Source organism: Bos indicus, chromosome 19 (assembly GCF_029378745.1).
Source record: "Bos indicus isolate NIAB-ARS_2022 breed Sahiwal x Tharparkar chromosome 19, NIAB-ARS_B.indTharparkar_mat_pri_1.0, whole genome shotgun sequence".
Classification (NCBI taxonomy): Eukaryota; Metazoa; Chordata; class Mammalia; order Artiodactyla; family Bovidae; genus Bos; species Bos indicus.
In genome coordinates, this window is record NC_091778.1 from 47,441,274 (window position 1) to 48,451,878 (window position 1,010,605).

The following is a 1,010,605-nucleotide window of genomic DNA, read 5'->3' on the forward strand; positions in this document are numbered from 1 at the left end:
TCGTGTCCGACTCTTTGCAACTCCATGGATGGCAGCATGCCAGGTTACCCTGTCCTTCACCATCTCCCAGAATGTGCTCAAATTCATGTCCATTGAGTCAGTGATGCTGCCCCCACCTTGTAAAGATTACGGATACCTCTGACATTGCAGTTGTCTTTTACTTTGGTCTCCTAGGTAACCATGACTTTTATTCTCTCTCACATCTGGCTCTAGGTTAACTCTCTAGATGAACTATAAGCTGACTAACCTGATTACCCTAATTATCAATTCACCAAAATATTTTAAAAATGAAATATAATTGACTTATACCATTTAGATTAGTAATAATATATTATAAACATATTCACTTTATAAAATTGATGAATTATTAAAACATACTAACTTTATAAAGATATGTGCTATAATTTTCTTTCTCTCCACACACATAAGCATTTTTTTTCAGAACTGTTCCAGAACAAATTGCAGATATAATGTCCCTTTACACCTAAATACTTGTTTTTTCTATAAAAAAGCCTATTCTCTTCTATCATAGAAAAGTTATTTTTACCAAAACCAAGAAATTAATACTGACAGCGTTTTTAATCCATTGACCTTATTCAAATTTTGCCATTGTCTCACCAATGTGCTTTACAGGAAAATAATATTGAAAAAAAAAAAAAGGCAAAAACAAAAAAACCTTCTGGACCAGGATCCAATCCAGCATCACACATTGCCTTTCCTTATCAATTTAGTCTCCATTAATCTAGAAGAATTCTTTAGTCTGTCTTTATTTTTCATAACCTTGACACTTTTGAAGATTACATGTTATTACTATGCACAATGTCCCTTAGAATGAGTTTGTCTGGTATTTCCTTATAATTGCATTCAGGTAATGCATTTTTGGCAGGAATGTCATATCCAGAAATGATGCTGTCAGGAAGCACATCGTTTCTACACGTCCCATCACTGATTTTTTTTTTTTTTTTGGCCACACTGTGTAGCTTGAGGAATCTTAGTTTCCCCACCAAGAATTGAACCTACTTCCACTGCAGTAAAAGTACATGGTCTTAACCACAGAACTGCCAGGGAAGTCCAACTGATTCTAATTTTGATCACATGGTTAAGGTGACATCTGCCAAGATTCTCCACTCTAAAGTTGTTAATTGTGAGGGAAAAGTATTATGTCTAGTGGGAAGGGACTTTGAGACTATGCATATAGCCTGTTTCTCATCAAACTTCTGCCTGTTAGTTTTAGCATTCATTTATCATTCTGGCCCCAAACAATTACTACTGTGGTGGTTACCAAGTAGTGATATGTATTGTAATGTTTCTTCATTTTTGTTTGTAAATTCATCTATATTTTTGTGTCTAATTCTAGTTTATACCACTTCATTGTTTGAATTATATCATCATTTATTTATAATTTTATTGGTGATAAGACATTTGGGATGTTTATCAGTCAGTCAGTTCAGTAGCTCAGTCGTGTCTGACTCTTTGTGACTCCATGAACCACAGCACACCAGGCCTCCCTGTTCATCACCAACTCCCGGAGTTCACTCAAACTCACGTCCATTGAGCCAGTGATGCCATCCAACCATCTCATCCTCTGTCATCCCCTTCTCCTCCTGCCTTCAATCTTTCCCAGCATCAGGGTCTTTTCCAATGAGTTAGCTCTTCGCATCAGGTGGCCAAAGTATTGGAGTTTCAGCTTCAATATCAGTCCTTCCAATGAATATTCAGGACTGATTTCCTTTAGGTTGGATCTCCTTGCAGTCCAAGGGACTCTCAAGAGTCTTCTCCAACATTACAGTTCAAAAGCATCAATTCTTTGGCGCTCAGCTTTCTTTATAGTCCAACTCTCACATCCATACATGACTACTGGGAAAACTATAGCCTTGATGAGACCGACCTTTGTTGGCAAAGTAACGTCTCTGCTTTTTAACATGCTGTCTAGGTTGGTCATAACTTTCCTTCCAAGGAGTAGGCATCTTTTAATTTCATGGCTTCAGTCACCATCTGCAGTGACTTTGGAGTCCCCAAAAATAAAGTCTGACACTGTTTCTACTGTTTCTCCATCTATTTGCCATGAAGTGATGGGACTGGATGTCATGATCTTAGTTTTCTGAATGTTGAGCTTTAAGCCAACTTTTTCACTCTCATCTTTCACTTTCATCAAGAGGCTCTTTAGTAGTTCTTCACTTTCTACCATAAGGGTGCTGTCATCTGCATGTCTCAGGTTATTGATATTTCTCCCGGGAATCTTGATTCCAGCTTGTGCTTCTTCCAGTTCAGGATTTCTCATGATGTATTTTGCATAGAAGTTAAATAAGCATGGTGACAATATATAGCCTTGACATAATTTTTTTCCTATTTGGAACCAGTCTGTTGTTCCATGTCCAATTCAAACTGTTGCTTCCTGACCTGCACACAGATTTCTCAAGAGGCAGGTCAGGTGGTTTGGTATTCTCATCTCTTTCAGAATTTTTGACAATTTATTGTGATCCACACAGTCAAAGGTTTTGGCATAGTCAATAAAGCAGAAATAGATGTCTTGCTGGAACTCTCTTGCTTTTTCCATGATCCAGTGGATGTTGGCAATTTGATCTCTGGTTCCTCTGCCTTTTCTAAATCTAGCTTGAACAACTGGAAGTTCATGGTTCATGTATTGTTGAAGCCTGGCTTAGAGAACTTTGAGCACTGCTTTACTACTGTGTGAGATAAGTGCAATTGTGTGGTAGTTTGAGCAGTCTTTGGCATTGCCTTTCTTTGGGATTGGAATGAAAACTGACCTTTTCCCATCCTGTGGCCACTGCTGAGTTTTCCAAATTTGCTGCCATATTGAGTGCAGCACTTTCACAGCATCATCTTTCAGGATTTGAAATAGCTCAACTGGAATTCCATCACCTCCACTAGCTTTGTCTGTAGTGATGCTTTCTAAGGCCCACTTGACTTTGCATTCCAGGATGTCTGGGCTCTAGGTGAGTGATCACACCATCGTGATGTTTGTACTTTTAGGTAATTTAGAGAATCTATAATGGGTCTTCCCTGGTACTCCAGTGGTTAAGAATCTGCCTGCCACAACTGGAGAAAGCCCGTGCATAGCAACAAAGACCCAGTGCATTCAAAAATAAATGTTTAAAATCTGTAATTTACATTTTGTACATAGATCCTGGTACATATAAGAACACACCTGCCTAGGGCTGTACTGTCAAATATTGTAGCCACTAGCCACATGTAACTGCTGAGTATTTCAAGTGTGGTTGGTCCAAATTGCATTGTGCCATAAGTGCATTGTGCCATACATACCACATTTTAAAGACTTAACATGAAAATAAGTAAAATATTTCATTCATGTTTATGCTGATTATATGTTCATATGATATTTTGGATTTTGTGGTTAAACAAAGCATACAAAATCCCCTTACAAGGATGAAAAAGACTTGCTCATCCAAGAACACGCCCCCTTTCTGGGCAAGTATGCATCCAATGCCGACAGTCCAACATGAGGGTGTGAAGTCCTGTCTTCACGCCCCAACTCAGGACCACTATAAAGGTCTACCCAATACAATGCTTATAAATACTTTTAATGTTTATTTCTTACCCTAAATGTGAACTTGTTTTGAGTTTTTCCTCTTCATTTTGTCAAATTGTAAACATGTTCTTTAAAAAATGTCATTAGCATAATTATCTAAAACTTGTTTCTGAATATATGTATTTTAATATTTATTTTTTAAAAATTATGAAACTGTGATAGCACGCTTACAGGAGACTTGGAAAAAAAGAACAAAGTTACACATAGTTACACTATATATTACAATTATTTTTTAAGTAGATGAAATAAGAATTATAGCTGGAGTTTCAATATCAAACTCAAAAATTAATAGAATGAATAGAAAGAAAAGTAAAAGGATATAGCAGACCTGAGCAGCACTATGAACCAATTCCATGTACTTAAGATTTATCAATTTTCACACAACAGCAGGATACAAATTCTACTCAAGTTCCCATAGACTATACACCAGGATGTTTTTTAATACATTTTTAAGAAAAGTTTCTAGAAGGTGCAAGATATGTTTTTTTTTACCTGGAAATTGAGTAAACAAGGTGTTTGTGCTCTTAAGAAAGCCTATGGAATTATTCACAGGATCTATGCTGATTATGCTAACTCCAGAGCTCCTCTAGTTAATGTTTTGGTACAAATGCTAGATCTCCAGAGAGGTTTCCAGCAATGACCAGATTGTTAGGTGGCCCCAAACTTCTCATGCAGATTGGAGGAAGAAAATTTCATTAGCAAGAGGCCATAGACATATCGGTGAGGAATCTGCAGAGGCTGAGATAGAGATGGATTGTGTCTTCAGATAAGATTATGTGTCCCTGGGCTTCCCTGGTTGCTCAGTGGTGAAGAATTCGTCTGCTAATGCAGGAGACACAGGTTCAATCCCTAATCCAGGAAGATCCCACACGCTGCCAAAAATTTAACTCAGATGACCATTGGATCTACTACTGCAGGCAGGAATCCCTTAGAAGAAATGGAGTAGCCATCATGGTCAACAAGAGTCCAAAATGCATTACTTGGATGCAATCTCAAAAATGACAGAATGATCTCTGTTCGTTTCCAAGGCAAACCATTCAATATCACAGTAATCCAAGTCTATGCCCCAACCAGTAATGCTGAAGAAGTTGAAGCTGAACAGTTCTATGAAGACCTACAAGACCTTTTAGAACTGACACCCAAAAAAGACGTCCTTTTCATTATAGGGGGCTGGAATGCAAAGTAAGAAGTCAAGAAACACCTGGACTAACAGGCAAATTTGGCCTTGGAATACAGAATGAAGGAGGGCAAAGGCTAATAGAGTTTTGCCAAGAGAACGCACTGGTCATAGCAAACACCCTCTTCCAACAACACAAGAGAAGACTCTACACATGGACATCACCAGATGGTCAACACGGAAATCAGACTGATTATACTCTTTGCAGCCAAAGATGGAGAAGCTCTATACAGTCAGCAAAAACAAGACTGGGAGCTGACTGTGGCTCAGATCATGAACTCCTTATTGCCAAATTCAGACTTAAATTGAAGAAAGTAGGGAAAGCCACTAGACCATTCAGGTATGACCTAAATCAAATCCCTTATGATCATACAGTGGAAGAGAGAAATAGATTTAAGGGCCTAGATCTGATAGAGTGCCTGATGAACTATGGACTGAGGTTCATGACATTGTACAGGAGACAGGGATCAAGACCATCCCCACGGAAAAGAAATGCAAAAAAGCAAAATGGCTGTCTGGGGAGGCCTTACAAGTAGCTGTGAAAAGAAGTGAAAAGCAAAGGAGAAAAGGAAAGATATAAGCATCTGAATGCAGAGTTCCAAAGAATAGCAAGAATAGATAAGAAAGCCTTCTTCAGAGACCAATGCAAAGAAACAGAGGAAAACAACAGAATGGAAAACAACAGACTAGAGATCTCTTCAAGAAAATTAGAGATACCAAGGGAACATTTCATGCAAAGATGGGCTCGATAAAGGATAGAAATGGTATGGACCTAACAAAAGCAGAAGATATTAAGAAGAGGTGGCAAGAATACACAGAACTGTACAAAAAAGATCTTCACGACCAAGATAATCATGATAGTGTGATTACTCATCTAGAGCCAGACATCTTGGAATGTGAAGTCAAGTGGGCCTTAGAAAGCATCACTACAGACAAAGCTAGTGGAGGTGATGGAATTCCAGTTGAGCTATTTCAAATCCTGAAAGATGATGCTGTGAAAGTGCTGCACTCAACATGGCAGCAAATTTGGAAAACTCAGCAGTGGCCACAGGACGGGAAAAGATCAGTTTTCATTCCAACCCCAAAGAAAGGCAATGCCAAAGACTGCTCAAACTAACTACCGCACAATTGCACTCTTCTCACATGCTAGTAATGCTCAAAATTCTCCAAGCCAGGCTTCAGCATTACGTGAACCATGAACTTCCAGTTGTTCAAGCTAGATTTAGAAAAGGCAGAGGAAACAGAGATCAAATTGCCAACATCTGCTGGATCATGGAAAAAGCGAGAGTTCCAGAAAAACATCTATTTCTGCTTTATTGACTATGCCAAAGCCTGTGACTGTGTGGATCACAATAAACTGTGGAAAATTCTGAAAGAGATGGGAATACCAGACCTCCTGACCTCCCTCTTGAGAAATCTGTATGTAGGTCAGGAAGCAACAGTTAGAACTGGACATGGAACAACAGACTGGTTCCAAATAGGAAAAGGAGCATGTCAAGGCTGTATATTGTCACCCTGCTTATTTAACTTATATGCAGAGTACATCATGAAAAATGCTGGGCTGGAAGAACCACAAGCTAGAATCAAGATTGCAGGGAGAAATATCAATAACCTCAGATATGCAGATGACACCACCCTTATGGTAGAAAGTGAAGAGGAACTAAAGGGACTCTTGATGAAAGTGAAAGAGGAGAGTTAAAATGTTGGCTTCAAGCTCAACATTCAGAAAAGATCATGGCACTGAAACCATAATCACAGTATTATGACCTCTAGGTTTATCATAACTCTTCTTCCAAGGATTGTCTCCATGGTTTTATACAAATTGAAATTGTTATTATAGTGGTTACCAGGTGGCACTGGTGGTAAAGAACCCACCTGCCAGTGCAGGAGACATGACATAGTTTTGATCCCCAGGCCAGGAAGATCCCCTGGAGGAGGGCACAGCAACTCACTCCAGTATTCTTGCCTGAAGAATCCCATGGACAGAGGAGCCTGGCGGGCTACAGTCCATAGGGTTGCAAAGAGTTGGATACAACTGAAGTGACTTAGCACCCCACCCACCACCCTCTTGCTCTACAATCATAGGCTTATGGTGATAGCAGGATCCGTACAGGAAATCTTTCTCTTCTTATAGGTAATTTGAAGTTACAGTATTTTCTTAATAATGAAGGCATGAACCCTGTATAGTTTTGTTTTACTTGATCTTATGGTTATTTTGGGAGATGGACAGATTTGTCATCAGGTAAGTATCATTGTTTTCCAGCCCTAGAAGTCTCAATATACTTTTCTTATCAGACATACATTTTAGCACCCAATCACAATTAAATTGATCAGAAAAAAAGGTTTTAATTGTTCAGGGTCACACAGCAACTAAGGGGCAAAGTCTACACTTCCTAGACATCAGCTCAGTGCTTTTGAAAAATACATGATTAGAAACCTTAACTCTGTATACAAGACAGCAATAGAGACACTGATGTATAGAACAGTCTTTTGGACTCTGTGGGAGAGGGAGAGGGTGGGATGATTTGGGAGAATGGCATTGAAATATGTATAATATCATATATGAAACGAGTCGCCAGTCCAGGTTCGATGCACGATACTGGATGCTTTACTGGATGCTTGGGGCTGGTGCACTGGGACGACCCAGAGGGATGGTATGGGGAGGGAGGAGGGAGGAGTGTTCAGGATGGGGAACACAGGTATACCTGTGGCTGATTCATTTTGATATATGGCAAAACCAATACAATATTGTAAAGTTAAATAAAATTAAAAAAAAAAAAGAAACCTTAAATCTACTTCATTGTTTTTCTTTCCTCCATTACTTACTCATTTTTTATTCTAATTCCAGTGAAGCATTACGCGTTTGGATTTTCTTCTCAAATACAGCTTTTAGCACTAAACTGAACATTCCATCTTCAGGGTGTTAAATAAAAAGAATGCTATGTTAGGGGAAATTGGTAATTAAAAAAAGTAAGAATGGAAAGAAAATCGAGGATTTGAAATTTTCTACTTTAAAGAAACTTCTAGTTACTCAAGAAAGGGATAGAGCTTTCAGTTTCAGTGTGAGAAGTACAGAGACAAAGGGTTAAACATTTAACAGATTTTAATCTATAGTTAGTAATAAAGTTACCTCTGTAAAACCAGAACTTCTATGATACCAATTTCAAAATGCTAGGGAGGACACTTGACAGTTAACATTAGACATGATCTCAAACTGCCAGAGAAGTCCAAAACTAAATGTTTATTAGATACACTAATGCCAAGTGTCCAGGTCTGCCATTTAATTGCTCAAGAGTCTTTTTCTCTTGTAAAATCGAGTAGCACTTACCATATAGGGTTGAGGACTGAAAATACTGTACCCAAGGCAAGTAACACAGGACACATGACAAGAACTCACTAAACACAGATGTTTAGCAAAGTCTGCATTTCTGAACCTTCACAAAATCATTAATTACAGGCTAAAAAAAACAAAGAATACTTCCTACTTAGATTTCTAGTTATCCCTGTCCTACTGACAGCAAATGGCCAGTCCTAGGAAGGTTATGGTCTGAGTCATCCCCTAATCTGCCCAGCACACCTCACTTTGTCTTTTTCCCTATCGCTACCCTTTCTTCAAGTCTGAGCAAAACCCTTTAGTCTTCTACAAGATATCAAGCTAGAGTAAAACTTGCTCTCTATATTCTACTTCTTTCAGATCTTGATATTTAAAATGGATTCTAATTAGAAAAGAGCTTTGTGTCCCTTTTAAAGGAATTTCGGAAATCACATGATTGAAAAATAAGCAGTTGACTTGCAAAGTGGCAGCTGCTGGCAAGGGGCTTTTGTAGTGTGGGAAAAATACATTCTAAAGTTACCAATTTTTGTCACAATATTTATTTTGAAACTCCAAATAATACTAAAAAAGGGGTGTGAATTTTAAAATAAATATATATATTAGATGAGAGTGTAAGTAAAAAAATAGAGAAGCATTGCCCTAGACTTCTGTGGAACATAATACTAATCTTTCACTATTTCGCTGTGCCTCACTATCAAAATACAGATGGCACAGCTCTGATATAGCTTTAATGACTTGATTATGAATTGCTTTCAAAAGTAATTTATTTGGATTTTCCATATCCTTTAATGAATTGCAAATATATTAACAGAAAAGACTTTCCCCCCCAAGACTGTACAATTTCTGAAATAAGTCAGGAAAAGCAAAAAAGAAGACACAAAATTACATTGTTTCAATGCATATATAACACACACATCACACCCACACTTGCATTTTCCCAGGTTTTCACAAAGAAAACAGGTCACCATATTTCTCTTGAAGACCCATACTATACTCTGGCTAAACAGAGACTTGCAAACTTTTTTCTTCAAAAAGAGCATTTTTAATAGACTAAATACTGGTTATCACTGAGTTTTTGTTTAAGGTACAACAGCAGCATGGTTCAAATATTACTTGCAGTTCTTGGAAAAAAAATAAAATTTTTAAAGTAATGAAATACAGAAAAAGTAGGACCACCTTTCATTATTTTGAGTACCATTGTTCTCTTGAAAAAATATTTCCAACCTTCTAAAATCCCAGAGTTAAGAACCATTTCCAAGGGGGAAAAATATCCAATGCTACAACATAACTTCTGAACAAGAGTGTGTGTGTGTGTATACACACGTGTGAAAGGCTTAAAGAGAAAAAATGATGTTGAAGTACTTAGTATTTCTGATTTCCTTCAAAATACTTCTGAAATTTGAAGCAATCATTTTGCTTGATTAAAATGCGTATCTTCTTCTGGTTATTTGATCCCCATACTATGCAAAAAAGAAAGAAGAGAAAGCCAGAAACAGTAAATAGGTAGGAAATGCTTCCAACAGCTAAATGACTTTGAAAGTAGAGGTGTGAGGAAAATGCAGTCAGATCAATCTGGGCTGATTATCGATCAACCAACCATAGCCATGCTGTGCCTTCCACAACTATCCTTTTATTCTTGGTCTCAAAATTAATACCAGAAAGACTTACTTCTGGCACAGGACATAAATTCCTACTACAAAACATAACTAATTATACATCAGCAAATTGTTTTCTGAGCATAGCTTTCTCCAAGCTTTGTAACAAAGAGCTCAGATCAAAGCTTTCTATGAAAACTCTATATTTGATACTGTTATACAGCTGGCTTATGATTTGCCAATTAAAAAAAATAAAAGAATATAAAATTAAATATTACAGAACTAACGGATAATAAAATGGAATATTTGTTAGAATTCAAGTGCTAGCCTTGGGGAATCTTTAATGATATTCATTTACTCCCAATCTTTCCTTTTCTTATAAATTATTTTTTTAGGCAGCACATAAACAGATTTAGGTAGGAAATTTTGCTAAATACCTCTCTGGCACCCCAATACCCAACCTAACACTCTGACTTGAATTAGTTTATAATGCAATTTAATCCATATTCAAATAAGCAGATTAACAGTAAATGACAGAAAATTACTGAGACTACGGGCTAAAATTTTTTCACATCTTCTGTAATCCACCTTATTTTCACAGCTTGACTAACAAAATACATGTAACCAGTAGATAAGTTTGTCCTTCATCAAATAATCCACAACAATAACTGTAGGCCTGTCATTTGTAAGAAACTATAAATTTGTTATATTCTGACATTGGCACTTAATAAAATGTTAACTAAAGTTTCTCTAAAAATTTCAAACATTACAATAAAGGAGATACACAATTTAAAACTTTAAATCGGTTACTGTGAAATTCCAATAATTCCCATTTTATTATGCATAATTAGATCTTTAAAATTGTGGTCATTCCCCAAAGACATCAATCTATATTACGATAAACTCAAGAGAGAACTCGTCTCCTTCATAAGAGTGGGTGGTTTTTTGTTTTTATTTTTGCAGCTAAACATTTCTAATATTCTAAACCCAATCACTCTCAGTACATGTTTTGGTAACTCACACTACTGGAAATAATCTGAAGCAGAGAGCAGAAAAGAATGGAAATGACCTCACCAAAGGTAACCACACTTTCTTGCACCTTGCTTAAACACTTAAAGAAAGTCAAAGGGATACTGTCTTGAACAAATATAAACTCAAGGTTATGGTAGGATTCTGATTGTATTAAGGCTTTCACTATCATGATCTCTTAAAGTCTTTCCATTTAGTGTTCTCATTTTGATTCTTCTGGTGAACTTAAATGGTTATTAAGAGCCTTGTTTTGGCTTTTCAGTGGGCAACCCCTCTATCATCTCTGAATGTTAGAGGTGATCCCACAGAGCTCAAAGAGAAGAGGAAAAATGTTAAGGACCAATTTTAAAGTTTGTAATACCAAGATAACGATGATCAACACTTTGAGGCAAGATGAATAAATTAAAATTCTTGGTTGGACATTAAAGTATTCTTACCAAGAATAAGTGTACACTGTTATGGAGGGATATTGATTCCTACATATGAGTCCCTATATGCTCATTACATTTGTTATGGGAGACACTGAAGTTTAAGGTAATTTACATTCCTTGGCAATCAGGTTACTCTGTTATAGGCAATGTCTTTTATTGTTCCATCTGGCACTTGCTAACACCATTCTTGAAGAACCTAGAAATGAAGGTCAGTCACTTTGTTTATCAGGAACAGAACCAAGTAAAAACAAATTTTTGGAAAAACGACCAAGAGATTCTGGTTCATCACTATTTTCCATATCTAATGGTTCCTTCAGGATAAAACATAACTCTTCCTTCCATGATAGCTTTCCAACAAAGGGAGATTAAAGAAAAAAAAAAAGAAAGAAAAAGAAAGTTTCCCACCCTATCCCCTCTGAACTGTCATTCATACTGGTGAAAGAGCCAGTCTTCTTAGCAGCTAAATATTGCACTGCCTTTCATTCTGTGTACAGTCAGGGTCCAGTGAAAGTGGCACACTCAGGATATAAGTGATGGATGATGACAATGCTGGCTCAAGAGTGAAGACTCAGTATATGGAAGGACAAGAAACATGTCAGCATGAGTCACACATCCAGTTGCAAAGGTCTGATTTCCAGAAGTTAAAATTCATCACTTTCAGCTGCATGAAGTTGTGTGTCATCAGCATCCGTCATGCTGCTCTCCTGGGATTCATCTGTTCCCACTTCAAAAATAAAAAAGGTCTACAGTAAGGTATCTGAAAAGTATTTTTTTTTAGTTCATGAAAATAAGTAAAGAAAACTATTATATTCAGAGAGCTAAGACCTTAAACAAAAGCCCTTAAAAATCCTGATATCCTTCAATAAAATGCAATTCAAGTTCCTTATTTTACAGCATGTCTAAGATTATTTTATTGCATTTAACCATTAAGAGTTTTAACTACTAAAACTGTCTCTCTCTAATGAATTCTTATTCCCTAACCTAAGAATTGGGCTTCCCAGGTGGTGCTAGTGGTAAAGAGCCAGCCTGGGAGACTTAAGAGATGTGGCTTTGGTCTCTGAGTCAGGAAGATCCCCTGGAGGAGGGCACGGCAATCCACTCCAGTATTCTTACCTGGAGGATCCCACGGACAGGGGAGCCTGGTGGGCTACAGTCCATAGTGTCGCAAAGAGTTGGACACGACTGAAGCAATTTAGCACACACTCAACCTAAGAATTAGAACTATTCTCTAAGACATTAAAAAAGACTAACATTCCACCCAACTGTTGACTTCACTTTGGGGATAGTCCCTATTAGTTCACAAAAATATAAAATATATTTCTGGAACAAAGGCATCTTAGTTTATCTTATCAGAGGTCTCTCAATTTATATTTATCTGCCTTTTAATTAACTGATGTATAGCTGACTTACAATATTATGTTAGTTTCAGATGTACAATATTTAGATTTTAGATATGTGAGAGTTACACAGAATTTGAACAGCCACTACTACAGATCTGTCAATACTTTAAAATGTTCACAAATTTATTATTCATTCACTTAGCACTTCCAATGTTTTCAACATAGTCACACCTATCATCTTTTCTCCCCCTACCACATTCCTAGGAAGCAGGTAAGCCAGGCATTAGTTACATAGGTTGAAGCTCAGGTAAAAATTAGCAATGGATTTGTGAAAATCACACAGCAAACTAGATCCAGAACTGAAACTAGTTACCTGGCTCCATATGCACACTGTTGTTTTATTACCCTGTTCAATTTCCCTAAAATTTCATTTGGTGTAAAAAATCTATTGTTTAGAAATAAAATTCTTATGCAAAAGGCAGCTTTCTGAATATTCAAAAAATTTTCCACTTTATTCTGTGCCATAAAGAAGTATCTGTTTCCTCTGATACGGTGTTTCACTAGCTTTCTGGTTTGAATAATCACATATAGACCTAAGTCACATGGATGATACTCACTGATCTGTTCTTCTTGGGTTATTGGCTCCTCATCATCTGGAAGGTAGCGTTTATCAATTGCCTCTTTAATCTGGTTATTGGCTCCTTTAGGATCTAAATCCATAGCCCAAGAGAAATTCATCAGGGCGAGGTGCGTTTGACCTAACTTCTTGTAAACCTAAAAATAAACAGCAGCACTACATTTTTCATTAAGTTGTAAGCTTCATCTATAAAATCCTAAACATTTTAAATTTAAATTGGGTTCCTGATTGGTATGTTGTAAGTTCATTCTGAAGAACAGGACATTTTCATCCTATAGAAGAATTCATACCAACTTTTGAGTTCCTTTTAATATATTCAGGTATTATTTTCAGAATCCCTTGCCTGTATCTCTCAGGTAGTGAGCTTCCAACACATCTCACTCTGTTTGGAACAATGACAGTGGACTATAAATTGTTTAATTAGTACTCATTTACACTGATTTTAAATGGAGTTATAGCAACTGTCCCCTGATGGCTCAGTGGTAAAGAATCCACCTGCAATGTAGAAGTCACAGGAGACATGGGTTCGATCCCTGGGTCGAGAAGATTCCCCTGGAGGAGGAAATGGCAACCCACTCCAGTACTCTTGTCTGAAAAATCCCATGGACAGAGAAGCCTGGCTAGCTACAGTCCAAAGGTCACAAAGAGTCAGACACAACTGAGCGTGTGGTAACCATACATACAAAGCAACTCTCACCAGTGTCCACCATCCTCACTTACTTTAACCAATTGGCTTCTGGGGACCCAGTGTGTAAAGTCCTGACTAGTCCTGCCTCAGAAATTCTGCAAGCCATTTTTTTGAACTAAGACAACACCGTGGTATTATTTTTCTTCTTTTGGGAGATGTTTGTGTATTTTATTGATAACTGGAAGTTAACGGTTTTCCTTGAGGTAGTCTCAGTCATGAACTCATTATCAGTCACTGGGCTGCAAGTGCTGATATACTTCCAAAACTACAGAAAGATTACAGGGTGTGTGCTCTTGCTTCTTCATTAGGATATCTATCACCTTCTTAAATGTTAATAAAAACTAAATCCATGATTTATTTCCAGAGTATATAGTTCAGAGATCTAGCTGAATTTGCTCAATAGATGGTGCACAATACAACATATTTATTTTTCAAAAGTTAGTATCTGTTATGATAGAGTTTAGAACCAGGGCCCCAATCTTTACCTTTCCTATTAAGAAGTAAACGAGGGATTCTTTGGGAACAATTTGTTTCAATTCTTCAAGTTCTTGTAAAGCAGACTGAAAAAAGCAAAGAAAAATACAATAGCAAAATTTTTACAGTTTTGACTAAGCAAGTGATTTTATTTAATTTCTCAAATCTTAACTAAAGCTTATTAGATCTTAATCAAAGTACTACCTTGCTTCAATAATCCCTGTGAAAATGCAAGAAAAATACTATTACAACAAGAACTAAGAAATGTCAGGAATTCACTCAAATTCACTGAAAACATACACAATTCTTTGTGAAATATGGAGGTGATAACCCTAGCTTTTGTCACAATTTTATTTAAAACAGCTAAATTCAATCACATTGTGTATAAAGATGTTTTAAAAACTAAGTTGCAGAACACTTCTGAAGTTCTGTTAATACACCTTCTCCCTGACACAAGCACTAGCTTTGAATACCAACCTGCCATTTTAACTAATAATGAAGAACCTAGAATTGAGTTAATGATTATCTAGTAATCTCTGACTACTGCTAAGTTTGTCTAGTAATCTTCTGACTACTGCTGAGTTAAGTTTGTCTAGTAATCTTCTGACTACTGCTAAGTTTGTCCAGTAATCTTCTGACTACTGCTAAAGGGGTTCAGGAGATTGAGAAGACAGATAGGAAAATTGTATGTTTATTTAAAAGAAAGATCTGATGATTCAAAATAAAAAACAGCTCCCCAAATGAGAAATTGTCAATTTTTCACCTAGTAAACAGATAAAAATTAAAAGTTTGATATTACATAAAGTTACCATGAGGGAGGAAAGACAGGTATTCTCATCACTGAGGGCAGAACTGCAAATTGATGCAAACTCTGTGTGAGGACAACTTAACATTATCTATTAAGTTAAAAACTACATGTAAACACCGATTCGCAATCCATTTGTTAGGAATTTGGCCTAGTTATGTCAACTAACATAATATTTTTCTAATCAGAACAATAAAAAGTCAGTGAGAAGAATGACATTGCTTAAAGTTTTTGCAAATCTCTGGTTAAGAGAAGATAGCTTTTGCATTTAATCTGTTATGATGTTACGTCAAGTAGCTTTTAGAACACCCCACTGTACACTGGTGACAAAATGAAAGTGAAAAAGGCAAATAACATCTAAATATTATTATGAAAATAGTTCTCACCTGTGGACTTTCTGGAAAGATTTTTGGTAACTCCCCAGAAGTGCCCAGACTACACTTTAGAATCACTGCTTTGAATGTATTTTAATCAAGATGTTGTACCCCAAACATCTATACTGCTACACCACAACAGTTTAGAACTAATATATTTTCTATGAAAGCATCACTACGAACAAACCTAGTGGAGGTGATAGAATTCCAGTTGAGCTATTCCAAATCCTGAAAGATGATGCTGTGAAAGTGCTGCACTCAATATGCCGGCAAATTTGGAAAACTCAGCAGTGGCCACAGGACTGGAAAAGGTCAGTTTTCATTCCAACCCCAAAGAAAGGCAATGCCAAAGAATGCTCAAACTACTGCACAATTGCACTCATCTCACACGCTAGTAAAGTAATGCTCAAAATTCTCCAAGCCAGGCTTCAGCAATATGTGAACTGTGAACATCCTGATGTTCAAGCTGGTTTTAGAAAAGGAAGAAGAACCAGAGATCAAATTGCCAACATCTGCTGGATCATGGAAAAAGCGAGAGTTCCAGAAAAACATCTATTTCTGCTTTATTGACTATGCCAAAGCCTTTGACTGTGTGGATCACAATAAACTGTGGAAAATTCTGAAAGAGATGGGAATACCAGACCACCTGATCTGCCTCTTGAGAAATCTGTATGCAGGTCAGGAAGCAACAGTTAGAACTGGACATGCAACAACAGACTGGATCCAAATAGGAAAAGGAGTATGTCAAGGCTGTATATTGTCACCCTGTTTATTTAACTTCTATGCAGAGTACATCATGAGAAACGCTGGACTGGAAGAAACACAAGCTGGAATCAAGATTGCCGGGAGAAATACCAATAACCTCAGATATGCAGATGACACCACCCTTATGGCAGAAAGTGAAGAGGAACTCAAAAGCCTCTTGATGAAAGTGAAAGTGGAGAGTGAAAAAGTTGGCTTAAAGCTCAACATTCAGAAAACGAAGATCATGACATCCAGTCCCATCACTTCATGGGAATTAGATGGGGAAACAGTGGAAACAGTGTCAGACTTTATTTTTCTGGGCTCCCAAATCACTACAGATGGTGACTGCAGCCATGAAATTAAAAGACGCTTACTCCTTGGAAGGAAAGTTATGACCTAGATAGCATATTCAAAAGCAGAGACATTATTTGCCAACAAAGGTTCGTCTAGTCAAGGCTATGGTTTTTCCTGTGGCCATGTATGGATGTTGAGAGTTGGACTGTGAAGAAGGCTGAGCGCCGAAGAATTGATGCTTTTGAACTGTGGTGTTGGAGAAGACTCTTGAGAGTCCCTTGGACTGCAAGGAGATCCAACCAGTCCATTCTGAAGGAGATCAGCCCTGGGATTTCTTTGGAAGGAATGATGCTAAAGCTGAAACTCCAGTACTCTGGCCACCTCATGTGAAGAGTTGACTCATTGGAAAAGACTCTGATGCTGGGAGGGATTGGGGGCAAGAGGAGAAGGGGACGACAGAGGTTGAGATGGCTGGATGGCATCACTAACTCGATGGACGTTGAGTCTCAGTGAACTCCGGGAGTTGGTGATGGACAGGGAGGCCTGGCGTGCTGTGATTCATGGGGTCACAGAGTCGGACACAACTGAGCGACTGATCTGATCTGATCTGATCTGATGACTGTAGGTTACAATTGTTATCAAAATTTCATGCATTTATGCTGTACCCCCCTCCCCCCACATAATCTACTTGGAAACTCTGAGAAACAGTTTCTAACACAGACACAGTATAGTATCCAACATAGCAGAAGAGCTCTCTTTTTTGCCCTAGAAGACTTAAACAACTATATACCAATAACTGTACATTAGACAGGGTTGTGTCTAGTAATGATTTTTGCCACAAAGAGATTGACGTGGCCCTCTAACAGTTTTGATTTTCATTTCGGAGGCAGGACATTGCAGAAGCAGTCAGTAACTTTTCTTATGCCCCCTTTCTAACCTACACCTAATCATGCATCAAAGTAAACCTGATAATCTGGCTGAGCCCCAAGCTGGTACTCAAAAATGATTATACCCATTCTGGCCTGGACAATGGGTCAGATTAGAACATGGGTTTCTTGAAGCAAGTATAGGCTTGATTTACATGGCATTCCTCTTAGATGAGATTGCTTATGCCTTTAAGATTAATAAATAAAATCCTTCAACTGAAGAACCTGACCATATATCAGATTAAATAAAAACTTTAAAAATTTTTGTACAATGAAGCCAAGACAGGAAAACAAATGCTGAATTATAATTATAGTAAGCTTCAAAGAGCGAGTTAAAAATTGTTAAATGTTTATTAGATTTAAAGGACGTTGTAAAAGGCAGAACAGTAAGATTAGACATCCACTTCTTCATAAAGAAAATCAGAGCAAGACTCCATGGGGTCACAAAGAGTTGGACATGATTGAGTGACTAACTCTCCCTCTAAGGGAGTACTAGATGGTAAGCTATTCAAAGGCAGAAAATATGGTTGCTTCATTTGCCACTATATTCCTAGTGTCTGACATATATTAATAATAGGCATTCAAATAAATACTTATTGAATAATGCACATATATTCATTTATTCTGTTCATATATTTTGGTCCTAATACAATGGTTTAGGTTTTACATTTAAGGTAACTGCCTTTCCCTATAGGAAATCTTTTTAAAGGATAAACTTTTATTCCTAAATATATACACACCCATCCTTCTTGTATTTCATGAAGAAATATAGGCAAAAAAGAAATAGCTTTTAAAAATGGGGAAATAAACTATTTAAGACAAAAATTCAAGTATAAATAACTTTTAGTTTATTTAAAAAGTGGCAAAACTTAAATAGTACTATGTTGAGGACTGTTAAGATACACGCACGCACACACACACACACACACACACACATATATATATATATATCTTACCTTATATTTTTCATTTGCAAATAAAACTGAGGCTCTGTGAAATTTGCATAGAGGGTTCTTAGGATCAATAACAATGGCTTTGTTTAGGGTATCCAAAGCCTTCTCAGATTTTTTCAGTGCATGCTGAACCTACAAGAAATAAAGATTCTATTAATGTTTCCTTTTGATATTTATGAGGAAAGGTAAAAACCAAATAGTGTGACTCAAAAACAACACAGCTCCCAATTCACCATTACTCTCCATAATGATAATCAGATTCTATCTTTAGAGTAGATATTTGGTTACCTTTAAGCCTAAAAGACAAGAAAAACCTTAGTCTTTCTTCACAAGAAAATCTGTGCTATTTTGTTAGATAATACATTTTAACAGACTTATTATGGTCCTCTAAATATTAGACTTCTCAGAATTTTTCAAGAACCCCTAGGAGCTCTGGCTCTGAAACTTACCAACTTTGTTTTACTCAGAACAATTACACTTTTACCTATTTTAGGAATTTGTTTTAAAAATAATTCTTCTGCTTTACATATCTGAAAACCATTGATCTGTAATTCTAGGTAGTAAGTAATTTATTTCAAATAACTTAAAAAAAAAAAACAAAAACAAAAGCAAACCCAATCAAGTCTCATTATTTATTCATGTGTACTCATATTGCTATGTTCATTCTTAGATAAATTATATATTAAAAATAAATTTGAACAGGCTCAGAGACATAGAAAAAAACCTGACGGTTACAAAAGGGGAAAGGGGGTTGAAGGAGGGATAAATTAGGAATTTAGGATTAACAGACACAGATGACTATATACAAAATACATGAACAACAAGGACCTACTATATAGCACAAGGAACTATATTCAATATCTCATAATAACCTATAATGGGAAAGAAATCTGAAAATGAATATATATGTATATATAACTGAATCACCTTGCTGAAACTCAACACTGTAAATCAACTATACTGAAAAAAAAAAAAAAAACAAAACAGGGAGACTATAGCCGAGAAGTAATCTTTCCAGGTCTTAGAACCCACAGATTACACAATGCTGGACTATGGCCTTTAAGAAAGCCTGCTTTAAAAATGTTCAACTTCACTAAAAGGTAGCAAGAGATACTCAAGTTTGGTTTAAGTAAAGTGACAGAAAAAAAATCTTTGATGTATTTTCCCTATATTTTTGTACCGTATCTAACTGTAAAAGTTACCATGTCAATTCTTAAGAAAATCATTATAAAGAGCTAGAATTCTGCCCCCAAAATGAATAGTGAAATTCCAAACTCATATAATTTTTCTTATACTGTATGTTTGTTCCCACAAAGGTCAAACTTGCAAAGAGAAAGAAAAGAGGGAGGGAAAGTGGGAGAGGGAAGAATGGTGAAAGGACAAGAACAAGAACTTAAAAAAAATGTTCCAAGCTTTCAGAGAAATTAGTAAATGAGATTTTAAAAAATAAACATACTCGTTCTCTTATCCTATCAAAGTACAACTTATTATCACATACAGTAAGAAAAATATAAACATAAAATTGACCATTCTCACCACTTTATAAGAATTTTAATTAGTTCTGACATATCTATACCACTCAGAGGCTAAAATACAAGGAATCATTTGCCTTAAATTATTAGTTACTTAATTTAGGAGCTAAATATTAACATGGAAAACTGCTTTCAAAAATATCAAGTATCTCATATTAGTGTTATAATAACCCTATGAGGTAGGCAAGATGGCATTATTTGTCATTCACAAAATAGAAGCTCAGAGAAATTAAGTAACTTGCCCAAGGAATGAGGGTACTCCATGATTTCTCTTTATGCCAAGCAAAAAGGCGGTATTTTTGGCTGTAAAAGAATCCAGGATATTGTTTCAAGAATAACAATAACAAAAACCCCTAATTTTCATTACAGCAATTAAGCCAATAACAAACACTCCAAAAGGGATCAACCGAACAATACTTAGAAAGCTACTTACTACTCCAATGTGGCAAAGCAAAACTGAACTTTGAGGGTTGATGTCAAGTGCTTTCTGGAAATGCATTTCTGCAAGGCTGAATTTTTCTTGCTTGTAATAAATCATTCCTAAACCATACCTGAGAGTTTAAAATAAAATACAATTTTAAGGATGTGAAATGCTAATTTAGTTTAGCTAATAAAAGGATATGTATGGAATGTGGCATTTTAATAAACCAGTAGAAAAATACTGATGGTCTTAGGGTAGGCAAAATCTAACATGATAAAAAACTGCCCAAGTGTTTTAGACAAGTCATTTTTATAAGTAAAAACAATCCAGTCAATCAAACAATCAATCAAATAAAACTATAACAACTAGAAAAAAAGAAACCACATCCTTAGACCTACCACTACAATATAGATTTAATAGCTAATTTTTACTGAGCGATTATCATGTGTCTGCTGATAATTTTATTAAATTCTTTGATTTACCTTATTTAATCCTAGATGGAACCAAGGAGATAGGTATTGCTATCAATCACATTTTAAAATAAAACCAGTCCATTCTAAAGGAGATCAGTCCTGGGTGTTCAAGGACTGATGCTAAAGCTGAAACTCTAATACTTTGGCCATCTCATGCAAAGAGTTGACTCACTGGAAAAGACTCTGATGCTGGGAGGGATTGGGGGCAAGAGGAGAAGGGGACGACAGAGGATGAGATGGCTGGATGGCATCACCTACTCGATGGACATGAGTTTGAGTAAACTCTGGGAGTTGGTGATGGACAGGGAGGCCTGGTGTGCTGCAATTCATGGGGTTGCAGAGTCGGACACGACTGAGCGACTGAACTGAACTGAACTGAAGGGTGGGTAAAGAATCAGCCTGCAATACAAGAGCTCCAAGAAACCTAGGGTTGGTCCCTGGGTTGGGAAGATCCCTTGGAGGAGGAAATGGCAATTCACTCCTGTATTTTTGTCTGGAAAACTCATGGACAGAGGAGCTTGGTGGGCTACATACAGTCCACAGGGTAGTGAAAAGTCAGACATGACTCAGTGACTAAACACACACACAAGTATTCTATTCAGATCCTCCCTCGATGATTCTAGACCCTAAATTCCTAATAATGTTACTCCCATATTATTTGTCCAAATACATATATATTTTATACTATGATTACAGTATGCATAGTTAATGGTCTGCTTACCCTCTCCCCACTCACTGTATGAAAAATATGCTCCTATAGCTTTCAAAACTTATAGACTTCAAAATTATAATTTTTAAAGGCTTCACATAGATATCAAAATTACACATTTTAAAGACTATGCAACAGTGTATCAAGATGATATACAGGAATGTTCCCTGAATTTTCAAAACATCAAATACATTGTGACGGATTTACATTAAGGATCCCTCTTGGTGAAACTAGGTAATAATGAAGGGGAATAATCAACAAATGATTATTATAATTATGTTAGAGATCAAGAAAAGGTATGAAAAGTTCTGTGCTAATAATAGTGAAAATGGAGATAACTAAAGAAAGACTACTCACCTTGGAGTTGGAAAAATAAATTTGCTTAGTTTAGTTAAATACTTAGTTACCTGAATAACTCAATATTGAAAGTCTTCCCAGTAAAAGCTTGCTAGTCTGAATATACCTCCTTTTCTCTAAATGCAACAATTATTTTTATAACAATTTTGATACAGTAAATTTTGTTAAGAATGCAACTACTGAAATATGGCAGAACAGATAACTACACATTTAAGAAACAACTCAAGTCCTATTAAGAACTGAGCTCTGAAAATATCACAGAGAATTTTATGTGAATGTTGGCAAGCCTGACTGTTTAACTGGTCAACAGAAGCTAGTACTCATCAGGCCATCTTTCAGGCAATGTAACTACTTAGAAATGAGATAAAATTCATTAAAAAACACATATACAAATCAAAAAATATATTTCAGTAATCTAGTGCTTCAGATTTAGAAACTGCTATGATTAACCCAATCATTAATAGATTAACCTTCCTATTCATCTACTTACGCACAAGTATAAAAAAGTAAAACAGATATTACTTAAACTGGACCATTCTTGATAAACTTAATAAACCAGAACTAATACTTAATAAATCTGCCAAAGAGCAACAACTATGGATAGTTTTCTATATTTATTTTCTATTATCCAAAAGGTAGCAGAAATTACCTATTGGATAATAGAAGAATTATACTGTTATTATAATTATGATAGAGAACCATTCTCTATTTTCATCACCATTTTGATTTAACAATCAAAGTAACAATACCAGATATTAATACTTGCAAAAGTTTAGTAGGAGAAAAAGTAGAAAGTGTTCAATATAAGCATCTGGAATTCTATTGGCATTAGTTAGGAGTTTGTTAAAGGTATAAATTTCACATAAAAAACCACTTAGGTTAGAAGCTACCAACCAGTATGTACCATTCTTCAAATTTATGACAACAAAGAAATAATCTCACAAGAAAAATTACTGGGTACCAGCCCCATTAATAAGACACTGTCTTTGCACTTTGTTAGCACTTACCATGCATTATAATGTCTAGGATTGACTCTGATAGCATTTCGAAAACAAGCTAATGCTTTGTCTAATTCTTCAGTTAACACAAACTCGTGCCCTAATAGAGTATAGGCATAAGCATAATTTGGATCAACCTGGATAGCTCTCTGGAAGAATTTAATTGCAATATCATGTTCCCGCTGCAAACTGAAACAGTTCCCTGCAGCACACCAGGCCTTAAAAAAAAAAAAAAGGAAACAAAAACCAAATGCATAATTAAAATTCTGATTTATTTTTTTCTAACAAAAGCAATCTATGACTAAAATCAAGACTCAGATCTTACGTAGAACAGAAAGACAACAACTGAAGAGCTTTAATAGATATAGTCAATGCTCATTATTCAAGGATTCCATATTTGCAAATCTGTCTATTTTCTAAAATTAACTTGTAAAACCAAAATCAATACTTGCAGTGCTTTAGTGATCATTGGTGGACCCACGTGTGATATGTGTGTGTATATTTCTCCTAGGAGTAATGGCTCAGTATTTGTCAATTTAGCGTTCATGGAAACTATAGACCTAACTACCAGGAATAATGAGAACTGACTCTTAAATTCTAAGTTTAAATGTGTTACAAAGGGACCACTAAATATTCTTGGGATGCAAGGAAATAAAACCCTTATAGGACTGAAACATGTAAATAACCTGCCTATGCCTTAAAATGACAGTTAAAATTATTATTTTAATTTAAAATGAGCACTTTAAAATCTCTATTTCTGTTTAATGAACTCTACTCTTGGTGACAACAGCAAGTATAACCAAATCTTGATTAATCCTGAATGAAATATCTGCTTTAAGATTTTTCTATTTATGAATCTGTACCATATATTCTAGGATTTCTCCTTCTCTTGGCCTATAGAGAAAAATGCAAAAATAAGCATGGATGAAACTAAATTAATGATTTGGGTCATTCCCATTTGGTAAAGACAATCAAAAAACAGTTGCAGGGAATTCCCTGGTGATCCAGTGGTTAGGACTCCTCACTGTTACTACTGAGGGCCTGGGTTCAATCCCTGGTTGGGGAACTAAAATCCCACATGCCACGCCGATGCAGCAAAAAAAAAAAAAAGAAAAGAAAAACAAACATGAACGAAGTGCTTCAGTTAATTTACCTCTGGTGAATTTTTATCCATATCTGTTAAGTCTTTTGAAAGAACTGAAAGAGCAACATCCTTTTGAAGATGCCAAAGTGTTGTAGAGTAGATCTCCATGCCTTCGACTCTGTAATTCTCAATTCTCCTAACCTCTGAGAATATTCTTTCAGCCTGAAATACAAAAATTAGTAAGAGGAAAACAAGTTGATACAATTTACATATATACTGGGAGAGTGCTGGGCACTACTCTCATAGGACCTAAATGCGGCCTTGCTTTACACGTGAATTTTATGTGAATTAGCACCAACACACGGCCAAACTGAGTAACCTTCTATGGTAGGTCAAATATTGATGCAATCATATTTATACTTAACCCAGTTTTTATACACAAGTCATGGTAGGAACATAAATTCTGGGGAAAAAAAAAATTGTTTCCACCAAAAAGAAAGAAGAAAGATCCAGACAAATTTAAAAAGAAGTCAATTATTTTATTCTCAAAAAACATTATTCCAAGTTTTTATAGCAGCTTTATAGAATAACTCTCTGGAAAGGTGAGAGACGAGTGACCTCTGCAATAGAAAATCTATTTCTGTACATTTACAAAATGTATACGTACAAAAGGTTAAGTTGAACACTTTAGGGGAAAAATAGGCTTGGGTGGCTGTCAACCCTATGGCATACTGAGCACTGAATATTTCCATCAGTGTCGTACTTGCTAGGGACCACAGTCCCTGCCTAATATAAATTCCTTTTTCTTCTGCAGCACTCTCTTGACTTTAGGGTCCCTTCTCAGCTACCATGTCAAAGTTTTTTCCTTGCCACACTCACAGCTTCCAGAACTGTGCTTCTCTCCCCTGAAGTTTGACACTTTGGGCTATATGAAACCAGTTAGCTCCCCAGTTTATCAATTCGTTAAAAATTCTGAAAGTCAAACTTAGTTTAGAATAAGGAATATCAGGTCTATTTTTAATGAAATGAAGATGACAAGATAAGGAAATAGCATTCATACAACTAGAAAAATAGGAATGCTTAGATATGGCCATAAGAATAGGAATTCTTATGATATGGCCATACATCATCCAGAATTAGCTTAAATTTGTGACTCCCCTGAAAATCCTTAAAAGTTATACAGATAAGTTTTTCATTTTTTCAAACACACACTGGTTACAAGAAAATAGACCTAACAACCTGTCAAGTACAGGTTTTAGTAACCTGGTTTAAAATTTTTCAGAATCTATTGTTTCCTCTGAAAAATGATTATGCCACAGACAGAAAGGAAAATTGGAACAAAACAAAAAACTAAGTTGAAACAAAGATTTCCTTTAAATATCTGGGTCTATATCTGCTCTATGATTAGGGGTAACAAAAAAATTCATGTTAAGAACCCATGAAACAAGTAATTTTGAAAAGGCTTGCCAAACCCCACTTCTACCTACGTACCAATTAAAAAAATCACAATCCAGCAATGAAAAAGGCTGTCTACAACTCTTTTTTCTTTATTACTCAAAATTACAAGAATAGGTATCTTCTGGATTTATTCACCACCTGGAAGAATACTACACCCCTAGAGCTCTGCAAGGCTCCTTAAAGGAGCAATAATAATCTTCTTTCTCTGAGCATGTTTTTTAAAAAAATAGCACCATACTTCACTGTTCCCCAGTCTCCTTACCATGCTTCACTTTTCCTTCACATGACTTATTGCTATATGTCCTTATACATTTATTGGCTTACAATTTTTCTTACTAGAAAGGAGGCTTCCCAGGTTGCACTAGTGGTAAAGAACCTGCTTGCCAATGCAGCAGATTTAAGAGACATGGGTTCAATCCCTGGATCAGAAAGATCCCCTAGAGGAGGGCACAGCAACCTACTCCAGTATTCTTGTCTGGAGAATTCCATGGACAGAGGAGCCTGGCAGGCTACAGTCCATAGGGTTGCAAAGAGTCAGACACAATTGAAGCAACTTAGCACATGCACACTTGCTAGAAAGTAAACTCTATGAAGGCAAGCAATTATCTGTCTAGCTATATTACAGTATAGAAGAGAGTCTGGGATATAACATGCACTCAAATACATGCTGAATGTAAAAAGGGCAAACAAGTGATCTTATTATCAACTTTAAATAATTTCTATTATGTTTCTTAAAGCTTTAAAGGTTTTTCTTTTTTTTTTCATTGAGATTACTTAGTATTGTTTCTTTATTACAATAAATTCTTTACTTGTGTTATCTCATTTAGTCCTTCTAACACCCCTCTGAGGTCTATGGTATATTATTCCCATTAACAGATGAGGCAACTGAGACTCACAGAAGTTAGGTAACTTACCCACTATCACTGAGTTAGTAAAGGGTTAGCTGAGGTTAGAATACAGAAGTCTGACACCAGGGTTGACTTCATTACTCAATACTACCAACAATCTTATGAAAAGATGTTACATTCACCAGCAATCTGGGAATTATAAATGAAACAGAAAACTATGCCCTCCACTTTCCATCTATGTGGTAGATACCAATTTTAGAATGGTCAATATAAATGACATTATCAAGTGTTCAGTTCAGTCGCTCAGTCATGTCTGACTCTATCTGACCCCATGGACTGCAGCACGTCAGGCTTCTCTATCCCTCACCTACTCCTAGAACTTGCTCAAACCCACGTCCATCGAGTCAGTGATGCCATCTAACCATCTCATCCTCTGTAGTCCCCTTCTCCTGCTGCCTTCAATCTTTCCCAGCATCAGGGTCTTTTCAAATGAGTCAGTTCTTCACAACAGATGGCTAAAGTATTGGAGCTTCAGCTTCAGCATCAGTCCTTCCAGTCAATATTCAGTGTTGATTTCATTTAGGATTGACTGGTTGGATCTCCTTGCAGTCCAAGGGACTCTCAAGAGTCTTCTCCAACACCACAGTTCAAAAGCATCAATATTTTGGTGCTCAGCTTTCTTTACAGTCCAACTCTCACATCCATACATGACCACTGGAAAAACCGTAGCTTTGACTAGAAGGATCTTTGTTGGTAAAGTAATGTCTGCTTTTAAACATGCTGTCTAGCTTTGTCATAACTTTCCTTCCAAGGAGTAAGTGTCTTTTAATTTCATGTCTGCACTCACCATCTGCAGTGATTTTGGAGCCCAAGAAAATAAAGTCTGAAACTGTTTTCATTGTTTCCCCATCTATTTGCCATGAAGTGATGGGACCAAATGCCATGTTTGAATGTTGAGTTGTTTTTTTTTTTTTTTTTTTTTTTTTGAGCATTTTCTTTTTTTTTTAACATTTTTTTTAAATTTTAAAACTTTACATAATTGTATTAGTTTTGCCAAATATCAAAATGAATCCGCCACAGGTATACATGTGTTCCCCATCCTGAACCCTCCTCCCTCCTCCCTCCCCATACCATCCCTCTGGGTCTTCCCAGTGCACTAGCCCCAAGCATCCAGTATCTTGCATCATAAAGGTTTTTCTAATTTAAGTTTAGAGGTGGGGGAGGAAGTGCTTTGAAAGTAGAACTGGGGAATAAATTAGAATTTTCTTTGGCTTTAGGTTAATCATCCTCTCCTTTCCTGATTTAAACAGATAAGCAACAAATATGATTAAAATTAAAATGATAAAATCTTACAATAAGAACATTATATCCTCAATTACTTACAACTTTCTTCATTGTATTAAGTTTATAAAACATACTAAGTACCAAAAATTCATCCCAGTAAGCTCTCTATATAGTAGAAAGAATTTTGATTATAAAGGTCTACTACTACTACTACTACTAAGTCGCTTAGTTGTGTCCGACTCTTCGTGACCCCATGGACTGCAGCCTACCAGGCTCCTCCGTCCATGGGATTTTCCAGGCAAGAGTACTGGAGTGGGTTGCCATTGCCTTCTCCATTATAAATGTCTATTACATGGTAAATACATATTTTCAGATCCAAGTAAGTAGAGTACAAATGTTCCACGTAAGAATTACTTCGGTTCTCTACAAATCTATCTCAAGTAATCCCAAAGAATTCAAATTACCCTTAACATGAGAAAGAAGTGAACTGATAAGTTATTAATATTGACAAAATAAAGACATTACATAATAAATATTGACCCTTTAGATCTAGCCTTCTCAAACATAATTTTAATTAAATTTAAATTATCTCTAGAAAGGCATATGTAACTTTTTAAACACTTACTTGCATGTACTCTGAAAGTTCGAAATAGGCCCTTCCAATTTGGCACAGCACCCAACCAGTATTGTAGTGGTGAGAAGGTAGGTGGCTCAAGATATTAATAGCTTCTTTGCAGTTGTATGAACACAAAGCTAAATAACCTTTTCCCATTTCACGAAGAAGGCTCATCAAACCTTCTGGGAGAAAATAATGTAGTAAACAAAGGAAAAAAAAAAACACAATAAAGCTGCCTGGTTTTCTAGGAAGGCTAATTAAAAAATATTTCATTAAACTTTCCAACACTGGGCTTCCCTGGTGGCCCAGTGGAAAAGAATCTGCCTGCCAATGCAGGAGACACAGGTTCAATAAATATCTGGTCCAGGAAGATCCCACATGCCGCAGAGCGACTAAGCCCGTGCACCACAACTATTGAACCAGAGCTCTGGAGCCTGGGAGCTGCAACAAATGAGCCCACGTGCCGCAACTACTGAAGCCCATAGACCTAAAGCCTGTGCTCCATAACAAGAAATGCCACTGCACTGAGATGAGAAGCCCACGCACCACAGCTAGAGAGTAGCCCCTGAGAAAAAGCCCACAGCAGCAATGAAGACCCAGCACAGCCAGAACCAAAAATGAATAAATAATAAAATGAATAAAAAAGAAAAAGAAAAAAAAAAAAGCCAACATCTACCCAGAAAAAAATGTTTATTTAATGAACATAAATAAACTTACTTAAAACCAGTGAATAAAATAAAATATAAAGAAGATTTTAAGCTTTTAAAACAGACCTGCTGCTGCTTTCTGTAGATTAAATGCCTGGATCTGAGGTGTAATTGTAGAGATTTTTCCTTCTGAAATGATTGAAGAATCTAATTTTGTGATTTCCAGGCTATCATTTATGTTAGGTTGAGTTATTCCTCCTTTATTAGTTTTACTTTTTGTTTTTCTGTTTGGGATTTTAGGTGGAAACTTCATTTTTAATTTTTTGCTATTCTCCTGTAACAAGAAGGAAAATTCCATACTTGTTATACTCATGTATTTTAAACATCTATCTAACCCTTTTTTTTAAGTATTAGATATAAATAAACATATGGTTTTGACTGATCTATATTTTTCTCAGAAAAAATTTTATAAAAACAAAGTCTTCAAAGTTACTTAATTTGAAATGCAACAATTCTGAAAATAAATCATATTGACTAGTATTTAAGGTACATTAGCTTTAAGCATTTCTCTTTATTCAAAGTATATCACTTTCATTTATTAATTAAAAATAAGAAAGTAAGGAGATACAACAACTACCTAATTGTCTCAGAGCACTGAAATCTGTAAGGTATAAAACTGCTGATCTATATGTCACAATTAAAGACTGTCCATAATATTTGTCAATGGATGAAGAAAATTTACCAAAGGTATACAACTTTCCAGCTGTCCAAAGAAATGTGCAAAGAAAACAAAAAATTTTCATTCACTCTTCCCACAATCTTTCCCAATGGAAACATGTGATATAACCACAGTATACCATCAAATCCAGGAAACTGGAATTGCTGCAATACTAGCAATTAAAACTATAGATCTTACTTGGATTTCATCAGTTTTTACATGGACCTTTTAAAAAATTTTGGTTCTGTGAAACTGTGTTACATGTATGGATTTAATCAACTACCACAATAAAGATTCAGGACTATTCTACCACTACAAAAAGAAATTCCTTTGTGCTATGCTATAAAAGACATATCTTCCCCTCAGTCCTAACTCCTAGTAACTATTGATCTCCTCTCCATCTCTGTAATTTTGTAATTTTAACATTAAAAAAATTTTAAATAGTCTCCTAATGTATTCATTAGAGACTGAGTCATCAATGAACAGAAGTTTCAGAGGAGGAAGTATTAAATAAATGTGATATACAGAAATTTTTAAATTACCTTGGTTGTAGAGCTGTCACTAGTAAAAAGTCGAGAACTTCTTCGAGGCAGTGCATTTGGGGGAGATGTGATAGTGGGGCTCAATACCTGAGGTGTGGTACTAAAAAAGTTTTAAAAGTAGATATTTAAAAAACCTGTTTATGACCATTAACTATTATTTCAAGTTTATTAAAAATATGCATTCGACATGTTTGTATTCTAAAATTGATGAGATCAATCCTTTCCTCACCCTCCTATGAAAACTCATTTAAAGAACTATTCTTGTTACCATAAAATGATATAAATTAAAGCACAGACTTCACTCTATTTAAATTGCTCATTCAAACATAAAACAATCCACATAAAAGTTCTGGGTCAATAAATAGTAAACATCTATAAACCAATTATCTTTAGTCCTTATTTGGAACTATAGCAAGTGAAGGAAAAAGAAAGCTAGACATAGTCTAAATGTGGGATATTTGCTAAATAAATATTACTCGAACAATTGATACCTGAGAAGTTATTACCCTGTAAGTTCGAACAGCCACATCAAGGGATTATTCTGTAGAATGAGAGAGGGGGACATGGACAGTAAAAGTATTTGAAGAAATAATGGCCAAAAATTAGCTAAATTTGATGAAAACTATCAATTAACAGATCCAAGGAGCTCAATGAATTTGAAGCCGAAGAAAGGAGAAAACACACTAGAGCATAATCAAATGGATTAATATCAGTGATAAAGAAAAAATCTTGAGTCAGAGAAAAGAGACAGATTACATACACAGAAACAAAAATAAGGATGGCAAGAGGTTTCTTATCAGAAACAATGCAAACAAGGAGACAGTAGAGCAATGTAAAGAAAAAAACCTGTTAATTAGAATTCCATACCATGAAAATATCAATCAAAAATAAAAACAAAGGTGAAATTAAAACTTTCTTTTGAACATACAAAGGCTGAAAAAATTCATTACCAACAGACCTAGACTACAGGAAATGTTAATCACTCTGTAGAAGTAAAATATATGACAACAGCATAGAGACTGAGAAGACGAGTATAAAAATATACATTACAAGGTTTATCCTCTAAGTGACATGGTACAGTATTACCTGAATGTAGACTTTGATAAGTTAAAATATGTGATATAAACCCTAAAACAACCTCTAAAATGACAGGATAAAGAGTAATTGTTAATAAGGCAATGCTATGCTAGTGGAGGTGATGGAATTCCAGTGGAGCTCTTTCAAATCCTGAAAGATGATGCTGTGAAAGTGCTGCACTCAATACGCCAGCAAATTTGGAAAACTCAGCAGTGGCCACAGGACTGGAAAAGGTCAGTTTTCATTCCAACCCCAAAGAAAGGCAATGCCAAAGAATGCTCAAACTACTGCACAATTGCACTCATCTCACACGCTAGTAAAGTAATGCTCAAAATTCTCCAAGCCAGGCTTCAGCAATATGTGAACCGTGAACTTCCTGATGTTCAAGCTGGTTTTAGAAAAGGCAGAGGAACCAGAGATCAAATTGCCAACATCTGCTGGATCATGGAAAAAGCAAGAGAGTTCCAGAAAAACATCTATTTCTGCTTTATTGACTATGCCAAAGCCTTTGACTGTGTGGATCACAATAAACTGTGGAAAATTCTGAAAGAGATGGGAATACCTGAACACCTGATCTGCCTCTTGAGAAATCTGTATGCAGGTCAGGAAGCAACAGTTAGAACTGGACACGCAACAACAGACTGGATCCAAATAGGAAAAGGAGTACGTCAAGGCTGTATATTGTTACCCTGTTTATTTAACTTCTATGCAGAGTACATCATGAGAAACGCTGGACTGGAAGAAACACAAGCTGGAATCAAGATTGCCGGGAGAAATACCAATAACCTCAGATATGCAGATGACACCACCCTTATGGTAGAAAGTGAAGAGGAACTCAAAAGCCTCTTGATGAAAGTGAAAGTGGAGAGTGAAAAAGTTGGCTTAAAGCTCAACATTCAGAAAACGAAGATCATGACATCCAGTCCCACCACTTCATGGGAAATAGATGGGGAAACAGTGGAAACAGTGTCAGACTTTATTTTTCTGGGCTCCAAAATCACTACAGATGGTGACTGCAGCCATGAAATTAAAAGACGCTTACTTCTTGGAAGGAAAAGTTATGACCAACCTAGATAGCATATTCAAAAGCAGAGACACTACTTGCCAACAAAGGTTCGTCTAGTCAAGGCTATGGTTTTTCCTGTGGTCATGTATGGATGTGAGAGTTGGACTGTGAAGAAGGCTGAGCGCCGAAGAATTGATGCTTTTGAACTGTGGTGTTGGAGAAGACTCCTGAGAGTCCCTTGGACTGCAAGGAGATCCAACCAGTCCATTCTGAAGGAGATCAGCCCTGGGATTTCTTTGGAAGGAATGATGCTAAAGCTGAAACTCCAGTACTTTGGCCACCTCATTTGAAGAGTTGACTCATTGGAAAAGACTCTGATGCTGGGAGGGACTGGGGGCAAGAGGAGAAGGGGACGACAGAGGTTGAGATGGCTGGATGGCATCACTGACTCAATGGACGTGAGTTTGAGTGAACTCCGGGAGTTGGTGATGGACAGGGAGGCCTGGCATGCTGCAATTCATGGGGTGGCGAAGAGTCGGACACGACTGAGCGACTGATCTGATCTGATCTGATGGGTTGAATTGTGTCTCCCAAAGGGATATGATGAAGTCCTAACCTCCAGTACTGTTAATCTGAACTTTTTGGGAAATATGGTCTTTGTGGATGTCATTAACTTAAGATGAGGTCATCACGGTGGGCGCTAATTCAATATGACAGATGTCCTAATAAGAAAAAGGAAATTTGAATACAGAGGCACACAGGGAAGATGGCTATGTGGAGACAGGGAAATACTGAGTTGCCTACCACAAAATAAGGAATGCCTGGGGTAACCAGAAGCTGGAAGAGATAAGGATCCTCCCCTAGTGACGGCCCTAGCAATACCCTGGTTTCAGATAGAACTGTGAGTGAATAAATTTCTGTTGTTTTAAGCCACCCAGCTTGTGGTACTTTGCTAGGGCTGCTGTTGGAAACTAAAACAGGCAATAAAGAAGGTACAGTGGTACACATCAACTATACATCAACTAAGAAAAGAAGATAAAAAGGAATTAGTAATACAAAGAAGGCAAAATTAATGTAATTCATGTGTATTACAGTTAGTACATTTGTTTAAATGAAATGCATAATTCAGTAAATTATGTTTATATATTCTTGAAGATTAACATATATTTGGCCTATTAATGTGCTCTGCAGGAGGCTCAGGCTCCTTCTTATCACTGAGCCCTAGGCAATCATTGCCACCTACCCGAGAGCTGGCATTCATAATGAGACTTACCAGCCAGGCATTTTAGAAATACTGAGGCCTTTTATATAGTCAAGGTATATGCACATGTGTACCTATTTTAAGACTTATGGTACATGTTCACTATTTTAGGAGGTAAAGTTGTAGCTTTCTCTTAATATATTAGCTATAATTTATTTTTGAGGCCTTGAATAGGAAAAGAAATCCTATTTAACACCATTTCTGTGTGGAAATGGATTCATCATTTGAAGATTTATCGGCAGAGTCATACTATGAGCTACTTATAGAAATGCATAATAGGGGAAGGGGAAAATAATCTATCTGTACTTGATCACTGGAGAAGGTTACATAAAAAAAAGGAAAATTATTTTGGAGGAGTGCTAAGAATATCTAGTTTAAACAAACTCACGAGGCAATTAGAATAAAAAGGTATTTTAGCTAACTCTTGTCTTGATTTGCATTGTAATACTCAAAAATTAAATTTCCTTTTTCAGTAAGTTGGAAATTACAAATTTAACATATTCAAAATTTACATAGTCATTCTAGAATTCTTGGAACAGTCAAAACAACCTGCCTAAACCGAAGAACTGTTTCACAACAAGAAAAGCTAAACAATATCAAATAATGAGACTAAATAAATACCTTGTTTGTGGGCCAGAACTTTGTGTCTGTGCAACAAGAATTGGAGTTACCTCTCGACTGTTTCCACTCTGTGAGAAGACAGACTTTGTTCCAGTTTGGCCGATTCTGGCAACAGACTGTAAAACACAAAAAGTCTAAAGTTTGTGAATTATAAATTGCATTGTGAGTGGTAAAAGACATCATGATGTACCCATCTACATTTCCCCAATACAAGATTTCATATTATATATTGTCTGTCATCTGAAAACACAAACTATTAATGTCATTACTGATGTCATTTTAGGTTAATTAATTATTGATATATTAGAATGAACATCATCCTATTTCCTCATATTAAGCTCAATATTTTTACCCTTTTACTATCTTTTTATCTTTCGACTTTAGTTATCAAGGAAACGTTTAAGATTCCTAGAAGCCATTTATTATGTAATTTTCCCAGTTGGGGCTAAGTGCTAAAAAATTTTAAGACAGCTACTATTCTCAAAAGTTATGATCTAATTTAGTATACATAAAAAATAATACAGTAAGATTTTATATCCCTTCTTTGGCACTTAATAAAGACAGTCTTAGAGTAATTCAGATTAGTAGATTAAAAAAAAAAATCACTGGGTTATTTTCCAAATTCTAAGAATACTGCATGGAATTAGTATTTCTTTTTGATGTGTTCAATCTTCTGGACTGTGCTTGCCCCTTCTCTCTTCTCTAATTTATCACCTTATTTCTATTTATTTTCATCACTTAACTTTTTTATAAAGTGATCTCTGTGTCAGTGGATATTGAAAAAAAAATTTTACTACCAAATAAATTTCTCCAAAAATTAGTTACTGTGATAGTCACTGTATATAATTCTGAAATTGCACATTATAAATAATCACTAATAATTACATTCTCACCATATATGAAAGCCTTATTTTGGCCTTCTCAACATTTAACATCATGCCCACCTGCCTCGTCCTTCTGAAACTTTGTGTAATTTCTAAAATATTTAGTATAGTATCTTGATTATTTGTTCTACCACTTCATTTTCTGGCCCCTCTTTCTTCCAATGTTTTAAATTAAGTTCCTTAGCACCTCTCTCTTTCTCTAGGAGAGCATGGTCATTTTAACCCTTTAATAATTGTATCTATCACTTGGTCATATTCTTTCCTCTATAACTATCCACTGAATATTTTCACCTATTTTCTGGCCCTTCCTTATTTGACAAAGAACTATCTGCTGAACTCACTACTTGGTTGATATTTTTAGTTGATACTGCAGGCAGATCTGGAAATATAGCTTTTCCAGAAATGTCTTGTAATAGAGTAAAAGAACAGAGGCAGAAGAGGCTTAGACTGGGCAATGAAATCATATATGTGTTCACTACCTAACTTGTCCTTAATTACTCTGACTCATGGTTTTGGCCTACTTCCCCTGGCATGCTAACCACTGTCCTATTATACCTTCTTATAACTGTAATAAACTAATTTCCACATACATGTCACTCTCATAATAATACAACAGCAGGTAGTTGCCAACTTAAAAAAAATCCAGTTTAAAACACAATCTCTGTATTAAATACTTTTAGTCCACGTTTACCACTCTTGGAGTTCCTATTATCACTCATTAAGAAGCTATCATGTAAAAAACTTTGCTAAAGTTCAGGAGTAAAAGAGTTAAAACAAAACAAGAAGAAACATGTTTCTCTGAGGGTAAAAGGGTTATCTCAGTCATTCACATACCAGTATGACTCATTTAGCTTTCATTTCTTAAATATCCATTATGCACAGCAACAGGCATTTGCATATATAACCTAATTTAATTCTCACATAAGATACCCTGCACCACAGATATATTTTAAATAAACCTCATTTTGGCCTCTACTGCCACAGACAGTAAAAGAACATTATAAAGAGTCACAGTTGCAATGCAGTCTTATTGCAGTATTTACTATACAGATACTATGAAATATTTTTCATTTTACTACACTTTAACTCCACACCTGAGATCCACCATAAAAATTTTATTATCATAAAGAGCTAGCTTTATGTGAGTCATCTTTTTTCATGTTAATATTAGTACAACTAAAAAACAAATATACTGATGGGGACAAGCAGAAACCATGGCAGGTATAATTTCCTTTATTTACATTCAAAGTGGTCATCTTAATTTTGTTTTTTAAAAAAAGGAACTTAAAAGTAAAAATCTGAATATGCTTAATTAGCTATATGCTGAAATAAACTACACTCGTGAGTTACAAACTTACGTGGTCAAAAGAGCAACCAGCTTTGTGTTTCCTACTATAACCAGGAGGCTACGATAATGATGACCGTCTTCCACATTTAGATAACTTCTCTAAGGCAACAGTAATTCACTGTATTTTACACGGAAAATACCTTTTTTGAAGGGGCTCCGGTGGGTGGCACGTCAATTACAGAAGATGTATTAGTGTAGTTTTGTAAATAGGATCCATCTCCAGGACTTGGGGTTTCTAATGGCAAAATCCCAAAACTGAGAAGAGGTTGAAATCAAGGTGTCAAAAAGTCATCAAGGCATATATAAAGCAGCAGTATACTTAAATTAGAAGGTCTAAAAGGAAGAGAATGGCAAATCAGTCTTGGGGGCATTGAGGATCTAAGGGGCAGATTAAAAATAAGCTGTGAATATAGACTATTCCACCCACCAAAACTAAAATTACAAAAAAAAAAAATCAAATAAGGAACTAAACTGAGCAGTAACTACAGATCTCAGGAGATTTATTAGAAATAAAGAAGAGTAGCTGGTAAAAGCTAAGATCCAAATGATCAAATTAGTTCAAATTCTTGGAATTTATGTGATTTAGACACTATTAGAGAAAATATCCTTAGAGACTAATGAACGCATCTGTGGAATCAATGAGTTTTGTAATCTCATGGTCATACTATTTAAGTAATTTCCTGGCCCTGGGACCCAATTCACAGTCTGTCCTAGCATATAATTTTTTATTTTGATTCTTTTAGAAATGCATCCTCTGGCCTGGGTTCCTGTATTTATACATATATATATATATTTCTAAAAAATTTCACAGAACACTTCATATATTGATAGGTGTCAATCCTTTTCCATTTTGGAATATAGCACTTTAACCATTTATTACTGATTATAAACATCCCAACATTTTAAAAAGGTTCACTGCTATTCACTGACGCATAGTCATAAACAGAGTATCTTTTAATGCATACAACAGCTGAATAAGGAATGCTTAAGTTTAAAAATTTTCTCCAACACTTAATACGAAATTCTTATCACAGATACTGTATTTCTATTACTTCATTTTCTGAAAATGGAATAGACTCATTATTGACTTATTAAATATCTCTATTTCCATAATGATTTAGAAGTTGCTGTTCATATTAACTTATATTACTAATATAGGAATTACTCTAAGATCATTTAATATTAAGCACATTTTAAAGTATCTTTTATTTGTCTTACCTTGGGGTTAATGGGCTAAGAGCAGCTGGTCCTCCTAATAAACTTCGACCAGTTTTTGGTTTATTTTGAACCTGTTTAGATAATATGGAAGTTCCTGTTCCAAGAGGGACAGTATCTGGTGAAATTACAGCCGAATCAATATAAGACACCGAAGAATCTGTATTCAACGAGTACTTTGAATTGGAAGATTCTAAATTCAGTCTGTTTAATTCCTGAAACAGAAAATTTCTACCATGTCATTTACAATACATTATTTAGCTCAGATCACTATTTTTCATTTTCACAATATTTTTAACACTAGTGTATAATACACTTACAATTGTGTCCTGGGGTGTTTCTGTAAGAACTGTCTCAGGCTGTCTGTGAGATAAACTATGATTAGATACTAGTGTTGTGCAAGAGTTGGGCAGACAGCTGCTAAAGTTCTGTAAAGACGTTAATTTAAATGTTTGGTCAGGATCTGGCTTTTCACCTGTGAAGGGGGAAAAAAAAAGTTTGCTTCTGAGGAAATGAAGGTTAAATTAAAAAAAAAAAAAAAAGCATAAGCCAGCAAAAATAAAGCCTTATCCAGAGTTTTAAAGTTCTATCTATTTCAGTGAATCAGATTTACTCCCAAAAGCTCATCCATCAGTGTACTGTAAAAGTGTACATCAAAGATAAAGCTGTACATTTAGGAAATAAGTTAAACCACAATGAAACTGACTTTAAATATAATAAATCACAAGAAAGTACAGATTTCTGTGTTTTAAAGCAGAAAGCAACTAGACCTCATTTTGCTCAAGGTAAGGAATGAGGGTGGAGAGGTGAAACCTTCTAAAAATCAAAATAAAATTTTAAGCACTTAAATGTATATCGACACAACATTTTAAAATGATCCTTCATGCCTCCTAGAGCATATATACTATGACAACTCCCCACCACATATTATCCATGTCTCTGGGTATTTTACTTATTTCTTTTCTTATCCAGAATGCTATTTTGGCTAACTTTATACTCACAACACAATTCATTCCTTGAGGACACAAGAAAGGCCATGTTATTCCTGAAACATGATTCTACCTTACTTCTTGTTCTCAAGTTTAAAAGCCTTTAGCTTTGAAAAATATTTGTCTTGTGGATATATAATTTGTATCATTTTCCAAAAATTAAGCAGGGGGAAAAAAAGGGAAGAAGAAATGGGAGAACCCTCCCCTAACCACCTCTACAAACTTACCTATTTCACATAATGATTCAAAGGGGGACCAGAGGAAAGGATTTAAACTAAGGCTCTTTTGGTAACATTCTGATCCTTTGGCAAGCCGATCTGTCTTGCTGTAAAGACAAACAAATAGATTAGACAAGCTATAAAACCTAAAACATCTATTACAAAGAAAATTTGTTACAGAAAATTAGGTAAATCTTATGTAAGTTCTGTGCATTCTCTTCTAAATTCTTCCTTAAATGATCAATTTCTCTTTCTTACTATCCTCCAATCTCTATTATTTAGGGTATTTCAAGTCAAAAGTCAGGTGAAAGCAAATAGAACATGAAGTGAAAGGCATGTTAACAAAACAAACAAACACTCATTGCTTTCTTAGATACTATAATTGCTTTTCATTTCCTTTTGGACATTACAGTTAATGAGGCGATATGGAGAAGGCGATGGCACCCCACTCCAGTACTCTTGCCTGGAAAATCCCATGGATGGAGGAGCCTGGTGGGCTGCAGTCCATGGGGTCGAGAAGAGTCGGACACGACTGAGCGACTTCCCTTTCACTTTCCACTTTCATGAATTGGAAAAGGAAATGGCAACCTACTCCAGTGTTCTTGCCTGGAGAATCCCAGGGATGGCGGAGCCTGGTGGGCTGCCGTCTATGGGGTAGCACAGAGTCGGACACGACTGAAGCGACTTAGCAGCAACAGCAGCATGGGAAACACGCAAATATTTGTCTTATTCTTGATTTTAAATATAAATCCCAGTGGTAATTTTGAAAGTGACTTAAATGCTTTAAATATAGCATATTTAAATGAGAAGATATTTTAACAAAGTAAAGGTGGCAGCTCTAACAAAAAGGAAAATTCATGTTTCTAAATTGTGTGTATAAAGGCTTACATTCAAAACATGGACAACATTCTTAGGACCCTATATACTTGAAACAATCTGGAAATTATTAGAACAGCATTGTGGCCTCCCTAGCTTTTAAATGGGAGAGAAGACAAGATTGAGGGTTAGTAAGACTTGTAGAGCTTTCAGGTTAAAAAATACTACTGACCTGGTTTAAGACTGAAATTCTTCATTATCTAAAGGAAAAAAATTAAGATACAGCAACTTTCCCAAAACCCCGAGGTTTTATAAAGGACCAGATGGCATTGAACTAAACAACCCTCAAATGAAACTATCAGTTAAAACACATAATCTGTTTATGTGCTGTCAGTATATATCAAAGAAACGAAAAAAAGATCCCCTTGGGGAACTATATATTAATGTGCCTTACTTTCAAATTTTGCGAGTGAGTAGAAACTAGAATAAATGATGTAATAAAGACAAGAAAGTACCACTAGTTGAAGCTTATTTAGCTTCCCAGATTTGTCTAATCTGACCCAATGAACACATGGACACAGAAAGAAACAGGGGAAGGAGACAAACTTTCAGAAAATGTAAGTTTTATCAAAGTCTGTATCTAAGGATTGCTTAGATGACATTTCTTAAAGGGAAAATAACTGTAACAAGAATGATATATTCATTTACCATGTATAGCAGGGTAACTTAAAAACAGGAAACAAAGGTATGAGTATTTTTGGAAAGTAAAAATTAGGAGTGGAAAGCGGACAATGAATGCTTGGGAACTTTTAATATAAGGCCAGGAAAAGAAAAATACAGTGAAAACTCAATGTTTGAAGATTATACCAAAACTAACTTATGTTATACAGCCCCTCACCATGTCTATAACTAAGTATGGTTTGTCTATTTATTTATCTTTCATGTGCTCTCTTACCATTGATTATAAGCTTTCTGAGAATAGCAAACTAGATTTCTCATGATCTGATTAATAGACCATAAAATAAATGTAGAACAAAATGTCTACCAAGAAGAGATTAGATACACACACACACATACAGATAGATACTGGTATGTATAAATAATATAAAAGTTAATTGGGATAACTCAACACCAGAAAAATAAACAACCCAATCAAAAAGTGGGGAAAAGACCTAAACAGACATTTCTTCAAAGAAGACATACAGATGGCTAACAAACACATGAAAGATGCTCAACATCGCTCATTATTAGAGAAATGCAAGTCAAAACTACAATGAGATATCACCTCACACTGGTCAGAAAGGAGGCCATCATCAAAAAGTCTACAAACAATAAATGCTGGAGAGGGTGTGGAGAAAAAGGGATCGCTCTTGCACTGTTGGTGGGAATGTAAATTGATACATTAAATATTTAAATTACATTCAATGTAAATTGATACAGCCACTATGGAAGATGGTATGGAGATTCCTTAAAAAACTAGGAATAAAACCACCATGAAGTGAAGTGAAGTGAAGTTGCTCAGTTGTGTCTGACTCTTTGTGACCCTATGGACTGTAGCCTACCAGGCTCCTCGGTCCATGGAATTTTCCAGGCAAGAGTACTGGAGTGGGTTGCCATTTCCTTCTCCAAAACCACCATATGACCCAGCAATCCCACTCCTAGGCATATACCCTGAGAAAACCAAAACTGAAAAAGACACTTTTATCCTATTGTTCACTGCAGCACTATTTACAATAGTTAGAACATGGAGGCAACCTAGATGTCCATCGACAGATAAATGGATAAAGAAGTTGTGGTGTACATACACACAATGGAATATTACTCAGCCATAAAAAGGAACACTCTTGAGTCAATTCTCATGAGGTGGATGAACCTAAAGCCTATTATACAAGAGTAAATAAGTCAGAAAGATAAATATCATATACTAATGCATATATACAGAATCTATAAAAATGGTACTGAAGAGTTTATTTGCAGGGCAGCAATGGAGAAAAAGACACAGAGAACAGACTTACGGATATGGGGAGAGGGGAGGAGCAGGTGAGATGTATGGAGAGACTAACATGGAAACGCACATTACCATATGTAAAATAGACAGCCAACGGGAATTTGCTGTATGGCTCAGGAAACTCAAACAGGGGCTCTGTATCAAGCTAGAGGGATGGGATGGGGAGGGAGATTCAAAAGAGAGGGGATATATGTATACCTATGGCTAATTCATGTTGAGGTTTGACAGAAAACAAGAAAATTCTGTGAAGCAATTATCCTTCAATTAAAAAAAAATTGGGGAAGGAGCCAGATGTGGAGTTATAATAGTCACATCTGGGAGACAGACCTATAATTACTCAATAGAGAGACAAAAGGAGGGAAAGATTTAATAAAATTAAGCTGCCTGGAGTGTCCCAATTTTAGGTCAATTTTTTTAAAAACTAAAACTCAGAAAGGAGTTTTCCAAAGGATTTGGGTTGAAAATAGCTATTTAAATGGTACTGGAAGAAACAGGTTAATCTAAGAACTAGACTCAGAATCAGTCATGCCTTAAAGATGCAAGTCTCATGTGTTACTGTAGACAAAAAGACCAATGAAATGTCTATATCAAAGTACTGGAGATAAAAGATAACAAGCTGTAGCTTCAAAACTATAACAAGGAGGTTTCTAAATTACTGAGTGCAACTTTGGTCACAACAGGAATATGATGGTTGAAATGAAAAGCCAGTTTTTGGAGCAGGGTTGTGCCCTATTGGATACCTGACCTTTTAATCTTTATGATAAATAAAAATAATTATTTCTCTGAAAAAGAGGAAAAACCTTCCTTCATGGTTAGGACCTGATACAAACGTACCTTCAAAAACTTTTAAACAAATGATCTTGTTTTAAAATAACTAGTAAAAACACCAATACAGTATACTAACGCATATATATGGAATTTAGAAAGATGGTAACGACAACCCTGTATGCGAGACAGCAAAAGAGACACAGATGTATAGAACAGTCTTTTGGACTCTGTGGGAGAGGGAGGGGGGGATGATTTGGGAGAATGGCATTGAAACATGTATAATAACATATAAGAAATGAATCGCCAGTCCAGGTTCGATGCAGAATACAGGAAGCTTGGGGCTGGTGCACTGAGATGACCCAGAGGGATGGTATGGGGAGGGAGGTGGGAGAGGGGTTCAGGATTGGCAACACGTGTACACCCGTGGCGGATTCATGCTGATGTATGGCAAAACCAAATCAATATTGTAAAGTAAAAAAAAAAGAAAACTAAAAAAATAAAAATAAAATAACTAGTAATATATACAGCATTTCTGTGATTTAATACCTTCTCTTTATTAACTTTATTTTGATATAATTTTAGACTCACATAGAAGTTGAAAAAATAGTACAGAATTCCCTACACCCAGCTTCCCTTAATAACAGCTTTCAACATAACCATAGTACAATGATCAAATCTGGGAAATTGACAGTAGGATAACACAGTAAGGGCTTCCCTGGTAGCTCAGCTGGCACAGAATCCATCTGCAATGCAGGAGACTCCAGTCCAATTCCTGGGGTCGGGAAGATCCCCTGGAAAAGGGATAGGCAAACCACTCCATATCATGCCTGTAGAATCCCCATGGACAGAGGAGCCTGGCTGGCTGCAGTCCATAGGGTGGCAAAGAGTCGGATAAGACTGAGTGACTAAGCACAATAATACGGTAAACTAAACCACAGATTTAATTTGGATTTCAGCAGTTTTTGCGTGCACTTATTTGTTTGTGTATAGTTTTTATGAAGTTTTATCACATGTATATATTTGGGTAAGTACCACTACAATCAGGATATAGAACTGTTCCAAAGTCCCAAACAAACTCCTTTAGCTACCTCTCTACAGCCCCAGTACTCTTGCCCCAACTCTCATGTCTGAGAACCACTGATCTGTCTCTATCACTGTAACTGTGTCATAACAATAATGTTCTATTAATGCTATCACAGAATATGTAAATTTTTGAAATTGGCTTTTTTTCACTTGCCATAATGCTCTTGAAATCCACCCAAAGTATCATGTTTATCAGTAGTTTGTTCCTCTTTATCGCTGAGTAGTAATTCATTATAGTACTAGAAACAATTTTCTGATAATTTCAATCATTCTTACTTACCAATATACATGTCCCAACAATGAAAGAGTAAAGCAAGCTGAATCACCAAACTCAGTAACAATATCATCATGGCTTTTCTGCTTATTAAACACTCCACCAGATAAGATCTGTTCCCCTTCTGCAAGCCTTTAAAACACACATTCACAGATTTTTTAAAAAGTCAATATAAAAAGCACAGTGTGTTAAGACATTCTTCATTACCAATGTACCTCTTACTATGTAGATAAAGTAAAAAGTTCATGGTACCTTTAGAATAGCAATAAACATGTATTAAGAATCATTTGGGAGATTGGGAATTTACCATCTTAAAATTTCAGTCTTACCCTTTAAAAACAGAAATAGTTACCTTTAGTCTGTATGTACAAATCTAGTCTGAGCAACATACACATTACTCACATCAAAAGAAATGGAAGACTGTTACGCTGGGGGAAAAATATGAACAGCGCTTCATTAACAGATTTGGTGGTTCTTCTTAGTTCTATTATTCCTTGAAGTAGGGAAACAGTGGGATTTTTTAAAAACTATAAATATTTATAAATGGGATAAGAAAGTCTAAGGTAAGAACTGTCTTAAGAAACTGGCAAATTAAATAAATATATTTTAAAGAATTCAACATTAGAATCTTTGGAGTAGAAGTAATTCAATAGCAAATGTCTCAGAAATTTTATATATATATATTTTAGCTGTAATTTAAAAGTTTTCAATTAGACACTGGACAAATAAATACTTATCAGACTATGGAGACTTTATGGGGTTTATTTATATCCTTTCAATGTATACCTATCAAGTAAATGGGGTTTATTTGAATCCTGTGACTGTATACCTATAAACTAAATATACAGGCTTTACAGTTATCTGTTTAATCACTTTTACCACTATTCCATTTATCACAGCACAGAAAAAAGTCTGACAGAACATAACTACCTAAATCTCTAGCTGCCTCCAGATTCAGAATATGGACAGCTGACTTGGTTGAGCTGTCATATACCAAAGAAGTGTTCTCCTAAATCTGTCCCCTTGTTTAAAAGGAGTAATGGTTGCCCAAAAGAATGATTTTGAAGGGCAAATAACTAATTATACAACGGTCTAGACACAAGGCAGCATTAATCTCAGGTGAACTGGGAAGTTAGGTTTTCAGGCTTATTACAATCATTTTACAAAATCATAGGAATTAGTTACAACTTAGGTTTCTCCCGATTTAAATTCTATTTATACCATACCAATAAAATCTCTCCATAACAAAATACTAGGCAGCAGCATTTCAAAAGTTACTGTAATAGACAAAACTCTACTACCAAGAGGGGAGAAAGGGAGTCAGAGTCTAATCCATCAAAAGAATTTTATCCAGAATTCTACAGTTAAGTAGAACAAAATTAGGTAGAAAAGATTTAGAAACTTACTTGCTGAGATCAACACAACATTTTGCAAGCAGGTATTTACATTGTGGTGTAGTACAACTGTGTCCTTTCAAAAGTCTATATGCTTTATATGCTTTTCCTGAGCGGTAATAACAGGTTGCCAGTAAAAACAAGGCTTCTTCTGAGTGTACTAAGAACAAACATGAAAAAAAAAGGGCTGTTATTCAGTACGTTGAATGGTAATTATTGTTTATCTAGCGATACGTAAACAAGTTTAGCAATAACGAAAAAAATTAGGCATGTTATTCAATACAAAAAACAATTTATTGATTCAAATTTCAATTAAGGAGAAATACTTTCCTGATACAAAAGTTAGTTCCCCAAGTCCTGACTACCTTCTTTCCGGAAGAAAAAAAGGAAATAATACAATGAAGACAACTGTAGTATTCTCTGTAAATCCCTTAAGAAGACCAAACACAGGCATACAACTGCCCTTAAACAGACTATCAGAAAAGCATCATTTTTATGTAGTATTTTTCTGAGAGATCCTTTGAGAGGACAGAAGTCAAATTTCATGAGAGGGGAACTCAGCATTATAAACCTAATTATCAATCTGAAAATTTCTACATTAAACAAAGACCAAACTGGAAAACAAACAAAACTCACTTATTTCTAATACCAAATACATAGTAGATTATATTCAAGATAATTTAAGATAAAGGAAAAAAAATTCTAAATTGTGAATACCCACACTATATAAACATTGAATTGACTGACTTGACACTTGTCCAGTAACAATAATTAAACTGCTCTTTAATGGCAAGAGCTGAATTATTTATCAACCTCTTTCCTTTTAACATTAGGAAATGCCTGGTTAATGAAATGTAGCATTCTTCTCCTTTATTTACTCTCTCCCAAACTGACCATCACCCCTCTTCTATCCTCACAACCTCCCAACCAATTCAGATGAGAGTCTTTTTTTTTTTTTTTCCCTTTTTGGCCACTATGCACAACACGTGGGATCTTAGTTCCCCTACCAGGATCAAACCCTCGCCAACTGTAGTAGAAGCACAGAGTCTTAACCACCAGGGAAGTCCCCAGATGAGAGTCTATAGAGGTAAGGATAGAAAGAGGGAAACTCTTAAGTTCTGTACTTCTAAAAATGGGTTATGTAATAATATCAGGAGACTAAGGAATCATTTAAGCCTGTGATTCCCCAAGTGTGGCCCCCTATACCAGGATCAACATGGAGCTTGTGAGAAATGAAGTTCTCGGGCCCCATCTCAGCTCAGACCCACTAAAATCAGTAATTCTGGGAGTAGGGACCAGCAATCTGTGTGGTAATAGACCCTTCAAGTGATTCTGATGCATGCTAAACTTGGCGAATCACTAAATTTAAAGTACAGATAAACTTGTCACATCTTTCTGAAAAGCTAACTCAAAGATGTGGGATAAAAAAGTAGCTTGAAATTTTCCTTTTATAAAGGTTATTTTTTTTTCTTTCCTGTTGTTGTATGCCATATATGCACAAGCAAAAACCAACAGAACTCTACTTCTCTGGTCCATCTTATGATTTTTCACAAAACCCTAGTATAAAAAACAATGTACAATAAGATGTCATGCAGTAAATGCTAAGAATTTTAGTGTACAGGTGTTAATAGGATCTACAGTGGTATCATTCAGAAGTAAAAAAATGAATGGGGACCTCTATTGCAATGGGAACAAACTGTTAATTTCATTGAACTACAAGTGCTAATTCACATAAGTTAGAAAGTGTGATTTCTTCTAGATTTTGCAAGGGCCTGATTTCTTGTCATCTAATAAATTAAGCATTTAAAAACTAATTATTATACCAAAAAACAATGGCTCTCCAAAGCTAGTTCAACTTTGAGCCATGAAAGTGCTTCATCAAATGTTTGTTTTCAAACACTGAGTGTATCTAGGTTAATTTTTCACTGTGGTAAAATTCCGTAATAACATAAAGATACCAAATATTGTGTGTATGATTTTAGTGTCATAGTGCTATTACTTTTTTGAAGTATGATGACTTAACAACTATGTTTAAGTGAGATTATAGATTAGAGGTTTAATCAAACCTTAAGCTTAATGAAACTATAAGATAGTGAAGTAAATTGAGAACTGGAAGGATCGTGAAGTACATGGACTGAAAGGGGTGGGTTTTTGAAGCTTCCCAGAAATAAACTGACAGTCCAAACATAGCTAGTGAACCAGCAGTGAGTGGCTATAATAAATCTAAAAAGGAAAGAGTATTGACGAATAGATTTTATCTGGAACAGTAACTTCAAATGACTGACAGTGGCTGCCTCAAGTGCAAAACTCAGAAAAACTAAGGCTGATCATGGCTTTGCTAGTATAAGTGTGCAGAGAACAAAATAACAGGATCTGGAAATAGCTATAAATGTCTGCATGACATTTATTTGCCATCTTTTATTAAGAGCCTTAATCAAAATATATGATTGGGAATTATATGGTCCATAATACACAGTCGATCCTCTGGAGCTGAGCTCTCCATCTGCAGTTGGTTGCATCTCCAGATGCAGAACCCACGGTTGGCCCTGAGATGACTGTATTCTATAATCAGGAATAAAGTAAACACTGATTCCACAAAGTCACTCTTAATACTGATAAATCAATCATGTATGAGTTAAATCAAGGCACATCCATATGACTAAACACAGTTGTCCAAAAAAAACCCTTAATTTTTTCAGAATGCATTGTTAGGTGAAAAAGATGAGTTACAGAACAATACTGAAACTCCTCTTCTTACAAACAGGTTGGGCTTCAAATATAGGGTAGGTCATTTAATATAAGCTCAAAATAATTAAGAGGAGCTTAAGCTTGCATCCTTCAGACACACTGCCATCAAATGGGAAGATGAATTAGCTTCTCAGTGCTTTTAAACCAGGTAGACACCTCTTCTTCATGTTGATTTATATGTAGCCTTTTACAAAATGGACCAGTGGTGGTAAGACTTAAATGTTTGTTGAGGTGAGTGCTCTTTATCTAGCCTTGATAAACTCTAAATACCACAGAGAACTCCTTAGAAGTTAGAGTACTGTGCTTGCTGTCCTGTCACAAACACTTAAGTTTTAAGTATTCAAAGAGTGTAACACCTATGGAATCATTTATGATTTGTGATACACATTTCATCTTGAGTATCTTTCAAGTTCTCACATTACCTACAGACAGTACAGCACATGGATTAGAATAATGATACTAGAGCCAAACTGCTTTAGTTTGGATTTCCATACTATCACTTATTAGCTATGTGACTCAGGGCAAGTTAACTTCTCCCATCCTCAGTTTTTTCATCTGTAAAATAAGGACACAGTGATACCTACCTCTAAGTACTTAGTGCTGTTAGAATTAAATGAGTTAATATGTAAGAACTTTGGATAGTGCCTGATATATAGTAAGAGTTGTATGTGCTATTATTAAATTATTATTATTGACCTTCTAAATTTACAATACCTGACTAGTCATCTGATATTTACATGGGGTATACATACGTAATGTTCAGCCACAAACTCAAGTGATTCTATCTTACCACTTTTTTGCTGACTGATTTCAAATGCCTGGGTGCTATACTTTACATATGATGCAAGATTCATTCTACCCTTTTCAGAGTCATTTCTGTTGTTGAACACTTCATCTATATATACAACTTCAGTATTTTAATACTATTCTGAATTTTTATTTTCCTCATGTGTGTTCACACCCTAAATTTCAGTACTAACTGGTTTTATACTTATAGATAATGGGGGTTAATATTTTTAAATACTTTGAAAACATGATTGTTGTAAATACACCACAGGTAAGAAGGCTGGTGGAAATTTTAAAAGGAAATGGCAATACATAAGGAGAAAGCAGATGGCCAGATCATATAGGACTATGCAAACTGTGTAAAGATTTAGGGATAAATTTTTATAGCTATTATACATCTCTAAAGGATTTTACAAGGTAAAGAGAATGGGGTTGATTTGGGAGAGGGGAAATCAAAGCAGCAGGAAAGACTAAACACAGGAAAATTAATAAGAAGGCTTTTTTACTGAGACACAGTGGTGTTTTAGAATAGGGTGGGAACATTATGAATCCAGTTTTGCATGAATTGAGTTTGATATATGTGATAATTATGTGAAACATCTGATTGATGCAATGAAATAGCTGAGCCTTGGATTTAAAAAGATCATTGGGAAGACCAGAGTCTTAGTTCACTAACACATAATGAAAATGAAAACTATAATGATTTTAAAAAACAGCATTAGGAGTTCCCTGGTGCCTAGTGGTTAGGATTCTGGGCTTTCAATCCCCGAATGTGGTCTAGGGTTCAATCCCTGGTTACGGAACTGAGATCCTGCAAGTGGCGTGGCATGGCCAATAAATAAATAAAAATAAAAGAATATTTTTTTAAAATAGCATCATCTTTTTCATCAGTAATAATTTAACTATGACAGTAAAAGAATAGGCCAATGGGCCAGATATCCTTTTTGTCCCCCCATATGACAAAGTGACTTGAATTTCTAGCGACAAGATATATTTATAAAATTTTCCACTAGTAATGGCCTAAAAATGATACAATATGCCATATTTTTAGTAGTATTTGGACAACTTCCTTCAATGATTACCTTAACATAACTAGAAATAATTTTTTTTAATGTTGCCATTTGCAGTCACATATTTCTGTGAATTTGGGCTCTCACTATAATGGCTAAGACAGAGAAGAGAATCAGATGCTGAATCTTTTACTCTGATTAAGCTCTCTTCAGCTAAGCCAAATTTACAGAAAGCGCTGTACTCAATGCAATTTCTACACCTGGCCCATTAATCATTAAGACAGGTAAAACCTGGTGAACAATGGTCTTAGTTTCTTCATTTCTAAAATGGTAATAGCAATGTCTATTTTATGGAGCTGTTGAAGACTAAATAAAGAATAAGTATTAAGTACTCAGAGTACCTAGTACACAGTAAGAAATCCATAAATACTAGAAGGTACTGTGATTATTATTGAGCTGGAATAGTATCTGCTCCCATTGCACTTCCACTGCACTTCAAAGAAATACAGTCAAGAGTAGTTAGGTTTCATATTGAGAGAAACTAACAATGAGCAACTTTCCAAGAGTTAAGCACTTTATTAGAAACAGATAGAAAGTGGATTAAACAGTTTTATGTGGATTAATCTGGAATCCTGCCTCAACTCTATGGGAAAATCCGATCATCTAAATTTGAAACCACTAATTTGCAAACTTTTGGAAACTAACTAGAAACTGCTTAATGTTAACAAACTAAAAAAGAAAAAGTATAAGTCAGGAAAACATGAGGGCTGCTTAGGTATCACTGAAAATATATGTAAGTAGATTGTCCACAATAAACCTTGCTTTTATTTGCAGAGTTGGGCAATCTGTCATATCACCTTCTTTGTAAGGCTCTCACTTTTCTTAATCTTTTCATTTGGACCTAAGACTTCTGCTCCATAGACCTTCCCAACTTTCCTCAAGAATGCCTCTCCTTCCCGAGGACCTGACAGCTCTCTCAAAGGGATGCTAGTCCCTCCGGCCCCAGGGCCAGCGTGGCTTCCTCCTTGCTTCTCCCAGCTGTTTATTTCCAAGTAGCATCCTTTGCTCTTTTGTGAAATTCCTTGCTGGTGAGATGCATATCTTCCCCTTTTAACTCTTGGTTACTAAATTCAAGACATTCTGCTTCATTAATAAAAGAATTCTGCACCTCATTCATAGTCTTCCTCTCCTATGTTATTTCCATACATCTACCAATTCAACTTCATCTGGATTTCCAGTACCTCTCCTAAATCCTCTTATTTATCAATCCCTGAGTTAACTTTCCTCTGTAGTTTACATTTCCTGGTCCACATCTTGTCTATATTCTTTAATGTTCTTATCCCTTGTCCTTTTTTGACACATGTCTGCTGCTGCTAAGCTGCTAAGTCACTTCAGTTGTGTCCGACTCTGTGTGACCCCATAGACGGCAGCCCACCAGGCTCCCCTGTCCCTGGGATTCTCCAGGCAAGAACACTGGAGTGGGTTGCCATTTCCTTCTCCAATGCATGAAAGTGAAAAGTGAAAGTGAAGTCGCTCAGTCATGTCCGACCCTCAGCGACCCCATGGACTGCAGCCTTCCAGACTCCTCCGTCCATGGGATTTTCAAGGCAAGAGTACTGGAGTGGGGTGCCATTGCCTTCTCCATTGACACATGTCTAGCAAACCCCTAATATCTACCTTCTATGCCTGCAGTTCAGTTACGAAGCACTTTTTTAGAGTAAAATCATATAACTGAGCAGAAAGGTTCCATTACTAGTTCCTGCAGACACACAAAAATAAAACTTACCTACAATCATAAAAAAACTTTTGGTAAGTAATCCAATGGGAGGTTATTCAATAAGTGGGAAAATTGATTTAAACACTGGAGTAAGAAGGCAGCACTGTTTCTAGATAAGACAGTTATAGTATAGTAAGATAATAATACTTCCTAAATTAACTCATAGACTTATATGGTTTCAGGAGAGCACTGACCAAAATATTTGTGAAATTTCAAAACATTAATGAAATACACACATAAAATGAAAGAATTAAAAAAAGGGTATTCCTACCAAAGAATGAAACGGGGGAAAAAATGATGGAGACAGGCCTTATTAGATGTTAAAAGACAATATAATAAAGTGTTAATAATAAAATAGTATGATATTGAGTTAAAAATAGAAAATCAACTGATGAAAGAGAGGAGAGGTTCTGGGAACAGAGTAGAATGTTTAAAAAAAAATTTAACACAAAACCACATAAAATACCACATGGGAGGGAAAAAAGCATTTAATAAATAACACTGACTAAATTAAGTAATAACACTATGATACATTTTTAAAAACTTTTTAAATTACCAAGAACTATATATTTCTTGAGTTATAGAAAAATGACAATTCTTCCAGCTACTGGAGCAACAGGAGAAAGTTTAAATGATAAAGCTACTAAATAAAATTTAAAAGATTAGATTATAAAAATCAACAGAATTAAGATTAAAAAGCAAACAATCTGGGGCAAATATGCAATAAACAAAGATAGAGTTCACAGAAACAGGAATAATTGTAAAACTAACACTTGAGAAAATACCCAGCATCCTTCAGAATTATAAAAAGGAAGACAAAATACTTCACAATTTTCTAGTAAGCAAAAACACATTATAACACTAAGTCTGATACTGATAGGGCCATGACGGAAGTCTTATACTATTGGTGACACAGTGATTATCACAAGTCTCTCTGCTGGGTTATCAACCAGGCAAAAGTAATTTGACGTAGAACTGCTCACGCATTTTGACTTGTATAGGGCTTTCCTTCTGCCTCAGTGGGTAAAGAATCCACTTGCCAATGCAGGAGACATGGGTTCGATCCCTGGGTCAGGAATATCCCCTGGAGAAGGAAATGGTAACCCACTCCAGTATTCTTGCCTGGAAATCCCATGGACAGAGGAGCCCGACAGGCTATACAGTCTATGGAGTCGCAAAAAGAGTCGGAGACAACTTAGCGACTAAATGACAACCACCACCTACTTTGACTTGTAAATTCTATCCTAGAGTACATAACACAAGGAAAATGACAAAGCTGTACATAATTATCTTAGCATTTTTGCTAATGTGCTAAGTCACTTCAGTCGTGCCTGACTCTTTGAGACCCATGGACTGTAGCCTGCCAGGCTCCACTGTTCATGGGATTCTTCAGGCAAGAGTACTGGAGTGGGCTGCCGTTTCTTCCTCCAGGGGATCTTCCTGACCCAGGGATCAGATCCACATCTCTTATGTCTCCTGCGTAGGCATGGAGGTTCTTTACTACTAGTACCACCTGGGAAGCATCTTATGAAGATTATAATAATCAGTGACACACAAAAAACCCCACTAATACCAGCTGATGTTGAATTTATTACAGTGCCAGAAGGCCATGCCAAGTGCTTTAAATATATTATTTCATTTTTCAATTCCAAGAGACAATAATTACCTTTATTTTACAGATGAGAAATCTGAAATACTCAAACGTTAAATAGCTTGCCCAAGGTATACTACAGAATGTTTAAGGGTTAGGGTTTGTACTAAGGCTGAAGGCTTAAAATCCATGCTCTAAACCACAGAATATAGACTCTAAAAAAAAAAGAAAAAAATACCTAAAGACTGGAACATGATTAAGTAAACCATAGGGCAAAATCCAAAGCAAGTCTACATAGTTACTAAAAGTAGCATATAAAAAGCTACACAGATACTGGGAAAAAATTTTTATGAACTAGTGTCAATCATAAAGATAAAACAAGAGTAGGCTGGTGCACTGGGACGGCCCAGAGGGATGGTATGGGGAGGGAGGAGGGAGGAGGGTTTCGGATGGGGAACACATGTATACCTGTGGCGGATTCATTTTGATATTTGGCAAAACTAATACAATTATGTAAAGTTTAAAAATAAAATAAAATTGGGGAAAAAAAATAAATAAAATACACCAACTTTAGCAAAAATCTAATTTAAAAAAAAAAAAAAAACAAGAGTAATACCCATGGGACTTTCCTGGTGGTCCAGTGGTTAAAACTCTGTGCTTTCAATGCAGGGGGCACGGTTCCATCCCTGGTTGGGGAACTAAGATCCCACATGCCTTGAGGCAGAGCCGAAAAAAAAAAAAAGTGATACCCAGAATCTTGTTACAGTCCTAAGAAGTGACGAAATTCCATGTATTTTATTCTTTTATGGTTCTTGGAAAGGAAGAGATTACAAACCTTCTGCATACAGTCGCTCTGCTAGGAAAACTGCATCTCTGTAAGCATAGTGGTTTAGTGCTTGCCATATAGCAGCCTGTAAATAGAGGGAAAAAAAAACATAAATATACAGTTTCACAGTAACTCTTAGCACAGAGCCTTGCATGTAATACTCAAATCAACACATCTAATTTAAGTAATAAAACTCAATATCCACAGTGTAAACTCCGTAACCTATTAGATGAGGCTCTTCACAGTATGGCTCCTAACATTTGAATTTACTCACTTAATTCTCCATGAACTTTTAGACCTCTGTGTCTTTGTATTTCCTTTTCCTTCCTTGAGGAGCGTGGGCTCCTTCATCTACCTACTCTTATAAATTGTACATCCTTGTGGACCCAGCTTTAATAATATCAACTTCATAAAGCTTTCTAAACTGGAGGCCTCTGTGTGCAGGCTAAGTTGCTTCAGTCATGTCTCACTGTGCAACTCTATGGACCATAGCTTGCCAGGCTCCTCTGTCCATGAGATTCTTCAGGAAAGAATACTCCTGGAGTGCCATGCCTTCCTCCAGAAGATCTTCCGGATCCAGGGATTGAACCCGCACCCCTTACATCTTCTTCATTGGCAGGCAGATTCTTTACCACTGGTGCCATCTTGGAAGCTCATACAAGGTCATATATGTTGGCTAAGTATATATGAAATAACTATTGCACTGGTAATTCAATTTAGGTTCATCATGGATTTAAAAGATTTTAAATCTTTTAGTTTGGTTAGTGAATTTAACCATCATTTACAGAACTGTACTTTGGCTACCTCATGCGAAGAGTTGACTCATTGGAAAAGACCCTGCTGCTGGGAGGGATTGGGGCAGGAGGAGAAGGGGACGACAGAGGATGAGATGGCTGGATGGCATCACTGATTCGATGGACGTGAGTCTGAGTGAGCTCCGGGGGTTCGTGATGGACAGGGAGGCCTGGTGTGCTGCGATTCATGGGGTCGCAAAGAGTCTGACACGACTGAGCGACTGAACTGAACTGAACTGTACCTAAAGAAAAGTACCTAGGGTCTTATCCCCCTTTTTTCTAGTCCCAGTCTGTAACTGAATCTTTTCTCTAAACTTGTAGTTCCCTAAGTGGTCTTCCTGCCTGTAGGCTGTAATGTAATCCATCCTATCCCAGAAATCCTGAGTTTGGACAGGAGCTCAAATTCATGTTCCATGACTTACTAGTTCTGTGTCTTGGGCAGGTAACAATGTTTCTTAAGTCTTAGTTTCTTCATTTAAAACATAAAGACTCCAATAAAGTACACACTGGTTCCTTGCATATACCTAATAACTAGTCAATAAATTTCAGATGCTGCCATCATCATTTTCATGTCTTCATCCCTGATCAAAACTTCCTAATGATTCCTCCTGGATGGTCCCACAAAGTTTACACAATAAACAGCTACAGAATAAAGTACAAACTCCTTAGTAAACCATTCAAATTCCTTTGGGCCTTCATTATCCCTTTTCAGCTGTTGCTCATCTCTCACCAAAGCTGCCTATGGTCTAGAACCAGAAAAGGCCTGCATCAGTGCCTAAACATCAGCTGTACTTTCACATTTCAAAGTACTGTTTGGGCTGTCCTTTAACTTCTACCTCGTGAAATATGTCTTCTTCAAAATTCAGCTTACATGGTATCTTCCTTTCACTGATCTATCCCATGCAATATTAATGACTCCATCCTATGAGGTCCCAGAAAATTCTGTCTCTACTTCAAAAAAATATATCAAGCTGTTTATTAGATTTAGTCATATATATTGTTTGATAAACTAGGCTGCAACTTCTGTGGGTAAAAGTCAGATTCTCTTTTTCTCTATAATTCCCTGGTTATCCTACTTAAGTGGTTATTTCCCTAATTATCCTAGATAATTGTCTTTAAACATAGTGAATGCTCAATAAATGCTTGTTGAATAAGTGTTTTAAAACTCTGAATCTAATTTCCACTTACTGACCTACAAACTTTTAGTAACCCAATATGGAGGTAAAATATAAAATATTCCTACTATAATTAAATTTACTAACATGATTAAATCATTGTTGGCAATATAAAATAATACAAAGTAACATCTAGTGGTTTCTTCCTTGATACAGGTAAGTAAAACGTTATAAAGGAATCAAGAATCTGGTAAGCAGATACAGGTCAGTCCAACTTAGCAGTTAGAATACATCAGATTTGGGGGTAATAATATTTTAGTGGTGTGACCTATAAATACCTGAAAGATAACCAGATTTTTCCGGTTAATAGTAGCCTAGATCACGTTATATGTAGAGTACATCATGAGAAACGCTGGGCTGGATGAAGCACAAGCTGGAATCAAGATTGCCAGGAGAAATATCAATAACTTCAGATATGCAGATGACACCATCCTTATGGCAGAAAGCAAAGAACTAAAGAGCCTCTTGATGAAAGTCAAAGAGGAGAGTGAAAAAGTTGGCTTAAAACTCAACATTCAAAAAACTAAGATCATGGCATCTGGTCCCATCACTTCATGGCAAATAGATGGGGAAACAATGGAAACAGTGACAGACTTTATTTTGGGGGGCTCCAAAATCACTGCAGATGGTGACTGCAGCCATGAAATTAAAAGATGCTTGCTCTTTGGAAGAAAAGTTATGACCAACCTAGAGAGTATACTAAAAAGCAGCGACATTACTTTGCCAACAAAGGTCCATCTAGTCAAAGCTATGGTTTTTCAAGCTGAGCGCCGAAGAATTGGTGCCTTTGAACTGTGGTGTTGGAGAAGACTCTTGAGAGTCCTTTGGACTGCAAGGAGATCCAACCAGTCCATCCTAAAGGAAATCAGTCCTGAATATTCATTAAGAGGACTAATGCTGAAGCTGAAACTCCAACACTTTGGCCACCTGATGCGAAGAACTGACTCATTTGAAAAGACCCTGAAGCTGGGAAAGATTGAAGGCAGGAGGAGAAGGGGAAGACAGAGGATGAGATGGTTGGATGGCATCACCGACTCAATGGACATGAGTTTGAACAAACTCCAGGAGTTGGTGATAGACAGGGAGGCCTGGTGTGCTGCAGTAGATGGGGTCTCAAAGAGTCCGATGCGACTGAACTGAGATCGTGTTTCCATACTACTTAGATCGTTTTCCTTATCTTATTCAATATGCCTACCACTTTTTGAAACAAAGTATTCATCCATTTGGTAAACATTTATTGATCATTTACCTTGCTATATGATCCTGATTGCAGTAAAAAATTAATATTTAACCAATTTGAGAAAATCAACTTCTTTGGGTGGGCTGCACAAAGCCTTAACATTTTGAATTTTTTTCAGGTCTCTACTGACAATGAGAAATTATGAATAAGTCAGGTATTATTCTATAGGCAAGTATCTGGTCACTATCATCATGCTTTTTTTTTATCAAACAGTTGGGTAGCTGAGCCTTAGAACAAAAATATGTGGCATTAGCAAGGAGTGAACATAATAAGAATAGGTTTTAAACGTACTACAGAATCACTGCTATCTAATTTACTTTTCCTCTATACTACAACACACCAAAGGTAGTTAAAAGGTATTCAAAAAACAACAGTTAAAAACATATTTAAATTTAATTTGACTCAATTATTTATTGAATGCTTAATATGATCCCCACACCTCAATCTAAGGCAGATAAAAAAAGATTCCTCTGACATTAATCTAGACGACTAAGTCAATTCTCTGAGCTTTAGCTTTAATCGCCTGTAAAATAAGGATAAAAACACTTACCTCTGAGATAAGCTTAGCACAATGCCTGGTTAAATTCTAAACCCCCTAAAGAACTAATCTGGCCTTTTGGTGTTTTACCAGACCACAGATGACCTAGGGTTCTGGAACTATGCCTATAGGTATCTTTCAAATATACTCATTTAAATTAGGAAACTGTAATAATAGTGAAAGGAAGAAACTCAATAAACATTTACTTTTAAAGTCAGACCACTTTTTCCCTGTGGAAAAAGTGTCTTTAACAGTGTCTTATTTAGCCCCTCTGAATTCTTTTCTACCCTATGATTCATTTTCTCTTCCTATGAGTTTTTCACAAGTCAGATCTGATCTTTACTTAAAATCCTTCAGTGGCTTCTGACTGTCCTTGGCAATAAAAGGCAAGCCACAGAACTGGCAGTGTGCTACAGTCTGTACCTACCTCTTCGTTCATCTTGTATCATGTTTTCTCATGCTGTCCCTGTTAGCACGATGACCTTCTTTCAGCTCCTCAAATCTGCCACGTTATCCTTCTGCCACAGGTCCTTTATACACAGTCCATTTTGCCTGGCATACTCCCTCCTTTCCTTCAATCTATGCTAATTCTAGTCATCCTTTGGACTTCCTTCTTTTCCAGGGAAGGTTTTTTATAGGATACCCAGATGAGCTTAGGCATTCTTATACACTCTGATAACACCAAGTACCTTTCCTTTGCAGTATTTCTCACTGTTGTGATTTTACACATATTTAAGAGATTATATGAGTAACATCTTCCTCACTATAATATAAACTCTAGAAAGGTAGGGACTACATCTGGTTTTGCTCACTGGATACTCCCAAAAGTATATACTTTTTAAGTAGGTGCTTAACTAATGTACAATGAATGAATAAACAAACGATCTTTGACTTTTTGCTGTCCTCCCATTGCTAGCATTTTACACGTTAGTCTTAAATTTCTCTATATTATTATACATCCAATAGTTAAGGATCTCTGGAAATCTTGAAACAAACTCTGTGGTACATAGAACTCTGTTTCTAACACAAATAATTGCCACCTAAGTACTCCTTTATAAAATATGGGGATTTCCTAAGAACCCACTGAAAGAACACCGAGAGTAGAAAGAACAGATCCACAATTTGATGTTGGAGACCTGTGTTCAAACTTGTATTCCAGGACTTCAGCAGTGAGACTTTGGGGAATTATTTAACTTTTCTCAGCCTCAATTTTCTCATCTGAAAAGTGGAACTCTATTTTTGGACTTGTGTAGATTAAATGAAATGATATGGTGCTTCTAGTATATTGACTGGCACACATTACGTACCTAAAAACCTTTTCCTTTTCCAGCTCTTAAGATTAACAAATTCTACAGGTATAATTGATAGTTTGTATTATATAATGCCTCCCATATATGCCACAATTGTTGATTTTGTAACACACAATTCACAAAAGACCCAATGATTGATTCACCAGCTCTGTCATCGTCATTGCTACTGCTTACCAGGAAAATCTGGCACGTAAATACTATGGCCAAAAAGCCCTAGAATTTTTGAGTTTCTTTCTTTTCAAAAGTAAAGAAGTAGAAGTATCATATTTAAGAGTACTATCCATTTCTGATTTAAAATCAAGTTTTGCTCAGAATAAAATCATTCCTTTATCACCAATTCTTAAGGGGGTCAGAAAGTGATCATGAAGGCAGCCAGTAAAAACTCGCACACATCCTGGAAGTGAAACTTGACACATATAGCTCCCATTACACTCTGCTCAAGCATGTGAGTGACAGTATGTATCTTCTGGGGGAATGGAGTGGGGAATGAACTATTCTCTAAAGCATGACAAATTGGTAGCTGATGACAGGCAGGGCTAAGATTAGCGACTATCCGCTGGGCCCCGCCCCCTGCCCCCATTCATCCCTTCCCTTGCTCAACTGCTGGTGTAAACCTGCCCCTAAAAGAATAACACTCAGTGCATCACTTCAGGTGTTCTACAAATTAAAGCCAGATGGAAGAAATGCTGCTAAAGGTTATGAAGCCAAACTGAGCACCATCACTGAGCCCCCAAATAAGGTTAAAAGAGAAATTTTGCTGATTAAACTAACGAGTCAGTTCTAGGCCACACTGACTTTTAAAGATAATTAAATCAACACCACAGAAATTAAATGGCAAAGTTCCTTCTCCTTGTTGCTCTTCTTAAATATGAAATATTATTTTAAATATAAACAAACCTCTGTAAATTGTACAACTAACTCAGACTTAAATATGACCACCTAGATTGTGTCATTCTTGTTTTTTTTCAAAAAAGAAAATAGGTGTCTTCTTTTAGACCATTAAAAAAAAATGGACAACATAAGAAGGTATGAAGAAAAAAAATCACTTTGGAATTTTCCTACTATACATTAGAGTGTAATTTCTTGAACGCTAATTTACTTCAGGTCTACATCAATAGTTCTCAGTTATTTTGTCCCACAAAGGACATGTAGTAATGTCTAGGGGGCATTTTGTTTGTCACAAATGGAGTGGGCATATAGCAGGTAGACGGCAAGGACACTACAAAACACAGGACAATATCCCCACAACAAAAAATTAGCTTGCTGAAAACATCAATAGTGCCAAGACTGATAAACCCTGATGTCCACTACTGTGTAACTTACTAGCCTGTATTCTCCCTAAGTCTTGCCTTGTGCCACCTTCCCAATAGCACCAGATTAATTTTTTCCCAAGCAGTGCTTTCATTATAATTTTTCTATTCAAAAACTTATAATGGCTATTTTACCAACAAATTAAATCTAAACTCCTCAGCCTGGATGTTAAGTCCCCTTGTAACCTGATTCTACCTGACTAGCAAAACCTTATCTTTTCTGTTCTCAATTCCCATTCTAGACAAGGCTATAATTTTTATTGTTTTCTTGTTCCTGAGCACCATTTTCAACTTTGGGCTTTTGCTCATGCCATTCTGTGCCAAGCATATTCTCCTCTACCAACTCAAACCCTTTTGACTTTCTAAAGCTCTAAGTTCTACTCCTTCCAGAAACCTTTTCCATTTTTCCAGTCCACAAGGATCTCTCTTTACTGAATTTACTATTATCTGTGCAAACATGTACATACTGACTTGTATCAGTTCCTCCCGTTAAGCATATTTATCTTCCCAAAAAGACTGGACCCCTCAAAAGATGAGAAGTTATATATCTACTTTTCTACTGGTTGGTTTCACAAGTATCTTAATGGTCCTCCTTCAAATTTGTTTTCCCTGCAAAGAATTCTCCATTTATTAAACATTACCCCCAAAATGAAACCTAGGCAGCTGTCCTTCATTCCCTCACAAATGATCAATTTCCATGACGCATTGATTCTACCTCCAAATATCTCTTGAACTCATCTACCTCTTTCCTATTCCACTGCTACCACTTTAGTATAGGTTACCAATCCCAAAGAAAGGATATGCCAAAGAATGTTCAAACTACCGCACAATTGCACTCATCTCACACGCTAGTAAAGTAATGCTCAAAATTCTCCAAGCCAGGCTTCAGCAATACGTGAACCGTGAACTTCCTGATGTTCAAGCTGGTTTTGAAAAAGGCAGAGGAACCAGAGATCAAATTGCCAACATCTGCTGGGTCATCGAAAAAGCAAGAGAGTTCCAGAAAAACATCTATTTCTGCTTTACTGACTATGCCAAAGCCTTTGACTGTGTGGATCACAATAAACTGTGGAAAATTCTGAAAGAGATGGGAATACCAGACCACCTGACCTGCCTCTTGAAAAACCTGTATGTAGGTCAGGAAGCAACAGTTAGAACTGGACATGGAACAACAGACTGGTTCCAAATAGGAAAAGGAGTACATCAAAGCTGTATATTGTCACCCTGCTTATTTAACTTATATGCAGAGTATATCATGAGAAACTCTGGGCTGGAGGAAGCACAAGCTGGAATCAAGATTGACGGGAGAAATATCAATAACCTCAGATACGCAGATGACACTATCCTTATGGCAGAAAGTGAAGAGGAACTCAAGAGCCTCTTGATGAAACTGAAAGAGGAGAGTGAAAAAGTTGGCGTAAAGCTCAACATTCAGAAAGCTAAGATCATGGCATCTGGTCCCATCACCTCATGGCAAATAGATGGGGCAAGAGTGGAAAGAGTGACTGACTTTATTTTTATGGGCTCCAAAATCACTGCAGATGGTGATTGCAGCCATGAAATTAAAAGACGCTTACTCCTTAGAAGGAAAGTTATGACCAACCTAGACAGCACATTAAAAAGCAGAGACATTACTTTGCCAACAAAGGTCCGTCTAGTCAAGGCTATGGTTTTTCCTGTGGTCATGTATGGATGTGAGAGTTGGACTATAAAGAAAGCAGAGAGCCGAAGAATTGATGCTTTTGAACTGTGGTGTTGGAGAAGACTCTTGAGAGTCCCTTGGGCTGTAAGGAGATCCAACCAGTCCATCCTAAAGGAGATCAGCCCTGGGTTTTCATTGGAGGGTCTGATGTTGAAGCTGAAACTCCAATACTTTGGCCACCTGATGCGAACAGCTGACTCATTTGAAAAGACCCTGATGCTGGGAAAGATTGAGGGCAGAAGGGGACGACAGAAGATGAGATGGTTGGATGGCATCACCTACTCAGTGGACATGAGTTTGGGTAGTCTCTGGGAGTTGGTGATGGACAGGGAGGCCTGGTGTGCTGCAGTTCATGGGGTCGCAAAGAGTTGGACACGACTGAGCAACTGAACTGCACCGTCATCTTAAGACTGTATTTATTCTTGCCTTCTTCTTCCCTGATCTTTCACATACAGTAGCCAGAGATCTTAACATCTATATCAGAGTATGTCAACCTCCAGCTGAAAATTCATCAGTGATTCCCCATTACACTTAGAATGAAAAATGAACTCCTTACAATGGCCTTACATTACTATGCTACTCCAGCCACAATGGCCTTTCGGGTCTTCCAATGCCAAGTTGTACTATGTCTCAGGGACTTTGCACATACTGTTTTCTCTGCTTGTCATTCTTTTCAAATTGTTTTTGTCTCAAACTTTGAACTCAGCTACAATGTTATTTGCTCAAAAGGAACTTTCCTAACATCCTTTTTAGAGAAGGTTTTAGAATGTCTTTTATCTGTGCTTGACACATAGCAGGTGCATAACATTCTTTCCAATTTGATTATTTCATTGAGGCTGCTTCTGAACTTTGATGGTCCAACTGCAAACCTGACTGAAGTCAGGACCCTCTTATTAGGTCTCTCTCCTAACACCCTACTTGGCGTACCATTCTTATCACAATTTATAATTATTAATTTGTGATTATCTGTCTCATGCTTTCTCTCTATATAAACACAAAGGCTGTATCAGGGCACGAGTCCATAAAGGAATTATCACCTATCTGTAATGATTTCCTTCTCTATCTCCCCACTCCAAAGCACATCCTCTCAGTTCAGGTACTATGTAGCACTGTCTTCAAAGTACTGTTTTGTACCTAAATATGAGAATCTGTTTTCTAAAAGAAAATTTCATAAACAAATGTATTTCAGCTAACCTGAATACATTTTTGAATGAAGACCAAATAGTCAAATGGTATTGATTTATCAATTTAGCTATATATATATGTGTGTGTGTATATATATACACACATTTTTACAATCATAAAATATATTTAGGAATTTCTTTTTTTCTACTCTATTGAATAGAACAATTTATTAAAAAGCCTTTTTTTGGGAGAGTGGTAATCATCTAACACAATTTTCCTGAATAACCATCTTCAATTCTAAGTTATTTGAAAATGGTACACTTTGAATCTGTGTTAGATGCTGTCCCTGTACTTCTTATCCCAAGCCAAAAGTATTCCTTCACTATCTGTTGCTGCTGCTGCTAAGTCGCTTCAGTCATGTCCAACTCTGTGCAACCCCATAGACAGCAGCCCACCAGGCTCCACCATCCCTGGGATTCTCCAGGCAAGAACACTGGAGTGGGCTACCATTTCCTTCTCCAACGCATGAAAGTGAAAAGTGAAAGTGAAGTCACTCAGTCGTTCCGACTCTTCGAAACCCCATGGACCACAGTCTTCTAGGCTTCTCTGTCTATGGGATTTCCAGGTAAGAGTACTGGAGTGAGTTGCCACTGCCTTCTCCACCTTCACTATCTAATGAGCTCTAAAACAATATTATGTGTAAAAGCAACCAGTTACTATACTGCTTATTAAGATGATTTTTCCAAGGCTTTTTTTTTTTTTCTACAACTTCATTCAACACTTCCGTGATGTCTTACCCCCCAGGAATAATTGATAAATCTATATAAAATTGATTTTTTGAAAAATCAATTTCATCAGGTGGATTTTATACACATCCAAATTAGCACTGATTCAAGTCACTTAGGCTAGCAATTATTCCTTCCCAAATAGTTATTTTAAAAATTAAATAAATGACAGAATTTCTGCCTCATAATAGGAGAGATTTTTGAAGACTCAAAGTAATACTTTTTTATAAGAGATAATTTTGAGGAAGTGCTTATATTTAGGCTTACATGGTATATCAAACTGGGTATCCCATGTTTAAGCTTTAAAAAAAGAAAAAGCAAAAATCAGTTGCTCATCGTTTCTCTCAACTTTTTTCTATGCCTAATAACAATGGCACCCCACTCCAGTACTCTTGCCTGGAAAATCCCATGGACGGAAGAGCCTGGTGAGCTGCAGTCCATGGGGTCGTGAAGAGTCGGACACGACTGAGCGACTTCACTTTCACTTTTCACTTTCATGCATTGGAGAAGGAAATGGCACCCCACTCCAGTGTTCTTGCCTGGAGAATCCCAGGGGTGGGGGAGCCTGGTGGGCTGCCGTTTATGGGGTCGCACAGAGTCGGAAACGACTGAAGCGACTTAGCAGCAGCAGCAGCAATAATACTTCAAACCCTGAGACAACCCTCAAAAGGACACACCTTTCCACCTTACTCTCATTCCTTTAAAAATACAAGCAATCACTTATTATAGTTTAAAAAGCCAACGTTGCTTGTTCTCCTACTGCTCTAGATCCCTTCTTGAATGGTTTCTTATACTAAAAATTACAACCAAAATTCTCACCTAATTATATCCTAAAACTTGTTACCACTGTCAGTGGGTTGTGTGTGGGGAGTAGACAAATTTGACTCTTGAGCCTTAAAAATATCTAAATGCATTACTGCTAAGAGTACTTTAATGAAAAACAGAAAACTTGATGTTTATCACACAAGGAATATCTTTATCAAGGAATTGGCTACATATTTCTCTCCATGCTTTTATGCAAATTAGGTGGCCCTGGTGATAAAGAAGCCGCCTGTCAGGAGGGTAAGGCAGGAGATGTAAGAGACACAGGGTTGATCCCTGGGTGAGGAAGATCCCCTGGAGGAGGGCATGGCAACCCACTCCAGTATTCTTGCCTGGAGAATCCCATGGACAGAGGAGCCTGGCAGGCTACAGTCTACAGGGTCGCAGAGTCAGACATGACTGAAGTGACTTGGCACATATGCATAGGCTATCCATAAAACTAGTTTATCATCTTAGAAGCCATATCTATAAGGCAAATGTATCATTAATTGTTAAGACAAAATAACAAAAACATGAAACAGAAATTAAACAATTGAGTAATCTGCTTATCCATTTTAGAAGGTATAGATAGCAACTTCTAATTTCACCTTAGGTCTCAAAAAAAAAAAACCCAAAAAACATTAAAAAGGGACTCTTTACTAGCAAATTTGGATGGAAAGAAACAGCTTTGAAAGCACCAGTATAATGTACAAACAGAACTGTTTGTACAATTCTGTACAGAAGACAGAATCCCACACTAAATTAAAAAATTAATAGCTGCTATATGTAAACAGCTAGAGAAAGAGCCAACTAGGAGAAATTGGTATTTCATCCTGTGATGGAAAAAACTGAAGAAATATGGAAGGAGTGATGTATTAAAATATTTTACTATTTGATATCACGGGTCTTTAAGAGCAACAGGAAGCAATTTCTAAAATCGGTTTGCTTTCAAAATAAAGTGCATGACTCAATGACATCAGTTGATAGAGGTCAACTCTTCTAATCAAGTCAAAGATCATAGGACAGGGTAAAAAGTCTCCCAGACCTGGTCCCTCACCAGGGGACAAAAGATTTAGTTTCTTCAGATGGCAGGAGGGGGAAATGACTTGGCACCGCATCACACCCTGAAAATCCAATAGGGTTTCTTACATGCCAACAGAGCACTGTGCGTCAAAGCAAACCTTGGTGTAGTATGGATGGAAAAACCATGATATGTCTTTCATTTCCTGAACGCCTTATAAACATGCACAGTAAAGCACTCATGATACCCATCACAGGTCATGGAAAAAAACCAATTTGCTGTTTCCACCCCCTCCCCTTGTATAGGTGCTTCGCCTCTGCACTGGGCCTCGGGGTTCTCTTCGCAGATCATTGTCCGGAGGGAAACTGAGTGAGCGAGGAAAAGCAACGTGGGCTAGACAGTTTGTCACCAAAACAGAAATCAGTATTAAAAACCCCGATCCTACCCTCCCTCCACTTTCTCCTAGAAAACAAAAACAAAACCAACACTCGCCCCGCAAACTTGCTCCACCATTATGAAGATCATACAGGCGCTGATCAAACGTGCGTCCCAACCATCCTTGGGCAAGAGAGCACCTGGGGCGAGTTTTCGGCCCCTCATCGCTCACCCCGGCCCGGGCCCAGCCCCTGGGCTGACAGGAGGGGCTCGCCCGACATTGGCCCGGAGGGAAAAGGAGGGATTATCGCCGAACTCCGCTCACACCCGGGGAAGAAGTAACGTAGGGCCAGAGGGAACGCGGCTGAGGCTGCGGGCAAGGCCTCGGAACTGACGAGAAGACAGGCAGGAGCCGGCGTGAGGTGAGGCGGGAGAAGCAGCCGGGCCTAGGCCGCAGCAGGCCGCGAAGTGGCCATACGCCGCTTCCCGACCGAGGCTGCGAGCCAAGCCTCAGGGAAGAGGGTTACCATTACCTGGACGGGTTCCTGCAGCACCGTCATCCTGGAGGTTCAGGCCCACTTTCTGCAGTGCCTCAGGCCCCCCCCGTAGCGACTCCGGCCCGGCCAGCCCCGGCTCATTTAAACTCACCAGCGACCGTTACCGGGGGATGGGGGAGGCCGAGCGAGAGCCGAGTACCTCCGAGCGGGACACGGAAAAGCCCGAAGTGGAGAGACGCGCGCGGGAGCCAGACGGAAAGGCCCGAAGGAGACCGGAAATACCCGAGGTGAATCGGCGGAGGAGAACACCGTTGCCGGAAGTTGTCGAGGAGTACCGGAGACGACCGAGCGTGATCCAAAGCGTATGTTCCTCTTCTCGGTCACGCCTTCACTCACGCACGCCACGCCCCGTCGGCTCTTGGGCAGGGGCACGCCCAATCGGTAACCAATAGGCTGGGCGTGGCGTGCGGGAGTCCGCCGGCAGCGTTACGTGGCCGGGCTTCAATCTTGGTTTGCGGTTCAAGCTTGCTGGATTAATTGGTGCGCGGTGGATTAAGCAGAGGGTTAAACTCTAGAGTTTGGGGCTGATTTTAATTAATCAAGAGGTAATCTGTCTGTTAAATTTAGGTCGTTTATCCATTCCTGAACTCTTAATCATGCCTCAAAGGGAAATAGGAAATTGGAAAGACTGCCACTATTTAAAGATTCAATTTGACCCCTGTCTTCAGATTACGGTCTGTTTAACGGAAAAGTTATGTAACAAAGAAGGAAAGTTATAACCAACCTAGATAGCATATTGAAAAGCAGAGACATTACTTTGCCAACAAAGGTCCATCTAGTCAAGGCTATGGTTTTTCCTGTGGTCATGTATGGATGTGAGAGTTGGACTGTGAAGAGAGCTGAGCGCCGAAGAATTGATGCTTTTGAACTGTGGTGTTGGAGAAGACTCTTGAGAGTCCCTTGGACTGCAAGGAGATCCAACCAGTCCATTCTGAAGGAGATCAGCCTTGGGATTTCTTTGGAAGGAATGATGCTAAAGCTGAAACTCCAGTACTTTGGCCACCTCATGCGAAGAGTTGACTCATTGGAAAAGACTCTGATGCAGGGAGGGATTGGGGGCAGGAGGAGAAGGGGACGCCAGAAGATGAAATGGCTGGATGGCACCACTGACTCGATGGACGTGAGTCTGAGTGAACTCCGGGAGTTGGTGATGGACAGGGAGGCCTGGCTGCTGTGATTCATGGGGTCGCAAAGAGTCGGACACGACTGAGCGACTGAACTGAACCGAATGTAACAAAGAATGTTATATTATGTGGTGCCCATTATAAGTGATGTAAAAATCCAGAAGAGAGGAAAGGGAAATTAATTAGCATTAAGATGAGAAAGTCTCTCAGAGAGAGACCTTATTTTGGGGGGCTCCAAAATCACTGCAGATGGTGATTGCAGTCATGAAATTAAAAGATGCTTGCTCCTTGGAAGCACCGCTATGACCAACCTAGATAGCGTATTGAAAAGCAGAGACATTACTTTGCCAACAAAGGTCCATCTTGTCAAAGCTATGGTTTTTCCAGTGGTCATGTATGGATGTGAGAGTTGGACCACAAAGAGAGTTGAGCCTGGAAGAATTGATGCTTTTGAACAGTGCTGTTGGAGAAGACTAATGAGAGTCCCTTGGACTACAAGGAGATCTAACCAGTCCATCCTTAAGGAAATCAGTCCTGAATATTCATTGGAAGGACTGATGCTAAAGCTGAAACTCCAATACTTTGGCCACCTGATTTGAAGAACTGGCTCATTTGAAAAGACCCTGGTGCTGGAAAAGATTGAAGGCAGGAGGAGAAGGCTATGACATAGGATGAGATGGCTGGATGGCATCACCGACTCAATGGGCACGAGTTTGAGCAAGCTCCAGGAATTGAGGAACAGGGAAGCCTGGCGTGCTGCAGTCCATGGGGTCACAAAGAGTTGAACACAACTGAGGGACTGAACTGAAGATGAGAAAAGTTTTAGATGTAAGCCAGATTTTGAAGGATAGGTAGAATTAGAAGAAAAGAAAGGAGAAAGTGAAAGGGAGCAGAATGAGATCAATCTGGTAAGAGATGCGACATTAACTGCTGCTGCTAAGTCGCTTCAGTTGTGTACGAGTCTGTGCGACACAGACTCTGCTGTCCCTGGGATTCTCCAGGCAAGAACACTGGAGTGGGTTGCCATTTCCTTCTCCAATGCATGAAAGTGAAAAGTCAAAGTGAAGTGATTATTTAGGTCGCCAGATCATGGAAAATCTCAGAAACAGGGCAGAAATGTTTACTCTTGATAGGAGAGGCATTGTGACGTATTGGGAAATCGGGAGGTTGGATTTCAATTTTATCTCTGGCACTATTAGCTTTAGGTCCTTAGGAAAGTCACAACCTCACTGAACTTGTATTTCTTTAGTATAAAAACAACCATAAGAGGACGAAATGCATTAATGTATGTGACTGTCTAACACACATAGTGAGTGAGTGAGTGAAGTCGCTCAGTCGTATCCAACTCTTTGCAACCCCATGGACTGTAGCCTACCAGGCTCCTCTGTCCATGGGATTTTCCAAGCAAGAGTACTGGAGTGGGTTGCCATTTCCTTCTCCAACACACGTAGGAGGCTCTCAAATTTACTTCCTATTACCTCTCCCCCTAAAGTGTGTGAACAGGGAACTATTAAAATTTTAGTTTTTGGTAGATGAGAAAAACAGTCTTTGCAGTATTTTTAAAATTGAAGTATAGTTGATTTACAATATTGTGTTATTTTCAGGTGTATAGCGAAGGGATTCAGAAATGTATTTTTTCAGATTATTTTTGCACTGTAGGTTATGCAAGATACTTTTTATAGTTCCCTGTGCTGTATGGTAAATCCTAGTTGCTTATCTATGTCATGTATGGTAGTTTGTATCTATTAACCTCATGTTCTTAGTTTACCTTTCTTTCCCTCCCTTTTCCCTTCCCTATCCATAAGGTTGAAGAAAACACTTTTTGAAGGTTGACTTCCTCATCAGGGCATTTCTAGGCTAGATGTGGGACTTCAATTTTAAAAGTATTGCAAAGACTGTTTTTCTCAATAGTATATTCCATTTGTGTGGATATTTCTCTTTCTGGTTCTAACATTTTATGTAGATGAAATCAGTTTAGAATGGGTCACTCCCTTCCTTTGGGTGTTGCTGTGAGGGGGGTGGGGCGTGGGTGTTTTTTTTGTTGACAGAGCTATAGCCTTTACTGGCGGCCATCTCTAGTCACTGCTTGTGTGCTTGTAGCCCCAGAAAGGGTAAGGTGATCTTATGCTGCCCTGTGCCTTGTTCTGTTAGCAGTGTTGGGCTGGGTGAATTAGGGTGGGAATAGTGTCCAGTATGGAGAAGACAATGGCACCCCACTCCAGTACTCTTGCCTAGAAAATCCCATGAACGGAGGAACCTGGTAGGCTGCAGTCCATGGGGTCGTGAAGAGTCGGACACGACTGAGCGACTTCACTTTCACTTTTCACTTTCATGCATTGGAGAAGGAAATGGCAACCCACTCCAGTGTTCTTGCCTGGAGAATCCCAGGGACGGGGGAGCCAGGTGGGTTGCCGTCTCTGGGGTCGCACAGAGTCGGACACGACTGAAGCGACTTAGCAGCAGCAGCGGCAGTGTCCAGTATGGTAGTCACTAGCTAAAGTTTAGTTAAAATCAAGTAAAATTTAAAATGAAGCTCTTCAGATGCCCTAGCCCCATTCCAGGGACTCAGTAGAGACATGTAGCTAGTGATTCCCATACTGGATAGCACAGGTACAGATTATTACCATCATTCGCTTGATTAGGACTGTAAGATCCAGGATGGCTTCACTCACATGTTTGGGGCCTTGGTGCTGGTTGTTGGCTGAGCGCCTTATTTCTCTTCCACATGACTTCACATCAGTCAGTCGTCTGACCCTAACTTCTTGACTTGGCACCTGGCAACCAAGAAGGCAAAAACAGAAGCTGTGAGGCCCCTTAAGGCCCAGCTCTGTAAGTCAAGCTCCATCACTTCTAGTTGGTCAAATGAAGACAGGCCGACTGGATTCAACTGGAGGAGAAATAAGAGTCCACCTGTAGATGGGAAGAGTGGCAAAGTGACACTGCAAAGGGCGTGTGCCGTGGGAAGGACTGATCATCTTTGAAAACATGCTACCAGGTTTGAGATGCCAGATGAGAGAATCTGGTAGGGGAATGGAAAGAAAGTGTATGTGTGTGTGTGTGTGTGGGAATTACTCCTAAAATGTGACACAATATTACTCTTAAAATGTGCTGCTTTAACTGACTGCAGCACTCCAGATTTATTCCAGTGAATTCAGAATACAATAGAACTCATGCTTTTATTATCTGGATGACTTCTATTAAAGTGGGCTAAAGTTTTATTTACATGACTCTGATCCTGCTAAGCTTTTGGTCATTTTACACACACACACAGCACTTTTTCACACAACAGGCTTCCAAGTCATGTACCTGAGCATTTGATTCTTGTAAATTTCAGTGTAGAAACTTACAACACAGGATATATAAAGCTGATTTTTGTGTGTATGAAAATGTGTGTCTAGACTCAGCATTTAGAGATTCTGTGATGTTTGTCACTCTGGCTCATAAGCTTAGAATTTGCCTAAAGTCCCACCTCGCCCCCCCAAACCCTTTTTTTCTTTTTTCTGAACAAGAGCATCTCTTTTCTGACCGTTGGTCATGGGCTAACACATCTGTTGTGGTTTTGTGCTCATTCACAGCAAGACCACATTGTTTGAAGTTGTGCTTCAATGGACTCTTTTAGAGCATTTTTACTTCCTTTTCTGTTCCTGATTGACCTACTTAAACTCACCATCCAGCAACTACTTGGACATCGTGCCATCACCCTGATCCACATGTATTTAGCTGACGAGTGGACTTAGAGTACAGTAAGCATTATTCCAAACATGATAATTTTTCCTTTTTCTTAGCCTGCCCCTTGTTCTGTTTCATGTACAATCGAATTCGAGATCAGGGTTTAGGGAACTATTCAAGAGGCTAGACATGGTACCATAGCCAAGGTACAGGCCCAATGAGATAACCCAAAGAAAGCTCAGTCTTCTCAGTTCCTTGAGTCCTCCTTATCTGTACCCTTCTTTTGTCCCTGCTGCACACTGCCTCTTATCCTCTTTGTATTACCTACTGTGAGGCTCTGCCCCTCTCCCCCAACCCCGCGTACCTTTGCTCCCCCTTGTCATCAAATCAACCCCTTGAGACTTCTCTGGTAGTCCAGGGGCTCAGACTCCGAGCTCCCAGTGCAGGGGCCCTGGCTCAATCCCTGAGCAGGGTGTTAGACCCCACATGCTGCAGCTAAGACTCAGGACGACCAAATAAATACATGATGAAAAAATATTTTTTTTAAAAAACAATACATACCATGTTGCTGCTGCTAAGTCACTTCAGTCGTGTCCGACTCTGTGCGACCCCATAGATGGCAGCCCACCAGGCTCCCCCATCCCTGGGATTCTCCAGGCAAGAACACTGGAGTGGGTTGCCATTAGTATTGCATTAAAAAACATCATTCCTTTACTTTGGCATCTCTGATCACACAGTTTCCTGGTTTTCTTTCTACTGCTCTGTTTCTTATCAGTTTCCTTTACAGAACTTCTAATATCAGAATGCTTCACGGGTTCAGTTCTAGGCCTTCTCACTCTATATGTTCTTCCAAGGTGAACTTACTCTCATGGTTTCAGTTTTTTTTTTTTTTAATTGAAAATTGTTCCATAGGCTGTATCTCCAGCCAGGCTCTTCTTAGAACTCCAGGCCTAAATGCCTAGCTGTCAGCTGGATATCTCTGGGTGTCTCACAGGTACTTTGTTCAGAATGGAACTCCTCACTCTTCTATTTGAATTATTATCTGTCCCAGTTTCTCCATTGCCCAAACCTGAAACCACTCTTTTTCTTTAATAACCCTAATGTCTGGTCTCAAAGCCCTACTGACTTTACCTCCTAAATTTACCTTCATGTCTCTTCTGCCTCAAGTCTCACCTACCTCCAAAAACAAGTGTAATCATGTCAGGACTCTCCTCCTTAAGCCTCTCCACTGTTGACCTAAAACAAATAGACTGCCAGTTATTGCTTCAGCGTAAAAATGGGTTTATTTGGGACAGTGAAGAAGCGCAGGGTCTGCAACCATGGTAAGCCACATGCAAGTCACCAGCAAAAAAATGGAGAAAGAGAACTCTTTCATGGCAGGGAAAAGGAAGTTGGGAGGGCTATAATAAATAAAAAGTCTACGATTCTTCCTTGGCTGAGTTGTGTCAGTCTCTCATTGACTGAGCTCTTGCCAGGAAAGAAGAGGAAGTCTTTCTTCTTCCTATTGGACTCTCTTATTGTCTGGGGGTGTGAGAGCTCCCTCTTCTGGTCTCCCAACTCTACTTTAATTGACGTTTCTGTTGATTAACTTTTTTTTTTTTAAACATTTATTTGTCTGTACCGGGTCTTCGTTGAGGCACATGGGGTCTTTGATTTTTGTTGGGGCATGGGGGATCTTTAGTTGAGGCATGTGAACTCTCTTTTTTTTTCTTTTTATTTATTTTTAATTGAAGGATAATTACAATATTGTGTTGGTTTCTGCCATACATCAACATGGATCAGCCGTAGGTATACATATGTTCCCTCTCTCATGAGCTTCCCTCCCACCTCCCACCCCATCCCACACCTCTAGGTTGTCACAGAGCCCTGGTGTGAGTTCTCGAAGTCATACAGCAAGTTCCTACTGATTGTCTGTTTTACATATGTTAGTATATGTTTCCAGAGGCATGTGAACTCTTAGCTGCAGTGTGTAGGATCTAGTTCCATGACCAGGGGATCGAACCTGCATCCCTAGCATTGGGAGCAAGAAGTCTTAGCCACTGGAACACCAGGGAAGTCCCCTGATTAACTTTTTACATGCCCCAATTCAGGATTTCTCATTGTTCTCAGGATATAGTCCAAAACCTTTAACTAGTCTTAACAGGGCTATGCAAGGTCTAGTCTCTGCTTCCTTATTCAGCCTTACCTCACTTGTTTCCCTCTTATACTATATATTCCAGTGAAGGAGATCAGAAAATGCCACTTTGGCATGAAGATTATTCTGAACTGAAAGCAAGGCAACAAATATAGATATTTTTGCCCACCCACCCCCATCTGCCTAAAAGCAGACATAAATTCTCCTTTGTGAAGGTGTTTCCTCTCCCCTCTCCTGTAAAAGAAAGAGGAAAGCAACCATTATCACTGGAAACAGAGCTGGCACTGAGTTGGTTCTGCACCAAAAAACCTTACTAAAATAACCTTTATCTTCCATTAGTTTCCCCATATATTACCTTTCCATAATATACCACCCCTAGAAGCCCAAATACTATTTCTTTGTCTTGTTACTTCTCCACAAATGTGGAGAATCATCTATGCTAAGATGATAGGTAAGGCCCAGGTTCTAACTTTAAGTTATTTTTCACTGAATTCTCCTGTGTGTATGCACATTGCGTGTGTAAATAAAATCTTGTTTTTAAAATTCTGGTAATCTGTCTTTTGTTGGTTTAATTTGCAGGGCCCCAGAGACTGAACTTATGAGGATAGAGGGAAAAGTCCCTGCCCTACCCCCCCCACCCCCACCAACCATACTAGCTACATGGAACTTCTTAACCCACTTTCTTGTCCCAGAAACATTGTATATATTGCTATCCCTGTCCAGATACTCTAGTTCAACTCTTCGCTTGGCTATCTCTACCCATCCTCCAAATTTCACTTCTTTGGTTTTTTTCTGACCTATTGGAATACAGGGATAGTTTGGCTATCCCTGCTTTTCCTTCAGTGCTAACGTACTTGTCATTACTCCTATCACCCTTTACTGTGATAACTTGTTTAATTGTCCTCTTCCTATCTAACCCATAAGCTTCGTGAGGAAAGAAGCCCTGTTTGCCTATTCCAGGATGTATTCTCCACACTTAGTATAGTATCAGGTACTGGCAAACCTTAGAGACATTGTGAGTTCTAATCCAGACCATCAAATAAAGCAAATATCAAAGCAAGTCACATGAATTTTTAGGGCTCCCAGTATATATAATGGAGAAGGCAATGGCACCCCACTCCAGTACTCTTGCCTGGAAAATCCCATGGACGGAGGAGCCTGGTAGGCTGCAGTCCATGGGGTCACTAAGAGTTGGGCACAACTGAGTGACTTCACTTTCACTTTTCACTTTCATGCATTGGAGAAGGAAATGGCAACCCACTCCAGTGATTTTGCCTAGAGAATCCCAAGGACAGCAGAGACTGGTGAGCTGCCATCTATGGGGTCACGCAGAGTCGGACACAACTGAAGCGACTTAGCAGCAGCAGCAGCAGTACATATAAAAGTTATAGTATACTATAGACTATTAAATCTGCAATAGTATTATGTTTAAAAATGTACATACCTTAGTTTAAAAATACTTCAGCAAGTAATAGTAGCAACAGCAAAGATCACGGCTCACAGATCACCATGTCTGTGTGTACTAAGTTGCTTCAGTCGTGTCCGACTCTTTGCAACCCTATGGACTGTAGCCCGCCAGGCTCCTCTGTCCATGGAATTCTCCAGGCAAGAATACTGGAGTGTGTTGCCATGCCTTCCTCCAGAGGATCTTCCCAACCCAGGGATTGAACCCACATCTCTCACATTGGCAGGGAGATTCTTTACCACTGGTGCCACCTGGAAGCCCCCAGATAGATCACCATAACAAGTATATTAATAATGAAAAATTTGAACTATTGTGAGAGTTACCAAAAATGTGGCATAAAATGAATAAATGCTGTTGGAAAAATGGTGCCAATAGATTTTCTTGATGCAGGATTGCCATGAACTTTCAATTAGTAGAAAACACAATATCTGTGAAGTGTAACAAAGCAAAGTGTAATAAAATGAGGTATGTCTGTGTTGTTGTTGTTGCTGTTGCTGTTTAGTCTCTTAGTCATGTCCAACTCTTTTTTGACCCCATGGACTGGAGCTTGCCAGTGTCCTCTGTCCATAGGGGCATTCTTTCCAGGCAAGAATGCTGGAGTGGGTTGCCATTTCCTACTCCAAGGTATCTTCCCAACTCAAGGATTGAATACGAATCTTATGCATTGGCAGGCGGATTCCTTACCACTGAGTCACCAGGGAAGCCCAGTATGCCTGCAGAAGATGGGTATCCATTTTTTTATTTGTTTAGTGAATAAGTAGAATAAACTCATTCTGTTCATATTATTAATTTTTGTTTATTGATTGGTGTTATGTATGGAATATTTGTGTTTCCCCCACTCCCAATTCATATGTTGAAGCCCTAACCCCTGGTGTGGCTGTGTTTGCAGAGGAGACATCTAAGGTTAATGAGTTCATAAAAGTGGGGCCCTGATCCAATAGGATTAGCATCCTAATCCTTTTTAAGAAGAGACATCTGAGAGCTCACTCTCTCTCTCTACCATTCTCCCCTGTGTATGTTCATGCACCATGGAAAGGTCTTATGAGGACATAGAAGGCAGCCATCTACGAAGTTAGGAAAAGAGCTCTTACCAGAAACCAGATTTGCTAGCACTTTAATATATATATAGATATGTATATCTATATATATATTTGGCTGCATTTGAGGCTCAGTTTTGGCATGCAGGATCTTCATTGCATCACATGTGATCTTCCGTTGCAGTACACAGACTGTCTAGCTCTGGTACAGGCTGTGGAGCATGTGAGCTCAGTAATTTCCTAGGCTTTAGTTGCTCTGGTAGCTCAGATGGTAAAGCGTCTGCCTGCAATGCAGACCTGGGTTTGATCCCCGGGTCAGGAAGATCCCCTGGAGAAGGCAATGGCAATCCACTCCAGTACTCTTGCCTGGAAAATTCCATGGATGGAGGAGCCTGGTAGGCTATAGTCCATGGGATCGCAAAGAGTCGGACACGACTGAGCGACTTCACTTTCTTTCTTTCTATAGTTCCTTTTGGAGAAGGAAATGGCAACCCACTCCAGTGTTCTTGCCTGAAGAATCCCATGGACAGAGGGGCCTGGTGAGCTACAGTCTATGGGGTTGCAAAGAGTCAGACATGACTAAGCAACTAACACACACACACGGAATGACTAATTGTTTCAAGATCGAGAAAGGAGTACGTCAGGGCTGTCTGCTGTCACCCTGTTTGTTTAACTTACACACTGAGCACATGAAAAATGCTGGGCTGGGTGAGTTACAAGCTGGAATCAAGATAGGCAGGAGAAATAATGTCAGATATGCAGATGATACCACTCTAATGGCAGAAAGCGAAGAAACAAAGAGAAACTAAAGAACCTCTTGATGAGGATGGAGGAGAACAGTGAAAGAGCCAGCTTAAGACTAAATATGAAAAAACTAAGATCATGGCAGGCAGCCCCATTACTGCATGGCAAATGGAAGGGGGAGAGATGGAAGTAGTGACAGATTTTCTCTTCTTGGGCTCCAAAATCACTGTGGATGGTGACTGCAGCCATGAAATCAAAAGATGATTGCTTCTTGACAAGAGAGCGATGATAAACCTAGACTGTGCGTTGAAAAGCAGAGACATTACTTTGCTGACAAAAGTTCATATAGTCAAGGCTCTGGTCTTCCCAGTGGTCAAGTACAGTTGTGAGAGCTGGACTATAAAGAAGGCAGAATGCCGAAGAATTGATGCCTTCAAACTGTGGTGCTAGAGAAGACTCCTGAAAGTCCCTTGGACAGCAAGGAGGTCAAACCAGTCAATCTTAAGGGAGATCAACCCTGAATATTCACTGGAAGGACTGATGCTGAAGCTGACGCTCCAGTATTTTGGTCATCTGATGCGAATACACGACTCATTGAAAAGTCCCAGATGCTGGGAAAGATCAAGAGCAGAAGGATAAGAGGGTGTCAGAGGATGAGATGGCTGGACGGCATCACCCATGCAATGAACATGAACTTAGGCAAACTCAGGGAGATGGTGAGAGACAGGGAGGCCTGGCGTGCTGCAGTCCATGGGGTTGCAAAGAGTCAGACATGACTGGGAGACCGAACAATGACAATAAGTTCCATGAAGGCAGGGACTTTGGCTTCTCATGATACTCCCATCACCTAGCAAAGTGCCCTGTACAAATATGAACAGATTTTAAAATATTATACATCTATAAACATTTTTTTATATCTGATAATTAAATGGCTTGACCACTTAATTTATCTCTTACTGGTCATAATTTGATGCTTTCTTTTTTTTTTTTTGGCTCCACCAAGCGGCACGTGGGATCTTTAGTTCCCCGACCAGTGATTGCACCCCCTGCAGGGGAAGCATAGATTCTTAACCACTGACCCTCCAGGGAAGTCCCGTGATGCTTTAAAAAAAATTTTTTTTTAATGTGGACCATTTTCAAGTCTTTACTAAGTTTTTTTACAATATTGCTTCTCTGCTTTTTAAGTTTTTTGGGGTGCTGAGGCATGTGGGATCTGAGCTCCCTGACTAGGGACTGAACACGCACCCGCTGAGTTGGAAGGCGAAGTCTTAACCACTGAATAGTCAAGGAAGACCCCCTTGATGCTTTTTTGACTCCCCCACTCTGGACATTGGGCTTCCCTGGTGGCTCAGACAGTAAAGAATCCACCTGCAATGCAGGAGACTGGGGTTCGATGCCTGGGTCGGGAAGATCCCCTAGAGAAGAGAATGGCTACCCACTCCAGAATTCTTGCCTGGAGAATTCCATGGACCGAGAAGCCTGGAAGACTACATCCATGGGGTTGCAAAGAGTTGCACACAACTCAGCAACTAACACTTTCCCTTCTCTGGATATACAGGGCCTTGTCCCTCTATATGCTGGCCTTGTCCACATGTTCTTGAGGTATTCAAAGTCAAGGCAGTGTCTGAAGTGTTGAGATTCATCAGGATATGCGTCTTGGTTGAGGTAAGCTCTGCAAACTCAAAGGGAAAGCGATAAATGGCAGGCAAATTAACTTGTCTGGAGTGAGGGCTATGTAAGCTTGGTTGAAATGGCGATGTTGGGGACAGTTGATAAGCTCTAGGTTCCAGGCTGATGACTTTAGACTGATAAAATAGACCAAGAGAGCTGCCAGGGGTGACAGAGCTGGGGAATGACCTCATGAAAATGGAATCAGAGAAAGATTATGTTAACAGCTGAGGATTATGTGAATTGGAGAAGAGAGTAGGGGCTGGGGATGCAGCAAAGAGGCTCCTAGGGAGTGTAGGCAACTTCAGTTTCTATTATGGTAGGATCCTAGGTGGTTGATGGAAATGGAAATGGTTCTGAGTTACTCATTTATAGTGAGAAATATTCTTATCTAATTCCTTCTCCTTAGGGCATTAAGAGTCTAACCAGAAGGCAGCTTGATGAGTAAAGACTTTGAACCAAAAGAATGAATTGGATGATCTTACTGGCTATTATCTCCTTTTCCTCAGAAGGGGCATATGTGTCTGACTACTAGGTGGTGCGGTGGTGAAGAATCCGCCTGCCAATGCAGGAGACACAAGCGATGCGGTTCGATCCCTTGGTTGGGAAGATCCCCTGAAGTATGAGATGGCAACCCACTCCAGTATTCATGCCTGAAGAATTTAATGGACAGAGAAGCTTGGTGTGCTACAGTCCATGGGGTCTCAAAGAGTCAGATATGACTGGGCACATGTGCTAGACAAAAATTACCTGTATCATTTGGAGAGGACACCAACCAAATAATAGATTCTTTGTTTCTCCCTTTTCTAAGTTCTAGGAAGGCTTTCATTTTTCTCTAAATAAATTGCACAGCAATGGTTTAAACACAGACTTGATTGATTCCAGTCTTGAGTATACACCATAGTTGTCTTAAGTAGACGTTATTATTGTTTATCTGTTTCTGTGTCACAAATATGTGATTTGGGAGATGGGTGATTAGCTAGGTTTAAAACATACTGAGTTTGAAGTGCCTCTGGTGAGAAATGTCCAAAGGTCAATTGAAAATGTGAAGCTTGAACAATTTAGGAAGGAAACTGGGACTTGAGATATTTTTCAGGTAGGATTCTAAGTGGTTTCTTTTGGGGGGTTATGTTACACCTTATGAAACTTAGTGAGGCTATTTATCATTATATTAAAACTGTATTGATTTATACATCTATATCCTCTATATCAAAAGAAAAGGGGGGGGCTGGTGGCAGAGGATAAGATGGTTAGATAAGCATCACTGACTCAATGACATGAATTTGAGCAAACTCCAGGAGACAATGTAGGACAGGGGAGCTTGGCATGCTGCAGTCCATGAGGTTGCAAAGATTTGGACACGACTTAGCAACTGAGTAACAACAGACAGTAAGCTCCCTGGGGCCAGGGATGGCCTCTTACTCATCTTAGTCAAAGTACCTGTCTACTGTGGGTGCTCATTAAGTGTTGAATGAGTAAATAAGAGTAGTCTGGATAAAGGAGATGAAGGAAAAGAGGTTCAGTGACAACTTCAGTGTTGTAAGTACAGCTGAGATGGCCTCGAGGTATCTAAGACCACACAGATCTAGCCACAGACCAGTGGTCGATGAAGCTAGGGAGGAAGTCAGAATTCAAGAAGTAAAAGAAGAAACTGGTGTTGGTGTAAAGGGAAACTGAGAAAAGAGAATCATCTTTAGCACTGAAAGCACATGCTGAGAATAAGTGCCTGCTAGGAGTCTGAGTCGCTTCTTCCTTACTTAGAGCCATCCATACTCTGGGTGCCAGGCCAGCTCTTCCGCTGATGCCTTCTTGCTTCCATGCTCCCCAGAGTGGGGGCCGCAGGCCTCCCCTAAAGGGAATCCCTATCAGCAATTTCAGCTCCTACCGTTGCTACAGAGTAGTGTCCTAGCTTCTTGTCCCACGTCTGCCATGACTTACAGTGTGACCTTGGGCAAGTCATCCCCTTTCCTCTGGACCTCTAAAGTCCCTTGCAGCTGTCAGGATGTCTGGGAGAACACAGTTCGGATGACTGGTGAGAATTCCAACTTGCCCTTTGCTGCGTTTCTTCTATAAGTCGCCTTGCCAAACACCAGCTGTCCTGGACACTGCTTTTGGTCCTTGGGCTGACTCTCACCCACCTGTTTCTGGGCCCCTCCCGGCGGCCTTCTCCCGCAGTGCAGTTCACAGATGCGCCACTAGGCGGCACTGCTTTGACCTGCACAGAAATTAGCTTCAACCATTGAGGCCGACTATTGAGTAGTGAGGTCAAGCATATGTAGCATTTTCCATCTGACCTAGAATAGCCGAGGAAATGAAGTTTGAGAAAACGATTTAAGTGCTCTGAGAGCCGGTGCTACCGTACTCCTTGAAATTTTGATTTTAGGCTCCTTTCTACTTGTTTTCTGCTTTTACCTCAGGTGGTCTGGGCCTTAAGAGTCGCTGAGACTTCAGGTGACTCATTGCTTTTTTTCTCTTTCCTTGGTGGCAAGGAATCTATACAGAGGACAGGGTTAATCACTCTTCTTGACTTATAGCCTTCTTTCATCAAGGGTTCATATAAGGCCTCTTTGTTTAATCGATTATTTATTCCCTCTTATCTCATTACCCCTTCCATCTAAACTACACTCAGCATTACAGTGTTAGGCAAACATCAGATATTTTTAATGTGTGTTTCTTTTATGTGTGTTCTTGAATAATAGGTAATGCTTCTAGTATTTTAAACTCTTTTATGTATTTTATTCCACCCACTGTACCCAAAATTGTATCTCAAGATGTAGTCAATATAAAAATTACTAATGAGATATATTACATTCTTTTTTGTCTTCAAAATCCACTGTGTTTTACAGTGTACCTCAATTTGGATGCTAAATTTTCATCAGAAATACTTGAACTGTTTTTAGACCATAAAATTCACAGTTGAAAAGTAGATTCATGTACATGAGTTGTTCCAAGCATGCTTTAACATTTTCCAGTAACTGAATCAAATACCAAAAAAAAATCACTTTCTTTTAATATCTGCATCCAAATTGACAAAATTGCTTCATTTTAGAATTGATTTAACTTTGAAGCAAAAGCATGTATCACTTTCAAAACTATGTCCAAGATAAGTACATTTACCAACTCTCCTGTCAATCAGTATTATTCACATGAAATTCAAAGAGATACTGCATAAATTGAAAAGCAACTCTGAAAGTGAAAAAGTAAAATGAAAGTGAAGTTGCTCAGTTGTGTCCAACCCTTTGCAACCCTGTGGACTGTAGCCCACCAAGTTCCTCCATCCATGGGATTCTCCAGGCAAGAATACTGGAGTGGGTTGCCATTTCCTTCTCCAGGGGATCTTCCCGACCCAGGGAACAAACCTGGGTCTCCTGCATTGCAGGCAGATGCTTTACCCTCTGAGTCACCAGGGAAGCCCAAGATATGTCCAAGATAAGTAAATTTACCAATTTTCCTGTCAATCAGTATTATTTACATGAAATTCAAAGAGATATTGCATAAATTGAAAAGCAACTCTAAGATGTATTAATATCAACATTTAAACTTTCTTGTTGTTTTTGCAGCCAATTTACATAATACTATTGATTACAATGAAAATTTCCCACCTATTTATGTTATAAAACTTTTCACTAATTTGCACCATGAGAAATTTCAATTTTAGCATAAATTCTCATCTCTGTCTAGTTAATTTGCAAATAAGCATTTTCTTTCTTTGAAACTTCACTTTAGCTCCTTCATAACCAATATGATATCAGTAAGATTGTATGCACATTTTTTTCCAATTTTAATTATTTTCTCTACTTCTTTTTTCTTATTGGAGTATAATTGCTTTACAATGTTGTGTTAGTTTTTGCTGTTCAACAGAGTGAATCAGATATATGTATACACATATCCACCTCCTCTTGAGCCTCGTTCCCATCCCAACCCACCCTACCCCATCCCAACCATCGGGACCATCACAGAGCACTGAGCTGAGCTCCCTGTGCTACAAAGAAACTTCCCACTAGCTATCTATTTTACACATGGTAGTGCATATATATATATGCATGCATATATTTTTTAATTTATAGAAGTGTTATCATGGCTTATATCTCACTCAGTTTCTCACTTATCACTATGTTTCTTTCGTGTGTGCATCTAATCCTTTGCTTCTAACTGCTACACACTCTTTCATGGTGCCTGTGCCTCTTACCCAGGGATTCCCAGTGACGGAGACCCACATTGCTTCCAAGTCCTGCCACCACAAATCACGGTAAGGTGAATATCCTGTTCATGTCCGTTATGAGCTTATGTGAGGTTTTTTTCGGATGTATACTTAGCTTGATTGCTCTTCTAACCACGAAGCACTACTGCTTCTATCCCTCATATTTCTTAGCTTTTCCGTTTCTTTGCCTTTCTTTTCTTCTTCTGGGATATATTCTCTTTCAGTTCCCTAATACATTTCCCAGCTGTGTCCGTTCTGCTAATTTTCAGGTCTACTGTGTGCTCAATTTTAGTTATTCATTTTTTATGCCTAACATTGCTTATTTTATTAAAGTTGTTTTCCTTATTTCAACTATTATACTTTTCTATATGTGATATTTCTATTTGATTCTTCTTTATGTTTTTTCATTCTGGTGTCATATTGGTAATATTTGCCTTTATCTGTTTTGAAAGTGAAAGTGTTAGTCGATCAGTCACGTGCAATTCTTTGCAACCCCATGGACTGTAGCCCGCCAGGCTCCTCTGACCACAGAACTCTCCAGGCAACACTGGAGAGGGAAATCATTCCCCTCTCCAGGGGATCTTCCTGAACGAGGGATAGAACCTGAGTCTCCTGCATCGCAGGCAGATCCTTTACTGTTTGAACCACCTTTAACATGTTTATTAACCTACTTTTAAAATCTTGTTCTGTCCTGGTCATCTTTCTACTTAAAGGACAATCTGTCATCAAGTGGGTTGTATCTATCTGAATTAGTTGTTCTCTTCACCTGTCTTGTTATTTTGCCCGTGGGTACATAGGTTGCTCTGTTCAACAATGTGTACCAGTGCCATTTAGCTCAGGGGGTGAGGGTCAGGGGTGGGTGAGTCCTAGGACTGAGAACCCCAGGCATCAAAACTCCCAAGTCAGCCAGACCCAACCCCACAAAATAACTCCTCATGGCAGACATCACCCTTTGCCCTCCACCTCCCACGGGAGAAGCAACCTTAGGGGGAAGTGCTTCTTAGATTGCGATTCATTTGCTTGGAGAGTTGAGGGGATGCAGAGAGGAAACAATTGTCCAAAGTTCAGTTCCCCCTCCTGTTTTTTATTGGCTCCTCATAAGCACAGTGCATCTTCAATGCCCCAATGGTACCCTTACCAGCACCGGGATCAGTATTTTTTGTTTGTTTGTTTTACAGAATTTTGTTGGGGAATCATTGACATACAAGAATAGGCACATACATTAATTTGTACAGTTTGATAACTTTTGATATTTGTGTACACTCCCTAAGCTAACGGCCAAATCAAAATAGTGCATTTATCTATCCATCCACTCTGAAAGTTTCCCACAAAGTGATAGGTAGAAGGATAGATTTTAATGCTCCAGGGCACAAAAAGTTCATTGATAACTTTTTTATTTTTAAATATATTGCTTTTGAAGTATTTGATACTTAGAATATATGTAATGTTTATGTAAGTTATGAAGCATAAAACCAGTAACCATGAACCCATCTCCCACTTTAAGAATTATAACATAAAATAGCATTGATTTTAAAAAATGTTTTTATTGTAGTAAAAGTCACATAATATAAAACATATTATTTAAAAAAAAATTTATTGGTCTTAGTTGGGGCTCTCGGGCATCTCTCTGGTTGCGATGCGAGGGCTCTGGAGCATGTGGGTTCCCTAGTTGTCCAAATGCAGATAGAATCTTAATTTCTGGACCAGGGATTGAACCCATGTCCCCTGCATTGGAAGGTGGGTTCTTAACCACTAGACCACCAGAGAAGTCCTGAAAACACTATTTTAACCGTATTTAACATATAGTTCAGTGGCACTCACATTGTTGTGTGAACCAGCAGTTTGAATCCTGAAAGTGATGTCGCATCACTGTCCCAAGAAATTGCAGAGAAGAGTGATGAAAACCTCAGACACACTCTTTTTCTTTCTCTCATTCCACAGCCCTGCCTGGCTGCCTCCTGCCATAAACCAAAGCCACCGCTCACTCGCACCAGTTCAGAGTGGGGTCTCCCTCACCCAAGGAGTATCTCACAATTTTCTTCATTTCTTGGTATTTTCTGTTTATAATTCTTCCACAGTTGACCTTGGTGGGGTGCACCAGTCATACTGGTTCAATCAAGTTTAAGGATTTTGAGCACTTGCTCTGAGCTAGGCACTGCTCTAAGCATTATCACCTGTATTAACTCATTTAATCCTCACAGTCACAGGTTATATTAGCAGCCCCATTTTATGGATGGGAAAACTGAAATATAAAGAAGTTAACTAAGGGGACTTCCCTGGTGGTCCAGTGGCTAAGACTCCGCGCTCCCAATACAGGGGCTTGGGCTTGATCCCTGGTCAGGGGACTAGATCCCACACGCACAACTAAGAGTTCTCATGCCACAGCTAAAGATCCTGCATGTTGCAACTTAAAAAAAATCCCACAGGCTTCAAGAAAGATAGAAGGTCCTATGTGTCGCAACTAACATCTGATACAGCCAAATAAATAAGTTAACTAGTTTGCTGCTGCTGCTAAGTCGCTTTAGTTGAGTCCGACTCTGTGCGACCCCACAGACGGCAGCCCACCAGGCTCCCCCGTCCCTGGGATTCTCCAGGCAAGAACACTGGAGTGGGTTGCCATTTCCTTCTCCAATGCATGAAAGTGAAAAGTGAAAGGGAAGTCGCTTAGTCGTGTCGGACTCTTAGCGACCCCATGGACTTCAGCCTACCGGGCTCCTCCATCCATGGGATTTTCCAGGCAAGAGTACTGGAGTGGGGTGCCATTGCCTTCTCTGAACTAGTTGTCTAATTGGCAAATTAGTCAGGACTCTGACCCAGGACTCTAACTCCTGACTGGGTCCTTGCGGCAGAGCCTGGCTTGTCCAATGCCCTCTATGGGGACAGATAAAAGCAGTGTTGGCCAGGGATTGCCCCATGATGTCCAGCTGATGAGACACTGGCCAGAAGAGAGGAGGGGCTGGTGACAAGAACAAGGCATTAACAGCCAGGCCTGTTGTCAGCAGCGTTTGATCCCAGGCAGGAGGCTCTAACTGATCTCTCTCAGGGCAGGACACAGACGCTGGTGGTCAGAGGCAAAGGGAGGAGGATGTGTGAGCGGGTGTCAGCCCAGCCCAGTCGGTCCCGGTGGTCTCCGTCCTGCCCTGTGCATTTGTCCAGATTCGACATGTGGTGTAAGCTGATTGGTGTGAACTGTTCTGCGTTTTCCATCTCCTCCTTCTGGTGGCAGCATGTGAGTGGCTGGACCCACTCTGGCTGGGGACCATGCGATGACTCCCCGGAGGCTGTAGTCAGGCTGCCGGTTCTTGCTACCTCTTCTTTCCTTTGCTTTGATTGGTCAACACATATTGAAGGATAAAACCCCGCCATAGGCCCCCTGAAGGGTACTCTCAGGAGTGTGTGTGCTCTCAATGGTGTCTTACTCTTTGGAATCCCATGGACTATAGCCTGCCAGGCTGTTCTGTCCATGGGGTTCTCCAGGCAAGAATACTGGAGTGGGTTGCTATACCTTCCTCTAGGGGATCTTCCCAACCCAGGGATCTAACCCACATCTTCTCCATTTCCTGGAAGGTGGATTCTTTAAGCCTTAAGGTACTCTATGTGGATGAAATTGGAAGCAAATGTCAGTGACTGTGAGGCAGAATGAGGACCATAAGAAAGTGGAACCTCTGATCCAGTTCCTGGGGTCTCATGAACTGTGGGCATCACTGAGTTTGAGTAATAACCAGGCTAGTGTCGGGTATCTTGACTCCTGATGTGTGTTTCTTCCTGGGAAACCATAGCTCTGGTCACTTCTGAAGTGCTAGCCACTTTGTTTTTAGCTGGGGTTGCTTAAAGAGAGTCAGAAATTGATTTGAGGAGCATCTCCTTCCCCACTGGGGTTTCAGGCAGGCAGGTTCCTCATCTGAATGTCGCTCACAGGCAGGCTGCCTAGCCCCAGGGAGCTGCTACATGCTTTCTGAGCCACAAATATTTTACTCCGTGGGTACCCAACGGCTGCCCTTCCCCTCTCCCGTTCCCTTCCACCTCCTTCTCGTTCCTAAACCCACACCTTACAATCTCGTTAGCCACTGCCACCTTAGTCATCCCTCCCTCCTGTGGGCCCCTCTCCTGGCTGTCTTTTTGGGAAACCTGAGATACCAGAGCCCACCCCTAGCTTCCTCGGCCTCAGAAAGCAAAGTGAAATTGACAACTCTTGTTTCCGCTGTGCCAGAGATGGTTTGTGGTGCCTAACTATTATTTCATACAAATCTCACAACAGCTTGAGAAGAAAATGTTTACTGTTGAGGATCCTGAGGGTGCTGGGCCCAAGATTTAGAAATGGCAAAATCAGGATTCAGACCTGTGCTTGTCTGCCTCCAAAGCCCACGCCTTTTCTGTGTTTCCAGATCCCCCAGCCCGATTCAGCGTTCTCAGCTTTCTAACCTCAGAGCTCTGTTCCCAAGCAGGTTGGACACTTTGTTTTGCCTTAGAATTGAAAGCAATTAAAAAAAATTTTTTTAAGAATAAATAAAAGAGGAGAAAGAAGAAAAAGAAAGGAAAAGACAGCCTTCCAGCTGCCTGTCTTTAGGCGATCATACTTCTTCCCAGAATGATTAGAATAACTTGTTCTTCTATTCAACTGGTTATTTTTAAACTTTTAAACCATTGAACTATATCCTAGGAAATGACTGTGGGGCCTCCAGCATATAAACACACAGGAGTCATACTGATTGAAGTGGCAGGGGTATGTCCCTTACAGCCGGAAGCAAGTTAAGGAAGCCTTACATATCTGTTGACCACTGAAAGCTCCTGATTATCTCTCATTTTAGAGATAAGGAAGCTGGGGCCCAGACGGGGAAGTGGCTGGCAGTTAGGACTAGTAACTTCCGGCTCTTGTAGCTTCTGGCCTGCAGCTTTCTTTCTTTCTAATAATTTTTATGTATGTATCTGTTTTTGGTTGTACTGGGTCTTTGCTGCTGTGCAGGCTTTCTCTAGTTGCGACAAGCGGGGTGTACTCTTTGTTGTGGTGAGCTGGTTTCTCACTGCGGTGGCTTCTCTTGCTGTGGAGCATGGGCTCTAGAGCTCGGGGACTTCATGGCTCCCGGGCTCTAGAGCACAGGCTCAGTAGTTGTGGCTGTGTTGCTCCAGGGCATTTGGGGTCCTCTCGGACCAGGGGTCGAACCTATTCTCCTGAATTGGCAGGCAGACTCCCGTCCTCCACTGCGCCATCAGGGAAGTCCCTGGCCTGCCGCTTTCTACAGTGTGGCTCTCTCTGCACCTCGTCCAGGAAGGGAATGTGAGTAGGGTCAGAGAGAGACGGAGAGTCTGGGCTTCCTCCTCCCTCCTTCCTCATCACCAACAACCTGAGCTCCCAACACCCTTGGAGGAGGTAGTCAGGGAGAGGACAGCTGGGGAGTACTAAAGGGTGCCAGCAGGTGACAAGGAGTCAGAAGGAAGATAGAAGGCAGAAGCGGTGGGGGGAGGAGAAAAGAGCCAAGGAGCTGCCATGCCAGCCCAGGACAGGACTGGCCTAGGGTTTGGGCCCTGGTCTTGCTCTAGGATCCCTTGGATGAGTCCTGGTCCCCTTTCCTGCCTCAGTATCTCTTTTTTTTTTTTTTTTTTTTTAATATGTACTTATCTATTTGGCTGTGTGGGGTCTCAGTGTGGCACAGGGCCTCTCTAGTTGGGGCATCAGGCTCAGTAGTTGTGGCACGGGCTTAGTTGCTTCACAGCACATAGGATCTTAGTTCCCAAGCAGGGATAGAGCCCACATGCCCTGCATTGCAAGGCAGATTCTTATCCACTGGACCACCAGGGAAGTCCCCTGCCTGTTTTCATTGGCGGCTTCTCTGCTTACCGAGGGAGGGAGCACGTACAGTGTACAAGAGGGGCAGGTAGTGTAGGAGCACCACTAGACACAGGAAGCTGGGAACGGCTGAAGGTCTCATGGTAGCTCTGACGTTTCCTGGGCCTCAGGTTCCTCGTCAAACCAGGAGGGATGAGACAATCTCTAAGGGCCCTTTAGACTCTGATGATGTGGGACCTGGAGCCTATGCTGAGGGAACCCAGAGAACGGGCAGATGTGGACTCTGGAGGACCAGGTGTTAGGTGCTCTAGAAGTCTTGTTTTATAGGAAAGGAAACCAGACCTAGAAAGGCTCTGACTCTTCTGCTTCTCTCAGCTTTACTTCTCTTCATCCTCTGAGCTATAGAGCTGTGCAATTCTGTGCAGTGGATAAGCTTTTTTATCATTGTTTTTCTGAGCTTTTTTTTTTTTTTAATAAAAACAGTACATGCTTGTAAAAATTTCCATGAATACAGGAAGTGAAAAAACTAAAAAACTGAAAATTGCTGTCATCCTCCTGCCCTTACCCTTCAAGTCCCCAGGGGTGTCTCCTGTTGACAGTTTGGTGTGTATTCTTCCTGACCTTTCTGATGAGCCACACACATACGTGTCCCCCACTCTATGGGGTTATAGTATCAATTATTCAAGCACAAGTCTTCCCACGTGGCACAGTGGTAAAGAATCAGCCTGCCAATTCAGGAGACTCTGGTTTAATCCCAGGATCAGGAAGATCCCCTGGAGTAGGAAATGGCAACTCACTCCAATATTCTTGCCTGGGAAATTCCATGGACAGAGGAGCCTGGTAGGCTACAGTCTGGGTTGCAAAGAGTTGGACACAGCTGAGCATTCATGCACTGCATTCAAGCATAAACTTTAGAATCAAATACACCTTTGTCCTAATCCTAGTTTATAGCTTATTAGCTGAATGGCCTTGCTATTTGACTAGTTTTAGTCTCATTCTCCTCATGTACAAAATGGGAGTAATAATAATATCTACCTTATAGGATTGTAGTGAAGATTTAAGGAAATTTTGTATGAATGACAGTTAACTACAAGTGCCTGATACCTAGTAAGCACTACGCACGCACGCACACACACACACACACACACACACACACACACCCCCAGGGGGCACAGAGTGAGTTACAGGTATAGTAAAAATGAGACTCAAGTTTTCTGACCTCTAGTCTCATTGACTTTCAGCCGAACTGTCTGCTTCTCACTCTGGCCCTGCTGGGCACAATTTACATGCTCCATTTTTGTTGAATGAATGAAGCTGTAGGGGGTGAACCCAGGAATCTGAGGTCTGCGGGAGTTCCTGGGGAGCCAGCTCTGAGAGATGGAGGGTTTTACCCTGTGGATTGGGAGGGTGTGAGACAGTGCCGGTTGGCTGGACCAGCTGCTGCTCTGGTGCTGCAGGCAGGAGTTTAAACTCAGGGCAGAGCCGAGGCCCCAGAGTGGCTCTCGGCTTAAAGGATCTTGGCTTAAAAGGAATGTGCAGTGGGCTGCCTCTGCTCAGGAGGGGCTAAAAAAAGCCTGGCCCTCCCCTGGGCTTTGTGTGAGGGTTATCAGCTGCTCAAGTCAGCTCATCTCTCTGGCTGGACTCTGGCATTTTTGAGAGGCTCTGTTTCCCTGGCCCCTCTGGGTGTCCACCAATTGACAGGAAGGGGTCAGCCTTCCTGTCTCCGAGGTGGAGGCCGTGGGGAGTGTGAAGTGTGGGGGGAAGGGCCGGGGGAGGGGGCTGGTAGCCCCAAACCTGGTGACAATACACAGTTGTCAGCTGTACCCTGCTGGTGTTTCTTCCTTTTATAGTCAGCAGCAGTTGCTCTTGCTCTCACCCAGCCCCTCTCTGGGGGCTCCTGCCCAGGATAAAAGGGGCAGGAGGCGGCCCAGGCTCCCATCTCATCTCCCTGGCGCTCCACATCTCCTGATTCCTTCCTAGGTCCCACCTCCTCGGAAGAGCCCAACAGGACAACATGCCTCCCAAGAAGCCTGAGCCTAAGAAGGAGGTGGCCAAGCCAGCCACAGCCCCGGCCGCATCTCCTGCCCCACCTCCTGAGCCCCTCAAGGAACCTGCCTTTGACCCCAAGAGTGTAAAGGTGAGTGAGCCTCAGCCACTGGGATGGGGGTGGGGGTGACATTCAGGGTTCTCTTGGCCCTGGAGCTCAGAGATCTGCTTCATGGAGGCTGGACTGGGGTGAGGGCTGAGGTGTCTGCGCCCACGATCATAGTCCCAGGGGTGATGGACAACGTGCTGGGGAGCGCTCTTTTGGTTGGTAGGCTGTTCTTTTTCCTCAAGAACAGCTTTCTGCCCTGACTGAGGAAGCCCTGCTCTGTTATCCCACATTTGCTCGGTAAAGTCGGAAATGGCAGGGAGGCACAACCAACCAACCACCCAAACTATTTTTCAGGCACCACAGTGAAGAAAAAAGACTGTGTGATATCTTTAAGCGAAAAGACGCAGAACAATCACTTCCGGTTTATTGCAGAGTAGGTGATGTCAATAGCGAGGGAGCATGATTTCTGTGTGCTGGGGACTGGGAAAGGTTTCACTTGCAAAGACCCTTGCAGTGGATGGGTGGTGGGGGCAAGGAGACCCTAGGTAAGGTGAGAAGAGCCAGCTTGCCTCTCCTTTTCCCTACCCAGGTGGACCCCTCCTGCCTGTGGGTTCTAGAATCATTCAGCGTTTCTCTTCCTCCTTCACTTGGAGCCTTCACTTCACAAGAGGTGTTGAGAGTTTTGGAGGTTGCATCGCTTGACAGGCCGTGGCCCAGTGGTCAGGAGGCTGGGGTGTTCAACCCTCAGCCCGTCTGTAGTCTCTTTTCTTCCTCATCTGTGCCCTTACCCTGGGCTCCTGCGTGGAGTATGCAGTGGTCCGACCCATCCCAGTCTGAGACCCTCTGTCTCAGCAGGTGTGGGGGCTGGGCCAGGCTTCCTCGGCTGCCCCAGCCCTGTTCCCTCTCTGCCCCGCCCTGCTCCCCTCACACTGGAAGGCTCCTCTCCTTGGAGCTGGTATAGACCCTGCCTGCTGATTCAGTCATTTTAGGCCTCTCAGCTATCTGGCCCAGCTGCTTAAGGAATGGAACTGGGAAGGGATGAGCCAAGGAAGGAGGGGCTCAGAGCCCCCTGGAGACTCAAGCAGTTTAAAGCATCAGCGCCAGAATGTAAGAGGTCAAGTGGCTACTGGTATGAAAAGCTATTAATAACTGGTTGGGAATGGTGGGCCCTTGGGGATCTCAGCCTCAGGGCAGAGCTGGGGGGTTGGTGAGTTATCAGATCAAAATTACAGCTCAGGGCCTGGTTCTATGACAAAGAGGCCAGGAAACTAGCCTCCAGAACTCTAACTGGATGACACTTGTTGGCTCTCCCAGCGTTCTTCCGAGTGTCCACAGCCCTGGGGGACCTGCCACCGTGCCCAGAACCATAGGGTTAACCTATGGTCATTCCAGTAAGGGAGGAGTTAAGCAGACCTGGCTTGGCCAAGAGATGGAGGCAGTTTCCCCACCACTGGGCTTGGTTATGGGACACTCTGGGGAAACTGAGGCAAAGGAAAAGACCTTGAAAGTGCCCGAAGCTTTTCTAGGTCATACACCACTCCCTCTGTGAGCAGAGCCTAGCAAGAAAAGCTGACTATCTCCCCTTTTAGGAAACCTGTATTTCTGATTAGTTCTGATAACGTACTGTTCCTGTGGGTCAACCTAGTCTGGACAAGAGCTGCCTGCTGGTATCAGTGGAGTGCCTTCTCTTTGGCCTATCACTTCCCCTCTAGCACCCACCTTTCCCAATTTCTTGCCTCTGGTTGCAATTGTCTTCTCCATGTCTGGGTCTTCCAGTTCTAGGAGTTGTTGAAATTGCTTTAAAGTGGAAAAAAAATTAGGTATCTTTCACGAGGGTCATTTCCCCTCTTATACTTACCCAGTTCCTTTGCTTAGAAGGTTCTTTGCTCAAAGACAGAGCAAAAGTATAAATGAAATAAACCAGACGAAGACAAATACTTCGTGGTAGAACATGCCTGTGGAATTTAAATAAAAATAAAAAGTCAAACTGTAGAAACAGAGAGTAGAAAAGTTGTTGCCAGGGGCCGGTCTGAGGATCTAATGTAAAACATGGTGACTACGATCAGTAATACTGTATTGTATAATTGAAATTTGCTAACAGAGTAGAGGGCTTCCCAGGTAGCACTAGTGGTAAAGAACCTACCTGCCAACGCGGGGGACATGAGAGACACTGGTTTGATCCCTGGGTCGGGAAGATCCCCTGGAGAAGGGAAAGGCAATCCACTCCAGTGTTCTTGCCTGGAAAATCTCATAGACAGAGGAGTCTGGCGGGCTACAGTTCATGGGGTCACAAAGAGTCAGACGTGACTGAAGTGACTTAGCACAGCACAACAGAGTAGAACCTAAGTGTTCTCACAAAAATAAAATAGAAAATAAATAAATAAGGTGACACATTATCAGTTAACACATGGGAGGAATTCTTTCACAATGTATACATATATTAAATCATCACAGTGTACACTTTCAATATCTTACAATTTTGTCAATTATACCTCAATAAAGTAGAAAAAATTTTAAAAAAAGATAAAGCAAAGGTAAACTTAAGTCCAATGTGTGTGGTTATGACTATATATTCTGATGTTATGTTTTTATATTAATATTTCTTACACGTTTACTCCTGGGACTTAAAGCATTGCAAAGTAAGGCAAGTGGCACCGTTCCTCAGAGGGTTCATTCAAGGCATCCTTTGCCCCATTTGGGGGGTTTCTTTAGCTTTCTGGCCACTGTCACCTACACCTCTGGCAAAGTCCGTCCTGGGCATGGCCAGTTGCTTTCCCCACACAGTGTAACCTTTTTCCTGCTCTCCTAGCTCATTCTGGCCACCTTCAGGGGTTCTCATTAGTGACGTCAGCTTTGGATGGGCACAGAGCAGCAGAACCAGAACTAGGAAGAAGAAGAAGATGCTCCAGGATTGGTCTCCACCACCAGTGGAGGGCGGATTTGAGGGGGTGGTGGTGGATAAAGACCATGAAGTAACACACGAGATGCTAAATTAAAATGATGACTCATGCTTGTTCATTGTCATTCATCTTCAGAGCTTTCCACCTTCTGCTTTTATACTCAGATTTGAATTGAGGGGAAGAAAATCCAAAATTTACTCCTTGCAACAAATAGTTTTTGAGTACCTACTCTGTGTCAGGTTTTTTCTTTCCAATTCCCTGCCCGGTGGGGACCCGGCTTTTAAGGAGCCATGGTACACGTAAAGGCATGACTGGAAAACAGGAAGCATCCTGGGCTCGCTCACACTAGGCTTCCCTGCAGGGTGCCTGGGAGGGATGTGTGCTGAAGGAGGGGCTGGAGTGGAAGGGGGTGAGGGAAGGCTTCTTGAAGGAGGTAGATTGAAAGTCAGTGTCAAGTAGAAAGGGGAGAAACCATTTACAGTGGCTAGGATGGAATTTACATTTGATCCAAAGGAATTATAATAAGGAGTTGTGTGGGCTCCAGAGTTATTCAGAGCACTTCTCTTTCCCTCTCACTTGGAGCCATCACTTCATAAGTGGTGTTGAGAGAGCTTTGGAGGCTGCAGTATTTGATAGGCTGTCAGTTGTGGCTTGGTCATCAGGAGGCCAGTGTCTGACTGTCAGCCCATAATCTCCTTCCCTCCTCATCTGGGTCTACGGCAGGTGACCCAGCATCCCCGGAAGCTGTTTCTGCTTCTCACTGGAAGCCGTTAGCAGTCCCAGCCCTCATTCCTCTGTGTTTCTCTCCACAGATAGACTTCACTGCTGACCAGATCGAAGGTGAGTACTAATAACTCCAACACCCCCTCCACACCCTCTCTGTTGTGACTCCTGGGGAAGGGGTTGTCATGATCACCATAATAGTAATCATCAGTGTCACTGTCATCACCATCATCGCTATTGTCACCATCACCACCACCACCATCATCATCACCATCATTTCATCACCATCATCACTATTGTCACCATCACCACCATCACCATCACCACCACCACCATCATCACCACTAGCATCACCATCATCACCACCACCAACATCATCACCACTAGCATCACCATCATCACCACCATCACCACCATCACCATCACCACCACCACCATCATCATCACCATCATTTCATCACCATCATCACTATCGTCACCATCACCACCATCACCATCACCAGCACCACCATCATCATCACCACTAGCATCACCATCATCACCACCATCACCATCACCATCATTTCATCACCATCATCACTATCGTCACCATCACCACCATCACCATCACCACCACCACCATCATCACCACTAGCATCACCATCATCACCACCACCAACATCATCACCACTAGCATCACCATCATCACCACCATCACCACCATCACCATCATTTCATCACCATCATCACTACCATCACCATCACCACCATCACCATCACCACCACCACCATCATCACCACTAGCATCACCATCATCACCACCACCACCATCACCATCATTTCATCACCATCATCACTATCGTCACCATCACCACCATCACCATCACCACCACCACCATCATCACCACTAGCATCACCATCATCACCACCACCACCAACATCATCACCACTAGCATCACCATCATCACCACCACCACCAACATCATCACCACTAGCATCACCATCATCACTACCATCACCACCATCACCATCATTTCATCACCATCATCACTATCGTCACCATTACCACCATCACCATCACCACCACCACCATCATCACCACTAGCATCACCATCATCACCACCACCACCATCACCATCATTTCATCACCATCATCACTATCGTCACCATCACCACCATCACCATCACCACCACCACCAACATCATCACCACTAGCATCACCATCATCACCACCACCACCAACATCATCACCACTAGCATCACCATCATCACTACCATCACCACCATCACCATCATTTCATCACTATCATCACTATCGTCACCATTACCACCATCACCATCACCACCACCACCATCATCACCACTAGCATCACCATCATCACCACCACCACCATCATCATCACCACCACCATCACCATCATCACCACCATCACCATCACCATCATTTCATCACCATCATCAGTGCAAACCTGTATTTGAGTCAGGGTACACAAAGGCATGACGGGAAACAGTTATGCAAAATAGCAAGTATAGGGAATTCCCTGGTGGCCTCATGGTTAGGATTCTGGGCTTTCACTGTCAGGGTTCAATCCCTTGTCAGGGAACCGAGATTCCCAGTGCGGCCGAAAAAACAATCCAAAAACCAAACAAAAACGCCACCACAAACAAACAAACAAAAACAAAACAGCACGTATGGGTTTACTCTTTTTTGACTGTTCTTACTTAAGCACTTTACATGCGTTAATTTATTTAATTCTTACCACAACCCTATGAGGTAGGGACTATCACCACCCCACTTTACAGGTGATAAAACCGAGGCATAAAGAGGTTGGGTGGTCTGCTCAGTCTCACACAGATAGTTGTTGGTAGAGCGAGGATTCCAACTAAGGCAATCTGATTCCAGACTTGAGTTCTGAACAGCTCTGCCAGACAGCCTGGAACATAACAGATGCATAGCAAAAAAAGTTTTTTTTTCTTTTCTCTACACTAAAATCCAAGATATTTAAAAGCCATCATTTCTGTTCCTGTTATTGAAAAGCCCTCCTTAGGCTACCAGCTCTCTCCCTCTGCATCATGAAGTCTGCCAAGACGCTCAACCCCCTAATGGTGGCAGGCCCAGCGGTGTCTTGGGGGGACCCTAGTCCACCTGTGGTCTCCATCAACTCTTCTCTATCTTTGATGAAGACAATTTGTTTTCTCAATGTTATATAAATATTATTAAGTGTAGCTTCTAGGCAAGTCCCTCAGCCCTTCTTTTGTAGGATTCTGGTGTTTTGAGAACGAAATGTTTCATCATGTGATGTCTACTTTAGAGCCTCACCCTCACTGCAATTTATCCCTCTGTTTCCCCCATCAAATCACTCTTGGACAGAAAATCATATGAACTGGAAGGGACCTTGATTTTAAGCACTGGCTATGTTTGAAAAATTAAACTAACACAAGCACATGATAAAAATTAGTATACTACTTAAAAATAAGTAATGAAAATAAAAATATTTTCCCCTTGCTTTCCTTTCATGCTGATCTGCTCTCCCCAAAACAATCATTGTTAACAGGTCTATGTATCCCTTGATAAAAATATATCATGTTATACCAGTACATATGTAAGTATGTGTAAAGTTTACACAGATTGAGTCCTAGGGTACATACTCTCCTGCATCTTTCATTTAATATGCATTTGGGTTCAACAATATATAACACAGTATATATTATTTAATAATCTATTTAAATGTTTTTTTATATTTAACACAAAACAGTTCTACCTCATTCTTTTAAAACATTGTATAGATTCTCACATGTTGATACACTTTTTAATCCAATTAGTTCATATTGCTAGACCTTCAGATTATCCCCAGCTGGGGGAAAAATCATTATGCTTTCCCCAGGAGACTTTCCTAGCAATGAGTCAAAGTATATGTGCATTTTATTTTTTTTATTCTTAAAAATTAATTAATTAGGCTGCCTTGGGTCTCTGGGGCACACATAGTCTTCACCATGTGATGCAGGAGCTTATGTGACAGCTCACAGACTCTCTAGCTGTGGAGAGTCGCTTAGCTGCTCCTTGGCATATGGGATCTTGGGGCTTCCCAGATGGCGCTAGTGGTAAAGAACTCGCCTGCCAACTCGAGAGACATAAGCGACGCTGGTTGGATCCCTGGGTCGGGAAGATTCCCCCGGAGAAGGAAATGGCAACTCACTCCAGTATTCTTGCCTGGAGAATCCTGTGGACAGGGAAGCCTGGTGGGCTACAGTTCACAGGGTCGCAGAGTCGGACACGACTGAGTGACTAAGCACACACATATGGGATCTTAGTTTCCTGACAGGGATGGAACCGGCGTCCTGCATTGCAAGGCAGATTCTTAACCACTGGACCACCAGGGAGGTGTCAAGTCTATGTGCATTTAAAATTGTAATAGTTATTGTCAAGTTTCCCCTCCCAAAAAGCCAGTTACTCACAAAAGGGGCGTGATGATGGCAGATGCATTTTGAATCTAGTGAACTAAATTTGACTCCATTTTTGTATTAGTCTGTTGACAATCACTTTCTGTCAATAGTCTGGAGTGCTGTGAAATTCTTAAAATTAATTTTAATGCATTTTAGTTACATATTATGGACTTCCCAGGTGGCTCAGTGGTAAAGAATCTGCTTGCCAATGTAGGAGACACGGGTTCGATCCCTGGGTCAGGAAGATCCCCTGGAAATGGAAATGGCATCTCACTCCAGTATTCTTGCCCGGGAAATCCCATGAACAGAGGAGTCTGGCAGGCTACAGTCCATGGGGTTGCAAAAGAGTCAGAAATGACTTCGCGACTAAAGAGTAACAGCAAGCTAAATTTATACTCATTGTAAATACAAACACAGTGATATGCAGGAAGACTAGAAAATCAGTGATAAACATTTTTCATTTCCCAAGTGAGAATCCTGGTCAAAGCCAACTGGGACAGCTAGCTGCCTTTTTTCTCCGTGAAGATTTTCAGGGCTGGGGCTTAGCTGATTCCAGGCTTTCGTCCCTCTGACTTCAAAGGCATTGTTCCTTAGGTTGGATTAGAATTGTTTCTGTTTTGATCTTGCTCCCATCTCTTCCTTTGCTCCTTGGTCAAGCTGAAGATGATTTTCTTCTGTTTTGCTGGAAGAAGCTGAAGATGATTTTCTTCTGTTTTGCTGGAAGAACACTATTTGGAACCAGGAGACTTGGCTATTAGCCCTAAATCTGCCACTGGTGACCCTGAGACTTAGGGCAAGTCACTTCTTTAAACCTGAATTTTCTCTTCTGCAAAGTGAAGGTATTCGATTCTCTTCAATTCAGAAATTCTGTGATTCTTTTGAGCGTTCTCTAGATAACCTCCATCTATTTGAGATAGTCATCAAATCCTTTCTTAGCTTTGTAATCTCCGGGTGATATAACCCCAAATTCTTTTATGTTTTTTTTTTTTTTTTCTCATAGGAGCTAGTTTCTAACTCCTGACTTCCTTCTCTGGTCCCTCTCCAGATTTCCATATCCCTTTGGAAAGGTATCAGCATTGCTCATTGCTCTAGCAGGCAGCTCGCTACTATAGAACTTTGAGAAAAAGTTTCTTCAGAGACCATGAATGTCATCTCTCATATACGTTGAGATCACTGGGCTAGTTTTCCCCCTAGTTGCCATCCTAGACTTCAGTGTCGGGTTTTTATGTGTGCGCCAGCCTTCCCAGCAGGCAGGAACATTCACTGGGACAACAGGCCACTTCCTCCTCCTCTCTCCTCACTTGTTTTCCCTAATAGTTGGCTGGAAGTCACATCTGCAGTGGCCTATAAATGAGGATAGTAATATCTATAGTATAAAGTTTTTGTAAATATAGATGGGGTAATTCATGCAAAGTTATCAACTCAGAGGCTGGCCCATGACAAGTGCTCAAACCATAGGTCATCATTCTTATTCTTGTTCAATCTTCCTGTTAAACATCATTCTTTTATGTGGAGACTGCATCTTTAAGTTTGCCCTCGCTCTTCTGAATGAGTTAGGAGATCCAAAAGCCTGAGTGCAGATTCAACTACTGTATTTATCGGACAATGAATTTGTGCCAGAAGCCATGCTAATAGCTTTACATGTTAAGAATTTAATTCTTCTAACAAAGCTGTGAGGTCGGTGCTCTTCCTTTTGACAGAGGAGGAAACCAAGGTTCAGTGAGGTTATGTGGCTTGGCTAAGATCACAAAGTTAAGTGTTAAAATTGGGATTAAAGTCAGTGAGAGATTACTAACAACAGTATTGTTGGGGAAATGACAGAGTTAAGATTTTTTTACATGCGCTATTGTATTTTATTTGAATGTAATTTAAGGATCCTATGAGGTAGGTGCCATTTATAAAAGAAGAGGTTTATAGAGGTTAAATATTTACTTGCCCGAGGTCACATAGCTAGTAAGCAATGGAAATGGAATTTGAGCTCAATTATTTAGTAATTTGAAAGACATGCGGTTTTATCTCTTTGCAATTCATACAAAGCCTAATAAAGAGCTGCAGGTAAACATCTTGGGGAACCTGTTTTGATCTGTGGAATGATTTGTAAATAATCCATATGCGGCCTCTAAGGAAGTAAGTGTTTCTAAAGTACTTAGAGAGGATTAAAAGCAGCTTTTCTCCTAAGTAGTTCACACATTCTTCTCAGGTTTATATTGTTAATCCACTTTGTAAACCGCTTCTTCATGGGTAGCACAAGGGTACTTCAATGCCATACCCAGTCCAAATTGTCCCCGGTAATGAGCTGGTTGAACCCAAATTGATGAGGAATGAGGTTGTTTGCAAAGGGCCCAGGAGTGCCTTCATTCAGCCTGGTGCCCTGGACTCCTGTACTGGTATCTTCTGGGAGTCTGGCTTCAGAACTAGAAATATAATAATAACCACTTGCCTGCTTCCCTGGTGGCACTGGTGGTAAAGAATCCATCTGCCAATGCAGGAGATGCAAGAGACGTGGGTTGGATCCCTGGATTGGGAAGATCCCCCAGAGAAGGGCATGGCAACCCACTCCAGTATTCTTGACTGGGAAATCCCATAGACAGAGGAGACTGTCCATGGGGTTGCAAAGAATTGAATGTGATTGACCCCACATGCACGTGTGCACACATACACACACACACAGTTAGCTAAGTCACTTACCACGTGCTAGACACCATGCTTGGGGGGCTTTGTCATCCCCCCCGCAACCCCAACAGGTGCACACTGTCATTCCACCTTAGAGCTGAGAGACAGAGGGCCCACGGAAGTTGGGAGTTTGCCTGAGGCCACCTGTGGGTCAGTGGCAGAGCTGGGGTGGGTTGACTATCCAACCTTGCCACCTTGTCTGGCCTGAGAGCTCCCTTTCAGCCTGGGACAGGCATTACTGTTATTGGCTGACTTCTGAACGGGTCTTATCCCTTTGCAAAGTGGCTCCACACACTGCTCCCTCCTTTGGCACTCAACTGGGAGGGTCAGGTGAGGACTGACTCTTGGTGTGTTTGCTTAAGGAAACTGAGACCCAGCCCAGCTTATTCCACATTGGTTGGCAGAGCCAGGAGGGGAATCCAGGAGTCCTGACTCCTGATCCAGTGCTCTTTTTACTTCCCTGCTTTTTTTTCACTGTCAGGCACTTCACCTGCAGAGGGAAAGATGAGTGGATGGGAAGGGTAGAGGAGGGGAGACGTCAAATGATGTGACAAGTGGTTCCTGGAAGAGATCCCAGGCCCAGTGCTGGAACAGGTCATGGGGGCTCCAGGACAGTGCTTTAGTTGTCAAAGATGGGGTGGGCATGGGTTCCAGGGAGGGGCTGGCGTGCTGGCTGTAGAGAAATATTTTATCAACTCCATTGACCTGCTCTTCAACAAGGGTAGAAGCTGATCAGCCCCTAGTCACTGCCTTCGCTTGGCCCCAGGGGGCTGCAGTCAGTCTTTTCTCTGCAGAGTTCAAAGAGGCCTTTTCGTTGTTTGACCGGACACCGACGGGAGAGCTGAAGATCGCCTATGGGCAGTGTGGGGACGTGCTGCGAGCCCTGGGCCAGAACCCCACCAATGCCGAGGTGCTGCGTGTCCTGGGCAAGCCCAAGCCGGAAGGTCAGCCTCCCCTCTCCACCCCTGGGGCTCTCTCCCTTCAAGACCAACATGCTCTCCTCAGGTTACCTGCCTCCCATTGCTAGAATGACCCGGAAACATCTGGCCCTTGGTCAGTCCTCAAAAGAGTGTGACCTGGGCTTGTTCTCATGTTCTCTGTGAGAGTGGGAGCTCCTGGGGAGCAGGCGTGACTTTCTACTGCTTCAGGGCACCTGGGACATGAGGCAGGGGGGCTAGGAGGGAAATTGGGAACTGACCACCGCCCCCGCCTCCACCAGAAATTGTGGGTGAGGTGTTACAGCACTGAGATGTCCCGTGACCACCATGAGTTGTATCACAGATAATGTGTTTCTGATAATACAGCACTGAGATTGCAAATTATTCATTTAATATAAATTAGAGCAGACTCCGGCTCAGCTCTATAATGATGCCTGTTTCACTGGTTTGCATTAGATAGGTTTTAGTGAATGAGGGTTTAGAAAGTGGTACAAGGGGTCCCATTTGTGAATGTCATCTGTCACTGTGGCAGTCAGGCTAACAGCTGCCCTAACACATGAGTCCTTCTGAGGGGCCAGGGCTGGGCAGACCTGGGCAGGAGCCCTTAGCCAGGGTGGATCGTTTCTAGAGATTTCCTGGGCCCTATATTGGGGCCTTCCTGCCCTCTTCCTTGGTTCTGGGTCCTTCCCTTCCTACTCTTGCTGTGGAAGAAAAGGTGAAGGATGTGGGTCAGAAAGGACCAGAGGACCAGGAGCCTGCCTGTGTCAGCAGAGCTTCTCAGAGGGCAAAAGATATTTGGGTCTTTCCATTGTGGGAGGTTTCTGGGTTATAAAAGAAAGCAATGTCAGCCTTGGGATACTTAAAAATGGTTTTACCTCTATGAAAGTATTGTTTTTTTTTTAACTTTGGTAAATATTCAAGAGTTTTTATTCCAGGTTTCTCATCTTTTTCCTATTGTTCAGTAGGAATTCTTTAAATAATTATTGCAATCTGTAGTTTAATAACAGAAATTGTCTTTTGCCAATTTCTTTTTGCAGTTTATAGCTTGTCAAAAACACAAAAGTAAATTAAAACTTTTAACACAGCACAATGTGGGAGACAGGTGCTAGTCATTATTGATTCAGACTTGCTCCAGGCGGTGGGGACTAGTGAGGGGACCCAAATTTGGAGTTGTGCAAAGTTTCCTTTTTGCGGTCTTCTCAGTTTACCCTTGAGACTGGGAGTATCCGAAGTCTAAGTGGTGAATGTGAGAATGTGAGAACTTGGGGCTGCTCACCTCCCTGCCCCACTGGCCGCCTGGAATTCAGAGGTCAGGGTGGAGTCACAGGTCCCGGGTCCTTTCACTGAGAAGAGTGCCCAGAGCCAGCTCTTGCCGGGCTCCTGGGGCTTTGTGCCCTCCAGGATTCCTGACTGGGGGCCCCACCCAGAAGTGACGGCAGCCGAGCTCTGGGCTAGCCTGGCAGAGCCGGCCGGATGAGACCCCTCCCGAGCCTCTGGTCCCCTCAAGCTCACGTCGAATTCCTTTCCTTCCCGGTCCCTGCCGGAAGAGATGAATTCCAAGATGCTGGACTTTGAGACCTTCCTGCCCATCCTGCAGCACATCTCCCGAAACAAGGAGCAGGGCACCTATGAGGACTTCGTGGAGGGGCTGCGTGTATTTGACAAGGAGAGCAATGGCACGGTCATGGGCGCTGAGCTTCGCCACGTCCTTGCCACCCTGGGTACGTATGCCCGCCAGGCAGGGGCAGAGCCCAAGGGAGAGGAACAGAAGAAGCATGGTGTATGTTGGGGTGACGTGGGGCTCCCTGCATCCTGAGTCTCATGTTCTGGTCCAAGCCCGTCTCCCTGGGTTCTGTAGGTACCATCGTCCCCAACTGGGTTTGCTCAGCAGGGTTGGAAGGAGAGGAGAGCAGGCTGGCAGAGCAGGGTGAGGCCTGAAAGGTGGGACCCAGGGCCCCTGTCCTTTTCTTTGCCTCTGTCGCTAGGGCCTTGGTCTGCTCACCCACTGGTGGCTGTAGGCAAAGGGAGAGACCTTGGGGGCTAGGAAGGGTCTTAAGACCTTGACTCCACCTTTCAGAGCCTTGGGGGTGGTTTGGTTTGACCACTTCCTTGATCCAGGAAGTCCTGGGCCATCAGACTCAAGGGGGTGTTTGGGTTTGGCCGGTCCTCCTTTGCCCATCTGTCATTAAGTGCCCACTGTCTCCCACCCCAGGGGAGAAGATGAGTGAGGCTGAAGTGGAGCAGCTGTTAGCAGGTCAGGAGGATGCCAATGGCTGCATCAATTACGAAGGTACCAGCTCATTTCGCACTTCCTCGGGCAGCCAGGGATGGGGTGGGGTGGGTACAGTTCCGGCCAGGAGAGGCTGCAGGACAGAACAGATGCAGGAGTGGAGGATATGTGTGCCCCACGGTCTTTGGTGAGCTCCCAGTGGATATTGCTCTTTTCCCTCCTGGGAGTGAACATCACTGCATAATGGAAGGAGCGTGGATTTTGGAGATAGCTCTGTGATATACCAGCTGGGTGATCTTAAGCAAGTTGCTTACCTCCTCTTAACATTGGTTTTCTCATCTGAGCAACGGGGTGATGCTGGCCCCTTTTCCAGGGTTGCAGGGATTGGCAGAGATAATGTAGCTCATTTCATCCATGTCTGGTATCAGCACAGAGAGGGCACACAGAGCAGCGGTTAGTTCCCTTCCTTTCTTCCACCTTCTCCCCATCAACCCCAAACAGGAAACGGAATCATAGTCTGAAGAAAGGGTGGTGGGAAGGTTTGCGGTCCGGTGGTATAAAGCAGGGAGGAGGGGTTTAAGGGGCCGAGAGGGGCCATGTGATGTGGCTGTTTTCCGTCTTCTTTCCCAGCCTTTGTCAAGCACATCATGTCTGGGTGAAGCAGACCCCTCCAGGGTGAGTGCAGCCCACCCCCACTGGGGGGTGCCCAGAGCCACACCACATGCCCTAGAGCCCTTCTCTTCCGGCTTCACCCCCTCGAGGACACTTCAGGAGACAGAGAGCAGTCCGGCCCCACCCACCGCCCCTGCATTCTTAGTGCTCCCGTCACCTCCCCTTCATCCCTTCCTGCCCTGCCCCTGCCCTCCTTGGTCTTTGCACCCAATCTTGACCCACCAGTCACATCCTCCTGCCTCTTCCGGGGTCTCTCAAGGCCAGATGAATCGCTCAGGTGGGGCTTCCTCTGTGGGCTTCTGGCTGTGAGGAGCCAGGTTGCAGGTGGAAGAGAATGTCCTGGGCCTAGGGCCTTGACCCTGATCCTCTTCACCCCCTTCCCTGAGCCCCTACGGCCTTGGTGCCGGCTGGTGGAGGTGGGGTCATCATCAGGAGCTGGGGTGTGGAGGGGGAAGTAGAACCCTTTCCGTCTCACGCTCTCTTTCAGGTGCCTGGCCCGGGGCCTTAGCCCAGGTGAGTTACCAAGAGGCCCAGAGTGACTGAGCTGGAGCTGGAGTCCTGGACTTTCCACTGCATGGCAGCCCTGGGGACTTCAAGGGCCCACAGTCCTCCCCATAAATAAACAGCTTCAGCAAGGCTGGGCTGAGGTCCCAACCAGCCTCTGAGTTGTTTTTTAAAGCCAATTAATTTGTTGAGTTGGGTTTTTGTGAGTGTGTGTGTGATAATGTCACCTGAGGCCTCATGCATATTCCTCAGGAGAATGAGCAATATCTGGGAGCTGGGGGACATGGGCCGGGGCCCAGGGAGCTAGAAACAGGAGGGTCACACCGTGAGCAGAGAGTTTTGGAAGGGTCTTCAGTCTGAGGACCTGTTATCAGGAGGAGCTTCATTTCCTTCCAAGGCTCATTCTCTACCTTAGGTCTGTCCGGGTGACAAGCAGAAAGAGGGCCACTAGGAGCCCTGGGGATACCAAGGGATCCTCAAATGGTCCTTGCTTCCTCCTCTTCTTTTAAAAATATTGTGGTAAAATGCGCATAAAATAACGGGACTTCTCTAGTGGCTCAGATGGTAAAGAATCTGCCTGCAATAGAGGAGACCCGGATTCAATCCCTGGGTTGGGAAGATCCCCTGGAGAAGGAAATGGCAACCCACTCCAGTATTCTTGCAGCACATAATATACAATTTTCCATCTTAACAGTTTTTAAGTGTTCAGTTCCGCAATGTTAAGTGTGTTCACATTGGTGTGTAGCAAGTCTCCAGAACTTTTTCATCTTATAAAACTGAAACTCTATATCCATTAAACAATAAATCCCCATCTCCCCCTCTCTCCAATCCCTGGCGACCACCATTCTACTTCCTGGATCTATGAATTTGACTACTCTAGACAGCTCATATGAGTGGAGTCATAGTGTATTTGTCTTTTTGTGACTGGTTTATTTCACTTCACGTAATGTCTTCAAGGTCCATTTGTGTTGTAGTGTGAGAATTCCCTTCTTTTTTAAGGAGGAATAGTGTTCCATTGTATGTGTGCAGGTACCACATTTTGTTTATGGTTCTTGTAACTTTTGATCACGCCACATGGCATATGGGATCCTGGTTCCCTGACTAGGGATCTAACTTGCACCTGTCCCCTGCATTGGAAACTCAGAGTCTTAATCATTGGGCCACCAGGGAAGTCCCAGTCCTTGTATCTTCATATGGGCCTCTTAGGTGTCTCTTCCCCTGAGAGCAAGGCCCCTGATGCCTGATTCAGCCCTGCTTGTTCTGGGCATCTCACTGACTCCCTGGCCACATCCAGGACTCCATACAGGACTCTGCATCAGGGAGAGCATCAAGGCTTCAGAGGAAGCACAGACCTCAGGCTGGGCAGGCAGGGGTGTGGCGGGAGGCAGCTGGGAAAAGGAGAGACAAGAAACCAGAGATTGAGAAGGGGACAGACCAGGTCATGAAATGAGAGACACACATATGAGCAGAACCCCCTGGATGGGGGTCCCCACATCCCTGAGAGCCCCCAAGGTGGATTAGACCCTCCTCCTCTCACAGCCTTTCTGCTGCCCTCTCACGGCATCCAGATGCAGAACTTTGTGAAACACCCTTTATAAGTCCAGCCAAGGCTGAGAGTCCATGAGCCCAAAAGGGAAGTTGTCACGGGAAGCTGAGAACCATGAGCCCAAACTCAGCCTCCTCAGAATTTAAAGTCTGGTTGGGAAGATGAGACCAAGGCCCATGTGTATCTTTTCTTCTGTGAGGAAGGGGCTCCAGTGATGGGAGAGACCTGTTGAATCATAAAACTTGAGATCTTTATGTAGTTGTGATAGGGGTCATTGACTCCAGCGGTTTTCAAACGTGGTTGTAGCTCCATAGCCTTTTAAAAAATTGTTTATTTATTTACTTGGCTGTGCTGGGTCGTAGTTGTGGCTATTACCATTCATGGGCTCTTAGCTGAGGCATATAGGATCTAGTTCTCAGACCAGGGATTGAACCCAGGCCCCTTACATTGGGAGCAGAGTCTTAAACCACTGAACCAGCAGGGAAGTCTTGGCTCCATAGCCTTTTACTCAAACTAAATTCTGTGCAGAAGCCAATGCATGAACCGAATGGAGCAGAGATTCTCCAGCTGAGGAGTGAGGGATGGATGCCTGTGTCTTGAGTCTCTACCTGGGCTCCTTAGGGCACAACCAGAAGACCACTGACTGAGTCAGACCTGCTAATTGTAAAAGTAAGGCAATGGCTCCTTAGGAGAGACTTGACTCACCCAAGGTCACAGCTAATGACCCATGAACCCAGGTCCCCAGAATCCCCAATTTTCCCATTTTTCGACACACATCAATTGGCCTTTGAAATTTTTTTCAAGTTAGGCTCTTGGGAGCTTCTCTCTTGTATTATCCCTACCATTCTGCTTGATCGTTTTGGGCCTTACTTATTTCTCCTTTTAATTTTTATTTATTTTATTGCCGGATAATCTCAGATTCCCAATCAGGGATTGAACCCGGGCCATGGCAGTGAAAGCCTGGAATCCTAGCCACTAGGCCACCAGGGAACACCCCATTATTTCTCCTTTTTAATTAATTAATTAATTAAGATTTTTATGTGGATCATTTTTAAAATCTTTATTGAATTTGTTACAATACTGCTTCTGTTTTATGTTTTGGCTTTTTGGCCATGAGACATGTGGGATTTTAGCTCTCCAACCAGGGATCAAACCCACATGCCCTACATTAGAAGATGAAGTCTTAACCACTGGACTGCCAGGGAAGTCCCTATTTCTCCTTTTTAAGAGTCACTCTCCCCGACTTGAAATGCCAGCATTCCTCCTCAGTGTTGGGGCCTTGTCGGGTTTTCCTCACTCCCTTTTCCTTTCTTCCCTGCCACCTTCCCTCCCTCCCTTTCTTTCTCCATGAAGTATTTATTGTCTGCTGTAAACATTTAGGAGGAATTGGGGCCAAGCTCCCAATGATTAAAAACTGAAAGTGTTTTCCCCTCCAAAGTCAATTACCGTGCAGTTAAGCAAGGACGTAAGCATCCAGGGACTAACCACAGAATGACCACCACACAGAACAACACCAGCAGGACAACTTCTGCCATGTCACACACACTGTGATTTCCAAGGGCCCTGCACCAAGAGGAAGCGACATGTGACTGGGATGATCTTTCTTAATGGGCTTTAAGTGAGACCTTAGTGGAAAAGATGACACAAGGCTGGTACTCAGGTTCAGGGAGGAAGAGGGCAGGAAAGGGGGTCACAGACTTATCTGACAGACACTTACCGAGTGCCGGCTGTGTGTATGGCACTGGCTTGGGCCTTGAGGATACACTTAACTGGGCAGACACAGAGCTCCTGCCCTCATGGAGCTTACAATCCAGTGGGAAGACAGACATTAAATGGTTGTGATCATGTGACAGATAACAGCCAACACTTATTGAATGCAATATCAGTTATGATTATCTTTGGCTGTGGGTTACGGAGACTAAAAGACAGTGGCTTAAAAGACACAAAAAGTACATTTTCCCCTCCCACTGAAGGGTTGGTTGTCCAGCCGTTCTGCACAAAGTCCTTGGACCCAGACTCCTTTTATCTTGTGACATTGCACTGTGATCTCTACTCACAGTCCTGATGGCTGTTCTGGATCAGCCACCTCGGCTCCTGAGGGATTAGTTCTGGAAGCATTTCCTACTTGGTGAACCTCCTCAGGAACTGGTATGGCTCACTGGGCTCCTTATGGTATTCAGCTTACTCATTTGAAGACACAAGAACCCTTGTGCTCCTAGTCATCTTTTCCCTGCCCTAGCCTCCTCCTCAGCTTTTTTGGTGGCTCAGATGGTAAAGGATCCACCTGCAATGCAGGAGACCCAGGTTCAATCCCTGGATTGGGAAGATCCTTGGTGAAAGGAATGGCGATCCACTCCAGTATTCTTGCCTGGAGAATCTCGTGGGAGAGCCTAGCAGGCTGTAGTCCATGGGTTCGCATGACTAAGCACACACACACAGCTTCCTCCTGGCCAGCCCATCAATAAGGCTCAACACTCATCCCATCTGGGAAGACATATGGGTAAAACTGACCCATCTGCAAGATTTTCTTTGAATGGACTGACTTCCAATACTTCAAACCGGGACTCAGACCATGTCTTGGTCTGCTTGGGTTGCTAGGACAAAACACTACAGACTGAGTGGCTTCAATAACAGACATTGATTTCTCACGGATTTGGAGACTTGGAGTCTGAGATCAAAGTGCAAGCATGATTGCGTTCTGGTAAGGCCTCTTTCTGGCTTCCAGGTGGCTAATTTCCTGCTGAATCCTAACGGAGAGAAAAAAGGGGAGAGGGAAAGAGAGCAAGCAAGCAAGAGAGAGTCAGCTGCTGCTGCTGCTAAGACGGCAGCCCACCAGGCTCCCCCATCCCTGGGATTCTCCAGGCAAGAACACTGGAGTGGGCTGCCATTTCCTTCTCCAGTGCATGAAAGTGAAAAGTGAAAGTGAATTTGCTCAGTCGTGTCCGACTCCTAGCAACCCCATGGACTGCAACCCACCAGGCTCCTCCGTCCATGGGATTTTCCAGGCAAGAGTATTGGAGTGGGGTGCCATTGCCTTCTCCCAGAGAGAGTCAGAGAGACAAACTAATCCCCTTATGAGGGCTCCACTCTCATGACTTCACCAAAACATAATTGCCAAAGGTTTTTACCTCCAAGTACCATCACACTGGAGACTAGGGGCTTTACCATATGAATTTTGGGGACACAATTCAGTCCCACTGCAGACCATGTAACTTACAGGAACAGGACTGCGCCCCCTGTGGTTCCTTCTCTCACCCTGCAGGCTGGCTGACCGTGGACTTGAGAAGGGGGCACCGCAGGAGGGTGAATAAGGGTGGGCGGAGGAAGGAAGGGGTGTCCCAGCTCTTGGGTGGATTGAAGGAAGGCTCCAGCCTGGAGCTAGACGTGGCACCATCCTGACAGGGCGATGGCAAGTGATGGACATGGGAAAATAGCTTTTGTGGAGCACGGAGGATGACTGAATGTACCCATAGGCTGGGCATCGTGCCTCCCAGAGACTGGTACAGGAAACACGGCCCCCAGTGCCACTACCTTCCCACCCTAAACCCTGCAGACAGATGCTGAGGAGAAAGTTTTATGCTTCAGGTCAGAGAGGTTGGGGAGTTTCCTTTAAAGTTCCCATTGCCGGAGGGAACGAGCCAAGGCAAGAGTAGGGAGGAGACTTAATGCTCTTTTCACTCAGCTGCTTTTCTCTGCAGCGTTTATTAATAGAAAAGTGCAATAAGGTATTTGGCTGGTGGCGCAATACCTACATCACATCACTAGATGGCACAATTGCAGCAGCCATGCTTCCAAAGAACGCCCCAAAGTGAGAATTACAGGAAAACTGATTCCCACCCTGGGCTGGAAGGAACCCTCAGAAATCACTTAGTCCATCTCTATGTTTTAAGAAAAATGGAGGTTTTATTCATTTTCAAAGACTCACAACTATTAGTGAGCTTCCTTCAGGAACCCCTCAAAGGTTTTGCAGCAGAGAGGGGGCAGAGAGAGGACTCTGTTTTGGACACGTGGAAACCTGGCATCTAGACCAGTTTGGCTCCTAAAACACACACACACTCAGCTTCTGATCCACAGGTTGCAAAATAAGGAAGTCAGTTAGATCATCTTTAATGTCCTTTCCAGCTCTCTGATTCAGGTCATTTGGAATGCACCCAACTACTTGCTATACTCAACTCAGAATGATCTCTGTTCATTTCTAAGACAAACCATTCAATATCACGGTAATCCAAGTCTATGCCCTGACCAGTAATGCTGAAGAAGCTGAAGTTGAACAGTTCTATGAAGACCTACAAGACTTTCTAGAACTAACATCCCCAAAAGATGTCATTTTCATTATAGGGGACTGGAATGCAAAAGTAGGAAGTCAAGAAACACCTGGAGTAACAGGCAAATTTGGCCTTGGAGTACAAAATGAAGCAGGGCAAAGGCTAATAGAGTTCTGCCAAGAGAATGCACTAGTCATAGCAAACACCCTTTTCCAACAACACAAGAGAAGACTCTACACATGGAAATCACCAGATGGTCGACACCAAAATCAGATTGATTATATTCTTCGCAGCCAAAGATGGAGAAGCTCTATACAGTCAGCAAAAACAAGACCAGGAGCTGACTGTGGCTCAGATCATGAACTCCTTATTGCCAAATTCAGGGTGAAATTGAAGAAAGTGGAGAAAACCACTAGACCATTCAGGTATGACCTAAATCAAATCCCTTATGACTATACAGTGGAAGAGAGAAATAGATTTAAGGGACTAGATCTGACAGACAGAGTGCCTGATGAACTATGGACAGAGGTTCGTGACATTGTACAGGAGATGGGAATCAAGACCATCCCCAAGAAAAAGAAATGCAAAAAAGCAAAATGGCTGTCTGAGGAGGCCTTACAAATAGCTGTGAAGAGAAGGGAAGCGAAAAGCAAATGAGAAAAGGAAAGATATACCCATTTGAATGCAGAGTTCCAAAGAATAGCAAGGAAAGATAAGAAAGCCTTCCTCAGTGATCAATGCAAAGAGATAGAGGAAAACAACAGAATGGGAAAGACTAGAGATCTCTTCAAGATAATTAGAGATACCAAGGGAACACTTCATGCAAAGATGTGCTCAATAAAGGACAGAAATGGGAGGGACCTAACAGAAGCAGAAGATATTAAGAAGAGGTGGCAAGAATACACAGAACTGTACAAAAAAGAACTTCACGACCCAGATAATCACAATGGTGTGATCATTCACCTCGAGCCAGACATCCTGGAATGTGAAGTCAAGTGGGCCTTAGGAAGCATCACTACGAACAAAGCTACTGGAGGTGATGGAATTCCAGTTAAGCTATTCCAAATCCTGGAAGATGATGCTGTGAAAGTGCTGCACTCAATATGCCAGCAAATTTGGAAAACTCAGCAGTGGCCACAGGACTGGGAAAGGTCAGTTTTCATTCCAATCCCAAAGAAAGGCAATGCCAAAGAATGCTCAAACTACGGCACAATTGCACTCTTCTCACACACTAGTAAAGTAATGCTCAAAATTCTCCAAGCCGGGCTTCAGCAGTATGTGAACCATGAACTTCCAGATGTTCAAGCTGATTTTAGAAAAGGCAGAGGAACCAGAGATCAAATTGCCAACATCCGCTGGATCATGGAAAAAGCAAGAGAGTTCCAGAAAAACATCTATTTCTGCTTTATTGACTATGCCAAAGCCTTTGACTGCGTGGATCACAATAAACTGTGGAAAATTCTGAAAGAGATGGGAATACCAGACCACCTGACCTGCCTCTTGAGAAACCTGTATGCAGGTCAGGAAGCAACAGTTAGAACTGGACATGGAACAACAGACTGGTTCCAAATAGGAAAAGGAGTACGTCAAGGCTGTATATTGTCACCCTGCTTATTTAACTTATATGCAGAGTACATCATGAAAAACTCTGGGCTGGAAGAAGCACAGGCTGGAATCAAGATTCCAGCGAGAAATATCAATAACCTCAGATATGCAGATGACACTACCCTTATGGCAGAGAGTGAAGAAGAACTAAAGAGCCTCTTTTTTTTCTTTCTAGTAATAAAATATATTTATTAAGATATAATTAGAAGCTAATAAGCTCAGAAGTATAGTTTGCATGAAAACACATCTTCTATAGGCAGGGTTTATTACCTCCTCACTGGCTAAAAACATGAAGTTTTAATTTTCATGGACTTTTTTCTTCCCCTTTTAGATTTCTGAGACATTAAAAAGAATTTACAGAAAGGTACAGAAGTTTCTCTTCAGATGTTTGATGAAAAACAAGAAAAATAGCACATTTAGTGTTAGTGACAGAGAGCAAGTCTGGAGCACCTACAGTTGAAAAGCAGAATACATTTTTGCTCCCACTTAACACAGTTATGTTAGAACATAGGCACAGGAGGATTTTTCCAGATTAAATATCTAAAGCCAATTGTTTGTTCTGTAACTTTTGTTTAAATGACACTCGTGAAGTTTTTACTTACTAAAGTCCAATAGGTAACCAAAGCCAAGTGAAACTATGTACCACCAACTACTTCAGAACTGTAGAACTTCAATGCCCTCCCCTATCCCCCCACCCCACAAAAATTAAAAGAAAACAAAGAAAATATTTCCCAATACCCCACAGAGGCTGCTTATTCCTGGCAAGACACGCAAATCATATTCACTAAAAAAAAAAAGACCCCTGCAAACTTCAAGGCATTTTATCCAGCATTCTCGCAGGGTTCAAAGTATAACCAAAAGATCAAGGGAGGAGTGGGGGAAAATGTTGAATCATTCTGGGTTCCCCGTGATTAGTGTATCACTTTAGTCACAGAACAAGATACAGAGATCTTTTAAAGTGGATTTGCCTTTCCAGTGGGTCATTGGTTGCCCAAGGTGATGACAGCAGGAACTTTAGAACCACGCTTGTTAATAAGTCCATATTCATTAATCACTTGCATTCACACTTAAAAACTAAAAACAAAATAAAACAAATCTATTCAGTACCGGAGATTAAATAACCATGTATAGTCTCTTGAAATAAATTTGTTTCCTTAAGAAGTCTAATTACTTTCAGTTGCCTTTTTAAAAATAACTATATATATAATGTATATATATATATATATATTTGTATATATTATCCTGTGATTCTACTTATGGTTCCTCTGCTGCGTTGAAGATCTAGGAGCATAAAAGCCTTGTGTCCCCCATGAACGGTGGCTCTAATGCTGCAGAAAGGTTACAAATAGGCAGTCTGGTCCTTCATTGATCTGGACTACCCATGGCTTCATTGTAAGTGATTATCCTTTTGGGATCTTGCTTCTGCAAATTCCAAACAGATTCCATTTCTTTAGTGTGATATACAATAGCAGCCCTCAGGTCAAAAGAACCCCAGCTATCATTCCTTTCTAGGCCTCTCTGGTATCTCTGTTCTTTGGCGGAGCCTAACAAAGTGTTCGTAGGAGACGCCAGAGGATTTTGATTTTCTGTCTCATAGTCCTTTGAGAGAAACACTAAAGCACCTTGACTACTGGTGTCTGCTTTTTGCAGGTCACCTATATGACTGGGTTCCAAGGATAAGGCTCCACTCTCATTAGTAGTCCCAGATTTTAGAATGCTACCCAGAACTTGAGGACTAGTCCGTTTTTCCAGCTCATATGCCTTGGGAACACAGGATGCTCAGTTCCTGAGGGGATTATTTCAGCACCCTGTGAAACCAAAGTGGCAGGATATTCCCCTTGAAATATCACCTCCATCACTTTATAATCTGATGACTTCCCAGTAACAGTTTCGGGGCCAGCACTGGGTTCATTGATAAATGATAAACCCCACTGATTCTGGAAGATATCCCCCAGGTTTTGCTGATCTGTCTGAGAGGGTAGATCCACTTGAGCTGTGCTCAACAGCACAGTTTGCATATTTGAAGTGTAGATAAAAAGGCTGGACTTAATTTGTTCAACAGCTGCTGAAGTCAGACTCATGTCTTGGAGAACTGAATCAGTCCCAGAAGAGATGGGTGTTAGAGTATTAGCAGCAGTAGTTAGCAGTGGCTGACCCCCTGGAGAATACACACTTGCATCAGTCCCTGCTAAAACTGGCCCATTAGAAAAGTTGGCCGAAGTAACAGATTTCAGCGCTGACATAAGGACCTGGGATAATCGACTTGAAGCTTGGGTCTGAGTTTCCCCAGTAGATGATGAGGAAGATGAAGATGAAGATGGTGACACAGAAGAGTTCTGTACAGTTTTGTTGAGGTTTTCCTTAACTTTGCTTGCATAACTTATTTTAGGAACGATTTTAGCACTGCTATTGTCCACTGGAAAAACTGGGGGTGGCTTAAACAGGGTCCACGAGTCCTCTTTGGAGGCAACAGCAGAAGTATGCTTTCCTTTGGGCCGATCATCAAACTTTTTGCTGCTCACACCAGGCTTAATATCAGAGCTTTTCCGCAGCATATCACCCACAGCAGGTTTTCCTCGACTTGTTCCTCCAGGCCCAGTTTCCTACTTCCAAATAGGCTTTGAACCATCTACTCGATTTCCCTTTTGATCACTGTAGTCAGGCTTGAAAGTTTCAAGTCCCTGTTTTAAGGTTGGGACATTGGTCTCTTGTTGCATTATTTTGTCCTGCACTAAATTAAGGTTTTCACAACCCTTGGCGCTATTGCGCCTAGCTTTCCTTTTTTTAGGAGTGGTATATCCGCTCTCAGATCTACTACCATCATTATCTGCTCCTTTGCCCATATAACCATTAGTAATATAGCCAGAATTATTTGTTAGAACACCATTTGGAATTGCTACAGTATCAGTCTTGTCTATAGATTGGTTCTCTCCAGATTTATTTTCATAAGACTTCCCATTCTTTTTGTCCATACTGTTTTTCTGAATAAAATTCCTGGTTTTAATTCCTGCTTTCCCAAAGGTGCTGGACTTTACAGTCTGCTTCAGATTAGTGTCTACAACGTGTTGGTTGCCATTGAGGACCCTGGAAATAGGGTTGGTAGCTTCCTCAGAACCCAGGCTCTTTAAAGACATTTCTCTTTCTCCAGCATTACCATTTAGTTCACCGTAGCCTCTTTTCTTCTTCGGCGTTTCCTGGTGCTGCTGGAGGGCGTGTTTCTGCTCATGTTTCAGCAGCTTTGGCTGGGCCTTGGGGCTGCCCTCGGCTCCATGCTGCCGGTATTGGTGAGGCTGCTGTTGATGGTGGTGGTGATGGTGGTTGTGGCTGTGGTTGTAGAAATAATAATGGTGATGGTGGTGCGGCTGCTGCTGCTGCTGGGGGTGATGGTGCGGATGGTGGTGGCTGTGATGGTGCTGAGACTGTGGCTGGCCGGGCTTCTCCTCCATTGAAAGCGGCTGGGACTCTCTGGCTGAGGCTGCAGGCTGCTGCACCGTCAGGATCTGAGCCTAAAGAGCCTCTTGATGAAAGTGAAAGAGAAGAGTGAAAAAGTTGGCTTGAAGCTCAACATTCAGAAAACTAAGATCATGGCATCCGGTCCCATCACTTCATGGCAAATAAATGGGGAAACAGTGAAAACAGTGGCTGACTATATTTTTCTGGGGTCCAAAATCACTGCAGATGGTGATTGCAGCCATGAAATTAAAAGATGCTTACTCCTTGGAAGGAAAGTTATGACCAACCTAGACAGCATATTAAAAAGCAGAGACATTACTTTGTCAACAAAGGTCCGTCTAGTCAAGGCTATGGTTTTTCCAGTGGTCATGTATGGATATGAGAGTTGGACTATAAAGAAAGCAGAGAGCCGAAGAATTGATGCCTTTGAACTGTGGTGTTGGAGAAGACTCTTGAGAGTCCCCTGGACTACAAGGAGATCCAACCAGTCCACCCTAAAGGAAATCAGTCCTGGGTGTTCATTGGTAGCACTAATTTTGAAGCTGAAAGTCCAATACTTTGGCCACCAGATGCGAAGAGCTGACTCATTTGAAAAGACCCTGATGCTGGGAAAGATTGAAAGCAGGAGGAGAAGGGGACGACAGAGGATGAGATGGTTGGATGGCATCACCAACACAATGGACACGGGTTTGGGTGGACTCTGGGAGTTGGTGATGGACAGGGAGGCCTGGCGTTCTGCGGTTCATGGGGTCAGAAAGAGTCGGACATGACTGAGTGACTGAACTGAACTGAGTCTGACTCTAGATCAACTCTAGTCTTGTTTTATTTTCACCGTCACTGTGTATATGTGTTTAGGACCTGAAGTGGCAGAAAGCATTCATTCAAAGTAACTGCAGAGTCCACAGCTGCAGGTGCTTTGGAAGTCAGCTCCCAAACGGTGGTTCCAAAAGCAAAGTCACTCATAGTCTTTCACTTCACGAGTTTATACCCCACTGAAGTAAGAATGATCTACAGGTGAACAGTTATAAGACAAAAGAGAAGAAAGGACAGCAGGCAGTGTGTATCTAAGGACCCAGGGAGGGTATGGTATCATAGCACTTGGGTCTCAGGGAATGGCCAGGGAGGGCGTCATGGAGGAGGTGTGGCAAGCTTGGATGGGATATAAATAGAGAAGGGCCTGGAGAGTGCGATTCCTGACAGGATGCCTTCTTTTTTTGCCAGCTATAATCACGCGCATGTGTGCTCAGTCACTCAGTTGTGTCAACTCTTTGCTACCCTATGGACTGTAGCCCACCAGGCTCCTCTGTCCATGGGATTCTCCAGGCAAGAATACTGGAGTGGGTTGCCATGCTCTCCTCCAGGGGATCTTCCCAACCCAGGGATCAAACCTGAGTCTTGCGTCTCCTGCATTGGCAGGCGGATTCTTTACCATGGTACCACCTGGGAATACCACAGTCTCTGCCTTTTAGGATTTGCATAAAAAGAAATAAAGAAGGATAAAGGAAGGGTGAGAAAAATAACTGGAGAATGGGGTAAGAGGCAGGGAGAAGGAAGAAAGGCTGAGAAAGGGGGGAAGGGTGAGCAGGGATCACACTGGCATGAGGTGCAGCTGTTCAGAGATGGAGAAGCAAAGTGAAAAAAATCTAAAACTAAGCTGGGAAGGTACTCATTCTTTTCTCCCCTGACCTTTTAGAGTTACAGAAGCATAAGTTTTCAGGGTTAGAAGAGATCTCTAATCCAAACCCTTCCATAAAAGCCCTGTAAAAGTCATCCAGTGTTCACTTGGGTATCTACTATGATGGGAGACTTGCTACCACCCACGATAGCCCACTCCGTTTGGGAAAAACTCTAATTCATATTCTTCTTAGTAGGAATCTGACATTTACATCCCTGAAATTTCCATCCACTGGTCCTGGATTTGTCTTCCAAAGTGACCTAGAAAAGACCTAGAACCATTCCCCGTGATAGAAGTTGGCATTTCCTCTTTCTCAGCTCGGCATCTCCCCGCTGGTGCTTGTTCCACACTGAGATTCTCAAATCTGTTTCATGTGGCCAGTTGCTGTCTAATGTGTTCTATTCTGGGGTTCAGTTCCCTCTTAGCAGTGCAGTTTGCCCCTTCAGAGCTGGAAATTAATCTTCTTGACAGAAAAGATGAAACTGAGGTCAAACAGAGGTTGGTGAACTCTGCTGACGTCACTCATGTAGCCCCGAGGACTGTGACCTTTCTGTAGTTCTTGCTCAGAGCTTTAGTGTAGCAGGTTTTTGTTAATTTTGACATTACAAAGATTTCAGGGACTTCCCTGATGACCCAAGTGGTAAAGAATCCACCTGGCAATGCAGGAGACACGGGTTCAATCCCTGGTATGGGAAAATCGCACATGCCGCAGAGCAACTATGACGCTGGGCCACAGCTACGGAGCCAGGGCTCTAGAGCCTGGGAGCCACAACTCCTGAAGTCTGTGTGCCCTAGAGCCCGTGTTCCACGACAAGAGAAGCCACCGCAGCGAGAAACTCGCGCACTGCAACTAGAGAGTATTCCCTGCTCGGCGCAACTGGAGAAAAACACTGGCAGGAACAAAGACCCAGCAGAGCCAGAGGAAGAGAATTCAGTTCACTCGGGACTTACGGCTTCTTGGCCTTGTGGCCGCAGCCCCCTGTGACAACTTTATGTTCATAATAAGCCCTCGGCTGCCCCTCCTTCCATCTATTCTGGACAAGAACCCTGGAGAATTCTCTTTCCTCAGCTCCACCAGTCTCTTCAGAGCCCCTTTCCCACCTGTTTCCTTACTGCGTTGTTCATAGTTCTCCTTTGAAGACAGTCCATTCCTCTGGTGATAGGAACAGAGATTCTGTTTTTTAAGCTGTTAATGTGACATATTTTTTCATCTTAATGACATTTATTATTTTCTAATTTTACAAGCAATACATGTTCATTTCAGACAACTAGAAATACGTAAAAAGAATAAAGTGAAAAATAACCATCACCCATAATCTCCAACCCTCAGAGAAACCACCATTAGTATTTTGATGTGTTTATTTCCAGTCTCTCTTTCTCTCTCTCTCTCTCTCTCTATATATATATATATATACACAGATATAGATATAGATAGATAGATATAGATATATATGTGTGTGTGTGTGTATCCAGTGTCTGTCTATCTATCATCGAGATATAATTGACTTACAACACTGTGTTAAGGAAAAGAGATTCTTTATCGTAAAAGACACTTGTGAGCACATTTACACTCTCTTTCCGAGAACTTATACTTTTCATCACATTTCCAAAAAGGTCAGAGACCCAAAAAAGGCTAGGAACTGCCATTTGGGAGCCTTTGTGGGATTCGGTTTATCTTTCCTCTGAATGTTTTGATATTGCATCTGCTTTGGGCAGCCTTCTTCCAGGCTACCACAAGCTCTAAAATAGCACATCTCTTTCTCTCAGGACCTGCTTCACTTCCTCCTCTCCCTCAGCGGTTCCTTGGGTCACACTTGGGTTTAGAGAGACAGTTCCACCTTTTACTTTTACTTCCTCTGTGGCCCCACTTTTTGCTGAGTTAGCATTCCTACTACACCTCTCTGAGTCTTGCTCCAGACCCTGCTGAGCCCCGGTGAGTGTCCACCACTTCCCATCCTCCCCTCCACCCCCCAGCTGGTGCCTCGGGTTCACAGGCTTATTGCGTCCCCATGGTCCCTTCGGTTCCAGTCTCCTTGATCAGGCTCTGATGGCCTCTGCTGGACTTTCTCCCTGTGTTGTGAATCTTCTTGACAGTCAACACTCACGTACCTGCTCTCCTAGCGGTTTTATTTTCCCTAGAACAGAGTCCATTATTGAATGGAGATGATTCCCATCTCACAAATCTATGGTCCCACCCAAGACAGTGTGTGCACTTCCTAAAAGTCTTCACCATTTTACATTTACATAAGTCTCATACGATGTTAGCTATTAGGTGCTGATGTGTCATTTCATAACAAAGGGCCGTGGTCGGTGTAAGGACAGGCTGAGGAGGGCGTCCTGAGTGTCTCAGTTTGTCTTTGTGCAGGGCGAGGTTTGGGCCTGGGCATTTGAGGACTTGAAACAGTGCATCTGGCCGTGCTGGTCTCAGGGATCCCTCCGTTCCCAGCCCTTGGGCTTCAAAGGAAATTTTAAAAATGATCATGATATCCCTACCCTTTCTCCCATTCCATCCCACCCACACTTCAGCTCTCATTGCAGCCCTTCCGTGCCCTACATGTTGAGGAGCAGCCAGAGGTTAAAGATCCAGCCTTTAAAAGCTTGGTTACCAGCTGGAATGTGGAGAGTGTTCTTGTGCCGTTAGTTTCATAATTATTTATTTAATGCACTTTATTACTGGAACTGCAAGTTTTTGTTTTTAGAATTTAGTTTTTGTGATATTTTGCCAGTGTCTAGATTCTGATAACGGCAGCTAGAGTTTTGCCAGGCCTCTGAGGTTTAGAAAATTGAACAGGACCTGGTCGTTGCACTCAGAGCTGGTAGGTAAGTTAAGATGTAGTTTTGTGCCTGTGCTCAGTCTCGTCTGACTCTCTGAGGCCCTATGGACTGGAACCTGCTAGTCTCCTCTGTCCATGGGGTTTTCCAGACAAGAATACTGGAGTGTGTAGCGAAGACATATATGGTGCACAAACAGAAAAATATCAAGTGGAAGGCAAAGGCTGTAAGATAGATACTAACCAAGACGTGGGGGGATTTTAAAGGGAAAAACAGCATTATTTCCAGTTAGGACATCAGAGAAGGCTCTTTGGAGGAGGAGAGGCTGGCACAGAAACTGAAGAGGATGCAGGCGACTTGAATGCGAGCCCTTAGAAGAGAGCCGTGGTTAAGAGTGTAGTCTCAGGGTCAGGATGGGTCTACACGCATGAACTGTGTGACCCTGGGCAAGGTTTTCAACCTCTCCAAGCCTCAGTTTACTAGTTTATAAAATGGGGATAACAGTAGTACTGACCTCATTTGGTTATTACAAGGATCCAGTGAGTTGATCAATATAAAGCAGTTAAAACTGCATTTGTGTATGTATAACGGATTCAATTGGCTGTACACCTGAAACTAACACAGCATTGTAAATCAACTATATTCCAATAAATTAAAAAGGAAAAATCTAAAAAACCCACCCCAAACAAAACAGCATTTGTAACCTAGTAAGAACGCAGTTATTAACTCTATAGGCAGAGGGGTATTCTAGGCAGCACATACAGTTCTAGCCAAAGAAGGAAAATGAAAGAACCCTTATTCTTTTGGGAAATCCCCAAATAACAGAAACACCTGCGAAACAAGAGGGAGAGAAACAGCACTCATCAAAATTGTGGTAAAGAACCTGCCTAAGAGGTGTCTTCTGCATTGACAGATGGGTTCTTTACCACGACGCCACCTGGGAAGGCCATAATTAAGGTGGACGTGTTACTAAATTTATTTATTTTTTTGGGAATTTGGACTTGTTAGGAGTAGTCTTGTGTGATAATCACTCTCATATTTTTTATTTGCTTTTGTTTTACAGCTTGATAAATACAATTACAAAATTGCTACAGATGAACAGGGGAGAGACTTAGCGTCACCAGTCCATGTAGCTAATTTCACGTGCCTTTGGCAATTTACCGTGTGCTTCTCCTCCATCTTCTGCCATGCTGCAGTTAGTTTTTGAGTGTCTCTGAGAGTCTTCCCTGGTGGCTCAGAGGTTAAAGCGTCTGCCTGCAAGGTGGGAGACCCGGGTTCAATCCCTGGTTCAGGAAGATCCCCTGGAGAAGGAAATGGCAACCCACTCCAGTATTCTTGTCTGGAGAATCCCTCGGACGGAGGAGCCTGGTAGGTTATAGTCCACGGGGTTGCAAAGAGTCAGACACGACTGAGCGACTTCACTCACTATTCACTAAGAGTTCTGTCTTCCAGCCTCAAAGGACACTAACGGTCACCTGCCTCAGTGTCCCAAATATCCATTATTATTTATTTTTTGGCCTTACCCCATAGCACACGGAATCTTAGCTCCCCAAACAAGGATTGAACCTGTGTCTCCTGCATTGGAAGCACAGAGTCTTAACCACTGGACTGCCAGGGAAGTCCCTCGGGGAAGTATTTCGTACAGTGCCTGGCAAATAATAAGCCCTTGATAATTGTTACCTTTGAAGTTGTCATCACTCTGTCATCTTACCTTAATGGATTGCTCGGTAGAGTTCTGAGGCAGTAGGAAATAAAGGTTCATTTTGTGACCTAGGCAAGAAGAAAGCTCTAGAAAACTAGGATGCTCCCAGTCTGAAGGTACTACTTCAAAATCCTTAGAGTACTTAGGGGATGGCTAGAGGGTAGGGTTTCCAAGGAAGAATCAAAGACACAGGGTCAGGAAGACAGATGAGTGGTGGTTGCAAGTAACTATCCACAGATGGGGAACATAGCCCTCAGGGTAATCATGGGTGACTGAGCTCCAGAAGGGAGGAGAAGAGAGCGAGAGAGGAGAGGGAAGGAGGAGGGGGAACCTGGGAGGGCAAGGTGCTCTCCTGCCAGGGGTCCTGGTTGGAGTGCTGTAGGTATGGGCTTTCCCCTTCCACTCCTTCCTCAGACCTTGGGGCTCCCAGGTCCTTACTGAGGGCCTTATTGGGTTGGAAGCAGCCAGAACCTTGGGGAAGTGAGGCACATTGCTGATCATACACCCAGCTCACAGTCACCCCTCTCTGTGTCATCCTTTCAGGGAAAAGCTGAATCCCAGGGGCTCTCTGTTTGGCTCAGAACTTGGTCTAACGCCCAGGTTTTTCCGGTGTAGTTGTCATATCTCAGGAGTCAGGCGGACATGGCTGGTAACTTCTTGTAATAGTTAAGACAGGAAGTGGTCAGGACCTGGAAATAGAGCAGGGCTAGGGAGTGGGAGGGTAAGGAAAAGGCTTTTTCTGGAGAAAATGTTCTGTGTGCTTTCTTGGGCAGGGAGCACAGAATTCCCAGTCTTGGCCTGGGCTGCAGGGACCCTCGGGGAAACTTCTTTATGGACCTCCCGATTTAATTTCTTCCTTTATTCCAATATGAATTTCTCGCATGAACATAGCAAGGCCCACTTGAAACATTAGAGGGTATCGGGCAACCTATAGCCCCACTTAGAGTTAGGGAGACAGTGGGGTGTAGAGTCAGAGGGACCTGCTTTTTCAGTCCCTGCTTTGTCACTTACTACCTAGGCACACTTTTTAAAAAAATAATAATTAACTAGGCTTTACTGGGTCTTAGTTGTGGTATGTGGGATCTAGTTACCTGACCAGGGATTGAACCCAGGACCCCTGCATTGGGGGTGCAGAGTCTTAGCCACTGGACCACCAGGGAAGGCCCCCTAGGCGCTTTTCAGCTAACTATCCCATTTCTCTGAGCCTCTGTTTTTTCACTTGTAAGATCAGGATTCCCATGCCTATTTTGTGCTGATTAAATAAAGTATGAAAAAATTCTTAGCATAGTATTTTGCATATAAAAATTACAAAATAAATGGGAGCTAATATAATAATAATAATAATAATAATAATAATAATAATTGTTCTATCACCCTACTTGACCTCAGTTTCTACTTCTGTAAAATAAGTTATTATGAGGATTAAGGGAGATGATCAATATTTATAGAGAAAGTGGTGTATAAAAAGAAAGATATTTATTTATTTATCAAAGACGTGCTCTCAAATTCTAGTTCTTTTCCTTGGAGGAAAATCATACTTGGGAGAAAGGGCCTGGGTCAGCAGCTTATGACAGTGAGGGGATATGGGGGTGGTGGGGAGAGGCCATTCTCTGGCTGGAGAAGACCTGGGGAGATAACACTCCCTGTTGGGAAGAACTGGGTTGAGGGATTGGGGAGTGGATTCAGGCAGATTTTGGGGGACCCAGTGACTGGGCCCTGTTTCTTGGAGTGATGGTAAGGACCTGTGGATACTGTTGACATTGGGCCTTTCTGAGTCCTCAGTTGCCCAGAAGAAGGCCTCCCAGCCTCAAGGACTAGGGCTAGACTCTAGGGTTCCCCTATCCCAAAGTGATAGTTCTTAACACATGGGTCACAGACCATTGTGAACTCCGGGAGTTGGTGATGGACAGGGAGGCCTGGCGTGCTGCGATTCATGGGGTCACAAAGAGTCGGACATGACTGAGCGACTGAACGGAACTGAACTGAACTGAAGGACTATTTCTGTAGAATACACAAACTTTTGGCTATCAGAGGGGGTTCACAGATCTTTTGAAACTCATCCAAGGACTTGTGGTGAAGAAACAATGTCCCTGGCTTCAGAATAGCCTTGATGCTTTGGGTGTTGGCAAGAAGAGTGGTCCATGAACTTGGGAAAATCTGAGGCTTGTCCCAGCAACACTGATTATGCTAAAGATCTTCCAGGAATAGGGACAGGGACCTGACCCAGGAGCTACATCAGGGGATGGTCAGTTTGACCAGCAAGGACCCTCCCCATAGCCTGTAACATCCCTCTACCTCAAGTAATCAGCTCACCTCAACTAGAGCCCAGGAGGCTAGTGACAAGCAGCAACAATGAAGCAGTGGGTATCTTGACTTGCAGAGACAATTTGGGGAATTCAGCATAGATGAATTGATCCTAAGGGGAAGAAATAGCTCACATTTGTTGAGGATGAGATGGCTAGGTAGCATCACCGACTCAATGCATAGGAACTTGAGCAAACTCTGGGTTAGGACTTGGCACTTTGACTGCAGTGGCCTGGGTTCAATCTCTTGCTGGGGAACTAAGATCCCACAAGCCACATGGCATGGCTGGAAAAAAAAGTCTGGAGCCCAGATGCAAGTTTGGATTCACTGAAGCAGGGCCCCAGGGAGGGTGACTGAGAATAGAAAGATACCTGAACAGGAATTTGGGACCAGAAGTCAAGCAGCGGCTCTGTTACTGGAATGAGGCATCACCCTGGCTTGGGGGTTGGATGGAGTAAGTATCTGGATTGGTCTGAGACGGGGTGTGAGCAGTCATATGATGCCTTCTTGCTCACAGAGCTTGAACCCAGGCTTGGCCAGGTGGTACTTTGTGTGATGAGTTGAGATAGAAAGTCCTTGGGCTCTTACTTGTTCTTTTCAGCAGAGAAAGGTCTGGCTTATGTGAGAATGCAAGCCAAGACAGAACTTGACTGTCTTAGGCCCAATGGGGCTCAAGCTTTGGGAGGGCAGGGCAGTGCTCTTCACTGCAGCATCCTCAGTATGCTGACACACAGCAGGTGCCTAATACATGCTTGTGAATGAATGTGAAATGCCAAGGCTGAGCTCATCCCTTAACAACTTTAATAAAAATCTAGGGGTATTTTCTCATACAGCTCCCTAGAGCCCAGAAATTCCAAGTTCTACCATCTTTAAGTCAGTATGGACTCTGAAAACTCATTTCCTTTAAGCCAAAGGAACCGCTCTGTCATCCCTCTCTCTCAATGGACAGAAGAGCCTCTGCCAAATGTGTAGGAGGAGAATATTGTGAACCAATACACTTACTGCACATTCAAGACTCCCTAAGTACAGAAACAAATTTAAAAAAATTATGTATTTATTTGACTGCTGTGGGATCTTTGTTGCAGCATGCAAACCCTTAGTTGTGGCATGCGGGATCTAGTTCCCTGACCAGGGATCGAACCCAGGGCCACGGCTTTGGGAGCACGGAGTCTTAGCCACTGGACCACCAGGGAAGTCCTCAGAGGAATGAATTTGCATTGAATAGACCTACAATATCTCAGCAAATAATAACAACAATAAGAACATACTTTTCTGTGTTTTTCAGATTCTATAGGCTTTCATAGCCCTGATTTCTAGAACCTCATTAACATGTGTGGGTGTTGGGAGTGGGGGTGCGGAAAAGGGCTGGGAACAGTTATTTTTTACAGATAAGAAAAATGAGTATAGGGAATTCCCTGGTGGTCCAGTGGTTAGGACTCAGTGCTTCTTGGGCTTTGGTCCATGTGGGCGTGGGTTTGATCCCTCATCAGGGAACTCAGATCCCGCAAGCTGAGAAGGAAGGCCAAAAAAAGAAAAAAGAAAGAAAAATGAGTATAGAGAGGATTTGGACTGTTTTTAGATCACTTAATCGGTAAGAAGTGGGGCAAAAATGTGAACCCAGGGACCTTCTGACTCGAAGTACAAAGGGGAAATAAACATGACCTCGAGGAAAGAGATTCAGGAAATGGCCACAGAAGTGTTTCCTCCAACTTACAGTGGTGACAATGAGCAACTGGATGGAGTGGGGCTTCCCAAGGGGGCTGACTATTGACACGAGCACAGGGAAAGGGTCCCTATCTTGGTGTCAGCCTGGCCAAGGTCAATCAGGGAACCAGATAACGTGACTCCTGCATCTTAAATGGATCTTGGGGAAGATCTACGTGCCATGCATTGGATATCCCTCCATGGTCCGATCCATTGTGGAATATGGCACTTGGGAAAATCACGAATAGACACTCAGATCCCCCAACATCACTGCTTGATTAACAATTTTTTAACATTAACCATCAAGGGCTGCTAAGAAGGTAAAAAGTAGGAAGAAATTATTTTATTTATTGAGGGTCTACTGAGTAATATAAAGATAAAAAGCTACTGTCCCTGTGCTCAAGGATCTCACTGTCTACCAGAGAGAGGTGATGATGGGAGAGGCAGAGATGGAAAATAATCACGGAACTTCTGCTCCTGACTATGACAAAGTGACTGGTATGGAACTCACTCTCCCACAATAAACAAGAATATATTCAGGCACAATATTTGAGAAACTGCTTTAGACATGGACTATGGCTAGCAGAATTATAATCCTTGTGGGAAGGGAAACACATGAGGTGGGAGTTCTACATTTGCCGAGCTTTTTGGCCTGGGGGAGCTTTCTGGAATGCAGTGGGAGAAGGTGGAGCCTAATAAGGGCATGCTGGTCTCACTGAGGTGAAAAAGCATAGATTAGAGTTCAGGGCCTCTGAGAAAGCTGTAATTTATGAAACGGCTTTTAGAGAGGGGGAAGCTGAACAGAGGGGTGCCCCCAGAAGTCCGCATGGGTGATCTCTATGGTCTTTGGACAAAGGCCGAGCTGTGCAAGCACACAGTGAGACTCTATAAGGCTTAGCGGAGAGCAGCAGAGAGCTGAAGAGAACACTAGAGGTGGCACATGGCTTAGAGACGGAGTTTTAGCCCAGTCAGAAGGAAAAGGTCTCACTAAACAACTTGGTGATACAGCTTAGATGATACAGAATGTCCACACCTTAGGAGTAAGGACCACGTTCTACAGACACATACACACAAACACGCTCTCTAAGATTAAGGATAGAATTTGAAATGACCAGCTCTCCCTGAAAAAGAATAAAACCATTCTGTCAAGATAACCTGCCAATAATTTGTCTAATAGAACTAAACTCAGTTCTCCTCGAGGGAAGACAACATAAACTCTGAAATGAATAAGTCACAATGTTCATATATAATCTAATATTACTATACATGTGAATAAGCAGGAACTTGGGACCCACCATTTTTTTAAAAGCAATAAAGGTATACAGTTCCTGAGATGAGCTAGAATTAGCAGACTGGAATTTTAGAATACTGGTTATAATCATGTTTAAGGACATAAAGGAAAATATAGACATAATTATTGAAGATATGGGGAATCTCTGCAGAGAAAGTGAAACTGTGAAAGAGAAGCATGGGAAAATTCTAGAACTTAAAACATAATGGGCTTAACAGCATAATAGAGACTGGAAAAGAAAGAGTTGGGAAACTTAAACAGAGATTACTATTTAATCAAAAAGCAAACAACTAAGTGGTTTAAAAAACCTGGAGTCTCAGTGACCTGTAGGATAGTTTATTTTAGATGATATCTAAAATATGTGTGGGCTTCTCTGGTGGCTCAGAGGTAAAGAATCTGCCTGCGATGCAGGAGGTGCAAGTTTGATCTCTGGGTCAGGATGATACCCTGGGGAAGGAAATGGCGACCCACTCCAGTCTTCTTGCCTGGGAAATCTCATGGACAGAGGAACCTGGCGGGTTACAGTCCATAGGGTTGCGAAAGAGTCGGACTCGACTTAGTACGAAAACAACAAGAAAACGTATAATTGGAGTTTCAGAAGGTAAGGAGAGAGAATGGGCAGAAAAAATATTGGAAGACGTAATTGCTAAGGAGTTCCTATATTTGGTGAAAAATAAACCACTTACAATGTCTTCCCTGGTGGCTTAGACAGTAAAGCATCTGCCTGCAATGTGGGAGACCTGGGTTCGATCCCTGGGTCAGGAAGATCCCCTGGAGAAGGAAATGGCAACCCACCCCAGTACTCTTGCCTGGAAAATCCCATGGACAGAGGAGCCTGATAGGCTACAGTCCATGGGGCCACAAAGAGTCAGACACAGCTGAATGATATCTCTTTCTTTCTCTTTCTACATAAGGAGAAGAGGGTGGCAGAGGATGAGATGGTTGGATAGCATCACCAATTCAATGGACGTGAACTTGGGCAAATTCTGGGAGAGAGTGAGGGACAGGGAAGCCTGGTGTGCTGCAGCCCATGGGGTCATGAAGAGTCAGATATAACTTAGTGACTGAATGTAACAGCAACAAAAACCATTCAGGAGTCCACCAATCTCAAGTTGGTGAAGAAGAAAAGCACCTATTCATCTTATAATCAAACTGCTAAAAAAACTGATAAAAGAGTTAACTTAAAAGCAGCTAGAAACAAATCTGAGACAATCTGGGCAACAAAATAAGTTATGATAGTTTTGTGTTATAATTCATAGAATAAAATAAATACCCACAAATTCACACTGAATTTTAAAAATGAGAGAGAAGAGAACACGTCTTCCTTACTGTGGAATACTAGTTAACAGCTATAGAAGGAAAAATGGAAATAAAAAAATCACTATTAACCAATATCACACTAACTAATTAATTGCAATCAAGAACTATTGATGGATGCTGAAATTAGTGGGTGAAAGTAGGAAGAGAAACAGGATATTTGCATAAAATTGAAGTATCTTCCCAGAAAATATTGATTACTTACAAAGAGCAAAATCGTTATTCTATAGTGAAGAAACCTGGCAGACATCACCTTCACCATGTGATCAAAGTTAACATCGTAAGCAATAAGATTCATTGTTATGTCAAACACAACTTAATGACTGAACACCTGCCTCCCCCACACACATGCCTACACACACACCGCCTGGTATAAGGTAATGACAAAGCACACACTTTTTGTGATATTCTTGCTTAGAAGCTTCAATACACTCATGAGAAAACACCAGACAAACCCAGAGTGAGGGCTGTCCTACACCATGTAGGACTTCTACATGTTGGGCATGTAGAAGTCATGCCCAACTCCTCGTGACCCTGTGGACTGTAGCTCACCAGGCTCCTCTGTCCAAGCGATGCTCCAGGCAAGAATACTACACCATAACTGGCCTAATAATTGACACAAAACTGTCAAGGTGATGAAAGAAAAGAAAGACTGAGAAAAGGTCATAGATTGAAGGACACTAAGGAAACATGGTAACAATACAATATGGGATCCTGGATTGGATCTTAGAAAAAGGACATTAGTGGAATATTGGCAAAATTCAAATATTGTGTCTAGATTAGTTAATAGTATCATACTGAGCTTCCTGTACAGTTCTTCTGTGTATTCTTGCCACCTCTTCTTAATATCTTCTGCTTCTGTTAGGTCCATACCATTTCTGTCCTATATTGAGCCCATCTTTGCATGAAATGTTCCCTTGGTATCTCTAATTTTCTTGAAGAGATCTCTAGTCTTTCTCATTCTGTTGTTTTCCTCTATTTGCATTGATCGCTGAGGAAGGCTTTTTTCTCTATTCTTGCTATTCTTTGGAACTCTGCATTCAGATGCTTATATCTTTATTTTTCTCCTTTGCTTTTCGCTTCTCTTCTTTTCACAGCTATTTGTAAGGCCTCCTCAGACAGCCATTTTGCTTTTTTGCATTTCTTTTCCATGGGGACGGTCTTGATCCCTGTCTCCTGTACAATGTCACAAACCTCCATCCAAGGTTCATCAGGTACTCTGTCTATCAGATCTAGGCCCTTAAATCTACTTCTCACTTCCACTGTATAATCATAAGGGATTTGATTTAGGTCATACCTGAATGGTCTAGTGGTTTTCCCCACTTTCTTCAATTTAAGTCTGAATTTGGCAATAAGGAGTTCATGTATGGATGTGGGAGTTGGACTGTGAAGAAAGCTGAGCGCCGAAGAATTGATGCTTTTGAACTGTTGTGTTAGAGGAGATTCTTGAGAGTCCCTTGGACTGCAAAGAGATCCAACTAGTCCATCCTAAAGGAGATTGGTCCTGGGTGTTCATTGGAAGGACTGATGCTAAAGCTGAAACTCCAATACTTTGGCCACCTCATGTGAAGAGTTGACTCATTGGAAAAGACCCTGATGCTGAGAGGGATTGGGGGCAGGAGGAGAAGGGGACTACAGAGGATGAGATGGCTGGATGGCATCACCGACTCGATGGCCATGAGTTTGAGTGAACTCTGGGAGATGGTGATGGACAGGGATGCCTGGCGTGCTGTGATTCATGGGGTCGCAAAGAGTCTGACACGACTGAGGGACTGAACTGAACTGAACTGAGTTTCCTGTGTTCAATAATTATAATATGGTAATACAAAATGCTGATAGTAGGAGAAACTGAGTGAAGAATAAAAGGGAACTGAATATTTTGAAACTCTTCTGTAAATGTAAATGATTAAAAAAAAAAACAAAAACCCAGAGGGAAAAGACAAGGAAACAAGAATATAAATGATGGGAATTCCTTGGTAGTCTAGTGGTTAAGACTACGTGCTTTCACTGATGAGGGCCCTGGTTGGGGAACTAAAGCAGAAATAGATGTTTTTCTGGAACTCTCTTGCTTTTTCCATGATCCAGCGGATGTTGGCAATTTGATCTCTGGTTCCTCTGCCTTTTCTAAAACCAGCTTGAACATCAGGAAGTTCAGGGTTCACATATTGCTGAAGCCTGGCTTGGAGAATTTTGAGCATTACTTTACGAGCGTGTGAGATGAGTGCAATTGTGCGGTAGTTTGAGCATTCTTTGGCATTGCCTTTCTTTGGGATTGGAATGAAAACTGACCTTTCCCATCCCTTAGCCACTGCTGAGTTTTCCAAATTTGCTGGCATATTGAGTGCAGCACTTTCACAGCATCATCTTTCAGGATTTGGAATAGCTCAACTGGAATTCCATCACCTCCACTAGCTTTGTTCATAGTGATGCTTTCTAAGGTCCACTTGACTTCACATTCCAGGATGTCTGGCTCTAGGTCAGTGATCACACCATCATGATTATTTGGGTTGTGAAGATCTTTTTTGTACAGTTCTTCTGTGTATTCTTGCCATCTCTTCTTAATATCTTCTGCTTTTGTTAGGTCCATACCATTTCTGTCCTTTATCAAGCCCATCTTTGTATGAAATGTTCCTTTGGTATCTCTGATTTTCTTGAAGAGATCTCTAGTCTTTCCCATTCTGTTGTTTTCCTCTATTTCTTTGTATTGATCGCTGAAGAAGGCTTTCTTATCTCTTCTTGCTATTCTTTGGAACTCTGCATTCAGATGTTTGTATCTTTCCTTTTCTCCTTTGCTTTTCACTTCTCTTCTTTTCACAGCTATTTGTAAGGCCTCCCCAGACAGCCATTTTGCTTTTCTGCATTTCTTTTCCATGGGGGGATGGTCTTGATCCCTGTCTCCTGTACAATGTCACAAACCTCCGTCCATAGTTCATCAGGCACTCTATCTATCAGATCTAGGCCCTTAAATCTACTTCTCACTTCCACTGTATAATCATAAGGGATTTGATTTAGGTCATACCTGAATGGTCTAGTGGTTTTCCCTACTTTCTTCAATTTAAGTCTGAATTTGGCAATAAGAAGTTCATGGTCTGAGCCATAGTCAGCTCCTGGTCTTGTTTTGGCTGACTGTATAGAGCTTCTCCATCTTTGGCTGCAAAGAATATAATCAATCTGATTTAGGTGTTGACCATCTGGTGATGTCCATGTATAGAGTCTTCTCTTGTGTTGTTGGAAGAGGGTGTTTGTTATGACCAGTGCATTTTCTTGGCAAAACTCTATTAGTCTTTGCCCTGCTTCATTCCATATTCCAAGGCCAAATTTGCCTGTTAGTCCAGGTGTTTCTTGACTTCCTACTTTTGCATTCCAGTCGCCTATAATGAAAAGGACATCTTTTTTGGGTGTTAGTTCTAAAAGGTCTTGTAGGTCTTCATAGAACCGTTCAACTTCAGCTTCTTCAGCGTTACTGATTGGGGCATAGACTTGGATTACTGTGATATTGAATGGTTTGCCTTGGAAATGAACAGAGATCATTCTGTCGTTTTTGAGATTGCATCCAAGTACTGCATTTTGGACTCTTTTGTTCTTTGACTGTGTGGATCACAATAAACTGTGGAAAACTATGAAAGAGATGGGAATACCAGACCACCTGATCTGCCTCTTGAGAAATTTGTATGCTGGTCAGGAAGCAACAGTTAGAACTGGACATGGAACAATAGACTGGTTCCAAATAGGAAAAGGAGTACGTCAAGGCTGTATATTGTCACCCTGCTTATTTAACTTATATGCAGAGTACATCATGAGAAACACCAGACTGGAAGAAACACAAGCTGGAATCAAGATTGCCGGGAGAAATATCAATAACCTCAGATATGCAGATGACACCACCCTTATGGCAGAAAGTGAAGAGGAACTCAAAAGCCTCTTGATGAAAGTGAAAGAGGAGAGTGAAAAAGTTGGCTTAAAGCTCAACATTCAGAAAACGAAGATCATGGCATCCGGTCCCATCACTTCATGGGAAATAGATGGGGAAACAGTGGAAACAGTGTCAGACTTTATTTTTCTGGGCTCCAAAATCACTGCAGATGGTGACTGCAGCCATGAAATTAAAAGACTGATTTGCCTAAGAGCTGTAGCACGGTTTGTCCAAGACCCGAGAGCTGTGACACACTGAGGGCTTTAATGTTCGTTGCTCCAAATCTTTGTTGTGACAAGACAAAGAACCGAAGAACATACACTCGCGTGACATCTATGCTGCCGTGACTCGGATTTAACCTGGCTGAAACAACCTCTGCATGGAAGAGGCCAAGCACAGCAGGAGCCCACCTGAGAGAAGCTCCCGCGCTAGAAGCGGAAGGCGAAGAAACCCAGTGCATGGGAAGGCCCATCGTGCTGGAAACCGGGACAGCGATAAACGAACTCAGCAGAAAGCTCACACAGCCCAGTCTCAGATTCCTGAAGACCTCTGGTTAAGGTAAGAGGTCCTCGCTCCTAAACCGTGCTACAGCTCTTAGGCAAATCAGTGTTACAGCTCTATTTTATTTAGAAGATAGAAGATAGCAGGAGAATGAGAGAGAGAGAGAGAGAGAGAGAGAAAAGAGCGCATGCACGTGGGAGAGAGAGTCCGTGAGAAAGCGCTTTGGCTCATCCTTTTATATGTTTTTTTCCTCCACCTGGGCCTGCCCTATGCAAATTGGGCTTAGCCAGGAGTGCTGTTTGTTCTGTTTGTTCTGCCTGAAGTCTTCACTCTGGTCCTCGGACTTTCCTTGTCTTTTAGCCACCGCCATTTTGGACTCCTTTTCCCTATTCTACCTACCTAACAGTTTATACATGAGAATGAAGCAAATAAGTAAACATCTAGGCGGAGATGAAACCTGTGTGATCTGGATTTTGATCCAGGGCAATGGCAACACTGTTAAAGTGGCTTCTGACCTAGAGGCCTTCCAGCATTTAGGAAAAGTGTATGGAGCTCAGGTCAGGAAGCCCAGCGACCCTTTGTGGGTGGCTCCTCCCCTGCCCCCTTGCAAATTACTAATGACACTTCTACTGATGTGTGCTCTTCTTTTTCCTAGTGTTTGAGAGGTCTGAGGAGGAAATGCCTATCTCTGCTGAGGGTGGGGCAGAAGGAAGTGGGGAATCAGACATGGTTATATGGAAGAGGTGACATCTGAGCCATTCTGTAAGATAAGTGGAATTTTCCAGGTGGAAAAAGGAAGTAAGATCAGTCAGACAGAAAGGCGAGGAGTGTTTGGGAACGTTACATATCTTTTTGAGCTAGGATTGGAGGTGAGGCTGGAGACCTGAGGCAGGGTGTTTCCAGGTATCTTGTAGTCTCAGGAGAGGGCTTAGGGAAGCCCAAGGACAGCCTGGAAGGCTTTGGAGGAGCCCAACAGCTGGAGAGACTCCAAATCCTGCCTGATGCCTCGGGGCTTTTTCTTTTCTTTTCTTTTCTTCGTTTTTAAAAATTTTGGGGCTGCTCTGGGTCACAGCTCTTTGTTGCTGAGTATGGCTATCATAGTATGGGCTATCCCAAGTTGCAGTTTTTTCAAGAGGGGGCTACTCTCTAGTTGCATTGTGTGGGCTTCTCATTGAGGTGGCTTCTCCTGTTGCAGAACCAACGCTCTAGGGCTCCAGGGCTCAGTCATTGCCGGGTACTGGCTTAGCTGCATGTGGGAACTTGGTTCCTGGACCAGAGAACCAGAGAACGAACCCAGGTCCCTTGCAATGGCAAGTGAAAGTGAAAGTCACTCAGTCGTGTCTGACACTCATTCGTGTCCATGAAATGGGGACTATACAGTCCATGGAATTCTCCAGGCAAGAATACTGGAGTGGGTAGCGTTTCCCTTCTCCAGGGGATCTTCCCAACCCAGGGTTTGAACTCAGGTCTCCCACTTTGCAGGCAGATTCTATATTAGTTGAACCACCAGGGAAGCCCCTGCATTGGCAAGCGGATTCCTAACCACTGGACCACCAGAGAAGTTCTCAGGCCTTGTTTTTAATTATCCTTAGAGCTTCCTATTGAGGCAGCCTGCACCAGCCCCTATCTGTGGTGGCCTCCTGCTCACAGTCCTAGCATTGTCCCCTTTGAGCTTCCTGAAGTTTCTAGTTTGTGGAGGACCCAGAGACCCATAAGTAGGAATCCAGGGAGGCAGGAGGCCTTTGAAGAGAATAAGATAAAGCTCCAAAGCCTGTGAGTTTGAGTGCAGTGCAGACTGTCTTGAAATGTTTATCAGATACTGTGCTTACTCCGTGGAAGCACCTATTTGCAGAGAAAGGTCTTTTATGGGCATTAAGTGCTTACACAAGCTTCAGATGCGGTCTTGTCTTCAAGAGGTTTACTGTTTACTGGAAAACCAAACTAACCCAAGATAAATATTAGTGAATAATAAAGGACTAAACCGGTGCCTGGCACAGAGTAGGTGTTCAGCAGGTTTGTCAATTAAATGAATGAACGTATCAATGACCAAAGGTCAAGGTACAGAGGGCAGGTACCCGAGGAACTCTAGAGAAAGAAAAGCCGTTTGGGTGTCTCCGAAGAGAGAGACCACAGGCTCCTGGCTTTTCTAAGCATACCAAGTGCCCGATGCGGACCGTGGGGCCAGGATGTCTCTGGAGGATGCGCCCTCGACCTCCCTGGGGTCCCAATCTTGCCTTGCGTACCCGCAAGGCGATCCTCGCGTGCTGAGCCGCAGCGGCAGAGAGGAGCGGCGGTTTCCCACTTCCCGCCCTGCGGTGGAGGGTCCGCAGAAAGGCCGGAGGGGAGGGAGCGCCAGTTCACGGCCCGCCCCGTTGCGTCCCACCCACCGCGTCCCCTCCCCTCCGGCCCCGGGAAAAGCGGCCGCGGGCGCCGCCGCTCGCTGTGGGGTGGGAGGACGCTGCTGAGACAGAGCGCGGCGGCGGGCAGACGAGATGCGAGCGCGGCGGCTCTGGGCAGCGGTGCTGGTGGTGGGGGCGCTGGCGGGCGTCGGCGTCGGAGGTGAGTGGGGCTCCCGCGCGGTGGGGACCCAGGTCTCGGGTGAGCCGCGCCGCGCGTCCTGCCGCGGCCGAGTGTACAGAGCAGACGTTGAGCGGGGAAGTCGGTCGGGTGGGTCCTGCGCCCCTGCGCTCAGAGTGCGCGGGGCCAGGCTGGAGCCGTCGGAGCTGGGAGCTGGGGACCTTCCGGGCTCCACTGCGGCCAGGGCGAGCCACTACCTAGGGGCTTGTCCACCGGGACACCCAACTAACTCTTAAGCCGAGTTAGGCGGCTGTCCCGGGCGATCTCCACGTGAGCGGCGCGGTGGGCGCATCTCTGAGCCCGGAGTTCAGTCCCGGCTGCGCGCCTCGCAGGTGGTCCCGGCCGTGCGAAGGCAGAGTGGCTTCCGGAGCCCGGGCGAGCTTCCCGGTGCTGTTCCCCTGCGTTTGCAGAGGGATGCGGTTGTCCCTTCTCAAACGAGAGCGTGTGCGCGCAGACTTACCGGTTACTCGTCATTTCTCTTTCTCTTTGTGTACACTTTATCCCAAGTTTTTGTGTATTTAGTTTTTACTTGGAGGCTCCCCGCGGGAGCGATTAGGAGGAGGACGAGAGCTCTACCTCCTACAGTGTCCTAGGGTGGGGGCAGTAGCCTCCGCTTCCGGGACAAACCCAGCATCCGAACACTCTCCACTGTGGGCCAACAGCCTCGCCAGGGGTCCCCGGAGCTGGCTTGGCTCCCTGGCTTTGTCTCTTTTGCTGCCGCACACGCACTATCAGCTGCCAGGGCAGTTGGCATTCGACCTCATTGGTGCTGGGAGGGGCACAGCCCAGGTTGCTGCCCGTGGTCTTTCTGGTACCCGGGTGACCCTCCCAGGGAGAACTCTGTCTCTTGGTCCACTGCGGCGTTTCTCTGCAGAGGACGCACAAGTGTGCATATACCTACTTTTAGTGCAAAGAGTAGTACCTCCCAGCCGTAGGGTTACCAGCTAATTTTTCAGCAGAAACTCTGCAGACCAGAAGGAAGTGGCACAATATGTTTCAAGTGATGAAAGGGGAAAATCTGCAAACAAGAATATTCTACCAGCAAGGCTGTCATTCAGATTCAATGGAAAATCAAAAGCTTTACAGACAAGCAAAAGCTAAAAGAATTCAGTACTACCAAGCCAGCTTTGGGCTTCTCTGATAGCTCAGTTGGTAAAGAATCCATCTGCAATGCAGGAGACCCTGGTTCGATTCCTGGGTCAGGAATGGACAGGCTACCCACTCCCAATTTTCTTGGGCTTCCCTTGTGGCTCAGCTGGTAAAGAATCTGCCTGCAATGTGGGAGACCTGGTTTCCATCCCTGGGTTGGGAAGGTCCCCTGGAGAAGGGAGAGGCTACCCACTCCAGTATTCTGGCCTGGAGAATTCCATGGACTGTATAGTCCATGAGGTCGCAAAGAATCGGACAGGACTGAGTGACTTTCAATTTCACATTTTCATGGTAAGACAATTTAGATCCTACAGAAGGTTAAGATTTATTGCTAAATGCGTCAGGAAATACTGGATGACTTCCTTTAAGACTCCTGTATGTATAACAGATTGTCCAGGATAGGGCAACAGTATCTTAAAAAAAACAACACTTTATTGAGGTAGGATCCACATTTTAAAAGCTGTATATATTTAATGTATATGACTTGAATTTTGAGATAAGTATAGACTCATGAGATCATCACCACAATTTATGATCCACAACTTGATGAAGGAGTTACAGATAATACATAGGGGTCTGTTTAAGTTATTGCTGCAGAAGCTTCCCATGTAGTAGATGCTCAAACAAGTCAACTGATATCTTTAGCCTGCAGTGAGTGGCCCGATGACTATGGCCCAGAATTATGAATCTCCAGCATTCCACCCTGGGAGAGGTTAGAGCCTTGGTTCAGATGCTGTCTGAATGGAGACGTCTGGAGGCAACTCGGCGTTCTCCTGCAGCAATGCCTGCTTCCGTGAACTTAAAACATTTTTTACCTTCTTTTCACGTCTACAGTTTTCTGAATTTCTGAATGATTTCTGAATCTAATCATTATGTATTTTTACAGTTTCAGAAGTAAGATAATATGAGATAGAGTCTAGCATGGTGCTTGGCTCAGCTGGTGAAGATGAAGAGTGCATTTGTTATTTTGCTGTCTCTCTCTCCACCCCTCGCTTTTAGTATACTTTTTGTTGATCTGGTTTACACAGTTGTAATGATCTGTATAGGATTCTACTGCGCTGACATACCTAAGTTTACATTAATTATTCTCTTGGGGATCTGTTCACAGGTTCATAACTGATTGGAGTGATTCCAGAGTGGTGATGGGCTATGCTGAGCTAGCTAACCCCAGAGAACCATTGAGAGGCAGGGTAGAGTCATATTTAAGAGTATGGGCTCGGGACTTCCCTGGTGGTCCAGTGGCTGACTTTGGGTTCCCATTGCAAGGGGCACAGGTTTGATCCCTGGTTGGGGAACTAGATCCCACATGCTGCAGTTAAGAATTCACTTGCCGCCACTAAAGATCCTGCATGCCTCAAGTAAGACCCAGTGCAGCCAAATAAATAAATTAAATTTTCGGTTATATTTCACACCCTCCTTACTCGAGTGTTTATGACTGGGTTGCAGGGATCATCAGATCCCTGGGAGGCAGATACAGGATGAAAGTAGGAGAGCTCTGTTGGAATACAGTGTCGAAGGGACACAGACTAGATGGGGATGTCACAGAAAGGCTGTCCCAGGGTGGGAGAGTCTGGTAAGGGGAGAAGAGACGTGGTTTGGTGGTAGATTTGAGTTTTGAAATTCATGTGCAAAGATGATCTTTTTAACTTCACTCAAGAAATATTGGGTTTTGTGGCTTCCCCAAATATGGGCCTTTATTCTAACCTAAGACCTACTGAATAACAGGTTTGTTTTCTAATTTGATTAGCTCTGAGCTGAGGTGCTGATTTCTCCTCCTGAATTTATAATCTAAAACTCTCCAGCTGAAAGGAACTCTCAGAGCCTGGAGAGACATAGTAGGGAGATTTTTGGCTGGGGAAAGGGACAGCTGTGGTTTGAATGTGTGCGTGCTAAGTCACTTCAGTCATGTCTGACTCTTTGCAACTCTATGGACTGTAGCCCGTCAGGCTCCTCTGGTCTGTGGAATTCTCCAGGTAAGAATACTGGAGTGGGTTGCCTTGCCCTCCCCCAGGGGATCTTCTTGACCCATGGATCAAACCTGCATCTCTTGAGCCTCCTACATTGGCAGGTGAGTTCTTTACCATTAGTACCACTTGGGGGGTCCAGCTATGGTTTAAAGCCAATCAAATGTGGGTTTAATTCTTTTTTTTTTTTTTTAACATTTTATTTGTATTGGCGTATGAGGCCTGGCGTGCTGCGATTCATGGGGTCGAAAAGAGTCGGACACGACTGAGCGAATGATCTGATCTGATAGCTGCTTAACAATGTTGTGATAGTTTCAAATGGACAGCAAAGGGACTCAAATGTATACATGTATCCATTCTCCCCCAAACTCCCCTCTCATCCAGGCTGCCACTAGATGTGGGTGTAGTTCTTAATTTTTCCTCATTATCTGTTTTACCTTGGACAAGTGACTTAATCTCTTACGTCCTCTGTTTCCTCCTCTATAGAGTGGAGGAATTAGTACTTCTACAATTGTACCGATTAAATGAAATAAAGGCACAAAATAAGTTTTCAATAAATGTTAACCACTCCTGTCATTATTTTTCTTGTCCATGGTAACTACAGTGTTTTGGAGGTTAGACTGTTAGTGCTTCATCCATGCATACAATTCAAGTTCCTAGAATGAGACCCACGCTTCTGTGATAGGGGTGTGCATAAGTGCTAAGTCACTTTGATCGTGTCCGACTCTTTGTGACCCTATGGACTATAGGCTGCCAAGCTCCTCTGTCCATGGAATTCTCCAGGCAAGAATACTGAAATGCATTGCTATGCCCTCCTCCAGGGACTCTTCCTTATTTCAACCCATTCTGCATTGGTATATCTCAGCTGCTCTGACCCAGCAAGAGCTCACAGAAGAGCCCAAGGGGGAGTGAGGGGTCTCACCCCATACATTTGCTTTATCCACAAGAAAACTTTAAGTCCTGTCCCTGGGAAAAGAGGAAAGTAAAATACATTCACAGGATTTGAGAAGAAGGATCCGCCTACTTTGTTCAGTCCTCTATGTGCAGTGGTACATAGGTACAAAATACGTACCTATGGAAAGGCATCTTGAGATGTGCCTCACCTTAAGATATCCAATATTTGAATATCTGCATTCATTCATAGACGATCCTCAAATACTCCCTCTGGGCATTCTGGAGGATATTAGAATACAGTCGAGACCATGAGTTCTTTGGGCACTTGGACCCCAACACTCTTGTGCCATTTAGACCTCTCCTCTGAAGGTCCTGGAAACTCAGGGGATCATCTGTGAAGTGTCTGCCTTTGTCCTTGTCTTCTGGGGGAATATGCATGGGAGGGCAACTTTCTCCTTTCCACCTTGTGAAATTGGTGGAAATCTCACAGTTTGTGAAATTGTGAAACTCACTCCAAAATTGTGAGTGTGAGTGGCAGAGGTCTCCTGGGGACAGCATAAATGAGACAAGGAGGCAGGGGGAGGAGGGGGAGTTAGGATATGACTCTGGACTTTCCTAGTAGAAATTCCTCCTCTGCAACTCCCCACCCAGCTCAAGATCTCTGGTTATCATTCCCTCCCAGACCCAAGACTCCTTCTGTCCTTTTTGGCAGGAATAGCCAGAAAGCATGCCTGCAGGAACCACAACTCATGAATCAGCAGACAGACAATTAACTGAGGGAATGACTGAGCAGCTTCGGGGATCGACCGCTTAGTTTGACCCATCCCCCTCTGCTGCCCACAGAGCTGGCCTGCTGCTTCACTCCTGACCCCTGGCCCTTTCTGAGTGGAGTGGTTATCGTGGCTGATGAAGCTCAGGTCACGAGTGGAAAAGCAAGTGGAAGCAGAGGAATGAAGCTGCCTGTCCTTCTTGGGAGTGAACTGCTGGTGTTTTTCAAATGGGAGACTCTGCAGCAAAGAATTGATAAAATCTGCCTTTCTCTCCATGCACAGTATCACCAGGAACACTTTTTTTTTTTTTTTAAGTTTATTGAAGTATAATTTATGTACAGTGAAGTGCGTTCTTTGTAGGTGTTCAGTTCTGTGCGTTTTGACAAACACACAGTCAAGTGGGCTTTCCGAGCGGCTCAGTGGTAAAGAACCTGTCTGTCAATGCCGGAGACTCAGGAGACCCTGGTTCGATCCCTGGGTCCAGAAGATCCCCTGAAGTAGGAAATGGCAACCCATTCCAGTATTCTTGGCTGGGAAGTCCCAGGGCAGAGGAGCCTGGCAGGTTACACTGCACGTGTTGCAAAGAGTCTGACACGACTGAGTGACTGGTGAGCGCACCAGAGTGGTAGGGGAGTGTGGTGTCTCCTTCTAGGACTCCTACAGGTTGAGAACAGACCACACTCTCCCCTAGGAGTTTCCTGAGGACTGTGGGAATGGGCTGGACCGAGTTCTTCTGGAGTTTCCCTTGAGCTTTGGGATTCCAAGAGGTTACCAGGTTTTGACACTGAAGGTGCTCATTTGTATAGAGCCTGGCATGCTCTGGAGAACCTACATTTAAATGAATGCAAATCTAGAGACTGAGGCAGAACAGAGGATATGTAAAAATAGCTTTATATATATGTGTATATATATATATATATATATATATATATATAGTTTTTTTTTTTTTTTTTAGCTTATAAAAGTAATTCAACTTTTTGTGGGGGGAAAAAAAAAAGTCAGTGGAATTCCCTGTCCATCCAGTGGTTAGGACTCAGGGCTTTCATGGCGGTGGTCCAGGTTTAATCCCTTGTCAGAGAACTAAGATCCTGCAAACCTCGCTCCATGACCAAAAAATAAATTACAAAAAAGTCAAGCAGTGCAAATATAGAATAATGTAAAAAGTACAAGTGCCTTGTAGTCTTGTCCTTAAAGATAACCACTTAAAAATTTTTTTTGAATTATAGTTTTTTATTTTTTAAATTATGAAATTATGATAACATATTTACAGGAGACTTGGAAAATAGAACAACGTTACATATAGTTCCACTGTATATTGCACTTATTTTTTAAGTAGATAAATTAAGATTTTTAGTTGGAGTTTCATATCAAACTCTCAAAAATTAATAGAATGAATAAACAGAAGTAGACCTGAAAAGCACTATGAAGCAATTCAACATAATTAAGATTTCTACAGACAGAAAAAAACAAAATTCTGTAAAGCAATTATCCTTCAATTAAAAAATAAATAAATTTTAAAAATTAAAAAAAAGATTTATAAAATTTTCACACAACAGTGGGGTACAAATTCTAGTCAAGTTCCCATAGACCAGAAACCAGGAGACACTGAAACATATCCAGAGACATAAGATCAGGTACAAACATTTCAGTATTGAAATCATGCAGAGTCTGTTCTTTTATTATTGTGGAATTATGTTAGAGATCAATATCGAGATATTTGAAGATAGCCAACATATTTTCAAGTGCAGTGTGACATTTACCAAGAGAGATCCTTGACTTAGCTATTGAAAGCTTCAATAAAGTTAGAAGACTAAAGAGACACAGAGGGTGATTGCAGAGAAGAAAGCATTTAAATGAGAAATTAATATCAAAGATACTTTAAAAATCCCATGTATTTGGAAATTAAATGTCCACTTTTAAATGATGGGTGTAAGATAACCACTGTTGGCAGTTACTCCAGAATTCTTTCCTATGTATATGGAAATTTTATTTCCATAAATAAATTTTTAAGGAAATATTTTCCCATGTATATTTCCACTGTATATAATTATTTATCTTTATTGTTGTTTCTCAAGCAGAATCATTCACAGTTGCATCATTGTCACTTAATAATATACCATGGGCATCTTTTTATATCAGTTTATGGCTTTCTATTACTGTTTATTCCAAGAGCTGTCAGTCTAGCCCAAAGGCATATTATTATATGGATATATCTGAATTTTCTTAACCAAGTCCCTGTTGGTAGTCATTGGGATCACCCCCAATTATCTTTTACTACAGATAAAGCTGCAGGGGACATCCTTGTTCATTATTATGCACCTTTGTTCAAATGTCTCTAAGGCTGAATTTCTTAAACTAAAATTCCTGAGTCAAAGGACACGAATATTTTAAATTCAAATTTTTATAGCTTTTCCAAATTGTCCTCGAAATGGTGGGACCGATTTGCCTTCCTACCAAGACAGGCTGGCAGCAAGGGCTGGTGCCACCAGATATAGCAGATATGACCACAAGATATGAGCTGGAGGAAGGAAAGTAATGAAACTGAACAGTCAAATGCCAAGTGAAGTGAAGTGAATGTCATTCAGTCGTGTCCGACTCTTTGTGTCCCCATGGACTATACAGTTCATGGAATTTTCCAGGCTAGAATACTGGAGTGGGTAGCCTTTCCCTTCTCCGGGGATCTTCCCGACCCAGGGATCGAACCCACATCTCCTGCATTGCAGGCAGATTCTTTACCAGCTGAGCCACCAGAGAAGCTAAGGAGGTCACCAAAAGGGCACTGCTTGGCTGGGCCTCAAACAGAGCTTGGTACAGGCTTGCCTCTTTTCTATATTGAGTGAGTCAGATAGGAGGTGGGTCTTGTGCTGATAAAATTTTCCAGAACTTGAAATGCAGCATTTGAATGAAATGTTAGTTAGTTAGGACATTAGGAAGAAATAGACATGTGTATAAAATTAGAGGGATCTTGGGCCCTGGGATGCTAGGCTTCCTAGAGGATTAGCCTACTGATATTTTCTGCCTGGAAGATATACGTTCAGGGCTGGCTGCACTGTGAAAATCACTAATTTAGTCCTGTTTGTTTTATGGAGAAGCAGAAAGGGAGGTCCTGAGAGGCAAAGTGACTTGCTCAAGATCATACAGCTAGCTTTGTGGCATTGGAGGAGTCTAGCCCTGAGGGCTCCTGTCTCCCGGCCAGTGATTCTTCACTGTATCCTGTAGAGACCAAGGGCCCTCTCTCATCTGCCCCTGAGGTGGGTGGGGAATGTGTGGGGATGGGCATTCCTAGTGCAGGAAGTGATTGGCATGAAGGTAAGGAGGAAGGAAACCAACATTTACTGAGGAGCCACTAATTTTTTTTTTCTATTTTTAAAATTGGAGTATAATTGCTTTACATTGTTGAGTTAGTTTCTGCTATATGACAAAGTGAATCAGCTATATGTATACATATATTCCTTTCCTCTTGAGCCTCCCTCCCAACCCATCCCGTCCCTTTAGGTCATCACAGAGTGCTGAGCTGAGCTCCTTGTGCCATACAGTGGCTTCCCACTGGCTATCCAATTTACACATGGTAGTGTGGGTCGGGGAGATCCCCTGGAGATGGAAATGCCAACCCGCTCAAGTACTCTTGCCTGGAGAATCCCATGTACAGAGGAGCCTGGTGGGCTACAGTCCATGGGATTGCAAAAGAGCTGGACACGACTTAACAACTGAACAACAACAGCTAAGTGTGTATATATCAATGCTACTCTCAATTCATCCTCCCGCTTCCCTGCTGTGTCCACAAGTCTTTTCTCTATGTCTGTGCCTGAGCATCCACTATTGATGGTTCATGTTATCTCATTGAATTGTAACAACTCTGTGGGGGGAAAGGAAGCAGTTGTTGAGGGTCACAGTGCTTGGCTGATGTGGTTGGGTTAGACCTGTTAAACACAAGGGAGCAATGATAAGTTCTTGAACAGGAATGTGACAGAGACTCAGAGTCACAGGACCTGAGAGCACCAGAGAGATGAGGGGATGTGCTTGAGGTCACACAGCCGGTGGAGTGGTTAAAGGTCTCCTGCCTGCTGTCTGCATGCTTCTCTCACCACATCCACTGTTACACAATAATAACCTTCATTATTTTTGAAACTGGGGTTTAGTTGCTTTACAATGTTGTGTTTCTGCTGTACAGCAAAGTGAATCAGCTATACATATACATGTATCTTCTCTTTGTCCCCCCCACACACACAATGTTCATTGTTTTCTCCTCCTGCCCTCAGGGTGTTAGTGTTCCAGGGGTCAGGTGTTAATTTTGGATGGCAATTACATGGAAGACAGGACTCTGTCCTTTTTATGCGGTGTTCAGCGCATGGCTACCTAATTACACCAGTTGGAGATGATAAGCAGACATGATCTGGCTTCACTTATAAGGACGGGGACTACTGGCTGAAAAAGGGTCAGTGAAGGGCATGGCCAGTGGTCAACACGTTTGAACTTTGTCCAAAGGGATCCACTTGCTCATGGCAAAATCTTTCCTGTTTTTGGGTCTTGCCCCTCATACCACTGGATCAGCAAATCCTCAGAGTACATCTAGGGTCTAACCACACCATGAACACCACTACCATCCAAATCCAATCCCCTGACCTCTAATGCCTGGATTACTATTTTAAAATTTTATTTATTTATTTAATTTTGGTTGTGCTGGGCCTTTGCTGCTGCAAGCAGGCTTTCTCTAGTTGCAGCCCGCGGGGGCTACTCTTTGTCGAGATGCATGGCCTTCTCACGGTGGTGGCTTCTCTTGTAGCGGAGCAGAGGCTCATGGCACATGGGCTCAGTAGTTGTGGCAGTGGGCTTAGTCGTCCTGGGGTACGTGGGGTCTTCCTGCATCAGGGATTGAACCTGTGTCCCCAGCATTGGCAGGTGGGTTCTTAACCACTGGAGCACGAGGTAAGTCCTGATGCCTGAATTATTGTCATGCTTCCTAACTGGTCTCTTTCTGGTCTTGCTCCCCTACTGTCTCCCCTCTTTTCAGTGGCCAGGATGATCTTTTCCTGCTCATCTCGGCTCACAGTCCGCCAGCGGCTTCCCACCACATGGAGGATGATGGCCACACTCCGTAGCGTGGCTACGGCTTCCCAGTATTATGGTTCCTGACTGCATTTCCAGGCACCTCTCCACCTAGCTCCTCTTCCCTGTCTCTCCCTACTGTTTCTTAAAGAGGCTGAGGTCCATCTAGCTGTTGCAGGTTTTTTCTGGAGTACTTGTCCTCTAGATCTTCCTATGATTCACTCCTTAGTGATTTTGAAATATCACTCAGAGAGGCCTTTCTTGACTTTTGAAAAAGAATTATTTATCTATTTAGCTGCATCAGGTCTGAGTTGCAGCACTCAGAATCCTCGTTGCATCATGCGGGACTTTTCCTTGTAGTGCTCTGGCTTAGTTTGTCCTGTAGCATGTAGGATCTTAGTTTCCAGATCAAGGATTGAACCTGAGTCTCCCGCATCGCCAGGTGGATTCTTAACCACTGGACCATCAGGGAAGTCCCTTGACCACTTGACATCCTCCCCTCACTGATGCTTTATCCTGCTCTATTTTCTTTTTTAAGAATAAATTTATGTACTTTCAATCGAAGGATAATTGCTTTACAATATTGTGTCTGCCTTTGCCACACATCATCATGAGTCAGCCCTAGTCTATTTTCTTAATGCATTTGAGTACTTTTCGCTTGTGTGTGTTTTGGTTTTCTGTTGAGCGTGTTTGATTTTCTAAGCTCCACGAGAGTAGGGCGGTTGTTTAGTTCATCAGCGTGTCTCCAGCTTAGCAGAGTGCTGGACACAGGTACTCAATGAGTTTTTGTCAGGTAAATGAGTGGGTGAATAAATGGCAACGTCATTGATACATCTTAGTAGAAAAGTATATAAGTCAAGTGACCACTTTTCTGTTATCCATAGGTGGATTAACCATTGCAAAATGTTCAGTCTAGGCTGGCTTTTCTCAATCATGCAAAGTATTTCAGGTCAGTGTTCCTCAAAATCATGTCATATATGCTACAGAAATGCAAACCTATTTTACGTTAGCTTCTTAGGGCTGCTGTAACTGGGTGACTTAAAACAACAGAAGTTTATTCTCTAGAGGCTAGAAATCCGAAATCAGGGTGTCAACAGGGCCATGCTCCCTCTGAGACACTGGGATGGACTCTTTCCTGGTATCTTCCTAGCTTTTGGTTGTAGCTGGCAATGCTTGGTGTTCCTTGTCTTCCAGCTATATCACTCCAACCTCTGCCTCTGTCTTCACAGGGTGGTATTCTCTCTATGTTTTCACCTGATGTTTTCTTATTATAAGGACATCAGTCATATTGGATTAGTGTCCACCTTCATGAGCTCATTTTGATTACATATGCAAAGATCCTATTTCTAAATAAGGTCATAGGCATAGGTCCTGGGAATTAGGACTTCAATATGTCTTTTGTGAGGATGCAATTCAACCTATAACACATTTTAATATTGGTTAAGGCAAATTGTACACAAATATCTTCAGATGTTAAGTACCATATTTAATTGTCTCTGATACACTTTAAAAAAAAAAAATGGGAAAATCTCTGAAATCAGGATGCTTTCTGTATGGTTGGGCTTCCCAAGTGGCTCAGTGGTAAAGAATCTGTCTGCCAGTGCAGGAGATGCTGGTTTGATGCCTGGGTCAGAAAGATCCCCTAGAGTAGGAAATGGCAACCCACTCTAGTACTCTTGCCTGGGAAATCCCAAGGACAAAGAAGCCTGGTGGGCTACAGTCCATGGGATAGCAAAGAGTTGGACTTGACCAATCCACTAAGCATGCACACACGCACCTGTATGGCAATCTGGACTCCCTACTGCTTTGGGTGATGCTTACTGGAGCTTTCTGTTCAGAGCACTGTGTTACCTTGAACTCTACCTTCCTGTCTTCTTCCCCTTCCTTGGCTCACTGAGCTGCTGTTACATGTAACAAAAGAACCAAAATAAAGTAAACTTTCTTAACAACGTGCTCCAGAGAAACAACTTGTTGCATGCACTGTGCAGTTAGGATATGTTTTGTTCTTGCATGACTCACTCAGCCAGGTGACTGCAATGGAAGGTCAGGCACCTCCTGAGTCACCCAGTGTCCCCGTGAACCTGTTTAGGAAATCACCAATCAAAGGTCACTGGCAGGGCCGGAACGCTTCCCTGGCAGACAGTAGGAGAGACATCTGTAGTGTTAGCAGTGTGGATCATCCTTTCTTCCCACTGAACACCCCTCCCTTTGAGCCCTCTCAGAGGGCTCACGAGGGTGGCCTGTTCCTGAATGCTGACATCCTGTCTCATTGGACAACATATCCCTGAAATAGCTCTCATTGACGCATTAATAACTTCCACTGGTTCCAACTCCCTTCCTTGTTCCTCTTTTTTTCCCTCTATTTTTCCCACTCTTTGTCTCTCTTCTGGTTCTGTGAATTGATCTGATGTGTCAAACCACAGCCTTCTACTTCTACTTTCCAGGCAACATTCTTGGCTAATCTCATCTATCTTTTCTAATTGGCGTTCTTTTCTTGACCATCCCTTCTAGACTGGATTTTTGATCACCTGCCTTCTACTGCTTGGGACTCAGGATAAAAACATCAACAACAAAAACAATAGCGTCAGATAGATAACCAACGAGAACCTGCTGCATAGCACAGGGAACTCTGCTCAGTGTTATGTGGCAGCCTGGATGGGAGGAGAGTTTGGGGGAGAATGGATACATGCATATGTAGGACGGAATTCCTTTGCTATCCACCTGAAACTACCACAACATTATTAATCAGCTATACACCAACACAAAATAAACAAAGAAATGGCAACCATAGCAGCAACAGCCTCTATAGGGTGCTTCTGTTTTTGCCAGCTGCTGTGCTCAGAGTGTGACAGGGGTTGTTTCACTTATAACTACCCTGGGAGGAATGGGACCAACCTGACCTTGTTGCCTTGCTCTAGCTAAGCTGTCTGAAGAAATGGGTGGTGGGAGTTGTTAATTCGTTTCAGGGACAAAGTTCTAATGAAGGTCCCTCATTCTTCAGCAAGGGCTGAACCTGGCCCTCTGAGACTGAGTAAGAAAAGAGGCCTTATGAATGACTGGAAACAGGCCTAAACTCCTTCCACATGTTTGCAGGGGAGGGGTGGCCTCAAAGCAGCAGCTCACTGAATCAGCACAGTCAGGCGCAGGACTTCTGATGAGTCAGTTGCTTTCAGCCACTGCGTTCCAGGGAACCTGCCCTTGGTGGCAGGTCTTGGTGGGGGGCATTCTGGGGAGAAGGGGGAATCATTGCTCTCATGAAATCAACCTGTGATTCATTACACAGAGGATGGGTAAGGGGAACTGGGTAACCATGACTCCCCAGACATAACTTCCTAAGGAACTACCCCTGGCAGCTCATCTCATTCTCTGGGGTCAGGGACCGCCCGTTCACTGGGAGGGGCCTGCTGTTGTTTATTTCACATCTGGTAAGGCGTTCTTTTGTGGCAACAAGTCAAGGATTCATGGGAAATGCTAATTTGGGAATGAATGGAGGGCTAAATGGATAGACCGGGAAAAGTTTTCAAAAAATAATTTGACGGCATGCACAACTCCCTTGGTTGGTCCTCTTCTCTCTTCTATCTTGTCCCTCATTTCCCTACTGGAAATCCGTGGTGCTTATGTCCAGAATTACTCCCCTGGATGCTGGTTCTCATGAAAACTTCAAAAAGGGATGCCTAAAATAATGCAGGCTATGTTTTTCTCAGAACTCTTCCAATAAGGCAGTAAGGAGTTCACATCTGGCTGAGAAGAGAGCTAAGAGAAGGCCAGGCAGCCTTGGCAGGGAGAGGTCTCCTGGATGCATTGTGGGTTCTGAACACTCTGTCATTCTGACTCTGGCAGCTCTGGGAAGACTGGCTGCTTTTCTCCCATTAGAGGCAGTACATGGCTGAAGGCTGTCCCAACTCAGAGATGGCCTTGATGCCTTAGGGCCAGACCTGGAACTACTGCTGTAATTTCCACCTTGCAGCCTTTGTATCACACACTTAGGCTGTAGTCAGTCAGAGGCTGGAGTCATAGAGGTTACTCATGAGCTTACAGTGGCATGTGACTTGCAGAATTTTCGAGTTGAGAAAGGCCTTTGAAGTTAGACAGACCCAGGGCTCTGAGGAAACGTGGGGCTTCCAGGAGGCGCTTCAAAGATTCCACATATAATCTAGTGTTTTTCAGAGAACAATGAAAATTTCAATTGTCCAAGGCACTGTATCAACGCATTTGTGTGTTTTGTATCAGAATTCTAGGCATAATTTGGAGAAATGAGCTCAGTTGCTTAAAAAACAAAACAAAACTGACCTAGTCCAGTACTTGGCAATTTGCTCTGTTTGTATGTGTGTGCGCTCAGTCATGTCCGACTCTTTGTGACCCCATGGACTGTAGCCCGCCAGGCTCTGTCCACGTGATTCTCCAAGCAAGGATACTGGAGTGGGTTGCCATTTCCTACTCCACGAGATCTACCTGACCCAGGGATGAAACCCACTTTTCCTGCGTCTCCTGCATTGGCAGGTGGATTCTTTTACCAGTGAGACACCTACGAAGCCCCATTAAATGACTCATCCAAGACTATATTATTAGTGGGTGACTCAGAACCACAATGTACTGATTGTATGTGTACTGCTTCTGTTAGGTCACTCTGTCCCGAGCTGGATACTGTTGCAGTGTAATTTTTAGAGTTAAAAGTATGATTCGAGTGCAACTATAAAATGAAGTGAAAGTGAAAGCTGCTCAGTTGTATCTGATTCTTTGTGACCCCATGGACTGTAGCCCACCAGGTTGCTCTCTCCATGGAATTCTCCAAACAAGAATACCGGAGTGGGTTACCCCTTCTCCAGGGGATCTTCCTGACCAGGGATAGAATCCAGGTCTCCCACATTGCAGGCAGGTTTTTTTACTATCTGAGCCACCAGGGAAGTCCAATAAAATGAACACCTGTCAAAGATTTCATTCAACTTAATGAGAGAACCAGTAAGATGTTGACTAGTTTAAAAGAGAATTCAAGAAAGGGAGTTACAGTCAGTCAGTCAATGGAATGCTGAAATCAGTTGCCCAATAGATTCAAGATTGGTTAATGTTCAACAAAGCAATAAACCTTAACCTCTGGTGGTTATCTTTGCTACTAGACAGAAGTCATTTGCATTGCTGTTGGATAAGAATCATATACATCATTCTCTTCAAGAATTATATCCATTGTTGTTTATTTTCTACAGGCCAACCTCTACTCTTATAGGACTATAAGATATCCTAATCAATAGAGGTCAAACAAAGATACACACCCCTGAAATTATATAACCCCTTAGCATGGTGAGGCTACTGGTCAACCCCTTGCATTACCTTGAAAAGTCACCCAGTACTCCCTTTGCCTAGTTCCACATTTTGGATAATTTCTTTTAACAATATCGTGTGTATGTGTGTACGTGTATACGTGCACATTTTCTGTCCCCCCTGCCCCCCAGATGTTGAAAGGGAGTTCAGTCATAGTATTATAAAGTGACCTGAGATACCCAGCTCTGTAAGAAGTTCAAGGGACACTGGGGAAACATCCCAATGATGAGGATAATTTCCCCTCAAATATATTTGCTGGTCTTACCAACTAAGGACAAGGGACCAATTCAGAAAATTGGATAAAGAAATTGTCAGGATAATTGAGTCATATCAGGAAGGGGTCTGGGCTTCCCAGATGGCGCTAGTGGTAAAGAACCCACTTGCCAATGCAGGAGACATAAGAGATTTGGGTTTGATCCCTGGGTCAGGAATCAGGAGGGCATGGCAACCCACTCCAGTATTCTTGCCTGGAGAATCCCATGGACATAGGAGCCTGGAGGGCTACAGTCCATGGGGTCACACAGAGTCAGACATGACTGAAGCGATTTAGCACGCATGCACAGGAAGGAAGTCTCCCTCATTCTATTCTTTGCACAATTGTTCCTTGGGATCTGCAGGGGATTTATTCCAGGCTCCCTTGACCACCAAAATCTGAGGATGCTTAAATCCCTTATAAAAATAGTTTAGTGTTGACGTATAACACACATACTCTTGTATTCTATAAATCATCCTACGTTCCTTACAATGTGAATGCTATGTAAATAATTGTAAATCCAATGTAGATAAATAGTTGCTGCCACATGGCAAATTCAAGTTTTGCTTGTTGGCACTTTCTGGAATTTTTTTTTTCTGTATATATTTTGACGCTTGGTTGTTTAAATCTGCGGATGTGGAACCCATGGATGTGGGGGCTTGACTGTACTGGAAAAGGCCTTCCTGGGAGCCCTGGAGGAAGAGAAGGTTTACCTGACTGAGGCCAGGAAGGCTAAGCTGTGGGGAACACGGAGGATGGTGAATGTCTGTGGTTTACTTCCTGGCTGGACTTCTTATGGAATGCTTTTCATCCCTCTGGTTGTCTCTGTTCCTCCCTCAACTTTTTCTGCAGCCTTTGACAGTTTGAAGACTGTTCACAGTCTTCAATTGAACTGAGGTAATTTGAAACCAGTTCTCAGAATTCTGATATAATCAGACTTGAGGGGTCTTTACCCTTCCATGTTATTGGAATTCAGTAGCGATTTATTGCAGAGAAGGCAATGGCACCCCACTCCAGTACTCTTGCCTGGAAAATCCCATGGATGGAGAAGCCTGGTGAGCTGCAGTCCATGGGGTCGCTGAGAGTCAGACATGACTGAGCGACTTCACTTTCACTTTTCACTTTCATGCATTGGAGAAGGAAATGGCAACCCACTCCAGTATTCTTGCCTGGAGAATCCCAGGGCCGGGGGAGCCTGGTGGGCTGCCGTCTCTGGGGTCGCACAGAGTTGGACATGACTGAAGCGACTTAGTTGCAGTAGCAGCAGCGGCAGCAATTTATTGAGCATCTACGGCTTTCTAGACACTGCAAGTGTAGTGACAAAAAGTCAAGGTCTCTATGATTAAAATCAGAGATTTCTTCAAAAAAGGAATGTTAGGTTCTCTTCTGGTGTTCCAGAAAGTTTCGACCCATCTCTTCTACTTTCTATGTCAATAGTCCTGAGCAAGGAGATTTAACCTTAACAGTGTCATTTTGAATGACATTTTTTAGTGTACCCAATGCTTCTCCTTTACTTCAGTGAATTCCTTGTGCAAATCCTGTGAGATAGATATTAGCAGCGTTGTGGAGGTTCACCAGGTTGACTGAGGTCATGACATGTCTAGTTAGCAAAGCATTCAGAATTCAAATACAGGCTTTCTAATTCCAAAATTCCGTGTTCTTCCAGCTTATATCAGTCAACTTTTTCTAGTATTTCTTTAGTTCTCCCTAAAGCATTCTATGCTTGCATCCCAAGATATATGTATTGGGAAGCTTGAGAAGATTTCAGAAGATTTGCTTTCCCCTCATGGTCCAGTTGGACACTGCCATGGCTGTCACCCCCTACCCCCATATTTAGGCTGTGTGTTAATATTAGTTCATCCAGGCTCTGAATTCCCTGTGTAGTGGCTATGAATAAATCATTAAAGTAATTACCATGGCTCTGGACCTCAGATTTTTATTTGTACAATGTAGGTGTTAAATCAGTTGTTAAAGCCTTTATTAAATCTAATTTTGTGTGTGTGTTTTAATATTTATTTATTTGGCTGCATCCAGTCTTAACTGTGGCACCATGAGATCTTTCGTTGTGGTGTGCTGACTTCCCTCTAGTTGCGGTATGCAGGCTCTAGAGGGCTTGGGCTCAGTACTTGTGGTGTGTGGGCTTAGTTGCCCTGTGGCATATGAGATCTTAGTTCCCTTACCAGGGATCAAACCCATTACCCTCTGCACTGAAAGGCAGATTCTTAACCACTGAACCACCAGGGAAGTCCCAATGAAAGCCTTTCCATCAGTTATGATCTGACACTTGCTCTATCACTTGCCATCACTGTAGCCTCATCAGTTAAGAGCAGTGATGAGTTTCTTTTGACTTTCCTCATTCTCCTTCTTTTTCCCCAAACTATGTTGGGTAAGTGTCTATGGGCTGGTGAAGGTGTATTTGTGTGCATCTGAGAGCTGTAAACTTGGGCATTTGGGAAAGGTGGGCAAGGCTAAGGCAGGCCAGTTACTGTGTCAAGCGAAATTGGATGCTAAAACCTCTGTCTTTCTGTTGCAGGGCCCAACATCTGTGCCACACGAGGTGTGAGCTCCTGCCAGCAATGTCTGGCTGTGAGTCCCACATGTGCCTGGTGCTCAGATGAGGTAAGGAGCAGATATCTGACTTTATTTCTTTCTCAGACTTAGCTGCCTTTGTGTAGAAACAGACCCTTGGGGCTATCTCCTCCTTCCTAAGTATAAGAGCCCTTGTCCCTTCTGAGCAACACTAGGGAGAAGCCTTCCCATGGATGGATGTTGAAGGGAGCTGTCATGCGCTATCGCTGGGAATGCCGTTCAGAGTGTCTTGCATGGCCCTGGCCTTAGGCAAGTAGGCTGGACCTCTTGGCCTCCCCTGTGGCCGTTTTACCACTTTGCTTGTTTTTGTTGGGGTGTAACACCCCTGGGAGGCTGGGCCTCAGGTCACAAAAAGGGAGGCACAAGGGGGTTATAGGTACAGAGTGGATGCTGGCTTATGAACATTCCAGAATTTTTAAAAGGCAAATGACAGACGGATCTTGCGCTTGCATGTGGGGTTGTTTAGTCAGGGCCTTTTCTCTCCCTTTCTTGTCTGACAATTGGGCCCCGTGGCTTTACTGTCTCCTCTCTCTTTCTCTCCTTCCTTCCTTCTCTTGGGAAGGTGTTCATGAGGGAAGGAGCTGAGCCAATTTGGTGAGGCCGGGAGGGTGACAGGAAAGGGTTAGCTGTGTCTAGGCAGTGGATTTGTTGTGTCTGGGGCCCTGGGGAATGAGTGTGTCTGAGGGGATGGCTGTGTTTGTGGCTAGGATGGGAATTTGGAGTTGGCAAGGCTGGGCGTGTGTGTGGCTGGAGAGGGTCCAGTGATTACAGAGTGTGAGGCTGAGTCATGGGCCTCGTCCCCGGCAGGTGGTTACCTGAACTCCTGGCCTGGGTGGGTGTCAGCCGCCTGAGGTGCCCTCTGTCAGGACAGCCTGTCCCCGCACTCTGTGGCTCTGTGAAGTGCTCTGAACCGAGCCCTGGTTCTCTTTGTCTGGCTCCTCTCCCCCATCTGCTGAGTTTCCTAAAAAGGCAACCTCCCTGGCAGGCTGGTGAGGGGAGGGGGAGCGGGAGCTGCGAGGCCGTGTTTATCAACGAGAGGGAGGCCGGGATGGCCGAGGCCAGCCCAACGCAATGCCTTGGCCTCTGTGCAGTTCAGCACGAGAACGGCTTCCAGAGGCAGCTGCCCAACATCTGGGCCACACTGACTTCATTTAGCAAATGAAACGTTCCCTGAGGCCAGGAGTTGGGGGTGGGACGTTGAGTGAGTCCTTCCCCTCCACCCCCGAGGGTTCTCCACCCCTCTGGGCTGAACTGGCTCCTCAAGTGTGATGTGGCCTCTCCCTTCTCATTTGCCATATCCTCCTTCCCTTGATCATCATCATATTATTAAGCTTCTTTTACAAGGAAATTGGAATTATGCGGCTAAGTCCTCGAAGAAGGGAGAGCCGGATGGGAAGGGTGCTGAATTGGAGGGTGTTTAGCTGGCTGGAGCAGAAGGGTAGTCAGGGGAGAAGCCCTAGGATCCTCAAAGGATGCTCCTCCCTCTGCCTTCCCCCCTTTGCAACCCAAAGCAAGACAAAAGGGAGAAACTGTGGTTCAGAGGAATCTGGGGGAAAAGAAAACCATTCTTGGAATGTCTGTCACCTCTCTTGATTGGCATAGGGACAAACCAGGTAATAGATACGGTGAGCTCCCACGAGACAAAGCCCTTAGGTTATGTGACCAGATTTTAGAGAAAAATGTAGAATATTTAATGATGGCCATGGTGAATTTTGTCCAATCTGAGGTGGGAGGAGGAAAGAAAGAGGGGAAGAAAGGTAGAGGATAGGATCAAAGCTTAATGCAAAGCCTAGGGATGGGGGTGTGGAATTAAAGAGAAGAGGTGTGTGTGTGTGTGAGTGCATGCGTGCCCAGTCATGTCTGATTCTTTGTGATCCTATGGACTGTAGCCTGCCAGGCTTCTCTGTCCATGGGATTTTCCAGGCAAGGATACTGGAGTGGGTTGCCATTTCTTATTCCAGGTGATCTTCCCGACCCAGGGATCGAACCTGTGTCTCTTGTGTCTCCTGCATTGGCAGGTGGATTCTTTTCCACTGTTCCTCTTGGGGTGTATTTCTGGGACCAAAGAAATCTGATGAGAGGAGGTAGATGGTCCAAAAAGATATTTTCTGGGAGGATGGAATTTAAACAGGAAAGCGTTTGTTTGTTTGTTTTGAGTGACAAAGTCAGATTTATTGCTCCGGATTGAATCAATGGAGACAGGGCCTAGGGAGTGGAAGGCGGAGACAGGAAGTTGGTGAAGCACCCTTTTGTCCTTCATCAGCATCCTGGGAAAGCTGGGGGTGGGGTGTGGTGTGGAGGCCAAGGGCTTAGTGAATGACTACAACTATCTCTCGAGGAGGGAGGCAGGGAGGCGGGATAGCAGAGGAGGCCAGCATGGGGCAACGTTTGTCAACCAGGGAGAATGGAATCCCGGCCTGTAACTTGAACATGACTGCCATCTTTATTTTTTTCCCTGAGGGCTTCCCCTGCACTGACCAAGTGTAACTGCTGAAAGTGTCTTGGCTGTTGATTTTAAAAACCAAAATGAACCATCTGGGCCATTTTGCCTGTGATTTGTTGAATAATCGACCCTGGAAAACCTTCGGCTTCTGCTTCTCCTACCTTGGCTGTTACAGGCAGGGTTGGCAGTGCCTGCAAAAACAACTGGTTGGGCTGAGCTTTCCCTGGTCCTGCCGGACAGCAGCTCTGGGTGTGGATAGCAAGAACTTGGCTGGGTCTTAGGAAAACATAGCCAACGTGGATGAGTGCAGACTTTTCGGTCCATCTGCATAGGGTGTGTTCTTGGGGGGGCTGGATGCTGATATGGGTCGGGGTGGTGTGCTGTCTCTGGACTGTGAATCTAGCAGAGAAGTTGGCCTCACACTGAGATTCAGCTTGTGGTCTTGGCCTCGGTGGCATCACGTAGGGAATTAGAACCTTCCAAACTTGCCTGCTGGTAAGAATCACCTTGGGTGCTTGTTAAATATAAGGATGTCCAGGGTGGACCCTGAACCTGTTGCATTAGAATGGGTTGTTATTGAATATCAATAACAATAAACTAAAATGCTTTCCTTTTCCGCTCCTTCTTTCTGTTCTCTCCACAGCTCTCTCTGTATGTTCAATTTCTTGTCCTCATCAGATGTCAATCAAGAGAACAATTCATTATTGTTAGTTATTGTTAATTTATTTGGAGGCATTTGTTAGCTCTCTCAGAGAAGGCAATGGCACCCCACTCCAGTACTCTTGCCTGGAAAATCTCATGGACGGAGGAGCCTGGTAGGCTGCAGTCCATGAGGTTGCTAAGAGTTGGACACGACTGAGCGACTTCACTTTGACTTTTCACTTTCATGGATTGGAGAAGGAAATGGCAACCCACTCAGTATTCTTGCCTGGAGAATCCCAGGGACGGGGGAGCCTGGTGGGCTGCCGTCTATGGGGCTGCACAGAGTCGGAGATGACTGAAGCGACTTAGCAGCAGCAGCAGCAGTTAGCTCTCTGGGAGAGGGGAAAGTCACATGATATATTGTTCCTTGCCCTCCAAGAAAAAAGTATGCAGTAATAGTAGTAGTGGGGATTTTCCCGGTGGTCTAGTGGCTAAGATAACACGCTCCCAATGCAGGGGGCCGGGGTTTGATCCTTGGTCAGGAAACTAGATCCCACATGCTGCAACTGTAGATCTCACATGACGCAAAGAAGTTTGGAGATCCCATTTGCTGCAACTCTGACCCCACACAGCCAAATCAATAAATATTAAAAAAAAATAGTGGTTAAAATGGCAACAGTAGAAAAGAGTTACCTATTTGAATTTATTGTTTCTGTGTGTTAGTTGTACCCAACTCTGTGGACTGATGCTGAAGCTGAAGCTCCAACATTTTGGCCACCTGATGGGAAGAACTGATTTATTGGAAAAGACCCTGATGCTGGGAAAAATTGAAGTCAGGGAGAGAAGGGGACAACAGAGGATGACATGGTTGGATGGTATCACCGACTCGATGGACATGAGTTTGAGCAAGCTCCAGGAGTTGGTGATGGACAGGGAAGCCAGATGTGCTGCAGTCCATGGGGTCACAAAGAATCGGACATGACTGAGTGACTGAACTGAACTGAACTGTGCAAACCTATGGACTGTAGCCTGCTAGGCTCTTCAGTCCAAGGGATTCTCCAGGCAAGAATACTGAAGTTGGTTGCCGTGCCCTCCTCTAGGGGATCTTCCTGACCCATGGATTGAACCCGAGTCTCTTCCATCTCCTGCATTGGCAGGCCGGTTCTTTACCACTAGCACCACCTGGAAAGCCCTTGTTTATATCCGATCAAAAGGACTTGAGTGTATAGTACTTACATTGAGATTTTTACATCTTGAAAGTGTTTCCTGTTCACAGTTTTATTTTATCCCCTGACCAGCCCTGTGAAATAAGTAGAATAATGACAGCTATTCGCACTGTGCTTCCCCAGTTTCTAAAATGGGATTAATGGAGAATGGGACTAACAGCATGTGTCATTCTCCCAGGAGAGGGTGGGAATTCAGCTCATACAGAACGTGGGCTGGAGCCTCCCACCTCTGTGCTCCAACCCTTTCCCTGGGTCTGGGTTATTTTTGCCCTTTTTGTGTAACATCTGGTTTCACTAGGCACTGGAACTTGACCACTTCTCTCCGCCTCCTTCCAGCTTTCTCTCTGAGTCACCTGCACACATTCCTTCTACCTGCTCAGCCTGGGTTTTTAGGACAGGGAATGGAGCCCAATTGTGTTGAGGTCACTGCCTTGGTATGCTTCTGGGACAGCAAGCTCTCAGGGAGAGGGTGGCCAAGGAGCAGCCCTGTTAGGTTCCTGACCTCTGCTGTCAGCGACCACGGAGGGAGGGGAGGAGACAGTTTTTGTTTCTTAGTGTTTAGATTTCTAAGGAAATTCATAACAAACCAAAAGCACTGTCAGCAAGGCTTAGTACTTCAAACTTTCCTCTACTAAACACTGCCTTGTTAGAAAATGGGGGTCAGGAAAGCCCCTCCAAAACATTCTCTCCCTTTACCATGCAGCTTGAAGATACCCGACAGCCTTGCTCTTCTCGTCGTTTCCTGGGCTCTCCCTTCCCCCTCTCTCTTTCAGCATCTGTCTTACTCCTGGAAAGGATCAGCAACAGGGCATCTTGGTCCATCCAGTCATTGCCTTTTTTGGAAGGTTTTCTGCCTGGGGCTTTGTGGGCAGCTGGAATCAGAGGTACAGTAGGGAGTTTTGTGAGCAAGAAAGAGACTGCTTCCTGAGAGAGAAGGGTTGGGAGAGACAGGCAGGAGCAGGAAGAATTAGAACACAAAAACGCTAAATGCTCATGAGTTCTCCTCTCTGCCCTTCTGTCCCCGGCTGAGCTAGGGGAGTAGGGCAGGACTTTCATCTCTCTGAGACTTGGAGGAGCTGTGATGTCCTGTTAGGATCTTAACCAGGAAGGTTAAGTCTCGTGTGCTGTTTCCCATTGCTGATGCCGTTTCTCTTACCTGTGAAACTGAGTAAGAAGGAAGCTCTTTCTGTGTTTTGCCTGGGCTAGGTTGGTGCATGTGCCCTTTGTCTTAGTCTGTTCAGGCTGCTGTAACAAAAATGCCATAGCCACAGTGGCTTAACAATGAACATTTATTTCTGACTATTTTGGAGGCTAGAAAGTCTAAGATTGAGGTATCAGCAAATTCAGCATCTCCTCACTATGTCCTCAAATGGCAAAAGGGGACAGGGAACTCTTTTTTTTTTTCCTTCAATTTTTGGCCTTACCTCTCAGCATGTGAGATCTTAGTTTCCTGAACAGGGATCAAACCTGCATCCCCCTGCTTTGGAAGGTGGAGTCTTAACCACTGGACTGCCTGGGAAGTCCTCCAGGGAGCACTCTGGGGCCTCTTTTATAAGGGCACAATACCTTTCATGAGGGCTCGCCCTCATGATCTATCATCTCCTAAGCCCCCACCTCCTAATACCATCATGTTGGTGGTAAGGGTTTAGTGTATGAATTCTGGGGGGATGCAGAAATTCAGTCTATAGGACTGTTGGTGTTGTTCATGGTCCCATCCATGCGGGGAAGCCCTTCTGCCTATTAGAGGAAGGCTGGGCAGGAGAGTTCAGTTCAGTTCAGTTGCTCAGTCATGTCTGACTCTTTGTGACCCCATGAACTGCAGCACACCAGGCCTCCCTGTCCATCACCAACTCCCAGAATTTACCCAAACTCATGTCCATTGAGTTGATGATGCGATCCGACCATCTCATCCTCTGTCGTCCCCTTCTCCTCCTGCCCCCAATCCCTCCCAGCATCAGGGTCTTTTCAAATGAGTCAGCTCTCCGCATCAGGTGGCCAAAGTCTTGGAGTTTCAGCTTCAACATCAGTCCTTCCAATGAATACCCAGGACTGATCTCCTTTAGGATGGACTGGTTGGATCTCCTTGCAGTCCAAGGGACTATCAAGAGTCTTCTCCAACATCACAGTTCAGAAGCATCAATTCTTCAGCGCTCAGCTTTCTTTATAGTCCAATTCTCACATCCATACATGACTACTGGAAAAACCAAAGCCTTGACTAAATGGACCTTTGTGGACAAAGTAATGTCTCTGTTTTTTAATATGTTGTCTAGGTTGGTCATAACTTTCCTTCCAAGGAGTAAGCATCTTTTAATCTCATGGCTACAGTCACCATCTGCAGTGATTTTGGAGCCCCCCCAAAATAAAGTCAGCCACTGTTTCCACTGTTTCCCCATCTATTTGCCATGAAGTGATGGGACCAGATGCCATGATCTTAGTTTTCTGAATGTTGAGCTTTAAGCCAACTTTTATACTCTCCTCTTTCACTTTCATCAAGAGGCATTTTAATTCTTCTTCACTTTCTGCCATAAGGGTGGTGTCATCTGCATATTTGAGGTTATTGATATTTCTCCCTGAAATCTTGATTCCAGCTTGTACTTCCTCTAGCCCAGCATTTCTCATGATGTACTCTGCATATAAGTTAGATAAGCGGGGCGACAATATACAGCCTTGACGTACTCCTTTTCCTATTTGGAACCAGTCTGTTGTTCCATGTCCAGTTCTGACTGTTGCTTCCTGACCTGCATATAGGTTTCTCAAGAGGCAGATCAGGTGGTCTGGTATTCCCATCTCTTTCAGAATTTTCCAGTTTGCTGTGATCCACGCAGTCAAAGGCTTTGGCATAGTCAGTAAAGCAGAAATAGATGTTTTTCTGAAACTCTCTTGCTTTTTTGATGATCCAGTGGATGTTGGCAATTTGATCTCTGGTTCCTCTGCCTTTTCTAAAACCAGCTTGAACATCTGGAAGTTCAAGGTTCACGTGTTACTGAAGCCTGGCTTGGAGAATTTTGAGCATTACTTTACTATCATGTGAGATGAGTGCAATTGTGCAGTAGTTGGAACATTCTTTGGCATTGCCTTTCTTTGGGATTGGAATGAAAACTGACCTTTTCCTGTCCCTTGGACACTGCTGAGTTTTCCAAATTTGCTGGCATATTGAGTGCAGCACTTTCACAGCATCATCTTTCAAGATTTGAAATAGCTCCACTGGAATTCCATCACCTCCACTAGCTTTGTTTGTAGTGATGCTTCCTAAGGCCCACTTGACTTCACATTCCAGGATGTCTGGCTCTAGGTGAGTGATCACACCATCGTGAATATCTGTGTTGTGAAGATCTTTTTTGTACAGTTCTTCTGTGTATTCTTGCCACCTCTTCTTAATATCTTCTGCTTCTGTTAGGTCCCTACCATTTCTGCCCTTTATTGAGCTCATGTTTGCATGAAATGTTCCCTTGGTATCTCTAATTATCTGGAAGAGATCTCTAGTCTTTCCCATTCTATTGTTTTCCTCTATTTCTTTGCATTGATCGCTGCGGAAGGCTTTCTTACCTCTCCTTGCTATTCTTTGGAACTCTGCATTCAAATGGGTATATCTTTCCTTTTCTCCTTTGCTTTTCACTTCTCTTCTTTTCACAGCTATTTGTAAGGCCTCCTCAGGCAGGAGAGGGGGAAGGACTTCAAGCATCAGGAGAGGTTTTAGGCTACAGATTCAGGATTTTCTGAATATGGATGGCTCCTTGTGGTTCAGTCTCTCTCCTGGAAACATGGCTTCCAGTCCCCTGAAGGGCCGGGAAGACAGGATATTACCTATCCATCCCACACCTCCCGTATCCCCATCTAGCATTCTGTTCCCTAATCGCAGCATTCTCAAGTGTGGCTCTTCCCAGGACACTCTCTTCCACAGTCCTGATTCTCTGCCTTGATTCCCACTCTGCATGGGATGTAATACAACTTACCATTTTATCAGGTTAATCACACTCAGGCCATCTAATCAGCATCTCACCTCTGCCCCTTCTGAGCTCTGCAACTCTGGGAAAATTACCTGTTTTCTCCAAACCTTTGATTTCTTACTTGTTAAGATTGGGTTCCTCAGTTGTGAAACCTCCAAGCCTCAGGTTTGTAATTTGTAAAAAAGCAATAGTCCCAGCATTTAGAACTGTAATCAGAAGGACTGCAATATTCCACGTTCAGCGCTTCTTCCAGTGCCTGACACGCAGTGTGTGTGTGTGTGCTAGTCATTTAATCATGTCCGACTCTTTGCAACCCCATGGACTGTAGCCTGGCTGTCCATGGGATTCTCCAGGCAAGAATCCTGGAGTGGGTTGCCATTTCCTTCTCCAGGGGATCTTCCTGTCCCAGGGATTGAACCCAGGTCTCCCGCATTGCTGGCAGATTCTTTACTGTCTGTGCCACTAGGAAAGTTACAGGTCAAAGAGTTTGTGTTGTGTGGTTGTCACTTTCAAATGCACAGTGAAGACCGTTGAAAAGCAAGGCCACTGTTTCTTCTGCAGAGACCACGGTCTGGCTCAGAGGACGTCTCTCCACTCATGAGTGTGCACCCAGCCCCGGACAGCCTTGGGACAAGGGCCTCAGCCCTAGAGGTGGAGGCTGAGGGTGAGCTTGGTGGTGTCTTGGTTCCGTGTGAAAGAAATCAGGTTTCACTCATTTTAAGAGGTTAATGACATGCAGTATGTACTCCGTAAATGTTAACACGAGTTGTTCTGGAATGTCGGTAGGGTTATTCAGCTGCCTTCTGAAAGTGGCTGTGAGACGGGGTGGCTGGGGGTGTGGGGGATTGTTGGACTGAAGGCCTAGATGTTGTGAAATAGGTCTCAGGAGAGGTCTTCTAGCTTTCCAGGCAGTCCCCCCACAAGGCTGGCAAGAAGCCCTCGTGGGCTTGTGTCCACACAGTGCTGGCTAGGTTTGCTGAATGTCAGAGGAGGAAGAGACTGAAAGCATCATGTCATCTAAGCCCTCTGACAAGGGTGAATGGGAGAGGAAACTGAGGCTCAGTGGAGTGAAATGACTTATCTGAGGTCACATGGCTGGTTAGTGGCAGACCTAGGATCAAACCCATTTACTGATTTCTAGTGTCTGTTCTGACACAGCGTGTCCCCCTGTTCAGTGCTTGGGTGGAAACATACACAAAAGCTCCAGAGGGTGGTGGGGCACATTCCAGGGTGTTTGGAAGGGTGCTCAGCCTGCCCTTTGGCCAGCATGAGGGAGGAAGCTGAAAGTGATAGAACAGGCTCTGGTTAGTGGCCTGACATCATGGGATTTTCCCAAGCTTGTGAAGTGTGCTGCTGCTGCTGCTAAGTCGCTTCAGTCGTGTCCGACTCTGTGCGACCCCATAGACGGCAGCCCAGCAGGCTCCCCTGTCCCTGGGATTCTCCAGGCAAGAACACTGGGATGGGTCGCCACTCCCTTCTCCAATGCATGAAAGTGAAAAGTGAAAGTGAAGTCGCTCAGTTGTGTCCGACTCGTCGAGACCCCATGGACTGCGGCCTACCAGGCTTTTCCGTCCATGGGATTTTCCAGGCAAGAGTACTGGAGTGGGGTGCCATTGCCTTCTCCCTTGTGAAGTTTATTCATAGTTAACTTATCCAGGAACTGTTTATAGAACGTCTTACAATAATAGCTAACACTTATCACGCAGTTACCCTATGGCAGGCGCCGTACCCTGTGTTTTACAGGTACTGCCTTATATTGTCCTGTAGAACACCCTTGTGAATACGACGAAGCAAGGCCTGGAGAGTTTAGGTTACTTGCCCTGGTAACTAGCTAGTAAGAGGCAATGCTGAGCTGTGGTCTCAGCCCATCTGTGCTCTTAGCTCCTACCCTCTGTTCTCTCCCTGTATCCTCCCCTATCACCTGGGTGGCCAGCCTCAGATTGGATGCTGGAAATAGAGGGGGAAGGAGATACACATAATCCCTGCTCTCGTGGGTCTCACACCCCAGCAGTGTCTTAACACAGCGGCTTCCAAACTGTTTGGACCCTGACTCACAGGAAGTACATCGTCTTCCTTCCTTTCTTTTTTATTGGAGTATAATTGCTTTACAATGTTGTGCTAGTTTTTGCTGCACAACGAAGTGAATCAGTTATATATATATACATATATCCCTTCTCTCTTGGCCTACCCTCCCACCCACCCCTCACTGCAGAGTGCTGAGTTGAGCTTCCTGTGCTTTATGGGTTCCTACTAGCTATCTGTTTTACACATGGTAGTGTATATGTCAATCCTACTCTCCCAATTTGTCCCACCCTCTGCTCCCCCAACTGTGTCAGCGTGTCTGTTCTCTATGTTTGCATCTCTATTCCTGCCCTGGAAATTGGTTCATCTGGACCATCTTTCTAGATTCTACATATATGCATTGATATATGATATTTGTTTTTCTCTTACTTCACTCTGTGTGACAGGCTCTAGGTCCATCCATATCCCTACAAATGACCCAATTTTGTTTCTTTTTATGTCTGAGTAATATTCCACAGTATATGTATACCATATTTATTATACAATTTATACCCCACTTCCCAATATATAAACCTTTCACAAAATATTTACTTTTGCTACTTATATACTTTGATACTTTCTATTCTGTTATGTTGTTATTTAGTTGCTGAGTTGTTTCTGACTCTTTTGGGACACAGTGGACTGTAGCCCACCAGGCTCCTCTATCCATGGGATTCCCCAGCAAGAATGCTGGAGTGGGTCACTGTTTCATTCTCCAGGGGATCTTCCTGACCCAGTGATCAAACTCCTGTATTGCAGGCAGATTCTTTACCACTGAGCCACCTGGGAAGCCATTCTATTATGTTGTATTTTACTTAATTAATGGGTGGTTGAAACCTACTATGTTGATTTTTCCAACCCACAGGTAGGTTACATTTTACAGTTTGAAAAACTGCCCAGTAGGCATCTTATTGTACTGCCCGTCTTCTTATCTGCCAATCCAAGAACAGACACTCACCTAACCTTTCTGATGCCTCAATTTCCCCATTCTGTACAACAGGCCTAGGTACTGTCTTAGGAAGGACCACACACGTTCATTGATGTTGGTTTAGCTCCAAAGTGCTGGGTAAGCTCTAGGCGGTCGGGAGGCGGCAGAGGCTGCAGGAAGCAGACAGCCACCATTGGTCTGATCACTGACCTTCCCCTGGGCCTCTGTCTTACAGGCGCTGCCTCCAGGCTCGCCCCGCTGTAACCTGAAGGAGAACCTGCTGAAGGATAACTGCCACCCGGAGTCCATCGAGTTCCCTATCAGCGAGGCCAGAATCCTGGAGGCCAGGCCCCTCAGTGACAAGGGCACTGGAGACAGCTCCCAGATTACCCAAGTCAGTCCCCAGAGGATTGCCCTCCGCCTACGGCCAGGTAGGGAGCCTGTGGACGTGGCTCATGAGGAAATTGTGGTGGGAAGAGAAGGATGTCAGGGGAGGTGTGAGCAGGAGAATGGAAGAAAATGGAAGGCTTGGGGACCTGGAGTCCGAAGACTGGAGTTTGAATCTTGACTCTTCCATAGATTAGCTATTTGACCTTGGGAAAGTTAGTTAACCCTGCTAACATTGTGATGTTTAGTTGCTAGGTTGTGTCCCACTCTTTGTGACCCCACGTAGCCCACCAGGCTCCTGTGTCCATGGGATTTTCCAGGCAAGAGTACTGGAGTGGATTGCCATAAAAATGCCTGTTTCTTGTTTTCCTCAATGTCTGTTTTATCCAGTACATAGCTTTCTCTTGGGGCTCAAATGATATATAAGATGAGGAAGCAGTTTATAAGCCCCCTTTCCATGTGAGATTGAGGCAAGGCCATGGATAGGGGCAGAGAAAATAGGGGCAGGAGACCTTCAGAGGGGTAAGGATTAGGCTAAGAGACAGGCTTTTCGAAGCACTGATATTGACTTTCCAATTAAACCAAGAATTTAAGAAAGAGCGTTTCATGTGCAAGGCATGTGTTGGGTACTGTGCGATTCAGAGAAGAGTGGAACACAGTTCCTCCCTTTACAGAGTCTGGAGTGTAGTAACTGCCAACACTTCTGTGATCCTGGGTGGTATACCCTTGGCACCCAGGGATTAGACAGATGGGGATTTAGAGACAGTGAAGACTTTTAGGATGGAAAAGAAGAGGTTAAAAATAGGAGAGTTAAAAGATTGAAAGAGTAATAGGAGCGCAAGGGGAGAGGAAGAGGAACCAGGGCTTTCAAGTTTGGTTTGCTCAAGAAGTTACTTCAGGGAATTCCCTGGTGGTCCAGTGGTTAGGACTTGTTACTTCTATTGTGGTGGCCTGGGTTTAGTCCCTGGTCAGGGAACTAAGATCCCATAAGCCACATGGCACAGCAAAAAAAAAAAAAAAAAAATTGCTTCATCCTAAATATGTCCAAAGGCTTCCCTGATAGCTCAGCTAGTAAGGAATCCACCTGCAATGCAGGAGACTCCGGTTCCATTCCTGGGTCAGGAAGATCAGGAGAAGGGATAGGCTACCCACTCCAGTATTCATGGGCTTCCCTGGTGGCTTAGATGGTAAAGAATCTGCCTGTGGGAGACCTGGGTTTGATTTCTGGGTTGGGAAGATCCCCTGGAGGAGGACACGGCAACCCACTCCAGTATTCTTGCCTGGAGAATCCCATGGGCAGAGGATCCTGGCAGGCTACAGTCCACGGGGTGGCAAAGAGTCGGACACCACTGAGTGGCTAAGCACAGCACAGCCCAGAAAATATGTCCAAATCTGCTTAAGTCTTAGAGGAAGAAGAGGAGAAGACTTAATGTCCTTCTGCCTTACAGATGATTCGAAGATTTTCTCCGTCCAAGTTCGGCAGGTGGAAGATTACCCTGTGGACATCTACTACTTAATGGACTTGTCTTACTCCATGAAGGATGACCTGCGGAACATCCAGAACCTGGGTACCAAGCTGGCCTCCCAGATGCGTAAGCTCACCAGTAACCTGCGGATTGGCTTCGGGGCCTTTGTGGACAAGCCCGTGTCACCATACATGTATATTTCTCCACCAGAGGCTATCAGAAACCCTTGCTATGAGTAAGTCTCTCCTGTAGAAGCCAGGATAACACCTCTTCCCATTGCCCCAGATATGCCCAAGTCCTGCTTCTTATTTCTACCTCCAGGTTGGCTTTGTTGGCTGCCTTCTGGCCAAATTGTTTCTCCTCTTTACCAAGGTCTCCCTGTCTGGCAAGCGGGCCAACCCACTTACTGTGTTAATAGATAATAATAAACCAAAATTGTTAATAATAAACAAAGCTATTTGGAGACCTAGAAAGGAAATTCATTAGCTTCCTGGTCTAGGTCACAAATAAATAGTAGACCAGAGAGAATAAAAGAGAAATGAGACCAAATGGAGAGAGAGAACTTTATGGATAAGTAAATAGAGGAATTATGATTTCAGAATGATCGATTCCATTGTTATTGTCCTTATCTAGAAGATGGGCCCTACAGAGTTCAAATGCAAGGAATTGAGTCCTAGAGGAATATAAAAGAGTGGAAGTGATATTTATTGAACCATCTAGCATAGATAGATGTGTCCCTACTTTGAGACTTTGGCTTACAACTAAATGGTTTATTTATTTAATTGGTGGTGAGACTATGCAAGTTCATGGACTATAATTTAAAATAATGGTTATCAAGTCTGTCAGGGTACAGCTTTACTTTTTAGATTTGAGAGTTATGTGGGTTGTAAGTTTACCCAGTAAGGATCCCAGGGAAAAAAAAAACAACTGTGTCCTGTTTGACACAGATCTATCAATTTATTGATAGCTCAGAGACATAAAGTTATTGATAAACTTTTGCTTATTGTTATGTTAATGTTACTTTAGAGAAGTGTTGAGTATAAGATGTTAGCAATAGCAACCAAAGCCTCACTCTGATCTGAGAACCTTCCCCATGTTAACTCACTTAAACCTTACAAGTAAAAGATGCTTGCTCCTTGGAAGAAAAGCTATGACAAACCTAGACAGTGTATAAAAAAGCAGAGACATTACTTTGCCATCAAAGGTCCGTATAGTCAAAAAAATCTGTATAATCAAAGCTATGATTTTCCAGTACTCATGTATGGATGTGAGAGTTGGTCCATAAAGAAGGCTGAGTGCTTAAGAATTGATGCTTTCAAACTGTGGTGTTGGAGAAGACTTTTGAGTCCTTTGGACTGCAAGGAGATCAAACCTGTCAATCCTAAAGAAATCAGTCCTGAATATTCATTGGAAGGACTGATGCTGAAGCTCCAATACTTTGGTACCTGATGCGAAGAGCTGACTCATTGGAAAAGACCATGATGCTGGGAAAGATTGAAGGCAGGAGAAGGGGACAGCAGGGGATTTGATGGTTGGATGGCATCACTGACTCAATGGGTATGAGTTTGAGCAAGCTCTGGGAGTTGGTGGTAGACAGGGAAGCCTGGTGTGCTGCAGTCCATGGGGTTGCAAAGAGCTGGACACAACTGAGCAACTGAACAACAAGGCTTCACAACAACTCTTACTAGCTCTCATGTCCCCATTTTTTTTTATAGGTTAGGTATAGAGAAGCTTGCCTAGGGTTCCATGACTAGTAAGTCAAGGAACTGGGATTTGAATCAAGACAGTCTGGTTCCACAGTTCACTCTCTTATCCTTTGAGCTAGCTGGAGGTTAATTCAATGTGATACCTAGGTAATTTGAAGGGTTTAGTGTCTAAACTCTCTGGATAATTCTAGCTTCATAGAACTGGACTGGATATACCACTTTCCACATCTCTCTCCCTCTTTTCCCTCCAACTCCCCAGGCAGTCTTTTCTTCACCCCTATCCCTGGCTACACCACATGGCATGTGGGATCCCTTAGTTCCCTGACCAGGGATCGAACCTGCATTCCCTGTATTGGAAGCACTGGACTGCCAGGGAAGTCTCCCTCTCTGCAATCTTTTCTGTCAGATGTATGTTTAAATCATCTCCTTCCCTCCCTAGTATGAAGGCTACCTGTTTGCCCATGTTTGGCTACAAACATGTGCTGACACTAACTGACCAGGTGACCCGCTTCAATGAGGAGGTGAAGAAGCAGAGTGTGTCACGGAACCGAGATGCCCCAGAGGGTGGTTTTGATGCCATCATGCAGGCTACCGTCTGTGATGTGAGTTTGGAGGGTGTGGAGTGCCAGGTGTGGTTGATACAGATCAAAATGGGGAGGAAGTAGTTCAACGGTGGGGATTTCTGGGTGAAATACAAGATAGGAACTAAGCAGAGCTTTGTACAGTATGACAACATGTTGCTGCTGATAAACAACCTCCGCTTGTATTTGCTCCCTGGCCAGAGCTGATATTTTTCTTACGGGACCCAGATGCTTACTGGGGAGAGCATCTCCTCACCTTCTCTGGAAGTATATCCAAGTCCAGGCTGGGTTTACTTAACCTCAGCAAAGTGGGCAGATGTTCAGGCAAGATTTCTTCTAGCCCAGCCCAGCTCTGCAGATGCAGGTGGGTTTCTGGATGGGCCATGTGATTCTCATTGAAGAAGTTCTATTTGGAGATGAAGTAGGTGTCTTTCAGCTGCTTAAACTAGTGAGCTCTGAGACTGTTTTTCTAAGAGAACAGAAACTGCTGAGTTGGAAAGCTCCAGCTTGTATTCCGAGGACTGGGACTGAGGCCATCCTCCAGCCCACGTCTAGCCCTTCAGATTGGGAACTCCTTGGGTCTTTGTTTTGTACCAGTGACGTAGCTAAAGTTGCTGTCGTTCACCTTTTTTTTTTTTTTTAAACAGGAGAAGATTGGCTGGAGGAATGATGCCTCCCACTTGCTGGTGTTTACCACTGATGCCAAGACCCATATAGCGCTGGATGGAAGGCTGGCAGGCATCGTCCAGCCCAATGATGGGCAGTGTCATGTGGGCAGTGACAACCATTATTCTGCCTCCACCACCATGGTGAGATTCTTTTTTCCACTTATGGTTCCTATTCACTATGGCCAGGACTGCCCTAACTCAGGCAGAGTCTTTGTGTGAATATGAAAATGACAGGCCTTCCTCTGGGCAGGATACAGGGCTCTTTGCAGCCTGTCTTCATCCAGGGTACAACCCGCACAACCATTAGAGATGGTCCTGGCTGGGGTCAGTGTTACTGCTCCCCTCACTGCCTCCAGCACCAGCTGCAGCATCATGGCATCCAGAATGCCCCAGAGGACTCTTACATGTTCAGCTGGAAAGCAGGGCCATCCTGTCATTGTGTACAAATTAGCCCCTTCTTGGACCATCATGCTCTCTGTGGTTATTGGAAGAAGACAGAGGAAGAAGAGACCAAGACTGGCCAACCATGGCGAGCTGGTCCTGTGAGGAAAGGATAAAGGGCTCAGAGTCATTTAGCTGGAATACAAGGGCTAAAGGATAGTTTAGCTGATACATGAGAAGACTTTTTAAAGTTAAAAACTAAAAAAATTGTATTATTATTTTTTAATATGGAAAACCCTTAAGGATATTTTCTTTATTTATTTGGCTGCATTGGGTCTTAGTTGCAGCACTTAGATCTTCGATTTTCATTGCGGCATATGAACTCTTAGTTGCAGCATGTGGGATCTTAGTTCCCTGAGCGGGGATTGAACTCGGGGCCCCTACATGGAGAGCCTGGAGTCTTAGCCACTGAACCACCAGGGAAGTCCCCAAAAGACTTTTTTTTTTAATTATTTTTTTTTTGAGGTAACGTTGGTTTATAACATTGTATGTTTCACGGTGTACATCAGTATCTTTCTACTGCATACACTACACCATGCTCACCACCCCAAATTTAGTTTCCATCTGTCACCATACAATTGATCCTCTACGCATTTCATCCTCCTCCACCCCTTCCCCTCTGGTAACCACTACTCTGTATGAAGAGACTTCTTAGAAGTTGTTTTCTATGTTCACAGAAGGTAAAACAAAGGAAAGGAGTTTACATGGAAACAGGAGAAATTGCAGTAAACCATAAAGGAAATGTACAGACCTGCAGAATACTGATACTCTGAGTATATAGGGGGAGATGTGAACTCTTCATTTCTTAAAGACAACATAGCAACTACTCCATCTAGGTGGCTTAAATGTACACCTGTGTGAAGGCAGGAACCTGAGTTTCACAATCTCATGAGCTCCCTGAAAGGTCTAGGATTCCAGAGATATGTTGTCTGCACTGCCTTTTTGGCTTGAGATTTTGGTATCAGCCATATGCAGCTTGAGCACTACCAAGCAAGGGGTGAGTCTATAATAACTGACACCTAGTCTATGCAGGGCCTTGGGGTTTCCCCAGTGTCTCAGCAGTAAAGAACCCACCTGCAATGCAGGAGACGCAGGAGACGTGGGTTCGATCCCTGGATTGGGAAGATCCCTTGGAGGAGAGTATGGCAACCCACTCCAGTATTCTTGCCTGGAGAATTCCATGGATGGAGGAGCCTGGTGGGCTACAGTCCATGGGGTAGCAAAGAATTAGACACAAGTGAAGCGACTGAACACATACACACTAAGCATGCCCTTACTGGGGTTGGAGAATGTTAACATGACTATATAATGTCCTGCTCTTAAAGAGTTTTTGGTTTAGTCAAGAAGATATGGTACCAATAACAGAAGGTGCATGATTAATGCTAACTAGGTGAAACACTTGATAAAGACTTTAGGTATTCAAAAGAAGAAAGCTCATCGTGAATTGGGGTGGTCAAGGAAGGCCTCCTGGAAAAGGTGAGACCTGAGCTGGATCCTAAGGAAGGAGGATTAACAAAAAGAAGTCCACTTCAGGTGGGAGAAAGACAGGGTTCCAGATCAGTGGTGAGTGAAAGGGGAAGAGAGGCTACATGATGACTGGAAAGGAAGGTTGAGATCACATGGCAGAGTACTGTGAGCACCAAGCCAAGGCATTTGTTAGGAGCCACAAAATAGGAGTAAGCTTCAAAATGACGAGGCCTGGCAGTACCTGGTCCAGGAAGCTGCTCCTTGGTGTGGATGCTTCAAATCTGAGTAGGAAGAGAGAGGTGTTTAGTTTTGATACTACAAGCCTGTATCTCTTCATCTATCCCGAGTTCACGCCTGAGTTTGTGTTTGCTTCTTATTGTCATGGGGTGAAAAAGTTAAAGCCCCATCACTGTCTGGGCCATGGCCAAAATCAACCAAGTCCTAAGGTTTAGAATCCAGGGATGTATGTGAACAGATTCTTACTTCTTAACTAATCTCCACATTGTCCCTTTTTACAGGATTATCCTTCCTTGGGGCTGATGACTGAGAAGCTATCCCAGAAAAACATCAATTTGATCTTTGCAGTGACTGAAAGTGTAGTCAGTCTCTACCAGGTGACCATTCCTTCGGGGCTTCCTGGAGTGGGAGTGGGGTCTGTGATGGGTGGACCTATCTCAGGGAACCAACCCAGACTACCTTTGGCCATGGTCCCCAATCAGCAAAGACCTGGGAGCCAATGATTACTTTTGGTGAACCTCTCTCCTCCAACCTTGAACCTAGCACGATGGGTGTATTGACGTTTGCAGTGGTGGAGGGGAGTAATTTAGTGGGAAGAGGGGTGTGAGAGGTTCTCTGTAATTTTTCTCAGGGCTGAAAAACTGCTAGATATATTCCTGGCAGTGATAAGTAAAATATCCCATCCCTCCCTCAATTTTCATTTCAAGACCCTCCATCTATTTGGGGAGGGCTTTTGGAGACCACCATCTTTATCAGTCATCCGTAGACATCTTTGTCTTCTTTTCTAGAACTATAGTGAGCTCATCCCAGGGACCACAGTGGGGGTTCTGTCTACTGATTCCAGCAATGTTCTCCAGCTCATTGTGGATGCTTATGGGGTAAGCGCCTTACACTGGGAATGGACCTGCTAAGCGTCCACTGCACTTGGCGTTACCCAGGAGGCCTCAGATTTGGGAGTCCTGGCAGCTAGTCCACTATGCAGCCTTGACTGCCTTCTTATTCTTCCAGAGGCTAGGTGATAGGCAGCACTGGGAGGAACGCAGCCTTCTGCAACAGAAATGGCTCAGGAGGGGATGGAGGGAGCCATAGGAACAACAGGGGAACTGCTTAGAGAAGGTGAAATGGAAAGAGACAATGGGGATGATGTTAAGGAGCAGGACCCTGAAACTGGGAGTGGGTACAGACTGAGGGAGAGCTGGGCTCCAACAACAGAGGGAAGAGGGAGCTGAATTATGGTGAATGTGAGGCTGATGAAAAATTAGGTAGAAAGTGGTACTACCCAAGGCGACCAGTATCAGCACTCCTTTCTTGCAAGTCTGTGAGGTCTGTAGGAGGGCACAGCTGGTTTAGGTTTTACCCAGACTCACCTAGACACAAGTGGAGAAAGAGCGAGAGCAGGTCTTGGGCTGGAAGGTTAGTAGGATACAGGCTCCTAGGGATGCTGTGGCAGCTGGCAGGCGGACCTCAGCATTTAGTGGGACAGGTGAGTCCAGGACCACCTGGTGGTTTTTGCTTGGGATGTAATTGGCCCCTACTTGTGTCCTCTCAGCCCGTTTTCTTGCCTTCTTTTGCCCTTTCTTGCTCAGAAAATCCGCTCCAAAGTAGAGCTGGAAGTGCGTGACCTCCCCGAAGAGCTGTCCTTATCCTTCAACGCCACATGTCTCAACAACGAAGTCATCCCAGGCCTGAAGTCTTGCGTTGGACTCAAGATTGGAGACACGGTGAGGTGGGCTGGACAGGGGCTGATGCTGCAGCTCTCACCTTGGCCTGTGCTCCGGAACCTCTGTGGGCACCCACCCCTTCCTTCCCTGTACTTTCTTCCTGAACGTCCTTACAAGTCAGATGGAACGGAGCTGCCAGCCTTTGCCTCCGAGACTTCTGTTACCTAAACTTTCTCCGTTAAGTAACTTCCCCATCAGGATTTTTTTAAAACTTGCATTTAGGTGACTGTTTATGCACAGCCGATTGCAGATAATATTTCTTGCCTTCAGCCCCTTACCGGTCTCCATCCTCCTCTAAAGTAATGACTTTCTTTGCTTCACAACGTAACTGGAAATGTCATCTGTAAATATTTATTGAGCCCTGACTTCGTGCCAGGCATTGTCCTAGCTGCTGAAGATTTGGCAGCAAACAGAACAGGTGAAAATACCCAGCATGGAATTTCAGAATGCAAACGTTCATTCTGCCTCCTTAGTTCCTCTGTGGCTTTCCTTCCCTAGTTGTTCTCCTCGGCTTCTGCCTTGGGGGAGAGGGATGGTGAAAGGGGTGGGAAGAAAAGGGGCTTATCTATAGTTATGTCATCCATGTCTGTATCATTTAATGTCTATACCCATCCCTCTTTCTGTCTATACTCTAGGCACGGGTGCACACACCCTAGTAAGAAACGTTGGCCTGAAACATGTTTGATTGCACAAGTGATGAAATGTCATATGGAAATTGAACAGGGACCTCCCTGGTGGTCTAGTGGTTATCACTCTGTGCTTCCTCTGCAGGGCTCACGGTTTCGATCCCTGGTTGGGGAATTAAGATCTTGCATGCTGCAAGGCGGGCCCAAAATAAATAAATAAATAAAAATAAACTATAAAGAAATTGAACAGTAGGCCTTGAGCCTGCGGTTGTCGCTACGTGACACTGTATGGGTTAGAGTTACCGTTGTTGTTGTTTAGTCGCTGTCATGTCTGATTCTTTTGTGACCCCGTTGACTGACTGTAGCCCCGCCAGACTCCTCTGTCCATGGGATTTCCCAGGCAAGAATACTGAAGTGGGTTGTCATTTCCTTCTCCAGGGGATCTTCTCCACCCAGGGACTGAACCCGTGTCTCTTGCATCTTCTATATTGGCAGGCAGATTCTTTACCACTGAGCCACCTGGGAAGCCCCAGGGTTACCATACAATGCCACAAAATAGTGCTTTGTGTACCTTGATATTATGTAATCAGCTAGCTTAGTTGGCCAAGGCAGAGTGTTTATAAGATCATAGGTTCTGCTCTGCTTGAACTGGTTTATTTATTTTTTTAAAAAAAGCTATCTCATGATTATAAGCCATGTCTACACCCAGCCAGCAGGTCACAATGCACAACTGTCCCCAGGCTCTTGCTTTGGCTTTGCAGACCCTGGTAGCGGCAAAGCTGAGGAACTTTGGCTTGCGGGGAACAGGACACCCAGTTTGAGCATTCCTGGGCAGGGCAGGGAACAGCTTCTTTCCCTCCAGGGCTGGAGTGTCAACAGGGTCCCCTGTGTCTGAACACGATCTTACTTTCCATCCAGGTGAGCTTCAGCATTGAGGCCAAAGTGCGTGGCTGTCCCCAGAAGAAGGAGAAGTCCTTCACCATCAAGCCTGTGGGCTTCAAAGACAGCCTCACCGTGCAGGTCACTTTCGACTGTGACTGTGCCTGCCAGGCCGAGGCTGAGCCTTTTAGCCACCGCTGCAACAATGGCAATGGGACCTTTGAGTGTGGGGTGTGCCGCTGTGGGCCCGGCTGGCTGGGGTCCCAGTGCGAGTGCTCGGAAGAGGACTACCGCCCCTCGCAGCAGGACGAGTGCAGCCCCCGGGAGGGCCAGCCCATCTGTAGCCAGCGGGGCGAGTGTCTCTGTGGCCAGTGCGTCTGCCACAGCAGTGACTTTGGCAAGATCACGGGCAAGTACTGTGAGTGTGATGACTTCTCCTGTGTCCGCTACAAGGGGGAGATGTGCTCAGGTGAGTGAAATTGCACATGCCTTCCATCCTGGTACCCACACACACTCACGCATCTGCAGCCTCTGGAAATGGATGCAGGCTAGGGCTTGAGGTGGGCACAGGGTGGCTCAGGGGCAGAGGGAGCCGATGGTGTTCCACTCCAAGGGCAGAAAACAGAAGCGAGGTTCTTTTTAATTCCCCTCAGCTCCCTCTGTCCTTTCTCGAGGGACACAAGGAAGGAAATAAGTGTCTGCTTTCAGGGGGCTTCTCTCTTAAAAGAGGGTGGGAAGGAGTGGGGAAAATTGAAAGTGAAGATAGTTTTTTTCTTTTCTCTCATTTGCCCTTCAGCTCACATTTTAAGTCACTGGTTTCCAATCTTTTTGAGGATATGAATCAACCCCTTTTTTAAATTAAAGTTTTTTTTTTTTTTTTTTGCCACACCATGAGGTATCTTAGTTTAGTTCTTCGACTAGGGGTCGCAACTTGACCCCCTCCCCACATTGGAAGAGTGGAGTCTTAACCACTGGACCACCAGGGAAGTCCTCCAACCCTTTTTTTACTTAAAAAAAAAAAAAAAACACTGACTAATACTAATTAAAATTTTAGTATACATAGGTTTGGAAACTACACAATGTCAGAATATGTAGTGAAGTTAGTAATGATTATTTTACATGAATTTATATTTTCATCACACAACATGTGGAAAACAAGTAGTGTCTTTGCAAGATATTGGAGCACATTTAATGAGCCAGTACACTTAGGAGAGTGACTGAAAAATAGTAAGCTCTTATTAAGTGTTGGTACTATTTTATTATCACTGTTGGTATATTATTACTTTTTGTACTCTTCATCTCTACAGTCCAAAATGGTGGCTATTTAAATTTAAATGAATCAAGTTTAATTAACGCTTAGGTACAAAGTTTAAATCAAATTAAATAAAAAAAATTAGTTTCTGTGTTCCTTAGGTGCCTGTGGCTAGTCGCCCCCATATTGCACAGCACAGATGTTTTTTGGGGGTGCTGCCACAGACAGTCCCAGACTGCAGGCTGGGGATTATGAGTTTGAATCCTCCTACCTGCAGGATACTGAGTTGTTGTCTACCTCATTACAAAATTCAGTAAAATCTTGAGGCCCATGATAATCTCAAGCTGGTTTCTCCTTACCCCAAAGCCCACTCCTGGGGTACTTCCCCAGCTAGAAGTCCAACTAAGTTAACCTAATCCTTATCTCCAGACACACTGACAACACTCCCAGAGGCAGTTAGGCAGTCTGAGTTGTTCCTGAGCACTAGGGATACATTTTTGCTGGGCTGTAGTCACTGTGGCTTAATCCCCATTGTGAGAGATAGACTGAAGATATCTGCAGTTTGGTTGGGACCAGTTTGCAGTTGTATTGTGTGGCCAATCGAACAGAGATTATCATTGGCTTCTGGGGTGATCAAACCTATGACCCAAATTGGCTTCACTTGCCCTGGGGTTCTAACCAGCAGAGCTAATCTACCCAGGTGTTCACTTTAACATTGGCCTTTAGGAAAGCTTGATGAGAAAGGTAAACGTGTGTCATTCTAAAGCATACCCAAGTAATATAAAAATGGCCTCTATCTATTACCTATAACATTGTTTACTCAAGTCAACAAAATTTGAGAGACTGGAGAAAAATGATATCAGAGAAAGGGAATACTGTTCCTAGAATGTTAAAATCTTCAATTTGCGGTAATATTTTATAGCATTTGAGACTGATCAAATTAAATATCTTCTTATAACAAAAAATTGATATGAGAGAGATTAGGGGAAAGAGAGATCAGATATGCACAGACACACAGACACACCCAGCAATTTGAATTCAGGAGTGAGGCAGGAGTTTCGGTTCCTTCTCACATCCGGGATCTAATGCCTGATGATCTGAGGTGGAGCTGATGGGTTAATAATAGAAATAAAGGGCAGAATAAATGGAATGCTCTTGAATCATCCCCAAACCATCCCCCCCCAACCCCAGTCCATGGAAAAATTGTCTTCTGTGAAACACATCCCTGGTGCCAAAACAGTTGGGGACTGTTGCCTTCTAATATTTAATAGTATTTATGTCGTATTCAGGGCTTCCCTGGTGGCTCAGACAGTAAAGAATCCACCTGCAAGGCGGGAGACCTGGGTTCAGTCCCTGGGTTGGGAAGATCCCCTGGAGGAGGGCATGGCAACCCACTCCAGTATTCTTGCCTGGAGAATCCCATGGACAGAGGAGCCTGGTGGGCTACAGTCCACCGGGTTGCAAAGAGTTGGACACTACTGAGCGACTAAGCACACACACGTCATATTCAAGGCACCAAAGGGAATGGTTAAGTTTGACGTGCGAGACACATGAGGAGAAGGTTGGGACTGAGGGAAAAAAAGTTCCCCCCAGGAGAGGCTTACACATAGACCACGACGGCACCAGGGTAGGAGGAAGGCCTGCTGCTACTCTATGGGCTGATTGTTCCTGGTCTGATGTGGGGCATGTGGGAGGGATCCCAGCCAGAGTGTGTTTCCTTTGGCTGACCGCCCCACTGAAGCCGCAGAACAAAGGCCCCGGGTCAGCAGCCCTTATTCCTGCCTCCCAGCCGCGCAGGAACAGCTCGTCCCCATTGAGCTCCAGCCCCTCACACGAGGGAAGCCCAGGCAGCCGCTGCAGCTCTGAGGCCTCCCTCTCCCTTCCTGCCACCGTGTTGGGTGTCCGCCGACCTCAGGTCTGGACCCTCTGGTGCCGTTATCACATTCTCCAGGGACATATGCTCGCTGAACACCTGCTCTATGCCAGGCCCTCGGTCCATATGGGTACAAAGGGGTCATGTGTGGTTCCTGACCTGGCGGGGCTTATAGCCCAGCTCATCCTTGTCCCTCCCTGCCTAGAGCTGCTGGCCTGGTCTGTTCTTCGCTCAAGCAGGGGCTCGGGAGCGCAATGACTTGCCCATGGTCCCAGCCCCTGGCTGTCCCTGTCCCCTCCTCCCCACTGGAGGCATGGTCTTTGTGGTTGCATGGTATCAGCACCCCTCAAATGTCAGGGCGTGCATCCTTGTCCTCAAGGGATTCTTCCCTTGTCACATCAAGGTTTTTTTTCAGAAACTTTCCTCAAGCAGAATACATTATTGATATATAATCCTAAAGAATGTAGAGGGAAAAAAAGTTTGTCCTTTCCTCCTCCTCGAGAATTCCAGATCCCTGTCTCCTTGGGGACCCCCGGACTTCTTATCAACCTGCCTAGGAATTGACCCTCTCACATGAATGCTGATCAGGCGCCCATGTGAGCCAGGTTCTGTGCTGTGTGCCATAGTGTTGTGGGATAGAGAGGCAAGAATAAGGGACTTCCTTGGTGGTTCAGTTGTTAAGATTCCAAACTCCCAATGCAGGGCGGCCCGGGTTCGATCCCTGGTCAGGGAACTAGATCTCGCATGCCGCAACTAAGAGTCTTCATGCCGCAGCTATGACCTGGCACAGCCAAATAAAGAAAAAGAGAGAGAGAAGCATGAATAAGACAGTTTTGTCATAAACTTACCCAAGGAGAATTCACAGCACAAGGCAGAACCTGCCAGATCCCAGAAGTGAAGCGTCCTCAGTGAGTGTTATAGAGACTCACTGAGTGTTAGAGAGACTCACTGTGGACGGGGGAGGCCCGGGGGCTTCATGGAGGAGGTGGGAAGTCAGAGAAAGGGCTGGCCCATAGAGGAGGGCAGCGGAGTGATGTGTCAGCCCAGAAGGTCAAAGTGTATGGGGGAGTGGCTGCCTGACCTCTGACCTGAGACCCCTGCTTCTCCCTTTCCTTCCCCTCCCCCACACCTCCCGGGCCACCTTCTTCTCTCCCTCCCTCCTCTTTCTCACGTTTTTTCTTCGTTTCCCACCCTCCTCCCCTGACTTTCCTGTGAACCCCTTTTGCTGGAGGGACGCCAGTCCTGTGACATTACCGCACTTTGGTTTCCTTTTAAAGCTTGACCCTGCCGGGGCCTTGGAGCCAGCCTGCTGGCGCTGGCCTGCCACTATCCACTTCCAGCCTCACTCCCCGGCTGGCCTGCGGACCGTCTTCTCAAAGATCACTTTGTTTAGCCTCACAAAGGAAACACTATGAGACAAGGGTTTCTGAGGAGACTGAGGCCTCTGAGTGCTGCCAGGCCTCTGTGGGGTCCGCTTTTCCTTATCCAGGAGGCACGGTCAAAAGCTGGGTGTAGTGGACACTGTGGGGGTCCCACTCTGCTGGCTGGCCCACCCATCCCCCTGCCGCTGGTAGGGCTGCTGGGAATACCTCACAATTGTGCCTTCTCTGGAGAATTATTTTCAGCTGACAAGAGCTGGATGGCCCTCAGACCTTGGCTAATGACTGGTGGACAAGGGGTTACACAGGCCAGTCCCTTTGCCTCAAGGTTGCTGTGGTGCCGGTCATGCCCATCAGCCTGCTGTGGGATCAAGCTGAGGGGAGTTGTCAGGCTGAGACCCCATTCCTGCCAGCTCTGTTTTGATGTGGACCATTTTTAAAGTCTTTATTGACTTTGTTACAATATTGCTTTTTGGCTTTTTGGCCAGGAGCATGTGGGATCTTAGCTGCCCAAACAGGGATTGAACCCGCTCTCCTGCTTTGGAAGGCGATATCTTAACCACTGGACCGCCAGGGAAGTCCGCCTGTGAGCATTTGACTCCTGCCCTGTCCTGGCTTCTCTCCTTCCCTTCTGCGTCCCCAAGAAGTCGCTGGCACAAGAATTCTCACCACAAGTCATGCTTATAGGGAACCCAACCTCAAAATGCAGTCTGTCTTCTTTCTTCATCCTTCTACCAGCCCAGTATTTCTACTCTCTAGATCAGGGGTCCCTGATCTTCGGGATATAAGGCCTGATGATCTCAGGTGAAGCAGATGTAATAATATTAGAAATAAAGTGCAGAATAAATGTACCAGGCTTGGATCATCACGAAACCATCCTTCTACCCCAGCCTGTGGAAAAATTGTCTTCCACGAAAACATGATGTCTTCTACTTTTGACCATGGTGCCAAAAAGACTGGGGCCAGCTACTCTAGATGTATTAGGTTGGCTGAAAGTTCATTTGGGTTTTTACCATAAGATGATATGGAAAAACCCCAACGAGCTGTTTGGCCAACCCAATATTTGGCAGCTGGGGTAATTGAGGTTATGTTTCATGTCCTTCTTGGGAAACAGACACACACAGTGAAGGTGTGTCTGAGCCTTGAATGCCAGTGTGGTTCCTAGAGGATTATTGCTGGTATCGCTCATCCTTTAGTGGGTGATACCAGCCAGAGGGACCTATAGTGGCCAAGAGATATTAATCAGACCCACTGGGTCACTGGGTAGCAGGGGCTGTGCCAGCTCATTGCTATTTGAGCCTGGCTGTGTACCATCCTCTCCTCCACCATCTTGGGGCCCGTCTGCTCACACAATGGCTTGGTTTTCAGATCAATTCATGTTACTTCCCCTTTGCTCCCTGCCTTTCCTCTGATTAACAATCAGATTTTTATTATTCATCCACTTCTTCCTGATTCAGAGTCCTGGAGAATGAGTCACCTTTCTGAAGGATTTAGGAGCCAAGTTTTAAAGCCTTGGTAAATGAATATTAGGGGAATATAGTGTTGAGAGTTAATGCCTACATTTAAGCAGTCTAACCCCTACCCTCACCTCATCTCTGTCTCCTGTTCCTATACTCAGGTAGGGAAGCAAATAAGTCTTTCCTAATAAGGCTGGTGGCTCTTTGCAAACTATGATAATACAACGAAGGGCTTGTGTTGGTGAAGGTTTATGTGTATTTTCTAGGAATTTAACTAGAGGAGGTAAGATCTATGATAGTAGAGATCTTGCCTGTCTTTTTCACCGTTGAGTCCCCAGTGCTCAAGATGTGGTATGAGCTCAGTAAATATTTGTTGAATGAATAGATAAATAAGAAATTGCATTAGTTGTACACCTACCGTGTATCAGATTTTATACTAATCACTATTGATGGAAAAATGAATGTAATATGTGCTCCCCATCAGGGAGCTCACAATCCAGAAAGAAACAGATAAGCAAGCAAATGGGTTGAACATCAGGGTTGAAATAAAGGTATCTATAAGTACTGGGAGAGTACATGGGCTGACAGTTGATTTGGCTTGGAGAGGTCAGAAAAAAGTTACAGAGGGGAAGGAACATTTGAGTTGGGCTTTAAAGGATGAGTAGGAGTTTGGTAGTGGTCTCCGGATGAAAGGGCATCTAAGCAGAGGGAACAGCAGGCAGAGAAGCGTGAGGCTATGAGAACAGTGTAGAAGATGGTGAATGGCTCAGTGTGGAGGCAAGAGTGTGGTGATGTGAAGAGGGTGATGAAGGGTAAAGCCCCGAATACCGTCCTGGAGTGGGGGCCTCACTGACTGGTCTACCCCTTGGGCTGTGTGTTTTCAGGCCATGGCCAGTGCAGCTGTGGGGACTGCCTGTGTGACTCCGACTGGACCGGCTACTACTGCAACTGTACCACACGCACGGACACCTGCATGTCCAGCAACGGCTTGCTGTGCAGCGGACGGGGCAAGTGTGAGTGCGGCAGCTGTGTCTGCATCCAGCCGGGCTCCTATGGGGACACCTGTGAGAAGTGTCCCACCTGCCCTGACGCCTGCACCTTTAAGAAGTGAGTGGGCAGAGACGTGAGCTGGAGAGAGTTGGGTGTCTGGGATGGGGGAGAGGGTCCCCCACACTGAGCAGGTTCTGTCTCTTACTCACCAGAGCTTTAGAGAGAGAGGAGTCTGTTCCAGCAAAGGACCAGCTTTCATCTTTCTATTGCAAACTTGAGGGAAAGCTGGAGATAGAGCCGGGGTGAAGGGGACAGAGTGGTACCAGCTGGACTGCAGTTGGAGAAACCTCTTTTAGGCGGGATCCTGAATCCCTGAGTCGGGAGGAAGGCTAAACCAGATAACTCCTGGGGAATGTTCCAGTGCTGAGGTTCTGATTTTGTGAAGGATGTGGGGCTGGAATTATGAAGGCTACTGTGTGAAACAGGAGACATTCACCACTACAAACATCATTCATCTGGGGGCAGAGGAAGCCCCATCAACCCAAGTCCATGGCCCCACTGTTTCTCTTACTACTTTAGCCTGGCTAGACTCATGGGTGTGCAACCCGCACATTTGTACAGCACCCTGTGCTTAGAAGGGCCTCACATTTTGTTTAATGCTCTGCTACCACTGTTTTGAAATTCTTCCTAATTTAAAGAAAAGTTATTTATTTATTTGTGGCCGCACTGTGTCTTCGTTGCTGCGCAAGGGCTTTCTCTACTTGTGGTGAGCAGGGGCTACTCCTTAGTTGCGGCATGTGGGCTTTTCATTGCCGCGTCTTCTCTTGTTGCAGAGCTCAGGCTCTAGGGTGCACGGGCTTCAGCAGTTGCAGCAGGCGGGCTCAGAAGTTGTGGCGCAAGGACTTAGCTGCCTTGTGTTATGTGGGATCTTCCTGGACCGAGGATCGAGCCTGTGTCCCCTGCATTGTCAGCAGACTCCCAACCACTGGACCACCAGGGAAGCCCCCTACTAATTTTTGAATAAGGAACTGACATTTTTGTTTTGCACCAGGCCCCCAAATTATGAGACTGGTTCTGACTTTAGGGCCCTCAGAAGTGGCATAGGGTTTGCCCTCCTGTCACAGGAGGCACATAAAGAAGTTTAATAAAGTTCCTGGAGGCCTCTGCCTACCTAGCCTTACCTATCAGTTAGGAGGGCAGTCCCACCCCTGAACTCCAGATGTGACTTTCTGGGTCCCCCAGGGTTGTCTTAACAAATCTTTTTATTTCTGTGTCTGTTTTCTGGGGGTGGGGCAGCTTTCTGGGCGTATGGCAGCAGAGCCAGACTGTAGCACACTTAGGGTTCTTCCTTCCCTGCCTTCACCCCTGTGTCCCCTCTCTTTTAGGGAGTGTGTGGAATGTAAGAAGTTTAACCGGGGAGCCCTCAACGAGGAAAATACCTGCAACCGTTATTGTCGTGATGAGATTGAGCCTGTGAAGGAACTTAGTAAGTTCAGCAAGCCATAGAGTTATGCACACCCATGTTCTGGGTTTTTCCAGTTTAACCCATAGAAACTATCCAACTCTCATCTGTAAAATGGAAGAGTAATTCCTACCTCAAAGGTATACTGTGCAGGCCTGATGCACAGTAGGTCCTTCCTAAAAGCTAGCTTCCCTGAGAGTCTTTCTGCATGTCTGCTAATGTGTTCAGCAGTCCCCTCCCCTTTTACTTCCTAGAGCCCATGGGCTCAGCAAAATCCTGCAAAGAACTTTTAAAATATGTGAAAATCTGGCAACCCTAGCTTTACTACCCCAAGGAAAGAAAGATGATGTATCCCATTTTACAGGTGAAGAAACTGAGGCACAGAGTGAAGAAGTAGTTGCCCATGATAATCTTAGTTTAGTAGGCCAGTCAGCATTTACTAAGGGGTTTCCAGGTGGCTCAGTGGTGAAGAATCTGCCTGCCAATGCAGAAGATGAAAGAGACATGGATTCGAGTCCTGGGTTGGGAAGATCCTCTGGAATAAAGAGGAAATGGCAACTCACTCCAGGATTCTTGCCTGGAAAATTCCATGGACAGAGGAGTCTGGTGGGCTTCAGTCCATGGGGCTACAAACAGTGGGACACGACTAAACGACTGAACAGACAAGTTTACCTCAATGTTAAGCAAGGTCCAGCATACAGGTCTGCAGATACAGAGGGAAACCTTCACCTTTATGGATTTGGAGCCAAAATTATTAGCCTGAAGCCCTTTTGGCTCTTGGGAGCCCTTCCTGGCATAAGACAGAAACACAGTGAGGAACAGACTTGCCTGCAGTTATTCTGGTTTCTGCTTCATCTTGATTTAAAAGGAGTTGCTCTTTGCTGCTGTTGCATATCTGATGTAGTTATCGAGGTCAGTTAGACATTGGGTGATGCTGAGAGATAGCGATCTCACACGAAGGAAGGAAACACATGTTCAGTGGGAGCCACAGGAAGACACAGCTAGCCAGCCAGCTTCAGGGTGGGGGTGCTTTGGGAAAGAGTCAGATCTCTAGATCCTTTGGCTAATGTCTGAAGTGGGTCTGGAGTAATAGTGATTTGGGAATTGAATTTGAAGAGGCAGTTTTTCCTCTGGAGGAGACCAGGCTTGCTATGATTAGCTTAGATGGAAGAGGCTGCTGATAGGAGAGATTTTTATCTAGACTAGATGAGTATCACAAGTTAGTCGATAAATACTCCCATCCTCCACCATGATAATCATAAAAATAAATGCTTTTTTGTATGGAATTGTATAACTTATACAAATGACAAAAGTATCTTTTTGTGCACGTTATCTTATTCTTCTCCCAATAACCTAATAAAGTAGAACGTAGTACTATTGTTAACTTCATTTTTGAGGATAAGAAAATTGAATCTCAAGAAAGTTCTCACTTTCACAAAGCAAGTTGGTGGTGAGTTAAGGTTGGAACTAAATCCTGAAATCCTTACTCTTTGCATTGTCCTGTAATACCACTGGTTTACTGAAGGCTCTGTAGGATGTGCTCTGAGACTCATGTCCTAGTCCTGCTCCATCACTTATTTGCTGTGTGACCTTGGTACACTCGCTTCATCTCATCATGTGTCAGATTTATCCATCTGCTAAAGCTGGTGGAGGGCATAGCGAAGCTGGTGGAGGGCATAGCGCAGTTGGTGGAGGGTAACCCATAATATCACAGTCAGAATAACAGGTTTTAGAATTGGAAGGGATGAAGCCAACAAGACATGATGAGAGTCAGAGAAAGAGAGATGGCTCTGGGGAGGAGCACCAGATAGAAAGCAGAAATAGAAGAAATCCACTCTAGTACTCTTGCCTGGAAAATCCCATGGACGGTGGAGCCTGGTAGGCTGCAGTCCATGGGGTCGCTAAGAGTCGGACACAACTGAGAGACTTCTCTTTCACTTTTCACTTTCACGCATTGGAGAAGGAAATGGCAACCCACTCCAGTGTTCTTGCCTGGAGAATCCCAGGGATGGCGGAGCCTGGTGGGCTGCCGTCTATGGGGTCGTACAGAGTTGGACACGACTGAAGTGACTTAGCAGCAGCAGCAGCAGCAAGGATTGAGTAAACAAACTACTGGGAATCATTGAGCAAACAGAAAGGAAAGAGAGGAAAGGGAACACCACTGTGTGTTAGGTGGTTTATGCGGTTTGATTCTCAACCATCCTTGTGAGTGAAGGTATCTTTTCTGCTATAGAAGAAGAAAGAGATTTGATGCAGTCAGGTAACTTAACCAAGATCACACAGCTGGGAGGTGATAGAGCCAGGCTTTGAATCAGACTGTAATACTGTGATGTCATATTCCTTCTAGAGGAAGGAATAAGAACCAAAAAGTACTTTGTGAGGGACAAAGTACTAATACAGCAGTGAGAGTCATCTAGAAGCAATTGCCAGGCACGACAGCCATCTCTGAGCATATTGCCTAATGTCAGACATAGGGTTTCCTGTCACATGCTTTCCCAGAAGTCTCAAGACTGGATTTGGGGGTGGCTCCATCTTTCAGGAATTGACCTATTTTTCATTCTCCCATCTTTCCTCCTCTCCCAGAGGACACTGGCAAGGATGCTGTGAATTGTACCTACAAGAATGAGGATGACTGTGTTGTCAGATTCCAGTACTACGAAGACTCCAGTGGAAAGTCCATTTTGTATGTGGTGGAAGAGCCAGGTGAGTGAACCCCGAGGGTCCCGACCCTTCACCAAGGGAGAGTGATACCAATATTAGACAGTTAGTTCCATCCATCACTCCTCTTAAAAAGAACATCCAGGTGAAACCTGATCTTACAAGGGATAGATCAGGGCTTGTCACCTGAGTGTGGGGTATATAAATAAAGACATTAGCAAGAAAATGACCTGCTAATTGAGGAGACAGAAGAATAAGAAGGTGGGTAAGGAGAGGAAGAGGGTAGGTGTGGAGCTCATCAAGGAACAGATGATAGCCTGGTGTTTTTTGAGGTGACGTTGTAAGGAAGAAGTAAGGAATTTAAATTCTAGCACTTTTCAGCACAGGGCATCTGCTCTACTAAGAGTTAAATGGTTGCCAGGAACAACCTGCTTGCTGCTTCAGAGGAAGGCCTGAGGTTTGAGGTCTTCACCTTACCAGCTTTGCCATGTGATGTGGTGAAGGATTTGAGGCTGCCTCCAACACTGAAAAGTTAATGCTTGCTCTCCGGACCCTCTAGAGGCAGGAGGGCCCATTGTATCATACACACACCCACCATAGGTTTGTCACCATCCAGCGCAATAGATTTGCTTGTTTCCCCATATTTTCTATATCTCCTTTCTTTCCCTTAAACAATAGATGAAGGTACGAATCATTAGACTTTTTTTTTTTTTCCCACCACACCACTCAGCATGTGTGATCTTAATTCCCTGACCAGGGATCGAACTTGCACCCCCTGCATTGGAAGGTGGAGTCTTAACCACTGGACTGTGAAGTCCCAATCATTAGACAGTATTTTTGAGTATTTATTATACATCAGGCATGGGCTAGGTGCTGGGGATGTAATAGTAAATAAAGCAGGTGTGGTATTCACAGGCCATGGATAAGAGAGGCATGTAAAACAGTCATGACACTGCAGGGGATAAGGGCTATGGTATGGTGGGCATGGGGGATGGGAGGGGTGGGCCAGAACTTTCTGGAATGAAGGAACAATCTCTGAAGGCAGAGGCTAAATCAGTTGGTCACTTGACATTCTTTACAGCTGTAGGAGTTTCTTCAAATCATTCTTTAGACCAGGGGCCAGTGAACTGTTTCTATAAAGGGCCAGATGTTAAATATTTTAGGGTTTGTGAACCAGATGGTCTCTGCGGTGACTACTCAACTCTGACACAGCAGCAAGAAGGCAGCCGTAGACTGTATGCAAATGAAGGCATCTGAGTGTGTTGACCAAAACAGGTGGCCAGCCGCATTTGGCTCACTGGGCTGTTTGCTGGTCCCTGCTTGAGGGCAGTGGTTCTTGAACTTTTGTATGTTCCCTTGTTAAAAAATCCAGAGTTCTGAACCCTGTCTTACTTCTACAAGCCAATGCCTCTCTGCTCCTTGTTAGTGCTCCTGGTAATTGCAATATATTCCCCGATGTTTTAGACATACCACTTCCCAGATGAGCCATTTCAGACCTCCAGCATCCATTATGATGATTAGATTTGGTACACATCTTTGATTTTCTGAGCAGTTGTGCTTCCCCACCACCCCCGCTTTTTTTAAAGTTTTTTTTTGGTGTGGACCATTTTGAAAGTCTTGATTGAATTTGCTACAATATTACTTCTGTTTTATGTTTTGTTTTTTTAGCTACAAGGCATGTGGGATCTTGGCTCCCCGACCAGGCATCGAACTTGTACCCCCCTGCATTGGGTCTCTGTGCTTCCTTTAGACCAGCTAAGTTGTTATATTGCTTCTTTAGGGAATTCCCTGGTGGTCCAGTGGTTAAAACTCTGTGCTTCCACTTCCAGGGGCCCAGGTTCGGTCCCTGGTTGGGAAATTAAGATCCCACAAACCTCAAAGAAAAAAATTGCTTCTTTAATCTCCTATCTTCTTCAGGTGACTATGAACACAGGAATTATGTCTGTCTTATCTATTGTTATAATATCTCTATACCTGGCTCAGTTATTTACAGAGAAGATACTTCATACGCAGTTTTTGAATGAATGCATAGGATGGATTATGCCCAGGAGACAGGCAGACTCAAATACATCTTAATATCTGTTGGGAGAATTTTGGCTGCTTAAAGACAGGAGCGGTTGAAAGTGGGAAAAGGGCTGCATCTATGTCACTGGGGGTGCTGTCCTCCCCATGGGTAGAGGAGAGCATGGGGTCCCCATTTGTGATATTGTTTATCAGTCTCTCCAGGGCTCTCATCCTTTTTAAGGGAGAAGACAAAGGGTATCACCTTAGTTTTATTTTGTGACTCAAGGGAACACTGATATGGGGAAGTGGAGAGGAAAGAATCTGGGTATGTACTGGGTTGGCCAAAAAATTCATTCAGGATTTCCCATAGGATGGTATGGAAAAATCCAAATGAACTTTTTGGCCAACCCACTACCTCTGGGGAAGCAGACATAGGTTAGTTTCAGCATGTCTTTCTCGTACTTTCTCATCCACCTGTGTTAACAGGTTAAATGGATTTTTCCACACCCACCCTATCTGTACTTGTGTCCCTTCTCATCTCAAAAATGTAGTGTGCTCTTGCTTTGGGGTTTAACATTACCTCATCTCTTTGTTTGGAGAAGGCAATGGCACCCCACTCCAGTACTCTTGCCTGGAAAATCCCATGGATGGAGGAGCCTGGTAGGCTGCAGTCCATGGGGTCTCGAAGAGTCAGACACGACTGAGCGACTTCACTTTTACTTTTCACTTTTATGCATTGGAGAAGGAAATGGCAACCCACTCCAGTGTTCTTGCCTGGAGAATCCCAGGGACAGGGGAGCCTGGTGGGCTGCCGTCTATGGGGTTGCAGAGAGTCGGACACGACTGAAGCGACTTAGCAGCAGCAGCAGCATCTCTTTGTTATAACAATCTGGCTGGTGCTCCTCCTGTAGCACTCACAAAAATCATTTGACCTGGTATTCTGAGACTGAAAACTATTGCCTGGAGTCCTGGGAAACAAAGATGATGATAACTGGGATGGTGACACATTACTGGTTAACAGAGTGGAGGGTAACTTTTTAGGCTTACTGCCAGTATAGCCCTTCTTTCACATTCAGAGACAGGTCTCGAGACCTACATTTCTTAGCTTGTTGCCTTGAATTTCAAGTTCTGCCTCTCCTCTAACCCTGGGCTCCAATCATTTTCAGGGGCTCTGGTTTTGAGTAAGAGGTAGCATCTGGGGCCTGCAGTCTAGGAGGAGATTATTCTCATTTGCTTCCCTAACTCTTGCCCTTGCAGATGTTCTCTTTGAAGGGCTGAGCCACTACGGGGCCCTGAAGAGGGAACCACTAAAGAGTTGACATTAGCCAAGTGGTCAGGGAATGATCTCCTTTGAGCTGGGCCCTCATTGCTTCCAGATAGGGTTGTCTGATAAAATATAGTATGTCTGCCACTGGACATTTAGGTTGTTCCCATGTCCTGTCTATTGAAAATAGTGCTTCAGTGAGCACTGGGGGACATGTGTCCATTTGAATTACAGTTTTCTCAGGGAGAAGATATGGTACATATGTACAATGGAATATTACTCAGCCACAGAAAGGAATGAAATTGGGTCATTTGTAGGGATATGGATGGACCTAGAGTCTGTCATATAGAGTGAAGAAAGTCAGAAAGAGAAAAACAAATATTGTATATGAACACATGTATGTAGAATCTAGAAAAGTGGTCCAGATGAACCTATTTCCAGGACAGGAATAGAGACTCAGAGACTGGACATGTGGACATGAGGGGGAAGGGGAGGGTGAGACGAATTGGGAGACTAGGATTGACATATTAATATATACATGACTAGGCGTAAAATGGATAGCTAGTAGGAAGCTGCTGCGTAGCACAGGGAGCTCAGCTTGGTGCTCTGAGATGACCTGAGGGTTGAGATGTGGGTTGTGTGGAAGGGAGAGCCAAGAGGGAGGGGATATATGTATACATATAGTTGATTTCACTTTGTTGTACAGCAGAAACTAACACAACTTTGTAATTATACTTCAATAAAAAAGTACAATATGTCCTATGCAAGATGTGGTACATACTTAAAAAGTTATTTTTTATCGGAAATTCTAATTTAACTGGACTTCCTGTACTTTTGTCAATTCTGCTAACCCTCCCCAGTCGTCCCTGACTTTAGGTCATCATCCATCATGGGTCATCATCACTGTGGCTGGGGAGGCACTTCAGAGACCACCTGGTCTTGTATCTATTTCCAGGAAACCTGCCGTCCACCCCTTTTAGGACAGATAGTTAACAGGTTTAATTTTTCCCCTGAAGATCTGGCTTTCTACCTGTCCTGACCATACTGACATGTAAAGTTGAAGCGATTCCACTTTGAGGTTTGAGGGTCAGCCCTACCTCAGTCTTCCAGAGAATTCATAACTGCTTTTCCCAGAAGAACTGGGACCCTTCATCCCTGGGAACTCAGACATTGGGATCTCATAGCCTCTTTCCAGACATTCCTTTAATTATAGACAGGTTGTAATTTGGTGGGATAGGAAATAGCCAGCTTGGGTTGTGGTGGTGGTTGTTTTTGGGTCATGTGTGGTGAGCATAGTGTGTATGTTTAGAGAAGAAGGTGGGAGACAGTGTGGAAAGTAGGTGTGACATCTCTTTAGACCCATCAATACTCAGATATGCAAACACCTAATTATATAACACCCGAGAAGTTACTGGAGTGAGGTCACTCATCAGACGTCTGTGGTTTATGGGAACGGAGCTGTTCAGAGCATACTCAACTTGGCCCTCAGAGGGCTGATGTCGCACCTCTGATTATGTTGGTTGTTGACTGGGGTTGAACAGGAAGTTGGTTCTCAACAGGGTGAGGATTTTAGATGACTAAATATTTTGGGAAGAAACCCAAAATATTGTCTTGGTTGGCAGACCTCCTAGTTTCAAAGTATGTTAAAAAGGTCATCAGGTTCCCAGCCCACAGGGGTTGTAATATCTGAACTAGGGTAACTAACTCAGATACCCAGCTCAAACTCAAGGAGGAGCTGGGTAAATAAATTAGGGAAAACAGCCTCGGATAACAGGGATACCAGTAATAACAGTAGCTGATATTTATTGAGCTCTGACTTTGTGCTAGGCACTGTTCTGAGTTCCTTAAATATATTTAATTATTCCTTTTTTAAGATTAAACAAATTTTTGTTTTATGTATTTTGGCTACACTGGACGGGTCTTCACTGCTGTGCACGGGCTTTCTCCAGCTGCGGCGAGTGGGGGCTGCTCTCCAGTTGCAGTGTTTGGGCTTCTCACTGTGGTGGCTTCTTGCTGAGCACAGGCTCTGGGCGTGCAGGCCCAGTAGTTGTGGTGCGTGCACTTTTTAGTTGCCCACGCGTGTGGAATCTTCTTGGACTTGGGATCAAACTCGTGTTGCCTGCATTGGCAAGTGTATTCTTATCCACTGTACCACCAGAAAAGTCCTTAATTATTCCTTAACTATTACTCATAATACATTTTTGAAATCAGGGCTATTACTGTTAGAGATGGAGAAATGGAAAACAGCCAGCCAGAAAGGTGAAATCATTTATCAAAGGTCACATAGCCAGGATTTACTCCCAGGCAGTCTGGCTCCAGAGTCCACAGGGGCACAGACTCAGTGACAAGTCACACTTCGCCTCTGTTTAGTGCAGAAAAGAAAGAGTGGTGAGGAGTCTGGCAAGCTAAAAAAAGTGTGTTCTGACTGAAAGGGGCAGCTATTCCTCAGCCCTAGCTGTTTGAAACCCTATAAAAGACTAAGTTCAGTGTTTCTGGATCTTTTGACGTTTTTTTTTTTCCTGAAGAGAAGAATCATCTGAAATTTTAGGGGGAGAGTCTCCTGGATTAATGTTGCCAGCAATATCAAACGTTTTCTTTATTTGGCTGCGCCAGGTCTTCACTGCAACCTGTGGGATCTTTAGTTGTGGCTTGCGAACTCCTAGTTGCAGCATATGGGATCTAGTTCCCTGGTTGGGAATCGACCCTGGGCTTCAGCATTGGGAGCCTGGAGCCTTAACCACCACTGAACCACCAGGAAACTCCCCAAATCAAATTTTTAATGAACATTTGTGTGAACTCTCACCAAGTAGGCTAGACTCTGCTTGTGAATGACCAGCTAATGAACTTTGATTTAAACCACTCAGGACAGATGATTGCTGCTCTAAGGATTTTAACCCCCTCCTTTTAAAAATTAATAGGCTTATTTTGTAAGTTCTGTTTCCTTTGGAGAATGCTCCAGTACTATATTCTTTTGTTGAGAAGATCTTATTTGTAACCAATTCAAATGATTCCTGCTCCATTCCCAACCACCCTGCTCTGTGCTCTCTCCTGATAGAGTGTCCCAAGGGCCCTGACATCCTGGTGGTCTTGCTATCCGTGATGGGGGCCATTCTGCTCATCGGCCTTGCGACTCTGCTCATCTGGAAGCTCCTCATCACCATCCATGACCGGAAGGAGTTTGCTAAATTTGAAGAAGAGAGAGCCAGAGCCAAATGGGACACTGTAAGAGGCCGGGCTGGGCATTTTCTTAAGTTGTTGGTTCAAGAGTCTGAAGTGGAAGTAGTAGATGCTTATTTAGGGAAGGCCAGGTTCAGCCGGCATCATAGTTTCCCAATTAGCCTTTTTCTGGAAGTTGGGAGATGGACTAACTCTCCTATTGTCATTATGCTCCCTGGAAACCATCTGATTCTTTCTCTATGACATCAGTGAGTACCAGCTGAGCACAGATAGGGCTCAGCTCTGCCCTGGAAGCAGGGAAAAGAAAACTTACTCTTGGAGTAAGATAAGACAGACTTGAGAACCCTACATTGAGGACATATAGGAGTCCACTATATACTGATGAAGTCAAAAGCATTAAACATAAACAGAAACAAATGATAACAACCAACATTTGCTGAAGATTTACCATGTACCAGGAACTGTCCTAAATGCTTTTTGTGTGTTATTTCCTTCCTGTAACAGCCCTATGTGATAGATAACATTATTATTCCCATTTTATAGATAAAGAAACTGAATACAGAGAAATTTAGCAGCTTCCTTGATTATGGGAGGGAACTAGGTTATGATAGAAATTACTTTTTGTATCAGCCTCTTAAAAGAATGCTCCCTGCAGTTTACCCTGATTGAATTTAACCAAACAAGCTTTTAATTGAGAAATTTCTATATACTTAAGCTTACTCTCCTTTGGCTCATGGTCCACATTTTAACTTTTTCCTGGATTTCCAAGTGAATGACTTCACTGAATATCCGAGGTTAGATTGAAAGTTTGTTCCCATCTGATGGTGACCTCAGGCCTTTGAACTCAAGGATTCCAAGAAGTTGAGATGTTTCTGTTCAGACAGTGTAGAAATCCTGACTCTCTGAGGCACATGAGAATGTGTTGTGTTTCTTGAGGCTACCTACCACTAAGGACTATCAGACCTAGTGGGATTTGTCGCTTTTAGAAAATAGTTTGGGAAACCTAGTGAGGGTCTCTTTCCTGATAATGTGACAGTTTGTGGGCAAGGCTTTAGGGATAAGATGAGAACAGATTAAGAATCATTTGAGCAAAAGTGGTCCTCTGTATTCTGACCATCACCTGCTACACCTATTTCTCTGCCTGCGCCCCCTATCACAGTAACAACAAAGAAAAAAAGGCAGGCAAAAGGGAGAAAGAGAGTTCAGAAGAGGAGGAGGAAACAGATATTGGCTAAAAGCTAATCTTGAAGGGTTTTGGGATCCCCAAGAGTGATGGGCTGAATTAACCCCTCAGGAATGGTGGAAGGATGGCATGCCATTTTCTCTCTCCTCTTATTTCCTACCCATTCCCTCTGTAAGAGCAAATGTATGAGTATTACAAGCATCACACTGTTCATCGATAGTATGTCAGAGAAGAGTGTTGTGGGTAAACTTCTCAGATAACAAGTAAACCCCCAGGATAGGCAAGAATTGAGGAATCTGCTGTAAGACACTTTTCTGTTCTCTCTGCAGGCCAACAACCCACTGTATAAAGAGGCTACATCCACCTTCACCAACATCACCTACAGGGGCACTTAACGAGCAGTCATCCCAGGATCGCTCTCGGACTGTCCCAGGATTGTGGACGTCTCTGCTCTTATGTTTACAGGGGGCAATACCTGTGGGGCGGGATTGAGGGCTTGGAGTGGGGTGGGTTGGAAGATTGTGGGTCTGTGTGTGTGTGTGATACGTGTGGGGGAGTGTATAATTTAAAACCTGTGTCCCAGATGAGCGAAGCTCCTCAGTCTTTGTCCTCAGAAGGCCTCCTTCCTTCAGGGAGTTTTCCTGCTTAACCTGAGGGTGACCTACATCGCTGAGCAGGTGTTCTTTATTACCTCAGTGGGAAGCCAACTTTCCTTCTCAGGACAGTCTCTTGAAGAGGAGGGCAGGGCCGAGGACTCTCGTTCCAGAGACAGGGACCTTGGTTTACCCTGTATTTCTGGTTCTCAGGCCTGACTCTGAGCAGCTCTGGTGGGAGCTGCTGGGTCTTGAGGCCTTGTTGTGTCACTCGAGCCTCCGTCTCCTGTCCCTTCCCTCAGGCTGAGGGAGACGTTAGGGGAAAGCTGGACCATCAGGCCTGCCTGTCTTTGCTGTCACCTCAACCCAGCAGAGTTCTCTACTAAGGGAAGTCCTTGCTGTCTAGTCTTTGATCTATTGGGAGAAAGGCTGGTGGTGGGGGGCAGGGACATGCATAACCTGGGGTTAAAGTGCCCGGGCTCCCCCATTCATGATCATAACCCTTCTGATTTGCCTTATTGGCAGCTCTACCCTAGAGGTTCCTTTAGAAGTTGTGTGTCACCCTTAGCCAGCATCACTTCTTTGGCTCCCATCCCATCTTTTCACTGCTTATAGACATTTGCTATGTACTAGGAGGGGCTTCCCAGGTGGCCCAGTGGGTAAGGGATCCACCTGCAATGCAGGAGATGCAGAAGGCATGGGTTCAATCCCTGGGTCAGGAAGATCCCTTGGAGGTGGGTATGGCAATCCACTCCAGGATTCTTGCCTGAAGAATCCCATGGACAGAGAAGTCTGGCATCCTACAGTTCATGGGGTCATGGAGTCAGACACAACTGAAGTGACCAAGCATGTACGCTCGCACACATACTGGGAATTTCCCTCATGACCAAAGGCTTTTCCTTCCAGGGAGAGTGCTATGGTTAGAGTCAGAGGTCTGGCCCCACCCTTCAGGCCTTCTGTCCCATGTTCAAGGCACCTCCACACACCCAATTTTGTGCTTCTGTGTGCTATACCCACCCATGGGGCTGACTGCATGTATCTACCTCTTGGGTGTCTTGTGAAGGAATCATTCCCATGGGACTGAGTCTGCTGGGCACACGTGCCAGGGTGGAAGGATGGGCCAGGTGTATCGGCACATGTGCGCCATCCTCCTCTGGGCTGGGCAACCTCATTTGAACTCAGTCTTTAATTTGAGAGGCCACAAGTGGAGTTTTGTTTTTCTCATCGAGACACCTGAAATCAGGACGAGGCTTGCTGAATCTAAAGGAGCAAAAATATAAACACACTTGCATTATATTTGTAATTTTATTTGATGATGAGGAAGAAAATGATGAAAAGCCATATCGACTTGAGCTGGGTGCAGACACTCCCACTTGGCATCATTCATAAGAAGTCGCTACCCCGTTGCTGGGTCTGAAAGGGCTCTCTCATTCTGGGAGCCTGCAGGGTTAGACACATGGATATGCTGGACCTCTCCCAAGGAGGAGGAGGAAAATGGGCTGTGCTTTTTTTTTTCCCCTAGCAAAAGAAGTTGGAGAAGGCAATGGCACCCCACTCCAGTACTTTTGCCTGGAAAATCCCAAGGATGGAGGAGCCTGGTAGGCTGCAGTCCATGGGGTCGCTAAGAGTTGGACACGACTGAGTGACTTCACTTTCACTTTTCACTTTCACGCATTGGAGAAGGAAATGGCAACCCACTCCAGTGTGCTTGCCTTAAGAATCCCAGGTACGGGGGAGCCTGGTGGGCTGCTGTCTATGGGGTCGCACAGAGTCGGACACAACTGAAGTGACTTAGCAGCAGCAGCAGCAAAAGCAGTTGCTCCATCAGTGTTTACATTTGTTCCACATTAACCACCACCACCATTCCCTGAGAAAAAGGGAAGGGCCTATAAAAACAGGGGTCTGATGATCAGAAAATCTAGGTCCTGACCTCAGTGTTGCAGCTAAGGAGCTTTAACCTTAATTAAGGCAAGTCTTCTCCCTGGGGCTCAGTTTTCTAGTTTGAAAAATGATGGATTTGGCCTAGCCAATCTAGGAGGTCTCTGTCAGTATCCACATTCCATAATGCTGGGACTTACTGTGGCATCAAATAGGCAGTCAAGATTCTGTGGGATGTTGATACTGTTTGTTTTTTCATTTGGGAGATCTGGCTCTGGCAAGAGCAGGTGGCATCCCATATCACCTTTCTCAACGAAAAAAGCCTTATTCTACCTTCTCTGAGAACACCCTTTTCCAACTTTTGTTAGCAGTTACATCTCCTGATACAGCACTTAAAACTCCACTTAGTTATTATTTCTTTTTTCACTTTGCACATGGTTTAATCCATGTATTGGGGAAGAGGAATCCATAAGAAACTAGCTGAAATGTGTGTTCTGTATCCATTCCTAAGAATGGGGCAGATATCTGAGCCCCGTGTCACTCATGGATTACTCCTTCCCGTAGGAAATGGTAATGTTGTAGAGGGATAAATGGGAAGAGACGATTATAAATCCAGGAAGTTTAGAATCTAATTCTAACTGTTGGCTCCTGAGAAATGACTCCATTGACGTGGCAGTCATTTTCTTTAAATAAGATGGTTTATATGAAGAAACGGTACCAAAGGAGGAGAAAACTGTATTCTAAGGAGGAAAAAATTAGTAGGAATCTTTCTGAGCTTCTGGAATAAGGCTTACAGGCTTTGAAGATCAGTACATTTGTATGTGGGGAGAAACCATAGCTGTTTTCATGAGCTAGCAAATAGCAGTCAGTTTTGACGTCAGGGGGAAATAGGGTGACACAGAATCGGACACGACTGAAGCGACTTAGCAGCAAGAGCAGCAGGGTGAACCCCTAAATAGTATTTTAGTATCAGAAAACACAGCCCAAAGAAGTTATTTGTTCTGAGCTCTTTTGGAGATATTTTACGTTCAATCTCAGGGTCTGTGGACAAAAATGGGAAACTTTGAACATTGCTGACAAGTTGTCACCTAAGGAGTCAAGTTCTTTACCTCTCAGATATTCCTAGACCATCCATGATTTCAAGATATTTCTCTTTGTTAAGTATTCCTGGTTGACCTAAATGCCTTCCTGACTTTCTAACCACCTCCTCTGTCTGAATTGTGCAACAGTGAATTAAATGTGCTTTCCAAAAAGAATTGGCCTAAGGCTCCTCAGCGCTTCCTGTGCTGTTATTTCTGTTTCCTTTGGGTGAATAAAGTGACATTGCCTCACAAATGATTATTTTAGAGCAAACATGTTTCCAAATGTAACAGAATGACGATGACTCCAGGAACTGAAGTTAGTTTCCGAATCTAGAGCTTTTGTTTAGATGTGAATCACATTTTCAAAATGAGTAGGTTTTTACTGGTCTAAGAGAGTTTTTTGGTTTTGGGGTTTTTTTGGGGGGATTTTTTTTTTTTAATTGGGGATTTCTTAGAACCTTGTATAACTTCAACAGAAGGGACTGTCAATTTAGGTTTTGTTTGCTGGAGGCATAAATTAGTAAAGTAAAGGCTTAATGGCAAATTATTTACAGGACCATGTAAATGCCCAGCTTTAAGACAATGGATCTCAAAGTGTCAGCCCTAGGACCAGAAGAGGTAATCCCTGTGGTGATTCTGTTGCATGGTCAAGTTTGAGAACTACTGTTTTAAGGAATCACATACTTAGGCCTTTTCTGGCTTAGAAAGAAATTTACAATAAGTCAGCTCTGCTGCTAAAAGATTAAGAACATACCTTGGCTGATAGATTAAGAAAACCAAGTATGTACTCACAGAAAACGAAAGTCTACTTTCAGTCCATTTTCCAAGTTAAATAGTCACAGGCTTGTTCACTCACAGCCACAAATTCCCATGAAAAACTAAAAGAAGTAATAGATCAGAATCTCAGAGGGAAAAACAGCTAACAGAATACTTGGCAGGCATCAAAGAAAACCTTTCGTGTACCAAGCTGAAACAAGAAGATACTCTTACATATACCTATGGCTGATCATGTTGATGTATGGCAGAAACACACACAGTATTGTAAAGTAATTATCCCTCAATTAAAAATAAGTAAATTTAAAAATAGAATACTCTTACAGCATTTGTTTATAGGTGACAGGATCAAAATCTTAAATATTAATATTATCATACTCTAGGATGTCAGAATAAGACTTTAGAACTTGTAACTTTATTTTTCGCTATTTAAAATTTACTGAGCACTGAGAGTGTGGCATTGAAATACTTTACAGAACACTTATAATCCTTGCCTTTGAGTTTTACATTCCTTACTTGAAAAAAAAAGCACAATGCAGTACATGACATCATTAAAAGATTATGTGAACTCAGACTGAGTCCTTTTATGGTGAAATTTTGTAAGATTCACTGTGTTTTATTTATGTCATGCTAACTGATGACTAAGTATCTGGGTGAAAATGGAGGACTTGATGTGAAAATGAACTGGGTAGCAATATGTCAAATCATATCTATAAGCCTTGACCTCTGTAGCCTGAATTATTTGATAATAGCCATCTAATGACCACTGGGACCAATCACAAGCAGATTGTCTTGGAATTACAATACCCTCATTTTTCACAATGATGTAAGGAAACAATAATATATGTTTGCAGTAAGCCATTTAATACTTGAAACTAATTTCTCTTTGGTTTTGTAATGTATATCTGGATATATGTTTCCCTAATTTGTTTTAGTTTGACTAATGCGCACAAGGAGGCAGTTTTAAATGTTTTCATTGGGGTTGACCATATTGTTAAATAAAATTTTAAAAATCCACTACTGTGGGTATCCAAGAATGGATTGTATGTGAAAGGAAAATTATAGATCAGGAACATGATGGTGTTCCTTGCAGTTCCTAATGTCATAGTGATGTCTCCAGCCTCTTACATAGAGAAAATATTTTTTGTTAGCTCTATATTTTCTGACAATACATTAAGGAATGAAGAATATAAATATTGGGTTGACCAATATGTTCATTCAGCTTTTTCCATAACATCTTATGGAAAAGTCCAAACAAAATTTTTAGCCAACCCAATGTCTAGAGAGCAACATTTAGGAGATTTAAGAGCCCTTAGGCAAAACCACCATTGTAAATTATTCTCTAGGAGTATCCCTGAAAAGAACTTTGAAAGGAAAAAGTTTTACAATTCACTGTGTTTTACCCAATATATCAGTTGGATTTTCTTGTGACTCACTCCATTGGCATGATTCTTTAGAGAGGTCAGAGTGATGCCTGTATAAAAATCATTTGTTGGCTGATGGAAATACTTTGTTAAGTAATAGGAAAAATGTTGACGGATATATGCTAGACTTTACTTTTCCTGACCCTTGTAATCATCCATTGTGACAGAGATTGCTACTTGTGCCCGTTATCTGTTATCACCATTCTCACATTGTATTAGGATTCTTAATTTTTAGTCAGGCACATGGTTGCTCACAAAAAATACAGCTGGGTGTGCAATGGTCATCTCTTTGGCAGTGAGATGTTAATGAAGGGGGTACACACAACTTTCAGCAAGTGCTGTTTAAGGGAGGGAGCGTGCCTTTCTTCTCTTCCTTCTTCCTGCAGGCTGATACGTACAGATGATAGCAAGACTCTAACCAGACATCATGGATCAAGATGTGACCTAGGGATTATATTAGTTATCTGTTGTTGCATAACAAATGACCACACGATTTTAGCAGTGTAAAACAACAAACATTACGTTAAAGTTCTGTGTTCAGGAATTTAAGAATGGCTTAGCTGGGTGGTTCTTGCTCAGAGTCTCTCTTGAGGTTGTAGTCAAGCTGTTGGCCAGAGCTACAGTCAACTGAAGACTCAAAGGGGCTGCAGGATCCATTTCCAAGATGGCTTATTCACATGGCTGTTGGCAGGAGGCATCGGTTCCATACTGGCTATTAACAATAGGACATTTCCATAGGACTGCTTGAGGGTTCACAAGACATGCCATCTGGCTTCTTCCCAAGTGAGTAATCCAAGAGAAAGCATGGAGAAAGCTGCAGTGTCTTTTATTACCCTCTCTTTGTAAATGTCACATAATCACTTCTGCCGTACTCTTCATTATAAATAGCTTACTAAATCTAGCCCACGTTCAAGTGGAGGGAAGTAGATGCCACTTCTTTATTTACTTATTTGGCTGCATTGGGTCTTAGTTGCAGTATGTGGCATCCTTGCTGTGTGATGTGGGATCTTCTGTTGTACGTGAACTCCAGGTGGTGCTGGTGGTAAAGAACCTGCCCGATAGTGCTGGAGACATCCCTGGGTTGGGAAGGCTTGATCCCTGGGTTGGGAAGATCCCTGGAAGAGGGCATGGCAGCCCACTGCAGTATTCTTGCCTGGAGAATCCCCATGGACAGAGGAGCCTGGTGGGCTACAGTCCATAGGGTCACAAAGAGTCAGACATGACTGAAGCGACTTAGCACATGCAACTCTGTAGTTGCAGGGGCAAGCTTAGTTGCTTTGTGGCATGTGAATTTAGCTTCCCGAAGTCCCTAGATGCCACTTCTTGAACAGAAGAGTACTGTGGTAGACAAAACCATTGCCTATGACCACTCCCACCCCCCCAGCCAAAAATATCCTTATCTTAATCTCCAGAACCAGTGAATATGCTACTTTTCATGTGATAAATTTTTAAGGTTCTGGCAGGTGGGTGCAGAGACCTACTTGTCTTGTATGTAAGTTCCCTTGCTTATTAAACTTTCCATCTACCAAGGTGGAATGGTCTGCCTCTTTCTTTGGTCTCTCCCTACTCTTCATGTAAGACAGCTGGTTTCAGATTTCACCTGGGACACCCTCAAGGTTGCAAACTAACAAGCATCAGTTCAAGTCCAGAGTCTTAGCCTTTAAATACCTCTAGGGGCAGATAGGCTTCTTGGGTGAATTCCTTATATACTTGAGTACAATACTTCTCAGTCTGAAGTCCTGTGAACTAAACAAAAAAGCTATATGCTTCCTTCATACAACAACCAATGTAAAATGGTGGGACAGGTGGGATAACTGCTACAGTCACTCCTGTTCCAACAGGCAGAAAAGAGGAGATGCACAGATGTTCATAGCAATTCTGAAATTCATTCAGGTACAGGTCTGCAGACCCACCTTCAAGGCCTCAGAACAATTCTCCATGGCTCGATGTTTTACCCTCTAGGCTGTCAGTTGTTATTGTTCAGTTGCTCAGTCATGTCCGACTCTCTGCAACCCCATGAACTGCAGCTCACAGGCTTCCCTGTCCTTCACTATCTCCTGGCATTTGCTCAAACTCATGTTCATTGAGTCGATGGTACCATCCAACCATCTCATCCTCTGTTTCCCCCTTCTCCTTCTGCCCTCAATCTTTCCCAGCATCATGGTCTTTTTCAATGAGTTGACTCCTTGAATCAGGTGGTCAAAGCACTGGAGCTTTAGTTTCAGCATCAGCCCTTCCAATGAATATTCAGGGTTGATTTCCTTTTGGATTAACTGGTTTGATCTCCTTGCTGTCCAAGGGACTCTCAAGAATCTTCTCCAGCACCATAGTTCAAAAGCATCGATTCTTGGGTACTCAGCCTTCTTTATGGTGCAACTCTCACATCCATACATTACTGGAAAAACCATAGCTTTGACTATATATATGAACCTTTGTCAGCAAAGTAATCTCTGCTTTTTAATATGCTGTCTAGGTTGGTCATAGCTTTTCTTCCAAGGAGCAAGTGTCTTTTAATTTTTGGCTGCAGTCACCATCCACAGTGATTTTTGTCTTGCTTAGTCAACTATTATTCAGGGATTTTCTGTTACTGGCAAAGGAATCTAATCCTAATATATACTTGGTGCTATTTGAAGTCTATGAAACTGACTAATACAGTATCTAACTAGCTCATCAATAGATTCAATGCTAAAAAACCTACAAGTGTTCAAGATTTTTAAAATAGTCACAGTCTGTGGATCAGCATACAGATTGAAGCCATTGCAATTCTTACAAATTAGAAATTGAATCTTTATGAATAAGTGGAAAATGGGATGAGTCATTAACACAGATGACTGTAAACAATGTGGGTGGTGGGGAAGTAGGGAATGCAGAGTTTACAAAAATAAAAAAACATGGTCTCAGCACTCAGATTACATAGAGACTATTTAGAGAGATAAACTGTATATACTTTAAAAGTACTAAAGAATAATATTCCATTGTATGTGTATATATATATATATCACATCATTATCCATTCCTCTGCTGATGGACATTTAGGTTGCTTCCATGTCCTGGCTATTGTAACTAGTGCTACAATGGACACTGGGGTGCATGCGTCTTTTGAAATTATAGTGTTCTCTGGGTGTATGCCCAAGAGTGGGACTGCTGGGACATATGGCAGTTTGAACCATAAAATGGAACAAAATTATGCCATTTGCAGAGATGTGGATGGACCTAGCGATTGTCAGAGCAAAGTAAGTCAGAAAAACAAATACATATTAATGCATACATGTGGAAATGAGAAAAATGGTACAGATGAACCTATCTACAAGGCAGAAATAGAGACACAGACGCAGAGGAAAAAAACATATGGACACCAAGGGGGAAAAGGGAGGGTGGGACGAATTGGGAGGTTGGAATTGACATATATACACCACTATTTATAAAACAGATAACCAATGAGAAGATACTGTACAGCACAGGCAACTCTACTCAATGCTCTTGTGGTGACCTAAATGGGACGAAAATCCAAAAAAGTGGGGATACATGTATAGGTACTGTTGACTCATTTTGTTGTACAGCAGACAATAACACAACACTGTAAAGAAACTATAGTCCAGTAAATTTTTTTTTTTAAAAAGTACTAAAGAACGCCTATAGAGCAGAGTTTAAGACATAAATGAGCGTAGCAGTATCACTGAAGGAATTAATTATGGTAACATACTGACTACTACATACATTTTTGAATTATCATGATCCTGGGAAAACTGAGGCTTAGACAGCATGGGTAATTTGCCCCACTGCATACAGTAAATAAGTAAGACTTGAATTTGGACAGATCTGTCTCTAAAGCCCATGATGTTCACCACATGTAAGTAATGGAAAGCTCAGGTTGGATCAATGTGAACAATTTTACCTACATGCTTGTAAAGAAAGATACTTTAAATCGTGGGGTTTTTTGGTTTTTAAAAACACTCTTTGCTTGAAGGCATTTACAACTAGAGTTTAACAAAACTTAAAAATGATTAATTTCATCCAATTGGATTTACACAACGTTTTAGGGACTACCTGAGGAAAGCCAGCAACAGAGGACTAACGCTGCTTGCGTCAATTCTTTCACCAATTATCATCTGCAGCCTGCATAAAAAGTTGATTTTCGTAGAAAAACAAAGTATCTCTTCCAAAAGCAGGGTTAGTCCTTTGAAGGGCAGGCTGGAACAAACTTCAGGAAGGTTGTGGGACAATGGCTTCGAGCCACTGTCCACTAATAAGTAGTAGAAGCAAAGTTGGATGGAACATTTTAGCAGAAAGGGAGGGCCGGAGGTATTCAAAGGATGGATAGAAGATAACATTGAAATGGGACCAGATGGGGTGGGACAGCATACCAGAAAATGAACGGAACTGCCAGAAGAACAGAGAGCGTGCAGGATGGAGGGAGAAATCCAGGCTCTTGGTGTGCAGAGATGAGCCCCGCCACTCTTGTCCAGGCCGCCGAGCTCTGTCCGGGTGAGGTCACAGGCCCTTATGAAGGTCACAGGCCCTTGTGAGGTGGGGCAGACGGGTGTGGCCGTAGCGCTGTCCTGTCCGCGCTAAGGCGGCGGCGATCAGCCGCTCCCTGGAGCCCCGGAGCCCCTGAGCCCCTGCAAAGTGGCGGCGGCAGTGGCAGCCAAGGTAGCCTGGGTCCCGCGATTGCTCAGCGCAGGTGGCTCAGTGGGCGGAGCATCGAGCGCTGTCAGGTGACCCAGGGGCGGGGCCTCGCTGCAAGGGGCCTCGGGAAGGGAGGCGGAGCTAGAGCGTCGTGCTGAGCGAGGGCTGCGGGGTGGAGGGGTCTGTGTGCGGATGGGCAGACAGCTGAGGGAACGGGGGACAGATTGGGGAGTCATAGGGGGTGATGGTGGGACCTTCAGGTGACAGAGGTGGGGAGAGGAGACCTGCTGAGGCGATGGGAAGGAAGGGCCTCTGAGGCTGAGGGAGAGAAGAGTATCACGTGGTGTGAGGGACAAAGTAGAACAGTTCCAGAGTTGGGCGAAAGTTCCAGAAAGGGCAGTGAGGGACGAGCCGGACAGTCAAGGTGCAGAGTGAGAGATGACTGGGCCGGAGCCGGCGGCCCCTCAGCAATGGTGGTGGTTCTGGAAGGGTGGCAGTCACTGTGGTGGGGGACTTTAATGCTTCTTCTCAGACGGTTCGGCCTCCGTTGGAGCACTTGTTTCCATCTTGCGGGATGATTTTCTTGTCTACTCATTTGCTTACTTTATCCCTGCTGCTAAGTTGCTTCAGTCGTGTCCGACTCTGTGCGATCCCATAGACGGCAGCCTAGAGAAGTAAACTAGAGCAGGGCCTGTTAGAATCCTCTCTAGCGCTTGGTTCTGCATGGAGTGGATTTTCACTTAATGTTTGTTATAAACAAAGGCAGATAGTGGGGGAGGTGTTGATACAAGTTTCATGTTAGTAGCAGTAGATGCAGTGACGTGGTTGTAAGATTGTAGTTAATGGATGTGTGCCGTCAACAAAACGGAAAGAGTGAGCAAGTGAGTGAGGCGTCTCGTGAGGGGCGGTGTGAAAGGAAAGAGTGGAAGGTACTATGTGAGGGGTTGACACCCTTAGAAGCAGCCAGTTACTCTGTGAAGATGGTGATAATTCACCAAGGGAGAAGGTGCAACGGTGGAAGCCCAATGTCAACCTAAAGGCATGAAACAAAATTAAGCCTTGTTTGGACTTTCGGAGTCAGAATCTCTTTGTTTTCTGCCTCAGCTCTGCTTCTTGGTTTACTGAGAAGCAATGGAATTTTGTAAAACTATCCTGGACTTCGGTTTCCCGGGTGGCTCAGTGGCAAAGAACCTGCCTGGCGATGCAAGAAATGCGGATTTGATATCTGGGTGGGCAAGAGCCCCTGGCTCACAAATGAGTTGGACACCACGTAGTGGCTAAATAATAACACAATATTCATGAACTTGCGAGTCAGAGATCTGAAGTTTGCTAGTATGTATTTTCTTCTGTACTTTCTGTGGGCAAATCAATCTCTCTCTGTGTTAGTTTCATCATGTGTAATGAATAATTAAGGGGTTAGACTGGAAAGGTTTGTTCATTCTAGCAGTGTTATGGATTCTGTGATTTCATGTAACATTACCTGCCCCCAAGCCCTTAATCATATGTGTTCTCCCCCCAAATTCCATTAAAATATTTATTTAATTGACAATATTTTACAGAAATAAGAGCAGTTTTATTTTAATACAGATAGGTATATTTATCTATTCATATATTTATATTTCTCTTTTTACAAAATTGAAGCATATCAAATTGTTTTCCCTAAAACTGTAGTGCAAAAAGGAATACTAGGAAAGAAATAAATACTGAAATACGTTCATCATTAAGTTATAACCAAGGGCCTTCTGAGTCTCAGCAAGGTATATGATTTGGAGAAAGAACATGCAATTTGGAGCCAGGAGACCTGGCCTGCACTGTTTACTTGCTTTGTGTCATCGGCATATTTCTCAATAACTCTGAATCTCAGTTCTCCACCTTGAAAACAGGAATGATATTAATTAGTGTTTTGATTTTCTTAGGATGCATACCCAGCAGTGGAATTGCTGGATTGTGTTATATTTTTATGTGGGGAACTTCATATTGTTTTCCATAGTGGCTGTACCAATTTACAATCCCAGGAACAGTGTACTTGGGTACCCTTTTCTCCACATGCTCGCCAACATTTGTTATTTGTAAACTTTGATGATAGTCATTCTGACAGGTATGAGGTGTCTGGGCTATACTCACTTCTTCCACTCTCCTAAATGACTGTTTTATAATAATGCCACGCCACTCTCTGCAAACCTCCAGCTCACCGTCTCATCTTCATTCTCTGTTGATTACCTTGCTTCCTGTTTCACTAAGAAGACCAAAACAATCAGATGATTTCCACAAGCTCCCATTACCAGATCTACTCACCTATTCTACATGCAATTATGCTCAATTACTCTAAGTTGTCTTGTATTGTTATGAATAGTTCTTAGCTAAGGCCAAATCCTCCCTTATGTCCTAAATCCTGTTTCTTTTCTTCTACTTGAGAATATTGTTCCAGTAATTCCCCCCTCCTATATGATCAGTTTTTGCTTCTCTGCTAGGTTAGTTCCATCAGCATATGGACATACCTTTGTTTTTCCCCATCTTAAAAGCTCATAGCTGTGCTTACCCCTCAGTTGCTACCTCATTTCTCTTTCCCTTTATAGAATAACTCCTAGAGTTTTCTCTTGTTTCTGTCCCCCATTCTCTCTTCAACTCACTCCAAGGGTATTATTTCCTTATCATAACACCCAGATGGCTTTTCTTAGGGTAGTTGGTGTCCTCTATGTTACAGGACCTAGTGAATCATTCAGTACTCATCTTACTTGACTTAGTGGCAACATTTGTCACAGCTGATTACTCATTCTTCTTTTGGACTACTTTTTTTTCACTTGGCTTTCAGGAACCCAAGACCCACTGGATTTTCTTGTAGAATCCAGAGTGATCCTTTCAGAAAGGACTTTAGGTCATGTTATTTCTCTGGTCAAAATTCTCCTATGGCTTCCTATCTTCTCAGAGTACAGGCCAAAGTTCCTTCTATAATCCAGGAGCCCTTCATGATCTGCCTCCCTTCCTTCACCACTCTGATCCCCTCTCTCCCCCCTTTCTTTCCCCTTTGCAGTATTTCAGCCTCATGGGTCTTCCTACCATTTCAGAACATTCAAACTCCTTCTGGCTTTGGAGCCTTTGTACTTCCTTTTTTCTCTGACTGAAATGCACTTCCCTAAGTTATGCATTGGCTCCCCACTTTAACTCCTTCAGGTGTGTACTCTTTAAGTCTCCTGCTCAGTAAGGTCTTCCTTGGCTATCACATCTGCTCTTGGCATCTCTTCCCCAAAACCGCATTTAATATTCCTCTCACTGTTTTGCATTTTCCCCCTTAGTACTTGTCACAGATATTATGCTATATATTTTATTGTTTCTGTCCCTGGTTAGAATGTAAGCTCCGTGAGGGCAGTTTTTGTTTTTCTGTTTTGTTCACTGCTGTATCCCCAGAGCCTGGAAGAAAGCCGTGCACATAGAAAGTGTGCAGTGTATGTGTGCTGAATTTATGGACGGAGGGATGGAATGGATTGGAGAAAAGGGATACAACTTTTTAAATTTTTCTTGGTTTGCCCTTGCAAGTTCACATATCTGTCATAAGATTCAAAGAGTTGAGAAACAATTGTGTTGTCACAGTTATGGGGAAGAGACTTCCTGTGCTAACTTTTCTCTTAGCTTGGAGAGAGTTATGTGGTATCCAGTTTATACAGCAGATTGAGACCTGCTAACGTTTTGATAATGTGATCAATATGAAACAGTTCTTCCTTTCAAAGTTTATTTGTCATGCTTACTCTGCTTAATTAAGTACTTTGATGACCTAAGAGTTCTTGGTATGTAAGCTCAGAAGGGACTGAATTCCTTCCTTGCTCCCTCTCTCCCTTCCTACCTCCCTCCTTCTCTCCCTCCGTTCTTTCACTCTTTCTTTCCTCCTTCCTCCCCTCCCTCTCTTCTTCTCTGCTTCTCTCCTTCCCTCCCTTCTTTCCTACCACCCTTTTTTCTTTCCTTCTTTTGCAATGCCTTTATAGCACTGTTCTTGGTTCTGTGAGAAATAATTCAAAGAATGATGAGATACCAGCCCATTCCTTAGAAATTTAGACTTTAATTGGTGTAAGAGTAATACATATGATAATTAAATAAAAATACAAGGCAAATGATTAATGCAACTTGAATAATGAAGACAATAAGAATACTGAAGACAGTAAGTGCTATGCTAAGAAGTTTAAAGGTGAAGATTGAACTGGTTAGAGAAGTTTTAGAAGAGGTTACGTAGAGTGGTTTGCTGGGGAGACCTATAAAACCTCTAATGTCTTCTGAGATGCATATCTTTAATGTGATTTCATTTTATTTTTAACACGTTTTGAACTCCAGGAATTTTGGACATACCACATTCAATAGTAATTATAATTACATATTATAGAAATATTTTAAAATACTGTCTGCTGCTGCTGCTAAGTCACTTCAGTCGTGTCCGACTCTGTGCGACCCCATAGATGGCAACCCACTAGGCTCCTCTGTCCCTGGGATTCTTCAGGCAAGAACACTGGAGTGGGTTGCCATTTCCTTCTCCAACGCGTGAAAGTGAAAAGTAAAAGGGAAGTCACTCAGTCATGCCTGACCCTCAGCAACCCTGTGGACTGCAGCCTACCAGGCTCCTCTGTCCATGGGATTTTCTAGGCAAGAGTACTGGAGTGGGTTGCCATTGCCTTCTCCGAAAATACTGTCTAATACTGAATATTAATACTTCAGTTAAACTTTACAATATGAAAAAGACACTAATAATTGCAACTAACAATGTAATGTATCTAGCAATGTAATAAACCATGACTCAGATATGAGTATTGGGTTGGTGGCTCAGACAGTATAGAACCTGCCTGCAATGCAAGAGACCTGGGCTCGAACCCTGGGTCGGGAAGATCCCCTGGATAAGCGAATGGCTACCCACTCAAGTATTCTTGTCCGCAGAATTCCATGGACAGAGGAGCCTGGCGGGTTACAGTTCATGGGGTCACAAAGAGTCGGGCATGACTGAGCTACTAACACACTTGGATCAGATATGATTAAAATATATTGTGAAAAATTTGGGAAATTTCTAAAGTTGGTTATCACATTTACATAGTGTGGAACTGGATAAAACATTTTTTGTTTGCAATAGTATTGTTTTGAGAGTCAGTGTTGTGTGATGCTGAAGACCTCAGGCTGTTAGGCTGTCTGAATTCAAAATCTGATACTACTATTTGTTGGCTGTGGAATCTTGGACAATTTGATCTAAGTTTTTATTTTCCTCATCTGTAAGATAGAGATAATGGTAATTCTTTGAAAGGTAATCGTGAGGAATAAGTGAAATAATGCAGGTTGAAGTGTTTATCATAATGTTTAATAGACAGTAAATATTAAATAATGTTAGCAATTACTACCTATGTTAATTCTACTTAACTGGGTTTATTTGAATAAATAAATATTATTGAACTTTCTGCTTTTCATGCCATTCAAATTTGGATTTCTCTACTTGATGAAAGTGAAAGAGGAGACTGAAAAATTTGGCTTAAAGCTCAACATTCAGAAAATTAAGATCATGGAATCTGGTCCCATCACTTAATGGGAAATAGATGGGGAAACAGTGGAAACAGTGTCAGACTTTATTTTGGGGGCTCCAAAATCACTGTAGATGGTGATTGCAGCCATGAAATTAAAAGACACTTACTCCTTGGAAGAAAAGTCATGCCCAACCTAGATAGCATATTCAAAAGCAGAGACATTACTGTCAACAAAGGTCCGTCTAGTCAAGGCTATGGTTTTTCCTGTGGTCATGTATGGATGTGAGAGTTGGACTGTGAAGACAGCTGAGCGCCGAAGAATTGATGCTTTTGAACTGTGGTGTTGGAGAAGACTCTTGAGAGTCCCTTGGACTGCAAGGAGATCCAACCAGTCCATTCTAAAGGAGATCAGTCCTGGGTGTTCATTGGAAGGACTGATGCTAAAGCTGAAACTCCAATACTTTGGCCACCTGATGCGAAGAGTTGACTCATTAGAAAAGACCCTGAGGCTGGGAGGGATGGAGGGCAGGAGGAGAATGGGACGACAGAGGATGAGATGGCTGGATGGCATCACCGACTCGATGGACATGAGTTTGAGTGAACTCTGGGAGTTGGTGATGGACAGGGAGGCCTGGCGTGCTGCAGTTCATGGGGTCGCAAAGAGTCGGACACGACTGAGTGACTGAACTGAACTGAGCTCCTCCTTATACCACAAAGTTAAGGAATTGGATGATCTCCTGTGATTTATGATATATTAACTGCTTTTTCTAGCTTTTGTATATGTATCTGAGTTAGGAAATGTCTATTAGGTTTTGTGCTATAAGTGAGTATTACATTGGAATAATAGCTTCAGGTAGTTTAATTACTTACATCTCCTAAACAAGGATATGATTTTTTATTTTTCTTTTTTTGGCAGGAAATCATTTGGCAGGAATTCATACTTGTTCATCAAGTTCTTTGAATCTTCAAGGGCAGAATTTACCTCTAAACAGAAAGATGGAAACTAAAGGTCATTTATTTTGCCAGGTATTTTCCAAAACGGTTTGTAAAGATTCCTTCCTTTTCTTCCTTAAAAATTTGTTTAAATTACTTCGCATCTATAATCAGTAAGCAGATTCATAGCAACATAGTCATATGATCTTGCTTAAAAACTGAGGTGACTTTTGAACTGTTTTAGTGGAAATATATTGAACTCTCATCGCAGCAACCCATGTAGTATCAAGAGATCTGAAATGTATGATAAAACTAATTTGGTGGGGGGGAAGGGACAGACACAATTTTTCTGGAGACCAAAGGATTTAAACCTATGTGAGAGATTGTAAACAATGTAATTAATAACATGGCAGTCTAACCAAAAGCTAAAAGATAATTTAAAACATGGGGCTTTGCTGGTGGCTCAGTGGTAAAGAATCTGCCTGCCAAAGCAGGAGATGCAGATTTGACCCCCCAGTGGGGGAGATCCCCTGGAGCAGGAAATTGCAACCCACTCCAGTATTCCTGCCTGGAAGATTCCACAGACAGAGGAGCCTGGTGGGCTACAGTCCACGGAGTCGCAAAAGAGTGAAATGTGACTTAGGCACTAAACAGCAACAACAATTTAAAAGATACCAAGTGTCTCTAGTCTTCTTATCTGTGATTCAGGGGATATTCTAATCTATTGGCCAGTATCATGTCAATAAAAAACCAAATCTGGACTTATTATTGAGAGACTTTGTTCAAAGGGATTATTATAAGGGAGGAAAGAGACTACGAAATAGAAGGAGGGGGGACTAACTGAAATAGGGACCACAAGATCTGCAAGCATCCCACGGACTAGGCAAATTTTCCTTTTTAAGTTTTATTTTATTATTTAAAAATTTTATTGTGTATTGGAGTATAGTTGATTGATGTTCTATTAGTTTCAGGTGTACAACAAAGTGATTAAAAGAATGTTCTTTTATTGAGAGTGTGAACAAGGCTAGGTGCTAGAGGTAAAGAATCCACCTGCCAATGCAGGAGAATCAGGTTTGATCCCCCGTTTGGGAAGGGGATCCCTGGAGAAGGAAATTGCAGCCTTCTCCAGTATTCTTGCCTGGAAAATTACATGGACAGAGGAGCCTGGCAGGCTACAGTCCATGGAGTCACAAACAGTTTGACACTACTGAGTGAGCACAAAGAAGGCTAGGAAGAATTGGTTATGGGGAAATGGGATGATAGAGTAGCATGATCAGATAAAGAGATCAGAGAAAGAGGCCAGCCTGTTCTCTAGAGGGGCTGCCTGCTCACTGGCTCAGGGTGGTGGTGGTGGTGTTCATTCTCTCAGTTGTATCCAACTCTTTGCAACCCCATGGACTGCAGCATGCCAGGCTTCCCTGTCCTTCACCATCTCCCAGAGTTTGTTCAGACTCATGTCCATTGAGTCGGTGATGCCATCCAACCATCTCATCCTCCGTCGAGATGCTTCAGGGTGAGGGTAGGCCAAAATTCAGGGGCTTGGAGGAAGGAGAGAAGCTTAACCAAACCTTGCTTAGTAAGTGTTTTGTCCTGATAAATTTTTGGGGATAAGACAGTTCAGCTAATCATTTATGAGGCAAAGAAAGGAAAATTTGAAGATGTTTGGCCTTGTCATAGGTAAATGAGGGGTAAATGAGGGGTATGTGGTAAGTCTTATCTAAATCATTTGAGGAAGGGTGGTTCTTTGCAGCCAGCTCTTATCCAGAACACAAAGGAGTGAGGGAATTCTTTTAAACTTCACTGTTTCTTCAGAAGCACAAGGCTCAGGTGAAATTTAACATTGTCAATTGAGAGTCTTAATCTTTTAAATTTATTGTCTTAGTGCATGTACCTATACAGTAATCCAAAATATAATTTCAGAACTTCTTGCTAATTACTGAAGGGTGGATATGTCTAGACTTTCAGGCTCAGATGGTAAAGAATCTGCCTGTAATGTGGGAGACATTACATTCAATCTTTGAGTAGGGAAGATCCCCTGGAGAAGGAAATGGCAACCCACTCCAGTATTCTTGCCTGGAGAATTCCATGGACAGAGGAGCCTGGTGGGCTACAGGACACTCCGTGTGGTTGAAAAGAGTCAGACACAACTGAGCAACTAACATTTCACTTTGGCTAATTACTGAGACATGTAATATATACATTGTTGATGGTTCCCTTATAAACTGATTTTGAAGATAAATTTTTAAATATTAAAAATTAACAATATCAAAATATCATACCAGTTTATTTCTTTAAGCTATATAGTTTGTATTTTACAAGTGGTTCACCTTTAACAGTAAAGTTTTAGAGATTCTTTTCTTCCTCTGTTAAAGTTTCTACTCACTATCTCTTTCTGTTCATCTGAACTTTGATAACAGATTTTTGTTCCCCTCCATCTTAAAATTTTTTTTAAATTAATTTCTGGCTATGCTGGGTCTTCATTGCTGCATGAGGGCTTCCCCTAGCTGTGGCGAGCAGGGGCTACTCTCCAGTTGTGGTGTGCAGGTTTCTCGTTACGGTGCTTCTGTTGTGGAGCATGCGCTCTAGGCGCTCAGGCTCAGTGGTTGTAGCACATGGGCTCTAGAGTGTGGAGGCTTCAGTAGTTGTGGCACACAGGTTTAGTTGCCCTGTGGCATATGGTATCTTCCCAGACCAGGGATTGAAACCATGTCCCCTATACAGGCAGGCAGAATCCATATCCCCACACTGAACTACCAGGGAAGTGCTAGAATTGATTCTTGGTGTTGTACATTCTATGGGATTGGACAAATGTGTGATGACATGTAGCCACTATTAAAATGTTATATAGGATATTAGTAGTTTCACTGCCTTAAAATCCTCTGTGCTTTGCCTATTTATCTCTTCTCCCCCAACCTACTCCCGCTAGCAACCACTGATCTTTTCATTGTCCCCAAAGTTTTGCCTTTTCCAGAATGTCATATAGTTGGAATCATACAGTATGTAGCTTTTACAGATTGGCTGCTTTCACTTAGAAGTATACATTTAAGATTCCGCCATGTCTTTTCATGGCTTGCTAGCTCATTTCTTTTTAGCACTGAATAGTATTCCATGATCTGAATGTACCACAGTTTATCTATCCTTTGATGTACTGAAGAACATTTTAGTTCCTTTTACAAGTTTTGGCCATTATGCACAAAGCTATAAATGTCTATGTTCAGGTTTTTGTGTGGATATACGTTTTCAACTCCTCAGGGTAAATATGGAAAAGTACAATTGCTGAATTCTATGGTAAGAGTATGTTTAGTTTTGTAAGACACTGTCAAATTGTCTTTCAAAATAGCTGTGCCATTTTACATTCCCACCAGCAATGAATGGGAGTTCCTCTTGCTTCACATTCTTGTCATCACTTGGTATTGTCTATGTTTTTGATTTTGGCCATTCTAATAGGTGTGCAGTGGTATCTTGATGTTTCAATTTGTGATTCCCTAATGACATGATGTTGAACATCTTTTCATTTGCTTGTTTGCCATCTGTATATCTTCTTTGGTGAGGTGTCTGTTAAGATCTTTTGCCTATTTTTTAATTGAGTTGTTCTTTTTGTTGTTGAGCTTTTAGAGTTCTTTGTATAGTTTTCAATATACAAAATAAACATATTTTGAATACAGTCCCTTATCAGATATGTCTTTTGCAAATATTTTCTCCCAGCCTATGGCTTGTCCTTTCATCCTCTTGACAGTGTCTTTTGCAAAGCAGAAGTTTTAATTAATGAAGTTAAGTTTAATGGTGCCATAAGAACTAGATTCAGTGATTGTTAGATATATTCATGAATGCTGCACATTTGTAGCTGCATACTGCACTAAGGAAAGTTGGAGTCATTTAGAATATATACCTAATCCAAATTAATGCATTAAGTAACTCTTTTCAACAAAATTCTTTTTGGTAGCACCATTTTGGAGAGAGTATTGATCTAGAGTGAATGATTTGACTCAGAATGTCATATTTAATTTATGTATGCAAAGAGAACATGGCTGACAGTGGCTTTTGATTGCTCTCCAGGGGGAAGAAAATACTGATTCATCAGATGATGACTGTAATTCTGTTGCAGCTGACTTACTATCAAGAGATATTGACAGCAAAAAGTACATCAAGTTTTCTAAAACAACAGAGAAGAGAATTTCACCTGAAATTAGGGGTTTGAGCCCAGAACACACAAAAAAGTAAGTTGAACTGTGAACTTACTTAATTGAATTATACTTTTGCCAGTTTAAGAGAACCAAAAATGTAACTCATGTGTTCTCGTAATGTACTAAGTATAGAGGATCATGCATATTGCTGACCATTTTTTTAGGAGCATGGTTTTAATTCCTAATTAACTTCTCATATTTTTCTCACTTCTCTCACAGCCATGTGGAGGCCTATAAGCTATCATAGTTTTCCAGTAATGAGACCATTATCCATATATCTGTTTTTTTTTTTTTTTACAAAATTGTAATTTATTTAAATATATGGTGTGGTGATTTAATGTATGTATACATTGTGAAATGACTACCCCCATTGAATTAGTTAACACATTCATCACCTCACATATTTACATCATCATCATCATAATTATTATTTTGGTGAGAACAGAAGTTCTGATCTCAGCAAATTTTAGTTACACAGTACAGGATTACTAACTAGTCACCTTGTGACTTTTTAAAAAAAATAATGTATAAGTGACATAGCATTTGTCTTTCTGTTTGACTTATTTCACTTTGCATAATGCCATCAAGGTCCATCCATGTAATTTCCTTCTTTCTCATGGATAAATGGTATTCCATTGTTTATATTTACCACATCTTCTTTATTTGGAGAAGGAAATGGCAATCCACTCCAGTACTCTTGCCTGGAGAATTTCAAGGACAGAGGAGCCTGGAGGGCTACAGTCCATGGGATCTCAAAGAGTCGTACATGACTGTGCACTAACTTTCACTTTCACTTTTCTTTAACTATTAATCTGTTGACAGACACTTATATAATTTTCATATCTTAGCTATTGTGGATAATACTGCAGTGAACATGGGAATGCATATATCTCTTTGAGATCTTGTTTTCATTTCTTTTGGATATATACCCAGAAATAGAATTGTTAGATCATTTTGTAGTTCTGTGTTTAATTTTTTAAAAATTTTATTTATTATTTATTTCTGTCTGTACTGGATCTTTGTTGGTGCATGGGCTTTTCTCTAGTTGCAGTGTGTGGGTTTCTATTTAGAATGGCTTTTCTTGTTGTGGAACATGCATTCTAGAGTATGTAGGCTTCAGTAGTTGCAGCACGTGGGCTCAGTGGTTGTGGTTCCCTGGCTCTAGAGCACAGGCTTAATAGTTGTGGCACACGAACTTAATTGCTCTGTGGCATGTGGGATCTTCCTGACCCAGGAATCAAACCCCTGTCTCAATCATTGGTAGGCAGATTCTTTACTGCTGAGCCACCAGGGAAGCTCTGTGTTTAAATTTTTTTAAGGAACCTCTCCTTATTGTTTTCTATAGTGACTGTACCAACTAATATTCCCACCAACAGTGTACAAGGTTCTCATTTATCCACATCCTTGCCAACTCTAGTTATCTCCTGTAATGACCATTCTAACAGGTATGAGGTGATACCTCACAGTGATTTTGATGTTAATGTCCCTGATGATGAGTGATGTTGAGCACCTTTTCATGTATTTGTTGGTCATAGGTATGTCTTCTTTGGAGAAATATCTATTCACGTCTTTGCCCATTTTTAATTGGGTCATTTCTTCATTTGCTTTTGGGTTATATGAGTTGCTTATGTATTTTGAACATTAACTCATCAGATATATGGTTTGCAAATATTTTCTCTCATTCCCTAGGTTACCTTTTCATTTTGCTAATATTTTCCTTTGCTGAGGAGAAACTTTTTAGTTTGATATAGTCCCACTTGTTTATTTTGCTTCTGTTGCTTTTGTTTTTGGTATCAATTAAAAAATCATTGCTAAGACTGATGTCAAAGACATTTGTTTTCTTCTAGGAGTTACACAGTTTCTTTACCAAGATTGTTTTAGCTTTTTGAAGTCTTCTGTAGTTCCATACAGATTTTAGGATTGTTTTATTTCTGTGAAAAGTGGCATTGGAATTTGGATGAGAATTGCTTCGAATTCATAGTTCACTTTAGATAGTAATGACATTTTAACAATACTAGGCAACCCACTCCAGTACTCTTGCCTGGAAAATCCCATGGACGGAGGAGCCTGATAGGCTGCAGTCCATGGGGTCACTAAGAATTGGACACGACTGAGCGACTTCACTTTCACTTTTCACTCTCATGCATTGGAGAAGGAAATGGCAACCCACTCCAGTGTTCTTGCCTGGAGAATCCCAGGGACAACAGAGCCTGGTGGGCTGCCGTCCGTGGGGTCTCACAGAGTCGGGCACGACTGAAGTGACTTAGCAGCAGCAGCAGTACTTCCAAACCATGAACACAGAATATCTTGCTATTATTTGTAATCTTCTTCAATGTCTTTCATCAGTGTTTATAGTTTTCAGTGTACAGATCTTTCACCTCCTTGGTTAAATTTATTCCTAAATGTTTTATTCCTTTTGATTATGTAAATAGGGTTGTTTTCTCAATTTCTCTTTCTGATACTTCATTGTTAGTGGATAGAAGTGCAATTGATTTCCTATATTAATTTTATATTTTACAACTTTTTGAATTTGTGTGTTGCTTATAGAAGTTTTATTTTTGGTGGAGTCTAAGGTTTTTCTGTGTATAAAATCATGCTGTCTGAAAACACAATTTAACTTCCTTTTCTGATTTGAATATCTTTATTTTTCTTGCCTAATTCCTCTGGCTAGGACTTCCAGTTAAATAAAAGTGGTGAGACAGGGCACCCTTGTCTTGTTTCTGATCTTAGAGCAAAAGCTTTCAACTTTTCACTTGCAATATCACAGTGTGATGTTAGCTCTGGGCTTGTCATATATGGCTTGATTATGTTGAGGTACATTCCTTCTAAACCTATTTTGTTGAAGTTTTTATCATAAATGAATATTGAGTTTTGTCAAATTTCTGGATTGAGATGATCATGTAATTATTATCCTTCATTTTATTAATGTGATTGTGTTAGGAAAAGCCTAAGTTCTTCTGTTTATCTCTTTTACTTTCAGGCTACCACACTTCTGACACCAGATGTGTGGATTTTCCCCCACACCAAGAAATTCTGTGATACCAGCTGGGTATCCTACATTTTAACTCAATTCTGATGCTATCTACCTGTAGATAGTGCCAGATCCCACAGGTTAAGGGTTCAGAGCCATGAGACTGCCCCACCCCCATTTCATCTTATAGTCTGAAGTGGTAGGTCCTCAGGTTACTTCTGTCTGACTTGGCTATAAATCAGAGGTCCCTATGACCCCTCTTCAGGTTTGATTAATTTCTAGAACAGCTCAGAAAGCTCAGGGAAACACTTAACTTCCATTTACCAGTTTATTAAAAAAATGTAATAGAAGATACAGATGAATAGCCAGATAAAGAGATACATTGGGAGAGGTCTGGGAGGGTCTCAGATGAAGGAGCTCTGTCCTCATGGAGTTGGAGTGTATCGTCTTCCCAGTATGTGGATATGTTCAAGAACCTATAAAGCTCTCCAGAGAGGGTAGAGGACTGTAAATGGAGTTAATAATTGATCATGCCTACATAGGGGGAGGCCTCTAAAAAACTCCCAATAGTATGGAGTTCAGAGATCTTTCAGGTTGATGAACACATCCACATACCAGGAAGGGTAATGCACCCTAACTCCATGGGAACTTAATTTCCTGCACCTATGATCCTTCATGACCTTATCTTATATATCTCTTCATCTGGCTATTCATCTGTATCATTGTTCATGTCCTTTAATAAACTGGTAAGCATACGTAACTCTTCTGAGTTCTTGAGTTCCTCAAGCAAAATAATGAAACCTAAGGAATGGCTTGTGAGAACCTCTGATTTATAGCCAGTTGGTCAGAAGCACAGATGAAAAACGGGCCTGCAGTTGATATCTGAGGTAGGGTGGGGCAGTCTTGTGGAACTGAGCCCTTACCCTGTGGAATTTGAAAGTATTTCCAGGTACTTAGTGTCAGGATTGAGTTAACTTATAGGACACTATCTGGTGTCACAGAGAATTGCTTGGTGGGGGCAAACCCCACACACATTTGGGGTCAGATGTGAGTGTAATGGTAGTGTGAGAATAAAGGAGAAACAGAAGATTGATTTTTCCCTACATAGTTATGTATCACATTTATTGATTTTCCTATCTTGAACCATCCTTGTGTCCTGGGAATAAATCCCATTGATCATGGTGTCTCATCTTTTTAATGTACAGTTGAATGTGGTTTACAGATACTTTGTTGAGAGTTTTTGCATCTGTGTTCATTAGGAATATTAGCCTGATATTCTTTTCTTGTAGTGTCCTTGTCTGGCTTTGATATTGGTAATGCATGCTCCATTGCTTCAGTTGTGTCCTACTCTTTGCGACCCTATGAACTGTAGCCTGACAGGCTCCTCTGTCCATGGGATTTTCCAAGAAAGAATACTGGAGTGGGTTGTCATGCCTTTCTCCAGGGAATCTTCCCTGACTTAGGGATCGAAGCCATGTCTCCAGCTTCTCCTGCATTGCGGACGGATTCTTTACTGCTGAGCCACTGGGGAAGCCCATTGGTAATGCTGTCTTCATAATATGAGTTTGAAAGTATTCCCTCCTCTTCAGTTTTTGGAAAGAGTTTGAGAAGAATTGGCATTAATTCTTTAAATCTTTAGTAGAATGCACGAGGAATGCTAACTGATTCTGGACTTTGTTGAAACGTTTTTGATTACTGATTTAATATCTTTACTAATAATTGGTCTGTTCAGATTTTGTACTTTTTCATAATTCAATCTTAGTAGGCTGTATTATTTTAGGAATTTATCTATTTCTTCTAGATTATCTAATTTATTGATATATAATTGTTCATAGTAGTTTCTTATGATCTTTACTATTTCTCTGTTATCAGTAGTAATACCTCCTTTTTAATTTATTTCACTTATTTGAGTTTATCTCTCAGCACCCCCAACCCCATTTTGTTTTTTATGTCACAGTTTACATCTTTTTATATTATATATCTATGAGCAAATTGTTGTGGTTATAGTTATTATTAATACTTTTGTCTTTTAACATTTATATTAAAATTGTATGTGATTTACCTCCACCATTACAATAGAGGTACACCATTATACACTGCGGATTTCCCACGTGGCTCAGTGGTAAAGAATCCACTTGCCAGTGTAGGAGATGCAGGAGACCTGGGTTCAGTCCCTGGGTTGGGAAGATTCCCTGGAGGAGGAAATGGCAACCCACCCCAGTATTCTTGCCTGGAGCATCCCATGGACAGAAAAGTCTGGTGGTCTACAGTCCATAGGGTTGCAAAGGGTCAGACGTGAATGAGTGACTGAAAGAAGTCAGAAAGTGAAGTCACTCAGTCGAGTCCAACTCTTTGTGACCCCATGGACTGTAGCCCACCAGGCTCCTCCACCCATGGGATTTTCCAGGCAAGAGTATTGGAGTGGGTTGCCATTTCCTCTCCAGGGGATCTTCCCGACCCAGGGATCGAACCCAGGTCTCCTGCACTGTAGGCAGACACATTACCGTGTGAGCCACCAGGGAAGATGAGTGACTGAGTATATTACAATATTAGAGTATTCTGAATTTGACTATATATATATATATATTTACCTTTACCAGTAAAATTTATGTTTTCATATGTTTTCATGGTACTAATTAGCATACTTTCTTATTAGCTTGCAGAACTCCCTTCAACATTTCTTATAAGGTCAGTCTAGTGGTGATGAACTCCTTCAGCTTCTGTTTGCCTATAAAATTCCTTATTTCTCCTTCAGTTCCGAATACAGGTTTATGGGGTAGAGTATTCTTGTTTTTTTTTTTTTTTTTTTCTTTCAGCACTTTGAATATATCATCTCTCTCCCTCCTGGCCTGCAAGATTCTTGCTGACAAATTTGCTGATAATTACGTGGGAGTTCCCACTATTCCACTGAGTTAGAGGAAAAAGATGAGACAGTCATTTCTAGGGCACCACAATAAGGGGCTTCCCAGGTGCTGCTAGTGGTACAGAATCTACCTGCCAATACAGGAGACCTAAGAGATGCGGGTTCAATCTCTGGGTTAGGATGGTCCCGTGGAGGAGGGCATGGCAACCCACTCCAGTATTTTTGCCTGGAGAATCCCATGGACAGAAAAGCCTGGTGGGTTACAGTCCATAGGGTCGCAAAGCGTCAGATGTGACTGAGGCAATCTAGCATGCGTGCGCAACACACCGCAATAAAGCTTGTTACCTAGGAAGAAATGGAACATAGTAGGAGTGTTTCTTTCCTTTCTTTCATTAGTATTGTTTAAAATGGTTAATACCTGGGGAGACACAATGCACCTAAGGAATGCAATATGAAACATGTTTTTAGTTATTTGTTATTTATATCAAATCATTCCTAGTCCCTAAAATATTTGAGTTATCTTGTAATTAAAAGAACATAGTTATACTTTAAAAATGATAAAACATAAAAAGTGATGTAATGAGGTAGAAGTCATAATTATTCTAGAAATATGAAAATCAGTTTCAGTAAGGATATATGGAAGGGGACAGGGGATATAAAGCAGCAGTATGCTGTAGGTTGTGATTAATTCATGTGTCATGAAATCAATTTAAGAGGTAGCTACTAGTAGTTTTCTAAAAAGAAATTAGAACAGAATCGAAGACATAGTGCTTTTCATATAATAAGCATAAATATTCTTTTGTGAAATTGTTTCATTTCTCTCTCTCTTTGTATATAGGTGCTATGCTAAGTCACTTCAGTCGTGTCCGACTCTGTGCGACCCCATAGACAGCAGCCCACCAGACTCCCCCGTCCCGGGGATTCTCCAGGCAAGAACACTGGAGTGGGTTGCCATTTCCTTCTCCAATGCATGAAAGTGAAAAGTGAAAGTGAAGTCTCTCAGTCGTGTCCAACTCTTAGTGACCCCATGGACTGCAGCCTACCAGGCTCCTCTGTCCATGGAATTTTCCAAGCAAGAGTACTGGAGTGGGGTGCCATTGCCTTCTCCGTTGTATATGGGTGTTACATCTCAATAGAAAATGTATTTTATACTCTGGGATGTAGTAAAAGTAAAGTCATTGCCTTGTGAGGGGAGGACTGTTGAGGGGACTGACCACAGGGCATCTTCAGTGGGGATAAGAGCAAGGTAATAGGGCTCTCAGGGTACAAGTTTAGGGATTGGATTTAAAGGGGTATAATGTCAAAAGACGGCTTCCCTGGTGGTTCAGATGGTAAAGCGTCTGTCTGCATTGCTGGAGACCGGGATTCGATCCCTGGGTCGGGAAGATCCCCTGGAGAAGGGGATGTCAAAAGGGGGCTTCCCGCCTGGTGCAGTGTAAAGAATCTGCCTGCCAATGCAGGAGATTCAGGAGACATCAGTTTGATCCCTGGGTCTGGAAGATCCTTTGGAGGAGGAAATGGCAACCCACTGAAGTATTCTTGCCTGGAAAATTGCTTGGACAGAGGAGCCTGATGGGCTGTAGTCCATGGGGTCACAAAGAGTCGGACACAATTGGGCAACTGAGCTTGCTCTCAACGTCAAAAGATCAAGGTACCTACTAAGAAAGGGGAGTAGGCTGCATGATAAAAATTTCCCTTATTTCACAGTTTTGCTTAGTGCTAAGTTTATCTAAAGATGTTGTAGACTCAATCCAGTCATTTTTCTATGCATCACCTAAGCAGCCCTTGCATAGCAGATTACTCTAAAAAGAAGGAATCATTTCTGCTAAAGAGTTTTTAGTTTTACATACAAGGAAGAATAAGGTGTTACTTCTAAAGTACTAGATTACAGCTCAGTTGGTATGAGTTCTGGATAGAAACAAACCAATGAGGTAATGCCATAGTGATTCTCAATTTATTCTCTGTGTTAGAATCTAGTATCTTTTAATAAAAAACCTAGTATCTTTAAAAAATTCCAAATATCAGCTCAGTCTCCAAAATAATTAAATCACAATTTTGGGGGATTGGACGCAGGCATCAGAATTTTTTGAAGCTCTCAAGTGATTCCATTGTGCAGACAAGTTTGGGATCTAGTTTATCTCAGAATCATTCTTAGTCTACAAGATCCCAGAGCACAAAATAATTTTAGGATTGTCTTTGAAATGTAGATCTTCTTTGCATTACTTAAAGCAAAGTATGAAATTTCCAAAAGCTCTTCTTTTTCAAATTCATTTCAGGGTTATTTTATTGATCTCTCTATTATATAGTTTATGGAGTATATGTTTGTGTTACAAAAGTTCTTGACAGTTCAATAAGAAGAGGAGGGAAAGAGGCATAAACAGAGAAAACCAAGAAATAAGAAAGCAGAGTAATTGCTAAAAAGTAGTTCAGAATCTAGCTTGGACTTTAAAGTACCATTTCTTATTGAAAGGAACCGTTTCTTTGAAGAAATGTGTGATAGCAGGTCTGGGAAGGGAAGTGTACAGATGAGCTTGCAGCATCTTGTCTTCCAGAAATGAGGAAACCAGCAAAGACTGCTAGCAGAGATGGATCAAGAGCCCACTTGAAAAGGCTCTCACCCCTTCCCAACCCACATCAGAAAATTAAAGCATCAATAAGGATAAAATTGCAGGGAATTAAAGTGAATTTAATATATTTAAATTAGTGTGTTCACAGTGATATAAAAATCATTTTGTCATTGTTGAAGGTTCAGTTCAGTTCAGTTCAGTCATTCAGTTGTGTCCGACTCTTTGCGACCCCAGGGACTGCACCATGCCAGGCCTCCCTGTCCATCACCAACTCCCGGAGTTTACCCAAACTCATGTCCATTGAGTCAGTGATGCTGTCCAACCATCTCATCCACTGTTGTCCCCTTCTCCTCCCGCCTTCAGTCTTTCCCAGCATCAGGGTCTTTTCAAATGAGTCAGTTTTTCTCATCAGGTGGCCAAGGTATTGGAGTTTCATCTTCAGCATCAGTCCTTCCAGTGAACACTCAGGACTGATCTTGTTTAGGTTGGATCTCCTTGTAGTCTAAGGGACTCTCAAGAGTCTTCTCCAACACCATAGTTCAAAAGCATCAGTTCTTCGGCCCTCGGCTTTCTTTATAGTTCAACTCTCACATCCATACATGACTACTGGAAAAACTATAGCCTTAACTAGACGGACCTTTGTTGACAAAGTAATGTCTCTGGTTTTTAATGTTGAAGGTTACAGGTGAGCAAAGTCACTGTTATGGAAAGTGATAAATAAGGGAAAAGCAATGAATGATCTTGCCTTTCTGAACTGTACTAAAGGGTAAGCAAATAGTACGTGAGAGAAAGTTTGTGTTTATGGAAATATTTTAGCTAATGAGTGAAGAAGGAATGATATTAGATTTAGAATGTAACCATTTGCAGTCCCTGATGATTTACTGCAGGTAGTTATTAGTAAGTAGCTGCTAATATCACAAATAGAGAGTCACTTGGACATTATATGCTTCCTGGTGGGAAAATACCATCACCTATATATATAACCCCTTCCAACTACCCTCTAAAAAAGTAGAATGTTAATCACATCAGGTCTTTAAACTCCTACAATCTTGGCAATAAAATCAGCAAAATCTAGACTATGAAAAATCTATAAGGCAACTGGCAATAATGATGATAATGATAATAAAAGATATGGGGGAAGAACCAATAGGTGGAAAAAGATCTAAAAGACAAGTAAGCCAACTGTAATGTGGGGACCTTATTGAATCCCAATGTAAAGTGTTAAAATTTTTTGACACTTATGAGAAAATTGAAAATTTGAATATAGGTTCAGGTGTATTTGATGATATTAAGACATTATTGGGGATTTTTGGTTTCATAACTGTGTTTTAAATATGTTTTTAAAAGAAAAAACACCTGGAAGAAATGCATATAAAAATCCTATGGATGAAACAATATGATACTGGAATTTGTTTTAAAGTAATAAGAATTGAGAGCAGGGATAAGACTATAGATGAAATAAGATTGTTCATTATTGAAGCTGGGTGATGGGTCATTACTGAAACCTGGGGAGATCATCACATTATTCTGTCTGTGTCCATAAATAAATGACAAAAGAAGAAGAATCAAGAAAAAAATCAATTCAGGAATTACTCCAATTTTCTGTGCAATTTAGGTATGAAACATCAATATTCCTACTCGGAGAAGAAAAATCGTCTAATTTTTCAGGAGAAAAAAAAGGCAGGAGGAAGAAGAGTTTACAAGTACAATTGCATACTAAAAGAACTGAGGTAAATAAAGATTTGCAAATATTTTTGCTTTGCTTTCAAGTATTTTGTTTAGCCCTCAAATATTCCATTACATTTTAGTCCAAGTATTGAAATGTCATAATCTTAAATATTTCTTCTTCTTCCAACTCCTTTACCCTATTCCTCCTGCACCTTCCCCTCTTTCTTCTCTTCCTCCCTTAAAAATATCAATAGAACATGAAGCCTTTTGAGAGGAATATTAATTTTTCCCCTTCTTTATCCATCAGACCAGTATTTTTAATTATTATGCTCGCTGTTAACATTTCTGCTGTTGTAGCAATGACTCTGGCATTCCTTGGCATTTGGCAGCATAAATTCAATCTTGGCCTTCATGTTGCTCTTCATATGGCCTTCTCCCCTGTGTCTATAGTTCAAACTTTTCTCTTATAAGTACATCATTGTATATTTCATCTTGAGGTCTTTAACTTGAGATTACACTGTAAGACGATTTCTGCAGATAAGGTCACATTCACATTTTCCAGGGATTAGGATATAGACATCTCTTGGTGGGGTTATGTGACTTACTGCATTCACTGTATGATATATTTAAGGATATATTACTTTGTTTCGATATTTGTTTGCTTCCTGAGGCTGAGAAAATTTGGAAAACTCAGCAGTGGCCACAGGAATTTGGTGATGGAGAGGGAGGCCTGGCATGCTGTGGTCCATGGGGTCTCGAAGAGTCGGACACGACTGAGCGACTGAACTGAATGAACTGAGGATGAGAATATATGTCTTCAACTCTGGAAAATTTGAATCCATTATCTTTAGACTATTTTTCCCCCTCCAATCTCCTTATTTTGTTCTTCTGTATCTTCTATTAGATATATGTTAGACCTTATCATTTTGTTTTTTGTGTTTTTTAACATTGCTTCATATTTTTGATCTTTTTCTATTTTGTTCTGAGTAATTTCTCCCATCTACTTTGTTTACTTTTCTTTATAATCTGCAATTTAACCTATCTATTGAAATTTTGATGTCTATACATTTTACTTTTTGAAGTTTTATTTAGTTCTTAAAATTTGCCTTATATTATTTGCTTATGTCCCATAATTATTTCAGGATTGATATTTGGTAAACCTGGATATGAGGTAATTGGGGGATTGAAATCTTCTGTTTGTTGTTTTCTTTGATTCTCACTCATTAACTCATATTCCTGTCAGTCTTGTATGATTTGAGAGTCTTCTCTGGATCCTGCATGGTCTTTAAAAGTCAGTGCTCTAGTGAATTCCTTGGAGGTCCAGTGGTTAGTAATTGGGCTTACACTGCAGTAGGCCTGAGATTCCAATCCTAATTGGGGAACTAAGATCCTGTAACCTGACCAACGCAGCCAAAAAAAAAAAAAAGTCAAGGCTCTAGGTTCCTTCCATAGAGCCATGTGAAATTGAAGACACCTAGAATTCAGTTCTTATTTTCTAAAGTGACATTTTTCTATCTACCTAAGCTGTTTACCATTTTTGAACTAGTTTATACATGCAGTGTTATTTTTATCAATGTTTATGGTAGTTTTCTTAACCATAAGAATAATTTAAAGCAAACTTACCTGTATTATTTAAATAACTGTGTTGATTCTTCACATTACTTTACTTATGTAGTCAAAACTTGTATATGTAGCCTAGAGATTGATAGTCTTGTCTTCACTATACCATAGATTTGCCATCTTTTGTAAAATAGATTACTATAAATTGACACAGTATTAATTATGAGATGATGTTGCATACTTAAGAAAAATGTGGCTTTGCCAAAGAATATAATGTATTTTATTAATTAAATAGTTTATTTAAATAGTTTATTTAAAATTTTAGATTTTAAGGTTAAATAGTTTATTTAAATAGTTTATTTAAAATTTCAGATTTTAAGATTAAATAGTTTATTTAAAATTTTAGTATTATAAGCTGTAATTTAATTACAAGAGGTAATTTTATATTAGAAGTATAGTTAAGTGAGGAGCCTAGGTATGATTAATTATCTTTTAAGGGGTTTATTGTTCAAGAATGCCAGTTTACCAATGTGATCTGAGACACAGATATTCTTGCATTTGGCTCTAGGTTGCTCCTTTGTCTGTGAAGGAGAAGATGACTAGAAAAGAAAGCTCTTTATGCAAGTTGCCAAGTCAGTGCAGCATTCACAAGACTTTGTCACCTCTTGATAGATCTTCCTCAGTTATTCGGTATTTAAATCATTGTATTCTTTTTAAATGTTGGATTCAGATTTGGGATTTTTCTACAACATTCATTTCTCCCTTCTACAGAAAGTATGCCAAATAGTTTGTGCTAACCAAGACTGCTCTTAGGAAGGATGGTGTGGCACTAAGAGCCCTGCATGTGGAATTGAAAGACTTAGAGTTGAGTCCTGATCAACTTCACATGCTGGTTTAAACTCTTATAGAATTCACTTTGTATTTCTGGGCCTCAGTTTCCACATCTGTGTAAGAATCTTGTACTAGATAGACTCTTAACATTTTTTACAACACCAACATCCTGTGATTTCCATGTTATGGAATCAGATGAATCATCTTTTTAAGATGTTTTTATCAACAGGTTATGGGATCTGAGATTCTTTGACTGTTTAAAGATATTCTTATATATTTTATAATGTTGTTGTTGTTAAATCATGTCTGACTCTTTTGTGGCCCCATGGACTGTAGCCCACCAATCTCCTCTGTCCTTGGAATTTCCTAGGGAAGAATACTGGATTGGTTTGCCATTTCCTTCTCCAGGAGATCTTCCCCACCCAGGGATTGAATTTGCATTTCCTGTGTCACCTGCATTACAGGCAGATTCTTTACCTGCTGAGCCACCCGGGAAATCTTATAATAACTTTCTATAAATTTTGCTGTAAGTTGAATTCAGTTCAGTTCAGTCGCTCAGTCGTGTCCGACTCTTTGCAACCCCATGAATCGCAGCAGGCCAGGCCTCCCTGTCCATCACTAACTCCCGGAGATCACTCAGACTCACATCCATCAAGTCAGTGATGCCATCCAGCCATCTCATCCTCTGTCGTCCCCTTCTCCTCCTGCCCCCAATCCCTCCCAGCATCAGAGTCTTTTCCAATGAGTCAGCTCTTCACATGAGGTGGCCAAAGTACTGGAGTTTGGGAATAGGAGAAAGTGGACCACAGCCAAGAGATACTATATATTGACTAGGGTAAATCTGCTCCATAGAGATATACCTGAAAGAAATAAGTGAGAATTCTAGGGTGAAGAATATGTAATAACTGATAATCTCTTGGACAGTTTTTAAAGAAAGGTTTCTATGGAGTGTAAGAGACTGGAGAATTTCAGGCTAAATTTTAATGGCAAAATATTACATATCGCAAAGTGACATAAATGTTTTGTGGGGTTTTTGTTTTATTGCTTTCTGATATGGCTGTTTCTTTGACAGGAAAGATGAAAAACCTTCTAACCTTTACCAGACACTATATGATGAAGTACCTGAAGGATGCTTTTACTCAGAAGAATTAAGTGGTAATAATAGGTTTCAGAATTTTTTGAATAAATTTCCTGATTATATGTCCTGTGTTCTCAAAGAGACAATCTAAGTTTTTTCTTTCCAATTTTGATGGCTTTCTAAAGGGATGGGTTTTTTTTTTTTTTTTTTTTCCTTTCAGTATTTTGAGTATATCATCACATTCTCTCCTGGCCTGAAAAGTTTCTGTTGAAAAATTTGCCAATGGCCTTATGGGATTCTCTTGTCTCTTTTCTCTCCTTGCTTTCAAAGTTCTTTCTTTGTTCTTGACTTTTGACAATTTAATTATAAAATGTCTTTGTGTAACCTTATTTGGGTTCAAACTTTTTTGGGATCCTTTAGGCCTCTTGGATTTGATGTCCATTTATCTTCCTAAGTTTGGGATGTTTTCAGCTATTGTTGTTTTAAATATATTTTCTGTTTCTTTCTTTTTGTCTTCTCTTCCTGGAATTCCTGTAATGCAGATATTGTTTCTTCTGATTGTGTCCTATAAGTCCTATAGTATCTCTTTGCTCTTTTTTCCTTTTTTTGCCTGGGTAATTTTAAATGTTCTTTCTTTTAGATTCTTTCTTCTATGTGGTTCAGTTTGTTTTTAAAGCTATTTAATTTTCCCATTCATTTGGCTGTATTTTTCAGTTCTAGGATTTCTTTTTCTTTTCTTTTTTTTTTTTTTTTTTAATATTTTCTGTTTCTTTGTTGAGCTTCTTGTTTTTTGGCTGACACTTAATAGATTTCCATTTCTTTAGGACCAGTTATTGAAACTTTATTAGTTTTCTTTGGTAGTGTCACATTTATGTAATTTTTCATTATCTTTGATTCCTTATGTGGCATCTACATTTGAGTAAGTGACCTCCTTTTCCAGATATTACTGGTTTGCTTTAGCAGAGACAGTTTTTCACCAGTCAGCTTAGTTTCTGTTTCTGGATGTGTTAACTGGCAATGTCCTTGGGAAGGTGGGTCTTGCTATCAGAGTCTATTTTGGGGCTAGGCCACTGCTCATGTTCTAAGATTGGGGAGGGGATGCACTGGTTGAGAACAGCTGGCTAGAACTTCTGGTTCGTCCCCTAAATGAAGCTATAGGAAAGGTTCTGTGTTGCCTGGGTTCTCTGGTCATTCAGGACTGGGTACTATACTCAGTAGTAGGCAGGGCTATGAATTAACTTCTGAGTTTTGCAGGGCAGTAGAACTAGTCCTAAAGGAATGCACTGCTTATTGTTTGGAAATCCGAATCAGGCTATACTCAGTACTATACTATACTCAGTAGTAGGTACTATACTATACTATACTCAGTAGTAGGCAGGGCTATGAATTAACTTCTGAGTTTTGCAGGGCAATAGAACTGGTCCTAAAGGAATGCACTGCTTATTGTTTGGAAATCCGAATCAGGCTAGACAGCACTGAGTTTCCTAGTTAGATGCCCCAGTTTTGCTCCGTAGACAGGGAAAACCCTGGGCTGGGCTATCTGTTCAACTGTTACTGTAAAGAGGGCTATAGGATGGGTTATACAGCTCCCTGTGTGCTCTGGTTAAGTCCCCTGGTTAGGCAGGTTAAAGGCTGTGTTCAGCAGTGTGTTGTGACTATGAATTAGGTTCCTTGCTGAGCAAGGTACCATACAGACCCTAAGACGTGCAAGGTTTGTTTGGGTATCAAGTTGGGCAGATATATGCACCAAGTTCCCTGGTCTACTGATCTACCATCCTGTCTGCAGACAGGTAGGGCCAGCAGTGGGGTTCTCCACTCAAGTGCCATTGTAATTGGAGTTGCAAAATGGTGTATACAGATTCTCAGGAGTTATGGTTAGGTTTCTTGGTCAAATTGGACTGGAGGCTTTATTCAGTTTTCGATGGGGCTATAAATTATTTTCCTCCCTGGTTGGGACTGAAGGATAGGTCCCCAGGGCTGGCAAAGCTCTTCGTTTGGGAATCAAATCAGATCTCTGCACCAAACTCCCTGGACAGACAAGGCCACCATCTTGGCTTTGCAGATGCAGAGTTGCTGGTTGGGTTTTCTGATCAAATGCCAATGTAATAGAGACTTCAGGGTGGGCTACTGAGATTCCCAGGAGCTCTGTTTAGGATTCTTAGTTAATAGGATTGGAGTTTATATTCAATAGAACAGGCTCCAAGGCTGATAAGACTCTTGTTTGGGGAGTTAATCAGGTAGATCTGTGTACCCTGGCCAGATGCAGTTGCTGGCTTGTTTCTGCAAGCAGACAGACCCACTAGCCAGGCTATCTGCTCAAGTACTGCTGGACCAAGTCATTTCCCAGGTGTTCAGGCCAGGCTTCCTGGTCAGGCGGGGCCAGAAGCTCCATTCAGCAGTGCAGTGGGCTGTGAATTACTTCCTCTATCTGGGTAAGCAGGAGAACCAGCTCCAAGGCTGGAAAGGCTTTTTGTTTGTGGTCTTGACTCAAGCAGACCTGTGCCCCAAGTTCCCTGGCTAAAGTAGGGCACTGACTTTTTCTGTGGATGATCAGTTCTGCTTGCTGGACTCTCCATTCGAGGATTGCTGGGTTGCATAGCTTCCTGGGTGTTTTGGCCAGGCTTTCTGGTCAGGCAGAACCAAGAGCTACAACTTAGCATTGAATGGAGATGTGAATTAGCTCCCTTGTCTAGATGGAGTATTAGAACTGACCCCAAGTAGCTTTCCATGTATTCTGGTCAGTCTTTCTTGAGAGGCAAGGCCACCTATCTTTAATGTCTTTAAAGACATCTTTGGTGTCCAAGTGGTTGATTAATGTAATACTAATACAATACTTTTTAAACTAATTATTTTACTTCAATTTCTCTCACCAGCCCTGATGTCCACAATTTGATCTTTGTTATAATGTTGAAACCTCAGACTTTAATGTCTTGTTCTCTGTTCACAGTCTCTTATACTTGCAGTTGTTTTTATTTTACAATTTTATTTCATAGACTACCTCATTTGGTGCCCCTGTGAATATATGATTTCCAACCTGAGCTGCCTTTAGCACCAGTTGGTATTCCCTTTTGTTTTGATCAGATCCCTCTCCTGTTTCTTCCTGTACTTATTTCACATCTTCATTGCTCTCTTCAAATCCTATCACCTAGTCTTTCAATTCTTAAGAGATGACATTGCTTTTTCATAGAGAGTTAATAAAGACTGTTTGGCAGAATCTTCCTGAACTCCTTGACTATAAACGAAATCCATAGCCTTCTGTATTGTCTCATTGAGAAAGAGTCGCTTTCACAAGACCAATCCTTTCACTTCTCTTTTTTTCAATTTTATTTTCTTCTGCTTCCTTAGAGATGATGTTCTGTCAGCTTTATACTCTTTCAGAGAAGCTTATTGAAAGAGCTGTTTTCATTAATTACTGTTTACTTCCTGTTATTGTTCAGTCACCCAGTTGTGTCTGACTCTTTGCAACCCCGTGGACTGTAGCACGCCAGGCCTCCCTGTCCTTCACCATCTCCCGAAGTTTGCCCAAGTTCATGTCCATGGCATTGGTTATTACTTCATCCAGGCTGAAGTAATGGAACTGGATGCCATAATGTTAGTTTTTTTAATATTTAGTTTTAAACCAACTCTTTCTCTCTCCTCCTTCACCCTCATCAAGAGGCTCTTTAGTTCCTCTTCATTTTCTGCCATTGAGTGGTATTGTCTGCATATCTGAAGTTGTTGATGTTTCTCCTGCCTATCTTGATTCCAGCTTGTAACTCATCCAGCCCGGCATTTCTCATGATGTACTTAGTGAAAGTGAAGTCGCTCAGTCGTGTCCAACTCTTAGTGACCCCATGGACTATAGCCCACCAGGCCCTCCGTCCATGAGATTTTCCAGGCAAGAGTACTGGAGTGGGTGCCATTGCCTTCTCTGTTAACAGTGGCTAGGCATATTATATTTACTTGGAGCTGGTATACTTGGTGGCAGCCTTAGTCCCCTCTGACATGGCGTGCTTGGCCAGCTCCCCAGGTACCATCAAGCGCACGGCGGTCTGGATCTCCCTGGATGTGATAGTCGAGTGCTTGTTGTAATGCACCAGGCACGATGCCTTGCCAGCGATGTGCTCGAAAATGTCGTTGACGAAGGAGTTCATGATGCCCATGGCCTTGGACGAGGTGCCGGTGTCCAGATGGACTTGCTTCAGCACCTTGTACACGTACACGGAGTAGCTCTCCTTGCGGCTGCGCTTGTGCTTCTTGCCGTCCTTCTTTGGGCCTTGGTCACAGCTTTTTTAGAGCCCTTTTTAGGGTCAGGAGCAGACTTAGCCAGGTCAGGCATGTCTATAATGACAACACCCAACAACACAGAAAGATCTTGAAATGCCTATGATGTACTTAGCTTATAGTTAAATAAACAGCAGACAGCCCTGTCATAGTCCTTTCTCAGTTTGGAACCAGTTTGTTGTTCCATGTCCATTTCTGACTGTTGCTTCTTGACCTGCATACAGATTTCTCAGGAGACAGATAAGATCGTCTGGTATTCCCATCTCTTTAAGAGCTTTCCGCAGTTTGTTATGATCCACATAATCAAAGGCTTTAGCACCGTCAGTGACCAGAGGTAGATATTTTTCTGAAATTCCCTTGCTTTCTATATGATGCAGCGAATGTTGGCAATTTGCTGTCTGGTTCCTCTGCCTTTTCTAAACTCAGCTTGGACATCTGAAAGTTCTTGGTTCACGTAATGCTGAAGCCTAGCATGCAAGATTTTAAGCATGACGTTACTAACCCAGGAGATGAGTGCAAATGTCCAAAGGTTTGAACATTCTTTAGTACTGCTTTAGTATTTACTTTCTGCTCCTGCTGCTGCTAAGTTGCTTCAGTCGTGTCTGACTCTGTGCGACCCCATAGATGGCAGCCCACCAGGCTCTGCCGTCCCCGGGATTCTCCAAGCGAGAACACTGGAGTGGGTTGCCGTTTCCTTCTCCAATGCGTGAAAGTGAAAAGTGAAAGTGAAGTCTCTCAGTCGTGTCCAACTCTTAGTGACCCCATGGACTGCAGCCTACCAGGCTCCTCCGCCCATGGGATTTTCTAGGCAAGAGTACTGGAGTGGGTTGCCATTACTTCACTGAAACCACCTCTAATACTTTAGTATTTCCACCTCTAATACTTCAGTGAAACTTCTATTAGTAAAGTCATTAGTGTCTTTTTAAAAGTCTTTTTCTGGTATTTATCACTGTTATCTGTTGCCTCTTTTTCTGAAAACAAGGTGAATTCAACCCAATTTAGTTCAGTAGACATTTTTTGAGAATCTGTTCTGAAGTAGATTCTGGGACTTGAATGAAAAATCTTGCCCTCTATTAGCTGACTGTTTAACTGAAGGATACTGACATGCAAGTAGTCAGAATAGCAAGAGCTTTGACTGATACACACACAAGTTATAAGGCAGCAGAGAAAGGTTTAACATGCCCAGGAAAAGTTGTGGAAGCCTTTGCTTATGTGAGCCTTGCATGAGTTTTCTGGTAGTTTCTGAGAATTCTTTAGAAACTCATAGGTTTAGAGGTCACTGGCTCCAGACATACCTAATTAAGTAACAAGACTGATGTTAAAGCAAAGAGTTGAAACACAAAGATTTGCTCCTCTGTTTTCTTTAGTGACTGTCCCCCACCTGCCCCTCAGCCCCGACCCCGAAGAGGATGGGGAGAATAAATGATTATTCCCTTGAATTAATTAACTGTTTTGTTATGTGTATTCAGCACTTCAGAAAGCCTGTAAAATTTTTAGTAAAATTCGAGGTGGTAAGATTTATGTGAATGATCTGCCAATGATCCATCGCGTCTTGAAGATCTCTATAAGTGACACAGAAATGCGAAAGGCACTGAAGACTATTGATATTGATGGTAAGTTTTTATGTTTTCATTATTAGTTTAGGGGTGTACAGTCATGGACATAAGTTATATGTTGTTTTTGGTTCAGTCACTCAGTCATGTCCAACTCTTTGCAACCCCATGGACTGCAGCACACCAGGCTTCCCTGTCTTTCACCATATCCCCAAGTTTGCTCAAACATGTCCATTGAGTCAGTGGTGCCATCCAACCATCTTGTCCTCTGTCATCCCCTTCTCCTTCTGCCTTCAATCTTTCCCAACCTTAGGGTCTTTTCTAATGAGCCAGCTCTTCGTATCAGGTGGCCAAAGTATTGGAGCTTCAGCATCAGTCCTTCAAGGAATATTCATGACTGATTTCCTTTAGGATTGACTGGTTTGATCTCTTTGTAGTCCAAGGGACTCTCAAGAGTCTTCTCCAGCACTGCAATTCAAAGGCATAAATTCTTCAGCATTCAGCCTTCTTCTCACCTCTTACATCCATGCATGACTATTGGAAAAACCATAGCTTTGACTATATGGGCCTTTGTCAGCAACGTAATGTCTCTGCTTTTTAATACACTGTCTAGGTTTGCCATGGTCAGATTAATTACAAATGATAGAAAAGCTAAACTTTAAAATGTTATAGAAAACATCTGTGCACATTTACAATAATGATATTAAAAAATTGGGCCTCAGATACACATGACTGGATTGATTGATTGCTAGGTTGGGTTATGACATGCTGTCGTCAACATTTGATCTTTTTAGACTTTTAATTTTTGCTAATTGCCTTAGTATGAAATGGCATGGGATAGGGAAAGTTTCTTAAGGCAAAAAATGTTTGAGATTAATATATTTGATATATTTAATTATATTAAAATTTGTTGCCTGGGTTGGGAAGATCCCCTGGAGTAGGGCATGGCAACTCACTCCAATATTCTTGCTTGGAGAATCCCATGGACAGAGGAGCCTGGTAGGCCACAGTCCATTGGATTGCAAAGAGTTGGATATGACTGAAGCAACTTAGCATGCATATTTAAAAAGATACCTGAAAGTGAAAAGACAGGTTACAAACTTGGGGATATTTGCAATTCACACAATTGACAAATGATTAGTTTACAAAATGTGTAAAGAATTCATACAAATTGATAACAAATAATGAAATAGAAAAGAGGGCAAAACACATGGACAAGTATTTCACATAAAATATAACACATATACTCAATAATTATATATGAATAGGTTCAACATCACTCTTGTTTAAGGACATAAAAATAAAACCCTAATAAATTACACTTTAAGTAGCTAGAGAAATTGGATATGACTGGACTATTGAACAACAACAGAAACCTAGAAAAAAATATATTTTTGCACTTAATATTTGATACTTGAATCAAAGAAGTAGATAATAGAGAAGGCATTACATTTACAAACCATTCAAAGCTTGTTATTAAGGGAGCCACGGGTCATAATAGCCATCATCAAAAAGTGCATAAACAATAAATGCTGGATAAGATGTGGAAAAATGGAACCCTCCTACACCATTGATGGGAATGTAAATTGGTATAACCACTGTGGAGAACAGTATGGAGGTTCCTTAAAAACTAAAGATAGAACTACCACATGACTGCTCTTGTGTATAGACTGTGGTATTCTAATGTCAGTTAATTCTAGTTACATTTTTAGTTTGTATTTTTATCTTATATGCTTAGTGAATCTGCTGATAAATTTGCTCATGGAGTTTTTTTCTTTCTTTTTCTGAATCATTTCTTATAGTTAATGGAATGCTGGATTTTTCAGATTTCCTTAAGGCTGTGAATGATGTCTGTTACTTGGTCTCTCAGGATCCAGGTAAAAGTATTTTCTTCAGAATTATAGAAGAAAATTATTTTTGATAGTAACTGATTTTAGGGTGGGGTGGTTATATGAATTTATGTTTTTTCAGAATTTCTTAACTCCTTTTTGCCCTAGTAGTCCAGGTTGAGAAAAATTAGGCATGGGCTATTCTATAAAAGGCACTAAAAAACCTGGGTCTCTGCCATGGTATCCTAATTTTCTGTCCCCAGTCTCCACTTTTTCCTGTACACAACTACGAGACCAATTTTCTTAAAACACAGTTTTTGTCATGTCATTATCTCAAAAATTTAGCTGCTCTTCTTAGGCCAAACTCTTATGCTTCTGGTCCTCACTTCTTCATAATTTTGCTTGCTGCTCTTCCTTTCTCCATAAATTTTTCCCAGACAAGAACCCCATGCTCCAGTTCAGTTCAGTCACTTAGTCGTGTCCGACTCTTTGTGACCCCGTGGACTTCAGGCTTCCCTGTCCATCACCAACTCCCGGGGCTTACTCAAACTCATGTCCATGGAGTCGGTGATGCCATCCCACAGTCTCATCCTCTGTCGTCCCCTTCTCCTCCTGCCTTCAATGTTTCCCAGCATCAGGGTCTTTTCTTATGAACCAGCTCTTCACATCAGGTGGCCAAAGTATTGGAATTTCAGCTTTAGCATCAGTTCTTCCAATGAATATTCATGGCTGATTTCCTTTAGGATGGACTGGTACGATCTCCTTGCAGTCCAAGGGACTCTCAAGAGTCTTCTCCAACACCACAGTTCAAAAGCATCAATTCTTCTGTGCTCAGCTTTCTTTATAGTCCAACTCTCACATCCATACATGACTATTGGAAAAACCATAACTTTGACTAGACGGACCTTTGTTGGCAAAGTAATGTCTCTGCTTTTGAATATGCTATCTAGGTTGGTCATAGCTTTTCTTCCAAGGAGCAAGCATCTTTTAATTTCATGGCTGTAGTCACCATCTTCAGTGATTCTGGAGCTCAAGAAAATAGTCTGTCACTGTTTCCATTGTTTCCCCATCTATATGCCATGAGTTGATGGGACCAGATGCCATGATCTTAGTTTTCTGAATGTTGAGCTTTAAGCCAACTTTTTCACTCTCCTTTTTCACTTTCATCAAGAGGCTCTTTAGTTCTTCTTTGCTTTCTGCCATAAGGGTGGTGTCATCTGCATATCTGACGTTATTGATATTTCCTGGCAATCTTGATTCCAGCTTGTGCTTCATCCAGCCTTGTATTTCTCATGAGTGTGTACTCTGCATATAAGTTAAATAAGCAGGGTGACAATATACAGCCTTGACATACTCCTTTCCTGATTTAGAACCAGGCTGTTGTTCCATGTCCAGTTCTAACTGTTGCTTCTTGACCTGCATACAGATTCTCAGGAGGCAGGTCAGGTGGTCTGGTATTCCAGTCTCTTTTCAGAATCTTCCACAGTTTATTGTGATCCCCACAGTCAAAGGCTTTGGCATAGTCAATGAAGCAGAAGTAGATGTTTTTCTGCAATTCTCTTGCTTTTTTGATGATCCAACAGATGTTGGCAATTTGATCTCTGGTTCCTCTGCCTTTTCTAAATCCAGCTTGAACATCTGGAAGTTCATGGTTCACATACTGTTGAAGCCTGGCTTGGAGGATTTTGAGCATTACTTTACTAGCATGTGAGATGAGTGCAATTGTGTGATAGTTTGAACATTTGACATTACCTTTCTTTGGGATTGGAATGAAAACTGACCTTTTCTAGTCCTGTGGCCACTGCTGAGTTTTCCAAATGTGCTGACATATTGTGTGCAACACTTTAACAGTATCATCTTTTAGGATTTGAAATAGCTTAGCTTAGCTGGAATTTCATCATCTCCACTAGCTTTGTTCATAGTGATGCTTCCTAAGGCCCACTTGACTTCACATTCCAGGATGTCTGGCTCTAGGTGAGTGATCACACCATCATGATTATCTGGGTCGTGAAGATCTTTTTTGTACAGTTCTTCTGTGCATTCTTGCCACCTCTTCTTAATATCTTCTGTTTCTGTTAGGTCAATACCATTTCTGTCCTTTATTGAGCCCATCTTTGCATGAAATGTTCCCTTGGTATCTCTAATGTTCTTGAAGAGATCTCTAGTCTTTCCCATTCTGTTGTTTTCCTCTGTTTCTTTGCATTGATCACTGTGGAAGGCTTTTTATCTCTCCTCGCTATTCTTTGGAACTCTGCATTCAAATGGGTATATCTTTCCTTTTCTCCTTTGCCTTTAGCTTCTATTCTTTTCTCAGTTATTTGTAAGGCCTCCTCAGACAACCATTTGCCTTTTTCCCCCAGGCTCCAGTTAATCATAAATCTCCATACCTGCCAATTGCATTCTTACTTCATGCCTTAGTTCATTTTTTTCCCCTTCTGTTGAAGACTCATATCTGTTTTCTTGTCTACCCTTGACAGTTCTTTTCCCATTGCCTGGAATCTGCATGAATTTCTACCTCAAATTTTCAGATACTGAATTGTCTCCTAATAGCTTTTAGCTTGCACTGCATATAAATTGTAAAGAAAATAGTTGAAAGGACTATTCATGTTAATGATAGAAATAGTGCTTCCAAAGGCCTGCAATCTCTAGTGTTCATGATCTAATTTTAGCAGTCCTTTTGTTTTTCCCTTAGGCAAGATCAAGTTTCTGTGCTTATAGAAGATTACATATATTGGGATTATATATATTTATTGTCAGCCAAACTGTATTCTCTTAGAATCAAGGATAAATGAATGTGATGGTCAATATTCCCGAGTAAGCAAACAAGAGACAAGAAAAACTCTTCAAAGTTTACTGATTCATTAATGTAATAAATGTTATTAAATGCCTACCATATGAAGCCGTGATTAATATAGACATGGTGCTTGGTTTGCTTTTTCTTTTTTAATTCCTTACTTCCTACTTGGCATTTTGATTAACTCCTGTGGCGATTGGGATTCTCCTTTGTCTCCTTGGTTTTTGCCTTACAGGTAACTTTTCCTGACCATAGATTTATATGTTTGTTTGGACTTCTAGGTACTGCCTACTTGCTGTACCGTAGCAAAGAATAGCTTACTTGCTCTCTTACATTCCTTGGTTTTCAATTCCTGGTTTCCTATTTTGACCTTATTTCTGTTTATTGCCACATGTTCTGAGACTAATCAGGAAGTCCCAGGCTTCTTTTTTTCCTTTTAAATCAACATACATAATTCTTGAATGTTATTTTTATAAAATATCCAAGAAATATTTAAGTGTATAAAGATGTGAAAGACACTCTTTAATTCCTCCTATAATTTAATGTTGACCTTAGAATCCATTTTGTATTCAATTATGAATATATATATGTGTGTTTTGTAAGATGAGATAAGTTACCAATTTTTAGGCAGAGGGTTGATTGAACCCAGGTCTCCCACATTACAGGTGGATTCTTTACCAGTTGAGCCACAGTGGAAGCCCTTTGATCTCACAGAAGCTGGTAAAAAGACGAAGCATACATTTACGAATCGAGACCCTCTAAAAAAGGGAAAAATAGAAATAATCTACTTTAAGAGAAAACAGTCATGCTATATACATTGTTTTCTAGTATGATTTTTAAAAAATAAGTAATATATCTTGAAAAGTTTTCCATGTCAGTAGATACAGGTCAGCCTTTTATTTTTTTTAATTAAAACTTAAAAAATTTTTTTATTTATTTTAGCCTTTCATTTTCAAATAGCTACATGGTATCTGAAAATGTAGATATACTGTAATTTAACCCTATAATGTTGAATATTTAATTGGTTTTAATTACCTTACTATTGTAAACAATTCCACAATGATTGTAACTTTTCTTATATTTTTATATTATATATTTATTTGATATTATATTTACATATACATGTGTGCATGTGTCTTTATCATACCTTTATAAGGAAAAATGAGTTATAAATTATTAGGTAGAGGAGAGCCAGTGTGTACATTGGGACATGCCTTCAATACCTAGCCAGATAGTTTCTCAACTCTGCCTTAGCCTTCACTTCCTTCCTGTGTATCTCCTCAAGATAAGCCAGTAGTAAGAGTTTGTTGTTGTTCAGTTGCTCAGTCATTTCTGACTCTTTGCTATTCCATGGACTATATAGCACACCAGGCTTCCCTGTCCTTCACTATCTCCCAGAGTTTGCTCAAACTCATGTTCATTGAGTCAATGTTGCCATTCAACCATCTCATCCTCTGTCATCCCCTTCTCCTCCTGCCCTCAGTCTTTCCCAGTGTTAGAGTCTTTTCCAGTAGGTCAGCTCTTTGCATCAGATGGCCAAAGTACTGGAGCTTCAGCTTCAACATCAGTCCTTCCAGTGAACATGCTAAGTGCTAAGTCACTTCAGTCATGTCTGACTCTTTGTGACCCCATGGACTGTAGCCCACCAGGCGCCTCTGTCCATGGGATTCTCCAGGCAAGAACACTGGAGTGGGTTGCCATGCCCTTCTCCACTTCCAGTGAATATTAAGGATTTATTTCCCTTAGGATTGACTGGTTTGATCTAGCTGCTCAAGGGACTTTCAAGAGCCTTTTTCAGCACCAGAGTTCAAAAGCATCAATTCTTCAGTGCTCAGCCTTCTTTCTGGTCCAACTCTCACATCCATGCATGACTACTAGAAAAACCATAGCTTTAACTAGGTAGACCTTTGTTGGCAAAGTGATGTCTCTGCTTTTTAATATTATGTCTAGGTTTGTCATAGCTTTTCTTCCAAGGAACAAGAGTCTTTTAATTTCATGGCTGCAGTCACTATCTGCAGTGATTTTGGAGCCCAAGAAAATAAAGTCTGTCACTGTTTCCATTGTTTCCCCATCTATTTCCCATGAAATGATGGGACTGGATGCCATGATCTTCATTTTTTGAATGCTGAGTTTTAAGTCAGCTTTTTCACTCTCCTCTTACACCTTCATCAAGAGGCTCTTTAGTTCCTCTTCAGTTCTACTGTTAAGGTGGTATCATCTGCATATCTGAGGCTATTGATATTTCTCCTGGCAATGTTGATTCCAGCTTGTGCTTCATCCAGCCCAGCATTTTGCATGATTTACTCTGCATATAAGTTAAGTAAGCAAGGTGATAATATACAGCCTTGATGTACTCCTTTCCCAATTTTGAACCAGTCTGTTTTTCCATGTCTAGTTTGAACTATTGCTTCATGACCTGCATACATTTTTCTCAGGAGAGTTTAGGATGTTCTCAAGTCTTTCCTGAGTATCTGTACAGCCCGACCCTTGTGTGTAGCCATCTAGATTTCTAGAATTATGTTGGAGATTTTCAAAGCCACCTATGGAAATATCATTTCCCAGATTTTCCTCATAAGTTTGTTTGTTAGCCTATTGTTTGCTCCGTTTCCATTACTACTGGCAGTTGTGATGGTAAACAGTTATCTCTGTTTTTGGTGAATTCTCCCAGGGAAAAATCTGTTTGCACTGGGAAATCTTTGAGTCAGTTTATATAAGAACAGATTTGAAAGTAGGGTCTTCCAGAGAACCGCCAGACAGGTCTAATAATAGCAGTTCTTAGGGAATGGCACTTTGAAGAAGTTCCAACCTCTTTTTTCTCCACTGGATTTTTGGTTGCTGGTTTTCATTGCAGTTTTCAACTCTTGGTTTTCAAGGCTCCTGGTAGCCCCTGGGAAGGGAAGGTGGGAATACAGCAAGTTAAAATGCCACAAAGCTCAGTGTTCTTAAGGAGAGTCAGACATTTTTTTTGAAAAAACATTCCCTGGGTTGTTGTAAGCCTTTGGTTGATTTCCAGAGGGTTGAAAAAGTTGACTTTGACATTTTTGCCAGTGTTCTCGCTGTTTTATAGCATAGAGGATTCTCAGAGGTCCTTCCTGTGCTATTTTTTTTTTTATTGAAGGATAATTACTTTACAGAATTTTTTTGTTTTCTGTCAAACCTCAACATGAATCAGCCATAGGTATACATATATCCCCACCCTTTTGAAACTTCCTCCTATCTCCCTCCCCATCCCACCCCTCTAGGTTGATACAGAGCCCCTGTTTGAGTTTCCTGAGCCATACAGCAAATTCCTGTTGGCTATCTATTTTACATATGCTAATATAAGTTTCCATGTTACTCTTTCCATACATTTCACCCTCTCCTCCCCTCTCCCCATGTCCATAAGTCTATTCTCTATTTCTGTTTCTCCATTGTTGCCCTGTAAATAAATTCTTCAGTACCATTTTCCTAGATTCCGTATATATACATTAGAATATGGTATTTATCTTTCTCTTTCTGACTCACTTCGCCCTGTATAATAGGTTCTAGATTCATCCACCTCATTAGAACGGACTCAAATGCATTCCTTTTTATGGCTGAGTAATATTTCATTGTGTATATGTATCCCAACTTTTTTATCCATTTCATCTGTCAGTGGATATCTAGGTTGCTTCCATGTTCTAGCTATTGTAAATAGTGCTGCAATGAACAATGGGATACATGTGTCTTTCAGTTTTGGTTTCCTCAGAGTATATGACTAGGAGTGGGATTTCTGGGTCGTATGGTGGTTTTATTCCTAGTTTTTTAAGGAATCTCCATACTGTCTTCCATAGTGGCTGTATCGATTTACATTCCCACCAACAGTGCAAGAGTGATCCCTTTTCTCCACACCCTCTTCAACATTTATTGTTTGTAGACTTTTTGATGAGGGCCATTTTGACCTGTGTGAGGTGATATCTCATCGTAGTTTTGATTTGCATTTCTCTAATAATGAACAATGTTGAGCATCTTTTTATGTGTTTGTTAGCCATCTGTATGTCTTCTTTGGAGAAATGTCCATTTAGGTCTTTTCTCCACTTTTTGATTGGGTTGTTTGTTTTTCTGGTATTGAATTGTATGAGCTGCTTATATATTTTGGAAATTAATCCTTTGTCAGTTGTTTCATTTGCTATTATTTTCTTCCATTCTGAGGGTTGTGTTTTCACCTTGCTTATAGTTTCCTTTGCTGTGCAAATGCTTTTAAGTTTAATCAGGTCCTGCTTGTTTACTTTTGCTTTTATTTCCATTACTCTAGGAGGTGGGTCATAGAGGATCTTGCTTTGACTTATGTCATCAAGTGTTCTGCCTTTGTTTTCCTCTAAGAGCTTTATAGTTTCTGGTCTTCCATTTAGGTATTTAATCCATTTTGAATTTATCTTTATGTTTGGTGTTAGGAAGTGTTTTAATTTCATTCTTTTACATGTAATCTGTCCAGTTTTTCCAGCACCATTTATTGAAGAAGCTATCTTTGCCCCATTGTATATTCTTGCCTCCTTTGTCAAAAATAAGGTACCCATAGGTGCATGGGTTTATATCTGGACTTTCTATGTTGTTCCATTGGTCTATATTTCTGTTTTTGTGCCAGTACCATACTGTCTTGATGACTGTAGCTTTGTAGCATAATCTGAAGTCAGGAAGGTTGATCCCTCCAGCTCCATTCTTCTTTCTCAAGACTGCTTTGGCTATTTGGGGTCTTTTGTGTCTCCATATGAATTGTCAAATTTTTTGTTCTAGTTTTATGAAAAATGCCATTGGTAATTTGATAGGGATTGCATTAAATCTGTAGATTGGGTTTGGTGTATAGTCATTTTTACAATATTGACTCTTCCTACCCAGGAACATGGAATATCTCTCCATCTGTTTATGTCATCTTTGATTTCTTTCATTAGTGTCTTACAATTTTCTGTGTGCAGTTCTTTTGTCTCCTTAGGTAGGTTTATTCTTAGATATTAATTCTTTTTGTTGCAATGGTGAAGAGGATTGATTCCTTAATTTCTCTTTCTGGTTTTTCATTGTTAGTATATAGAAATGCCAGTGATTTCTGTGTATTGATTTTATATCCTGCAACTTTGCTAAATTCGCTGATTAGCTCTAGTAATTTTCCGATATGATCTTTAGGGTTTTCTGTGTACAGTATCATGTTATCTGCAAACAGTGAGAGCTTTACTTTTTCTTTTCCAGTCTGGATTCCTTTTATTTCTTTTTCTTCTCTGATTGCTGTAGCTAGGAATTCCAGAACTATGTTGAATAATAGTGGCAGAAGTGGACGCCCCTGTCTTGTTCCTGATCTTAGGGGGAATGCTTTCAGTTTTTCACCATTGAGAATAATGTTTGCTGTAGGCTTATCATATATGGCCTTTACTATGTTGAGGTTGGTTCCTTCCATGCCCATTTTATGAAAAGTTTTAATCATAAATAGGTGCTGAATTTTGTCAAAGGCTTTTTCTGCATCTGTTGAGATTATCATACATAGTTTTTACCTTTCAATTTGTTAATATGGTGTGTCACATAGATTGATTTGCATATATTGAAGAATCTTTGCATCCCTGGAATAAACCCAACTTGATCATGGTGTATGAGTTTTCTGATGTGTTACTGAATTCTGTTTGCTAGAATTTTGTTGAGGATTTTTGCATCTATGTTCATCAGTGTTATTGGCCTGTAGTTTTCTTTTTGTGTGTTGTCTTTGTCTGGTTTTGGTATCAGGGTGATGGTAACCTCGTAGAATGAGTTTGGAAGTGTTCCTTCCTCTGCAATTTTTTGAAAGAATTTTAGAAGGATAGGCATTAGCTCTTCTCCAAATGTTTGAAAGAATTCTTCTGTGAAGCCATTTGGTCCTGGGCTTTTGTGTTTTGGGAGATTTTTGATCCCAGCTTCAATTTCAGTGCTTGTAATTGGGTTGTTCATAATTTCTATTTCTTCCTGGTTCAGTCTTGGAAGATTGAACTTTTCTAAGAACCTGTCCATTTTTTCTAGGTTATCTATTTTATTGCCATATGGTTGTTCATAATAGTCTCTTATAATCCTTTGTTTTCTGCATTGTCTGTTGTAACTTCTCCTTTTTCATTTCTAATTTTGTTGATTTGATTCTTATTTCTTTCTTGATGAGTCTGACTAAAGGTTTGTCAATTTTGTTTATCTTCTCGAAGAACCAGCTTTTAGTTTTATTAATCTGTACTATTGTTTCTTTCATTTCTTTTTCATTTATTTCTGCTTGGATCTTTATGATTTCTTTTCTTCTACTAATTATGTTTTTTTTGTTGTTGTTGTTCTTCTTTTTCCAGTTGTTTTAGGTGTAAAGTTAGGTTGTCTATTTGATGTTTTTCTTGTTTCTTGAAGTAGGATTGTGTTGCTATAAACTTCCCTCTTAGAACTGCGTTTGCTGCATCCCATAGGTTTTGAATTGTGTTTTCATTGTCATTTGTTTCTAGAAAATTTTTGATTTCCCTTTTGATTTCTTCAGTAAACTGTTTGTTATTTAGAAACGTGTTGTTTAATCTCCATGTGTTTGTGTTTCTTACACTTTTTTTTTCTTGTAATTAATATCCAGTCTCATAGCATTGTGGTCAGAGAAGATGCTTGATACAATTTCAATTTTCTTAAATTTACTGAGGTTTGATTTGTGACCCAAGATGTGGTCTATCCTAGAGAATGTTCCATGTGCTCTTGAGAAGAAAGTGTATTCTTCTGCATTTGGATGGAATGTCTTGAAGATGTCAATGAGATCCATCTCATCTAATGTATCATTTAAGACTTGTGTTTCCTTACTAATTTTCTGTTTTGATGATCTGTCCATTGGTGTGAGTGGGGTGTTTAAGTCTCCTACTATTATTGTGTTTCTGTCAGTTTCTCCTTTTATGTCTGTTAGTGTTTGTCTTATGTATTGAGGTGCCTCTATGTTAGGTGCATAGATATTTTCAATTGTTATGTCTTCCTCCTGGATTGATCCCTTGATCATTATGTAGTGTCCTTCCTTATCTCTTGTAATCTTCTTTATTTTAAGGTGTATTTTTTTCTGATTTGAGGATTGCTACTCCAGCTTTCTTTTGCTTCTCATTTGCAGGGAATATATTTTTCCGTCCTCTTACTTTCAGTCTATATGTGTCTTTAGGTCTGAAGTGGGTTTCTTGTAGACAGCATGGATATTGGTCTTGTTTTCGTATACATTCAGCCAGTCTGTGTCTTTTGGTTGGAGCATTTAATCCATTTACATTTAAAGTAATTATTGATATATATGTTCCTATTGCCATTTTCTTAATTGTTTGGAGTTGATTTTATAGATCTTTTCTTTTCCCCTGTTGTATTTCTTGACTATATAAGTCCCTTTAACATTTGTTGTAAAGCCAGTTTGGTGGTACTGAATTCTCTTAACTTTTGCTTGTCTCAAAAGCTTTTTATTTCTCCATTAATTTTGAATGAGATTCTTGCTGGGTACAGTAATCTTGATTGTAGATTTTTCCCTTTTAGTACTTTAATATATCCTGCCATTCCCTTCTGGCCTGCAGAGTTTCTGCTGAAAGATCAGCTGTTAAGTGTATGGGGTTTCCCTTTTATGTTACTTGTTGCTACTCCCTTGCTGCTTTTAATATTCTTTCTTTGTGTTTATTTTTTGTTAGTTTGATTAGTATGTGTCTTGGTGTGTTTTTCCTTGGGTTTATTCTGTATGGGACTCTTTGTGCCTCTTGGACTTCATTGACTATTTTCTTTTCCACGTTGGGGAAGTTTTCAACTGTAATCTCATCAAAAATTTTCTCATACCTTTTTTTTTTCTCTTCTTCTTCTGGGACCCCTATAATTTGTATGTTGGTGCATTTGATATGGTCCCAGAAGTCTCTGAGACTGTCCTTGGCTCTTTTCATTCTTTTTACTTTATTCTGTTCTTCAGAAGTTATTTCCACCATTTCATCTTCCAGCTCACTGATTCATTTTGCTTCAAATATTCTGCTATTGATTCCTTCCAGAGTATTTTTAATTTCAGTAATTGTGTTGTTTGTCTCTATATGTTTATTGTTTAATTCTAGATCTTTGTTAATTGATTCTTGCAATTTCTTCATTTTGTTTTCAAGGTTTTTGAACATCTTTACTATCATTATTCTGAATTCTTTTTCAGGTAGTGTGCCTATTTCCTCCTCATTTATTTGGACTTCAGTGCTTCTAGTTTGTTCTTTTATTTGTGCCATATTTCTCTGCCTTTTCATTATTATTATTATTATTTTAGGTTATTGTGTTTGAGGTCTCCTTTCCCAGGCTTCAAGGGAAGTTGAATTTTTTCCTTGAAGAAGGCTGAATTCTTCCTTTTGGTTTCTGCACTCCTAAGACTGGTCCTATGGTTTCTTTCTTTCTTTTTTTTTTTTTTTTGGTCCTATGGTTTCTGTGAGCTTCTATAGGGTGAGATTTGTGCTGAGTTTTTGTTTGTTTGTTTGTTTTTCCTCTAATGGGCAAGGCTAAGTAAGGTGGTAATCCTGTCTGCTGATGATTGGGTTTGTATTTTTGTTTTGTTTGTTGTTTAGATGAGGCCTCCTGCACAGGGTGCTACTGGTGGTTGGGTGATGCCAGGTCTTGTATTCCAGTGGTTTCCTTTGTGTGAGTTCTCACTATTTGATACTCCCTAGGGTTAGTTCTCAGGTAGTCTAGGTCTTGGAGTCAGTACTCTTACTCCAAAGGCCCAGGGCTTGATCTGTGGTCAGGAATGAAGATTCCACAAATGCATGAGGTGAGATTAAAGCAAATATCCAAAAACAAGAAACCAAAGATGAACCCCAGACAAATATCAGTTACAAAATCAGGCAAATAATAACTAAAATAATGGAATATACACATATACATATACACCCATGAGCAAAGTGAAAACAGTCCAACAAAAATAAAGTACAGTAGACTGATCTGGTGAACAAAGGAAATAAAAAATTATATTTACCAGTTAAGAACAAAACTAAAGTACAAATTGGAAAACAAAACTAAAACAAGGTGCCAAGTGGAGAATAAAGCAATGAAAACAAAATGAACAAATATATTGGGAGAAAAGGAAAGAAAGAAAAGAAAGAAATAATAGATATACAAAGTTAAATAGAGGTAGATGAAGAAGATTTACACACATTAAAGATTAACTGCAAGGGGAAAAAACAATAGGGAAGGCAAACAAAGGAGTAAATGTAGAAAAATATAATAGGTTTTTTAAAAATTAAAAATATAAAAAAGAAAAAAAAAAAACAGAAGAAAAGAGGAAAACTCCACAGAACTGCAAAAGCCCAATGTAGAAGCAGAAGTTTATAACAACAATAGAATGTATGACTGAATATACACATATACATATACACCCATAAGCAAAATCAAAACAGTCCAACAAAAATAAAGTACAATAGATTGACCTGGCAAACAAAGGAAAACAAAAATTATGTCTACCAGAACAAAACTAATTAAAGCACAAACTGGAAAACAAAACTAAAGCAAGGTGCCAATTAGGGAATAAAGCAATGAAAATAAAACTAACAAATATGTTGAGAGGGAAGGAGAGAAAGAAAAGAAAGAAAGAAAGAATAGATATGCAAAGTTAAATAGAGGTAGATGAAGAAGATATATATACGTTAAAGGGTAACTGCAAAGGGATAAAACAGTAGGAAAAGCAAACAAAGGAATATATGTAGAAAAAATAAAAATAGGTTTAAAAAATTAAAAATAAAGAGAAAACAAAAAAAAAAAAAAAAGGAGGAAAACTCCACAGAACTGCAAAAGCCCAATGTAGAGGCAGAGGTTTATGACAACAATAGAAAATGAGACAGAGAAAAAAAAGCTCAAAAGCTTAATTGGATTTCTTAGTGCCAATAAAACCAATAACTACAACAGAGGAAGGAAAAAAGGAAAAAAAAAAAAAAAAAAACCACAACAAAATCCGCAAGTATCTACAGAAAAAGTAAAAAAAAATAAGAATAATAAATGTTTTTCTTGAGCCACTGCTGTCAAGAGTCCTTTCCCTGGCTGGGAATCACAGTCTACCTTACCTCCCTAGGATGCCCTCCAACACTACTGATCTCTGGACCAGCAGTGGGGGCCCCTCAGATTCTAATCTGGTCCTACTCCTGTGTGTTCTTGCCTCCAGTGTCCACAGCTATCAGAACCAGTGCATTTTTTTTTAATGGGAGCTCTCAGTGGCCTTTTATATATTCCATTGACACAGAGTCTGCTTAGTTGATCTTGTAGATTTAATCTGCAGCTTGTACAGATGGTGGGAAAGTTTGGGGTCTTATTCCTTAGCCACACTGCCTCTGGGTTTCAATTGTGGTTTTATTTCCACCTCTACATGTGGGTCATCCACTGGGGTTTAGCTCCTGAGGCTACCCTGGAGGGCTTGGGTTTTCCCCTGTGAGGGCCAGGTGTGGAAGTGGTGTAACTGCTTGGGTCACAGGAATTCTGGCAGCACTAGGTACTCAGGGGGGTTGGTGGCTAGGGCAGCAGGAAATATAGTGCTCTAGAAGGGTATGGCAACCAGTATTGGCCAAGATGCTGCAGTATTCTTGCCTGGAGAACCCCCTCTCTGATAGAGAAGGCTGGCAGGCCACAGTCTACAGGGTCGCAAAGAGTCAGACATGACCAAAGCGACCCTGTGTGCATAGATGCAAGACTTTTTTTTTGCCCATGGTAGCTCTGCCCCAGTGAGACTTGAGTGTGAAGGTGGCGCAGCTGCTTGGCTTGTGGGGACCCTGGCAGCACCAAGTGTGCAGGGACACAGACTGCCTCTGCCACAGGAGTTACGGCCCTATCAGAGTCTTTTTTTTTCCAAAGCCTCTTGTAGCTGGCAATCAGAAGGCCTTTTTGGCTAGTCTTTCTCTGTAGCTACCCCCATTCAGACACTTAGAGGGCTCCTTTGCCTGGAGTCCTTCTCTGTTGTTTGGCGTGTCAGGCAAATAGAGGGGTACCCCTGGCTTGGGTCCTACTCTGTAGATAGGTGTGTCAGGCACTTAAAGGGGCACCCTGGGTGGGGTCCTACTCTGTAGTTCAGTGCTTTAGGCATTTGATGGGCCAGCCTCTCTGTTGTTCAGGGGCCAATGCTGGCCTGTGTGGGGAGAGAGGCTATGGTGATGGCTCCACCCACTACACGTGATTCAGGTGTATTGTGTTGCTTCCATGGTTGCCTCGCTTTCCTTCACTGGCATTTCCCACCACCATCTCCCTCGTATCCCCTCAATCTATCTCTCAGAAGTCAATAGCAGCCCTCGCCCTGGGATTGCTCCACAATCCCTAAACTCCAGCTCCCAGCTGCTGCGCCTTCCAGGAGACCAGCGTTCCTGCCTGGGGTGTGTATGGCTGTGGCAAGGACCATCTGATTCTCATTCTGTTTAGGCTGTCACTGATCAGCTGTTTCACTCTCAGCCTTAAACGTTTCTTCTCTGACTCAGACGGTTGCCCCACTGTAGGGATCAGACCCCTGCTTCAGTTCACCGACCTGCTGAAGGGCAGGTCCAGTCCTGCTAACACTCCTGTTTTTCCCCCTAGATCCTTCATCCTATCGAGTTTTGCATGGTTCTATATATTCTTTTCCACTGGTCAAGTACTCCTGTCGGTTCTCAGCTGGAGTTCTGCATGCACTTCTATGTCTGAAGGTGTATTCCTGATGTATCCTTGGAGAGAGGTGTACTCCACGGTCCACCTACTCCTCTGCCATCTAGTTCTCTTTCCTCTGCTGTTTTTGCTCACTTGACTAATAACTACTTGTTGAATGAATAGTGTCAGTTCTTCCTCTTCTACTGTGCTTATCTAAAGACTTGTAGATCATTATGTTTACTATATGCTGAATTCCAGGGAAATCTAGTCTGACTACAAAATGGTTTGCCCTCTGGAATTATTTGAATTGTGTTTCCTTATCAAGGTAAATTAAGGGATATAGTGGTCTAAGTTACACTTAAATATGTTAAATGTAGCATTTGGATACAGATAACTGTTTAGGATCAATGCAAGGAAATAGAGGAAAACAACAGAATGGGAAAGACTAGAGATCTCTTCAAGAAAATTAGAGATACCAAGGGAACATTTCATGCAATATGGGCTTGATAAAGGACAGAAATGGTAGGGACCTAACAGAAGCAGAAGATATTAAGAAGAGGTGGCAAGAATACACAGAAGAACTGTACAAAAAAGATCTTCACAACCCAGATAATCATGATGGTGTGATCACTCACCTCGAGCCAGACATCCTGGAATGTGAGGTCAAGTGGGCCTTGGGAAGCATCACTACGAACAAAGCTAGAGGAGGTGATGGAATTCCAGTTGAGCTATTTCAAATCCTGGAAGATGATGCTGTGAAAGTGCTTCACTCAATATGCCAGCAAATTTGGAAAACTCAGCAATGGCCACAGGACTGGAAAAGGTCAGTTTTCATTCCAATCCCAAAGAAAGGCAATGCCAAAGAATGCTCAAACTGCCACACAATTGCACTCATCTCACACGCTAGTAAAGTAATGCTCAAAGTTCTCCAAGCCAGGCTTCAGCAATACATGAACCATGAACTTCCAGATGTTCAAGCTGGTTTTAGAAAAGGCAGAGGAACCAGAGGTCAAATCGCCAATATCTGCTGGATCATGGAAAAAGCAAGAGAGTTCCAGAAAACCATCTATTTCTGCTTTATTGACTATGCCAAAGCCTTTGACTGTGTGGATCACAATGAACTGGAAGATTCTGAAAAGAGATGGGAATACTAGACCACCTCACCTGCCTCTTGAGATACCTGTATGCAGGTCAGGAAGCAACAATTAGAACTGGACATGGAACAACAGACTGGTTCCAAATAGGAAAAGGAGTACGTCAAGGCTGTATATTGTTACCCTGCTTATTTAACTTATATGCAGAGTACATCATGAGAAATGCTGGACTGGAAGAAGCACAAGCTGGAATCAAGATTGCCGGGAGAAATATCAATAACGTCAGATATGCAGATGACACCACCCTTATGGCAGAAAGTGAAGAGGAACTAAAAAGCCTCTTGCTGAAAGAGGAGAGTGAAAAAGTTGGCTTAAAGCTCAACATTCAGAAAACTAAGATCATGGCATCTGGTCCCATCACTTCGTGGGAAATAGATGGGGAAACAATGGAAACAGTGTCAGACTTTATTTTTTGGGGCTCCAAAATCACTACAGATAGTGATTGCACTATGAAATTAAAAGACGCTTACTCCTTGGAAAGAAAGTTATGACCAACCTAGATAGCATATTGCAAAGCAGGGACATTCCTTTGCCAACAAAGGTCTGTCTAGTCAAGGCTATGGTTTTTCCAGTAGTCATGTATGGGTGTGAGAGTTGGACTGTGAAGAAAGCTGAGTGCTGAAGAATTGATGCTTTTGAACTGTGGTGTTGGAGAAGACTCTTGAGAGTCCCTTGGACTGCAAGGAGATCCAACTAGTCCATCCTAAAGGAGATCAGTCCTGGGTGTTCATTGGAAGGACTGATGCTGAAGCTGAAACTCCAATACTTTGGCCACCTCATGCGAAGAGTTGACTCATTGGAAAAGACCCTGATGCTAGGAGAGATTGGGGACAGGAGGAGAAGGGGATGACAGACGATGAGATGGCTGGATCGCATCACCGACTCGATGCACGTGAGTTTGAGTGAACTCCGGGAGTTGGTGATGGACAGGGAGGCCTGGCGTGCTGTGATTCATGGGATTGCAAAGAGTTGGACACGACTGAGCGACTGAACTGAACTTAACTGTTTAGGTTTTAAGGAAGCCTTCTTTTGGGGCGAAATTCTCTTCATTATTATGTTTACTTTCTTTTAACCATGTTCTTCCCAGTTCACTTTTGATATCAAGGACAGTTAAGAGATTTCTATGGATAAATAGACATTTTAATGGTGGTTAAACCATTGTCAAATTCTGTGTAGTATATAAAAAATCTGAAGAAAAATTCTGTATTTACACCATTCTTATCTCTTTTACAATATCTTTCCTAAATTACACTTTAAAGTAATTAATAACTGCCCCCAGTTTTGGATCAAGGTGTTTTGCTATTGTAGATTATACCACTGGTAAGAAATTGTTATAGCTAAAAGTTTTAACTAAGAGGTGCGTATAATATGATGATTAAGAGCAAACATTTTGGATTAGAATTCTGGCTTTTCCATATACTTAAAGTACAATCAAAAGGGACTTTCTGAGCTTTAGTTTCCTTATCTGTAATGTAGGGATAATGAAAAATTTTATTTTATAGGCTGATTGTGATAATGGAATTATATAGCCCATAATTTTCAGCACAGTTCCTGGCACATAGACAGCATTCAATAAAAACCAGTTATTATTGATAATATTATTTTAGCAGTATAATAGTATAATAGCAAACATTACATTTTAGGCTAAGAATATGGCTAGAATTGGGCAAATGCGTACTTGCAGGTAAATTTTTAGAAATCCTTAAATTTATTTTTCCCAGATCAAATCTGCTCTTCTAGGGAAAGATGTTGATTGTCATTGTACAGTAATTTCTTTGTTTATTGTACTTTTGCAGCATTTCAGAATGCCTTGAAGATTTTTCACAGGATAAAAGGTGGTCGAGTTCCAGTTTCTGAAGTGGATAAAGTGTTGGATAGCATGGATATCTTGGTAGTCCCTGAAACTTTGCAGGAAGTGATAAAATATGCTGATATCAACAGTGAGTTATTTGAATTGATGTATACGTATTTCTTTCTTGGCTACCAATTTTTCTGATTCATCCTTTACTTCTCCTTTTCCTACTTGATTCTTGCCCTTTGCCATGACACTGCTTACTGGTGTCTATGATAAAAGGTAGTCTAGAAAAATTAAGTGAGAAATTTCTAATTGTTGTATTTTGGTATGTTTGGCAAAAATATAAGAGAAAAATGGAATTTTTTTCTTTTCAATGTTATCTCTCTTTTTCAATAGTCATTTCTTGTCTTTGTGGAGAGGTAGTTTCTGTGGTATCAAGAGCATTGACTCCACAAGTTAGGAGAGCTAAATTTCTTAAATTTCCAACTTTGTTTTGTAGCTTTGATTACAAAATCTTCCTGTGCTGTACAATTACATTCTCTTTAAACACGATCTTTAGCATATATTTTATATTAGGTGTTTACATGTGACCAAGAGATGTCCTATAATAATGGATTGATTAGTAATTGATTAATTGATTTATCCATTCATTTAATGAGTCAGATAGTCATTTAATATCTACTGTGCCTGAAACTGGTAGGTGATAGATACACAGATGAATAAAACATATTTATTGTTCTGAAGGAGCTCACATTCTGATGTAGAAAAGGCAAATAAACTGAAAATTATGATAATATATGTAGCAAATACTATTATAGAGTGTATATGTGCATATTGGAAGCACTAGAGAAAGATTATTAGAGGAGGTGATGTCTGAGCTAAATGTTGAAGGATTTGTAGGAGTTAGTTGCAGATGGTGGTAGAGGGTGAAACTTTTTAGACTGAGGGAGCAGTTTGTGTAAATGTGGCAGGAAAATAATCAGACATGGCACCCTTTCTGGTGGGATTCTAATGGATTTTGTCGTTTGGTAGTGGTGGCTTTATAGTGGGCCTTTAGTTGGTGAAGTGTAGTCTGGAGGTAGAAGCAGGCTGCATGCAGTTTCAGTAGGTAGTCGTTTATGGTGGGCTCTTGGGTAGTAGACACGAGTGGAGAGTTATATGTATTGGAACGTGAAGATGTATATAAATAGGAATTTTAAAGACTAATCTCAACTTGTATTATTAAATAGCCTTCAGGGCATGCTTTAACCAGGAGCAACAGAAATCATATATGAAACGACTGCAGTGCCTTGCTTTTTGGCTTATGGAATTCTAGTTTGGGCTTCTAGATCACCCTCTTTATTTGGAACCATGGATTAGACAAATAATACTACTTTCATAGGATTATTGTAGGATATAGATATAAAAATTTATCACTGTTTGGCACCTAGAACAGGCTCAAGAAATGTGAAGCAGAAACCTAAGAATCATCCTTGACAGCTATGTTCTCTGTGTTTTCCTGGTGAAACTATTACGAAGCACTATTATTTTAAAATCCTACATATCTCTTAAATCTTTCTGTTTTCCAGCATTACTACATTTTTCCTTAGGACAATTGGAAGTCTACCCATATTCTAACAAGTTACCCATATCTGGGCTTCCCTGATAGCTCAGTTGGTAAAGAAGCTGCCTGCAATGCAGGAGACCCTGGTTCAATTCCTGGGTCTAGAAGATCCCCTGGAGAAGGGACAGGCTACCCACTCCAGTATTCTTGGCCTTCCCTTGTGGCTCAGCTGGTAAAGAATCTGCCTGCAACGTGAGAGACCTGGGAGACCTTGATCCCTGGGTTTGGATGCTCTCCTGGAGAAGGGAAAGGCTACCTACTCCAGTATTCTGGCCTGGAGAATTCCATGGAGTCACAAAGAGTTGGACATGACTGAGCGACTTTCACTTTTCACTTTCACCCATATCTAGTCTTAATCTCCCTTTACACTGTAGCCAGAAAGATCTTTTCAAAAGAAACATCTGTTTATGTTACCTTCTTTGTATAAAATCTAATAATACCTCTTTAATGTACAAGACTTTGCAAAGCCTGGCCTTTACCTGGATCTTAGCTTTATCTCAGACCACATTCTCCCTTACTGTCTGTGCCTTTTTAGAGTTTCAACCTTATACTGCTCTCCTCCTGCCACAGCCATTACACATATTCTGTTCTTTTCCTGGAATATTCCTCTCCTCCTAGTTATTCCTGCTTATATGTGAAAAGTGAAAGTGAAAGTCGCTCAGTCATGTCTGACTCTTTGTGACCCCATGGACTATACAGTCCATGAAATTCTCCAGCCCAGAATACTGGAGTGGGTAGCCTTTCCCTTCTCCAGGGAATCAACCCAATCCAGGGATTGAACCCAGGTCTCCCGCACTGCAGGCAGATTCTTTACCAGCTGAGCCACAAGGGAAGGCCAAGAATACTGGTATTGGGTAACCTATCCCTTCTCCAGCGGATCTTCCCGACCCAGGAATCAAACTGTGGTCTCCTGCATTGCAGGCAGATTCTTTACCAACTGAGCTATCAAGGAATTATTTATTTATTTTTTAAAAATTTTATTTATTTTTAATTGAAGGATAATTGCTTTATAATATTGTGTTGGTTCCTGCCATACATCAACATGAATCAGCCATAAGTGTACATATGTCTACTCCCTGTGAACATCCCTCCCACCTCCCACCCCACCCCACCTCTCTAGGTTGTCACAGAGCACAGGTTTGAGCTCCCTGAGTCATACAGCAAATTCCCACTGGCTGTCTGTTTTACATATGGTAATGTTTCCATGCTACTCTGTCCATTTGTCCCACCCTTTCTTTCACCCCACGTCCACAAGTCTGTTCTCTGTGTCTGCATCTCCACCGCTACCCTGCGTATACGTTCATCAGTACCATCTTTCTAGATTCCATTTATGTGTGTTAGTATATGATATTTGTTTTTCTCTTTCTGACTTACTTCATTTTATATAATGGGCTCTAGATTTGTCCATGTCATGTGAGCCAACACAAGTACATTCCTTTTAATAGCTGAGTAATATTCCATTGTGTGTATGTACCACAACTTCTTTATCCGTTCATCTGTCGATGGATATCTAGGTTGTTTCCATGTTTTAGCTACTATTGTAAATGATGCTGCAATGAACATTGGGGTACATATATCTTTTTAAATTACGGTTTCCTCAGGGTCCTTCTTAATACTTTAAATCTAAACTACACTCTGTTTTTTAGAGATGTTTCCCTGACCTCTCTGAGTAGGTCATATTCTCATATTGTAGACTTTCACAGGATTGATCTCAGTTGCAATTTATATTTTAAACTGTTTGATTAAGGTTTGTGTATTAATTAAGACTAGTTAAGCACCAGGAGAGCAGATATCGTGTCTACTTTTGCTCAATATTGTATCCTCAGTATGTAACACAGTGAATATGGCAGATATTAACTGCTGAAACAGTGTTGAAAGAATTAATAATTCTCACTCCATATTCCATCTCCCCCAGTCAGGAAGAACAAGATTTCTTCATTTTGTCATACTAATGAAGTCTTATGTTTCAGTGTATACTGAATTACTAATTCATAATTCCAGATATTGTTCAAAGCCCATAATAGCTGGTCCTTTGTTCCTATTTGCACATATTTATGTGGTGGTGTAATTTTAGAATAGGATAGCAGCTGTATTGTGTTCAAAAGGAAATACAGTATCTAAACTAAGGAATTCTTTGTATTACAGGTAATCAAATGGTGGATATTGGGGATATCATATTTACTTTGGATGAACTACAGCAAGAGTATGAGAATATTTGTAAGTGATCTCTTGTTGCTATAGAAAGTTTTGTTTATAAATTATCTTTAAGTACTAATTTATAGATTTTATTATATGAGTTTTGAAAGACTTCTTTAAACTCTTTACTCTCTTAAATCAGGGAGATAAAAATTTAATATCAGTCAGTTCAGTTTAGTTCAGTCACTCAGTTGTGTCTGACTCTTTGTGACCCCATGAATCGCAGCACGCCAGGCCTCCCTGTCCATCACCAACTCCCGGAATTCACTCAGACTCATGTCCATTGAGTCAGCGATGCCATCCAGCCATCTCATCCTCTGTCGTCCCCTTCTCCTCCTGCCCCCAATCCCTCCCAGCATCAGAGTCTTTTCCGATGAGTCAACTCTTTGCACGAGGTGGCCAAAGTACTGGAGTTTCAGCTTCAGCATCATTCCTTCCAAAGAAATCCCAGGGCTGATCTCCTTCAGAATGGGCTGGTTGGATCTCCTTGCAGTCCAAGGGACTCTCAAGAGTCTTCTCCAACACCACAGTTCAAAAGCATCAATTCTTCCACGCTCAGCCTTCTTCACAGTCCAACTCTCACATCCATACATGACTACTGGAAAAACCATAGCCTTGACTAGACGGACGTTTGTTGGCAAAGTAATGTCTCTGCTTTTCAATATGCTATCTAGGTTGGTCATAACTTTCCTTCCAAAGAGTAAGCATCTTTTAATTTCATGGCTGCAGTCACCATCTGCATACCCTGAATATACCTAATAATCAATATTATAATTATATTCCCTGATGGCTCAGATGATAAAGAATCTGCTTACAAGGCAGGAGACCCAGAGTCAATACCTGGGTCAGGAAGATCCCCTGGAGAAGAAATTGGCTACCCATTCTATTCTTGCTTGAAGAATTCCGTGGACACACTACTGTGTGACTTAACATTTTCACATAATTATATAATATTGCAATCTCATAATTTTTCTGTTTTTATCTTTTGTAACATAGTCAACTTTAAAACAAAGTTCAGTTCAGTTCAGTCACTCAGTCGTGTCCAACTCTTTGCGACCCCATGAATCACAGCACGCCAGGCCTCCCTGTCCATCACCGACTCCCAGAGTTCACTCAGACTCACGTCCATTGAGTCAGTGATGCCATCCAGCCATCTCATCTTCTGTCGTCCCCTTCTCCTCCTGCCCCCAATCCCTCCCAGCATCAGAGTCTTTTCCAATGAGTCAACTCTTTGCACAAGGTGGCCAAAGTATTGGAGTTTCAGCTTCAGCATCAGTCCTTCCAATGAACACCCAGGACTGATCTCCTTTAGGATGGACTGGTTGGATCTCCTTGCAGTCCAAGGGACTCTCAAGTCTTCTCCAATACCACAGTTCAAAAGCATCAATTCTTCCGTGCTCAGCCTTCTTCACAGTCCAACTCTCACATCCATACATGACCACAGGAAAAACCATAGCTTTGACTAGACAGACCTTGTTGGCAAAGTAATGTCTCTGCTTTTGAATATGCTATCTAGGTTGGTCATAACTTTTCTTCCAAGGAGTAAGCGTCTTTTAATTTCAAGGCTGCAGTCAAAGTAGTAATACTAAAAAAAAGGGAATATTTAATTTGCAATTTGTGGTCATTCTGACATCCTGACATTGACTGTTTAAAAAACCATAGTATGTTTTTCTCTATCACTCATTGTTTAGTTTTTCTTCATTAAGTGCATTGTTTTTGATGTTTTCCTGTTCAGTTCAGTTCAGTCACTCGCTCGTGTCCGACTCTTTGCTACCCCATGAACCGCAGTACGGCAGGCCTCCCTGTCCATCACCAACTCCTGGAGTCTACCCAAACCCATGTCCATTGTGTTGGTGATGCCATCCAACCATCTCATCCTCTGTCGTCCCCTTCTCCTCCTGCCCTCAATCTTTCCCAGCATTAGGATCTTTTCAGATGAGTCAGCTCTCCACAGCAGGTGGCCAAAGTCTTGGAGTTTCAGCTTCAACATCAGTCCCTCCAATGAACACCCAGGACTGATCTCTTAGGATGGACTGGTTGGATCTCCTTGCAGTCCAAGGGACTCTCAAGAGTCTTCTCCAACGCCACAGTTCAAAAGCGTCAAATACATTATTATTCTTTACTCTTTGTCTCATTTGTCCAAATGTCATTTGATCAAGATTATCTATGTACATAATTTTAAGGATTATATAGCTCTATAAAGCTTGCTAGAAAAAAAAAGCAGCCTCTTGCCTAATCCTCCTCTCAGCTTCTCCAGAGGCAAAAATTTCAAATGTTTTAGCTGATTACTTGATATTTATCTTCATGACTGAAAATAGCATGTTTATATTGCTACTTGTTAATTTATAAAATTTTAGGTAGACAAAGTAAACTTCCTACTATTGATGCTGAAAGCTTGGCTTCTCTGCACCCATGCTGGATTGAATCTCAGAAACAGAGTATTGAGTGAAGCAGAAAAGAAAGCTTTATTGATTTGTCAGGCAAAAGGGGAACACAGTGGACTCCTGTCCTGAAAAACTATGTGTCCCAACCCAGGGGAGTTTGGTCAGGGCTTTTATAATAATGGTCCAGGAGTAGGGTCTCTGACAAAATTAGGGTGTGTATAGATGCTTTCAAATTGTGGTGCTGGAGAAGACTCTTGAGAGTCCCTTGGACAGCAAGGAGATCAAACCAGTCAATCCTAAAAGAAATCAGTCCTGAATATTCATTGGACGGACTGATGGTGAAGCTGAAGTTCTAGTACTTTGGCCACCTGATGCAAAGAGCCGACTCATTTGGAAACACCCTGATGCTGGCAAAGATTGAGGGCAGGAGGAGAGGGGGATGACAGAGGATGAGATGGTTGGATGGCATCACTGACTCAATGGACATGAGTTTGAGCAAACTCTCAAACTCTCTAAGTCCAGGGAGGCCTGGACTTAGCGACTGAGCAACAAACACCAGCGGGGCTTGCACTCCAGTAACCTTGTCTCAGGTGGTTGGTCTCCTATCTTGATTAGTTTCTATGATCCCTTTAGTCTTGCCTCTGATAGTTACTTGGCTGCTTCTCCCTTGATTGTTGTTGTTCAGTCGCTCAGTCATGTCCAACTCTTTGCAACCCCATGAACTGCAGCATACCAGGCTTCCATGTCCTTCACCATCTCCCAGAGTTTGCTCAGACTCATGTCCATCAAGTCCATGATGCCATCCAACAATCTCATCCTCTGTTGTCCCCTTCTCCTCCTGCCTTCAATCTTTCCCAGCATCAGGGTCTTTTCCAATGAGTCAGTGCTTTTGCATCAGGTGACCAAGTACTGGAGCTTCAGCTTCAGCATCAGTTCTTCCAATGAATATTCAAGGTTGATTTTCTTTAGGATTGACTGGTTGGATCTCCTTGCTGTCCAAGAGACTCTCAAGAGTCTTTTCCAGCATCACAGTTTGAAGGCATCAATTCTTTGGCACTTAGCCTTTTTTATCCCTGGCTCTCACATCTGTACATGATTACTGGAAAAACCATAGCTTAGACTATACAGACCTTTGTCAGCAAAGTAATGTCTCTGCTTTTTAATACACTGTCTAGGTTTCAGGGTAGGTCATGGAGGCTGGAATTTTGCCTGTGAGAAACCGGGGACACAAGGACTTCCATGCCTGGGGGGCCCACAGAGCCTCATTTGGTTTTACTGTTGAAAATAAGAATTTAGTTCTGTTTCATTTTCCCTGTCTGCACCACATCCACCTACTCTTCCTGAACCTATTAAGAAGAGATGGGAAGAATACACAGAAGAACTCTGCGAAAAAGATCTTCATAACCCAGATAACCACGAATGGGCAATTATTCATCTAGATCCAGACAGCCTGGAGTGCAAAGTCAAGTGGGCCTTAGGAAGCATCACTATGAACAAAGCTAGTGGAGGTGATGGCATTCCAGTTGAGCTGAGCTATTTCAAATCCTAATAGATGATGCTGTTAAAGTGCTGCATTCAATATGTCAGCACATTTGGAAAACTCAGCAGTGGCCACAGGGCTGGAAAAGATCAGTTTTCATTCCAATCCCAAAGAAAGGCAATGCCAAAGAATGTTCTAACTACCTCACAATTGCACTCATCTCACACACTAGCAAAGTAATGCTGAAAATTCTCCAAGGAAGGCTTTAATAGTATGTGAACTGAGAACTTCCAGATGTTCAAGCTGGATTTAGAAAAGGCAGAAGAACAAGAGATCAAATTGCCAACATCTGTTGGGTCATAGAAAAAGCAAGAGAATTCCAGAAAAAAACATCTACTTCTGCTTCATTGACTACTCTAAAGTCTTTGACTGTGTGGACCACAACAAATTGTGGAAAATTCTTAAAGAGACGGGATTACCAGACCATCTTACCTGCCTCCTGAGAAATCTGTATACAGGTAAAGAAGCAACAGTTAAAACTGGACACGGAACAATAGATTGGTTCCAAATTGGGAAAGGAGTGTGTCAAGGCTGTATATTGTCACCCTGCTTATTTAACTTATATGCAGAATATATCATGCAAAGTGCTGGGTTGGATGAACCACAATCTGGAATCAGGACTGCTGGGAGAAATATCAGTAACCTCAGATGTGCAGATGACACCAGGGTTATGGCAGAAAGTGAAGAGGAACTAAACAGCCTCTTGATGAAAGTGAAAGATGACACTGAAAAATTGACTTAAAACTCAACATTCAAAAAATGAAGATCATGGCATTTTGTCCCACCACTTCATGGCAAATAAATGGGGAAACAGTGACAGACTTTATTTTCTTGGGCTCCAAAATCACTGTAGATGGTGACTGCAGCCATGAAATTAAAAGATGCTTGTTCCTTGGAAGAAAAGCTATGACCAACCTGCTGCTGCTGCTAAGTCGCTTCAGTCGTGTCCGACTCTGTGCGACCCCATAGACGGCAGCCCACCAGGCTCCCCCATCCCTGGGATTCTCCAAGCAAGAACACTGGAGTGGGTTGCCATTTCCTTCTCCAATGCAGGAAAGTGAAAAGTAGAAGTGAAGTCGCTCTGTCGTATCTGACTCTTCGCTACCCAATGGACTGCAGCCTACCAGGCTCCTCCATCCATGGGAATTTCCAGGCAAGAGTACTGGAGTGGGGTGCCATTGCCTTCTCCAATGACCAACCTAGACAGCATATTAAAAAGCAGAGACATTACTTTGCTGACAATGGTCCATCTAGTTAAAGCTATGGTTTTTCCAGTAGTCATGTATGTATGTGAGAGTTGGACCATGAAGAAAGCTGAGCGCCAAAGAATTGATGCTTTTGAACTGTGGTGTTGGAGAAGACTCTTGAGAGTCCCTTGGACTGCAAGGAGATCCAACCAGTCCATCCTAAAGGAAATCAGTCCTGAATATTCATTGGAAGAACTGATGCTGAAACTGAAGCTCCAGTACTTGATCACCTGATGCAAAGAACTGACTCATTGGAAAAGACCCTGATGCTGGGAAAAATTGAAGGTGGGAGGGGAAGGGGAAAACAGAGGATGAGATTGTTGGATGGCATCACAGACTTGATGGTCATGAGTCTGAGCAAGCTCCAGGAGTTGGTGATAGACAGGGAAGCCTGGCATGCTTCAGTCCATGGGATTGCAAAGAGTCGGACAAGACTGAGTGACTGAACTGAACTGAAAGTTTTATGTGTAGTTACATTCCTAAATCTTTCTTCATTAACATTCTGGAAGAAGAATTTTCACTTCTTTCCCTGTATCAGATTCTGTACTCATGTTTGATTGGCAGTTTAAGTATAGAATTCTAGGTTGGAAATACATTTCCTTAGAATTTTTCTGTTTTCCAGTTTTCAGTGTTGCTGTCAAATCCACAATTCTTTTGATTCCTGACTTTTTGTATGTAACTGATTTTTTTCTTTGAAATTTTATAGAATAATTTCTTTACCTTTAGTGTTCTGAAATTTCATGATTATGTGCCTTGAAATGGATTGTTTTGGCAACAATTGTGTTGGGTACAGTATAATGTGATTCTGAGAAATTTAAGCAATTTGTTGATGATTTCCTTTCCTCTCTGAATCATTTATTACTCGGATACTTGACATCCTGGATGGATTCTCCTCTTTTTTTTTTTCTTTTTAAAAAAAACCTTTTTCTCTGTCATTTTTTGGTGAGATGTACTTAACTTTATCTTCCAACGCATGTGTTTAGGCTTTCATTTGTACTTTCAAGATTTCCAAGAATTTTTTTTCCCTTCTGAAAGTATGTTCTTTTAACATCTTCTTGTTACATGGATATTCCTATTGTTCCATGAACATAATATCTTCTGTTGTGCTAAGGATGATGTTTAAAATTTTTTCTTTTTCATTCATAGTGTTTTCTCCAAGTTATTTTTCTCTTATTTGGCCTTCATTTTAGAGGCATTCTCCAAATGTCTGGTGATCTTTGGTTGTCTGCTTATGATTGAGAATAATGAACTCAAAAGCTGTTTGGAAACTCTGAGACTGGGAGTGGAACTAGTTGACCATGGACTGAACACTCTAGAGTAGTGGTTCTTAACCAGAAGTGATTTTGGTTATCACTCTCCCACAGGAACATTTGGCAACATGTGGAGATGCTTTTTGGTCATTAAAACATGTATTACTGGCATTAAGTGATTAGAGGCCAAGGATGCTTTTGTTGACTTTTAAAAAAAAAAGCACAACCTAAAAGTTGAGAATTGTGTTTTCTTTGGGGCATTAATGAGGACTTAAGCCTGGGATACAGCCTTTCAGAAAGCTCTGAGGGACTATTCCAAAGACATAAGGGAGGAGCCAGGATATACAGGAGTTTTTGCAAAACTCCTAAAGAATTCATGTAATCAAATATCAAAACATTACTGCTCATTAAAGAAAATCCAGACATCTAAAGTTAATGAGTCTATTGCTTTTCTATGTATGGGAAGATGCAAGAGTCTGGGCTTAATGAAATTATTCCTTTGACATGCACTTTAACTATGTAGAGCCAATATTCTGTTTTTCTCCATCCTGAACCCACTCAGATGCACCATGGGGGTGGCTGCAGTGGCTGATGGCTTGATGGCCTCAACATCTTTTGTTTACTGATATGGTGGGTGATATTCTTTGTGTGCACTTTTACTCTTTTTTTTTTGGCTGTGTGGCATGTGGGATCCTAGTTCCCTGATCAGCAATTGAACCCATGCTCTCTGCTTTGGAAGTTCAGAGTCTTCCAAAGTCTTCAAAGTCCACTGGACCTTCAGGGAAGTCCCTACACACACTTCTAGATATCCCCTTCTCCTCCTCTTAATAAGGAATTGAAGTGAAGTGAAGTTGCTCAGTCGTGTCCGACTCTTTGCAACCCCATCAACTGTAGCCTACCAGGCTTCTCTGTCCATGGGATTTCCCAGGCAAAAGTGAGGAATCGTGTGTCCCCAAATGCCAATACTGCTAAGGTCAGGGCATCATGCCATAGGCAATCTGGCTGGAATTTTGCCTCGAAGATCCTTGATATCACCATCTTGAGGGTGTTTTTCCTTTCAAGATGGTCAGTGTTTTCAGAGAATCAGCTTCTAGTTTCCTTCTTGGAGGCTGTAAGTTATCTTGCCAGAGTTTCAGGTGTTTAATGAGACAAAAGAACTGGAATTCTTTTTATTCAGTGGTAATTGTCATGTAACCCTCCCTTTTCATTATCCAGATAATACCCTTACTCTCTTCTATGTTTTGTATTCCCTGACCCAGAGACCTTGTGTTTAACCCTCTCTGGTGAATTGTTAGTCTTCTGCTGGAAGGGGAGATCAGTACATGGCCATGAGAAGATATATGGGTGTGTGAAGGTTATCTAGGTATCTGATTACTGCTTAAACAGACTTTTAAACAATCCTTTATTTTCAGTTTTACTCTTTCCTTCACTTTCAGAAGTAACTAGATGCCACTAATTTAGGAGGTTTTGTGTTATGAATTGGGTTGTTGGCTTTTTCCTTCTGGTTTAGAATTCAGCCTTTTCCCATCTACTAAATTCATGCAGTTGTTTCTTTTCCTGTTCTTCTTCTTATGGATTTATGATATTTTAAGAATAATTTTAATGGAATTTTTGAAAGCTGTTCAATTTGCCATCATTACCTGAAAGTTTCAAAGTTTATTTTGAATTCTAATTTTGTCTCTGGTTTTACATATATTTTTCTTTTCCTGCATAGATATTACTGATAATCACATACCCACTCCCATGCATGATTCTCATCATTTATAATTTTTTCTGAATCTTTGCTGATTTTCTATAGGTTCTACTACTGTGAAAGGAGAATAGTGTTGAAATATATAATTGTGGATTTGTCTGTTTCTCCTTTCATTTTTGTTGGGCTTTGATTCATGCATCTTGAAGCTCTGTTAGTTTCATTCACATTTAGGATAGTTGTATCTTCTTGGCAAACTGGCTCTTTTATCATTATGTAATGTGTATGCAATCAATGGTAATTTTCTTTGCTCTGCAATTTACTTTTTCAAATATTAATAAAACTACTTCAGCTTTCTTTTAATTAGTGTTTACATGTATAGATTTTCTATCCTTTTCTTTTTACCTTCTTATATCATCATATCTGGGCTTCCCAGGTGGTTCAGTGGTAAAGAATCCACCTACCAAGCAGGAGATGTGAGTTCGATCCTTGGATCGGGAACATCCCCTGGAGAAAAAAATGGCAACCCACTCCAATATCTTTGCTGGAAATCCCATGGACAGAGGAGCCTGGCAGTCTTTAGTCCATGGGGTTGCAAAAGAGTCAGACATGACTTAGTGACTAGCAACAACAACTGTCCTCATATTTCAGGTATTTTGTAAACCACGTAGGGTTGGGTGAACGTGAATGTGAAAGTTGCTCAGTCGTGTCCGACTCTTTGCAACCCCATGGACTATACAATCCATGGAATTCTCCAGGCCAGAATACTGGAGTGGGTAGTCTTTCACTTCTCCAGGGAATCTTCCCAACCCAGGGATCGAACCTAGGTCTCCCGCATTGCAAGCGGATTCTTTACCATCTGAGCCACAAGGGATTTCAAGAATATTGGAATGGGTAGCCTATCCCTTCTCCGGCAGATCTTCCTGATGCAGGAATTGAGCTGGGGTCTTCTGCATTGTAGGTGGATTCTTTACCAACTGAGCTATCAGAGAAACCCCGTAGAATTGGGTGATGCTTTTATATTCATTCTTTTAATTCCTGTTTTTTAATTGGAGTGTCTAGGGCATTTTTGGAGAAGGCAATGGCACCCTACTCCAGTACTCTTGCCTGGAGAATCCCAGGGATGAGGGAGCTTGGTGGGCTGCCGTCTATGCGGTCGCACAGAGTCGGACACGACTGAAGTGACTTAGCAGTAGCAGGTCATTTTTACTTAATGTGATTAATTATATCAGATATAGGTAACCATGTTATTTCTTTTCTATTTTTTCCTCTCTTTTCCAACCTTTTCTACCTTCTTTTTTGGAAGTTTTTAAAAAATTCTTTAAAAAAATTTACCTATATATTTTTTTACCATATGTCTGCATTTTTCAGTAATTATTCTAAGGATTATAACATACATATTTAACCTTCAATTTAGTCAGTCAGTTCAGTCCCTCAGTCATGTCCAACTCTTTGCAACCCCATGGACTGCAGCACGCCAGGCTTCCCTGTCCACCAACTCCTGGAGCTTACTCAAACTCATGTCCATCGAGTCGGTGATGCCATCCAACCATCTCATCCTCTGTTGTCCCCTTCTCCTCCTGCCTTCAATCTTTCCCAGCATTAGGCTCTTTTCCAGTGAGTCAGTTCTTTGCATCAGGTGGCCAAATTATTGGAGTTTCAGCTTTAGCATCATTCTTTCCAATGAATATTCAGGACTGATTTCCTTTAGGATTGACTAGTTGGATCTCCTTACAGTCCAAGGGACCCTCAAGAGTCTTCTCCAACACCACAGTTCAAAAGCATCAATTCTTCTGTGCTCAGCTTTCTTTATAGTCCAACTCTCACATCCATACTTAACTACTGGGAAAACCATAGCTTTGACTAGATGGACCTTTGTTGGCAAAGTAATGTCTCTGCTTTTTAACTTGCTAAGTTGGTCATTGCTTTTCTTCCAAGAAACAAGCGTCTTTTAATTTCATGGCTGCAATCATCAGCTGCAGTGATTTTGGAGCCCAAGAAAATAAAGTCTGTCACTGTTTCCATTATTTCCCCATCTATTTGCCATGAAGTGATGGGACTGGATGCCATGATCTTAGTTTTCTGAATGTTGAGTTTTAAGCCAACTTTTTCACTTTCCTCTTTCACTTTCATCAAGAGGCTCTTTAGTTCTTTGCTTTCTGCCATAAGGGTGGTGTCTGTGCATATCTGAGATTATTGATATTTCTCCCGGCAGTCCTGATTCCAGCTTGTGCTTCATCCAGCCTGGCATTTCACATGATGTACTCTGCATATAAGTTAAATAAGCAGGGTATCTTTATTTAACCTTAAAGTATATGGAAATAAATATTTTACCACTTTCAAGTAAAATATAGAAATTTTACCAATGTGTAGGTCTTTTTACCTTCTGATTTTATGTTCTGATTTTCTTATGTATTACAACTACATTCTTGGAAAGCATACCAGATAATATAATGTTTCACTTTCAATGATTAAACATATTTTAAACTACCAAGAGGAGAGGAATAGTCATATTTAACCAAATTTTTGCCATTATATATTTTTCTTCTTTCATATTGACTGCTTACATGTCTTTTGAATATCATGCTTTTAATAATTTCAAAGGATTAAGCTTCTGTATGAAAAACTTCTTTTAATCATTTTTTTAAAAGAGCAGATCTACTAAAAATGAATTAGCTTTATTTTTCTTCATCTGAGAATATCTTTATTTTCTCTACTTTCTGAAGGATATTTTTATTGGATATAGGATTCTGAGTTGACAGTTATTTTCTTTTAACATTTTAAAATGTTCTTTTTACTTTTGACTTCCACAGTTTCTGAAAAGAAACCTGATGTTATCCAAATAATAAAGTACACTGTTTTTCTCTGACTGCTTTCAAGATACTTTCTTTTTTCTTTAGTTTTTAGCCATTTGATTATGATGCTTTGGGAGTGTGTTTTTTTGAGTTTATCCTTTTGGGGTTCACTGAACTTCTTGGATCTATTTTGCCAAACTTGCAATCTTCTGTCATTGTAACTTCAAATATTTGTTCTGCACCACATTTTCTCCCCTGCCTTCTTGAGACTGCAAAGACACAAATGTTAGCCCTCTTTGATGTTGTCACACAGAGCCTTGACACTTTGTTAATCTTGTTTTCATTCTTATTTACCTCTACTGTTTAAATTGAATAATTTCAACTAATGTGCCTTCAGTTTCATAAACTATCCCTCTGACATCTCCATTATGTTGTTGAACCTATCTGATTAATTTTTTTTACTTTAATTATTATATTTTTAAATTTTAAATTTCCAAATTTGGTTCTTCTTTATATCTTTTGTTTTCTGAGACTTTCTATCTTTCTGAGTGTTGGTTTTTTTTCACTGTAATTTGGAGCATTTTTTGAATAGATCCTTAGAAGTTTATTTATTTATTTGGCTGTGTTGGGTCTTAGTTGCAGCATGCAGGAGCTTCATTGCATCATGCAGGATCTTTCATTGTGGTGCATGGGCTCTCTAATTATGATGCTTAGGCTCAGTAGTTGTGGTACCTGGGCTTAGTTGCTCTGGTGTATGTGGGATCTTAGTTCTCAGGGATTGAACCTGTGTCCCCTGAATTGCAAGGCAGATTCTTAACCCCTGGACCACCTGGGAGCTCCTTGCTTGAAAGTTTTTATAAGGCAATTTCAATGTTTTTTTCAACTTGGTCTTGACATCAGTTGCTTGTCTTTTCCCATGCAAACTGAGATTTTCTTTGTTCTTCACATGTGAAGTGGTTTTGAATTATATCTTGGACATTTTGAAGATTAAGTTGTGAGACTGTGGGTCTAAAATTCTTTGAAAATTCTATGGAAAATGTTGAAATCTAGTTTTGGCAGGAATTTGACTCAATTTGGTTTAGGCCACAAATTTCAATTAATTTTCTGTGTTTTTCAGTTTCAATATCAGTTTGTTTTTCATAGCCTTTGCAGTGCTATTCAAATCTGTGTGTCATCCAGAGCCAAAGTGGAACTTGGGTAGTGGTCTATCCTGAAGTTTAGTTCTCAGAGTCATGGTGTATTGTTTAGGGCCAAATTCATGCATGTGCAGATCAGGGGTGAGTGCAAGAGTTTATAAGCAGCTTTATGAGATCATTTTCCTGAGATACTCCCTCTCCACAATCTATTTAGTACTTTTTAATCTCTGAGAGCTCTCATTTTTGTTTCTCTAGCTGAAAACAGTGATTTACTTAACAACACTCTGCTACACAGTTCTATATCAATGTTCATGTCTAAGGCCAAGTGGCCAAAGGACACAGAGAGAATAAAAGCAACTTGCTAATATATTCCTCTACTTTTTTGAATATATAAAATATGCTAATAATTACTGTGTTAATGTATTTGTATGATAGTTTTATGAGCTCTTCCATTTCTGAACCAGTTTCTATCAATTGATTTTTCTGCTCATTGTGGCTTATATTTTCCTATTATTTTGGATGCCTAGTAGTTTTTGATGGGATACGATACATTGTGAAGTTTATGTTATTTGCTGACTTTTGTAGCATTCCTTTAAATAGTGTTGGATTTTGTCCTGATGCAGTTGAGTTACTTGGAATCAGTTAGGTCCTTTGGAAGCTTGTTTTCTAAAGTTTTTTAAGGGTGATCTCAGAGCAGCTTTTAATGCTAATTTAGCTCCACTACTAAGGTAGCATTCTTCAGATGATTCTACTAGATGTCCCATATATTATAAGATCTTTCTGCTTTGGTTGGTGAGATCATAAATTATTCTTAGGAATTGTTCTACCTATAATTTTATGGTAATTCTTTCCTTGTTATTAGGTCATGCTCTCTCATGTATGTACAGATCAGTACTCAGCCAAAGTGTCAAGCAGACCCCTTCACTGATCTCCAGAGCTCAGCAGTTCTGTTTTCTCTTTGCTCTCATATTCTAGCCTCTTTGGCCTTCCTAATCTCTTCTCTCTACTCATTCAGACCAGTGGGCTCTATTTAGGTTTTACTTTCCTGTGCTGTGGAAACTGTCCAGACAGTAAGCTAGTGCAGTGGTAGGGCTCAGCTCATTTGTTACCCTTCTTTAAAGGATTACTGTCCTATGCTACCTCTTGTCTGATGTCTGAAAATTGTTCTTTTTCACATATCTTGTCCAGTTTTTCAGTTGCTTAAAGTTGGAGGGTAAAGTTAGTTCCTATTATGATGTCTTGGCCAATAGCAGAAATGTCAAAGATTTTGTTTTTTTACCCTATTCCTTTTTGAGAGGTAGCACTTAGAGGTCAATGTCTTTATCTTCAAGGATTTCTAGACTTTTTATACATAAAACTAATAAAATGTTATATGTCAATTACCAAAAAAAAAAAAAAATAATAATAATAATAAAATAATTTTAAGTTTCTAAATTTTTAAAGGAGAAGACAATGGCACTCCACTCCAGTACTGTTGCCTGGGAAATCCCATGGATGGAGGAGCCTGGTAGGCTACAGTTCATGGGATCGCTAAGAGTCGGACACGACTGAGTGACTTCACTTTTACTTTTCACTTAAAATCCAAACACTTTCCTTCAGTTGTTCATTGTAATACACCCTAAGCTAAGAAACTTTTTTTTTTCCTCTAAATGAAATGTCTTCATAATCAATATTGTATTGCTACTCTATTAGAAGTCTCTTGTTTTCTTTGGTTTTATAGGAACTTGATGCTCTCATGGAATTATTTTGAGGGTCAAGTGTTATAACATTTGATATATTTTTAAATGTGTTATTCAAATGCAAGGTACTATTCTGAGCCATGGGATGGATTTTGTAAATGAAGCCCCAACTTGGATATTAATATTTTTATAAAAACTTTATTTTATGTATGAAGTTACTAACCTCCTGCAAATGCTGCAAATTTTTAAGAGGGTTATTATTTTACTGTCTTACTTTAGGAGAGTATCATTTTATTTATAAAGTGTTCTAACTTTTTAAATATTTAAAAATTTCCCTTTACAACTTCTTCATATTTCTGCACCCTCGTAACTAAGGGATTTGTATCTGTATTGGTTTATTAGTCTATTATCTTTCTGAATTGGGAAAGAGTAAGGAATGAGAACCATGTACTTCAGTAGGCTTTTGCTTTAGATTCAGTGTTGCTATGAATAGTGTTGGATGGAAGTATTTAACTATATTAAACCAGTAGATTATATTTAACCTAGTCAATAGTTAACCTTTTGGTCATCAGCTGTATTAGTTATTAACTTCATCTGATGTATTTGAGCAAATGATAATGTCTTGAAAAGTTTTCATGAGGACGTAAGTATTGTTTTTAAAAGGCTTTACAAATTGTACAGGTAAATGAATTAATGGATGTTTCTTTTGCTTAGCAATTATGGAAGGAACAGCCTTGGATGAAGCTACTTCAAGAAAGTTATCAAATGTGTCAGGATGCTATCCACAATATAGGAAGAAAAGCATTTTATCTTCTGGACTGTCTGAATCATCATTATTCCAAAAGTCAAATACAAAGAGCCTCCAAAATCATAAAATTATGAGTGAGAATGATGACTATGAATTTAAAAGACCAAAAAATATTTTGCAAATAAGAAAATTCCAGGATGAGATTGATAGCAGTGATATAGAATTCCAGGAACCATATTCAAAGGATGGCATGAACTTTAAGAAAAGTTCAGAGAAAGTTGAAATTCATGACTCAAAGTCTAAACCACAAGACTTGAAGCATGTTTCAGGCCTCAAAAAGTCCCTGGATAAAAGTGATATTTTTAGTATCCCAAAACTTCAGAAGCCAGCTGTGAGAAGGAGCTCTAGTCTTCTAAAACAAGTTTCATCTAAGGAAAAAACTGCAATTAATGCTCTGGGTCAGTATCATATATGTAAGACAACATCTGGGCCCTTTAGTTATTATAGATATGAGCTGAAGTAAGCAATTATTAGATAGTTGTAGGCATTTCAATTGTCAATACTCTGGATAACCATCACTTTTGGAATTCAGGCCAGGGATACAATACTGTGGTTTTGATAGCAGTTCCTTTCCAGATGCTCCCTTTTTAAGGGGAGCATGAGTTTGAGTGAACTCCGGGAGTTGGTGATGGACAGGGAGGCCTGGCGTGCTGCAATTCATGGGGTCGCAAAGAGTCGTACACAACTGAGCGACTGAACTGAACTGAACTGAACTTGGGCTGAGAAGTTTATTCAGTGATTAATTGGAATCACTCAAGTTCAGAGGATGAGATGGTTGGATGGCATCACTGACTCAATGGACATGAGTTTGAGTAAATTCCAGGAGATGGTGAAGGATAGGGAAGCCTGGTGTGCTGCAGTCTGTGGGGTTGCAGAGAGCCAGACATGGCTTAGCAACTGAACAAGTTCCCGAGAAAGTAGAGGGCCTATTTTCCTTTGGAAATGCTTTTTTTTTGGTCATTTATTTAACCAATTATATATGAAGTCTATGTGAAATTTTTGCTCAGAGTTCCATAATTTAAATTTACGATATCCATAGTACTTCAGGTATTCTTTTTTTTTTTTTCTTAATTTTAATTGGAAGGTAATTACAATATTGTGATTTTTTTTGCCATACATTCACATGAATCAGCCATGGGTGTACAGTGTGTTCCCATCCTGAATCCCCCTCCCACCTCCCTCCCCATCCCATCCCTCAGGGTCATCCCAGTGCACTAGCCCTGAGCACCCTGTCTCATGAATCGAACCTGGACTGGAGATCTATTTCACACATGATAATATACATGTTTCAATGCTATTCTCTCAAATCATCCCACCCTCGCCTTCTCCCAGAGTCCAAAAGTCTGTTCTTTACATCTGTGTCTCTTTTGCTGTCTTGCATATATGGTCATCATTACCATCTTTCTAAATTCCATATATATGCGTTAATGTACTGTATTGGTGTTTTTCTTTCTGACTTACTTCACTCTGTATAATAGGCTCCAGTTTCATCCACCTCATTAGAAGTGATTCAAATGCATTCTTTTTAATAGCTGAGTAATATTCCATTGTGTATATGTACCACAACTTTCTTATCCATTTGTCTGCTGATGGGCATCAATTTGCTTCCATGTCCTGGCTATTGTAAACAGTGCTGTGATGAACATTGGGGTATACGTGTCTCTTTCAGTTCTGGTTTCCTCCGTGTGTATGCCCAGCAGTGGGATTGCTGGGTTGTATGGCAGTTCTATTTCCAGATTTTTAAGGAATCTCCACACTGTTCAGGTATTATTTCTTATGGATGTGGGAATATCAAGAGAAAATAATTAATAGTATACATCTCAGATCCCTAAGGCTTTATGATATTCCTCAAAGATGAGCAGTGACTTCCCAGCCAGAGTATGTTTTTCTCTTATGTACTACTTATATCATGGAAGTATTGTGTATGTGCATGCATGCTTAGTCACTTCAGTCATGTCCAACTCTTTGCAACACTATGGACCATAACCCACCAGGCTTCTCTGTCCATGGGCTTCTCCAAGGAAGAATGCTGGAGTGGGTTGCCATGTCCTTCTCCAGGGACATATTGTGTAAGGAACCCACTTAAACACTCCTTTCTGTAGACCTCAGCTGGAGTTAATTTATATTTGTTTTATTTCAAGAAATTTACCAGCCTTTAAAAATTATATTTAGTACTGACTGTAGTTGTTAAGATGAATGCTTTGTGAATCATTAGTGATTCTTATTCCCTGGTGGCTCAGATGTTAACAAATCTGCCTGCAGTGCAGGAGACCTGGGTTCAATCCCTGGGTCAAAAAGACCCCCTGGAGAAGGGAATGGCAACCCACTCCAGTATTCTTGCTTGGAGAATCCATGGACAGAGGAGTCTGGTGGGCTACCATCCACAGGGTCGCAAAGAGTTGAACACGATGGAGCGACTAACACACACACATGCATGCTTCTAATAACTCAGTTGAAAAAGGAGTGTTATCTATTAAGGAGGCATAAAGATGTTTATTCTGATTCCTTTACTGATGCACTGCTTTTATGCCATGCCTTATTTCTGTCTCTGAGTTTTCTTGTATTTCATTAAGAATTAAAGCCCTGATTAAGGGAATAATGGAGTAGCAGGCATTTAGCCAGTGGGTAGAACAGGATTGTGGTCGAAAGTGGTTATCTACCTTGCTGGTATCACTAAAATCAAATGATTTCACCTACCACTGTCATACTTAGCATTCTGTATTTGGAAAAGGATAAAATAGTTTATCTCATACAACTTCTCCAAATAAACTGATGATGATTGAGCATCTGTGAAATGTGACTGCCACTTGATTTACATTTAAAAAACATTTAACATTTTTCATTATTAAATAATTTTAAATTCATAAGAATTACACAGAAATGAAAACATTTCTACATACTCTTCATCTAACGTTCTGACCTATTAATATCTTATATAACCACAGTATAACAAAAAACTGGAAAATTAACACTGATACAACAATATTTACTAATATAGGACCTTATTAAAAATTTGACTGTTTTTCTATGAATGTCCTGTTTCTGATCCAGAATCTCATTCAGGACCACATGTTACACTTAGTTGTCATGTGTCCTAGTCTCCTTCAATCTGGGATGGTATTTCAATATTTCATGACCTTGATACTTTGGAAGAGCATTGACTAGTTGTTTTGTGTAGTGTCCCTCATTTTGGGTTTTCTTGTATTTCTTCATGAATAAATTCAGGGTATACATTTTTGCCAGGATACAACAGAGGTGATATTTTTCCCATTTCAGTACATTATATTAGGAAGCTCATTACGGTCATGTGTGTCTGCTAGAATTTTATAATTTTGAAGGTCGTGAACTGAAAAATGGTAGGTAAAGTGATAGGATGGGAGAGAACTCCCAATTTTGTCTGAAATCTTGAAATTTAAACATGACACATTGATGTTTTGATCTCTTGGACTCCTTCATTATATTTTAATCAGAAACAAGCTGCAGGGAATTCCTCGGCAGTCCAGTGGTTGGGACTCTGTGCTTTCACAGCTAAATGTCTGGGTTCAGTCCCTGTTTGGGGAATTAAGATCTACAAGCTGTGTGATATGGCCCCCCACCAAACAAAGAATCAAACCTCATTGGCTGGGCCACTGGAACAGATTGATCCTCCAAACAAATAGTTTATAAATGTTCATAGAATTTCAAGACAGTTTTGTGTTTGAGCTGTAAGAGAAACATTAGGTATAATGTAAGATACAACATAAATATGAAGAGTTTTAAGGTGGTATTAAGTAAAACTTGATTTCTGATTATAAGAAAAAGACTTTAGCTGCCAATTATTGCTAAGACACATAAATTATGTTGCTGAATAGTCTTCCACATTTTGTATATTTAGGAAATGTCTGTGAAACTATCAAAAAACTCCAAGAAAATTACATAGATGCAGAAGAACTTCAGTCCATTTTGCCTTCAATAGGAATTACTTTATCAGATAAAGAATTCAAGAAGATTGTGACCGAAACTGCTAGAAATGGTGAGAGACTGATAATATCAAACTTTTTGAAAAAAAATTAGATAGTTTTACATGATATTATTAAATGTTGGAGTAAGATCTCTCAACTGGGAATGGAATGGGTCATTCTAAAGAAGATTCAGAAAGAACAAACAAAAATTGGAAGTAGTTATATATAAAATAGGTAACTAATAAGGACCAACTGTATAGCACAGAGAACTTCACTCAGTACTCTGTAATGACCTATATGGGAAAATAATCTAAAAAAAGTGGATATATGTATTACTAATTCACCTTGCTGTAGAGCAAAAACTATTAATAACACAAGGTTGTAAATCAACTATACACCAGTATATACATATATTTTAAAATTGAGAGTAGTAAAAAATGATTTCTGGGAAATTTGATGTAATAGATTGATTTGGAGGGTCTAGGTAGGTCTTTTGTATTTCAGAATTCTTTCTGTAAGGTTCTTCATCACTTGTCCTAGCTGTGTCTTCTAGTGTGGGACAGATCCTGGGGAAAGCTTATCTAGTTATAGAAGAGAGGTTCAAGTAGCAAGACTGCGATACCCCAAAGGTTCAAAAATCTCTCAGTAAATAGCCTAGGGAGTCCAAGGAGAAATAATTGGAGATTCTAAAATGTAGAGGGAGTACTGTAGCTAGGAATTTAGGGCTAGTGATACTTAATCAAGGCAAGCAGTTATTAAATAGCATCTAGGAATAAAATAGCATATCTCACTCACCAGCCTAAGTTTAGGGCAGAGTTTGAGTTTCTAAGAAAGGTTTTTGTGTTAGAGAAGTTGCTTTATCATTAAGTAAGAATTTTCCACAGCAAAAGTTCAGTTGAAAAGAGGGCATAGGCAACATTTTGCGAAAAGACTGACAGAAATAACATTAGAAGTGAATTATTAGACCCTGAGCAAAACTGTTAGGTAAGGCAAATAAGAAAGAAGGTTTGATTTTTAAAAAAAAATCTAAGGAGTAGAGATCAGAGTAAATGGTTACCAGGGGTAAGTGTTGGGGGTGGAACAAAATGGGTAAAAGGGATCAATTGTATGATAACAGATGGAAACTACATTTTTGGTAGTGAGCACACTGTAGCGTATATTGAGGTAGAAATATACATGTAATGCTGTAGATGAATATTACCTTAATACAAAATAAATTTTAAAAAATCTAAAGGGTAGAAGCCACTAAATTTTTTCAGCCTGTTTTCTGATTATCAGGATTAGTATGAACACTGTGAAAGGTTTGTACCTAAAATAGGTGTTGTTTGGACTAGCTGGATACTGGGGGTAGGGATTGGGGATATGTGGGTCTGTTAGGGCTGGTTAGCATTGTCATGGTATCAGTGGACAGCATATTGGTTGACTGGGTTTTCATAATTATGTGAAATAGACTCATTAGCTTTCTCATGGTCCATCTCTTTGGGCACCTTTCCTTTTTCCTGTATCTATCAAGAACTGAGTACCTAACCCTGTCCTTTGCACTTTATAATAAACATTGAAAAAGCAGGGACTGTGTCTTACTTACTTTGGTGTCCTTGGTGCCTAGCATAGTTCTTGGCACTAATATACTCTCAGTGATTGTTGAAATGAAATGAACAGACCTAATTTAGAAAGACTCATCTAGGGAGACAGGCTATGTAGAAGAAATAAGCTGATGATTAAGTGAAGGTAAGTATTTTTTTTCATAGTTGTATTAAAATGTGAATTTGCCTTTTACACAAAAGTATGGCAACCCACTCCAGTGTTCTCGCCTGGAGAATCCTAGGGACGGGGGAGCCTGGTGGGCTGCTGTCTATGGGGTCGCACAGAGTTGGACACAACTGAAGTGACTTAGCAGCAGCAGCAGCAGCATAATAGAATGTATCGTCTCAACTTTTTATTTTACAGAAAACGGAATGGTGAAATTAGATGACTTTGTGAGTGCTGTCTCTAAAGAGCAAAATCTTCCTGAATATGATGGTAGGTAGGAAGTTTATTTTAAAGTCATTTGAGGAAAGAGCAGTTAGGTTGAGGAGAATTAGGTTCAATGAACTGAATTTGCTTTTTTATGTACTAATAATTACAAAACCTTTAACAAGCCATTGGCAGTTTTTTAAAAACTTTACGTATCATGGTACTAAGAATTAACTTGCTTACTTCACAGAATTGTTATGTGGATTTTATGAACTGGAGAGTGCTATACCCATGTACAGTAATGATAATGATAATGAGGAGGTCAAATAGGTAATTAGCTCCATTATTAGCTATTGATGAATGATTTACTTTTTTAAGGAGGAACTTGTTTGAATCAAATACTTTGGTTTATCTTTGTTTTAGAACATTAAAAAAGAAACAGTTCTATTGAGGTAAAATTTACATACATAGAATCTCCCATGCACTGATTTACAAATTTATAGTCACACCACAATCTAGTTTTTTATTATTTGCAATATTTTAATGTTTTATATAAATAATTAATTTTTTTCTGTGAGATTAAAAAGCAATGAAAGTTATGAAGGCATGCTGTTTTATTTCCTTCTGTTTATTCATATGCTTAAAAAGAAGTTAACTTTCTGTCTCTCCTTAAAGACTTCTCAGATAAGAAAAAATTAATCCAAAGGAAGAAACTTCCTTTTATACCTAGATGAAGAATCTCATGTTAAAAGCTATATTATCATTTGTCATTTCTGGTTAATATAAGTGCTTAAATCTCTGGATTCCTTCAAGATGCTAGTAGTAAATCGGTTTCTTGAATGCTTCACCATGCAATCATTCATTCACAAATTCAATCATTCTTTCATTGCTATTTTGTGAAGTAGTGTCTGTCTTGGTCATAGCTGACTCTTTGCTCTGGGTCTTTGTTGTGGTGCACAGGCTTTTTTTAGTTGTGACGAGTGGGCTTTTGTTGTGGCGCATAGGCTTTTTCTAGTTGCAGTGCACGTGGGTTTAGTTGCTCCACAGCATATGGGATCTTAGTTCCCTGACCAGGGATTGAACCTGTATCTCCTGCACTGGAAGGCAGATTCTTAGCCACTGGACCACCAGGCAAGTCTCACCATCTTACCAATTTTTAAATGTACATTTCAGTAATTTTAGTTTTAAGTGCATTCACATTGTTGTGCAACCAATCTCCAGAGCTTTTTATCTTACAAAATTGAAACTCTTATCAGTTCAGTTCAGTTCAGTTGCTGAGTCCTGTCCGACTCTTTGCAACCCCATGGACTGCAGCATGCCAGGCTTCCCTGTCCATCACTGTCTCCTGGCATTTGCCTCCCTGTCCATCACCAATTCCCAGAGTTTACTCACTCATGTCCATCGAGTCAGTGATGTCATCCAACCATCTCATCCTCTGTTGTCCCCTTCTCCTCCTGCCTTCAATCTTTCCCAACATCAGGGTCTTTTCAAATCAATCAGTTCTTTGCATCAGGTGGCAAAGTGTATTGGAGTTTCAGCTTCAGCATCAGTCCTTCCAATGAATATTCAGAACTGATTTCCTTTAGGATGGACTGGTTGGATCTCCTTGCAGTCCAAGGGACTCTCAAGAGTCTTCTCCAGCACCACAGTTCAAAAGCATCAATTCTTTGGTGCTCAGCTTTCTTTATAGTCCAACTCTTACATCCATACATGACTACTGGAAAAACCAGAGCTTTTACCAGATGGACCTTTGTTGGCAAAGTAATGTCTCTGCTTTTTAATACATTGTCTAGGTTGGTCATAACTTTTCTTCCAAGAATCAAGTGTCTTTTAATTTCATGGCTGCAGTCACCATCTGCAGTGATTTTGGAGCCCCGCCACCCAAATAAAGTCTGTCACTGTTTCCATTGTTTCTCCATCTATTTGCCATGAAGTGATGGGACCAGATGCCATGATCTTAGTTTTCTGAATGTTGAGTTTTAAGCCAACTTTTTCACTCTCCTCTTTCACTTTCATCAAGAGGCTCTTTAGTTCTTCTTCACTTTCTGCCGTAAGGGTGGTAACATCTGCACATCTGGGGTTATTGATATTTCTCCCAGCAATCTTGATTCCAGCTTGTGCTTAATCTGTATACCAGTTATATCTATATACCGATACCAGTTAAATAAAAATTACCCATCCTTGACCCTCCATCTCTGGAAATCATCATTCTACAATACTTTCTGTTTTTGTGAATTTGTTCACTTGAGATACCCTAGTAGAATCATACAGCATTTGTCTTTCTGTGACTGGCTTATTTTGTTTGTCATAATGCCCTCAAGATCTGTGTTGTAGCATGTATCAGAATTTCCTTCCTTTTTCATGTTGAATAATATTCCCCTGTGGACCTAACAGAAGCAGAAGATTTTTTTTTTAATTTTATTTTATTTTTAAACTTTATAATATTGTATTAGTTTTGCCAAATATCGAAATGAATCCACCACAGGTATACCTGTGTTCCTCATCCTGAACCCTCCTCCCTCCTCCCTCCCCACACCCTCCTTCTGGGTCATCCCAGTGCACCAGCCCCAAGCATTCAGTATCGTGCATCGAACCTGGACTGGCGACTAGTCTCATACATGATATTATACATGTTTCAATGCCATTCTCCCAAATCTCCCCACCCTCTCCCTCCCCCACAGAGTCCGTAAGACTGATCTATATATCAGTGTCTCTTTTGCTATCTCGTACACAGGGTTATTGTTACCATCTTTCTAAATTCCATATATATGCGTTAGTATACTGTATTGGTGTTTTTCTTTCTGGCTTACTTCACTCTGTATAATAGGCTCCAGTTTCATCCACCTCATTAGAAGTGATTCAAATGTATTCTTTTTAATGGCTGAGTAATACTCCATTGTGTATATGTACCATAGCTTTCTTATCCATTCATCTGCTGATGGGCATCTAGGTTGCTTCCATGTCCTGGCTATTATAAACAGTGCTGCGATGAACATTGGGGTACACGTGTCTCTTTCCCTTCTGGTTTCCTCAGTGTGTATGCCCAGCAGTGGGATTGCTGGATCATAAGGCAGTTCTATTTCCAGTTTTTTAAGGAATCTCCACACTGTTCTCCATAGTGGCTGTACTAGTTTGCATTCCCACCAACAGTGTAAGAGGGTTCCCTTTTCTCCACACCCTCTCCAGCATATATTGCTTGTAGACTTTTGGATTGCAGCCATTCTGACTGGCGTGAAATGGTACCTCATAGTGGTTTTGATTTGCATTTCTCTGATAATGAGTGATATTGAGCATCTTTTCATGTGTTTGTTAGCCATCTGTATGTCTTCTTGGGAGAAATGTCTATTTAGTTCTTTGGCCCATTTTTTGATTGGGTCATTTATTTTTCTGGAGTTGAGCTGTAAGAGTTGCTTGTATATTTTTGAGATTAGTTGTTTGTCAGTTGCTTCATTTGCTATTATTTTCTCCCATTCTGAAGGCTGTCTTTTCACCTTGCTAATAGTTTCCTTTGTTGTGCAGAAGCTTTTAAGTTTAATTAGGTCCCATTTGTTTATTTTTGCTTTTATTTCCAATATTCTGGGAGGTGGGTCATAGAGGATCCTGCTGTGATGTATGTCGGAGAGTGTTTTGCCTATGTTCTCCTCTAGGAGTTTTATAGTTTCTGATCTTACGTTGAGATGTTTAATCCATTTTGAGTTTATTTTTGTGTATGGTGTTAGAAAGTGTTCTAGTTTCATTCTTTTACAAGTGGTTGACCAGTTTTCCCAGCACCACTTGTTAAAGAGATTGTCTTTTCTCCATTGTATATTCTTGCCTCCTTTGTCAAAGAAAAGGTGTCCATATGTGCGTGGATTTATCTCTGGGCTTTCTATTTTGTTCCATTGATCAATATTTCTGTCTTTGTGCCAGTACCATACTGTCTTGATAACTGTGGCTTTGTAATAGAGCCTGAAGTCAGGTAGGTTGATTCCTCCAGTTCCATTCTTCTTTCTCAAGATAGCTTTGGCTATTCAAGGTTTTTGTATTTCCATACAAATTGTGACAGAAGCAGAAGATATTAAGAAGAGATGGCAAGAATACACAGAAGAACTGTACAAAAAAGATCTTCACAACCCAGATAATCATGATGGTGTGATCACTGACCTAGAGCCAGACATCCTGGAATGTGAAGTCAAGTGGGCCTTAGAAAGCATCACTACGAACAAAGCTAGTGGAGGTCATGGAATTCCAGTTGAGCTATTCCAAATCCTGGAAGATGATGCTGTGAAAGTGCTGCACTCAACATGCCAGCAAATTTGGAAAACTCAGCAGTGGCCACAGAACCGGAAAAGGTCAGTTTTCATTCCAATCCCAAAGAAAGGCAATGCCAAAGAATGCTCCAACTACCGCACAATTGCACTCATCTCACACGCTACTAAAGTAATGCTCAAAATTCTCCAAGCCAGGCTTCAGCAGTACGTGAACGGTGAACTTCCTGATGTTCAAGCTGGTTTTAGAAAAGGCAGAGGAACCAGAGATCAAATTGCCAACATCTGCTGGATCATAGAAAAAGCAAGAGAGTTCCAGGAAAACATCTATTTCTGCTTTATTGACTATGTCAAAGCCTTTGACTGTGTGGATCACAATAAACTGTGGAAAATTCTGAAAGAGATGGGAATACCAGACCACGTGATCTGCCTGTTGAGAAATGTGTATGCAGGTCAGGAAGCAACAGTTAGAACTGGACATGGAACAACAGACTGGTTCCAAATAGGAAAAGGAGTACGTCAAGGCTGTATATTGTCACCCTGTTTATTTAACTTATATGCAGAGTATATCATGAGAAACGCTGGACTGGAAGAAACACAAGCTGGAATCAAGATTGCCGGGAGAAATATCAATAACCTCAGATATGCAGATGACACCACCCTTATGGCAGAAAGTGAAGAGGAACTCAAAAGCCTCTTGATGAAAGTGAAAGAGGAGAGTGAAAAAGTTGGCTTAAAGCTCAACATTCAGAAAATGAAGATCATGGCATCCGGTCCCATCACTTTATGGGAAATAGATGGGGAAACAGTGGAAACAGTGTCAGACTTTATTTTTCTGGGCTCCAAAATCACTACAGATGGTGACTGCAGCCATGAAATTAAAATACGCTTACTCCTTGGAAGGAAAGTTATGACCAACCTAGATAGCATATTCAAAAGCAGAGACATTACTTTGCCAACAAAGGTTCGTCTCGTCAAGGCTATGGTTTTTCCAGTGGTCATGTATGGATGTGAGAGTTGGACTGTGAAGAAGGCTGTGTGCCGAAGAATTGATGCTTTTGAACTGTGGTGTTGGAGAAGACTCTTGAAAGTCCCTTGGACTGCAAGGAGATCCAACCAGTCCATTCTAAAGGAGATCAGCCCTGGGATTTCTTTGGAAAGAATGATGCTAAAGCTGAAACTCCAGTACTTTGGCCACCTCATGCGAAGAGTTGACTCACTGGAAAAGACTCTGATGCTGGGAGGGATTGGGGGCAGGAGGAGAAGGGGACGACAGAGGATGAGATGGCCGGATGGCATCACTGACTCGATGGACGTGAGTCTCAGTGAACTCTGGGAGTAGGTGAGGGACAGGGAGGCCTGGTGTGCTGCGGTTCATGGGGTCGCAAAGAGTCGGACACGACTGAGCGACTGATCTGATTTGATCTGATACACCACATTTTGCTTATTCATTTGTCAGTGCACACATGTGTTTCTTCCACCACTTGGCTGTTGTGAATAGTACTACTATACAGATGGGCATGCAGATATCTCTTTAGGCTGCTACTTTGATTATTTTAGCTATATATCCAGAAGTAGACACAATCCAGTTTGTAACATTTCTATCAGTCCTGAAAATTCTCTCATGCCCATTTTAATTCATCTTCACCCAATCCCTAGACAACCACTAATTTGCTTTCAGGCTTTATGATTGGGCCTTTTTTTTTTTGACAGTTAATACAAATTAAATCATACAACATGTCTTTCATACTTGGCTTCCTTCATTTTGCATAATGTTTTTAAGGTTAATTCATGTTGCAGTAAGTATCAATAGTTCATTCCTTTTTATGGACAAATTCATATTACAGTTTATAGATATACTCTGTTTTGTTGATGGGTGGCAAGTTCATAGACATTTGACTTTTTCAATTTGTGACTTTTATCAGTAGTAATGAAATTAATATTTGCATACATGTCTTTCTATGGACATACGCTTTTATTTCTCATGGATAAATCCCTAGGAGAAAGATTGTTAGTCTGTATAGTAAATTTATGTTTAGGTTTTTAACAAATTGCCAAACTGTTTTCCAAAGTAGCTATAACATTTTCTTTCTCAACAGCAATGTATAAAGATTCTAGTTTCTTCACACCTTTGTAAACGCTTGGTTTTTTAAAATTTTAACTGTTATAATAAGTGTCTAGTGATATCTTATTTTGCTTTTAATTTTCATTTCCCTAATGGCTAATAATGTTGAGTATTTTTGTATATGTTTGCTAGCCATTCAGGTGTCTTTGGTGAAATATATATTCAAATATTTTGCCCATTTTTAGAATTCCATTTTGATTTATCTATATTATTTTAGAATGTATCTCTTTTTGGTGGTTGCTTCAGGTATTTTATATATATATATATATATATATATATATATATATATAACTTATCACAGTCTACTGCTGTCATTATTTTACCAGTTCAAATGAAGTATAGAAATATTGTCTATCCTTATGTCCCTTTATCCTCCCATATGTATGATATAATTGTCTTAAATATATCCTTTACATATATTTAAAAGCATATTGGACAGTTTTATAATTTTTGCCTCAACCATCAAATGTGATTTAAAAATTAAGAGAAGGAAAGCCTACTATATTTACCCATATTTTGGCTTACCACTTTTTATTTTTCCTTCCTGATACTCCAAAGTTCTTTGTTTTATCCTTTTCTTTCTGTTTAAACATCTTCCATTTAACCATTCATTGGTTTACTGTCAATAGATTCTCTTCATTTTCTTTCATCTGAGAACATCTTGATTTTCCTTTCATTCCTGAAGGATATTTTTTTTTCTAAGTATGAATTTGGGGTTGAAAGTTCTTTTCTTTCAGCACTTGAAAAATATGGTGCCACTTTTTTCTGGTGTCCATGGTTTCTGAGGGAAATCTTCATCAGTTTTTTCTCCCCCCTATAGGTAAGGTGTCATTTTTCTTTAACTACTTTAAAAATTTTTTCTCTGTGTTTAATTATGATGTGTCTTGACATGGATTTCTTTGGCTTTATCCTGTTTGAGTTTCACTTATTTTCTTGGATCTGTAGGTTCATATCTGTTGCTAAAAATTTGGAAATTGTTTAGCCGTTATTTCTTTGAGTACCTTTTTAGCCACGCTGTCTCTCTTTTCTTCTGAGACTCTGATTTTACAATGTTAGATCATTTTTTTATACAGCTACAGGTCCCTGAGACTCTCTTCTTTTTTATTTCAACCTATTTTCTTTGTGTTGTTCATTGAGTGATTTTTCTGTCTTTCAGTTCATTGATTCTTTCTTCTCTTTTCTCCAAATATTTCATACTGTGATTTTATAACTTATTAATATTCATATTATTAAAGATTCTGAAAATACTTTTCTTTTTTTTCTTTGTGAGTTATTTCTTTACACTCGTTTTAAAAGTGTCTATGAGAAACATTTGAAGATGAAATACTTTTTATAATTATTTGTGTTATACAAGGTGATTAGACATATTTGGATTATGCAGAAATATAAAGAAAAATATAAACAAAACCATAATCTAATTATCCAAAGAAAGTACAATTTACAAAAATTATAAAATTTTTTATTATCATCCTATACTAGTCATGATTAAACCAGGTTTAGTCATAATTAAACTACTTATGATTAAACTTAGTCGTGATTAGACCTCTTAAGAGAAATATTGCCTCTTTCACAGCCCCTGCCAAGGAGACATGTTTAACTTGTTATGTTTATTTTTTGTCTTCTCACCACACTTCAAAGCTAATTGGATCATATTTGACCTACTTTCAGTTGTTCAGTCACTCAGTCATGTCTGACTCTTTGCGAAACCATGGACTGCAGCACTCCAGCATGCTAGGGTTCCCTGTCCTTCACTAATCTCCCAGAGTTTGCTCAAACTCATGTCCATAAATTGATGATGCCATCCAACCATCTCATGCCTGTCACTCCCTTTTCCTCCTGCCTTCAACTTTCCCAGCATCAGTGTCTTTTCCAGTAAGTCCGCTCTTTGCATTAGGTGGGCAAAGTATTGGAACTTTAGCATCAGTCCTTCCAATGAATATTCAGGCTTGATTTCCTTTAGGATTGAGTGGTGTGATCCCCTTGCTGTCCAAGGGATTCTCAAGGGTCTTCTTCAGAACCACAATTTGAAAGCATCAATTCTTTTCATATATAATATTTGTGAAATTTTTAGTATTTCGTTGATGTGTTAAAACCAAAATTCATCTTACTATTGGTGTTTTCTTTTTGACGTATATTTAAGACTTATTTGCATACTGCTTTATTTTCAGTGTTGACTGATGTCGTTAAAGCTATTGATAAAATTAAAGATGAAAATATTGATTATGGGGATCTGAACACTTGTCTTCAAAATTTAGGAGTTTACCTTTCTAAGCCAGAATTTCAGAAGATCACAGAGTTGACTGAAGTTGGTGGTAAGTGACGTATTTTCAGGAAAACTGGGTTGATATATCTGAAAAGAGGATCAGTTTGCTATTCTTTTCCTCAGAGTGATGACTTTACAGTTTTTATTGGAAAAAAAGTCCATTAAAGTTAAGCCAATACAGAAAAGTACAAAAATACTAAAAAGTATAAGACTCTCAAAATCTCAGTGTCCAGAAATAAGCAGTCTTAAAAAGCCTCTTGATGAAAGTGAAGGAGGAGAGTGAAAAAGTTGGCTTAAAGCTCAACATTCAGAAAACTAAGATCGTGGCATGTGGTCCTATCACTTCATGGCAAATAGATGGGGAAACAGTGGAAACAGTGTCAGACTTTATTTTTTTGGGCTCCAAAATCACTGCAGATGGTGACTGCAGCCATGAAATTAAAAGACGCTTACTCCTTGGAAGGGAAGTTATGACCAACCTAGATAACATATTAAAAAGCAGAGACATTACTTTGCCAGCAAAGGTCCGTCTAGTCAGGGCTATGGTTTTTCCAGTGGTCATGTATGGATGTGAGAGTTGGACTGTGAAGAAAGCTGAGCACCAAAGAATTGATGCTTTTGAACTGTGGTGTTGGAGAAGACTCTTGAGAGTCCCTTGGACTGCAAGGAGATCCAACCAGTCCATTCTGAAGGAGATCAGTCCTGGGTGTTCATTGGAAGGACTGATGCTGAAGTTGAAACTCCAGTGTTTTGGCCACCTCATGCAAAGGGTTGACTCATTGGAAAAGACCCTGATGCTGGGAGGGATTGGGGGCAGGAGGAGAAGGGGACGACAGAGGATGAGATGGCTGGATGGCATCACCGACTTGATGGACATGAGTTTGGGTAAACTCCAGGAGTTGGTGATGGACAGGGAGGCCTAGCATGCTGCGATTCATGGGGTCGCAAAGAGTCGGACATGACTGAGCAACTGAACTGAACTGAACTAACTGAATAGTTTTTCAGACATTTTTTCCCCGTAGGCAAAAATGTAAACAGAAGGTAGGGTTTGTGATTTTACTCTCTGATTGACACAAGTCAGGACTAAAGGCATGAAGGGGGGCAAATAATGACTGTTTATTATGTCAAAGCCCACAGTTCATAATAAAGGTACCAATTCTTTTAGGTGCCCCTAGAACATAGCAGCAACTTTCCTAAAAAGAAAGGTTGAGAGTGAGGTAGAGGAGTGTATATGGTTATAGATAAAATAATAATGACCATGAGTTGATAATATTTGCATCTAGGGAGTGTACATGGTGCTCATTGCCATTTACTTTCTATTTTGAATGTATTTACAATTTTTCATAATAAAAAGTAAAAAGAAATAGAAACAAATCTACTGTAAGTTATATAAGACCTATGTGGATAAAATGATAAAACTTTTAAAAGACATTACAAATACCTAAATAAATGGTAATATACCCCATATCATGGATTCAGAGACCCAAGACTGTCAAATCTGATTAATGTTTATCCAAAACAATACTAATAAAACCCTAACTTTTTTGATGAGCTAATTCTAATATTTGTATGTGTGAGTAAAGGCCAAGAAGAAGAAAAACATATGTAGTTGTGTGTGTGTGTGTGTGTGTGTGTGTGTGTATGGTGTTGACTGAGACGTGCTTTCTGGATTATCCAGGCTCATTATAAAGCTATAGTAATTTAAACAGTGTGAGAATGGCACAGGGATAGAGAAATTGATCAATAAGACAATAGAAGGAACTTCCAAATCTATCTACACACATATATGGCAATATATATAATGAGGTGGTAGATCGTAAGAGGAAAAAGAAACACCATTTAATAAATGGTGCTGGAATAATTAACTCTTCAAACGGAAAAAAAGGAATTGAATACCTATCTATATGCTATATTCAGTAATACTTTCCAGATGTGAACAGTATAAGTTTTAGGAAAAAAAGAGGAAAAATTTTCTGACTTAGTGTTAGGAGGGACGTTTCAAAAAAAAATACAAAATCATTAAGCAGAAAAGATTGATAAATTTTGCTACATTAGAATGAAGAACTTCTCTTATTAAAAGATAATACAAATAGGACAAGCAACAAACGGAGTAAAGATTATTTGCAACACATAGCAGCAGATGATTATTTTAGAGTATTTGTAGGGAGCCCCTATAAAATAACCATCTAATAGAAAAAATGTCTAAATTTCAAGAACAGTCATTTCCAGGTGAACAAACACAAATTTCTAATAATCATGTAAAAAGATTTGCAACATCAGGGGCACCCCACTCCAGTACTCTTGCCTGGAAAATCCCACGGACGGAGGAGCCTGATGTGCTGCAGTCCATGGGGTCCACAGAGTTGGACACGACTGAAGTGACTTAGCAGCAGCAGCAGCAGCAGTAGGAATCAGGAAAATGCAAAATTTAGGTCACAGTGAGATGACTTTTTATATCCACCTACTTGGCAAAAATTAATATTTCTGTTAATATAAGTGTTGCTAAATATGGTGAAAGTGGTTTAAAAAACTTTGAAAAACATTATGTAGTGTTTTGGTAAGGTTTTCATATGGCTTAGAAAAATTCACTTTCAGCAATAAATCTAAGAAAATAATTTGCACTGATGTACAAGCAGACATGTTCAAGGCAACATTGATTTTAATGTGTGCCCAGTCACTCAGTCGTGTCTGACTTTTTGTGACACTATGGACTGTATTCCTCCAGGCTCCTCTGTCCATGGAATTCTCTAGGCAAGAATGCTGAATGGGTAGCCATTCCCTTCTGGGGATCTTCCCGACCCAGGGATCAAACCTGGGTCTCTCATATTGCAGGCAGATTCTTTACCATCTGAACCACCAGGGAAGCTTTTCATAATGAAAATATGTCTCCAATATATTATACAGAGTGAAGTAAGCCAGAAAGAAAAACAATACAGTATACTAACGCATATATACGGAATTTAGAAAGATGGTAACGACAACCCTGTATGCGAGACCGCAAAAAAGACACAGATGTATAGAACAGTCTTTTGGACTGTGTGGGAGAAGGGGGGGTGGTGATTTGGTAGAATGGCATTAAAACATGTATAATATCATAAAAAAAGAGGAAATACAAAATATTCTTTTTTGTATGTATGTATATGTGCTCAGTTGCTCAGTTGTGTTCAACTCTTTGTGACCCTAGGGACTGTAGCTTGTCAGGCTCCTCTGTCCATGGGGATTCTCCAGTCTAGAATACTGGAGTGAGTTGCCATGCACTCCTCCAGGGGATCTTCCCAACCCAGGGATCGAACCCAGGTCTCCCACATTGCAGGTGGATGCTTTACCATCTGAGCTACCAGGGTATCAAATATAATAAAATAAAAGAGCAGAATTTATTGCTTTAGAAAATTTATATGTTCCTGTCAGGGAATGTAAATCTTAATGAACTCTGAATTCCCCCAGAATTTTTCAAGGTCTCACTACTTTTGTCTCAAAAATTTGGCTAAGAATATAAAGTGATTTGGTGCTCTTTGAAGTAAACTACTCAAGGATATTTAGTCTTGAAAATAGAAAGTATACTGTGGTGTATTTTTTATAGTCTATTAGATTTTTTTTTCTCAATGGGGTAAGCAAAGGACAAGGATTATCAAAAACTCACCATATTTATGTAAAACCTTTATATCTGGCCTTGGAAAATTCTTAGAAATGTTTTATTCTTTATCATTGGGATATTATGAAGAATTTTAAGGTATAAAGTGACTATTAAAATGTTTAATTGTTTCAGTAGCATGCTTGAGTAAAGATATTTGTATGAATGTTAGCCTGATGTAGAAGCAGCCAAGAGTCAAGAGAGCTCTTCTCGAATTCCTGATTTTGTATTATCTGTTGTGAAATCATATCATATATGCATGTTTTTTTAACATGTATAAATAGTATATTAATTATTTGCCTATATATTTACTGAGTTGTTGCAAGGGCAAGTCAAGATAATATGTTTATATAAGTTTAAAGTTAAAAACATTGTACACTTGTGACTAGAAGGATTTTTGATAAGTTTTCTTGGTGTTTTCAGGGCTTAGTTTTTGCCTGTAAATTGAATTGCTTTCCCCCCTTATACCCATATATCTTTAGTGGTTAGTATTAGCTGATGGATATAATTATGTTATCTCCCTGAATATATACCTTATTTTACATAATTTAGTATTTATCACAATAAATCTTCAAGTTAATACTGAAGAAAATGTGTTCTTTTCCCTTTAGAAACAAAAAAAGTGAATTTTAAACAATTTGTTGATACTATGATGAGCAACACGGAACGCTTCTCTGAACAATTAGGTAAGAATTTGTACTTTTTGTGGACTAAATAGTTTGACAGATTTTAGAAAAGTGTAATACGCTAAAAGAACTAGGCATCCTGAAGATCATCAGACAAATAAATAGTTGGCTTACTGCTATGTTTGACCTTAATCATCTCCATTACTGATTCCTAAATCTAAAAGACCTTCCATATGCAAATGAATGGAAAGCTATCATAATCTTACTACTCAACCTCACACTTCATTATATACAGCTAGAATCATATGTATGAAATCCATATTTTGGGAAGATTTTAAATGTTTTATTACTTTGGGAAAGTGATGCCATCTAGTGATCATAGCTGAGTACTATAATACAAAATTTCTGGTTTCAGCGTTCATATTTTTTTCATCTTCCAATTTATTTGATAACATTTGTTGAGCCATTACTATGTATCAGATTATATGTTAAGCTGTGAGAGTGCTAAAGATACTGTTTGAAAATGAAAAAGACAGTCTTGTCACTAAGAAGCTCACTGTAAAAAAATGTAAGGTCATATCAGTTCAGTTCAGTAGCTCAGTTGTGTCCGACTCTTTGAGAGCCCATGAACCATAGCATGCCAGGCCTCCCCGGAGTCCACACAAACCCATGTCCATTGAGTCGGTTATGCCATCCAACCATCTCATCCTCTGTCGTCCCCTTCTCCTCCTGCCCTCAATCTTTCCCAGCATCAGGGTCTTTTCCAATGAGTCAACCCTTCCCATCAGGTGGCCAAAGTCTTAGAGTTTCAGCTTCAACATCAGTCCTTCCAATGAACACCCAGGACTGCTCTCCTTTAGGATGGACTTGGATCTCCTTGCAGTCCAAGGGACTCTCAAGAGTCTTCTCCAGCACCACAGTTCGAAAGCATCAATTCTTCTGCGCTCCGCTTTCTTCACAGTCTAACTCTCACATCCATACATGCCCACTGGAAAAGCCATAGCCTTGACTAGATGGACCTTTGTTGGCAAAGTAATGTCTCTGCTTTTTAATATGCTGTCTAGGTTGGTCATAACTTCCCTTCCAAGGAGTAAGCGTCTTTTAATTTCATGGCTGCAATCACCATCTGCAGTGATTTTGGAGTCCCCCAAAATAAAGTTAGCCACTGTTGCCACTGTTTGCTCATCTTTTTGCCATGAAGTGACGGGACCATGTGACATGATCTTCATTTTCTGAATGTTGAGCTTTAAGCCAACTTTTCACTCTCCTCTTTCACTTTCAGCAAGAGGCTCTTTAGTTCTTCTTCGCTTTCTGCCATAAGGGTGGTGTCATCTGCATATCTGACATATTAATATTTCTCCCAGCAATCTTGAATCCAGCTTGTGCTTCCTCCAGCCCAGCGTTTCTCATGATGTACTCTGCATATAAGTTCAATAAGCAGGGTGGCAATATACATCCTCAATGTACTCCTTTTCCTATTTGGAACCAGTCTGTTGTTCCATGTCCAGTTCTAACTGTTGCTTCCTGACCTGCATACAGATTTCTCAAGAGGCAGGTCAGGTGGTCTGGTATTTTCATCTCTTTCAGAATTTTCCACAGTTTATTGTGATCCACACAGTCAAAGGCTTTGGCATAGTCAATAAAGCAGAAGTAGATGTTTGTCTAGAACTGTCTTGCTTTTTCCATGATCCAGCGGATGTTGGCCATTTGATCTCTGGTTCCTCTGCCTTTTCTAAAACCATCTTGAACATCTGGAAGCTCACAGTTCACATACTGCTGAAGACTGGCTTGGAAAATTTTGAGCATTACTTTACTAGTGTGTGAGATGAGTGCAATTGTGCAGTAGTTTGAGCATTCTTTGGCATTGCCTTTCTTTGTGATTGGAATGAAAACTGACCTTTTCCAGTCCTGTGGCCACTGCTGAGTTTTCCAAATTTGCTGGCATATTGAGTGCAGCACTTTCACAGCATCATCTTTCAGGATTTGAAATAGCTCAACTGGAATTCCATCACCTCTACTAGCTTTGTTCGTAGTGATGCTTCCTAAGGCCCACTTGACTTCACATTCCAGGATGTCTGGCTCTAGGTGAGTGATCATACCATAGTGATTATCTGGGTCATGAAGATCTCTTTTGTACAGTTCTTCTGTGTATTCTTGCCATGTCTTCTTAATATTTTCTGCTTCTGTTAGGTCCCTACCATTTCTGTCCTTTATTGAGCCCATCTTTACATGAAATGTTCCCTTGGTATCTCTAATTTTCTTGAAGAGATCTCTAGTCTTTCCCATTCTGTTGTTTTCCTCTATTTCTTTACATTGATCGCTGAGGAAGGCTTTCTTATTTATCCTTGCTATTCTTTGGAACTCTGCATTCAAATGGGCATATCTTTCCTTTTCCCCTTTGCTTTTCGCTTCCCTTCTTTTCACAGCTATTTGTAAGGCCTCCTCAGACAGCCATTTTGCTTTTTTTTGCATTTCTTTTTCTTGGGGATGGTCTTGATTCCTCTCTCCTGTACAGTGTCATGAACCTCCGTCCGTAGTTCATCAGGCACTCTATCAGATCTAGTTCCTTAAATCTATTTCTCACTTCTACTGTGTAGTCATAAGGGATTTGATTTAGGTCATACCTGAATGGTCTAGTGGTTTTCTCCACTTTCTTCAATTTCAGTCTGAATTTGGTAATAAGGAATTCATGATCTGAGCCACAGTCAGCTCCTGGTCTTGTTTTTGCTGACTGTATAGAGCTTCTCCATCTTGAGGTCATATATGTATATTTTAAATTGAATGAAATTAGTACCTTAAAAATTGGTGCTAAAAGTAGGATTGTGTTATTTTGTGGCATATATTAGGAAATAGTGCGCTTTAAGTAACAGCCATTTTTACCTTATGTATCAATTTAATTTGTTTCTTATACAAGGAAACCCAATTGATTAGTTGGATGAAAGGATTATTTGCTTGTCAGTCACTTTTCCTAGGAATTTCATTTTTAGATTATTTCCTTTCTAATTCTTTTTCTTCAAGTAATTTTAAAATTAAAGTCAATGCCAAGAGAGAATAATTTTAGTAAAACCTTTTCAAGCACATTCAGTGACTGGATGTATATTTTTACATTGTGTACTCATTCAGATTTTATGTAAGCCACTTGATTATTCTATGTGGTTGCTGTAGAATTTATTTTAGTTTTTATTCTTTTATCTTGATTTTTATTTGTTTATTTTTTGTATTTTACAAGATGATGGCTATAACTACCTGTGCTATACAATGTATCTTTGTTGCTGTCTAGTTTATGCATAGAAGTTTGTATCTCTTAATCCCATACAGCCATTTTGTCCCTTCCCTCTGTTCTTTCCTCTCCTCACTGGTAACCACTAATCTGTTTTCTATATATGTGAGTCTGGTTCTGTTAACTGTATACATTCATTTATTTTCTTAGATTCCACATAAACATGATATCATACAGTATTTTTCTTTATCTGACTTATTTCACTAAGCATAGTATTCTCTGCTGCTGCTGCTGCTAAGTCACTTCAGTTGTGTCCGACTCTGTGTGACCCCATAGATGGCAGCCCCAGACTCCCCCGTCCCTGGGATTCTCCAGGCAAGAACACTGGAGTGGGTAGATGCATCCAAATTGCTGCAGTGGCAGGATTTGGTTCTTTTTATGGCTGAGTATATTCTATTTTGTCAGCACTCTCCACTGTGACCCATCTGTCTTGGGTGGCCCTACACAGCATGGCTCATAGTTTCACTGAGTTAAACAAGGTGGTGGTCCATGTGATCAGATTGCTGCACAATTGCACTCATCTCACACTCTAGCAAAGTAATGCTCAAAATTCTCCAAGCCAGGCTTCAACAGTACATGAACTGTGAACTTCCAGATGTTCAAGCTGGATTTAGAAAAGGCAGAGGAACCAGAGATCAAATTGCCAACATCCACTGGATCATGGAAAAAGCAAAACAGTTCCAGAAAAACATCTATTTCTGCTTTATTGACTATGCCAAAGCTTTTGTGTGGATCACAACAAATATGGAAAATTCTTAAAGAGATAGGAATACAAGACCTCCTGACCATTCTCCTGAGACATCTGTGTGCAGGTCAAGAAGCAACAGTCAGAACTGGATGTGAAACAACAGACTGGTTTCAAATCAGGAAAGGAGTACGTCAAGGCTGTATATTGTTACCCTGCTTATTTAACTTATGTGCAGAGTACATCATGAGAAACGCTGGACTGGAAGAAGCACAAGCTGGAATCAAGTATGCCGGGAGAAATATCAATAACCTCAGATATGCAGATGACACCACCCTTATGGCAGAAAGTGAAGAGGAACTCAAAAGCCTCTTGATCAAAGTGAAAGAGGAGAGTGAAAAAGTTGCTTTTCCCATGATCCAGCGGATGTTGGCAATTTGATCTCTGGTTCCTCTGCCTTTTCTAAAACCATCTTGAACATCAGGAAGTTCACAGTTCACATATTGCTGAAGCCTGGCTTGGAGAATTTTGAGCATTACTTTACTAGCATGTGAGATGAGTGCAATTGTGCAGTAGTTTGAGCATTCTTTGGCATTGCCTTTCTTTGGGATTGGAATGAAAACTGACCTTTTCCAGTCCTGTGGCCACTGCTGAGTTTTCCAAATTTGCTGGCATATTGAGTGCAACACTTTCACAGCATCATCTTTCAGGATTTGAAATAGCTCAAGTGGAATTCCATCACCTCCACTAGCTTTGTTCGTAGTGATGCTTTCTAAGGCCCACTTGACCTCACATTCCAGGATGTCTGGCTCTAGGTGAGTGATCACAGCATTGTGATTGTCTGGGTCATGAAGAAATTTTTTTTACAGGATAACCAGGGATCAAACTCAAGTCTTCTATGTCTCCTGCATTGGCAAGTGAATTTTTTTTTACCATTAAACCACCTGGGGAGCCCTGCCACTCCATACTAGCTTTTTACAAAATGTTAAATCTTGTCTTGCTAAATGCAGTGGTCAATTTTCTGTCTTTATCTTATTTATCTCTAGCAGGTTTTAACATGTTTTTCTTGAAAATTTATCTCCCCCTGTCTTCTGTGACATTATAGTCTAATTTCCTTCTCATCTAATTGGCTTTTCCTTTTTCAAAAATTGAGATATAATTGACATATTGTGTAAGTTTAAGGTGTGCAATGTGTTGATTTGGTATACTTTTTGCGGTAGGATTACCACCATAGTGTTAACTAACACCTCCATCACGTCACATTATTATTTCTTTTTTGTGGTGAGAGCATTTAAGATTTAGTCTCTTCACAATTTTCAAGTATACAATACAGTATTGTTAACTATAATCACTATGCTGCTCATTAGAATCCCAGGGCATACTGATCTTCTAATTGCAAGCTAGCATCCTTTGACCAACATCTCCCTAGTTCCCGACTCCTCAAGCCCTGGTAGCCACCATCCTGTTTTCTGTGTCTATGCTGCTGCTGCTGCTGCTAAGTCGCTTCAGTCGTGTCCGACTCTGTGCAACCCCATAGACGGCAGCCCACAGGCTCCCCCTATCCCTGGGATTCTCCAGGCAAGAACACTGGAGTGGGTTGCCATTTCCTTCTCTAATGCATGAAAGTGAAAAGTGAAAGTTAAGTCGCTCAGTTGTTCCCGACTCTTAGCGACCCCATGGATTGCAGCCTACCAGGCTCCTCTGTCCATGGATTTTCCAGGCAAGAGTACTGGAGTGGGGTGCCATTGCCTTCTCCATCTGTGTCTATGAGTTCTGCTTTTTTAGATTTCACATATAAGTGAGATCTTCTAGTATTTGTCTTTCCCTGTCTGACTTACCTCACTTAATACCCTCAAGGTTGCAAATGGCAGAATTCTCTAGTCACTGAATAATATTCCATTATATATGTCCCTTCCTCTTTTGTTTTGTTTGCTGGCTGCTTCTTTTCTGGCTGACTTCTAAATGTTAGTGTGATCTCAGATTCCATTCTGAGTCTCATTCTCTAAGGCTTTCTCTGAGTGATCCTACTGCTTTAAATAATACCTGTATCCTTTTGACTCCCTATTTATCTCAAACTTAATGTGTATGGAAAAGAATTCTTGTTTTCCAACAAGCTTATTCTTTCCCTAGTCTTTACTAACTCAGCTACTGACCCTACTCTCCACCCAGCTGCTCAGGTCTCAAACCTAGAAGTTCTTCGTGGTCCCAGTCCCCCTAGACTGTCATTCAGTTCATCATTAAATGCTCTCTCAGCTTTATGCTCAAAATATATCCTATGTTGGTTCACTTCTCATCGTCTCCATCGTTTTCACCCTTGTTGACGCCACTGTCATTTTTTCTGTGAACTGCTACCACTGACATTTTTCAAAAGCTTCCTAACTGCCTGGTCTTCAGAAAGTTCATGGTCTACATAGCAATAGAATAATCTTTTATACTTTTGTAATAAGATAATTTCATTTCCCTGTTAAAACTTTACAAAGGTTTTCTGTTGGAGTTTTAATAAAACAAAATTTCCTTCCATAGTCTGCAGTGGTATAGTGAAGAGGAAATAGTTATCCAGAAAAGGATTTTGTGGGGAGATACAGAGAAAAAGATATTTAATTCATGGTTTTATCAGTTGGACATGTTTGTGAATTCAGGCTATTGTATGGCAAAACCAATACAATATTGTAAAGTTAAAAAATAAAATAAAAAAATCTATAGTTCAATGAAAGTTATTCTTTATAATGATTATTTAGGGGTGCTTAGTTATTTTTAAGTTTCCTTATATATGGAACTATAAGTTCTTGAAATATTTTAGAATCTTCAAAGATACACTTAATTTTATATTATTTTATTATATTTTAATATTTGGAAGTTGGCAATTAATTTATCTCTATTTGTTATTCTTAACCATAAAAATCTCAATTCATAACTATTCCAGATAATAGTTTGCTGTATTAATTTCTTGAACAAGAATGTTGTAAAACATGTGTTTTATGTACCCTTTAGTATTGCCTGATACTATTGAAAACTTCCACAATCTCAGCAAAGAAAAGATGAGTGCTCCTGACCTGTGGAATACTCTGTCTAATTTGAACAATAATTTAAACAAAGATGAATTCATGACTGCACTGAAATTGGCAACAGCTGATGGTGAGTATTTCAAATACTAAAATTAAAAGATATATGGTTTTATCTTCTGCCAATCTTTATTTATCCTTATACCTTGTATTTGGTTGATATGCCAGGATATACATTTAGGAAATGTAAAGAAAGCTCATATTGTTTGACTGTCCTATAGAAAATAATTAGTATCTAATATATTACTGCTCTACATTGATCAAATATGCATTGACTGTAACCGGATGAGGCCAAACTGAATCCAAGTTTGGCTACTTGTCGCTTGAAAGGCCAATACTCAGGAGAAAAGTATTGGTGGAAATGGAGAAAGTTGCTTTATTCAGGCCAGCAACCTGGAAAGATGGTAGACCAATGTCCTAAGACCATTTCCAAGTTGCCAGTTAGGAGTCAAAGGTTTTAATGCCAGTGTGAGGGAGGGACCTACATGGTGCATGAACAGCTTGTGCACAATTCTTGGATTGGTTGGTATTGATGGATTAGTTTAACTTTATCAGCATAACTTTTCAGGCATCATCAACCCTCTGACTTTAACCCATCTGGGGTCTACATGCTTATGGTCAGCAGTTTTCATCTGATGAAGTCTACTTCCTGTAGAAATAATTTGAGAATGTGTGTTAGACCCTGATCTATTAATAAATCTTTCTGGGAACTGGGAATTCAGTGACTCTGCTGTGTAACTGGTTTGTAGTTTATTTTTTTTTTTTTTTAATTTTATTTTATTTTTAAACTTTACATAATTGTATTAGTTTTGACAAATATCAAAATGAATCCACCACAGGTATACATGTGTTCCCCATCCTGAACCCTCCTCCCTCCTCCCTCCCCATACCATCCCTCTGGGTCGTCCCAGTGCACTAGCCCCAAGCATCCAGTATCGTGGATCGAACCTGGACTGGCAACTCGTTTCTTACATGATATTTTACATGTTACAATGTCATTCTCCCAAATCTTCCCACCCTCTCCCTCTCCCACAGAGTCCATAAGACTGTTAATTTGTTACCAGTTTCCTGGCCCAACAGCTAGCTGTGCTTTGTTTTTGTATTTTCACATTTCATAATCACTTACTCTTGAGCCAGCCTTTTGGGACTCGTGGGAGGCCTAAGAGAGTAAAGCTTTTCTATACATAAAAGGCAGGTGGAAGATATGTAGGTGGTGGTCTGTCCTGGGAAGGCAGAAGGCCTGATAGGGTCCTGCTTGGTTACTTGACTACTTTTAAGTTCCATAATATGTTAATAGAAAATGGAATATCCCAGTGAACACAGGGAGTTAGGAAAATGGTTTATATCCCAGTTTTATTAATACTTCTTGGGATAGTCGTGTTGTTTGGTTGAAATAGGCTTTTATTTAATTTGTTAGGAAAACACATTTGCTGGTGGCTACCACCTGTGCCTCGTTAGGAAGTAAGAAAAGATTCACACAAAACAAAAAAAAGTTCACAAAAATACTATAAAAAAAGACAATAGAATAAAATTTTAAAAATAAATACTCCATTATATACTGCTGATATTTTGCATTTAGGAAAGAAAGAGTCCATAGCTACATGTGATCATTTCTACTCTCTCATATTCTTAGTACCCTGAAGTTACAAATGTATTTTTATACTCTTTTGTGTAGAATGTTTATGCAGGACTAGCCTAGTAACATAAGCATGCTGTCTGGGGTCTTTATCAAAAATTGTCATCCTCTGTGAGTGTTATTATCCCCCTTTTCTCCTTTAATTGAGGCTGGTAATTTTAGACTTTAAGCATGTGGATTGTTTTATTTATTGGGATATATGAGGTAAGAAGGGTTGATTTAAACAGAAGGGTAATTTTCTGGTAGTAGGGATTTCCTTCCCCCCACCCCTCTTTTCCTCTGTGGCAAAGTTTCAGGTTCTTTTGATACAGTGAGTGGAAGTTGTGGGCAACATGTGCCAGAGAAAATATCATATAGCATTTATTTTAATCAGACCAATAAAACATTTTATGCATTATGAAAATAACTCAGCTGTCTATAAAACCACTTACTGTGGTAATAAAGCTGGTCAAATGGTATCCTGCTGCTGCTGCTGTTGCTGCTGCTTGCTGCTAAGTCGCTTCAGTCGTGTCCGACTCTCTGTGACCCCATAAACGGCAGCTCACCAGGCTCCCCCGTCCCTGGGATTCTCCAGGCAAGAACACTGGAATGGGTTGCCATTTCCTTCTCCAATGCATGAAAGTGAAAAGTGAAAGTGAAGTCCTATTCATTATTATATACTTGTGAAGCAAAAATGTAGTATGTAAAATGTGGATTATTTTACCATCTAAATCTGAATATACACAAGATATTGAAAACTATATGTGGACTTCATCTGTCGTACTATTTCTTCTTTTAACTTTAATCCTTTTATACAAAGTGATTTGGTTCTTATTTTAGTGTACATGGGTGCTCAGTCGCTTCAGTTGTGTCTGAGTCTTTTGACCCTGTGGACTGTAGCCTGAGAGGCTTCTCTCCCATGGGATTCTCTAGGCAAAAGTACTGGAGGAGATTGCTGTGCACTTCTCCAGGGGATCTTCTCAGCCCAGGGATTGAACCTGCGTCTATAAGCTTATGTCTCCTGCATTGGCAGACGTTCTTTACCACTAGTGCCATCTAGGAAGCCCCATTTTATTGCTGTGGTTTGCAAAGTTTTGAAATTCTTTATTTTTGGTTTTTGTTTATATTTGGTGCTGTTAAATCAGTGGAATTCTTTGGTTCCAAATGAAATCTTGTAGAGTACCCCAATGTATAAAAAATAAGAGTTGAGTTCTTATGATCAAAGTAGGTAACATGACTAAGTGAACTGATAAAGCATCTCAACACATCTTTAGAAATATGAGAAAGAACTCAAGAATTATTGTCCTAAAATAATCATTTGACCAGGTTATGTTAAAAAGAAAAAAAAAACAAAACAGATTTAGGTTCCCTCTAAGTGAATTACTTCCTGGCTGTTGATGGTATTCCATATTGACTCCTCAGTATTTTAAAGTATATTTAAAATGAAAAAATTAATTTTATGATGATTAGAAAAATGCATTGAAAAGTGTGTGTATCATTTGGAAAATTCAGAAATGCTTCCCAAATATCAACTTATATACCTTTTGAGTCCCTCCCTGTTTCTGATGAAAGACCTAAATGAAGAGAGTTGAGGTTGAGCCAAAATATGTCAGGATGATGTAGAAATACTTAAGGGGGATGTGAGAGGCTGAATCCATAGACTAGGAATTATATGGAGGAAATCATTATAGTTGTAGCCAGGCATAAAGACTTCAGATACTCTCTTCTCTTCTGGTTTCTCCAGCTTTACTTGTTTTAGGTTTTTAAACTTAAACTGAGATGTATTTGTTCTATTTCTCCTGACTCTGACCTCTGATGGAATTGAAATTAGCTAAATAACTTTTTTCTTTTGGGTTTGACAACCTGATTCAGAACTTGTCTTTGTGATATTGCTATTTTTGTTTATACTTGTTAAAGTTAAGTCTGAATATTTATTTCAGGCTCTAACTTTGAAACCTGGTATTTGTTGTGGTTAACCTTGTGTTGGTGGTTTAGCAAAGAATGAGTGCCAAATTCTAAAATCTCTGTCTACCCACATGTCTTTTCATAGAACATATTTAAATATACCCAAGGAATCTTTTCTAAAACCTGTGGTTGCTTTTCTGTTTCAGCATATGTAAGAACTCAAGGACCAAATGGAATTATAGGTCACAGAGATTTGTGTCCATTGGTAAACAGGCCCAACCCTAGATGCAGATTTTGTTAAAGCACCTGCTAGTGTTATTGGCACCTGGTGACCTCAGATGCTCCTTGTTTGTTTGCTTTTTTCTTTTCTTTCTTTTATAATTCTAAATAGCTGAATTTAGTTGTATTTGAATATATGAGCTGGATTCAGAGGAATCTCCACTTAGGTGACTGAGCTGCAATGCCTACTGCTTACTTTAAGCTGGTCTTTGAAAGTGAAAAGTGAAGTAGCTCAGTCGTGCCAGACTCTTTGTGACCCCGTGGACTGTAGCCTACCAGGCTCCTCGCTCCATGGGAATCTCTAGGCAAGAATACTGGAGTGGGTTGCCATTTCCTTCCCCAGGGGATCTTCCTGACTCAGAGATCGAACCCGGGTCTCCCACATTGCAGGCAGACGCTTTAACCTCTGAGCCACCAGGGGAGCCCCTTAAAGCTGGTCTTGAGAAGGTCTTTTTGTAACCAGTCTTAGAAAATTTGATTATCTTGCTTTGCTGGTTGATATGAGGCTGGTAGGAGATTATCCAGAGTAACAGAATATAAAATAATCATGGGAAATGGGATACAGAAACTCTTTGTATCCTTTTCTACCCTTTCTCCCCACATCAGAGAGATACCTGACATATTTAAGGCAGAGCTCTTATAGTTAGGGAGATGTAGGGCCCTACTAAGGGGCTTCCCTAGTGGCTCAGAGATTAAGAATCTGCCTACAATGTGGGAGCCACAGGAGACGTGGGTTTGATCCCTAAGTCAGGAAGAACCCGTGGAGAAGAGCATGGCAACCCACTCCAGTATTCTTGCCTAGAGAATCCCATGGATGGGCTACAGTTCATAGGGACACAAAGAGTTGCACACGACTGAAGCGACTTAGTATGGCTCAACAGGGCAAAGTGAAAGTGAAGTCGCTCAGTCGTGTCTGACTCTTTGTGACCCCATGGACTGTAGCCTACCATGCTTTTCTGTCCATGGGGTTTTCCAGGCAAGAGTACTGGAGTGGGTTGCCATTTCCTTCCCCAGGGGATCTTCCCGACCCAGGGATCGAACCCGGGTCTCCTGCATTGTAGGCAGATGCTTTACCATCTGCACCACCAGGAGGTCAACAGGGCAGGGTCCTACTAAAAGACAGAAGCTGGAAAAATGCAATAAAGATACATGCTCTTACTAGAGAGTATGGTTCCTAAAAATCCAAGTGTTAATTTGAAAGCCAAGGAAAGATAAAAGACAAGACACTGTTGGTTGTAGCTATATGTGTATATATATTTCCAGTTTTATTGTATCAGGTCAGATCAGTCGCTCAGTCGTGTCCAACTCTTTGTGACCCCATGAACCCCAGCACGCCAGGCCTCCCTGTCCATCACCAACTCCTGGAGTTCACCCAGACTCACATCCATCGAGTCAGTGATGCCATCCAGCCATCTCATCCTCTGTCGTCCCCTTCTCCTCCTGCCCCCAATCCCTCCCAGCATCAGTCTTTTCCAATGAGTCAACACTTCGCATGAAGTGGCCAAAGTACTGGAGTTTCAACTTTAGCATCATTCCTTCCAAAGAAATCCCAGGGCTGATCTCCTTCAGAATGGACTGGCTGGATCTCCTTGCAGACCAGGGGACTCTCAAGAGTCTTCTCCAACACCACAGTTCAAAAGCATCAATTCTTCGGCGCTCAGCCTTCTTCACAGTCCAACTCTCACATCCATACATGACCACAGGAAAAACCATAGCCTTGACTAGACGAACCTTTGTTGGCAAAGTAATATCTCTGCTTTTCAATATGCTATCTAGGTTGGTCATAACTTTCTTTCCAAGGAGTAAGCGTCTTTTAATTTCATGGCTGCAGTCACCATCTGCAGTGATTTTTGAGCCCAGAAAAATAAAGTCTGACACTGTTTCCACTGTTTCCCCATCTATTTCCCATGAAGTGATGGGACTGGATGCCATGATCTTCGTTTTCTGAATGTTGAGCTTTAAGCCAACTTTTTCACTCTCTTCTTTCACTTTCATCAAGAGGCTTTTGAGTTCCTCTTCACTTTCTGCCATAAGGGTGGTGTCATCTGCATATCTGAGGTTATTGATATTTCTCCCGGCAATCTTGATTCCAGCTTGTGTTTCTTCCAGTCCAGCATTTCTCATGATGTACTCTGCATAGAAGTTAAATAAGCAGGGTGACAATATACAGCCTTGACGTACTCCTTTTCCTATTTGGAACCAGTCTGTTGTTCCATGTCCAGTTCTAACTGTTGCTTCCTGACCTGCATACAGATTTCTCAAGAGGCAGGTCAGGTGGTCTGGTATTCCCATCTCTTTCAGAATTTTCCACAGTTTATTGTGATCCACACAGTCAAAGGCTTTGGCATAGTCAATAAAGCAGAAATAGATGTTTTTCTGGAACTGTCTTGCTTTTTCCATGATCCAGTGGATGTTGGCAATTTGATCTCTGGTGCCTCTGCCTTTTCTAAAACCAGCTTGAACATCAGGAAGTTCACCGTTCACATATTGCTGAAGCCTGGCTTGGAGAATTTTGAGCATTACTTTACTAGCGTGTGAGATAAGTGCAATTGTGCAGTAATTTGAGCATTCTTTGGCATTGCCTTTCTTTGGGATTGGAATGAAAACTGACCTTGTCCAGTCCTGTGGCCACTGCTGAGTTTTCCAAATTTGCTGGCATATTGAGTGCAGCACTTTCACAGCATCATCTTTCAGGATTTGGAATAGCTCAACTGGAATTCTGTCACCTCCACCAGCTTTGTTCGTAGTGATGCTTTCTAAGGCCCACTTGACTTCACATTCCAGGATGTCTGGCTCTAGGTGAGTGATCACACCGTCGTGATTATCTGGGTCGTGAAGCTCTTTTTTGTACAGTTCTTCTGTGTATTCTTGCCACCTCTTCTTAATATTTTCTGCTTCTGTTAGGTCCATACCATTTCTGTCCTTTATTGAGCCCATCTTTGCTCATTTTCTTGAAGAGATCTCTAGTCTTTCCCATTCTGTTGTTTTCCTCTATTTCTTTGCATTGATCGCTGAAGAAGGCTTTCTTATCTCTTCTTGCTATTCTTTGGAACTCTGCATTCAGATGTTTATATCTTTCCTTTTCTCCTTTGCTTTTGGCTTCTTTTCTTTTCACAGCTACTTGTAAGGCCTCCTCAGACAGCCATTTTGCTTTTTTGCATTTCTTTTCCATAGGGATGGTCTTGATCATAATTGTATATAAAATGCATACTATTATGATTGAAAGATGTAGTGGAAGGATTAACAAGATCAAGATAATTAACACATTTACACCCATTACCTCATATATTTAATTTTGTGTGTGTGTGAATGATGAGAATGCTTAACATCTAATCTCAGCAACTTTCAGGTGTAAACTGCCATATTTTCAACTATAATCACCATGTTGTACGTTAGATTTTATTCTGAATTTATTATTCTTTTTCTTTTATTGAACCTCTTTTTCTTATAACTGAAAGTTTGTGCCCTTTGACCTATGCTTCTCCATTTCCCCTTCCCCCAGCCCCTATCTACTTTATGTTTCTATTAAACTGTTTTCTTTTTTTAGATTCCACATATAAGTAATACCGTACAGTACTTGTCTTTCTCTGTTTGGCTTATTTCACATAATGAAATGTATAATGCCCTGCAGGCTTATCTATATTGTCACAAATGGCAGAATTTCCTTTTTTTATGGCTAATTAATAGTCCATCATGTATATATAATAAAAAAAGGTGGGGGATGATTGGATCATGTGGTAGTTCTATATTTAATTTTTTTGAGGAACCACTGTACTTTAAAAACAATGACTGTACCCATTTACATTCCAATCAACAGTATATAAGAGTTCCTTTTCCTCTATATCCTCACGAGTATCTGTTATTTATTTTTGGTAATAGCCACCCTAACAGATGTGAGATGATATCTTGTTGTGGTTTTGATTTGTATTTCCTTGATGATTAGTGATATTAAACACCTTTTCATATACTTTTTGGCCTTTGTAGCTATATATGTAAGCTCTAGGCAAGGTCTTATCTGCTGTCGATACACTTTCTGCTTATACTGTATTCTAGTCTATGATCATAAACTATAATAATTCTAAATCCTTGAATTAATTTTCCCTGTTTCAGATTCAGAAAACAAAGCGCTTGTCACTTTGACTTTGTAATCTAATACTTATGTATTTTTGTGTAAGAAATAGGTGTAAACATCAATCAGAAATTCTAGCTATAGAACCATCTGACTTTGGAAAAAGTTTTACATCTGCTACAGTATTTTTATCTTCAAACATTTGAAAGGCTAAAATTAAATTGAGATTTGTCTCTTAGTTTTATTTCTAGTGATACGGATTGCATAGTTTCTCTTGACTATTGGAAATGAAAATCTCAGCCTGATTTCTGCAGCCATAAGGTTTATTCATTCCATAAAATTAATCTTTTGGTCACTCAACAATATACAAAGGAAATATAACTCTTATGAATACATCAAGTAATTTACATTTTCAAAGATTTCTTTATTGAATCCAACTTTTGCTTCAGTGAGGCTGATTTATTTAAAATGTTTTTCTTACAGAAGGTGACAAAGTACAGATTGAAGAATTTGCAAAAGTGGTAAAGGAAATGCATGATACCTCCAAGTTAGAAGGTAAGTATTGGATTACTTGTGACTATTAAATTTATTTTTATTGAAGGGATGCCTTTGGTTTTGCTTTTTATCTTTTCTGGTTGTGCTAATTTCTGATTAACATATTGACATTGATCTATTTATAGGTAGGCAGAGCTTGGTTTTGATTAAAAGTTGACAGGTTTCTTAATGAAAGAAAAAGGTTTTTTGTAGAAAGGGACCTGCTTAAACCTATTTTTAACTCTTTTTGTTTTTAGGACTTTATATATAGAGTCAGCTACTGGCCTTACAATTTTTCCAGATATGAAAATTCTATATATCATTTTAAGCCTCAGACTTAGGACTCCATCCTGTGTATAGGCTTCTATATTATATAATTTCTCATAAATCTTTTGCTTCTTTAATAGACACTTATCATGTTCCTTTTGCTTATTTAATAGACACTTATCATGTTTTTGTTAAATATCAGAGAGATCATGTGCAGTTCAGTGGCACAGGTTTTCTATTATTTGACTTCCATTTTGGCTTAAAAGTTAAAGATGTAGGACTGAAACCAATGAAGATAGTGCTTGTGGGGTTTGTGCACTTTCTTGTTTGGAAAATATGTTTAAAACAGTATTACTGGTGATTTATTTGAATAACCATTCAAATGACTATTTGATCAGTGAGCACTCTTGAAAAGAATGACAACTCAGACAAATGTTAGGGAAACCAATGCAGAGTCATTTCTGTGTGCAAAGAAGTACACAATATACTTTATAGATTTTCAATACATAGGCTTTCTTGGCATATGAAATACCCACCACTAGAGCTCTCTGAAGGAGATCAGCCCTAGGATTTTTCTGGAGGGAATGATGCTGAAGCTGAAACTCCAGTACTTTGGCCACCTCATGCGAAGAGTTGACTCATTGGAAAAGACTCTGATGCTGGGAGGGATTGGGGGCAGGAGGAGAAGGGGACGACAGAGGATGAGATGGCTGGATGGCATCACTGACTCGATGGATGTGAGTCTGGGTGAACTCTGGGGGTTGGTGATGGACAGGGAGGCCTGGCGTGCTGTGATTCTGGTGGTCACAAAGAGTTGGACACGACTGAGTGACTGAACTGAACTGAACTGAATAGATTGGAAGAAGATAACTACAACTTTTAGGACTAACTAAAGATTAATATCTTGAACATGTAAGAAATTCTGCAACTCAGTATTAGTTAGAAAAATATTCATTGGAAGGATATAAGAAGTCAGTACACATAAGAAGAAACCCCAGTGGCTAAATATGTATATGAAGAGAGGTGGGAATACTCAAGAATTGCTGTTGGGTAGGTAAAATAGTGTATAGAGAGTCATTCTGCATAGAAAGCTGGCAGTACTTGTCAAATTAAGTATGGATATTTCTTAGGACTTGATAATTCTGTCTTAGGTAAATAGCCCAGAGAGTCTCTTGTAGAGAGATGTACAAGAATGCTCATTGTAACATTGTTTATGGGAGAAAAAATGAAAGTAACTTAGTATCCATCACTAGGGGTTTGGTTAAGTAAAATATAGCCTATCAGTTTGGTTCAGTCGCTCAGTTGTGTCCGACTCTTTGCGACCCCATGAGGCACGCCAGGCCTCCCTGTCCATCACCAACTCCTGGAGTTCACTCAGACTCACGTCCGTCGAGTCAGTGATGCCATCCAGCCATCTCATCCTCTGTCGTCCCCTTCTCCTCCTGCCCTCAATCCCTCCCAGCATCAGAGTCTTTTCCATTGAGTCAACTCTTCACATGAGGTGGCCAAAGTACTGGAGTTTCAGCTTCAACATCATTCCCTCCAAAGAAATCCCAGGGCTGATCTCCTTCAGAATGGGCTGGTTGGATCTCCTTGCAGTCCAAGGGACTCTCAAGAGTCTTCTCCAACACCACAGTTCAAAAGCATCAATTCTTCGGCACTCAGCTTTCTTCACAGTCCAACTCTCACATCCATACATGACCACTGGAAAAATCATAGCCTTGACTAGACAGACGTTTGTTGGCAAAGTAATGTCTCTGCTTTTCAGTATGCTATCTAGGTTGGTCATAACTTTTCTTCCAGGGAGTAAGCCTATACAAACAGCAAATCATAAACAATAAATTAGATTTATATTCATATCATAAAAATATAGAAGAAATGCAATAAATTTGTAGCATAAAATACTTCATATAAGTTAGACTTATTCTAATCCCTGTAGGACAACACCATATATATAAACACATACACTTTCAGCTGAACACATAAATCTTCAGTGAAAGATGAGAGATAGATTGAAAGAGATTGAGATTAAAGTAACAATATTAAACTTTATTTGAGAAACAGACATAGTACTTTATATACTAAACACACTCTTCAAATGCCTATGGAATGTTCATGAAAATAGATGATATTTAAGCCACAAAGAAATATTTCGATGAATTCTAAATATCAGAAGTCATTCAGACCACATAGACTCACCATTCAGTTCAGTTCAGTCGCTCAGTCATGTCCGACTCTTTGTGACCCCGTGAACCGCAGCACGCCAGGCCTCCCTGTCCATCCTACTCCCGGAGTCTACCCAAACCCATGTCCATTGAGTCAGTGATGCCATTGAACTATCTAATCCTCTGTCGTCCCCTTCTCCTTCTGCCATCAATCTTTCCCAGCATCAGGGTCTTTTCAAATGAGTCAGCTCTTTGCATCAGGTGGCCAAAGTATTGGAGTTTCAGCTTCAGCATCAGTCCTTCCAATGAACACCCAGGACTGATCTCCTTTAGATGGACAGGTTGGACCTCCTTGCAGTCCAGGGGACTCTCAAGAGTCTTCTCCAACACCACAGTTCAAAAGCATCAATTCTTCAGCACTCAGCTTTCTTTATAGTCCAGCTCTCACATCAATACATGACCACAGGAAAAACCATAGCCTTGACTAGATGGACCTTTGTTGGCAAAGTAATGTCTCTGCTTTTTAATATGCTGTCTAGGTTGGTCATAACTTTCCTTCCAAGGAGTAAGCGTCCTTTAATTTTATGGCTGCAGTCACCATCAGCAGTGATTTTGGAGGTCAGAAAAATAAAGTCAGCCATTGTTTCCACTGTTTCCCCATCTATTTGCCATGAAGTGATGGGACCAGATGCCATGATCTTCGTTTTCTGAATGTTGAGCTTTAAGCCAACTTTTTCACTCTCCTCTTTCACTTTCATCAAGAGGATCTTTAGTTCTTCTTCACTTTCTGCCATACGGGTGGTGTCATCTGCATATCTGAGTTTATTGATATTTCTCCTGGTAATGTTGATTCCAGCTTGTGCTTCCTCCAGCCCAGCGTTTCTCATGATGTACTCTGCACATAAGTTAAATAAGCAGGGTGACAATATACAGCCTTGACATACTCCTTTTTTATGTGGAACCAGTCTGTTGTTCCATGTCCAGTTCTAACTGTTGCTTCCTGACCTGCATATAGATTTCTCAAGAGGCAGATCAGGTGGTCTGGTATTCCCATCTGTTTCAGAATTTTCCACAGTTTATTGTGATCCACACAGTCAAAGGCTTTGGCATAGTCAATAAAGCAGAAATAGATGTTTTTCTGGAACTCTCTTGCTTATTTGATGATCCAGCAGATGTTGACAATTTGATCTCTGGTTCCTCTGCCTTTTCTAAAACCAGCTTGAACATCTGGAAGCTCACGGTTCATGTATTGCTGAAGCCTGGCTTGTAGAATTTTGAGCATTACTTTACTAGCGTGTGAGATGAGTGCAATTGTGCAGTAGTTTGATCATTCTTTGGCATTGCCCTTCTTTGGGATTGGAATGAAAACTGACCTTTTTCAGTCCTGTGGCCACTGCTGAGTTTTCCAAATTTGCTGGCGTATTGAGTGCAGCACTTTCACAGCATCATCTTCCAGGATTTGAAGTAGCTCAACTGGAATTCCATCACCTCCACTAGCTTTGTTCGTAGTGATGCTTCCCAAGGCCCACTTGACTTCACATTCCAGGATGTCTGGCTCTAGGTCAGTGATCACACCATCGTGATTATCTGGGTCATGATGATCTTTTTTTGTATGGTTATTCTGTGTATTCTCGCCACCTCTTCTTAATATCTTCTGCTTCTGTTAGATCCATACCATCTCTGTCCTTTATTTAGCCCATCTTTGCATGAAATGTTCCCTTGGTATCTCTAATTTTCTTGAAGAGATCTCTAGTCTTTCCCATTCTGTTGTTTCCCTCTATTTCTTTGCATTGATAGCTGAGGAAGGCTTCCTTATCTCTCCTTGCTATTCTTTGGAACTCTGCATTCAAATGGGTATATCTTTCCTTTTCCCCTTTGCTTTTCACTTCCCTTCTCTTCACAGGTATTTGTAAGGCCTCCTCAGACAGCCATTTTGCTTTTTTGCATTTCTTTTTCTTGGGGATGGTCTTGATTCCTGTCTCCTGTACAATGTCACATACCTCTATCCATAGTTCATCAGGAACTGTGTCTATTATCATTAGGTAGTAACAAGCATTATTTATGAAAGAATATGGAAAATTTTTGCTTTAAAGTCTGAAAACAAATGTTGTAAGTAATTCTTTTGTTAAAAAATAAATGCACGTGTGTTCAGTCACATCCAACTCTTTGGAACCCCATGGACGTAAACTGCCAGACTCTTCTGTCCATGGGATTATCCCAGGGAGAACCTGGAGTGGCTGCCATTTTCTCCTCCAGAGGATCTTCCTGCTCAAACCCATGTCCTGCATTGGCAGGTAGGTTCTTTACTATTGAGCCACCTGGGAAGCTCAAAGGTGGCTTTGGGCTAAATAAATTAAAGTAGAAATTTAAAAATTTTAGAAATGAATGACCGTGAAAATGAAATATATCAAAATACAAAATCTGATAAAAACAATCTTGCAGGAAATTGTATAGCATTAATTGCTTTTCATAAAGAACAAGAAAATTAAAATTAATTTATCTTAAATGTTCAACCCATGCAGCTAACCAGCAGCATAAACAAAACAGGAAAACAATCACCATCTCCCTACTATAGTAGTCAGACATTAATGAAACTGAAAATATAAGTTGGCAATATAGAACACACTCATACACAGATTATTCACATAACCAAAACAGTGAATAATACTTTAATAAAATGTCAATTTATTAGCATCTTACCAGGATCACTGTTATTCTTTCCAAACACCGGATAAGGAGAAAAAGGGGTTCCCTCCCCAATTGTAGCATTACTTTCCTTGGGTTCACTTTGCTGTTTTGTTGGCTTTATTGTTTACCTTCATGGGTTGAACTAAAAAGGTGAAGTAGTGCAGTGTTTCTTGTTTTCTAATATAAACAATTAGACCTATACATTTTGTGGAGCTTTCGGTTTGGAGGATATTGCAGACAGAAAAACCTCAAGACGGATTTCTAGAAAGTGAATACGTTTTACCCAAATCAAGTTGTTTATGTGCTTATTTGAATGGACTAACCAATTAAATATCTTCACATTTTGTCATCTTTCTCTTTCTCTCTAGGAACAGAAGATCCTTGGAACATTGTTAATAGTGTCTCTGATGGGAAAGTTGCAGTTAAAGACTTTTTACCTACCTTGGAGAAACCTTTGAGTAAAGAACAACTTAGAAACTCTGCAACAGATGGTGAGTACCTCAGTTACCTCTCAGGTTTCCTCTTTAGAGTATACCTGTTCACACTGACTAAATTTTTTAAAAAGGAGTGAGAATACTGTAAGTTTAGGGAGGTTGTTATGAAACTATATTGATATATTGGTCACTGTGAATTCGAACTTTTTTGGAAAGTGTATGGATATTCTTCTGTATTTGGAGAAGACTAACAGAAACAAGTGATCTTGTCCATGTTTTAAAAGCAGATGCTCATTTATTGGGGTGAATGGTCATAATAATACATAAGGTAGAGCCCTACTTTTCTACTTCCCCAACCTTGAATTCCAGAGATAGGATATTTCTTATAGAAAGAGCTTCACAAACAAGTGTGAATTTGGTGTGGGTTTTTCATAAATACCATTTACCAGTCTAAGGAAATTGCCTTATATTCCTTTTTTGCTAAAAAGATTGAATTTATATTTGTTTACTTGGTTTATCATGAATTTTCCAAACAATTTTTATGTATCTCTTAAGGTAGGTCATGTGAGTTTTCTCTTTTAGTCTGTTAGTGTGGTGAGTTACAAGAGTTGAATTTTATAATATTAAATGAAACTTGGATTTTTGGATTAATCCCATCGTGGTCATGATATATTATTCTTTTAATTTTTCAAATAAAATAAAAATAGAAAATTTTATTTCTGTAAACTTTGTTTACAATTTATTAATCTCTATTTATGAGTGAGACTAATGATAGCTTTGTTTTCTTGTACTGGCATTGTCAGGCTTCAATGTCTTAATTATCCTTGTAATTTGGAAAGTATTCTTTCTTTTTCTAAATCCTAAAATAGCTTATGTAACATTGGAATTGCATATTCCTTTCATGTCTAGTGGTATTCACAAAAAAGAAGCCATAGTTCTTTTTGGGTAGGTTTTTGATTACTAATTAATCTTTAATGTTATATGATTATTAGTTTTTCTTTTATTGTTGAAGTCAATTTTGGTAAATTTTTACCTAGGAGTTTGTCTTTTTATATAAAAACTTATTGCTATAATGGTATAAAGTTTTTAACAATAAATTCTTAGTATTTTTGTAGTTATTTATAACATCTACAGTAATACTTCCATTTCATTCTTCATTTTGCTTATTTTTATGTTTTCCTTTTTAAAATCATTTATGCTAGTGGTTTCCCAAAAGAATTGAAAAAAACATTTTTTCTCTTCTTTGTCATTTTTGTTCAGTAAAGCATCTCTGTAGGGAGTTGTTGCTCAGTTGAGAAGTCATATCGGACTCTTTGCAACCCTGTGAACTACAGCACACACAGATGGTAAAGAATCTGCCTGTAATGCAGAAGACATCGGTTCCACTTCCTAAGTCATTTCACAGAGCCAAGATTACCCTGATACCCAAACCAGATAAGATCAGTTCAGTTCAGTCGCTCAGTCGTGTCCGACTCTTTGCGACCCCATGGACTGCAGCACGCCAGGCATCCCTGTCCATCACTAACTCCCAGAACTTGCTCAAACTGATATCCATTGAGTTGGTTATGCCATCCAACAATCTCATCCTCTGTTGTCACCTTCTCCTCTTGCCGTCAGTCTTTCCCAGCATCAGAGTCTTTTCCAGTAAGTCAGTCCTTCACGTCAGCAGATGAAAGTATTGGAGCTTCAGTTTCAGCATCAGTCCTTCCAGTGAATATTCAGGACTGATTTCCTTTAGGATGGACTGGTTGGATCTTCTTGCAGTCCAAGGGACTCTCAAGAGTCTTCTCCAACACTACAGTTCAAAAGCATCAATTCTTTGGCACTCAAGCTTTCTTTATGGTTCAACTTTCGTATCCATGCATGACTACTGGAAAAACCGTAGCTTTGACTAGACAGACCATTGTTAGCACAGTAATGTCTTTGCTTTTTAATATGCTGTCTAGGTTTGTCATAGCTTTTCTTCCAAGGAACAAGCATCTTTTAATTTCATGGCAGAAGTCACCATCTGCAGTTATTTTGCAGCCCCAAAAATAAAGTCTGTCACTGTTTCCATTGTTTCCCCATCTATTTGCCATGAAGTGATAAGACCAGATGCCATGATCTTAGTTTTTTGACTGTTGAATTTTAAGCCAGCTTTTTCACTCTCCTCTTTCAGTTTCATCAAGAGCTCTTCAGTTCCTCGTCACTTTCTGCCGTAAGGGTGGTGTCATCTGCATATCTGAGGTTATTGATATTTCTCCTGGCAACTTGCTTCCAGCTTGTGATTCATCCAGCCCAGCATTTCGCATAATGTACTTAGCATATAAGTTAAATAAGCAGGGTGACAATATACAGCCTTGATGTATTTCTTCCCAATTTGGGACCAGTCCATTGTTTCTTGTTCGGTTCTAACTGTTGCTTCTCGACCTGCATACAGATTTCTTAGGAGGCAGGTCAGGTGGTCTGGTATTCCCATCTCTTTAACAATTTTCCACAGTTTGTCGTGCACCACACAGAGGCTTTGGTGTAGTCAGTAAAGCAGAAGTAGATGTTTTTCTGGAACTCTCTTGCTTTTCCTATCATCCAACAGATGTTGGCAATTTGATCTCTGGTTCCTCTGCCTTTTCTAAAACCAGCTTGAACATCAGGAAGTTCATGGTTCACATATTGCTGAAGCCTGGCTTGGAGAATTTTGAGCATTACTTTGTCTAGTGTGTGAGATAAGTACAATTGTGCAGTACTTCGAACATTCTTTCATGTTGCCTTTCTTTGGGATTGGAATGAAAACTGACCTTTTCCAGTCCTGTGGCCACTACTGAGTTTTCCAAATTTGCTGACACATTGAGTGCAGCACTTCCACAGCCTCATCTTTCAGGATGTGAAATAGCTCAGCTGGAATTCCATCCCCTCCACTAGCTTTGTTCCTAGTGATGCTTCCTAAGGCCCACCTGACTATGCACTATGTCTAGGTGAGGGATCATATCTTCGTGGTTATCTGGGTCATGAAGATCTTTTTTTGTATTGTTCTTCTATATATTCTTGCCACCTTTTCTTAATATCTTCTGCTTCTGTTAGGTTCATACCATTTCTGTCCTTTTTTGTCCCTGTCTTTGCATGAAATGTTTCCTTGGTATCTCTGATTTTCTTAAAGAGATCTCTAGTCTTCCCCATTCTATTGTTTTCCTCTATGTCTTTGCATTGATCACTGAGGAAGGCTTTCTTATCTCTCCTTGCTATTCTTTGGAACTCTGCATTCAGATGGGTATATCTTTCCTTTTCTCCTTTGCCTTTAGCATCTCTTCTTTTCTCAGTTATTTGTAAGGCCTCCTTAGACAACCATTTTCCCTTTTTGCACTGAAGAAGGGAATGGCAAACCACTTCAGTATTCTTGCCTTGAGAACCCCATGAACTGTATGAAAAGGCAAAAAAACAGACAAAGATACCACAAAATAGAAAATTATAGTCCAATATCTGTGAGAAATTTAAATGCAAAAATCCTCAACCCAATATTAGCAAAATGAATACAACAATATATTAAAAGGATCATTCACCATGACCAAGTGAAATTTATTCCAGGGATTCAAGGATGGTTAAATGTCTGCAAGTCAATCAACATGATACACTGCCTTGTGTGCTGTGCTAAGTCACTTCAGTCATGTCCGACTCTGTGATGCCATGGACTGTAGCCTGCCAGGCTCTTCTGTCCATGGGATTCTCCAGGCAAAGATACTGGAGTGGGTGCCATGCTCTCCTCCAGGGGATGTTCCCAGCCCAGGGATCAAACCTGCATATCATGTCTCCTGCATTGGTAGGGTTGTTTTTTTTGTTTTGTTTTGTTTTACCACTAGCGCCACCTGGGAAAACCTGACAACACTACCTTAATGAAGGATAAAAAATATGTGGGTATCTCACTAGATACAGAAAAAGCATTTGTAAAGTCAGTGATGATTTATGATAATAACTCTTAGTAAAGTGGGCATAGAAGGAACATGCCTCAACATAATGTTCCCTTAGTAGCTCTAATTTTCTTAAAGAGATCTCTAGTCTTTCCCATTCTATTGTTTTCCTCTATTTCTTTGCATTGATAATGAAGGCTATATATGAGAAACCCACAGCTTTTATCATACTCAATGGTGAAAAACTAAAAACTATTCCTTTAAAATCAGGAATAAGATAATGATGCCACTCTTATTCAACACAGTATTGGAAATCTTAGCTACAGCAATTCAGTTCAGTTGAGTTCAGTTCAGTTGCTCAGTCATGTCTGACACTTTGCGGCCCCATAGACTGTAGCATGCCAGGCTTTCCTGTCCATCACCAACTCCGGGAGTTTACTCAAACTCATGTCCATTGAGTCAGTGATGCCATCCAACCATCTCATCCTCTGTCATCCCCTTCTCCTCCCACCTTCAATCTTTCTCAGCATCAGGGTCTTTTGAGATGAATCAGTTCTTCACATCAGGTGGCCAAAGTATTGGATTTTCAGCTTCAGCATCAGTCCTTCCAATGAATATTCAGGACTGATTTCCTTTAGGATGGACTGGTTGGATCTCCTTGCAGTCCAAGTGACTCTCAAGAGTCTTCTCCAACACCACAGTTCAAAAGCATCAATTCTTTGGAGCTCAGCTTTCTTTGTAGTCCAACTCTCACATCCATACATGACTACTGGAAAAGCCATAGCTTTTACCAGATGGATCTTTGTTGGCAAAGTGATTCTCTGCTTCTTAATATGCTGTGTAGGTTGGTCATAACTTTTCTTACAAGGAACAAGTGTCTTTTAATTTCATGGCTGCAGTCACCATCTGCAGTGATTTTGGAGCCCAAGAAAATAAAATCTCTCACTGTTTCGATAGTTTCTCCATCTATTTGCCATGAAATGATGGGACCAGATGCCATGATCTTAGTTTTCTGAATGTTGAGTTTTAAGCCAACTTTTTCACTCTCCTCTTTCACTTTCATCAAGAGGCTCTTTAGTTCTTCGCTTTCTGCCATAAGAGTGGTATCATTTGCATTTTGATATTTTTCCCAGCAATGTTGATTCCAGCTTGTGCTTCATCCAGCCCAGCTCTTCTCATGATGTACTCTGCATATAATTTAAATAATCAGGATGACAATATACAGCCTTGACATACTCCTTTCTTTATTTGGAACCAGTCTGTTTTTCCATGTCCATTTCTAACTGTTGCTTCTTGACCTGCATACAGATTCCTCAGGAGGCAGGTCAGGTGGTCTGGTATTCCCATTTCTTTAAGAATTTTCCACAGTTTGTTGTGACCCACACAGTCAAAGGGTTTTGCATACTCAAGAAAGCTATAGCAATTAGGCAAGAAATAAATAAAAGGCATCCATATTGGAAAGAAAGAAGTAAAACAGTCACTATTTGAGGATGATATGATTTTATATGTAGAAAACCCTAAATACTCTACCAAAAAACTATTAGAAATAATAAACAAATTGGCAGGGTACAAAACCAATATGAAAAAAGTCTAAAATTTTCAAACCCAGGAGTCCAACTCTACACATCTAGTAACATTGGTCACAAACAGAGAAGAACAAAGGAGTAAGAACATACATTGGAGAATGGATAGTTTCCTCTTCAATAAATGCCGTTGGAAAAACTGGACAGCCACACACACACACACAAATAAAACTAGACAACTATCTCACACAACAGACAAACATGATTTTAAGTACTGAAGCTATAAAAACTCCTAGAAACAAACATAGGCAGTTCATTCTTTGAAATGTCTTAGCAATATTTTTTTGGATATTTGTTCCTAGGAAAGAAAAACAAAAGCAAAAATGAACTAATAGGACAACATCAGACTAAAAAGATTCTTCACAGCAAAGGAAACCATCAACAAAACAAAAAGACAACCTACCAAATGGGAGTAGATATTTGCCCATGCTACATGTAATAAAGAGTTAATATCCAAAATACATAAGTAACTTACACAACTCAACAACAATAACAAAAACTGATTTAAAAAATGGGAGAGAAGTCGAATAGACATTTTCCCAAAGAAGACAGACAAATAGCCAAGAGGCACATGAAAAAAATGTTCAGCATCACTAATTTTTAGGAAAATGTAAATCTAAACCTCCCACCTGTTAGAATACCCATTATAAAAAAGACAAGAAATAAAAGGAGTTGGTGAGAAAGTGGTGAAATATTGGTGGTGCAGCCACTGTGGAAAAAAAGTATGAAGATTCCTCAAAAAAAATTAATAATGGAACTACTATATGATTCAGCTGTACCACTTATGGGTATTTATTCAAAGTGTATAAAAACTAATTCACAAAGGTATATGCACCCCCTAAGTTCATCACAACATTATTTAAATTAGCCAAGATATGAAAACAACTCAAATGCACATCAATGGATGAATGGATAAAGAACGTGTGATACACACACGCACGCACACACACACACACACACACAGGAATACTACTCAGCCATAAAAAAGAAAAAATAATGCCATTTTGCAGCAACATGGGTGGACCTTGAGATTATCATACTAAGTGAAGTAAGTCAGAAAGAGAAAGACTAATATCACATGATATCACTTATATTTGGAAGCTAAAAAATAATACAAAATAAACTTATTTACAGAAGTTGAATACATTCACAGACATAGAAAACAAGCATGGTTACTGAAGAGGAGGTGGGCGATAAATTAGGAGTTTTAGATTAAAATACGCCCACTGCTATATATAAAATAGATCACCAACAAGGATCTACTGTATAGTATAGGGAACTAAACTCAATATCTTATAATAACCTATAAGGGAAAAGAATGTATAAAAGCAATGTATTTATATATATTGAATAATAGTGGGTTTTTACAAAAATTTTGCAGAAACCAAACTTTTGCCCAACTAGTGATGCTGGGCTTTCCTGTTAGCCCAGCTGGTAAAGAATCTTACTGCAATGCAGGAGACCCCACTTTGATTCCTGGGTCAAGAAGATCCCCTGGAGAAGGGATAGTTTACCCACTCTAGTATTCTTGGGCTTTCCTGGTGGCTCAGATGGTAAAGAATCCACCTGCAATGTGGGAGACCTGGCTTCAGTCCGTGGGTTGGGATAATCCTCTGGAGGAGGGCATGGCAACCCACTCCAGTATTCTTGCCTGGAGAATCCCCATGGACAGAGGAGCCTGGCAGGCTACAGTCCATGGGGTCATAGAGTCGGACACAACTGAGTGACTGAGCACAGCACAGTGATGTTAAATTTTGCTTATTGATTAATTGGCTTCTAAAAGCAAAGCCCATTGATATGTTTTAAAAACTTTTTAACTCAGAATTCCTTCTGTAATACACCTAAGCTATGTGCAAGCTAGGATGTTAACTTTTTATGCAAACTTCATTATCTGTTCTCTGTTCTTCATGTGTTTACAGATTTATATAAAGAGATTACAACTCTTGAAAAGATCAGAAATGATAAGATGCCTATAAAGGAACTGAGCTCCCAACTCTTGAGTGCTGGAGTTCCATTAAGCAACAAGGCATTCCAGGAGATTCTGAATGAAACATCTACTGATGGTGAGTTTTTTGAAAGAACAGTCTGTACTGTTCTGAGCTTTATGAAACCTTAGTTTTACCACGTACATGGAATATCTGTTGTGTATGTGTATATTTCTAAGAACAAACTAGTTCTTAGAAATATAATGAGAACATAGGCATATTGAAAACTAATTAAAATTAACTTTTTCTGGAAATATTTTAAAGATATATCTGTTTATTTGGCATCAAATCTGTAAAATGTATATATCAATATTTAATTGTTTAAGCTGAATAAGTTAATATAATTAGATTTTCCCCCTTCCTTTGAGAGAACAGATTATGGGTAAAAGTATACAGCATATTAAAAAGCAGAGACATTACTTTGCCAACAAAGGTCCGTCTAGTCAAGGCTATGGTTTTTCCAGTAGTCATGTATGGATGTGAGAGTTGGACTATAAAGAAAGCTGAGCACCAAAGAATTGATGCTTTTGAACTGTGTTTTTGGAGAAACTCTTGAGAATCCCTTGGACTGCAAGGAGATCCAACCAGTCCATCCTAAAGGAGATCAGTCCTGGGTGTTCATTGGAAGGACTGATGTTGAAGCTGAAACTCCAGTACTTTGGCCACCGGAAGCAAAGAGCTGACTCATTGGAAAAGACCCTGATGCTGGGAAAGACTGAGGGCTGGAGGAGAAGGGACGACAGAGGATGAGATGGTTGTATGGCATCACCGACTCGATGCACATGGGTTTGGGTGGACTCCAGGAGTTGGTGATGGACAGGGAAGCCTGGCGTGCTGTGGTTCATGGGGTTGCAAAGAGTCAGACACGACTGAGCAACTGAACTGACTTATTTTAAATTAATTGGTTTTTATCCAACTACTTTTCAGAAATTATAAAATTTGCTCACCCACCTCTCTGTTATGGTTATTTAATAATTATTAGCATTTACAACTTGCCATTTCATAACCCTTATACTTTACTTTTTAGAAACTGGTGAAGTAAATCTCAAACAAATTTTGGAAACTTTTAACACAAGTAAGCCAGTTTCTGAATTTAAAGGTGAGTCAATAACTCTTTCCTTTTAGATATGTGTCATAGTTTGCATTGTATTTTGTCATTATTATTATTTTTAAGTGCTGTCGTGGGTTATAAATGGCATACAAATGAACTGTATATTTTTATGATTAAAGTGCACAATTTGATAAGTTTTGACATACACATATGCTTATGAAACTGTCATCACAATCAGTAATGAGCACATTTAACCCCTAAATTTCCCCATGTCACTTTGTAATCTCTCCTGCCTTTCCAGATCCTTCTTCTTCCCATCCCCAGGCAAGCACTGATGTACTTTCTGTCAGTAGAGATTTGTTAGCATACCCAAAGTTTTATACAAATGGAGTACTCATTTTTTTAAAAAAATTATTTATTTATTTATTTTGGCTGCTCTGGGTCTTTGTTGCTGCTTGCAGCCCTTCTCTAGTTGCCGTAAGTAGGGGCCACTCTTTGCTGTGTTTCAAGGGCTTCTCATTGTGGTGGCTTCTCTTGTTGCTGAGTATGAGCTCTGGGGCACACGGACTTTAGTAGTTGCAGCGTGTGGCTCAGTAATTGCGGTTCCTGGGCTCCAGAGCACAGGTTCAGTAGTTGTGGTTCATGGGCTTACTTGTTCCATAGCATGTAGGATCTTTCTGGGCCAGAGTGTCTCCTGTGTTGGCAGGCATATTCTTTACCACTTAGCTATCAGGGAAGACCAGTGGTTGTACTCTTTTTTTTTTTTTTTTCTGGATTCTTCCACTAAGAATAATTATTTTGAGATTAATTCATGTTGTACCATGTATCAATAGTTTATTCTTGTTTATGACTGAATTGTACTCCATTTTATAGATATACCATGATTTATTTACTTACCTACTGAAACACATTAGGTTGTTTCCAGTTTTTGCCTGTTACAAATAAAGTTTCTATTTGTATAAAGCATAGACATATGCTTTAATTCTCTTGGGTAATTGCCAGTTATTGATTGGATACTAGGTATGTATTTAACTTTTTAAGAAACTGCCAATTTCCAAAGTGTTTACACCATTTTACATTCCCACCAGCAATGTAAGAGACTTCCACTTCTTCCAGATTTTTGCCAATTCTGAATATAGTCTGTCTTTTAAATTTTAATCATTCTAATAAGTGTATAGCTGTATCCATTGTGGTTTTAGTTTGAATTTCCTTAATGACTAATGCTGGTGAGCGTCTTCTCTTGTGCTTACTTTTTAGCTGTGTGTCTTCTTTGGTAAAGTATCTGTTCAGAGCTTTTCTCCACTTTTTAAGTTGGATTTTTAAAAAATGTCTGTGAATATTCTGGGTACAAGTCAAGTATACGATGTATACCTAGCAAATGAGTCTTTTGCCTATCTCTGTATATTCATTTTCTTAAGTGTCTTTAGAAGAGCATTAATTTTGATGAAGTCTAATCAAGTTTTTTTCTTTTATGCATTGTGCTTTTGGTTTTATATATATGAAATCTTTGCCTTACTAGAGGTTAAAAAGGCGTTTTGGTATGTTTTAGTCTAAAATTTTATGGATTTTCATTTTGCGTATTTGGCATATGATCTATTTTTAGTTAAATTTTGTATATGAAGTAAAGTTTGAATCAAAGATCTTTTATTTTTTGAATATGGATATCCATTTATCCATTTGTTCCAGTACCATTGTTGAAAAGACTATACTTTTTCCACTGATTTGTCTTTGTACTTTTATAGAAAATCACACACACACACATACACACACACACACATATATATATACACACACACAGTTGACCATCAAGCAACACAGATTTGAATGGGTTGGGTCCACTTATATGTGGATTATTTTGAATAAATGTGTACTATAGTAGTATACAATCCAAAGTTGATTGAATTTGCGGACGTAGAACTATGAATATGGGAGACCAACCATAAAGTTATATGTGGATTTTTGACTGTACAGAGGTCAGTGCCTCAAACCTCACATTGTTCAAAAGTCAACTGTATATAAATGTGTGTGTGTATATGTATATGTATATATTTATATATATATATATGGCTTCCCTGGTGGCTCAGATGGCAAAGGATCTGCCTGCAATGCAGGAGGTCTGAGTTTGATCCCTAGGTCGGGAAGATCCCCTGGAGAAGGGAATGCTTTACCCACTCCAGTATTATTGCCTGGAGAATTCCATGGACAGAGGAGCCTGGCAGTTACAGTCCATGGGGTTGCAAAGAATCAGATATAACTGAGCAACTAACACGCACACACACACCACACATATAACATGTGTGTGTGTATATATATGTGTATATATATATCAGATCAGATCAGTCGCTCAGTCATGTCCGACTCTTTTCAACCCCATGAATCGCAGCATGCCAGGCCTCCCTGTCCATCACCAACTCCCGGAGTTCACTCAGACTCACGTCCATCAAGTCAGTGATGCCATCCAGCCATCTCATCCTCTGTCGTCCCCTTCTCCTCCTGCCCCCAATCCCTCCCAGCATCAGAGTCTTTTCCAATGAGTCAACTCTTCGCATGAGGTGGCCAAAGTACTGGAGTTTCAGCTTTAGCATCATTCCTTCCAAAGAAATCCCAGGGCTGATTTCCTTCAGAATGGACTGGTTGGATCTCCTTGCACTCCAAGGGACTCTCAAGAGTCTTCTCCAACACCACAGTTCAAAAGCGTCAATTCTTTGGCTCTCAGCCTTCTTCACAGTCCAACTCTCACATCCATACATGACCACAGGAAAAACCATAGCCTTGACTAGACGAACCTTTGTTGGCAAAGTAATGTCTCTGCTTTTGAATATGCTATCTAGGTTGGTCATAACTTTCCTTCCAAGGAGTAAGCGTCTTTTAATTTCATACACACATATATATATATTCCCAGATTCTCTGTTCTGTTTTATTGGTCTTTTTTCTATCTTTACACTAATAACAACATTGCCTAATTACTATAACTTTCTAATAAACATTGAACTCCATTAGGTTGTATCAGTTCTCCAACTTTTCAAAAGTTGTTTTGGCAACTGTAGGTCTTTTCATATCACCATATGAATTTTAGAACCAGTTTGTAAATTTCTACAAAAAAGCCTACTGGAATTTATTGGAGAAATTAAGGAGCTCATGAATTACGATTTGTTGGAAATTTTTCTTATCTAATAAATTAATCCTGTAACTTTTTTATGTATTTGTATTTTGCCTCCTTGAAAAATTTTTTTCTATAGTCTCTTAGGAAACTAGGGATTCTGGTCCAAATAGTGACTTTGAGTGTATGATGATTTGTATAACTTGGTGATAAAGCAGTTAGGGACATGGGTCTAATCCTGAGGATCCTGTTTAGAGGAGAAAACTCCTAGAGGTTTAGCTAAGACCCAGAGAAGGCAATGGCACCCCACTCCAGTACTCCTGCCTGGAAAATCCCATGGATGGAGGAGCCTGGTAGGCTGCAGTCCATGGGGTCGCTAAGAGTCGGACACGACTGGGCGACTTCACTTTCACTTTCATGCCTTGGAGAAGGCAGTGGCAAGCCACTCCAGTGTTCTTGCTTGGAGAATCCCAGGGACGGGGGTGCCTGGTGGGCTGCCGTCTATGGGGTCGCACAGAGTCAGACATGACTGAAGTGACTTAGCAGCAGAGGAATGCAGAGTGCTTCAGCTTGAAAGAACCTCTAGCATTTTTATTTTCCTCAGAGAAAAACCCTTTTATCTATTTCCTATAATCTTGAAACTTTTCAGTCTGTATTTCATCTACATTTGTGGCATTTGACCCTTGTATATAGATATCTTTTAGGTTAAAAAGTAAAGGCCATTTCTGCTTTTAGGCAAAATATATTTCTAAAAACAGTACTCTCACAGTTTTGGAGTACTTTTAAAAGAGTAAAAGTTATGAGGACTAAGCAAAAAAAAAGGCAGGAAATATTTTTAAATAGAAGAAAATTCAGGAATAATAGCTTTATATTCTGAAATTTGAATAGTTTCTTAGAGATAAGCTCTGAAATCTCTCTCACTGACCAAAAAAAAAAAAAAAATTGAACATTTCCTTACAAGATGCAATAATGGCTATATTTAGATTTTTAAAAATTGTTTATTTTATTCAGCTAAATAAGAAAAACTCAGTCAACTTTTTTTGTATTGAATCAAAAATAACTGGTTTCTCAGGGAAATTCTTGAAACAAAAGATTGTTTTTGTCTTATTAATTTTGGAATCACAGAGATAAAGTTAATTGAGATACATGTTTGGACAATAGTCTAGAATTTTAGGTACATTATTGTTCAGAAGTTTCCAAACGATATTAAGTGACTTACAGAATCCCCATTTGCTTTCAGATATACACACTGCACTCCATACTGTCAGCTCAATGAACTGGAACAGAATTCAAGCTAAAGACTTAAAAGCTGCTTTAGATGAACTCAGTGTTTCTGTAAAGCCTGAAGAACATCAGATGTTAGAGAAAACCCTTGATGTTGATGGTATATATAACAAGTATAAGTTGGTTTTCTGGATAAAGTATATAATTAAAAAAAAAAAAAACAGTCTAACAGAGCAACTCTACTGAGGTCATGAATTTATCTTGATAAAAAAGTCTTTGAATAAAATTAGTAAGGTTTTTTAAAGCCTATATAGCCCCATCAAATATTCTGTGTTGACTCCATCAGGGTATATTTATTTGTTTGTGTGATTTTAGTACCTACAGCACTATAGAAATCAGGAAAGGTAAAGTAATTGAGAAGGTTGTGCTGATGTGAAACTGCTTTTGGCCAGGAAAATATTAGAAGAGGACTTTACCCCCTCTGCATGAGATATTTATGGCATAAGGTTGATTGATGTGAATCCTAAGAGCTTTCAGAGAAAATTATATATAATTTTCAATTTTTGAAAATTTTTATGTTTTTAAATTAACTTAAAATCAATTTCTAAAAATATTTTCTTTTTTATATTATTCAATGAGTTTTTGACTTGCTTCATCAGTCAGTATAACTGGGGCTAATGCATGGCACAGCTTCTGGGGCACATTGTCATCTGTGTAAACAGAATTCCTTGGCATTATACAGTGCGTGTCCTGAATGACTAAGTGTGGCAGACTTGATCTTGAGTGCCTATTATATGTAAGGTGTCATGTAATATGTAATCAAACAAATATAAAATATTTATATTTAGGAATCTTTTGGTCTAGCTAGTAAGGCAAGATATAAATAACAAAAGAGTATATTACAATACAGAATATAAAAGTTCAGTGAATGTATAATGTTAATGTGGCAGAATTTGAATAATTGCCAGGGAAATTGATGTGATATTGTGATTTATAATAAGAAATATAAATTTAATCTCTGCCCTCATTTCTGGCACAGAGCTCCTAAAACTCTTATAAATTCCTAAGTGATAAGAGCACTAGGAGCATCTTTTGTTCTAATGAGGCAGCTCTGGTGGGGCTCCTGGGTGTGGGCTGAATGGGGGCTGGTTAACCTAAAGACCAAGCCAAGATTAGAAGCTTAGAATTTTCAGTCCATCCCACTCCTGCTCCCAAGATGGAAGAGGGACTGGAAACTGAGTGTATAATTGATTATGCTTTTTTGAGGAAGGCTTACTTGAGATCCTCCCAGATATCACCTCATATATCTCTTCATCTGGCTGTTCATCTGTATACTTTATCATATCTTTTAATAAACTGGCACACAGAGCTAACTGTTGCCCTGAGTTTTGTGAAGTGCTTTAGCAAATAACTGAGCCCAAGTGGGAGGAGGTCATAAGAACACCCAGTTTATAGCCAAGTTGGATAGAAGTTGTGGGTAGCCTGAAGTCCTCCCACTTACAATTGGCATCTGAAGTGGGGGTGGGGTGTCTCGTGGGACTGAACTCTTAACCTATGGGATGTTATTTCTGGTAGATAGTGTCAGAATTGAGTTAAATTATAGGCCTTCCAGCTGGTGTTGTACAGAATTGCTTGGTGTGGGAACTCTTCTGTCATCAGACTGGTGTTAAAAGTATTGTGAGTGTGGTGGTAGTGTGAAAGTAAAGGAGAAACATGTAAAGAAAGACTGAATTTTTCTCATACAGGTGGTACTGTGTTGTGTGAGTTCAGAGGAAAGCTATTTCATTTATTCATTGAAAGTTTATTGAGCACCTATTGCTTGCTGGATACTATACATAAAGATTAAAAAAGCTTACAGTATATTGAGATGACAACGAGAACACCAATTGAATACTATGATACTGTACCAGTTAAATACCATATAGGTAAACATTGACTGAGTCTTATGGAAAGCACACACAATATGTACACACGCAATAGGGTAGTCAGAAAATTCTTCCCAGAGGAGATGACATTGGAGTTGAGTTTTTAAACATGAGTAGGAAGTAGTCAAGAACTGGGAGTTCAGGGAAGGGGACTGGAAGGAGTTAGAAGGAAATGCTGAGAAATCAAAGGAACTCTAAGAAGCCCAGTAGAACTTACAGCAGTGGATCTTTGACTGATTTATATCAGTATTACTTAGGAAATTTGTTAAACCCAGATTCTTTGATTTCATTCTAGATCTCTTGCTTCAGAGATATATGCATCAGATCCAAGGCACACATGTGTGTATGTCTGTTTTTCAACGAACTTTACAGTTCTTGTTGAAATCATGAAATCAAAGTTTGACCATTGACTTGGTGGTGCATAGTTGTTGGGAGTAAGGTCAAGAGCAGATAAAGAAGGGTTTTACTTTTGTTTTTTTTTCTGAGCAGAAGAGTTAGAACTTTACCCTGAAGGCTCTAGTGAAAGTTGCTCAGTCGTGTCCGAGTCTTTGCAACCCCATGGACTGTACAGTCCGTGGAATTACCCAGGCCAGAATACTGGATGGATAGCCTTTTCCTTCTCCAGGGGATCTTCCCAACCCAGGGATTGAACCCAGGTGTCCCACATTGCAGTTGGATTTTTTACCAGCTGAGCCACAAGGGAGTCATTGAAAATTCAGCATTGAAAAGTGACATGATTAATTTTGCACTTTGTAACACACATTTTGATAGTGGTGTTGAGAAAGGACTAAAGATTGTGACAACACAGATGGACCAAGACGGTGTTATACTAAGTGAAATAAGTCAGAGGAGGACAAATACCGTATGATTTATTTTATATGCAAAATCTAATAAAACAAAGGAACAAATGTAACAAAACCTAAACAGAGTCACAGATACAGAGAGTAAACAGATAGTTGCCAAAGGGGAATGGAGTAGGGGGATGAGAGAAACAGGTGAGGAAGATTAAGAGGTGAAACAGTAATAATGTAATATCTTTGTATGATGATGGATGATAGCCATACTTACCATGGTGACCATTTTGTAATGTAAAGAAATACTGAATCATGTTGTAGGTATCATGTTGTAGGAACTAACACAGTGTTGTATGTCAGTTATACATCTAAAACCCCACAAATTTATAGAAAAAGAGATCAGATTTGTGTTTACCAGAGGGGGTTTGGGGGAGGGGGAATTGGATGAAAGTGGTCAAAAGGTACAAACTTCTGGTTATAAGATAAATAAGTACTAAGGATGTAATGTACAGCATGATAGATACAATTAACACTGCTGTGTGTTATATATGAAAGTTGTTAAGACAGTAAATCCTAAGATTCCTCATCACAAGGAAAAACATTTTTTCTTTAATTTTGTATCTATATGAGATGATGGATGTTCACTAAACTTATGGTAATCATTTCACAATATATGCAAATCAAACCATTATGCTGTACATCTTAAACTTATATAGTGCTGTATGTCAATTATATCTCAAAAAAAAGGAATTAAAAAAGGACTAAAGGAGAGTAAGTTTGAAAGTAGGGAGATATTTTAAAACTCATAGTTATCCTGGTTAGAAATCATGAGTGTTGAACTAAGGCATTGGCTCAAGGGATGGAAAGAAGGGAACAAATATGATATCTAGGAGGCAAAACATCATTGTTGTTTAAGTTACGGAAGACAGAAAGAGAGGAGTTAGGATGAATAACAGATTTCTGGCTTGGGAGACTTATTTCATGATGATACTTTCTAATAAGATAGGGAATGTAGGACGAAGATCAGGTTTTAGTGCAAAAATGAAGATAAAATTGTGTCTGAGATGCTCGTGGACATAGAATTGAAGATATGCAGTAGATAGTCTAGGCTAGAAATAGAAGTTTGAGAGTCATCAACATGTTGCTTGTAGTTAAATTCAGAAAAAGTTTATAGAGTATAATAAAAAGAGAACCAAGGATAGAGGACTGGGACATGCTAACATTTAAGTAATAGTGAAGAAAGAGTGGTTTATAAAGGACATTAAGAAGAAGTAAGCAGAATAGTAGGAGGGAGCCCATGAGAAAGCTGTAACCACAAAACAAAGAGAAAAAAGTTTCAAGGAGGAAAGTGTTATATGAAACAAAAGAATTAAATGTGTTCATCACTTTGGCAGTAAATAATCAACTGGTGAACTTGGTAAAAGCAGTTTCAGGAGAAGAGAAAGCCAGATAGCAGCAGTTTGAGGTGTGAATGAGGATATGATAAAATATGAATAAAAACATTTCTTTTCAGGAATTAGGTTGTCAAGGAAAGGAAAGAAAGGAGCTGTAGCTGGAGGGCAATATAGGCTCAAGGGAAGGCTTTCTTGAAAAGGACTTATGATCTGGTTTTGACATGAATGAGATCTGGTTAAGGACAGAATGGATACAGTTTTGGACAAAAGTTTACAGAGGTAGAAACTCATAAGCTACTTTAAGGTAACCAGTGTAACTCATTGTGAAAGTCCTTTATGTTTCTTGAATTGATCAATTTATCTTTGTACTGTTTTTGTCTTTACAGAAAAGGGGCATGTTTCCCTGAAGTCTGCCCTATTAGCATTGAAGAGCAGTAAGCGTTTTCAAGATTTTAAGGGTGAGAATAATTAGGGAGTTTTATACACATTTCAGACATAGATAATACTTACCATAATTGTTGAAAAGTGATGAGCCACTTACATAAAATCATAAGTAACACACTACAAAATTAAATGAGTGGTATACATTTAGTATTTTAGGAGTTCAGATGAAGTTCAAATGTTCACTAGTTTAACTTTTAACATTACTTATAAGCTTATAATTGAAGCAAATAGTATGCCTTCTAACAAGGATGCCAAAAATATGTGACCTTAAAAATTCTTTAGTTAATTAGTTTTTTGGTTAGGTAACATGTTCAACAGATAATACATTAAAAAATATATAAAGATCCAGAGGAGATCAAGATGGTGGAGTAGGAGGATGCTGAGCTCATCTCCCACAAACATATCAAAAATACATCTGCATAGGGAGTAAATCTCACTTAAAGGAAACTGGAGACTGGCAGCAAGACTCTTATACAACCGAGACTGTAGAAAGATCCCCATGAAGTTGGGTAGGAAGGGAAATGAAGTGATCAGGTCAGGACCTGTGCCCCTAGCAAGGGACACGCGGCGGAAAGGGATTATAAAGGCTCAGAGATACTTGCTGTGGAGTGAGCATTTCAAACCACATATTGGGCACCCCAGCCCTGTGATCTGACATTAGGAAGATGAGTCCCCTCAGCTGGTTTGAAAACCAGCGTGACTAACAGGCTGTTTGTTGTTCAGTTGCTAAATCATTTCTGACTCTTTGTGACCCTATGAACTGCAGCATGCCAGGCTTCCCTGTCCTTCACTATCTCCCAGAGTTTGCTCAAACTCATGTCCATTGAGTCAGTGATGCTGTCTAACCATCTCATCTTCTGCCGCGCCTTTCTTGTCTTGCCCTCAGGCTTTCTCAGCATGAAGGTCTTTTTCAATGAATCAGCTCTTCGCAACAGGTGGCCAAGGTATTGGAGTTTCAGCATCAGTCCTTCCAATGAATATTCAGGGTTGATTTCCTTTAAGATTCACTGGTTTGATCTCCTTGCAGTCCAAGGGACTCTGAAGAGTCTTCTCCAGCACCACTATTGTGAAAGTATCATTCTTCCGCGTTCAGCCTTCCTTATGGTGCAGTTCTCACATCCATACATGACTACTGGAAAAACCATAACTTTGACTATACGGACCTTTGTTGGCAAAGTGGTGAAGGGCTGTAAGAAACTTAGACTCTGCTTGTGAAAAGCATACACATGTTTGCTTATTCCTCGGAACAAGGCAAAGGAAGCAGATTGAAACTGCCTGGGACTCTGGCTAGTTTCCTGTGACCACTCCAGTGCAAACCCTGGCCCATGCTGAGCACCTTCTCTGGCCCCTCTGACTCTGGTGCAGTTCTGCTCTAGGGAGAGGGTTGCCATTGCTGAGGAGAGTATACACTTGTGATAGAAGGAGCCAGCACAGCATCTGAATGGGGTGAGGGCAGCTATTATTGGTATTCACAGAGGCAGCAGATTGGGAGGGGTCTGGAGCTCTGACTGAGCATATGAGAAGCTCTGGTTCACACCTGGCTCTGGCTCTAGCCCCTCCATTCCCAGTGGCACCTCACACCAAGGTGATAGCTGCTAGCACATGTTTGGGGAAGATATGACCCTTGCTCACATTTTGTAACTCTTCCACCAAAGCCACATGTGAACTGCATAGGGGCACTTTCATACAAGGACACCCCTTCAAACCTGAAATAGGTAACTGTTTCACCTAAATTCATAAAGACAGAGAATGTTAAGCAAAATGAGAAGACAGAAAAATTTGTTTCAAACAAAAGAATAAGAACCCCTCACCTCAAAAAACAAGGTGCTGGGTGCTCAGATGCTTAGTCATGTCCCACTCTTTGTGACCACATGTACTGTAGCCTGCCAGGTTCCTCTCTCCATGGGATTTCCCAGGCAAGAATATTGGAGTGGGGTGCCATTTCCTCCTCCAGGGGATTTTCCAACTCAGAGATCGAACCCTCATCTCTTATATCTCCTGCATTGTCAGATTCTTTACCACCAGCACCACTTGGGAAGCCCCCCCACTCCAAAACAAAACAACAGACAAAAAATTTATCAGATAAAGTATTCAAGCATTTGTATTAAGAATGCTATCTGAACTGGGAAAAGAATAAAGAACACAGTGGGAATTTTAACAGGGAATTGGAAATTAAAGAACTAGCCAGGGCTGAAGAATATAATACTAGAAATGAAAAACATACTAGAAGGAATTGACAGCAGACTAGGTGATAGAGAATGCAAAAATGACCTGGAAGATAAAATAATGGAAACCACCAATTCAGAACAGCAAAAAGAAAACAAAAATTCGACAGTTTAAGGGTCCTTTAGGACAACATCAAGTGTACTAATATTCATATTTTAGGGGTTCTAGAAGAAGAGGGAGAAAGGGATGGAAGATATGTTTGATGAAACTATGACTGAAAAATTCTTGGACCTGAAGAAGGAAGTAGGGAGAACCTTTGCAATTGTGATTATCCTCTGTTGTTCCTTCTTATTTAAAAAAAAATTATTTTGACTACTCATAAGCTGCTTAAAAAAACATTTGGTTATTTAATTGACTGTGCTAGGACTTAGTTCAGCTTGCTGGGTCTTTTTTTCTAGTTGCAACAGGCAAACTCTTAGTTGGGGCATGTAGGATCTAGTTCCCTAATCAGAGATAGAACCCACACCCCCTGCATTGGGAGCATAGAGTTTTAGCCATTGGACCACCAGGGAAGTCCTGGTTCCTTTTTCATATCTTTAGTTGTGGCAAATCTTTTCTGCTAGTCTTCAGATCATTTTCATAGATGGTTGCTCTATAGTGAAAGTGAAAGTGAAGTCGCTCAGTCGTGCCCGACTCTTTGCGACCCCATGGACAGTAGCCTGCACCAAGCTCCTCTGTCCATGGGATTTTCCAGGCAAGAGTACTGGAGTGGGTTGCCATTTCCTTCTCAAGGGAATCTTCCTGACCCAGGGATTGAACCCAGGTTTCCCACATTGTAGACAGACGCTTTACCGTCTGAGCCACCAGGGAAGTAATAGTTCTAATTTTGGTGTGTCTGTGGGAGGAGGTAATCTCAGAGTCATCCTACTCTGCCATGTTGACTATATAAACCCCCTCAAAAATAAACCAATTCTATTAGCATATTAATTAGCTATCACCATATTAAGATCATGGCATCTGGTCCCATCACTTCATGGCAAATAGATGGGGAAACAGTGGAAACAATGGCTGACTTTATTTTTTGGGGCTCCAAAATCGCTGCAGATGGTGACTGCAGCCCTGAAATTAAAAGACGCTTATTCCTTGGAAGGAAAGTTATGACCAACCTAGACAGCATATTCAAAAGCAGAGACATTACTTTGCCAACAAAGGTCCACCTTGTCACTTTTCCACTAGTCATGTATGGATGTGAGAGTTGGACTATAAAGAAAGCTGAGCACCGAAGAATTGGTGCTTTTGAACTGTGGTGTTGGAAAAGACTCTTGAGAGTCCCTTGGACTGCAAGGAGATCCAACCAGTCCATCCTAAAGGAGATCAGTCCTGGGTGTTCATTGGAAGGACTGATGTTGAAGCTGAAATTCCAATACTTTGGCCACCTGATGTGAAGAGCTGACTCATTGGAAAAGACCCTGATGCTGGGAAAGATTGAGGGCAGGAGGATAAGGGGACGACAGAGGATGAGATGGTTGGAAGGCATCACTGACTCAGTGGACATGAATTTGGGTAAACTCTGGGAGTTGGTGATGGGCAGGGAGACCTGGCGTGCTGTGGTTCATGGGATCTCAAAGAGTCAGACATGACTGAGTGACTGAACTGAACTGAATTACCATATATACCATACCTATGTTCTCTACCCTAAGTAAAAGAGAGTCAGTATAAGTTTTAATAAAAAATAGGAAATAGGCAGACTGAGGTGGCAGTAACTGGGAAGCAGCAAAGAGAACATGGCATATAAGGCAAGGATGTGGAAAGAATGGGAAGCAGAAATGGACATACAGAGCTTAATTCTTATGATGAGTTTGCCTTGTAATTGATCTTCTATTTTATGTGTTTGAAATGAGAATTGCCTCAAGAGAGTATTTAAAATGAATGCTATATTATCTTTAAGAAAAAATGCTAGGTATTTAAACTAATTTCTTGAAATATGGTTAAAGTTAATTATTAGAGTTTGTATTTAAACTGAAAATATTTTCTTTTTATAGAGGTTAATAAACTTGCAAATGCATTAGACAAAGTCACCAATGAAAAAGTTGATATTGATGATATACAACCTATACTGAGTGGCCTGGGGGTTTATTTTCCAGAGGAAGAATTACAACAGATGCTTTCATCAGTTTCTGTTGATAGTAAGTATTTTCTTTTCTAAGACATTTATTATATATAAAACTTGTGTCTATTTTCACTCATAAATCCACAGAGCTGAGTGGTAAGGAATCAAATATGAGTTCAACAACATTAAAATTTGCCTCTAGGCTTGGGTAAGATTTTGTTCTGGATTATCTTCATATTGAGTTATCCTAGAAAAGTATAATCTTCCTCTCTTCTTCACCTCCCCTCCCCCCTTTTTTTGCCTCCTGAGATTGGAATCATGGCTTATTGGTTAGGAACTGTGAAGTTGTCTTGTGCCCATGAAACAAAGCCCTAAACTTTAGTATGATGATACATTCTACCAGTATGGTTTCCTTACAGTCCTAAACAGGCTATATTGCTGCTTTGGAGTTCTGCCAGTGGAATGTTTAGCTTACATGTACAGCCTTGTAGTGTTCTTTTTCTTCTTAAGTTCCAAGTATATTACTGATAGAAAGCCAAATATTGTGTAGTTCCTGTATTAATATATCTTTGCTCATAAGTATATGTAGTTTTCTTTAAACATTATAGCTCATTTGGTTTATGATACTTATCATTTAGTGGATAAACATATTCTGTGAAGACATAGGTAGTTATCACTGGATTTGTAATGCTGAAAAATTACAGGAATCTATATAGTATCAGAGAGGAAATGTGAAAACAGTGATCTCAATTGGTTAATGTATGTGTAAAATCCATAAAATGTTCATTGGCTCTATAGAAAAAAAGATCACAAGAGTCATCATAATCATGTTCCTTTTTATAATTAGTCTAAGATATGTTTATTAGAATCAGTGTCAGAAAAATATAGGACTAACTTTGGTTTTGAAGATTTAGTAGGCATGCATATCTTCTTACTTCATACTTTTGTATCTCTGGACCAAAGACCATTCATTCCTTTATGTTTCATTTTCAGATGAAGGAAAAGTGGACTTAAAAGATTTCCTGATTAGGTTGTCACAAACTCCATATTTTACAAAAGGTTCAAGTGAGTGAGAACTTTTTAACAATAATTTTGAGTGGAACTGTTTAGTTTTGATTATATGCCTTTATGCAGTTTTATAATGCTGCAAAGCATGTCATATGTATAACAAATGTACTTTGAATGAAGAACCAGTAGGGGATTCTAGTCCTAACCTTTTCTTGACTTATATTTCCTGGAGTTATAGTATATTTTTTCATCACTCGAAAGGGGTAAATATACAAAATCTATCTGGATGATTCATCCTAGTAGTTGAGTTTGTGATCCAAGATGGCTGCCATCAGTTGGCAATGTCTTGGCCATTTTACTGAAATTCTGGGAAGAAGGTCAATATTCCTTTTTCTATACTATTAAATACTTATTTAATTGAGATTTTATCATGGGAATATTAACTATTGAAACATATAGGGACTTGTTGAAACATATAGGCTTCCTCCATGGTATTTTTTGCATTACTCCACTTCCTAAGACATGAGATATTGGGTGTAATCTGGTTTTAATGTATTCAGTTAACTGCCATCTCCAGCTGATAGAGGTGTCTGTGGGAACTTCTGCATCTCCTTGAAATTTAGGCTAAATAACCCTCAATTAGTAAATTCACAACTATTTTGGATTCCTTGAGTCTCCTTGCAGCAACCCACTTTTTTGAGGTTAATTGAAATGGTTTAATTTCCCTTAGATGCTTTCTAAGGTTGAAACTGAACTAAATTCAAAAGACTTAATTTAAATACCTACAAAATGAAGTTGTTTTCCAGAACCTAAGTGTTTAGGATATGATCAAAATGGTATGTTTTTTTCAATTGACAAAAGGTTTTGTCCTTAATCTTTGTTTTTCTGAATGGGATCTTTAAAACTTTCCCACATATATGGTTTATAAGAAATTCTCTTATAGGGTTAATGTTTGTGACAGTATTTATCATAATACAACATTAACATTTTTTTTCTTACTTGAATGAATAATTTATACATAATACTTTCAAAAATAAATATTAACATTTTTTGGTATTGATATAGCAGTGCCAATCTTTCCATTGTTGGGAGGATATTTTTGGTGTATGTGTTGGCATATACATGCCAACACATGAATGAAAAAAACTGAGGCCAGTCACATTAAGTTATGACCAGTTTTGCAATTTTTAACAAGAGGATTACTTTTATGATTATTTACCATAGCTTTTTTTTGGGTTTCTCTGGTGGCTCAAATAGTAATGAATCTGCCCACAATGCAGGAGACCTGGGTTCCATCCCTGGGTTGGGAAGATCCCCTAGAGGAGGAAATGGCTACCCACTCCAGTATTCTTGCCTGAAAATTCCCATGGACAGAGGAGCCTGACGGGCTACAGTCTATGGGGTCACAAAGAATTGGACATGACTGAGCGACTTTCAGTACCTAGCTTTAGTGGAATTATATCATTATTTATGATGTAAATAAGTATATGTTCTGAGTTTTATGTGTGTGTGATCATCCTTAAGTCTCAAATTTAAACATTTGCAAGAGTCTTGGCTTAGCATGCTAGCTAAACATTCTGCCTGAGAAATCAGATACCCTGCACTTCAGACTTGGCTTCACTTTTAATAACAATGTATGCTTAGACACGCTTCACGCATCACAGCCTTGTTGTGGCGGAGTGACTTGCATAACTCAGTGAAGTTATGAACCATAATATGCCGGGCCACCCAAGACAGATGGATCATAGTGAAGAGTTCTGACAAAACAGTGGCCCACTGAAGAAAGAAATGGCAACCCACTCCAATATTTTTGACTGGAGAACCTCATGAACAGTATGAAAAAGCAAAAAGATATGACACTAGAAGAGAGTCCCTCAGGTCAGAAGGTGTCCAGTATGCTACTGGGGAAAAGTAGAAGGCAATTACTAATAGCTCAGAAAGAATAAAGCACCTGGGCCAAAGCCGAAACGGAACTCAGTTGTGGATATATCTGGTGGTGAAAGTAAAGTCCGATGCTGTAAAGAATAGTATTGCATAGGAATTTGTAACGTTAGGTCCATGAATCAAGGTAAATTGGACGTGGTCAAGCAGGAGATGGCAAGAATGTACATCAACATCTAAGGAATCAATGAACTAAAATGGACTGGAATGGGTGAATTTATTTCAGATGACCAGTACATCTACTGCTGTGGGCAAGAATCCCATAGAAGAAATGGAGTAGCCCTCATAGTCAACAGAAGAGTCCAAAATCCAATACTTGGGTGCATGCAGCCTCAAAAATGAAAGAATGATCTCAGTTCATTTCCAAGGCAAACCATTGAACATCACAGTAATCCAAGTCTGTGCCCCAACCTCTCATGCCAAAGAAGCTGAAATTGACTGGTTCTATGAAGATCTACAAGACCTTCTAGAACTAACACCAAAAAAGATGTCCTTTTCATCATAGGGGACTGGAATGCAAACATAGGAAGTCAAGAGATATCTGGAGTAACAGGCAAGTTTGGCCTTGGAGTACAAAATGAAGCAGGACAAAGGCTAACAGAGTTTTGTCAAGAGAACACACTGGTCATGGCAAACACCCTCTTTCACCAACACGAGAGACTGCTCTACACATGGGCATCACTTGATAGTCAATACTGAAATCAGATTGATTATGTTCTTTGCAGCCAAAGATGGAGAAGCTCTGTATAGTCAGCAAAAACCAGACTGGGAGGTGACTGTGGCTCAAGTCATGAGCTCCTTATTGCAAAATTCAAGCTTAAATTGAATAAAGGAGGGAAAACCACTGCCCATTCAGGTATGACCTAGATCAAATCCCTTATAATTATACAGTGGAAGTGACAAATAGATTCAAGGGATTAGAGTTGGTAGACAGAGTACCTGAAGAACTATGGATGGAAGATTGTAACATTGTACAGGAGGCAGTGATCAAAACCATCCCAAAGAAAAAGAAATGCAAGAAGGCAAAGTGGTTGTCTGAAAAGCCTTTACAAATAGCTGAGAAAAAAGGGAAAAATAAGCCCAAATGAATGCAGAGTTCCAGAGAAGAGCAAGGAGAGATAAGACCTTCCTAAATGAACAATGCAAATAAATAGAGGAAAATAATATAATCAGAAAGACTAGAGATCTCTTCAAGAAAATTGAAGATATTAAGGGAACATTTCATGCAAGGATAGGGACCACAAACAACAGAAACAGTAAGGATCTAACAGAAGCAGAACAGGTTAAGAAGAGGTAGCAAGAATACACAGAAGAACTATACAAGAAAGGTCTTAATAACCTGGATAAACATATGGTGTGGTCACTCACCTAGAGCCAGACAACTTGCAGTGTGGAGTCAAATGGGCCTTAGGAAGCATTACTACAAACAAAGCTAGTGGAGATAATGGAATTCCAGCTAAGCTATTTAAAATCCTAAGATGATGCTGTTAAGGTGCTTCACTCAATATGTCAGCAAATTTGGAAAACTCAGTAGTGGCCACAGGTCTGGAAAAGGTAAATTTTCATTTCAATCTCAAAGAAGACCAATTCCAGAAAATGTCCAGACTCATACAATTGTGTTCATTTCACATGCTTGCAAAGTTATGCTTAAAATCCTTCAAGTTAGGCTTTATCAATATGTGAATTGAGCACTACTAATGTACAAGCTGGGTTTTGAAGAGGCAGAGGAACCAGAGAGCAAATTTCCAACATTTGTTAGATCATGGAGAAAATAAAGGAGTTCCAGAAAAACATCAAACTCTGCTTCATTGACTATGCTAAAACCTTTGACTGTGTGGATCACAATGAACTGTGGGAAATTCCTAAAGAGATGGGAATACCAGACCACCTTACCTGTCTCTTGAGAAACCTGTATGCAGGTAAAGAAGCAACAGTTAGAACCGAACATAGAAAAATGAACTGGTTCAAACTGGGAAAGGAGTACATCAAGGCTGTATATTGTCACTCTGCTTATTTAACTTATATGCAGAGTACATCATGCGAAATGCTGGACTGGATGAATCACAAGCTGGAATCAAGATTGCCAGGAGAACTATCAACAACCTCAGATATGCACATGATACCACTCTAATGGCAGAAAGTGAAGAGGAACTAAAGAGCCTCTTGATGAGGGTGAAAGGAGAGAGTGAAAAAGCTGGCTTAGAACTCAACATTTGAAAAACTAAGATCGTGGCATCCAGTCCCATCACTTCATGGCAAATAGAAGGGAAAAAGTAGAAACAGTGACAGATTTTATTTTCTTGGGCTCCAAAATCCCTGAAGATGGTGACCGCAGCCATGAAATTAAAAGATGCTTGCTCCTTGGAAGAAAAGCTATGACAACCTCAGTTAAGTTCAGTTCAGTTGCTTAGTCGTGTCCGACTCTGTGTCCCCATGGACTGCAGCACACCAGGCTCCCTGTCCATCACCAATTCCCGGAGTTTACTCAAGCTCATGTCCATTGAGTTGATGATGCTATCCAACCATCTCATCCTCTGTCATCTCCTTCTCCTCCTGCCTTCAATCTTTCCCAGCATCAGGGTCTTTTCAAATGAATCAATTCTTTGTTATCAGGTGACCAAAGTATTGGTGTTTCAGCTGATTTCCTTTAGGATGGACTGGTTGGATCTCCATGCAGTCCAAGGGACTCTAACGAGTCTTTTCCAACACCACAGTTCAAAAGCATCAATTCTTTGGCACTCAGCTTTCTTTATAGTTCAACTCTCATGTCCATACATGACCACTGGAAAAACCATAGCCTTGACTAGACAGACCTTTGTTGGCAAAGTAATGTCTCTGCTTTGTAGTATACTGTCCAGGTTGGTCACAGCTTTTCTTCCAAGGAGCAAATGTCTTTTAATTTCATGGCTGCAGTCACCATCTGCAGTAATTTTGGAGCCCCCAAAATAAAGTCTGTCACTGTTTCCATTGTTTCCCCATCTATTTGCCATGAAGTTATGAGACCAGATGCCAAGATTTTAGTTTTTTGACTGTTGAGTTTTGAGCGAGCCTTTTCACTCTCCTCTTTCACTTTCATCAAGAGGCTCTTTAGTTCTTCTTTGCTTTCTGCCATAAGGGTGCATATTGATATTTCTCCCAGAAATCTTGATTCCAGCTTGTGCTTCATCCAGCCCAGCATTTCTCATGATGTACTCTGCATATAAGTTTCATAAGCAGGGTGACAATATACAGCCTTGACATACTCCTTTCTCTATTTGGAACCAGTCCGTTGCTCTATGTCTGGTTCTGTCACTTCTTGACTTGCATACAGATTTCTCAGAAGGCAGGTAAGGTGGCTTGGTATTCCCATATCTTGAAGTATTTTCCACAGTTTTCTGTGACCCACACAGTCCAAGGCTTTGGCATAGTCAATAAAGCAGATGTAGATGTTTTTCTGGAACTCTCTTGCCTTTTTTATGATCCAATGGATGTTGGCAAAGCCTTCCTCGGTGATCAATGCAAAGAAATAGAGGAATTACAAAACTAGACAGCATATTAAAAAGCAGAGAGACCACTTTGCTGACAAAGCTCTGTATAGTCAAAGCTCTGGTTTTTCCAGTAATCATGTATGGATGTGAGAGTTAGACCTTAAAGAAGGCCGAGTGCTGAAGAAGTGATGGTGATGCTTTCGAATTGTGGTGCTGGAGAAGACTCTTGAGAGTACTTTGGACTGCAAGGAGCTCAAACCAGTCAATCCTAAGGAAATCAACCCTGAATATTCATTGGAAGGACTGATGCTGAAGCTGAAGCTCCAATATTTTGGCCACCTGATATGAAGACCCACCTCATTTGAAAAGACCCTGATGCTGGGAGAGACTGAAGGCAAGAGGAGAGGCGGGAGGCAGAGGATGTGATGGTTAGAAAGCTTTACCAATTCAATGGACATGAATTTGAGCAAACTTGGGGAGATAGTGGAGGACAGAGGAGGCTGTCGTACTGCTGTCCGTGGGGTCAAAAAAAGGTGGACCCAGCTTAGCCACTCAAAACAAATGCTTTAGCCTGAATACCTTCTCTAATGCTAGGTATATTTATCTGTTAAATAAGGAAAATACTAGTACAAATTTTCCAAAGGTTTTTTGGGATTAAATGTGATGGCATATATAAAGGACTGAGCATTATGTCTAGCAAGCTGAGATTTGTAAGTGCTGATAAGTGGCAATAGTAATGAAGATAATAGCAATAGCAGTAGTAGTAGTAGCAGCAGCAGCAGCTGGTAGAGTAGTAATCATTAGTCAGTACCTACTAGTGATATTTGAGTGTTTTTAAAAACATCAAACATTGTATTTTTTTAAATATAGAACTAGAAGGTCCCATGAAAGCTCTGGCCTCCATTAGGAAAAATATGGCCAATCCTGATGACCTAGGTTCCATGATGAAAAATATAGGGGTTCCATTACCCCAAGATGTGATTCAAAGCGCACTGAAGAATGTGACTATCATGGGTAAGTTTATGTAATATGTTTCTAGGATCTTTTATCTTAGCTGACGTGCATCTGTTTGAATTTTTCAAGAGTTGTTAAAGGGTTTATCTGCTTCATGGATTATCCAAGGCTTTTATACCTACCACCCAGTTAGTTTCTAATTATTTTCAACAGATCATACCAAGGAAGGATCTATAGAGGATGAGTGTGTGTGTGTGTGTGCCTGAATGCTATGCATTAATCTGTCTTTCTGATTTAATATATATTCAATATGATTGAATATAGGTATGTATTTAACTATATTTCAAGGTCAAATCCATAAATTATTTTTCAGTATAGCGGTTGTACTATAGTTGCCTACCTCTTATCTCTGGTCATTTATCTTTCCCATGTTCCCTGACATGTATGTTTCTTTCAGATGATGGGATGGTGAATTTAGAAGAGTTTATGGGCAATTTGGTCAATTCAGGATTTTCATCTCCACCTGAAAGTGAGTAAGAATTTTCATTTGAATTGAGGTAGATAATGTGTGTATCATGGATCTCTTGGGAGAACCCCAGATAGGCTTTTGAGATGGTCCTCAGCTGCTTTAAAACTGGCAGAATATTCCAGTGTCATTGTTCCACACATGTCATATGTGTAGCACAACTGAAAAACACCATGAGTTTTAGAAAGAACTAGTTACTTCTGCTGCCTGAGGGCTTCCCTGATGGTTCAGTGGTAAAGAAGCTGCCTGCAATGCAGGAGTTGCCAGAGATACAGGTTCGATCCCTGGGTTGGGAAGATAGCAACCCATTCCAGTACTCTTGCCTGAAAAATCTCATGGACAGAGGAGCCTAGTGGACTATAGTCCAAAACAGTCACAAAGAGTCAGACACAACTAAGAGTCTGAGCACAGCACAGTTACCTCTGCTGTCTAGTCTGAGCACTAGAATCTTGACTGCAGTTGTCTTGCACTAAGGGCCTATTTTTTTAAAATATAAATTTATTTATTTTAATTGGAGGCTAATTACTTTAAAATATTGTATTGGTTTTGCCATACATCAACATGAATCCACCTCAGGTGTACACGTGTTCCCCATCCTGAACCCGCCTCTCACCTCCCTCCCTGTACCATCCCTCTGGGTCATCCCAGTGCACCAGCCCCAAGCATCCTGTATCATGCATCGAACCTGGACTGGCGATTTGTTTCTTATATAATATTATACATGTTTCAATGCCATTCTCCCAAATCATCCCACCCTCTCCCTCTCCCACAGAGTCCAAAAGACTGGACTTTTTTGCTGTCTCGCATACAGGATTATCATTACCATCTTCCTAAATTCCATATATATGTGTTAGTATACTGTATTGGTGTTTTTCTTTCTGGTTTACTTCACTCTGTATAATAGGCTCCAGTTTCATCCACCTCATTAGAAGTGATTCAAATGTATTCTTTTTAATGGCTGAGTAATACTCCATTGTGTATATGTACCACAGCTTTCTTATCCATTCATCTGCTGATGGACATCTAGGTTGCTTCCATGTCCTGGCTATTATAAACAGTGCTGCGATGAACATTGGGGTACACGTGTCTCTTTCCCTTCTGGTTTCCTCGGTGTGTATGCCCAGCAGTGGGATTGCTGGATCATAAGGCAGTTTTATTTCCAATTTTTTAAGGAATCTCCACACTGTTCTCCATAGTGGCTGTACTAGTTTTCATTTCTACCAACAGTGTAAGAGGGTTCCCTTTTCTCCACACCCTCTCCAGCATTTATTGCTTGTAGACTTTTGGGTCGCAGCCATTCTGCCTGGGGTGAAATGGTACCTCATTGTGATTTTGATTTGAATTTCTCTGATAATGAGTGATGTTGAGCATCTTTTCATGTGTTTGTTAGCCATCTGTATGTCTTCTTTGGAGAAATGTCTATTTAGTTCTTTGGCCCATTTTTTGATTGGGTCGTTTATTTTCCTGGAATTGAGCTGTAGGAGTTGCTTGTATATTTTTGATATTAGTTGTTTGTCAGTTCCTTCATTTGCTATTATTTTCTCCCATTCTGAAGGCTGTCTTTTCACCTTGCTTTTAGTTTCCTTTGTTGTGCAGAAGCTTTTAATTTTAATTAGGTCCCATTTGTTTATTTTTGCTTTTATTTCCAGTATTCTGGGAGGTGGGTCATAGAGGGTACTGCTGTGATTTATGTCGGAGAGTGTTTTGCCTATGTTCTCCTCTAGGAGTTTTATAGTTTCTGGTCTTACGTTGAGATGTTTAATCCATTTTGAGTTTATTTTTGTGTATGGTGTTAGAAAGTGTTCTAGTTTCATTCTTTTACAAGTGGTTGACCAGTTTTCCCAGCACCACTTGTTAAAGAGATTGTCTTTAATCCATTGTATATTCTTGCCTCCTTTGTCAAAGAAAAGATGTCCATATGTGCATGGATTTATCTCTGGGCTTTCTATTTTGTTCCATTGATCTATGTTTCTGTCTTTGTGCCAGTATCATACTGTCTTGATAACTGTGGCTTTGTAGTAGAGCCTGAAGTCAGGCAGGTTGATTCCTACAGTTCCATTCTTCTTTCTCAAGATTGCTTTGGCTACTGCAGGTTTTTTGTATTTCCATCCAAATTGTGAAATTATTTGTTCTAGCTCTGTGAAGAATACCGTTGGTAGCTTGATAGGGATTGCATTGAATCTATAGATTGCTTTGGGTAGTATACTCATTTTCACTATATTGATTCTTTTGATCTATGAACATGGTATATTTCTCCATCTATTAGTGTCCTCTTTTGATTTCTTTCACCAGTGTTTTATAGTTTTCTATATATAGGTCTTTAGTTTCTTTAGGTAGACATATTCCTAAGTATTTTATTCTTTTTGTTGCAATGGTGAATGGGATTGTTTCCTTAATTTATCTTTCTATTTTCTCATTATTAGTGTATAGGAATGCAAGTGATTTCTGTGTGTTGATTTTATATCCTGCAACTTTACTATATTCATTGATTACCTCTAGTAATTTTCTGGTGGAGTCTTTAGGGTTTTCTATGTAGAGGATCATGTCATCTACAAACAGTGAGAGTTTTACTTCTTCTTTTCCAATTTGGATTCCTTTTCTTTTTCTGCTCTGATTGCTGTGGCCAAAACTTCCAAAACTATGTTGAATAGTAGTGGTGAAAGTGGGCACCCTTGTCTTGTTCCTGACTTTAGGGGAAATGTTTTCAATTTTTCACCATTGAGGATAATGTTTGCTGTGGGTTTGTCATATATAGCTCTTATTATGTTGAGGTATGTTCCTTATATTCCTCCTTTCTGGAGAGTTTTTATCATAAATGGATGTTGAATTTTGTCAAAGGCTTTCTCTGCATCTATTGAGATAATCATATGGCTTTTATTTTTTAATTTGTTAATGTGGTATATTACATTGATTGATTTGCGGATATTGAAGAATCCTTGCATCCCTGGGATAAAGCCCACTTAGTCATGGTGAACTAGTGTCTATATATATATATATATATATATATATATGTATGTATGTATGTAAAGAGCTTCCCAGGTGGCTCTAGTGGTAAAGAACCTGCCTGCCAATGCAGGAGATGTAAGAAACACGGGTTTGATCCCTGGCTTGGGAAGATCCCCTGTAGGAGGCCATGGCAACCTGCTCCAGTATTCTTGCCTAGAGAATCCCATGGACAGAGGAGCCTGGCAGGCTACAGTCCATAGGGTCACACAGAGTTGGACATGACTGAAGCAACTTAGTGTGCATGTATGTACAAAAAGTCAATGAGTTGCTGCTCTAATAAAATGGTGGCTCATAATAGCTAAGAATTGTAGTCTTTAATGAGGAAGAAATAGGTATTTCTTGTGATTTATTTTTAATTTGCTCATTTATTTATACAACAAACATTTAGTAAGGACCTTGTATGTGCCAGATAAAAACAAATTAGGTCTGTTCATGCCAGTAAGGAATTTATAGTTTCTTTGGGGACAGGAGACAAGTATGAAGAAAAAATGCAAATTAAAGTTCTAAAAGGTCTACATTATTGAGAATAAATAGACAACATTTGCTATGAAGGAGGAAATGACAACCAATCCTGGTACTCTTGCTAAGAAAATCCAATGGACAGAGGAGCCTGGCTGGCTATAGTCCATAGGGTTGTAAAAGAGGCAAATGTGAATCAACGACTGAGCACACACACAGATAATATTTGGGAAAGGATGAAAAGATGGAAGGAGGAAGGGAATAATGGTTGCTTTCAGACAACTGAATCTGTTGTGGTAGTTTAGGAAAAAAAGAGCTGATGTAAAGGAGGCAAGGTTGTGTTACAGAGGACCTGGACTTTATCCTACAGGTAATACTGCAGGGGGAGCCACTGCATTTTTTCTTATTTGAGAGTAGTATCATGTTTTGTTTTCTACTCCCAAAAGTTACTGGGCTAAAGACTGTAGAAAATAACTCAAAAGCTATCTTAAATTCTAAAACGTATTTTTTCACATATTGGTCACTTTTAGGTACCATAAAAACAGCTATATTGTATTCCAGTTGGCTTCCCTCATAGCTCAGTCATTATAGAATTTGCCTGCAATGAAGGAGACAGCGTTTGATTCCCGGATGGGGAAGATCCCCTGGGTATTCCATTTGAGAAAGCAAATAATTTTTGAAAGATTTTTATAACTTCAAATATTATTCCTTTTTATGACTTCCTGTATCAATTATTGCTTCTGTTTAAAACTTTGTATCTATCTTACAGCTGATGAAAAGATAAATCAGCTCAAATTGATGGATACTGTGAATACTCTTAAAGGTGAGTGAGTAATAAGAAGACAAAGAACTCAAATCTTGAACCTTTGCGATAATATTTTAGTGAAGTGTATTAAGGTTTTGTTTATGCATATTCACAATAAAAAATCTTGGAGAATACGAGGGAAGCATAGAGAGGAACAAAAAAATAAAAATCACCCTCAGTTTACAATCAAAGACAAAGATAACCATCTTTTGGTATCAGTTCTGGCAACCCACTCTAGTGTTCTTGCCTGGAGAATCCCATGGACTGTAGCCTGCCAGCCTCCTCTGTCCACGGTGTTGCAAGAGTCAGACACGACTTAGCAACTAAACCACCTAAACCACAGTTCAGTTCAGTTGCTCAGTTGTGTCTGACTCTTTGCAATCCCTTGGACTGCAGCATGCCAGGCCTCCCTGTCCATTACCAACTCCTGAAGCTTGCTCAAACACATGCCCATCAAGTCAGTGATGCCATCCAACCATCTTATCCTCTGTCGTCCCCTTCTCCTGCCTTTAATCTTTCCCAGCATCAGGATCTTTTCTAATGAGTCAGGTCTTTGCAACAGGTGGCCAAAGTATTGGAGCTTCAGCATCAGCATCAGTCCTTCCAATGAATATTCAGGACTGATTTCCTTTAGGATTAACTGGTTTTATCTTGCTGTCCAAGGGACTCTCGAGAGTCTTCTCCAGCACAACAGTTCAAAAGCATCAATTCTTTGGCACTGAACCTTCTTTTTAGTCCAACTCTCACATCCATACATGACTACTGGAAAAAATAACTTGCATTGAATTTTTTGGCTTTGACTTTTATTCATATTATTTCATGAATAGTAAAATGTGAATCATATTTTATTGATTGATAGATAATTTACATCTATTAATACTGAATTTTATGGACAGAGAGTCTTTATTATTGTAACAGTGAACAGTTTAAATATTTCTTTATATATATATATATATATATATATATATGTATTTTCTAAATAATGTAATTTACTCTGGTTTTCTTAAAGTGGTCATGTTCTTGACCTGCATGGAAACAATGATGTTATAAATCTGCAATAAATAAATCAAATTACTTCAGTGAATAAATAACTAGTTAAAAATCTAGAAGAGTGGGATGAAGTAGAAATAAACAAATCCTGCTCCTAGTATAGGTGGTAACTAGTGGCAAAAATAATTGAATTATTGGGAAGATTTCAAATCTTCTCTGCTTTTTTAGAGATAAATACAAATCCTTATTGCACAAATGGAAAAACTTTGGTGTGTATGAGAATGACTTCTCTCATTGCCAAAGATAATAGCATAGTACTATTGTTCCTATCAAGCATAGGTTTAATTTCAAAATTGTAGTTTGTGTGATTTACATTTATGATATAAAAAATTGTGTCTCTCTGTGGAAATAAGATGTATTTAACAATTTGAACTATGTAACCACACAGACCTGTGTTCAAATACTGGCTCTGCAAGCTACTAGCTGTGCAATTCTAGGCAGGTAACACTTCTCTCAGCCTCAGTCACACCATTTGTGAAACTGAAATATACCTAACATGTTATTTTGAGGATAGACTGAAATGGTGCAAATATAGCATATAAAAATAATTATTATCTACTTGGTGAAATTTAGTGGGCAGTTACCAACTTTGCATTTTTAAAATTTGGTTTAAGCTTGTCATCACAGGTGTAACTGGTTGTTATATAAGGATTAATGATATCAGATTTTATTTTGATTTTGTTATTTATATTAATTTTGGAACAAACTTTATTCCACATGTTTTTTACAATGAGACTGAGAAGCACAAAGTACAGAAATAGTGTCCTTATCCCAGACATGATATATGTATGAAATATATATTTATGTAAAATATGTATTAAATTTGTTGTTGTTCATTTGCTCAGTTGTGTCTGACTCTTTGTGACCCCATGGACTACAGCAATCCAGGCTTCCCTGTCCTTCACTATCTCCTGGAGTTTGCTCAAACTCATGTCTGTTGAGTCACTGATGCCATCCAACCATCTCATCCTCTGTTGCCCTCTTCTCCTCCTGCTCTCAATCTTTCCCAGCATCAGGGTCTTTTCCAATGAGTTGACTCTTCGCAATAGGTGGTCAAAGCATTGGAGCTTCAGATTCAGCATCAGTCTGTTCAGTTAATATTCAGGGTCAATTTCCTTTAGGATTGACTAGTTTGGTCTCCTTGCTGTCCAAAGCACTCTCAAGAGTCTTCTCCAGCACCACAATTTGAAAGCATCAATTCTTCAGCACTCAATCTTCTTTATGGTCCAACTTTCACATCCATACATGACTATGGAAAAACCATAGCTTTGACTATATGGACCTTTGTTGGCAAAGTGATGTCTCTTCTCTGCTTTTTAATATGCTGTCTAGTATCATCATAGCTTTTCTTCCAAGGAGCAAGTGACTTTTAATTTCATGGCTGCAGTCATCATCCACAGTGATTTTGGAGCCCAATAAAGTCTGTCACTGTTTCCTTTTGTTCCCCAGCTATTTGCCATGAAGTGATAGGACTGGTGTCACGATCTTAGTTTTTGAAAGTTGAGTTTTAAGTCAGTTTTTTCAATCTGCTCTTTCACCTTCATCATTATGTAAAATAATCCAATATTTATATATACTTATATAATATATAAATTATATATAATGCACAAACATACATATATATATGTAGTGTGTATATGCATGTTTACAGATGTATGTGAGAGTTTGTGTACATATGTGTGTGTGTGTGTATTGTGTATGTTTAATTTATCTCATCTTTCTTAAGAAGGGAAAGTTAATACTCCAAAGTTAAGCAATGTTCTGGAGAAGATGGAAGTGGAGCTCACAAATAAGGAATTTCAGAATCCGTCAGAACACTTACCAGTTGATAGTAAGCATTTCTGTCTTTACTGATATTTTCAGAGAAAGTTAAATATTTGTATGAGGATTCATTAACTACCTTTATTTTGCCATATTGGGGTTTAAATCTTAATTGTACTTAAACGTTGTCTTCTCTTGTAAGTCTTACTTGTCACCAGCAGGCGTAAGGAATATCTGAGAATGATTCAGCTGTCAGTGACATGCTTGTGACTTAGCTTAGGAAAAGAAAACAGACAAAGGTAAATAAGAACATAGATGAGTAGAAGTAGAAGAAAAGAGGAGGTCTGAAAGTAAAACAGCAAGAAATGGAGGAGGGGAGAAAAAGGTTAGGCAATTGGAATTTCAGTAGTTCCTGGGCTGCAAATGTGAAGTGAATTGAAGCCACGCAGTCATGTCCAACTCTTTGTGAACCCATGGACTATAGACTGCCAGGCTCCTCTGTCCATGGAATTCTCCAGGCAAGAATACTGGAGTGGGTTGCCATTCCCTTCTCTAGGCCAACCCAGGGATTGAACCTTCAGGCAGATTTTTTACCATCTGAGTAGACAGGGTCTGGAAAATGGGGTTAGGCTTAAGGGCCCATGGGTGTGATATGACTTATTCCATCACTGCAATGTCCTGATTCTGAGTCAAACCTTTATTTTATATTTTTGGAGTATAATATCAGAGTTGATATGTAAAGTACTTTATTGTGAAAGGTGTTTCTTTTTTATAGCTAGTGAGAAGATAGATCTAAATACACTTCTGGATGAAATTAAGGTTCTTACAGATGAGTGCAAAATTCTGACTAGAATAAAAAATCTTAATTCTTATTAATGAGCTGTTCACAATATAGAATCTGCAGTTCTTTGGTTATCTGAATTTTAATAATAGCAGCCATTGCATTCTTTGTACAAGATTTAACTAAGCTGAAGTTTTATGGATGATGCGTTTTGAAGTTGCCACTTTTTGAAAAAAAAAAAAAGTATATTGTCTCCATAGAATTTGATCAATAGAAACTAACCCAAAATTCAATGAAGAAGGAAAGTTTGCATTTATTAGTCAAAGTCAGGGTTTATATTTCTGGCCCCAAGGAGAAGTTCTTGTAGAAAATATAGGAGAATAATTTTGTGACCTTAGGAGAGACAGAGATTTCTTAGATGACAGAGTTATAAGCATGAAATTAAAAATTAATGGATATCATCAAAATTAGAAACTTCTCTTTGTGAAAGACACAGTTAAGAAAGTGAAAAGGCAAGATATAGACTGAAAGAAAATATTTGTAAAACATGGATGACAAAGGACTAATATCAACAATATCAAGAACTCTTACAACTCAGTAATAAAAAGACAAATCAATAAAATTTGGTTTATCTGTTCAATTTGAACAGATATTTCACACAAGAAAATATTTAAATGGCTAATGATCACAGGAAGGAATACTGAGGATTATTAGTCATCAGAGAAATGCAATTTAAGTCATTATTAGGCACCACACTAAAGATCCACTAGAATAGGAAAAAATTAAAAGATGGACAGTACCAAGCATTGACAAGATTTGGAGCATACAATTTCTAGACGGTATACTAACCACAGTGGAGATCGTATGTCAGTTTCTCATAAAGTTGAACATAAATTTACCATAAGACCCAGCAACTTCACTCCTAGTTATTTTTCCAGGAGAAATTAATACATATGTATTAAATGTTTGTGCATGAATATTCAAAGCAACTTTATTCAGTCCATCAACCCATGTAGGGATAAACAAGTGGGGTATATTCATAACAATGAAATGCTGCTCAACAAATGAACAATTTACTGATTCAAAACATGCTGGATGAGCCTCCAAAACATTATCTAAATGAAAGAAGACACTCACAAAATAATACCTAGTGTATGATGCTATTTTATGAAATTCTGGAAAAGTAAATCTAATAACAGAAAGCAACCTGGTGACTGCTTGGGTTTATGTTTTAGAGTGATTGACTTCAAAAAGGATTTATGTTTTAGAGGGAGGATAGAAAGAATGAGTGGACTTGAAGTTAGTAAGCCACCATATTACTAATGTAAATTAAAAATGTCCTGTTTATCTCTGTAGCCCTGCTGCTTGGCAGAGTGTCTTCACTGTTGAGTTGTTGAATGAATAAATGAATAAAGAATTGTTGTCTTAAAACAATAAATAAATGAAAAGTGTTGTAATTATTCCACTTTGATTTCATTTGGAAAGTCTATTGTGCAAAATTCTAAAACAAATTTTAACCTTCAAAAGTTTTTTATTCAATGTTGGAACCTTCCACAGTGTTCATAAATTATAAATATTTATCTTTTATTATAGCTGAGAGAAAAATAAATCAGATGAGCCCAACAGATACCATGGAGGCTCTTAAAGGTAAGATGAAAAGGCAGCAAAACAGATCCTTTTGCTTTGATTCTTATACGGTTTCCTAGTAATTAGGTTGCCACCCTCTATATATTAATTATTTTTATTAGTTACTTAGATTTATCAGTTAATATACCATGATAAACTATTTTGTATCTTGCTTTGTTGTTCAGTCACTGAATGGTGTCTGACTCTTTACGACCCCATGGATTACAGCACTCCAGGCTTCCCTGTGCTTCACTATAGAATTCCAGTTTTGATAAGTGAGGAGAAAATCAAGCTCTGGATCTAAGCAGCAAAGAGTGAAGTAGAGAACTCAGGATTATCAGCAATGGAGACTTTCTTTCTAGATAGTCTGGACAACAAAAGTGAAGTTGCTCAGTCGTGTCCGACTCTTTGCGACCCCATGGACTGTAGCTTATCAGGCTCCTCCATCCGGGATTTTCCAGGCAAGAGTACTAGAGTGAGTTGTCATTTCCTTCTCCAGAGGATTTTCCCGACCCAAGGATCGAACTCGGGTCTCCCGCATTGTAGGCAGACGCTTTACTGTCTGAGCCACCAGGGAAGTTCATAGGAGAAAGGAAATATGAAAAAGAAAAATACATTAGTACAGTTTAAAATCTTTTACCTGTGCATATATTTCAACATGACAGAATGTTGCTTCAAGGGTGAAAAGACTTTGACCTAGCTTTCATATTTTTATGGAGATGGATATTCCTAATCTATAAGGAAAATCAGAAAAGTGCTTCTTTATGAAACTTAAACCATCTCATGAGTTCCATTTCTCTGTGAGTATAATTTTGCCTTATCTTTAGCTAATAGCAAAGGTGCATCATAGTGAAATCTTAGCTGGTTTTGAAATCTTTCAAAGGTAAGATGGATGATACATTAACTCTCAAATTGTCTCCTAGTATCTTATTTCCTAATCATTTGATAAGGATTTCTGCTACTCTCCAATGTATGGATCCAATATAATTTAAATTATTTTATCTTGGCAGATGTTTTCTATTTTTGGTTTACTTACCTTGGCCATATTGATATGAATTTTAATAAACTTTCCTAAAGAAGAGATAGAATTTATTGCTTGAGGTTAGTTATGAAATGCAGAACAAAAGAATAGTCATTTAGTGATTTTGGTGAGCATAGGCAGTGAATCCAGTTAGAGTTAAAAAGGGAAACCAACCCTACTTTTGTCACAGAGGTAGTTATTAAAATGTGTCAAGCACCTCTGTATGGCTGACAGAGTTCTAAGTATTTTCATATATGTTACTTTATACTCACAGAAGCTCTATGGGACAGATAGGATCACCTTCACCTCATATATCAGAAAACTGGGACTCCCAAGAAGTTGTGTTATTTACCTACATTCTAGTGGGTAATAAATACTAGAGAACAATATTCAAACCCATGTGTTCTTACTTCAACCATAGTAATTTTCTCATTTCACTAGAACTGCCTATTTCTTTCATAAGAATAATACACTGAAAACTGTATAATATTAAGAATAATGCACTGTTCCTTTTAGAAATTTATGGTGTGTATGTTTATTCCTCCAAAAAGGTTTAAAGGAAGTGAGCTTAATTCTAACCATATTGAATGTCTGTATAAATTTATATAGGTTCCAGGGGTCTTGAATATTCCTCTCCTCCCCCCAAAAATCGATAATACATAGGCAAAATAACTGAAACATTTTAGAATTAGTAAGAATTTTCATATTTATCTCTCTTTCCTTAAGGAGAGATGGTAGATATCAGAGACCTGGACAGCATACTAGGAAACATGCACATTGAACTCACCAAAGAAGAACTTGGAGAGCTGAGAAGAAACCTTCCCATTAATGGTAACTCATTTTAGATACAAAGCATCCCTCAGGAAAGCTTGATCTTGAGGTTTATGTATGAGTATTTCTGAGACCAGATTCATTTTATGATGACAAAAAAAAACCTTGCAAAAGTTGTCTGGATTAATTCCAAGATCATCTTTCATATCTGTGAATATGTTCAGGGAGCAAAATTAAAAGGTGGAAAAGGAAATGGAAGACTGAAATTGTACATCCTTTCCACATTTCCCATTCACTTCTGTATTTTGACTTAACTCCTTAATTCTGACTGTAGCTCCTTAATATTACTGAAACTTCTCTAAAGACATAAGTTGCTTACTATTTGTCAGTTACATTAGACTTTATCCAGTCTGCTTTTATTGGAGCTTTCTAATGTCTTTGATATTGATGATTATTCTGACCTTGAAATTATGTTCTTTTGGCTTCTGTATTATTCCCCCCAACCTGAATCTTCCCATTCCTCTTTGATTTTCATTTTATATACTCTCTGGATAATCTCATCATTATCCATGGTTTTACCTGTCCCCAACTTGCTTTATGACTTTCACATCTCATTTCTACGCAGACTGTCTCCTGGGCTTCAAAATGGTATGTCCAAATGCCTGTTAAACATTTCCCCCTTGGATACTGCACAGGAGGCTTTTTTCCCCTCAACTTAGTTAAAATTGAATTCGCTATTTTCTGTTCAGTCTTCTAGTCCTGTGTTCTCTCTCATTTGAGTTATCAGTGTCACTGTCTAGTCACCTAAGCTAGATATATGGTATTCATTTTTTTATTCTCCAATGTTTCCAATCTGTCACTTAATCTCGCATTTTACATCTATCTGTTCAGTTCAGTTCAGTCGCTCAGTTGTGTCTGACTCTTTCCGACCCCATGAATCGCAGAACGCCAGGCCTCCCTTTCCATCACCAACTCCCAGAGTTCACTCAAACTCATGTCCATCGAGTCAGTGATGCCATCCAACCATCTCATCCTCTGTCGTCCCCTTCTCCTCCTGCCCCCAATCCCTCCCAGCATCAGAGTCTTTTCCAATGAGTCAACTCTTGGCATGAGGTGGCCAAAGTATTGGAGTTTCAGCTTTAGCATCAGTCCCTCCAATGAACACTCAGGACTGATTTCCTTTAGGATGGACTGGTTGGACCTCCTTATAGTCCAAGGGACTCTCAAGAGTCTTGTCCAACACCACAGTTCAAAAGCATCAATTTTTCGGCACTCAGCTTTCTTCACAGTCCAACTCTCACATCCATACATGACCACTGGAAAAACCATAGACAAGTAATGTCTCTGCTTTTGAATATGCTGTCTAGGTTGGTCATAACTTTCCTTCCAAGGAGTAAGTGTCTTTTAATTTCATGCCTGCAATTACCATCTGCAGTGATTTTGGAGCCCAAAAAAACAAAGTCTGACACTGTTTCCACTGTTTCACCATCTACTTCCCATGAAGTGATGGGACCAGATGCCATGATCTTAGTTTTCTGAATGTTGAGCTTTAAGCCAACTTTTTCACTCTCCTCTTTCACTTTCAGCAAGAGGCTTTTTAGTTCCTCTTCACTTTCTGCCATAAGGGTGATGTCATCTGCATATCTGAGGTTATTGATATTTCTCCCGGCAATCTTGATTCCAGCTTGTGCTTCTTCCAGCCCAGCGTTTCTCATGATGTACTCTGAGTATAAGTTAAATAAGCAAGGTGACAATATACAGCCTTGATGTACTCCTTTTCCTATTTGGAACCAATCTGTTGTTCCATGTCCAGTTCTAACTGTTGCTTCCTGACCTGCATATAGGTTTCTCAAGAGGCAGGTCAGGTGGTCTGGTGTTTCCATCTCTTTCAGAATTTTCCATAGTTTATTGCGATCCACACAGTCAAAGGCTTTGGCATAGTCAATAAAGCAGAAATAGATGCTTTTCTGGAACTCTCTTGCTTTTTCGATGATCCAGTGGATGTTGGAATTTGATCTCTAGTTCCTCTGCCTTTTCTAAAACCAGCTTGAACACCTGGAAGTTCACGGTTCACGTATTGCTGAAGCCTGGCTTGGAGAATTTTAAGCATTACTTTACTAGCATGTGAGATGAGTGCAATTGTGCGGTAGTTTGAGCATTCTTTGGCATTGCCTTTCTTTGGGATTGGAATGAAAACTGACCTCTTCCAGTCCTGTGGCCACTGCTGAGTTTTCCAAATTTGCTGGCATGTTGAGTGTAGCACTTTCACAGCATCATTCAGGATTTGAAATAGCTCCACTGGAATTCCATCACCTCCACTAGCTTTGTTCATAGTGATGCTTTCTAAGGCCACTTGACTTCACATTCCAGGATGTCTGGCTCTAGGTGAGTGATCACACCATCGTGATTATCTGGATCGTGAAGCTCTTTTTTGTACAGTTCTGTGTATTCTTACACCTCTTCTTAATATCTTCTGCTTCTGTTAGGTCCATACCATAAACCTAAATTTCAAAAATACCATACATAGATGAATAGATGGATGGTTATGTGACAAACCAAGTATAGTAAAATGTTAATAGCAGAATCTAGGTGGTGAACATTCATTGCACAATTTTTTCAACTGTGCTGTATGTTTAGAAATTTTCATAACAAAATGCTGAAAAAATTCCATGTTTAATTTCTTCAACATGTCTCTGTTCTCGCTACCATGGCCATATTTTAGGTCCTTTTTTTTTTCTGATTTCGCATACTACAGTGGCTTCCAGAATGTAGCCTTCACAGTGATCCATATAAAATGCAAATATAATGATATTATGCCTCAATTTAAAATCATTTATTGGTTTTCAGTAATGTACTAGGAAATGTCTCACGTGCCTTCATATGGTAAACAAGTAAGTAACTTCATGATTTGGGCCCTGCTTATCTGTCTAGTCTGGAAAATCCCATGGACTGCGGAGCCTGGTAGGCTACTGTCCATGGGGTCGCAGAGTCAGACACGACTGAGCAATTTCACTTCACTTTCACTTATCTAGTCTAGTATTTTACCCTCAAACGTTGAACTTTTATTCCAGACAGACATATATCAGGTTTTTTCATCACAATTTTGCTTTGTTAATGTATTCCCCAGTATTCAGAGGGCCTCTTTTTCCCCTTTTTCTGACTAACTCCTCCTTGCATATTAGAGTTGAGAGCCACCTTTTCCAAAAAGCTTTTCCTTAATTGCCCAGGATGTATTAAATACCTCATCTCTGTTTTCATAATCACTGTACATATATTTTTTCATTGTTCTTGCTACACTGTATTGTAATAATATGTTTATATTTATTTGCTATCTGGTAACTTTAATGTGAGCTTTAGGAAAAGAAGTACTATTTACCTTCAGAAAAGGGCTTACCATTCATCTTTCTATAGCCAGTACTTAGCAGAGTACCTGACATATAAATTGGCATTCCATAAAAGTTGATTGAGAGATGGACAAATAATTCAGTAAATGACTGGATAAATAACTGAGTAAAATGACTAAATGATTCCTAAAGAAAACAAATAACTGCTTTTGGTTAGGTCATGAATATTTACCTCTAGTATATTGTTACCATTTGTCAGCAGCAATTCTGAGTGACAAGAGAGATCAGTTAGGAATAGACTGGAGATAAAAATACGAACTTTTTTTGACCAGCAGTCCATGCTTACAATTCATAGCGTTACCAGAGTTTAGAATCTTCAGGGAATAAACTTGCATGGCTGGTATTTCCTGTCATGCTTATAAGGTTATTTGCCTAGTGAAAGCATATTTTACTCTGGGCCAAACTTTATAGTCCAAGGGTCAAGGGCCAGCTTACTAAGATAGAGTCAATCTCTGAAAACTAAGAAGTATGCATTAAAATGAACCCAGTGGATAATGTGAATTTTGGAGTAACAAAATTTAGCTAGCTTCTGGAATATTATTTGCAAATCTTTTTTTATGAATTTGCTTTCTATATCAGTTATGCCTTACTTATTTAATAGCTCAAGGGAAGACTGATCTGAAAACGCTGATGGATACAGTACAAGTTATTACAGGTTAGTGAGATGTTACTATAAATTTAAGATACTAATTCTTGACAGGAAACTATATTTTTTCTATGACAAATATTTTGCTGAAGTATGATGTGTGTAATTACTGTTTTATAAAATCATATTTATCTAGCTTAAGAATTATTGCAAAATGAACTTATCCGTGTCACCCTGAATCAAGAAATAAATAGATCAATAATCCAGAAGATCCCCTATAGCCACTTCCTTCATACTTTCTACTTTGATACTTTCTAGAGGTTATTAAATCCTTTATTCTAGGATCACAGGTTAGTTTCATCTGTATTTGAACTTTAGATGGAACTATAGGATTTATATTCTACTATATTTATTTCTGTATCTATTTCACTGCCTTCTTTCATTCAGCATTATAGTAAATGTTTTTCTCTGAGATTTATTCATATTGTTGCATGTGGCAGTGGTTTGTACTTTTCATTGCTGTAGTTATAAAATGCACTAAATTACAAGCAAGTAGAGATATTTAGAGAAAAAACTTACTTTGGTAGGTGAAATGACTTCTAATTAATTCATTGTACCTGAATGCAGTTCTGTGTAATATTCCATTGCATGAGTATACCAAAAAGATCTATTTAATATACTCTTAAAGGACATTTCCAGTCTAGAGCCATTGCAAATAATTTATTATTGCTATTAATATTCTTGTATATACCTCTTGCTGAACACATGTGCACAATTCTGTGGCCAGATACCTAAATGAAATTGCTTTGTCATAAGATAGGATTGTGTATACTTTATTAGATATTGTCCATTGATTTTCTTAAGTAGTTGTACCATTTTACATTCCAACCAGCAGTGTATGAGAGTTCCAATTGCTTTACATTCCTGCTAATATTTGATACAGTCTGTCCTTTCCATGTAACTATTCTGGTGAGTACATGGCAGTGTCCCACCGTGGTTATTACTTGCATTTCCTTGAGGATTAATGATATTGAGCACCTTTTTCATGTTTATTGGTTAATGCCTTATTCCCATGTTTATTTTGATAACTTCTTTTGTAAAGTTTCTGTTCATATCTGTTGTCTATTTGTCTGCTTGGATGCCTCTCTTTTAGTTATTAAATTTTTTATGTCCTGCATTTTACCTATAGTTTTTAATGTATTCTGGATACAAATCCACTATAGATTATATAAATTGTAAATGTCTCACTGTATGTATTACATTTTCACTTATATCTTTTGATGAACAGAAGTTTCTATTTTATGTGTAGTTGAATCAATTAATCAATCTTTTGTAGTTAGAGAGTTTAGGGGCGTATTTAAGAAATCCTTGTATGCACCAGGGTCAAACACTTTTCCTATTTTATCTTCTGGGAGCTTTATTACTTTTTTTCACATTTTCTCCTATAATCCTCTTAGAATTGATTTTTCTGTGCAATGGGATAAGGGTCATTATTTGCTTTTTTCTAAATATATACTCAGCACCATTCATTGACAAGATGATCCTTTTCCCCACTGCAATATAAGGCAAACTTTTTCATAAATTAAAGACCACAAAAGTGTTGCTGATTCTGGATTTTTTCTTTGGTCTATTTGTCCTTGTACCAGTATACTATACACTTAATATAGCTTTAATATGTCTTAATGTCCGAAGTGTAAGTCCTCCAAATTTGCTTTACTTTATAAAGATTGTCTTGGTTATTCTTGGTCACTTGCATGTCTGTATAAATTTTAGAATCAGCTTTTAATTGCCCCTGCAGATCCTGCTAGTGTTTTATTTGAATCTAGATCAATTTACACAGAATTAACATCTATGCAATGTTAAGTTTTCTGACTTACGAAAATCAGTGGTGTGCTGGTGAAATGACTCTCTGGAAAAAACAACACCTGATTTGTAGCATATTTTACTTTCCATAGTGTAAATGGACTATAACCCACCAGGCTTCTCTGTCCATGGGGATTCTCCTGGCAGGAATACTGGAATGGGCTGCCATGCCCTCCTCCAGAGGATCTTCCTAACCCAGGGACTGAACCCAGGTCTTCCGCCTTGGAGGTGGATTCTTTACCATCTGAGCTACCAGGGAAGCCAACTAAGCACATAGTATAAATACTTTCACCCTGGCCAATTTCAAGCTACTATTTAAACACTAGCTCACACAGCATTGTAAAGCAATTTTCCTCTAATTACAAAATAAATGAAAAATAAATAATACAGCAGTGTAGAAAATCAAAAAAAGAAAACTAACTCACAAAATTCCTAAATTTTTAACAATTGGCCCTTATGAGCCACTTCAAGCTAGTAGTACATCACTGAAAATAGTTCAAGGTAATAGCACATCACTAAAAATGTTATCAGAGAAGGCAATGGCACCCCACTTCAGTACTCTTGCCTGGAAAAATCCCATGGACAGAGTAGCCTGGTAGGCTGTAGTCCATGGGGTCGCTAAGAGTCGGAAACGACTGAGCGACTTCACTTTCACTTTTCACTTTCATGCATTGGAGAAGGAAATGGCAACCCACTCCAGTGTTCTTGCCTGGTGAATCCCAGGGACGGGGGAGCCTGGTGGGCTGCCGTCTATGGGGTCGCACAGAGTCGGATACGACTGAAGTGACTTAGTAGAAAATGTTATATTTATTTAGGTCAACTTAATTTCTCTCCTTTGTTAGAGTTATTCCTAGGTGTTTTATAGTTTTTTTATGTAATTGAAAGTGATATATATTTTTCTTATTTAATATCCTAGTCGTTGACATATAGAAATGGAGGTGATTTTATCTGTATTTGTGTCTGTGTGTTAGTCGGGGTCCGACTCTTTGCAACCCCATGGATTGTAGCCCGTCAGGCTCCTTTGTCCATGGGATTCTCCAGGCAAAAGTACTGGAGTGGATTGTCATCTCCTTCTCCAATTTGTGCCTGTATATGTGTGTGTATCAGAGAAGGCAATGGCACCCCACTCCAGTACTCTTGCCTGGAAAATCCCACAGATGGAGGAGCCTGGTGGGCTGCAGTCCATGGGGTTGCTAAGAGTCCGGCACGACTGAGCGACTTCACTTTCACTTTTCACTTTAATGCATTGGAGAAGGAAATGGCAACCCACTCCAGTGTTCTTGCCTGGAGAATCCCAGGGACGGGGCAGCCTGGTGGGCTGCCGTCTATGGGGTCGCACAGAGTCGAACACGACTGAAGAGACTTAGCATAGCATAGCATGTGTGTGTATGTGTATATATTTTGTTTAGGATTTTTGCGAAGTGGAGTTAGAAATTCTCTGGAAAAGTTTGTATTTAATTGCATCATTCACAGATGAAACACTCTAGGACTGGAGATTTTTATGTGGGTAAGATTTTAAACTGCCAGTTTAGTTGTCTTAGTAGATATAAGGCTATCAAGATTTTATATTCCTCTTGCATCATTACTAAGTTGTGTTTTTCTAGGACTTTGTCCCTTCTAAATATTCAAATCAGTTATATATTGGTCATAATATACTCATTATCTTTTTAACATCTGTAGAATCTGTAGTGATTTCCCCTTTGTCTTTAGAAATATTCACTATTTATATTTTCTCTTCTTTCCTTTGTTAATATTAGTACAGGTATTTATCACTTTTGTAAGTCTTTCCAAAACCCAGGTTTTGGTTGTATTGCTCTTATTTAGAGTTTGTTTTCCATTTCAGTAATTCCTTCTCTTTCTTATTTATTTTTTTCTACTTTTGAGGGGTTTAACTTGTTGTTCTAACTCTTTGAGGTAGAATCTTAGATTATTAATCTTTTCATCTTTTCTACTGTATACATTTAAGTTTATAAATTTCCTTCTCAGCACACCTTTACTTTATCCCACAAGTACTATTATTATTGTTATTTAATTCAAAATATGTTCTAAATTCTAGTGTGATTTTTGACATATGATTTATTTAGAAAAATGTTCTTTAATTTCCAAACGTATGGGAGTTTTCTAATATCTTTTGCTCTTGATTTGTAGCTTAATTCCATACTGTATACTGCACAGTTATTTGTACCCATCATCTTTATTATTATAATAATTTAAAAATTGTATAAGCCTTATTGATTGTATGAATTATTATTTTATAACCACCATTATGGGAATGTCTCTTTTGCTAGAGTTAAAGAACTACTGTTCATTCTCTGTATCTGCAATTGACTGCTTATTGTTTAGCAGGTGTCATTATGCCTTATTTTACTTTCACAATTTGAAATTATAATGTTTAAAAAAATCTCATCTTTCTCTACTTCTTTTGTTTTGAAGGAGGAGAAGTTGACCTCAGTGACTTGGATAATGTCATGCAAAATATGGGAATAGAGCCCACACCTAAAGAACACTTGGAGCTAGTGAATTTACTTCCAGTTTATGGTGAGTATTTCAAATATCAGCATAGATTTCAGGAGAGTTAATATTACCTTTAAGAGAGTTAGTATAGTCATCAAAAAAGTTATTCAGTTTTTCAAGCAATAGTTGGCTTTTGAGGAGATAATGATATCCTTAAAAAACCATTTTATCCAATACCCCAGGTTTATTATAGATAAATTATAAATTAGAGATAATTAAACATATCCAAATTTTAGAGATAATATATTGACTATTTAAGAATTTATAAATTGTCATTTAAAATATATCAATAGCCCAATCAATTCTAAGTCTTGACATCAGGACTGAGGAATGTTGATAGTTATCTTTCATTCCACTGAGATGCTGATAGAAAATAGGAGAAGGAGGAGGAGAGATATAAAACTATACTAGTAGAGGGAAAAAAAGAGAGTTAGAAAAAATATAAAATAAGGAAATGTTTTTGCTTTAGCTTCAGCTCAGTTCAATTGCTCAGTCGTGTCCGACTCTTTGTGACCCCATGAACTGCAGCACGTCAGGCCTCCATCACCAACTCCCAGAGTTTACCCAAACTCATGTCCATTGAGTCGGTGGTGCCATCCAGCCATCTCATCCTCTGTTGTCCCCTTCTCCTGCCCTCAATCTTTCCCAGCATCAGAGTCTTTTCCGATGAGTCAGCTCTTTGCATCAGGTGGCCAAAGTATTGGAGTTTCAGCTTCAACATCAGTCCTTCAAATGAACACCCAGGACTGACCTCCTTTAGGATGGACTGGTTGAATCTCCTTGCAGTCCAAGGGACTCTCAAGAGTCTTCTCCAACACCACAGTTCAAAACCATCAATTCTTCGGTGCTCAGCTTTCTTTATAGTCCAACTCTCACATACGTAGATGACTACTGGAAAAACCATAGCCTTGATTAGACGGACCTTTGTCAACAAAGTAATGTCTGCTTTTTAATATGCTGTCTAGGTTGGTCATAACTTTCCTTCCAAGGAGTAAGCATCTTTTAATTTCATGGCTGCAATTTCACCATCTACAGTGATTCTGGAGCTCAGAAAAATAGTCAGCCACTGTTTCCACTGTTTCCCCATCTATTTCCCATGAAGTGATGGGACCAGATGCCATGATCTTCGTTTTCTGAATGTTGAGCTTTAAGCCAACTTTTTCACTCTCCTCTTTCACTTTCATCAAGAGGATCTTTAGTTCTTCTTCACTTTCTGCCATAAGGGTGGTGTCATCTGCATGTCTGAGGTTATCAATGTTTCTCCCTGCAATCTTGATTTCAGCTTGTGCTTCTTCCAGCCCAGCATTTCTCATGATGTGCTCTGCATATACGTTAAATAAGCAAGGTGACAATATACAGTCTTGACTTACTCCTTTTCCTATTTGGAACCAGTCTGTTATTCCATGTCCAGTTCTAACTGTTGCTTCCTGAACTGCATATAGGTTTCTCAAGAGGCAGGTCAGGTGGTCTGGTATTCCCATCTCTTTCAGAATTTTCCACAGTTTATTGTGATCCGCACAGTCAAAGGCTTTGGCATAGTCAATAAAGAAGAAATAATGTTTTTCTGGAACTCTCTTGCTTTTTCGATGATCCAGCAGACGTTGGCAATTTGATTTCTGGTTCCTCTGCCTTTTCTAAAACCAGCTTGAACACCTGGAAGTTCACGGTTCATGTATTGCTGAAGCCTGGCTTTGAGAATTTTGAGCATTACTTCACTAGCATGTGAGATGAGTGCAATTGTGCAGTAGTTTGAACATTCTTTGGAATTGCCTTTCTTTGGGATTGGAATGAAAACTGACCTTTTCCAGTCCTGTGGCCACTACTGAGTTTTCCAAATTTTTGCTTTAGCATAGTAGGTATTAATAATTTTCTCAGGTGCTAAAGAATTGATAGATTTACCATATTAAGAATTTTTCTTACATTTTGTTTTATCATTTCTAGAAGATAAATTTTAGGAGCAAATTATTTTTTGCTCCAATTATTATTAATAATAATAAATTAATAAATATTATTTATTATTAGGTAAATTTTAGGAGCAAATTATTTTATGGCCTATATTACTGTACTTGGATATTTAGTATTGCTTTAGTATATCTAGTTCTTTTTCCTATGACCTAAATTATGTTATTTTCTTACAGCTACATCTGATGGAAAAATATATAAGAATAGGTTGTTGAACTGTGTGAAAGCTACAAAAGGTGAGTGAGATACAAATTGAAAATTCAGATTGAGACTGTTGTGTGTCACTCTTGTCTTTTTCTTGTCATTAAATATTGCTTGCTGTCATTCATATATATGTGTATATATATATATTTCCATAATTACTTTTAATACGTATATATGTGTTTTGTGCCAGTCTGAGCCTATCAATAACCAGTGCTGTGATTGGATTGGCCCTTGTGATTATTGTTACAATTGCCAGATACCCTTGAATATAAATCATTAGGAAACTTTGGAAAAATAAAAGCTTATTACTTACATGACCAGAAAATTACTCAGTACATCTGGGGTCACATAGTGAGGTTGCAAGGAGAGAGAGTGCGTGCATGAGCCTGGAGTTCCACTTTTATTAAGGTTGAGGGTGGGAGACTAGTGTTTTGTGTTCTCACTCTTTACTGGTGAATTTAGAACATAAGAGTGGAAGTTTAAAGAGAATAAGTGGTTCAAATGATTGGAATCTAAATCAGCCAAGATCTCTAAAACAAAGGCGCTTCAGTGCTGTGAGGTGTGTGACAGTCAATGTATTCATTCAAACCATCTTTGAAGCGAGTGCATTTGAATTACAAAAAGAAAAAAAAAACACTGTCAGGATTTACACTACTGTTCATATTGATTAAATAATCTCCTGTTTTATTTTAAAGAGATGTTCTAACAATTTAGGTTTGCCTCAATTTTGGCTGTGGATATATTAAAATTTAAGGCTATTATATTTTGAGATGTGCTTCCCTGGTAGCTTAGTTGGTAAAGAATCCACCTGCAATACAGGAGACCCTGGTTCAATTCCTGGGTTGGGAAGATCCTCTGGAGAAGGTATAGGTTACCCACTCCAATAGTCTTGGGCTTCCCTGGTGGCTCAGATGGTAAAAGAATCCACTTGCAATGCAAGAGACCTGGGTTCAATCCCTGTGTTGGGAAGATTCCCTGGAAGAGAGCATGGCAACCCACTCCATTATTCTTGCCTGGAGAATCCCAGTGGACAGAGGAGCCTGGAGGGCTACAGTCCATGGGGTCGCAAAGAGTCAGACATGACTGAGTGACTAAGCATAGCATGTAGTGAAATACAGTGACCAAACTGAACATAAAAACTGTTATGTTTGTTTTTTTTTCTGCTAAAATTAACCTGCGTGTTTTCTCAATCTGCTTTCACAAAAAGCAGATTGTGTTATATAAATTAATAGATTAGTTTTAGTTCATTAATGATCTTCTTTAAACACTTAAATGTCCTTGACCTCTATTTTATGATGAAATTAATAACCATAGTACATAGGCATTAATATTTATTATATTCTGAGTTTTATATCAATTCCTCACATCTTTATCTTTTTAAGGATTGCAAGTTGACGTTCAGGATCTTGATGCTATTCTTGGAAACATGGCAGTCAAACTCACAACTGACGAACCTACTGACCTAACTCCATATATACCAGTTGATGGTAAGTGCCTTAGATATCATTGTGCCCTAGTGAGAATTTGGGGTTTGGGGCTGATATTTTTGATAGTACTTATTTGGCTTAAATAAGAATGATTTTTTTCCTCTTAACATATTAAAATTTCCCAAGGAAAGGTAATGCCAAAGAATGCTCAAACTACCACACAATTGAACTCATCTCACATGCTAATAAAGTAATGCTCAAAATTCTCAAAGCCAGGCTTCAACAGTACGTGAACCATGAACTTCCAGATGTTCAAGCTGGATTTAGAAAAGGCAGAGAAACCAGAAATCAAATTGCCAACATCTGTTGGATCATAGAAAAAGCAAGAGAGTTCCAGAAAAACATTATTTCTGCTTTATTGACTATACCAAAGCCTTTGACTGTGTGGATCACAATAAACTATAGAAAATTCTGAAAGAGATGGGAATACCAGACCACCTGACCTGCCTCTTGAGAAACCTATATGCAGATCAGGAAGCAACAGTTAGAACTGGACATGGAGCAACAGACTGGTTCCAAATAGGAAAAGGAGTACATCAAGGCTGTACATTGTCACCCTGCTTATTTAACTTCTATGCAGAGTACATCATGAGGAACGTTGGGCTGGAAGAAGCACAAGCTGGAATCAACATTAGCAGGAGAAATATCAATAACCTCAGATATGCAGATGACACCACCCTTATGGCAGAAAGTGAAGAAGAACTAAAGAGCCTCTTGATAAAAGTGAAAGAGGAGAGTGAAAAAGTTGGCTTAAAGCTCAACATTCAGAAAACAAAGATCATGGCATCTGGTCCCATCACTTCATGGGAAATAGATGGGGAAACAGTGGAAACAGTGACAGAATTTATTTTGGGGGGCTCCAAAATCACTGCAGATGGTGATTTCAGCCATTAAATTAAAAGATGCTTGCTCTTTGGAAGAAAAGCTATGACCAACCTAGACAGCATACTAAAAAGCAGACGTTACTTTGCCAACAAAGGTCCATCTAGTCAAAGCTATGGTTTTTCCAGTAGTCACGTATGGATGTGAGATTTAGACTATAAAAAAAAAAACTGAGTGCTGAAGAATTGATGGTTTTGAACTGTGGTGTTGGAGAAGACTCTTGAGAGTCACTTGGACTGCAAGGAGATCCAACAAGTCCTGAATATTCATTCAGGAAATCAGTCCTGACTATTCATTGGAAGGACTCATGCTGAAGCTAAAACTCCAATACCTGATGCAAAGAACTGACTCATTTGAAAAGGCCCTGATGCTGGGAAAGATTGAAGGCGGGAGCAGAAGGGGATGACAGAGGATGAGATGGTTGGATGGCATCACCGATTCAATGGACATGAGTTTGAGTAAACTCTGGGAGTTGGTAATGGACAGAGAGGCCTGGCGTGCTGCAGTCCATGGGGTTGCAAGGAGTCAGACATGACTGAGTGACTGAAATGACTGATTGACTGACTGATATTAAAATTGGTACTTTTGTTTTTACCATTTATTCATTCAATAAATATTACTAAGCATCACATATTGGATGTTCTGCTAAGTGCTAGAGATACAATAGCAAGTAAAAACAACCATAGTCCTTGACCTAAGCAGCTTAATATCTACTATATCACAATTCTTCATGTACTAGTAGACACTGAATTAGAAGTAGAGAATTCAGACAATACTGCAAAGCTACAGTAATCAAAGCAGTGTGGTATTGGCACAGAAACAAACATGTGAATCAATGGAACAAAATAGAGAGCCCAGAAATCCATACACCTACAGTCAAATAATCTTTGACAAAGGACACAAGAATATATAATGGGAGAAAGATAGTCTTTTCAGTAAAATGTGTTTGGAAAGTTGGACAACTGCTTGTAAACCAATGAAGTCAGCACACACCCTCTCACCATACACAATAATTAACTCAAAATGACTTAAAGACTTAAATATAAGACATGACACCAAAAAATACCAGAAGAGAACATAGGCAAAACATTCTCTGACATGAATGTACCCATATTTTCCTGTATCAGTCTCCCAAGGCAATAGAAATAAAAATGAAAATAAACAAATGGGATCTAATCAAACTTACAAGCTCTTGCACAGCAAAGGAAACAATAAACAAAAAGACAACCTACAGAATGGGAGAAAATATTTGCAAATGATGTGATTGACAATGGCTTAATTTCCAAAATATAACAATAGCTCATACAACTCAATAGCAAAGAAATAGGCAACCCAATAAAAAAAATGGGCAGAAGACCTAAAGAGACATTTCCCAAAAGAAGACATGCACATGGTCAACAGGCACGTGAAAAGATGCTCAACATTGCTAATTATTAGAGAATTGTGAATCAAAACCTCATTGAGGTACCACCTCACACCAGTCAGAATGGCTATCATTAAAAGTCTACAAATAACAAATGCTGGAGAGGTTGTGGAGAGAAGGGAACCCTCCTACACTGTTGGTAGGAATGTAAGTTTGTGTCACCACTGTGGAAAATAGTACGCAGGTTCCTCAGCAAACTAGAAATAAAATTACCATATGATCTATCAATCCCACTCCTGGGCATATTTCCAGACAAAGCTTTAATTCAAAAAGATATGGGCATCCCTGTGTTCGTAGCAGCACTATTTACAATAGCCAAGATATGGCTGTATAGCTTGGGGAATATATTCAACATCCTGTAATAAGCCACAATGAAAAAGAATATGAAATATATATATACACATATATATATTATTACTGACTGACTTTGCTTTACAGCAGTAATGAACACAACATTGATATTCAACTATACTTCAATAAAAAATAAATTTAAACAAAGAGGAAGGGCTTCCATGGTGGCTTAGTGGTAAAGAATTTGCCTGCCAATATGTGAGACACAGATTCTATCCCTGGTCTGAGAAGATCCCACATGTCATGTGGCAACTAAGCCCATGTAGCACAATTTCTGAACCTGTGCTCTAGAGCCGGGAAGCTGCAGCTACTGAAGTTCTGTGCCCTAGAGCTGGCGCACCGCAGTGAAGAGTAGCTCCTGCTCACCACAGCTAAAGAAATCCCACGATAACAATGAAGACCCAGCACAGATAAAATAATTAATGAATTTAAAGGAAAGAGGAAGATGCTACTAACAAGCTGAGAACTGAATTCTTTCCACTAAATTATAATTAAATGCTCTTTCCACATTATGATTTTATGGGCTTTTAAAATCTATTACTCCCATACTCCTTAAAAAAAGTATAAATGCCTAGAGTTAGATACTGAAATACTAGAACTTTTAGCAATAAAACTTCACTGTACTTTGTTGTTTCCAAAGTCATTATCTGGACTCCTTGCCAATAATTAGCATATCTTCTCTTATATGATGGGAAAGCTGAATTCTAGTTCAACACAGCAAATGGTGAAGAAAAGTTTTGGTAAAATTAGAGTTGAACTCATAATAAATCTAGTACTTGCTAATAAAACTTATTTTATATCAGCAATCTGTATCATCCTAATTTACTGCAATGTTATTCTCATAATTGCTTGTTTTGTTGCCTTGATTATCATGCAGAGATTATACTAGAATTAACAAGAAAGTCTTTATCTGAACTGCCAATGGCCTATTTGTTAGGTCAGGTACCTGTTTATCCTGCAGTTGATTGTAATGCTGCGAAGACAGTCTTTTTTAAAAATATAAATTTATTTATTTTAATTGGAGGTTAATTACTTTACAGTATTGTATTGGTTTTGCCATACATCAACATGAATCCGCCACAGGTATACATGTGTTCCCCATTCTGAACCCACCTCCCTCCTCCCTCCCCGTACCATCCCTCTGGGTCGTCTCAGTGCTCCAGCCCCAAGCATCCAGTATCATGCATCGAACCTGGACTGGCGATTCGTATCATATATGATATTATACATTATATCAAATCATGGCATCATTCACAATAATACCATAAGTCTCCATTTCTTTTGCTTTGAAGGAGAGGTTGTCAATGACATGAAAAAAGTTCCTGGAAATATGGGAGTAGAACTCAAAGAAAAGAAACATGAGTTGGTGAACAATGTGCCAATTAATGGTAAGAATTTCTGTAACTATTCTGCTTCCTATCTAGGTGGAAAACAAAAACTGTCCAAAAAACCTTTAGAAGGCAATATTGTTTTATCTTAAGAAGAAATACCAACTCTGTCATCTCATTTTTAGTTTGGGAATCAGTAGACTCTAGTTATAAATCCCGTGACCATTGATGAAAAATACTGGTTCTTATTTTTTTAATCCATTGTAAGTCCTAAAGTTTAAAATGAGAATTAAGGGGGAAAAGTAAGGCATTGAAAAGTATTGGAATGAAAATAAATGAGACATTACAAAAAATAAATGGGGAAGGGGCTTCTGCATGCTGGAGTCCAGGCAATAGGGGCCTTCTTAACAGTTTACTCCATTTCATATTTTATAAAAAATTATTGAGAGTAAATTTGTACTTTGTAGGGAAATGTAAGTTCTGACTTTGTGAAATGGTGGCTTCTATACTGCTTAATGAGTCTTTTTATCACTTTTGTGAGATTTTGATTAGTATATTTCTTAAAGCCCATGGAAAGATCAATCAGAATAGGATGATTGATGGTATGAAGGCCTTTAAAGATAAGCAAAAAAAAAAAGAATAGGATATTGAATCTTGATAGCTGCACCCTTCTAATATTTTGATGGCATGCTTATGCTTCTTTTAATCCATCTGTACTTTTGCAGATAATCTGCATTACATGTTAGAACACATCATAATTTGTTGAAAGTTTATGGAAAAGAAGAAAATAAGTACTGTCTAGTCTGAAGAGTGACTAAGAAACAAAAAAGTAGTAATTGCTAAGAAATTTACTCAGAAAAAGAAAAATTTCTCTGGGTGTCAGCAAAAAAAAAAAAATAAAATCATGCTTATTGGGTAGAAGCATGAAATTTGTTTTCCCCATTGCTGTGTTTCACTAAGCAGTTCATCAACTTCTTTTAAAACTTTCTATGTGGAGTGGCCAAGGGAAGAGATTTTATTCTATTACTGAACATCTTTTAAACACTTGAACATAATTTATTTAGCCATGGTCTTTGTACTAAAACCTATAACCATATTATGTAGGAATTAATAGTTTTTGGTTACATTTAAGAATCACTAAACTTTGGGTTTATTCCTCTCAGTTTCTTAAAGGGAAGGGGATGATTATATCAACAAGTTATATACTTTTCTGTAAAACATCAGGTTGAATCTCATAGGCAAAAAACTTTAAAATCAGAAATAGAATCTGAAAATTAATAACTGAGCATTTAATATAGCAGTTAACCACTCAAGAGGTCTTGGGCTTATGAAATGCTGAAGTGAATCTCTAAAGCTACTAATCTGGCACCAAGAAGACATTTTAAAACCTCACAGAATCTATTTCTAAATAGAAATAAATTCTGTCTTTAAGACTTATACTGAGTTTCTTATATCAGCAACTTCTTTCACTGTGAATCATAAACAATGCTGAAGTTTCTGAAGACCACAAAAGACCAGAGACGAGTCAGGGAAAAGAGAACAAATTGGGACAAGGAGAGTGGAAATAGATGAAAACATTTTAATTGAAAAATCAAATCTAGGTCTACATAGCAAACATTGAAGTGAAGGATTAGCAGTTACTCAGCAGAAATGATCTGGGAGTTAAAGCAAAGGAGAATGGCCCCTTGTTATTGTTGGGAAAGATGAGATCTGTGGTCTACAGCAATAGCTGCTAAACTACTTTGGGCACATTTTGTTGTTTCAGGTTGTCCCCAGGAAAAGGCAATAGGAAATAGGTTCTAGATTTAGCTATCCTATTGAGTTTTTCTGAACATTGGAAATTAGTCTTGATAGCCCTATTAAAAGTGTTAAATGATAGTATAGAGACATGAATTATATTTTCTCCCCTTTTTTATATCAGTATCACAAGCTAATTAGTAATACACAGACATGAATGTATTTTTAATATCTTGGAAACGTTGGTTTTTTGTCATTTTCCACTCCTACTGCTTTCCTAAGGAGGGAAGGTTAACGTGAGTACTTTGGACAGCATTCTGGGGGAAATGAGGATTAAACTCATAGAAAAGGAAAAGGAAAAACTGACAGAAAACCTGCTAGCTAATGGTGAGTATTTTAGAAATAACTGTGCCTTTGACAGGAATTTGTGTTTGTAAATATGAGTATGAGAATTTCTAAAATTAGTGACATTTAGTACCCAAAAGGTATTTTGTAGATCTTGAGACGAATTAATTTATTATGTAAAGGTAAGTCCTATTTCTTCTTTTCTATAAATCCCAGGGAGCAGAAAACAGTTGTCTTCAGTTTATTGTTCTGTTCAACACTCTCTCACAAAAAAACTTAATTTTCCCTATAATTCCTGAAAATGTTCATATTTATATCTTTGGATCAATTTTCTCACCCAAATTTTGAATTGGTATATTTTAATTTCTATAGGACATGTCTATGCTGTCCCTCAGACATCATGGATTTGGTCAGTTCATAATTATCAGTGTGGTACTTTATGAAAGCAGCCACATGGGGCTTTTAGAAATATATTGGGGGCATGTTTGGTTGTCACAGGTGATTTTAAGATTGGATACTATTAGTATTAAATTCCCTGAGCACTTCCCAGGTAGCACAGAGGTAAAGAATCCGTCTGCCAATGCAGGAGATGCAAGAGACATGGGTTTGATCCCTGGGTCAGGAAGATCCCCTGGAGATGGGCATGGCTATCCACTCCAGTATTTTTGCCTGGAGAATCCCGTGGACAGAGGAGTTGGGCAGGCTGCAGTCCATAGGGTCCCAAAGAGTTGGACACGACTGAGCACGCACGCATGAGTGCCAGGGATACTAAGTGCTCTACAATTAATGGGACTTTTCAACATACTGAAGAATTGTTCCACAGATAATACCAATAGCATGTCCAGTAATTGAGAAACTCTGGACCCTAACTTGACTCATATTTCCATACTTTTTCACTATTATAGTACCATCATTATTATCTTAGTAATATAAGCTGGAATCCTGAGAGTTAACCTTCACTCAACTCTTAACTCATTGTATTACAAATGAGTACCATTCATCTATAAAATGTGAGCTTCTTTTGCCAGAGACCATACCTGGATCTTGATTTTGCATCTTTATCCCTCCCTCATCTTAGTACCTTTCACATATTATAATAAATATTTAATGAAAGAATTAGAATAAATAAAAGAAGTTTCCATTCAATGTGAGAGAAAAACAAAGAGTGCTAGTGGCTGGTACTTACAGTAGCCCACTGACAGACGCCTCAGCCATTTGCTTACTGTTACACTCTTCATACCAATTATTAATACCACAGTGTGGCCATCGTTATCCCACACAAACTTAACTGTCTTCTATTCTTGTAAGAAATATTTGATCTACTTGCATTTAGGAGCTCATGTTCTCAGGGAAGCTTATAATCCATTGCAGTCTATTCAGTTCTCAATGACATAAATGGAAAAACAATTTTATATACAAAATATAACGTTTTTTACTTTCTTTCAGTTTATTTTCTGTCATCTCCTCATTCTACCCTCATGTCCCTCTAATGTGAGCCAGTGGGTGTCCCTTTTGAGATTATAATTTACTTTATTGTGACTATGATTATATTATAGTTAGTAGAGTTATCAAAGGACTTTGTGAATACCCAGATCACCCCAAAAAGAAATCTCATGCCCTTTAGCTGTCACCCTACAAGCCCTATGTAATTACTAATCTATATTCTGTCTCTGTAGATTTGCCTTACCATTTCAAATAAATGGTATAATCTGTGGGTTTTGTGACTAGCTTATTTCACTTAGTATGTACAGGTTTATCTGTATTGTAGTATGTATCAGTTAATTCATTCTTTTTGCCTTTTTTTCAATATTTTTATTGTGATAAAATACACATAAAATTTACTATCTTAATCATTTTAAAGTATACAGTTCAGTGATATTAAGTCAATTGATATTATTGTACAACCATTCAGTTCAGTTCAGTTCAGTTCAGTCGCTCAGTCATGTCCAACTCTTTGCGACCCCATGGACTGCAGCATGCCAGGCCTCCTTGTCCATCACCAACTCCTGGAGTGTACCCAGACTCACGTCCATTGAGTCAGTGATGCCATCCAACCATCTCATCCTCTGTCATCTTCTTCTCCTCTTGCCCCCAGTCCCTCCCAGCATCAGGGTCTTTTCAAATGAGTCAGCTCTTCACATCAGGTGGCCAAAGTACTGGAGCTTCAGCTTTAGCATCAGTCCTTCCAATGAACACCCAGGACTGATCTCCTTTATTTATTTATTTTTTTTAATTTTATTTTATTTTTAAACTTTACATAATTGTATTAGAATGGATAGGTTGGATCTCCTTGCAGTCCAAGGGACTCTCAAGAGTCTTCTCCAACACCACAGTTCAAAAGCATCAATTCTTTGGCATTCAGCTTTTTTCACAGCCTAACTCTCACATCCATACATGACCACCGGAAAAACCATAGCCTTGACTAGATGGACCTTTGTTGGCAAAGTAATGTCTCTGCTTTTGAATATGCTCTCTAGATTGGTCATAACTTTCCTTCCAAGGAGTAAGCGTCTTTTAATTTCAACCATTACCATCATACATCTCCAGAATTCTTTTCATTTTGCAAATTGAAACTTTATATTCATTAAACAAAAGCTCCCCACTGCCCCTTATCCCAGCCCCTAGCAGCCACCATTCTGTTTCTGTCCCTATGACTTTCTATCCCCCTGATTTCATATAAGTGGAATGACTGATTTATTTCATGTGGCATAATGTCCTCAAGGTTCACCTATGTTATAGCATATGTTGGAATTTCCTGCCTTTTAAGCCTCAGTAATATTACACTGTAGGTGCATCCCACATTCTGCTTATCCATTCATCCATCAGTGAACACTGGGTTGCTTCCACATTCTAGTTGTTTATAATGCTGCTATGAACATGAGTATGCTGCTTCATTCCTTTTTGTTGGCAAATAATATTCCATTGTATGGATATATATTTTCTTTATCTGCTTATCAGTTGATAGGCATTTGAGTTCTTTCCACCTTTGGGCCATAATAAACATTTCCAAACATATACAAAAGTAGTAATAGAATAATATAATTATTCTTTCTTACATGTTCCTGTCACCAACAAGTATGAAGATTTTGTTACACTTGTTTCTTTTTGTTTTTATTTTTCTGACTGAAATAGTTCAAAACAAGTTCCAACATCATTTTGTTCTTACATACTTAAATATGCATGTCTTAAAAATACAGACCATTTTTTACATTACTTCAATGCCATTATATAATTTAATTTAAAATTTTCTTATCTCTAATATTTTTACAGTTGTTAATAGTTTATTTAAGTCAAACACCAAAGTTTACACCCTGTATCTGTTAAGACACTTGAATCTCATGGAATATAAAGCTGATCCTCCTTCTTCCTCCTCCTCTTTTAATAAACCTCTAATTTATTGAAGAAACTGTATCTGTTTCCAGTTATCTTGTAGAATATCCCATTTACTAAATTTGTTTTCTCATCTGTCTTGTTCCTCTAACCCTTGTATTCCTTATAACTAGAAGTCAGCTCTAAGGGTTTAATTATTTTCAATTTTAACATTTTTTTGGACAAGAATACTTCATATGTGATAGTACACACTTTACATTGATTTCTATCAGGAAATAGAGATCTATTTTATCTTTTTGAAAATAGCTATACAATTGGCACAAAGAATTGGACCCAACTTAGTGACTAAACAACAACAAAAAACAGTTGTCACAAATTGCTTCTTTTTTTTTTAATTTTATTTTATTTTTAAACTTTACATAATTGTATTAGTTTTGCCAAATATCAAAATGAATCCGCCACAGGTATACATGTGTTCCCCATCCTGAACCCTCCTCCCTCCTCCCTCCCCATACCATCCCTCTGGGTCATCCCAGTGCTTCTTTAAAGTTCTATCTTCATTCCCTATAATGTGAGATACCATCTTAACTATATACTTAGTTTTTATATGCACTTGCCTGTGTTGGGAATTCATATTTTGTCCTCTTGGTCTGATTATTCATATACTAATACTAAATTGCTTTGAATATGACAGCTTTATCATGTTTTAATATTGGTTGGTCTAACCCTAGGCCCTCATTCCCCTCCCCTAGACACATAAGTATATGGCTTCCCCCAGGTCTGGCTGTTCTTTATGTGAATGTCTTTCTGTGTGACTTTTATTAGTAGGATGTTTGTCTGTTTTTTTTAAATCTTCCATTTTTTGTGTAATATATTCCCAAGTGAGGAGATTATTGATTTCTTAGGGTTTGGAAATCACTTATGTGGTCAGAGTACTTATTGCATGTACTTGCTTATTATCGTGCCTAGTCAAAAACCCCAACATGAAGAAATACAAAGGTATATGGTGCACCATTATTTCTTATTTTCTTTGGTACAGAAATACCAACTATCCTTTCAAATTTAGATTGAACATCAAAATCTTCCACATTCAATATGGACTGGCATTATTCTGAGTCAAGATTAGATCATGTGATGATGATGCTGTGCCCAATTTGTTGTAGTTTGGGCCTCCATGGATATAAATGATGCCATACATGCCTCAGTGGGTGTGCACAGTAAGAGTGCCCCGTGAACACTGTGAGCGATTCATTAAGAAGCTCCAGGAAAAAGAGGAAGTGCCTCTTCCTGGCACTATGCTTACCTGCCTAGCTTCCTGTTTTTCATGAGACTTTGGACTAGTAATTCCTTACTCTCTTTCAGCTCTTCGTTGCTTTCAAAATGATGCTTGTTATATTTTATTCAAGATTTTAGTTGTTTTAAGCAGTAAGATGGGTCTGAATAACATAGTCATCCAAATGAATGGAAACAACTTGCTGGTCAGTTTTTGTTAGGAGTTAAGGTATCTAATCTGGGAGTTCAGAAAAGAAAAATAAACTTTACTCATTTTCATTTATTTTACCATTTGCTGTAAATAATTAAGAACCTGCTTAACCATTTTGAATATATCAATTCTAATTCAAATACCCTTATTGACCCCCTTCGTATATATATGAACAGACCTTATTAAATCTTGGCCTTCTTGATAAGGTGGATGAAGAAGTTGTTGTTCAGTTGCTAAATCATCCAACTCTTGTAACCCCATGAACTGTAGCACACCAGGCTTCCCTGTCCTTCACCATCTCCTGGAGTTTGCTCAAACTCATGTCCATTGAGTCAGTGATACCAGCCAACCACCTCGTCTTCTGTTATCACCTTCTCTTCCTGCCTTCAATCTTTCCCAGCATCAGGTGTTTTCTAATGAGTTGACTCTTTGCATCAGGTAGCCAAAGTATTGGAGCTTCAGCTTCAGCATCAGTCCTTCCAATGACTATTCAGGGTTGATATCCTTTAGGATTGACTGGTTTGATCTCCTTGCTGTCCAAGGGACTCTCAAGAGTCTTCTCCAGCATCACAATTCAAAAGCGTCAATTCTTCAACACTTAGCCTTCTTTTATGGTCCAGCTCTCACATTTCTACATGACTAGTGGAAAAACCATAGCTTTGACTATACAGACAAAGCTGTAATCATAATGCACAGTAAGTAACATCAATGGTCACACTGTAGAACCAATAAGTTTTTGTACATACTTTTCTTTTTCACAAGATAAGATTATTGATGTCAATAAAGTGGGTACTCTTTTGCAAAACATGGGGATGAACTTTACAGAAAAAGAAATTACTAATCTGACACACAATCTACCAGGTGATGGTAAGTATTTAAGACATATTTGAATTGTTCAGGGTGTCTGGAGAATATGGGCTTCTATAAAAGTAATCTCTGAAAACTCTTACTTGACATTGAGACAGAAGACGGTAAAGATGACTCAAGACAGAAAGTAAACATGTTGATGTTGGACAAAAAGCAACAAAATTTTGTAAAGCAATTATACTTCAATTAAAAAATAAACTTAAAAAAATTATTATTGTTATTATTATTTTTACTTTACAACATTGTATTGGTTTTTCCATACATCAACATGCATCCACCACGGCTAAGAAAGTAAACATGTTTTGTCCCTTGATATTTTCAGCAATTCTGATTCAGTTCATGGCCAGTGCCACTATTAGACTTGGATAGAACTAGAGAAAGACAGCACTGTGGGGGGACGGGAATGGTATACATTCCCTTTAACACAAGAATTTTTTTTAATAGAAAAGACAGCTTAGCCAAATGTGGGAAATTGATTCATGTCAATGTATGGCAAAACCACTACAATACTGTAAAGTAATTAGCCTCCAATTAAAATAAATAAATTTATATAAAAAAATAAAAAAGAAGTTAGACCATGCCAAAAAAATAAAAATAGTTAAAAAAAAAAAGATTTCTACCACCACCATTATTTCCAGGGACTTTAGGACAGCAGAATAAAGGAGAAGTGATAAGTGTGGGACTTATTTCCTATACCACATGAGAAGGGCAGAGTCTTCCAGATACCCCAAGGGAAAGGACCATGAAGAATTCAAGCTGTCATGCAAGGAATGCAAGAATGCTTAGCCACTCATGTTTTTGCTTACATCCTTATATTCCTGAACCAGATTCTGTGATCCAAGGACTATGTTCCCAGACTTCTAATCTCCCTCAATGGGCTGGAGACAAACTCTAAAGAGCAGTAAATTTCACATTAGGGCTAAATTAATTCATAAACTAAATAAACAAAAGTTAAAGATATAAACCTGAGATCACTCCAGTGAGGCTAAGTGTTTGAAACATTTCCTGACTATTTTACAACCTTAATTGAATTAATACTTGCTTATCTTATTAAGATGCATTTAATTGCATCATTGTGTAGGACAGAACTGTTCCCTAAAATATTTTTTTGTTTCATTCTATAATTTTTATCACTTTCAATCTACCAGAAAGAATATGCAGGTGATCTTCATTGTCTTATTTTCTTTGCGTGGGACAATGTATCCATTAGGAAAAGTGGGACTAGATGTGGAGCTATCAATTATCATAATAGAAAAATACTTTTTTAGCTTAAGAGACCTATCTGAGATTATAATGGTACTTTTAAAAATATTGCTGTAATAAAATTAACCAGAATTATGAAAGAAAAAATATATAGCCATTATTTGGGACTATCATCTAGTCTTGCCATTGATTGCTGTTCCTTGTTTTGAAATAATAATTCAAGATCAATGAAGACAATGAAAAGGGCTTCCCTGGTGGTTCAGACAGTAAAGAATCTGCCTGCAATGTGGGAGACCTGGCTTCATTCTCTGGGTTGGGAAGATCCCTTGGAGTAGGAAATGGCAACCCACTCCAGTATTCTTGCCTGGAAAATTCCATGGACATAAGAGCCTGGTGAACTGCAGTCCATAGTGTCGCGAGAGTTGGACATAACCGAGCAACTAAACCACCAATGAAAAGGGGGATTCCCAGGTGATGCTATGACCAACCTAGATAGCATATTAAAAGGCAGACATTACTTTGCCAACAAAGGTACGTCTAGTCAAAGCTATGATTTTTCCAGTAGTCATGTATGGATGTGAGAGTTAGACTATAAAGTAAGCTGAGCACTGAAGAATTGATGCTTTTAACTGTGGTGTTGGAGATGACTCTTGAGAGTCCCTTGGACTGCAAGGAGATCAAACCAGTCAGTCCTAAAGAAAATAAGTCCTGAATATTCATTGGAAGGACTGATGCTGAAGCTGAAGCTCCAATATTTTGGCCCCCTGATGCGAAGAACTGACTCATTGGAAAAGACCCTGATGCTGGGAAAGATTGAAGGCAGGAGAAGGGGACAATAGAGGATGAGATGATTGGATGGAATCACCGACTCGATGGACGTGAGTTTGAGCAAGCTCTGGGAGTTGGTGATGGACAGGGAAACCTGGCAGGGTGCAGTCTATGAGTCGGACACAACTGAGTGATTGAACTGACTAACTGACAGCCTTCTTTATGTAAATATTTATTTACAACATTGTTAATATGTACTAAATGCCACTGAATTGTTCACTTCAAAATGGTTAATTTTATGTTATGTGAATTTCACCTCAAAAAAATTGCAGTGAGAGTCTACTTATACTTCTAAAGTTACCTCATAATTTTTACTTTATTATAATATATTAATTAATTAGCTAGTTAATTAATTAGATCCCTGGCATCAAAGCTCATTCCTATTCCTTATGATGTATAATTAAATCGTAGAGTCTATCCTTTCATGGGCTATTTATAGTACAGTCTTCTACCCAAGTTAAAGTTTAAAAGAAAATATTTTAATTATTATTTTTTTCTATTGATTACTTGATGCTTTTAGATAATAATCACATAAGTACATTTCTTGTTTTCAAAACCATATATAATAATGGTAAAGCATACATAGTCAGATGACAATTCCCGTGCAAAATATTTTTGATATTTTAAACTCATTTTTTTCATGTATTACTCCTATATGTTTTCCTAAGGAGGAAAGTTTAAGGCCAATAACCTAGACACCATCCTTGAACACCCGGGAATCGAGCTCACAGAAGAGGAACATGAAGATGTGAAAGAACACATGCCACTTAGTGGTGAGTATTGTAAATGCTACTGTACCATAGGGGAGAGTTTACGCACCTGTATGAGATTTTCTATAATAGTTTTACACGGTATTAAAACAGCCCATTTGATCTCTGGTTCCTCTGCCTTTTCTAAACCCAGCTTATACATCTGTGCATTGCTAGATGAAAGCAATGCACAGGGCAAGGTATGTGGAATGGGGCACAGAGCTTCTGTGCCCTCTCTGCCCTCCGGGTACTTTGACGTGTTTACCAACTTGGAAGCTCTCCAAACTACCTCAGCTAGATTTTTATGGAGGCTTCATTATGTAGGCATTATGGATGAGGTCCTTGGCCATAGGTGATTAACTCAACCTCCAGTGCCCCTTTTCTTCCCAGAGTTTCAAGAACAGGACTGAAAGTTCCAATCACGTGATTTGTTCTTCCAGCAACTAGCCCCGTATATTGTGGTTATCATCCAGGGGCTTTCCAAAAGCACCTCATTAGCATACCATAAACTCAGGTGTGGTTGGAAGGGGCTTTTTAAGAATAATGGAAGACATTCTTTTCACCTTTAGTGATCTGAAGCTATTTTAGGAACTGAGGATGAAAGACCAAATATTATAACAAAGGATGTTCCCATCACTTTTATCACTGAGGAAATTACAAGGGTTTTAGGAGCTGGTTGGTACAGAGGTGAAGACAAAACATATACTTCTTATATCATGAATCATAATGTCACATCTTTTAGTTCAGGAAATAAGAACAACATGTTCCTATTGGCAGAAGTATGTGACTTATTTTCTCTAATTCTGCAAATGGTCTAGAAGTTATGCCATAATCTTTAAAAGCTAATTATATAGACTATTCCCCAAAAAAAGGCTCAAGGGAAAAAAAATTCTAATTCCACCTTCATTACTGACACTTTTTGTACAACTAAATGTACTTCATTGTGTGTCAATATCTATAACATACAGTAACTCATTGCTTTTTGTCACATTCCAAGTTTATTAAATTTTGCTTATTTTCCTCTCTTTTTCCCAAGGAGGGGTCGTTGATGTCAGTAAACTGGACACTGTTTTGCAAAACATGGGAATGAAGCTTATAGGAACAGAAAGTAAAGAATTACTAGAGAATCTGCCTGTTGATGGTGAGTGCTTACATTTTTTGCACTGTTGAAAATAACCTGAGATGTGAGTATCTATAAAATCACTTCTGGAAAAAATCTTACGTGCCATTAACAAGACATTTATAAAAGCTTAGAAATGAACTAAAAAGAGAAAATAAGAAAATATTTTTTCTCATCATTTTATTAACATAAGCCAACAACTCCTTTAATTTTGGTTCTAAAGGAATCATGAAAATGAAGACAGAACTGTTATTAGAACTATAAAAAGTGAGGCAAGATAAAAGCAATTGAGGGAAAAGTTGCATGAAAAACAGTCTGGAAATAGGTTAATGCAAAAATATAGAAAAGAGTAGGTCAGAGGTGAGAGAGTATTGACATGTGGGACATGTTCCATAACTGTATGGTAATGCTCATTCCCTTTCTCAGTCATGGACCATCAGACATTCTGGTCATTATGTATGAAATGCTTCCTTACTTCCCTATTTCCATAAAATCTACATTCCTACACCAGACTCCATGATCCAACGACTGTATTCTTAGGTTTACCCCCTTTATGATCTAGAAATAAACTCTTGAATACAGTTAAAACTGAATTAGGGCTGAAGTGCCTTGGATCAATGAAAATATTACACTAAGTAAAAGAAGTCAATCATAAGACATCGCATATTGTATGATTCATCTATCTGAGATGTCTGTTATTGGCAAACCTATAGAGACAGAGAATAGACAATATTTCCTGGTACTGGGGATGATAGAGAGGGATGGACTAGGCTTAATGGATATTAGGTTTAGGGTTACGAAAATGTTTTAGTGTTAGATTGTAGTGATGATTGCTCAGGTCTCTGCAGCTATACATTTTTAAATTGACCATAATATGTGAAAAATATTCACACCTGTTCAATAAATCTGGTAAAAAATGAATAATGGCCTACTTGAGTTTTTAAATAGAGGAGAAAAAAATTCCTTTTACCTTTTTACCTTTTCACTAAAGGTAAAATTTCAATAAAAGTTATCTATTGTGCTGTTATTGTAGTTGTGATTATGATGGTGGTGGTGATACTGGTGGTGGTGGTAGCAGTGATGGCTATAATGGTGGCAATGATGATGCCTCGGCATAGCCCAAACTCACAATTGCTTTGAGTAACAAAGATCATAGGGACATGTCACCTTTTTAAAAGTTGTTATTTCTACCTTCATTTTTAAAATTTCTAGTTAAAATAACATTCTAAGGAAAATTATGAAAAATATATTTATAGAATTATGAAATACAAAATCCTCTTTTATGAATGACCATACAATTTTCATTCTGACATGAATTTGCCTTTTCTTATAGCTATTGGACAGGTGTTTCAAAATAGGGTTTTGGATGAAGTAAAGTCTCTCAAAGGTAAGAATATACCTATTAAATTCTTGAGTCTATAACATTATACTGTGAATATTATTGATTCATTACTTATACATCCCTAAATATCTTTATTTTATCAGATAATATTCTTTATTATATTTTTGCATCTAGCAGGTGAAAAAAAACATTTCAAATTTACTTATATATAGCAAGTTAGTTATTTTAGAAATTTGCCACAAATAACCTGAGAGTTTATTTGATAAAAATAACCTGTTACTTCAGAAATCTATGAGATTAGTTGCTTCAGCTCTAGTTTAAAAATCGTTAAGAAATTTTATGGTATGTTCTCTTACCCCCTCAAGCCCAACTTTAAAAAGAGAATTTTTATTTATAACTCTGCTACTTACTTTTTCAGTCATGAATATGATTTATTTTTATTACTGCTTTTCCATTACATTTCTGAGGTAATAATGGCTATTGGAAAAATAATTCATGGATAGAGTTATATTTTTAATGTTTTGAAGTCATTTAATTTGCCTCGTTGTAATTTACTCTCTTTTTCTAAGGCGGGATGATTAATGTCAATGATCTGAACAATGTTCTTGGAAACATGGGAATTAAGCTCACAGAAAAAGAACATGAAGATCTGATAGCTAATCTTCCAGTTGATGGTGAGCATGAAATATATAATATACTCTAACATCTCTGAGCTCCAAAGGGTTATGTCCAAGTATCTGCTAAATATTTCTATTTAGATGTCCCAGGCTAAAAAGAAATTCATTATATTTTGATTGAATAGATTCTTACCTCCACGTTCTCTACATCTCCCATAAAACTGGGTCATTCTTCACTCTAACTTTCCCTTAATCCCTGTCCCAGTTAAATTCTATTTACCATCCTAAATATTTCTTTACTCTGCTTTCTTTACTCCTGACTATCTGTTACCACTGCCCCTATAAACTGGTATTTATAGCCCCAACTTTCTACCTCATCAACATTTGACATTGTCAGGTGTATTAGTTTTTAACATGGTTGATAAGAAATTGTATTGTGTTGTTTTAAACTGCATTTGTAGATTGCCAGTGAGGTTATCATCTCATACTTTTACTGATCATTCAACCTTCCTTTTCTATAAATTGCCTTTTCATATACTTTGCCTAAATCTATTGGGTAATTTGCATTTTGCTAATTAACTTGTAGTTGTTCTTTATGTACTCTGTGCATGTGTGCTAAGTCGCTTCAGTCGTACCTGACTGTCTGCAACCCTATGGACTATAGCCTGCCAGGCTCCTCTGTCCATGGGATTCTCCAGGCCAGAATACTGGAGTGAGTTGTCATGCCTTCCTTCCGGGGATCAAACCCACGTCTCTTACATCTCCTGCATTGGCAAGTGGGTTCTTTACCACTATTGCCACCTGGGAAGCCCACATACTATATGCTAATATGTATGCTAGCAGGATATAGCATCTCACTCTGTATGCTAATCATTTTTACGTTTTATATACAAGAAATCAAAAGCATCAATTCTTTGGCACTCAGAATTGATACTTTTGAACTGTGGTGTTGGAGAAGACTCTGGAGAGTCCCTTGGACAGCAAAGAGATCCAACCAGTCCCTCCTAAAGCAAATCAGTCCTGAATATTCATTGGAAGGACTGATGCTGAAGCTGAAACTCCAATACTTTGGCCACCTGATGCAAAGTACTGACTCGTTGGAAAAGACCCTGATGCTGGGAAAGATTGAAGGCAGGAGGAGAAGGATCGACAGAGGATGAAATGGTTGGATGGCATCACCAACTCAATGGACATGAGTCTGAGCAAACTCCAGGAGTTGGTGATGGACGGGGAGGCCTGGCGTGCTGCAGTCCATTTGGTCACAAAGAGTTGGACATGACTGAGCGAGTGAACTGACACAAGAAGTATCTGTCTCTTACTTAGCATTTTGCTTAGATTATCACCTTTCATTGAACAGAAGTTCTTAATTTTAATAGAATTAAATTTGTCACTATCTTCCTTTATAATTTGTTTTCTATTTAGAAAATTCTTCCTTATCATCAGATCTTTCCTATTGTTTTTATCCTATTTCTTTTTAATTGATAAGAAATTTATTATTTTTTTTTTTTGTGTGTGTGTGTGTGAGTTAAGAGATCTAATATTTTTCTGTATTAATGGCCAGTATTTCATTAGCCCTTTTCCTACTGATTTGTAATATTTACTATCATATATGTTAGAGTCAGTTTCTAAGTTTCTATACTGTTTCATTGTCCTGTTTTTCCCTCTATCAATATACTATACTACCTTAATAATAAGACTTTACATTAGTAAATCTTGAAATTGAGTAATGTAAGTACCCCTTCTTGAGATGTGTTTTATATATATATATAAATACATATATATAAAAGCCTTTGACTTTTATAAAAGCCTTTGACTGTGTGGATCACAATAAACTGTGGAAAATTCTGAAAGAGATGGGAATACCAGACCACCTGATCTGCCTCTTGAGAAATTTGTATGCCGGTCAGGAAGCAACAGTTAGAACTGGACATGGAACAACAGACTGGTTCCAAATAGGAAAAGGAGTATGTCAAGGCTGTATATTGTCACCCTGCTTATTTAACTTCTATGCAGAGTACATCATGAGAAACTCTGGACTGGAAGAAACACAAGCTGGAATCAAGATTGCCGGAAGAAATATCAATAACCTCAGATATGCAGATGACACCACCCTTATGGCAGAAAGTAAAGAGGAACTCAAAAGCCTCTTGATGAAAGTGAAAGAAGAGAGTGAAAAAGTTGGCTTAAAGCTCAACATTCAGAAAACGAAGATCATGGCATCCGGCCCCATCACTTCATGGGAAATAGACGGGGAAACAGTGGAAACAGTGTCAGACTTTATTTTGGGGGGCTCCAAAATCACTGCAGATGGTGACTGAAGCCATGAAATTAAAAGACGCCTACTCCTTGGAAGAAAAGTTATGACCAACCTAGATAGCATATTGAAAAGCAGAGACATTACTTTGCCAACAAAGGTCCGTCTAGTCAAGGCTATGTTTTTTCCTGTGGTCATGTATGGATGTGAGAGTTGGACTGTGAAGAAGGCTGAGCATCAAAGAATTGATGCTTTTGAACTGTGGTATTGGAGAAGACTCCTGAGAGTCCCTTGGACTGCAAGGAGATCCAATCAGTCCATTCTGAAGGAGATCAGCCCTGGGATTTCTTTGGAGGGAATGATGCTAAAGCTGAAAGGCCAGTACTTTGGCCACCTCATGCGAAGAGTTGACTCACTGGAAAAGACCCTGATGCTGGGAGGGATTGAGGGCAGGAGGAGAAAGGGACGACAGAGGATGAGATGTCTGGATGGCATCACTGACTTGATGGACGTGAGTCTGAGTGAACTCTGGGAGTTGGTAATGGACAGGGAGGCCTGGCGTGCTGCGATTCATGGGGTCACAAAGAGTTGGACACGACTGAGTGACTGAACTAAACTGAACTGAAATACATATATATACATATAAATGTGTTTTATATATATATATAAATAAAGATGTGTTTTATATATATATACACGCAGTATTACTCAGCCATGATAGACAAGGAAATAATGCCATTTGCAGCAGCATGGCAAGATTAGAGATTATCATGCTACGTGAAGTATGTCAGATGGAGAAAGACAAATATCATATGATATCACTTACATATAGAATCTTTTGAAATGATACAAATGGACTTATTTACAAAACAGAAACAGAATCACAGACTTAGAAAACAAAGTTGGTTACCAGAGAGGAAAGCAGCAGGATAAATTAGGAGGTTGGAGTTAACCTACACACACTACTATATATAAAATAGTCAAAAGGACCTACTGTATAGCACAGGAAGCTCTTCTCAATACTCTGTAATATCCTATATAGGAAAAGGATCTGAAAAAGAATAAATATAAGTAAATCACTTTGCTGTGCACTTGAAACTAACACAACATTGTGAATCAACGATACTCTAATATAAAATAAAATTTTTAAAAGTACCCTTTCTTGTTCCTTAAAATTATGTCAGTTATTTTGTAATTCTTAGTCTTCCATGAACTTTATAAACTGTTTCTAAAATCTATGATTAATAGCATTTGGATTTTAATTGAATATGTATTAAAATTAGTATTGTGGTATTTGCAGACTCTTGTTGATTTTCTGATGTTAATCTAGTTTCCCACAACCTTACAAAGATAGTTAAAATCAATTATTTCTTTTTCTTGTTATATTTAATTTGTTAGGAATTGCAGCCCAATTTGAATACTAGAGGTAAAACAGGCTTTCTTGTCTTTCTGTGGTTTTAATGGACAAACTTCTAAAGTTTCACCATTGAATAACGGTGTCTACTTTTACATTTGTTTGTTTTATTGAGGTGAAATTCACATATTCATATAACATAAAATTAGCTGCTATGAAATAGATAATTCAGTGGTATTTAGTACATTCACAATATTGTACAATCACCAATTCCAGAACATTTTTGTCTTCTTTTTAAGAATCTCCATTATTTTGAGACATTACTTTACACTAATCCCACCTTTGGTATTAGGGTAATATTGGCCTCATAGAATGAATTAGAAATTATTTCCTCCTCTTCTATTTTTTTGGAAGAGTTTAGAAAAATTGGTATTAATTCTTCTTTATATGTTAGTAGAATTCACCAATGAAACCAACTGGTCCCAGGCTTTTTTTTTTTGGTTGAGAAGTTTTTGATTGCTGATTCAATCTCTTTACTTGTAAAAAGGCTGTTAAAGGTCTATTTCTATTTCTTCTGGAGTCAATTTTGGTAATTTATGTTTCTAGGAATATATCCTTTTCATCTAGGCTATCTAATTTGTTGGCATGTACTTATTCATAGTATTCTCACATAATCCTTTTTATTTCTCTGAGGTCTGTAGTATGTCCCCACTTTCATTATTTATTTTAGTATATTGCATCTTTTTCCTTAATCAATTTAGCTAAAGATTTGTCAGTTTTATTGATCTTTTCAAAGAGTCAACTTTTCATTTTCTTGATTCTCCTGATTTTCCTGACTTCTATTTCATCTCTCTCTACACCCTAATTTATTACTCCCTTCTTTCTACTGGCTTTGAATCTAGTTTGACATAATCCACTTCCAGGGCTTATGAAGTGTCCAGCCTTGCCTGAGGTATATGGCCACATAGAGGAAGGTTACCAAATTAGAGTTCTGATAGCAGAAAGAATGGTAAGTAGTTATGGCTGATTGTTAGACAACCAGCAATGTCTGCCACATACCCGCAAAGCCTACTACATGGCCTAATTCATATTAACAATTCTTAACATATTTAATAAATGAATTAATCAGTAGACAAAAAATAATGAGGAAGAAAATTTCCTGTGGTGGGAAATGGTAGAAAGCTTTAACACTTGTCTCAAATGTATGCTAAGTTGCTTCAGTAGTGTCCAACTCTGTGCGACCCTATGGACTGTAGCCTGCCAGGCTCCTCTGTCCATGGGATTCTCCAGGCGAGAGTACTGGAATGGGTTGCCATTTCCTTCTCCACGGGATCTTCCTGACCCAAAAATCAAACTCACATCTCTATGTCTCCTGGATTGGCAGGCAGGTTCTTTACCACTAGTGCCACCTGGGAAGCGTGTCTCAAATGTATAGAAATCAAGTATTTACAGCAAGTCATGGTGATTGAAAATATTGGAGAAAAAGAAATTTAGCAAAGAATGAAAGATGAAAAGTATAGACCCTTTTCCATTTGTGGTGACCACTGATGGAGCTTTATGGCTGGCATAAATCATATCTTGATCTCCTTATGCAGGAGTGCATAGCTTCATATAAACTAGAGAATCCTTATAATCTAGGAAACAGTTGGTTCTTAATTTTACTGGGTGAATTATTGAAATCTAGTAAATTATAAATTAATATATTTTTATAAAATACAATAAAATAAAAATAGTTGGTTTTGGCTAGAAGCTATAAACAAGTATTTTATACCTTTTTCCTGAATCTCAATCATTTGTATTAATTGCACCTTTTCTAATAGCTAATGGAAAGATTGTTCTCAATAAGCTAATGGATGGAGTAAAAACTGTTACAGGTGAGTGACAAATACTCTAAATTTAAGAAAATAAATTATTGTACTAAATTGTATTTAATGATTTTTTATCATAGCATTGGCATAACTATTTCATCATCATTGTTGATTTAGACATTTTTCCTTTTTATTAATGAGTGCTATTTATCAAATTTTCCAGAGTTGGTTGGACTGTAGATAATCTATATTTTAATAACAGTGCTTCAGTGCAGTCTTTTGATAAGAAGTATCTTATTCTATGAACCATTTGTCAACAACATATTTCATATGAGTTTATAATTATCACATATTAGTCTAGATGACCAAAGTATAGGTGTAGATGAAGCACTGTAGATGAAGCAAAGCTTCAACTTATATAGGTAATCATGTAAAGACCAACACAAATTTCATTCAATAACTAAAGATCAAACATCTAAAATATTCTAATTTATTGTGGTACTTTATATCCCTACATTCTACTGTATACTATATTATCCTGTCCACATGATTAGGAGATAATACCTTTCACATATGTTTGTGATGAATCTTTGCTCTTGATTCAATAACTGAAGTCAGTGCTACATAGGGAAATATTTATTTTTATATTTTAAATCTTTAAGTAATTTTTAAAATTCTTACATTTTATAATCATTATTTGTAGGAGAGGACATTGATATCTCTGACACAGAAGGTGTTCTGGAAAACATGAGGATACAATTTTCAGATAAGGAACGCTTGGAGTTATTGAAAAAGTTATCAGCTGATGGTAAGCATTTCAAATATCACTGTAACAGTGGTTCCCAAGAGGGGACAGTTTTGCTCCCAAAGAAACATTTGACAGTGTCTGGAAACATTTTAGGTTGTCACAACTTGGTGGGGGAGGGGGAAATGTCACTGGCATCTGGTGGATAGAAGACATGTAGTGCATAGGACAGGCCCGTACAGCAAAGAATTATCCTAAATGTTAGCAGTGCTTCTGTGAAGAAACTTTGCAGTAAAACCTTTAAGAAAACTTAGATTTGTGTGTTTAAGAATGTCTATTCCATTTGAGACTTGAAGAAAAAGTTTGTCAAGAATTAAGAAATCTTAATTGCACAGAAGAAATCAAAAACGAAATCAAAATTTGCATAGAAACGAATGAAAATGAAAACACAACAACCCAAAACCTGTGGGACACGGTAAAAGCAGTCCTAAGGGGAAAGTTCATAGCAATACAGGCACACCTCAAGAAACAAGAAAAAAGTCAAATAAATAACCTAACTCTACACCTAAAGCAACTAGAAAAGGAAGAAATGAAGAACCCCAGGGTTAGTAGAAGGAAAGAAATCTTAAAAATTAGAGCAGAAATAAATGCAAAAGAAACAAAAGAGACCATAGCAAAAATCAACAAAACCAAAAGCTGGTTCTTTGAAAGGATAAATAAAATTGACAAACCATTAGCCAGACTCATCAAGAAACAAAGGGAGAAAAATCAAATCAACAAAATTAGAAACGAAAATGGAGAGATCACAACAGACAACACAGAAATACAAAGGATCATAAGAGACTACTATCAACAATTATATGCCAATAAAATGGACAACGTGGAAGAAATGGACAAATTCTTAGAAAAGTACAACTTTCCAAAACTGGACCAGGAAGAAATAGAAAATCTTAACAGACCCATCACAAGCATGGAAATTGAAACTGTAATCAAAAATCTTCCAGCAAACAAAAGCCCCGGTCCAGACGGCTTCACAGCTGAATTCTACCAAAAATTTAGAGAAGAGCTAACACCTATCCTGCTCAAACTCTTCCAGAAAATTGCAGAGGAAGGTAAACTTCCAAACTCATTCTATGAGGCCACCATCACCCTAATACCAAAACCTGACAAAGATCCCACAAAAAAAGAAAACTACAGGCCAATATCACTGATGAACATAGATGCAAAAATCCTTAACAAAATTCTAGCAATCAGAATCCAACAACACATTAAAAAGATCATACACCATGATCAAGTGGGCTTTATCCCAGGGATGCAAGGATTCTTCAATATCCGCAAATCAATCAATGTAATACACCACATTAACAAATTGAAAAATAAAAACCATATGATTATCTCAATAGATGCAGAGAAAGCCTTTGACAAAATTCAACATCCATTTATGATAAAAACTCTCCAGAAAGCAGGAATAGAAGGAACATACCTCAACATAATAAAAGCTATATATGACAAACCCACTGCAAACATTATCCTCAATGGTGAAAAATTGAAAGCATTTCCTCTAAAGTCAGGAACAAGACAAGGGTGCCCACTTTCACCATTACTATTCAACATAGTTTTGGAAGTTTTGGCCACAGCAATCAGAGCAGAAAAAGAAATAAAAGGAATCCAAATTGGAAAAGAAGAAGTAAAACTCTCACTATTTGCAGATGACATGATCCTCTACATAGAAAACCCTAAAGAGTCCACCAGAAAATTACTAGAAATAATCAATGACTACAGTAAAGTTGCAGGATATAAAATCAACACACAGAAATCCCTTGCATTCCTATACACTAATAATGAGAAAACAGAAAGAGAAATTAAGGAAACAATTCCATTCACCATTGCAACGGAAAGAATAAAATACTTAGGAATATATCTACCTAAAGAAACTAAAGACTTATATATAGAAAACTATAAAACACTGGTGAAAGAAATCAAAGAGGACACTAATAGATGGAGAAATATACCATGTTCATGGATTGGAAGAATCAATATAGTGAAAATGAGTATACTACCCAAAGCAATTTATAGATTCAACGCAATCCCTATCAAGCTACCAACAGTATTCTTCACAGAGCTAGAACAAATAATTTCACAATTTGTATGGAAATACAAAAAACCTCGAATAGCCAAAGCGATCTTGAGAAAGAAGAATGGAACTGGAGGAATCAACTTACCTGACTTCAGGCTCTACTACAAAGCCACAGTTATCAAGACAGTATGGTACTGGCACAAAGACAGAAATATTGATCAATGGAATAAAATAGAAAGCCCAGAGATAAATCCACGCACATATGGACACCTTATCTTCGACAAAGGAGGCAAGAATATACAATGGATTAAAGACAATCTCTTTAACAAGTGGTGCTGGGAAATCTGGTCAACCACTTGTAAAAGAATGAAACTGGACCACTTTCTAACACCATACACAAAAATAAACTCAAAATGGATTAAAGATCTAAACGTAAGACCAGAAACTATAAAACTCCTAGAGGAGAACATAGGCAAAACACTCTCCGACATACATCACAGCAGGATCCTCTATGACCCACCTCCCAGAATATTGGAAATAAAAGCAAAAATAAACAAATGGGACCTAATTAACCTTAAAAGCTTCTGCACATCAAAGGAAACTATTAGCAAGGTGAAAAGGCAGCCTTCAGAATGGGAGAAAATAATAGCAAATGAAGCAACCGACAAACAACTAATCTCAAAAATATACAAGCAACTCCTACAGCTCAACACCAGAAAAATAAATGACCCAATCAAAAAATGGGCCAAAGAACTAAATAGACATTTCTCCAAAAAAGACATACAGATGGCTAACAAACACATGAAAAGATGCTCAACATCACTCATTATCAGAGAAATGCAAATCAAAACCACTATGAGGTACCATTTCACACCAGTCAGAATGGCTGCGATCCAAAAGTCTACAAATAATAAATGTTGGAGAGGGTGTGGAGAAAAGGGAACCCTCCTACACTGTTGGTGGGAATGCAAACTAGTACAGCCACTATGGAGAACAGTGTGGAGATTCCTTAAAAAACTGGAAATAGAACTGCCTTATGATCCAGCAACCCCACTGCTGGGCATACACACTGAGGAAACCAGAAGGGAAAGAGACACGTGTACCCCAATGTTCATCGCAGCACTGTTTATAATAGCCAAGACGTGGAAGCAACCTAGATGTCCATCAGCAGATGAATGGATAAGAAAGCTGTGGTACATATACACAATGGAGTATTACTCAGCCATTAAAAAGAATTCATTTGAATCAGTTCTAATGAGGTGGATGAAACTGGAGCCCATTATACAGAGTGAAGTAAGCCAGAAGGAAAAACATAAATACAGTATACTAACGCATGTATATGGAATTTAGAAAGATGGTAACAATAACCCGGTGTACGAGACAGCAAAAGAGACACTGATGTATAGAACAGTCTTATAGACTCTGTGGGAGAGGGAGAGGGTGGGAAGATGTGGGAGAATGGCAATGAAACATGTAAAATATCATGTAGGAAACGAGTTACCAGTCCAGGTTCGATGCATGACGCTGGATGCTTGGGGCTGGTGCACTGGGACGGCCCAGAGGGATGGTATGGGGAGGGAGGAGGGAGGAGGGTTCGGGATGGGGAACACATGTATACCTGTGGCGGATTCACTTTGATATTTGGCAAAACTAATACAATTATGTAAAGTTTAAAAATAAAATAAAATTGGAAGTGAAAAAAAATAAAAATAAAAAAAAAAAAAAGAAATCTTAATTGTATAATTTAGTTCTTCATTTGAAAATCAAGAAACTTACCATTATCATGAATAAGTGCTGAGAAATACCTGCCATTACTCTTAATTCTACTGGAATACTTAAGAGAGAAAATTGAAGAGAAAGGAAGTGTGGATGTTCAGTCATTCTGTTGTGTCCAACTCTTCATGACTGCATGAACTGTAGCCAGCCTGGCTTTCCTGTCCTTCATTATCTCCTGGAGTTTTCTCAAGCTCTTGTCCATTGAGTTGATGATGCCTTCCAACCATCTCATCCTCTGTCACATCCTTCCCCTCTTGTCCTCAATCTTTCCCAGCATCAGGATCTTTTCCAATGAGTTGGCTCTTCGCATCAGGTGGCCAAAGTATTGGAACTTCAGCATCAGCCCTTCCGATGAATAGTCAGGGTTGATTTCATTTAGGATTGACTGGTTTGATCTCATTGCTGTTCAAGGGATTCTCAAGAGTCTTCCCCTGCACCACAATTCAAAAGCATCAATTCTGCAGTGTTCAACATTGTCTGTGTCCAACTCTCACATCTGTACATGACTACTGGAAACACCAAAGATTTGACTCTTTAGACTTTTGTCAGCAAAATGATGTCTCTGCTTTTTAATATGCTATTGAGGTTTGTCATAGCTTTTCTTCCCAAGGAGCATGTGTCTTTTAATTTCATGGCTGCAGTCACTGTCCTCAGTGATTTTGGAGCCCAAGAAAATAAAATCTTCCTCTGTTTCCATTTTTTTCCCATCTATTTGCCATGAAGTGATGGGACCAGATGCCATGATCTTAGTTTTCTGAATGTTGAGCTTTAAGCCAGCTTTTTCACTTTCCTCTTTCACTTTCATCAAGAGGCTCTTTAGTTCCTCTTCACTTTCTACCCTAAGGGTGGTGTCATCTGCATATATGAGGTTATTGATATTTCTCCTTGCAATCTTGATTCTAGCTTGAGCTTCATCCAGTCCAGCATTTTGCATGATGTACTCTGCATAGAAGTTAAATAAGCAGGGTGACAATATACAGCCTTGAGGTACTCCTTTCCCAATTTGGAGCCAGTCAGTTGTTCCATGTCTGGTTATAACTGTTGCTTCTTGACCTGCATATAGGTTTCTCAGGAGGCAGATAAAGTGGTATGGTATTCCCATCTGTTTAAGAATTTCCCACAGTTCGTTGAGATCCACACAATCAAAGGCCTTAGTGTAGTCAATGAATCAGAAGTAGATGTTTTTCTGGAATTCTCTTGCTTTTTCTATGATCCAACAGATGTTGGCAATTTATCTCTGGTTCCTCTGCCTTTTCTAAATCCAGCTTGAGCATCTGGAAGTTCTTGGTTTGTGTACTAGTGAAACCTGGCATGGAGAATTTTGAGCATTACTTTGTTACATGTGAGATGAGTGCAATTGTACAACAGTTTGAACATTCTTTGGCATTACCTTTCTTTGGGACTGGAATGAAGACTGACCTTTTCCAGGTCTGTGGCCACTGCTGAGTTTTCCAAATTTGCTGGCATATTGAGAGCAGCACTTTAACAGCATCATCTTTTAGGATTTGAAATAGCTCAACTGGAATTCTGTCACCTCCACTAGCTTTGTTCATAGTGATGCTTCCTAAGGCCCACTTGACTTCACACTCCAGGATATCTGGCTTTAGTTGAATTACCACACAATCATGTTTATCTGGATTATTAAGACCTTTCTTGTATAGTTCTTTTGTGTATTCTTGCCACCTCTTCTTAATCTCTTCTGCTTTTGTTAGGTCCTTACTATTTTGTCCTTTATCATCCCCATCATTGCATGAAATGTTCTCTTGATATCTCCAGTTCTCTTGAAGAGATCTCTAGTTTTTCCCATTCTATTGTTTTCCTCTATTTCTTTGCATTAATCACTGAGGAAGGCTTTCTTATCTCTCCTTGTTATTCTTTGGAACTCTGCATTCAGATTAATATATCTTTCCCTTTCTTCTTTGCCTTTCACTTCTCTTCTTTTCTCAGCTATTTGTAAGGCCTCCTCAGACAACCATTTTGCCTTCTTTCATTTCTTTTTCTTTGGGGATAATTTTGGGCACTGTCTCCTATACATACAAACCTCTGTCCATAGTTCTTCAGGCACTCTGTCTATTAGATCAAATCCTCTGAATCTAGTTGTCACTTCCACTGTATAATCATAAGGGATTTGATTTAAGTCATACCTGAGTGGCCTAGTGGTTTTCCTTACTTTCTTCAATTTAAGTCTGTATATTGCAGTAAGGAGTTCATGATCTGAACCACAGCCAGCTCCCAGTCTTGTTTTTGCTGACTGTATAGAGCTTCTCCATCTTTGGCGACAAAAAATATAATCAATCTGATTTCAGTATCGACCATCTGGTGACATCCATGTGCAGAGTCGTCTCTTGTATTGTTGGAAGAGGGTGTTTGCTATGACCAGTGTGTTCTCTTGACAAAAATTGGTTGGCCTTTGTCCTATTTCATTTTGTACTCCAAGGCCAAACTTGCCTGTTACTCCAGGTATCTCTTGACTTCCTATTTTTTGCATTCCAGTCCCCTATGTAATGTCATCTTTTTTTGGAGTTAATTCTAGAAGGTCTTATATATCTTCATGGAACCATTGAATTTCAGCTTCTTTGGCATTAGAGGTTGGGGCATAGACTTAGATTACTGTGATGTTGAATAGTTGGCCTTGGAAACAAACCAAGATCATTTTGTTGTTTTTGAGATTGCACCCAAGTACTGCGTTTCAAACTCTTTTGTTGACTATGAAGGCTACTCCATTTCTTCTAAAGGATTCTTGCCCACAGTAGTAGATATAATGTTCATCTGAATTAAATTCGCCCATTCCGGTCCATTTTAGTTCACTGATTCCTAAAATGTCAGTGGTCACTCTTGCCATCTCTTGTTTGACCAATCCAATATACCTTGATTAAGGGACCTGACATTCCAGGTTTCTATGGAATATTGTTCTTGACAGCATCAGGCTTTACTTTCATTGGACATCGTTTCTGGGCATCATTTCTGCTTTGGCTCAGCCTCTTCATTCTTTCTGGAGCAATTTTTCTGCTCTTCCTCTGGAGCATATTGGACAACTACCAGCCTGGGGGGCTCATCTTTCAGTATCATATCTTTTGGCCTTTTCATACTGCTCATGGGTTTCTCAAGGCAAGAATGCTGAAGCAGTTTGCCATTCCCTTCTCCAGAAATCCAAATGAGAAAAGTAAAAGGAGGGATTAAAAGACTGCATGTTTTGGCATGGTAGAATAATAATAATAATACTGGCTTTACAATTCAAAGAGAATATGATCACTTTTGTTTGGGGAGGGGAGGGCTGTACCACATGGCATGTGGGACTTTGATCAGGGATTAAACCCATGTTCCCTACTTTGGAAGCATAGAATCTTAACCACTGGACCACCAGGAAAGTCCCCAAATGATCAGACTTTCAAAGGTTTTTTTTAGTTTGTAATGTTTTTATAATTTGATATATATGGAAAAATTTTAAAGCCATAATTCTAAAATGATTTTAAAACCATCTTGGTGACTGATTTCTCTTTTTCCTGAATTATGTGTTTTTTTACAGCTGATGGGAAAATCTATCAGAATAGATTACTGGAAGGTATAAAGACTCTTAGAGATAGGAGAGTCATAATGAAAAAAGCAGATGAGTGCTCTGTAATTTACCATTTTTTTGTTGTAGTATAAAACACATAAGATAAAATTTCTATTTTAGTAACATTAAGTATACAACCTTTTGTAACCGTTACCACCATCCATATCCAGAAACTTTTCATCACCCCAAACAGAAATGCTATCAAAAAGTCCATTAGGAAATAATTTCCCATTCCCCTCTCCTCCACCCTGAGTAACCACTACTCTACTTTCTATCTCTACGAATTTGCCTATTTTATGTACCTTAGGTAAGTAGATATTCATTTAATTTTGTTATTTTTTTCAAGAAAAATCCATATTTCTTTGGAATTTCCCAAACTTTGGCAGGGCTTAGAAAAATTAAAATCTGAATCTGTACCATAAAAAACAAAAGATTTCTTTTATTCATAAAATTTGATCAACAATAAAGCCAACCAGTCTGAAATTTTAATCAGCAGTAACAACCACCGCCCCTTAGTTGAACAGAAGAATTGACTAGATTGTCTAGTTTTGTCAGATTTTAAAATTACTATATTTTGCTCTCATCCCTGTCTCTTTTTAAGGAGGGAAAAATGATGTCTGTAAATTGGACACAGTTCTGGAAAACATGGGGATGAATCTCACAGAAAAGGAACTTAAAGATCTGACACAGAGCCTGCAAACTGATGGTGAGCAACAAATGGTGAACATTCAGAGTTCAAATAGCAGAGTGGTTAAAGGCACAGATGCTAGAACCAGACTGACTGGGTTTGAATTCTCACTCTTAAGGTTTAAAATTATGGCATCTTAATGTTTTTCTGTCTCAGTTTCTTCATATATGAAAGAAGTACATTAATAGCACATCCTTAATAGAATTTTGTAAGGATTAAATTAAACCAGTGCCTGGTATTATACATAATGTGTCCAATAAAGTCACTTATTACTATGATAAATATTATGGTTATCATCATTTCTATTATTATCAAGCACCTCTGAAAGCTTATGAGATTATAGACCTCTTCAAAATGCTTACTTGACATCAAGCTGCTTAGAAAAACTTTGAAAACCCAATATGGAAGTAAAAACAAACATTTTCTCTTGACTTTTACATTAATTTATGTTAATGTTTTCTTTTGCATGATGAAGTCTACACATTGCTGAGAATGTCAACAGGATTACTGAAGGACCATTAGGGAGACAGGAAAAAAGAGAAAAAGTGGGGAGAGGTTGCAGAGGGCAAGGCTTGTGACAATAGGATATAACAAAATTAAAAGAGTAAAATTGAAAAAAAAACAAGGGAGAAACAAAGAAAGCCTACTGAGCATAATGATTAAAATTTCACCCCAAATTGCATCAAATTGCAGAGATATCGTCCCCCAGCTATTTAAAATAGAAGCACAAAGACGGTGTCACTTTTTTTGTCCCCTTAGAGAGTCTCATCACAGAGCAAAGTTGTCTATAATGTGGGCCACCCAGTGAACATGCTCTTCCTCCTTTAGAAGGCTATAAAGGTTCCTATATGATGTTGCCAGACTCCATTATCCAGGAGCTGATGTTGAACTTCAGTTCCCTCTTGGAAACCTGGAAACAAGCTCTGATTTTTTAAGAAATGTTAAGTAAGGTTGAAGTGTAACTAATCACAGAGCAATTCCCTCCTAGAAGGACAAGATCTAGAATATGTGAACTTTAGAAGATTCCGGTAAGGCCAAGAAATATCTCACCACTGGACAAATCCATTTTTCCCATCTTAATCAGATGCCATTTAGTAGGAATTTTGTCATTTCTTACTTTACATTTTTCAGAGATAAGTTCTTGGTTTTTTAAATTAATTAATTAATTTATTTTAATTGGAGGCTAATTGCCTTACAGTGTTGTAGTGGTTTTTGCCATGCATTGACATGAATAAGCCATGGGTGTACATGTGTCCTCCATCCTGAACCTCCCTCCCAACTCCCTCCCCATCCCATCCCTCAGGGTTGTCCCAGTGCACCGGCTATGAAAGCCCTGTTTCATGCATCGAACTTGGACTGGTGATTTATTTCACATATGGTAATATACATGTTTCAATGCTATTCTTTCAAATCATCTCACCCTCGCCTTTTCCCACAGAGTCCAAAAGTCTGTTCTTTACATCTGTGTCTCTTTTGCTGTCTCAGATATAGGATCATCTTTACCATCTTTCTAAATTCCATATATATGTCTTAATATACTGGTTTGGTGTTTTTATTTCTGACTTACTTCACTCTGTATAATAGGCTCCAGTTTCATCCACCTCATTAGAACTGATTCAAATGCATTCTTTTTAATAGCTGAGTAATATTCCATTGTGTATATGTACAACTTTCTTATCCATTTGTCTGCTGATGGGCATCTAGGTTGCTTTCATGCCCTAGCTATTGTAAACAGTGCTGCGATGAACATTGGGGTACACGTGTCTCTTTCAATTCTGATTTCCTTGGTGTGTATGCCCAGCAGTGGGATTGCTGGGTTATATGGCAATTCTATTTGAGTTTTTTAAGGAATCTCCGCACTGTTCTCCATAGTGGCTGTACTAGTCTGCATTTCCACCAACAGTGTGAGAGGGTTCCCTTTTATCCCCACCCTCTTCAGCATTTATTGTTTGTAGACATTTTGATAGCAGCCATTCTGATTGTCATGAGATGGCACCTCATTATGGTTTTGATTTGCATTTTTCTGATAATGAGTGATGTTGAGCATCTTTTCATGTGTTTGTTAGCCATCTGTATGTCTTCTTTGGAGAAATGTTTGTTTAGTTCTTTGGCCCATTTTTTGATTGGGTCATTTATTTTTCTGGAATTGAGTTGCATGAGCTGCTTGTATATTTTTGAGATTATTTCTTTGTCAGTTGCTTCATTTGCTATTATTTTCTCCCATTCTGAAGGCTGTCTTTTCACCTTGCTTATAGTTTCCTTCGTTGTGCAAAAGTTCTTAAGTTTAATTAGGTCCCATTTGCTTATTTTTTGCTTTTATTTCCATTACTCTGGAAAGTGGGTCATAGAGAATCCTGCTGTGATTTATGCCAGAGAGTGTTTTGACTATGTTTTCCTCTAGGAGTTTTATGGTTTCTGGTCTTACATTTAGATCTTTAATCCATTTTAAGTTTATTTTTGTGTATGGAACTTATATGCAGAGTACATCATGAGAAGTGCTGGGCTGGAGGAGGCACAAGCTGGAATCAAGATTGCTGGGAGAAATATCAATAACCTCGGATATGCAGATGACAGCACCCTTATGGCAGAAAGTGAAGAAGAACTAAAGAGCCTCTTGATGAAAGTGAAAGAGGAGAGTGAAAAAGTTGGCTTAAAGCTCAACATTCAGAAAACGAAGATCATGGCATCCGGTCCCATCACTTCATGGCAAATAGATGGGAAAACAGTGGCTGACTTTATTTTTCTGGGCTCTAAAATCACTGCAGACGGTGATTGCAGCCATGAAATTGAAAGACATTTATTCCTTGGAAGGAAAGTCATGACCAACCTAGACAGCATATTAAAAAGCAGAGACATTACTTTGTCCACAAAGGTCCATCTAGTCAAGGCTATGGTTTTTCCAGTGGTCATGTATGGATGTGAGAGTTGGACTATAAAGAAAGCTGAGCACTGAAGAATTGATGCTTTTGAACTGTGGTGCTGGAGAAGACTCTTGAGAATCCCTTGGACTGCTAGGAGATCCAACCAGTCCATCCTAAAGGAGATCAGTCCTAGGTGTTCATTGGAAGGACTGATGCTGAAGCTGAAACGCCAGTACTTTGGCCACCTGATGCAAAGAGCTGACTCATTTGAAAAGACCCTGATGCTGGGAAATATTGAGGGCAGAAGGGGAAGGGGACAACAGAAGATGAGATGGTTAGATGGCATCACCGACTCAATGGACATGGGTTTGGGTAGACTCCGGGAGTTGGTGATGGACAGGGAGGCCTGGCGTGCTGCAGTTCATGGTGTTGCAGAGAGTCAGACATAACTGAGTGACTGACCTGAACTGAACTGAACTGATGGTGTTAGAAAGTGTTCTAGTTTCATTCTTTTACAAGTGGTTGACCAGTTTTCCCGGCACCACTTGTTAAAGAGATTGTCTTTTCTCCATTGTATATTCTTGCCTCCTTTGAAAAGACAAGGTGTCCATAGGTGCGTGGATTTATATCTGGGCTTTCTATTTTGTTCCATTAATCTATATTTCTGTCTTTGTGCCAGTACTGTACTGTCTTGATGACTGTAGCTTTGTAGTATAGTCTGAAGTCAGGCAGGTTGATTCCTTCAGTTCCATTTTTCTTTCTCAAGATTGCTTTGGCTATTTCAGGTTTTTTGTATTTCCATACAAATTGTGAAATTATTTGTTCTAGTTCTCTGAAAAATACCATTGGTAGCTTGATAGGAATTGCATTGAATCTATAGATTGCTTTGGGTAGTATATTCATTTTCTCTATATTGATTCTTCTGATCCATGAACATGGTATATTTCTCCATCTATTTGTGTCATCTTTGATTCCTTTCATCATTGTTTTATAGCTTTCTATATATAGGTCTCTTGCTTCTTTAGGTCGGAGAAGGCATGGCACCCCACTCCAGTACTCTTGCCTGGAAAATCCCATGGATGGAGGAGCCTGGTGGGTTGCAGTCCATGGGGTCGCTAAGAGTCAGACACGACTGAGTGACTTCACTTTGACTTTTCACTTTCATGCATTGGAGAAGGAAATGGCAACCCACTCCAGTGTTCTTGCCTAGAGAATCCTAGGGATGGGGGAGCCTGGTGGGCTGCCGTCTATGGGGTTGCACAGAGTCGGACACGACTGAGGTGACTTAGCAGCTTCTTTAGGTAGATTTATTCCTAAGCATTTTATTATTTTTGTTGCAATGGTGAATGGAATTGTTTCCTTAATTTCTCTTTCTGTTTTCTCATTGTTAGTGTATAGGAATGCAAGGGATTTCTGTGTGTTAATTTTATATCCTGCAACTTTACTATATTCATTGATTAGCTCTAGTAATTTTATGGTGCTGTCTTTAGGGTTTTCTATGTAGAGGATCATATCATCTGCAAACAGTGAGAGTTTTACTTCTTCTTTTCCAATTTGGATTCCTTTTATTTCTTTTTCTTCTCTGATTGCTGTGGCTAAAACTTCCAAAACTATGTTGAATAGTAGTGGTGAGAGTGGGCACCCTTGTCTTGTTCCTGATTTTAGGGGAAATGCTTTCAATTTTTCACCACTGAGGATAATGTTTTCTGTAGGTTTATCGTATATGGCTTTTATTATGTTGAGGTATGTTCCTTCTATGCCTGCTTTCTGGAGGTTTTTTATCATATATGGATGTAGAATTTTGTCAAAGACTTTCTCTGCATCTATTAAGATAATCATATGGTTTTTATCTTTCAATTTGTTAATATGTTGTATCACATTGCTTGATTTGTGAATACTGAAGAATCCTTGCATCCCTGGGATAAAGCCCATGATATATGATCTTTATAATATGTTGTTGGATTCTGTTTGGTAGAATTTTGTTAAGGATTTTTGCATCTATGTTCATCAGTGATATTGACCTGTAGTTTTCTTTTTTTGTGGCATCTTTGTCTGGTTTTGGTATTAGGGTGATGGTGGCCTTATAGAATGAGTTTGGAAGTTTACCTTCCTCTGCAATTTTCTGGAAGAGTTGGAGTAGGATAGGTGTTAGCTCTTCTCTAATTTTTTTGGTAGAATTCACCTGTGAAGGCATCTGGTCCTGGGCTTTTGTTTGTGGAAGATTTTTGATTACAGTTTCTATTTCCATGCTTGTGATGGGTCTATTAAGATTATCTATTTCTTCCTGGTTCAGTTTTGGAAGGTTATACTTCCAAAGAAGTATAAGAATTTATCCATTTCTTCCAAGTTGTCCATTTTATTGGTATATAGTTGCTGATAGTAGTCTCTTATGATCCTTTGTATTTCTGTGTTGTCTGTTGTGATCTCTCCATTTTCATTTCTAATTTTATTGATTTGATTCTTCTCCCTTTGTTTCTTGATGAGTCTGGCTAATCATTTGTCTATTTTATTTATCTCCTCAAAGAACCAGCTTTTAGCTTTTGTTGATTTTTGCTGTAGTCTCCTTTGTTTCTTTTTCATTTATTTCTGCCCTAATTTTTAAGATTTCTTTCCTTCTACTAACCCTGGGATTCTTCATTTCTTCTTTTTCTAGTTGCTTTAGGTGTAAAGTTAGGTAATTTATTTGATTTTTCTTTTGCTTCTTGAGGTAAGCTTGTATTCCTATGAACCTTCCCCTTAGCACTGTTTTACTGAATCCCATAGGTTTTGGGTTGTCATGTTTTCATTTTCATTCATTTCTATGCATATTTTTATTTCTTTTTTGATTTCTTCTGTGATTTGTTGGTTATTCAGAAGTGTGTTGTTTAGCGTCCATATATTTGTATGCTTTTAAGACCTTTTTCTTTAGCTCAGAATGCCCATCTGAAATTATAATGGATTTTTTATTATGTTTAATAGTTGTATTTTCTCAATAGTGTAATATATAATTCAAATTTTAATTTTTGCTGTTAGTCAACAGGTAAATATTTGGAAAATAAAAGCACAAGAATGTTTCACTGTTTTCCTCTTTCTCAATACTTAATATAATTGAGATTCTGATTTAGTGAACTTATTTTGTCTCTCTAATGTTTCTATTTGAATGTCCTTTTAAAAACTGATGAAATAGATCATTGAATATCTATTATATACAAAGGTTGTAATTAACAATTGTGTAGGTATTAAGTCAGTTATAACTTGCACATGTAATTCAAGTCAATGAATTTTTTTGGCTTAATTATAATAGTGAATAAATAATGAGTATGTGTCAACTTTATACGAGTAGAAAATTTCCAAACATAAAACAGTAAAATATGGCATACATCACCTTTTTAATTTTGACCCAGTAACCTAACTAAATAATGGAGAATTTTCCAATATATAAATGCTTAAAAGCAGCTAAAGTAAATGGGGCTTCTTTTGCATATAATTCCTTTATGCTGAAAGTTTTAATATCTTAAAAAAATGTCAGTGTCACATTGTTAATATAGTTATATATGTGAAATGTAAAACATTTTTCTTATTTTATACCAATGAAAGGGAGAAATAAAATTCTATAGCAAGTGATAAGTACTAAATTTTTTTGTTCACTTTCTCATCTTTTGTGTTATGTGTGTGTGTGTGTATATATAGATAGATAGATAGATAGATAGATGTAACATGTGTGTTTTCTTGCAGTTGATGGGAAAGTTGATATGAAAAAGGTAATGGATGAAGTGAAAGCCTTCACAGGTTAGTGGTAAATTACTAATAAACTGAACATCCTAGGGTTTGACAATTTTTATTTTTCTATCATGTTTTCCTGCTATCCTGCCACTAGATCCAATGGAAAGTTTTATCTTGTTGCATAAATTTAAGTTAGGAAAAAAGGAAGCAAAAATAAAGCAATACAAAATATACCTACAGGACTAAATCTATATAAGAAATCCTACACTGTAGAGATTTCCTTCCTAATAAAACATTTAGGAATGAAATTCTAGGCAGGCACAATAAATGGCACTGTGAATTCTTGAATAATTGTAAATGAGTCAACAATTGCTTTATTAACAAAGTCATGTAATACTTTCTTATAAGATTATTTTTAATCTTACCTAATAAGCTATCTAGGTGGATTAACTCAACAGTAATAGAAATACATTTATTTTTTCTCATAATTTAAAAAGAACCTTTGTCTGTTAGTATTGAAGAAACAATTAAGAGTTCTGATTTCCCGCAAGACTATATAGATGGGGACTTCATTGTGCTTTTTGCTATTCAACCTCAAATTTGGAATCATCATTAATAAGTATAATTATTTCTAACTTTTTAAAGGTGAAAATATGAATAACATGGAAAATGTGCTGAGTGATACGGGAATTGAACTTCCAGAAACAGAATATGCAAAGCTGATGAAAGCACTGCCAGTTAGTGGTAAGCCTAAAAACTGCTGCTGAAACCTTCCTTTGAACAACTAGACCTTGTAAGCCTGGGAGGGAAGTTATAAAGCTTTATAATTTAATGCCTAAGGATTTAAAATTTAAACTCCAGGTTATTTCTAAAAGTCCACCACCCAGATTGAGGGCTATTGTACAAAATAAATGGCTTGTCCACATCAAAAATGTGAAAATCATGATGGAAAAAGAATGAGGAATTGTCCCCGATTAAGGAATAAAGAAACATGAGAAATTGATTCTTAGTTGCTATATATTGACATTAATGGAACAACTAGTAAAATTTGAGTAAACTCTGTAGATTAGTTAGGTGTGCTGTATCAATCTTAATCTTCTAATGTGCTGTCACTACGTAAGAGAATTATATACATGTATATGTGTATATATATATATATACATATTTTTTTTTTTTTTAAAGATAATGCACACTAAAGTACTTAGTGGTTAAGGGCATTGTACCTGCAAATTCACTTGCAAACATTCAGAAAAAAATAATATGCACCTACAGAAAGGATGATAAAGTAAATATAGTTAAATGTTAACATTTGAAAAATCTGGGTAAAGACTATATTTTTGTTACTTTCTGACTCTGACAGTGTCATGTAGATTTTGGTTTAAGAATCACTGAAATTTCCTGTGAAAATTGCCATGATAAGATAAGCAATGATTTTATTCATTCACTTGTCTTATTTTTTAGATTCCACAATAAGTAAAAATATACAGTATTTATCATTCTGTGTGACTTACTTCATGAAGTGTAATACTCTCCAGCTTCAAAACAAAGAGCATGGCAAAATGTCCTCATAAAACTTTTTAAAATTTCCCCTGTATTGATAATTATTTCCCTAGTCTCATTCAGTATCAATCTTAATCTTCTAATTAATGCACACTGTGTTTAGTGTGCATTATCTTAAATATATATATATATATATGTATACACATATATATACATATACATGCATATAATTCTCTTACATAGTCACAGCACAATTAGAAGATTAAGTTTGATACTGGTCAGTCTCAGTCTGATTTGCTGTATTTATGCTTTATCTTTTTCTCAGTTATACTTCCTAGCAATTAATCTGTGTTATTGTTTCCTACCCCACAAACAACCCAATTCTTAGACTTATTTGTTGTTTACTATTTGTTTAATGTATTAATTTCTGCTATAATTTTTGTCAGTTCCTTTTTCTGTCTTTGGAACATTTTCATTCTCTATTATTCTTGAAGTTGAATGGTTGACTGTTTTTATTTTTGTTGCTTTAGCCTTATTTCATGGGATCAGATATATAGTTCCTGTTATCATCATTGTTAATTAGCTTACAGTTTCATTTTTCCTCTTGACCCAGATGTTGCTGCCAAAATAATTTTAATATTTTTAGATGGTTGGATTTTTTGACTTCTAGTATTTTAACTTTATTTAAACATAATATTAAAACTTTAGAAAAGTTTTAAGAAGAGTACAAAAAACTCCCTCCTACCCTTTACCCAGGTTCACAATTCGTTTACAATTTGCCCATTAGCTTTATCATTTATTCATACTTTCTCTCTCTACCCATACCCCTCTCTCTCCAATAAATACACACACGTACATACATTCTTTTTTCCTGAATCAACTGCAGAAATATTAACACTCAACATCCAGAAATAATAAACTGACAAGATTTAATACTTCTGCATGAGATAAAAAGCAAATACCAACCTTGGAAATTATTTGCAACAAGTATAACAAAGAGATAATTAAGAACTTTTTAAAGATCTTTTTTTAAATAAAAAGACCACCTAATATGAAAATGGACTTTTGACAATGGACATCAACATGCATGTATAAATTGGCATGAAACACTTTTTTAAAGAACTTGATCATGTATATTCAGCATGGTAGAATTCTACAAAAAAAATGGCTTTGTGGGACAAAGTGTGAATAGTTTTGTATTTTTAAAGATTTTAGTATTTCTTAATGTTATTACTACTTCAAGGTAAAACAGATAAAAGTATTCTAGGACAAATTATTATTATTCTTAAATATAAGAAATAAATTCTATTTTTGTGAATTCCATTATCAGTTTCCCTGTATCATAATCCAAACCCCCTTTTTTAACAGGTGATGGAAAGGTGCATAAAAATAGAACACTAAAGGGTGTGACATCTTTCAGAAGTAAGAATTGTAATGTATTGATTCTCTTGTCTGATATCTTCTTTCTTTTCATAAGATTTTGAATCCTTTATCCTTTTTATATTTTTATTCATTATTTTTGCTTCTTTCAGTGTATTTTCATTTTACACAGAAATGATGTGTATACTATTATCTTCATAGGAAATACCATACATGGAATTTTTCTAGTATTGCTCCCAGGTAAATAATTGGTATGTAATTTTGCAAAGAAAAATTGAAGTGGAGGATTAACATCACCACTGAATTTAGAAAAGTTGTTCAGCAACAATGACAGCCAATTTTGGAGTCTGATCCAAAAAAATAAATAAAACTACTTTGTATAGTAAATCAGGACTACTGGGAGTAATGGATGAGGATTCTCCAGGTCCAGTTACCATTCGGCCCAATAACCTTCTCGAGAACGTCTTCTCTATGTAGACTTGTCACCAGTATAGGTTTTAAGGAAATGTGTTCCATGTTCTTGTACCTATTGACTTTCTCTGTACTCTTGGAAAAGTCAAATGGAAGCTATAGTCTTCTTATCAGAAATGGCAATAACAATACAAATATGCAAATTTTATTTTTTGTTGTCTCTTTTATTATAATACTTATACATACTCATGAAAGACATTTAAAGACAAATGTGTTTTTCATGTTTTAGATCATTCAGTGGCTTTCATGCTACTTTTCTGTCTTTCTTAAGGGGGAAAAGTTGACATCAGCAACTTGAGACCACTTCTGGAAAAAATGAATATCAAACTCACTGAAAAAGAATTTGAACAGCTAAATGAAAATCTACCTGTTGATGGTATGAATAGTAAATAGCACTGTCAGTCTCCAAAGGGAGTTTTCTCTATGTCTTACAGCTGAGAATTTCTAAAACTTGATTTAGTTGGTAATAACATAAAAGTTTAAAATCTTAAGGTACCCTAAACTTAGAAGAAAAAAAAAAAAAAGCTACAAATGCCAACTATTGTTACTGTCATTCACCATTGTTTTAAGGATTCCAGCTACTTCAGTGAGGAAATGGGATGAAACAATACTGAGAAAGAGACAATATTACCTTTAGTTTCAGATGATATGATTGTGTCTCTAAGAAACACAGAACACAAACTAAAAGAAATCTATTATAATTACTGAGTCTTATACATGCGAAGTCGCTTCAGGCGTGTCCAACTCTTTGCAACTCCATGGACTGTGGCCTGCTGGGCTCCTCTGTCCTTGGGATTCTCCAGACAAAGATACTGAAGTGGATTGCCATTTCCTCATCCAGGGGATCTTCCCGACCCAGGGATCGAACCCATGTCTCTTATGTCTCCTGCTTTGGCAGGCGGCTTCTTTACCACTAGCACCATCTGGGAAGCCCTATTTGCGTCTTAGATAAGCCATTTTGGTTCAGGTAACTAAATACAAGATAAATATGCAAACCTCAGTGGCTTTCCCAAAGCTTACAATGACCAAATAGGAAAAGTACTTGATTTATAACTTCAACAAAACCCATGAACTATCTAAGAATGCATTTTACAAGAAATAGGATCTGTATAGAGTAAAATCTTATTAAGGAACATAAAAAGTTAATTTGTGTTCTTGAATGGTAAACTAACACTCAGGTTCAGATTGTTAAATCAGACTGACATAAATCAGAGATCTTACCTAGTGTCAAGCTTCACTACATGATGTCTAGGATAAAAGCATTATTAAAAAAAAAAATAGAGGTCTGAAGTGTCAAGGGCAACTCCATAGTTTCTTTCTTCCCATGTTGGACATGCTATTCTGGTTGAGAATAAATGAAGTCTCTATAAATCACCTCACACATTAGGGGCATTTAAATTATGAAGCATCTCCAGAAAGTTGTATAGTGTTTGTGACATTATTCAGGGAACCATGCCTTACAGCTCATGGGTGCTATTTGCTACAGATTAATTCTTAGCCAGAGATATACTGCTAAGGGCATTTCAAGCATAAAGACTCTTCCTTATCATTAGCCAGAGAACCAACTGACAAAGATATTAAACTGGATCACCTTCCTTCTTTTCTTTTCACTGAGGATATACCCTCAATGATAGAAGATAATGGATTATAAACCACTGCTCTGAGATGGAAAAATGTCTCAAGATTTACTGAAATAAAGATGTCAATTATTCTAAAATTATATATACACATTTATATTTTTTGTGTGTATATATTTCTATATTATATACCTATAGTTTTATATAAAATCCCAATGGGGTTTTTTATCAAAGTATAGTTGATTCACAATATTATGTTAGTTTAAGATATACATCATAGTGATTCAACATTTTGATAGATTATACTCCATTTAAATTTATCATAAAATATTGGCTATAATCCCTGTGATGTACATTATATCTTTATAGCTTTGTTATTTTACACCTAATAGTTTGTGTCTCTTAATCCCCTTCCTCTCTCTTGTCCTGCCCTCCCACCCCTTCCCACTGGTAACAGTTTGTTCTCTGTATCTGTGAATCTGTTTCTGTTTTGTCGTATTAACGTGTTTGTTATATTTTTAGATACTGCATTTAAGTAAAAACATACAGTATTTGTCTGTCTCACTCTGACTTCACTAAGCATAATACCATCCCATCCATCCATATTATTGCAAATGGCAGAACTTCATTCTTTTTTATGGTTGATCAATATTCCATTGTGTGTGTTCTGTATGTATATATATGTGTGTATATACATACACATACACAACGTATCTTCTTTTTTTTAAATTAGGCTACTGATTTTATTCAGGGATCCCTAGTTTTTCCATTAATGTCTTTTATCTGTTAAAGTCCTATGTTGGCATTTAGTCATCATGTCTTCTTCATCCTCTTCAATCTGACAAATTTTTAATCTTTATTTTTCATAACTTTGACAGTTTTGAAAAGTACTGGTCATATATCTTGTAGAAAATCCCTCAGTTTGAAGTTGATGTTTTTTCAAAATTATACCAGGGAATAAAAATTTTCAAAAATAATACCACAAAGATGGAGTGTTATTCTTGTAGCATCATATTAAGGTGCATGATATCAAAATGACTTATCACTGCACACTACATCTTCTTTGTCCATTCATCTGTTGATGGAAATGTAGATTGCTTTCATATCTTGGCTATTGTAAATAATGCTGCTATGAACATCGGGGTGCATACAGTTTTTCTAATTAGTGTCTTCTGCAGGTATATACTTAGAAGTGGAATTGCTGAATCATGTTATAGTTAATATTGTTAAGAATATCCATACTACTCAAAGCAATCTACAAATTTAATGTCATCCCTATCAAAGTACCCATGACAATTTTTACAGAACTAGAGCAAAAATTTCTAAAATTCATGTGGAACCACAAAAGACCTCAAATACCAAAAGCAATTTTGAGGGAAAAGAACAAAGCTGAAGCTATCACACTTCCTGACTTCACACTATACCATAAAGCTAGAGTGATCAAAACAGTATGGTGTTTTGGCATGAAAACAGACACATAGATCTATGGAACAAAATAGAGAGCCAGAAATAAATCCATACACATATAATTAATTAATCTACCACAAAGGAGATAAAGATATACAATGGGGGAAAGATAGTCTCTTCAATAAGTGGTGTTAGGAAAACTGGACAGATACATGTAAAAGAATTAAGTTAGGACATTTTCTCACACCATGTATCAAAATAAACTCAAAATAAATTATGACCTACAAGTAAGACTGAAAACCATAAAACTCCTGAAAGAAAACATCTTAAGTAGTGCATTCTTTGATATGTCTTAATAATATTTTTTTGAATCAGTCTCTTCAGGCAAGGAAAACAAAAGCAAAAATAAACAAATGGAACCTAATCAAAGTTGGGCACTTTTACACAGCAAAAGGAAAACATCAACAAAACAAAAGGGCATTCTACTGAATGGGAGAAGACATCTGCAAATAATATATCTGATAAGAGGTTAATATCCACATTTGTATAAACAACTCATACAACTCAATAAAAAAAAAAAAACTCGATTAAAAACAAACAGAAGACCTGAATAGACATTTTTCCAAAGAAGACATGCAGATGGCCAAAAACACACGTAAAGTTGCTCAACATTGCTGGGCATCAGGGAAGTGCAAATCAAAACCACAAAGAGCTATCGCTTCACACCTATCAGAATGGCTATCATCAAAAACACAGCAAACAATAAATAGAACTTCCCTGGCAATCAGTGGGTAAAACCCCGTGCTTCCACTACAAGGGTCATGAGTTTGATTCCTGATCAGGGAACTAAGATCTGCATGCCGCATGGCATGACCGGAAAAAAAAAAAAAAAATTAAGTTAAAATAAGTACTGATGAGAATGTGGAGAAAAGGAAGACCTAGAACACTGTTGTTGAGAACGTAAATTGGTGCAGCCACTTTGGAAAATAATATGAAAGCAGAAGTCTTCCAGTCATATCTGACTCTTTGCTACCCCATGAAATTCTCCAGGTCAAATTACTGGAGTGGGTAGCTATTCCCTTCTTCAGGGGATCTTCCCAACCCAGGGATCAAACCCAGGTCTCTTGAATTGCAGGTGGATTCTTTACCAGCTGAGCCCACCATGAAAGCCCAAGAATACTGGAGTGGGTAGCTTATCCCTTCTCCAGGGGATCTTCCCAACCCAGGAATCGAGCCAGGGTCTTCTGCATTGCAGGTGCATTCTTTACCAGCTGAGCTACTAGGGAAAACATGGAAAATAATATGAGGATTCCTCAAAATACTAAAAATAGAACTACCATATGATCCAATAGAGTTTTATTATAAGAATTTTAAAATGATTTTCAAGAACAAATGGAAGAATAGATGCCCAACTATATCCAAGAAGTCAAGAGAAAGAAAACTAGAAAGATTTGCCTTATCAGATATTAGCAGTTACTATAAAACTACCATAACCAAAACTAAATTTCACTGGCAAGTAATAGATAAATATGTAAACTTTAAATAGACTACTAAACAGTTTTAAAATAAATCTAGTATAATGGATAACATGATGTTTATTAAAGAATGATTTTTATATAGTACTTGCCGTCTAAAAAATATAGAAGTCCCCTTATCTTACAATATAAGCAGGAAAAAAACCACTTTGTGTGATTTGACACTCTCAATGTAAAATATGATATTAGGAAAAATTAGGAGAATATTTTAAAATATTGGTTTGAGGGAGACTTTCTTAATCAAGACAGGTTACCCAGAAGCAGAAAAAGAAAAATAGGTGTATTTGGTAATGAACCAGAGAAGTAAAGGAATAAGTAAATTTTAGAGTTATTAAAAAACCTATAAATTTTTTAAATTAAAATATTCCCCCAAAATATGAAAAAGGGATTAAGGGACAAAGTAGTATTGGAAAGGAAATAAACTGTTATATTTTGTAACAACTGATAGACATTCTATAGTATTGATTATTCAAGAAATACAGGAACAATCATATCATTTAGAATTATGAAGCAAAAAACCAGAACTGAAAAAAAATAGCAAAAAGTGGTTACTGTTGAGGGGTAGAACCCAAGAGTAAGAGATTGGGTAAGGATGAAATGTAGATGTTCTGTGTATTTTGTATCTATACATTGATTTTTTATCTCTATTTCTTATTTCCAATTTTATTGAGATATAGTTGACATATAGCATCCTGCAAGTTTAAATATAATGATTTTATGTACATGTGTATTGCAAAATGATTACCACAACAAGCTTAGTTAACATATATCACCTATAACAACTCTTAAGATCTACTTAGGAACTTGTAAAGTATATAACACAGTATTGTTAACTGTAGTCATCATGCTGTACATTATATCCCCAGAAATTATTTATCTTTTAACTGAAAGTTTATACCTTTTGACCACTTTCGTCCATTTCCCCAACCCCTACTGCTGGTAACCACCAATCTGTTCTCTGTTTCTATGAACTGTTTTTTAGATTCCACATATAAGTGAGATCATAAGTGTTTACCTTTCTCTGACTGATTTCACTTAGCATAATGCTCTCAAAGTCCATCTATATTGTTGCAAATGGCAAATTTTTTCTTTTTATGGCTGAATAATAACCCATTGTGTATCTCTCTGTATGTGTATGTGTATTTTTATTACCCATTCATTTTTTGATGGATGCTTAGATTGTTTCCCATACGTTTGCTATTGTAAATTTTGCTATAGTGAACATGGGAATACAGAAGTCTCTTCAAGATAGTGATTTTTTTCATGCAAATATATATCCAAAAGTGCAATGGCTAGATAATAAATATCATAGTTTTATTTTTCATTATTTTGAGAAACATGCATATTCTTTTCTTGTAGTGGCTGCACCAATTTACACTTTCACTAACAATGTGTAAGTGTTCTTTTTTTTCACATCCTCATCAGTATTTGCTATCTCTTTTTCATGATGGCCACTCTAACAGGTGTGAAATGACATCTCATTGTGGTTTTGATATGCATTTCTCTGATGATTAGTGATCAGATCAGATAAGATCAGTTGCTCAGTCGTGTCCGACTCTTTGCGACTCCATGAATCGAGGCACGCCAGGCCTCCCTGTCCATCACCAACTCCCGGAGTTCACTCAGACTCACGTCCATCGAGTCAGTGATGCCATCCAGCCATCTCATCCTCTGTCGTCCCCTTCTCCTCTTGCCCCCAATCCCTCCCAGCATCAGAGTCTTTTCCGATGAGTCAACTCTTCGCATGAGGTGGCCAAAGTACTGGCGTTTCAGCTTTAGCATCATTCCCTCCAAAGAAATCCCAGGGCTGATCTCCTTCAGAATGGACTGGTTGGATCTCCTTACACTCCAAGAGACTCTCAAGAGTCTTCTCCAACACCACAGTTCAAAAGCATCAATTCTTTGACGCTCAGCCTTCTTCACAGTCCAACTCTCACATCCATACATGACCACAGGAAAAACCATAGCCTTGACTAGACGAACCTTTGTTGGCAAAGTAATGTCTCTGCTTTTGAATATGCTGTCTAGGTTGGTCATAACTTTCCTTCCAAGGAGTAAGTGTCTTAATTTCATGGCTGCAGTCACCATCTGCAGTGATTTTGGAGCCCAGAAAAATAAAGTCTGACACTGTTTCCACTGTTTCCCCATCTATTTCCCAAGAAGTGATGGGACTAGATGCCATGATCTTCGTTTTCTGAATGTTGAGCTTTAAGCCAACTTTTTAAATCTCCATTTTCACTTTCATCAAGAGGCTTTTTAGTTCCTCTTCACTTTCTGCCATAAGGGTGGTGTCATCTGCATATCTGAGGTTATTGGTATTTCTCCTGGCAATCTTGATTCCAGCTTGTGTTTCTTCCAGCCCAGCGTTTCTCATGATGTACTCTGCATAGAAGTTAAATAAACAGGGTGACAATATACAGCCTTGATGAACTCCTTTTCCTATTTGGAACCAGTCTGTTGTTCCATGTCCAGTTCTAACTGTTGCTTCCTGACCTGCATACAGATTTCTCAAGAGGCAGATCAGGTGGTCTGGTATTCCCATCTCTTTCAGAATTTTCCACAGTTTATTGTGATCCACACAATCAAAGGCTTTGTCATAGTCAATAAAGCAGAAATAGATGTTTTTCTGGAACTCTCTTGCCTTTTCCATGATCCAGTGGATGTTGGCAGTTTGATCTCTGGTTCCTCTGCCTTTTCTAAAACCAGCTTGAACATCAGGAAGTTCACGGTTCACAATTGCTGAAGCCTGGCTTGGAGAATTTTGAGCATTACTTTACTAGCGTGTGAGATGAGAGCAACTGATGATTAGTGATACTGAGTACCTTTTCATGTACCTGTTAGCCATATGAATATCTCCTTTGGAAAAAATGTTCAGGTCCTTTACCCACTTTTAAATATATTTTTTGATTTCTTTGCTACTGAGGCTTATTAGTTCCTTATATATTTTGATTATTAACCTCTTATCAGGCTTATGGTTTGTAAATATTTTCTTCCATTTCCTAGGTTGCCTTCTTGCTTTGTTGATTCTTTCTTTTGTGTTGCAGAAGCTTTCTAATTTGATATAATCCCACTTACTTATTTTTATGCTGTTTCTCAGGCTTTACGGGTCTTACGTTTAAAATTATTGCCAATATTGATGAGATTTTTCTCTGTGTTTTCCTTGGGAGTTTTATGGTTTCAGGTCGTACATTTATTTACATCTGTATTCCATTTTGAGCTTGATTTTTTGTGAGTGATATGAGGTCTAGTTTCATTCTTTTCCATGTGAATATCCAGTTTTCCCAGCACTGTTTAATAGAGGGACTGTCTTTTATCCATTGAGTATTCTTGGTTCCTTTGTCAAATATTAGTTGTCCATATATATTTACATGGGTTTATATCTGGGCTCTTGATCCTCTTTGATTTGGTCTAAGCATGTGTTTCTATGCCAGTGCAATACTGTTTTGATTATTATAGCTTTGTTACATAGTTGGAAATCAGGTCATGTGATGCCTCCAGCTTTGTTCTTTCTCAGGATGCTTTAGCTATTGACGATCTTTTGTGGTTCCAAATGAATTTTAGGATTTTGTTTTCTGCATTTGTAAATTACACTGGAACTTTGGTAGAGATTGCATTGAATCTCTAGATGACTTCGGGTAGTATGGAAATTCTGACATTATTAATTCTTCTAATCCATGAATGTATGATGTCTCCATTTATTTCTGTCTCCTCTAAATTTATTCCTCAGTGTTTTATTGTTTGTGTTGCTGTTATCAATGGAGTTGTCTTATTTCTTTTTCCAGTAATTCATTGTTAGTGTATAGGAACAGTACTGCTTTTCATATGTTGATTTTTGTATTCTGCATCTTTAGTGAATTTGTTTATAAAAATTAACATTTTTAGCAGAGTCTTCAGGATTTTATATATATATATATATAATTATTCATAGAGACAACTTTTTCCTTTCTGATTCTGATGCCTTTTTTTTTTTTTTCCTTGTCTATTTGCTCTGCCTAAGACTTTCAGTACTATGTTGAATAGAACTGATGAGAGTGGCCACCCTTGTTTTATTCCTGATCTTAGAGGAAAAACTTTTAATCTTTCACCACTGAATATGATATAACTATGGGCTTGTCATATATAACCTTTATTATATTAAGTTCCTTCTATGCCAGGTTTATTGACTGTTTATACTATGAATGAGTGCTGAATTTTGTGAAATACTTTCTCTGCATCTATTGAGACAATAATGTGATTTTTATTTCTTATTCTGTTAATGTTGTGTTTATTGACTTGCATATGTTGAACCAACCTTGCATATGAGGGATGAATGCCACTTGATCATGGTATATAATCCCTTTAGTGTTGAATTTGGTTTGTTGGAATTGCATCTATATTCATTAGGTACATTACCCTGTAGTTTTCTCTTCTTGTAGTACCCTTATATAGCTTTTATATCAGGGCAATGTTAACCTCATAAAATGAGTTTTGGAATGTTCACATCTCCATTTTTTATAAGATTTGGAGAAGGATTGATGTTAATACTTTTTTTTAAATGTTTGGTCAAATTTGCCAGGGAAACCACTGGCCTAGGGCTTTTCTTGGGAGGATTTTGATTCCTGACTCAGTATCCTTTCTTGTTTTGGTCTGTTCAGATTTTCTGTTTCTTCATGTTTCTATCTTGGTAGGTTGTATGTTTCTAGGAATTTATCCATTTCTCTTAAACTGTCCAATTTTTTGGCTACACTCAGGTGGCATTTTAAGCCAGTCTTTAGATTTGACTGTGCAATTTCCCTGGTGTTCTTGTTATGCTTCCTGGTCAGATGGGTCCAGAAGCTATATACAGCCCTAGTCCAGACCTTGAATTCGCTTCCCATTCTGGGTCTGGGGCTGTAGGTAGGTTCCATCACTGGTACAACTCATTGACTGGGTGCTCAAATCAGGTAGGACTGCTCATCAATCTTCCTGGCCAGACAGTGTCACCAGTTCAGCTCTGCAGGTGGCAGAGCCACTGTTGGGCTTTTCGCTTGGGCACTGCTGCAAGCAGGGCTGTAGGGTGGTCTACAGTCTCCCAGAAGCTCTCAGTAGGCTTTTTGATTTTGCAGGACTGAGGGATAACTCAACAGTACGTGGAGGGCCATGAATTTGCTTCCCTGCCTGGGTAAGGTTGCAGCAGACTCCAGGGTCAGCATGGCTTATTGACTAGGGACCCAAACATGCAGAATTTGCCCTGAGCTCCCTGATCAGATGGGGCTACTAACTGGGCTCTGAAGATGGGTATAGACACTCCCTGGGTTCTCTGCTCAAGTGCTACTATGAGTGGGAACATAGGATGGGGACTCAGCTTCCTGGGTGCTTTAGTTAGGCTTCTTGGTTGGGGAAAGCTGGGGGCTATATTCAGCAGTAGTTAGGACTTCTATTAATAATTAGCTTCCCTGCATGAATAGAGTGGCAGAACAGCTTGGCAGAATTGTACACTGAGTTCCCTATCCAGAGGGTCCAACCAGCCTGGCTCTGCAGATGGGCAAAGCCTCTGCTAGGGTATTTTCCTGGGCACCACTGCTAGGAGAAACAGTCTGCCAAGATCTGAGTTCTAGTTGCTATAAGCCCTGCTCCCCTTCTCCAGATCAATTTGATCTGCAGTGATCAAGTCCCACAGATTCTCCCCACAATACCTGTGAGATGAGACCCACATGGACCTCCCAGCAAGCAAACCACAATGATGGCGGTGGGTGGGGAGGGGGTTAGATTTCCACCCTGGGCTCTCTTCTTCCCACTGGAGAAACCATAAGCACTGACGGCCCTCTCTGTGTAGTTCTGTGCCAGCCTAGGAGAGGAGCAACAGTGTCAGAATGCAGCTAATCCTTTCAACCTTCTAATGCGGTCCTTCTTGATCTCTGTGGTCCAGGGAGGTGCTTTAGCCTTACCAATGTTTTCTGGGATTTTCACAAAAGTGTCTTGTCTATGTATATTTGCAAGTTGGTCTTGTGAGGGGAACTGAAGCTGGGGTTAACCTATCTTACTCGCCATATTGATGACATCACTTTAAAAAATAATTTTACTTATTTTATTTTTGGTTGTGCTGGATCTTCGTTGTTGCATGGGCTGTTCTCTAGTTGCTGAAAACAGGGGCTGCTCTCTAGTTGTGGTACGCGTGCTTCTCATTGCAGTGGCTTGTCTTGTTGTAGAGCACAGGTTCTAGGGCATATGGGCTTCAGTAGTTGCAGCATGTGGGCTCAGTAATTGTGGCTCCTGGGCTCTAGAACACAGGCTCAATGGTTAGGGCACATCAGCTTAGTTGTTCTGTGGTATGTGGGATCTTCCTGGGATCGAACCTGTGTCTCCTGTATTGGCAGGTGGATTCTTTACCACTGAGCCACCAGGGAAACCCTGATGATACCACTTTCATCTCTGTTTCAATATAAATGTAATTTGTAGTAAAGTAATTATAAATTCAAGTTAAAGAAAAATAAAATGCAAGTTGGTCCAGATCATTCCTGAACTTATAACCCCTTGAAGGCTTATATTTTAACTCTCTCAGGCACTGCACGCCCCAGGGAGGCATTCATTTAACTACCTAGTTTGCACTAGCGCTCCTGTCTGAGTGATGGCACAAATAGCTGACAGCAGACCTGAAGGAAGTATTACCAAACAGCTGACCAACATCAGTGGTCCAAAAACACTGGAAAATGTACCTTTTTCCTTGTGCAAACCCCAGTACACATCTTTTTAAAAATATAGAGATCACCGGTCCAGGTTCGATGCATGAGACAGGGTGCTCAGGGCTGGTTCACTGGGATGACCCTGGGGGATGGGATGGGGAGGGAGGTGGGAGGGGCCTTCTGGATGGGGAACACATGTGCGCCTCTGGCTGATTCATGTCGATGATGGCAAAAACCACTACAATATTGTAAAGTAATTAGCCTCCAAATAAATTAATTTTTAAAAATAGAGAGATCAGCAAAACCCTTGAAATTCAGAGATTTAATAAAAGTCTGGGTAAGATTTTGGTATCAATGGAATTTATCTGAAATTTTCCATCAGTATCCATCCTTTTTATGTTCTTCTGAGCTCTTGACATTGATTACATGTCTCAATTGGCCCTTTTCCTTATAGCTTATGGAAAAATTGATCTGGCTAAGGTGATGGATGGAGTCAAAGCTCTTGCAGGTGAGGGAGAAGTTAGTATAAACCTAGCATCCTAATTTTTATAGTAATTGCATTTTCTTCAGACCTTAATTAACTATATGATAATTCTGTCATTTAACTTCTTTTTAATGTTTTTATGTCCAGGAGTATTTTCTTATGTATTTTCCACTATACACTTCATTTCTCTTATTTTGAGACACCAAAATCTATAATAAAAAGTGAAATGGATCTTTAGAAAAGACCCTGGTAACTTTCCAAAAGAAAGATGATAGGTTGTACATATTGATAGAATTGTTAGGATAAGCCATATACAGTTTCCTAATTGACAAGAGGGATATAATATCCATTTATTGTCATTGTCCTTTTGAATGTGTTAGTACAGGCCTCCCAAGAAAGCAAAAGCCAAGGCAGAATTAAACATTCATGGACATTATTAGGGGGAAAGCCTGTGTAAGAGCAATAGGGAGGTAACCTAAAAAGCCTAGAGACTCTCAGACTGTAATGCAAATGTGACACCTAAAGAGAGAAAGGAATAAAAAACTGAGTGGAAGCATCCTATATTGCTATTCAATCTAAGGAAGGTCTGGCAAAGTCTTCAAGGAATCCTGTGGCCAAAGTCAGTCCCCTCTCCCCCGGGAATTGGCCTCCCTGAGTGCGGCATTCAATCACTGGGTAAGAGAAACCTGTTGGAGGCATGGCCTTAGTACAAAAACAGGGATGAATTCCAAAGCAGCAGCTGGGGCCCTTGGTCAATTATGTTCTCTGCAGTTGGAAGTCCTAAAGGCATGTTTTCATGGCCACCATTAAGAGTGCCCTCTTGTATAGGTCTTAGAGAACAAATTGTATTTCTCTGAGTAACGTTATCTCTGTGCACTTGGTCAGGGCTTAGTGACTGTTACTCCCCCAACCCATACTCATACTGTACTGGCATCATAAATTAGTTTCATTATTTGCAATCATTTGATTGTACTTATATTCCATGTGTGCCATTATTTTAATATTTTTTATTAAAGAGGAAAAGTTGATATCAATGATGTGAAACTTGTCCTGGAAAACATGGGGATTGAGCTCAAAAATAGAGAAAACAAGGAATTGGTGAAAATTCTGTCATTTGATGGTAAACATTACAAATATCAGTATAATCAAAAAGAACTTTAGCTTCTCTATCTGTGAGACCCTCTAAAATCCTTCTTTTTCCTAAGCTTCAGAAAATAGAAAGTCAATCTCAAAAAAATATTTTAGTGTCCATTTATACCTGAAGTGAATCCCTATACATGCAATTTTACTTTTAGATTGGGAAGCAACATCCTAATTATGATGACTCATGGGAAACAAAACCTGTATTTTGATGAATCATCTTATCAAGAGGAAAAAAAGTGATTAATCTAGCATTTGTGGACAGAAGAAAAAGGTTGATAGTTTAGACATGAATAAAGGCAGGATTGGGGAGAAGGGATGTGCACGTTGTAGAGTGCCTATTGTGTTAAACATCCCCAGTTTTCTCTAAAATTTTTTTATAGTAGAAATTTTTACTGAAAATCCTGAAAAGCCAGTTTTCCCTGAGAGTATTCTAGTGATTATGCACTTTTCTCTGTGACTTAAATTGTACCTTTTCTTACAGATGATAACAAGGTCTTTCAAAACAGGTTGCTAGAAGCTGTGAAGTCTCTTAAAGGTAATTGAGAAGTATAATGAGAATGAAGACAAATAGGGGATCCTCATAATTATAGTTTCCAAGATATTAAATTAGTGAGGGCTTCCATCTCTCATATATACTGATTGCAAATTTATGCTTCCATTGAAGATCTAGCTTCAGTTTAGCAGCTGATCTACTTTATATCTAGAAAGTCTTCCACTTTTTGAAGATTTTTCCAAACTTTCAAGAAAAGAGATATCAAATTTCACATTTGCATAGAAAAAAACAGCAACAAAGATTAACGGTTATTCAGGGATTTAAATCAGCCACAGTAAAAAACTAAACTAAGAGCTGAATCATCAAATCATGGTGTTCAGAAGTAAAGAATGTTTGCCTCCAGAGCTAGAATTCTCTTAGCATTTATTCAATGCTATTTGAAACTTTTTATTATATGGGCTGGTCCCCAAGACAAGTCTCAAGGTAGTAACCCTAATTCTAATTTCATAGTCGATTTTCTTTATAGGCATAAAGTCCTTAGTCTCTTTACCAAAATTGTTGAGGGTTTTTTTTTTTCACATTTTAAAATAAACATTCTTAACCCTAGTAGATATGAAGGGGGGCTGCTCCCCAGGTGGCACTAGTGGTAAAGAATCTACCTCCCAATGCAGGAGACATAAGAAACTTGAGTTCGATCCCTGGGTTGGGAAGATCCCCTGGAGGAGGGCATGGCAACCCACTCCAGTATTCTTGCTTGGAGAATCCCATGGACAGAGGAGTCTGCAGGCTACAGTCCATGGGGTCACAAAGAGTCAGACACAACTGAAGCAACTGAGCACACATGCCCACATATACCAAGGGGAGTCTGTGAGTAGGCTTTAAAGAATATATGACCTCCTTGAAATTATATGCCATCTTTGTGAGCACTGACATATAGTGTTCATGAAATTCACAACGTGGTATGTGTCTCCAAAAGATTTACGTTTCGGGAGTTATGTAATTTTTTCAGGGACTGTCTCTTTCCTTAGGTAAGAAAGTCAGTGTCAACAGCTTGAGTACTATACTGGACAACATGGGAATCAAGCTTACAGATGAGGAACTTAAGGATCTGACTCAGAATCTCCCCGTTGATGGTAAGCAAGTTTTGGGGTACTATGGCTAGATACTGGGAGAATTTAGGCATAAGCACTGTTGCCACAAAAGGTCCTAGGAAAAGGAACCTTAGGAATGGTAATCTACCCTGACAGTAATCAAGAAGCTGTAAATGTGGATGCAGCATGTAAGCAGCCAGTTATCAAAATCAACATGAAAATATTGCACTCTGTTTGTATGTCTTTATGTTCTCTACCCATATTATAGTCAGTAACACAGTCCTTCCACATTTTGAATAGAAAAAGGCAGGCTTTTTAGATAATGGTACTTCTGAATTTCTTTACATCACAATATATATGGGTTTCAAATATTACAGAACTATAAGTAAAATTCATATTATTGATATAACTTTTATGTTGAGGTTTTCTTTCTAGTCCTCATGAAGGTGATAAAAATTAGGTAAAATAATAGCATAGAATATATTATTCATTAAATATATAAATATATTCTTCCATAGTCAATTGGAAATAGGATATTCTTTTCAACTTCACTGATATATAGTTGACATGTAACAATTTGATACACTTACATATTGCAAAATGCCATCACCTCACATAATTTTTTTGATGAGAACTTTTTTTAACTGTTAAAAAATTTTATTTATTTATTTTTTCCTGTGCTGGGTCTTTCTTGCTACATGTGGGGCTTCTCTAGTTGCAGCGAGTGGGGACTACTCTCTAATTGCTGTGTATGGCTTCTCATTGTGGTGACTTCTCTTGCTGTGGAGTGTGGGCTTCAGCAGTTGTGGTGCATGGGCTTAGTTGCCTCATGACATGTGAAATGTTCCTGAACCAGAGATCGAACCTGTATCCCCTGCATTGGCAGATGGATTCTTAAACAATGGACCACCAGGGAAGTGCTGGTGAGAACTTTTAAGATCTACTCTCTTAGCAACTTTTGTGTGTATCATCCATCCAATACTGTCAAATATAGTCACTTTGCTGTATATTCTATCCCCAGAGTTTCTCTGTCTTTGATTTTAGACAGTCTTTTCATTGCATCTTGGGAATATTGATTTGGTGTAGAAATTGGAGGGGATGAGGGTCATGAATGAACTTGAATGTCCAAATCTCTCCCCAGATTTGGGAACCTCTCAATCTTTACTTCTTGAAATGAGCTTTCTACCCCTTTCTCCCTCTCTACTTATGGGTTTCCAGTATTGCACAGATTGTCTTTTTTAGTGGTATCTCATAGTTCGTGTAGGTTTTCTTCATTCTTTTTTATTATTTTTTCTCCTTTAACTGGATAATTTCAAATGACCTGTCTTCTATTAATACTTCATAGGTTCTCTCTTCTGCTTGATCAGGCTTCTGCTGATCTATTACATTTTTTCATTTTGTTAATTGTATTCTTCAGGTCCAGATTTTCTTTTTGGTTCTTTTTCATAATATCTACAGTGGAAACAGTGTCAGACTTTATTTTGGGGGGCTCCAAAATCACTGCAGATGGTGACTGCAGCCATGAAATTAAAAGACACTTACTCCTTGGAAGGAAAGTTATGACCAAGCTAGATAGCATATTGAAAAGCAGAGACATTACTTTGCCAACAAAGGTCCGTCTAGTCAAGGCTATGTTTTTTCCTGCGGTCATGTATGGATGTGAGAGTTGGACTGTGAAGAAGGCTGAGTGTCGAAGAATTGATGGTTTTGAACTGTGGTGTTGGATAAGACTCTTGAGAGTCCCTTGGACTGCACGGAGATCCAACCAGTCCATTCTGAAGATCAGCCCTGGGATTTCTTTGGAGGGAATGATGCTGAAGCTGAAACTCCAATACTTTGGGCACCTCATGCGAAGAGTTGACTCATTGGAAAAGACTCTGATGCTGGGAGGGATTGGGGGCAAGAGGAGAAGGGGACAACAGAGGATGAGATGGCTGGATGGCATCACTGACTCGATGGACGTGAATCTGAGTGAACTCCGGGAGTTGGTGATGGAAAGGGAGGTCTGGCATGCTGCGATTCATGGGGTCGCAAAGAGTCGGACACAACTGAGCGACTGAACTGAACTGAACTGATCAGTATTAAACCTCTTGTTTTGCTTTTTATTGTTTTCCTGATGTAATTGACTTATCTTTCTGTGTTTTCTTATAACTTACTAAGCTTCCTTAAAACACCTATTTTGAAATCTTATTGGATAGATCACAGATGTTCATTTCTTTAGGATTGGCTACTGAAAAATTATTATGTTCCTTTAGTGATGTTGTGTTTCTTTGATTTTTCATGTTCTTTGAAGACTCAGGTTGCTATCTTCACATTTTAAAAAAAGCATAACTTCTTTCAGCCTTTATGGCTGGCTTCAGGAGAAATTCACTCATTAGAAGAGTCTGTATAGGTAGCTGCCTCTGTGTGTAGTGGCAAGTCTAAAGTCCCTGGAGATCAGCAGAACCAGAAATTTGGAGGAAAAACTGGACACAAAGTGGACAAGAGTGAGGATAAACGAATCCACAGAGACAGCCTGGGGTCCCTATCTATCTTTTCCCACTTCCAACTCCAGCAACAGGTTTTACAAAAGAAACTTGCACCCTTTGCCATGAAACTGCATGCATGGCTGACCCAGGACTCAGAGAAGCAAAAGGAGGAGATTTGGCAGGAACTGGGAGAGCTGCAAGCCCAGCTGCTTCAGGCCAACAAAGGTGAACAAACCTGTAGATGGACAATGACAAAATGGCAAGCTGTGGTGGTGCCTGGCCCTCTACGTGACCTTTCAGTATGCAATGGCTGCTGCTTCACTTTTGCTTCCGAAATATCATGCAAGTTTCTCCATGGCCACCTCTACCTCAAAACCACACAGGACTGGCAAAACCAAATACTGGCAAGGATGTGGAGAAGCAGGAATTCTCAAACACTGCTGGTAGAAATGCAAAATGGTACAGCCACTTTGGAAGACAGTTTGGTGGTTTCTTACAAAACTAAACATACTCTTACCATACAACCCAGCAATCATGTTCCTTGGTATTTATCCAACAGAGATGAAAGCCGCTTTATTTATATTGCCAAAATTTAGAAGCAACCAAAATGTACTTCAGTAGATAATGGATAAGTAAACTGTGGTTACAGTTACAGTTCAGTCACTCAGTCATGTCCAACTGTTTGCAACCCCATGGACTGTAGCACTCCAAGCCTCCCTGTCCATCACCAACTCCCAGAGTCCACACAAACCCATGTCCATTGAGTCGGTGATGCCATCCAACCATCTCATCCTCTGTCGTCCCCTTCTCCTCCCGCCTTCAATCTTTCCCAGCATCAGGTACATCTAGATAATGAAATATTTTTCAGCACTAAAAGGAAATGAGCTATTACACAATGAAAGGACATGGGGGAATCTTCAGTGCATATTACTAAGTGAAAGAAGTCAATCTGAAAAGGCTACATGCTGTATGATTCCAACTCTGTGATATTTGGAGAAAAGCAAAACCATGGAAACAATATAAAGATCAATATTTGCCAGAAAGAGAAGAAGGAGGAGAGATGACTAGGAAGTACACAGAGGATTTTTAGGGTGGTTAAAATACTCTATATAATATTATAATGATGGATATAATATATTATAACTTTGTCCAAACCAATGGAATATATGACATCAAGAGGGAATCCTAAGGTAAACTATGGAGTTTGGATCATTATGATGTGTCAGTGTAGGTTCATCCTTAGTTAAAAAAAAAAAGTACCACTCTGGTGAATGATGTTGTTAATGGAGGAGGCTGTGCATGTGTCGGGGTAGGGGGTATATGGGAATCTCTGTACCTTCCTCTCAAAGTTTTGTTGTAAACCCGAAACTGCTCTAAAAAAATAAAGTATTTTTTAAAAAAACCATAAATTATAAATTAATAAGTAAATCCATACAGGGAAGGAAATTCTTAGAAATGTAGTCTCAACTTGCTGCTGCTGCTAAGTCGCTTCAGTCGTGTCTGACTGTCTGCGACCCCACAGACGGCAGCCCACTAGGCTCCCCCATTCCTGGGATTCTCCAGGCAAGAACACTGGAGTGGGTTGCCATTTCCTTCTCCAGTGCATGAAAGTGAAAAGTGAAAGTGAAGTCTCTCAGTCGTGTCCAACTCTTCATGACCCCATGGACTGCAGCCTACCAGGCTTCTCTGTCCACGGGATTTTCCAAGCAAGAGTACTGGAGTGGGGTGCCATTGCCTTCTTAGCTAAATTGAAATCACTATGGTCAATAAAGATACTACTAATAATATTACTCATGGAAAATCTTGGTATAATACACTTTTTTCCTGTTCCTACATTGTCTCTCTCAGAAGCGGGGAAGATTCATATAAATAACCTGGACAATACTCTAGAAAGATTTGGAATTGACCTCACAGAAGAGGAACTTGCAAAGCTGTCAGAAGACCTACAAATTGATCGTGAGCACTGTTTTACATCTGGTTCTTAAAAAATAAATTTAATCGACATGTTAGAAAGGTTGGAAAGGATTCCAGTATTAAAGTCAGAATAAATCTTGGATCTGTATTACAGTTCATCCAACATCAGCATCTATTTTCCCTCTCCATACCAAGAATTGCAGAGGGTGCTGTCAAAGCTCTAATACATCTATAAGAAAGCAAAAATAATAAGGATATGAAAAATTATATATAGAGAAATCAGCAGGCCCATTCTTTTGTTCATCCCTCTGTCTCCCGAAATTCATTCTAAAATAAATTCAAAGATTCTCATCGTAGTGCATGAGGCCTTCTCAGTCCATCTGCCTCTTTGATATCTTCTCTTATTTTTTTCCTCTTCAGACCATGTTGAACTACTGGTAGTTTCACACACAAGACATACCTCTAGACTTTTATCTTCTCTCAATCTCTCCTCCATGTGAAGCCCTTTTTATCTGTATGTATTTCTGATGCACCCTGACTAATACATTAATCTAGTTAATGCACTACCTCCTGCAGGAAGCAATCTTAGGACATACCGGACTAGCTTAGAGATCCCTTCCTCAACTGTATGTTCATACATGAAGTAAAGTTACCAGAATACTGGGCCAACTCTAATGGTATCTTCAACGTATAATGGCTTATAATGGCTTCCAAAACACTAGGAAAAGTATACTTTTCCTGACCCAGATTCTGAAATATGAGACCTCTGTATTAATGAAAGCCACCTTAATTCCCTGAGATCTAAGCATTTAATAAATGGTCTTAGTTAAAAATGTTTTTAATGGAATCGTTTCCACAAAATATATGTCTTGAGTTTGTTTTCTGAACTTGTGACATTATCTTCATTGAGCTTTTTCTTATAGCTAATGGGAAAGTTGATCTGAAGGAGGTGATGGATGGAGTAAAAGCCACTACAGGTAGGTGAGAAATAATAAATCTAAGATATTTAATATTTACTATGATTATATTTCACCATTATCTCTTAATTGCCATGTTAGTTGTGGCACTGATCTCTTCATTTGTTAAATGTTATACTAATTGCTAGCAATTCACCTATTTTCTGGCATATTTTTAATATTAGTTTCAGGCATACTGTATAGATTCATTAAAAGTCATTACAAAATAATGGCTATAATTCCCTTGCTATAAAATATATCCTTGTTGCTTGTCTACTTTATACATAGTAGTTCATATTTATTAATTCCATAACCCTGTTATGCCCTTCCCCCATTCCGTCTCCCCACTGATACCGACTAGTTTGCTTTCTAGATCTGTGAGTCTGTTTCTGTTTTGCTGTATACATTTATTTTCTAGATTTCACTTATAAGCGATATCATACAGTATTTGTCTTTCCTTATTTCACTAAGCATAATATTCTCTAGGTTCGTCTACATTGCTGCAAATGGCAGACTTTTATTCTTTTTATGGCTGAAATACTCCATTGTATATGTACCACATATTTTTTTATCTGTTCCTCTATTGATGGACATTTGGGTTACTTCCATATCTTGGCTGTTGTAAATAGTGCTGCTATGAACACTTTTCAGATTTTTCCAGATGTATACCCAGGAGTGGAATTGCTGGATATTATGATAGTTCTATATTCAGTTTTTTTTTTTAGGAACCTCCATATCATTTTTCAAACTGTCGGTACCAGTTGGTATTCTCATCAACAGTGAACAAGTGTTTCATTTTCTCTATGTCCTCTCCAATATATTATTTGTAGACTTTTTGATGATAGCCATTCTGACAGGTATAGGTGATCTCACTGTGAGTTTGTCTTGCATTTCTCTAATATAGTGATGTTGAATATCTTTTCATGTGCCTTTTAGTTATTTGTATATGTCATTTAAGGCCACTGTTTCTTTATTGATTTTCTGTCTGGGTGATCAGTCTATTGATGTAAGTGGGCATTAAAGTCCCCTAGTAATATTTATTATTGTCAATTTCTCCCTTTATGTCTTTTGGCATTTGCTTTATGTATTTTAGTTCTCCTGTATAGGGTGTATATATGTTAACAAGTATAATATCCTTTACTTGTATTGATCCTTTTATCATTATATGATGTCCTCCTTTGTCTTTTATTATAGACTTTGTTTTAAAGGCTAATTTGTCTGATATGAGTATTGCTACCCTGGCTTTTTTTTTCATTTCCATTTGCATGAAATATCTCTTTCCATCCCCTCACATTCAGTCTGTGTGTCATTAGCTCTGAAGTGAGTATCTTGTAAGCATCATATAGAATGATGTTGAGCTTTTAATCTAATTAACCACTCTAAGTCTTTTGATTGGAACATTAGTCAATTGAAATTTGAAGTAATGTTGATAACTATGTACTTATTACCATTTTATTACTTGCTTTTCCAGTTGTCATGTAGTTCTCTGTTCATGTCTTTTTCATTGTTTCTTCCTTTGTGATTTGATTCCTTTTTTAAATTATATACTTTTGAACAGCCCATGGTTTCATTAGTGTTTCTTTTTAAAAAATATTTATTTATTTATTTGACCACACCAGATCTTAGTTGTGGCACACAGGATCTTCAATCTTTTTTGCAGTATGCGAGATCTTTAGTTGAGGCATGCAAACTCTTAGTTATGACTTGTGGGATCTAGTTCCCTGATCAGGGCTCAAACCAGAGTCCTCTGTATTGGAATTTTAGCCACTGAACCACCAGGGAAGTCCTTGATGATTTTCTTTAGTGGTGTCCTTGTGGCCTTTCATTTTAATTTTTTATGTCTACTGTATGCCTTTGTGGTTGCCATGGGGTTCATATATGGTGACCTGTAACCATGTACAATTACTTGTTTTCAATTGGTTATCATTTAGGTTCAAACACATTTTTTAAAAAAATTCTACATTTTTAATTCTTCTCTCCCACATTTTGTGTATTTGATGTCACATTTTACATCTTCAGGCTTATACCTCAATTGTTTATTGTACTCACAGTTGCTTTTATAATTTTTTGTCTTTAAATCTACACACTGGTTTATTTAAGTGGTAGATATTCAGTCTTCACTATATATTTGCCTTCTTTCCACTTAGGTGAGGCCCTTTTATGTTTCTTGTAGAGTAGTCTTAGTATTGATAAACCCTTTTAGTTTTTGCTTGACTTAGAAGTTCTTAACCTCTCCTTCTATTCTAAGTGATAATCTTTCTGGGTAGACTACTGTAGGTCACAGGATTTTCCCTTTTGGCATTTTGAATACAGCATGTCACTCCTTTCTGGCCTCCTAAGTTTCTGCAGAGAAATTAGCTGATAGCCTTATGGAGATTCCCTTTGTTTGTCTCTTTCTGTCTGTTTTTTAATATAAATTTGCTGCCTTTAAATTTGTATTTTTATATTTAACTTTTCCCATTTTAATTACAATAAAATGGTGTGTGGGTCTTGGTGTGGGTCTGTTTGGGTTCTTCTCATTTGGGACCCTCTGTCCTTCCTATATCTGGATATCTGTTTCCTTCTTTGAGTTTGAAAAGTTTTCAACCATGATTTACTCAAATACATCTTTGATCCCCTTCTTTCTCTCTCTCCTCCTCCTGGGACCCCTATAATGTGAATGTTGGTATGCTTAATGTTATCCCAGAAAGCTCTTAAATGATTTCCATTTTTTAAAAATTGTTTTTCTTTTCACTGTTCTGAATGAATGATTTCCATTAGTCTATCTTCCAGTTCACTTATGCATTTTTCAGTTTCATTTAGTCTGCTATTCAACCCTTCTGGTGTCTTTTACTTCAACTACTTCTCATTTCTGAGTAGATCTTTTTATATTTTCTAGTTTCTTGTTAAAATTTAGTGAAATTTTCTTTATCTGTTCTTTTCTCTAATTTGGTTCAGTTCAGTTCAGTTCAGTCGCTCAGTCGGTTCTGACTCTTTGCGACCCCATGAAGCGCAACACGCCAGACCTCTCTGTCCATCACCAACTCCCGGAGTTTACCCAAACTCATGTCCATTGAGCCGGTGATGCCATCCAACCATCTCATCCTCTGTCATCCCCTTCTCCTCCTGCCTTCAATCTTTCCCAACATCAGGGTCTTTTCAAATGAGTCAGCTCTTTGCATCAGGTGGCCAAAATACTGGAGTTTCAGCCTCAACATAGTCCTTCCAATGAACACTCAGGACCGATTTCCCTTAGGATGGACTGGTTGGATCTCCTTGCAGTCCAAGGGATTCAAGAGTCTTCTCCAACACCACAGTTCAAAAGCACCAATTCTTCTGTGCTCAGACCTCTTTATAGTCTAACTCTCACATCCATACATGACTACTGGAAAAACCATAGCTTTGACTAGATGGACCTTTGTTGGCAAAGTAATGTCTCTGTTTTTTAATATGCTGTCTAGGTTGGTCATAACTTTCCTTCCAAGGAGTAAGCGTCTTTTGATTTCATGGCTGCAATCACCATATGCAGTGATTTTGGAGCCCAGAAAAATAAAGTCTGCCACCGTTTCCCCATCTATTTGCCACGAAGTGATGGGACCGGATGCCGTGATCTTAGTTTTCTGAATGTTGAGCTTTAAGCCAACTTTTCCACTCTCCTCTTTCACTTTCATCAAGAGGATCTTTAGTTCTTCTTCACTTTCTGCCATAAGGGTGGTGTCATCTGCATATCTGAGGTTATTGATATTTCTCCCAGCAATCTTGATTCCAGCTTGTGCTTCCTCCAGCCCAGCATTTCTTATGATGTACTCTGCTGCTACTGCTGCTAAGTAGCTTCAGTCATGTCCAACTCTGTGCGACCCCATAAACGGCAGCCCACGAGGCTCCGCCGTCCCTGGGATTCTCCAGGCAAGAACACTAGAGTGGGTTGCCATTTCCTTCTCCAATGCATGAAAGTGAAAAGTGAAAGGGAAGTCACTCAGTCGTGTTCGACTCTTAGAGACCCCATGGACTGCAGCCTACCAGGCTCCTCCGTCCATGGGATTTTCCAGGCATATAAGTTAAATAAGCAGGGTGACAATATACAGCTTTGACGTACTCCTTTTTCTATTTGGAGCCAGTCTGTTGTTCCATGTCCAGTTCTAACTGTTGCTTCCTGACCTGAATACAAATTTCTCAAGAGGCAGGTCAGGTGGTCTGGTATTCCCATCTCTTTCAGAATTGTCCATGGTTTATTGTGATCCACACAGTCAAAGGCTTTGGCATAGTCAATAAAGCAGAAATAGATATTTTTCTGGAACTCTCTTGCTTTTTTGATGATCCAGCGAATGTTGGCAATTTGATCTCTGGTTCCTCTGCCTTTTCTAAAACCACCTTGAACATCTGGAAGTTCATGGTTCACAGACTGTTGAAGCCTGGCTTGGAGAATTTTGAGCATTACTTTACTAGCGTGTGAAATGAGTGCAATTGTGCGGTACTTTGAGCATTCTTTGGCATTGCCTTTCTTTGGGATTGAAATGAAAACTGACCTTTTCCAGTCCTCTGGCCACTGTTGAATTTTCCAAATTTGCTGGCATATTGAGTGCAGCACTTTCACAGTATCATCTTTCAGAATTTGAATTAGCTCCACTGGAATTCCATCACCTCCACTAGCTTTGTTTGTAGTGATGCTTCCTAAGGCCCACTTGACTTCACACTCCAGGATGTCTGGCTCGAGGTGAGTGATCACACCATCGTGATTATCTGGGTCGTGAAGATCTTTTTTGTACCGTTCTTCTGTGAATTCTTGCCACATCTTCTTAATATCTTCTGCTTCTGTTAAGTCCCTACCATTTCAGTCCTTTATTGAGCCCATCTTTGCATGAAATATTCCATTGGTATCTCTAATTTTCTTGATGAGATCTCCAGTCTTTCCTTTTCTATTGTTTTCCTCTATTTCTTTGCATTGATCGCTGAGGAAGGCTTTCTTATCTCTCCTTGCTATTCTTTGGAACTCTGCATTTAAATGGGTATATCTTTCCTTTTCTCCTTTGCTTTTCACTTCTCTTCTTTTCACAGCTATTTGTAAGGTCTCCTCAGACAGCCATTTTGCTTTTTTGCATTTCTTTTTCTGGGGGATGATCTTGATCCCTGTCTCCTGTACAATGTCATGAACCTCTAATTTGGTTAACATTTTTATTACAAAATCTTTGAATTATTTATCTAATAAATTATTTATGTATGTTTCATTATTTTCTCAAGAATTTCCCCCTGCTCTTTCAATTGAGACCACTTCCTCTGCCTTTTTATTTTGCTTAACTTTCTCTATGTCTATGAATTTAGGTGAAACAGTTGTCTGTTGAGGTCTCTAAGTGGTGTCCTTATGTGGGAGTGTCCCTATACAGACTGCATGTTCCCAATGCATTTGGTAGGAGAGCTGGATTTGACATGGATGCAAAGTCAGGTCTTTCCTTAGGGTGTGCTAGCAGCTAGCACCTTGATGAGGGGATGCATGGAGATGGAATGGGTAGAGCTGGAGCTAGGTGTGAAGTGAAAACTCCTCTCTATTCAGTGGTCCTTTATAGCCTTATTGGGATTGGAGTCTGATCCCAAAATGCTGGAGCTAAAAGCCCTGATGGTTGGTTCTAAGTGAATGCTTTTACTTCTCCCAGTACTGGAACTCTTGCGGCAAAAGGGGGTACTGCTGAAGCAAAGGGATCCTTGCATGCTCTCAGCTCATGTCCGCTGAAGACAGAGATCCAAGTTTTCTCCAGTGAGCTGCCTATGCAGGAGCCGACAGTTGTTTCCTTTGTTCTGTTCAGACACAACCTGTGTACAGTTCCCCTTTGTCTCTCAGCTGATCACTGCTCCCAGTCTCCACTCCCGCTGCCTCTTGTGGGTATGCACCACAAGGTAGGCAGGCTTATATGGACTCTTACATATATTAGTGGGTGAGCTATGGTGGAGCAACTACCATCAGAGTTCTAGGCTGCCTCAGATGTGCTGCTTGAGTAAGTGCCAACAATGGTCACTGCCAACCAACCCAGGCTCTACCCTAGGTCACCACTGTGTGACACAGCCAAGTTTTCTCCCCAGGCATGGCAGCCCTAGATCCTGTGCCATGCTGCAACATAGACCACGCAGATTGGAGTGTTCACTCGGTTCATGCTGGTGTGCACACCAAGGGAAACCCAGCAACCACTAGAGTAGTCTTCTAACTGCCCTCTTCCCCCTGACTAGGAGGCAAGGCACTGTGTGTGTGCTTGCTCCTCATGAGCAGAGTCCAGGCTTCCTATAGCCCTTCTGTTAGTCCCAGTCATCCTCCAACTACCTCCCATGTTTAGGAACACAGGGCTGGGGCTCCCAATCTGTGTGTCTTGCCACACACCCACCAAGGTGGGTCTTTGTCCGTGTATTCTCCCTTTTTCCTCTGAGTTCCCTCCCAGGCGCACAGGTCCTGATCTGATCACTCTTCTTCTCTTCTTGCCTGATTGCATGTGGGTCTTTCTTACAACCATGGCTGTACAAGAGTCTTTCTGCCAGTTTTCAGTTAGCTTTCAGTGAGAATTCCACATATAGATTTTTAAAAAAATTTTATTGCAGTATAGTTTATTTGGGGCTTCCCAGATTGCACCTCCCTGGCGGCTCAGAGAGTAAAGAATTTGCCTGCAAAGCAGGAGACCTGGGTTCGATCCCTGGGTTGGGAATATCCCCTGGAGGAGGTCATGACAACCCACTCCAGTATTCTTGCCTGGAGAATCCCCATGGACAGAGGAGCCTGGCAGGCTACAGTCCATGGGGTTGCAGGGTCAGACATGACTGAGCGGCTAAGCACAGGTGGCACTAGTGGTGAAGAACCTGCCTGACAGTGTAAGAAACGTAAGTGATGCAGGTTCAGTCCCTGGGTCGGGAGGTTCCCTGAAGGAGGGCATGGCAGTCCACTCCAGTTTTCTTGCTTGGAGAATCCCATGGACAGAGGAGACTGGCAGACTACAGTCCATAGGGTCGCAAAGGATCTGACATGATTGAAGTGACTTAGCAGCAGCAACAGCAGCAGCATGGTTGATTTACAATGCTGTGTTAGTGTCTGCTATACAGCAGTTAATAAGGTGTACTTATACATGTATCCACTGTGTTGTTCATGTGTTCATGGGGGAAGGTGAGTTCCATGTCCTCTTACTCTGCCATCTTGATCGATTCCTCTTATTTTGCTTTTTTCTTTGTTACAACAACCAAGCTCTATATTAGTTTTCAATAAAATAAAGTAAAAATAAAGTGAAGTAAAACTTTAGTGAAAACTCCAGATAATTAACAAAGATGAGACGAACAGATATTACCTTAATTGATACAATTTTTTGAATAAGTAAATTATTTACAATATTCTAATTGAATAGAGAAATAAATAATGTACATTTCACTGATTTCAGAGTTGCCTTGACATTGTCATCATGATTATGCCTTCTTTTATTAGCATTTAGAGTTCAAATTACTTTTCTGTGAGTGTCATAGTCAGTGTACTCAGAGGGGTCTCATTGGCCTTTGCTCCTCATTCTATGTCTATTCATACCACATAGCCAAAGACTAATCTTCCCTATTTGGAACCATAACATGAACTTTTAAATGCATACATGCAGTGTAGTCTATCTTCTTTAAGGAGGGGAAGTTGATGTCAGAGATGTGAAAACCACTCTGAAATACATGGGAATAGAGCTTACAGATAAAGAATACTTGAAACTGTTGAAAAATCTGCCTTTCAATGGTAAGCATTTCAAATATTGATATGACCTTAAAGGGTTCTTTAAGCTTTTATTTATCTATTTATTTTTGGAAAACTGAAACTAATACCATTTGCTAAGATGCAAAAAACAAAAAAATAAGAACTCTACTCAAAATAATCTAAATGTTCATTTATTCCTGAGAGAAATTCCCATCTATGCAGTTGCCTTTTAGTTTTAGAGTAAAGTGTCCCCATCATGTTGAATCATGCTATCAAGGGGAAGAAATTTCAGAGGTTACCCTCATCTCTTAAATACCTGTAGGTGATTTGAGAAACTAAAAAAGGAAAAGATGTAATGCCAAACTAGAAGGGAATGAAAGGTGAGAGGTGGAATCACATCAAAAAAGAGTTCTGTATATTATACGATACCTGCATATTAACATTTTGATAAACTTTCCCTAATTTTCTCTCAAAATTGATTTTGGCAAATCATGAAAGTCCTAGCTTTACTGAAATAATTTTAGCTAATAGCCACATAATTTCTCTATGACCTAAATTTTGCCCTTTTTTTTGTAGATGATAACAAGGTCTTTAAGAACAGATTGCTGAAAGGTGTGAAGTCTTTTAAAGGTGAGTGAGAAACATAAGCCCTCTTACATAGGGCTGGGAAATACTCTTGGAGGGCACAAACAGAACCTTGTGCACCAGGACCCAAGATAAAGGAGCAGTGACCCACAAGAGACTGACCCAGACTTGCCTGTGAGTGTCCAGGAGTCTCCAGCAGAGATGTGGGTTGGTGGTGGCCTGCTGCAGGGTTGGGGCACTGAGTGTAGCAGTGCATGCATGGGATCTTTTGAAGGAGGTCATCATTATCTCCATTACCTCCACCATAGTTTGCTAAGTCGCGTCAGTCGTGTCCGACTCTGTGCGACGCCATAGACAGCAGCCCACCAGGCTCCCCCGTCCCTGGGATTCTCCAGGCAAGAACACTGGACTGGGTTGCTATTTCCTTCTCCAATGCATGAAAGTGAAAAGTGAAAGTGAAGTCACTCAGCCGTGTCCAACTCTGCGAGACCCCATAGACAGCAGCCCACCAGGCTACCCCATCCATGGGATTCTCCAGGCAAGAGTACTGGAGTGGGGTGCCATTGCCTTCTCCGTAGTTTGGCCCCAGGTAAATAGCAGGGAAGGAATACAGCTCCACCCACCAACAGAAAATTGGATTAAAAATTTACTGAGCAAGGCCCCGCCCATCAAAACAAGACCCAGTTTCCCTCTCAGTCAGTCTCTCCCATCAGGAAGCTTCCATAAGCCTCTTGTCCTTCTATACCAGAGGGCAGAGAGACTGAAAACCACAGTAACAGAAAACTAACCAATCTAATAACATGGACCACAGCCTTGTTTAACTCAATGAAACTATGAGCCATGCCGTGTAGGGCCACCCAAGACGGATGGGTCATGGTGGAGAGTTCTGAAAAAAATGTAGTCCACTGGAGAAGGGAATGGTACACTGCTTAAGTATTCTTGCCTTGAGAACCCAATGAACAGTATGAAAAAGCAAAAAGATAGACACTGAAAGATGAACTCCTCAGGTCGGTAGGTGCCCAATATGCTACTGGAGATCAGTGGAGAAATAACTCCAGAAAGAATGAAGAGATGGAGCCAAACCAAAAACAACACCCAATTGTGGATGTGAAGGTGATGGAAGCAATGTCCGATGCTGTAAAAAGCAATACTGCATAGGAACCTGGAATGTTAGGTCCATGAATCAAGGCAAATTGGAAGTGGTCAAACAAGAGGTGGCAAGAGTGAATGTCGACATTCTAGGAATCAGTGAACTAAAATGGACTGGAATGGGTGCATTTAACTCAGATGTTCACTACATCTACTACTGTGGGCAAGAATCCCTCAGAAGAAATGGAGTAGCCATCATAGTCAAAAAAGAGTCTGAAATGCAGTACTTGGATGCAATCTCAAAAATGACAGAATGATTTCTGTTCATTTCCAAGGCAAACCATTCAATATCACAGTAATCCAAGTCTATGCCCTAACCAGTAATGCTGAAGAAGCTGAAGTTGAATGGTTCTTTGAAGATCTACAAGACCTTTTAGAACTAACACCCAAAACAGATGTCCTTTTCATTATAGGGAACTGGAATGCAAAAGTAAGAAGTCAAGAAACACCTGGAGTAACAGGCAAATTTGGCCTTGGAGTACAGAAAGAAGCAGGGCAAAGTCTAATAGAGTTTTGCCAAGAGAATGCACTGGTCATAGCAAACACCATCTTCCAACAACACAAGAGAAGACTCTACACAGGGACATCACCAGATGGTCAACACTAAAATCAGATTGATTATATTCTTTGTAGCCAAAGATGGAGAAGCTCTATACAGTCAGCAAAAACAAGACTGGGAGCTGACTGTGGTTCAAATCATGAACTCCTATTGCCAAATTCAGACTTAAATTGAAGAAAGTAGGGAAAGCCACTAGACCATTCAGGTATGACCTAAATCAAATCCCTTACAATTATACAGTAGAAGTGAAAAATAGATTTAAGGGTCTAGATCTGATAGACAGAGTGCCTGATGAACTATGGATGGAGGTTCATGACATTGTAGAGCAGACAGGGATCAAGAGCATCCCCAAGAATAAGAAATGCAAAACAGCAAAATGGCTGTCTGAGAAGGCCTTACAAATAGCTGTGAGAAGAAGTGAAAAGCAAAGGAAAAAAGGAATGATATACCCATTTGAATGCAAAGTTCCAAAGAATAGCAAGGAGAGATAAGAAAGCCTTCTTCAGTGATCAGTGCAAAGAAATAGAGAAGTCTTTTCCCATAGAATGGGAAAGACTAGAGATCTCTTCAAGAAAATTAGAGATACCAAGGGAATATTTCATGCAAAGATGGGCTCAATAAAGGACAGAAATGGTATGAACCTAACAGAAGCAGAAGATATTAAGAAGTGGCAAGAATAAACAGAAGAACTGTACCAAAAAGATCTTTACAACCCAGATAATCATGATGGTGTGATCACTGACCTAGAGCCAGACATCCTGGAATGTGAAGTCAAGTGGGCCTTAGGAAGCATCACTACAAACAAAGCTAGTGGAGGTGATGGAATTCCAGTGGAGCTAATTCAAATCCTGAAAGATGATGCTGTGAAAGTGCTGCACTCAATATGCCAGCAAATTTGGAAAACTCAGCAGAGGCAATAGGACTGGAAAAGGTCAGTTTTCATTCCAGTCCCAAAAAAAGGCAATGCCAAAGAATGCTCAAACTACCACACAATTGCACTCATCTCACATGCTAGTAAAGTAATGCTCAAGATTCTCCAAGCCAGACTTCAACAATACATGAACCGTGAACTTTCAGATGTTCAAGCTGGTTTTAGAAAAGGCCAAGGAACCAGAGATCAAATTGCCAACATCTGCTGGATCATTGAAAAAGCAAGAGAGTTCCAGAAAAACATCTGCTTCTGCTTTATTAACTTTGACTGTGTGGATCACAATAAACTGTAGAAAATTCTGAAAGAGATAGGAATAGCAGACCACCTGACTTGCCTCTTGAGAAATCTGTATGCAGGTCAGGAAACAACAGTCAGAACTGGACATGGAACAACAGACTGGTTCCAAATAGGAAAAGGAGTACATCAAGCCTGTATATTGTCACCCTGTTTATTTAACTCATATGCAGAGTACATCATGAGAAACTCTGGGCTGGAGGAAGCACAAGCTGGAATCAAGATTGCCAGGAAAAATATCAATAACATCAGATATGCAGATGACACCACCCTTATGGCAGAAAGTGAAGAAGAATAAAGAGCCTTTTGATGAAAGTGAAAAAGGAGAGTGAAAAAGTTGACTTAAAACTCAACATTCAGAAAACTAAGATCACGGCATCCGGTCACATCACTTCATGGCAAGTAGATGGGGAAACAGTGGAAACAGTGGCAGACTTTTTTTGGGGGGGGCTCCAAAATCACTGCAGATGGTGATTGCAGCCATGAAATTAAAAGACGCTTGCTCCTTGGAAGGAAAGTTATGACCAACCTAGATAGCATATTAAAAAGCAGAGACATTACTTTGCCAACAAAGGTTCGTCTAGTCAAGGCTATGGTTTTTCCTGTGGTCATGTATGGATGTGAGAGTTGGACTATAAAGAAAGCTGAACACCTAAGAATTGATGCTTTTGAACTGTGGTGTTGAAGAAAACTCTTGAGAGTCCCTTGGACTGCAAGGAGATGCAACCAGTCCATCCTAAGGGAAATCGGTCCTGGGTGTTCATTGGAAAGACTGATGTTGAAGCTGAAACTCCAATACTTTGGCCACCTGATGTGAAGAGCTGACTTATTTGAAAAGACTCTCATACTGGGAAAAACTGACTGTGAGAGGAAAAGGGGATGACAGAGGATGAAATGGTTGGATGGCATCACCGATTCAATGGACATGAGTTTGGGTAAACTCCGGGAGTTGGTGATGGACAGAGAAGCCTTGCGTGCTGTGGTCCATGGGGTTGCAAAGAGTCGGACACAAATGAGTGGCTGAACTGAACTGAGAAACATAATGAGAACACAAATGAATATGAGATCCCCATAGTATTCTTTTTCCAAGATACTGAATTTGCAAATGCCACCATCTGTCATGTATACTAATTACAAATTTGTACTTTTTTAGCATTTAGTCTATATTTTGCAGATGAATCTCATGTTCTGTCTTAGAAGTCCCATATTCTCTTGTGATTTTCCAAACTTTTTTAGGAAAAGAAATACCACACTTCAAGTTTGTATAGCAAAAATATAGCAGTGATTCAGGGAATTTAGTAAGATGCAAAAAAAAAAAAAAAAAAACTAAATGGAGTTTTCATTCATCAAAGGTTATATTAAATATTGTTTAGAAGTAAAGAATATTAGCCCCCAGAACCAGAATTCCCTGAGCATTTATTGAACTTCATTTAAAACTTTATGTTGTATAGACTAGTCCCCAAGACAAGTTTCAGAAGAAGTGGACATGTTTTTTTTAATAAGTTTTAATATAGTTGATGTACGGTTTTAAATGTTTTAGTTGTACAACATAGTGATACACAATTTTTTAAAGTTATATTCATTTAGAGTTATTATTGGGCTTCCCTCATAGCTCAATCAATAAAGAATCTGCCTGCATGGTTGGGAAGATCCCCTGGAGAAGGAAAGAGCAACCCACTCCAGTATTCTTGCCTGGAAAATTTCAGAGACAAAGGAGCCTGGTGGCTACATTCTATGGAGTCATAAGAGTTGGACATGACTTAGTGATTAAACCACCACAGAGTTATAAAATATTAGCCATATTCCCTGTGCTGTACAATATTTCCTTGTAGCTTACTTATTCTATACATAATGGTTTCTAACTCTTAGCCCCTTACCCCCAAATTGTCCCTCATCTTTTCCCTCTCCTCATTGGTAACCAAGAAATGTCCTTAATTCTAACTTCATAGTTTACATCCATGAAGGTTTAAAATATTTAGTCTCTGTGCTAGAATTGTTGAACATTAGTTAATTTGTATTTTTCACTTTAGAGCAAATATCCTTAACCTTAGGTTAGTAGGCATTGAGGGAATTCTTGAACAGGCTTTTTAGTGGATACATAACCTGCCTAAAATACTGTATAAACTTTATGAGTAATGATATACTGCTCAATTCACAATGGGGAATATGGTATCAAAAAAGTTAAAGAAACTTTTCTTTTGGAATCATTTAATACTCTTTATGGTCTTCTGTTACTTTTCTTAGGTGGGAAAGTTAATATCAAGAACCTGGACACCATTCTGAACAATCTAGAAATCAAACTTGTAGATTCAGAACTTAAAGATCTGACTCAAAATATACATGCTGATGGTAAGTTTGTTATCAGATATGGTAGTTACCATGAGGCAAGTTTAGTTGAAAACTATTGAGTATATATATAATGGGAGAAATGACAATTTCTGTAGGAAGAAAAGAGAAGTGTGGTGATATATCATGTCAGTGACCAATGCATAGTGAATGTCATTTGAATTTATGAGCATCAAGTTAAAGTAGAAATTAAAGCATTATACTTTGATATGTATAATATAGGTAACTTTTATGCTGTCTACAGTATGATTGTTAATAGTAGAATCTTGCAAATTTTGAATACAAGAATGTCGATTCTTGAGATGTACTCACATCTGAATCACTTCCCTTTAGTAAAACAAATAGGTTTGAAATATTATAGGCCAGAAATTACATCATTGCAGCTGTATGGTTTTCATATTTAGAATTTTATTCTTTGCTTATTAAAAAAGTAAAAGATAAAATAATAATCTAGAAACTGTGTTCAATAAATCTTTGTTAAGTATATAAAGCAATTAGGATGGCGCCTAACACATGGTGTAACTATGATAATTATTCTTGCATTTTGCACATTCATGAGTATTATATGTCAGTGTGATTTTGATCTTCTCCTATAGTTGATAAGAAAATTTCTCTAGAAACGCTGATGGATAAAGTCACAGATTTCACAGGTGAGTGAAAGTTACTATAAAATTAAGATTCCAATTACCTACATTAAATTCTCTTTTCTCCCTAATATTTCTCAGTAATCTATCATTGACATGAATTCTGCTGTCTTCCCATATTTGCCTATAATGCCTAATTTTTGATATAAAATTATTCAAGTTTTTGTAATGAAATTACTATATTTGTCCTTGCTTTTAAATTCTATAAATCTGTTGTTTATGCCAATAATATAATTCACTTCACAAGTGTTTAATAACCTTAGTATAGAGTGGCATGGCAAATTAAAGCATGAAACCTAAACATGATCAAGGTAATATTTTCATTATATTCATTATATAATTCTTATTTTTAAAGTTAAAATATTGTTTGAATAAGCATCTTTTTATTAACTGATCAAATTTTATGGAAGTGGTCTTTTCTAACTTTAGGAGAAACTCTTTTGTTTATATTAAGGAAATAAATTTGACTTGACAATTCTAAAGTTGAAAATGTTTTATTTTTACTTCAGTCCTCAAGTTGAAAATTAATCATCATAAAGTAACTTCCTTAGAAATAATTGCTGCTATATGAAATGATGATATATATATCCAATCTATTTTAAAGGTGAGAAGATTGAGTCTAAGGATGTTAAAAATGTTGTTAAAAATCTTGGAATTGAGCTTGCAAGTGAAGAACTAGAAAAGCTAATGAAAACACTGCCAACTGATGGTGAGCCATACAAATGTCTGTGGGGGCTTCCAGGGAGCTTGAATTTTTGTGGATTCACATTAAAATTTTAATTTCTTATAAAACATGATAAAAGAACATTTTAAAAACTAAAATTCAAGTTATGTATAAAAACTATCATTGTCTACAATGAGATAACACTTCACACCGGTCAGAATGGCCATCATCAAAAAGTCTACAAATACTAAATGCTGGAGAGGATGTGATAAAAAGGAAATCCTCCTACACTGTTGGTGGGAATGTAAGTAGGTGCAGCCACTATTGAGAATAGTATGGTGATTCCTTTCAAATAAAAACAAAAATTGAGTTACTATATGCTCCAGCAATCCCACTCTTAGGCATATATCTAGAGAAAATTCTAATTCAAAAAAGATACATGTACCTTAATATTCATAGCAGTATTATTTACAGTAGCCAAGATATGGAAAATTGTGAAAGAGATGGGAATTCCAGACCACCTGACCTGCCTCTTGAGAAACCTATATCCAGGTCAGGAAGCAACAGTTAGAACTGGACATGCAACAACAGACTGGTTCCAAATAGGAAAAGGAGTACGTCAAGGCTGTATATTGTCACCCTGCTTATTTAACTTATATGCAGAGTACATCATAAGAAATGCTGGGCTGGAGGAAGCACAAGCTGGAATCAAGATTTCTGGGAGAAATATCAATAACCTCAGATATGCAGATGACACCACCCTTATGGCAGAAAGTGAAGAGGAACTAAAAAGCCTCTTGATGAAAGTGAAAGAGGAGAGCAAAAAGTTGGCTTAAAGCTAACATTCAGAAAACTAAGATCATGGCATCCGGTCCCATCACTTCATGGCGGATAGATGGGGAAACAGTGGAAACAGTGGCAGACTTTATTTTTTTGGGCTCCAAAATCACTGCAGATGGTGATTGCAGCCATGAAATTAAAAGACACTTACTCCTTGGAAGGAAAGTTATGACCAACCTAGATAGCATATTCAAAAGCAGAGACATTACTTTGCCAACAAAGGTTCGTCTAGTCAAGGCTATGGTTTTTCCAGTGGTCATGTATGGATGTGAGAGTTGGACTGTGAAGAAAGCTGAGTGCCAAAGAATTGATGCTTTTGAACTGTGGTGTTGGAGAAGACTCTTGAGAGTCCCTTGGATTGCAAGGAGATCCAACCAGTCTATCTTAAAGGAGATCAGTCCTGGATGTTCATTGGAAGGACTGATGCTGAAGCTGAAACTCCAATACTTTGGCCACCTCATGAGAAGAGTTGATTCACTGGAAAAGACCCTGATGCTGGGAGGGATTGGGGGCAGGAGGAGAATGGAACGACAGAGGATGAGGTGGCTGGATGGCATCACTGACTCGATGGACGTGAGTTTGAGTGAACTCCGGGAGTTGGTGATAGACAGGGAGGCCTGGCGTGCTGCGATTCATGGGGTCACAAAGAGTCGGACACGACTGAGTGACTGAACTGATACTGATGATCCAGCAATCCCACTCTTAGGCATATATCCAAAGAAAATTCTAATTCAAAAAGACACATGTACCTTAATATTCATAGCAGTATTATTTACAGTACCCAAGATATGGAAACAATCTAAATTCTATCAACAGATAAATGGATAAAGAAGATATAGTGTATGTATATACAATGGAATATTACTCAGCCATCAAAAAGAATGAAATAATGCTACTTGAAGCAACATGGATGGGCCTAGAGATTATCATACTAAGTGAATAAGTCAGACAGAGAAAGACAAATATCATATGATATCTCTTATATATAGAATCTAAAAACAAAAAGATATGAATGAAGTTATTTACAAAACAAAAATGGACTCACAGATATAGAAAACAAACTTATGGTTACCAAAGGGGGAGAAAGGGCAGGGAGGGATAAATTTGGAATTAACAGATACACCCTACTATATATAAAATAGATAAACAACAGGCACATACTGTATAGCACAGGAAAGTATATTCAATATCTTATAATAGCCTATAATGGAAAAAAAAATCTAAAGAAAATGTCATATATATAACATCTTATGGAAAAATCTGAATGAAATTTTGGCCAACCCAATCTGTATATTACTGATCACTTTGCTGTATACCTGAAACATTTAAAATCAACTGTACTTCAATTTTTAAAAAAATTAAGAAAACAACTATCACTGTCATTTAGAGTTTATTTAAGAAACCAAGAGACTCTTCAGGTATAAATTGACATCAGAGCTAAGAAATGTCTATTGTTATCACTTAGGCCACTGGTGGGCTTATATTATTAAGGAAAAATATAGAGATAAAGAGAAATAAAGAATAAAGAAATTAAGGATAAAAGTCAGAATTAAAAGGGAAAAAAAAGACATATTTATGTTTTGTTATAATAACCTCAGATATGCAGATGACACCACCCTTTTGGCAGAAAGCAAAGAGGAAGTAAACAACTTCTTGATGAAGATGAAAGAAGAGTGAGAAAGCTGGCTTAAAACTCAATATTAAAAAAAAAAATAAGATCATGGCATCTGGCCCCATCACTTCATGGCAAATAGATGGGGAAACAATGGAAACAGCGACAGACTTTATTTTCTTGGGCTCCAGAATCACTGTGGACAGTGACTGCAGCCATGAAATTAAAAGACTTGCTCCTTGGAAGAAAGCTTTGACAAACCTAGGCAGCGTATTATAAAGCAGAGACATTGCTTTGCCAACAGAGGTCTGTATAGTCAAAGCAATGGTTTTTTCAGTAGTCATGTATGGATGTGACCATAAAGAAGACTGGGCACCAAAGAATTGATGCTTTCAAGCTGGTGTGTTGGAGAAGACTCTTGAGAGTCCCTTGGACTGCAAGATCCAAGGGATCTTCCTTTAGGATCCCTTGGAAATCAATCCCGAATATTCATTGGAAGGACTGATGCTGAAGCTGAAGCTCCAATACTTTGACCACCTCATGTGAAGGGTCAACTCATTGAAAAAGACCTTGATGCTGGGAAAGATAGAAGGCAGGAGGAAAAGGGGACAACAGAGGAAGAGATGGTTTGATGGCATCACCGACTCAATGGACACAAATTTGAGCGTTCTCCGGGAGATGGTAAAGGACAAGAAAGCCTTCAGTCCATGCTTCAGTCCATGGGGTCGCAAAGAGTCCAACACGACTGAGTGACTGAACAACAAATGTTTTATTACAGTAGGCCTAGCTGGACAGGACAAGTTTATTATACTGTGAAAGAAAGTGAAAGTGGGTCTGCTGCTGCTGCTAAGCTGTTTCAGTCATGTCCGACTCTATGTGATCCCATAGACGGCAGCCCACCAGGCTCCCCCGTCCCTGGGATTTTCCAGGTTAGACTACTGGAGTGGGATGCCCATTGCCTTCTTCGGAAAGTCGCTCAGTTGTGTCCAATTCAGTTGTCTCCAGGCCAGAATACTGGAGTGGGTATTTCCCTTCACTGGAGTGCTTTTCCCTTCTCCAGGGGATCTTCCCAATCCAGGGATCAAACCCAGGTCTCCTGCATTGCAGGCGTATTCTTTACCGGCTGAGCCACAAGGCAATATTGAGAAAAGCATCTCTAATTTCTTTGTTATATAAAGATGAAAATTTGGGGTAAAACATTGTAACAGTGTTACTGAGATATAATTCCCATACCAAACAATTAACTCAATAAAGTATACAAGTCAATGAATTCTAGCATATTAACAGAGTTGTGCATCCATCACTGCAATCAATTTTAGATTATTATTATCCCAAAAAGAAACCCTACCCACAATTAGCAGTCACTCTCCAATTCCTCCATCCCCCTCAGCCCTGGCAAACCACTAATCTATTTTTCTGTCTCCATTGATTTGCCTATTCTGAACATTTTAAGTGGAATCACACAATATGTGACTCTTTGTAACTAGTTTCATTTAACACAATGTTTTCAGGGTTCATCCCTGTCATGTTATATGGTAATACTTTGTTTCTTTTTATTGCCAAATAATAGTATATTATATGGATATACCACATTTTATTTATCCATTCATTGGCTGATGGACATTTGGGTTGTTTCCATTATTATGAATGATACTCCTAAGAACATTCACATACAAATTTTTGTGTGGATGTATGTCTTCATTTGTCTTGGGTATATACCTAGGAGTGGAATTGCTGGGTCATATGGTAGCTCTGGCAATCCAAGAGCAAAAAAGCTCTTGGATTTTGAGGAATCCAAGGTGTTTTTCAAAGTGGCTGTACTACTTTACATTTCCACCAGCAGTGCTGAGAGTTCCAATTTCTTAACATTCTCATCAACACTTATTATTATCTGTCCTTTGATTATATCTTAGTGGATGTAACTGCTACTGCTACTGCTAAGTCACTTCAGTCGTGTCCGACTCTCTGCGACCCCAGAGACGGCAGCCCAACAGGCTCCCCCGTCCCTGGGATTCTCCAGGCAAGAACACTGGAGTGGGTTGCCATTTCCTTCTCCAATGCATGAAAGTGAAAAGTGAAAGTGAAGTCGCTCAGTTGTGTCCGACTCTTAGCGACCCCATGGACTGCAGCCCATCAGGCTCCTCCGTCCATGGGATTTTCCAGGCAAGAGTACTGGAGTGGGGTGCCATTGCCTTCAGTGGTATCTTATTCTGCTTAGAATCTGCATTTCCCTGATGATTAATGATAATGAGCATCTTTTCCTTGTTCATATTGGTGTTTGTATATGTCCTTTGGAGAAAAATCTATTCATATCCTTTGTCCATTTTTAAATTGGGCTTTGTTGTTGTTGTTATTGTTGAATTGTAAGAGTTCTTTATATATTCTAGGTACAAATCCTTTATATATTCTAGACATAAGTCTATTGTCCAATATGTAATTTACAAAATTTTTCTCCCATTCTGTGGATTGTCTTTTCACTTTCTTGATTTTGTCCTTTGATGCACAAGTTTTTAATGTTGATGATGTCCAGTTTTTAAAATCTTTTTGCTTCTGCTTTGGGAGTCATATCTAAAACACCATTTCCTAAAGTCAAGAAAATTCACACCCATATTTTTTCTAAAAGTTTTATAGTTTTAGCTCTTATATTTTGGTCTTTGATACATTTTGAGTTAATTTTTGTATATGGTTTGAGGTAGGGATCCAAAAGAATGTTGTTTTTGCATGTGAATATTTCGTTTTCCCAGCACAATTTGTTGAAAAGACTATTCTTTCCTTATTTTCACCATTGTCAAAAACCAATTGACGATATATTGGAGGACTTATTTTAGGGCTTTCAGTTCTATTTCTTTGATCTATATATTTAGCCTTATGCTAGTACCCTTCTGTGTTGATTACTGTAGCTTTGTATTTTATAAATTGGAAAGTGTGAGTCCCCAAAAGTTTTTCTTCCTTTTCAAGATTATTTTGGCTACTTGGGGTCCCTGTTTCACTGAATGCATTTTAGAATCAGACCATCAATTTCTGCAAACAAACCAGTTGGAATTTTGACAAGATTGCATTGAATCTGTAGATCAATTGGAGGAGTATTGTCATCCTCACAGTATTAGATCTTCCAATCCATGAATGTGGAATCTTTTCATTTATTTATATCTTCTTTCATTTCTCTCTACAGTGTTTCATAATTTTCAGAGTATAAGTTTTGCACTTCTTTTGTTAAATTTATTCTTAAGCATTTTACTTGTTTTGATGCTCTTGTAAATGGAACTGCTTTCTTAGTATATTTTTGAACTACTCATTGCTACTATATAAAAATAATTGATTTTGTATATGGATAAAAAGTTTAAAATTTTCTATTTCTGAAATTATTTAATTCATATTATTTTATATCTTACTAATTTTACCATTATGTGAATTATGGCTTTTCTTACAGCTGCTGGAAAGTTATATCATAATAGATTAATGAAGAGTGTGAAGTCTCTCAAAAGTAAGTAAGAAACAAAATTTTAAAGTATATTATCTAGATTCTATAAATTTATATTATCAAAGTCTTTCAGACATATCATTCAAGTATAAATCTTGTCTTTATATAATTTGTCATTTATGATTCTTTTAGCATGACTACATTCTGTCTGCTATTAACATACAATTTCTCTTACCAGTAAGTCCTGTATAGTCTTAGTTTCTTTTCAACTTCTTATCAAAAGGAAAAATTTACCCCAACCAAAAAAGAAAAAAATCTAACCATTGTTAAAGAGCAGTGGTCAACTACACTGATAACTCACATATTAAGTCACTAAACAGAAATAACCCTATCTTTTGTGTAGAGGAATTAAGTTGTGGCCTGCAGTTCTACTTATTTAAGACCCTTAACACTGCTTTACTATGTATGCTTGTCACCAAGAATAGAAAAAGGAAATATAGATAGATAGATAGATAAAGGAAATATAATTCTCTTACATTGACTTTCTATTTGGATCTTCAAGTGGACACATTTGTTTGGGGTTTCAGCCTTTTTGAAATAAAATGATAACAAAATCATGAAATATATTATCTCTTTTGCTTTACTATGTGGTCATTAAAGTTAATACTAATAACACCTTTTAAATATTTTCCTTGTTTTGCTATTATATGACTTATTTCAAATGTTGCTTTACTGTCTCTGTCCTAAGAGGGGAAGATTAAAAAGAATAATCTCCATAAGGCTTTGGAAAATATGGGAGTCAAGCTCACAGAAGAAGAATTTGCTAAATTGTCAAAAAAGCTACAAGTTGATGGTGAGCACTAGAGATATTCTTAGGGCATTTTTTCCTGTTATCTTCTATGTGACAACCTTAAAAAATAATTATAATTGGTGCCAGATAAATACTTAAAAGCTTAGAAGAGAGCTCAATATTAAGGTGAGAGTAACCTAAGACTTGCTGGAGCAGCCGTGAAGAGGTACCCCACGTTCAAGGTAAGAGAAACCCAAGTAAGAAGGTAAGTGTTGCAAGAGGGCATCAGAGGGCAGACACACTGAAACCATAATCAAAGAAAACTAGTCAATCTAATCACACAGACCACAGCCTGGTCTAACTCAATGAAACTAAGCCCGTCATGGGGCCACCCGTGACGGGTGGGTCATGGTGGAGAGGTCTGACAGAATGTGGTCCACTGGAGAAGGGAATGGCAAACCACTTTAGTATTCTTGCCTTGAGAACCCCATGAACAGTATGAAAAGGCAAAATATAGGATACTGAAAGAGGAACTCCCCAGGTCGGTAGGTGCCCAATATGCTACTGGAGATCAGTGGAGAAATTACTCCAGAAAGAATGAAGGAATGGAGCCAAAGCAAAAACGATACCCAGCTGTGGATGTGACTGGTGATAGAAGCAAGGTCTGATGCTGTAAACAGCAATATTGCATAGGAACCTGGAATGTCAGGTCCATGAATCAAGGCAAATTGGAAGTGGTCAAACAAGATGGCAAGAGTGAATGTCAACATTCTAGGAATCAGCGAACTGAAATGGACTGGAATGGGTGAATTGAACTCAGATGACCATTATATCTACTACTGCGGGCAGGAATCCCTTAGAAGAAATGGAGTAGCCATCATACTCAACAAAAGAGTCCGAAATGCAATACTTGGATGCAGTCTCCAAGAAGAAATGGAGTAGCCATCATACTCAACAAAAGAGTCCGAAATGCAATACTTGGATGCAATCTCAAAAAAGACAGAATGATCTCTGTTCGTTTCCAAGGCAAACCATTCAATATCACAGTAATCCAGAAGAAATGGAGTAGCCATCATACTCAACAAAAGAGTCCGAAATGCAATACTTGGATGCAATCTCAAAAACGACAGAATGATCTCTGTTCATTTCCAAGGCAAACCATTCAATATCACAGTAATCCAAGTCTATGTCCAGCCATCCTACACTGCTCATACATAGCATGCTATCCCAGACCCATTTTGCTTATCATAGTGGTTCTCGAGCTTGAGTGTGTATAAGAATTTCTCAGACTTGATGAACCACAAATTCCTAGGCCACATACCCAGTTTCTAATTCAGTAGGTCTGAGATGGGGCCCTAGAATTCACATTTCTAACAAGTTCCCACATGATGCCTATGCAGCTGGTCTAGGAACCAGATACTTCAAGTATCACAGTATTAACTTATCTCCTACTTGTTAAAAACCCTTTCTCCTTCTCCTTCTTCTGATTAGCTCCTGCTAATTATTTTACTCATCTCAGATATTAACCCCCACATGCTGCCTTCACTGAATGCTCCAGGCTTGATTAGGGCCTCGGTCAGATCTTTGGCAGTACCAGAATATCAGGTCAGCATCAAGGAAATTTTGATAATTATACTTATAAAACAGAAGGGCTCGCCAAAAGCCAGCCTTCTCTCTGGCCCAGAGTTTATGATGTCCAAAAAACTTTATTAATATGACATAAATCTTCAAAATCCCCAAATTTAAAGGAGTGTTCATTTAAATTTTGATGTGAGCCTAATTTAGCTGACTTTATTATACTATATGAGTAATTTATATATATTTCCTAAGGTAATACCATTATTATGTGTTTCTTTTGGACTTTTACTTGTAGCAAATGGAAATGTTGATCTGCATAATTTGATGGAAGAAGTGAAAGTCATTACAGGTGAGTATAAAGTCATTATAAACCTAAGATTAGTATGGTAATTATGTTTTGCCATTAACAATAATTGTCATGTTGATTCTGCATTATACTGCTTAATGTAAATATTTGTGTAGAGTTGGACTTAGTGGTACCTATGTTTCAGTATTAAAATTTTAGTGTCATGTCTTGGTAGAAAGACTTTAATTCTCTAGAGTAGTTCTCATAAATCTTTTCTCTTGGTTAGTACAGTAAAAAAAAATCAAGTTTTGCTTCAAATTCACCTAACTGGTCCCCCAATTCTCCTGAATTTCTAGTCTCATGAAATTGGGCCATTCCTACTTACTAGAGGTTTGGAGCTTTGTTCCTTTCCAAGAAGCTACGTAGAAGCCCCAACTAAGGCAAATACTTTGAAAGACAGTACTTTCCCTTCCTGGCTACTGGACCTATAACAGATTCAAGTCTCAGCTTGACCCAACTGAAGAAGTGCTGACCCTTCTAAAGGATAAAGAGATTATTCATAGAAGGAGCTGCAATACTTAGCTGATATGTACTGGCAAGGACTAGGACAGCATTTCTGGGATAAGATCTTCAAGTATAACCCAGAATAGCGTGTGGAAAATGAGGCTGAGGCTGGATAGGAAGAGTTTGTTGATGTGTAGGTGCTTGTTCCTGTAAGTCCAGTTTTAATGCCCAGCCAAAACTACTTGGAGTGGACAGTAAACTTCTGGGTTGGCTCCTAGGAGCTTGGAAGACAATGGCCCACATCAAATTAGGTGAAAATGCCAGAACTGCCTTGATACAATGCTGAGGAGTGAACAAAAAGTTCAAATAAATTGGGTATACCAGAATTAATCTATTATGTAAGACCTAAAGATCCATCAAATAACTATGTTCCTCAAGAGGGTCTATGGAATACTATCTTTAATGAGGCAATAAGTGCATCCATCCAAATGTCCCTACCACAGGTCTCAGTGTCCAACTCCCTGTTAGAGCCATGACTGTGGTAGAGCAGACTTTCCAAGACTGCACATTCAGCTTTCTCTGAGGTTCTGCCTTTCTGACCATCAGATCCTGATCTTGGTCTTCAACACTGTCTCTTCAAATAAAAGATGTGAGCCTCTTAAACTGCTGCCATGGAAGCCTGCCCTTTACACATGCCTCAAGTTACTAAGCAACAACCATCCAATTATATTGTAAAATTAAAATTTACTCATATTTCTCAAACATTAGAGAATATTACTTGAGCCATTATATCCCCTTCTACCTGTATGTTTTTTTTTGTTCAAATTTTTTAATATAAATTTATTTAATTGGAGGCTAATTACTTTACAATATTGTATTGGTTTTACAATCAATTCTCCAAAGGTGAACATCTCAGCAGTTTCAACAATACAGTGTGTTATAGGTTCCCAGGTGGCTCAGTGGTAAAGAATCGGCCTATCAATAAAGGAGATGTGGGTTCAATCCCTGGGTCAGGAAGATCCCCTGGAGGAGGAAATGGCAACCCACTCTAGTATTCTTGCTAGGAAAATCCCATGGACTAGAGAAGCCTGGTGGGCTACAGTGCCTGGGGTTGCAAAGAGTTGGAAATGACTTAGCATACACATACATATGCATGTGTTAGGGATTATTACCCCTTCCCTTACACCATCAATGGAATCTTTGTTATAACCTGTCCAGCAAGACATACACCACCTTATAGTCTGCTTCTGAGGACCACTTCAAAGCCAAGTGTCCTAAATTTGGTTTTCAGAAGCAGACTCTGAGACTAGTATTTATGTGCAAGTGAATTGTTACAGAAGAGTTACCAAAGAAAACTTATATAAGGGGATGGAAGAAGCCAAGTAAAAACCCCATCTTAGACAAAGTCTTGATACCTTCAGAATAATCCCACTGAAGATCTCTGTAAATTACACCTCAGAGTTGTCCCAATCGAGATCTTTCACACTTTCCCTCAATCAGTCATTGGCTGACCCAGCCACACTTTCTTTGTTTTCTGTACAAGAGAGAAAAGCAGTCTTCAGTAGCATGAGGGTAGTCTTACAAACAAAAGCTATAGGTGCTGCTTATTGGGAGCAAAACCACATCATGGCTGGGAATGCTCAAAAATGGTAAATAGGATCTGAGAGATGTGCTCAGAACACAGGGACTACAAAAACTAAGTAATATGTAAGCCTACCCAAGGTCCGTCTAGTCAAGGCTATGGTTTTTCCAGTGGTCATGTATGGATGTGAGAGTTGGACTGTGAAGAAAGCTGAGCGCTGAAGAATTGATGATTTTGAACTGTGGTGTTGGAGAAGACTCTTGAGAGTCCCTTGGACTGCAAGGATATCCAACCTTCCATTCTGAAGGAGATCAGCCCTGGGATTTCTTTAGAAGGAATGATGCTAAAGATGAAACTCCAGTACTTTGGCCACCTCATGCGAAGAGTTGACTCATTGGAAAAGACTCTGATGCTGGGAGGGATTGGGGGCAGGAGAAGGGGACAACAGAGAATGAGATGGCTGGATGGCATCACTGACTCGATGGACATGAGTCTGAGTGAACTCTGGGAGTTGGTGATGGACAGGGAGGCCTGGTGTGCTGCGATTCATGGGGTTGCAAAGAATCAGACACGACTGAGCGACTGAACTGAACTGAACTGAACCCATGATTCAAGTGAGAACTCTGTGCTTAGTTATGAGACACAAGAGGAAAATGCAATGGTTATGTACTATAAGACAGAGAAAAAAGGAAAAATCATGGAGAAGAGAAGGAAAAGAATGAGATGAGTATATTTAATATTGATAAACCACCAGCTCCTGTGTAGGTTTGCTGTCAGTTCACTTCAATCGCTCAGTTGTGTCTGACTCTTTGTGACCCCATGGACTGCAGCACGCCAGGCTTCCCTATCACCAACTCGCAGAGCTTACTCAAACTCATGTCCATCGATTCGGTGATGTCAACCAACCATCTCATCCTCTGTTGTCCCCTTCTTCTCCTGCCTTCAATCTTTTCCAGCATCAGGGTCTTTTCCAATGGGTCGGTTTTTTTCATCCGGTGGCCAAAATACTGAAGTTTCAGCTTCAGCATCAGTCCTTTCAATGAATATTCAGGACTGATTTCCTTTAGGATGGAATGGTTGGATCTCCTTGCAGTCCAAGAGACTCTCAAGAGTCTTCTCCAACACCACAGTTCAAAAGCATCAGTTCTTCGGTGCTCATCTTTCTTTATAGTCCAACTCTCACATCCGTGCATGACTACTGGAAAAGCCATAACTTTGACTAGATGGACCTTTGTTGGCAAAGTAATGTCTCTGCTTCTTAATATGTTCTCTAGGTTGGTCATAGCTTTTCTTCCAAGAAGCAAGCATTTTTAAATTTCATGGCAAAAATAAATAAATGAATAAATTTCATGGCAGCAGTCACCATCTGCAGTGATTTTGGAGCCCAGGAAAATAGAGTCTCTTACTGTTTCCATTGTTTCCCCACCTATTTGCCATACTTTTGCTATACTTTTTCTAGTTTTAACTGAAAAAGTTTTTTTCTAACTGTAGAGTAAATTGAATAAATTTACTCTAATGAATATAATTTTTAAAGTTTTTCCTTTGTTACTCACATAGTGGATTATCACATCACTTTATCTATAACCTGCATTGAGACTTTTCTTAAAGCTTCCAGAAAGTCCAATCAAAAATTTGGTATATTGGTTATTTATATTGACATGTATAATCTACAGGATATATATTAACTAACCAAAGCAAGATGTAGAATCATCAATATAGAAAGCTACATTTTATGTAAGGAAGGAGAGGAAATAAGAACCTACATGCTTATTTTTGCAAAATCAATCTGAAACATAAATCAGAAAGTAATTTTAAAAAACAGTTCACTTGTAGGGGATTCAGAAAACACTATGAAGGGGCTAGAAGGAAGTCTGAGTGTATTTCTTATTTAGTTTTAACTTAAAAATGCTTAAATAAATCAACCTACCTGACTTCAGGCTCTACTACAAAGCCACAGTCATCAAGACAGTATGGTACTGGCACAAAGTCAGAAATATAGATCAATGGAATAAAATAGAAAGCCCAGAGATAAATCCACGCACATATGGACACCTTATCTTTGACAAAGGAGGCAAGAATATACAATGGATTAAAGACAATCTCTTTAACAAGTGGTGCTGGGAAATCTGGTCAACCACTTGTAAAAGAATGAAACTAGACCACTTTCTAACACCATACACAAAAATAAACTCAAAATGGATTAAAGATCTAAACGTAAGACCAGAAACTATAAAACTCCTAGAGGAGAACATAGGCAAAACACTCTCTGACATACATCACAGCAGGATCCTCTATGACCCACCTCCCAGAATATTGGAAATAAAAGCAAAAATAAACAAATGGGACCTAATTAACCTTAAAAGCTTCTGCACATCAAAGGAAACTATTAGCAAGGTGAAAAGACAGCCTTCAGAATGGGAGAAAATAATTGCAAATGAAGCAACTGACAAACAACTAATCTCAAAAATATACAAGCAACTCCTACAGCTCAACTCCAGAAAAATAAATGACCCAATCAAAAAATGGGCCAAAGAACTAAATAGACATTTCTCCAAAGAAGACATACGGATGGCTAACAAACACATGAAAAGATGCTCAACATCACTCATTATCAGAGAAATGCAAATCAAAACCACTATAAGGTACCATTTCACACCAGTCAGAATGGCTGCGATCCAAAAGTCTACAAATAATAAATGCTGGAGAGGGTGTGGAGAAAAGGGAACCCTCTTACACTGTTGGTGGGAATGCAAACTAGTACAGCCACTATGGAGAACAGTGTGGAGATTCCTTAAAAAACTGGAAATAGAACTGCCTTATGATCCAGCAATCCCACTGCTGGGCATACACACTGAGGAAACCAGAAGGGAAAGAGACACGTGTACCCCAATGTTCATCGCAGCACTGTTTATAATAGCCAGGACATGGAAGCAACCTAGATGTCCATCAGCAAATGAATGGATAAGAAAGCTGTGGTACATATACACAATGGAGTATTACTCAGCCATTAAAAAGAATGCATTTGAATCAGTTCTAATGAGGTGGATGAAACTGGAGCCTATTATACAGAGTGAAGTAAGCCAGAAGGAAAAACATAAATACAGTATACTAACGCATATATATGGAATTTAGAAAGATGGCAACAATAACCTGGTGTACGAGATAGCAAAAGAGACACTGATGTATAGAACAGTCTTATGGACTCTGTGGGAGAGGGAGAGGGTGGGAAGATTTGGGAGAGTGACATTGAAACATGTAGAATATCATGTAAGAAACGAATTGCCAGTCCAGGTTCGATGTGCAATACTGGATGCTTGGGGCTGGTGCACTGGGATGACCCAGAGGGATGGTGTGGGGAGGGAGGAGGGAGGAGGGTTCAGGATGGGGAACACATGTATGCCTGTGGTGGATTCATTTTGATATTTTGCAAAACTAATACAATTATGTAAAGTTTAAAAAAATGCTTAAATATTAAAAAAAATCAAATATTGAAGAAAAATAAATTCTAAAATTGAAAATAAACTGAAACACATGAGTCTAATTATATAACAAAGTGCTAATAGAATGATATGTGGAAGTGAAAGTCGTTCAGTCATGTCTGACTCTTTGAAACCCTATGTACTATACAGTCCATGGAATTCTCCAGGCCAGAATACTGGAGTGGGTAGCCTTTCCTTTTTCCAGGTGGTCTTCCCAACCCAGGGATTGAACTAAGGTCTCCTGCATTGCAGGTGGATTCTTTACCAACTGAGCTATCAAGGAAGCCCAATAGAATGATATAGGGAACCTAGTTATTTCAAGTGATTTCTGAAATGCAGTGCTATGACTGAACAGTGAAATATATACTAACTACAGAAAGGACTTCAAAGGAATCTTAAACTTTATTCAATAGTTTTATCATTAATAATAATATTGGAATTTAATATTGTGACTATTACAGGTAAAAGCAGAATAAAACAAATAAATATGTTAATATTCTTAGAAACTAACATGTTTCAGTTTCAGAGAAAAGAGGTACAAATATACAATCAAGAAGTTAGGAAAAATCCTGTAACTATAATTTGGATCACTACAAATTCACGGTTGTTGTTTTTTTAATTATCCTCTTTGTTTTAAAGATGAATTTCCTGTATTTTCCTTGAAAGAAAAGGACCTAGAAACAATCACATCTTAGTTTCAGTGATCATGGTTTCTCAATAAAATTTCTACTAAAAGGAACCCCAGAGCTCATTGGAGAAATTCTGCTTCCAGGTCTGGGATAGGAAAAGTACAGAGTGAGCATGGGGTACCTTTTTTCTGAAAGCAAGGTAATACTTAACGTGTTCATGTCAAAAGAAACAGGAGTAGATTCCTGCTGGTCACACTGGGGAGAACTTGAGCATAAGAAGGAAGGAGGGAGGGGAGAACATGGTGCCAAGTAGTGTAAAGTATCTTAAACGTGAGTCAGAAGTCGTAAGAAAGCAGTTGAATATGAGGTTCTCATTTGGCTTTACACCATTATCTAATCACTTCGTTATGAATATTGCTACTCCTTGTTTATATAGAGTCCATGTCATTTTTTAAAAAAACATATTTCTTTTTATTTGACAAGGTAATCAACCATGTTGCTTAGAAATGTATCCCACACTCTCAGCATTTATTTGGGGAGGAAATAGTTACTTGCAAAAAAAGAAAAAGATGAACTATTTATACAGAAATTTCAGTTAACTGTTATATGATATCTCTGAGATTAAATGACAAAAAAATGAAATGTTTTGTATGGTGCCTGGTACCAAAAAAAAAAATTCTCCATAAAGATTAGCTATCATTATCATTAGTAGTAATAGTGAAATCTTTTTTTCTTCCAGTTTTATTGAGATATAATTGACATAGAGTTACTGTATAAGTTTGTGTTCAGCATAATGATTTGACTTACATACATCAAGAAATGGTTACCACAGTAAGTTTAGTGAACATCTATCATCTCATGTAGTTATAAAATTAAGAAAATAGAAAAAATTTCCTTGTGATCAGAAATTTTAGGCATTCTTAGCAATTTTTGTGTATAACATTCAGTAATGTTAACTATGGGCTTCCCTGGTAGCTCCGCTGGTAAAGAATCCACCTGCAATGCAGGAGAGCCCAGTTCAATTCCCTGGGAAGATTACCTGGAGAAAGGATAGGCTACTCACTCCAATATTCTTGGGTTTCCCTGGTGGCTCAGGCAGTACTAGAATCCTCCTGCAAGGCAGGAGACCTGAGTTCAATCCCTGGGTTGGGAAGATCCCCTGGAGAAGGGCATGGCAACCCACTCCTGTATTCCTGCCTGGAGAAGCCCCATGGACAGAGGGCTACTTTCATGGGACTGTAAAGAGTTGGACATGACTGAGCGACTAAGCACAGCACACAGTGCTATTAGAGTAGGAAATGGCAACCCACTCCAGTATCCTTGCCTGGAAAATCCTATGGACAGAGGAATCTGGTGGGCTACAGTGCTCACTGTATTTATCATATTGTACATTACATCCCTCATACTTATTTACATAATAATTGAAAGTTGTACCTTTTGACTGCCTTCATCATATTTCCTTTCCTTCCACACCTTGCCCCTGGTAACCACAAATCAGATCTGTTTTCCTATGAATGTGTTTGTTTTTGAAGTATAACTGACCTACAAAACTGTGTTTGTTCTTGTTACACAATATAGTGATTGAATATTTCTGTTTATTTTTAAGTGATCACCACAATAAGTCGTGTCACCATATGAAAACATTACATAGTTATTTACTGTATTCCCCACTCTGTACATTTAATGCCCTGTGACATATATATATATATATTTTTTTTTTTTTTTTTTTTTTGCAACTGAAAGTTTGTTCCTATTAATCTCCCTTGTCTATTTCTTTTATTCCCTACCACTGTCTCCTCTGGCAACCATCTCTTTGTTCTCTGTGTCTAATACTCTGTTTTTGTTTTGTTATATTTGTTTGTTTTGTTTTTTAGATTTCTCATATAAGTGAAATCATACAATATTTCTCTTTCTTTGCCTTACTTATTTCACTTAGCATTATACCTCCAGATCCATCCATGTTGCTGAAAATGTCAAGATTTTTTTATGACAGAGTTTTATTCCATTTCATATATATATGTATATATTTTATGACTAAGTAATATTCCATTCCATATATATATATATATGTATATATATCCCACATCTTCTTATCCAATCATCTCTTGATGGGCACTTAGGTTGCTTCTATATCTTGGCATTTGTAAATTTGTAAATAATGCTGCAATGAATGTGGGGGTGCATTCATCTTTTCTAAGTAGTGTTTTCATTTTCTTTGGATAAATACCCAAGAGTTAGAAGAGCAAGATCATATAATAATTGTATTTTTAATTTTTTGAGGAATCTCCATACTGTTCTCCGCAGTGGCTGCACAAATTTATATTGCTGCCAACAGTGTACAAGGGTTCACTTTTCTCTACATTCTCTCCAACACTTGTTATTTATCTCTTTGATAATAGGCTTTCCAATAGGTGTAAGGTGATAGCTCATTGTGGTTTTGATTTACATTTCCCTGTTGATTCGTGATATTGAGCATGTTCTCATATACCTGTTAGCCATCAGTGTGTCTTGATTACAAAACTGTCTGCTCAGAGCCTCTGTTCAGTTTTTTTAATTGGATTTTTTTTTTTTTTTTTTTAGTGTTGAGTTGTTTGAGTTCTTTGTGTATTTTGGATATGAACTCCTCACTGGATATATTGTTTGCAAATATCATCTCCCACTTAGTAGATGGCCTTTTCATTTGGTTGATAGTTTTTCTTTGCTGTGCAGAAGCCTTTTTGTTTAACATAGTCCCATTTGTTTACTTTTGCTTTTTTTCCCCCCCTTTTTGCTTATATTTTTGTCTCCCTTATTTGAAGAGACAGATCTGAAAGATACTGTTGAAACTTTATGTTGAAGAGCTTATTGCCTGTGTTTTCTTCTAGAAGTTTTAGGGTTTCAGGCCTTACATTTAAGCCTCTACTCCATTTTGAATTTATTTTTGTACACAGTGTGAAACAGTAGTCCAGTTTGATTCTCTTGCATGTTTTCCCAACACCATCTATTGAAGAAATTGTATTGTTCCCATTTTATATTCCCTCCTTTGTCATCTTGGGTTGCCCCAGGGGCATGGCTTAGTTTCATTGAGTTAGACAAGGCTGTGGTCCTAGTGTGATTAGATTGACTAGTTTTATGTGAGTACGGTTTCAGTGTGTCTGCCTTCTGATGCCCTCTTCCAACACCTACCGTCTTACTTGGGTTTCTCTTACCTTGGGCATGGGGTATCTCTTCACGGCTACTCCAGCAAAGTGCAGCCGCTGCTCCTTGCCTTGGACGAGGGGTATCTCCTCACCGCCTCCCTTCCTGACCTTCAACGTGGGATAGCTCCTCTAGGCCCTCCTGTGCCTGCGCAGCCACGATCCTTGGACGCCGGGTTGGTCCTCCCGGCCGCCCACCCTGACCTCGGACGCCGGGTAGCTCCTCTTGGCCGCTCACCCTGACCTCGGACGCGGGGTAGCTCCTCTCGGGCCGTTCCTGCACCGTCCCAGCCTGGCACTCTCGGCCGCTGCCCATGACCTCGGACATGGGGTAACTCCTCTTGGCCGCCGCCCTTCGGGCATGGGGTCCTCCCGGCTTCTGCCCCTGACCTCGGATGTGGGGTAGCTCCTCTCGGCCGCACTAGTGCACTTAGTGCGCCGGTCGTCGCAGCCGCCTGCTCCAGGCTTCAGCAATATGTGAACCGTGAACTTCCTGATGTTCAAGCTGGTTTTAGAAAAGGCAGAGGAACCAGAGATCAAATTGCCAACATCCACGGATCATGGGAAAAGCAAGAGAGTTCCAGAAAAACATCTATTTCTGCTTTATTGACTATGCCAAAGCCTTTGACTGTGTGGATCACAATAAACTGTGAAAAATTCTGAAAGAGATGGGAATACCAGACCACCTGACCTGCCTCTTGAGAAATTTGTATGCCGGTCAGGAAGCAACAGTTAGAACTGGACATGGAACAACAGACTGGTTCCAAATAGGAAAAGGAGTACGTCAAGGCTGTATATTGTCACCCTGCTTATTTAACTTCTATGCAGAGTACATCATGAGAAACGCTGGACTGGAAGAAACACAAGCTGGAATCAAGATTGCTGGGAGAAATATCAATAACCTCAGATATGCAGATGACACCACCCTTATGGCAGAAAGTGAAGAGGAATTAAAAAGCCTCTTGATGAAGGTGAAAGTGGAGAGTGAAAAAGTTGGCTTAAAGCTCAACATTCAGAAAACGAAGATCATGGCATCCAGTCCCATCACTTCATGGGAAATAGATGGGGAAACAGTGTCGGACTTTATTTTTCTGGGCTCCAAAATCACTGCAGATGGTGACTGAAGCCATGAAATTAAAAGACGCTTACTCCTTGGAAGGAAAGTTATGACCAACCTAGACAGCATATTCAAAAGCAGAGACATTACTTTGCCAACAAAGGTCCGTCTAGTCAAGGCTATGGTTTTTCCTGTGGTCATGTATGGATGTGAGAGTTGGACCATGAAGAAGGCTGAGCGCCGAAGAATTGATGCTTTTGAACTGTGGTGTTGGAGAAGACTCTTGAGAGTCCCTTGGACTGCAAGGAGATCCAACCAGTCCATTCTGAAGGAGATCAGCCCTGGGATTTCTTTGGAAGGAATGATGCTGGAGCTGAAACTCCAGTACTTTGGCCACCTCATGCGAAGAGTTGACTCATTGGAAAGGACTCTGATGCTGGGAGGGATTGGGGGCAAGAGGAGAAGGGGACAACAGAGGATGAGATGGCTGGATGGCATCACTGACTCGATGGACATAAGTCTGAGTGAACTCCGGGAGTTGGTGATGGACAGGGAGGCCTGGCGTGCTGGGATTCATGGGGTCGCAAAGAGTCGGACAGGACTGAGCGACTGAACTGAACTGAACTCCTTTGTCATAGATTACTTGGTCATATAAGTGAGAGTTCGTTTCTGGGTTCTCTATTCTGTCCCATTGATTTATGAATCCATTATTGTGCCAGTACCTTATTATTTTGATTACTGTAGCTTTGTAGTATACTTTGAAATAGGAGATGTGATACCTCCAGCTTTATCCTTCTTCCTCAAAATTGTTTGACTTGCCGATCTTTTGTGATTCCATGCAAATTTTAAAATTATTTGTTCTAGTTCAGTGAAAAAATGTCCTTTGTATTTTGATATATACCTTGATATGTGTCCTTGTTAATTTGATAGAGATTGCATTGAATCTGTAGATTGCATTGGGTAATATAACCATTTTGACAACATTGACTCTTCCAATCCACAAACACAGTATATCTGTCCATCTATTTATGTATCTTCAGTTTCTTTGATCAGCGTCTCATAGTTTTCCAAATACAAGTCTTTTACCTCTTTAGTTAGATTTATTCATAGGTATTTTATTCCTTTTGATGCAGTGGGTAAATGGGATTACTTTCTTAATTTCTCTTTCTGATACTCTGTTTTTAGCATATAGAAATGCAATAGATTTCTGTAGATTAATTTTGTATCCTGTAATTTTACAGAATTCATTGATGAGGTCTAGTAGTTTTTTGGTGATGTCACTGGAATTTTCTATGTATAGTACATGTCTTTTGCAAGCAGTGATGTTTTACTTCTTCCTTTCCAACTTAGATTTCTTCTATTTTCTTTTTGTTGTCTGATTGCAGTGACTACAACTTCCAATACTTTTGTTCAATAAAAGTAGTGAGAGTGGTCATCCTTGTCTTGTACCTAATCTTAGCTTTCAGCTTTTCACTGTTGGGGATGACGTTAGCTGTGGGCTTGTCATGTGCTGTGCTTAGTCGCTCAGTCGTGTCTGACTCTTTGCAACCCCATGAACTATAGCCCACCTGGCTCATCTGACCATGGGGATTCTCCAGGCGAGAATACTGGAGTCGGTTGCCATGCCCTCCTCCAGGGGATCTTCCCAACCCAGGGATTGAACCCAGGTCTCCCACATTGCAGGTGGATTCTTTACCATCTGAGCCACCAAGGAATGCCATGAATACTGGAGTGGGTAGACTATCTCTTCTCCAGGGATCCTTCCCAATGCAGGAATAGAACCAGGGTCACCTGCACTGCAGATGGATTTTTTTTTTTTTTAACCAACTGAGCTACCACAGAAGCCTGGGTTTGTCATATATAACCATTATTATCTTGAGCTATGTTTCTGCTATAGCCACTTTGTAGAGAGCTTTTATCATAAATAAATGTTAATTTTTTCAGAATCTTTCTCTGCATTTATTGAGTTGCTCATATGATTTTTACTCTTCAGTTTGTTAATGTGGTGTATCATATGATTAGTTTGCAGATATTGAACTGTTCTTACATTCCAGGGATAAATCCCATTTGACCATAGTGTATAATCCTTTTAATATATTGCTGAGCTTGGATTGCTAATATTTTGTTGAGGATTTTTGCGTCTATGTTCATAAGTGATACTGACTTAAAACTTTCTTTCTTGTGTGATATCTTTGTCTGGTTTTGGTATGATGGTGATACTAGCCTTGTAGAAAGAGTTCAGAAGCACTCCTTCCTCCACAAGTTTTTGGATGGTTTGAGAAGAATAGGTGTTAACTCTTCTCTCAATGTTTGGTAAAATTCACCTGCAAAGTCATCCAGTCCTAGATTTTTGTTTGTTGGGAGGTTTTTTTTTTTTTAATTACTGATTAATTTCATTATTGGTAATTGGGCTGTTCTTATTTTTATTTCTTCTGGTTCATTATTGGAAGATTATACTGTATGTTTCTAGGAGTTTATCCATTTCTTCTAGATTGTTCATTTTATTGGTGTGTAACTATTTGTAGTAATTTCATATGATCTCTTGTATTTTTCTGCTATCTGTTGTAACTTCTCCTTTATCATTTCTGATTTTATTGGTTTGGGCCTTCTCTTTTATTCTTGATGAATCTGACTAAAGATTTATCAAGTTGTTGTTTTTCAATGAATTAGCTCTTAGTTTCAGGGGCCAGGACCTCTCATACCTTGGGGAGAACCTCTCCAGTTGTATTCATCATCCAGTTGTGGATCTCCCATTCAGGAGTATGAATCTTAATTTTGCTACATCTCTGCCCCTCCAACCCATGTTATTGTGAGTTCCTTCTTTATATCTGTAATTGTAGAACATCTTTTCTGCTCATCTTCCAATGTTTCTCATCAATAGTTGCTCCATAATGACTCACAGACTTATAGAACAAATTTATGGTTACCAGAGGTGAAGGGTGGAAAAGTAGGGGTAGTTAGGAAATGTGGGATTGATGTGTACACAATGCTATGTTTAAAATGATAGCCAACAAGGACCTACCATATATAGCACAGGGCACTCTGCTCAATATTATGTAACAACTTAAATGGGGAAAATTTTTGAAAAAGAATAGAAATGTATATGTATAACTGAGTCACTTTGCTATACACCTGAACCATACTCCAATATGAAATTTGAAGTTAAAAAAAATACCTCTCCATAAATAGTTGTAATTTTAGTGTGCCCATGGAAGCAGGTGAGCTCAGGGTCTTCCTACTCCACTTGCTCACTCCTGCTAGTAGTGAGATTTTTTTTAATCCTGTGAACTGTCCAAAAATATTTTATTTATTGTTTCAAATCTTGCATATACTAATTACTCTTATCTTCTTCTCCAAATTGGACTAAAGGAAAGAATCCTAATATTATTTACGCTGTCACCTTCCTTTATGTATTTGATTCAACGAATCTTTGATCTTTATGCTGAAAGACGTAATCATGATTCAAAGGAATTAATTTTTTAATGTGGATCAGATGTTTTAAGTTTTAGTTTAAAAAAAAAGTTTTAGTTTCATGAACACTTATGAGGTCCATGGAAGGGCTTCAGAACATCCTCTAAATCTTAATGCACTGTTTATAAATAAGTACAGGTGCACTGTGTAGGAGTGTAAGATACACAGCCTTTCTCAGATTCTCAGAAGGTATATGTGTCAAAAATAAAATCTTAAAAATAACTTCTCTGGAATCATTAAATTTGCTTCACAGTCCTGTCTCTTTCTAATTAAGGGAGTGTTGACATCAAAAACCTGGAAACTGTACTTGGCAACATGGGAATCAAGATCACCGATGAGGAACTCAAAGATCTGACACAAAACCTGCCAGTCAGTGGTAAGTGTATTAGATACCATGGTCTTTTGAGCTTTGTACCTTTAACAGAGGAAGGAAAGAAATAAAAGAAATTTCATGGGGAAGATATCAAGATTGGAGGTGAGAAAGTTAAAGAAGTTGGGAATATACTGTTCCAGATACTGGTGGCATGGTCAGTAGAAGAGTCTTTTGAACTCTGAGAGCAAGAAAGCTGGCCTCTACAAAATAGCCCATCTTTTCATTATCAAATATAAGACTTGATATTTTATTGGGTAGAAAGTCAAATTTACATTTTTGAAGAAAGCATTAATTTTAATATTTATAATTTTTTCTAATCCATGTTCTTTGCTTATTTTGAATAAATGTTTATTGAATGACCATTTTAAATGCTTAACGAAATGCCCAGTACACTTATTAAGTGCTATTGCTAGTTGTTATAATCAGGAGAGGGGAGAGTGTTCTTATGTTATGTTAAATCATTTTATGAGATTCACGTTATGTTTTCTGTCTTACAGTTGATAATAAAGTGTCCCTTAAAACCTTGAAGGATGAAGTAAAAGCTTTTACAGGTAGGAATTTATTATAAATGATTTATACTAAATCATGGTTTATGATAAAAATTTAATAGTATTTCCCAATATATAATATGTGACTTATAAATTAGCATATTTTCAGTGTTCATTTTGATAAAATATTTTCATCTACTGACCAACAGATTAAGCTAACATTATCTGGGTTTTATAAGTAAAACAAAATGACTATTTCTTCATTAGAAGTCTTATATTTGATGGGTTTTTTATTCAATAAAAGTATTTCATGAGTATTTATGGACAGAGTAAAACCAGAGTGAAGCATTAAACATAAGTTCATTGCAAACAGCTAATCACATAGTTTTAACAAAATAAAGTAAAATAGGTTATACTCTGATGATTATGTATTTTATTGTAGTAACCATCTCTTGTCCTATTTGTAGATAATTGTACAAGCAGATTTGCTTCTATACTTTGTGGTGTTATTCTAAGTATTCCAAGTTAGGAGTATATCCCATTTATTAAGGGACAAAATCTATTTTTGATGTGACCTTTCTTAAATGACTAGTTTTTAAAAAAACTTTTCTATTTATCTATTTATTTATTTTCGGCTGCACTGGGTCTTCCTTGCTTTGCATGGGCTTTCTCTAGTTGCTGTGAGTGGAGGCTACTCTTCACTGAGGTGCACGAGTTTCTTGTTGTGGTGACTTCTCTTGTTGCAGAGCACAGGCTCTAGGCATGTGTGCTTCAGCAGTTGTGGCTCATGGGCTGTAGAGCACAGGCTCAGTAGTTGTGATGCACAGGCTTAGTTGCTCTGCAGCTTGTGGAATCTTCCCAGATTAGGGATCGAACCCATGTCCCCTTCATTGGCATGTGGATTCTTACCCACTGTGCCACCAGGGAAGCTCTGATTTGACTTTTTATTAGGAAATCATTCATTCTGCAGCACAAGTATACTTTTAGATGATTTGAAATAATTGGTTTATAATAGCCAGGACATGGAAGCAACCTAGATGTCCATCAGCAGATGAATGGATAAGAAAGCTGTGGTACATATACACAATGGAGTATTACTCAGCCATTAAAAAGGGTACATTTGAATCAGTTCTAATGAGGTGGATGAAACTGGAGCCTATTATACAGAGTGAAGTAAGCCAGAAGGAAAAACACCAATACAGTATACTAACACATATATATGGAATTTAGAAAGATGGTAATGATAACCCTGTATGTGAGACAGCAAAAGAGACACATATATAGAACAGTCTTTTGGACTCCGTGGGAGAGGGGGAGGGTGGGATGATTTTGGAGAATGGCATTGAAACATGTATATTACCATATGTGAAATGAATCACCGGTCCAGGTTTGATGCATAATACAGGATGCTCAGGGCTGGTGCACTGGGATGACACAGAGGGATGGTATGGGGAGGGAGGTGGGAGGGGGGCTCAGGATGGGGAACACGTGTATACCCGTGGTGGATTCATGTTGATGTATGGCAAAACCAATACAATATTTTAAAGTAATTAGCCTCCAATTAAAATAAATAAATTTATATTTTTAAAAAAAGAAATAATTAGCTTGGCCCTTAACATTAATTTTACCTATGAATATTCCATCTTTTCAAAGGAGAAAAAATTGATTCCAGTAACCTACAAAATGTTCTAAAAGACATGGGAATTGAGCTTACAGATAAGGAGCTTGAGCAACTGATGAAAACACTGCCAACTGATGGTAAGCCATAAGAATGTACCATGCCTCCCAGGGAACTTGATCTTATGGGTCAGCATGAGCAGCTCTTAATCTTTTAATAGTACAGTTTTGCCCCAAAATGCCATAAATTAATAGAAAGACACTTTTGACTTGAGAATAAATTTCATCATTATCTCCTCAAACACAACTTGAGTCATCCCTAAGTGACTAATACTGTCCCTTGGGTCAGCATTAGGTATGCAATATGAACAATGAAAAATAATAAAAGAGAAAGAAATAGAAACATCAGTAGAATAAAGCAAAAATATTTTTATGTGTTTTGTAGAGTTGCACTATAGGAGAGTTAAGCTAATAAATGTCTCTAATACCAAGTAATGGATAAGTTTGCCATTGTGAAAGATATTTATATTCTTAAATGTCAATATTATGGCTATAAAATAGACTAAATTTTAAAGCACGTCATTAAAATGTAACTTTTTGTAATCATACAATTTATAATTTTTCAATGAATTCTATATCAATTTTCCAGAGATCTGAATTGTACCTTTTCTTACAGCTCATGGAAAGGTATTTCAAAACAGATTGCTGAAGGATTTGAGGAGTAACAAAAGTAAGCAAACATGGTTAGGCCTGTGAAATATCCTCCTCAAGTGTTAAATTCGTATCAAGAAACTATAATACTTTATTTTGCTTCTTGTTTTTCTTCTCACATCTGTGTTTTTTCCTGGTAAAAATCTTTACTTTATCTTAGAAGGAAGTTCTCTGTTAGATTGCATTTTTCTAAATTTTTCTGAAAAAAAATTTATATAAACAAATAAAAGAAAGATGAAAGGAAGAGATAAAGAAAAGGAAGGAGGGAGGGAGCAGGAGGAGTAGGAAGGAAGGCAAGAGGGAGAGAGGGAAAAGTTTTGCCGTGTATTCCAGATGTGACGACGAATAGAGAAAACAATCTGAGAGTAAGAATTGAGGGGGAAAAATATAATCTCTACTTCTTTGTGAAGAGTACTGATTAGTGCTCTCTCCTTATAGTTGCTTAACTCCTATCCCATCTAACAGTTTCCTGAGCAGGTGTGCTTAAGGTTTGAGGATAGAAGTTCTAACTCTTGCTTTAAACTCTTTAAATTCTAACTCTGCTTGTAAAGAGCTGGAAAAATCTATTGTAGTTTTGTTCTTTTCTTGAAAATATTAGCATTTATACCAGGTTATGATGTCATTCTCTTTTACCAGTGTATATTCATGTAACAGTAATACCTGTTACTGTCTCAAAGAGATATCTGCCGTCTTGTGTTTATTGCAACATTATTTACCATAACCAAGACATGGTATGATAGCTGAATGAATAAATAAAATGAAAATGTGGGATGTGTGTGTGTGTATACATGCAATGGAATATTATTCAGCCATTAAAATAGAAAGAAATCCTACCATCTGCAACACTATAAATGCTGCTGCTACTGCTGCTAAGTCGCCTCAGTCGTGTCCGACTTTGTGCGACCCCATAGATGGCAGCCCACTAGGCTCCTCTGTCCCTGGGATTCTCCAGGCAAGAATACTGGAGTGGGTTGCCATTTCCTTCTCCAGTGCATGAAAGTGAAAAGTGAAAGTGAAGTTGCTCAGTCGTGTCCGACTCTTAGCAACCCCATGGACTGCAGCCTACCAGGCTCCTCCGTCCATGGGATTTTCCAGGCAAGAGTACTGGAGGGGGTGCCATTGCCTTCTCCGAACACTATAAATAGAGAGGGTATAAGTAAATAAGTCAGAGAGAAAAAGATGGACATTTTGTGGTCTCACTTACATGTGGTATCTTAAAAACTGAACTCATAGAAATAGAAAATTGGTAGTTGCCAGAGGTTTGGGGGTGGGGAGGGGAGTGGGTGAAGGTGATCAAAGGATACAAATTTCCAGTTGGAAGATGAATAAGTTCTAGAGATGTGATGTACGGCACAATGATTATTATTAACAATATTGTTAATATTGTATAGTATTTTTGAAAGTTAGTAATAGTGTAAATCTTAACAAAAGTTCTCACCTCAAAATTATAACTGTGAGAAATGTGAATGCATTAACCATCCTTATTTTGGTAATCATTTTGCAGTATGTACATATGTCAAATCATTATGTTGTACACCTTAAACTTGTACAATGTTGTATGTCAACTATTAATATATCTCAATAAACCTGAATGGGGGGAACCAATAATATCTGTTAGTTGAAGATAGTAAGTGATTTATGAATTTTTAAAATATTTTAGAATCATTCCAGTTTTCTTCCTTTCTCCCTTTCCTTTCATGTTTTTAAGGAGGAAAGGTTCATGTAAGTAACCTGGATACTGTGTTAGAAGCCATGGAGGTCAATCTTACAGAAGAGGAACTTGATCACCTGAAGGATCCTCTGAATGGTGAGCATTATGGAAAACATGTGATTTTAAATAGAGGTTGAGTTTGCAGGATTAATTATGACTGTTTCAAAGGTTTGAATTATTTGTTACCCCCCAAAAAAAACCTTTGAATAGCTTTCAGGAGAACAACAACACGGCTCCATGTTTTTGTCCAGTTAAAGCCTGTAATCTATTTTTTAACACATTTTGGGCTGGGAATGGGTGCTAGTGAAAGAGAAAGGGGTTATTCTCCTCTGGTTTTTACAAAATAAGATCTGCAGTGTGTTTTTTTCACTGATCCTTATATTATAGACATCAATTCGGGCTTTAACCCAATTTGTCCAGCCATTGATTCATGCATTCTTTTTTGGTCACTGTAGCAAAAAAGTATAAAATAATATGTATAGTGTTATTAATTTTCTAAAAAGATATGTAGTATACTTTTGTAAACTAAGGAAAAGTCTGGAAGAATATACAGAAAGCAGTTGTTAATGGTGAGGTATGGTAATGACAGTGAGAAGAAGTAAAAAGAGGGACTATTTATATGTTTGTGTATTTTTTAAATTTGTTATGAAAAGTATGTTTAAATTTCTTTAACTCAATTTATTCTGTTTTTAATTTGAGATGGATGCAAATGATGTGTCAAGTGATAGGCCTTAGGCTGAATGCTTATCCACCATTTAGTTTCAAGAGATTCACTAAACTGACCACTTACATAATTCAGTTCAGTTCAGTTGTTCAGTTGTGTCCGACTCTGCGCCAGGCCTCCCTGTCCATCACCAACTCCTGGAGTTTACCCAAACTCATGTGCATTGAGTCGGTGATGCCATCCAACCACTTCATCCTCTGTCGTCCCCTTCTCCCACCTTCAATCTTTCCCAGCATCGGGGTCTTTTCAAATGAGTCAGCTCTTCACATCAGGTGGCCCCTAGCAAACATTCCTTACAGATCAGCACGAGTCTCCCTCTGCCCACTGCCTCAACACGTGGCAACACAAGGTATCAATCCTTACAAATATTAGAAAAGATGTGTAATTTCAAGAAATAAGTGAAAGTAAAGGACTTTCTGAAGGACTGCTTCAATCACACAAAGCCACTAACAAATGTGGACTTAGAAGAGTTAGACCATTTCATAATTGAGGAAGAAAAATTTTACATGAATAATAATGATAGGCCATTTAAAATAGAATAATTTGGGTTTCAAAGTATTTAAAGGAACCCTTAAAAAAACAATCATTTTTTCAAAATTTATTTTTATATATTTTTTTTTCAGAGTTTAAAGTAGTCCATGTTGTTGTTGTTGCTGCTGTCGTTCAGTTGCTAAGTCGTGTCCGACTTTTTGCGACCCCATGAACTGCAGCATGGCAGGCTTCCCTGTCCTTCACTATCTCCCTGAGTTTGCTGAAACTCAGGTCCATCGAGTCAGTGATGCCATCCAACCATCTCATCCTCTGTCACCCCCTCCTCCCCTTGCCCTCAATCTTTCCCAGCATCAGATTCTTTTCCAATAAGTCAACTCTTCTCATCAGGTGGCCAAAGTATTGGAGCTTCAGCTTCAGCATCAGTCCTTCCAAAGAATTTAATTCTGGGTTGGTTTCCTGTAGGATTGACTAGTTTCATCTCCTTGCTGTCCAAGAGGGACTCTCAAGAGTCTTCTCCAGCACCACAGTTTGAAAGCATGAATTCTTCGGTGCTCAGCCTTCTTTTATGGTCCAACTCTCACATCCGTACATGACTACTGGAAAAACCATAGTTTTAACTATGTGGAACTTTGTCAGCAAAGTGATGTTTCTGCTTTTTAATACTCTGTCTAGGTTTGTCATTGCTTTTCTTCCAAGGAGCAAGTGTCTTGATTTCATGGCTGCAGTCACCATCTGCAGTGATTTTGGAGCCCAAGAAAATGAAGGAAGCCACGAAAGTTAAGTGGCTCAGTCGTGTCCGACTCTTTGCAACCCCATGGACTGTAGCCCACCAGGCTCCTCCGTCCATGGGATTCTCCAGGCAAGAATACTGGAGTGGGTTGCCATTTCCTTCTCCAGGGAATCTTCCCGACCCAGGGATCGAACCCAGGGCTCCCGCATTAGAGGCAGACGCTTTAACCTCTGAGCCACCAGGGAAGCCCCAGTGTGCAATAATCTCATTTTCTCAGAAAATCACATCCCAACACATTTTTTAAAGTCAGCATTGATTCTATGGACTATCTATAACCTGAATTTTCTTGGATATTAGGTAAAATAAACTTATATTCATAATTTGAATTTTTATTTGTCAGTAATAACTTTTGTAGGTTATTTATTCATTGTTTACTGTTAAATCTTCATTTTAAGTGTATATATTTTCCTTGGTCATCTTATAGTAATAATAACTCTTAGATAAAAACACCTCCTATTCTATGGATTTTTTTCCTGAGTCCTTATTATTGTTTTCCCCTGATTAAACTGTGTTTTACAGCCTATAAGAAGGTTGATCTGAAAAAAGTGATGGATAGAATAGAAGATATTACAGGTGAGGAAGAAGTTACCAAATGCATGTGATTCTGATTCTTTATACAATTTTCTATTTTTTCCTGGTACTCTCTATTTCTTTTTAAATTATGCTATTTTCTAGTAAAATGATTGTGATTTGATTTCTAGACTTTGGCTTTGGTTTATCAATGTTTTAACAACAAAACATAGTGCGACGTTTTGTTAGGTCCTATGATCTAATTTTTTCCAAATTAATCTAAAATATTTACTAAAAATGCATGTTAAAGGAATAAAAATAGTTTCATTACTTTTCTGGTAATCCCCCAAATAGAAAATTATGAAAATCCATTACCATGTACTGTGTTCTTTTGTGTCTACTATTAATAAAGGTAAAGAAATAAACACTTCAATTTTCTGCCATAACTGTAGCCAAACAGGACTTACTCAACTTAATAAAGTAATTGATTAGTTAGGGCTAATAATTAAATAATAATAGATTTCATTATTATATAGAATAATTAAATAGTTCATTAAAATCTCACATGTTACCATTTCTATTTGTTATTTTTTTTTTTTTTTTGAAGGAGAGGAAGTTGATGTCAATGACATGGAAACAGTTCTAGGAAATATGGGAATAGAGCTCACAGATAAAGAACTATCAGGACTGATGAATAATCTGCCAGTTGATAGTGAGTATTTCTAATAAACTGTAGTCATCTAGGGAATATTATTGTTAAAGTGTGAAAATTTCTGAAATTACCTCTACCTCATTGCCTATCAAAAATAATGTTTGAATCTGTTACATAATTTTATTTTTTTAATATAAATTTATTTATTTTAATTGGAGGCTAATTACTTTAAAACATTGTATTGGTTTTGCCATACATCAACATGAATCCGCCACGGGTGTACACGTGTTCCCCATCCTGAACCACCATCCCTCTGGGTCATCCCAGTGCACCAGCCCCGGACATCCTGTATCACGCATCGAACCTGGACTAGTGATTCATTTCACATATGATAATATACATGTTTCAATGCCATTCTCCCAAATCACCCCACCCTCGCCCTCTCTCACAGAGTCCAAATGACTGTTCTATACATCTGTGTCTCTTTTGCTGTCTTGCATACAGGGTTATCGTTACCATCTTTCTAAATTCCATATATATGCGTTAGTATACTGTATTGGTATTTTTCTTTCTGTCTTACTTCACTCTGTATAATAGGCTCCAGTTTCATCCACCTCATTAGAACAGATTCAAATGTATTCTTAAATGGTGCTGTTATATCTTAAAATATTATCTGTTCCATTAAGTTTTAGTTTGAGAATCAACAACTGCATCATGACTCCTATTATCGAGGTTCAATTATATCTTTTATTACTTTTGATTCTACCAACAGATCCAAAATTTAAGTAAAAATGAATAAGAAAAAGAAGGGAATGATCTAATAGGGGAAAATGAAAATGTCACAAAAGAAAAGGAAAAGATGTGTTTCACTATAGTAGAGTACCAGTATCCTCACTTTATGTAATTTCATTACATGTCAGTTATCAGAAAATGTCTAAGTCAATTCACAAAATATGTCTTACTGAATTACTGGTTTCATACTGTCTAGGAAACTCCACATTGCTCTTCTGTGATCTGAATAGTGCTTTCTCTTACAGAGGGAAAGGTCTATCAAAAAAGGTTGCTGAATGGTATAAAGTTTCTTAAAGGTGAGTGAGAAACCTAATAAAACACACATCAATCTGAGATCATCATGTTTGGCATTTACACTGTTTCCTTGTGATTAAACGGTAAACCCTGCCACTCAACACTTGTATTATTTATTTTATAGGTCAACCTGTTCTTTAGGAGATCATTTCTTATGGTGTAACCTGGAAAGAATATCCATGCTATCCAAATTTTGACATAGGAAGAAATTATCAGAGCCCAAGTTGACAAAAGTTAAGGGAAAATTAGGACATCCTCAGTTAAATCAGCAGCAGAGACTAGTAATCTGACATTCAGACAAAACGAAAAATCATCAAAAACCTAGAAAGTCTCTGAGGAAGTGAAGGTACCAATAAACTGAAAGAGATGGACAGGAAGCAGGCCAGGATGGAGATCAGATCTAAGCAAGATTCCCACTCTTCCATCATTACATACCTCTTTCATGATATCTGTCAAATTCATACAACATTCCTACTACTACTAATATTTTTTATTTTAAATGATTTACTTTTTAACCTGTTTTTTAAAAAATTTTAGTTGTAATGGAAAATCAGCATCCCTTAACATAACTAGAAGTTGACTCTTAAACACAGTGAAAACAAGATAGTATTAGTAATATTGGAATTATTGTCACCTTGCTAAAATTTTCTGAGAAGTTATTCAATCACCTTTAAGTATTTATATTGGATATGCTTCTCATGAAGATTAAGATTAAAACAATGAAGTCTAATCCTAACTCCATTATTGATTCTTTGTACTCTTGTAAAGATCTCATTAGGCTTTAGTCTTTTGGATGAAAATGATAATCATAATATTACCTCAGGAATTGTTCATTGCTCAAAATTTACATTTTAGAGACATTAACTTTTTCTTATATATCTCTTTTTATAAGGAGGGAAGATTGATTCTAGTAAAGTGTACACTATTTTGGAAAACATGGACATGAACCTCACTGAAAAGGAACTCAAAGATCTAATACAAAATCTGCCAGTTGATGGTGAGCATTTTAGATATCACTAAACCCTACATAAAAAATGGTCTTATATATCTATTTCTAACAGTCATTTAAAATGCTTGTTTGACATCAAGAAGTATTATGAAAAGCTTAGAAGAAAAACTCAGATTCAAAGAAAGGACACATGCTGACTCTTGCTAGTGTCATGTGCAAATTAGAGAAAGATTTCAGGGTATCTCTCTCTGCTCTTTTTACTCAGCCTTTCCTGAATGGATAGGTTTCACTTAAATCACAGTGCACCTCTTTAGCCACATTTGCTAATGCATGGCATCAGTATTTATTGAAAGGGTACTTAATATCAGTATGGCTAGCTTTTGTTTTATCTCTTTTAGTTCAGCTAGAGTAGACCTGTTCTCCAATGGCAGCCATCACCATGCCTAGTTACAAAATATTTTTCTTTGAGATCTTTTAAGATCTATTCTCTTAGCAACTTTCTTTTTTTTTTTTTAATTCCTTTTTTTTTTTTAATTTTATTTTATTTTTAAACTTTACAATATTGTGTTAGTTTTGCCAAATATCTAAATGAGTCAGCCACAGGTATACATGTGTTCCCCATCCTGAACCCTCCTCCCTCCTCCCTCCCTATACTCTCCCTCTGGGTCGTCCCAGTGCACCAGCCCCAAGTTTCCAGTATCGTGCATCAAACCTGGACTGGCGACTCGTTTCATACATGATATTATTCATGTTTCAATGCCATTCTCCCAACTATAATCCCCATACTGTACATCACATCATCATAGCTTATTTATTTTATAACTAGAAATTTGTATTTATCTGTAACTAGAAATTCACTCCAGGAGACAGAGGACAGGGAGGTCCAGCATGCTGCAGTCCATGGAGTCGCAGAGAGTCAGACATGACTCACTATCTGAAAAACAACAAAGAAATTTGTACTTTTGAAAAGCTAGCTTTTCTGCAGCAAATGCATGCATGCATGCTAAGTCACTTCAGTTGCGTCCAACTCTATGCAACCCTATGGACTGTAACCTGCCAGGCTCCTCTGTCCGTGGGATTCTCCAGGCAAGAATCCTGGAGTGGGTTACCATGCCCTCCTCCAGGGGATCTTCCTAACCCAGGGATTGAACCCAAGCCTCTTAAGTCTCCTGCATTGCAGGCAGATTCGTTACCACTAGTGCCACCTGGGAAGCCTTCTACAACAAATAAATGCTGCTAAATTCAGCATTTATTATACTGATGTATAATGTATACATTATCTGCTGTATAATAAATGTATAAATGTATAATTGTATACATTTATATATAATTGTATAAATGTATAAATTTATCTGCTGTATACAACATTGTTTTCTTATAGTCCTTGTTATATTTCTGTCTAATTTATTCCTTTTCTTACAGTTAATGGTAAAGTTGATCTGGAAAAGGTGATGAATGAAGTGAAACCTTTTTCAGGTGAGTAAGACATTAGTAAAACATATTAAATTGAATTCATACCCTGTATTATATTTTGCATAGTGTTTTCTCAATATTATAAGATAAACTTATTAATGTTGATACTTTACATATTTATTATGAAATATGTACACCTTAACTTTTCTTCTTATTTGACTTTGGATTATCTAGGATTCAGCCATGAAAATAAGTGGTGATGTTTGAATAATAAATTATATTTTCTGTTATTTCCAGCAATATTATGCTGGTTTTAACCAATGTTTAGATCAGTGGTCACAAATTAGACATCCATGAGTTTAATTCAATCTGTAGTCAAGTTTTATAAGATCTGAATTCCCTCACAATAGCTGGCATGTTTTCTTTTTGGACAAGGCATGTGCTGTCCACTTTACTATATCCAGTTTCACTCATTTTTTCTATCTCCAGGCTCCTGCAAGCTTTTGAGTTAATAACTGCTAGTTTACATAGTCAAAATCTAGAGAGCCACAGAATATAGGAAGGTGGATATTTTTAGAAAATTTAATTGATAGGATTGCCATAATAATCTCATGATTCAGCATTAAAAACAATAAAGACTAGATGCTTTAAATTACTGACCTATTGCATAATCTAATTTTCTTCAGTGATGTCATTAGGCTTAAGAGACTACTCTCTTTACGAAGAATAAAGGAATAAATTCTGATTCACTATCTGTAAACACTGTTCAAATATGCAAGAATATGGAAGTGAGGATAACATTAAATGAGCCAGTTTTTAAATTTTTTAGATAACTATGATGTCCTAAAATTACCATCTGTTAACAATCCTTTTCTTCTTTCAAAGGAGACAGAGTTGATACTAGTAAACTTGAAAATGTTTTGGGAAACTTGGGGATTAAGCTCACATCTAATGAACGCTTGAATTTGCTGGAGACACTGCCAGTTAATGGTAAGATTCATGGGTGCTACCTGGGTTTTTTAGGAACTCTAATTTTGTGAAACTATTTGAAAAATTCCAAATAGAGTGAAAATGCTTGAAAACTGTTAAAAAGTTAATGCTAGTACAAAGAAAAGATTCATTGCTTAGATTAGTATTTAAAAATCATCTATCTAACCTTTCAGCTATAAATTATAAGTTTTGCCTTTGCTATCAAAGACAAAGTTCATCCCTGAGCCCTCAGGTTGTTAATCAGCTAGATTTGAAAATAGATTTTTTTTTAAAAAAAGAAGAAGGGTATGTCCCAGATGGCTCAGTTGGTAAAGAATCTGCCTGCTAAGGCAGAAGACACAAGAGTGTGGGTTCTATCCCTGGGTCAGGAAGATCCCCCAGAGGAAGAAATGGCAACCCATGGAAAATTCCATAGACAGAGGAGCCTGGTGGTAGTCAGATATGACTGAGCACACACACACCACCACCATCAAAAAGAAGAAGAAAGAAGGAGCAAAAGAAACAGGAGTAAAGAGAAGATAAAAAACAACAACAACGAAAAAATAGCTATGTGTGTTTCTGCAGCATAAAATATATATTTTACCAGTAAGTGGATAATTTTGTACATTCAGAAAAAACTGCAGTTCTTAACTATCTAATTAATGAAATTTTAAAATTTAGGAAAATAAAAAATGTTTTTAATTTCATAACAAAAAGATAACCACTATTAATATTTTGAAACCTTTCCTTCTAGTGCTTTTAAGATAGATAGCTAGATACATACATTCATACATAATATTGTGAGTGTATAAATTTATTTATAATGCTTATTTCTTCACCATTGAACATGTCTTCATCATAGAAACCTTGATAATGCAGGTAAGCAAAAACAAAACCATCTCTCTTCCTACCTCAAAGCAGTAAATAATGTAAAAAATCTGAGGTTTATTTTTCCAGTTCTCCATCTATAAATAGACATACTTTTTATTTTTGGCAATCTTGTAGATACATTTTGGCAAACATCCTAAAATTTAGTGAGATTGTATTCCTTTAAATAGAGTTGCAAAATATTTTGTTTTGCCACATTTCCTTCCTGCTGCTGCTAAGTCACTTCAGTCATGTCCGACTCTGTGTGACCCCATAGATGGCAGCCCATCAGGCTCCACCATCCCTGGGATTCTCTAGGCAAGAAGACTGGAGTGGGTTGCCATTTCCCTCTCCAGCGCATGAAAGGGAAAAGTGAAAGTGAAGTTGCTCAGTCGTGTCCGACTCTTTGCGACCCCATGGACTGCAGCCCACCAAGCTCCTCTGTCCATGGGATTTTCCAGGCAAGAGTACTGGAGTGGGTGGCCATTGCCTTCTCCCATTTCCTTCCAGAATATTGTAATTTGAACTCTCACAAATAGTATTTGAGAATGTTATTTTCCTTACATTGTCAATACAGTAAAAAAAAGAACATCTCATTATTATGATTAGCTTTGTATTCCTTTACCACTGTGAGTGAACATTTTGGTATATCTGTTATCTATTTGCATTTGAAATGTTCTTCAGGCAAAATTTTCTAAATTCTTTCTTTCTGAAATTAAGAGATGTATAGTATCTTTCTGTTTCCTAAATTCTTTTCTAAAATTCATTTCTAAAATATCTTGTTTTTTTATAGCTGATGGAAAAGTATATCAGAAAAGGTTGATGAAGGGCATAAAATCTCTCAAACGTGAGTAAAAAGCATGCTAAAAAGACTTAATCTGAAACCTTTATTTGCGTTGTCAGAATATAACTCCTCCTTTCCTACATAATTGAGTCTTTATTTATACTTCTTTCAGTAGATCTGCATTTTGACAGGTATTTACCAAGTACTTTTCTGTACTAAGATCTGTCAGGAAACTTTCTTAAATTTTCCTAACTCAGCCCCAGAAAAATAAAATTCATTTTAAAATGCAAACAAAAGGTGAAGAATGAAGGCTGTCAGATTAAGATTTAGCTCTAAAGCAGAAACAATTTGAAATTATAGGCAGCAAAAATAATGACTATTTTGCAGAATATTATGTCAGTCACCTCTAGCTCTAGCTTTTCAATATTCCCAACACAAAACTGGGGGTAATTAATTCTAATTTTTATTGTATTAGCTGAACAAGATGGCATTTTGGTGTTTGTCTTGAAAATGTTAATAATACTGAGAAATGAATGAAGTATTTTTATTGTAATAAAATACATGCTCAGTAAAGATGAATGTTAATATAGAGTGAATATGTTTTAGAATCATTCAATTTTACTATATTTCTTTCCTATCCTCTATTTAGGAGGCAATATTGATGTCAATAAGCTGGACACGTTTTTAGAAAGCATGGGAATCAAGATCACAGAAGAAGAATTCATGGATTTGATAGAAAAACTACCATATGATGGTGAGCATTGTAATCACTCATACTTTTTCAGGCCTATTGAGTCTTTTTTTCTGTCCATCTTTCAGTTGAGTTCAGTACAGTCACTCAGTCGTGTCCGACTCTTTGCGACCCCATGAATTGCAGCACGCCAGGCCTCCCTGTCCATACAAACTCCCGGAGTTCACTCAAACTCATGTCCATCGAGTCAGTGATGCCATCCAGCCATCTCATCCTCTGTCGTCCCCTTCTCCTCTTGCCCTCAATCCCTCCCAGCATCAGAGTCTTTTCCAATGAGTCAACTCTTTGCATGAGGTGGCCAAAGTACTGGAGTTTCAGCTTTAGCATCATTCCTTCCAAAGAAATCACAGCGCTGATCTCCTTGAGAATGGGACTGGTTGGATCTCCTTGCAGTCCAAGGGACTCTCAAGAGTCTTCTCCAACACCACAGTTCAAAAGCATCAATTCTTTGGCGCTCAGCTTTCTTTGCAGTCCAACTCTCACATCCATACATGACCACTGGAAAAACCATAGCCTTGACTAGACGGACCTTTGTTGGCAAAGTAATGTCTCTGCTTCTGAATATGCTGTCTAGGTTGGTCATAAATTTCTTTCCAAGGAGTAAGCGTCTTTTAATTTCATGGCTGCAGTCACCATCTGCAGTGATTTTGGTGCCCCCCAAAATAAAGTCTGACACTGTTTCCCCATCTATTTCCCATGAAGTGATGGGACCAGATGCCATGATCTTCGTTTTCTGAATGTTGAGCTTTAAGCCAACTTTTTCAGTCTCCACTTTCACTTTCATCAAGAGGCTTTTTAGTTCCTCTTCACTTTCTACCATAAGGGTGGTGTCATCTGCATATCTGAGGTTATTGATATTTCTTCCGGCAGTCTTGATTCCAGCTTGTGCTTCTTCCTGCCCAGTGTTTCTCATGATGTACTCTTCATAGAATTTAAATAAGCAGGGTGACAATATACAGCCTTGACGTACTCCTTTTCCTATTTGGAACCAGTCTGTTGTTGCATGTCCAGTTCTAACTGCTGCTTCCTGACCTGCATATAGGTTTCTCAAGAGGCAGATCAGGTGGTCTGGTATTCCCATCTCTTTCAGAATTTTCCACAGTTTATTGTGTACTGAGATATATTGACGCATAACATGGTGTAAGCTTAAGGTGCAGTCTGTTGATTTGATAGACATATATTGCAAAATTACTATCACCATAGTGTTAGCTAACACCTCCAACATATCACATTATTATAATTCTTTTCTAACATTTAAGATCTAGTCTCCAAGCAGATTTCAAGTATACAATTAGTTTTATTAACTACAGCCTTTACCATATAAAATGTAGCGTTTTGTACATTAATTGCCAGGAGAAATATCAATAACCTCAGATATGCAGATGACACCACCCTTATGGCAGAAAGTGAAGAGGAACTAAAAAGCCTCTTGATGAAAGTGAAAGTGGAGAGTGAAAAAGTTGGCTTAAAGCTCAACATTCAGAAAACAAAGATCATGGCATCTGGTCCCATCACTTCATGGGAAATAGATGGGGAAACAGTGGAAACAGTGTCAGACTTTATTTTTGGGGGGCTCCAAAATCACGGCAGATGGTGATTGCAGCCATGAAATTAAAATACACTTACTCCTTGGAAAGAAAGTTATGACCAATCTAGATAGCATATTCAAAAGCAGAGACATAACTTTGCCAACAAAGGTCCATCTAGTCAAGGCTATGATTTTTCCAGTAGTTATGTATGGATGTGAGAGTTGGACTGTGAAGAAAGCTGAGCGCCAAAGAATTGATGCTTTTGAACTGTGGTGTTGGAGAAGACTCTTGAGAGTCCCTTGGACCGCAAGGAGATCCAACCAGTCCATCCTAAAGGAGATCAGTCCTGGGTGTTCTTTGGAAGGACTGATGCTAAAGCTGAAACTCCAATAATTTGGCCATGTCATGCAAAGAGTTGACTCATTGGAAAAGACTCTGATGCCGGGAGGGATTGGGGGCAGGAGGAGAAGGGAACAACAGAGGATGAGATGGCTGGATGGCATCACCGACTCGATGGACATGAATTTGAGTGAACTTCGGGAGTTGGTGATGGACAGGGAGGCCTGGTGTGCTGCAATTCATGGGGTCACAAAGAGTCAGACACGACTGAACGACTGAAATGAACTGAACTGAATCCTTGTTGTAGATAATGGAGCTATCCTTTAAAGTCCAGGAATCATAAATTTTAGAAGGACAGAACATAGTCAATAGCCTTTATCCAGGCTTGACTTCTTAATTTAAGAACTTTGTAGTTTTTGCTTTTTTTCTGAGTTTGGGTTTATCAATGTCTAAATTTTACTGTGTCTTATAGACGAAGAAGACATCAAAGTAGATACAGTGATGAAAGAATTGAGTACTGTTTTAGGTAAGTAAAATATTTCTTAATTCTTAACTGTGTTTTAATGATATTTCTCCCATTCCTTTTTTCCATTAATTTGCTATTCTAACCTTTCATTAACTAAACATTCTCATTTATCTGCTATGATTACCCATGCTTTTGCAACAGAAATACTAGGAAGATAGGCACACAAGACAAGAATTTCAAAATCTGGCCAATAACTGAGATACTATATATAGACATAATTATTTGAATCTGTCATCAACATCACAATTTTCTGGACAATTATATTAGCCTCATATCATTATATGTAGAATTTTTCCCAACATTATGAGAATGTGTCTTTTATTATAAGAGATAATGTTATATTTCTAAATCTGGTATTTACTCTTCATAATTCAATAACTGTCCTTAGGGTCTTGATTTTCTAGCAATAACGTATGCTACTGTACAAACATGTGTTTTGTTTATTTTTTGTAATTTGGATTCATTTGATAATGTTCCATAGCTTGACAACAGCCTTTTCTTAATAGTGTGGAAATATTTTTAGTCCTACTTCCACAATTTGATTCTCTATCAACCAAGGCCACAAGAAAGACAATTAGGAACTGTCCAGACTTTCTCCTATTCTCTGAATAGGACATGCACTGTATTTTATACTAGGTCAGCCAAGGTGAGACTCAATTTTTTTTTTTATTCCCATGAATGAAATGCATTATACTTGGGAATCTGTTCCACCAGGTATTAGCTATTTCCTCAGAAAAGTTTCTATCCCTTTGGACTCTTTATAAAGAGACAAGATCTACTGAGACTGTTGAAAAGACATGCACTTAGAATCGTCTCTATAAAAGCTGGCTTAAAACTCAGCATTTGAAACACTAATATCACAGCATCAAGTACCATCACTTCATGACAATTAGGTGGAAAAAAAGTGGAAGAAGTGGCAGATTTTATTTTTGGGGGCTCCAAAATCACTATAGATGGTGACTGCAGCCACGAAATTAGAGACGCATGCTTACTGGAAGAAAAGCTATGACTAACATAGGCAGCATATTAAAAAGCAGAGACATCACTTTGTAAACAAAGGTCTGTATAGTCAAAGCTATAGTTTTTCCAGTAGTCATGAACGGATGTGAGAGTTGGGCCATAAAGAAAGCTGAGCACCAAAGAACGGATGCTTTCAAAATGTGGTGCTGGAGAGGACTCTTGAGAGTTCCTTGGTCAGCAGAGAGATCAAACCAGTCAATCCTAAAGGAAGTCAACCCTGAATATTCATTGGAAGGACTGATGCTGAAGCTGAAGCTCCAGTACTTTGGAAACCTGATGCAAAGAGCCAACTCATTGGAAAAGGCCCTGAGAAAGGATACTGAGAAAGACTGAGGGAGGAGAAGGGGGTGACAGAGGATGAGATGGCTGAATGGCATCACTGACTCAATGGACATGAGTTTGAGCAAACTCCAGGAAGCAGTGAAGGACGGAAGCCTGACGTGCTGTAGTCCATTGTGGTCGCAAGGAGTAGGACATGACTTAGCAACTGAACAACAACAAGAACATACTGGAATTCTTTAAGTTGGCTTGCCAGTAAAAAGCTGAATTATAGAGTTAGGACTGTTCTAACTCTAGTTAAGTCTCTAGTAAAATTAACCTTCAATACGTCTTTATTAGTAGTAAGGGAGATTATGACTGGCTAAGTCAGAGGTGTATGAAATTAAACAAGTAAAAAGAAAAACATGACAAGAATAAAAATGTATGAAAAGTATACAGTGCACTGACAGTCAGTGTTTTTTTTATTCTAATGGTCTCGGGTGGAAGCTTTTGACTTTATGTAATTTTTGTTTCTGTGGAGCTTGGATCTTGGGTCAGCAAGTGACTTACATGAAAAAGTGAAAATGCAAATGTTAGGCACTCAGACATTTCCGACTCTTTGCAACTCCATGGACTGTAGCCCTCCAGGCTCCTCTGTCCATGGAATTCTCCAGGCAAGAATGCTAGAGTGGGTTGCCATTCCCTTCTCCAGGGAATCTTCCCGACCCAGCAATTAAACCTGGGTCTCCAACATTTCAGGCAGATTCTTTACTGTCTGAACCACTAAGGAAGCAACAGCCTGCTTATTGGAGCTCTCAGCGGTCTTTAATGACGTAACTTTCCAGTTCCCATGTCTCTTCTATTTTACCAGAGGTTTTGGCATTCAAAAGACACTGAAGTTTCTAAATATTATCCAGAAGATCTTATATAATCATGAATGATTACCAAAATAAAATGAATTCTCTAAAATTGAATAGATAAATTGGAATGCCCTAAGTAGGTATAGTAGGGTAGTGTATCTACAAGTTTGTTAGCCACTCTGAGTGTTATGAATTTTTGACACAAGAATGTTAAAAATCCATCCAGGAGGCTTCCCTGGTGGTCCAATGGTTAAGAAAAATCACTTTCTTTTTTTTTTTTTTTTTTCATTTAGAGAGATTTATTTAAACACATGTTTTATAACTTATCACACTTAAGTATGCATATAAAGAAAAACCACATAAATTGTTCAAGGTATTTGAAAAATTGTTTTACATTCAGAGTTTGTTTGGGATCACTTTTAAACCTTGAGTTGTCAGTATCTGTATTTTTTCCAAATAATATTGTCCTCAGTGTTATCAGAAGCTTTGTTGATGTCACATTATTAAAGAATGATTTGAAATGAAATTCACATAATATAAAATTAACCACTTTAAGGTGAACAATTCATTGGAATTTTAATATGTTCAGAGTGTTTTAACCATCATTGCTCTCTAATGCCTCCTGATTTCTGTCATTCCATACCTATTAAGGCATTTCTCCCACTTTACCTTCCTCATTGCTCCTGGTAACCGCTAATCTGAGTTCTTTCTCTATGGATTTATCTACTCTGGATATTTCATATAAAAGTGATCGTACGAAAAATCACTTTCTAATGCAAAGAACACGAATTCCATCCCTGGTCCCTGGTTGCGGAACCAAGATCCTCCATGCCGTGGGGAGCCAAACCCCATGTGTCACAATTACTGAGCTCATGAACTCTAGAGCCCACACACCCGCAATGAAACTAAGACCTGAGGCAGCCATAAATAAATAGTTTTTAAAAATCCACCCAGAAAATAAACATACTATTAGTACATGTTCATAACTCAGAAGCAACTGTATAAAACCCTTTTGGATATGTTCAAAAGGTCCCTTAAGGTGTGGTTCTAATCAAAGTCTCACAGTTATAGGTTTTCTAGAATTATTCTAGTTTCAGAGGAGGTGTGAATTACTCTGATATAATGCACACTTATAGGTTTTCTAGAATTATTCTAGTTTCAGAGGAGGTGTGAATTACTCTGATATAATGCACACATGTCCTAATTAGTGTTTAATAATGTGGCGAATTTATTTCTGTAGCAGTCCGTTGTTCTATGTATTGTTTTAGCAAGTATCCATTTGAAATTTTATCTGGTGCAACTAAGGAGCAATCCTGACTTTGCCAGATGTTATCCTCATTGATATTGTAACCTGGTCATTCCAATAGCTTCCTTACAAAATTAGGTAGAATTTTGTGCTTTTAAATGGAATCTTTGAACCTGATCCTACACTTGGTTTTCTGATCTATAAGAGGTCCTTCAAAAAGGACTTTGGGTGCTTTTTTCTTCTCAATAGTTATGTGAATCCTTAAAGTGAACAATGAAGGACAAATGAATCCACTTCTGTTCCTCATATATGCATAGTTGGACCCCCGGGCATGAGAGAGGGATCATCACTACGAAAGCCGCATCAAGTTACCCTGCCCTTCCTCCTCCATGGAGTGGGCTCCATTGCTCCCTGGCTGTACCCTATGTAGGCTTCTGTTTGACCCAGTTGTGTGGAAATGATGGTAAGAGTGCTCCAGCTTGTTTCATTAACAGCAAAGAAGAATATCCAATAATAAATGAAATAGAAAAGGCCATTTTTATCATAAAAATTCAGTAATATATCTTTCCCAAGCTCTGAAGCGGACATAATCAGAGGAAACTCATTTATCTCTGGAATTACAAAGGAATAGCCATATAAAATAGCTACTGTTCATTACAGAGAAATGGGAAGGAGTAGAACAAAAGAAAAGGTGAGAGCTCAGTAGAACACAAACCAGTATGTAGCTACCCGTATACACTTTTCACGTATGTTCTGAGAATGCTCCCATTTCTAGCAGTGTGATGTGCTATGTGCCTGGATGTTGAAAACAACTAATAATGTGGATAGAATCTAATTTTAAAAGGATTCTTAAATGTTTCCATAAATGTATATACTTAAGGAATATTGATACCAAAAGCCTGGAACCCAGAGAAGAAGAGCCCTGAAGCCACATTTCACTTTCTAAACATTTGCTGAACTAAGTGAATCTAAGCAGTTTTGACAGTCTGCCAGAACTCAGTGGAAAGCAAGCAAAACCCAGAGCCCGCCCGAAGTAGGAAATATGGTGGGTTTGATCCATGGGTTGGGAAGATCCACTGGAGAAAGAAATGGCTACCCACTCCAGTATTCTTGCCTGGAGAATTCCATGGACAGAGGAGCCTGGTGGGCTACAGTCCATGGGGTCGCAAAGAGTCAGTCACTACTAAACAACTAAGCACACCTGCCCTAAAGCTAAGACTTGAAAAGCTATGTATACAGCATGAGAGCGAATTAGAAATATGTCTCTGGACTGCAAGGAAGACTGTCTTAATTTATAAACACAAGGTGACCTTTACACAGGCTTACTTATCAAATTTGCACTAACTTAGTCTGAGAATTTAAAGTAATCCTGAAAGAAATTTGGAACTGTGGTATTGGAGAAGACTCTTGAGAGTCCCTTGGACTGCAAGGAGATCAAACCAGTCAACCTAAAGGAAACCAGTCCTGAATTCATTGGAAGGACTGATGCTGCAGCTGAAATTCCAATACTTTGGCCACCTGATATGAAGAACTGACTCATTGGGAAAGACCCTGATGCTGGGAAAGATTGAAGGACAGAGGAGAAGGGGATGACAGAGGATGAGATCACCAGAAGTTGGATCACCAACTCAATAGACATGAGTTTGAGCAAGCTCCAGAATTTGGTGAAGGACAGGGAAGCCTGGCATGGTGCAGTCCATGGGGTCACAAAGAGTCAGACATGACTGATCAACTGAACTGAACTGAATTCTAAAAGACTAATGCCCCGGGAAACTAACATAAGCAAATTCTGATCCTCCTCTGAAGTATTCCTATTCTGAAGGATACTCATCTTCTCAAAGAATTTCACATACACAGAAGTTCCTGGTCTAAAATTACTAAACACATTGGCACGATGAGTAACTAAGCATGGCATGATGAGTAACAGCCATCATAAATAACATATTGCAGAATCAGATTTAGATTTTGGAATTATCAGACAAAAAAATGTTAAACATTCTTAATATAGTCTAAGAATTAAAAAAGAGGCCTTGAATATGTGAATGAAGAGCAAACAAGATTTGATAAAGAACCAAAGAGATCTTCAAGAAATAAAAACAATAGAAATTTAAAACATTAGATGAATTGAATGGTAACTTAAAAAAGCTGAAGAAAGAACTAAGGAACTTAAGAAGTTATGAAGTATGTAGCACAGAAAGACCAAAAAATGAAAAATGTGAAAGAATGATTAAGAGACATACAGAATAATAAGAAAATCTAATGTATTTTTAATTGGAATGCCAGGAAGAAGAGAAAGAATGAGACAGGATCAATATTTGAAGAGAACTTTCCAGAAGAGAGAAAGGGTGTCAATTTAAAGAAGCCAAGTGAATCCCAAGCAGAATAAATAAAAAGAAATCTGTACTGGACATACATACTTGAAATATGCAACATATCTAATTTATTTACTAAAAGTTTTGGATTCTAGACTTTATAGACAGTGAGCTTTCAGAGATTCATTTTCTGCTGATTTAAAGCAAAAGGCTTAACTAAACCAAAATTGTTTTTGCTTGCAAAGTATAAAAGTAATAATCAAAAGATTACTTACCATACAAATAGTGCAAAACAAAAATTATTATGGAAGCCTGAGGCCCTGTTTTTTTAAAGATACTTTCTAACAAGTAGCAACTATACATGTTTTTATATACACTATATTAATTAGTTAATACAAGGCATATAATTTATATGCCTTTCTAGATGAAATTTATGTACCTAAGATTGCATTTCTCTTAGCATAATGCTAATTTCAAAACTATCTGGAGAAATACTTAAATTTCTGTTTAGTGAAGAAAAGAACCAATATTTGGCTTTTTTTTTTTTTTACCACTTACATAATCAGGGTGGTCATAAATGCTAGTTTTTTATTTGTTTACAACACATTAAAGTACCCACAAAATTATAGTGCATGAGTGAAAATGTTACTAGTTAGCAGCTTTTGTTGTAATAACTCACTGATTTTTATCCTTCTAAATAATTATAATAATTCTTTTTATCACCATTTCTGTCTTTTCTAGGAAAGCAGATAAATGTCAGTGACCTAAAAAATGCTCTAAAAGACATGAAAGTAGAAGTCACAGATAAGGAATACTTGAATTTAGTAAAAACTCTACCAGTTGATGGTAAGGATTTTAAAATTATATATGTATTCTTCAAATGGCTTTAGAGTGCTTGACTGTGTCGTTTTCTTCTAAAATAACTCTGTATTGCTAGCAAGTTGTTATTTTTTCTTTTTGTAATCATTTTGGAAAACTTTCAGTACTTGATTTTTGCCAAAGAAAATCTGGGTCATTTAATTTATATTATGGTAGGCAATAGCTATTTCACTCATTCCTACCAAAAAATTATATGTATTACTGTCCTTGATTCCACTAATATGCCTGATAGTAAGTGGAAGGGTGTGAAAATGGAAGAGTAAAGGGTACAAAGGAAGAAGTCAGAGATGAAAGAAAATCAAATGGGATATACAAGGTTTAGGACGTCCCTGGTAGCTCAACTGGTAAGGAATCTGCCTGCAATCTGGGAGACCTGGGTTCCATCCCTGGGTTGGGAAGATCCCCTGGAGAAGGGAACAGCTACCCACTCCAGTATTCTGGCCTGGAGAATTCCATGGACTGTATAGTCCATGGGGTCCCAGAGAGTTGGACAAGACAGAGAGAGCAACTTTCACTTTTATACAAGGTTTAGATCAATCATTGTTTTTATCCAAGAGCTAATAGATTTGCCTCATTAAAGTCTTTCTCCAAACAAATTTTGTTACTATTTGAGAGCAAATAGGTACATTTCAGGAGAAAAGAATTACTAAAATTCTCTTTTTGAAATTATGAGATTAGGGGAGGAATTGCAGAATTTTTTTTAGGTGAATCCCCTTTTTATTTTTTTTTCTCTGACATGAATTATGCCTTTTCTTACAGTTGAAGGAAAGGTGTTTCAAAAAAGGTTGCTAGACAGTGTGAAGAATCTTAAAAGTGAGTGAAAAGTATGATGAGAAATCAAATAAATCTGAGATATTATTGTATATTTTCATATATGCTAATTTATTTTTTATTACATTAAAAATCCCATATGTGTATTTTCTCAGTAGTTATGCATGTGTTATACATGTTATGCCATAAATCCCTGGAAAATTACCCAGTCCTTTTAAAATTTGCACTTTGTTGATTGAATGAAAGATGAAGTCGAATTATCAGTTGATCCTCCTTGTACCCTTGACTGGGTGTTACTGCACCTTAATGTCTTCTTGATTAAAGTGTTAACTATAATACACATGAATTAATGCAGATTTTTCTCACATCTTGGTATCTTTCTTGCCTCTTCTAAGGAGGAAAGATTGATATGACTAACCTGGTCACATTTTTGGAAAATATGGGGATTGAGCTTTCACATAAAGAGCTTGAAGATTTTTCACAAAACCTGCCAGTTGATGGTGAGCATTGTAGATAAAAATTTATTCCCTTTAGGACATCTTGGGTTTGAGAACATCTGTAAATTAATGATAGTACTTATTTGGTATTAACAGGGCATTTTTTTTGTTTTGTTTTAATTTTATTTTATTTTTAAACTTTACATAATTGTATTAGTTTTGCCAAATATCAAAATGAATCTGCCACAGGTATACATGTGTTCCCCATCCTGAGCCCTCCTCCCTCCTCCCTCCCCATACCATCCCTCTGAGTCGTTCCAGTGCACTAGCCCCAAGCATCCAGTATCATGCATCGAACCTGGTAACAGGGCATTTTTAACAGCTTGTAGCCAAACTCATGTCTCAAATGAAAACACATCCTTGTATCTTCACTAATCCAAGACCAACAAATGTTTTCCACTGTGAATAATAAAAATTGGTGAGAATGCTAACAGATCAAAAAATGAAGAAGAGGAAGTAAGATGGAATGAGAACTGTTTTAAAGAAACATTAAATAATAAGTCAGAAGAAAAAAACAACCTATAATGAGGAGTAATTACATGTATGCCTCAGTTGTTCTGATATAAACAGAAGATTAAAAGGAGACAGAAAAACACCAAGAATTTTAAAAGAGCATAATGATACTCACTGTTGGGTATAATGTGGGATTAGGGTATTATTTATATTAATACAATGAACATTTTTCCAGGGTAAAATAAATTAGTTACCAATATTAATCAAAGATGAAATGAAAATATAAATAGGCCAATAATGATAGTTGGAAAAAACTATCAAATAAGTATACCTATCAACCACCACCCATCACTCCAACAAAAGGTGACAGGCCTGCAGAGAATAAATTTGAGAATAAATTCCTTCAGATTTTCAAGTAATTGTTTGTTTTAATGCTAGCTAAACTGGTCCAGAGGAATCCAGTTTAAGATGATGAAAAACATTATAAACTAAATAAAAACATTTAGTTTTTATTTCCTCCAATACCTAACAAAGGAGCAACAAAAATGAAAAAGTAAAAAATCCACAAAGGAAGTTTAACATCAATCAAATAATATAAAAAGACCAATCTAATGCCATAAATATTTAAAGGAGACAACCAGAGAACCTATGAGAATAGGGAGGGAATGGAGACACATATGTATAGAGAATGGACTTCTGGACACAGCGGGGGAAGGAGAGGATGCGGCGATTTGAGGAAGTAGCACTGACATACATATACTATCATGTATAAAACAGAGAGGGAGCGGGAAGCTGCTGTATAACACAGGGAGCCCAGACTGGTGCTCTGTGAGAACCTATAGGAGTGGGATAGCGGAAGGAGAGGAAGGAGGCCTAAGAGGGAGGGAGTATATATGTAATTATGACCAATTCTCATCGTTGTATGACAGAAACAAATGCAACATTGTAAAGCAATTTTCCTCCAATTAAAAAAAAAAGATTCTAAAGTAGAAACTATTGCAACAGAGCTAGGCTCCTCTGAGCCTCTCTCCTCCCGCAGAAATTAAATTGGTGAAATCCAGAGAGTTATCACTAAAATGCCGAGATCTGGAATGAAGAAAACTGGGTACGTAACTTTTTTCTCTCTCCATTTATGAGGAAGAAGAAGAAACAGTTGTTGGGGAGAAATGGCTACAACAGAGAAAATGAATGATTGGAATCACTCATTGATAGAAGTAAAAGCTTCAGAGCTCTAGGCTGAATTGGGGGTCTCATCTGAAGCCCAAGAATACCATCCCATAGGCAGATCTGGGGTTTGGTGAAATGTCTTTACCAGGGTCTCAGAGCAATGACCCCTGTTGGGACATTTAAACAAAGTTCAGATACGAGAGCAGGGCTCAAGTATAAAACCACATGACATACCTCACTCTACCCTTAGATTACAATAAAAGTGGGTAGAACAGTTTTCTTCAAATGCCATCTCACTGAAGAAAGCAAACTAGTCTCAGATGCTGTAGAAAGGGCTATTAAAAGATATATTAAATCCTGAGAATAAAATGAAGATCTGGACAGAGTTGCTGAAGCATATGCAAGATTGGAAAAAAAAAAGGATATGGTGACAATTCTAGCATTAACACAGTGAAGAAAAACAGAAAAGTGAAAAGGGAAGGTAAGAAGATAGGATGAAGGAAGATAGCATGCAAAAGACAAATAATCCATCAAGTAGAAAATATAACCTAAGGAACAATGAAAAAGAGGTTGTTGACAATTAATTCATATTAAAGGGCAACTTTAATGGGTTCAATAAAACTAAAGCTCAAAAATGAGATGGTACCAATACATATAAATATTAAAAAGGTAAATTGCAAAACTAAAAAAAGAATAAGTACAAAAAGTCATTATAGAATTATTAAGTAAATTATAAACATAAAAATTTAAAAATATAAAGCACTAAAAATCATATTACAGTGTGAGCAGACTTGGTACAGTAAATACAGAGAAAAAAGATTAAAATTATCAAAAATCTAGTAGATATGGATGATTCACAAAGGCATCCACCATAAGAATATCAAATATCTTTAGAAGAGAGTATAACAATTAAAACTTTTTAATCAATGATAGTTTTTAAAAAAGAAAATTTCTGTAAAATGAAGGAATGAATGCAGATCAAAAATGTCACACCAGGCTCCAGAAAATGGTGATCCAGAGTGCCCTACCGTGAAATATTTTCTAGTTTGCTTACTGAACTTTAAGGAAAAATGAGAATTTTTCAGATGCACAGATGATAGAAAGCAGGTAACAGATGAGGAGAGGAAGTGATGGGTTTCCAAAGCAACATTCAACTCCAGAAAAGAATGTCAGAGTATCTACAAAGGTGAAAAAGCGTGACAAAGAGTATTATGTACAACTATGATGTCATTCAAATATACATAAAAATTTTATATATAAATATAAAATTCCAACTTTTAATAATATGGGAAAAACTAAATGAATTCAGCACCTCTTGAAAAAAAGATGATGAAATATAGTTAAGAAATAACTTAAAATTGAGCAAAAGGAAACAATAGTGAAAAGACTGGTGGTGACCTGTAAATCTGTTTGAATACAGAGCAAGTACTAGACAATTGTGGGGATGATAGATACAAAATAACATGTTTATATGTGTCAGTGTAACAATGATAACATAACTAATAAAAACATGAAAGTGAGGGGGGAAATGGGAGGAAGTGAGAAAATGCTTTTCATAGCAGGAAATCAGGTGATAGTTTTTAAAATTGAAAGATTAAGTTTGAAAATATGGCTTCACCTCTGTTTTTCATATTCTTTTAAAATTAACTGGACATCTTCATAAATATCTCTTGTACTGAGGTATATTTATTAGAAATTGAAGATTCTTATTTTTAAAACCATATATATAGTACTTTTTGAAAATAATTCTCTATATCTATCTTACCTCTGCAACTTCTTGAAAATAATTCTCTATATCTATCTTACCTGTGCAACTTCATAGATGAGAGTCTGTGGAATGACCAGTGATTATTTCTATGGGAGATAGGATTTGGAGTAATGTCTTTCCTTTTCCTAGTACATAGAGAAATATATAATACATAGAGAAAAGTGTGTAAAACATGAATTTCCTGTGTAACTAATGGTTATAAAACAAACAGCTGTATACTCTCCACCAACATCTAAAATCCACCGTGTTCTCCTTCCCAACACTACCCACTCAATTTAATCATCACCATGATCCTTATGGTAATCACTACTTCAGTTTTATTCATATTTTACCACATAAATATGCATCTCAAATTTTATAGTTCACCCATATTTTGAACTTCATATGAATGGAATCACATAGCAAGGAACATTTTGTCACTGGCTTCTTTTTAGTGAGTATCGGGGTAACTTAACTGAAGGTTAAGTTTATATTTTTCTGATTAGTAATGAGATTGAGACCTTTTTATATATCTATTAATTATTTGTGTAGCCTCTTTTGTGGACTGCCTTTTCAATTATATTGCCTGTCTTTCTACTGTGATTTTTTTCTTATTGAACTGTGGAAGTTCTTTATATATTCTCTGTATAGGCAATTTGAGGCTAATTTGCAATGCAAATAACTGTCTCTTTGGCTTGCTTTTTCATTCTTTTAATGGTGTCTTCCAGTGAACAGAAATTCTTAATTTAAATGTAGTCAAATATATCAATCTTTTCCCTGATGGTTAGTATCTTTTATACCATATAAATCTTTTCCTATCCTAAGGTCATTAAAGTATTGTCCCACATTATCTTTTAAAAATTCCTTTGTTTTGCATCTCAAATTTAACTAACAATCCACCTGGACATGATTTTTGTATATGGGATGCCGTAGGGGTTAAGTTTCTTTTCTTTCTTTCTTTTCTTTCAATTTTTCAACAGCATATTTGAAAATACCATCAGTACTATCTTTTCTTGCTATAGTGCCAACTTTCTACAGTCAAATAACATGGATCTCAGAACAGAGTATGAATTCATGTAGTATAAGGTAGGGGAGAGAGGTAGAGTCTCAGTTCTGCCCTACCTAGCTTACAGTGTGAGTACGGGCAAAAGCCTTTCAGTTTCCCTGGGGACTTGCCTCTTCAAGTATAGAATTGAGGAGGGTGAGCTAGATGCCTTTTAAGAGACCTGTCGGATTCATGTCAATGTATGGCAAAACCAATACGATATTGTAAAGTAAAATAAATAAATAAAACTGAGATTAAAAAAAAAGAGAGAGAGAGAGAAAGACCTATCAACTAAAAGAATCTAAGTCAGCTTGAGATCCCATCTTTAAGCAGACATGTAGGTGGCAAAGAAATAAATTAAAAAACAAGTGAGTTAGGCATTTATTTTTGATGCCATCACCCAGAACTTTTCTGCACCACAGTGCAAGGAAATTGTTGCCTGATACTTTATCTAATGGTTGGTAATATTAAAGGTTGAACAAATGAGGCATCAGACAATGAAAATTTTACAAAAATGTAAAAAATATCAGGCCAATTTTGGATTTAGAAACAGTACATAGCCTGCAGTCAGGGCTTCTTGCCTCCAAATTTTAAAAGCCATCAACCTGGTCAGAAAAAAATGCCAAGCCATTTTCAAGCCATTCAACAGAGATCCAATGACAGCACACCTGTTAAACATACATTTCCTAAAATCCTCCCAGAAAGGCAACTTTAATGAAATTAGTTCTAATAAAAGGATACTAGCGAGTGAGAAATACAATATTTTTTTTTTTTACATAGCAGAAAATTGACACAAAAAGAGATGGCTTCTGCTTTTCTGTTCCCTAAAAAGAATACAAATGTCACTTCTGGAATCTAACATACAGGCTTAATTTTCAAAATACATAATTGTATTTTCTTCATAAGGCAGCCATACATAATAAACCCTAAGAACAAAACAGTCACAAACTTTTTCCATAAACCTGGACTTATTGAAGGCTTCCACTAGTCTCCAGGAGCTTACAGCCAGATTAGTCCTGATGTTTCAAATAATCAAGCTTTCTCCATAGCCAAAATTCCTTTTATGTTTGGGCTGTTGAACACAAGCTCAGGAGATAATTTGTCCATCTCTGTTCCTAAAGGAATTGCTGTGCTTTCTTTTCAATAAAGACTGACTCCATCTCAAACAACTTCTTCATCAGAGTCTCCTTTTGTCTTCATACCTTCTAGAATATAAGAAAAGCCATTTCAGCTCCTGGTTTGGACACAGACTTTCACACGACTGTGTTCAGGGTTCAGACTTATCTTTAAGAAGTTCTTTACTACAATGTGTCAGGGTGAGGGTAGCCTTGGGCTTGCAGCTTCCTCTTGCTCACAGCCCCACAAAGCTCACAGCTTTGTGGCCAGGACTAACAAAGGCTAACTTGTTTTTAATCTCAAAGGGAAATAATTCCATATTCCACCAGCAAATATTACTTTGTTGAAGGTTTTTTGTGATTTGGGGTTATTTATATAACCTTTAGTAAATTGGCACCCCACTCCAGTACTCTTGCCTGGAAAATCCCATGGATGGAGGAGCCTGGTGGGCTGCAGTCCATGGGGTCGCTAAGAGTTGGACACGACTGAGCGACTTCACTTTCACTTTTCACTTTCATGCATTGGAGAAGGAAATGGCAACCCACTCCAGTGTTCTTGCCTGGAGAATCCCAGGGATGGGGGAGCCTGGTGGGCCGCCGTCTATGGGGTCACAGAGTCGGACACGACTGAAGTGACTTAGCAGCAGTAGCAGTCAGTAAATTAAAGGAATTCTCTTCTATTCCTATTTTTGTTTTGACATTTATCCAATTCATTTTTTCTACACCTGATCATTGCATGTAATGAAGTGTTTATTGAAGTGATTATATAGTATTTCTCCTTAAATATATTAATCTGGGGTACTACATGGATTGATTTTCGCATATTAAAAAAACTTTGCATTCCTGGAATATATTAATCATGATGGATTATCATTTATATATTATTGGATTCAGATTGCTAATATTTTATTGAAGATTTTTGCATTCTTGTTTATAAGAGATTTTCCTTATTTGTTCAGTCTTCATTAAATTTTACTAGCAAAGTTAAAAAAATATGTTGAAGATTATTTCTTGTTTGAATTCTCTGAAAGAGTTTTTAAGGTGGCATTATTTCCTTCTTAAATGTTTGGTGGGATTAACCAATGAAGACATCTTGAGTCTGAATTTGTTGTTTGTGTTGCTGGAATTTTTAACTTCCAATTAAAAAGACTGTTTCTTCTTGTGTCAGTTGGTAAACTCTGGTTTTCTAGGAATTTGTCAATTTTATATGAATTTTTAATGTATTTAAATAAAATTATTTAATAACAATCTTTTTAATGTTTGCAAGATTAGTATGGGAATCTTGCTCATTCCTAATATTGGTTATTTATGCCTTTCCTCTTTTTTTTTTGGTTAGTCTTACCAAGGGTCTAACAAGTATTAAAAGTCATTCCAAACAACCAACTTTTCACTTTGTTAAACCTCTACATTCTTAATTCCTTTTTGTTTCATTAATTTCTGCTCTTTGTAATTTTCTTTGATTTCATTTGCTGTTCTTTTTCTAACTTAAGGTGCATGCTTAGCTTATTAATTTTTAATTTTTTTCTTTTCTAATATATTTTGAATTCTGATATATATTTTTTTAGTTATTCAGTTTAAGATATTTCTTAGTTCTATTGTGATTTATTCTCAACCCTCGTGTGTGTGTGCTGTTACTTCAGTCGTGTTCAGCTCTTTGTGACCCCATGGACTGTAGCCTGCTAGGCTTCTCTCCATGGGACTCTCCAGGCAAGAATACTGGAATGGGTTGCCATTTCCTCCTCCAGGGGATCTTTCCAAACCAGGGATGAATTTTGAGACATGATATATTTTTTAGTTATTCAGTTTAAGATATTTCTTAGTTCTGTTGTGATTTATTTTCAACCCTCAGATATTCCCATGTGCTTTATTTCTAGGTTAATTGCATGGTAGTCGAAGAACCTACTCTGTGATTTTAATCCCTTTACATTTTATTGTATTTTATTTTTCAACAACTTTATTGATATATAATCTACATACCATACAATTTGCCCATCTGAAGTATTCAATTCAACAGGTTTTAGCATATTCATAGACTTACGTGACCATCACCATAATAGATTTTAGAACTTTGTTGTTGTTTTTGTTCAGTCATCCAGTCATGTTGGACTCTTTGTGACCCCAGCCAAGCCTCCCTGTCCCTCACCTCTCCCAAAGTTTGCCCAAGTTCATGTCCATTGCATCGGTGATGCCATTCAGCCATCTCTCCTTCTGCCCTCAGTCTTTCCCAGCATCAGGGACTTTTCCAATGAGTCAGCTGTTCACAGTAGGTGACCAAAATACTGGAGCTTCACCTTCAGCTTCAGTCCTTTCAATGAGTATTTAGGGTTGATTTCCCTTAAGATTGAGTAGCTTGATCTCCTTACTGTCTAAGGGACTCTCAGGAGTCTTCTCCAGCACTACAGCTCGAAGGTATCAATTCTTTGGTGCTCTTCCTTCTTTACGGTCCAGCTCTCACAACCGTACATGACCACTGGGAAGACCATAGCCTCAACCATACAGACCTTTGTTGGCAGAGTAATGTCTCTGCTTTTCAACACACTGTCTAGGTTTGTCATAGCATTCCTGCCAAGAAGCAATCATCTTGTGATTTCATGACTGCAGTCACTATCTGCAGTGATTTTAGCGCCCAAGAAGAGGAAATCTATCACTACTTACACCTTTTCCCCTTCTATTTGCCATGAAATAATGGGGCTGGATGCCATGATCTTAGTTTTTTTAATGTTTAGTTTTAAGCCAGCTCTTTCACTCTCCTCCTTCACCCGACATCAATATGCTCTTTAGTTCCTCTTCGCTTTCTGCCATTAGAATGGTATCATCCACATATCTGAGGTCCCTGTTCGGGCGCCACCTGCCGGGGACCAGCCCCGGCTGATCCAGGGTATTCGAAGGAGAGACGGCGTAGGCGAAGATCAGGAAACAATTGCTTAATTAAACGTTAATTAAGGATATAAAGAGTAATAGAATGAGGATAGCTCAGTAGGAAAATTCAGTGAAGAAAAGAGGCTGAAATAAGGATAGCTCAGTGAGGAAATTCAGTGGAGAAAAGAGGCTGAATAATTCAGCCAGAAGGTAAGAGAAAGAACGACATGGTGAGACCAAGTTTCGGTGAACAAGGCCCGCACTTTATTTTTCAAAGTAGTTTTTATACCTTAAGTTATGCACAGAGGATAATGGGGGAAGGGGTAGAGTCTTGCAGCAAACCAGGCTTTCTTCCTGCAAACTTATCATATGCAAAAGCTTAGGTGATTTGCATCATCTTCTGGCCCGGAGGCCTGTTAACATTTTAAGACCTTTTCTTCAGAAAACTTATTTTTCTCTAAAGGTGATTGGTCAGGAGCCACCCTCCAAAAGCATTAGATAAAGTTGCATTCGTACAGCGCAAAGGTGTGGTGGGCTACAAAAAGAATTAACTCAAGGGTCCCAGGTTACAAACATTAAAGCTACTATTTACACCAATTATATTAACCAATACACTGCCAGGGACACAGCAGGTAAGGGATATGGGAACTTAGCAGCAAACATTGGCCCAACAAGTGAAAATCCCTTCACCAATACAATTTCTAATCAATCTTTTAACTACTCAAAAGAATCTGTGTTTAGACAGTTTAGAACATCTCCTGCCTCTCACAGTTGGGAGGCTCTGAACAATCACATGTGGCCGGAAAAACCTATTCAGGCAGGCTAGAGGATTTCCAAAGGAGTTTGTAGGTTAAACACTGTCACACCCAGGAATTATTAACTGGAGCTGTAAGCTAACTTTTTTCAGAGAGGTAGTGGGGGACAGCCCCCCGTAAAGTCAGAGGTGTAGGTAAAAGCACAAAGCAGAAAGTAGGCAGACTCTGGTTTTGGGGGTATACGCTCGAGAATTTCCAGGGGGACTCCTGAAGCTCGATCCCGCCTTTGCGTATGCCGAGCCTCCTTCCTCATGACCTTTGTCATGGGCGGAGTTCCTCACGCTGGCTACCGGCAGTGATAGAATTTCCAGTTGAGCTATTCCAGATCCTGAAAAGTGCTGCACTCAATATGCAATATGCACTCAATATGCAATATGCCGGCTCCCGGCAGTTAATGCTTCTCCTGCCTATCTTAATTCCAGCTTGTAACTCATCCGGCCCAGCATTTCTCATGATGTGCTCAGCATATAGGTTAAATAAACAGGGTGACAGCAGACAGCCCTGGTGTACTCCTTTATTAATCCTGAACGAGTCAATTGTTCCATACAGACTCTAACTGTTGCTTCTTGACCCACATACAGGCTTCTTAGGAGACAGGTAAGATGGTTTGGTATTCCCATCTCTTTAAGAGCTTTCCACAGACTGTTATGATCCACACAGTCAAAGGCTTTGGTGTAGTCGATGAAACAAAAGTAGACAGTTTTCTGGAATTCCCTTGCTTTCTCTATGATCCAGCAAATGTTAACAATTTGATCTCTGGGTCCTCTGCCTTTTCTAAACCCAGCTTGGACTCTGGAACATTCAGTCAATCAGTTCAGTCGCTCAGTCGTGTCTGACTTTTTGTGACCCCATGAACCACAGCACGCCAGGCCTCCCTGTCCATCAGCAACTCCCAGAGTTCACCAAAACCCATGTCCATTGAGTCGATTATGCCATCCTCTGTCATCCCCTTCTCCTCCTGCCCTCAATCTTTCCCAGCATCAGGGTCTTTTCAAATGAGTCATCTCTTCGCTTCAGGTGGCCAAAGTATTGGAGTTTCAGCTTCAGCATCAGTCCTTCCAGTGAATATTCAGGACTGATTTCCTTTAGGATGGACTGGTTGGATCTCCTTGCAATCCAAGGGACTCTCAAGAGTCTTCTCCAACACCACAGTTCAAAAGCATCAATTCTTCGGCGCTTAGCCTTCTTCACAGTCCAACTCTCAGATCCATACATGACCACTGGAAAAACCATAGCCTTGACTAGATGGACCTTTGTTGGCAAAGTAATGTCTCTGCTTTTTAATATGCTGTCTAGGTTGGTCATAACTTTCCTTCCAAGGAGTAAGTGTCTTAATTTCATGGCTGCAGTCACCATCTGCAGTGATTTTGGAGCCCAGAAAAATAAAGTCAGCTACTGTTTCCACTGTTTCCCCACATATTTGCCTGGAACATTACCAAACCCCAAAAGGAAACCTCTTACCCACTAACAGTCATTCCCTACTCTCCTCTTCTTCTCAGCCTCTAGCAACCATTAATCTGCTTTTCATCCCTACCGGTTTGCCTGTTCTGGAGATTTCATATGTTCTGGAGAATCATAAGTGACTGGTTTCTTTCATATAGCATAATGTTTTCAAGGCTCATCCATTTTATATCATGTATCACCACTTCATTCATTTTCGTTGCCAAGCAATCTTCCATTATATGGATATACCACTTTTTGTTTCTTCATTCGTAAGTCGATGAACATTTGGGGTTTGTTTCCACATTTTGGCTATTATGAATAATGCTGCTATGAATAGTCTCATGTAAATTTTTATGGATACATGTTTTCATTATTATTGGGCATATTCTTAGGAGTGGAAATGCTGGAACATATGATAAGTCTATGTTTAACATTTTGGGGAATTGAAATTATTTTACAAAGTAATTGTATCATTTTACATTTCCATCAGCAACATGTGAGGGTTCCAATTTCTTCACATCCTTGTCACTACTTGTTATTATCTCTCTTTTTTATTATAGTCATCCTAGTGATGTAAAGTGGTAGTTTTAATTTTTATTTATTTTATGTCTAATGATGTTGCACATCTCTTCATGTACTTGTTGGCTATTCATATATTTCCATTAGAGAAACATATATTCAGATTCTTTACCTATTTTTCAATTGGGTTGTCTTTTTATTATTGAGTTATAAGGATTCTTTATATATTCTATATAAAACTCCCTTATCATACGCATGATTTTCAAATACTTTCTCCTGTTCTGTGAGTTCCTCACTTCCTTGACGGTGTCCTTTGAAGCACAAATGCTTTTAGTTTTGATGAAGTCCAGTTTATCTAGTTCTTCTTTTGTCACCTATGCTTTTGGTGTCATATCTAAGAATGTTTTGCCTAATCCACAATAAAAATGATTTATTTTTATATTTCTAAAGGTTTTATAGTTTTAGCTCTTAATTTTGAGTCTATGATACATTATTTCTGTATATGGTATGAAGAAGGGATCTAACTTCAGTCTTTTGCATGGGGATGTATAGTTGTCTCAGCACCATTTGTTGAAAAGTCTCCTCTTCTTCATTGAACTGTCATGATACCCTTGTCAAAAATCAGTTAATAGTGAATACAGTGATTTATTTCTGAACTCTCAGTTCCTCTCCATTGATCCATATATCTAGCCTTTTGCTGGTACTCACTACATTGATTACTATCACTTTTTAATAAGGTTTGAAATTGGAAAGTGTACGTCTTCCAACTTTGTTCTTTTCTCTGAGATTGTTTTGGCTATTCAAGATACCTTGCATTTACATATGAATTTTAAGATTGGCTCTTAAAATTTGACAAAAATGCCAGCTAAGATTTGATAAAAATGTTCTTGTGTTTCTAGATCAATTCAGCATGTGAGAGAGGGTAGGGGATAGTCACAGAGAATATTACCATCGTTTCAATATTAAGTGTTCTGATCCATGATCATGGGATATCTTTCCATTTATTTAAGTCAATCAATTTCTTGCAATAATGTTTTATAGTGTTTGAAGTATGAGTTTTGTCCCTTTTTTTGGTAAATTTATTCCTCAGTGATAGGTGATTTGTTCTTTTGATGTTACTATAGATGGAACTGTTTTCTTAATGTTATTTTGGACCATTTATTGTCATTACTTTTGTGGGTTTTTTAATTTTATTTTATTTTTGGGGGGGTTTTGAATTTTTTTTTATTTTTTAACTTTACAATATTGTATTGGTTTTGCCATATATCAAAATGAATCCACCACAGGTATACATGTGTTCCCCATCCTGAACCCTCCTCCCTCCTCCCTCCCCATACCATCCCTCTGGGTCGTCCCAGTGCACCAGCCCCAAGCATCCAGTATCGTGCATCGAACCTGGACTGGCGACTCGTTTCATATATGATATTATACATGTTTCAATGACATTCTCCCAAATCATCCCACCCTCTCCCTCTCCCACAGAGTCCAAAAGACTGTTCTATACATCAGTGTCTCTTTTGCTGTCTCATATACAGGGTTATTGTTACCATCTTTCTAAATTCCATATATATGCGTTAGTATACTGTATTGGTGTTTTTCCTTCTGGCTTACTTCACTCTGTATAATAGGCTCCAGTTTCATCCACCTCATTAGAACTGATTCAAATGTTTTCTTTTTAATGGCTGAGTAATACTCCATTGTGTATATGTACCACTGCTTTCTTATCCATTCATCTGCTGATGGACATCTAGGTTGCTTCCATGTCCTGGCTGTTATAAACAGTGCTGCGATGAACATTGGGGTACACGTGTCTCTTTCCCTTCTGGTTTCCTCAGTGTGTATGCCCAGCAGTGGGATTGCTGGATCATAAGGCAGTTCTATTTCCAGTTTTTTAAGGAATCTCCACACTGTTCTCCATAGTGGCTGTACTAGTTTGCATTCCCACCAACAGTGTAAGAGGGTTCCCTTTTCTCCACACCCTCTCCAGCATTTATTGCTTGTAGACTTTTGGATCGCAGCCATTCTGACTGGCATAAAATGGTACCCCATGGAAACTCCTAGAGAATATAGGCAAAATACTTTTGTTTTTAAAGATTTATTTATTTGGCTGTGCCAGTTCTTACTTGAGGCATGTAGAATCTTCGATTTTCGTTGAGGCGTGCAGGATCTTTAGTTGAGGTATGGAAACTCTTAGTTGCGTCATGTGGGGTCTAGTTTCATGACCAAGGGTCAAACCCAGGCCTCCTGCATTGGGACCATAGAATCTTAGCTACTGGATCACTAGGAAAGCCCTCATTACTTTTAAAATTATTGATATTTGGCTTTACAATGCAATATATGATCATTTTTGTAAATGCTCCTTATGTGAAAGGAAATATGCATTCTGAAATTATTGGGTACAGTGTTGTCTATATGTCCATTAAATCAAGTTTGTTAAATTTGTAGTTCAAATTTCCTGTAGTCTTAATGCTTTTTTTCTGCTTATTTTATTAACTACTCATTGAAATATATTAAAATATCCAACCATAATTTAGAATTTTTCTTTTTCTCCTTCTAATTTTGCAGTTTTTTGTGTTTGTGACCATGTTGTTTGGTGTCAATATAACCCCACTACTTTGTTTTTGCTTAGTATTTGTTTGGTCTATATCTACCCATCCTCTTACTTTCAACTTCTCTAAATCCTTATATTTCAGATATTTTAAATTCTTAAGTTTTAGATGGTTAGATCACTTCCTTGATTAATTTTTCCTAACATGTAAATAAGATATAGTAACCTTCTTTATCAACTGTTCAAAGAACACAGAAAGCAGAAACACTTCTGGTTTGATTTATGAAACTATCTTAATCTTGATACCCAAACTTGATGAAGAAAACACAAAAAAAAGGAAGATCAGTAGCCAGTCTCTCTCATAAACAAATGTGCAAAAATCCTAAACGAAATATTAGCAATATGAATCTGTTGTTTTTATTTTTGTATTACTAATAGCAGTTATGATATTACTAACATATTTGTGTTTAAATCTACTTTTACTCAATGCCTTTATTTGTACCTGTTCAACATTCTGTTTTCTTCCATCCTTGCTTTGCTTTTGGGTTTCTATTATTTTTCTTATTAGTTTGGACTTTTTAAAGATTATTTCGGAGATTACAATATACATCCTTAATTTATCTTACTCCAATTTTGTATTGGGCTTTTATCCTCATTCAAGACAGTGCAAGATTCTTGGACTATTTTAATTTTGTTAATCCCCCTTCCCAATTTATTGTCTTGTTTACACACTATGTTCCTCTAGAATTACTCATACATTATCATTTCATTTCTTCATATTCTTTCTTACAGTCCTAAATTGAAAGGGGCCATTGAATGTTAAGCAGGATTAAAATTTTTTCAACTTATTCCTAAAAACTACTTGTAAAATTTTATAACATTGGGAACAAAGAGGAATTTATAAGTAGGATTTTAAAAAAGACTTATACATAAAGAATAAAAGTGTGAACACTGGAGGAAATAGTGGGACGCATGAAACAAAGTAGAGGAAAGGACTAAAACAATTTTTTATGTCTAAGTAACTATTTATTATATAAAATGTAATAGAATAGAACTAAAATGTAAGATGATATCAACATTCTAGCTGAGGGCAGGAATCATAGGTTGAGAAAGCATAAGGAACAGTCTCATTGTTATATATGACTGCTTTGTGTCTTACAGTGGATGGGAAAGTTGATCTAAAAAATGTGACACTGAGTATGAAAGACTTTACTGGTGAGTTTCTATGACACTGAAATCATAATGCTTTATAATAAGTCATATTTTAGATGCTCTTGTCTAGTAGTCTATTGTTCATAGTAATTTTGACATTTACCCAATTATCATTAAAGATTTCTACCTGAAAAAATCCACTCAATCTCTGGTTATCTATGTATTAAAATGAAACCACAGACTTTGTTCTCATAACAAGTTCTATCTATGGTAGAGATACTATATAGGTCTGTCTTTGCCTACATGTGAATAGTTAAATTTTAGGTAAGCATGTGAAAAAATAAGGCAAAGCCTTGGAAAGTGCAAGATAATATATTTTTGTATGTGTATGTGTGAACAGTTACATAAGTCCGTATAATATCTCCTCTCATAATTATTTCTTTTGGCAATTCATTATCCAATCTGATAACTAGATTTCATTCTGCATATTATTCCCAACTTTAAGAGAGCCCTCACTATCTCAATATTATAAGAGCAAACTTACTTTGACTTCTATTGATACACTGAATTTCCATATCCTGTTTTGCCTCTGCTTTTTAATCAGATTGGAAATGATGCCACATAAAGTATTATAAATGTATCTAAAGATACATGCAACATAGGCTAATATCATGTTCTAGTGAACCTCTTTAAAACATTGAATAAAATTTCTAAAGTTTTCACCTATAAACACTCTGTCTTTTCAAAGGAGAAAAGATTAATGCCAGTGATCTGAAAAATGTTCTTGGAGACATGGGGATAGAAGTCAATGATAAGGAATGTCTGGAACTGCTAAAATTACTGCCAATTGATGGTGAGCTGCATTTGGGTTACTGTGACCCCCAAAGCATTGAGTTTTATGGTTCTATTTATGATGTTTATACTTTAAAGTGTCACGTGTTCATATTTACCTGCCCCCACCCTACAGCTCTTGCTTTCTTATGAACAGTGTCTCTATTTCTCTATGCGAACTCAAGGACAGAGATCAACTGTCAAAAGAATCCTCTTCCAAAAAATCAGTGTTGAGGAGGTAAGATGTTACTGATGATTTTGAAAAAGGGGAGGAAGGAGTGGAATTTACATTTTGTCTCTCTCAGTAAGCATCAAAAAAGCCCTCAGAAGAAAGTTTCTTTTTTCCTTTAAGTACAAAAGCTCAACATCTTTCTGATAGCTTCTCGACAAAGCATCTTCTCAGCAAAGTTCTATGTATCCCTGTAAGTAAATCTTGTACCAGCTGCCAAGAAATTAGAGTTTTCTGTATTATTATATCAGTTCAGAAGTTAACAACATCTTCAAGCCTGAGCTTTGTAGCATCCAGTACCAGCAGCTGCATCATGAAGAAGAGCCTGAAGAAACCTGAACAGGCTGCAGGTTACAGTCTTCCACCTCAAAGCAGCATCTCTGCAGAGAATGCAGAATACTTTGAGTACAAAGATGAGTCTGAGTTTGCAAAGCCTCCATGTTATTATATTACCTGGCTAGACAGCACATTAAAAAGCAGAGACGTTACTTTGCCAACAAAGGTCCCTCTAGTCAAGGCTATGGTTTTTCCAGTGGGCATGTATGGATGTGAGAGTTGGACTATAAAGAAAGCTGAGCACCGAAGAATTGATGCTTTTGAACAGTGGTGTTGGAGAAGACTCTTGAGAGTCCCTTGGACTGCAAGGAGATCCAACCAGTCCATCCTAAAGGAGATCAGTCCTGAATATTCACTGGAAGGACTGATGCTGAAGCTGAAACTCCAATACTTTGGCCACCTGATGCAAAGAGCTGACTCATTGGAAAAGACCCTGATGTTGGGAAAGATTGGGGACAGGAGGAGAAGGGGACGACAGAGGATGAGATGGTTAGATGGCATCATCGACTCAATGAACATGGGTTTCAGTGGACTCTGGGAGTTGGTGATGGATGGGGAGGCCTGGCGTGCCGCGGTTCATGGGGTCGCAATGAGTTGGACATGACTGAGTGACTGAACTGAACAACACTACCCAGTTATGATGAAGGCAAGAGAATCAAGCATGAAACTACTATCCCTTCAGTTTCTGGAAGAGATGAGTATTTTGTGGGTCAGGATGACTTCGATAATGCTGACCAACTTAGTTTAGGCAACAACAGGATTTTCATGTGAACTTTTTTATGGTATTCTTCTTTAAAACTAGATTGGGTATTTCCTGTCTGCTTTCCTGGCCACTTCAACTGCAGGAAAGTATGAGGCCATTTCAGGATTTGGCCTCTCTCTAATCAAGCAGATCCTTGTTGTCAGGTTTTCCACCTATTTCCCTGGATATTTTGATGGTCAGAATTGTCTCTGGTGGGTGTTTCTGGTTTTAGGTTTTCTCCTGTTTCTCAGAGGATTTGTTAATTATGCAAAAGTTTGGAAGATATAAAAACTCAAATTTCTGCAGGACAGAGTTCTCTTTATTTAGCGAAGACATTTTCTGGCAGAGGCCTTCCTGCGTTTATGATTCCTCTCTCAAGAAACAAGAGAACATCTGCAGGAAGTGAATCGAGATGCAGAACACAGAGGAATAACCACCTGCTTTTAGAGAAGAAAGTGCTATTGAAAAAGAGAAAATAGGATGAAGCAAATTCCTGCTGTTACTCATTAGGCCACTGACATGTCAAACTTGAACTGGAAGAAGTAAAGAAAACAGAATAGAAATGTGATAGAAAAAAGGAATGAAAAGAATTTAAAATAGAATAGGAAAAGATGGTGAGTTTTAGCTCTGTAGCATATAAACTGGTAGTTGCTGTGGATGTGAAAGAGTAAGTAGCTCTATTAATAATACCAGAATTGATTATGATGAGCCAAGTTCTGTCCTCACCACACACAATCATGACACCTTATCCCTATTTTACAGTGGAGAAACCTGAGGCATAGAAAGGGTAAGTAATTTGCCTAAGGTCACAACGTTAGTCAGTAGCAGAGCAAGAATCTGAACCCGGACTCTTAACCTTTACACCAGACTACCACTCTATACCATAATGCCACCTTTTCTCATTGCTTAGCTTCATCATAATTTGAAGGTAAATATGGGTAGATTTATAAAGTCAGTCACAAAGAGGAAAGTCTGATCCTTAAGTTCTATCTGTGAGTCATTCTCTGTCCTGAACTATGCCTTTTCTTACAGGTGATAAGAAAGTTTTTCAGAATAGACTGCTAGCAGCTTTGAAGTCTTTTAAAGGTGGGTAATAAATGTAAGGAGAAAGTACACAAAACTGAGATTCTCAATCTTTGTATTTACTTTTTCCTAGTCATTGGATCATGATTCCTCTGCCAGCCCTTTTAAATGTTGACGCTATAGTTTTGTTTTGTTTTGTTTGAGTGTATGCTGTGTAGACTTGATCCCAAGGTCAGATTCAAAGGAACCAGTCCTAAGTATCTCCACAGTTCTCTTTTTGTGTACTCTTGAGTAGGTCAAGTTGGAGTTTTAGTTTTCATAGTGCTGAAAATAACCATCACAATGCACAGCTATGATCTATTAGTTTTCCTTTCTTTTTTCAGTATAAAAGGTGTCATTCCCAGTAAATATAAAAATTAAAGAAAAACTCATCACTCATATTGCTACTGCTGAATCATTGCCACTCTTTATATTTTGAAGCCCTTAATGTTAAAATAGCAAAAATTTCATATAGTCAAAATTGCTCTAAAATCTCATTGGAAGACTCCATAAAAGAAACCAACATTCTAGTCTTGATAAGTCTGGTATAGTCACTTTTTCTTCCAATGATATGGAATAGATTGTTATTCCTACAGTAAAGCAATTAGCTGAAGTAGCTGGCTTGCCTAAGAGCCATAATGTACAAAAATATATCTCATACTAGAATCTCACTGAGTGAAGATGCTCACAGTATGATAGGCTTAGTGGAATTTAGTCCATCTGATGGAACAGTAAATTGATGTTCATCTGGAGTTTTCTCTACTTAAGTGCTTGTGGCTCCTGGAATGTCAGGGAGAATCATGTGAATTATTTCATTGTTCATTTATACTGGGCATGTGATTTTAATTCATATAAGTTAAATGATTGTTTGATATAATTACACCCTATTTAAAAAGCATTTTTTTCCTGTGATACCCATTTTTTGTAACACCTATAGCTATGTAACTTTCTGTGGAATGAAAATACAATGGTTTACTTCACAATATCTCTTGTCTTTAGATATTTAAATTCAGGGTACTTTTTTCTTTTTCCACTTATTATGAGTAAGATTATAATAAACATTTACCTGTCCCCTTTGACATGAGCTTTTTCTGTATTTCTAAAAGTGAAATTAGTGGGATAAGAGTTATGAACATTTTAAAGAATTGTGATGGTTATTGCCAAACCATTTGCCAATAAAGTAATTCTAGTTAACACTCTTACCAGCAGCCAGATATATTGAGAGCTGAGAGCTGGTTTAACTCATCAGGACAAGAAGTATTTTTCTTATTGTATCTTTATTGAGTTTTTTGCACATTTATGTCTTTTTCCTAAGGTGGAAAAGTTGATGTCAATAATCTGAATCCAGTTCTGGGGAGCATGGGGATCAAGCTCAGAAATAAGGAACTTAAAAGTGTAGTGGAAAAGCAACCTATTGATGGTAAGCATTGAATTTCTAAAACTAGACTGATTTGAGGAGTTAAAGAAATTTTTAAGAATTTGAAGAACTAGTCTTAAACTAAGAAGAAATCCTATCTTTTGTCATTTTTATTCATCTGAAATTGTCATCCTGCTCAACTATCAGTAACTTTGAGGGGATATTCACAATGGTTTTATCAGCTCAGAGAATGGCTGGGAGAAACAAACTTGGGAGCAGGGATTAATGAATGAATGAATAACAGAGAGAGCCAGAAATGACTGAGAGAAAGATATCCATAATGGGGAGTAGTGGAACATCCTTAATATTTCTTCAAGTATCTAACAACCACATGTCATCACCATTTAGAGATAGATAAATAAGTTGAAAACATTAAAGGAAAGCTGATTGAGAATAGATGAAAGATTCAAAGCCCCTACCTTAGGATCAGTGCCAGATATAAGGTTCACCAAAAAAACAAACAAAAACCCTGACTCTTTATAAATGGCATTTTTACGATGCTTGTAAGAAAGCATCTGAAGACCTAAGAACTAAATAATACATTTGTCATAGTCAGACACTGTGTTAGAAGGACACGGGACAAACACCGTTGTTCTTCTTACTAATAATGAATCAAGCATTCAACAGGAAATATAAATTTAAGGTGAACACAAATAATTTAGTAGAATATATAGACTTTCACTGCAGTCTGGGTCACAATTTTTCTAAGTTCTGTGTCATTGTCTGAATTTTTATGCTTTGTATTACAGCTGATGGAAATGTTCCTCTGAAAAAAGTGATGAGTGATATTAAGGCAGTTACAGGCAAGTTAAAAGTTATAAGATTAAAATCCTAACTCTCCTATTCCATCACCCTGCCTTCCCACTTTTTGAGACAGGTATATCCTAAATTTTATGTTGCTTATTCTTCTTTTGAAGAATCATAGCTTTATTATCTAGGTGATAATGCAACAGACATAGTGTTTTCATTTTGCTTCATTCAACACTATAAAAATGCTATCATAAATGTGCAGTATTCCCTAATCCTAACCCTAATAACATTCTAACCCTAAAACAAGTTCTATATTTCATTTTTTATTTAAAGATAATTATGTATTTATGATTTTTTAGTTTATTATTATAGTTTCTTTTCATTGTTATATAAATGTTCTATTTGCAAATACGCCATAATTTATTTATCCCGTCTCCTGTATATGAATATTTATATTGTTAGGCAAGAAAATGAAATTAAAAGGGATCCCAATTGGAAAGGAAGAAGTAAAATTGTCTCTATTTGCTGATGAGGTGATCTTACTTATATATATATATATATATATATATATATATAAGATATATATATACAAAACTACGAAGACTCCACCAAAAACTCATAACTAATAAATTCAGTAAAGTCGCAGGATACAAAATCAACATATAAAAGTCAGTTGCATTTAGAGTTTGATATCACCAAGATGATAAAGTAGGGGACCACACTCTCCACGAAGATCAACAGTTAATTAGATATCCACCAACAGAGCAGTTCTAGGAGAGCTCAGGAGTCCACTTAAGAAACTAAAGCAACCCAGTGGAGTTTAAACCTGAGAATAACTGTGTTAAAGGGGTAAGAACAATTGATTTTGCCTGTATCAGCACATCCCCTTGGTGGCACTGTCAGCACTTAGAGGGAACTCCCCAGATAGAAAGAGTTCTCCTAGCAGGAAGAGAAAAATAGGGTAGATGACTAGCTTCTCCATCCTTTCAGGGAACTTCACAAAAGACCTACTTTGAGGATTTCTCTGGCAGTTCCAGCGGTTAAGACTTCAGGCTTCCACTGCATGTTTCATCCCTGTCAGGAACTAAGATCCCACATGCCACATGGTTCGGCTGCAAAAACAAATGAACAAAAATCACAGGACTTGCTTTGCTTTCATTCCACCCAGAGACCCAGAGAGGTGCAAAGCTGAGATATACAGAGACAGCTAGGAATAAAGAAGAGTAGGGCTTAACCACTAACAGCAACACAACAGGATCAGCTTCAGTCCAGTGCAGAGGACTCCTACTTCCAAACACAGTCACATTACAAGGTACTAAGAATTAGAACATCAACATATAAATACCAAATGGACACAATTTGGTTCATAAAATGAAATATTATTTAGCTTCAAAAAGACATGAGGACTTCTGTGGTGGTCCAATGGTTAAGAATCCACCTGCCAATGCAGGGGATACATATTTGCTCCCTGGTCCAGGAAGATTCCCACATACCACAGAGTAACTAAGCCTGTGCACCACACTATTGAGCCCACATGCCTGGAGCCCATGCTCTGCAACAGAAGAGGCCACCGCAGTGGGAAGCCCATGCACCACAACTAAAGGGTGACCAATGTTCACGGCAACTAGAGAAAGCCTGCACACAGCAACGAAGACCTAGAGCAGCCAAAAAAAAAATTTTTTTTAACTTAAAAAGATGAACACATCTGTTGTATCAATCTCTTCTTAAAAAGAAGAAGAAATTAAGTACTGATATATTTTACAATGTGGATTAACCTCAAAAACATTATGCTAAGTAGTATAATCCAGACATAAAAGGTCACATATTATATGATTCCATTAATAGGAAGAGGTAATAGATCCATAGGGTCAGAAAGTAGGCTCATGATTGTTAGGAACTGAAAGGAGGGTACAATGGGTGATGATTATTAAACATGGGGTTTCCTTTCCAGGCAATAAAGATATCTGAAACTAGAGAGAGTTGATTCACAACATTGTGAATGTACTAAGTGCCACTGAATTGCACACTTTAAAATAGTTACTTTTACATTATGAGAATTTCATCTCAATTAAAAAAATCAACCAGCCACAAAAGTGGTATTCAAAGATAGGAAGATGCAGTGGAAACAGTCTAGTCTGGTAGTGACATTATTTGAAATGCGAGCCTGAAGTGATAGTAAAAGGTAGACTTACTTTTAATTGGTGTTATTATTATTTCTAAGTTCTCTACAAATAATATATCCCCTATGACCTGTTCCCAGGGTGGACCTCTCCTAGAGCCCCTATTCTCCCAATATGTCAGTGAAACTAATATGTGTATGATTTCATTTATAAGATTTGAAAAGAAGCAGAGCTAAATAACAGTGATTAAGCATGCCAACTAGATGATAAATGTATAAAGAAAAGCAAGAAATCATTGTCCAACTCTGTAATGACCTATATGGGAGAATAATCTGAAAAAGAGTGGATATATGTATAACTGATTCACTTTGCCATGCAATAGAAAGTAATAAAACACTGCAAATCAACTATACTCCAAGAAAAAAATTTAAAGTAAATAGCTCCAAAAATTTTTTTTGTATTATAGTTAGTATAGCATAATGCAGTCATTCTCATTAATTTCAAAGACACTGGAATACCTAGAAAAATACTAAATTATATTTAGTAGCCTCCATTTAAGAAAGTGTGGGACTATGTGCTACATAATAGTACTTATGACCAATCTACATCAAACCAAGTTTGGGGAAAACGATTAAAGGTGAATAGTTTTAACCCAATTCTGGAACTTTCGTGTTTCCTTCCAAACTGATTTCTAGGTTTAGGTATTGATATATAATAACTGAAACCCAAACCATCATTTTATTTTTACACAAAAGTTCCTTTGAGTTCATTTTCAGAGACCATCCTAAAAATCTCTCATATACTATACAGTTAAAGAAAATGTTTCTCTAAATAGAAATGCCTTCAAAATGTTCATGATTCATGTAAATAAAGTCATCAGTGCTTTGATGTTAAACAAAAGAAAAATGAAATCATTGTCCAAAAACTAAGGGTATAATTACCTCTTAAGGAATACTGTGAATAGGGCTTGAGAAAGATAGACTTCCGGAGTGCTATCAACGTTCTTCTGTTTCTTTACCTAGGTGGTAGTTACAAGGGTGTTGTTTCAAGTTCAGTTCAGTTCAGTCACTCAGTCGTGTTCGACTCTTTGTGACCCCATGAGCCACAGCACACCAGGGCTCCCTGTCCATCACCAATGCCCAGAGTCCACCCAAACCCATGTCCATTGAGTCAGTGATGCCATCCAACCATCTCATCCTCTGTCATCCCCTTCTCCTCCTGCCCTCAATCTTTCCCAGCATCAAAGTCTTTTCAGATGAGTCAGCTCTTTGCATCAGGTGGCCAAATCACTGGAGTTTCAGCTTCAACATCAGTCCTTCCAATGAACACCCAGGGATGATCTCCTTTAGGATGGACTGGTTGGATCTCCTTGCACTCCAAGGGACTCTCAAGAGTCTTCTCCAACACCACAGTTCAAAACCATCAATTCTTCAGTGCTCAGCTTCCTTTGTAGTCCAATTCTCACATCCATATATGCCCACTGGAAAAACCATAGCCTTGACTAGACAAACCTTTGTTGGCAAATTAATGTCTCTGCTTTTTAACTTCCTGTCTAGGTTGCTCATAACTTTCCTTCCAAGGAGTAAGCGTCTTTTAATTTCATGGCTGCAATCACCATCTGCAGTGATTTTGGAGCCCAGAAAAATAAAGTCTGACACTGTTTCCACTGTTTCCCCATCTATTTCCCATGAAGTGATGGGACCAGATGCCATGATCTTCGTTTTCTGAATGTTGAGCTTTAAGCCAACTTTTTCACTCTCCTCTTTCACTTTCATCAAGAGGCTCTTTACTTCTTCTTCACTTTCTCCCATAAGAGTGGTGTCATCTGCATATCTGAGGTTATTGATATCTCTCCTGGCAATCTTGATTCCACCTTGTGCTTCCTCCAGCCCAGCATTTCTCATGATGTACTCTGCATATAAGTTAAATAAGCAGGGTGACAATATACAGCCTTGAAGTACTCCTTTTCCTATTTGGAACCAGTCTGTTGTTGCATGTCCAGTTCTAACTGTTGCTTCCTGACCTGCATACAGGTTTCTCAAGAGGCAGATCAGGTGGTCTGGTATTCCCATCTCTTTGAGAATTTTCCACAGTTTATTGTTATTATACGTGTTTGTGTCTAATTGTCCAAAGTCAGTCTATATTAGTAGCAATTCCTATATCTTCTAAAATATTTTCTAATAATATACTTCAGATCTTCACCACTGAAAAGTAAAAAATCAGTATCGGGGACAAACAAACTACTGCTCATAGACCAAATCTAGCCCTCTGTTTATAAAGAAAGTTTTGCTAGAACACAGTCACAGTCTTCTTTTATCTATTATCAATGGCTATTTTAGTGCTACAACAGCAGAATTGAGTAGCTTATATAGTCTCTGTTGCAGCTACTCAATTCTGCTGTTGTAGAAAACCCCATGGACGGAGGAGCCTGGTAGGCTGCAGTCCATGGGGTCGCAAAGAGTTGGACATGACTGAAGCGACTTAGCAGGAGCAGCAGCACTAAAATAGCCGTTGTGTGAAATGATAAAAATTAGGATAATGGTCAAACAGTTTAGCAGTTTTGGGAAAAGCAGAGCAAAATTAGGTTAAATTTCCATTCTAGTTTACAAAGCAACTATTTAAATCCTCAGTACACTGAGAACTGTGGTTTCTTATTCTCAGTGTTATGAAAGCAAGTCTTCCCTTAGGGCTCTAAGTTCTAATTCTCTCCCACTCTTGACTCCACTAGGCAGATTTTACTGTGCCTTTATCTTTTACCTAGCAGCTGGGGATAGTGATGTATAAACATGAACGATTTTGTTTCATATCTTTAAGTAGTTAGATAGTTATTAATATTGTCAACTATACTCACCATTTCTGTTTTTGAAGGAGAAAAAATTAATGTAGAAGGTCTGAAAAATATTCTGGAAGGCTTCGGGATAGAATTCACACCTAAAGAATACTCGGAACTGGTGAAAAACCTGCCAGTTGATGGTAAGCATTTCAAACAAGATTAGAACTTTGAGAAAGGTTAGTCTTAGGTGTTTAAAACAACTTAAAAAAAAAAAAAAAACTATACCTGCTAGATATCCTAATTTAAAAACCACAGAAAAAAGAATGTAAGAAATTTTAGTGTAACTTTGTCCTTCCTTTGGAAAGTGTAATTCTTTCTTTGGGAAACTCTAAATACCAACTCTATTTTCTTGAATCCTGCCATTGGATACAAAAATTCCTTTTATTATATTTGGTTCCACCCTCAAAAGTAAAAGTTAAACTGAGAGATGTAAGGAAGAAAGTGAGGATGGGAGAAATAGAAGAGTAGGAGAATGAAGAAAAAAGTCAAAGAAAAGTGAGGGAAAGACGTGTTCATGTTCCAATTAAGGTGTTTGCCGCTAATTATTGGTTCTACAGCCGGACACAGCACTCAGAGAGTTTTCTTTTGTCCATAGTTTCAAAGTCACTGGAGGGCAAAAATCAAAGTTATTTCTAAGACAAATCATTTTAAAGCATGTTTGTGAAATTATACCTTTGTATTGTCTCTCTTCAATTTCTATATCCTTTTATCTGTGATGTCGATTGTGCCTTTTCTTACAGATGATGGGAATATATATGAAAATAGATTGCTAGATGGTGTGAAATCTTTCAATGGTAAGAAGCATGAGAAGAAAGATAAATAAGATTCTTCTGCCTTACATTTGCATTAATATTATTGTCTAATTATTCTCTTGCGGATCTTACCACCTCACACATAATTTTTTATGTGATTATTTTTTATTTGTTTTGAATGTATGTGCTTTTTTCAAATAGTCTTTCCTGCTTAGTAAACTTTGGCTTTTATTAAATTTATTTGCAAAGCAAATCTAAAGTTGGGCCTATATAGAAAATGTGAAGTAAAGAATTGGCAGTAGTTCTGGGCATTCCATCAGTGTAACTCACTGGAGAATGAATTTGTACCTTGTTAAGATTGTCCTCAAGACCATGCAGAAATTACAATTCTAATTCTATTTTGTTCACATTGTGCACTTGAACATTTTGGATCAGTGATATTTTTGCTGATAGTCCTGGTTGTATGGAAATTGACTGAAATTTTCTCTATTGGAGAAGTCATTAAATTTCCCTCGTGTTCCCAAATGTTTCCGTAGGTGGGAAGGTTGATGTCAGTAATCTGGAAAACGTTTTGGGAAACATGAAAATCAAATTCCCAGATAACAAGCTCAAAGATTTGGCACAAAACCTACCAGTTGATGGTGAGCATCACAGATGATATTAAACCTTTTAAAGAAATTTAGACTTATAAGCTTATGTTTGAAAATTTCTGGCACTAAATCTGTTTTGGTGATAATATCACTCTTTAAATCTTTGAGAAGAGCCCAGTCCTAACATAAGAGACTATTTTGACTTGGTGTGTTTTCAGTGATCTCAGTATGCATGATGGTACATGTGCTACAGTGAGTTATAGGAGTTTAACCCTTTACTTGAAAGAAACTGAAGAAGGGCTTATTACCCACAGAGAAGAGGTTTCTAATTTCAGATTAAGTATATGATTTACATTTATTTAAAAAATCATATCACCCGCCTATACATTCCTGTTGGAGCGGGTAATTGAGAGAACATGGCTGCCAGTTGACCTGCAAACTGGAGTCAAAGCAATTGGAGGATCCTCACTGCCCCCCTTGTGCTTAGAACACCCACCGTGTCCACTGTTCCCACAGTGAGAGTTGTGCTCAAGCAAAGAGCCTTGAGAGAGCAATGTGTTGTTGAATCCCATCTGGACGGTATACATGACTAAACCCAGTTAAAGTCTCTATATAAACTTTTAAGATTCTGGCGGGCAGTGCAGAGACCTACTTGTCTTGTGGTCACCAAAGGCAAGCCTCATATGTAAGTTTCCTTGCTTAGAAACCTTTCAGCCACCCATCTGGAGTGGTCTGCTCTTACTTTGGTCTTCCCCTGCCCTCAGTGTACAGGTGGCTGGTTTCAGATTTTACCTGGGAAGCTCCTTAGGTTTCAAACCAACAATTCCTTTATACACTTGCAAATTACCAGTTTCCTTATCCCTTCCCCTGTGTTTTGGCACACGCTCACATTATTCATCCCTGACCTTATCTCTGTCTACATTAAGAACCTTAAACAGCAGTATTTTATCTTCCTTTATTTTATTTATTTATTTGTCACTGTGCTGGGTCTTTGTTGCTGTGTGCAGACTTTCTCTGCACGGTGCGCAGGCTTCTCATTGCAGTGGCTACTCTTTTTGAGCACTACAGGCTCTCTAGAGCACCGGCTCAGTAGTTGTGGCTTGCGGGTTCAGTTCCCCATGGCCTGTGGGACCTTCCCAGACCAGCGATCAAACTCATATACCCTGCATTTGGGAGGTGGATTCTTTATTACTGGACCACCAGGGAAGTACTCTTTTTATTTACTTATTTATTTTAATGGAGGATAATTCTTCACAACGTTCTGTTGGTTTCTGCTGTACACAGCATGAATCAAGCATGCGCATGCTTAGTAGCTTAATTGTGTCTGACTCTTTGTGACCCCATGGACTGTAGCCCACCAGCCTCCTCTGTCCATGGGGATTTTCTAGGCAAGAATACTGGAGTGAGTTGCCATGCCTTCCTCCAGGGGATCTTCCCAACCCAGGGATCGAACCCAGGTCTCCCATATTGTAGGTGGATTCTTTACCGTCTGAGCCACCAGGGAAGCCCAAAATTTTGCAGTGGATAGCTTTCCCTTCTCCAAGGGATCTTCCCAACCCAGGAATCAAACCAGAGTCTCCTGCATTGCAGGCAGATTCTTTACCAGCTGAGTACCAGGGAAGCCCCAATCAAGCATAAGTATACATATATCTTCTACCTCTTGAGCCTCCCTCCCTTCCACTTTAGTTTATTAACATTCATATAATGCCCCATTTTAATCCTCTTGCCTAACATTTACTGTGCCTACCTTCCAGAGTCCAGAATTTCTCTGTGTCCATGTCTCTAGAGAATAAATTTCTGGTTTTTAGGGAATGGGCAGGGGGGTGAGAGGAGAAGTGATGGTGGAGTGGAATTTGGACAAAATGGGAACACAAGAAAGGGTAATAACTAGCAGAGGAGGGGAATGTTGTTAACTTGCCTGTGTGTACTAATTTGCTAGCAGTCCCCTTGATGTTCATTCCTACACCTAACCCGATACTCTGTATCTTGAAACTTTTTAGGATTCTTCTTTGTGAATTATGCCGCTTTTCATTAGTGTCCCCTCATAGGCTTTTAAGTTCCCTGGTGGCTCAGACGGTAAAGGGTCTGTCTACAATGCGGTAGACCCGGTTCGATCCCTGGGTTGGGAAGACCCCTGGAGAAGGAAATGGCAATCCACTCCAGGACTATTGCCTGGAAAATCCCATGGACAGCGGAGCCTGGTAGGCTACAGTCCATGGGGTTGCAAAGAGTCGGACACAACTGAGCGACTTCACTTTCACTTTCTTTCTTTCTTCCTCAGCTCTGCTGAATTAGTTACCACTCTCCTACTTGCTTTCTAATTTTCAAATGTTTGTAAAGTCTCTTGTTCATGAGGATTTCATCTCCCATAAATGTCTTTTGAGTACATTTATTATTACTTTCCTATCATTTTAGTGAAGTTCAAGGAGAGGAGGAAATAAATACTTATGGGTAGTAAAAGCATTTTGAAAAGCTACCCTAGTTAATTTAATTGATCAAATTTAAATAACTGAATGCAGGCTGAGATTCCCATTTAAAAATTGGAAGGTGTAAAGCTTTTTAATCCTCAGGCTAGAGACACCCTCATTATGTACATAAAGAGCAAAGATAAGCATTTGTAAACCCAGATAGTATTCTACTTTCTTCAATGAATCACATTATCTTTCTATACATAATTAGTTGTTATACCTTTGGTGTTGAATCTGTGAAACCAGAATGGATTTTCCTTGCTCTCTCTGATGGGAAAGCTAAAAGAAAGATCAAAAGCCTTTTCTCACCTGCTGCTGCTAAGTCGCTTCAGTCGTGTCCGACTCTGTGCGACTCCATAGACAGCAGTCCACCAGGCTCCGCCGTCCCTGGGATTCTCCAGGCAAGAACACTGGAGTGGGTTGCCATTTCCTTCTCCAATGCATGAAAGTGAAAAGTGAAAGTGAAGTAGCTCAGTCGTGTCCGACTCTTTGAGACCTCATGGACTGCGGCCTACCAGACTCCTCCTCCATCCATGAGATTTTCTAGGCAAGAGTACTGGAGTGGGTTGCCATTGCCTTCTCCACCTAGACTTAGTGAAATCAATAATAAATGAAGGCTCTGTGAGGATAGGAACCATGTCTATGCTGCTCACCATTGTGTGTGTGTGTGTGTGTGTGTGTGTACTCAGTCGTGTCTCATTCTTTGCAACCCCATGGGCTGTTGTATCCCTTAGTAAAGAGCACAATGAGTGCAGATCTTTGACACCTATAAATGCTTGTTGAGTGAGAAATAGAATTAACTAGGTAATATGTTAATTTAGCAACTACTCAAGACTCTCAGCAAGAATTTTCAGTTGTGTTAATCAGTAGGTGTTACCTGATTGTTATCACCAATGTGGAAATTTAATGTAAAATTATACTGTGCTATATGTAGCAAGAGACCCCAAAGCATAAATCTGATAACTAAATGTATGGGGAGAATGTACTGGAAACTACCCCAAAGGAAGAATAAGATTCCATAGTAATAAATAGTATTCTGTTTTTTTGGTAAGAAAATACGAATAATGTGCATAGTTCTAGATTTTTTTTTTCTTGGCCTAAAATGTACTACATCTGCAATTCTGGGAAATTATACTAATTGAAGAGATAATTCTCATTATGTTCCATTCTACTGTTTAATTTTAAACTGTCTAATATTACTATGGGCATCCCTAACTTGTCTGGATGGGATACAGAATAAATAGACATATTTTGTAATTTAAAGACTCTCATAGTCTTTGATTATGTAATGAACATTACTACTACAAACAAATGCAGTGGATTAAGCTACCTTGGGGGTTACAGTATGGGGTAGTGTTAAGTGGGGAAATAGGTAGACTTAAAGTTCCAAAGTGAAAGTTTTTATCCTTATTGCTGGAATCTGATACAGTAGATGGTGTAAAGCCACCAGAACAAACCTGAGGAGGGAAATTTTCATATGCATGCATGCAGAGACTGAGATACTAAGAGGGAGAAGAGAATAAATAATGAAATTAATGCTTAAATATTTTAATAATCTTTTTAAATCAGTCTACAATTGTGTCTGTCTAAATTGTGGCTTATGTTTTAGTGTTTGGCAAGACTGATCTGCATAAACTGCTAAAAGAAATAAAGAAAATAACAGGTGAGCAATACATTTTGTGAAAAGATATAAAACTAAAATGCAAATACTCCATGTTTACATACAGATGTAAAGCTGTTTTCTTATTTTGTCATTGATTTTTAACTTCTGTTTTTGTAACAATTAAAGTTGATTCTAATGACATGAAGATTACATTGGATTATTTATGTTTTAGCAAAACATATCACTATTTCTCTATAACAAGTTCTGTATTCTCTGAAACTTTTTTATTTTGTGATTTATTTCAGTGGCCAACTCACCTATTCATTCATTCAAAATACTTATCTCATGTCTACTGTAACCCAGTAAATGTTAGAGTGAAATTTTGATAGAAATACAAATAATGTGGTTAATGAAGATAATTCATCTTGTAATTCAGACAAAGAGAAACACAAATTCTACCTGATGGTTAATACAATTTAGATGAGGTAGCTGCCTGTACATAACTTAGATCACTTTGCCTCCTATATATCCCTTTACCATGAGCTGGGTTAACTTCTTTGAGGTCCTTAAGAGCATTAGAAATAAGTATTTTGTTTAGAATTAAAGAAATAACTTCCGAAAACTGTAGAAAACCCTGTACAAGCTTTAGACACTTCATCGTTTGGAGTCAGTAAGCAATTCTCATCTGTAACCATTCCCATCTTTTAAAGGAGAAAAAGTTGAAGCCAAAGACATACAGAAAACACTAAGAAACCTGGGAATAGAGCTCACAAATAGGGAAATCTGGGAGCTGTTGAAAATATTGCCATTTGCTGGTAGGTATTTGATGTATGTATCTGTGTATGTATCTCTGTGCTTGTATAAACTTCATTGTGAGAACGTCATAAAAATGGGCCATTCTAGTTTTGTATAAAAATCTAAAACACAAAAATACCAATCTTTAGCTGTAAAGAAATTAGGCCTTTAACATTTAGGTTTCTCATTTTGAAAAGCTATAGCATCAAACCTGAGTCCTGCCATTAAGTGAAATAAATCAGAAAAAGAAAGACAAATACCATATGACATCACTAATATGTGGAATCTGAAATATAACACAAATGAATGTATCTACGAAACAGAAGCAGACTCACAGACATAGAGAGCAAACTGTGGTTGCCAAGGGTGAGGTGGCAAAGGGGAAAGGATGGATTGGGAGTCTGGGATTAGCAGAGGCAAACGATTACATACAGAATGGATAAGCAGCAAGGTCCTACAGTACAGCACATGAAATATGTTCAATATCCTGCAATAATTGATAATGGAGAAGAATATGAAAAAGAATATATGTATGTACAATTGAATCACTTTGCTCTACAGCAGAAATTAGCACATTTTAAATCAACTATACTTCAATAAAATAAAAATTTTTTTAAATATTACTCAGAAATGAATGATGCATTAGTAGGGCAATGTGAAAGAAAAGTCTTAAATTAGCAAGAAGGTGGTGCTTATGGTAAAGAACCCATCTGCCAATGCAGGAGACTCAGGAGGCATGGGTTGGATTCCTGGGTCAGAAAGATCCCCTGGAGGAGAGCATAGCAACCCACTCCAGTATTCTTGCCTGGAGAATCGCATGGACAGAGGAGCCTAGCAGGCTACAGTCCATAGGGTTGCAAAAAGTCAGACATGACTGGAGTGACTTAGTACACACAGAGAAAGAAAAAGGAGAACTCAGAGTCGGGAAAGAGGTAACATCTGTTTCAGTGAAGAACGTGGATGTAGAAAATGTAGGAATATAACTTAAGACAAATTTTTAAAGTATGTAATTATGAAATTATGTTCTTACTACCTTTTTTTTTTTACTGTCCATGTAACTGTATCTTACCTTAAATGTGTCTTATTTTACAGATGATAAAAAGGTAGAGAAAAATGATTTGCTCAATCACATCAAGGCTTTTCCTGGTAAGTGAGAATCATAATAAGAAGGAAAGTAAAACTAAGACTTGCAGATTTTACCTTAATTTTCAAAAGGCTTATCATTCCACAATAATTAGATCATTGATCTTATTATCCCATTAACCTATAGGTCTCCTTTAGATGCAATTACATCTAATGTGATCATTTATAGTTCTCTGACACAGTAAGTTTCATATATACATATGAAACTTATAATACATAAAAATAGCATTTGGGATTAGTATATAAATAAAATTGTATATAATTTACATAATATATAATTAAGTTCCTTCTAAATACACCTTTCTTGAAAACTATGGAAAGGGCCCCTGAAATGAACCACAAATATATTCTTGACTTCCACAGTATGTCTTTATTGTGGAAAGTGTTGAAGACATTTCACATGTAACCATAAATAGTTTTTTTTTTTTTTTTGGTCATTATGCAATAGATTTGTTTCATCTAGTTGCAATTGGTGCATGAATATAACCAGCATTTTTTTTAAATACCAGTTCCTATTTTTTATCACTTCATTCTTTCTTAAGGTGGGAAGTGTCATGTCTCTAAACTGGAAACCATCCTGGAAAACTTGGGTTATGACCTGGAGAATGAGGAAGTTGAGGACCTGAGGAACCACCTGCCAGTTGATGGTGAGCATGTAGTCATGGCTTTAGGGAAACTGAGCTCCTCTAATAAAACTTCCAGATGTGTTCATCTGAGAAATTTTATTATCTCAGATTATTAATGTTTAAATAAGATCAGTAATCTGTTAAACAGTGATTCCCACCTGAAGGGCTAAATTTTGATGGCAGTGAGAAAATTGACAGACCTAAGAAGCAGGTAGAGAAATGAAACAGAGAAGCACTTTAAAGAAAAAAAAGCCAGAATTGAAAGAGACACGTGTACCCCAATGTTCATCGCAGCACTGTTTATAATAGCCAGGACATGGGAGCAACCTAGATGTCCATCAGCAGATGAATGGATAAGAAAGCTGTGGTACATATACACAATGGAGTATTACTCAGCCATTAAAAAGAATACATTTGAATCAGTTCTAATGAGGTGGATGAAACTGGAGCCGGTTATACAGAGTGAAGTAAGCCAGAAAGAAAAACACCAATACAGTATGTTGCTAAGTCACTTCAGTCGTGTCCAACTCTGTGCGACCCCATAGATGGCAGCCCACCAGGCTCCCCTGTCCCTGGGATTCTCCAGGCAAGAACACTGGAGTGGGTTGCCATTTCCTTCTCCAATGCATGAAAGTGAAAGTGAAGTCACTCAGTCATGTCCGACTCTAGTGACCCCATAGACTGCAGCCTACCAGGCTCCTCCATCCATGGGATTTTTCAGGCAAGGGTACTGGAGTGGGGTGCCATCGCCTTCTCCGTCCAATACAGTATACTAATGCATATATATGGAATTTAGAAAGATGGTAACGATAACCCTGTATGCGAGACAGCAAAAGAGACACAGATGTATAGAACAGTCTTTTGGACTCTGTGGGAGAGGGAGGGGGGTGATAATTTGGGAGAATGGCATTGAAATATGTATAATATCATATAAGAAACAAATCACCAGTCCAGGTTCGATGCAGGATACAGGAAGCTTGGGGCTGGTGCACTGGGATGACCCAGAAGGATGGTATGGGGAGGGAGGTGGGAGGGGGGTTCAGGATTGGGAACACGTTACACCCGTGGCAGATTCATGTTGATGTATGGCAAAACCAATAAAATATTGTAAATTTTTTAAAAATTAAAAAAAAGACAACATCAAAAAAAAAAAAAAAAAGAAAGAAAGAAAAAAAAAAAGCCAAAGAAGAAATTTAAAAACCAGTCAGGGAAAAAAAAAAATGTAAAAGTCTCTTAAATCACCATAAAGTTGCAAGAGAATTCCAGAAAATCATCTACTTCTGCTTCATTAGGGCTTCCCTGGTGGCTCAGACAGTAAAGAATCTGCCTGCAATGTGGGAGACCCAGATTTGATCCCTGGGTTGGGAAGATCCTCTGGAAAATGAAACAGCAACCCATTCCAGTATTCTTGTCTGGAAAATCCCATGGGGTAGCAAAGAGTCAGACACGACTGAGTGACTGACACTTTCACTTTTCACTTTCTGTTTCATTGACTACACTAAAGCCTTTGACTGTGTGGATCACAACAAACTGTGGAAAATTCTTAGAGATAGGAATACCAGATCACCTCACCTGCCTCCTGAGAAACCTGTGTGCAGATCAAGAAGCAACAGTTAGAACCAAATATGGAACGACAGACTGCTTCAAAATTGGGAAAGTAATAGGTCAAAGCTGTAAATTGTCACCCTGCTTATTTAACTTATATGCAAAGTACATCATGAGAAATGCCAGGCTGGAGGAAGCACAAGCTGGAATCAAAATTGCCAGGAGAAATATCAATAACCTCAGATCTGTAGATGGCACTACCCTTATGGCAGAAAGCAAAGAGGAACAAAAGAACCTCTTGGTAAGTGAAAGAGAAGAATGAAAAAGCTAGCTAAAACTCAGCATTGAGAAAACTAAGATCATGGCATCTGGTCCCATCACTTCATGGCAAATAGATGGGGAGAAAAACGGAAACCATGATAGACTTTATTATGTTTATTTTGGCTCCAAAATCACTGCAGATGGTGACTGAAGCCATGAAATTAAAAGACTCTTGCTCCTTGGAAGAAAAGCTATGACAAACCTAGGCAGCATATTAAAAAGCAGAGAGACTTTGCCAACAAAGGTCCATAGAATCAAAGCTATGGTTTTCCCAGTAGTCATGTATGGATGTACAAGTTGGACCACAGTAAAATAAATAAATTTAAATTAAAAATAAATAAAATCATAAAAATTAAAAAAAAAAGAAAGAAAATTGAACACTGAAGAACTGATGCTTTTGAACTGTGGTGTTGGAGAAGACTCTTGAGAGTCCCTTGGACTACAAGGAGATCAAACCAGCCAAGCCTAAAGGAAATCAGTCCTGAATATCCATTGGAAGGACTGATGCTGAAGCTGAAGCTCCAATACTTTGACCACTTGATGCGAAGAGCTGATTCATTGAAAAAGACCCTTATGCTAGGAAAGACTGAAGGCAGGAGAAGGGGACCACAGAGGATGAGATGGTTGGATGGCATCACCGACTCGATGAACATAAGTTTGAGCAAACTCTGGGAGATGGTGAAGGACAGTGAAGCCTGGCGTGCATTCCATGGAATCACAAAGAGTCGAACATGACTGAACGACTGAACAACTACAGAAGTATACAAATTAGATGAAGGAGTCAGCAATGATTGGAAGTTTTGGTGGGTGTGGAGTTGGAAACATGAAGAAAGTGCTGTGTAAGGGTTGCATGTGGAAGTAGCCAGCTACAATATTTTAGGCAGGTGAATACATTGGTATTGCAATTTTTACTGTGTATGAATCCTGTAATATTAACAGTAAGGTGGTCAAGCATCATGGTACTCCTAGATTCTAAAGTACAATAGGCCAAGTGGAGAGTAAGTCAAGCAATGTTTTTAAAACTTCCTATCACCATTGTGTATAGAATTTAATATTTTATACTATAATTTTGTCTTCTATTCTATATATTTATCATTTATAAAACTTAATTCTTCAATTCCATGCCCAGCTGGGGTTTATTTATAGAACAACTTAGGGTAAACTTCTGAATTTCAGTGTTTTGTTCTACAATATAAGGTCTTTGTAACACTTTCTGGGTCTAATGAAAAATCTGTGTCTTACTTGTACTTTATCCTATAGATGAAAAGGTTAAACCAAATACTCTCATGGAAAATGTTGAGTCATTCAAAGGTGAGTGAAAGTTTATACAGAAAAATCATTTTAACAAAATGCTGATGGTTTTCTGTTTTGCTTTTAAATATTTTATTCCTATCATACTGACATTGTTAATTCTTTTAGTATATCAATGGTATCTTTCATTCTGTGATCCACATTAGTTTGGGGTGTATACTTTTTAGCACAACTATTATTTATCATGTCTTGGTAAAATATCTTGTATTCTCTGAATATTTTCAATAATGCATATCACTTTTACATTGTTTAAACAGCTAAAAATCTATGTTACCACAATAAGTGGCAGAAAAAAAAACATTGGCATAAATCTTTTTATAAATAACATTACACAGGAACTTTCCTGCTGACTCAGACAGTCAAGAATTTGCCTACAATGCAGGAGACCCAGGTTCAATTCCTGGGTCAGGAAAATCCCCTGGAGAAGGGAATAGCTACCACTCTAGTATTCTTGCCTAGAGAATTCCATGGGCAGAAGGGTCTGGTGGGCTACAGTCCCTGTGGTTGCAAATAATTGGACATGACTAAGCAGCTAACACTTTAACTTTTTTTTTTATCACATGGGCAAATTAAAAGTAATATGAACACTGTCATTACAGAATTACTTCTATAGCCATTTATATTATTGTTTTAGGCCTCTATACAGCTACCATTTCAGAGTGTTGATTTATCCCATTTTTATTAGCGTATTCAAAAAAATTTTCTCTCTAGAATTAAGATTGAGTTCTATCTGATATTTCCTTAGTCTTGACTTAGCATTGGCCAGCCCTGTTCTTAATCCTGCAATTAAACTTAGATGATGTTCATAATTTAGACTCATTCATCATGCTTAAGTTTTTCATCAGTCATTATTTTCATCTTTTCCAAGGAGCCAAGATTAATGCTGATGAAGTAGATGGTGTTTTGAAAAACATAGGGATAGAACTCACACCTAAGGAACGCTGGAAGCTACTTAAAACTCTACCACTTACTTGTGAGTATTTATGATACTGTTTTTGTCCTCAGAGGAGCTTAGTGTGAGTGTATTTATTGTTGGGGTAGGTAGGAATCATTAAACATTTATTCAGTGTATATTTATATTCAACATGTTTAATGAGCACTTCTTAGGTTATAGGATTAAACACAGAAGTTCTTGCCTTCATGGAGGCTATTGTCAGAGATAGAGCTTACTCCATTGGGATTGAGCTTGAGAACATCATAAATGAATAAAGATTTTTTAAATTGATTTTTTAAATTTTAGGATTTTAATCTTGAAATGTCTAATAGAAAAATAAGGGGGGAAAAGAGGAAGTGATGTTAAAAAAGGTCAAATCAGAGAGACTGAAAATTTCAGCCTAGTAAAGAAAGTTTAGAACTTTCTCTACCCCTTAACTTTATTCTTAAAACCAAGGAAGATAAGGATGTGTGGATGAGAAATTAGATACATCTAAAAGGCAAATAATGTAACATTATTGTCTTTATAAAATCTATTCTCTTCTTATGAATTGCTGTATCACATTTCTGTGTTAACAATAATGACTTCTCTTGTAGATGACAGAAAGTACTATCAAAAACGGTTGCTACAGGGTTTAAAGACTTTCCAAGGTGAGTGTTAAGAATAATAAGTCAAGTGAAAATGAAGTTTTTGACCTTTGTATTTCCTTTTGGAAGTCCTTTTAATTACTCAATGGTAGTAATAGCTAATTTCTCTTGAGTGTAGTGCCAAGCACTGTTCTAAATACTTTACATCTACTAACTCATTTAAACCTCACAGAAATCTGTAAGTTAGCTTCTTTTGGGCTTCCCGGGTAGCTCAGTGGTAAAGAATCCACCAGCTCAGTGGTAAAGAGATACAGGAAGTGCAGATTCAATCCCTAGGTTGGGAAGATCCCTGCAGGTGGAAATGGCAGCCCATTCCGGTATTCTTGCCTGGAGAATCCCATGGACAGAGGAGCCTGGAGGGCTACAGTCCATGGGGTTGCAAAGAGTCAGATCAAATGAGTGACTGAGCACACACACTAGATACTTTTCCTAAGTCAGGTACCATTTTACAGATGAGAGATGCTAACTCATTTGCCTAAAGTCACTCCATTTGAACTTGGGAGGATCATGATTTGAACCTACATTCTTAACCGCTCCCTTTACAGGGGATCTTCCCTGGTGGCTCAGATGATAAAGCATCTGCCTACAATGCGTGAGACCTGGGTTCGATCCCTGGGATGGGAAGATCCCCTGGAGAAGGAAATGGCAAAGCACTCCAGAATTCTTGCCTGGAAAACCCCATGGACAGAGGAGCCTGGTAGGCTACAGTTAATGAGGTTGAAAAGAGTCGGACATGACTGAGGATGGGAAGATCCCCTAGAGAAGGAAATGGCAAAGCACTCCAGAACTCTTGCCTGGAAAGCGCCATGAATGGAGGAGCCTGGTAGGCTACAGTTCATGAGATTGCAAAGAGTCGGACACGACTGAGCAACTTCACTTTCACTTTCTTAACTGCGCTATTATATTGAACTGCTACTGCTACTGCTAAGTCACTTCAGTCATGTCCGACTCTGTGCGACCCCATAGATGGCAGCCCACCAGGCTCCGCCGTCCCTGGGATTCTCCAGGCAAGAACACAGGAGTGGGTTGCCATTTCCTTCTCCAGTGCATGAAAGTGAAAAGTCAAAGTGAAGTTGCTCGGTCATGTCTGACTCTTCACGACCCCATGGACTGAAGCCTACTAGGCTCCTCCGTCCATGGGATTTTCCAGGCAAGAGTACTGGAGTGGGTTGCCATTGCCTTCTCCTATTATATTGAACAGTTAGGTTATTAATCTTTTTTATTCCCCTTTATGACTTACAGTTCAAGTTTAGATAACCACTAGGTTATTTCCTGGGAGATAATTTACTATTATAATGACAAGTTTCAAACTCAGTAGCCAGAATTGTGGCTAGCATTTCAGACATGTTTCTCTATTATTGATAATAAATGAATGATGACTAATAAGTCTCATTCATTTGCTTTAGATGTCTATGACAAACTTTAGCAGAGTGCCTCATAACATGTAAAGGAGATGTTTTGTCTTCACAGTCCCCACCCTACCCTCTGCTACCTTGGTTTTCTATTTTCCTTGAACATCTGCATTGCAACTTTGCTTTTCTCCCTCCCATTAGGGTTTGGTGCATAACACTTAACTAAATCATTTTTATTTTAGGCATGATTTTAATCGTTTCTCATTTCATCTCTTAATCAAGGAGGATATGTTTTAGAAAATAAACTAGGAACCACTTTGACAAACCTGAACTATGAACTTGAAAATAAAGAATTAAATGATCTACGTAACTATTTGGAAATTGACAGTGAGTATTTAATTTACCACTTGCGACTCCTTTCAGAAGAGCCTTTGAAGTCTTCTTGTAGCATCCCAGAGTATACTTGTTCAATTTCATTTAGAAAGTAAGAAATTCTTATAGAGTTATGATTTTCAAGGAGGAGAAATATGGCTTCTGATTATTATTCTCAGTATTGTCAGAGATCCAATAAGGGCATTGGTAGATTAAGATTCAACTAGGAAAAACAAAGAAACACTTCAGGAAAAAAATAGCAGAAGCTATTGAAATAGATGTTGAAAAGGGTCAGAGATTGACAAAGTAAGAAGGTAAACAGGATTTGGAATTGTTTGACAGGCAATATACAAAGAGAGATGATCATATTTCCATTTAGCAAATACGAGTATCAGGTTGAAATAGTCAGTGATATCTGATTTGAGACCAATAATATGGCAGCAGAGAGATATCTTTTAGATTAAAAAGACCATTTAGGAACAGCGTTAAAGATCTGATTTAGCATGTTAAAACACCTTCTTTAGAATTCTATAAGATAGTTGGATATAAGAAAAACATTTAAAAATCAACAAAAGTTTCTGTATGTAAATAATGACAACTTAGAAAATTTCATGGAAAAAGTGATCCTAATCCTAATAGCAATAAATATTTTATCTGTATCTGATTATCCTTTGTATTTCAGATAATGGAAAAGTTCCTTTGAACTCCTTGATGAACACAGCAAGTTTATTTTCTGGTGAGTGAGAAGTGATGATGACAAGATATAAAATCAAGATATTTTGCCATATGTACATATCATATTTTAATTATATATTCCAATATTCTGAACATTCAGAAAACTAAGATCATGGCATCCAGTCCCATCAGTTCAGTTCAGTTGCTCAGTCGTGTCCAACTCTTTGTGACCCCATGAATCGCAGCACACCAGGCCTCCCTGTCCATCACCAACTCCTGGAGTTCACTCAGACTCACGTCCATCGAGTCAGTGATGCCATCCAGCCATCTCATCCTCTGTCGTCCCATTCTCCTCCTGCCCCCAATCCCTCCCAGCATCAGAGTCTTTTCCAATGAATCAACTCTTCGCATGAGGTGGCCAAAGTACTGGAGTTTCAGCTTTAGCATCATTCCTTCCAAAGAAATCCCAGGGCTGATCTCCTTCAGAATGGACTGGTTGGATCTCCTTGCAGTCCAAGGGACTCTCAAGAGTCTTCTCCAACACCACAGTTCAAAAGCATCAATTCTTCGGCGCTCAGCCTTCTTCACAGTCCAACTCTCACATCCATACATGACCACAGGAAAAACCATAGCCTTGACTAGACGGACCTTTGTTGGCAAAGTAATGTCTTTTCAATATGCTATCCAGGTTGGTCATAACTTTCCTTCCAGGGAGTAAGCGTCCTTTAATTTCATAGCTGCAGTCACCATCTGGAGTGATTTTGGAGCCCAAAAAAATAAAGTGTGACACTGTTTCCACTGTTTCCCCATCTATTTCCCATGAAGTGATGGGACTGGATGCCATGATCTTCGTTTTCTGAATGTTGAGCTTGAAGCCAACTTTTTCACTCTCCACTTTCACTTTCATCAAGAGGCTTTTTAGTTCCTCTTCACTTTCTGCCATAAGGGTGGTGTCATCTGCATATCTGAGGTTATTGGTATTTCTCCCCACAATCTTGATTCCAGCTTGTGTTTCTTCCAGTCCAGCGTTTCTCATGATGTACTCTGCATATAAGTTAAATAAACAGGGTGACAATATACAGCCTTGACATACTCCTTTTCCTATTTGGAACCAGTCTGTTGTTCCATTTCTGGTTCTAACTGTTGCTTCCTGACCTGCATACAGGCTTCTCAAGAGGCAGGTGAGGTGGTGTGGTATTCCCATCTCTTTCAGAATTTTCCACAGTTTATTGTGATCCACCCAGTCAAAGGCTTTGGCATAGTCAATAAAGTAGAAATAGATGTTTTTCTGGAACTCTCTTGCTTTTTCCATGATCCAGCGGTCCCATCACTTCATGGCAAATAGATGGGGAAACAGTGGAAACAGTGCCTGACTTTATTTTTCTGGGCTCCAAAATCACTACAGATGGTGATTGCAGCCATGAAATTAAAAGACGTTTACTCCTTGGAAGGAAAGTTATGACCAACCTAGACAGCATATTAAAAAGCAGAGACATTACTTTGCCAACAAAAGTCCATCTAGTCAAAGCTATGTTTTTTCCAGTGGTCATGTATGGATGTGAGAGTTGGATTATAAAGAAAGCTGAGTGAAGAAGAATTTTTGAACTACAAGTTGGAGAAGACTCTTGAGAGTCCCTTGGACTGCAAGGAGATCCAACCAGTCCATCCTAAAGGAGATCAGTCCTGGGTGTTCATTGGAAGGACTGATGCTGAAGCTGAAACTCCAATACTTTGGCCATCTGATGCGAAGAGCTGACTCATTGGAAAAGACCCTGATGCTGGGAAAGATTGAGGGCAGGAGGAGAAGGGGACGACAGAGGGTGAGATGGTCGGATGGCATCACCGACACAATAGATATGGGTTTGGGTGGACTCTGGGAGTTGGTAATGGACAGGAAGTCCTGGTGTGCTGCAGTTCACAGGGTCTCAAAGAGTCAGACACAACTGAGCAACTGAACTGAACTGAACTGAATATTCTGAAATTACACACATCTCATTTTACCAATATACTGATGTTTGTTTTTAAGTATATATATATATATATATATATATTTATTATCTACAGTTTTAGAGGTATCATTTTTTAAAAAGAAGTCTATTTTATTATAAGCTGGCTGGCTTGTCCTCATTGTTTTAAGAGCACTAATTGAAGCATTCTTTTGGCAAGGCTTAAAGGAAACATCTACTTTAATTCCTTCTTGTGATGCTCTGCAGTTACAAAAGCTTCATTGTATCCTTTCTCCTCTGCAGTTACATCTGTAGCAAGTTAAGATACTGTTGTTTTATTATAATTTTAAAATTTATAATTGTTATATATGAAAATGTTCACTTATCATGTCTCCCATCTTTTTAAAGGTAATAAGATCAATGCCAAGGACACACAATTTTATCTGGAAAATATAGGTATTGAATTAACAAAGAGTGAAAGTGAGGAGCTGTTGGACACACTGCCATTGGATGGTAAGCATTTCAGACGTGCAGTGAATTTTGGAGAATCGTAGAGTTATGCATTATGTGCATTAAATTCTAGAAGTATAATTGTTTAACATCATATTAAAAGTTGAAGAGGTGACATCAGCAGTGTGGCATGTAAGTCATTCCTCCTTTTTATCTCCCCTTTTAAATCAATGAATTAGACATCCACGCATGAACCAAAGTGCCTTTGTGGGCATTTTGGCACCTAGCACATTATTCCCAAGGACCCTGGAAGAGTCTTGCCCACTGGACAACCTCTGTCTGGGCCGTAGAACCGACAGAAACAGCAAAACTGCCTAGACCCCTCTCACCACTGTCAAAATTGGGCAAAAATCGGGTGACTGTTGAGCCATGCAGGCACACATACAGGAGCGTACTTGCAGAAGTCTAGCTTTCCAGAAGGGAAGCCCCAGCACATCACTGGATAGAACAACAACAACAACAAAAAGGTTTGTGTGGGTACCTGGCTACTCCAGCAAAGCAGGACCACCAGAGAAATCCACTATTCCCCAATAGACCCACTAGAACTAAGCAGGAGCTCTGTGACTCTGGGGGAGGATATTGGAGAAAAGGCAAAAAAGAGTTTCAAAAATAAAAGGACTAGAGCTCAGGAAGAAGTCTACCCATGAGCCTCTGGGAGTACCACACGCAGGGATCTCTCTACGGGGTTCTCAGGCATCCCCAAGGTCTAAGTACTACAGCGCCCCCCACCCCACACGCAGTCTGCTGCCGGCTTCTAGTGCAGCGAAGGAAGGTGGTCCCCAGTGGGACCAGGAACCAGTTTGTGAGCAAGGCAAAAACCACAAGAGCTATAGTGCTACCTCCTGGGAAACAAAAGATTTACAGTAGCCAGCCTGGTGAATCTTGAGTTCAGTTCAGTTCAGTGGCTCAATCGTGTCTGACTCTTTGCGACCCCATGAATCCCAGCAGGCCAGGCCTTCCTGTCCATTACCAACTCCCGGAGTTCATTCAAACTCATGTCCATCGAATCGGTGATGCCATCCAACCATCTCATCCTCTGTCGTCCCCTTCTCCTCCTGCCCCCAATCCCTCCCAGCATCAGGGTCTTTTCCAATGAGTCAGCTCTCCGCATGAGGTGGCCAAAGTATTGGAGTTTCAGCTTCAGCATCAGTCCTTCCAATGAACACCCAGGACTGATCTCCTTTAGGATGGACTGGTTGGATCTCCTTGCAGTCCAAGGGACTCTCAAGAGTATTCTCCAACACCACAGTTCAAAAGCATCAATTGTTTGGTGCTCAGCTTTCTTCACAGTCCAACTCTCACATCCATACATGACCACTGGAAAAACCATAGCCTTGACTAGACGAACCTTTGTTGGCAAAGTAATATCTCTGCTTTTCAATATGTTATCTAGGTTGGTCATAACTTTGCTTCCAAGGAGCAAGCATCTTTTAATTTCATGGCTGCAGTCACTATCTGCAGTGATTTTGGAGCCCAGAAAAATAAAGTCTGACACTGTTTCCACTGTTTCCCCATCTATTTCCCATGAAGTGATGGGACCAGATGCCATGATCTTCGTTTTCTGAATGTTGAGCTTTAAGCCAACCTTTTCACTCTCCTCTTTCACTTTCATCAAGAGGCTCTTTAGTTCTTCTTCACTTTCTGCCATAAAGGTGGTGTCATCTGCATATCTGAGGTTATTGATATTTCTCCCGGCAATCTTGATTCCAGCTGGTGCTTCCTCCAGCCCAGTGTTTCTCATGATGTACTCTGCATATAAGTTAAATAAGCAGGGTGACAATATACAGCCTTGACATACTCCTTTTTCCTATTTGGAACTAGTCTGTTGTTCCATGTCCAGTTCTAACTGTTGCTTCCTGACTTGCATATAGGTTTCTCAAGAGGCAGGTCAGGTGGTCTGGTATTCCCATCTCTTTCAGAATTTTCCACAGTTTATTGTGATCCACACAGTCAAAGGCTTTGGCGTAGTCAATAAAGCAGAAATAGATGTTTTTCTGGAACTCTCTTGCTTTTTTGATGATCCAGCGGATGTTGGCAATTTGATCTCTGGTTCCTCTGCTTTTTCTAAAACCAGCTTGAACATCTGGAATGTCATTGTTCATGTACTGTTGAAGCCTGGCTTGGAGAATTTTGAGCATTACTTTACTAGCGTGTGAGATGACCGCAATTGTGTGGCAGTTTGAGCATTCTTTGGCATTGCCTTTCTTTGGGATTGGAATGAAAACTGACCTTTTCCAGTCCTGTGGCCACTGCTGAGTTTTCCAAATTAGCTGGCATATTGAGTGTAGCACTTTCACAGCATCATCTTTCAGGATTTGAAATAGCTCAACTGGAATTCCATCACCTCCACTAGCTTTGTTCATAGTGATGCTTTCTAAGGCCCTCTTGACTTCACATTCCAGGATGTGTGGCTCTAGGTGAGTGATTACACCATTGTGATTATCTGGGTCCTGAAGATCTTTTTTGTACAGTTCTTCTGTGTATTCTTGCCAAAATTTGGCCACAAGAGGGAAGCCTGCATACCTTCACAAAGACAATGGAAAAATTCAGATAGTAACACCATAGAACATAATACCCCATCTGAAGGTAACAAGAAAAGTTAAGGCGATATCTTCTACTTCAAATGCAAAGGCGACAACACATAACTAAAAAGATAATGAAAAATCAAGGGAATATAGCTTTACAAAGAAAAATGGTAATTCTCAAGCAGCCAAGCTCAAAACCATGAATATTGCAATCTAATTGATTAAAGAATTCAAAATAGTTATTTTTAAGAAATTCATACAAAAATACTCAGAAAGAAAATTCAGTGACATCAGCAATCAAATATATGAACAATATAAGCTCTTTACCAAGAAGTAATTATAAAAAAGAACCAAACAAATTCTGGAGCCAAAGAATTCTGTGAATGAGATGAAGAAAGCAGTAGAGAGCATCAGTTGCATGGAGACAAGATGGAGAAAAGAAAAAAATGACTTGGAGGACAGTAATTTTGAAATAACACAGAAGAGAAGACAGAACAAAGACTTTAAAAGAGCAAAGAAAGCCTATGTGAGCTATGGAATTCCATCAAGAGACAAATATTGGAATAATCAGGATTCCATAAAGAGGAAAAAAAAGATTTCTTTTTTAAAGAAATTAAAAATTTCTTTAAAATTTCTTTAAAGAAATAATAGCTGAGAACCTTCCTCAACCTGGAGAAAGACTTGGACATACAAGGCCACAAAGCTAATAGATCACCCTATCATCTCACTGCAGAGAGACTTTCTCCAAGCCACATATTAAAACTGTCAGAAATAATGATATTAACTAGACTTATTGTGATGATCTTTTCACAACAGAGTTTACTCTTGAACAATATGAGCATTATGGGCACCAACTCTCCATGCAGTTGAAAATCTGTGTATAATTTATAATTAGCCCCCCATGCAGAGGACTCAATCAACCATGGATCATGTAGTTCTGTAATATTTACTATTGAAAAAAATCCACACGCGGTATCTTTTGATATTGATTTCTAACAATTTCACAGTGATAAGAGAACAGACTCTGAATGATTTCAGTACCTTTAGACCATGAAATTTTTGCACCTTGTTTTATGTCCCTGAATATGTTCCAGTGTATCCTGGTTTTATAGCCTATGGGAACTTGAATAGAATTCATATCCTGTTATTATGTGAAAATTGTGTAAATCTTAATTATGTTGAACTGGCTCATAGTGTTTTTTAGCTCTACTGTATTCTATTTTTCTGTCTATTCATTCTATTAATTTTTGAGAGTTTGATATTGAAACTCTGACTAAAAATCCTAATTTATCTACTTAAAAAATAATTGTAATATATAGTGGGACTATATGTAGCTTTCTTCTATATTTTTCAAGTCTCCTATAAACGTGTTATCATACTTTCACAATTTAAAAAATAAAGAAGAAATAAATCCACATTTAAGTGCATCTGTGCAGTTCAGGTGCTTCTCAGATAGCTCAGTGGTGAAGAATCCACCTGCCTATGTAGGAGACGTAAGAAACTTGGGTTCAGTCCTGGAGTGGGGAAGATCCTCTGGAGAAGGAAATGGCAACCCACTCTGGTATTCTTGCCTGGAAAATTCCATGGACAGAGGAGCCTGACAGGCTACAGTCCATAGGGTAGCAAAGAGTCAGACACGACTGAGCAGCTGAGCTTGCACACATGTGCAATTCAAACCCATGTTGTTCAATGGTCAGCTGTATATACAAATATCAAATTAGGTTGTACACATAAAACTAATATAAATTTCTGTCAATTATATCTCAGTTTTTTTAATGATAAAGAAAAAATCTTAAAGGCAGCAGGAAAAAACTGAAAAGGACCACTGCCCTCCAATTAGGCTATCAGTGGATTTCACAGCAGAAACTACAGCCAAGAGAGCATAGAATGACATATGCAAAGTGTTGAAAGAGAAAAATTTTCAGCCAAGGATACTTCATCTGGTAAAGTTATCCTTCACATACAAAGGAGGAATAAAGGCTTTCCCAGACAAACTAAAGCTGAGAGAGTCCATCACCACTAAACCTGCCTTGCAAGGAATGCTGACAGGAGTTATTCAAGCTGAAATGAAAACATACTACTCAGTGACATGAAAACACACAAATGTACACAACACACTAAGGTGAAAAATATACAGTCAGACTTAGAAAACCAGTTCTTCAAAATAGCATGGTGTGTTAAGCACTGAACTATAGTAAAAAAGTTAAAAGAAAGCACAGTAAACAATAACTATGCTGTGCTTATTCTTAGTCGCTCAGTTGTGTCCAACTCTTTGCAACCCCGTGGACTGTAGCCCACCAGGCTCCTCTGTCCATGGGGATTCTCCAGGCAAGAATACTGGAGTGGGTTGCCATACCCTCCCCCAGAGGGTCCTCCCAACCCAGGGATGGAAGCCAGGTCTTCCACATTTCAGGCAGATTCTTTACCATCTGAGCCATCAGGGAAGCCCCCCAAAAATAACTATAGCTACTATAAATTGTTAACAAATATACATATTTTAAAGGAGGTAGATTATGACATTAATAATGTAAAAGAGAAAATGAAATGTAAAAGATTGCAGTCTTTGCAGGCAATCAGAGGCAACTTGCTGAGTCCAAAATGAACTGTTATCTATAAGATGTTTTATGGAAGTCTCATGGTAACCACAAAGCAAAAACCTAGAGTAGACCCATGAAAGACAGTCAAAGGGGAAACAGAGCATATCACTACAGAAAATACCCTATTTTAAAAGGTAGGCAGAAACAGAGGGGGAAAAAATGGACTGCAAAATACCCAGAAAACGAATAAGATAGCATTAGTAAATCCTTACGTATCAGCAATTATTCTAAATGTAAATGGATTGAATTCACCATTAAGAGGCAAAGTATAGCTGAATGGATTAAAAACAAGATCCAACTATTTGCTGCCTACAAGAGACTCACTTCAGCTTTAAGGACACACATAGACTCAAAGTAAAGAAATGTAAAAAGAGATTCCATGCAAATAGAAACCAAAAGAAAGTGGAAGTAGTCATACTTGTATCAAACAAAATAAACTTTAAGCCAAAACTGATAACAAGAGACGAAGGAAGTCATGATGCATAATTGAGGTAAATTCATTAAGAAGATATAACAATCAGAAATATGTATACATCCAGCATCAGAGCACTGAAATATATTAACCAAATACCAAGAGATCTGAAAAGAGAAACAGACAGTAATACTACTAATATATTACGGGACTTGAATGCCTTACTTTAAACAATGGTTAGATATCCAGAGTGATAATCATCTAGAGTGAAAACCAAAATGGAAACAATGGATTTGAACCATACTTTAGACCAAATGGGCCTAACAGACATCTATGGAACATTCTGTCAAACAACAGCAGAAAGCACATTCTCCTTAAGTGCATATGGAACATTCTCAAGGTTAAATCATATGATTGAACACAAAACAATTCTTAAAATTTAAGACGACTTTGATTATAGCAAATGCACTGTATAAACACTGTGATAGGAAACTAAAAAGCAACAACATGAGGAGGTGGAAAAATCTACAAATATGTAGAAACTAAACAACATATTCTTGGGTCAAAGAAGAAATCAAAAGGGAAATCAAAGAATATATTGAAATAAGTGAAAATGGAAACACTACATACTAAAACCTTTTGTTAGGGAATTTTAGAGTGACAGACACATGTAATAAGAAATTATAAAGATCACAAATAAGCAACCTAGATTTACGCCTCAAGAAACTAGGGAAAAAATAACAAATTAAGCCCGAAGTTAACAAAAGGGAGAAAATAAGAGAGATCACAATGAAAAACCAAAATGGAGACCATAAGAACAATAAAAAATATTAATGAAACTGAGTTGGATTTTCAAAAGATAGACAAAAATCAGTAAAACTTTAACAAAGCTAAGAAAAATTGAAAAACATCTCATAATAAGGAAATGAAAAAGGAGAAATTACAACTGACACTACAGAAATACATAGGATCACGAGAAACTACCAGAAGCAAATTATATGCAACAAATTAGATACCCTAGAAGAAATGGATAACTTCTTAGACTCATACAACTTACCAAGACTGAATCAAGAAGAAATATTGAATAGAAAATCCAGACTAATAACAAGTAAACCTATTGAATCGGTAGTGAGAAAACTTTTCAAAAAAGAAAACCAGCAAGACCAGATGGCTTCACTAGCAAATTCTGCAAAATGTTTAAATAAGAATTAACACCAATCCTTCTCAAATGCTGCCTGAAAAATTGAAGAGGAAGGAAGAAAAAAAGTCATCCTACAAGGCTAGCATCATGATAGCAAAGCCATATAAAGACATCACAGTAAAATAAAACTATAGGCCAATATCCCTGATGAATATGCTAGAGCAATCAGGTGAGACAAGGAAATAAAAGGCATCCAAATAAGATAGAAAGAAATAAAATTGTTATTTATAGGTAGTATGATCTTATGTGTGTATGTATGTATGTGTGTGTGTATATATATATATATATATATATATATATATATATATATATACAGTTGACCCTTGAGCAACATGGCAGTTAGGAACACCAACCCTCCCCGCAGTTGAAAAATCTAATTTTACAGGTGGTCATCTAAATCCACAGTTCCAATCCTCAGTTTTAACCAACTATGGATCATGTAGTATTGTAGTAGATGTATGTTGTTGTTTCACTGTTGTTCAGTCACTAAGTCATGTCTGAATCTTTGTGACCCCCATAGACTGTAGCCCACCAGGCTCCTCTGTCCACGGGATTTTGCAGGCAAGAATACTGGAGAAGAATACATGGAGAAGATCGTTCTCCATGGAATCTTCCTGACCCAGGGACTGAACCCATGTCTCCTGCATTGACAAGCATATTCTTTACACTGAGCCAGTAGGGAAGCACTAGTTTAAAAGAAGAAAAATTCACATGTACGTGGATCCCTGCAGTTCAAACTTGTATTTTTCAAGGATCCAGTGTATTCAAAATCCCAACTAAATCTCAACTAAAAGACTGTTGAATTTAATCAATGAATTCAGTGACATTGCAGGATATAAAATCAATACACAGAAATCAATTGCACTTCTAAACACTAACGGCAAAACATCTGGAAAAGAAGTAAAGAGAACTATCCCACTCACAATAGCATCAAAAATAATAAAATACTTAAGAATAAATTTATCTAAGAACATGAAAATTTTGTACAATACTGCAAGATTTCATCGAAAGAAATCAAAGAAGACATAAACAAATGGAAAGACATCCTGTGTTCATGGATTGGAAGTTAATATTGTTAAAAATTCCATGCTACTCAAAGCCATCTACAAATTAAATGCAATTCTATTTAAATTGAAATTTCTATTTCACAGAAATAGAAAAAAAGTTCTAAATATTATATGGAACTACAGAAGACCCCAAATAGCCAAAGCAATCATAAGAGAGAAAAACATAATTGGAGAATCACACTTCCTGACCACTAGCTATACCACAAAGCTAAGGTAATTAAAGCAGTATGGTACTGGCATAAAAATAGACATATATACAAAACAGGATAGACAGCCTAATACTAAACTTTTGCATAAATAGTCAACTAATATTTAATTAGAGAGCCAAGAACATCAAATGGGGAAAGGATTATCTCGTCAACAACTGACGTTGGGAAAACTGGATAACCACATATAGAAGAATTAAATTGGACCTCGACCTTACACTTCACAAAATTAAATTGAGATGGGTCAAATAATGAAATGTTAAAACTTAATACCATAAAATTCATAGAAGAAAACCTAGGGAGGAAGTTCCTCAACATTGGTCCTGGCAAGAATTTTTTTGGATATGACACCAAAAGCACAAACAACAACAAAAAACTCAGCAAATGGGGCTGCATCAGCTTTACAAGTTTCTGCACTGAAAGAGAAGCAATCAACAAAATGAAAAGGCAGCCTGTGAAATGGGAGAAAATGTTTGCAAACCATGTATCAGATAGGGGTTAATATCCAAAATACATAAACAGTTTATACAACTCGATAACAAAAAAGAAATCCAACTTAAAAGTGGGCAGAGAATCTGATTAGACATTTTTCCAAAGAGGACATACAGATGGCCAACAGGCACATGAAAAAGTGGTAATCATCACTAATCAGGAAAATGCAAATCAAATCCACAATGAGATACTATCTCACACCTATAAGAATGGCTTATATCAAGAAGACAAGAGACAGCAAGTGTGTTCAAGGATATAGAGAAAGGGAACCCTGTACACTGTTGGTGGGATTATAAACTGGTTCAGCCACTATGGATACCAATATGAAGTTCCCCAACAAATTAAAAATAGAACTGTCATATGATTCAGCAACCCCACTTCTGGGCATATATCCAAAGGAAATGAAAACAGGTTATCAAAGATATATATATGCACTGCCATGCTTACTGCAGCATTATTTGCAATATCTAAGATATGGAAACAACTTAAGTGGTCATCAGTGAATAAATGTATAAAGGAAATATAGTATATTATATACAATGGAGTACTATCCAGTCATGAGTAAAGAGGAAATCTTTCCATTTGCAACAAAACAGACTCTGAAAATATTATGCTAAGTGAGATTAAGTCTGAGAAATGCAAATACTGGATGATAATCTCTTCTATGTGAAATCTTTAGAGAAACTAATTCAAAAAAAGAGCAAGTAGAATGGTGGTTACCAGAGGCTGGTTGAGGGGGAAGGATGAGAGAGATATTATTTAAGGATACATACTTGAAACCAGTAGATAAATAAGTCCTGGAGATCTAATGCACAGTATAGTGATTATAGACAACAAAACTGTATTATAAAAAAGATCTTAATTGTTCCCAGCACAAGAAGAAATAACTATGTGAAATGACAGAGGTGTTACTAATGATACAATGGCCCTCATATTGCAATATGAATGTATCAGATCAATATGTTTCATGCCTTAAATTTACACAATGCTCTGTTTCATTTGTATCTCATTTTTTAATTAAGAGAAAAATTAATGTCAAAAGTACCAATTCTGATATATAATATTCAGTTCTTACCATTTAAATCCTTACTTGGAGTGTAATGCTCTTTTGTAGGGTACTGTGGCACCCCACTTCAGTACTTTTTGCCTAGAAACTCCCATGGACGGAGGAGCCTGGTGGGCTGCAGTCCATGGGGTCGCTAGAGTCGGACATAACTGAGCGACTTCACTTTCACTTTTCACTTTCATGCATTGGAGAAGGAAATGGCAGCTCCCTCCAGTGTTCTTGCCTGGAGAATCCCAGGGACGGGGAAGCCTGGTGGGGTTGCACAGAGTCGGACATGACTGAAGCGACTTAGCAGCAGCAGCTGTTACAGAGAAATAGCTTTAAATTTTGGAACCAACATCTATAACAATTCTAAAATTAAAAGTAGGGAAAGGTGGTAGTCAGAAGAGCTGAGGAAAGGAAGGAAGGTACACTGTAGAAAAAAAAAATAAAAGGAAAAAAATCTGTTTTACATGTTAGAGTTTCGCTAAAAGTACATCAGATGCCATAGAATGTATAGTTAACCTTGAGAATCTTGTTCATTTCTTTGTTTCCTTCTTGGGATTTTAACTAATTAAAAATTTATAAAAATTTACAAACAATTAAATAGTACTTTCTGAGTTTCCACTTAATTATGAACTAAATTGACTCTTATCTTACAGAAAATCAAATGGTGTATAAAAACAGGTTGATGGATGGAGTAAAGAAATACAGAGGTGAGTGAGAAAACTGCCAAGAAAGAAAAAATAGATCTTCAAGCTTTTGCATTTACTTTTCTACAATCTCTTTTATTTCTCACTGATTGGCTTGCTAATTGTATTAGTCTAGTTTTTTAATGAGCTGACATTCTTAGTTGTACACAATCGAAAGAAATAGCTACATTATTTTGTCAGTGTGGCAAATTTTGAATTTTACTAAATGGTAATAATATGTGCATTGTCTCTGCTATAATTTGTTAGTCTTAATACTCACCTCTTTCTTCTAGGTAAATTCACCTTGTAAATTGCTGTAACAGTGTTTCCTGGAACACTGAAAAGAATTTTTCTATTTCTAATTCCTCAACTAATTCTTTTTAATCACTTCAAGAGTTTTATGGTGTCATTGCTTTTTGCTTCCATTTATGTTGATTGATTGATATGACCAGGCATTTTTTCCTCTTTAGCATAATCACAGATTTCCTTTATTCTTATCCCTTTTTTTCATAAGGAGGAAAGGTTAATATCGATAAAATAGATGATGCTCTTAAGAACTTGGGATTCCCACTTGATGAGGAAGACATTGAGGAACTATGCAGTCACCTGCCAATTGATGGTAAGCACTTCAAGTACCCAGTGCCCTGCAAAAATTTTTTTTATTTCTCTGTAGAAATATCTGAAGTATACTTGTTAATTTCTTGGAAAAAGCCAGAAGCCTATAGAGAGCAAATCCTAAAAAACAGAGACATATTGTTTAAAAACAAAAGTTTACGTATTTGGCCGTGCTGGGTCTTGGTTGTAGCAGGCAGGATCTTCAGCTGTGGTGTGCAGCATCTAGTCCTGACCAGCAGTGGGACTGTGGACCTCCTGCACTGGGAGCTCAGAGTCTCAGTCACTAGACCACCAGGGAAGTCCCAGCAGCGCTGTTTTTAAAACAAGAAACTAATCATGTTGTTTCTCCTGCCCAAATTTCTCCAGGAAATGTCTTTCAACTGTAAGATAAATAAGATCAACAGATCTAATGTAAAACATGGTAACTGTAGTTGATAACAGAGTGTTGCTTAATTGAAATTTGCTAAGAGAATAGAATTAAATGTTCTCACCAAAAACATATAGATAGATAGTTAATAGATGGATAGATTATATAGTAAGAGATATTAATTAACTAGATGGGGGCAACTTTTCACAATGTATATATACAAAATAATCACAGTGTACAGTTTTAATATCTTACAATTTGGTCAGCTATAAAGCTGGAACAGAAAACAAGACAAAATTAGGAATGAGTTTTTTTTCTCTCCCACTCTAATGAGTGAGGAATACAAAAAGTAAAAGGTGAATAAATGGAATAATGTGTTTGTCATACTTAGAGTCTTTTTTTCCCCCAAGCCTATGCTTATATAGGGCTTCCCAGGTGGCACTGTGGTAAAGAACTCACCTGCCAATGCAGGAGACATAAGAGACATGGGTTCGATCCCTGGGTTGGAAAGATCCCCTGCAGGAGGTCATGGCAACTCACTCCGGTATTCTTACCGGGAAAATGCCACAGACAAAGGAGCCTTGCAGGCTACAGTCCATAGGAATGCAAAGAGTCAAATAAAACATCTAACTAGAAGGAAAAAAAAAAAACAAACTCTTGGCAACTGCAAAATTCTTACATTTTACTCCACGGTTTAAGAATTTTATATAATTGGGACCTGTATTAGTCTGCTGAGGCTGCCATAACAAAATACCATAGTCTGTGTGACTTAAGAGAAATTTATTTTCTCTAAGTTCTGGATGCAGGGAAATCCAGGATCACTGTGTCATTTTATTTGGTTTCTGGTGAAAGTTTTCTTCCTAGCTTGCAGACAGCTGCCTTCTCACTGTGTCTTCACACGGCAGGGTGGAGAGAAAAAAAAAAAATCTTCCTCTTATAAGGCCACAGTCCTATTGGATTATGGCTCCACCCTCACAACCTCATTTAACCTTAATTACCTCCTAAAGACTTTATTTCCAAATACAGTCACACTGGGGAATAGGGCTTCAACATATGAAATTAAGGGGACATGATTTAGGTCATAGCAAGATTATATCTAAATTTTGTTTTATTTTGTAGTTGAGAGAAGAGTTAAACTGGATAGACTTCTAGATGAAGTACAAGAACTTCTAGGTGAGTGAGAAGAAATAATAAGGAATAATTTTTAAAATCTCAATACTTAACAAAAGAAGTTATTTTTAAAGTATTTTCTGTTAGCCTGTCCATGATATATTAATCCTGCTACTATATCTGTTTTAATTGGTAATGTGTACATAACTGGAAAGACAGCTTTATAAGCTAAATGTTATTCATTATTATAATTAATTGTTGCCTACTTCTTATTTTAAAGGCTACAGTATAATGCCTCAATAATAAACCCTTTATGCTTTGGTATTTCTCAATAATATTATTATTTTCCTGCTGTTCTAAAAGCAAAATGGCAAGGCAAATTACACATGTAGTAATTTGACCACTGAGAAGAAGCTCATAATTCAGGCAAAAATAAAACAATAGAGCAAAGATTACATGCTGGCAGAATTATTTGCACCAGAAAATTTAATGAGCTGTTACAGAAATATTTGATTATTATCAAAAATAAATGATTTTCTGTGTGGTGTATTTGTTACTTGTTCCCAACATTGAAGAACTCCATTTACCACAAATAAACTATTTCTGAATCCCCCTTCTAATTCTAAGTAATTAAACAATACTTAATATTTCTATTGCTTTTTATCCTATATTTGTGGATGATGCTGCACAAACAGTTGATAGTAGTAGTAGTAGTGGTAGTGGTATTGGTATTATTTGTATTTTTATTACTATTATTATTATTTAAAGTTTGACCTTTTATCATTGTTTTATTTTTTAAGGGGAGGTTCTTGACCATAACGATCTGGGAAATCTTCTGAAAGACATAGGGTTAAGAGACCAACTGAAGGAGAATTCTGTGTTGAGGAAGAGTTTGCCACTCGATGGTGAGCATTTCAGTTACCAATGAAGTATTCATCCATTCAGTGAAAGTGAATTGGTTGCCATTAGGTACTAGACATTATAATAGGCTCTGAGTCACAGAGATGAACAAAACAAAGTCCAGCACCTAAAAGTACTCAAGGTAGAGACAGCACATACTCGCCCCCCCCCCGCCACAAAAAAAAAAAAAAAACAAAGAAAAGAAACGAATAGTATACACAATGGTAAGTGCTCTGTGTTCATAAGTGTGCACTGCTGTGGAAGTACGAAGGAAACTGTGAACACTATTCTTGGAGACTCTTCACAGTGTGTATATCAATTCAAACAGTGCTGAAAGGTTTGGTAGTAGAAGGTAACAAAACCTAAAAGTGTTGAAAGCAAAGAGGCACAACCGACCATGTAAAATCCAACACTATAGAAAACATGGTGTATTCACATTATGTGGAGAAATGCTTTGTTAATTTGGCTAACAAATCAATAATTCAGATATAATCCATCTGTACAATGATGATGGTAAAGATAAAATGATGGATGTGAAAAGATGAAAACGCTTTAAAATATTCAAAATATATAATAAAGATGTTAGTTATTTTTAATTAGTGAAATGCAAGTCAAAACTACAGAGAGGTACCACCTGACACGGGTCAGAACGACCATCATTAAAAGTCTACAAATAACAAATGCTGGAGAGGATGTAAAGAAAAGGGAACCCTCTGACACTGTTGGTGGGAATGTCAGTTGGTTCAGCTACTGTGGAAAACACAATGGAGGTTCCTTAAAAAACTGAAAATAGAATTTTGCTATATGATCCTACAATCCTGCTCCTGGGCATATATCCAGAAAAGATGAAGCCTTTAATTCAAAACGATACAGGCACCACAATGTTCATAGCAGCACTATTTATTACAGTAGCCAAGACATGGAAGCAGGCTAAATGTCCACTGACAGATGAATGGGTAAAGAAGATGTAGTGTATATGTGTATATATATATACACACACAATAGAATATTATTCAACCATAAAAAAGAATGCAATAATGCCATTTGCAGCAACATAAATGGAACTAAAGATTATCATATTGAGTAAAGTAAGTCAGACAGAATACCAATCATATCACTTATACATAGAATATTTTAAAATTATGCAAATGAACATATTTACAAAGCAGAAATAGACTCACAGACATAGCAAACTTGTGGTTACTAAGGGGAAGGAGAGAGGAAAGGATAAATTGGAAATTTGGGATTAAGAGATACACACTACTTTATATAAAATATATAAACAGCAAGGACCTACTGTATAGCACAGGGATCTATATCTAATATAATAACCTATAAAGGAAAAAATCCTGGGAAGAATATGTAATATATATGTATGCAAACCAAATCATTTTGCTGTACACCTGAAGCATTATAAAGCAATTATATGTCAATTTGAAAAATAATAAATAAAATATTTTGCTGAAATAAGTATAAAAAAGAGTGAAATTAAGAGAATTTTCAGAAAAATTATACAGGAAAATCTCAACATAACAGCTGTGCATCGAGACTAGAGAGAGTATAAAATAGATAACTAAAGAGAAACTACAGAATAGTTCAGGGATGTCTACTCAGTGCTTTGTGATGACTTAAATTGGAAGGAGGAAATCCAGAAAAGAGAAGATATATGTATATGTATACTTGATTCATTTTGCTGTACAATAGAAACTAACACAACATGGTAAAGCAGATATACTCCAATAAAAATTAATTTTTAAAAAAGATAAGAGAAGTTGTTTAATTTAGAGCAGAAGAATATTGTCTCCAAAAAAAGTGATAGTCTAGAGACTGGTAGAATATCTAACATTATTTGAACATATTGAGAGGAGATTTTTCAGTTCTGTTTGAGAGTTAGAGATTAATTAACTACATAGACACTTTGGAAACTAAGCAAAATAAGACACTGTTACTAATGAACTTATTTGCAGGGTAGAAATAGAGACTCAGTAGAGAGAACAGATTTGTGGACACGGTGGGGTGGGGGGCGGGGGCGGGGGGATGGGAAGGTGGGACAAATTGAAAGAGTAGCACTGACATATTTACACCACCCTGAGTAAAGTAGCTGGCTAGTGGGAAGCTGCTATACAGCACAGGGAGCTCAGCCCAGTGTTCTGTGATGACCTAGGTGGGTGGAATGAGGGGTGGGAGGGAGGCCCAAGAGGGAAAGGATATATGTGTACCTATGGCTAATTCACTTTGTTGTACAGCAGACACTAACACAACATTGTAAATTAATCTTACGCCAATAAAAAAACTGAAAAAAAGTCAATCACTAACTGCAAGAAAGACAAAAATTTCAATATGAAAGGAAATGTATTAATAGTTATAACCTATTATGGAATGGGAAGTATCCATTATGTGGCTTAGTTATAATATTTATATAGTCATAATAATGAGCAGTTAATCTCAATTACCAACCCCCCAAAAGTGTGATATAATCATAATGGAAAAACAAGAAAGGGCAAAAGTATGGGGGGAAGAGAAAAAAATCTCACATTTTATAGAAGAAAGACCATTGGGTAATATCAAAGGCTAGTGACTGATTCTCATGTGAAAGTCTGAAAGCAAGAAACTGACTCAGCAGAAAAACAAATATCATATATTAACGCATATGTACAGTATCTAGAAAGATGGTACTGATGAGCCTATTTGCAAGGCAGCAGTGGAGACTCATGCAGGTCAGGAAGCAACAGTTAGAACTGGACATGGAACAACAGACTGGTTCCAAATAGGAAAAGGAGTACGTCAAGGCTGTATATTGTCACCCTGCTTATTTAACTTCTATGCAGAGTACATCATGAGAAACGCTGGGCTGGAAGAAGCACAAGCTGGAATCAAAATTGCCAGGAGAAATATCAATAACCTCAGATATGCTGATGACACCACCCTTATGGCAGAAAGTGAAGAGGAACTCAAAAGCCTCTTGATGAAAGTGAAAGAGGAGAGTGAAAAAGTTGGCTTAAAGCTCAACATTCAGAAAACGAAGATTATGGCATCTGGTCCCATCACTTCATGGGAAATAGATGGGGAAACAGTGGAAACAGTGTCAGACTTTATTTTTGGGGGCTCCAAAATCACTGCAGATGGTGACTGCAGCCATGAAATTAAAAGACGCTTACTCCTTGGAAGGAAAGTTATGACCAACCTAGATAGCATATTGAAAAGCAGAGATATTACTTTGCCAACAAAGGTCTGTCTAGTCGAGGCTATGGTTTTTCCAGCGGTCATGTATGGATGTGAGAGCTGGACTATAAAGAAAGCTGAGCACCGAAGAATTGATGCTTTTGAACTGTGGTGTTGAGAAGACTCTTGAGAGTCCCTTGGACTGCAAGGAGATCCAACCAGTCCATCCTAAAGGAGATCAGTCCTGGGTGTTCTTTGGAAGGACTGATGTTGAAGCTGAAACTCCAATACTTTGGCCACCTCATGTGAAGAGTTGACTCATTGGAAAATACTCTGATGCTGGGAGGGATTGGGGGCAGGAGGAGAAGGGGACAACAGAGGATGAGATGGTTGGATGGCATCACCGACTCGATGGACATGAGTTTAGGTGAACTCCGGGAGTTGGTGATGGATGGGAGGCCTGGCGTGCTGCAATTCATGGGATCGCAAAGAGTTGGACACGACTGGGCGACTGAACTGACTGACTGAGTGGAGACTCAGACATAGAGATCAGACTTGTGGACACAGTGGGGGTGGGAAGGAGAAGTTGGGACAAATGGAGAGAATAGTGTGGAAAAATAGGCACTACCATATGTAAAAATAGATAGCCAGTGGGAATTTGCCGTATGAATCAGGGAGCTCAAACCAGTGCTCTGTGACAACCTAGAGGGGTGGGATGGGGTGGGAGGTGGGAGGGAAGTTCAAGGAGGAGGGAACATATGTATACCTATGGCTGATTCATGTTGATATATGGCAGAAACCAACACAATATTGTAAAGCAATTATCCTTCAATTAAAAATAAATAAATTAAAAAAAAGAAGCAGAGTCAGGTCATCAGTAATGACAGAGCAAAGAGAGAAAGGCTTGTTTGAAGTTCCTTGTACTTTCAAGATTTGGGGTTGTTGGGTTTTTTTGTTTTTTTTTTACTTTGGAGTTTTTATGAGGTAAAGACACAAAGTTTTTTTCATGGACTGAGTCAAAGATGTACACTCTTATCTTCTTGAGGTATGTCTAATGTTTAGCAATTCTTTTGTTATTAAATTTTAATTTTATTATATTCTGGTCAAAAAATACATTATATGTGATATTGATCCCTTGGGAATTTTTCTAGCATACCTTTATTACTGAAAACATAGTCTGTTTTTTTAGTATTCTATGTGCTCTCCCCAAAATATATACATTCTGTTAGTAAATGTGCTTAAACATTAATTGTATGGTTCAAATCTTCAATATGTATTTTATTTTTGTTGGCTTGGTATGTGTTTCTAAATAGGGATGTAAAAAACCTCCAACTATACTTATACTGTTTCTCCTTGCAGTTGTCAGTTGCTGCTTTATATATTAATAGTTGCAGGCCTCGTTGTTAGGTGCGTACATATTTATGGTGAAAATATATTTTGTTCTATTGATCCTTTTATAGATAATCCTTTTATAGATAATCCTTTGAGGTATTTTGCCATAATTCCTATTTAGGAAAAAGGATTGCTACCCCAGCTTTGTCTTGGTTCATATCCATGCTGTTGTTATCAACTTTTCTATGTCTTTTTACTCTGTGTCTCTTGTAGACAACATATTATTTGATTTTGTTTTTCAACATACTCTGACAGTTTATATTTTGTAATTGTTGAGTTAACTCATTTATAATTACTGTAACATAGGACATAGTTCTGCTATCATATTTCATAGTTTGCAGTATTTTTGTTACTTTTTTCAACCTTTATAATTTCCACTATATTCCTTGAATCTTCTTCTGGAAGTTTAAAAGTTATAGTGATTGTCTTTATTGAGACATATTCATGGCCATTTACCCTAATTATTCCTTAAACTTGTCAATCTGTATCTTCCCCCAGTTAAGACAAAGATTTTAGCACACTTTCATGACCGATTTGTCAACTTAACTTGCTTCCTGTCTCCATCATATTGATATTTATCCAGGATGTAAGAGTCAGTTATTATGGATAATATCCTTTCTCCTTTTCCTCTGTACCTAGCTGCGTTTAGTTGCTTAGTCATATCTGACTCTTTACAACCCCATGGACTGTAGCCCACCAGGCTCTTCTGTCCATGAGTATTCTCCAGGCAAGAATACTGGAGTTGATTGCCATTTCCTCCTCCAGGGGAATCTTCCCAACCCAGGGATCAAACCCAGGTCTCTGGCATTGCAGGCAGATTCTTTAGCACCTGAGCCACCAGGGAAGCAATCTGTACCTAGACTTTTGTAAATCTGCAACAGACTTAACCAAAATATCTGAAGATTTTTTTTCTTCCCATACCTCTTGTATTATCTCCTACATTTGCTTTACTTATTGAGAGCTTACTTTAAAAACTATTTTCAATATGAGTCTCTGTAGAATTAATGCTAAACATTGAATACCTGAGAATATTTTTTATTATGCCCTTACACTTAAGTAACATTTTGTAAGTTCAAAGTTCTTTTAATATTTCAAATAATAACTGCTCCATTGCCTTTCAGCATCTAGAATCACTGTTGAGAAATCTGATTTTTCTTCCTTTATAGATGAATTACTTTTCTCTTTGAGAACTTTAGAATTTTACCTTTTTATTCAATATTTTTAAAGTCACTATTATGTGTTCTCCTGGCAATCTTGATTCCAGCTTGTGCTTCTTCCAGCCCAGCATTTCTCATGATGTACTCTGCATATAAGTCAAAGAAGCAGGGTGACAATAAACAGCCTTGACGTACTCTTTTTCCTATTTGGAACCAGTCTGTTGTTCCATGTCCAGTTCTAACTGTTTCTTCCTGACCTGCATACAGGTTTCTCAAGAGACAGGTCAGGTGGTCTGGTATTCCCATCTCTTTCAGAATTTTCCACAGTTTAATGTGATCCACACAGTCAAAGGCTTTGGCATAGTCAATAAAGCAGAAATAGATATTTTTCTGGAACTCTCTTGCTTTTTCCATGATCCAGCAGATGTTGGCAATTTGATCTCTGGTTCCTCTGCCTTTTCTAAAACCAGCTTGAACATCTGGAAGTTCACGGTTCACGTATTGCTGAAGCCTGGCTTGGAGAATTTTAAACATTACTTTACTATCGTGTGAGATGAGTGCAATTGTGGTTTGGGCATTCTTGGGATTGGAATGAAAACTGACCTTTTCCAGTCCTGTGGCCACTCCTGAGTTTTCCAAATTTGCTGGCATATTGAGTGCAGCACTTTCACAGCATCATCTTTCAGGATTTGAAATAGCTCCACCGGAATTCCATCACCTCCACTAGCTTTGTTCATAGTGATGCTTCCTAAGGCCCACTTGACTTCACATTCCAGGATGTCTGGCTCTAGGTGAGTGATCACACCATCATGATTATCTTGGTCGTGAAGATCTTTTTTGTACAGTTCTTCTGTATATTCTTGCCACCTCTTCTTAATATCTTCTGCTTCTGTTAGGTCCCTACAATTTCTGTCCTTTATTGACCCCATCTTTGCATGAAATGCTCCCTTGCTATCTCTAATTATCTTGAAGAGATCTCTAGTCTTTCCCATTCTGTTGTTTTCCTCTATTTCTTTGCATTGATCGCTGAGGAAGGCTTTCTTATCTCTCCTTGCTATTCTTTGGAACTCTGCATTCACATGGGTATATCTTTCCTTTTCCCCTTTGCTTTTCACTTCCCTTCTCTTCACAGCTATTTGTAAGGCATCCTTAGACAGCCATTTTGTTTTTTTGCATTTCTTTTTCTCGGGGATGGTCTTGATTCCTATCTACTGTACAGTGTTACGAACCTCCATCCATAGTACTTCAGGCACTCTATCAGATCTAATCCCTTAAATCTATTTCTCACTTCCATTGTATAGTCTTAAGGGATTTGATTTAGGTCATACCTGAATCGCCTAGTGGTTTTCTCCACTTTCTCCAATTTCAGTCTGAATTTGGCAATAAGGAGTTCATGATCTGAGCCACAGTCAGCTCCTGGACCAACCTAGACAGCATATTCAAAAGCAGAGACATTACTTTGCCAACAAAGGTCCGTGTAGTCAAGGCTATGGTTTTTCCAGTGGTCATGTATGGATGTGAGAGTTGGATTATAAAGAAAGCTGAGCACTGAAGAATTGATGCTTTTGAACTGTGGTGTTGGAGAAGACTCTTGAGAGTCCCTTGGACTGCAAGGAGATCCAACCAGTCCATCCTAAAGGAGATCAGTCCTGGGTGTTCATTGGAAGGACTGATGCTGAAGCTGAAACTCCAGTGATTTGGCCACCTGATGCTAAGAGCTGACTCATTGGAAAAGACCCTGATGCTGGGAAGGATTGAGCGCAGGAGAAGGGGACGACAGAGGATGAGATGGTTGGATGGCATCATCGACTCAATGGACATGGGTTTGGGTGGACTCCGGGAGTTGGTGATGGACAGGGAGGCCTGGCGTGCTGCAGTTCATGGGGTCCCAAAGAGTCGAACACGACTGAGTGACTGAACTGAACTGAACTGAACTGATTATGTGTTCAGGTTGGGACTTTCTTTATCTCCTCTATTTTATCCTGTATGAGGCCTTCTAATATAAGGTCTTAATCTCTCTCTGATCCTGGAAATTTTAATTCATTACTTCTTCAAATAATTTCTCTTTGCTATTTTTATTTTCTCTTCTTTTGGAATGCCCATTACTCAAAGATTAGCGCTTTTACTTCTATACTCATATCTTCTAACTTTCCATTTTCTACCTTTTTATCCTTCCTTGCTACCTTTTGAGGGTGCCTCAATCTGGTTGGACAGCCCACTAATTAATTTTTCAGCTCTTTTCATTGTACTCTATCTCATCTATTATCGGAGAAGGCAATGGCACCCCACTCCAGTGCTCTTGCCTGGAAAATCCCATGGATGGAGGAGCCTGGTGGGCTGCAGTCCATGGGGTCGCTAAGAGTCAGACACAACTGAGCGACTTCACTTTCACTTTTCACTTTCATGCATTGGAGAAGGAAATGGCAACCCACTCCAGTGTTCTTGCCTGGAGAATCCCAGGGACACGGGAGCCTGGTGGTCTGCCGTCTATGGGGTCACACAGAGTTGGACACGACTGAAGCGACTTAGCAGCAGCAGCAGCAGCAGCATCTATTATATTTCTGTATTTAAATGTTCAGAATGGGAGAAAATAATAGCAAATGAAGGAACTGACAAACAACTAATCACATAAATATACAAGCAACTCCTGCAGCTCAATTCCAGAAAAATAAATGACCCAATCAAAAAATGGGCCAAAGAACTAAATAGACATTTCTCCAAAGAAGACATACAGATGGCTAACAAACACATGAAAAGATGCTCAACATCACTCATTATCAGAGAAATGCAAATCAAAACCACTATGAGGTACCATTTCACGCCAGTCAGAATGGCTGCAATCCAAAAGTCTACAAGCAATAAATGCTGGAGAGGGTGTGGAGAAAAGGGAACCCTCTTACACTGTTGGTGGGAATGCAAACTAGTACAGCCACTATGGAGAACAGTGTGGAGATTCCTTAAAAAACTGGAAATAAAACTGCCTTATGACCCAGCAATCCCACTGCTGGGCATACACACTGAGGAAACCAGAATTGAAAGAGACACGTGTACCCCAATGTTCATCGCAGCACTGTTTATAATAGCCAGGACATGGAAACAACCTAGATGCCCATCAGCAGATGAATGGATAAGAACGCTGTGGTACATATACACAATGGGTATTACTCAGCCATTAAATGTTTTATACCTAATCTTTTATAACTAGTATTTCCATTGATTCTTTTTATACTTTATTATTCTTATTATATTATCTAATATCTTCTTTCCTTAAGTATATTTGCCACACTTACTTTAAATTCCTGGTCCTTTTATTCCAATAATTCTGATTCAAATGGTATATGTTATCCAATTTGTTTACTTTTGAAGTAGTTGTACATCTCAGATGGCTACTTACTTTGGTCCCATAAGTTCTTTCTCTCTTGGAGTATCATTACGTGTTTGGAAATGCACCTTCAGTAAGGGTCTAAGGTTAGGCTCCAGTCTATATCAGCCTCTGTCGGGTTTAAAGAGAAGGGAATGGATGAACCCCAAGGCAGAGAGACCCAGGCATTGTTGATCATATTCCCAAGTTGATACTTTCAAGCAGCATCTCTGGTCAGAGTTTCACCTTTAAACTCAGAAAGAAACAAAATTGGAAGAAAGTCTAGATTGCAATCCATCAGCCCTCAAGGTTGAGAAGAGGATGATTAAATATCTGAAGGAGATTGTGCATCTTCACCTGTGTAAATTAGATCCTCTCTCCTAAAGTCTCTAAGTCTATGTACTGCCCTGATAGTACCGTCCAGATCCCTCACCTGTAGTCTAGGCTTTTCCTGCTACTTTCTGTGGTGAAAGGGGTAGACAATGGTAACTTAGGAATCATAATAAAGACAAGGACAGACATTTGTAATGTTTCACCCATTGGTCCTTTAACTGTCACCTCTAGTAGGCCTTCCAATGCAGGCTGTAAAACCACACACACACACCAGTACAGTTTTCCATTTTCCAAGAGCTTTTGCTGTGACTTTTCATTTAGTTCCTAAAATCCAGTTTTCACTCTTATTTCAGCTTTTTCCTGGGCTGATTTCTGGAGAGGGTGTCAAATATCCATGCTAGTTCCCCATCTAAAATAGAAATCAATCTTTGAATTTCTGTAAAATATGAAGCCTGGGATGATAACAGATGACATTTCACTATGGGATTTCTTTGCAGAAGAGTTTATTCTCATTGGCTTGTCAATGAAAATATCTAAAACAATATCCATTTGATGTCACATGAAAATATGGAGAAATGTTCAATGCTACCATTCAAAGACAACCTGTCATCATCGTTCTGTTAGCTCAGGAATCAGCTACTATTCATTCATTCATGAGTCCTACAATATCTGATGCTATCCTTGGGAACATTAATATGCTTGAGCTTAAGCAGAGGAGTAGAAAAGGAAAAATCAGATGAAAAAAGAGAGCAAGAGATGAGAAAGTTGTGGCAAGGTACCACTAATAATTGTTTCACTTAAAAAAAAAAAATGTAAGTCGATCTACTATCTTAAAAGTTTTTCCCCATTTGTCTCTTAGTTGGCATATAAATAGAAAAAATGAGTAAAATTATAAGAATGTTCTTTTTTAAATTGCCAGGATTTTTTAATTATTTCAGCTGATTTCATCAATTACTGTATTGTTCCTTATGTTCCAGCTGCTGGAAAGCTGTACAAACATAAGCTGCTGGACAGCATAAAGTCTCTCAAAGGTGAGCGAAAACCCAGATGAACTTGGGACTCCTCACGTTTTGCACTTGCTTTTTAAAAAAATTACATTTATTTTTGGTGGTGACAAATTTGTCAGTCTAACATGTTCATTTATTAAGTGTTTTTGTCTCATTGTTTACTGCTTTGAACATAACTAGCTTTGAAGAAATTATTTTTGTTTCTATCATTGCATTTCAAGTTCTATTTTCTGAATATAACTATAAAGGCATTTTCTTACCAGAATTCACCAGACTTGCCTAATTTTTTAATTTCTTCCTTATAAATGTTGCGTAAGAACTATAATCAAATCCTCTGGACAAAAATGAGGCATAAGTTCTGTTCCTGATTCTTTTTTTTTTTTTTTAATTTTATTCTACTTCTAAACTTCACAAAATTGCATTAGTTCTGCCAAACATCAAAATGAATCCGCCACAGGCACACACGTGCTCCCCATCCCGAACTCCCCTCCCTCGCCCCTCCCCACGCCCCCCACCCCCCCGGGCCGTCCCAGTGCACCAGCCCCAAGCATCCAGCACCGCACATTGAACCTCGACCGGCAACCCGTTAATTTAAATTAAAAACTTAATGATCTTTTTAATGTCTAGTGGTGCACTGGGACGACCCAGGGGGGTGGTATGGGGAGGGAGGGGGGGGGGAGGTTTCAGGATGGGGAACACGTGTGTGCCTGTGGCGGATTCATTTTGATATTTGGCAAAACTAATACAGTTATGTAAAGTTTAAAAATAAAATAAAATTTTTAAAAAAAAGACAAAAAAAAAAAATTTCCAAAATAATTGATGTTATTGCTACGGAAATGAGTGGTTCTAGGTCCTTACTCTCTGTTCCTGATTCTTAAATAACTTTATTGTTCCTTTGATTTTTTACTCTCTAATTAATGCATAGATATGTCTAGCACTTTTCACTTTGTCATTATTGTTTGTTTTTCTCATTCCCATTTTATTTTTACCTAAGGAGTGGATCTTAATGTTAATAAGCTGGACTCCTTCATGGAAAATATGGGCTTTAAGATAGAAGAAGAAGAACATAAAGACCTGCTGAACAACTTGCCCGTGGATGGTGAGCTGCTCCTGGTGGAATTTTTGATTCATATGTGAGAATTGCTGAGAGTATATTTAAAGTTGTGCAGATATACTAAAAAACAAGAGATAAGGGCCCAGTCCTCAAGAATGCATCAGTTTGTGCAGTGGACCTTATTGAGTGCCTAATATACATAAGCTATTAAAAATATAAAAATGAAGGATGATATACATAAGCTATTAGAAATATAAAAGCGACAGTGTCCTCAAAAGTTCACAGTCTAGTAAAGAGGCTTGCATGTTAACAGGTCCTCATAATGGCTATGTGGTTGTGTTAGAATAATAAAAATGTTTTCATTAAAATTCTAAAGGAGGAAAAAACTAAGTTTGCCAAGAAAAGGATCAGAGAAAACTTTATCAGGTGTGTAGAAATTCTTCATTAAAAAAAAATCCTAGATGAGGAAAAGCAGTGCATGAAAAAGCATAAAATCATGTAAAATCACATGGTTAGGGAACTAGCAAGTATTTCTCTACGGCTAGGATATGGGGTCACACAGAGCTGGACACGACTGAAGAGATTTAGCAGCAGCAGCAGCAGGATATACACTTCATGTCATAAAGTTGCAGAAAACATGCTGGAAAGGAAGGCTGCCAAGACTAGAACCTTAAACCAGGCATTAGAGTTTTAGCCTTCTTTCTGTTGAGTTATTTTGGAAATTTGTGCCTTTTCTAGGAATTTGCCCATTTAATCTAAATTGTCTAATTTTGTTGACATGAAGTTATTTATAGCATTTCTTTATAATCCTCTTAGTTTCTGTAAAGTTAGTGATGGTCTCCTGATTTTGATCTGTCTTATCTCTTTTTAGTTGGCTAGTCTAGCTAAGAATTTGACAATTTTGTTGATTTTTCCAAAGAGCCAACATCAATTTTCCCTACTGATTTTTGGCTTTCCACTTTATTGATTTCACTTCTAATCTCTATTATTTCCTTCTTTCAGTTTACATTGGATTTAGTTTTCTCTTTGTTTTCTAGATTCTTAAAATGAAAATTTAGATTATTAATTTCAGATTTTTCTTTTTTTCTAACAATTGTTTTCAACTGTAATCCAAAAGTTTTCATACAGTTTCATTTTCATTCAACTAGAAATACTTTCTAATTTCCCATTGTGATTTTTTGATCCATGGGTTATCTTAAAATGTGTTTTTAATTTCCAAATATTTTCTTAAATTTCCTTCTACTATTGATTTTGAATTAATTCCACTGTAGTCAGAGAACATACTTCCTGTGATCTCAGAACTGAATGAGACGTTTTTATGACCTAGCATAATGGTGTATCCTGGAGGATGTTTTATGATTGATAATATTGTTTGTCTTCTTTATTCTACTGTTTTTCTATTTAGGTGTTCTAGCCATTATCAAAAATTTGATATTGAACTCTCCAAGTATTATACTTTACTTGTCTGTTTCTCCCTTCAATTTTAGCCTTCATGCTATAGGCAGTAGTGTATCTAGAATATTTCACTTTTGGAAGTCGGTGCTGATGGCAACATAGAGGGCACTATTGGAAAGAAAGACTCAAAACGTATTGCTATGTTCCAACAAGAGGTGATAAGGGCCTGGGCAAGTGAAGTGAAGTTAGTGATGGATTAGTCATCATGGACTGATTTGGGAAACATTTTAAAATTAAAATGGATAGGGCTTAAGTGACTGATTACAGGTGAGTTGTGAAAAAGAAGAAAAATTTTAGAGTCTTCCCTGGAGGTCCAGTGGTCAAGTCTCTACACTTCTAATGCAGAGGCCATGGTTTCCATCCCTGGCCAGGAACAAAGATCCCACATACCATGTGGCCAAAACTAATAATAAAGTTTAGCTTTAAAACATTTTTTTTAGGAAGCAGACATCTCCTTGTGACTAAATCATAAACTGTATCGTAGCCAATTTGAGAATTCAGGAAAGATTCAGGTTACGATATCAAAAGAATAGTTTCAGTTTTACACATTTTGAATTTGAGATATCTATAGGACTTTGAACTAGAAATATGTATAAAGATGTTTGGAAATGAGTACTCTGATAATTTATCTTACTTGACTTTCCCTAGGAAGTTAGCTGTCCACAGATTTAGCAAAGTTTAGCATTGTGCCAGAGCAGTGTAAAGATTATTAGCAGACCAAAAGGAGAAGCAAAATAAATAAATAAATGGAGGGAATATTTGATAAGGAAAGTTTGAAAGTAAGCAAATAGACTAAGGAGGAAAGTAGTCTTAAGAAAAAGAGGAAAAAATTTAGCTAGGATGAATTCTGAACTACGAGAAACAAGTTCAAAATGAAGAAATAGTTCCAAAATAATTTTCCTTTATAACTGTCACACCTAGCATGTGTTAGAGTAACCCCTAATAGTGAGGCCCACAAGTATCCACTGGGAAAAGTTTGCAAGATAACAGAGCCCTTTGAGAAAAACAGTAAAAACCTGGACTTTATCCCACTGGCTCTACTGATTATATGGAATTATGGAAAGAATTTGAAATTTGGAATAAGACACAGACTTAAATCTCAGCTCTGTCTGTGCAAGATTGTTCAAATTAATCCCTCTGAGTCTTAGTTTCTTAAAAAAAGAAGAAGAATGTAATAGTTACCTTTCCTAAATGTTGTAAGTTTCTAGGATAGGGCCTAACACATAGTAGGCATTTAATAGTAGATTTTGTTACTGGTAATTATAATGACCCATATATATTCATGTCGACACAATGCCACTTAAGTATGCCTTTGCTCTGGCCAGAGAAATGGACATTTTCCACAGGATAATTTTTTCTTTATTACTGGAAATATATAGTTTCCCAGTATTTTTGACCTGCCTGTAAAAGGATGTAGATATATTTTTTATCGTATTTTCTAGGTATTTTAAACGTTACTAGAATGCCACAACAGTGGTTTTGGTCATGGACGTATCAGCCAACTCCTGGAGTACCAATTCTGAGGTCAATGAGCCCACGGGAAATAACATTAGAGACCTGTTTCAGGCTATTCATGAGTCTTCTGTAGAACTAACTGAAATACATGAGAACAGACAGCTTCCTGTGAGACACTGTTCATCCATCAGGCTGTTCCTTCTAAATACCCCCATTTAAAAGGAAAATACAAATAAAGATTTTTAAACTGCTTATTAAAGTTCAGTCAGGTTGATCGAAGCTCTTTTTTTTTAAATACTGAGTATGGATAGTCCCCGAATACAGCTAAGTGTTACCTGTGGATTGAGCAAAAAAATAAGTTGTTTTGGTTTGTTTTGTTTTGGCCACGTTGCATCACAGGTAGGATATTAGTTCCCCAGCCAGGTATCAAACCCATGCAGTGGAAGCATGGAGTCTTAACCACTGGGCTGCCAGAGAAGTCCCCCAAAATAGGTATTTTCAATGCTCCAAGTCAAATCTTTCCTACTTGAGCATTTGCCCCTTTTAAGATGCTTATTAACCTTATCATCAATAAAAAAAAAAGAATTTTTCCAGATCTGAAAGTAGAGAAGGTGACTTTTTAAATGTCAGTCCACCATTCTACCATGTAGAGTTTATCTTAATAGAATAAAAGTGAAGTTGGAAGTGTGAGTTAAGTATCCTCCTTATAAAAAATAAATGACCCAATCAAAAAATGGGCCAAAGAACTAAATAGACATTTCTCCAAAGAAGACATACAGATGGCTAACAAACACATGAAAAGATGCTCAACATCACTCATTATCAGAGAAATGCAAATCAAAACCACTATGAGATACCATTTCACACCAGTCAGAATGGCTGCGATCCAAAAGTCTACAAATAATAAATGCTGGAGAGGGTGTGGAGAAAAGGGAACCCTCTTACACTGTTGGTGGGAATGCAAACTAGTACAGTCACTATGGAGAACAGTGTGGAGATTCCTTAAAAAACTGGAAATAGAACTGCCTTATGATCCAGCAATCCCACTGCTGGGCACACACACTGAGGAAACCAGAATTGAAAGAGACACGTGTACCCCAATGTTCATCGCAGCACTGTTTATAATAGCCAGGACATGGAAGCAACCTAGATGTCCATCAGCAGATGAATGGATAAGAAAGCAGTGGTACATATACACAATGGAGTATTACTCAGCCATTAAAAAGAATACATTTGAATCAGTTCTAATGAGGTGGATGAAACTGGAGCCTATTATACAGAGTGAAGTAAGCCAGAAGGAAAAACACCAATACAGTATACTAACGCATATATATGGAATTTAGAAAGATGGTAACGATAACCCTGTATATGAGACAGCAAAAGAGACACTGATGTATAGACCAGGCTTATGGACTCTGTGGGAGAGGGAGAGGGTGGGAAGATTTGGGAGAATGGCACTGAAACATGTGAAATGTCATGTATGAAACGAGATGCCAGTCCAGGTTCAATGCACGATGCTGGATGCTTGGGGCTGGTGCACTGGGACGACCCAGAGGGATGGTATGGGGAGGGAGGAGGGAGGAGGGAGGAGCGTTCAGGATGGGGAACACATGAGAAATAAAGGAATAAAAAATTAAAAAAAAAAAGTATCCTCCTTATAATCAAGAGGTTTGTCTTTCCACACTATCCATTTGGAATGACAATAGGATAAAACTCTAAAGCAAACCATAATATTTGCTGAATTTCATGTTTTTCTTCAGCGTATAACTTATATCTGTCTTCCATTTCTCTCTTTTATTGTCTTTATGCATACAATTCTGTCTTCTCTTACAGATGAGGGGAAAGTAGACGTGAGTGTGGTAATGGATGAAGGAAACTTTTTTACAGGTAAGTTAGATTTTTATTAACTCCTTGTTAAGCATCTACTATATTCTAAGTATAGATACATAAAAACCAAACTTCCAGGAGCTTATGTAGTCGGGGCAAGGGAAAAACTATAAAGCAATGCAATAAAATGTTATAGGTGCTTTGTTTAAAACCTATACAAAGCAAAGGAAGAGCAGAATGGTCACTTGAACCTGAGGAGGAGAAACTGGTGAATGCTTTAATAGTATGGGCAACCCTGAGCTGATCCTTGAAAGGTGAGTCAGTTTTGCCAGACAGAGTGGGATGGGCAGAACTTGTGGCTGTTAACCTTATGTGGCAAAAGACCATATATGTGGAAATGTGACTAAGGATGATCTGGAGATGGAGAAAATATCCTTGATTATCTAGCTGACCCTAAATGTAATCACAAATATCCTAGAAGAAGGAAGCAAAGTGAAATTTGATGACAGAAAAAGTAGAAGGCAATGCAGCAGTGGAAGCCAGATGCTATACTGCTGACTTTAAAGATGGAAGAGGGGTCATGAATCAAGGAAAGTAAGTGGCCTCTAGACATGGAAAATGTAAGGGAACGGATTCTCTCTCTAGAGCCTCCTGAAGGAGCCAGCCTTGCTGATACCTTGATGGTACTCCAGTGGGACTGACTCAGACCTCTGACCCCCAGAACTGCACAAGAAACAAATCCATGTTGTTTTAGATCACCAAGATTTTGGTAATTTGTAACATATAGCAACATCAGGAAACTAATACAGGAAACAAATTGTGGAGGACCTTGGATACCAAATAAAGGAGTGTGAATTTCGTTCTGTGCTGAGTGGGGAGTCATTCCAGGGTTTTAAACATGGGACTATGTGATTAGATTTGCAAATTAGAAAGATTACTCAAGCTGAAGAATAAATGATGGATGGAGATTTGTGTGCTAGAATAGAGTCAGGGAGATTAGTTACGAAGCAGATTGTAACTGTTCAGGCCAAAGACAATAAAGGGCAGAACTAAACATTATTTATGAGACTTGAAAGAAAGGGGCATATGTAAGAGATGTTACAGGTGTAGAATCTATAGGATTTGGCTACTCATGAGCTATGGAAATAAAGCAAAAGGATGGAGTGAAGATTGACTCCTTAGTTTCTGACTTGGGTAGTTGGGTAGGTGGTAATGACATTTACCAAAATAAAAACTTCAGCAAAACAGACTTAGGAACAAAGATACAGTCTTCATTTTGGTCATATTGAGTTTGGGATTCCTGTTAGACATCTATGGGAAATTGAATGCTAGGCGGTTGAATATGTGGGTAAGAATCTGAAACCACCTCTTTTCTCTGAGTCAGTCAGACCTCAAGTCAGAAAGAGAATCTGTGTAAATGTGGAGTTAAATTCAAAGGAATTTACCTCAGAGCTTCAGTTTTCTCCATAAAGTGGAAAACAAAATCATCTACTGAAAAAAAAAAAAGGCACAGTAGTGGGGTCAGATCAGATCAGTCGCTCAGTCGTGTCCTATTCTTTGCGACCCCATGAATCGCAGCACGCCAGGCCTCCCTGTCCATCACCAACCACCAGAGTTCACTCAAATTCATGTCCATCGAGTCGGTGATGCCATCCAGCCATCTCATCCTCTGTCGTCCCCTTCTCCTCCTGCCCCCAATCCCTCCCAGCATCAGGGTCTTTTCCAATGAGTCAACTCTTCGCATGAGGTGGCCAAAGTACTGGAGTTTCAGCTTTAGCATCATTCCTTCCAAAGAAATCCCAGGGCTGATCTCCTTCAGAATGGAGAGTCCAAAGGACTCTCAAGAGTCTTCTCCAACACCACAGTTCAAAAGCTTCAATTCTTCGGCGCTCAGCCTTCTTCACAGTCCAACTCTCACATCCATACATGACCACAGGAAAAACCATAGCCTTGACTAGACGAACCGTTGTTGGCAAAGTAATGTCTCTGCTTTTGAATATGCTATCTAGCTTGGTCATAACTTTCCTTCCAAGGAATAAGCGTCTTTTAATTTCATGGCTGCAGTCACCATCTGCAGTGACTTTGGAGCCCAGAAAAATAAAGTCTGACACTGTTTCCACTGTTTCCCCATCTATTTCCCATGAAGTGGTGAGACCAGATGCCATGATCTTCGTTTTCTGAATGTTGAGCTTTAAGCCAACTTTTTCACTCTCCACTTTCACTTTCATCAAGAGGCTTTTGAGTTCCTCTTCACTTTCTGCCATAAGGGTGGTGTCATCAGCATATCTGAGGTATTGATATTTTTCCCGGCAATCTTGATTCCAGCTTGTGTTTCTACCAGTCCAGCGTTTCTCATGAGGTACTCTGCATATAAGTTAAATAAACAGGGTGACAATATACAGCCTTGACAAACTCCTTTTCCTATTTGGAACCAGTCTGTTGTTCCATGTCCAGTTCTAACTGTTGCTTCTTCTCAAGAGGCAGATCAGGTGGTCTGGTAATTCCATCTCTTTCAGAATTTTCCACAGTTTATTGTGATCCACCCAGTCAAAGGCTTTGGCATAGTCAATAAAGCAGAAATAGATGTTTTTCTGGAACTCTCTTGCTTTTTCCATGATCCAGTGGATGTTGGCAATTTGATCTCTGGTTCCTCTGCCTTTTCTAAAACCAGCTTGAACATCAGGAAGTTCATGGTTCACGTATGGTTGAAGCCTGGCTTGGAGAATTTTGAGCATTACTTTACTATCGTGTGAGATGAGTGCAATTGTGCGGTAGTTTGAGCATTCTTTGGCATTGCCTTTCTTTGGGATTGGAATGAAAACGGACCTTTTCCAGTCCTGTGGCCACTGCTGAGTTTTCCAAATTTGTTGGCATATTGAGTGCAGCACTTTCACACCATCATCTTTCAGGATTTGAAATAGCTCAACTGGAATTCCATCACCTCCACTAGCTTTGTTCATAGTGATGCTTTCTAAGGCCCACTTGACTTCACATTCCAGGATGTCTGGCTCTAGGTGAGTGATCACACCATCGTGATTATCTGGGTCGTGAAGATCTTTTTTGTACAGTTCTTCTGTATATTCTTGCCATCTCTTCTTGATATCTTCTGCTTCTGTTAGGTCCATACCATTTCTGTCCTTTATAGAGCTCATCTTTGCATGAAATGTTCCTTTGGTATCTCTGATTTTCTTGAAGAGATCCCTAGTCTTTCCCATTCTGGTGTTTTCCTCTATTTCTTTGCATTGATTGCTGAAGAAGGCTTTCTTACCTCTTCTTGCTATTCTTTGGAACTCTGCATTCAGATGTTTATATCTTTCCTTTTCTCCTTTGCTTTTCACTTCTCTTCTTTTCACAGCTATTTGTAAGGCCTCCCCAGACAGCCATTTTGCTTTTTTGCATTTCTTTTCTATGGGAATGGTCTTGATCCCTGTCTCCTGTACAATGTCACGAACCTCATTCCATAGTTCATCAGGCACTCTATCTATCAGATCTAGGCCCTTAAATCTATTTCTCACTTCCACTGTATAATCATAAGGGATTTGATTTAGGTCATACCTGAATGGTCTAGTGGTTTTCCCTACTTTCTTCAATTTAAGTCTGAATTTGGCAATAAGGAGTTCATGGTCTGAGCCACAGTCAGCTCCCGGTCTTGTTTTTGCTGACTGTATAGAGCTTCTCCATCTTTGGCTGCAAAGAATATAATCAATCTGATTTCGGTGTTGACCATCTGGTGATGTCCATGTGTAGAGTCTTCTCTTGTGTTGTTGGAAGAGGGTGTTTGCTATGACCAGTGCATTTTCTTGGCAAAACTCTATCAGTCTTTGCCCTGCTTCATTCCGTATTCCAAGGCCAAATTTGCCTGTTACTTCAGGTGTTTCTTGACTTCCTACTTTTGCATTCCAGTCCCCTATAATGAAAAGGACATCTTTTTTGGGTGTTAGTTCTAAAAGGTCTTGTAGGTCTTCATAGAACCGTTCAACTTCAGCTTCTTCAGCATTACTGGTTGGGGCATAGACTTGGATTACTGTGATATTGAATGGTTTGCCTTGGAAACAAACAGAGATCATTCTGTTGTTTTTGAGATTGCATCCAAGTGTACTGCATTTTGGACTCTTTTGTTGACCATGATGGCCACTCCATTTCTTCTGAGGGATTCCTGCCCACAGTAGTAGATGTAATGGTCATCTGAGTTCAATTCACCCATTCCAGTCCATTTCAGTTCGCTGATTCCTAGAATGTTGACATTCACTCTTGCCATCTCTTGTTTGACCACTTCCAATTTGCCTTGATTCATGGACCTGACATTCCAGGTTCCTATGCAATATTGCTCTTTACAGCATTGGACCTTGCTTCTATCACCAGTCACATCCACAGCTGGGTATTGTTTTTGCTTTGGCTCCATCCCTTCATTCTTTCTGGAGTTATTTCTCCACTGATCTCCAGTAGCATACTGGGCACCTATTGACCTGGGGAGTTTCTCTTTCAGTATCCTATCATTTTGCCTTTCATACTGTTCATGGAGTTCTCAAGGCAAGAATACTGAAGTGGTTTGCCATTCCCTTCTCCAGTGGACCACATTCTGTCAAATCTCTCCACCATGACCCGCCCGTCTTGGGTTGCCCCAGGGGCATGGCTTAGTTTCATTGGGTTAGACAAGGCTGTGGTCCTAGTGTGATTAGATTGACTAGTTTTCTGTGAGTATGGTTTCAGTGTGTCTGCCCTCTGATGCCCTCTTGCAACACCTACCGTCTTACTTGGGTTTCTCTTACCTTGGGCACGGGATATCTCTTCACGGCTGCTCCAGCAAAGCACAGCCATTGCTCCTTACCTTGGACGAGGGTTATCACCTCACCGCCACCCTTCCTGACCTTCAACGTGGGATAGCTCCTCTAGGCCCTCCTGCGCCCGCGCAGCCACAGCTCCTTGGACGTGAGGTTGGTCCTCCCACCCGCCGCCGCTGGCCTCGGACGCAGGGTAACTCTTCTCGTCGCTGCCCCTGACCTCAGACGCGGGGTAACTCCTCTCATCGCCACCCCTGACCTCGGACGCTGGGTAGGGAACTTCAAAAAAAGTATTGCTGATTTTGGGCTTTCCAGGTGGCCCAAAAAAAACCACCTGCCAAAGAAGGAGACATAAGAGATGTGGGTTCAATCCCTGGGTTGGGAAGATCCCCTGGAGAACGACATGGCAACCCACTCCAGTATTCTTGCCTGGAGAATCCCATGGACAGAGGAGCCTGGCGGGCTACAGTCCATAGGGTTGCAGAGTCAGACACAACTGAAATGACTTAGCATGCATGGACATTGCTGGTTTCAGATTACTTTGGTAGAAAATAGGAACTAGAGAAATATACGAAAGCACTGCAGAGAACTGCCAAGAGTCAAATAAGGTCAGTTATCATAAATAAGTAACTTTTCCCATGATTATGGTATTCTTCAGGTGGACCAAGTTAGGGGTTTCTCAAGGCTGATGTGCCAAAAGAATGAAAGCATAAAGACATGAAAGTGTAGTCAAGAGAGTGATTAGGTGGTCGAGTATGGGCAGATAGGGAAGGAAGTGAAAATGGAAATTATAATGGAAATTATGAACTTAGAGAAAAGTGAGGGGGTGGAATGAAGGGCTCTACAGAGATTATAACGTGTGGTAGGAGTAGGGAAGTAAATGAGGGGAGCAAATATGAAGTTCTGAATTTAAGGTTTTAAAAACTTCCAGGTGATAGCAAAGTCAAGGGTATGTCCATGTCAGTTAACTATTATAGAATGTATGAGATAAGTCTGAGGATAAGGAGATCAGAGATCTGGAGAATAAGTTGTTGAATGAGCCCTCCGAATAAACACTGGAATTCACTGTAACGATGCTAGGAGTTTGAGTGCCGAGAAAGACTGTGAGTAATAGGATATAAGCTCCTGACAGAACCAAGAAATCAATTAAGTGACAATAAAAAGAAAGTGTTTCATAAATCTCAAAAGAGGAAAGGTTTGAGCATAGTTAGAAAGCAACAACCAAAATCCAGGAGAATGCCAAGCCCTAAGGAAATGGGATATAGAATAATGAGCAGTTTTCTCTAACTAAAAAATTAAAATAAATAATAATAATAGAAAAGTCTATTAGGAAAAGGTGAAATTAAGAAAGAAGGTAAGAGTCTACAAAGAGATTGACAATATAGAGAAATTGAAATTTAATGACATATGAGTCCAAAAGGGCACTATAGGAAGGATCATGAGCTCCTTATTATCAAATTCAGACTTAAATTGAAGAAAGTAGGGAAAACCACTAGACCATTCAGGTATGACCTAAATCAAATCCCTTATGATTATACAGTGGAAGTGAGAAATAGATTTAAGGGCCTAGATCTGATAGATAGAGTGCCTGATGAACTATGGAATGAGGTTTGTGACATTGTACAGGAGACAGGGATCAAGACCATTCCCATAGAAAAGAAATGCAAAAAAGCAAAATGGCTGTCTGGGGAGGCCTTACAAATAGCTGTGAAAAGAAGAGAAGTGAAAAGCAAAGGAGAAAAGGAGATATATAAACATCTGAATGCAGAGTTCCAAAGAATAGCAAGAGGAGGTAAGAAAGCCTTCCTCAGCAATCAATGCAAAGAAATAGAGGAAAACAACAGAATGGGAAAGACTAGAGATCTCTTCAAGAAAATCAGAGATACCAAGGGAACATTTCATGCAAAGATGGGCTCGATAAAGGGCAGAAATGGTATGGACCTAACAGAAGCAGAAGATATCAAGAAGAGGTGGCAAGAATACACAGAAGAACTATACAAAAAAGATCTTCACGACCCAGATAATCACGATGGTGTGATCACTCACCTAGAGCCAGACATCCTGGAATGTGAAGTCAAGTGGGCCTTAGAAAGCATCACTATGAACAAAGCTAGTGGAGGTGATGGAATTCCAGTTGAGCTATTTCAAATCCTGAAAGATGATGGTGTGAAAGTGCTGCACTCAATATGCCAACAAATTTGGAAAACTCAGCAGTGGCCACAGGACTGGAAAAGGTCCGTTTTCATTCCAATCCCAAAGAAAGGCAATGCCAAAGAATGCTCAAACTACTGCACAATTGCACTCATCTCACATGCTAGTAAAGTAATGCTCAAAATTCTCCAAGCCAGGCTTCAACAATACGTGAACCATGAACTTCCTGATGTTCAAGCTGGTTTTAGAAAAGGCAGAGGAACCAGAGATCAAATTGCCAACATCCACTGGATCATGGAAAAAGCAAGAGAGTTCCAGAAAAACATCTATTTCTGCTTTATTGACTATGCCAAAGCCTGTGACTGTGTGGATCACAATAAACTGTGGAAAATTCTGAAAGAGATGGGAATACCAGACCACCTGACCTGCCTCTTGAGAAATCGATATGCAGGTCAGGAAACAACAGTTAGAACTGGACATGGAACAACAGACTGGTTCCAAATAGGAAAAGGAGTTCATCAAGGCTGTATATTGTCACCCTGTTTATTTAACTTATATTCAGAGTATATCATGAGAAACACTGGGCTGGAAGAAACACAAGCTGGAATCAAGATTGCCGGGAGAAATATCAATAACCTCAGATATGCAGATGACACCACCCTTATGGCAGAAAGTGAAAAGGAACTCAGAAGCCTCTTGATGAAAGTAAAAGTGGAGAGTGAAAGAGTTGGCTTAAAGCTCAACATTCAGAAAACCAAGATCATGGCATCCTGTCCCACCACTTCATGGGAAATAGATGGGGAAACAGTGGAAACAGTGTCAGACTTTATTTTTCTGGGCTCCAAAATCACTACAGATGGTGACTGCAGCCATGAAATTATAAGACACTTACTCCTTGGAAGGAAAGTTTTGTCCAAGCTAGATAGCATATTCAAAAGCAGAGACATTACTTTGCCATAAAGGTCCATCTAGTCAAGGCTATGGTTTTTCCTGTGGTCATGTATGGATGTGAGAGTTGGACTGTGAAGAAGGCTGAGCACCAAAGAATTGAAGCTTTTGAACTGTGGTGTTGGAGAAGACTCTTGAGAGTCCCTTGGACTGTAAGGAGATCCAACCATTCCATTCTGAAGGAGATCAGCCCTGGGATTTCTTTGGAAGGACTGATGCTAAAGCTGAAACTCCAGTACTTTGGCCACCTCATGCGAAGAGTTGACTCATTGGAAAAGACTCTGATGTTGGGAGGGACTGGGGGCAGGAGGGGAAGGGGATGACGGAGGATGAGATGGCTGGATGGCATCACTGACTCGATGGATGTGAGTCTGAGTGAACTCTGGGAGTTGGTGATGGACAGGGAGGCCTGGCGTGCTGCGATTCATGGGGTCGCAAAGAGTCAGACACGACTGAGTGACTGAACTGAACTGAACTGAATGGGAAGAAAAATTAGAATGGTAAAACAGAATATAGAGAGGGTATACATTTTTGAGATCCTTACCTTTTGAGAACGGAAATGATACAAATAAAAAATATGGTTAGAATAATAACCTTGAGGGAAAAGGTGGTCCATGTCTGTCAAAAGCTTGATGAGGTTAGCAGACTGAGGAAACCAAAACTGAAAAAGACACATGTATCCCATTGTTCATTGCAACACTATTTACAATAGCTAGAACATGAAAGCAACCTAGATGTCCATTGACAGATGAATGGATAAAGAAGTTGTGGTACATATACACAATGGAATATTACTCTGCCATAAAAAAGGAATACATTTGAGTCAGTTCTAATGAGTTGGAGGAACCTAGAGCTTATTATACAGAGTGAAGTAAGTCAGAAAGAGAAAAGTATCATATACTAACACATATATACGGAATCTAGAAAGATGATACTGAAGAATGTATTTGCAGGCAGCAATGGAGAAACAGACATAGAGAACAGACTTATGGACATGGGGAGAGGGGAGGAGAGGGTGAGATGTATGGAGAGAGCAACATGGAAACTTTTATTACCATGTGTAAAATAGATAGCCATCAGGAATTTTCTGTAGGTCTTAGGAAACTCAAACAGGGGTTCTGTATTAACCTAGAGGGGTAGGATAGAGAGGGAGAAGGGAGGGAGGTTCAAGAGGGAGGGGATATATGTATACCTATGGCTGATTCATGTTCAGGTTTGACAGAAAACAACAATTCTGTAAAGCAATTGTCCTTCAATTAAAAAATAAATAAATTTTGTAAAAAGAAAGAAGGCCCTGGAGAAAAGCCCGGTATAGTTCCATGACACATGATCAAAAAGACTGCAAAACCGGGATTTTAATGCATGCCTAAAATTTTATTTTAATAGCAGTTATTTCCTTACTGATATATTCTCTCATTCTACCTATTTACTGATGAATGTTTCCATCTACTGACTTGCAGCCTAACTTTGGTCACCTTTGTTTAGCCAAAATGCCCTAAGATCATGTCTTAGCAGTAGTTTGCATTCTCGCCAGGTTTGCTTCATTGCTAAATTGACAAAGACAATATAGGGATTTTTTTAATAATAAAGAATCATCATTCTTCAAATTGTCAATCATTACCATGTTTTACATTTTAAAGGTGAGAAAGTTGATACTAGTAACCTGGAAAATTTTCTGGAAAATATGGGCATAGAGCTCACAGAAGATAAAGGCATGGAACTATTGAACAATCTTCCAGTTGATGGTGAGCATTAAAAATATCACAGTGGGGAAAAAAATCACAGTGACCTTCAAGGAAACTTGAGACTATGGACTTACATGACTAATATGCACTAATTACAGAATGTCTCATGCCCTCCCCACCAAAATGATTTTACCAAGTTGAGAGCTGTTTCCAAAATAATAAAAAAATGTCTTGAATAAAACATGCAAGTCTTTGTATTTCTAAAATTATGCATGTTTTATTCTATTTTAAAATATCTACACTGCTGTCTGATCCTTGGATTTTTCCCTTTCTTGCAGCCAAAAGAAGAGTGTATATGAATAGGTTGATGAAAGAATTGAGGTCTCTTGAAGGTGAGTGAGAAGTATGATGAAAAGGCAATTAAAACTGAGGACATTGAGCTTTGTTCTTATTTTCAAAAACTCTATTTTACATATTTCAGATTATTAATCCTGCTGTCCCAGTTATTAATTCAGTATTTATTCTTTATATGCCTTAAGTACTGTACATTCACCAAAATTGTTTAACTACAGTAAACCCAAAGCTTTGGTTCCCAAATAAAGTTGTATATCAGAATAACTGGGGAAGAGGGAAAGATTTAGCATTCAGATTACTGGGTCTCTTTCAGTCATATTGATATTGACTTTCCAGAGACAGTACCTAGAAATGTGTGTTATTAAATGTATAGGATTATGATAGAGTAAATCCATGGACAGGATGGATGGATGGATAGTTCTCCATCAATTTAGCAAGTTTCAAATCCTACTGTACAGACATGTTTATAAAGGTTAATTTTAAGTCTTTGTCATGACTTATCAGATACCTCCTGGAAGGAAATGGCAACCCACTCCAGTAATCTTGCCTGAAAAATTCCATGGCTGGAGGAGCCTGGTAGGCTACAGCCTATGGGGTCTCAAAGAGCTGGACATGACTGAGTGACTTCACTTTCTTTCTTTCTATAGTTCCTTTTGGAGAAGGAAATGGCAACCCACTCCAGTGTTCTTGCCTGGAGAATCCCATGGATGGAGGGCCCTGGTGAGCCACAGTCTCAATGGGGTTGCAAAGAGTCAGACACGACTAAGCAACTAACACACACACACACACACACATCAGACACCTCCAACCCCTCAGTTTCTTCTCTTAAAAGTTTTCCAAATACCAGAGATCAAGGTTTAGGAATTTCTGACTTAGACACCAAGACCACGTTTACTTCAGCCATTTGTTCTTTGCTCTTTATTGTTTATAACTATTGATGCTTCAGTATGAGCTAAAATAATCCACTCTTTACATCACTAGAAATATTTCTAATATCCATCCCTTTCTTTCCTAAGGGACAAAGGTATCTTCAGATAAAGTGGACATTTGCCTTAAAAACATGGGAATTGAACTCACAGAGGAAGAAATCCAGGAACTAAAGGACCACCTACCAGTTGATGGTGAGAGTTTTGATATCAATATACCCCTTAGCAAAACTTTGGATATGAGGCCAGTGTCAGGGCTGGAATGACTGAAGATATGATGTATAATATATGAAAAGAAGAAAAAGAATGAGGCCTTCAGCACAGCTGAAGCCAAGTAACTATCACTCGGGAAAGATCACCAAGAAGGCTGCCCAATACAGATGACAAGTGTCACTCTCCATAGGAACTGCCAAGGTCTAACAAGAATACTCAAGTCTTTAATCATTGGGTTGTTGTGTGTTTTTTTTTTTTTTTTTTAAGAATGTGGAGGATTTACTGAACTAGAGATTTTGTAGATTTCAGATAACTAGTGTCAACACTTCAATCCTCGAGTCCCTACTGTTAATCCAGCATTAAATAGCAGTAGGCAACACTTACATAGTCCTGACTTGTGCAAGGCACTGTTCTAAGCAGTTTACTATATCATTTCATTTTCCAAACTACTCTATAAGTTTCATTTTAATGCTTAATTTATATATCAGGAAACTAAGGCACAGAGAAAACAAGTAGCTTGCCTAGAGTCAGAGATCTAGTAGTAGACAGGCAATCTGGCTCCAGAAACTGTCTTCCAACCACTCTACTAATATTGCCACGAACTACAGAATTAATGATCTTAAGAAGATGTATAGTGAAGTTACCAATTGGCATTAAATTTGGCATGTGTTAGACTGTGAGGAGAAGACTGTTGAGAGTCCCTTGGACTGCAAGGAGATCCAACCAGTCCATCCTAAAGGAGATCAGTCCTGGGTGTTCATTGGAAGGACTGATGCTGAAGCTGAAACTCCAATACTTTGGCCACCTCATGCGAAGAGTTGACTCATTGGAAAAGACCCTGATGCTGGGAAAGATTGAGGGCAGGAGGAGAAGGGGATGATAGAGGATGAGATGGTTGGATGGCATCACCGACTCAATGGACATGGTTTTGGGTGGACTCCGGGAGTTGGTGATGGACAGGGAGGCCTGGTGTGCTGCGGTTCATGGGGTCACAAAGAGTCGGACACGACTGAGCGACTGAACTGAACTGAACGGAGACTTTTCTTATACTAGTAGAGCTGAGAAAAATTAATCAGGAAATTTTGAGAGGCACTTGCCCCGCTCAGGAAGTAGTAAATATGGAAGATTGACCCAAGTCAATGAATATGGGGTTTTCCAAATAAGTGGTACCTTCATTCTTTTTTTTTTTTAATTGAATGGAATTTTAAAAAAATTCTATAGTGCTTTACAATTTTCAAAAGTTTTGCATAAATGATTTTATATAATCTCACAATAATCCTTTCCCCCCAGTCCTTGCTTTCCTTTCCCCAGTACCTTTCATTATTTCAGTCTATAAACTTTAACTGACTGCCTGTGATGTGTCAGGCACTGTTCTAGGCTCTTGGGGCCTTTGACTTAATAAGAAACAGGCAGTTTTTCCAAAAATGATTTTATGTCTGCTTTTTTAGACCCTTTCAGTTCAGATCAGTTCAGTCACTCAGTCGTGTCTGACTCTTTGCGACCCCATGGACTGCAGCATGCAGGTTTCCCAGTCCGTCACCAACTCCCAGAGCTTGTTCAAACTCATGTCCATTAAGTCGATGATGCCATCCAACCATCTCATCCTCTGTTGTCCCCTTCTCTTCTTGCCTTCAATCTTTCCCAGCATCAGAGGATCTTTAAACACTTTCAGAACTCTTTTAATCTACCAATGCAGTAAATGTAGATATTTTTGGTTACCCTGTTTTCTTAATATCCTGAAACATGATAAAAGATACCACCACAGTGATTTAAAGTGTAGAGTTATTAATCTTATTCTGGTGGACTGCCTTGTACATCTGTGGAATCATCTGAGAGAGAATGGAAAACAGTCTGAGGGGCCCAGCAAGTCTCAATGGAGTGAATTAGAGGCACACAACGTAAAGGAAATGATGGCATCTGTCTTCAATAGGAACAAACTTTAATCCCAAAAGATTCTTCTTTATTTTATTTAAAATAATTATAATAGTGATTATATTAGTAATAAGAAAATTCTATAAAGGATAACAATAAAAGATTATCATAATTTAAAATGAACAAGCAAGGATAAATTTCACATCTAAGAACCTGGAATATATACTATTTTTAAAGCTAATTAATTCTATATAATATGCTTGCATTTTGCTAGAACTTTATTATTCAGGAAACATTTGTGGGGGCTTCCCTGGTAGCTCAGATGGTAAAGAATCTGCCTAAAATGCAAGAGACTAGGGTTCAATCCCCAGATCGGGAAGATCCCCTGGAAAAGGGAATGGCTATCCACTCCAGTATTTTGCCTGGAGAATTCCATGGACAGAGGATTCTGGGAAAGATCGATGGCAAGAGGGGAAGTGGGCAAAAGAGGATGAGATGGCTGTATGGCATCACCGTCTCAGTGGACATAAATTTCAGTAAACTCTGGGAGATAGTGAAGGACAGGGCAGCCTGGTGTGCTGCAGTCCATGGGGTTGCAAAGAGCTGGATATGACTTAGTGACTGAACAACAACAAAGCATTTATGGAACATCACTCTTGAACAAACCATTAAACTGGTATCTCACCCTTGGGAGAACTTAAAATCTGAGGAATATTAAAAATAATACAAGAATGCAAACACATTTGAGCAGTGATGAATTGGCACCCTTGACCATGAGTGGAGAATGAGCTTGTCCATGGACAGCTTTAAGGTTGCAAACTGAGTCTTGCCTGTTAGTGTAATGGCATCTTTTTACTATTAAGGGCGAGAGGAGAAGGGGGCAACAGAGGATGAGATGGCTGGAGGGCATCACCCACTCAATGGACATGAGTTTAAGCAAATTCTGGGAGATAGTGAAGGACAGGGAAGCCTGGCATGCGTCCGTTCATGGGGTCCCAAAGAGTCAGACACAACTTAGCAACTTAACAGCAATAATCCTTTAATTACTTTTGTAACATCCCAATTTAGTGTTTCTCAAACTTGCAGTTTTATAAACTCATTAAAATGTATCTATTGATATCCAGTAGCTTCTGGTTTTATTTTGAGAAATACTGACTAAAGAAACTAAGTTAATGGTCTATGAAAAAGTCTTTCCATTGAGCATGGGTACTGCAGAACAAAAATTTTGTCAGTAAACAGAACAAATATAACTTGGAAGTTTAGCCAAATACATCAACGTGATGATGACTGTGTCAGCAAGCTACGAGCACAGACATGCGCACTAGCACTCTGTCCTTTAAGGGCATCACTTGGTGCCAAGGGGAGCATAAGCCCAAAGGGAAAGCCAACACTGGTGAAATGGAGACATAATTTTTAAGCAAAATTTTTACATTCTCAGTAAGTTTCAAACTCCTGTCTGAGAAAGACTAACCTAATAAAAGAGTGTCTCAAAGGAAAGGAGAGGACTTTAAACCTTGCTCGTCCACTGTGCTGTGTGGTTTTTGATACAGTAAAATGCAGGAACTGTTTTAATTACAATTATGATCTCTGACATTAAAAGCTAATAAACTTCTAGGGAAATGTTTTCAAATGGTTGAATTTGGGGATTTTGCTTCATAATTTAAGGATTTCATATCATTTTTCTAAAAATTTTTTTTATTTTTTTATCTTCAAGATAATGAGAAGATTGATTTAAATGTGTTGATGGATAAAGTTAAAAATATTACAGGTGAGTGAGATATTACAATTATTATTTGGTCTTGAAGTTTTATATGGAACTGTGTTTTTAATATAATAGTGTTTCCTTTCTTTATTCATTCAACAACTATTTATTCAGCACTTAATACATGCCAGACATTGTTTGAGGCATTTACAGTACATCAGTAAACTGAACAAATATAACTTCCCCCACAGAGCTTACAATCTAGCAGAGGAAATAAGCAGTAAACAATAAACATAATAAATAAGTACATTGTATAGTATGTTGCTGCTGCTGCCGCTGCTAAGTCACTTCAGTCGTGTCCGACTCTGTGCGACCCCATAGATGGCAGCCCACCAGGCTCCTCCATCCCTGGGATTCTCCAGGCAAGAACACTGGAGTGGGTTGCCATTTCCTGTTTGAAAGTGGTAAATTCTGTAGAGAAGAATGAAAAGTAGACTACACTAAAGGAGACTGGGAGAGCAAAGTATGTTGGGAAAAGGAGCACTTATGGTCTTAAATAGAGAATCGGGTCTCTTTAAGATGGTGACATTTGAGCAAATACCTGAAGAAGGTATGAGTTTTCAGCCATGTGGGACTTCTGGAAAAAGAGTGTTGCAGGCAAAGGAAATAAGAACTAAGGCCCAAAGCGGGGAGCATATCTGGGCTTTTAAAGAAACAGCAAGAAGGCCAATGTAGCTGAAGTTGAGTAAGTAAGGAAAACAGTAATAGGAGATGAGAAGAGAGACGTGATGGGTACAAGATCAGCCATCGCCATGAAAGCCCTGCCAGGTCTTGGGCTTTTTCCTAAGAGAAATGGAAAGCCATTGAAGGATTTAGAGCTGAGGCATGATATAATCTGACCTAATCTTTCATCAGATCTTTCTGGATTCTGTGTGAACAGATGGTGGGATGAAGCAGTGGAGGTGGGGAAGTGGAGGAAAGAAACCAAAAATAGAAACAGGGAAACCATTTAAGAGGCTTTTAGAGTAATCCGCATTAAAGATGATGGTTTTTAATACCAGGTTAGATAACAATGGGGTTCCCCTGATGGCTCAGAGGTTAAAGTGTCTGCCTGCAATGTGGGAGACCGGGGTTCGATCCCTGGGTCGGGAAGATCCCCTGGAGAAGGAAATGGCAACCCACTCCAGTATTCTTGCCTGGAGAATCCCATGGATGGAGGAGCCTGGTACTCTATAGTCCACGGGGTCACAAAGAGTCGGACACGACTGAGAGACTTCACTTTCACTTTGGATAACAATAAGGTGATGAAAATTAGGGATTTCCCTGAAAGTCCAGTGGTTAACATTCTGGGCTTCAACTTCAGGGGACACAGATTTGACCCCTGGTCTTGGGTGGGGTGAGAACTAGATCCCTCACTTGCCTGGAGTCACTGCCAAAAAAAAAAGTAATTGAATTTTGATATATTTTAAAAGGAGCCACTGTGATGGATGTTAACTAGACTTATTGTGGTGATCATTTTGTAACACAACGTACACAAAGAAATCCTTCAGACAGAGATACTGGCAATTGAAGGTTGGGCTAGTGTGCATTAAAATGGCAAAGGTTAAAGAGATTTGGTCAGTGCATCTATAGCATCTGCCGTACCAGATTAGAGGGCAAATCAACAGAGTTAAATGCTGCTGATAATCCAAGTAAGATAAGGGCTGAGAATTGACCATTGTGTATAGCCACATGGAGACCACTGGTAATATCAAAAAGAGAAATTGAAAAAGAGAGAGATGTTGTAGGTGGTGAAAGTGGAAAGAAGCCTAACTGAATGATGTTTAAGAGAAATTGAGAGGATAAGATTTAGAAACAGTGTGAATAGGGAATTTCCTGGTGGTTGGTGATTAGGACTTCTTTCAGTTCAGTTCAGTTCAGTCACTCAGTCACGTCCAACTCTTTGCGACCCCATGGACTATAGCACTCCAGGCTTCCCTGTCCATCACCAACTCCTGGAGCTTACTCAAACTCATGTCCATCAAGTTGGTGATGCCATCTAACCATCTCATCCTCTGTCATCCCCTTCTCTTCCTGCCTTCAATCTTTCCCAGCATCAGGGTCTTTTCAAATGAGTCAGTTCTTCCCATCAGGTGGCCAAAGTATTGGAGTTTCAGCTTCGGCATCAGTCCTTCCAATGAATATTCAGGACTGATTTCCTTAGGATTGACAGGTTGGACCTCCTTGCAGTCCAAGGGACTCTTGAGGGTCTTCTTCAACACCACAGTTCAAAAGCATCAATTTTTCAGCACTCAGCTTTCTTTATAGTTCCACTCTCGTGTCCATACATGACTACTGGAAAAACCATAGCTTTGACTAGATGGACTTTTGCTGGCAGAGTGATGTCTCTGCTTTTTAATATGCTATCCAGGTTGGTCATAGCTTTTCTTCCAAGGAGCAAGGGTCTTTTAATTTTATAGCTGCTGTCACCATCTACAGTGATTTTGGAGCCCAAGAAAATAAATCTTTCACTTTTTCCATTATTTTCCCATCTATTTGCCATGAAGTGATGGGATAAGATGCCATGATCTTAGTTTTCTGAATGTTGAGTTTTAAGCCAACTTTTTCACTCTCCTCTTTTACCCTCATCAAGAGGCTCTTTAGTTCTTCTTCAGTTTCTGCCATAAGGACTTCTTTAATTAGAGAGATAAAAGAAGTTGTGATTAAATAGAAAAGAAGGAAGTGGTGGTTTGAAAGAGAAATGATGTGAAGCAGTCAACAAGAAGAGTGGGAAAGTTAATGGACCAACCGAGTATAGTGTGATTGCCCAACAGAAATAAGGACCTACTTGAGCTTCATGATCATCAATTTAAACTGAAAACAGCATAGTTAACTTCAACTGTAGTGCAGCTTCATGGCTGCAGACACAGAATAAACAGATACATCTTTTAACCAGGAATGGAGTTTTGCCAAGTGAGTATATTAAAAGCAAGAGTAGAGCAATTTAAATGCAGCCTTCCACAAAATTTAAACATGCTTATCACTTTCTTGTCTAACTCAATGAAACTAAGCCATGCCCGTGGGGCAATGCGAGATGGGCGGGTCATGGTGGAGAGATTTGACAGAATGTGGTCCACTGGAGAAGGGAATGGCAAACCACTTCAGAATTCTTGCCTTGAGAACCCCATGAACAGTATGAAAAGGCAAAATGATAGGATACTGAAAGAGAAACTCCCCAGGTCAGTAGGTGCTCAATATGCTACCAGAGATCAGTGGAGAAATGACTCCAGAAAGAATGAAGGGATGGAGCCAAAGCAAAAACAATACCCAGCTGTGGATGTGACTGGTGATAGAAGCAAGGTCTGATGCTATAAACAGCAATATTGCATAGGAACCTGGAATGTCAGGTCCATGAATCAAGGCAAATTGGAAGTGGTCAAACGAGATGGCAAGAGTGAATGTCGACATTCTAGGAATCAGCGAACTGAAATGGACTGGAATGGGTGAATTGAACTCAGATGACCCTTATATCTACTACTGCGGGCAGGAATCCCTCAGAAGAAATGGAGTGGCCATCATGGTCAACAAAAGAGTCCAAAATGCAGTACTTGGATGCAATCTCAAAAACGACAGAATGATCTCTGTTCGTTTCCAAGGCAAACCATTCAATATCACAGTAATCCAAGTCTATGCCCCAACCAGTAACGCTGAAGAAGCTGAAGTTGAACAGTTCTATGAAGACCTACAAGACCTTTTAGAACTAACACCCAAAAAAGATGTCCTTTTCATTACAGGGGACTGGAATGCAAAAGTAGGAAGTCAAGAAACACCTGAAGTAACAGGCAAATTTGGCCTTGGAATACGGAATGAAGCAGGGCAAAGACTGATAGAGTTTTGCCAAGAAAATGCACTGGTCATAACAAACACCCTCTTCCAACAACACAAGAGAAGACTCTACACATGGACATCACCAGATGGTCAACACCGAAATCAGATTGATTATATTCTTTGCAGCCAAAGATGGAGAAGCTCTATACAGTCAGCAAAAACAAGACCAGGAGCTGACTGTGGCTCAGACCATGAGCTCCTTATTGCCAAATTCAGACTTAAATTGAAGAAAGTAGGGAAAACCACTAGACCATTCAGGTATGACCTAAATCAAATCCCTTATGATTATACAGTGGAAGTGAGAAATAGATTTAAGGGCCTAGATCTGATAGATAGAGTGCCTGATGAACTATGGACTGAGGTTCATGACATTGTACAGGAGACAGGGATCAAGACCATCCTCATGGAAAAGAAATGCAAAAAAGCAAAATGGCTGTCTGGGGAGGCCTTACAAATAGCTGTGAAAAGAAGAGAAGTGAAAAGCAAAGGAGAAAAGGAAAGATATAAGCATCTGAATGCAGAGTTCCAAAGAATAGCAAGGAGAGATAAGAAAGCCTTCCTCAGCGATCAATGCAAAGAAATAGAGGAAAACACCAGAATGGGAAAGACTAGGGATCTCTTCAAGAAAATCAGAAATACCAAAGGAACATTTCATGCAAAGATGGGGTCAATAAAGGACAGAAATGGTATGGACCTAACAGAAGCAGAAGATATTAAGAAGAGATGGCAAGAATACACAGAAGAACTATACAAAAAAGATCTTCACGACCCAGATAATCACAATGGTGTGATCACTGACCTAGAGCCAGACATCCTGGAATGTGAAGTCAAGAGGGCCTTAGAAAGCATCACTCTGAACACAGCTAGTGGAGGTGAGGGAATTCCAGTTGAGCTATTTCAAATCCTGAAAGATGATGCTGTGAAAGTGCTGCACTCAATATGCCAGCAAATTTGGAAAACTCAGCAGTGGCCACAGGACTGGAAAAGGTCAGTTTTCATTCCAACCCCAAAGAAAGGCACTGCCAAAGAATGCTCAAACTACTGCACAATTGCACTCATCTCACACACTAGTAAAGTACTGCTCAAAATTCTCCAAGCCAGGCTTCAGCAATATGTGAACCGTGAACTTCCTGATGTTCAAGCTGGTTTTAGAAAAGGCAGAGGAACCAGAGATCAAATTGCCAACTCAAATTGCCAACATCCGCTGGATCATAGAAAAAGCAAGAGAGTTCCAGAAAAAACATCTATTTCTGCTTTATTGACTATGCCAAAGCCTTTGACTGTGTGGATCACATTAAACTGTGGAAAATTCTGAAAGAGATGGGAATACCAGACCACCTGACCTGCCTCTTGAGAAATTTGTATGCAGGTCAGGAAGCAACAGTTAGAACTGGACATGGAACAACAGACTGGTTCCAAATAGGAAAAGGAGTTCATCAAGGCTGTATATTGTCACCCTGTTTATTTAATTTATATGCAGAGTACATCATGAGAAACGCTGGACTGGAAGAAACACAAGCTGGAATCAAGATTGCCGGGAGAAATATCAATAACCTCAGATATCCAGATGACACCACCCTTATGGCAGAAAGTGAAGAGGAACTCAAAAGCCTCTTGATGAAAGTGAAAGTGGAGAGTGAAAAAGTTGGCTTAAAGCTCAACATTCAGAAAACGAAGATCATGGCATCCGGTCCCACCACTTCATGGGAAATAGATGGGGAAACAGTGGAAACAGTGTCAGACTTTATTTTTCTGGGCTCCAAAATCACTGCAGATGGTGACTGCAGCCATGAAATGAAAAGACGCTTACTCCTTGGAAGGAAAGTTATGACCAAGCTAGATAGCATATTCAAAAGCAGAGACATTACTTTGCCAACAACGGTTCGTCTAGTCAAGGCTATGGTTTTTCCTGTGGTCATGTATGGATGTGAGAGTTGGACTGTGAAGAAGGCTGAGCGCCGAAGAATTGATGCTTTTGAACTGTGGTGTTGAAGACTCTTGAGAGTCCCTTGGACTGCAAGGAGATCCAACCAGTCCATTCTTAAGGAGATCAGCCCTGGGATTTCTTTGGAAGGAATGATGCAAAAGCTGAAACTCCAGTACTTTGGCCACCTCATGCGAAGAGTTGACTCATTGGAAAAGACTCTGATGCTGGGGAGGGATTGGGGGCAGGAGGAGAAGGAGACGACAGAGGATGAGATGGCTGGATGGCATCAATGACTCAATGGATATGAGTCTGAGTGAACTCTGGGAGTTGGAGATGGACAGGGAGGCCTGGCATGCTGCGATTCATGGGGTCGCAGAGTCGGACAGGACTGAGCAACTGATCTGATCTGATCACTTTCTTTGCTCACCATTATTTCTTCTACTTTTGGGGGGTTGACTTTATTCTTCCTCAAGTAAATTGTTCTTAGTAGTTTCAACAAGAATCAGTCTTTGTCTGAAAAATCTTTATTTTACATTCATGCTTGATCATGGTTTGACTAAGTCTAGACGTGTAGATGGTCATTTTATCTTAGAATACTGACATGTGCAGCTACTGTGGACTTCCCAGTTGGTACTAGTGGTAAGGAACCTGCCTGCCAATGCAGGAGACGTAAGAGACACAGGTTTGGTCCCTGGGTTGGGAAGATCCCCTGGAGGAGAGCATGGCCACCCACTCCAGTATTCTTGCCTGGAGAATTCCATGGACAGAGGAGCCTGGCAGGCTACAGTCCATAGGGTCACAAAGAGTCAGACATGGCTGAAGCAACTTTGCACACGCACATGCATTCAGCGACTATGTCTGAAAAAAGTGTAATGAAACTGATTCCACAAGGCTGAAAACCAGAAAACTTGATTCACCTACTGCTTCAGGAACTACCTTCATCTGCCAGCCTACAGACTCTCCAGCATCCCCTATTCACAGAATTTAATATAGAGCCAGCTGGCAAAACAGAAATGTGATTTAGAGTCCCACACATAAGGGCTTCCCTGGTGGCTCAGATGGTAAAGAATCTGCCTGCAATGCAGAAGACCCAGGTTCAATCCCTGGGTCAGAAGATTTCCTGGAAAAGGGAATGGCAACCCACTTCAGTATTCTTGCCTAGAGAATTCCACGGACAGAGGAGCCTGGCAGGCTACAGTCCATGGGGTCACAAAGAGTCATACGTGGCTGACTGACTAACACACACACACAAAGCAGAGCACAGAAGGGTAGGGCCGGAGCACTGAGAATTAGTTCCTAAATCTCTTTTGTCTACTCAGCTACTTTGACTCTTCTACATATATTTGAATTTAGTTTCCATATAAAACAATAAAAAACCTCTCTTAGTTTCCAACTAGTAAGATGCAGCTATCCTTCATACAAGTGAAAGTTGTCTTCACTCTCTCCCCAGAATAAGAAGCAGCAAAGTTCCAACAGTCTATCTCTGGGAGACAGTCATACTATCTCTGGGTCATGTTAATTACTTCCCAAATTTAGTTACAGCCCCATATGAACATTGTTATTTAGAGACTAAGCTGTAAAATTAGCCTATAATAAAATTTGTATTTTAATTTAAAAGGGGGAAAACAGAAGAACATACATACATAGCTAAATAGATAGGTAGACTCATACACACTGTTTTCTGGCCCTATTTTTTGCTATTAAAAAATCAACTATAAATCTTCAATGCTTTTTGATAGTTAGTCTCTTTTTCTCTTGTAACTCTTAAGAGTATCTCTATCTTTGAAGTTCTCATTATCATGTGGCCAAGTGTAGACTTCTTTAATTTTTCCTGCTTGGAACTTCTGATTCCTGAAACTGAACATTTATGCCTTTCATCAAGTCTGAAAACCCTCAGTCCTTATGTTTCAGTATTACCTCACCCCTCTTTTCTCCTTTTTCACTTTTGGAAATTCCTATTATATAGGGTAGATCAGCCCTGGGATTTCTTTGGAAGGAATGATGCTAAAGCTGATACTACAGTACTTTGGCCACCTCATGCGAAGAGTTGACTCATTGGAAAAGACTCTGATGCTGGGAGGGATTGGGGGCAGAAGGAGAAGGGGACGACAGAGGATGAGATGGCCGGATGGCATCACTGACTCAATGGATGTGAGTCTGAGTGAACCCTGGGAGTTGGTGATGGACAGGGAGGCCTGGTGTGCTGCGATTCATGGGGTCCCAAAGAGTCAGACACGACTGAGCAACTGAACTGATTATATATGTTAAGTCACTTCAGTCGCATCCGACTCTGTGCGACCCACAGATAGCAGTCCATCAGGCTCCGCCGTCCCTGGGATTTTCCAGGCAAGAACACTGGAGTGGCTTGCCATTTCCTTCTCCAATGCACGAAAGTGAAAAGTGAAAGTGAAGCCACTCAGTCGTGTCTGACTAGTAGCGACCCCATGGACTGCAGCCTACCAAGCTCCTCCATCCATGAGATTCTCCAGGCAAGAGTACTTGAGTGGCTTGCCATTGCCTTCTCTGACCTTCTTATTTGGTTTTTCATATCTTTTTTTCAACTTGCAATGCATTAATAATTGTATAAATATAATTTTATTCAAGGTGGAAATTTTTATAAGTCAATTTTTGTTATCATTATTAAAACTAATTCTATACTTTAGGCAACAGAAGAAAAGAAAGATGAAGAAGAGGAAGGCCTAGAGGAGGGGACAGAGAAGGAAGAAGAGAAAAGATAAAATAACACCACTGTTATGTGATTTAATTGTTTACATTAGCCGTCAAACAGTATCTAAGTTACTGAGATTATACAACTCCTATTTTACTTTTTATGCATATTATTGTCTTATCATTATAAAAGTTTCTTTACTTAGGTTGAAAGAAAAATGTCTGACTCCCCTCCTTGATTCTGAAGAGCTGAACAAGCCTTCTTTGTACCTTACTCCTTCCCCTACAACTGATAAGGATGTTTAATATGTACACATTTCCTTTTCTAAAGGAGAGAAGATTCACACTGAGGACCTGAAAAATGTTCTTAAAAACATGGGAATAGAGATCACAAAAAAGGAACACAAGAAGCTTATAAAAACTCTGCCCATTTCTGGTAAGCATTTAAGTGTGTTCTATATCACTGAAGTCTAAAAATGTATTCCTTCAACAAACATTTACTGAAGCTCTGTTTTGTACATAGCACTGTACTAAACTCTGCTGGGCAGGTACCTTGACTGTGGGGAGCACATTTCCTCAAGTTCCTGCCCTCCTAAACAGAACTTCAGGGAAGGTTAGTTGTAGGGTTTTGTATAAGAAATTCTAACATTTGAAACATTTTATGTCAATTAAAAATATTGTTTAAAGGTTCGATCTTAGCATTTTTTTGAAATCCTGTTCTTTTCACTTAGATTTTGGTTTAGGAAACTGGGACCTCTTTAGACAGAAGGCCCATAGAGGACACACATGTTCTTTCATCTCTTTAGGGGAAATCTAAAGTCTAAGCTGTAAGAGGAGAAAAGGGAAGGAGGATAGGAAAATGAAGAAAGAAAAATAAAGCCAAATTAGAGAGGAGAAATGGTAAAGAAAAAGCTACGTGTGATTCAGCCAAGTAGGATGTCACTAGCCGTGGTCTTCTATTCTGTCCAGTGGATAGATTCACTGCACTGAATTTTCTGAGTACTTTTTATTTCGAGAATAAACTTTGATAAATTTAAGTTTTCCCTTTCTGAAAGTAAATACTGATTCTTATGAATCATCAGAAACTCAATCATGCTTTTTGTTTTTGTTGTTGTTTGTTTGTTTACAGCTGATAAAAAGGTGTTTAAGAAAGAATTACTAAGGGGTGTGAAGTCTTTCAAAGGTGAGTGGAAAAAAAGACATGTGTCCATGTGTGCCCAGTCATCACCATATCATTGAAAAATTATTTGTAAACATCATTTTTAAGACTATATCATGTTGTATTTACACATACACAATTTACTTGATTATTCTTTTCTCTTTTTAAAATTTATTTATTTTTTTATTGAAGGATAATTGCTTTACAGAATTTTTTTGTTTTCTGTCAAACCTGAACATGAATCAGCCATAGGTATACATATATCCCCTCCCTCCTGAGCCCCGCTCCCATCTCCCTCCCCATCCCACCCCTCCAGGTTAACACAGAACCCCTGTTTGAGTTTCCTGAGCCATACAGCGAATTCCCATTGGAATTTTACACATGGTGATGTAAGTTCCCATGTTACTCTCTATATACATCTCACCCTCTCCTCCTCTCTCCCCATGTCCATAAGTCTATTCTCTGCGTCTGTTTCTCCATTGCTGCCCTGTACATAAATTCTTCAGTACCATTTTTCTATATGCCATATATATGCATTAAAATATGATGTTTATCTTTCTCTTCCTCTTACTTCACTCTGTATAATAGGTTCTAGGTTCATCCACCTCATCAGAACTGACTCAAAGGTGTTCCTTTTTATGGCTGAGTAATATTCCATTGTGTATATGTACTGCAACTTCTTTATCCATTCATCTGTTGATGGACATCTAGGTTGCTTCCATGTTCTAGCTATTGTAATTAATGCTGCAATGAACAATGGGATACATGTCTTTTTCAATTTTGGTTTCCTCAGGGTATATGCCTAGGAGTGGGATTGCCAGGTTATATGGTGGTTTTATTCCTAGTTCTTTAAGGAATCTCCATACCGTCCACCATAGTGGCTGAATCAATTTACATTCCCACCAATAGTACAAGAGCAATCCCTTTTCTCTACACCCTTTCCAGCATTTATTGTTTGTATACTTTTTGATGATAGCCATTCTGACCAGTGTAAGGTGATATCTCATTGTAGTTTTAATTTGCATTTCTCTAATAAGAGCAATGTTGAGCATCTTTTCATGTGTTTGTTAGCCATCTGTATGTCTTCCTTGGAGAAATGTCTGTTTAGGTCTTTTTCCCACTTTTTGATTGGGTTGTTTGTTTTTGTTTTTCTGGTATTGAGTTGCATGAGCTGCTTATATATTTTGGAAATTAATCCTTTGTCATTTGTTTCATTTGCTATTATTTTATCCCATTCTGAGGGTTGTCTTTTCACCTTGCTTATAGTTTCCTTTGCTGTGCAAAAGCTTTTAAGTTTAAACAGGTCCCACTTGTTTACTTTTGTTTTTATTTCCATTAATCTAGGAGGTGTGTCATAGAGGATCTTGCTTTGATTTATGTCATTGAGTGTTCTGCCTATGTTTTCCTCTAAGAGTTTTATAGTTTCTGGTCTTACATTTAGGTCTTTAATCCATTTTGATTTTATATTTCTGTATGATGTTAAAAAGTGTTCTAATTTCATTCTTTTACATGTAGCTGTCCAGTTTTCCCAGCACCATTTATTGAAGAGGCTGTCTTTTCCTCATTGCATATTCTTGCCTCCTTTGTCAAAAATAAGGTATCCAGAGGTGTGTGGGTTTATTTCTGAGCTTTCTACCTTGTTCCATTGGTATATTTCTGTTTTTATGCCAGTACCATACTGTCTTGATGACTGTGGCTTTGTAATATACTCTGAAGTCAGGAAGTTTGATTCCTCCAGCTCCATTCTTCTTTCTCAGGACTGCTTTGGCTATTCAGGGTCTTTTGTGTTTCTGTATGAATTGTGAAATTTTTTGTTCTAGTTCTTTGAAAAATGTCATTGGTAATTTGATAAAGATCACATTGAGTCTGTAGATTGTATTTGGTAATATAGTCATTTTTACAATATTGACTCTTCTTACCCAGGAACATGGAATATCTCTCCATCTGTTTATGTTGTCTTTGATTTCTTTCATTAGTGTCTTATAATTTTCTGTGTACAGTTCTTTTGTCTCCTTAGTAAGTTTATTCCTAGATACTTAATTCTTTTTATTGCAATGGTGAATGGGATTGATTCCTTAATTTCTCTTTCTAATTTTTCATTGTTAGTATATAGAAATGCAAGTGATTTCTGTATATTGATTTTGTATCCTGCAACTTTGCTAAATTCACTGATTAGCTCTAGTAATTTTCTGATACGATCTTTAGGGTTTTCTATGTACAGTATCATGTCATCTACAAATGATGAGAGCTTTACTTCTTCTTTTCCAATCTGGATTCCTTTTATTTCTTTTTCTTCTCTGATTGCTATAGCTAGGACTTCCAGAACTATGTTGAATAATAGTGGTGAAAGTGGGCACACCTGTCTTGTTCCTGATCTTAGGGGGAATGTTTTCAGTTTTTAACCATTGAGAATAATGTTTGTTCTAGGTTTATCATATATGGCCTTTACTATGTTGAGGTAGGTTCCTTCTATGCCCATTCTTTGAAGAGTTTTGATCATTAATGGGTGCTGAATTTTGTCAAAGGCTTTTTCTGCATCCATTGAGATGATCATATGGTTTTTATCTTTCAATTGGTTAATATGGTGTATCACATTGATTGATTTGTGTATATTGAAGAATCCTTGCATCCCCGGAATAAACCCAACTTGATCATGGTGTGTGAGCTTTTTGATGTACTGCTGAATTCTGTTTGTTAAAATTTTGTTGAGGATTTTTGCATCTATGTTCATCAATGATAGTGGCCTATAGTTTTCTTTTTTTGTGTTGTCTTTGTCTGGTTTTGGTATCAGGGTGATGGTGGCCTCATAAAATGACTTTGGAAGTGTTCCTTCCTCTGAAATTTTTTGAAAGAGTTTTAGAAGGATAGGCATTAGCTCTTCTCGAAATGTTTGATAGAATTCTCATGTGAAGCCATCTGGTCCTGGGCTTTTGTTTTTTGGGAGATTTTTTGATCCCAGCTTCAATTTCAGTGCTTGTAATTGGGTTGTTTATAATTTCTATTTCTTCCTGGTTCAGTCTTGGAAGATTGAACTTTTCTAAGAATCTGTCCATTTTTTCCAGGTTATCCATTTTATTGCCATATAGTTGTTCAAATAGTCTCTTATAATCCTTTGTATTTCTGCATTGTCTGTTGTAACTTCTCCTTTCTCATTTCTAATTTTGTTGATTTGATTCTTCTCTCTTTTTTTCTTGATGAGTCTAAAGGCTTGTCAATTTCGTTTATCTTCTCGAAGAACCAGCTTTTAGTTTTCTTAATCTTTACTATTGTTTCTTTCACTTCTTTTTCATTTATTTCTGCTTGGATCTTTATGATTTCTTTCCTTCTACTAATTTTGGAGGTTTTTAGTTCTTCTTTTTCCAGTTGTTTTAGGTGAAGTTAGGTTGTCTATTAGATGTTTTTCTTGTTTCTTGAGGTAGGATTGTATTGCTGTAAACTTCCCTCTTAGAACTGCTTTTGCTGCATCCTGTAGATTTTGAGTTGCCATGTTTTCCTTGTCATTTGTTTCTAGAATTTTTTTTTCCTTTTGATTTCTTTAGTAACCTGTTGGCTATTTAGAAATGTGTTGTTTAATCTCCATGAGTTTCTGTTTCTTATAGTTTTTTTCTAGTAATTGATATCTAGTCTCATAGTGCTGTGGTCAGAAAAGATGCTTGATATGATTTCAGTTTTCTTAAACTTACTGAGGTTTGATTTGTGACCCAAGATGTGGTCTATCCTGGAGAATGTTTCATGTGCACTTTGGAAGAAGGTGTATTCTTCTGCATTTGGATGGAATGTCCTGAAGATAAAAATGAGATCCATCTCATCTAATGTATCATTTAAGACTTGTGTTTCCTTATTACTTTTCTGTTTTGATGATCTGTCCATTGATGTGAGTGGGGTGTTAAAGTCTCCTACTGTTATTGTGTTACTGTCAATTTCTCCTTTTATGTCTGTTAGTGTTTGTCTTATGTACTGAGGTGCTGCTCTGTTGGGTGCATAGGTATTTACAGTTGTTATGTCTTCCTCCTGGATTGATCCCTTGATCATTATGTAGTGTCCTTCCTTATCTCTTGTAGTCTTCTTTACTTTAAGGTCTTTTTTTTTCTGATATGAAGATTGCTACTCCAGCTTTCTTTTGCTTCCCATTTGCATGGAATAAGTTTTTCCATCCTCTCATATTCAGTCTATATGTGTCTTTAGGTCTGAAGTGGGTTTTCTGTAGACAGCATAGATATGGGTCTTGTTTCTGTATCCATTCAGCCAGCCTGTGTCTTTTGGTTGGAGCATTTAACCCATTTACATTTAAAGTAATTATTGATATATATGTTCCTATTGCCATTTTCTTAATTGTTTGTGGTTGATTTTGTAGATCTTTTTTCTTTTCTTGTATTTCTTGACTATGTAAGTCCCTTTAACATTTGCTGTAAAGCTGGTTTGATTTTTCTTTTCTTATTGAACATTTAGGTAGTCTGTAATGCTTTACTATTATGCATATGTGATCTTTATACATAAATATTTATTCAACTTTAAAATCATTTTTAGATAGAGCTTTCCAACTAGAATTACCAGGTCAAAGGATCTTAACTCTTTGGTGTATATAAATGAATAAGAGTACCCATTACTGTCATGTATTGGCCACTATATACTGTTTCACATTTTTTGAGCCTTGTTAATTTCACAGATGAAAAATGGAGTATTTTATTTATTGGTGAAGTTGAAAATGGCTTATATCTTTCAGTCTTTTAATTATTTGTCTGGCATCTTGTCCACTATCCTATGGCATCTTTGCATTTTTCCTATTAATTTCAATGACTTCTTTATAAGGATATTAGCACATTGTCATGTCTATAGAAAATATTTTTCCATTTGGTTGTTTGCATCTTTACTTTATTATGTTGTATTTTTTAACAACAGTTTTATTAAAGTATAATTTATACACCTTGTAATTTAGCCACTTAAAATGTACAATTCAATGCTTTTTAGTATAGTAACAGAGTTGTGCAACCGTCACTACAATTAATTTAGAACATTGTCATTACCAAAAAGAAACTGCACTAATTAGCAGTCACTCCCCATTCCCTATAACTCTCGCAGACCTAGGCAGCCACCAAATTACTTTCTGTCCACTATGTTGTACTTCAGTACACAGACATTTTTCATTTTTATGTGTTTATATCAGTCATTCCTTCTGTGATTTCTTCTTGTCATTTTGTATTTAGAAAGCCTGCCTCATTAACTAGTTTTTCTGTAGTATAAATTACATTAAGAAGCTAATTTATTGTTACTGTAGGAAGTTTCAGATCTTACTTTTTGACCAGAATGACATGATTTGGTTGTTGTCATTGTCTAATTTACCAGAGTTGCCAAACTCTTTCTTTACATTTTTCTCCCCAATATAAACTTCTCCCAGTTAGTTTTGGGATCATATTTTGTTTCTTATTCCACACAACTTGGTGTAAAGCTCTTTTGTGCTTTTATTTCTAGGTAAGTGTTAACAGTCTGAATTTTTCATTTCATGACATTCTTATCTATTTTCTCTTGTTTTTATTAAGGAGGCAAGGTTACTGTCAGTGACCTAAGTAATGTTCTACAAAACACTGGATTCAAACTTGAAGCAAAGGAAATCCAGGACTTGCAGACCCACCTACCAATTACTGGTGAGCCTTTAGGATGCCTTTATCTTGTAGATGATGACTCAGCTCACTCTGAAAGCAGTGAGGAAAGACATGTTCAGAAGAGAAAATTGAAAGCAGAGATACAATGTAGAGGCTGTTGCTGAAGTTCAGATGACAAGAGCCTTATAAAAATCCAGATAATAAAAGTCTTATTTAGGGAGCCACACTGGTAATATATTGGGAAGACTGATCTGATGTGGTAGGTGAAAGGGAGATAAAGAATAAAAGTGTGAATCAGAGGACTGTGGATCATGGGATTGCCTCAGAACAAAAAATGGGGTGGGGGGAAAGAGAACAGAGAGAAAATACCTTTTTAGGACATAATTGAAGTAATTACAGGAAAGTTAGATACAAGGTATCAGCCAATTGAGTAAGATAAGGAAGAAAGATAAAGGAAAGATAAAAAAGAATTAGGAAAAGATTATATAAGATACATACATAAGAATATAGACTGACCTTTTTTTTTTTAATAGCGTAACTGGAATGGAATCAGGGCTAAGATGAAAGGACTCAGACTGAAGAAAAGAAGGGGAGTAGTCTCTTCTTTCTTCACTGGAGAATCTTGCCTGGCATGGGGGCTGGTTTCAAGTTTCCTTTGTAATAGCATGGAACCCCAAGGACTAGAAAGAAGATCTTTTTCTAGAGCAAGATTTCATTGTTCAAGGATAAAAGTCATGAGTTTTAAACACATTTCTTTGTACCAACAATATGCCAGCATTGTGTTGTATTGCTTTATTTAACTTGGCAACTGTTTATACTATTTCTGTGCAATGTATTTATTATTAATAGATACATTAACACCTTCAGTTCAGTTCAGTTCAGTTCAGCTCAGTCGCTCAGTCGTGTCTGACTCTTTGCGACCCGTGAATCGCAGCACGCCAGGCCTCCCTGTCCATCACCAACTCCCGGAATTCACTCAGACTCACGTCCATCGAGTCAGTGATGCCATCCAGCCATCTCATCCTCTGTTGTCCTCTTCTCCTCCTGCCCCCAATCCCTCCCAGCATCAGAGTCTTTTCCAATGAGTCAACTCTTCGCATGAGGTGGCCAAAGTACTGGAGTTTTAGCTTTAGCATCATTCCTTCCAAAGAAATCCCAGGGCTGATCTCCTTCAGAATGGACTGGTTGGATCTCCTTGCAGTCCAAGGGACTCTCAAGAGTCTTCTCCAACACCACAGTTCAAAAGCATCAATTCTTCGGCGCTCAGCCTTCTTCACAGTCCAACTCTCACATCCATACATGACCACTGGAAAAACCATAGCCTTGACTAGACGGACCTTTGTTGGCAAAGTAATATCTCTGCTTTTCAATATGCTATCTAGGTTGGTCATAACTTTCCTTCCAAGGAGTAAGCGTCTTTTAATTTCATGGCTGCAGTCACCATCTGTAGTGATTTTGGAGCCCAGAAAAATAAAGTCTGACACTGTTTTCCACTGTTTCCCCATCTATTTCCCATGAACTGATGGGACCAGATGCCATGATCTTCATTTTCTGAATGTTGAGCTTTAAGCCAACTTTTTAACTCTCCTCTTTCACTTTCACCAAGAGGATTTTTAGTTCCTCTTCACTTTCTGCCATAAGGGTGGTGTCATCTGCATATCTGAGGGTATTGATATTTCTCCCGGCAATCTTGATTCCAGCTTGAGCTTCATCCAGCCCAGTGTTTCTCATGATGTACTCTGCACATAAGTTAAATAAGCAGGGTGACAATATACAGCCTTGACATACTCCTTGTCCTATTTGGAACCAGTCTGTTGTTCCATGTCCAGTTCTAATAGTTGCTTCCTGACCTGCATACAAGTTTCTCAGGAGGAAGGTCAGGTGGTCTGGTATTCCCATCTCTTTCAGAATTTTCCACAGTTTATTGTGATCCACCCAGTCAAAGGCTTTGGCATAGTCAATAAGGCAGAAATAGATGTTTTTCTGGAACTCTCTTGCTTTTTCGATGATCCAGCAGATGTTGGCAATTTGGTCTCTGGTTCCTCTGCCTTTTCTAAAACCAGCTTGAACATCTGGAAGTTCACGGTTTATATTATTGCTAAAGCCTGGCTTGGAGAATTTTGAGCATTACTTTGTAGTGTGTGAGATGAGTGCAATTGTGGGGTAGTTTGAGCATTCTGCGGCATTGACTTTCTTTGGGGTTGGAATGAAAACTGACCTTTTCCAGTCCTGTGGCCACTGAGTTTTCCAAATTTGCTGGCGTATTGAGTGCAGCACTTTCACAGCATCGTCTTTCAGGATTCGGAATAGCTCCACTGGAATTCCATCACCTCCACTAGCCCACTTGACTTCACATTCCAGAATATCTGGCTCTAGGTCAGTGATCACACCATCGTGATTATCTGGGTCATGAAGATCTTTTTTGTACAGTTTTTCTGTGTATTCTTGCCACCTCTTCTTAATATCTTCTGCTTCTGTTAGGTCCATACCATTTCTGTCCTTTATTGACCCCATCTTTGCATGAAATGTTCCCTTGGAATCTCTGATTTTCTTGAAGTGATCCCTAGTCTTTCCCATTCTGTTGTTTTCTTCTATTTCTTTGCACTGATCGCTGAGGAAGGCTTTCTTATCTCTTCTTGCTATTCTTTGGAACTCTGCATTCAGATGCTTATAGCTTTCCTTTTCTCCTTTGCTTTTCGCTTCTCTTCTTTTCACAGCTATTTGTAAGGCCTCCCCAGATAGCCATTTTGCTTTTTTGAATTTCTTTTCCATGAGGATGGTCTTGATCCCTGTATCCTGTACAATGTCACGAACCTCAGTCCATAGTTCATCAGGCACTCTGTCTATCAGATCTAGGCCCTTAAATCTATTTCTCACTTCCACTGTATAATCATAAGGGATTTGATTTAGGTCATACTTGAATGGTCTAGTGGTTTTCCCTACTTTCTTCAATTTAAGTCTGAATTTGGCAATAAGGAGTTCATGATCTGAGCCACAGTCAGCTCCTGGTCTTGTTTTTGCTGACTGTATAGAGCTTCTCCATCTTTGGCTGCAAAGAATATAATCAATCTGATTTTGGTGTTGACCATCTGGTGATGTCCATGTGTAGAGTCTTCCTCTTACTAGATATATATTTGTAGATATCTTCTCACATTCAGTAGGTTGCCTTCTCATTTTGTTGATGGTTCCTTTTTATGTACAAAAGCATTTTCAGTTCAGTTCAGTTCAGTCTCTCAGTCATGTCAGACTCTTTGTGACCCCATGAGTCACAGCACTCCAGGCCTCCCTGTCCATCACCAACTCCCGGAGTTCACCCAAACTCATGTACATCGAGTTGGTGATGCCATCCAGCCATCTCATCCTCTGTCGTCCCCTTCTCCTCCTGCCCCCAGTCCCTCACAGCTTCAGGGTCTTTGCCAATGAGTCAACTCTTTGCATGAAGTGGCCAAAGTATTGGAGTTTCAGCTTCAGCATCAGTCCTTCCAATGAACACCCAGGACTGGTCTCCTTTAGGATGGACTGGTTGGATCTCCTTGCAGTCCAAAGGACCCATAAGAGTCTTCTTCAGCACCACAGTTCAAAAGCATCAATTCTTCTATGCTCAGCTTTCTTCACAGTACAACTCTCACATCCATACATGACCACTGAAAAAACCATAGCCTTGACTATACAGACCTTTGTTGGCAAAATAATATCTCTGCTTTTCAATATGCTATCTAGGTTGGTCATAACTTTCCTTCCAAGGAGTAAGCGTCTTTTAATTTCATGGCTGCAGTCACCATCTGCAGTGATTTTGGAGCCCAAAAAAATGAAGTCTGACACTGTTTCCCCATCTATTTCCCATGAACTGATGGGACCAGATGCCATGATCTTCGTTTTCTGAATGTTGAGCTTTGAACCGACTTTTTCACTCTTCTCTTTCACTTTCATCAAGAGGCTCTTTAGTTCTTCACTTTCTGCCATAAGGGTGGTGTCATCTGCATATCTGAGGTTATTGATATTTCTCCCGGCATACTTGATTCCAGCTTGTGCTTCTTCCAGCCCAGCATTTCTCATGATATACTCTGCATAGAAGTTAAATAAGCAGGGTGACAATATACAGCCTTGATGTATTCCTTTTTCTATTTGGAACCAGTCTGTTGTTCCATGTCCAGTTCTAACAGTTGCTTCCTGACCTGCCTACAGGTTTCTCAAGAGGCAGGTCAGGTGATCTGGTATTCTCATCTCTTTCAGAATTTTCCACAGTTTATTGTGATCCACACAGTCAAGGCTTTGGCATAGTCAATAAAGCAGAAATAGATGTTTTTCTGGAACTCTTTTGCTTTTTCGATGATCCAGCAGATGTTGGCAATTTGGTCTCTGGTTCCTCTGCCTTTTCTAAAACCAGCTTGAACATCTGGAAGTTCATAGTTCACAGACTGCTGAAGCCTGGCTTGGAGAATTTTGAACATTACTTTACTAGTATGTGAGATGAATGCAATTGTACAGTAGTTTGAGCATTCTTCGGCATTGCCTTTCTTTGGGATTAGAATGAAAACTGACCTTTTCCAGTCCTGTGGCCACTACTGGGTTTTCCAAATTTGCTGGCATATTGAGTGCAGCACTTTCACAAGCATCATCTTTCAGGATTTGAAATAGCTCCACTGGAATTCCATCACCTCCACTAGCTTTGTTTGTAATGATGGTTCCTAAGGCCCACTTGACTTCACATTCCAGGATGTCTGGCTCTAGGTGAGTGATCACACCATCGTGATTATCTGGGTCGTGAAGATCTTTTTAATTTAGTATATTTTGTTTAGCTTTTTTTTTTGTTGAAGCATTTTAGTTTAATGTAATTCTATTTGAATATTTTTGCTTTTGTTTCCCTTGCCTAAGGAGATACATCCAAAAAATACATATATATTTCTAAGTCCAATGTTTAAGAGCTTACTGCCTATGTTTTTTTCTAGGAGTTTTATCATTTCAGGGCTTACATTTAAGTCTTTAATCCATTTTGAGTTTATCTTGGTATGTGGTTTAAGAAAATGGTTCAGATTTCCCAGACTACTTATTGAAGAGACTTGTGTATTTAATTTTTCAATTATCTTTGTTAAAGATACTTTATTATCTTTGTTATTGTTGTTGTTTATTCTCTAAGTGCTGTCCAATGCTTTTGTGACACCATGGACTATAGCCCACCAGGTTGCTCTGTCCATGGGATTTCCCATGTAAGAATACTGGAGTGGGTTGCTGTTGCCTTCTCCAGGCGATCTTCCAACCCAGGGATCAAACCGGTGTCTCCTGAATTGGCAGGTGGATTCTTTACCACTGAGCCACTTGGTACAAATACCTGAATCTAAATTCTGAATTTCTTACAGAAGATGAAGAGGTTGGCTTGGATGTGTTGATGGATGCAGCAAACACTTTTACAGGTGAGTAAGAATTTGTATCAGATGTTATAAAATTGAGGTCTTGATGTTTTATGGAGAATTACTTACTTACAGCAGTAGTTTACTCTGTCCAGTCACTAGTAAGTTCACTCTGCTCTTTTATCTATTTATTGATAATTTTGACTTGTTGACAATAGTTTAGGTTATTAGAGATTTAGAGAAAGTGTGGCCCCTTCCATAAGGAATATTAACTTGTCCAATGTTTTGGCCAGTAATGTGCTCTCATTTCTCTAGTGTTTAAAAAAATCAAAATATAGGTGAACACAATAAATCTTAATGTGAAGTTTTTGCATCAGGAAATGTGATCTCTTTGAACAGTCTGTTCCATAATTCAGGTTAAGAAGCAGTAACAGAGATATTACTTGCCTGTAGACTCTACTTACCATTACGAGTCATTGTGCCTCTGTGTTACTCTATGCCACACTGACCCATACACAGGATAGAAATGTTATCTATCTTCTGATTTGAATTTAAAAAGCCTTTCAAGTAATGGATTTCACAATAACTCTGTGTAAGTGAAGTCAGCTCATGTATTTAAACTTCATCCTGCAGTTAAAAGTAAGGTTGTACTGAATTATTTTTTTATAATTTAGAATAATTAGACTTCTTAATATTATCACCTGAAACAATTCCCATCTATTCAAAGGAGACAAGGTGGAAGCCAGTGACTTTAAAACTGTGCTGGGAAACATGGGACTCGAGCTCACTGAAAAAGAACAGTTTCTGCTGTCAAAAACTCTGCCAATCTCTAGTGAGTAGTTAACGTCCCATCCTGGTGCTCAGGGAAATGTGATATTGTGGGCTTTGGAGTGAGAATTGTCCAGTGTCCTGAGAAACCCCCTAAGAAAAATGCAGATGAGACAGAAGAAACTTTGTTACTGTTACTTGTGTTTTCATTTGGAAGTGAGAGACTTCTCTCTTTTCTATTCATTCAATGATTAAATATTTTTTTATTTTAATAGCTACACAGCTAAATCGTTAGGTAGTCCTCTGAAAATGCACCCCACATCCTAAGTTCCTCCCCCAGTAGCTCTCCCACAGTCCAGCAACTAAATTGTAAACATGTAAGAGCCAGGAACATTTTGGACCATGTGCTTATATTGTCAGTACCCATTCTGATTGGTCAGTGTCCCAGTGAGTTAGTTCCTCAAAAGTTTCACCTCCTGGGCACCTGTGTAGACTCACCCACAGAGACCCTAGAGGCCAGCCTGTGCTTCAACTGTACCTCCTGCCTAATTCCAGAGACCTCAACATATAGACATTCTTCCCCTGCCCCATAGTTCCCATCCCTCATTGTTCCCCAGGCAAGAGAGCCTCAGTTCAGTTCAGTCACTCAGTCATGTCTGACTCTTTGTGACCCCATGGACCACAGCACGCCAGGCTTCCCTGTCCATCACCAACTCCCAGAGCTTACTCAACTTATGTCCATTGAGTCGGTGATGCCATCCAACCATCATCCTCTGTCATCCCCTTCTCCTCCTGACTTCAATCTTTCCCAGCTTCAGGGTTTTTTCTAATGAGTCAGTTCTTCACATCAGGTGGCCAAAGTACTGGAGCTTCAGCTTCAGTATCAGTCCTTCCAATGAATATTCAGGACTGATTTCCTTTAGGATGGAATGGTTGGATCTCCTTGCAGTCCAAGGGACTCTCAAGAGTCTTCTCCAACACCACAGTTCAAAAGCATCAATTCTTAGGCACTTAGCTTTCTTTATGTTCCAATGCTCACATTCATACATGACTACTGGAAAAAAACATACCTTTGACTAGAAGGACATTTGTTGGCAAAGTAATGTCTCTGCTTTTTAATATGCTATCTAGGTTTGTCATAGCTTTTCTTCCAAGAAGCAAGCGTCTTTTAATTTCATGGCTACAATCACCATCTGCAGTGATTTGGAGCCCAAGAAAACAAAGTCTGTCCCTGTGAGAGAGCCTACACATCACTAAGGAAGTTAGTGACCCTAGCGGCAGAACTGGCACCCTGGGCAGCAAATGCTCAATGCCTCCTGTGAATCCTCCCACATACACCTGAGGCTGTGACTACTCACTGTGTCTAGCATCCCCCCGCCCAGCTGCTCTCAGGGGCCAGTTGTGAGAAATGCAACATTCTTAGGATATTGGCCCCAAGAAAGCAGGATAGAGATGCAGGAAGAAGCAGATGGACTGTAATGGAGATGACTGCCTGCATATGCCAGGTGCTGAGGGTTCTGTGCACTCTGCAGACACTCCTGCTACAGAATGGAGGCCTCTCCCCAGAGGCAGATAACACCTGTGGGGATGAGTTAGGCTGGTAGGTGTCCATTGTTCTCTGTCTCTGTTGAATTTCACCTCCATTTATGAAAAGATTTTGTTTAGAGAACAGTTTTTTTTTCATTTCTGTATTATGTTACTTCTTGGGTTGCTACCTGTCTTTAATGTCATCCCTTTTTAGGATCTATCATTAGATCTAAACATATACTTGTAGGAATACGTCCTGGGCCTAGAGCATAGGCAAGGAAAAAATAAAAAGGCAGAGGAGTCAAAGTGCCATTAAAGAAGAGAAGAATGAGAAGAAGGAATCGTGTGTGTGTGTGTGTGTGTGTGTGTAGCCTGCATCAACTACTGCTGTGTGTTCTACATAAAGGATAGATTGAGAACAATCCTTATCTTTTGTTATAATTTGAAAGTGAAATAGAATAATTTTCTAGGTGAATTGTGTAAAATGTCTTATAAAATGACAAGAGTTTGTCCTTTTTCTTTTGACTTGAATTTTACCATATCTTTCAGGAGACGGAGAGGTATATAAGAAAAGATTACTGAATAGTGTGAAACCTCTCAAAGGTAAGAATCATGAGAATAGCATCTAAAATTTATTGTGTTTTGCATCTACTTTTTAAAATGTCTGATTAGAATTTTGCTCTTTTAATGTTCCACTGATGTACTGATGCTGAATTTAGGCCGGGTAACCTACTATTCTTCTTTGGGTATAAGTACATTTGAAGAACTCATTGTTAGTAACATGTAGCAAGTTTGAAATCTTTATTTCATTAGGTTGGTTATCTTTATCACAGTTCATATGGTTATCTAATTCTTCTTTTTCACCCATGATTACTTCAATTAAAAGCTACAGCACAGTGTTAAGAGAGCATTTTCTCTTCTTGACTCCAATACTAACTCTCTGGGTTCACTTAAATGGCCAGTGTTTCACCCTCCACTTAGGGTGAAACTCAAAGATAAAATCCACTTAAAGACATAATCTTCCACTTCTTGGACTTGCTTATATTTCTTATGTACATCCTCTTCTTTCCTAAGGGAAAAAAATCAGTGTCAATAAACTGGACACTCTAATGAAGAACATGGGAATTCAGCCTGAGAAAGAGGACTATGAAGATTTTCGGACCCATCTGCCGGTTGATGGTAAGTGTTTCAGATACCACTGTACCTTAGGGTTTCTACATAAGAGCTTCTGAAAGCAAACCTCTTTTTTAATCTCTTTTGAAAACTTATGAAATATTTCAAACATATATAAAAATGGAGACAATATAACAAATACAGGCTAAAGTTAACAGATGTTATCATTTTGCACGCACCTTCCTTCCCTCATTCTCTCCCTCCCATGTATACCTTTTCTTAAGTAAGATAAAGTTTCATTAATGACCCAATAAGACCAATTAACCTTGATAAAAGTGTCAAAAAGGCAAAGTTAGGATAATTCATTAGGAAGAAATTGCTAAGGGATGAGCCCCAGTCCAAGATTCCCTTATTAGGGTCTAACAAAGCCAGTGGCCTTGAATTTAAAAAAAAAAAAAAAAAAAGGCAAGTTTCTGTAAGAAAGCTAAATAGCACATCTTTCAGCAGAGCTAGTACATGCCGATCAAAGTGAACAAATTGCTCTTCTTCCTTCAGTGTTCTGTTCTCAGCTAGGGCTTGGCAGGTATAGCTAAGGTAGGCTGCGGCCACCAGTAAACATCTTCGACGTTACCCTTACCTATATCTGGGCTTAACATAGGAAACAGTTTTAGCCTAGCTTCTGGCCTTAACAGAGGAAACAGTTTTAGCCTATTTTTTAGTTTAAAACTTCACTCTCCTAGGTTTAACAATGCTGGTAATCATGGTCCCTATAAGCTAGGAGTCCTCAAAATGATTCCTACCAGAAAAGATATTATTACCAATAAATTATTTTTAGGATCCTTCATTCAATAACACAGTCAAAATTTTTTTCTAATCCAAAAGTGTGACTATTTTTGCACACTGAAATTCATTTGTCTAGCTAGCACGAACTATATGCAAAACCCTGAATGGTAGACAAATTATGCCTGGTAGTATAAAGGAAATTAAGGCATGGTCCCTGCTCTCATATAGTTTACAGTCCTGAAGGTTGGTGGTGGGGAACATAAGCAAAATTTAGAGAGTGGGAAGATAGCATACTGTTAAGCTTTAAGAGTCAGATGCTTATGTAAATAAATGACTTCAGGGTTTCAGATTCTATCTTGACCATTGAAATATGTTCCAGTTATTGGGTTTGAAAAAAGGGAGAGGCCTCTTTTAATAGTATAGATTTAGATTTATACTATTTATATAAATAGATTTAATAGTAATCCCTCTATTAGAAGGGATTGCTATTAAACTTGCTTCTTTACATTAAGGATTATTTGATACTATACAGAAAGTGATATTAATTAAATGAATGCTCATGCTAACATTTTGATCTTTCCTGTTTCTTGTGTATTTTGAGTTAAAAAAGTTACTAAAGAAAATCATGAAAAATAGATGAATTCCAATACTTTACAACTTAATTGTTTACAACTTACAACTTAAATGTTTTATAACCTTTTTCTCTAAGTTTTGAGTTGTGCCTGAATTGTCTTTTCTGACAGAGACTCAAATGGTTGATTTGGATGTGGCAATGGATGATGCAAAAGCTTTCATTGGTGAGTAAGCAGTTACGGGGAAAGGGAATTCATTATTAACTAAGACCTTAATGCTTTATTTTTTCAAAAAAGATGTTTTTAAACAGTCATTTTTTATTTGGGCTATTATTGACATGCTAAATTGACAAAAGACCCTGATGCTGGGAAAGACTGAAGGCAGGAGGAGAAGAGGACAACAGAGGACAAGATGGTTGGATGGCGTCACTGACTCGATGGACCTGAGTTCGAGCAGGCTCCAGGAGTTGGTGATGATCAGGGAAGCCTGGCATGCTGAGTCCATGGGGTCACAAAGAGTCAGACATGACTGAGCGACTGAGCTGAAATTGACTCCCTACAAATTTAATGTTAAATGTTTCTTTTATAATCTGATGTGGGATTTTCCCACATAGAGCTATATTATGTGATGTTTTTATCAATAATGTTTTCCACTTCACCATTGTTTAAACAACCAAAAACCCAGGTCTCCTGCATTGCAGGCAGATTCTTTACCAGCTGAGCCACCCAGGAAGCCCAAAATATAGGTCCACACTGTCCAATCTCAAGGTAAATTTTTGTAGGGTAGCTAGGAAATTCAATTACTGTGTCTAAAGACACAAGAGTTCAGGAAATTTAATGGCTGTTGACTTATATCTGGAATTATAAAAACTTTTCTTTTGCTTGATTTAAAAGTATGAATTCTATTTCTGACTCAATCCACCCACCCACATGTCCTTTGAATCTACATAGTTTAACAAATTTCATAGTCAGTGTGCTCATCTAATTAAAGATGATGCCACATAGGTAATCTGTTTCATAGTTTGAAATCTTTAGTCCATTCCTAAAATTGCTGTTGTTGTTCAGTCGCTAAGTTGTGTCTGACTTTTTGCAGCCCCATAGACTGCAGCATGCCAGGCTCCTCTGTCCTCCACTGTCTCTCACAGTTTGCTCAAATTCATGCTGGTAATGCTATCTAACCACCTCATTCTCTGCCACCCCCTTTGCTTTTGTTTTCAGTCTTTCCCAGCATCAGAGTCTTTTCCTAAAATGAGTCCTAAAATTGTTACATATTAACAATTCCCATCTTTCCAAAGGAGAGAAGGTTACTGTCAGTGATCTGGACAATGTGATGAGGAGAATGGGGCTAGCACTCACTACTGAGGAGCAGAAGGAGCTGCTGAAAACTCTGCCAGTTCATGGTGAGGATTTAGCTCAGCCTGGGCTTGTGTGTGAAAACTGGTGAAATTATATATGTGTATTGTCCAATAAAACCTAAATTGTAAAATGCAATCCTCACACAAGAAGAAATCTTGTTCCTAACATTTTAATACAGAAAATTGACATCTTTTGTTGTTCAGTTGCTAAGTCGTGTGACTCCATGGACTGCAACAGACCAGGCTTCCCTGTCCTTCACTGTCTCCCAGAGTTTGCTCACTCAGGTCCATTGAGTCAGTGATGCTATCTTTCACTAATATCCCACCATAAGGGCTAAATTATCCCATCTCTCTGGGAGCAATGCCTAATCTAAATCATGACCAAGTCAAAAAGGGAAGTCAAAGGAGAAACAGAAGGAAGGGAAAAGGAAGAAACAAAGAAGAAAGACTATTTTTAATTCAACAGATCAGTTCAGTTCAGTTGCTCAGTCGTGTCTGACTCTTTTGCGACCCCATGAACTGCAGTATGCCAGGCCTCCCTGTCCATCACCAACTCCTGGAGTTTACTCATACTCATGTCCATTGAGTTGGTGATGCCATCCAACCATCATCCTCTGTCATCCCCTTCTCCTCCTGCCTTTAATCTTTCCCAGCATCAGGGTCTTTTCAAATGATTCAGCTCTTCACATTAGGTGGCCAAAGTATTGGAGTTTCAGCTTCAACATCAGTCCTTCCAGTGAACACCCAGGACTGATCTCCTTTAGGATGGACTGGTTGGATCTCCTTGCAGTCCAAGGAACTCTCAAGAGTCTTCTCCAACACCACAGTTCAAAACCATCAGTTCTTCGGTGCTCAGCTTTCTTTATGGTCCAACTCTCACATCCATACATGACCACTGGAAAAACCATAGCCTTGACTAGATGGACCTTTGTTGACAAAGTTATGTCTCTGCTTTTTAATATGCTATCTAGGTTGGCCATAACTTTCCTTCCAAGGAGTAAGCATCTTTTAATTTCATGGCTGCAGTCACCATCTGCAGTGATTTTGGAGCCAGAAAAAAATAAAGTCAGCCACTGTTTCCACTGTTTCCCCATCTATTTCCCAAGAATAGGTAGATTTATATCAATGAAAGCTTCCTTCAGCTTTGGTTTCATTCTTACTTGAGGATAAAACAGAATAACTTCTAAACAAATGAGAAAGGAGTTTTTTTTCTTTTTCTCCTGAAATTATGGATGCTATGTTGTCTCTGTGCTGTCTTTGTTAATATTTCCATCGTTTAACCTATATTCTTAATTGTGTCTTATATTACAGCTGATGGAAAAGTATTTAAGAATAGATTGCTAAAAAGTGTGAAGGCCCTCAAAGGTGAGTGAAAAGTATGATGAAAGGACAAGTAAAAATAAAATCCTTAGTATTTTCTTTTAAATATTCCAAGTTTACTTCCTGCCAATATATTGATCCATTGTTATGACTCATAACCTATCATTCTTCTTTGGGTGCACTGCCCTTTAAGATACAAGTTAAAGTATATTACTGTAGGAAGTTTCTAACACTGTTTTCTGGATAGAACCACGTAAGTTGGTGGTTATTTCAATCAAAAATCATTAGACTGACCTGAAAGTAAAAGTGTAAGTCACTCAGTCACGTCTGACTCTTTTGACCCCCTGAACTGTAGCCCACCAGGCTCCTCCAGATTTTCCAGTCAAGAATATTGGAGTGCATAGCCATTCCCTTTTCCATGGGATCTTCCCAACCCAGGGACTGAACCCAGGTCTCCTGCATAGCAGGCATATTCTTTACCATCTGAGTTACCAGGGAAGCCCCAGGCTTACCTTTTCCTCTCTAAATGACCTCTCATGGAATGAAACAGAGTCCCCTGGATAGACATTAAGAAAGATATCCTATTTCCACTTTCTATACTAATTCAATGTAAACAATTATATTTTTAATTAGAAAAAATATTAAACACAAAATTATAAGAAAATTAATTCTACCACCTACAAAAATTGATATAAAGAAGTAAAAGCCAAGTCACAAGGATGTAATGTACAACATGGTGACTGTGGTGAAGAATACCTTATTTTATATTTAAAAGTTGCTAAGAAAGTAGATCTTAAAAGTTCTTACCACAAGGGGGTAAAATATGTAACTCTGTGTGGTGATGGAGGTGAACTAGATTTATTGTGGTGATCACTTTGCAATATATACAAATATTGAATAATTACAATGTATACCTGAAATTAGTATGTTACATGCCAATTAGATCTCATTTTTTTAAAGTGGAAGTCTCCCACTTCCCAGTGATCTAATCCCTCTCCATACAGATAAACACTGTTTACTGTTTAGCTTTGTCTCAGTGGTTACCTTTCTGAATTTTTTCTTACTTTCAAATCTAAATCTTACAGGCAAATCTAAATCTTGGGAGAGATATATGTTAATAGTTTCTTTGTGCCCTTGCACTTTATTGTCCAATGAGGTTTCTGATGCATGATCATGATTGGCATTTTCCACTCTTAAGTGTCAATACTCTTGTTTTTATTCCATGCTCTTCTTTCCAAAGCACCAAGGGTCAAAATAAAAAAACTGGAATCTTTTGTGGAAAACATGGGAGTTAAACTCAAAGATGAGGAACTTGAGGAACTAATGACCCAACTGTCAGCTGATGGTGAGTGTCAGACATCTTTATGTTCTTCAGAGAAGCACTGAGCCCTTGTATTAGAACTACTGTAAGTAGCCTTTTTAGTACAATAATAAAGTAAGTGTAATAGAAAGACTTAATCTTGACTCAAGAAGAAATATCATCTCCAAAAACACTTTTTAAAAAATACATTGGGAATGTCGTTGCAGGACTCAGCCATGCCTGGGAATACCACACACTTAATGAGTTAAAGAAAAATAAAATTTTAAATTTCATTCATAAGGGAACATGGTAATAAAGGAACATTTAAGAAAGTCAAAAGTCAGATGATGAACTAGGAGAAAATGGTAAGGTCCCTAAGGCATAAAAAGCCCTCATACATTGATTAAAACATACTGACAGTAGAAAAATAGGCAAATATTCATAAAAGAGGATATCTAAAAGTCCAATAACATATGAAAAGATATTTAACCTCACCAGTAATCATGAAAATACAAAATAAAGCAAAGCATGGGAATATTTTCAGTTCTCAGGTAAAAATTAATAAGACTGAGAACATTTAGTTCTGGTGAGAGTATGGGGAAAGGGACTTACTGATAAATTTGGGTGAAAGTTGCCATTGCTCTTGGAAAATCATTTGGCAGTACTTTGGGGGGAAAAAACATCCCTTTTCCCTGGTGAATCTAGCCTACACGCTTGATCTATAATATATGGTATTTCTTTTTGCTGAGGTCTGGTCTGGTCCCTAATTCTGGTCAGGGCATAGACTTGGATTACCATGGTATTGAATGGTTTGCCTTGGAAACGAACAGAGATCATTCTGTCCTTTTTGAGACTGCATCCAAGTACTGCATTTCAGATTCTTTTGTTGACCATGATGGCTAGTCCATTTCTTCTAAGGGATTCCTGCCCACAGTAGTAGATATAATGGTCATCTGAGTGAAATTCACCCATTCTAGTCCATCTTAGTTAACTGATTCCTAGAATGTTGATGTTCACTCTTCTCATCTCCTCTTTGACCACTTCCAATTTGCCTTGATTCATGGGCCTAACATTCCAGGCTCCTATGCAGTATTGCTCTTTACAGCATTGAACCTTGGTTCTATCACCAGTCACATCCACAACTGGGTATTGTTTTTGCTTTGGCTCCATCCCTTCATTCTTTCTGGACTTATTTCTCCACTGATCTCCCGTACCATTTTGGGCACCTACTGACCTGGGGAGTTCATCTTTCAGTGTCCTATCTTTTTGCCTTTTCATACTGTTCATGGGGGTCTCAAGGCAAGAATACTGAAGTGGTTTGCCATTCCCTTCTCCAGTGGACCACATTCTGTCAGACCTCTCCACCATGACCCGTCCATCTTGGGTGGACCCATGCGGCATGGCTTAGTTTCTCTGAGGTAGACAAGGCTGTGGTCCATGTGATCAGATTGGCTAGTTGTCTGTGATTGTAGTTTCAGTCTGTCTACCCTCTGATCCGCTCTCTCACTGCCTACCATCTTACTTGGGTTTCACTTACCTTGGACATGGGGTCTCTCTTCACGGCTGCTCCAGTAAAGTGCAGCTGCCACTCCTTATTGTGGATCACAATAAACTGTGGAAAATTCTGAAAGAGATGGGAATACCAGACCACCTGACCTGCCTCCTGAGAAACCTGTATGCAGGTCAGGAAGCAACAGTTAGAACTGGACATGGAACAACAGACTGATTCCAAATAGGAAAAGGAGTACGTCAAGGCTGTATATTGTCACCCTGCTTATTTAACTTCTATGCAGAGTACATCATAAGAAACACTGGGCTGGAGGAAGCACAAGCTGGAATCAAGATTGCCGGGAGAAATATCAATAACCTCAGATATGCAGATGACACCACCCTTATGGCAGAAAGTGAAGAACTAAAGAGCCTCTTGATGAAAGTGAAAGAGGAGAGTGAAAAAGTTGGCTTAAAGCTCAACATTCAGAAAACTAAGATCATGGCATCCAGTCCCATCAGTTCATGGGAAATAGATGGGGAAACAGTGGAAACAGTGTCAGACTTTATTTTTGGGGGCTCCAGAATCACTGCAGATGGTGACTGCAGCCATGAAATTAAAAGACGCTTACTCCTTGGAAGGAAAGTATGACCAACCTAGACAGCATATTAAAAAGCAGAGACATTACTTTGCCAACAAAGGTCTGTCTAGTCAAGGCTATGGTTTTTCCAGTGGCCATGTATGGATGTGAGAGTTGGACTATAATGAAAGCTGAGCGCCGAAGAATTGATGCTTTTGAACTGTGGTGTTGGAGAAGACCTTTGAGAGTCCCTTGGACTGAAAGGAGATCCAACCAGTCACCCTAAAGGAGATCAGTCCTGGGTGTTCATTGGAAGGACTGATGCTGAAGCTGAAACTCCAATACTTTGGCCACCTGATGTAAAGGACTGACTCATTTGAAAAGACCCTGATGCTGGGAAAGTTTGAGGGCAGGAGGAGAAGGGGACGACAGAGGATGAGATGGTTTTATGGCATCACCGACTCAATGGACATAGGTTGGGTGGACTCTGGGAGTTGGTATGGACAGGGAGGCCTGGCATGCTGCAGTTCATGGGGTCACAAAAGTCAGACATGACTGAGTGACTGAACTGACTGACTGGTCCCTATTCCATCACTAACTTGCTGACAATTTAACCCTACTGAATCTAAGTTTCTTCACCTGTAAAACAAGGGGTTGAATTAAATTATTTTCTATGGTAACTTCTTGCCCTGAAATAATTTAGATAATGCATATAAAGGTCTTACTTCGGTGTCTAGAATACTCAGTAAATGTTGGTCATGATGACAGTGGTAGTGGTGAAGATGACAGGGAAGATGGAGAAAATGTTGAAGAAGAAAAGGAAATTCTGTGATCTATGAATCAATATTGCTTGTTATATAAGTCCTAAAAGAATAAATATTTGTTCCAAATTATGACCTTCATATAAATACATAAGGTAAAAATACAACTTAGAACATTTTACATGAAATAGCACTGAGCTCACTGGCTTCCTTCTCCACTTCTCCTGTTCTTATTCCTGGCAACTTTAATATCCTCTGTATAGATCAGAGGCCATAGACCTCTTCCACAGTCTGATGAATTGGACCCCTTCTGAAAAATAATATTTTTAAATGCATAAAATGAAATACATAAAATTACCGAGAAGCTAATAAAAATGCAATTTATGAAAACATTAGTGGAAGAAAGTATTAGTACTTATTAATACATTAAACAATTTCTGGTGTGATCACTCACCTAGAGCCAGACATCCTAGAATGTGCAGTCAAGTGGGCTTTAGGAAGCATCACTACAAGCAAAGCTAGTAGGGGTGATAGAATTCTAGTTGAGCTATTTCAAATCCTAAAAGATGGTGCTGTGAAAGTGCTGCACTCAATATGCCAGCAAATTTTGAAAACTCAGCAGTAGCCACTGGACTGAAAAAGATCAATTTTCATTTCAATCCCAAAGAAAGGCAATGCCCAAGAATGCTCAAACTACCCCACAATTGCACTCATCTCACACACTACAAAGTAATGCTCAAAATTCTCCAAGCCAGGCTTCAACAGTACGTGAACCATGAACTTCCAGATGTTCAAGCTGGTTTTAGAAAAGGCAGAGGAACAAGAGATCAAATTGCCAACATCCACTGGATCATGGAAAAAGCAAGAGAGTTCCAGAAAAACATCTACTTCTGCTTTATTGACTATGCCAAAGCCTTTGACTGTGTGGATCACAATAAACTGTGGAAAATTCCATAAGAGATGGGAATACCACACCACCTCACCTGCCTCTTGAGAAACCTGTATGCAGGTCAGGAAGCAACAGTCAGAACTGGACATAGAACAAGAGACTGGTTCCAAATAAGAAAAGGAGTACATCAAGGCTGTATATTGTCACCCTGCTTATTTAACCTCTATGCAGAGTACATCATGAGAAACGCTGGGCTGGAAGAAGCACAAGCTGGAATCAAGATTGCCAGGAAAAATATCAATAACCTCAGATATGCAGATGACACAACCTTTATGGCAGAAAGTGAAGAAGAACTAAAGAGCCTCTTGATGAAGGTGAAAGAGGAGAGTGAAAAAGTTGACTTAAAACTCAACATTCAGAAAAATAAGATCATAGCATCTGGTCCCATCACTTCATGGCAAATAGATGGGGAAATAGTGGAAACAGTGTCAGACTTTATTTTGGGGGGCTCCAAATCACTGCAGATGGTGACTGCAGCCATGAAATTAAAAGATGCTTGCTCCTAGGAAGAAAAGCTATGACCAACCTAGACAGCATATTAAAAAGCAGAGACATTACTTTGCCACCAAAGGTCTGTCTAGTCAAAGCTATGGTTTTTCCAGTAGCCATGTATGGATGTGAGAATTGGACTATAAAGAAAGCTGAGCACCAAAGAATTGATGCTTTTGAGTGGTGTTGGAGAAGACTCTTGAGAGTCCCTTGGACAGCAAGGAGATCCAACCAGTCCATCCCAAAGGAAATCAGTCCTGGATATTCATTGGAAGGACTGAGGATGAAGCTGAAAATCCAATACTTTGGCCCCCTGATGCGAAGAACTGACTCATTGGAAAAGACCCTGATGCTGGGAAAGATTGAAGGTGGGAGAAGGGGATGACAGAGGATGGGATGGTTGGATGGCATCACTGACTCAATGGACATGAGTTTGAGTAAACTCCGGAGATGGTGAAGGACAGGGAGACCTGGAATGCTGCAGTCCATGGGGTTGCAAAGGGTTGGACACAACTGAGCTACTGAACTGAACTGAACTGAACAAACTCTAGTACCAGGTCTAATAATTATTGTCATTTTAAAGTAGTGAAGAGTATAAGTAACTTTTCAATATATTTGCATCGACTGTCATGTGATACGATAATGGTAGTGATTTTTTATTATCAATAGTAACAAAGTCACAGGTTCTTCTACTACTACTTTGGTTTGTGGACTACATGAATAATTAAAGAAAATGCTAAATTTAAGTTAGTGATTAATGAATATAAAGATGTTTTACAGGGAGTCCTTCAGCTTGAATGGAAAAAAATCTATATATACAGGATCCACGGACCCCAGATTAAGACTCTTGTTATGGGATTTCCCTTCAGTTCAGTGGGTTAGAGTCTATGCTTTCATTGCAGGGGACACAGGTTAGACCTCTGTCAGGGAGCTAAGATCCCACATGCCACAGAGTGCAGCCAAAAAGAACCAAAAAACCAAAATTAAAAAAAAGAACTCCTGATATAGATCACCGATCTAACATCCTGACCTGCTGTTCCTTGACCTCTTTAACTTCAATCATCTTTTCCTTTGATGACCTGAATCTTGTCCTTGCCTAATACTTCATCACCCTGAAAATATTTATTTTATGTATCCACTGTCTACCCATTATCCTTCATTTACTATGCAAGCTGTTCTACCATAACACAATGTAGGAATGCCGGAGAAATCTCCCATTCTGTGAAAGTACACTGAAGTAACTGAGCTTATGGGGGAAACGGGGAAAGCCCATTCAAAATCTATGTCAATTTGTAAGCAGAGCACTAACAAAAGCAATAGTTGATACTGTGTGAAGAAGTTTGAAAAGCCCAGGTAAATAGCTCAGAGCAGCTGGAAGCCATTCAAAAATACACACATACACACAACCCAAAAAAAGAGTTGGAAAGCTGACATGCAGCTCTGAAATAATGTAGATGGAAATAGAATTCTGAGTCAATGAACCTGATTCCCCCTCATACATTATAGGCACTTATTTTTTAATTTTATTAAAATAGAGCTGAGAGGGCCCCTACTATAGCCAGTCCAGGGTTTGTTTTTTGTTTTTTTTTTCCTGCTGAGGTTTATAATTATGATTCTCTTACTTAGGAAAAATTATGTATGAACTAATACAACTTCCACATTATTGTGACATTATTCCATTTACCAGTTGAATATAAAGAATTGGTGCTATTGAACATGGGGTGTAGCCGAACAGAATGTAGAAATCCAACTCCAGCTAGTCCCCATCCTTATGGAGGCCTTCAGTGCCTTAATTCAGCCAGTCTTCCATTATTCAACTCCTCCCCATATATCCTTGTTTGCTTCCTTAAATTAGATTCAATACTTCAACATTATATAACCTTAAAAACTCTCAAAACTCCTAACAAACTTGCTTGGCAAAAACCCAGCCATCGCCTTACTCTATGCTTGCTCCTGAAAAGCTTTAATGTTGAAGAAAATCACAAAACTGCATGAATAGAACTCACTTAAACACATTGGCCATGAATATCAAGTCAGTCCTTAATGAAGCCAAAGTCCCTACTACCTTTTCCAACTAAATTCACTTTTCTCACTCTCAGAGATAATTTCACCCCTTCTCTCTTCAAATTTCCAACACCTCATCTCAGACTTCATAGAGGAAAAAGATTCAGTTAGATAAAAATAACCTCATTTTCCTCCTTGATATTTATGAACCCACCTATATCTATGCCCACATACCCTGCTCTCATCTTGTTATAAAGGAATCTCTGCTCCCACTGTGAGCCAACCCTTCCATTTGTGCCTTGAATCTCATTTCCACTTCCCTTTTCAAAGACTTAACTGCTGTGATTTTGCTCTCTCTCTCCTGCATCATCAGTTTCTCCCTTTCTACTAGATCCCTGCATTCCATTGACAGGGAGTTGTGTCTCTTATTCCTCTTGTCCCTGGCCAGCTACTACTAGATTAGTTCCTCTTCACAGCAGAACCTCTCAAAAAGCTGTCATTACTCATTATCTTTACTTCCTAACCTCCCATTCATTCTCCATTGCTCGCTTCCCTGCCAGGGAGCTGAACCAACTCTCAATCATCAGTGACCTATCTCTTAACAAGCTTCATGATCAATTTTCTGTTCTTATTTACTTGATATCTCAGCTTTGGCCATAGTGACCATCCCCTCTTTATTGAAACATTTTTTATTTCAGACTTTCAAAGCTCCGTATCTATCTGATTTTCTTCTTTTTTCACTGACAACTTCTTCTCAGTTTCCTCTTCTGATTCTTCCTCCCTTCAAGATCTCTGAATAATGAAGTGCCCCAGGGCTAGACCCTTAGCTTCTTTTTTGAAAATCTACATCCTCTTTTTATGAGATTGCATCCAGTCTCATTGGGCGGCATATTGTCTTTGAGCTGATAAAAGCAAATTTATATCTCCAGGGCAACCTCCCTAAGTCAGGAACGGTATATCAAACTAGTTATTTGATATCTCCACTTGGATGTCCAAAAGGCACCACAGATTTAATGGACTTCTTTAATTCCCCTAAAAAGTCTCAAGCCCTCTCCTCCGCCTCCCCGCCCCCGTTTCAGTAATGTCATTTCATCTATCCTGTTGCTGTTTTTGGAGGGAAGGGGGAGGAAAGACTAGATTTCATTCTTTTTCCCCCTCTTATTCCACATTCAAATCTAGGCTGTACTTGAGAAATAGGTCCAAAATCCACGCATTATCACCATCTTTACTGCTGCAACCATAGCCCTAGCCAGCACCATCTCTTTCCTGGGCCACTAATACAGACTACTATCTAGTCCTCATTCTTCCAATTTCCCCATCTGGCATACACCAGCCAAAGTGATCCTTTGAAAGCTGAAATCATAAATTACTCCCCTTCTTCTAGGCCTCCAGACATTCATTGCAACCAGAATAAAATCATCATGGCCTACAAGGCCCTGCATAATTTGGCACCTTTCACACTGGCTTTTTCTCTATCTCTCAATCGTGTCAAATTCATTCCCATTTTAGGCCTATTGCACATACCATTTTTCTGCTTGGAATGTTCTTCTCTCAGTTCTTCACATGACTCTCCTCATCATTCAGGCCTCAACCCAAATAGATACACATCAGAGAGGGCTTTCCTCAGCCCCCCTGTCTAAAGCAATCCCACCTTACTCTTTACTTATATTGCCCTGTTTCATCTTTTTTTAAACTTTTTTCTTTATAGGTTTTTTTTTTTTTTTTGCTTTTTATTTTGCACTGTTTCATCTTTGATAGCATCTTAACAATACCTCAAAAAAACAGTACCTTTCTGCTCACTTGTTTACCTGCTCATCGTCTGTTTCCCTCCACCAGATTGTATACTCCATAACAGCAAGAACTCTGCCAGTGTGTTTACTTCCGTATCCCTGAAGCCTAGCAAAGTGCCTTGCACACAAAAGGTACTCCTAAGTGCTTGTTGTTTAGTCACCAAGTCATGCCCGACTCTTTTGTGACCCCATGGACTGAACTGTAGCCCATGAGGTTCCTCTGTCCATAGGATTTCCCAGGCAAGAACACTGGAATGGGTTGCCATTTCCTTCTCCAGATCTTCCCAATGCAGGGATCAAACCTGCATCTCTTGTATGGGCAGTTAGATTCTTTTCCACTGAGCCACCAGGGAAGCAAAGTGTTTGTTGATAAATACTCAGGGTTAGGTTTATTTGTCCTGTCTCCCTACACTTTCTTGTAACCAAACACTTCGTTTTAAATTTTTATTTATTTATTTTATTTATTGTTGGCTACGCTGGGTCTGCTGCTGTGTGCAGGCTTTCTCCAGTTGCATGAAGTGGGAGCTACTCTTCCTTGCGGTGCTTGGGCTTCTCATTGCAGTGGCTTTTCTTGTTGTGGAGCACAGGCTCTAGGCTCATAATCTCAGTAGTTGTGTCACATGGGCTTAATTGTTCCACGGCATGTAGAATCTCCCCAGACCTGCCACCAGGAAAGTCCTACCAATCACTTATTAATTTAGCTTTATTCTAGTAGCCTCTAAAAGCAAATAGGAAAATAAAAGAATGATTTATTACAGACTGCAAGCTTTGTTTCTAATACTGTTATCTCTAAGGATAAGTTCATAAAATTCTAAGGAAAATTAGAAAAAAAGATGACTGAATTCATACTTTCAGAACTTTATGCATCCTAAGTGTGAATCTCAGTAACATTAGCTTCTCTGATTATGAAGTTTATTTCCCTTTCCTTACAGGTAATAGTACAGTTGGTCTGAATGATTTGATGGATGCTATCAGTTACATCAAGGGTGAGTTGCAAGCTATGATGAAAAGATATTATAAATAGCATCTTAATATTTTGCAATTGGTGAAGAAAAATATATTCCCTTCTAAATGTTTAAATTCTTTCATATGTGTTCCATTTTTGTGGATGCTGCTAAAATTCAGTAAATTACATTTAATATGGGCTTATATGTCAATATCCATTAAATTCTCTGAAATTTCCCCCGAAGAATTCTTCAACATAGTTATAGATCTCAGGAGCCACGGAACTATTCCTTTTCCCCATGGCCCCAATCGTAGAAATGTATCCTCTGGAAATAATTTAATTGAATAAAAGAAAAAAAATCTCTTCCTAAAGACCTTCAGAGAAATTTGAAACAGCCTAAATATCTAACAGTTATGGGAATTACCACATCAACCATGGTAAGTTAGGCTTATGGGATATCATGTGTTGAAATTTTAACTGTAAAAATTATGTAGCAACTTGGAAACAAGTTTATGAAGTAATTAAATTACACTAGGTGGGAAAAGCAGAATACAAAGATATATGTATGTTAGATTTCCACATTATAAAAATATAGCTTTATTGTTAAAGACCAGAAATGGACTATGAAAAACTAAAAATGGTTTTGTGGTAGGGTGGTGTAATTATATGTTTCCCACTTTATAATAATCTTAAATGTTATTACATTATTTTTACAATGAATGAGAAAAAAATTACTTCTATGTTGAGATGAATGAAATTCTTGAAATGCTAAGTGCTCAGAGAAGCAAACTATAGGCAAACATTTCCTTTTCCCCCTTTTCCTTTTTCATACTACGTTAACTTTTTTTTTAATTGGAGGATAATTGCTTTACAATGTTGTGTTGGCTTCTGCCATATAACATGAATCAGCCATAAGTATACATATATCCCCTTCTCTTAAACTTTCCTCCCACCACCCCTATCTACTCCACCCTCCTTCCCCGTAAATCACAGAGCACTGGGTTGAGCACCCTGTGTTATACAAAGACTTCTCGAACTTTTTTTTAATAAATTAAATACTGGTCTATAGAAAAAACTTAATTTCCCTGTAGGGTGGGAGGAAGAGAAAAAAAACCTATATATAGCTTAATTTGCTACATTCAATTTTGCAATAACCCATCATCAAATTCTTTTTTGTAACCACTTTCTGATTGATTTTCTGAACCAGAACTTAAAACAGGAATTTTTCTGATTTTCCTGATTATTCTGGATACATATAGGTAATGTTATATGTAAGCACAAATGGTGTTTTTAATCTTTTGTAGATAGTCATATAATATTTCTGCAACTTATTTCTCACCTTTTCTAAGGAGAGGTGATTGATATCCCGGACTTAGACAACTTTCTAATGAGCGAGGGGATTGAGCTCAATGAAGAAGAAATGAAGAAACTGATGCCTCATTTGATATTCAATGGTGAGTTGTTTGTTTTTTTTTTAATTCTGTTGTCTTCCTAGAAGTTATCTTGTATGTAAGATCCTTAGAAATGATCCTTATCTTTTGTATCACTTAAAACAATGCTTTTCAAACTGGAATATGCATATGAATCACCTGGGCATCTTTTGAAAATGCAGATTGTGATTCAGGTCTGAAGTATAGCCTAAGAAATCCTGCATTTCTAACAAGCTCCCAGATAGTGGCAACATGGCTGATCCAAGGTCCACACTTGGCCTGTCAAGGATCTAAAAGATGGAGAAACGATATATTAAGATTGTGCCTGGCCTTTCATTTCTTAAGTCACAAGTACAACCAATTTATTATGTACCTGAGGGCATGATTCCATCCCCAAAACAAGAAGGAAAAATATTGGAGTAATTGAAATTAGCAAATAAAAATGAGTATTAGGGAGAGTATTAAGGAAAGCAGGGTACTTAGGGACTGGTTGGTTTGCTTATTGATTTTTATTATTACTTATTGAGTCTAGTTGCATGATTTATCTGCTGGCTTTGCATTTTATAATTACTTTAGCTTAGTCTTTTTACTTCTATTACTCTCTTTGTTGTTCTGATACAAATTAAGAAAGAAAAAGATGATCTAGGGAGTAGCATTTTAGCGGGGGGGGGGGGGGGCAGTTCTAACTAGAATGGTATATCTAGAAAGCTTATGCACAGCTCTGGCTTTGAATGCAAAGATTGTATATTGATTTATTCAAATAACAAACATTATTTGATCACTGAATATGTCTAGGAACTAAAATGGTAAGGAAGGGAGTACATGTGCTAAGCCCAACTGACAATAGGAAATAAAATACAACCATTATGTTCTCAAACCATGGTTTTAATAAATTTGAACCGATTCATTGCAAACATCAGTTTCTATTTTTTCCAGTTTATCATTTCTTCTTATTCAGGAAGATACACCATCTCCCTCTCTTCTCTTCAGTTGAAGAGGTTCTTCATACCCCTTCCAAATCCATTCCTCTTGACCTGATTTTCTCCCACTTCTTCAAAAAATATTTTTTATAGAGAGATAGTTGGTATATTGTATTAGTTTCAGGTGTACAATGTAATGATGCAATATTTGTAGAAAAGTTATTTATTTCATAATTCAACACTTTTGGTTTCATCTACTTCTCTCTACTTATAAAGTAGCATATACTCTTCCATTCCTTTTAAAAACTAATCTTGACTTGGTTCTGGTTCTTCTGCCGTATAATTATGACCATTCATTCATCCCTCATTTCTTTCAGCCACTTCCTAAGTGGTCTTGAGGTGCTGTTTCTGCTTCCAGACTTTACATTCTGTCTTTGAATCCCTGCAAATGGCTTCCCCCCTCATGTAGTCCCCAACTACTGAAATAGCTCTCAGAATCGAAAATAATCAATGACTTCCTTTCCCAGCTCCACTTATTCTAACTTCCTAATGTAGAAACAATCCAGGGCTTATTTTTCAGTCTTCTCAGTTTTAATTCCTTCCCTCCCTCGACCATACTTGACTATTACGCGAGCTATCAACTCTCCAGGCTAGCAGTTCTCAAATCATAATCCAGGAACACTTCTGTCTTTCAGGGGGTCCATGAGATCACAACTATTTTTAAAATAACAATAAAACACTATTTGCCTTTATTAAAGAGTCAGACACAATTGAGCAACTAACACTTCACTTTCTTTTCACTTTTCCCACTAAATTTTTTAGGAAACTTATTTCTATTTTTCATTTTCAATTGATATATATTTTTTCACTAAAAAGTATGTTACCATATTCAGAATTTTTTAAGAATATAAAGAGGTTCTGAGACCAAAATGTCTGAGAACCTTTGCTGTCTGGGATATTTGCTGTCACTACTGTTGCAGTGTTTCCAGCTGACTGCTACATCTTTCTTCCTTTGTATCTTACCAAGACCTTAGACTTCTTTCGCAGGAGAAAAGTGAACTTTTTCTTAAATATCAGATGCGCACAGTTGAGTTAATCAAATTCATCAGTATAGCGCAGTATCACCATTGTTCCATGAAAGGACCTTTGTGTTTTATTACAGTAAGTTCCCTATGCATGAACGAGTTCCATTCTGAGAGCGTGTTTGTAAGTCCAATTTGTTTGTAAGTCCTACAAAGTTAGCCTAGGTGCCCAGCTAACACAATTGGCTATATGGTAGTGTACTGTAACAGGTTTATAATACTTTTCACATAAATAATATATAGAAAACAAGCAAACACAAAAAATAAAGAAAACGTTTTTAATCTTATATACACTACCTGGAAAAGTACAGTACAGTACCAGCTATATCACAATTGCTTTTATGCTTGCTTCCAGACATGCTGGATTTGAAATAAAGATGCTATACTACTGTACTCTGTACAGTACTGTACAGTAAAGTACACAAAAACACAGCCACTTGTCGAGGATGTATGCATATGACAATATACCCCAGACCTGTGAACTAACTTACATAATTAGACATTTGAACGCATATTCAAATCTTTGAAAGTTTGCAAATTGAAGGTTTGTATGTAAAGGACTTACTATATTTTTCCTGTTACCTCCTATTTACACTTCTATTTCTTTTCCCCCATCGTAAGTCCATTCTCTATTATATCTAATACTTATCCTACCAACCCACTTTCCTCAGGTTTATTTAGATATATGTATATCCCTTTGAAAATTCAATGTGTGTGGTATTTAATTTATTTAAGTGGTATCATGTTATAAAACTATTTCTTTTTATCACTCAACATTTTTAATATCTTTATTGAGATATGGTTCACATAACATACAGCTCATTCACTGAAAGTATACAGTGCAGTGGTTTTTAACATTCACGGATACGTGCAGCTGTCACCACAGTCATTCTCAAACATCTCCATCACCTCAGACAGAAGCGCTGTACCTTTAGTTTTCACTCCCTACCCTTCCATCCCTAAGCAATCATTAATCTACATGCTGTGTCTATAGGTGTGCTTTTCTGGACATTTCATATAAATGAAATCATATAATATATGGTCTTTTGTGACTGGCTTCTTTTGCTTAGTACATTTTCAAAATTCATGCATGTTGCAGCATTTATCAGTACTTTATTCCTTTTAATGGCCAAATAATATTCTACTGTATGGATATGTCTCATTTCATTTATCCACTCATCAGTTGATAGACATTTGGATTATTTCCACCTTTTGGCTATTATGAACACGGTTGCTATCAACATTTGTGTGCAACTTTTGGTGTGGATGTACTTCATTTTTCTTGGGTACATACCTAGGAGTGAAACTGCGGGGTCATAAGATAACTGTACATTTAACCATTTGAGGAACAGACTGTTTTCCAAAATGGCTGCATCATTTTGCATTCCCACCAGAAATGTAAAAAGGTTCTGATTCCTCCACTCCCAAATCAATACTTGTTACTATCTGACTTTTTTATTCTAGCCATCCTAGTGGATGTGAATCAGCACTATGTTTTTGAGGGACTTCCCTGTTGGTCCAGTGGTAAAGAATCCGCCTTGCAATGCAGGGGACATGGGTTCAATCCCTGGTTGGGGAACTAAGATCCCACATGTGGCAGAGCAACTAAGCCTGTGCACCACAACTTCTGAGCCTACGAGCCACAACTAGAGAGTCTGTGGGCTGAAATGCAAAACCCCTCATGACGCAATGAATAACCAATGCAGACAAATACTTTATACAAATTTTTAATAATTTTTTGAGACCCATGTTTCTATAAACCAGTCTAATTCTGGCTGTTGCAAAATATCCCTTCAATACAATTACTGAAATTTACCTACTCACTTCCTCAGTAATGAACACCAAATATGGCAACACTTAATTTTTTTTTGTTTTTCAATACTTCTACTAACTATATGGTTTTACCTTTCACATTTAGATCTTTAATTCAGCTATATACCTCTGCATATGGTAAGACAAGGATCCAACTTGGGGTCTTTCCCCACATAGCAAGCAATTTTTCCAACACTGAACCAATTTGTGATACTATCATGTATAGAGGAAACCCAGAAATTCTCCTATATCCAGGGACTTTTGGGTAGGTTAGGGGAAGGACACATATTTGTCCTACTAACCCATAGTTCTGACTTGCCACTTTGAATTCTCTGCTTTGCATTCCTTCTACTATGCTCTTGTCTTTTTTTAATTCTGTTATTCCACTGGATGCTAATTCCATCATTTCTCAACTCAAGGCTGGGTTGGTAGCTTATTTTACTGAAACTGCTTAAAATTAAATAATAGGTCCTTATTCTCATAGATTCTGCTACAATTCCTGCTTTAGGGGAATTTTCACTTTTGTTTCTGTTCCTCAAGTTCCAGCCTCCCATTTTGTTGCTGAGGAGGGAAGACTGAAAATATATTCAGAGTTTGGGGAGAGGAAGAGAGAAAGAGATATATGCTGTTAGTCTTGAAACAAGAGTGTGCAATATTTTATAGACACCAAAAATTACTTCCTTGCCAGAATTCTTGAAGGTGCCACTCAGGGTTTCTTTTTGCCCCTTCTCACACGGGATGACATCATGAAAGAAACATTCAGTCCCACTTGTCTCACAGCTGCTCTTCTTCTAGCTTATTTTTAGTCTTTTCTCATGCAAGTGCTATTCTGTCCTAGACACAATATTTAAATCTCTAGATTTCTCATGCATTTGCATTAACTTCTCAGGTATCAACCACTGTTTCCTGTTTTTCTGGTCCTGTTCCCCTCCACATTTCCATCAGTGTCCTCCACTACTCAGACTGATTCCCCCTTAGCACTCTTTCTTAGGTCAAACTTATACTGTCTCCCAACAAATTGTTAAGTTGTTAAAGGAAGGGATCCTATGTGCTAGGCTCTATGCCAAGTACTAAAGACACAAAGATGAATGAGTCAAAGCCTTTGTCCTCAAAGAGCTTATGGTCCAACAGAACAGACAGACACATAAAATGATTTTGATATAATGTAATAAATGTATGCAGAAGGTGCTAACGGAGCATTTAGTCAGGACTGGGGTTTCCTGGAGAAGACCTTAAGGTTGAACAAGTGTGAGAAGATCATTCAAGTCAGAGAAGCATACAATGTATCCTCGGGAGTAATACACTGTCATCTCAAATGGGTTGATTCTCAAGAAATACCTGTCAGAACAAAAAACAGAGCAAGTCCTTCTCTCCCTATTCCAACTCTGAGCTTTTGCCAACATAGTCTCTTCATAAAATGTCATTGATCTGAGTCTGAAAAACATACTGCCAGACTCAAGCCCTGGTTCTTTCTGTAATATCCCTTTTCCCATGTATCACCTTTGAAGTTTAATACCTTGAAACACAGAAAAGAAGAACTGCATTAAGGAAGTCGAGCTAGTTCTCTCATTGATCTATACTTTTTTCCATCATACTCACTTGAGAGATAATCCAATTCCAAGGCAAAACAGTATCTCTAGTTCTTCTAATTCATGGAAGAAGTTCCAATCTGCCATGTTGTTTTAATAATTTCATAACTTTTATCTGCTTTAATAACTTTTACATGGCTTCTATATCTGATTCAAAATGTTTTATAGAACATGGGAAGGTTAAAGTGCATTCAATAATGGATGGCCTGAAGAAGATTAAACGTGAGTAGAAATTTTTTGTTAGTAATTGATAATCTGATGCTGTGCATTTATTTTCATGTGTTTTCTTGGTTATAAAACTAGTACATAATATGTATACCTATGGCTGATTCATGCTGAGGTTTGACAGAAAAAAACAAAATTCTGTAAAGCAATTATTCTTCAATTAAAAATAAATTAAAAAAAACTAATACATAGAATAGAAAATTTCTATAGTCACAAAATAAAAGAATGAAAAATATTTGAATAATCCTTAATTCTATCACCAGTGATAATCTATAATCTCACCACCCCAAATTTTTTTCATTATACATACACAACTTTTGTGCATTTAGCTTTAAAGTCTCACTTTCAATGTACTTTCCCATTTTCTTTTTAATGTTAAAATCTTACCTATTGATGGGTGTGTCTGCTGGCCTAAAATTTCTTCTTGGATGCCTCTGAAATTTAATACATAATCTCAGTACTTTTAATGTGCAGGTCTTTTATCACATTTATGTCTAAAATAATTTTCCCAGTGCCACAATACTATGTTCTATAGTTACATAGAAACAATTAATGGAAAGTTTGAAAATTATACTGTGAAATTGATCAGTAGAGGTAAGTAAAACTTGTCTTCTGCCCTCTTTTCCTGAACACATACACAACCTCAATCTGTACTTGATTATTAAGTAATTTTAATTTGCTCTCTGCACCAGCATTTTTCAATGAATATGATTTTTAAAAATTGAATTGTCTCTGAAAGACTGTGTTTCAAAAAGAAGGATTGAAAAGTAACTTAAGGTACTTAATGTAAGTATCTATAAAATGAATCTTAGAGAAAATAAGTTTAAATTCTGGGTACCCACATTTAAACTTTCCAAGTGAGGGCTGTTGTATTTTACTATTTGTAAAAGAAAAAAAAAAAGCATCTCTTTGAATAAGTCCACTTGATCTCATCTATTGCTGTTTCTGTAGCTGGTGCCAGAAAACTTTCAGAAATGTCTACTTGGTAGCCTTTAATCGTGCATTGAAAGTCATGCTGCTGAATTTAGGGATACTGGAAGCAATCCTCCATGGCCATGTATAACATCAGAATTCATTAATAAGCATTTACTGAGTACCCAAGCAACTGTAAAAATGAAAGTTCAAAAATTAAAAAGAGACAAGCAAAGTTCCTGCTTTCAGCAAGGCTCAGTTTTTGAGTACACAGTATATGCTCAATAAGTGCTTATTGACTAATAGAGGTTCTAGTCTCCTGCTTTCAAATAATTAAACACTCACTAACCCAAGCAGTTGTATCACAGTTATTCTTGAGCTAACCCTCCCAATCCAGGCCACTCAGAAGAAACGGTTCTGTGAGTCATAAGTGAGCCACCCAAATCAGAATCAGTTGTTTAAAAAAACATTTACAAAGCTGAGACAGCACAATTTTATGGTGGTGTCTGCTTACCTTTCCATCACCCTTCTTCTTCCTCTTTCACTTCTTTTTTTCTTTTTAAATTATAAATTTGTAATATCACATTTACAGGAGACTTGGAAAATACTTCCCTGGTGGCTCAGACGGTAAAGTATCTGTCTGCAACGCAGGAGACCCAGGTTCAATCCCCGGGTTGGGAAGGTCCCCTGGAGAAGGAAATGGCAGCCCACTACAGTATTCTTGCCTGGAAAATCCCATGGATGGTGGAGCCTGGTAGGCTACCATCTGTGGGGTCGAAAAGAGTCGGACATGACTGAGCGACTTCACTTTCACTTTGGAAAATACAGAACAAAGTTACATATAGTTCCACTATATATTACAGCTATTTCTTAAGTAGATAAATTAAGATTTTTAGTTGGAGTTTCAATATCAAACTCTCAAAAATTAATAGAATGAAAAGACAAAAGTAGAAGGATATAGTAGACCTGAAAAACACTATCAACCAATTCACCATAATTAAGATTTATACAGTTTTCACACAACAGCAGGATATAAATTCTTCTCAAGTTCCCATAGACTATAAACCAGGAGACACTGGATGGACATAAAACAAGGTGCAAAAATTTTCTGTTTATTTTTCTCTATTTTTTTTTAACTCTTCTATATTTCTATTAATAAATTATTTTTCTTTCACTCATACTTCCCTGATTTTCCTAGTGGTGTTGCATTTTTGTTTTTTTCTTTCCCTTCCAGACTCTATCAAACACACATTTCACATGCTCACCCTGCTCACCCACTTGCTTTTGTCATTACAAAAGCCCCATTCCACTTGCTGTCACCAAAGTATGTTTTATTCTGTGACGTCTACAGTGCATTAAAGAAAATTTAGACATTTAAAAGTGTATTTCAATATTTTTAGAAATTTTAAACAGTAATGTCTGTTCCACAAGCTCACCAAATAATATTCAATTTCCCCTTATTAAGTTTTCTGTATGAAAGTGAAAGTGTTAGTCATTCAGTCATGTCCAACTTTGTGACTCCATGGACTGTAGCCTTCCAGGCTCATCTCTCCATGGAATTACCTAGGCAAGAATACTGGAGTGGGTAGCCATTTCCTTTTCAAGGGGATCTTCCCGACCCAGGGATCAAACCCGGGTCTCCTGCACTGCAGGTGGATTCTTTACCGTCTGAGCCACCAAGGAAGTCCAAGATTTCTGTATAGACATAGATATTGAGGAAATAGATTTTATTTCTGAATCCTGCATTGACTTTTTTGTGCATTCGAACATGTACTACTATGATTTAAGTTTTCACCCTCAAATTTCAGACGACTAGACAGTTACTTTTTAGACAATAACATTTTTCACATTAAAAATCTTTCCTGCTAATTCCTATTTCACCATTGCTAGTTTTCTAAGTCATAAAGGTAGATTCCAGTTACCTAGGCACGAACATGAAAATGACATGTCTACATGAACAGCTTCAAGACCTGCTAATATTTATGTCATCTGATAATGAGCATTCAAAATTCCATTCTGACCTTCAGTGGTGCTTGGGTTGTGGGATTCTACGTGAGAATTTTTTAATCACACATATTAGGAATATAGAGAAATTTTACTATATATTTATAAAAAAATAGTGTAGAAAAATAAAGCCTGCTTCTTGTCAGGAACAGAGATATCTTCCAAGTCACATTCCCAGTCAGAGTTGTGGTTCTCCATGCAGTACCCAAGAATGGTATAAGATGTCTCTAAGCAAACTAATGTCTAGGCAGGAGAAGAGCCTGAGAAGAATGAGAGAAGTATGAGAGAATGGAGTAGGGGAGAGGGGAGGGGAAAGAAATGATAAGCTTTGCTTAATTCTACAAATTATGTTTTTTGTGGCAACCTACTCCAGTATTTTTGCCTGGGAAATCCCATGGACAGAGGAGCCTCACAGTCTACAGTCCATGGGATCGCAGAGTCGGACATGACTGAGCGACCAACACACGTACACACACACACACACATATTAGTATTACTATCTCCTCTCCCATAAAGACAATATATCTGTTTTATGTGTACTCCTTTCTGCATGATACATTACGCTGTACAACCTTCACAGCTTAAAGTTACCACAGAATTTTCCATGTTTCCATAACCTGCCCTGTCTTTTCTTGGTATTATAACAGTACATTATTGACATTATCTAGCCAGATTAGACCAAACCTAAGTAACTGAGCCCTTTTTTCCTGAGAGTTAATCTCCTCACATTAAGAAAACCAAACTGCCCCACATTTTGAGAGGAAAAAGACATGAATCAGTACTTTTAAGGTATTTGATGGTTATTTTTCTGGCCATGGGATGGAGTACACTGAGGGATGGAGGTTCTATAGTTAATATTATGACATATATTGTACCCACACATTCCACAGAAGTATTCACTAAAAAGAAATATCTATATCATTAAAAGGTGTATAGATTAGTCAAGGGTTCACAACCAAAGCACTAATGAAAATGAAATGCCTAGCAGATCATTTCTCTTGAGTCAAAACAGGTTTCCAAAGTTACTTCACTTCTTTACATCCCAAGAGATGATAAATGAATAGTCTTGACCTCAATGCTGACTCTATGATGCTTTTCAAAAAAATTTGCCTTTTGAGTTTTATACATTAAATCAGGAAAGAAAGCAATTTTAATTAAGATGTATATCAGATACAACTGACACTTTCTTCAGCTTCCCTCTCATCTAAGGAAAAATTAATATAAAATGACATCTTCCTATTCTACTTTTCATTCACTTCAGAAATTTGTATAATTTTGACTCTGAATCTTGTCTTTAATCAAAAGGAATGGGGTCTCTACAGAAACTAATGAAAATCACAGATGATACCAAAGGTGAGTGAAACCTGATGGCATCAGGCAAAGGCATTATAATGATGGAGTTTAATATTTTGACTTATATTTCTTACTCTGTGGTTATTTTCCTTAGTTGTTTTGTCAATTACTACCCTCTGTCTACTTGTTGACAGGTAACTGAACACCATTGTTTCCCCACTTGTTTTTCTGAGTTCCTTTTGCCTTTTTATTGGGTTGGTCAAAAAGTTCATTTGGGTTTTTCCACTACATCTTAAGGAAAAACCCAAATGACTTTTTGGCCAACCCAATGGTATATGATGCAATGCATCTCATATGATAGTCGGTATTTCATATTGTTTTCTAATGGTTTCAACTCTGATGAATTGTTATCATCTCTAATTACATTGTAACCTATTTGATGCAATTTACAGTACAGTTATACAAAGCAGATATTCCTAACTCTGCCACTAGAGAAATTAATTCAACTCATTGGGCTTTAGTGTCCTTATCTATAAATTGAAAAAAGTAAATTAGATGAATGATCTATCAGTTCTCTTTCAGCTTTAAAATTCTAGGACTAACTTTTGTGGTTGACAAGTTTTCACTGTCAAGAGAGTGAGAAAAACAAAGGTAATATCTAAAACATATAAAGAAACCTTGTTAGCTCAACCAGAAAAAGACTAATAACCCAATTTTAATAATGGGCAGTGTAAATTTCTATTTTGATAAATTTCTATCAAAATATAAATTTACTAAAAGAAGATATAAAAATGTCTAGTAAGCACATAAAAAGATGTTCAACATCATTAGTCTTTAGAGAAATTAAAATCAAAACCATGAGAGACTACTTTACACCCATTAGGATGATTATAATTTTTTAAAAGACAGTAACAAGTGTTGATAAGAATGTGGAAAAATTGGAATCCTTATGCATTGCTGATGGGAATGTAAAATGGTGCAGCTACTGTGGAAAAGTTTTGCAGTCCCCAAAATGTGAAACATAGTCCCCAAAACGTGAAACCATATGACCAAGCAATTCCATTCCTAGCAATATGCCAAAGAGAAATGAAAACATATGTCCAAATATCCATCAAATTATGAATGGATAAACAAAATGTGGCATACACATACATGGAATATTTATGTGTATAAATGGAATATTTATGTGTATAAATGGAATATTAATATTAATCCTAAAAAGGAATGAAGTACTGATACATGCCACAGTATATATGCACTTTGAAAGCATGATGCCAAGAGAAAGAAGACAGACTCCAAAGGCCACACATTCATAACGCTACTTATATATAGGCAAGTGTCCAGAGTAGGTCTATCTATGCAGTCAAAAGACGGATTAGCGGTTGCCCGGAGACAATCACTGTGGGAGGAGAGAATGGGGAGTGGCCGTTAGTGGGTACAGGGTTTCTTTTTGGCTGATGGAACTGCTCTGGAATTAGGTAGTGGTAATGGTTGCACAACTTTGTAAATATACTAAAACCCACAAAATTGTACACTTTCAAAAGTGTGAATTTTATGGTATGTGAATTATAGTTTACTTTCTTTTGTAATTCCAGGACTGACCCAAAAACATATTTGCTAAAAAACAAAACAAAACCCACAAGTACTCAAAATCCATGCCTGTTTGCTTGTCAGGCTCTGTAAGTAGAAATAATAAACAATAGGCTGGCCCCAAACATAAGTCCTAACCCCAAAGCACCTTCCATCTATACAGTGCCTCAAGCTGTGGAACCCAGCTTATGTCCTGGGACCATCAACCCTACAGATAAATATCATACCAGTCCTCCAGTTCTAAACTATGGAAGATACACCTACCAGTAAATTAAGCGAAATCAGCCCTTCATCCCATTTGGTTCTAAATAGATGACTATTGATGTAACTAAATTATAATACATGTCTACTCCCCAGAATGGTTTAGTTCCTTATGTATTCCACCTTATCAATTTCAATGATTACTGTCACCACTATTCACTCACAGTTACAGAAATCTGAATCTGAATGAAACTGTCCCACTTCCCTGTCAGCTACTTTAGGATAGGCATGCCATCTCTTTTTTTGTTTTTTGAGGTATGGATGGTTTACAATATTATATTAGTTTCTAGCGGACAACACAGTGAACCAAAATTTTATAGATTATACTCCACTTATAGTTATTATAAAGTATTGGCTATATTCCCTTTGTTGTACAATGTATCCTTATTTATTTTACACATAGTAGTTTGTGGAGAAGGCAATGGCACTCCACTCCAGTACTCTTGCCTGGAAAATCCCATGGACGGAGGAGCCTGGTAGGCTACAGTACATGGGGTCACGAAAAGTCGGACATGACTAAGCAACTTCACTTTCACTTTTCACTTTCATGCATTGGAGAAGGAAATGGCAACCCACTCCAGTGTTCTTGCCTGGAGAATCCCAGGGACAGCCGAGCCTGGTGAGCTGCCATCTATGGGGTCGCACAGAGTCGGACACGACTGAAGCAACTTAGCAGCAGCAGCAGCAGTTTGTACCTCTTAATCCCCTACCCAGACATCACATTTTATAAGTCTTTTTATTTTCTGTACCTGCTGTTAGCAGGTGTCTGCTGAAGCAATGAAGGGGTGTGTGTATCCATTCACGTAACATCAGTAAGAGTCTAGCATGTGCCAAGTATTAGTCCAGGTGCTTGGGACAAAGCTCACTGCTCTTGTGGATCTTAATTTCTAGTGAAGAGATATACACAATAAGCAAATAATAGTATGACCAAGATTACAGAGAAAATAAAGCAAAGAAAATGAGTATAGGAGATACTGTAAAAGGAGGAAGGTAATCAAGAAAGACCTCACTGATAAAGAGCATTTAAGCAAAAAGCTAAGGAGATTGGGGAGCAGAAATCTGGAGCAAGAACACTCCATGCAGAAGGAAGAGCAAGTGCAAAAGCACTCATGCAACAGCATGCTTGGAATACTTGAGAAAGAACAAAGAGGCCACTGTGGCTGCAACAGAGTGAGCAAGGGCAATGTAGGAGGAGATGAGGTCTTGAAGGGAATGGGACCACCACACAGGCTATGCACTGTACAGTTTCAGGATTGTGCAGTGAGGTGTCCCTTGTTGGGGGAAAGGGGTGATACAGGTGTGGGCAGTAGCCCTGAAGGCTAATGTAAAGGTTCCATTTTTGTTAATACTCTGAGTAACATAGGAAACTGAGGACTTGAACAGAGACATCACATGATCTGACTTAGTTTTTAGAAAATTTTCCTGGTTCCTGTGTGTAGAACAAACTTGGCAGGGGTGGATGTAGCAAGAACAGAAGCAGGGAGACCAGTTAGGAGGTCTTTTGCAGTAATCCAGAGCAGGAAGTAGAGGTTGAGGTGGTAAGAGTGTTATAGTGATGAAAGCAGGGTCCTGAAGAGAGATGTGAACACCGGTGTATCACAGCAGCATTATTTATCACAGCTGAAAGATGGAAGCAACCCAAATGTCCATCAACAGATAAATAAATAAAAAGTGTGATATATATAATGGAATATTGTACATGTGCATGCATGCTAAGTCTCTTCAGTCACGTCCAACTCCTTGCAACCCTATGGACTGTAGCCCACCAGGCTCCCCTTTCCATGGGATTCTCGAGGCAGGAATACTGGAGTGGGTTGCCATGTCCTCCTCCAGGGGATCTTCCCAACCAAAGGATCAAATCTGAGTCTCTTACGTCTCCTGCACTGGAGGTGGGTTCTTTTCCACTAGCACTGCCTGGGAAGCCCCATAATGAAATATTATTCATCCTTAAAAGGAAGTTCTGATACATTGTACAACATAGATGTACCTTGAGGATATTATGCTAAGTGAAATAAGCCAGTCACAAATACTGTATGATTCCACTTATGAGATTTCTAGAGTAGTCAAATTCCTAGAAACAGAAAGTACAATGGTGGTCATTATCTTCATTTTAAATCTTGGTAGCCCCTAACATAGTAAGCCCTAGTTAAATATTTGTTTAATTTATAAATTGAACCTTGTCTTTCTTTCCCTCTGTATAGTAGGCCCTAGTTAAATATTTGTTTAATTTATAAATTGAACCTTGTCTTTCTTTCCCTCTGTATGCCTAGCCAGAATGAAAGGCAATGTACCAAGTTTGGAAAGACTAGGGAAAAGTCAAATTATGCACATAATAAATGAATCCCCCAGAGCAGGAAAAGAAAATCTCTAGAGTTACAGCCAAGTGAAGCCTGAAACAACCTGAGGGGCTCAAGCTAAGCCTTTGCCAGAGGTATCTGTGCTTAGCCATTGTGAAAACTAGGGACACTTCCAACTTCTCTGCTTAGATGATTTAAATGCCAAGACCTGTCGGATCTTGAATACTAAAGTTAAAACAATTATAATGCTTTCTTTAATTGCTCTTTTAAAATCACTCTTTTCAGTAATACCATAGACTACAAATCTATGAGTTTGATTTTGTCCTTCTTTCTGGATATAAACAATTAATGAAATGGTTCTTAATCAGAATTCAACCAAAGCAATTGGTTAAAATTTTTTACTTGAACAACTTTCAATTCACAACTGTTTAGTGTGAAAATATGTTAATACAGAATTAAAAACAACAACAACTCCCCCTTCCCTGAAATCCCACCAGTGTCAAAATATTCTGACTCTGTTACATACCCACACATAACCTACAGGTGCTGAATGAAGCACATTGAATTGAAATCACAATTACTCTAAAGCTGGAAGGAGCTTTTGGGTCATTCTCACCTGGGCTTGAGCCTGAGAAGTGAATGAGGTCACAGTTGTGTGATGGAACAAACCCTTTATTGGATTCTTAATCTGATTGAAGCCCAGAAGTTATAAGTAGCACCACTTAGAAGTAGGTAAATATCCAGATTGTATAGGAATCTATGAAGAGTCCTTTATTTTAAAGTCTATCATCTCAGTGAGAGATTGAAGGTAGTTTTTTAAAGTAATGGTTATTTTGAGCCATGAGGATGATTTCACAGCACCTTTCAACTGCCTAAATTGTCAAGCCTCTCCAGAGTTCCCAGCTCTGTGGTAGGTTTCTAGATTTTGGGCACATGTAGTTGAGTTATTTAGAAACAACAGTTTTCCAGAGAATGAGATAAAAACTTTGGAAAATTGAACTCTAACCAAATATTAGAGACTTTTTCTTCATGGTTTAATAGTATGTGATAGTCTACTATTCCTAAGTCAGAACTCTATATTAAAAAGAGAAAAAGATCAACAATAAAAGGGGGAAACCCTACCAACCCAGCTTCTGGTCCACAGGTCCTGATTTATAAGCTATGCAGAAGTAGAAAGGAAGGACTAGGAAGACCATAGTGGTTGAGAGTCCATTCAGGAGGGTCTAGGGTAGCAAAACAGCATTATATCCCACACATATTCTTACTTTTAATAAAGACCAGTGGGTTCATAAGAACTGATTGGGCAGGGCTGGACCAGAAGGAACCTCTGGGAAAAGCTACTTACTACCAGGTAGCTATCCAAGACACTAACAACTAGCAAATTGCAAATGCTATAATGTCTTGAGATGAAAAATAAATGTTGTCTTTAAACAATTTTTTCTAAATATTTCCAGGATGCTTTACCACTTATTTTTATATAGGATCAGAATAATACTAATATATTCAGGGGGCTTCCCTAACAGCACAGATGGTAAAGAATCCACCTGCAGTGCAGGAGACCCCAGTTTGATTCCTGGGTCAGGAAGATCCGCTGGAGAAGGCATAGGCTACCCACTCCAGTATTCTTGGGCTTCCCTTATGGCTCAGCTGGTAAAGAATCTGCCTGCAATGTGAAAGACCTGGGTTCGATCCCTAGGTTGGGAAGATCCCCTGGAGACGGGAACGGCTACCCACTCCAGTATTCTGGCCTGGAGAATTCCATGGACTGTATAGTCCATGGGGTCGCAAAGAGTCGGACACACCTGAACGACTTTCACTTCACTATGAAGGAGGAGCAATGGCAGGAAATTTTGCTTAGAGATCTTGGGATACTAAAGGGGCCTGTCCACATGGCCTTCCAACTCCCAACATGCACATATCTCTCACTTGCATTTGTACATATTATCATTCTTTGAGGCCCAGGACTTCAAACTCCAGGTCCTGAGCTGGGAAAGTTGTAAAAGTATAGAAAAAAATTAATCTGTGATTTGATCCTTAATGGTATCTTCTGAATTCCAGACAGAGTTACTGGCCCCATGGCAGTTTCTGAAATTAAAGCAAAATTTAAACTGAATCCTTTAACAAAAGTACCCAACTTCCACAGTAGGAGGTAAGTTATGAATTTATTAAGGTGATCTATATATTAAGATAAAAAATTATTATGATGAATATATTAAATACATAAAGGCTATAATGAAACAAGTGAGAAACCTCCTCATGGATCCATTCTGTGATAGTTAATTATAAAACAAAACATCTGAATTGAAGATAAATATTTTTTATGAAATATATATATATATATATATATATATATATATATATATATGTCCTTTTGACTAGAGAAACAAAGAGGGAGAATTCCTTAGTGGTCCAGTGGTTAGGACTTGGTGCTCTCACTGCTGAGGGCCCCGGTTTGATCTCTGGTCAGGGAACTGAGATCCCACAGCTGTGTGGTTCAGCAAAAAAGAAGAGAAACAAAGAGTTCTTCCAAACAAGAGGCTATTTTTGTGTGCTGGGACAGAATACTCCAGAGGGCTAGAGGTTGTCAGTTACACATTAAGACATATTAAGTATCAGTTTAAAGGAGAATGAATTTAGAGGATAATAAACTCCTAAGCATCTGAATACAGAAAAAGAGTATGTAGCTCAAAAATGGCCAGTAAAATGAAATCTGTAAATTAACTCTGACTAACCTTGGGCTAAAGTTGGGATGGGGACTTCCCTGATGGTCCACTGGTTAAGACTCCAAGGGGGTTCAATCTCTGATCAGAGAACTGATCCCAAATGCCAAGTGGCTCAAAATATAAAAAGTAAAATGAAATTTTAAAAATAAAATTGGGAAGGGAGGTTTGCCTTTTTCTCAGTATGATTACTACAAATTCCAATAAACAGTAACCACTAATGACTGAAAGTAAAAGCCTGGTGCAAATTTTATCCGATCATAAGTCAAGAAGCCTCTCTCCTCTCTCACAATTATCCATTTTCCTTGTCATTTTGAGAGTGTTTCTCCTAATGTCCTTAACCGTGCATTTGCTACAAGAATGTATTACTAACTTTCTTTATTGGGACATGGGTAAGACAACCTTGTGTGTGTGTATGCATTCACACACACACACACACACATGCACACTCATTTGTGAACAACTCTTTGTGACCGCATGAACTGAGTCTGGCTGTCCATGGAATTTTCCAGGCAATAATACTGGAGTAGATTGCCATTTCCTTCTCCAGGTTATCTTCCCAACTCAGGGACTGAAACCAAATCTCCTGCATTGGCAGCCAGCTTCTTTACCAGCTGAACCACCAGGGAGCCCCAAGACCTTAGAGCAGCCAGATCCCTTGATCTCATTGTTCCTTTACCCTTTATTGCAAATTGCCTTTTGAAGTGGTGACTTCCTTGTTACTGAAAGTAGTCAAGCAAAGATTAGATAATATCACATGTAGAGGGAATTCCTACATGAGATGAGAAGCTATACTGGGTTCATTCCAAATCTAAAGTTTTTTGAACCTTTGAAACTCTGTAAAATAAAATAATTTTTTAAGTAAAAAAAAAAAACAACAACATTTCTCATGTTTGAGCAAAGATAAGGTTTGGAATTCTGCCAAGAGTATGTTTTTTTAATCGTAACTAATAAAGACTTCATAGAACCATTCAACTTCAGCATCTTCAGCATTACTGGTCGGGGCATAGGCTTGGATTACCTGATATTGAATGGTTTGCCTTGGAAACGAACAGAGATCATTCTGTCCTTTTTGAGATTGCATCCAAGTACTGCATTTCAGACTCTTGTTGACTATGATGGCTACTCCATTTCTTCTAAGGGATTCCTGCCCACAGTATATCTACTACTATACTATACAAATGATCTATACATCATTTGGCCTTGGAATACAGAATGAAGCAGGGCAAAGGCTAATAGAGTTTTGCCAAGAGAACACACTGGTCATAGCAAATACCCTCTTTCAACAGCACAAGAGAAGACTCTACACATGGACATCACCAGATGATCAACACCAAAATCAGATTGATTATATTCTTTGCAGCCAAAGATGGAGAAGCTCTATACAGTCAGCAAAAACAAGACCAAGAGCTGACTGTGGCTCAGATCATGAATTCCTTATTGCCAAATTCAGATCGAAATTGAATAAGTGGAGAAAACCACTAGATCATTCAGGTATGACCTAAATCAAATCCCTTATGACTATACAGTGGAAGTGAGAAATAGATTTAAGGGACTAGATCTGATAGACAGAGTGCCTGATGAACTATGGACGGAGGTTCGTGACACTGTACAGGAGACAGGGATCAAGGCCATCCCCAAGAAAAAGAAATGCAAAAAAGCAAAACGGCTGTCTGAGGAGGCCTTACAAATAGCTGTGAAAAGAAGAGAAGTGAAAAGCAAAGGAGAAAAGGAAAGATATACCCATTTGAATGCAGAGTTTCAAAGAATAGCAAGGAGAGATAAGAAAGCCTTCCTTAGAGATCAGTGCAAAGAAAGAGGAAAACAATAGAATAGGAAAGACTAGAGATCTCTTTTAGAAAATTAGATTTACCAAGGGAATATTTCATGCAAAGATGGGGTCAATAAAGGACAGAAATGGTATACACCTAACAGAAACAGAAGATATTAAGAAGAGGTGGCAAGAATACACAGAACTGTACAAAAAAGATCTTCATGACCCAGATAATCACGATGGTGTGATCACTGACCTAGAGCCAGACATCCTGGAATGTGAAGTCAAGTGGGCCTTAGAAAGCATCACTACGAACAAAGCTAGTGGAGCTGATGGAATTCCAGTTGAGCTATTTCAAATCCTGAAAGACGATGCTGTAAAACTGCTGCACTCAATATGCCAGCAAATTTGGAAAATTTAGCAGTGGCCACAGGACTGGAAAAGGTCAGTTTTCATTCCAACCCCAAAGAAAGGCAATGCCAAAGAATGCTCAAACTACTGCACAACTGCACTCATCTCACACGCTAGTAAAGTAATGCTCAAAATTCTCCAAGCCAGGCTTCAGCAATACGTGAACCATGAACTTCCAGATGTTCAAGCTGGTTTTAGAAAAGGCAGAGGAACCAGAGATCAAATTGCCAACATCTGCTGGATCATCGAAAAAGCAAGAGAGTTCCAGAAAAAACATCTATTTCTGCTTTATTGACTATGCCAAAGGCTTTGATTGTGTGGATCACAATAAACTGTGGAAAATTCTGAAAGAGATAGGAATACCAGACCACTGACCTGCCTCTTGAGAAGCCTGTATGCAGGTCAGGAAGCAACAGTTAGAACTGGACATGGAACAACAGACTGGTTCCAAATAGGAAAAGGAGTATGTCAAGGCTGTATATTGTCACCCTGCTTATTTAACTTCTATGCAGAATACATCATGAGAAACGCTGGGCTGGAGGAAGCACAAGCTGGAATCAAGATTGCTGAGAGAAATATCAATAACCTCAGATATGCAGATGACACCACCCTTGTGGCAGAAAGTGAAGAACTAAAGAGCCTCTTGATGAAAGTGAAAGAGGAGAGTGAAAAAGTTGGCTTAAAGCTCAACATTCAGAAAACGAAGATCATGGCATCCGGTGCCATCACTTCATGGCAAATAGATGGGGAAACAGTGGGAACAGTGTCTGACTTTATTTTTGGGGGCTCCAAAATCACTGCAGATGGTGACTGAAGCCATGAAATTAAAAGATGCTTGCTCCTTGGAAGGAAAGTTATGACCAACCTAGATAGCATATTGAAAAGCAGAGACATTACTTTGCCAAGAAATGTCATGTCGTCAAAGCTATGGTTTTTCCAGTGGTCATGTATGGATGTGAGAATTGGACTATCAAGAAAGCTGAGTGCCAAAGAATTTATACATTTGAATTGTGGTTGTTGGAGAAGACTCTTGAGAGTCCTTTGGACTGCAAGGAGATCCAACTAGTCCATCCTAAAGGAAATCAGTCCTGGGTGTTCATTGGAAGAACTGATTTTGAAGCTGAAACTCCAATATTTTGACCACCTGATGCGAAGAGCTGACTCATTTCAAAAGACCCTGATGTTGGAAAAGATTGCAAGTAGGAGGAGAAGGGGATGACAGAGGATGAGATGGTTAGATGGCATCACAGACTCAATGGACATGAGTTTGGGTAAACTCCAGGAGTTGGTGATGGACAGGGAGCCCTGGCGTGCTGCAGTTCATGGGATCTCAAAGAGTCAGAGATGACTGAGCAACTGAACTGAACTGAATAAAGACATGAGATGATTCCCTTGAGGAGGGCCTGACAACCCACTCCAGTGTTCTTGCCTGGAAAATTTCAAGGACAGAGGAGCCTGGTGGCCTCCATGGGGTCACAAAGAGTCAGACACAACTGAGCGACGGAGCACAATAAGATTGCATTGCCTGGCCTTCTACTTTCCTCTTGCTTCTTAAGAACTTCATATTTCTCCATCTACTGCATCATTTATATCATGCGAAAGTAATCTGTTTATATTTAGAATTATAAACAATGAATATAAAATAACCTGAGTAAAGGTATCAAGTCAGTAATAAAAAGCAAACACCAGAAGAAATCAATGTTAGTAAAAGCTGTGAAAATAAGACTAATTAGATAAAACTCCGTGTCAAAAATGTTGAGATTAGTGCACTTTGAGACCTTATCACCTTCTTTTTTCCCAGGTCCCTCTTTAAAAATGAGCTGACGAATTAACTAGATACTGTAGAGGAAACTACATTCATAAACCATAATTTTTTAATCTAACTTCTATGTTTATATTTCTTCTAGTTTTACTTTTTAAATTTATTATTGTAAAAGCACAAAAACTGAGAGATTACATATTTCTTAAAACCTTTAGTTCTACGAGTGTCAAAACTAAATGTTGGGTGGGGATATATGTGTACTTACGGTAGATTCACATGGTTGTTCAGCAGAAACTAACATAATGTTGTAAAGCAATTGTCCTCCAATTAAAAATATATTTTTAAAAAATAGAAAAAAATTTAAAACCAGATGTATTTTAAATAAAATATATCCATAAAATTGTGTTTATTATAAATTTATTATTAAATTACCATATTATTAAAAATCCAATTTTGCATAATACATTTTTATGTTCCTAAAATAATAACACATCACTGCAGATATATATAAAATAATCCCCAAAGTATTCATCTTCTCCTTTTTTTCAGATCTTATTTTCTGAGGAAACAAAAGGTCATCCAGGGTTCCAAACTTTCCAGAACTGTTCTCTCTTGATGAGAGATGTTAATAGATAGATACAGTTGACATGAGACACTGAGCAGCAGGGGGAGGTGGGAGATCGGCAGAAATCAATCTACTGCTCTCTCCCCATATGCTGGTAAAAATACAGTTTGGCAAAGTTGTAAAATAAACATGAAAGCAAAAGTTTTGCTATAAGTATATTCATCATAATAAGATTATTTAAACATTAAAAATTTGAAACAACTTATATTTCTAACAATAGGAATCGTGTAAGGCTTATATTCTTCAGCACTGGAGTCAAATAAACCTGGATTTGAATCCCAGGGCTTCCATTTATTATCTTTATGACTCAGGACAAGTTATTTAATCCCTCTGAGCCTCAGTTTCCTCTTGTAAAATGGAAGAAATAAAAAATTTTAAGGGGTTAGGATGATGGGCAAGTCTAGGGCAGACGAGGACCTCCATAACCAATATCACTGCCCATCCTGTAGCTATTGGCAATTGACAGTAACAGGACCCTTAGGTAGTGTGACTCTATATATTTTGGTACTTACAGCCACTCCAGTCAGCAAAAACTGATGAATGGAACTAATATTTGCTGGTTTCAATATACATCTCTTTCCTCAGGGATAAAGATTTACCAGGACTTCTGCCATGTCAATTACAGCACAAAGAAAGGAAGTTGAGCCCTTCACAAATGCGAGGTAATGAGAACCATGCTCTAATTAGTATGAAACAACTAATTAGTATAAACATCTAACAAGTTGTTTCATAGGGGTATAGATGAACAATTCTAAAACTATTGTACATGTATACATAGGTTGAATATGTAAGTGACCGAATGGTAGATGGTGGGATCCAGGTTTCTCTCTGTTGGAGTGAGAGGTTTCAGATAAACAAGGGTAGAAGGCTAAAGTGAAACAGTGGAACTGGATTAGAGTGAGAGGTCAGTATAAACTCATGTTTAGCTTAATATGGATGCAGATGGCTAGATCAAGAAATAGAGATATGTGTATGTACATGGGTTAGTATATGTGCATATACTTGCTAGCTCTGTTTGCTGAGAAGACAGAAGCACTGACACCCCCATAGCCGCAAGCATACCTAGCACCTAGATCGTGATTTCCAGGGTCAGTCTCCTGTCAAAGAACCAGAGTTCCTTGGACAAATGGCTGATTTGAGGGCTTGGACGGAGAATATACAAGATGAACATGGAACATCTTGCAGTGCCAGAAAGTTAGGAGATGCTCAGAATGCAAAAGAACAGGAGCGTGTCAAGGGATACAGAAGCCAACCTTAAAGACCTCCCAACAGCCAGAGCTGGAACAGTTTGAGCAATAAAATGAATAGTAGTGGATTATAACTCAAAGCATTAAAAAAAATTGATGTCCCTAATATAAATATAAATGACAAAATAAATGATTGAGTTTTTTAAATGAAGAAGATACCAATCTCTCTTACAAAAGAAATCCAAATAGTGTATTAATAGATACTACCTCTTCCAGGAGGTGGAGCTTAATTCCCCATTCCCCTGGGCCCTCTGTCCCTTTAACCTAGACTACCCTTAGCAACTTGCTTTCAAAGAGTAGAATATGAAAAGGAAAGGAAAGAAATTTACACTGGAAAAATCTGACAGACCTCAGATTTTTACCTGAAGTTACCTCATCAGTGATAAGTCATGTTGATAGCCTTGACATAATGATGAGAACAGCACTTCACTTCTGTGGTTTCCCTTCCCCAAACCCATAATCTCAGGCTAACCAGGGATTTCCTTGGAAGGAATGATGCTAAAGCTGAAACTCCAGTACTTTGGCCACCTCATGCGAAGAGTTGACTCATTGGAAAAGACTCTGATGCTGGGAGGGATTGGGGGCAGGAGGAGAAGGGGACGACAGAGGATGAGATGGCTGGATGGCATCACTGACTCGATGGACGTGAGTCTGAGTGAACTCCGGGAGTTGGTGATGGACAGGGAGGCCTGGCGTGCTGCGATTCATGGGGTCGCAAAGAGTCGGACACGACTGAGCAACTGAACTGAACTGAACTGAACTGAACCATGAGAAAAACAGCAGAAAAACCCAAATTGAAGGACTTCCACAAAACACCTGAATAACACTCCTCAAAAGTTGCAAGAGTGTCAGCAAAAAAAAAAAAAAGGAAAGACTGATAAACTGTTAGAGAGAAGAGGCCCAAAAAACATGACAACTAAATGTAATAATGTGGTGTGGACAGGATCCTGGAACAGGAAAAGAGTGGAGGGAAGAACCAGTAGGATCCAAATAACGTGTGCAGTTTAGTTACTAGTACTATCCCAATGTTGGCCTCGTGATGTGACAAATGTACTATAGTAATGTTAGATGTTAATGATACAGGAATCTACAGGAACTCTCTGTGCTGTCTTTGCAACTACATCTAAAATCAATCTGAAATAAAATCGAAAATAAATTTTTAAACATAACCCCACATAACATCACCTCTCTGACCTCTCCTACTCCTTTGCTCTTGCTCACTCTGCTCCAGCCACACTGGCATCCTTGCTGTTCCTGGAATGTGCTGGGCCCATTCCCCTAGGATCTTTGCCCTAGCTCTTCCCTCTGCCTAGTTCTCTCTTCCCTTCCTCCAGATACCCACTCTCTCACCTTTCAAGTCTTTGCCCAAATCTTACCTTTTAATACAAGCGACCTATCTTTCAATCCCTAGAAATCCTAAACCCCCAACCCTGTGTTATTTTTTTTTTTCCATAGCACTTACCACCTTCTAACACGCTCTCTAACTTACCTATTTACTATGTTTGTATAAGGGCAGAAGCTTTATTTAGTGCACTAATGTATCCCAGGCACTTAGAGCAGCACCTGGCACGTAGAAGGCATGTAGTAAGTACTTGTTGATTAAGCTTCATGAATGCCTACTACATGCCAGAAATACTGGGAGGAAAAAAAGAAACATAGTTTTTTTTTTTTTTTTCTGGAACTATCCAGAGATAGTTCCAGCCCTTGAGAAGCCTGCCTTATATCAAAGGAGAAATATGTTAATTTTTCACATAACTATAGGGCAGTAACATGTATAATATCATATAAGAAACAAATCGCCAGTCCAGGTTCGATACAGGATGCTTGGGGCTGGTGCACTGGGATGACCCGGAGGGATGGTACGAGGAGGGAGGTGGGATGAGGGTTCAGGATGGGGAACACGTGTACACCTGTGGCGGATTCATGTTGACGTGTGGCAGAACCAATACAATATTGTAAAGTAATTAGCCTCCAATTAAAATAAATAAATTTAAATTAAAAAAAATAATTTCTATAGAATTAATCACTCTTGTACATAGAGGTACTAAAACTCGAATGCAGTATGAAATCTTTTATTCTGGTGCCACTTAGCGACTACCTTGTTCTGGATTTACCCCTTCATTTACTAATTTGGGGCTTTCCTGGTGGTTCAGATGGTATAAAGTCTGCCAGCAAGGCTGGAGACCTGAGTTCAATCCCTGGGTTGGGAAGATCCCCTGAAGAGGGCAGTGGCAACCTCCTCCAGTATTCTTGCCTGGAGAATTCCATGGACAGAGGAGCCTAGTGGGCTATATAGTCCATGGGGTCTCAAAGAGTCGAACAGGACTGAACAACTAACACTTTACTAATTTTAGAAAATATATACCTAATTTTGACTCCAGTTAATGCCTTGAGTTCTTCTTTGAAAAAACTTTGAGTCTGTACAGAACATTCAGACCTCTCAGTTCTATGTAAGTCAGAAGTCAGATGGGCTCTCCTGGTTCCTCTTCACTGGGGTCTTACAAGGCCAAAATGAAGGTGTTGGCCAGCCTGGCCTTTTATCTGGAGGCTCTGGAGGAGCATCCACTTAGCGGCTTGTTCAGGTTTTTGGCAGAATGGGGTTCCTTGCAGTCATAGGGCTCAGGTCCCAACTTCCTTGCTGGCTGATACCCAGGAGTCTCTCTCAGTCCCTTAAGTCTACCTAAATTCCACATCACCTACCCTCTCCATCTTCAAACCAGCAACAACCTGTCAAATCCACCTGCTTTGAATCTCTCACTTCTGCCACATCTCTCTTGCTTCATAAGGGATCCATTCAGATAATCCAGGATAATCTACCTTAATTACATCTGCAAAATCCCTTCTGTCATGTAAAGCAATACATTCACAGGTTCTAGGAATTAGAGTGCGAAAAATTTTCAAAAGCCATTTTTGCCTACATTTTGCTTTTCCACAAAGTAGTTTAATCTAGTTCAAATCTCATGGAAGGACACTGTTCTTTATAAGAAATGCCTATTAAGTACACAGATTTCTCTAAATGCGTTTTCAGAACATGACCTCCAATCAACAGTATTGTCTGTCCCAGTTCCATTAGAATATGTGTTTATTCTTAAATAACTGTCTTAACTTAATTCTATTTCCCCAGCTTTCCAAGATGCCTACAATTTCTTTAACAAGGATAAAACTGGCTGTATTGATTTACATGGAATGATGTGCACTTTAGCTAAGTTGGGAATGAATCTAACGAAGCACGATGTCCATAATGAATTAAGATGTGCTGATATTGATCGTGAGTTTGACTTGTCATTTTTTTATAGAAGGTTTTTATAAATACATTTTTCTCTCAAACTAAACATGAGAAATGTTTCTCTCAAAATAAACATGAGAAGTAAGCCTCATTTATTTGCCAAAAGTACATATATGTGTTTCTCTTTAAAGTTATCAGTGAGGTATGTGTATAAGTTATGAAATTGAATTAAAGCTACAAAATGGGCTAGTTTTTGAAAAAGCCTGTGTGGAAACCAAAAGTGACTTGTATTTAATATCAGATTCACATTACCTGTCATAATATACATTTTGGAGAGTACCTTGAAATAACAGAAAGACATTGACAATTTCAAAAATAACCTGTTACTGTTACTCAAAAACTGGACTCACCTCTTACTGGGTGTTGAGCCAAAAGACACAGCCAAGCCTAAGAGCAGAAGAAGGGAGGATTCATTACTTGCAATAAGTAAGGAGAACACTGAGGATATTTCCCAAAGCAATTTCTCCCCAACTGCAATATTGGAGAGGTTTTTAAGCTAAGGATGCATACCTATTCATGGAGGGGCTTGAGCAAAGGAGTATGCAGCATAGAACTGGGGCAAAGGTCAAACAGAGCCCAGCCTCTAGTTGATGGAGGTCATGCTGGTCAGCAAAGGTCAGCATCTACCATCCTGAGGCTCTGGGTAGTTTGGTGGTTTAGAGCTCGAGGGGGTTTGGATCCTGCAAAACAGCTCAAGAATGTGCTTCAGGCTAATCTTTACCTTAGAAACTGAAGTGGGAGTCTTTACAACTGATATATTATCTCCTGGTAATACCTGTTTGGTTTTACATTCTTCATTCCTTTAAAATAATTAACTATGTAACTCAGCTGGTAAAGAATTGCCTGCAATGCAGGAGACTTGGGTTTGATCCCTGGGTTGGGAAGAACCCCTGGGAGAATGGAAAGGCTACCCACTCCAGTATTCTGACCTGGAGAATTCCATGGACTGAATGGTCCATGGAGTCACAAAGAATCAGACATGACTGAGTGACTTTCACTCACTTCACTAGAATATAGCTTATTCTTCTACAAGGACAAGCACTGTGGCCAGATTTAGATGACAAAATGGCTTAGGCCTAAAGTGACTTCTCTTATATCAAGATGCTGCTGCTGCTGCTAAGTCGCTTCAGTTGTGTCCGACTCTGTGCGAACCCATAGATGGCAGCCCACTAGGCTCCTCTGTCCCCTGGATTTTCCAGGCAAGAATACTGGAGTGGGTTGCCATTTCCTTCTCCAATGCATGAAAGTGAAAAGTGAAAGTGAAGTCTCTCAGTCATGCCCGACTCTTAGCGACCCCATGGACTGCAGCCTACCAGGCTCCTCTGTCCATGGGATTTTCCAGGCAAGAGTACTGTAGTTAGGTCTAGTTTTCTTCTTCCCAGAATGCTCTATCATATCTGCCTGCATTAGCAAGGATATCCAAGCCCTTTGTTTCTGTTTGAATCATAATGGTACAAATCTTCCTTCCATCACTAGAGCTACCTATATTGAATCTTAAATGCCACACCACTTTTATTGATATTTTTTTAAGCATGTAAGTAGTGTTTTCTTTGGATACTAGTGGTTAGTAGCCCAAGCTGGTATGTTGTGTGGAATAAGTATTCAGCACAATACCTTTTCCCACCACACCCCACTCACCTGCCAGTGTCCCAGTCAATCAGCAGCACCCTTCATGGGAGTCAGTCACCATTTAATTAAAGTGTCACTTGTTTCCACTAACTCTGCCCAAATTTTTATCCTTTCATTGAAACACACTCTAATAGCAGTTGTTATCCTTTAATTTTAGAGGAAAGGGGTACAATTCAGGGATAGCCTAATAATAAAATATAGAGGTATATGTGAAATGGGAAGGTGAATATAGCCTTGTTCTGACCCTTGGATCTCTGTTGCAGAGGATGGGAAGGTGAACTTCTCAGACTTTTTAAAGGTGCTAACAGATAAGAACCGCTTCCTTAAGGCTGTGGGTAAGTATGTTGCTAAATAGATGGCAGTGGGGTAGTTGCAATTCACTGCATAGTAAATATTGTTCCTTTATACCTCCAATCAGGCAGGTGTAGTCTGGGATGTGATTTACTTTTGTACTGCTTCTCTTAAAACAAATTTTGCTAAGGAAATTGATACAGTTTTAGAATTTTAACTTAAATCCATCAAGTCCTTCTGCAGGAGACACTGCTTTTTGGACTTGAGTGAGAACCGTCAGGCAGTGGTGTAGAAAATTTTGGTCACCTTTTATATTTATATACCACTCCAGTATTCTTGCCTGGAGAATTCCACGGACAGAGGAGCCTGGCAGGCTATGGTCCATGGACTTGCAGAGATGGACACAACTGAGCGACCTACACTTTATATTACTTTAATTCTTTACCAAATGCATGTGCTACTTTGGGAGGTACTACTCTTACAAAAGAAAAATGTATACCTATAGCACTGTAAATGTTTGGGGCTTCCCCAGTGGCTCAGGCAGTAAAGAATCTGCCTGCAATGCAGGAGACCTGGGTTCGATTCCTGAGTTGGGAAGACCTCCTGGAGGAAGAAATGGCAATCCACTCCAGTATTCTTGCCTAGAGAATTCCATGGACAAAGGAGCCTCGTGGGCTACAGTCCATGGGCTAAGTGACCAACACTTTCATTTCATATATTTTTAGAAAAACGCTGTCTCTCTCATGCATATTTGGGTATAGATAATTCACTATTCTTGAAAAAATCTTCCTCACCCCAATAAACCTCTGCCCTCAGTGTGAGAGCAGGAGAGTCTGCTGGAGGTTCCAGAACATGTTCTCACACAAGGTTTAAACAACTTGGAGATACACTCAAATTATGGCTATTAGTTCTCCATGGTTTGTTTACAAGTTTAACAAGCTGCCTTGGAAAATCTGACCTTATTCATATCATGTTTTCCAGATAAATACATTCCAAATTCCAGATACTGTATACAGTTTTTAAAAAGACATCCTTTCGTAAGCTATGAACTGTCTTAGTATAAACAGAAGTTACTGTTTCAAGTATCGCTATAGTAACAAGGGTTTGCCTGCACACCAGAGTTATGTTTATCAGCAGTTCCTTTTCATAGACGAACGGAACAATAGTCCTTAACACATAATTCATGTTTATGTTAAATGTATTACTACATTTACTTAGAAGTCACTGAACTAAAAGTATTTCATTTTAAATCCCATGATTATTTTGTCTGTTCAGTAATCAAAATGACCTTCCTGCCAAACAGAACAGACTTCTAATGTTTGTTTATAATTCTTTAGTTTTTGACTTGGTTTTAATATTGTATATACAGTAAAATGACTGTCACTTTAACACTTTTTATGATAATTTTTTTTCAGAAGGCATTTTGAATCTTTTTTTTCCCCTCCATAGTTCCAGAAAAGGGGACCTGTTTAGATTTAGCTGGCAACCCAGGGATCCTGTTGTTTGAAATCCTATCAAAGCTTATAGAGACTTCAGCCTTACCCAAAAAGGCAATATCGGAAATAGTAAGGTAGGTGGCAAAGGAACAAAAATGACTTCAGCAACACTTAGGAGGACTTTACAAAGCAACTGCCTCTCCCTGACATCCTAACATCTCCACAGATCTGCCCCGAAACAAGGAGAAGGTGCGCAGGCAGCTAGCTACTCATGTGCCGCAACATGAGACCTCATAGCACTGCCTAGTTCTGAAACTGCAAGGCTGATTCAGACCATCTCAGGACCCCACTGAGAGCCTAAGATAGCCCAGAAAGTTCAGCTTCGGAAGTTCCCTAGTGGCCTGGTGGTTAAGATTCCAGGCTTTCAGTGTGGTGACCCAGGTTCAATCCCTGATAAGGGAACTGAGATCCTGCAAGCCCAGCAACATGACCAAAAAAATAAAAGTTCAGCTTCTCCTGCTCTGGGCTGGAAAACTACAGAGGAATAAGACTGTTCTGGAATGACTTGGGGTGAGCTTGGAAACTGAGTTTGATTGTAAGATACTCCCATTCACTCTGGATCTCTCGGGAGCTCTGAAAAAGTCCTTTGGGACAAAGGGCAGCAATGTCATACCTCCCAAAGTAGTCTTTGGACTGGAGCAGAGCCAAAATTAGACTTTAGAATAGGATAAGGGAATATTCTCACACCCAAATGTGTTTATTCCAGCAAATGTCACTAGAGGTACATTTCCTCAGTATAGTTCTATCATGGTATTGCAAAAATTAAATGTTGCCATTATCAGTCTTTTCAAAGCATTCTACTTTGAAAAGCATTATTCTTTCAAAGAATTCTACTATCCCACTTAAAGAGATTTAAAATTATAGAATACCACCAACAATGTAAAATATCCTCTGCTCCTCAACAGGTAATCTCTTTATACTGTCCCCCACCTCGATCAGATGTAGAACAGAGGGTATGCAACATTCTACACTTCATTCCAAGTCAAATACATGTGTTAAATCACTGATATTGGTACACAAATGTATCACATTCTTAACCTCTGAGCCTCAGTTTCCTCATCTGTAGAATGAGAATAGTAATACCTGTAACACAATTATAGGACAATTGTAAGGACATCTGGTAATGCAGGTACACTGCTTAGCAAACATACGACCTCAATGAATGTTAACTATTATCATTATGTGTTATGTATACGGGCTTCCCTGGTGGCTCAGAAGGTAAAGAGTCTACCTGCAATGCAGAAGACCTGGGTTCGATACCTGGGTTGGGAAAATCCCTTGGAGAAGGCAATGGCTACCCACTCCAGTATTCTTGCCTGAATTCCACGGACAGAAGAGCCTGGCAGGCTATAGTTCATGGAGTTGCAAGAGTCAGACATGACTAAGCGACTAACACTTTCACCTATGTATATAAGCATAGAATATACATATTATCTATTCTAATCCTCACATACTTGGCAATGAAGATCCCACATGCTGCAACTAAGACCCAGCACAGCCAAATTGAAAAAAAAGAAGAGAACCAGGATAGTAAGGAATAGAGAAACCAAGGTCACAGATAAATTCAACAGGAGAGGTTTTATACCAGTATTAAATACTAAAGTGAGGCCAGGTAAAATGAGGACTGAATGGATGGAATTAGCTTTGGTAGTTTAAGAAATCATAAGTGAACTTCAGTTCCAAAAGGGTGATGGGAAGAAAGCCAAGGTTTAGAGGGTTAAAAGATAGCAGTCATGTTAAATATACTAGAATAAGTGCATGTTTTAACTTTTTCTCCCTTCTGAAATTGCACTAAAATAATAGTAAAAGCATCTTAGAGGGCATAAAAACAGGAATAAGAGCTGAAAAATGATATCAACATAATTGGAAGCTGGACAGGAAATGAAGGACTGTTTACAGGCTAGTGAGATCAGAAGAAGCTTAAACTTGAATGGCTTCAGTAAAGAAGGTCAAGAAGCAAGCCAGTTCTCACTGCAGAACACTTGAAACACTCAGGAATTGAGACACTAGGAACCTCTAAAGGCAGCAGAGGTGTCAGTCAGTCAGCTCAGTTGCTCAGTCGTGTCTGACTCTTTGTGACCCCATGAATCACAGCACGCCAGGCCTCCCTGTCCATCACCAACTCCTGGAATTTACCCAAACTAATGTTCATCAAGTTGGTGATGCCATCCAGCCATCTCATCTTCTGTCGTCCCCAATCCCCATCCTCTCCTCCTGCCCCCAATCTCTCCCAGCATCAGGGTCTTTTCCAATGAGTCAACTTTTCGCATGAGGTGGCCAAAGTATTGGAGTTTCAGCTTCAGCATCAATGCCTGATGAACTATGGACAGAGGTTCATGACATTGTACAGGAGACAGGGATCAAGACCATCCCCGTGGAAAAGAAATGCAAAAAAGCAAAATGGCTGTCTGAGGAGGCCTTACAAAGAGCTGTGAAAAGAAGAGAAGCAAAAAGCAAAGGAGAAAAGGAAAGATATAAGCATCTGAATGCAGAGTTCCAAAGAATAGCAAGGAGAGATAAGAAAGCCTTCCTCAGCGATCAATGCAAAGAAATAGAAGAAAACAACAGAATGGGAAAGACTAGTGATCTCTTCAAGAAAATTAGATTTACCAAGGGAACATTTCATGCAAAGATGGGCTCGATAAAGCAGAGGTGTAGGGAGCCCAGAATACAAATACTAGTTGAAAGTAGCATTGAGAAGCAGGTTGACCCTTAGATTCCTCTCTCTAACCCCACACAACCAAGTGACTGCTTGGCAGTTAACTCTCTGAAGAGGTTGTACCAGAAAGATTGTTTGGGCTCAGGGAGATCAGACATAACTGAGGATGAGGGTATCAGTGAAAACAGGGTTACATGCAATTCCACTTACTGAATGGTGAGACTCTACCAGCCACCTTCCCCTTCCCTAAATCCCATTAACAGCTAGATTTTTATACTAGATAAAATATTAGAGGACCCCTCTCCAGAGAAATTGACTAGACAACCACAGAGAGAAAAAACCCAGACAACCACAATTAAAAGACCCTTAATGAAACAATGCTCCAATCAGTTACCTGACAGTAAACTTCCTACTCAATAAGACCCACCACACCAAAGAGCTTCCAGTTGGCCTTTAAGAGTATTTATTCTCACTCTTAAGTATGAATCTACATCCAAAGATCAAGAGATAGATAAGGAAAACCTGTGTTAGTGAAGAAAGATTGAAACAGGAAAAAAGGAAGGAAGGAAAGAAGGGAAAGAGGGAAGAAAGGAAACAGTTGTAAACATAACCTGGTATACAATTATCAGACAAAGATTAGAGTTTCAGGGAAGGGGAAGTGTAGACTAGAACAACAGTTTTCAAACTTGGGCATGCATCAAGATTACCTAGAGCAATTGTCAAACCACATCACTGGACTCCAGGGTTTCTGATTCAGGAGGTTTGTGTGAGGCCCAAGAATTTATATTTCTAGGAAGTTCCCAATGCTGCTGCTGCTGCTGCTGGTTTGAGGACCACACCAGAGCCATCAAGTCTGTAGGGATTCCTTTGAAAGAAGAGAAAGATGAGCCTTAAAGAACCTGGTAGGAATTAAATTACACTGAGAAAAACAAGCATTATTCTGTATTTAGAGGCAAGTGAGAACATTGTGGATGGATGGATTCAAGATGAGGAGAGGAAGTACAAGTGGCTCAACATGAAAAAAACAAACAACCCTGCACTTCCCTGGTGGCTCGGTGGTAAAGAAACCACCTGCCAATGCAGGAGACACAGGTTTGATCCCTGATCCAGGAAGATCTCATATGCCACAGAGCAGCTAAGCCCAACAGAGCAGCTAAGCCCACACGCCTCAGCTGTTGAGCCTGTGCTGTAGAGCCCGGAAGCAGCAACTGCCGAGCCCATCTGCCGCGATTACTGAAGCCCACACATCCTACAGCCTGTGCTCAGCAACAAGAGAAGCCACCACCACAAGAAGCCTGTGTACCACAACAAGAGTAGCCCCTGTTTCCCTCAACTAGAGAAATGCTTGTGCAGCAGTGAAGACCCAGCACAACCAAAAATAAATTAATTAATTAATTTTTAAAAAATCAATGAGTCAAAAAATGAGCAGAAGACCTAAATAGAAATTTCTCCAAAGAAGGCATACAGATGGCCAAGAAGCACATGAGAAGATGCTCAACATTGTTAATCATTCAGTTCAGTTCAGTCGCTCAGGCACGTCCGACTCTTTGCAACCCCATGAACCGCAGCACGCCAGGCCTCCTTGTCCATCACCAACTCCCAGAGTCCACCCAAACCCATGTCCATCGGATCAGTGATGCCATCCAACCATCTCATCCTTTGTCATCCCCTTCTCCTCCTGCCCTCAATCTTTCCCAGCATCAGGGTCTTTTCAAATGAGTCAGCTCTTTTCATCATGTGGCCGAAGTATTGGAGTTTCAGTTTCAACATCAGTCCCTCCAATGAACACCCAGGACTGATCTCCTTTAGGATGGACTTGTTGGATCTCCTTGCAGTCCAAGGGACTCTCAAGAGTCTTCTCCAACACCACAGTTCAAAACCATCAATTCTTTGGCGCTCAGCTTTCTTTATGGTCCAACTCTTACATCCATAGACCACTGGAAAAACCACAGCCTTGTGGTTGACTAGATGGACCTTTGTTGGCAAAGTAATGCCCCTGCTTTTGAATATGCTGTCTAGGTTGGTCATAACTTTCCTTCCAAGGAGTAAGTGTCTTTTAATTTCATGGGTGCAATCACCATCTTCAGTGATTTTGGAGCCCCCAAAAATAAAGTCAGCCACTGTTTCCCCATCTATTTGCCATGAAGTGATGGGACTGGATGCCATGATCTTCGTTTTCTGAATGTTGAGCTTTAAGCCAACTTTTTCACTCTCTTCTTTCACTTTCAGCAAGAGGCTCTTTAGTTCTTCTTCACCTTCTGCCATAAGAGTGCTGTCATCTGCATATCTGAGGTTATTGATATTTTTCCTGGCCATCTTGATTCCAGCTTGTGCTTCATCCAGCCCAGTGTTTCTCATGATGTACTCTGCAGGTTAATAAGTTAAATAAGCAGGGTGACAATATACAGCCTTGATGTACTCCTTTTCCTATTTAGAACCAGTCTGTTGTTCCATGTCCAGTTCTAATTGTTGCTTCCTGACCTGCATACAGGCTTCTCAAGAGGCAAGTGAGGTGGTCTGGTATTCCCATCTCTTACAGAATTTTCCACAGTTTATTGAGAAATACAACTCAAAACTACATTGAGATATCACCTCACATCAGTCAGAATGACCACCATCAAAAAGTCTACAGCCAATAAATACTGGAGAGAATGGAGAAAAGGGAACCCTACTAAACTGCTGGTGGTGCTATAAGTTGGTCACAGCCACTGTGGAAAATAACATTCAGGTTCCTTAAGAAACTAAAACTAGAGCTACCATATGACCCAGCAATCCCACTCCTGGGCATATATCAGAGAAAAACCTGGTTTGAAAGGATATATCCAGCATTCATTGCAGCACTGTATACATGGATGCAACCAAAATGTCCATTGATAGATGAATGGATAAAGAAGATGTGATACATATATACAATGGAATATTACTCAGCCGTTAAAAAGAACGAAATCATGACATTTGCAGCAACATGGATAAACCTGGAGATTATCCTACTAAGTAAGCCAGGCAGAAAAAGACAAGTATGATATGATAACGCTTATATGTGGAATCTTTTAAAAATGACACAGATGAACTTATTTACAAAACAGAAACAGACTCGCAAACAGAGAATGAGCTTATGGTTTCTGGGGCGAGGAACAGGGGAAAGGAATAGTTAGGTGATTTGGGATGGACATGTACACACTGCTACATTTAAAATGGATAACCAACAAGGACCTACTGTATAGCACATAGAACTCTGTTCAGTGAATGTTACGTGGCAGCCTGGAAGGGAGGGAGTTTGGAGGAGAATGAATGCGTGTGTATGTAGGGGTGAGTGCCTTCGCTGTCACCTGAAACTATCACAACACTGTTTGTTAGTCGGCTATACCCCACTACAAAATAAACAGTTTAAAAAGGTAACCACAGGGACTTACGGGGAACTCTGCTCAATACTCTGTACTATCCTAAATGGGTAAATAATATGAAAAAGAATAGCTACATGGATACGGATAACTGAACTACTCTGTGGTACACTTGTAACTAACAACATTGTTAAGCAACTATACTCCAATATAAAATAATTTTTTTTTAAAAAGGTTAGGGAAGGAAGTATCTGATTACAAACCAGATTCCAATCAGAACACGATCAGCACATCTCCTACCCAACCACTGCTGCAGCTCCAATATTTAGAACAAGTTCTTTCCCTCTTCCTGAGAGGAAAAGAAAGGTTGCTCATCACCATCCCAGAGAGAAGTGAAGCCTCCTGATGCTGTAGTAGAAAGAAACCTGTGAAGTAGTGAGAAGCAAGGTCCTATATCTTGTTCTCTGGGACATTCCTCCACTCAGCACACTGTGAGATCTTCCACTTTGGTACTGAAGCCCCCACTGCAGCAAAGCAGTGAGAAACACATTTTTCCATCTAAGCAGTGAGCAACCAGATCCATACCTCAGCTGCTAAGAGGAGTCTGTGTCTCAGCAGCAAGAAGGAATCTGACCTGTCACTGATATTCCAAACATACCTTTGGGAATGTTTGTGCTATGAATTAGAGTCCTTTACCATATGTAGCCTGTGGTACATAAAGAATTTATAACCTAAAATGCACAGTAACATATCTCCTAAATACATTCATACACATGACTGCACACACATGTACACACACACACACACACACACACACACACACACTATAAAGAATTACAGTAGTGATTTACTGTAGACATCTGTGGATAATAAGATTACTGGTAACATTTTCTTTATACTTTTCTAACTCTTCCAGATTCTCTGCAATGAGAATTTCTTTTAATTTAAAAAATGTTGCATTTTAAAACCCAGCATAAAATTACTATATTATACACCTGCAGCATATGATATTGTACAGAAGCTGCACTTCAGTTTTAGAAAACAAACCACAAAATAATATAATAGTAGGCATGACTAATGTTTATAGTCAAGTTGATACCACTTAAGGGTTTGTCAGAGATCAAAATTGCTAGGTGTTTTGCTAGACAAGACTGGGAAGTCTTGGAGCAGAGGAAGGAAGCCAGAGCCCAGGGACTGCATATATAAAGTAATCAAATGGTCTGTGGAAAATGTCAGTAGATATTCTATAAATGTCACATAAATGATATTAAATGACTATACAAATTAAACTTAAACATATTCAGCATATATAACTTGCAAATTAACTTCTTTTTTCTTTCTGTCCAACAGTCAGGCACTTTTTAACCATCTCTTAAATTATCTTTATTTCTTAGCTATTTCCGAAGAAAATTCCAGGAAACCACCTCAGGAATGGTGTGGAGCCCTGATACTACGGGTTATGGAAAAAGGAGATTTAAGCCAGACATATGCACACCTCCAAGCTCAAGCACAGCTGCCTTCGCTAATGCTGCTCGGATTGCAATAATGAAAGAAAAGGATTTATTTAAATTTCTTGACGAGCTCAAGAGTAAGAGTCATTTGTCCTCTCCCCACCATTGTAAAGGATGTATGTGTATATTACTGGTCAGAAATAAATACTAGATGCCAAGTACTTTAAGAGTAGGGCCACAGCCTATTCTGAGTGACTGGTCTGTCACACAGATATCATTTGAAACAAATGTACATTTTACCTGAATCCCTAGACACCTGGATGAAGATGAAAGTCTGTGGATGGGTGGGGTGGTGGGAGCAGGAGAATGAAGAAGGGGTAGCAGGGCCACTGAGGAGATGAATGGGCAAAGAGTAAATTAGGCACCACATTTATGTCTTTTTTTTTTTTTTTACATTTATGTCTTCTATGGGAATTTCTTCTTACATTTTTTCATGATACCAGTTTTTATCTTTTCAGAATGCAATCCTCCTTCAGATAGCCCATATTCAAAAATACCCATCTTTCCACTGTTTCCTAATGTGGATGGAGTGGTAATGGGAAAGCCATTCAAGGACATACAGAAATTAGAAATGCTGAAGAGAAAGGAACCTCTGAATTTCTTTGAGAACTATTTTTTCCATAAAAAAGACTGGAAAACACAGGTGGGATTTGGATTATGTCCTATCAGTTCAATATTTAGTTTTTTAAGTTCTAACTTAACAGAACTAGTAATGTGCTTATTAATGACAAATATTTTCAGTCATGATATTTCAAACCAGACTCCGTAGCCATGTTCCTAAATTTAAAGTCCAGATATAAATAGTTCAAGGCTTCCCTCATAGCTCAGTGGCAAAGAGTCCATCTGCCAATGCAGAAGACACATGGGTCTTCTGGGTCAGGAAGATCCCCTATAAAAGGAAATGGCAACCCACTCCAATATTCTTACCTGGGAAATCCCATGGACAGTGAAGCCTGGCAGGGTATAGACTATGGGATCACAAGAGATGGACATGACTTAGCAACTGCTACTGCTAAGTCACTTCAGTCGTGTCCGACTCTGTGCAACCCCATAGACGGCAGCCCACCAGGCTCCCCCATCCCTGGGATTCTCCAGGCAAGAACACTGGAGTGGGTTGCCATTTCCTTCTCCAATGCATGAAAGTGAAAAGTGAAAGTGAAGTCGCTCAGTCGTGTCCGACTCTTCGAGACCCCATGGACTGCAGCCTACCGGGCTCCTCCGCCCATGGGATTTTCCAGACAAGAGTACTGGAGTGGGGTGCATTGCCCTCTCTGGACTTATCAACTAAACAACAACAATAAATATTTCATTTAATTTAAAAAAATCATTAAAATTGCTGAAAAATGTATAATACTATAATTTTAATCTAGTCTATTATAACATCTAATCTAATGTACTATAAATGTTGATTAGAAACCAAGGAATGAAACTTTCAAGTTTCAGGGACTTCCCTAGCAGTCCAGTGGTTAAGACAACATGCTTCTGCTGCAAAGGTCATGGGTTCAATCCCTGGTTGGGGAACTAAGATTCTGCATGTTGTGTGGCACAGTTAAAAAATAATTATAAAATTCTACACGGCAAAAAAGTCACATTTGCAGCTCATAATACAAAGAGCTATCTTCTCTAATACATCAGAGAGCTTCAAAGTGATTAGAAAAAACTAACCTATAAAAATGAGCAAAAGATATGAGCAGACAGTTCTCAGAAACATAAAAAGGTACTCAGTCTCATCTTCATAAAAGATCCAAATTAAAACTACCCTGAGACGTTATCTTTCCATATTAGATTGCCCAAGACCAAAAAGCTGGAGAAAACATGGGACATAAGACATGAGAGATAAAAGAGAGAAAAGCATACACATTTTATTAAATTTTACATATACCCGGGAAAATGAAAATCCTAAGAAGCAATTAGAATTAAACATTTATATACTGAAATAAAAACAGAAGTACTGGTTTGGAGAGTATCAGACAATAAGAACTAAAATACTACACCATGCTAACATGGAAGATGAGGAGGGTGGTGCTCAGAATGAAAGCTAAGTTCTTTTTATTGTTTGGGGAGAGGCTTATGATATTGAGTAAATCTATAATTTGTTGCATTAATTGTAAATGTTAAAAATGTGAAGATAATAAGTAAAAACTAAAATGAATATTGCCAAACCATAGAGGAATAAAAAAAAATAAGAAAAAAGAGAGAACATGGGAAAATAGAAAGTACAAAACAAAATAGGCAGAAAAATCCAAATATATCAGTAACACAAGAAACGATTAAAGACACCAATTTAAAAAAAATAATAAGGAGGAAGGAAGAAAAAATTATTTTCAAGTTTAAAAGAAAGAGTGCTGATTTATTTTTTAAGTAGTTTTAAGATTTATATCCTTTTACCTAAATTATGACACAGAAACTTGAAAATAAAGGGACAGAAGAAGAAATATCAGGCAAATACAAATCAAAATAAGCTGTTATCCATATATTGTGGTGGGGAGAGAAAATTTAGGGAAAACATAAAGATAAAGATGCTATTTAATGGTTTTTAATAATCAGGAGAATCTTAAAAATAAAACAGACACAAATTCACAGATACAGAAAACAAACTGTTTACCAAGAGGGAGAAGGGTGAGGACAGGAGCGAAATAGGTAAAGGAGATTAAGAGGTACAAACCACTAGATATAAAATAAGTTACAAGGATGTAGTGTACAGTACAGGGAGTATAGCTAATACTTTATGATAACTTTGTATGGCGTATAATCTATTAAATGTTGAATTACTGTTTGTTCATTTGAAACTGAAATGGAAAGTCAACTATACTTCAATTTAAAAAAATTTTTGATCATCAGAAAGATAAAACTATTTTGAATCTGTATGTATGTAACAGATTGACAGATAAGGTGATATTTAACGGAATAATAAGGATTAGCTTTAGACTTTTTAGGCATTATACATGGTAAAAATAAATATTAAATGAATAAGCAAATCCATAATCACAGTGGAAGATTTTTATCATGCCTCTTCAGAAACTGATACTGCAAAGGAGCAGTGGGGAGGGGGCATCAAATCCTCTTACAAAAATTTAACTGTTTTTGTAACAGGAAGAAAAACATGAAACTATAGCTTGATGGAGAATCAGAGTCTATAAATATCTGTTTCAGGATGTAAGAGATGAGCACTTTTATAGCCAGGAAGAAGAACCCTTGGAACTCTGGTTCTCAATCTTGGTTGCACAACAGAACCCCCAGGGAGAGCTTTTACAGTCCTGCTGTCCTAGCCACAACTCTGTCTAGTTAAATCAAATCTCTGGGAATGGGGCCCTGGCCTCAGGATTTTTTTAAAGTTCCACTATGCAGCCAAAGCTGAAAACCACTGCCTAAAGAGAAACTGAAGATGTTTGAAGATGTAGAAGAGAGGCAAGACTGGCTACATGACTGGCTAGGCCCAGTACAAAATGAAAATGTAGGGCCCCTTGTCCAAAAATAGTTAAAAATTTAAAAACAGCAATGTAAAACATTAAACTAAACTCAGATCAGATCAGTCGCTCAGTCGTGTCCGACTCTTTGCGACCCCATGAAGCGCAGCACGCCAGGCCTCCCTGTCCATCACCAGCTCCCGGAGTTCACTGAGATTCACGTCCATCGAGTCAGTGATGCCATCCAGCCATCTCATCCTCTGTCGTCCACTTCTCCTCTTGCCCCCAATCCCTCCCAGCGTCAGAGTCTTTTCCAATGAGTCAACTCTTCGCAAGAGGTGGCCAAAGTATTGGAGTTTCAGCTTTAGCATCAGTCCTTCCAAAGAAATCCCAGGGCTGATCTCCTTCAGAATGGACTGGTTGGATCTCCTTGCGGTCCAAGGGACTCTCAAGAGTCTTCTCCAACACCACAATTCAAAAGCATCAATTCTTCGGTGCTCAGCCTTCTTCACAGTCCAATTCTCACATCCATACATGACCACAGGAAAAACCATAGCCTTGACTAGACGAACCTTTGTTGGCAAAGTAATGTCTCTGCTTTTGAATATGCTATCTAGCTTGGTCATAACTTTCCTTCCAAGGAGTAAGTGTCTTTTAATTTCATGGCTGCAGTCACCATCTGTAGTGATTTTGGAGCCCAGAAAAATAAAGTCTGACACTGTTTTCCACTGTTTCCCCATCTATTTCCCATGAAGTGGTGGGACCGGATGCCATGATCTTCGTTTTCTGAATGTTGAGCTTTAAGCTAACTTTTTCACTCTCCACTTTCACTTTCATCAAGAGGGTTTTTAGTTCCTCTTCACTTTCTGCCATAAGGGTGGTGTCATCTGCATATCTGAGGTTATTGACAAGGCCCTGTGTAATTACATACACCTTCATGGGTGTATGACCCATGAAGCCAGCGCTGGAAAGAAGTAAATTGAAGGGAGGTGAATAAATAAAGATACACAAAGAGACCTTGAAAATCAGGAAAAACTCTCACATATAAGAGGGAAGGAGGAAAAAATGAGTTTAAGGATGGAGAAATCCTAAGGTGGAAAGAAGAGCAAAAAGAATTCATGTTAGATAGACTTGAAGAGACAAGATCATTAGCTAAGGGAGTTTAAAGGTTTGGTTTTCCAGCAGCCTCTGTGAGAGCTGTAAGAGCTGCAAATGAAGAAAAGTAATGTCAAGCAGTACTGAGGACCTGGATGAGCCTCGGCCATACACATTTTCAAAGAACGCAATTTGCATATTTATATGATTTCCATCAACACTGTTCAGCAGCCCAGGAACAGGGAAAACCAGATGGCTGGTTCCCTGTGAGAATTTTGGAAGTAGTCCAGGTTGTGCTCTGTGGAGGGCACAGTCATTTTCAATGCTTTGCAAGTTTGCATGAGGATGAGTTGGTGCCTCTCTATACTCCCCATATCCATCCCAAACATAAACCATCCTCTGGTCTATACTTGTCTTGTGACTAGGGTTCACTATTAAGAAAGAGAGTTTGCTCGGTGCCATTTACACATGGCACTATACCAGGTGCCCTGAAGCAACTGACAAGTGGTGTAGAAATAATCTTATAAATCATACACACACCCTTTCATAATACAGTATATTTCTGTGTATTTTGTCTTTGTTATGTAATTCAACTAAAATATGTTACTAACCTTCTTTTTTAAATGTTTATAAAGGCAGCAAATATAAAACCTGTTGACCCTACCTCAGGCTACTCAACTGATATCCTCACCATTGATCAAATGCTCAAGAGAAAGCAGAACTGGACAGTGGCTGATGCAGCTGCTATTAAACCACACGTGAGTATTCACTGTTGAATGCCTTCCCAGAAACCATTGACAGCAATGTTTTCCACTTCATTACTACAACCGTAGAACTTCCCTGGTGGCTCAGCAGTAAAGAATCTGCCTGCAATACAGGAGACACCAGTTTTATCCTTGGATCAGGAAGATCCCCTGGAGGAGGAGATGGCAATCCACTCCAGTATTCTTGCCTAAAAAATCTCATGGACAGAGGAGCCTGGCAGAGGGCATGGACCCATGGGCATGGGGTTGCAGTGCATTGGAAATGACTGAGCACTTACACACTACAACCATAAAACCAAGATTTTTTTTCTGTTCTCTGTCTTTAAGACCAGATCATTTCTCCTTTGGAGTTGTACCCAGCATCATTTCTGGCATTCATTTGTTTCATGCTGGAGACAGCAACTAGTTAAGGTAGTAAACCAGCAGTCACAGTGAGGGTTGTACTCAGGGAGGGAATTGTGATGAGTGACTGAATCTTTATTATGGCAGCTAAAAGAATAATAGTAGTTTAATCATGCTTCCTAGGTGCCAGGCAGGGTGCTCTATAAGTACTCCACAAGTACTTTATAGGTACTAATTCATTTACTTACCACAACAACCTATGATTTAGGCACTATTACTCCTTGTCATTTTACTGATATGCACAGAGAGGTTACATGGTTTGCCCAAAGGCACACAGCTAGAAAGTAATAGAACCAGAATTATAAGCCTGGGTAAGTTGGATTGTGAAGAATCCACACTTTAACCACAACTCTGTGCTGCGTGTCTGCTTTCGTGCCCTCACTTCTTAGCAACTTTTGTCTCCCGGAAAGAAACTGTGGTGTATTTATTTTATGCCAGCTCCCTTCTGCATTTGACACTAATGATCAAGCTCTCCGAGACACATTCTACTTGCTTAGCCTTTACAATGAGGCTTCCCTGGTGGCTCAGATGGTAAAGAACTGGGAGAAGGAAATGGCTACCCATTCCTAGTATTCTTGCCTGGAGAGTTCCACGAACAGAGAAGCTTGGTGGGCTACAGTCCAAGAGGTTGCAAAGAGTCAGACACAACTCAGCAACTAACACTTTCACTTTCTTAGCCTTTACAACACTGCATCTTCAATTCTATGTGTATCTCTGTATCTTTCCTCTCTCTTCTTTTTCCTGAGGTTCACCCTTTTTTTCTATAGTTGAAGTACAGTTGATTTACAGTATTTGAAGTATACATCAAAGTGATTCAGTTATACATACACATATAAATATATTCTTTTTCAGATTCTTTTTCATTATAGGTTATTATAAGATATTGATTATACTTCCCTGTGCTATAAAATAGGTCCTTGTTTTTTATCTATTTTATATATAGTGGTGTATATCTGTTAATCCCAAATTCCTAATTTACCTCTCTCCCCTTTCCCCCTTCAAACTTTGGTAACCATAAGTTTGTTTTCCATGTCTGTGAGCCTATTCCTATTTTGTAAGTAAGTCAATCCATATCATCTTTTTATGATGTCACATATAAAGTGAAAGTGGAGTCGCTCAGTCGTGATATCATATACAAGTGATATCATATATCTGTCTTTCTCTGTCTGACTTACTTCACTCAGTATGATAGTCTCTAGGTCCATCCATGTTGCTGGAAATGCCCTTATTTCATTCTTTTCTATGGTTGAGTAGGATTCCACTGTATATATATAAACCCGCACCTTCTTTATCCATTCATCTGTCAGTGGACATTTAAGTTCCTTAAGTCTTGATATTTCCTAGTTTTCTAGTCTCATCTTATGCTCTTCTTATTAAACATATTCATTTGTTCAGTAAATATTTATCCAGTGTTAACAAGGTTCTGAGATTAGGAGATACCACAGAATAAAAAACACCGTTCCTCCCCTCAATCTTCCTACGCTCTGATTCTCCTTTCAGCTGCCACCGATACACCTGATCAGTCTTAACTGTCACTGGCCTAGACGTCTTTCCAGTACTGCCTCATTTCACTGATTACCTGCTGAGCATGTTTACCCTGCTGTCTCATAGCATATCAAGCTGGACATGTCCAAAACCAAACTCATCATCTTACACATCAAACTGGCCCTTCCTTGAAGACTCCATACTACCATCTCCCTAGGCACTGAGACTTGAAGGCCAGGAGCCATCCTTCAGTTCAGTTCAGTCGCTCAGTCACATCCGACTCTTTGCAACCCCATGAACCGCAGCAGGCCAGGCCTCGCTGTCCATCACCAACTCCCAGAGCTTACACAAACTCATGTCCATTGAGTTGGGGATGCCATCCAGCCATCTCATCCTCTGTCGTCCCCTTCTCCTCCTGCCCTCAATCTTTCCCAGCATCAGGGTCTTTTCAAATGAGTCAGCTCTTCTCATTAGGTGGCCAAAGTACTGGAGTTTCAGCTTCAACATCAGTCCTTTCAATGAACATCCAGGACTGATCTCCTTTAGGATGGACTGGTTGGATCTCCTTGTAGTCCAAGGGATTCTTCAAGAGTCTTCTCCAACACCACAGTTCAAAACCATCAATTCTTCGGTGCTCAGCTTTCTTTATGATCCAACTCTCATATCCATACATGACTACTGGAAAAACCACAACCTTGAATAGACGGACCTTTGTGGACAAAGTAATATCTCTGCTTTTTTAATATGCTGTCAAAGTTGCTCATAACTTTCCTTCCAAGGAGTAAGCATCTTTTAATTTCATGGCTGCAGTCACCATCTGCAGTGATTTTGGAGTCCCCAAAAATGAAGTCTGACACTGTTTCCACTGTTTCCCCATCTATTTCCCATGAACTGATGGGACTGGATGCCATGATCTTAGTTTTCTAAATGCTGAGCTTTAAACCAACTTTTTCACTCTCCTCTTTCACTTTCATCAAGAGGCTCTTTAGTTCTTCTTCACTTTCTGCCATAAGGGTGGTGTCATCTGCATATCTGAGGTTATTGATATTTCTCCCAGCAGTCTTGATTCCAGCTTGTGCTTCATCCAGCCCAGTGTTTCTCATGATGTACTCTGCAGGTTAATAAGTTAAATAAGCAGGGTGACAATATATAGCCTTGATGTACTCCTTTTCCTATTTGGAACCAGTCTGTTGTTCCATGTCCACTTCTAACTGTTGCTTCCTGACCTGCATACAGGCTTCTCAAGAGGCAAGTGAGGTGGTGTGGTATTCCCATCTCTTACAGAATTTTTCACAGTTTATTGTGATCCACACAGTCAAAGGCTTTGGCATAGTCAATAAAGCAGAAATAGATGTTTTTCTGGAACTCTCTTGCTTTTTTGATGATCCAGCAGATATTGGCAATTTGATCTCTGGTTCCTCTGCCTTTTCTAAAATCAGCTTGAACATCTGGAAGTTCACAGTTCACATATTACTAAAGCCTGGCTTGGGGAATTTTGAGCATTACTTTGCTAGCATGTGAGATGAGTGCAATTGTGCAGTAGTTTGAGCATTCTTTGGCATTGCCTTTCTTTGGGATTGGAATGAAAACTTACATTTTCCAGTCCTGTGGCCACTGCTGAGTTTTCCAAATTTGCTGGCATGTTGAGTGCAGCACTTTTACAGCATCATCTTTTAGGATTTGAAATAGCTCAACTGGAATTCTATCACCTCCACTAGCTTTGTTCGTAGTGATGCTTCCTAAGGCCCACTTGACTTCACATGCCAGGATGTCTGGCTCTAGGTCAGTGATCACACCATCGTGATTATCTGGGTCGTGAAGATCTTTTTTGTACAGTTCTTCTGTGTACCACCTCTTCTTAATATCTTCTGCTTCTGTTAGGTCCATACCATTTCTGTCCTTTATTGACCCCATCTTTGCATCAAATGTTCCCTTGGTAAATCTAATTTTCTAAAAGAGATCTCTAGTCTTTCCCATTCTATTGTTTTCCTCTGTTTCTTTGCATTGATCGCTGAGGAAGGCTTTCTTATCTCTCCTTGCTATTCTTTGAAACTCTGCATTCAAATGGGTATATCTTTCCTTTTCTCCTTTGCTTTTCGCTTCTCTTCTTTTCACAGCTATTTGTAAGGCCTCCTCAGACAGCCATTTTGCTTTTTGACATTTCTTTTTCTTGGGGATGGTCTTGATCCCTGTCTCCTGTACAATGTCAGGAACCTCCATCCATAGTTCATCAGGCACTCTGTCTATCAGATCTAATTCCTTAAATCTATTTCTCACTTCCACTGTATAATCAAAAGGGCTTTGATTTAGGTCATACCTGAATGGTGTAGTGGTTTTCCTGACTTCCTTCAATTTAAGTCTGAATTTGGCAACCATCCTTAAGTTATGCTTTTTCCACACTCCCCACATCTACTAATCACCTAATCTGGCTACTCCCATTTTCCCAAAGATTTTTCAAATCTGTCCCCTTCATTCCATCATATTGCTATTGCCTAAACTGAAGCCCTTGTTAGGCTTTACCTGGACAACAACTTCCAACCTGCTATCCCTTCCTCACAGCTCCACCCGTTCTCCACACAGCTGCTATGGAGAATGGGTCCTAAGAAGATCCAACCTGTCACTGTCCTGCTTAAGAAATGAATGCTTCCCTCTCGGCAATGGCAGCGTATTTCAACTGTATTTTCTGTTCCACACAACTGAGGGTCTCATTGCACTTCCCACAGAGCAGTGTCTCACTACAGCATGATTTTCCCTGACAAAAGGGCTCTCCCCAACCTCACTGAGAGCAAGTCTTAGGCCTGACTTGCCTCTCCTCAAAGTTAACTCTTTAGTGATACCCTAGGGCCTGGACTCCCCTACCAGCTCTGGGATGAATTGCCTTGGAGCATTTGTTGTGCTGTCTCCTTTCCCTGGAATACTTTCCCATGGCCACCTACTCCCTAGATTTAATCAAATCCTTGTGGACTTCCAGGCTTCCCTGGTGGCTCAGACAGTAAAGAATTAGCCTGCAATGCTGGAGACCTGGGTTCAAATCCCTGGGTTGGGGAGATCTCCTAGGGAAGGGAAGAGCTACCCACTCTAGTATTCTGGCCTGGAGAATTCTGTGGACAGAGGAGCCTGGAGGGCTACAGTCCATGGGGTCTCAAAGAGTCAAACACAACTGAGCTATTTTCATTTCATTTTTCTTGTGGACCTCCTTAGCTCAGCATCTTCTCCCTCCCTGCCCTGGGCTGGACAGAATGCCATCCTTGGCACTTCTGTTGTACTAAGAGCTCATCTCCATCCCACGTTTCCTCCTTGTTTTAGTCTACCGTGTTTTTAAATTCTTATAAAATTTCTTAATATCTCACTACTCCTAAGAAATGCATTTCCTTTGTCCATCAACTACTAACTCATGTGTCCTCAAGAGGCACTACCTAATATATAAATTCAGTGACTTTCAAGTACCTTGAAAAAATAACCTTTAGGGTATCTAGAATTGCAGTCCAGAAACCAAAGATATTTTGAGGTAACTGCTATAAACTACTGCTCTCTCACTGCAGGTAAAGAGAGCTACAGAAACCTATAACTTGGGAATTGCCCTTGAGCACCGGAAACAAATGCTCAACCTCTGGCGGAAGATTCGAGGAGATTTGATTGGAATAGAGAGTAAAAATGAGTCCTTTTATGACACTTTTTCTACTTATACATGGTCCTGGAATGTCTGCCAAGAATTACTTTCCCCGAAGGACCTAAAGTTATACGATGCCCACGTGAACAGGAATGCCCTCCACAACTCTGTATTCTCGTCCTCTTCAGATATCAGTGAATGTGACACAGACACAGGAAGAAAAAGAAAACGGAAAGGCTTCAAGGGCTTTCGACAATGAAACTACGTTTTCTTAACAGCTCATCGCAAACTACTTTTTCATAGATATCAAAATTATTCTTGCTTTCGTCTAATACATCCTCAGCAGCTGGAAACGTTGACATCTTTTGAATTCTGACCAGTAAAAAAGTTTAAGTCATAGTATGGTTTCCCTTTCCTAATTCTTAACTGGTAAATAGATGCCTTGGGGAGAAGGCAATGGCACCCCACTGCAGTACTCTTGCCTGGAAAATCCCATGGACAGAGGAGCCTGGTAGGCTGCAGTCCATCGGGTCGCTAAGAGTCGGACATGACTGAGCGGCTTCAGTTTCACTTTTCACTTTCATGCATTGGAGAAGGAAATGGTAACCCACTCCAGTGTTCTTGCCTGGAGAATCCTGGGGAGGGGGGAGCCTGGTGGGCTGCTGTCTATAGTGTTGCACAGAGTCAGACACTACTGAAGTGGCTTAGCAGCAGCAGCAGCAGATGCCTTGGTGTGATTTCTCTAGCAACCAGCTGCACTCTGCTGCCCCCACCTGGGGCACCTCAAAGCTGCCTGGGCCCCAGCAGGAAGGATAAAAGCAAAGATGGTACTTAACACAGGGCTGCCCTCTGACCTCCTAACAGCCCTCTCAACAATAAGCATCTGAGTTTATGTGACTTAAGTGGCATCCTTTTTATTTTTTATTGTTTGTGAAATAGGCCAGAAGCAGCAGATGACGATGACCTTTCAGTTTCAGGGAATAATTTTGCAATCCCCCAGGGAACCTTGATTAGATCTGGGTTTTCCTAAGGATCCTAATCCTAAACCCCTGGATTACTCTGAAAAACAGCTGATCTCACATCGTCTTTCTTGGTGAGTGGTTACAATTTTTTATTGTGGAAAAATATAAATACCATAACATTTATTATTTTATCATATTTAAGTGTATATAATCCATTACCTTTTCTCTTTTAGAAAAAGGAAAATACATGTTCCACACTGATGGAGACAGTGGCTTATAATGTAAAATTATAACATGCCAGGAACAAGTAATGAAAATAGCTGCTGCTGCTAAGTCGCTTCAGTCGTGTCTGACTCTGTGTGACCCCAGAGACGGCAGTCCACCAGGCTTCCCCATCCCTGGGGTTCTCCAGGCAAGAACACTGGAGTGGGTTGCCATTTCCTTCTCCAGTGCATGAAAGTGAAAAGTGAAAGTGAAGTCGATCAGTCATTCCCGACTCTTAGCGACCCTATGGACTGCAGCCTACCAGGCTCCTTTGTCCATGGATTTTCCAGGCAAGAGTACTGGAGTGGGGTGCCATTGCCTTCCGGCTCCCAAAACTGTTCAATGAAATAAGCCTGAAGTAATTTTGTGTTACCTTGAATATTCAAAACTGTCTAAAAATATTTGCCATTCTTTATAATTTTTATGATTGGGACAAAAATAAATAACATTTTCTATCCAAAAGATGAAATTTACAGTTTGACAAGAGATTTTTTTTTTTTTTTTTTTGGTATGGCTGTGTGAGTATATCAGGAAAACCTGAGATTTCATTTGGATGCCAAAATATTAGAATTCCTGGGATATTTCCTTGAATCATTGGGCTAACAGGACAGAATATTTTTAAGTAGATCTGTCCTGGAAAATCTAGGATAGATTCTATTAAAATTATTCTTCACAGAAATACATTCTATTAAGTCACCACACACTGTTGACAACAGCATAAGTTGGCATCTCTCTGATGGAACACAGTATAGCAACAGGTACTCGGCCAGTCCACCAGTTATTTCCTGAGTTGCATACTGTGAGCTGGATCCTGTTCTCAGACCTAGATACGTAACCGCGAACAGACAGATAAAATGCTCTGACCAAAGACTGAGGGCAGGAGAAGGGGGCAACAGAGGATGAGGTGGTTAAAGCATCACCAAATCAATGGATGTGAGTCTGAGCAACTCCAGGAGATAGCAAAGGACAGGAAGGCCCGGCATGCTGCAGTCCATGGGGTCACAAAGAGTCAGACATGACTTAGTAACTGAACAACACAGAGCTTCGTAACAGAGCTAATTATAACCATTGACTCAGCACTTCCACTTCTAGAAATTAATCCTAAAGAAATAATAATGAATGTACAAAATGATTTAGTTATAAGGATTTTTCTTATGGTGAATTTTTAGTAGCAAACAAAGTAGCCTAATTGTCTGATACCTCATGGTATAACTATCCAAAACAATACCAGGGTCATTAAAATGATGTCGTAAGATACTTCAAATAAAATAATAATATTCACAATTGCAAAGCAGACCACAGCTCCTAAAAGGAATGAAAGAACTTTATGGAGTTGTTCTAAAACTTCATCATGATTGAACCCAGGTCTCCAGCATTGTAGACAGACTCTACCGTGTTAGCCACCCAGGGAAGCCCCTAACTATGATGGTGTTGCACAAATACATATTCTTATGAAAACTCATCAACCTGTACATTTTAAATGGAAAATTTAATTGTATGTCAATTTTACCTCAGTGAAACTGTAAAACAGCAGGGAGGGGCACAAAGTAGTTTGTTCTAAAACTATTTAACTTAAAAATTATTTCTATAAACAAGAAACATTGGAAGGATAGAAATCAAAGTGTCTAATGTGCTAAACTAAGGGTGGAGTATGATATTTTCTTTTCTTCTTCTGCCTTATCTATATCTTCTAAATGTTCTACAGTAATCATATATTTATTTGCAATAAAGAAAAAAATCACAAAATCTTTTTTAAATTTAACATTGTTAAACCAACTTATTCAATATATAGGACTGCTACAAAGGCTGTCCAGGGTCTATGAAACGTTAAAGAGAGCAAATTAGGACAGTAGGCTCCCTTCACCAGTCTTCAGTTCCAGAGCACATGCTTACACAGCCCAGAACCTTCCACTGAGTGGAACTGAAAGAAAAGCCTGAAACAATTAACTACCTCAGTCCAGGGTTAACACTCAAGGCCATAATCCAGAATGAAATTTCTCAATCTTTCCCTGCTTTGAACCCCTGCCACCCACTAAGCTGGGAGAATTCTCATTACTCACCAGCAGAGGGACCCTTAGCTCCTCTGAAAGGTAGTTCTTGCTGACTCTACAGCCTGATACCACCAAGGACTCACAGACATCTTCCAAATTCCTTCTGAAATATTATTGTGGGTGCTTCAAAAGATGGAGAAAAATGAGTTCTACAGGCCAACCAAAGATAATTGTAATAAAAGTTAAAATTAGGATACTTTGTCACATCTTATTTAAAGGCCCAACTTGCTTGACACTTTAAATGACTCTAATTGGAACTAATATAGCTAGTAACTTCAAGTGAAGACAGGGTGAGCTATCTGGAAGAAAATATGCAATAGGACTGTTGACCGGCACCACAAATCTTTCGGTGTGGGGAGAGAGAAAAGAAATAAACCTGTAGATGACAGAGCAAGATATCAAGAATAAACATGAACCAACCACCTTATCTACAAACAACCGACCTTGAGAAAAGATAAAAATTCTTGTACTTGCTTTTTGGAAAGGAGCTTTTGTTCAAAATGTTTCAAAAGACCATGAGAATGGCAAAACAATATTGTTTCCAAATAAAACAGGTTCTTTACTATCATCTTTTTTATTCACTCCTGTGTTTTTATTTGTGACTTAGGGTTTGTTTCCTTTTTTTTTTTTTTTTTGGTGGGAAAGTTATGGAATCATCGCTCCCTTTGGTTTTGCCAATGGAAAGACTTAGGTTTCCCTGGTGGCTCAGTTGGTAAAGAATCCTCCTGCAACGCAGACTCAGGTTCAATCCGTGGATGGGGAAGATCCCCTTGAAAAGGGAATGGCTACCCACTCCAGTATTCTTGCCTGGAAAATCCCACTGACAGAAGAGCCTGGTGGGCTACAGCCCATGTGGTCACAAAAGAGTGAGACACGACTTAGCGACTACACCACCACCACCACCATGGAAAGATTCAGCAATAAGCTATCACTGGTTACCAGTGTGTTAAACCTAGAACTATATACTTAAACAGCTAATCCCTTCTCTTCTTCCAAATGGTAGTCATCCCTCTTCTGGAAATCTTCTCAATTAACTTTATCTTATATTGACAGCATACTTTCTTCTTTTGTAAGTTTGTAGCAATTATCAAAACAAATGTAAGGCTGAAAATGTATTAATATAACTGTATATGTGTATGTATTACAATTCTGATTGTACAAATAAGCTTTCATATGGATAATTTAAAAAGTTAGGTGGTGGGGTTACACTTTTAAACTTGTCCTTGGATATTTGATTTGACAGTTAAACTTCGTGTTCTTGAAATTCATTTCATATCCTTCTCCAGAAAAACGGTGTGGGGATACACAAAACACGCACATAAAACACACACTTTTTTCTTTCCTTTTCCACACCGTGAAAAGCTGGAAAATTGCCCTATTTCCTCACCCTGCTTGCTATTTTTCTCAATTATTTTGGCCATTGCTCTACAGTAAAGCTAGGTAATTATCTAATTATTAAAGTGATTCAAAATTCTTCCTTAAGACAAACTGGGAACTTGTTAAAGCATCCTAGAATTAAAAGGAGGCTCAAGTGGAACGTCTACCACTTTCTCGCCCGCCTGTTGAAGGACTAACGACTCTGGGGCGAAAACCCGCTGAGTCTCCTTCCCAAATAGCTCCGTCCCACCAGGAAGAGCCCGAACGCCGCCTCAACGGGGGACTCATGACTGCCCCACCCGGCCTCCGTGTTTTCCCGCCCAGACCCGGCGATTTCCGAAAGGGGTGTGGCCTGCAGAGCGTTCGCGCGTGAGGGGAAAGTAGGTGTTTCCGGTTCCGGTGTCATGGACTGCTCCTTCCCTGAAGGCGATCCTGCGGCCGTCTGCGGGAAGAGGCAGCAGTTCGGGAGCCGGTTTCTGAGCGACCCCGCTCGCGTCTTTCACCACAATGCCTGGTAAGTGCCCTACCCTTCGCCCGGCCTGCCCTTCGCCCTCAGTCCCAGCGCCGCAGAGCACTCTGAGAAGGCCCTGACCGCCGACCAGAGTCCTGCGGGCCTACTCTTGGCACTCTCCTCCCACGGAGGAGGCGCTGCGGGGCCAGCGACTCGCTGCCCGCGGCGAAAACCTGAGGCGCCTAAGCTGCCCATTTAATTTTCCCAGGGACAACGTGGAGTGGTCGGAGGAGCAGGCCGCGGAGGCAGAAAGGAAAGTCCAGGAGAACAGCACTCAGCGGGTGTGCCAGGAGAAGCAAGGTGCGCCCGGGTGGACCCTCAGTGATATTGACAGCCTGCGTACTGCTGGACGTGCTCTCCGGAGAGGCCAGAGAACCGAGGCCCCGAGAGTCTTTGTTACTAGTCTGATACAGAACTCTGGGATAGAACGAGAAGGGGAGGGGTTGGGCAAGGCTGGGAAAGGGCTGTGCCTTGAGATCTTGTTAGGGCATAAAGGGTGTTTTGGTTTTGATTTGTTGTTTGGAAGAGGATAACTGTATCTCGATAGCATTTTCTAGTGACTTAAGTCTTTAATTATGTTGACTAGACCCGTATCAATATGACTGACCTGTGGCAACATGATTGTCTTGGAGGATATACTTTCTATTGTCATTACATTTTGCCAGAGGAAATGTTGCCATTACAGCTGGATTCAAGTGATCAGATTCTAAATAATGGGGGGTGGGGGGCGGCTGGCTAATGAATCGTGAGTTATGTGTCTTTTCCTTGTGTGGTGGCTATGAGGTGGTACGGCTTCTGCAAAGGAAAGATGGATGAATCAGAGTGGAAATAAGTCTGGGCAAAGGAAAAGAGGCCTCTTCTGAAGAGGTGGATGATTTCACTGAAAAATACACCTAGTTAGTAAAACTAGGACTAGTTGGGCCTGTGTTCTAAGTGACAGTTGAAGGTGGCACTAGAAATTGCAGAGTAGTACCCACAGAAATAGTTCTGAACAAGTAGAAGAGTCCAGTTATGGAATATTAACCTTACATAGTTTGACAAAGACTACATCAAACCAAATTAAGGTTGAGAGGGATTTTGAAAATCATATAGTCCAATATCCTCTTTTTACAGTTAAAGAAACTTGGACTTCAGGACATTAAGTGCCTTGCCCAGAGGTAAGCAGTTTAGTTAGTAGTGGTGGAATTGAGATCCAATTTCTTAGGTTTTTCTTGTTCTACTACACTAGTCAAGGCCCTGTATTGGCAAAGAGCAGAAAGCTAAAATCTAGTTATAAGCCAGTGTTATCTCAAAAATAAAAAGTAAAACTGAAATCTAGGACTGCCTTGATCACCTTCAACAACACAGGTTTCTTTTAAACAGTCCATACTTTAGTCTGTCCTGTCCTCTATCATCAGATCTTCTCATCGAAACACTTTTCCTCTTGTCATCATTTTCTGTTTCCATGCTTGGTATCTGTTAGTAGTGAATTCATTTCTGGGCTCCACACTAAAGAACCACAGACATAGGAATATAATGTAAAGAAGATAGAGTATCATACCTGTACTATAACCATTGACTTCACGTGGGGAATAACTGAAGAACCTGGGGCATTTAGCTTGTAAAAGAGGTTTTAAAAAGGGAAATAATTACCCTCAAATACGAAAGAGCTGTTCTGTATGAGAGAGAGTAGGATCTTTTGACCAGAAATGATTAGACATATTTTTTGCTTAATATTAGAATTTTCTAATAGTTAAGAGCCATCTAAAGATGTGGGAGGAGAATTGATAGGTAGTAAGTTTTCTGGCAGAAGTTGAACTCCCTGGAAGGAAAGATACAGAGCAAATTCAAGTGTGATAGGACCAAATGACCACCAGCTCTGAGACTGAGGTTCTACTTGAGTATAACTTTTGGTATAAAATTTGATGAAGCAGGGTGGTAATTTATATTGTATACAAATAAAACTGAGAGATGGTTCTTAAAATTCTTTCTTAAATATTTACAGCTGATTATGAGATTAATGCCAACAAATATTGGAACAACTTCTACAAAATCCATGAAAACGGGTTTTTCAAGGATAGACATTGGCTTTTTACTGAATTCCCAGAGCTGGCACCTAGCCAAAATCACTTGAAGAATTTGCTCTCAGAGAATAAGAGGAGTGAAGTATATGAATACTATAGAAGCGGTGAGGATGGACCTGATTTAACAATAGAAGAACAGCACAGTTGTTCTTCTGTTAGCCTTGGAGATAAGACACAGCCACCTCTTACGGAAGAGAGTGTAACTCAGAAACTCCATCACCTGGAAATCTGTGCTAATGAGTTTCCTGGATCCTCCGCCACCTACCGAATACTCGAGGTAACCTCCCTTTATTGTCCTGGCAGTGGGGTTAGCGAGGCTGTCTTATGCACAGAGGGTGGCACTAGAGAGGATGAGCCCCAAAGTAACTTCTGATGATGAAGCTGACTAGACTTACCTCCTTTATGTTGGCCTGGAATCACCTGCATTTTTGAGCTTTTGAAATGTCCCAGATGCAGACCAGATGCCTTGGTCATTGACAAACAAAGATAGATCACCTGAGGTGCTACCTGGGAACATTATATTCTGTCCAAAAGTTGTAGTGTCCTGCTAACCCTGCCATCTAGTAGAGAGTCCCAGGTCAGAAGACAGCTTCTGTTACTTCTGATACAGTTATGAGATGGAGAGGTTAGTTAGGATGGTGTCTGCTTTTCAGGTGTGGAGATTTTTTGTCTTCTCAGTCTGTATGTGTGGTAGAGGCTCGGCTAGGCCTGAAGAAGAAAAGTGTGCACTGTAAAGTGACTATTCACAAAAGTGACTACACACCCCACCAGAAGCTGATTAGTTTTGGGACTGAGTCCTCTGGCATGACTTTGTGTTGGTCCCTGATCCTCCCCAAGCGGAGTGGGACTTCTGCCTCATAGTTATTACGGGGTTAATTGAGATAATGTATATATAATGGCTGAGGATAGTGTCTGACACATAGTAAGCTCTTAGTAAATGGTGCTATTTTCATTATTACCACACCCAGCACTGAACTTAGGACCGTGTTGCCGTGGTTCACCTCATGACTTTTTCAATCCAGTCTGCTAGAAACATTTTTCCAGTAATGGTATAGTGGAGGTCAGTAAGAAAATACTCTGTTTACAGGACCATTTGCCCAAACTCAAAAAGTAAAAGCGGCCCATGCTCTTTTTCCCAGACCAGGTCCCATGCTGCTAATAAAAGCCCATATCCTCGTCTACTGTGGCTACCTCTTTAAGGGTTCCTGAGGTCACGGGCAGGGAATGTCATGATTACTCTAGCTCTGGTCACTACACCTTTCCTAATACAGTAAGACAAATTGTTTATTGTTGATTATTTATTTACTTTAGGGAATTAACTCTTTGGGAATTTTGTGATTAATAGTTCATTTCTGATTTCTGTCTACAGGTTGGTTGTGGTGTGGGAAACACAGTCTTCCCAATTCTACAAACTAACAAGTAAGGTTTGTTGTAAAGTCTAACAGCATGTCAGCAAAGAAAAAAGTGATGCATTGTTGTTTCTTGGAACTTTTACTATATTCGAATGGTAACAGCAATTATGGGGAACTGGGTTACAGGAGATTAGATGTCTACACTACCCATTTATGGATTGTTTTGACTTAATTGACTTATAAGTTATCTTTGTCATCAGGGAAAGTAGTGAGTGTTAAACCTGTTACTTTGTTAACATGTGGTGCCTTTGATATTTTAACTCTGCTGCATAGTATAGAGAATAGACATAATCCAGTTTGTAATCTAATGCCTCTGCTGTGTTTTTTTCCTGCCCATTTCAGTGACCCAAGCCTCTTTGTGTACTGTTGTGATTTTTCTTCCACAGCTGTAGAACTGGTCCAGGTAAGTCCAGTGCTCCTATCGGTAATTTTCACTGACTTAAGGGGAAAAGGGCCTCATAAAAATCAAGGTCTCTAACTATTTGCTTATTGTGCTGTGGTCTGAAATAGCCTGGAGTAGAGGAATTGGCCAAACATGATGATGGAACCTGCTGCTTCCTGCTGTGGAACTTTGGGCAGGTCTCTTGACCTTCCTAAAGTCATGTTTTAAGGATTGAAATGAAATGATTGTTTCATTTAGGATTGAGTTACAGAAACTTGTAGACAAACGCAGCTAATTAAAGGGAATGTCATAGATCTCAAGGTCATATGGTGTAGCCAGGACTAAAACAGCCCTGACAAAGTATCAGGTACCAAAGACACACTGGTGAGATGCTGCCACCCCCTTCACAGCACCTCCCTCAAGGTCATAGTGTTTTCCCTCCCATTGCCCATTTGCCTTTTGCTTGCTTTTTTCCTTTGCAGCCGGTTTTCTCTGACAGGTTTTTCCTGGTTTTATACATGGCCCAATATACTTGCCCCTCTCAGTCCCTTATAAGTCTTCCCTCTTCAGATATTCCCAGAACCTCACCTAAATGACAGTGTCTTGATTCCAGAGTCCCCAGAAAGTCTGATTGACTCAGCTCAGCTGACCCTCTACTTGCCCTGTTAATTAGCTGTGACCAGTGAGGAACATGGAGAAGGCAATGCACCCCACTCCAGTACTCTTGCCTGGAAAATCCCATGGACGAAGGAGCCTGGTGGGCTGCAGTCAGACACGACTAAGTGACTTCACTTTCACTTTTCCCTTTCATGCATTGGAGAAGGAAATGGCAACCCACTCCAGTGTTCTTGCTTGGAGAATCCCAGGGATGGGGGAGCCCGGTGGGCTGCCGTCTATGGGGTCGCACAGTCAGATATGTCTAAAGCAACTCAGCAGTAGCAGCAGTGAGAAACAAAATCACATTTCAGAGAAGAGAGAGAGAGATAGGGAAGTTACCCTAAAATGTGTGTTACAATCATGTATGATGCTCCTAGCATAGGAGCTCAGGGATCGGCAATATTTCTGGTTGGCTTTTTTTTTGTTGTTTTTGTCTTGCCACTCGACTTGCGGAGTCTAAGTTTCACAACCAGGGATCAAACCTGAGTCCCTGACAGTAGAAGTGCTGAGTTCTAACCATTGGACCACCAGGGAATTTCAGATTCTGAAACTCTCCTTAAGGGCCAATGCCTGATGAATAGTGAGACTTTTTAAATTAGTTTAATGATAATAAATTGTAGGTGAAATCTTCCACATCTGGAGAGAGAGATTTTCCTGGAGAATTCTGTGATCTGTGTAATATGCTGTAGTGGGAGTTGCTTTAAATCATGCTTTTTCAGTATGTTTTGTTTTCCTACTTATGAGGTTTCTCCTTGCCCTTTTGGTCACTTACCTTCCTCATTTTTTTCCAGTCCTCAGATCTGACTCCTCATCAGAATAAAGACTAGAAGTAAAGGAGTCAGGAATGTACCATTTTAAACATACAAGTTGGATTTCACAGGCTCCTAGAGTTGTTCCTGGTTCTTAACCCTAAGAGTAACAATGTTTGCTGTAATGGCAAGAGCTATCTCCCTCAGTGGGAAGCAGCAGGGATTATGTTTAAAGCAAGATGGTTTTTCTTGAGGCTATATGAACATTTTCTAACCTCTCTTCCATCTGTCTGCAGACAAATTCGGCATATGACCCTTCTCGGTGTTTTGCCTTTGTTCATGATCTATGTGATGAAGATAAGAGTTACCCAATGCCTGAGAATAGTCTTGATGTCATCATCCTTATATTTGTTCTCTCAGCAATCGTTCCAGACAAGTAAGTTTTAAGTCCCTTAACCAGTAGCATAGCAAAAACAAAGCTTTGATCAGGGACCTTGATCTCAGAGTTGGAACCTTAATAAAAATGATTTTAATGTTCTGATAGGCAGGAAGAAGCTATTTCATTCTAAGCGATAGAAGCTTGTCAACCACTTTTCTAAGTTTGTCTTGGAGTCCACGTTGGACTCCAAGCATCTAAACCTCTGCCTGTTGACTGCAGTGGTTGGTTCTTCTTATGATAATGGTTTAACATCTCCAAAGAATGAGGGAGTCATCTTAGTGGGTATGTAGAGAAATTTCCTGTTAATGATCACATAGCATGGTATCTTAGAACTGTGAATGCCACAGCTATTCAAGAACATCTCATTATTGGCTTTTTAAATAAACCAGGCTTATTAACAGCACAAAATATACAGTGAAACTTAACTCATCAAGTGTTTTCTGATATTTAAGTTCTTTGGAAAACTTCTCTAGTAAGGAAAATTCCATAAAATCAAGATTAAAGGAAAGTGGATTGGTTTACCTTAAAAGATACCATTAAAGGCTCCTGGACATAGGCAGCCAGTCATCCCAATGAAGTTGAAATATTGTCTCAAGGAAGCGGCATCAGTCGGGGTGCTTTGGGGGGTGGGGTGTGATTGACTTTCTCTAGCCCACATTTCCTCTAGGATAGCACTGTGTCACTTGACCTGATAGGAATATTGTGAGTGTGAAATAAGGGCAGTGGAAGACAGCCCAAACAGCCTGGCATGGTTTTAAACATTAATTGCAGAAGCTTACATGCTGTAAATTTTATATAGTTTCACTTATTTATATATTGGCTGTACTGGGTCCTCATTGCTGCTCACACTTTTCTCTAGTTTCACAGAGCAGGGACTACTCTGTAGTTGCAGTATACGGGCTTCTAATTGCAGTGACTTCTCTTGTTAGAAGAGGCACAGGCTCAATAGTTGAGGCGCGTAGGCTTGGATGCTTCGCAGCATGTGGGGTCTTCCAAAATCAGGGCTCAACCTCATGTCTCTTGCACTGGCAGGCGGATTCTTTACTGCTGAGCTACCAAGGAAGCCACCGAGTTTTAAACTGACATGGACTGAAACAAAACATTAAAATTAAAAACATTATTCAAAAAAAAATTTGTTATTCAGTATTTAATCAGACTTTCATGTGGTTTTTATAAGTTCAAAGCATTTATACTTCTTCAGTAGTTAAAGCTGAAACCTACGCTGAGACTCTATATATGGTAAATGCAGTCGGAAGTGTAGAGCACTCTGCCCAGAGTACTTATTTGCATACAGATTGTGTCACCTTGTAAAGTTCTTGAGATTCAGTCCTCATGTAACAGATGGAAATAGACAGGCTGCATTCAGAGATCTTGAGCCTAGTGGGCAGGTAGGTGGGTCAACTAGCAGTTTCCTCACTGGGTGGTCAAGGGTCCTCTCAGAGATCCATGGGAGCCCAGCGTGGGGATGACTTTCCCCTGAGGAGTGGGAAGTGAGCCAGAACGAGAGCATGTAACTTCCCGCACAGTGGATCCCTACTGAAGGAGCAGCCCTCTTCATACTGAAGGCAGTGGATAGAAGCCACGGTTGTAAGCAGACAGTAGAAGGTACATTAGAATTTGGGCGTGAGCTCAGGTTATAACTGAAACAAGAGCATAGGAGCTAAGATTTCAGGGCTGATGTGTCAGTGTTGGGAAGTTCACTGGCTTTTCCAAATAACGCTACAGAGAAAAGGGACCTGTTCTTTTTTGTGGGGGGGGGTGGGGGTGTTAGGAGGGGACTCTGTTCTTGAAGAGATCTGATCTTCGTTCCCTGCCGCCCTTCAGGATGCAGAATGCTATCAACAGGCTGAGCAGGCTTCTGAAGCCCGGGGGGATAATGCTTCTGCGAGATTATGGCCGCTATGACATGGCTCAGCTTCGGTTTAAAAAAGGTATTTTTCCCCACTATAATCAAAACAATGGCTTTGCCCTCAGAATAGTCTCACAAATTAGTGGAATAAAATAGAGACTCTTGAATTATATAGCTCCATACAGAGAGCCATTTCATACATGATAAGAGTGGTATGTTTTAAGTGTGATATGGCAAAAGATGCCATTAAAAAGTTAAAAGATAAATGACAGATTGAGGACAAATATTTCAGTTAATAGAACAGTAAAGACTTAATATCTATGATGTTCAAATAGGACTGCTGGCAAATTGATAAGGGAAAAGATCAGTGACCCACCCGGAAAACAGATGAGAAGTGTGTTAGAGTTGATTTACTGAAGAGCGTATCCAAATGGCCGAAAACAAAACTTCAAGAAAATGGAAACAGCAAGGAGATACCTATTGCTGGCTGACTCAGAGAGAGCAATGTTCCTCCATGGAAGGCAGAAATAGGAATAGTTGTGGCTTTTTTTTCAAAAGCACCTGGTGTTATCCATTCAATCCAACAATCCTCTGGGGACTTATTCAGGAACCAGCACATAGTATGTATGTAATAAGCAAAACCTTGGAAACAAAGTGACTGCCTCTGCACAGGGTAATGTGTGTAATCACATGGGATGGACCCCATACCACTGGTCTCGTGGAGGGTGGACTTGGCTGTGTGACCAACTGAGAAAAGCATTGTGCGGGTTGGTATTTTACACTTAATCCTGTGTTTAACAGTAGATAGGGAAAAATAAAGCACGGAGAAGGCAATGGCACCCCACTCCAGTACTCTTGCCTGGAAAACCCATGGACGGAGGAGCCTGGTAGGCTGCAGTCCATGGGGTCGCTAAGAGTCGGATACGACTGAGCGACCTCACTTTCACTTTTCACTTTCATGCATTGGAGAAGGAAATGGCAACCCACTCCAGTGTTCTTGCCTGGAGAATCCCAGGGACGGGGGAGCCTGATGGGCTGCCATCTATGGGGTCGCACAGAGTCAGACACGACTGAAGCAACTTAGCAGCAGGGAAAAATAAATAAGATTACTTTGACATTCAAAAGGCGTAGAAGGATTGATTACACATCAGGTTGTTAAACTGAGAAGGTCAGGGGGCTTAGCAGCAGAAGGGGAAGTGTGTCCTTGATAAAAATCAGTTTGTATGGGATCCTATTTATGAGTGTGCATGTGGACACCGTGAAGAGACATGCAAAAGGACAGTCACTGAAATGGGAATAGTGGCTGTCTCAGATTTCCTTAAACTTAGCTATATTCCTTGAATTTTTACTATGTGTTTTTAAAGGGGCAGAAAGCCACTTAAAAGTTGCTTTTGTTTTTAAACAAAGTGTATGTGTTATTTATTTAATGGAGGAAGGGAGAAAACAAGCTATTTTCATCCTGAAGCAGAACTGTAAAATAGGGGGCTGAGAATTACATGTGTTCACTGATACTGAAGTTTGATTATTCTTCTGGAGCTGCTGTTCTCCAAAGCATCATTCCTTTGTAGGAGAGAGACTGCAGATTCCTGCAAAGTACCAGAGTAGCTTAGAAAAGGATCTGTTCTCTGCCCAAGAAATTGGTATCTTGATGCACATTTAATTGGCCGTGAAATTGACAGAAGTGCTTTAAAGTTTCTCTGGTCTTTACCACATCACTCTGCAGGTCAGTGTCTGTCTGAAAATTTCTATGTAAGAGGCGATGGCACCAGAGTGTACTTCTTCACACAAGGTACGACGCAAAAACACTTGGCTTTGTGCTGACAGCCCTCAGGACTAGCTTCCATATTCCTCCGTGTGCTTTCAGAAGTGACGTCATCTGGCCCCGCCTACCTTTTGCAGCCTCTTCCCTGCCCTTCCCCACCCCTTAGCCTACCCCCAGCCACCTGGAACTACTCAGTGTTCTCTCAGTAGGCTCAGCTTATATGAGCCTTTGGTCCCTGCCTTGTTCTTCTGCTGCCTGCTCTTCCTCTCCATCACTTTGTCCAAAACAGGACACATGCTCATTTTGCAAAAATGCACTGTAGCTGTTTCTGCTTCGAAGCTGGGTTGTACCTTAGGTGCACCTGAGTTTAAGTGAACCCATTGCTCCCTGGGTTCCAGGTGTAACTCAGAGCTGCTTGTCCTGCTGCCAGTTTTCACCTCCACCGGTGCCATATGAATACTTTGTCCCTGGGCCATCTTCAGGTCACATACTTTGCTGAACCTTTAGTGAGTGATGAAACCTCTCCCTTTAAAAAAAAAACAAAAAGAAATGGTTTTGACATAACATATCAATTTTTGCATATGATTGTAAGATGTACGTAGAACCCTAGAAAATTCTTTCCCATCAGCTGACTCTTAGAAAGGCTTTCCCGGTGCGTTCCAGGCCACCTTTCACACGTGGTTTGCCTTCCTCTGCCTAAACGAGGACTTGCTGCTACCAAGTCACTACTGCGATTGTAGGTAAACCATACTGCCCAAACCACTTAAAGTCTATGAGGCAGGACAGCAGTCTCACAGAGTACCATTTAGCATGGGGAGTGGTAGACACGGTGCTTTTTATTCAGGGGAAAATATGTAAATATCTCTTTCCAAACTAGATGAACTGGACACACTTTTCACTACTGCTGGACTGGAAAAGGTTCAGAACCTGGTGGATCGCCGGTTGCAAGTGAATCGAGGAAAACAACTGACAATGTACCGAGTGTGGATTCAGTGCAAGTATCGCAAGCCTCTTGGGTCTAGCACCGGCTGAGAGGCAGGATCTGTGCTGACTCACAGGCTCGTTGGGCTTTTTAAAAAGAACATTCACAAATGGTGTCTTGTTATTGAACCATTCAAGGATTCAAAACAGATTTGAACCTGGGAAGAATTATTTTATATCAAGATTCTAACTGTTTTGCTTCATATTTGTGAAGCCCTGTGATACACTTTCCTCAAGTTTTTTTCTTATGTGGCGATCTCAATCTTTCTTGCCATTTTGTAACTTAATAATTGAAATGTTATTCATGGGAATCAGGAATTTATATCCATGTGAAAGTATTATATGATAAAGTGAATGACTGAGTTGCATTAAATTATCTGAGGATTCAGATATGTGGACTAAGCAGTTGATGCCTGGAAAGATAAATAAAAATCTCACTCAGTGATCATCAAGGAAGCAAGCTGGGAAGAATTGCCTGTCTTTGGATCTTTTCCTGACTCAGAAAAAAAGCATCAATATAGAGTGTCCCTATTAAATATTTGGTTGTGATCTCTGCTTAACCTTAGTTCCTTGGAATTTTAAGTAGTGTTCACCCCCCACCCCTGCCCCCATCTTAAGTAACCTGTGTCTAAAAACATTAAAAAGATCTTCACTTTTAGCAAATTGTCTTGTGTGTGTGTGTGTGTGCGCGTGCTCTTATATTTTTGACGCAAAAGACATTGGGAGAATTTTAGGCATTTCACTTCTGAATGTGATCATTCCATCCCTGTTACTTTTTTAATGTGATTGCTGCCCTCCCCCACCCCCTTGATTTATTTTTTTCTTCTTTTTTTAAAGAAAGTATTTATTTATTTGGCTGCTCTGGGTCTTAGTTGTGGCACACGGGATCTTCCATCTTCATTGCAGCATATAGGATCTTTTTTAGTTGCAACACATGGGATCTAGTTCCCTGACTAGGGATCAAACCCAGGCCCCCTTCAGTGGAAGCACAGTCTTAACCGCCAGACCACCAGGGAATTCTGCCCTGAATCCTTTTTAAGAGTAAGTTGCAGGATGATGTCCCAACACTACAGTGTATCTTATGTAATATTTTGTAATGTGTAATTCCTGTAACTGAAGATATTCTCTTAGATCACCAAACATATCCATCAGAAGTAGAAATTAACATGGAAACACCCAGCCTCAGATAACCAAGTTTTCCCAATGGGGTCCAAATAATATCCTTTATCATCAAAAAAGAAAAAAGCCATTGTGTTGCATTTAGTAGTCATGTCTCAGTTTCCTTCAGCCTGGAACAATCCTTGAAGTTTGTTTTTATGACCTTGACATTTGAAGATTAAAGCCTTTGCAGAGTGCCCTCAAATTGGGTTTGTTGGTGCCTTCCTCATGATTTGGTTTTAGTTACGTATTGTTGGCAGGGATATCAGAAGTGTTGCTGTTGCAGTATGTTGATTTTGAAGTATCTTAAATTGTTGATGTTAACTTTGATCACTTAATTGAGGTGGTGCCTGGTGGGTTTCTCCACTGAAAAATCCCTAAGAAGTATTTTGTAAGGTAGTGCTTTGAGACTAAATATCCCATTCCTCTTTAAACTTTACCCCATTGTTTAAGCATCTGTTGCTGTTTCTTGGCTAAATTACTATCATGATGGTAGCCAGGTAGTGTGTTTGAATCCCACATCCTTCCTACACTTACCGGTTGGTGCTCTGTGTAAGGAAGGCTTCCTTTTCTCTCTCGGTTTACTTACGGATTCATGGGTTTCTATTTTACTCAGTGCTTATTGTACATTGCTATCATTTTGATACTTTGTGATTTTTATGCTCATTGTCCCAGATTTGGCCACTGGGAGCCCCTTCATGTGTTTCTGTGACCCTTTGTCATGTGCAAAAAGGAGGCAAAGACTCCACTTTTTAAGGTGCAGAGCACAAGACAGGAGCTGGGAAGATGGAATAAAAACTGTTTCTGTTGTAAATGCTTCAGAGATGCCAAAGGGAATCGTTTAGTATATCTAGTCTTCATTTCAAAGGATGAATGAACAACCATTCCAGCACTTCAAGCACAAGTTGTTCCAGGCTCATCGTGTACCTTCTCTGTCTCAGTCTGAACCAGCCATGCCCCGCAAGGAGGTCTAGTTTCATTTAGAAGAGCCGGGTGTTTAGAAACCAAGCTAAGGGTGCTCACTGGGTGCCTGTTCCCTGGCCCCCTCAGTGGATGAAGTACAGCGATATGTGTATATATACATACTCGAGTCTGTATTTCTCTACTTAAATATGTATTGAAAACCATCAGTTCAGACGAATACCTTTGATCCCAGTCCAACACCGCAGGATTTTGTGTCTGTACTTGTTCCCTTTTCAACAATCACCAATGCCCATAATCCTAAACATAATGGGCTGATCCCCTCACATATAACCATTTTTTCTATGTCACCTACACCCAGCCAGCCAAGGGAGCGCCTCCAACAAGGTTGTCATCCGCATGGCAGTGACAGGGCTCTCCGTGGAGATTTCCTGCCACAGTGCTGGCTGGCGTCACCACCACCATGACAAGCTGGTGCTGGCAGACGCTGTAATCGAGAACTTTGCTCCAATGAAGATGAAACAAGATGAACAAGGACCACTAGGGAAGCTTTTTAAGGTGTGTTGGAAAAGCCAAAGAATTAGCATATCTGTGTGCCAAGAAGTGAAAAAATTTGGTGGAGTTTAAGAAGTTTCAACTAGTTATAAAAAGGCTTTTATTTATTGTGGTCTGCACACTTCAGTAAAGGCAACTTTTCTCACGAGAGAAAAATTAGTTTGGAGACACTTAATTTGGTACACCTGATCATTGCCTTTTTTAATTTTTCTGGCTCAGATGGTAAAGAATCCACCTGCAATGCAGGAGACCTGGGTTTGATCCCTGGGTCAGGAAGAGCCCCTGCAGAAGGGAATGGCTACTCACTCCAGTATTCTTGCCTGGAAAATTCCATGGACAGAAGGAACCTGGCAGGCCACAGTCCATGGGGTCACACGACTGAGTGACTATTTCCTTTCCTTTTAAAGTAATTCTGTTATTTTATTTTTGGCTTTGCCGGGTCTTCATTCCTGTGCGGCTCTCTCTCTAGTGCCGGCAGCCAGGGGCCATTCTCTAGTTGTGGCGCGCAGGCTTATTGTGATGGCTTCTCTTGGGAGCCCGGGCTCTAGGGTGCAGGGGCTTCAGTAGTTGTGGCACCTGAGCTTTAGAGCACAGACTCAGTAGTCGTGGTGCAAAGGCTTAGTTACTCAGTGGCATGTGGAGTCTTCCCAGATCAGTGATCAAATGTGTGTCTTGCGTTGGCAGGCAGACTCTTTACCACCCAGTCACCAGGGAAGCTCAGAAACAGTTTTTATTCCTTTATCCCAGTACCTGCCTGTGCTTTGGGTTTAGGTATATAAAAGTTGAGCCTTTATCTTTCCTTCCTATTGCCCCCACCCCCCATCTCTTTGCCATTTAGCCATATGCCAAGCTCTCTTTTTATCTGTCAGGCTAACTTGAACTCTGTAAGGGACTTTGCATAATTTTTCAGCCTTGGAATCACTAATGAGGGGCAGCGGACAATTAAACATGGTCAGGGTAGATTAAAGTATGACCTCAGTGCCACTCAGGAAAACACAGGCTGCCTGGGCTTTCAGTCTGACTCTCTTGACCCTCTTCAGGTAAGAAAAGTGCTGTGTTGGCTGGGAAGGTAGCTCCACATACGAAACTTCTCAGAAAGTTGTGTGGTTTAGATTCAAGTCTAGCAGAGTAGTGTTTCTGAAACTCACTGATCTTCCTAAGTGATGTTAATTTGGCTGAGGAGACAGATTCAACATTGTTTAAAAAATGAGGGACAGTTTGATTTGAGATGGGTGCGCCAGGGCTATCAGAGAGGAGCTGTGTTCCTGACGGCGTTGCCCAGGGTCAGGTTGTGACACTCTTCCCCGGAGACCTTGGGTCCTTATGGCTCAGAAGTGATTCGTCTCCTGGTGTGCGTGCTTCATCTTGAACCTGGCCTCTGCTGATGCTGCCAGACCTATTGCTTTGCAATGGGTCCTCTAGCTGCCTTCATGTGAGTTCATAATCTCCTGGGCTCTGGCTGGGAAATCAGGACCTTGGAAATTTAGCAGGAAAAGGAAAATCTAATGTGCTAGGACATACTGCTTTCCTCTAATTGATTCCTATCTTTGATTAAAGGTGTTACTTTAGTAGTTGGGCGGGGCGGGGGGGCTTATATCTGACTTAAAAGATGAACTCACGACTAACAGCTTCTTTCACTCTTCACAAAGGCCTGTTCTTTGGTTTGTGGCTACAGCTGCTATTTTCAGAGCCGAGCTGCATCGATGCGTTGCACATTTTTATATGCATCTTAATTCTGTGATTTGGGAACCTGGGTTGAGGGGTGGGAGGAATGCTGGTGATAAATTTTGCCAGAGAAAAAGGTAAAATGATGCATCATGGCTGCCTCTCCATTCCAATGAATTTCTAGGTTCAAGATTGGGTATGGATTGTCTGTTGACTAGTCAGTGGGATGTACTGCATGACCAAGTTAGGGGACCAACAGCCACAGTCAGATTCCACCCTCTGGGGGCGCCCCCTGAGACACAGTAGCCAGTAACCTTGACCAAAGGCACAAACTTGGCCTCTTCACCTTGAGGGAAGCCCCAGATTGCATACCTAGAGAATCCCCATGGACAAAGAAGCCTGGTAGGCTACAGCCAATGGGGTTGTCAAGAGTCAGACACGACTGAGAAAGCACATACATTCATTCCCCACCTTCCTTTCTCTGAGTTTGGATTTCTTCATTAAACCTTAAATATCACCTCCCTTCTCTGCCAAAAATGAAAGAAAGAAAAAATATATATATATCCTTTTAGAAGGAACCATACTTGAAACCCTTAAGACAGCAATAGCTTGTTAGAGAAATGCCTCCGAGGGGAGGAGCAGGACGGAAGAAAAGCCCTCTGATGCACGGTGCTGCCAGTGAACCCCACGCCCTCCTCAGCCTTGCTTCCCATTACTCAACATTTATTGGGTGATTAAGACCGACAGTGGGGCCCACTAAATGATGAATTTCTTGGGGGAGCTTTGTATTCTCAACATTTAGCCAGGTGGCAAACACCTGACCCACAGCCGTGCAGAGATACGTGAAGACTGAATAATAGCTTCTTCCTGCCGTGCCCTCATCCCCCTCAACAGACATGCATCGACACCCAGTTTGTATTTAACTTCAGAAGACTGTAGTGTACAGGGCTTTGATTGCAAGCACGAGCAGCTCAAGCTGGCTTAGGGAGAAAACAGAAGGTAGAAGGACATGGGGTGTCTCATGGACCCCCAGGCAGAAAGGAAGAGGGGCCTAGGGAGCCCTGGGAAGTGTGTACTCCCCAGAACCCTCCAGTCTGGCTAAGGACCTTCCCTGCTGTTTGGTCCACTTGTAGGAAATGACTATAACCCACCTCCTAATGCTGATGTGTGTGTGTGTGTGTATACAGTTGCCAGAATGGGATTACAGACCAAGCAGAGTCCCTAAAAGGCTTCCACAGAACACCATTTTTGTGACATGTGGGCACCTGAAATTAGTTTTAAACTTATTTTTAAAGGAAACTTTATATCATTATGATAAATGTAAAATAAGTATCACTCATCATGAGCAAAAGTCTTTAAAAAATAAATACAATGAAAACAAAAGAATAGTATAAGTTCTATCTGGATCTGATTGCTGGTGAAAGGCCCTGAGCCCCAGGCCTGGAAACCCCACAGAGCAGAGTCTCAGCTCTCTCGGAGCTCATGTTTGGATGGGGTGATCCCAACAATATAAACCCATAAAAAATGAATCAGGTGAGGATGTACCAGGAAGAGTCAAACACAGTAGGAAGGATACAGAGGTGGCGGGGAGCGGGGGAAAGGGCCCTCTGAGGTGGGGTGGGCAGGAGGAGGTGACATCCTTCATGGGATATGTGAGGGCAGAGCCTTCAAGACCAGAGGAACAGCCACTGCATCTCCACCCCTCAGCGTGAGCAACACTGCATCACAAAGAGAAGCTTCCGGGACCATTGCTCACTCTTGTAATAAATGTATCTGCCTTCAGCACATTTTAATAAGAGTTACCCAAACTGACTAAGCAACAAGTAAGAATAATTACTTGTCTCCTTCAGAACCCTCAGGTCCAGGATCTGGATTCTTTCTTCTCGGTTCATTTAGGGACTATTAAAATTATGCAGGCAGCCCAACTCACAAGAGCCTGGTACATAAATGAGGATTATTGATCTGTGATCTGAGGCATGACTGACAAGCCAAGGGGATCTCCCCAGGAAAGGAAGCTGCTGCTTGAAAAACTGAAGATCAGAAGTTGATTGTTAAAAATACACTAGAAAACGGGGGGGAAAAAACAATACATCAGAGTCTAGGAGTCAGTGCTATGAAGAGAAGCTCCCATCCAGCCTTGGTGCTGTCCACCCCGGGGAGGCAGCAGTGGAGCAGATCTGTAGTAACACTACCTAGCATCTGGTTAAACCTTAGTACTCTTTAAAAGGCTTTTCATATGTTTAATCCTCACAGCACCCCTGTGAAGTATCAGTACAATCATCGCCTTTTTACAGATGAGGAAATCTGAAGTTCAAGGACAGTAAACGGTTTACCAAGGTCAGACAACTAGTGTTAATCGTTAAGGTAATTAGCCTAAGATTAAGGAGGGGAGGTTTGATAAAAATGATATTTGACATAATATAGGGGTTTAAACATTCTTGGCCCCAACCAGCTGTGCCTGCCTGGGAACATGGCACACCTGCTCAGCGGTTAATCCTGTCCCCTTCCATGTGGAGCATGAGGAGGAGACAGGCGCCGCCCAAACCCCCCACCCCCCGCTAAGCCTTCCAGGGGAAAGGAGAATACTGCAGCTGTCAGAAGTGTAATATCAAGACAGCTCTTAAAAGTCCATGAAATCAGCTACATTATGTTGGTTGTGCAACACTGTACAATTTGCAACTTTTTCATCAAAATAGAAAAATTTTAATCTACCGCATTTACTCTGTGTTTGGGGGCCCTGCCGGCAAGGCTCGGCCTGGGGTGAAGGGAGGAGCCCTTCATCTTCCCAAGGCTGTCTGCTGGGCTGTGTCCTGTGGAGTGGCACCGTGCCAGCTGCTCAGAAGGACACACGCCAAGTTAGATGTTCTGCTGTTGCCATCTTGAAATTCTTAACAATTTTTTAACAAGGGCCCCAGTCCTGTTGCTGCTTCTGTCTTGCTTCTTCTTCCTCCCTCTTCCTCCTTTCTCAGTAAAAAGGGGTCTTTTCTTTTCTTTTTTGGCCACACTGAGAGGCACGCAGAACTATCCCAACCCAGGCCCCCTGCAGTGGAAGCATGGAGTCTTAACCACTGGACCACCAGGGAAGTCCAAAAGGGGTCTTCTCTTGACTTATTTTTTCCCTTCCTATGTTAGGTGTCCTTGGTAGTCCTGGGTTGGGTCTTCTCACCCAGGGAGGACCCCTGCCCACCATGGCTTTTTCTGCCTTTCCGAGCCCCTCTCTTCCCTCCTATCAGTTGGGCCTTCCAGACACGCCCAGCCTGGACACCTCAGACTCACTGCTCCTGGAAGGACTCCGCACAGGCTCCACCTTCTCATGACTGCTGCCTTCTTCTCATTCAGGGTTCAGCTCCAACATTCCCCCCTGAGGTTCCTTTCCCACCAGGGGCCTTGCCCTGTGTCATTGCCACTCCTCAGAACCCTCCGCTGCCCTCACACCACATTGTGAGGCTTTATCGTATTCATGACACTGGAACCATTATTTACTTATTGTCTGCCTCCTGCCTCTAGACTGTAAGCTCCTTGGGTTCAAGAGACTTTGTCTGCTTTGTTCACAGTGGTATCCTCGGGATCTGCAACGGCGTCCTGCACACAGTTGGTGCTCAGTATTTACTGGTTGGATGACACAGAATGTCACCCAGGTGACGGGTCCCTATGGAGATCAGGCATCAAAGCAAAGAAAGTCAAGTTCTAGCATCTAATCCAGCAAGAAATAGTGGAGGGCTCCTCTGACAGTCCATTGGTTGGGACCCTGGGCTTCCACTGCAGGCAGGGGGCATGGGTTCGATCCCTGGTCAGGGAACTCCACATGCTGTGCAATGACCCCAAAAAAGAAGTAGTGGGACTGGAGGTGGAAGCCCGTGCTGGTAGCCCAGGTACTGTGGACAGAAGGTTCCCCATAAATGTTTCTCAGGAGCCAGGCACACCTGGAAGAGAGCAGGGGTAAAAACCCACAGGACAGCAAAGCTGCCAGCTCCCTGAGGAGGAGGCCCACTCAGGGTGGTTTCATGATAACAGAGGCTGCAACAGATTGAACAAGCTGTTCCACTCTGAATCTTTAAATGCCACCAGCACTCGGATAATTCCCAAATCTATGTCACAAGCTAAGGATCCCACTTGAGCCTTGAACTAGTTTATCTAACTGCCTCCTGACATCTCTTTCCTTAGAAGACCCTCAGGCACCACAAACTCAGTCTGTCCGAAGCACAGACCAGGGTTGAAATCCTGGGATCACTGTTTCATTTGTTCTCTGCATCATCTTGGCCCCATTACTGGTTCTCAGTTTCCTTAACTGTCAGTCAGGTATAAAAAATAATCCAGCAGCCCGAGCGGCCCCCTATAACTTATCAGCCCCTTATAGCGGCCCCCACTATAACTTGCAGAGAACAGCATTGAAAACCAACCTCTGTAGGCTATTCTGTATTTACAAGACTAGTTTGTGTAAGACACACTTTATCATATATTGTATATTTAGCAGTTACATATGTGGTATGTCCCCAGGTAACTTTTGCCTGGAGAGAATAACCATGTGTTAGTAAGTGAGTCTGTAGCAGGAAGCACTGATCTGCATTTCTTCTCTAAAGTCCCAGAGAGCAGTGAAGAGGAGATAAAACCTTCAAGCTTTTGATGAGTTTCAGGTTGTTGCCTTCAGCCAGAGTCAGCTTCTTCATGAGGCATGGGGCACAGTCTCCTTTGCAGTGCAGTGACTTGGGCCCATTATACTTTTAGGGGCTTTTGAAAATGTTTTTAATTTTGATTTATTTTAAAACCAGAAGAGAGGAATTCCCTGGTGGTCCAATGATCAGGACTCTGAGCTTTTACTGCTGAGGGCCAAGGTTTGATCCCTGATCAGGGAACTAAGATCCCACAAGCCAACAAGCTGCACCATGCAGCCAGGGATTAAGTTTTTTAAAAAATAAATTAAAAAAACAAAACCAGAAAGAAAAAATGAATAGGATGAATAGGATGGTAATGAAGGCAGCCTCAATTATGTTTGTTTTTATACCAATCAGTTCAGTTCAGTTCAGTTGCTCAGTCGTATCCAACTCTTTGCAACCCCATGGACTGCAGCACACCAGGCCTCCCTGTCCATCACCAACTCCAGGAGTTTACTCAAATTCATGTCCATTGAGTCGGTGATGCCATCTGACCATCTCATCCTCTGTCATCCCCTTCTGCTCCTGCCTTCAATCTTTCCCAGCATCAGGGTCTTTTCAAATGAGTCGGGTCTGATTTCCTTTAGGATGGACTGGTTGGATCTCCTTGCAGTCCAAGGGACTCTCAAGAGTCTTCTCCAACACCACAGTTCAAAAGCATCAATTCTTCAGTGCTCAGCTTTCTTTACAGTCCAAATCTCACATCCATACATGACTACTGGAAAAACCATAGCTTTGACTAGATGGACCTTTGTTGGCAAAGTAATGTCTGCTTTTTAATAAGCTGTCTAGGTTGGTCATAACTTTTCTTAGGACTGACTGGTTTGACCTCCATGCTGTCCAAGAGACTCTCAAGCGTCTTCTCCAGCACCACAATTCAAAAGCATCAATTCTTCAGCTCTGCCATGGGCAATGATGAGACCCAGGGTAAGGGTGTAGCAGCCAGAAGCAAGAACCTGGAGAAACAAAAGCCCTGAGGCAGGGAATCTTAGACATTTGAAGAACTAAAGGGAGGTGGGGAAAAGGTCACCAAAAAAGAATGGTGGAGGAAGTTGGAAAGAGGACTAGACCACCAAGGGCCTCATAAAGCCTGCTGAGTTAGGCTGTCGTCTTATTACATGGAGAAGGTGGGGGAGAGTTTTAGGAGAGGGAGTGGTCTGACCTGAATTACATCTGAATTTCCTGAATTACATGGAAAATATGCTGTGGGGGATGGGACAATCAGAAGGAGCAGTTGGGAGGCTCCCAGTGATGCAGGCAGCTAAGGGTGCACTGAACGTCAGGGGTGGCTAGGAAGATGGAGGGATGGAAGCTCAGAGGGGGACTAGTGGTTGGGGGGCTGCTGAGGGAGGAGTGGAATCAGGACAGATGACAGATGAGGTGAGGGTTGTTGTTGGTCGCTCAGTCGTGTCCCATTCTTTGCGACCCCATGGACTGCAGCATACCAGGCCTCCCTGGCCTTCACCATCTCCAGGAGCTTGCTCAAACCCATGTCCTTTGAGTCAGTGATGCCATCCAAACATCTCATCTGTCGCCCCCTTCTCCTGGCTTCAATCCCTCCCAGCATCAGGGTCTTTTCTAATGAGTCAGCTCTTCGCATCAGGGGACAAAAGTATTGGAGCTTCAGCTTCAGCGTCAGTCCTTCCAATGAATATTCAGGACTGATTTCCATTAGGATGGACTGGTTGGATCTCCTTGCAGTCCAAGGGACTCTCAAGAGTCTTCTCCAACTCACAGTTCAAAAGCATCAATTCTTTGGCAGGAGAGAGGTGCTCAGCTTCTTTTATGGTCCAACTCTCACATCCATACATGACTACTGGAAACACCATGGCTTTGACTATACAGTCCTTAGTTGGCAACATAATGTCTCTACTTTTCAATAAAATGTCTAGATTTGTCATGAAGTAATGTAACCGGATGCCATGATCTTAGTTTTCTGAATGTTGAGCTTTAAGCCAACTTTTTCACTCTCTTTCACTTTCATCAAGAGGATCTTTAGTTCTTCTTCACTTTCTGCCATAAGGGTGGTGTCATCTGCGTATCTGAGGTTATTGATATTTCTCCCAGCAATCTTGATTCCAGCTTGTGCTTCCTCCAGCCCAGCATTTCTCATGATGTGACAATATACAGCCTTGATGTACCCCTTTTCCTATTTGGAACCAGTGTCTTGTTCCATGTCCAGTTCTAACTGTTGCTTCCTGACCTGTATATAGGTTTCTCGAGGCAGGTCAGGTGGTCTGGTATTCCCATCTTTTTCAGAATTTTCCAGTTTATTGTGATCCACACAGCCAAAGGCTTTGGCATAGCCAATAAAGCAGAAATAGATGTTTTCTGGAACTCTCTTGCTTTTTCTATGATCCAACAGATGTTGGCAATTTGATCTCTGGTTCCTCTGCCTTTTCTAAAATCAGCTTGAACATCTGGAAGTTCACAGTTCACGTATTGCTGAAGCCTGGCTTGGAGAATTTTGAGCATTACTTTACTAGCGTGTGAGATGAGTACAATTGTGCAGTAGTTTGAACATTCTTTGGCATTGCCTTTCTTTGGGATTGGAATGAAAACTGACCTTTTCCAGTCCTGTGGCCACTGCTGAGTTTTCCAAATTTGCTGGCATATTCAGTGCAGCACTTTCACAGCATCGTCTTTCAGGATTTGAAATACAAATCTATTTGAAATGGCAAATAGATGGGGAAACAGTGGCTGACTTTATTTTTCTGGGCTCCAAAATCACTGCAGATGGTGATTGCAGCAACGAAATTAAAAGACGCTTACTCCTTGGAAGGAAAGTTATGACCAACCTCAGTTCAGTCGCTCAGTCATGTCCAACTGTTTGTGACCCCACGAATCACATCACGCCAGGCCTCCCTGTCCATCACCAACTCCTGGAGTTCACTCAAACTCATGTCCATCAAGTCAGTGTTGCCATCCAGCCATCTTATCCTCTGTCGTCCCATTCTCCTACTGCCCCCAATCCCTCCCAGCATCAGGGTCTTTTCCAATGACTCAACTCTTCTCATGAGGTGGCCAAAGTTTTGGAGTTTCAGCTTTAGCATCAGTCCTTCCAATGAACACCCAGAACTGGTCTCCTTTAGGATGGACTGGTTGGACCTCCTTGCAGTCCAAGGGACTCTCAAGAGTCTTCTCCAACACCACAGTTCAGAAGCATCAATTCTTCGGCACTCAGCTTTCTTCACAGTCCAACTCTCACATCCATACATGACCACTGGAAAAACCGTAGCCTTGACTAGACGTACCTTTGTTGGCAAAGTAATGTATCTGCTTTTGAATATGCTATCTAGGTTGGTCATAACTTTGCTTCAAAGGAGTAAGCGTCTTTTAATTTCATGGCTGCAATCACCATCTGCCGTGATTTTGGAGCCCAGAAAAATAAAGTCTGACACTGTTTCCACTGTTTCCCCATCTATTTCCCATGAAGTGATGGGACAAGATGCCAAGATCTTAGTTTTCTGAATGTTGAGCTTTAAGTCAACCTTTTCACTCTCCTCTTTCACTTTCATCAAGAAGCTTTTTAGTTCCTCTTTACTTTCTGCATAAGGGTGGTGTCATCTGCATATCTGAGGTTATTGATATTTCTAGACAGCATATTAAAAAGCAGAGATATTACTTTCCCAAAAAGGTCCGTCTAGTCAAAGCTATGGTTTTTCCAGTGGTCATGTATGGATGTGCGAGTTGGATTATAAAGAAAGCTGAGCGCTGAAGAATTGATGCTTTTGAACTGTGGTGTTGGAGAAGACTCTCGAGAGTCCCTTGGACTGCAAGGAGATCCAACCAGTCCATCCTAAAGGAGATCAGTCCTGGGTGTTCATTGGAAGGTCTGATGTTGAAGTTGAAACTCCAATACTTTGACCACCTGATGTGAAGAGCTGACTCATTTGAAAAGACCCTGATGCTGGTAAAGATTGAGGGCAGGAGGAGAAGGGGACGACAGAGGATGAGATGGCTGGATGGCGTCACCAATTCAGTGGACATGGGTTTGGGTGGACTCCGGGAGTTGGTGATGGACAGGGAGGCCTGGTGTGCTGCAGTTCATGGGGTCGGAAAGAGTTGAACACGACTGAGCAACTGAACTGAACTGAACTGAACTGAACTGAAGGTTTGTCATAGCTTTTCTTCCAAGGAGCAATAAGTGTCTTTTATTTTCATGGCTGCAGTCATCATCTGCAGTGATTTTGGGGCTCAAGAAAATAAAATCTGTCACTTTTTCCATTGTTTCTCCATTTGTCATGAAGTGATGGGACTGGATGCCGTGATCTTAGTTTTTTGAATGTCGAGTTTTAAGCCCGCTTTTTTACTCTCCTCTTTGACTTTCATCAAGAGGTGCTTTAGTTTCTCTTCACTTTTTACCAAAGAGGTAGTGTCATCTGCACATCTGAGGTTATTGATATTTCTCCTGGCAATCCTGATTCCAGCTGTGCTTCATCCAGCCTGGCATTTCTCATGATGTACTCTGCATATAAGTTAAATGAACACCTTGAGCAGAGGTGAGGGGAATGCTGTTATTGAATGAGAAAAAAGACCTCTTTAAGACCTCTGTTTGGATGGGTTAAGTTGGTGTGTTGATGGCATGTCACAGGGGAGATGCTGAGAAGAAAGTAGGGTACCTGGAGCTGGGGCTTCCCTGGTGGCTCAGGTGGTAAAGAATCTTCCTGCAGTCGAATGATGCAGGAGACCTGGTTTTGATTCCTGGGTTGGGACGATTCCCTGAAGAAGAAAATGGCAACCCACTCCAGTGTTCTTGCCTGGGAAATCCCATGGATAGAGAAACGTGGTGGGCTACAGTCCATGGGGTCGCAGAGAGTCAGACCCAACGGGGCTACTAACATCCATACATGGGGCTGGATGCGGGGGATGTCAGAGCTTCGATGCTGGAAGTGTGGGCGGCATCAGCATGCAGCAGGTATTAAAGCCACCAGCCTAGATAAGACCACCTGGGAACTGAAGAGGAAGGGCCCAGAACAAAGGCCTGGGTTCCCCCAACATTCACAGGACTGGTGGAAGGGAATGATCAAGGAAGGAGGGGGCAAACTGAATGTGTGGTGCGGCAGAAGCCCATCGGAGACTGCCGTGAGTGACCCCCGGCCAATGCCAGAGAAGGTCTTTTAAGTTTGGTGAAGAAGTCACCCTGACTGTGGACAGTCTGAGTGGAGTGGTAGAAATGGAAGTTAAATTTGGGCGGGCCTATTCTTTGCCTGAAATCTGGATTAAAAAGTAGCTATGGAGGATCTTCTGGAGAAGGCAATGGCACCCCACTCCAGTACTCTTGCCTGGAAAACCCCATGGACGGAGGAGCCTGGTAGGCTTCAGCCCATGGGGTCGCTAAGAGTCGGACACGACTGAGCGACTTCACTTTCACTTACTTTCATGCATTGGAGAAGGAAATGGCAACCCACTCCAGTGTTCTTGCCTGGAGAATCCCAGGGACAGGGGAGCCTGGTGGTCTGCCATCTATGGGGTCGCACAGAGTCGGACACGACTGACGCGACTTAGCAGCAGCAGCATGAAGAACCTTTGGGGGTCAAATGAGGGAATATGAAATGGACTTTATATTAGATTATTGTATCATTATTCGATTTCTTGGATGTGATAATGGTCTGCAGTTATGATACAGGAGGGAAATGGGCGGGGCACAACCTTTAAAAGAATTGCATAACCATTGAGGATACAACAAAAACTAGTTAGAACTGACCAGGCCCAAGATGGTGGAAGACTCAACTTCCAGTGGACCCTGAGCCTTGTTACACCCTCACTGTGATATGTTGTTGTGCAGTCGCTCAGTCGTGTCCAACTCTTTGCGACCCCATGGACTGCAGCACGCCAGGCTTCCCTGTTCTTCACCACCTCCCGGAGCTTGCTCAAACTCATGTCTGTTGAGTCAGTGATGCCATCCAAAAATCATCTCATCCTCTGTTGTCCCCATATATTAGCATCCACATGGCACACTCAGACTTCCTGGGTGGTCCAGTGGTTTGGACTCTTCACTTTCAGTGCCATGGCCAGGTTGAATCACTGGTCTGGGAACTAAGATCTTGCAAGCCAAGCAGCATGACAAAAGAAAAAAAAAAACCCCTACCCCATATTTTGGGTCCCGCTCGCCTTTTGAGGTGGATGGCATTCTGTCTGTGGAGGGTGGATCTCTAAATATCCTCTTCTTACCTAAGACTTTGCCTCTTGCTGAATTACTTTTGCACTAAGACATTAAGAACCTAAGCTTCACTACATCCTGAGACCAGATGTGCAATCTCAGTTAAAAGACAGTGGGTTCAAGTCCCAGTGTGAGTTTTGGCTGGGTTGGAGTCCCATCTGAGTTGTGCAGTTTGTTATGTAAGAGAGGTCTGATCCTTAGGAGATACACGTTTTAGTGTTTATTGGAATATTTAGGGTTGAAGGAGCAAAATGCCTGAAACTTTCAAGTGGTTCAACAGTAACAACAAATTATACTTGTATATTGGAGAAGGAGATGGAAACCCACTCCAGTGTTCTTGCCTAGAGAATTCCATGGACAGAGAAGCCTCGCAGGCTATAGTCCATGGGGTTACAAAGAGTCAAACACGACTGAGTGACTAACACATATATGTATATACGTGTATTATGTATAATGTATATAAATTGTTATATGTGTTATATATGGGCTTCCCAGGTAGCTCTAGTGGTGGAGAACTCACCTGCCAATGCAGGAGACATAAGAGACTCAGGTTCAATCCCTGGGTCGGGAAGATTCCTCTGGAGAAGGGCATGCAACCCACTCGTTATTCTTGCCTGGAGAATCCCATGCACAGAGGAGCCTGGCGCGCTACTGTGCACAGAGTCACAAAGAGTCAGACATGACTGAAGTGACTTAGCACGCACACCTGCATGTTATATATAGGTATGTGTATAAGTATATTATTTATTAGAAAGAGATAGCATATGTGGCAGAATGATAATTGGAAAATCTAGGTAAGGGGTAGTTCAATAGTTTTTCAACTTTTCTATAGGTTTAAATTTTTACTTAAAAAGATTAATGAGCTGGCAGGGCTGTGTTCCAACCCTGTGGTTGTCTGACCTGAGGCATCCAGCACTGGCGCCTGCGGGCTGCGGGGCGGGGCCAGGTCTTGGTACCTCCTGGAGAGCTCATGCAGGTTAGCGTTCCCAGTGCATTTGCCATCGGCCTCCTTGTCCCCACAATGAGCCCCGGTTGCCCCCACACACACCCACAACCCCTGCCCCCTACTCAGGAGACCCTCCATGACCCGAAGTTTTTGAAGAGCTGGACGATCCAAGTAGCAGGTCATTTTCTCTCAAATGATCTCTTTGATTTTGGATATGAAGTTCAGCCACAATGGGAGTCTCATGACCAGACACTATCTGACCATCAGAATTTGGGATCTCAACAAGGAAAACCACCCCATTGAGACTTACTTCGTTCACAACTATCTCTGCAGTAAGCTGTGCTCCACCTTGGAAAACGACTGCATTTTTGAGTTGAGTGTGTGTGTAATGGGTCAGACAGTCTCATCACGACAGCTACTACAGCAACAACTTGATATTTGACTGAAACACCAACTGTGATGTTACGCTTAAGGCCTCAAGGGAAAACAGCAAACCCCTAGCTGTCCTAAAAAACAAGCCTGGGAGGCAAGCAGAGAAAAGACATCAGTGTCAGCTTTAGCAAAAAGTTCCTGGACTTTAGCAAAACAAGATCTTGCTTACAGCTCAGCATCAGAAGATATTGTAGAAGCGACAAATAACCTATATGTATTCCAGTTATTACTTAATAATCTCACATACTGAGTACTAGTTAAACATGTTAAGTGTTTCTTTGGATGTTCACTTGATGGATCAGCCTTATCTTCCCTCTTCTGGAAACAATTGGGAAAGAATTCAGTGGAGTTCCACTTTTCCAAATCCCCAGCTCTAAGAAACTTTGTCAAACCCAACAGGTTCTGGGACATTTCTGTTTAGAATTGAGAACTGCCAGCTAGCAGTATTTATTCCATAGCTGACTTGAATTTCTGATGCTTTTATTGCCCCATTTTCTCTGGTGGATCCAGAGTTTTGTTTCTAGGTGCCCGCAGAGATAAAAATGAGATCATAGTGTTTAAAGAGAAAAAAATATATGTTTTTTTGAATTAAGCAATTCCATTTGATTGGAAAATTTCAACAAAAAATAAATACCCATTTACTCTTAAAAAAAAAAAAAAAAAAGAGTGAACAGCAGGTGAAGAGGAAGTGGAAACAGCCAAGTTGTCAAGAAGAGTTGTCCAGGTAATAGTACCTGAGAGGATAGTGAGGTCAAGAGAGGGTTTTATACCAAAATGTTTAAAATGAGAGCCAGCATAGTTGCTGACAGGAATGCACCAGTGGAAAGGGAGCAATTGATGATATAAGAAGGAGGTGGAAGGTTCGGGGTGAAGTCCTTGGGAAGGCAGGTGGGTGGCCCCGAGCCCGGAGGGGACACTGTGCTGAGGTGCTGTGCCGGTCCCTGGGGTCAGCGGTCAGGGGACGTCCTTTTCTGCAGGAAATAGAGTCTGAGGCTCTCAGCTGACAAGAGTTAGGAGGGGCAAGTAGTAGTTTCAAGAAGATTGGGCGCAGAGCCAAGAAAAAACGGACACATTTGCTGTTTTGTGTTTCAGATCTGAAGGGAGGTTATTCCTCAGCTTAGCGCAAGGGCCAGCAGAGGAGAGAGGCTCAGTCCGCACATCTCTGCTACTCAGTGTTTCGTCTATAACATGAGGGGAACTGAACCAGGGGCTCTCAAAGGATGCTGCAAACTCCTGTTCATACAGCGCCCCTTATGACCCCTGATGGGCTGCTTTTACTAAGTAGCACGTGTTTGGCTGGTTTAAGGATTCAAGATGGCTAGTAAAAATTGGACACTTGCCTAAGAGGTTTCTAATTGAGGGTAAAAGCCAAGAGGTAAGAGAGACACTTGAAGCCTACTTAAGGCTTGAGGGCACCCCGGGGGAACAAGGGGGTGGCCCAGAGGTCGCTGGGCTCCGAGATGCCTTGACAACGTGTGGGCAAACACAGCGCGAGGTCCCTTGGAGAGTAAACTCTGCTGTCTCTGGGCTCTCGTGGAAGCTGGCATCGCACAGCGTGAAATGAAACAGCACATTAATGTGATTAACACTGAATAAACCTCCGTGTGTGGGCAAATATAGCATGAAGTGGGTTTAGGAATTTTAAAATACCTATTATTAAAGACAGCCTGCAGGGCTGCAGTGGCATCCGATGACAAGCCAGAGGCTGCTACCAGCATCTGACGTTCCCATAGTCCTTTCCTTCGGCAAAGTGCCTTTGCAGGCTTCTGTGCCAGGCACTTCCCTGATCCCCCCAGGGGTTATCATCACTACCCACTTTATAGATGAAGAAACTAAATGGATTGTCAGTAGATCTCTCAGACCGTGGAAAGCAGAGACCATGGAGATCATCATCAGCTCCTCATGGCTGGCAGGGCGTCGGGAAGGGAAGGAGCCTCCAGCCTCTGAGAGCCTGCCCAGCAAACTGTAAGCTCTGTGCTGGGACCTGCACGTCTGGCTGGTAGCTGAGCATCAGGCCCTGGGCTGCAAGCCTTGTGCAGATGGTCTCACTTAGTCCTGATGACAACCCTTGGCAGTGGGTATTATTAACCCCAAGAGGAAACTGAGGGCACCCAGGTTAAATAATTTGCCAAAGGTCACCCGGCAGAATTAGGGTTCAAGTTCAGATTTGTCTGAACCAAAGTGAGTGCTCCTGACTGCCAAACTGGACGCTGTCTTCCAGGAAGGCACAGTGTGGGCTTCGGGAATTTTCGAGGCCCCTGTGCTGGAGAGGTTAGCACAGAGCTGAGCTCAGGTAATAGGACAGCACCAGTGTCAGTGCCTATTGACTGAAGGACTGACAGTCTGAACGGTTGTACGAGTAGAGATGTGAATTACTGTCTCGTGGGGTCTTCCTCTTCCAGTTGACGATTTCCCCAAAGCTTATGAATGCTTAATCTAATCAAGGCAAAAAGGCATCAGAGAATCGCAAGGCCTTTCCTTTATTAACTGTCAAGTCCAATCTGTAGGCTGTTTACGTGCCAAGGTCAGAGATCACACTTCAGCTGCTTGCCTTTCATTCATCTCACAAAGCCTGGAACATAAAGTTTATTGATGCAAAACTGATTGGCAGGCAGGGGTAACGAGGTGGCCAGACAGGGAATATCTGAAGGAGTCCTAAGCCTACTAAGTCCTAAGTCCTAAGCCTCAGGTCAGTCCTGCTCCCCAGCGGTGCTAACTCCGCAGGCTCCAGGTGACTGGCCATAGCTTAGAGCTCTCCACACCACAGTCTAGATGAGCAGCACACGCCTGGACCATGGGCAGAGTTCACAGAGCCAGGCAAGATGGGGAGGGAAGGAGTCCTTTCTGCCTGTTAGTTTGGAAAGGAGATGGTGAAGCACAGAAGGTTAGGTATGGAAGGTCTTGAAACCACACACATCCAAGGAATTCCTGTGTCAGCCTCCACTGGAGAGGCCTGGGAATTGGGAAGAGGGAGGCATTGTTACACCTGCAGCTTTTGGCCAGCCCTGGACTAAGTGGCCCCGTCTCTGGCGAGTTCCTGCTGGGGCCTCCTCTGTGCACATCAGCAAGGGGAGGTGGGGAAGCACACGTGAGTCCATGCCTGACTCTCTACTTGCAGTGTCCTCAGGAGAAAAACCAGGAGGGAGGCGCTAAGTTCCAAAAGAGGGCACTGGACCCAGGGATTGTTGCTCATGCCACTCGAGATGGGAAGGGGTCTCAAATATTATTTGTTCTTTTAAAAATAAATTTATTTGCTTATTTACTTAGCTGTGTGGGGTCTTAGCTGTGGCACGTGGAATCTTTCGTTACGATGTGTCAACTTCTCTTTAGTTGATGCGCCTGGTTCAGTAGTTGCAGTGAGGGCTTAGTTGCCCCGAGGCATGTTAGTTCACTGACCAGAGATCAAACCACTGGATCACCGAGTGAAAGTGAAAGTAAACTTGCTCAGTTGTATCCGACCCTTTGCGACCCGTGGACTGTAGCCCTCCAGACTCCAATGGGATTTTCCAGGCAAGAATACTGGAGTGGGTTGCCATTTCCTTCTCCAAGGGATCTTCTCAACCCAGGGATCGAACCTGAGTCTCCCGCATTGCAGGCAAACTCTTTACTGTCTGAGCCATCAGGGAAGTTGGATCATGGAGGGAGTCCCTCAAATATTACTCATTTTTATCAGGACCAAACTGAATTTTGCATCATCTGAGAAAAAGCCCTGACTATAGGTCATTTTAAAAGATTTCTTAATCTCTGCAATTCAGTAATAGTGGTTTTCCACAGCAGTCAGCTGTCTGGATTGAACCCCCTGACACTCACACATCACAAAGCAAAAAAAAAACAAAATTAAACAAACCAAATCCCCTGGCCTCGGTTTATTTCCAGTCCAGGTTCAAGGTCTAGTCTGAGCAGTGAATGCCTCCTCTCCTGGTCTGTTTCTGGACAGGCAAGGGGGCAAAGTCCCTCCTCCTCTTGTCCATGATAGGGCCAGGCCTGGGCTGTACAAAGCTCCAGAGAGAAGTGCCCACCGACGAGCGGGGCTGGGCCAGGGCCCCAGTGGCCACGACCTCCCTCGAGTTCTGTCAGTAAATGATGAGCAATTGCTACCGTCGGGCACTGGGATAGGAAGATGATTAACACAGGATCCCAGAGACCCACACATAAACCACTGACCATCGTAAAAACCAAGAAACGCTCTCTTTGTAGTAGGAATAAAATGTTTCAGGGGCACAGAGAAAGAAGGGAGAGGGAAAAGCTTCGGTGGTTCTCAAAGTGGTTCCCAGACCAGCAACCTCAGTGTCACCCAGAAATTGTTAGAAATGCAAATATAAGCTCCAGCCCAGACCCACAGAGTCAGAAATGCTAGAGGTAGGGCTCAGCAAGGTGTGTTGCAAGATACCTTCTAGGTGATCCTGGTGTGAGCTGCAATTGGAGAGTCATGCAGGGGCTGGCAAATTGCCTATTTTTGCAAATAAAGTTTAACTGGAACATGGCCACAGTCGTTCATTCTGTGTCATCAGTGGCTGTCTTCCTGCCGTGCTGGCAGGGTGAGACTCGCAACAGAGACAACAAGGACTGCGCAGCCTAAGGGCCTCTGGCAGCCACGCTTCAGTCAGCTCAGTGCTGGGACCCAGCTCTAGTTTGAGGACTTCCTGAAAACACTAAACAGTCTATTTTAAGTGTGAGGAATATATATTACTCACCACAGTTAGAAAGGTAGGTTAAAAAATCAAATGAGGAAGAGAAGAAATCATAATTCTAGGGAAGCCCCCAGTTAGACTCCCTGTCCCACTCTGCTGTGCTGGATGCTTTAGGAAGCCTAACTACCCCTCTAAGATGGGCACCATTTCCCCCTCCCTTTAAGAAAAATGTATTTATTGATTTTCCACTCTGCTGAGTCTTTATTGCAGTGTGGACTTCTCTCTAGCTGCAGTGCGTGGGCTTCTCGCTGCAGCGGCGTCTCTTGCTGCAGCACGGGCTCTAGGGCACGCAGGCTTCAATTGTTGCGGTGCGTGGGCTCAGTAGTTGTGGCGCCTGGGCTCTAGAGCAAAGGCTCAGTAGTTGTGATACACCAGCTCAGTTGCTCCGCAGCATGTGAAATCTTCACCGATCCGAGGTCAAACCCGTGTTTAAGGCATTGGCAGTGGATTCTTTACCACTGAGCCACCTGGGAGGTCCCATCATATCCCCTTTAATAGATAAGAAAGGGGAGCTGGGAAGGTGAAGTAAACAGCTCAAACTCAGGGAGGAGAGCTTGGACTGGCCCCTGGATCAGCTTAGCTCCCAGGTCAGGCTCTCTGCTTCACACCTACCACCTCTCTTTTCCCAGTTACAAGATGGAAACTCCCTCAGTGGGCAATGGGGGGCCCTCACAGGAACATGTTAACATAACAGGCACAACTTTCATACTTTTTCCAGTGGAGGAGATGAGTCACCAGGGGCTGGAGAACTAGACCCAGGGCTACTTCCTGGGGGTTCCAATCCTGTGGGGAGCACAGCAAGGGGAGGGCAGGAGCTGTAGAGTCCATAAGGGCCCAGGACCAGCTCTCACCTGTTCTAGCCAAACAGGGCAGGTGAGACCATGCACGTGCTGAGTGCCAGGTGGGATGCAGCCTCTGGGCAGTGTGACCACCGAAGGCCTTCTGGCACTGCCCCTGCCCCACAGACCAACCCGCAGGTCCTTCTGTCCAGCTTCTGGATTGTCAGGATGGGGGTGTGTATAAAGGGTGCCCCAGGGAAGGACTTAGTAACTGAGGTGAATCTTGTATCTGTGAGAGGAGAAAAGAACCTATCAGGGTATTTCCTGCTCTGATACAGGAGTGGAGCGGATCAGGTGGTCAGTCCCTAATGACTGAGAGGCCAAGTCCCTAATCAGATTGGGAACCTGTTACGATGTGTTGTCCTCACGGGTGACTGAAGGAGCAAAGGTAAAATCTTGCCCTGCTGCCACTGAAGAAATGCGGGAGCTAAAACACCTCCATCTGGGTGGCTCAAACAGTGACCAAGCAAGTCTGTCCCCTGCCCACACACACAGTATCTATTTTGGTTTCCAAATATTTTGTTAGAACAGGAAAGCAAAAAACATTCTTGACAAACAGAGGAGTGTGGTACGTCAGGCAAAGGTGATGAAGGCAAGAATTTTGAGAAGACTAGTGACCAACTGCTTTCTCTAATCAAATCAGTGCGGTTCAGTTATTTTTAAACAAGCATCATCAGAGTGTCTTCTACATGCCAGACGCTACACTAATCTTTCTCTTTTAAACTAGCGTTTTTTCATATCTTTTCTCTATTATGCATTGCATTAAAATCAGAGCTATTTACTTATTTAGTTCTTTTCCTTTTTGGGGGGGCCTCAATGAGCCACTTGTGGGATCTTATTTACCTGATCAGGGATCAAACCTGGGCCTTCAGTGAAAGTGCAGCGTCCTAACCACTGTGCCACCCGGGAATTCCCCACACTAATCTTTCTGAACCTTGGTTACCTCATCCCATCCTCACGTCAATGCTGAGGGGCAGGTCATGTGAGCAGCCCCATTTTATGGGGTGAGGGAGGGGCTCAGGCAGGACACTTGGCTGACCCTCACTAGAACGCTTGGAGATCCGAGTTTTGAACCCAGAGCTTGTGACTCTGCATCTTGTATTCTTTTGACGGCATCACGTTTACTCTGTAAGTAAAAACTAAATCTGGACAGAGCACAGGGAGACCGGGAAAAGACAGTACCCAGAGACTGTGGATGGCTTCACACTGAGATAGCATTTATTCAGGCACTGGTTCTTGGAGCTGATGGAACCACATTCCCACTGATCCATTGATAAGGGCTACTGGGCCACTGTGTAAATAGCCATTGTCGCAACAGGCCATGTGCCGGGCCAGCTGTATCAAAACCCTGTTTCTTTGTTGCCTAAACTATTGTTTCAGGGGAAATTTGCCTCAAAAGAATAATTTCATTTTGCATTTACAAATGGCACTTTTTTTTTTCCTTCAAATTTCAGAAGACTTTCGAGTGTTAACTGACTTAATCCTTAGAGCAACACTGGGAGAAGAACAGGTGTTAGTTCCCAGTCTGATAAAGGAGGAAGTTGAAGTAATTTTCCAAAAGTCTTATGCTAATGAACACTACATAAGAGTTTTTAAATGTGAGGCCTCACCAGGATACCTGCAAAACCAGAGAACACCACTCGGGAGACTCCATGATGATGGACGAAATCAACTACCAATGTACCTCTGAAGCTGCTGCTGCTGCTGCTAAGTCGATTCAGTCCTGTCCGACTCTGTGCGACCCCATAGACGGCAGCCCACCAGGCTCCGCCATCCCTGGGATTCTCCAGGCGAGAACACTGGAGTGGGTTGCCATTGCCTTCTCCGTACAAAGCTGCAGGGTTGGCTAAAAATGGGTGATCCAAATTTCTAAGGAAATGTAAGCCTAAATATAAATTGTAAGCCTATATATAAACTGTCGTTGCAGGAGAGGTGAGTCCAAGAGAAAGAAGTCAAGAAAGCAGGGTTTTGATGTAATTTCATGAGAGGGGACAGACCTAGCATCCTGTCCTTTTAGAAGACACACTATTTCAAGGAATTGAGAACAGCAGCTGTCTTCAGCTGGCATCCAGGGTTGTGTACTGTGCTCAGCGTTTTGATGACTTTCTTTGGGAACTGGGTTAACTCTGGGGCCGGGGGACCTGAAGACCTGAGAACCAGATTCTGGGTGATGAGAGTTTGGTAAGAGTCTTGCCTAAGTGACTAACCAACTGCCCAAGTCTACACTTCCAGAGTAGGTGGAAACTAACAGCCAGGTAGGAAAGTTGTGGAATACAACAAATATGGGTAAGAAGCAGGGAACCAGAACAAGGTGACAGGGATTTAAGTGTTAGCTGAAACAAACTCAAGGAGCAGGTGGAACCTGGAGTTGGACGGGGGTGGGCAGAATCGAGCGCCCTGGGCCAGCCATATGCCGCAGAGCAGGGGGCAGAGGGCACAGGTCCTGGAGGCAGACCAGCTTTCAGAGAATTCTCTCACCTCCTCTCCACTTCCTCCTCCTCCTGTATGTGGTGGGGCTCCCTCAAGGTGGAAAGGATTAAAAGTGATCATGAGCATGCTCGCATTCTAGTGCCTGCCCCATAAACGCTCAATAAGTGCTTTTTGCTATAATCCCTGCCCTTTGGGATCAAGCATTAAACACAGGCTCAAGACACTGAATCTCACTGCAGCATAAAAGCGCCTGTTTTACTGAAACCTTGGTGAGATTGTGGCCTATGTGCGTGCCGGCTCAGCAGCAGGCATCTTCTCACCCTGTCACAAAAGGCCCGTAAGGCCCAGAGAGATGCTGCAGCTCCGCCTGACAAGTGGTCCTGCTGCCAACACGCCAGTTCTGGCCCGGGGCCATTTTCACTCACTGTTCTCTCTGCCTGGAAGGCTCTTCCCCAAGACGGTGACAAGGTTTGCGACTCCATTTCGTTTAGGCCCCTGCTCAGACGTCAGATGATCAGAGAACAGCCGTCCCTGACCTCCCTCCCTCTGTGACATAGCATCTCCGCCACCACTAGAGTCCAGCTCTTGGTCCTTATCCCTGCTCCCTATTTATCCTGCCACTCCGTGCCTCTGACATATGATTTTGCATTATTGTCCATTTCTCTCAGTGGCATGTACCTAAGGGTGAGGATTTAGTTTTGGGCTTAAAAAAAAATTTTTTTTTTCTTCCAGTTTTATTGAGATATAGTTGACATACAGCACTACAGGCTTAAGATATACAGCATGATGACTTAGGTACATCACTGAAGTGACCATCATAGTAAGTTTAGTGAACAGCCATCATCTCATATAAACAGAAAATGAAAGAAATAGAAAAAAAAAAGTTGTTTTCCTTGTGATGAGATAGTCTTTCTTTTCAAACTGTCCTCACTTCTTTCTACTGAAAAACCTAGCCTGGAGGTTTTTCTCACTCTATCATGGAAAGGCAGTTACTGGCCAGCTGCGTATCACTATCACACAGACGCAGAAGATAACGCACAGTCCATGCAGTGTAACGTGGCCACACCTGCTAGGTGTCTGCTGGAAAGTGCACCAGGTGGATGGAGGGGAAGGGCAAAGGCCTTGAGGTGGGAGCAGGCTGGTGAGGCTGGAGTGGAAGTGCTGGGGATAAGGGTGTAAGAGAGGATGATTCCAACGTTTTTGAAGTAATGAAAGAATGGAATTGACATTTGCTAATTTGGGTTAAATGGGCTTCCCTGGTAGCTCAGTGGTGAAGAACCTGCCTGCAGTGTAGGAGACAGGGATCTGATCTCGGAGTCAGGAAGATCCCCTGGAGAAGGAAATGGCAACCCACTACAGTATTCTTGCCTGGGAAATCCCATGGACAGAAGAGACTGGCAGGTTACATATTCTATGGCATCACAAAGAGCTGGACACGACTTGTCGACTAAACAATAGCATGAGTTAGGTAGGGAAAGAGGCAGGTTTTGCCTGTAAGTTTTATGATGATTTCAGGTTGGAAGCACCTGGCCAGGGATCCAGCAGTAACCCAGGTGCTTTATATATATTATCTCCACGGTGCAGATAAGGAAATCGGGATCCAAAAGTCAGGTGTCCTTGGGTCTCAGAAGACCTTTTACATACTTCTCATGTATGCAGAAGTGTTGAGATTTGAATCCAAGCTGCTTTTCCAAGGGTTTGTCACTGAAGAAGGAGCTGAGAGAGGATGTGCCTGAAGGTGGAAAAGCCAATACTGTTTTGGATAAGGTAAGCTCAGACCCCCTTTCCAAATACTGGAACACCAGGACACAGAGGTTCCTTCTGTAGCTGGACTGGTACGCTTAGGGCTAATAAGAGGAAGCACTCACAAGAGCGTTCGGCTGCAATCCCTTTGGTCTCAGCCAGGTGGGTAGCAAATCCATTTCCCTGTTTATTCGGCTGTCACGTGATGCCAAAACAATGGAGTGAAATGTGGAAGATTCGATTGGGGTTATTATCCTGGGTTACACTACAGTTTTTTTCCATATTTTAAAAGATTTGCTCACTGTACATACAAAGTCTTCACAAAGGCATTTCCTACTAATATAACTGACATGCCTTTGAGAGCCTTGACCTCCCCAGTGTGGTCTGCAGACCAGCAGCAGCAGCGTCACCTGAGGGCTAATAGAAAAGCAGACTCTTAGGTCCTGTCCCAGACACACTAGAGCAAGATGCCCAAGGGATTCATGAAGTGAAAGTGTTGGTCACTCAGTCGTGTTCAACTCTTTGCGACCCAGTGGACTGTAGCCCACCAGGCTCCTCTGTCCATGGACTGGAGTGGGTAGCCATTCCCTTCTGCAGGGGATCTTCCCAACCCAGGGATTAAACCCGGGTCTCCTGCACTGCAGGCAGATTCTTTACTGCCTGAGCCATCAGGGAAGCCCAGAGGGATACATCTGCTCTCTGAGAAGCCCTGGCCTAGAGCAGGAGTTGACAAACTTTTTCTGTAAAGGACCGGATAGTAAATGTTTTAGGCTTTGCCTGCCTGTCACTACTACTCAGTTCTGCCATTTTGCAAATTCAGCCACAGACAGTATGTAAAGAAATTAGTGTGGCTGTGGGTTTTTTTTTTTTTTTTTTTTCAGTTTTACTTCTTGATGTAGACCATTTTTAAGGTCTTCATTGAATTTGTTACAATATTGCTTCTGTTTTATGTTTTAGTTTTTTGGTGGGATGTTAGTTCCCCGACCAGCTATTAAGCCTGTACCCCCTACATTGAAAAGCAAAGTCCTAACTACTGGAGGGCCAGGGAAGTCCCAGTGTGGCTGTGTTCTAAATGAAACTTTATTTATGGACACCAAATTAGATTTTATATCATTTTCAAGTCGTGAAATACTATTCTTCTTTTGATTTTCTTTCAATCATTAAAAAGAAATGGACAAAGGTCCATATAGTCAAAGTGATGGTTTTTCCAGTAGTCATGTACAAACGTGAGGCTTGGACCATAAAGAAGGCTAAGTGTTGAAGAATTGATGCTTTCGAACTGTGGTCCTGGAGAAGACTGAGAGTCCCTTGGACTGCAAGGAAATCAAACCAGTCAATTCTAAAGGAAGTCAGCCCTGAATATTCATTGGAAGGACTGATGCTGAAGCTCCAGTACTTTGACCACCTGATGCAAAGAGCCAACTCACTGGAAAAGACCCTGATGCTGGGAAAGATTGAGAAGAAGGTGACAGAGGATGATGACTGGATGGCATCACCATCACCGACTCAATGGACATGAGTTTGAGCAAACTCTGGGAGACAGTGAAGGACAAGGAAGCCTGGCGTGCTGCAGACTTAGCCACTGAACAACAATTAAAAAAGAAAACTCAACCCTCCCCCCACCAAAAAAAAAAAAAAAAAACCCAAACAAACCCCACTTCATTCTTGTCATTCAGAGGCCATAAAAAACCACACACATCTTCTGATGCACCTTTCTGGGCTGACTATGCCCAAGTCTCCGGCCAGTAGCTGAGTGATCCCTTTCTTTCTTCTCTGTGGGCTCAGGGCTGAGGTCCCCTTTCCCTCCCAACCTGTCAGTGCGTCTGAAGGTTGCTTACTTAAGCCTGATATGAAAGGTCAATGGAAGGAAGATTGATAAAATATATTTTGCTAGTGTCCACAGATGCAGGGTGTTTGCTGTTGTTTCCTATCTTTAGGCTTTCTGAGAAAAACCAAAATGGAGGATTCAGTAGCTCAGCAGAGGGGGCCTGTTACACTTAAGGGGCTCGGTACACTTAAGTGGGCATTCATTCTTGTTGCAGTCGCTGGGAAGGAGGAACACACAATGCAGAGAAGGCAAGTATTAAAAAGTAACATTTGGGGAGGGAGTTGAAGGAGGAAATTAGAGAAGGGAGGTGCTCTCTAGGAGAATAAGAACATTGTTCCAGCATCACTGGGGTGTGGGGAAGACAGCATGACTTGATAAATAAACTGTGTCAAGTAGACTTGCCCAGGAAGAGCTTCTGAAGCAAGTTGGGCAGGAGGAGGGTATGAAAACCAGAGATAGGGAGAGACTGGCAGAGAGTCCTGTGAAGGCTGAGACCTGAGACGTGAATTTCTTTCATCCATTGAGCACTTGCCTGGCCGCCAGATGCTTTTCCATTTTGTTAGAAATGGGGAGTCTGGAGGAAATAGCACTGACCAAATGTCTACTGTATGTTGGGCGCAGTTAGAAGGCAATTCCCATCACTATTTCAACTTTATTTTTTTAAAAATGTTTTCCTTATTTATTTGGCTGCACTGGGTCTCAGTTGTGGCATCTGAACCCTTAGTTGTGGCATGTGGGATCTAGTTCCCTGACCCGGGATCGAACCTGGGCCCCCTGCATTGGTGGTACAGAGTCTCAGCCACTGGACCACCAGGCTAGTCCCACTATTTCAACCTTCCCTAGAGCCACCCATGGGATTAGGTGTGCAGGCCAGTTTTCAGATGAAGAAGCTGAGAGGTGAAGAGATGGGGTTTGAGCCTAGTTCTGTGCGACCACCACCACCCTGACGTTCTACATGGCCCTGCCCACCAGAATTTCTGGTGGAAATACTGCCTTCACAAAATCTCTTATTTCTTCACACCATTAGAAACCCTCAAGGGCAGGGGAAGAAGAACGTAAACAGACCAGGTGACTTTTATATTTTTGTCTACTGGGCCCTCCCCTCCCCCCAACAAAAGTAGTGCTTTCTTTAATGAGACATTTTTCCTGTTATCAAGTCCTTTTTCTGTTATGAAGAAGATAGCCCCATGAGCGACTCAGCACATTGGCAGCCTGATTTCTGAAGTTAAACTGTGTGCTGCCAAGACAGTCTAATGACAAATGTAGACATCCTTGGTAGAAACATGAGGTTTGAGGACCATTTATTTGGGGATTACTCTGTCAGGCATATACATCATCTCATTTTGTCCTCCAACAGCCCCGTGAGGTGTTTTTTTTTTTTTTTTTTTTAATTTTCTCTCCCTTCTATGGAGTTGATTCAATTAGAACCAAATAGTTGTATTTTTCAATAATTGTGTGCAGGCTCTGCTGCTGCTAAGTCACTTCAGTCGTGTCCGACTCTGTGCGACCCCATAGATGGCAGGCAGCCCACCAGTCTCCCCCGTCCCTGGGATTCTCCAGGCAAGAACCCCGGAGTGGGTTGCCATTTCCTTCTCTAATGCATGAAAGTGAAAAGTGAAAGTGAAGTCGCTCAGTTGTGCCCGACTCTTGGCCACCCAATGGACTGCAGCCCACCAGGCTCCTCCGTCCATGGGATTTTCCAGGCAAGAGTACTGGAGTGGGGTGTCATTGCCTTCTACGTGTGCAGGCTCAGCTGTGTCCAACTCTTTGTAAAGACTACATGGACTATGACCCGTCAAGCTCTCCTGGCCATGGAATTTTCCAGGCAAGAATACTGGAGTTTCCATTTCATCCTCCAGGGCTTGTGAAGTTTTAACACCATTTGATGGGTAAAGAAACTGAAGCTTAGAGAAGTTAAATATCTTGCCTAAGGCAACACAGCTGGTAAGAGGCAGGGCCAAGATGAAAACCAGGGCCCTGGACCAAGAGTTTGTCCTCTTAGCCATCATATTGCAGGCTCCTTTTAGAAAAGGTGCACGTGAGGGTCCCCTGCTTGGTAAAACATGCCATAGTCTTTTTGCTGAGAATGGTGGATATTATGAAGCATTTAAGAAGACTGTGGACATGCATTACTTGTGGTACAGGTGAAAGGGCAAAGAAGGGCTAAACTAGTTTTCTCCAGTGTCTTTCTCAAAGTATCTCCCATGAGTATCAGAAACCATCAACCAACCAAAAAAATACCAGGGTGGTGGTTCAAAAAATCAAATTAGAAACCAGTGCATACCCCAATCCCCCTCCTGAAGATTGCCTTGTGCATATTATACATTTTAGGTTCTAAGAAGTGCTAAAATAAAGTATTCCACTTAACTTTAACCTAGAGTCCTGAGGACCAATGTACATCCACTCCCTTTAAAGCATTTAACCTGTCGAAACCTGCAGAGCACAGCTTGGGGAACGCCAGCTCCCTTGTCCCTTCTGTGACTGTGAACATGGACCTGGAGGACTTGTCATATGCTACCCTGAAGGCAGGATCAATGGGAACATCTAGATGAATCCATGTTTGAGCCTTCTGATAGCAATTGGGCTTTTGCATGGGGAGTGTCACCATTTGCCAGCCTTTGACAAGCTGCTCAAAGTTGCTCTGTGAGCCAACACACTTTAAACAAGTGGGTTCATGAACCCAAGGTTAAATTATATCGTGAGAACCATTGCTGCTAAGTCACTTCAGTCGTGTCTGACTCTGTGCGGCCCCATAGACGGCAGCCCATCAGGCTCCCCCATCCCTGGGATTCTGCAGGCAAGAACACCGGAGTGGGTTGCCATTTCCTTCTCCAATGCATGAAAGTGAAAAAACAAAGTGAAGTCGCTCAGTCGTGTCCGACTCCTAGCGACCCCATGGACTGCAGCCCACCAGGCCCCTCCGTCCATGGGATTTGCCAGGCAAGAGTACTGGAGTGGGTTGCCATTGCCTTCTCCTGAGAACCATTGGACAACAACAAAATCGTCCATCTATTGCTTCTTGTTTCTGACTGTATTTGATATTTTCACTTATATGCTTATGTGTGTTAGTTGTTCAGTCGTGTCCAACTCTTTGTTGGGACTGTAGCCGGCCAGGCTCCTCTGTCCATGGAATTTTCCAGGCAAGGATACTGGAGTGGGTTGCATTTCCTTTTCCAGGGGATCTTCCCGACCCAGGGATCGAACCCAGGTCTCCTGCATTGCAGGCAGATGTTTTACCATCTGAACTACTAGGGAAGCCTAGTAGTTTATATGCTTATAAACAGAAGCATATAAGAGGGTATCAGAGGATGAGATGGCTGGATGGCATCACTGATGCAATGGACATGAATGGGGGGAAACTTGATGGAGATGGTGAGTGACAGAGAGGCTTGGCATGCTGTAGCCCATGGGGTCGCAGAGTTGGACAGGACTGGGTGACTGAACAACAAACAGAAGTACACCATTTTTGTGGTAAGCAAATCCATGAAATTCCTATGAGCAATTCCTCTCGGGACGAGTGTTAGATGTGGAGCGGGCTATGAACAGGCCCTATGATATTGTCAGTTTTCGGACATGCAGGGAAAAACACACTAGGCAAAGTGAAACAAAATCTCATCTTTTCCTGAATTTCAATGACTAGTTTTATTTTTATTTTTTCATAGTTACCTCAAAAAATGGAATCATAGCCCTTTAGACCTGGAAAAGACTCTGGGAATCCTCTGGTCCAAACTCCTTCACAGATGAGGTTGGCGAAACTTGACAGGTTAGGTAGCGGCCCGAGCAGTTTGTCTGTGGAGGAGCTGGCCGGAGCTCAGCTCCAGCTCTGTCCAGTGTTCTTTCTCTTAAACTCTTCTCTTTTGAGATGTTCCAGTGTCATTTTAAGGAGTTACTGTTTTGACCATTCACTGTAAGGACAGAACTTGTCTCATGGGCTTTGCTTTTTTGAGTTGTAGAGGAAGACACTCTTGGTTCTCCCGCTCCCTTGACAGTCCTTTACCTTGCCCTTTTTCCTGCCCTCTGCCTGGAACTTGCTCCCCCCCTCCCCTTCAAACACTGTTATCTATCGAAATATGTGTGTGCAAGGCCCAACCTGGCTGGGATTTGAAGCAAGGTGACTCTTGGCGGAATGGATTTTTTTCTACAGTGCTTGAATGTGCCCAAGGGTTGGGAAGGCTGAACAACGAACAATAACTAAACTGCCATCCTTCGCCCGTTCAGCAGGTCTGTGTTCCATGAATACAGGAAGAATTAAGAGTAAGGAAGAAAGAAATGCAGAAACATCACCTGAATACTTGCCTACCCCCTGGAAAAGTTCAAGGCTCTTGCTCATTTTATGAATTTTCCCCAAGCCACTGGTTCTCATACATCTTCAGACATCTGATCAAGGAAGCATCAGAGGAAAATAAAAAGTTGGGTATCTGCGTAGAAGTCAGTGTCCCGGCTCAGATGTCGGTGGAGAATGTGATTTTTTCTCTGGTGCTGGGCGATCAGAATGGGAGCCTTCTGTGTAGGAAGCCGCCTAGCTGTAAGAGCTATTGCACCCTGGCCTATTTCCCATTCCTCGGTAGAGAGGGGCAGACCTGTTTTCCCCATTCTAGCACTTATTCTTAGAGCCCCCTAAATACCCAGGAGAGCCTTGTTTTTAATCAAAGGTTGAAATGGAACCTCCCCCAGGGCGCACCGATAGAGTCCCTTTGGGGCAGCGCCCCCCCAACCTCCCGCCTTCCGAAGGGCAGCGCTGTGGTGGGGGTGGGGGCTCAGCCTTGATCCCAGAGCACCACTTGACCCTAAAAACGCCCTGCCAACCAGGTACGTGGAGGTGAAGCTCTGTCCGCTTTCCACGGCGCAAACGTGGATTTGGGGAGCCGAGAAGGTGAGTTTGGAGCCTGGCGGGGCGTGGGAGCTAGCCAACACGGGGGGACACAGCCAACTCACTAACTGGGCGTCTCCGGGGAAGTTCGGGCGGGGTTCGTCGGCTCACGGCTTTCTTCCTTTAAAATCCATCCTGGGCAGAGCAACCCCACTTCTCACCCAAACTCGTGGAGATCAGGGATTAGGCGGGCGCAGGGTTCGGCGAGGCGGATCCGGGAAGCGCCCGGCCCAGGCAGCGAGGCCCCTCCAGCGTTGGTCCGCGACCCAGGGCGCCGGCCCAACCGCTCTGCTGGGGCCGGTCCCGCGGGGCGGGGGCCGATTTTACGAAGACGGCTGCGGGGTCTCCGGGACTCCGGCCCAGCCGGGTCAGACCTCCCCTCGCGTCGCGGTGCGTCCGTCGGCGCCGCCCGTCAGCCCGCCCTCAGCCGCCCGGCGAGGCGGCGGCCTCCTTCGCCTGCGCGGGGTCCCCTGGTTAACCCCTGCCCGGCAGGCCGGCCGCTGATTGGAGGAGGCGGGGCGCCGGGGCAGCGGGGACCCCCCCACCTTCCTCGTCCCCTCCCCCTCCTCCCCCACTGTCGGCACTTCCCCCACCCCCCCAGGACCCCCCCCTGCCTCCCAACCGTGCAAATCTCGCGAGGAAACACGCGGTTTCACTAGTGTGTTTACACCGATCACTACTAATCCGGACCGAACCGATCCGGATTAAGGGGCCGGAGGCGGGTCCTGGGCTCCAGCGGTTCCGACCCCCCCGCCTTCCGTGCCGCACCCGAGTGGCCCCTAGCCGAGCGGGCCCCCACCTCCCGGCCGAGCCTGGGCCCTTCTGCGCCTCCCTTGGCCTTTGTCCGGCGCCAGGAGACCGGTCCCGCGCCCCCCGCGGCCGCCCGGGCCCGGGCCCGCGTCAGGCGCCTGGCTCTGTACGCGAGCCCGGGGATCTGCGGCCTCCGAGGCCCCCCTCCCCCGCCCGCCCTCTCGTGGAGCCCGGCGCCGGCGGCGGCTGCCCGGGCGGGGGGTTGCGGCGCTCAGGAGAGGCCCCGGCTCCGCCCCGGGCCTGCCCAAGGGGAGAGCAGAGCGGTCCGCAGCCGGGTCGGGTCGGGGCCCCTCCCGGGAGGAGCGTGGAGCGGCGGCGGCGGCGACAGCGGCGGCAGGTGAGAGGCTGAGCCCCGGGCGGGGGAGGGCGCCGGGCCTGAGGTATTAACCGTCCGGGCGACCCCCTCGGCTGAGGAGGCTGCGGCCCGGGCCCACCCGAGGGCCGGCGCCGGGCCGCAGCTCCCCGGCGCTGAGGCGGGAGGGGCTTCCCGAGGGCTGCGGGTCGCCGAGGGGCCGGGTCGAAGATGGGAGAGGCCCAGGCGGCCCCGGCCTGGGAGTGGGTCTTGTGGCCGGCGGGGAGAGGGGGGCACCCGGGCAGCTGGAGGCCCCGGCAGCCTCCCTGGCGCCCCCGAGAGCTGGCCCGCCCTCCCTCCGTGACAGGTGGGCCTGGAGTTGGGGAAAGTTTGGAGCCGGCGGGAGACGAGGGGCGCCGGGACCAGGCCCCATCGGTCCTGCTTTCCGGCTGTGGGCTACAGGGAGGATCCCAGTCCAAGGCCCCGCTGGAATGAGACTGAGTGGATCTTTCCTTAACATGAGTTGACATTAAATGGAATAACCGCTGGGGCGTCATTTTCCGGGCCAGGCCTGGGGATGGAGGTTTAGGAAACGTGCCGAGAGACCCTGGGGCTTGAAGGGAGGCTGCAACCTCTGCCATTCCGGCCTCGATTAGGGCAGGGCGAGACTCGAGGAAGGCCACTTAGGGAAACATTCTCTCAATCTCTGTTTTTTCTTTTTCTCTTTTCTTTTCTAAGATACCTTTCTACCCTTCTGAGAATTTCCTAATTCCCTCTCTAACCTGCACTTGTCTGTGTGGGTGAAACTTTAATTTGCCACCCTTTCATTCCTCTTTGCCCCAGGCTCTCAATCCAGGAAGGGAAATGAAACTGGAGGCTTTGTAGGGGTTGTTACTGAAAATTGTGGAGTTGTTAGATTGCAGAGGGGCATGTTTAATTCATATTTTCAGTGAACTTTTAAATCATGCCAATCATTCCAGTAGCTATTTAGTAATATGTTCAAAGGGGTTGTAGGTAATGGTATATGTACCTTTTCTACTTTTAATATTTGGGCGGTTTCCAGTGCGTTCTGCAAGAGTTGATTTCTTGCAAACGATGGAGGTATTTGCTGAGAGTAGCCTGTGCATTAATTGGTCGTGGAAGGAGTTTAAAAATGGTGTCCTCTTGCCCCTCCCTGCTTGGAAGGAGTGCTAAAAGCAGATGTCTAGAGCAACCTACTGCTCCAGGGAGTGGCAGAGAAAGATTTTGTAAAGGGGTGGTTATGGAGCCATACTAATTTCCTGAGTGGATGCAGGTTGATGGTTTTACCATGGGTTCTCTATTAAAATGAAGTAATTAATTCCTTTTTTCATGCTCCTCAGAGAAAGGAGGCATAATATAATAGCGTTATTTTAAGTTATTAGTAGCTTCTGATTCATGCTGTATTATTTTGAAGTTATTATTAATGATTCATATTTTTAGTTTAAGAACCAGTTCCTGTGTGTTTGGGAAGGAAGTATCCTTAAGTACTTACCTAAATTCAAAGGTTGATAGAAGAAATTTTCTTTTTTTGTAAGCTAGGCTTTGCTCAGCTTCTACAGAGATTATATGAAAGATTTGAGGGGGTTTTTTGCTGTTAAAGTCAAATTAGAACTAGTTAAGAATAAGTGACCCTCAGAAGAAGACTTTTGAGCCACTTTGTAACTTTAAATGTATTACTGTTTGATATAGTGCCTTGTGGTTTATTACTTGTATGCCCTATTTATTTGAGGTTTACCTGTATGTGAATATTCTGCGAAATAGTTACTATGCATTTTGTTGTATCCAAGAATTGGTTCTTCATGTTTTAGCTTTTAGGGTCTCACAACCTACTTTTTGTTTTTCAGTAGAAATGATGGAAGAATTGCATAGCCTGGACCCCCGACGGCAGGAATTATTAGAGGCCAGGTTTACTGGAGTTGGTGTTAGTAAGGTGAGTAAAATGATGATAATGAACACTGCTCATGGCCAACTTTAAACACATTTAAAAACAAAGAGCAAACTGGATGGATCATACAGATACATTGAAGGGGAGAAGATCTGGCTCACAGTTCCAGTGAACTTTTAAATCCTATCAGTTGTTACACTCACTTAACAGTACTCTTGAAGGTACTCTGTATGGAAATATATACTTCTTTTTACCCTCTAATGTGGGAGAGGTTTCCCATGGGTCTATTGCAAGGATACTAACAGGATGTGTCTCGATTCTATGCCACATTTTGTCAAAACTCCTCAGTCACTCAGATAAAAACTGCTAATGAAAAGGTATTGGCATAGCTTCATCACGCTGGGCTTTTTGTATGGTTACGTGTAGAGTTTTGAAAAACATGCCTCTGCTATGTCACCTCTCCAAATCTGCAGTTCAGCAGATTCCTCCTGATTGTACCCCAGACTCCTTTTCCTTTCCTCCTATTTTCCCTTCTTGTTGACTGTTTTTGTTCCAGTAGCATAAGATCAGGCCCCATTCATGGGCAGTGTTATGGCTTCCTGTGCATCTTTATGAAACTGCTGCCTCACCCCTCTGCTGTGATAGGAGAGCTTTAGAACAAAATATAAAACCTATTTATGATTTTAGTACAATATGTAAGATATATTTGTGATGTTTTATTTAAAATCTTCACCAATCCAAGATGTTGTTTACTTGGACCTGAGACTAGAGAATTTTTGATCTTTGACTTCTTCCTGTACTCTCCAAGAAATATTATTTCTCATGGCAACTTGGATCTTAGTCTCATGCTTTGGTCAGTTGCTTCTTAAAGGAGAAGGTGTTTGTCAAAGTTTAGTTAGAAAAACTGCTTTGATGAGTGTCGTAATTTTGGTGGGCTGGAATAACTTGATAGTCTTTGTTCATTCAACAGACATTGAATATCTGCTGCCTCCTAGGCATTGTGCAGGATGTTAGGGAGGACACCTCAATACAGTGCTTCCAAGCCCTTACTGTAGAGGGGAGTGTGGTATAGATAGAGGATAACTGGGATGGGAGCTGTGTTAGATCTGTGGTAAGGCACTATAGAAACACAGGATATGTTACACATTTTTAAATTCTTGGTTTCTTGGCCTCTCTAATTAAGTAACTGACTTTTGTGGCACTTTAGAGCAGCTGTGCTCCTGGCTGTTGTTACATGTTTAGTTACATGTCTAAATTCTCTGATCTAGGTGAAGTAGCTTCAACTGTACTTGAGTAGTATATTTGAGTGTTAAATTGATCTCTGATTCAGTTGCTTGCCTAATAATGACTTTTGCTGGTAATTCAGTAAAAATCTTGTATCCAAATCTGTCTGTTCAAATGCTCACCCACTGTGTAAGAGTAAGTTTGTATTCAAATTGTATACACTTTAAACTAATTGGGCTTTGTTAGAATGCTTTTCTTTCCTTCTGGTTTTAGGTTCCTGGTAGCTCTATCCAAGCATACTTTCCATGGGGTAGAGCATAAGTTATGGGAATGAGTAACATTGTGAATTCTGCTGCCCAGGCCCAGCTAAAATCATGTAACTGAGATGTAAAAAACTTAATCTGTTTAATAGGAGTTCTGCTTTAATATATAGAAAGAAGTTCATTTTTATCCAGATGTTTTTGTATCATTAATTGTGTTATTTTGAAGTTTCCAGTCATGATAAGTATATTGATTACAATAAATCTGTTATTCTTGGACCACTAGGAGAGTTTTTACCCATAGCAAAGAAACTTGGGGGGAAAAAAAGCAAGTAATTATCCTCTAGTTTTGTGTAGTTAGGAAGAGAAAAAAGAAAATCTCCATTTTGTAGGACTTCTTAAGCATGCAAGCCGTTGTTTCTCTCAGACCGCTTATTTGAAATAGGAGCGGGCGGGGGCCCTGGTCCTGGGAAGAAAGGTGCTTTTGGATAGACGCTTCCTTCAAGCCTGGAACTCCTCATTATGGGTCATCATTTCTCAGTGAGGATGTCGCTGTGTTGATGACAGCTTTCAGTTTTGCAGAGATCATGAGTGCTTTCAGCCCTTGTAAGTGGGAGAGCAGAGTGGCTTTCCTGTGACAGTGCCATCTAGTGGGGCTGGTGCAGCCGCGTGGCTGTCTCTCGAGTTTCTCCTAACTATTCATAACATTTTCAGTACTTTTTGATGTCCATAGAAGGAAGAAAGTCGGTGCCACTGTGGATTCTTTCCTAGTGGACAGGATGTTTTAAGGAGCCGCAGTCTTTGAACTTCCTGGTGATTGTAGATCTTCTGTCTGTTGCCTTGAGGGTTTTGCACCTGCAAATTAGATACGAAACTTAGGCTAGGAGAAAACGGCCATGCCGCCACATTTATTGCTTGCAGTATTTAAGTTGCTCTTTGCTTATATTTAGGTTATTTACAAATTAAAATTTTTCTTTCACATTGCATTTATGCACATTAATTTTATATTTAATATTTAATTTATAATAACTGGTAAAACAGAAGCATTTGTTATGCACTTTGGGATGTGCCATGTGGTTTTGTTTAAGAGACTGATGTTTTCTGTCATCAGTGAGTGGGTAATAGAGGGAAGGAACCTGACGTGCACTGTGGAGCTGTAATTGACTTTCCTCCTCTACTCTAGCTGCCACTTTTTAGGACGACCTGTAACCATTCTCTTAGCATTTTTGAGATGATAGGTTAATTGGGCTATGAACCTACTTCTTCATGTCTTACTGACTTGGCATGTGAACACTGCTTCTTTTTTTAAGATCTCTTCCTTAAAGTGCTAGATAATCCAGTAATGTGAAACTGACTACCTTGTATTCATATGTTTTCAATGAGAACTTAGCAGTTTATATTCCCTACTCTCTCCCCTTTTGACTACTTAAATACAGGTAGTCTCATCTCTGTGATTCTGGAGACTGTAAAGGAGGTGGAATTCTGCCCTTGTGTGTACTATTTATCTGTACCTAGTTGACTTTTAATGCTAATATAGTAACAAATACTTCCATAGTATTTTCTGTGTGCCAGATACTGGCTTAAGTACAAAAAAAGCAATAAGTGAATTTAGATCTTTCATAACAGGGATACTAGTCTTAATAAACATTCCTTCTCTTTTTATGAGACGTGCTAACTGATGCCCAGTGCATTCATTGCTCCCACCAGTTGATTTATAGACTCACCAAGGACCACTTTATGACAACTTGCACTTGTGTTATAATTATATGGCTCAATACAAACTTGTGATAACCATTGACATAAAATCAAAGAATTGTTGATTCTGTGAAAACTAATTTATCTACCTTGGAAAGACTGAATATAAAATGAAGCAATAAGGAGATAACTATAAAAATTTATTAAGAGAATTTTTTTTAACCTGGAAGAATTTTTCATTTAGATACATGGCAAGTATCTTTTAAGTTCTTGCTTCACTTTTAAAGAAATCGAAACTGGAAATAGTAGATGATGCATTATGGGTGTGGTTTGTGTAAGACAGTGTGAAACTACAGTCAGTAGATCTGTAACTCAGCAGGCCTATATCAAAATATTGGCAACAGAATAAGCATTTCTATACTTTAAGTTCAAAGAAAATGTTTGTATTTTTTTTAAGATTCCTCACTATAACTTACTTTTTTGATTAATGTCCTTGGTTTCAGTTGTATTGAATAAAAAGTGTGTTGATGGTGTTGAAAAGAAGAGCAAAATGAGAACCATGGAAAGTGGGACTCCCTCTTTTGGCACAATAAGAAACTCATTTCCTATCTTTTATAAATTTGTGAATGTGATGTGAGTCAGATGATCACATCTGACTTCTGAGAAGATCTTGAACCAGCTGATGCCTTTCTCCTGTCATGTAGTAAATTGTATCAACTAGAAGCTGTCAGTCATGGATGCCTCGTGTTAGCTGTTTCACATGCCAGTGCAGGAAGTTTTGAAAAATATGTGTAGGTGTTTACATTTAGTACATAGTTAGATGGTCAGTAAGCATAAATGCTGAAAAATAGTCTACATGGAGACCAGTTTTAGGAGTGACTCTTCTCATATTTAGTATTTTGTTTGTTTGCCTTTATGTTCTCTTCTTTTCATTTACAAATCTTCCTCTATTTATGTCCTGATAAACCCATTGTAAGTTGAAAATATCAGAAGTTGAAAATACATTTAACATACCTAACCTAGCATAGCTTAGCCTAGCCTACCTTAAACACGCTCAGAACACTTAGTTAACCTAGGGTTGGGCAAACTCATCCAACACAGAGCCTGTTTTATAATAGTGTTGAATATCTCATGTCATTTGTTGACTTTTGTTCCGAAAGTGAAAAGCAGAATGATTGGGTACCGAGCGGTTGAGAGTGTATTGGTTCTCTTACCCTCAGGATGGCATGGCTGACTGGTAGCTGTGCTGCCCTCACCACTGGGCAGCGTGAGAGAGGATTGTGTCACATGTGACTAGCCCAGAAAAGATCAACATTCAAGATTTGAAGTGTAGTTCCCACTGCATGTGTATCATTTTTGCACCATCATAAAGTTGAAAAATCGTTAAATGGAACGATTGTAAGGCAGGGACCGTCTGTATTTTAAAATTTATTTAATTCTACCCTCATTTCATACGTAGTCAAGTATCAGCTCATTTCTCTTCTTCCTCTAGCATTTGTCTGCCCCACTGCTACTGCCTTAATCCAGACCTTCCTCATTCATAACTGTAACAGTTAGTATCTCCCACCTCATTCATCTTTTTGTAAACTGCTACCAGTTATATTTCTAAAAATACCAGTAGTGTTGTTTTACTCCCTTACTTTAAAGGCTTCACATTGTCTACTGGGTGGAGTTAAAACTCCTGACTTTTTAGCTTCCTGGATTGCTGTCTACTCGCCCACTGCTATGTGCTGCTGGCTCAAACCATGGCTGGCCTCCTGACCTGTACTGCTGTCTCCTCCACTGCTCCTTTTCATTTGTCACATGAACTTTCAGTTTACTCTTCAAGGCATAATTCAGATATCCCTTCTGTATAGCTTTTCTGGATAGCCTCACCAATCTAGTTGTATTATCTTATTAGCACCTGATGACCTGTCTTTATTGTAACACATTTGTTCTCCCTGTTAGTCTCCTTGAGAACATGGATGTTGCCTTTATTTCTGACTGTTCAAATGCTCAGCACATTGTATATACTGAATAAATCCTTGTCGAATTGGGAAAGAGTTGAATTAAAAACAGTGGTCATCCAAATAGGCATGTTTCTTGTTTTAATGTAGGCTGAAATTGCATTTAATGTAATGACATATTTGTATTGTTGTTTCGTCACTCAGTCATGTCCAACTTTTTGCAACCTCATGGTTGTATGTAGCCCACAAGGCTCCTCTGTCCGTGGGATTTTCCACACAAGAATACTGGAGTGAGTTGCCATTTCCTACTGCAGGGTATCTTCTTGAGTTAGGGATCGAACTCGTATCTCCTGCAAGTCTCCTACATTGCAAGCAGATTCTTTACTGCTGAGCCACTGGGGAAGTATTTGGGCTTTAAATTTTTCTTAGGTTTCTTTCAAAATCTCTCTTATGATTCTTCTACTTTCCACTGAAATTTTTTTCATTTATTATCTATAATAAAAGATAAAATTCTCATTCTATTTCCCCCACCCTCAAAATTTTGCCAGCTATTTGTTTTTTAGCATTCCATTTTTCCTCTTTTCTAGTTTGAAAGTTGTGTACTGTTTTATTACCACAGAAATTACAGTATGGATTCTTTATATCAAGGATTGATGTTAATCAATACCTCTGCCCTCCTTTTTGTCAATATAAGGGCCTTGAACCTTTAACTTCATTATTCCTCTCCCACTTCACATGCTGCTGTTCTATATTTAATTGTACATGTATGTATATTTAATTGGTAGACTTTATTTTACAGAAAATTGAGCAGTTAGTACAGAGTTGTCATATACTACTATCCCATCTCTCCAGTTTCCCCATTATTAACGTGTTACATTAATGTGGTAGACTTGTTACAGTTGATCAATGAGTATTGATACCTTTATTATTAAGGAAAGTCCTTAGTTTAACATTAGGATTTACTCTTTGTGTTGTATAGTTCTGTGGGTTTTGATAAATGAAAGAGTCATGTGTTAACCATTTGTATATGTGCGTTTTTAAGAACACAGATTTTATTGGGTCTGTTTTCTAGTTACGTTCATTTAGCCTCACCTACATGTTTACCTGTGTTGTGTTTATCATTTTCTTTGTTGTTCGTTCCTTTTCACATCTCTGACCTTCCATCTGGAATACTCTTTCTTTTGCTGAAATACATCCTTTGGAATTTGTCTAGTGTGGGTCTACCAGTAATTGTCTTCCCATTGTGTCTGCTTTAAAATGTCTATTTGGAGTTTTGTCCTTGTGGATGTGGATCTTTCATCGCAGCGCACAGACTCAGTGGTTGTGGCGCTCAGGCTTAGTTGCTCTGAGGCACGTGGGATCTTGGTTCCCTAACCAGGGATCGACTCTGCATGCCTGCATTGCAAGACAGATTCTTAACCGCTGGACCACCAGGGAGGTCCCTGTGCCACATCTTATTTGTCTGTTCACCTACTAAAGGATGTCTTGGTTGCTTCCAAGTTTTAGCATTATGGATAAAGCTGCTATAAACATCTGTATGCATATTTCTGTGAGTGGTTGAATTATTTTGATTTATTCTGCTTGGAATTTATTGGATGTCTTAAATCTGTGGGTTGCTGGTTTTCATCAGTTTTCGAATTCTCAGCCATTGTCTTTGCATATATTGCCTCTGCCTTACTCTCTGTCTTCTTCTTGGACTCTATTTAAACATATGTTAGACTTTCTTACTTTATTTTCTCTGCCTTTTACCTTGTCTTCTGTATTGCTGGTCTTTTATTTCCCAGGGCTGAATACTGAGTAGGTTCATTCTGAAATTTCCATCCACTTTTTTATTTCTTCTTATACCTTCCCCTTATTTATTTTCTCTTTAAATTTGTCTAATCTGCATGCTTCTATCCATTGAGTTTTGTTGAGGGTTGGTTTATTTTTAGGTGGCTCTTATCCTCAAAGGATAGCGCTGTGCTACTTGTTTAAAGTAGAAGGTAAAATTTCCCAGAATCATCTCATTGGGCAGGTCCTGGGCTTTGTGGTTTCCTTTACTGAACTTCACCCTCATTAAAATTGTAGTAAATGAGTTCTTTTTGTCTAGTTGCTAAGTCATGTCCACCTCTTTGCCACCCCGTGGACTGCTGCAGCACACCAGGCTCCTCTGTCCTCCAGTGTTTCCTGGAATTTGCTCCAATTCCTGTCCATTGAGTTGCTGATGCTGTCTAACCATCTCATCCTCTGCTGCCCGCTTCTCCTTTTGTCTTCAGTCATTCCTAGCATTAGGGTCTTTTCCAGTGAGTCGGCCCTTAGTATCAGGTGGCCAAAGTATTGGAGCTTCAGCATCAGTCCTTCCAATGAGTTTTCAGGGTTGATTTCCTTTAGGATTGACTGGTTTGATCTCCTTTTAATCCAAGGGACTCTCAAAAGTCTTCCACAGTACCAGTTTGAAAGCATCAGTTCTTTGGTGCTCGGCCTTCTTTATGGTCCAGCTCTTCACATTTGTACATAACTACTGGAAAAACCATAGCTTTGACTATATGAATCTTTATCAGCAAAGTGATATTTCTGCTTTTTAATATGCTGTCTAGTTTTGTCATAGCTTTCCTTCCAAGAAGCAAGTGTCTTAATTTCATGGCTGCAATCACCATCTGCAGTGATTTTGGAGCCCAAGAAAATAAAATCTGTCACTGCTTCCACTTTTTCCCTTTCTGTTAATATTTGCCATGAAGTGATGGGACCGGATGCCATGATCTTCGTTTCCAAGAGGCTGTTTAGTTCCTCTTCACTTTCTGACATCAGAGTGGTTCTAAAAGCTGTGGTAGGTCTTACTAGAACTGGTCAGCTTCAATTTATTTGGCATCAGTAGTTGGGGCATAGACTTGGATTGCTTTGATGTTGAATGATTTGCCTTGGAAATGAACTGAGATCATTCTCTTGTTTTTGAGGTTGCACCCAAATATGCTATATTTCAGACTCTTCTCTTGCCTATGAGGGCTATCCCATTTCATCTAAGGGATTCTTGCCCATGTAGTAGGTATAATGGCCATCTGAATTAAATTTACCCATTCCTGTCCATTTTAGTTCCCTGATTCCTAAGCTGTTGATATTCAGTCTTGCCATCTCCTGCTTGACCACATCCAGTTTACCTTGATTCATGGACCTAACATTCCAGGTTCCTGTGCAATATTGTTCTATACAGCACTGGACTTTACTTACAGCACCAGACACATCCACAACTGAGCATCATTTCCACTATGTCCCAGCCACTTCATTCTTTCTGGAGCTATTGGTAATTGCCCTCCACTCTTCCCCAGTAGCCTACTGGACACCTTCTGACCTGGAGGGCTCATCTTCCAGTGTCATATTTTTTTGCCTTTTCATACTGTTCATGGAGTTCTCCAGGAAAGAATACTGGAGTGGGTTGATATTTCCTTCTCCAGTGGACCACATTTTGTCAGAACGCTTCACTATGACCCATCTGTCTTGGGTGGCCCTGTATGACATGGCTCATAGCTTCATTGAGTTATGCAAGCCCCTTTGCCATGACAAGGCTGTGATCCTGAAGGGAGTAGTAAATATATACATAAAAAAATTTACTATTCTAACCATTTTTGAGTGTATAGTACATTCACTTTGTTTTGCAGTCATCATTGTGATCCCTCTCAAGAACTTCTTCATCTTGCAAAAATGAAACTATACTCATTAAACCATAACTGCACATTTACATCTTCCCTTAGTCCCTGGCAACAATCATTCTACTTTCTGTTTACATGAATTTGACTGCTCTAGAAATCTCATATAAGTGGACTCATACAATATTTGTCTTTTTTGTAACTGGCTTAGTTCATTTAGCATAATATTCCTCAAGATTCATCCATGTTGTAGCATCAGAATTTCCTTCCTTTTTAAGGCTGAGTAGTATTACACGTACCATATTTTATTCATCCATGTGTCTGTCATTAGTCACTTTGGTCGCTTCTAGCTTTTGGCTACTGTGAATAATGCTGCTGTGAACATGGGTGTACAAATGCTGTTTGAGTTCCCACTTTCAGTTATTTTGAGTGTATGTATGGAAGGGGAATGATTGCATCTTAATTCAACTCTTTGTTGAAGCTTGACCTCCTCTCATCCTATATTGTTGACAAAGTACAGTCAGAAAATTGTGATTGTTTTTCTTTTAGTCTACCCTTAGCAAAAGCCTTAGAAGTCTTAAAAATTTTGTTAGCTTCTACAGAGGGACTGGTAATAATACTCAAATTGCAGTTATTTTTTGCAAATAGTATTAGTGGCCCAGGAAGTTGAAGAACTAAGTAACTTGGTGAGTTACATAGGATAGCTTTTTATTTTAACCAAACCATAGTTTAATTTTAAAATGATAACAGCAAGGGGCTATCCAGATTTGCTGTACTCGAATTTTTTAAAAACAGATAACTTTATTTATTTAAATATTTATTTATAAGTCTGCCCCAGATCTTAGTTGCGGTATGCGAACTTTTAGATGTGGCATGTGGGATCTAGTTCCCTGACCAGGGGTTGAAGCCAGGCCCTCTGTGTTGGGAGCACAGAGTCTTAGCCACTGAACCACCTGCTGTATTAGAATTTAACAGCGTATGCATGCTCAGTCACTCAGTCATGTCTGACTCTGCGACACCATGGACATAGCCCATCAGACTCCTCTGTCCATGGGATTATCCCAACAAAAAATACTGGAGTGAGTTGCCATTTCCTCTTCCAGGGAATCTTCCCAACCCAGGGATCGAACCTATGTCTTGTGCGGCTACTGCATTGGCAGATGGATTCTTTACCACTGAGCCACTTGGGAAGCCCATTTTAACCAGTTTTGTCTGATGAAGACTGTTAATGTTGCTTATATAAAGATAACAAGGTGATGGTATCTGTTCTAATAGTTGTGACCTGTGTGACTGATAACTTTGCTTTTATAAAGAGTAAATATGTGACTTTCATGGAGAAGGAAATGGGAACCCACTCCAGTATTCTTGCCTGAAAATCCCACGGACAGAGGGGTCTGGCAGGCTACAGTCCATGGGGTCACAAAGAGTCAGACGTGACTTGGAGAGATATTGCAAGGTAGCAAATGAAGGGGCTCCTCTTGTTCCCAGCTTGTATTGTGTTCAGTTGATGACGAAGCCTCCAGGAGCACACAGAAGACCCACTATCATTTGCTGTAAAGCAAGCTTTCTCAGCATGCCAGTGGACACCAACTGCAGCCCAGGGCACCCGGTGAACTTCTCTGCCACCAGCAGCCAAGCCATAGTCTCTCCAGTATGTCTGAATCTCAGCCTTTGGGAAGGGAGTACCCCAGATGTGGTTTCAGTCTCCTGACTAGACCCAGGCTGATACATAGTATCAACTATTTCCCTTCATGCGTCCTTTCTCAAGAAGCTTCTAGAAGATACAGTCCATAAACACCAGACAGAAAATCATAAAAGAGAAAGCCAGCATATTAAGGAAGCAGATGATCCAACAAAGGAGAAAAGTCAAGAAAATTTTCAGGACAAGGCCTAGGGAGCCAACAGCCCAGAGTGTTGTAGAGGATCACAACACCTGAGAGGATTTATGTCTCCAGAGAGGGGAAAGTGGAGCCTGATACATCACCTGATGTATTTGAAATAAGCATTAATTCCGGGAAATGGTTCCCTTTTTGGTTTAGTGGTCAAAACAATGCAAATATTACTATGACATATAATATTCATTTATAAGAAATTTTAATTCATTTTAAATTTAAATTAATTAAAAATAAGATATATACATAAATTAAATAAAATTGATTTAAATTCTGTTAAAAAAAAAAAAGTAAACATGTGACTTTCATTGCATAGACTGTTGCCAGAGTTGGTGTTGATTTAATTCCTGTTTTGTCTGTCTCCAGAGGAATACTAAGGATTAATTGTGAAATTAAAATATAATCTGAAAGCCCAGCTAATCTCAGATGAAGATGCCTCTAGTTCGGGGTGTTTTGTTATATTAATTAACTTTTATTGTACACCCATTCAGTCGTGTCCGACTCTTTGCGACCCCATGGACTGTAGCCTACCAGGCTCCTTCCTCCATGGGATTCTCCAGGCAAGAGTACTGGAGTGGGTTGCCATTTCCTTCTCCAGGGGATCTTCCCAGCCCAGGGATTGAACCCAGGTCTGCCGCATTTCAGGCAGACGCTTTAACCTCTGAGCCATAACTTTAGCAGGCAGATTTAATGTCCAAATTTGGCAGAAACCACTAGCATTAAACCAAAACTCACTTGTCCAAGTTCCATTATCGAATCAAGGCACAAAGTATTCCATCAACTTCTGAAAAGCTGTTTGACCTGCTGTGTGATAATCTGGATGAGGTGAAGGGAAAGGGACATGATAGCTATATTGAAATTCTAGTGCCCCCATTTTTCAGCAGTTGAGTTCTGCTAACTCTTTATTTATTTACTGTTTGTTTGTTTTGAGTTCAGCTGACCCTTAGTAAGTCTGTACTGTGTGTAGATGTTATGGAGGATTAAAAAAAAAAATCAACCAGATGTACTACATACACTTGGGGCACTTATATAATAAGGCAGGAATGGACCCGTATGTCTATGGCACACAGCTGATGGTGGATATAGAGACGTGAAGGTGTTATGAGCCTAAAAGAAGGGGCACAAGCACGTATGTATATTCACTCCCTCCATTAAAAACAATATGGTGATATGAAGGCATTATGAGCCTAAAAGAAGAGAGCTTAGAAAATAATTTGCTCAGAGGTCAGATTGTGTGTGGAAGGACGAAAGTTTTTGTTTTGCAGTAGGATCACTGTAGCTAAACACCTCAGAAAAATTCTGATAAAATATTATGAATAAGTTGCAGAATGATAGTATAGAATAGCTTGGTTTTAAAGCTTAGCAAAACTGCTTAGGATCTAAGGCAGAGTTGGTTTTTAAGAATTAATTTTGATTAGGTGATATATTTACATAGTACAATATTCAAAAGATTTTAAAGATACACAGTGAAACATCTCTGCTACCCTTTTCCTTTTTTTTCTGGTCACACCCTGCAGCATGGGTGATCTTAGTTCCCCGACCAGGGATGGAACCTGTGCCCCCTGCAGTAGAAGCGTGGAGTCTTAACCACTGGACCACCAGGGAAGTCCCTGCTATGCTTTTCCTATATCCGTTTGGTTTTCTTCCCTGGAGACAACTATTAGCAGTTTATTGTATTTTATTTATGTGTGTGTATATATCATACATGATGATATATTATGCATGTGTGTGCATGTGCAAATATGTATGTATATTCACCCACTCCTTAAAAAAAAATACAAAGAGTACGTTATATATATTATTGTGTATTTTCCTTTTTGTATTTAAAATATTTCAGAAATTGTTTTAGTACATATAGAACTTCCTTCTCTTTTTTCAAGGCTGTTTAATATTCCATTGTACAGCTGAACCATAATTTAACCCTTTTCTTGTCTATGGACACTTAGATGAAAAAGTGTTTTACTGACATAAACAATGCTTCAGTGAATAGCCTTGTACAGAATGTCATTTCACACATGTTTACTGGATAAGCCCCTAGAAGTAGAATTACTGGGTCAAAGGATATGAACATGTGTAATTTTTGTAGTTACAGCCACAGTCCTCTCCATAGAGAATAGGAATATAACTATATTTCTCCATCAATGAATGAAAACATTTGTTCCCCGTAGTTAAGTATGTTAAGGGAGTTATTTAAAGGAGTATGTGGACAGATGCTAGGGTTCTTGAACCTTGTAAAATAATAGGTAAAAATTTGTTTATATGTGTTTATGGCTGTGTCTTTTCCCTAGAAGACAGGTCCACATTTTTTGCTGCATTCTTTAAAAGTTCAGTGATTCAAAATAGGGTTAAAAAGCATTATCTGGCAGTTAGTTGTTTCAAATTAGGACATGTTGCTTTGTATGATATTTCTCTTTTATGGAAATATTTGAGTAGAAGCATGTAAGTAATCATTAGAGATGTTGTATGGAAAGTTACTGTGCAGGAGAATGGTCTAAATCCAATTCCCAATCTTTTATTATTTTTCGTTTCACTCCCTGGGAGGCCATGTTTTAAAAAACCTGTTTTCTATTAAACTGAATTTATTAAGCAATACCTTATTTCCCCAATTTTGTTAATTAGAGCTTTAGAACAGTATGAGGTCAGTTTTACTACATAGAATTAATCTTTTCATCTATACTTAGTTGATGAAATTTTAACTGAAGTCCAGTCAATTTGACATTTTAAATAGGCTGTATAGGTGAACAATAGTTCAGGACCCCATTATTATTTTTGGGACTTAACTAAGAAACAGATCTCTACTCTATATCAGATAGCTTCCAAGGGTCTTTTGAGTTCTGTGTGTTAACAGTACACATTCAGAGATTTTGTTGAGGACCAGTATTAAGTTCTGCCACAAGTTTTGTTACAAGTAAATGCTCACCATAACAGATTCCTTAGAGCTTTCATATCATGGGATAATGGAGTTAATTTGCAATTATAGTATATATATTATTGAAAGTCACAATTCTGTATGTTCTGGAGAAAAAAACAGGAAGTCTCCATATGAATTAGAAAGTTAAAAGGTTTAATTTAGAGATAGTTGGTGATATTATGTAAAATCTTTTTTTTTGATACTATATTGTTATTTGGTGGCTTGTTTTGAAAGAGGATTTTTCTAGGGATTATTTAAAATATTTCATATAGGGGAAAGTATGGTGAACCTATATATCATGCTAGACCCTGGAGCAAGAGTTAAAGGTCTTGTCTGTTGGTAGCACTCAATTAGGAAACTTTTTTAAAAAATCGTTACATATTCTGGAATAAAACCTGAGGAGCCGTTTGATATATAGAATTATTTGTTGTCGATTCCTTATTTTATCTAGTTCTTCAAAGTTTTCTTTATTTCTGAAATAGAAATTTAGAACAAAACTTTTATTATGGGCTATCCTTACAGAACTTTTTGTAGTGATATTTGCTATAAATGGGAATTTGCTTTTACTAACAAATCTTTGACAGTAAATTTTTTTTTTTATTGGAGTATGGTTGATTTTCAATGTTGTGTTAGTTTTAGAAGTATAGCAAAGTGAATCAGTTATATTAATACATACACATATATCCTCTGTGTTTTAGATTCTTTTCCCATAGACTATTTGGAAGTTGACTATGATAAGTTAAATATGTATACCACTAAGAAAATAACAAAACAGATAATAGCTAATGATAAAATAGATTAAATGAAATACTTGAAACAAATATGTTTCACAGTTCTAAAGAAAGATGGGGAAGAAGAAAAGAAACAAAAGCTAGGAAAAAAAGTAACATAGTACATTTTAACTCAAATACATGATAAGTGAATGTATTATAAATGGTCTAGCACTTCAATTAAGAGTGCCAGGTTAGATCACTGTGATCTAACCAGTTAGATACCCACCTTATTTGTAACCTGTATCTTTATATTTAAAAAGATGAAAAAAGATACTGTATAAACAGTAAATATAAAAATATTGGAGTGCCTATATTGTATTAGACAAAGGACACTTCAGAACAAGGAAAATATTACAAGGGGTAAAGGGCATTTCATAATGAAAAAAGGATCAATTCATTGAGAAAACTCAGCAATTGTAAATGTTACACGTCCAATAACAGAATGAAGCAAAAACTGACAATTGAAAGGAGCACTGGGCAAATCCACAGTTGTAGTTGGAAATTGCAGTGTTCTCAATAATGGATAGAACAAGCAGGCAAGAAAAAATCAAGAAGGATATAAAAGGTTTAGACAACACTGTGAATGAACTGTACCTAATTGACAGAACACTCTACCCACATACTTTGCAAGTGCACATGGAAGATTTACCAAAACAGACTGTGTCCTGGGATATAAAACATATTTCAACACATTTAAAAGGATTAAAATTATATAGAGAGTACTCTGACTACAGTGAAATTAAAAAGATACCTGGAAAATCTCCCAGGTATTTGGAAGTTAAGAAACATACTTCGAAATAAACTTTAAAGAAGAATTCACAAGGCAAACTAGAAAATCTTTGACCTGATTGAAAATGAAACCCAGTCTGTCAAAACTTGTGGTATGCGGCTAAAGCAGTGCATTAGGAGGAAACATGTAACTGCTAAAGAAATGTCTAAAATCAATGAATGACCCAAGCTTCCCCTTTAAGAAGTTAGAAAAAGAACAAACTAAGTAGGAGAGAAATAAAGAGTTGAAATAAATGAAATAGAAAGCAACCCTGAATAATCCTATATTCATTAAAAAAAAATATGGGTTTGTAATTAAAAGCATTTCCACAAACAGAAGTCCAGGCCCATGTGACTTTATTGGTGAATTCTATCAAACATTTAAGGCAGAAATAATAACAGAATTTTCACAAATTTTAGAAACACGCCACCAGTGTTACCTTGATACCAAACCAGGTAAAAATGTTACGAAAAAAGAAAACTATATCTCAGTATCCTTTATGAATATATATGTAAAACTCATTAACAAAATATTAGTAAATTGAATCTAGCTCTTTATATGTTTTATCCTATATGATACATCATGACTAATTGGGCTTAACCCCAGTTGCAAGGTAGGTTGAACATTCAAAGTCAGTGTTAGCTACCATATTAATGAAATAAAGGCAAAAAGCTAAATAATCTTGTAATAGGTGCATAAAAAGCACTTGAAAGAAATTTAGCACTAGTTTGTGATAAAAGCTCTCAGCTGGCTGTGAATAGAAGGGAACGTTGTCAATCTGATAAAAGATGTCTATTAAAAACCTACATTGAATCTCACACTTAAATGGTGGAAGATTGAGTGCTTTCAACCCAATGTCCAGAACAAGTCAATTCACAACTTCTTTACAGCATGTTCTGAAGGTCCTAGCCAGGTGCAGTAAGGCAAATAAAAGGAATAAGCTTATAGATTGGAAAGGAAAAATAAAATTGTTTATTTTTAGATGTCTTACAGATGACATGATTATGCATTCTGAGTAACTGATTTTTTTAAAAAATGGCTAGAGTTTAAGTTTAGCTAGACTACAAGTTGAATTTATGCAACACATCAATTGTGTTTCTTTACACTTGGAATGTATAACTGGCAATTGAAATTTGAAAAGCAATACAATTTGCAGTAGCATCAAATAGTATAAATACAGAAATGTTCCCTAAGAACAGAAGAGTGAGAATATTTCTTAGAGATCCTTGTAATAGGAGTTGTTTTGTATTGCCATTTCATTAAGGTACAAAGGACTAAAGAACATGGACCCCCTTGCAGTCCAAGGGACTCTCAAGAGTCTTCTCCAACACCACAGTTCAAAAGCATCAATTCTTCGGCGCTCAGCTTTCTTCGCAGTCCAACTCTCACATCCATACTTGACCACTGGAAAAACCATAGTCTTGACTAGACGGACCTATATTGGCAAAATAATGTCTCTGCTTTTGAATATGCTATCTAGGTTGGTCGTAACTTTCATTTTTTATTTAGATCATGTTCAAAACCTTTTGCCTTTTAGTTAGAACTTCAGTATTGTGACTTGCTGAATAATTGGGCCTCTGTGGGGGCAAACTATTTTGTTGTAATAGGGTAGTTAAAACTTGTTGGTTTGGTTGGTTAAAGTTCAGTATTAAGGATGGTCCATTCGTATCTTCCCATACTCCCATTGAGCACCAACTTTATTTCAGGCACTATTCTACACCTTTCTGATATATACTGTTATTTAATCCTTACAATATCTCTGAGGTGGGTGGTTTTTCCTTTTTTATCACAGATGAGAAGACCAGAGCTCATAGTGCTTAAGTGATTTGCCTAGTTCCATACAGGGATTCAGTGATTCAGTCCCATACCAGTCTGATTTTAAACTGTTGGTATCAGCTGTTCTCAGTAATTTTTCTGTTGGTCACGCCACTGGGCCATCCCATTCTTTCCCATTCAGGAAATGCAAGTAAGTGAGATTAATTTTTATAGTGCTAAGTTTGAGTCTATGTTTTACTTCAAAAGTAAATCAGAAGAAAAAACAAACTGTTAAGTGATATAGTTTTTGGTACTCTTCACAGATATCAAGATACAAGTTTTATATTGGCTTTAATATACTTTAATGGAAGGCACAGTCCATTTAAAGTTTGATGTTTAATTCTGAGCCATGGGCTGTGTGCCTTGGAAAATAATGTGTTTTAGGGATGTAAGTAACAGTAACCTAGCTAGGTCTTTTACATGGGTTTTACCAAAGGTTAGTATTGTGATTTTTGGAATTGAAAGGTGAACAGATGAGATTGCCAGGCCTTGGTGGGAAACCTCCCAACTGTCTTTCCCCAGTCAGACAGGTGGAAATTTGAAGCAGCTAAAATCTGTGTGTGTGGGAGGTAGGGCGATTGATTATATAAACTTAATATTACTGTCTTAAATTCTAGCCCTTGATGGGACATAAAGGGCATTAGTGATGTCTGCCTGGCCCTTTTTTTTTTTTTTTTGGCCATGCCATGCAGGATTTTAGTTCCTTGGCCAGGGATTGAACCTGTGCCCCCTGCAGTGGAAACTCAGAGTCCTAACCACTGGACTACCAGGGAGTTCCCTGCCTAGCTTTCCACAGATGAGTAAACTGAAGATCAGGGAATTCCCTGATGGTCCAGTGGTTAGGACTCCAAGCTTCCACTGCAGGGGTACAGGTTCAATCCCTGGTTTGGGAACTGAAATCCCACAAGCCATGTGTAGCATGGCCAAAAATAACTGAAGGTCAGATAGAGCACTGACTTGCTAATGATTGTGCCACAATCAGTAAATGACAGAACTGGAATTTAGACTTCTGCCTCCTATCCTTATACCAGTATATTGGGGTCTGCAGTAAGAGTTTTGTTATACTGTTTCCTGTCGGCAAGGATTTGTTTCTTACCAATTAATTAATGCTCTCTTCAAAACAGTAAAAGTCAGGAACCTTATATTTATTGCTCATCAAACTTTGTTTAGACATTTTAATTCTGGATTATGCTGATATTTTTATTTTTGTTCTTACTATGATTTCTTCTCTGTTATCTCTACTGTAAATGTGCCCCATGATTTTGTTCAGAGTTTCCTTTTTCTATCTAAATATCTGTGAGTATTGAATTTGTAGTTTTTAGTCAAAAAAGGAGAGTTTTTTTTTTTTATCATAAGGAGTAAGGTTAAAAGCTAAATTGTAAGCTTTATAATAAGATATGTAGTCCATATACTGTTGCTTCTATGTGCATGGAGATTATATTTCTTTTCCTTTAGGATTAGTGTTTTTTTTAATGATTAATTTTCAGAACACGTGCATACTTTTATAATAGGACTATCATTGTTAGGAGAAGCTTGGGTATGTATCCACCTAGATTTAAAAAATACTGTACTTAACCCACTTGCATGCGTATTTACCTGTAGAAAGCATACCATATTGATTTTTATGACTTTTACAAAAGTTGAATCATACTAATCATTATTGTTCTAAACTTACTTTTCACACAGCAGATAATTTTAAGATCTGCCATAAAGATGTTGTTATATATAGACCTAGTTCAGATCACTATTTAAATAATCATCCTATAAACATGTTTGTAGACTGGTCTTTTGTCACTTAACTAAAGAAATATATGAGATAAGAGATTTGGAACTTAGAGAGAGAAAACGGTACCCTGATCCTTTCTGTAGATGATCAGGAAGCTCTGGAGGGCAGGATTGTGTTTGCTGCTCTTCTGTACCCAGTAACAGTGTATGCAGCAGCAGTGCAGCCCCATGTGTGTAAGTACTTCCTGTATTGAGCAAGAGTACACTGGATTTTTTTAAACAGCTTTATTGAGATATAATTCTCACAACAGACAATTTACTCAATTAAGATATGCAATTCAGTGACTCCAGGTGTACTTATAGAAATGTGAAACCATTACCACTATCAATTTTCAAACATTTTCATTACCTCAAAAAACAAAAGCAAAAAACCCTTACCCCTTAGCTTTCACCCTCAAAATTCACCCCCTTCTCTCGGTGCCTATTGTTTAGTTGCTAAGTCGGTCTTACTCTTTGCAACCCCATGGACTGTAGCCCACCAGGCTCCTCTGTCCATGGGATTTCCCAGACAAGAATACTGGAGGGGGTTGCCATTTCCTTCTCCAGGGATCTTCCCTACCCAGAGTTCGAACCCACATCTCCTGCATTGCAGCTGGGTTCTTTATCACTGAGCCACCCGGGAAGCCCCCTTTCAGTGCCAGGCAACCATTAATCTACTTTTTGTCTCGATTATATTTCACCAGATCTGAACACTTAGTATAAATGGAATCATACAGTCTGTGGTCCTTTGTGATTGGCTGCTTTCACTTGGCATAATGGTTATAAGGTTCGTTCCTGTATCTGAACTTCATTTCTTCTTATTGCCAAATAATATTCCATTGTATGGATATACTCCATTTTGTCTATTCATTCTTTCAGTTGATGGACGTTTGGGTTATTTCTGTTTTTTGGCTATTATGAATAGTGTGCCATGAACATTCATGTACATGTTTTTGTGTGCATATGTTTTCATTTCTCTTGGATATATTCCTTGGAGTGAAATTGCTGGATCTTATGGTTAAGAGATAGTCCATTAAGGGATTAATTTAAGACTTAAGAATCTATTTTTTTTAAGTCATTAGTTTAACCATTAGAGGAACTGCCAGACTGTTTTCCAAAGTGGCTGTGCCTTTTTACCTCTCCACCTGCAGTGTGTGAGGGTTAAACTTTCTCCATGTCCTTGTCTGTCTTGTTGGTTATATGTACCAGACTTCCATAGGAAGGTTGTCCAGAAGAAAAGATAGTTAAAGAACTTTTTATTGTTTTTATGGTTGGATTTGCTTGTCTGAAAATGGATGTTAATAAATACATGGTTAAGATTTTGCCATTTATTTAGGGCTGAAATGCTCCTAAAAATCATTAATATTAGTTAAGGATTTTCCTGACTGTGTACTGTGATATTTTATTTGCTTGTCAAAACACAGTTATTCATTTAAAATCACCCCACTGATTTGACTGTGCTGTGGTGTGAAAAGGTGGTTCTACTAATAACTAAGAATGGTGCGGTTTTAATTCTTTATTAGGTCTACTCTTTAATGGAGTATCCTTTAATTACCTCAGATAGTTTGACCCTGTAGTCGGCTGTGCTCTTTTATACTTAAACTTTTGTCTGCTGTTCTCAATCCCTTTTAAGATGCCAATTTAGTTCAAGGAGGAAATGAAGACTTTAGAAACTCAACAAATGTTGACATTTAAACTTTTACAAGAGTGAAAGAGTAAGCTTCAGCCCCTATTTCTACAAGGTTCATATAGGCTTCATTCATCTGCTAAAGACTGGTTGTCAGCATTTGTATTTTAACCTCAGTTTTCGTAAGTTTACAACTTATCCACAAGGTTTTCTTTAGGCTTGAAACTGAAGTAATTTTAACCGCCCCCCCACCAAAAGTTCATTTAGGTATATTAGAAGTGTGTTTTACTTTGTTTTTTGGGAGCCTTGCTTCTTATAAACAAGAAACGTGACTCTTGTCTATTTTTTAAACTGTCCATTTGATGTTTTGCTTAAAAAAATCATTAGTGGGATACAGGATAATTAAAGGTAATCAAAGGGTCGCAAAGAGTCAGACACAACTTAGAGACTGAACAACAGGATAATCAGCTTAAATGTTAGCGTAGAAAATAAGGCTTTCACTGAGGAATGTTAACTTATTATCATACATTGTGTTAAAAATTCTTTTTTCCCTTTATCCTTATGTAAAAAAACAAACTGTTGTGTCAAAGACTTTCAGTAGATTGAAGATTCAGTTCAGTTCAGTGGCTCAGTCGTGTCCGACTCTTGCGACCCCGTGAATTGCAGCACGCCAGGCCTCCCTGTCCATCACCAACTACCGGAGTTCACTCAAACTCATGTCCATCGAGTTGGTGATGCTATCCAGCCATCTCATCCTCTGTTGTCCCCTTCTCCTCCTGCCCCCAAAATCCCTCCCAGCATCAGGGTCTTTTCCAATGACTCAGCTCTTCTCATGAGGTTGCCAAAGTATTAGAGTTTCAGCTTTAGCATCTGTCCTTCCAAAGAACACCCAGGACTGATCTCCTTCAGAATGGACTGGTTGGATCTCCTTGCAGTCCAATGGACTCTCAAGAGTCTTCTCTAACACCACAGTTCAAAAGCATCAATTCTTTGGCACTCAGCTTTCTTCACAGTCCAACTCTCACATCCATATATGACCACTGGAAAAACCATAGCTTTGACTAGATGGACCTTTGTTGCCAAAGTAATGTCTCTGCTTTTTATTATGCTGTCTCGGTTGGTCATAACTTTCCTTCCAAGGAGTAAGCGTCTTTTAATTTCATGGCTGCAATCACCATCTGCAGTGATTTTGGAGCCCCAAAAAATAAAGTCTGACACTGTTTCCACTGTTTCCCCATCTATTTCCCATGAAGTGATGGGACCAGATGCCATGATCTTAGTTTTCTGAATGTTGAAGATTAGGAACTAATAAATCCAGAGTTGGAAAATTAGAAAACAAAGGGAGAAATGGAGAAAGTAAGTGGGTTATGACAAAAGAGAGTGAAGACTTACACAGAAAGAGAAAACTGGAAGTGGATGCTGTTAGTTTTATGATGTTGTTCAGTCGCTAAATCCCGTCCAACTCTTTGTGGCCCCATGGACTGCAGCATGTCAGGCTTCCTGTCTTTCGCTATCTCCCAGAGTTTGGTCAAACTTGTGTCCAATGAGTCACTGATGCCATCCAACCCTCTCATCCTCTGTGCCCCGCTTCTCCTGCCCTCAATCTTTTCCAGCATCAGGATCTTTACCAATGAATTGGCTCTTGATATTAGGTGGCCAAAGTATTGGAGCTTCAACCTCAGTGTCAGTCCTTCCAATGAGTATTCAGGATTGATTTCCTTTAGGATTGACTGGTTTAATCTTGTTGTCCAAGGGACTCTCAAGAGTCTTCTCCAGCACCACGTTGCAAAAGCTTCAGTTCTTTGGTGCTCAGCCTTCTTTAGAGAAGCCTAGTGGCTCAGACGGTAGAGCGTCTGCCTGCAATGCGGGAGACCCGGCTTTGATTCCTGGGTCAGGAAGATCCCTTGGAGAAGGAAATGGCAATCCACTCCAGCACTCTTGCCGGAAAATCCCATGGACGGAGGAGCCTGGTAGGCTACAGTCCATGGGGTCACAAAGAGTCGGACATGACTGAACGACTTCACTTTCACTTTTTCACTTTCAGCCTTCTTTGTGGTCCAACACTCACATCTGTACATGACTACTGGAAAAACCATAGCTTTGACTGTACAGACCTTTGTTGTCAAAGTTATATCTCTGCTTTTTAATATGATATCTAGGTTTGTCATAGCTTTCCTTCTAAGAAGCAAGCACTTTTAATTTCATGGCTGCAGTCATTGTCTACTGTGATTTTGAAGCCTAAGAAAATAAAGTCTGTCACTGTTTCCATTTTTTTCTCCATCCGTTTGCCATGAAATACCATGGGATCAAATACCATGGTCTTCGTTTATTTGAATGTTGAGTTTTAAGCCAGCTCTTTCACTCTCCTCTTTCACCCCCATCAAGAAGCTGTTTATAAAGTTCCTCTTCCCTTTATACCATTAGAGTGGTATCATCTACATATCTGAGGTTGTTAATATTTCTTCCGGCAATCCTGATTCCACCTTGTGGAATTTCTCATGATGTACTCTGTGTATAAGTTAAATAAACAGGGTGACAGTATACAGACTGACTTACTCCTTTCCCAATTTTGAACCAGTCTGTTATTCCATGTCTGGTTCTAACTGTTGCTTCTTGACCTGCATAGAGGTTTCTAAGAAGACAGATAAGGTGGTCTGGTATTCTCATCTCTTTAAGAATTTTCCAGTTTCTTGTTGTGATGCACACAAAGTCTTTCATGTAGTCAGTAAAGTAGAAGTAGATACTTTTCTGGAATTTCTTTGCTTTCTCTGTGACCCAACAAATGTGGGCAATTTGATCTCTGGTTCCTCTGTCTTTTCTAAATCCAGCCTGTACATCTAGAGATTCTCGGTTTACATACTGTTGAAGCCTAGCTTGAAGGATTTTGAGCATTACCTTAGTAGCATGTGAAATGAGCATAATTGTACAGTAGTTTGAACATTCTTTGGCATTGCCTTTCTTTGAAATTGAAATGAAGACTGACCTTTTCCATTCCTGTGACCACTACTGGCATAATGAGTGCAGCATTTTAACAGCATCATCTTTTAGGATTTGAAATAGCTCAGCTGGAATTCCGTCACCTCCACTAGCTTTGTTCGTAGTAATGCTTCGTAAGGCCCACTTGACTTTACACTCCAGGATGTTGGCTCTAGGAGCGTGACTACACTGTTGTGGTTATCTGCTCAGTCGTGTCCAACTCTTTGAGACCCCATGGACTATACAGTCTGTGGAATTTTCCAGGCCAGAATACTGGGGTGGGTATTTGATTCACTTCTCCAGGGGATCTTCCCAACTTAGGGATGGAACCCAGGTCTTCCACATTGCAGACAGATTCTTTACCAACTGAGCCACGAGGGGAGCCCTTATCCAGGTCACTGAGACCTTTTTTGTATAATTGTTGTGGGTATTCTTGCCATCTCTTCTACTTCTGTTAGGTCCTTGCCACTTCCATTCTTTATTGTGCGTGTCTTTGCATGAAATGTTCCCTTGGTATCTCCAGTTTTCTTGAAGAGATCTCTAGTCTTTCCCATTCTATTGTTTTTTTTATTTCTTTGCATTGTTCACATAAGAAAGCTTTTTTATCTCTCCTCTCTGTACTCTGGAACTCTGCATTCAGATTGGTATTATCTTTTCCTTTCTCCTTTACCTTTCGCTTCTCTTCTCAGCTGTTGGTAAGGACTCTTCAACCATTTTTTACTTCTTGCATTTCTTTTCCTAGGAGATGGTTTTGCTCACTGCCTCCTGTACGATGTTATGAATCTCCATCCATAGTTCTTCAGGTGCTGTATCAGATCTAATCCTTGAATCTATTTGCCACCTCCACTATATAATCATAAAAATTTGATTTAGGTCATATGTGAATGGCCTAGTGGTTTTCCTTCCTTTCTTTAGTTTAAGCCTGAATTTTGCAATAAGGAGCTCATCTTGTTTTTGCTGACTATATAGAGCTTCTCCATCTTCAACTGCAAAGAATGTAATCAATCTGATTTTGGTATTGACCATCTGGTGATGTCCATGTGTAGCTGTCTTTGTGTTGTTGGAAGAGGGTGTTTGCTATCACCAGTGTGTTCTCTTGGCAAAACTTTTTTAGCCTTTGCCCTGCTTCATTTTGTACTCGAAAGCCAAACTTGCCTGTTACTCCAGGTATCTCTTGACTTCCTACTTTTGCCTTCCAGTCCCCTATGAGGAAAAGGGCATCTTTTTGTTTTGGTGTTAATTCTATAAGGTCTTGTAGGTCTTCATAGAACCATTTAACTTCTGCTTCTTCAGTTATAGTGATCGGGTTATAGACTTGAATTACTGTGAAATTGAATGGTTTGCCTTGGAAACGAACAGAGATCATTTTGTTGTTTTTGAGATTGCACTGAAGTACTGCATTTTGGACTCTCTTTTGCTTATGAAGTTACAGGTTCAGTTCAGTCAGTTCAATCGTGTCCGACTCTTTGCGACCCTGTGAATTGCAGCAAGCCAGGCCTCCCTGTCCATCACAAACTCCCAGAGTTCACTCAAACTCACGTCCATCGAGTCAGTGATGCCATCCAGCCATCTCATCCTCTGTCATCCCCTTCTCCTCCTGCCCTCAATCCCTCCCAGCATCAGAGTCTTTTCCAATGAGTCAACTCTTCGCGTGAGGTGGCCAGAGTATTGGAGTTTCAGCTTTAGCATCATTCCTTCCAAAGAACACCCAGGACTGACCTCCTTTAGAATGGATCGGTTGGATCTCCTTGCAGTCCAAGGGACTCTCAAGAGTCTTCTCTAACACCACAGTTCAAAAGCATCAGTTCTTCGGTGCTCAGCTTTCTTCACAGTCCAACTCTCACACCCATACATGACCACTGGAAAAACCATAGCCTTGACTAGACGGACCTTTGTTGGCAAAGTAATGTCTCTGCTTTTTAATATGCTGTCTAGGTTGCTCATAACTTTTCCTTCCAAGGAGTAAGCGTCTTTTAATTTCATGGCTGCAATCACCATCTGCAGTGATTTTGGAGCCCCCCAAAATAAAGTCTGACACTGTTTCCACTGTTTCCCCATCGATTTCCGGATGCCATGGTCTTCTTTTTCTGAGTTTTAAGCCAACTTTTTCACTCTCCTCTTTCACTTTCATCAAGAGGCTTTTTAGTTCCTCTTCACTTTTTGCCATAAGGGTGGTGTCATCTGCATATCTGAGGTTATTGATATTTCTCCCGGCAATCTTGATTCCAGCTTATGCTTCTTCCAGCCCAGCGTTTCTCATGATGTACTCTGCATATAAGTTAAATAAGCAGGGTGGCAATATACAGCCTTGATGTACTCCTTTTCCTATTTGGAACCAGTCTGTTGTTCCATGTCCAGTTCTAACTGTTGCATCCTGACCTGCATACAGGTTTCTCAAAAGGCAGTTCAGGTGGTGATATTCCCATCTCTTTGAGAATTTTCCACAGTTTATTGTGATCCACACAGTCAAAGGCTTTGGCATAGTCAATAAAGCAGAAATAGATGTTTTTCTTGGAACTCTCTTGCTTTTTCGATGATCCAGCAGATGTTGGCAATTTGATCTCTGGTTCCTCTGCCTTTTCTAAAACCAGCTGGAACATCTGGAAGTTCACGGTTCACATATTGCTGAAGCCTGGCTTGGAGAATTTTGAGCATTACTTTACTAGCGTGTGAGATGAGTGCATTTGTGCGGTAGTTTGAGCATTCTTTGGGATTGGAATGAAAACTGACCTTTTCCAGTCCTGTGGCCACTGCTGAGTTTTCCAAATTTGCTGGCATGTTGAGTGCAGCACTTTCACAGCATCATCTTTCAGGATTTGAAATAGCTCAACTGGAATTCCATCACCTCCACTAGCTTTGTTCGTAGTGATGCTTTCTAAGGCCCACTTGACTTCACACTCCAGGATGTCTGGCTCTAGGTCAGTGATCACACCATCGTGATTATCTGGGTCGTGAAGATCTTTTTTGTACAGTTCTTCTGTGTATTCTTGTCATCTCTTCTTAGTATCTTCTGCTTCTGTTATGTCCATACCACTTCTATCTTTTATCGAGCCTATCTTTGCATGAAATGTTCCTTTGGTATCTCTGATTTTCTTGAAGAGATCTCTAGTCTTTCCCATTCTGTTGTTTTCCTTTATTTCTTTGCACTGATCTCTGAGAAAGGCTTTCTTATGTCTCCTTGCTATTCTTTGGAACTCTGCTTTCAGATGCTTATATCTTTCTTTTCTCCTTTGCTTTTCGCTTCTCTTCTTTTCACAGCTATTTGTAAGTTACAAGTTACATCATATTAATATGAAAATCTTAGTGAAAGTAGTTAATTTCCATCCAAGATAGTAGATATTAATATTGACAAAAATAAGATGTAAAAATCTGAATAGACTCCTATAACCAAGAAAAAATCAAGGTGATTACAAAATTATTTTCTCCTCCTCCTGTTCCTCCTACTCCTTTGAAGCAGTGCCAAAAAAACCACTCCCTAGTTAGTGGTGGTCTGTCCTAACCTTTTAAGAAATAATAATTCTCATGTTAAATAATGACATAGGTATAAATAAACTCCGATAACAAAACCTGGCACATATGAGGAAGTCAAAGTATAATCTAATCTCATTTATGAATATATGTATGTATGTTTGCTGCTGCTAAGTCACTTCAGTCGTGTCCGATTCTGTGCGACCCCATAGACGGCAGACCACCAGGCTACCCCGTCCCTGGGATTCTCCAGGCAAGAACACTGGAGTGGGTTGCCATTTCCTTCTCCAGTGCATGAAAGTGAAAGTGAAGTCCCTCAGTCATGTCCGACCCTTAGCGACCCCATGGACTGCAGCCCACCAGGCTCCTCCGTCCATGGGAGTTTCCAGACAAGAGTACTGGAGTGGGTTGCCATTTCCTTCTCCAGTATATATGTTTAAGTTCAAGTAAAAATATTTGCAAATGGCCAATTACTTTGTTTCAGGGAGTTTATCTGAAGAATGTCTGACAAGTTCAGTATTTTTAAATCACTGACTGTGGAGATGACTCTATACCAATAACTCTAGAGTACAGCTGAATGACAGTAGCACAGTATACGAATATCTCTAGAGTATAGCTGAAGACAGTAGTACATATTTTGAAGCCAGATTGCTTAGGTCTGGATCCTGGCACTGCTTCTTGGCAGCTGGGCGACCTTGGGAAGTTTACTAAACTTCTCTTATAGTTTTCTCATCTAATAATAAGACTGCTAATAACTGTCATATAAGTTTGTCATCAGTTTCCTAGGGCTGAGTAACATAGACTGAGTGACTTAAGCAACAGGAATTTATTTTCTCACAAATGCTAGAGGATAGAAGTTCAAGATCAAGGTGTCAGTAGGATTGGTTCCTTTGAGGCTTTCTCTCCTTGGCTTGCAGATGGCCCCCTTCTCATTGTGTCTTTATATGGTCTTTCTTCTGAGCTTGCATGTCCAGTATTTCTGTGTCCTAATTTCTACTTTGTATAAGGACAGCAGTCATTTTGGATTAGTATCCACCCTACTGACACATTTTAGCTTAATTACCTCTTCAAAGGTCATGTCTCCAAATACATTCTGAGGTTTTGGGGTTAGGACTTGAGTATATAAATTTAAGGAGGACACAGTTGAGCCCATAAGAGCTTTCTAGGAGGATTAAATGCACTAATATAGAGTATCCGACCATGTAGCAAGCTCTGCCTAAGTATTGTTTACCATTATTGCATAACCACAGCAAGTAGTTATATAATACATATAAATACTAAAAATAATCATACATTAAAAAGCTTAAAAGTACTTACAGATTCAAAGAAAGTTGCAAAAAAAAAATGTACAAGGAGGTTCCATGTATCCCTTTTCTCCCCTAGTGTGAACAACTTATGTAATTATAGTACAATATTTAAACCAAGAAGTTGACATTGGGGAACTCCACAGAGCTTGTTCAGGTTTCATGTTGTGCACACATCTTTTGTGTCTGTGTGTCCAGGTGCTTCTGTGAAATTTTATTGCTTGTGTAGCTTACTGTATCCACCACCCCAGTCAAGATGCAGAACTGCCCCATCTCAGAACTCTCTCCCACTACTCCTTTGTAGCCACCCCCGTTCCTTCCCTCGAAACCCTAACTCCTGACATCCATTCATCTGCTTTTCATCTCTATAAATACTACCATTTCAAGAATTGTATGTGTTTCTTATATATTTATATATATATACATATATATATATATATATATATATCATGTAGTATATAACTTTTTGAGATTAGCCTTTTTCACTTGGCATAATTTCCTTGGAGCCCATCAAAGTTGTTGCATATATTAATAGCTCATCCCTCTTTATTGTTGAGTAGTACTTCATGGTGTGGATGTATCACAATATAAAGGCTAGTTGGTTTCTAGTTTTTTGGTTATTACCAATAAAGCCACAGTGAACATGAGTGTACAGGTTTTTGCATGAACATTTTCTGGAGCTAATGTGTCTATGATTTGTCCCTTCATCTTATTGGTGGGATCTTTTGCTGAGTAAAATTTTTAATTTTGGTAAGGTTCCATTTGTTAATGTTTCCTTTTATGGATCAAGCTTTTGGTGTAAGGCCTCTTCACCTAGTCCTGGGGTTTTGATGACTTTCTCCCTTTTCTCTCCCCCTACATGTTTTCTTTGGGTCTATTTTTCACTTGTTGTGAGAATCAAATGTGCTAATATAGAATACTCAGCCCATAGAAGTACACATGTGTTAGTTACTGCAATAGCAAATAAGCATTTTTTGTAAATAAGAATTACATCATTTCTTAAGATTCCGTATAATGAGAGAGATCATATGATATTTATCTTTCTCTGTCTCACTGACTTCGCTTGATAATCTCTAGGTCATCCATGTCCTGCAGGTGGCATTATTTCATCTTTTTGTGGCTGGGTAGCATTCCATTGTATATAAATAACACATCATCTTTATCCATTAAACGTCAGTGGACATTTAGGTTGCTTCCTCATCTTGGTTATTGTAAATAGTGCTGCAGTGAACATTGGGGTGCATGTATCTTTTCAAATTATGATTTTCTCCTGGTATGTGCCCAGGAATGGGATTTCTTGATTATATAGTAGGTCTGTTTTTAGTTTTTCAAGGCATCTCTATACTGTTCTCTATAGTGGTGTACCAGTTTACATTCCCATCAACAGTGTAGGAGAGTTCCCTTTTTTCCACACCCTCTCCAGCATTGTTTGTTGACTTTTTGATGATAGACATTCTAACTGTCATAAAGTGATACCTCATTATAGTTTTGATTTGCATTTCTATGATTGAGTATCTTTTAATGTGTTTTGGCCATCTGTATGTCTTTTTTTTTTGACTGTGCTGGCTCATTGTTGCTGGCCTCAGGTTCTCTCTAGTTGAAACAAGCAGGGGCTAGTCTCCAGTTGCAGTGCACAGGCTTCTCATTGCAGTGGCTTCTCTTGTCATAGAGCATGGGCTCCAGGGCACACTGGCTTCAGTAGTTGTGGTGCACAGACTTAGTTGCCCCATGGCACATGAAATCTTCCTGGACCAGGGATCAAACCTGTGTTCTTTGTATTGGCAGGCGGATTTTTAACCACTGGACTATCAGGAAAGTCTTATATGTCTTCTTTGGAGAAATGTCTGTTTAGATCTTCTGCTCACAGCTGCATGTTGGTCAGTTGTTTGTTTGCAAATATTTTCTTCCATTCTGTGAGTTGTCTTTATTTTCTTTATGGTTTCTTTTGCTCTGCAGAAGCTTTCAGGTTTAATTAGGTCCCATTTGTTTGTTTTTATTTTTATTTTCATTTTCATTATTCTAGGAGGTGAATCAAGAAAGATATTGCTGCAATTTATATCAAAGAGTATTCTGCCTATGTTTTCCTCTAAGAGTTTTATGGTGTCCAGCCTTACATTTAAGTCTTTGATCCATTTCGAGTTTATTTTTGTTTATGGTGTTAGCAGTGTTCTGATTTCATTTTTCACATGTAGCTGTCCAGTTTTTCCAATACCATTTATTGAAGAGACTGTCTTTCTCCATTGTATATTTTTCTTGCCTCCTTTGTTGTAGATTAGTTGACCGTAGGTGCATGAGTTTATTTCTGGGTTTTTATCCTGTTGTGTTGATCTATTTTTCTGTCTTTGGGCCAATGCCATGCTGTTTTTTAGCCACACAACATGGCATGGGAGGTCTTAGTTCCCTGACCAGGGATCAAACCTGTAGCCCTGCATTGCAAGTGCAGAGTCTTAACCACTGGGCTACCAGGGAAGTTCAGTACTATACTGCTTTGATTATTGTAGCTTTGTAGTATAGTCTGAAGTCGAGGAGTCTGATTCTTCAAGCTCCATTTTTCTTTCTCAGGATTGCTTTAGCTATTTGGAGTCTTTTGTGTTTCCACATAAATTTTAGGTTTCTTTTGTTCTAGTTCTGTGAAAAATGCTATTGGTAATTTGATAGGGATTTCTTTGAATTTGTGGATTGCTTTGGGTCATGTATTCATTTTGACAATGTTGATTCTCCAATCCAAGAGCATTGTATACGTTTTGTCTATGTCTGTCTTCATGCCAGTGCCATGCTGTTTTGATTACTGTAGCTGTGTAATAAGTGGATTTGGGACACCTCCGACTTTATCTTTTACAAGACTGGTTCTTTGCAGTCTTATTACAGTTTTTAATGGTTAAGGACTAGAAGAGTTACTTTGAAAAAGAAGGACACAACAGTGATTATTTTAAAATATAATTTCATTTTATTATTTATTTATTTTTGGCTGTGTGGGTCTTCGTTGCTGCGAGGGCTTTTCTCTAGTTGCAGTGTGCAGGGGCTACTTTTTAGTTGCGGTGTATGGGCTTCTCGTTGCATTGTCTTCTCTTGTGGAACACAGGCTCTGAGGCATGTGGGCTTCAATAGTTGCAGCACGTGGGGGTCAGTAGTTGTGGCTCCAGGCTCTAGAGTATAGACTCAACAGTTGTGATGCACAGGCTTAAGTTGCTCTTCGGCATGTGAGATATTGCCGGGTCAGGGATCAAACCTGTGTCTCCTGCATTGGCAGGTGGATTCTTTACCATTGTGCCACCAGGGAAGCCCAACAGTGTTCTTTATGGTGATTTATGTTGTTTTATTCAAAGCGGTAAACTGAGAAACAAGAGGTATAAATTGTGGAAAAGTGAAGTCACTCAGTCATGTCCGACTCTTTGCAACCCCATGGACTGTGGCTACCAGGCTTCTCCGTCCATGGGATTTTCCAGGCAAAAGTACTGGAGTGGGTAGCTGTTCCCTTCTCCAAGGGATCTTCCCAACCCAGGGATCAAACCCAGGTCTCCCGCATTGCACATAGATGGTTTGCCTTCTGAGCCACCAGGAATACATAAACTTATTATTTATAACTACTATGATTTATATCTGGACAAGGAATTCAAGAGGAACAATCATATGATTAGGATGAATAACAACTCAGTAATTGGCTAAATGAAATATATGAAAATTATATAATTCCTGAATGTCAGCAGTATGAGGAAAATAGGAGAAATTGAATCCTAGTTATTCTAACTTGGGAGATGAAGACGAAGATGTCACAGTGGTGAACGAGAGTTAAACTTTAGTAACCCATAAACTTTTATGTCTTTGGGCTTAATTTTCCCCTAGGGATAATAATTGAGGCCAGAGGCTTGAACTGGAACTGTCTAAAGCTGGGGATTGGGAAGGGGCACACTTGTCTATGAATTAGAACTAATAAAACTGTCCACCAGTCCAGGACATAGGATGGAAGAGAACTGCTTAACTTTGGCTTGTGGCTGTTAAAAGCCACAAGAAATGGAAACTCCAGCTTTGTGTGGAAATCCTGGGCCGGAAAACTAATATATTTGAAACTGGTGAATGTTATAGGGCATTAGCAGAGGTGACCATTAAAATTCCCTTGGGATTGATTGCTCCTTAACCCCTGAAATGTGGAGGATGCCCCCAAAGCTGTTTATGTACTCATACAAAACTCATAAAGCACCTTAGTAAAAAAATCCAACAAATGAGAGAGTTTACAATTGAGGGGCATATAATAATAGACTGGAACTTAATTATCCAATATATAGTCCATATTCATTTTCTGCCTTTGTCCCAATAATGTCCTTTATTTGGTTTTGCTTTTGCTTTGTTTTACAATCCATGGTCAAATCAAGGATCATACTTTGAATTTTGTCATGCCTTTTTATCCTTCTCTAGTTCAGTTTTTTTCTGCCTTTTTTGTTGGGTTTTTAATGATAGCTACATTTTTTAAAGATAACATTGTTTGCCTGAAAGCCTTTGGTTAGCTCTCTTACTAGACAGTAAGATGTTTTAGAACAGGGAATGTGTGTCATTTATCCCTGCTAATTAAATTTAATCTAATGATTTTATAATAATTTAGGATGCTGTGCTTCAGAAAAGGACAGGAAAAGGGAGGATTAAATGATTCTTAATCCTGTTTTTCTTTTGGTTAGCCGCACATACTCCAGGATGCTCCACACATGCGCAAGGATCCTTGTGCCTATTGCTTTGATGTTTCGAACACTACAGTGCACACCACTTTACAGTTCATATCATAATTGCTAAAAAAATAGGTTCTTCAGTTCTCTTTTGCCTGTATTCAACCCATTTGCCACTGCCTTTTCAAAGTGAGAGATAGTTGGTGGGTAAAATGAATGGTTAAAATATGTTAATAGTATATGATTTTATTACTATCCAAGAGACATAAAATACTTCTTGAAAGTTACAATAAAGATAATTCATAAACAGGATATTTTTAACATTTAGGCATAGGAAGATTCAATTTAAATTATTATAGAATTCTTAAGTAAAGCTTTTTTAAACATCATGGAACTCTATTATATCATTAAAGGAATAAGTCCTTGATTGATTTATGTCACTGGGAATACTTTATTTTATTTTATTTCTTCTTCCTAGTTTCCCTTTATTTTTTTTTTCTTTGCCGTTTTGCAAGCATCTCACTATGAAGCTCTCTGATATATTGTGTTGATTACAATTTTAAAATAGTACTTTAAGGATACAGTGAAAAGAATACCCTGAAATGAATGTAAATTGACTCTAAGCCTAGTAACTTATTTTTTTAAATAGCCTTATTGAGATGTTATTCATATGCCATACAGTTCACCCATTTAAATTGCACAGTTCATGGTTTTTAGTATATTTAGAGGTAAGTACAACCATCCACAAAATCAGCTTTAGAATATTGTTATCACCTCAAAAAGAATCCCATACCCTTCAGCTAGCACCCTGTGTCCCGCAACCCTCCACCTAGGCAACTGTGCTTTACTTTCTGTCTTAGATTTCCCTGGTCTGAGCTTTAACATGAGTAGAATCATTTGATATTTGGTCTGTTGTAACTGGCTTCTTTAACTCAGCAAAATGTTTTCAAGGTTCATTTATGCTGTAGCACGTATCAGTTCTTGATTCCATTTTATGGTCAAATAATATTCCATTGTATGGATATATCATATTTCATGTATCCATTTATTAGTTGATGGATATCTGGATTGTTTTCACCTTTTGACTTTTGTCAGTAATACTGCTGTGAAAATTTGTGTCCAAGTTTGTGGGTGTACATGTTTTTATTTCTCTTCAATATGTTTCTAGGCGTAGCATTCTGAGTCATATGTAACTCTGTGTTTAATTGAGTAACTGCCCAACTGCTTTTGAAAGTGGCTGCCCCATTTTATGTTCCTACCAGCAGTGTTTGTGGGTTCCAGTTTCTCCACATTATTGCCAGCACTTCTTACTGTCTTTGTGAATCTATCCGTCCTGGTAGGTGTGAAGTGGTGCCACATTTTGGTTTTGATTTTTGTTTCCCCATTGGCTAATGATGTTGAGCTTCTCTTCATGTGCTTATTGGTCATTTGTATCTCATCTTTGGAGAAATGTCTATTTAGACCTTTTGCCCATTTTATATTGGATTATCTGTCTTTATTTCTGAACTATAAGAGTTTTTTATATAGCATGCCAGTACCTTTTCAAATATATGATATGCAGATACCTTCCATTTTGTAGGTTGTCTTCGTTGATAGTGTCCTTTCAACCACATGTGTGCTCGGTCCCTTCAGTCGTGTCCGACTCCCTGGGACCCTATGGACCCTATGGACCCTGTGGACCCCCCAGGTTCCTCTGTCCATGAAATTCTCCAGGCAAGGATACTGTAGTCGGCTGCCATGCTCCCCTCCGGGGGATCTTCTGACCCCGGGACCAAACCCACATCTCGTTACGTTCTCTGCATTGGCAGGCGGTTCTTTACCACTAGTGCCGCCTGGGAAGCCCCACAAACATTTTTAGTTTTTAAAAAGTCTAATTTATCTTTTTTTCTTTTGTTGTTGGCAGTTTAAGTGTCATGTCTAAGAATTCTTTGCCCAGTTTGAGTTTGTGAAGATTTACCCCTTTCATCTAAGAATTGTATGGTTTTAGCGGAGAAGGCAATGGCACCCCACTGCAGTACTCTTGTCTGGAGAATCCCATGGACGGAGGAGCCTAGTAGGCTACAGTCCATGGGGTCGCTAAGTCGGGCACGACTGAGCGATTTCACTTTCACTTTTCACTTTCATGCATTGGAGAAGGAAAGGCAACCCACTCCATTGTTCTTGCCTGGAGAATCCCAGGGATGGGGGAGCCTAGTGGGCTGCCGTCTATGGGGTCGTACAGAGTCGGACACGACTGAAGCGACTTAGCAGCAACAGCAGTAGCTGTTGGTTTAAGTACTTGAACCATTTTGAGTTAATTTTTATATGGTGTGAAGTAGGAGTTTATCCTCATTGTTTTGCCTGTGGCTATCCAGTTGTCTCAGCACCCTTTGTTAAAAGGGCTATTCTTTCCCCTACTGAACCGTGTTGGCTCCTTTGTCAACAATCATTTGGCCGTAGATTATGGATTTCTTTCTGAACTCTCAGTTCTTTTCCATTGGTCCATCTTTATGTCAGTGCTATACTGTCTTGATTAGTTTTGTTTGTAGTAAGTCTTGAAGTCAGGAAATGTGAGTTCACCTTCTTTTTCAGGGTTCTTTTGGTGCTTTATAATTCCTTTTTTTTTTTTTTTTTTTGAGGGCAGGGGGCACGCAACACAGCATGTAGAATCTTAGTTCCCTGACCAGGGGTGGAATCTGTGTCCCTGACTTCCCAAAGAGTCCCCATTCTCTATGAATTTTAGAATCAGCTTGTCAGTTTCTACAAAGTCAGCTGGATTTCTACTGGGGATTCCACTGAATCTATAGATCAGCTGAGAGAGAACTGCTATCCTGACAGTGTTAAGTATTCCAGTTCATGAACATGGGATGTTTTTCCATTTATTTAGATCTTTAATTTCTTGCAGTAGTTTTTAAGGTAGTTTTTAGCGTATATGTTTTTTATTTCTTTTGTTCATATCTAGGTAGTTTATTCTCTTTGATGCTAATGTGAATGGAATTGTTTTCTTAACTTCATTTCAAATTCATTGCAGGGTTATAGAAATTGTAAAACAGGTTTTTGTATATTGATCTTGTATCCTACAATCTTTATGAACTTGTTAGTTTAGGTAGGATTTTAGTGGATCCTTTCTGGTTTTATATATACAATAGTATATCTTCTGGGAATGGCATAGTTTTAATTCTTCCTTTTCAAGCTGAATGCCTTATTTATTTATTTTTTATTATTACTTTTTTGGGGGGGAGTATAATTGCCTGCCTAGAACTTCTAGTATAATGTTGAATATGTGGGTGAGAACAAACATCCTTGTCTTGTTTTGGGTCTTAGGAGAAAGCTTCCAGTGTTTAACTGTTAATTATGATGTGAACTGTAGGGTTTGTTTGTTTTTTTCTGTAGTCGCCCTTTTGTTGGGTTGAGGAAGTTTCTTTTTTATTTATCTAAGAACTCCTTCCTTTGCTTTCATTTTGGAAGAACACTTTGCTCAATGTATGAGTGTTGGTTGACCCAACACTCTCTGCCTCTGACCTCACACTTTGAATATATTATCCTGCTGCCTTTGGGCCGTGATTGTTTTTGCTCAGAAATCAACTGTAAATCTTACTTGGATTCCCTTATAAGTGATGTGTTACATTTCTGCTTTCAAGATTTTCTCTTTTTCCTTACCTTCCTTTGAGTATATTTCCTATAATATGTTTGTTTATGAGGCTTTTTGTGTTTATCCTGCTTGGAGTTCATCAAGCTTCTTGTATCAGTAAGTTATTATTATTATTTTTTAATAATTTGAGAAAATTTCAGACAATTTCTTCAAAAATTTTTTCTACTCCTTTCTTGCTCTCCTCTCCTTCTGGGTATCCCAATTATGTACATGGTGATGTACTTAACAGTTTTCCACATTTCTTTGAAGCTCTGTTCTTTTTTCTTCTTTTTTTTTTATTGTTTGTTTATTTTTCAGCTTGCATAATCTCTATTGATCTGTCTTCTGATTTGCTAATTATTTCTTCTGCCAGTTCACTTCTTCTCTTGCGCCCCTCTCAGTTCAGTTCAGTTCAGTCACTCAGTTGTTTCCGACTCTTTGCGACCCCATGGACTGCAGCACTCCAGGCCTCCCTGTCCATCACCAACTCCCAGAGTTTACTCAGACTCATGTCCTTTAAGCCGGTGATGCCATCCAGCCATCTCATCCTCTGTCGTCCCCTTCTCCCAGCATCAGGGTCTTTTCAAATGAGTCAGCTCTTCGCATCAGGTGGCCAAAGTATCGGAGTTTCAGCTTCAACATCAGTCCTTCCATTGAATATTCAGGACTAATCTACTTTGGGATGGACTGGTTGGATCTCCTTGCAGTCCAAGGGACTCTCAAGAGTCTTCTCCAACACCACAGTTCAAAAGAATCAATTCTTTGGTGCTCAGTTTCTTTATAGTCCAACTCTCACATCCATACATGACTACTGGAAAAGCCATAGCTTTGACTAGACAGACCTTTGTTGGCAAAGTAATGTCTCTGCTTTTTAATATTCTGTCTAGGTTGGTCATAACTTTCCTCCCAAGGAGTAAGCGTCTTTTAAGGTCATGGCTGCAGTCACCATCTGCAGTGATTTTGGAGCCCAGAAAAATAGTCTGTCACTATTTGACTGTTTCCCCATCTATTTGCCATGAAGTGATGGGACCAGATGACATTATCTTAGTTTTCTGAATGTTGAGCTTTAAGCCAACTTTTTCACTCTCCTCTTTCATTTTCATCAAGAGGCTCTTTAGTTCTTCGCTTTCTGCCATAAGGGTGGTGTCACCTGCATATTGATATTTCTCCCGGCAATCTTGATTCCATCTTGTGCTTCATCCAGCCCAGCGTTTCTCATGGTGTACTCTGCATATAAGTTAAATAAGCAGGGTGACAATATATAGCCTTGACATACTCCTTTTCCTATTTGGAACCAGTCTCTTGTTCCATGTCCAGTTCTGACTGTTACTTCCTGACCTGTATACAGATTTCTCAAGAGGCAGGTCAGGTGGTCTGGTAGTCCCATCTCCTTAAGAATTTTCCACAGTTCGTGGTAATCCATACAGTCAAAGGCTTTGGCATAGTCAATAAAGCAAAAATAGATGTTTTTCTTGGAACTCTCTTGCTTTTTTGATAATCCAACAGATATCAGCAATTTGATCTCTGGTTCCTCTGCCTTTTCTAAAACCAGCTTGAACATCTGAAAGTTCACGGTTCACGTACTGTTGTAGCCTGGCTTGGAGAATTTTGAGCATTACTTTACTAGCGTGTGAGATGAGTGCAATTTGCAGTAGTTTGAGCATTCTTTGGCATTGCCTTTCTTTGGGATTGGAATGAAAACTGACCTTTTCCAGTCCTGTGGCCACTGCTGAGTTTTCCAAATTTGCTGGCATATTGAGTGCAGCATTTTCACAGCATCATCTTTCAGGATTTGAAATAGCTCAACTGGAATTCCATCACCTCCACTAGTTTTGTTTGTAGTGATGTTTCCTAAGGCCCACTTGACTTCACATTCCAGGGTATCTGGCTCTAGGTGAGTGATCACACCATCATGATTATCTAGATTGTGAAGATCTTTTTTGTATAGTTCTTCTGTGTATTCCTGCCACCTCTTCTTAATAACTTCTGCTTCTGTTAGGCGCATACCATTTCTGTCCTTTATTGAGCCTGTCTTTGCATGAAATGTTCCTTTGGTATCTCTAATTTTCTTAAAGAAATCTTGTCTTTCCCGTTCTATTCTTTTCCTCTATTTCTTTGCACCGATCGCTGAGGAAGGCTTTCTTATCTCTCCTTGATATTCTTTGAAACTCTGCATTCAAATGGGTATATCTTTCCTTTTCTCCTTTGTTTTTTGCTTCTCTTCTTTTCACAGCCAGTCGTAAGGCCTCCTCAGACAGCCATTTTGCTTTTTTCATTTTTTTTCTTGGGGATGGTATTGATCCCTGTCTCCTGTACAATGTCACGAACCTCCGTCCACAGTTCATCAGGCACTCTGTCTATCAGATCTAATCCCTTGAATCTATTTCTCACTTCCACTGTATAATCATAAGGGATTTGATTTAGGTCATACCTGTTTGACAAATGTTTGCTATTCGTTCTGACCGCAGGATGACTCCTCCCTGGTGGAGCTTTATTCCTTGGTTCTCTCTTTCTAACTAACTGACCTACAGTCTAGGCTGTATCTTCATTACACAAATATTTTCCCACTTGCCTTTTGCCACAGTCTCCATTGAATATCTGTAGATTTAAACTTGTCCACACTCTGTTGAGAATGAAGTCAGGTCCTTTGGGAAGAGATTTTGTACTATATGTTCCAGTGTTTTACCCCCGGCAAAATATCTAAGCCAGGGTTCTGGTGTTGGGGGTGGGGACAATGAGTAACACTTTTCTGTGAAGTGACATTCAGCCTCTAGGAACTGAATACCAGGAGCGGAGGTATAGATGGGGTGCACACAGCAAGCAGCTTGTCTCTTGTGATGTGGAACCACTACCTTATGAGCTGAGCGAGAGGCCTGTTGGAGTCCCAGTATTCTCAGTGTACCAAGCTAAGGCAGAGCCTCCCTTCCACAAGTCAGCGTTAGGCAGATGGAAGCCTCCTGTCTTTGATGTACTTGGCTGGGACTTAGCTTCAGTGACAGAGTGCTGGGGACAAAATGAGAAGCCTGAAGTCCTGCTCCTCTCAGGAAGAAAGCCCTTGACTGAGAGCTGGGGGAAGGAGGGGGCTTGTGCTCTTGGCTGCAGCAGTCTGGAACCCTGCTGAGATGGGAGGGTGGGATATGGGAAGAAAAGCATGATCTTCCTTCAGGTACCACAGACTTTCACCTTGCAGGCTAAATTTTTTGTAGATTTTATTGAATGGTTGTTTCTTCATTAGCTCTTTGCCCTTAGGGACCATTGTCAGAGGCTTTGAATGGTGGTTTTAAAAAATAATTTTCATCAGTTTCTCTGAGCAGCAGGCTAGCAGAGATCCTCACGCTGTTAGGCTTAGAGGTCAGTCTTTTGTAACTGTTTTTTGAGCTGGCAGTCTCTTTAAAGCATGATTCGAAAAAGTGTTTCCTTCATTATGGTCTCTGACCACCCCCTCATGAGGAACCCTTGGCATACCCTTAACATAACTTTCAGATATCGACTGTAAGATACAAGAATCACGAGAATCGTTTTTCCCTTGCTTATTTTCCTTAAAGAATGAACTTGCTCCATGTGAAAGTACTCTAGAAGGGGAAAGTTTGCACAGGAGTTCAGAGTTTATAAAGGAAATGAAAATAACATTAGGTAGAGAATTTTAACATGAGTGCCCTCTACTATATGATGGATGGAGTTCTTTTCAAGTTGGCTCAGAGGTGTTGCAGTTAATTCTTGGTTTCTTTGACTTGACCTAGATATCACAATCACATGGCTTCTTCCTCATTTTTGCTGTCATCTTAGTTTCTTTTGATTCCTTTTTGTTTTTTTCTTTTCAGGGGCCACTCAATAGTGAGTCTTCCAACCAGAGCTTGTGCAGCGTGGGGTCCTTGAGTGATAAAGAAGTAGAGGTAAGAAGCCACATCCATTGCAAGACTTCTCATATTCCCACACTTTAGATCTGGGTTAAACCATAGCACTGCAGACTCTGGGGTCCTGTTAGGGTTTGTGTCAATGATTCCCCTTAGAGTTGTGTGCTCTTTGTGTCTGCACAGTTGTCATGTGGCCCTGATGGGTTTTTATTACTATAATCATAATAATCAATAAAAGGTAGAAATTTGCAGTTGTAGCTGAATTAGTCTAGGTGTCCTTGAATTTTAGCACTTCTTAGTACTTCAGCAGAGTGAGTCAGTGTGGCCTGAAGGACTTCAGTAACAAAATTTGAAATTTTGTGTTTTTTAAAGGCAAATAACCTAGCTGATTATATAACTGCTTACTTTGCACTTAGATAAGACTTTGAATAGACTAGTCAGTTGACTGATCATGCAGATATTTCCTTTTTGGAAAAAAATTTTAGATTTAAGGTCTTTTAAAGTAGAAATATTGGGATTCCCTGGTGGTCCAATGGTTAGGACTCAGTGCTTTCACTGCTGGGATCTGGATTTTGAATCCCTGGTCAGAGAACTACTATCCCATAAGTTGCATGGTGTGGCCTCAAAAAGAAACAAATATTGTAACAGCTGCTATTTGAGACCTGCTATATGCTAGATGCTTGTACTACATTTGTGCTTTATAAAATAGTTCATTTAAGCTTTTGCAGCAACCCTGATTTACAGATAAGTAAATTAAAGCTCTGATATTTTAAGCAGTTGGCCAAAAATTGTATAAATGGTTTGACTTCAGATCTTATATTCTTTCTATGACCCTGCTCTAAGAGTAGGACATTCATTTAGGACTTGTGAGCCAGTTAATTCTCCTTATAAATTTGATATTTTTAACGTACACTCTAATTTTCATAATGTGAAAAATTTGACAAAATGCTAATTGTGATGTATATGGTATTTAACAGACTCCTGAGAAAAAACAGAATGACCAGCGAAACCGGAAAAGAAAAGCTGAACCATATGAAACTAGCCAAGGTAGTAATAATTTCACACCAGTAAAAATATAAATTCTTATGTACTTAGGTATAAAACTTCCAGCTCACACTAATTAGTTTGCATACAGGGATTCCTGACAATGGAGATTTGCATTCCTTAAGGGAATATCAGGCTGTTTATGACAGACTTGCCATTTGATACACACTTGACAAAATAGCGTCAGTTCTGCGGGGACTCTAGTTCTCCCTGTTGTAAGTTAATAGTCTTCTCACCATGGATTTGTCTTCAGACTAAGGATCTATTGTACAGAAAAGAGATTACATAGCAGTTTTAACTATGTCTTGCACTAGGTCAGTGGTTTGTTAATAATAGGCAAGCAGAAATGGTTGCATTTACATGGCTGTCCTTTTACCTACCCTTCTTCCATGTCAGTTACTCAGTTGAATAATTGGTGCCCAGTGGAATAAATCTGTAAGTATGATGATCATAATGCCAGATTTCTTTAAATAATTAAAGAAAGAATAAATGAAATGGAAGAACTTCCAAGAAAGGAAAGGCCCCCTCCCCCCATTTTGTATCTTTTAATCTGCAAATCGTTTTTTACTTTTGTGGGAGAAAATTTTTCCAAAGTAGCAAGGTCATGTAAATTTACTTGTGAAATAGAATAAACCATTTAGTTCTGATGAGTTTGTTTTGAATTTTTTTATCCTCTTAGTTGGGGGTGTAGTTGATAGTTTATTTTGATTCACAGTTGTGGCATAAGCTTTGTTAGTGTACTTGTAAAAGAAAGCGTAGTGAATCTTAAAGGAAAGCAAGCTGTGAAAAGGTCTTTCTTTCACTGCTTATTTTAGTGTTTTATTTTGTGGTGGAAACTGTCTTCTGTTCTTAGGAAACAGGTATTTTGGCTCATTTGTTAAAAGTAAAGTTGAAATTTGAATTGGTAACAGCATAGGCAGTCATTGAATACATAATACACTTTAGCAAATGATGGTTTACTTGTATTACTGGAAAAACTATACTTACTTTGGTTTTATTTTCAGGGAAAGGCACTCCTAGGGGACATAAAATTAGTGATTACTTTGAGGTAAGTTAAATTTTTGGAAAAAGAAATCTATAGTGACTTTAAAAAAAAAAAGAATCTAAATCCTTTCTTTCATTTAAAGCTTTAGAAAGGCATATATTGCCTTTACTGTGCCCTCCTCCCCTTCTTCCCCACCTTCATCAACCTGATGTTGCCCCATCTCTACAAGAGGAAACAGCTGCTGACTTCCTAAATTTAAATTTGTTCATGATGTGTCTTGTCTGTGATGATATAAAAATTCACAAATGAGGTGATTGTTCTCTTGGCCAGACTAGGTTTTGTGTCTTACAAAGGTTGAAGTGGAACGCCTCGGACTCTTCTTTTGTCCTCTACCTGTAGTCCAGTGGAACCTGTAGTCAGCTCACTGACCCATCCTTAGTGGTTACTGAAGGGGACGCTAACATACACTGTATTCCTGCTTCATGTATTTTGAGACAAGAAGGGGAAACATTCTTCTCTTACATCTTTTCAAAATCATGTGTACCTTCAGGTTTCTAGCCATGTTTTCCTTATATCTTGGTACATTTCTACTGGAGCTTCTTGTTAAAATCTCATTGAAAAGTTAGCAGAATTTGACTTACATGGCATTTTCTCTAGAATAAAATGTGTAGACTTAAAGGGACCATGTATAATTAAGACCTGTATGTGTATTAATCGTTTACTCTCCTTATCTGAGCATAGTACTGTTGTGAATTATTCATATCCATTTTTCCCTGTTGGCCAGTTTGCTGGGGGAAGCGGGCCAGGAACCAGCCCTGGCAGAAGTGTTCCACCAGTTGCACGATCCTCACCGCAACATTCCTTATCCAATCCCTTACCGGTAAGCATTCACCTGGAGAAATGTGACACCTGTTGTAGGAGACCAAGAAGCCCAGGAACACTCAAGCAAAGTTTCTCTTCCATTAATTACCCAAGGGGAGTGAAGTCTTAAGGAGAAACGTTCATAGCATTACCTGTGAATCACTTAACTTAGATTCAAATCTGTATCAGTCAGTTTACATTTTATGAGAGCTGATCCTGTTCTCCCGGTATAAATCGATTACTTCTAGGCCTCAAGAAAGGGGTTTCCCGTCCAAACATTAGGTTTTTATCCTGGCCAGACTTACATATTCCTGTAGTTAAATTCCTTTAAAAAAATTGTGGTCAGCTCCTGGTATTTGAATTAATTGGATGGCTTGCTCAGTGATGTAGTAGAGAAGCTAATACCGCACAGATTTGGGATAGGTTTGTTCTCTGATCTGAAACTCTATAAAAACATCACAGCCAAGTTAGTGGTTCTCAGGCCAGGGTAGTTTATCCCCTCAGGGGACATTTGGCAATGTTGAAGTAATTTTTGGTCAGAACTAGAGGGTGGGTGGAATGATGCCATAGGCATCTGCTGGGCAGAGGCCAGGGATGCTGGTGTACATCCTGCCATGCACAGGACAGGCGCCCACAACAAAGAATGATTCAGTCCAGAATGGTGCTAGTGCCAAAGCTGAGACTCCCTGAACCAGCTCGTGTAGGATTTTATGTCAGTTCACTCAAGTGCCTTTGGCTGATTTGTTGATACCATATGAGAACCCTGTACATAAGAGTGTATTATGTCCTTTGATGCCTCAGGTATTGCTGTGGGATCTTAGGGAAAAGGGAGACCAGGAGTTTTCATCCTAGGTCTCTGTTTCGGAAGGTTGCTTTTCTCTGCCTCAGCAGACTTGATTAATATTGCTTTTTTTTTTTAAGTGATTTAGTCTCTGTATTGTTAAACTAGTTAAAATGTCCTTCTTCCCCTCTTCTGTCTCATAAAAACATGTGTTCATTAGGGTGATTATAATTAGTAAAGCACTTAGCAAAATGTATTCAGCTTGAAATTTTTTCTATTACTTTGTCATCATTGCCATATTTAAAAATATTATAAATGTTCAATGTGTAGATATGTTTGGTTAGGTTGAAGTTTGTTAGCTAACTTTTGAGGAGACCTAGATCTGTATTTTTATTGTTTTAAACCAGTTACAAGTTTTAAAATGTTAAATGGGATTGCAGAATTATCTATTTGGGACAAATAACGACTTGTAGAATTTTGTTATCTTACTACTCTTTTCTTCCTGAAAAAGATTTTTTTTCATTTGGTTTTCAGTAATGTGACCACCCATCTATCATGTGTCCATTTAAGTCAGGTCTTAAATGAAGACAAGAGAGAGGTACCTAAGTGATCCACAGACAGTCCTGCCACCTCAGTGAGTGGTGGCTGAGCCTCATTATCGTGCAAATCTAAGTATGTCTTGGTTGTTAAAATAGAAACCAACCTTAATTTCCTTTTTCCATTGCATTTTATCCTCCTATCTTAGATTCTGTGCTTCATTGTTATAATCAACTGATTTGTATATACCCTTCAATTCCCTTTCCCCACTCTCTCCATTATACTTGCCTGAAAAAAACTCAGCCCTGATTAAATCTAATTTTCCTTGCCTGTATCTAAGCGGTTCAGCCTGGTTAGAGAAAAGCACATACACCCATGCTGACTGATCTCACTTTAAGTTTGTGACCACCAACCTCATGAGCCTCTGAGTTGCTGCCAGTCCTATTATATTTCCATAGTTAATTCACTCTCCTAGATGAATATTTCATATTTTTGTCACTTTCTGCAGTCTTCCAGCAGCAATTCCTTCCCCTCTACTCTGTCAACTGATGACTTGACTTTTTTATTTTATTAGGAAAATAGAAGCAATCAAAAGAGAACTTTCCCATGTGTTTCTGCCAGCTCTACCAGGTTACTTGTGTCCTTATCCGTATCTGCCTTTTAGGATGCATGAACTGGACAGCCCTTTACTTGGACATCGATTTCCCTGAAAATTATATATGCACCTCTCCTTGCCATGTCTGCTTATATAACTAAATGAATAGCTTAGAAAACGTCTGTAGGACTTCCCTGGTGGTCCAGTGGTTGGGAATCTGCTTGCCAGTGCAGGGAACGTGGGTTCGATCCCTGGTCTGGGAAGAGTCCACATGCCACAGAGCAACTAAGGTCGTGCACCACAACTGCTGAGCCCGTGCACCCTAGAGCCTGTGCTCTGCAACAAGAGAACCACCTCAATGAGAAGCCTGTATACAGCAGTGAAGACCCAGAGCAGCCAAAAATAAATAGATAAATAATTAAAAAAAAAAAAACCCACAGAGGAGCTCTTGCTCACTAGCACAACAACAAATTGCTCTTTTTGCAGTCTACCCTGTCCCTGTAGATAACAGTTCACTGTGTCCAGTTTTTTAGATCATAACTTTATGCCCCATATCTCATCCATCAAAATCCTGTTTTCTTTTTAAAAAATAGCAGAATCCACCCTCTTTTCTGTTCACCTGGTTCTCTGCATCAGTCTCTAAAGTAGTCTCCTTGTTTCTGCCTGTGTCTCACCTATTTTCAATATAGTAAGTAGCCAGAATGATTCTGTGAAAAATTTAAGTCGGATCCTATTCAGAACTGGCCAGGGGCTTGTCCAGACTGTTCTAGGCTTATGTGGTCTAGAAGCTCCTACATAATCTTTGCTCCTCACATCCATCTGACTGCATCTGCTCCCCTTCTTCCTCATGCCACTTAAGCTGCACTGGCCTCCTAGAAGTTCTGTGAACACTCTGAAGCACTCTTTACTTCAGTGCCTTTGTACCTGCTATTTCTTCTTCCAAGAATAGCGTGATGAGCAAGTCCTTCATCAGACTGTTGCTCAAAAATGGCCTTGTCAAGAGAGGTCTCTCCTGGCCAACTTCTTTGAATAATAGTCCCTCTCACCTTGTAACTCTGTCCCTAATCCTGCTTTAATTCTTAGTTATTACTATCTGGCATATGTATTTAAAGTTTGATATATATATTTAAATTTTTATTGATTCATATTTATACATATAAAAGAGTATACATGTACATCTACAGCTTAATGAATGTTCACCAACTGTACTAGCACAAGAAACAAAGTACCAGCCCCTCCAGAAAGTCCCTTATGTTCCCTTTCAGTTATTAGCCCCCTCCCTGCGATTGGAGATAGCTACTGTCCTAACTTCTAATAGTAGCATAGATGAGGGCTCTTTTGTTTTTATACAGTGTATGAAAGGAACCACACACTATCTAATATAGTCTGGTGTCGAGTTTCTTTCAGTCAGCATTACTTTGGTGAAAGTCATCCATGTTGTGTGTTGTAGATCATTCACTGTCGTCATTGTGTGGCATAATTTTAATATTTTTATTTAATTTACAGATCTTAATTTTTAACTATACAGTTAGTTTGTTGCCCATCATCTTCCACCAGAATGTTAATCCCAAGAGAATTGGACCTTTGTTTTATTACTACTATTTCCATCTCTTACACTGTTTGTTACATAAAGGTGTAATCATTTTGACTATTTCCCTCACTCCTTGGCATAGAAGAGAGATCTTGTTCAGTGTTTAGTCTCTAACACCCAAAACAGTGTTGGGTGCACAGTGGGAACGCAAGACAGACTATTTGTTGAAAGAGAAGAATAGAAGAACAGATAAAGAATCATTTTAGCTTTTTCCCTCCTAAGTGATTCTTCTATATTTTTTGTTAAATACAAAAAAGTACACAAACCCTGAGCCTTTGAGTTCAGGAGTTGGTAAACTACAGCCTACAACTGGCAGGCCGAAAATGATTTTTAGATTTTTTGAGTTATAGAGACAAAGAATATGTCACAGAGTTATGTTGCCTGGAAAGCCTAAAATATTTCTATCTGGTCCTTTACAAAAAATGTTTCCAGGCAGTCATTATGAAGTTAACTCCATTAATCATTACTTAGGTCAGAAAGTAAAATACTTCCAGCACCCTGGAAACCTTCCCTGATCACAACTCCCTCCCAATACTCTAGAAACAACCACTGTTCTAATTTTTGTGATCAGCATTTGCTTTTCTTTATAGTATTGTCATTATGACAGTTTTGTTAATCACGGCGTTTAATCTCCATGTTTAAATCTTCTGTATTCTGACTTTTGGCTGTTTGTTCTGTCAATTACTAAGAGAGGTATATTCATGACTGTCATGATTATGGGTGTACTTTGTTTCTTCCTGTATTTATATTTTTGCCTTACGTATTACTAAGTGATTCTCTTTATTTCTCCTGATACTTTTTGCTCTTAATGCAGTTCATCTGATACTAGTATATTCAAACCGCTGTATAGTGTAAATATTTCTGTTTTTATATTGTCAGCTTTTCATTATGTTTTCAGTATATCTGACAAGTACATAGTTGAAATTTTTTTCTTTATTCAGTCTAAAATCTTTTTTAAGGGAATTACGTAGTGGTCCAGTGGTTAGGAGTCAGCACTTTCACTGCTGGGGCCTAGGTTCAATCCCTGGTTGGGGAATTAAGATCCTACAAGCTGTGTGGCATGGTCAAAAAAAAAATCTTTTTTAAACTTCAGTATTTATTCTGTTTACACTAATGCTGCTAAGTCGCTTCAGTCATGTCCAACTCTGTGTGACCCCATAGACGGAAGCCACCAGGCTCCCCCGTCCCTGGGATTCTCCAGGGAAGAACACTGGAGTGGGTTGCCATTTCCTACTCCAATGCATGAAAGTGAAAAGTGAAAGGGAAGTCGCTCAGTCGTGTCCGACTCTTAGCGACCCCATGGACTACAGCCTACCAGGCTCCTCCATCCATGGGATTTTCCAAGCAAGAGTACTGGAGTGGGATGCCATTGCCTTCTCTGGTTTACATTAATAAACATCGTTATATTGGTTTTAAATACTCTGGCTTTTAATGGTATCTGTCATTGCCTGTTTCTTGCTTGTTCTATGTCACTGTTTCCTTCAATTCTTGTTTTCATTTGGATTAAAAAATGATTTCATACTTTTCTCCTCCACTAGTAGGTAGGTCCTGTGTGGTGTTTCTCCCACAGGTATCTTTAATATGCCAAAGTTTGATGTTAACAGTAGCCTAGTTACATGATAACTTCGATTCCATTTCTGTGCTACTGCCTTGGTGGTGGTGGTGTAGGTTTATATTTTGCCTTTAAAAAATTTATATATATATATATATAAAAAATCATAGAACATTATTATGCTGTCAGTGTTCATTTAGATTTATCCATGTACTTACTTACCTCTTTCTTTGTACTTCTTGCCTTTTTACATATTACACCTTCCACTTTAGGGAAGAAGTGGACGTGGAAGTACTTCTGCCTTCCGTAGTCCTTAATACAGTATTTATCTGCTGGGGGTTAACTCTCTAGGTTTTTGTTTGCTGAAATAACTTTATTTTGCCCTTATTCTTGAAAGATATTTATGCTGTGTATATATCTAGATTGTTTTTTTTTTTCACCACACACAGTTAAGTATATCGTTAACCATTTTTTTGGTTCCCTTGGTTACAGTTGAGAAAATAGTTTTCATTTACTTATTTCTTTGAAAGAAACTGCTCTGCTTCCCCCTACCCACACCTACCCTTCTCCCCTCAAGCCCCAGGCTACTTTTACTTTGTGGTGGTGTGCTTTGAGACATCCTTTTATTTCCCTTCCATGTGATTTGCTGGGCTTCTGATATTTGTGGGTTGCGGTCTTGTACCATTTCTGAATAGTTATTTGCCATTGTCTCTATCTCAGTCCTATTCTCTTTTTCATTCTCCTATAAAATTTCAGGGAACCATATGTTAGCGGAGAAGGCAATGGCAACCCCACTCTAGTACTCTTGCCTGGAAAATCCCACGGATGGAGGAGCCTGGTGGGCTGCAATCCATGGGGTTGCTAAGAGTCGGACACGGCTTAGCGACTTCCCTTTCACTTTTCAGTTTCATGCATTGGAGAAGGAAATGGAAACCCACTCCAGTGTTCTTGCCTGGAGAATCCCAGGGATGGGGGAGCCTGGTGGGCTGCTGTCTATGGGGTCGCACAGAGTCGGACACGACTGAAGCGACTTAGCAGCAGCAGCATATGTTAGACTGTCTCACTTTATCACCTGCCCCTTCATTCTTCTTTCTGTATGCTCCATTCTGGATAGTTTCTTGCCTTTCAGTTCTCAAATTCTCTGTTTTGGTGTATCTAATTTGCTGCATTGGATTCTTAATTTTTGTTATTTTATGTTCCCTGCAGATATAGTCAAACTGTCTTTTATTTCTTTAGTCTGGTAGACATAGTTGTTTATAATCTGTTAATTTTTGTATTTGAAGTTTAAAAAAATCTGTTTCTGCTATATCTTAATTTTCCTAGTTGTTGCTCAGGTCTTTATTTCTTTTATGCTTTGGTTGTCTGTATGCTGCTCATACTTGAAAAATTGTTTGTGAAATTTCTTTGAGGTCTAAAATGAACATATGTTTCTCCAGGGAGAATTTTTATTTGCTTCTCTCAAGTGTCTAGAGATTCTACCAGTCTCTACAAACTACTAAATTCATGGCTTGCTTTGTTTGATTTGCTAGATTGTTTCTTTCAACCAGACAAGCAGTATTGATTTGGATTGTATTAACTTGCATGGGAAATCCCATGGGCAGAGGAGCCTGGTAGGCTGCAGTCCATGGGGTCGCTAGGAGTCAGACACGACTGAATGACTTCACTTTCACTTTTCACTTTCATGCACTGGAGAAGGAAATGGCAACCCACTCCAGTGTTCTTGCCTGGTGAATCCCAGGGAGCCTGGTGGGCTGCCATCTGTGGGGTCACACAGAGTCGGACACGACTGAAGTGACTTAGCAGCAGCAACATTTCTCAGGGGAACCCGCACCCCCTGCATGGCCAAGGCAACTGTTGCAGCTCCCTGAGGGCGGGAGAACTATTTCTTCTGGCTTACATTTTCCCTGAGGTTTTAACCCTTTGAAAGTACAGCTTAAAGTGGGAAGGATTCATATTGAGAGTCCTATGCTGGATGGGCTTGGCGTATGATTAGCCACTTGGCAACATGGTGCCCAGGGATTGAAAAGTCAAGATCTTAGGGTGTCCCATGGATGGAGGAGCCTGGTGGGCTGCAGTCCATCGGGTCGCTATGAGTCGGACACGACTGAGTGACTTCACTTTCACTTTTCACTTTCATGCATTGGAGAAGGAAATGGAAACCCACTCCAATGTTCTTGCCTGGAGAATCCCAGGGACGGGGGAGCCTGGTGGGCTGCCGTCTGTGGGGTCGCAGAGTCAGACACGACTGACGTGACTTAGCAGCAGCAGCAGCAGGGCAAATGTGACTTTGATGCTTCTTTTACTACCTGTTTTGTGTTCCTTATTTCCATTAGGTTTTGCCATGACAAATCCCTACTATTTTGACAGCTTTTCAATGCTTTTAATATCTTTTTAAAAAAACATTTTGTCCTGTCTTTATAGTTGTTTTCTAAGGGAATGTTGGTACAAACATCCCAACCTGCTATATTTCCAGAGATATTTAAAGATCTTTTAAGCCCTTGGCAAATAATTATTGAATGTATGACAGAATTATTTGTTTTAATATTGTAGCTTCAATGATAACAGTGTGCCAGGTAGTGAGATTATTGTTGTTAAGTATTACAGGTATTCTGGAGTCTGCATTTAAATTTATTGGGTGAGGTAGGAGTGTTGTTTTTAAGGAGTTGTGGCTTTTACTCATAGATTTAAAAAAAAAAATTCTTTTTTCCAGATCACTTTGATTAGTCTGTTTTACTTATATTTTCTAAAGTAAAAATGTTAGTTTTCCCTGATAAAGGGATACATGCTGATTATGAAAGTCCAATAATTCAGAAGTGGTAAAATATACAGTCCTTTCCACAAGAGCTATTATCAAAGAGTTTAGTGGGCATATATGTATACATGTATGTTCATATAGCAGATTTCCTCATTTCCATTGTATAAATTTATTTAGACAATAGACTGACTTAAATATTTTGTATTCTCTAAGTAATGCTGTAATGAATATCCTTGTGTATACATCTGTGCTTATGCATTTGTTTCCTTTGGATAAATTTCCAAAGGTTAGTTCCCAAGTCAAAGAATATGCACACTTTAAAATGTCATCACATGAATGGATAAAGAAGATGTGGTGTCCAGTACACACATATACCCACACACTGGAATATTACTCAGCCGTTAAAAAGAACGAAACAGTGCCATTTGCAGCAACACGAATGGACTAGAGATTATCGTATTAAATGAAGCAAGCCAGACAGAGAAAGGCAGATATCATATAATATCACTTATATTGGAATCTTTAAAAATGATACAAATAAACTTATTTATAAAATAGAAATAGACCCACAGACATAGAAAACAAACTTATGGTTATAAAGGGGAAAGGGTAGATGTATAAATTAGGAATTTGGAATTAACATATTAATATACACACTGCTATATATAAAATAATAACCAACAAGGACTTACTGTATAGAACAGGCAACTGTGTTCATATTTTATAATAACTTATAAGGGAAAAGAATCTGAGAAAGAAAATATGTGTTCAGTTACGTATATATAACTGAATCACTTTTCTGTATACCTGAAACTAACATAGCATTATAAATCAACTATGCATCAATTTAAAATAAATAAAATGAAATATCATCACATAATTGCTAGCAGGTCATCAGCAGTTTGAGAGTCCCAATTTCTTCCTATCCTTCTAATACTGAATTTTACATTATAGTCTTTGCTAGTGAGAAAAATACCTTGTTTTATGTTGCATTTCTTCATCAGTGATATTACATATCTTTTCATATGTTTAGTGGCCTTTTGGATTTCTCTTTTAATGCTTATTCAGTTCCTTTGCCTATTTATTCGAGCATTTGCTTTGTCTTGCTGATGGGTAGGAACACATTATTTATTAAGATTGTTAGCTCATTGTCACTTATAGTGTGAATATTTTCTGCCTCTTTATAATTTGTTTTTTAACTTGTTTATGTCCACTTTCACCATTCAGAAGTCAAAAAATTAGAAGTGATCAGATTTATCAGTGTTTTTCTCTTCATGACTTATTACTAGTTTTGTCTTATTCTTAGATGTTCCTATATGGTTTGTGTTTTTAATGTCATGTTTAAAAAACCCTCACCACTAGAAAGTCATAATAGCATTTGTATATTTTCTTATAATTTTTATGTATACTATAAGGAAGTAATGTACTTTTCCTTTTTTCTAATATCTGTGTACATATCATATCATCTTTGTAATAAAATTCCCACTAATTAGAAATGCAGTATAATCACACATTACACATCCATTTTATATGGGTCTTTTTCTGATTTTTCCGTGCCACTGATTAGTCTGCTTGTTCCTTTACCAGGATTATGCTTATTTGGTTTATTGTTGCTTTGTTATTGCTATTTAGTCGTTAAGTCATGTCCAACTCTCTGCAACCCCATTGGACTGGAGCCCACCAGGCTCTCCTATGTCCATGGGAGTGTGTTGTCATTTCCTTCTCCAGGGGATCATCCCAAGCCAGGGTTGTCTCCTGCACTGGCAGGTGGATTCTTAAACACTGAGCTACCAGAGAGGCCAGTGTTGCTTTGCAGTAAGTTTTAATAGCTGGTCAGGTTTCCCTGGTACACTTTATCAAAAATTACATGGCTAATTTTGATGATTTTTCCAAGTGGACCTCAGAACTAAAATATGAAAATCCATAGAAACAGTCTCCCCAAAGAGCAGAGGAGAATCTAGATGATCAATCGCTATGCTACCACAACACCCTTTCTTGCAAAAATAGAAACAATAATACACAAAAAGCCCTGAGCACTGGCTTTTAGAGAAGTTTGACATATATAAAATGTGAACTCAGAAGCATAGTATTTTGCCATTTAACGTTGGTCGTCTTTTATATTTGTCAGTGAATTATAGTTTTTGTTTTACATGTAATCTGCATATTGTTTCCTTCTAAGTATTTTATAGATAATTTTGAATCTGATTTTTCTTCTGATGCTACTTGTTCTGATTATAATCAAGTTGTTGATATATGGGGAAGTTATTGATTTTTGTGTATTTATTTTCTATTTGGCCATCTTACTGAACTCTTATTTGTTGTTTTTCAGTTGATTTGTTTGGTTTCCTTTGTGAATAGTTATATCATCCAAAATTGACACTTTCTAATGTTTGATATTTTCCAGTGTTTATACCTCATATTGTTTTCCTTATCACTTTGGCTAAAAATTCTATGATAATGTTGAATGACTGTGATATTAATGTGTTAACCCCTGTCTAGTTCCTAATTTTAATGAAGGTATCTCAAGTATAGCACCATTAATTATAGTTATGTTTATTTCTGAAAAAATACTCTGTTGAATTATAAATGGATACTTACAGGTTTTTTTTTTTAAGTATTGCCCAACAATGTGCAAATCTTTTTGCATCTAAAGGAAAGAATCTTGATTCTCTGCCCTCCCACACCAACATTAATGTAGTGAATTACATTAGTAGATGGAATAATGAACTATCCTTACATTTCTAGAATAAGCCATACATAATTGTGGTATATTATTCTTTTGTTTGTATTTATTTTATATTTTGCATATGGGTATAATATGATAATAGAATAGAATAGAGAGTGAAGTAAGTAGGGGCCAATGCCTTAATCTTTATTAACCTAGAGGTTAGAAATAGCATTTCCTTGTAGAATTGAGGGTATAATGAAGTTGTTTGTTGAACTCTACAAAGTAACCTGCAAATTCAGAGTTCTGTAAATATAGAACCATTAAAATGTACTAAGATAGGTCATAATCCAGTGATAATGTTACTGTACTCTCCATATTTGTTTTCAGAGGGTTTTTTTTTTTTAAAGTCCTTCTTGTATCTGATAACTGTGTTTTAATCTGTTGCATGTTTTGGCAATATCAGATGTTTTCTTTGTCATGTAATTTGTGTGTTTTCTTTCATGTTTTCCAGCGGCGAGTAGAACAGCCTCTCTATGGTTTAGATGGCAGCGCTACAAAGGAGGTGTCAGAGGAGCAGTCTGCCCTGCCAACGCTTATGTCAGTGATGCTGGCAAAACCTCGGCTCGACACAGAGCAGCTGGCACAGAGGGGAGCTGGCCTCTGCTTCACTTTTGTCTCAGTGAGTACTGAGGCTGCGTTTATGCACATCCTTGTTTTCCTGGAGCCGAGATGGAGTTTGAGTAAGGATTTTGGTAGAGAGATGATGATTTCTAACTCTGTGTTACCTCTAAAGGTGTGTGCTTGTGCTCAGCCCCGCTTGGCTCAAGGCACTGCGAGAGACTGCTTTATCAAAGTCTGAGTTTCCTGTGGGATGGAAAACACAACCTTAGGTTGACAAAGAACAGAAAATACAGATTAAATTCCATTACAATTAAAAATAAAATCTCCAGACTCCAACCATCACTTGTTTGAAGTTAATAGTCAAGTTAATAAAATATTAGTATGGGGATAGGCATGCTTATTAGTCATTTTCCCCTCTATGGTATCTGGACAGCCTGCATGCTTGCTTTCTCTCATTTCTTCAGAGTATTAGCACAGTTGCTTTTCCAAGACTATTTGGCTACCTGTTTGTTCCTTTCACCTTACTTCTTTCTTCTTCCTTGAAGAACAGGAATTTGATTATTATAAATGTTTGACCCCATTTTTTTATTTGCCAAATTATAATGCAGTTTGACTTAAAAGTTGTTGCTTTTCTTGGTTTCTTTACCCTGCCAAGTACCTGTTTGTTTTCAGTGACACAGTAAAGCAACAGAAAGCCCCATCGCCCTGTCCCTCCATTTTTAGGGGCCTCCTTCAGAGCTGACATTACCATTGATCAACGTTTCTTTCTCTCTTTCTGGTTCATTTTCTCCAGTAATCTGTTTCCTCCTTATTTGCTCCATGGTTTCTGAGCAAATAAATCTCTATAACCTCTGGGATTAACCCACATATGATTGTATTAAAAAAGGCCATGAAATGGTGGGTGTCTTAAGGAAAGGAGATAAAAATAATAAAATAATTAGATAGGGATCATTGTGTATTATTTGAATCACTTCTGCCCTTCCTTCCTTCTCCCATTCTTTCCTTCCTCAGCTTAAAACAGTACCCATGTATTACCTCAGAGTTCTTTAAGTTTGGGGGTAATTTATTGCTGAGCAGTAGAGAACTAATACATGTGGCTTTATCTTTAATGCTTCCTTTTTTCCTCATATTCTACATCTAATCTATCAGAAAACATACTTATATCTAGAATCTGACCATCTCTCACCGTCTCCACTCCCACCATAATGGCCCAACATCTCTCTGCTTTGGAATACTTTCTTATAGAGGAGTAATATGGTAATCACATCTGAAGAAGGAACATGGAAATAGTATAAAAACCAAAGTTCTAGAAGCTTTGGTATAGTTCTGTTTCTCTTTGCTTCTCTGCAGTTCCAACTGGAGTATAAACTTAGATAAAAAAGGAGAAAAGCAAAAAAGTTAGCAAATATATAACAAATGTTGGTTAATAGAGACAAGCAGTTTCCTTTAAAAAAAATAAAAGGCAAAGGCTATGAACAAGTAGTTTTAATGGGAAAAAAAGGACAAATGTCTAACAATGTGAAAACTGGTTAACTTCAGCCATAGAGAAATGCAAAATAAAATAACTTATCAAATTGACAAGGACTAGTAAATCTGGTGATTCTTGGGGCAGGTAGTGGCTTAGATACACATACAGTGCTATGTGTATGTATAAATTGGTACAGTCATTTGGACAGGTTGGCAGTGTATCTCAGTGTTAAGTTTACATATCCTTGGGTCCCAAAATTCCATTCCCATGAACTACACAAAGATGTTTATTGTATTGTTTATAAATTGCAAAAATTTGAAAGCAGTGTCCTTCCACAGTGTTTCAGAGGAACTTCTAACAAGAATACCTATTATCTCCACGTTGCTAAGTCCGGCAATCAGTTCTCAGAACTTATTCAATATAATTCATTAGCTGCAGTTGATCAGTCCCTTCTTCTTTAAGCACATGGTCTTTTCTTTGCTTCTGACTTTTTGATGCTTCTTCATTTCCTGGATCTCCAAATGTTGGAGTGCCCCAGGGCTCAGTCTTCAGTCCTCTTATATACATACCATCTTTCAGTAAGGAGAATCTCATTTAGTTTCTTACTTTCAGTTATCACCTATACTCAGAAGACTTCCAAATTTACATCTCCAGCCCAGAGCCCTTCCCTGAATTCCAGATCTATGTAGTCAGTTGTCTGTGTCTAATAGGCATATCAAATTTAACACGACCAAAGCTGAATTCTTCACTTTGTTGCCCCATTCCAAACCCCATTTCTTCCACATCTCAGTAATTTTCAGCTCTCGGCTTACAATTGTTCAAAAATCCTGGAGTCATTCTAGTCTTATCTCTTTATTTTATATCCTAATTCTGAATCCATCAGCAAGTCTACTGATTTTACCTTCAAAATATATTCAGAATCCTGCCACTTCTCCTGCCCTTAACGATGACCACTCAAATCTCGTCTCCCACTGAGATCATGGTGGTAGCCTCCTAACTGAACTGTCAGCTTCTGCCTTTGTTCTCAGCAGATCAGAGTGATCCCATTGGAGCTTAAGTCCAGGCATGCCACTCCCCTGCTCACAAGTGTTCATAATGGCACATAATGCCTTGCATGGCCTGTTTCCCACCACTTTGACATCTGTTACTACTGCCTCCCTCCCTCACCAAGTTCCATCCTCACTGGCTGCCTTTCTTCTTCAAATACTACCTGGTGTCTCTCACCTCAGGGCCTTTATATTAACATTCTTCCTCTAGATATCACCTTGCCTTGTCCCCTTGGTTCTCTCTAGTCTCTGCTTAAGTCTACAGCCTATTAGAAAGGCTGTATTGTATAAGATAGCACTCCTTCCTGCTCCCCCCAAACATTATGTAGCTGCTGTGCCCTAATTTTTCTTCTTAGCCTTATCACTAGCTTACCTGTTATAATTTACTTGTCTCACTCTGCACCCCCATCCTAACTCCCTTCCACTGCAATGTAAGCTGCATCAGGTCAAGGACTTCACTTTGTTCACTTCTGCACCGCCAACACTGGAACAGGATCTGCTCTCATATACAGGCAGTTTAATTATATGTTGTATGAATTAATGAAGGCATCTTTCATATAGGGACTAGTTAGATAAAATATAGTATGTATATACAATGGGATGCTCTACAGTTGACCAATGAAGTGAGATAGACTTTTATGTAGTTTGTAGACTTTTTTTGGCCATGGGATCCCTTGCATTTCCATATGAATTTTAGGATCAGCTTTTCAATTTCTGTAAACCAGACCAGATGGAATTTGTAGCAATTGTGCTGACTCTGCAGATTAATTTAGGGTAGTATTGCCCTCATAAAAAAAAAGTAGGTATATGTATTGGCAATGAAAGACCTATAGATCAATACTGATAAGTAAAAATAGGTGGCAGAATATTATGAGTCTGATCCTTTGAATGTTTGATCCCATGGACGTCCATGGCATTCTCTAGGCCAGAATACTGGAGTGGGTAGTCTTTCCCTTCTCCAGGGGTTCTTCCCAACCTAGGGATCGAATCCAGGTCTCCCGCATTGCAGGCAGATTCTTTACCAGCTGAGCCACAAGAGAAGCCCGTTTAAAATCATATTGGTACATAATTTTATGAATTTCAACATAAGAAATTTGATTTTCAACATTATAAACATATAGTTTTCTAAATTGTAAAAGTAGTATATGTGCATGATCTATGAATAATTGAAGTGATATAGAAGAGTAAAATTCTTTCCTTTGTATTCATGAGATAATCACTGTTAAGAGTTTGTTTTAGATTTTGTACTGAATACCATTTTAACTTCAAATTATCTTTTATGTAATCAACATTCCCCATTGAGAGATGTTTAACATACCCAGCTTCCTTTTTCATCTTTCAGCTTTTTAGTTATTATTACATTGTGATATTTAGTTTGTTATTTTAACTATAATTGAATTGTTTCTGCTTTATAAATTATTCTAAAAATTGACAACATTTAAGGAGTATTTACAATATTATGGTTGTTTCATTATTGTGCACCGTAAAACCGCGTGATTTTATTGGATTCACTGAGAAGAAAACAGTCCTAGTCACTGAATTCGTTTAGATTGAATGAGGCAGTTATAGTTGTCAAGGTCTAAAAGGTTTTTTTTAATATATATATGAGGTCTGTTACTTCCTCAAAAGCTACATCTTTTAACATTATATAAGATGTTCTTAAATGCTTTAATTTTTAAAAATGTAGTTTGCAGATTTTTTTTTGGCTGTGGGATCCCTTGTATTTCCATATGAATTTTAGGATCAGCTTTTCAGTTTCTGTAAACAGACCAGATGAAATTTATAGCAGTTGTGCTGACTCTGCAGACTAATTTGGGGGTATTGACTTCATAAAAATATTGTTTTCCAGTCCATGAATATGAGATATCTTTCCATTTATTTAGGTATCTTTAATTTCTTTTTATTAGTAATAAAATTTGGAATTTTTGGTGTATAGATTTTGCCCTTGTTTTGTTCAAATTATTTCTAAGAGTTTATTCTTTTTCATGTTATTGCAAATGTTTTTCAGAGATGGCCTTTTTTGGTGTTGAAAAAGTTCCCTTCTGAGTTCATTGAGTTCATCATGAAAGGGTATTCGATGCTTTCTCTGTATCTGTTGAGATGATCGTATGGTATCTTTTTATTCTTGAGGTCTGTCCACTATTTGTCTTGTCCTTGTCATGTCATAGCCTTTTTTTAGTCTTAAAAAACCTTTTACCTCAGAGAAGCTTTATTTTACTATTCTTAGATTTTTCTTTCCCTCTGCTCTTTTCCTCCTAAAAGCCTGTTAGATAGTTTTGAAGCCTCTTCCTGTTCTTGTTTCTTAACTTTTCTTTCATGCTACTTGACTTTGTTTCTTCCTCTGGGAGATTTTCTTGACATTGTCTTTCAGATTTTCTGTGTTCGGTTCTATGCATTTTGTTACTTAGTTCATCTATTCACTTTTTAGAATATTGATACTCTTATCTTGTCACATTTATTTTTCAAGTTCTTTACTGTAGTATCCTTTTAACCCTCTCTGAACATATTTTATTTTTAAAGTTGTTTTTATTGAATTCTCTGTTTTCTCTTGGATCAGGTTTTGTTTTTTCATGTTGGATCTCCACTTTGTGCTGTTGGTTTTCTTGAAAAATGTATCTTGCTTTAGTTGAATGCAGTACTATTAGAGTGATTTAGCATAGGTTATTGGCATGGATTTTTCTCTGCAGTGGCATTGTACCGCTTCCCAAATAGCCCTCCATTGGGGGGTGTGTGTGTGTGTTATCCCTGTGTAAGCATCTGGTCAGCTTTCAGCAGAAAAACCAGCTCCTTTACAAACATGGAAATAAGGAGGGCGTTGTTTTGCTAGGTAACTCTTTAACTCTTAGCGGTGTATTCCACGTATCCCTCCATTCTGTCAGTTGTAGCGGGCAGGGATACTGTGCTTTCTTTGCTATTTTCCTTAGGACACAATATTCATAGCAGAAGCCCCTCCCCCTGGACTCACTCATTTTTTCATTTTAAATATTTACATGTTTGTTTTTTTAATTTAAGAGACCAATTCTTGTGCTTTACCCTTGGTTCAGAAGCAGTAGTATCCATGGCTCTCACTATGCAAGGGAGAGATCAAGAGGGGACCTTGTTGGACTATACAGGTTTTAAATGTCTGATAATTGTTCCATGGGTCAGTCCTGGTAAAGGTAAATCTCAGTGTGGGGCTTTGGAGGAGTTCCCTTGAAAAGAACCAGCCTGTTTTACTGCTGGTGTTTCCAGCTGTGAATTTATTTTACTTTCTCTATCAGTCTGATCCCAAATGCTTTTGAATGTTTCTTAAAATTTAAAGTTTTTAAAAATTTCTGATTCTTAATTCTCCTTTGTTTCTTAATGCTATTAGGGTTTCATTTAGAAAGAAAACCTTCCAAGTATCAGTAGGACTTTGGGAAATCTAGCCTGTAATTATGAATTAGAAGCCAATACTACTTCTGTAATTGGAATGAAGAACACGGAAGTCTGGGAAGGATGTTTTGCCGAGTAAGGGTTGGACTAAATTTACAACTACAATGGTCTGCTTAGCAAGGCCATCAGCTTCTCATTTCTTGAGAACATGATCCTGTAACTGTGGACTCAGGAGACTAAGCTCTCTTTGTTCCAGTGTTGCATTTCTAGTGTTTAACACAGGACCAGGCACAGAGGTTCATAATTAATACCGAATGAATGATAAGAATTTTCATGGAGTATTTTCATGGATTCACTTGTCACAGTAGGTCCTTATATTTTTGTAGTTCTCCTATCTTTTGTAAGTATTGTTTTCATTTTCATAAGGATTTGCTACCTCCTTACTTCTGTCCCACTGACTTAGTTAACTTTCTGCAGTTTTACTTATCACGGGCTATTTATATGTACATTTTTACAGAGAGCTTTAATTTGGAAACGTCTCCTTGAATGACATTCTAGTACCCTTTGTTTGCTGAAAGAAAACGTAGAAATGAGCACATGTTAAAAAAGGAAAAAGCATTAAAAAAAATAAAAAACCCATATACCAAAATCTAGAAGTTCATAGAAAGAGCCTTTTAGCCTGTCATGTGATTCTTGTTGGTGTTTATTATAAAAGCAGCTCAGTAATGTTTATTTAGAGATAGATTTTAAAAGGATAGGATTTTAAAAGCAATCTAATGATAACTGAAAGAGATAATGGTTATATCATAGTGCAGTATAGTATGTGAGTTTTACAATCATAACCCTTCATCAATAAGACGAGGTTAGGTTTGCCACATTGTAGGAAGAATAGGGAACATTATCAATTATTTAGACTCTCCTAAACCTGGCTCTAATCACTGCTCTGACATACAGGCTGTGTACATTGTTTTATCTCTTTGAGACTGACTCCTCATTTTTCACTTTTTGATCCCCACAACAGTTCTCTCTCTTCCACTTGGGTTCTTGTATGGAATGTGAGAACCTGGAATGACCCTATGGTCTCTTCTCTTTGACTGCTTATTTCCTTCAAATTTTAACTCTGATATTATTTTATCAAGGAATTCACCCTCAATTCATTAAGTTAGGTTAGGTACCTTGTTGTGTATGCTTATAGCACATATCCTTAATTGCAGTTTTGTATTTATTTATATGATTGTTTAACAGTTTCTATCAACAAGTATTTATCCAGTGTTTTATACATCTTCTCTTGGTTTATGAGTTTTATAAGGCAGAGTGATGACTGGGCCTTTAGGTTTTGTTTCTGTTTTTCTTGGCCATTGCGTCCCGAGCATCTAACATGATACTTAGATGGGGATGTTTCAGTGAGTACTTGATGAGTGAATAAATAAAAACGGAGATGATATTATCGCCTACCTTACAAGACTGTGTGAGCCTTCAGTTAAGTTGTGTGTATGAAGTGCTTAGCTTGCTTGTGGCCTGTTCACAGCAGTACCCATAATGGCCGATGTGAGAGTCAGTGTACTGTGCTCATAGAGATTGGTTACTGTGGATGCAGATAGCCCTCAATTCTTATTCCCACTGACTAGCTCTGTGACCCCATGTAGGTACTTAATATCTCGGATTTGCATTTTCTTTATCTATAAATGGAAATAGCAGCACCTCCTTATAGGGTTTTGTAAAGTAATCCAAGTCTATGCCCTGACCAGTAATGCTGAAGAAGCTGAAGTTGAATGGTTCTATGAAGACCTACAAGACCTTTTAGAACTAACACCCAAAAAAGATGTCCTTTTCATTATAGGAGACTGGAATGCAAAAGTAGGAAGTTAAGAAACACCTGGAGTAATAGGCAAATTTGACCTTGGACTACAGAACGAAGCAGGGCAAAGGCTAATAGAGTTTTGCCAAGAGAACGCACTGGTCATAGCAAACACCTTCTTCCAACAATACAAGAGAAGACTCTACACATGGACACCACCAGGTGGTCAATACTGAAATCAGATTGATTATATTCTTTGCAGCCGAAGATGGAGAAACTCTATACAGTCAGCAAAAACAAGACCAGGAGCTGACTGTGGCTTAGATCATGAACTCCTTTTTGCCAAATTCAGACTTAAATTGAAGAAAGTAGGGAAAACCACTAGACCATTCAGTTATGACCTAAATCAAATCCCTTACAATTATACGGTAGAAGTGAGAAATAGATTTAAGGGACTAGACAGAGTGCCTGAAGAACTATGGACATTGTTCATATGGACAGTGTTCATGACCTTATACAGGAGGCAGAGATCAAGACCATCCCCAAGAAAAAGAAATGCAAAAAGCAAAATGGCTGTATGAAGAGGGCTTACAGATAGCTGTGAAAAGAAGAGACGCAAAAAGCAAAGGAGAAAAGGATAGATATACCCATCTGAATGCAGAGTTCCAAAGAATAGCAAGGAGACATAAGAAAGCCTTCCTCAGCAATCAATGCAAAGAAACTGAGGAAAACAATAGAATGGGAGAGACTGGAGATCTCTTCAAGAAAACTAAAGATACCAAGGGAACATTTCATGCAAAGATGGGCTCAATAAAGGACAGAAATGATATGGACCTAACAGAGGCAGAAGCTATTAAGAAGAGGTGGCAAGAATACACAGAACTGTACAAAAAAGAGCTTCACAACCCAGATAATCATAATGGTGTGATCACTCACCTAGAGCCAGACATCCTGGAATGTGAAGTCAAGTGGGCCTTAGGAAGCATCACTATGAACAAAGCTAGTAAAGGTGATGGAATTCCAGTTGAGCTGTTTCAGATCCTAGAAGATGATGCTGTGAAAATGCTGTACTCGATATGCCAGCAAATTTGGGAAATGCAGCAGTGGCCACAGGACTGGACAAGGTCAGTTTTCATTCCAATCCCAAAGAAAGGCAATGCCAAAGAATGCTCAAACTACCGCACAATTGCACTCATCTCACACGCTAGTAAAGTAGTGCTCAAAATTCTCCAAGCCAGGCTTCAGCAATATGTGAACCATGAACTTCCAGATGTTCAAGCTGGTTTTAGAAAAGGCAGAGGAACCAAGGATCAAATTGCCAACATCCGCTGGATCATCAAAAAAGCAAGAGAGTTCCAGAAAAACATCTATTTCTGCTTTATTGACTATGCCAAAGCCTTTGACTGTATGGACCACTGCAAACTGTGGAAAATTCTTAAAGAGATGGGAATACCACACTACCTGACATGCCTCTTGAGAAATCTGTTTGCAAGTCAGGAAGCAACAGTTAGAACTGGACATGGAACAACAGACTGGTTCCAAATAGGACAAGGAGTGCATCAAGGCTGTATATTGTCACCCTGCTTATTTAACTTATATGCAGAGTACATCATGAGAAACGCTGGGCTAGAGGAAGCACAAGCTGGAATCAAGATCACCAGGAGAAATATCAATAACTTCAGATATGCAGATGACACCACCCTTATGGCAGAAAGTGAAGAAGAACTAAAGAGCCTCTTGATGAAAGTGAAAGAGGAGAGTGAAAAAGTTGACTTAAAACTCAACATTCAGAAAACTAAGATCATGGCATCTGGTCCCATCACTTCATGGAAAATAGATGGGGAAACAGTGGAAACAGTGTCAGACTTTATTTTTGGGGACTCCAAAATCACTGCAGATGGTGACTGAAGCCATGAAATTGAAAGACGTGTACTCCTTGGGAGGAAAGTTATGACCAACCTCAACAGCATATTAAAACGCAGAGACATTACTTTGCCAACAAAGGTCCATCCAGTCAAGGCTATGGTTTTTCCAGTAGTCACATATGGTTGTGAGAGTTGGACTATAAAGAAAGCTAAGCACCGAAGAATTGATGCTTTTGAACTGTGGTGTTGGAGAAGACTCTTGAGAGTCCCTTGGGCTGCAAGGAGATCCAGCCAGTCCATCTTAAAGGAAATCAGTCCTGGGTGTTCATTGAAAGGACTGATGTTGAAGCTGCAACTCTAATACTTTGGCCACCTGATGCAAAGAGTTGACTCATTTGAAAAGACCCTGATGCAGGTAAAGATTGAGGGCAGGAGGAGAAAGGGACAACAGAGGATGAGATGGTTGGATGGTATCACCAACTCAATGGACATGAGTTTGGGTAAACTCCCGGAGTTGGTGAAGGACAGAGAGGTCTGGCATTCATGGGGTCGCAAAGAGTCGGACATGACTGAGCGACTGAACTGAAGGACTACTGGTGATCATGGCAGTAATTGCTCAATAGGTGATGGTTATACATTGTTTTAATGTTAACGAATAAAGGAATAATTAGGAAGTATCAGATGAAACTTACATTATTCGAAACACTGTATTCTCTGATGAGATGATATTTCCATTAGCCCATAATCCCCAGAATATCCAGTATTTTGTAATTATGTCTAATTATGTATTATGATAGGTTGTACTATGTTGAGTGCAATTTTGTTTTTAAAAGGACTCTTTGGAGTAAAGGTCTTCCTTGACTTATGATGGGATTAGGTCCTAATAAACAGGTCATGAGTTGAAAATACCACTTGTAAATAAAAATACATTTAATATACCTCAGCTATTGAATATATCATAGCTCAACCTTGCTTGCCTTAAACGTGCTCAGAACATGTATATTAGCCTGCAATCACCTAACACAAAGTCTATTTTATACTATAGTGGTGAATCTCATGTAATTTATTGAATACTGAAAGTAAAAATCATTATGGGTGTCTGGGTGTATGGCTCTCAGTGTATCTGGTTGTTTACCTTCATGACTCTGTGGCTGACTGGGAGCTTTGGCCTGCTGCTGCTGTGTGGCATCATGAGAGAGTACTGTGTCACATGTTACTAACCCAGGAAAAGGTCAAAATTCAAAATTTGAAGTACCGTTTCTACTGAACTTATTGCTTTCGCACCATCATAGAGTTGAAAACTTGTTAAGTGGAACCGTTGTTAAGTTGGTGACCATCTGTATAATGATTGCATAGTCTTGAACAGTTGAATTATATTAAGTCCTAAGCCTTCTAAATTTGAAAGTGCCTTAGAATGCCCCATTATTTATGTGTAAAATGTCACAGTAAACAAGTGATGATATTGTAAATCGGCCAAAATTTTTGGCCCACTGTGTGTTCCTGGGCAGAGTTTGAGGGTCTCGGATGTGCTTCTGAATAGAAGTTTCCAGTCCTCTCCGCCTGAGTCATGGGCGTCCCTGGTGCTTGAGTGCTTCACCAGCCTGTCCTGCGAAAGCACGTTTACGGTTGACTGTTAAGACGTGTGGGTTTGGACTGACTGCTCAGGTCCACTTTGATGTGGAATTTTTTTTAATAGATCCATACTATGTGTTACACCATTCGAGACTGGTTTAATCAGCAGATTTAGAACTATGGATCCAGGGGGCCACCTGTAAAGTTACCTGTGGATTTTTGACTGCATGGTGAGGGGAGGAGGGTGGATGGTCAGCGCCCTTAACCCGTGTGTTTTTCAAGCATCAATTGTACCATGAAAAAGACATTTACATACTTAATTTCCATATTTAAAAAATTCATTTGTAAGCATTTGGTGTTTTAAACTATTTACAGTAAAATGATCTAAGCCACCTTGTCAAGCCCTTACTTTTCATTTGAATTGTGTATACTTTCGTCTTGGCTCCATGGCCCTGAGTCTTGGTTTTCATCAGGAAGTATTTGTTTTATGTAATCGTTTGTATCCATATAAATGCTCATGGAGAAAGATGGAAAACTTCTTGTGATTGGTGGTACACCTTTATTCCAGGCTCAGCAAAACAGTCCCTCATCTACGGGATCTGGCAACACAGAGCATTCCTGCAGCTCCCAAAAACAGATCTCCATCCAGCACAGACAGACCCAGGTAGGTCAGTGGTTGATAAACAGAGAGGGAAGGCACTGCTTCGGAGTAAATGCTAACACTGCGTGTAAAACCTGGGTCTTCTCTCTCCCTTTATTTCTCTGACTTCATCTCACTTATTTGTGTGTGTTGTATTCAGAACTTGCATTATGAATATTTCAAGTCTTTTGGAAGGTGCTTTTAACTTTTTGAGGTGTTCCTTTGCCTTTCTGATGTATTCAGGAAGATTATGGGCAGAGATGATTCTATTGCAGCATGGGATCAAGGAAGAAAGCACTTGTTTTGGAGAACTCAGGACCCCGATTCAGGTTCTAGCTCTGCAACTTATGCTTTATCTTTTGGGGCCTCATTTTTCTTCAGTTCAAATTATCTATAAAATGTGGTTGATTATCATCATCTTAGTGTCTACAAAACACTTGTTGGCACAGTACTTACGGTAGGCGGCAGGGAATCTTTTTTATTGAAATATCGTTGATTTAGAATGTTGTGTTAATTTCACATGCATAGCAAAGTGATTGGTTATACGTATATATATGTATGTGTCTGTATTCTTTTTTTTTCTGATTCTTTTTCCATTATGGTTTATTACAAACTATTGAATATAGTTCTGTGTGATACACAGTAAAACCTTGTTGTTTTAAACTTCTTTAACACGTGGCACACCAACATAATTCTTCCTTAAACAGTCTTCAGAAACTCCTTAATTTAGGGAATGTTGTGAATATTCAAAAATAATATCTGCTAAAAGGATAGTGGATATATCCTCCATTTTGTTGTGTTGAGCTCACCAAATATTATACCTTGTTTTCTTGAAGCCTGTTGGTACCTTGTTACCTTCAAGACAGGATGCCTGGCAATCTAGGAGAATTTCTTAAGTCACAAGAGCTAAACAGCCCTCAGGAGCAGATTTTAATTTTATTTGAATTAAACTTTTGAATAGTTGAATAGACTTCGGTAGTTGAGCATTCATCTCTCTTCTTCTGGTCGCTCTGTTTCCACTAGGTGGCATGTTTGTTCTTTAGAGAGTTGGGTTCTTTCTCCTCTGATGACCTTTTCTATTCAGTTAGTTTCATTTCTAGAGAGTATGTTTCTGTACTGTTCAGTGCACAGTATTTTGAGAATTCATATATTTTATTCCAGAGTTAATATATTTTTGAAGGACAAGTATAGCAGAACGTAATGCTTAAAGAATGAGATGAGAAAGGCAGATTTAATTTCTTGAGCCATGTGATTCCAGGCTAGTTGTGTCATCAAGTGCTTTTTTTCAGAAAAGTAATGAGAAAAATGTGATGACATGTAATATTTTGAGACTAATCCTGAGTTTGTTTTCTGCTTATCCCTGTAGTCTGACCTCACAATAGAAAAAATATCTGCACTAGAAAACAGTAAGAATTCTGATTTAGAGAAGAAGGAAGGAAGAATAGATGATTTATTAAGAGTAAGTATTAAAATGTCATACGAGATTTTATAACAAGCAGTGATTGATTTATCTATATTTATATGTGTGAATTACGTGCATATCATGGAGATAATTACTGTAACTAAATAATAAAGTTAAAATGTAGACATTTGGATATTTTCCTTTGATCTGAGGGAATCTGAGTAGGTAACAAGGATCAAACTATATTCCAAATGGTACCTTTACATTGGACATCTTAATTGTAGAATTTTAGTATTTAAATATATACTAGAGGACTATATCTGTGGAGAGTTGAAGCTGTGAGAATATGTATATAGAGTGTTGTTTTCCCATTTCAGGGAAATTTTTTTTTAATGTCTTTGAATTTTTAAAAATTTTATTGATTTTTTTATTGGAATATAATTGCTATACTGTATTAGTTTCTGCTGTACAATGAAGTGAGTCAGCTATATGCATACATATATCCCTTCCCTCTTGGACCTCCCTCCCACCCCCCGTCCCACCCCTCTTGGTCATCACAGCACACCAAGCTGAGCGTCCTGTGCTTACAGCAGCCTCCCATTAGCAGTCTGTTTTACCCATGGTAGTGTGTATGTGTCAATCCCAGGCTCTCAGTTTGTCTCACCCTCCCATTCTCCTCCTCACCCCCCACGCCCCACCCCCCCATCCACATGTCCGTTCTCCACGTCTGTGTCTCTATTCCTGCTCTGGAAATAGGTTCATCTCTACCGTTTTTCTAGATTCCACATATATGTGTATTTGAATTTTAAAAACTATTTCACAAGTACTTTGCAGTCCTGGTTTTGCATTTTATATCTTTTATAACCTATTCGTCTAAAGTGTTTTGTGCTCACAAGAGAAACTTTAAAAGTAGCTCTATGGAGTTTAAAATATACCTCTAGAAAGTATACAATGATTTTTAAAAAAATTTTTTATTTTATTGGAGTATGGTTGATTTACATTGTTATGTTTCAGATGTATAGCAAAGTAATTCAGTTATACATATATTCATTCTTTTTAAGATTCTTTTCTCATATAGCTTATTGCAGAATATTGAGTAGAGTTCCTTGTGCTATACAGTAATACCATGATATTTTCTGAAATAATTTTTAATATACAGTTTGGCATATTGACTGACCCTTTTAAAAATATTTTAAGGTTTATTGTTTTCTTATTGTAAAAAGCAACACATACTCTTTATAATAAATTTAGAGAATAGTAAAAATAGTAAAAAAAATAAAATGACACCCATAATTCCATTAACTGCAATTAAAACATTTGGTATATTTACTATAGTAATTTTTGATCTATTTATAGCATATATAAAATTTTTTAAAGAAATTGTTTATTTATTTTTATTTTTTGGCCACAAAACGCAGCATACAGGATGCAGTTACCTGGTCAGGGATTCCCACGTAGTGGAGGCATGAAGTCTTAACTGTTGGACTGCCATCGAAGTCCCTGTACATGAATCCATCTATACATAAATACTACCAATTTGTAAATAAAATTGGCTAACATTTTAATCTCCAATGTTTTTATTGTTCTCAAGCTGATGTTCCCTTTTCTATTCAGAAACATTTTTCCTTAGGCCTGGTGGTTTTGTTTCTTAGTTTGCTTTTCTCCATCCTTCAGTGAGAAGAGCCGTGTTTAAACTCAGTACCTATTTTCCATCTTTCGTTGTTAGCATGTATACTTGCTTGGTGTTGCTCTTAACGTCTCTTCTTTTCACTTGGGTGCTCATTGAATTGCCAAGGTTTATAATTAGATATTGTGTGTTTATAGAAATCCTAGTCTAATTGTCTAATCTAAACCAAAAAATTAAGATTTTTGTCCAGGGTAGCTCTGCTGAGCTAAAAAAGGATCATGGGCTTGTCTTCTTCATCATCTGATTTTCTTAAGATTGAGAAGATGGAGTATGTAAAAAACTGACCCTAACTTAGGATTATTTTGGGGAGTTTTAAAAATATGGTTTTATCTCCCAGGAAACGGTATGTCCTCTTTGCCACTCCCGTCTTTCTAATCCTTTGTTTTCTGAAGATTGTAGTCTTTCTTTGGATCTAGAACAGTGCCAATGGAATGGTTACGTCAGAAAAGAAGACACAAAGGAGAGATGCCATTTTTTCAAATTGATGAGAGCTTGTGTTTCTGATTCGGAGGGACAGGGGAATAACCACTGCTCTTTTTGTCTCCTTTCAGACAGGCATGGACCATTGATTGAGTTTTTCCATTTTAGTTAGATGTTTGGGTAAGGCTGCATCAGGACCTGCTAGTCAGGTGCTATTTTAAACCTGAACACAAAATCATTAGTGTTGGAAACCACAAAAATTTAGAGTTTTTAAAATTTAAAATAAACTGCCAGAGATTGATTCCATAAATTTGATTATAGATTTTAAGGGATGTTCACCTTCCAAAAGTAGATTGGACTTCATATATATGCATTATATGATCTTTGGCTTGCAGATTTTTTAAGTATGAATTAGACATATTTAACCAAATGTCCTTGTACTTGGCCTTTGGTAATGTGGTCCATGGAACTCATGAGCGCTCTCAGAAGAACTAATAGGAAGAAATTATGAGGAAAGTAGATACTTGGAGATGGAAACTGTTGCACAATGGTCACTTTAAAATGAAGCTTCAAAGTCTCAAAAATTGAGTGTGCTATAGTATCATTTATTTGCCAAAAGAGTAGATATCTTTTGTTGAACACAAGAGTAAACTCAGGAGTTGCAAGTCAAAATTGACCTGGGGTTAGTGGTTCTTCGCTTCTCTGTTATTGTAGGAGTCTTGAATTTTTCAAAGTATTTAGCCCACCCTTCTGACCACAGCTAAATCAACTGTGTATTTACATTCTGGTTTTCTTGAACCAAGACCTTGTATTCAGCTTGTTTGTTAGTTCTATCTTATGTGGGCATGGGTGTGCCTGGCTTCTCTGGTAAAAAACATTTATGTAAATCCATGTCTCTTCTTTGGAAGGAAGAACAGAAGAGCAACAATTGAACATAAAGAACATTATGTGTTGTTTTTTTAGTAGTGCTTATTCACCCTTTGTAAGTATTTAATCTATAAATGCTTAAAAGTGCTACTTAAATGAATTCTAAATAAACATCTCATTCATGATAGATTTTTTCTTTTATTTTATGACAGTATTAGCATGTGTGGGGTACTGGATTTATCTGTAACTGGCTTTGGGGAGGAGTAAAGTATGACCAGTAGAAAAACATCCTACTTCTAGTAGCAGAATTCATCTTTAATAAATGATAAGTTTATTAAAAGAAAATCAAGGAACAAAGTATTTACCTTCTTTTTTTAAAGTCATAGTTACTCTTACCTCTTTAAATCTCAGTTTTGCTTATAATTTAACAAAAGAAATGCTTTTCAGACTCCCTAGAAACTGCTTTTGTATTAATCTGTCTTCCTTGGAGCTAATTTAAAAAATTTTTTCCATTGAAGGCCAACTGTGATTTGAGACGGCAGATTGATGAACAGCAAAAGATGTTAGAGAAATACAAAGAACGATTAAATCGATGTGTGACAATGAGCAAGAAACTGCTTATAGAAAAGGTAAGTGATAAGTAGTGGCCTCAACTCTGTATTCCAAGATGCTTAGGGTGTGCCATTGTTGTGACTTCTAACTTTTTACCTGAAATGAAAGTATTTCAAAGTAGGAAAGGACTGACCACAGCTTTAGTTCTCTGTCTTATGTGGGCATGGGTGTGCCTGGCTTCTTTGGTAAGAAACATTTATGTAAATCCATGTCTCTTCTTTGGAAAGAAGAACAAAAAACCAACAAAGGGCTTTTGGGTTTAGGAAAGGGCTACTGGGTTGCCATAGTGTTAAAGACCCCACGTGCCACATGCCAATGCAGAAGACTCAAGAGATTTGATCCCTGGATTGGGAAGATCCCCTGGAGTAGGAAATGGCAACCTACTTCAGTATTCTTGCCTGGAAGATTCCATGGGCAAAGGAGCCTAGTGGGCAATAGTCTATGAGGCTGCAAAGAGGCAGGCATGACTGAGTGACTGAGCACACAGCACATCCTATTAATACAGACATTTAGCAATAGTTTTATGTCCATTTCAGATATGGTATTTAGAGTAATTTATATATATAATAATGTGATAATTAAGTGTTTTGTATTTTAAAAAACTAGTTGGCAATTACTTGTATATGATTATTTAATTGGCTCATGCCTCCTTTATTATATTAATAGTAAGTGATTAGTTGCAATTTGCCTTTAGTAATTATTTCTTATAATTATTGAAATAAATATTTAATTGTTTATTATATATCATAAATAATTAATGTCTTAAAATTTGTAAAACATATCTCCAGTAGTTATTTATCTTACAGGGAAAAGTTTGAAGATGACAGTACTTCCTAATGAAATTATTATAAGCTAGAGGTTTGAGACAGACTAGTGGTTTGTTTTTTTGCTGAAATCTTTGAAATGCTATTAAAGGGACAGGGAACACTGATAAAAAGTGAAGTGAATTATTAATGTCAAAGATACTGAGGAGAACTTTGCTTCATCTCTTAATTCATTAATTTTATAGAAGGGAAATTCCACATTTATAACAGAAATGTATGTTAGTATATGTTGATGTAGAATGCTTATGGGTTATATAAAATGTTTATAGCTTTAGGGAACTTCCTGAAATCAGTGTAGATTGAGCCAGTTGTCCTAAACTTTGAGCAGTATAGTACAAAAAACAAACATAGCCCTGCATCTGAGTTCTTGTAGGAAAATACGATTATTTTCTATTTGTCCTTTTCCCCTAAGTCAAAACAAGAGAAGATGGCATGTAGAGATAAAAGCATGCAAGATCGCTTGAGACTGGGCCACTTTACCACAGTCCGACATGGGGCTTCATTTACTGAACAGTGGACAGATGGTTATGCTTTCCAGAACCTTATTAAGTAAGTGAATTGTGATGATAAAGTTGAGAATTGAAAGTTGGTTTGGATTTTTAAATTTTTTTGTAGTTGTAGTCATTAATGTCTTAGTAATGGTAGTCTTTTTTTCATTCAGTTTTGTCTCCACATGTGTAAAGAATTGTAAGGAATGAGATAAAGTCCTGAAGAAATGGCAAATAATCAGAGGAATAAAAAACAAGTTCTATCTTAAAGCTTAAAAAAATCAGAATTGCCAAAACTAAGGAAGAAAAAGCTAAGACTTTACTTGATATCGTTTTAATTACGTAATAAGTTTTCATGAGGAGTCTGCCCACTCCCAGCATTTATTCTGGGTCCACAGAAGATTGAAATAGGCAAAGACCCAAGGAAGGATTTCCCGAGTTTGGTATAAAAAAAACCTTGGAAGAACGTACAGGACATGCTCCTGGGGCTCTTTAAGGGGAGAGTATCCAGTCAGCAGAGATAGTCACCTTCTTGAAGGTGAGCATTGTGCCAGCGGTCAGGCTGGTGAGCAGTCGCACTGCCTGTGCCTGTCAATAACTTGGAATCTTGAACCCTCCTTCACTTTATTATAACTTTGGTTTAAAACCTTCAAGTATTTACTCCAAGGAGGGAATTAACATTTAAAATCCTAAAATTCCAACTGCATAAATAGCTAATATCAGCTCAGGACTTTAAAAAAGAAGTCTTAAAAGTTGCGATACCTTTTGGTGTATCTTACTTATTTTGATTTTGTAGATCGTTTCCGTTTGAGACTGGGTTGCAGTGGGTGGCACATTGTATCTTTAATCATGGGCTCTCACACTTCTGATCTGTAGTTTACTGTAGGTTCAAGGGTTCCATAGACTGCCTATCCTACCTTTTTTTCCTTGGTGAAATAACATATTGGGCATTGATTGGAGAGGATACAACTACTTTTGAATACTAATGAAACATAAATAACAAATTTGTCTGAAAGAAAAGTATAGGTACTGATATTATTAATAATAATTTGTTAATGGGAATTCCTTGGCAGTCTTGTGATTAGGACTCAGTGCTTTCACTGCCAGAGCTCAGGTTTGATCCCTGGTTGGGGAACGAAGATCCTGCACGCCGCCCCATGTGGCATGGCCAAACTAAAACAAAACAAACTTTGTGGAAACCTACCTCTGGATTATAGTCTTTGCTTTATGTGTGATACATGTGGTATCCATGCTGAGCTCTCTGTGCTCAGGTTAACAGAGTTGCACTAGGGCAGTATAAACAGCTGCTGCATAGAGGCATGATGTCTGTTCCTCAACACCCTGACTGTGATGAGCAAATTGCCCTGGAAGTGGCTCTCCATCCAATTTAGTCAGAATGCGACGGAAGATAAAACACATCCCCCATGATTGGCCAAAGTCACTTAATGCTCACACTGAGTCCCAGATGTGATAATGACCCCTACTAGTCCATGACAATGGTTACTCCTCAGATGGCAGTTTTTAAAATGTCTAAAGACTTAAACCTGAGTGGTTAGTGGATTTGTTTAGAGATATAAAATGTAATTACTTTTAAGATGTGATTGTAGTTTTTGCTGATAGTAGCAAGTATTTATCATTTTGCTCTATAAGCAGCCTATTGCCCAGAAGGTTCTGGAAATTGCATAGAGTACAAAAGGATGACTTTGCTGTAGAGCCTTCGGACCAGAGAATTTGGTATTATCTACACGAGATCCCTAATCAGAGTTGTTTCTCCAAAGTGGATAGTATTTTTTTTGATGATTTTAAATAATATAAATTGCAGACTATCCATCTCTCCTCTTGGGAAGCTGTTTCTGGCTGATACCTTTTTTTATTTGCTTGTTTGTTTTTTGGCCACACTGCACAACTTGTGGGATCTTAGTTCCCTGACTAAGAACTGAACCTCAGCAGTAAAAATGCTGAGTGTTAACCACTGGACCACCAGGAAAGTCCCCTGGCTAATATCTATTAATTTTAGGTATTTTAATAATATCTTCTAAAATTGTGCTTTAATAAACCAATTTCCTTTCTTAATTTTAATGCAGAATTGAAGTTCTTTAGTTATAGAAGGCTGTAGCTGATATCCTTACAAATGATAATTATCTGTGTATAAGAAGCTCTATGACACATAACTTGGTGGGTAAGGTACCTGAACACCAGGTTGCAGTACTAATTTTTATAGAAAGAGCAAACCTCTTGACATTAAAAATTTAATCAAGTGATCAAATATAGTCTGAACAGTAGCCTCAACACAGTTCTTTTATTCTCAGTTTGTACCTTGGCTCTATTTTGACTGATCTTTATTAAGATTCTAAAACAGATTTGCTGTCTAATAAAAAGATCCTAAAAGATTTGTAATGATTTTTGACCAGGTTAGTAAGTTTTTCTAAAAGTATTTTGAACTTGTTGAAAAAGTAACATATTTTATAGTTCTGAGAAGTTAGTTACAATAAATTCTGTTGTTATTCAGTATGTAACTTTTTATTTAAACAAGTCTTGGAGTCTCAAATAGTCAATGGCAAGGCAATAAAAAAATTATTATTAAGATTTTCTTTATATTGACATAAACAACATTAAATACGGGGATTTGACCTGTATACAAAACTGTGGCTGTTTAAGACGTGGATCATCAGAGGGAGTAAATGAAATTGTATAACATCATTGTCCTGGTCCACGATTATATTCTGGTGTATAAGGAATTATGGAATTCCATTTTAAAGTGATTTCATGTGAACCATCTGATTCTTGGCATATGACCCATAATAAGTGATAAAGCTTTTTAAAATTTTTTTATTAAAGTATAGTTGATTTACAGTATTCCAGATGTGTACAGCAAAGTGATTCAGTTATAGTTATATATATGCATTTGTTTTCAAATTCTTTTCCATTGTGGGTTATTGCAAGGTATTTACTATAATTCCCGGTGCTATATTGTAGGTTCTTGTTGTTTATCTATTTTATATATAGTAGTGTGTATCTGTTAACCTCAAATTCCAAATTTATCCCCCCATCCTTCCCCTTTGCTAGCCATAAGTTTGTTTTCTATGTCTGTGAGTCTGTTTTGTAAATAAGTTCATTTGTATCATTAAAAAAAAAAAATTCCACATATAAATGATATCATGTGATATTTAGAGAGACAACTCTGTTGATCCTATAAGTATTAGTTCTCCCTTGGGTGGTATATACCAGTTTCTAGTAGACACAGAACATGAAATCCTGGGACTCTTTAAAAATTCTTACCTGGGATATTCAGGTACTATCTGTAGATCACCACCAAAATTACTTTGGTCAAAATAATATCTGCAAATAATGTGCATTTGTTTTTTTTTAACACCTGTTCTAGTTATGATATAGTTTTGCTATGGAGGGTACATAGAATCGTTTCCTGGGCTTCCCTGGTGGCTCAGAAGGTAAAGACTCTGCCTGCAATGCAAGAGACTTGGGTTCAATTCCCTGGAGAAGGTAATGGCTTCCCACTCCAGTATTCTTCCATGGAGAATTCCATGGACAGAGGACCTTGGCGGACTGCAGTTCATGGGGTGGCAAAGAGTTGAACATTCAGAAAACTAAGATCATGGCATCTGGTCCCATCACTTCATGGGAAATAGATGGGGAAACAGTGTCCGACTTTATTTCTGGGAGCTCCAAAATCACTGCAGATGGTGATTGCAGCCATGAAATTAAAAGACGCTTACTCCTTGGAAGGAAAGTTATGACCAACCGAGATAGCAGAGACATTACTTTGCCAACAGAGGTCCGTCTAGTCAAGGCTACGGTTTTTCCAGTGGTCATGTATGGATGTGAGAGTTGGACTGTGAAGAAAGCTGAGCGCCGAACAACTGATGCTTTTGAACTGTGGCATTGGAGAAGACTCTTGAGAGTCCCTTGGACTGCAGGGATATCCAACCAGTCCATCCTAAAGGAGATCAGTCCTGGGTGTTCTTTGGAAGGACTGATGCTAAAGCTGAAACTCCAATACTTTGGCCACCTCACGTGAAGAGTTGACTCATTGGAAAAGACTCTGATGCTGGGAGGGATTGGGGGCAGGAGGAGAAGGGGACGATAGAGGATGAGATGGCTAGATGGCATCACCGACTCGATGGACATGAGTCTGAGTAAACTCCGGGAGATGGTGATGGACAGGGAGGCCTGGCGTGCTGTGATTCATGGGGTCGCAAAGAGTTGGACACGACTGAGCAACTGAACTGAACTGAGCAGCTAACACTTTCATTTTCATAATCATTTCCTAGGGCTATCATCACTAAATACCATAAACTGGGTGGTTTAAAACAACATAAATTTAATTCTCTCACAGTTTAGGAAGTCAGAAACCTTAAATCAAGGTGTTGGCAGGGCCGCTCCTTCTGTGGCTTCTAGGGAGGATCCTTGTTTAGTGTTCAGTGGCTTGCAGCAGCATAGCTCAGTCTGCCTCCGCTTCACATGGTGTTCCCCTGCGTGTCTTCTTTTCTCAGGAGGACACCAGTCAAATTGGGTTAAGGGCCCACCCTACTCCAGTATGACCTTATTTTAACTAATTAAATCTTCAGTGACCCTATTTCCAAAGGTTATAATCTGAGGTACTGGGGATTAGCACTTTAACACGTCTTTTTGGGTGGCACAGTTCAACTGATAATGGTACCTAAGACTGATTGTCTTGTTATTATAACTGACAAATAATGGCTTGCTGTTTGTTTATTTGGCTGAGCTGGTTCTTCATTGTGGCATGTGTAATCTATTGTATTTCCCTGACCAGGGATTGAACCCAGGCCCCCTGTATTGGGAGCTCGGAGCCTTAGCTACTAGATTACCAGGAAAATCTCAATAATGACTTTTTAGAGTTACTTAGATTTAAGTGACATAAATTTATCTGGTCGTCAATACTTTTGTAAAAGATAGTACAAATATTCTTTCTGTGGGTGGTAAAGGGTGAGCATTCCCTAAAATTGATGAAATGGAAGTAACCTTTAACAGGCAGGTCTATAAAAGGCACTGTGGAGAGAAGATGGCAGAGGAGTAGGTGGACGTGGAGAACATCTGTCTCCACGGATACATCAGGAATACACCTTCAGACACAGAAGTGCATGCAGAACACCAGCTGAGAGTGGACAGGAGTACCTGACCAGAAGAAAAGAATATATAGAACCACGCAGAACTCGGTAGGACCAAGGAACTAGGGGGAAAAACAAGTGTTAGTAGGACCTGCCCCTGGCTGGTGGGGGAACTGAAGCAGGAGTCTGATCCCCACATTGGGGCAATTGTCTGAGTCAGAGGAGAAACATTTATGGCTGAGAGTGAGCTGATCTGTGACAGCATAAATGGAATGAGAATCAGACAGTCCTTGCCACAGCCATACATATCCCGGACAGGGACGTGGGTCCCCTGAAAGGTGCAGCAGCTGGGAGCTGGAGTTTAGGGGTTGTGGAGCAATCCTAGGGCAAGGGCTGCTGTTGCCTGTGGAGAAACAGATTTGAGGGGTTATGGGGGAGGAGATTGTGGTGGGAAATGCCCATGGAGGAAAGCCATGCAGCCATGGAAGCAAGGTGATGCTGCTGAGTCACGTGTAGTGGCTGGAACCATCGCCATAGCCTCTCTCCCTACACGCCAGCATCAGCAGCTTAACAACAGAGAGGCTGGCCCGTCAAACCCTGACGCAATGAACTACGGACCTGGACCCCACTCAGGATGCCCCTTTAAGTGGCTGACGCACTGATCTAGAGTAGGACCCCAGCTAGGCGGCCCCTCTCTGTGCGTGATGCACTGAACAACAGAGAAGGACCCCAGGCAAGGGAGCCCTCTTAGTGCCTGAATTGGCGGAGCTATGGAGAAAGACTGGTCAAAGAGACCTTCTGATCACCAGCCCTAAGAGGCTCAAAAAAAAGATTCTGATAGGGCCATAACTCCTGGGGTGGAGGCAGTCCATGTCTCTGCACACTTTGCACCGCTAGGTGTAAGCCAAGCAGCTGTGCCACCTTCACTCTCAACTCTCACGGGGGCAGAGCTGCCATAGGCAAAAAAAATCTTGCGTCTATGCATGCAGGGTCACTTCGGTCATGTCCAACGCTTTGCGACCCTATAGACTGTGCCCTGCCAGGCTTCTGTGTCAGGATGTGGGGTTCTTCAGGCAAGAATGCTGGAGCATATTGGCTAATACTGGTTGCCATACCCTTCTAAAGCACTATATTTCCTGCTGCTCTAGCCTCCAACTCCCCTGAGTACCTGGTGCTGCCAGAACCACTGTGACCCAAGCAGCTACACCACCTCCACACCTGGTCCTCACAGAGGCAAACCCAAGTCCTCCAGGGCAGCCTCAGGGGCAAACCCCAGTGGATGACCTACATGCAGAAGTGGAAATAAAACCACCATTGAAACCCAGGGCAGTGTGGCTGAGGAAGAAGACCCTAAACCTTCTTACCAGCTGTACAAACTGCAGATTAAATCCACACGATCAACTAGGCAGACTCTGTCTATGGAATATATGAAAGGTCACTGAGAGCTCCCACAAAAGAAAACACACTAGCTCTGATAGCCGTGGACATTGGAGACAAAAACACCCAGGAGTAGGACCAGATTAGAATCTGAGCTGCCCCCACAACAGGTCCAGAGATCAGTACATTGTTGGAGGGCATCCTAGGGAGGTGAGGTGAGGGAAAGGATCCTGACAGCAGTGACTCAAGAAAAATATTTATTATTCTTATCTTTTGACTTGTTCTATAGATTCTTTTGGATTTTTTTTTTCTTTTTGTTTCCTTTTTTACCCCACTCTGTTGTAGTTGTTGATTTTATTGACACTAGGAAATCTAATTAAGCTTTAGAACTTCCTCAGTCACATTTTTTATTGTTATTATAAACCTCTGCCTCTACATTGGGCTTTTGCATTCTGTGGAGTTTTCCTTTTTCTAATTTCTTCTTCCTGTTTTTTTTTTTCTTTTTCCTAATTTTAATTTTTAAAAAACTGTTATATTTTTTCTACATTTATTCCTCTGTTTGCCTTTCCAACTGTTCTTTTCCCCTTGCAGTTAATCTTTAATGTATATAAATCTTGATCTACCTCTGTTTAACTTTGCATATCTATTCTTTCTTTGCTTTCTTCCCTTTCCTCTCAACATATTTGTTCATTTTGTTTTCATTGCTTTATTCCCCACTTGGCACGTTGCTTTAGTTTTGTTTTCCAGTTTGTGCTTTAGTTAGTTTTGTTCTTAACTGGTAAATATAATTTTTTATTTCCTTTGTTTGCCAGGTCAATATACTGTATTTTTGTTGGACTGTTTTGACTTTGCTTGTGGGTGTATATGTATATTCCATTATTTTAATTATTATTTGCCTGATTTTGTAAGTGTCATTTGTCTGGGGTTCATCTCTGGTTTCTCGTTTTGGATATTTGTTTTAATCTCACTTAATGCCAGTTGGAGAAGGAAATGGCAACCCACTCCAGTGTTCTTGCCTGGAGAATCCCAGGGATGGGGGAGCCTGGTGGGCTGCCATCTCTGGGGTCGCACAGAGTCGGACACGACTGAAGTGACTTAGCAGCTGTAGCAATACCGTAACAAACTACTCGTGGAATCTTCATTCCTGACCAGAGATCAAGCCCTGAGCCTTTGGAGTGGGAGCACTGACTCCAAGACCCTAGACTACCTGAGAACTAACCCTAGGGAGTATCAGATAGTGAGAACTCACACAAAGGAAACCACTTGAATACAAGACCTGAATACAAACCAGATCATCAGTAGACAGGATTACCACTTCCCTCAGCCTTGCCAGTCAGAGGAGAAACAAACAAAAATTTAGCATAAATCTCACTCTCTAAGAAGCTTACACAAACCACTGGACCAACCTTAGGAGGGCAGAACCCAAAAGGAAGAATTCAACCTTGAAACCTGGGGAAAAGGAGACCTCAAACACAATAAGTTAAAATAATGAAAAGGCAGAGAAATACTACACAAATGAAGGAACAAACTAGAAACACAGAAGTCCAAATAAATGAAGAGGAAATAGGCAAACTACTTGAAAAAGAATTCAGAATAATGATAGTAAAGATGTTCAAAAACCTTGAAAACAAAATGGAGAAAATGTAAGAATCAATTAAAAAAGACCTAGAAGAATTAAAGAATAAACATAAAAAGACAACACGATTACTGAAATTAAAAATACTCTAGATGGAATCAATAGCAGAATATCTGAAGCAGAAGAAAAATCAGTGAGCTGGAAGACAAAATGGTGGAAATAGCTTCCAAAGAGCAGAATAAAGTAAAAAGAATGAAAAGAACTGAGGATAGTCTCAGAGCCCTCTGGGACAATATCAAACCACCAACATTCGAGTTATGGGGGTCCCAGAAGAAGGAAAAAGAAAAGGTATGAGAACATTTTTCAAGAGATTATAGTTGAAAATTCCCCCAACATGGAAAAGGAAATAGTCACTCAAGTCCAAGAGACACAAAGAGTCCCACACAGGATAAACCCAAGGAGAAACACACCAAGACACACAATAATCAAAGTAACAAGAGTAAACACAATATTAAAAGCAGCAACAGAGAAGCAACAAGTTAAAAACAAGGGAGACCCCATATGCTTAACAGCTTATCTTTCAGCAGAAACTCTGCAGGCCAGAAGGGAATGGCAGGATATATTTAAAGTAGTAAAAGGGAAAAATCTACAACCAAGATTACTGTACCTGGCAAGGATCTCACTCAAAATTGATGGAGAAATAAAAAGCATTTCAGACAAGCAAAAGTTAAGAAAATTCAGTACCACCAAACCAGCTTTTCAACAAATGTTAAAGGGACTTATATAGTCAAGAAATACAGGAAAAGAAAAAAGATCAAGAAAATCAATGCCAAATAATTAAGAAAATGGCAATAGGAACATATATATCAATAATTACTTTAAATGTAAATGGATTAAATGCTCCAACCAAAAGACACAGACTGGCTCTATGGATACAAAAACAAGACCCATATATATGCTGTCTACAAGAAACCCCGTATACGTGTCTAAAGACACAGAGAGACTGAGAGGATGGAAAAATATATTCCATGCAAATGGGAAGCAAAAGAAAGCTGGAGTAGCAATCCTCATATCAGACAAAATAGACCTTAAAATAAAGAAGATTACAAGAGATAAAGAAGGACACTACATCATGATCAAGGAATCAATCCAAGAGGAAGACATAACAATTGTAAATCTCTATGCACCCAACACAGGAGCACCTCAGTACATAAGACAAACACTAACAGACATAAAAGGAGAAATTGACAGTAATACAATAATAGTAGGAAACTTTAACAACCCACTTACACCAATGGACAGATCATTAAAACAAAATTAATAAGGAAACACAAGTCTTAAATGATACATTAGATGAGATGGATCTCATTGATATCTTCAGGATATTCCATCCAAATGCAGAAGAATACACCTTCTTCTCAAGTGCACATGAAACATTCTCCAGGATAGACCACATCGTGGGTCACAAATCAAATCTCAGTAAATTTAAGAAAATTGAAATCGTATCAAGTATCTTCTCCAACCACAGCGCTATGAGATTAGATATCAGTTACAAGAAAAATGCTTTAAGAAACAGAAATACATGGAGATTAAACAACACATTTCTAAATAGCCAACAGGTTACTGAAGAAGTCAAAAGGGAAATAAAAAAAATCTAGAAACAAATGACAGTAAAACTACAACAACTCAAAACCTATGGGACACAGGAAAAGCAGTTCTAAGAGGGAAGTTTATAGCAACACAATCCTACTTCAAGAAACAAGGAAAACATCGAATAGACAACCTAACTTTACACCTAAAATAACTGGAAAAAGAACAACAACAACAACAACAAAAAACATAATTAGTAGAAGAAAATAAATCATAAAGATCCAAGCAGAAATAAATGAAAAAGAAATGAAAGAAACAATAGTAAAGATGAATAAAACTAATAGGTGGTTCTTTAAGAAGATAAAATTGACAGGCCTTTAGCCAGACTCATCAAGACAAAAAGAAGAATCAAATCAACAAAATTAGAAATGAAAAAGGAGAAGTTAAACAGACAATGCAGAAATACAAAGGATTATAAGAGACTATTTGAACAACTATATGGAAATAAAATGGAAAACCTGGAAGAAATGGACAGATTCTTAGAAAAGTTCAATCTTCCAAGACTGAACCAGGAAGAAATAGAATTTATGAACAACCCAATTACAAGCACTGAAATTGAAGCTGGGATCAAAAATTTCCCCAAACACAAAAGCCCAGGACCAGATGGCTTCACAGGAGAATTATATCAAGCATTTAGAGAATAGCTAATGCCTATCCTTCTAAAACTCTTTCAAAAAATTACAGAGGAAGGAACACTTCCAAACTCATTCTGTGAGGCTACTATCACCCTGATACCAAAACCAGACAAAGACAACACACAAAAAAGAAAACTATAAGCCAATATCATTGATGAACATAGATGTAAAAGTCCTCAACAAAATTCTAGCAAACAGAATTCAGCACATCACACAGCTCATACACTAGGACCAAGTTGGCTTTATTCCAGGGATGCAAGGATTCTTCAATATATGCAAGTCAATCAGTGTGATACACCATATTAAAAAGTTGAAAGATAAAAACCATATGATCATCTCAATAGATGCAGAAAAAGCCTTTGACAAAATTCAGCACCCATTAATGATCAAAGCTTTTCAAAGAATGGGCATAGAAGGAACCTACCTCAACGTAATAAAGGCCATATATGATAAACCTAGAGCAAACATTATTATCAATGGTGAAAAACTGAAAGCATTCCCCCTAAGATCAGGAACAAGACAGGGGTACCCATTTTCACCACTATTATTCACATAGTTCTGAAAGTCCTAGACACAGCAGTCAGAGAAGAAAAAGAAATAAAAGGAACCCAGATTGGAAAAGAAGAAGTAAAGCTCTCATCGTTTGTAGATGACATGATACTGTATGTAGAAAACCCTAAAGATCGTATCAGAAAATTACTAGAGCTAATCAGTGAATTTGGCAAAGTTGCAGGATACAACATCAATACACAGAAATCACTTGTATTTCTATATACTAACAATGAAAAATCAGAAAGAGAAATTAAGGAATCAATCCCTTCACCACTGCAACAAAAAGAATTAAGTATCTAGGAATAAACTTACCTAAGGAGACGGTGTGATCACTGACCTAGAGCCAGACATCCTGGAATGTGAAGTCAAGTGGGCCTTAGAAAGCATCACTATGAACAAAGCTAGTGGAGGTGATGGAATTCCAGTTGAGCTATTTCAAATCCTGAAAGATGATGCTCTGAAAGTGCTGCACTCAATATGCCAGCAAATTTGGAAAACTCAGCAGTGGCCACAGGACTGGAAAAGGCCAGTTTTCATTCCAATCCCAAAGAAAGGCAATGCCAAAGAATGCTCAAACTACCGCACAATTGCACTCATCTCACATGCTAGTAAAGTAATGCTCAAAATTCTCCAAGCCAGGCTTCAGCAATATGTGAACCGTGAACTTCCTGATGTTCAAGCTGGTTTTAGAAACGGCAGAGGAACCAGAGATCAAATTGCCAACATCCGCTGGATCATCAAAAAAGCAAGAGAGTTCCAGAAAAACATCTATTTCTGCTTTATTGACTATGCCAAAGCCTTTGACTGTGTGGATCACAATAAACTGTGGGAAATTCTGAAAGAGATGGGAATACCAGACCACCTGATCTGCCTCTTGAGAAATTTGTATGCAGGTCAGGAAGCAACAGTTAGAACTGGACACGGAACAACAGACTGGTTCCAAATAGGAAAAGGAGTTCGTCAAGGCTGTATATTGTCACCCTGCTTATTTAACTTATATGCAGAGTACATCATGAGAAACACTGGACTGGAAGAAACACAAGCTGGAATCAAGATTGCTGGGAGAAATACCAATAACCTCAGATATGCAGATGAAACCACCGTTATGGCAGAAAGTGAAGAGGAATTAAAAAGCCTCTTGATGAAAGTGAACGTGGAGAGTGAAAAAGTTGGCTTAAAACTCAACATTCAGAAAACGAAAATCATGGCATCCGGTCCCACCACTTCATGGGAAATAGATGGGGAAACAGTGGAAACAGTGGCTGACTTTATTTTTCTGGGCTCCAAAATCACTGCAGATGGTGACTGCAGCCATGAAATTAAAAGACGCTTACTCCTTGGAAGGAAAGTTATGACCAACCTAGATAGCACATTCAAAAGCAGAGACATTACTTTGCCAACAAAGGTTCGTCTAGTCAAGGCTATGGTTTTTCCTGTGGTCATGTATGGATGTGAGAGTTGGACTGTGAAGAAGGCTGAGCACCAAAGAATTGATGCTTTTGAAGTGTGGTGTTGGAGAAGACTCTTGAGAGTCCCTTGGACTGCAAGGAGATCCAACCAGTCCATTCTGAAGGAGATCAGCCCTGGGATTTCTTTGGAAGGAATGATGCTAAAGCTGAAACTCCAGTACTTTGGCCACCTCATGCGAAGAGTTGACTCATTGGAAAAGACTCTGATGCTGGGTGGGATTGGGGGCAGGAGGAGAACAGGATGACAGAGGATGAGATGGCTGGATGGCATCACTGACTCGATGGACGTGAGTCTCAGAGAACTTCGGGAGTTGGTGATGGACAGGGAGGCCTGGCGTGCTGCGATTCATGGGGTTGCAAAGAGTCGGACACAACTGAGCGACTGATCTGATCTGAAGGAGATAAAAGAACTGTACACAGAAAATTATACAACACTAATGAAATCAAAGACAACATAAACAGATGGAGAGATATTCCATGATCCAGGGTAGCAATTATCAACATTGTGAAAATTGCTATACTACCAAATGCAATCTACAGATTCTATGTGATCCCTATCAAATTACCAATGGCATTTTTCACAGAACGGGAACAAAAAATTTCACAATTCATGTGGAAGCACAAAAGAGCCCAAATAGCCAAAGCAGTCTTGAGAAAGAAGAATGGAGCTGGAGGAATCAACCTTCCTGACTTCAGAGTATACTACAAACCTATAGTCATTAAGACAGTATGGTACTGGCACAAAAACAGAAATATAGACTAATGGAGCAAGATAGAAACCCCAGAAATAAACCCATGCACCTATGGGTACCTTATTTTTGACAAAGGAGGCAAGAATATACAATGGAACAAAGACATCCCCTTCAATAAATGGTGCTGGGAAAACTGGACAGCTACATGTAAAAGAATGAAATTAGAATACTTCCTAACATCATACACAAATATAAACTCAAAATCGATCAGAGACCTAAATGTAAGACCAGAAACTATAAAACTCTTAGAGGAAAACAAAGGCAGAACATTCAATGACATAAATCTAAGCATGATCCTCTATGACCCACCTCCTAGAGTAATGGAAATAAAAACAAAAGTAAACAAGTGGGACCTGATTAAACTTAAAAGCTTTTGTACAGCAAAGAAAACTATAAGCTAGGTAAAAAGACAACCCTCAGAATGGGAGAAAATAATAGCAAATGAAACAACTGACAGAGGATTAATTTCCAAAATATATAAGCAGCTCATACAACTCAAAGCCAGAAAAACAAACAACCCAATCAAAAAGCAGAAGAAACAACTAAACAAACTTTTCCCCAAAGAATATATACAGATGACTAACAAACACAGATAGCATATTGAAAAGCAGGGACCTTGCTTTGCCAACAAAGGTCCGTCTAGTCAAGGCTGTGGTTTTTCCAGTGGTCATGTATGGATGTGAGAGTTAGACTGTGAAGAAAGCTGAGCGCCGAAGAACTGATGCTTTTGAACTGTGGTGTTGGAGAAGACTCTTGAGAGTCCCTTGGACTGCAAGGAGATCCAACCAGTCCATTCTGAAGGAGATCAGCCCTGGGATTTCTTTGGAAGGAATGATGCTAAAGCTGAAACTCCAGTACTTTGGCCACCTCATGCAAAGAGTTGACTCATTGGAAAAGACTCTGATGCTGGGAGGGACTGGGGGCAGGAGGAGAAGAGGACGACAGAGGATGAGATGGCTGGATGGCATCACTGACTCAATGGACATGAGTCTGAGTGAACTCCGGGAGATGGTGATGGACAGGGAGGCCTGGTGTGCTGTAATTCATGGGGTCGCAAAGAGTCGGACAAAACTGAGCGACTGAACTGAACTGAACTGAACAAACACATGAAAAGATTCTCAACATCACTCATTTGAGAAATGCAAATCAAAACTACAATGAAATATCACCTCACACCAGTCAGAATGGCCATCATCAAAAAGTCACCAAACAATAAATTCTGGAGAGGGTATGGAGAAAAGGGAACATTTTTGCACTGTTAGTAGGAATATAAATTGATACAGCCACTATGGAAGACGGTGTGGAGATTCCTTAATAAACTTGGAATAAAACCACCATATGACCCAGCAGTCCCACTCCTAGGCATATACCCTGAGGAAACCAAAATTGAAAAAGACACATGTATCCCATTGTTCACTGCAGCACTGTTTACAATAGCTAGAATATGAAGCAACTTAGAAGTCCATCAATAGAGCAATGGGTAAAGAAGTTGTGGTACATACACACAATGGAATATTACTCACCCATAGAAAGGAATGCCTTTGAGTCATTTCTGATAAGGTGGATGAACCTAGAACCTATTATCAGAGTGAAGTAAGTCAGAGAAAGGTAAATATCATATTCTAACACATATATACGGAATATAGAAAAATCATACTGAAGAATTTATGTTCAGGGAAGCAGTGGAGAAACAGACATGGAGAATAGACTTACAGACATGAGGAGAGGGGAGGAGAGGGTGAAATATATGGGAAGAGTAACATGGAAACTTACATCACCATATGTAAATTAGATAGCCAATGGGAATTTGCTGCATGGCTCAGGCAACTACAGGGGCTCTGTATCAATCCAGAGTAGTGGGATGGGGCAGGAGATGGGGGAGAGGCTCAAAACGGAGGGGATATATGTACCTATGGCTGATTTCATGTTGAGGTTTGACAGAAAACAAAATTCTGTGAAGCAGTTACTCTTCAATTAAAAAAAAACACCACTGTCATATGTGTTGGACATATAAGGGTTAATAAGACACAGTTCTTGTTCTAAGAGAAGTTACAGTTTGACATAATCAGACTTTATTTTCCCAAAACAAACCTAAATGAAATGTCACTAATAGACTACTTTAGGTGACTTTTATAAGTATAATTGAACAGTTTCAACATCAAGAATTAATGTAAGAATGCATATTACATACAAGAGTTGATCTTTGTTATATCAATTTTCATGTGCAATCAAGCTCTCTTATTCTCAGAATGTACAGTTGAAGATAGTCTCATGGTGTTTTGGCACCAGAGTACCCTTTGTTTATGATTTGTATATAATGGCGATGGGGCTCCTTTCTTTGTGAATTTGGAAATCAAATGTGCAGATTCTCCCTGAAAACAATAGCAAATAAGTTTTATTTATATTTAATAAGGGTAACTGTTAAAGTAACCTTCCAAAGCAGTTAGTCTCCAGTAGATGAAATGTTGTGGTACTCCTCTGGTACACTATGGACTATAATTAAACTATATATTGTATGGTTACCTTCAGAGAGTTCAGAGTGCTTTGAACTCATGGCTCTTGAAGGGGTGCAAATGAGCTTAAAGATATTTTACCAATTGTTTTGACTGGGAAACTCATATTCAGAGAAGATACATGTTTTCCTCAAGGACATTCATTGAGTGAGAAGGAAGATTGTGATTTTTACCTAAGGATTCTGTGTCTAATCCAGAAATCTTTCAAGCCATGAATTATTCATAAACATACATTTTTGGAGGGAAAGGTATATCTCTAATAGTTAAAAGATTTTTTTAGACAAGCAGACAATGCTTGAATGAAAATTTCTACTGTCCCATTAGGTGTCCATCAGCAGACGAATGGATAAGAAAGCTGTGGTACATATACACAATGGAATATTACTCAGCCATTAAAAAGAATACATTTGAATCAGTTCTAATGAGCTGGATGAAACTGGAGCCTATTATACAGAGTGAAGGAAGCCAGAAAGAAAAACACCAATGCAGTATACTAACACATATATATGGAATTTAGAAAGATGATAATGATAACCCTATATGTGAGACAGCACATGTAGAGACACAGATGTATAGAACAGTCTTTTGGACTCTGTGGGAGAAGGTGAGGGTGGGATGATCTGAGAGAATAGCACTGAAACATTTATATTATCATATGTGAAACAGATCGCCAGTCCAGGTTTGATGCATGAGACAGGGTGCTCAGGGCTGGAGCACTGGGATGACTCAGAGGGATGGGATGGGGAGGAAGGTGGGAGGGGGGTTCAGGATGGGGAACACATGTAACTCCATGGCTGATTCATATCAATGTATGGCAAAGAACACTACAATATTATAAAGTAATTAGCCTCCAACTAAAATAAAGTTTAAAAAAAGTAAATAAATTGACATCTAATCTGTAAGTCAGCTTATCTTGAAGCCAAGAAAATGGTATTATCAAAGAACTGGTATTTCTTTGCAGTACTGTGATGAGGTTAACCTTGCTTACTTACAGTGTTGCCCTTTTCGATGTGGCAGCATAAGTTGTATTATGGGGGTCTGCTCTGGGGTATAGTCTTGTTTTTCTGGTTGCCGTTCTTTTAAGAAAGGTATCCTGAATCTGGAAATAGTGTAGAAACTGACAACTAGCGTTCAGAGAAGAGGGTCAAGTAGACATCATTTGAGAATATAGGTTTAAAAAATTAGATTCTGTCATTCTGCAAAAGTGAAATTTGGATCAAGAAAGGGAGATGGGGGGCTAAAAGCATGGTAGAAAGAGAAGAGGACAGGAGCCAGCATCTGACTTGTCAACTATGATGAGTGATTTAAAGATTTCAGTCTCTTAAGTGGGTAATCCCAAATCTTGGTATGCTTTTATATACCTGGTCTATAAACCTTAGTATCTGTCAGGTAGCAGAATTCATGAGAGAAAGTGAAATACTTACATTGATATTTGTATTGACTTTTCGTTTATAAGCTAGTTTATTTTTAAAAAATTAGACATTATTAGGAAGTACTCTGGAGAAGGGAATGGCACCACACTCCAGTACTCTGGCCTGGAAAATCCCATGGATGGAGGAGCCTGGTAGGCTGCAGTCCATGGGTCTCGAAGAGTCGGATATGACTGAGCGACTTCACTTTCATGCATTAGAGAAGGAAATGGCAACTCACTCCAGTGTTCTTGCCTGGAGATTCCCAGGGATGGGGGAGCCTGGTGGGCTGCCGTCTGTGGGGTCGCACAGAGTCGGACACGACTGAAGTGACGCAGCAGCAGCAGGAAATGCTGTAATAGAAATGGTGTTAAATATCCTGAGTCTTTCATATGTCTTTTATTCATTCATTTTGTGTACCATTTTCTGAGGAGTTTTTACTTGTTGAAAGGCTTCTTTTTGCTTTCTCTAAATGCTCATCCTTGTTCTTAAAAAACTTAGTTTGGGTTTCTACCATATTAGTGTTTGGGAATGACTTGGGAGTGGTAATGGCTCACTTGATTAGAATAAATGATAGATTCAGAAGGAAAACATTTTTTCCTTTGTTTATCATTCCTCAAATTTGGTATCTTTCTAGATAGATTTTGAAGAAACTATAATCCAATTAAAAAATAAAAAGGCACTTGGAACCCCCCCCTTTTTTTTTTTTTTTTACATAAACAGTTATTTAATGGGTTCATTACCAGGAGTTGTTTTCTTAACTGTTAAAAAGCAATAAGGAAAAAAAAAAAAAGCAGTCAAGAAAAAAAAGCAATCAAAGTTTTTCCTTTTGAGTTGGAAAATTAGGTCACAATAGAAATTTGATACTGTTTTCTTCCTGCCCACTTTTCTGCTCTGAGAATTATTGTAATTAGTATATTAAAAGTACAGATTCATTACCAAAAACAGCTCTATCACCAGATAGTTGGTTCTTCAAACCTGAAGTTAAAATCAAATCTCTACTTAGGTTTATTTTTCTGAAGTCTATCGAATATGCAGGTGACAAGAATATTTATGTTTATTCCTTAGCCATGTTCAAACAGTTTTGACCTTCCTCTGTGCAACATCTTTTGTATCTCTAGGCAACAGGAAAGGATAAATTCACAGAGGGAAGAGATAGAAAGACAACGAAAAATGTTAGCGAAGCGGAAACCTCCTGCCATGGGACAGGCCCCTCCAGCAACCAATGAGCAGAAACAGCGGAAAAGCAAGACCAACGGAGCTGAGAATGAAACGTATGTTCTTTATTAACGCGAACTAAGATACTGTATTCTCCCCTGAGATACAAACCTCCTGTCGAGTGCCACTGGAAGAAGTGATAAATTGTGGAGATTTCTAGAGCTTAACCTTTCTTTTTAGTTACATTAATAGATTTGCTCAACTCATATAAAAGTTGTACACAATTAACTCATTTTCTTAGTCCTAATCTTATATAAGAAGTTTCGAATGAGAGGGAGAAAAAGAATGTCATTAAACTTGATGTCATGCTCTTTGGCCAGTCTTAAAACAAATGTGATGTCATTAGGTATTCAAATGATGTAACTGCTTGTGCGTGCTTCCAGGCTGTGGTATGTTGGTGTCACCTTAAGGGGATTATCTGGCTCTATTTCAGACTGAAGAACGCACAAGTGAAGAATGCTATTTAGTAGTCTGAAGAACACTAGTTACCACTCACGAATTTAGATGGAACCTAAGAAAAAATAGGTATTATTTTAGGAAAAGAACATTTTCCCAGTAAGCCAAGTCTTGACATTCCCAATTGTTGTTTATTTATTTATTTTTTTCTATTCTGAGAACCTAAGGAAAACGCCAGTATCTTCAGTTGCAGTGTAGTCATCTTTTTCACTGCTAGTCAACAAGTATTCCTTAGTTACCATGAATAGGAGCAGTAGAATATTCAGAGTACAGATGCCTTCTTTCTTCAGTCCCTCCCCATATCAGATTTCCCTAATTGACTTTTGAATTCTTGACCACTAAGAGAATCTTCCGCTAGGACAGGCAGTGGCAAACTTTTTCTCCATTGGGCCAGATAGTAAACACTTCAGGCTTTGCACACTAGAGAGTCTCTGTTGCCACTACTCAACTCTGCTGTTATAGCTTGAAAACATTCATAGGCAGCACGTAAGTGAATGGATGTGGCTATTTCCAGAACAGATTACTAGCCGAATGGCCCACAGGTTGTAGTTTGCCAAGTAGGCAGGACTGCTGAACAGTTAGAATTAGCATGGGAAATAAAACCAGCAAATTACTTACCTATTTTAAAAATTTCTTATTCATGCTCATCACCACTATCTTTAAGAGGCTTTCCAATTAAAAAGGAAGAAGAGATCTATAAATGTATAGAAAATCTCTATAGAATTGATGGTAGCCATAATGTCAGTTTCTGAATTAGGTGTTTGAATGTTTGAAATATAAAACATATTTTTCATAGAAATATTCATTGGTATTATAATCAGTATTTCCCTAGTGGCCTTATTGGTTTTTCAAGGGAAAAAGAAATTTCTTAAAGCTGTCATTGTAGGGTTTAATTGTAGCTACAAATGAGAGCTAATGATACCATGTAATTTATTGACTAATATGTCTTTTGCCTTTAGTGTTTTCATATTAGTTCACAAAAACATATTAACCCATAATCCACTTCAAGTATAAAAATACTTATTACCATTGTTAAAAGTCCATGACATCCCAGAAATGTATCTTTCTTCATTCCAGTGAGAAAGCTGGCTTAACACCAGTCCTCACCCAATACATACCTGATGTCTTGGGGAGCCTTTTCCTTGACATTCATTTAGTAAGTCTGTGTTAAATGCTTATTATAGGTTCAGCCCTGTTCTGGACACCAGGGTGCAAAGCTGAAGGAGACAGCCCAGCCTTAGGACTCACAGTTTATTTAGGGAAAATGAACAGATGAATAAACTAATAGTCACTTTTAAGTATCGTGATAAAGGTATGCACAGTGATTAAGTCTGGAAAATGTCTTCACTAGATTCTAAGCAATATCCCCTTTCAAAAAGTCCAAGTGGAAAAAAAAAAAAAAGTCCAAGTGGGAGACTTTCCTGCTGAACCAGTGACTAAGACTGCTCCCAACGCAGGGGACCTGGGTTTGATCCCTGATCAGGGAACTAGATCCCACATGCTAAGAGTTCTCATGTCACAACTAAAGATCCCAAATGCTGCAACTAAGACCCGGAGCAGCCAAATAAATAAATAAAAATATTTTTTAAAAATGTTCAAGTAGGAACCCAGTTTTGAAGAATTCTTCAGGCAAAAGTTGTATACATTACTCTGATTATTGTCTTCTTTCATAACTCCTACATTTATTTTGTGAAGGAACTCTTCTTCCAGTATTATTTGAAAATTATTTCATGCCAATGAATAAAACCATTGGCTTAGAAATAGCAAAGTGGGCACAGGTTGTTATGTTTTGTGTTTTTTTTGCCATAGAATAATAATTAGAATTCGGTCTAAGCCAGTAGAGTGTAAGTAAGCAGTTGCCATCTGGAGTCCTGAGTAAAATCCAAGCTGGAAGGCCTTTGGTCTAGTCTTTAATAATTAAGTATCCATGGCTCATTCCCTTGGCCAGAAGCCAAAAATATTCCTCTTGTGTTGGAATGGGTTTTATTATCCTTTCCTGGTACTTAACGTGTTTTAGGTAGAGAGAATTCTAAGCTATGATTTTTTTCATTTCTCCCTTTTTTACTGGTATGATATGGGATAATAGATGTAAGTATTTCTGCAACTATGGAAAGATAGGTGTGTGAACCCTGATGGGAGTGTTTCTTGCTATTTTTATCTTCTTTTAGTCAGACCTCAGCGACTCTATTTTGTAGCTCTTCCTGGGTGATAGGATAGTTGTTTCTTCTTTCTCCTGCTATTTAGAATATATCTAAACAGTGACATCTAAAATTTTGAAGTATATGTGTGTGCTTCTAGAATGTGAAGAGGGTGAAGATGGAGGAGTAAGCTATCACTTCTTACATGCTCATTCTTGAGATATGAGGATGCGATCAGGGTAGGTAGAACATGAAATGATCACCCATGAAGTCAGCCCTTTGAGAACTGTGTTGAGTAGGATTTCACAAAGTATAGATTCCTTTCATATTCTCATTGTAATAGTCACAACAGCTTTTTTAGATAGATATCATTGCTTGCTGTGTTTTTAGGAAATTGAGGTTAAAGTTTCTTGCCCAAGGTCACATGGTCAGAATTGTGAACCCTAGTCCTCAGACTCCAGATCCTGGACTCTGTCCTCTAGGTTCTTCTCCTTGTATCAAAGTCCAAGAGTTATCAAAAATAACCAAATATGTTGGCTTATTAATATCCCCCTTAAAAAACTTTTAGACATATAATTTGGCTACCTCTTCCAATGGATTTTCATCTGAATAGGGTATATGACCAAACTCATCTCATAAGTAATGTAAAAATAGAGGTCATTTATTTTTCTCACCTTTTTTTAATAGACTTCCAGCTTTGAAGTCCTTTGTATACATCACATCTGATAAATCACAGTTTTCTCTTGTCAAAGAATTGCAAGATAATCTATCATTTGGTCATTTTAACTAAGTTAAAGTGAATATACTGTATAGTATTCTTTGGCATGTCTCTTTAAATATGATTTCAAATAATTTACTGACATTTCTGTCATTATTTTCCAGGTTAACATTAGCAGAATACCATGAACAAGAAGAAATCTTCAAACTCAGATTAGGTCATCTTAAAAAGGTAAGTATAATGAGAAAATGTGTCTGAAGAAATGGAATTTTTAGTTTACATTTGGTGTTGAAGTTGTTTGGTCATTTGGGCAATAATAGCTTCACATACCTGTGGAAATCATTAATAGTTACTTTGGGTCACACCTGTATTCTAATGGTGGAGTTCATGTCTTTCAACTTGCAAGTCAGCTCCAAGCCCCCAGTGAGAGTGCCTTTTCCACCAATGATATACCGATATTTCATTCTGTATGCCTCATAGGTCCCCACAAGTGATTATCTTTTTAGTAAAAAATAAATATGAAGTAAGAGCAGACAGTTCTGAAAGTGAAGTTACTGTGCTGTTGTAAATGCATAGCAGCTCTTGTCTGTCACCTGAGCTGGCTGAGAAGAGGAGGTGGCGCACCAACCGTATTGTAACACAGAGGCACCCACGTGGAATTTGGTGTTGACAGTGTTCACAGAGGTGTCTTTGATATAGGTCACTCGTCTCTTAAATTCAGTAGTGTGTGGTTTTTGATGGGTGCTGCTTATCAGGAAGTTGATCAATAAGTATTTAATAGATTGCTCTTAAGGTGTGCTTATCATCTCTCCCTGCCCTTCTCAGATCTTGTTAAATCAGTGGAATTTAAAAGCACTAAGTAGAATCACAGTTATAGAACAGAACCAGTTAGAGAAGCTGATTTTAAAAACCTGATTTAAAAACCTGATTTGTGTTTTTAAAAAAAAGAAAAAAAGATTGCATGCCTGTATGTATACATACAAAATATTTCTGGAAACTTACACAAGGAACTTAACAGTGATTGTATCTGCGGAGTGGCCATGGAGAGGGTGGAAGCTTTTCACTTTTCCTGCTGTTCTTCTCTGTATGGTTTGAGTTTTATTTATTATTTTGCTGTGGGATCATATTTAAGATTAAAATTCCAGTTCTTAAAAAAAATATTTTTCAGTGGAAAACATCTCAGCTTTTCTTAAGAGGGATGTCTGCTTTTGTTTTTGAAATGAGAGTCTAAAAAGGTAAAGTTTCCTGTGTTCTAAGCTGTTTCTTTCCTTTTCACTTTAGGAGGAAGCAGAGATCCAGGCAGAGCTGGAAAGGCTAGAAAGGGTTAGAAATCTACATATCAGGGAACTAAAAAGGATACATAATGAAGATAATTCACAGTAAGCAACTTGGGGGTATGTTGGGTTGGAGATTGCTGAATACTTTCTGACATGAATTGTCCAGAATGATATTTTTGCTTATTGTAAATTTGGTAAACCATTCCATGGTGTATTTAACTCTGTTGTAGGTGTAATAATACGTTTTATGAACAAAATTATGATTTTCATTGGTTTAAATACATATAAATATATTAGGGTTATATATTAAGTATATGTTTATACAAACAGCACTTTTACGCACATAGAGCTCATTAAGGCAATGTAACTTTGCAGTCGCCAATGGTTTAGGTACACTGTGTGCTCAGATTTACCCTCCTAGCCTTACTGAAGCGGAAGCATTAGGGTGGCGGTGGGGTGGTGTGGAAAGACGGTTGGGTTGAAAATGACACTCAGTTTCTGAATGACCTTTACAGGTCTTTAAAGTGTTGAGATTTTTAAGAAAGACTCAAGTTCAGTACATTAATTGTAGATAAATGCTCATCTTTGTAAGTCATTTAAGGAATTAAAACTGTGAAAAGTAGATTGTAAGTGGCAAGTGGCTTCTAACGATAATCCTTTTATTCCCCCCACATTTTTCTAATTCTGAAACATGGAGGTTTTGGCATAGCTACAGCTTGTATATTTTTGTTTGGCCAGAGTGAGCCATGGACTTTGCTTTCTGTAAGTGGCAGCAACAGTAGCTACCGTTACTGTGCACTCTCTGTGTCAGGCAGAGTGCTAAGTGCCCCTGTGTTCTGTTGTTTAGTTGTCACAGTAGCCCATTGCAGTAGGTCATCTTCAATACATAGATCTGGAAAGTGGCTTAGAGAAATTAAGTTAACTTGTCTAGCGACTAGTGTGGCCAAACAAAGAGTTGAGATGTGGCTCTGACTCCACAGTGAAATCCTATGCAGTGATATCACCTCTCTCCACAGGTGTGCCACTGTCTCAAAATCAAAATACTTTCAGGATTATTAGTAGGGCTGATAAGGAACTAGGTAGAAACACCTAAAAGTTATTTTTGCCAGAATCTCTCATTTCTTTATCTTATTGCTAGAAAATGATACAAGATGGAATCCTATATGGGGAAAACAGTTACATCATGAAGATGTAAAGAGAGAAAATGAATGCACGTAGAGCATGTGACTCACTTTATAATGAGACCTGATCTTAAGGCCATGGAAACTATCTTGGGTTTTTATTGTATGTTTTTGGATGGAGGGGACGTGTGGTTCTTGAGGGGTTTGCAGGACCCTAGTAGCAGTTTGGAAATCCCTGGTCCAGTGTACAGCCCTGCACCCCCCTCCTTGATGGCAGGGCAGAAAGAGAGGGAAGTCAACAGGGGTCACTAGTCTAATTGTGGCTGTGCTGCAGCTGGCACCTGGGTCTCACGACTCCACAGCTAATGTTGTTCATCATAGTTACGCCTTCTCTTTGAACCATAGAGTTTTTCCTATGCTCAGAATTAGCTATATTGCGGTGATTGCCAAACTGTTGGCAGCATCTGTAATTGTATGTATAACACGTCAGACATTCTGGAAATTTCACAAACAAGGAAAATTGTGTAGTACTTGACCTCAAAATGTTGTTTTATATTCTGTTTCCACAGATTTAAAGATCATCCAACGCTAAATGACAGATATTTGTTGTTACATCTTTTGGGTAGAGGAGGTTTCAGTGAAGTTTACAAGGTAAGTATGAGGAACTGGGTATAGAGACTGAGAGTTAAGTTATTGGTTATTACAAACTTAGAAAACATTTAAAATAGCGATAGAATTGTGACTGATATCTACTGGCCAAAGTTCCAAACTGTTAAGAACCTGTGTATCAAAATGATCCCTTGGAGAAGGAGACGGCAACCCACTCCAGTATTCTTGCTTGGGAGATCCCATGGACAGGTGGGCTATGGTCCATGCGCTTGCAAAAGAGTCAGACACAACTTAGAGTCTAAACAACAACTATCTTTGGGAGAACTGCTTCTAGTAAACTTGTGACTAAGCAGGAGTCAATATTTTACCCTGTTTATCAAGTTTGAAGAGTAATTACAGATTAAAAAAAAACAACAAACAGAAAATAGCACCATTTCTGGGTAATGGAATAGTGGTGATTTTTACTCTGGTTTTGTACTTTCTGCCTCATCTGTATTTGTTAGAGATGAATGCTACTTTTATTCTAATAAAATTTATATATATATATATATATATATATATAATGCTTAAAATAGATGTACTAAAAAATTAATTCTTTGAAAACCTGGTTTTTGCTTTTAAAGTGTTGGCATCTTCCATGTCAGAGTGTTTAGTAACACTGGTTTTGCTGAAGGATTGTCCTGGCTTAGAGTGCTTCAGTTGGCGCAGCAAAGTCCAGGCTACTGTGGCCTCCAGTTGATTTTCCGTGAATGAGAAATTCTGCCTGTTTTAAATACACCAACCACAACCTCCTTAAATTTCTCTGTTTCTGGCACCTGGCATTTAAATGCCCAATTAGTTTATTAATTTGTCTTTACTGTATGACCCTAGTAATTCCCTCTTTTCTAAGTTGTAGCCTATACTGTTAATGATTTATGTTATGCCCATATGAATTTTTATATAGAAAATCTTTTGAGTGAAATACTTATTTCAGATAAAAACATTAGTTTTTCTTTTTTCTCTTTTTTAATGTGAATTTTTTTATTGTGGTGATGTATACATGATACCTACCATTTTAACCATTTTTAAGTATACAGTGGCATTACATGTACAGTGTCGTGAAAGTATCATCACTTCCCATTTCCAGAATTATGATAATATTTCTAGTGTACTGCTGGGTTTCATTTTCTAGTATTTTGCTCATATTTTTAATCTATGATCATAAGTGGTATTGGCTTACAGTGTTTTTTTATGTGCAGGCAGCATTGTCTAGCTTTGATGTCATAGTTATTCCAGGAGTTGTGAAACTTCTTTTTTCCCATGTTCTGGAGTGTTTTGCATTACATGTTGGCTACGTGGAAGTTGTTAGTGCTAAATCATAAAATCAGCTGGGTAGTTGTCATTTTAGAGGAAAATAGCCTTTTCAGTTTCTTTTACAAATATTGACCCATTCAGACTTTCTTCCCTTTCTTAAGTTAGTTTTGATAATTCATTTTTCCTGGAAAATCATCCTATTTCATCGTGATTTCCATACTTTATAAGTTATTTCTCTTATGAAATGTTTATTTTTGTATCTTTTGACTAATAGGCCAGAGGTTAGTTAGTGTTTCTTTTTTCCTCTGGAGATTAACTTTTTATTTTTGTTGATCAGATGTACTATTTGATTTGTTCTGTTTTCATTGACTTTTGCTTTCAAATCTTCCTTCTGTTTAGTTTTCATTTTGGGTCATATACTTAGTTTATTATTTATTTGGGGTAATTTTAAAAATTGTGGTAAAAAACAAATAGCATAAAATGACTAACTTAACCTTTTTTAAGTGTTCAGTTGTTGCTGTTCAGTCGTGCAGTCATGTCCAGCTCTTTGTGACCCCATGGATTGCAGCATGCCAGGCTTCGTTTTCCTTCACTATCTCTGGGAATTTGTTCAAACTCATGTCCATTGAGTTGGTGATGCCATCCAACCATCTCATCCTTCGTTGTCCTCTTCTCCTGCCTTCAGTCTTTTCCAGCATCAGGGCCTTTTCCAATGAGTCAGCTCTTTGCATCAGGTGGCCAAAGTATTAGAGCTTCAGCATCAGTCCTTCCAGTGAATATTCAGGGTTGATTTCCTTTAGGATTGACTAGTTTGGATTCTTTGCTGTCCATGGGGCTCTCAAGAGTCTTCTCAGTTCAGTAGTGTTACATATATTCATGTTGTTCTGAAACAGATCTTCAGAACTTTTTCATCTTGCAGAACAGGAGCTCTACTCACTAATCAGCAGCTGTCCTTTTCCTTCTTTCTCCAGCTGCCGGTAACCACAATTCTACTTTATATTTTTATTACTTTGATTATTTTTTGGTAGCTCATGTGAGGAATCACAGTGTTTGTCTTTTTGTGACTGGCTTATTTCATTTACCATAATGTTCTCAAAGTTTATCCATGTTGGAGCATGTGACAAGATTTTCTTCTTTTTAAACTTGGATAACCCTGAGATTGTTTATATATACTTCATTTCTTTATCCATTCATCATCTGTCAGGTGACATTTGTGTTGCTTTCTTCTCTTATCTGTTGTGAAGAGTGCTGCTTTGAGTACGCATGTGCAAATACCTCTTTGCGATCTTGCTTTCAGTTCTTCTGGCTGTATACCCAGAAGTGGGACTATTTCTTTTTTAAAATCATCAAAATTGGTTTTTGGTGCTTCACTTGTTAGTGATTTCTTCATATTTTTTCCTGTTCTTCAAACATTTTAACACTTCTGAAGTCTAAATGCTTCTTACAACAATATGTACATCAATGTATTCTTTTGCTGTCTTCCATGTAGCCCTTCTTCGATCATTGGTGAATCACAGTGTCTTGAACTCAGAAATAGGTTTTGATAATAGGAAAAAATGACACTTGTAGTTCATTGGTGCTCTTACAAATTAGGTGATGTTTAATCTGGCTTTTAATGGCTTGAAATGGTTCCCTCCTATAAAACCATGATGGATACATGCATACAGGTGGACTTTAGACTCTGTAAGAAAAATAGAGTTCAAAAGTTTCCATTTCTGTGAAATAAGATACTCTGTTTGAATTGAATGGTTTTTGTATTTTAAAAATACTGGTTTAAATTTGGTATGTGTTAGAAGTTTCTTTTATAAGCAGGCCTCTCTTGTATCCTGTGCTTTCCTAGAGGTAGCTTGTCTTTTAAAAGATCTGTAGAGTAATCACCACTCTTCATGGACTGTATATCCTCTGCCTGTTGTCTTCATCTATTCATATGTTTGTGGAAACTGGTAGATAGGTGGTAATAGCATTGGAACTGAAGCAGTAAGTTTTTAATTTGGACATTAAAGCCAAGTTCATTCTAAAAAAGTTCCTCAAAAAATTGTATTGGGGAAATCTGTTGTAAAATGCTACTTACTTTTTCAAATTGTGATGTACGCCAGGCGTCCTTGAAAATCTGTTATCTTTTTTTAACCCCATAATCTAGCACCGCTGAGCTGATCTGGAGCTTGTGCCAACAGTGGTGGCCTTTGGGGAAAGCATGTCCCTTTTTTTGGACGGTGCTGCATAAGCGACTAGCTTCTGACATTGTTGAGGTCCAAAATTACTTTTTATTTATCCAGTATGTAGGGGTGCAATTAAACAAACTTAGCAAAGAGGTGTGTCCTGTTTCTTAAGAAAGCAGATAGTCTATGACCCTAGCATTTCAAAAGTGGCAGGACCTCTGAACCTACAACTGCTCTAAAAATAAAGCCTATTAAAAAATATTTACAAAAAGGAAAAAAAAAAAAACGTGGCAGGAATTACTGTTGAAGAATGTCAAGTCCCAGAACCAGCTAAGGGACAAGAGCCAAGAGGTGAGAAAGGTCCCAAATAGGGTAGATGATATCCAGAAAGAGAGTTGTTTAGAAGTGACTGTTAAGGCATGGACTGTCTTTCTGTTTATTGTATATGCTAGGTTTTATTTTCTAAACCCCTTGGTGCCAGTGTGTCTGGAGACTTCTCGATTGTCTCATCACAAGTTTCAAGAAAGATGATTACAACTCTGAAGGAAGTGTGCTCTCCACTGCCCTTGTTATTTAATAATGCATTTTGGACTTTTGAAAATGTTGGTCTGTTAAACAGAAGCTTCTGGTCAGTAGCCTGTAATTTTTGTTAGCATTATCCACAGTATAATTTATTCCTTTTCTTTATAGGCATTTGATCTAACAGAACAAAGATACGTAGCTGTGAAAATTCACCAGTTAAATAAAAACTGGAGAGATGAGAAAAAGGAGAATTACCACAAGTAAGTGATACTAGAGTATCTGATTTTTCAAAATTTAGTATTAATAGCTGTAGTTTGAGCACTGTGTTAAGAGCTTTACATGCATTGCTGTTGTTTCATTTAATCCTCATAACTGTCCTTGGAGAGTAAATAAATCTTCCATCTTACTGATAAGGAAATTGATACTTACAGAATTGAGTAACAGCTAAAAAATGGCTGAGCCTGTATTTAAATCCAGACTTCCTTTAATCCAGGCCCATGTGTTTAACCCTCCCCTTCCATTGTGCCTCTAAAAGTAGCTATAATAAATAAGTAAAGCCTCATAAATCATTGTTGCTTGTCTGTAGAAAATGTGAGAGCATTCTTTAGTGGCCTGGGGACCCCGGGGAGCAGGGGGTGGGGCTTCTGCTGCTGCCTCAGTCTCATCATGGAGAAGAACATGCGGCGCTGGCGCCCTCAGTGTGGGCCTCAGTGCTGGACCCGCCTCCCCTGTCACAGGCTTCCCGTCTCAGAGCTCTTGTCCTCAGTGTCCCACTTGCTGTGCTTGCCCCTTTCTAGATGCCATTGTGGCAGCCCTCATCTGTACTGGGGGTGCAGGATGGGAGGGTGACTCTTTAGAATGAACAGATTTTACACGTGCAGGTAGGAATGTTTTTCTTCCACTAACATCAGCCCTTGCCTGTCTCTGCCCTGAGCTTCAGAACATTGAAGTTATAGCTCACTTGCTTTGGAGGCTACTCAGACTTTTCTGTTAGAATCTCCCCTGGCCGTAATATTGTTTCCTTTTTGTAGTAACAAGTACTGTGTTAGACATATCCTACCCCTGAAAGAAGAGACAGCCCCTTTTGCTAGAAAGCAGTCTACCTCCATTCTATAAAAGCACTTTTGCTTTCTCTTATAAATAGTACTCTGGAAGGAAAAAGGCAGAAGAGTGGACTTTGAAGAGCCTTTTAGGTGGCTTCTAAATCTCAGTAGAAAAATAAAACATTTCTACATCATTAACCCATTCTTGAGGCTTGGAGCAAGGCAACTCCTGCCTTATGGCTACTGTTCATCAGGAACCCAGGAACTCTTGCTGCTCTGTGCAGGCTGGCAGAGGTGCTCAGTGCTGGAGGAGAGAAGGTTCCTGTGGCGTTAGGAGAGAGAGCGCTTAGCAGAGAAGGGAAAAAGGGTGCTGTGTGCTCTGTGCATGGCACTCTGCCTGTGTCCGTGTGTGACAGGCGGCTGCAGTCCAGATGCTTTTGAGGAGCAGTTACATTACTACAGGTACATTCCAGGCACTCGACAGGCAGGGACAAATGGCATGCGGCCGCAGTTGCCAGAGAGCACTGAGGAGAGGACAGCCACATGTTCTGACCAGTTAGGAAGATGGTGAGAAATGTCCTCATCATACTGAGACTCAAAGAGTACCTTAGGGTATAGGAACAGTACCTGCATCTCTTTCACAGTGTCCTTCGGCTATCCTCGGAGCCTGTTCTGCAGCTTGTGTGTTCTGCCAACTCTAAACCAGCTGACTCTACAAGGGATGGACCTTGATGAACCTTGAGGAGATAGTTCCTCTGCAGAGATTTATACAGACTTTGCCTCGTCTCCATGTCCAGCTTTCAGGCTGAGTTTAAAGAGAACTCAGGGGTCGAAGACTGTGGTGACTGCCCATGGGGGTTGTGCTCACTGTAGCCTTTTGAAGCAGTGAGGGATGGACACCAGGACCTCCTTGACACACTTGGCAAGCTGTTTGAGTCCTGGTGCGTGTGGATGGGGTCTCCTTTCCCATTTGTCTGCCAGATGGAGTCACAGAGCAGCTGAAGGGGGTAGTTTCGTGTCTGAGTTCTTAGAGGTTCAGCTCCAGCTCCCAGCGCTGCCTTCCTATTCTTTGCTTCCTCACCAAGGCAGGAATCATGACTCCTGAGCATCTTCTGTGGAGCCATCTGGGCAGGAGCCATTTCCCAGTTGATAGACACACTGGTGGGGGGGCGGGTGGTGCAAAATTTTTGTGACCTCCATTCATCCTTGTGGGAAAATTCTTAACAGCATTTCCACCTTTCTTGGAAAGATTTTGCTTGCTAAGTGATAATAAATCATAACAGAGGAATGTTAGGCTATAAATAATAGTGAATTAGCAATATGGCATTAACCCCCTTGAACTGAGATTAGGGAGACATGTCAGGGGCTGAACAGATTTTAGAGAGTGCTTCAAAAAGTCAGTGTGAAGCTGAAGAGGAGTAATTTCAGTGTTGTGGTCACATTATAAAATATGAAAATACTGCTGTTACCTGCATATAGTAAGATCTTCTGCTTGCTTTTTCCTTCATGGGGATGACTTTCCACCCCCATCTGGAATCAGAACATGTATTTGGGTGAAAAAGAGAAAAATTCAAAGAAAATAAAAGGCTATTGTATTGTTTTATTTAGAGTTCTATTTTGCACCCCCTTTCCTCTCCTTTCTCTGAAAGTAATAGAAGTAAACTGGTTGTTTTGCTTTTGCATTATTAAGCATTAATAGGCATTACTTGATTTCTTTAACCTCCCAAAATAGATATTAAGAAATTTATGGTAGGAAAAATTTCATATAAAGCTATCCACAGAAATAACTGTATCTGTACTCTTGTATGATACTCTTTTCTAATTTTCTAGGATATAATTACTGAAAGTCTAAATATATATCTCCTTAGAGTAGAAGACTAAATGGATCAGTTTCTTATTTGTTTCCTTATTTATAGTGCATTAGTCCCTTCGACGTTTAGTTGAAATTTGAACATATGAAGGATGTAAGAATATAAGGAGAACCTCTGCTCTGCCTGGTGAACTGTAGCAAATGGCCTTAGAGCCCGGCGTGATGTTGGGGGGGGTCCTTTCATGACACACAGAAAGTTTCCTTAGTTGGCAAGGACTTGTGACAGTTTCTTTAATTTATACTTTTTTCTTCCTTTATTTTCCTCAGTTTTTTAATACCTCCATGGAGAAATTGGTCTCTACTCTGAAATGCACAAAATCAAAAAGTTAAAAGGGCGGAGAACGATAGATTTCTAGTGTGTGAGAATGAGAAATGACTTAACAGTAATCTGTTTAGACCATAGGTTTCTGAACTTGTTTTTTTAGAAACAGTACTACCTTTATTTTACCAAATGAAATGAGGTATTACATTTTTTTTTTTGTCCATGCTATGAGGCATGTGGGATCTTAGTTCCTCACCAGGGATCAAACCTGCTTACCCTGCATTGGAAGCGTGGTGCTGCTCCGACTCAGTGCTGACAAGTTTTTCTTTTCAGAAAGACATAAAGATACTGATGAGGACTTCCCTGGTGGTCCAGTGGTTAAGGATCTGCCTGCCAATGCAGGGGGCATGGGTTTGATCCCTGGTCCCAGAAGATTCCACATGCTGCTGGGCAGCTAATAAGCCTGTGCATCAAAACTACTAAACCCACGTTCTAGAGTCCATGCTCTGCAACCAGAGAAGCCCCACAACTAGAGAGTAGCCCCTACTCAGCACAGCTAGACAAAGCCTGTGCACAGCAACAAAGACTCAGAGCAGCCAAAAAGTCTTTTAAAATTAAAGAAAAAGTGCTGATGAAATGAAGCGTATGAAGAAGCAAAACTGCCCAAAATGGCCACTTAAAAAATAAACCTAATCAAACAAGGTTTTCTTTGGGGAAGAACACTTAATCACTTTTAGATTCCTATTCTTCCCCTCCCTCTTCCCCTAGTTGTTCCTCAGTTTTCTTCGATTGAATACTTTCTGTGTATTTTTGACATGCTGGAATACATTTCAGAAAACATCACTGTTTTCCTTTTTTGACTTTTAAAACAAAATGCCCCAAACTAAATGGTGCTAGGTTACTTAAAATATAATATCCTAAAATATATATATATAATAATATACTATTACTCTTTTTAAGTAAGAACTAAATTTTATTCTTTAAAATTCAGTATATGAATATGTCAGATTACATAGTACATTTTTCTTCCTTATCTTACTAAAGAAAAAAGACATGTATGAAAAAACGTCTTTGATTCTAAGAAAACTAAGGTTCCCATAGTTTCAAACTTTTTATCAAATTAGCATTTTCTTAGAAGGTAATGCTGATAGTCCTGTAAATTCTTTTTTGTAAAGAGTAGGATTGAAGAACAAATCCAGTGCATTGTAATTGCCTTATCTTACCAGCAGCCCTTTTACTCAGTGAGTTTACGTACCAAATTGATCCCTGTGATGGAACCCCAGGGTATGAACATTTGTAGGTGGAAAGTATCAGCTTCAGAGAAAAGAAAAAAGTGCTGTCTTTATCATTTTTAAACGTCTGCTGTTTGGGTATCAATATAAAAGAGGTAAGGTTATCACAGAATGAACTTGCAAAGGATAAAAGTTGGTGCCTACTGTTTTCCCAACAGCTTGGCAGAGACCTGTGGAGAAAACGGCGTGAAAAAGACTAGAGGACCAGATGGCCTTGAATGGAGTGGATGTGCGGGAGCAATGGGGGTGTGAGAATGAATTGGGAGGGTCCTGGAAGAGTTCTGAAAGACAGGACAGGGTACAAAATGTTAAATGTTTCCCTTTAAACAGAATACAGAATGTCTCCCTTTGGTTCACAGGCATGCATGTAGGGAATACCGGATTCACAAAGAACTGGATCATCCCAGAATAGTTAAGCTGTATGATTACTTTTCACTGGACACTGACTCGTAAGTACTGTGCCGTTTCTAGCGTAGCAGAAAATATTATTTTCTTGCAGTGTGTTGATGACTCATGGAATGGAATTTAAAGCTGGGTCCAGAAAATACTGTCTGAGGGGGCCAAATGTATTTATGGGCAAATGATTGTATTTGAATTCACATTGGGGCCAGCAAGATGTACATTTCTTGGCCACAGGATGGGTGCAGTTGTGTGCTGATCAGTGTTTCACAACCAGCATGGAGGGGAGAGGCATAGGGCTGATGGGTACTGTTTGCCAGTTTCTGTGAAATAAGACTCTGAACATGTCCAGTTTTTTAAAAAAGGGGGGGCAGCTTTATTGAGATAGGTTTATATACCATATGGTTCACTCATTTAAAAGTACACAGTATTCATAGGTATATTGCGGCCATGACTGTAGTCAGTTTTAGAACATTTTCTCCACTCAGAAAGAAATCCTGTACCTTATTCTATCATCCCCCTTTTCCTCCACTCCACTCCTGCTATAAGCAACCGCCTATCTGCTTTTTGTGTCTATAGATCAGCTCTTCAGGGACTTTCATAAGATGGATCATGTAGTGTGTGAACTTTTGTGGCTGGCCTCTTGCACTTAGCATGGTGTTCTTTTAAGGTTCTTCTTGTGTCATTTATCAGTACTTCATTTTGTTTTATGACTAAATATATTCTGCTGTATGGAAATACTACCTTTTGTTTATCCATTTATCCTACCAGTGGCTTAAAAACTAGCTCACAAGATTTCTGAGAATTTAACTCTCAGCTCTTAGAAACTGGTACAAACTGGTGCTGGCATACCACAGACAAGCAACAGTCAAGTGAGGCTGATGAACACTGATGGGCCTTTTGAAGTTCTAGCAGTATGATTTCATCATAGAATTAGAATGAAATGTGGCAGAGTCTAATGCTATATCTGAAAATATAGGTTGGTTCAGAGGCTTATAGAGATTTCAGTCCAGCCTTCTCACTTTGTAGGTGGAGAGTTGAGGACCAGAGAAGCTCATGACTTGTCTGAGATCTTTAATAATCGTAGGCATTGTTGTATTTCATTACTTGTATAGGTAAGCTCTCCATCTCTTGGTTTATCCGGAGTTTAGAAATAGTTCAGCATTTGGAAACATCTCTGTTGGAGTCTGAACTGAATCAGGAAAGCATGCTTAGGCCTGGCCCGCAGGGGTTTCCTTCCGCCTCCCAGGGTGTTCGGCCTCTTCCAGATGGCGGCTGTCTCAGAGCTTGCTGTGCGAGAGAGCCCATCCAGATTTAGAAATGGCCCCAAAGGGAGACCATAATTTCCTTTGGAAACATCCACTCAGGGATTTCCCCTTTCCAGTCAAGTGCAGTCAGCACAGTGCTGTGTGTGGTGTGGAGTGGGGTTCAGAAAAACAGCGAGTTAAAAAGCAGATTTCCACAGGGTAGCTCTATTGTTTTGCTTTCAACAAGTTCCTTGAATACTAGGAAGGACACTCATACCCCCCAAATATAAGCACAAAAATCATTTCAAAAATAAATACAATGACTTGGATTATCTGCTGTTTTGAATTGTATACACACTTTTAACTAATCTGAGAAATTGAGTTGATTTCACACTACTCTTGGGTTGTTTACTTTGTTCTTCCTGTTGTGTGTATGGTGAATTTTTCCCCAAAATAAGTCAAATCATTGTTTTAGAAAGTTTTCTGAGAGTTGAGTATTAAAAATGAGATTTTATTTTCAGCTTGCATTGGGTCCAAAATAAATTCACTAAGCCTGAGACTCTATGCCTCAGATTTCAGCATATCAGATCAGAGAAATTGATACATTTTAGGCCTATTTTCTCAAATAGAATGCTAGCATGTTGGGACATGCTATGTTTTGTAAGAAGCATGAGCTGTTGGTCAGTTTGGGGGGGTCCCTTGGGACTGTGTGTGTCCACATTTTGTTGTTTTGCTTCTTGAAGGTCTTCAGTATTCCATAGGCCCTGAGTGTGAGTCCTGCGTGTGTTCCATCTTAGATGTGTTGGCCCTTGTAGGCTGTGTTCACCAGGCTCCTTTGTCAGTTTTTGTTCAGTGGGATTCATTCAGTGGGGAGACAGAGGTGGTGGTGGGTGGAGACTCCTCCCCCCATGGTTCCCAGGTTCCCTTGGTGACCCTGGTTCTGACTGCGCCATCTCCACCCTCTGGCCTTAAGGTGCTAATGACTTCCTGCTCTAGATGATTTCTAGGGTGCTCACTGGCCACTTTGTCTTCTTAGCTCTTCTATCATCTGTGTGATTAGTTCTCTGAATTAAAGCCTCTCTGTTCTAAATACTTAAGTAATTTTTATTTGCCAGCAAGACCCTGAGTGATTTAGCCACATTGTTACAGCTTCAGTTCAGTTTATTTGCCAGCAAGACCCTGAGTGATTTAGCCACATTGTTACAGCTTCAGTTCAGTTCAGTCGCTGGCTCAGTTGTGTCTGACTCTTTGCAACCCCGGTGAATCGCAGCACACCAGGCCTCCCTGTCCATCACCAACTCCCGGAGTTCACTCAAACTCATGTCCGTCGAGTTGGTGATGCCATCCAGCCATCTCATCCTCTGTCGTCCCCTTCTCCACCTGCCCCCAATCCCTCCCAGCATCAAGGTCTTTACCAATGAGTCAACTCTTCACATGAGGTGGCCAAAGTATTGGAGTTTCAGCTTCAGCATCAGTCCTTCCAGTGGACACCCAGGACCAATCTCCTTTAGGATGGACTGGTTGGATCTCCTTGAAGTCCAAGGAACTCTCAAGAGTCTTCTCCAACACCACAGTTCCAAAGTATCAATTCTTCGGCACTCAGCCTTCATCACAGTCCAACTCTCACATCCATACATGACCACTGGAAAAACCATAGCCTTGACTAGACGGACCTTTGTTGGCAAAGTAATATCTCTGCTTTTAAAATAGTTTAAAAGGTATTCATCTCTCAGGAAGCCTTACTTCAGTTTATGACTGCCTTGGAAGACAGACACATGACCCTACATATCCTGAATGCTGTGTAGTTTTAGATCTGTGTGACATACTGGTATAAGTGAAAGAAAAAACTCATACTGTATAATGATACATTTGTTAGAACTACAGATACTGTCCTTTAAAAAGCTCTTTTATCTCTTGTGTATTTAACAAAGAAAAATCATAGTACATGCAGTCTGCTAGGAGCAGTAGTGTGTAGTCAGCCATGGGGACCTGGCAGACCCCAGATTCTTCCTTACTGTCAGCACCCAGGGTCATATAAAATGTCTGCAGTGAGGATTGTATATTTGATCATGATGTACTTGTTTAGAAATGGAGCATCCTGTGGATAGTAGAGTAAGTGTCTAGCTTACATACATGACAGTTCCTGTCAGTATTCCTAAAGTCTGATTCAAGAAGCGGTGTGCCCTGGGTGAACTTTAGCAGAGCAGGTTCCAACGTGAAGGGTGCAGACACTCTTCACTAAGAGAGTTGTCAATTTACTTCCTGTAAACTGCTACTACTGAATAAAGAATAGAAGGGTATTTTAAAGAGCAAAGAAGGAAGTGAGAAGCTATCTATCTACCTTAGCAGTCCCCAACCTTTTTGGCACCAGGGACCGATCATATATGTGGAAGACAGTTTTTCCACAGACGGGGCAGGGGGTCAGGGGTGACTTTGGGATGATTCAAGCTCACTACATTTATTATGCACTTTATTTCTATTGTTATCACAGCAGCTCCACCTCAGATCATCAGCATTAGATCCCAGAGGTTGGGGACCCCTGAAGTACCTGATGGTTTCACTGGGGCTTGTTTAGTTAGACTTAATTTGCTTGCTTTTATCCCACGATCAAGTGTTGGTTTATTTGTCTTTAGGTTTTGTACAGTACTAGAATACTGTGAGGGAAATGATCTGGACTTCTACCTGAAACAGCACAAATTAATGTCGGAGAAAGAAGCCCGATCCATTATCATGCAGATTGTGAATGCTTTAAAGTACTTAAATGAAATAAAACCTCCTATCATACACTATGACCTCAAACCAGGTATGTCTGACTTTTAGGAGACAGTATTGGTGGTATTTCTTTGATCTTATAAGTAACTTTCAATTTTATAAAGTTATTGGGTTTGGTGGGGGCCAAAAAGGCCTAATAAAATCTGACTCTAAATTGTCTGGGTAGGTGTGGGAATAAGAGAGTCCTGGCTACACAGCATGGGGTTTAGGAGGTTGGGTCGTATTCAGCGCTCTGCAGAAACAATGCCCTTGTCCTTAGAGCCAGGGCAGTTCATGATGTCAGTCCAATTAAGAAAGAACTGCTCTGGCAAGCTTGGTTTTGTTTTTTCCCATTACTCACCCTATACAGCAATCCTTCTACCCCAAGTCTCTTTGATAAGTGCCCTCACATTAGCAAATTCTTTTCCATATATGCCCCCCATTTCATTAAATTCTGAGCAGAGTTTTCCATCTTTTTGTATGGTTACTATCTAACTTTGATAGTTGTTGGCAGGGGAGAGAGCAGCTTGACTTCTGTCTGTTGTCATCCTCAGCTGTTGCTTAGAAGTCTGCCTGTGTGCTCTTTAGACGGCTCTATCCAGCTGAGCTTAGGTGTTGGGAAGAGTCCCCTTTACCTCCTGGTGGGGACAGTTAACTTTGCCATCCTCTTCTGATAGCTACATATTAAATCTCACTATTCTTTAATGACTAAAGTGAAAGTTGCTCAGTTGTGTCTGACTCTTTGCGACCCCATGGACCATACAGTCCATGGAATTCTTCAGGAGTGGGTAGCCTTTCCCTTCTCCAGGGCATCTTCCCAACTCAGGAATCGAACGCAGGTCTCCCTTATTGCAGGCAGATTCTTTACCAGCTAAGTCACAAGGGAAGCCCCTTTAATGACTAAATAAATAACTAAAAAATTCCTTACAAGGAAGTGATTTTTTAAAAGATGGCTACTGTGTGATTGGGTTTTCTATTACTGAATCCGTTACATTTTCCGGCCCGGGAGCTGTAGGTGGCGCTGTGGTACTAACTTAGATTCCCCTGTATGTTTCCTTTGATTCCACACCACCCTCCCCAAACTACTGGTCCAAACAGGGTGGTTTAGAGATCCGTACTGAAAGCTCAGATGAAAGTTTCCCACTATTTTTGACCAACCATACAAATGATATTTTACTTTGGCTAGTTAATTATTTTTTTCCACTGCTCATAGTGCTGGTTTTGGCACATTAAGCAGGTGATTCTTGGAAAAGAGAAATTTGCAGCCAGACACTTACGACTCTCCTCTAGCATCCAGAATCCAGATTGTTTTATTCCAGAGATTTAAATGTTTGCTATTATGTGTAAGAGTTGGAGTCCAGTTGTCCTCTTCTTGTCTGTTATTACTACCTTGGCTTTTCCTAGTAAGTTCTCTTTTATTCATGAAGATTTTTATCTTTTTAGGTAATATTCTTTTAGTAAATGGTACAGCGTGTGGAGAGATAAAAATCACAGATTTTGGTCTTTCTAAGATAATGGATGATGATAGCTACAATTCAGTGGATGGCATGGAGCTAACATCACAAGGTGCTGGTACTTACTGGTAGGTATCTGAGAGGTCTGTCCAGTTGGCTGGAGATGCGACTGTGCTATGCTGAGGTGTTGGTGATTGTTCATTAGACTATATTCTGTCTGCTTAGGCAGAAATGCTGTATGTCATAGTAGACTTTCCTCTCCAAATATTTGCTGTCTTGTCAGCAGTTTGGCTCTTTGTATTTACATGAATTTGTCTTAATTTTTCTTTTTATTCTTAAAAACCATTGAGAGAGGGATTATGCATGACCAGGCGTTTTGAGTTGTGTGTTTGCTCCGTAGGTCAGGCCCTACTGTGTACATAGAGAATGAGATTACTTATGTGTATGTAAAGAATGGCCCTCACTTCCTTTCAGAATTTCAAATGCAGGTCTCTCTCTTCCTGAGTTGATGGGATGAGGAAGTTTTTTCTATAGTTGCCTGAAGATGGTGGACTGAAGAACCCAGGAGTTACGAAGATTAGGATGTAAAATAAGCACAGCATTCCTTGAAATCTAAACAGGAAAAAGTGAGCATAATTTGCCAAGAATTGTATCCATTTCTGGCAGCCATGTTCCAAAAGGTTTTGAGCCGCATTTCTTCCCATCTGTCGTCACTCGTCCACCCCCGACCACTCTGCCCAGCTGGCTCTGCCTGCCTGTTCTGTGCCCTGTCTTACTCTGTCTCATACTCCTTTTGACAGTGAGCACCATAAAAGATACCTGCAGCTCAGGCATTTGACTTTGTGATTGTAAAGGTGTTAACAGAGCTTCCTTTTCACTTCTGAGGTGGTAACACAAAGCCACACATTGGAATGTTTGATTCTGAACATGGAGAAGCCTCCTGTAGCATTAAGGGAGGGGAAATGCGTGCAGTTAAATCCCAAGGTCAGTTGGCCAGATCACTGATGTTTGAGACTGGAGGACCCTGGCCCTTAGCCAGTTAGTGACTGTCTGGGAATGAGGGTGTTGATGGGAAGCAGACAGAGAAGAGGGGGACATCAGCCCTGTTATCACCCCCACCACATTGAAGAATTGATCATATCCTGCTAAAAGCACCGTGTACATACAATTTCAGCTTTCCCTTGTTCCTTATTGTTTGTGGAGATGGTACCTATAGTGAAAATTGGTCCCTAAATTAAAACTTTGAGATTCTAGGTTTAAAATAGAAGCTACACTTACAGTGTTTATTCACTTGGTGGTTTTTGTGGGTTCCTGTCAGTAAATGATACAAAAATATCTGCTGTTGGAAATTCTGGAAGCAGGTCTATACCTCTGTTTTATAAATTCACTAGAACTTGGATTTGAGCTTTTTCATTTGATAGCTTGTTCTTTCTTAAAGGTGAAGAATTTTCACATTAAAATTAGTTATCTCATTGCTTCCTGTTGCTGTATTTACTAAGCTATAAAATTTAGTAGTTTGGCATTTACATAAAAGTATGTAATGTTTGGGATTTGCTTCAAAGGAATCTGGGGGAGATTAAGAGGGGTGTACATGAACAAAGATTGCCGTGTTGACAGTTACTGAAGCTGGATGATGTTTACTTGGGGGTTCATTTTATGATGTTTTTCTACTTTATATTTGAAGACTTTTTTTTTTCACGGTAAGAGTAAGGTAGAAAGGAAGCTACTGAGAAAATTAAATTGTTTGAGTTTCTGTGAAGGTTTAAAAAGTAAAAATTCTCCATATTGGTGTTTCTAATCACTGTCATCCTCATATTATGTCCCAGAAAGATACAGACAGAATGTGAGGACTTAACAAATTTTAAGTGAGCATTTGCAGCATTTGGTTGTTCCAGAATTCTTCTACATGGAACACTGCTTTTAAACAAGTAACCCGTAGAGTAGGCCTTGAGAATCATTTTTCTCCACGAGGATTTTATCATGATGGCGTATGCAATTATGTTTGTTTTTTAAACACAATTTAGTGCAATATCTTCTATTCTCCCTCCCAAAGTCCTTGATAGGGACTTAGAATGCTTATTATGTGGGTGAACAACTAGTCTATTTCTTCATTTATAGATGGGGAAACTGAGACCCAGAAAGTGATATGCTGAACTTAAACTATTAAGGGACAGTGTCTTCTGTATTCTCATTATTTGACCACAGTATTACTTTGCATTTGGATAAGTCCAGCAACCTCTGTTTTTCCTCACCACAAACAAGAACTTACTTCTTCCCCACCATTTCCACAAAAAAGTTATAAGTACATTAAAAGATCATTTTAGAATCAAGATTTTATTTATCCAAACTCATATTTAAATTATGTATATTAAAGAATTAAGAGCCATGAAAACCTGGGATTCAGGGAGGTTTTAGTGGCATTTGGATGAGCTATTCTTTTTATAGATTCTTTGATCTATATTTTTATTTCTTTACGTTTCTTTCCCCATGCTCCCCTTGTGAGTTTTCTGTCTATATTTTCATTTTTCAGTGTGTGTTTTGGCTAGACACTTTCATTGTGAAATAATAATCTAGGTCAATGGTCTTAATAATTTTAAAATGACTATTAAAAGAAATAGCGTAAAACTAAACTTCTTAAAAAAAAAAAGCCCATCATCTGAACATTTTCTGCCTCTCAACTCTTATGATCCCCTTTCAGCTATACATTTAGGTTTTTACACCAGAAGCACAGCAGGGTTTAAAATAGTTTTTCACAAAATTGATTTTGCCAGCATGAAATCTGCAGAGGTCTATCTGTTATCTTTAGAATTCTGCCTTCCAGCTGTGCCATGGCTAAGACTCCAGGCAGTGAGGAGAGGCATATTATTTGGTTTCCTAAATGCTAAGAGGCACTTACCTTCCACACCATACAATTTGGTATGGTTGGCTGTCCAGCTAGTCTTTTTAGAGGTCAGGAGTTGGGTGGGGAGGGAAGGAATTCAGATGAGGATTGAGTTGGGCCAACAGCTAGAAGTTTATTTGGCTTTTAGGCACTATTTGTTAGTCTTCCATAAGCCCCTGATCATCCTTAAAGTAGGAAATATAAAATGTACCTTCATAATTTGAACTTTAATGTTACCATTGATTATAATTGTAGTCAGTCTAGATTTCCAGAAGAGGCTACCTTAAGAAGACACTTAATAGCCACTCCCCTCAGAGATTTATACTGGCTCCTGAATTCATTTGGGTTTTTAAGAGTTATTTATTTTAGAGACTGTTTCTTCTGTCAGCATGAAAGGAAATCACACCACTTGTATTTTAATGTTTGTTGCTACAGCTATCATAAAAGGAAATGCACTTCTGTGTTCCCCCCCTTCTTTCAAACACTTGCTGAATGACATTTTACACTAGGCGCAGGCCTGGAAAAGAATGCTGGCGTGGGTAAAGTAGGAACGAGGGAGAATATTTACCTCTCTCAGTAAATAAGAAATAGGACATGACCACCTCCTTAACATAGAGTGTCTTTATCAGCTGGATCTAAGTTGGCTTTCAGATGTTAAGATTCAGATATTTTAATTTTCATCAAAGTCCTTAGTTTGCCTTTTTGTACATGTCTTAGATTTATACAGTTGCTTTTCTAAGAATTTTTATTTCCCTTTTGTCCAGGTATTTACCGCCAGAGTGTTTTGTGGTTGGGAAAGAACCACCAAAGATCTCAAATAAAGTTGACGTCTGGTCAGTGGGTGTGATCTTCTACCAGTGTCTTTACGGAAGGAAGGTAATGAGGACGGCGGGATGTGGTGGCGTCTGTCTCGGGGGTGCATGTCACAGTGGCGCTGTGTGCATTCTTCCCTTGGACTAATCATTGGGTCATACAGAATGGAATCCCGAAAGCTGTGGCTCGAAGAAAATACAGACTTAATTATAGAAGCTTTATGCATAGAAGCAGAAATTTCCAGTTCCAGGGCATCTAATGAATTCTGCTGGGCTGTTGAAGACATCCTTTTTTCGCCATTCACAGTTAGATCTAGAGAGCCCATGCTCCACAACGAGAGAGCCCATATGCCATGAGTAGAGAGGCCCAATGCAGCCAAATAAATAAGTATTGTATATATATATATATACACACACACACACACACACACACACACAATCTTCCCAAGATCCATTCTTGAGGGTCGTGAGAACTGAAACTTGAAATACCTGCAAGGCTTCTTACTCCCAGCCACCCCATTAGCATAAAGTACGCTTCGTATTTCTATACTGGTGCCAGAAAGTACTTATTTTTTGTTACTTCTAATAAAGGTAATATATTATTTGAATAAGTGAAAAGCTAGGTATTAACTACACATAATGAATTTTCACATTTATGTTTTCCTTGTGAGCATAATATCTTGTAAATGTATATACTGGGATCCATTGTATATTTATACTCCTGTTTCTGCTACCAGTACATTTGTATGTTTCAACGTTCCCCACTGGGCTGTGGGTATAAACTATTTGGGAGTTCTGCAACTCACTTAGATTCCTAATACTTTGATTACAATCCCCAGACCAAACTGTTAATTCAGATTTCAGCCTAGTCTTTACCTTCGCTTTGGTCTTTGTTTCTTTATCGTACCTATCTAACATTCAGAAACTATTCAGAACTAATGGGGTTAATTATTATTTATACTCTGGTATTATAGAAGTGCTGCAATAATGGTGGCTGAGGTTATCTAACAAGAACAGCAATCTCAGTAGAAACACTATAGAGGACACCAGGTGTGAACTTCTTTCTTAGGAGTTTATCAGAAAATAGCGATTTGTGGCACAGATGAAGCCACTCACTTAGTAGCCCCAGCTCTCCCACCCCCCAACTATGTCCTGATCCCTCTCCTCTTTCACTTCCTTCCTACCTTTTTATCTGCGTCTTGGGTCCATCTGTGGCACACATACATATTACCACTTTGGGCAAAAGAGGTTGCTGGTTCGTGTTCTGAATCTTCCTTATCTTTGCTGTAAGCAAAGGCACTGTGCTATAGCAAATGCTGCTTCTGGTCCCAGCTCTACATTAACCTAGATGTTGGAACTTGAGGAAATTACTTCAAAAGCAAGTTACTTCAAATCCACGCCTTTCCATCCTTTATCTATAAAATGAGAGAATTAGAGGAGATCATCCCTAAAGTTCCTTCCAGCAATTCTTGTGGAAGTATATGTTTACCTTTCCCATCTCTTTGCTTTTGAATTGTGTTTTCTTTAATTTTAACCAGAGGTCTACCTTTGTTTGTTTTTTTATTTGATAGCCTTTTGGCCATAATCAGTCCCAGCAAGACATTCTACAAGAAAATACTATCCTCAAAGCTACTGAAGTGCAGTTCCCGCCAAAGCCAGTAGTAACACCTGAAGCAAAGGTAAGTTTTGACCCATTGGCCAACAGAAATGTCTACTTTGCCTTCTCTATTATTTCTTTGGGTGATTTCTCCAACCTCTATCTTCTTCTCCCCGTCTCTTCCCACAACAAATATTTATTAGGTACTTAGTATTAGACAACTTCCCAGGTGGCACAATGGTAAAGAATCTGCCTGCCAGTGCAGGAGAAGAGGGAGACGTGGGTTCAGTCCCTGAGTGGGAAAGATTCCCTGGAGTAGGAAATGGTAACCCCTTCCAGTATTCTTGCCTGGAAAATTCCATGGACAGAGGAGCTTGGCGGGCCACAGTCCATGGGGTCACAAAGAGTTGGACATGACTGAGCGACTAAGCACAGGTGGAAGTACTAGACACTGTTCTGGGTAGTGGAGAGAGCTGTGACTGTACAGCGATGAACTACATAGACAAGGTTTCTGTCCTCATAACATGTATGTTTTACTAGGTGAGATAAATGGTAACTAAAAATGAATACCTTTCAGATAGTGATAAATATTATAGAGAAGAAATCAGACTAACGGAAAGGGAGAGGTGGGAACCTCCTTTTTTGATGTCATGGTAGAGAAGGTCTAGATGATGAAGTGACTTTTTTCAACAATCTTGATGGATGTGAAGGTGGGAGCCATGTGTAGACTTGGGAGAATATTCTGAACAGAGAGAAGAGAATGAAGCTCAGATGTGAGTGTGAGCTTAGCCAGTCCCCAGAGCAGGCAGAGCAGAGGAGAGCGGAGAGAGGCAGCAGGATGGACTTAAGCTTATGGGAGGCAGTTGAAGGTTTTTGTCCGGCCAGCCATGTAATCTGATTGCTCTTTCAAAAGCCTACCCTGGGAGCTGTGTAGAGGGAAGATTCAAGGCAAAAGGTGTGTATTTGAGTTGGTATCCAAGCCAAGAAAACTGTCGAGCTCCAGATACCTCACTAAAGAAGCTTCATTTTTAAAGGTCAAGGACCACTATGTTCATTTCTATGAATTTGTTATCTTCCAAATGCTTTAATAAAGCAACTGCCTATAGATGTCTTTGTTTTTGAAAAACCAGGAATTGTATCAATTAAACATGGAAAAACAAAAAATCCGTAGTTCATTTTATGTTTTTAGATATATTAAAGTAGACTTTACTTTTTAGAACAGTTTTAGACTCACAGCAAAACTGAGTGGAAAGTAAACATTTCCATATACTCCCTGCTGCTGCAACCCTTCTCCCCTTGCCCTGGCACACTCCCCCAGCGCACAGCCTCCTCCACCAGAATGTCAGCAACCTGCACCAGAATGGTGCATCTCTACAATCAATGGACCTCCATCCAGGCATCATTATCACCCTAATGCAAAGTACAGACTTTGAATGATACTATTTTAGAAATAAAAAAACTGATTCAGCTGTTTAAATAATTATATTTAAGGTTTTATTAAATAGAGCTATCTGGTTAAAAAATAGGAGAAGACAGATAATGTATGTAAGGGCCTCTGCCAATGCAGGGGACACAGGTTCAATCCCTGGTCTGGGAAGATCCTACATGCTGTGGGGCAGCTAAGCCTGTGTCACAACTACTGAGCTCACGCACCTAGAGCCTGTGCTCTGCAACAAGGGAAGCCTCTGCCCGGAGAAGAAGCCTGTGCACCGCGACTAGAGAGTAGTCCCTGCTCGCTGCAACTAGAGAAAGCCCTTGCACAGCAATGAAGACCAAGTATAACCATAAATAAACATAAAATTAAAAATAATTGTAGAAACTGAGGCTATGTAGCTCTTCATACCCAGCACAAAGGAAACGTCCCTGTTAGTAGTAAATTAGGAATCCAAATCAAACCCCACTCACAGTAAGCCTGTATGTTTGCAGAACTCTTGGGGAGACAAGTCCTGGTCAGATGCTCCTTCACTTAGATGTGTGCCTGATCATTTGCTTAACGACTTTTCAAGGGAGAATAAGATACACCGAGAGAGCACTTGCCAGCATGTGACACACGGCAGTGTTAGTGTCATCACACCACCTTTCATATGCTGATGGTTTGTCACTACAGTTTTCACTTCCTCAGGAAGTTCCCATGAGACCAGATGCAGAACTATGAAGTTAGGCTGTGCCCATGCATACCAGCCAAGGCAGGGAGAGATTTTTCTTTTGGTCTTTGTGCTCTGGGGACAGAGATCTGTAGAGGTCATGCCGCATTCCCCCTCGGGAATGGCTCAGGCACCTGTGCTGGAGAAGGAGTCGGTGGCCACAGAGCAGCGCTGCATCTGGCACGTCTTTTCTGGGTCTGCCTAGTGGTTTCCAGGCAAGGCCCTAAGCCCCTTCTCTTTAGGACACTTTTGCTCTGGGCCCTGGCAGCTGCTACAGAACCTCCTGGGTTCCCTCTTGGGGTGCCAAGATTATCTCTTCAGGCTTCTTCAAGAAACTTTCCTTTCAGGCGTTTATTCGACGATGCTTGGCCTACCGAAAGGAGGACCGCATCGACGTCCAGCAGCTGGCCTGTGACCCCTACTTGCTTCCTCACATCCGAAAGTCGGTCTCCACGAGTAGCCCTGCTGGAGCTGCTATTGCGTCAACCTCGGGGGCGTCCAATAACAGTTCTTCGAATTGAGACTCACTCCCAGCCACAGACTGTTCGACACACAGAGTGGACAAATGGCGTTCAGCAGCGGGTTTGGAACATAGCGAATCCAAATGGATCTCATGAAACCTGTACCAGGTGCTTTTATTTTCTTGCTTTTTTCCCATCCATAGAGCATGACAGCATCGATTCTCAGTGAGGAGAAACCTCGGGCAGCTCTGGCCAGGCCTCGTAGGAAAAGGCCCCGCCCAAGGTTCCGGCGTCAACGGCCACTGCGTGTGGCTGCTCTGAGTGAGGAAAAAATTAAAAAGAAAAACTGGTTCCATGTACTGTGAACTTGAAAACATGCAGACTCAGGGGGGTCCCTGATGCAGTGCTTCAGATGAAGAATGTGGACTTGAAAATACAGACTGGGCTAGTCCAGTGTCTATATTTAAACTTGTTCTTTTCTTTTAATAAAGTTTAGGTAACATCTCCTGAAAAGCTTGTAGCACAAAGGCTCGGCTGGGGATGGTGTTTGACTTCGGAGGAAAAAAGTTGCTATTGCCCGTTAAAGGCACTAGAGTTAGTGTTTTATCCCTAAATAATTTCAATTTTTAAAAACATGCAGCTTCCCTCCCCCCCTTTTTTATTTTTGAAAGAATACATTTGGTCATAAAGTGAAACCCGTATTAGCAAGTACGTGGCAATGTTCATTCCAATCAGATGCAGCTTTCTCCTCCGTCTGGTCTCCTATTTGCAATTGCTTCCTTCATCTCAGTAGGGAAAAAATTGAGTGGGAGTACTGAGATGTGTGGGGTTTTGCCATTGGACAAAGAATGAGATTAGAACTCTGCAGCTTGGAGTCTCTCTAGGTTTTCAACTATTTCTTCACAATTTGAACACTTGACGGTTGTCCCTTTTAATTTATTTGAAGTGCTATTTTTTTAAATAAAGGTTCATCTGTCCATGCAGTCCTCTTGGATTCTCTGAATGTAGTAACCATTGAAACTGTTCCAAGGGCAGGCAGAACTCAGGCTGGGGAGCCAGTGCTCCAGGGGGCAGGGCTTCCCACCCTCAGACCCCGTGCACTTGCTGAACGGTGTGCGTTTCTCGTTAACAGTTACTGTAAAACTTGATCAGCACATAAGCTTTCCTCTGTTAGATCTTTTGACAGGAAACAACCTCCAGCCACCTGAATTATGTGGGTATGTGCTGGGGTGTGTGTGTGTGTGTGCGCGCGCATGCACACATACACACACACACACACACACACACACTTTGTCTAACTCACTTTAATAGATTGATTGATTGAGTGAAGTTAAAAAATAATCTCAAAGGAAATAGGTATTTCAAATATGAACATTCTTTTGGAACTTTTTTTAATGTGGTTGTTTCTGAGATGGATGATCAGCTGAAGACAGAGCTGAAATGGGAGCTGCGTGGCCCCACCATGCCCTTGAAACAGCAGAACACTCGACAGTAGAGGGGGAAGGAGGCCAGAGTCTGAACATGTGGTAGCCAGCTTGGAATGTTACTGACATATGTGGCAAGAGGGCTCAGCCAGAAATATTTAAAGATGCAGCACTCAGGCATGCGAGTTGCCTGGGCAAGGGGTGGGCTGGGGGCGGCGGTGGCGGCAGTCAGGAAGGGTAGAGAGCGCTCAAATGACTCACAACCAGTATTTCTTTGACATGTGAAGAGTACCAGTAGTGACACATTCTCCAGGCCCTTTATGGACCTGCCCCTCCCCAGTGTCAGGCTATGTTAAGGGAGGATGGAGTGTTCAGATTAGAGAGAGGTTCATGGGCAGGTGTTGTCCTGTGGAACTCTGAAGGGAAGGAAGTCAGCTCCTGAGTGCTTATTGCCCCCCAGCTTTCCAAAGCAATCTTACTGCAATATATATATTTACGCACATGTGTGTATAGTATCTTTTTCTTCTTTAACCGTTACTTTCAAGCTGCTAAGCAGAGTACCCATGGGGTCTCAAAGGTTGAGCACAACACTGTAAGGATGGTGTCTACATAGGTGAAGAGATGAATGAAGTTGAGACCATGTTTAAACTTACTCAAGACAATAAGTTCTATTCCTCTTTTCTTCTCTCTCATTCAGTGATCTTGAAGAGTTGTGTTTTGTTTAATTTCTAACTTTCTTCATGTTGAAGGGATGCTGCATCTTTAAGCCTTCCCTCTAATTTCCTGCCTCCTTTCCCCCAGGTTCTTATGAGCCAAGGTGTAGGACTGTATTTGGTGATCTGTCTTTTCTGCCCTCATCCTGAAGAAGGGGTGCCCTCTCTTCGTGCTCTTATTGGGCCTAGGGCTTGGCTGGAACTGCCTGGGCTTGGTTGAGTCTGGGCACGGCCTCTTGCCAATGCATGGATAAGCCCCAGGGGCAGGCAGAATGGTGACCTTTTCTAGACTTGTAAGTAGCCAGTGAAATCACTAAGTGGAGTTCTTCCATGACATATTTTGTTAATATGGGTTTCACTTTTTCCAAGGATAATCCCTTATTGCCACAATGTTGATTTCCTTTAAACAATGACAAAAAAAAAAATGTGTATTAATTTGTAATTATCCCAGCCAGACTGTTTTGGCCTTTCCCAATTTGGGGGGTGGGGAGGATATTAAAATAAGTTTTAAGAAGTGACTTTCCTAGCCTCTTGATTTTACTCTAGTTCTCTAGCTTCAATCAGGGCCCTCAGCACCTAGGGGTGTAGCTCAAGGACCCCTGGCAGCTGGCAGAGTCCCAGTGGATGTCACAGTCGTGATGGGAATGTGTGGGTTCATATGACATCTGTCACCCTGATGTGCCAACAGCTAGAGTTGTGGGTGGGAATACCCACAGTGAACAGAACGGGGAAGGCCCAGCCGTGACCATGAACTCATAATTCAGGGCTGGAGGCACTGGGCACAGGAAGACATGAAATGCAGAGGTCAAAGAGAAGGAACTGGGCTCTCCATCTCCCATCACGCACAGGCAGCTTTAAATGGAGTCTCGCCAGTCAGAAATTTGTGATCCCCACTTGTGTGGCTGGCCTGGACGGGTCTGCTGTCTTTTTTAGAGGGCTTGTTTTTTGCTTGCCTTTTAGTCCAGGAAGGACAGGTTTTCCTCCAGCTGCGAAGACTAGCAGTCAAGGAGCTCTTGAGTTTCTTAATTTAGAAAATAACTCCCTTTAAACATAGTTATCTCCTAGAATCCTAGAGCTAGAAGCAAGCTTTGGCCTAGCTCCTTGCCCCTAAGAAGGCGAAGTTTACAACTAATTTGACTCACCTTTGGCAGTCTTTTGCTTTCTGAGAGTCTTTCCTTCTCTCCAGCACGCATCATTCCTGTCACTCAAGCCCTCTTCGCCTGTAATTAAAACCCACCTGGGGTAAGTGGGGGAGAGACAGGATGCACAAACTAGCTATGCTGTTTTAGTTTCTGAAGGCAGAAGTTACGAGCCTCGCCTAGAGATTAAGAGCCTGGGTTTTAGAATTAGGTCTGGTTCAAGCCCCGCCTCCACTGGCTTTAAGAATTTCTCCTTGCATGGTTAGAGTAAGGAGTAGAAGTGAGGTATTTAAAGTACCTGGCACACAAGGGGGGAATCAAAAAATGTGATTTAAAAAAGATAACAAGATTTAGTGAGACCAAGATTGCTGGTTGAGGCTCAGAGCCTTTCTACTCTCCAGGTTGTCAGGAGGTTTTGCCTGGGGTTAGGATGCAGACCTTGGGGAACCTTCCTCTCAGTCTTGAGATTCACTGTCAACCTCTATCCTGCAAAGTCAGCAGTCTTCTCTTATCCCGCATTCAAGACTGCTCTGGGAGGAGGCATCTTACAGGCCAGCAGCAGCAGTATCACCTGGGAACCTGTTAGGAATGTACATTCTCAGCCACCCTCTCCCCTTATCTGTCTCCCAGATGGCATGAGCACTGAAGGTTATAAGCCCTCCTGACCTTCTCATCCACCTTAGCCAGGGGGCAGTTGGAGGGTGGCTCTCACGGCTTGTCTAAACTCACCCAGCTGGAAGACAGAGATGGCTTTGTTTTACTTTTGGTGTTGGGGATAAAAATCTGCTTTAAGTTCCAGGCTATCCTGGGACCAAACATCATACTGCTAATCATACTTCTATAACCTTTTACAGGTGCCTTGCTACCTAACAGTATTCTCAAGTCATTCATTTCTTCTGGCAAAGCTTCTTACCTTTGGCCTTCTCTTAAAAAAAAAAAAATGTGTGTGTGTGTGTGTGTGTATAAACTCATCCTTCTTGTGAATTAGTTTGTCACATTTTTCTCTTTACATGAGGTTCCAGGGCTGCTGGACGATTGAGATCTGGGTCTGCTTGTGAGTCTAGCCTGGCAGTTGGGATCTGGGCCGAGACGAGTAGGGCTGAGCTATAGTTCCTTGGAAGGGGCTTGGGGAGGAGCGAGCTGCAGAGAGGTTGTGGGGAGAGGAGGGGGGCTCTGTGGGTGGTTTGGGGGAACCTGCCAGAGGCTGGCAAAACAGGCAGGCCTGGGAGCAGGGCTGGGATATGGTGGGGGCATGGAATAAAGAGACCTATTGTGCTGGGGAAGCTCGCAGGGCCGGAGTGTTGGGCAGGAGACCCCATGGTGTGAAGGGGTCAAAGAGCTACACGCTGGCTGACTCAGCCCCACCCATCCCTGGCCACCAGGCAGTCCTGCTGGGTGTGGTGGGAAGTGCCTGGCAGAGAACTGTGGGAACCTCAACCTCCTTGGCCTCCAGGCACTGCCTGCAACTGCAGTGGCGTCTGTGCCGTCCCAGCCTTTTCACCCTGAAGGCAGCTTGGGTGGGGTTGCCGAGGGCAAGACTCACAGAGGGAAGGGGCTCTCTTCTGCTTGGTAGAGAAGTTCCTCAGCCGTGTGGCTTCCCGGCCTAGGGTGGGCAAGGTAGAAGCATCTCGCTAATTTTGTGTATGAGGAAACCAAAGCCCAGATAGATTTGGTGACAGCTAGGAAGTAGAGGGAGCTTCCCAGGTGGCTTAGTGGTGAAGAACCCACCTGCCAGTGCTGAAGATGCAGGAGACACGGGTTTGATCCCTGAGTCAGAAAAATCCCCTAGAGGAGGGCACGCCTGGTGAGCTACAGTCCATGGCATCGCAAAGAGTTGGGCAAGATTGAGTGCTGAGCCATAGGTAGAGGACTGAAGGGGAGGGACTGCCGGCTTGAAAATTTTAAGAGGCAGTTTCTCTGAGTGCCGTCCTTGGGCAGAGTGCACCAGAGGTGAAGGCTGCACCCGGGCTCCCAGCCAGAGGCATATGTTGCTCTAATCTGGGGCTCCCCACACCCCGCCTGCTGCCTGCTTTACTGGGTCCTCCTGGTCCCTCAGGACCGGCCCTTAGAATGGAGACTCAGATGGCCTGGGCAGCAGCCCTGCCCTCTGCCGTCCTGAGCTAGAACTGAAGTTAGGTGGGAAGATGGGGCCATGGTTTCACAGAAGATTCCTGCCTCAGGTTCCCAAGCCCTCTCCTCATGTCATCTCGCTTTATAGATGAAGGAGTGAAAAATCCTGTCTCACTCCACCTCAGCCTTTGCTTGCTTGCACGCGTGCTTGTGTATGTGTGTGTGTGTCAGATGCAGGTCTTTTGTCCGGGAGTGAGCAGGACTGGGCAGGGACAGCCAGGGAGCCTGTGTAGCTGGTTCCAGGTCTTCAACAGCAGTGTTTTCCAAAATTTTTTCATGGCAGCATCTCAGCCCAATGCACATTTCAGAGACTAGAATTGTTAGCTTATGTGCAGTGCACTGATATTTACTCTTTTACTTCATCTTAAAAATGTTGGTCACTGGGACTTCCCTGCTGGTCCAGTGATTGAGACTCCGTGCTTCCAACCCAGGGGCACGGGTTCAATCCCTAGCTGGGGCACTGAAATCCCACATGCCCCCATGGTGCAGTTAAAAAAAAAGTGTTGGTCATCGGCCACTGGTGCCCCCGTCCACTTCTTGCTGCATCAGTGGAAGGTCTGGTGAGCCTCTGGAAGCTGGAATGCAGACAGTGAGTCAGCTGGATGCAGCCGCCTGCATCTGGGGCTCGATTCCACCAGGGGAGGGTCTGTCTCCGGCCAGGGTCCTTGAGGATCACACACGACTGTGGGCAGGACCCTGGACTCAGAGGGTCAAGTTCTGAGACTAGAGAAAGCCTAATGCTGCCTGTCCTTCGTGAGTTAGGAATTGGGAGTCGGGACCTCCCTCTTGAAATTTCAAGTGACTTCTTGAACAGAGGGATGCAGAAGCTGCCAGCCCAGCCAGAGCTATGGACCAGAACAGGCCTCGACTCCTGGCTTGCCCAGCCCTCAGTGCGAGGACAGGCTAAGAGGTCCCTGTAGAGCAGACAGGGTGAGGCGACATCATTCCCTGCCTGCCCTGGCCCCAGCTGGGTGGGCGGCAGAAGGAAGGTTCTGGGAGCTGCATCCCACCCAATTGCAGCTGGTTCTGCCCCTCAGCTCTGTTGCCCTCTTTGCCTCGGGTCAGCCTCTGCCCCTCTCTCAACTGCCATTGGCCAACTTGTTTCTGACCTGCTGAAGCCCAAGTAGAAATAGGAGCCAGTGAAGATCCCCCTACTCTGAGCTTGCTCTGGGGCCCTGCTGATAGCTGTGGGCATCGCTCTGGTGACTGCTCCAACTGGGAGGCCACATCCAAACTCTGGATGCACGCTGGACACACAGGGAGAAGGTCTGCACATCCTGCTTCCTGATAGGAAGAGTCCTGAAGTAACTATCTCCTGTTCCCTGGGGACGACAAAGCTTCCCTTCAAAGGAAGTCTTCTTATCCCCTCCTTGGGCTGAAAGTGAGTGGATACAAACCCATCGGTCCTTCTGGGAGTGGGGAGCCCTGCTGGGTTTCCTCCAACAAGAAGACAGTAAGGGAGAGAACCTGGGGAAGGTGGGCAGACTTGTTTTTGGTTATATTTTTGGCCCTGATGGGTAGACCAGTCAGGAGAAGACAGCCAGCCATCAGATTCCCCAGTAATGTGGATGTGGGAGAAATAGTTATCTCAGGTTAACTGTTGCAAGATCACACAACCTGGAAGAGGTGGAGCCAACCCTTGAAACTTGGGTCCATCTGAACCCCAAGCCTGCCTCTTCTTTCCGTCGCAGGTCCTCAGTGCTGCGGACAAGTGGGGGACTGCAAGGGCAGACTGCCTGAGTGGAGAGTCAAGGGCAGGAGTCCAGAGGGAGGGCGGAGGGGATGGGATCCACCCAGACCAGCCCACGCTTGGCCAGACTTTTCTCCTGGCTAAGAAACGTGCGGGTGCCCCTTGGGTTTCATACCCTCTTGTCTAGTTGCCACAGGTAAGGACTGACCTCGTCTTTCCCTTACTTAACCTTCTCCTGTCCTACCTGGCCATCCAGTTGCACTCTCCCTGCCTTGTGTTCCTCTTCCCTAAGCTTTCGTTGTAGGCCTGGCTGCCAGAGCGTCCACAGGCTCTGCTCCCCTGGGCACCCTCTGGCTGGAGAGGCTACTGAGCTCCAGAGCCAGGGAGGAGGAGACTGATGCAAGAGGAGCCCTAAGCACGGTGAGTAATGATACAAAAACTTGTACATCAAGGGGCCCCCGAGACTCAGAAGGGAAGTGACCTGCTGGAGGGCACATGGATAGTGGATGGCTGAGCTGGAATTCCAGTTCAACTCTGTCCCCTATCCCATCTTCCACTTCTTATGGACATGAGTTCATTAGTCAGCAGAAGTAAGCAGAGAGCTGCTTCTACCTGGCTTACTTTACACTTCAGAACACCATTTTTGTGTACAGTTAAACATGGAGATGTTGAGAGCAGGAGGGGAGGTTGTATTGTTCCCTCAGGCAAAGGAAAACACCCAGTGTTGCAGTCCTGATGAAACTGACCTGTGCAGACCTTATGGTCGGTAGGGTGGGGTGGAGAGGCCGGCAGAGCGCAGGGTAGGAAGTCTGGGAGACACCTGATGTCCACACGACAAAGGATGATGAGAAGCAGGGAGGGAACACAAGATAGGAATTGTTGCCCTGTTTACCAATAGGAATTGTAACCTCAGTGAGAGCTTCAGTAACTCACTGCATGTCACAAACGGGGGTATGGGAAGTCAAGATTCTAACTCAGGTCTCTCTGGAGTCTGTGCATCTTCCTCTAAACTGGTTCTGATGAAATCAGCAGACCCACAGCTCCTTTGCTGGCTCACAATGTCAGAGCCACTTCTCAGTATAGACTCCATTACAGTGAATATCTTGGCAAAAATCCCCTGGACTGGCTAAGTCCCCAGCACCTAGCCTGATGTCTGACACATAGTAGGCCCTCAATAAATGGCTGTTTGAGCTTTAACAGGAATGGAGGAGGCAGCAGGCACAGAGGACACTGACCCTTCTTTGGAAGTAGATGAGGTTCTGATGAGGGGCTCCCCAGGAAAGCCCCAACCTCCTCGCAGCACCCAGTACTCCTGCAGACTGTGACCACCTTCCACTGACAACTGACCCTGCACATGATCTTTAAGCAGCAGGGGACTGGGCTGGACTCTCCACAGGGAGAATCGCCCAGATGTCACCGGCTCCCTGCCCTGCGAGCTCAAGATCTAAGACAGATGGTGGCCGCAGATGTGACCTGGACATTCCGCAGAATACAACGCGTTACCCCTGGCCCACTGGATAGAGCGGGAGGCCTCACCCTTGGCAGAGACTACGGCTTTAGACACTGAAACAAACAGCTGTCCCTGCTAGCGGAGCACACTTCCGTGCTCCTTAGCCCTTTCGTGGCAGCTTCTCTGCCTGGAATGTGGCAAAAATTGTGTCATCTTCCCCACTGAACAAAACCTCCTCTAGGATCGTGACTCTGCTCCTCTTTGTTCCCCCAGCGCTAGCCACTAGGGCTTTTGAAAGCCTGAAGGAAGAAACGAGAGCATCTCCTGTGGACGGGGTGCTCAGGGCACTGTGCTGGCCAGTGGTGGACTTTCTGGACTCAAATGACTCACTGTCAGCTTGTCACTTTCTGCCCTGCTGATGGGAGGAATGCCCAAACCACTTGGGCTGGTGGGGAAGGGATATCCAACCCTGTTTCAGAACCTGGAGGGCGCCTTGGGAGCCCTGCCTGAGTTCCCTTCCAGAAGCCAGGGGGCTCCCTTGGAGAACTGTGGCTGGCACATCTAGAGATAGGCAAGCAGATAAGAAGCCTGTGAGACGACTTTGAGAAGAAGCATCCTGTGTTTTGACTGCTCAGACAGGAACAGAGAGAGGGCAGCTTAGCTGAAGCTGGCTGATTCTGAACCTCCTTGAAAATGAAGTGAGAAAGGAGAGGTCACACGAATGATCTCTGAGGCAGCTCAGTGTGGTCAGAACTCTGGGATCCCAGTGAAGAAAGTCACCAGCAGGGACTTAGCTCTGTCAAGCAGCTAGCTGTGGGGTGCCGAGGACTTTGCTAGCTTGACTGCTAACCATTTTTTAGGGCCAAAGGGTGGATAGTGGACTCATTCTAGGGGACTCTAGGGGATTTTATGGGGGCTCACTTTGGGGTCCTGCAGCCTCTGGATTGATACTTGGTAAGAATCTCAGCCCAGCAGAGATGGAAAGCACCAAGTGAGCAGCTCTGGCCCCATACCCTCCTTTCAGCGATGGGGAAAGATTTACCCAAGGCAAGGGTAGTAAAAAAGGAGAAAACAACATTGAATTTGTTATTTCCAAAAACAGCACTGAGGTGGACAGCACAGGAAACAATAAAATTTATATTACCGTTTCATAGTGTTTTTATTTGATCACTCGTGGTGGCAGAACGTGAATCTTCTTTGCATTAGGATCTAAATGTCTCCGTCCAGCTCTGAGCCCAGACGTCCCAAGTAACTTTTCTAAGGTCGCTCAGGAAAGGAGAGATGGACGTGGTCCTGGACTCTCTAACACCCTCTCAGTCCAGTGTTGTGCGCTGCGGTGACCTGTTGCATAATACGGAATAACTGTGGTTTGTCTTCTCTTTTATGAAATTTCCATTTGATCCTCTGAGATCCGCCAGCAGTCCGGTTGCTGGTGAGAGCGATGCTGTCTTCTGGGACGTCCAGGGACAGATTTCCCCTGGCTTTCTGGATACAGCCCCCATCTAGCAAAATCATGACACCCCTTTGCGACAGGGACGCTGACATGGGGTTCACACAAATGCTAAAACAAGACTTGCAAATGTTGGCGCTCCGCACCAGGCACGGGGGCCCTGCCTTCCCCTCCCCCATCTTTGCCCGGGTGGCTGAGCCCTGGGCTCCGCCCCTTCCCAACCCGGCCGGAGGAGGGGTGGGTCCTGCTCCGCGTGGAGGTAGCGGCCGCTGGAGACGCTGGCAGAAAGAGGCGGGACGCAGGGGGCGCCAGTGGCCCGGGTCTGGCCGCCTGGGTCAGCCGCGCGCCCCCGCCCCGCCACGCGGTGAAGTTTGCGGAAAGTTTTGCACAGCCAGCCGGGGAGTTGTGACGCAGCGTCTGGGGCTCCAAGCCCGGACCGAGAAGCGAGAGAAGGCGAGGCTGGGAGAGAGGGAAGCGGAGAGCGAGAGGAAAAGAGTGCACGCCGGGGTCCTCCTCGACCCCCCGGATCCTCCTCTCCCGCTTCCCCCTCTCCCTCCCGGGCCCCGCGCCCGCCCGCTCTTCCTCCCCTTCCCCTCCCACGCTGCCCGCTTCCCTTCCCCGCTGCCCCTCCAGCCCTCCTCCCCGGGTCTGCGCTCCTCCCTCCGCCCTCCCTCCTCCCGGCCTGCCTCCTTCCCTCCTCCTCCTCCCCTCCTCTCCCCGGGAGGCATCACTTCGTCCCGGCCCGGAGGAAGACGCGAGCCCCTCGCGGGCGGTCACCACAGCCCAGCACCCCTGCAGCCACCGCGCGCCGCGCCCGCGCTCCCTCGGTCCCCGCATCCCCCGCGCGCCACGCCGCGGGCATGGGGCCCGGCCGGCCGGCCCTCGCGCCCTGGCCTCATCACCTGCTGCGCTGCGCCTTGCTCTTCGGGGGTCTGCACTTCGGCCGCCCGGCCGCCGCCGCCGCCGCCGCCGCCGCCCTCCCGGGTAAGGCGCTTCCAACTTGGTCAACTTCGGGGGCCGGGCGCGGGGAGCGCCGGGGAGCGGGTCTCTCTCGACTTTTTCCTCCTTTCCCCCCCCGCCCCCCGCCTTTGCAGGACGTGTGTGCGTGTGTGTGTGTGTATGTGTGTGGCTGGGTTTTAAAAAATCGTCTCCGCTTTTCTGAAAGCGGGGCAGAGGGTGGCGGGGAGGACAGGGGTGAGGAAGGAGGAGCGCGCCTGGAGGTGGGGGAGGACCTGAGTGGAACCAGATGTGGCGGGCGGCGGGGGAGGGGAGCCCGGGGGTCTCGAGCTGCCTCGGAGGAAGAGGGCGGGCCCCGGGAGGACCCCCGCGCCCGCCCTCTAGGACCACCCGGCGCCTGCCCTGCGCTGGGCCCAGGGACCTGCAGGGCGCGTCTGGGGAAACCAGCGGAGACTCCAGGCCGGGCTCCTTGCTTTGCTTCGGGACCAAAGCGTTATTGTTGTTTTTGAATTATTCGTTAGGGCTTGGTTGCCCTTCCTGGCACCTCGGGGGTGTTGGTATTTTCTTTTCCACACTTGGTCTTCAAAGGACAGCCCGTGGCGGGCGGCATCCGCATCAATTGAACGGAGCTCTGTGGGGCAGTTTTGTGTCATCAGAAGGATGTAGCAGGCTTCGGCAAGGGTGTGTGTGTTTGTGTGTGTGTAGTGAAGAGAGTGTTGTGTGGGCGGCTCTGACCCAACTGGCACCCCTCCAGAGTGGACAGATCTTGGACGGCCAAAGAGCTGCTAACGATGCACAAACCCGACCAGCAGAAAACAAAAACCCAAAGCTGTGTCTTCTCTTCCTGCTGCTCTTTCAAAGGGTGACAGTGAAGTGTGGGGACAGACAGACCCACTCAGCGGTAATCCCAGGGGGAAAGGGGAAGATCTGCTTGCGGGGGTGGAGGGGGGGGCGGTGGCGGGGGGTACGCAGGAGTCAGAGCTGGAACTACCCGGGAGTGTGGTTATTACAGCCCAGGTGCTGGGCCTATGGAAAAGGCTTGGTCTTGTTTTATGTTTAATTTAGGGATGAGGCTGAGTGAAAGGGGACAGTCAGTGCAACGTGTGTAGTTTTGTGCAAAGCCCAGACAGCCCCCTGGAGGATCCGGGACCTCTAGCCATGGCCAGTGCTTGCTGAGTTTGCCTGCCCGCCCGTAGGGGACCGAGACACTTATCTGCCCAGATTGTGCCCAGCCACTGCGTGAGGTGGGGGCTGGGGTGACGCATATTCATGCCGAGCAGACCCCGCCTGCTGAATTCCAGACCCACCTGGAACTGAATATCAGACAAACAGAATCCAAGCAGTAACTCCCCACCCGCTGCAGGTCAAGGCACCCAGGCTGCCCCCTGCCTTGCCTTGCTGCTCTCCTGCATGCAGTTTCGCCCCCTGTGAAGGCAGGCCCGGTGGGAGGGGTGGAGGAGCCATTCCCAGAGCCCCAGAGCACATTGTAAAGCCAGGCAGGCCCTGGGAGGGTTGTGGCCAGAGTGCTGACTCAGCCTTTTCCCCTGTGGCGCCTTTGACAGAGTGAGCTGGAAATGCCTGGGTAGAGGCTGGGTCTGGGGAACCGCCTGGAGTGGCCCTCTGCCTCTGGGTCTCCTCCTGGCCCCACTTTGCCCTTCCTCAGGCTGTGTCCGTGGGTTTGAAGCCCCCATAGCCGTGGAGGGGCCTGTCCCTAGTGGCACTGCATTGGTCACTCTCGAAGAAGCTTAGGTGTGAGCAGGGGTGGATGGAGGGGACATGGGGTGGGGATGGCCTGGTCCCCAAAGCAGCAGTTGAGCAAGACGTTGCAGGTCCTTCCCTGCTGTGTTCCCTCGGCCTAGAATACTCCTCTTTCAGCAAATTCCTTCTTCATCCCCCTCTACCTGACGAATTAGGTGGTCCCTGGGAAGAATTTACCAGCACCAGGATCCGAATGGCCCCAGGAAATGCTTGTGGGAGATAGGATTTGGTTTGGCAGGCCAGCCCTGCTGGGTGAAACTTACCCTGGGGGCAGGGTGCTTCCTGACCACCAGGAGAGGAGAGGATGGGACACCGCAGAGCCCCTTGGTGTGGGATGGCAGAATCCATCTTTTCTCCACCATCCCCTGTGGAGTACCCAGAGGAGTACCCACACAGCTTGTGGCTGGAAGACTCTCTGTTAATTGCAGTACTGATGCATTTTTGTAGCTTTTACTGCTCAGTGCTGAGCCAAATACTTGGGGAGGAAGGAAGGTACAGAGGAGTCTAAGTTGCATCCTCAGAGAAAGAAAATTTTGTTGGTGGCACAAGAAACTGTGAGGCAAGGGGTCACCAAGGCCCCCAGGAGGGAGGCAGGGAGGAGAGCAGAGCAGGGAGACCGGGAAGGCAAGCTGGGCTGTGCTGGAGAGGCTGTGGAAGCTGGCCTGGCTGGGGTGGAGAGATCCTGAGTAGGGTGGGGGAGAAGCTCGACTGAAGAGGAAACTGGCCAGGTTTCCAAGAGGCCAGAGTGGGGGAACGACTTGCTGGCTGGCGGTGGGGAGCCCTGGAGAACCCCTGGGAGTTTCTGAGCAGAGGAATGAGGTGCGGATTAGAAAGAGGGCTGCTGGGAGCCCCGGGGATCAGGTATCCAGGTGCAGGAGCCAGGATACCTTGGGAAATCTTTCCATGGGGACAGACTCTGCTGTCTAAAGGACAGGGAGGGAGGCATTCCTTTGGAAAGGCATCAGGTACTTGCTGCTACTGCCGGAGTCAGCCAGACAGATCGCCTGCACTTCCGGCCCAGGTCCTGGTGAGTCATGGAGTTCAGAGCCTTCTTACTGCCCCCATCCGCCCATCCGCCTACAGAAGTCAGTCTTCCTTGCTCCCCCGACCTTCTGTGAGCTGCCAGGGCTGAGACAGTGCCCAGCTGAGCTGTGGTTAGTGCTGAGATCTGGCTCTCCCCTGGGGTGACGTGAACAAGGTGAGGGCGTAGGCAGAGGCGGCCAGGGTCTTGGTCCCCATCTCACACAGGAGAGAAATCTCAGCTTTCTGAGGCCTGTAGGGTGTGGTTGATTTGGGCCGATGAGAGGATTTCAGAAGCCCCATGAAGTTCTCAGAAGAGCATTCACTTGCATTCACCACTAATTTCAGCATTGAATAGGAGCCCCGTTGCCCCTTCAGCAGGGTTAAGTGGTTTCGCAGTGGCTACCATTCTTCAAGCGCGGGGCGCGGGGCTGCACGCGTGCTGTTCGGGCAAGGGCTCTTCCAAGTCTCATAACCTCTCACACGTTGGCTGTCAACAGCTGAAAGATGTTAGGTTGTTTGCACAAGACCCTACCTCCTCGCCGCTAGAAGGTGGTCAAAGTGAGATTCAAACCCAGGTGTGGCTACTCAGCCTCGGCACTTCAGTACCAGACCTCGCTGAGAATCTGTTAAGATTAACACTGTGAAATAGGTATGTTAGGAAAGGCTGGAAAATTCTGTGGTAGAGGGTACCCCCCCACCCAGAGCTCCAAGTCCTCTGGAACGTGCTCTCCACATGTCCTCCAGAGGGGAGTCCCCGGAAGGGGTGGCGGGCATCCTCTGTTCTCCCCCAGCTGTCTGGTGTCTCCCCCCGTCCCCTGGACCCCAGACGCAGGGCTGGGCCCCCCTTGGTGTCCTCAGGGGATCTGAGGTGCCTGCTCCCAAGGGACTGAAGGGGTCCGGTGGAGCAAGAGCCCCACTACCCCGAGGTCAGGGGTTCATGTTCATTCAGCCAGTCTGTCAAAGGATGTTTACTGAACCTGGGCGGTGCTGCAAGCAGGAATGACCTCCGCCTTTTCTTGTGAGCCCACCTTCCCTGCACCCCCAGTGGGGGTCCCTGGGCTTGGAGGGCCTGGGCATTGCCAACAGGAAGTGTCCTTCCTGTTTAGTCCGTTATGAGAGGGGGGTGGGGGGCCACCAATTTCCCATAACTGGATCCTATAAAGCTGGGTGGGGTGGGCCATTGAGCGGTGACGCAGCTCTTGGACCTCACCCTGGGCCCTGCAGATCCCAGTTACTCCTCAGCAGGAGCTGTGTCGTCAACAGGCAGGATGAAGGCTGCACAGTGGCCTCAGCCAGCTCCAGCTCCTCAGAGGACAGGCTGGGCTGGGACCCCACCCTCGGCCCCACATGGAACTCCGGTGGCCAGTTAGGTGCCTTCCTGCCCTTCCCCCTCTTTGGATCCTCTGTCCCCTCTTCTGAGCCCCTTGACCATGTATACCCCTCCCATCCTGCCTGCCTGGCTGGGCCCATGCTCTCTGTCTCTCCTCAGCCCTGCCCTCCCCCAACTTGAGTTCCCCACCCCTAAAAAAGCCCTGATTGTGTTGCTAGATGGTGGCTAGGAACCCTCAGCTTCTTCTCAGGCCCCCACGCATTACCCCTGCTCTCCTCCTGCCTCCTTGAACCTTTGCCCCCCAACCTTATCCCCTGCCATCTTCAGGCCTTTGCACATACCCTTCCCTCTGCCTGGCATGCCCTCCCCTTCTTCTGGCCTGACTGCCACTGCCCTTCCTTCAAGACTCAGGAGTCTCAGAAGGACCCAAAGGGGTCCTGGTCACTGCTTCTTGGGCTCGCCTGGGCTAAGGAGACAAGCTCACAGAGGGTAAACACAGGGATAAACACCAGAATGGAGGGGTGGCCTTTTTTCCTTGGAGGTCATCTCTAGAAGGACACGGTGAGAAGCTGCTGTAGTGGGCTTGGAGCTCCTACAGGGAAAAACAGGAAGCCCATTGCCCAGACTCTCCCGACATCCTCAGAAAGTGTGTGGAATGGAGGGCAGACACAGCTCACCACAAGGTAGACTGAGGCAGGAGATGGGTGGCTGGGAGCACCCCGCCCTGCTTCCTCTTAGAGGTAAATCAGCACAGCTGTGTGAACTCGGGCAGAGGCTCCCGTTTCTTCATCTGTAAAAATAAAATAATAGTCCCTCATAGGGGTGTCATAAGACATGACATAATAGATGTATGAAATACATGAAACAATGCTGGACAGTCACGTCTCAGCAAATAATATTAAATTAGTGCTGTTTTTTATTATGGGGAGAGAAAACATGAAAAAATACAATCCTCAACAAAGTTCTAAATACCTGCAGCCACTTTTTTAATCAAAGTAGCTCTTTGATTATCCATTATTGCTTGGTGACACTTTGCTAACTACCGTTAAGTGCCTAAAAGTAACCATACTTTTTATGAAAGTAAATTTAAATCCTAAAGAAAAAAAAAATACCCATCCTCAGTTGTCTTTACCCCTTAAGCCACTCAATTTACTCCCCTCCTGCTGCTTCTCTTTATAATGAAACTTCTTCAGCTAAAATTACCTTGGAGCCAAGTTCCTGGGACTCTGCCCGTTCAGCTAATGGTCATTCCCCCTCATCTAGCCTTCCCCCTAAGAAGCTGCCTCCCAGGGGTTCTAGTAATTAGGCTTCCTAATTACTAAATCCCTGCCCCTGCTCTGGCCTCACCTTGTAGCATGTGTGCTGCCGATAGCCTGTTTTATAATACATGCTGTGTGGAAAATGGTCAGCCCTACAGGGGTAAAGTTTTAAAGATTTGAGGTCCTCACTTCCCTTGACCCGCAGCCTAACAGTAGTCACTGTCGGTAGTTGAGGTGACCCTCCCTTTTTTCTGCGTACACACAGACAAATACTCTTTTTACACAAACAGGACCATGTTTTATGCTGTACAATACATTAAATTGTATTTTGTAATATTCGTGGCCTTTCCATGACAGGCTTCAGAGCTGTGTCATTCTTAACGGTGCTCAGTAGTCCATTGGAAGGATGTACTGTCTTTTTTGGGTTTTTTGCTGCTTCCCTGTTGATGGACACTGTTTGGAAGTTCTCTCTCGCTCTGACCTCTGCAATGTGGTTTGCATCCGGGGTCTCCGCCTCCAGCCTCAGTCCAGAGTCCACATCGTTGCCAGACTTATGATCAAAAGGGCCGCTTTTATCGCCAGTCTCAACTTTCTGAACTGAGAATTTGAGGCCTTCCACGGTCAGGGTCTAGCCTGTCTCTTCAAACCCTTGAGCAAGTCGCGTTCGGATGCCCTGAGTCCTGCCTGTGAAGCCCCTGCTTCTCTCTCCGCCGCCAGGAGGGCGTGGCTCCGCAGGTGTGGCTCCGAGTCTCCGCTCTGACCTGCAGCCTTAGCCTTCTAAAAGGAGCGTTTCTCCCGTCTCCTTTCGCAATTCATCGCTGCCGCCGGCCAGGTGGAGACTCTTCCCTCTTCTTCGCCGACTGGAAGAACCTCCAGGGCAAGGCTTTGTCAACCCGGCACAGCCTCCCACCTTGGACACAGTTGCTGCTGCTAAGTCACTTCAGTCGTGTCCGACTCTGTGCGACCCCCATAGACGGCAGCCCACCAGGCTCCCCCATCCCTGGGAGTCTCCAGGCAAGAATACTGGAGTGGGTTGCCATTTCCTTCTCCAATGCATGAAAGTGAAAAGTGAAAGTGAAGTCGCTCAGTCGTGCCAGACCCTCAGCAACCCCATGGACTGCAGCCTTCCAGGCTCCTGTGTCCATGGGATTTTCCAGGCAAGAGTACTGGAGTGGGGTGCCATTGCCTTCTCCTTGGACACGGTATCCTTTAGTAAATATTAATTGAATCAAACAAAGCGGACAGGTGTTCCAAAGAGCTCCCCTCACAGGTTTTATTTAGTGTAATTGGCGTATAAGATTGTATTAAATTTAAGGTGTACACATAATGATTTGATGTTTGTGTATATTGCAAAATGGGGCTTCCCAGGTCGTGTGGTGATAAAGAATCCACCTGCTAATACAAGAGACTCTGAGATGTGGGTTCCATCCCTGGGTGGAGAAGATCTCCTGGAGTAGGAAATGGCAACCCCCTCTGGTATTCTTGCGGAAAATTCCGTGGACAGAGGAGCCTGGCTGGGCTACAGTCCATGGGATTGCAGAGAGTCAAACTCACTGAGCAACTCAGTACACACATTGGAAAATGATCTCCACATACGTTTAGTTATCATACTGTCCATCCCCTCACATGATGGTAAATTTATTCCTGTGATGAGACTTGTGTTTGTAGTAGTAGAAAGGCAATGAAGAGAGTTGCCCTTCCAGAGTTACAATCATGAAAAACATATGGCATTGAATTAAACAGAAAAAGAGTCCAGTAGACTGGAGTAAATTTCAAACATAGATCTAGACTGTTACAAGAACTAACGTGGGACATGCCAGAAACAACACACTGATATGAAAAGGAATCCGTGCTTGTAAATGGTATGGGACAACTGGATTATAATTTTAAAATTTTAGTTTCAATTTCTAGCTGATTGCAGCTGAGACAATTCAGCTGGCGAGTTTGTCATGTAGAAAGTGCAAAGATCACTAGAAATTAACTTTCAAAAATACATAATTAAGCTAGTGAAAACAGAAAACCTAATCATGGCACATCTGTGAGGAAACTCATCTGTATGACTGGGGCATGTAAATTAGTTCAGTTTTTCTGGATTCAGTCTTTCAGACAAGATGTAAGAAACTAGATAAGTAACACTTCATATCCTTTGACCTCGTAATTCCGCTTGGGGAATTTGTAAGTCATTAACCGCAAAAAGGAAAAAAAAAATGTTCATAGAAAGACTGTTTGTAGTAGCAAACCAAATTGGAAACCATCTAGAAGCCCAATAGCAAAAGCATAGCTAATAAACCAAGATATCTTAACACAATGGACAACTTACGTAGTTCTAAACAACAAATACAGAACTAATGCCAGTATGTGGAAATACATCTAAGAAGGAAACTTCTCATGACCACAAAACAAGCTTACAAAATAATTTGTAATTACTCTGGTAGTAATTAAGTGAAGATACATGGCTGATCCCTGACAAGCAGTTTCTCATTCATTCGGTTAGCTGTTGTTTTTGTTTTCCTGAGCGCTGATAATGTGCTACGTGTAGTATTTGATGCTGAGGACACCGAGGCAGGCATGGCTCCTGCCTTCCTGAAGCTTACATTTTAAGAGCAGCACCCCACCCCCAGCGGAGAGCAATGTTCCAGAAGCAAATTGCACCGATTTCATTTTAGGTGCAATTTTAAGTTTGTTAGAAGAAAGATGGAAGCAATAGACTGCTCAGAAATATCAGACACAGGGTCAGGAACCTGTCTGACCACAAAGAGAACAGCCCTGAGTCAGAGCAGCCTGGTCAAGTAGGAATTCAACAGGAAATGGCCTTGTAGTCAGTCTTGGTCCCCAAGGAAAGGGTTTGCTAACTTCACAGATGCTTAACCTCATTTCTGAGGATCTGAGGAGATAAGTAAGAGTGGTTTAGAAGCACTGTTTTACAGTAGCCAAAACAAAAATGAACCTTGAAAGAAATATGGATAATTATAGAGTAGAAACACACAATGAAATATAATGCAGTAGTAAACTGGCAGACCTCAATGCATGCATCAACGTGAGTGATTCTTAGAGACAAAATGTTGAGTGGGAAAAAAAACCTCAGAGGACTACATTGGTATTACACTCGGTCTCAAACGACTAGAAGAGTTGCGGGGAAAATGCAGTGAGCATTCGTATACTCTCCACCTGGAAGCACCAATGGTTAACGTTTGGCCACATTTGCTTTATCTCACTGTGTGTGTGTGCGTGTGTGCGTGTGCGTGCGTGTGTGTGTGTGCGCGCGCTCTGAAGCTTTGCGTTACTGATGACATTTCACATCAGTATTTCATCATGTATCAACTAAAAACAAAGACATTCTATAAAACCGTAATCACATCGAAGAAAGATAACAGATGCAACAGTTCTTTTTTTCTAATATGCAGTTTGTGTTTGAATTTCTCCAGTTGTCCCCACAATATCAGCTGTTGTTGAAGTCTAGGACTTAACTTGATGTCGTGTCTCTCAGTCTCTTTTAATCTAAAATGGTTGGTCTTTTTTTCTTTTATGACATTGCATATTTATTTATTTGGCTGTGCCAGGTCTTCATTGTGGCATGTGGGATCTAGTTCCTCAACCAGGGATCGAACCCAGGCCAGCTTCATTGGGAGCTTGGAGTCTTAGCCACTGGACCGCTGGGGAAGTCCCTATGACATTCCATTTTTGATGACTTCAGGCCAGTCGTTTGATAGAATGTTAGCAGTCATTTTATCTGATTGTCGAATCGTTAAATTCATGCTAAACATTTTTGGGAGGAAAAGCGCAGGTGTGGGACACAAATGAGTTCTTTCCATTGTGTCACATTACGTTAGTTTGTTCCCTTATTGGTGTTGCTGACTTTGATCGCTTGGTTCAGATGGTGTCTACCAGATTTCTCCACTAAAAAGGTACCTTTTCTCCTTTTATTTGGTAGATAATTTGACACTAAATGATATTCTTTAAAAAGCAAAGTTGCTCCTAGCGGCACTATTCATAATAGCCCCAAACTGAAAACTCCCCAGACGCCCATCAACAATGGAATGGTTCAGGTGTGGTGGCTCCACACAGTTCTAGCATACAGCACTGAGAATACAACACGTGTGACAGTGTGGAGGAAGCGCACAAAACTACTGAACCAGAAGCAAGGCATCCATGCCAAATGATCCCATGTATGTGAAGTGCAAAGAAGAGGGTAACACTGCCTGCAGTCAGACAGCGGTTACCCCTAGTGGAAGAAGCTGTAACCAGAAGGTGTCGCAGATAACATTTAGAAGAAAAACGGGAGATATCTGGAACATTTATGGCAAGAAGCTCATATAAACCAATGAGAAAAATGCAGGAACCTCCACTAGTTTTTTTTCTAATTATCATTGAATTTATTTGTTTTGGCTATACTGCGTCTTCATTGCGGAGCATGGGCTCTAGAGTGATGCAAGGGCTTAGTTGCCCTTTAGTATGTGGGATCTTAGTTCCTGGACCAGGGATTGAACCCATGTCCCCTGCATTGCCAAGTGGATTCTTAGCTACTGCACCACCAGGGAAGTTCCTCCACTAGTTTTAAGGCATTTAAGATGAGCCAATAAAGGCTGCGAACAGAGTTCACAAAGAAGAAATACTGATGTCCAATATGCTTTGGAAAATGTTTTAAATCACTAGCAATAAAAAAAAAAGATACCCTTCTCAGAGCACCATCAAAGTACCAACAAAGAGTGATGTAACAATACATTCAATATAATATTTATAATTGAGGAGAATCTGCTTACAAATTGAAGACCAGTAATAGCTAGAGAATGAGTAAATGAAATGTATGCTGTCATGGAATAGCATACAGCCGTTAAAATGGTTTTTACAAAATTAAAAGACACATTACAGTCCTTTTTCTAAAATGTTAAGTGCAAAACAAGACTCAGAAGCATTTGTTTGGGAGTGTAGTATATATCAATAAATGAACATAACTTGTATTTGAAGTAAGTAGGCAACATAAAATTGGTAAAGATCACACCAAAATTTAGCGGAAGTCATATGTATCAGAAAACTAAGATCATGGCATCTGTTCCCATCACTTCATGGGAAATAGATGGGGAAACAGTGGAACAGTGTCAGACTTTATTTTGGGGGGCTCCAAAATCACTGCAGATGGTGACTGAAGCCATAAAATTAAAAGACACTTACTCCTTGGAAGGAAAGTTATGACCAACTTTACTTTGCCAACACAGGTCCGTCTAGTCAAGCCTATGGTTTTTCTAGTGGTCATGTATGGATGTGAGAGTTGGACTGTGAAGAAAGCTGAGCACCGAAGAATTGATGCTTTTGAACTGTGGTGTTGGAGAAGACTCTTGAGAGTCCCTTGGACTGCAAGGAGATCCAACCAGTCCATTCTGAAGGAGATCAGTCCTGGGTGTTCTTTGGAAGGACTGATGCTAAAGCTGAAACTCCAATACTTTGGCCACCTCATGCGAAGAGTTGACTCTTTGGAAAAGACCCTGATGCTGGGATGGATTGGGGGCAGGAGGAGAAGGGAACGACAGAGGATGAGATGGTTGGATGGCATCACTGACTCAATGGACATGAGTTTGAGTGAACTCCGGGAGTTGGTGATGGACAGGGAGGCCTGGTGTGCTGCGATTCATGGGGTCACAAAGAGTCGGAGGCAATTGAGCAACTGAACTGAACTGAAGGGAGCCTTGTCAGGTGGGTCCAGCACAGAGGGGCCCGCCTGGCTGCAGAAGGGAAGAGTGGACACTGGGTGGGGGGTGGGTGGCCCCCAGGACTGAGACCCAGCTGGCTGGGACCTTGCTTAGTTTCCCAAGCCACTCCCCGCCTGCCCCTCTTGGTTTTTTGTTTTTTTTTTTAATGACGAGTTGGAGCTGGGCTTCACCTGCTGGCTGGCAAGAAGGCTGGTGTAGGAGGGTCACCCTCTGAGATGGGTTCCTGAAGGTGCACTCAGGATGCTCAGTAGCAAGAGCTGGACAATGGATGAGGCACCAGACTCAAGCTCTTTGCATTAACAGACCCTCAAATGCAAACCCCTTGTTCTTGGTGCTCATCAACCAAGTATTTACTCAAGGGACAGCCGGAGAGAAGGCAAACTCAATAATACATCTACTAAGTGGTGGTCCTTACGGACAAGATTGGAGTGCATATCAGATAAGTGCCAGTCAAGGGACAGGCTTTTGGAAGGCTTCCTCCTTTTTGAAATCTTTATGTGTAACAAATGAGAGAAATGGAAACCAGGTTAATACTCACTGAGCAGGTCTAATCTGCCAGGGTCAGTATTAGGCAATTGTACATGCCCCATATTTTTAATCCTCACATTGCTCCATTTCATGGATAAGGGAATTGAGCCAGCAAGGCTGTGAGCCAGATCACGCATCTCGTGAGTGGCAGAGTCCACGTCTGTTTGGTTTCCTGCGTGGTCTTGTTTTATTTTTGTAAACAAGTAAGTATGCGTTATAATATAATGGACATTAGGCAAGACAGAGAGAGAACTTTGCAATACTTACATTTACTCATGAACTTCTCTCTCTCACCCTGTTCCTCCCACCCAATTTCTTATTTTGTATTTTCCATGCTTTGCTCTTAAAGTTTTTCATTCTTGGTGTACTGTATAAATACAGGAAAGTGAACACCGTAAATGTTCAGCTCAATGAATTTTCACAAGTTTACAAAACCCTTGGGGGTCAGACTGGGTTCCCTTCACCGGAAGGCTTCACCCTCTTAGGCACCCACACTTTCCTGTTGCCCTCTCACTTCCTCAACAGCCAAGGATTGGATCCAGCAAATAAATAACATTGCCAGTATTACCAGTGCTTTCAAATGCGTTTACACATTTTTCTATAACTTCATTAGATATGTATATTTCTTCTTGATGAACTGCCTGTTCAGACATATTCTTTATCATCTCATCTCTTCAGGTCTTAGGGGCTTAAAATTACTGGGTCTCTATATTTTTTCTCATTGGCTTATATGAACTTCCTGCTGTGTTTGTTAGAAATATCTTTCCCCTGTTGGTTGTTCATTTAAGTTTTTTATTTTGGGGGGAATTCTCTGATGGTTCAGTGGTTAGGGCTCCAGGCTTTCGCTGCCAAGGGCCTGAGTTTAACCCCTGGTCCGGTAAATAGAGTCCCATAAGCCATGTAGTACATACAGTGCGTGTATATATATGTGTGTGTGTGTGCGTGTATGTGTGTGTCTGTGTATCTTTTTTAACCTCCCCCCCACACACACACACTTGTTTTTTTTTTTCAGTAAAGTTTACAAAACCCTTGGGGGTCAGACTGGGTTCCCTTCACCGGAAGGCTTCACCCTCTTAGGCACCCACACTTTTCTGTTGCCCTCTCACTTCCTCAGGACCCTCAGCAGCTCATCTGAACTTGTGGGCAGCTTCAGTTAGCAAACTTGAATAAAGCTGCAGAAGGACAATGTTATGTATATATTTTTTCAGGATCAGAATACATTTTGGTGATTATAAACAAATAGTACACAATTCAAAAGTTGAAAAAGTTTCAAAAAAAGGTTACGTAAAATTTCACAGCTAGGAAACAGCCACTATGCTGTCGAACTGTCTCCTCGCCTCTCCTCTCCTCTCTCTGTATAAAACTTGACATAAAGGTTTCAGTGTTGGCTTGTAACATTTTTTCATAGGCCAATGTGTCATCAGTGTGTTTCCACCCAGTGCTTCCATTGACTGTGTAAGATTCCATTATACAGATGTACCATAACTAGCCCATGTTAGACATTCAGGTCATATCTCTTTTTATTTGGAAAATACAAAGAGAAGAAAATAAAAATCACCAGCTGTCCCGTATGTCAGTAATAACCACTGTTAACACTTAGGCATGTACAGTGGTTCTGAGATTCTGGTGAGCCTCAGAATCACCTGGGAGTCTTATTTACAATGCAGATATTCCTTCTTTCTGAGCTTCTAATTCAGCAGGCCGGCTGTAGGGCTGGGGCTTTCCAGGTGGTGCTAGTGGTAAAGAACCTGCCTGCCAAAGCAGAAGAACTTGGGTTCGGTCCCTGGGTCCAGAAGGTCCCCTGGAGGACGGCACAGCAATCCACTTTAGTATTCTTGCCTGGAGAATCCCATGGGCAGAGGAGCCTGGCGGGCTACAATCCATAGGATCGCAGAGAGTCAGGAGTGAAACGACTTAGCATGCGCGCACACCTTAGGGCTGGGCATTTGCTCTGTAAACAAGCATGCCTGGAGATTTGGACTCCCACGTTTAATAAAAAGCATGCACAAAGGTCTTTTCAGACTTTACTTGATTTAAAAGTAAATAGAAACAAGGTCATATTATACATTGAATTTTTAAAAATCGGTTCCAGTGTGAACGTCTGTACGTGTCAGAATACTCCTGCAAGTTGATTAGTGTTGTCTGCGTAGTTTCGCATTGCATGAATGTATTTCATTTGGCTGTGTCAACGCCATGTTGTTGGACATTAATTTCCACCCAGTCATTGTTATCGGTAATGCTATGTAGCAAAATCTTTGCATAGATTCTTTTTTAAAATGTATTTCTTTTTAATTGGAGGATAATTGCTTTAGAGTGTAGTGCTGATTCATACCTCACCATGAATAAACTGCAAGCATACCTATGTCCCCTCCCTCTGTGCCCCTACCCTCTCCCACCGTCTAGGTGCTCGCAGAGCACTGAGCTGAGCTCCCTGCATCATACGGCAGATTCCCACCGACTATCTAATTTACATATGCTAATGTGTATGTTTCAGTGCTACTGGTCTCTCACTTCATCCCACCCTCTCCTTGCCCTGCTGTGTCCACAAGTCTGTTCTGTGTCTGCATCTCGATTCCTGTCCTGCAGATGGATTCATCAGTACATTTTTCTAGATTACATGTATATGCATTAGTATACAGTATTTGTTTTCCTCCTTCTGACTTACTTCATTTTGTTTAAGATCCTCTATTTTTATTTATTTAATTTTTTAATAAAAAATAATAAATTTTTTATTTAATTTATGTATTTAATACGCTCTATCCACCTCACTAGAACGGACTCAAATTCACTTTTTATGGCTGAGTAATATTCCACTGTATATAGGTACCACAGTTTCTTTATCCATTCATCTGCTGATGGACATCTAGGTGACTTTCAAGTCCTTGCTGTTGTAGATAGTGCTTCTGTGAACATGGGGCACGTGTTGTCTTTTTGAATTGTGATTTTCTCAGGATATATACCCAGTAGTGGCACTGTTGGGTCATATGGTAGTTTTTTCCCCTAGTTTTTAAATAAATTTCCATACTGTTCTCCATAGTGGTTGTATCAGTGTACAGTCCCACCAGTGGTGCCCGAGGGTTCACTTTTCTTCACATCCCCTCCAGCATTTATAGTTTGTAGATTTTTTGATGATGGCCATTCTCACAAGTGCAGATGACACCACCCTTACGGCAGAAAACAAAGAGGAACTAAAGAGCTTCTTGATGAAAATGCAAAAGCTGGCTTAAAACTCAGCGTTCAAAAAGCTAAGACCATGGCATCCAGTTCCATCACTTCATGGCAAATAGATGGGGAAACAATGGAAACAGTGACAGACTTTATTTTCTTGGGCTCCAAAATCACTGCAGATGGGGACTGCAGCCACGAAATTAAAAGACTCTTACTCCTTGGAAGAAAAGCTATGGTAAATCTAGACAGCATATTGAAAAGCAGAGACATTACTTTGCCAACAAAGGTCCGTTTAGTCAAAGCTGTGGTTTTTCCAGTAGTCATGTGTGGATGTGAGTGTGGACCATAAAGAAGGCTGAGCGCCGAAGAATTAATGCTTTCAAACTGTGGTGTTTGAGAAGACTCTTGAGAATCCCTTGGACTGCAAGGAGATTAAACCAGTCAGTCCTAAAGGAAATCAATCTTGAATATTCATTGGAAGGACTGATGCTGAAGCTGAAGCTAGAATACTTTGGCCACTTGGTTCGAAGAGCTGACTCATTGGGGGAAAACCGTCTGATGCTGGGAAGGATTGAGGGCAGGAGAAGGGACCGCCAGGATGAGATGGTTGGATGGCGTCACTGACTCAATGGACATGGGTTTGAGCAAGTTCTGCGAGATGGTGAAGGGCAGGGATGCCTGGTGTGCTGCAGTCCATGAAGTTGCAGAGTCGGACATGACTGAGCGACTGAACAACAATAATTCTGACTAGTATGAGGTGATACTTCATTGTAATTTTGATTTGCATTTTCATAATAACAAATGCTGTTGAACATTTTTTCATGTGTTTATTAGCCATCCGTATTTGCATAGATTCTTAATTATTTCTTTAAGTTGAATTCCTAAGAAGTGAACTCTGGGTCAAGTGTCTGTATTTTTGAAGACTGGACCGTCTTCTCCAGAAGTGTTTGCCTCCAGGGCTACTGCCACCATGAGTTCACTTGTGTGGGACAGTGAGGTGAGTCAGTTACTCTGCTCCTCGTCTCAGCGAGTCCTGCCAGCCGTCCAGTGGGCAGCACCAGCATAGCTTCTGGCACATTCCAGGTGCTCAGTACTTGGTCTGTGCAGTAAACAGGAGTATGGGCACTGAAGGATGAAGAGGTCGAATGACTAGTTCAGGAGCAGGAATTCAAACCCAGTGATGACCCCAGAGGCTGAGCTGTCTTAACCATGCTGTTGATTTTTCATTAATATCAGAGAGAGAGGGAATGTGATGGTTGTGGGAGGAGTACTCTTAAAACTATGCTCCTAAAATTACACTGACAGAATCAGAAAAAGGGAGCGAAAGGGTGGGGAGGGAGACGGATTTGGAGGGCCCTCACAGACATTCCTCTGTTGGTCAAGTCTGTTCTGCCATTGGAGGTCTGGGTGCTGTCACGGTGGTCACGTGTATACATATGGTGGTCTTGTGTACATATATGACCCTTCGTAGCTTCCAGGGCAAAGCAAGTCAAATCCCCAAACACTGAGCACCGAGTTGAGTTCTGTGGGAAATGCAGAGAGGTTCGGTTCCTTCAAAGATCTTAAGAAGATCTCCACTGTGTCTCTCTTCCCTCAGTTTTATTTACTTTAGAAACATTATAATAATAGAAAGTTATGCATAATTCCAACCTCCTGGCAACGTAGAAAAAATACTTCTTTTGCCATCAGGCCCCAATTCCAAAGTTCACAAGAACATGTTTCTTTGCACTTTCAGGGCTGTGTAAAGACACTCCTAGGACACTTATGTACCTTTCCATGAGAAAAAAGAGGTCGGGGAATGTGTTCCGTGAGTGTTGACTGCCATACGTGTTGTTCCCCTGATTAGCTGAAATGGTACTGTCACACAACAGATAATTTCATGTTTCCCTTATTGTCTTCTATTCATTGTCCACACGTGATCTTTTAAAATTATTATTATTACTTACTTATTTTGGCTGCCCTGGGTCTCCATTGCTGCACTCCGGCTTCTCTAGGTGCGGGGCACAGGCTTCTCACTGCAGCGGCTTCTCTTTTCGTGGTGCACAGGTTCTAGGGCACTTGGGCATCAGTAGTTGTGGCACATGGGCTTAGTTGCCCTGCAGCATGTGGGATCTTCCTGGACCAGGGATCAAACCGGTGTCCCCTGCGTTGGCAGGTGGATTCTTAACCACTGGACCACTAGGGAAGTCCAAGATCTTCTGTTAAAGGAGGATGTAAATTCAGAGGATGTTAAACCTTTGCCTGTGGGACACAGGGCAGCTTGCCTTTCTACTTCCCCTGGTCCAGCTCATTCAACATACATGTATTGAGCATCTGTTGTATGCCCTGAACAAAGGGGATGGATGGATAAGACACAGCTCCTGCTCTGCAGGAGCCATTTAGTGGGAAATAGAGACCCTGAAAGAATCATGTCAATATCTGCATATATCTCTCCCTGGAGGTCTCCCCAGAAGCCTATGGAGAGGCAGGGAAGGTGTTTTTGAATTCAATCCACAGGTAAGAAAACCGAATCCCCTCAGGTCATTTACATTGTAATAGCAGAATCAGAGCCAGAACTCCTAGATTCTCAGCCTGTGCTGCCCCAACCTTTTCCTCTCATTCTTTTTTTAAAAATTATTTATTTATTCATTCATTTATGTGTCTGTGCTGGGTCTTAGTTACCACATGGGGGATCTTTAGTTGAGGCATGTGGGATCTAGTTCCCTAACCAGGAATGGAACCTGGGCCCCCCTGCATTGGGAGCTCAGAGTCTTAGCCACTGGACCACCAGGGAAGTCCCTCTCCTCCCATCCTTGGAGCCCCACCGCCATATGAGTGCCTGAGTCCCAGTGAGAGTCCCATGCAGACTCTGTCCACTGCCACGCCAAGTAGTGGGGGCCCTGCACCACCTCCTTCCACACTCCCTTCCAGCTGCGTTTTGTGACCTCATTTTCCCTTTACGGCTGCATGTGGATTCGATTTCTGCAGCACCAGAATGAGGTGGGGAGAGCAGCCCGCCCCACGCTGCCCCGACCTCCCCAGAAATCCCCCCTCTTCTCCCATCGCATTGTTCAGTCTCTTCTCCTTGCATCTCCCTTGCAGGCGCACCTGAGGAGGGTCCCCCAAACTCAGAGGTCAGAAATGAACAATAGTTGCCAGGGACCCACCCATGGGAACTTGGGGAGGATTCTGCATCTGGACTGTGGATTTATTTTTCTTTTAATTCTTCTGAAGAGCAGCTTAAGCACTCGAGTCCTTGGCTTTATTTATTCTTATCATTTCCTCTTATCCAGATTGCAGCATCTGCTGAGGCCTGGTTCCCAGGCTCTCTGCTGTGAAACAGATTCTGGAGCTCACGGCCCCCACCCGGGCAGAGGCTCCTCAATGTCAAAAAACAGTAATGGCCTTCCATTACCAAGGGCTAAAGGTACCGAACATCTTTATGCATCCTCTTGCTTAATCTTCCCCGAAACTCATGGGTTGGGTGATATTGGTGTCTTCCCTACAGTGAGGCTTGCAGCTGGCCCCAGAAGGGATTGGGACCTGGGTGGGTCCAGATTCCAGAGCCACCCTCCTAAGCCCTTCTCCGGGCTTCTGGAGGCAGTGTGGGGGAAGGAAGCTTCCATGGGTCTGTCACTGCAGAAGTCAGCGAGTGTTTACTCTTTGGGATACAGTTTTAGGGAGATCCTGAATGTTCCCGAGCAAAAAGATTCTGAGTTCATTTAACTTATGTGTTGAGAAGCTGGAACTGGTATGTTTGTTAAGGATATGCGGGTTAGAGCAGGCACAAGCCACCCACGTGGATTGGGGTCCGTTGGCAGGTATTTCCACATCCACTGAACTCCCACTGTGGGGAAGTGAAAACCCTGGGGTTGCTGAGGTTGAAGGGACCAACACAGAGGAAGAAAAAACCAACTGCTGCTGCTAAGTCACTTCAGCCGTGTCCGACTCTGTGCAACCCCATAGACGGCAGCCCACCAGGCTCCCCTGTCCCTGGGATTCTCCAGGCAAGAACGCTGGAGTGGGTTGCCATTTCCTTCTCCAATGCATAAAAGTGAAAAGTGAAAGTGAAGTCATTCAGTTGTGTCCGACTCTTTGCAACCCCACGGATTGCAGCCCACCAGGCTCCTCCGCCCATGGGATTTTCCAGGCAAGAGTACTGGAGTGGGGTGCCATTGCCTTCTCCGAAAAAACCAACACAGAGGAGGAAAAAACCAACAATTTGTTGCTTTTTGATCTCAGAAACAGGGTGAGGGGCAGGGGGTTGGTGGCGCAGTGGACCAAGGGAAGGGCATCCCTCAGACACAGGGAGCCGAGATGGAGCGCAGGTAGGAGGCACCTGGTACTTACAAGGTGGTGTGGGTGGAGGTCACAGTTTTTTCAAGGGCTCAACTCTAAGTGGTTATTTTAAAAACAGCCCCCTGGAACTTCCCTGGTGGTCCAGTGGTTAAGACTCCGCGCTGCCAATGCAAGGGGCACAGGTTTGATCCCTGGTCAGGGAACTAGATCCCACATGCTTCGTGGTGTGGCACAGCCACAAGATAAATAAAAAATAAAAGGTACCCCTCAAAAGCAAAGCAGGAACTTACGGTGGGAATCCCAAATACAGGCCCTTATCTAAATGTCCAGACTCTGGGTGTGAGCAGGCTTGTCATGCTGTAAAAGGCCAAGGCAGCTTCTCAAAAGGGTTGTTTTTCTCATCACAGCTTTTTAAAACAGAGTGCCATGGCTTGCTCTGAGAACCAAACAAGTCCTCCTTGAATACTGCCATGTCAGAAAGTCACGGGACTGCCAGTGAGTAGAGCAAAAGCTTGTCATGAAACGTGTCACGATTTCTCAGAATCATATCGTGGTGTGTTTCAGACACATCTTGGTAAAGGAATGCTGCCTGTCGCAGGGACATTGTGGTTGCGGGGCAGTGGAGCCTAATTTACCCCTTCCCAACACATTTCTTTTTTTTTCCAGTTTTGAACTAGGTACAGCCCTCTGGTCATTTTTAATAGAGACCAGAATATTGAAGAATGTTTCTCCACTCTCCTTAAAACAGTAGTTCAAAAGTGATCACGTGTGGCCATTCCCATTCCACTTCAGTGTTGGGGTAGGGGTGCACATGGGGGTGATGTGGCAAACCGGTGAGCCCCGTCTCAGATGGGCAGGAGCCCCAGAATCTGTAACTGGCTTCCTGCAGGTACACTGACTCAACATGGACAGGCCTCCCAATGTTTCTGAGAGATGCTGAAGATTCAGATTTTTATGTGAAATCTCTCCCGTTTTCAATGTTGGCTCACTTTGCTTTCACATATGGTGAAGGCTGTGTGTGATTTGCCTGTGGGGAGAAGGAAATGGCAACCCACTCCAGTATTCTTGCCTGGAAAATCCCATGGATGGTGGAACCTGGTAGGCTACAGTCCATGGGGTCTCAGAGTCAGACACAACTGAGCAACTTCACTTTCACTTATCAATTTAAAGTACTTGGAGTAGTGGTTTGGTGCTCAGCTCTGGAACTGACCAGTCTCCCTGGTCTCTCATCTCTGGTCTGCCCCTTACTAGCTGTGTTATCAAGAGGGTTGATCTCTGAGGTCTTTAATACCTCAGTTTTCTTATCTGTCAAATGGAGATAAGAATTTTACCTGCTTCTGAGCAGTGCTGTGAGGATTAAGGAGAAAGCCTGGGAAGCCAGTGCCTGGTACCTAGCAAGCTCATGGTAAACAGTCACTTATATCATTATTTGTGGTCTCTTTCCGTAAGGGCTGGGCGACCATGTGTCGCTTGCCTGGGACAGCCATGACTCAAGCTTGTGGTCGTGCTATAATGATTACTGCCTCCCCTTTTCATTCTCAATATGAGACAGTAAACTCTATGGTCAACTTATATAAGCAAATACTGGCTGATACTCTTCAAGGCTTGCATAAAGTTTTATCTCAATGGAAATGTCATGGTTCCAATTGTTTGAATGTTGGACAAATCACTTAACCTGTCTGTGTTTCTGTTTCCACATTCTAAGGGATTGACACGATGATTACTAAGACTTTCTGGTTCATATTCATTCTATCATTTGGCAAACATTTACCATGAGGCCAGACTATGCCAGGCAAATGCCCAGGACATGGAGAGGCCAGGATACAGCTGGGCCCCCAAGGGGCACTTAGCCAATGACAAAGTTATTGTGTTGTGTGAATGGGGGTGGGGATCCTACCCCTTTTTTCTATATTTGAAAAACTTAGCTAGAAATGATTCATAAAATATTTCTTGTGAATCCAAAGTTTATATTTGAAATCTCAATTTCTCGCGAACAAATAATTACATTTCAGCTTAATTCTACAGACGTTTCTTTTATTGTTGTTTGAAAAAAATTTTCACCATGGGAAATGCAGAAAGGCCTAAAGGAGATTCTTTCTTTCTTTCTGTGGACTCTGCAGCAAGCGGATACTGTGCCTGCATGGGCAGTCCTCCCACTCTTTGGGACCCCATGGACTGTAGCCCACCAGGCTCCTCTGTTCATGGAATTTTCCAGACAAGAATACTGGAGTGGGTTGCCCTTTCCTTCTTCAGGGACTCTTCTCTGGCCCCCCCACCCCCCCACCCCAGGTACATGCCTGTATCTCCTGCATTCATTGGCAGGGGGCAGGTGGATTCTTAACCACTGCACTGCCCTGCGGTGGGTGGGGGGGTTCTAATATTTTACCCTTAAGTTACTGCCCGCACCCCCACACTTCTGCAGCCACTTTGTTGACAGTTAAAACAATTTTTCTTTTTTTTTTTTTGTTTGTTTTTTTTTCTGGCCAGCTGTGGCTTGAGGGATCTTAGTTTGCAGACCAGGGATTGATTTCACCCTAACACCGGCCCTAACCCTGCTATATTAGCTCGGAGTCCTGACCACTGGACTGCCAGGGAATTCCCAAAACGAAGTTTTTAAAAAGTTGCTCTCTCTCCGTCTGTCAGGATATCTGTTCATAACTCCTCTCCTTATTAGCCTACTCCTCCTCAGTCAACCAGGTAGGAAGCGTCTGATCTGGTCCTGCCGCTGGGGCTCACGCTCCTGTCCGTGATTTTATAAAATAATCTGCTGACGACTCCCACAGATAAATAAGCCAAGTGTGGCCCCTCACGGGCCTTCGGGCCCGCGTCCACAAGTAGGTGGGCACTGCTGTCCGGGCTGTGATCGCGGAGAGGGGCCGGAGATTGCTGGGCCTCGGCTGGAGACGCCCTCGCCCACGCGCGCTCCGTCCAGGCGCAAATGCGCAGCTGGGCCCGGCTCCAACCCCGGGTCCTGAATCCTGCCCTTCGCTGGCCAGTCAGTGAGGTTGGATTGTGCTGGCCCAGAAAGCCACTTCCTGCCGCGACCGGAGCCGGCCGTTGTTGTGAAAGTTGCCCCCCGGGGGAGGAAGTGGCTTTGGGCTGTTTATTTTGGCTGCGGTCAAGCAGACGGCGCCGCCGGGGGCCGCGGACCCGGGGTTCGCAGAGCTGGGCTGGGGAGCCGGGCGGACCTCGGAGCCGTGGCGGGGTGGGGGTGCGTGTTGGGGAGGTCAGCGCCCAAACGTCCGGGACGCGCGGCGGGGATGGGGACGCGGGCATGGGTCGGGGCTGCATCACGGAGGGAGGGCGCCTGGCCTCGGTGGGGGTGCACTGCGGGGGCCGGAGGGCGCCTCGTAGAGCCCGGGTTTAGGGAAGGAGGGGTTCAGCGGCCGGAGATCCGGAACTCCGAGGGCGGGCGGGTCCCAGCATCTCAGGTCCTGGAGGCGGGTGTGAGGGAAGACGGGGTCAGGTGGCCCACCCCTGGGATGCTCTGGTGAGGAAGAGACGTGGGGACTGGGCACGGGAGCCAGGCCCCGGGAACTGCCCGTGAGCAGAGGGTGCCCGGTCCTCCCAAGAGGTTATGGGCGAAATTAGGCTCGGCAACCCCCGCCCCTCCTAGCCTTCCTACAAGACGGGGCCTGGGAAGGGATAAGCCGAAGAGATCCTGATGCTTCAGTCGGAGAAGACAAAACCCCAGCAGGGAATGAAATCAAACATCTCTAAATCGCCGGGGAGTGGGGGTGGAGGTGGGGTAGGGGGTGGGGAGGTTAGGGCGGGTGAGGATTTGCGTCCCAGAGAACCCCGGGGGGGCGGGGGAGGGGGGCAGCCCCACTCAGCCGGCGCCGCGGGCGGGGGTGGGGGGCACCCAGGCAGAGCCATGGGAGGGTGAAAGTTGCCTTTACGAAATTTACCTGAATTCCCATTCCCTCTTCACTGTGTACCTTTGTGGTTCATTTATTAGGTGACAAACCCATCTATTAACCCATCCTCTGCCAGAGTGCTTTAACATCTTGGTAGAACCCAGCGTGGCCCTTCGGAGTGGCTCAGCTGTAAGGAATCCTCCTGCAGTGCAGGAACCGTGGGTGCTGGGGGTTCAATCCCTGGGTGGGGAGGATCCCCTGGAGGAGGAAATGGCAACCCACTGCAGTATTCTTGCCTGGAGAATCCCACGGACAGAGGAGCTTGGTGGACTACAGTCCATGGGGTGGCAGAGAGTTGGACACAACTGAAGTGACCTAGCGCACATGCAAAGCAGTGTATCACATTGTGGAACACAGACATTTTAAGGGAAGAGAAGAGTGTGTCTAGAAATGAATGCTAGTTCCCCCTTGGGTGGGGGAACTGAGAGACATTGCATGACACTGCGCTCATGCACACTCACACACAAACACATGTGCGCGTGTCAGCAGAGCCTGGGGTGGTGGGAGTGCTGCTGTATGTGTTTAGCTTTGTCACAGGCTCTGTAGCAGTGGAAGGCCAGCACTTTGGCCTGGCTGGAGTGGAGGAGCTGGGCGGGAGGACAGAGAGTGTGAAAAGCCTGGAGGGTAGATGGTCCGCGGGGAGAAGTCCACACTAATCCCAGGATTTGGGTGGGGCTGTTGCACTGTTGGGCCGGGTAGTGGGCCTCAAAGTCACATGACTCTCCTGCTCTCCATGGAAGGAATGCATTGCCTCCCGCCACCCTCAGGTCCAGTGTGTGAGCCGGGACATGGACATGGCCTCTAGTAGAGGGTGGTGCAGGGTGGGGTGCTGGGGTCCTCAGGGCTAGCCCCTCAGCAGGGCGGGGCGGGCAGCTTGTGCTGATTCAGACATTTCCAGGCCTGGCCTCAGGGCCCAGCGGCTCATTGAAACCAGCTGCTCCTTCTGGCGGGCGGCCCTGCGGGCGGGCGGCCCCTGGCTCTCCCTGGGATGACCCCTGGCCTTTGCGTGGCCTGGGGAGGGGTGCCGATGGGGGAGAAAGGGGTGCCGACGGGCGAGAGAGGGGTGAGGCTCAGTGGCTGGAAGCGCCCCCTGCTGTGTCCTCTGGAACCAAATCTGGTCAGCTTCCCCCGGCCCGCTGCCTGGTCCCTGGTCCCCAGCTCTCTAGGAGCTGAGCCAGGCTGGTCGCTGGGTCCCCAGTCTTTACTCCTCCATGCCCCAACTTGGAACCTTCTCCGTGTCCTTGTCTCTGCTTGTGCCATTCAGGGTTTTGTTTGACATAACCTCTCATTCAATAGATATTTCTGGAGAGCCTGCTGCGTGCCAGGCCTTGTGCTAGAATGAACTTCCCCTCCGCTTCCTTCAGCATGATGTCTTCAGCTTGTAATGGGGAGCAGCCGTCTTATCCGAGGTCAGACCTCTGGCTGCCTCCACTGCTGGGCTGAGTCCCGGAGGCTGTCGGGACAGCTGGGAGGCTAGCTCCTGAGAGAGAGACAGTGTGAGCCTCTGTGCTTGGCCTCAGGACCAGCCCATTGTGTAAACTTTGCAGCAGACGGGAAAGGAAAGGAGGCCACGGTGACCCTCACCCAGGAGGGAGGAGATGGAGTTACTCAGTGTAGGGCAAGTAGCTTTGAAACCCAGTTACCTCTGAGCACAGGAGTAAACTTCCAGGGTGATGCCCTGGATGTCTGAGAAGCAGAGACTCCACACCAGAAAGATTCCATCAGTTACCTGGAAAATCATTTCTATCCACTTTAATTGATGCTTTTGAACTGTGGTGCTGGAGAAGACTCTTGAGTGTCCCCTGGACAGCATGGAGATCAAACCAGTCAATCCTAAAGGAAATCAACCGTGGATATTCATTGGAAGGACTTATCCTGAAGCTCCAATACTTTGGCCAGCTAATGCGAAGAGCTGACTCATTGGAAAAGACCCTGATGCTGGGAAGGATTGAAGGCAGGAGGAGAAGGGGATAACAGAGGATGAGATGGTTGGATGGCATCACTAACTCAATGGACAAGAGTTTGAACTCCGGGAGATAGTGAAGGACAGGGAAGATTGGCCTGCTGTAGTCATGGGGTTGCAGAGAGTCAAACACGACTTAGCAACCGAACAACAAGAACCACCCAAACCATGCAGTATGAATTAGACCTGATGGTTTTGCACACGTTGTTATATTGCCTGTAACTTTTTCATGACTAGGTTTGTGAGTTCTGCCTTTCCAGGTTCACTGTAAACATCTTGAGGGCAGAAACCATATCCTTAATTTCCCTGTAGTACCTTGTTCAGTGCTTCACAAAAACTTGTCATTGTCACAAATGAGAAAACCTCTGGAGGAGCAGCCAGAAAGGTGGTCAGGAGGATGGGGTGGGTCCAGCCTCCAAGCACCTCCTGTGACGTGGCCCATGCAGCCACCGGCCCAAACAACCCATCACTGGTCGGACGATCAGAGGGGACCCAGGCACCAGGCCTCCAGGGAAGTCAGGAGCATGGACTGGTGTTCCAGACTGGGAGAAAGGCTCTGTCTCCAGGACCTAGGGCTGTGTGTTTATCAGAATTCTTTGGTTACAAGGACAAAATCCTGATGCAAACCAGCTCAGCGAAAAAAGAAAAGAGAGAGAAATGTAGCTGCAAATGATCCTGAATGATGCATGGAACAGAGGAAGAGCTGTAAGAACTCAGGGACGGGCTGGACATTCTGCACCCTGAGCACTCGCTCCCCCTCCTTCCATCTCTCAGCTTTGTATCTCTTCCCATAGTATCCCTTCCTTGCCTACAGCAGAAAGCTCTTTTCCTCGTGGTAGGAAACGTGGCAGCCCCAGTTTAGAGAGGGGACTTCAGTGTTCCGAGAGGGGCTCTGGTTGGCCCTGTTTAAGTGCCAGTCACTGTGGCCTGGGAATGGACATGATTATTGGCCAGTAGTGAGCCTCATGGGCTTCCCTGGTAAATCAGCTGGTAAAGAATCCGCCTGCAACGCAGGAGACCCCGGTTTGACTCCCGGGTCAGGAAGATCCCCTGGAGAAGGGATAGGCTGCCCACTCCAGTATTCTTAGGCTTCCCTGATGGTTCAGACAGTAAAGAATCCTCCTGCTATGCAAGAAACTTGGGTTCAATCTCTGGGTCAGGAAGATCCCCTAAAGGAGGTCATGGCAACTCACTCCAGTATTTTTGCCTTGGAAAATCCCCATGGACAGGGGAGCCCAGCAGACTACAGTCCATGAGGTCACAAAGAGTCGGACACGACTGAAGCGACTTAGCATAGCACAGCACAATGAGCCTGGTGCCCACTCAGCCAGAGATACAGGAAAATTCTTTATAAATAAGAAGGGGAAGAGGACGGGAAGTTTGCTGGGCAGACAAAACAAAGACCAGAGACTGTGGGTGGCTCCACGAAGTCAGGGATTCTGTTACCCTCTCCATATCTTCCACACAGAGCCTGGCCCCTACCAGCCCATATGGCGACAGAGGCTGGGTTGTATCTGTGTGACTCAGTCCTGGACCCTCAGTGCCTGGCACCCTGCCCGGCACCCGTGAGATTCTCAGGGAATACTTGTTGAACAAATAAATGCATGATGTACAGATGGCCGTCAATGCATGGTTACCTGCCTGGCTTCATTCATTTGTTCACTCCCTGAACAAGTGCACTGTGACCCACACCTGGGTGCCTGGTGTGGTGGTGTTGGTGTGACCATCCAGATACGGGGGGTCATCCTTGTCCTCACTGAGGACCCTACAAGGTCCCAGTGAGGGCCACTTCCACTCCCTGCACAGCCACCCGAGGCTCCCAGGTGAGTGGAGCAGGGCTAGAGGGCTGGGTAAGGGTGGAGGGGACCTTCTTGGGTGGGAGAGCCTTCTCATGATGAGGGGCATCAGGTCTTCGCTTTGAGCTCCTCCTGCCACCTCCCGTGTGCCTGCAGAGAGCAGAGCTCGAATGACGGTACAGAGTCAGTTTCCAAAATGCCTGGTTTCCTTCCCATCCCTTGAGCATCTTTAACTTGGCCAAGCCTGGGCCTCATCTCTGCTTCCATTGACCCCTGGAGAAACAGGTTTCTTTCTGGGGGGACCCAGACCCACCCCTCAACTCTGGGTGGAAAATGCTCTCCCCAGAGGCCCCCAGCCCCCTCCTTAGCAAAGCCCCAGGGTTCCACTGCTGAGAATTCCCCTCGGCCTCCCTGCTGCTCCCAAATTCCTTTTCCTTTTCTCATTTGCTGCCAAGGCAGTTCTGTGACCCGCATCCCTCACCTTCTGTCTCCTCCAGATCCTCAGTGACTTCAGAGTCCGAAGGCCCAGCTCCCTCTGCTGCTCCCAGACACCTGGACTTGAAGGGCTTGTTTGCCCTTGTCTCCTGCTGTGTCCAGACCCACTGTCTCTAGCTGGGACAGTACGGTGTGTCTCCTCGTGTTCCTGGCATTGCCTGGGATATATGCAGAGAGAGATGGGTCATTGAACCCAGGACCTTGGACGGCAGAGGGAGGAGGGACTTGCAGCAGGGAACCGGGTGACAAAGGAGGACGCTGAGGCCTTGACAGGTGCTGTGCTTGGGCGTCCTGCTCTCTCCCCCTCTGGGCCTCAGTTTCCTCATCCAGTGCTGGGAAGGTGGTGTCTCCTGACCACGTGGGCCTCTTTTGGAGCCTTCACTTGCCCTTGTTACCACTGCACGCCTGCGAAGTTGATGTACCGTGCCTGGGTTTTCTGGCTGGGGAGGAAGGGAAGACACTGGTCCCCAGGCTGCTATAGGCTCCTGTGATGTTTTGGGCTGTGTGTCCAGCCCCGTCTCTAAGGTCACCTACGAAAGCAAGTACTACTTTCTCCCTTTTCCAGCCCCGGACCCTTTCCCTCCCCCTGCCGAGGGTTACTTTCTGTTGCTGATGGTCCTCGCTGGAGTGGAGTTTCTGAGAAACAAATGCCCAATTCAGTCAAACGCTCGGGCAGGCCTGGATGGAGTCCTGGGCCAGTTTGTGGTTCCTGGAGAGGAGCTGGAAGGGAAGGAGCAGGTTAGGGCGGGGGGCAACAGGGACGTCTTTGCTGTGGTGGTCATGCTTGTTGGCCCCTCAGGAAGTCACCTGTGTCTTGTCTAAAGAGGACCCCATCCCGGTGTCATCAAAGAATAGAGTGACCAGTGTCCCTCCCCACCAGCCTTCCCACTTTGGAGTTCCTTTATTTCTTAATTCTAACAAATCTTTTTAAAAAATGTTTTATTATTTATTTATTTGGCTGCACCAGGTCTTAGTTGCATCTCGCAGGATCTTTGATCTTCGTTACAGCATGAGAACTCTTAGTTACAGCATGTGGGGTCTAGTTCCCTGACCAGGGATCAAACCTGGGCCCCTTGCAATGGGAACGTGGAGTTTTAGCCACTAGACCACCAGGGAAGCTGCCCACTGTGGAGTTTCAGCATGCAGTGACAGGAGCTGTGGTGCTCTGTTTTAGTGAAATTGATTTGGCAGCTGGGACGAGGAGCAGAAAGTTAGGTTGGTTGTGATTGTTATCTGCTGCTGCTGCTAGGTCGCTTCAGTCATGTATGACTCTGTGCGACCCCATAGACAGCAGCCCACCAGGCTTCTCCGTCCATGGGATTTTCCAGGCAAGAGTACTGGAGTGGGGTGCCATTGCCTTCTCTGGATTGTTATCTAGGCATGGAATCCATTCATTCATTCTTCATTTGTTCATTTGTTATTTTATTAAGCAGTACCATCTGTTGAGTGGAGTTACAGGTACTGAGGATACAGTGTGAAGAGGAAGTCTTGGAAATTTCTGAACAAGAGGGGAGACAGAAAGTAAACAAAACCATGTTAGTTCATGAGCTCTGGTTCTGGAAATGGAAGGTTAGCTTTTATCAGTCTGGTTCTCTGGCTAAAAGCCCTTATCGGTTAATGATAAAACATAAAATACAGTGGTTCACGAGCAGTCAAAACCAGGCAGAGCCAAGGAGGAAACAGTCCTTGAGAGAAAAGATGAAGTGAGTGGTTCATTTAAGCAGCTTTTTGGCTTCCCTGGTGGCTCAGACGGTAAGGAATTTGCCTGCAATGCAGAAGACCAGGGTTCAGTCCCTGGGTGTGTAAGATCCCCTGGAGAAGAGAATGGGGGCCCGCTCCAGTATTCTTGCCTGGAGAATTCCATGGAGAGAGGAGCCTGGTGGGCTACAGTCCATGGAGTCACAAAGAGTTGGAAATGACTAAGTAACTAACACTTTCCACTTTCCTCCTGAGAACACTATCCAGTTTGAGGAGCTGCAACAGAATGGGACAGCTTTACTGGTCAGAGTGTGGGGCTTCCAGAAAAGCTAAAAATCAAGAGGGAAAATCCTAGAAAGGCAAGAGATGTCCTCATTCAAATTCTCCTCAGATACTTGGCAGCTCGAAACTGCATAGGCAGAGTGACGCTTTAGGGAACCCAGCGAGAAACAGCAGTGGGGAAGAAGAGATTTCAGTTGCTGCCTAATGCTGAGAAAACAAGAGTTTGGAGTTCAAGTTCCACTGAGTTCGAGGAGCTTGGTAATTGCCTAAGGTTTTCTTTTGAAATGATAGAAGGGCCTCACCTTATGATTAAACCCAAGGTTAAGGGCCACACCTTAAGACTAAACTAAAAACCGGAACAGCCCCACCCTAGCAAACCTAAGCCCCTGCAGAATCAGGATGATCTACCACTAATTTAACTGCCTGCCACAACAAAACTCCACATTCTTTTAAGGAAGATAATGCGTCCAGACGCCCTATAACGTGTCATCCACAAGTCCAATATGCAATAATAATAATAAAAAAGAAACATGCTCCTGGTAACATTATCCACTATGTCCAGTATGTAATAAAAGTTACTATACATGCAAACAGCAGGAATAATCAACAGAAAAAATAGTCAGCAGACCCAGACTCACAGATAGCCCAGATGTTGGAAAAATGTCAGATAACAATAAATGATGGGGAGATAATTATGCTAGAGAGTAACTCTGACTACTTTAGATATGGAAATCGGAGAGGGCCTCTCTAAAGATGTGCCTTTTTTAATACCAATCTCAGGCCAATTAAATCAGTCTCTGGAGTGGTACCTGGGCACCTGCATTTTTTATTTTTTGGTGCACTGTGTGGCATGCAGGAGCATGTGGGATCTTAGTTCCCTGACCAGAGATTGAAGCCATGCCTGCTGCATGGGGAATGCAGAGTCTTAACCAGTGGACCACCAGGGAAGTCCCCAAGATGTGACTTTTTTTTTTCTGAAATGCAAAATGCCAGGCAGAGGAGACAGTGCAAAGGCCCTGAGGCAGGAAAGAGTTAGGCCTGTTCAAGGAAGGGCAAGGAGGTCCCTGTGACTTGAACAAGGGGGAGCAGTTTGATCTGAGATTAGACTGATCGGCAGGACCAGAATATGTGGGATCTGATGGCTCATAGCAAGGAGTTTGAATTTCATTTATAGAATGATGAATCACCTTTGAAGGCGGGAGAGAGACTAACATGACATGTTGCTTTTTCTTTTGCTATAAGAGAAGCTGTCATTTCAAATATTTAACCGCCAATTACATTTCGTTTGCTTTAGCTGTGTATACATGTCTTTTACTCATTTTCTACTATATTGGTGCCATTTTACTCCTAATTTATTATATATTTTTTTTGTAGAAGCTGTTTTCATTTTAGGGAATAAACTATTTGCCTCTAGTAAGTTACATGTATTTTTGTCACTTGAATTCTGATTGTTTTTATGGCATTTTTTGTGCCATGAAAAAAATCATGTTACTGAACTTACCACTGTTTTCTTTATGACTTTCAACACACTGATATTATTATTATTATTTTTGAAAATATTTATTTGACTGCTCCAGGGCATAGTTGCAGCATGTGGCATCTAGTTCCCTGACCAGAGATTGAACATGGGCCCCCTGCATTGCGAGCACAGAACACTCCAATATTATTTTAAAAAAAAATTTTTTTTAGGACTTATTTATCTTTAAAAGATCATGCTGCGTGGCCATGATGAATGACTTACAGAGGGAGGATCAGGCCTGCATGATGGAGCAGAAACGTCTTGGGGTTTGGATTCAGAAGATGGGGGGCCAGATTTCAGTCTCAAGACTCTGGTCAAACTGTTACACTACCCATAGTCAAATTCTTTGGCTATAGTATGGAATCATCAGGAACATTTATGGTGCTCTTATTATGTGCTGGATCCTGTTCCAACACTTGACATGTATTATCTCATTTAACCTTTACAATAGTTTCATGAAGAGGAAGCTGAACAGTGCACCCAACTCACGCATTAAATGGCATAGCTGGGATCTGAACCCTGGCAGTCAGACTCATGCTTTTGAGGCGTGAAAATTGTCCTGCAGAGCCGGTGGCTAGTGGATGCAGAAGTGCTTTGGAGCCTGGGAGGTGCTGTGTGTGTGGTGTTGTACTCAGTGGCAGCTAGGGCACAAAACGTGGGGTCACAGAGACCTGGGTTTGCTTCCTGGCTGTGTGATACCACGACTGGGTCGCTTTGTGGCTCAAATGCATGTCTGCTTCTTCCTTTCTCTCTCTCAAAACCTTAGAGATATAATAAAAGCTTTGAGATATAATTCACATATCATAAAACTCACGCATTTAAAATATGCATTTAACTGGGTCTTAGTATGTTCACAGAATTGTGCAGCTATCATGACAATCTAATTTTATTTTTTAAATGATTGGGTTTATTTATTTGTCTGCACTGGGTCTTAGTTGAGCAAGAGGGATCTTCAGTCTGTGCTGTGGCATGCGAACTCTTAGTTGCAGCCTGCGGGATCTAGTTCCCTTGACCAGGGATCAAACCTGGGCCCCCTGCACTGGGAGCGCAGAGTCTAGGCCGCTGGACCACCAGGGAAGTCCCATGCCAGTTTGATTTTAGAACATTTTCATTCCCCCTAAAGAGACCCTGTGCTTTTTCTTAGCCACTCCCCATTCCCATTACCCAGCCTAGCCCCAGGGAACCACTGATCTACCTCCTATAAATTTAAGTCTTGATTTCTTCATCAGTGTTTGGCAGGGGGCAGGTTGGATTTCAGTGTCTTCCATAGAGTGTCTGCTTAGCGAGGTGATGGGTGAGAAGATGCGAGACTGGGGAAGGCAGAGAGCTAAGTGCTGTCTAAAATCTCAGGAGTGAGATGGTTATGGGATGTGAATGGTTGGGTTTGCTGGGGGTGGCCTGGCGAGTGGTTTGGGAAGATTCTAAATGAGAGGAAAAGATGGAGCCAGTGAAGGTGAGGAGCAGCGGGGAAGAGTGAGACAAAGCAATTTCAGGCTGGAGAACTCTGGTGGAAAAACAATGCCATGTAACAGAGGTTTTGATAAAGGTCGCAGTGCGGTGTCTGATGTAAACACCTTCCCCCTCCTCCTGAGATCTTCATAAAAGGAAACAGCCCCCAACTTGCCCTGTGGAGTTTGGTTTGCTTTGGGGGAGACAGGACGGAAGGCTGAGTCCTCCTCCAGGTGCTGTGGGACCAGGGCAGAGGCTGGCCATGTGGGCTCTGCCTTGACTGGGCACAGGGGGCCAGCCGTGCCTCTCACCACCCCATGCACAGGGCCAGTCGTGAGGATGGAGTGATTTATCATAGGAAGAAGGCCCACAGCCCACTACCAGCGTCAGTGTCTGCAGGCAGCCTGGCCGTCGGCAGCAGCCAGGAGACCCCTGTGATGGCCTCGTGTCCTGCTTTCCTTCCAGAGCCCAACGTCTTCGTCATCTTCAGCCATGGACTGCAGGGCTGCCTGGAGGCCCAGGGTGGGCAAGTCCGAGTCTCTCCAGCCTGCAATGCCAGCCTTCCTGCCCAGCGCTGGAAGTGGGTCTCCCGAAACCGGCTCTTCAACCTGGGCACCATGCAGTGCTTGGGCACAGGCTGGCCGGGCACCAACACCACCGCCTCCCTGGGCATGTATGAGTGTGACCGTGAGGCACTGAGTCTTCGCTGGAACTGTCGCACCCTGGGCGACCAGCTGTCCCTGCTCCTGGGGGGCCGTGTCAGCAACACATCCAAGGCTGGCAGCCCTGAGCGCGGTGACCAGACCCGCAGCGGCCAGTGGCGCATCTATGGCAGCGATGAGGACCTGTGTGCGCGGCCCTACTATGGTGAGAGGCTACCCCTGGTGTCAGGGGCCTGGAGCCACGAGGGACAGATGCGGGGGAGACAAAACCTTGGCCTCCACAGGCCTCTGGCAGTCAGCTCTTTCATCGTCATGGGAAGCATTTGGGGATCATGGAGAAAATGAACTTCAGAGCATTTATTTGCCTTAAAAAACTTACAAAACCTGATACACTCTTGTAAAGACCTCAGTCAGTTCAAAAGTGTATAACGTACAACTGAAAGAGAAACCCCTTTTCTCCCAGGCCCACTCTTCAAGGGGACCCCAGGGTCACCGTCCACAGGTGTCTCCATCCCCCTTTTGCACGGGTGAATGGGGACTGGAGTCACCCTGTGAGAAGCCTTTCCTGGTGGGCAGCTCCATCCTGGAGGCCCTTTCCCAGGATACCTCCTAGAGTGCCCAGATGGAACTTGGCATGTGAGGCAGCTGAATTTTGGACAGGTGTTAGGGGCCCTAGGGGACCCCCTTTCCCAGCCCGATGGGATGAGCAGCGGGACCTCTCCCAGGCTCCTGGGCTGACCCAAGGGCAGAGGCAGCCTTCCGGCCACTGTCTGGCATCGCTGCCCCCTCCCTCTCTCTGCTGACCCCTGCCCACCCCGGCTCCCGAGGCCGTAGGGGATTTTCCCTGAGGGATGAGCGGGCTGGGCAGCCTCTGGGGTCCAGATGCCAAGGGCCTGGCTCCCCTCTCCTGCAGAGGTCTACACCATCCAGGGCAACTCCCACGGGAAGCCGTGCACCATCCCCTTCAAATATGACAACCAGTGGTTCCATGGCTGCACCAGCACTGGCCGCGAGGATGGGCACCTGTGGTGCGCCACCACCCAGGACTACGGCAAGGACGAGCGCTGGGGCTTCTGCCCCATCAAGGGTGAGGGCCAGTGGGTGGGGTGGCAGGAGGTCGGCCCTGGGGTGGGGAGTGCAGCAGGTGTGGGCGGTGGAACTTTCCAGACTCGAGCGAGAAGTGCCCCCACCCCCCACCTCCATAGGGTCTCTGCATATTCCTTGAGGGACCTCCCCTTGGACCCCGCAGAGCGGGCTGGGGCGGGACCCACACCTGGCTGTCATGGTGGCAGGTAACGACTGCGAGACCTTCTGGGACAAGGACCAGCTGACCGACAGCTGCTATCAGTTCAACTTCCAGTCCACGCTGTCCTGGAGGGAGGCCTGGGCCAGCTGCGAGCAGCAGGGGGCAGACCTGCTGAGCATCACGGAGATCCACGAGCAGACCTACATCAATGGTGAGGCGGGGGCAGGGGGCAGTGGGCAGGACCCCAAGACCTGTCCCCACCTTGAAGGGTGGCCCTGAGCCCTTTCTGCTGCTGCTGGAGGGCAGGATGCAGTTGGTGGGGCAGCGAGTGGAGGACTGGGGTTAGGATGACCCCCCCCACCTCACTGTCGCCCTCTTGTGGTCAGGGCTCCTCACTGGCTACAGCTCCACACTGTGGATTGGCCTTAACGACCTGGACACCAGTGGAGGCTGGCAGTGGTCAGACAACTCGCCTCTCAAGTACCTCAACTGGGAGAGTGGTGAGGCGCCGGGTTTGGGGTGCAGGGTGGCCTGGGGATCCCACAGGCACTTGGTCTCCTAGGTACTCCTTCCCTGGTACCCTACTCTAGACCAGCAGATTTCCACCCACTCCAGATTGGGTGCCAGTGGTCCGTGCAGCACGTTGTCTGAATTAGGAATGATGCCCTTTCCTGGCGGCACTTGGCCTAGAAGGTGGACTGGATTTCATCCCCATGCAACCCTTCAGCTACGGGCACTGGGGCCCTCAGCAGGCCTGGCCAGGGAGGGTGGGCATGGTTGGCCCAGGCAGAAGGTCGTGGACCACGTGAGCCCCGGGGAGGAGGCAAGAGAGCCGAAGCACAGCGCTGGGCATCTGAGCGGGCTCAGGCTTCCAGGGAAGCGTGAGGCTCAGGGGAGGGCTCCCGGGCCAGGGGGTGAGTTCCTCTCCCCTGGGGCGCTGGCGCCCTGCGCTCCCCACAGATCAGCCGGACAACCCGAGTGAGGAGAACTGCGGGGTGATCCGCACGGAGTCGTCCGGTGGCTGGCAGAACCGCGACTGCAGCATCGCGCTGCCCTACGTCTGCAAGAAGAAACCCAACGCCACGGCCGCCGAGCCCCCGCCTCCCGGTGAGTGGAGTGGACGTGGGTGGTGGGGGGCTCCTCAGGCCACAGCCACTGCCCACCCACCCTCACAGCACAGGGGGCTCGGATCCTCCCTCTTCTTAAATGGTTCTGCTGAAATCTGAACAAATTGAAATGTGCTATTCATTCATTCTGGGACATTTGTTGGGAACTGTATTAAATGCTTCACGACCCATCCTGTCCTCCTGGTTGTCGCAGTCTGCCGCAGGTGATGGACATGTCAACCCACAAACGGAATATCCCGAGTTGTTGTAAAAAATAGAATATATATTAGAGAGCTTTGAGAGGAAATTGATCAAGCTCCTGAGAGCTAAGGAGGGTTTCCAGGAAGTGACATTGCATTTGGGCCTTTCAAGTGAAGTATAAGTTTAAAAAGCCATAAAGAGGTTTGGGGAAAGGGCATGACTGGCAGAGGGAAGGGCAGGTGCAAAGGCATGGAGGCCTGGAAGGTCACAGCAGCTCTCAGGTCGGCGAGGATTGCACCCTGAAGGTTAGAGTACAGATAGCCACTACTTAAAAGTGTGGTCCCAGGATGTCCCTGGTGGTCCAGTGGTTAAGAATCCAATTCAGGGGATGTGGGTTCAATCCCTGGTCTGGGAACTAAGATCCCATATGCTGCAGAGCAGCTAGTGTGTTACATCCACAGCTAGACAGAAGCCAGAATGCTGCAACTGAGACCCAACACAGCCATAAATAAATAAATATTAAAAAAAAAAAAAGCGTGGTCCCTGTCCCAGCTGCCACTATGAAGGCCATGGTGCTGCGCATCACCCAGGCCAGCATCACAGTTGGAGGAGAGCAGATAGGCGCCATCAGATGGGTCATCGGCGTGTTGCTGGGTATTTCCCTGGAACTGGAGCACGTGGTCCAGAAGATCTTAAACCTGTGTGTGTTTGAGGATGAGAGAGGGAAGCACTGGTCGAAGAGCATGATGTACAAGCAATAGGATGTGCTGTGCCAGTCCTCTCTGCAGTGCGTCCTCAAGGGCAACAAGCCCGACTTCCACCTGGCCATGCCCACAGGGCAGGCTGAGGCCTTTTACAAGGGCTTCCTGGAGCCGCTGTACAAGGCGGAGAGGCCAGAGCTCATCAAAGGTGGCAAGTTCAGCGCCTGCCTGGAAGTCCACATTCAGAACGACGGGCCTGTGACCATGGAACTGGAATCTCCGGCCCCTGGTGCTGTTGCCTCTGATCCAGAACACCTGTCAAAGCTTGAAAAGCAACAACAGAGGACAGAAAAAGCCAGAGCCAAAGGGCCTTCCGGATCAAGCAAGAAGAGAAGTGCTCCCCGCAAGGAAGACCACAAAGCCGGCAGCGGGGCAGAGGGGGACATGTCCTCTGAGCGGGAGCCCGTAGGTGGGCCAGGCGCAGTGCATTATCATTGAGCAGAACTGGATCCTGAAAAATTCATGAAAGATGCTAGACACCTACACTACTTTAAGAATTTGGAACCGAATCCTGAAAAGGAAGATGGAAATAAAAAACTGGGAACCTACAAAAACAAAAAACCACCAAAGGAGTGCTACCGTTTTCTGCTGCTGCTGTGGTTTAACAGAGGAGATGGGTGCTGCCAGCGTGGACAAGGCACCCCACCCAAAGGGCAGCAAGGGACACACCCAAGGGTTCCCTCGGGGAGCCGTGGTGGTTCCCCTGATTCTCTGCTTGCTTTTGGAACAGGCTGACCCAACATCACTTGTCATCGAATCCTCCTTTTACACTATGGTGTATTTCTAAGTGTCTGTGATGGGTCCCAAATGCATTCACGCTGTCCATGTTTTTCCAGAACAGTCGTCCATAATAATATATTATGTGAGAACGTAAAAAAAAGTGTGGTCCCTGGACCAACAGCACCTTCCCAAGTGATGTTGTAAGTGCTTATTAGAAATGCAGACTCTCAGGTGCCTCGCCCCTCCTCCCCCCAATTACTTGAACTAGAACCTGCATTTCACAAGATCTTAGTGACTGGTGTGGAGTTTGAGAAGTACTGGCTTAGAGGGCACGGGGACATGAACAGTTCAGAAGGGCAGGTTGCAGCCAGTCCCTAAAGGATTTTGGCTTCCCGATGAAATTCAGGTGGGGCCAGGTAGGCTGTGGGAGCCTTTGCAGGCTTTTAAGGCAGGGAGTGTCTTGCTCACATTTGTGATTCACCGAGGTAGCTTTAGGGGCAGGGCGCTGAGTTGGGGTGTGGCCTTCATCCAGCAGCTTAGTCTCAGAGGTGCCGATTGAGGGTAGGTAAACTCATATCCCCTGCAGGGTTGCTGAAAGGCTGGAGACCTGGCCTGGCTCAGAGGAGCATCTCCATGGGCTGGAGTGGCTCCTGCAGGAGTCCAGTCCCCATGGGGTGAAGAGGGGATTTATATAAAGAAATACAGCAAGACAAAACAAAAATTCACAAAACTCAGAAAGTGGAGAACTTACAGAGCAGACTTTTGCTTCTGACCATTAAAGTGTTGCCAAAGGTTGATTTGGGGCCATTGGCCACTGTTCTTTCCCCTCATCCCCTAGGGGATCAGGAGCAAAGGTTTAAAACATTGGTGCCAACATCAAGGGCACCTCACCTCCCCCTGGGGGTGGACACGGGGGAGCCTGGGGCAGGCAAAGAAAGGAGGGTCACAGGGCTGGTGTGGGCAGGCCTTGCCCACATGGTCCCCTTTGGGCCTGGCCCCTCACCGAGTCCTCTGTACCCTGGATCTGCCCAGCATGGCTGCTGTGGGGAGCCCTCCCCTGGGGCCTCATGAACTTGCAAATATGTCTCTAGCCTTGGATTTCCTCTTTCATCCCAGCCCACATCTCTCTGTGTGAGGCATATTTTCTTTTTTCCTTTTGGCTGCACTGCATGGCACGTGGGACCTTAGTTTTCCAGTCTGGGATGGCATCCGCGCCCCCTGCAGTGGAGGCACAGGCTCTTAACCACTGGACCGTCAGGGAAGTCCCAGGGTGTTATTTTCTAAGCAGTTTCTTGGGTGGGTCCTGCCTTCCAGCACTTATCACTCGAAGCATGTCATTTCAGAGGCAGGCACCATCGGGCCCTGAAGCATCCACGTTTCCTGAGCTTCCTCCCTCCCACTAAACTCTTCTGTCCAGGTGGCAGCCTCGGGTCTTAGCCCAGCTGCTGACAAGAGATGATTGACAGGTCTTGAGCCACTGAGGGAGCCCGCTTAGGCTCTCAGCCCTCCCCACTTTGCCGGGTCTGCCAGAGACAGTATGGCCAGTCCTTGGAGCATCTCCCAGGGTGGAGTGTATCCCAGTGGGATGATGCTTCAAGTGGGTACATGTTTTCTTGCCCAGCCAGGCAGAATCCTGCCCGAACCCAATGTTGTAGGTGGTTTGATGAAGTCCTGTTTTCTCTTGCCAAGGCCCAAGTGAGAGCTTGTTTGCATCAGGTGCCCTGGGACCCCAATCCCTAGAGGGTGAACTTGAAATGCACGGAGATGGGGGTGAGGAGGGGCCTAAGACCGGTCGGTTTCTCAGCCCTAGGGTTCAGGGAGAGGAAAAGGGGTGGTGGAGGGAATGAGAGGAAGAATTTCAACCAGCAGATGCCTGCCGGGCAGCAGTGACTTCATGAGCTGCTGACTTGGGAGGGGGGTGCATTTCCCACCTGCTTCATCCTGGACTGATGTGGCCTGCTCCATAGGTGTTCTTTTCTTTCTTCTTCTTTTTTTTTTTTAATATTTATTTATTTGGCTGCGCCGGATCTTAGTTGTGACAGGTGGGACCTTCAATCTTTGTTGTGGCATATGGTTTTTTTTTTTTTTTTAGTTGCAGCACACAGGATCTTTAGCTGTGGCATGCAAACTCTTAGTTGCAACAGGTGGGATCTAGTTCCCTGACCAGGGAATGAACCCAGGCTCCCCTGCACTGGGAGCATGGAGTCTCAGCCACCAGACCACCAGGGAAGTCCCCAGAGATGTCCTTTGAGACAGTGTCGGCTGTGTCATTTATGAAGTGAGGTGGACATGAGCTAAGCTGGAATCTTACAGCAGGAAGCCCCATTTTACAGAGGAGGAAACTGAGGTTCCTGGGGCAGTTCTGTTCTGAGTCCCCATCCATCTTTCCCTCTGAGAGCCCCAGCTGGAGGGGCCATCCTATCTTGAGTGGAATCTGCCACCATCTCCCAGGGCTCCAGCTGCCCTGAGGGTTTTGTCTTTTCAACATCCTTCAGTATTCAGACCTGGCTTGGTGGGAAGAGTGGATCTAAGACACATTTGGGGAGGAGGTGGACTTCAAGGCCCTGTCTGCGTTGACACCCAGGGGGTCTGAGCCCATGCTGGGCGTCTCGGCCCCTGAACAGCGGCCTCTCTGGTCTCCGCAGATGTGTGGGCCAACGTGAAGGTGGAGTGTGAGCCCAGCTGGCAGCCCTTCCAGGGCCACTGCTACCGCCTGCAGGCTGAGAAGCGCAGCTGGCAGGAGTCCAAGAAGATGTGTCTGCGGGGTGGGGGCGACTTGCTCAGCATCCACAGCATGGCGGAGCTGGAGTTCATCACCAAGCAGATCAAGCAGGGTGAGGGGCTGCCTCCCCAACGCCCGTCCTGGGGGCTCAGGCACTGTCCTCGCCTCCCCTGCCAGTGGAGAAGGCCGACCTCCTGATGTCCCCTCTCCCCTGCCGCACCCCCCCAGAGGTGGAGGAGCTGTGGATTGGTCTCAACGACCTAAAACTGCAGATGAATTTTGAGTGGTCCGACGGGAGCCTCGTGAGCTTCACCCATTGGCACCCCTTTGAGCCCAACAACTTCCGAGACAGCCTGGAGGACTGTGTCACCATCTGGGGGCCGGTAAGAACCTCTCTCCTCACAGGGCCCCCAGACCCCGCCTCCCGGTGCCACCGCAGCTGAGGGGTGTCCCGTTATTGGCTCCTGCTTGTGACCCCACCCCCTCGCCTCTCGGAATCCCTCCTCCCCATTTGTCTCCTTCCCGTCCGCGTGGAGAGATTGCCAGGGTTTGACTCTCCTCTCCACTTCCAACTAGCTGGGTCATCTTGGGCAAGTTACTTAATGTCTCTGTGCCTCGTTTTCCTTAGCTGAGTTTCCTTAGCCTCAGTTTTCCCAGCTGTCAGTGGAACTCTAAAGGTGCCATCCTCAGAGGGTCTTCATGAGGATTAAAGGAGTTCAGTGAAACCTTTGGACGTTTGTCTCCCGGCGATCATCTTGATCTCCTGCGGGCTGCACTTCCCCGCCAGCAGGTGGCGTCAGAACCCACATTATGGGGACAAGCTCCCCAGGCAGGGCTGCTCCCTGCCAGCCCTACCCCAGGGCAGGGTCCTGTCCTCTCAAGAAATGGTGGCGTTGTGACTGTCTGCCATGGCTGTGGTTCAGACAGTGTGGGCGGATGAAGGAATTGATACAGGGTTTCAAGCAGAGGTAAGTCTGTTCCTTAAAAGACAAAACCGTAGGACAGACTACCGACCTCAGAGACGGAGAGGACATTCTGCCTTGAGATACAGCCAACAGTGCCAGGGACCCCAGAGGCGTCTGGCTTAGAGGATGCTGTTTTAGGAAATGGCTACTTACTCCAGTATCCTTGCCTGAGAAATCCCGTGGACAGAGGAGCCTGGCGGGCTATAGTCCATGCGGTCACAAAAAGTCGGATACAATTGAGAACGCGTGCTTTTATTGAGCATCTGCTAAATACTGCACATTTTCCTGGGGGCTGAGACACACAGACACCTCTGCCCTCCGGATGGCACTCAAGGCAGGCAAAAACTGCTGGCTGGATGCACTCAGCACAGAAGCACCAAAGCTGTTAGGAGGGGCTGAACTAAGTTCCTCTTCAGCTCCATCAACGAGGGGAGGGTCTGGGCACACAGTCTCTGCTTGCCCTGGATCTGCGAGTACTGACTGGACACCTTGCCAAACTGGGAATCTCATCTGTCTTAGCCAGCTTGTCCTTGGTGTTTATGACGTGAGCTAATTTAAATGAGCACCTTTTTTGCTCATTTTGACAGTGCTATTTGCACTATTTTGACAGTGCTTGTCAAAGTTTGGAGGCATCTGCACAGCTACTCTGTGCTCACATCAGCCTAGTGAGGCTTATGGCACTAATCCTGCACGCCCCCACCCATTTTCCACCATGGAGCACAGAGAGGTCAAGCTTCTTGCTTGGAGTCACACAGCAAGTCAGAGGCAGGGCCAGGTTTGGGAGGTTTGGGGGAGAGAGACTGACACTGCCCCTCACCCTGTGTCCCTAGGAAGGTCGCTGGAACGACAGTCCCTGTAACCAGTCCCTGCCGTCCATTTGCAAGAAGGCAGGCCAGCTGAGCCAGGGGGCTGCCGAGGAGGACCACGGCTGCCGGAAGGTGAGGGTGCTTCTGGAGCTGCCCCGGATGGGGCCAGCCAGAGGGGCTCCCGGGGGCAGGAGGGCAGGAGGAATCCGCAGCCTCCTGTGGTATCCTCCCTTTTTCCTGCCCTCCAAACTGCTCCATCCAGAAGGAGTGATACAGGATGAGGTGGGGTGGGGGTAGAAAGCTGTTGGGAGGAAGTGGAGCTCCCCACTCCACCCCAGCCCTGAGTCCCCTCTCCATGGAAAGCTGCAGAGAACTCGGAGGTGGGGGTAGGCGGGCCCCCCACTCCCACCCCCAAGTCTGGTCCAGTCATCACCTGTGTGGAGGCTGCTGGGGACCACCTAGGTCTCCTCTGTGTACCCTCGCTCTCCCCCAGCCCCCGCTTTCCCACCCATCTTTGCTGGCACACACACCAGCCACAGACACAGTGTTTGCTTGTCCTTCTCCTGGGGTGGGGGTGGGGGAACCAGGCCACTCTGGTCACCCTCCCTGTGAATGAGTCGGGGAGACAGGGTGTGAGTGAGGGTGAGGGCGAGGGATTGACCCGTTTCCCTCCTTCAGTCCCACGCCTACCCCCCTCCCTGTCCCGACAGGCAGGGATGTGAGCAGTGTGGAGCGTGTGGGCAGGCTGCTCATAAAGGCCACTTTGTGGTGTCTGGGCCCCTGGCGGCTCCCTCTGCCGAAGCCACGTTCCTCCTGCCGGCCCCTCACTGCCAGTCTGGTTCCTCACTCTATCTTCCTTTGGATCAAGCCGCCTTATCACACCCACCCCCCTGCACCCCAAACTCTCCCCTAGGGGAGAGCAGGAAATGCCTGCAGGCATGAGCTCTAGTGGGGAGGAAGGGAGAGCACACGGGACCGGGCTGAAGAGTGTGGGGGCCAGCGTGGTTAGGGGCTGGCCGGGGCTCTGACCAGGCTGGGTGAAGCAGAGGGGCTACTACTAACTGTCCCGTGCCAGGGCCGGCCTGGAGTGGGTGGGGGATTGTTGAGCTGCCATGGTTAACACCCCAGGAGAGCCAGGGGTCTTAGCACAGTCCTGCTGGAATATGGGGGTCTGTGCCTCTCCCCCCATACACACATATACATACACATGTAAACACACCTATATGAAAAGGAAGAGAAAGTGTTAGTTACTCAGTCACGTCCAACACTTTGTGACCCATGGACTGTAGCCTGCCAGGCTCCTCTGTCCATGGAATTCTCCAGGCGAGAATACTGGAGTGGGTTGCCATTCCTTTCTCCAGGGAATCTTCCCAACCTAGGAATTGATCCCAGGTCTCCTTCATTGCAGGCAGATTCTTTATTGTCCGAGCCACCAGGGAAGCCCCCCAAACACACACATATACATACATACATATACATACATACATAAACACACATATCCACACACACACAATACACACACACACACACTTCCCTGATGGCTCGGTGGTAAAGAATATCCGCCTGCCAATGCAAGAGATGTGGGTTTGATCCCTGAGTTGGGAAGATCCCCTGGACTAGGAAATGGCAACCTACTCCAGTATTCTTGCCTGGAAAATCCCATGGAGAGAGGAGCCTGGTGGGCTACAGTCCATAGGTTCGCAAAGAGTCGGGCATGACTCAGAGACTAAACATCAATGACACATACACACGTACACACACATACTCATATACACATACATGCGCATATGCATAAATACGACTAAACACATACACCTACACATACATAAACACACATATACACACACCAGCTTGTTCTGAACTGGCTCCTGCCCAGGGGGCTGCCCCACTCTCCCCACCTCACCTCTCTCCCGGGCTCCAGCCCCCGCCCCCGCCCCAGGTATCCCCCTCAAAGGCCTGCTGGAGGCGAAGACCCTGGTAGGCACCTGGGGTCATTTTAGGAGGAGCAGGGCTGTGGCGGGGATGGATGCAGTCTCTGTGGTGTGGGTTCAGGCCTGGGCTCCACCTGTACAGTCTGTATAAAATCAAGCCATGTAATGTCTCAGAGCCTCAGGTCCTTGTCTGCAGGGGCGGAGAGGCCCTCAGGGCGACCCAAGGGGCCATGGGTTGGTGGGGTAAAGCCTCCCTGGTCTCCTGGGGTGGGTTGGGGGGGCTGTTGCGAGCCAGCCGTGAAGGACGGGCAGTCTACTGTAACTTTGCTGCCCCTCACTGAGGGCTTGTTCTCCGCCCCCACCGCCCTCAGGCGGGCACTGCCTCCATTCCATTACTCCAGCTTCTCCAGGCCCCTGAGAATCAACCAGCCCCCTCCACTTGCTGGCCGCTCTCCCAGCTTTTCAGCTCTCATTTCCCAGCCAGCTGGCAGTTTTCCCAATACGTCTCTTGGTTCAAATACCCGGGAGAGGAGTCCAGTGGGCCACTCATCTTTCTTGGCCAGGCCACAGGCCGGGTGACTGGCTGCCTCCCTTGGGCCACGCTTCCACTCTGGACCTGGCAGCTGTGGGTGATGGTAGGCGGGGCAGTGTGGCGTGGCACAGTGCAGACAGCACAGGAAGAGCCGGCTCTGGTGTCAAACCAGCCCCCTCAGTCCTGTGCTCAAGCCTGCAGAAAATTCAGTGGTGCCACTGCTGGCATCCCCACCCCAGGATTTATCAGTGAGAGAGAAGAAGCCCTCCCCCAGACACCCCCTTTTCTGCCCACTCTCTTGAGCCAGGGTTGGACGTGGCACAGCCCCTCCTGCTACTGGCTGGGAGAGGACCAGGTGACCTACAGTGAGGCCCGGCGCCTGTGTACCGACCACGGCTCTCAGCTGGTCACCATCACCAACAGGTATGAGAGGGGGACCAGTCCACCCCTATGTCCTGGTCGAATGCGGTCCCTCCACCAGAAGGGCCAGCAACCTGCCATCAAGTCCAGAGGGACTTGAGCATTGAGTCCCTCTGAGCTTCAACTATCTCCAGGGCCTTTTTCTAATATTATCATAAGAATGACTCTTGTTTATTAGGCGACCCCAGCATGGGGCAGTTCCTGGGCCGGGGCAGAAACAGGCCTCTATGTGGGCTGGATGCCCCAAAGAGGCCTTGAAAAGTGAAAGTCAGTCTCACAGTCTTGTCCGACTCTTTGCCATCCCGTGGACTGTAGCCCGCCAGGCTCCTCTGTGCTTGGCATTCTCCAGGCAAGAGTTGGCTCGTGTCTGATTTTTCTCTCAGCAAGGCGTGGAGATGCAGACAGCAGCGGGGGTCAGCTGTGTCAGCTGCAGCTTCCCCAGGGGTCCCCACTTCCCTGAGCAAGTTTCCGATCGGCTGCAGCACCCAGGCTCCCTGAGCAGGCCGTCTGGCCTGGGGCCCCCGGAGCTGTGGGGGTTGAGCTGCCTGCCTTGACCAGCCTCTCTCCCGCAGGTTCGAGCAGGCCTTTGTCAGCAGCCTCATCTACAACTGGGATGGCGAGTACTTCTGGACGGCCCTGCAGGACCTCAACTTCACCGGTTCCTTCCGCTGGCTCAGCGGGGACGAGGTCATGTACACCCACTGGAACCGGGACCAGCCTGGTGAGCCCCTCACTCAGCCCCCTTCTCAGCGGTGCCTTGGTGAAGCCGGGAGGGCCATGGTGGATCACCCCTGCCACGACCGAGACCTAGGGCTTCATAGGAGACAGCATTCATAGAGTGTGGTAATATGGATAGAAGGATGGCCTCCAGAGCTGAAATGCCTGGCTCAGGTCCTGACTTTGCAGTTTATTAGCTGTCCATCTTTGAGCCTCAGTTTCCTCATCTGTCCAATGGGGATAATGGTTCTTTCCTCACGGGGCTGACATGCGGCTTGCATGGGTTAATATATGTAAAGCCCTTGGAATAGTGGGCATAGAACAAGTGCTTCCTATTATGCTATTTCACATTTATTATCTTAAAAAAAATTTTTTTTATAAATCTTTTATTTTTTTATTTTTTTGGCTGTGCTGGGTCTTCCTCGCGGGCTCAGTGGTTGCAGTACACATTCCCGACAGCATGTGGAATCTTAGTTCTCCAACCAGGGACCGATCCCATATCCCTTTGGAAGGAAGATTCTTAACCGCGAATCCACTGTTATCTTTTTTAAGGAAGTCCCCTGTTATCTTTTTTAAGCCTTTTCAAAGATGGAGTAGATGATGAAACAGGCTCAGAGAGGTTAAGCAACTTGCCTAAGATCTCACAGGAGCCAACACAGAGTGAGGCTTCTGCCTCCATTTCCTTCTTGCTCTCTCCAGCCCTGCCACCCCCAACCCCACAGCACATGTCCCTGCAGAGATGGCCAAGCTAGCTCCCCATGCGGGGGCCATGGAGGTGCCCCTCGGGGATGTGAGGCAGGGCTCAGTGTGTGGGTCCCCTCCTCCCTCCTCCAGGGTACAGCCGTGGGGGCTGCGTGGCCCTGGCCACAGGCAGTGCCATGGGGCTGTGGGAGGTGAAGAACTGCACATCGTTCCGGGCTCGCTACATCTGCCGCCAGAGCCTGGGCACGCCCGTGACGCCTGAGCTGCCTGGGCCAGACCCCACGCCCAGCCTCACCGGCGCCTGTCCGCAGGGCTGGGTCTCAGATCCCAAACTCCGGCACTGCTATAAGGTAGGCAGCCTGTGGGCCTCGGGGTGGGGGGAGAGAAACAAGAGCAGAGAGACAGCATCCCTGGCGGGGTGGGTGGTCCCGGTGGGACCCAGCCATGATCCGAGCAGGTGGGCCCTAGAGAAACTTCTCCCCTTAGGTCCTTTCTGTTGAAACTCTTGTCAGTGTCCTCTGAGGCCTGGTGCACAGCAGGTGCTCAGTAAACAATTGAGGAATTGAAAAACCCACAGAGACCATCAGTTTTAGAGACGCTCAGATGGGGCCAGGCTGGCAGCTCTTTAGAATTGCCCCGGGAGCGTGATTTATATGTGACCCCTTATATGTGGAATCTAAAATGTGACAGAGATGAACCTTTCTATGACACAGAAACAAAATCACAGATGTAGAGAAGAGACTGGTGGTTGCCAAGGGAAGGGGGTTGGCAGAGAAATGGAGTAGGAGGTTTGGGTTAGCAGATATAAGCTTTTATATATATAATAAGTAAAGAACAAGATCCTACTGTATAGCACAGAACTATATTCAATATTCTATGATAAATCATAATGGAAAAGAATATTAAAAAAGAATCTGTATATATTTATGGGCTTCCCAGGTAACACTAGTGGTAAAGAACCTGCCTGCCACTGCAGGAAACATAATGAGACTCGAGTTCAATCCCTGGGTCAGGAAGATCCCCTGGAGGAGGGCATGGCAACCTACTCCAGTATTCTTGCCTGGAGAATCCCATGGACAGAGGAGCCTGGTGGGCTACAGTCCATAGAGTTGCAAAGAATAGGACATGACAAGCGATTTAGCCCGCACACATATATATATATTTATAATTGAATCACATTGCTGTACAGCAGTAATTAACATAACATTGTAAATCAATGTTTTAAACCAAAGTACAGAAGTACTTCGGTTTAAAAAAATTTAAAAATCTTCCAGGCTGTCACTATAGAGATGGGGATTCAGTGGGCTGTGGTGGGGCCTGGTGATCTGTGTTTTTAAACCTGGCTGGGTTTGGGAGCCACTGAGGTAGTCCAGGGTCTTTTATTATAGAAAGATACTGAAATCCAGGGAGCAGAGGGACTTGCCCACAGCAAACTGTGGCTCTGCTGGGATAAGAGCCCTGATTGCCCCACTCGTCACTGGGACCATCTCTGGGAGGTGCCTGTGCCAGTTTTCCTCCCCAGGGGCTTCCTCTCTGATGAGCAGGGCTGTCTTAACTAGCCTCGACACCCTGTCCACTGAAGCCCCAGCCCCCTCTCCACACAAGTCATGGAGGGCAAGTGTCCCGTGGGGAGGTGGGCCGGGGGACAGCTTGGACTCTGCCCCTGCAGGTGTTCAGCTCGGAGCGGCTGCAGGATAAGAAGACCTGGGTCCAGGCCCAGGGGGCCTGCCAGGAGCTGGGGGCCCAGCTGCTGAGCCTGGCCAGCTACGAAGAGGAGCACTTTGTGGCCAACATGCTCAACAAGATCTTCGGGTACTGAGCTTAAGGCGCTGGCCCATGTGCACGTGTGTGGGGCTCTTGGTTTTGCTGGACACAGGGCAGTGGGCAGGGGGAAGGGGACCCCAGCGAGGTTTGCCCGAGGCTTGGAATGACCTGTGTGTCTGCTGCTAGTGCCAGGCCTGCCCTGTCCCCACTTAAGTAACCCTGGTCTCGCTGGAGTCGGAGACCCTGTGTTGCTCATGTGAGCCAACAGCACCCTCTCGGACTCTCAGATCACACAAACCTAACCCTAACCCTTAGGGGCTTCCCTGGTGGCTCAGCAGTAAAGAATCCACCTTCAGTGCAGTAGACACAGGAGATGCAGGTTCAATCCCTGGATCGGAAAGATTCCCCTGGAGAAGAGAATGGCAACTCACTCCAGTATTCTTGCATGGGAAATCCCAAGGACAGAGGATCCTGGTGGACTATAGTCCATGGGGTCACAAAGAATCGGACGCGACTGACTGAGCACACATACAACCCTAATCTTTACCATCTTTCCTTCTCCTTGGCAAAATCTATAAGCTTATCCAAGTGAGTGCCCCTTCCTGTAACCCACACTTCTCAATAAACAGCTTTTCCTGAGAGACAGGACGAGAAAGGCTGCAAAAGTGAGCATTTACCCATGGGGGTTCCCCCCAGAACCCTGTCTCTGTCTCGTGGGTTCCTATGACACACAACCCCATCATCCCTTAGCCTTGGGAAACATCCAAATGGATCCAGGTTTCCAGATCTTAATTCCAGGGACGTCTCCTCCCAGCAAACAGCACAATGACATTATTTGACTAGTGATTATTAGAGCCCATGTTGATCGCTTCTCGCTGTGTGCCAGAGGCTGCAGTAAACATTGAACCCACATTCAATGCTCTCCTCAACCCTACAAAGTAGACATTATCCCTTGTGGGCTGATCAAGAGGTTGGGTTATTTGCCCAAGGTCACAGAGCTAGCTGGTCCAGGGATGACCTAGGACTGGAGTCGAGGTGTGTTTGAGTCCATGGCCCCAGGTCTATGCACTGCCCCTGTCTATTTCCTAAAGTGGAAGTCTGCAGACTTGCTGGAGGGGCACACCCTACCCAAAGGGCAGCAGTGGAAGGGGCCAGGCCACATCTGCCCTCAGTCAGTGAGCGGGGTGCCCGGCCCAGCTGGCCCAGTTCTCTCTGGGGAGAAGACATTTTACGGTGGGCTCAACAGTGTTTTCAGTGTGAACCCCAGATGGAGAGGCTCCAGGCCCCCGGGACTGCCCGAGTCACAACTGCAAGGATTCCCCTACAACTCTGACCCTCCCCATGCCTTCTGTCTCCACCCCTGGGTTGTGCTGAAGTGAATCAGAGCCCGAGATCCACGAGCAGCACTGGTTCTGGATCGGCCTGAACCGTCGAGACCCCGGAGCCGGGCAGAGCTGGCGCTGGAGTGATGGACTTGGGGTAAGAGGGCCTGGAGGAAGCGGGGCGGATGGACGGGATGTGGGCGTGGCCTTTTGGAGTGGGCGTGGCCTTTCGAAGGTGCACGAGGTTCAGTAGAGGCAGGGCCTATGGCAAGGAGAGGGTGGTGGGGGTGCCTAGCCCAGGTTGGGGCGCGGGGTGGGGGGTCGCAGCTTATGCCAGGCCTCTCGTTGGTCTGCTCTGGGGTTGGGGGTAGCCTGTGCCTGAGGCCCCTCTCCCCCTCTGACGTCACCAGTTCTCTTACCACAATTTCGACCGGAGCCGGCACGACGATGATGACATCCGCAGCTGCACGGTGCTCGACTTGGCCTCCCTGCAGTGGGTGGCTATGCAGTGCGAGACGCAGCTGGACTGGATCTGCAAGATCCCTCGAGGTTGGTGGGGCGGCGCTGCCCGACCGGGCAAGGGATGACGGGCGGCAGGGCCCGGGGTCCAAGGAAGGGTCTCCCTTCTCTGCAGCGTGTCTGTCCCTGTTGTCCCCGTAGGCACGGACGTGCGGGAGCCTGACGTCAGCCCGCAAGGTGAGGTTTCCTGTCCATCCCACACCCCCTGGCAGCCGGCCAGGGAAGGGCTTGACCAGGACAGAAGGGAAGGGGGTTAAGGGTTTGAGCCGAGGGAAAAGGGGATCGGGGCACATTACTGGTCCAGGTCAGATGGGCTCGCAGGCCCGCCTGCCCTGGCTGCCCTGAACCCGCCTTGTCCTCCTTGGGCGGGGTGGGCAGGCAGCCGAAGCCTGGACTCCACCCACATGCTGCCCCTGCAGGCCGGCGGGAATGGCTGCGTTTCCAGGAGGCTGAGTATAAGTTCTTCGAGCACCACTCCACGTGGGCGCAGGCGCAGCGCATCTGCACGTGGTTCCAGGCTGAACTGGTCTCAGTGCACAGCCAGGCCGAGCTGGACTTCCTGGGGCACAACTTGCAGAAGGTGGGCATGCCAGCAAGCAGGGAGGGCAGCCCGGGAGCCAGGGAAAAGGCCCTGCCAATCCTCACCTGCCTGCCCGGCTTCCCCAGTTCTCTCGGGGCCAGGAGCAGCACTGGTGGATCGGCCTGCACACCTCAGAGAGCGACGGGCGCTTCAGGTGGGAGTCCTGGCCGGGCGGTGGGTGTGGCTGGGCAGCGGGGCGCATGCGTGGATGGCTAGCAGGGACTCGGGCTGGAAATGAGAGGCAGCATCGCACACAAGAGACAAGATTTGGTTTTGAATCCGGTTCTGCCCATTGCGGGCTGTGTGGCCTTGAGCAAGTGACTTAACCTTTCTGGGCCTCTCTTGGTTTTCTCACCAGAAAATGAAACAACGAGGCCTGCCTGGTAGGGTTGTCCTTAGGACTAAAAATAAGGTGTCTGAATCCTTGGTGCTGCATCCAGCTCATTGTTCACTCACTCGGTCGTGTCTGACTCTTTGGGACCCCATAGACGGCAGCCCACCAGGCTCCCCCGTCCCTGGGATTCTCCAGGCAAGAACACTGGAGTGGGCTGCCATTTCCTTCTCCAATGCATGAAAGTGAAAAGTGAAAGTGAAGTCGCTCAGTCGTGTCCGACTCTTCAGGACCCCATGGACTGCAGCCTACCAGGCTCCTCTGTCCATGGGCACTAAATAACAGCAATTCGTATTATGCTGGGGTCACTCATGAAAAAGGTCCACTGAAGACGTGGGCAAGAACACATGATGGTCCAGAGGGGCCTCTTCATGCTCAGGGCTCACCTACCAGAAAGACCAGAGAGCACATGAGTGTCTGAGCACAGCGTTGCCACTGGACTCCTGCTCTGGGATCCTTAGACTTCTTTTCTAGTTAGAGAAATGGAAGGCACTGGGTCCTTGGACTCCTGCTGCAGTGAGCTCAGTAGCCTCGCTCTTCAGTCTGTGGCCCTGAGCCCCTAGACTTGGGCCCTGGTCTCTGCCCCCTCGCTTCTGCATTCAGGGGAGGTCTAACCTGGTGCCCTGTACTGGGATCACTCCTGCTTGTGCCATTGCAGGTGGACAGATGGTTCCATTATAAACTTCATCTCCTGGGCCCCCGGCAAACCTCGGCCCATCGGCAAGGACAAGAAGTGCGTGTACATGATGGCCAGCCGAGGTGAGGGCAGGGTAGGGCAGAGAGGGTGCAGAAGCCGAGGGGAGGGTTGGTGTTCAGGGCAGCGAGGTGAGCCCAGGCAGGGGCCTCAGTCTCTTCTCATTCTGTCTGTTCGCCCAACCCAAAAAGGATTGGATCCAGAGAGGGGCAGGCCGGTGCCTGTCCAGCAGCCGCAGAGCACTTGAGTTCAGAGCTGGACACAGGACCCGAGCCCCAGCCCCGCCTCCTCTCAGGGCGTGAGGCCAGGTGCTGGCAGCCCAGCCCCACACTCAGAGTGACTGCTCTTCACTTTTCACAGAGGACTGGGGGGACCAGAGGTGCACAACAGCCTTGCCTTACATCTGCAAGCGGCGCAACAGCACCAGAGAGCAGCAGCCCCCAGACCCGCCGCCCACAGGGGGCTGCCCCTCTGGCTGGAGCCAGTTCCTCAACAAGGTAGGGAGTAGGGAGGGGGCCCGAGGGGAAGGCTGAGCTTCAGGAGTCCTGGCCCTCTGGCAACCTCAGAGTCATGGCCTCTGGCCTGAACCTACCACCCTCTCCCCTGCTCAGCCCCAGGACCAGGGCTAGACCCCTCGGACACTAACTCAGCGTAGTGACACCTTCCAGTTCATAAAGTAATAAGGTTGCCCATATTGTTTGGTGAGTTTTCTAGATCCTTGGTCACCAAACATCTTGATAATGAACTCTTATTAAAAACAAAATGTTGAACATACAAAATATATATGTGTGCCTTACATATGTGTGCAAAAGTAAATATATGTATTTACTTCCATATTGGGACTTCCCTGGTGGCTCAGACGGTAAAAGCATCTGCCTACAATGAGGGAGACCCGGGTCCAATCCCTGGGATGGGAAGGTCTCCTGGAGAAGGAAATGGCACCCCACTCCAGTATTCTTGCCTGGAAAATCCCATGGATGGAGAAGCCTGGTAGGCTGTAGTCCAGGGGGTCGCAAAGAGTCGGACACAACTGAGCGACTTCACTTTCACTTTCCATATTAATGTGACTGATGTCATATATAATAAAATATGTACAAGAACAAAACAATCCAAAGCCTGAGCTAAAGATTTTAAATGGACGTGAGTCTGAGTGAACTCCGGGGGTTGGTGATGGACAGGGAGGCCTGGCGAGCTGTGATTCATGGGGTTGCAAAGAGTCGGACACGACTGAGCGACTGAACTGAACTGAAATGAAAGATTTTAAAACAGTATTTTTAGGTTTTCAAAAATTTTCCTTTTAATGGTATGAAAAACATTTTGTGCTCAGTCTTCAATTGATCAATTATAATAATTATTACTATTTTAAATAATTTTGATAAGAGCAAAGTGATCACATATGCTTCATTATTTTTATTTATTAATTTTTAATTTCTTTATTTTTGGCTGCACTGGGTCCTCCTTCGCAGGACCTTTGCAGGCTTTCTCTAATTGTGGCGAGTTGGGGCTATTCTTCGTTGTAGTCCACGGGCTTAGTTACTCTGTGGCATGTGGGATATTCCCCGACCAGGGATAGAACCTGTGTCCCCTGCATTGGCAGGCAGATTCTTAACCACTGGACCACCAGGGAAGTCCCTATACTTTATTAAAAAATCTAGGTCTGACACTGATTCAGACTTCACAGGTCTTGTTTGGAGTTCAAATTATTTTAGAACATGGATTGAATGGTTGTTGTAGATGAAAAGATTGCCTTACAAAGACAAATAGATGAAGAAAGTTCATCCATCATTGGCTGGGCTTTCTAAGTCCTTCTCTCCATTTTTCGGTCCTTCTGCCAGTTAAATGCCAATTAAATTTTTCAGTCCTTCTGCCGATTTTTGTTTAAAAACTAGCTCATCAATTTTTGCATTTAAATGAATCTGCCTTATAAACTACTGAGAAGAACTGATTGAGAGGGTTTAAAAAAAGTCTCTGGAAGATTTTTTTAAAAACAACATTTAGAAGATTCTCTTTCCAACTATTTTGAGTGTACAGCTAGGAGAGTTTGAGGCAATCAAGAGAATCAGGATGGATGTGCCTCTAAACATGTTTTCAAAATGTTCCTTCTAGAGTGTGAGTTTCTTTCCAAGAGTGGTTAGTGACCCATGGGCTGATTCATCCAACCTGATTAGACCTTCATTGTTTTTATCTAGCGGCTGAAAGAGCTTATCCCAGGAAGCAAAGTGTGCTATTTCCTTGTGGTTTTCCCTGGCATCCTTAGTATGAGCTTTGAATCATGCCTTCTTTGCCGGACACTGTAAGACTGCTTAACTGAGTTGTGAGGATTAGATTAGTTAACACTAGATAACATAATCCATAAATCTTTGTCATGCGCTGGAGTGCAGCCAGCTCATAGTGTCATGGAGCTCTCACTGTCTTCAGATTATTCAAGCAAATAATACACCTTTTCTGCCTTAAAGAAAACAAAAAGAGTAAGATGTATTATTTATATTTTGAAACAAAAAAAACTAAAACTCATCTATACTCTCCAGAGATAACCACTATCCATATTTGTTACTCCACTTTCTGACTTTTCCCCCGTAATTGAGATCATACTAAATAGCACAATTTTGTAGCCAACCTTTTTTTCCTCAGTGTTGTATTTTGAGTATTTCTCCATGTCATTGAATTGCTCCAAAAGCTTATTCTTATGGCTTCTTCCACCTAATCTAAAACAATATATTTCATATATGTAACCGGTCCCTTTCTTAATTTGTCAGCATCATTGTAATGATACCAATAATTCTGTTGAAGGCCTTTGAAGTATATGAAGCCAAGAACCAGACAGACCTTGTCCCCAGGCGTGGCCCAGGGGTTGCTGTCATAGGTAGTGCAGCATTTGGTGGCCCAGAGAAATCTTCCCACTTTAAAATTCCTCAGGGGTGGGCAAGTGTATGTGAATCTGCCATGCCAGGTCGGGAGGGTATCAGAACCTTGGTCAAGGAGACCCAGATGTCCTGGTTCTCCTGTTTTTCTCTCCCAGCCCCCAAAGCCTCCCCAGGGCCTGGCGCTGAGGGGTCGGAGTTCCTGGGTGTGGGGGCCAGGGAGGTGGAGCTGGGTGTCACGCCTCCCCCCTCCGCCCCACAGTGTTTCAGAATCCAAGGCCAGGACCCCCAGGACCGGGTGAAGTGGTCAGAGGCACAGTTCTCCTGTGAACAGCAAGAGGCCCAACTGGTCACCATTGCAAACCCCTTAGAGCAAGGTAGGGTCAGCCCAGGGGGAGGCCCCAGAATCCTCTGATACCGTCCCCCTAGACGGCTAGAGCAGAGTGAGGAGGGGGCTGCCGCCCTGTGGCTCATCACGGTCTGTTCTGGGGGACTGTAGCGTTCATCACAGCCAGCCTGCCCAATGTGACCTTTGACCTTTGGATTGGCCTCCATGCCTCGAAGAGGGACTTCCAGTGGGTGGAGCAGGAGCCTCTGCAGTACGCCAACTGGGCCCCTGGGGAGCCCTCTGGCCCTAGCCCTGCTCCCAGCGGCAACATACCGGTGAGGAAGCCCCTGCCCCATGCTCTCCTCTTCACCCGCTAACCCGCCCTGGCCCGCAGCACGTGTCTTCACACCTGGGGACCCCCTTGCAACCTCTTTGCTCATAGTACAGACTTTTGGGGGTGGTGGCACAAGGCAGGCAGCTCTTGGGGCTCCCCTGAGCGGCTCCTTCCCCCCAGACCAGCTGTGCCGTGGTCCTGCATAGCCCCTCAACCCACTTCACTGGCCGCTGGGATGACCGGAGCTGTGCAGAGGAGACCCATGGCTTCATCTGCCAGAAGGCCACGGGTAGGTATCACCCGGGAGCCTGGAAACTTCAGCCCAGGGCTGGATGCTGTGGGCCGAGCCAGGAGGAATGAGGCATGGTCCCTGATCTCAGGGGACCACTCTGCTTGGGAAGCAGATGGGCAGAAAGGCCAGGCACCGATCAGATGGACAGGCAGTGAGCATCCAGGGGTTGCAGGAGGAAGGTTTGGGATTTGGAGAGCTACCCAGGAAGAACTAAGACATTGGGCATGCATTGTGGCAGGGACCCCGTGGTTCAACATCTGAGGCTTCTGCAGCTCTGAGCAGGGGTCCCTCTGCCCTGGGTTCCTGGTCAACCTCAAGGTTCCTCATCCCTTTACTAGTAAGAACATATTATTAATAACAACAGTGACCGACGGTTACCATGCCCAAAGGAGAGTTGGTCTCTGCCTGCTGTTCCCCCTCGGCCTCATGCCTGGGGATGGGGTGAGGGGAGCAGAGCCCGGCCTGAGTCCTGCCCCCTTCCCTGTAGACCCCTCCCTGAGCCCATCCCCAGCAGCGTCGCCCCCTGCCCCGGGCGCTGAGCTCTCCTACCTCAACGGCACCTTCCGGCTGCTGCAGAAGCCGCTGCGCTGGCACGACGCCCTGTTGCTGTGTGAGAGCCGAAATGCCAGCCTGGCGCACGTGCTTGACCCCTACACCCAGGCCTTCCTCACTCAGGCCGCCCGAGGGCTGCGCACGCCACTCTGGATTGGGCTGGCCAGTGAGGAGGTAGGCACTGGGCTGGGGCCCCCTACCCCCAGTTCCCTCCCTGTCTCCTCCTAACCCCCTGCCTTCCGTGGCCACCCCCCTCCATCCGGCCCTGGCTGGTCCCCTTGCTCCCGTCCTGATGGCCCCCTGTGCCCAGGGCTCCCGGCGGTACTCTTGGGTCTCGGAGGAGCCGCTGAGCTACGTGAGCTGGCAGGACGGGGAGCCCCAGCACCCCGGGGGCTGCGCCTACGTGGACACGGATGGTGCCTGGCGCACCACCAGCTGTGACACCAAGTTGCAGGGTGCTGTGTGTGGAGTTCACGGCGGTGAGTGCCCACCCGCTGGGGCAAGGGCTGGCCAGGGAGAAGCCGACCCCAGGAGGACCCTGGGCCACTTCCTCAATCCTGCATTTCCCCCCTCACAGGGCCCCCTCCTCCGCGACGAATAAGCTACCACGGGAGCTGTCCCCAGGGGCTGGCGGACTCGGCATGGATTCCCTTCCGAGAGCACTGCTACTCCTTCCACATGGAGCTGCTGCTGGGCCACAAGGAGGCGCTGCAGCGCTGCCAGAGAGGTGGGCTGGGGAGGGGGCGAGCGCCCCCACCTGGGCGTTTCGGGTGGCGACCCCTCTCGAGGACGCTCAGAGACCCCACGAATATAGTCCCCGTGCTGCACTCTGCTTGTCGGCTGCACTCACCTCTCAGTGCCCCTCAGGGTCCAATCCACACAGACCACCTGGGACGGGACATGGATGTAAATGTAACCCCCCGTTACACGCACGTCTCCATGCCATCCTCTATTCAGGTTGCCAGGGAAGAGGGCGGGGCCTCTCCGGGGGCTCTGCTACCCCCCAGGAGACTCGCCTGCCCTGACGTCGGCCTCCTTTGTGTCCAGCGGGCGGCGCGGTCCTGTCCATCCTGGATGAGATGGAGAACGTGTTTGTCTGGGAGCATCTGCAGAGCTCTGAGGGCCAGAGTCGGGGCGCCTGGCTGGGCATGAACTTCAACCCCAAAGGTGGGCCTCCTGGGTATAGGGTCAGGAGGGGCAGGCCTCGGGCTACAGCGGGAGGCCCTCCGCTGGGGCTTGGCTGGTGGTGAAGGGTGGCGGGGTGGGCGGTGAGGGCCTGTGGGAGGGGGGTGAGGATCTGTGGGATGTGGGGGTTTTCTAGAACAGGCCTCTTCTCTCCCAGCTGCTTCTGCTCCATTTCGCTGCCCCCCCATCCCCAACAATGCACCCCCCCATGCCACCTTTCCCACAGGGGGCACCCTGGTCTGGCAGGACAACACAGCTGTGAACTACTCCAACTGGGGGCCCCCGGGCCTGGGCCCCAGCATGCTGAGCCACAACAGCTGCTACTGGATCCAGAGCAGCAGCGGGCTGTGGCGCCCGGGGGCCTGCACCAACATCAGCATGGGCGTCGTCTGTAAGCTCCCTCGAGGTGCGGGAGACATCTGGTGCTGGGGGGCGGGGGGGCCCGGGCCGCTGCTCATTCTGCAGGCCACACAGTGGATGGGAGGGAGTCAACAGGCCTGGGGTCACCGGGACCCTCCTCTGGGATCAATTGGTCTGTACCAAGGACTGGCCCTTCCTGAAAATTGCCAGAGTAGACAGCCATTGGTAGACAGTAACCATTTTGTAGTGGTTAAAGGCAGGGATATGGGGTTCGAGCCCAGGCCAAACCGTTTGCCAACTCTGTGACCTTGGGTAAATTGCTCAAGCTCTCTGGCCTCGGTTTATTCATGTAAAATGGGGTAATAAAAGTACCTATGGGCTTTGAAGGTGGCTCAGTGGCAAAGAATCTCCCTGCCAACGCAGGAGATGCGGGTTCAGTCCCTGGGTTGGGAAGATCCCCTGCAGGAGGAAATGGCAACCCCCTCCAGTATTCTTGCCTGGGAAATCCCATGGCCAGAGGAGCCTGGCAGGCTACAGTCCAAGGGGTTGCAGAAGAGTCGGACACGACTCTGCGGCTAAACAACAACAGTAATAAGAGTACCTATGAGAGAAGTAAATGAGCCAATGAAGTGTCTGGCACTGCAGGAAATGTTCTTGCATGTTTGCTTATTATTACTGTATTGTTACTACCACTGTTGTTAACTGGTCCCTCCTCCCCTACAGCTGAGGCGAGCAGCTTCTCCCCATCAGGTGAGTGGCAGGCAGGACTAGCCCTCTCCCCCCGGGTCCTGGTCATTCTGGGCAGCGGGCGGGCATGGCGGGGCTTCTGACCAAGGGTCCTTCCGGCCACAGCAGCCCTCCCGGAGAACCCCGCGGCCCTGGTGGTGGTGCTGATGGCGGTGCTCCTGCTCCTGGCTCTGCTGACGGCTGCCCTGATTCTCTACCGGCGGCGACAGAGCGTCGAGCGTGGGGCCTTCGAGGGTGCCCGCTACAGCCGCAGCTCCTCCGGCCCCAGCGAGGCCACCGAGAAGAACATCCTGGTGTCCGACATGGAAATGAACGAGCAGCAGGAGTAGAGCCGAGGGCGTGGGCGGGGCCGAGGGCGTGGGCGGGGCCGGGGGAGCTGGGCGCCCCACCAGCTGCGGTCCAGTCGGCCTATGGGGGGAGGTGGCGCCCTGGGGAGCGCTGTGGGGAGCTGAGGCTGGCAGGGCCTGGGCTGGTGGGGTCCTTCCCTCCCATGAGGGCTGGGCTGAGGCCTGGCTGAGTGCAGCATGGCGTTTCCTTTTGGGGGGGCCCTAAGGTCTTGTCACCCGGGCCTGTACCCCCATGGTCACCGGAGGCAGGACAGGAGCCTCTTTCTCCCTGCCCCCACCCCCCAGGCCTGTCCCCCAACCCTGGGACCCCCTCTTCTCGCTGCAAAGTCTGAGGAGCCTCCCTGAGCCCTCAGCCGGCCTCTGTCGCTTCTCCCCTACCCTGGCAGCTCAGCTCCTCATCCCACATCCTCCCTGCCCCCCACCCGCTGTCCGCCCGCCCTGCATCCTGCCTGCTCTCCCAGCCCTTCCTTCTGAGCCAGGGCCCTGGGGTCTGGGGAGCCCTCTCTTGCTGTTGGTGGGGGTCACAGGGTGAGCATTTGTCAATTGTGTGCCTGCTGGGGTGGCCGTAGGGCATGACGGGAGGGTTCTGGGCTGGGACTGAGGACCGGAGCATCACTGTGGTATCAGCTGGGCTGGAGACAGGTCCGGGGAGAGACACCCTGACCTCCTGGGGATGACCGGGCTGGGCTGGGGTGTCATCTCCTGCCGGTCAGAGGAGGGCTCTGTCCCTGTAAAGTCCCCTGTGGGGACCAAAGTAAGTTCCCTAAGGTTTTCAGGTCCTGGCTGTAGTTTGGAGAGAGAGAAGGTGGTTGGCCAGGGTCAGTGGGAGCTGGGGTGCGCCCTCTAAGGGGGGCCCAGAGGAGCAGCACCTGAACCCCCTGGAGTGGCCCCTGTGTGGGGGAGACGACCCACCCAGAACCTTTCCAAGAGGCCGGAGCCCCAGTTAGAATCACCAGTCCTGGCGCCATGGCCCAGGGCAATGTGAGCACAGACTCCAAGACACGGTCCTTTTTGTAGTTCTTAATTTTTTTTAATGTGCCATTATTGTTTTAAAAAGAAAAAGATAAAAGAAAAGCAAACAAATAAAACACCTTTCAGAGGCTTGAGAGAGAAGGGTCCCCACTTTGTTTTGTTGGGAGTCTTGTCCTTCATACTGCTTCAAAGATACATGTTATTTGGGGGGGCTTGCATCTGTTTTGCTTCTGTCTTGGGGCCACGGGACCCCAGCCTTCTCTCTGCTCCTGGGGATACGTGTGAGAGTAAGCATTCAGGAGCCAAAGGACAGTGGCGTGAGCTTGGGCAACTTGGCTCCCCTTTCAAAGTGTAAAACAGGAGAACAGGATGCACCTCCCGAGCTCCTTTAAGGAGGTTGAGGATTAAGTGAGATCACCTGGGCAAAGCAATCTGCACAGGGCCTTGGCGCTCGAGCTGTAATTGTCCCATAAACGTCAGCTGGTACTGCTTGTCTCTGGGCTGTGGCTCCCAGGCCAGCGTGTGAGGTACCCCTGCCAGACCGCGGTGGGGGCCCCACACCACCATGCTTCCAAGACAGACCTGCATTTGAGCTGCAAGACAGTGAGTACACATTTGTCCCTGGGTAGTGTGGGCTCTGAAACTGCCCTGAGGCAGGGGAGGGGGTCACAGGACCCTGCCCACCACCATCACCTCCATTCAGGATGTTTGAGCTGGAGTTAGAGCCGCAAACAGAGAAGACCTTGACAGCCAAGGATGGTCAACTGTTCCAGGTCGCGCTGGGTGCAGTGAGAAGGCTTGAAGCAGGCCGAGGGGCCGGGAGCTGCTTTGGGCTGGGTGGTTGGGGTGGGTCTCTCCAGTGGCAGTGAGGCTGGAACCTGAAGGAGGTGGGTGGGAGGTGGTGCAAGCATCCGGACCAGGTCCTGGGCTGGGGAACGCTAGGGGGAGGGGGCTGGGTCCTGCCGCGGGGCCCCTGGGGCTTCAGATGACCAGTGAGGAGGCCAGGCTGGCTGGAGCGTGGTGGGGCCTGGTTGCCTGAGGCTTGAAGGCAGGCCTAGAAAGCCTGAATGTGGATGTCAGGTCCAGCAGGAAGTCAGTGGGAATGGCTAGTCTGACCTTTGCAGCCGGAGCTTTGGATCATTTTGTCTGTGGCAACTGGCGAGGTTGTGTGCACATGCATGTTTGGCCTTGGTGATTTTTAAACGCAAGTTTCTTGTTTTCTAAATCGGTAATCCTGTCACGTGGTTCAAAGCCTAAGCCCATATGATAGGAAAAGATACTGAGAAAGTGACTCCGGCACAGTGGGGTAGACGAGGTGCCATGTCTGAATCTGGGAGCGCCTTTTCGGAGCCTTGGAAACCCAAGGCCCTCTTCCTATTCTCCTCTCTCTGTAGCAGCAGCAGGACACACAGAGGGGCCTGGTCACTTCAGGGAGGGAGCCCCAATCCTGTGGGTGTGTGTGGGGGTCCTTAATGATTAATCCACTTCAGCCTGAAGTGATTAGCCCTCCACAGTGGGGAACAGCTCCCTTTGTGAGTTGAGTGCCCGGCCATGAGCCACAACTCACAGATGGCTAGGGCAGGCTGAGCCCAAGCCCCTTGGGGAGTTGGCTGCTGACCCTTGCCCTGAGAGATAGGAAGAGCCTAGGGGTGAAGGCAGGGACGCAGGCTCCCAGGTGGGGTTTGGGGGTGGGAGGAGCAGCTGAAGGAGTGAGGACCCAAATGCCCCAAGGCTACCTGGGGCCAGTGGCTGCTGTGTGTCCAGAGGTTTAAGTCAGCAGTCCTCAACCTTTCTGACACCAGGGACAGATTTCATGGGAGACAATTTTTTCAAGGACCGGGAGGAGAGGGATGGTTTTTGGGTAATTCGAGCGCCTTACATTTATTGCGCACTTTATTTCTAATCTAATGCTGCCGCTGATCTGACAGGAGATACCAGTCCATGGCCCGGAGGTTGGGGACCCCTGGTTTAAATCACTCCAGAAATACTTGTTCCCCACTCTTCTCTCCTTTCCTCAGGTGGCTTTAGTCTTTGCCAGAGCCTGAATCCCCACCCAGAAGCATTTCAGACAGCTTCACATGCACCTGGGGGCTCCCCATAGACCTTGTTCTGCTTGGGGGCTCCTGCCTGCCCAGGGGAGGGCTGGGGGACTCCGGGTGGCTCTCTGTGGGCAGGAGGAAGGCTTGGGACTGGGGTCATCTGCCTCTGGCCCCCGGCCAGTGCTGGTTCTGGTAGGGTGCGTGGGAGAAACTCCTTTCTTTCTGCTCATTTCCATGCAATAGGCCTTCAGCCTTTCTACATTCCATCTATGATGCCCTGAGACCCAGCCCCTGGTGCCTGGGCACAGGGCACTGAATCCAGGCTCCAAGCCCAGCCGGCACTGGTGGGGCGAAAACCGGCTCAGCTCTGGCCACCTGGCCTCCGGGACGGCTCGCTGAATCCATGAATGAACGGGCCGCTCTCCAGAGAGTGGTGTCAGGCCTTCTCACAACCTCTTCTTGTCAGATCAGAGATGGCTTGCTCCCAGGTGTCCTGGCGGAGCTGGCCTGGCCCAGCGGGCAGCACTGCGAGGCCGCAGGGGTGAGGAGCCGGCCAGCCGCACCACATGGCTCTCCTGGAACAGAGCTGGCCGGGCCCTGCCAAGCTGCCTGGAGCACTAGGGCAGGAGTCTGTGGCAGGGACAAGGTCAAGAACTGCATCTGGAGGGAGAGGCAGTTCCCGAGAAAGGCGAGCAGGAAGCGGGAGGAAAGGGAAGGGCGGTGGAGGGAACATGGAGCGGCCTTGAGTGAGACTGGCGTGAGATCAAAGTGCTCAGATGTTCAGGTCTCTGTCTCAGGGGTCAGTGGGGCCAGGAGGCCCAGTGAAGGCTGACTTTAGTCTCGACTCCCCACTGAATCGGCCCCGTTGGATCTGCAGGTGGCAATCCTTGTCCAGCAAAGCAGCCAGGGAGGCCAGCCCTGGAGAAAGGAAAGGGACAAAGCAGCATGCATGCATTTCCCCCTTGAAATGGATTTGTTGCTCGCAGTCAAAGCAGAAAATGGACTAGCTTCTGATAGTGGCTGATGGCAGAACTGTAGCCATTCCAGGGAAACCCTGGTCGGTTCAGGTTTTCTAGTCAGCTTTTTTTTTTCTTTCCTGCCGGGCATCTCTTAAGTTCTGAGGTCCTGTGGTGTGTCCGGGGGTCTGGCCCTCCTCGGTCATTGCACAGCCCTGCCGGCTTACTCAGGGAGGCCTATCTATCTCTCTCTGGGACCTGAGAAACTTTTGGATGGTGTCTTTTCCTACTCTGGGGCTGCAGGGAACTCGGGGACATTGCCTCAGACGGGCCATTCCTCCATGATGATGGCAATGATCAAGATACTTATTATTTACTAGGTATGGCCCTGTTCTAACTGCTTACCATGAATAAACTCATTTTATCCTCTCAACATATCATCAGCTGGTTGTGACTGTGCCCCTTGACAGACGAGGAAACAGAGGCACCGAGAGGGGAAGGACTTGGCTGATCACTTCTCCACCCTCCCTGCTCTATAAAAAGGTTGGGGGATGGGATACAGGAGAGAACCCCCCCTCCCCCGCCATGATCTTACAGTCAGACTCTGAGGCTCAAGAACTCTGTCTCAACCTGAGACATCTGTGCTGAGTTTCAGAAGCCTGTTTTGAGTGTAAGGGCTAAAAGTGACCTCTCTCCTTTCCTTTTTCTCTGGCCTCCATTCCTGAGGCAGCGGGGGAGGGACACCTGATTAGCCTGGGCTGGGGTTGGGCATGGCACTCAATGCGCAGAATTGCATAGGATGGGGACTTCCCCGGTGGTCTAGTGGTGAAGACTGTGGGGCCCGAGTTTGACCTCTGTTTGGGGAACTAAGATCATGCATGCAGCACTCTGCGGCCAAAAAAAGGAGAATTGCTTAGGATGTGTAGAAATGAAGTGGGGGCTTGGTTCATATATGAGACATTTGCACTATTATGGATATTTCATTACTTTTATTTTATTGGAGTACAGTTGCTTTACAATGTTGTTCGTTTCCATTGTATAGCAAACTGAATCAGCTATTCGTATACATATATCCTGTATTCCTTGGATTTCCTTCCCATTTATGTCACTGAGTAGAGTTCCCTGCACTATATACAGTCAGTTGTCATTAGTGTTCTATTTTGTACAAAGTAGTGTATATAAATCACTGAGGATGGGTGACTGCAGTCTCGAAATTAAAAGAAGCTTACTCCTTGGAAGAAAAACCTGTGACAAACCTAGACAACATATTAAAAAGCAGAGACATCTCTTTGCTGACAAAGGTCCATAGAGTCAAAGCCATGGTTTTTTCCAGTAGTTATGTACAGATGTGAGAGTTGGACCATAAAGAAGACTGAGCACTGAAGAACTGATGCTTTCAAATTGTGCTTCGTTGGAAGGACTGACGCTGAAGCTCCAAACTTTGGCCACCTGATGTGAGGAGCCGACTGATTGAAAAGACCCTGATGCTGGGAATGACTGAAGGCAGGAGGAGAAGGGGGAGACAGAGGATGAGATGGTTGGATGGCATCACCAACTCAATGGACATGAGTTTGGGCTAACTCCGGGAGACTGAAGGACAGGGAAGCTTACATGCTGCAGTGTCCTCTGCATTGGCAGGCGGATTCTTAACCGCTGGACCTCCAGTGAAGTCCAGAGATTAGCATTTGAATCAATAAACCGTAAAGAAGATCACTCTCCCCAGGATGGGAGGGTGGGCATTGTCCAATCCATTGAGGGCCTGAATAGAACAAAAAGGGAGAGAAAGGACAGCTTTTCTGTTGAGCTAGGACACTCATCTTCTGCTCTCAGACATCAACACTTCTGGTTCTCAGGCCTTCAGACGCCAACCAGGGTTCACACTCTTGCCACCCCCACCCCCACCCCCACGTTCCCAGGCCCAAGTTTGAATTGGAACCGCACCACCGGCTTCCCTAGGTCCTTAGCTTGCCGATGGCAGACGGTGGGACTTCTCAGCCTCCATAATCCTGTGAGCCAATCCCTCATACTAAATCTCTTTCTATATATCCTATTAGCTCTTTTTCTCTAGAGAACCCTAGTGCACATTCCTTCCCATGTAACATGGGGTTACTCGTATCTGCCTCATAGGCGTATTGTGAGGATTAAAGATAAATGTAAAACGCTTACCCTCAGGCCCAGCTCCTAGGACGTGCTCTGTAAGCACGACCTGTGGGCTCCTGTTACCTCGGTATGATGTTTTCTACACATGTCCTGCTGCCCCAGTGAGAACTGAGCTCCAAGGAGGTGGGTGCTGTGCATTTTCCCCCTGTGTCTTCACAACCTACGCGTGGTTGAAAAAAGTGAAAGTTGAGTCCAATTCCACAACTCCATTGGCTGTAGCCCGCCAGACTCCTCTCCATGGAATTCTCTGGACAAGAATACTGGAGTGGGTAGCTATTCCCTCTCCAGGGGATCTTCCCAACCCAAGGGTCTAACCCAGGTCTCCTGCAATGTGGATTCTTTACCCTGTGAGCCACCAGCGAAGCACAAGTTGATAGTTGGTAAAAGCTGCCTAAAGAGCCAAAGGCATAGAAAGACCCTGTGTCCTGTCCAATGTGCCTCAGCCTCGAGTAGATTCTGCCAATATTTAGCCAGTTATAGGGGAGGGAGATAGCCCTTTTCATCATTCTTTTAAGTATTTTTTGAAAATTTATTTATATGGCTGTACCAGGTCTTAGTTGGAGCACCCAGTATTTTTTTGCAGCATGTGGGATTTACTTCTCTGGCCAGATCAAACCTGGGCCGGCTGTATTGGGAGTGTGGATTCTTAACTGCTGGGCCACTAGGGAAGTCCCCATCATTGTCTTTTTTTTTTTTTTAATCACAAATAATGCATTTAATTGTTAAGCTTCTTGCAGTACTCCTGGGTCAGCAAGATCCACTGGAGAAGAGATAGGCTACCCATTCCAGTATTCTTGGGCTTCCCTTGTGGCTCAGCTAGTAAAGAATCTGCCTACAATGCAGGAGTCCTGGGTTCCATCCCTGGGTTGAGAAGATCTCTTGGAGAAGGGAAAGGCTACCCACTCCAGTATTCTGGCCTGGAGAATTCCATGGACAGAGGAGCCTGGCGGGCTACAGTCCATGGGATTGCAAAGAGCTGGATACGACTGAGTGACTCACACACACATAATAGAAACTGACAAATCCACATTGTTGTTTAGTCACTAAGTTGTGTCCGGTTCTTTGACATCCCATGGACTGTAGCCTGCCAGGCTCCTCTGTCCGTGGGGTTTCCCAGGAAAGAATACTGGACCCATCGTTGTCTTTTAATAAAGGAGACTTGGTACTTTGGCATGTTGGGCCATGAGAAGCCCCATCGGCAGACCCCTGGGCTGCAGTGACGATGAATTAATGGTGCGGTCTATTATGTTGCACCTCTCGCCACCCAGACCTCACAGGAGGCACTCCTGCTTTTGTCTGTAAATCCTTCAGATAGTTTCCCCAAACCCAACACCGGCTGATGTAAACCTATAACGGTCTCAGGGTAGCTGCCTCAAACCCTGCTACATCTTCCTGTGGGTTTGGCCTGCCAGAATATTTACCCAGCCACCTCAAATTCCATTAAGTTCTCTGTAAACCTTATTTTAAAATATGCATTGTCCCTTAGGTATTTCTCAGTATTGGCTCCTGGACAAATCCTTTATCTTCAGTTGACCTTACAATTCAGTTAAAAATAAAGACCCATTCTCTCATAGAATGATCAGGGCTTGGAGCTCCACTGGTGAATGGAGAAACTTGAGGTTATAGGAATTTTATATACATTATGGAGATATTTTCAACCTGAGTGGCTCTTCTAGGGACTATGCACATTTAAAGATGTCCTTTTGTTTGGTTCTTGGATCTACGCAGCCTGGTGGAATTTGTTTGCAGTCCTGGAGTCACTTTGCCTAACTGTGGAACATATCAGACAAGATTTTGACATCTAGCTTTTCCTAAACCCTACTGACACTGTAATTTATTGAGGGGACCCTTTGGCAGCAACATCTTCAGTGGTCACTATTGTTCTGAGGAGGGCAGGTCTTGAAGGCGTTTTGAGAAGCATCTCTTCCCCTTTTACCTTTTCCTCTCTCTTACCCTTTCTCTGCCCCTTCTTCCGTTGTTTAGAAAGTCTGTTGAGGCATATTTTACAATTATATCCGAGTTCGCCTGTGTTAAGCGCACAGTTCAATAAGCTTCAGTAAATGCATCCAGTTGTGTGAACATGACCACAGACCAGCTTTCAGAAGCCCCTCATCACCCCGCAAAGTCCCCTCGAGCTCGTGTGCAGTCCCTCTCCGCTCCCTCCCCAACCCCCAGCAAGCACTGCTCTGTTTCTCTGGTTTGCCTTTCTAGAAATTGCATGTAAATAGGATCATACAGTATGTAGTCTTTCGTGACTGACTTCTTTCATTTGCTGTAACGTTTTTGCAGGTATCAGTAGTTCATTCCCTCCATCTTTATTTTTTGACTTGGCTTTGTCTCTGTCTCATATACCCACACCTACCTCTTCTTTTCTTACTAAATTCTCTGCCTTGTTTTTCATCCTAAGTCTTGATCTGGTCTTTGGATGATAAGATGCAAGTAGGAGAGAAGTGTGGAGTAAATGTACCAAACCCTCCTAAGTGGGTACCTACAGGGGCAGCCAGCCAGCCTCTGGGGGCCCAGGCGGTGTCATCCCATGTGGCAGTGATGGTGGGGGGCAAGGAGAGGTGAGACGTGGGGGGGAAGTGGGGGGTGTGGGAGGTGTACTCCTCAGAGTTTCAGGCCCTGAGCCTTTGTCCAAGGGGACTGGAATGAGCACAACACAAAACTGGGTGAACAACGTCAGTTTACTGATTCCACTCGGTGGAGTGAGACCTGAAGGGGTGCCCTCCACAGAGGGACCTCAGGCCATGGGGCCCACTAGGGCCAATGGGTCCCCTTGGACTTCTGGGTGGAAGGGCAGCAGCTGGGCAGCTGGCGGGGGCTCAGCAAGCCCAAGTCTGGGACTGAGCGGGTCGCTGTTGCTGTCTGTGGATGCTCGAGCCAGACCCCAAAAAGAGAGTGGCAGAAGGTGAAAAAGATAACTGGGAACATCGGTTTCGGTTTCAGTGGCGAGGAGGAAGGGAGGCTTGTGGGCATGGAGGAAGGGTGGCCAAGAGGAGAGGCTTCTGCCTGGCCAGCTCCAGGCCAGCTCCCTTGCTAGACAACTCGGCTGTTGCCTTCACAAACTGCTGCCACTCCCATCTCCCAGCTCGGAACCTGGAAAGCAAGAGGAAGCTCAGGCTGCGGACTCTGTCGTGGAGGAGGATGGCATCATTGCCCTTCCTGCCCAGCTCCCCCAAGCCCCTGCCCCAGCACCAGTGACCAGACACACAGACAATACACAACAGACACACACACACCACACATGCTACAGTGCCTGGAACAGTGTGAGGAACAGAGACCCCGCAGTCTTTCAGGGATCAAATTGGCTGGACACAGAGGGTCATATGATGGGGGGGCACAGGGGCAGTGAGAAGCAGTGGAGTCAGAGGAGGAGGCCAGGTGGGGTGCTTTCTTTATTCTTGAGAAAGATTCTCATTCTCAATATTTATTTTCTCATTGGCTGCAGTGAGCGCTCCCTATTTGGAAGCACATTCTGACTGGTGAAGGGCAAGGGAACAAGAGTAATCGCCTCCCTCCATCCCTACCTGGACGCTCTCAGCTTCTTCCTCCACCACAACGCAGCCCCAGCTCCAAGAGCTGCCCACCTTCTTTCACCTTCCTCTTTCCTCCAAATCTAGTTGCCTTGACTTGTACATTTAGAGTAGGGGGCAGGTGCTCTGGCCCAGCCTTGGCTGAAGGCCTTCTTGGCCGCTCCTCTCCACACCTGTATTGATGGCTGCTGGAGGCATGATTCCCCTCCCTAGACTTGGACTTGGCTGTGGTGACCATTATTCGTGCCAGCCAAGAAGCAGCTGTCAGGGGGGCTGTGTGACAATTTGTTAGACCCAGGCACACCCACCCAGGGCCTCTCCCCAGCAGCCCTTACCTCGGTGCCACCTGTGGCATCTTGTGCACAGCCTCGGTTCCCAGAAGCCCAGGACAGGGTGCCCAGTGAGAAGGCTGGCATGAACCACAGAGGCTGGCATCTTTGTGTCACCTGCTGTGCCCTGATGTGTTGCCTTTTCCCTCCCTGTTTACCTGCATGGGGCTAGGGCAGCGGGTCACAGCCGTGACTCAGCTGTAGCAACCCATCTTCACAGAGCGCTGCCAACCAGGTGAGTCCTGCCAGGCTGCCGGGGACCAGAGAAGCCACGGCCCCAGGGGGAGGGCGCGAGGCGTGTGGATCCGCCTTTGGCTGCCCTGGCTCTTGTCCTGATCAGAGCTCGGGCGGGAAGCCAGGCCCCGGCGGCGTCTGAGCAGCGTGCCAAGACGGTCCCTCTGCGCGGGGCTGCCCCTGCCGGCGCCTGGGGTGTGCGCAGGGCTGGGACAGGCGGAAAGGGCCTGGACCCGTTTCCAGAGGGGGAAATCTGAGGCTCCCACATTAGGACTCTACCGGGAGGGGGTGGATCCTAGAGCTAGTCCCAGCTTCCTGAAGAGAGGCGGTTGGTGACACGGTGCGGGGCTGGGGGCGGGAACCATCTGCCTCGGAGCAACACAGGAGGCAGGGTTCCCTCGGTGGAGGCTCCTTTTTAAGCACCACCCCGGGGGCGCTCTTCTCCCGTCCTCTAGAGATGGCACTCAACCCGGGGGCCCCAGGCCTGGAGCCGCGGTGCCCCTTCCGCATCCCCAAGCCGGGGTGTGGAGGGAGGCTCTGCATCCTGCTCCGGGCCGCCCCCCGCGGCAGGGCGGCAGCGGGCCCCGCTGGGCACTAGGGGTCGCCCCTGCCCAGCCAGACCGGCCCGGGCGCGCCCGCCGCTGCAGGTTTCCCCGAACCGGGAAGAGCGCGGGCGCCTCCGGGGCGGGGGCTGGGGACGGGCGCGGCCAGGCGCGGCGCCGAGACCCTGCCCGGAGCCTCGGGCCACCGAGCCTTCCCGGCCGACGCGCGGGGTGCCCTCTCTGGACGGAGCCGGGGCTCTCGGCAAAGGCCGGGCGCAGACGGGGTGCGTGCGCCCGCACACAAAGGTCTTTCCTAGCTCTCACCGTTCCCTGCCTGGCCTCCCTTCCCGGCGGCCCGAGGCGGAGCAGCTGCTCGGGGTCGACCCAGGCGACGACGCCAGGGGACCGGCCGCCCACCGAGAGGCCCCGCGACCTTGCGAGGGCGCGAGGGGGCTCTGGGCCCTCGCCCGGCTCGGCTGGACCCCCGCGGTGGCGCCCGGGGACTGGGACCCTGCGAGTTCCTTTTGTGAACAGAGAGCCCTGTAGAGCCCTCCCCACTCTGAAAATGATCTGCCGGCTTCTCGGGACTGCATGCCCTGAATAATAGATGGGTGCTCTAGGGTCGTCATCTGGGCCCCACCCTGTGGAGCTTTGAGCTGGTTCAGCCTCTGCGGGCCGGTCGGTTGCGGGGGGCGGGGTGTGGGTCCCCAAAGCATTACCATGACCACTGACTGTATCACGGTCACCAGGGGCCCACCCCCCAGTGCCTGAATCGGTGTCTCTGGGAGGGGCCCAGGAATCTGTATTTTTCTAAGTTCCCCAGGTGATTCTGATGGCAAAGCCTGAGTGGAAATAGCTGTTTTAAACCTTTTAAGGCAGGCAGTTGTGACATTTCTCTCCAGAACAGCCTCTGGGGAGGGAACTGTCACCTCTGGCACCCCGTTCCTTAGTTCACTGTAACGTTTATCCTCCCAGCTGATGAGGAAAGTTCTTCCCACATCTGACCACCAGCCTGCCTGCTTTAATTGAGCACGTTTTCTTGAGTCAGGTTTTCTATGGGATAATAAGCCTGCTTTGGAGACAGCTGGCCTGGCTTCTTGGCCCTTTCCCGACACTTGTTTTCCTTGTTCAACTTCTGAATCCAGCAGGCCCGCTGGCTTGGGCGGAAGAGTGAGAAAATTCAGTAACTCCAATACTAACTTGTGAATGATGGCTATGTGAATACATAGCCCTTTATGTAATGGCTCCACAGCGCCCTTCCGGGGTTTAGAAGAAAACCCAAGAGGCTCCTCCGAGTGCTGGATGCTGGAGAATCCCAGTAAAGGGAAAGAAAAAAAAAAACCTGCAGCAGGTCATCCTAAGTCCGAGGAAGACTGATCCTCCCTTTGCCCGCCTTTGCTTTCGCTTTCAGCATGAGTTCAAACTCATCTCTTCTGCATCCAGCACACTTGGACTGCCTTGCTGACTGCTGCAGCTAGGGTTTCCCCAGCTTTGTGGGGTTATTTTTGCCTCTGGGGGCAGGGGGCGGTTGTTACTTCCTTCCATAGGATTAGGTTCAACACAGCCACAGAAAGACAGCAAATTGCCAAACACCCTCAACATGGCAGGACCGATCCCCAACACCTACTTTCATTTTCTTCCAGCCTGGGCTGTGGGTAGTTTCTTGACAACTATGGGAAAGAAGACAATGAAAAATGAACCGTTTTTTTCCAAAGCAATTGTGAACAGATGTCTAATCCCCTAGTCGCGGGAATATTCTAGGAATCCCTGACATCACCTTAAAGGGGCAGAGAAGGAGGCGTGAAGGTGTGAGGGCAGTGTGGATATTCAGCACCTGTGGGGCGTAGGCGCCTCCTAAAGACAGCGTCAGCGATAGCGCAGGTCACCTTCGCCTGTTTGGGCTGTCTAAATTTGGCAGTGTGAACAGACCTGCGACCTCTCAGCAATTGATCTGAGCAGCAGAACCCCATCCTGACAGTCCAGAGTCACATTTCCAGGCAGTGGGGGTGAAAGCCGTGCTAATTGGCCACTTGCCTCACCACTGGCTTTTAAACAATCGGTTGTATTCTCCACCCGGCAGGAAGCAGCAGGCCCATCAAGGCTCTGGGCTCCCTCTTTGTTCTGACTTTATGGCATTTTATGCCACAATGAGAAACACTGTGTACTCCGTGGGAGGCCATTGTGCCAGGCTGCAAGGATGTGGGCTCTGGGGCTTGTGCCCTTCCCCCCCAGCGGGAGGAGGGCCTTTGTGACAGGCTGGGGGACAAAACAAGGGGTGCTGGACACTGTTACTGGGGCAACTGCCTGGTCAGTGTAGCCCCTGGGTCCCTCTCCGCAGAAGGCCAGGGGGAAGGGCAGAAGGTTGGAATTTCTTCTAGAGGAGCAGTCCTGGTTACCTGGTAAATTATACATCGGCGGTGCTAGCAACAGCCTCGGTGTTCCCCAGGCTGCTAGGACGACCTCATCCTGCCTCTAGATTCTGTGCCCGGAGATGGTGGCTATCTAATGATGGCCACCAGGGGGCGCCAACTTGGTGAGTAGGCAAGCTTTCCCAACAGTCCGCCAAGTCTGGGCCTTGCATAATTTTGGGTAGATATGGTCTTCTGAGGCAAGGGTTTTCCGTTTTGTAGAGATGGTGTGAATGGGGAGAGCCTAGGGAAAATCCATGGAGCCTCACACGGATAGGCCAGTGGGATTTCAGAGCGACTTCAACACCCTCCCCTCCCCTTCCAAGTGAACTGTGAAAGTAGCTCCCCTGTGGCAGAAGACAGGTGGGTACTTGGGCCAGGAGGGCATCGTGGAAGCCATGGGGTCCCGTCTGCGCTCTGCCTTTCAGTGCGCACACACACATGGGCAGGCAGGGAGAGCAATTTCGGGTACAGGGTCATTTCATTGAGAGGGGATGGAGAGTGTGGCACAGACAAAACCCACAGCCAGGAGGAAGCCCAGGTTAGGGAACCCCGGAGGGAGCAGTCCCTGAATACTGGAGTGTGCCACATGGGCGCTGAAAGGGAGAAGGCGGAGGGAAGGCATGTCCATTTAGCTTCACCCTGCAGAACAGTCCTGTGTCCCCATGAGATTAAAGGGTGAACCAAATAGGTCAGGTGAGGCTGGTGGGGCCCCATGTTCTCTGGAGATGCTCCCATTGTAAACAGCTGAAGAGAGGAAAGGCCAGTTTCCCGCTAGGCATTTGCAGAGCATAATAGTCACTGCTCCCTTCAGCCCATAGCTCACTCTCTGTGCCCACTTAAATCTGGCCCCCCACCTCCAGTGCTCCCCACGTGGGCCCCCTAACCCTGTCCCAGTGCAGCAGCCGCCCAGCTGGGCTTCTTCCCCCTTCAGCCCACCCTCCACATGGCCGCTCCCACTCCCTCTCAGAAACAGAGCTCTCCTGACCTGTCAACCCCAGGCTACATAGCCTCCCAGAGCTGCACCCAACCCCGTCACATCCTCCTTACTTCCCACCAGCTCTGGCCACACTCAGTGCCTTGACTTTCCCAAACACACAAGTCTTTTCCTTCCTGAGCCTTTGTGTTCCCTTCTGCTTGGGTGCCCTTCCCTCCCCACCAGCACTGGTCTGAGACTCAGTTCCAGCATCACCTCCTCAGCTGATCGGTTGACAGGAGCAATAACAGAAGCAGCTTTGCCACCAGGCTCCCAAAGCAGTGGGAAGACGGATGGCAAAGAGTACAAGCTAACTGGATTCAAAGCAAAGCCCTCTGAAACGTTGGCTTGTGTCCCTCCTGCCTGGAGGGTCTGTCCTGCAGAAGGTATGGAAGAAGCGGGGGTAGGAGGGGCACGAACAGCGGCCCCTTCCTGTCCTTTAACTCTGCCTTCTTCCACATCCAGCTCCATCTCCTGAAATAACACAAGGCACTTTTTATTTTTTTGGATACTCTTGGTTACCCATCTGTTTCTTTAGACTCTGAATCCCTTTTAGGCAAAGTGTGTCTTGATCATCTTCATATTTCCCAGGATCTAGTTTAGAACCCAGGGGCTTCTCCGATGCCTCAGTGGTTAGAGAATCTACCTGCAATGTAGGCGACACGGGTTCAACCCCTGAGTCAGGAAGATCCCCTGGAGGAGGGAGTATTCGTGCCTGGAAAATCCCATGGACAGAGGAGCCTGGGGGTCTACAGTCCATAGGGTCACAAAGAGTTGGACATGACTGAGCAGACCGAGCACAGTTTAGAACCTAGCACATGGTAGACATGTAGAAAACCTCTGAATACTCAAATATACCTTGAACTTGAAAGTGTTCCTTTACCTAGAATGCTTTTTTTTCTCCATAAATTTATATTATCACTTTCTCCAAATTTCTCCAATTTTTTCAATACTTGCCTCTGGAAGAAGCAAGTATTGTTCACTTTTTCATTGCTTGAGCATCAGGAGGTTACTGAGTACCTAGTATGTGCCAGGCATTTTCAAGGCACTGGAGGAGCATGGTGTACAAAAGAGGTAAGTGTTCCTTATTCCAACTTGCCAATGACCATATCCTCCCCCTGACCCACCCCTGCAACCCTTAGCAGACCACATCCTTTTCCGGCAGTAATTTAGCAAGTTTGTAACCACTCAGCGCTCCTGGCATCCATAGTGTCTGGGACTTGGTCAGCAGTCAAACATGATTCATTGTGTGTCCAGCTTCAGGAAAAGGATAGATGTAGAAGGTTTAACTTTGCCTTAAAAAGGCTCACAGCCTCACTGGGGAGCCAAATTATTTGTTTATAAGATCACTGAAAACCCCAGGAAGCCACTGTCAGGGAAGATCTTGGGTTTTTTATTTCACAGCCTTTGGGAATTCACTGGATCTGTTAGTTCTCTTGATCAAGGGCTGCTGCTGCTGCTGCTGTTAAGTCGCTTCAGTCGTGTCCAACTCTGTGCGACCCCATAGACAGCAACCCACCAGGCTCTGCTGTTCCTGAGATTCTCCAGGCAAGAACACTGGAGTGGGTTGCCATTTCCTTCTCCAATTCAGGAAAGTGAAAAGTGAAAGTGAAGTCGCTCAGTTGTGTCTGACTCTTTGCAACCCCATGAACTGCAGCCTACCAGGCTCCTCCGTCCATGGGATTTTCCAGGCAAGAGTACCGGAGTGGGTTGCCATTGCCTTCTCTGGATCAAGGGCTACTTTTTTTTATTATTTCCTGGTTTTCCCTATATGTGAGTCTCACCTTCCCACCTGACTATTAACTCCTCCAAGAAAGGGACATCATGTCTGATAGCCACTTTCCCAGGTCCCCATCTCAGCACCTGATATGCAGGTGTGAATGAGTGATCACCACCATGGACAGGCCTTCACCACTGTGTCTTACTGAGACACACCCAGGAGCCTGTTATGAATGGCTTTTCAGGTTCTGCTCAGTAAAGAAGAGGGGAGGAGGTGTTCCTTCCCATCATAGTGACTCTCTCTTGCTAAACATCACCCTTAGAATCTTCTGCAAGAAAATACTGAGACTCAAATCCAGAAGAGAATCAATTTGACAAAAGCCACTTGTTATGGCAACCCACTCCAGTATTCTTGCCTGGAGAATCTCATGGACAGAGGAGCCTGGCAGGCCACAGTCCGTGGGGTCACAAAGAGTCAGACATGACTGAGCAACTGAGCACATTCACACCTGTTTTCCTACTTCCATTCGGGTACCTCTTAACTAGTTCTTAGTACTGTTTACTGCTTGGTGGTTTATATGGGTGAGAACTACTGGGCTGGCCAAAAAGTTTGTTTGGGTCTTTCTGCAAGATGGTACAAAAACTTCAAAGGACTTTTTGGCCCACCCAATATTTCGGGGGAATCTCAAATTACAAGTAAGCTTGTGATGAGAGAAGTGATGCCCTGTCCTTCCTGCTTCCTTCCCTGCTGGCTCCCAGCTTGCTCCCCACATTACCTGCTCCTTCTCTGGGATAGTTTTACCAGAACATTCTCTAGAGTCAATGCTTTAAGGGCGTGGGTTTTTCATCCAGTGGGTTGTACTCTGTTGCCTTCCTGTGTGCGCCTTACAGTTCCAGAGGCTAACGTCTCTTGCCTGTGTTTGTTGATGGTATGGCCATCTGTAACCTTTATTGAACCCTGGGTGCTTTGAAGTTCAATGTGCAATAAAAAGTTCATTAAATAAGATGTGGAATCGTGAAAATAAGGTTACAGAAATGTTAACAAAGGATCATTTCCTGCTTCCTGTTATACTTAAAAAAAAAAAAATGTATGTCTCTAAGGAATTTATGTCACCATTAAAACTACGGAAGAGTAAAAGGAAGGACAGGCCTGGGTCAGAGAGAGGGTGAGATGCCTGAGGAGATGTCTTGGCGAAGACCCAGCCTGTTGTCTTAATTGAGAGCTTAGGGTCTAAGGGGAGAATGGAAGCCAGAAAGATATAGAGACAGGTCTCAAATTCTTATGATGAATGGTTTGAACCCAACATTTCTAGTGGCGTGTGTGTGCACTCAGTCGTGTCCAACTCTGCAATCCCATGGACTGTAGCCCACCAAGCTCCTCTGTCCATGAGATTTCCCAGGCAAGAATACTAGAATGGATTGCCATTTCCTCCTCCTAGGGGATCTTTCCCACCCAGGGATCAAACCCACATCTCCTGCACTGGCAGGTGGATTCTCTGCTACTGAGCCACCAGGGAAGCCCATTTCTAGCAGGGATGGCTCCAAATGGATTGCCACGGCCTCCAGTGGTGCAGGGACTGGGGCTGTGTAGGGAGCACTTGGAGTCATTGGGTTTCACCTTCAGACAGTGACTGGTGCTGGCAGGTGCCTCTTGTCCACTTGAGGTAGAAAAGTAGAGACAGAGAGACATGGAGAGCCAAGACGGTGAAGAGAAAGAGGTGCGTGGGATGCGTAGCAGAGCATCACTATAGCTGCCTCACGGTTCCACTGGCGGCTGGTCCACGGCTACACTGGCTTGCTTTCCAATGGTGACCTTTTTTTTTTTTTTGCCATGTGGCACTGTATGTGGGATCTTAGTTCCTCGACCAGGGATCAAACCTGTATCCCCTGCATTGGAAGCATGGAGTCTTAACCACTGGACCACCAGGGATGTCCCTTCTGAACTTGTGAACTCTGTGAACCTGTGAATTCAGTCCCTTCTGAATCTGTGGTGACCTTCTAAAGTGAGCAGAAGGTCAAATTTCGAGGCTCAGGGGGTGTCCTGGAAACCCCAAACACTAAAAGCATATCCGTGCCTGGCGTGGCCTTCGGGTCAGGAAGGCACCCCTGTCCTGACAGTGCTCTTCCCTGGCCCAGCCACCGGGCGCATTTGACAGTCCCCTGGGGCTCAGGGTTCTGACTCGATAATGGCCAAGGGTGTCTGTACGTTTCAGAGGTTGCCCTGTTCTCCCACATTCTGATCTGAGTAGTGGATCTAGGCTTCTCCCCCGACACCACACAGTCTGCTAGAGGGCCCTGGTTCTTTTATTAAAGGAAGGGCAGCCACAGATGATCGTTCCTGGTAAATACGCTTCTCTAATGACAGATGGGACCCCATCAGCACCTTTGTTTCTTGGCATATACACACACACAGATGCTGGGATGACATACCCTGGGAGCCGAAGCAAAATAAACAGCTCCCTTGGCTGGGGGCAGGGAAGGTTCCTATTTCTCATGGACCCTCCTTGCTTGGGCAGTGGACATCCACGTGTGATGCACACCCAGCCCCCGCAGCCTTGCTGGCCTCTATTTTGGGGGCCAAATATCCCTAGAGACCCACTTGCTTATATAACCATTAATGACCATTTAATTACCACTCATATTTAATAGGAAACAATTACGTGACCTGGTGGTTCAGATGGTAAAGAATCTGCCTGCAATGCAAGGGACCCAGGTTCGATTCCTGGGTCAGGAAGATCCCCTGGAAGAGGGAATGGCTATTCATCTATTCATGTTGGTATTTTTGCCTGGGGAATCCCATGGACAGAGGAGCCTGGTGGGCTACAGTCCCTGGGGTTGCAAACAGTCAGACACGACTGAGCAACTAACACTCACACTTGACTGTCACTTTTCAGCCAGAGGGCCACTGTGCCTATAGCTGGCAGCCATTAGTCTTGGTGCCAATGATGACGGTGCCATATCCCACCAGCTGAACACAGATACACATCTCCTAAAGCACACAGCAAGGTCAGTGACGCTGCTGCTGACGGCCCAGGCGGGGCCCCACTCACCCTCTCTCTTGTGGCCCGGTCGTGGTTGAGTCTCATGAGTTCTGCAAACCTCTGTTCATAGAGATGAAGCAGCAACACCAGGTACAAGCCTGAATTCATTAGCTCATTTTGTACCTACAGGTGGACAAGAAAGCCTTTAAGTTCATCTATAAAATATTCATGGGCTCAATCATAGGGTGGAGGATCCTAGGCCAAGAGGGGACAAGAAATAGGAATGGGAGCCCAAGCCCCAAGGCAAGGCCTGCTCTGGAGGGGGACCGGACAACAGAGCAGAAGGGGACCCGGGGTGGAGGCATCCTGGAATCCTTGACTGCCTAGTGGAGGATGCCTGAAGAAGCTCCTGGCCTGGTCCTGGGCTGTGGACACTCACTGAGTAGTTACCTGCCATGGCCTTGAGCTGAGTGTTGGGAGAACACAGGGCCAAAGGTCTCAGCTCCCTGCTGGGACCCCATTCTGTGATGTGGGAGAGAGTGTGCCTCATTCAAAGACGGCTCCCGTATCAGTGGGATGTGTCAAGGGCCACAGAGGAGTTGTGAATGGGAAGAAAGAGGCTGGTGGCATATGACCTGGGAGACAGTGTCTCTGATGGTCCTAAAAGGATGGGAGGGACTTTGGGAGGTGGCTCTGAGGGCCATTCAGGGCCTTTTAGACAGAGGCCCTGAATGGCCGCACACACATGAGGGGGCGGAGTGTTTGTTGGGCAAAATTCTCTACTCGTGTAGCTGGAGTATATGGGGAAGGTGCTGGCTTTGAATTTTTAAAAAGTCTTGCCGTGGGCTGGGGAGATGGTGCGGTGAGACCACATTAGGCAGAACGGAGGCAACTGGATGTCATGTTGTGTGTACACGTGTAGCCGCTGGCCGCTGAGAAGGGGAGTCAACCGGATAAGACTGTATGACTCAGGAAGGCAGACGGGTCTGTTGGAGAATCTGGGACACATGTCCATGGTGGGAACATTTGATGTTCCTAGATCCCTTATTTGCTCAGGGAAAGGGCCTCAGGCCTTAGTTCTCTAACTTTCTCCCTTCACAACTGGGCTTAGTGATGGTCGCACCTAGGGGCTCCCTGACTCCCCACCCTCCCTGGCTGCCCTATTGTCATCTAAGCCCCAGAGAGCATGTGCCCGGTGGGGCCTCGGAGGCCCAGTGGGGCCTCAGATGCCACGTGAACCTCAAGGCCTCTGCGCGTGCTCTTTCTCACATGGTTTGTTGGCTTGCTTTTGTGCGTCTGTTTCTGTTGAAAATCTTTATTTAGCCGTGCAGGGTCTCAGTTGCAGCACTCGGAACCTTTGCTCTTTAGTTAGGGCATGTGGGATCTTCAGCTGCAGCATGCAAACTCTTAGTGGCAGGAGGTGGGATCTAGTTTCCCAGCAGGGATTGGAGCCAGACCCCCTGCACTGGGAGCATGGGGTCTCAGCCTCTGCACCACCAGGGAAGTCCCTTCATGTCTCTGCTGTGAAAACTCCTCTGCCAATTTCCACCTTTCCAAGGCTGTGTCCATGACTTTCTTTACAGCCGTCACAAGGTCGCCTCCTTGCAGAAGGCTTCCCGATGAAACGCATTTGTTCCAGGCGTTCCTCCCTGAGTCCTAAGCCTTCGTCTTTGCTGTGTATGCCGCGTCGTGCACTGGCTGATATCTTTGCTTTTTCTCGGTGGGTGGGTGGTGGTGTATTTCTCACTGGTGCTGACAACACTGGGAGGTTCCTCTAGGGAAGATCTGACCATTCGAGTGACCGTGGTTCCTCTGTCCTTGGCTCCTTTGGCAGTCTGTCTTGCGGAGCCTCGCCCCGTGGACCTGCCTCGACCTTCAGTAAATTCTCAGATTTGTGATGACTCCTCCCCGTCTGCCGCTTTATTCCCCCATCTGTCCTTGGGTCAGATCTCCAGGGTGGGAGGATCGGGGATGGGCCAGACGATGCTCAGGAAACCCCAGGGGACTAGAAGCCCCGGCAGAGGGCACGGCCCTTGACATCACCCTTGGGAAAGGTCGAAACCGTGACTGCTTTCCCAGGAGAACTGAAGCTCGGCCTTGACACAGTAGCATCTCAGTGCCGCCTCCTTCCTTTCCCCCGGAGGCCCGAGGGGCTTCACACGCCCGGTGTCCTATTCCCATCCCATGGAGGGCAGCGCAGGAAGCCGGCACAGAGCACACCCCTTCCAGGATGGATCGGCTGCCAGAAAAGGTGCTCAAGCTGAGCAAAGATCCTTGCGCTCTTCCCTTCTGCATCGGGGCCAGCTCTGAATCTTGGTGACCACTGGCCTCAAGGTCACTGCTTGAGCCCCCTCCTGCCCTACAGACCTGCCTTCAAAGACTCCAGCCAACAGTCCTTAGTGGTTAGCCTATTTTTAGCCTTTCTCTTCTGACCTTGGCCTAGAACAGGCAGAGAGGAGATGGCTCGTTTCTCTTTTTTCTGTGTTAAAGGCCTCCTCCCACCTTCCCCAGGAGCCGGTGCTTCCTTTGCCATCTGTCTCAGGAGCCACCACCTCTGGGAAGCCTTCCCGGACTACCTACCACACAGACCAAGCCTTGTCCCTTGTTGACTTTTCCTCATGGGGGGCCTCCCATGAGCTGTCGATGGCTGTCTCCTGAGTGCTTGCTTCACCAGGAAGCCTTTCTGCTCCCAGACACTCCGATGCATAACGGCAAGTCAATCAGATAGAAAATGGCTTGGAACTATCAGGCCTGTCAAAGCGTGCAGGGAAATCATTTACTTTTTATGACTCCATAAGACCCGGAGGCATGCAGATGGGAAAATATCCACTAATGTTTTCTGCAGATCATTTGAAAAGTCACTTCCAGCAGATTGTGTCTCTTCCCTGGTCTGTGGGAGGGAACCTGTCACTTGGTGCCATAAATCTCGCTGGCCCAGCTCCTTTATGTGCCCTTTGCAGAGCCTGTGATGCTGGACAAAAGGGGCCGGGTGGGCCAGTCGGCGCAGACATTTCATAGTCAGCGTGGAGTCATCCTTTTTACCCTAAGCCACAAGTGGGAGGCGTTTGTTATCAGAGAGTTCCATCCGTCGTGTTTGGTCGGTAAGGGCAGGATGAGCTAATTTTTGGAGCGTTATTTATTGGAGTTGCTCCCGACCTGACCCTCCACGGCCCGTGTGCATCACACTTTGCTGCCCACGTGCAACAGCAGAGATGGGGGTGGGGAGGCACGTGAAGCAGTGGGCAGGAGCTCAGGGGGGCACTCTGCCCACCTACCAGATGTTTTCCTTCCTTTTCTCCTGCCCTTTTATTTTGTTCAAATCCATTTCAGCAGAGAGATTTGTTATGGATGGAAATTCTCAATGTAATCTGCTCAAAGAAAGAGAGCCTGGCTAAGAGTTCTAGCAAGTCTTCAAATATGTTCCAAGGATGCTCCCAGGTGTGAGGGGGATTAGGTGGCTACGTGTGTCCAGGGACATCTGTCCACAGCCGAGAGGGAGCACGGTCAGCGGCCGAGAGGGAGCACAGTCAGGCCTGTGCTTCCAAACAATGATAGCCAGAGGCCCGCTGAGCCCCTCCTGTGTGGCAGGGGCCAGGATGGCAGGGGCACTTCTTCATCACACAGGGAGCCGGGAACCCCAGAATGGGCAGCCTGGGGCCACCATGCCCTGTGACATTGGGCAAAGACTTTTAACTGTGCATGGAGAAGGGGACTCCATTTATCAGTGGGGAGAATTATAGCCTCTGCTCTGCCTCATTTCCTCAATGCGTGATGACAAAATGAGCTAATATGAGTGGACGTGGTATTTCGCAAAACAGAAAACATCCTGCAAGAGACAAGAACTTAAGCTAGGACTGGGGGCAAGGACCACATGTGCCTTGCCTGCCCCTTTGCTCCTAGTGCCTGGCCCATGCCTGGAATATTATTGCTCAATAAATACATGCATGGATCAAAGAATGAGGGGGAAAGTGTATAATTTTGGGTTAGTGATGACTTTTGACTCTTGTGGTCCCAACTTTAACACGTGTCAGAATTACTGAAAGGGCCTTTTAAATGCAGTTCCTGGACACCCCCTTTTCCCAAATGCTGATTCACTAGGTCTGGGCAGGGCCCAAGAACGTGCATTTCTAGCAAATTCCCAGATGATGCTGTGGGCCCTGGTTTGGCAACCACCCATCTCAAAGAGCTGCTCTCAGCTAAGGATCAACAGTTGGTAGCCAGGAAGCAGAATCTGGTCTGTGGATGTGTCCTGGTTGAAAGGAAGGAGGGTAGGAAAGAAGGAAGGATGTGACCACCTTCTGCTGGAAGGAGTATTCACTGCCTTGCCATAGTCGCCACCGCTCCCAGTGGATGGCACTTGGGAGATTCTGAGCAGCTGTTAATCTGCCTGGTCTCTATGGCATTTGAGTGTACAATCTCTGACCTCAGTTTTTCTTAAACTTCTTTTCTCCTGGTCCATTTTGCAACCTGGACTGTTCCTTGGAGCTCTATCTGTTGCCATCCAGGAGCTCTTCCTTCCGCTCAGAAACCCAATCAACCAATCCATCAATCAATTGTGAGTCCCACCTCCAGGTTCAAGAGCGTGCGTGCGCACACATACACACACGACAATATGGAGTTGCTTCACGGGCAACACTGCAGGGAGGTGGGCAGTGGGTGTGGAATGCCTGCTGGGCTTAATTTCCAGGCATCTTTGAGTAAGGGCGGGAGCAAGTTGATGCCAACCCTGGCAGGCCAATAAATGGACTGCCTGATGCCCACAGCCCAAGGTGCTTAGTTCAGGTCCTGGTCTCCCCTCCGCCCCTCCAGCTGCTTTAGCTTCATGGGGCCACCCCCCAGACAGCCTTTAGGAGTTCCTAATCCAGCCACCTGGAGCCTGGTAACAAGCCCTGACCCTATGGGGACCACCCAATGTCCAAAAAAAGGAGGGAAAATCAGATTTCAGTGCCCTGTTAGAGGTCACGGTTAGCATTCCTGCTGGCTCTACTCAGGTGCATTGAACCAAAGCCGGGAAACACACACTAATCCAAGCCCCTCAGAGAATACTGACAGTGCTGGCTGGGCACCTACTGGGCAAGTCCACAGTCTGTGGTCAGATGCTAAGTGAGGTATCTTAGAGGGCTTTGTCCTCAAAAGCCTGTGTGTGGAAGGCTCACTCTTTCTCCTCTCTGGTCTTTTCTTGGCTGTGCTGGGTCTTAGTGGGGGCACATGGGATCTCTGATCTTCACTGAAGCGTGTGAGATCTAGTTCCCTGACCAGGGATCGAAGCTGGGATTCCCTGCATTGAGAGCACCAAGTCTTAGCTACGACCACCAGGGAAGTCCCCGTCACTATCTTTGTGCTAAATGACAGTTACTCCCATCTTCATCCGTGGAGAGTTTCTGAACTTGTGGAAGTCACACCTCCCTAGTGCCTCCAGTTTAACTCGGACTGTTAGCAAACAGACACTACTAAATTCACCACCAGCCATCGGAACAGTCGGAACTGCCGTAAAAGAGGGAGCTCTCGGCTGCTTTCCATCCGCAGATAAATATTGCACATTGGTTCTTGCGACCTTTGTTCTCCCACCAGGGTAGGTCTGTCAATCTAGTTTCTCCCTGTGATTATAATGAAGGGCATTTTCAAAAGGCTTTGATGGCCTGTCAAGTTCTCCTCGAAACTAATTTAAACTCTTTTCTGCTTCCATGTCGTGTAATTAGTGTGCTGGGTATTTTCCATCTTCCCCTCCAGCTCCATTTTTCACCCTGCTCTGCGGCCGAGAGGCTGATCTCTATGGGTTGCGTTTACTTGGCCCCCTTGTGCTTGGGCTCCCCATTGTGTTCAGGTCCTAGGAGGAGACCAGAGGGCAGGAGGAGAGAGGCTGGGGTAGTTATCTCCCGGTTCCCTCTCTGCGGGGCAGTGGGGTGGCCATGGCAGCTTTCCCCTACTCACAGGCGGGTGGTGACTCCTGGAGCCATAACCCAGGATTTAAAAAGGTAACTATAGGACTGCCCAAACTCAGGGGAACCATTTCGACTCTGTTGTGCTTTTTGCACAAAAAAGGTCTGGCTATAGGCCAGGGCTTCCCTGGTGGCTCAGCGGTCAAGAATCTACCTGCAGTCCAGGAGACACAGGAGACGTGGGTTATCAGGTTCAATTCCTGGGTCGGGAAGATCTGGAGGAGGGCATGGCAACCCACTCCAGTATCCCTGCCTGGAGAATCCTACGGACAGAGGAGCCTGGTGGGCTGTGGTCCACAGGGTCCGAGAGAATCAGACACAAATGAAGCGACTTGGCACACACACATTGACAGGCCAATGATCTGAAAGCCAAAGTGACTCCTCTGAAGAGTGACATTTCAGTTGCTAACAATGATTTTATGGTTTTTATATTATGCCCTTTACAGTTGTGGTTATTAATCATTTTTTCCCCTAATTGCGTGATGAGGGAGGTCAGTCTTGAATTATAATGGTAACGATGGGACGTTTTCATTTGAGAGAAATATCTATTGACTGCTTATTGTTTGCCAGGCATCGTCCAGATCAGCACTACCCAATAGAAATACCGTGTGAGCCACCAATGCAGACAACACATGTAACCTGAAAATTTCTAGGAGCCACAATAAAGAAGTATAGAAAGAAACTGGTGAAATTATTAATAATTTTAATAATGTATTTTATTTGATCTGATATGTTTTAAATATCACTTATACTGTAGTACGGGCTTCCCTGGTGGCTCAGTCGGTAAAGAATCTGCCTGCAATGCAAGAGACTTGCGTTCGATTCCTGGGTCAGGAAGATCCCCTGGGGAAGAGAAGGGCAACCCATTCTAGCATTCTTGCCTGGAGAATCCCATGGACAGAGGAACCTGGCAGGCTACAGTCCATGGTGTTGCAAAGAGTCAGACACAAATGAGCAACTAACTATTTATTTTAAACTATAATATAAAGTTATTTATGTGATTTTTTTTTTTAAGAGTGAAAGTGAAGCTGCTCAGTCATGTCCAACTCTTTGTGGTCCCATGGACTGTAGTCTACCAGGCTTCTCTGTCTATGGGATTTTCACTCTTAGTTTCGGACTGAGCCTTTGAAATTTGGTGTGTAACACAGCACATCTGGACTGGAAGTAACCACTTGTTTGTGAGCTAGCTGTGTCTGTGGCTTCCATGTTGGGCAGCATAGCTCTAAACAGAAGTGTTTGCCTGAGACATGGGCAATGAACTATTATTTCGGGCATAAACCACCTTCCCATCTAAAGTTAACTCTTTCACAGTACTAGAATTGCAATCCAATGGCCCAGGGGAGTTAATTCACGAGGTGTTTTGTTTTGTTTTGTTTTTAAACACACAATAGGGAAATTCCATGGTTGTCCAGTGCTTAGAACTAATTGCTTTCACTGCCGAGGACACAGGTTCAATCCCTGGTTGGGTGCAGCCAAAAAAAAAAAGCACAGAGTAAACAGGTAAACAGGTGCTTACATGTTTTTAAACCCTGAGCAAAGCTGTTCCTCATTACCCCCCAAGATTACTCAATATATAAATTGGGGACTATTTCTCCAAGACCCTGATTTTTTTTCTCTTGTGGCTATTCAACTTCAATTGTTTCAGCAAATTTGGGTGTGGAGCTTGCCAGACTTTTCCTATCTCTATATGTCTAGTCAGCTACTTCAGCTTCCTACTTTGTCCCTGACAGTAGTGGGACCTCAGCAGTGGGACTAAGTCTTCTAATCCTCCAGTGGTCCGATTTGGGAACAGACTTTCTCAGAGAAGCGAGCTGAATTGGGAGCCTTGCACAGGACCTCTGCACCCCACCTCCACTATTATTCCTGGTATCAGAGAAAGAGCTCCTTCCTGCCTTATACCTCTACCCATGTGGACCCAGCATGGGTAGGAGGTTCTCTTACCCGGGACTGCTGGTGCTTCTGGTAGAACTCGGTCACATTGAAATCATCCAGGTTGACCAGTAGGCTTTGCTTACACATCTCACAGGTCTTTACAGCACCAAGATCTGCTCCTTAAAATGAAAGAATTTTGTTACACGTAACCCTTTTGGTGTTGACATTTTGAGAGCGAATTTGTATGTGTTAGGAATTCTGAGTTTTGGTGGCCTTTTTATAGTGGGTCATCTTCTGTAGAAAATGACCTTGAACCTGAGAGCTGAAATTTTCTTTGTCATTGTTTTCATTATTATGCAAGCTTCCCATGAGTGAAATTCCCGTGACTTTTAAATAACAGGTCTTGCTCTCTGTTTAAATATAAACACATAGGTTCATAAACTTGGAATTACTACATGGAGGCTGAGAGTCTGTGACACACGTGTTTGCCAGAAGAGTGAACATTGGGTCTATGTTACTGATGTTTTTCCTGGTAGATCTAACACAAGCCCAAGCAAATAAATTAGTAAGGACCAAATTGATGGCAGAAGCTATCCTCGACCTATGGCTTAAAAATCTGCCTTTACTTCTGCCTATGTAACTCCCCGATTGAGAAAGTGAGGGACCCCAGGCCCACATGTGGGCTGTGGTATAGCGATATCTGGGTCGAACACTTGAGCCTGAGCTCAGCCTCATTTGGGAAAAGACACAGGAGAAGGCTTCCTTTGTTCCTGGTTTGTTGTTGTTGATTTTTTGTTTTGTTTTTTAATATAGTTATTTATTTGACTGTGCCAGGTCTTACTTGTGGCCTGTGGGACCTTTAGTTGTGGCATGAGAACTCTTAGTTGTGGTGCATGGGATCTAGTTCCCTGACCAGGGATTGAACCTGGGCCCTCTTGCACTGGGAGTACAGTCTTAGCCACTGGACCACCAGGGAGGTCCTCCTGTTTAGTTTTGTTTGATGCGAATTCTAGATCAGCACGTTTCCCCCCCTTTATCCTATTCCTCAGTGCAAAGTGGAAGATGCAGATCTGTGGTTGTTATATCTAAGCAAGTGTGATGCCGTCTGTCCTTTCCCCTGGTGTAGGTGCTGCATTTTGGTTAATGATGTACTGGTGTTTGTTTAATGCTTTAGAAAACAGAGGACTGGGAATTCCCTGGTGGTCCAGTGGTTAGGACTCTATGCTTCCAGTGCAGAGGGCCCAGGTTTGATCCCTGGTTGGGAAACTAAGGTCCCACAAGCCACCAGGCACGCCAAAAAAAAAAAAAAGAATACAGAAGACTAATCAGTTACTTGAATTTATTTGGTAAAGATAGAGTTTGTACAGTTTTACAATCCAGTTCTACTTTTCCCCAGTGGGGATACAAACAGGTAGTAAATTATAGAGACTTTCAAAAGACAAGGATGAACACTGATCCCTCATCTGCATTTTGATGACTTGATTTTTTTTTTTTTTTAACAACATTCTGTAATACTTAAGGCTATGGATCATCCCATGTGTCCTCCAGTCTAATCCTGCCTAGCACACCCAGGCCAGAATTGGCATTTACAAGCATTTAGCAGCACTTTCATCACATATCTCATGAGTAATTTTTTCTGTTCTAGATGTTTAATTGGCCCAAATTTCTAGCAAGATAAAGCATTGCACGGCAGGGTCATTAGCTGCTGAGATCCACTTGTTCTTTGCTCTCTGAAGGGCTAGGTTCTCTGCTCACTGTGCAAAGATGCCTTTAAGCAACTCGGGCTGCAGTTGCTACTACTCTCCTCCAGATGTGGAGAAAGGGCCTTGAGGAGAGAAGAGTTAACTGGTTCATCCCGAGTGTTCATTCCCTGATTAAATGGTGTGCTGTGCTTGTTGGGGGGGGGGGCTGGCCACAACCCATGGGGACAGGGTCAAGGTCAAGGTCTCCTGGATCGTCTAGCACAATGACAACCAAGGAGGACAGCATGGAGGAGAGAAACAGCCTCTGGCTCTAGGGTAAAAAGTTTGCAGAGATGGGGACTCTGAAAGACATAGCAGGTCTTTTCAAAGTAAACTCTTCTTTGCATTGGCGTCCCCCCTTTTTTTTGTTATTCAAGTTGCTCTTGTTCATAAATATTTTAAAGAAACTTCTTGTTCCCTGCCAAGAAAACTACAGCCGACCTACTGACGTGGCTATATTTAGGTTATAACCTCCCCAGGGCGTTGAGAATGGGGACTTCACACCCAGTTACAAGCTCTGTTAGAGACAGAGCTGCCAAAATGAGCACAATGGGAATCTCTTTATCTAATGTAGGGCTAGAAAAATTACATTGGTAGGCTTTTCCTTCCCCTGTTCCAGAAAGGCAGCTTGGCTCAGTTTCTGGGTGTCAAGCCTCTCCACACCTTCTCTCACAAGTCAAAGGAAGCAGGTCTTGCTGGGGGTCTACCAGCTGTCCTGACTGCTGGGTGCTTGCTGAAGTCCAAGCATGGGCCTGTTTGTGGTTCCCTCTTTCCCAAGAGGTAATCTTAGCATCTCTGCTCAGGCCTCAAGCAGGAGTAGAATTTAATAGCACATTCCAGGATTCATCCCTGAGCCTTGAAAAAAAAAAAACAAAACAAAACCAAAACCAACTCATTTACCTCCCATAATTTGAAAGCAGCGTTTAGTCCTGATCCTGTCTGTCATGGGCCTCCCAGCAGGAGCCCTGGGCCAGTGCCCCGCTGTTCTCTGTTGTCGGGGCTCGCGGGTCCCACACGGCGGCGTCTCGTGTTAATTACATATCGCGGCACGTATGTCCTTCCGCCTTCCCCACCTACCTGATGTTATTTTCACTTTCAGCCATTTTTTCAGGCACTCCTGATGAACAAACTGCAGGCTTCCCACACAGCCGCATGGCTCCAGGAGAGGGTTGGTGGGGGAACCCCCGGCTATCTGACAGATGCGACACAAGTCTCCCTCCTCCTCGGAATCCTCCTCCAGGAGACTAAAAGGAAAACAAGCGCTCGTCACCAGGAGTCTGCACGTCGGCAGTTTCCACAAATACTAGTTTCCACAAATACTAGCTCCCAGAGCGTCCTTGGGGCCGGGGGAGGGGGGTGGGGAAGGTGGAGGGAGCCTGGAAGGAGGAAGGTTGAGGGAACCCGATCTCCACCGCTGCGCCTTCCTGGGGCTCACCCACTGCTCCCTCCGACCCTGCTGCATGGTCACTGATAATAAGTGCATGGATTCTTGTCAGGCTTCTTTGCAGTTACCAATGGGTGCGAGCTCACCAGGAGAACCCAGCGCTCCTATCGCACAGCTAGAGATTGGGAAAGGACTCCAGAGGGAAGCTGAGCCAGAGGCTAGGAGCCCCTCTCCACACCTCGGCCACTGTGGGGTTTAGCTGGTGTGGTGTGTTAGTGAGTGTTGGGGGGAGGTGAGCGTGGGGGGATTTGTGGTCAGCAGGCCTGGGTTTGAGGCTTCCTTGAGTTTGATGACATGCTGCTTAAGCTTCCCGGGTCTCTGTTTCCTCAAGTGTAAAGCCATGAGGATAATCTGACAACTGCTACCTACTTACAAGGGTGGTAAGGGCAGCCTGGGTGCAGGTGATGGTGATAAGGTGCATCTGGAGCCTGTCGAGCGTTGGCAGGTGCTACTCAGTAGATGCTGGTTGGGATGAATGATGAACCAGTGAACTTGGACCTGAGCTCACCATTACCCTTGCCAGTGAATTATGCCGACATTCCAGAATATAAGATGCTAGTATGTGATGAAGATGGAATTAGTGAAAGTGTAAGCAAACATATTTGTATCTCATAAACAGTAAGTCAGGAATAGCTGGTAGATATTTCTGTAGGGAGGGTTTTGAGAGGCCTAAGGCTATTTTTTTGTGCTTTAGAATCTTCATGGGCCTGGGGACTGTCCGGTCAAGGAAAGGAAAATTGGCTGGAGACTAAAATCAACAGAGAGGAAGAAATAGCCATTGCTCTGGATATAGGAGAGTATGCTCAGTTTCTTAAGAGAATTTTCTCCCCAAGAAAGGGAAGTTCAATGAAAAAGAACAGAATTGCACTGTCTTGTGATAGTCACCAACAAAAGAAGAAATATGCCATGTTTATCAAAAAAAGACTCCCCCAGATAATCTATAGATTCAATGCAATTCCAATGAAAATCCCAACAAGCTGATGCTTAAATGTTTGTATAGTGAAAGATTCTTATGGAACAAAATGGAGAGGGAGGCTTTGCTCTGATAAATTTATAAAGCCGCAGTCACTGAGATGATGTTCTTTAGAGAAAAACAAAAAGGCCAAAAGGACAGAACAGAGAGCCCTGAGACAAGCTTACACACTTATGTTATATGGCAGATGCGGCTCTGCAGGGGGAAGATCCTGGGTGTTCAAAATGCATACCTCACACCACACATTTAATGTCACACTTGAGTCCAAAATTCATTTCACATTAAGTCCTAAGTGTGCAAAGCAAAACTGTAGAGATTTTGGAAAAGAGTAGGTAGAATGTCGCAATGACCCCAGGTTACAAAGGATTTCTTAAGACAGCAAGATACAAATCACAGTCCAAACAGAAGATGGATACAATTGACTACATTAAAATTAAGAATTTACTTTCCTTAAGAAAACATCAAGAAAGAGGAGATACCAACTCTCAATACAAATTGAGAAAAGATATGTCCAAGATATAACTGTCAAAGGATCAGATTAGTTGCCAGAATATATAATGGGTTCTTTTATATATATATATATATATATATATATATATATATATATATGAAGGATTCTTAACATAAAAGAAAAATATTCTAAAAGAAAAATAGGCAGAAGACATAGGTAAGCATTTTGTAAAAGAAGAAAGACAAATGGCTGTTTAACATTTAAAAGAGTCAAGAGGGACTTCCCTGGTGGTCCAGTACTTGGCTCATCTCGCAGGGGGCACAGGCTCAGTCCCTGGTGGGGAAGATCCCCTGGAGGAAGAAATGGCAGGCCACTCCAGTATTATTGTCTGGAGAATCCCATGGACAGAGGAGCCTGGAAGGCTTCAGTCCATGGAGATGCAAAGAGTCAGACGCAACTGAAGTGACTTACCACACGCTGTGCTAAGTGTAACTCATCGAGGCAGTACACATCGTGCATATCATTGTACACGTCGTTGAGACAGTATTTTAACTTGCACAGTGGAAGCTGTGCTACCCACCAGCCCAGCAAGTCCACTCTTACATATATATCCCGGAGGACCCTTCACATGTATGCCAGGCGACGTTCACAAGACTGATCGTGCATCATCGTGCACAGAAAACGGTAGAGGACGCAAACGTCCATTGACTTGTAGTAATTCCTAGGACGAAGTAGTCTGTAGTAGTGAACGCAAATGCATTAAACCCGAAAATATCAACCAGGATGCATCTGCCTAATGATATAAGTGGGAAAAGCAAGTCACAGAAGAACAGCTATTCCATTTCTATGGAGTTCAAAAATAATAGAAACATTTCTACAGGTTCAAAAATATACACAGTGTGTTGTTTAGGAGTGCATATACTCATATGGTGAAGCCATAAGGCAAAAAACTTCCAACAGCAAGATAAAAAGCAAAGGAATTATAAATTCAATGTAAGAATGCTTTCCAGGGGCAAACAGTCAGACATGACTTAGCACTTCACACACACACACACACACACACACACACACACGGGGTGTTAGGAGGGAGGAGATGAAGGGAGGACATGAGGAAGTAGGGTGGGTGAGGGGCTCACAAGCTCCAGTGAGTTTCTGTCTGCTGGAGGGTGGTCATACAGATGCCTAGGTTTTGTTCTAATTCTCTGCTGCTGCTAAGTCACTTCAGTCGTGTCCGACTCTGTGTGACCCCACAGACGGCAGCCCATCAGGCTCCCCCGTCTCTGGGATTCTCCAGGCAAGAACACTGGAGTGGGTTGCCATTTCCTTCTCCAGTGCATGAAAGTGAAAAGTGAAAGGGAAGTCGCTCAGTCGTATCCAACTCTTCGAGACCCCATGGACTGCAGCCCACCAGACTCCTCCGTCCATGGGATTTTCCAGGCAAGAGTACTGGAGTGGGGTGCCATCGCCTTCTCTAATTCTCTAGATGTGTGCAAATGTTATATACTTATTTGTATGTATCTAACTAGTCAAGGGAAAAGTTTAAAGAGTGTAAGAGGCATTGAGAAACGGGCTTGAAATCTTAAAATAAGGCATATTATAAAATATGACCATGTTTACTAAAAATTGCATTTATATGCAAAGACCAAAGACTGGAAACAAAGTTTTTCACAATGCTTTTCTCTGGATTATAGGGTTATTGGTTATTCTTTTAAGTCTGTATTTTTAATATTTTCCAAAATGAATGCTTTTCAAATAATTAGAACAGCATAAGGTTTATTATATACAGAAAAAGAGAGTGTCTGATAAACACAGTGCACAAATAACAGCTGTTTAATGCATTACTACCCCTAGACGTAGATGCATTTTTAACAGAAGTCATTTTTCATCCAAAGGCATTGCTTTGGGATGATGGAAATCCAGACCCCTGACAAGTGGGTTTAAAAATGTGTTTGGGGGTAGGTGAGGATGGATTGGTGCTGAGACCTTTTGGCCCTTAACCCTGGGTCAGTCTTTTGGTAGTTTGATATGAAAACAAAAAAAAAGTGCCACTGACAAGGAAGGTAACTTCATCCCAGCAGTTGGAGAAGAGCTATAGGAGTATGTGTGCATTCTAAGTCTTAAGTCTTATCTTTTCCTCCTTTTTACACTCAAATTCACTGCCATGGAATTTTCTCACTTGCAAATGAATACTAATAAGTTAATGGCCCAGTGAGCCCTACTAACACACAAGAAAGAGGGCTTGCCTTCAAAGAACCACTTTCCAGATCAGTAAGCCAACATCAAGGCATGGTAACCCCTAGGAGGAGTGAAATGGTCGAATCCTGACATGATGCTTAATGATGGCTTTAAAAAGTATCACATTTCATAGTTGTGAAATATCCCCAAATCATCTCACAAGAAAGGAGATATCAAAGAAAAGAGCAATTCAAAAAAGATCTGATTTCTCTCTTTCTCATGCATGAGAAACAGCACAGAAAATGGAAGCAGTGGTCACCCCAGCATGGCCCTTCAGAGAACTGAGGTAACTATGGTAACTGTTTGAGACTGGCCTTGTAGTTTGGAAGATTCAAATTCTAGAACTGTTGGTTGGATTTGCCCAGAGTCCCATGGGGGAGAGCTGGTGAACTTCAAGTGCTGAGTGGCTCCTTCTCTGGGGAGATAGCAACCTTTTCGTAAAAATCTCTAATTGCTGGGGGTGAGCGGGTGGGTAAGGGAAAGCCATGTATAACAGTCAAAAACGCTTGGGATTCCCTGGCTGTCCAGTGGTTAGGACTTGGTGCTTCCACTGCAGGCGGCATGGGCTCAATTCCTGGTCAGGAAAGTAAGTTACTGCAAGATATGCAATGCAGCCGAAAGACGTGCTATCTGGCAAACTTGCCTTTCTTACAGTTATAGCATGCAAGGGAAAAAAACACTTTGGGAATACTGAAGACATTGGGCTGGAACACAGAATGTTTCTTTGTAAAGATATATATTTTAAAAGCAACAAAATAGACAATTTTCTTGAAAGAAGCATCATTAAAATGTCAAGGAAGGGCTTACCTGTGATTTAAAATCCCATGAACACTGAAATCAGATTGATTATATTCTTTGTAGCGAAAGATGGAGAAGCTCTATACGGTCAACAAAAACAACACCGGGAGCTGACTGTGGCTCAGATCATGAACTCCTTATTGCCAAATTCAGACTGAAATTGAAGAAAGTAGGGAAAACCACTAAACCATTCAGGTATGACCTAAATCAAATCCCTTATGATTATACAGTGGAAGTGAGAAATAGATTTAAGGGCCTAGATCTGATAGATAGAGTGCCTGATGAACTATGGACTGAGGTTCGTGACATTGTACAGGAGACAGGGATCAAGACCATCCCCATGGAAAAGAAATGCAAAAAAGCAAAATGGCTGTCTGGGGAGGCCTTACAAATAGCTGTGAAAAGAAGAGAAGCGAAAAGCAAAGGAGAAAAGGAAAGATATAAGCATCTGAATGCAGAGTTCCAAAGAATAGCAAGAAGAGACAAGAAAGCCTTCCTCAGCGATCAATGCAAAGAAATAGAGGAAAACAACAGAATGGGAAAGACTAGAGATCTCTTCAAGAAAATCAGAGATACCAAAGGAATATTTCATGCAAAGATGGGCTCAATAAAGGACAGAAACGGTATGGACCTAACAGAAGCAGAAGATATTAAGAAGAGGTGGCAAGAATACACAGAAGAACTGTACAAAAAAGATCTTCATGACCCAGATAATCACAACGATGTGATCACTCACCTAGAGAAGTGAAGTGGGCCTTAGGAAGTATCACTACGAACAAAGCTAGTGGAGGTGATGGAATTCCAGTTGAGCTATTTCAAATCCTGAAAGATGATGCTGTGAAAGTGCTGCACTCAATATGCCAGCAAATTTGGAAAACTCAGCAGTGGCCACAGGACTGGAAAAGGTCACTTTTCATTCCAATCCCAAAGAAAGGCAATGCCAAAGAATGCTCAAACTACCGCACATTGCACTCATCTCACATGCTAGTAAAGTAATGCTCAAAATTCTCCAAGCCAGGCTTCAGCAATACGTGAACCATGAAATTCCAGATGTTCAAGCTGGTTTTAGAAAAGGCAGTGGAACCAGAGACCAAATTGCCAACATCCGCTGGATGTTGGATCATCTTGCTTGAAAAAGCAAGAGAGTTCCAGAAAAACATCTATTTCTGCTTTATTGACTATGCCAAAGCCTTTGACTGTGTGGATCACAATAGACTGTGGAAAATTCTGAAAGAGATGGGAATACCAGACCACTTGACCTGCCTCTTGAGAAACCTATATGCAGGTCAGGAAGCAACAGTTAGAACTGGACATGGAACAACAGACTGGTTCCAAATAGGAAAAGGAGTACGTCAAGGCTGTATATTGTCACCCTGCTTATTTAACTTATATGCAGAGTACATCATGAGAAACGCTGGGCTGGAGGAAGCACAAGCTGGAATCAAGATTGCCGGGAGAAATATCAATAACCTCAGATATGCAGATGACACCACCCTTATGGCAGAAAGTGAAGAGGAACTCAAAAGCCTCTTGATGAAGGTGAAAGAGGAGAGTGAAAAAGTTGGCTTAAAACTCAACATTCAGAAAACGAAGATCATGGCATCTGGTCCCATCACTTCACGGCAAATAGATGTGGAAACAGTGGAAACAGTGGCTGACTTTATTTTTCTGGGCTCCAAAATCACTGCAGATGGTGACTGCAGCCATGAAATTAAAAGACGCTTACTCCCTGGAAGGAAAGTTATGACCAACCTAGATAGCATGTTGAAAAGTAGAGAGATTACTTTGCCAACAAAGGTCCGTCTAGTCAAGGCCATGGTTTTTCCAGTGGTCATGTATGGATGTGAGAGTTGGACTGTTTAGAAGGCTGAGTGCCAAAGAATTGATGCTTTTAAACTGTGGTGTTGGAGAAGACTCTTGAGAGTCCCTTGGACTGCAAGGAGATCCAACCAGTCCATTTTGAAGGAGACCAGCCCTGGGATTTCTTTGGAAGGAATGATGCTAAAGCTGAAACTCCAGTACTTTGGCCACCTCATGCGAAGAGTTGACTCATTGGAAAAGACTCTGATGCTGGGTGGGATTGGGGGTAGGGGGAGAAGGGGACGACAGAGGATGAGATGGCTGGATGGCATCACTGACTCGATGGACGTGAGTCTGAGTGAACTCCGGGAGTTGGTGATGGACAGGGAGGCCTGGCGTGCTGCGATTCATGGAGTCGCAAAGAGTCGGACACAACTGAGCGACTAAACTGAACTCAACCTTTTTAGGAAAGCACTGCTTTTTGGCATTAGAGAAATGGAATTTTAAAAATATAAATGCATATTCATACATTTATGAAAACCCCTCACCTTTCTTGTATTTTCTTGAGTTTCTCAGGATCTGTCTTCATTTTAGGGGCTCCCTTTGCTTTGGTAAAGCCAGAGAACTCCATTCCGCTTCCATTCTCATTTTGGTTTGGGAACTCAGACCCAGCAAAGAATGTAAAAGGTCTGTTTTCTTGCAGAGACCGCGCCACGTGCAAGTGGCCTTGTACATTCATTCCTGATGGGGAGGAGCTGGAAGACTCCATCAAGGACAGGTTGCCCTGAGGATTCGGCAAGAGATTGTCTGTATATAAGGGAGCGTCCTGAGCCGGGCTTGTTGAAGTAACATCTTCTGCTCCCCTGACATCAAGGTCATGTGCACTGTCTACTGGAAGGTAACTGCAGTTTTCAGCACCAGCAAGTAGATTCCTGTTTCTAATGGGGGACAGTGGTTGATGACCGCTAAACCTGGAACTTCCCTCCGAGTCTGAACTGGGAACTAAGGTAGATGATGGGGGCAGGTCTGCCAGAGTATCATCTCTCAGAGTGAAATGTGTGACTGATCCAGGCATGTTATGGGACAAATTCACTGATGATCTTGGAGCCATTGGTCTACCAGCAAGGAAAGAATCAAGAGGGTTACTAGACTCACTTAAATAGGCCTGACAGTCTCTTTCATAAGCATGGGTTCCAGGCCTCTCTTCCATAGAGATACCATCACGGGATTCATTTTCAGCATTGATGTCATCCTCCAGGCTGGGTTCGGATTGGGTGTCCCATGAATGAGAGGCCTTTTTCTCACTTTCACAGTCACTGCTGTCTTTTCCTTTAATAGATCCCCCATCAGAGAGCCCAGGGTCTTGGGACATCCTTTGCCCGACAGAAGATTGCTCTGTCACTGGCTCCATCGCATTGCTAATTCTTAAGGAGCCATGGCTGGCCTCACTTCTCCTTATAGAATTCGCTCTGCAGTGTGCAGGATTTTCTTCAGAGTTTTTATTTTTGGCCTGAGTGGCCAGTGTCCCAAGGAATCTACTTCTCTTATGACTGGAAGGAGAACGGGGCGGGTGCATGCCAGCCATCAAAAGTTCTTCCTCCATGTGGGTTTCCTCTTCTGTGTCATCATGTTCACCTCCAGGGTTTGAGGATAAAATGGAATAGAAGTCTTCGTCTCTGAACCGAAACGTGGTCCTTCTCGGCCCTCCCAGGGTGCTGGCTACAAGTGGTGGCCCCAAGGACTCATCCAACTCTTGGGGACTGTGTGTTCCTTGGAAGGCCTGGGGCAGGGCTGAGTGTGGCATGCTCTGGGAGCGCGTGCCTGTGTCTCCTTTTCTGGCTCGTTCAGTGCGGGAGTTTTCCATCACCATTATTACTTGTGAGGATGGGACCAAGTTTCTTCTCTCTTGAGTCGGCCTCTTCAGCTTGGTATCACTTGCCCATGCTGGATGTTCTTGTTGAACTATTGGATCTGCATTGAGAAAAGACAAGCTTAATCATTTTACTGTAGGTGCTCGTGGATGCAAGACCTCTTAATACCAAGTGGGAGGGTCCTATAAGGCAACCAACAAGCCCTGGAGAGGAAAACGGACGTGGTTAAAGTGGCTGGAGGTACTGAAAGTGTCCAGGAGAGTCCGCCTCAGTTTAAAAGTAAAGTGTGAGTCACTCAGTCGCGTCTGACTCTTCGCGATCCCGTGGACTGTAGCCCACCAGGCTCCTCTGTCCATGGCCTCACTTTACCACCTACAAATTCTGTTTTGCATACTTGTGGAGCTCAGGTTGGTCCTGGGGCAGCAGAGTGACCCTGAGGATACAGATCTTTTCTGCAGAAGCTCTTGGAAGACTGTCCAGCCCCCACATCAGTCAGGGCTGATGATGAGTAAAACCTCTCATTCAATATGAATATGATTTTCATATTCATACCTGTATTTGTTGAGAAGGAAAACCAGCGGTCCAGGAATGATTATTACAGAAACTACCAGCGCTGACCCATCCCAATTCATTCAACATACATTCATACTCCTGCTTCACACGCAGCTTCACAGAACCTTAAGAAATGCATGGTCCACTGTGGCAGATTGGAGGAAGGCTCTAGAAACTGGTGTCCCATTAAATTGATGATTGTGGTTACGTTTACTATTCCCTGCAGATAAAAATCATAACTCTCTCATGAAATCATGATCTCCCCTTTGTCACTAGCCCCTAATCAGTTTGTGACCTCTGGCTATGATAGAATTCCTCTCCATTGTCTCCTGAATCTGAAGTATAGGGAGGTGTAGAAAGAGTCGGGTGAGTGCCCAAATGGGTGGAATCCTCTGAGGGTGAAATGGTTTCATTTACAAGGTAAATGGTTAAAATTTACCTTGTAAAATTAGTGAATAAGCACAATTTATTGAGGGCAGCATGCTAACTGTGCTATATACATTAGGAAGTCCCATAACTTGCCAAGATCCTATTTCCAATAAATGATGGAGTGAACATTTGAATTCAGGTCTGCCTGATGCTGCAGTTTGTCTCCATAACCACTACCCTGTGTTGCTCCTGAAGAAACAATTTCCTTGTGAAAATAAGAATCTACTTCATTCATCACGTGTGAACTGCTGAGCATTTTTACCCTCGTAGTGTGGATAGAACACTGGACCTACTTCTCTGATTCCACTCACCTGTGTTCCCTCCTGCCATCAGCCCTCCTCCCACCCCACCCTCCCCTCCCCCGTTCCCCTCCCTGCTGTCTTGCAGGGTCTGGTGAGGCGCTATTTCCTTATCCTTCTAAAGCAATTCACCCTGTAGGGTGGCCAGGACTCCACAGCTTTAGGAAGGCCTGTGCGGTAACAGCTCAGGCAGGCAAAATGCAAATCCTCTGAGTGTGCAGCTTAGCTAAAGGCCAAGTCCATACAGTCTTGCTTTAATGGAGCTCCCAGGGAGCACCAGTCCTGGTCCCTCTGTAAGCTTCTTTTCACTGTGAACCGCATGGGACACTCGGGGACACAGTGAGAATCTTTACTCATTGGCTCTTCTGGAAATCAGTTAAGCTTTCCTATCAGGCTCCCCCTGGGTTTTATAAACCCCAGTAAGAGACGAAGCAGTGATTCTAGGATGCTCTGGTATGTGGCTGTGGATATAAAGGAGTGGAGCTGTGTTTCCACCCAGGCTGGGCTGATGGCTTTTTAAAGAACAAATGCTTCTGCGTAGTGATCTGAGTTCTCCTGATATATGTATCTGTTGTTGTGCTTGTGTTCAGTCGAGTCTGACTCTTCATGACCCCTGGACTATAGCCCACCAGGCTCCTCTGTCCATGGGATTTCCTAGGCAAGAATACTGGAATGGGTTGCCATTTCCTCCTCCAGGGGATCTTCCCAACCCAGGGATCGAACTCACATCTCTTGTGTCTCCTGCATCAGCAGGCAGATTCTTTACCACTATGCCACCATATGTGTGTATGTATAAATATATACATATACATACATATATATATATTACATGTACACACTGCTATTTTTATTTATTTTTGGCTGCACTGGGTCTTCACTGCTGCATGTGGGCCTTCTCTGGATGTGGCGAGCAGGGGCTACTCTCTAATTGCGGGACGTGGACTTCTCATTGTGGTGGCTTCTCTTGTTGCAGAGCACAGGCTCTAGGGCGTGTGGGCTCAGTAGTTGTGACACATGGGCTTAGTTGCTCAGTGCCACATGGAATCTTTCTGGACCAGGAATCAAGCCTGTGTCCCCTGTGTTGGCAAGTGGATTTTTATCCACTGTCCCACCAGCCAAGTCCATATATATGGTTTTGTGTGTGTGTGTGTGTGTGTGTGTGTGTGTGTGTATATATATATATATATTTATTTATTTTTTTTTTTTTTGAGAAAAAGGTAGTATGGTGGATTCAGAAGTATAGTCTTCAGTTGGTTACTTTTCATTTTGAATGTGACTGGAGAAGGAAATGGCAACCCACTCCAGTATTCTTGCCTGGATAATCCCATGGACAAAGGAGCCTGGCGGGCTACAGTCCATGGGGTAGCAAAGAGGCGGACACGAACTGAAGTGACTGAGCACAAGGGCCTCAGAGATTAGCTAGCAAGTGCTGAGACCTGAATCTTCTGGTTGTGAACACACAGAGCAGCTCCTCTGCCCTGAGTCTGTTTAGTTCAGGCTCCGGGAGATGCCCCCACCCCCCCACCCCCAATAGGCTATCAGCTAGCTAGCTAGATAACAAGAATCTGCTTGAGTGGCTTCTGAAACCCAGAAACTGGAAACAGCAGGAGCCACATCTTATTTCACGGAAGCCACTGACACTGGCCTCTGGGGCAGGAGGGAGCTGCAGGCTAAGTGCTGCCCTGCAGAGCGTGCAGATTCCAGAAACGCCAGGGAGTGCGTCTCCACCCTTCCTCACCATCCCAGCAGCCTTCCTCTTTAAAAATTCAGTCCCTGTGTGTTTCCCCTAAAGGTGGCAGACTGTGCTATTCTATGTTTATGCTGGTTTAACCCTTTTTCTTGTGTCTATCAAATAGGGAGCAGATTTCATAGCTCCAGGCCTGGGATGACCCCTAGACTGCCTATGTCCAGGGATGTAGTCTTTGCAGCTCAGGCCTTGCAGATGCTGCTGAGGCCTCTCTGAGGCCCTGCATGGGCTCCAGCTGTGAGCGGAATGCCTGCTGTTTCCAGGAGCCCAACTAGGTGCGACTGTACGTTGTAGGTGCAACGAGATGAAACCAGAAAAAGCACCTCTCTGCCCGAAGGCTGTGGCTTTGTTCTAGACTTCTACATGTGCTTGACCAACAGTTTTCATCTGTTTTGACAGCCATAAACTTTTAACTGTTTTCCTCTGGTTAATAAAAGTAGTTGATATTTATTGTAGAAAACTTGGGAGACACACAAGAGGATGAAGAAGAAGTGAAAATCACCAAGTATCTGAAACTCAGAGGAACATCGCTGCTGTTCTGGAATTCAGAGGTGGGTTGCAAACTCAAGACCCCGGGCTACTTTTATTCTGCAGTTGCCTGTTTGAACACTGAGTTACTTGCCTTCAGGCGGAGTGTGTCTGGTGGACTGCAAGCATCCTAGCCGGTGTTAGGTACCTCTGCCCTTCCCGCCTGTTCCCTGAAGACATTTGAATTTACAACCCAGGGCTTGCTTATCTAGAAATACTATTTTTAAAAACAAAATTGGGTATTTGGGCATATACACTTTTATGTCCTGCTTTCTTTCCCTAAACATTTTTATTGTGAGCATTATCTCCTGCCATTAATTGTTCTTTAAGAACATGATAATGATTCTACTCTAAGGGTACATTATACAAACCCTTCCCCCTGTTGTTGGGTATGTAGATTGTTTCCAGATTTTTGCTGCCACAAATCACACCATGATAGACATCCTCGCTCATACCTCCTAGACTGCAGATCTTATTTTCTTAGAATAGATTCACAGGAGTGGAATTGCAAGCTCTCTAAAGACAAGGACACAGGTTGCCAAATTCCAGTTTGGCCCAAGTGACCCTCCAGGTAGGATACGAAAGCATCTCTCCTAACTGTGGTGGTTCCTGGGAGTGTAGCTGCGGGCTTGGCATAGCACCTGAGTATCTGTACCTGGAAAATCTTAGTAGTTTCACTATCAGTATTGAGCAGTATTTTTTATATAATTTTGTTTACTCTATTTATTTATTTTTATATTTGTGCTGGGTATTCCCTGCTGTGTGGGCTTTTGTCTAGCTGGGGTGAGCAGGGGCAACTCTCTAGTGGGCGGTGCGTGGGCGTTTGTTGCAGAGCACGTGCTCCAGGGTGCACAGGCTTCAGTAACTGTGGCACACTGGCTCAGTTGCTCTGCAGCCTGTGGGATCCTCCTGGATCAGGGATCAAACCCATGTCTTCCGCATTGGCAGGTGAATTTTTCACCATTGAACCACCAGAGAAGTCGTTGAGCATTATTCTAAAAAAAAGACCTTAGCCCATTTGGTAGGCCAAATTTCTCTCTTGTAAATTTACATTTACTACTGAGTGAGCTTGAACTTTTTACCCCCCTCCCCAGACTTTATTAACCACCTGTATTATTTCTTCTGTGAAACTGTCTGCAGTGCTTCTTCCCCGGTTTTCCTATTAGGTATTCATGTTTTCCTTATTGATTTGTAAGCGCTTTCAATATATTAGCTCTCTGTCACATTTGCTTTGGATCTCTTGCTGACACAATTCAAACATCTGGCTCCTACTCCAACTTATGCAAACTACTTTATTATATTTATTCATTTATTTTTTTGCAAACTGCTTTGGAATGTGAAAAAAAAAAAAAGGACCAGAGGCAAGATAAGGAGTCAGGGGTATAATAGAAGATCAGGACAAATTCTCAGTGAATCTCAGGATAATGGAAAGTATCTTCTGGGCACACGTGGAGGATTAGATGAGACTCGTGGGTCAAGGAATGTTTGATACACGGGGAACCTCACCTTCCAAACAGCAGTCTAGAGTTCACTGAGGACTGTCGGGGAGATGGCAGGAGAAACTAGTGGTAGTTGAGTTCCCGCAATATTCAAGTGCTGCTGAGAATAGCACTTCCTTTCGTTATTCTAGCAAGGTAGATTTCATTATCCTTATTTTAAAACATGGGCACTGTAACCCAGACTGGCTTCTTGACCACCCCAGGCTGCACCACTGGGAGGATGGAGGGCTGGGATTAGCAGTGAGCTCTGCCCTTCCTGCCAGGAGGCATTAGATCACTGGGGGCCTCTGGACATTGAGCTGTTACAGAGTCACATGTGCTCCAATCTCCCCTAACTTCAAGCCATCCGAGTACATGTTCTATATTTACTTGTGTCCACCACAGTACATATCATACTTTTAAGTAAAGGCTCCTGCGTTCAGTGGGTGGTGCGGAAAGGTGATGCTCAGTGGCTCCTCCAAGGGGACGAAACAGGTGCGTGGCTGGCAAGGTGAGCTGTCAAGCGTCCCTTTCCTTGACCCCCAAGGGGGCTCCTTAGGACCTACTCCTCCTTTCCTTTGCCACCGCAGGAGAGGACAGCGTGGTTAGCCGAGCAGCGTGGCTCGGGCCTTGGGATGAATGCTCAGGACCAAAAGAGGAGGTGTTGGCCAAACCAGTGTTTTGAAATAAAGCCTATATCTGCCTCTATGTTATTTCTTACACGCTAAGATCTTGACACCTTGGATCAGAAGGGAGAAAATCTCTGGGGGAGGTGAGTTGTCTGCCATCCACAGACCTCTATCCTGCCCTCCTGGGAGGTAGGTGGGGAATTGCGGCGGGGTGAGACATCCTCAGAGCTGGAAACTGCTTCTCTACCCACCCCCTCCCCCACCCCCCCCCATACCTACCACCCACCACCAAAATACCCTCTCCAGAAGCCTAACGGTGGGCATCCACTCAAAACCTTACATGGTCTTGCTTATGGAGTAATGGCAGAGAAAATGAAAACTCTCCCCGCCCTGCCTTTGCCTGCCAGCCTCCCTCAGAGAAGGAAACTGGATCCAATAGTTTGTTTTTAAAACCTTTTAAGTATTTCATTATAAAGTACACTCTCTTCACACAAAAAGCACACGGAATTCACCATGTAATAGTGTAAATCAGTCTCTGAGGTCAGAGATGTATGAGCATCCTCACCTATTCCCCTGAGGGCAGGTACCTTCCCAGGCCGCTGCAGTTTCTGTCTGCTTCTGTCCCCAGACAATCGTGGGCTCTGCGTCTCTGGGCTGACTGTCAGTCTCCCCAGGTTTGGCCTCCTCTTCCTTGATAAAATCTGTGGTGCCTGGGCTGCTGAAAAGTGCAAAATCTTTTCAATAATTTTGTATAGGAAAACATCTTTGTAGAAAGACTGCTCAGAGGGCCTGTGGTGGGGAAGGCGGTTAGGGGAATAAAAAAAAAAAAAAAAAAAACAGGAGGTGAGGGAGAAGCTGGATTTGAAACCTGGCTCTATGATCTTGTAACCACATGGGCTTGGACAGATCACTTCCGGAAGCCTCAGTTTTCCCCACCTGTGACATGGGAATAATAATACCTACTTCACAAGACTGTGATCACCATTCATGAACACCCCCTGACACCTGCCATGTGGATTCTGAAGGGGGTCCTTCCTTTTGCTAAGAAGTTTCTAGCTTCCAGTTCATAGATATTGGGATGGGCCTGCTGGTGAAACCATCGAGAGCCTTTATCTTTGGGACACACAAAGCCCAGCTCCCCATGTCCTCATCCAAACTTGAATCACAGTCTGTTCTGCACCTAGATATTCATATCCTCAGGTTGCTTATTAGCAACTAATATGGCCTTCCAGAAAGAGTCCAAGCATCTGGGGACCTTTTTTTTTTTTTTTGCCTGTGTGTTATCCACCACTGGGTGGCGGGGGGGGGGGGGGGGGGGTGTTGATACATTCCCAGGAAGACAGTAACTGAAGTGCCAATTCTAACTGAGTTCCCGGTAATATGTTTTTTTTTTTAAGTCACATTTTGAATTAGGTTGCTAATTGGTATGAATAATCTCAAGTTTCCTCTTCACATGTATTAAGTCTCAGTGCATATGAGCTTGGGAAAAGAGTTTTGTTGTTTTCCACGCATCTCTACAAGTTCTCAAGTTCACAGGCAGTTAGATGGTGAATTTCTAGATGAAATGCTTCCAGGAGAATTTGCCTGGCTCATCTCCTCTTGGACAGTTCAGAACTTTCACAAATAGCCAGCAGCCAAGGGGGAGGGAGGGTAAAGCTGGGAAGGGTCTCTGAGTCGTATGCGCGAGAACAGCCTTCCTTGGCACATGAAGACAACTGGATTTATGTCCCACGGTGTAAGTTGTGGTTATGTGGGTCTTTTAAAATCAGATTGAGGAAAGGAATGGAAGTTCTCCTTGGCTGCCCGTGAAGCCTGGTTTAAAACAATGATTAGCTACAGCTTACTTTCCCTGACAGGCCCTCGTCAGGGAACTTGCTAGAAGGGGGAGCTGCTGGTGGCGTGGGTTCCAGCTGAGGGCACGTTGGTGGAGCCCAGAGAGACTGTGGGCATGATCAGAAAGAGAATTCTCCAGAAAATGAGAATACATTCTTTGGAGGGTGTAGGATGGTGATTAGATAGGATCTCACTAAGTTGGGAGAGAGGAGGGTGAGAGAGAGGGATGGAGGGCTTAACAGTAAGGGATCCTGCCCTCCTACCCCAGGAGCTGCATTCCTCTGGCCCATAGGCTTCTCTCCATCACTTGGGGCCTTATTCCTCTGCAGCTCTCAGAAGTCATCAACTGCCCCCTGCCTAGCACCTGACAGATGGGTGCGGCTGGGCAGGGAAGCAGCAGGATCATTCTTTACTGAAGAGGAAACAGGAGGAGGACCAGGGAAGGGGCAGGCTTGGGGCACAGGCCAAGTCCAGTGGATATTCAGGACCTGGCTCAAAGGTCCTTTTTATGAGGATTTTACTTTGATTTCCAGCCGAATATTCAGATTTCCTTCACACCCCAGGCAGCAGCCCTCCTGCTCCCCCACTCCATCCACACCCCTACGCCCCCTGTCTCCCAGAGGGCCTTTTTCCTCCAGCCTGCACTAGCTTGCTCCAGCCAGCAGGTCCCTGGAGGCCTGTTTCCTGTGTTGGCCAGAACTTTCAGGGTCCTTAGGGCATTTAGTATTTAAATATTCCAAGATTGCCTCAGAATTGTGTCTTTTCTCTCCAACTAGACTGTAAGCTCCTTAAGGATGAGGACCCTGTCTTAGCCAGCCTGTGTGTTTTCTCAAACTCTCTTGCAGGACAAGTAATAATCACTTAGTATGGTTTATAGGGCTTGAGAAGATGCATTCAGCTGAAAACTATGGGTAATTCCAAAAGTAGAACCATTTTTTCCCTTGTGCTGAACACCCAAGATAACAGATTAGTCTGTTTTGTTCAAAAGAGTACTTTCTTCAAAGCATCAGCTCTCTTAAGTGATTTCCAGAATGATTTCCATAACCATGTCTCCTCTAATTGAGTTATCAGCAAACTAAAGTAATAAAACTGAAAAAACTAGAGATTGTTTGACCAGGTCTGGCAGTGAAGAAAACACTGCTGGTAATGAAGCCAGATTCTTGTGACTTTGGGCATTTGTATCTCAGTATCTGCAACTGTAAAATGGGAATATTCGCATCCTTTTGAGTTATCGTGAGGTTTAGCAATAATGTAGGTAAATGGTCTAACTCAGTGTCTGGTGCTTATTACCTGCTAAAAATGGTAACTGCTGCTTCTGCCATAAACAGTGATAATAATAGTACCAATAATAATTGGAAATCTGAAGTCACTCCCCTGAGAGAACCAAATTTGACCAGAAACATATTATTATGCAGGCTTTATGGGTTGAGAATAACTTATTCAGCACCCTTTACTCCTGTGTAATTCTTGCTCTCTTCTTTAATCCTATTATAAAATTCAAAAGACAAATAGCAACTCTTTTTATTGTAATTTGTTCAACAAATGCCTTTTCTCTGTAATAATCCAAGGGCTCACAAAGCTGAGTAAGACATTTTGGCCTAAAGATTATAATCTAACTTGGCTGCACCACTGACTTCTTCCCTGTGATATCCTTTAGGTTCTATGGAAGGCAAAGTCTTATGAACTGCTCCTTCTTTTCCATCTGCACCTGCAGTTACAAGTGAAGTGACCTAAGCTGCCAGCAGCGCAGGAGATCCGGGTTCAAGCTGCGGGCTGGGAAGATCCCTGGAGAAGGGACTGGCTACCCACTCCAGTATTCTTGCCTGGAAAGTTCCATGGACAGAGGAGCCTGGCAGGCTACAGTCCATGGGATCACAAAGAGTTGGACAGGCTAGCAGCACACAAAGTGCCTAGTTTGTATGTATCAGCACATGGATTCCAGTTCCTAATCACCTTCCTCACATCCAAAGTGAACAAAAGTTCAGGTCATGGGGGCCTTCCTAAGATGATCTTCATGATAGCATGCTACATATACTAATTTTTAGGAAGACTAAATTATACTGACACTAAAAGGTGAAATATAACTTCCTCTCCAGGTAGTAAGACAGAGCCTTTGCCTTACAGAGGATGGAGCAAGTTGTGTTCAGAAGTTTTGTTGCCAGGCAACCCATCACCCTGAAGTTTGACAGTGAATTTTGGGAAGACTGTGGCTTGCTTTGGGCACCATAAAACCCATTCCTTCTAGTATCTGGGCAAAGGGATGCCTCCAGTAGCAAAGAAATCAAACAGCTGTTTATATAGGAGGCGTCTGCCTCAATTGTCTTGACATTGCTGGGGCACCAATTGTTTGACTGAAGAGTTCTTAATTTGACCAGCAAAAGAAAAAAAAAAAAAAGTAGAAATCTTATATTTATACAAGACCCTGACGACTGGAGATTAGTTCAGGATGGTGGAGAAGAAGGGTGTGCACTCACCTCCTCCTGTGAAAGCACTGAAATCACAACTATTGAACAATCATTGACTGGAAGATGCTGGCACACACACAAAAAAGATACACCACATCCAAAGTCAAAGGAGAAGCCACAGTGAGATGGTAGGAGGGGTGCAGTCATGATAAAATCAAGGCCCAGTCTGGATGGGCGACCCAGACACGGGTGAACACTAGTGTCTCAGAAGGTCTCCCACTGTTGTGAAGGTTCTGAGCCCCATGTCAGGCTTTCCAGCCTGCGGATCTAGCAAAGGGACTAGGAATCCCCAGGAAATCTCTCTGTAAAAGTTAGCAGGATCTGATTACAGGACCAGGGGAAACAGAGTCTCCACTCTTGGAGGGCACACACAAAATTTTGTGTACACCAGGACTCAGAGAAGAAGCAGTGTGACCCCACAGGAGACTGAACCATACCCACCTGCTAGTGTTGGAGGGTCTTCTGCAGAGGCATGGGTTGGCAATGGCTCACCACAGGGACAAAGGCACTGGCCACAGCAGTCATAGGAAGTACCCTTTGGCATGAGCCGTCCTGGAGATCACCATTAGCTCTACCATATAGCGTGCAGATTCCAGGGATGGGTTGCCTCAGATCAAAAAACTAACAGGGAGGGAACACAGACTTACCCATCAGCAGACAAGCAGATTAAAGTTTTACTGAGCACAGCCCTGCCCTCCAGAGCAAGACTGAGTTCTACACACCACCAGTTCCTCATATCAGGAAGCTTGCACAAGCCTCTTAGATAGCCTTGTCTACCAGAAGCAAGAAGAACTATAATCCTGCAGCCTCCAGAATGAAAATCACAGAAATGGAAAGGCAGAAGATTATGTCCCAGATGAAGGAACAAGATAAAACCCCAGAAAAACAATAAAGTGGAGATAGGCAACCTTTCAGAAAAAGAATTCAGGACAATGACAATGAAGATGATCTGGAATCTTGGGAAAAATAATGGAGTCAAATATTGAGAAGATGCAAGAAACATTTAATAAAGACCTGGAAGAACTAAAGAAGAAACAAATAGATGAACAATGCACTAGAAGGAATCAATAGCAGGATAACTGAGGGAAAGAAAGAATGGTGGAAGTCAACACTGCAGAACAGAGTAAAGAGAAAATGAAATGAAGACAGCCTAAGAGACCTCTGGGATAACATTAAAAACACCAACATTTTCATTATAGGGGCCCTAGAAGGACAAGAGAGAAAGGATCTGAGAAGATATTTGAAGACATAATAGCTGAAAACTTCACTAACATGAGAAAGGAAATAGAACTTCAGTCAAGTCCAGGAAACTCAGAGAGTCCCAGGCAGGATAAACTGAAGCAGGAACACACTGAAACACATACTAATCAAACTGACAAAAATTAAAGACAAAGATAAGATGTTAAAAGTAACAAGGGAAAATGATAAATAACATACAAGGGTTAACCCAGAAGGTTAACAGCTGATTTCTCAGCAGAAACTCTGTAAGCTAGAAGGGAATGGCATGATACATTTAAAGCCATGAAACAGAAGAAACTACAAGAATACTCTACCCAGTGAGGCGCTCATTCAGATTTGACGGAGAAGTCAAAAGCTTTAAAAGTTAACAATTTAGCACCTTCAAGTCAACCTTACAACCAATACTGGAGAAACTTCTCTAGGCAGGAAACACAAGAGAAGGAAAAGACCTACAAAAACAACCCCCCGCCCCCACCAAGGCCCCTGACACCTGAGAACCTCGTCCTTTTAAGTGGCCCATGTTAATTCCATGCACCTGATCATCCTTTAACTCCTCACATCACTGTATACGCAGACACAGCTCTGGATAGACAAAGTGAAAAAGAAAGGTGGAGAGGGAAATACAATTCCTGAACCTGTACCCCTCCCCCACACTATCTCCACTTTAATGCCCAGTGCCTAGGATTGTGCCTGAGAGATGCCTTTTGAAAAGGTTTTATTGCTTTTTTTGGATCATGGGCAGAATTACAGCTTAACCACAAGAGCCGATGTTGCCCTGGTAGAATAGGCAGCCTTCTGTACAGTCAGAAATAATAGGCCGTGTCTGTCTGCTGGTCTGAGTGTGCTGGGAAATGTGTGTTGTCTCACATCCCCAGAGGAGATCTTAATGAAAGCTTAATTATGGACCATGAATGTGTTTTATTTAGGGACCCAGGAGGTGGGATTTTTTTGATTTGGAGAGATGTAGGGCCTAATAAGTAGTCAGGAAAGAAAACATAAACAGTGACCGAGGCCTTTCATTTGTCCCTCCGCGGTGTGGTCCTGAGCCGGCTCTCACATCCAGCGAGGACATCCCCCACCCGGTCCTGTCCCTGATGCCTCCCTCTCAGGGCCAGCTCTGAGGGCATGGTCACACCTCCAGGACTACCATCGGACACAGAGGGGCCTGCTGGGTTTCTGGCGGTTATGATCCAAACTGTGCCAGACACAGGCATGAAGAAATCAAATGAGTCTCGAGAGAGAGAGAGAGAGAGAGAGAGAGAGACTGAGAAAGGAAGGATGGGATTTTATTTGTCGCTCACTCCTTCGAGTGCTAGGAGAAGGCTGAGTGAAGTGGCCACAGCTGTCTGGTCTTCCTGTGCCCCCGACGCACCACACTGGCCAGCCGTGGTCCCCCCTCTCGTCCACCTGCCCTCCGGAAGCTTGAGGTTCCCCCCTTCTCTTCGGCTCCACTGTGCTGTGCGCCCCGCCCTGCCGAGGGCCACTTACCACACCAGGTAAATTTTACTGGGCCGTCGGGGGCTGGGCAGGCACAGCACAGGGGTCTCAGTGGGCCTGGGGCTGGAGATGGGGAAGTAGCACAGGGTGGCTGGAGACTCGGGCACGGGGCCCGGGGAGGAAGGAGAGGGGCTCAGGAAGGGGGGAAAGGGGGCTGGAGGGACGTGTGGTGGGGTGACCTGGCCCGCCGCTGGGGAGGCGGGTGGCAGTAGTGGCAGGAGGAGGCAGCAGTAATTGGTACTGGGCTGCGGGACAGGGGAGAAAGCAAAGACGGAGCAGTAAGGGGAATATTCAACACAGAACAGTGGGTGCTCACTGCTGTCACCTGCACGAAAGAAAAAGAGCGGTCAGGAGGTAACACTTGCCCGGGGGAAAGGACATTCAAAAGGCTGAGAATGAATCAAAACTCAAAAATCATTCTTGAGGGGTGGATGGCATCTCCGAGTGCCCGGCTCCTGCCCGGGAGGCGCCTGGCTCGGGTCTCAGAGTCGCTGAAGAGTTAAGCAGGGCAGTGATATCACCACCACTCCCCTTCCCCGCCAGTGGTCTCCGGCGTCCTCGACAGATGCAGGAAAGTTCTTCCCCACTAAGTTCCCATGTGGAAGCTCCCGGGCCCTTCTCCTCTCCCACAGCCAGTCTAATTAGCTGTTCTGGCCGCAACATATGGTGGTCCACGGGGTCTCACTTAGGTAAGCCTCTCTCCCCTGATCTTCCAGCTGCCCACCCCGGTTGGGAGGTTGTGGTCATGCCCTAATCTGGCCTTTCTGTTGCAGAGGGGAGGCTTGGGGGAAAAGAGAAAGGACCAGAGAGATCCTGGTGGGCTCACGGGCAGGGAGAGGGAGCAAGCAGGAAGAAGCAGGTGGACAGGAGGGAGGGGTCCAGGTGAAGTTAATGATTTGTTTGCTAACCTCACACTCAATCTGCCATCCTTGCTGGAGGCAGAATATGGGCGTCTGATGGAGTCACGATTCAGAGAGACCCCCCTCAGGCAGGACATATCTCTCTGCTCTGGTGCTCACCAAGCTGGGTCACCTTGGATTGACGGCTTACCGCCTCAGAACCTGTTTCCTTGCCTGCAAAATGAGAGAGGTGTTCTCTCTAGCCCTGTTCCTGCCAGGGTGGTCCTGAGACCACAGCAGTGTGGCTGTCACCTGGCAGCTGCCTAGAAATGCAGACTTCCTGCCCACTCAAACCTACCGAATCATAACCGGCAGTTTATTGAGGTTCCCAGGTATTTCTGGAGAATTTTAAAGTTTGAGAAGCAAGGCAATGAGACAGTGGCCCAACGTATGATGAGAATCACCTATAGAGCTTGTTAAAAAACCAGCTTTGCGGCCCCTTCATTGGAGAGACAGGCTCTGAGTCAGGACAGGCCTCAGGTGTGTGTGCTTTATTAAGGACCTCCCTGGCGATTCTTAGCAACAGAGGAGTTCGGGAAATGCTGCGGTTGAACTTGGTTCCAGAGCTAAGACGCCATTGTTGGAGCCATTACCTATAATGGAGGGCTCTAATCCTTAAGTTCTTGAAAGCGCTATAGGAGCTTACCCACCCATTTTCAAAGGCCTCTCGGCTCCCGGAGTGGCTCCTACTTCTTGGAACCTTTCTCTGTAGTTGTCTTTCGCTTCCTTCCTCAACTGTTCTTGCACCATCTCTCTCGTTACTCCGTCCACTCTCTCAGGGAAGACACTCTTGTGGTTTCAGCCACCTCTTACTCACTGCTGGCCCTTGGCTTCTTCCTGGTGGCCGGGAGTCCTCTGCTGAGCAGCAGACCTGGGTAAGCAGGTGCTTCCTGGCATCTCCTGGCCTGACTAGGATGTTCCTGAAGACAGCAGCCACAGAATAAGCCTTGCCTTCTCCTTGATTTCTCAGCCTTGGCAAAGGCAGCTGCCGTTGGCCTAGTTTTCTGGGCCAGAAACCAAGATCTCTTGGATTCCTCCTTTTTCCTTTTCCCCATTCCTGACCCTTACCAAATTCTGCCAGGTTTACCTCCTTAAACATCCCTCTGGCCCAGACCCTCTCCCTCTGCTTTTGCTCCAGGTCAAGCCCTTTTCAGGTCTCTCTGGGGCCACTGCAGTTGTGGGTAGTCTGGTCTTTTGGCTTCTGTCTGCCTTCACCCTCCTTGCCAACCCCCTTCCCTGGGCACGGTCAGCTGCTAACAATGCTGATCTGGTAGAGCCCTTTCCCTGTTCAGCCCGCTGCTCCAGCACCTCCAGCATGACACTCAGGGCCCTCTGGAGCCGGGTCCTTGCTTACCTGGAGGGCATCAACTTTACACTTCCTAACTTGTAGCCTGATCCTGACCCAGAGCTTCTCATACTCAACCTGTGCACACAAATCTCCCAGAGAGCCTGTTACATGCGGGTTCTGAGTCAGTAAGGCAGGGCTGGGGTTCTCGCATTTTTAACAAGGTCTCAGGTGATGCCCCTGTTCCTTGTCTGGAGATACTGTGAGCCCCTAGACTCATTGTAGTTTCTCCATGTCTGTCTGTCTGTCCTCTCTCTCCCCCCTCCCTCATCCTCTCTTCCACACCTTTGTGTCTTCAGCACCTCTGCTGGGTGCACCTTTCCTGCTTTAATCTCCTGTGCTCATTCGCTCAGTCCTGTCTGCCTCTGCGACCTCATGGACTGTAGGTCGCCAGGTTCCTCTGTCTATGGAATTTTCCAGGCAAGAATACTGGAGTGGGTTTCCCTTTCCTTCTCCAGGGGATCTTCCTGACCCAGGGATTGAACCTGTGTCTCCTGCACTGGCAGGCGGGTTCTTTACCCCTAGCCACCTGGGAAGCCACCTTCCTCCTCTACTGCTAAGTCGCTTCAGTCATGTCCGACTCTGTGCAACCCCATAGATGGCAGCCCACCAGGCTCTGCCGTCCCTGGGATTCTCCAGGCAAGAACACTGGAGTGGGTTGCCATTGCCTTCTCCATTGTGTGAAAGTGAAAAGTGAAAGTGAAGTCGCTCAGTCGTGTCCGACTCGTAACGACCCCATGGACTGCAGCCCACCAGGCTCCTCCGTCCATGGGATTTTCTAGGCAAGAGTACTGGAGTGACTTGCCATTGCCTTCTCCGCCTTCCTCCTCTGGCCCTGGCTAAATCCCCTCCTTCAGGAATTTTTGCCCCACAGGCCCTTCCCAACACATCCTTAGAAATTACCTTGGCCAGGGTGTCTTGGTGCCCCACCCTCCCACTAGGCTGGGAGCCCCTGGAAGGCAGGTCCTGTGTGTTTGAGTCTTGTATCCCCAGTATCTATGTGCTGCCTGGCAGATAAGCAGGCAGTAAGTGAATAGTGAAGTGCTGAATGAATGCATGATGGGCAGGAAAACCAAGGCCCCTTGTGCCATGCGCTCTGAGATGGTGGGGGAGAGTTGAATGTGTTGCTAATATCCCATAGGTCCTGGAGGTATAGATGGATGACTTTATTGATAATCAAAGAGTTAAACATTTTAAATGATCAAGTTATGACCTGTCACATCTCAAACTAAAATATCTTTGGTTGAGCTATTCTTTTACAGAGATGCTAACCTGGGAGCGGCCTATGGTGTTGGGAGCAGGCTTCATAAGTAGAGGGGGTCTTTGGGATTAACCTTTACCTAAAGCCCAGTCTATACCCAGGATTTTACTCCTCACGTCTACCTTGTGGTGTTGGTAACAACTCCATTTTACTGATGAGAAAACTGAGATTGAAGAAGTTGCCAGTTTATATTTATAGGGTGAAGTAGACCAGAAATCTGAACCAGGACTTCAAATTCCAGGCTCTGTGATACCTGCGCCCCTCATTTAGGAGCATTACCATACATGGACTGAGAATTCGGATTCAGTCTATAAATATAGGAGCATTTGCTTATGTCAGTTGTTTTCTAACTTGGGCAGACAGCTTGGAAAGTTGTTGGACGCTGCTGGACTTGCCTGGAAACCCATTCATCTTGGCCTCTCAGGGAATCTTCAACAGAACTGACTTGCCAGGTAAGTTATGAAGATTTGGGATTTGCCCTCAAATTTCTCTTCCTGGCTGCTCTTCAAGTGAATATTTCCCAATCCAACAGAGACCACAGTTGTCTTAGAGGTGTACCTTTTAAAATATGAGTTTGCTGCTTTTTCTTAGTTTTAGTCTCCATCATAAGCCCACTCTTAGGCTGACTAGGTCTTGCTACTCCTACAAATCTGTATCTGGTAATGACTAACACTGAACTCAATAAGAAGTGAGGAGAATATCAGAACATTTGGCTCTGTTTTAAAGGGCAAGATTTTGGAAGCAGGCTCACCGGACTCCATCCAGATCACTTTTCCTGGCACATAACGAGAGGGACTGTGCCGGGGCTCCGGGTGAGAGGAGAGGGCAGAAGAGGGCTTTTACTTCCTATGAGCCTGGCACTGGGGGTCAGGAGCGTCTTAGGACTCTGGGTGTCAGACCCCCACAGCACAATGGCCTTTGGATGGCTCTACATGTCCTGGAAAGGAGAGGCGGCTCCTGTCCAAGTCAAGACGGGGCTGGGAGGTTTTCTGGGAACAGGCAGGAGTCCAGGAGCCGGTGGCCCCTACAGCTCCGTGCACTCAATGGGCCTGCTGTCTGCTCTGCTTCCCACTGGTTCATACAGGTCGATGGAAGGACTCAGATCCTGGGTACAGACTGGGCCTTTGGTAAAGGTTAATCCCCACGCCTCCTCCCCCTGCTTCTGAAAGAAGAATATGTTAACTGGGCCAGGCTTATTTCTCACTCCACATCCATGTTCACCTTGATTGTGAAATAGGATTTCTGAATCGATTGCATGTCAGACCCAGCTGAGTCTTGACTTGCCGCCTGAGTTTTTCATGTCTTTTTGAAGGGAAAGCAAATCTCTGGCTTGGTGAATGCTTTCTGATTGTTCATCTTTTTCCATTTGGTGTTATGCTTTGAAAATTCAGGGTGTAGTAAAAGTGTCTGTGCCTGTGTTTGTGTTAGGTGTTTAAAAGTACAACTCTGATTTTTGGTAAGGGAAAGAAGACTGAGGAGGGGGGAGGAGTTAACATAAAGACAAAACAAAATTTCTAGTCCATTCTCCTTACTGAATAAAGCTCTTGTGTGCAGGATACCTTAGTGAAGTGAAAGTGAAAGTCACTCAGTCGTGTTTGACTCTTTGTGACCCCATGGACTATACAGTCCATGGAATTCTCCAGGCCAGAATACTGGAATGGGTAACCTTTCCCTTCTCCAAGGGAGCTTCCCAACCCAGAGATCGAACCCAGGTCTCCCACATTGCAGGCAGATTCTTTACCAGCTGAGCCACAAGGGAAGCCCAAGAATACTGGAATGGGTAGCCCATCCCTTCTCCAGCAGATCTTCCCGACCCAGGAATCAAACCGGGGTCTCCTGCATTGCAGGCAGATTCTTTACCAACTGAGCTATCATGTATGAGCTATAGTGCTGGAGGCTGTTCTAATGGTTGAGAATGTTTTATCACTGAATCCTCCCAGCTATGCTAGCAGGTAGGATCTGTTCTGACTCCCAGGCTCTGCCATTTTACAGATGAGGAAACTGAGGCACAGAGAAGTTACTTCTCAAAGGGACACAGCAAATGAGAAACAGGGCCCAGATGCTGATCCAAGCATTTTGTTGCTAAAGCACTTGCCCACAACTGCATGGAGATAGGGGACAAGGCGAATCATAAGCCAACTCATTTAGAAACAGTTCCATGGAATATATGAATTAATTTAAAATGCACGAATTCCTCCTAACAGAGTGTGAAGTACAATGAAAATCTGAGACCTTCTTGGTTATAAATCTATTAGTAGCGGGTACCAGTGGTTCCTCTCTTGTAAATAGCCGTTTTAGGGGTTCCAGATGATAATTCACATATAAGGATTATAACGGAATGTCACTACATAGGTTTGCATGTAAGTCAAGCCACATTCCCCAGCTGAATTATTTTATCCAGGAAAAGTGTGGCATAACACAGTATGGAATGTTAGCCTATTGAGCAAAGGAATTCCACTGTCTTAATGGAATTAGTTTTGCGTAGAACTCAGGTCTGACATGGCAAGTTTTGGTAACTCACTGCAATCTTTGGGTGGCCCCCAAAATGCTTTAGAAACTTATTTCCCCACAGAGGTGAAGGAAAGCAGGAGCTTGTGAATTTACCCACTGAATTGGATGGCTGTGTCCTAGATACTTTAGGTCCCCACGCCTCTCTTTCTACTATAGCAGGGTATTTATCAGAATGTTCTGAGTTATCACCACCACTGGACTCAACTTTGCCTGAATAAACTCAGCTTAAGTTATTGCCTTGTCCATGGGCTCTCATTTCCCTGGACTGATAAGGGAATTCTGTGGGTGAGACTACACATGTAAAATGAGTGGATCCCAACACACCAAGACCCTACCTTTAGTTTACCTGATTAACCCCATTTGCTATAGTAACTAACATCAATCAGCAGGGTTTTTATGCTCGCTGGATGGCTGGGCCACAGTGGTCCTGTGGTTGCACAGAGCTCGGTCCATGGTTGCATAGAGCTCGGACACAGCCTAGAGCTATAATGTGATAATAAAGCTGGTGTTTTAAAATTTATTTATTGTATTATTATTTTTAAGCTGGTGGATTTTCTTTTTTTAATCAAGGTGGTTTTTAAAGGCTTTTACTCCAAGTGTTGCTTGCTTAGTCACTCATAGTGTCCAGCTCTTTGCGACCCTTGGGACTGTAGTCCTCCAGGCTCCTCTCTCTGTGGGACTTCTCAGGTAAGAATACTGGATTGGGTTGCCCTTTGTTTCTCCAGGGGATCTTCTGACCCAAGTATCGAACCCATGTCTCCTCCATGGCAGGCAGATTCTCTACCTGCTGAGCCATTGGGGAAGTAACATCTCTTATTTGGTGAAATAATTATCCTTCTGCCAACTTGGCTCTCTTGTCTATACCTTGGTGCTTTCCAGTCTAGTAATTCCTCAAATTTGAGGTTTTATAGAATGGAAAGTGAGTTAATTTTCCTTTCCTGTAAGTGTTGTAAGTTCCATATGGAGTTCGCTCAGTTGGAAGAACATCTGTGTTAATCAAACAAACCAAACGTGGAATGGGCCTGAATTGTCCATTTGAATGATTTATCTCTGCAAAGGACAAAACACAGCATGCAAATGGCTACCCGGTTTTAGCAAGAAGGCTAAAAATTATAACGAGTGACTACAGTTCCATTATTTAAATTCAATTTTTAAAAAGATATCCTCAGTTCGATCCATGACAGCATGTATTTGAGATATTTGATGAGTGATCTTATCTGCCCTATTTCCTTCTTAAACAGTTGAATTAAAAACCTAATTCCTACTAAAACACTTCAAAATGAGCAGCTGTTAACTAGGAAGAAACATGAGGTCACTTCTAAGCATGAGATAGGTTTTCCATTCTCAGAGAAGGAAATGTGGGCAAATTTTAATGATGGAGCCTAAGACAGTCATAGGCAAGAAGAACATCAGTGAGCATGTGACCGAACTTCTTCCACACACTTACATTACAGTGGAGAAGCCTGCTCACACGTCTGTTTTCAGCCAATGGAAAGGTAGGAAAGATGCTCTGGGTTATACAGCATCAACCAATATCTGTGGTTACAGCACCAGGAGCGGTAATAGTGCCCACTGCTGCTGGCGGGTCTCTCCCGATCACCCTCAGCCAGAACGAGAATTTTTGCTTGCCCCAGGCGGTGGTGAATCCAGAGGAGCTGGTGAAGAGACTCTTAATTGGGTAGGGTGTTAAGCCATGTTTATCCTTCCTTCACCCGTTCATTGTACCTTTTGCTTTAAAAGCACCAAAGGTAAAAGAAAATTTGGCCAATTAACTAGGAAAAGGAGTTGGGGCTTTGCCTGAAAGGATATCATTTCAGAAGTCAATTTTTTTCTCCAACTTCATTAAAGCTATGAAATATGCCTAGTTAATCTGAGAGCTTCCATTGTCTAAAAATGCATCCAGACTTAACTGGATGGGTGGTTGCAGAACAGGAGCTATTTAGGATTAGGAAGTCATTGTGCTTTTAAACAAATTGCATGCTATTTACGAATTCTTGGGCAGTTAATCTGGATCGTTTCCATTCCATTGCAAGCAGAAGACGGGCCTTTTTGCCTGGCTATCCCAACTTCCACATCAGTTCCTCAGAGGAATCAAGTTTGTCCTACAGATGTTGGCTCTAATGGAGATGAGCCTGAGGGACTCTAAACTTCCGGCTGCATTTATCCCCTCTCTGGATACTATTAAGTCGCTCCTGCCTGAAGCAGAGGACGGGTCTTTGCTTCAAAGGCAGCTAAAGAGTGAATTATTTACCAAGTTGCACAAAGGGGAGGATTTATCAAGGCCCCCCTTGTTTCCCCCCAGAGAGGACAACCACAGAACTAGAAGACTTTATTACTCTCTTTCTCGGCAGTAAATTATGCCATTCAGATGCATTTGAAAGCTTCCCTTCATGCTCTGGATTGAGTCATAAAACTTGATACCTGGGGCCAAATGTCTTTATCCTCCTAGAAGGATGACGAAGGTGAAAGGGCAGCCATTCTAAGCCAGTGCCACACAAAGACAGTGAGCGGGCAGAATGCACGGGCAGTGGAGACCCTTACTCTGCCTACTTCACACCTCTTCAACCTGATGTTCTCCAAAATGAATCTGATCACTAGCGGAAGATCATCAAACCCTCCAAAACCTGAATGAGCCACATGAAAAACACTGGTCTGTCATCAGACCACCTATCTGATTGTTGTCCTTGGTGTGATGCTAGGCTTAAAAAAGCTTGTGAATTTCAAAACAAAACAGAAAACCGTCACTCACCTTTTAGATTTTGTGAATTTCGATAAACCTGCCACTCACCTTTTAGATTTTGTGAATTTCAATAAACCTGCCACTCACCTGGAGGGGGTTTGCTGGGGCCCGCTTTCTCTAATTTCTTGGGAGTCATGGTACTCTTATGTTTCTGCTTGACTGAGGTTTGGTCAATTGCCGGAAGTCTAGAATCGGTCTTACAAGCAGAACTTGTGGCAGATAATCTTGGTTCGGCTTGAGCATCCTCATCAGCAGAACTCTACCAAAAATGAAAGGTCAGATCTGAGTATCAGTGATCAATAGGTCCTCTTTGCTGGGCAGAGGAAAAAGAGACAAGCCAAATGCAGCAACTTCTCAGCAGAGACGTCGGAGTGTCCTGCCTGCTCAATGTGCCCTTTTCGCCAGTCAGATTTTCATGGACTGGGTGTAGCAATTTAGAAATAATAGCAAAGTTAATGAGTCTATTTGGTATGACATTATGAAAAGAATGAATTCCTGACCCTTAAGTAATTGGATGACCAATAAACAGCTCATGTTAAAAGCTGCATATGAAAGCATCCATGCATTTAAACTTCTTGATATTTGTTATTTGAACTACTCCAGCGTGGGTGAGGAAGAACCATTCCTTATGTTAATCATATAGTTGACAATGAAAAGGAAATTTAGAGACGAGTGTTGGGACTGAATAAATGAGACCTCAGTTTAATACTCTCAATTATCGGGTGCAACATAAGATAGATTAATCTTTTAAGAAAGACCCTACTTGTCAGTCTTCTGTAAAGAAGTCAGTATAAATCTATGCATGGACAAATCATGACTCACGTGGTGTCAGAATATCTTAACACAGCCTTACAGACGCAATGAAATCTGCCTGCAGTGCAGGAGACCTGAGTTTGATCTCTGGGTTGGGAAGATCCCCTGGAGAAGGGAATGGCTACCCACACCAATATTCTTGCCTGAGAATTCCATGGACAGAGGAGCCTGGTGGGCTGTAGTCCAAGGGGTGGCAAAAGAACTGGACACAACTGAGCAATTATCATACTTGGCCACACTTAGAGTGAAAAAAAATACATAATCAGGAGAAACTTGGTCTTGAAGGTGATTTAAGTCCTACCTTACGGTCTTAGGTCCTGGTGTTCATATGATTTGATAGGTGATATGCTCCATGGCAAATAAAACCAAAGGATTGCCTCCCCTCCTCCCAGGGAAAGGGTCACTAAATACTCCTGCATTGCACAACGGTCTGTACTGGCAAGTCCTCTGAAAATGTATTCCTCTGTCGACACAGAGTGCTAAATTAATGCCCCCACGCCTCTCCAGTGGTGGCAATTTGTATTGATCTTGCTCCCTGTTCTCGCTGACAGTTGTGGCATTTTCATTTCAAGCCACCTGACTCAGGAAAATACTCTGAATAGCTTTGAATTATTGGGTGCAACGTAAGACAAACTCAGCTCTCAAAAAAGTCCCCTACCTGTCAGTCTTCTACAGGGAAGTCAGTACAAATCTACAGGTGGACAGATCATTCTTCTCTGGATTATAAATCATGTTTGGTAACTTAGAGCCTGGCGACAGCCTTCCAACAAATAATTATTGTTTCTCTCTGCATTTTCAGAAAACAGACCACCCTCAGATAAAGGGACGAGAAGAAGGAAAGGACATAATGAGTTGCTTGTTCTCCCTTTTCCCTTGTGAATCTGGAATTTAATAGAAATCCTTGATAATGATTCTGAAATGTCAAAGATGAAACATGGGGTCATTTCTGGGCATGAGATACGCTTCCCATTCTCAGAGAAGGAAATGTGGGCAAATTTTAATGATAGTGCCTAAGACGGTCATAGGCAAGAAGAACATCAGTGAGCACGTGACCAAACTTCCACACACTTACATTAGTGAATGGAGAAGCCTGCTCACACATCTATTTTCAGCCAATGGAAAGGTAGGAAAGATGCTCTGGGCTAAGACGACCAGTATCCATGGTTACAGCATCAAGAGCAGTTAATAGTGCCCACTGCTGCTGGTGGGTCTCTCCTCATCACCCTCAGCCAGAACGAGAATTTTTGCTTGCCCCAGGCGGTGGTGAATCCAGAGGAGTTGGTGAAGAGACTCTTAATTGGGTGGGGTGTTAAGCCATGTTTATCCTTCCTTCCCCCATTCATTTGTACCTCTTGCTTTAACAGCACCAAACGTGAAAGAAAGTTTGGCCAGTTAAACCATGCCTAAAAGAGTTGGACACAACTTAGCAACTAAGCAACAAACAACAACAAAATTATGTTTGGAATCATGCATTTGCCTTTCAAATACATCTTTCTCTGGTTCCTGGTTCTATCAACCTGACTTCCAGTTGTGAATCCCTCTTTTTTTCTTTTTTTTTTTTAACTTTTTATTTTATATTGGAATATAGCTGATAGTTTCAGGTGGACAGCAAAGGAACTCAGTCATACATATTACGAGTATGATAATCACTCTTGGGTCCAGAAATTACAGCTGAAAGTGAGTGTTTTGTCAGCTGGAAACTAAAACCACAATGGAAAGAACTAGAATACTTATAAATGCAGTGCTGAGTCTTTTCCTGCTTGCTTCATTGACTAATCTTAAGCCAATCACTTCAACATTTTGTGTTTTCATTTGTGTCTTGTCACGTACTCAGCCATTCTCATGCATCCTCTCTCGGGCAAGCCCATTATATTATCCAAGGAGGACGAGCCTTGGGTGAAAGAAGTTGTACTAACTCATTCTGGCAATAAAATGTAAGATTAATATATAAGACTCTGTAGCCCAGCATGCTGGGAGTGAATCCTCACTGTCACACATAGTGACTGCGTGACATAGGGTTAGTTTTAGTTCATCTCTTTGCCTCTCAGGCTTTCTCATGTGTGAACAATAGTCCCTTCCTTTTGGTGGTTCTGTGAGGATGAAATGAGTTAAGATATGTTTGTTGCACTTAGAACACTGAGGAAGTGCCCTGTAAGCGTTGGCTTTTGCAATTAGCCATTCATGTTAAGCCGTTTAAACAATTAACTAGCTAACTACTGAACATTAACTGCTTGCTGTTGAAACCAAAACCGTAAGCCCCTCTGAGAAATTCTAATGGGTTTTCACATATTTCAAAGAGCAATGGACAGCAAGGTGTGGCAAGTCCTATACCAGACTCTTGATTTCTTCCAAAGGCTGTATAATTTATGATTGTGACATAAATAGCCAGTTGACATTTATCTAGCCTTAAGAAAAATATGGTACAATTTCCCTTTCAGACAATAAAGCTCTAATGGAAAATATTTAACATTGAAAGATTATCAGATGATAATAATTAAATTATACTGATTTAAAGCTGATTTTAAAAGTGTCTCCTCCTCTTGCAATTTTAAAGAGCAATTACAATTTTCATTTCTTCTCCCTTGTATTCCTATGTTGAAATGTCACACGGAGGTGGAGGCAACAGCACATTGCTATTCCTTTAAGAGGAAGAAAACTAGCTCTGTCTTTCAAAATCAAAGCCTGAAACATGGAACACAAACAAACAAACAAAACTGAAAAGCCTAGACTATATAATACATGTGTAGACATTAGATTCTCTCTTGGTAGTTTGAAAAGAGTCCTAAGAAAACCATGTTAATTAAAGAAACTATTGTTGAAATTAATTTGTATATAGGGTATTATGATTTTTGTAATTAACATTTTTCAAAGATTCCCCAGCTTGCTCTTTGGGCATCGTCCATAATAAAGTTGAGATATTACCTTAGTCAGAGCTAGAATCTCTCAAAAGTTCAGAAAGGGGCTTCCCTGGTGATCCAGTGGCTAAGATTCCATGCTCCCAATGCCGGGGGCCAGGGTTCAATCCCTGGTCAGAGAACTAGATTTTACATGCTGCAACTAAGAGTTTGCATGCTGCAAGTAAGACCCATCACAGCCAAATAAATAATATAAAAAATTCTAAATCAAACCAATTTAAAAAAAAAGAAAGAAAAAAAGTTCAGAGAAAAACTCATACAGGAAAAAGGAGGAATTTACCTTAGGGTATGGAAGTGGCACTGAGCACTGAAGTAGGACTTTGAAACATTATAATGGTTCTGGTTAGACCTTCTGGAAGGTGGAGACCCAAGAGTTGGGAAGTGGGATACATTTTCTCAGGGATGTGAGAGTGACTAGATCTCTAGACAAGGACCTACTGATGTTGAGTCTGAAACAGCAAGGTGACACTGAACAGAGATGATCAGAAGGGCAAGGAGACAGAAGTCATCAGGAACAGAAAGGATCAAGTCATTTTCCAGCTCTTGCCTGATGGCTCATTTCTAAGACCTAAGGAGCTGGTTCTCAACTGGTATGCCACCTCCCTCCTTCCCTCCCATTGCTGAATTCTGATTGATGTGTGCAAATCCCATTGTAGCCAGTGTCATGTGATGGATGAGCTGAGTGGATCTTATGACCTAGTGTAGAGATCAGGACATGACTTGCTGTGAATAAGAAAACAGGCAAAGAACAGTGTCAGGCTGGTGCCAGAGAAAGGCAGTGTGCTCATTACATTTGAAATAAAGCATTCTCATGAGATTGTGAAAGAGAAGGATCAAGGTCGTGAAACTCGACACTCAAACAGTAAGGATACAGGAAGGGTGGCCAGGGGACTGTGGGTGCAAACGTGTGTCTTCCGAGCGTTGTCCCCAAAGTCCACATTCCTACTGTGCCTCAAACACAAAAACTGCCTTTGAAAATTGAGGGCAGCTTGTATAAATATAGCACTGGCCAAGAAGTTCATTCCGGTTTTTCTATTACATCATATGGGAAACCCCAAATGAACTTTTTGGCCAACCCAATAGCATTCTGGACAGGATGCGTACCTTTATGAATTAAAGAAATATAAAGTTAGCAGGTTCTATGCAGTCTCATAAAGCTGGCTAAATGTTTTCTCTTCTAGGGGGAAAAAAACTGTCAGGGCAGCAATCCCTGGGTTGGGAAGATCCCCTGGAGAAGGGAATAGCAACTCACTTCAGTATTCTTGCCTGGAAAATCCCATGGACAGAGGATCCCGGTGGGCTACAGTCCATGGGGTCATAAGAGTTGGACACGACTTAACAGCTAAACCACCACCAAGGGCAGAAAAGTGCTTCCCGTGTGCAGGACGATTTTGAAATTGCTTACCAGGACTGTAAACTTGAACAACAGTAAAGAATAGATTAGTAATTTTGGGGGGGGTGGGATTTGAACTTGGGTATCACTCACCTAAATCCCACCGCTTCTTCACCCCGTTTGTGTCTCCTACCTGAAGACGTGGCTGCCAGGTGGGGTTGGACGAGATCAGACTCAGCAGGAGAAGCTTTTGGGAGTCAGCTGGGCTGTCATGTACATGAATTTCATGAGCCGTTGTCTTCACCAACAACAGCTATAGAGAATATGCTCCTGTCTGCCATCTTTTCTGATTCTCATGCTAGCAATTTAGAATGATCCTGTCTGAGACACTGACCTGAGAGCAACAGTGGCCTTAGGGGTTAACGTCTTCATAATCTTTGATCACCTTTGGGGCTGCTCTCTGAAGGAGAGGCATTGTTGGTCTTTAGTAGAACCTGCTTCTTGTTTACGAGACATCCCCCTGGGGAAGGGCCTCTGGGTGAAAGCTTTGCAAGCTACTGAAATGGCAAACGTGACCTGTTTTATGACACTTGCTAGTATTTCTTAAACGCAGCTGAATCCCTCATGGGAAATGAAATCATGGTTGGTTTACATGGGTGGTAACCATACATGTTCATGCTTGGGGGACAAACGAATGTAGTGTTCTGTGAGATGGAGTTCTGAGAAAGTGGCATGTGGCCAGGAAATTGTTGGATTTAAAAAATTTGAACATTCCAATATAGTGTTCTGTAGCACACTGAGACTGCCCTCTGTGAGAGGAGCATCTGAAGAATGTGAAAGATGGCGCTTAAGTGGAGGTCATCCATGAAAAATACCTCCTACTCGAAACAATAAGTCATAAAACATTTAATTGAAAAACATCGTATGTACCTACTGTGTCTTCAGCCCCCACATACAAATAAGGTATTTGCAGTGTGTGTGTGTGCTCAGTCATGTCCAGCCCTTTGCAACTCCATGGACTGCCAGGCTCTTCGGCCCATGGGATTTCCCAGGCAAGAATACTGGAGTAGGTTGCCATTTCCTCCTCCAGGGGATCTTCCCAACCCAGGGATTGAACCTGTATCTCTTCTATCTCTTGCATTGGCAGGTGGATTCTTTGCCACTGCTCCATCTGGAAAGCCCATGCTTGCAATGGGAGAGGCACAGTACTAGCTGTACTAGCAAAACTATGTTTAGTTAAGTGATAAATTGGGTGGTACCAATTCTAAATTTCAGAGGCCTGCACAGCAAAAAAAGAAAAAAAGAACACGAGAAGTTAAGGGATGCTTCATGGAGGAGGTGGTATTTTCTAGGTGGTATTTGCTATGAAAGACTGATAGGAACTGGCTTTGGCTGGAGTCAGCACAGGAGCCAAAGTGTGGATGGAGTGACATGCGTGGTGTGATTCTCAGTGAGGCACGTGGCCAGAACAGAGGGCGTGGGGAACAGAGGTAAGAAATATAGCCGGCTGGCACAGTGCCCCACACATCGTGGGGGTCTCTGAGATTCAAGCAAAGGATGGAGAATCAATGCATTGGAGAATAGGGTCCAACTGAAGGTTTCTGAGTTGAAAGCTGTCATTTTAATGTGGTATTTGTGGTATTTAAGATTAGCTTGTATGTTTCTTTCAGGGAGAAAAAAATGAAGCATCCAGCCAATTTGCCAGTGAAATGATGTTTTTGTAGTTTCAATGGCTTATTTTCATAAAATGTAAGTCTTTCCTTTATTGCAAGAAAAATGCATGTTCATAATGGAAAACTAAAGACAAAGAGAGAAATTTTGAAGCATTCAAAGCTCCATTAACCTTGGAATAAAAACTGAAAATCGCTTGGTCTGTGTTGTTTCAGACCCCTTTTTAATGACTCTGTTGGAGACTGCTAGCTTTCCACTGAAATCTCTGCTCAAGTGATGAGAGCTGCAGCTGGGATGTGCCACCCACCTCGAACTCAATGACTCAGTTTCCCCTGCAACGAGGTGTTGCCCTGGGAGGAAAGACTCCCTAATGGGGTGGAAGTGGGAGTGATGTGTGCAGCATACTTCAGAGATCATCTGTGGCCCTGCACCTCAGCTGGAAAGGCAACAGCTTTGAAAGTCATGTGTTAATCAGAAACATCACAGGCCTGAATCCCTGTGAGTCCTAGTGGAGGAGAGATGCCTTCTGATCTGGTTCAGCCAACCTGGGCCATCATAGGTGTAAGAGATAAACCTCTGTCTTGATTGAGTCATCACATTTTTGGTCCCTTTGTTATAGCAGCTAACATTACCCTACACATATGTTTATGTATCTGCATAAATGTTTCTTCTCACAGCCATAGAATTGAACCATACTTTACATTGTCACTTAACAATACATTGCATCCATAGATACCTTTCTACAATTTTTTCAACCTTATTTTTAAAAATTTCAAATCTATGGAGAAGTTGAAAGAACAATAGAAATAACATCCATTACCCTTCACCTTGCCAATTTGTTTTCTCTCTCTCTATATATATATATATAATTAATATATATATTCTTTTTCTGAACAATTTAAAAGTGACTGGACTTCATGATACTCTTACCCCTAAATACTTCAACACGCATCTCCTTTCAAAATAGCCATTCTCCTACAAAGCCACAATACTGTTATCCTACCCAAGAGAATTTAATAGTTCCATAACATCACCTAATATGTAGAGCATCTTCAAACCAAACTGTCACCAAAATGTTTGTTCCGATCTACCATCCAATGAAGATCCACCAGTTGCATGCGCACTTGTTACGTCTCTTTAATTCTCGGCCCTTTTCATGATTTTTTCTGTTTGAAAAGTCTCAGCCTCGTAGAAGGTTGTGTGTTTTGGATTTGTAAGCTTTCTCATAATAAAACTGGGGGCTAATCATTTTGGGTAAGAATATTGCATAGGTGGTGATATCCATCTTTGTAACATCACCTCAGCACAAAACAACACTATTTGGTCTCTAGGGTAAGGAGCTGACTGCTAGATTTCTGACTGCTAGATTTTTTTTTTAATATTATTTTTTAATATAAAAGTGCATTTTTCCCTTTTGTAATTAGTAGGTAATCTATCAGATGATTCTTTGACACTAAATAGCCTATTCATTACACATTTTATTCAATAATTTTAGCATCTTTTGATGTGCTTTGACTGAATTGATAATTACATCAAAGTAGCAAAATGATGATTTTTCTATCATTTCTTCTACAATTACTGGCTGGTATTCTTCTCTAAAGAAGAACTTTCCTTTCCTCCCTTCTTGTTTGTTTACTTGTTTGTTATCATCATTGTGGTCTCACGGGCATATTTTATTTAATTATCTCATCACATTTTTTGAGGCTCAAATTATACTAGCAGTGGTGAATGGGAATTCATTCTAGTCTGCTGTTGACTTGAATCTCTGAGCACTTCTTCGCTTTCGGGTACAGTAAAATTTCGTAGCCTAACTGTGGACTTTACCTGGCTCAGACCTAGAATCAGTTGTTTTCCCAGTAAGCTCTGGTTCCTTCTAGTTTAGAAAGCTTTTTAGAAATCAATATCTGCTTGCTATGTGCATTCATTGCAAATAGAGGGACAGTGTTCCTAAGTCTTTTTGGTGAAATTAATTAGAAATATGTATTTTAAAAATTATGAGCTCGCAGAAATATTTAAAGTTAAAATTAAATATTTTATGGGGTTTTCCCTTCCTTTCTTTTATTTTCTCTCTCATATTTAAAATCTTTATTCCTCAGTCATATTAAAACATTTATTAATTTTTTACTCTGCAATACACAGGAAATAATTTCAGAATCACAATACAAATGTTACTCTAACAAACCACTAAGTAAAGTTTATTCTTTCTTAACAGTTCTCTTTGTCTTTACAATATATTCACATTGTACGGCTCTGTCGTAATTATTTCTGTTGGTCATTTAGGTTGCTTCCAGCTTTTTCTGTGGTAAATGATGCTATGATGAATATTCTTATGTATTCATGCACATCATCAATTATTTCTTTATTCCTGAAGTGGGAATTTATATTGGTAGATTAACAGTATCACAAAGATTTACAAATTTTTGTTCCCAAACTGTATTAATTAACTGTATTAATGAAATGCTGTATTAATTTACATTTCCAGATGTACCTGCCAGATTCTACAAATATTCTCCAACTGCATATTATCTTTTAGAAAGAATCTTTGTTATCTTGGGAAAATATTGTAATTTGTAACTTGTATGTAATTTTAATTTAATTATTGAATAGGTTCATTTATTTAGCTCATCTGTTTAGAATCTATATTCCACCTATTTCTAAAAAGGGTCTGAAATGACTTAAAAGCTAAACTGAAAAGAGTGTAAAAAAATGGGAAAAGGCAAAACTAATTTATGGTGAAAACATGCAGAATAGTGGTTGCCTCTGAGGGATGGGGCAGGAATTGACTGGAAAGGGGCATGGGATAATGGAAATTCAGTGGGGGTCAGGTTATATGGTTACAAGCATTTATCAAAACTCATGAAATACTACTCTTAAAATCTGTATAAGTCACTGCAGGTAATTTTTACCTCTAAAATTTAAAAAATGGGAAAAAATAGAACAAATCAAATCACAAAAACCGTAAACAAATATTCAACTCTGGCTAATGATGTATGTACGTGTTAGTCGTTCAGTCGTGTCTGACTCTTTATGACCCCATGGACTGTAGCCCACCAGTCTCCTCTGTCCATGGAACTCTCCAGGCAAGAATACTGGAGTGGGCTGCCATTCCTTTTTCCAGAACGATGTATTGGGTTGGCCAAAAAGTTCGTTTGGGTTTTTCCATAACATCTTACGCTCAAGTTTTTTTCAGGGGTAAGTAGGTAGAGTACTGTTGTTTGCAACTTACTTTGAAATGCACCAAAACACACGATGTCTCAACGGATGGATAAGGGGCTAGATACGTGATAAAACAAGTACAGCAAAGTGTCAGCACTGTGGTATCGAGGTGGTGGGGATGTGGATATTCATAGTACAGTTCTGTCAGCTTTTCTGTGTGTTTAGAAGCTCTTGGTAAAATACTGGAGGGAGATGGAGCAGCACTAGAGATGTAGAAGTGCAGGTGTTTTCAGGGCTGCTGGGATAAACGAGGTACTTTTGGGGAATGCTGCTGGTCTTCGATTGTATGGTTCATCATAGACATTCGTTTCTTTAGATTAAAAAGTCTTAGCCGGGACTTCTTTGGTGGTCCGGTGGTTAAGAATCCACCTTCCAAGGCAGGGGACACAGGTTCGATCCCTGGTCTGGGAAGATCCCACAGGCCACAGAGCAACCAAGCCCCCACCCTGCAACTCGGAAGCCCATGAGCCACAACTAGAGAACATGGATGCCGCAATGAAGGGTCCCTCACGATGCAACAAAGATCAGTAAGTTAGGCCCAGCACAGCCAGATAAATAAATAAATATTAAAAAAACAATCTTTCTCTTCATGATATCATCAAGTAACAATGAGAGATCAGTGATCAACTCAGTAAAGTCAATGTAAGATAAATTTTAAAAGAAATTTCTTATCTCACACTTGGTGCTTTAGGATGAGCATACAGTTACACAAACAGGGACCTCCAATGGAAAAGGCAACATAGCTACTTCTGTTGGGAATATGAGAATAAGGACTCAAAGACTGCCCTTACAGAGCTGACAGGGACTTCCCTGGTGGTCTGGTGGTTATGACTCTACATGTCTATGGCAGGGGGCATGAGTTCGATCCCTGGTTGGTGAACTAAGATCTTACATGCTGTGTGGTGCAGCCAGGAGAAAAAAAAAAAGAACGAAGGGCCAGGCTGGGAACTTTAGCACTGGGCCTGTTGATGGGCAGCCAGAGTGAAGTGGGTTACATTGTGAATAGGAAGTGCATCTTATTTTATGCATTTGAAAATATTATTGTGAGAAGAAGATGCAAAGAAGTCATCGTTGTTGCCTAAGAAGCCTGTGACAGAAAACCAGGATTAACTCCCAGGTGTAGAGTGAGAAGAGAAGCAAGCCTGGAAGAATCCCAGGACTGGAGAAGGGAGGAGCAGAAGCCAGGAGAGAATCAGGAGACTGTGGCTTCGTAGAAGCTCAGGGACACAGCATTTCAAGAAGTGTGGAGTGGCCAGATGAGTCAGAGCTGCCGAGAGGTCGAGCACAGTGAGGACCACAGGAGCCCTTCTGCACCACAGAAGTGGAAGGCATATGATCAAGAGCCATTTCTGTGGAATGATGTGCATGGCAGCCAGGTTGGAGTGGGTTGCATTGTGAGTAAGAGGTGGGGAAACAGAGTCAATCAGAGTAAATGATTCTCCTAAGAACCTTGACTGTGAGGGAGAAGAAATAAGTGGAGGGGATGTGGACTCAAGGAAGGTCTGTTCTGCTCAAGTTTTAGACAGGAAGCTTGGTGTTAGTTGCTCAGTTGTGTCTGACCCTTTGTGACCCCCTGGACTGTAGCCCTCCAGGCTCCTCTGTTCATGGGATTTCCCAGGCAAGAATTCTGGAGTGGGTTGCCATTTCCTCCTCCAGAGGATCGTCCTGACCCAGGGATCCAACCCAGATCTCCCACACTGCAGGCAGATTCTTTACCATCTGAGCCACCAGGGAAGCCCTGAGAGCTTAGGTCATGATTAAACACAGATGGGAAGGCTCTGGTACAGAGGTGGGAGGTGCAGGAATGGAAGGGACTATGGATGGAGTGAGGAGAGAGCTAGGAGGTGGGCTCCTGAGCAGAGGTGGGGAGGTTGATGACTGGATGGCAATGAGGGGAGGGCGGTGCAGTTTTCAGTGGCTTGGGTGCAGCCACAGAGACCATGGATGAGCAGGATTTTGTCAGAGAGGTATGGAAACAGAACAAAGGGCAAGGCAACGTAAAGAGGATCAAACACAGAACACAGTCTGCTTGGGAAGGGAAGTTTACCTAGAGGGGGCAATAAGAGGGCAAAGGGAGAGGAACCAGTGAACCAGAGGTTCCCCGTGGGAAGAAGTGTCACAGTAGAAGTGGTTGAGCAGAAGAGCAGGAAGGCTGGTGGTGATCAGTAATTTTTAGAGATGGAGAACTTTTATCTGGTGATGCCGATTAGGATGTGGCGTTGGGGAGGGTAGCAGGGAGGGATGGAGGGGGACCTTTAAGATGCTTGGGCAACTGAGGAGGCAGGGTGTGGCTGGATCACCCAGGTAGATGCTGAACTCATCTAGGCCAGGGGTCCCCAACCTCTGGACCACAGACAGGTACCTCCTGTCAGATCAGCAGTGGCATCAGGTTAGAAATAAAGAGCACAATAAACGTGACGTGCTTGAATCATCCCCAAACCATCCCCCGGCCCCTGGTCTGTGGAAAAGTGGTCTTCCACGAAACCGGTCCCTGGTGCCAAAAAGGTTGGGGACTGCTGATCCATGCTTGCGACCAGAGTTCAGGAGATGGGGTGGAGAGGAAGGGAGCCATGCCCGGTCCTCACTGAAGAGGGGAGAGTGGCCAGGAGACAACAAGGATGAAGGCAGGAGGGAATGGTGGAATAAAGAGCACAAGCCCCAGCGGATGGCGTGTCCAACAGAGCCAGGGGAGCGGTCGTCTGAGAGCAGCATCAGGGAGCAAGAAGGGTGCCCTCCTGATCCTGAGGAAGGGCTGTGGGGGGATGTGAGCACCACCACGCCCTCCCCCAGGGGGTGCTCTGATGCACATTTCCTGTGCTGCGGGGAGACTGGCCCGCTGACCTGCTCCCCAGGGTGCCTCTCCTTGACTCCTGCTGTCCCTTCCGCCTGTAACCTCTGCCCTACCTTGGCTCCCCACCCCCCATTCCCAGCTCCCCAGTACCTGCCCTAATATCCAGCTGAAAATCAGCATCTCCAGGAAGGTTTCCCAGGTTTCCCTTGCCTTCTTATCACACTCATCAGATACTATCTTGATCTGCAGGCATTCATGTGATGTCTTATTTTACCAACACTATGAACTACCCGAGGGCGGGAGCGAGGCAGTTTATTCATCACTATCGCCCCATACCACCCAACACGGTGTCTTGGACACCAGTGATTTATAATTCTGTAAAAAGAAAGCAATGTAACAGTAAAACAAAAGGAGGTTTTATGATGAAATGTGGTAATTACAAATTATACTTAATGTAGGTATGCCTCTGAATAATCACATCTCGCAACTGAAAATTTAAAAAATTTTGATGTCTGAATTTTAATAGGTTTTTAACAAGTTTTTTGGTTTTAAAAAGCAGTGGAATCTTTTTTTTTTTTAAGTAGGGGATTTTAATAAGAGGTTGCAAATGGAAACACACAGCACTACATAAAATGTGAAAAGAGCCACTTTATTATAATCTTCGCTCATGCAATTTCTGAGCTGCTCAGTCCAATTAACACGGGGAACTCTTGGGGTCAGAGGTCAGCAAGGCTCGGTACTGTGGATTTCACTGAGCGGGGATAACCAATTGGTGTTTGTCTGACCTGGCCGCATGGCAGAGTCGTCCTGTGGAAGGATTGACTCTAGGCTATCCTGCTTATCTGTTGAAAAGGCAGGACGATGCTCTGGAAGCAGCTGCAATTTGAACTGACAGTTGCCCCATTTTCCTGCCATGCCCTATTTTAAGATTACCTAGTGGAGCTCAGGCAAAGCACAGAAACAAAGAAGAAATGAGGTCCTGCTGGTTTTGCCCAGATGTAGTTATTCGCCTGCACCATTGCTGCTCTGAAAGGTCTTTGGGCCCTGGGTGTGTCCACAGAGGGGCCTGCGCTCCAGGTCTTCCAATTACTCTGTAATCTGATCACAACCTTAGCATGAAAGGTTCCCTTGGTATCTCTAATTTTCTTGAAGAGATTTCTAGTCGTTCCCATTCTGTTGTTTTCCTCTATTTCTTTGCATTGATCACTGAGGAAGGCTTTCTTACCTCTTCTTGCTATTCTTTGGAACTAGGTAGCAAGAATCCACAGAAGAACTATACAAAAAAGATCTTCATGACCCAGATAACCATGATGGTGTGATCACTCACCTAGAGCCAGACATCCTGGAATGCAAAGTCAAGTGGGTCCTAGGAAGCATCACTATAAACAAAGCTAGTGGAGGTGATGGAATTCCAGTTGATCTATTTCAAATCCTAAAAGATGATGCTGTGAAAGTGCTGCATTCAATATGCCAGCAAATTTGGAAAACTCAGCCACAGGACTGGGAAAGTTCAATTTTCATTCGAATCCCAAAGAAAGGCAATGCCAAAGAATGTTCAAACTACTGCACAATTGCATTCATCTCACACACTAGCAAAGTAACACTCAAAATTCTCTAAGCCAGGCTTCAACAGTGTGTGAACCATGAACTTCCAGATGTTCAAGCTGGATTTAGAAAAGGCAGAGGAACCAGAGACCAAATTGCCAACTTCTGTTGGATCATCAAAAAAGCAAGAGAGTTCCAGAAAAATGTCTACTTCTGCTTTATTGACTATGCCAAAGCCTTTGACTGTGTGGATCACAACAAACTGTGGAAAATTCTTAAGAGATGGAGATAGCAGACCACCTGACCTGCCTCTTGAGAAACCTGTATGCAGGTCAAGAAGCAGCAGTTAGAACTGGACATGGAACAACTGACTGGTTCCAAATAGGAAAAGGAGATTGTCAAGGCTGTATATTGTCACCCTGCTTATTTTGCTTATATGCAGAGTACATCGTGCGAAATGCCAGTCTGGATGAAGCACAAGCTGGAATCAAGATTGTTGGGAGAAATATTAGTAACCTCAGATATGCAGATGACACCACCCTGGTGGCAGAAAGCGAGGAAGAACTAAAGAACCTCTTGATGAAAGTGAAAGAGGAGAGTGAAAAAGTTGGTTTAAAACTCATCATTCAGAAAACTAAGATCATGGCATCCAGTCCCATCACTTCATGGCAAACAGATGGGGAAACAGTGGAAACAGTGGCGGACTTTATTTTTTGGCTCTGAAGTCACTGCAGATGGAGACTGCAGCCATCAAATTAAAAGACGCTTGCTCTTTGGGAGAAAAGCTATGACCAACCTAGAAGCTTATTAAAAAGCAGAGACATTACTTTGTCAACAAAGGTCCGTCTAGTCAAAGCTATGGTTTTTCCAGTGGTCATGTATGAATGTGAGAGTTGGACTATGAAGAAAGCTGAGTGCTGAAGAATTGATGCTTTTGAACTGTGGTGTTGGAGAAGACTCTTGAGAGTCCCTTGGACTGCAAGGAGATCCAACCAGTCCATCCTAAAGGAGATTAGTCCTGAATATTCATTGGAAGGACTGATGCTAAAGCTGAAATTCCAATACTTTGGCCCCCTGATGAGAAAAACTGACTCATTGGAAAAGACCCTGATGCTGGGAAAGATTGAAGGCAGGAGGAGAAGGGGAAGACAGAATAAGATGGTTGGATGTCATCACCAACTCAATGGACATGAGTTTGAGTAAGCTCCAGGAGTTGGTGATGGACAGGGAAGCCTGGCGTGCTACAGTCTACTGGGTTGCAAAGAGTCGGAGACAACTGAGTGATTGAACTGATCACAAAGAAAACCTCTGGTTCAGCCTGGTGAGTTACCTGGTGGAATGTTCAGTTACACCAAGATGACCTCTTATAAAATACGAGTGAGTCCTGGGTCAACTTTGGGCTAGTCTGAGTTTCCTCTGTCCACGGAGAACTGCTTGTGTGTTTGTGTGTGTGTGTGTCAGCAGGAAAGAAAGATGCTTTCATCTGAAAAGCCGGCAGTCTGAAGCAATGGTGGGCTCATGTCCAGAGGTCAGCTCCAAAGATTCTGCTCAGTCATGAGTCTGTTTTTTTTTTAACTTTTTAATTTTGTATTGGAATATAGCTGATTACCGTTGTGGTAATTTCAAGTGCACAGCAAAGGGACTCAGCCATACACACACTAGTATCCATTCTCCCGCCAGGGGCTTCCCAGGTGGCTCAGCAGTAAAGAATCTGCCTGCCAATGCAGGAGCTTTGGGTTTCATCCCCGGGTTGGGAAGACCCCCTGGAGAAGGGCATGGCAACCCACTCTAGTACTCTTGCCTGGCTAAGCCCATGGACAGAGGAGCCTGGTGGGCCACAGTCCTTCGGGTCACAAAGAGTCAGACACAACTGAGCACACAGAGCGGCAACAGCACACTCTCCTCCAAACCTCCCTCCCATCCTGGCTGCCCCATAAAACCGAGCAGACTTCCCTGTGCTGAATGGTAGGAGAGAGCTTCTTATGTCTCTGTGTTCTTGCCCACCTGGAATAAAAGGAACCTACCGAGAGCTTTAAAGGTGCCACCCGTCCCTTGGTGTTGGGAGAGCCTGGTGAGCCAGGCTCTCTGTAGCTGGTTAGTCTGGTCATCAGCAGTGAGGTTATTTCCAGATGGCTGATGGCAGTTTCAATCTTCAGAGCCAGACTGGCCCTTGTTCACTGCCTGTCTTACCAAACCACCCTCCTCTGGATGATTTCAAGCCAGGCTGGGGATTGCTCACCACCCTGGTAACAGTACTCGCTTTCTTCTCTTGCTCAGGGGAGGAGTCCTGCTCCGGCTGCATCACTATGACTTCAACATGAGCATATTCCTAAAATGGTCTTGCGACTGTCAGTCTTCAAGCATTCATGGAGCGCTTAGCATGTGGTGGGCACTGGAAATGGAGTAACCACCAGGGCCTGCTCCTGAGTGACCCCCAGCCTGAGGAGGAGACAGACACGTGTCCTAAGGTGTGCTTGAGCCTGGAGAGTGGTATGGGGACACAGTGAAGGAACGAAAACAAAACCACTAGACCCCCCAGTAGCTGCTCGGAAGCTCTTCCCAAAGGAAGTGCTTGCAGAGTTGAGGGTCAGGCCACCAATGGCCTTGAGGGCCATCAGGGCCATCAAACACTTTGCTAAGGTGTTTGAACTTGATCCTAAGACAATGGGGAACAACTAGAGAACTTTTAAAAAATATATTTATTTATCTGGCTGCACTGGGTCTTAGTAGCGGCACACGGGACCTTTAGTTGCAGCATGTAGGACCTAGTTCCTTGACCAGGGATGGAACCTGGGCCCCCTGCATTGGGAACTCAGAGTCTTAGCCACTGGCCCACCAGGGAAGTCCCCACTAAAGAACTTTTAATAGCAGAGCGACACAATCTAATTTGCTTTTAGAAGGATCATTCTTACTGCTGCCTAGGACACTGGCCAGAAGGGTTGAGGTGAAGGTGAAATGGCCAGGAAAATGGCTCCTACAGTAATCCAGGCAAAAAGAAAAAAGGAAGATAGAGCTGTGTAAACGGAGGCGCTGGTGGACAGATCTCAAGACAGAGGAAGGTAAGACTCTCCAGCTCTGGTGTCTGACAGCTGTCAAATGTGAGAAGGAGAGGGCGGAGGAGTCTGAGGATCTCCAGAATTCTCCTGGGCAGAAAGAAGTTCAGGCAAAACAAACTCAAGCGAAGATTCTCACAGGTGTGCACCCGGCAAACCGTGGGCTGCGCATTCCATCGCCCTGACGTCCACGTCGGGTTCAAGATGTGGGGCGGAGGTGTGTAGTCACTCAGGGGCACCTCGAGGGCGCGGAATCTGCGCTAGAGTCAAGGGGGCGGTGGAGACAACACCTGGCCAGGTGTTAGGGATGACTCACAGCCTCCCAGGGTGGGGCAGTTGGAACGTGTGTGTGTGTGTGTGTGTGTGTTGTGTGTGTTGTGTGTGTGACCCGCCTCAGCTACACACAGCCCCCAGGCAGGATGGGAGGCCCAGCCCATGGGGAGTCTGGCAACACACAAGAAGAAGTTAGAGAAAATCAAAAGAATGCGTCACAGAACACATATGCCATGTGCTAAGCTGGCTGCTTCCGTGACACCACCAAGGGTGTCGGTAGGTTGACACTGACAGATTAATGGGAGAACAAACAACTCCCTGAGAGCCGTTTGAAAGAGGAGAGGCTCAAGGTTTTCACAGGCAGGAGAGGCTGAAGAGAAAGGTAGTGAAAGGAGGCGTGCAAATATACCCAGGTCGGAGGAAAACCCAAACGCAAAGCAAGCCAGCTGACTCATCATCCGAGAGCGAACGTTTGCAAGGAGCTGTCATGGGCAAAGCGCTGTAGTTTGGATTACGCAGGGCTGATTTCTGGGAAACAAAACCCCTTCCTGGCCCATGAGATCTTGTCTTATCTTTTGGACTTGACTGTAATCTGGAGCACTCTCCTAGTGGTTCAGTGGTAAAGAACCTGCCTGCAATGCAGGAGACGCAGGTTTGAACCTTGGATTGGGAAGATCCCCTGGAGAAGGAAATGGGAACCCACTCCAGTGTTTTTGCCTGGAAGTCCCACAGACAGAGGAGCCGGGCAGCCTATAGTCCATGGGGTCAGACACAATTTAGCAACTAAACAACAACATAATCTGGAGCAGTGCTGTTCCACAGGATTTCTGCAACAGTGTTAATGTCCTGTATGGCAGCCCTGGACCACGAGTGGCTACTGAGCCTGGAACTGCATTTACAATTTTATTTTAATTAATTTATATAGCCTCACGTGGCTTATGTCCACTGTATTAAACAGCACAGTTTTATGTTTTTGCTTCCTTCATGTATGAACACACATTCTGACTTTTTAAGCCACTGCAGATTACTCGAAGAGGCTTTACTTTTCATTTCAACCTCTCAAGTTTGTATGGATGATCATGAACAAAACAATTAAAAATGTTTGTGTTGGGGAGCCGCCTCCACACTTGAGTTTCCCTTGCCTTCTGGAAGGTTCAGGTGATCTCGTGGAGGTAAACATCGTGCTGAGCCAGGCCTGGGGCGGAGCCAGCTGTTGCTGGAGTCAGGTTCACCGCCTCCTTCCAGTGTCACGTTGGGTCCTTGTGGCGTGGGATCTAGACATCGAGCTGCTCAGTTGCTGATGCTGGGAGGAGGATAATCCTATTCCTGTCAGCAAGGGGTGCTCTTGAAAAACTGAGGGCTGGTCACCTTCTTTGCCGATCCTGTAAATATTGCGTGCGTCCTCAATCCTTGACATTTGTGCTTTTGGAAGTTCCCGTCTGGCACGGATGCAGGGTCTTAGAAGATGAGAAGGGTCCACGATGACTTTCTCCATTGAAGGTTCCTGTCACCCAGTCAATTTCACCATTTTCTGTGGGGGGACTGGGGCTCCTGACCCTTCTCTGTGAAGTCTTGAGAGGCTTAGGGTTAATATCCTGGTGTCCCTGTCATCACAGCAGGCTCCTCTGGGCCATCAGTGTCCTGGGGACACTGTTTCCTGTTTATACTGAGAGACTGCTTTGCTTTTTATATTCTTTTTTTTTTTTTGATGTGGATCATTTTAAAAGTCTTTATTGAATTTGTTACAATATTGTTTCTGTTTTACGGCTTGGCTTTTTGGTGGCAAGAAATGTGGAATCTTAGCTCTGCTCCCAGGGACGGAACCTGCACCCCCTGCATGGAAGCACAGTCTTAGCCACTGGACCGCCATGGACGTCCCTGCTTTGCCCTTTAATCTACTAAATCATCCAAGGTCTCGTTGGTTCTGCGGAGCTGCTATTTATTTCCCTGTTAAATTCTAATTTGATTAAACAGCTCAGAAGGTTGTAGGTAACTTTGCAAAGGGACTAAAATTAAGTTGCTACATTAGGTTGGCTTTTAGACATGTGGCCTGGGACCAGGCTGAGGGGAAAGAAGGCACTCCAGAAGCCTCAGGAGCTGCTCCTCCATACATAAGTGTTGGAGCATCATGTGCAGAAATAGCTGGACACCAAGGCAATTTATTATGAATCTAATGTTCGTATGACACTTGAGAGGCTCACTCATTCTTACAGTGATCCCATGAGATAATAGCATAATAATAAGGATCTCCTTGATGGGAAATTGAAGTGCTTAGAAGTAAAGTGCTTTGTCTGAATTTGCACTGTAATGAGGGGCAGAGCTGGCCCTCGATGGTAAGTGTTCTTTGTACTGTGTCACATCACTAACTTAAATGCATTTAGGAGAAGCCACTTTATTTATTTATTTTGGTAATTTTTAAAAATTGAAGTGTAGTTGATTTACAGTGTTGCATTAATTTCGGCTGCACAGCAAAGCGGTTCAGTTATACAGACATTCTTTTTTTATATTCTTTTCCATTATGGTTTATCACAGTATATTGAATAGAGTTCACTGTTTTATACAGCAGGACCTTGTTGCTTATCCATTCTATTTATAATGGCTTACATCTGCTAACCCCGACCTCCCACTCCATCCCTCCCCCAAACCTCTTCCCGTTGGCAACCACAAGTCTGTTCTTTATGTACGTGAGTCTTTTTCTGTTTCATAGATAAATTCATTTGTGTCATATTTTAGATTTCACATATAAATGATATCATATGGTATTTGCCTTTCTCTTTCTGACTTTATTTAGTATAATAGTCTCTAATTGTATCCATGTTGCTGCAAATGGCATTATTTTATTTTGTTAATGGCTGAGTAGTATTCCATCATATATATGTACCACATCATTTTTATCCATTCATCTGTTGATGGATATTTAGGTTATTTCCATACCATGGCTATTGTGAATAGTGCGGCTATGAGCATAGGTGTGCATGTGTATTTTTGAGTTTCAATTTTGTCTGGGTAAATGCCCAGGAGGGGGATTGCTGGATCATATGGTTATTCTATTTTTAGTTTTCTAGGGAACCTCCACAGTGTTTTCTATAGTGGCTACACCAACTTCCATTCCCACCAACAGTGCAGAAGGGGTCCCTTTTCTAGAAGGTGCTGCTTTAAAGACCAGCTCAGCACAGGCTTGCCGAAGATTGCTTTATCTTTGATTTAGACTGAGCACCAAGCCTCAGGAGTAAGGAGGTTGGGCCATAAGGGAAGGGTTACCATGTTAGCTGCGCATTTGGGGATCTGCCCACCCCCCAGGCAGGTGCTTGGAAATGATTTCTTGATACTGTAGCTATTCAGTTCAGTTTAGTTCAGTTGCTCAGTCGTGTCCGACTCTTTGCAACCCCATGAATCGCAGCACGCCAGGCCTCCCTGTCCGTCACCAACTCCCGGAGTTCACTCAGACTCAAGTCCTATAGCTATTACTTAATGGCAAATGCCTCACTTATTCCAGGCCCATCAGCATTGTGATGGCCTGAGACTGAGTTAAGGAATGAACGAGTAATGGAAATTGTAATACAAGTGTCAAAATGAGGTGGTGGCATGCCTTACCTCATGATTGTACAGTTGGAAAAATTCCCATGGATTAAGCCATCCACTCTCTCTGAATCAGGGAATGAACTTTCCTTCTCCAATCTGAGGTGAAACCTCCCTTCGAGTTTGCAGCCATAGCCACCTTCACAAGGATATTACTCAGGGGAGTGTTCTCCTAAGGAAGAGGACTTGGATTGGGTTCACGCTATCTCATTGGACTGTATCTTTCTCCTGCCCCTTTCTTTGCTTTTTTCTCTTTTAAAAATATTTGTTACATTCTTTTTCTCTTTAAAAAATATTTGTTATATTCTAATTAAAAAATAATTTTATTTATTTATTTTTGGCTGTGCTGGGTCTTCGTTGCTGCTCGGGCTTTTCTCCAGTTGCGGAGAGCAGGGGCCACTCTTCGTTGCAGTGCACGGGCTTCTCACTGAGGCGGCTTCCCTTCTTGCGGATAACAGGCTCTAGGCACGTGTACTTCTAGCTGCAGCTCCAGGGTCTCTAGAGCTCAGGCTCAATGGCTGTGGCGCATGGGCTTAGTTGCTTTGCGGCATGTGGAATCTTCCTGGATCAGGGATTGAACCTGCATCTCCTGCATTGGCAGGTGGATTCTTTACCACTGAGCCATCAGGGAAGCCAGCTTCATCTGTATTTACAGCCACTCCCCCTGGGCTTGCATGACCGCCTGAGTTCCGCCTCCTGTCAGATCAGCAGTGGCATTAGACTCTCATGGGAGCATGAACCCTACAGTGAAATGCACATGCGGGGATCTAGGTTATGTGGAGAAGGAAATGGCAACCCACTCCAGTATTCTTGCCTAGAGAATCCTGTGGACAGAGGAGCCTGGTGGGCTGCTGTCCATAGGGTCGCACAGAGTTGGACACGACTGAAGCAACTTAGCATGCATGCATGCATTGGAGAAGGAAATGGCAACCCACTCCAGTATTCTTGCCTGAAGAATCCCAGGGACAGAGGAGCCTGGTGGGCTGCCATCTATGGGGTCGCACAGAGTTGGACACGACTGAAGCGACTTAGCAGCAGCAGCAGGAGGTTATACACTCCTGATCAGAATCTAATGCTTGATGGTTTGAGGTGGAGCTGAGGTGGTGATGCTAGCTACTGCTGTAAATACAGATTATTATTAGCAGAGAGGTTTGACTGCACAGAGACCATAGTAAATTCCACCGATTCTGCATTATGGTGAGTTGTATAATTATTTACTATACATCATAATGTAATAATAATAGAAATAAAGTACATAATAAACGTAATATGCCTGACTCATCCCCCCAAACCATCCCCTTCCCCTGAGTCCGTGGAAAAATTGTCTTCCACAAAACTGGTCGCTGGTGCCAGAAAGCTTGGGGACTGCTAACATAAGGGTTCTCTGGCTTCACTTGTACCAGGCAGAAGTCAAAAGATGGAGTGAGGAGTGATTAGCATTATGAGCACACAAGCCAGATGGCTGTTGAGAAGGATGCCTTGAGTTACATCTCCCCTCACCTTGCCCTGCCTGCACTTTTGATCCAGAGGCAACCCCCTCCAAGATCCTCCAAGGAATGTCTGTAATACAGGGAGTGAAGCAGAGGTGAAATTCACTGTGGAAAACTCGAATTTTGTCACTTTTTTTTTTTAACCTTGTAAATCAACCCTTTAATTTTCCTTTAATTAAATACTACTTTGTAGGATAAAATGTTCCCACATTTATTGCCAATCCAATGTTTTGTGATGAATGATTTAGAGAATCTATCTTGGTACTTAGGTCCTTATGTGTGTGTGTGTTCAGTCATGTCCAGCTCTTTGCGACCCCATGGACTGTAGTCTGCCAGGCTCCTCTGTCCGTGGAATTCTCCAGGCAAGGAATACTGGAGTGGGTTTTCATTTCCTTCTTCACATAAGTCCTTAGCTTATTAATAAATAGGGTTATGACTGCCCTCATTATTTATAATATGAATAAATTCAATAAAAATTGATATAACTTTATAGGTTTGTAAGAAATATTAATTGGGTTAACCACTATTATTTTTTCTGCTTTAAAAAAAATACTTTTTATTTTGTATTGGGGTATAGCCGATTAACAAATAATGTGATAGCTTCAGGTGAACAGCAAAGGGACTCAGTTATACATATATATGTATCCATTCCCTTACAAGTTCAGTTCAGTTCAGTTGTTCAGTCGTGTCCGACTCTTTGTGACTCCATGAACCACACCACGCCAGACCTCCCTGTCCATCACCAACTCCCGGAGTCTACCCAAACCCATGTCCATCGAGTTGGTGATGCCATCTAATCATCTCATCCTTTGTCATGCCCTTCTCCTCCCACCTTCAATCTTTCCCAGTATCAGGGTCTTTTCAAATGAGTCAGCTCTTTGCATCAGGTGGCCAAAGTTGGAGTTTCAGCTTCAACATCAGTCCTTCCATGAACACCCAGGACTGATCTCCTTTAGGATGGACTGGTTGGATCTCCTTACAGTCCAAGGGACTCTCAAGAGTCTTCTTCATCACCACAGTTCAAAAGCATCAATTCTCCGGTGCTCAGCTTTCTTTATGGTCCAACTCTCACATCCATACATGACCACTGGAAAAACCATAGCCTTGACTAGACGGACCTTTGTTGGCAAAGTAATGTCTCTGCTTTTGAATATGCTGTCTAGGTTGGTCATAACTTTCCTTCCAAGGAGTAAGCATCTTTTAATTTCATGGCTGCAGTCACCATCTGCAGTGATTTTGGAGCCCAGAAAAATAGTCAGCCACTATTTCCACTGTTTCCCCATCTATTTCCCATGAAGTGATGGGACCAGATGCCATGATCTTCGTTTTCTGAATGTTGAGCTTTAAGCCAACATTTTCACTCTCCTCTTTGACTTTCATCAAGAGGCTCTTTAGTTCTTCATTTTCTACCATAAGGGTGGTGTCATCTGCATATCTGAGGTTATTGATATTTCTCCCGGCAATCTTGATTCCAGCTTGTGCTTCCTTCAGCCCAGCGTATCTCATGATGTACTCTGCACATAAGTTAAATAAGTAGGGTGACAATATACAGCCTTGACGTACTCCTTTTCCTATTTGGAACCAGTCTGTTGTTCCATGTCCAGTTCTAAACTCCCCTCCTATTCAGGTGCCACATAAAGTTGAGCAGAGTTACATGTGCTTTACAGTAGGTCCTTGTTGATTATCCATTTTACATGTAGCAGTGTTTTGTCGCTCTTCCTGATAGAGAAGGTGCAGCCTGGAAGGCACTTGTACGACAGTGAAAATTGAAAATGTCAGTTGCGTCTGACTCTTGGCAACCCCATGGACTGTAGCCCATCAGGCTCCTCTGTCTATGAAATTCTCCAAGCAAGAATACTGCAGTGGGTAACCATTGCCTTCTCCAGGAGATCTTCCCAACCCAGGGATAGAACCTGGGTCTCCTGAAATGCAGACAGATTCTTTACTGTCTGAGCCATCAGGGCAGCCCTGGCACTTGTACAATCAATACCCAAGCCCTTGGGACAGCATCATCTGGAAAAAATCGGGAGTATTCAGTCATGTTTTGAGTTCTCTGGCATACCGAGGTGCCGTGACACAAAGCCAACATGAAAAATCCTGTCCTTGGGCTTTAGAAATTGCCAGTTTTATGCATTTCACCACATATTTTTGTCTTTATTTCATAATTACTTTTATATGTACAACTGTGTCCTTTTTTAGATGTGGTCTGAGTGTTTTGCAATGCTGTCTTAAAGCAGCAGTCCCCAATCTTTTTGGCACCAGGGACCAGTTTCGTGGAAGACAATTTTCCCACAAATCGGGGGCGGGGGGATGGTTTCAGGACGATTCAAGCACATTACACTTATTGTGCACTGATTTCTATTATTATTACATCAGCTCCACCTCAGATCATTAGGGATTAGATCCCGGAGGTTGGGGATGCCTGCCTCAAAGAATGAGTAATTTTTACAGCATGAAACTTCAAGTCCTAGAATATCCCAAATGCATGTGTTGCCGTGCAAAATGGCCAAGACTCTGCACGTGAGACTTTGCATGAAAATAGAAGAAGAACCCAGCTGCCTATTTGTTTAGTAATTCCAGTCTAGGAAGATTGCTACATGCTACTGTTTGAAATTACGTTACTTTTTTTTTTTTTTTTCATCTGTCCTTGATTTTTGTTTCTAAGTGCAAAACTGGGAGAATTTATCTTAATGCTAAAAATGTGTTGGTCTAGCCAAACTAGATTTAAGTTTTGGATTAATCTCACTCCATAAGTTTAATCAGCACCAGGCATTTTATTTGGTCCTTGACTAACAGGAAAAGATGGTCTTCCCTGGTGGCTCAAGTGGAAATGAATGTGCCCGCCAATGAAGATGTGGGTTTGATCCCAGGTCGGGAAGATCCCCTGGAGTAGGAAATGGCAACCCACACCAGCATTCTTGCCTGGGAAATCCCTTGGACAGAGGAGCATGATGGGCTACCATCCATGGGGTCACAAAAGAGTCAGACACAACTTAATGACTAAACAATAACAACCAGCAGGAAAAGATGCAGGCGGCGTGTTCTTCTCAGAGCTGCCAATATTGTGAGGTAGTTTCTTTCACCTTCGGGCTTCAGGTGGAATGTTTTATTGTGCAATTTTATGTTCCTTAATAGGGAGTATAGGTCTCTCCCAGGGATATATCCATAATCATCAATCACTGATGTTTTTAAGGTGTCCTTTGAACATTAAATAACTGCTATGTGAATGTCCTAGATTAGAGAAGAAATCCCAACAAGAACTTGATTGATATCAGGTATCCAGGATCTATCTCAGGGATCCACACTACTGATAGAAAAGAGAGTCCATCCTCCAGAGTATATTTTAGGCATAAAATATTAAATAAGAATTCATAAAAGGCATATACTCATCTTAAATCAATTCTCCATACTAACAACCGGTATTGAATGCAGCCTGCGGTATTCAGTGCTTACATAGGATAAGTAAAACCTTACACAGATAAGATCTTAAACATGAAATATGATCATACAGCTCAGTGGTTCAGAGCCACCCTCTCAGGGGTCAGACTGCCTGGAAAGGAATCTGTGTGTGTGTGTGTGTGTGTGTGTGTGTGTTAGTTGCTCAGTTGTGTCTGACTCTCTGTGACCCCATAGACTAGCTCATCAGGCTCTTCTGTCCATGGAATTCTCCAGGCAAAGATAGTGGAGTGGGTTGCCATTTCCTTTTCCAGGGGAAGAAGGATCTTTCTGACCTGAAGATCTGGGGGATCTTCCTGACTCAGGGGTCAAACCCGGGTCTCCTGCATTGCAGGTGGATTCTTTACTGTTTGAGCCACCAGGGCATACTGGCTGTGAAATCTTAGGTAAACTTCCTTAATTTTTCTAAGGCTCAGTTTTCTCATCTATAAAATGAGGCTATAACCTGCAAAGAGATTTATGAGAATTCAATAAATGAATAGGTAAAAGCGCCTCGCATGGTACTGGAACATTGTAATCACTCAAGTGATGGTAACTATTACTACTGTTGTTATCATTTTCATGTTGCTGTTATGTTGGAGTGGTCTAGAGGCTAAGTCATGTCCGACTCTTTGCAACCCCGTGGACTGTAGCCCACCAGGCTCTTCTGTCTATGTGATTTTCCAGGCAAGAATACTGGAGTGGGTTGCCATTTCCTTCCCCAGGGGATCTTCCCCACCCAGGGATTGGACCTGGGTCTCCTGCTTTGCAGGCAGATTCCTGATCTTATTTTATTTATTTATATTTATTTTTGGCTGCACCGGGTCTTTGTCGCAGTACACAGGCTTCTCACTGCGGTGGCTTCTCTTGTGGCCGTAAGCTCTGGGTGCTCAGGCTTCAGGAGTTGCAGCACGAGGGCTGGGGGTTCTGGCACGCAGGTTTTGTTGCCCCGAGGCATGTGGAGTCTTCCCACACCAGGGATCGAACCCGTATCCCCTGCTTTGGCAAGTGGATTCTTTACCACTGGACCACCAGGGAAGTTCCTATATTGGTCTCATTATTTATTAGTATCATCCAGACAAAAATACTTGAACAATTTCTAGTTATTACATGATGCAATTATTACTGCATTTTACTCTATTTGAAATAAAATCTATACTAAGCAATGCAATGGGTAAGATCATAAGCCTGCATATATATGTCTCTATATAGACAGATCAAGTAGGCATAGCTATAGGTATGTAGATATAGTATGATACTGCACTTTAGAAGGCCCAGTGCTTCCAACTCTTAAACAGTCGCAGCATTTCTGATTTGGATGATACCTCTCCACTGGACCCTTTATGTATAGGAAAGAAGAGTGAGACTCAACAGGGTAAAGAGGGAGGGTCACACAGCAGAGGAGGAGCAGGCATGGTGGGGGTGGTAGCCAGGATGAGAGTTTCTCCCGCTGTCTCTCCCCGCCCTGCCCTTTGAAATTCTTAAACATCATGCACACAGACACACAGACACACAGACACACACACACCCCCTCTGCAGCAAAAAAAGTGTCTCCCAGAGTTCGAAGTACCTGTTTGGAAGATGACCCGCTTGAAAACCGGGATCTCTCAAAATTTGTCTCTTGCCCCCAAAATTGATCTCGTTTCTTCTCATTTGGATCTCTTTTGTATTCCTGTCGTCTTAGACAAGCCTGAAGAATAACAACAAAAATGTTTCTTTGGCTTAGGTCTACAACTGGCTCTGATAACCTTATGCTTGGAATTCCTATTATGAGGAACATGCAATATAGACGTCCATATCTAAGTGTTCACCAATACCTCTTATCAGGTGTAAAGATACCCAGGCATCATTTCCTCCTCTCTTTGCCCCAAATGCCAGGTCAAGAATATTAGCTGCTGCCTTAACAAATTCAAACAACAGAGGCATTTTGTCAAGTACTTACCCCAAAGCTGCCTTTTAGAGCTGCCTTCTAGCTCTTTCTAGTACACTGTATTTACTTCTCTTTCTGTTCTCAGCCTCCCTTTTTTAAAAAACTGAAGTATGGTTAATTTACAACAGTGTGTTAGTTTCAGGTATACAGCAAAGTGATTCAGGTATACACACACACACACACACACACACACACACACACATATTCTTTAGATTCTTTTCCATTATAGGTTATTACAAGATATTGAATATGGTTCCCTGTGCTATACAACAGGTCCTTGTTGTTTATTTTACATATAATAGTGTGTATCTGTTGAAGAAGGCAATGGCACCCCACTCCAGTACTCTTGCCTGGAAAATCCCACGGACGGAGGAGCCTGGTAGGCTGAAGTCCATGGGGTCACTAAGAGTCGGACACGGCTGAGCGACTTCACTTTCACTCTTCACTTTCATGCACTGGAGAAGGAAATGGCAACCCGCTCCAGTGTTCTTGCCTGGAGAATCCCAGGGACAGGGGAGCGTGGTGAGCTGCCATCTATGGGGTCGCACAGAGTCGGACACGACTGAAGCGACTTAGCAGCAGTAGCAGCAGCAGTGTGTATCTGTTAATCCCCAAACTCCTAATTTATCCCTCCCCTCGTTCTTATTCTCTTCATTCTCCTCATGCTCACCTCCATTGCTCTATATCCCCTTGGGTCAGATTCCAAGTTACAGGGTAAGAATTCTGTAGATTTCTAGCTACAGGATAAGAATTTTCACACATGAGAACTTTAGCACATCGCTGTTCCTTCCACTTGGAATACCTTTCACAGCACGCTCTCTTGGCAAACCCTGCTTATCTGCTAAGAACCAGCTCACAGGGTATCTCATCCCTGTAGTTTCTACCCTGACTCAGGGTATATTCTTCCCCAGCCCTATTAATTGCTCCTGTATACATACGTGACTTGAATTATGCAACTTTTCCACTATTGTATTTAGTTGTTTTATTTTTTGAGCCTGTTTCTACTGCTGATCAGCAAGAAATCCTGAGGGTAAAGACCATGTCTTTTGAATTCTCCAGCATCTAGCACTTAATGTTAGCTAAATTTCCTTTTTGTTTTGGAGGGAACTATCTATTCCCAAATGCAAAAATAAATAAAACAACCAAAGAATTGTTCCATTTTTAAAAACAAAATTTAGTACCAAGATATTTCTCTTCCAGTATTAGGACTGAACAAAACCCAAGGCCATTGTGTTCTATGGGCATGTCAATGGATTTTTTGTGTTTTTTTGAGGTATAGTTGATGTACAATGCTGTGTTAGTTTCAGTGTACAACAGAGTAATTCAGATATATGAATCACTTTTTTCAGATTCTTTTCCCATACAGGTTATTACAAAATCCTGAGTATAGTTCCCTGTATATAGTAGGTACTTGTTGATTATCTATTTTATATGTAGTAGTGTGTATATCGGAGAAGGCAATACTCCACTCCAGTACTCTTGCCTGGAAAATCCCATGGACAGAGGAGCCTAGTAGGCTGCAGTCCATGGGGTCGCTAAGAGTCGGACATGACAGAGCGACTTCACTTTCACTTTTCACTTTCATGCACTGGAGAAGGAAATGGCAACCCACTCCAGTGTTCTTGCCTGGAGAATCCCAGGGACGGCGGAGCCTAGTGGGTGCCGTCTATGGAATCACACAGAGTCGGACACGACTGAAGTGACTTATTAGCAGCAGCAGTGTGTATATATTAATTCCAACTCCTAATTTATCCCTCCCTCGCTTCCCCTTTGGTAGCCATAAATTTGCTTTCTATGTCTGTGGGTCTATTTCTGTTATGTATATAAGTTCATTTGTGTCTTTTTTTTTAAGATTCTACACATGAGTGATGTTCATAAGATAGTTATCTTTATCTGGCTTTTCAATTTTTATTTATTTTTGCATAGTGCTTTTGGTGTATCTAAGGCCACTTTTCATAACCCAAGGAAACAAAGGCTTTCTCCTATTTTTTTCCTAAAAGTTTTATAGTTTTACATACAGATCTATAATCTGGAATTAACTTTATATATGACATGAAGGGCTTCCCTAGTGGCTCAGTTGGTAAAGAATCTGCTTTCAGCCCAGGAGACTGGGTTTAATCCCTGGGTCTGGAAGATCCCCTGGACAAGAAAATGGCAACCCACTCCAGTATTCTTGCCTGGAAAATCCTATGGACAGAGGAACCTGGCGGGCTACAGTCTGTGGGGTTGCAAGAGTGAGACAAAATTTAGTGCTAAACCACCACCATGATGTGAAATATGCATGCTAAGTGACTTCAGTCGTGTCTGACTCTTTTCAATCCTATGGACTGTAGCCCACTAGGCTTCTCTATCCATGGGATTCTCCAGGCAAGAATACTAGAGTGGGTTGCTGTGCCCTTCTCCAGGGGACCTTCTGCAACTCAGGGATGGAACCTGCATCTCCTGCATTGGCAGGTGGGTTCTTTACCAGTAGTGCCACCTGGGAAGCCCTATATGAAGTATGGACCCCGATTTATTTCTCTTCTCTTCTCATCTCTTCCTCCTTCCCTTCCTCCCTTTGTATATGGTTTCCCTTCCAATTGTTTCATCATCACTTTTTAAAAATAATTTTACTTATTTATTTTTGGTTGTGCTGGGTCTTCGTTGCTGTGCTGGCTTTCTCTAGTTGCAGCGAGCGGGGACACTCTCTAGTTGTGGTGTGCAGGCTTCTCATTGCAGTGGCTTCTATTGTTGCAGAGCATGGGCTCCAGGGCTCGAGGGTTCCTGGGCTCTGGAGCACAGGCTCAACAGTTGTGGTGTACCGTTTTAGCTGCTCCATGGCACGTGGCATCTTCCCTGATCAGGGATCAAACCCATGTCCCCTGTACTGGCAGGTGGATTCTTTACCATTGAGCTGCCAGGGAAGCCCTCAACTGACATTTTAAATACTGCAAAATAGCAACACTTCTTGCAGAATTTCTATAGGTCCAATAACTGAACTCACCTTTGTCCTGCCAGAGCCGAATTATCCACTGCTATAGTAAAGAAATGCAGCATAAAGACAATCTTATTTCTAAACGAGGCTTGACATCTCCCTTTTCCTGCCTGGGTAAAGAAAGGAAAGATTCCTTCCACATCTTTTTCCCTCTGTTAGAAAATGCATCTCCTTCCTTGAAGGACTTGCCAGAATTTCATGGCCAAGGGGAAAGCCAGTATTCTGCCACAAGGTTAAGAGTAGAAATGACCTGATATTAACAAAACATTTACCACTTGGACTTGGGAACAGAGAATCAGTTACACCGTGCTTCACAACTGATTGGCAGGTGAAGCACTGGTTTCAGAGTTCATCTACAGCGGCCAGGTGGCACCTGCAGCAAGGTGAATCCTGGATACTTATAAGAAAGGTATCATTTTACCCCTCCTTGCTTGGAAAGGGAGAACACTCCAAAATGGAGGAATTTTTCCCCTTGTTTTTGTTCAGTCTCCAAGTTGTGTCCAACTGTTTGCGACCCCATGAACTGCAGCACGCCAGGCTTCCCTGTCCTTCACTATCTCTAAGAGTATGCTCAAACTCTTGTCCATTGAGTTGGTGATACCATCCAAACATCTCATCCTCTGTCTCTCCTTCTCCTCCTGCCCTCAATCTTTCCCAGCATCAACGTCTCTTCCAGTGAGTTGGCTCTTTGCATCATGTGGCCAAAATATTGGAGCTTCAGCATCAGTTCTTTTCAGTGAATATTCAGAGTTGATTTCCTTTTGGATTGACTGATTTGATCCCCTTGTTGTCCAAGGGACTCTCAAGAGTCTTCTCCAGCACCATAGTTCAAAAGCATCAACTCTTCAGCACTCAGCCTTCTTTATGGTCCAACTCTCACATCTGTACATGACTACTGGAAAAACCATAGCTTTGACTATTTGGACCTTTGTCGGCAAAGTGATGTCTCTGCTTTTTAATACACTGTCTAGGTTTGTCATAGCTTTTCTTCCAAGGAGCAAGCATCTTTTAATTTTGTGGATGCAGGCACCATCTGCAGTGATTTTGGAGCCCAAGAATATAAAATCTGTCACTGTTTCCACTATTTCCCCATCTATTTGCCATGAAGTGATGGGACTGGGTGCCATGATCTTAGTTTTCTGAATGTTGTGTTTGAAGCCAGACTTTTCACTTTCCTCTTTCACCCTCATCAAAAGGCTCTTTAGTTCCTCTTTACTTTCTGCCGTTAGAATGGTATTTTCTGCTTATCTAAGGTTGTTGATATTTCTCTCAGCAATCTTGATTTCAGCCCTTGGTTTGTTATTTTCAAAAATGATGCCATATATTCAATAAATAGCTAAGCCTTTTAAATAATTCTGAACAGTGTTTGTTTTAATAAATAATTTAAATAAGAACACCACCACCCCCAATACTGAATAGTAACTATAATAAGTTAAACAGACACCAAATGATAGAATAAACCAAGCTAAAACTAAAAAGAGTCAGCTGGAGAGGTCAGTAAAGTCCAACTAAATATGGGCCTCTTTTTCCCTATTTCTTTACGATGAGTGGTGGAGCTCCTGTTGGGGGCAGGGGAGCCCCAGCCTGTAGTATTGTTTCCTGGAGCCTCAGAGGTCTCTGTTACCCTAAAGGCTGGGGAAGGAAATGCTGATGGGCTGAAAGTGGAGGAGCCCGTATTAGCAACTGCATGCAGGACCGAGGCAGATTTTGTGGGATGAACAGAATTCTTGTGGGCTGAGTGTTTTTTGAAACTTCTCTCCAAGAATGCCTGCGACTTAAACATTTCTTTACTAAAAGGGGAGGAGGAATAGAATGATTTGCAATGTTGAGAAAAAAATGTTTTTCCCCTCTAGTTCTCCCCCTCCCTCCACCTTCTCTCATAGAGGAGCAGAAGAAACCAGTGGCAAGGTAGGTACTTTCTAATTTTAATCTTGAAACAGCCAAGCAATCTTTCCATGTAAATCAAACACTAGTCCTCTCCAAGTTACAGTTTTGCTAAGAAGGGGACATGGGGACAGAGCTAAGTTTGGACTTCCAGTCCTAGAAACAGCAAGAATCTGGCCATACCCCCCAGCCCTACCCAGGGACCAGTTTTCTTGTTATTTGTACATGTGAATGATCTTTTGTTGTTGTTTTCTGATGTTGATGCGGTTTCTGCTTGGAGGGTCCTGAAGGGATAGGGGCTGAGGAGTGTGAAATTCCCAGGATGGGGAGAAGGAAAAGATTTGTAATTCATCGTCACCAGGGGCTCCCCTTATCCTGGGACTTTATTTCTCTTTCAGTTTCATGTGTCTGGAGCTAGAGTGCTATAAATAAGTTTCTGTTCTTGTGGCAAGAACTGGCTGAGTCTTGAAGTGGAGGCTCCAGGTAACGCCTTGTTTCTTCTTTCTGGGGAGAATCGGGGCTTCTTCCTTCGCTCCTCTTTGGTGTCGCACCCGCTGGACCCCCAAACCCATCCTTCTGACTGTAACACGTGCTCAGGTTGCCTTCTGTGCAGAAGGTACCACTGTGGGGCCGGAAAACAAACGTGCCTGTGTGCCTGTGGGGGACGATGTGGGCTTTGTGATTCACTGTAACTCAGTATTGGTAAACACAATGGGACCCAGCTCTGCCACTTTCTAGCACTGTGACCTTGGGCAAGCTCCATAGATTCTTGCTTCTCTCATCTTTGGGATGGAGGTGTCTCTGTGCTGCAAGACTGCAGGGAGAGCCTGAGGGACTGTTGGTAAGATGCTTAGCAAGCAGAGTGATTGGCTCGCTGTAGCATTCAGTAAAACTTAGCATCATCACCATCTACCACCACCATCACCATCATCGTCACCACTACCATCTTCATCGTAGTCTTAATCAACTTCTAATTGTTTCCAATCCCACGTCTGGGTGTACTCCTTTTTTCTAAAGTCTGCTCTTGCCAAATAATGTGACTCCAATCTTGGCTGTGGAAGAAGAAAGACTCTTCTTGCAGACCTGACGTTCATCCTTGTTTATCTGCCCCAGAAGCAGAGGTCGGCTTGCTAAGCCCACCCATCCCCTCAGCAGCCAACTGAGGAACTCCCACTCCCAGTCATGCAGGCTACCTCTGTAAACCACTTGCTTCAGAATTACAGCTTTCTGAACCCACAGGGATGCTCAAAGTTTCTTTTGTCCCTTTTATTACCAGCCCCTTACCAGCCCCATTCTTCTAGTCATCATCTGGGCTCCTGGTACCTTAAGAAGCCACACATCCCAGGAACTCTTCCAGCTTCACGGTTCTGGTCTAAAAAGCATTGTAATGATGACCCAACTCTACATCTTCATCAGCAAGGTTATTGTTACTCGAACCCCACAAGCATTTTGAGAAGTGGGACTTACTTCGGCCTTCAGTTGCTTTTAATTGTTCTTATGATCCATCACGGGCTACCCTGGTGGCTCAGTGGTAAAGAATCTGCCTGCCAATGCAGGAGACTCTGGTTTGATCCCTGGGTTGGGAAGATGCCCTGGAGAAGGGGATGGCTACTCACTTCAGTATTCTTGCCTGGAGAATCCCATGGCCAGAGGAGTCTGGTGGGCTATAGTCCATGGGGTCACAGAGTCAGACACAACTGAGTGACTCCATAACAACAATGATCCAACATGCCTAACTCAGAGTTTGGGCTTTTAATTATCACTGGGGACATTATCAAAGTTCATCAGTTTTAAGAGGTTGAGAAATCAAAGGTATAAAAAAGTTTGATATGCTATTCCCCTCCAGTGAGTTTTTTTGTTTGTTCTATGAAGAGTAGAGGAATGCACATGTCACATATCCCTCCCCGTGACTCCTGCAGGAGAAAAAGTTGAATTATCTCTGTTCCCTCAACCCCCCGAGTGGATAGTCCCCAGACTCGTGCCACCTGGTGCAGTGACCCATCACATCCTTAAACAAGTTTATATCATCATATTAGGTTTTGATCTGTACTTGAAAGAATCCGAATGAAAAATAAGCAACATGAAGTGAAACCCATTTGAACCCATTTGATAGAGTCTAGAAAATCATCCTGAAATGCCAGGTGTAATCTTTCTTTTTAGCTTTCAGTGGATGTTAACGGCTAAATTTTGCCACAAGCTACATAAACACATTTGACCAAAAGAAGGGGAAATAAAAAGCTAAACAGCATGAACACCCTTGAAGAAACAGAGCCAAATTCTGAGATGGTGTATAATTACGTACTAGCTACCAGATTCTGAAATACCATGTAATATGCCAAATAGATGTTTATTTCCTCTTGGTTTTTCAAAAGTGTCCCACCCAACCACTGAGAGGCACAGCATCAGAATAACTCAGGGTGGGTTTACCCTTCCTCTCCTGCTGCTAGCAGACAGACCTGTAAAGGCACTGCTAATTTGGTGCATACCAGCCTGAAGAGTATTTTAGGCAGTTGCAGGAATAGTGTGTATAGCAGGTTTCTAAGGGCTTCAATTTGAGCCAGTTCATTAAAGGCAAGTCCAGCACAGGAAGGCGTATGTGGCAAAGGTCTATGATTTGGGAGTCACATCTGGTTATTAGGCCTTACACTATTGTACACCCTGAAATGGGGAGTCCCTTGCACATCACTGGGGTCCGAGTAAAAGCTGGGGTTTCCACAAGTAACTGGCCAAGCTCACTGATGCCCCAGGGTTTCAGTATCTACCCAGTGCAAAGTCTATCTTAGTAAATTATCTAAATACACACAGGTTGTATATGGACCAAGTTATTGAGGGGGTCATTAAACTCATGCAACTGATTTTTTTTTTTCCATGTGGACCATTTTTAAAGTCTTTATTGAATTTGTTACAGTATTGCTTCTGTTTTATGTTGTGTGTGTGTGTGTGTGTTTAAGAGGTTTTTTTTTTTTTTTTTTGCCTGCAAGGCATGTAGGATCTTAGCTCCTCGACCAAGAATTGAATCCGCAGCCCCTCTGTTGGAAGGCGAAGTCTTGACCACTGGACCACCAGGGAAGTCCCATGCAACTGATTCTTAAATCCCTACTTTAAATCTTTTCTGGAAGAAGGCGAGGGACAGAGTCAATAATATAACTCATCACTATTCCCATCAAAGTAGTTTCTGTGGGTTGCTATATACTTAATTCGACAATCCTCAGAACATATTAAGGACAATCAAATTTATTTTTGTAGACCTTGTGGTGAGTGGTTTTGAAAATGCTCAATGAAGGTGGATTTGACTTTGAAGATTAGTTACAAGTCAGCTGGACCTGTGTCTGATAAACATCGTTGGTGGTCAAGTTCGCTAATGCTGGCTTTCATCAATGACAAGGCATTCAATTCAACATAGGAAAGTGACTCTGTCCTTCCCTGAAGAAGTTGTGGTCCAGTTTGATAGAAAGACATACAAAAGACAATTCCAATACAATTTCATCAACAATGAAAAAGAAGTATGAAAAGGGTGCTTTGGTATTGGAGTGATAGAAATGTTCTAAAACCAGATGATGGTGATGATAGCAAACTGGGTAAATTTAAACTTAAAACAGGTGAATTTTATGATATGTAAATTACACTTAAATAAGGTTTTGCTTTGTTTTGAAGAGGGTGCTATGGGAATAGAGAGGGTCCCATGGGAATACAGAGGGCCCCTCTAGTTCTAAGTTAAAACTATGGTCTTCACCACTCTTGCTGAGAGAATAAGGACCAGGGAAGGGAGGTTAGAGAAGTGGTGGAGGATTGGGCTGTTCTTGCTGTGGTTCTTGGGTTTGGGACCTGCCTCTGTGTGAGGGGAAAACGATGGAATTGCATACTCAGTTCTCATTTTCCATACATTTCAATCTGGAAGGTGGCAAGGCTGCAGGCAGGGAGACCAGATATGAGGATATTTTAATAAACTTGGAGATAAACCATGGAGGTTGGAACCAGGGCAATGGCCACAGGATGAGAAGGGAGGCACAAGTTCATGAGCTTTTAGGTAAACTCAGCAGGACTTGGTAACTGGCAGGGGTGGGGGTGGGGGGATTGTGCGTGGTGACAAAGAGAAAGGAGTCAGGGAAGGCTTGGGCCACCATCTTCAGAGAGGGGGTGCACAAGAGGATGATCGGGGATGGACCATGCAGAATCCACCATGGACGTGCTGAATTCAGTGTGCCTTTCCAACTCCTAGATGGAACCATCCAGCAAGCAAGTGTGTATGGGATTCTGACACTTTGAGAAGACTCAGGATTACAGATCATGAGTGTCTGACTCTCTTTGCAACCCCATGGACTGTAGCCCTCCAGGCTCCTCTGTCCATGGGATTTCCCAGGCAAGAATTCTGAAGTGGGTTGCCATTTCCTTCTCTAGGAGGATTTCCCAACCCAGGGATTGACCCCATGTCTCCTCCATTAGCAGGCAGGTTCTTTACCACTGAGCCACCTGGGAAGCCCCATCAGTGTATGAGTGGTAGTTAAACACATAGGAAGGGTTGAGATGGGCCATAGAACCTGTGAATTAGGAGAAAACTGGGCTGATGGAAACCTAGGGGAATTAACACGTGATGGGTAGAGCGAGGAATGTGAGTGAAACAGGAGGAAAACCAGGAGAACGTGATGTCAGGAAGCCAGAGAAGTAATGTTTCAAGAAAGAAAGAGTAATGGCCCCAAATGCAGATAAAGCTTCAGAAAACAAAGAGTTAAAAGTTATCTTAGGAGACTAACAGGCCAGTAGGTAATGGGATGCACTCGAGGGAGCAGGGAGTGGAGACAAAAGTCTAGCTGACTGTTTGGGGACATATGGAGACTAGAAAGTGCAGGGGTTGCGGCTAGAAAAGGACTCATGGTCCACAGACAGCTTTGTTCTTTTGTTCTCAGTGTGAGAGAGTTGAACGTGTTTGTGGGCTGAGACAGTAAGAAGAGAAGGAATTCCAAGGATGCAGATGAGAGGTCCACGGATGGAGAGGGGCTGGGAACACAGGGGCGTGGACCAAGCTCTCAGGTCCGGCCCCAGCAGTGAGAGTGTCCTTCTCCCCTTGAGCCTTGAGGGCTAGACAGGCATGCATCCCGGAATGGAAGGGGAAGAGCTGAGTGGGGTCCCACCTGTCGGCCTCAAGTTCTTTGGTTTCGTGTGTGTGCAAAACAGGGAGAGATGGTCCTTGTTGAAAGTACAGGAATGGGAGGTTTGAAAAAAATAAAGTTTAAACCGTGATAATGGAGGGAACTGATGGACAGAGAAAATATTGGAGTTATCCTTCATCCCTCTTTCCCTCACTCTTCCTCCCTATCAGCAAGATGTCTGTGCGGCTTCTGTTGATATTTCCTGGGTCAGGCTGCTTCTCACCACCCCCACTGTCACCATGCTGGTCTCGCCTAAATTTTTATCAGTTTCCTTACAAGTTTCTCTGCAGCTTCTCTTGCCCTTTTCAGTCCTTTTCCCACACAACAGCCAGAGTGATCTTTTTTTTTTTTTTTCCCCCTAAATTCATTTATTTCTGGCTGCTCTGGGTCTTCATTGCTGCGCACAAGCTTTCTCTAGTTGCGGCGAGTGGGGAGGTTCTCTCTAGTTGTGATGTGCAGGCTTTTCGTTGCAGTGTGTTCTTTTGTTGTGAAACACAGACTCTAGGCACGTGGGCTCGGTAATTGTGGCTCACGGGCTCCAGAACGCAAGCTTGACAGCTGTGGTGCCTGGGCTCAGTTACCCTGAGGCACGTGGGATCCTCCCACACCAGGGATGAAACTGGTGTCTCCTGCATTGCAAGGCAGATTCTTAACCACTGGACCATCAGGGAAGCCCCTGAAGTGATCTTTTTAAAAAGGTAAATCAGGTCATACCACTCTCCTGCTTTAAATTGTTTAATAATTCTCACTGGGATAAGAGTAAGCGCCAAAGACCAAGCTTTGCCCTGAGAGACTCGATGTGATCTGGTCCCATCCACATCCTCCCTTAGTGTTTCAGCCAAGCTGACCTTCTTTTGTTTGCACCATTAGTTCCCGCCACAGGGCCTTTGCACCTGCTTCCTTGCTGCTCAGGATGCTCTGACCAGCTCTTTCCCATCATTTTACCTCCAGGATCAAATGTTATTTCCTCAAAGAAGATGTCTTGCCTATGTAAAAGAGCATCACCCAACCCCCTTTACCTCTGTTTTACTGGCCTCATTAAATTTATCATATATATTATATTGTCTCACATATTAATTTACTTGTGTGTGTAGCTTGTTTCTCAGTCATAGAATAAGAACTCGGGGAGAGAAGGGACTTTGTTCAGAATGTTGTTGTTGTTCACTCGCTCAGTCATGTCCAACTCTTTTCTGCCCCATGGACTGTAGCCAGCCATGTCCCTCTGTCCACAGGATTTCCCAAGCAAGAATACTGGAGTGGGTTGCCATTTTCTTCTCCAGGGGATCATCCCAACCCAGGGATCGAATCCAAGTCTCCTGCATTAGCACATGGACTCTTTACCACTTGAGCCACCAGGGAAGCCCCGTTCAGGACACAGTAGGCACTTAATAATAATAATTATTTATAAAAACAGTGTTGAAAGTGTCCTTATTAACAAGCACAGTGTTGAAAGCCCAAGTGAGATTAGAAAATAAAGCTGCAAGTGACTCCAAGCTGCGCGGTTGTGCGGTTTTCTTCAGGAGAGACCATCACATAATAAGATTGATCTTCTTACGTGCCTGTTCCGAAGACAGTTTCAAGCAAGTGTGTCCAAACCTGGGCTCTGTGGCAGAGACATCTTTGTGGAAAGCAGAGGGCCTCCCAGTGTGACCAGTTCGGATGTTTACGTTCTTATCATCTTATAGAAATCCCCTCAATTCTACAGCCTTGGAGGTGGATTGACAAGAGTAGGAGGCAATTGCTGACTTCATTTCCAGGCCCAGAGCTGAACTGTATTATACAGGTGAAATCAGGTTACTGAGATCGGTCTGGTTGCCTTGGTGACATGGGAGGTTGGGTTATATTTGAAATTGCCAAGAAGGGGAAAAGCCTGATGGTGACAGGTCTCTGTTCTCCTTCGGGAAGGAGCACGTTTCGATCCTCAGCTGAAGCTAAGGATGTGCCTCCTTGGTTGCTGAGGGTGACCTCCAGCCAGTGGGCTGAGTGACACTTTCTAACTGCTCCCAGAATCCCACAAGCCAGTCTGGTAGGTTTGTCCCACGCCAGCTCTGGGTAATTACATCATGACTTCTCAGGCTCCCTGTCTGTTTTGTTTTTGCATGTAAACACTGTAACTAGGGTGACGAAGAGTTAGCTTGTTGTAGAATGTGTTAACCACCTTTCTTCTGGCTGCAGGACAATGGAAGGGTGTGTTGTTTGATAAATGGTAGGGTGACCCGGTTAACTCCTTAATGTCTTTTTTTTCTTGATTGCTGGTTTATCCAATTTAAGCCCTGATATCATTTGTTGATAAGGTTTGTGTGCCAAGCCCTGGGCTAAATACTTTAAAAATGTTATTTCATTTCCATGAGGATATAATGGGGGGGGGGGCGGGCACAATTATCCCCATTGTACAGATGAGGAAACAGACTCTGAGAAGTAGCTTTTCATTGGTCACACAGCTGTTAAGTATGGGTTTTTGAGATTTTTTTTTTTTACAGATTTTTTTTGTTGTTGTTGTTATGGACCATTTTTAAAGTCTTTACTGAATTTGTTACAATATTGCTTCTGGTTTTTTTAAATATATTTTTAATTAGAGGATAACTGTTTTACAATGTTGTGCTGGTTTCTGCTGTACAACAGGCTGAATCAGCCGTAAGCATACATATATCGCTGCCCCCCACCACCCTCTTGAACCTCCCTCCTACCTCCTCATCCCCATTTCTCTAGGTTGTCCCAGAGCACCAGGTTGAGCTCCTTGTGATCTACAGGCAACTTCCCACGGGCTATCTATTTCACACGTGGCAGTGTGTATGTTTCCGTGCTCTGCTCTCAATTCGTCCCACCCTCTCCTTCCTCGCCTGTGTCCACAAGTCTGTTTTGTATGTCTGTGTCTCATTGCTGCCCTGCAGATAGGCTCATCAGTACCATTGTTCTAGATTCCACGTATATGCATTAATATACTGCTTCTGTTTTACTTTTTTTTTTTTGGCTTTGAAACATGTGGGATTTTAGTTCCCAGAGCAGGGATCAAACCTGCACCCCCTGCATTAGAAGGCGAAGTCTTAACTACTGGACTGCCAGGGAAGTCCCAAGCGTGGGGTTTGGCTTTTGGAAACCTGTTACTGCTTCTCATATACCAGTACCGTTTCCCCGATTCTCTCCTCATACTGCTGGTGGAAGAGAATTCTCACTTCCTGCTATTACCTGGTATTCTGAGTCCACCTTGTGCTGCATGTCCCGCAGATATTGAACATCACTGACGAACTTCTGCCTGTCCTTTGCTTCGTGTAACATGATTCTTAATCCCCGACCTGTGTATAGAAGATGAATAAATGTGCTGTGATATAACCCTTTGTTGCTTTGCCATTTGGGGACTTCTCTTAGTATAATTGCTTTTATTCTCTTATTAATCTCATGTCCATTGTTGGAAGGGCACAGATGCTCCTTTCAGACTCAGAGGACTCTTTGTCTGGGTGTCGATGCCCTTACAGCCCTCTTGTTCCAGACATAAATAATGTAGCCACTTTCATCAGCTGGCTTCAGCCAGCCTGTCCTGGTTACTCAGAGGGAGTTAGACCGGCAGAAGCAGTTTGACCACATGACAAAAAAGAACCTAGCTCGATTAGCAATGACCGAAGCTCTGAGCCCCGTGGTCACATAAACGCATGGACTCTACAATGATCACACCCCTATTCCAATTCAGGCACTCCGCTGGGCATGGGGGTCAGGTGGTCTGGATGATGACATGGCCCTGGGCTTTGTGTTTCTCAATCTAGGGTGGAAGCCAGCACTGAATATGGTAGTCCCCCAGCCCCTCAGACTCCACATGGCTTTCTCACAAACTGCTCCTCCTCCCAAGTTTTCTGGAGGGAACGTTGGCATCAACCAGCTGGCTGCCCGAGCAAGTAACCTGGGTGGCTTCCTTCACCCTGCCCCCTCCTAGCCCAACCATATGAAAACCAAGTCCTGATGGTTTTCATCCCTGAGTATCCCTGGGATCCATCATGATTAGAGCACAGGCACTAGTGTGAGACTCTCTGGGTTCAAACCCCAAGTCTTAGAACTTGACAGTGGACCCTGATGCTGATAAGTGCGACGGAGCAGAAACACGGGGTCTCTGAGAAACTGTCATTGGGGGAGGGGGAGGCAAGGTTTTCCTTAGGGAAGGATACTGGCTTTGCTAAGGAGTGAGCTGGGCTGGAAATGGGACAGAAAGGATCTGGGACAGAAAGGACAAAAAGTACAGAGGTTTCAGGGCAGGAAGGGGATGGGGCAGCTGGAACACAGGGAGGCCAGGAAAGCCACGGAAGGGCTGTGGGCCCAGCTCACAAGGAGCCTTGGAGGTTGGATTCAGAGTCATATAAAGCCCCTGGAAGGTTCCATTCAGGGGGAGGACATGATTAGATCTGCATTTTTAAAGTTCCCTTCAGGGGATTCCCTGGTGGTCTGGGGGTGAAGACTTCATGTTCTCACTGCTAGGGGCCCAGATTCAATCCCTGGTCGGGGAAGTAAGATCCTATAAGCTGTAGCCAAAACCAAAACAAAGCCAAAGGTCCCTCCAGCTGTAGGATAGAGACTGGATGGAGGGTGGGGGAGGAGGTAGAGGAAGAATGGAAGTGGACAGGCCACTGGGGACATGTTAGAGGAATCTACGTAAGATGGTGCCCAGACTTGGGTCACAACTGGAGGGGAAGAGGAGGAGGAGCTCATAGCTACTGTTTATGGAGCCTCTGGAAGTGCTAAGCAGTGTTTGACACATTTAAACATACTAACTCACACAATCTTCACCATTGCAGCAAAAATTAGATCTCTTTTGCAGACGAGGAAACTGAGGCACAAAGGGATTAAGTAACTTGTCTAGGGTTACAGAGCTGGTAAGCCCAAGAGTTGGGGTTTGAACCCAGGGAGTCTCATGCCAGTGCCCACGCTCTAATCATGATCAGTTCAAGGGACACTGAGGAGGGAAAAATCATCAGGTCTTGGTGATAATAAAAATGACATGATAATAAAAAAGATGGAGGTATAAAGGCAGCAGGCTGCCCAGGTTACTGGCTTGGGCAGCCAGATGGTTGATGCCAATCCTCCCTTCAGAAAACTTGGAATGAGGAGCAGGTTTGTGAGAAAATAATGGAGATTTTGAGGGGGCCGGGGACAGCAAATGGAGATGTCAAGTAAGCAGTTAGATATACTGCTCTGGAGCTGACTAGAGAAGGGAAGACTGGGGCGTTGCTGGCATTTTGGTAACAGCTGCAGTGGAAGGCAGGGTGGGTATTGAAAAGAGAATGATCACCCAGGACAAAATTCTGAGGACCACTGGATTTTAAGAACAGGAAAGGCAGCAGAAGAGAAACTCTGGGAAGAAGCCAGAGAGGCAGGAGGAAAACCGAGAATCAGGTGGGCGCAGTTTCACAGATGCTGAGAAGTGCGTGTTTCAAGGAGGAGATTATTAATAACCTTGGTGAGAGCCTTTTAGTGGAGTGACGGGGCCGAAGACAGATTGCACTGAGTTGCGTAAATGTGAGGTAAGGAAGTGCAGACGATGCTTTCAAGAAGTTTGTCTCTGACTGGTGTGGTCTAAATTTATGACAAAAACATTGAATTAGTTAATGGCATAGTTCATAGTGAGTCTACTGGCTTTCATTTATAAGGTCATCAGGGGCCTATTAACCAGTGAAGCTCTTTTACTTATTTCTTTCTATCTATCTATCTATATATATATTTTTTTTAACTGAGATATAATTGACATATGGGCTTCCTTGGTAGCTCAGTGGTAAGGAACCTGCCTGCCAATGCAGGAGACACACACAGGTTTGATCCCTGGGTTGGGAAGATACCCTGGAGAAGGAAATGGTGACCCATTCCAGTATTCTTGCCTGGGAAATCCCATGGACAGAGGAGCCTGACATAACTAAGCACTACCTCATTGACATATAACATCATATTAGTTTCAGGAGTACATTGGTATTTGTATGTATTGTGAAAGGAACACCACCATGAGTCTAGTTAATATCTGTCAGCCCACATCATTACAATTATTTTTTGTTCTTGTGATGAGAACTTCTAAGATCTATTCTGTTAGCAATGTTCACATATACTGTGTTATTAACTATAGTTACTATGTTGTACATTGCATCCTTAGTATTTATTTAATAACAGAAAGTATGTACTCTCTAGCTCCTTTGCCATTTCACTCTCTTCCTACTCCATGCCTCTGGCAACCACCAAGCTGTTCTCTGTATGCTCTCTGTATCCATGAGTTTGGTGATTTCATTTTTTAGATTCCACATATGAGAGAGATCATGGTATTTTGTCTCTCTCTGACTTATTTCACTTAGCCCTTAAGGTCAATCATGTAGTCACAAATGCCAAGGTTTCCTCCTTTTTTACAGATGAATAATATTCCATTATGTGTGTGTGTGTGTGTGTGTGAGAGAGAGAGAGAGAGAGAGTGTGTGTGTGTGTCCATGAGTATGTGCATGCTCAGTCATGTCCAACTCTTTGTGACCCCATGGACAAGCTCCGCCAGGCCCCTCTGTCCATGGAATTTTCCAGGCAAGAATCCTTTAGTGGGTTGCCATTTCCTTCTCCAGGGGATCTTTATAGATACACCACATTTTCTTTATCCATTCGTCCATTGATAAGACATTTCAGTTGCTTCCATGTCTAGGTTATTGTAAATAATGCTGCAGTGAACCTAGGGGTGCATATATTAATATCTTTTTGAGTTAGTGTTTTCATTTCCTTTGGATTAAATACCCAGGACTGAAATTGCTGTGTCAAATGTAGTTCTATTTTTAATTTTTTGGAGGAACCTCCATACTGTTTTCCATAATGGCTGCACCAATTTACATTCCCATGAACAGTGCACATGGGTTTTTCTCCTCATCTTTGCCAACACTTGTCATCAACATTTGTTGTTTCTTTCTTTTTGATAAAAGCCATTCAAACACATGTGAAGTGGTATCTCGTTGTGGTTTTGATTTGCATTTCCCTGATTAGTGATGTTGAACACCTTTTCATGCACCTGTTGGCCACCTGTATGTCTTCTTTGGGAAAAAGTCTATTCAGATCAGCTCATTTTAAAAACCAGGTTGTTTATCTGCTATTGAGTTGTATGAGTTATTTATATATTTTGTATATTAACCCCTTATTAGATATATGATTTGCAAATATTTTCTCCCATTCTGTGGGTTTGCTTTTTCATTTTGTTGATGGTTTTCTTTGCTGTGCAGAAGCCTTTTAGTTTGATGGAGGCCCACTTGTTGATTTTTGCTTTTGTTGCCACATTTAAAAAATCCATTGCAAGGACCAATATTGAAGAATTTACTATCTTACTTCTTTTAGGAGTTTTATGGTTTGGGGTCTTACGTTCAAATTTTTAATCCATTTTGAGTTGATGTCTGTGTGTGGTGTAAGACAGTGGTCCAGTTTCATTCTTTTGCATGTGCCTGTCCAGTTTTCCCAACATTGTTCATTGAAGAGGCTATCTTTTCCCCTCTGTATATTCTTGGTTCCTTTGTCATAAATTGACCACATATACATGGGTTTATTTCTCTATTCTGTTCCATTCATCTATATGTCTATTTTTCTTCCAGTATCATACTGTTTTCATTACTATAGCACTGTAATATAGTTTGAAATCAAGACGAGTGATGCCTCCAGCTTGGTTCTTCTTTCCTACATGTGTTTTTTAATGACAGTCATGTGACAGATGCTGCTGGAGGCTCTGGGGAAACAGCAAGATAAGGCAGAGGACATTCTTGACCTCAGGTGTCTGTATTCTATGGCTCTCCTTCCTTGTTTGGTTTATTTTTCCAGTTGTTCAGGTATTGGCAGAATCAGGTTGCCTCTGACTCATGGTGACCCAGTGTCTGGTCTGGTCTCTATGAAATCTTGCAAGATTTATCATTGAGCCCCAAACAATATCGTCTAGGAACTTGTATTGGCCCCTTGGGGCATATTTTCTCTCATTTATAGCAAGTTGATCTTTGTGAGTCAGAATCCAAAACTACAATCTGATAGGTAGTTCCACAGATGACACACAAAGCCTAAATTTTGTCTCTGAGAATTTTAATAGTCATTTATGGAAGTCTAATTTAAGAGACTACTTTTAACTTTTCATATGAATTTGTACCTGCATAGAATAAACTTATGTTCCCACGCTTTTCAGAAAACAATGGTGTTAAAACTGGCAGAAAGATGAATCCCTGCTGCTACTGATGGAAAGAAAAGCCTGTCTGAATATTAATCAGGCAGAGAACATAAGGATTCACAATGAAAATATGTTAATGGTCACTAAAAGAGTGTATCCCAGAATCCACTTGGATGATACATTTTGGTTACAAAATTAACCTGGAAAAACCAGCTAATCTCTCCTGGCTTTAATGCCGTGTTATTTTAAGGAGGCTTCTCAGTCAAGAGACATGAAATAATTTTGTCTAAAGAGGTGGGAAATAGCATTATCTGAATTACTCCATGCTAGGTTACCTCTGACTTCACAATCACCTACCAAATAATGGACTTTAAAATTGCCTACAAGTCTCTTTGTCCTCCCATAAACTCTCTATGACTGGACTCTACTATAAAATCAATATTTGGAAGCATCGTGGTGCCACATTTAATCTCTTACTTAAATACATCAATACTTTGTGAGATTAAACAAATACTCTAGGCCCCAAAGAAACAGATTATTAGAGCTAGATCAAGGAGATGATGGGTAGGTCACCACAGTTTAGGTGAACATCCTCCACATTTCTGAAGTGGCGCTTGAACTTCATACTGGACTTCGGGTTTGGAAAACTGAGCAGGAGGAACCAGAAATGGAAATCACTATATGGAAATAAATCCACATGAGATCATGCTTCATGTGTGGATCTCAGCTTTGTGGGCCTACTCAACCAGATGGCCATTTGAAGCCCCAATTTTTTTCTTAGCAAATACAGGCAGGTGGAGGGGAGGAGAGTGATAATAACATGTGGGCAGGGAGCATGTTTCTAAAACAGCATTCTGTATTCTCTGCTGTTTCTCACCTTTGAACTGCTTCTCAATTCAATATCCACTCATGGTTATGCACACTTCTGTTTTAAGTCTCTGGTGATAATGTGCCAGTTTGGGGCTTTAGAAATCCACAGGAGAAGCCATATTAAGTCAGGAGAGGGAGCAGGAAATGAGAAGAGAGGAGGAGGAGGCATGTGGGAGAGGAAGTCCTACTTGGCTGAAAGCGAGAGTGAACAATTCTTCTTGGCCTCAAAATTCTACACGTCTGTGAAAGTTCAGGGAGGAATATTCTAAGAACTTTGTGACATATGCCTTCCTCTCTAGTGTCAATTTCCAGTGAATTCAGACTTAATTTCCCTGACTAAGGAGAAACAAAGTCTGACTGCCGAATATATTTCTTCCAGTGCTCTAAAAAAATCACATGTGCTGTCTTTCTGTTCTATGGTCACGTTTCACAAAAAAGAATTGATGGGAAGGGAGTTCTTTTTATTATTAATAATAATCAAGCCATTTCACTGTTTTCTTATGATGTTCTCATATTATGCTGCTTCTGCTATGTCACTTCAGCCGTGTTGGACTCTGTGTGATCCCATAGACGGCAGCCCACTAGGCTCCCCCATCCCTGGGATTCTCCAGGCAAGAACACTGGAGTGGGTTGCCATTTCCTTCGCCAATGCATGAAAGTGAAAAGTGAAAGTGAAGTCGTTCAGTCGTGTCCGACTCTTAGCGACCCCATGGACTGCAGCCCACCAGGCTCCTCCATCCATGGGATTTTCCAGGCAAGAGTACTGGAGTAGGGTGCCGTTGCCTTCTCCATCTCATATTATAAGTGTCATCAAAATGAATATGTTATTGCTTCACTCACAAAGAAAAATGTCAATGTAAGCCCCTCTTTCAAGTTAAGGTTCCTCTGAACCAAAACCTAAATGGCTGTATTTATATTTATACTTGATCATCAGGTTTATGGGCTTCCTTGGTGGCTCAGATATTAAAGAATCTGCCTGGAATGTGGGAGACCTGGGTTCAGTCACTAGGATGGGAAGATCCCCTGGAGGAGGGCATGGCAACCCACTCCAGTATTCTTGCCTGGAGAATCCTCATGGACAGAGGAGCCTGGCGCGCTACAGACTACGGGGTAGCAAAGGGTTGGGCAGGACTGAGTGACTAAGCACTGCACATCAGGTTTATAAATCTCCCACCTTTCCATAACTCGGTGCTGGGAAGAAGGATTGTAGAGGCTTTATTCATCTTCTTTACACAATTAATTTGTAATAACAAAGATTACAAAATTTGTTAAAATTTAACTTTCAAAAATCTTAAAAATTCGAAAAATCTGTAAAAAAAAAAAATCTTAACTTACAAAAATATTTTGAGTATAGGCGACAAATATGAGTGATTTAGGCTCACTCTTCCTAACATTCCACTACTGAGAGAATAATACTATGACCGAAGAAAAAGACGGGGAACTGAGAGGGGCGAGGGTAGATGGTTTGACTCTTCCATCCGATTTGCCTAGGAGATCGGGGGCGGGGTTGGGGTGAAGTACTGTAAATGGCTTATGAGAAAAGTTCTTTGGCGTTGACTTCCCTTTATCAATCAAACCGTGAAAGAGCCGGACGGTCATACACTGACCATCAAGCCCAGAAAAGACAGACTCAACGTGTAACTGGGAAACTCTGGGGCTGGGCGGGGATGTCACAGGCTGGACCAGCAATTCGATGCTCTCAACAATACTAATAATTTCTCACTGAGGGGCCGGAAGGGCCGTGAACCGTATACTTCTCTTGGAGTATGGGGGGGAAGTTATGTGGATGCAAGGGGCCTGCCAGAGTGCAAATACAGGACCCCCACACCGTGTCTGAGGTAGAAAAATGCGGGGGGTGTGGCCAGCTGAGAGGGAGTGACCAAGTCCTTAGGATTTAGGCGGGATTCCGCACCCCCCTCCCCCTCAACCCCGTCCCAGAATCGGAGTCGTCTCAAGGAAAAGTGATCTCCCATCTTTTTCCCCCACATCCTCGGAGGACCAGGGGCCGCGCGGTCGCGGGGGCGGCCGGGCCGGCCGTTACCTTGCGGGTCAGTCCTCTCCCCCTGGAAGGGGCTAAAGGGGCCGAGGGGCGGGGCAGGCGGGCCGGTCCAGGGCGGAGGAGCCGCCCATCAATCGCGCGGGGCTGTCCCGGTGCTCTTCTTCCTCCTCGCTCTTCTCTCCCGCCTCTACCGGCCCCTCTTCCTCCTCCTCCCCGGAGGCAGCTTTTGGCGGCGGCGGCCGGGCTTGCTAGGGGCGGAGGCGGTGGGGGCGGCTGCCTAGCGTCCTCCCGTTTCCTTGGCAACCCGGCCCCCGCCCTCCTCTCGCGGCCGTGGGGGGTGGGGGGGGGGGCGGGGAGGGCGGGGCTGCGGCCGTGGAGGTCCTGAACCCGGACTTGGGAGCCCGGCCGGTTGCCGTGGGAACTAGTCGGGATGCTATCCGGAAGGCCAAGCGGCGATGGCGGCAAGCGAAGAAGAGGTGCTGAAGGAGTCGGATTGGCTTTGTCTTGATGTCCAAAGCCCAGATCTAGATATTGAGGCCTTCGCTCCTGCCCGGATTAGTGCTGAAGAATGAAAACCAGAGGGGAAAGTATTTTTAATCGAATAAAATAATATTAAAGGCAACACAACGGTAGAGGGAAAGACAGTGCAGCCCTGCAGTCTGAGCTGCGCAGGGGATCTCTGAAATGTCTGCGCCAACATAAAAAGGAAGAAATAAATGACTAAGGGGGTCACCCCATCAATGGTAGATCAGAGACAGGAGTCCGGTTTTCTCTTGGTTGTCAGTAATCTTGGCTGCTTTTCCCAAGGCTCTTGGAGGTTTAGACTAGTGCCCACAGATTTGCAAAGAAGGCGCCTGAGCCTGTGCTAGATACGCCCTCTGTCAGGTTTATTTTTGTCTGTGGTTTTCGTAGGCAAAGATGACTCTCTTCCATTTATTGTGCATATTTAGACACCTGATAACTTGCCAACTAATGTCAAGTTCTGGCATTTTTGATTGGGTAGAGAATAGGGAAAAGGGAGAATAGAAATACTTGGACTATTCATCCGTGCTCAGAATCCTCAGGTGTCCGTGCTTTGGGTGTTTTCTCAGTAATCCCCTAAATCCAGTTGACCTCCATGTCTCCTGCAGCATCACACACCCTTCTTTCTTTTATCACCACCACCCTAGTTTGGGGCTCTGTGACCTTTTAACTAATCTTCCCAGGTGGCTCAGTGGTAAAGAATCCACCTGCCAGTGCAGGAGATGCTGGAGATGTGGGTTCAATCCCTGGGTCAGGAAGATCCCTTGGAGAAGGGAATGGTAACCCACTCCAGTATTTTTGCCTGAAAAATGCCACAGACAGAGAGCCTGGTGGGCT

General features: G+C 41.2%; 10 protein-coding genes, 1 long non-coding RNA gene, 1 other non-coding gene and 2 pseudogenes across 51 annotated transcripts; 10 read left to right on the top strand and 4 right to left on the bottom strand.

Moving 5' to 3' along the window:
* Positions 1-8,844: 8,844 nt before the first annotated feature.
* On the bottom strand, positions 8,845-66,645 carry CDC27 (cell division cycle 27). Of its 7 annotated transcripts, none has more exons than XM_070773694.1 (19): positions 66,469-66,645; positions 53,769-53,844; positions 45,034-45,181; positions 43,634-43,759; positions 38,688-38,785; positions 37,792-37,946; positions 37,475-37,686; positions 36,397-36,511; positions 34,025-34,158; positions 30,060-30,159; positions 28,926-29,133; positions 28,162-28,334; positions 24,016-24,168; positions 22,872-23,080; positions 20,338-20,455; positions 18,376-18,504; positions 14,288-14,362; positions 13,095-13,187; positions 8,845-11,861 (listed from the first exon to the last, which is right to left on the bottom strand). In XM_070773694.1, exons 1-18 carry the CDS (start codon positions 66,493-66,495, stop codon positions 13,113-13,115), a joined length of 2,331 nt encoding a protein of 776 aa, XP_070629795.1. In that variant the 5' UTR covers positions 66,496-66,645; the 3' UTR covers positions 8,845-11,861; positions 13,095-13,112. The 7 variants fall into 7 exon arrangements, with proteins under 7 accessions (XP_070629795.1, XP_070629797.1, XP_070629796.1 ...); XM_070773696.1 differs by having other exon boundaries at positions 28,162-28,331; positions 34,025-34,140; positions 66,469-66,643; XM_070773695.1 differs by having other exon boundaries at positions 34,025-34,140; positions 66,469-66,643.
* MYL4 (myosin light chain 4) lies at positions 65,915-104,630 on the top strand. 3 transcript variants are annotated; one of them, XM_070773698.1, is made up of 8 exons: positions 65,915-66,357; positions 90,300-90,456; positions 94,127-94,154; positions 100,928-101,077; positions 102,619-102,792; positions 103,284-103,361; positions 103,932-103,976; positions 104,461-104,630. In XM_070773698.1, exons 2-7 carry the CDS (start codon positions 90,334-90,336, stop codon positions 103,958-103,960), a joined length of 582 nt encoding a protein of 193 aa, XP_070629799.1. In that variant the 5' UTR covers positions 65,915-66,357; positions 90,300-90,333; the 3' UTR covers positions 103,961-103,976; positions 104,461-104,630. The 3 variants fall into 3 exon arrangements, with proteins under 3 accessions (XP_070629799.1, XP_070629798.1, XP_070629801.1); XM_070773697.1 differs by lacking the exon at positions 65,915-66,357 and adding an exon at positions 89,938-90,047; XM_070773700.1 differs by lacking the exon at positions 65,915-66,357 and adding an exon at positions 89,950-90,026.
* A 7,422-nt stretch (positions 104,631-112,052) lies between these two features.
* On the bottom strand, positions 112,053-115,395 carry LOC109574405 (FMR1-interacting protein NUFIP2 pseudogene; annotated as a pseudogene).
* Positions 115,396-127,126: 11,731 nt separating this feature from the next.
* On the top strand, positions 127,127-198,109 carry ITGB3 (integrin subunit beta 3). 3 transcript variants are annotated; one of them, XM_070773701.1, is made up of 15 exons: positions 127,127-127,395; positions 153,028-153,113; positions 164,566-164,761; positions 166,166-166,418; positions 168,329-168,491; positions 169,118-169,279; positions 171,565-171,660; positions 172,072-172,161; positions 172,870-173,004; positions 174,549-174,978; positions 181,355-181,577; positions 182,846-182,946; positions 185,506-185,625; positions 191,904-192,070; positions 193,538-198,109. In XM_070773701.1, exons 1-15 carry the CDS (start codon positions 127,254-127,256, stop codon positions 193,601-193,603), a joined length of 2,430 nt encoding a protein of 809 aa, XP_070629802.1. In that variant the 5' UTR covers positions 127,127-127,253; the 3' UTR covers positions 193,604-198,109. The 3 variants fall into 3 exon arrangements, with proteins under 3 accessions (XP_070629802.1, XP_019837494.1, XP_019837495.1); XM_019981935.2 differs by lacking the exon at positions 127,127-127,395 and adding an exon at positions 134,927-135,084; XM_019981936.2 differs by lacking the exon at positions 127,127-127,395 and adding an exon at positions 161,903-162,005 and having other exon boundaries at positions 153,047-153,113.
* A 4,247-nt stretch (positions 198,110-202,356) lies between these two features.
* Positions 202,357-305,263, top strand: EFCAB13 (EF-hand calcium binding domain 13). The gene is made up of 17 exons (XM_070774454.1): positions 202,357-203,674; positions 209,988-210,097; positions 214,061-214,221; positions 224,205-224,319; positions 226,386-226,507; positions 227,721-227,803; positions 233,459-233,602; positions 235,345-235,419; positions 252,672-252,815; positions 256,419-256,490; positions 270,905-271,396; positions 274,873-275,010; positions 276,887-276,958; positions 285,433-285,576; positions 289,770-289,844; positions 296,741-296,884; positions 305,163-305,263. Exons 2-17 carry the CDS (start codon positions 210,068-210,070, stop codon positions 305,261-305,263), a joined length of 2,112 nt encoding a protein of 703 aa, XP_070630555.1. The 5' UTR covers positions 202,357-203,674; positions 209,988-210,067.
* A 3,577-nt stretch (positions 305,264-308,840) lies between these two features.
* Positions 308,841-507,959, top strand: LOC139177595 (uncharacterized). 7 transcript variants are annotated; one of them, XM_070773702.1, is made up of 65 exons: positions 308,841-310,824; positions 318,148-318,291; positions 319,241-319,312; positions 323,605-323,748; positions 328,088-328,159; positions 332,354-332,497; positions 333,415-333,486; positions 339,708-339,851; positions 340,249-340,320; positions 344,552-344,605; positions 347,364-347,468; positions 349,773-349,826; positions 351,553-351,657; positions 355,603-355,656; positions 359,884-359,988; positions 362,103-362,162; positions 363,513-363,617; positions 367,566-367,661; positions 369,621-369,725; positions 378,063-378,167; positions 379,180-379,284; positions 380,597-380,650; positions 381,175-381,279; positions 386,651-386,704; positions 387,342-387,446; positions 395,394-395,498; positions 402,056-402,109; positions 402,689-402,787; positions 404,912-404,965; positions 405,666-405,770; positions 417,009-417,062; positions 418,663-418,716; positions 419,703-419,807; positions 424,082-424,189; positions 425,071-425,124; positions 432,713-432,817; positions 433,352-433,405; positions 438,538-438,642; positions 439,236-439,289; positions 439,888-439,992; positions 445,830-445,883; positions 446,569-446,673; positions 448,484-448,537; positions 462,647-462,748; positions 463,243-463,296; positions 464,887-464,991; positions 465,527-465,580; positions 467,270-467,368; positions 469,798-469,851; positions 470,396-470,500; positions 471,478-471,528; positions 472,419-472,523; positions 473,898-473,951; positions 474,774-474,878; positions 476,518-476,571; positions 477,158-477,262; positions 479,600-479,653; positions 486,091-486,195; positions 486,988-487,041; positions 487,395-487,499; positions 502,369-502,422; positions 503,108-503,212; positions 505,530-505,583; positions 506,875-506,979; positions 507,726-507,959. In XM_070773702.1, exons 2-65 carry the CDS (start codon positions 318,195-318,197, stop codon positions 507,809-507,811), a joined length of 5,385 nt encoding a protein of 1,794 aa, XP_070629803.1. In that variant the 5' UTR covers positions 308,841-310,824; positions 318,148-318,194; the 3' UTR covers positions 507,812-507,959. The 7 variants fall into 7 exon arrangements, with proteins under 7 accessions (XP_070629803.1, XP_070629804.1, XP_070629806.1 ...); XM_070773703.1 differs by lacking the exon at positions 386,651-386,704; XM_070773705.1 differs by lacking the exon at positions 369,621-369,725.
* A 4,534-nt stretch (positions 507,960-512,493) lies between these two features.
* On the top strand, positions 512,494-662,003 carry EFCAB3 (EF-hand calcium binding domain 3). Of its 3 annotated transcripts, XM_070773709.1 has the most exons (48): positions 512,494-512,819; positions 513,420-513,473; positions 513,968-514,072; positions 518,099-518,152; positions 518,803-518,907; positions 519,980-520,033; positions 520,573-520,677; positions 523,783-523,833; positions 524,702-524,806; positions 525,364-525,417; positions 527,049-527,153; positions 527,821-527,874; positions 530,168-530,272; positions 540,477-540,530; positions 541,021-541,125; positions 542,608-542,661; positions 543,399-543,503; positions 553,881-553,934; positions 554,905-555,009; positions 559,708-559,761; positions 569,222-569,326; positions 569,605-569,658; positions 570,637-570,741; positions 574,346-574,399; positions 583,126-583,230; positions 583,924-583,977; positions 589,491-589,595; positions 594,911-594,964; positions 595,629-595,733; positions 597,746-597,799; positions 598,271-598,375; positions 599,836-599,889; positions 600,960-601,064; positions 602,331-602,384; positions 603,580-603,684; positions 612,634-612,687; positions 613,997-614,101; positions 619,649-619,702; positions 623,927-623,974; positions 630,121-630,211; positions 635,940-636,016; positions 639,726-639,869; positions 641,780-641,851; positions 643,257-643,377; positions 650,698-650,891; positions 651,273-651,457; positions 655,952-656,074; positions 661,510-662,003. In XM_070773709.1, exons 3-48 carry the CDS (start codon positions 514,012-514,014, stop codon positions 661,834-661,836), a joined length of 4,197 nt encoding a protein of 1,398 aa, XP_070629810.1. In that variant the 5' UTR covers positions 512,494-512,819; positions 513,420-513,473; positions 513,968-514,011; the 3' UTR covers positions 661,837-662,003. The 3 variants fall into 3 exon arrangements, with proteins under 3 accessions (XP_070629810.1, XP_070629811.1, XP_019836294.1); XM_070773710.1 differs by lacking the exons at positions 512,494-512,819; positions 513,420-513,473 and having other exon boundaries at positions 513,690-514,072; XM_019980735.2 differs by lacking the exons at positions 512,494-512,819; positions 513,420-513,473; positions 513,968-514,072; ... (34 more) ...; positions 619,649-619,702; positions 623,927-623,974 and adding an exon at positions 628,411-628,972.
* Positions 662,004-666,606: 4,603 nt separating this feature from the next.
* Positions 666,607-677,699, top strand: METTL2A (methyltransferase 2A, tRNA N3-cytidine). Of its 3 annotated transcripts, XM_019982069.2 has the most exons (9): positions 666,607-666,745; positions 666,951-667,042; positions 668,727-669,082; positions 670,175-670,224; positions 670,560-670,620; positions 672,302-672,441; positions 674,269-674,375; positions 676,017-676,082; positions 676,933-677,699. In XM_019982069.2, the coding sequence occupies exons 1-9, from the start codon at positions 666,636-666,638 to the stop codon at positions 677,085-677,087; spliced, it is 1,137 nt and encodes a 378-aa protein (XP_019837628.2). In that variant the 5' UTR covers positions 666,607-666,635; the 3' UTR covers positions 677,088-677,699. The 3 variants fall into 3 exon arrangements, with proteins under 3 accessions (XP_019837628.2, XP_070629812.1, XP_070629813.1); XM_070773711.1 differs by lacking the exon at positions 676,017-676,082; XM_070773712.1 differs by lacking the exons at positions 676,017-676,082; positions 676,933-677,699 and adding an exon at positions 674,629-676,010.
* Positions 677,700-708,676: 30,977 nt separating this feature from the next.
* Positions 708,677-710,559, bottom strand: LOC109574551 (uncharacterized). Of its 2 annotated transcripts, none has more exons than XR_011562103.1 (2): positions 709,999-710,559; positions 708,677-709,436 (listed from the first exon to the last, which is right to left on the bottom strand). It is a non-coding gene; the product is annotated as an uncharacterized lncRNA (long non-coding RNA). The 2 variants fall into 2 exon arrangements; XR_011562102.1 differs by having other exon boundaries at positions 709,995-710,559.
* Positions 710,560-710,573: 14 nt separating this feature from the next.
* Positions 710,574-832,860, top strand: TLK2 (tousled like kinase 2). Of its 10 annotated transcripts, none has more exons than XM_019981824.2 (22): positions 710,574-711,076; positions 712,897-712,982; positions 753,068-753,139; positions 754,078-754,147; positions 755,149-755,192; positions 755,914-756,009; positions 766,981-767,148; positions 778,762-778,857; positions 780,200-780,292; positions 783,728-783,838; positions 785,058-785,194; positions 803,275-803,427; positions 806,848-806,914; positions 807,965-808,062; positions 809,651-809,732; positions 813,833-813,924; positions 818,491-818,580; positions 822,411-822,580; positions 823,972-824,110; positions 827,628-827,739; positions 829,247-829,354; positions 831,764-832,860. In XM_019981824.2, exons 2-22 carry the CDS (start codon positions 712,902-712,904, stop codon positions 831,935-831,937), a joined length of 2,253 nt encoding a protein of 750 aa, XP_019837383.1. In that variant the 5' UTR covers positions 710,574-711,076; positions 712,897-712,901; the 3' UTR covers positions 831,938-832,860. The 10 variants fall into 10 exon arrangements, with proteins under 10 accessions (XP_019837383.1, XP_019837384.1, XP_070629822.1 ...); XM_019981825.2 differs by having other exon boundaries at positions 712,900-712,982; XM_070773713.1 differs by lacking the exon at positions 710,574-711,076 and adding an exon at positions 711,248-711,398.
* Positions 832,861-842,136: 9,276 nt separating this feature from the next.
* On the top strand, positions 842,137-901,878 carry MRC2 (mannose receptor C-type 2). Of its 2 annotated transcripts, none has more exons than XM_070773723.1 (30): positions 842,137-842,857; positions 875,464-875,865; positions 876,574-876,747; positions 876,953-877,117; positions 877,293-877,406; positions 877,867-878,013; positions 882,340-882,528; positions 882,645-882,799; positions 884,212-884,319; positions 886,958-887,073; positions 887,643-887,791; positions 888,622-888,839; positions 890,159-890,301; positions 891,630-891,732; positions 891,986-892,124; positions 892,236-892,271; positions 892,514-892,674; positions 892,761-892,828; positions 893,724-893,824; positions 894,120-894,256; positions 896,883-896,997; positions 897,120-897,283; positions 897,463-897,571; positions 898,062-898,300; positions 898,437-898,605; positions 898,704-898,853; positions 899,174-899,293; positions 899,538-899,717; positions 900,395-900,421; positions 900,527-901,878. In XM_070773723.1, exons 1-30 carry the CDS (start codon positions 842,734-842,736, stop codon positions 900,745-900,747), a joined length of 4,443 nt encoding a protein of 1,480 aa, XP_070629824.1. In that variant the 5' UTR covers positions 842,137-842,733; the 3' UTR covers positions 900,748-901,878. The 2 variants fall into 2 exon arrangements, with proteins under 2 accessions (XP_070629824.1, XP_070629823.1); XM_070773722.1 differs by having other exon boundaries at positions 842,138-842,857; positions 900,524-901,878.
* Positions 878,022-881,060, top strand: LOC139177596 (D-aminoacyl-tRNA deacylase 1 pseudogene; annotated as a pseudogene).
* Positions 901,879-905,701: 3,823 nt separating the features above from the next.
* Positions 905,702-1,009,539, bottom strand: MARCHF10 (membrane associated ring-CH-type finger 10). 9 transcript variants are annotated; one of them, XR_011562105.1, is made up of 12 exons: positions 1,009,289-1,009,539; positions 1,001,430-1,001,536; positions 987,879-987,998; positions 960,282-960,453; positions 944,970-945,122; positions 937,420-938,842; positions 930,248-930,414; positions 927,498-927,607; positions 919,687-919,800; positions 906,899-907,052; positions 906,344-906,491; positions 905,702-906,229 (listed from the first exon to the last, which is right to left on the bottom strand). XR_011562105.1 is itself a non-coding variant. In XM_019982551.2 (11 exons), the coding sequence occupies exons 2-11, from the start codon at positions 1,001,517-1,001,519 to the stop codon at positions 909,954-909,956; spliced, it is 2,427 nt and encodes an 808-aa protein (XP_019838110.2). In that variant the 5' UTR covers positions 1,001,520-1,001,536; positions 1,009,289-1,009,539; the 3' UTR covers positions 909,562-909,953. The 9 variants fall into 9 exon arrangements, 7 of the variants coding, with proteins under 7 accessions (XP_019838110.2, XP_019838108.2, XP_070629825.1 ...); XR_011562104.1 differs by having other exon boundaries at positions 905,702-906,491; XM_019982551.2 differs by lacking the exons at positions 905,702-906,229; positions 906,344-906,491; positions 906,899-907,052 and adding exons at positions 909,562-909,991; positions 913,161-913,203 and having other exon boundaries at positions 944,970-945,119.
* TRNAW-CCA (transfer RNA tryptophan (anticodon CCA)) lies at positions 928,622-928,694 on the top strand. The gene has a single exon. It is a non-coding gene; the product is annotated as a tRNA-Trp (tRNA).
* Positions 1,009,540-1,010,605: the final 1,066 nt, after the last annotated feature.

Excerpts from the sequence above, each read along its gene's own strand:
- CDC27 (XM_019981715.2), bottom strand. The coding sequence starts at position 66,495 with ATGACGGTGCTGCAGGAACCCGTCCAG. Across the intron at positions 29,134-30,059 it reads GTGACAGCTCTACAACCAAG|GAGAATAGCAAAAAATTAAA; the intron begins GTAATTTAAAAA and ends TTCTTGTTACAG. Across the intron at positions 20,456-22,871 it reads CCTAGACATTATAATGCATG|GTATGGTTTAGGAATGATTT; the intron begins GTAAGTGCTAAC and ends TTAAACTCTCAG.
- MYL4 (XM_070773698.1), top strand. The coding sequence starts at position 90,334 with ATGCCTCCCAAGAAGCCTGAGCCTAAGAAGGAGGTGGCCAAGCCAGCC. Across the intron at positions 94,155-100,927 it reads CACTGCTGACCAGATCGAAG|AGTTCAAAGAGGCCTTTTCG; the intron begins GTGAGTACTAAT and ends TTTTCTCTGCAG. Across the intron at positions 101,078-102,618 it reads GGGCAAGCCCAAGCCGGAAG|AGATGAATTCCAAGATGCTG; the intron begins GTCAGCCTCCCC and ends CCCTGCCGGAAG.
- ITGB3 (XM_070773701.1), top strand. The coding sequence starts at position 127,254 with ATGGCGACCCACTCCAGTCTTCTTGCCTGGGAAATCTCATGGACAGAG. Across the intron at positions 168,492-169,117 it reads TGCAGGCTACCGTCTGTGAT|GAGAAGATTGGCTGGAGGAA; the intron begins GTGAGTTTGGAG and ends TTTTTTAAACAG. Across the intron at positions 174,979-181,354 it reads CAAGGGGGAGATGTGCTCAG|GCCATGGCCAGTGCAGCTGT; the intron begins GTGAGTGAAATT and ends GTGTGTTTTCAG.
- EFCAB13 (XM_070774454.1), top strand. The coding sequence starts at position 210,068 with ATGGAAACTAAAGGTCATTTATTTTGCCAG. Across the intron at positions 210,098-214,060 it reads AAGGTCATTTATTTTGCCAG|GGGGAAGAAAATACTGATTC; the intron begins GTATTTTCCAAA and ends ATTGCTCTCCAG. Across the intron at positions 226,508-227,720 it reads AGATCTTCCTCAGTTATTCG|GAAAGATGAAAAACCTTCTA; the intron begins GTATTTAAATCA and ends TTTCTTTGACAG.
- LOC139177595 (XM_070773702.1), top strand. The coding sequence starts at position 318,195 with ATGCCTATAAAGGAACTGAGCTCCCAACTCTTGAGTGCTGGAGTTCCA. Across the intron at positions 359,989-362,102 it reads GAATTTACTTCCAGTTTATG|CTACATCTGATGGAAAAATA; the intron begins GTGAGTATTTCA and ends ATTTTCTTACAG. Across the intron at positions 472,524-473,897 it reads ACAAAATCTGCCAGTTGATG|TTAATGGTAAAGTTGATCTG; the intron begins GTGAGCATTTTA and ends CTTTTCTTACAG.
- EFCAB3 (XM_070773709.1), top strand. The coding sequence starts at position 514,012 with ATGAAAATCAAATTCCCAGATAACAAGCTCAAAGATTTGGCACAAAAC. Across the intron at positions 520,678-523,782 it reads GAACCACCTGCCAGTTGATG|ATGAAAAGGTTAAACCAAAT; the intron begins GTGAGCATGTAG and ends TTTATCCTATAG. Across the intron at positions 525,418-527,048 it reads GGGTTTAAAGACTTTCCAAG|GAGGATATGTTTTAGAAAAT; the intron begins GTGAGTGTTAAG and ends CTCTTAATCAAG.
- METTL2A (XM_019982069.2), top strand. The coding sequence starts at position 666,636 with ATGGACTGCTCCTTCCCTGAAGGCGATCCTGCGGCCGTCTGCGGGAAG. Across the intron at positions 670,225-670,559 it reads CCAATTCTACAAACTAACAA|TGACCCAAGCCTCTTTGTGT; the intron begins GTAAGGTTTGTT and ends TGCCCATTTCAG. Across the intron at positions 674,376-676,016 it reads TCAGCTTCGGTTTAAAAAAG|GTCAGTGTCTGTCTGAAAAT; the intron begins GTATTTTTCCCC and ends ATCACTCTGCAG.
- TLK2 (XM_070773713.1), top strand. The coding sequence starts at position 711,263 with ATGGGAGAGGCCCAGGCGGCCCCGGCCTGGGAGTGGGTCTTGTGGCCG. Across the intron at positions 824,111-827,627 it reads CAAGGTGCTGGTACTTACTG|GTATTTACCGCCAGAGTGTT; the intron begins GTAGGTATCTGA and ends CCTTTTGTCCAG. Across the intron at positions 829,355-831,763 it reads TAGTAACACCTGAAGCAAAG|GCGTTTATTCGACGATGCTT; the intron begins GTAAGTTTTGAC and ends CTTTCCTTTCAG.
- MRC2 (XM_070773722.1), top strand. The coding sequence starts at position 842,734 with ATGGGGCCCGGCCGGCCGGCCCTCGCGCCCTGGCCTCATCACCTGCTG. Across the intron at positions 877,407-877,866 it reads GTACCTCAACTGGGAGAGTG|ATCAGCCGGACAACCCGAGT; the intron begins GTGAGGCGCCGG and ends CGCTCCCCACAG. Across the intron at positions 882,529-882,644 it reads CACCAAGCAGATCAAGCAGG|AGGTGGAGGAGCTGTGGATT; the intron begins GTGAGGGGCTGC and ends GCACCCCCCCAG.
- MARCHF10 (XM_019982549.2), bottom strand. The coding sequence starts at position 1,001,519 with ATGTTACACGAAGCAAAGGACAGGCAGAAGTTCGTCAGTGATGTTCAA. Across the intron at positions 960,454-987,878 it reads GCGGGTCATCTTCCAAACAG|AGTTCTGCTGATGAGGATGC; the intron begins GTACTTCGAACT and ends CATTTTTGGTAG. Across the intron at positions 919,801-927,497 it reads AGAAGCACCAGCAGTCCCGG|GTACAAAATGAGCTAATGAA; the intron begins GTAAGAGAACCT and ends GTCCACCTGTAG.